This window comes from Lichenostomus cassidix, chromosome 2, assembly GCF_008360975.1.
Source record: "Lichenostomus cassidix isolate B80296 chromosome 2, HeHo_3.0, whole genome shotgun sequence".
Taxonomy (NCBI): Eukaryota; Metazoa; Chordata; class Aves; order Passeriformes; family Meliphagidae; genus Lichenostomus; species Lichenostomus cassidix.
The window spans coordinates 135397370-136500135 of NC_139482.1; the positions used below are offsets into that span (position 1 = coordinate 135397370).

General features: G+C 35.9%; 1 protein-coding gene and 3 long non-coding RNA genes across 4 annotated transcripts; 3 read left to right on the plus strand and 1 right to left on the minus strand.

The window, feature by feature from the left end:
• Nucleotides 1-208703: 208703 nt before the first annotated feature.
• CSMD3 (CUB and Sushi multiple domains 3) lies at nucleotides 208704-805680 on the minus strand. The gene is made up of 71 exons (XM_085053430.1): nucleotides 805308-805680; nucleotides 725775-725997; nucleotides 695652-695764; nucleotides 652098-652292; nucleotides 615101-615308; nucleotides 587102-587214; nucleotides 562268-562573; nucleotides 550879-550956; nucleotides 546236-546323; nucleotides 536388-536512; nucleotides 533947-534068; nucleotides 515832-515935; nucleotides 509724-509836; nucleotides 461573-461755; nucleotides 460132-460458; nucleotides 453280-453474; nucleotides 448480-448618; nucleotides 443583-443770; nucleotides 440935-441123; nucleotides 433022-433138; nucleotides 426257-426472; nucleotides 425449-425637; nucleotides 416549-416718; nucleotides 408559-408715; nucleotides 405266-405457; nucleotides 404378-404504; nucleotides 403530-403732; nucleotides 385999-386190; nucleotides 380417-380555; nucleotides 378125-378312; nucleotides 368418-368612; nucleotides 348292-348408; nucleotides 328265-328378; nucleotides 327345-327440; nucleotides 326269-326472; nucleotides 323245-323369; nucleotides 320611-320707; nucleotides 319572-319676; nucleotides 315112-315230; nucleotides 313021-313090; nucleotides 310700-310816; nucleotides 306895-307104; nucleotides 305220-305408; nucleotides 301623-301800; nucleotides 299421-299566; nucleotides 296408-296488; nucleotides 295125-295238; nucleotides 290830-291018; nucleotides 290266-290412; nucleotides 287551-287739; nucleotides 282403-282588; nucleotides 280913-281107; nucleotides 279116-279289; nucleotides 266288-266461; nucleotides 264293-264466; nucleotides 260720-260905; nucleotides 257662-257835; nucleotides 251713-251895; nucleotides 249957-250133; nucleotides 246482-246661; nucleotides 242622-242795; nucleotides 235440-235613; nucleotides 235107-235180; nucleotides 227370-227481; nucleotides 225893-226072; nucleotides 222516-222581; nucleotides 220299-220457; nucleotides 216910-217022; nucleotides 214789-214876; nucleotides 212253-212388; nucleotides 208704-210844 (listed from the first exon to the last, which is right to left on the minus strand). The coding sequence occupies exons 1-71, from the start codon at nucleotides 805483-805485 to the stop codon at nucleotides 210685-210687; spliced, it is 11118 nt and encodes a 3705-aa protein (XP_084909556.1). The 5' UTR covers nucleotides 805486-805680; the 3' UTR covers nucleotides 208704-210684.
• LOC146442347 (uncharacterized) lies at nucleotides 340683-352537 on the plus strand. The gene is made up of 3 exons (XR_014850235.1): nucleotides 340683-340925; nucleotides 343079-343173; nucleotides 352503-352537. It is a non-coding gene; the product is annotated as an uncharacterized LOC146442347 (long non-coding RNA).
• Nucleotides 594223-596876, plus strand: LOC146442348 (uncharacterized). Its single transcript, XR_014849583.1, has 3 exons — nucleotides 594223-595054; nucleotides 595371-595480; nucleotides 596793-596876. It is a non-coding gene; the product is annotated as an uncharacterized LOC146442348 (long non-coding RNA).
• A 1885-nt stretch (nucleotides 805681-807565) lies between the features above and the next one.
• LOC146442349 (uncharacterized) lies at nucleotides 807566-834678 on the plus strand. The gene is made up of 2 exons (XR_014849584.1): nucleotides 807566-807945; nucleotides 834622-834678. It is a non-coding gene; the product is annotated as an uncharacterized LOC146442349 (long non-coding RNA).
• The last annotated feature ends 268088 nt before the right edge of the window (nucleotides 834679-1102766 follow it).

A 1102766-nucleotide genomic window follows, 5' to 3' on the forward strand; every position in this document is an offset into this window, starting at 1 on the left:
CCGCAGTATGGTATCTAAGGAAATGTTCTCTATGGATTTCAAGACACTTTTCTTCATCTAAGTGGAGCAGCTGGCAAAATAGAGTAGGGAGCAAGGCAAAAGAGCAGGAATGTTTCTGATGTTTCAACCATTAGAAGATGTATCACATCGAAAACTTCTAGTCCCAGCTACAGCAACACATTAAATTATTAAATGGCTCAGGTCTTCATTTTGACTACCTAATATATTACCAGAAAATATTCTAGGTATTTCTGAGTCACATTCTCTGCATTAAGAAATCCTTCTTTTACCACAGAGCCAGCATAATACATTCTGCCAAACTTGTGTCTTTAACCAATGCAGTTGTTGGATATCATTGGCTTTTGACAAATCTTTTCACGTCAGTGGCAGTGTATGGGCACAGACACATTTGCTTCAGTCACGAAAGTCTGGCTAGGGAAATGTTTTTCCAGGTTTAAGCAGCAAGTAAAAAGTTTGGTTTCGCAAAATGATGGTATTTGGGTTATGCTTCCAGACATATATTTAGGTGAGCTTCTGCCATGCAAACTTCCTAGTTTTTTTTTACTTTTCCTGTTAGTTGTCTGGCTCACTGTAAAGTTCTCCATCGTAGTATCAAAATCTCATAATACTTAGCCCTAACTTACATAAAAGAATTTCCTTAGAGACAATAAAAAAGTAAATTGTAGGTCGGTTTCGTCAGCAGAAACATTCATAATCCCAAAAATAATCCCAAGGCTTTGAAGTCATTACTGATATGATCACAAAGAAAGAGAAAATACAATATTATTTTTCAGATTCATCTCACGCTGTTTGTCTGGATTAATGTGTCTAAAAGCAACCAAAGATCATGAAAATATCTTTCTATAAAGTAACTGAAACACAGTCTTAGGAAGCTTCTTCCAGGACGTCTGAAGTAAGAAACGTTGATGGTAGGCTGGTATGTCATCATTTCATTTTCATGCTTTTCAAAAATTGACAAATAGAAATTCCAAGTACATTCTAGACAACATGAATACACAAAAATATAGTAAATTAAAGTTCTGTTTCTATTTTAACAAAGTCAAACTGGTCCAGTAAAATGCAGTTTAAGTCAGAGTATGCTCTTCAAAAACTCTGAAAGATCAAAGTCATAATAACTTCTTATATAATATTTTGTACAGCAACCTGTAGTCTGTACATAGCCTATGTACAATGAATTTATTAACTGTCCACTTTAGACCCATCTGAGATTCAATAGAGGTTAATAGTTTTTTCCTTTTTTTCATGTTTTCCTGTATCTTACACCTAAAAATGACAGATAAGTTGTGCCCAGTTCTTCTCACATTAGCACTTACACAACTTCTAGTGGAAGGTTTTGTGAAAGTAGTTTGGACAATAAGGAAGAATTTATTTGTTTAGATTCATTTAAACATCAAATTTGATTGCTAGCTGAGGCACATAGCTTTATTAGGATTCTCTTAGCAACAGAGAATCCTGAACTGATGGTTTTAGAAAACATTTCAATACCCATTTCAAACTGGAGATTTTAAAGTTTGAAGCATGCTATTAGTAATTTAGTAGTCTGAAAACATTTTACAAACTCCCAACCCCCTTTACACGAGACTTTTTTCCCCTTCAAAAAGCCTGTCTGTAGAGACCATTTGTCAAAGTAAGGAAGGAGCTCCTAAATGTGAGAATTCAGTGAAATAGAATTCCTTACTCCTGCAAGAATTCTGTCATTCCATATTCATAGATTTCTCTGTAATTCATTCAAGTTAAAAGTAATGGAGTTGCATGTAGTTTCTATGTTAAAAAAATAACACATATACAGCATATTAATTATATTAAAAAAAAAAGTTGGGGAAAAAAAGGAATTTTAAAACTTGTTTTTAATTGAATTCTCATCAGTGAATTCAGCGCAAGTAGCTTCCAGAAGAAGAGCTAATAGGAGTTCCTACCTCTACTACTTAGAGTTTGCTTTTTGCAGGTCTTTGAATAATTCTCCAGAAATATTTAGAATGGAATACAATACAATACAATACAAGACATACAATATCTCAGTTGGAAGGAACCTACAACAATCAGCTAGTCCTGACTAAAGATTAAAGTATATTATTAAGGGCATTGTATAATTGCTTCCTATCCACTGACAAGTTTGGAATATCAACCGCTCCCTAGGAAGCCAGTTCTAGTGTTTGACCACCCTCTCAGTAAACAAGTTTTTTCCTATTGTCCAGCCTAAACGTTCTGTGATACACCTTAAAATGATTCTAATACATCCTATCAATGAATACCAGGGCAAAGAGATGATCACCTCCTTCTCACTTTCCCCTTCTCAGGGAAGCTGTAAAGATCAATGAGATAAACCCTTAGCCTTCTTTTGCTGTGTGAAAAAATTTGTCTTCTTGCCTATTATCTTATTGTCTTAGTGTTGTTGGTTATTGCATCATCAAAATAATTATGTCAAGTTAGAGTGAAGATTCTTTACACCAGAAATCTCTCTCTTTAGTAGCTAGTAATGGACACTTAGAGGAAATGTACAAGAAACAAGGGCATATATAATTTGATGCTTTTGCTTCCATATATTTATTTGCAAAATATAGGATCTGGAAGGAAATTCTGATCCAGATGTTTTTATTATTTTATGCTGATCAATTAGTCTTATTCTTTTTGGAGCTCATCTGTACTTTTAGGCTCAGTAAGAGTCCACAAAAATGCCCTTGTCACCCACAAACAGTATTTGGTTTCATTTTGCGTGTTTTAACAGGAGTTCACATTTTTTAATTTGTGAGAAGTAGCAATAGGTCATTTCCTCCATTCTCCATTGTTTCTATTGTCTCCATTGTCTCTATTGTCTCTGTTGTCTGTGCTCCTATAAATCTTTGTCATATGCCTCCTGTGCCATCAAACCTGTCACATTTTTAGAGGAACATACCCTAATTCCTCTGTGACATTTCACTGATTTGGTTTCCCTGTTGGATCCTAACACATCAGCAGTCCCTGGCTTTTCTTTCTTATTCAAATCTCCACCCCATCCCCCTAATATATCTAGTTTAAAGCTCTCCATCTAAGTCTGGCCAGCTGTTGGTGAAGACCTTCTTGCCCCACTTGGTCAGGTGAATTCCACCTGCTCCCAGCAGAACACCTCAAGCATTGATCCATGATCATAGAAGCTAAAACTTGAGTACGGCACCCATCAAGCAGTCAGGCATTCTGCTGTTCAATTAATCTCTTTCCTAAATCTCTTCCTCTGACTGGTAGGACAGAGGAGAACATTGCTAATGCTCCAGATCCTTTTAACATTGCTTCAAGGGACATATAGTGTCTTTTGACAATCCTAAATTGCTTTGTCACAATATCATTGGACCCTACACAGTAGTAGTAGGAGTGGGGTTCACCAGCCTCAGCAGCCTGTCAGTGGCATCATGAAGATGAGCTCCTAGATGGCAGAAAAGAGCTCACGAGAAATTATCCATATGGCAAATAGGTGCTTCAGTGTCTCGCAATAAGGAATATAGAGTTACTAATACTTTATGGGATTTTCTGGTAACACTGGTTCTAATGCAGGTTGAAAGATGGACCAGCTTTACATGACTGGCTTCTCCAAGATCCTTCCTGTTACTCACATGCTTAACTGTCACTATCCACATTCCATTCCAGTGACTTTTTTCACCAATAGATCAGTACTGTGAAATCTTTCTGGAAGTTCATATAGGCAACTTTAGATCTGAAAATGAAATCTTCTCTCATGTGTCTTCTAATTTCATTTCTTTTTCTCAGACTATGAGTTAGTTTCAAATAGAAATTGCCGGTCTATAATTACCCAGAAAACATCAGGAGATCTCTCTGAACCCTCACTTTTTTTTTGCCATATATTGTTCTTCTAATTTTGAAGCCAATTTAAATGGTATTTTGTACATCGTAGTTTGTAGTTCAGTGAGTTCATGTTCTGTAGCATTTTTTTCAGTGAATATATTCAAGTGGTGGCACATTATTATTATTTCAATTAGTAGTTTTGAATATCTTCTTTTGACACTCCTGTCTGACAAAATTCCTCAGGTTTCTTCTCCTTTCTCTGCTGCAGAAACTCCTCACAATTCCCTGCAGTAAACACTAAAATTATCTTTCTTGAGTACGGTTTTTGTTATTTATACTACTTTTTAATCTTAACTGTATACTGGCTTAGTGCTAGCTTGTAGAAAGCTGTTTACTTGTTATGAGTTGAAACATTTTATTATTACTTTTAATGCCTTGAGCATTTTCTTCTCAAAATCTCTAAAAGGTTCTTTTCTATTCTACTCACTTTGATATGGTTTCTACTTTTGAAGGGTACCTTTTATCCACTAACAGCCTCTCGTAGGCTTCTCTCTAATCATAGTGAGAAATTAGTTCCTTCTTTATGTGTTTTTTTTCAAAGGCCATATTAAATGGCAATCTACATTTACCCTGAGCTTCTAATATTGTATCCTTCTGCAAGGTTTCAGTGAATAAGCATTTTATTCTTTCAGGTGAGAAGTTTAATTTCTTTCTAATGCACCTCTTCATCTTCAAAGCTCGAAAGTAAAAATTTTGGCCTCAGCTACAAGAAAGCTGGGTTTATGTACTCCTTTTTTTTCTAACGTGAGGTGGCTTTTATATTCTAACATCTTGAACTAGCACATTTTGGGATTAAAGTAGATATTTTTTCCAATAGAGTTTTCCAAGTAACCACTCCAAGAAGCAGTGAGGGTAGCTTTAAAATACTTAATCTTCATCACATCCTGATGTGTAGTTTTTCAGACCTATATATTGCCAGTTTACCTCTTGGCAGGTTTTCTAACATCCTGTAGTGCTTCATGGTCCTCGTGCTAATCATTCACCCATGCTGGGCTCCTCCACACAGTGGAATGAGGTCAGATGTATGCAGAATGGAACTGTGGATTTACTGTCCTGTTCTAAACTGCTGTATTCAGATAGAGACCTGTTTGAAAAGGACCATCCAACAACACAGATCACATGATTTTCTACTCTTTATATTCCCCATTTCCCCTGTTTATTTGCTCTGGTTCTTCCTCCTTTACCACTCTCATCCCCTACCAAATAAATTATTTCAATTACTTTTTTTTTTCCATTGGTTCCAGCTTTGTTACATATGTACCCAAATTTGATATTTCTGATACTAAGTGAGCGACCATGGCAATGTATAGCAATACTGTTGTGAAAGTAAAACCCACAAACACAGGGATGTTGCTTCCCATGGAATTAGAATTAAATTCTATAAATAATCAAGTAGACAGTGAAGTTAGACAGGAGGAATGCAAAAGGCTATTTTTGTAAAAGACTTTATTCACAGGTGTCATCAGACAGTTTTAAGAGATTTTAGCGGCAGCATTCTGTCTCAAGGACTGATGAACTATTTTCCTTATTATTTTTACTCTCCTTTCCAGTTTTCTAATTCAGCTAATCCCTCATCATCTCTAATATATTGCCTTTCAGAGAATTTTAAAAGAAGATTAACATAACTTCTTGGATGTATTTGATATGTGCATTTGGATCATTTCTGTTCTATAGCTCCTTGTATTCCCTTTGTTTAAACAGTGTTGTGCAAAAACATAAACACTTCACTTGTAAGCGAAGCCAAGAATTTATTATTAGTTTCTGAAAAGTATTTACTAGAGTAACCAACAGACAGTTATTATTATTGACCCAGTTATTATGGTGCTAATGCTTGTTATCTAAATTACCAATTTCATTAACAATACTAAAATTGTAATTTCTCATACAAAAAATATAATATCTAATATCTTTACCTTTTTTGTTGGCATTGTGCTCCAAGCTTTCCACTGCTCTTCTGGATTTTAATGTCAAGAGTTTCTGCAGGGAGGAGACAAATACAAGAAGTTGTTAGCATCTCAAGCATGATGTTTACTGAGGTAATTTCCTTCTCTTTTGGTAGTAGGAACAAGACATTAATATTCAAGTCTTTTCTCTTCCTCACCTTAGGGTTTGCTCAGGATTATTTCTATTGTTTGATTTGCATGTTTCACACACTCCTTCTTCGAATCAGAATGATAGAATGGTTTGAATTGGAAAGGATATTTAGAAGTAATCCAGTCCAAATTTCCTGCAACAAGCAGGGATGTCTTCAACCAGATCAGGTTGCTCAAAGCCCCATTCAACCTGACTTTGAATGTTTCCCTGAATGGGGCATCTACCCGCTTTCTGGGCAATCTATTAACCAATCTCATGGTAAAAAAATTCTTCTTGATATCTAGTCTGAATCTACTCTCTTCGTTTAAAACCAGCCTGTCACCATCTTTCTTATAAGCCCCTTGAAGTATTAAAAGACTACAATAAGGTCAGTAGCATTTTAGAGCCTTGTCTTTTCCATGCTGAAAACCCTTGTCTCTCAGCCTGTCCTCATGGGGGAGGTGTTCCAGCCCTCTGATTGTTTTTGTATCTTCTTCATTGAAACACCAAGTTCTATCTCACTTTGCTACCTTTGGCATGTTTTGCCTGTATTTAGTAGAGGTTGGGTTTCATTTTTACTGCACCTAAAGCTGGTTTTGTCCAGCTCCTATATTTACACTACTGTCAATATATGGCTATTGATGACTTTGATAGACTGGTTCTCCAGTGTCATCCTCTGCTAACAGTTTCCACTGTCACTGTGTGCCTGCATTCCTTTAGCTGTGTCATTTTCTCAGGGTTCAGCACAAAGGACAACTACTTGCTCTCATTGTCTAAATAAAAAATTTTAGCAGTGCTTGTTAAAATTTAGAAATATACCACAAGTTAAACATTACACCCCAAATATAAGAATATTATATCTCAAGTTAAACAAAACTAAAGAAAGCTGAATAACAACTATATGGTTATTACACAAATGCTTCTACAGATAAATATGCCAAAAGAAAACTATAACAAAGACAAGATAAGTTCAGAGAAAATGCTTGTGATAGGACCAGACTTGATAAATGAGATGTTAGTTGAATTCAAGGAGTGGGCTGTTATTGTGGATACCAGTACTTTATTTAATAACTACAGAGCTAAAAGATCTTTGATAAAAGAAAACTCCTTCTGTCTTCCAAATATTTCTATGAGAATTGAATTTTGTTCTTGCCTGAACTACTGTGCTAACATAGAAAGACAAAGAAAATATGGCTCTTGGTCTTGACAACAGAAGTCTTAATCCTTCGGGATGGCCTTTTGGAATATTGTTACAAAGGAATTACAGAGATGCTCAGGGGGCAACTTGCTCGGGGGACAAATTCATTACAAATGACTCAGAGATAATATGCTGTATTACATGCACTCCAGTCCATGGTATATGGACATAATGAAGAATTAAAGCATATTACTTAAAAATTCAACTAAAAGCCTCTAATATAGCAAGAAGTGAACAAGAGGAAAAAAAAAAAACCAAAACAACAACTTAAAGCAAACAGTTTGTTATGAAGATAGAACAATCTTAATGACACACAGATATACCTGTTAGTTTAGAGCAGAATGAGCAGGGGAGTTTTGAGCAGGGGCTGTCACATTTCACATATGGCTTCTTAAACTTTTGAAAGGCAATTATTGCTCCTAAAAATAGATTATTAAAAATGCAAGCCTCAGAAAACATCACATACAGCAATCAAAATACTTTAAGATAGGTACTAGAATTCATTTCAGGTTTAAATTTTTCCTTTTCATCAATGCATAATACCATTGATTCATGGTCCTTTTCTGATCAACTACTACATTCACATATTGTTTCTCCTGCTTACATTTTAGGATGTGAAATTTCAGTTTATCTGATTAATTCTTACTAGTTTTTAAAAATAGGAGACCTACACCTAATATATTGATTCTATTTCCTTTATATCTTCAAATTAAGCCAATTTTTAAATATGTTTCTGATTTTTTAAATGTATTCTTTTTCTTTTGTGTCATATCAGTAATAGAAATATTAAAATAAATCAGTTCCCAAAAATATTTGAGGGATACCATCTTCCTCTTTGTTCCAAGTTTTGTGATCAAACATCAAGGGAAGAATATAATGAATACTTGTCAATAGATTACATAATCAGTCCCTTGACTTTCCTTTGTCAGGCTACATATCTTAAACAGCATTTTAAATTCCTTTCTATTACCTCAGATTGTTTTTCTTTTCAGTGAACAACTATGTGTCACTCTTCCTATAATATTTTGGAATGCTGGTTAATGATACTTTCAGTTTCTAGGGTAGTTCTGCAAACTAAGATTATAGTCAAGAGAGAAACAGCCTCTCCATATCTAACTTCCTCTAATGCCACAAAAAGCTAAAAAATATATGAGCATCATGTGGCTTGTAAATCTGTCTTCAAGCTTGTTGTTCCATAAAACATGTTCCTGATATGTAAACACACTCAGCAAATAAATATCTGTCATGTTTGCCATCTGTGCTAAACCCGTCAATACCCCTCTTTAAGAAAAAAATAATCTCCTCTCCAAAGCAATTTTGCCGAGGCAGAATGTTCATTCCCTCAAATATCTATCTGAAAAGTAATAGACCATTTGCTTAGTTTTGTTTTGTGTTGCTTTGTTGAGAGTTTTGTGAGTTTGGGTGTTTGGTTTTTTGCTTGGTTTTTTGTTCATTTGGGGTTTTGGAGTATTTTTAGAACTGAACTGTGCATTCAGCTGTCTTGTGGGTAGGAAATCTACTTTTTTACCATATGACTTACTTTCATCAAGTCTGTCATTTGCATTGTTATATTCTACACATCAAAGCATGTTTTCTCAGAATTGTGGTATATAAAATAAGTTTCTTCGCTGTCAACAAAATGGCACCCAACATCTTTCTTTCATGCTCTACATGGGCAGTGTTGTAATAGTTACTAGGTCTAACATGCACACTGGGTGAAAATGGATGTGACATTGGAGAAATAGTTGGAAGACTAACCTCATAGGAGTGAAAAAATGAGCATTTAGGGTAGGAAACCGTGTCTCTAATGATCTGATGGACATCCATTTAATGAGGGAAGAAGGAAGTGTATGTGCTAACAAGCTAGATAGTAGGTAATGGAGAGGAAAGAACTCGTGACAAAAAATGATGCTAAAATATCTAGATTATGTCAGGTAATAAATGGACTGGAAACAAAACTCTGTCAATGGAGTGCATAAAATGGCCCCCATAAAAAAAGCAGACTGTAAAATAATGAACTCTGAACACCTTTTTTAGCTTTATAGTAAAATCAAAACATGAGAATATAGCTATAAAATGCTACTGACCTATTTATAAAGCAACTCTATATTTTTTGGAAGAGAGAGTTGCCTCCAAATTTCATTTCCCTGTAATAAGCTTTCTTTTACACCTTGAGTGTTTGGTTTGGTGTGGGTTTTCTTCTTTCTTTTTCTTCTCTTTTGAGGTTGGAGGCAGTGACAGAGCAATATGACGTGAATATTGCCACAGAAGAGGGATTGAAGGGGAAAGGGATAATTGTGCTTGGACAATCTTCCAAAAAAAATACAACCCTCCTTTGATATACAAACCGTCTAGTTATAGGTCTATAACTGTGTATATTAACCATGCCTAGTTACAGGTCTTCAACAGAAGTCCAACCATTACTCCAGCAAAGGAACTGTCTTTGCAGCTGAGCCCATCCATCAGCTTAAGAAAGGTCATTTAAAACACTCATCCTTTTCCCTGTGTAACTGCACTCAAAGGTCTACTTCCACAGATCTTTGAATACTGATCCATAAATCAGTGCCATCCATGATCTCTCTTTTCCTTCTTCCTTCCTAAACTTATTTCTCCATTCTAGGCACTATTCCAGAAGATGGAACCCTGAACAGCTGAACAAGTCACTACATAATAATGAAATAGGGAAACAAAAAAATAAACCAACAAAACACCAAAAAACTCTCCAGAGTTTTTTGCAACCATTGCATCCAAATTAGAACCAAGTCTCAGCTGAACCAAAAAAACACATGACACTACTACAGGATAAAGAAAAATATCTCACTCATCAATTCATAAATTTACTAATAGTTTCATTAGATTGATAATAGTCTATTCAAAATTTATTGATATTCAAATTATAATTATGGTAGTATTTTCAATCTGAAGTACTTGTAAGTAGTCTCTCTCCAAGGGAGGATGTCTTGGTCATCATTCAATCATCAGGACTCCCTTTGACAGATTATATAAAAAATTGCAATTCTATATTTGTCACTGTCATTTATTACAAGAGAATATACCTGCTATAAAGCAATTATGTTTAAAATTACCTGAACCTTGGAAGTCAATGAAAGCAGTAACACTGAATGAAGTGTTATGTGAACAAGCAAGGCTTCCTATGTATAACCAGAAATTATTATATGGATCCTTCTCAGCTTATATTTAATACTTCAACCTGGAAATGTCAAGCTGGTCTTACATCTTACAGTGTTCTCATATGGTAGGACTGTGCCAGGACTCCTGCTCTGAGTCCAGTTTACTCTTTCCCCATCTGTTAAAACATGAAATTTGCTTCAAACATTATGACAGCCACCAAAAACAGAAACACTTGTTAGACCAAACAGATCTGAATACATTTGTTAATCAAGCCTATTATTAGCTTCCAGTATCATGCTAACTCAGAGCCTTATCCTGATTTAAAGTCCAAGTTTCCCTCTGTGTTTTTATGACAAAATTCTCAATGGTGTTCTTTTCTACCACTAATGGAGAGGAACAAATTCAAAAATAATTATTTCTTTTGGGATTATGTACAGCTGCAGGAGCAATATCCAAAAGAAGCCTAAAGCAAGATAGCTTTTAAAATCTCACTGTAATCAGTCCTACTGATAGAATATTATCATCTTTTTATCTTCAGCAAAATTGTCTTTGAACAGGTTCTGGGTTGGTAAAAATTGTGGGGTCTCTTCCAGCTGCACAAAAATTAAGGCTAGAGAGGAAAAAACAGTGTGAGCAGAGTTTTCTAACAGTCGATATGCATACGTTCAATTGAAAATATTCTGATTTCCAGAAACTGTTTAAGGAAACCTTCTGAAAGCTAGGCCTCTAAGAGAGGTCTCAAATTTCTGAGGGTAATCACTTCTATATGACTGAAATCCTCCCTAATTGAGAGTCAAGATGCCTGAACTGACTAAACAAGCTTCCATTTTCCCAAGCCCTCACAGTCTTCAGGAACTTTTGTTTTATTTAGGTTTTTGTTTGTTTGTTTTCTTCTTTTAACCTTACATTCTGGCCAAGGAGAGACAGTCAATTTTTGTTCCTTCAGAAATTTTAAGAAATTGTCCATGTGTATCTGTGCCTCTTTAAAATCACAGGACATAGTACCCTGCATTTAGACTTTCAGCATTTACAGACCTTTGTCTGACACTTTATATCTTCAGGCAAGCGCACAGCTTGTTCTATGGACTCTGTCAACTTCAGTTTATTTCATCGCACTTTTGTCTGTCACAGATTGCTTTCAAAAGACTGCCTTAGGAATGTATATCTATGTCACATATGCTTAAATATCATAAGTGGTCTTTCTCTTGTATTAAATTTTGCTGAGGGGAAATCATAAGTGACCAACACATTTATCTCTTTTCTTTGCTAATTGTCAAGTCTCCTTTGTTTGTAAGTAAGAAAGATAAAATGTCTGCTCACTACTTCTCTTCACTAAATATGTGATTATATATTGTGATGACAACCGGACAAACCTAGAAGGTATATATGTGCCATATTTATCATAGAGGCAAAATTATTTTTTCCCTCACCAAGTATACTTGTACTAAATAAAAGTTCACTTTCAGATCTTGTTATACAAAGAGTCAAGTTGTCAAGGGTGTTTATTTGTCATATATTCCTTCCATGCATCACAAAGCTTCCTCTTTCATATTTTGCAATAGATTTTAAGAATAAAAACAGTGTTCAATGGCTGGCTTGTGACACCGTATTTAAAATTTTCAGTAAAATTTAGGCCATTGTAAACAGTACCTACTAGTGATAGTAGCATAGCACTCATAGACAACCTTTGAAAAAGAAGTTGCACAAGCAGGCTTAGGTTGTTTGTAGTCAACTTACAATTTCCACAGCCTGTATATTTTAAATATATACTTTCAAATTAATATGAGTGAAATGAAGGTAAATAATAGAATATATATTTACCTTTTTAGATTCCTTCTTGATTCGATTTACTTTATACAACTCTTGTAACTACTGGTTTTAGTTTGTGTTAGAATTTGATTTAGGTTGTGTTGGTTTGGTATTTTTATTGTTGGTTTTATTTCCCATTTAAAGGAATTTGTATTGAGCCCTTGCTCTTTTCCGAACCCTTTGGCTACACATTTGCAAATATGTAATTTTAATCAGATTTATGAGATTTTAAAGCAAATTTGATAGCTGACAATAATCAGAATAATGGTGTCAGGAAAAATATCTCCGTCAAGAAAATAACTATGGTTTTCTGTTTGACTAGGTGCTTTTCTTTGCATATATGCAAGTTATAGGTATACTATTTTCTCACCTGTCTGGAATTATGGCTTCTGGGTGGACTCTATTGCTTGGAAGCTGAGGCACCTGTAAAGGAGTTTAATACGACAAGGACTTAATAGAATCTAAGAACTATGTTAACAGATAGTTATATTAATAAATAATTAATAACACTCTGGCAATAAATACAAAAAAGTCAACATGAGCCAGTAATGTAAGCTTGCCCCAGAAAACCAACTGTATCCTGGGTTGCATCAAAAGCAGTGTAGCCAGAAGGTTGAGGGAAGTGATTCTGCTTCTCTACTCTACTCTGGTGAGACCTCACTGGAAAACTGCCTCCAGCTCTGGTGCCTCAACATAAAAAGACCATGGAAAAGTTGTCGGCGATTGATTCGGGTACTGAGCCTGGTTCATGCAAAGTCCGATTTATTTTACAAAGCACGTCTTTTTTAAACTGTAACAAACTATAGCTTAACCGTTACAAGAACTTTGGTTTTCAGGGTTACATGTTTTACTTTTCTTATGGGCTACTGATCATCTTGCTTAACTTCTCCTGCTAATCACTTATGCATAAGGTAAACACAGTCTTGTCTTGCTCACTGTCTCAGCCCCTGCTACGGGCAATTCAGTTTATCTCTCTAAATGTTTCACATTAACTGATAACAAAAGACTTCTGCAGCCCTCTGATCCTGCAGCTCCACCCTGAACTCCCACAAAAAGTCACAATAGTGTGCAACATGGACAATTAGGAGACTGAAACCTGGGAATGAATTGGAAAACAAAATTCTTTCATAATACAGACGTTTTCTCAATTTTGTAAGTAGCACAGTAAAGTAAACAGCAAAAGGAAACAATCTTATCCTAAAATATTGAGTTACAGTTAGCAGGAAACTACTACATGCTAAGCAAGAATAATTTTTTCAGATTTCCGTACTCCATTGTTATCCCCAGAGAGGCAGAGATGTGTTAAACAATAGTGTTGTAGCACATTTGAAAGGTCTGGCCTTACCCAATAATGTCAAAAGTCCTGTGGAAAAACCTGGAAAACTGAAAGGCCTGGTAGCCTTCATTACTGCATGAACACAGCATAGACTGGAAGAATTATCTATGTATTCACAAGTAAAATCAAATACCTCCTTCCATGGAAGATAAAAAGCCCAACTGTATAGAGCCCATTCTGTATAGTGATTTGCCCCAGGCAAGCGTGGAGACACTTGAGAGACAAAGTCAGAGAAGTGGGTATTTGCCTTTATTTGGTGCACCGGGTGTGGGGGATTCACTCCTCCAAACACACACACCAGCACTTCCAAAGACACTGTGTTCTATTTGAAATTCATGAATATTCATCATTATCACGTGCACCACACATGCTCCGTATGTCCCAGTGGTCTTTGGAGACCCCCAAAGACCCCTCCAGGATGACGATCATCACAATGCACTTTTCACCTTTATCTCTTGAGCATGTGCAGTCCTTCACAACATGATTCAGCGGTTTCTGTGCTGGCTTCAAACAGATTCTTGTCCCTCTTGATAAGATTAAGTGAATCCTGTTTTTCTAGGTCTTAGAATTCACATATTCTGTCTTTCAATATTTAACTTGAGTTATCTATTGATTACCCCTTTCTCAACAGAGAGGTGAATAAACACGATTCTACTTCAGCACCTTGGTGTGTGTTTTTGTCAATGAAGTCACACATTGCCATTCCTATTGTAAGAACTCCTATTACCCACCTTCCATATAGCTTAAATATGTATCAGAAAAATTCTATTTGAAGTTTATAATGAAATCAGTTCATCATAAGCATGTTACAGTAAACACACACAGAAAAAATATTAAGTTATCTGATATGGTCAGGTTTTGCAGACTGTTAATGACATCACTTCAGTGCTCTGTGATATCTACCTTGATTTATACTATATTGACTATGTGCAACAGACAACGGCTGATGTTCTAAGAAAAACAATACTTTCAAAGAAATAAAACTTGAATTCATCTGCCAATCCCTCATAGCTTCAATGCTAGGAATATATAGTGGAATGAAACATAATACACTTAGGCAAACACAACAGGAAAAAAAACCCAAACCAGACATGGTGACCTGTACCTTAATGTTTATACAAACTTCTGTAACCTGTTGAAGAGCCAAAGGAATCACAGAGTATCCTGAAATGCAAAACTCCATGACCTTTTTATTTTTCATCCCACATTTTGCCTGAAGTCCATGAGGATGTGAGGCATAAAGAGAAGATGCATCACAAGTCATGAGCTATCTTTTAACTTAAGGTAAACAAAAATGTTTTTGTATCAACTACCAGAAAATATAAACCCCATATGAATGTTAGCCCTGTTATGCTTACATATTTTCTCCAATATTTTCCTCAAGCAAAAATAAATGAAAAATAAAATTAAAATTGATTCATTATTAAATTGGAAGATTTTTAGTTTTGTGGGGTTTTTAGAAATCTGTTAGAAACATGTATTTATCATCCAGGTAATTAGTATAATAGACTAAAATAGGATATAAGTTAATGCTAAACAAATTTATTAAGCCATATGGCAAATATAGCTCCTTAAAATTATGTAATAATAATGATTGATTTAGTGACGGTTGCCATGATGAACTCATCATTGCCTGGCACTGGTGGTGTCAGGTAGAGATGGGCTGAATTCTGTTGTGAAGATTGGAAGAGGCCTTTAAGATCATTCCAGTCCAATTCTCAACCTTCCACTACCACTGCAACCCCTAAACCAGAACACCCAGTGACAGATCCTCATCTTAAACACCTGCAGGGATGGTGACTGATGTATCACAGGCCGGGGGGGGGCTGCACAAGCCAGCTCCCCCCTGGTCCGGGGTCCCTGGTTCATGTAATTCCACCGGATGTGGGGCGCCCGGCCCCCGAGGTTCCGCAGCACAGTGTCAGTCTCTAAACCACGTCAATTCAAGCAGGAATATAGTGAGGCTAAGAAAAGAACTGGACTCCATCTCTGTTCTGGCAGGGAGGTTTATTTGGGGTATGGGGGAGAGGATCACAGGGAAAGTAGAAGGGGAGGAAAGGCAGGGACGGGATAAGGGGTGCCAGCCCAGAGATGCAGAGACCTCGAGCTGATCTGGACATCGACTTATAAAGGGAAAGGAAGGGGGAGGGACTGTCTTCCCCAGAGCCAGTCCCGGGGAGTCTGAAGGGAAGACAGGCATAGGGAACCCACCAATAGATTTCGGGGCACAGCAAAGCATATTTCAAAATGAACCAATGGTATACAAAGGAGCACATGGAATCCTAAAACCCCACGTTGCTACAGGTGACTCCACCAAATTCCTGGGCAACCTGTTCCAATGCATGACCACCCTAACATGTACGTTATCATCATGCCTGTAAACATTCCCTGTAGAAAAATAAACAAAGCGTAACAAACCTCCACCACAAAATAAAGAAAAAATCTAAGCCACAGCAATACCTTGCAGTTCAAGTCAAAATTAACAGGTCTTATACATACATGCACTTTGTGACTCTTGTTCTTCATTAGCACTCAGTACTTTCAAGATAATTATACAGAACTTTGGTAGGTATTCTCACCAGGTATTGACAGGGATCTGCACAGACTCTCTACTGTCAGCCTTTTCAATTCTTTTCTCAGAAAAGATAATTTCCAAAATTTATTTAATGGGTTTATCTATCTCAATGTAAGTCTTTCCAGTGGAGTTAGAATAAAGTAAGGTCTAAATGCAAGAGCCATGTTTCAGTAAGGTTTTAAAAGCAAGCCATTAAAATTCATTGAATGAGGACAGGATAAAGAAGGAAATTTTTTATCGGTGTGTAAATAGAACAAAACTATTCCTCCTGCCTCTCCTCTACGCTGTTTTTTTGGAACATGTGTTTTCTGCTTAAAATATTTCACTTTATGATGTGCAAACGCAAATTCTGTCAAGTAAATGGCAAAAAGTTTGGTCTGAGAAATGTACTGTGTAATGCATGTCAGCAAGTAGAAAGCAAAATAAATCAACTCAATAATGCAGATTAAATGGTAAAATGAAAAAAAGAGAAGAAAATTGTTCACTTAGTTTTATTTGTCATGTTTGTGATATTCAGCCATACTCCAAAAATATATTAATCTTCCTTCTCAAAACTAAAAAAATTATTAGAATTTGCAAATGCATGTAAGTCACCGGATTAAAAGTTACCTGACATAAAACCCTTCATGAAAAAACAGCAAAGAAAAAAAAATGTTTTGGCTGTGATTTCCAGCATCTGTCAGCTGCTAAAAAGCCTGCAAGAAACAACAGAGAAAGGACTTGCTCAATTTTGCTGTGTGCCTTTCTGAAAAACTGAATGAGTCTTGTCTTGGTTTGAAAACAAACCAGTGGGAGATCACAAGTCAAGATTGAAATTAAAAATAAGTGAAATAATACAAGGGAAAAGCACTGACAAAGTCAGATACAACCTAACACCCTGTTAGGGTGGTAGTAGCAGTCCAACTGAAGTAGTCCAGTTGAAGTGGTGATCCTGTGAAGGTCTATTCTCCAGCTGAAGATCCAGTGGTAGCTCTCGTCCTCTGGGAACCCAGTAGACAGGGCTAGCTCAGGCAGTTCCAAGGCCAGGTTATATCCAGGTGGGAACACCTGGCTCCTCCCTCCTCGGCAGAGCATCTCACAATGGGATGAGATAAGTCCATGAGTCACACGGTGGGTCCCTGATGGCCCATTGCCTGTCATGCGGGGTGGGTCATTAGCAAGTGATAATAGCTAAGGATGGCCCATTGCCTGTCATCCGGAGTGGGTGATAGCAGCTAATGGCCCACAGCTGGTGGTAATAGAATACTTAACTACATCAATATTGCAACCTAGGACAGTCTCAAACATTGTTATTGACTTAGGCACATTGTTTGCTATTTTAATCTAAAAGAATGTTTTGCATAATAGCCTAAATGGGTTGTTATTTCTGCTTGTCAGGCCTCTGGCACTTTGTTGCTTTATGCAACTGGCTACCATATGTGTGCTTTGAAGCTGCCCTTGTAATCAGAATGAAAAGTAGTTTAAATCTTTCCCACTGATGCTGGGTCATTACAAAAACAGGTGGTGAATTTCATCGAGACCAAAGGTGACTGGAAAATAGAACTACTTTGCAAAGAAGGTGTTCAATGTTATTTGTTTAATGTGAAATATGTTAGGAACAAGTTGCAACACCAAAAATTTTAACTAGATATTAGGAAAAAGTAAATCCCAGAAACAGCACTGCAACAGGATGGATGGTGTATGTGGAATCTCTAACCTTGTAAATATTTACAATTCAGCTAGATAAGACCCTGAGCAACCTTCCCTAACTTCAAAGCTAGCATTGGCCTAAGAAAACAGATTAGATGACTTCCAGCTGTGTTGTTCACACTATATTATTCCAGGAGTCTGACTAGGCTTCCAAAATGAACGAAGTTTTAAACCCTGGATAACCTTTTTTTTTTTTTTATTCTCTATGGCTTTGGTAAGAATTAGATGCATGTTCAGCAACAGCTTTGACCTCGCGTGCCTATCAAAGCTTTAGAATCTCAGACAGGACCTCTCTAACCTGTACTCCTAAGCAGAAAAAGTCATACTGTAACTCACTTGCAGCTTAGTTAGTCAAAGGGTCCGTTTAGACCCTGGACTGCCCTTTAAGGTTTACAATCACTACAAATAAACAAACAAACAAACAAACTCAAAAAGAAACAAACAAACACCAACCAACTGACCAAACAAGAAAAACCCCAAAAAACCCAATTAAAAAGCAAACAAAAAAGCACCTCACCTCTCCCCCCGCCCCTCCAAAGACAAAGTAAAAGAAAATAAGTCTCTACAAAGCGCTTTGGGAAATTTTACTAATGTTTGCAATAACCCTGCAGCTGTATAGAATTACATCCAAGCCAGTCAACCAAAAACAGAAGAAACACATCATCCTTCCTTATATACATACCACTCTTAGATACACATCACTGATTGGAAATGGGATAACTGTTTCAGCTATTTCTTATTAAAGTAAATTTAAAGTTAGAATTGACCACCAATTTTGAAACACAGCGAAGTAAAATGTGTTAGAATAATTTCGAGGATGTGGATGATTTGAAAATAATGTTTACTCTGCTTAGAGGATTGAAATAATTTATTATTTCTTAGAATATTTCTTTGACCTCTTAGCAGTGGATTTGTGATTCATTATGCCAGAGAGAAAAGAAATATAAAAGAAATATGACTGTGTGGCCTTATGGGTACTGTTTTGACTGCTTATGTATCTTTTTCCTGAGATGTGGTAGACCTGTGAGATTCTCTAATATTAGTATATATAAATACATATATATATATACACATACATACATGTGTATATATATATCTATATCTTCATAGAACACAAAAATCAAGGAAGATTATTGTAGAAAAACAAATTTTATTGTTACAGCATCTTACTTAATAAAATTTTGCCTGGGCTTGAAAAATTTGTGGATTACTGGTATACTCATGCATGATATTCTAACTAGATGAAAGAGGACAGTCCTACATTAGGAAAGCAGTTGTAGCAATGGTTTTAGTCAATTACAAGAAAGGAATAGAAAATATGTTAGGAATTATGGTAAAAAAACCCATTTTTTTTCCTTGAAAAACAGCAGTATAACATGAATGCTTCTCTTGCATACGAAATATTTCTCTAATCCGCTGGCAATACAGGAGGTTATTAGATGATGTGTGTTAGGAATAAACATTTTGAAATCAGCAAGACTGGATGTCTTGAATCTGTGTGTCCTAAAAGACACATAGATCTTAAGGGATTTCTGGAGCACACCTTGATGTGGACAAACATGTACCAAAACACAAAAAAATCAATAGATATACCATTTGTAGGATATTTTTGTTACCCAGCTGATTTTCAAATATGTCCAGGAACTATGGATCTTTTTCCAAGGTGATTTTTCCATCAGTTTCAATGTTCTATGTATCATAGTACTGTTACTCCAGAAGCTACTAAAGAAATCCAATAGATGAAAAATCCAACAGCTATTTATTAATTTATGTCTGTCAAATCCATCTTCTCATCTGACTGATATCCAACACATACCAAAATCCTGAGGGAACCCACAAGGTAAGATTTGTTTCACTTCCTTTTATTTCTGATACTAAAATTCATGCAGTTTTAACTCTGCAGGAAGGTTTACAGTCTGTTTTAAAAGGTTGGTCTTAGAAAATGAGCCTTCATGCTAGCTAATATTAGACAATAATTTTCAGATTTTTCAAAGTCTACTTATCATCGGCAAAAGTCAATTAAAACACTATTCAATGTCAGAACAAGCACCAGTTTTCAGATAAACCTGCTAGTCTTAGCCTTTCATCTGGTTGTGTGGTCAGTATTTTTTCATCATCAGTAATATCCAATACAAATAGATTCACTAGCTTGAGATGAACACTTTGTAGTTCTGAACAATATATAGTAATTGATCTAAACCATGTATATTGTACTTACTAATGTATCTGAACAACACACACTAATTATATATTAAAATCCAAGCTCCAAAATCCCCAAATCCTCAAGTACTAGAGGATTTAGATTATGCTACTTCTGCAGGCTGTACATGCCCCAAAGCTAAACACATTATTCTTCCACTGTTCTTTGTCAGACCAGACAGGACAGTGAGGGTGGGAGATGCTTATGTCTTAAAAAATGACAAGTTCTGGGATAAATTAATAGACATCAGTCTATATGTCCACTCCTTTTTTGCCTACACAGTTTGCACACAGGAGATTTAGTGACTTAGAGTCAAATAGGTAGCAGGAAGTCTGTGTCTGTCATTGCCAGTAAAAATGATTGCTAAATGAAGTATTGCTTCATCTTCAGAACAGAGGAAGGACAATTCTCTGCAGTGGAACCTCTGACCATAATTCCTTATGTTTTCTTTTGTGAGATGGGAGTGTCAAATGTACAACAGATTATTTTAATTATTATTTTATTAGTATTACTCAGGCGCATTGTGTTTGTCTCCTTGATATCTTGCAAATATCCATCTGCAGCACTAATGCTGCACACTTTAAGATTCTTTTTACAAAACTGTGCACTAAGAAAAAATCTAATATAAAAAATGGAGTTACTTAGTACAAAATAGCAGTGGATTTGGAGTTGTCATCTTTCTTATCCAGAATGGCAAATGCTCATTTAGTTCTACCTGATGAAGAACTTGGGACAAATAAGATCATCTGACACTTTGATTACAAGGATAATATAGTATCCTACACTGAGTTAATACATATTCACAGCAAAACATGTGCTTACACTAATATTTTAATCTTCATTCAAATAGCCTGAGGCTGTGGAGCACCTTTTCTAAAGATATGTTGTAATGTATCAGTTTAAAGACACTCTTTACTTATCACATTTTTATTCTTGGAACTTGAAATTCAAGGAGTCAATTTTTCCTCATACTGAATTACTATCTCCTCATATGCCCTGTGCTGCTGATTTAGAAACTAATAACATGCAGAAATTACCTTCTGCTTAAAACTATGAACTGGTAACACATCAGGCAAAATACATTTAAAGTGAACTAAATTTTCATTTGGAAAACCAAAATCCTTTTGAAACATTTCCACTGCTAACAAATTTGTTTTAATAATTCTCCTTTTCACTGATCTTTTCCTATTATTCTTTGATGTTTTACAGCCTAACTCAACATTTTTTTAAAATTCTTTTCCTGACATGCAGAAATCTTATAGCTGTTCCTCAAAAGTGTTTCATTGCAATCTTTTGAAGTGTTGGCTCCATTTATGTCTTTATCAGACTCAGACTATTGCATCTGCAAATGTTGGAGTTGAAACAAATCACCTTTTGTAAAATATATTTTTCTTCAGCTGCTTCAACAGCAACATAAATTATAATAGTGGGAAAGAGGTGTGATGGAGAGTAGGAGACTATTGCATTGCTTCCTACTGCTACTCTTGTGTGCTAGTTCTATGTTTATTAATATTTTTTAATTTCTATTTTATTTTTATTTATGTTTATTTATGTTTTAGTTTTATTCTCCTAAGAGAAAATGCTTTCTCTCTCAGGCTGAAAGTTACGAGACATCAAGAAGAAAAGCAAGACAGGAATTTGCATAATCACAGAGCTCTGGCAAGATGAGGCATCTTTCTTTATCTCTTCAAGCAGCAGGTGGAAGTCAGAGATTTTGGTTTATATTTGGATGTAAAATTAATAATAACAACAGCAATTTATAACAGAAATTATAATGGTATTAATAATAATAAACAAAACCAAATCAAACAAAAATCCAAAGAAGGAAGTGAACGGAGCATGTTTTTTACTTAACATCAAATGTTTCTAGATTGAGCTCTTATTTCAGCACTAATCAATTCAAAATCTGACACCGTGAGAAAATTACACACTTTGCTTTAACTGACAGGCAATTGTTTTATGAACTGTGTTTGATAAAATTTTTAATAAATTTAAACTTGATAAAACCCAACTTTCATTGAAATAGCAACAGCCACTTCAAAATGAAACATATTTGTGACAGCACAGACCCAATTGTTTTACACAATCATCAGAAATGGTGAAAACTCATCTTCCAGACTTTTACTTAAGACAAAGAGAGAAGAGCTTAAAAACTTTACCTACGGTGAACCCTTTTCTGTGATGTAGGTTGAGTTGTTTGTTTCTTTTGAAATGTCCTCAAGCTCCAGTCTAGAGCACAAGATCATACTGGTATGAGCTGAAGAGAAGGCAGCCCAGGGCTGGTCACAAATAATGGTTTCTGGGGTAGGAAACTCTAAAATCCTCAGTGAGAAGCTGCTCGGTAATTTTAGTTCTCATTTATAACTACATCTTTTCCTTATTATTGCTGTTACTATTTTTTTCCATTGAATTACCCAGCCTATAAAAAACTACCCTTCTTTTTTTCCTTCTGCTGCCCAATAATTTACCTGATACCATATATAAAACTTTTCTACATGGAAGCTATTGGAAAAAAAAAACAGACAGACATGTATCACTCTATAGCCAGATCATTTATTTGAACTTCATGATATTCTAAGTCTATCTCTTATATTACCCTTAAGCCTCTATAGCAATTATATTACCTTTGGCTTCTAGAAGAAAGACCAGATGATCATGGGAATTTAGGCATAAAAATCCATAAAGATCAGATAGTAGGACTATTTCTCACTGTGACAGACAGTTGTGGAGCAACTGCAGCAAGTATCCTTATAAATTAAATATGTAGTGAGTTATTCTAAATTGTGACATCGAACAAGACTGCTTTATGTTTGTATGAGAAAGTGTTTTAATTTACATTCATGTAACTGATGCTCTTTTATTGTGCATTTTACTGCCATTTCAATAACCATGGGCTTTAAAATATGTTAGAATGTTAAACTAAATGTTCATAAATAGATGTACGGAATATGCTATTAAGATACATGTTTTGAGAGGCAGTATTAGAGTGTCAAGTTCTCTGCAAAAATTATTGTTAAAAAGGCAATATAAAAAGATTCACAGAAGACTTGCATTTTGTTCCATATCATATTTATGGTAGAAAAATTTTAAATTATATGAAGGGGGAATACATTTATGTCTTTGATAGCTGGCTAAACTGAATGTTCTTTTCTGAAACTATAGCTCCCTTTTACTATCCTCAACATTAAAATGTAATTTTAGAACTGCACAAATGCTAGAAAATTATGGCCAATGGATGTGGATGAAACATGAATTCAAATTTTTTGTCAGGCATTTAAATAAGGTATTTTATATAATTAGTTAATATTGGTGGCATTTTTAGTTGATCATAAATTTGATGATAATGAGCATAAATCCTCTGAGAATTTTAAAAAGGCGCTTTTGTTATGCTTCTGAATAATTGCAGCATTAATATTTTATTTAGAGCTATTTGAAGTTCACTCCTGTCATTGCTAGCAATTATTAAAGATTTTCACCTATATAATTGTAGTGAAATACTAACCCATCAGCAACTATAAAGACAGTCTCAGCATGAAAAAGTCTTCTATGGCATTTTATTATTTACTTAATAACACTGTAATACCGGCATAGCATTGTAAATTATGTTCTCAATGTTCTTGACTTATTATCATTTGAAATCACTTCTATGGCTCATTTCTGAATTTTCTGATATTTTTATATTTTTGTAATGACAACATAAAGCTACTGTAATTTTTCTTTCTACACATTACAAACTGTTCTTTAAAAATATGTTTGGATTTAATTCCTCATTGCATTTCTATGTCAGAGTAAGTTACACCTATTTATAAACATTTAGAACAAATCCATGAGCATATAGAAATTTTTAGGAGATTTAGGAATGTTGGGGTTTGGTGATTTTGTGGGTTTTTTTTCCTTCTGTGTGTGTTTTTAATCAATTGTAACAATGCTGAATTTCAAAGTTGCAATTTGACATTTGAAGGAAAGGATTTCTCTCTGTTGTCTCTCCCTATAAAAATCATTGCTGTGAATGGGAAAAGCTGAACTTTATTTTCAGCTACTTCTCGATAGAACATCACAGATAAGCTTGTCACAATGCCATGCAGTCTAAGCAGCCTTTGCCCTGGAAAAGAGCAGTATCTTTTCTTTATCCAGAGAATGAAAGTTTTGCACAAGAAAAGGTGAAGGGAGTTTTTTCTTCTCTGCACTTGTAATCTGTTAGAATGGGAAACAGATTTCTGAGATTGGCTGAGCTGGGTGTACCAAGTGTATGAAGGTGGAAGACTGTCAGAAATCCTGAGTCAAGGCAGACTGGAGAAGCACACACTGAGCTACCCAAGATTGGAACAAAAACAGTGATCTGAAGGGATTGCTGTTACTGACAGAGAACCTGCTGAAAATCCACAGTACTCTTTTAACTGAAGGAAAAAGAAGTCATGAACAAGCTTTTTCACTCTTTCCTCAGTGAGTTCTTTTTATTTGTTAATCTACTTGCCTCTGTTCACCATCTGTGGAATTAGGATAATAATTTATAATGACATATAATTACACTTATTAAATTTATGATTTAAAATAATTTATCATAATTTCTTTAACAATGAACCCTGTAGACTTCAAATATACACCTTGGTACTGCAAGATTTACCAGAATTATTGGGAAAAAGTTGAACTCCTATGCTCTTCTATGATCATAATTTTTCAGCATAGCAAGTAACTCAAAAGTAGTGGATAGAGGAAGGTCTAATTTTTTAAGATCATTCTATTGAAGTCAATACTGTAGAAGCTGTGGCTTTGATCCTTTGATCCATTAGTGCTTTTTGGTTAATGAGATCTCTTCACCACCAGCAACTGCTTACCGGAAAAGATCTAGAATAACATGTAATATAAGCTCTCAAATAATATATCAGTTGATTGAAACCTGTTGAACAGCGCACTGTATGTTACACTGAAGAGAAGAGGCTCTGAAAGGGATTTAGGCGACATGCTGGACAATCAAGAAACCATAGGGACTCTGTTTAATGCTATAACAGTCTGGTATCATATATTCATATCTTGGTTGGTTGAATCAATACAAGAATCAAGAAAGTTGATAAATGTGAGGAACAATAATTAACTGTTTAGTTTTAATATCTCCAGGAAAAACACTGAAGATTTGAGGACAGTAAAAGTGATGGTACAACAACTAATATTTATGATTCTACTGGTGTATATAAATATGGTATAACTAATAATTAATGGTTCAAGACAAGACCTTAAAATGCCCTTAAGATAACCTTATTATGTTTAATTTATTAAAGAGATTATGTTACAGTATAAAACAGTTTATACCCCGGGCATGATGATCTGTGATATGGAATATTCCTTTGATCAGTTCAGGTCAGCTGTCCTTGCAATGCTCCGTCCCAGTTTCTTATGCAGCTCCTCCCTGGCTGAGTGTGCAACATTGAAAAGTCCTCAGGGTATCACTGCCTAGTGACAATCAAAACTTCAGTGTGTTTATCAATACTATTCTCATTCTAAATCCAAAACATCACACAGTAACAGCTACTGAGAAGAAAACTAACTCTATCCCAGGTAAAAAGAGATGCTGTACAATGTTGACATACTGGAAAAAATTACATTGGAAATGTTGCACTGAGGTCTCTGTTTCTTAATAATGTCACAATAGGATGAAACATTTTCTGAAGCTTAAGTTTTACTCTAACACACTTCTTAGCAGTAATAGAAGATTGAAAAAGTAAGCTATTGTAAGTTGTGTTCCTAAGAAAGTCAAACTGGATTATATAAAGGTCTTTATACTGCGGAAACTAATTTATGAATAAAGTGATATGAATTTCAACCGAGTATATATTTAGTATTATATCTTTCCTAGAATAGTGGTTCACAGTAACATTGGCTTTTAAGACATAGAATTTCTTTTTATTTCCTCTTCCTATTGGAATGTGCTTGAAGAATTTTCTGTTCTGATTAGAAATATTTCATTTTATACCTGAAAATATTATTTTTCTGGTTTCAGAAGGAACACAACGTTTGCATACAAAATATATTTATATAGAAAGCAGAAATTTCCTTGATTTTACCGGTTATCCTATGTCAAGGTACAGAGTAAAAGGCAAGCAGATGCAATATGTTTATTCCATATCCTGTGTATCTTCTTGCCATGTAATTTGTTTGACAGTATGGATATGGAACCCATGGTCGTACACTTGAGTGAGACTACACTCAGGAAAACATCTCCTACATTTTGAAGTTACCAAAACACAGGTATTTCAGCCTTTCTTGTGGTTTTTCTTTAGAGAAGTTCAACATTCTTTAAAAAAAAAAAAAAGGAAGCACAAAACCACCAAAGAAATCAAGTTGAGACTTCATTTGTTTCTGAGTTTTTCAGTTAAGCCAGATGCTCAATATTTTCTCAACATGACTCTTCTGAGTTCTACAGAAATCTGTTTTATTTTTTATTCCTCACATGAGGTGAGTTCATGTTTCAATGCAAAATCTGCTATATGACTATTCTGTCCTCATGATTAATTATCATTCTGTCAATCTTTGTGCCATCTGGAAATATAATCAACGTTGAACTGATACGTAGTTCAAGAGGACAGATTAAAGTGTTAATACTTTTGGTTTTAGTATCAATCAGTTTGGACTTTCCCCAGAAAAAGAATTATTCAAATATGACTCCACTCCGACAAAATGCTTTTAAACGTGTCAGTTGAATAAGGCTTATTTCAAGTAATATCTCCTACGATTCATCGAATTGCAGAAGGGATGATCTTTGAAAACATTTTTGGAGACTGTGTAGTCCTAACTCTCCTGCTTAAAAGTGTGGGCAACTAGAGCACCTTATTCAGGGTCAGGTACAGCCAGGTTTTGAACATTACCAAGGTAAGAGGAGAGTCCATGACTTGGACAATCTCTTGTCAACCTCTTCCAAGGTTTGATTCTCACAATTTCTTCCCTTGTCCATTGCCTTGATGATCTTCACAACCCTACTTTTCTTAAAACATAATTGGTCTTTAAAATCAAAATATCAAAACTGTGACATTGGATTGTGAGCTGCCCAATGTTCCAATCAATGGTGTCTTGTTCAGAAAAAAGGACCCAAGTTTTAGAAGAAATATTACCTAGAAAACTATTCTAATTATTAATTCTTTTCCTTTAATACCTTATTTGATTCTATATCAGATTTTCTATTAATATACCTGAAATAAAGTATTAAGCTAATTAGTTTTAGAATTACTTAAATAATCTTATCTATCCTTTCTGAATATTTGCATAATTTTAGTTTCTTTTTAATTTTCTATTTAGTCCCAAGTTACTCATCCTTGCATCCACCCTCTGAATGCCTCCTTTTTGTCTTTAAATAGATGCTACTTGTTCATCCACATAGGCTTAGCATTTTTTGATTGATTTCTTCCTTGCTGTGATGGACTGCTCTTGAACTTGCAGCACGTTATTCCTGAATATTACCCAGCCGTCTCAGGCCCCTTATCCCTCCAAGGCCTTATCCCCTGGGATATGCTATGCTAAAAAGATCCTTGAAGCGATCAAAGTCTGCTTTCCTGAAGTTCAGCACTGCGTTCTTGCTTTCTGCTGTCCTTCATCCTCTTAGGATCCTTAATTCCATCTCATTGTCACTGCAGCCAAGGCTGCCTTCCACCTTTATGTGCCCAATAAGAGTCCTCTTGTTTGAGTACAAGGTACAGCAGAATACTTCTCTTTTGGCTCCTTTCCCAGCCGAGTCGAGACCTTGTCATCAAAGCTCTCCAGGAACCTCCTGGAGGTTTGCTTATGCCCTCCAGCAGATATCAAGTTGGCTAAAGTCCCCCACGAGGGCCAGGGTTTGAGGTTGTGAGGCTGCTGCCAACTCTCTGCAGAGGGCCTGATCTGCTTGATGTTCCTGAGCAGGAGATTTATAGGAGACACCCACTACAATCTCATCCAGAGCAGTCTTGTCTAGCCTCACCCATAATACAGGGAAAGAGGATTGAGTTTGGAGTTCTGAAGGTATCATAACATTCTGGATTGAGAATTCATGCATCTTCTACCAAAAATTAAAACCAGAATGAAGAGCAGTTAGAGATCTCTGGGGAAAAGAGTTTTTGTACTTTTGCATATGAGGACAATCTCTTTCTTTATAAAATTAATCACTTCCTTGAATAAAATGCTTTGAAAAGTGCTAATCCTGCCCAAATCAGCAAATTACTGATTTTAGTCTTAAGTAGTCATTCCATATGTTGTTTTAAGAAGAATATCAAAGGCATGATTTGTGTGAGCAAACATAAGAAGTTTTGAATTAGGTACATTAAAAAATCACTATGTTAACACTGTCAATAAATTTCCCCAGTTAGTATACAGAATAATTATTGTTAAGGCAGTACGACACACATAGCCAGTCATAATATTTCCTATTTTTATTGTATTTATTTTTTCCACAAAAGAAGTTCATGATACACTTACATGAAAACTCATATGGATCAAACCTCATCTGACAGATTTAAGTGAATTATACCATTAATAGCTATTCAAACATTATGTTCCAATATTATATAAAGGTAATAGAGGTTAAAGCAGACATTAAAATATTTTACATGTAAGTGACTTTTTAAGTTATATTGAATGTAAAATTTATATATCATATAGTTTGGAGTACCAGATTTTAGTACTGAAATAAAAGAAAATCAGAGCATAGAATAGCTAACAGCAGAATAATTTTAAATATAGATTTTGATTTTGTCCTTGTTTTATGCTCACTATCAGGTATCAAGATTATTCAATAATTAGGATTCTCCAAATAATTTATAATTACATAAATTTATACATATAGTCATGATACACTTTGCTAATTTCAACAACAATCATAATTATTTATTTAAAATATCTTCCATTTAAATATTTTGCATAAACCCAGCCATAAATTGTGAAAGAGTAAGAACCCATATATTCAAACAAGAGAGAGCACCACTTGAAATGAAAATACTTTTATTTCTGTATTTTTAAAACCCAAACATTATTAAGCAAGTAAAAAGTCTACATCAGCTTTTCAAATATATATATATTTGCTTAATATATAAACTTCCTTCTTTTCTTATGTTTGCTATTATTTCATTAACATCCACTAAACATCTTTGAGTAATCCTTTGCATTTAACATTTAAAGTTAATTGCCATTCAGTACTAAAATTAAGATGCAGAATCAGTTATTCTGTATCATCTGGTGAATGAATGGACTTAAGACTTAGAATCAAGCTGTTATGAATAAAAACATTTTTGTTTTCACACTGTCTCTAGTAACCCTGCAATCAAGATCTTGATTATCATGAAGACAGTTGGAGCAAATTAATTGCTCAAAAAGCAGATTGAATATATCTTTAATTTTTCATCAGCTATGATTTATATGGAAAATCATTCCATAACTTATGCTCTGAAATATTCTGAAATTTCTTCCCAAGGAGGCAGTGTTTTCTGTAGCTAAATCAGTTATCACACTGTTGATCTATAGAATATTGTGAACTGTATTGGACTGTATAGTTAAATAGCATAGGACACAGCTTCAAAGGGCTTCCTTTCCTTTTCCTTTTCTTTTCCTTTTCCTTTTCCTTTTCCTTTTCCTTTTACTTTTGCTTTTCTTTTCCTTTTCTCTTCCTTTTCTTTTCCCTTTCGATCCATTTTCCTTTTGCTTTTCTTTTCCTTTTCTTTTGCTTTTCTTTTCCTTTTCCTTTCCTTTCCTTTTCCTTTTGCTTTTCTTTTCCTTTTCCTTTCCTTTTGCTTTCCTTTTGCTTTTCTTTTCCTTTTCCTTTCCTTTTGCTTTTCTTTTCCTTTCCTTTTCCTTTAGCTTTTCTTTTCCTTTTCCTTTCCTTTTGCTTTTCTTTTCCTTTCCTTTTCCTTTAGCTTTTCTTTTCCTTTTCCTTTCACTTTTCCTTTCCTTTCACTTTTCCTTTCCTTTCCTTTCCTTTCCTTTCCTTTCCTTTCCTTTCCTTTCCTTTCCTTTCCTTTCCTTTCCTTTCCTTTCCTTTCCTTTCCTTTCCTTTTCTTTTCCTTTCCTTTTCCTTTTCTTTCCTTTTCCTTTTCTTTCCTTTTCTTTTCCTTTTTCTTTTCTTCTCATTTTCTTTTCCTTTTCCTTTCCTTCCCCTTTTCTTTTCCTTTTCTTTTCCTTTTCTTCTCCTTTTCTTCTCCTTTTCCTTTTCTTCTCCTTTTCTTCTCCTTTTCTTTTCTTTTTCCTTTTCTTCTCCTTTTCTTTTCTTTTCCTTTCCTTTTCTTTTCTTTTCTTTTCTTTTCTTTTCTTTTCTTTTCTTTTCTTTTCTTTTCTTCTTTTCTTTTCTTTTCTTTTCTTTTCTTTTCTTTTCTTTTCTTTTCTTTTCTTTTCTTTTCTTTTCTTTTCCTTTCTTTTCTTTTCCTTTCTTTTCTTTTCTTTTCCTTTTCCTTTTCTTCTCCTTTTCTTTCCTTTTCCTTTTCCTTTTCTTCTCCTTTTCTTTTCCTTTTCTTTTCCTTTCCTTTTCCTTTTCTTTTTCCTTTTGCTTTTTCTTTCCTTTTCCTTTTCCTTTTTGTTTTCTTTTCCTTTCGCTTTTCTTTTTCTTTCCTTTTCCTTTTCTTTTTCTTTTCATTTTCTTCTCCTTTTCTTTTCATTTTCTTCTCCTTTTCTTTTCCTCTCCTTTTCTTTTCCTTTTTCTTTTCCTTTTCCTTTTCTTCTACTTTTCTTTTCCTTTTCCTTTTCTTTTCCTTTTTCTTTTCCTTTACCTTTTCCTTTTCTTCTACTTTTCTTTTCCTTTTCTTTTATTTTCTTTTCTTCTCCTTTTCTTTTCCTTTTTTTTTCCTTTTCCTTTTCTTCTACTTTTCTTTTCCTTTTCCTTTTCTTCTACTTTTCCTTTTCTTCTACTTTTCTTTTTCTATTCCTTTTCTTTTCTTTTCCTTTTCTTTTCCTTTTTCTTTTCCTTTTCTTCTTCTCCTTTTTTTCCTTTTCTTTTCTTTTCCTTTTCTTCTCCTTTTCCTTTTCCTTTTCTTCTCCTTTTCCTTTTCCTTTTCTTCTCCTTTTCTTCTCCTTTTCTTCTCCTTTTCCTTTTCTTCTCCTTTTCTTCTCCTTTTCCTTTTCTTCTACTTTTCTTTTCCTTTTCTCTTTTCCTTTTCCTTTCCCTTTTCTTTTCCTTTTCTTCTACTTTTCTTTTCCTTTTCTTTTCCTTTTTCTTTTCCTTTTCCTTTTCTTCTACTTTTCTTTTTTTTTTCATTTTCTTTTCTTTTCCTTTTCTTTTCCATTTTCTTTTCCTTTTCTTCTCCTTTTTTTTCCTTTTCTTCTCCTTTTCCTTTTTGTCTCCTTTTCCTTTTCCTTTTCTTCTCCTTTTCTTCGACTCTTTCTTTTCCTTTTCCTTTTCTTCTACTTTTCCTTTTCTTTTTCTTTTCCTTTTCTTTTTCTTTTCCTTTTCTTTTTCTTTTTCTTTTCCTTTTCCTTTCCCTTTTCTTTTCCTTTTCTTTTTCTTTTCCTTTTCTTTTCCTTTTGCTCTTCTTTTCCTTTTCTTTTCCTTTTGCTCTTCTTTTCCTTTTCCTTTTCCTTTCCTTTCCTTTTTTTTTGCTTTTCTTTTCTTTTGCTTTTCTTTTGCTTTTGCTTTTCTTTTCTTTTCATTTCATTTTCTTTCCTTTTCTTTTCACTTTCTTTTCCTTTTCTTTTCCATTTCTTTCCTTTTCCTTTTCTTTTTCTTTTCTTTCCTTTTCTTTTTTCCTTTACTTTCCTTTCCTTTTCTTTTCCTTTTCCTTCTGCTCTCCTCTTCCTCTGGAACCACACTAATGACAGGTCACTAGTCTGATATCACCCATTAAACAAAATGCCAAAAGAAGATACCATATATGGAATGTTCATCATCTTGGAAGAAAACCTGTTTCCATGATATTACAATATGAAATATGACCTCCCCTTCCAGTTACAAGCTTATATTCAGGTCTTAGCAATGAAAGATTCTAGCAACTGCATTCTTTTAATCTCAGTTTAGTGCTGTGGTTCCCACCAGTGCTCTCATTCCTTTCTTCAGGTGACATGGAGTCATCTGAACCTTTCTTTGAAGTCCCATAACTGTGCTTGAATTAGCTCAGATTCATTATTGTCCAGAAAACGTCTGCAGACAGAAGTTATTTTACATCTGAGTAAACTTCACTATTTACTCTTCTACTGGATATTTTGCCTGAAGTGCTCCCACAAGAAGAATCCTCATATCCTGTGAAGCAAGAGAAACCAGATTGGTTTTTTCATGACAAAAAAAAATCCCTCAAGGAATAAGGCGGCAAAAATACATGTAACAATAAGAAATGGCATGAGCAAAACAAGAGTCAACTTGTGTAGTAGTAGGGAGCTTTCGGGCCCCCAGTAGGCCCTGCGGACTTACCAAAGGCTTGGCTTCGGCCCGCCCTGCTTCCCTACTCTGCCTCTCCGGCCGGCTCAGTCGACCCCAGGTCGATCCACCGTCAGTCCGTGATCAAGGAGTGAGCCCAAGAGCGGGGAGAGAGTGACCGGCTTCTGGCCCCCCAGAATAAAGAAAGTCCCAGAGAGCCGCAGGTTCCCAAAGCTCTGGTTTATTGGGGAGGCAGCAGCGTGAGCGTCGGGTGACCTGCAAGGCACTTGGAGCTGTAAGGAACCCAGGACAAGGCACAAGGGTCTTGCCCTGAGCACTCACGAGGCACCAAAGGTGAACACACAAGGCAACAGGGGGTTTTAAACACACACACGGGGTTTCCAGGGCCAGAACAGCAGGGGTGGAGCCAACAGGCTCTGGTACAGAGTTGACGGGCGAGTGGGGGAGCAAATCAGATCCAACAGGGGAGGGGTTACAGAACAAGCAATGGGGGAGCAGCAGCAACAGAAGATTCTAGCAGGGGGTGGCAACAGGGGAGGGAAAGGGCAGGGTAGCAGAACTTTAAACCAGTAAACTAACAGAAAATTTTCCGGGGGAGGAGTGTGGCGGCTCAGACCTCGGCCTCTGCAGAGTCCCAGGAAAGCGCGTCCTCCTCCTCATCGGGGGACTGGACAGAATTTACTCTTGGGCTTTGGGACTCAGGATCAGCCTGCTCAGGCCACCGCACCTCAACAAACTTGGACAGGTAAAATGATATTTCTGGTTAGTAGGTACTTAGAGCTGTCAAATGTTAACTTCATGGCTTTGTGGCTGCTGTAAGAGAGTATGGATTATTGTCTCTACAATCAGAAGGGTGTTTTTACTAATGCAAATAGATGGAAAGAGGAACGTGGTAAGTAGATAGAAAATTAGGAAGTTAATCTAGCTTGCCCAGTAATTAAGGTTTCTCTGCTAAAGGAATTAAAAAACAAAAGGTATGCTTTTCCAAAAAGATTAAAGTAGTTTTGGAAAATCTTTTAGCATATTTTAAATGTTATTTATAAAATGAGCTATTCATAACTCTGTATGTTAATTGTGTAATTAATGCTGAAAAAATTGTAAATTTTGCTCTTTTGTTCTAAACTGAATGAAAGAGATTAGTAGCCTGACAGTTGAACTGAAGTCTGTTGGGAAATTGGAAGAATGGCTGTAATTGTGTGGGTTTTCCCATTTGTTTTTCATAAAGTGAGCAGATAGAAAATCCAGACTAGTACTAATATTTCTGATTAAGAGTGCACCTATCTTACCCATTAAGAAATAACTTCAAAAAGTTCTACTAACCACTCTATGAAGAAGAAGAATTTCAGTTTTTATCTGCCAAAAAAAAAAAAAAAAGTAAAGAAGGAAGTCTCTTGTCCTAACATCCTGGATTGTATAGAATATGGTAAAAGTACTGTGATAACTTGTATTGAAAATCATTTAACTGAGCTGTCAAGTGAATTCTAGCAGTTCAGAATCTGGTTTTACAGTACTATTTCACCTGGATGAGCCTTTCCAGATGACTATTAGACAATATAAGCAAGAAGAAATTCTGGAGGGAGACTAAAACTTAAATAGTATAAGTGTAATTTGCAAAAGTGTAGACAGCTAACAGTCTAACAGTAATATATATATATATATGTAATATATGTGTAATACATGTATATGTGTATGTATATGTAGTATATGTGTAATATATATGTATATATTCTATGTTCATTTGTACAAAAAGAGAAATAAAATATGCGTTACTTTCTTCAGTAAAAAGTAAAAATAATTTAGTTTAGTACAAAAAAAATTATTAAGTGCATAAGAAAATAACATTCAATCTTTGATAGAAATCGGGAGAAATATGCACTTTTCATTTAAAACAGTACATTAAGAAAACTGTTTGCATCTTTTTCAAACAGCACCTTGACAGCTGTTGGACAGCATAGGTACCTTGTAACCTATGAGCCAGAAGCATCACCTTAAGCTGATGACATCAACCTGAGTCACTTCTCTGATGAAGACAGGAAAAAAAAAGAGAAGAAAATCCCAAAACAAACAGAATCTTAAAAGAGCTATTGACTAATAATAATACAGTCTTTTATGTGTTCTATTTATTGTCAGCATTATAAACATTTCCACCTGACTCTGAAAGAAGAGGTAGAATGTACCTTCTTGTGAACAAGAAATTATAATTTTGCTTCATCCATCTCACCTGGATTTACTTTCCTTATAATATGTTTCTAAAATGCATATACTGTACTGAAACCAATTATTGAGGTTATCTCAAGTGATCTTTTTGCAATTATTTAAGCTACAGAGTTTCAGATCCTGTGTAAATCATTTGAGACATTTGAAATTGTCTTTTAGCAACAGCTTGAGGAGTGTCAATACAGACAATATTTTATTGCCAGTAAGAAGTTTAAAGAAAAAGTCATTGCTCAAAGACCAAGTTTAATTCTAACATATGTCAGGAAAAATTCATAACTAGAGACATCTTCCATACAAAAATATTTGATTTCAGTCCAACTTATGATTGAATATGTGGATTCCTTCTTGGACAGACTTATTTAAATTAACCTAAAATACACAAAGATAGGATCCTTACTTTATTTGTAATCCAAATCCAGTGAACTAGATGTCAGAAAAAAAGAACTCGTGTGTGGACTTTGTAATCTATTAACACCAAAAGAAATCTTTAGAAATTAAGGCTTCCCTTTTTGAACCAATTATTCAAAAGTACTTTCCAGACTCTGGGAAATGTTACAAATGTAGAGAAGAGCATCAGAATGAAAGCTGTTTTTTTCCTTTCTTTTTCTCTGGTTCTGTGGAAATATGGTTCAATGCACATGTTTTGCTGTAGTGAAGTATATTGTTACTAATTTTATGAGTTTGAAGTATTTCATTGTCAGAACCTTGTATTCATTGTCCACAAAGACGTTATTCACTCTTAATCATTCATGTAATAGCAAACAGGAAGACCTAAATCTATCACCCATCCATCTAGGTTTCATTTATTGGAGGTTGAACTAGATGTCCTATAAAGTTTCTTTTAAATGAAACCATTTTATGATTTATTTTCATCACAAATTTTTATAGGAAAATCTCTTTTCAAGTAAGGATAAAAATATTTAATTAATGTAGAGATGTTACACACAGTACACTTTTTAAAATAATTGACATTCTCTGGGTATGTAGATGATTTTTTCTAAAGGCATTATTTATTTCTGAAGAGCAGAAAACTTAGTAAATTAGCAGATGAACTTATAATATACAGCAGCTACTGGGGGGAAGAGCACTCCAAAATGTGTGTTATGTATGAAAGGTCAGAGTGTAACTTATCCCCAGAGTAAGGCAATACATAATGAAAAATTACCATTGGTGACTACATTGAGAAGGACAAAAAGGTTAGACATCACAAATCTTATGTTTAATACAGAAATATAGCCTATCTATTCCTTCTTCCTTTTTAAATGTGATCTGGTTTGCCTTAATGAACATGGGATTTAATAAAGTTTCACACAGTACTGCATGACATTTAGACACTTGGAGTGAGAAATCCTATGTAAAAATTTTCTCCCTTTGAACTTTCGATATGTAAATATTGGGAAAATGGTTGCTTGCAGTTATTGCAATAGAAGTTTCAAATATACTTCGAAACTACATTTAAAAGATAAACTTGGAAAATAGAAATACACTTTAGAGTAGATTATGTTCGTAGTAAAAGAATATTTGTGGGAAACAGCACATTTTTATGCAGATAGGTTTTATTCTGAGAACTACAAGACACCTGTGAGAACTGAATATATGCAGGTAACCAACATGGACAAAATCCACAGCTGAATTGTTTAAAGAGTAGATTTATTCCATCATCTCACTGGCAAAATGGCCACAAACACTGCTAAGCTTATTCTCACTTAGCAAGGGCAAAAAGCTCCTACTTGTTCCCGGCTTTAACATATCATAGGGCATGGCACATCTGCATTCCTTCACAGATCTGTGTTTTTACAACCTCCAAGCTTTGTATCTCTCTTCCCCCTCCCCACTGGGAGGCCTAGGCCTGTGAAGAATATTTTTTAGGTCTTTTCTGCAACATCCTGTTATCTTCTGGAGAAATTCCACTCCCAAGGCATAAAGAAAACAACTCAAGGAAACCACAACATGTGAAAATTCTCACACTAAATACTCTTAGCATTTTCTAGCTGCAAGGTCATCTTTGAGTGAAAACAACTCTTATTCTTTCACTTCTCAGTCAATTTTCCATTTTCAACCCCTTTCTCCTTGCATTATCCCATATGATAATGTATCTTGCACCATGCTTTAGAAGATGGGTTGTAGAGATAATTAATTTATTTTGTCAGCAAGTTTTAAGAAAGGGAAGTTTTGGAGCAGGCTATGCAGTAAAAAAATAGGGAAAAATAAATGAAGGTCAAGATACCCAGAAGTGATGAATAAAGAAAGTATGGTGCAGCCATTCTCAGAATAATAGCCCCTTGCTAAATTGTCTCAGGAATGATGCATATAGATTGAGACACGCTAGAATCCTAGTTACTTTGAAATGTTATTAATTATTCTAGCCTGTTATTCTACAATGTTCCTCTAAGAATCTGAGGAGACATATGGGGAAAGACTGATGCATAAAATTCACTTAGTATGCATGATACGGTCTCAAAGCTGATACATTATGGCAATTTGAGGTGATAGGCTTGAGGGCTTTTTTGGAAGGATATGTTACATTTTACTAAAAAACTGACATTATACAAATACCTTACTATTTTCAATACCTACCTACAGAATGAAGAATCAAGCAAGTAGCTTAACCAAAGTGAATTTTCTACATATCCTTATTTTTTGCTTGCAATTATGAAAACAGACTGCCCTATTCAGGCCAATTATCACATTTTTAACTAAGGGCATTTTATCAAATAGAAAACATTACCATGAAAAATAGGTCTCTTTGAGTTCCTGTACAATATAAGTTAAATTAAGCATGAAAATATTTATGTTTAGCAGGAAATAAACAAAAATAAAACAATATAAATTACTACATTTATGCTTGAATGACATGTGTTTTTGCCAAGGTAATGGTTTTATTTTACTGACCATTCACACCATGCCTAGTGCACATATATATATATTGTCAAATGCTAACATTATAATTTTTCAACTCAGAATATGCGATTTATGCCCTTTTTAAGATGATTAATTATTATGCTAGACAGTAGAATAATCATAATAAGTATTTGTGTATTTGATTTCAGTAGAAGAAATTTTAAAATATCAAAATTACGTTGACATTTACACTCTCAAGGATACTGCAAAATTTTCAAATATATATTTTAAAGCATTCACAGTTTCAGACACAGAAGAAACACAATCAACCACATCTAGGTAGCATCTGGAATAGTACGAGTTTCACTTCTTGAAACACAGACACCTTAACTAGTGAGACAAAAAAACTCTTCTATTTCAGCTAATACTCTTGCACATACATGAGCTGGTGTCTTGATTGACCAGGGGACAAAATCAACTCTGTGTTAACTCAGAACATTTGCTGTTTTCAAGGTCCATACATATGCAGATCTTACTACAAGTAAGAGAAAAAGGTGGTAACCGAGCAGTTCTCAAAGGGAAAAGGAGTAATAACCTGTTATTTTTGAAACTTTGAACATGAGTTGACATACTGTCATGGTTTAACCCCTGCTAGCATCCAAGCACCATGCAGATGTTTGCTCACTCCTCCACCAGCAGGACTGTGGACAAAACTGGGAGGATAAAAGCCAGAAAACTCATGAGTTTAGATAAAGACAGCTAATAGGAAAAGCAAAAGCTGTGCACACAAGCAAGGCAAAGCAAGAAACTAATTCACCCCTTGCCATGGGCAGGCAGGTGTTCAACCATCTGCAGGAGTGTAAGGCCCCACCATGTGTCATGGTGACTTGGGAACACGAACGCCTTAACTCCAAATGTCCCTCTAGTCCTCCTTCTTGCCCCCAGATTATACACTGAGCATGATCTCATATGGTCTGGAATATCCCTTTGGTCAGTTTGGGTCACCTGTCCCACTTGTGTCTTCTCTCAATTTCTCATGCACCCCAAGTCATCTCACCAGAGTGGCAGTACAAAAAGCACAAAAAGCCTTGGCTCTGTGTAAGCCCTGCTCAGCAATACCAAAAACACAAATCCAAAACACAATCCCATACCAGCCACTGTGAAGAAAATCAACTCTACCCCAGCCAAAACCAGCACATGCAGACAAATAATGAGTATTATGAATTATTATGTAACTGAAACAATTTCTGAAGGTAACAGAAATCATTTATGTTTCTTTCATTGTACATAATCTTACATTACAGGATCATGGTGCTGACCAGCACTATGTCAGTATGATAGCAAATAGTAAGAAAGTGATAATATTTCTTGAAGTGACAGACAGGGTCCTCCCATTTCTGCTCCACTGTGACAGATTCCAGATAAAATTGTATCATATTCTTCCCAGTGAGCTCTCAAGACATTTTATTCTACAAAGATTGTTATTATACACTGAAATTTAACATTTAATATTTCTAAAATATAGTCCATTCTGAATATTGTAAAATATGGTGAATAAATACAAGATTTAAAAAATTTATATATGTAAATAAGATAAAATATGAACACATTTAATACTGTAAATCTATCTGCATTGAGTTTTGTGCCTATGTGCCATTTTCTTTGTTCAAAACATCTCTCTTTAAAGATGTTAAAGCTCATAAAAAACCCAATTGAAAAGATGCCTCATTCCTGAAAAGACCCAGAATTAACTAGAATTTACTTATGCTCTTTTTGGCAAGAAGATGGCATTGTTCTTTTTTTTGTTTTCTTTTTTTTAACCACAAACAAGGCATAAGCATTTGTTGTGTTGAATGAAACACCATGCAGATTTTACTTATGATAACAGTACTACCCTTTTCTAGAAACTCTTAAATTCAATTGGACAACAAAGATTAAAATATTAAATCATGAAGTCATTAAAGCAACAAATTTCCTGGGTAATATATTAAGCAATGTCCTCAGTAGTGCTTAATTAACACAATCTAAAAATAAACTTAGCTTAATAAACAGCATGTGAAAGATACTTTGGGATGAATAAAACACATCAAATCCTGTGTTCAATTTTGGGACCCTCACTACAAGAAATACACTGGAACATGTCCAGAGAAGGGTAACAAAGAGGATTAAAGGCCTAGAGCACAAGAGGAACAGCTGAAGGAACTTGGATTGTTTAGCCTGGAAAAAAAAGGAGGTTCAGGGGAGACCACAGTTCTCTGTATGTATCTGAAAGGAGCTTGTAGCCAGGTGGGAGTTGGCCTCTTCTTCCAGGTTACATGCGACAGGAGAAGAGGAAATGGCCTCAAACTGACCCAGAGATGCTTTGGACTGCATACTAGGAAAAAGTCCTTCACTGAAAAGCTTTTGAGGCATTGTAACAAGAATTTTGAGGCACTGGAACAAGAACTCAGCCCAGGGCTGAGTCACCGTTCCTGGAGGTATTTAAAAGATATGTAAATGTGGCACTTAGGGACATGTTTTAGCAGTGACTTGGCAGTATTAGATTTTTGTTGGAGTCAATTATTTTAATGGTCTTTTTAAAAGGTCTGGAAAAAAAATTATTCCAAGTAGAATTTTGTGGACTAATGAGTGTAGGCTCAAACCATTTTTTCAGCAAAAGTATCTTCAAATCTCAAGGATACAAATAAATATTTCTTTTTAAAGTTTTTATCTTGTCAATTCTTGATAAGAAATTCCACATTTCAAATAATATTTCACTTGAAGAAACAATTATTTTCTTCACAGATTTGAATTCTTCACAGATTTGAAAAACTTGAACAGCTCTCAACTGGTTCAAACTACTAATTTTAAAATGCACATAATAGCTGTAAGAATTTTTTGTTGTAGGAGTGAAAAGACAATACAACTTACTAATTATTACTGAATCAAAGCTATTCCCAAGACATCTATTAAAATAATTTTTTTTAAAAGTATTTTTCTTAAAATGCACCAAAGGTGGATTTTATGGCAAAGTGTTAAATTTTTATCAGGAAAGTTCAGAAGATTCTTGTAACAAATATGATATGTCTCAATATGTTATCATAACTATCATGCCATGATTAAATACATCTAAACAATATAGTTGTTCCAGGAACATCTAATTTATCTAGACTGTTTTTAACAAAATCTGTCAAAAGCAGATATTATGCATGTATAATACCTTCAATGGCTGAGATGCAGTAATAGGTTAGGTTAAGCTCTACTGTACTGAGATTTGTAGCTCAGCTTTGAGAAAAGAAGTCATAAATGAGCTTCTGATAATGGCAGAGGGCTACATACATTTGGGTCAGGAATTTGTATAGCCTTATACACTACAAATACTTCCAATGCTGGAGCACTGACTCAGAGGCAAGTACTCAGTTATATTTTAATTTTGCATGTTAGGTTTGTTTTTGTTTTGCCCCAATTTATTTATTCTCCTCACAGTTCATAATTAATGTAAAGTTATTGAAATTGCGTAAGCCTGACATGTGCTTCAGATATTTTTTATGTTAAAGGGCTGTGTCCATGATCACAGATAAACTATGGCTGCAAAATGTGAATCTTTAGTTTCTTGTATGAAAGTACGTACACAGATGACACTTCAAATTATAAAATTTAGGTGGCAAATGATAATATGTTTCAGTCATCCTAATGGTAGTATTTGTACCTCATGTATTGCTAGTTTTTATGGTTTTAAAGACAAAATTTTCTGGAAGATTACATTCTACAAACTCATGTATCTCCACGAATTCTTGTGATTCTGATATTGCAGAGCAAGGACTTGAGATAACCATCACAAGAGATTGTGAATAATGAAATTTTAATGCTACCCCTTATGTTTATAATCCATAAATATAATAAGTTTCATTCAAATCTTAAGGTTTCTTGTATTAACTTATCAGGACATTCATGTATTTGTCTTTTGATAAGAGTTGTGTCTGCTCTGCTGGGTTGTTTTTTGGTTTTTTTGTTCCACTTACCTCAACTATCAGTCTTGTGAATGAATGTATACCGCAGTGTGCATACGGCACTTGAGGACATGGTTTAGCAGTGAACAGTGGTGGTGCTGCTGAGTTAAATGTTTAACTTGGCGATCTTAGAAGTTTTCCAACCTTAATGATTCTATGCTTCTATGATTCTATGAAACATAACTTTTGTAGTTCTTTGAATTTGAGTTCTTAACTCTATCGCCTCCATATTATGAATGAAAGAAATGGTCTTAAATTTCCTTCCTTCCTTCCTTCCTTCCTTCCTTCCTTCCTCTGCAAGGCACATGAGTGGGAAAACAAAAAAGGGTGAATATCCTGCTTTAAGAATCAGGAGTAAAAACCCAACTAAAAGCAGTTGCTACAACCTTGTTAGTTCATCTTGTGCTAATAGCTAGAACTGGTGAATATGGATGAGCCTCTGTATCTGTTCTGAATTTTATGTAAAGGTAAATATCAATATTTGCTACAAAAACTGTTCTAATTTGGCTTCTGTTTTCCAGAGTTTTAAAAACCTTTACAAAATTTTCTATTTTATAGTCTTATAACAATTAGAAAGTGAATTTTCAGTTTTTCCATCCAGAGACATAGTGTAGGATTAAGCTTTCTAGATTCCCCTAAAGTTTTGGTATTGCTCAAATTGATTAGAAAGACTAATGTTGTCTATTAAATATCTTATTTCCCTATTACCATGGTTGCTTTTATTTGCATATTAGTCTCTAGTATAATAACAGCAGTACTAAATTTAGCAGTTTATATCTTCTTATCACAGAAAAAAATAAACCTGAAACATTAAATATGTAATCATTTCTATTGGAGGCATAGTAAAACTGACTTTATTATGGTTTGGCATTTTAGTAGGCAAAGGACTAAAGGAATTCTGTTTAACCAGAGAGGGCAGCTATGGAAGTTCCTTTCGTGACTGCGATATCTTAGTGGCTATGCTCTTTATTTTTAAATGGAATAAGCACACATGAATTAAATTTCCTGATGCTTTTTTGTCTGGACATATACCACTAAATGAAACATATATTAAAAAAAAAGTGCAAAATATTTATGTACTGTTTGCAAAGCAAACCAAATATTCAAAGTTATGATACTTAAAGCAGATGAAACACTTAATAGAAATAATGCCCCAGCTGAAATGCCTGAAGGCATCTGCTAACTTAATTGTAAAATTTCATTATATAAGACAAAAGAGCTGTACCTAGCCATGTTACATTTGAAATGTTGGTTTATTTTTTTCCCTTAGATCCCAGGATAATGATTTTCCAGTTATGGAGAATGCTTCTGTGTAAATAGACTCTTCCTTCAGGAAAATAAGAAATAGCTAATAAACAGGCTTGGCATTTTCAAAGGCAATTAGTACAGCTTGAAATTAGATATGCAAATTAGCAATGCTCCAATAAATTGGTGGTTGGTACACAGATTTTTCTCTTTAGATATACAGAAAGCACAATCCAAACCACAAAAGGATTGAATTTATGCTTCATTTTCCTTTGAACCAGTCTAGAGATTTTAGCATTCTACTCGTGGTAAGTGGATGAGTTGATTATGGTAATTTGAGGTTTTTCTTGTTTACGAGGCAATAACCATAGTCTAGAGCAATAAATTTTAAGGCCAAAGGTGCTTATTAGTCTCTATACAACTTTTAATGCACCAAGTACTACTTTCAAAATGCATTCACACTACAATGCTGGTTAATAGATATATAATTGCTTCTGTTGTTTTTGTTGTTATGGTTGTTATTGTTTTTGGTGTTACTCATATGTATAACGCTTTTTTAGACATGTTAGTAACTGAATTAAGAATAATGGCATTTCTGAGTAGGAGGAAAAGCTGAGAGATTCTTCTGATACATGGCTCTAGATAAGAGTTGGGCTGGTCAAGCTTCATACATGATTCAGGCATTTGTTTGTTGGTCAGAGAGCAAGAACTTTAGGGCTAGAGAAAATGTCTTGAAATTATATATTTTCCTCCACATATAACTTAAAATACCATTATAAAAGATAGGTCATGAACTGAGTTATTAAAAATTCACTGTAAAACTCTGACCCACACGATTGCATTCTAAAATTTATATCTAAATTCTACACTAACCGATTCATTTTTTCTAAGGAACTATTAAAGATTCATAGATGAACCAGAAATTTGAAAGGAGAAAGAATTGATCAGGAATAACTGGATAGCTTTGGTGGAATAAAGAGACAGCTGTTGATGTGGAGCATGGAGAGGAACAAGTAATTTTATGGTAAATGTATGTCTACAGCAGCTGGGGAATTAAAAAAACTATAGATTAATATTGTTATGTGTTTCCAGGAGCTCATCTAAGAGACTTCAGTGTTTTGTGAGCAATTTTCCTAAGTATAATTTAAAACAATTAAAATAATAAAATTTACCTTGAATAGTTCTTTTGTGATCATATAATCCAGTCTTCTGTAGAGCATAGGGCAACAATTCACATTGAGTAGTTTCATCATCAAATACATTCAGTGAGGATATTCCTTACCTGTACAATCATCTTTGAAAGGTTGTGGCAATCAGGAGAGGCACCTGTGGACTGGAAGAAAGCAAATGTCACCCTGGTCTTCAAAACAGGAAGGAAGGAAGACCCAGGAACTACTGGCCAGTCAGCCTCACTTCTATCCCTGGATTGGCAGTGGAGCAGCTCATTGTGGAGGCCATCTCTATCCATATGGAGGACAAAAAGGTGACCAAGTAACCTCCTTGGCACAGGTTAAAGATAAATGATGCTTGACCAACCTGATTTTCTTCTACAATGAAACAACTACCAGGATGGATAAGAGTAGAACACTGGATATTGTCTATGTTAACTTCAGGAAATCTTTCAACCCTGTCACAAAATCCTCATAGGCAAATTCAGGAAGTGTGGACTGGATGAGTGGGCAATGCGGTTGATTGAGATCTGGCCGAACAGAAGATCCTGGAGAGTTGTAATCAGTGGCACAGCATCTAGTTCTGAGGCCTGTCACTAGTGGCATTCGCCAAGGTTCCATACGGGGCCCGGTGTTGTTTAATTTTTTCATCAATGACTCGGAGGAAGGGAAAGATGCCTCCTCAGCAGGTTCACTGACACCAAAAAGCTGGGAGGAGCAGCCGACATCCCAGAGTGCTGTGAGGCCTTCAGAAAGACCTTGACAGGTTGGAGAGGTGGGTAGAGAATGTCTGAAATTCAACAAAGGCAAGTGCAGGTGTTGTAACGTGTGTCCTTTCCCTGATCCCTCCCCCTTGACCCTTCTGGACTGGCTGATGTGAGCCAGGACCGCCTCCTAACACCACGAATAAAAGCCCAGTGGGACCCGGAACCGGGTCTCTTGGATTCTAGGCTCAATGGAGCTAAAATCCCCCCTGGCTCTCCTCTCCCCTCCCCCACTCCCCAGTTCCCTCCCTTATTATCCCAATAAACCACATGGAGCCTAGAATGGAAGAGCTACCTTTCTAAACCTTCCACAAAGACCCAGTCTGACCAGTCCCACCGCTCGTGGCCAAGGAGAAACCATCCTGCGTGTTCTGGTTCTGGGGCAGCCCTCCCCCCCGCAGCAGGGGAGAGCCGCTTTTAGGTTCTGCACTGCTGCATGCAGGGTCCTGCACCTGGAGAGGAACAGCCCCATGGAGTGGTACAGGCTGGGGCTGGCCTGCTGGGAAGCAGGTCTGCAGAGAAGGACCTGGAGGTCCTGGTGGACAACAAATTCTCCATGTGTCTCTGTGGTCAAGAAGGTTAATGGTATTCTGGGGTGCATTAGGAAGAGCATTGCCAGCAGGTCAAGGGAGGTGATCTTGCCCCTCTACTCAGCCCTGGTGAGGCACATCTGGAGTGCTGCGTCCTGTTCTGGGCTCCTCAGTACAAGAGAGGCACAGAGCTCCCGAAATGAGTTATGGAGATAATTAAGGGACTGGAACATGTCCCTTACGAGGACAGGTTGAGGAAACTGGGCCTGTTCATTCTTGAGAGGAGATGACTGAGAGGGGATCTCATCTATGTCTGTCAGTATCTGAAGGAAGGGTGTCAAGAGGATGGATCCAGGCTCTTCTTGGTGGTGCCAAGCAGTAGGAGAGGAGGCAATGGCCAGAAACTGATGCACAGGAAGTTCCACCAGAACATGAGTATGAACTTCTTTACTGTGTGGGTTGCTGATCAGTGGAAGCAGAGACATTGTGGAGTCTTCTTTACTGGAGATATTCAAGAACCATTTGAATTTAATTCTGTGCCATGTGTGCTACGATAGTCTTCCTTGAGCAGGGAGGCTGGACCAGATGATCCACTAGTCAACCTTAGACATTCTGTGGTTCTGTGATTCTGTAAAATGCTTCAAATGACAGAATATATACCAAATTTTCCAAGAAGATGTCTCAATAATGACTCCCTATTAAGATTTGCAATATGTCCAATATTAACGCATTGTTTTCATTGGAAATAAAAAGTGTGTCCTTTGCCATTTAGAAGTACCAAGAAAATCCCGGACAGCTTTAATTTATGCTGATCTGCTCCATTTGCCATGACAAATTTGCCCTTGATATTAATATGAAACTGTGGCTATAATGTTAGAAGAATGTGGAGTAGAGCACAAAAGTTTTCCATCCCTGGAATTAAGTGATATTCTCTGATTCTAAAATACTATAATTATTTTATGTTTTTTCTTCCTTTGATGTTTTCCATGTAGTGAGTGTGAAGACAGTGTAAGTTAACAAAATATTATTCTTATCTTCAAGAAGTGCAGTGGTGATGGGGGATGGTCAGTGAACTACAAGTTGGTCAGCCTCACATCAATGCCAGGGGAGGTGGGAGAGTAAATCTTCCAGGAGACCATTTCTAAACACATTAAATGTAAGAAGGGGATTATGATTTAGAAAGATGAAATTGTGGTTAACCAACCATATAACTCATTAGAATGGGATGACTGACTTGGTGGATGAATGGAGACAGTGGATGACTTTTGGATGGCTCAAGTTAAATAACATGAAATTTAGCTGTTGCATGCTAGATGCTTGTGAATAGCACACACAAGGAATAAGGAAAATAATTCAATCATAAATCTGCCAGACTGCTAGAACAGAAGCAACTTTTTGTTGATAATGAATATACAGAGCTGAGTCTATGAGTCTAGCAATATTTCTAAATAATGAAAAGAAAAGAATGCAGGTAATAGACAAGGTGTCTTACTTGCAAATTACTTGAATCCAAATAATTGACTATGACTATGAAATATATGCTTTGAGACTTGTTTAAAAAGCAATAACAATTCCTGCTACTTACACATTATTTATAGGTGTTAAAGAAAGAAAAAAATTATATGGCCATCTCTGGCTCTGCCATCTACCATACAGCCACTGCAGTGGGTCCTTTATCTATTTACTATATAGAATTTGGTGATAAAGCTGAGTACCAGTATTTATTTCAGTGATATGAGTCAATTTAAAAAAATGTAAACCGTATTCTTGTTGTATTTCTTTGAGTAAGGTTTTGCCCAGAATTTTTTTGAGTGCTTTGCTTAGAGATTCTAGCCCTATGTACCTTAACTGATTGAACTCCACTGATTCTCTTGAGATATTTTTCTCAGACATAGATGCTTCTAATTTGAATTCCATTAGTACTTACGTTCAGTTTTCCATTTTCTAACTGCATTTCTTTACTTTTTTCCTTACATAAACATCATTAATACCATGATGAATACTATGATTTATTCTCCATCATTCTTTATTTTTCTTGACTGATGCAAATAGTAGCAACAGTTTCAGTAAAAAAAACAAACATTTTTAAGTCAGTTACTTTTTTATATCAGAAATAGAGTTAGGTTTAGTTAATTGAGTTTAAATCCCAGGATTAATTTATCATATTTGATTTTCCTATGCTCTTTGCTACTTTATTAGCATGCAGTTCTAACCATTCAGTGGTGTAGGTGAAAAACCTTCCTTAACGTTGGGATTTCATGGTTATATGTGGAGCCAAACAATGAGAAATTTACTCTGTTAGAGAAAATGAAATTAAATGGAGATTTGCTTGTGATAAAAGAATTGTGGTGAGTTAACAGTCATTTTTGTTTACAATATCACAGAGAAAATGCAGCCCTGTTTTTGATAACTTGTAGGTGTAAAATTACATCATTTAGGTTTGCCAGAAAAAGAGAGGAAAGTACTGCTGAAGGAAGGTGGGTTTTTTTCATTTTGAAAGAATCTGGTGAAGATCTTTTTAACATAGGACATATGAAGAGAGGTTTTACACATGGTCTGTAACAGGTGACTGCAATGTCAACAGCTTCAAGAATAAAAGATTGCTCAGAAATTTTTCATTATTTTCTACTATGTCAATATCAAAATACTGGAGCTTGAATGACTGGATTCTCTACATTACTGACCTACATACTGTATAGTTCAGTCTTTGTTTTGTGGTTGCAATGTGTTTTACATTAAGTCCTGGTTCTCTTAAAATAACAAAGGTATTCCTCTGTAAACTGAAGTGAAAGATCAAGTCCTAGCAGAATAAGCACATGAAGACACCACCACTGAGATGTATCAATGGATAGTAAAGTATTTAAAGTATTTATACAATCATAAACTTGTGACCACGTGAGGTAGCATTTGTTTTTATGTATGTTTGGTTTTCTTTCTTTTAATAGTTGTAGCTTGATGTATTATGGAATATTCTGAAATGTGGGGGTTTTATCAGCAGTTCTAGAATAGGCATAAGTTAACTGGAAAAGATGTGCTTTGATATATGATCAGAAATATATGAGAATAGATAAGAGATCTATCTGCTTGTTTATGTGATCAGTTTCCCAAGTGTGTGGGTTCTGTGGTTTTTACTTTTGGGGGTTTTTGTTTGCTTGGTTGGTTTGTTTTTTTTTTCTAATATGTAGGCCTCTATGGCTGGATTCCTATCTAGGTGAAAACAAGTAATGAATCTTTTTATTCCTACCAGTCCAGGCAAAAGACACAACTCCCTCTCTATAACATGATTTTCTACACTATTTTCATGAGATCTTTTAATTGTAGCAGTACTGTAAGTTGTTTTGTCAAACAGACTATTTTATTTTGTTCTGTTTGGAGCCTTTAGTTGAAATTAGTTTTCTTAATAGGCTGGAGGAAAAGAGCAGTCCTGGCAATAATTACAAGCTAAAGCTTGTCCCAGTTGCACGTATCTTAGGAGTGAGACAGATGTGATTTATTCTAATAACATGGGAGCTAAATCACGTGTAAGAATAAATTACTTTAAATGATTGAATGCAAATAAATGTTTAGAGTTACAGCAATTTGAATCAAAGTGCCTGACAAATAATGGAAAAGCTGCCAGAGCAACAAGGCACAACCGGAGACATCTCCCATAGTCTGTTGACCTCTCATCTTTGGTTGGGTGCTATTGTCAATTGGCATTGATTTATTTAGTGTATTCTAGCTATATGGACCAAAGACCCTTCCTGCTATGTGTGGTACAAAGAGATAAAAAGAAAAAGAACTTCTGCACATAGAGAAAGCAGTCATAGAAAATCCAATATTAATGCAACCAGGAGAACATCTACACCTTTGAGACTAAGATATAATCTGCTCCCTTTTGAAATCCTAGAGATGGTTTAATCTTTTTAAACTCAAGACCTTCAACTTTGTAGGTTATCTTATTCTGTGTGGAACACATGTTGATTTATCACTGCAAACCCTGAGCACTGCTACTGAAAAAATTCATTACCAACAATTGAGAATGTTTAAGAAGAAGGGTAATCTATACCTATGTGACTATGGGTTCAAAGTAAATGTGATAAATGTCATCATACACTTGCTTAGACCATAAATATTTAATAGTAAATTTCATGTTGCCTCTATGTCGTCTCGAAGAATACAACGTGCAAGTCGTAAATATAATTGTACACTAAGATATAGCAACGTTTTACAAGACATTACTACATCAAATATAATATTGTAAATATAAATTAAATTCTACACTTTAATGCTACATGATATCCTATCTATGTCTACTGAAAATGTAAAAATGGAAAGGTTGTACAGAAACATACAAATGCAAATATAATAGATGTTGCATGGTTAACAGCTCTCACTAGAATCAGGAGAAAAAGCCGATCTTATTACCCTCTTACTTGTAGACAAAAGACAGCATTGAAAACTTTTGAAAACTTCCATTTTTTTATCCACAGTGTAATATTTTCTGGCAATGACATTACTGAATTGGTATGTCTCTCATTAATATCTTATTTGGTAACTGTTGCTCCCCACCCATTACAGAAGCCTGTACATCACTTTCAGCCTATTCTATCTCCTTATTTCTTTCCTTGTTAGTCCCTTTTTTTTTCTTGTCTTCATGATTCTTCTACCTCCTACTCTTTCTTTACTTCTTTCAATGCCATTTAAGATTGCTAGTGTTCAAGTTCTGGTTCTCGTTTTCATGAAAACTTTGAAAATTTGCAAGTAGATTTGGACTAGCAACTTTGTGGAATGACAAAGATTTTATTTTGCCTTCTTGTACAGAAACTCTTTGTTGGTATTCTTACAGATTTCTTTTCAGTGTGAAGTCTATTTTTACTAGACATCATCAAGGTCACTGGAGAGTTTCATCAATCTCTAAACATAGGGAGGCTTCTATCAGTGTTACGTCTCATAAAACCCTAGAGTATAGTTCTCTGATGATGTTTCTCTCCCATATTTATTCAATGGTATTTGTCACTTATGTGGATTCTTCAATAATGGAAGATATTTTGTGCTTAATCAATCACAAAGTTGTTGTCATTTATGTAACTATGCACAATAACAGATCAGCTTAAAAATATCAAAGGTAAATGACCCAGAGCCCAGTTTATACGACCATAGGGGAGAAAGAAATCAAATCTCAGAACTCAAGATCATGTTAAAACAAGAAATGGTTCCTGAGTGAAGTTTTTGCCACTGCTAGCATCCAAGGAAAAAGCTTGCAGATTAACTTGAAAATTTTTACTTGTGAGTATGTATATAAAATTTAGGGAGAAGATGGGTGTCACTACATAGAGTAGCTTTGCAGGTATAAGAAAACATTAGATTGTCTAAATGCCCTCTAGTCTTCTACCAAAAACAGAATTTACAAAATCACTTGTTGATACCCTGAAGAAAGAAAAATTGGTTTTCTACTTTTCCAGAAGAGTTTCAAGAGCCTGATATAAAGATTTCACTCAAGTGTAAGCATGTGGTCCAGCACAAGATATACAAGTACTTAGTAATTTTATCAAGTTAGAAAATCCTTTTGTTAGACTAGAGTAGATGTTTCTCTTTGTTGCAGTGAATTCAATGTCTTTTTCTGGGAAAAAAAGATCAACCTCTTAACAGAGTATTAGCCTATGAGATTTTTCTGTATAATCTTCACTATGTGCAGTTCTTTCTTGTACAATTGCCAACAAGGACAACGTGTCCAAAACCTGCTGGTCAGGTTGATATTTTAATTATTTTGTAATGCTTTTAAATTGCATCTCTAGCAATCATCTACTTTTTTCTGATATGGTTTACATTTTAAAACAAGTCATTACTTTAGCCAGTCCTCAGAGATACATAAAATTATTCTATCTCCTCTAGTAGCCATTTTTATTCCAAGTTTCTGTTCACACCCTTTTTCAGCAGATAAAAGTTTGTCACTGCATCCTGAGTGTCTTATGTAACACTGGTCTCTAAAACCACCCTCAAACTTGTTTCCCTATGATGAGCACTTTCAAGCCAAAATACATACCCAGCAATACATCTGTAAGAGTGTGGTTTATAAGGATATCTTCGTGACAGTAATTAATAAATGCAAACCAAATAAATTATAAAAGCCCTGATACATAAACCGTAATGAAAAGTGTATTTCTAAGAAAATAACAAACCCTAGAGCTCTTAGGTCACTAACATTTGGGACTTAAAAGAAATGATGCAGCACAGACATGAAGAGGTTCAGCCAGCTCTGCTCTGCATGTTCGAATACGTGAATTATGTTTGTGTATGGGATTTGCTCTTTTTCCTCAAACTAAACTCATCAGCAAGTCAAAGCTGTTCAGAGTATGGAAAAAGCTGGGGTCAGGATTGAAGGCTGAACAGAGACCAAGACCTGGGTTGGGACTCTGGGAAGATATGATTGGCACAGGGTTGTCAGTCTTTGAGAGACCCACAGATGTGCATGTGGAGGTTGATCAAAGGAGTGTTGTGGGATGAGGGAAGTGATAAGGGAGAACCTCTGACCTGGTAAGGTGGAAAAAAGGAAGAAGTTCTGGCTGAGTTGTTCACAGCTGGGAGTGCTGATGGGTTTTATGTGGATGCTGGGAAGTTCATAGCTGTACCTCTGCGCTGTGTAGTGAGAAAACAGACTAGTTTTTATTTTTGATGGCATTACCAAAAGAAGAAACATTAAAGCTTACACAGTTGTTATACAGATTTTAAATGGGCTCTGGATCCCCTCAATTTGTTTGAGAAAGCCAAAACACTACATTGCTGTAGGTCAGTGATTAAGAAAGTAACAAGATAAATGGCCTTTCCCATTCCACACAATTCAGCATCAATGGCTAGTATGCTTCTGTAAGATGATTAGCATTCATATGCAAATCACTAGCATGAAGGAGAAAAAGCAGAACTTCTTTTGATCTTACTTTCCCCCTAAATATATTCATCACTGATATACTCTAATGGCTTCTGGACTATTTCTTGTTATCTTTCTGACTTATTTTCTGCATGCAAAATAAGAAATCTTTAAAAACTTGAGGAGGATGGAAAAAAGTCTGCCTCAACTCTCTTTGATAGCAATAAAAATTAAAACTTATAATAAGATCTCAAAATAAGTGTAAGAAAGGTGTGATAAAACATGAATAGGAATCTACAGTATAGTCTAAACTAGAAAAAGCTCTGCTTACAAAGCATGCACAGCACTCACAAAGAAAGGAATGTGAGGAGAAAAACCTTTAGTTTCCAGAATTCATGTTTTTGAATTTAGCATATCAGCCTAGTCTTCTTTAAGAAGCCAATCCAGCTTCATTGAAACTTCAAAATTAAAGACAATGAAGCTTGTTAAATGAATGCTATCATGCTCAATATACTGAATCCTAGAAAATAATTACTTGTCTTGCTGAGAAGACAGATATAGGCAATGCAACACTTCAGTGTTAAAAGAGACTCCCTTCACAGACTATATAAAAATGTAAATGCCCATTTCTTGCTCTAAAGTAGATAATACTTAGTTTTACATAACAACTTCTGGCTTCAAATTATAAACTGGTGCCAGTGAAAATAGCATGTACAACATTATCATACTGCTTAGAGACTATTCATTGTCCCAGGCATTCTGTGGTACTGGGAAAGTAAAATGATATAATGTGCATGCAAACCAATAGCTAGATTCCTATCTAATCTCATTGCAAAACATTTATTGTGTTTGCATGAATATGAAGAATATCATAGAGTATTATAACAAAGGGGTATTATATCTGGCCTTTTAGCAATATAGATTTTTATTCAATTGCTATCGAGTGGCCTATGACTGTGGTTTCTAGGTATGCTAGCAAAATTTATTCCAAAATTTGTTTAACTATATAAATCCCAAGTTATTTAAGTACAAAATTAAAATCACTAAAATGTGTCAAGAAGTTAAAAAAAAAATACAGGAAAATAATATGTGATAGTCCTCACCTTTTTTTTTTCTTTTTTTGGAAGCAGTTATTGATGAGAGAGCCAGAATAAGTAATAACTTGTTAATAATTTGTACAAAGATTTTTCAAAGTAACTAATCCCAGAGAATGATGTGTATGGTATGTATTCAACAGCTGTAGCACACTCAGCACAGAGAGCACAATATGAAATACTGTGTCAGTGCATTATAAACCTCTTACTCTGCCCAAATTATGGTAAAATTTCAGTATACCTAGTGAAGTTGCCCGTGAACCATATTGTTATATGGTCAATATATTTTGCAGGCCTTTTTTGCGCTTAAAATACCAACAGGCAATCAGCATGATTTTCCTGAAACTATATGATTTGAATGCTTCCAGGATTATCTGCAAAAGGACACTCAAGTGACACAACTTAGATTGCTAAGGATTATGAAGGACTTTTCCATATGCAGAAGTCAATAATATTGATTCTATTTAAAAGTCAGTGTGAGGTAGACAGATAGAAATACACAGAAAAGAGGGGGGTCAGGAAATGGAGAAAGAATGAGTGACAGAGAGAGAGAGCCAGAGAGAGAGCGAGCAAGAGAGAGAGAAAGACATCGAGTAGAAGATAGACAGCACCCATGGATCAAATGGCATCCCATTGGTCATCCTTCACCTTGGGGTTCCTGGTGCTGAGGGTCCCAGAGTTCTTCTTCTGGTGGTACCACTTTTTATACAGTGATGTAGCAGGCTGTGGGGGTGCTGCAGGAGCCAGCAGCCCTCCAGAACAGGGTCCCTTGTCTGCATATCTCCACCGGGTCCGAAGCGGGTGGCCCCCGGGGTCCGCTCGGCGTGGCGTGAGTCTTGTAGCCACAGAAATTCAGCAGGAAATATAATGGGATGAAGAAACGAACTGGAATCCATCTCTGTTCTGCCAGGGAGGTTTATTTGGGGTAAGGGTTACAGGGAAAGGAGGGAAAGAGGAAAGCAGGGACAAGAATAGGGCTAGCAGCTCAGAGATGAAGACCTCTCTCTGATGCAGACACTGGCTTATAAGGGAAAGGAAAAGGGCGGGGCTGTCTCTCTCAGAGCCAGTCCCAGGAGGAGGAAGGGAAAATTGGCAAAGGGTACACACCAATAGGTTTCAGGTACAGCAGAATGCATATTTCAAAATGAACCAATAGCATACAGAGCAGGGGAACAAAGGAAGCACATGGAATCCTAAAAAACCACATTGCTACAATGCAGTCCAAGTTCCAGGTATCCAGGGGGTGTAGATGCTGTTCCCATAACTTGGGGTGATCTTTGCTGGACTGGTGATATGTGTATCAGAAGTTGCATCCTTTCCCACAGTTTGCCACAGTGGGAATTTTTGTCTGGATCCATTAACCGTGTTGTGTTAACCAGATCTGCCTCACCAGACTTGGAATTATTACCTTCATGTTGAAAATTTCTCGTGTTTGTGTTTATTTCACATTCCTACTGTGGTGGTTTATCTTATAGCAATTTTGTTCTGCAGCCTTATCAGTATTTTGGGGGAGGCAAGAGCATTCTTTAAGTCTTTAAAGCATAAAAAAATTCCAAATATTATGTTGTCATGTAAAAAAATTAGTTACCATTGAGAAAGGAGGGAGAGGATGATTGTCTGTCACAGAAATGGATTAACATCTTGGATAATTAGATAATTTACCAAAATACAGTCAGAGTTATGAAATTGGCAGAGGTCCCAAAGTTCTGAATTATAGACTCCTAGGCAGAATAGAAATAATCAATCAACTTCCATATTGTCATTGCATTTAAAATCGAAAACTATTTAAGATTTTTCAGATGTTTGCTCATTGAGTGATTATGGGGAAAGTAACATCCAGAATATTTTTAAACAAATCTAGCTCAGAATGTAAATTTCGCATTTCAATAGATTAAAAATACATAATTTAAAGGGTTCTTGTATCTGAATTCCTTCGTATTCAGTCCAGTCTTGCTTGCTTTGGAAGAGATGAAATTATGTTAAAACTAATACTCATTTTTCCAGCAATTAATTTTATGCTCATAATTTATTCTGACTACTGACTCCAGGCTAGCAGAAATAAATGTGTATAGTGTGACAGTGATTATGACATAAGGATTTATTCAGATCCTTGACTGTATAGCAGCACTATAAAATACTGCAGTCCAATTCATATCCAAGTAGTGAAAAAAAAACCTGGGAATATTTTAGGATTGATGGATTAGGCATTTTGTATGGATACAATCTTTCAATAGGGTTGCTAATAGATCACTTCTCAGCATTTGTGTTTAAGGGGATGGGGGGAACATAGAAAAAATCACAAATTGCAAATATTGCAGAGGCACAGCTATCTTGCAAAGTCCATGACCACAGTTTACCTGGTTTGACAACCATTGTGAAATATATATTACACAAGGCTCTTGTGACACCTTGAAGGCACATGTTCACATCTTCACCTAGTGTACTTGTAAAATTTCAGTTTTCCTAGAGAAGTTGCCTGTGAAAAGTATTGTTGTGTGGTCAGTCACTTTTGCAGGCATTTTTCATCCTTAAAATGCCAAAAGGCATTCAGCATCATTTTCCTGAAACTACACCATTTGAATGTTTCCAGCATTATCTGCAAAAGGACATCCAAGTAACACAACTTATATTGCTAAGGATTATGAAGTTCTTTTTCTGATGCAGAAGGTAACAAGACAAATGTGGCATTGTTCATTCAAATATGTTTAGCAAGCTTGAAAAGTTCTAAACTGCCACTCATGAGTCCTGGGGAAGATGAATTAGATTTATCACTTAATGGAGACATTGATGTCTCTGATCACTTTTCAGGTAGGTAGATACTGTGGATGAAAGACTGGGTAAGAACTGATGACCCAGAAACCTACCTGATCCTTGTCTTTGCCAATATTAGTGTGGCCAACAGGTCGAGGGAGGTGGTGCTCCCCCTCACTCTTCTCACATTCAATCCCACCAGGAGTACTGGGTCTAGAAAAGAGGCTTATAAGAAAGGTCCCTTCCAATCCAAACTGTTATATGATACTGTGATTCTGTGATTCTATGATTCTGTGTTTACAAGTGGACTAATCAATATATGTATTTAAATGATGTGATCATTAATAATGAGAAAGGAAACCTTGGGGATATAATAGCTATCTATTATTAAATTGTTCATGTAAACATCAATTAAGTTTTCACCGTCAATTAATAAAGCAAATAATAAGTTACTTGAAAATAACAGGATATATAATTGTTATAAACCCACAATCTGCCTCCCAATGAATACTTTCTGCAGCACTGTTGAAAGTAATGGAAAGGCTAACAAACAAATGAAAGTGTGGCATCAGATGTTCTGATGTTCATTTTCACTACCTTATGGTCCTGTGAAATATCATAGTTCTTTAGAAATCCTCTATAAGACAGGTGACAGTGTTTAGCAGACATATGAAAATATAACACAAGCCTGGAAATCTATTACCTATTAAGTGCTCAATTTCTTTTTGGTGAGCATCTACAGCTTAATAACAAATAAGTTATCTACAGAAATATAAGACAGGAGAAAATGTAGAAAAAGAAATCAAGAGGCCAAGGTCCTGGTAGACAACAGCATAAAAATACAAGTACATTAAGTACTTCATAAGCTCCAAGGGAGATATTACTTGTTAACTAAATATTCACTGAAACCAGAGTTACACTAAAGTTATGTTTTTTGAGGAACTCTGGATGAATTACCATTGAATGGAAACTGATAAGGCCATTCTAATATGGCCTTTAGGCAAATGTTTCACCTCTCAAGATATTTATTATCAGGTCTACAGTCTGGATTTGAGAGTATGATTTTAGGACACAGACACTGTGTAGTTTCACAGATAGAAATGTTCCAAACTAGTTGATGACTGGGAAGTGAGTGTTGTTAAGTGTTTATACTTTCCATGTTGTGTAGAGAGGAACAGGTACTGAATAGGAGCACCAAAATGACTGTCAGTGAACAGAACAATGGAGTAATGATTTTTTCAGGGAGCTTGGTCTTTGAGTTCTAATATGGCTACAGAATAAAAGAGCAACAAACTCCAGAGACCCACTGGCATCCACATACTCATCATGCAAAAGGGCAGTGGGGTTAAACCATCTAGAAGCTGTCTCTTCAATTACTTTAAAAGGCTAAAATAACGATGATCTTTTTCTAAGGCCTTGTTACACTGGATAGTCCCTGAAGGTAAGAAAAGATAATCAGACTGACAAAATTCAGTGAATGGACAGTTAGTGCTCTTTACTGCACAAGCCAACAGCCTGGAGACAAGGGAGGAATGTCAAGTCCCGGTTTATTATTGCTTCACTGGTCTTGTTAACTGTTGCTTTTTCCAGTTGCATAACATGGATAATATTTTGGATGTCACTTGAATATATTCCTGCATGATCTACTCCTCTTAAATGTTTGTTTCAAGCAGTGGAGCAAATTGTAATCACAGCTACCACAGTGTAAATTAAGAGGAACTACAGTCCAGGCGCTGGAGTGTCATATTATGAAGCTAAACTCAGTTCAGAAAGTAACTCACTGAATATATGCTGTGAGCTTGCTAATTGGTTTTTGCTGGCACAGAGGTTCATGCCAAATCATCCCTTATATAGACATCCAATATCTCTACATTATGTGTTTTGGTTCTTCCTCCTGCAAACAACAAAACTATTCTTTCCTGTGTTCCTGACTCATCCAGTCATTCTCCCACTCCCAGATTTTCTAATATGTCTGTGTGCGTTTTAAGGAATAGACATGCTGAAAAAGTTCTCTAAAAATATCCCCAAGAATTTTAATGCCAGAATGAGAAACATATGGGTTGTTAAACTCAAAATTTTTTTTTATGGACAAAGACAATGATCACTTTATGTACATATAAAGCAAATATTTTGTTGTTGTTTTAACTAAAATATAATAATTGTTAACCAGATAATTATTACAGAATAATAAAAAATACTGATACAATTAAAATTGTTAAATACACATTTCTCAGCTATTACTCCTTCTCCTGGTTTTATGTTTACCCTCTCCCTGTTCCTATATCCTAAGTTTTTTTCTGGTGTTGGTGTATGTGATGGTGTGTTACTGAGAACTGTTAACACCTGAGATACATTTCCAAGACAGAAAGATATGATGTTCATGTTGATAGTTTCTTCTACACAGTTTTCTCTCTACACTCCCCAAAGTAGTCATTTCTGTGTTTGGTGGCATGATCTTTCTTAAGTGGCCTGCAGCTCCAGATGACCTCCAAACTGGCTATACATGCTGGTATGTTAGTACATGTTGTCTGTTTTCTTTGTTGCCCTCAAAACCAGTTTCAGTAACTGCTCATGAATGAATAGTTATAGCCAAGGGGTGTCTAGTGAAAAGCCTACATCCTGTGCCTGTACTCCTCCATGTTGCATCCTGTTTCCACACTATTCAAGGACTCTGCTTTCCTATCAGGCCTGTATTTCTCTACTGTAGATCACTTCTACAGTGGAATGAATAGTATCAGTAAGCAAGGGAAGAGCAACTGGTGTCATCTGTCTTGATAAGGGTGGTCCACAACATTCATACATCTACAGTGGAGAGCTTTTGAAAAATGAACTTGCAGCAGTGCAGTCTCGCAATTCAGGGGCAGCCACCCCACGCTGCAATGTGGAGGGGGCCGCCCAGGGCCAGAACACGCCAGGCAGACATGTGGCTGCAGCAGGCTGTGGAGCTGCGGGGGACGTGAGTCGCTGTGGAGGCATGGCAGTAGAAGAAGTGCAGGATCACCATCTGAGATTTCCAGGGAATTTATTGAGGTTCACAGAGGAGGGTTCAGGGATGGTGGAGAAGGGCGGAGAGGCAGGGGAGGATGCAGGGTGCTGGAAAGCCCAAATTGCGAACCCCGGGTCAGGCTTTCACAGGGGGTTCTCAGGAGAGGGACGAGGGGCATAGTTAACTCATTTGAGCCAACCAGGGAAAGCCAGAGGGGAGGAGCTAAGGAGGGGAATACAACATGACATGGCACAGCCTATTAGCACACTGCAACATGAACTATTTGGTGGCGAAGAAATTGGCGGTATGGACGCATCCAAAGTTACAGTAAATGGCACAACGTCCAAATGGAAAATACTGAGTGGTGCTCCTCAAGTATCCATACTGGGTCCAATACTATTTAGTATTTTAATTAATTACTCAGATTGTGGGATTAAGTGCACGGTCAGTGCTTCAGTCAATATGCTTGAGGGAAGGGATAGCATCCAGCTAGACCTGAACAAGCTTGAGGACCGGGAAATGTGGACGTCATGAAGTTCAACAACAGCAGGTGGCAAGATTCTACACCTGGGTCAGGGAAATCAATCCCCAGCAACAATACAGACACGGCAGTGAATATGTTCAGACCAGCCCTATGATGGAGGACTTTGGAGATTCCAGTGGATTCACTTAGAACAAGCCAGGCCAGCCCTAATCCTTATTCTTGCAGTTTTGGGATATAGTTCATGGACTGTTTCTAGCAATGATTATACTATTATGATTACGCTATAGACTAATACAAAGAGTTTGCAGTTACCGCTGTGGCTTATACTTTGTGGTTTTTAGAATGACATCAGCAGCTGATATATGATGTAATTGGATGTGTCTGTACCATCTGACAAAACAAGCTGCTAATCTTTTTTCTTTCCCTGTTATTTGCTTTTATTAAAGGTTCCTTTTTAAAATTTATTTTTTTAACTTGGAAGTGATTGTATGGTCTCACTACTTCTCAAACAGACAGAGAAATATAGAACCCATATGTTATTTTCTACATTCACTCTCATGCAAAGAACACAAAAACATTACAAAAAAGAAAGATAAGATTATTGGCCACAGTCCAAAACATATGAAAGAACTATGACATATTGAAAGAAGTGCAGCTTCTAAAATATCTGTAGATAGTTAAAATTCTTTATAAAGGGCTAAATCATGACGTCTGTTTTTCTTCTGTACTCTATTCTTCTAACTGATGCCATTTCTCTTACTGTGCTCTTTGCTGACTGCCTAATATATATTGAGGAAATATCAGGTGACACAAAGTAAGGTTAAAAACACAATGGAAATCAACTAAGAGATTTGGCCTCTTAAATTTTTCATTGTATAAATTGCAGCCTCACTCTTTTTGGTCCTGAAAAAAGCTTCACCAAATCACGCTATGAAATGTGAGTATTCACAAAAATTACCAATCAGCATTATTAATACTCTTGATCATATAATTATATTTGTGTGATGGTTAATTAAACAACTTTGCAAGTATGATATTAAGTAATTGCGACTAAAACTTTCTGCCTCATGGAGAAAGAAATTAATTATTAACCTGGTATTTTCAATAGTTTGATAGTATATAAGTTCCCTTGAATGTTTTGGATGTGCAATGAATTCACGATGATTTTAATTTTTCCAATAGCTTCTATGAACAAAGTCTTTGGAAGATGGTTTTAAAAAGTAAAAGACAATAAAGCTGAAATTGTAAAAATATGATTTCTCTAGAAACCAATGTCCTTATTTGACTTTAAAACCATGAGGTATTTACCTAAACAATGTAGAGGGAAGACTTAAATACATCAGCATCCTAGCCATATACCCCCATATTCACATTTCAGTCCTTCTCGTAATTACATACACCTGCACCACATTTTGAAATAATTACTAACTCTCTTTTTCTTCAAGGTATTGCTAGATGGGTTTTACACAGCAGTTAGACCCTGAGTAAGTATTTTGTTCTCTTCTGCCCCTGCAGGAACTCTGAACCAGTTTTCATTTCTCCTCATGGATCCTTTACTCATTATAATGTTATAAAGCACATTTCTATCATCTCATTAGCATGGAAAAAGTTACATTTTCATGCCATAATTAGAGAAAAAGAGGCAGAGAATATCTGGTATTCCAGTAGGCTGTGCAGAGAGTCACAGGAGTAGGTGGCAGAGGCTTAATCTTATTTCAGTTAGTTTATAGTCTTATGTTGCTTTACAATGACTTTGCAGTGTTAAAATACGTAAGTTGACTTTCATGCACAGAAATAGAATTTAAACAAGGGAAAGAGCCTGTGATGTGCTTCAAGCAGTCCTACAGAAGATGGGATTTTTCTTGCCTAGATTTGAAACTGAGGCAATTGCATCCTCTGTAAGTATATTGCAAATTTGTAGAGCTGCCACAATAATATTTTTTTCAGTTTCCAGTAGCACTAACATTCTCTGATGGGTTGGGCAGAGGACCACCTAAGTTGCTGATACCAATATACCCTACTTAATATCAAAGCATGATGTTGCCTAAAACTGCCAATAAAGAGCATTTTATGTCACAACTAAATTTAAATAAATACCTTTTTACATGATATTGCATTCTACATACTTCTTTGGTTTATATCTTAGATCTGAACCTCTTTTAGAGGAAACTTTTCTAAAGATTCATATATAGACAAATAAACTGGTCTAACCTTATGTACCTGAGTTCTGATTTGGTTCTCATAGTAGCTAATTTGATTAGAAAATATACCATCTATTAGCTTCTGACCTAGAATATATTATACTCACTCTTGCTCTGCATATCTCTTATATATGTATGTGAAGCCATGTATATTGGGACAGACAACTTTTTTGATGTCTGAAAACACAGAAGGGAATAAGCATGACAAAGAGAGAAACAGTGGTTATAATTGTATCCAAAATCCATTGATATCAAGGAAAATCTGGTTGTTGACTTTTAAATCTTTCAGCAAGGTTCTCTGATGACTTCAGGTATTTTCATTAATATGCATGATATATTCTCAGAATTTTTTCTCCAGATTTTTTATAAAAAAATCTATCTTGTAAAAAAAATTACAATAATGTAATGAATCAGCTACAATTACATTGATTGTGCCTATGCTCATTTTTTGTCTCATTTAAAATTGACTGTTTGCAAAAGAATATATTGCAAAATATAATGGTTTATTAAGAAGCAGAATTTTTCAAATTAGTTTGAAAAATTAATTCTTGCTACGCTTCACATGCTAAAAAACATCTGAAGAGGTGAAAATTATGTGATTTTATATTTCAACAGTTTAAATATATTTTTAAAAATGTTAATAAAAGTTGACTAAAAATTTGTTCACGTAGGTATTCTGATATAAAACATCTGAATATTAAGATATAATTTATTTTTCCTGTTTCTTATTGCTTTACCCTACTTCAAATTATGTCTCTTACATCATAGAGAAAGAAAGGTATTTAGACTACAGATTATTTTTAATAAAAGATACATCAGAATGTGTCTGAAGACTATTCAAAGATTCCTTCTAGTATATCCATTGGAAATAGTCCTCTTATTTCAGAGGGAAAAGAGTTCAGTACAGGCAGCAATTGGACACTTAAAGCCAATCCATTGTTTCACAGTAATATTGCAGTAAATTATAATATATATATAAGATATGCTGACCATAGAAATCAGCTGCTATTATAGGTAGGTAGGTAGAGAGATAGACAGACATACAGACAGACAGACAGATAGATAGATAGATAGATATTATACAGATACACATTATATGAAGCTATTAAATCCGTTTCATGGGATGGAAATGCCAACAAATAACTACCAAGACCCTAACAATAAATTAGTTCATGGTGAATTAAAAAGAAAATTTTAAAAATCCTAATATATATAGGAAACTATGAGACTTTAATGTCTATTCATGAATGGTATTATTATAAGAAATTTATATAATAGCCAGATATTCTATTATTTTTAACATTCTCCCAGTCAAGTACAATATTAGTGACAGAGGAGCACTGTAAGGACTTCTAGCAGGTAAAAACTGAGTGAATTATTAGGGAGAGCTAAAATTTCAAAAGGTTAATATCCTTCATATTTGGACTAACTTTTAAAGCCCCTGTTGAGATGTATATATATATATAAATAAACCCCAGGAATGCGTGTTCTGCAGATGTTTAAAAGAAGATATACATTGGAATATGCTTATTGAAGTGAACTTTACTGGGTCTGGCCAATTCTCTGATGGGATTATAGTGTTGGTGGATAGGGGAAAAGCAGCTGGTGTCATCTATCTAGATTTGTGCAAAGCATTTGACATTGCCCCACACAACAGGCTTGTCTCTAAAGTGCAGAGGCATGTATTTGATGGATGAATAACTTGGTGGATAAGGAGCTGGCTGAATGGTCACACTCAAAGAGCTGCGATTGATAGCTCAACTTTTCCAACCTGGCCTTCAACACTGCCAGGGTTGGGATATCCACAGCCTCCCTGGGCAACCTGTTCTGGTGTCTCATCACCCTAAGAGTAAAGAATTTCTTTCTAACATCTAATTTAAATGTACCCTCTTTCAGTTTACAGTCATTAACCCTTGTTCTATCACTACATTCCATTGTAAATAATCCTACTCCAGTTCTCTTGTAGGTCTTCTTTATGCAATGATAAGCTCTGCCTGAAACCTTCTCTTCTCCAGGCTGAATAATCAAAACTTTCTAAATTATTTTTCATAGGAGAGGTGCTCCAGCCTTCTGATCATCTTTGTTGTCCTTGTCTGGATCAGCTTGAACAAGCCCATGCCTTTCTTTGGTTGGTGGCTCCAGAACTGCACTCAGTACTCCAGGTGAGGTTTCACAAAAGCAGTGCAGATGGGGACATTCACTTCCCCTGACCTGCTGGTCACAGTTCTGATGTAACAAATGTTGGCCAATGAGGTATGGAATAAAGATTCCAACCTTTCAGCTGGAAATGGCCCTGAACAAGCTTCTCCCATACCCAGAGAGGTCTGTAACCTCCGGTCCATAATGAGCATTAGCAAACTTTGAAGGGATTAATTTTTCACAATTTAAAATATGACTAAATATTAATTTGATTAAATTAAAAGTTAAATGCTCTGCTTTCAAAGAACTCTTATTTCCTCAACTCATATTTTCAAATCTATTCAGATGCCTAAGGTGGATAATTGTGTAATTTTACCTACTGTTCACTACCCTTTATAGTAGTTTCACCATTGTGTTCCATCCAAATCCTGCTGAAGTACTTATACAGAGCTTAGGAAGACCTTGTAGTCCACTAAAAATCCCATGTTCAAATCAATGGTCTGGAAGATCTAAAGCAGCATTTAAAAATGAGATATTGTCTCAGTGGTTTCAGCAATGAGGCTAATCCTTGTAAGCCTGTTCAGCCATAAAGGTAATTAGGAAGGAAAGGAAAAAGAAATGAATACTGAAGCCAATGTTTATTATCTCTGTCACTAACTTTTCTGGTGGATTTGAAGAAGATATCTGAAACAACATCCTTGGATAAGTGGTTATTTCCATTTTTGAAGCTGTTGGTTGTATAGACTTGATCCTGTGATGCTGGAGGAACAAAAGAGCATGAACCACTATAATGTGAATAGAGGAGCAGGTCTGAATTTAAAGGCAGATATGACAAATTAATCCTAATTTTGTCATGGATCAATATTGCTGCATTATAAATAAATGAAGCTATAAGATGTATTCTCATTGCCTGACTGTGGATCAAATTCTAACAAAATAAAAATAAATATTTCTAGTAGAGAAAACTAATATATAGCCATCAGAGAACACCAATGGCTAGGCACAGAAAACCAGTTGTATGTGGTAAAGTGGTACTGAAACAGTAGAATTAAATCTCAGGGATGGCAGGTAATTTCATGAGGACTTGAGACTAAGCTGCGTGAAAAGTAGATACTCAATGAGATTTATCTAATCATAGCTTCAAAGTAATTTAAGAACATAAATTCTCATTGATTTAAACAGGATGTAAGAGTATAAATGTCTTTAGCAATTGGATAATGGGCATATATGCTTTTTTTGGATTACCAAAGAGATTTAAAGATCCTCAAAAATATTTCTAGAAGGACAAATTAATTAGGTTTTCACAAATTTAATTTTTCAAGTCATAATTTTTTAAGACTCAGAAATGTTTGTGCCATTTCAGCTTTATGAATCAGCTGAATTCACCACATACTGTTTCCTTCATCCCATTTGTAATTACTTAAAACTTTTACAGTGTGACCCAAGAAATGAGGTTTTGGGATTTTTTATTTTCTTTTTTTTTCCTGTAAATAATGCACAGACAGTTTTGCAAATCAGTTAATACATGGTCATTTAAATTTTAGTCACTGGTTCATATGTCTGAGCATTTGCCTTCTAGTCTCACACACTCTACCATATGATTTTTTCATCTTCATTGAAAATTACTCTAAATATAATCTCAAACTCCAGCAACTGCCTGAGTTCCTTATGCAATATGCATGGCTCTATGCATAATAGAAGAGAGAGAAAATTCATAGAATTCTGATTTTGAAACAACAAGATATTTAAAAGAATAAGAAAACCAAACCAGGACTTATAATTTTTGTTCATGAGAAATAAAAATATACAATTTGACCATATTGGATTAAAATGTATCTGGAGAGAGGATGAATTGAAGCACTGAGATTTAGGAATATAAAGGTAAATATTGTAAGAAACCTGGTGTTCCTGAAAAGAAAGGACAAGAAATATTTTATGTGCATGAGGAAGGCCTTTAAGGGCACCTGAAACATGAATCATTAGACATTTCTACTAATGTGCCATTGACTAATCTGGAGCTTCTACTCTTTTCTCTCTCTGCAAAATACTTCACCTTTGCTACATTGCCTAGAAAGTGTTTGACCACTCTGACAGTGCTGGGGTCATAAGATCAGGATCCAAACTTCTCTTTGTCCTGCCTAATTTTTTGCATCATTTACTGATTCTTTATTCATATCAGAATTGTAGGGACATTTTAGGAAATACTCATCTTCTGATTTTGTGTTTATACAGCACAGTAAAAACAACCATGTGCTTGTGGGGACGTCTCCAAGGTACTGAAAATGCAAACATGAAATGATAATTTATTGGTTCAATACAGTCTGAAACAAGTGCTCTAAGCAGTTTAGCTGGCAAAATTACAGTGCAATACTATAAATAGCTTGTATTTTCTTTTTCTGTTCTTTAATGAACAGATTTAGTTTTCATTTATGATTGCCAATTTAGAAAAAATATTGTGAAGTACAAAAGTTATTGTTCATTTTTAAAATGAATTTTTTACTTTGTTAAAAAACAAGGTAAAAACTACTATCTAACCAGTTACCTTCATCAAGGGAGTGGATTTTATTTTTTTTACTCAGTTATTTATTTCAAGGTGTCTGTTCTATATTTATTATGTCTATATTTATGAGTGTACTTTTTGGTATCAAATTATCTCTTCAACAAAAGTTTGATAAGGCATTGAAACAAGCTGCTGAGGTATATGGTGGAATCACCATTCCTGGAAGTGTTCAAAACATCCCTAGATGTGGCACGTGGGTGAAGGTGGCAGTGGTACTTAACTAGTAGGACTCAATGATCAGTGATCTTGGAGACCTTTTCCAGCTGTAACAACTTTATGCTTCTATGTTTAATTTAGCATGTTCTTGGATATGTAGGCAGTTCTCTAGACTTCAAAGGAAACTGTGAATATAGCATTTCAACAAATATAGTCTGTCTTCTCTTAGAGGTTTTCAAAAAACTATTCACTAAAATTCCAAACACAAATATCATGGGTTTTATGGCTGCTTTTTCCAGCATTAAGTGCAAACTGAAATCCAAGTTTAATATAAATTTCCAAAATAATATTCGACTAACTATAAAAGTTAGTTTATAGTACTATAATGTCCTGGCTCTAACCACTGAATTTAAGATTCCGTATTGGAGTGACACCATGTACTTCAGATGATAGGTACTATCAAAATTCATGTACTGAAGAAAAAGGCAAAAAGACAGAGATTTTTTGGAAAATATGATATTTATGATCTTATTAAAATTGTATTGCGAAGAATATATATAGGCAAATTAAAGAATTAAAAAATAAATAAGTGAAAAAAATGAAAACAATAACAACTCCTTTTTCATTTTCTAGGTTTTGAGGGCTTAGTTTGTAAAGTCAAGAACTTAAAGAATATAATTTTGGGGTTTAAAATCATCACAGGTATATGTATATATATGTATATGCTTGTAAACCTATTGGCTGATGTTACATTTTCACATTTAAGTGAATGATATATTTTGATAGAGGGATATTTTTGTATACTTAGATAAAAAACTCACATTATAAAATCCAAATATCAAGGTATACAGTAAACAAATTCTAGCTTAAGATAGTATTCTCTGCTAAAAATTCTCAGTTTAAATGTCAGGAACAAACAAATGAGGCCAGCAAATGATAATTGAGTCAATTAATGTACTGTGACAAGCTGGGGAAAATGAAGCAGTTTCATGCTATATGGATGAAAGTGGTACCTCCTGCAAAGCTGTAACAGAAACATTTGTAGAACATGCAAATATGAAGCTTTTATCATGTGCCTCATTCACATTTTGAAGCCAGGGCATAAGAAAAGCATCTCCTTTGCATTGTGTTTAGTGCTTTCTTTTTCTATAGCAATTTGTTAAGGCACCTGTGATCAGGGATTAAGACACAGACTTAACTGAGAGAACATATTTTTTCCTTAGGAAAAGAATAGTTATAATAACCTATTCGCAGTAAAAAATAATAAAAATAATGGATGCCCTAAAAACTGGGAAAGCTCCCATTCTTCAGGAAAGTATCCTACATTTGTTTAAAAATATTATTACAGATGAATCCGTGTTTAAAAAAGACAATGCTTCATCTTGGGGTTTTTTGTAGTAATTTATGAAAATACATTTAAAGTATCTAATTTTAGATTAGACAGTAAGATATTCAGAGAAAACCTAGTAAGCTTTTGTCAAAAGATCCTTGAGGGCACAGCTTAAGTTATGATTTAAGATAACTTTAACAGCTTCAGTTTTAACTTGAAAATAAAAGAATTATACTTAAAGTAAGAAAAATTCTTATATCTTTGACTTTTCTGTTTCAATTAACACCTCTGATAACTTCTGAACAAGAACATACATTAATGTCATGAGTGGGATCACATTAAACGATTTCACCTTTTATACAAATCGAATCATTACCTCAGGATGGAGGCTTATTTCTGAATTATTGTCTATTAGTTTCCTGAACACACTATGTTTTACTTCAAAGGTACATGAAAATATTTAATTAATAAACTAGATTTTCATTCAGAGTACTTAACAGTAAACAGGTTTATGGAAAAAGTAATATGAAGTTCTAACTCATTCTTATTCTTTTGACTGTCTAAAAGAGGCATAGAATGGCTTGTTCATGGAATCCAAATTTTAAGATATGAAAGAATGAATGAATAAGACATAAAATTTTTGAAAAACAAGAAAAAAAGCCAGGTAAGGCCAAAAGCAAGTGTGTATGTATGCATGTCTATCTATCTATCTATCTATCTATATATATATATATACACATATAAAAATTATGAAATAACATGATGTTTATTAAATGATAAAATACTTTAAGCTTTGTATGTTTATGCATATATATGAAACACTAAGTAAGAGATGCAGCCAGGTACTAATGCATTCAGCCATTACATCTCTATACCTCTTGTCTTTAGGAAAGCTAAACAAGCTAGAAGAAGAAAGCTGTCATCGTGAATGTGAGATGAAAAAGGAGTTTTGAATGAGGAAATACAATACAAAAGGAATGGAATTGTGGAGGAGATGAAAGACACAATCATTGATATTAAGAGGAAAAGGAGGTAGAAAATCAGCATTCCTATGAAAGAATGATAGAAGGACAGAGTACAATTACACTTTTTCTTTTATGTAAGTAACAAAAGAGTGCTAACAAAAGCCTAAGGAATTACAAATAAAAGTTCACAAAAAGTAATGGAAATGAAGGCATCCTTTACTGGGTCATGCATGGACCTTGATGACTTAAAATATGGCTAGTGTTTGCCTTTTGTATTGAGGTCAAATACACATCCTCTGGAATGTAAAATATACAGGGATAGATATTTGTGAAGAAAATTAATAAATTACTGTATGGCAAGATTTCACTGGCAATTCTAAAAGTCTGGGAAGATACAGCTTTGTTTGGTAAACTGTCAGAATCATGTGAAGGGTTGGTGTTTTGGGTGTTGGGATACTTCAGCTACCTGGTATGGTACTGTGAGAGGCAGCATGACATGAAGGGTAGGATTTTGCCTTACCAGTTCTGAGTACATGAGTGATTAGTGCTTATCAGCTGACTGGCCATGGGAGAATTAAACCCTAGATTAGATGACATCACTTTCAACCTTAAAATTGTCTTTTTTGTTTCATTACAGACTATAAATAAAACCTAGGTGAAACTGCACCAGCTATTGACAAAGAGGAAATGCTTTGTGAACTGAATCCCAGCAAAATTCTTTGAAAACATATGTAACGCCTCCAGGATAGGTTGTCCTACGTATCATTCAAAAACTTGGAATATTGAGAATATGTTCATAATTCCTGTGTTCAGAAGCAAAAATAACATAAAAATGTAGTATATGAAAGACTTAAATATTTTTGTTTCTATTGCATTATTTTATTAGAACTATGGAAATATAAATATTTTGTATTTAATGTTGCATCATTTTGCTTTTTGAATTCATAAACTCTGAAAGCCTGTAAAACATCCTAAGAAATAAGTCAGAAAGTGCTAACAAAATTTTACAATATTGATTCTTTTTTAATGACTGGTATTGAAAATACGCATATAAACAGTCCTACTGCAGGAAAGTTTGGGCATATTTTTAAAAAGTCAGCTTGGCTAAATATGGATATTTCTTCATGAACCTCAAACACAGAAGAGATTATGTAGAAAAATTGAAGCTTAGGACAAGGTATTAAGCATAAGCTGACCTGAGCAGAATCAGAAAAGCCACTTCAAAATTAGATGTACTAAGGAACAAAGTTACACAAGCAGTTATTCTGCAATTAGTTTAACAACAAGATGGAAACTGAAAGTTTTACTAATGCCACAAAAATGAAGTAAATCATGTTATACTAAATTGATGAACACAGAGCTGATGGCAATTACAAGGGGAAAGACAAAATCTTAGGAATAAGCAAGAAAGAACTTTAAAAGCACTCAGGTTAATTCACACATTTTCATTTTATAGGGTAATTTCATATAACAACACTTAGACTTTGGGTAGTGAAATCTCAGAGGTTAAGTCATTTATCTCTATAGAATTCAGGGAAATTTGTTGAGATTTTCAAAGACTGAGTAAAGCTCTATGGTTCCTCTTTTTTATAAAATCAGAAAAGAGGAATCTATAGCTATACCTGGCTAATAGAAATTCCTTGAAAAATATTTGGAACAAGTAATCAAACCAACTATGTTTTTTTCAGTTTTCCTTCTGTCTGTGTATGCATGTGTAGCCTTAATAATAATCATAGCCAAGAAATTAAAGAGATGAGACATCTGGTGGTAAGGATGGAACAGCACTGAACTAGATTGGCAAGGCCACCACCACCGTTTAAAATAGAGTAGAAAGAATACCTCCCAAAAATTATTTAAAATTACTTAAACAGAAAGTGAGTTAGATACATTCATGAGCTCCCTTCCAACCCATGAATTCTATGAACTGAGTAAAAACAATGGACAAAGAAACCTTCTAATAGTATTAAAGAACCATTCAGAACCAAGTTTCTATATGATCATAGAAGCAGTGTCTATTTAAAAAATGAATTAAATATATTTATTTAATTTATGTAACTTTCTTAACTGACTAGCAGCTGAAAAAAATAATATGAATTCATCTCATTCAAAGTGCATTAAATTTAAACTTGATAAAAGTCTTCAATGAATTGTTTATTGTATCTTAAGCTATTCATGTTACCCTGTAACTTAAAGTGCATGACTTTCTATAAATAATCACAATTTTAACTTTATTTTTTACACTACATTATTTCATTTCAACCTGCTTGAAAGTCTCTTCTTCTTGATTTCTTGGCTTCAAAATCCATTATGTCTCTTACAGCACCTCAAATATAACTTATCATTTTACCAAAATTTCATAGATTGCCCTCCATATAATAGACAAACAATTTTATCACCTTGGTACAATTTTCTAGAAAAACTTTATGTTAATTATGCTAAAGCAACATCTAAACTTGATGCTTTTTACACAGACTTTTCACTCAATTTGTGCCTTTTCAATTGTTCAGTAATATATTTGTATTGCTTAAGCACAAAGGAGAAATAGTCAAAGAATAAGTCACAGGTAGGTTGAATTAAATACTAGAAGGAATCATCCGGTTGTGTGGCCTGAACTACTTTTTTTCCCTCCTAGTTAATCTGTAAAAAGCCCAATTGGTTGTAAAATCTTAGAGGTTTTATCACTTTCGTTTTTTCCCATAAGAAGTCATACAAGGAAATTTCAAAGATGCTAGCTTGAGCTGATGAAGGTCAATCTAGTCTCCTTGCTTGAAAGGAAATAAAACTCTCAAAAGGTGCTCTGAAAGAGTACAGATGCATTAGATTTCCTGCATTAAAGATGGCATTTGCCAATGCAATGAACAATTTTCACTGAAGAAGGGAGGAGAAGAAGGAAGACAATGAGACCTTCCTAGTTTCCTTCCTCAATGACAGCCATATACATATAAAACAGACTTGTGTGCTCATGCATATGAACCATCTCTCTGAAACCTGCAAAAGATGGGCATTAGAATTACAATGCAGTGGTGAGAGAACATTTATATTCTTGGCCTTACAAATAAGCCACAGAAATTGGAAACCATCCAGAAATTACTGGAAGAGAATATAAAACAGTCACTGATGTACAGAACAAGGTAGGAATAGTCCAAGGACGCCATGTTTTAAAAAGTAAATAAAACTGGGAAGTAATTTAGGAAAAAAGTTCTCTTTGTTTGCAGAGAAATAACCTAAAGAATTTTTCACTTTTCTTGCAAAGGAATAACCCAAGAGGGAGAATGTTGAAGTAGAACAAACCAAGTAATCAAGCAACATAAAAGCTATAGGCCTCTTAGGAAGAAAAGTTATTTTAAATTAATTTAGTTTCAAAATGTCTTAAGAAGATTATGATATTGCCTATCCATAGCTTTGTCTCCTAGTGACTGTTTGCTATCTCTTCTTCTATTATTGCTTGACCTCTTAATTATTTATTTTATTCTTCTAAACTTTTGTGTTATTTCTTGTCTTTTCATTTCTTCATCCTGTGCCACACTGCCATTTATCAAAAGGTATATTCTGCTTGATGTCACTTTAACTTTGGGGCCTTTCAATTTCCATTTGATCAGGATCTTTCAAATCTATTTGATGTGATTTTACTTTATTATTTGATCTATAATTAATTTATTATTCTCATTCCTATAACTACATGTATGTCTTAAAATACTGTGTAGTAGAGATTTTTTAAAGTGTGGATTAATCCACTTTTTTTTTTCTCCAGTGTTTGGATAGTACCTGGCACAGAGATTGACTCATAAGCCATGGCATGACAAAATATATAAATTATAAAATTAATAATTAATTGTTAAATAATATATTTAAAATATAGAGAGTATATTATTATCTAATTAAAATATATTTTTAATAAAATGCCTATGTATATCTGAATATATGGAAAGAGAGAGAAATTTATGGTTGCATCTTCATTTTGCAGCTAATAAAAGAGCAGACTGGAAAGGGCCTTTAAATATGCCTTTTTCCTTCTACCAGAAGGAACACATAAGAAACAAATTGTGAAATCTATTACTTGTACTCATGCACCAAAAATAAGCAGGTCTAGCTGATAAAATTATTTTGCACCACTTATAGTGTTAGCATTTAACCCAACAAATATGAGAGTGAAATTAGTTTCGACTCCACCAATCTTTTTATTAATTCCAAAATCATATGAACAGGAAATTGCTGACATGACTGTCTCATAGAACAAATCTTATTTATGGAATTTTTCGTACATTACACTGAGAAAGATCCCCTTTCCTAAAATCTACTTATTTTCACTGGGTTTTAAGTAGCTTTATGCCGCATCCTAAAACTAATTCTTACTAAATCTTTACTTCACAACAGTCTTTCATTCTGTGACATGAGTGTTAAAGCTGGGTTTGTGTGACTGTTGCTGAAGGATGTGTGGAGACACATGCAGAGCCTACGCTGAAGATCAATTCATTTCCTAGCAAATCTACTGCTTAAAAGTGGAGAAGCTCTCTCTCCATTCATAATCCTGCAAACATTTGTCACCCCCAGATGCACTGGAAAAGATAACTAGGTTCCTCAAGGGACAGAATACTTCCCAGACTTCACATTTTGGCATCCTGAAACAGATCTGTGTGGAATCAAGTCCACCGGAGGAAATTAGAGTATAAACTACTTTTGCCTCGGACTTTTAATAAATTCATCAATTCTGAAAAAAGACAATTATTTGTAATCATACATGTATTATTATGTGTAAACATATATGGATATATGTAAAATATACCTAGTATATATTAAGTGTGCATGGGTTTATACATATGTAATCTGCAAAAAATCAGCCTTAAAATTCATAAATCATGTGTTCACTGTGAATTTTTCTAGGTTATTACAAGTGCTGCCATACTGAAGCCTAAGGAGAAAGTTCATCTATACTTTTCCTTTTGTCAGCTTTTAATGGACCTAATTGCCTAATTATCTGCTTCAGTGCAGTGGTGGAGTGCTGTAACTTTTCTCCTCTCCCCCGGGGAATGTGCACATTCTCCGGGAAGATGCCATCTGCTTCCATTTAGAATACTGGTGAAACACTCATTTAAGCACTGAGGGTTGCCAGCTTCATCTGTCAGTAAGCTTCATTCAGAAAGGATTGACTGTTTTATTATTCTGATTTCTGTTAAATCTGTAAAGAACATCCTGGTAGGAAGAACAGTTTATCATCAGAAACGAAAAGATGTATTTGTTATCAAAAATGACCACAATACTAGCAACCTAACTAAACATAGAAAGCAGCTCAAGTCAGATATTTCAGAATTATAATTTCCACTTTCTTGGTCCTGGTTTGATCAGTTTATGAAATGTGTCCATGACCATGTACAGCAGACATTAAAACCAAATTAAAACACTACCCCCTGGAAAGTAAGTGTTTCTTGTTTATTTACAGTGTACAGTTCAACTCCATTCAGTAGTTCACCTCAATTATTGCTTGTAAAATGTGAAGGAACTTGAATGCTCTAACAAACCATATGATCTGATGGTTATTACCTGGTACAACAGAAACCAGTGCTGGTGTAACCTGCCTGTGCTTCTTCCAAGAGATTTCACTCCATCTTCTTGGTCTGGATAACTTGTAAACATGCAACATATAAAATACTTTTTGAAAGACTGACAGTAGAAATGATGAGAAATATTTTTTTCTGAAGACCTGTGTGGCTATGCAATCAGTTAAACAGAAAAAGTGCAGGTACTGGTTGAAATTTCTCCAATGTTCTGCACAGTGTGGTTGGAGACGGGTCAAATATCAGGCTCTACACCATCTAGCATTTTTGCAGCAAAGAAACATAACAGCTAGTAATATTTAGAGAAACGTATTTTTTACTGGGTAGGTGGTTCTAGAAAAGGAAATTTTGTCAGAATTGAGATCATATTTATAAGCTAAAGATCTGTAAGGTCAGTCTCTGACTTTCTAGCCAAGACTTTGGATTGTATAATCAGCTTTTCCAAGATAAATCCTTACTGACAGTTTACACTCTCATTTCTAATGCTTTGAAGCAGTTCTAATCCTTACATTTGCAGCTCACTGTGACACTTCCCCATCCAATGTCAAGTCAGAATTCCAAACTTGTCTTTTTTAAGACATGTCTTCTCTGGTACACATTCTACACAGCAAAACTATCTACCCACGACTGCTATGGAACCACTGAAGTAAATTTGAGAAGTGTCATACTACTTTGTTTAGCTAAGGATGTGTTTATAAAGTAAGTTGTAAAATGTTGAGAAAATTACTTCCTTAATTGTGTATATGTTTAGATAGCAAGGTAGTGGGTATAACCTTACATTAGTGAAAATTTGACCATCCTGATACATCATATGCTCTTTCAAACAGCTTCACTGAAAGGGAAATTAAAAACTGCTAAAAGAAAACTAATTCTATGCCTGGAGAGCATGGTAATGTACTAACTTACCATATGATTTCCACACCAGTAGATTAATTTTTTTCCCAAAACTTAAGTGGAAGTGGTTAATTGTATAATCAAGTTATTGCAGCACCAAATTCTTCTAATATGATGTAATTTTAAGTTGTTGATTTTTCTCCAGAACACAAAGTCATATAATTGTTGAAACCACTGAGTCTGTATCTTTATTACACCACTGCGTGTCTCTCTTTGCTAAGACTAAAAGTTTAAAATAATGGCTAATTTTAATCACTTTGAAATTGGTATCCTACTGCTATTATGCAGTGTTCACATAATGAAAGTCAAATAGTGAGTTAGGAAATCTGTTTTTAAACATAATTTGAAAGCAGTAGAGAATCCTCATTAAAGGTGGAGACGTTCCCATCATGAAGCATGAGTTGATGTGATTGCTTTGTGGTTGTCATGTTATCTTTCTGGAAATCCTGATCATGACTTTTTGCATAATTAAAGACCATTGGGATAAAAAGATAGGGAAATGAAACAAAACAAACAAAAACAATTAACTAAAATTAGTTACAAATTAGAAAGAAACACTTTGCCCCTTAATGCTTTGAAACCAAACAGCATTGTGAAACCATTACATCTTTTTTTCATCTTCCACTCCCAAAACAACTGAACCAAAACTATCAAAATAAGCAAGTCTAATTTATTTTTTCTTCTAAAATCAATATTTATTCGTTTTTCTAACACCTTTTTTCAGGTGCTTGTGTTCCATAATTACAAATAAACACACTCAAAATCTTTGTCCTAAACCTGAAATGAAACTGTGATTATATTCATATGGATTTCTAGACATCCCCATCCATGTTTTCTTTTTCACATCTTGATTTATTTGCAGAACTATTGCTTACACTCTTCATTTTCTGGCTCAGTTCTGTCTTCTAGTTTACATGCAAGGGTTTACTGCAGCAACAACTAGGCTGTGTGGATTCATCCATTACAGCTGCATCTACTTCATATACATGTATACATATAGCATACTTTATGAGATTAACTGCATTAATTTAACCTTTTCCATTTTTACAATATCTCAAGTATTATTTGTCATTAAAATATTGTTAGTTTTGTCACTGTTTCCTTGTAACAGATTTCTGTTAAAAAACATAGTTAATGTTCAGAATTATTCATATTTCATTTTGTCCTAGAGAATATGTATGCTTGAGCATTTGGTCATTATTTATTCTTTATGTTGCATCTAACTAAATTTCTTCACATTGTGTACTTTTCATAGTAGAATAAAGTTTTGAAAGCTGTATTACTACAACAATAAAGTAAAAACAAAAAAGATGTCTGACACCCAGTCATAATATTCCAAAGCTTTAAAGACTTTCAGTTTGACTTAGAAATCATCAGTGGTATCTCTACACAATCTCAGGAACTTGATGTCTGACTTCTGTCTAATTCACTTAGACTACAAAAGATTGACACAGCAGTACTTAAGAAGCCTGAGAACCTAAATTCAGTAGTGTATCACTAAACTATCTACCATATCTAGACAGGATCTAACTCTTTCCACAGTGAATCTTGCCATCTACATTTTAAATTCATGAACATTGTGGTGACCTTTTTTCTGTAAGAGGTAATGGATAAGATTCAGAAATGTCTTTCAGGTCAGGTCAAGCCGCTCACCTTCCCAAACAAATTTCTTTACAAAGTCAATAAAATCATTCTCTACCACATCTTGAATCCATGAATAGGTATTTCTTTCCAAACAGTGTCAGAAATTAAACAAGAGGGGTTGAGTACCTTCTTTCCTCCTTTACTGTGTACAGCCCAGTCTCTGCTATGACCTGAGGTTAAAAGTAGCTCTCATGGGAGAGAAGAAACATGGTTTGCATCCCAGTGTCCTAATTTCAAGGGAAGCATGCTATCTGCTGAGAGTTTGGAGCTCCTCAAAGGGATTAATGTCATCTTATGGCAGTGTGGCTAAGGTGATAACTGCTGCAGCAGGGTGGGAATTGAGTCAATTTTAATGACTTCATAGCTGAATGCACAAGTCTATGTGTAATTATGTTTAGATGCAAACTTGGCAACACCACTCATTTCATGAATTACTCAGGTGCTGTTGCTATTTTTTGATGCATCCTTCACTTTATATATTTCTTTTGCAAATATATGTTGTTTTTTTTTTTCAGTTTGAAATTCTATTATCACCAATTTGTTTTTAAGAGCTTGAAAGAAGTGGCCAATTAATTTAAATTAAATAATTATTCTTGACATGCTTTCTTTAAAAACTTCATTTTTCTGTGCTAATCTTTCTGACCTATTTCTGAAAATTTTATATAGTTAGTACTCATGAAGAATATTTGCTGGTCACTGTTTCATACAATCGTAATTTTTGGCAGACCACACACATGAGAATGGTTGCATTTCTTTAGATTTTGAATGTTCAAGATGTATTCATTTAGCATCAAGCCTTTTGTTATGAATTTGCCTGGTTTTTATTTTATGGTGCGATTTGATGCCATGCAGAGTCTGTATCACATCAGGGCAATAGTTGCCATTTTAGCCTACTGAGTTCAAACAACATAACCAGCAACAAGAGTCAGACAAATCATTACAGTTCTTCTCTTCCATAAGAGTGTTGTACTTGTCTGCTAACAGCAGTTCATAGTCATGATATGTAAAATAGTAGTGAAGTTTAACGGATCTCTAGTGCTTGCATTGGGAAATGCAGAGAGAGCAGCTGTCGTAGGTGCCTGGCATTTAGCCAGGGTCAAACCACCACAGCATGACATTGTAAAAAATATTTACTTCACTTGTTTTCAATATTTTGGCTTAGGCAGATAACATGCACAAGTTTCCTATTAAGAAACTGGTTTGTCTTTAAGGTGCAAGAAAAATGATAACGTATTCTTCTAAGTTTGAGTTTTGATGATCACATGATTGACCTTATATTTTCTAAAAGCTTGCAGTAATTTTAAAAAAGAACCTAAAATGGCAAAAAAACCCCAATATTTAGCAGTAAGCTTGCATATTTTAGTTCAACTGTCTACTGAAATTTAATAATGAATCACATTATGGCCTAATAACTTCTGCTGTCCTAAAATATGACTTTCAGAAAAGACTCTGGTTTTTCACCATTTTGTTTTGTGTTTTGTTATGAAGTTAATCACCTATTCTGTGAGAAACATGTTTCTTTATTTGACTTTCTCTAGATATAAACCTCCAAAGCCTCATTTGTCAATATGCCTTACTCTTATGGAAACCTGGTTCTAGTGTTTTCACTCTGTGAAAGTAGTTACCTGCTCGGGGTGAAGAGAGGTATTATTGAATTATTCTCTTATGCTTTTCTTTCACTGTGCTGTCTCTCCTCAAATTGCCTAAACCACCATTTCAAACTCTTGGATACTCCTGTGAACATCCTTTGGATGTTTACTGTTTGAATGTTTACTGTAAACACACCTTTGGATACTCCTGTAAACATTGAAAGACTTATGTGATTTCAAAATGTTCTTCCCCTGCATCCCAGGTGTCCCACTGCTAGAATATACCCCCAGCCTTACACTGAGAAGTAGAGTCAGGATTCTAGACCTCATAACAGCACACTTGCAACTATTTAGGGGGTTAGAATGTGGGATCCCTTGGAAACCTGCCCTCAGAGGCAAAGGAGCAAGCCAGAGATGGGAGATATTTAGAGACTTTCCTTAGTGTGCAAGAGCTCTCAATCCCAATGTGGGTATGTAGGAGGTATTATGATTCAGGGTAACTAAGGTTCTTGTTCACAGAGCCGTTGGGGTGAGTTAAACTAAAATGACACTGAATGACCGGAGAATGTAGGAGGCAGCTTTATTTTAAAATAATTTGATTGCACCAGAAAGGAATTATGTGATCATTTTGGTTCTTTTCTATAAAAAATATAAAATTATCATGAAGAAAATATAGAAGGAAAAGAAAGAAAGAGAAGGGAAGTTCAAGAGTAGATAGCAGAAAGATATCACCACCTGTGGATCCAGCAACAGGACTTGACAATTGCAACTTTGATGTCTGTGGTTAGACGAAGGATCACAGCCTTGGTGTGTCAGAGTGGGATTGGAGTCCCACAAAACAAATAGTTTGATGGGCTATATACATTCGGGCCTCTGTGGAAATGGAGAGGGGTTTTACTTTGTCTGATACAACATTGTGGAAATGAATCAGGGAGGATAGACATTTCAGATGTCTTTGTTGGTTTACGGTCCTTTCTAACAACATGAACACTCTTTGGCCCTGCTTCTCATCAGTGTGTAGTTGTGCCAGGAAGGAAGGAAGGAAGGGAGGAAGGGAGGGAGGAAGGGAGGAAGGGAGGAAAGGAGGAAGGGAGGAAGGGAGGAAGGGAGGAAGGGAGGAAGGGAGGAAAGGAGGAAGGGAGGCAGGGAGGGAGCGAGGCAGGGAGGGAGGGAGGGAGGGAGGCAGGGAGGCAGGGAGGAAGGGAGGAAGGGAGGAAGGGAGGAAGGAAGGGAGGAAGGAAGGGAGGAAGGAAGGGAGGAAGGAAGGGAGGAAGGGAGGAAGGGAGGAAGGAAGGGAGGAAGGAAGGGAGGAAGGAAGGGAGGAAGGAAGGGAGGAAGGGAGGAAGGGAGGAAGGGAGGAAGGGAGGAAGGGAGGAAGGAAGGGAGGAAGGAAGGGAGGAAGGAAGGGAGGAAGGGAGGAAGGGAGGAAGGAAGGAAGGAAGACCTTCAGGCTTATGTGTGAATGTCCCCATACCTCCCTTAGGGGGAAAATTTTCTTTACCAGGATAGAGGAAATTGGCATGATAAAAAGCATTGCCCCACTTCCACAGGATCTGTTTCTTCTTAGCCTTTTCCTTTATCTGTTGCAAAATCACTTTGTTTAAGACATCTGTCCCGGGCCAGTAGTGTCCAACCAGCTCACACAAGCAAAGGTCAGTTAATCACAGGAGGCCATCCCGGCTAAGTCAAGACCTCTTAGCCAAACTAAAACACAAAATCAAATGTAGGCAGTGGAAGCAGGGATATGAATCCTTGGAATATTAGAGTGATCCAGCTCTAGAGTGTTAGGAGGGGGATCAGGAAGGCACAGCTGGAGCTCAGCTTGCCTAGGGAAGTGAAAAATAACAAGGGTTTCTTTAGGTACATAGGACAACAAAGGAAGATGTAAGAAGCTCTACCCTACATGATCAGGGAAACAGGATACCTGGCTACTGCTTGCATAGAGAAGGCTGAGGTACTCCACAGCTCTTTTGCCTCAGTCTTCACCAGAAAGTGCTCCAGCCACACTACCCAATTCACAAAATTAAGAGGCAAAGACTGGGAGAATAAAGTACTGCCTACTGTAGAAGGCCGGGTTGAAAACACCTAATGAACTGGAAGGAGCACAAGTCCATGGGATCTGCTAAGATGTATCCAAGGCTCCTGAGAAAACTGGAAAATGCTAAGCCACTGTCCTTCCTGTTTGGAAAATTATGACAGACTGGTCACAGCACAGTATTCCCCTTTTATTTGAACCAATTCTATGTTTTACAGATCAATATGCCGTGCTGATAAAATGGTGTCACACAGACTGCAGAGAAGTCTGTCTGTTTCACACCTCTGATAGAGCTACAGTTATCAAGCTGTTCACCCTCTGTGGGGTCTACAAACAGATCCACAGTACACTCCCAATCCTCTCATTCCAGACCGTAATCCAGATTGCTCCATGTCTAGAAATAAGCAATCCTGTATTGAGCATGAACATTGCCGATGGCTAGCATGATCAAGGGGAAAACTTTACTTGATTCACATCCTGTAATAAGAAGCCCTAACATCCCTGAGAGCTTTTGGACTCTGATCTGCCTTAAAGGAAACTAAGCAACATCCTCTTGGCATCTAAATGTTTAAAGCAAAGATTTGCAGATTGTAAATCCAACATGTAAAGTTACAAACTGAGTGAAAGCAAAAAAAAATCTAAGTGACCTAATTATGATGTGATTAAGAAGTCAAGTCAGATTTCTACATTTCAGACAAGGCTATTTGCTGTCTTTGTAATTAAAACATCACTCTAAAACCATGTCACTGTTACACATTTAGATTTTAGAGCAATTATATTTTCATAAAACAATCATCTAAATATTCCTTTCCATTCATGATACTGGACAACATTAACCTATTCATTTTATTTTTGTTCCAGAAATAAAACATAAAAAGTTACTTCAGACTTTTTCCTAAACATATAATTACAACATAGTAATAAAACTCTACATCAAATCCACTCAACTGATAGATTTACTGGAGAGAAAGCATACATTTACACCAGATTATGAGCTGTTTTTAATGAGTTTCACTAAAATAACTTATAAGACCTTCATTTTTTTAAAGACTGTTGTGAAAATCTTAATGTTTACCCTAAAATTAATGTTTTTCCATTCTATTATTTCATATAAAACTTTGCAAATTTTCCTACACCACTGAACAATTTTCACTTGTGTCTCTATATAAATCTTTTCAATAGTTCTCCACTTAATCTAAATTTATTCCAGTTTACCAGTGTCCTTGTAATTTAATGCCAGACTTGCATCCCCACAGAACTGATCTAACCATGGCCACATAGAAACCATTATCTTTTTTGATCCAGAGCATGATTTCTGCAGACATTCACTTGCATGCATCAATCAATATCAGTTTCTCGTCTCTCAAATATGTCTCAGTCTCACTTTTGGAATTGTAAAACTGAAAAGAAAAAACAACAAACCGTGCAATAAAATTAAAAAAAACTAAAAAAAAACCAAAAAAGAAAGAGGATATTTTATTACAAAGAACAGAGTCATTAAGTCCTAGACACAAAATTCTACCAGAAGATTCTAGGCCCTAAAGAAAGACAGCATAACATTTGGAAAACAGAGCAAACAGATAGTAATCATCTTTGTGTTTCTAAGAAACCGTACCAGTCTGTAAAGAATTATTCCTTTGAGGTCAATGTAACTTTTAGACACCTCTTTGCAGGACTTGGTTTGTAATAAGCTAAAGCAAATATCATTTTAAAATTAACTGTCTCTCAGATCAAAAACTGTGCCTTGAAAGAAATATGAGTTATGATGCCACATACACAGAGGGTGTTTTCTGAAGTTTTCATGGTCTGTTTTGAATCTTATTGGATTGAGCATGGATATTTCCCTGACTTTTATTAGAATAATAGACAAGTCAAAATTGTTCCGATATGATGTCTTGCCCAATGCTTCTGAGACTGATCTGAGATGTTGTTCACAGATGCAATTCTGTTCAAACACTGTTGCTAAGTGTCAATTTGCATAAAATTGAAAACACTTCCATACCAGATAAATGCAAATAATTTGCAATATTAAAGCAGTTATTAGTGTGACTGTTAGTGCTTCACTGTCAACAAATGTCTATGGTGTTCTCACATGGCAGATTTTACAGATCACAAGAATTAAAATGAGACCTGAAGATCCTCTTAAGACATCATAGGAGTATTTTCTGCCTTTGTATATTTTCAGAATGAGTTAATTACCAGCAGTTGCCATTCTGACAGTAATGAGCTACCAGATTTTAATAGCTAATTTTAAAAAGAGATAACAGTATCTTATCTGTGTGTTTGTGTGTGGCTATGCATATTTACTCCTCTGAATTTTTTGCTATGTTTTAAGGGAATGAAAGCAATTAAGATGTTTTCAAAGACCAAAAAGAATAAATGTTGCTGTGTAACAAATAAAGTCTGAAAAAAATAGTATCCTAGAAGTACAATTTATAGTACAGTATGGCTTTCTTTTATTTTCTCTTCTGGAAACCAGTTTACTGGTACTGCTACAGTAAAAACAAATTAATTTTTTTTAAATAGTAGCATTTCTGGATGTAGTTCAAATAAGCAAGGTTTTGATTTTATAACTGGGCTTTGAAAGTTAACATTTATTTCACCTGAAAAATGATTATTTATTTTGCTTAAAACTCTATGGTACTCATACTCTTAAAGCATTTCTTTTTCATTTATCACAATGCAGATTACTGTAACATGATTTATAGAACAGTTTTCAAAATACGAACTATTTTAAAAAAAACTAAACAAAAAGAGATTGGCAGAAGCATGAACATTCAGATGTGTCTCTCTCAGTGACAGACAAATAGAGGAAAAAACCCAACAGTTTAGCTACTTATTTTGTTCTTCGAAAGTCTCTGGTCTCACCAAACCTTATCATAAAAAGACCAGATCCATCATGAGAGATAGACACCTAAATGAATTTCAGAGAAAAATTTAAAATAAAACAACCAAACAAACACACCAAAAACCAATTAAAAAAATCCCCAACAAAACACAAACCACACCAAAAAAACAACACCCCTAAAAAACTCCTCAAAAACAAAACAAGACAAAACCAAGCCAAACCAAGCCAAACCAACCAACCAACCAAAAAATTGGGGACAGTAAAGGGATTCTTCATAGTCCTGAATTTGTTTTTAATTTATATATTTTAAATATAGAAACCTTGAAGACAGAGACTATAAAAGTAAATGTGTTTTTTTTAAATCTTCAGGTACACATTCCTGAAAATTTTTGAAAGCTTAAACAAAATTGAGCAGTAATTAAAGGAACTATTCTTATTGCTTTGGTTTAAGTCTCAGCATCTATCTTTTGCAAAAAGTTCAGGTGGACAGGTATATGAATCAAAATAGGCAAGTTCAGCTTGTAAAAGTCTTAGAGCTTAACAACAAGAAATGGGAATTTAAAGACTGATTTGTAAATTTTGTAAAGTCTTGAGTCTAGTACTTCCTACTACTAAAGAAAGGTGCTTTAACACCACCTGTGAAAATTAGCCTGCAGTCCCATTCTATAAGATAAATGTCATAACTTGTCCTTCCAAGCAGGAAATGGGGTGTACAATATACCTAATCCTAGTAGGTCTGTAAGGTAACAATATGGCAGGCTCCTGGTGAGATATTTAAGCAATTCCCTAAAGATATATGAGCCAGGAGTGTGTTCTGAGCACACTGTATCCAGAACAGTGCAGCCAGCAGGACCAGGGAAGTGACTGTACTCTGCACTGGTGAGGCCACACCTGGAGTGCTGCATTCAGTTCTGGGTCCCTCACTTTGAAAAGGATTTTGAGGTGCTGGAACATGTCCAGAGATGGACAACAAGTGCACCTCATGAAGGGTCTAGGAAATATGTCTTATGAGGATGGCTGAGGGAATTGGGTTTCTTTGGTCTTGAGAAGAGGAAGCTCAGGGGAGTCCTCATTTCTCTCTACAAATGACTGGGAGGAGCTTGTAGCAAGGTTTGTAGCTTGTCTCTTCTGCTGTTCTTGCAGTGAGAGGACCAGGAAAAATGACCTTAAGCTGAGACAAGGGACATTCAGTTCAGATAATGGGATATTGGTTTTTTACTGTTAGAGTGGTCAGGCTTTGAAATAGGTTGCTTAGGGAGGTTGTCACCTCCATTCCTGGAGGTGTTAAAGAGATGTTTGCATCTGGCTCTGGGTGTTGTGGTTTAGTGGTTTAGGGGATACAGTGGAAATGCTGAGTTGATCATTGGAATTGATGATCTTGAAGGTCTCTTCCAACCTTGATGATTCTATAATATTAGTACACGTTTCCACGCTAAAGGAAGAAGGTGGCACACAAAATCTGTATGCAGAAAGAGATAAAATCTTATGCAGATCTTAAGATGCCTTATTAATATTTCCATTTAAATTGGACTTCAGCCTTAATGCAACATAACTTTCCAAGCTTGGTATTCCCTGCTTGTTTGTTCAAGTTAGAGTACCAAGTCATCAATTGTTCATAATTCCACACTTTCAGGACTTAGAATTTGTGGTGATAGATATTGTCACTGAACTTAGAAAATTTTCAGACTTTTAAGGAACAAGGATGGGCTTTCAATTTACTAATGTTTGCCATATAGAGCAATACTAAGTATTAGCACTGGAGAAAAAGAGGAAAAAAAATTCCAGACAAGCTCTTCAAAATATATGAGGACTGGTTAAATATAGAGATTTAAGTATTTATCTCACCCTGAGCAATCAAACAGGCAAAGACTTTACAGCCTTCACTTCATAAAAGTCATGTTAAAAAGTGTTCATGTTTCTGACACTGGGCATATGTGCCATGGAGAATGTTTCAGAGGTGTAATTTATATTGCAGCTTTTTCAAATAAATTGAGATTTCATTTATTATTGTTTCTCAGGCTTGCAGCTTGAACAATAAGCTCGTTGTAAAACAAGCATTAGTAATCATGATAGTGCAAAATTATGGTATAGATAAATATCATGCCTGAAAATTCTAATAACAGCATGGGTAGATTATTTAAAAAAAAAATTCTAAAGAAAACAATACAGTCAGATCCATAATTACAGGTGTTGGAGGGAGATGAGAAGAGAGCATTATACAGGCCTAGCTGTTTCAAATTCTCATACAGTTCTAAGGGTGTTCTGAAATGGATTTATTTCCATTTTGTTTCATCACGCGTGACAGAACCTGCTAAAAGAGGACTTGCTGAGACCAAGAAGTCAGCTTTTTGTTGGGATACATTATGTGTTCAGACTGAACTGGCAGGGTGCTGATGGACAGCTAATCTGAACCCCCTGCTGTAAAAGTAAATCAGTCAGCAGAGGCCATAGAGGCCAAATTTATCTGGTAATTAGTTGGGTACCCAGCAACTACAACACACATTTAGGATCTTGTGAAGGATAAAGTCCTCTTCTACCTGTGAACTCCCTTCAGGATTCCCCTTCTTTTCAGACCTTTGATCTGTACGAGATTTATTTTGCAGCTTTCTGACTGTGAAAATTGTGGAAAATAGTTTAGTCTCATGAAATGTTGCCATAACTTATTCATAGTGCTCTGCATGAATCATGAATTTCCATTCTAACCTGTCAGCATCTGGAAGCCAACAAGACCTCTTCTGTGTAAGAATCAATTCCTGTCTTGTTCTATAAAGTGCAACAAAACAGGCTGTTATTTTATTTCTCACCCCCTACTCTCAAAGCATCAATTCATGCAGAGGTCCAGAGAAGCTTACTTTACTCGTAAGGTGGATTGAGTTGGTGTTATCTCCCCTGCCAGGCCTCTGGGATAAGCCCATCTTGAACTTAACTGAAACAATTTCTGTTCCCAGGAACTAGTACAGTTTCAACAGCCACCTGTTTTTTAATGAGCAGCCTTTGAAACTTATTTTTTCTTGCCTGAATGAAAACCCAATTAGAATAATGGTTTTGTTATTGAACTTTCAAAGAGAGTTACTGAGTCAAATTGTGGCCAGGCTGGAAACTTACCAAGACTAAAGCCCACTGTTGTGATCCTATAAAGAGTGGTCCAAAGTGAGACCCTCTGAGCTCTCAGTTCCCAGAAGATAAGGGGCTAATGTGTGTGTCTGAAACACAGATGGCTGTGGAGCCAACCAAGGACTGTTGGTATTAAGATATTTTAAGAAAGAATGAGTTTTGGCTGGAAAAGGGGGACCAAGAGGACAGAGAGCAGCACTTTTCTGGGGCAAACATCTTTGTTTTTTTTCCTGGAGATAAGCACAACACAGTACAGCATAAGCACAAGAATTAGGCCAAGAATTGGGCATGGACTGTAGGCATGGATAAAGACTACCAAGGACCCTGAAGGCCTCTTAACCATTTCCAGAAAGTCCTGAAAGAACAGACTGCACATGATAGCTAATTTGCATAAAACCAGAGAAACTTCTCTTCCTAGTGGAGAAATCTATCCATGAAAAGTAACCCTTCCCAGGCCCGGGTGAGGCCTTCAGGACTGTGGATGTCTCCTTCCTTCCTTCCTTCCTTCCTTCCTTCCTTCCTTCCTTCCTTCCTTCCTTCCTTCCTTCCTTCCTTCCTTCCTTCCTTCCTTCCTTCCTCTTTCCTTCTTTCTTTCTTTCTTTCTTTCTTTCTTTCTTTCTTTCTTTCTTTCTTTCTTTCTTTCTTTCTTTCTTTCTTTCTTTCTTTCTTTCTCTCTCTCTCTCTCTCTCTCTCTCTCTCTTTCTTTCTTTCTTTCTTTCTTTTTCTTTCTTTCTTTTTCTTTCTCTCTCTCTCTCTCTCTCTCTCTTTCCTTCTCTTTCTCTGTTTCTTCTCTCTTTCTTTCTTTCTCTGTGGGGGTGTGTGTCTCTCTCTTTCTCCCCTTCCTCCCTCCCCCACCTTGAATTCCTCTCTTCCTTTCTCTCTTACCTTCTGCACTAGTACTTTGTCCAAAACCTTCAGCCCTGCACTCATTTAGCAGGGCAGGGACTAACACACCTCTTTCCCTGCCAAGTGTATATTTTACTAACAAAATTTTCTGGTTTGTGGGCCTTCTGACTTTTGTCAATCATTTCAACCATGAGCATTTACAAATCCTGGGTCCTTCCCTCTGTTTAAGGGCGGGACATCACACCATTCCTCAGTGGGTTTTACTTTGGCAATTCACACTGATTATAAAAGCAAGTTCAGCCATGCTGATGTTCTGCCAAACCGTGCAAAATTTCCCTTGCCTCTGAGTCACAGAAAATTGTCTGGGAAATTACTGAATTTCTTAAAAAAATACCAACCTGAGAGGTCATGTGTTTGAACGCTTCTGAAGCATTTTATTCTCCAAAGCATATTAGTAAGCAGCCTTATTTAAGCAAAAATAATTTATACGTAGACTAAGCTTTTCTTAATTTCAGCCAAAGATAGCCAAGAACAGGCTATCCATGAAATTGTTTAGAGAGGGTGTTTATGTATTGGTTTCACTGCCTAATTACTTTCCCTGACAACACTGTTCAAAAAATTCCAGGCTGTATCTGAGCTTTATTACCCAGAGAATGTTTTATAAACAATAAAGACTTGCTCCTTGCTGCTATCCCTGAAAACAGGTATGTCCACCTCCCAGGGTTGTATTCTAGTGATTGTAATTGACCGTAGCTATTTTTCACCCTGGACCCTCTGTTATTATCTCATAGTACTTACAAGAAAGTACCTATCATAATGTGTTTTTACTTTTAGGTGTTTCTGTTTCACCATCTACCATTCTGTAATACTTTGGCAAAACTATCAATCAATCTTGAAGTGAATCACACATTTCAGTTACTATTTTGAGTGACTTGAGACAGAAAGAGTAAAAAAACCCAAACCCTCAAGGTTCTTACAAATTCATCAAATCAGGCAGAACCTGTCCCAGACTTGGTGGAAAAGGCTGGGGGCAGAGGAAAGTGGATGCAGTGTGTGACAAAACAAAGTTATATTTTACTGTTATTTGAACTAGATCAGCCAGTGATGTTCATTGAGTTTCAGATTTTTTGAGAAGGAAAAATTAAGGTCTTTATCATACTTTTAAAAAGGCTCACCTATTTTAAAAGACAATAGTGTGAAATTTGATGTAACTGAACTGGCAGAAAAATAAACACTCTCTCTTCTCTCATTTACTGAATTTTTGAAGGCATCTTTTTGTATATACTGTGTGACTGTTTGGCCTGAAGAACTTCACAGTCACAGAAGACGTGATGCTATCTTTTGAAAGATATGGTAACAGCCATGTTAAAAGAAAACAGCTTTATCAATTAGGTCCAGCCTTCCTTTGGGCAAAAGTGTTATGATATTGGAATATTCGAACATTGAAATATTTCCAAACGCATTTATTCCTAGTATCAAGAGTATCTGCCACCTTTCTTTAGAGCTAGATGAGTCTGCAGATACTGCAGTTCTCAGTGGATTATTTATACAAAAAAACTCAAAAACTAAATCAAAGCTGTTGGAATTTTTTTTGTTTTGTCACCTCCCCTACCAGCACGAATACAAACAGAGGAGATATCCAGACACAGATTATGTGTTTTCCTATTGCAAAATGGCATAGCCAGAGGGTAAAAGCATACAAGAGTATGCTCAAGGACATGAGCATACTGGTTGCTGCTCGTGTGGCATCTGCTGCAGTGGTGAAAGGACCAACTGGCTACTGCTTCCTGAGGCTGTTAGGCTCCATTCACATGGTTCTATGCAATCAAAGATGTAGATCATGTTTTCTAATAAATAAGTGCTGGTGTGGGTGTGGGATAATTAAGTACCCTTTTATTTAATTAGTCGCAAAAACATATAATTTTTTTTTTTTATATACCAGTTAACCTGCTACAGAGGCAATTGATAATAGAGTGAATCCTCAACCATGGCTTAAATCAATTAAAAAATCCATGAGCCTTACTTATTCATAGATATTTTATTGATTATTGTTTGATGAAGTTTTCTTATATATGAAAGAGCCAGAGGACTAAGTTTAAAGGAAATTATAAGCATAAGCAAAGACATTAAACACAAAAAATATGTAAGAGAAATGTAACTACAACAACTTAAGATAATTTTGGAACTTTGTTTCTGACTGGAACAGGAGCTGTGTACACAGACATTAGCACTGTTCCCTTCTGAAGTTCCAGAAAAAAGACATTCTAAATTCCTCTTTAAATAAAGAAAAATGGACTTTAGAATAACAAAACTGATTGCATTATAAGTTTGTCTCTTGCTTCAATCACAGACAAAAGTCTCATATGGTGGGTCAGTACAAAGTGGCAGGTCAAAAGGTAGTCCCTGAAACTTGATTTGTATCTTAAGTTCAAAAAACAAATGTGTGACATTCCCAGACTTATGTCTAAATTATTTTCAGATTTCGATCTCCTTTTTTCAGAGAAAGAACTATGATGAAAACTCTATGAAACTAGAAGGAAATATTTCTATTCAAATATTAATTTTAATAATAATTTAACTTACCTTTGTCAAATATAAGACTATATTACAGTAAAAATGAGGTAATAAACCCAAAGAATTATTTCATTAAAATATTTCTTAGATTAAGGATAAGAATTGTTCAAGCTGTTCTACTTATAAAGTATGTGGAGATCTTATTTAACATTTTCTTTTAGTGAAAGTATGAGGTAATTAACATATCAATATCCTACTGCAGACTGGGATTTTCTGTGATATTTAATACAAATCTCATACTTGAACTTTTCTAATCATTTTAATTACCTTTGCCTTTTTTATGTCATCTGACAGAGAGTAGAGGATGTTAAAAAGAGTCTAACATCTGGACTTCATAGTATGAATGTAAATCACAGAGAAAATGCTGATTTACTATTATTGCCAGTAGCAATAGCAATTATGAGACTGAAACAAAATGGTGGCTGTAGAACTGCAGAATCACATAAAGGCTTTCTTTGGAATTTGTGTTTGTGCTCAATAGTAGTAGGAACAAGCAAAAGACTGTAAGACCCAAGGTGTCCAGAATGCCAGACATAATTTAGAAATGTACAAGGAGCTCTCACAGTATTCCACCAAATCATGGTCATGAAAATATTGGACCTGTGGGTCAATATCCCAAGCAATGGAAACATTCCCGAAAGCAGTCCAGAAAGAAGTAGATTAAGTCAACAGTCTGTTGGGAGGAGGATGGAAAGGAAGTGGAAATAAATTGTCCATTATGAAAATTAGATACAGAATAAAAACCTAAATATTTGTATACGTATTCTGTTTCCAGAGATGCTGAATGAATGTGGTAGTCAAGACAAAAAACTGATATTTATATAAAACTACCACCATGAAGTCTAAGCTACCCTTTTTGGAGTGAGAGAATTTTCTGTCTCCCTTCAAGAGTCTCTTGATTTAGCTGAAGATGCCCCCTGTTCATTGCAGGGGGGTTGAGCTAGATGATGTTCAAAGGTACCTTCCAACCCAAACTGTCCTAAGATTCTAAGAAGGAAAACAGCACAGAAAGCAATATTAAAGAAGGACAAGAATATTATGAAACGGCACATTTTGAGAATGTAACTGTTGGTCATTCCATCTTCTGACATAATCTTACATAAAATAAAAGCAAGAAGGAGGAAGGAACTAAATTTTAGCCTGCTCTTTTTTATATAAATTTTATAAATGTTTTTAATTATAGCAGCCCTTATTTACAGTATTTTGCATTTAGTGTGAATTTTCTGGCACCTCACACACTGTGGGATGCAAGATGCAGCCAACACCCTCTCTGTGTAGAGAGAAAAGGTTATGACAACCCTGTTATCATCATAAATGGTTATTTTCTGCACTCCAGACTTGAACTATAGCCTTCTCAGACCTTTCCTGATACTATTTGTTTTACTGTAGTTCATATATTTTTGCTCATGTATAATTTTCCATAGACATTGAGAAATCTACACAGTGTAAAAATAAGTAACAACAGAAGAAAGGACGAAGGGCATTCTAGGTCAACTCTCAGTACTTACTGTAAATTTCAGAGGAATTTAAGTATTTGCAAATGGTAAATGGAATTTAAAATATTAAACTATTTTCCAGATAAAGGGTTTATCTTTTAGAATATGGTTTCAAGAAAATTAGTAAAAAAAAGACATTAAAGGAATTCAGTAATAATATATGAACATATATTTGCAAAGGAGTGTATGACTACACAAACAATCCAAATCCTAAAGTATGCAATACTTTTTTCTTGAAAATCACTGCCACATACGGCAACACTACCTGCCCGTTGTAATGAGAAGAATCAGTTCTGAAGGTGTCTGTTCTGTTAGTCTAAAAATTAAATTGGTTAATCTATTTCTAATTAACAGAGCACTTCTAAGATGGGACTTTAACCTTAATATTCCTACATTGATGAATTTTATATCAAGTACACCTTTATGTCAAATTGCTTACTGACTGTTCTTGCTATATCTTCATTATGGACGATTATGCTTCTTAAAAAGTTCATGTGAGCAAACTCTTGTAAAACAAATTAAAATCTAGAATATTTTTGACTGAAAAAGAAAAGTCTGGTTTTCTGCTCAGCCACGGTCATGTGCTATCATGTTCTTTATTCAACAGTTGAGTGCATTACTTTTCCCCTGAAGGCACAGCTATTCACTGACAATTTAGTTTGGTTTTGCACAATACTTCATTACACTAATGACAAATGACTGGATCATGCTGCTCTCTGAAATGCATTTTTAGAAAGCTAAAATTGTTAATTAAATTATACATATATTTGTATGCAAGTTGCTGTGTTCTTATCTAGAAGAACAAAATATGCAGTAGTTAACAACAATCTTGGAAAACAAAGAGGAAAAAATAAAAAGGTTTTGACATATGCTGAAATGAAAATCAAGATTTATTGACCCAAGACATAAATATTGTCCAAGATTTATGTCTTGGTGAATAGCATTTTCAGACTTGAGATTAATATTTTGTGTATGCATATTTCTACATGACTATAGCTGTTCAATCTAATTTGGTTTTAACGTCTAAAAGAGAAAAAAAGAAATAGAAAAATACAGTTTTTGAAAAAACAGAAAGCAAAATCTTTAATTTTTCCATCTGAATGCATTTGAACAGATAGAATCACATAATACAAAGCTGGAAGGGATCAACAAGGATCACTGAAATCCAGCTGCTAGCCCTGCACAGTACAACCCCAAGAATCACAACATGTATAGGGTGCATTGTCCAAATGCTTCTTGAAGTCTGTCAGGCTTGGTGCTGTTAACACTTCCCTGGGAAGCCTGTTCCAGTGTCCAACCACCCTCTGAGCGAAGAACCTTTTCCTAAATATATCTAAATATCCCCTGACAGTTTCTTGCCATTTCCCCATGTCTTATCACTGGTCACCAGACAGAAGAGATGAGTTTTTGTCCTTGCACTCCCTGTTGAGATGAAACTGCAGACTGTGATGAGGTCTGCCCTTGGTGTCATCTTCTCTGGACTGAGCAAGCCAAGCGACCTCAGCAAATCCTCATATGGTCTCCACATACCCCATCACCATGGCTGGCTCAGAATAGAAGATTGTGGAGGCAGCATTATTGGTGTCTCTGTTTGGCATGCCTTCTCCAGCCCTACTCTCCCTGGAGCTGGAGGCTTTCTGGATCTCTGAGCCCTAATCCTACCTGCTTGGCTCTGAGACTGAGGTCCCCATAACCATGAGTGACCCAGATTAGGAAGGTGTAGACAGCAGTTTTAGTGCCCTGCTGTTGTCCCCTTGGTACACCTTTTCCAGCACTAGTGTCCCCTGAGCTGTAGGCTCTGTGGCTCTTTGAAACCTAAACCCAACGATAACCAGAACCCTACTGCCACTGAAGTCATAGAACCATAAAATCTTAGTCTCATAAAATCATAGAATATCCTGAGTTGGAAGGGCCCTATGAGTTCCTGTCTTCATTAATATGACATAACAATTTTTTGCCTTTTTGAACATCACTCATTTGTTGTAATGTCTAGAAAGGCTTCAATTGTATTTGTATTATAGTACTTGTCTGAAGAAAATAAGTAAATATAACAAGGAAACATTCCTTAGTCCATATATCCTTATTATTTTATATAATTCAGTGCTAAAGAGTGGCACATCTAATCACAGTGTTTTCACCAGTTCAAGTTTCTTGTTCATAAGAATCTAGAAAAGCAATGACAGAAGTCCAACTTTTGCCCATCCATATATCTACCAGAAACCTTGTGTGTAACACTTAAAAAGGCCATGTTGTCTATTTTACTAATATTGAAATGATAAAAAATGTATAGAAAATTAGGAATTTATATTCATCATCAATGCAACACCACTTTTCAAGTGTTTTGTGCATATTCTGTCAGAATATATACACGTATATATAAAATAAACAACTTATTAATGGAGAAGAATGATGAGGATACAAAAAATATGAGTACATTTAAACTTGTGGAGGTATTCAGTGTTTGGTGTGTTTTTTGCAACATATAGGTCTTCAAAGGCCTGAAGCATCCAGAGGCTCTTATATTCTCACTCAAGTCACAAAATGGCACTTCTAAAAACTGGAAAGTTCAATAAAGATTAACTTGAATTCTGGTGATAAATTTGAAGAGATTGAAACACCAAAGGGATGAAGCTGTCTGTTCATAGATAAAGGGGGAGAAAATAGAAGATGGAGATAGCCTGTTTTATTTGAAGTATTTTAATGTTGTTTTCTCATTAAAAATTAACATATTTTTTGCCGTGGATATATTTTTTTTATATTTTCAATTTTAATTATTTTTATCAATACTAAAAAAAGGAAACCACAGTACTATGTATAGATGTCATTGTAAGGTTGTCAGGCTTTAACAGAATAAGAAGCACAACATAATTGAATTAATGAAGCTTCTTCTTCACAGACATTCTAGATTCAATTAAAGCCTTAAGGTTTTTTTGGGGGCAGAGCAGAATCTCCCAAGCAGAGCACAAGGTGTGTAGTTACAGTGCAGCAGGAGTAAACAGGCACCTCATTGCAAATGAGCTTAGGGAAAATGGGAACTAAATGAACTTTGCTTTTCTTGATGGTTGATGAGTCAGGCTAATGAAAGCTCGTCATACTTGAGAAAAGCCCAGAAAACAGCTCAGGATCCACACTTCGCTGCTAAGCACCCAACCATCCAACCAGAGTAAAGTAGCTCTGATATAAGCTAAATCGAGAAGACAAAAACTATTTCCCTTGTTCCTTCTAACAATACCCATATCAATTTTCTAACCATATTCAAATCATGAGTACACTTTTTTCCACATGCTGGCTTATTTTAGCTAGCACAATGAGCTTTAAAGACATGCTGAGGAATGCTATGCAAATTCTTTGAGTTCATCCTTGACTGCATTCACCCCAATTTATATCCCAGAAGATTTTGTTTAAAATGCCATAAATACAACATCATCTGTTTTGGTTTTGGTTTCTTTTCTGTATCTGCTTCCCAGTTCCATGTTACTGTCATGCAGATAAAATACAGCGTCACACTAAGGACTGTTAGAACCTTCTAGGTAACTAAGCATTGCAAATGTTTATGGTTAGGTTCTTCGGGGTCTCAGCTAAGTGTGTGCACAGTCTGAGCTTTTGAAGACTTGAGGAGTGGGACAAGCAGATAGGCGGAGAAAAATACATAGATCTGACAGAAAGCTACCGGAAATGAAAGTGATGCTTATTGTTTTTTTACCTTTTTTTTTCTTTTATATATTCGCTGTATTTTTCATGCATATATTTGGAGCTCTGTGGCTTATTATTGCATTCATAGCTAGTTTTCCCAGTAGTTTTCCATTTCCTTTCCCTAGGCAGGAAGATAAAACAAATTCCAGAGCTACAAGCCCCAGGGGGTACAAGGTGCCTATCCTGTCTTGGTTATTCCTGGACACCAAGGTTGAGAACAAGGTCTTTGAGATGCATTTTCATAAACAAGTACAGCTAGTACCACGGGGGGCCACCAGAGAAGGGGCTTGACCTGGGGGGAATTGCATCACCATAAAGTACTAATTGGTGCTTTTTATCAATTATGCTAATTTCCTAAAACCTATAAAACTCTATTCACCCATGTGGGGGTGGGCTTTTGTGGACATTCTTCTATAACTGCCCCTGGAGCTCCAATAAAGATCCACTTTTATACTACCTCCTATACTAAAATCATTCCTAGTTTCATTTTTAGGTTGAAAAAGGCATAAAAAGTAGAGCATGTTGGAAAAATTAGTTTGGTTTTAGTAAATCAGAACATTATGGTGACAGCAATGCAAGTAAAAACTGGACAGCAGTATATTATACTCCACATTTTCTACCCAGATCCAAGGAAAAGTTCTCTCTCTCTTGCTCGCTCTCTCTCTCCGCCCTTTCTCTTCCTGCCATCCGAAGTTTCTTTGAAGGTCTACAATAAAACAATACTGATTTCAGATTCCAAAACTAGAAGGCAATTTAGAAGACAATACATTCAAAGCTAATTGATATGCAAATATGTGATATTGCATCAAATTAATACATTTCAGAGAAACACATCACAAGCCCATTCCTGAGCAAAACTATCCTGACCATGAATGCAGTATCTTTCCACCCAGAAGCAAATAAGTATGTCAGCCCTTATATTTTTATGGCCATCTGATCTCTCTATTTTTTGTTCAAAGGGGACATGCAAGAAAAGGAGTGAAGTGTGAGGAACATTTGTGACAGAAATATGGGCAATGAAGTACTGTTAGCTGATTCAGCAAAAATAAGACAATGTCAATCAAGTCAATACAGGGAGTTTTTGGAATGCAGAATCAGACTCCTGGTCCCCTTGTACCCAGACATAAAGTATTCCATGGTAGGGAACATGTTTTCCCACATGATGTCTGACTTTACTTTCATCAGGTTCTCTGGAGCACTTTTTAGCAAAAAAGTTGCCAAATTACTAAATCTAGGCATAAATCAAACATGCCTAGACCATCCTCTATCCCTGAAGTAGATGGCACAGAATTACTTGTATTGTTAGTGGATAATTCATTTACCCTCCAATACATTGGCTACACTCAAACTGCCTGCTGGAAATGTTTTCTTCCTGTGCTAACTCTCAAATGTTAACATGGCCCAAACCTGTGCCATGGATCAGAGTGGCATTTAATAATATAATAATTTAATAATATAGATGACTGAATTCTTCAAAGAACTCATATTTAAGAATGGTTAATGAAGTTGTAATAGTCAGGTATTTTGATACTCACAGAAGACTTGTACCTTGGTATTGTATTTTAAAAGCAGGTACTTTAGACAGTAGAGTTTTTTAAACAACATACGGAGAGAAAGTCAAAGGATTTTTTTTTTTCCTGATGAGTTTATACAGTCATGTTTGAACATGGTATCAAAAAAAAAAGTCCACTTTATAGTTCATATGGGGAAATAATGAAATGGTCCAGATATGAAACATAATAGAGTTATTTACTGAACAATAAGCCTATTCAAAAGACTACAAAACCAGAGAGTAAACTGTTGTATTTATCTAAGGATCTGTGCTCTCTATGTCCAAGATGCTAAGAGTATTGGTTCTAGCTCCTGTAATCCACATGTATAGATTAGGCTAATGGGCACAACTGGAAACAAGAGATGTACAGACTGGTTATAAGGGGAAACTTCTTTCACCATAAGAAGGGTCAAGCACTGAAAACAGATTCTCTAGACACAATGTGCAGTCTCCATCCTTGGAAGTGATTAAGACATAAATGGCAACCTGGAATGACCTCATGCCTGATCCTTCTTTGGGTAGACACCCCCAGAATTTGAAACATCACATGAGCCTACAATTTTGATAGTGGACAAGACTGTTTAAGTTCTAGAAAACAACACTGAATTATTACAGTTTTTATTTATTTAAGTGATTTAACTTGCTTTCACTCTCATATCTGCACACTTATAAGCACCAAGAAATGTGTGCTTAAGTAGTTTGCTCAGTACTTGGACTCCAGGGTACAAATAACAAAGTGAGCTGTTTGGTCTTTAGGCATTGTGATATATGCATTTGTGCAGTCTGCACATGTAACCTTGCAATGAAATGAAGGGTAGATGATGGCATCCATCAAGTTCTTATCATATCTCCTTGATTCTTCTTAAATTGATGGCAATGTGCTGGGTTTGGATGTACTTTTTGTAATCTTTGATACATGACAGTGTTGAGTCTTTCCATCCTGCATCATCAACTGCAGTCCTTTATTTCCCAGGCTGTGTGTTCTAGGAAGCTGCACAAAGATGGACTGTAATCTTGTTGACCTACTGGTCTCTTCAATATCAATATATGTTATTATTATTATAAACTTCAGTCATTTCTTCTGGTGCTCCTATGTCCAGATGCATTCTCCATTTATAAAATTACAATTCTCTACAAAGCAATTAATGATAACATTATAAAAGCAGTATTTTTACTTTTGAAATTCATAATTGATCAGGTAGATCATTGTTTGATCACTGGTAGGTCTAACAATGAGTTGCCAGACAGGAAAAGAATGGAAAAATGGTCCAAGAGCAGTTTGTAATGAAAGGCTCAATAAGGTATTCACTCAGAAAAGCCAGAAAATAAAAGTGAGTTTCAAAGGAGCAGATGGAAGAATAATACATCCATAATCCAAGCCATTTTCACAACAGTGTCAATTCACTTATTTATGGTAAAAAAAAATGCATTAGAATGATGGATAGAGGTGGGAATGTTCCTAATTTGGAACAAGAATTTGAATCATTTGTTCTGTATTCTACCATATAATTTCAGCAATAATAATTGAACATGGAATTGTACACAAAAATGAAGAGTTTTCTGAAAGCAAAATTAAGCTGTGATTAATGAGAATGAAATGTTCCTGAGGAGCAGAAAGCCTGGTCAAATCATGCGCTGAATAAAAAAATGCTAAATAATTACAACAAATACACAAACCATACAAATTACTACTGAAAATTATAAAAGGAAAACTTTTCCAAGCAATTATAATAGGTTTCCTTCCAATTTATTATAAAAGAAAGCAAGAGTTTATCATGTCTTTGACTAATAAACTCATCTGAAGTAGCTATTTGGATTAGGTCAATTCTGATGAAACATTCTTCAAATTTAATAGCTAATAAAAGTGTGGCAGAGCATCAATTCAGTAATGTACTTATTGTATAAAATTACATAAAATAAGATAATAAATTCTTATTTTAAAATAGAATGATCCTACAAATTAGAGACCTAGGCTATGCTTCTTTCTGTTAAAATACAAGTTCCATTTAAGGAACAAAATAAAATTAAAATATGAAATAGAAAAAAAACGTTTAAAGGGACATTATATCTACTAAGAAAAGACAAGTCTACAAATAAACTTCAGCCAAACTTCAGCCAAGTTCAGAGAGACAGTGGTCCACATTTAGGAAACTTAGAGATGATCTACAATGACTTTTGAAATGTCAAAATTTTGCTGTCCTGCTTTATGTTTCTCTGTTTGGTCATTTTCTGAATTATGGTGAGTTAAAGTTTATATCTCTGTAGGTAAATTGATCAAGTAAGTGGAGATTGGGTTTTGTTAGTGTTTTTGTATTTGTTTGATTGGTTTCTTGTGCTTTTGTTTTGGTTGTTCACTTGTACATATGCTGAGAAGGTTTTTTTGGGACCTTCACACCATAGGTAAAGTGAGCAGTTGCAAGAAAAGAACAAACACTATACTCTTTATCAACACTTGTCTACTAAAGCCTGGGGAAAGGTCAGCAATTTGCTCCTATGCACGACAGCTGCAAAATATTCTACTTGCAATTACACTGGAGAAAAGACTGCAGCATTTTCCTTCCCTTGGACTACGACTTGATGTCCCTGTGTTTAGGTGAAATTTAGCCTGCAACATAAATTTTAAACGGAATTTGTTTTTAAACAACCCTCAAATACTGAAAAATTATGGGTATGGGTACCTTAGACTCTCAGACAGTCATTGGTTTTAAATTACTATAACTAATTAATTAGTAAGCTTTATCTTTCTCTCTCTTTTAGAAAATATGAATACTACTGGTACATTTATTGATGTAGGAAAATATTTGAAATTAATATGCTTGTTAGAAACAACAAAATGTTTTCATTTGCTGAAGATGCACAATGGCAACAATCAGAGAAACCATAATTTCTTGCCCGTAGAAGCAAAAATTTTCAATTCAAATGTAGTTAGAAGAGATCCTCTTTGAAGTACATTTTATCACTGTAGTTGAAAAATGAGCCAACTATTTAACTTGGTTTTGTAGGATTTAGGGAGGGGGTTCTCTGTTGGTTTTTTGTTGGGTTTTTTTTCTTACTTATGTAAAATAAACTTGTCTTACATTCTGACAGTGCTGGTTTTGACCTGAGTTAGTTTGGGTGGAGTCAATTTTCTTTGGGTGGAGTTTGTACAACCTACATAAGCAGGACATTTGTTCTCAGAGAACTTGATAATATGAGGTAATGGTATGTAGAGCTAGCATGTTTAACTTCATGGTATAGATATGATTTGTGTTTTCTCATTGTCTGCTTGCCTTGCTCCCCTTTTCTCACTAGTGCCCTGGTCCCTTAATTGCCCTCTTGAGTAAATGTTCTTTTGCCCTTGGTTTCCCCCAGGAGTGACCCAGATATTTCCTTCTGAAACAAAATCATGGCATAATTGGCAGAAAAACTTCCACAGCCTGTCTCAAACACATACTATGAATGTGTTTTGCATGAGTTTCTGTAGCTGCCATAGTCCCCTACCGAGGTTGGAATAGGACTTCAGTCATTACCTTCACACTGTGCCCCAAGGCAACGAATGGTGCTATTGCCCTCTCATCAAAGGCATCACTCTTTCATTATGTTAAAGTGCTTTGAACTGTAAAATGCACAGGAAAAGTATGTCTCAGGAAAATGCAATTCAAATGCCACTGGCTCTGTCTACTTCTGAAAGGGCTAGAAGGGAAATATATCTGTAGCTGGCTGCATAGGCAGCTCCTTCCCCCAGAGTGCTTTCCCTGTGCTGGAAAATACCCATAGGCATTGAATCATATGTTTAGGATCTCTCTAATACAAACTTTAGGACTGTCCCTTCCTTCAAAACAGGAGTGGCGTTATCTATTAAAAATTTCTAAGAGAAAAGGGGCTTGTCTTATCAACCTCGTGCTAATAAATCTCTTCTAACCTCCTGGAGAGGATCCTATTAGTCATGACATTTATATAAATATTATTCTAGGTGATGTCATCTTTTATTGCCTGTGTTGACTCTGTATTGCAGCCCAGACAAAAGCACCTGTTCTGAAAATGTTAACTTTATGCAGTATCTCATAGCTGATGTAATTAAGACATACATTTTAAAAGGGAAGGTGGAACATGTACTTCAGATTTGGATTATGACCAAAACCATTGTCATGCTGATTTAGGGGGGCTAGAAGTTACTAATTTAGGGGGGCTAGAAGCTGAATAATAATTTTTTGGAGCTAATTTAGGAGGCCAGAGGTTGGATAATGACTTACTAGGAGCTACTTGCTAAAACAATATATCGCTTGCTTAACAGTTTTGCACTTACCAAGCAGAAGGGGAGGATGCAAAGAACGTGGGACTATTGATAAAAATTACTGAGTGTGACTGAACAAACTGCTCTGACCTCAGAATTGGCTCAGTTTAGTTCTAAGGCTTGGACTTGGACCAAGGACCAAGGGAGCACGCACAAGGGAACAGGGTGAAGAGTTCATCCTGAGGAAGACTACTTTATCTATCAGACAGATAGATATCTACCTTTACAGATGTTTATCTTTGGGACCCTCACTCACAATTAATCCATGACACTGCGCTTGCGCTAGCATATTTAAATGAACTTTGAACTCATAATACGAAGCAGGAATAGGTGATGAATCTGTATAGGGGCATTGTGTAACTTTATGCATATGTAACCTGCAACCTAACATAAACCTAGTGAAGTGCTGCTGATGGTGTGCATGCCTTTGGAGGGCCTACCCCCCATGCACCCCAGCTGGAATAAATGCATACCTACTTCATAACTATTTAAGTTGTGGAGTCAATCTGCGCCTGAATGCATCCATAATTAAAACTAAAATTTAAAATTTACTTGTCTAGTAATTTTAAAATCTAATTCCATCTGCTCATTTTTTCCTGTCAAAGATTTCCAAGCAAATTATATGGAGGATTCTAACAGTAGGTAGAACAACATCTCAAAAAAGACAAATAGTTTTGATAGTTTAACATTTCTATTCTTTCTAGTACAGACATAAACACAATGTGGATAGCAGAAAGGAAAAAGGGAAAAAAAATCTGCTGAATTGGAATAGCTTTTTTTCACAAGCCTTATTAATATATGATGGGGAAAAAGGAGTCTGTCTCTTCCAAGCCTCCTTGTCTCATAGTTTGATGAGGAACCTCTTCCAACTCCTCATCACACTATGACATAAGTGGCGAGATGTCAAATGTCCTGACAGTTTTTCCACTAGAGATGCTGGTGCTGCAAGCTCTTCTGTATTCTGTCTGTAGTGTCTTAGGTTATGTGGAAGGTGTAATCGGTAGTGTGTATTCTATTATCAACTTCATAAACTGTTAAGAACAGCTTATGTCAAGCCCGTGCTCTTTATCTTCAGCATGACTCAGCCCTGATAACACCATCCAGGGCTATCTCTGCTAATGAGGGTCTGTCTCTGCTAATCAAGGTCTCCAGGAGTGACTCATAAGATTACACCATCCCATTTTGAGAAGCTCCGCCCGGAGGGGAGAAACTGAACATTCCCATCTGCATGTAAACTGAGTCTTTGGAACACTGAACTACCACTACCACTTCCACTGGATTCCCAGAGAAGAGCTCAAGAGTCACTACTGGACCTCCAGAGACTGACCAGATCATTCTTCAGGATTACCACTTCAACCAAATCACATCCATCCACCCATGGAGACTGCAGGCACCATTTAACTGGACTGCTCTCTCCACCCTGACCAACAGGGTGGTGGGTTGTATTCTGACTCTTATCAGTTTAAGCTGTTTTTTCTGTATTATTGCCTTTACTTTATTTTTTCCTATTAAATTGTAACTCTGATTGGGAATCTCTCACAATATATTTGGGTGGGTTCAATTCCTCCACTGGTTTACTTCCAAACTAATGCAATAGTATGACTGCTGGTGATTAAGGTATCTGGTACCAGCAGGTTGTTCTGAGTGTGGATGTAGGAGAATATTCACATACAAAGGTTAAACTACTCACTCTGTCACTGATGCTGCTGTGGTTACAAAATTTTCATGCCTTGATTGAAGATGAACATCATGGCAAGGTTTTAATTGGATACAGTTTATCTTTTCCAGAGGACAAAAATATACAAGCAAACCTGTAACCACTGCTTGTTATATCAGCTCTTTCATGTTGAACAATGTTTAAGAGCACCTGAAACCTCACTGCTGCTTTGCCTCCCTGTGACAAAACACAGCACAGTAGACTCTAATTTATTCAGGATTCTGAGTCACCGTACATCTAGCACAAACAGCATTTAATTCTGTAATACCTCATAATAAAATAGATGAATCACACCTGAAGGAAGTATGATAAACTACTGAGAGCAGTCTTCTCCCTGTGCAAGAAAAATCTTTAAAAAAAAAATAAAAGCCACATAGCTTCACAAATTTGAAATTTGGAAAAGAAATTTCTAAATGTACCATATGAACAAAATGTTGTCCAGAAGGAATAAAAGAAGAAACACACTTGCAGATGGCATGCTTATAGTAGTTGATGGTTAATGGTGTCCAGCAATTCTAACAAGAATAGCAGGTGGCCTGTGTGGATGAAGAAGGAACTCCTCATCAAACACAAACAGGTAGAGGAAATCATACAGAATTAGAAACCAAGCAGGGTGTGATAACCTGGGAGGAATGAAGAAATATTTTCTGAGCACCTAGCAATGAAATTAGGAAACGTAATTGCCAAATGGACTTGCAGAGGTGTCACGGAAAACAAGGAGCTTGTATAAGCACATAGGTGACTAAAGATAGACCAGGGAAAATGCAAGCTCATTGCTCAACAAGATGGGAGCCTGGAAAAGGCTCAGGTATAAAAGGTCTTCTTTGTCTCAATCTTTGCTAGCAAGACTGTCCTTCAAGAAACCAAGATCCCAGAGACAAAGCGAAAAGGCTGGAGCAAAGAAGATATACTCTGGGTGAAGAGCGCCAGATCAGGCAACGCTTATGCAAAAGAGATATATGTTTAGTCCTTAGGCCCTGATGAGATGCACATGAGTGTTGAGAGAGCTGCCCTTTTATTGATCATGGTGACTGGGAAAAGTGCTAGAAAACTGAAGGAAAGCATTTTGGGGAGAACTCAGGGAACTACAGACCAGTTAGTTTCACCTCATTCCCTGGGAAAGTGATGAAGCAGGTAATCCTGAAAAGCATTTCTATGCCCACTAAAGATGAGCAAATACTCAGTATGGGTAAGCATGACTTAAGAAAACAGTAATCTGCTGATGATTTGATAAACTTCTATGATATAATCACTAGCCTGGTAAATGAGGTAAGAGCTATAGATGTTGAATACTTCAGCAAGCCTTTTGACACTGTCTACCACAAAATCCTCATAGAGAAGCTGTTGATATGAGCAGACAGCAAAGTGAATTGAAAACTTGCAGTGTAATCAAGCCCAGAGGGTGGTGATAGTGATTCAAAGCCTAATTGGAGGCTCATGACTCACAGATGAACACTAAAAGCAGATCTGCTTTACTGTCTTTATAAATTATCTGTATGACAGCCCAGAGTGTGCCCTCAGCAACAAACTGGGAGGAGTGACTCCTACACCAGAGGGTTCTGCAGCCACGAAGAAGGACCTTGACAGGCTGGAGAAATGGCCTAACAGGAACCTCTGGAAGTTCAACCAGGAAAGTGCAAAGTGTTGCACCTGGGGATGAACAATCCCATATACCAACTTGTGCTGTGGGTAAGACGGATGTAAAACAGCTTGGCAGAAAAGGACCTGGAGATCCTGGCAGACAAAAGGTTGAACAAAGCCAGCAAAATGTGTCCTCGTGGCAAAAAAACCCTAGTGGAATCCTGGGCTGCATCAGCACATCAGTGACCCTTCCCCTTTGTTCAACGCTGATAAGACCACACTTGGATCAATGTGCCCAGTTCTGGTTTCCTCACTACAAAAGGGTTGTGAACATGCTGGACAGAGTCCAATAAAGAGTCATGAAAATAATTAAGGGACTGGAACTCTCATACAAGAAGAGGCTGAGAAAGATGGGAATGTGCAGCCTTGAGAAATCTTGGAGAGGATCTTGTCAGAGTGCACAAATACCTGAAAGGAGGCTGTAAAGAAGACAGATCCAGACTCTTTTCTGTGGTGCCCAGTGACAGACAAACTGGAACACAGGAGGTTTCTTTCTGAACACTGTTTAACTGCAAGAGTGTCTGAGCACTGACACAAGTTTCCTCGGGAAGTTCTGGAGTCTCCTCCTTGTCGATAAATAAGCCATCTGCACATAGTCTTGGCAACTTGCTGTAGGTGGCCTGGCTTGAGCAAGAGGGTTAGATGACAAGACATCCAGAGGTCCCTTCCAGCCTCAAGCATCCTGTGATTCCATAGTACTTTACTATATCTAGCAATTCCATCGTGTAGATTATCACATCTTCAACTTCTAATTGAAATCACTGGTTTTGATAGACTAGGACTCTAATACATGAGTGAACAAGTCCCATCCTCAAATTTACATTTGAAATGAAAGAAAACTGAATAGAAATACTTATTGATAATTTTATTTAGAAAGGATGATGCTGATTACCATGTCTTAGTGGGTCATAATTGAGCGGATTATGTTGTTCCAGTGAGGCTTTCTGCATTTCATATGCTCTCTGAATTTGTCAAAGGAATAGTATGGAAGAATAGTATGAAAGAAATTCATTAATGTATAGATGAAATGGTTCAAAGAGTTCAAGACTTGTTTTCATATAGTATTAAAAAAAATAAAAACAAATTCTTCCTTCTGGTCTAGTGAAAGGATCCCTGCCCATGGCAGGAGGGCTAGAACTAGATGATCTTTAAGGTCTCTTCCAACCCAAACCCTTCTGTGGTTCTGCAAAATACTCTGCTTAACACAGTATTACAACAGTTAAAGCCCACTGAATTCTGTGTGTGTGTTTGAATATGTCAATCCATGTTAAATATATTTAGATGATTTCAAACATGTTGTGAGATAATCATCTCATATGAAATATTTAGGAATTGCACTCACGGTTTGTTCATATATTCAAGCAGGTTATCAAACATATGTGGGAAAAAAAAACACTGACAATTTGTCCTCTCAAATGACTTTTTAATAAGAACAATATATAATGTAAGAATGGAAAGGACCTTGCACTCAGAGTAAATTTTTTATTAGCAACCTCTATTGATCTATTAGACTTCACAATCAGTGTAGCTGCAGGAATTATTATTACCCTGTGAAACAGATTATTGACCTTTTAAATGCAGAATTATCTTTTTATTAGTATCAATCATATAAATTAAGAACATGCCTTTTTTCTAGGTGCTTATGAAAGACAAACATTGCTATGCAAATTACTTTCCACCTAAGAGCTAAATGTTATGTGCAATTACAACCGTTTCATGTTTTACCTGTATGAGATGCAAAGTGTAAAATGACATCCCCAATGTAAGAAGTAGAATCTTATATAACTATGACTTATTTCAAGATTGTAAGAAGATAAATTAAAATTGAGGCAATTCCAATAAGGATGACAATTCCAATTAGGACACCATGGAATTAACTTCAGCAAAAGCACAAAATGGGGCCCAGGATGCAATGATTTGTTCCAAAGTGCTTTCCCCCTTTTTTGCTTTTGTACACAGGAAGTTTATATCAGTTGTGAGGAAGGAGACAAAAGAAAGCGTAAATTGTCCACGTTACTTTGGGTTTCTCAGAAACTCTTTTTTCCTGAACTATTAATGTTTAGTTTTTGAAGCCGTAATATTGTCTCTTTACTTTATGCAGCTGTTCTAAATACTTAGAAATAATTTTCTAGTTAAATTAAAGGAACATTTCATAATTGCTGTCAAGATTTTCACTCATTGATTCAGTCATTTTGACTTTCATTTTAGGACTGCAGGATTAATTTTGCAATGAATACATTTACACGTCAATTTTCTCCTGCCTCATAATCTGAAGTTTGGGTATATGTAGTTGCACTTCAGAACAATGATTTGCATCCTCGTTGAGCTTATTTTTTATTTCCTGGTTCTCTGCATGTATGATTACTTTTGTAAGTTTAGGAAAATCACTATATCAATTCTGTAAAGCAGTATCCAAAGTCTTTGCTTTTGCTTGATTTTAAGAGACTAATTCTAGCAGCTACTGCACTCCCTGTGTTAGTGTTCATTGTACACATGATTGAATACCTTTAAGGGCTGGCTTATTTTCAATTTTTCTGCATGCTTTTGCTGGCACAAAAAATCAGTTTGAGTCACAGGTAGTATTTGTATGTGATCAGAAACTGCCAATGGATAGCTGGATTATTCACTGACCTTCCTGTCATTCTGGTTGTTAAACATGTACAGATGCATCATCAAAATGGATACAAAACCTGTCTGCTACATTAATGATTAGCCACTGTAGAAGACAGATTGCACAAGCAGATAATGAGCTGTTCAGGCTGCTTCTCATCAGTCAAAGTCAGTTGATAAAGCAATTGAACCACACAGATATGTGCCAGGTGTAAACTGACTGGTTATGCAAGAAAAACGTTTTGAACCATAGCTGACCTTAACATAAAAACATTGCTTTCACTTAAAAAAAAAAAAAAAAAAAAAAGTAATATGCGCTATTTACTGCTTTAGAAATCTGGCATGCAATGAAATGGTGTCAGTACAGGTGTGGACCTTCTTCACTTTTTTTTTTTTTCTCAGCACTATAAGGGGAATGTTAGCAAATGGATTCTTATGGGGTCAAAACTAATAATTTGCCTTTCTTGATTAGACTTTCTTTTCTTGACATGGAGTGCTGGAGGGCTGAAACCTTGGTATATTCCTCTTTTTTTAGTAACTTACTCAGTTTACTTCTTTTTCCTGATGATTTCTCTTGGTATTCATATCACATCTTGGAAATCTTGAGATTCTCAGGGAAAAATCTGAAAAAAATACATCAGAATTGCTACCTCAATTGCAAAGTAAAAATATATTTTTTTAATGCCTACGATATATAGCTACACAATAAAATTTTAGGTAATAATAATAACACATTATTTAATAATAAATTACTTTTTTGGGAATAATTTTTGTCTTAATTGTATCCATGTCCAAAACATTGTATAATAACAAAAAAAAGTGAACTTGAGTCCTTGCAGGTAAAAAAGAAATTTAGTAGGTATGTTCTATGTCTTGAACATATATTCCTAGTCCTTAGTTATCCTGGAAAACAAACAAACAAAATCCAAAGGTTGCTATCATCCCTGTGAAATTAAAGCACCTCCTATTTCCTATTGTTTAAAATAGTGTAGAAGCTTTGACTACCAGAATTTTTTCTGGCTGCAGACACCATGGAAATAGTCTCTCTCGCAGCTTTTAATTCACTGGAAAAAGTAATTTCAGTCAAATCTTTTTCATAATAATTTTATATTTGCTTGGTGTCACCACCTCACTGTTCATTGAAATGCCTCTTTTGAGTTCTGTTCTAAGATTCTTGTTTCTTGTCACACACAGGTTAAACTGGGACATCTCATTTTGGGCATTAGGGTTTGTCACTGATGGTCAAACACTGCTGCATCTGAACAAACAGTAAGAAGAGAAAAGGTGAGGAAATGCAGGATCTGTCTGGATAGAAAGCAGCATCCCTAATAACTAAAATTCTAAGAACATCCAAGATGACCTTGATATTAAACCCCATTCACTTTTGGACTTCAGGGCAGGTGTAAGGTAATGTGTTGGTTTGGATCAGATGTTTTAAAATAATTTGGCCTCTGATGAGAGCTCTGTGTTTTCATGAAAGTGATAGATATGGTAATATGTCAGACTGAACAAATTCTAAGTTCTGAGGATAGAAGTGGAGAGTATAACATTGAAGCTTCAGATGAATGGTTAGAAAAAAAGAACGGGTTGCTTTGAGGTAGAAGGGTCAGGAATTTCTACTGCTGACATCACATGTGGCTGCAACTGTTTTTAGCAGTAGCACTCACGACCTCAATTTTTCTGGCATTGGAGGTGATAACTTTATAAGCCTCTCTCTGATTTTTTCTTTTCTTGTTATTATACCTTTCAAAGCTGCTCCCATCTTTTTGAGTTCTTTAAATGATACCTGATCTGTGACAGTAGAAAAATTGGTGGGTTTTAATTATTTTTTAATTTATTTCATTTCTATTTGATTCTTCTCCATTTCATTTGTGGCAAATTACCTTTCCTTATTTTGCCACATCTCTGCTTCATATTTCTCCATGATTTGTTCATCTGCAGCACATTATATTTCTCTCTCTGGTCTCTTGCGGGGTTTTTTTGGCAATCCATTTTGATGCAAGTCCAGCATTAAAGCATGAAAGAATTTATGCTCCTGCTTATAATTTTTGTCTTTCATAAATACACGGGGGCGGGGGGTGTGTTTGTTTATGATTTGGAGGAGGAGAGGTATTCTTTTTTTCATAATACATGTCTGATGTTAAAGCCAGTATGCACAAAGAACAAGTTATGTTACACACATGACATTTTTTCAGACTTTTTGACAATTTAAACAGTCTTTTTGATGTTATTTGATTAATAACAGCAGCTATCCTCTTGCAGTCAGTTGTAGTCTTATAGCCCTCAAGTGCCATCAAAGGTCTATTTACTATTCTTGTGAATTTTCCCTGCTGGCATGTCTTATGCATTTCCTGACTCCCCTGCATCTTCTTTTCTCTTTGTTTTGCTTTTGACTGTTTTTCATCTGTCAGGCCTCTCCTGGTAGATTAATCTAGTGTCCACCTTTTTTTAATTCTAAAATCTAGTTCAAGATCATTACTGGAATGTATAGTCCCAAGACATTTGTTTATTTAATTTAAGCTTTATGTTTTACCACACTGAACACAAGAAGTTTTTATTTTCTTTTCCATTTGTTCTTCATTTGATCTCAAGTCAGCTGGGCATTTGAATGTGGTACTAACTGCATATTTAGTGCTTCTCAAAATTTTCAGTTGTCTCATAGACTCAGCATAGTTACAATTTGGTTCTCTGTTTTTCTTTGAAGTTCACAAATTGAGTACTTTCAATATACAGGTAAAATTGAACTTATATTTCCAAATTCATTTAACAGAAAAAGAAATGTTAAATATGAAAAAAGCTACAAATATTATAGCATTTGATTTTGCAAAGATAAAGTCAAACTAACATTTGCAGCTACAAATTCTCTTTAACAGTGAACAATGCTAGTATAGCGACCTATATTTTTAATAGCAATTATATATAAATTCACAATTGAAACATTACCACCTTTAAAGAAAGTATAAGAAATATTTAAAATTTTCTAAAACTTATAGTTAAAAGCTTCTAAGAAAACATATTCTTTCTGTCTTTAGAATTGTTGCTTTTAAATCTTAGAAATACATTGACTAGAAACCCTCATTCTGCAGAATCTTCTTGGGAGTTCCTTCTTCTGAGTGAAAGTGCCCTTATTTCATGAGTTGTCCATCATCTTGATGCTGCCTCTGACTCCTCTGATGTTCATTGTCATAGTTTTTACTAGTTCCACTATTTTTATAGTTGGATGGATACTGAAACTTTCTTAAGTCTTTAAGGAAAACAAATACCTTTCTACTCTCACATGTGGACACCAAATATTCAGTAATCAAGTTTCTCTCAATTTTCTCACATTCTCTCTGTGTTTCTTAAGACTTTCACTTTCTAAATATTTTTTGGGGGAAAAATCACTGTCTTGTCATGAAAAATCAATAAAGATATGATGGAAATTAATTTGCTTTCACAAATGCTTCTCTGCAAGTTTCATTATATAGCACCAGATGTCCCTAATACATACATTTAGCTTATCATTTCCTCCAGTCAGAATTTCAATGAGCACCCCCAGATACATCATCATTTATCAGTTTCCTACACCTGTATAACCTTTAATTACAGCTGAATTTAAATGATATGAGATGATTATGCATACATGCAACTGTAGTCAGTGTAATTATAACCATATCTGCACAAATAATACCTAAGTATTTCTGGGTCCTTTCTGCACGACTTCCTAAAAGCTAGGGCATGGTATATTCTTTATTGTTATATGTATGTGATTCCCTGGCTTTGAAGCTATACTACATTAAAAATTTAGCAATGTAAAAGTTGTGTCAGGTTTTGGGTTTATGACTTGTATTGCTTGTGTTGGAAATGTAGCAATTTTCAAATGTACCATGACACTTAGGATACTTGATATTGACTTAAAACAAAGAGAAGAAAGGAAACTCCAGGTCAAAGGCTGGATCTAAACATATGTGCTGTATCTAATGCATAGACACAGACCTACCAGGATGACATAACAAAAAGGAATGTATTGAAATTCCCTGATTATCCTAAAAGAAGAAAAAGGTTAATTTAAAACTTATTTGGGGTGAAAGGAAGAGATGCGGAAAACAACAGCTTTGCAATAACTGCTAAAAACTCTGAAATAAGCTATTACTTTCTGTTGGTACAAAGAATACTCAAGCCTACTAATCATTTCAACAAAAAATATTTTAAACTTAGTCTTATTAATGGTTTAATAAATAGTCCTATGGCATAAACTAAAATGGAACTCTTTTCTCCAAACACCATTCAACACTACATTCGTTAAGCAATTTTTGGAAGCAACTTATTTCAGTCAGCTAAGTGATGAAAGTAGAGGAAAGCACTCTAACTACATGCTGCTCCTGCCAGCTTTGAAGTTTTGACTTTTCTTTCTGTCATAAATCAAAAGGGCAGCAGCCTTGTGGAAAATCTGATTTTGAGCTGGAATGCAGTTTGTGTTTCACATGGGACCTGCTAGGACATTGGGAATTGAACTGCTAGCAGTATCTTGGGAGTTTCAAATCACAAAGAACTATAAGGAAAAGAAGTTTTTCTAAACCCATCTTCTAGATGGCTTAAAGCTTGCAATGATATTGATTCTGAAATACATTAAATTTTTATTTATCTACTTTAAGGAGCGAAATTCCACAGGGGCTTAAGATTTGTGCTGAATCAGATGGCTTTTCTCCAGATCAGAGGCATTTTGGAAGTACAGTAATTCAGAAATGAAAGATTTTCTGGCTAGATTGACCCACATGTGAGATACTGAAGTCAGTGAGAAAATGCTTACGCATTGATTTCTCTAGTGAAAAGCTGTAGGTCTTATATTCCTATATTAAACTTTCTTAGCAGTTCAATTATGTGAAAATTAAAAGCTTGTTTGTCCCTTTTCTTCCAGTTAGTTTTTTATATAAATGTGAGTATCTAAGTAATTAAATGTATAAATATATATATATCTCCTATCTGTGTAGAGGTGCAATAGACAAAGAAAGCTAAAAGATAATTTCATCTTCATGTATACTCACACTACCACAGCTGCATTTTTCCCTTTAACATGGAACAAATTTTCTACAAAAGAAAGTGCAGGTAAGAGTTGCCAACTTCCGGGGGAAAAAAGAATCAATTAATATTTTCAAGTATATTGAAGTATACTTTATCAGTGTGGGAAAGTAAGTTGACATTGTGCCAATAGCTGACTAATTTTTTTGCATTCTTTTTTACAGCTACTCTTCATATCTTCTTTAAAGGAAACTTGTTTGTTTGGATATATTAGGTATTTTATAACCACTTCAGACATTTACATGCCTCCTCTAGAATAATATTCATGTTTGTGATTATTTCTTGTAATAGGAAAAGTCAGTGTAGACCCTTTGGAACTGGTAGAGTAGAAATAATCAAGATTATTAACTTGCAAGACTGCAAAAGGACATGGAAGTAGCAAAACCTATTTGACAGTGAGAGATTAAAGTGAGCCTCTGCACTTCTCCATGTGGTGCTAATGACAGTGAGGTCTTGTCTGTAAGATTAAATTTATGCATAGTTTCATCTCACACTGACACCTAAAATATGCCACATAAGGGAAGACTTGTCGTAATTGTTTTCCTTCTTGGGATGTCTGTTTCAAGTTTACTGATGAGGGTTTTATATTATATTCTAGTTACTTCTTCTGATAAGACTCTGACAAAAGAAATATCTCAATATATCTCTATTTAAACTTTATAGATGACATTTTTTTTAATGTACTTCCTTATAATAAATTAAATGTCGTTATGTCACTAAACTTATCTGCTTTCTTGACAGAATGCCTAGAATAGACCCTAAATTCCAAGCCAAAGTAGTTATATATCAGCAGGTGAAAAGAGTAATCTCCATACATCTGTACATTATGATTTGAAAAAGGTAGTAAATAAGACATTGCAGCATATTTAGTAGAAAACTGATAAGCAGCTTAATCTGCAAATGCCAGCTGAAAGCATTATTAATAGGAAATTGACTATTTTTCAATAATTTGAATTATTGAAACAAACAGTATTTCCATTGTGATGGAAATAACTGGCATTTTCACTATTTTAAGTAGGGTGGCAGACCGTATTTTGTATTTCCAAGTGCTGGCGCAGACTGTCAACTCAAAGGGACTAAATATCCTGAAGGTGAGATACTTCATCTTGTGCTTTACTGTGAAACATGCTAAATTTCATGGTAAGCAATGATTTTCTCTTGACTTTATTGGTGAAAAAAGCAACAAACAAATCTATAAAAACTTGTGCCTGACTTTCTCTCCAAATGATTAGAAGAAAAGTAAAAAGAAAAAAACATTTTTTTTAAGGAACAAAATCAAAGGGTGTCAAAACAAATACAACTTCAATAAACGTAATCTTAAAGAAAAATGGGTAAACTTCTAAAAGTTCCTGTTTTTCTCAAGAAATACCAGAATATATTTCAGCCATTAAATATGATAGTAAATTACTTTGAAAGAAAATTTTGATTTCTATACTTGATCTATGATGCAATATTTTATTGACATTTTTGGCTTTCCTTGTTAATCTGTTCTTCTCATAATTTCCTCCATACTCCATTACCTCTACCTTCAGTGTAACTCCAGCATTTTCCATCTTTAATGGCTATTCTTCTATCACATGGCATTTGCTGACTTCTCCATGAATTTAAGTATCACCATTTAATATAGCAGTTCCCTCACCTGTTGCTCTTGTAATTTATTCACAAGAAGACTTCCCTTTCTCTTCACAGTTGTTCTCAGAAAAGCAGTGGGAGTTACTGATGTCTCCTTGTTTTAAATCAGATTATTAATCTAGGTTCCATACTTTCCATTTAGGAACTTGATTTTATACACTTTGGTTCAAGGATTAAGAGAGTTTTTCCTTGGTTAGACAATGTCTTTATCTTCTGCCTTTGCTCTTGATCCTGCATTCTGCAGGCAAAATTAGCATACTGTTGTGGGTTGATGCTGGCCAAATGCCAGGCACCCATGAAAGCTGTTCACTCACTCCCCTCTGAAGCTGGAAAGAGGAGAGAAAATTTAACAAAGGGTTCATGGGTTGAGATAAGGACAGGGAGACTTCATTCATCAAATACCAGCACAGGCAAAACAGGCTCAACTTAGAGATATTAAGTGAATTTATTACATTAACAAATTCAGAGAGGATAATGAGAATTAAATAAGCCCTTAAAACCACCTTCCCCCCACCCTTCCCTCCTTCCCAGCTCTACCTCCCATCCCAGAAGCACAAGGAGGCAGGAAATGGGGGTTTTGGTCAGTTCTTCACTTGTGGCTTCTCCACTGAGAGTTGTTCCCCTGTTCAACCATGGGGTCTCTCCACAGGACACAGTTCCCCATGACCTTCTCCAGTGTGAGTCCATCTGAGTCCATCTCATGAGCAGCAGCTCTCTGAGAACTGCTGCAATGTGAGTCCATCCCATGGGCAAAGTCCTCCCAAAACTGCTGTGGCATGGATGTCTTTTTCACAGGGTGCAGTCCTTCAAGGAGAGGCTGCTCCGACCTGGGAGCAGGGCTTCTCTCTCCATGGGACTTCCATGGGGTCACAGCCTCCTCCAGGTATCTACCTGCTCCAATGTGGGGCTCCTCCAAGGGCTGGAGGTGGATCTCTGCATCCCCTTTGGCCTCCATGGGCTGCAGGGGCACAGCTGCCTCACCATGTTCCTCACCACGGCCTGCAGAGGAATCTTGGCAACTAGAGGACCTCCTCCACCTCCTTCTTTACTGACTTTGGTGTCTGCAGAATTGTTCTTCTCACGTGTTCTTACTCCCCTCTTCTTTGGCTGAAATTAAAACTGTGCCACCAATTTTTGTTTTGATTTCTCAAATCTCTTATCACAGAAGCATTACCAACATTTCTAATTGGCTCAGTCTTGGCCAGCTGCACATCCATCTTTGGAGCCACCAGGGATTGGCTCTGATGAACACTGAGGAAACTTGCAGCAACTTCTCACAAGAGCCACCCCTGTAGCCCTCCTGCAACCAAAAACCAGGCCATGCAAACCTAATGCACATATCTTCTTTGACATTAACACATTTTACAATAAATGTCCTTTTCACAAAATAGCTCAAAACATTAAATATTAAAGAAAATTAATAGCCTAATTCCATGAAAAGTTTCAGGGCTAACCACTTAAGTACTGGAATATTTTAAGAAGATATAGAAGTAGCAGTTTCTCCGCAACTCAGTCTGGCACAAAGTTGATTATCACCTTAAGGGTTTTGAATTTTTTTTTTTTTTAGGAAAGATTGCATATGCAGACAGGAAAATAATTTAGCAGAATTCAATTACTATGATGGCGGATTTAAAAAAAATAGAAACATTAATTTTTTGAAGAAGAATGAAAACAATGAATTATGTTTCCACTCTGTAAGTGGAAAAGTTATTGTGGATGTTATTGTAAAAGTGGATGTTATTGTAAAAGTAATATTAGAAAATCCTTTCTTCATACAGAAAATTGGGACTAAGAGTTGGTAATTCTAAGCTATGATGGGCATGTTTGGTGTCAATGAAGAGAAAATAAAAACACACAGAATAGAAAGAAACAAAAGAAAGATGTCTGTAGGATTATTATTCACAAGAGTTCTTACTAGATTTCTTTCTGCTGACTTCCTGCATGGTCTTTTTCAAGAGAGTTTTCTGTCCTGATATATATCTAGCTTCTATTTTCCCATTTTCAGTACAATGATATAATATTTTTCCCTTTGAATCTACACCATGTTCGGATATTTTTGAGTGTTTGTAGGATTCAACTGCCATATTAAAAGTCTTAGGTCAGTTTTAAAGAACGTGCTGTTAACTTCCATTTTAGACCAAAAAGTTTTGGCTTAACCAGACAGAAAGAATTGCACTGTGGGGTGTTTTCTTTTGCGTGGATTTTTTTAGTATTTTAGTTTCTTGTTATTTACACAAGGTCAGACAAAATCAATCAGAGATAGTCAAATTGTCCCATAATGTATTCTGCTGCAAATCTTTGAGGTCAAACAGGGTATTAATGAGCCTTCTTTTCTTTCAGATGGCTGTACTGACAAGTTAATTTTGCCAATGCATTTGGCAAAAAAACCCTTAGTATTGTAGTTTATGGAAAAAAAAGAGAAAAATAGAAGATAATTATAAAGGGTCAAGAATTTAAACAGGCCCTCAAGTCTGCAATTTTGGTGAATGCAATGTTTTTTTAAACCTTTGTGTAATTGTGTAGTTTATGTCTTATTTTTATCTGTGATATACATAGCAATTGGCTGCATTATGTAGAAAGAACTGTCTACGGTCACAGAGTAAGAGAATTATAGAGTCATGGAATCATTAAGGTATGAAAAGACCCTTAACATCATCAAGTAAAACTTTTAACCAAACACAGCCAAGTCCACCACTAAATCATATCCTGTGTGCCACATCTACATTTCCTTTAAATATGTCCAAGGCTGGTGACTCAGCACTTCCCTGAGCAGCGCATTCCAAAGAGCCTGAGGACTTTTTCTGTAAAGAATTTTTTTCCTAATATCCAACCTAAACCTCCATTGGTACAATTTTAGGCCATTTCCTCTTGTCCATTTTGTCCATTTCTTCTTCCACATGTTAATTTGTAGAAGAGGCAAACACCCACCTCACTACAACCTTCTTTTGGGCAATTATAGATAGCAGGAAGGTGTCCCCTGAGCCTCGTTTTCTCCGGGCTAAACAACCCCAGTTCCCTCAGCTGCTCCTCTTAAGAATTGAGTTCCAGACCATTCAATTATCTTCTTTGCTCTCCAAAACCAAACACAGTATTAGAGGTGCTGCCTCACCAGTGGTGAGTAGAGGGCAGAACAATCACTGCTCTGGTCCTGCTGGCCATACTATTTGTGACACAGGCCAGGATTTCATTGACCTTCTTGGCCACTGGACACACTCAGCTGGCTGTCAACCAGCATTCCCAGGTCTTTTCACACTGGGCCACTTTCCAATCACTCTGCCCCCACCCTGTAGCACTGCATGGCTTTGCTGTGACCCAAGGGCAGGATCTAGCACTTGGTCTTGTTGGATCTCTTACAGTTGGCCTCCAGCCATCAATCCAGCCTCTCCATATTCCTCTGTAGAGCCTTCCTACCCTCCAGCTCATTAACACTCCCACACAATTTCTTTGATCTATGAACTTACTGAGGATGTGTTCAATACCCTTATCCAGATCATTGCTAAAGATATCAAAAAGGACTGGCCACAATAAGGAGCCCTCAAGAACTCATCATCCATGACCAGCCAACTGGATTTAAGCCCATTCTCTACCACTCTTCGGGCTTGGCCATTCAGCCAGTTGTTTACCCAGCAAAAAATACACCTCTGCAAATCATGAGCAGCCAGTTTCTCCAGGAGAATGTTGTGGGAAGCAGTGCCAAAGGTTTAACTAAAGTTAAAGTTCAGGCAAACAATATCCACAGCCTTTCCCCTGTCCTTTACACCGGTTATGATATATGTGAAGGAATATAACACTGGGGTGCCAATAGAGACCAGGAAGCTATGGGCCAGATGATAACAGAGACAAAAACGCTCCAGAATTATCAAGAGCTTATGATGGTAGGCTAGTGATAACAACTCAGGAGGTGGAAAAACCTTATTTTGGGGGGCAGTAAGAAAAAAGTTAAGTATTTGATACATATTAAAAGGCACACATATAGTAAAGTTGAAAATAACCAAGAGCTGCAAACTAATGGAAAAAGACCAGTATTTGTGAAGAAAGGTCAACAACGGGCTCAAGAGGGCAAAGCAGAACAAATAATCATCGTTGACATCATGGCCATCCAGACAAAGAAAGAAATTCTCACCATGACAATGATTGCTTTCTTGAGAAAGATATCAGGAGGTTCACAACTTGTCATAGCCATGCTCCACAATCTTTATCTGTACACAGCAACAATCAAAGGGTGAATGCAGCAGAAAACATAAAATATACTAGGACAGTAAACTTTTCATTGCAACCATGTTTAAGAGAGATATTTTGTATTAATAAGTACTTCAGACTGCGAGTGTTAGCACCATCATAACTGGATAAATAGCTTTGATTAAACTGTTGAAATATTATGTAGATTAAAAATAAATTGTAAAAATTCATTATACAATAATGAGGTGTGTTTTATTTTAAGCAAACAAAATGACATATTCAGTTTCTGACCTCAGAATTTTTTTTCTTGACCTTTTGTAGCCTTTGTAGTTAGTACTACTTAACACTGAAGAAATTACAGTAAAGATTGATGAATTACAGCATGTCCCAAATATAACCAAAGGAAAGAAATGGAACAAGGAGTTTAGGGGTTTTTTAAACTAAATTTTAAAATCAGTGGGTTTGGAACCTGATATTGCTGAAAATTATTGTCAGGATAAAAGATAAATATGCAATTCAGAAGATGATCAGATTAGATTTTCATTAAAGTGCCAAGAAAACTCAGTAGTTGCTCTTGTGAATATGAAAGGACTTAACATGAAGGATTCTTTTCAAATATCTCTGATGACTGAGAGAGATTATAGCTCATAACTTAAATGTTTAACAGGTTGTATTATCAACATATAAATTAGTGTAGAATCACTGGAATTAATACACACTGTGATGCCTAAAGCAGGGTTACCTGTAACAGAGGCCAAGACAAAGTTAAGAGAGTAAAAAGTGGACAAATTTATTAAAGGCGTTTAGGTTCTTCCAGGGCAAACAAAGCCCCTTTGTGAGGCTACACTCAAAAAAGTCAGTCAAGAGGTCAAGAGGTCTTCACATTTTAGAAGTTCTGTCTTATTAGCATATTGGTCCTTAATTCTCCAATCACACCCTCAGATGATGAAGTCAACCACCCCAAGCCTGCTTCTCCCAATTCACTGTTGTTGACATATTTTGGGGCTCTGAGGTAGTGAGAGTGTCCTGGGATTTTCACTCAGGGGAAGTTGTTTTGGCTAAAGGTGCTGGGAACAGAGGTTTCAGCATTTTATATGAAGCCCAGAACTACACCAAAGCTACAGATACATGAAGAATAAAAGCTAAAAATTTTTAAGGCATCAGCTGTATATTCAAGTCTTTATACAAACTTCCAATTTACATATAGTATGAACAAGAGTAAAAACAGCTTTAAAAAGAGTAAGAATTTATTCACTCGAGGCAACATTGTTTTGTTTCTGAGCACCTGTATGACTGCAGGAATTTATTGGATTTCAATATTTTGGGAGCTGTGGAAATTTCAGGTGGGGAGAAAACCAGAATAAAAGTGATAAAACCATGGACTGAGATAGACAGTTTAATAAGGGATGTAAAGACTGTGTACATAAGTAAAGTATATAGGTACACAAGTAAAACAAAGCAAGGAATTAATTCACTGCTTTGCATGGGGAAAGCAGGTGTTCAGCCATTTCCAGGAAAGCTCTGGAAAAGTGTTCCATGATACAGAACAGTTACTTTTGAAGACAAACACCATCACTCCAAACATCCGTCCATTTCTGCCTTCTTGCCCTGGTTTCATACACTGAGCATGACACCATATGTCCTCGAATATCCCTGTGGTCAGCTGGGGTCAGCTGTCCCAGCTGTGTCCCCTCACAGCTTCATGTGCACCCCTGGTCCCCTCGCTGGTGGGCTGGGGTGAGAAGCAGAAAAGGCCTTGGTGCTATGCAAACACCACCACTCAGTAATAACGAAAATATCTCTCTGTTATCAATAGTGTTTTCAGCTCAAATCCAAACCATAGCCCATGGCTCCTTACTAGATACTGTAAAGAATATGAGACATCAACACTTCTATTTTTACTGTCTCAGATTAGCAGAAGATATTTATTTTGAAACCAAATTACAAAAACATAGACATAAATACATCAAACTGTTACAACTACTTAAATTAGAATATCTAGAATAGTAACATTGTTTTTAAGCAATAGTTTAGTGAATAATCTGAAAGAAGTATCTGATTTTAAAATAGTTGGCCTACTTGCTGTTGTATGTGTAGCCTGAAAACAGTGGTGTGCCTGCCCTGGTGTTGATAACTCTATTAAACATAAAAATAGTATACATCAAATATTTACTCTTGTTCTAATAAACAATTTAAGAATTGTTCAGGCTTAGCCCTAGAAATATACTTCTCAAGAAACACAGGGAAGAACAATCCTCTATTTGCTTTGAGTAGATGTTAATTTTTAAATAATCAGTTTACTTCTCTGTTTTAATAACTTTTTTTTTTTTTTTTTGGTCAGAGGACTTAGTGTCACCTGTCTGTGCTTTAAAGACTGAATAACTTTGCTACATTCATAGGACAGCGTAAGGATCTTGGTCATATTTCATCTAATACCCATGAAAAGGTACTGGGCTTCCTTACCTGCTACACAGGTCTTCTGCTTTCTGGACAGTCCAGCTTGATGCTGCACAGTCATCTCAGAAACACTTCTGTAATCACACATTAGTACAGACCCTCAGTCTGCCTAGTATCCATTCTCAGGGACTGAGCTCACCCAACCACTAGCTTAGGCATTGCATCTTTCCAAGTACAGCTCTTCTACTCTTCAGTTAGTCCTTGTGAAAGTTTGATGTGAATTAAACACACTGACATGCATGCTGGATTGAATTCACTGAGGAAATGTACACATTTCCAGGTAATCCTAGCTCCTGACATGTAGACTTCTCATACTTGCACATACACGCTGGCCTCCCTGGTGCTGGCATACAACCCTGGGAGCTCTGTGGTTCAGTGTCCCCAGCTGCTTGCAATCATGCCTTTTAGCACATTTTATATTGCATATATATTGACACCCCAGCCCCTCCATTTGTTAACACCAAGGTTATTTCACACTGGGGAAGTGCTGAATCTCTTTGGATGTCAATAAAAAAGGCATTAAAACATGCAAGGCAAATAACTATTTATTAACAGCCCAGAAAGGGTGATAGGTAGCTATGAAATCTTACATCATTTCCGATGTTGAGAACATGGATGATAAAGCTTTGAGTGCAGATTCTGACACTTGGCACCCCACAATGATGAAATCTTGAATGTACCTCTGGTCAGGGCACAGCATGCTGCTGTGATGTGTTGTGTTTTTTTTCATTAAACTCACTAGTATTCTGATGGGTCCTTTCTCACAATACAGATCCATCAATCACAGACATCAATCAAATCTGGAGTGTGGGCAGAATTTTGAACAGTCTCTTGGATAAAACAATCTAGCATTCTTATAAAATTTTGAGATCATGAACAAGTTCTTACAATATCTCAACAGGATAATAGAATATGCCTAGAGTTTTGGTTAAATGCACATTGTATATCTATTGACTAATTATGCATTGATTATGCATACAAAACTTACTTATACTATTGATTGAATATATCTTGATTAAGTAATGGTCAGATGCTATCCATCACACAGATACATGACCCTGGATTAATCTTTGTATGGATCACTAACTCCTGTCTTCTGAGCTGAATACTACACAGGTAACAAGACATCTAACCTGAGGCCTCTCTTCCAGTTCCTGCCATTCACACACTTTGCAGTTCTCACATGTAGAGTAGAATGGGACTACAAAGCAAAAATGTTAAGAAATAGTAATAGTTCATAAGACAGACTTCAAGGTGTAGTACTCTGTCAGACAGGTTTATTGACTGACTGCAGGCTTACAAACCATTAACCTTTTTAGGCCCCTTGTCCCCTTTTTACCATACTTGTTCTTCAACTGAATATCCCACAAATCCACTCAAATATCCAACAGTAAGTTTAATACAGCTCCAGAAGTCACAGCAGATATAACAAAATAGTCATGTCACTCTTGTTTCCCTCTATGTATGGGTGAGGAATTTAGGCCAACCCTCTTCAAGGCAGTGCCTGATTGTCTCCCCTCAGTGACTGATAGATTCTGATCTTCTTTGATATCGCTGTTGCCACACAATAATTAATGTTTGTGGGACTGTGGGTTGGTGTGCTTAATTGAGCAGTTTCCTTTTTATTTGCTTTTGTTGTTGAACTGAATAGTCCTTAGGCAGGTAATTGAAAGAACCAGATGTTTTGAGATTTCTTATATCCTCACACTCCGGTCAACACCAAGTGTGCAAGCAGCTGTTAACCTGTGAACCCAGTTGCATCTCAAGACATTTCTCTTCATCGATAGGACTGAGAAGAAAAGCACCTGATCCCTCTGTGCCCTTTGCTGTGACCTCTAGAGACATGTAAGCAAGCTTGATACTCTCGAGGTTTTTCCATGGCAGTTGTCAGCACCTACACAGAAGAGGAGCAATGCACAATGGTTTGAGGTCTGGACAAGAATTTGCAGATTCCTGTTCAGACTTTGTCCTTAGTCTGAGCCCTGGCAAACAGGAAACCTCTCTGGCCAGGTCAGCCAGTGGGGCCTTATGTCTGATATGGAGAGGAATCTGCTTTGGGCTTAATTCATGCCATACTCATTAAGATTTGCATCAACAAAAATTAGACTTAGCATGTTCAATCTGTTAGGTTTATTTACAACAGATTCAAATTTGGTCTTTTCCTGTCAGGACACATGTTTTGGTGTATTCTAAATAAATTATATACATTTTATAAAAATAAGTTGTCTGTCCTTGAAGTCAAAGTCCTTGTTCCTCAGTTCTAAGGGATGTTTATGGACAGATAGTTTCTTAATTGCACATTAAGAACCATAGCTGCATTGTAAAACCTCCAAAGCAGTCTGTACTCTTGATCCTGCTGATAGAAAAATGGAGTTAGTATAGATCTGTAGCAATGTTACTGTCTCTGAAAGGTTGAGCCTATACTTTTAATTTTTATCATCTGGAAAAATTGTGTAGGAGATATGAGGTTTTACTGAAGATAGAGAGAACCACATTTTAATACTTTAAATTTCTCTGTTTGAAATGTTTTGAAATAGCAAACAATGAACTGCATAAAAAAGAGACAATGTTAATGAGATGAGGCCAAAGTACTGAAATATTAAACAAGAATGGTAAAAGAAGTACCCTCAAGTATTTGTGATGAATAGTGACAGGAGGCAGATCTGAACCAGCTCTCATTTATAAGAATGAAATAATATCTTCTCAGGACTGGTTAATTGATGTCATATTTCATATATAACCATTGCTAAAGTATCCTTCTTGTACCACAAGAACTAATTATCTGCTGTATTTTTATCTCAATATATAGCAAATATATTGAGAAATATTTCACTGATTTCATACTTTCAATTATTTATGTCTCCTGATATTTTAATGATTCCATTGCTTATGGTATCATTTAAAGAGTTTGGGATTTTTTTGAGAAAGAAAGCCCTAACCAATCTCTGCATGTAGCAGTAACCTCAGGCAAAATTAGTACTGCAGAAGTATGTAAACTCTTTTGGTCTTTTCAGTATGTTACACAACAAGATGTAGTACTTCTGGAGCAATCTTAGGTAGATTTGTGCCTGCTATATGTTTTTCTCCTCTTAATTTTCTGCTGTTTCTTTGCAACACCTAGAAATTTTGATCGTTTAAATCCTTTGTTTCAATCTTTTAAGATGCTGATATATTTACTTCGGGTTGTTTCTTTAGTCAGTCTGCTCTCCAAACAGCTTCATTTAATTGCTTCTGTAGCTTCTGAAGTCTGCTTCAAGAGTCTTACAGGCTAATTGCAGAAGCTTCTTGCCCAGTGGTATTTGCTGCCAGCAGCAGATGGGTGGAAGGAAAGAAAAAACAGTCCTATTTTCCATGTTTCCCAGCTGGAGCATCAGGAATCACAGTGAAATATATAGTGCTATGCAAAATAGACTAAATTCTCTATATTCCCCTTTGTGAATTCAGCCTTAACATTACTGTCAATTTCATGTGAGTTTGTTGATTTGTTTTTCATAAAGAATACACAATATCATCTAGTCCAGTCCCTGATTCCTCAACCCTGTTGGAAATTTCATCTTTCAATCTTTTTCTTTGACATTTCTTTCAATGTTTTCTTCTGTTTGTTTTTTTTTTTCTGTCTTGCACATTTAAATCAACTCTTCATAGGCAGGATCACCCTGCTAAACTTCAGACAAATACCAGAAATGCCTATCTCAGCAGCATTAATCATGAGTAATGAAAAAATGGAACAAATTTTAAAAAATATTATTTATGCTAGGACATTAAAACTTTAAGAATGTGTATTAACAAGAATAAAGTCTGGAAAAGTCTTTCAGTATCCAGTGAAGGTTTTCTGTTTCTCTATGATCTGTAATTCTTCAAATGGCATACAGAAACCAAAACTTTATATCATGATTGAATAAAGAGAGATATAACAAAATAGTGCAGTCTCATTGCAAAAAGCCCATCTTGAATGTTCCAGCTGTCTTCTCACATTATAGGTCTCTTGAGTTCAGAATTTTGCCTCTGATAACAAGCAGTGTTTTCACAGTCATTTCCATAAGGATTATCCAGAACAAAAGAAATAATATTCTGTAGGTAAAGTTACTAATATTACTGTTTCAATAAAATTATGAGAAATTTCTGTTCTCAAATTAGAGCCATCAAAAATACTTATTCAAAGCTGATTTGCTAAAATTTGTATTGTTTGAGTTAGTGAAAAATTAGTAAAGATGATTAAACAGAAAAAACCAAAGCCTTTTCTTATGCTTATTCAACATTAAAGGCATGGATGCTATGGATAAACTATTAATTCTGAGTTTTCCATTAAGTGTTAATAAATATTTTGTAATTTGGCTAATAAAACATTAGAAAATATTCCAGTAAAAGGTCTGAGGGGCAGTAAAATCACTTCTTTTTTTTTTTGGTACGTATTGTAATCTAGTACAAATAGAAGTTACTGCCAAGGTGATGACATTCTTGAAGATAATTTAAAAGCCAAAAATGGTGTTTAGGATATGATGAATCAAAGGAAAATTATTGGTTGTTATACACAGTTGATTCTAAATACTCTTATTAATTTTATATGGCAGATATCTATCATGGGAAAATAATATTATTTATTTAATTATTTCAAGATCAGAGAAGTGACAGCACATCAAAATTTAGAATTGAGCAAAAGTAGCAAGGCCAATTTTGATGAAAAGCCCAAATCATAAACACCGCCTGACAGAATTAAAGAGGAATTCCTAATCACTAACACAGCAGAAAGAATCTAACCAAATGGGTACTGAAAGAACAGTGTTCAGGCAAATATATCTGGTCTTGACAACAAAAAAGAAACCATAGATGCCTAAATCCAGCTTTCTTACATTTTTAATTCTGCTGTAGTTCATTTGCCTTTCAGGTATTTTTTTTCTCAATATCCTCATTTAATTACTAGGATAGAATATTTCTTACAAATGTCTTTAAAAATTTAGGTCCTTTTGAACATTGAGACAATTATATTTTCTCTAAGTAAAGAGAATAATATTAAGGTATCTCATTAATAGCCTGTGACTAAGTTCATGATTATTAGCTCTTAATATCAAAGATACCTTTATTAAGTATCCTAGTTTTTCTTTATTTCAAGTGAGTATAAAGGGTCTTACTTTACTTCAATAATTTAAAGAAATAAAAAGTTGTATCTCCTAAAATTAAAATATATATATATACAGTCTTATTAACTTGTTTAAGTGTCAATCACAAATGCAAATAAAAAAGAATACAGAAAATTATTAATGCTTTATATTACTGATGTGCTTGCTAGCGTGCTCCTTTATGTGTTTTGGTCTTTCATTGTGTACTATGAATTAGAACTTTTAAATACATATGATGTGTACAGGTGTTGCAAATTACTGTAACATAGATAACTAATGGCAGCAACAATACAAAATATGTGTAAAGGAGAGACACTTTTTGGTATGAGGACTCTGACATTAATATCTGCTTAAGGTCATGAGCTAGATTAATGAATGACGTATGTGTATATACACATTTATATATACATATACACCAAAACATGGGGAAAAAATGGGTTAGAGTATTTTGGGGGGTTATGATTTCTTTTTTTTTCCCCATGTTAAAATAGTATTGGAAAAACAGGACAGCATCAATCTGTGTTGGAGAGGTGAGAAATAGTAACACAGGAAGGAGAAGCACAGGAATATCCTAAATTAAAGTTTCTATAAAATCAGAAATCTAATTTCCCAGAAAGCTCCAATGCAGTTTTCCGTTCTTTCATCTAGCTGCAAGTTTAGATATTTGGTGTTTTATTGAGGGGTATTTGTTATTCAGTTTATGTGTTCTTAGCCAAAATTCATTTTAAAAGGCAGCTTACACAGCTCAGTATGTCTCCCAGTCCAAGTGTTCTGCCACATTCCCACAGTAAGATCTTAATTAGTTGAAATTAGCAGCCAAGTGACAAGGAGTTCTGAAGAGTTTCTGCAACTTTTATAAGAAATATTTGACCCAGACCAACAGGAATTGGGATTCCAATAGTTTCTTGTTCATACCTGAAGTCTTTGATCCTGTCCATCACTTTCTTAATGGAATACCTTACACACTGCTGCCAAATATGAACATATTACAGGATGCAACTCACAATGCAACTCATGCATAAAAAAAAAGTAATCTGGTTAATCATGCACTATACAGTGAATCTTTAGATTGTCCTAAATTATAAAAGATGCATATTGGAACCCTGACAGGCAAATCAAACACATGACAGTGAATCTTTAGATTATAGTAAAGTGTAAAAGAAGCATATAGGTACCTTAACCATCAAATGAGAAAGTATGAATCTCTGGATATGAAGCTAAAGACTCACCTGTGGCTAACGAATAAAAACTCCTGGGCAGAATTCAGATATGAGCAGTAACTGTAGTAATATTTATGAGTTTTCCCTGTCTTAGCAGGGTTGACATTTCACATGACTAGGCCATAAGACTAAATCACAAGGAAAGAAAGGCAAGATGATCTGAACAGGTATTGATAATGGTTGTTGAACAGCAGTCATGAGGAGTACAAAGAGATTTGTTGTTCAGTTGTTGAAAAGAATTATGAACGTACAATAACCAAAGACTAAAATTTTAAGTGACATCTAAAAACCTGGCAACTCAGTACCATTCCATTTTCAGATAGCAACTGTGAAACAGATAGAAAAAATTAACTTTGTTATATAGTTCCACTTTAAGAGGAAAATGTGATCTCATTTCCTGCATTAAACAAAGTGGCAGATGTCTGGTGTACCACAATATTTCCAACTTTCTCCTGAGAAGGTCATTGAGACATAAATATAATACAGCCAGCAGGACTTTCAACTTTTCAAATTGACTCAAAACATCATCAGTTTCAGCCAAGTGTATTTGCTGTTACAGGACCACGGGATTACAGGGCATGAGATTGTTGTGACCTTACCTGATCTGGACTTGTTTAATCTGCTCTAAAACCTGTGTGGCAAATCTGAAATTTCTGCCTTAATTGGTTTTAGTTTGGTTGAATTTCTGGGAAGAGTAGTAATTCTCTGTAGAATGAACTAGCTGTGACCCTAGGAAAAAAAAAACAGAGAAATGAGATGATACCACAGGTCTTAAGGGTCCCACATACCGTGCTCCATTTCTGGTCACTGCAGCAGTGCAATTTTGTGAATCAGATGAAAACAGTTTTGTTGAAAACAAGCAGAACAGAAAAACTCAATATTTAGGAAACAAAGAAAAGAAAGACAACCCAAATAGACTGCATTCAGAAAGCATAAAAATAGAACCAAGTGGCCCAAGATGAGGAAGAAAGCCTCAACATAAACATCATACTCTTCATAACTCAGGACGCTTGACTTTGAACATGTTACAGCTTAGTTTTGAAGAAATACTTGTCTCCAGGATTTCTCCTTGCTTTTGGTGGTTTGTTTTTGCGACTTGTTGTCGTTGTTTTTGTTTGTTTTAGTGAAACATGTAGTGAAATATGTGGGAAGGAGGTAATTACAAGCAGAAGAAAAGAAGTAGTCTCATAGCTAAGCTAGCTAAAGGGGGCAATAAAGTCTTAAACTTTATGAAGGGGTTTATCATCTTTTGAAACTTGAAAACTATTTAAAAAGCCTTCAGTAGACAACCAACAAGTCTTCAGGTTCTATGTATCTTTGACTACCTTCCTGAAGAACTGAAAGAAATTGATGAAATCTCTTCCTTGGAATTCCTAGCTGAATGCTGCACAAGGCTGCATAACCAGTATTTCAAAATTATACTACAGTCATCATGAAAACACATACTTACATAAGAAAACCCCTTTACTACAAGAATTTAAGAAGCGTTTGCAGAAAGCAGCAGCTAGATTACAAAGCAATACTGTTGGATCATTAACAATACAGATAACACTGAAATTTCAGTAAAATGGAATAAAAAGTTAGGATTTTTTTACATATCTAATCTCTGTGTGTTTCATGGATTTTAAATGTTTAAGACTTTTTAAAAACCCATAATATAGTAAGTTCTTCAAATTTTTATTAATATATAATCTGTAAGAATATAGAAAGATTAAATAAATACTCCTAGGTCTTCTCTGTTTTTCATTATTAATTTAACTTTGGTCAATAATCCCAATTTATTTAACCTGCAGGAGGAGATTCTCTCATTTCAAGTTTAAATCCCATACTTTATGTATGGGGTGCAGTTGTTCGTTTACATACATTGCTATTTACTAACATTTTAGGTAAGTTGAAGATACCAATGGCGTGGCCTAATTTAGGAATCCTTATTCTGTTCAGCTCTGTGCTAAAAATCAAATGAACATCATTTCTTTTTAAAGCAGCAAAAATATCAGAGTGTATATTATTAAAATATTCTTATACATCTTGTGTCACTGCTGGTAGAATCATGCTCCTGGCTTATTTAAAATGAGCCATCAATCACACATGGAGACAATAGCAACCAGTTCACTGACAGCTCTTTGACCCAGATAACCTAAAAATGAAATATTAGAACACAGAGTGGAAAACATTAGTAAGATTTGATAATTTTATATATTACCATGACAACTAATTTATTGGCTAATATATAATAATAACTTTTTTTTATTCTTTGTATAAGCGATGCAATGCTGGATGTTTGGGTTTTGTTTGTTTGTTTTCCAAAATGATTTATGTCACTTTATTAATTTCTTATGGGTTTAGACTCATTTTTTAAAATATATTGTCAGACATGAGCTAATTAATGGAGATTAAGGCTTGTGCTTAAATTGGATGTTTAACACTGTACTTCTCTTGTTCTTACAATGACTAATGACTACAAAAGCTATTTATGATCTGTTAAAGTCTTGAAACATTATTTTTAATTCCTTGAAGTGAGGAAATTATTGTGTTTATAACAGAATTTAACATATCCCACTTCAAATGTTAAAGTTCAACACAGAGGACATAACATTTCTGTGTTCTACAGCCTAATGAATTCCTTTTCATATTCACGTCCATAGAAGGACTACAAGGGTCTTTCAATATGTATGTAACAAACAAGGACCAAGGAAACGGACATAGCAGGGTCAGCTTGAGCTTGATAGAGAATTTCACTGTGAGGTTTAAATCTCAGCCAGTTTCTTTACTTTTGAAAATTACTGACTTCAAATTTTATCAAACAATGTAAAAAATGAGATTATCATTTAAGAGTTTCATAAAGTCTTTCCAAATACATCTTACAAGGTTTAATTAAAGCAAGAGGAATATGATTTATCAAACCTTAAATGCAATGAGCAATGTATGTCATTGTGTCACAGAGACAGCATTGAGATTGTAGATAATCTAAAAATAACATAAATTCTTCATTCAGATATATTCAGAAAAGAAGATAATTTTGAACACAGGGTAAAAGTATAAAAGATAATGGAAATGGGAGCATACCTATGGAACTGTGCAATGTTTGACTGCATTTCAGAGTGAGTAGCATAACCTCCCTCCCATAACACTAAAATAAATGTATTACCAAGCTACTGAGACTTTTTGAAGGAAATCATTATAAATCAATTGATTTAGTCAGGATGTTATAACACTGGGGTATCAACAATGTGGTGAACTCCGAAAGAATCTGTCTTGGGACTACGCATATTAATATAAAAATTTTTGTTAGCCTTCCTGATGGAAGAAGTATGATAATGTACTTAATTTACAATACAAAATTAAAAGGAAGGAACAAGATATGAGAGCAATGGAATATTGTCCATGAAGGGATGAATAATCTTTGGGATGGAAAAAAAAAAATGAAATTCAGTGGATCAATGCCTAGTCCTTTTATTGATGCAAATAAGAACTGGGCACTCATTGGATTGAAGCAGAGGACTAAAAAGATCAGGATTTATCAACTGATAATAAGGTCGTTGTAAACTACCAACCTGATGAAACTATGAAGATAAACAAATGTAATGTCTGGATAGGGAAAACACAACATAGATATAAGGTAATACTATTGTCAATGTACAAAGCATAGATGTACCACTCATCTATGTAGTGTGGACTGCTGCTTAACCAATCCTCAAGAAACATATATTTGAGCTGGAATAAATGCAGAAAAAGTCTATTAAAAAGTGCAGAGTAAAGAAAGGTTTTTTTAGAAAAAGAAATCCAAAAATTATTTCTCATGTAAAGTTGGAAAGAAATGTAGGTTTCTTTGTATAATTAAACTAGGGATGCAAATAGAGCTAAAGGAAAACGAAGACAACAAAATAATACAAACTGACAGTGCATAAACTCAAGGTTGCTTCTAAGAGTATAAAAATAAGAAATTAAGCACAGAATTATGAAAAACAGCATCAAATATGACTAGTGTAGCAAGTCAGGGAATTGGCCATACCTCTTGCCAGAATTTACATGTGCTGCATAAGACCAGAAATTCCACAGGAGACTAGACAAGCATAGAGGCTTTCTGTCTCAAATTGGACACAGTTTTTTTGAGTGGAGTTGGACTTCTAGAAATTGACAGCATTTTCCTTCTAACTAAATCCCTAAAATTATGACTGATAGCTATATCCTGACTCACACAAAGTGAGTTGATTAATCATAATCCAGTTCCCAGGGCAGAGTTGTTTACAAGATTTGAAAATAAAACCATGAACAGAATCACAGTTTTCCCCCTTTACTGCCAACATACAGAAAGAATTAAATGACTCATTATCATGCAGTTAGGAAAACTCTTTTATCCTAGTAGTAGAATAGTTGCAGTCTGGGTTTGAAATGTATTTGCAGTAATAATCTTCCATTGTATTTTCCCTTTACTATTTTAGTTCATGTATTAAAACAAATAAATAAAATAATCAGGCTTTAAGTCAGCTACTCAGGCACTTTCACTCAGGACTGAAAAATAAGTAATGTCTTGTAAGAGTCAGACAAGCACTGAAAAGGTCACAGAAATTCTCAGTAGGCTCCTGTATCACCAAAGGGAGTTCTAATAGAATAACTTGGGTTTTCTTGGATATGTAAGATGTCATAAGTAAACTGTTCATCTCTTTTAAGTAGATAAATTACTTAGAAATATTTAATTCTGATGAAATGTGTCTGGATGTATTTTAAATTTCTGGTTGCTTTAAATTCTTAAAAAGTCTTGATAACATGGATAATCACATTTGTGTCTTAGCTGGAATCATTGAACAATATTCACAAGAAGACTATTTTTTCTGTTCCTTTTAAATATACTCTGTACACATGATGTTACCTATTCTTGCAAAATGAGAGACCATAATTAATGGAACGGACAAAACTCCTAAATAAAGAGTATTTTTCACATTTGTTTGAAATTTTTGCAAGGAAAACAAGGCAAGAACTTTTCATTAAGACTTTTCAGACCACTAAGCTGTCTATGCTTTCCACTTACCTTAGAATTTGTTGTACCACTTCTTTTTCATCCACCATTATCATCAATCACACATGAGAAATCCAATGACACAAAAAATCATAAAAGTAGCAATGATTATTCAGCTTTTTCAGTTATAGTGTGCAGCACGGGTATTAGTAAAATCTCCAATTCTGCTTCATTTTTGGAAGGGGAGATTTTAAAAAAATCCCGAACAGTTATTTTTGAGGTTGTAGATGCTTTGCTTTCAATCATAAAAGTGAAGTAAGAGTAACACTATATTTTCCACTATTTTTTTTCTAGAATATCTTACAGAAGAAACAAAGCTTGACCTTTTCTCAATGTGAAATGAGTGAAGTTTGTCTTTATTTCAGATTTAAGAAAAGTAGAAGTGCCCTGCACTATTGTGTTTAAATGTCAATGAACTACAAAAGCAGTTAAAAACATGGAGCTTTTGGGGTTTTCTCTGAAGAAAACCAACTGAAATGCCATTGGCAGATATGTCAAAGAACATTTCCATCCATACTTTGATCATGAAGTTTTCTACGGTAGGAGTTTTATCATTGTTTTTGCACTCCATAAAATTTTCACATTTGGTATTTTCCCACTATGAAAATGTTTAAAATCAATTCCAAAATATTATAACCTGTCTTTGACACAAAAAAAAAATATGTGTTTTTATTTTGAGCAAGAGCCTTTCAAATTATTTGAAAATTAAAATATCTTAAAAGAAACAAAAGAAAGCAAACTGAAGATCTGTTGAGTGGAATGTGGTCGTAAATTTTCAGGCAAAAAGAGGATTCAAGGCACAACAACATCCTATTCCATAATCAAAGATGGAACAAGATCTTCAGAAAATGGTTTCAAGAACCACCTTAATGGACTTTTTCCTGAAACACAATTTTTAAAATAAATGAGAAAATGTTTAGAAATTCTTTATATTTTAACCAAATTGCTGCATGATCCCAGAAAAAGAAGTCTACAAAGGTGGTTTAAAATTATTTTTCTCCCTACTTTTTCTCACTCACTCTGAAAGACAGCCAATAAAAAATATAGGATTTTATAAAATAATATTTTTATTGCTTAAATAATGCCATTAACAACATTTTTAGAATTCTCGAATACTGTTTGTTATTTGCTAAATGTGTTTTATTCCATTAAAAAAACCTTAATGTCTTGACAAAGACGAGTCTCTAAAATACAGCTAATTTACTTTAATTCTTAATTTAGGCTGCTGGATGTGTGCCATCTTTGATAAATGAAGGGGGAACTGCAGACTGTAGAGGCACCACTGAAGTAGAACAAATTTTAATGAAATGGTACATGATGGAACCCACAAGAACTTGTGTTGACTTACCAAGATTCTATTGTTTGTGTGCAAGACAATAAAGATAGAAGGATTTTCCTTGTCTGTGGTCCTGGCTATTTAACTCATCATGTTTGTTGGTGCATTTTAACATGAAATGCCTGTGTAAAAGCTTGAAACTAATTTGAAAGGGATTAATTTTGACAAATTACTTTAAGGTGGGCTAATCAGGTGAAAATAAATTTTCCTTTCCTTTTTCCTCCAAAGGACATTGCTTCTGTTATCACTGTAAATTAAATTTGGATTCAACTGGGAACTGCTAAATTTTATTTGGATTTCTTTTTTCTGTGTCATTTAACATATTTTACCTATAGGGAAATAAAGGTAATGATATTTTCTCAGTTATATGTGGGTGTTTTTTTAGAGTAAGTTATTCTATTGATAAAGATTATGTGTGTTTAATGTAAAGAATTTTCAAATGGCAGAAGATGGAAATAGTTTCCCCCGTATTTAAAATGGAGTTCTACTAAAAGATTCTGTGAGATGTGAAATTTTAGAAAACTTCCACATAGTCATTTAAAGGGATGAAGAATGGGAAAAAAACACAAACAGGGTGTATACCACTGAACAGGAAAGTGGAGTTTTTGGTGGTCATGGTTCCAGCATTGTTTCAACTTCTTTATCAGACAATAATTGCACGGACTAAGTATTTGGAGACAAATTGAAACAGGTCTCTTTTCAGGAATGCTTTCAATATGCTTAGTGGATTAGCCACATCTCAGAAAAAAGAAAAAATTATTAGACATATCTAAAACTGAGTTCAGGTCATAATGCAGCATATCAAGAACTACATATGTGTATTTTTAGGCATTTCTGCAGACTTGCTTACTTTCAAGTTCTTAGAAAACTCTCAAATAAGAAAGCCATCAGTGGGCATTTTGCTTCTGAGGCAAGATTAACTTACTTAAATTTCTGTTCTTTTGAGTTGTACTTCTAAGCACATTAGATCTAAACCTCAGACATTTTGATAAGAAAATAACTACTTTGAAACCTGTCATATTAATTAATTTATTTGTGTCACATTTTGGATCTCTCCTGAAGCAAAACTCAGAATTTTTTTCAAATTCTGAAGCGTGCTAAAGTGATGATCCCTATGTCAGGTCTGTAATAAAAACTATATCCAATAGATGTTAACAGATCTGCTTTACCATCAAAGCTTCTAGTGACTTTGGATCTATAGCCAAGAAAGGGACTATCTGCAGCCAGAATGTTCTTACATGCAATAATACACTCCAATTTTTTGTCAAACATAGTTTTTCCCTATTTAAAGGGTATAGTTCTCTGGCATTTAGTGAAAAACTTTTTTTTTTCCATATTTAAAAATGTTACAACAACTTTCTAAACTTCTACACCACTGGCTACTTCTAAGCCTAGATATCTGTAACCTAAGCTGTTTGCTTTGATATTTGGCATGTGAAAGCTCTGAAAATTCATGTTCTATTTGGATCTTAGCTCATCTCTAAATCTCTGAGGAAAACCCATCTGGAGCTACCACTGCCAAATTTACTAAGCCTCTCACTTCAGATCAAACTCTCTTTACATTCACAGAATTAGCCATCAATATTAGAACTTTCTAAAAAGCTAAATAAAACCAGAATTCTCTTCAGATCCCCTAAGTCTTCTAGCAGCAAAAACATTGAAAAGAAGGTCAGTTTTACTAAGCAGCTACTAGGAAATATCTTGTCCATAGAATTGTTTAGTAATGAATTTTACTGAATTTTGATCAAAGGCATCTTGCAAAAAATTAAATTTTACATAAACTTAATATATGTTTCTCTACCATCCTAAATAATTAAGGCCTCATGACATGATCTTTAGTTCCTGACGTGAAAATTTCCAGCCCTCCCATCTCTTACATATCACACACACACATTTGCTGAAAAAGGAAGCTTAATAAAGTTTGCAGTCATCTTTTTAGCACTATGCTTATTATAGTGTACAAAAATTTAAGCAGAGCACAGCAGCTGATTAGATAAAGACACCTAAATACACTGAAACAGATGGCTAAGACAAATTTAGTACAACCATTTTGTTTCTTAGTCAAAAATTGCTTTTTCTTTCATTCTGTCTTCATCAGGTTTCAGTGTCTTTTCAAATAACCTCCTGAGGAAAGTTCTCTCTTCTTCCAAAGTTAGGCTATGAGTATGCCAGTTACCATGTCTTTCTCTGCTCACACTGATGTGTTATTCCTGCAAACTATGTAACTATCCTTGGTTAACTACACTTCAACAATAAGCTGGTTTATGACAGAGATTGCCATTAGGTGACTTTTGTCATTTGCTTGGAGTTTTAAGTCCTCAAGGTGGATAAGCAAATCACAGGTACAAAAATGTTGTCATTTTTTGTAATTTTATAATAATTATTTTATAATCCACACTGTAATATATATGAGATGAAGTTATTATTCCTCAAGGAACTCCAGGGCTATATATATCACATTAAGGTAAAATCTCTTAATGACAGCTTTACACCACAGCATACAACCATGACTCAAAAACAAACACATCTTGACAGAGTCAGAAATACTGTGTGTAGCGCTGGTGGCAATTTTGTATTTGGCAATAACAAATAAAATGTATTCAGAAGCTTGATTTGACATAACATATTGTCCTTTATAAAAGCAATATCCTCAGGGGGGACAGTGAAGGTCTGGTAAGATTCTCCTAGCTTTAGAAAACCTACAGTACACTCATAGTTCATCTTTTGTCTATTTATATTTTTGTCCATCTTTCCATGGTGCCTGTAACAGATTATTTTTTCATTTCAGTGTAAGATACCTGCCAAGACAATGCACATTTAGATGGTTAGTGTGGAAATTATTTGAGAACCTTATCCCATTTCTGCAGAATCTCTCTCATTCGAGACTCTCTTCTTTGAGGTGCATCACTTCTGGAAAATATTTGAATTGCATAAGCCAAAAAAAATACCTGAATACCTAAGACGCAAAAAGATAGATTTTACATGTGCATGCAGCTGTCAGTGAGGTAAATATATTCAACTGGGCACATGGAAAACCCATGAAGAACAGCTGTGATGTTGAAATACACACAGCTCAAGACTGCACTCATCTTGGGTTTGCAACTGACAAACAGTGATGTCAGTGCAAATTTCCATATCAAGAACATGAAGATGCATGTGTACACACATTTACCTTCCGTATGTGATGTGAGTTTAAATATATAAAAATATAGTATAGCTTCCTAAAGAGCTTTTATATTTTTTATGAAAAATGTAGCTCTTGAGAGTGAAGTTAAAAAGAGATAACATGCTTGAATGATTTGGGGTTTGGGGAAAGATGTACATTTGTCCAGTCCTGACTAAAATTGTATAAAAGCATCAAAAGAAGCCTGCAGCAAGACTACATTTATATTTACAATTTAATGGAATTGTGAAACAGTTACTGGTAGGCCACATGCCTACCCACAGACTAATACACTTCCCTGATCCCTCTTTGAATCTCACCTGAAATCTCACTTTATCATCAGTTTGTTATGTTCAGAAGAAAAGACTCCACAGATCTTTCCCAACACAGCCAACTAAATGAGATTTTTTTCCCTACACCTAAGAAAATGCCCCAGACATTGTACTAACCTGCCCATACTGGGTTTCATGAACTCTGGATTTGTCTTGTCCTGAGATATTTTGACCTAGTTTTAACCTCTCATCATTCTGTTTAAAACATGTTCACATGAGGATTCAGAAGGACACTGGATAAGTGAAAGTAATACAAGGAAAATGTAATATAAGGAAAACTACAAGGAAAAATGAAAAATACAAATACAAGGGGGTTAAGCTAAATAGATTTTTAAAATTTGTTTGGAGTTGTTAGGATTTTGGGGTTTTGGGGGTTTTTTGTGGCTTTTTTTTTATTTTCAGTTTTAACTCTGTTATTGAAGAGATTTTTCCTAAATTCATTCAAACTGAGTTTTGTGACTGGAAATCACCTGCCTTTTTTCTACTGTTAAATTTAATTTTTTTTAATTACACTCTTTACACTTTAAGTAGATCAAGAATACATTATTTTTTCCACAGATAAGCCATTAATCCTTTTATATAGGAAAAAAATTGACACTTTGGATATTCCTTATGATAATTTGTCCAAATAGTGCACAGATGGTTTCCCATTTTTGTTATGGACTCTGAATAGACATGATAACCTGAATTTTCATAGTAAAAGGACTGTAATGGCACACATTAATCATGTATAGGAATTTAATCAAAAATTATATTAGGAATATACCCAGTAGCATATTGAAAACTCAGTGTAACTGCAGAGAAAAATACTGAATCAATAGAGTCTATGTATAGATTCCTTTTGTCTTTCTCAAAACCAACCGAATTGCCACAACTGGTAGAGGCCAATAGATTAGTTGCTGAATTTTTCTTCTTGCACAAAATCCTCCCCTCACTGAGGAACTGGGTTTATTAATTCAGGTTTATAACATGGAATTATTAATATACACCTACCTTTCAAAAATACATTTTTTTAAAATCAGGCTGATACTATGCTCACTCCTAAAGCATCATTATATTTATGCTTTGGTTAGTTATATCCCTCTGGAAACAATAAGTGACATATCTCAATGGAGAATCATTTTCATATCCCATTTTGGTAATTCAGTATTACTGTGGACTAGTCACCTCCTATTTTAAGCACATTTTATTTTGCTGATTATATAATAGCTGTGCGACTCTGCCAGTTTATCCATGACAAATTAACCACAGGCATCATTAGATCAGCTATTAGTTTCATTTTCATCTGTATATGACCTACAGGTATATTCAAAATTACTTGAATCTGTGCCAGATTTAAATAATAACTCTAAGAAACCAAGGTGATACGAAAATATTTAGAACCATATGTTTAATTGTAAAGGTATACTCAATAATAAAGCCTATCCTCCTTTAGACACTGAACTGGTTAGTCAGTTAAGAGTTAAGAGTAACAGTTAACTCTGTTAAGAGTTAAATTCAGTATCAAAAATTAGAAGGAAAATTAAATTTCCCATTCCATCATACAAGTGGAAATTTATAGCAGTCACTATTTAAAGTGAAAAGGTGCAAGGTGGAAAGATTATTTTGAATCACATTTCATCTTCCATTGAAAGCTGCATAGTCGGCATAACCAAAGTTACAAAACTCACCTTTTTTTGCTGATTATGTGTTCAGTTATTCAGCAGACTCAGAGCTTAGTTTTCCATAATTTCAAGGGAATTCTACCCTAGGAATGGTGGCAGTGAAAAAAAGAAGTTATGCACATCCACATCATCTTAAAATTTAATTAGCAGGAAAAAGAGAATGTTGTGTTATTTTTTTTTTTTTAATGTGAAAAATTGTGGAATCTGTTCAAATGTTTTACAATGGGAGGGACAGAATGAGTTTAATATTAACTTTCGAACAGTAAAAAGTAATAACTGAATTTTGACCTGGCCAAACTACTGTAATTTTAAAGATCCTTCTTCCTTTTTATGAATCCACACTTCCTATAAAGTTGTGCGTCTGGTTTTGAAGGCAAATTTAGTTTGTAGCCAATACACCATACATGCAAATCATATTTCTCCTTGTATTCCCAGTGTAGACCACAGAAAAACAAGTGAAACAAGAACTTGAGTCAAGGTGATCTACAGCCTATATGATAGAAGATAACCCTTTGGTTTAATAACATGAATATGCAAACCCCCCAAAAATTATATCAAAGTGACATGTCAACAGTTGCGAACAACATTGTTAATTTGATTTTAATTTAATTAAGAGTATATTTACTCCATTTATTTAATAACAATTTAATGCTATTAAATTCCTCATTTACACCTAGACTCTTCTATTAAAATGTAGCAGTAAATCAGATGAAGTGAAAAACATGGATAGAAGCACCACAGGATAGAAGCGTGAAGGCAATTCGTCTTAAAAAGAGTTTTGTATATTGAAATTTCCTAAAGTGAGGATCCTGAACTTTAGAGAAAAGCTAGTAACATCATATCTCAAATGTCATCTTCCATTAAAAAAACAAAGAACTTATTGCAAAATTATATCCTGACATAGGTTTACTTTTCTTGCTACTGTTGTCATTATTACTAACAGCAAAGGAAAATAGTGCCGATGTATTTATTTTCATAGAATAGCTCTATTACAAAACAATTTGGAAGCCTATACATCTTTGCTGTTTCACTTGAAAACTGTCAGGAAAATTTTGCTTGCTCTACCCAAAAAGTTTATTTCTTGTGTTTCAAAATTAAATAATAACTTATGGTATTCTTCTACACTGAAAAACATATTTTTCAAAGTAACATTTTAGAGCTTGCTAGTTTCTCTCCTACATTAAATGTAACCATACCTTGAAAATATTTTTTGGGTTCTACCTCGTAGATTTCTATATCTATTTATAAAAATCCACAGTGTTAACATTATTACATGCAGACTCTAATAACTGAACTGCTCTAGATGGCTTCATCAGCAACTGAGAGCAGTTAGCTGTTGACAAGACTGCTGGAATGCTGACAGTAATGGTTTCCAGAGTGGTCTTGCATAGGATGTGAAGACAAGTGAGTTGCTATGAAGTTATTTTTAATATCTGAATATGCAAGCAACACTTCTGGGAGGAGAAAAAAACAGATTAGGAAATCAGCCCTAGGGAAAAAACCCACATAAAAACATGGTTTATATGTTTTCCAATATAAACTTTATATTGAAATCATACATTATGATATACACCAGAAGAAGCCTGGGTAGTGTATAAGAGGAATGCTAGCAAGCTACCAAATAATTTTATTTTAAAAATTATTCGCCCTAATCCAAAACATTTTTTAAAGTATCAAAAATATTTTCTATGTAGGTTATTTCTTTTTTTTCTTGACAGGGAAAAATTACACTTTGAAAGGCAGCAGGGAACTACTGTTACATGCTTATAATTGCCCTGAGGTTTGATTCCTTTTTAATACATTCTGAAAAGTCAGAATGTTGATCTGTTCTCCCATAAACCAATCCCATCCAAGTGTATGTCTTGTCAAGGGAGCAGAGAGGGCTCTTCTGTATTCAGTGTTCAGATCAGCACACAGTCTTCAAACTTTAGGTTTCTTCATTTATGTAAGCTGACAGATCAGAAATCCTAAGCAGACTAACACCTATTTGAAATGTACCACAAATAATATTCCAAAGAATGGCTAAAATTATGAGAATTGATGAATGCATTTTCCCTCACCAGCTTAAATGTACAAAGAAGGAATCCTGTTCAGAAAACACCAGCAATTTCTGTACACTGGAAAACTATAGTCAGAATAGTTCTTTTTTACCAAATTTAATAATGATTACTCACTACCATCTCGTGCTGTGCCAGATTTCCAAAGAGAGCTACTTTTGTAGAGGAATAGCCCTCACCATTCCTGTGTGTGGTTGAAGGTAGCTGGACACTGCGTGCGTGCATTGAGGAGTGCTAAGCAGAAGCACAATGTTTTGCAAGTGAATAGCAGATGGCAAATGCAGTCATTCCAAGGGTTCATGCAGAATCACCCCATGCTGCTATAGCTAGTTTGGTAAGAAGATAATTATGTGTCCTGATTTTGGCATCTGTTTTCCTCAGCTTTTTCTCTTAGGTCACTCTAATCCAGGTCACAGCATGACCAGGTGTGGGCCATGCCTCAGGCATTAGAAGAAACATTTAGTAGTTGTTTAGCAAAGCTTTAGAAAGTGGAAGACACTTGTCACAGCCTGGCTGTGCAGGGTGCAGGGCTTTGCCTTCCACAGTGTATGATTCCCCTGAGACACAGCTGCTGCCATGTTCCAGTCTAGTCTGATCCCACCCAGCCGTGGGACTGTCTGATCCTGATCCTCACGACTCGCTGACATCCTGGCCTGGTTTCAGCCCAGGTGTCCCAGGGCTGTGTCTGACCCCAATTCCTCTCTCACTGGACCTGATCAGGAGCCCAGCACTGGCCTCAACCTGCCGTGTCCCCAGGCAGGTGCCTTGTGCCTTAGCTGGGGCTGCCTTAGGAAGCCTGGCCTGCTTCCTGCAACTGTTCTGCTCCCATGAGTCCTGCTTCCAAAATAACATTTTCAGAAATTAAGAACATGGTTCTCAGAATAAGGATGTAAAAATTCACCTGATCTACTTTTGAAAATCTAGTTTATTATAGTGTGCTGGTTTTGTGTGAATAACTATGTTGTGAAGGATTATGTGGAACTATACAGACATAAAGCATAAGAAAATTCCAGACAAAACTGTCTGAATATCCTGATTTTATTATTTATGCCTGAGAAAACCTAAAAATCAAATAAATGTATTTTTCAGGACAGACAAGAGACAAAATATAGCACTGTTTCAAGACAGGTATTCAGAATTAAACAAAGTAAGAGAAATAGAAAGGTGTTTATTAATGAACAGCAAAAGACAGCAGACTGTCTATGAGCATCAGGCTAATGGGTGCAAGGTTTCAGCTGTGTAAGAAGTCAGTTTTCAGAAAGCAGTGCTTGTCTTTCAGTCAATTTTCTTTTATTGTTCTGCATGTTTCTGAAAAATAACAGCCTGAAGGAATATGTTTTACATTTTGCTGATCACCTAGTAAAAGTTTGGTTTGTTCTGTTGAGGTTTTTTTCACTGTATAGGCTGTCCTGAAATATGGGTAATTTTAAGTTTAAAAATCCAGAATTATATTTTCAAAGAGGCAGTGAGAAACAGGGAACTGAAACTCAGAACAAATGGTTTATTTCTTTTGCTCAGAGACAGTGTCTTGTTACAACTGTGTGTTGTATCTGGTTTTTATGAGAAGTATGAGATAGAAAACAAAATACCACATCATAAAATGCTGAGACATAGGACATACATTAATGCATTGGAGTACCGAAGTATCATACACATGAAAAATTTTATACAATTCTTTATTTCACAGAGATGCTTTTATATTTTTTTTTTTCCTCAAACAAAATTATACTTAATTTTCTGACTCTTCAACATAGAAACCACAAACCCCACAAATCAAGAAACCAACCCAAACCACAACATGTAATTCTAAATGATGCAATGTGATAATAAAGTTACATGGCTAAAGCCTATGAATCCTATATTACATCTGTGCACCTCCTGGGTGATAATGTGTCTTTGCTCATCACATAATTTAAATAACATGTGACATCTTTACACTTTGCCAAAGATACCCATCCTTGCATTTCTCATTGAAGCACATGCACATCTTTGGAGGTGCCTTACAGGCCTGATTATTACCTGTGTAGGAAGAAATCAAGAGTTCTTTTGGATATGTTTTTATGCCTCATTTGATTCTGTGCTAAATATCTGTAGTTTCTTAGTCCCAGTGAAAATATTGCACCAGGCCTAACAGAGAAAAGGATTCAACCTTGTACTTTACAGTAGAGAAATGGTAGCTGAAATGTTCAGGGTGCATGATTAAGCCTCTTTTTCTGGTGGCCAGAACAGGTTCTACCAAATGTTAGATTCCTTTGGAACTAGGCAAATGAAAATAAAAATGATTTGGCATAATATCTGGCAAACTAGTACCCAAGAAAATAATTTTAATTGCTATTATTTAAACAAAAATATTAAGATTATTAATGATTCTTAGGATAAATATACCATAGAAAAAGTGTGTCAGGGTAGATACTGCATTAATAGTAAAAAAGAACAGCAACTAGCAGTGTTAGCAGGAACCCTTTTGGTTTGAAAATGTAGCCTATAGGCTACAGTTCTTGCTATTGTCATTATGACATGCAACTGCCAGGCAGCACAGAAAATAATTATAGGTATAATCAGGAGAAAGGTTGCTTCCCCATTTGAAAAAAGGTGTCTCAACCCTATAAGAGATGATTTACTGAGCTTTTTGAAGATCCAGAAACCAGTCTGTGCTCAACCCTGTTCTGCCTCCTGATATTTTTATTGTGCCAGCCATGTTATGGTTAAATAGCCTGATGCTGATTATTGATTATGGCATAAAGAGCATTCCAAATTTGGGACTGAATTTATAAGGCACTATAAGATTGTTTATGGTGTTCTAAAGATGACCTTGCACTGTTTAAATGCAGAAAACGTACCCACAGTAAATTTATGTTAAATATGTCTGAGATTATGTTTTTCAACCAATAACTCAGTACAGCTGGTTTTTGAACTATATTTTGACTGCAGTTTTTAATATTTTGAATCTCCTTTGCATTTCATGGTTTCATTTTCAGTGTTCAGTGTTGGTTATACATTTTCCAAAGCCTGGAATTTTCTTGGAAGCTTTCCAGACCACTTGAACATTTAATAACATTATATTTTGCAGGACAGAATTTAGAATTGCTTTTGTTTGAGGTCTCATAACCTTTTCAAAGACCTTTCGCTCTGCCTGCCTTTCTATTATTTCATGTGAACCATATACAACCAAATATGAGCAAATACTTGAAACTAGCTAGAAGATATAATTCACTAGCTGGGTGAATAATCCCATTGAAAATGTATCCATGGGACTTCTTTCAGAGTTGTGTCTAGACTTTTAAGAACTATGGGGAGGTTTTTAAACAAGTGAAAATTTAATCCAGGTAAGTGAAGGAGCCATGTCACAACCAGCTTTTGTTTCTGTGCTGTTTCTGTATTCTCTGAGTCACACTGAAGTGACAGGATTCTGAGCTTAACTCTTCCAAAATTGTCTCAGTTTTGTCAATTGGCTTTGTCTCTAGCAACAATAAATATTTTCTTCTTTTTTTCTTTTTTTTTTGTCAGAAAGAAGGTAGACAAGAATTTTGTTTGTGGATTCCATTTGTACTGTCAATGTAGGGTGTTTGTTGTCATTCTGGTTCTTCTTCTATTTTGTTTTCTCTTTTTTTCACCTGTACCTCACGCATATACTAAACACAGTAAAGAATACATTGTTAATTCTTCTGCTGCTTTTTAATTGACACTTTTCTACTTACTGAGTAGTTTTGACTCTTTCAGAGGCTGCAGCAAGAACCAAAGGACAACCATTCTAGAAATGTAGAAAAATTCTCAAATAAATGAGTAAAGAATGAATTTTAACATTGAATTATCCAGGAATATAAACCCAAAAGTACTTTTTAGATTAGTTTGTAGTTAATCTCTAGTCCATAAAACCTGGTCAAAGCCAGATGGTTATACATCTTAAGATAATCAGACTTATCAGACTTTTCCCAATTATAAAGAAAACTTTCAGAAAATATTAATTGGCATCTTCTTTTTTTTTTTTTTAAGTTTCAGTTTAAATACCTTGGAAAAAACTTTTACTTGAACTTCAAGACCTTGCTTTCATTTGATGCTTATTGAAGTTATAATATTAGTAAGACTAATGTGCTGACTCCTGAGATTTCACATCATAAGATTTTAATGGCAGCTTGGCATATAAATCCTACTGCCAAACACAGTAAATCATAGTTATATCCTAATCAGCCATGGTGAAGGACAGTTCTTGTCCATGGTTAATTCAGATTTCTTCTTCCAATATTTTCAAACTGAGACTCATTATGTCCTAATTGAGTGTTATGCTTATACTGTTTCGGGGAAAAACACTTTGTAAAGTGTCTCAATTAACCAGTGATTTCTTTCAGTGAGTCAAAAATAAAAAGAAGAAATGGAAAGGAAGGCAAGCAGAACTCACCATGGAATATGCAGAATGTCACCTTTCCAATATGTCAGAGAAAGGAAGGTGCTCGGGGAACAGCCTTTCCCTTATGATGATAAGGAAAGTTCTGTTCTTGATGACATAAGGCATTTATTGGATCATTTTTACAGAAAGTAAAAGCACATGGCATGGAGACAAAGAAAAACTTCTGTCAAAGGCATCTAATTTTCAGTCTTATTCCATTCTTCATTACAGTACTGTTATGGCAGGTTCAGGCTAGTGTCTGTGCTACTGCTACAAAATCACAAAATGACCTGTTTTAGCCAAACAACTGTTTGGAACATTTTTGTAAAATTTGGCACTACCAGCTCACCATGTGATGCTCACTTCCATTACTTTATCTCTTGGTACTGTATCTTCTCAAACCCAAGAGTGAAAGCACAATATGTGATATGATTTTAAAAGAATTTACTAGGCCTGAAACAGCCCAAATATGTGTACAAGTTTTGGATCCCTTCTTTGTGCTCTCTCTAGTACTCTATTTTCTATTTCCTCTCAAGTCTTGCAGTTCTGGAAAAACTTTCTGTTCCTGAGACCCTTGAGTTCAATAGAGCAGTTATTGATGGATTGGAAAATGGAGCCAGTGAGAGCAAGTGGACCTGCCAGCAAGTTCAAGGTCAGGAGAAGACATGTTTCTAAGCACAGATTGTTTCATCTCTACTCTAAGTGAAGAGTGAAATTTCAATATTCCATTTTAAACTGTGGAAAATCAAAGCCAGTGAAACTATGAGAGAAACTGTATTTCTGTATTCCCTCATACATACACACACAAAGGGACATATTACTTTTGTCCTATTCCACTTTTAACATTCTTGATGTTCTTTCCATTTTTCTTTCCATTGGTTCTTTTTTTCCTGTGAGATAATCAGTGATTTTCCATTACAGGCTGTTGACTCCCTCCTTCCAGATCATTATTCTGTGAAGCACAATAGTAGCCATTATTGACCAAAAGATTCTAGATTGTTATTTCTCTTCCTTAGTGTCTGTTTCTTCACCAGACTAAATAAACAATCATTTGCAGTATTCAGTGGGCTTTTTCTCCCATATCTTCCAGTGTTATGACAAATATTATTAAAATCTAAACATATTAGGTATAAGCTGCTTCTTTTAAAACTTGGGGGAAAAAAAGAGCTAGATTTAAAAAACAAAAAAATTCTGTAAACTTATGCAGCATATTCCTGCTCTTTTTAACATTCAAGCCTTCTTTCCCTTCTCAATACTTTGTTTTACTAGAGCCAGAACACACACAATGATTTGCAGGTCAATGGGTTCTTCATGAGTTCCTGACATCTCAAATTTGGTTTTCCATTTTAGTATAGTATTTTAGTATTTGCTTATCTCATGCCAACGGTTTTCTCAAGAGTTCCAGTGTTTTCTTATGAACATGACTTGTTGCTTAATTTGTAGCTAGACATTATTCATGTAAACTACTTGTGGACTCTCTTGCAACTTTTATTCTAGTTCTTTAAAGCACTTACAGATAAAATTTCATTCATATGTATGTTTGCTTTTTAATTTTCAACATTATTAAATGATATTAAAAGCAGTTTCTTAGCAAAAACCGATGAATATACATATAATAGTATAGTTATATAAAGGTATCAGGCAAACAGAGGACATCACAAGTAGGAAGGGACCCTTAAGGATCATTGAGTCCAAGTCTGCTTCTAGCAGAATAATGATAATATTCAGAGTAAATAGCATATATTAATGTAGTACTGGAATTAGGTTGTGGTAGTCTGGCTAGCGAGAAATGTGAATGCCATGAAGATGATCTGGGTGTAGAAGTAAACTGGTAAAACTGAAGATCTGAAGCATATGATTTTTAAAAGGTCATTGTGGTGGGCTTGACCTTACCTGGACACCAGGTAACCACAAGACTGCTCTATCACTTCTCCTCAGATGGACAAGAGAAGAAAAATACTATGAAAGGCTTATGGACCAAGACAAGGACAGGGACAGCTCCCTCACCAGTTACCATCACAGGCAAAACAGACTCAAGGAAATTAATTTAATCTATTGCAAATCAAACTAGAGTAAGTTAATGAGAAATAAAAACATATCATAACAAACTTTCACCCCATCACTCCTTTCTTTGTGGGACCCACTTCACTCTCAATTTTCTCCATCTCCTCCCCCGCAGCAGCTCGTGGGAACAGGAAATGTGGGTTGCGGTCAGTTTATCACATTGGGTTTCTGCTGCTCCATCCTTCTGAGGTGGAATACTCCTCATACACTTTCCCTGCTCCTTTGAGGGGTTCATCCCATAAGAGAGAGTTCTCCATGAATGTCTCCAGTGTGAGTCCTTCACATGTGCTGCAGTTCCTCACAAAGAGCAGATATGCAGCTCTTCAGCAACAGACTGCTCCAATTGCAGTGACCTTCCACAGGGTCACAAATCCTGCCAGCAGACCTGTTCTAGCTTGGGCTCCTGTCTTCACGAGTCAACAAGTCCTGCCAGTGCTCTGTTCCAGCACAGGCTTCCCATGCTTTCTCAGGCCTCTTTGGGTGCATCCAGCTGTTCCAGTGGGGGCTTCTCCAGGGGCTGCAGGTGGATCTCTGCACCCCTGTGAACCTCCATGGGCTGCAGGGGCAGCACAGCTGCTTCACCATGGTCATCACCTCAGGCTGCAGGGGAATCTCTGTTGGTACAGTGTCTACAGTACTTTCTACCCCTCCATCCTCACTGACCTGGGGGTCTGCAGAGTTGCTTCTACCACACAGTCAAACTCCACTCTTCAGCTGTGCTTGAAGTTGCACAGGTATTTTCACTTCTTAAATAAATCATCCCAGAGGCTCAACCATCATCACTGAAGGGCTCATCCTCGGCCAGCAGTGAGTTCACCTCAGAGTCAGCTGCCATTGGCTCTGTCAGACACAGAGGAAGCTTCCAGCAGCTTCCCACTGAAGCCAGCCCTGTATCTGTCCAATTACCAAATTACCAATTACCATGAAAACTCACCACAGCCATATACACAGAATAGCTAATACTTTTCATCATATTGCTGGTATTAAAGTCAGATTTCTCTCTACTCTTGAGATGAAATGACTGTTTTGCATTGTTTCCTTCTGTTTACCCGAAGAATGAAAGGCAGAAGGATGCAAAAAAATCAAGCAAATATAAACCAGGTTGAAACAGAGCATAAGAGTCTAATCATTGTTTCAGAGAGGTATAACAAGGAATAATAACAGAAATATAAATAAAGAAATAAAGCCGTGCCTGGAAATACTGCTTAGTTATATATCTAGCAAAGGGAATACTGGGTAACCAATCACAGAATCATTTAAAATTGGACTGGTCAAAATGCTTGACAATATAAAGCATCCAACAATTCTTCATTGGTGAGTGAGGGAGTAAATGGCCTACCAGAATCTGATGCTTTTTTCCTCATCACTGATTTCCATTGAAGAGTGATCTCTTATTGGAGTTGTTACCAGTGTCATTACCAGATTGAATTTTTAACCAAACATGCATGCTAGATAAAGAAAACAATTTTTATTCACATTAAATAATTCAGAAAACCCCACATATAAATAAATCAATCCTAGATTTTGTGTAATAATATTTTCTGGATGAGAAAGCTGTTAATAAAAAAAATCAGAATTTAAACATAGAAGTACATTTTAATGTATGTCACTGTCAAAATATTACATTACTCACATTCAGTGAAAGTCAAATACATAGAAGAGTTACAAGGCAGAATAAAATCTGCCCTATACTTTAGAGGAAGACAAATTATTCAACCTAAACTCCATATATGTTTTTTTCTGTGTGCATGTAAAGAAAGGTTGCACTTTTTTTCTTCTAGACTCAGAGAGATAAATACAGAATAAGATAAGATGTACACAGACTGCAGTACACCTGATGAATTTTCTAGCCATGATGAATGGAAAAAAAAGGAAAAACAGAGTTTGCTGGTTGGGCTAATCCAGCAAGGAAATAAGAAAGTTTAGCATATCTGAGAAGGGAGCATTAAATATTCTTTTAATTTCTTCCTATCCAAGGATATTCCCACACTAAAACCTGATTGCAAGACATTAAAGCCTGGGAAAGGCTTATTTCTATCAGAGGCATTTTTGGATAGATCATCTGAGTTATGCTACAATATTTTTATTTCATTTATTGAAATCCTTTGAATTCAGACTTGCCTTTGAATCCAGCTGAGAAAAGTCTTGTTACTATTTCTCTGTTAGTTGGCCAAAACACATGAAAATAATGCTTAGAAAGAAATTTCAGAGGATCAGAAATCAAAGGACACTTTCCAAAATCCTTTGCTCTCATTTCTGCTGACTTCCCAGCTACCGTTTTGCACATAACTGGGAAAGAAATTATAAGTTTCATTGATACTGGAGCAAAAGTTATAAGCTGTACATTTTAGTGGGAAGACACATCACTGTATACCTGACTGTAGAACTACATCTTTCTGTATGAAGATGAGACTCTTTAAAAGTCAAAAAGTAGGACAATATTCCATGATGAAGAAGGGTAATATCTACCTATATGGCATCGACAAGCACTTGAAACGTGGATAGAGCTAGCCATTCAAAAACACAGTGAACAACCAGGGTCACTGAGGCAAGGTTTTTGTAATTCCATTCACTGTGTAACTGAAATTTAGAGAAGATAGAATATCACAGTTTGACTACATTCACACAGTATAAAACATAAAATGTTCTCCAGCCCTTTATCACAATGCTAAGACCTTTTCTACTTGTGACACTGTAAAGCACTGGAGAGAGGGAGCAGGAGAGATCAAAAACAACATTACAAAACAGATAAGGAAATGTTTAATAAGTATCTGAAAACTGTCTCCAGAGTATTTTGTGGTCTGATGAGTGAGCTTCTTAATAAGAAATGTAATGAAATCACTATATAGTTTATTGCAAATAAGACTTAGAAGCAACTGCGTCACAATCCTATGAGATACTATCGTATAACTGAAATATTTAATTTAGTAGACAAAAGCATAACAAGATCCAATTACTAGGAATTAGAGAATTCTGACTTGATATAAGCTTCAGATTTTTAACAGTGTTAATCATGAATAGCTAAATCAAAAATTAAGTTCCCACCTCCCAAAAAAAAAATCAAAAAACCTTACTCTAATCCACATTTAATTTTATTGTTGAAATTACAAGAAAACATATACAACACAGTTAATATAACAGCTCAGTAAGAAGACCAGTATGATTTTTTTGACCTTAAAATGCCTGAGGTAAAAACAACCCCAGTGCACAATGACCTAATCACTTCTAATCACTAGCACCTAATCTGTTCTCTCTGAATTTACCACTGTCCCTACTAAACCTACAATACATTTCATACACTGATTTACAAATGTAAATATCTCAATCTGAAATCATATCTTTAACAGGTCTGCCAGATGCTTTACTAATTCAATAGATTAAATTAGGTAGTTAGGGATGTTTATGTTTTTACACTGAATATTTTTCTTGGGTATATGTTGCAAGCAACATTTTCTTAACAAAAAATAAGCTATGAAATAATGAGAATTTTAAAGAACAGAGGAAAGGCAACAAATTTGGAGATAAAAAAATCCCAGTGATAATAACTATTTTTTGAGAAAATAAAAAGAAACCATTCATATAAGTTTAATATATCTTAAGAAAATATCCATTTAAACTTCATTTCTCACTTGCTTTTATATGAATATGGCATTGATATTTAAGCCCTAAGAAAGATGCAGTTCACATAACTCATGTCCTTTTCATATCAAAGCCAAGCATGGGGGAGGGTGATTATAGGATGAGGATATACAGATAATGAATTACTATTTTTGGGAAGTTTCCAAAGATAGTGACATCTATTAACTTTCTAAATTACTGTATATGAAGGTAGCCATTTTAGAATGTTTTAACAGCTTAACAGTAACTACTGAGATAAAATGCAGTTTCAATCAAAACATACAATTTACTGGCCCATGAACTGCTTGGCTGATAAGGCTGATTCATCTAAATCACTCAAAGTCATAACTACTTCTTGATGAAAGACAGCTGAGCTTAGCCGGATTGAGCCCTAAATTGGCAAAACAGAACCAGCTCTGATCCAAATGCCCAATAGCCTTCTGAGCATGGTGCTGTTTCCAGGTTAATGCTTCCTTCTGGGAACTCCATTTCAGGTGTCCATAAACTGTGATGAAAATAACTGACCTGACAAGTGGGATATAATCTTAAAAGCATGTCTTTGGTATTTTCTACTTATTTTCTTGGTATGTTTCTGTTCATCTTCTTCTTGTCCTTTTCTTAAACCCCTATCCTCACAGGATGTCCAAGATAAAAACATTACTTTTTTATCCACATGGAGTTTACAATGGCCATGCTGTTGATACTACCCTTTATTAACCAAAGCATTCCTCAAAGCACTTCCCTAATTGTTGAGGTTTTGGGATAGGCTATTATGTGTAACTGTCACTCAAATGAAAAAGTGTTCGTTTGGAGTTTCATTCTCTTTGAATTGTGTCTTGAAAGATATGGTGTGTACAACTTCAGCTGTTATAAATACCAAAAAGAGCTATCTAAGCATAATATTATCCAGAGCCTGCGGCGTTGCAGCCTTGTGTTTCATGGATGGACAACCCACGCCGCACAGAGGAGAGCCGTCCGGAGCCGAGACACGCCGGGGCACACATGGATACAAGGCACTGCGGCAGGCAGTGGCGCTCAGGGGACGCGAGTTGTTGTGGAGGCACGGTGAAGAAGTGCAGGATCACAGTCTGGGGTTCCAGGGGAGTTTATCAGGATCCACGGGCACAGGGCTAAGGGAGGCGAAGAGGGGCGGAAAGCGAGGGGTGGGGAAGGGGCAAGGAACCCAAGGCTGTGAACCCCAAACAAAGGGGTGTAGAGGATCAAAAGGAGAGGGAAGAGGGGAGTGGTTAGCTCCGAAGAGCCAACCAAGGAAGGTCTGAGGGGTGCAGAAAGGAAGGGAAGCCAGGGTGACAACCAATAGGTTTAAAGCAGGGGAGGGTACAAACTCAGTGAACCAATGAGACATTGAACCAAGGAGAAACTTCTGGAACATAATCCATATACAGAATGGGGGTGGAGGAGAGCGCAAAACCAATGATCTCATGCTAATAAATCCTGCTAGCACACTGCAGTAAGAGCCCATTCAAAATGAGGTAGATATTTCTGTGATATTTTTAAAACAAAAAGTAAAACTTAAGCCGTGTAACTCAGATCAGTCTTTATGAAGATATACAAAATGCCTTACAAAACTGTTGGCCTGATGACTGTTTCTCAATAAGAAAAACTTCTAAGAGCTTAAGACTTCCAGAGAAGTTAAAAGGAAAAAAAAAAGAAAACAACCAAAACCCATCAAAAACTGAACCTAAATATAAACAAACAAAAAACAACCAGAAAAACACCAACCAGCCAACAAACCAACCAGAAAAATAAAACAAAACAAAAAAAGCAGGGAACTGCTGGAAGACGGCAGTGGTTTTACAAAGATCTGATATATGGTCTACTACAAAAATATCTGGGCATATACTTCACTGGCAGACTAGCAGAGACATGTTAGCCTCATGCTGCAATCCCAGCTCGCTACTGGACGATGGGTGGAACTTTATTCCATGCCGAGTCAAAGGGAAATGAACTGTGAACATGAGAGCTCAGTGAAGCAGTTCAAGATGAAAAGAGATGACAAGGATAAAAAGGGAATGAAATGAAATAATTTGGAGCAGAGGAATGGAACAGGACAGCGATTAAAACCAGAATGGAGACACACTGAGTCTTTGTGGTGAATAGTGAGGGAGGAGAGTTGTTACCAGAGGGCAGAGACAGAACTGGATGACAGAATATTTTTTACAGTATATGCAGGAGAAAAGCACTGTCAGAAGAGTAGAAGAGTGACACAAAGAATTCCCACTGAGTGTGGACAGAGTCACCTAATAGCCCAGATGAAGCATGGCTGAAAAGCAGTGGGAAGGGAGATAGCCATCAACCCTCAAAAGATGATATTCAAGGACAAAATGGCTTTAAGTTTTGGAAGAGCAGAGAGGTGTGTAATACTTCAAAACTTAATATCTTGAAGGAAGCTAAAACAAGGGCTTACAAAGAAAGACCATGATCTCTGGCTTTGTCAAATTTCAAATATTTCTGGTATCCTACTAAAATACATCAACAGACTGTGGTTTGATACTTTGGAGTTCAATGAAAGTTTTGTGTGCACACAAAACAAATTCATAATTAAGAAATTTCTTCCAAAAGAAGAAATAGATCACACCTGTCTCAGAAATTATAATTTTTTTTTATTTGTCCTTTACCTCCCAGGAACTGAATCTCACTATGTAGTTGGGAAATTCTGATGAGGAAATATATATATCATATATTATTATATGTGATATATATTGTATAATATTATATCTATTAATGAGGTTTGGAGTGATTTTACAATATGTTTTTGATATGTATTGCTTTTCTTCGTTTTCATTGTTCCTCTTCAATGTGTGTCCTAAATTTTATGAAAAAAGCTACTCTTTAGCTATATATTTTTGTAGTTTAAAACAGAAGTGAAAATAGGTGGCACTCTTGGCCACCGCAGTCACCCTGCAAATGTTTATTATTATCCTTCACAGAAATAACTCATTTGCAACTATTTAAATATTCATAATATGACACAAATAAAGAAACATAGACTAGTTTGCATTTTTTAACTTCTTGTACCCAATTGTGGGTTAATTTCTTTTGCACAAGAAGAAAAGTGACAGTAGAATCTTGATCTTCTGAATAAGTGTCATGGCACTTTGTCTTTGGAGCAGCAAGGTCCGTGGCCTCGTGGGATTGTGAATCTCTTGCTTCTCATTACAGGAAGATGCTTCTTTTAAGATCAGAGTGAGGCATGCACTGTGATAGCAGAGCCTGATTATCCACAGTTAGCCAGAGTACCCTTTTCCGTGGTGTTTCCTCTTGACTAGGAATGCTCAATTAAGCAGTGCTCAGTTTATTGTCTGGCTTTTATGGATCCCTTCTCAGCACACGCTGTATAAAATGTCTATTTCGAAATTAATAAAGCAGATAGGGATGCATGTTTTAAACTTCAAAATGCTTCCAGAAATTATTTTGGCCATTATCAACTAATGCTCTTCCAGATCATATTCATGGAGTTTTGGGGACTTTGTGCTCCGGGGCTCATTCCTCTCAGGCAGCGTGAGTGACAGTTCCCTGGAAGAAGCAGGGTGAGAGTTTAGCTAAATGGCTACAAGGCTCCTACCCTCAAGTTCAGTGAGTGATCCAATGCCCACTTCATTTCCTAGTGAACACCATCATATTTATCTAAGGATTTTGGATTCCAGCATGTGATATGCCTGAGTACCATATACTTTGCCTTTTTTCCAATGCTATAGCTCAGTGACTTTCAAGATGTGAATATTTTTCAGGCCAAATATATGCCCTTTGAAGAATTCTGGGCTAGACTCCAGGAACAGTACAGGAAAAAAAAACACCAAAAAACGCTTACTCTGATATCCTCTGAATTTATATAAACACTTGAAATTTTACAGTCATCAAATTCACCTGATAACATAGTCCTCTAGGACATATCTGTAATCAACAATGGATAATAAACAATTTCCTCCAGCCCAAATAGAGAAAACTGAAGTAAAGGGGTGATTGTTGAAATAAGCAAGACTTCAAACAAAGGAACGGATGTTGCTCTTAATGAGACAATTCAGAAGAATGCTTAAGAAATTGCTTATATTTCAGTTTCATCAGAACCAATTGGACTTATGCATACATTAAAATTAGATTTATAAAGGTGCATCTATATGTTGATCCAGACTGTTTGAGTTCAAGCATTGTCATTCCAAATGATATTAGACAGATGCATCTTACCTATATAAGAAATACCCAAAAACTAACAAATCTTGTGTGTATTTAGTAAAAGTGTTGCATATTTTGTTCCAGAAAAATAAAATAATATGCATCCTTGTGAGGCAAAATAAAGGAAAAAAGGTAACCTAGCTAGTTAGTGTCGCTGCTGGATTTTCAAAACTAGCATATATTTTTTATGCATTTACATACAATATTTCTGTAGGGAACTCACTAGCTAATCCTTCCCTATATTCACACAATTTTTTAATAAAGTATGATGTCACTTTTTTCTCCTCTGAATTTTTTGACTGCACTTTCTTTTCAATAACCTGTTCATGTTTTTTCTCTTCCAACATACGCAACAAATATTTCAAAAATATTTGCTGAATACATTAGTTGCACAGTTTTGAAAATATGACCTTGTTTATTTACCCTGACAGCTTAGAAACTAAAACATAAAAGATAAACACAAACAAAAAAGCAATTAACCAAAACTCCATACTTTAAGAACAATAAAATTTTTTTTTTCTTCAAATCTCAAGATTTTACAGTCAGGGTTGATTAATTAATTTAAACCTTCAGAATAACAACTGCAATGTTTGTCTTAAAATTATTGATATTACTGTAAAATTAATGTTTGATACATCAAATTAGTACAGGATATTTAGAAAAAGTTTTTGCTATGACTGAGGGAAAAAGTAACAGTAAATACTGTTGATGGAAATTGCACATTCATAAAGCACTGATTCTGTATTTTAACTGCAAAATTGCATAATTTAGTAGTTGATTCTACCCTTCTAACAATACCTGAAGAAGCAGGATTAGAAATAAATGCTCATTTCCCAGTCTAGCACCTTGCAGACCCACAGGACCATAAGGCTTTCCTTAAGGCCAAATAGTGATGCTGTTTCTGCTGAATACGTTCAATCACTCCTGAATTATTCTGGTGACTCTAGAGGGGGAGTTTGGCTCTAAGGTTTTAATAAAATTCTAATTCACTTTAGGCCAAAGAACGTATAACTTTTATTCATTTTATACAAAACCAAACACCTACATTTGGAGTATTTTGTAGTGGCGCGGTCCGGGAGGGCAGCCCAGGCCGGCTCCCCCCGGACCGGGTCTCTGGTTCATGTAAATCCCACCGGATCCGGGGTGGGCGGCCCCCGAGGTTCTGCGGCATGGCGGCAGTCTTCCAACCACGTCAATTCAAGCAGGAATATAGTGAGACTAGGAAAGAACTGGACTCCATCTCTGTTCTGGCAGATTGGTTTATTTGGGGTAACGGGGAAGAGGGGTTGCGGGGGAAGAGAAGGGGGGAGGAAAGGCAGGAACGGGATAAGGGGTGCCAGCCCAGAGATGGAAAGACCACGAGCTGATCCAGGCTCTGGCTTTTAAGGGGAAGGAGAGGGGGCAGGGGCTGGCTCTCTCTGAGCCAGTCCCAGGAGGACAAAGGGAAGATTGGCAGGAGGGTTACACACCAATAAGTTTTGAGGTATAGCAGAGCATATTTCAAAATGAACCAATGGTATACAAAGCAGAGGGACAAAGGAGCACATGGAATCCTAAAATCCCACATTGCTACAGTATTTGTGTGTGCATTATTGCATGCAAGGTTAATGTGTGTTGGTTTGTTTGTGTTCATTTTAATAGTAGATTGGCCTAGATGCTGCCTCATTTTATCAGTCAGAGTGGAGATTAGCACCAGACGTATTTTTACTACTCCTGTGAAGCTGGGGGAAAGGAAAAAACAAACCAAACCACCACCACCACCCTCGGCAAAAAAACCTTTTTGTTAATAAGTGTTAATATGTTAATATATGTGTGCTTTCCCAGGAGCATATAACGATACTGACGTTATACACCAGTGGTGTAAGAGTAGAGCTATGACTATCTGAAGATTGTGAAAGACATCTGAAATCTTCAGATAATCATAGGAAATGAACTGTGCCATCAATCATGCACTGCTGTGATCTCCACTTCCAAATACTTCTCTTACACATTAAATTTCTCTCATCAGGTTGAAACTTAAGATGAAAAATCACTGAAGACACATCTGATCACTGACAAATACAGAGCTTCAATTCTAAAACTTTTTATCCTTAAAAACTGCAGTTATTAACATTCTTTGGATACGAAAAGAGGTAGACAATACTTTCAAAAGCATTAAAATACCCAGAAATTAAATAATGTTTTTGAAAAGTTTTGTGAAGTAGTTAAGATAAATAGTGTCCAAAAGTAAAATCCGAAATTCCATAACACACTATGTCAAATACTTGGGGCAAATAAAATCAGCTCATGTTGCTAATATAAAACTTTTCTCTGATATTATATGATCAGAAGATTATTACATATTTTACTACTTTGTTTTGCCTTGAGGTAGATCACACATACCTAGGAAAGGTAGAACATCATATTATTTCATTTCTATGTGATTATCATGGACAGAAACAAATATGCCTTCAGCACCTTTTCAATTATTCTCTTTTTTATTTCACAGAATTGTGTCATAATGCAGTAATTCATATCAGCATAATTATATTTTTTTAAATTAGCATTTTAAAGATGTATTTCCAAAGCTTTGGCAGTTCAATAGGAACCATTAACTAACTTCAGAAATAGCGCATAATTCACATAATTGTTATCCAGAACACTCTACCCATTAAAAAAAAGTCCTTTGAAGAGGTGAGTAGTCAGATGCTTGAAGTCAGAAAAGCTGAACTTAAGCTCTCAAAGTATAAAAACTAAATGTAAGTAGAAGAAAGTTGGCTTTATCTTGTAAGAAACCCACACTATTTTTCAAAAATGCCTCATTTTACCCTTCAGATGACATGACATTAGAGATGGTGAGTTTCACATGCAAGAGAAATAGTATCTGCTTATATTTTTCATCTGACGAACTTCATCCTGAACTTTCTCCTACTGTCTCTGTAATGACTGTATTTTCATCCTCTGTATCTTCATTTACCTCACATACTTCTGAATTCTCTAAACCTGAATATAGTTGCATGTGAAGTGTATAGAGTTATGTCAGAGGAAGATCTTTGGAAAGTACAGGCCCAGCCATTCAACCTATTAAGGCTATTTCTAAACTGCAAAAAAAAATATTACTAGAAAAAACCCTAGAGAGCAGCTCAATTTACATATCTGTTTTTATCCTAAATTTCCCTTCAGGCATCAGGGTGCACATTTGAATTTCTTAGTAATACCTGAGTCTTCAAAACTTGTTATCAGAAACATTATAAACAATCTGTAATGACCTTCTTTTTGCTCAGACATGGTGAAAGTTTCTGAATACACAATAGCATGCATAATAAAGTGCTGGCAGGGCTGCTCTTACATTCCCCTGTCGATGCAGGCATGGAAAGATTTTCATCCTAAAACTGAAAGAGTCATGTCTGATCCTAGCAAAATTTAGTGCTTTAGGGAGTTTCACCAAATTATAACAACCAAAATAGTAAGTGTAGAAAATTACACAAAAGTACCAAAAATGACATGCACAATGGAAATATCATGCATGTGTAGATAAAATAAACACTTAGAAGACAAGTTAGTTGACCTAAGAAAGTATTTTATTTGCAAATGTGATTTGCCATCTGGAATGATTCCTTAACAGGTAGCTAAGGGAGAAAGTTATGGGTGGTCAAAAGAGAATTCAGGGCCTTATGACAGCTGATTAAGAGATTGGGAGGATGAGACGTCGGGTTTTTTTCTAGCCTTTCAGTTTCAGAGAATCGGAAGGAAAGAAACAAGAAGACACAGCTTACCTGGCTGTGTGACTGTTGTCATTGGCAGAATTTTGGGACTTTTGATCCCACCTCAGTTTACATGACACCAGGTCTGAGGTTAATACAGAGGGTTCACTGTTCCCAAAGTAGAAGGAGGATATTTTGTTGAAGAGTTAGCAGGGAGCATTGAAAGAGTTTTAAACTAGACTGCAATAGGGAAAGGGAAAAGGTTATTCTAGCAGCTTTTGAAAAACACTTGAGAGACAATGCAATAGTTGGTCACAGCCAGCACAGACTTGAGGGGAATGCCCTGCTTAACTACCTAATATTCTATTATGACAAGCACACTCATGTAGTTGACCAAACAAACCTGGAAGATGTGAGGATTTTTGCCTTTGACATTGCCTGTCACATTACCCTTCTGGACAAAATGTCCAGCAGACAGCTAGACAAGTCCATAAAATCAATCCCTCCCTCCCTCCCTTCTTCCCTCCCTCCCTCCCTTCTTCCCTCCCTTCCTCCCTTCCTTCCTTCCTTCCTTCCTTCCTTCCTTCCTTCCTTCCTTCCTTCCTTCCTTCCTTCCTTCCTTCCTTCCTTCCTTCCTTTCTTCCTTCCTTCCTTCCTTCCTTCCTTCCTTCCTCCTCTCCTCTCCTCTCCTCTCCTCTCCTCTCCTCTCCCCCTCCCTCCCTCCCTCCCTTCCTCCCTTCCTCTCTTCCTCCCTTCCTCATCTCTTTCTTTCTCTCTCTTTTTTTTCACCTTACCCTTTTTTTCAAAACCCACTGTCATGTCCTTATGTTGTAGGTGAGGGACTAACATACCAATTTCCATGCCAAGATACCAGCAGACCTACAAAACATATTGTTCCATCTCATAAACTTTAAATAAAATAGGTTAAATATTTAAGGAAGATAGTCTAAATTAACACACATAGTAGAGGTGATGTGTTGAGGATGAAACGTTATGTGTCATTTCAGTGGTGTAGCTTTTAGCTCTATTGTTTATGTACTTTTAATTAAAATGGTGTGGGAAAAGTTAGAAGCCATGGTTTATTACTGCATCCTTTTGCCTTTCACTTGGCTACTCATTGGAGTGGACTGATGAAAGCCAGAGATTTCGTGCTGCACAGAAGAGAGTTTCTTGGGTCATGGAAAAGATGACGCTGACTTCATGCCAGTTAATACACATTAAAAGGAAAAGTGCTGAATACATAATTAACAATTGGAAGGTGATATTGGAATAAGCAGAAAAAACCTGGCTGCTGTTTCAGAATATTGCTTTTAACTTATACAGCAGTTAAAGACAGCATAGGTAGGATCATTTAGGCTGGAAGAGAAATCAGGAGATCTCTTAGTTCATCAAGGCCTGGTGTGAGATCAGTTTGTGTTGCTCAGGGGTTTATCCAGTTTTCTTAATCAGATCTAGAAATACCTTCAGGATTGGGGACTACTCGGGCTCTCTGAGCAGCCTCTTCCAGTGGTGGGGAAAATGCTCAGCTTATGATCATTGCTCATCTATTCACCAACCACAGTTCTTATCAAGTCCCATCTTCAACGAGTCCCCCACCCCCTCAAGTCTGGCCCTTCTGCAGGCTGGCCAAGTCCATCAGACTGCTGACAGGCCAGGAGCTCCAGTCTCAGCCAGCTTGGTGGCCCCACAATGAATCCACTACTGTTTATGTGTGTCACATCTGTATTGGGAGACCAAAACTGGATACAGTATTCTGGATGTGGTCTTACAATGGAGGATAATCACTTTTCTCAGTCTGTGGGCTTTGCTTCAATCTCTAATTATCTGTGAAAACTGGTTATGTACTCATATCAGGCTTTTTGTTTTCAGGGTTTTTACAGGTAATGTAAAACGGAGATGTAAAATGGCATATTAAAAAAAAAAGGAAGCTTGATTTTTCACACTGAAAATATATAGAGTTCACTGTTGTTATTTCATTTTTTCCTATAACAATGCATGAGGTTTTCCAATAAACTACTGATTTACTTTAATACTTTAAATTGCTCTGTACCTTCAGCTCTTTTTTTTTTTTTTAATTTTTTTTCTTGCTGGGAATTTCCTCTTCCCAGTTTTTACACCACATCTTTACTTTTATTTATCTCCTGATGGAAATTTTTTTAGCAAATTAGTATTCCACTCCTGAATATTTGGGAAAAAAAGCCTAGCATAGACATTGAAATGAATATTTAATGCAGTTTTTCTCAGCATTTATTATTTCTTTTTTTTTTTTTTTTTTTTTAGTAGGAACGCACAGAGATGCAGAAACAAACATTAATTAATACAAAGAGCAAGCAAAAAAAATCCAGCTAGAGCAGAAATAAATATAAGGTTTGTTTACATTAGAGTGGATGCTTGCATATTTTCAGATACTAATCTGTGTTAGCTGAGTTTTGTATCCAGGGCTGCCAGGGGGAGCTCTTCTGCAAGCAGCTGTACAGTCGAAGCCTCTTCCAAACCTGGCTTTCCCACCATCCGGGAGCAGATGGATCTCTGAGGAAAAGGTCAATTCAAACATGTTACATTTTTTAAATCCTGACCCATCTTAATTGCTTGCCCAGAGGGTGTATGCTTGAAATGTTGTCATTTTTTTCAGATATTTTGAATTTTCTGTTTGTTTTTGATTTTTTTCTCTAAAGAGGCCAGCTTCTGGAAATAAGTGTTTACAAAAGAGAGAAAGACGTTATGCTTATATTTACAAGATTTTAGTATTTTAATAAATCACTTGAAAAAAGCTTAACTCTTCCCTGCAAGAAAAAACATATGTAAAAATGTGTCAGTAAAAGAAAAGGATCATGACTACTAGTCATGTTCTAAAGCAAATTTTAGTTAGTAGATTTTGAAATTTCCACAGAATTTTTAAAAAAATGTTATTTGTGTGGGAAATGTTTATTTTAAACAAAGAGGGTAAAAGTAATTTGCAAAATAATTAAGCCTTTAAATAAGAATTGAAATACAAAAAATCCTGCAGCTGTGGGAGAACACAGGAGAGAGGAGAAAAAAGTAGATGCTTTTCTTGTTGGTGTAACAGTGCTCCATTTCCAGCCAATAAAAGGATGCAAGAGAGTCAGTAAGTAGCTGACATAGCCATTTTGTATCAGCCTTATATCCCTATTAAGCTCAGCATAATACTCAACATTAGTGTTATTAGGCTTAAAATACGTCGTTATCCCCAAACTACCAGTACAGGTGCTCTAAGAGTGACAACAAAACTGAAACAGATTTCCTCAGCTAGTGAGCCAAAAGCAAGCAAACAGACAATGTGACACTAATACACAGTGAAAGCCGTGTTAAGAAATATGGATGGTCCTCCCAAAATGTCTGTAAGTAACTTGGAGTGTAAATGGAAGAAATTAAGCTGAGTTGTATGATCTCATTGCACAGGTGGATAATGCTAAAATGGATGCACATTTGTTTGTTTATATCAAATCACATTCCTATGAAACCAGATTGAAAACATGAGAAAAATTATTTTAAGGAGGAACAAGGAGAACAATGACTCCAGCATAAGTAAAAGCCACTATAATTAGGAAATTTGAATGGAATATAAAAATGCAGACCATTGAAAAAAAAATGAAAGTGTAAAACTGTGTTAGTAAATACACAAAAAAATTATTTCAAGTGGATCCTAGAGTCAGGAAGAAGAAACCATCGACTTTCATTTGGTGGTGAAGGTGTCCAGGAGCTGACAACTCACTGTACTTCCCCATCACCACCATGATCAGAATGAAACCACCAGTCTTAGAACCCAGAGAAGGGCAAGGGTGAGCATAATAAAAGAAAAGGGGTAGAAAGGGTCTATGTAATAATTTGAATCATGTTGTTCTTTCCTCTTCTGTAACAATTTGGATGAACTAGTAGTAGCTAAACTCTTAAGACTTCAACTATAAGAATTATAACATCTATTTCTCAGCTTTATCTAAATTTCTAGGCATATACAGATTGCCTGGGCATGTGTTTGAGGAATCCTTTGTGGACAAATGTTTCTGACATATCCACCATAAGTTAAAACAGCCAGGGTAACCAACAGAAAAAAAAAGCCTAATTTATTTTTTTTAAAGCTAAAGTGCCTTAACTTCACCTTCACTGGTTTCCATCAGCCATCCAAACTGCATGTCCTGAGAAGTCTCTACTTCTTTCTAGGAAGAAAAACTTGTAACCCCAAGGTCAGGCTGTAGGGCCCTTATCTTTTCAGGACTAAACCTATATAGAAGTGGCGTGCAAATTTTTTAATATCTAATGAAAGACATGAGACAAACAGCCACAACAGTTTCTCATTTTTCACTCTGGGAGGATTACAGGAGCTCCCAAAGTTGCCTTTAACTGAGTTTCTATCTTCCATGTCTGATCACTGTCCCTATGTCTTGGCACATTCTTAGTGAACTGACACTTTTGAAGGAGCTGTGTGATGCTGAAACAAAGAATAAATAGTATTCACAGAGCTTTGGGGAACAGAACAGTTCTAAGAATGCTTAGAAAGTGCAGAAAAGCCCTGAGCTATGCTACTGAGGAAAAGAATACATTTCTAAACTGTTAGTGAGCCCCATCAGACCATAGCAGATTCCAAAAAGACCTCAAAAGGTGTATTTCAGATAAAGGAATTCTAAATTTCTACCCCAGCTAGGCAGCTCTGCTGCCACAATTCAAACACAAAAAAGGTAAAACTTTCTAGAACTAGAAGAAAGAACTGAATTACCTAATGTGAAAATGTAATGATTTTTCAGGCACAGATCCAGGATGAAATATGTTAGTTTGAATGTATAGACACAGATAATCTTCAAAACAACACTAGGTGTATGAAAAATATATCAGATAATTAAAAGGAGAGGAAAAATATTTTAGGACTAGAAAATTGCAACTTACAAGACCATTTCAACTGTATCTGAAATATCTGCAGTCAGAAGTAGGGGGTTTGTGTTTCTCACTGAAATAACAAAAATCATCATATAAAGCACATGTAGCACATGTAGCAAAGTCAACTATAAAATGACCTTTAGAATTTCTAGTGCAATTTAAATTGTAATCCATTTTTCTATAAAGGCATAACTATTTTTAATACATGTCTAGAAGCAGCTGAATCGTCTCAGTTCAGGCTGTGTGTATTTAATGGATAAGACAGATGTTTATAAAGAATTCCAGATGAGATTCTGTTGCCCTAACTATCCTCTCTATTCTGTATAAATAGAGAAATTTACTTAGGCTGACTATTGCACTAGTTTTGTAAAATTCAATTGCAAGTTTAGTAGATACCCACCCTACCTGATTGAAAAAAAGCACCCATATATCTCCGAAGATGACTGAATCCACCTCCAATTTAACATTGCAGAGCTCCTTGAACACTTGGCACACTCATTCCTTCATGTGTCTGAGAAAACTGACACTATTTAACATTACGTGTTTAATTTTAAAAACGTCATAGCATCCTTTGAAGCAACAGAGAGCGAAAAATCCAGTCTGACATCTGTAGTACATGCTCCTGATAATTTCTGGAATGTTCAAAATTTTTTTTTATCTACTATAGAATCATAGAATGGTTTGCATACCACATTAATAATATTTGCAAATACATTTGTGTAACATATTTTTGCATTTATTTTTCAATATATGAGATTACACCGCCATTTTTGACAAAACAGTATTAGGAATCTGGAACAAGTGTTTGTATTGAGGTTGTCAGAGCCTCAGTTTATTTAAAAAAATAAGGGATCCAAGACATCAGATTATTGTTTCCTATAAATTTGTACTACATTTTAAAATTATCTGTTTGCTTACTTTGTCTTATTCAAATACTGATTTATTTGAATTTCAGATTAGTGGACATACTAAAGCTAGTTATTCAGCTGGCAGATTGGCATATGAAAATCTCCTTTGCATATGAATAAATGTAATTACCAATTTTCATCCAAATCTAAATTTATTATCTCAATTCTAACCAGCTTTTATACACATGCATTGCTTTTTATTTTCTGATATTATTATAATTTAATTTCTCCTCCTTCCCATCCAAAAATAGTCTATAGTCATGCTAAGAGTTGGAAATAACGGAAGACTTTTAGAGTTGCAATACATATGCAGCAGTACAGGCTGGGGACTGACCTGCAGGAAAGCAGCTCTGAGAACAATCTGGGGTTGTGGTGGAGAACAAACTCTCCATGAGTCCAGCAGTGCTGTTATGGCCAAGAAGGCCAATGGTGTCCTGGGGTGCATTAGAAAGAGCATTGCCAGCAGGTCAGGGGAGGTGATCCTGCCCCTCTACTCAGCCCTGGTGAGACACATCTGGAGTGCTGTGTTCAGTTCTGGGCTCCTCAGGACAAGGGGACATGGAGATCCTGGAGAGGGTCCAGTGGAGGGTGACAAAGATAATTAAGGGACTGGAGCATCTCCCTTACAAGAACAGGCTGAGGGAGTTGGGCCTATTTGACCTTGAGGAGACAACCGAGAAGGGACCACATCAATGTCTGTAAATATTTGAAGGGAGGGTGTCAGAGGATGGAGCCAGGCTCTTCTTGGTGGTGCCAAGCAACAGGACAAGAGGCAATGGGCAGGAAGGAAACTGATGCACAGGAAGTTTCACCTGAACATGAGGAAGAGCTTCTTTAGTTACCGTGCATTGGAACAGACTGCCCAGAGAGGTTGTGGAGTCTCTCCCTCACTGGTAATATTCCAGAACCATCTGGACACAATCCTGTGCCATGTGGTCTGGGATTATGCTGCTTGAGCAGGGAGGCTGGACCAGATGTCCTACTGCAGACACTTCCCTCTTCCCCATACTGAATTTCTGTGATTCTGTGATATGACCACATTAAGTGGTCCCACAAAATAAAAACCACGTATAGTTTGACATATAATGCTAGTTTAGATCTCACTCTCTCTGAGATATTCAACAGCTCAAAGCAGGTAGAATGCTATTGAACATAATCATGATTTTTTTCCTTGTGGAAGAGATATAGTCAGGTGGCTTCTGCTTTCAGGCCTTCATACTGTTCAATTAATGCTATATGTCCATGATGCAAACCGATTAAGCTTTTAGAAAGTCAGACAAATTTATTGGCAACTGTGTGCCATAGTGATAAAAGTATTGACACTCTGTCCTTGTCTTTCCTAGTCCTAGGCCAAGAACAGTTTGGCTGCACTGGCGAAAGTGACCAACTGCAACTGTGATAAAACTGGACGATTATTTTTAATAAAACATCTACATATTGAATTTATAGTTTTGTGGGTTTTCTCAAGATGTTAATGTAAGCCCTCCCAGCAACTGGTTACCTGGGTTGGTTTTTGTTTGTTTTAAATAAAATATAATTCTTCAATAACTTTACTGAGAAACCAAGGAAGGAGTAGTATTATCTATTTTCATTTGATTTCAAGACCCTAAATAATACAACAAGTGATAAATGGGACAATATGCATTCATTGTGGGCAGCAGGCTGACATGTAGAATACATTATTATACCTTGGAGAGATGGTTTCTCTGTGCTAACAATATTTCAATTTCCTTGACGTAAGATAGACTCAGTTTAAGCTGCACTCCAGAACCTGTACCTCTCTTGAGACCCATTTTAAATTATGAACTGCTTTGCCATCAATATGTGAAAAATGAGGACAAGATTCAAGCTCTTATGGCACATTATTTTTGGACTTCTCCTACTCTGGAGCTATCCTTGTCACAAATACCACTGTGTAACTTCCAAAAATATTTAGTGTTGATTGCTTTTGGAGACCTCATATTTCTGCTTGAAGCTATGGCATAAATACATATTTTCTGCCTTACAGTTATAAAGTCATTTTGTTGTCCTTAATAAATATTTTACTATTGATGCATTTTTAGGAAAGAAACAGGCAAGCCCAAATTTATTGCTATGCAAAAAATTACACCATTTCTAACCCAGCTGAGACCTACCTTAAGCTGATTCCTTATATCTGCTTATATCAACACCAGCTCTGTGAATGCTGATGTGGGGTACCTGAGCTCACCCTTAGTCCAAACCCCAGGTCAGCTCGGCTGCCCAAATGTAGCTCATGAGTGCTCACATTGTAGGGTGGCTACAGGACAGGTAAATACTGCCTGTTTCTTGTCTCCTCAGCTGGGTCCCTCTGTCGCTAGAATTCCTGCTTCCAGCAATTTAACCCCTTCTGTATGTGCACCTTCTTGCCCTCCATTCCAGATTACTTCTTGGTCACAAATTACCATTGCTGAGAAGTTACAATCTGAATTTTCCAATCAAGCAGTAATCAACCAGTCTAGATTAGATAAATCATAAATCAGCCGATCTGCTGTCACAGGGTGTCATATGGCAAATTTTGTCTATGCCTAGACAAAAAACTGTAAATCCATTTAAAGAATAAACCTTGCCATATTTAAAACAATAAAGTGCTGTTTGCAACATCTAAATTCCAAGAAGGTAACTCTGTTACACCACCACACTCAGTCTCACATGATGACAGGAGGTCAGCAAATTAACAGCACCCATGCAGAGCATATACCACATCTGTAAAGGGTTGAGGAGAGGTTTTCTGATTCCGCTATTTAGGTATGGACCAGAAAGGGAGAAATAACAAACTGCCAAACACTAGGACAGCATTGGAAAAGAAAGAAGAAATCCTGAGGCTCCTGGAATTCCAGCTTTGGCATGGTTTTTGATATGTTCCAATCCATTTAAGATAAAATCCAGATCTCATTTATGTGGTTAATTAATACTATTATGACAAAAATAAAGCAAATAAATTATGAGATTCTACTACGCCAGCAAAATAGTTTGGATTTTTTCCTTAAAAAGTAGTGCAAGCTACCCTGACGTTCATTCCTGACCAAGAGGTATCATTAGTCTTGATTTTGATTTTGATTTTATATACCCTTGGCTTTTACACTTTTTTTCTATTTTTCTGTCTATTCTCTATGCAGGCTGATGAACACTATGTCATTTCTAACTCTGCTATACTCGTCTCTGAGATCACTGAGATCTTCTGTGATACTGTTCCTGCCCTCTGGCCCTGCATCTCATTCCCTGACAGCTCACCCAAACTGCAGGTCTTCAAAATTAAAAGGCATTCTTGGTGAAAGTAGCAGAGGAACTGTCACATTAAGTACAAAATCATCATGCTACTGTCAGTACATAATAATACAATACATAAATGGTAGGCACATACAATCCCAATAATATTTTAATATCTATTTCTGGTAAATTAAAGCTACTTCTGAAAATGAGTAATTTTTGTTCCAGTGACAAGCATATCTTTCTGAATTTTCAAGAACTTTCTCTTCCATTCCTTTGGGAACAAGTCTAAAATACAAAATAACAACCCAAATATACAAAACACACAAAAATCTTATACTACAGGAACATTTTGTCAGCTTACTTTAGTGAATTGAATTCAAACAGTCAGTGTAATGTATAAAGTCCCAGCCTTGAGTATTTCTTCTCTTCCGACCTAGGCATGTTTAAGCTCCTCAAAAACCTGTCAAGAATTTCAAATAGATTGAAAATTAAAATTTAGAGGTGCTGAATTCATCAAAAGCCTTTTTGAAAGTTATGTAAAATAGTCAACGAAATACATACATAATTTTGGTGACTGTGAAAAGGCTCCATGAGTTAGCTTTGAATTCCAGATCTCAGGGATGCTTTTTATATATCAGAGGTAATTGCTGTATAACACATAGAACTTATTGCCAAGAGAGACCAGGTGTTGTAGCTGTAGGGGGGGAAAAAACCCCAAAACAGTGTCTCTGATGAAGGCTTACTGGATCATAAGCTAATGATAGTAAATAAAGACCTAACTGACATTTTATACTCTTCCAAATGTCTGGAGTCTCAAATGTTCTGTATAAGTTTATCACTTTTCACTGATCAGAAAATCCAAAAGATGATAGTACCATTTAGTTCATGTCTGAAGTGCTACAGAAGCACACAGAAAAAATATTCTCTCTTTCTCACTTAAGGAGGAGCTGATTCTTGAAGGGTCTGTTGTGTGGCACGTCAAACAAGAATATATAAAGTATGTTTTAAAAAATTATGCTTGTATGCAAATGTCATTTGCAAGCATTATCTACATTTCTACATGTAGCTATTTAACCTGTGCTGGCAGATTTGATGACTGACAAACTGAGGTATTTGAACAGTTCTCCTGATACATTTTATAATCTTATTTTAATAAGAAAGAACCCAGGGTACTTTCTCTTCTCCTCTTGTCTTCATATTTTATTCTAGTATGTGGAAATATTGTTGGAAGATAGAAGATGGAAGATGGAAGATAAGCTCATATACTGTAGGAAGTGGCAATACTTTCCTAGCTGCCTTCTGTTTTAAATTTCCAATATATTTGGAATTGAATAATTTCTTCTTTAGATGTTGTTTTGTTGTGCAACTTCTTCAATATGTCTTAATTCCTCATTCATCCATGCTTCAGTATTGTTTTGAAACATCATGTAGTTAAAGCTGTATTAGTATTCATGGCTATCATATTTTTCATGAGAACTTTATCTTTGGATTGCTAGCTATTATAGGAAATTCACTACTACTAGCGAAAGTTCTGCAGAGTTTTGAAATATTACATCCTAAATGTACAATAATATGAAAAATTCAGTAGTGATAACTATCATTCTCATGAGATTAAATTTTCTATGTCATGTAGAAAAGCCAAGTGTAGACAGAAGCACGCAAACAATTCTGTTCTCCTTTGGCAGAGTTTTAAGAAGTATCAAGCATCTTTTCCTGTATGCTAGAAAGGGCATAGTATGGTTCTTCCTTACTTTCTCTGTCTTTGGTGAAGGAAATTCAATCTAGTAAGACATTTAGGTAAATGCACATAAGGGATTCACAAGGGCATATTTCTCATCTGAAGGAAGACTGTGCATGGTCATACGACTTTTGTAGAAGGACACCTGTGGCCAACATACCACCACAAAGAGTGCATGCCAGGTAATAACAGGGCCTGTCAGAAAGCAAAATTCCATGAATAAATATAATCTCAGCAGTAGCTCAGTAGTTGAGCAAATAATCCCACACTCCAAATACTGAAGCAGAATAAAAAACCCTGCAAATGCAGGTATCAGCAGGGCATAGGAAATGGGAGCTGAGCAGAACCCGTGTGCAGAGATGAAGATTTTTCAAGTCCACAAAGGCTTGCAACTCAGAGTGTACCAGAAATCAAACTAAAGCTTAGTGTTGTTTCCTCATGAATATTTGCCAAATCTTTAAGCTTTTGTGAAGTTCAAAATATCAAACTTATGGTCTCAAAATACATGCAACATGCTATTTACTATGTTGTCATATTTAAACCTGTTCACACAGATAGTAGTTTAGCTACTGGAAATGTTTTATTTCAGGATCTGGATGACCAGTAATGAGGTTTTAGATAATCTAAAATGATGCACACATGCAGTGTGCATCCATAGCTTTCTCCAGAAATGTAGAAATACGAAAACCACAAAATCCCACCTTCAGAGAAAGTCTGAGAATGTGCACAGCTCACTATGAGCTTGGCTACTGTCTCTGCCACTGCTGTGACTGGTGTTATTGCCCTGTATTATACAACACCTCTCTGCCTGCCATGCTATGTAGTTTTTGGACTGAGTTCATGATCATGGTATGTGAGTGTCACATCATTTCCACTGTGTGCAACCTGCAAGTGTCATGAAAGGTAGAGCCAGACTGCTGAGTGTATGTGAACAGCTTCAGATTCTCCTGGCATCTCCTGGCTGCCAGCCTCACCTCCATAGTGCTCCAACTCTGCCCAGTACTGAGAGCAGAGCATAACACAGCTGATGACTGAGCTTGCACCAGGCTGAATAATTGAAACAAAGCCTGAGATGACAAAAAACCTTCATCCCAAGCATTAAAGGAAGTCAACAAGCAGGAAAGTCACATAGGCTCTGTTCTTAAAAGTAGTATCACTGAAGTAATGAAAGAAATGCCTATTTCATAGGCAAGTTGTAATTCTATGATGAATAAGCTATTCCAGTCCACCACTGGGAGGAGGACCACTGGGAAATGTAATGTAAGGGCAAGTGCAAGGCTAGTGATGATCAAGCTGCTGAGATTTCAACTACAGTAATAATAAATTCCTGTGTTTATGTATAAGGTGCTTCTTTTTTTTTTTACATAGCAAAATTTTTAGTATAAGAAAACCTGCTTTTTGATAACAGATCCTGGCCAAACTGTGCTTGGAAAATTGGAAACTGCTGCTCACAAGGCCAAGGATGATGATTGTCCTCTTCTCCTAAGGTGTTATTACACAGCTTTTGGATTCCTATCTATGATATCTTTTAATGAACAGAGCCAACACCTTACCTCTGAATACGCATTACCTTGAGATAGCATCCTCCCAAAGGGATATGAAAGACCAAGTTCCAAAACACTTTTGCAAAAATAAGAATAACTTTTTTCTTTTAAAAATTCCTTTAGTCCTTTGATTATGGAACATAACATGTCTGCCAGAGGCATATACCAAGATATCTCAGAACAGACAGCCTGATAATCACCCTGGACATCTCTGTTAGGCTTCAGCTCACAGAAAATTATAGATTTTTTAATATCTCCTCAAATAGCCAAACATGTGCTATATAGTTCCAGATGGAAGGATCTTTTTTGAGGCTAGCACCAGGGGAGAACTTATCTTGAGATTTTCTCTCCAGAGAGGTCTCAGCTGAAATTTGTATCATCTTGTTACCTTAAATAATTTGGTTCTCATTCACCAAACAGACATGTACCTATGGAGTTGGTGATACCTAACATATATCTTGAAAGATTTCACAGGTGCCAAAGTAGTAGATTTAGGCACCTAATGAAGCAGAAAGCCTAATAATTTTGCATGATCTGGGATGAGGGGACAAGGTTAATGCTGCTGTCTTTCAACGTCTGTCTTAAATATCAGCCATTTGACTACAGTACAGCACTGAACACAAATCACTTAACACTCAGTCACTTTCTTTACATTTGCAAGCCTGTGGTGACAGGATTAAGTAAATACAATATATTTTCTATGACATTTTTCTCATATAAATGATTACATTATTGTAATTTTTATTCATGCTCTGGGGCTATTCTACTTGCTTGCCAGGACCATAAACATATCCCTTTTGGTTTTTTTCCTGTGTTGTAGCAAACAGCCTCTGCTCAGGCAGCTACTCAATCAGACTTTATGGACTCTTTTGGGCCACTATTGATTCCAATTAAGTGGGGGTTTTTTCCTACAAAGAAATTCTTGCTTAAGTAATTTTCCCTATTTTTGCAAACAGCAGAGAGGAGGAGCTAGAAATCATAGCATTATAGCAAGGATTTTTTAGTTATAATGTAGATATTTTCCTTGTGATTTATATCTGGGTGATAAATATGTGCTTTGAATAAATGAAGTTCAATTTATATCTGAACAATGTAACTCATTATCTTTTCTTTGAAAATCCTTGAATTAGCTTGAGTGAGTAACATTCATTTAAAAATTCAGTTTAATAAATATTACCTTGTGAGAAGTAAGCTACAGAAGGCTTTCTGATTGCACTTTTATTTTCCAGTCCTTTCTCACATCCCACTGGGGGGAACAAGCAAATGTCTGCATGGTGCTTAGTTACCTGCTTAGGTTAAACCATGACAGTTTTTCCTTTGGTTTTTAAATTTTCATAACTCTAAGATTTCATTGGTTTATATTGCAATTAACTTTTATTCGGAATAATTATAATTTGTTAGGCAATGAGTTTTTAGAAGAGGTTCATAGGTTTTTTTGCAGAAAATCAGCTCAGTCATTCTCAATCACATGTTATTAAATAAATAAATAAATAATAAAGTAATATTCTTTCATATTTATCACTGTGTCAAGTACTCCTAGCAACCGAATAACATTTTAAAATCGTTATTTTGTGTTATGACAGCAGCAAAGAGTATCCCTCATGCGATATGAGGTGTCGAGCATTCTGCAAATAATGTGCAATGCTGGACTTGAATAAAGTTTTTGGAGGATTCAGAATAAGTGGAAGAAAAATACATAAAGCAAAATGATAATGAGGTTATGCAGTGAGAAAATATTGTTATTGGTGACAAATTATGACTTGTTAAGTATAGCAGCCATTATTAGAAAAGCGTTCATGGGCATTTTAAACTCTTGTGCCCTGTATTTGCAGAAAGCAATTTGAAATGTTGTATTTTGATTATGATAATCAGATTTCCCACTGAGTTCATTAGTTACAAAGTCAGCTCATCAGAGAACAGAAAAAGTACATAGAATCACACACAGCAGGCATTTTAGACTTTGCATTGCAACTTTTTTGTGAAGTAATCATGTATGGTATTCCAGAAATAAGCACCCCAAATTCTAGAAATTTCACCATTTTTTTTTAAAGGAAAACTGGAAAGAAGGCAAACACTTGGTCAATATTCTTCTCATTTTCATTTGTTTTTTCAAGTGTTTAATAAATAAAGCAGAAAAGGTAAGGCTGAATTGGATTTTATGTATCAGATACTCTGTGAGGTTCATTTGCATATTTGTTTTTCCCTAAAAACAACACATTAATTTAATACTTAGTTTAAATTTTTAACTACTCCCTATGGAACTGAAAGAGATGGTTGTGCCTGTTGCAGAAGAGACTCCATGCAATTGATAATGTACTATTCATTCAACCATTTATTTACCTGCATCTGTTTGATATGCCCACCATCTCCCAAATTTGTAAACAAATTAATTAGTCTGACTTTATTTTTCTCTGATTATGCCTTTCCATTTCATGCAAATGAGGACAGCTATCATTATTAATTTTAATGAATGGGATTTATATTTCATTTACAATAATGTAAACATTTATTTGACTTCTTTTTTAGCAAGTCTCTAAGGAGAATTTTCAAAGCAGATTTTGGTGGCCAGTCACTGGATTACTGATGCACTAGTTGGAAGAAATGGTATTATTCTTTTGAAAATAGTGCATGAACAATTACTTATTTTCTTCAATTATTTACAAGAGAAACTTTTTAGGAGCTTCCATTATTCTGAGCAGTCTAGTCTGGAAATTTCTGGTGTATTTTTTTATACACACTACAGCAATCAAATATTGTAATGGAACTGGGCCTCACACAGTATTTTTATTTTAATTTTGTTTTTAAAGTAGAATCCTTGGCTGTTGGAAAGTTCCCAATGAACCCATAATTTATCAGGCGCTGAACATAGCTGACAAATTCCTTTTCAAGTTACTAACTTCACAAAACAGTGCTCTAAGTGGAACACTGCCCTCATCACACTTGAAAAGCACAAGTTCAATGAAATTGTTTTAACTTTATTAAATTATTCCAGATGGTTAAATTGCGATTATCCTGTTTTGTCCTTGGAATCTCCTGGTACCTGTGGTAACAGTTATGCTATATAGCCATTTAATTTATCAGAAAATGTTGTAACACAAGCACTGCCAACATTTGTGACTGTTGTAAAAAACATAATTCATTATTTTCATATTACGGTATAAGTGGGAAGAAGCTTTCCAAATATGTGCACAAACAAAATTCTTGCTTATGAAAAGCTGATGCTTTGCAAGAATGTCTTAACACTGTAGAACAATGAAAGAATTTATTTTTTAACTTAGAAACTGGAATAATGGGTGGAATAGATAGCCTTGAAAATGTTTTATCCCTGATGAATATAAAAATTCATTCTCTGAATCAGAATTATTGATTTTATCTTGTTTTTTTTCCCCAGCTGTTGTAAGTTAGCTGTGGGAAGGACATGCAAATACAAGCCAAACAGCAAAACTCATAAACAAGTACATGACAATACTATTTTTCTTGAAACCTTCAATGGCTCCTGCATTTTGGTTTTCCTTATATTTAAACATATATTCCTATGTTTACAAATTATTTTGAGATCCCCATAAGAAAGTACTCTATCAGGACATTATTTTCAGCCCCAGAGACATAGAAGTGTTATCTCTTCCATGGTGGTTTCTTGTCAACAGAGTGAACTCTGTTAGAACATATCACAACACCAGCTTTTAAGAAGAAATCTTCAATGGAGTCAACTTTTGATATAAAATTTATTATATTATTTGGATTTTGTCACTAAGGCAAAAGAAATTTTTCTAGAACTTTAAAGAAGAGATTCAGATCCTGATGTAATTATTAAATGGAGATAAGAGTTAACAGGGCTCCTGGACACATGAGGTACTTACATGAGGTACTCCTACCACAAGTGAAATATGAAATGTAAAATCCACATACAGAATGAATTTCCAATGACACTTAATAAAGATGACTGTATGGTGATGGAACAATGCTATTTGCCCTATCACATTACAGCCATAAGTCATTTTTACTTTCAGATGACAAACACTACCCCGATGCCATCTGAGAAACATGTTTTCTCTACAGCAGCATCTGGTTCATTGGCAGACTCTTCAGGCAGTTGCATTGACATCTTCTGCACTGCCTGTACATCTCTCATATCATTATGCTGTTCATCTGTCTGGGTTACTGTGCCCTTCTGTTAAAACCTCCATTTTGTGTGTTTTGTTTTAAATAATATGTTTAATATATTAATTTATTAATTAGCTAATTGTTGTACACAGGATACTATGTTTATAATCACTCATGGTAAAAATCAATGATTATACATTTCTGTTTGATTCTTCTGTGAATCAGCATAAGAACTAAAGTCTCGACAAAATCTCTAAGGGGAGTGAATTTTAAAAGAAGTTAAAACACCACTTTTTCTGGTATGTGTACTTTTAAATTTTTTTTTTAGTTTTAATATGTTTATTACCAACAAACACCAATGCTTTTTCATCTTTAAAAGATAATTCAAATATAAGCACATGTTCCAGAAAAGCTATCTTCTTAAGTGGATTACTATTGTGATAATGGCTGCAAGTTCCCCACACCCCTTTCTTAACGACTGCACTTGTCACCTATTGTCCTACCTTCCCTACTCCACATAGTCCTAGCCACGCCCCCAGTTTTCCCTATTGGTTCCTGTACCCTAACCCCACGTGGCCCTGGCCACTCCCTTGGGTTTCCGCTATTGGTTCCTGTACTCCTAACTCCGCCCCTGTACCTCCCCTGTACCCAGAGGTCACTGGGGCTGTGTGCTGTCCCTGCCCCTCTCTGTTTCCCTATAAAACCCCTTACCCTCCGCCATCTTGCTGTCTATGCTCTACGTGTGTTTATGCTCCACATGTGCTGAGCATGTGAGGCCTTCGCCCTCGAGGCATCTCTGCCTCGGGGAGGTCGTTGGCCTCTGCTGCACCATGCGAATAAACATCTTCCATGGACACAACGCATAGACCCTCCTCGCCTCCTTTATCACCGCCGGTTGTGGAAGCAGACGGACCAGAGCTAGCCTTATGGCTCCCTGGCCGGTGAGAGCGCAGTGTCCAGCCCTGGGACAGAGGGTTTGGAGCACTGAGGCGCTGAACCAGGCTGGGTAGAGAAGCTCTAGGGTAAAGTCTGCTGCAACATCCTCTAAACCGCAACAAATGGCTCTAAACCGCAATAGATTACATTTTAAGGAACAACAAAATATAGTTATTACCATGGGTAGTTGTGATTAGAGCACTGAACTCCTGTAGTAATGGCAGTAACCAAGAAGTGCAAACAAATAAAAAAAAAAAATAAAAAGACTAGAAGGAATCAGGAATGAGTAAGACTATCATAAAGAAAACTTATGGATTTAAATCAAATATCCACCCAACTTTGCGTCCTATCTCTAGAAGTAGCAAAAAAGTAGATGCCTGGAGTATAAGAATGACACAACACATATATTTCCCCCAGGCACATCCTAAATTGCTCAGGAATTTTTGAAATGTAATGATATTTCTAAGGAATCACCAATTCTCAACAAATTTGTCCTTCACAGATAATCTGAACTTTCTTTTGTACTTGAGCATCAGTGATTTGCAAATGCAATCCTTTTCACAACATTTATAGCAGCTACAGCAAAGACTGTGTAGCAAATTTTCTGATGTGATTCTACAATTAAGGTCTACAAAGAGGGGGGAAAAAAGGTGATAAAATAATAGTTTATCAAATGTGTGGGCATTAGAGAGAAATTAAAATAGCATGCAATCTAATTGTAGCAACCTGTTGATACAGTAATCCACTACAAAGATAGTCATAATCTAAATCTAAAAACCACTGTCACTAAAAATATTTTCACACATGAAATTTATTCCTGCCTAAAAAACGAGTTAAAGTTGAGTAAAAGCACACTTTGGAACACATGGTCAATCACAGAATATTGTGTTGGAAGGCACCACAAGGATCACTGAAATCCAGCTTCTGGCTCTCCACAGCACCATGCCCAAGTGCCTCACAGTGTACCTGAGAACATTCTCCAAACACTTTTTGAATTCTGTCCGGCTAGGTGCTGCAACAACTTCCTTGGGGAGCCCTTTCCAGTGCCCAAACACCCTCTGGATGAAGAACCTTTTTTGTAATATCTAATCTAAATCTCCCTGACACAGTTTCTTGCCATTCCCTTGTGTCCTACCACAAGTGACCAGACAGAAGGGGTCAGTGCCTGCCCCTCCACTTCACTCACAGGGAAGCTGCAGACCCAATGAGATCTTCCCTCAGTCTCCTCTTCTTCAGGCTGAACAACCCAAATTACCTGTCATTCTTCATGCAGCTTCCCCTCAAGGCTCTTCATCCTCTTCACAATCCCCCGTTAGATGCTCTCTAATAGCTTTGTATTGTTCTTATGCTGTGATGCCCAAAACTGCACACAGGACTCAGGGTGAGGCTGCACCAACATAGGGAAGGAAATGTGAAAATATGAAATATGGACATATTCAGGTAAGAAATAATGGAAAGCAGCCTAAACTGGAAGCTACGTATTTTCCTTTTTCTTTTTATGTTTTTTTGGTAAAACACCTTAGTGGGTTTGATGTAACCCCATTGCATATTCTACTCTTGAAAAGAAACGGGTTTCTCTTTATTTTTTATTTAGCAAATAATAAAAATAACATCTAAAATATTTTTGATTGCTACTTTTTGACTGGTCTGCATATTTGTTTTGAAATGCATAATTCTGCTTTGACAGACACTTCCATTTTGCCTGTAATTACACATATTTTGGGGATGGGCATCAAGGATTTGTGACTCAATATTGCATAAGAAATAGTATTGCATAACAGTATAAGAAATGAATTTTCAACAATAGAGATTGGTGCATATGTGCAAAAAAAAAGGATCGTTAAATTTATTTCTGAAATATATTGATTATATTACCACAATTTGAAGTAATTGGACAAGATAAATAAGTGAATTTAGTAAAGTTTTTTCCCAGTAAAATAGTTTCTTTTGTTCTCCTCTGCTGTTGTCACTGTCCGATTATTTTTTTCCACAAGCTTCCCTTATCCACTGTTTCTTTGTCACTTCTACTATCTTTCTCATACTTTTCATTTTTAATGTTTCTTCAAAATTTGTTCCAGCCCCAAACTAAACCTGAAGTTGTACATCACTTAAGCTGTTAGTTATGTCTGCATGTTATAAACAGTAAATATTATTCACTTCTAATACCCTCAAATATGTTTTCTCTACTATTTCTGAGAATATTCATCTTCCTTTTCATAAATTTAGAAAGCAGCACATGAACTAGTAATTCCTATGGATGCAAAATTACCATAAACAATAATAAACGTTATGAACAACCAACATTTTTAAGTTTAGGCCCACAGTGTGTATATAAAAGGCATTTAATGTAACTTACTATCACTTTTCCTTATTATTTTCACAAAGAATCTGTCACTGATTACCTACTAGAGATAATACATCAAACTCTTCCTTTATGTGCTCTCTGTTCCTTGTACCATGGCTAATATGGAGAACATTACACATAGACTGATCTTTGGATGGTAGTAACAGTAGCATTGCACTGCTGAATTGGTGTATTTTAGTAGCAATTACTGGAATGTTAGCACTAGTAGCTTGTTCTGGAAATGGTACAGTAGACATACAGTCTGAGACTGAATTTCAGCAAGAAGACTGCAATTTTATAAAAGGAGACTAATAATACCTAAAGTTAAAAGAAAATAAATTGGAAGTTTTCCATTTAATGGTAAACCTTTACTGTTTTTTAAAAAACTTGTTTTATCCTCACTGTACTTGCTTTCTTCTGGACTACTTTATACCAGCTGCAAAGAATCAAACACAAACTTCTTTACTTGTTCAAACTTTATTTATATGATAGATTCTTTATTCCAACTACTACCATTGCTACTATCTGTCCTTATTATAGAATCATAGAATGGTTTTGGTTGCAAGGGACATTAAAGATCATATAGTTCCAAGACCTCCACCAGGGGCAGGGATAGCACTTTTACAAGAGTTTACTCAGGGCTCCACCCAACCTGGACTTAAACAATTCCAGGGATGGAGCAGCCACAACCTCTCTGGGCAATCTGTTTCATTGTCAACATCAGCAGTAACATCAGCAGCAGCATTAGCGTTATTATTATTACTATTATTATCATCATCATCAATAATAATAATTATTATTATGATAATGATAAATATGTTGTTCAAAATTGTTTTAGCACAACAAGGTCTGGAACCAAGTTAATTATAAAGTTAGTTGCTCTCTCAAGTCTAGTATTCTTTCAGCTGGGAAGAATGCAAACCTTTAGCAATCTACCTGCTGTGAATCTTGTCAGACAAAGTGATGTCCTGTCATTTGTTTGTGCTAATGTTGTAAAAGGAGAAGAGAATTTAAGCTCTCCTCACTAGCAGTTGCAGGAGGTCATAGGTTGGACTCGATCTCAAAGGTATTTTCCAACTCAGTTGATTCTGTAATTCTGTGACTCTTAACTAAAAAATTACAACAAGAGAGATCAAGCAAAAACATGAAGGGAAAGGATATTGAAAGAATGAGATAAAATTAGGCTTTTTGTTGCAAAAGCTTTTCAAGTATACTCTGCAGCAAGCTACACTTTTATTATCAGTGGGTGGGAGGTGTTGATAATGGAGTAAATAGACAATTTAATAGAGTAGGTTGCCTTTTCCCTTGTAGAAGGGTTATACGGTGGAAAAAATATTCAAGAGCATGATGATATCATGTTTATAGCTTTGATGTATTGCTCTTGAAGTTATAAAGATCTAACACACAAAAATGTCCCATCCTTCTATATCTTTTATTCAAGAATTTATATTAGATTGAACATTTATCCATCTTTGAAAGAATACTGAAATCATAAGCTTTTCTAAGCACTGTTTTGAAACAAGTGTTAAAAAATATAATTACTTTCCTCCTGAGACGTCATATTAATAGAACATCAAATGTACCTAAAATAGAACTAAATTCAATTTATTACTGCCAGTCTTGGATGTTTCATTAACTAGATCAATTTTTTTTTTTCCTATGGAAAGAAATAATGGAGAGAGACAGTATTGCATATATATTAACTTCATTCTATTACTAGTTAAAAAAAAATGCTTGTGAAACATAGTTATCCTCAGGTTTATGGCACCATAATTCTAGCAGAAGAATTAACCTACAGGGATTACTGAAAAATTTCCATTTACACCCACACAGATATTATAAAGCTGTGAATGAGGCTGATTTTCACCAAAATTTGTATAGATTTCTAGCCTAACACTAAGATTAAGATTGTTTCTTTATTTAAAAAAAAAAAAAAAGAAAAGAAAATTTCCTTTTTACTATCACAAAAACAGTACTGAAAAAGATTTTGGTAGAAGTGTAAAGAATTACCCACTGATTTTTAATTTGCATAAACAAAACTAAGGGTTACATATACTTTATTATCAAATGAGCCAAAGCTATTAAGTTACTTGGGTTAAATGAATTATCATGCATCAACTAAGCCCTAATAGCTGCCTGCCTCAATTACACCACTTCAGTGCTGAAGCAATTTTCTTTATCTAAAAGCACTATTATGTTGAGTCAGTGAGCAACAGTACTAGAATGTGCTAAAGAAATCACTTTTTGCCACATGACCAAATAGTTAATTATTTGTAAATGGCACAAGAAATTGTTCTGGAGTATTAATATTCATAAGGCAGATATAAGAATTTCTTTGCACCTAAACATTTAGAAAATCTATAGAAAAAGATTTGTAGTTTATTATATCCACAAAATAATGAGACAGAAATTTGCTGAGAGAAAAATCTTTGAATGCATCCAGTCATACACTTTTCATTTGAGTAAACATGCTTTTAAAATTAACAGAACTGGGAAAGTGAAAAGTGATCATGGCAGAGATGGATCCATTAAATGAAGATGTGCATTGTATATTTGTACCAACAGCAATAACAACTGACAAATTTTTACAGTGGAGTAACTTTTTCTAATAATCACAAAATAGGTCCATTACTTTCAGTATTCTTTTACACACATATCTTTTAAAAAGGGATATGGTTTACAGCTTTTCTGTCCCCCTCTTCCTACTGAAGGAAAAGGTACAACTATGTGAGGTATACCCATTATCCTCTCTTTCATTCAGGGAGAAAATCTTTTGCTGAGCAATGATTTATTAAGTGTAGGCTTTCCAAAACCACAACGACATTTTACTTCAAGTATGATTTATGAGCACCAACACTTTTGGAAATCTTCCTAAATTTCATAGTTTGTCCATTTTTACAACATCTGCATAATGCACCCACTTTTTTAAAATTAGTATTCCAGTAGAATATTACAGCTAACTTAGAGTAAACCCCTTTCACTTTAAAATTGTTAATTTTTTTTTTTAGTTTTGTGAAGGGTTTGATACTTATATTTGCTGAAAACCAAAAGTGTTAAAGGAAGCATTTTCTGGACTGTATTGGAGGAATAGATTAAAACTGGAGACAGAAAAGGCTGAGGTACTAAATGTGTTCTTTGACTCAGCAAAGGGATGCAAAGGAAAAATTTCCTCCTAGAAGGTGTCCTTGACCCTTGTGTTAAAAGCAGGATTCAAGGAAGAGATCTGCTAGCAGTGAATGAGGTGTGAGTCAAGGATCTCTTTGGAGAACTTGAGCCATGCAAGTCTATGGGATGGACACCTCATGTCCAAGGGTGATGAGAGCTGGCCAGTGTCATTACAAGGCACCTCTAGCATTTTGATAAGTTATTTTTATCAGGGGCAATCTCCAGTCAGTGGAAGAATGCAAATGTTTCACCCATCTACTAAAAAGTTTGAAGAGACAATTTAGAGAACAGGCTGGTCAGCCTCACCACAGTCCCTGAGAAAATAAAGGAATGAATTCTTTTGAAATTTCTGGGCACTCAGAAAAAAAAATCTTGTTAGGAATATTGAACTTATGAACTTATCAGGAACAAATCATTCCTTACAAACTCAATTGCTTTCTATGGTATGCCTAGATTTCTAGATAAGAGGAGAGCACTGGATGCCATTTTTCAGTCTTTAGGATGACTCTTGCCACTCTGTCCCTAAAGTATTCTAGTGTCCAGGTAGGGATGTTTTGGGATGCATGGAGAACCAGACGGGAAAAGGAAGAAGGAGAAAAAAAAGAAAATAATTTGAACTATGGGATTCAGGGTAATGGGTGATACTCTACCAATGTGCTGGTAACAAGGACAATGGCACAGAGGTCTGTCCTGGGACTGACCCCATTTAATGTCCTTATAAAAGACCAAGAGGAGTTTCAGTGTGCCCTTATCAAGTTTGCAGATGGTACCAAACTGGTAGATGACCAGTCACTGTACGTGAGCACAGGAGTGCCATCAAAGAGGATTTAGACAGGCTTGACAAGTGGATCAACAGGAGCCACAGGTTGTCCCCTATGGGACATCCTGTGACTGGAAAGAAAGAATCCCTGACAGCATGACACGGTAGGGTCTGATGGCCTGGGAAGCAGCTCTACTCAAAAGGCCCTGGGCATCTTGCCAGACAGCAAGCTGCTCATCACCCAGCCACGTGCACTGGCAGCAAAGAGAGCCAAGAGACTCCTGCACTGTGTTAACAAAAGTGTAGCCAGAACATCAAGGGAAATTATTGTTTTTCTTTAGTCAGCTCTCATTAGACTGCATCTAGAATACTATACCTAATTTTTGGTTGCAAACAGAAAGAAATCAATAATCTAGGGAGAGTATAGTGGAAAGCCACTATGCTGGCCAGGGAACTTTCCTTGTGAGGAAAGGCTGATTCAGCTGGAGAAGAGATGACTATGGGGAAACCTCATAGAAGCCCTTAAACATCTCTGAGGAGGTCATAAAGATAGGAAAGTACCTTTGCAGGGGTTCCTAATGGGACAGAGACAATAGGCATAATTTAAAAGAAGACAGGTTCAGACTGTATAGAAAAACTTCTAAGTAACAATCACAAGCAAGTAATGAGCACTGTCATGAATTAGTGCAGCTTGTCTAGAGAGTCAGTTTCCAGCCCTGACCATCGTTATTTGACTTTATGACTGGCCCTGCTTTGACCCAGGGACTAACAGCCTCTCATGGTCTACGTCACTCCAAATTATTGTATGACTCTCTCTATTTCCATAGGTGTAGTAATGCAATATTCAGATCTCCATGTGCTCCCTTTGTTTCCGCACTCGGTGTACCATTGGTTCATTTTAAAATATGCTCTGCTGTACTTCAAAACCTATTGGCATGTAACCCTCTTGCCAATCTTCCCTTTGTCGTCCTGGGACTAGCTCAGAGAGAGCCAGCCCCTGCCCCCTCTCCTTCCCCTTAAAAGCCAGAGCCTGGATCAGCTCGAGGTCTCTGCATCTCTGGGCTGGCAGCCCCAATGTCATTCCTGCTTCCCTCCCCTTTTCCTTTCCCTGTGACCCTCTCCCCCATTACCCCAAATAAACCTCCCTTCTAGAACAGAGATGGAGTCCAGTTCTTCTTTAGTCTCACTATATTCCTGCTTGAATTGACGTGGTTTGAAAACTGCCGCCATGCCACAGAACCTCAGGGGCCGCTCGCCCCGAATTCGGTGGGATTTACACGGACCAGGGACCCCGGACCGGGGGGGAGCCGGCCTGTGCCACCCTCCTGGCCTGTGCAACATCACATAGGAAAATTTACAGAAATACTGTAATACTCATTTTACTGTCAGGAACTGAAACTGTCCTTCACTTCTAGTACTACACAAAAGTACTCTCAAAGCTGGGAATGCGTGGAGCCTTAACTGCCCTGAACAGCCTCACACAGAGCTCCCTTGCTCAAGCCCAGACCAGGGCCTTCAGTCCCAGCCTGGGTTATTTTGTAGGTAAAATGTACAGTTTCCTTATATATTGCCTTTTAATATGATTTCCATGGGCCACAGAACAGCAGTAGCCAATAAAATTTCAAATACTTTACTAGTGATTTCTACCTTCTTCAGTGGGTATGATGAACTCTCACTTCAGATTCAGAGCAGCTTCATAAGTAGTGCAGAACAGAGATAAGGTTTAGCTAATTCAAATAGCTTCTGTTATATGAATAGCTACCTTCACTTTTCTTCTCGTAATTACCTCTGTTACCTTGCAATCAGGTATACAAAGAAAAAGGCAGAATTAATGAGATTGCTCTTTTGCACAATTAAAAATCTTCCATCAAATGTACATTATACTTGTCTAATGACCTAGTAAGAAATTCAGTGTTTAAGCTCTATTATCTTTATTTATCATACCCAGCTGCTAATGCTTTGATTGAAAGATGCTTGATGAATTTGAAGCATATTATGTTTTGAATATAGAATTGCTTGTATTTCAACTGTAAGACAACCAAAGGACAGTAAATTATATAAATAACTCAAAATTCTATGGAAATAAGGAAATCAGTATGCAGTACTCACTTGGGGGTTTAAATAGTGAGAAGGTAAGAAAAAAAATACAGTATGCATAGGCTTTCTTGTACTGTGCCTATGACAGCGTGGCTCTGCTCTACGTCTGCCACACTTGGATGTGTCAAAGATAGTAATTTGAGATTGGCTTTGAGCACGCCAGATTCAGATAATTAAACTTTCAGTTAAATATATCTGAAGTTTTTATATAGGATTCAATAGTGTAGATAAGAATAGTAAATTTAGAATTAATTCACCCACTTACACAGATTTTTTAAAACAATAAAGCTTTTTTATTTAGCTGTTCATGAGATTTGGAATGGCACTGAAGAGGACCACACATTTTCAGGAAAATGGGTGTTTCATTTACTAGTGTAAGAAAGGAGTCACTGAATGCTTTTATAATCAGCCTGGTATATATGCAAAGAGAAACAAAGGATGACATTTGCATTTACTGTCTTAATCTGTCTTCACTGTAATTTTGCTCTCTTCGAGAAAAAAATGTCTAAAGCAAAAGAGAAAAAAAAGCAGCAATATTTATGCTTATATTCCAACATCCATAGTTAAATAATTTGAAATCCTTTTAAATCTGACCAACACTGTCCTCAGTGTCCAGAGATTGTCTCTGTGCACACTGAAAAGAAAAAGCATGAAGTGTCTTTAGAACTTTGGAAAAATGTTTCTTTCTCTCAAAAAGTGACGTTACCAGCCAGAAAAGCCTCATGCTGGAACACACTCAAAGTCTCAGTAAAGAAGTAGGGATAGGTTGTTGACCCTTTTGGAAGCAGAGGAAAGAGGACTTCAACTGGAGAGTAACATTTTTCTAAAAGTTCATATCAAGTCACACTGGACTCTTGATCAGTACTTGTATTACAAGTATGACCACAGAACAGGACTCAGAAAATGTTATTGTCAGTAAATGGCACATCAGTTGGTAGGAGAAAGTTATAAAGTTATTTAGAAAATACTTCACAATTGTATTTTGTGCATTTAAAAATAGATGTTTAAAATTATTGGTACAGTAGTTCTCATTGGAGTTTAAAGACTATCAAATGCAAGGTGTGCAAAGTACAAAACAGTGACTTCTAGCTGGAAAAAGCTAGGTAAATTTCCTGCTGTGCTTCAGGCCAGCAAGGCACTCTTTTTTATCTGGCTTTTTAGTGTTTCTGCTTGGGGAAGATTGGCAACCTGTTCAAATATGGGCAGTATGTTCACTCCTTGATCAGAAGTGCAGAGATTATTTCAGTCTGGTCAACATGTGGCACTATAATAATCTGACTCCTATTGTACCTGTTTCCAAGTTAGCATCACAGGTGTTTTCTGTAAAAATCGGTGATTAGTTTTTGGCTTTTTCCCCTTTCTCTACTTTGCATGCAAATCTTCTTTACATACACATCACATGCTGCCTTCAAAAAGGACTGATCCTCACTCTTAAATGCACTTTTACTAATTTTTTTATCTATTTACACATTTCTTCTCAATAAAATAAAATGTAAAGTTGCTTCCAAAAATAAAAAATATTATATTATCTGTTTTCATTTTTGCAGTTTGTTCTGTTTAAATTTCCAAAGATCTACTACTTGCAATACCTTACCTTATATGACTAACTAGGCAAGGCTTGAGAGTAAACTACTCGGAGAGACAGAAGAAACATTCTTGTCTAACAGATGTTGCAATGATAGCCTCCTTCTTCTCTTTCAAAGTGTTGAGGCTTTAAAGCATATTTTTAGACAAGATGGGTATTTTGTTTGAAGTACATTAAGTTTTTTTATGTTCTTTTCATATGGCAGAATGAAGAATTGGGGAGTTTCCAGTACAGAGAAGCAGCCAAGCAGCTAGAGAAGTTTTATCTTCAATTGCTCCAATTGGAACATAAGAGCCAAGGAGTAAAATATGCCACACAGGAAATAAATTGCTGTTAACATGAGGGAGAGGTGCTATGTAATGTTTGGGGTGCACAGCCATTTTCCAAGATGGACAAGACCTTAGACAGTGTCTTCAAAAAGACTGTTTACTTGAATTCCTAGAGTAGGAATGTTATTATCAAAAACAGATTTATTGCCAATAAATGCTTTCAGATTTTCAGTAGGAAGTTAGCATATAATTATTCTGAAATATGTAATTATATAGTGATTTGACACACCATGAAATACCACCTAGTAAAAGTGTAAAATGGCACAAAATGATTTTAAAGTTAAAACCATTACTTGGTTTAATGCAGCAGATGTTCTGACAGATCTGTATATTTGAAATGGTTGCTAACTTCTAGCACATAATTCCTCCTTGTTTGGATATCAAATACACATACACACAGCAACAGGTCAGCCCACCTTTCCTTGTACCAGGCTGTTCTTTTCTATGATTACACATTCAGTTGTACAGATAGTACTGCAAAATTTCATAAGCCAGGGTGATATAATCAAAGTAGTATCACTTTGTTCCTCTCAATTTCATTATAAAATCAATACACTTTTCAAAACATACCCAGAAAAAAAAAAAAAGGTAACAAATTCTATAGCAATCAAAACAGAAAGTAAGGAATTTTTACTTCAGTTATTCAGTTATTCAGGCAGAGAAGCATTTCCATTATGTTTTTTTCACTGTCTTGGCTGCATGCCATAATCTCCTCAGATATTTAATGTTCTCCATTTCCTTTTCCCTAGCCTGAAGGTCATTCTGCCAGCCAAACCTAGCAGGTATCCTGCCACTTTGCTTATATACCCTCATGCCACTGTGACCTGTACTATGTGCCCTGCAATGGAAGAAAAATCCTCAGTGGAACTAAGGCACTTAGTAACAAAAGTTAAGAGTATTTAGATAGTCCAAATATAGTTATAGTGTGTAACTAGGACTAAGAGACCAGGGAATAAGAGCCAGAATGTGAAGCATTTTGAGCTTACACTGTGCAAAGCAGTGTAACTCACAGCCACCAGTGAAGTTTTCGGTTTCATTGAAAGGATATTTTGCCTTTCCTAAAGATTTTCATTCTTCCCTTACACCAAAAAAGATTAGGCAGGTAACTGTATAAAAATGAATTATACATATTATTTACAGGATTTTATATCCAATCTATGCATTGCACAATGGATTGCTACAAAGGAAATATCCTGAAACAAGGAAAATTCAATACTTTTGAAATAAGTGAGACTGCCACTGTTTAGCTCAAAGGATTTTAAATCAGGAACTAAAGGAGAGTTCTGAAGAAATACAATAAAATATAGATTCTCAGAGGTGCTTACCTCTGTTTTTGTGCTTTTGAAAATGACTTTTAAAATTTCCTTTAAAGACTGGTATTTCTGAGATAAATAAAAATGTTGTAAATATCAATTTTAAAATCTATGTAGAGCTATGGATTTTAGCCTCATACTTTTTCAGTAGCTGATAACCCCTTAAAAAGAAGGATAACATCATTTGTGCCTTGGTAAAAATAGTTTAGCTTTTTGTCAGTATTATTAATGAGAGTTACAACTTATCTATATAAACCTATCCTCAGGAACAATGGGTCAGGAAGGTATTTGGTTGCATTGAGCCACATTGGTAAATTAATTTTTACCAGATTTTCTTAATTATTAAACTGAGTAACCCATGGCCCTTACTTCTCCTTTTAGCATCTTTGCATTTCAAAAGGTCACTTTGGGTTTCTAATTTCCACAATCCATTTTTTGCTCTAAGACTTTTTAATGTTTTTAATTTGGTTTAATAAAGTTGGATTTTCGTTTTCTGAAAATGTACTTCAACATGACAAGAATGCTAGATATTTTATTTGATACTATAGTCATATTCTAGAGTGATGTAATAAATGATGTAATATGGAATACAGTTAATGTTTTCCAGCTGTCTTTCTGTCTGCCTTACTTCTCCCTCTCCACAATTTCTCAGCACTTCACAGATGTTTACCCATTTTTTAAATTTTTTTTTTGCTAGTCAGTAATTCTTAAAAACAAAAAAAGATCCTTTTACAAAAGTAGTTCTCCAAAGTTTCTGAATCAATATAATTTTGTCTATAGTTTCAATATAAATTTTTTTGCTAAAATAAAGCTTTCAAAAAAAAATCCTGCTCATTGGTACGTTCTGTATTTATGTGCACTGTGATGACACAGAGTGACTGTACCTTTCGGCAGGCATTTAATCAAACTGAAGCTGGGCCTTGGCCATCTGATGAATTCCACATAATGTAAAAAAAAAAAAAGAAAATATGCAAATCGAAGTTTTTAAAAATTAGAGGTAAGACTTTGCCATACCTTTTCTAGTCAGGAAAGAAGCATGGTTAAAGTAGTTGTATAAATTCCAACCCTATATAAGCCTGAGCCGTGTTTTACTTACACTCAGAAGACATGTCAATCAAATAATCTAATAAAGTTTATTTCCTCAAATTGATTAGCCAGAGTTAAGGTAAACAACAGGAAGTACTTTGCAGAATAATTTCAGATTATAAGGAAATGCATGGCAGAGTCCAGTTTTGAAGATTATATATGTTTGATGGCCATTTTCTACCACAACTAACAGAATTTGAGGAATTCTAAACCAAGCACAAAATAAGAAATTAGTTTTAGTCTTATTTGATGTTTCTTTCATTTTGAAGTGGACAGGATGGAAGGAAAAGATTGTTTGTGTTTCTAATTCTGTAAGGGAGAACATAATCCTCTATTTTGTCAGAATGCAGATTATTATAATTTGAAGACTGCCTAAGCATTTAAAGTGATCTCAAGAAAATGCCAAATGTACAGCCAGTTCTACTGAGTTTGTAAACCAAAATAAATTGGTTCCTCAAGCCGACCTGCAAAGATAGGTCTACGAGTCTTAGAAAATACAGCTGTTCCTCATTAAGGTGAAGGTTTGCCTCTAGCATTAAAGCAGGGCGGGATGCCTTTTTTTTTTTGTCAAGAGGTGTGCAGTGGAGCTACAATACCTCTTTTTCATAGAATTAAAGAATGATTGAGGTTGGAATACACTTCAGGAGAGCATCTTGTTCAATTTCTCTGGTCAAGCAGGGACACCTAGAGCAGGCTGCACAGGATCACATCAAAATGGCTTTTGAATATCTTGAAAGAGACACTACAGCCTGACTGAGCAACCTGCTTGGTCACTCTCAAAATCGTCAAATTTTCATTATCAAAGGGAATTTGTTTTGTTTCAATTTGTGCCTGTTGCTTCTTGTCCTGTCACTGGACACAGAGCCTTGCTCTGTTGTCTTTGCCAAATCCCTGTAGGAATTTATATGCATTGATAAGATCCCCAGAGCCTCCTGTTCTCCCGGCTGAACAGTCCCAGTTCTCTCAGCCTTTCAACATGTGAGACCTCCTCTACTCCCTTCATCATCTTAGAATGATGAAGTGCTTAGGACTTTTGCTTGATTCTCTTTTTAAGCCATGAGAAGGACATATACACAAAGACATCCAAATGAGTGAAAATCATAGTTTACCTCTGACTCTCAGAAGAGTCTACTGAAATCCCAACTTGTTATATTAGACTCAGCTGAAATTTTCTAGGACAATTAATACTGCTGATTATTTGACTGTGCATTCAAGGAAAATTACATATGATTATCATTATTATGTACACGTGAGGAAGCAGACTGGAATTTTGCACTGTTTCTAGGCACTTCTATCTCTGTGCTTGTAACTTATTTACAGCACTTTGATGATAACTCTGTAGGCTATAATTTTGTTCACTAGGAAAGTTTCCACAGATGTGAAGTTTTATTTGTGAGCTTCTATACAGTGTGTTTATTGAAATTCACATTCATAACATGTAAACAAATAAGCTCCAAAATACCGTTCATAATTTATTTACTTCAAAATAAATTGATTTTTTTCCTGCACATGTACTTTTTCCCCACTGTCTGAGACGCTGATAATGACAAGAATTCAAAGCTATGTTTCATGGAATCAAAAAGAAAATTTACCATCAGGCTATTTTTTAATTGCTTCATTTCTAGTACAGTTTCATCCCAGGTCGGCTAGCACTTTCCTAAATTCCAGGACTTGTTTAGGGGATAAATTAGTCAAGAATTCCCAAAATATATTCTGGAAAAGACTGTCTCGATTTGTGTGGGAAGAGTTTAACTCAAGAATAGGTCACAGTACATCTTAATTTACTGATACAGGCATAACTAAAAATAGAACTGATCTCACCTATCCAAAATCATAACACATAGAAGATAGTAACTAGATTGTTTTCATTTGCTTTTTCATTTTTTGACTTTACACTTTAAATTATTTAATCATGAGTTGTAGAAATTATATTTCTAATGGGAAATGAAAGCTGAAGTTTTTTCTTGATGACATACTTTGCCTAATGACTGCATAGGATGACATTTAACAAACTCACCAGCTCTTCTCATATTGATGAAATTAATGGATTCAGAAACAATGAGATATGGGCATCTGGTGACAGGATAAACTCAGCTGGCTTGTTGGAACGGAGCAACATGCAAACAGCTCCTACATGGCATCAGTGCTTTATTCAGAGATGAGTCCTTTTCCCTATCCAAAAGTGAAATAAATTCTTATGCAATATCCTTTTGGTGAAGAGAACTCTTTGCATCTATGAAAATCTTAAAAAGTTCTAAACACCATAATGTTGGTGAACCTTTTCATGGCATGCAGCATGTCGTACAATGGCTGGAGATCTATTCAGTATGGCCAAACTTAGGATTCCAAGCATCTGAAGAAGCGGAAGATTACAATTATCCCTGGTTACATCTGACATGGAGAAGGCTGAGGTAGTCAGCAATTGTTTTGCCTCAGTCTTCACCAGCAAGTGCTCCAACCACACTGCCTAAGGAAAAGAAGGAAAAGAGGGGACTGGCCAGCCAGAACTGTAAGAAGAGATCAGGTTTGAGAACACCTAAGAAACTGGAAAATACACAAATCCATGGGACCTGATGAGATGCATCAGTGGTCCTGAGGAAAGGGGGGAATGAACTTGCTAGCCATTGTCCATCATATTTGAGAAGCTGTGGGAGTTTGGTGAAGTTCCCACTGGCTGGAGAAGGAGAAATATAGTCCTCATTTTTAAAAAGGAAGACACAGGGAAATATAGGCAAGTCAGCCTTGCTTCTATGCCCAGAAAGATCATGGAGCAGATCCTCCTGGATCCTCCAAGTGAAGGCATACAGAAAATTAGGAGGTGATTGGTGGCAACCAGCATGGCTTAACTAAGAGAAAATCATGCCTGACAAATTTGGTGACCTTCTGTGATGGGGTTAGATGTTAGTATCTAGTGATGGGGTTAGTGATGGTAGATGAGGGAAGAGCAACAGACATCATCCATCTGGCCTTGTGCAAAGCATGCACTTTCCTGAATGACATTCTTGTCTCTATGCTGGAGGCACGTGGGTTTGACAAATGGACCACTTGGAGTTGGGGTTTCCCACTTATGATTCATGCATCTTCACAGAAGTATCGGTATCATGTCATTTATTTTCAGGAGGCAAGCATTATTATATACAAAAAGCACTGTTCATGTGTCTAATCTACTCTGCTAATTGGCTGAGGCTCTTTATCATGCTCTCTAAGTATTAGCTAAGGTTCTGCCTAGGAAACTGCTTTATCTTGTTTAACGTTCTTTTATGATGCTCACATTTTTGGCTCTTTACATTCTGTTATCTCCTGGGAAAGGCACCTCAGAGTCAGTCACAAACTAGCTTGTGCATAAAAACTCCATTTATGCTGTCTCTTAGGCTTCCGTGGCCTTGCTTTGCAAGTTATCCTTCAACAACTTGGCGGTAAAAGGAATTGGTTGGATGGTGTCACTCAATGGTTCAATGTCCAAGTGGATACCAGTGATGAGCAGTGTTCTTTAGGACCTGGTGCTGTTTAAAATCTTTGTTGGTGACATGGGCAGTGGGACTGAATGCACCCTCAGCAAAAACAGTGTGGCCAGCAGGTCAGCAGAGGCGATTCTTCTCCTCTACTTGGCTCTTGTGAGACTCTCCCTGGAATTCTGTGTCCAGCTCTGGGGCCCCTAACATAAGAAAGAATTGGACATGTTGGAGTGAGTCCTGAGGAGGGACATGAAGATTATCAAAGGGCTGGAACCTCTCTCCTATGAAAGTATTTTGAAAGAGTTGGAATTGTTTAATCTCAAGAAGAAAAGGTTCAGGAAGAACTTGTAACAGCTTTCCAGTACGTAAGGAGACCTACAAGAGAGATGGAGAGGGTCTTTTACAAGGACCTTAAGGATAGGACAAGTGGTAATGGCTTTAAACTGAGAGTAGGTTTAGATTAGATATTAGAAAAAATTATTTTACACTGAGGGTGGGTCACTGGAACAGGTTGCCCAGAGAAGTTGTGGATTCCCCACCCTTGAAAGTGTCAAGGCCAGGTTGGATAGAACTTTGAGCAGCCTGGTCTAGTGGAAGGCCAAGGGCCCAGGGGGTGGAATGAGATGATCTTTAATGTCTCTTCCGACCCTAAGTATTCTATGATTCTATCTGTGATTTTATATCCTCTTTTTCTTTATAGCATTTACTTGGTAGTTAATTTTATCTACTAAATAAATTTTATCTACTGGATAAAAAAAAGGTCTTTGTGTGAGTGTGAAGTCTGACTGCCTTTCTTACTGAGGTCATAAAGAACACCAACACTATACATTGCAATAGTTTTAAGTCTGATTTCTGGATTTGGTCAGCTGTATTCTTGATTGGTCTACAGCAAAGTGTATCCATTGTAATGTGGTAATAAGATGCAGGCTTATGAACAGAAAAAGTTAATGCATAAGATACTGTTTGATGGCTCCACATCAAAGATGTATTTTTGGCTGTTGTCATATTTTTTCCAATTACATGTCAAAAGAAAGTACTTTGTATTAAATTCTTCATATTCTTTTGTCATTGTACTGCAGTTAAATGACTTAATTTGAACAACTATATGATGGTTATTTATAGATTTGAGTGGCTATTACTGATTCATTTATAAGTTGTGAATAATAACAGCCTTGTGAGAATTAGCCCACAATATTGCTCTATGAATATGTATGTGCTATTGTAATATTCATCCTTCACAAGACTTGAGAGGGGGAATGGTACAAATAAAGCACACAGTAAGTGCTAAATTCATAAAAGGTTATTTTTGCAATTTCTATGTAAATAGACTGCTCTCTGTGGAGAAAATGTGTGGAATAAGGATGGAAAAGGGAATGCAAACTATCTGTTCATGACTAATATCCTGGGGTCAAAGGCTTTTTAAAGTAATTACCTTCACAGTTTCAGGGCAGCAGTCAACTCTTGGCTATGGAAATATTCCCACAGACTGGGAATCTGAGTGGTGGGATCTGCTCAAAATTGAGGTGGATTTTAGATTGATAGGTCTATATTTCAGTAAATTTCACAGATTCAATTTGGATTTTTATTTCTCGTCGCTTTTTTGAAGAATATGGTGGATGATGCATAACCAAGTTCAAATTTATGTATGATTGAGGGGGCCTGAGTTTACTCGTGCATGTGTGACTAAGGGGCCTATAACTCTTCAAGAGAAAAGTTACCCCTGGAAGGGCAGTTACTTCTTTTTCTATTAGCTATCTCTAGATAATGTGATCATCAGAAACTCCTGTCTTAAATGGAAATTATTAAAAGTGGGTAACGTAAATTATACTATTGTTTATAGGAGCTAAACATTTATTTCTTTCCCTGTCAGTTATTCAACATTAAAACTTTAAGAATCCTGATATTTATCAGAAATATTATCCCTTTCAATTTCTATCTGCTGAATCTCTTGGAATTACAGTTTCTCAGATTTTATCTCTGCTATTGTAGCTTGAATAAGCTCTCCTCATTTTCCAAAGTAGATTTGCAGCTCTATGCTATATGTGTTTAAATAATCCATTGGTAGTTTATCTGTTCTTTTTAAATCCCATTGCTCCTTGGAAGTCTCAGTTCTTCCATAGGGCAGCCCTATCAAACTTTTCACAAAAAACAGTTTCTGGTTTACATGACTTCAGTTAGTCCTTCCTGGACTTCTTCTACTTAGCTGTCTTTTGAAAACATTTGTCTTTAAAGGGATGCATTAAGCTGTGTCAATGCTGTGGGATAATCTATTTAAGACTATTATAATTGTGGCCATATCACAGTACCATATAAGACTATTATGATGGATAAAACTGAGATTATGAATAAGGTACCAAATTCCAGTATATCTAAATCTAGCCAAATGTAGTAGGGTTGCTCAGATGTATTGCTGAAAGACAGAAATATCCATTAAATATTTCTATTTTATATTCAGACTGAAGCAGGGCTATGTTTACATGGCTTTGGGAGACTTTTCTAGTTTCAGAGAGAAAAGAGTATGTTCCATGAATACAGGAGAAATATTTAAAGTTTGACGTGTTGGAAGAGACGTATTCAGTATTTTAAGAACTTTCTGGCAATATCTTTTATTCACTGGAAATTATTTTTAAGAATGTATGAATGTACCAGATGACTGAAAAAATTAAGGAGATGATATTTAAAAGGTGTTGATGGAATGAACTTGGTAACTGTATGGTGAGTAGGTCATCACTGATCATAGACTACCAAATGAAAAAGCCATAAATTTGTCAAAAGAAGCCATATAAATATATAAGAGCCAGACATAAGATACATCAAACACTACCCATAAACTCTCATGAGCACATTTTTATTGTAAAGGACATGAGAGTTACAGTACTTGATTTGAACTAGAAAAGAGGAGGAAGAATATTAATCAAAGTCATCGCCTTAACTGCACCACTGTGATGTGTTTATTCTGGTGGGTCTGGAATAGAATTGATGCTAGAAAAAGTTGTGTGTAAAAATTCTTAGCAGTCTGAGAAGACATTTAATACTTTTGAAGAATTTATTAAAACTTCTGATATGGACAGTACACTGGTAGATAAAATTCCCAGTTGAAAATGGCATAGCCATTCATAAACTGTGCTAGAACAAAACCTTGCAAAATACAAAGCAGTGTCTGGACAAAATCTGGTTTTTGTAAGCTCATGATTGTTTGTTGGTGGCTTTTTGTTTGTTTGTTTTTTTGTTTTGTTTTTTTTTAAATGAAGAGATTATTGAGAAAATATACCAATGGAAAAAATCCCATTGCCCAGAAATCGAATGGAGATGAAATTAAGACCTCATTGATTCAGTGGGAATGTCCCTGTTTTCCTCTACCTTATTCTGAAAATAAATGGTGCTGTATGCTGTCATGTAGAAGACGCCTAACCAGACAAGCCATTAGTTTGTATCTCAGTAAGCCTCCATTCTCACATTCATATAGTAATCTTTTCCCAACATTTTACCAATGTTTTGACTACCTAATTGTCCTTTATCATCTTCTGCTACTTTCTTCATTGTCAGTCTAGTAAATTGGAAAAGGGAAAACAATCAATAAATACACAAAATATGAAATTACATAATACTTTTTATTTTTACTAATAGTCTTACTATTCCCAATTATCAGAGCTGACATATTAGTTCAAGAGAATAAAACAAAACAAAAATACAAGGCATTTCCCTCTACCAGTTTTACATAGGATAGTTGCAGAGTGCATCTGTGAGGCCATTTGGATTTTCTTTTTTTGTTAGTTACTTGCTATGAACTCAAAAACCTTTAAATATGTCCCAAAAAAGTTTAGATAATACACACAGATAAAATAGCAGGTGTTACCAAAACACAGCTAATAGCTGTAAAACTACAAGTGTTTTAAAATGGTATTCAGTACAGGTAAACATGAATTATATTGAAAACAAAACCATAAAATATCAGAGCAAAAAGCAGAGGAAAATATTTTGTTAATATAAGTCTACTTAATAGTTCAGGTTTCTTCCTAGGCAGAAACAGATTGCACTAATACAGTGAACAAAAGTACTATTACTAACCTTGTCACAGCCATTTATCATTTTCAACCATCTGCAAATCATTTAGCCATCTGCCTCTCCAGGTCCGTGGATTTAAAAAATGGAAACACAGCAATACAAACATTTAAAAAAGTTAAATATCTATAGGAAAAAATATGTATTACACGTTGATTGTCTGGAGATTTTTTTTTTTTTTTTAATCTTTAAAGAGAATTTCTAGAAGACAAACAGTACAACTACTGGAAAAACATTGTTAGACCTAACGGTACTGCAACAGAAGCAGTGCCTCGGGCTCAGCCTGAACTTAGGGTTAGGGTCTGGATTCAGAAAAAAACAGAGCTCCATGTGTAAAAGAGAGCTGGCATGGCACTAGGAAAGGGAGCAGCAGGGTTCCAAAGAGCCCTGCCCATGTGACATTCTTTCCATGGCTGGGGCTTTTAGCTATACACAAGGGATGTATCAGGGTTTGAGTTAGGGTTTAGAGAAAAAGAAAGCCTCTCTTTTTCTTGTTGCAAGTTCTGCTTCGTAACCTTTTGACTTGTCTTATTAATGCTACTGATCTACTACCTATAATTCTGTGACCTTTCTTTTTATTTATTTGGGTAGCCTTTTCCAGCACAGCAAAACTTTTGCTTTTGAATGCCTGTGCTGTTAGTCTCTTATGGCTTTTCCTCATTCTCATGGATCCACACACTTTGATGTTCTTTAATGTGATGCATGGGAAGTGAGTAACTGGAGTCTTTGAGTCACCTTGTCCCTGCTTCCTTTACATGTCTTGTTTGTGTCTTTCAGCTTATTTTAAAGAAGCTAAAGCACAATTCTGAACTGAGAAGATAATAGTAATTTCAATAGTTGACATATGTAATCTAATTTTATGGTGAACAGAAGCTTAGAAGCTGATCAGTGTTAATCCTAACCAACACACTTCAATCAATGATACAATCATAGAGTCACAACAAATAGCACATCTATGCTACTCTATATGGGAAGTCTATTGAACTTGAGGTAAAGCACAACATCAACAAAAGATCATTGTTTTCATAATCTCTATCATTGTCACTTGCTGCACTGGTGAGAGCTTGTAGCAGTGAATGCTCATGTGGGATCATGTTTCTCCTATGCCAAATAGGGCATCTGGGAAGAGTTATCCCTTTTCTGTTTCCTCTCTCCCTGTCTCTCTCCCCTTCTCTTTGTTAATTTTATGTTTTTGGGGGTTTTTTTGGTCTTGGAGTATCTTTCATCATCAAGTTGATGTATGCTGTTGGCTATTGACAGACTTCTGCACACAAGACTGTTGCAGTCTCTTTCGTGTTGTAGAAGAGAAATGGTCTTCAACAACATTTCCCTCTGGGCAATAGTTAGGTGTTTTCTAAAGGTTAGAAGAAAAGTTAGTTAGGGTTGACAGACAGAATAGAGAAAGTAGGAGTGGAGGTGAAATTTTGTTTTTAAAGGAAAGCTTTGAAAGCTTTCCTAAAAGTTTTAGTATTATTTATCATTTCTATAGACTTTCACATTTATTTTTTCCCTGCTTTCCACCAACTAAAGGGCTTATTGTTTTTTCCAAGTTTTGTATAATTTTCATGCTCTTTACATAACTGCCTTTTAAACTCACTGTCTGTTGTCTGGAAGAGAAATAATATTATATTCACTACAGTGTCTCCTAAAATCTTTATCTTTCTGAGCTACAGTGGCCTAATCAAATATCTATTAAAAGTAATTTGAAATATGCTGTTGATTTAATGAGTGCATATATAATTTTCTATGCAAACTATTAATGCACGATCATAGAATGGAATTTTTAAGATCATCCTTACCAAGGATAGGGACACCTGTCACTATCCATGGGTGCTCACACCTCCATCCAGCCTGATCTTGAACACTTCCAGGGATGGGGCATCCACAGCTTTTCTGGGAAACCATTTCAGTGCCTCAATACCCTCACAGTAAAGAATTTTTTCCTAATATCTACCGTGAATTTAACCGCTTTCACTTTGAAGCTATTCCCTCTTGTCCTACATGTCCTTTTAAAAAATCTCTCTCCATCTTTGCTGTAGGCTCCCTTCAGGTACTGGAAGGCTTCAACTAGGTCAGCCATGAGGCCTTCTCTTTTCCAGGCTGGACAAAACCAATTCTCTCAGCCTTTCCTTGTATGAGAGGTGCTCCAGACTTCAAATCATCTTTGTGGCGTCCTCCTGGACTTGCTCCAACAGGTCCATGTCTTTCTTATACTGAGGACCCCAGAGCTGGAGATGGTACTTCAGGTGGAGACTGTGCCAGAGTGGAGAAGAGGGGCAGATTCACATTTCTGCACCTCCTGGCCATGCTGCTTTAGATGCAGCCCAGGACACGTTTGGCTTTCTGGCCTGTGAGTGCTCATTGCTGGGCCATGTCCATGCCCTCATCCACCAGCACCCCCAGGTCCTTATTGGCAGGGCTGCTCTCAATCTGTTCATACCTCAGCCTGGATGGATACATGGGGTATCCCTGACTCAGATGCAGCTCCTTGTACTTGGGTTCCTTAAACCTCATGAGATTCCCAAGGACCTGCTTCTTGAGCTTGTCAAGGTCCCTCAGGATGGATCCCATCCTTCAGGTGTGCCAACTGCACCATGCAGTTTGGAGTCATCTGCTAATTTGCTGAGGGTGCACTCAATCCCTTCGTCTATGTAACTAATGAAGATATTAAATAACACTGGTCCCAGTACAGACCCCTGAGTTGTCCCTGATGCTGATTGGGACTCAGAGCTATTGACCACTACCCTCTGGGTGCAACTGTCCAGTCACTTTCTTTTCCATCTAACAGTCCACTCACCGAATCCACCTTTCTCCTATTTAGAGAGAAGGATGTTGTGAAGGACCATGTCAAAGGCTTTACAGAAGTAAAAAAGAATAACACCTATAGTGCGTCCCTTGTCCACTGATACAGTAACTCCATCATAGAAGGCATTAAATTGGTCAGTCAGGACTTGCCCTTGGTGAATCCCTGCTGGCTGTCTCAAATTACCTCCCTGTCCTCCATGTGCCTTAGCATAGCTTCTATCCAAACAACAGGAAGTTGTTATTAAAATGCCACCTTTTAGGATTTTTTCCCATATTTACAGAAACACTGATTTTCAGTAGTCATGACAAGTTCTATTTTCTCATTTCTTATTCTGTTGTAAGGTTGAAACTAGAGTGTACTTTCTTAAAGACCTTGATAAATGCTGACATGATATATTTCTGAAGTTTCCCAATAATGTATTCTCACCAAAAAAGGTCTTGCATTTATATTCAGACCTTTGAAAAAAGTCCACTACGTGGAGAATATCAGCATAGTGTATGGATCTAAGTGTAAGGCTCTTATTCCTTCTGTAATTAGAATCTTACAGGAGTTCTCTTAAAATGAAACAAGGCCATAAATCGAAGACCATAATAATGAGAACTTGTAACATCCTGCTCTTTTCTGTGTATATCAACAATGACTCAAGCTGTTGAATTATATTTCGGGACAAGGTCACCTCTTCCACACAGCAGTATAGATCCCCACTGAAATAACTTGACTGAAGCCAAGACAATTACACCTTTTTAAATCAAGAGGTATTTATAATCAGGATTAAGTTCTCCTGCATACAAAATAAAGATTAGCGAATGAAAAGTCTGGTTGGCAGCATGCAGAATAGTGACATCCTGAGAAATTTATCAGACCTTTATCAGAAATTTTTCAGGGGCTTTTAAACTTTGAATAACAAAATCTAGCACAGGGTGAAACATCTTGATTCTACAAATACTCCATGGAAAAGTTTCATCAAAAGGTAATTTGGGTTATGGAAGTGAATAAATGACAAGTCTGAATAACTAATTTTCAGGTTTTTTAATTCCAGTTTTGAATTTAGCTCCATTACAGGAGAATATACCACAGGTTTTGTGGTGCATCATAATATAATCTACACAGCCTTTACTTTAATTCCTCATTAACTCTCTCCAAAAGTTGATGAGAATCTTGCACTTCAGAAGGACCTGTGTCATTTTACTTATCTAACAGTGTAAGTACTTTCCAGGATATCTGTATTCCTATCTCTTAGAAAAATAAGGCATTTAGCTTTTAGTGTAATAATTGTAGACAATATTCCTAAATATTTTTGAGATTGACATCCATCTGGGATTTTTTTTTGGTCATTATTTTTTGTCATTTCACTTATTTGGATCAACATTTTATAATAAATTTAATTAGCTATTTTTCTAAATGCTAAATTCTTTCAGAAGTAGTTTGCTTTATATTGTTGTTAATATTTTTTTGTCTCACAAATCTGTGTTTTTAGTGAAGTATGTAGTAATTAGTAAAGCTATTGCTAGTTGATTTATTCATTATGTGTGAGTAGAGAACATTAAGATTCCAAGACCACTGTACAGTAATGCACAAAGTAAGACAAGGCTAATTACTGGTCATGTTGCTGCAAAGTAACTTATTTTCCTTTTAACTTATTTATTAAAACATTCAAGGTGTGTTTTCCCATAACACATGCAGTAGTGTACATAAAAGAAGTACATTAATCTGCTTTCAAAAAATGCAGAATCATTTTGTTATGGCAGAGAAATTTATTTTGGTTAGTTTAGCAACATGACAATTTGAAACAAGTTTCTGATGTATTGGTTTCATGCTGTCAGCCATACAGATCCATTCATTTACTGAACAAATTATACTGAGATTATTTAAAAATAACAGTGCTATTTAAAAGATTGTTACGTGTTAGTCATACATGAAGCTTTTGTGAGCTTTGCTTTTCCACTCATGAAATCATTTGTTCAAACAAGACCGTAGCTGGAGTACATCATAAAATCACTTTTTCATCTTCAGTCTTAAGTCACTAGGAAACTATATTACTGTTTCATCTGATAATTCAACTCACCACTCACTGTGCAAAGTAAGATTTTCCACTCTCCAGATATAACCTTTTTTTTAATGAGTAAATAATAAGTTTGTATAACTGTGTTAGTAATCTGTCACATTATTTATTACCAAAACAATTTGTGTGACATATGTGGCCTTTGTCAGATATTTAACATAATTTTTAATTAGCAAATTAAATATTACACAGTGCTTGATCAAAACCAATTTTTATTTGGAATTTTAATTCTCTACTTCCACAGATTAGTTCAGTAAAGCACAGAATGCTATGGATAAATCTTAAAAATGACAGAGGGAATTTTAATTCTCCCTAATACTAGGAGATTCTTTATGATGAAAGATGAATGTGTTCACATGAAATTGACATCTATGTTGTATAACGCAAAATTGTTACTTCAGATTATGCCCAACTAAAGTCTCTCCTTCTGAATTCACCAGTAAAGAATAAAATTAACAGAAATAAACTCATTGAATCATTTTCTTAGATTGATTATTGATTTCATAACTTGCTTTAGGATGACCAGAAAAAAAAGAGAAATTATAATAAGAAGTAGCAGTAAAAACCCCAGAAATTTAAAAAGGTTATTTTTTTAAGATACGTGCTTCAAAAAGTTTCTTTTGACTCTTGCAATGTCTTATCAGGATTAGATAATCCAGCACTGTGGTGTTTTCATTGCTATTCCTTATGAAATTGTATGCCTTGCTTTACATACTTATTCTAAGTATCTATTTACATAAAAATGCCTGGTAACTTCCCCATCTGTTAAGGAAATGCAGTGATAATAATAGTAATAACAATAACAATAATAATGAGCTAACATTGCAGGGATTAATCATTGTAACTGAGCATCCTAAAACTCTCCAAACAAAATTACCCAAACCAGTCTTCAACCTATTTCTTTTACTTAGCACTCTAACCATGGCTGAGTATAGTCAGCCAGTGTGGTGTGAAAAATGGGGAGGGAAAGGAATGCTGCTGTTCTCAATACTTTTCCTGATCCACTGCTCAAATTTTGAGGAATGGGAGAAGGAGGAAGGGAAATTTGCAAAGATTTATTTGTGACAGAAAAATTTGTTTAATGTGACATCATTGGCATTCTTATACAAATGTAAGAGAAAGCAATAAAAATTTCAAATTTCCTTGAAGAAACAAGTATTTGGGTCCTTTGCTACAGAAAGAATGCTTGGAACCATGCTACTTTCTAATCAACATAATTGATACAGAGTTAATGAAGAAATATTGCCTAGATATCTCAATGTAAGTCTTTACTTTCAAGGACTTCAGCTTAATACATTCCCAGGTTTTAGAAATGTTAAAAAATTTTGCAGTAAATCTTCTAATCACTTTATTCTCTTTCAAAGTTCTCAGTGAAAAGGATGCAGTTGATCTGCAATGAGACATTCCTTTTTCACAGTCACAGTAAGCAAAGGTTTTCATGATATCTTAAATTATTAAATTGTTCAGATACCTCTCTGCAAGGGATGACAAGCCATTTGATTAGCAAAACCACCAGCTGCTTGTGAGTAATTAATTTTTCTCTATTGTTCTCCAGATCAATGCAAAACTATTTGTCTTAAATATCCATATTTATTAAAATCAAATATATTTCTTGATATCAGTACAAATGAATGCTCTATGTGTTTTTTTATCCACTATTTTGTAAAGCAATTGTTTTGCTCTGAGGATATGAATTAAATTATAAAGATTTTAATTTCAGAGTTAGGAAACATTCATATCGGTAGCCCAATCAAGACCATTTTTCTTATGGTACTTTTTAATATAATAAATAAATTAATCTTGCTCTTGGACAGCATTTAGTGGACACATAATCTCAAGTAATTTGACCTTAGAGATATAACTCTTTTGCCTCACTAATTATTCCTTTATTTTAAAAGAGGAACATTTTCAACAGCTATACTTTTTGTCATCCCATCAGCCCCAACTTTTTACCTGAAATACCTTCCCTGTTCAATTAATCCCTTCCTTTGCTTTTCCCTCCAGTGTCTCCAGTGGGCTAGTTTTCCAGATGTGATCCAAAAATGGATGCAGAATGTGCCAAATCAATGAGGAAGTACAGTTCTGTTAACCAAGGTGGGACATTTGTTCCCAAATGCAACTAGAATTTTTTTCTTCTTGATTTTCCACAGCAGTCATTTCTTTAGTTTATTTTCTCTCAGTGCAGGAAAAAAAAATGCGTCAGTCTGTGCTCTCTGAACTTCAGTTTTTCTTCTAATCTTATAAAACACTGTGGGTGGTCAGAATAGTTTCTCATTTGCCACTACAGAAGAAGTCAAGAGGAGTAGAGATACTGTCATGAAAGTTCAGAGCTTGCATGATCACGCCTACATGAAGCAAAACAAATGATCTGTCTTCTCAGAAAAGTTTACTCAGTGAAGGAAGACTAAAAAACCAAAACAAAACTCACAAAAACTCTATGGCCTTCTGTCTCATAAGACAAAAGCTGTGGTAATTGTTTACTATGAATCTTTTAATCTTTTCTAAGCAAAACCAATGTACATTTCCATTATTTTTGTGCTTTTTTGGAAGCAGAATTTGTTGGTTTCAAAATGTTGCAATTCTCCTATTGATAAATAAAAACTTAAGGTAGAGTATTGGATAAAAGGCAATGTATTCTTTGACCTGTGTGTTCCCTGGTCAGCTCACTACTTAGAGACCATTAGTAAAGAACAATGCAGACACTGTCAGAATTCTGCATCCCCTTCCAGAATTCTGCATACCATATCAGTCTTTGCTGTATGTCTACAGAGTCTTTCCAGGCAAGGCTTTATCATCGAGCCATCTGCTGAGTGGGCCATGGGATGTGACTGCAAGAGCTGATAAATGCATTCCATACACATTGCAAGTAAGGCATGTGGGGGATTTCCCCACTGAGGGATATCAGGGACTCATGATTTCTACCTGATGACTCTTCAGCTGTTCTTCCGTGATGAGATCTGCCAAGAGATCTCATCTCTTGGCTTGGAGATTTGGCTTGGAGAAAATCAAACACTTAAACAGCCATCTAAACCAGCCTGTGTGTTTTCTAAAGTGCTGTATATGTAGGCTGCCAGTTTAAGAGCAATTGGTGAAATATCTTTTCTTTTTCAGGGACACAAGGAACTTAGCTGCCAGATAATCCAAATAGAAAAAAGGAAAAAGTAACATCTCCAGTCAATAATATGTGGAGTTTTTTGACTCTTAGACCTATAAATACGTCATGAGATAGTTTAAGTGCATGTATTTTGTTTCTAATTTGATTTGATGTAATTACTTCTGGTAAAAATCTTACAGTTTTAATATATTTCCTCAACACTCTTTGCTAATTTATAGGCTGTAAAATGTGGCAAACTGATTGTGGCTCATTTATCTTCCTGATGACAGCAGCAAGCAAATTTATATTCCACCTGCACTCACATCAAAAATGTACAATTCTGTGCTGCCCTACATATAATGCCAAAGTTAAATAAGATATTATAATAAGATGTTGCCTAGATATAGTGCCAAAGTTAAATAAGACAAGAACATCTTCTTCAGACTGTTTGATTTTACTGTGTCAGTTGAACCCTAACACTTCCTGTCTTAAGAGAATTATTGAGACAAAGATTCATAGAATGGTTATGATCAGAAGGAACCTTAAAGATCATCCAGCTCCAACCTCTCTGCCATGGGCAGTGACACCTTTCACTAGGCCAGGTTGCTCAGAGCTCCATCAAACCTGGATTTTAAGTTTCTTTTTTTCCTAAAAGCAAATGCTCTCAATTATTTAGAAAAACATTGCATGTATACTGTGTGGAAGCCTCTCTCTCCAGGACTATGTCTAATTTATGTACTTGATTTCATGTAATGTTATCCAGTTTTCACATTCCACCAACTCAAGCAATAATGAGAGGTACACTACAGTCACAACAGTAAAATGATGTAAAAAAAATTGTCAGTCTGCCATGGTTTGTTTTTGTCTTGGTTGTTTGTTTTTTTTCTTTTTTATTTCAGCTTTTTCTCTTGCCTACTTCTGCAGATTCCCCTAAAGCTTAATGTTGCATGTCTCAAATAAACAAGCAAGTATGCTGCCTCGAAGGTATAACAGTGAAGGATGTTAGTTTGTGAGGCTGAAAAAATAGCTCTAAATATTTTTATCACTTCCAAGTATATTTACTAGTGACAGTTTGGAATAACAAGGTGGGAAAGTAGGAGGAATCAAGTGTTTAAGTTTTAAGACTTGGTTTTTATTTCTCATTATTCAACTCTAATTTGATTGTTAATAGACTAAATTAATTTTCTCTGAGTCAAGACTGTTTTCTTTGTTAATTGGTATTTGGCGAACGATCTCTCCCTGTCCCTATCCCAACCTACAAGCTTTTTGTTATATCTTCTCTCCCCTGCCCAGGTGAGGAGTGGAGTGATACCGTGGCTTTGCGGGGGCACCTGACATCCATCCAAGGTCAACCCACCACACATGATTTTCTTGCATGTGCCACATGATTGTGCTCAAGATGATCATCTCCATGAAGTTCCCCTGCACTGAGATCAGACTCTCAGGCCTACACTTCCCTGGATCCTCCTTCCAGCCCTTCTTGTAGGTGGCTGCCACATCTGTTAACCTCCAGTCAACTGGGACCTCCCCAGTTAGACAGGACTGCTGGTAAATTATTGAAAGTGGCTCACTGAGCACTTCCACCAGCTCTCAGTACCTTTGGGTGAATTCCATCCAGCCCCACAGCCTTGTGTGTCTCTAAGTGGTGTAGCAGATCAGTGACCATTTCCCCTTGGATCACGGGGGCTTCATTCTGCTCTCCATCTCTGTCTTCCAGGTCAGGGGCACAGGTAGTCCAATAACTGGTTTTGCCATAAGAGACTGAGACAAAGATGACATCACATACCTCAGCATTTTCCTCAGTTTTCATAACTGGGTTTCCCTGTGCATTCAATAAAGGATGGAGGTTCTTCTTAGCTCTCCTTTTGTTGTTTATTTATTTACAATTTTTTTCTTTTTTTTAACTTTTGCAGTAGCAGTCAGATTAAATTCTAATTCTTTGGCTTTTCTAATTTTGTCCTACCTTCTGACATCTTTCCATTCCTGCTCACTTGCCTTTCCTTGCGTTCTTCCCAGGAAATGGTCAAATAAAGTAGATAGCAACTTAAATGCCTTTAGCCCTAATTTACTCCTTTTCCTTACCACATTGCTCCACTTTTTCAAGGTGGAAATAGAGGGGCATATTTACAGCTGAAGAAGTAATTCAGAATGGCATGACAAGGGAGACAACTATTCACTTGTTATATTAATAACAAAGTGTGAATGAGAAAGAATGAACAGAGCTCATCTAATCCTGCAGAAAGACTTTTTCCTATGTGACTAACTAAACTATGTGACTGCACTCAGCAGCCTTTTCCCTGAATTCTCTACCTGAATACCCTGTCATTCCCCTGTGACTTATACAGAAACATAGAAAAAAAATTGTTGGAAGGATCGTTTGGAAGTCACTGAGACTAACACTAATGTAAACTAGAGCCAGTTAAATCAAGTTGCTTATGGATGTGTCCAGTTGATTTCTGAATTATGTCGAGACATGGATGGAGATTCTACAACCACTGTGGGCAGTCTTTAAGTGTATTTGAACATCCCTGTAGTAAAAATATTGGCCAAATAAACAGATTGTCTTTTATAATAAAAATTAACTATATTTGTAGTGGATGAGGGAAGAGTACTAATGCCGTTTATCTAAACTTCAGTAGGTCTTTAAAGTCTCCCAAAACATTCCTGTATCTAAGTTAAGACATTACAGTTTGAATGGGTGGATACCTGCTTGAGTAAAAAAAAGTTGTTTGGGAGTTCAGGATCAAAGGAAAGTGTTTACTCTAACCAAGGGGTCTGGTGGTGTTCCTCATAGGTCCATTCAGGAACCTGTCCTGTTTAATATCTGTATCAGTGATCCAGAGGAGCTGACAGACTGAATTCTCAGCGAATTTGCAAATGACAATGTGTGAGTGAAAGAAAAGTCAGTGCTCCTGAGGGCAATGCTGCCATCCAAAAGGACCTAACACACAATTACAGGAACCTTATAAAATTAATCAAGAACAAATAGGAAGATCTTGCAACTGGAAAAGACACTTCTTTGGCTACAGTACAACCTGGAGATGAGCAGCAGGGGGAGAAAGTTCTCCTGAAAGCCTCTGGGAGTTGCAGCAAGCAGCAAGCTGATTATGAACCATCAGTTTGCCCCACAGCAGGCCAAAGGAATCCTGGCCTAAGTTAATAGTAATACAGACAGTGGATTGAGAGATTTCCTTTTCATTCAACATTAGTTAGACATCACCCAGAATTCTTCAGCCAGTTTAGAGATTTCCTAGACAAGAAATATGTTGATTGGCTTGGCCACCAAGAAGTTTGGGGACCGAAAAATTTGTTTTGTGAGGATTCAAGGACCTCAGTTTATTTAGCCTAGAGAAAAGAAAGCTTTGCAGGGAGGACCTAATGCCGGTCTTTCAAATACCTGTGAAGACGGCCTCAAGAAGACAGTCAAAATCTTTGCAGCAATACATCAGGAAGACAAGAAACAACAGTCAAAATTCATTAGTGACTCCATCTTTACAGAGAAAGAAACTTTTCCCCAATGAGGACAGTTAGGAAGTTAAAGAGGTTAAAAGTAAGGTTGTGCAGTTTCCATTTACTGAGGTTTTCAAGACCCAATTGGAACTGAGAAACCTTAGGTAAAGCTTCTGAGGTTCCTTCCAGCCCCAATTACTCTACGATAATACAATTCTGTGATTCTATGATTGAGAATAAACTATTTCAATAGTCTGAAATTTTTCCTACCCAACTGTTGTATTCCTGGCTTTCCTGCAGCTTTCCATTATTACACAATAGTTAAGAGCAAGTCAGAACTTTAAGTTTTAAAAATTGACTGGAAAGAAATACTGAGAGTTTTATATATATATTTTAGTTCTGAGAACTTATAATTTTGTTTCTATGTCTAACATGAATTACGTAGACTCATCTTCTCAAGGGGGATTATTTTCACAAAACTATTTTTTTCCCCTCAGAATTTGTTGCTATGTCAAAACACAAGTATTTCACACAGGTAGTTTAAATGCCAGCACAATACTGCCAGAAACCTGTGAGCTTTATTTAGTACTTAGTCTCAGCACCCAGAGTCTTGAAGTCAAGGTTTGGAACTATTTGTGGACAGCAAGCATTCTCAGGAGAGTAATATGCAGATTGTGATTCTAGCTGGACACGTATTTCCTCTCAAACTATGAAAAAGCCTCTGAAGTTTCAAAACCTGCCACAGAACGGAATAAAGCGTTTTCTTACTGACTTTCATGGGCCTCTTTATGACTAAGAAACAGAACTGACAATATGCTCCCCTTAATGATTGACATTACTGTAACACTTACACTACTGGATGTCCTAGAATTCTTTCATATTGTTCACGCTGCACAACAGCATAAAATCATAGAATAGAAAAACCCACAGACAAGCAAACAGACAACCTACAAAAACCAAAGCAAACAAACTAACCAAACCCCAAATTCATTCTATTACAAATAGTGCATTTTCTCTAACAATGCAGTCAGCATAATTCTTGAAAAGTGCAAGCTAGGTATATTAGCCTAAGCTAATTAAGAGATTTGTGGAACTAATTTGATGTAAGTTTTATTTACTTTTTTATATTGAAACATATAATTAAAAAAAAAAATGAAGAGCTTAACTTCATATTCTAGTTTGCATATGAGTTTGGCTACTGTGAAACAGGATTTTTTTTTTGTTTTGAAAAATTAACCAATTTTCTCTAAAACACCCTCCTCCCCCTGAAAATACAATCTTCGTGCTTTTTATACTGACTCCTTGCTTCTTTTTCTAATGCTTTAATAACACATTTTTCAGTAATTTCAACACGGACCTGAATGGGCATTTTTAATTTATATAGAGCATCAAACTCACAAATTAATTTTAGACTATTCCCCCACCCCCAGCCCCAGTCATCCTATAATTCACATTTCAGATCTGAATTTGCTATCCACTTTCCATGCTTGTAAGTGAAAGAGGTCGTTAAAAGACAGTTTCAATATTATAGTAATATATTTAATATCCCTCCTTCCTGTTCAATGTCATTAAAAGAATCACTGGGGTTTTCTTAATGGCAGAAAATATTGTATGTACCAGGACTACCAGTTAATATGTCCTACATATTTTTGAGAAAAGGCAGCAAAATAATGTATGAAGTAGGCTGTGTACAACCTTGAGGAATGCTAGTTTTCTAAATTACTTTTTTATTTTAAAGTAATTTTTCTTATGTGTTTTCCACTAGGTTTACAATGGTAGGCCTATTTTTCTGTAAAACTGCTCCTTCAAGTAAAACATAAAATTACTTTTAGCAAATAAATAGCCTTTAACATTGTGCTCATCAATTATTTTTGAAACTAATCTAAATCCTACAACTTCACCTAAAATTTGCAGAAAGATTCAGAAAAATCAACATGATTTTAAGACCCACAAAAATACCAAATTTGAATTCTTAATTTGGTTATTTTCCCATCTTCCCAACTTAAACAAGTTGAAAGCTCATCTTCCAAAGAAGAGACATGGTTAAAAAAAGCAATTGTCTGGTTTTATTTTGTTTACATTGCACTGAAAATTTACATCATACTTTTACAAATCCTTTTTCATAAAAATATACTTCTTTACAAAAGTGTATGCATTAATATAAGAGGAGTAGCCAGTTGCAGAAGAAACATTTTAAACGATCTCAAATGTATTAACCTTAACATTAATGAATGAATCATAGTTATTGCAGTCATTTGAATAAACAAGAATAAATAACAACCAATGGTATAAAATATAAAACAGCATCCTTTTAGTAGAATACAGTTTGACAGAGTTGTATGAATATTCAAAACAAAGTGTTGTAAAATGATTTATAAGAAATTCATCAAACATTATAGAAATCCAAGCAGCAATCCTGGGTACAATGATTTTTGGTAGGCACTCTCTATTACGGTAATAAAAAGGTTATTTTCACAGAATTAATTATGTCTGAAAGGGACAATAACAGATAATTCACACTGGCTAACACACGGCATTTGTGAGTCATGCTATGAATGGAAGACAATGATCTACATCAAATAAATTACTGAGTTCCCGCTGAATAATTCTGATATGAAGTAACTGTAAAACGAAAAATTGCATTTCCTTTGAAGTGATTTTGGAATGTCTAAAACTTGTATCTGAGGGCTGTGGAATCTGAATTGTCCCTAAAATGAATGGATTGTCCCTAATAAAATCATGGCTTTATATATATATTGATTTTTTTTCATTGCACTATGGTAATATATTCAATTTTAAATGAGCTCTAAGGATTTGTTTCCATAAACTACGGAATATACAGATAAAATAGGTGTGAAAATACAGTGTTTCCAAATTATAACTTCCTGTTGCCTTGTAGAGCAAGTATCCAAAGTTAATTGAAGTCTCTTAGAATCCATCAATTTCAATGGGATTGCATCATGCTTTGTGCATGCATTTTGTCAAAGTGCAGAAGGAACAAACAGTTGGGATATGGCCTAGTTTTAACTAACATGGACTGAAAAATGGACTCATATTTTTGATATAGGAATTTCATTACTAATATTACTGTAAACTGCACTTTTTAATGGGAAATATTAAATTATGTTTTTTCTTTTGAAAAAAAGTAGGATGGTCACTCCTGAATGTTCTTCGACATTAAAGAATGTAGTCACATACAAAGCTCAATTCATATTAGTGTCTTCAGTGTAAAATTTGTCTAGGTATATGACTGACAAAGGAAATATATAAACATTATGATTTGTGGGTGTTGTTAATAGAAACGGAGAAAAAAGTTTTATTTGGAACATGAAAATGAAGCAAGATGTGAAACAGGGAAGAAAATTCATTTTAGAAGAACATTAAATTTAATTTTTTTTTTTGTGGTATGAAAAGAGTAAGTTATACTTGCTGATTTCTAAATACTACATCCTGGACTTAGAAATTCAACTCTTCTGAGAAAAATAAAATACTTAACGGGCTGAAAAAGGAAAAAAGATACAAACTCATGAGAAAGATGTAGAACATGACTGTTAAAGAGAAATCAGTGACCTATTGTCTCCTGTAAGTATAGCTCTTATTTTCTACCTATATCTTTTTTTTTTTTTTAACCCAGTCCCTCTATTATAGTTTTTTTAAAGCACAGAATACTGATAGTGGATGCTCCTCCAATATATGCAAATATGTTTTATGTTTTAGAATAACCTCCTTTTTTAAAAAAGCAAATAAAATGTGAGTAGCACTCATGGAGTGCAGCAATTTTTTTTAAAACTCTCCGTGGCATACACAAAGAAGAATTCTGATCCAGTTTATGAAACACAAAATCAAAATAAAATAACTACAACCCAGACTTGCCTATCATCCTCAGGAAAAGGTGACCCACTATATCCTGAAAAGTGTGCTTTAATTTTTTTTTAATTTCTTTTTTTTTTTTTTAATCAGTGAACTGTGTGTGCACTGTGTTGTGTGTCAATTTCCAGACTTTTGAAGACAAATCATTACCACATTATACCATTGTGCAAACAGTGTTCAAGTTGGGGTCAAATCGTACTGCTTTCCCTTCCACTGACTTTGCATTCGTGTCATACATGGGGTTTTCAAAAGCAGCTTGTCCATTATTATTTTCATGTACAGAGCATCCTGTGTACTGTGTTTTAGGTGCAGTCCTGTAGAAGAAAGACAGAACATTTATAACTGCAGTTTTTTTCACTGACTTAATGTAGCTTAAGAATGAAACCAGAATTTAGCTCCCAATTCCAGTTATAGGAGCTAAATATGACATTTTGGTTTTTTCTACAATATTTATGCTAAGAATTAGTACTATCTTTATTGAAGTTTAAGGGCTTTATGATTCCTTGAAAATGATGTGCACTTAGAAACTCAGTTAATAACCTTAGAAGAGGCTAGCCATTGTTATTGTATCCATTATCAAAGTTGTTATCCATTCCACTTGGATGATCAGATGATAAAGAGTACAACAAAATCTTATAAAGACACAATAATTCCCCAGTCAGACGACTGAGGTTTTCTTTTTCCCTTTGGACACTCAGCAATTTTACCAAGAATGACTTTATAGCTGAAATGCACTTTTTTCACTAAATAACTCAAAATATCAGAGTTCAAACCCTTAAAACATTTTTATCTATATTGCTATACAAAATGCATACTATATTGTAAATCATCAATATCATCAAAGACTTACAGCAAAGTGCTTGCAACATATAGCTAATAGCAAATACATAAAATTTACATGGGCAATTTTTCATATGCTGAAGCAGTTGAAAACAAGTAGTACTAAATTAAAATGATGGTACATGCTTTAAACTAATGTTATACTGTAAAGTATATTACTTCTATTATTGTCAGACTATCAGATGTTGGTGCCAAAATGTTGATACCATTTTGGCCATTAGTACAAAATGAATTGTCTTGTCACTAAAGTGATTAATTTTTTTTTAGTCATCAAATACTTTAAAGCTACAGGAAAAGCTTACTGCATCCAAATAATTAATAATGGTCTCAGTTACATGAGCAAAACTGCTGAACTTAGGCTAATGAAACTGAAAAGACTGCTGGCTATTTAACATAATTGCATAAGAACTAATAATTTCAGATGCAGAAAAAGTTCCATGATGAAACCTGATGATGACATAATACTTGCATATACTTGTATGCAAATAAACTGATCAGGCATTAAGATGAATTACACAGGATATGACTCCATTCTGTTACATGAAGAAAAGAATAAAGGCAATTCATTGTAAATACACACAAAATCTACCAATTACATTATTTAGCATATGCCTATAATTTATAGCATCTAATTTATCCTAAAGAGAGAAATTTACAAAATTTTAAATAGGTAAGAATGAAAGTACAGAAAAGTATAATAAACTCATCACTTAGGTATTATACCAGATCTTAACAGACGTAGGAAGAACTGTCTACATGCACATTTTTCAAACTCTCTGTTGTTTTACAGCAAACTTTATTTACACTAGCAAACACTGAAGAAAATAAAATCATCAACATGGAGAGGAATAGAGGAATTCTGTATATATAATTTATACTTACCTTTGTTTATAAAGATAAAAGCCAAAACCAGCAAATATAAGGGCAAAAAAAGGCACAAGGATAGCAATGGCCACTGAACTACTATTTGTACCATGTGGTTGATTAGAAGAATTTGAACCCTCAGACATGTTGAGACCTAAAAAAACAATAAGAAAAAATAAGTAATATTGTATATGTGTCTGTAATCAGCAGCACATTCAACTCCATAATCTTTGGAATTCAATAACACCTTGTTATTGGGTCATCATAATGTTCTCTGCTGCATACATACACCTGTATGCTGACACCTCCCTGGAAGCTGAATATATACCATAGCCTGATTACTATGTGGATGCCACATGTTGGCAGAACAGTACACATACTGTGGTTCAGTAAATACCTTACAGCATAATTCTGCATGGGATTCAACTTTTGTATGTAAAAATTAATACAGATTACTGTACTGTGACACAAAAGATCAAATTTTAATAATGCACATGTTAGATTGATTATATTACTGGTTATATTTGTATATTTCAGTAATTAGTAAGTACTACACATATAAAACTCAAACCGACTATCAAGGAAAAGGTCAATCACGTGAACAGGGAAATTGAAAACTCATTACTTCCTTAGATGCTGCTATTGATACACAGAGGGAAAGAGATAGGAAAAAATTTGAAAAGCTAAAGCCGTAAATTGATGAAAAAATGCAAATACAACCTCCTGCATGGCTGAAGAATACATTATCTACATTATCTACATTATCTACATTATCTACACAGACAGGTTATACAACCTTTAAATGTGAAGAAAGGTTATAACAATGACATAGTCATTAGAAAAAAAATCTATACAGAAAGAGTGGTTGGCCATTGGAATGGGCTGCCCTGGGAAGTGGTGGTCACCATCCCAGAGGTTTTTAAGAAAAGACTGGATGTGGCACTCAGTGTCATGGGCTGGTTGATAAGGTAGTGTTAGGTTATAGGTTGGCCTTGATGATTTCCAAGGTCTTTTCCAACCTAGTTAATTCCATGATTCTGTAATGTGTCTTCAAAGTTAATTTTCATGATTTTAACTGGACCTTTTAAGAATTGCTTAGATCATAATATTTTCTGACTTCCTTGATCGTATGAGACAATATACAAAAATAAAAAAAAATTTAAAAAACCACAAAAAAGATGCCAAACAACCATCCAGGCTGTGAGGAAATTTGTGTGGGAGCAACAATCAAAACATTTTATTTCAGATAAGCTAATTTTGTGTTTGTGTGCATTAAATAATGAAGTGGTAAACATGCTAAACAAAATCTGTTCACAGATTGTCAATCTCTTTATAGAGATATTATTGACTATATTAGCTACAATTACATCTTGTACAGAATTGGACTCTAAGTGAATCATTTCTTTCCTCAAAGTTATACACCGATAAAAAGTATCTTCAATATATTACAGAAAAAAATCTCAAAAAAATCCTCTCAAAACCAAATGAAGATATATAATTTTCATAATAATTTATCAAAATAATTTGCCAAGGAAGTTTTCAATTTTAATTTAGATGAACTTGAAATATTTTTAAGAAATTAATAAAAGGAAATAACTTCTTGTATTCATTTAAAGAACATATTTTTTGACAAAGATATTTCTAAAATTTCTTGCAAAGTAATTTGCATATGAAAATACACTGAAAACCAAGATGACTTAGAACTGTGAAAAGAGAAAAATTTGACTTTACATTCCTTCCTTCCAGCACATTCAATAATTAAAGAATTTCCTGATTTTACTGAAAGAAATAGCAAGAGACAATACTTTGTGGTTGAAAAAACATAATGTTACCTGTAGATAAGCACTCTATCTAAACAGCCATTACATTAGTAAAAAATATGTCCTCTTCTAAGGCATTCCCAACAGTACTTTATCATTTGAAATTCAGTATTCACTATATTCAAGTTCTTATGGAAGGAGAATTATCACAGTTTTTAAGACAACATTAGAACACAAAATAAAATTCTTTTCTTAAAAAGCACAACAGAATGTTGTCACCAGAGCTCTGTTACCACAGCTCTCTTGGTGAAGAAACAAGAAGTTAGTTTTTAGGAAATAAACACTTATCCAAGTAAGTAAGACTACCTTCTTCTTAAAAGTAATGTACTTAAAATTATCTACCTGCAAATATTTAGTAGTTTCCCTCTTCTAGCAAATGTTTAGTTGAAATGTTGTTTCAGCACCATAAGCATGAAATCCGTTTAAAAGAACATTCTACAGTATGGATTTTCTAGATACCTATTAAGATGTGAAACTAAATGCATTTTACACATATTCAGATAAAAACATTGCTCAAAATACTACAAATGAATAAGCTATACTAAGCAGTACATTGCAAGTCATCTATAGCTCCTTACAACTACCAATTAAATGATATTTTAAAGATAATAATATCTCAATATCCAATAAAATGTCAATTCTGTTAACATCCTGCACATACCTTTGTACCACTGGATAAAATAAAACAGAATATGGAACAATGAACTAGTAAAGAATTAGAAGTTTTTGAATACCTAGTCTTTGAAGACCAAATTGGCCATAATCTTTACCCTGGATGAATCCTTGAAAAACATATGTTGCTCCATCAGGTTCAGCAGAAACCTGTAAACAAAAAGTTCTTTAAATTAAAAGGGGAAAATCTATTGCAAATTACATGTATCTATTTGGAAGGGAGATATTCCATTCTATATCCTAACATGCTGGACAGGTAGCTGTTATTTCCCATTATAAACACACATTTTTTTTCTAGAAAATTTAAATATAAAGTTCAAAATAAAAGACAGGACTGTTATAGGCACCACTTAGACATGGTGGTTTATGATCACAAATGATACCTTATACTACTTTTAACTACCTTTATTTTTTTAAAACCAGTAACAAAGTTTCTAGTAGTTCAAATGTCAGTATCTCTAAGCTCTCATATACATCATAATTTTCTGTTTTGTTTAGGAAGTAAATTGAAAAGGTTATATTGTGTCTAATCCTAAGGATGCAAGTATTGAGGTTTTAATAGCTAGTTTTAAACTAAATAAAAAAAGACCTCACATTAATTGGCAGTTCTTTTGATCTTTCTCTGTGCTTATCCCAACACGTACTTAATTACACAGCTGTGGACCAGAAGAATATTGAATAAGACTTTGGTACAAGGGCAAAATATGCTAGTGTAAACTAAAAGGCTTCTTTGTGGAAGGGAGGGGATGGTTGTGATTCTATGATTATCTCTCTTATTATAGTAAAAGTACAGTTTAAAGTAGTGCACTGTATACAACTTGACAGATACTTGCTTATAAGAACAGTTATTAGGTTTAAATTCAGTGTTTTCTAGGTAGGTTCCTTCAAGTTTTTCCCTTAAGCTTCCCTTTCTCAAGACACAGTATGTCTTCAGCAGTGACCTGAAGCTATGTTTTCACTGAACAGTGTGCCTTTCTTAGGCGATTTTTTTTTACTTTGGGCTAAAGCAGCCTCCTCATGCTATTTCAAGATTCAAAGAAAAAAAAGTCAAGTAAGAACAGTATGTAAATAGCACATGGAATGTAGGGAGTATACTGTCTACTTTTGTATATTTAAAAGCCTGAAAGTAAATTCCTTGCTTTTGCCACCTCAGGAGCATGCTCATGAAGCCTGAAGTTTGTACAAGCCAAGAGAGTTAAGCCCTTTTTACCAGTACATTTATTGCTTAAGCAGTTTAGTTTAAGGTTTTCATTCTGCAGCTATTAAAAAAATTATTTTTCAACCAGTGGCCCTGGTTACAAAAATGTAAATTTGTGCGTCCAATTCAATGTACAATTCTTCTTTTCTTTTGGCATGTGCACACATAGTGGTGTCCCTGTAGTGCTTTACCAGCAGGTAGAACATAAGAAAACAGACAAATTCATTGAAAAATTAAAGGGTGTAGTAACGATGTATGAGTGTTTACCATCATCCAAATAATTTTCTAAATTATTATTATTTCTAAATTATTAAATAATTATTTTCTAAAAAATCTAATTTTTTCTCTACCTATTCTTGGAAGGCATTTCCTTTACATGGCTTAATCACATCCCAGACTCCTGGGCTGTTGCTTCTTCTACTTAACCCTCTCCTTCACCTCTCCTCCTCTCAGTTATGTGCTCTCTTCCTCCATGTTTTAAAGAATAAACTCAGACCCAGAACCCCAAGGGGCCTAATGCTAAATTGGAGTAATCTATTTTGTTTTCCATATACATGTGACAGTTTATCTTTTTCATGGTACTTCTAAAAATATCACCAAAAAAACCCATAAATGCTAATATAATGATCAAAATCTTTAGTGTATTAATAGAATATAATATTATTATTATAAATTGATTTTATGTTTAATTATGATAAAATTGCTAAATACATTGAAATAAAGAGACCTATGAGAGAGGCTTCTGTACTAACATGCATTATAATGTTGCCTACACTGTATGACTGTTCCCATACTTTTCCCTCAGACTGGTGTCCTGCATTTTACAAGAAAATTTTTATTTAATTTTATGAATCAGCCTTGCTAACAAGATTGTATTTGATATGTCTCGGGATTTTTTGGGTGTAAAAAAATTTCCAGCATGATTTCAATCAAACAGCAACAACAACAAAAAAATCCCTCTCTTTTTTAGCGGAAATATACTCACAAAACCATCCATAGCCCATTTTTCCTCTTTCAACTTGCTCGCAGATGTATGGGAGGGTGCTTTAATGAGATATATGTGGAGCATTAGCCGAGCTTCCTGGCTTTTATACACTCCTGTAGAATAGAGTTTTAAAAATTCATATTTCTGTTGACTAGAAAAACCATTTCCTCTTTGAGAATAAACACTTCATCTCTTGTCTTAAAGAGGAAGAGCAGGAAGAATAGGTACCAATTGTCAACATAGTTTAGAAACATTCACTCTATTTTGAAATTATTTCAATAATCATAAGATTTCAGTAGAAACCGTTTTTAGCTTAGCCTGCAGAGAGGAGAAGGGAAACCTCATACACACAGCTGTTACTTCAAGCCTTTGGCAGAACAAACATTGACAGCTATTTGACTTGAAATGGAAAATATTGTTCTGAATCAGGAAGGCTGTATTTAAACCTCACACCCCTACTTTCAATATATATAATTTATTCATTAAATAGAAAATGTGATAATAGGAAGATCTACACACAAATTCTATTCCAAAAGCTGCTGCCAAATTTAAAAAAAATTGAAAACATTTTTAATAATTGGATTGTTCTTCATCAATTAGTACAGTCAGTTACAACACAGTTTCTTCCATATGATGAGGCGACTTGCATGCATCCTTATTTACTCTGTAGACATAATTAATTGACTCATTCTTTTTCCTGCAGGATAATTATTTAGAATCCAAATATCATTATTTGTTAATTTGGAAATGAAAATAAAATACCACAATATGCTTAGTGATTTCATCTTCCATGGGCAATGATTCCTAATTCATGTTTCTTGTGTACATGCCTAAATTGAAAAAACAAAAGCCTTCTCTACATTGAGGATAGGTGATTGCCCTTTAGGGGGTATCATTACATATAAATCATCTCTGAGTTAATGAGAAGACTTCACGAGAGCACTTTCATGTTAACACTGCACTGAGCTCAAATTAACGTGCCTTGGCAAGATGGGTTTATTCTGTGTATGCTATAATTACACCAAGCACAGGTGTCAAAATAAAAAGAAGTAAAAAAAGATGCATCTAATGATGGACAGCAAAACATGATGCAGGAGGAGGGAACTACTTTTCATTTGAGAAAACTACAAATTGAGTATAGGTGAATTCAACTTCCTGGCATCTAAATGTAATTTTTGATCCATGCCTACTTCCCTGGCCCTAAGATACCTTTTCAGTATACAGGATCTCAGTGTTCCATCTGCAGAGATAGGGAAATTAAAAATATTAATTACCTGATGATACGTGTAATGCCTGTGTGTAGAGTGGAACATGGCATTTGGAATCACATTTGTGTCTAGTTGAAGGAACCTTTTATTTGGAGGAGGCGGTTTTTGGGTGAAAAAACACAGTGGTTTATTTTCTAATTCTAAAAATACAAAATACTACATCTGTTGTTCTTAATACCTTCACAGAAATTACATGGATGAAATTAATACAATAGAAAAAAATTCACACATAGCTAAGACAAACACAGTTATCAGTGAGAAAACATTCATTCCAGACTCTCAAGCATGATTCTTCAAAGGACACCACAAAATACCTTTAACAGCCGAACCTAATGATAAAAATTCACCACCCTACTCAACACTGGGAATAAGGCCTCAGCAGAAACACAGGTTCTTTGGCTCATTACATCCATCCTTCCTGTAGATCACCCCTCTCAGTAACCAGGAGATCAGGCCCAGACAAATAGACTTATGAAAGGCAGATCTTGCTTGACAACTCTGGTCTCCTTCTCTCTCTCTTCTCTCACTGAGTCCCTCATAAGGTGATTGTGGATGAAAGAAAGGCTGTGGATGTTGTCTAACTGAACTCTAGTAAAGCCTTTGACACCACTTCCAACAGCATTCTCCTGGAGAAACTGACTGTTCATGGGTTGGACAGGTGGACTCTTCACTGAGTAAAAAGCTGACAGGCTGGATGAGCTCAGAGATTTGTGTTGATTAGAGTTACACCCAGCTGGTGGCCAGTCACAACTGGTGCTCCCCAGGTAAATACTGTGGCCAGTTCTGTTTAATTTCTTTATTAACAATCTGGATGAGGCCACAGAGGGTGCCCTCAGTCAGTTTGCAGATGACACCAAGCTGGGTGGGAGTGTTCACCTGCTGGAGAGTAGGAAGGCTCTGCAGAAGGATCTGGACAGGCTGGATCAATGGGCCTGCACAACAACCTGGGGCACAACAACACCAGGCAACTCTGCAGGCTTGGGAGGCCCTGGGGGGGCTGGTCATGGCTGAACATGATCCTTCAGAGTGCTCAGTGGCCAAGAAGGCCAATGGTATCCCGGCTTGTATAATAAATAGGGTGGCCAGCAGGACCAGGGCAGTGATCACCCCCATATTCAGCACTGGTGAGGCCACACCTCAAATCCTTTATTCGCTACAAGAGAGACATAGAAGTGCTGCAGCAGGTCCAGAGAAGGGCAATGGAGCTGGAGAAGGGTCTGGAGCACAAGTCCTATGAGGAGAGACTGAGGGAACTTGGGTTGTCTAGTCCAGAAAAAAAGAGACTGAAGGGAGACTATATCCTCTCTTCAACTTCCTGAAAGGAAGCTGTAGCAAGGTGGGCTTTGCTGCTTTTCTCTAGCAGCAGGTGTGAAGATGAAAGGAAATGGCTTCAAGTTGTGCCAGAAGAGGTTTAGATTGGATCTTAGGAAAGAATTTTCATTGAAAGGATTGTCTGGCATTGGAACAGGCTGTCCAGGGAAGTGGTGGAGTCACTATCCCTGGAGGTATTTAAAATATGTGTAGATGTGGCACTTCCAGACATGGTTCAGTGGTGGATTTGGCAGAATTAGGTTAAGTTGGTTATCTTAGAAGTCTTTTTAGACCTAAACAATTCTATGATTCAACCTTTTTCTTTCTTGCTTAGAAAATGTAACAAGTGTTGGCTCTACCCTCCAGGTTCATTAGGTATCTCTGACTTTCTAGGTCAACATGTATCAATCACACCCTATTTATTATTAGTTATTAGTCTACTGTGGGGAAATTTTATAGTTAAGAATTTAGATAATCTCAGGAACAGTACTTGAAGTTTATTTAAAATATTTAAAGAAGAAGCGTGAGAGTTGAGATGATTCACTCCTTATTGACTATTAACTCCAAATATAAAAAAAGCATGGCTAATTAAAAAAAAAACAAAAAAACAACAACCAAAAAAACCACCTCCAAACAACAGGGGGAGGGAAAGAAATGGAAATATCCCTACCTTTGAAAAGGAACTGAAATGCAATGAAAATTTCTTTGATAAGATAGTACAGTTTAAGCATTATGTAGAAAGTTACAAGGAACCAATGTATGTAAGGCAGAAAAATGAAAAAAGGGATATTCGTTTTTCTTAGCCCATACCTGATAGCAGCAATTCCATATTGCTGTTTGTAAGTGTTGCATTTACTCTTCCTGAAGTTGCATTGAAACTGGTGACTGTCAAAGTCATGGGTTGCTTCTTGCTTTTGTAATTGTAAGATCCTTTCCATATATAATTTTGGGCAAACACATCATCAGGAACTATACAGACAAAAACATGTTTTAATACATGTTGTAGTATTTAGTACTTAGAAAGTCCAATATCCAATGAAATATATCATAAATGTTAGCATTTTCTTTCCTTTACTCTTTATAAATCTCCTAGGCATAATTTTCATATATAAAACATAGAAAACTGGCATGAACTTATATGAAAGAAATGTATTTGTACTGAAGAACACAACCACAACTAGACCTTCACTTGCTTTTTTCCTAAAATATGGATCTGGCCCAGAATGAAACCAGTGCCACAAATTCTGAAAGTTTTAGCCAGAAGAACATATTCCACTCACTGTAGAATCTTTTCTATGCCAACACAGAAGCTAGGGACATATGGCTAGTATTAGATTTTGCAGAAATTAATATCAATTTAGATATTAAAATATTCATAAGCATATTTAAATTACACTAAACATTATAAGCATTTTCTTTATTAAATAGTCAATTTTTCTAATTAAAAAAATATGTAAGAAGTTTTGTCTTGTCTTCAAATGCTTAAAAATATTATGAGCTTCACTGGTAGAAAAGAATTAATTCCCTAATTTAAAATTTAAAACAGATCATAGACTGCTCAGTAATAAATATGCTGGATTTATACACTTACATTTAATATTTATCATTAGCAAACTGTAAAATGATTCATTTAGGTAATGCTATTCCAGCATCAAAAAACCCCACCAAAACAACAAAAAGCTACCTGTGAAGTAAAAACAGATACATGCAAATCTTTAAAATCTTAAGATGAGATACCTTTAAAACAGCTAAATTGAAAGTGATTTAGGATGGGTTTACTACACTTTCCAAACTAATGTATCGGAGTTAGCCCTATAAGAATCACTATTTCAAATCAACAGTTTCTCATTATTCGAAGTAATTCACACTGAACTTAAAGCTCTGTGTTCATGTGTGCATTGGCATCTCATGTCAGATAAGCAGAGAAGAATCTCTGCCCTTTTCTCTCTCAGGATACCCCTAAATCCAAGACTGGGGCACACTGGAATACTCACAGTTTTCCTTCATCATTTATTTTATGCAACAGAAAGACAGGTTGTCTTCTGCATGAAGGGTAAGCTTTCCTAGTTTTTCTGTATATGTGTATGTATATATGTATATGTTTCTTGAAAAAAACTAGATACTGGACCTGAAAGCAAGGAAATTGCATGGTGCAAGTGCTCTGATGCTGTTGATTTGTAATCTGTCTGAAATTGATTTCCCTACTTTTAGGAAAACTGATCACTCTGTGCTATATTTGCAGTTAATTGGGATTGTACAAAATGAATGAAAATTTTCTGAATTAAAAACTTGATGTCTACAATTCAGCAGCACTGTTGACAAGCACAGTTTTGAAGTAGTAAACAAAATGTTAAAAAGAAGGGACCCAAATCCCTATGTGCTAAAGTATTACTTTTAAATCTTATTATCAGTAGAAATTCAATAGGTTTATATTCAAAGGTTAATTTTACTTAAGGAGACTGCTGTTTTCAAAAAAACTTTCCAGTGGACAGAAAGCTTCTCTTGTCAGGACATCCAAATATGGTCTTCAGCAAATCTATTAAAACTGGGGACTTTAGCCAGAATTGGAGAGATTACCCTGTCTCAGCTAAAATTAGCTTTTTTGAAGGCTAAATTGAAAGCTTATACTAAGTATTTAGGTAAAGCAATTTAAATAGGCAATAGGTAAAAAAAGTACAAAACTGAACAAAACTGCACAAAACTGCAAAACATCTAAATTATTTTGAGGGGAGTAGTATAGTTTCTAAATAGGTAAATTGCACAGAATCTTAGACAGAACACAGTGATTTCAGTGAAACCAATAAAATTCTCATTACACAATATAAATTCTATACAGATATCAATTATATTATATGGTAGATAGACTTCATCATTGGGGAATAATTTTTTTTTCCTTTCTTGTTAATCTAGTGACTAATCTAATATCCTTTACACGTTCTAAGTCACTCAGTGCAATCTCACTAAATTGATCCTCATTGTCTTTTCTACAGAAATTGTTTAAAACTAAATAAACCTTGAAGCACTTACCACTTAGTTTGGGGCTTGGTGTTCCCAAAGCTGGTCTGGGATCCTTCACTAGTATTTTGGAACCAGCTGTTAAAAAGAACAAATAATATAAAGACAAATCAGTAGCAAGATGTTACTCAGAAACAACGAAAATAATTTCCATAATGGACTTTATTTGTCAAGAAGCATACAAGAAAATGTTTCAAACTCAAATATGAATAAGATTTCATTTGGTATCAAACCTTAGTATCACAGGAGCACTTGCACACAGACATCTTCTGTTGCTCCATTTCCTCCTAAATCAGGCACCTGGATGCTATCAAGTCATTTTCAGTAGTCAAACAGTGCAGGGTTTCACTTCAGAATCCGTGTTTCAGTATTTACAATCCTGGATCATGCACCTAATCTGTGAGATGCCTTCTAAAATATCATCTAATCCTGGCTATGTCACTTGGATCGGGAGCAGTGGACAGTGCTTCGACTGCAATGTAAGACCAAACAGTGAAGACACACATAACAAAGGGAGCTTGAAATCATTTCTCTCCAGGATTTAATTATCTTCGAAAGTACTGAGTGAGACATCTTGTGTTCAAGACTGAAAACCCATAGATGCTGGCTTAATCTCTTAATACTGAAGGAGAAGGTCCCTGATTCTTTAAAGAATTACAACAGAAAGAAAGAAACAAAAGAGGCTGTCCACAGTATCTCCAGCTACTCAGGTGATATGAGAACTGAAAGTTGGAGAATTTAATTTCTTCTCTTCTTAGAGCAGGAACTCTCCCACCATGGAAGATGATGAACTAAATGCACTAGGACAATATAATTTCCTGGAGATTAAACTATTTTATTTTGAAGAAACTAATTTAGATTCACTGGAACATAAAGACAAGTAATTCTGTCTCCTAATATAAAATACTCTCACGCAGCACACGACTCAATTCCTTGCTCCAACTGTGATTTGAATTTTTTGTATTTTGGGTCTTGGCCTTGAACTCAGGCCTTTTTTTTCTGATCCACGTTCTAAAAAAAATCACAAGAAAAGAAACTACCTTCCCCCTGAGTGGGATATTTTTCTGCATAAAAAGAAAACTTTTGCAGGAAGGACTGAGAATATTTTTCTTGAGAATAAACTTTAGCTTTTTCAGAAGGTCTTTTCTTGTCATGAATCTTAAAACTGAAAAGAAGCAAGGGCAGGTGTTGAAATGCAACCTTAAGTTCTCATGGACTACTGATTGATTAACCTCTATTTCCTCTCTGTTTTGAAAGAAACTTACTGAACTTCACTAGTGGTACACTGTTGACCCGGATGGTACAGTTTAACAGCAGATGCTTTCTGACTACATTAAGTTCAGGTTAGAAATATCTGGATCACACTTTCCAGTTGGGCTTTAGTATAAAAAGATGATGAGTCGATTAGCCTTGTCAAGTTGAATAAATTGCTAGTCAAGTCCAGAAGTGAAATTTCAAACATAAAATAAAACTTAAATAAAAATTTAGATACAAATACAAAACTAAACTAATTAACTATAAAGTTTAAGTTTCAAGGTCCAGATATTTGAGTAGGACTTTAAAGATTTCAATTTTGTATTTAAAGGATTAAATTCTAGTTTAATTGCCCTACACATCCCTTTAGAGCTCCCGGCTACAAACATTTTATTCCTTTTCATCCATTTCCAAGTTATTTTTGTGAAGTTCACAGTAAGAGGTGAACAACCTGAAGTGCTGTTCTTCTCTACTTCATCAAAAAGATATTTCACTTTGCTGTTTAGCCAAAATTGAAATTATTTAGGAGATATTTTACTTTATGCAATTAGAGTTAACACATTGTGATATATTGCTCATTCTTAGCTTCCTCCACTGCCAAAAAGCAAGAAGACATTTGATCTTAATGTTCTTTTTAAATTTCTGTAACATTTTTTCAGGGCATTGGGAAACTAAGCTATATGAAAATGTACATACACTCACAGCTACTACTTAATACTTTTAAAAATAAATCTCAAAAAGCTTCCTTACTATTGGGTAGTACAACTAATGTTACTTCTTACAACAGCAGCAGCAGCAAATTCTTGAATGAAAATACAACCTATGAATTATATTTGGCCTGCCATAATATTTTCCAAGTACTGAACAAGTCATAAGCTTCCTGACTGCTAGCTTTCTAGCACTTCCCCAGGCTCTGCTTTATTTTCCCCCAGCACTTGCCTGGCACGCAATTCCAGGACACCTGTTTTTTAGTAATACAAACTATTCATTTCCTGTTTCCCTTCCAAATAGCAGTGTTTGGCTACAGAGCCTTTGAATGCCTCTGTAAGAGCCCTGGGGATAACCACATCTGAAACATTAGCTAACAGTAATCTGAAAAGGCCTTTAATTATTCAGGAAATAGAATTCCAAACAGTTCCTACACTTGAGTATATTCCTTATCTCACATGAAAACCACCTTTCTCACCATGACTTGGCTATGTTGTTTTTCATGTCCTACCATGAAAAAGTGGGTAGTGGAAATTAAAAACAATATAAAAGGTTGGAACAGCTAGGAAAAAGTAGATACATTTTGTTTTCTAGTAGTATACAGTTCCTTACATGCAAATATAAAATGACACTAAACCCTATGGATTAATTTCACATAGCAATTCAGACACCTTCTTGGACTTCAGGCATATTTCTCAAGTACTAGCACAGAATCATTCAATCATTTAGGGTGAAAAAGACCTTTAAGATCATAGAGTCAAATAGCCAACCCAACGCTACCAAGTCCTCCACTATGTTATGGCTCTAAATGCCACATCTACACATCTCCCTCCAAGGATGGTGACTCTACCACTTCCCTGGGCAGCCTGTTCCAATGCTTGACAATTCTTCCTAATTTTTCCTAAATATTTTTCCTAATATCCAACCTAAACCTCCCCTGGCACAACTTTAGGCAATTTCCTCTCATTGCTCATTAATTTGATGAAGACACCAACACTCACCTTGCTACAACCTCCTTCCACATAGTTATAAGAGAGCAATAAGGTCTCCCCTCAACCTCCTTTTCTCAAGAATAAAGACCTCCAGGTTCCTCAGCCTCCTCATAAGACTTGTGCTGCAGATCTTTCACCAACTTCATCCCTCTTCTTTGAGCACAGTCTAGTACCTCAGTGTCTTTTTTCGAATGAACGGACCCAAACTGCACACATTATTCAAGGTGTGGTCTCACCAGTGCCAAGTACTGAGTGACCACTCAGCAGGTTAGTTGGTCATAGGAGGAGATTTGGTTTGTCAAGCAGGACCTGCCTTTCATAAAAACATGCTGACTGTGCACAATCAAATTGTGGGAATGCATGTGCCAACTGCAAGTAAAGGAAAGCACTGAAATATGACAGATGACAAATGCAGTGGGAAACAGAAGAGCTTACCTTCACAAACTGGAACCTTCCCAGTCCACGTGCCATCAGACCTACAGGCTCTGTGCTCTGAACCTCCTGCCAAGAAGAAGCCTGGCTGACAAGTGTAAATCAATGTATAACCAAGTGATGGAAGATCCATTCCTGCAACATTAGCATGACTTGGTGTTTCTGGTTGTTTACAGCTGTGAGCTACAAAGAAAAGATAAAATATCCTTCTGTCAAAATGGTGATAATATTTCTGAAAGGATAATATATGCCAGTTCCAACAGATGACTAACAAAGTAAAAAGTGAATACAAATTACATATTAATATATTTTAATTCATATTATGAATTCCTATATAAACTATAAAGTATCACCACAAGCCTGTAAATAGACTCTTAACCATGGACCTTTCAATTCCAAGGGACCAAGAACTGACTTAAATGCACTTGCGTGAACACAATTAATTGTCTGCATATGAGAACAGACGCAGCACACATCATACCAGACTTAAAAGCAATCATGGCTTGTGACTCACTTCACTTACAATATCTGTGTAGCATTGTATAACAGTAAATAAATGAGTCAATAGAAAAACACTTTGAAAGGTTAAGGAGAAACTGAAGGTGAGTTATAAATATTTCTAATCTCATGTGAAGTGTCTTATGTATTTAACAATCACCAGAATCTGGGATTTATGTGTTATCTCAAAGACAGCATACCTCCAAGAGCAGAGTTCACCTTTCAACACACTGAGCTACTGATTTGCTGTTTGCTTAAGATTAACACTAGCACCAACCGAAATATTACTAATTCTGTTTCTTTCTGAGGATATGCTCTCCAGACACTGAAGTAATTCTATAGGCTCAGACGTTAAAAAATAAGACTATTTCCACAAAAATACAGGTGACTAGCTGAACTAGGAAGACTAACTATGATGTTGTATCTTCAGTAAATTATCACTATTGACCAAAGTGTAAAAGATTTACGAAATGACGTTTTGCTGTCTATATTCTAAGAAGATTCTCACTATTCCAGATTCAAAATTTACCAATTGCAAACTCTTTTTTCCCCCTCTTAAAATATCCTGACTACTTGTTTGGGAAACAATTCAAACTCTGTACTAGAACTGATTTTAAATATATGCTTTCCTACACATATTTTAGAATAGGGCCTTCCAATACGTCCTATTCTCACCACCTCCTCTGAGTTGGAAGGGTTGCACCCTCTTAGATTGAAATTGACTATGGATGAAGATTTATTTTCTTTCTTTTTCTTTTTCTGTTTTCTTTCTTTTTTTTTTTTAATTTTTAACTCTATAGTTTACTGTAGAAAAATTCACTCACAGAATGATACTTCTGGCTGCTGTAAGCTAGTAATGCAAATTTCTGTTAACTTCCAGTTAATAAAATTTTATAAATTCCATTAACTTTATGACAGTTACTGCAGCTGAATAGTCTAGATAAAAAAAAGGGATAAGAGAAAAATATTATCATTTACTTACGTATACATTCTGGCTGGATTCCACTCCATGTAAGATCAGGAAGGCAAGTTCGTGTTGTTGAACCATGGAGAAGGTGTCCTTTTTTACACTGAAATTGAACAACATTTCCCACCTGTTGAAAAGCAGAAAACACAGTAATATTGTTATGAGCAACTATCAGTTGGGATTTTTTTTTCCCAAATTTGATCACTCCTTCACATAATACAGACTTGATAAGTTGTGATTCTCTTTCTCTAGAAAGTAAATTAATTTCACAGAACAATTTTATATGAAATAAAAAATTGTTTCACTCTCAGCAGAATTACTCTCCCCCCAAAATTAGATACTCCATGGAAGAAAATCAAAACCTCATCTTCTATGGTCTCTCTAGTGTGTTGCTTTGGGCCTGGAACACTTGACATACTGTGAGTTTGAAAACAAAGCTTATGGTGCCTTCCTCTCTCTGGACCAAGGAGGAGCCAGTTGGGCAAAATTGCCACAAACAAGGGAAGTCACAGAACTGAAAAGAGTATTAGATTCTGCTGGACTTTTGATGAACTAGATCCCCTTTTGTGAAACGCTAGGTATATTCACAAGTTATAATGAGGAATATTTGATTAGAACAGACAGAGCCAGTCAACAACATTGTCTCATGCTTCAGAATGTTCCTATGATATTTTAATTTTGTTTTTCGATAAGAGGAGGTAAAAAAGAACTGCTCTTTACACCACTCTCATAATAGAAACTGGAATACAAGTACATTACAATTTACAATAGCAATTCATCTTAGATTAGCTTTTAATTATTATTCTTATAATGGGTATGTTTTGCATAAAAAGGAAAATAGAATTGTTAGAGTTTCTGCACAAACATAAAATGGAATAACCTGTTCAGCATGTCCAGTCATGGTGAAATTGATGAAAATGCAAATAATTCTTAGTTTCCATCAAAAGCGAGGAAATTAGATTAGAAATATATAATTCAGAGAATATTGTATTACCTAGTGTGAGTGGTTAACTCAAATATTAATGTGCACAGATCGTATCTACTGTTCTGCAGTGACCTGTATTAATATATTTATCAACTCATGTTTAAACAAGAAGCTGAAAACTTTAAACTGTCTGTGACAGCACATTTATAGTTCTGGTTTAGGTTGCATTTTTTCATTATTTTGTTTAAATGCAGAACACTTGATTCAAACTGATGCTCACAGGTAAAATGTGGATTCTTTCCCAATAGTTTAATACTGGGAAACAGCTTTTCACTGCTACAAGTATTCATTTGAAACTTCATAGTACTATTCCATTTCAGCTCAAGTTTCTCATCAGAATGAAATTTAATGATAACCCATGAACTACAGACAGTAGCTCATCAACACCGGATGTGATTTAAAATTCATTTTCCTTTTTTTTTTGCTCTTTTCTGTGCTCACTGGACTATGTAATTACTTTTAAAAGATTTTGAAGAAAATACACTAAATCACTTGCATGATTGAGCACAAAGAAGTAAAATACTACAAGTTTTAGAAGCGGCACCAAATTCCTATAGAAGGGGTTTTTTGGGGTTTTTTTCTTTGGGTTTTTTTTTGGGGGGGGTGATAAAGATCTTAGTTAAAACAATCACCACCAATATATTACTTTTTAAAAGTACTAGCCTTATGAAAGATGTATTCATATGGCTACATCAGTGGACAAGGGAAGCACTACAGATGAAATTTTTCTGGACTTCTCTAAAGCCTTTGACACAGTTCCCCACAACATCCTTCTCTCTAAATTGGACAAAAAAGGATTCAGTGAGTGGACTGTTAGATGGATAAGAAAGTGATTGGACAGTCACATCCGGAGGGTAGTGGTCAGCATCTCACAATCCCAGTGGACATCAACACACGGTGCCCCTCAGGGGTCAGTGTTTGGACCAGTGTTATTTAATACCTTCCTTAATGACTCACGGGAAAGGATTGAGAGCACCCTCAATGAATTAGTAGATGACACCTAGCTGAGTGGTGTGGGCGACACATCTAAAGGATGGCATCCACCCAGAGGGACCTGGACAACCTTGAGAAGTATCCCACGGGAACCTCCTGAGGTTTAGTAAGACCAAGTACAAGCTGCTGCACTACATCTTGTAGTGGTGTTGGGCTGGGATATGAAGCTGATCTACTTGAAGGTGTCCCTATACACGGCAGGGGGGCTGAAACTAGAAGATCTTGAATGTCACTTCCAACTCAAACCATTCAATGATTTTATGATTTCACAAGAAACAAAACCTTTCTTTATATAAGCCCCAAAGCAGCATCAAAAATGCAACGGTTGCCCAAGAGATGAAGATGTTTTAGAGGTGCTGCCATGCTGTTCAAGATAACGAATAAATGAAAAAAAATATTACAAGCAATATTCAATATATTATATTAATTAATTAGATAGGATATGTATAATAAGGTAATAAATAAATAAAAGTAATTTTTATTTGTATCTACGTGTCTATAAAGTTCGTGGTCTACTTTGCAATATTCAGAGGCACCAGGTGGCGCTACAATACAGGATTCTATGCTCCCAATCGTGGTATGTTTGGATTTGTTCTAATTTTTATTCTACAGCTAGTGTAGAAGCATTAGTACACTGGGCAACAGTGTTTGCATCCAATCAGAAAAAAAAATAAATTTCCTTGTATAGTGCTTGATCACATCTGTTCCATAACTGCTTTTTCTATAGTGTAAGTTATGGGTTTGGATATTCCCAAAATTAACATAACTAAGTCTTTTTTTTTTTTTTTTTTGGCTTAAACCCCTAAGAACATACATTTGTTATTCTCTAACAGGTGAAATACCAATCTGAGAGAAAAATGCATAAGTATCAACCTGCATCCATTTGTAAAGAGCTCTAGGTAATTTTTTACCAAGTAAGTTTATAATAAAATACAATAATTATCAAGATAATAAGAAGAAATTATTATCATTTTTATTTATTAAATTCTTTATAGGAATAGAAGCTACTTCTAACTCTCATGAGTTAGTCTACAGTCAATTGTTTCCTTAGACTTCATTTTCCAAAGAACATGAAGATACTCTGACAAACTTCTCCATCCCCAGCAATTCATGCCAAAGAATTGAGAAGCTAAGGGAATGTCAGTTATTTCTCTTCAGTATCTTTTAGCATCATATTTTAAGTGAATGAAAACATACCTCATTAAGTCTTCACTATATCTGTGGTTTGGTAGCCCAGTAATACCTTACTGACACTATTAGTAACAGGGTTTTGAGTTTGCAAGACTGCTGGGCAGAGTCTTGACAGGCTTCCTTTGTCTGAAAGTGGCTCGAGCTGCCCCCAGTTTTGTGTTTGTTTTGGTTTTGTTTTGGTTCTGTTTTGGTTCTAAACTGGGTTTAGCTGTAAAATCCAAATTTCCTGTGATCAGGTGTTATGGCCAGTTTTTATGCCTTTCTTTTTCTTTGTATGGTACAACCACAGGTTTATATCCATAGCACTAAAAAAACCAACCCAATATATGCAGAATGAGTTATTTCTCACTAATGTGATGTGGCACAAGGAAATACAGGCCTGGTGCTGGAACAACAGCAAAGCCCTTGAGAAACAGAGAAAACAGGATGCTGTGAAGGAGACTACAGTGTGACTATGATAAGAGATGCAACACAATCTTAGCACTGGAGACCCTTTCACTGTGAACTACTCACTCTTAAAGACATATAGGCTGGTTTCAGGAGTAAAAAGAACAAGTATTTAACATATGTGAAATGCACCTTATAGTATAGATTGAAATATAATGTCTATAATGTGGAGCTGTGGTGTGAGTGGTGTAAAAATGTGTTAGAAACATTACAAACAACCCCAGGCGAAATACAAATGACAGAGACTAAAAAGAAAAAAAAGGAAGAATCATACTCGTGCCAGTGAAGTACTCCAGATTGTGACACTAACATCCCTCACTGACACCAGAGACCTCAGGACCATGAGAAGCAGTATGAACCGGGAAAATACATGGTGTCTGATAAGGCTTAAATTACATTTTCACTGATGCAGTGATGGAGCCAACTGTGCTAATGGCGACAGCTATATTGTGGTAGTAGAGCACTTCTCTCAGAATTTCATCCCACAATTCAATCAACACTGAAGGTTTTATAAGCATTACATTCACAGAAGGAGATTATTTGCAAGGCTGCTCAACATCTGTAGATCAAGTTTCATATGGCATTTCATAAAACAGAACCCAAAAGCTAGCAGAGGGCTACCATGACTGCATTGTGTCTATTCACCTTCCTAAATTCAGACTGCCCTTTGGTTCAACTTAGGCCTCAATTTAAGGGAAAATAGCTGAATTCTACAAAACATGTCGGAAAAGTATGAGAAGTAATAAATCTTACATATATGACTGACTGGTCTAAGCAGTTCTAAACTGTTTCTTCAATTCAGTAGTACCCTGTGTTACAACAGCTTATGGTGAAAGTGCTATAAGCAATTTTGTTTCTAGCAATATAGCTGCAGAAGTATTTCAAACCCCACAGTTCCTTTTCAAGAAGCAATTTATTTCCCAGATTACATATGAAGTCAGTATTCACTAAGTTCTAAAGATACTTTGTCTCCATTGTAACACACTGCTAAGGCAGATCTGTCAAATACAAACACTCAGATAAAAGGTAAACCTGCTAGAAGTATGTATTAATAACAATTAAAGCAGGTGATGCTACTCATTTACATGCCATGCCTGATATCCAGGTGGCACTAAACTGGTATTTTGATGTTATTTGAACACATAAGAACTTGCTCTGCTTCTGCCTGAAGAATTCAACATTGAACAATAAAGTCCGTGCAAAAATCTGTTGCCTCTTTGTCTACAAAGCGCTTATTTGATAGCTGAAACATCATTCAAATGTGAGGTGGTGATATTTATGCTTTTGTTAGTAGAGGTTCCAGGAGGTCAGGTTTAGATATGCCTTTCAGTCAAGCCTAGAATTATCTTCTGTTTGCCTGAACTTTCAGTGCAATCAATGAGCTAGGAAAACAGATAATCAAGAGTAGGGGAAAAAGCCAGGAACAAAACAACAGTGCTGAGGAAGTTCATTACTTGACATCAGTATTGTGAAAAGCAAGTGTCAGTCAGTGATTTTTGTCAGATAAAAGAGGAGGTAGTGCCATTTGTTGAAAAGCACTCAAAACAGGATTCCAAATATGAAGACTTGAATTCTACTGTAAGGCTACAGCTTGATTTTTTTTTTTTATGAGACAGAGAAATAAATTTAAACTTAACATTTAAGTCAACTCAGTGACAGTATTAATATTAGTTTAAATATGAAGCATTTAAAAGAGTTAAAACAAAACCAACAAAAAAACCCAAAAAAACCCCACACCAGTATTTTGGAACAACTTAGAATTATATTTTACATTTCTGCTAATGGATAGAAGGAAAAGTCACTATTATCCTGTTCACACAGGAAGTTAATTATAGCATAATATAAATTAATTTACAATATTGTTGTGGTTTAAATGAGCCATAACATTATAGAATATATGATAATGCAATATTTCTTTCCAGTATCTACAGAAAACAACTTGTCTAGAACCAATCATTTTCACTATTGTTTCCACCCAATTAGCAGCTAAGCTCAGCTTCATCTGTATGAATGATACTTCTACCCTGTTATGTATTAACTAAGCAATCACACTTAGAAAAACCAGAAATTGCACATTTAGTTATACATAAAATCAAATTCAGTGTGTGAGTATGAGAATAAATTGCTGTCTAGGTAAGGAGACTATATCACATACGTTTTAAATATACTGGGCACTAGTCCTACAACTGTTTACAGATTTTTTTTTTCAGAATATACAAGGTTGTAAATTCTGCCAGAAGCTACACTTATTTTACAAAGGACTTGTCAATCGACATTTTGCTTGGTATCTCAACAGTTCCATGCTAGCTGTGAGATATGTTTTTATTCACAACTACAGCACAAATGAGAAAGAGTGCATTAACTTCTTCAATGAAAGCTCATTAATATGTGAGAGAAACTGTGACACTAAAATTGTAGAAAATGCATAATGTATTATTTATTCCTTATATAGTGGAATAAAGAGTTGTCCTCTAGCATAATATTGTATTGTAACCAAAGGAAGTTAGCCTAAGGACTGTCCCTGCATATCCTATCTTGGCACATAGCAGCACTCAGTCCCTAGAGAAAACTGAGACAATCTTATTATCACTTGCATATGACTGTGATCTAGGACAATCTGAAAACCCAAATATTGCTAAAACCAAGCTGGAGTAGTACTGCACAAAGACCACCTAAAGGATAAACCAAAGAAATTTTTGTCCATGAAACTTAGAAAATTCTTTAGCTTTTAAAAACTAATTTCATTTTATAAATTGGTTCAAATTTCATTCAACCCTTTTCTGCATTTCCAGCAAACTGCAGTTTTTATTCTCTGGCTACTAGACAGACACCTCATACAATAGTGGAGCTGCTAGGTACTCTTCTGTCCATTTCTCTTCATATGCCTGGAGCTTTCAGCCTTGACATCAAACACATGTCACAGGATAGATTAGGCTCTCTCTTTGTTCACAAGATTCCTAGCAAATTACAAGGAGCAATTTTGCATCTCTAAACCATTCACTCATGAAAACGTCTCACTGACACCACTGTTTTGTGTGAATTAGAAAATCAGCAGCTCAAAACCATTTTCAATTTCACAGCTCTTTTTCCAAGAGAAACATATGCAAGCACCATTTGCCACAACAGAGCCTTGTATAAAATGTGGCAAACAGCCTCCTGGTATGCATCAGTCAGCACTGAAAACAGGTCAAGGAAGGTGCTTCTTCCACTCTGCTCAGCCCCAGTGAGTCACATGTGAGTGCTGGGTCCTGTCCTGGTCTCACCAGTGCAAGAGAGACAAGGACAATACTATATATTGAGTCCAATGCTAGGCCACAAAGATGATTAAGGGACTATAGCAACTGGAATACAAGGAGTAGCTGTAAGAGCTGGGGTTATCCAGCCTGCAAAAAAAAAAAAAAACAAAAACCAACAACAACCCCAAACCCTTGGGGCAGCACAAGCAACAGAGACAGACTTTTCTACAGTAGTGCCCAGTGACCGGACAAGAGGAAATAGGTATACATTGAAACACAGGAAATTCTCTTTAAAACTAAAAAACAGTGTTCATGTTCACTGTAAGGTCAACCAGCTTGGAACAGGATGTCCAGAAACACTGTTGAGTCTCCATCCCTTCAAATATTCAAAACCACCTGGATGCAGCCCTGATAAACCTGTTCTAGCTGACCCTGCTTTGAGAGGGGGGTTTGGACTAGAAGTTCTCCTAACAGGTCTGTGACTCTGTAATTAATTTGTGCTTTCAAACATATCCACAGAATTTCTCTCAGGAAAAAAATCCTGCTTTTTAGAGTATATCGACACTAGCAGTTTGGGACACAGTATACACACAGTATACACTTTTAAGGAGAAAAAGACTATTTGATAAATTGTAGGGAACACAGATATTGGTGGGAGATACTGAAAGTTGATAAGGTGAAATCAAGCTGAACTTGCTCACCAATTTTTCATGTAGTGCACTGCTGATAGGGACACAGGGTTGGTGTAATCCAACGGGTAGAAATAGGGAAACACAGCAACATGGCAGCAAACAACTCTTGCACAAGCAGTTTCTGAGCCTCTAATCAAATGTTCCTAGACTTTGAGGCAGTATAAAAATATTTAAATATCCAAGTTAATAGAAAAATAGTATAACCTACCTGATAGCCAAATGTGTTGTTTTGTGAACCATGCCTTGGGACCCCTGGATTTTCACATGCTGTGCGAGTAGGTTCTAAAAAAACAATTACAATATATTAAAGACAAAACAAATTACAGGATTTTAATTAAATACATGAATGTATAGCAAAATTAAGGTTGTTCAACAACATGCAATAAGCCAATCACAGAGACAAAAAAACAGTGATTTGATTCTTAGAGAGTATAGAATAATACCAGGATAAGTTGAAATAATTGAGGAATCCTAGATTGACTTAACAAGAAGAAGAATAATAAGCATTTCAAGAAATTTCAGTACATGGTCATAATTATACCTATACATCGAGGAGAAGAACCACTCCATGTTCCATCTGCTTGGCAAATCCTAGTGCTGGAGCCAACCAAAATATAAGGAGGATTGCAACTGAAAGAGACTTCTGACTGATAGATGAAGCTTTTGCCTTCTCTCTTTCCTTGAGCAGGTACTCCAGGGTCACCACAAAACTTTGCTGTGAAAAAAGACAAAATAGAAATAGAATATGTCATTTCTTAAAAAATAAAAATAACACTTAGCTGAACTAAGTCAAGAAATTACTACAAATTTTATATTTATTTTATTAAACACAGATCTAATATGAAAACATTTTACAGGAATTCAGAGAGACTAGATATACAATATTTAGTCTGCCAGATTGCAGTAGTTCTCATAGTTGTTCAAAATTACTATATAGTGTGCTTGGTCAGCACCTGACACTTAATAAAACAAGCTGACAACTCACTTTATTAAGGTCCAAATATCCACAATTCACCTGTGCCCCAAACTACATCAATCTGAAAATCTCTAGAGAGCAATCAAAGAGTCTGTCAAACTTTCATGTCAATCTCCCCTCCTCTCCTGCTTTCTACCACCTACCCAGTACTCAACATTTCTATATGATTAAAGGATTTGTCAGACAGACTTTAGGAATCATAAAGTCCTGCTTCTTCATCTTTCATTGAGGGGTGAGATTTGCTCTGTGTGGAAGTACAACAGTTGAAAGTTAGAACAGCTAACAACAAAGAAACATTGAAAAAAACACAATAAAGAAACTTCCGTAACAATCTGAAAGGCAAATTCTAATGAACTGTTAGTAGAAAGGATAAAGTTCACTAACAATATTCTGTTCTTAAATTGATATTTTTATTTTATTCCTATCACCTAAGATTCCTCATGTCTATAGCATGTCATAACTGAGTAAATGCACTGCTGGCAAATTTACTGGCCTCCTGCAGTATAAAGTACTGAATATTGTCAGAAGCTAGATTTTGAATAATTGACCCAGGAAATTAAATCAGCTCTGGTAAACCCTGTGTCATCAGACTATATTATTCCTTGACACGCCATGAATTCCAATATTGTGTAGTCTAATTTCATATCAGACAGAAAATGTTGTAATAATAATAAAAAACCCTAACCTGTACATGTTCAAGAACATGTTTCTAAATAGACATGCAGTACAGGCAGTGGAATTCTGTGCTCCATCTTTCTCATCTACAAACAACATTTAAATTACATCTCTCAAACAACAACCTTCAAAATAAATTTGTAATGTTTCTATCTTTGGCACCCATGTTTTAAGCTTTCCAAAGGACCTGCTCACATGAAATGCTTCTGCTCTCTGCTTCTTACTACAGACACTGACTGTATGGGAAGTCCATGCACATCCACACTGATGAAGGAAAAGGGCTTAATCTGTAACATACCAGAAATGTATACAATTTAATCAGTTTTGGTGGCATGGGACAGTTTGCAGAATTATGGGCCAAATTCTGAAAAGATCAATGGATGTGGGATAGTGCCACATAGTGTATGCATAGTGTACTTTGTTGTGTGAATCACAGATCATGGTTGTTATGCTCTCACTAGAAAATTCTGTGTCTTAATTTGAGAATACATTAAATACTTACACATTTTTAACACAGGGGCTTGAAATTGGCTCCTATCAGTTCTTTGCACCAACAAAGTAACTACACCTCTGAAGGAAAAAACAATTCTCACACTCAAGAATGAGGTTTTGGTAAATTTATTCATTTTTTCTAAAACTAAGTAAACTCCTCCACTTAGTTGTCAGTCACATTGTCCTAGTCATTGAATATCTACTCAGTATCTGCCTCATGTATCAGTTAAGTGTGGAAACCAAGCATCATGGTAAAACACAGCAGTTTTCCTCTGATGTTAGAAGAGGTGACTGAAGAACAAACTAAAGTTTCAGTGAACTGGAAGGTCTAGAAGTGTTTCCACTCCCAATGGAAATATTTTCCTAAGGACTCTGAGAGCCTTTAACAGGGCGGGACCAAGGATTTCTGGCACTGAGACTGAAGCTAGTTTCATTCTTAGAAGAAAATTAACTGATTAACAGCAGATTTCCTGTCCATGTCTGATGGCAGCAGTGAACACACCTGTCAGAGATGTGCCCAGCTAGAGGAGATGCTCAGCCTGGGGACTGAGCTTCTTGAGGAGGCATTCAGGCTGAGGAGCATCAGACAAGGAGCTTGGCTTGTGGCATCATATTCTACCATCCCTGCGATGGATATAACACAAGAAACAAAGGATCCCCAACCCTCTCACCACCAGGCGGGGGGGGGGTCTGAGAGATGAGGGGAAATGGAAATAGGTTATTACTTGGGGCAACAGGCAAATCCCTTCCCAGCCTGCCTCATCTTCACAGTGTCCTTACACAACAGGTGTGAGGCCATGGAACTGGATGGACTGACAATTTAAGATGCAGATGGTCATTCTGGCATTGGAGGGCACAATAACCTTCCCCCCACATCGTGACCATCTCTGTCAAATAAAAAAGAAGGGTAGTTTTCATAGGTGAATTCCTTCTGAGAAGAACCGAGGACCCAATATACCAACCAGACCTTACCCACAGGGAAGCCTGCTGCCTCCCTGGGTAAGTGACATTACCAGAAAACTCTCTAGTCTGGTACAACCCTCTGATTATTATCTGCTGTTCTTTAGGTCCACAGCAATGAGGTAGCAAAGAGAAGTCCAAGGGCTATCAAAAGAGATTTCAGGGCCTTAGCGCAATTGTTTGAAGGATCAGGAGGACATCTAGTGTTTTCTTTGATCCTTTCAGTATCAGGGAAAAATACTGAAAGGAACAAGCAGACCCAACTGATCAATAGATGGCTCTGAGGATGGTGTCATCAGAAGAACTTTGGGTTTTTTGATCATAGTAGGGTCTGTACAACACCAGATCTACTGCTATGCAGTGGCAGTCAGAAGACTGTCTCTTCTCAGAAGAGAAAAATTATTTTTTTGCAGGAGTTAGAAGGGCTAACCAGTAGAGTTTTAAACTACACCAGAAGAAGGAAAGAGACAAAACCAGGTTCATCTGTGATAAGCAATGGGATGGCATGCCACAGTTTGAATACTAGTGAGATCCTTCAGTTTTCTCCATGAGGAACTAGAAGCCTTTACTCCCCACCCTGGTCTTCCCCTCCCCCTTCCCTCTGTGTCAGGCTTTGGTTGAAAATTACAGGCACAAAAGGCAGAGATCACAGGCTGCGATACGAAAAATTTACTGGAAGCAGCAATGAGATAAGAAAAGGAACAGTAACGGCAACAATATTAATAACCAAAGTGAACAAAAGAGAGGGTGATTTACATGCAAAATGTTTACTGCAGAGCCCAACCCAATCTGACCATGGTCATGTTTTTCTGACTGGAAGGAATGCCTTTCTCCTCAGAAACAGGAGTCCTTTCCTCCACCCCTGGCAATGATGTGAGGTGTTACAGAGTAACATCTGGGACTTCGCCTTGCCCCCTCATGGCTTCTGAAAAAATCAACCCTGTTCTGGCCAAAACCAGGACATTACGGCATGTTAAGAGCCTTTGGTAAGGATTAAGGGACACACAAACAAAGCAGAGATCATTATGGGAGTCTACTATAGGACATAGAGTCAGAATGTCAATACTGGCAAATTATTGTTCAGTGAACTAAGGGAGACCTCTAAATCGACTGCTGTTGTCTTTCTGGGGGACTTCAGCTTGCCAGATGTTAACTGTGAATACCACACAGCTGGTACAAACAGGTCCAGAAGATTCCTAAAACACCTGGACTCAAAGGTATACTAAGTTTGCTGATGACACTAAATTGGGAGAACTTGTTGACTCACTTGAAGACATCCGTGCCCTGCAGAAAGGCCAACACAAATCAGAAGAATGGGTAATCACCAGCCATATGAATTTTAACAAGAGCAAGTGCTGATTCTACACCTGGGATGGGACAACCTTGGATATACCTCCAGAGCAGGAAAATGCTGCTGGACAGACATACTGCAGAAAGGGACCTGGGGGTCCTGGTCAGTGGCAAGTTGAACATGAGCCAGCAGTGCCCTGGCAGCCAAGTGTGTCCTGTGGGGCATCAGGCACAGCATCACCAGCTGGGCAAGGGAGGCAATTGTCCTGCTCTGCTCTGCACGGGGGTGGCCTCACTTTGAGTCTTGTGTGCAGCTTTGGGCACCACCATATAAGAAGGATATAAAGTTATTAGAGAGCATCCAAAGGAGGGCAACAAAGACAGTGAAGGGCCTTGAGAAGAAGCTGCATGCTCGGTCTGGAGAAGAGACTGTGGCAAGACGTCATTGTGGTCTACAGCTTCTTCATGACGTGAAGCAAAGTTACAGGCACTGATCTCTTCTCTGGGACAACCAGTGACAGGACTGTGGCAGGACACCCCCCCTCCCCCTTCTCTCTCTCCCTGATCGGTCCCAGGAAATGGATGGCTCAGATTAGGTTGATAGTCCAATCAAGGGCTACCTGGTGCTGGCGACTGAAAGTCTGAAAAGACACTCCCCTGTGGAGTGTAGAGAGAATGTGAGAAATTTTCAGTGACTACAAATACACACTTTTATCCTATAAAAAGCTCACGAAATCTCAGAAAGGTAGAAGCTTTCTACATGGACACTGGAGCCTAAAGTAAAGCTTTCTCCCCTGAGCTTGGACGCAGGCTCTGTGGTTACTTCCCAAGGGACTGAGTGAGGACGCTGATGTATCCCCAGCTCCAAAAATTGGGTTTGGTAAGATCATCGAGTTTCCTAAATTGTATTATTCCGGCTAACTTATAGGTACCTTTCTTAACTTGCATTTCTGCTAGCTCAAGCAAGCATCTCTTAACTTGCATTATAGTTCACTCAAGCATTTCTTGCATTTTTAACTATTTTTATAGTTCAAGCAAGGTTTTACCACATAATTGCATTTTTAGCTACCATAGTGTTGCAATTATGTATTCATTGTGTGTTTATGTGTGTCAATCTGTTCTATGTTTATATGTTTTTTCATGTTCTGTGTCAAATAAATGGTATTTTTAGACAAATCGGCCAGATATCAAAGAATCTTGTGAACGGGACTAAGTCTTGGGGAACTAGCTATCTTAAAGTCTGTCAAACTGCAGTAACACATAAAACTCCTCTCCCATGCAAGACAAGGACCCAAGGGAATGATATCAAGGTGTGTCAGGGAGGTTTAGGTTGTGTATCAAGAAAAGGTTTTCCACCCAGTGGGTGGTTGGGCACTGGAACAGCTCCCCAGGGAAGTGGTCACAGCATCAGCTTGACAGAGTTTGGGAAAAGTTTGTACAATACTCTCAGGTACATGGTGTGACTCTTTGGGTTGCTCTTTGCTGGGCCAGCAGTTGGACTTTGATGATCTTTATGGGTGTCTTCCAATTCATTATATTCTATGACAATTCTATGATTTGAAGTTATATCTGCAGTTAGGAATTTTCTGGCATAAGTCTAAATTTTTGCCATCTATTGCCAAGCTTATAAAACCAGCAGTCCTGTACTGAAATTACTGCATAAGTAATTAAGCACACAAATTCACTGGGTCATAGATGGCAAATACTCAACCAAGGACATGATCATATTCCATTCTGAGTAATTATTCTATGACATAACTATACCTTGCATATCTTCACCTACAGGCTCTATGGAACCAAGCTGGGAACTAAATTTCTGATGTCAGGAACTGTTTAAAGATTGCTTATTGAGAATGACTTTCACCAGCTCCCTCTCATTTCTGCCAGATGGCAACTAGTTTCAGCTCTTAGACAAGCACTGGCTGCCAATTATTTTCTCTTGCAAGCCAATGAGCAACCATTGCACATCAACAACATTCAGTTAATGTAATCTCTGCATGAAATAGACTTTAATTCCCAGGCAGCTGCATTCTGTGCTAGATACACCATGTAAAAACTTTAAAGATAGAGCCCACTTTTTTAGAGTATACTGCAGTATTGAGTATTCCAACCTTAAAAATCACTACTAGCTTGTGTTATCCAAAAATGAATGAAGACCACTATATTTCAATCAAGAACAAACCATGAAAATAATTTTCATGGTCTCTGAAGTGGACTCTAGAAGAGATCTACATAGATAACAAATATTGGTCTTGGCTTTTTTCTTCCAGAGACAATGCCTTTCATCATGTTCCACCTCTGGCACAGAGAGTTTCCACAGCAGTCAGAAACTATTGTTGATGATGAGAGAATATAATTTGGGGAAAAAAAGAAAACAAAAAGATGATCTATATGATATGCTTTCCCCGTAGTGGAATACAGCTGAAATAAAGAACATTTTTGACATGGAGAGATGAAAAATGGAAAAATAGTAAAAGAACAGAGAGGTGCATTTTGCAACATTTATCAAGCTATCTGGCAAGCACAGCTACTTGGCAAGTTCAACTTGAATTTCAGAAACTGTAAAACCAGTTTATTAATAATATACTCTTCCATTTACACTCCTTTCTCAAGACCATTAAAGAGGGTTATAATTATTCTACAAATAACTACAGAACCTCCTTCTTCAGTACAATAAACTGAATATCTCTCAGAAGAATCACAATAACTTAAAAAACAATAAATTGAACAGAGTGGAATTTGATATTGCAATGAAATTTCTAGCAATACAAAAACCATTAATATCATAACTTTCAGATTAAAAGAATTACTGCATGAAATATATAACTTAATTTAGTGTAGGGTGACAAATAGATAATTCTCACAGAATCACCCAGGCTCTAGACAACATTACAGCCAGAAAAATTTCTCTGGGACATCACAGGAAGTTTAGGGTAAGTAATGAGGAAATAAAAGAGATTATAATAGAAGTTACCCTATCATAAATGTAGATGGATTTGAAAACAAGACAGCACCTCTTAATCTTGAATTATGTTGTACACACTGCCTGTAGTATTTTTTTTTTGTGTTTGTGTCTAAGGACTCCTATATGCTCACATAGGGTTTGGAGAAATTTCCATGACTTTCTCAATCTCCCATTTACATTAAAATTTTGGAAAATTTTAGAAATTTTTAGAAGGATTGTAATTGTCCCAGGTTTGAAATTAATTGAGCCACTGCGGGAGGAAGGGTTAAGAAGGGACTGACAGGAAAAAAAATTGAAAACATGTAAAAGAGGAAAGAACCAATATAGTTGAACAACAAAACACAGACTATAATGTAAATACATACGTAAGCACTGAGGTACTTCACCACTCCATGTTCCATTCCCAACGCATGTCAAAACAGCAGGAAAAGAGAGTTCATATCCTGGAGAGCAGACATAGCTAATGCTAAATCCCCAGTCCAAGTTTGTTCCTTCCAACCTTCCATTAGAGATCTGCGGAGGAGTTGGGCAGGTAACAGCTGCAATAATATTCAAAATAATTAGGCCCAGCTGCTGTAAATATCCCCGGCGTACACAATTACTAGAAGAACCATATGGGCTAATTTCACCTTTTTTAGAGGACAATACAGTCAGCACATGCTATCTTTCTCACTGTATTCTTGCCACATTTCCTCAAATTAGTATTTCTGGTTTCCTTCATTTAGGAGGCAGTGGATGATTGATGAAGTGCCTTAAATAAACCAGGATGCTGCATCAAACCAAATAGGAAGACTACCTAAAAATCATTACGGAAACTATGACATGTACAACATTTAAGATATATCTGGTAGTCTACTACAAAATTATTTCTTTTTGTCTGTTAAGACAATATAGAGTCCAATTATATTTCATTTGTGTGGCAATAATCAAATTCTTCCTGTTGACCAGGTCAGGCATTTGCTAGATGATAATGCGTAGGCATAAAATTCCAGGACAACTGTTCCAAAATATTACTTGAAAGCCTCTATCTAAGTACCACAGCTTAGTTGCTATTTGCTTTGTGAGTAGTTCATCACCAGAAAGTATCCAGTTTCTAGCAATAGGGAGAAAATGTAGGGATTTGCAACTCCTTAAAACTGTCAGTGTTGCTACCTCTAAGAAGGGCAACAAGAAGTATTTCAGTATATTTTCTAATTGCCAAAAAAAAATAGAAACATCTTCTGCTGAGTTGTAGGCAAGAGGACTGGAAAATGCTACAGGAAGACAGTAGAAATACAGAGATACAACTGTTCTGATGAAGATGAAAGTATTATTCACTGGATAGCAGTGTAGTAACAGACAACTGCTAATTTAAAGCTTAAGGGAAAAAGGTATTAAAGAAATTACATGAAAGAAAACCTGAACCAAAAAGAGTAAGGGCAAAATTTAGAGCAAGTTAATAGAATTAATAAGATAGAAAAAAGAGTAAAATAGAGAAAAGTTTGAAGAAACTGTAGTAGCAAAAGAGAAAGAAAGCAAATAAAACTAATACAATTCAATCTGGTAGAGCCAGCTGGGATAAACGAGAAGATGTGGTGATTAAAAACCAATCAAAGAACACACAGGTCACAACAATGGAGGAAGTTAAATGCTACACTCATAACCTTTTAACTCATGTTCAGAACAGCTGTCATCTTTTGGGCTTAAAAGCAGCCAGAGGCACTAGATCAGGAGTTATATGTATTTGAATGCAATCTGAAGTATGTTTACTATGTACCATTTCTCCATTCATATTAAACTCTTCAGTGAGAGAATCTCAGTTATGTAGGCCTTAAAGATACTTTGCAAGCACCATTCATGGCTGTTTGAGAATGTTGGATAAAAGCACTACTATTATCAAATAATCCTTTGCCAACCAGTAAACCAAAGCTAGATTTTGGGGCCCTGCTTTTTCCCCAGAAAAGAACACGATAGCTTTTGCTGCACTTTTGTAACGTTTTAAGAAAAGTAATTTAAAATAAGTACTCTAAGCAGCAGAATTCTGTCCTCATTCTCCAAGAGCTTCACAAATAGTCTTTTTAACAGAGTGTGTATATTTTAACCTCTGAGCTGACTAATGAGGGAGGAAATACTGGTGGATAATTGGGAAAGAAGAAGTAGAAAAAAATAGATGCAACAACAGAATTTTAGGGTGAGAAAAGCAAAACATAACAACCCAGCCAGAATGCCTCTCTATTTTGGTCAGAGTTAGGCATAAATATGTACCACAACATTCTCAGCTTAAGAACTACAAGTATATTACAGATGCAAGTCTTCAAAAAAGACAGTGTTGGAATATTTGAATATTTAGTTGCAGATGAACATCCATCCTTCTCCAACAATGCAGGGCAGACCATTATTTGTATCTTCTCTTTCAATGGCACAGTGACAATTACGTATCCATTTTCTGTCCAGCTCATTTTCCAATTAGTTTAACTAAATAGTACCTAAGGACCCTGGCACTTCATTCTGAGAGTAAGAAATAATTGTTGTACATTGCACACTACTACATATTATATATTATTTTAATTACACTACTAACTTACACAAACTAATGTAAAATAGAATAAAATTCTGAGAACACGAGAGATTCTTTATAGGACTATTATTTAGCATTTATACAAACCTTAAATATGTATGACCCAAAACCAGAAAGACTCAAAAATTCAAAGTTAAAATTGACAGTACAATTCTTTCTTTGTACAGTTGGAATCAAATCAGAGTTAGATCTCCTGGTCCCAGTTAGGTGTCCTGTAGACCATAAGAATCTGAGGCTAGGATTATATCATAAATACTTGCTCTGTCTTATGGTCCTCTAGTTGTTTACTTACAGCCACTCTTGGAGACAGACAGACTCTTGGTCAATAGGACCACTATGGCCATTTTTCTGTTCTTAGAATCACTTTCTAATTGAAACTGAGTTTGGCTACGAGCACAATGCAATAGGAAAAAAAAAGTGAAATGTCAAGAGGATCTCACAGTTTGACATGCTTAAGAATGTGTTGGGAAAATAACTTCAAAATGACATTATCAAAGGTGAATGAGAATTAAACTGGACTCGGTAAGATATTGGGGGAACTGCACTCAGCAAAGAAAGTAATTGCAAATGTGGAGATTTGAAATTAATTTGATCTAGCTTGACAAATTCAGGGAAGCAAAATGAGTGCTGCTGAGGAAGTAGGTTGCTGTGCTTCCTTAAAATGAAACAGAAGGAAGATGGATAAGAACAAAGTACAAACATAGGTAACTAAGTTTTGAAAGAATAGAGTTCAGACATGATCTGGGAACCCAGAAAGAAAACACCAAAATAGTAATGCTGCTTTTCTAGAGATGTAATATCAGGAAAAGTGAGAAAAATTACTCTAGAAAGAAGTTGATTTAGAGTTTATCAAGTGAGTTTCTCAGAGAAAATATTTCTGATGAGATAGACAATTTCATCTCTCAGGAATGTTCCGATTTTGTGCAGTGAAATTTTTAAGAGGGTACATTATACAACAAATCAAAACAAAATAAATGCCAAAAACCCCAAAAAATAAAAAAAACCCCCAGAAACATCATGTATGCAACTTGAAGAAGAGAAAAAAGGAATATCTGGAAATTAATCCTGCAGTTTTCACAGTAGAGACAATAACATGAAGCAGAAAAATCTTTATTGGGAAATTTGATAGAATGACTTAGTATTTTTGTAGCAAGGTGATTCTTAAAGGTGCCTGTCTAATAAAGGAGGGATCAGAAAAAAATCTTGGTATTATAGACAGAGCAGATTAGATGAATTTGCCTTCGACAAAGTTTAGTTTGTATATATGTAGATCTTTCCCAAAAGAGTCTTTTACATGTTTGAGTGTTCTTTTTGTAAAAGCAGGTACATATATATGGTTGTTTTTATATTACATGATAACTGCAATTAACAAACCTAAACCATCCTTTCATATTGGGTAGTTCACCTTAGCAGCAAAGAAATGAAGTGTTCTACAAAACTATAAAAAACTGTACAATTTACTGTATTTGTAGGAATATGAAAGGGAAAAGAAACAAAAGACAAAATCACTGATTCTACGGCCAAAAAAAAAAAAAATCAATTCAATGTATTCATACTAAAAGTAAGTTTTGGGTTCAGTGGAAATACACAATAAATTAACAATTTACAATAAGCAGTGTATGTAAATGTCATAGAAGAAATAGTTGACAAGCAAAATAAATGTTGTACCTTTGCAAGTTGGTATTGCTCCACTCCATGTGCCATTGCTAGTACAAGTGCGAATTAAGGAGCTATTTGCTTCCAGTGTATAACCAGGTTGGCACATATACGTAACATTTTGTCCAACAACATAATCATCACCATATCTCATGCCATTGGCTGGGACTCCTGGATCTCCACAACTGATAACTGCAAGTAAATAGTTGAGAAACATATTTTAAAATTTAAGTGAGATTTATCTGTATGTGAGGGAAAAACCATGACAAAACTAGGCATCGACTGGGGAAAAAAAAGGAGAAGGAAAAAGCACTATAAATCTTATTTGCACCAAGAGAAGATAAAGATATGCCATCTTAATTAGCTGCCAAACACATGTGGAGCTATATAACAGTCATATTTGGAGAACATAAATACTTTTGTTCAACAGTTATAGTAAAGGACTGTACAATTTTGATTGATGAAGTTTCATGATTACAAAACAGGAAAAAAAAACAAGGCAAGAAATAATCTATATGCCACTACCACCCTTTGATATGATAAAATTTTCCTATCAATTCAGTTTCATGATCAAAAAAGTAAATGCCTATTCCTTTACGTTTCCCCAGGTATATTCTGAAAGGAAACAAAATCTGGAAAATTTAAAATATATGCCGGCAAAAGTCTCTCACTTTATAAATGTTGCTATGCACATAAACAGGTGAGAATATTCAGGTGAACCCCGAACATGGGCTATTAAAAACTAGGTCTATAGTACTTTAATGTCTGGGAGTGACTATAAAATGTCTTATGACTTCTAGTGTCAGGAGATAATTTGATCTCCTAATGAAATAAAATACTCATAAGGAGTTAATAAAAATTTTTATATCATTGCAATCTGAGAACAGTATTAAAACAGGTAAGTTTCTCTCAGATCTGCTCAACTGGATCTATAAATTTCTGGAACAGTTTTTAGAGTGAGAAATTTATAGAACACTATGGCAATGGTAAAAAGTGGTTGTTTTCAGAAAAAAAGGGGAAAATCTAGTTCATATGAAATATAGCATCCCATGCGTTTTACAGTTTATTTTATATAAACATGACAATCCCCCTATAGCATTGCTATTTCTTCTGGAAAACTGTGAGACGCAGCTTCCTGGGCAGAGCACACGTCCTGGCCACTTCTCACTCAGTGCCAAAGTATGTCTGATGTGAATGGCACCTTCTCTGTCTCCTGGTCTCCAAAATCACAAAAATCCATGACTACATATTCATGGTGCATTCTGTCCAGCTCCCTTGACCTAATAAGTGGGGACCTGAGAATTCAGGTATATACAGTATGCCTGCTCTACAGTTTATCCCAGTCTGAGGGAGCTCATACTCATTACACAGCATATATCAAATCTTAAAATGTCCCATGCAATCATTGCATGGATACAGAAGAGACTAGAAAACACACCACAGGGTTATTTAGGTTAGTATAAAGATAGCTAATGTTTTTTATAAAGAAAACTGGAGATCAGCCTATTTTAGTTTACCTAGTAACACAGTACTTTCAAATTATTTAAAAACTAAAAAGCCATAGATTTTTCTTGGTCACTTTTCAAATGATAGAGAGCTGTGAAAGACAGAACTGTTTCTCTTATTTACACCAGCATATTCAAATACTCTGTATGGTCTAACTTACTTTATTTGACATATTCCATTTACTATCCTTAATGTGCAAAATTTACTGAAACCATCCTCAATATTTTTCCAGGTATACTCTTGTTTTGACTGAATTAAAACATAAAGCTAATGCCTTTATCCTTTTTTCCTCTAATCTTTGTTTCATTTCAGTTGGACCACCACTTAAGTCACTATGATAGGCAAAAGTAGCTTAAATTGTTGCAGTGATGCAGACCAGAAGAGCATTTCCCATTGATGAGAGAGTGAACTACAACAGAGTTAACCTGGGCAGCCCCATGGCTGTGCTGTGCCATACAGATCTCCTGCCTGGGGCACAGCCCCAGCCAGCTCATGGCAGCAGAGGTGCTGCAGGCAACCCCCACTCAGGGATTACACCTTGCTGACTGCACAGCCTTGCTTTTTATCTAGCAGTGCTACAAGAAGCTCTCCTGAGAACACTGAACACTGTAGAAATGACAGTGTTGTTTCTTTCTAAGAAAGTCCTATAATAACCTGCTATGGTCAAGGTCTTCATGACATTGCACACAGGTCAGTCCTGTTTGATGGTGCAGTGCCCAGGGCTCCCAGCCTGCAAAGGAACATAACATCATCTATGCTATTCTCTTCTTACAGTGGCAGCTCTAAACACCAGCATTTTCAATGATGTGCAAGGAGCTGTTACAAGTACAGACTGGCTGTAAATTTTGATAACACCTTGACTAAACAAAAGTGGTATATTCTGAACCTCCCTCTATGTTTTACAAGAATACTTCCTCTGTCAACACATTTCAAGTAAAAAACTCATCTTTCTACCAGAGGAGTGTGTCTTGAAAAGACAGTTTTGACTTGTATTTCAATAAAATGTTATTCTAAAATACATGAAAAAAGTATAATGCAGTTGACATCATAAAACACCTTTATATTTTGTATTAATCTGGTTCTCATTATAATTTGGAAAATAACAAATAAACAAAACCATTGGGCTCTCCCTCAGGCTTTATGACTGCAAAAATCCAATAAATCCATGGATTTAAAAACAACACAACAAGTTTTATCATCTAACTTTTGGCATCTATTTGGGTTGCTGTAAGTGTGTTCAAAATTTAAACAACAGTTTGCTATACCTCTGATGAGGACATGTTTCCTCAAAATGATAGGCAGTCTCATGCGTCACATAAATGTAAGATTTTCATAATTGCTACTAAAAGATGAACTAGGACATGTAATAAAGCAGGAACAGATGGGCTTGAAAATAAAGTGTTGCAAAATGCTTATTATGAATGTGAGAGATGCTGAAATAGCTTCTGTTAGTTGGGTAGCCAAAGAAAGTTTAAGGTTAATGAAAAGGCCAAACAGAAGATGATATGTGAAAACAGGCCAACAGCTTTGACCTTGGAGCCTTTACGAAAAGAATTATCAAGTGTTCATTACAAGGGTTTTATTTTCTACCCTCTAGAAGAACAGAATACTATACTGCTAAATTTTCAAGATTAAGTAAAGCAATTAAAATGAAAATGTTTGGTTATGTCGTATCACAAAACATAAACAAGATTGAATATATATACTAGCAAAGAATTAAGGTTGGTAGATCATGCAACCACACAACTCCCTTAAACTGAAACAGCAGTCTATACATTTTACCATAATGTGCCTTTGAAAAAAACATATCCTTCACATTTGCATAGCATTATATTTTTATAAAGTATTTAGCATGCAAAATTATGTAGGAAGTAGTGCAAGAAAAAGCTGAAAATTTATTGGCATGCAACTTCTATATTTTATTTATGTATTACTTTCAGAGGAGAGCAAAAACAAAGATTATTCATCAGAAATGTCTTACTTGTGCAGTTTGGCAAGGATCCAGACCATGTTCCATTGGCAGTGCACTGTCTTACAGATGATCCAGAAAGTATGTATCCTTCCATGCATGAATAGATTACTGAGTTAGAGAAAGTAGTTCCATCAATACGAAGTACTCTTCCGTTAGCAGTTGTTCCTGGATTACCGCACTGCACAGCTATAAAGGAAAATGTGAAATACTTTCAAAATAGAGTAAAGATGATTTTTTAAATAGCAAAAATGGGATCAGGAACAATTCTACTGCCAGCAGTGCTATTTGGTAGAAATCCATTCTGTTCTACTTAAAAATATAAGTTTCACCACCCACTGAGAAGGCATACTGTACAGTAAAAAGCTGTGTGCATGAATTACTATTTCTTCCCCTTTTGGTTTGTAGAGAAACAAAACCTACGAATTTAGCTTTATAATCTGCATTAGTGAAAAGTTAATTCAGCTGCAAAAACAAACTCCCAATTTTAAGAAAATATCTGATCTACAATTATCATTGTAGATTTAATTTGAATCATGCATCTCTAGCACCACCAAAACATTTTTCCTAATTCAAAGCACAGAATGGAGTCAACTATTATGTCCTAGGCAGGTGGAACCCTGATGTTTCCCAGTTCTTTACTACTCAACTTGGGAATTCAAATGTGTCCTCTTATGTAATTTTATATATATACATCTAATCCATATGACCTAAACTAGAACGATATACCTGTGCATGCACTACCCACACCTATGTATCTGTGAGCTATATTTATCATTTCAAGAAAGAAATATTATCAGAAGTATCTTAAAATGTGTAAGAACTAACTTTTTTCTGTAATAGATGAGATCAAATGAAAATAGATAATAGGTCAGATGGACAAAGCATATCCCTTTGGATACCAACATAAAAACATACATATATATATATATATATATATATATATATATACACACACTATTTTATAATGCGGTGTAAGGTCGACAATCATTCAGCAGAAATTATATTACAAAACCAGCTTATGAAATACATTTTTTAAATGAGTTTTCTCTTTCATACAAATAATACAGTCAACAGTGATAAAGTGGAAAATAAGAGTACAGGTTCTCAAACTATTTTCTTCTTTTCAAGAAGCTTTGATTTGCAAAAGAATCTGTTGGGAATTTTTTTCCTATCTTGAAGCAAGGTAATTTAGTCAATAAATGATTCTTCATAAATATCCTGTCAGAGCTTTCTTTTATGATAATTCTTCTACCTTGAAATTTCCAGAATTATTTTTTATAAATAATCTTGTTGCAGCATTTTGTTTTCTATTGAAAAATAATAATGTCAACAGTATTATTAAATGAAATTTTAAGTGAACCATTTAGACATAGATGTATAAGTCTAACGAAATCCTGACACTGACATTTTCCAAAAACCGAGCTCTTTTGTCTGAAATTCAGGTGTATAGTGGTTGTGATTAAAGGTCAGGTTATGGTGACATTTTTAAGTAAAACTATTCATCAAAACCTGAGTTCTAGAGGCTTATCTTTTTTATTTCCTCAAAATCTGTAAACATGCAGTTTCATGGGTGTCAGGAACTGGTTTCAAATTTATCACCTGATGCCAAGCCACTGCTCTAGTGCAACAACTTATCTGAAAAAGTTTAATTGTCAGTCCATAATAACTGCATTCCACTCACAACACAAAGCTGGCATGCAAAATTGGTTTTCTGATCAACAGTATTAAAAATACAGTTTAAAAATTGAGTGTATCTTTGATTTACCTTTGCACTCAGGTTGTCTTCCTGTCCAGCTTCCATTTGGCAAACATGTTCTTTCTTCTGAGCCATGGAGGATATATCCAATATCACAACTGAAATGTATAGTGCTTTTAATTTTAAAATTGTTTTCTTCTCTAGACCCATGGCCTGGGATACCTGGATCACCACAAGAACCAGCTGTATCACCTGGATTTTAGAGTACAAAGATTAGAATAGCATTTATAATGCATGTCTTTATGTATTTAAAAATAAGTTTATATTCATATTATTTTTTTAAATCCCCATATATATCACTGGGTGTGAGTCCCTACAATTACAAAATTACTTAATCCTCCACTGATTTTTTGCACTTATTTTATAGAAATACAGAAAAAGAATTAAAATTTTCTCAAATTCCCTGAATACCATGCTAAACTTTTGATAAAAAAGTTATAAAAAAAAATAGGGGGACAAAAAAGACAAGCACAAAACCTTGGTCATTTTTCATTTAAAAGAAAGAATTCTGAGGAAAACCAAGATCCTGATTGCAAAGAAAATTTTCTTGTTTGTGTATAACTAGTGTTCATAAAATATTTCTTAGTTTTACAATATCACTTGAGTTGGAACAGTTTTACCACTGAATGAATGTTCTAGTCAATAGTTATGTGCACTAGACATGAAGCATTTTCCTGATTTCCAGAAATATTGAAAGATCACTTCAAAACTGCCTTAGAGCCAAAATCTCCCTTGGATAGAAATGGTTAAGAAAATTTTAAGATGGAGGGTAATGTTAAATATGTTTATATATAAATAAATTAATACTGTTAAATTTTATCTGTTGCATGTACATGTTAGAATAATCAACACAGTAATAACAATAGGAATAAAAAAGTAATAATAATATCTAAGCTTATACATCTAAATCTTCAGTTATGGTTAGAACTCTTAGGAAGTTCTAGGTAACACAGTATATGAACAGCAGGTCATTTCTTTGAATCTTTTAATGTTTACTTAGGATATTTAATCTTTTTTGAGATCTTTAAAACAGTTTTCTATGTAAAAAGAGATGAAGGTATATTATATTTCTGAGTTTCAATACTGAAGAGTTGAATTCTAGAATTTTGGAGCTCCAATGCTCAGGTTTTTCCCCACAGCCTACATTTTTTCCTACCAGTTTGCAAATAAAATTAATGTCTTCTAGACAAAAAATAATAATATCTTTGAGAGAGTATCCGCATTACTTTGTAATTAGTTACATATTTGTAAATAAAGATGAAATATTGCAAGAATCAGCTAGAAAGAATTAATCCTATTATGTAAATAATCTGTTATGTACAATAGCCATCCTTTTCTGGGGTTTATCTAAGCTTAAATAGCAGTACTAAGGGAAAGTTTTACATAGAAATAGTAAACAAATTTTCCAACTCTAAATATGCAAAAGACCAAAAGTGACAAACTCACTACAGAGGGGTTCTGTGAGAATTTAGGACCCCGAAGTTGTATATGCAGAGAAAAACAGAGCTTCTGCTGCCTTGTTTGGCATTGCATGTGTGTAAAAAATGCTGCTGGGAGTTAAGGGGTGGACACAACTCTTTACTGATAAAAGTATGTACAGAACTGAATAGTGAAGGAAGAGTAGAACTAGCTTACTTTTCTTTGATAACTATAATGCGTGAGCAAATACTTGGTTTAGTCCAATGTGTCCAAGTAGTACATGGCACTATGTATTTTAATGCTTTCAGAAATAACAAATAAAGTCAAGTAAGTATAAGGGCTAGCTGTCTGGCTCAAAATCACAGACTCAGAAGTTAGGCTGTTCCCTGTATGAGCATTTCATTATGTGACATAGATCAGTAAAGCAGTTTGTCAGACCTGTTTGAAAAGAAATTGCAAATAGTTCCAAATTATAGCAAAAAAAATTCTACAAGCTTTCAAAATACTTTATGTCCAAGGTACTTAGGTGACTTAACAACCCTCTAGTTTGAAAAAAATTTGCTTCATATTTTTTACAATAATTAAAAATTTCTACACCAAGAGGGCTTTTTTGTTGTTTTGGGAACTGTATCTTACATTTTCTAGCATTATTTAGTCAAACTATGACAAAATTGGAACAGGGCCTACTCATTCTATACTTGTAAAATCTCCATAATAACAGCTCAGTTTTTGGCAAGTTACTTGACATTATGCCTAGAAGAATTTTATGATGGAAAAATGAAAATAGGTTATTTGCTATGCCAAGTACGAATCACATATTCCTCTTCTAAGTGAAATCATGTGTTCTTTTCTAATGCCTAATTATTACCGTGGATTACTAGACTTTTGTATCTTAAGAAGGTTAACCTTCAGCTCTTTTGATTGAAGGTTACAGAAGTCATTTTTCTAAACGACTGATCACATCAGGATGTGATGGAATCACAGAATCACAAAATATGCTGAGTTGAAAGAAACCCACAAGGATGATCAAGTCCAACTCCTGTCCCTGCACAGCACCATCCCAAACAGTTACACCATGTGCCTGAGAGCATTGCCCAAACACTTTGTGAGCTCTGTCAGGCTTGGAGCTGCGACCACTGCTCTGGGGAACTGTTCCAGTGCCCAACCATCCTCTGGGTGAAGAACCTTTTTCTAACATCCAACCTAAACCTCCCCTGGCACAACTTCAGGCCATTCCCTCAAGTCCTGTCACTGTCACCACAGAGAAGAGACCAGTGCCTGTCCCTCCTCTTCCCCTCGTGAGGAAGCTGTAGACTGTGATGAACTCTAAGAGAACATATTTTTATCACCTCATGCAGACTCAACTATATTATTTTTATGGTTAGTTATGAGCCATCCTTCATTCGCATGTGTAACAAATTCTCAGTTGGCATTTAATCTCAATGAAAGGGAGGGCATTTAGACTGCTTACACCCCTGGCTGCACTTACGAGGAATTCTACATTGCAGAAAATTTCTGACTCCATCTGATATGCATATGATGATTGAAACTGTTTCTGAATGCCAATATATATCAATGGGACATGACAATTCCTTCTAGCTCAGTGTACTGTGACAAAAAACTGTCATAGGGATGACGATGTGACAAAATTTAGTTACCTTATGTTCACTGATCTAGCATTTTCTTTTTTAATCCTTTTTCATGAAGAGGACAAGCATGCTGTATATTTTCTCAGTTAAATATTATATATTATATAATACAAATAATAAAAAAATGCAAATGTTAAGGCTTTAATATACATTAAAAATTAAGAAATCAATTTAAAGGCTAATAATGAAAGTTGATGATTTTACATATTTTTAGATGCAAAATATAGAAATTCTGTATCATGAACTGCAAATTATTTTATGGTGAGAAAGCACTTTAGATATAAACTTTAAAAACAGAATCTCAAAATTTTACTAAGAATTATAGTTTGGTATAGTCAGTTAAAGAAATAAGAGTCTGTGTTCTGTACAATTTGATTCATTATGATTAAGATTTAATTGTTCCTATGTCAAGGAAATGTTTCTTCACATATGAAGAAAATTAATTAGAACTGATGAGAGTTTCCTACCTGTAAGTACAAAAACAATCATTAGAGAAAAAAAGATCTACCTGTACCTCACTTGCAATTGTTTATCCCAAAATTTTCAACTTTTTTAAAATTTAATAGGACAATTATGATAAAATAGTCCTATTTTCAGTAAAGCTGCTTTGATATTTTCATGTGTATTTTCAGGCTTAGAATCTGTATTCCTTGATATTTTTTTCTATTTCTTAAATTATTTTTGCAATTCACAATTAGATTTTAAAACATTTTTTTAATGAATACTACAAAAAACTAAAATAAGTAGCCTCCAATTTTATCAAAAGATCTTTTTTTTCCCCCAAACAAATATGGATTCATATTTGAATGAATTTTTTTATTACTTTTTTATTACTTTTATTACTTTTTTATTAAAATAGTTTGGATTTGCAAATCTATTAAATAAGATTATTTTACATAAGGGTTTGATTTTTAGTGCATGCCTTTCAACATTACTGGTTATAAAAACTTGGTCTTTGTTCTAATTGTGGTAAATTTCCTTCTGCTTTATTCATAGAAAATTTAAGGATTAAATTAGGTGTTATTTTTTCTAGATTTTGTCACATTCTAGGTTCTTGCAAGTCTGCAGGAGAAGGTTCAGATATTGAAAAATTATTCCAACACTTTAGAATTGAATGCAAGATTTTAACCAAGAAGCTCTACTTTAATATTTCATATTAATTTTCAACTATTTCTGTGTCATGGGCTGTAAAACTATGTATTCTGAAACTACATCTGATAATAAGTTTATAACTGAATACCCTGAAGAGATGAGGGCAGGAGAAAAAAACAAACAAAAAGGGTTTGGAGTATGTGAGGTCTCCACCTAGACTACTGCACCCATTTCTGAGGTTCCCAACAGAACAGGAACAAAGACCTCTTTGAGCAGGTCCAGAGGAAGTTAATAAATATGATCAGAAGGCTGGAACAACTCTGCTGTGCAAAAACACAGAGAGAATTTGGGCTGTTCAACCTGAAGAAAGGAAGGCTTCTGGAAGACCTTACTGAGGCCTTTTAATATATAAAATACAGAGGAAAGATGTAGGGTTGCTTTTGATCAAGGTCTGTAGTGACAGGACAAGGGGGCAGTTTCAAACTGAAAGAGGCTGAGTTTAGATTGAGCATAAAGCAGACATTTTTTACAATGAGTCACCCAAACAGGCTGCCCAGAGAACTGCCATACAACACCACTGGAAGTGCTCAAGGTCAGGTTGAACAGGACTTTGAGTAACTTGATCTAGGTGAATAGGTCCCTTCTCATTTCAGGAAGGGTGGACTAGGAAATCTTTGGAGGTTTCTTCCACCACAAACCAATCTATGGTGCTAGTGGAAGATGGCCCTGCCTATGACAGGAGGTTGGACTAGATGATTTGTTAAGGTCCTTCTGACTTAAACCATTCTGTGAGTCTGTTATCTACTAACACTCTAAAGAACTTTGGATTTTAAGTGTGGAACTAGTATAGCATAGTCAGATTTGTATTTTTAACCTACAGTGTTGGTATCGCTCTAATCCAAGAAAAATGTCACTTCTTTTTCTTCTTATTTTCTGCCATTGAAGATGTCTAAATTCTCTGAATTACAAAGGTTTAAATAAGATTCAAAACCTCTCTGATTTCTTCACTTATATAATGAAACATAAGCAGGACAAGAAAGAACTTCCACCAGTATTTACTGAGAATTAAAACTGGTTAACCTTTATCACAGTATTTGTTTACCTAGCCTGCAATAACAAATGGGATTTAATCAAATCCCAAATTAGTGTGTGACTTGGACTTCTGTTTTTCACTTGATCACTGCTTTGAAAGTGAATCAAACTGAAGTTGTGAAACACAATATTCCTAAGCAATAAGTTTTTCAGAAAACATACCTTGACTTCAGTAAGGGCTAAACTATGACAAGGATTAGATGCTGTTCCCTGAAAAATGGAGCATCCTCTCTTGAAATTATGTGGATACCACTTGGCCTTATTGTACAGATGGAGGTATTAAACAATCAAGTTATATCTGAGGTGTCATCAAGTCAGTAAACATTTTGCAAGTTAATGGAAAAAATATAAAATAAAAAAATTAACCCATGATCTTGAAGAGACAATGTTGCAAGAGTTCACTGTGGAAATTAATACTCTTGCCAGAAATCACATAAAAATATTTTCAAAACAAACTGGTTCCTTTGACAGTCAACTGAATGTGAAAATTCTTCTTTATATTAAGTGCAACCAAGAACGTCTACTTCTTCCAGATTATTTTCTTGCTAATACATTATGCTTATTTTGGTTTTACTTTTTTTTACTTCTCCTGAGATTGTAATTCAGTTTTATACATGATTTTACAGATTTTTAAATGATCTTCTGAAAAACATCAAAATAAATATAAAACAACTCCAGGATATACTCATTAATTCACAAATATTACCTGAGCAATGAGGAAGAGATCCACTCCAGTGTCCATTTAACTGACATGTGCGAGATGCTTGCCCTAACAGTGATCGTCTACCTGTGCAGGTATAATGAACAGTAGAACCAAAGGTGTATTTATCTCCAGACAGCACTGCGTTAGGAGGAACTCCAGGGTGTCCACAGTCAATCACTACAATGCATAATTATTGGAGATAAAAGAAGGTTATTATCACTGATCAAACAACTTGTAGTTTTCATTTTCATAAATGCACACATAAACTTTCTGAAGTAGTCAACATTTTTACGGTTTGGGGAAAGGGGAACACATTCGGATTAGAATTCAAAATATGCCTCAGACAAAAAGCTGTAAAACAAATGTTTGGAGATATAAAAAAAAAGTATTTTAGATACAGATATTGATGTCCAAACCCACTCATTTACTAAGTTGATATTGATGGCATGAACACATGCACACACACAAACATACTTTCATGCATGTACTCTTCAGAGAAAAATTACAGGAAGACAGTGTCTACCAAAGTCACTGCTGTGGTAGAGAATATGCAAAACTTCATCTCTTTTTTAATAATTCAGATCAAGGAGCTAATTTAAAAGCAAGCTAAATAAATCAAGTCTGGGAAATGCACAGTTAAAATTCAGAAATCAAATTCACTATGTTCACGAACTGAATCTAGGCCTGCATGTTTGATTTCTTTTTGTCGTACACCTGTCCACAGCATGCAGATTATCTTGGCCAGAGATATTTGTATTAATGTAGTACAAAGCCACAAACTAAAACTACAAATATCAGTGTAGCAGACCAGGCCCCTAAATCATACAAATACTGTTTTTATCAAAACTTCATCACATTAAATATTATTCTCAGCATGATTTTTTTCGTTAAAAAAAAATCCACGAGAAGCCTGATCAGGGTTGAGGATGTATTCAATTCCATGGCATTTCAAATACATGCAACAGTACGATTGTACAATACAGCATAGGACCAAAATAATGTGTGACGATCTATCTTTCTCAAATGGTTATTTTTGGTCTTAGAGCTTCGATTTATGTATATACTAATTTGCATTTAATGACACATTCTTCCAGAGGTCCAGCTTTCCTGGTGCAGAACCTGCCTGACAAGCCTGAAAAAGGATTGAGGAATGTGGTAAGTAATTGACTGACTTTGATTCCTACCTAGTGTTACAGACCACTGTGACCATTCTGCAGGCTTTCAGGACTTTGAGTAAAATGACCCTATTATTTTGCCCCATTCAGATGTCATAGAGTACACAGTTAAGTTCATACTGGTAACTTCCAGCTTCCAGCTGTGGGCTTTCCTGTGGTACACTTCCCCTTTCTGTTTACACTTCTGTCTCAAAGCCTTGGATCCCTAATAACTGATTTTAAAAATTATAGCACCCTCAATACTACCCTTAACTTGATTATGCATTCTACAAAATTTAATTTGATATTATTGTTTTCAGGCTGGGATTACATGTGACGAGTTGATTGTATTTCTTTTTATTTTTCCCTTCTAATGCTAATTCATTTTATTTCCAATAATTTCTTCCTTTCTATCACTCTCATTGAAAACAAAAAATAAATCTTTCTTATACCTAATCTAAATGAACCCTTTTTAGTTTAAACTCATTACCCCTTGTGCTATCAATACATGCCATTGTAAAAAGTCCCTCTTCAGCAATAATTTGCAAAACACTCCAGAAGCTCTCAAAAAAAAGGCTTTAAAACAAAATTTCAGTAGCTGCAGCAAAATCAGTTTTGTAAACTTATGATTACAAAATATCATGAATACCACCAGATAGAATTCATTGACCCCTCTATAGAAATGACACAAATAAAGCAAAGGATGCTTTTTCAGAAATACAGATAGCACTTTTACTCCCAAAGCTCCTTTTAAAAGAAGAGTAAAGGCTGTATTATTAAATTACTTGTGACAATTCAGAAAAAAATTACTAAGAAATTAAAATGCAAATGTAGAAACAAGAAATCTTTGCAACTTTACCTTTAAATTCACTTCTCTTTAGAGATATGTTACTATTAAACAATATTTCTCTTTCTGAAATGGTAGTTGCCTTTAAAGCTAATGTGAAACCAACAGACACTTACTTGGTTTTAAGTTTAACATTGCAATCATGCTGTTTATCCCATGAAAGAAAAGGACAAGTTCCATCACTGCAAGTTTTAGCAGTAATAAGAAAAAAAGTTTCATATTTTCTTATTTTTAGAGAATTAATAGCAGAACTACTGAAGCCTCCTGAGAACAAGTATCTACAATATTGCAAGTAACAGCCCACGATTCTTGAACAAGGAACCCTTAGCCTGTCTTCCCTTCAATCCCTAGAAAAGCAAGGTTTCAGCCTTTCTCAGTGAAAAATTTTGATCCTAAACCAAACCCTTTTCATAGACTAATAGACAACCAGGTAAATCAGCTCTCCCAGCCAATTAAAAACCTAAGAAATATCTCTGGATATATCTGCCTCACAGTTAGAAAGTTAGTCATGACAAACCAAATTAAAAATAACCTACTTGTGTTGATCCATTTGCCTTAGTGTATAGGTTGCATGAAATTCAGGTACATCTAGTAGTGTGGTAAACTGAGGACATTGTCCAGAGGACACATTAGGCATTCTACAGTGCTATTACTCCTTGCTTGGTATTGTTATAGATATGCTGATCTTAATGTTGTCCCCAGAAAAGTCCAGAAATTACTGCCCTGATATAAGCCAATAATTGCATACTGTAGGTTTTAGGTTTCAGGTAAGAACTCTGTGGCTGGTGGAAGCCACATGATGCTGAATTAAATGGAAAGGTTTTGACCTTATATCCCTGCGAGCAGGGATTATTATGCTGGAGCATTCAGAGATGTTTGTTTTGGCAATTGCATTTCATAAGTAATCTGTTATTTGCTACATACATCAGTACTGCACACACACAAATGTATGTAAATATGACTATAGTAATTGCTATCACGAGATGGATGGAAATGTTGCATAAAATAATACCTAGTCTAGTCCACATTCTTTGTAGAAACAAACTCATTATCTACTTACTAATACATTCAGGTAGAGGTTTGTCCCAGTGGCCATTTGGTTGACAAATTAAAACTGAAGAGCCAAATAAAAAATAACCAGGATTGCAGTCATAAAACACCACTGTGCCATATGTGAAATTTCCATGTTCGATTTTACTTTCTCTTATAGAATTTGCAGGAATTCCAGGATCAGAACAATTGACCACTAAAAAGATAAAGAGCATAGATGTGAGAATCATTCAAATACAATCTCCTAAAATGGTCACCTCTCCTTTGTATGGGGAATATCCAATGTATTGATATCCTGGTTTTATATACCCTAAGTTTTTATATAATGGTAGTGAATTAGGAAGATGGCATGAAACCATGAGATGCTAAAGCCAGAAGATATTAAACCCAGTGCAAATAAAAGGAGAAGCTTCTTTACAGTGCAATGATACTGTAAAATTATTGGCCACTAAAAGTGACTGAACATACCAATATACTGAATTGATATTCCTGCCTCGACATACACTATTGTCCACAAACAGAAACACATTTTGGGGCTAAATGTGCCTTTGGTCTAACTCACACAGCCATGCAAACATACTTATGTTCCTATACTAACATTCTGATAATGGGTCACCCTTAAGACAGATGTTTTGAGCTAAAGGGAGCATGATCAGTAAGGTAAGACTGTGGTGAATCTGACAGAATAGAAATATATCCCAATAGAAATATATCCCAAGTAGGTATAAGCTTTTAAAAATAGGGGTTAACTTTGTTGGCTAAGAATATGGGTGAATTTTTTGAGTCCATAGCTACTTCAAAATTTATATTTTTGAGAATTTGTGAAGATTAATTATTTTTCCTTTTTTTTTTTTTTTTTTTGGTGTGTGTCTTTCAGCTCTCTGTGAGTTCAGTATGATACTTATTTTGGGGATCATGAAGATTCTTTTAAAAGTTTTCATGTGGTAGACTCCTCTGGTTAAGTAAACACATCACCACTGTTTTAAAGTTACCCTAGAAGACCAAAGTTCCTGTAAAAGTTACTATCCTTGTATCCTTATACTCAACTGTATGTTTATATACCTGCAAGTGCACACACCTGTGCAGAAATCTATATATCTGAATGTGTATTCAGGTCGAACTTCCTGTGCATCAGTTCCTACCCATTCCCTCATCCTATTGCTTTGCAACAACAGGTAGAACCTGGCTCCATCCTCTTGACACCTTCCCTTCAGAAATTGAGGAGGTCCCCTCTCAGTCACCTCTTTTCAAGGCTGACCAGGCACAGTTCCCTCAGCCTGTCCTCTAAGAGATATGCTCCAGTCTCTTTGTAGCCCTTTGCTGGACCCACTGCAGCTTCTCCATATATGCCTCACCAGGGCTGAGTAGAGGAGCAGGATCACCTCCCCTGACCTGCTGGCAATGCTCTTCCTAATGCAGCCCAGGACACCATTGGCTTTCTTAGCCATAAGGGCACTGCTGGCTCATGGACAGTGTGTAGTCCCCGAGGACCACCAGGTCCTTCTCCACAGAGCTGCTTTCCAGCAGGTCACCTCCAGCCTATAATGGTGTATGGGGTTACTATTCTCCAGGTGCAGGACCCTGCATTCATCTTTGTTGAATTCAGAGGTAAATGTGCATGGGTGTGTGTATGTAAAATTATCAAAATATGCTGGAAAGTTCTGTAATATGTCAAGGAAAAACAGTATTGCCGGATGCAATTCAAGATAATTTTTCCTACCTAAATCACTCAATGAAGTCATTTTATGGCTCATGTCCTCTCAAACAACTATTCTAAATGTGGTAGTCTGCTTGTGTTCTTCTTATGGCAGTTCTCAAATATTGGTACCACAAGCCTAGAAAACATACCTTTTCCAAGGACAGAAATAGCTTTCTGCTTGTATTTGACTTCTTTAACAGTAAATGACAGAACAATTTGTTAGTTACATTGATATACAGCATTGAATTGTTTTCCTGGAGGAAAATCTGAGCTACCATTTCTGTCTTTTTATTCTTCCCCCACAAGGATCATTGTCCTTGCACAGGACAACTCCAAGAACCACACCATGTGCCTGAGATTGTTGTCCACGTTCATATTACTAAGCATGTATTTAAATCAATGAAAATAATTTCTTCGTTAATCAGAAGCAGTGAACACTTGAAATAAAATACAAGGAACTCTGACCATTTCAATAGTTTTCCACCATTGTTATGGTTGGCTAGGAAACTAGATATTTAGCAAAGCTGTAAATAATGTGACAACAGCAAGTGCACTGCTGAATTTATATGAAAAATTTACGTGACAAAAGCAAAGTCTTCACAAAGGTGTGCAGCCTTCATAATATTGCACTTTAGGCAGTTTACAAATATACAAGGTAACACCTTTATTATTATTTAATTTCAAAGTAAATAAAACAAAATCATATTCATTAGAATGGATTTCACTGCACATTGCAGACATGATTAATCATGTTCAACACAAGATTTGTTCTTTTTGTTTTTAAAGTGTCTCTCTACAGGCCAATTTCGGGCCTGTATAAAATTTCAAAGAATAATGTGATCAACTTATTTACCAATCCCTACATGCCAATAAATTGTCAGACACTTTGGCACATTACTCTGCAGTACCAGAACACCAAGGTGACTGATAGCATCTGGATTGAAAATGAGATTAAGTAGGTACCCTAAACACACAGTACGTGTTTAGCATGGTAAATTTAGAAAATAGTATCTTCTCATCAACAAAGAGTCCCTTGGAAATTTAAGTTCTGTAAACTATTTGGCACTATCTCTTAGGGGAAAGTGATCAAATGAAAGTGGAGAACACCTCTTGGAAAGAAAATACAGTCACAAAAATTGTTATAAAAACATGTTTATGTACAGATAAACATCCACAGAAGCTGCAGAGATGCTGAAAAACAATTATTACAACTTCTGCATATGTGCATGCAGGTTACAGCAAAAAGTACATTTTTCTAAATAAAACCAAATATTTAAAAAGTGCCTAAGAGATTTTATAAAGACAGGGGTGACAGAAACCTTTCTAAAACTGCTTATGAAAACTCAAACAGAACTAATTTAATAATATTATTATTCTAAATGAAAGAATTTTACATATAGTATCTAGAAATATTGAGAACCAACATGAATGGACAATTTTAGCAAACTAGAATAAAAATTTTCGAAGTCAAGATACTCAATGGAACATCAATGGAAATGTAAAAGGAAAAAAGTAGGTTTTTTTATGTGTCTACTAGAACTATGTTGGCTAAAAATGCAGAAAACATTATTTCAGGATTTAACATCTTAATTATCTCTCCTTGATTTTGCTTAGGTAACTTGTAGAAACAATTTTTAAAAAGGCAATACAATCTACTGACACATAAGAAAGTTTCTCTGCAACAGGTATCCTGGCAACCTGAGTGTGAAAAACCACAGAATCACAAAACAACTTTAATAAGAAGATTATTATGTTACTTCATCAGTCTCTCTGTTAGTGAGAGAGAAATCACTTGGTTTTACCAGTGTTCCTTTATCCTCTATTTATTTTTCAGCCTTAATTTTACAACATTTAGTTAAAAACCTGGTAATGCTGCATTCTTACCTTTGCATATTGGAGGTGGGTGGCTCCACTGCCGGTTAGCCTGGCACTGCGCTTTGGTTGGTCCTTGCATGACATACCCAGTATTACACGAAAATGTCACAACATCATTGAAGTTGAAACCATTTCCACTTGTTCTTCCATAAATAGGACTACCAGGGTGACCACAGCTGACGGCTAGCATAGCACAAATTAAAAAAACCAACAAAGACCAGAACAAGCTGTTATCACTTTTCATTATTTATTATGCAATAGATAATCATTAAATAATAGCATTTTCAAGTTTTGATATTATAAGATACTGTGTACTTTCCATGATTGATTCATGTTCAAGAACTTAAATTTTTAGATAACCAGAATAGAATTTGACATGCAGTGAAGAAAGCAAATAAAGAAAACTCTTCCAAAGAAGCAGGAGAAAAGCAAGCACTAAATTTTCATGGCATAGAGTCTGAAATTGAAAGGATGTATTTCACTACCTTAGTTCCTCAGATATTATTTCTTACAAATATGTCTTAGTATCAAATCAATATTTTATCTTTGTGGCCTAAATACTAAGTGAAGTTACAAATTTATGTCAGTTTTTTTTAAAAAAACTATGGGCACAGTGAAAAAGTTTTTCTTATGTTTATACAAAAACTGACTACAAACCTCAAGTTTATTTTCTGTGCCCACAAAAACCAGATTAAAAAAAAAGGACAATCAGACACAAATTAATATTCACAAAATGATCCAAACCCACTTTTTAAGCATTTTCTTCTACTTTGTAACAAACTCCGGGTGTTGATTAGAAAAAGGGATTCATGAGTAATTAAAAATAAATATTAAAACATCACAGAATAAATGAGTTAACATTGTGTACTAGGACTTGGCATTAAGAGAATTTCTGCTACAAAGATAGAGATATGGAATATCTGGAGGCAGATTGATACAGTTTCAATACTCTAATACTACTGAGCCTGAAAAATAGTGGTAATTTACTTGAATGCTTACAGAAATCTCAAATTTTCCAAAAATAAATACAGCATTTTCTGTTACTACTTAAAGGTCTTTCATGTGATGTGTTGACACACTAACACAAAATAAACCTCATTAAAAAAACCACAATATTTGCTAAAAAAAAAACCAAAACCCAAATTAATAAAACAGCATTTCTGTGAAGAAGCGATGCCTTAGGATTTTTAGCTTCTACATTTTTCGTGTATCTGTAGTTTTACTGTGTAGCTCTGGGCTCCATGAAAAGTGCTAAAACTTTTGTTTCCAGCATCTTTAGACAAAACAATTCCTCTAAGCTGGGAATCCAAGGACACTTTCACTGCCTCAGGGCCCCAAAATATGTAAACAACAGTGAATTGAGGGGGAGCAAGCTTGGGTTAATTGACATCATCACCCAAAGGTGTAATTGAAGGATTAAGGGTCGATATGTTAATGGACAGAACTTATAAAAAGTGAATAACTTGTGACTCGTCATCCATTTTGGGTGTAGCCTCTCGAGTAGGCTTTGTCTGCCCTGAATGCACCTTAAAGGCCTTTAACAAATTAATCTGCTTTTTATTCTCCTAACTTTGTCTAGCCTCTGCTTTAGGTAAGTCTGTTCAGGCATCAGAAGAAGAAGAAAATAAAATACAATTTTGTAAAGAAAACATTTTAATCTTCAGTGTTGACAGTGTATTTCAACAGTATTTACTTATCTAATTAGAATAGTGAAAGTAAATGTACATTAAATATTTCCACTATAGTTCATAAAGTTATTTCCAAATTTCAGTACTGGCATTCCTAAGTCCTATCCATTTTTGAAGAAGTTTTATATTCATAATAGCAGATACTTAGTAGTCAAAAGATGTAGTGGAAATTTTAAGTGACAACACTTAACTTCACCTGACAGATGAATCATAGATTTTATGTGGCCACATACTTTTAAGGATCATTCAGTCCTCACCTTGCTTGACACAGATACTCCTGTAACACAAATCAGTATGTGCTGCCATGCTTACTTACGCACACAGGATGGAAGCTGACCAGACCAGTTGTGATCCTGCTGACATATTCTTACAGAAGAACCAATCAACCGAAAACCAGGACTGCACTGGTAAACAACTGTGTCTCTATATCCATAATTTTCTCCTATTACTTGTCCATTGACTATAAGATCTGGAATGCCACAGTGACCAGCTAGATTTATTTACAGAGAAAAAGAAAAAAAAAATAGAAAAAACATCAGTAAATATGCTAGATAAATTTTAAATAAACCTCCTTAACTAAACCAAAGAAATGCTCAATATCTTTCCAGGTTTTTTGTTGACTTAATTCAAAGCTTTGTTTTTATCAGCTTGGTGAAAACCGCAGTAATGCATTTGTATAGGTAGAACTGCACACATATAAAAAATTACAAAAACAATGTAGAAAAGAGATTAAATGTCATATAAGTCATCAAATTCTCTTAAAAAAATATGAGTAATTCCTTTTTGCTGTAACATGCAAAAAAAATCTATATTATTTACCTTAGTTTTATTTTGGTTATGATTAAACTTGATTAAGGTAACATGAAAGCATCCTGTATTTAACTATAAAAGTTCCATATAAATACCAACAAAAATAATATAAACATAGATATCAATACATGTGGACATTATAAATAGAGCCTCCTTGGTTTACAAAAAAATTAACGTGGGCAATTTATTTCTGGAATCTAACTCTCTGTACTGTTTTCCATTTTTTCTCTCCTATTGATCCCAGTGGAATCCCAAGGAGGTTAATATCCTTTGGTTGAAGGCAGTCAGCACAGCTGCTGCCAAATGTCCTGCAACCAAAAATCTTTCTATGCCTAGGCCTAATCTTTTATGCTGTATTCTCAAAATATGAGAAATACTGCATTTTCACTGTGAAAGTCACAAAGAGACATTTAGTCCAGACGAAGGCTGAGAAAAAAAAAACAAACTATGTGTAGTTACTATTTTTCACAATGAATTCTAGAAAATGGGCACTGTGATTCTGCAAAAAATGTGGTAACAGAAAGATCTTCTAAGAATGGTTGACTTCATGAAGACTGTGACATATGGTAGAGAACTCACTGCAAAAAGAAGAGTGAGACAAGGAAAAAAATACCAAATAGTGTTTCAGCTAGTACATCTTTGAAAAAAAAAATATTACCAGCCACCCAAACTCCTCTGCTCTCCTTTTCTCTTCTATTTTTCCTCAAATAACCCCCACAAACAAATCTGCAAACCATGGGATTGATAATAAAAGACATTTAGAACCAGTATGGTTTGGATTATTCTTTTCCTTTGAAATTTTAAGTGCTTCTGACACTCTGATGTATTTTTCAGCGTTTTGTCTCATTCAATTGGGGCTAGAAACTTATTAAAAGAAATTAAAATCTTAGCTTTTCTTACAGCTTGAGCTTTGTATTGTATTTCTTTGTATGAATCATGGTAAAACTATCAGAATTTACAGAATAGGTAGTATATGAACTCCACGTATGTTAAACTGATGACAGCAATTCTACTTCTCTGTAGTTAGCAGGAGTTCAAATCTAGTACAGTTCAAGGCTATATTACCCCTTATTTGTTCCCTCCCTGTTTCTCTCAGTCTTATGTAACAACCAGGCATACTTGAAATTAATGTTTTCTAGGATAAGATGGCATAACACATTTTAAAAGTGTTTGTCAGAGTATTTCCTGCTTCTCCAAGAAATTAATAATCCATTCAGCAGGTAGTAGACTTTTTGAACATGCCCCAAAGGAGCTAATTTCCCTATCCTATCACATTTTTGATTACAAACAGGACTAACAAGATGAGGAATAAAAACCGAGCTGCAAAAGATTGGTTTCTATGAAAAGTGCAACCAGACAGTCTGCAGTGATTCACACCATTCTCAAGGAAATATTTTTCTGGTTGCATTTAATTAAAATATATTGCTTGGTTGTTAATTAAGAATTTACTGTTGCTTTATGGCAGCTGCTTTATGGCAGAGTGGAAGCAGGATACATCACCAGAAAGGTCAGTCTCTGTTTCCTGAGCAGAGAGAATAAAACTGAAGCAATTGAACATGCAAAGTGACTAAGATCACACTGCAGTTTCTGCAGCTGGGTGTAGACTTTACAAAACCCATAAAACTTCAACAGGTCAAAATTCATTGTAAATCATCTGTATGTCTTGCAGTAGAGTCCCAGTCTCGCCACAGAAAATTCAATCATTAAAAAACCCCATCCTCTTACCCTACTTCCTTTCATTGTCATAAACCTCTCTGACCCTAGTTTTGACTTCTTCTGAATTCCTTTTTTTCTTCTTTTCTTTTGACTTCCTTCAACATTGACTGCTCCCAAGGAGAGGACTAGTTGATGTTGCTTACCTGAAATTCAGCAAAGTATTTGACACCATTTCCCACAGTCTTTTCCTGCACAAAAGGGCAAGCTACAGACTGGGTGGGTGGTCTTTAAGATGGGTAAAGAATGGGCTAATAGGCTGCACTAAAAGAGTGGTGATCAATGGTTTTCACTCAGGCTGAAAGCATATCAAGCAGGATTCCCTAAAGATCAATAATGGGCCCTATGATGTTGAGTATCTTCATAAATGAACTGCATGATGGGATTGAAAGCAGCCTCACCAAGTTTCCTGATGACACCAGGCAGGTGGTGATGTGGACATGTGAGAAGGAAGAGACATCTTACAGAGAGACCTGGACAGGCTGGAGGCACAGGAGAGCAAGAACTGTGTGAGTTTGACAAAAACACCTGCAAGGTTCTGCTCCTGGGAGGACAGAACAAAGAGCCCAGAACAGGCCAGGATCTGTGTGGCTGGGGAGCAGCATCACTGAAAGGGACCTGGGGGTCCTGGTGGACAAGCTGACCTTAAGTAAGCAGTGTGTGACTACAATAGTGAAGGCAAAATGGGTCTTGGGCTGCATCTGCAGAAACATTATTAGCAGTGGCAGAGATAGGATCATCCCACTCTCCTCAGTGCTTGCCAGGCTGTACATGAAAGATGCAAAAAGATGCAGACAAACTGAAAAGGAGGGCCATGAAAATAATTAGAGGGCTGAAAAACACCCCCTATGAGGAAAGGCTGAAGGTGTTAGTGCCTGAAGTAGGAAAGGCTTGGTGGGGTCTCATCTCAGTGTGCCAGTGCTTAGAGGGTGACTACAAAGATAATGGAGGCTCTCTCTTCACATGGAGTCACAAGGAGGACAAGGGACAATGGGTGCAAGCTGCACTGGGAAAGCTTTCACCATGGCATAATAAAGAGGTTTTTTGACAGTAACAACAACCTATCCGGGGATATGATGGGAGTCCACATCACTGGATGTTTCCAAAATGTGACTGAACAGGATGCTAGTTAATCCCATCTCAGCTCCCTTTGCCATGAAATGCTGGATCAGAGGATTTTTCACGTTCCCTTCCAGCTTGAGCTGTTTCATGATTCTATTACTTCAAATCCCTCTGTCCTGATTATTTCCTCCCACTCTGTGTAACAGTTATATCTCTGGAGCACTAACTATATTGCATGACCAGTTGTGAACTTCTCACTATTAGTAACAAAAGAGATATTTTTCAAACAGTAGGCCCCACTCCTACCCCCATGTAATATTTCTAAACTCAAAAGTAAAAAAATCTGAATGCATGAAAATATTATAAAGCTGTATAAAAAACTGTAGTTCCATCATAACAGAATTTTAAATCGACCAGTGACAGTGCTAAGGAAGTAAATGTCATTCAAAATCAGGATATACTAGACTTGTGACACATTTTTAATCTCAAATTTAAAAAAAACCTTGGAGTCTTGCAAGATTTTTTACCAGTTTTTACTCTGCTTTCCCAGGAAAGTTTATTGTGACGGAGTGATATAAAAACACCATCAAAACCAAAACAAACAAACAGAAAAAGAGGAAAAAAAAAACCCAAAACCAAAACCAAGCCAACACCTCAAAATGACGGGTTCAGCTTTACTTATTTTATTTTCAAAATACCATCTGTCATGTAGGTGCATGTGGTAAGCAGTGCACCATGCTTGCTGTGAAAAGTGTATGTAATGGTATACACAGTTCCTGTTAAGTGAACATTGGAGAACATTACTGGAATTTCCACTGATTCATGCAGCTGAGTAAATTCACTAAGATGCAATAGAGACTCATTACTATTTTCCAGAACTTTGATTCTTTGCTTATTTCCCACTCTATTTTCACACATCCAGGGAGATATTCTCCGCCAGAGGAAATAAAGACCTTCAACTTACAGTAGTTGCTATCATTACTTCTCCAACATCCAAAAAAAAAAGAAGTATAGAGGAAGAAAAAGTAAAAAACTCTCAAACCAACAAAAAACCCCTATCACCTTCAACACTTGTATTGGGAAGAGTAATTATTACTTAATTAATCTTCAGGTCTACTCTGGGTTTGTTGCATTTCTTCTAAAACTAAGGTGTTTATTATATCTCCCATGAATTTTAGTAGAATCCTTACTTTTTACATTTTTCTATTAAGCTACCTAAGAAAAGAATTCCAAGATGCTCATTATACATTAAGGATATGCTCATATTCATTACTCTGTATTCTGATAGTTTTTATGATCAATTCTGGTGGTAATTGTTTCTCAGGACTTTCATTTTAACTCTCATTTTTAAGAGCTTTATGACAAATGTATTTATTTCCTCTTATTAGGATTAGGAAGGGATTTTTTGAAGTATCATTTAGGAGCCTCTTCTATTTTTCATTGTGCATTATGTGTTTGCAGCTACACATAAGTGTACATATATATCAAATACCAAGTTTGGACTTACAAAGGGGTTTTTTGATTGTAAAAAGTTTTCAAAGCTTTTCTATTACTGCTGACTCTTTGTTAGTCTGAGAAAAATACTGCACATACATAGTTTTCTGGGAAATTGTTTCTGAATGAGATGTGAATGGGATTCTGAACAAGATGCAAATGCTTATTGTGCTATGAAATTAAAGAACAACTTTATTCCCTCAATTTATCTCCCATCTGTATGCCTAAAACCTTTTGTCACTCACTTATATATATTATATATATATCTAATATCTAATTGATGTCAGTTTTCTCATACTAATATAAACAAGGAACAAAATACAATTTCACCACTGCAACAAACTCATACAAAACCATAAAGGAACCATAATTTTAAATCTGTTCTCATTTGAAAAATTTATCATATTTATCCCAATTGAATGGGATAGGATATGGAAGAGGAGTATTTCAGTAAAGAAATTTTATATAACGAAACTGAATAAAATGATAGCACTGATTGATGTAATAACTAGCCTTGACTCCTAATAACCACAAGGTGTGGATAACTGTCTTTTTCAATGAGACAGATAAATTATTCCTTCTAAATTCAATTCAGATTCAAAAGTTCTCAGGAGGTAAATTCTGCAGATGGAGTATTTTCACTGAGGACTGAATACAAATAATGCAAAATGGGTATCATATTGACAGAAGTCTCTGTAAACATGACCAAAATATGCCAGAAAACTATAAGAAAAAAATGGAAAACAGGTGAAAAAAAAAAAAAAGTAGAAATAAAAGAACTGTTGAGAACAAACTAAGAATACTGCTGGAAAATCAAAGTATCAAATACTGAACAGCAATGCTGTCTCCATTTTTTTATATTTTTAGTTTTCTTATATGTCAGCAAATATATTTTGCAAATAGATGAGAAAGCATTTAAGAAATACCGATTCTGTTATCCATTTACACTCCCCCTTAAACAGCCAATAAGTCTTAAGTATCATGGATAAAAGATTTTAATAGTAATGTTGTTATTATTTAATGGAATACATTTTTTTATCCACAAAATAATATTCAGATTCTAAAACCAATTAAATTCAAAACCAAAACTTGTAGTCACCTTGGAAAAATATTTAAAACAAAAATATAAGCATTGTGGGAAATATCAGACAGCAGAAGTGATTCAAACAGTAAGATCAATTTATCAGAATGAAAGAATGAGAGAAAAAAATAAACCCTTGCATGGTACATTGAGAAATACAAATGCATAACAAATAGAACATTTCTAGAACTGCATTAAGAAGTGGGTTATGGACAGAAGAAATCCTGAAAAAAATTAACAAATATTAAGCAAAATTTCCATTCAACAGTTTCCAAAAATTGATTGTGATTATTATTATTACTGGAGGGAAAAACTCTATTCTAATATCCTAGTAGTAAATAGCTGACTTCACACTAGATTAGGATTCTAGACTACTTTAGGATAAGTTATTTTAGACTGTTTTTGTGATAGTTTTGTCCATTGTCAATATCTCTATTTTGGTGTTGTACAGTAAGACCAGCTGTAGTTCCATTTTTCCTATGGTATGGATATAAAAGACCTATGTAGCAGCAGTTCTATGAATCCAGATGACACCCCTGGGTCTCAATATAGCCTGTAGCCTGTAATACTGAATCAAAAGATGTCACTTTTGCAAAGACAAGTGGAAACTACAAAAAAAGATACTAAAAGAGACTAAACATGAAATTTTTACTGAGTAGCAGATTTGAGACAGGAAATAAGCAGTGTAACATTCACAATTTCCAGTCTAGCAAAACTTGAGAAGAATAATTACATGGAATATTAATAAAAAACAAAATTAGTCAAAGATTGGGAATGAAAGATATTAATAACCTGTGAGCACCAAATAAATTACCTAATTTGACATGAAATCCAGTTCTAGCAATGAAGAATGAGCACAATAACTTAGTGTCAGAACCTTTGAAACCACAGCTGTAAATGAGGTTTCTTTTCTGCAGGTTGCTCCATGAGATGAAATGAGTAGGAATAAATGAACATAGAATCTTTACATTAAATGGCAAAAACATGCCTATACTTATTTTAGTTGTCAGTAGTGTCAAACCTGGGCATAGTAGTGCAACAAATCTACAGGCCAATGTATTATTGATAACAGAGATTTATGTTATTGTTCAACAAAGTTAATTAACCTGTCAAGATGACCTCAGCTGAAAAAGGAAGAAATATTTACTGGCTTTTTTTTTTTTCTTCTTTCCAGGGGTTGCATTTCATAAAAAGATATAAGAAGGCACAGCCCTGGACAAAACAGGGCTTGGGGCATTTCTCTTGCTATTTTCAGAAGAGCCTCATCTTGACAGCTGTTCAAGCTGTACTAAAACTGTTCAGGATGAATGGTGAAGTTATTTTAAATCTTTTTTAATCCATGGCCCACAGAGGGAAGTTCTCTACTGAATTCCTTGAAACAGCTGAACAATTCTTTAAAGATGAAACATCATATACCTAATTTGAAAGTCTATTTATTATTATGCAGTAGTACTGAAGAACAAAGACAAGCATATGGCTAACTCTAGATATATTAATTCAGTGTCACTGGAGATACAGAATACCCTTTAATTGAAATACCAAGAGTTTAAAAAAGATGTTTAAAAACAGTGAAGATGAAGAAGCTAGTTGCTTATATATTTTTCCAAAAGTGTCAATTATGAAAATAGTGAAAGAGAGGTTACAGTTCAGAGGTTACATAGCCACAGAAACCTCTCAGTGACTGCAAGCTGATTGAGAAAATGTAAAAACTACCACTGATAGCACTGAACATTCTTTGCTGTTAGCTTACATGGTTGCTTTTCCCCAGATGGTATGTCTGCTATTCTTTTTACTCTGTTGACAGCATTGCTCTGTACCGAGCTGCTGGATAACTGGTTTTTCCTTTATGACTAACAAGCTGCCAACAATGACTCCTTAGCTTTTTAAGCTGGTATTTTTGTATGAAAAACAGTTGATAAAACTGGGGTAAATATTCCCCAGCTAACACGTTAAAGCTTTTGTCTGCATTAGAATTTTGATTCAGATCTTCCTTCTAACTCTTAAAAGTGCAGAGTGGTTTTACTATGAACAAATTAGCTTCCTTTCAGTTGAAGCATATTGAGAAGCTCAACTAGGTACACAAAACAAGTCTTACATCTCCTTTTGGAGACAAAGTGGTCAAAATTATTGACAGATCTTTTTGACAACGTAGAACCATATGAGTAACAGTGACATTTAGCCCAGAACAGTAGACTACATACAGCCCAAGAAAAATTCTCTGAATCATATGTAATGTGAATGTAGATAATTCAGAATCAATTATTTGTTTCATGATCTGCTCATTATGCTGGATTATTTGTTAATTCAGACAAAGACATAGTATGTGAAGTCCAGCCTTTTTCTTAGGAGAAGAGATTAAAGGTATTCCTGATATTATTGTTTGGGAAGTACATATGCTGACATTTAATGTATGCACTAACCTAAACAGCTCTTTTCTTCTATCCACCTGCCTTTATTGAAAACTCCCCCAGTATTAGCCACGTATTGAAACCACACTTCCTTATGCCTTATGAATCAAATAAACTCCATTCTTCATTTTTGCATTTTAATTAATAGGCACACTTTTTAAAGGTGTCCTTAGTTCTCCAAATGAACTGAAACACCATTTAATCATGTAACAATTAACACCAAAATATGAGCTCTTATATAGACCTTTAAAAATGTAAACATATTTCATTGTTTATCTTTATTTGAGATTTAATACTAATATGCAGAACTGAACAAAACTATTGTTCCAGCAGTTGTTGAGTCTTTCCTTGTACAAAATAACAGCAATGCCTTTTGGTAAATAATGGAGAAAATATCAACAGATCTGTTTTATTGGTATATTTAGATGTCATGAGGAATTGAGAAAGAAGAAGGAATTAAGAAATAAATGTTAGGTATAATATAGCTGAGATGAAGAGGATAGAGTCACAAGTTCAAAAAATGTGGACAGCTGAAGTAAGCTCACCAATCAACAAAAAAGACAAGTGTGCATAAGATATCTTTCATCCAAGTTTAACAGTTGATTGAAAATACTAACTTTTGCTGGTTTTTCATGTGGTTTTCACTGATGTCTAAACAACTTTTAAAATTACTAACAGTCATGTAACTAGCGCAAATGGGAGAAGCTCAGTTAGATGAAGTTTGAAACTTTGTACATTACATGAGCAATGAGTAGGGCCCTAGAAAGAAATCAGAATTCTTTGAAATAATCCAAGAAAAGAGCTGCTCCACATTATGAACTGTTTTTCACCATTCATATTCTAGTTAATCTGAAAGTTTATCTGAAAGTACTATAGAGTTATTAAAATAGACCCAATTTACTCCCACTCTAGGAAATGCCCAGTTTACTAAATATCTGATTACAGGCATAAAAAAAAAATACACTAAAAAAAAAAAAATCAAAACTTTTTAAAAGTATGAAAATGTTTTCATGATCAATACTATTCCTGACACTAAATTAAAGCAAATAAAATTAACATCATTAATAAAGGAAATAATGTAAAATATAAAGTTGTAAATATGTAACCTGTAAACAATGTAAATATACAAAGTTTTCATGTAAACAGACAAAAAGAAATCAATTTCTTGCTGAATATTTAGATATTTTTCCAGGAGGAAAATGTATATCAAAACCACAGATTTGTCAGGCTCTTTTTATAAGCAGGATATTCAGTAAAAAATTATTGTGTGTTCCTGAACATTTCTCAAGATTTATTACATAGACAGTTTCAGTGCTACCAGTATAAAAAAAAAAATCAAGCACAATAAATCGCGAGAGGCAGTTTGTAACCTTGGAGAAACAACTGCCATGATTTTAATCTTTGCCTGTTATTTTATTCTGAATGGCTTAAGTGATTTTTTCCCAATAAAATGTTCTGAAACATTCAGTTTTTTAACCTTTGACAACACAATTACTTCAGAAGCTCTATTCTGTTTTGTTTCATTTATTTTTTTTTTCAAATTGAACATTGTTTCTTCTCATCAGCTATGGAGAATAAGGATCCAGAACTCAATTTCCTACTATGACAATGTGATTACTCATGGAGTATGACTTTGTCATTTAGGTATTCCTTAAAGAAAAAAGCATAGTAAGATTGAGAAAGGAAGGCAGTTTTTTTAAGTGTTCCAGTTTTTGCCACAGATTCAATATCCATAAATTACCCATCTTTTAATAAAATAAGCCAAATGAAAAAAGAATGACAAAAAAGAGCTGTGAAACCTATCATCATATTCTCATGTGATTATGGCTGTCATAAAAATCATGCACTACCGTTCACAATGTCATGAAATAACACAACTTGGATTTTAGTCAATATTTTTGGTGATTTAAAGCTTACCTCAGTTCCAATTCTCATCTATATCTGATCAGGTTCACCACAGACTAGTTTTAAGTTCTACTGCAAATACTTAAGATTCTTGTTTGTTTCACCTTTCATAAATTTTCAAAATTACACATAACTGGAATTAAAATCAGGATATCTGACACAACAGTTGAATGAAATTATTTCAGTAGCACTTTTGAAAAAATAACTTGGATTTTTAAACAAAATACTTGAAAATGGTATTCTGTTATCCTGTAGGACTTCACGTATGTCATCTGGGTGTACCCTTAAGAGCATCTTCAAAATGTAAAGCAGAATCACATTGGTAACCACTTCAGTCCAAGACCAACTACATTTTTAAGAAACTAGAAGTGGGAAGGCTCTCAGATAAATGATAAAAAGGTTTACTGTTCTGAGCAGGAAAACATCAGAAGTAGAAACGGAAATTAAATTTTTTCTTACTAAAAACAGTTTTTAAAAACAACCACTAGAATTTACCGATAAGTTGCACAAAAATTTATTTCTTGAACCAGTACAATACCCACTCTGTAGGTCTTCCTGCTGTATTCAATCTCCCTTCCCCCACATTCCAGTATTTCTTTAATACCCTCCATTTCCTCCCCATTCTGACAACAACCTTCTTAAAAATACTTCTTATTTCTGATTTGTCATTAGCTGAGCTCATCCCTCTATCTGAAGCTTCAAATTGCTTATGGAAGAAACAAGAACTGAACTGATTTATTCTGAGTCTTGCAAAGAGCTCATTCCTGTACAGTGATGTAACACAGTAGGCAGTGCTGTTGCAAGAGAAATTACAGCAGCCATGACTCTTTCCCTTTTGTAAATTTGCTCTGTCACTAGCTTGGCTTTTTTTCTTCTTTCAACAAGCTATACATTTTTGCCTGCTATATGTGAGGTATATTACATTATAATTCTCTAAGTAAAACTTGTATTCAGCTGTCTTCAAACATTTGCCTTAATAAAGCTTTAAAGGTATGGATTTAAAAATTTACTGTAGTCCTAGTAGGCTGGTACAACAGGTGTCTTTTAGATTACTGTTTTCCTCCTCTAGTCATATATTTGGGTTTTTAACTGCTTATTGTTACTGGACACTATGGTGTACGAACTGAAAAATATTGAATGTCTTCTGAGAAGCAGGGGTCTACTTTTAAGTTGCAAGTAAAGATTATGCACCCTATTACTATTATTAAATTATATAATTATTTATATAACAATAAATTATTATACAGGCAAATTTATACATGCAAATGTAGGAGAAATTAAATTAATTCTGTGCTGATTTTCACTTAGCATGAAGTTATTTTGGCAGAATTCTTAACTGCAAGTATTCTTACAAGGCGCTACTCACAAATAGCATTCAATTTATCTGGTTTTAGATTCATATTTCTCTGAGGAAAATTTTTACATTTCTCCAAAAGTCAATAGCTGTAACTTCTCAGAAAAATCAGTAAAAATAAAAACAAAAAGACAAGAAAAAAAGCAGAACATTTTGATTACACATGAACTGTGTTGCTTTGAAAATTTAGATTTAGAACAATGTCTTGTAATTACTGACAGTTTTGAAGGAAAAGAATATCAAACATGAAGATCTTTTCTTTATTCCTCTTCCTCTGTTAAATGGTTTCCATCGTAAAAGTGAAACATAAGCAAAGCCTCTATCCCTCTTTGCCATATATCAGGGAACATTCCAGCTTCAGACTTGCAGTTTGATAAGCAACACTTTTACTCATTCATGAGTGATTCACTTAAGTGAACATTTGCTAATTCTGTTTTACAGAAGAAAAAAATATTTGGGATGGCGAGTCATTTAAAAAGGCAAATGCAACAACCCCTATGTTAAATGCATATACTGGTCCAGTTTTCTCCAAGTATCAGTTTATAGATATTCTGTTATATACTCTTGCCTCCACAAAAAGCAAAGTACAATATTACTTATATATTTCATTTTAACTTAGAATACTAGCATTCCTTTGATTTCAACTGAAATTAACATTTTAACTGCATGTAGAGTTAAGATCAATGTCTCTTCAGTAAATACAATAACCTAGCTCATGGTGCACAAGATGAATCAGAAAGAAGCCCTGAAATTGTTTCATATGTCCATTTCATTCATAAATAAGTCAGGGACCAGTGTCTGAGTATATTAAGTGAGCATACCTAAGCCTGTACCAGTAAAGGGTCTCAAACTCTGTAAAAAGTGTCTGGATGTGACTTTCTCTCAGAAATAAGGCTGCAGAGGTCCTGTCAAAAGTTTCCACAAAGCATTTTTTTTTCTCCTATATCTTTCCAAGAGTACAGTTTCATTCTATAACACAACCATTTAGCTCAGGTCTACTCTGCAGATATTTTACTGAGGATATGTATTAGAGCTGACACACATGAAATCAATCTGTCTTGGTGTTATGTCTAGTTCTACTTTAAAGACATATACAAAAATACAGTAACACAGGTTTTGCATGTTGTGAAGATATTAAAATTTCTGAAAATATAAACATAGTTATAACTTGATGAGAGAAGCACCACAGCCCAGCCACACATATGCAGAGCTCTCCTCAATGTATCTGCTAACAGAAGAAGACAAGCAGATCACTTTGTTTACTTTTGGCTGCTAGTGAGAAAGAAAATAGACAAGCCATGGCAGTAGTATCCATACCTAAACATCTGGTCTCAATTCCTCTCCAGAGCCCAGATGACAGACATTCCCTCACTGCAGAGCCAACCAGCATGTATCCTGAGTCACAAGTAAATATAGCTGTAGATCCATATGTGATTTGAGTTCCAATCTTATTTCCATTTGGAGGTGTTGGAAGTTCTCCACAGGATATAACTTCATGGCAAAACAAAAACAAAACAGAAGTGTACAGCTGAGTACTACAAACACACATACAATAAAACCTATCAACCAATAATACTTTCCAACCAGTCAACCAGATAAATAAATTTCACACCTTGAAGTATTTTGGTCTGTAGAAAACACAGACTAAAACCTCTGCAAAAAAACCTACTCCTTACCCAGAAACTATACTTAAGAAAGAGAGGGGGAAGAACAATTAAAATTGTTTCTGTAAGGATAAAAAAGCCACTCAGAACATTCATTATTAAATCCTGTTTAATTACTTTGGGTTTATAAAGTACTTTCTCCATATTGGAACATCACAATTGCTATCAGTTATAAAGTTATGCTTCTTTGGGAAGAGGCCACTTTGATCTTCTAGTTCATGATGAAATGCTTCCCCTACCATTCACACATTACATTTTTATAACAAGTGAACTATATTAATGGAATTCCTTGCTATTTAGTTAAAACTCAAAGCAAATTAGAGAAAAAAAAAAAAAAAAGAAATTAGCTAGTGCCCTTTATGCTTAGAAGAAACAAAGCTTCTCAAAACACAGTGGAAAATAGTTTGTCTATTAAAGAAAATAAGGATGCAAATACAAATTTAGTATGAAGAACATATGTGCACAGAGATATAGACACATACATGGTATTTTTAACACTAGCAGAGGTGAAATATTGCAGTTAACTTTTAAAAATCCTCAAAATTACAAATTAGATTCCAGTTATAAAGAACTCAAATTTAAGGTTGATTTCCAATATAATTAATCCATTGCTGAAACTGCATTTTTAACCTCTTTTTTTTAATATATATTGCAAATAAATTATAAATATATTTTAAGCCACAGTTCTCTGGCTTATCTGCAGACTTTTTAGATATGTGTAGATTTATACATAAACATGGAGATACACAGATTTTTGATACAGGTACCAAAAGCACAGTTATATCTCACTCTGTCAGAGGGTACATCACACAGTGTTCCATAAAGAGAGAGAGTTTTGTGGCTTCAAAGTGTAAACAAAACCCCACAGTTTTTGAAAAAGATGTCTAAATTTAAATACATAAAGAAACATACTTTTCACAGTGGTGGGGGAGGGAAACACAATTATAGCTACATATTTAGTTGGTTTAAATATCTGAATATTCATTACTTTTTTTTTTTTTTTGAAAATTAAGTATTGCAGGTTATTGGCATACCAGCTGGTGGTAGGAATGTTATGGATATGTGCAAATGCACACTACATGGTAACTAGCTGAAACGAGAGATTATTTTATTTATCAAGTGTGCAGACAGGATACAAAAGTTTTGCATTTTTCAAGACAACACAGTATTCCTGGCCTAAAAACAAATATACAGAAAATTTTTCTCTTACTATTTCTTTGTACATTTATAAATTTAGGGACCTTTAGAATCCAGAAGCATGCTTACAGATATGTCCATATTAATTGTATTATATTTGTAAATAACAGCCTTTATGATACCTAGGAATTCCAGCCAAGAAACACTTTCTAATTAACTGTTTTCAATATTTTATTAGTTCATTTCTAAGTCACCTGATAAAATATTTTTTCCTGAAATCTGTACAGCAGATGCAGATACAACACATACTCACTTTGGCAGTAAGGCCGCTCATTTCTCCAACTCCAGGTGCCATTAGCAAGACACTCGATAGATGCTGGTCCCAAACCATAATACCCAGGATCACAGCTGAAAACTACTTTTGTTTTATACTCATAATGTGAACCATTCACTATTCTCCATCTTCCATGTTCCAGTGTAAAAGAATTGATGCTTGGACATGTAACAACTTCCAAAATAACAAAAACACACAGTTATTGGAGGCTTAGTAAAGCAAATTGGGAAACTCTGTACTGTTATCAATTAAAAATGTACTTTAAACACAGTGACATAATCTTTGAAAACTAAGGCTGTATTTGAAATTGCCTGTGGTTAGCAGGTATGAGTTCTCTCATTTAATTAATAATGATCCAGACAGAGCAGGGATTGTGTATGCAGAGTGATGCAGTTGGTGTAGACAGAAGCTATATACCATGGTTGAATTCACTGTAGGTGGACCTTCTGTGACACTTTACATCAGGCATCAGAATCTTTACTAAAATTTTAAGTACATTGAAATGAAGGAATTATTTTTCTACCTAGGTAAACTCTGTGAGATCTGAAAGACTTATCTGAGAGGCTGGACATTTGTGACAGATAATATATCCAAGCTGGTTTTTCAACATCTATATACTTTTGTCTCATTTCTTAAGTCTAAGTGTTGTTCCTCTAGAAATGGAACAAAAAATGCCACAACACTAATACAACAAAAAATAATATAAGAAGCATAGTAATTTTTCCTACTTGATTTTTCTCTATTCTCATTGGTTCTTTAGAAAGATGAAAATTCATGATGGAATTAAATTTACAAGAACAAGAAGAAAAAAAAAAGGAAAGGGGAAATCCTTGAAAATTACTCCAGTGTAAATTTTCTTTCATTTCCAAAATTCATTGGGTGACATAACACAAATCCTAATGTGAATGAGACACTTTGACATTCCTGTATCAGTCTTAAAATCACCTGTCTTTTCCTATCCCATTCATAACTGCTGGTATCCACTTCTTTTCGGGAGACAAACACATTTTCTCTGCAGTGATGTTCCCCCATGTTTAGATGATGTAGGACTGTAATGATGGGATGAATATAAATAATGAGCAGCAGCTTCAAACAAGTATCCCAAAGGTTTTGTAATTCTGGATAGTAAAAAGGGTTTCTTAACAGTATATGAATTGTGTAACTCTCACTGAGATGGCTTTTGCATAAACCTCTGCAACTATTAACTTTGATTTAACTGTGAATTAATTGTTAGATTTCATTCTGTAAGCTCTAGCATTTTTATTCTGCTGTTACTGAAAGTTTCAGCAAGTCTTAGTTACATATACTTCAAATATGTATTTCATATTAATTTAATACCAGCAATAATTCATAGATTAAAGTAACCTGAAGATGAAAGTTTAAGTAATGTGAAGATCTGTGCCCTGGATAAATTAACAAAATGTACAGACAGGTTTTTACTCACCAGAGACATTTTACATGTTACTCACCTACACAGCGAGGTGTTTTATTGTGATTGCTCCAGGTACCATCCGGCTGGCAGACTGCAGTAGTAAGCTCTTTGGCTGATAGCCTGTATCCATCATTGCAAAAATAAGTAACGCGGGTGCCAACTAAGTAATCTGTAGTTAATATCCCACCATTTAATGGAGCTTTAGGAATTCCACAAGATATTGCTGAGTAGAGAGAAAGACAAAAAATTTTTCATCTTCAGTATAAGTTTCCACTGACCTCAAAGAGCTTATATGTTGCAACATCACTAGTCTTACAATTTTTAACTCATTAATGTGTGTTTTAAGCATGCAAATAAATTCTCTTGAAATTTTAGGGAAATTGAATCCAATGAAGCTTTTGCCTTTTGATGGAGCAGATTAAAAATAAGAACAATGGTTCATAACTTTGCAGTTAACCATTTAAAATGCAGATAACACAGAAAAGGGAATAGAGAATATCTGGAAGAAGATATGACCAGCATGGTTGAATGAGTAAGGCACAAGTCTGAGAAACATGATTATGGTTTATGTTCAGATTTTGTTCATCAGTTGTATGTTGTGACCTCTGGCAAAGCAGTAAAATTAACTTTCAACATTCTATTTTTTCCACCTGCAAAGCAGAAAGAAAATACCCTTTTGAAAATATCAAATCATAGAATCATTGAATGCCCCAGGGTGAAAGAGACCTTAAAGATCTAGTTCCAATCCCTCTGCAATGGGCAGAAACATCATTCACTAGATCAGGTTGCTCAAAGCCCAGTCCAGCCTGGACTTGAACTCTTCCAGGGATGGGGCATCTATGACTCCTTCCAGTACCTCACCACCTTGACAATGAGGAATTCCTTCCTGATATGTAATTTGAACCAATCCTCTTTCATTTTAAAGCCATTCCCACCTATCCTATCGCTGCATGCCCTTGTAAAAAGTCCCTCCCCAGGTTTCCTGTAGGCTTGTTTTACTCCTCGTCTTTGTCATCTGTGACTTGGGAGGTGCAGCTGAAGCACTTGTCAGTGAAGACTGAGTCAAAACCACTGCTGAGTACCTCAGCTGTCTCCATGTCCCAGGTGACCAGGTCTCCTGTTTCCTCCTAGAGAGGGCCCAGTTTGCCTAGTCTTCTTTTTATCACCAACATCTCTGGAAGATGTTCTTGTTGCTCTTGACAGCCCTGGACAGATTTAATTTTAATCAGGGCTCTAGCTTTCCTAATCTGATCCATGGTCGCTTGGACAATTTGTCTGTGTTCCTCCCAGGCTGCCTGTCCTCCCTTCCACCCTCTCTAGGCTTCACTTTTGTGCTTCAGCTTGTCCAGGAGTTCCTTGCTTATCCAGGGAGGTGTCCTGGAAGTTCTCCCTGACCTTCTCTTTGACAAAATGCAACATTTCTGAACTTGGAAGAAGTGATCCTCGACTGTTAACCAGCTACCTTGCTCCCCTCTTAAATCTAAGCCTCTATTGCATGGTACTCTACCAAGGAAATCCCTGAAGTGGCCAAATTCTGCTCTTCTGAAGTCAAGGGTAGCTAGTTTCCACCCTTCTCACCACTCTAAGGATTTTGCACTCTATAATTTTGCAGTCACTGTACCCTTCAGCTTGACATCCCTCATCAACCCCTCCGTGTTGCTGAGAAAAAGGTCCAGCATACCACCTCTCCTTCCTGACTCCTCTATTTCTTAAAGAAAAAAGTTGAAAACTGCAAATGAAAGTGTTAGCCACTTTTTTTTTTTAATATTTTTGAATTTTTTAAGACAAATAATGTACTAAGAGAAGATCTGGTTCTATATAATGCTCTGTCTGTTTGGGGAATAAAAATAAAAACTAAGCCTTTTCCACATTCTTAACCCATATATCTAATGTAGGTCAGACCCAAAAAAAAAAGTGAAAAAAAAGGGCTTAGGCATTTAAGTCTGAAGTACCTTACTTTGAAGTCAGATCTTGAGCCCTAAGAAAGTACCTATCATGCCCACACAGGAAGGTTAATCCTCTCAAACTATGTATAAATACTCGGGGGAAAAAAAAAAAAGAGTGCAATCTATTTTTGCCCCTGCTGGGAGCTGATCTGACATAAAACTGATCTGCTTCATAAGCAATAAAGCAACCTTGTGCCACAGTACCAAAGCTAATAATCACAGCTAAGACACAGGTAAAGCACCAACTTGCAGAACAGAGGTGTAAGAATCAATGTTACAGTACTCTTGCATTACCATAAAAAACTCCTGCTCGTTACAAGTTAATTAAAGAAAAAAAACCCCAAACACCACAGTAGAGACATACTGTGCTGAAAAGATCACAGAAAACTATTTCTAATTTGCTATCACCCTGTCTTGGCAACCATAAGAACATATACTTTATGGCTGTCACAATATCTACTGGCAACTAGAGACAAACACACATTTAGAAGAAAACCATGATTAGGAAATGAAAGACCCCTAGAAACTAATTCAAACTTCTAGAGGGTATAAGGACATGACTCCAGACAGATAAAAAGTGACAAGTTAATTAAACCAGAATGTCCTTCTTCCACCTTTTACTGAACATCTGATGAAACCTCACTATTTCTCTTGCCATCACCAAAGAAAGAAACACGTTCCATGACATAAAATGAAAATATGTGATCATGTTTATTACTTCCTAAATGTCTCAATAGCTTCGATTGCAGATTAGACAAATCTACCCATTCCAAGAGGATAACCATAAGCTCGTATAACCACATAACACTGTTTACTGCATAACTGGCCTAGTTTAACCTCTTCCTTCAAAAGCACATGTTAATGACAATAAGAACTTTGAGACAATAACAAGAGTTGCCAGATCAATGTCCACTGTAGTTTGCATCAGGGCCAGCATTCAGCAGCACATAAAATTAATATCCACTTGCAAAATACTTGTAACATGTAAACAGCATTGACTACAATCCCAAGGACCAACAAATTCTACAATATTGTTTATGCGAATAATGAACATAACTCGCATTGTCTCTTTTAGCAATTAGCAAAATACGTATCAGATACATTCTAGATACAACCTGAGATGTTCTACATCTACCATTGAGATTAACCTTTAGTATTCAAAAATCTCCATTAGTGACTTGATAAATTTTGAGTCATATTATCCATGTTAATAGAGTCAATCTTGGGGCACAGCAAAAATACATCCTGCTCTTAACCTTAATTTTTTAAGAAATAAGGTGCAACCCAGCACACTGAATGCTTGAAAACAGACTTTTATACAAACAATAGAGCTCCCAAGGGTCACCCAAGGACATTTTCATTTACAGCAGTTTTGAGGGGAATTCCACTTATGTGGAAACTTGCACAGAAAAGTTGCCCAGAGAATTTCTGGATGCCCCATCCCTGCAAGTGTTCAAGGCCAGACTGGACCAGCTTTAAGCAACCTGGTCTAGTTGTTAGACCAGGAACAGTGGAACCTGGAAGTGTTCGTGCCCATCCCAGAGGGATTGGAAATACATCTTTAAGGTCCCTTCCAAGTAATCCTTTGTATGATTCTATGAAAATTATCTTTTAGTTAGGTGAAAACATGTGAAAATATCAGGACAAGTTATTGCCACATGGTGACAATTTGACAGGAAAAAAGACAAATAGGAAATATCCAAAATTCCCTAAAAATAGGACTATCACAGAAATGTTTGGTCACTATATGTCAGCTTGGGCAATATCGTGAATCAAACTGAAATATTAAATTCTATTGCTTTTTCACAAATTTCAGAACACAGTTCCACTTCCAAAGATATACATACAAAAATACACACAGACCTTGGAAAACCTTAGTTATTAGTTCTCAAAGAACACCAGCATTTTGAACACTTATCTGAAATTTCAGAAATTATTAGACCAGAATGAGTTCTTAAATACACTTCAGTAAATGTTAAAGCACTATCAAAAGTTTCTGTGATGACAATTTCCCAAATCAAAATCAGACTATTCACCCCATAAAAGACCTCAAATCCTTGGATTTGCTTTGCCTCACTTAAGAACACACTTGGCAGATATAGTTACATTTCACATCTCAGGAATATGAGAGAAATTTAGGTATCATTACAGACATAAGTCTAGAGCTGATAACTTTCAGCAGGAACATTTCAAGCATAGGTGAGACTATTGAAACTGTTCTCCTCTGAATGTAACTACTTCAACAGCCGATTTGCAAAGGATTAAGAAATTTCATGAAAACTGTTTCCTGTGAATTGACTTACATACTTACACTTTAAAGAATGCCAACTATTTATTTGAAATTTAATAAACTTTTAATTGAGTTTTCATGCCTGTCCCCACAGAGATATGCATCTGGCAGTAAATTGAAGTATATTTTTAATTAATATAAGATTTATGTGTTTTACACATAGCTATATTAATTTTTTTAAGGTATGACCACCTCAAACTTATAGCCATGTCTAAAACACCTTGAAGTAGAAGGATTATGCTTTACACATCAGATATTTGTTCCATACAATTAATTTCTTATAAAATCATAGCTCATCAGGTATCCTATTTAACTATATATTCTTGGTATTCTATTTATTCATTCATTTATCTTGAATGTTTTTTTAATGCTTTAGTATAACTCACCAGTTATGCAATGCTTATGTCTGCTGATATGGACAATTTAGATTACTAAGGTAGAGAACTTTTCTAGATATGCTACATTTTAACTTCACTTACATATAATCTCTACCTAAAATTCCTGTAGAAGCCTTTGCCCAATATCCATATATGGGCAATATCCATATATTGGTTCGTTTGTTTTGTTTGGGTTTTGTTTTTTGGGAGGTTTTTTTTTTTTAACATTGTTCTTGAATCATGGTAAATGAACTAAATGAACTGTAAACATATTCAGTTTTTAATTCACTTTTTAAAAACTGTCGTATTTAAATGTGTATTGGGAAGAAAGTTCCCTCACAGTGATGTAGATTATTTTTTATATCTGTCAGTCTCATCAGATCCCTTTGAAATACTGTTTCTTAAAAGTACCATTGTTTTTATAATTCCTATGAGGTTGAAAAATTTTGGTACAGAAGTATGACCATGAAATATTTACCTGCTATTCATTTTAAGTCACAAAACCTAAGGCTTACATTAGAAAAGGAAAAAGGAAGTTTCTTAGAGTATATTTTTTAAAAAAAAGAATTTACCTTGACAAGCTGGGACTGGAACATCCCACGAGTAATAACCATATGGAGACTTCCTGCATACAGCAGTACTTTTCCCAATGAGCCGAAAGCCGCGATCGCAAGCCCAGCGAACCATACTGTTGAGCTGTCCACCTGTCTGACTGACAATGAAACCGTGCGGAGGCGACTCTGGGGTGCTACAGTAGAGAGCTTTAAACAGAAGTATTGAATGAATAAAATATGTGTTTAGAATTTAGATAACAGTTCTTGACAAATTCTTGTTGAACTCAATGGACATCTGATAATATGCTGAGAAAACATTACTAAAAAGTTGTGTTTTGTGTTGTGATAATGCATGCATTGAGCAATTTCACAAAATATAAAGGTGGAACAAACAGAGCTTCATAAGCTCTTTAGAAGCTTTTGGGTTTCAGTAGCCTTAAAAAAAATAAGAGTGATAGCTCACTTTTATAACTGGCGATAGCACTGGCATATTGGGGCTTTTTACCATCTTCTTTTAAAATCAAATAAGCTACTGAACTTTAGTTTATGATGAAATTTATTGCAATTGTATACATCTCAGTAGTACATGAATTTTTGAAAGCAAACGTCTTGTATATCCTGAACATAACTCTTTTAACATAGTTCTTTCTTTCTGGTCCTAAGTTCTTTCATTCAAATTCTGTGATACACTGAACTGAATTAAAACAAATAAAATAGATGTTAATGATATTTATGACTGCCACCATAAATCCATGGCAAAAATGCTGAATCTGCTTTTAGTTGTTGATTTATTTAGAACACATCAAGTCTTACAGAAATCTTATCTACAGAGTATGAAAAAAACCCATAAATCTTTATGGGAGAAAAAAATATCTCTAAGAGTTACAGCTTTTATAATCTCAAATTTAAGACTCTGACATTAAATACAGGTTACTTATTGTGTTTCCTTTTTCTCCCTTGTTCATTAAGTCCATGAGTACCAACTCATTTAGGTTTGGCTGTCTTGTCATAGGAGTTCACCAGAAGGCTCTTATAACCTGGTAACCAGTTTAAGACAAATATTGTTTGTGTAGAAGTTAAACTTGGCCCCTGATTAGTTTGATTAAATGCTGCTAGCCAAAATGGCCATGTTCCCCTTTTGTAGGAAAGAAAACTGTGCTGGAAGTTTGTTTCCAAGTGCTTCCTTTATGCTTTGAAGAAACATTCATAACTATTGATATTTATTTACTCAGGCAAATAGAGAATGGCTGCTCCATTTGGTCTTTAAACCTTTCCACGTCTCATGACTTACTTTGGGTCAACATTTTCCTCACATGAAAAATTCCTTTGACCAGAATGGAGCGATATGGCTGTTTGTTTACAACAAATACAAATTAAACATATTAAAGCAAAGAGCAGAAGAAGAAGTACTGCTATATCTTTCAGATCACATACTACAAAAATATTTTCTTCCTTACTAAATGTCTCCTGACTTTTACCTTCTTGAAAGAATCAAAGATACAGACACCACTACTTCTTTAGTGTGTAACAAAATATACCAGTAGTTTCTGTGTGGAACAAATCACTAGAAAATATTTCCTCTCTACCACTCAACAGCTCTCTCACTGCCTTTAAGGAATTTGAAGAATTCAAGAATTATCTCTTCTTTCTCTTTTAACAGATCCAATGGGTACTACAGGAAATGAAAATCAGTACGATTTATTATTTTGTGTCTAGGAAACATGAGTTTTATCTAATGAACAACAAACATTTTACATAGGAGAAAACTGTTCTCTCCTAAAGGAAAGATCACACTGATATGGTTTCACAGTATATTATGATCCTAACTGTTTTTCTTCAGTTGTGAAGTAGCCAAAAATTAAGTGAGGAAAACAAAAAAAAACCACAGCAAAAAGAATTTTATACTTATTCTCTGTTTCTTTCTCTACTTTGTAAAATGAAATTGCTTTATGCCATAACTTCCCTAATGTCTACAGATACTATCCCCAGTACTCTTCATTCTGTGTATTTAATATCTTTGGTCATTATAAAAAATCAATATAGATTTTCTGCAAATACTTAAATTGCAAGAAATCTACTTTAGCTTGACTAATTAATATAATTTTCCAGTAAAATCGATATTATATCATAATTCTGTAAAAGCAATTTTACTAGAATATACCTTTGTCAGGTACCATTTCCACACATGATTCATAAATATGTTAATCTGAATTAATAACATATCAAACACGGTCTTTTTTACATGCTAATGTATCTCTTTAATACTGTTTGCTGCTTCTGTTGAACCTTAAATTAAACAGTCCAATCATTTAGGGTCTCAGTTTTTTCCACTTTACAGCTGTTCACTCTGCCTTGTTGCAATGTCTTCCTCTGTCCCATCAAAATTCTTAATAGTGAATTGCACAAAGGTCCAGTTAGAAAACCATCCCTGTATGATGAGGCACAAAAGTGCAGATAAATGGGAGAGAGAAAGGGGAAGCTGCTTCTTTTATCTTTAGTACTGGGTTATGCTATTTTAAAGCCCTGTGTTTTGTTAATTCTCTACAGAATATGTGTGTGGGCTTTTTTCCTCACAAGATGAGCGTCATCAAGTTCATATATGCAGAACAGATGGGATTCCCTTTCAGTTTTGTTAATTAAGGATACAAAACATAGCTTATATTACCCTTTTCACATAAACAAATGTTACATATTGCAACTTTATACATATTATAGAAAGTCTTATCTGCATACCTATATATCGTATCCTGAAACCCTTTTTATTGGTGCCATGATCTGCTGACCACCGCAGAAATACTTCATGGCCATTGCTGGTTATATTTAGAGAAGATGAATAGTCCCCGCTGAGAGATATGAGCAATGGACTATGACTATTTGGTCCTTGGTACAAAGGAAGGACAAAATAAAGAAAACAGGAGTTACAAAGTTTAAAATAACTTACAATAAGCTATATGCACACCATTAATATATATGTAAACCATCTTTCAAGCAAACAGCTTAAAATTAAAAAATTAATTTGAATTAAAAATATTTGAAACTATATGCTATAATTGGAAACTATATATTCGCTCGAAACAAAAACTATTTTAAGTATAACATACTGTACATTTATAAAATACAGTAACCCAGCAGTTCTTTTCAGCATAACAAATCAAAATGATTGCTTAAGACTTTTTATACTGAAAAATTATGATATGCATAAACAATAGTATTAAGACAGACACAATATCAAAATACAGAAAAGATATATAATAATATAGAAAGGGTATCATCCAAAGTAATGCATCCTATAGTTACCATCGAACACCTCAAGTATATCAAATTCCTTTTCTGTCTGGAAGAATTCGAAGAACATGCTGATATTATAACCCTTTTCCACAGTAATGGTCCATGCACACATCTGGAGATTTGGGTAGCTGTCAGGATATCCAGGGCTCAGTATTACTCCTGTTGAATCCAGACGCATTTCATTGGCTGGACAGAGCACTGTGAAACAGAAAAATTGATAAAAAAATCTAAAGCCCATTATTCTGTTTCATATGATTGACAAGATTTTTCCGAGTTTAAAAGAACTGTGTTATTCATTCTATTTCTTTAAATTGAGCAACATGGTGATTTAAATATGATGAAGGGATTTAACTTTGAATTTATCTGGATTCACTAGGTCTACATAGAATAATAATTTCATTAAATAGAAATAGTTGATATTACCATGTTGTTGGAACTTTTTTCAAAAAATGGTTTGCTTTATGATAAATGAACAAGTGCTTCACTATATTCAGAACCTAACACTGCTGGACAGAAGCTCTGAAATCTTTTTATATTGATTACTAACTCCTACATGAAAATGAGTTAGTTCTGAGTTACATAAGAAAAATAATAGGATCTTAGCTTTCTCAAGAACACTGGCAATAATATTGGTTCATTAACTGCAAAAATCGGGTTTTATGTCGCAAAAATTATTGGATTATGAAGAGAGATAAAAAACATAGAAAAGCAGAGAAAAGGAGAGAAAAAGAAAAAACTTTGTTAGAATCATTGAGTATTTGGGTTGGAAGCGACCTTTGAAGGTCATGGAAGTCAAACCTGTATAAAACCATCCAAATTGAACTTCAAAATCTGTATCTGCCCATATATTTTAAAAATATTTGTCTCTCACTTGCAAATTAGCATCTAGTTGCTAAACTTAAAAGGCTGTTTCTCATGACTTGTGTTTGTTTCAATTACTCAAGAAAAGATCGAATACAACACCTCCATTCCACTTAATAAAACTCATGTGGCTGGTATCTGGCTGTCAAACTGCACTGCTATGCCAGTTGTGACACAAGCAAGCAAATGAAAAAAGTAATCCTCTCAGTTTTAGATGTACATACAGACACTTATATTTATATAAAAATGTGTGGCAGGAAGAGCATAATAGTAATCTGGCTGCACTTGTTTATTTGCAGCTGTTTTTTTCAGTTAAACATCCCTCAGAGAATTTAAAGACTTGTTTCTCTTAAACAGATTCCCTTGGGAATTGGGTAGTTGAGTTTTATAAGAATCAGAGAAAATATATCTGAGATATAGTTAAGGGTCACCATTAACGAGTTTTCTCAGGGCCCCCTCATTACGATACAAAATACAGTCTGAATCTTCTTACTATAGAATTTCCATTTTATTCTGAAATTAGAAACTAATTTCAAGGAAAATTGAAGCCAAAGTTACATGTTTTATATGGACAATACACTATTTTAACAAAATAATAGGATAGACAATTGCTAAATTTGTGGAATTTAGTGATTTTTTCACATCTAAAGGAAATCAGCAAGACTTTTAAGAAATACTCATCCAACAGACACACACCAGAGAAATACAGAGAAAAAAAAAGTTACATAGTTCTAAATAGTACAAAATGTGCTGTCAACTAACCTGTAACAATTAAAATTATCCAGCATATCTTTTACCTTTTTTGCTTCAATATTTTGTTTTAGGAACACTTTATTTGTCTAGTATACTTTTACTGCAATACATTAGATTCAAGACTAATATATTGTTACTTAAATTCTGTTCAGCAGCATTCTTCAGATTCAATAATGGATTAATCTTGGATGTAGGTATCAATCTATTTCAAGTCAAAAGTTAAAGAAAAACTCAATCAAATGTCACTTTACACTGGCTAAAGCATAAAACATATGCATCAGTTTAAAGCATCAGGAATTAACAGTATGAAGTCTAACAACAAACATATCCTCTACCCAGTGCAAAGAATTAGTAAACTGATACTAATATGAACCAACAGAAGAACTAAGTTTTTTCCTTAAGAGTGACTCTTAATGTAGCATGTTACAGTCTGCACAATGTAGTATGGTAGCTTATCCATAGACCAATGTGATATACTAAAAACCATGAAAGACAGAAATTTCTGTAATTGTGCAGCCTTTAGATTCCACAAAGCTCTCTAATAATTTTTCATTACTTAACTTTAACTTATACATCATGATCTTCAAACTTAGACACTATATTAACAAATACAAAAGAAAACATGGTGCTGTTTATTCTAGGTTGCCAGCTGGACTGGTCATTTTTAACACCATTTGACAAATTCCTTTGCAATTTTCCTTTTAATTTTCTGAATCTAACTCAGAAGACCATGTTAATTTCATTCTGCCTTGAACAGAAATTATAAAAGCATTGATTTAATATTTAGTATTGGAACCAAAGTTTAGCATTCACATCTGACACATAAAAGATTAACTATGGTAACTGAAGGCATCATTCCTGAGTTTTTGTCTTGGGTGTTGCACTGAATACAAATATGCCTTCAGCAACACATGCTGAGAGAATGCCTCAGGATCAGCACATATGTCTCTATTTGCCCTATCTAATATTACATATTTTTAACATTTAAAGCAATGCCTGGAGGTTCATGGTTTTTCACCTATTTAATGCTATAAGTCTGCCAAGTTAGGATTTAAATTTAAATTGGGGTGTTGGAAGCTATTTCTAGACACATTTGTACCTAACTAAATGCATGGATTTTCAGAATTTATCAGTGTTAAAGTTCTTATGAAGCTCACATTTCAATTTCACTTTGCATTTTCAAGAACTAGACTTACTGCTGTGAATGTTTTTGACTTTTGAATAGACTCGTGCATAAAATCAGGGGAAAACAGTTTATTCAACTGTAATAGTAGACCCTTCCAGCTTTCAAGGAATGGAGGGAAAGAGTATATTTATACAAGTAGTTTTTTTAATGCTTAGCTGAAAGCCTAGGTGAATATTATGGTAATAATAAAGTTCTAAAAATTAATATACTGATATTTAATTTCTGAACATTTATATTGTGCACCATTTTATAACTTTAGAAATTGCTAAGAAACAGTCAAATATTAAAGTTTTACTTTTAAAATCAGTAGATTTATTCACAATTAATTTACTATTGCCAAATAAATCTTTCATCATGAGTGTTTTATGGATATGTTAATAAATTAAAATTACTGGGGAAGGACACACCAAAATATCAGATTGGTAGAAAAAACAGATGGCAGTATTTTTCACATAATACAAATGTAAATCAAATGCACTTATTATGACTGATTTGGGAAAGTATTTAAGTCCTGCAGTAGATGTTAGAATATTAAGCTCAGGAACAGATGGATCACAAAGGAATATCCCAGCAACTAGCACAATCCAAAATGGTTTTTGTTTACATAACTTATATTTTTATGAGGCTGTGGTGTTTTGGTTTGGTCTTTTTTCTCAAAAAGACTTTATCATGCATGTTTATAACTGAAGGTCCTTATTTATCCTTCTGGATATAAATGGAAAAATTAGCAAGAAAATATAAACTCATACCCATCACTGGAACTTCAAAGAGATTCCATTTTTTTATTGAAGCATGTGCAAGGCTTATCTTCATTAGCTCCCTAATCAGTTCAATATGAAATAAAACCCTCATTTTTTTAAAATTATGGAAAAATTACATTCTAGCATAAAACATCAAATTTCAGCTTAATAAGGACAGGTTTAAAGTGTGATGTTAGTGGCTGGCAGGACTGTAATCTTATTTTGAACTTAACAATAGGATGGCATTATCTCTTTATCTGCAGTTTTCAGTAAGAGGAAAAATGAATGAACACATGCACACACACACAGAGGAAACCTGTTTTATAGAATACACTGAATAAAAATGGAAGTACTTAAAACTGCACTGAAAAATGATTTTGTGAACTTGTTCACCCAAATCCATGCTAATTCGTCCTTTTTAAAAAAATCCACATAAATTTTCATACTATTATATTGTACATAAAACAAAATAGTCTCATTATTTACCAAATTAGACCTCCTGCAAAAAGGAAAAAAAAGGAATTGTAAAATAATTTTAACAAAGTAGAGCAGCAGCCCTTTAAACTTGTGTAATCCATTAAAAATTACTAATTATTTTGTGTTACTGACATACATGAAACAAAATGAACATTGATATATTGGGATAAATACTCAGAAGTCTGAAATGGTTTTAGTACACTGTCTTACGTAAAGAGATGTAGAGGTTATTTAAGAAATCACCAATGAACTGGCCTGGCAGCAGGAAAATAAAAGGGAGAAAAAACCTTGGCAAGTAGGTGGTGCTCCATCCATCTGAAGTCTTTCCCCCAGTCGGCATGTCAGGATCTCATTACCAACCAGTGTAAAGCCTGGCTGACACTGGTACCTTATTATGTCTCCTGTTCAGAGAAACAAAACAGGGCAAAACACAAACAAACAAAAGAAACATTAAACAGCAATTAACTGCGACTTTTAGCTTTGAAAACATTGATTAATGACGTTTCTTACCACCATATTATACAATGGGCTAAATGACCTCTGGCATAAACAACTTTGATTGGTCTAAGAAATGTGGTAAATGAGCTTTGTGTTGCACACTGTGCTGCATCTATCACTTCTATTTGTTAGACAGTTTGCTAATTTGTCTGGGTTTGACTGATACTATGTGAACCAAATGTCCACAAAGCTTTAAGCAATATAATTTATAGGATAAGCATAATGGAACTAAATAAAGGCAAAAGATCAAGCAAAGATCAAGATCAGTAATTCAAACAATCCTCAGGGAAAAAAAAATTAAATGTGAACTGTATTTAGTTGATGATACCTAAATTTGGCTCTGTGAATAAGAAATTTAATTTTTTTAATTAAGAAACCAATAATTAGTATAGTTTTATGTACCAATAAAAGTAAAAACTTGCATATCCTAGCAGTTCTCTTTGGTCCAGATTACAGAGAAAAAGGGGAAAGAAGAGTAATTTCTCTTTGTGACCTACATAACTAATCATATACTGGTATATACTATATATGTATAAAAATATATTTTTTTCTTTGCAATCATGTGAGCAAAACTAGCTTACCAGACATCTGACATTGGATCATATAAATGATATTTCTTTGAAATACAGGTGGCTAAGTAATATTATTGACATGTCTCCAAAAGTCAGAATGTCATCCCCTTCTCTGATCCTCTTAACTTTTACAAATTTTATTTTACCCTTTAGGTCACAGAACATTATTTCCGGTACAGAATATACCATTGTCTATATGTCTTCATATGAGTTTTCTTTGTTTGGTTCAGTGTACAACAATATTTTATATTAAACAGTATGAAAAATGTATTTTTAAATTACAAAGAGTCCATTAAAAAGAGTTACTGTATTACTTATATGTAATCTCTGAAATACAGGTGGGATTCAGAATGCATAGGGAAAAGGAAGGATTTCTTAAAAAATGTATTTTCAAATAAAAATCCAAAATATTACAGGTATGATTTCCATCCTAAAAAGCAGCCTGTGTACAGCAAGTTTACTTTATAAACAAATTTTAATTTTATTTTCTTTTATATTACCTATTTCAAATTCATCATCTTCAGCTAGAATTTCAGCATTTGGTATATTTGCTGGAGGCTGGCAGACACGGAGCTGATAGGCTATGAACAGGAACAAAGCACAGTTGACATTTTCAAACATAGTTAACACAGCCATGAAATAACTGATTTAATATCCACATTAGCAGGATAAAAATAAAAACTCTATTAATTTATTTTGAAACTTTCAAAATAATCCAAAGAAAGGAAATGAAAACATTGGAAGTTGTGCCTGCATTCCCAATTAGTTACTTAATTTTAGTGGTGAAACCCTCTTCATAAATAACATAAGTTTAGAAGTGGTTGCCAATTTTCTCACTTAAGTGATACCAGCCAAAAAGCAAATTATTTTTGAATTGCTCAATCATTGTTTTGTTTGATTTTATCTTTTTTTTTTTACAATACAATTTTACTGTTGAACCCTTCCACTTTTGAAACCTTGTCGTAAAAACAAGTTTTCAAATCCAAAAGATTCTACCCAGAGGTGGCATAACTAATGGACAGAAGCATTTTGAATATGAAATTTCCAAGTAAATAAAGAGTTGTGGAGCACAGATCATGTGCAGATAGGGTCAAAAAATAATCACGCTTTCAAAATTCTCATTTGAAGTTTCATGTGAAATAATTTCCTGAGATTCAGCACATGATCTAACAGTCAGGCAAAATAATTAGGTGAAATAAATAAAAAGACAAGAAGGAAAAGTGCGCAGAAGCTATATAGACTGATTTTTTTTTTTTCCCCCAGAGACCAAATGAAAATTGGCCCTTGTTTGGAGACAGACAAAATACCATTTAATCTTAATACAATTAGGAAAGAAATCTGGCAAAACAAATCACATTGACATATTTATACCCACAGTGGAGTCTTCTGTGGTTTAAAGTGGACATTCAGGATGAAGTATGTTTGATTTTCACTAATACTACATTTTCATACAGCATTGTTTTATAGTATTTCTCTTTAGCACAGAAGCATCATCTACTTATGGCAGATGACAGTTCAGCTTCAGTAATACACATTCTTGGTTGCTTCCTGTAATTAGATCTTTTAGAACTCTAATTGGTCAAACTTTTGTCAATCACAAAATTTATACTGCAAGTAAGACCTTTTGTTACTACTGAGTCAACCTCATTTCATATCTATTACACTCCTTTTTGCCAATCATATAATGAAGATCTACTTGAATCAGAGACAGAAAGCCTTAGAATGAAGCAATTTAAAATATACTTCACAAATTAAACATGAAGTAGCTGTGCTATTTGCATCTTAAGAAAATAGTAACAAAAATCATTAACATAATCAAAAATTGATTCAACAAACGTCATATAATTAATCTCAAATGTGTCTCATTTTGGAGTAACAGGAGTATCCTTAAGTTTAATCCCAAAATTACTTATTCTAAATAAATATGACTCCTTGGACTGCCTTGCCATTATTACTATAAGTTTTGTGCAGCTGATATGAAGGATCATAGACTCCAAGATACTGAGAGATTTCATTTTCAGTTTCTTTATAAGTAATCTTTGTGCTGATCGGTTTGCATCTTTATTGCACATTAGGGCCCACACCTGTGGTATGGCAATTTTCACAACAAAAGAAACAAGTAAAATAAGATCTTTAGAGACACTTTAACACTAGCAAATTATTAACCAGAAGAAGTAGCCTCAAGTTGCTCCACCTGAGATTTAGATTGGGTATTAGTAAAAATGTGCTAAGAAAAATGGTTGCCAAGCTTTGGAACAGACTGTCCAGGGAAGAGGTGGAATCACTGTCTCTGGAGGTATCTGCAAGGCAAGTAATGTGTCACTTATTGACCTGGTTTAGTGGTAGACTTGGCAGTGTTGGGTTTACAGTTGGGCTTGATGATCTTAAAGGTCTTTTCCAATCTGAACAATTCTATGATTACATGAGCATTTTTACATATTTTTGGTCATATGCCTTTATATTAATAGGTATCAATACATATCAATTCATTAAGAAATACAAAATGTCATTTTGTCCTTTGCAAGTTGATCCATGGAATTTAGATACCAAGATTTGGAATGAAAATTCTGATCCCTCTCTGCCTAGCCCTGCTGGAGTCTCTACTCCATAATCAAGTGCTGTTGCTGGTGAGTTTTATTCCTTGTAGGCTTTACGTATTTCTTTGGTTTTCTTTGTTTTGCTTAGATTACAGTTCCTTTAATCCCATCAATTCTGTCTATTGGTATTCACCCTGGTCTTTAGTAAGTCAGAAAGAAAGTCTTCCAGTCACAAAATTTGACCAGGATGCAGAGAACAGGCTGTAGTCTGTCCATGTTTCCTAGAATATTCAATCCAAAAGGCATTCACAAAACACCTAAACCCACCTCTACTTCTCAATTTGTTTCCTGGTAATTATAGCAAGACAAAAGACACTTGGCCACAGAAGGATTGGATGACTACAAAAAGACATAGAATTTGGTGCATTAATTCTTGTACATTGTCATTCTTTCAGTATTTAATTCAAGGGGAAAATAGTGTTAACTACACTATATAGTTCACTATCATTGAACTATAGAGTGTAGAAAACATTGTATCATAGGTATAGTTCACTCTCATTGGCATCTCTAAAAAAAAAAAAAAAAAAAAACTTTCTGCAAAATATCCAAATATCAAAAAGAAATTTAACGTCCTCCAGAAACATTTAGGTTTCAAAGGAATTTTAGAAGCATTGTAAGAAGTAAGAATACGTGCACCTTGACCTTTAGGGTCTTCATGCTGCCTTCTTTGTCCACATCTCATCATAGTGAAGTCTTTTTATTTTTGCTTTACTATTACTAATACATTTAATATGTCGTCAAGAAAACAACTTATTTTCATCATTCATGTTAGTATTTCATATGTTTGCATTACCCTAGTAGTGCTCAGTCATATTAATAATAGCAACTCTTAGAAAAAGCAATTCATTTTTTTTATGCCTTGTCTTCCTGCAGTCATGAGTATAAACAGGGAAAAAGTTTAATTTTTCACACTTACCATGATAACTAAGTACAAAGAAGCCACTGGTAGTAAAGTCACTGTGAAACTTGATCAGAATCTGATTGGAAGTGCTATAGACTGATTCTAATGCAGTGTTGCCACTAAATTGTCCAATTTGAGGGGAAGTTTGGTCTGGTCCATCCCTAAGAAAAACAAACAGAATAATTTTTTTTTTGGTCCAGAAAATTAGTATAATTTCTCCAAATTTTAAGTGAATGCAGTAAATTTTCTCTAGATTTTTTAGATTCTAAAAGGCATGGGACTAAAATGAGATAAAATAGATATTAAGGGATGAAGACCTTTCATATCCTGTATGTGGATTGGATCCTAATTCAACCACCTTTTGAAAGTCATATTCTTATTTGTAAATAAATATTGACATCAACTCAAAATTATTGAATTTGTGATAGCACTTCATCGACTTGCCACAACTTCTGATGACATTTGTGTATCTATACTTTCAAATGTGGCTATCAGAAAATAAATAAATGTAATATTGTTTGTGTCCCCTAGTCTTTTGAATCTGGTAATTTCTAAGCAAATTAAGAGATAAATAGTGTTGTTAGAATTAATTAATAAAATAATTTGAAAATACAAGAATTAATATTGGCTTTGGCAAAAATAAAACCAAAATGCTTAGAGTCATGAATACAAGATTTCCCTTGAAAACTGCATGTGGACATTAAAAAAATGCACATTTTATTTGCAGTGCTTATTCTAAATTACTTTTAGATATGCTCTAAGGTCAACAAGTTTTTTTAGCTTTTCCCCCTATAATTAAATGTTTTAATGCTTGTCATTTATCATTTAAAGTATATATGGACAGGTAAGAATTCATTTAAAGTTTATTTTTATGAGCAGTTCAGAGTTTTGCCAATCAATTTGTTGCTGTGTTATGAATTTTATATAAATAGTTGTATCTCTTTGACTCAAGTAAGCATTAATAAAATTATTGGAAGCTTTAACCAAAACTGAGTATGATATGCAGTTAGTTGATTAATTTCTTAAATCCATCTTCATATGAATACATTGATATTATTTTGTATAATTTATTAGGATTTGGACAATACAAGTACTGCTGGTAAGATCATAGCTACCTTATGAAAGAATGAAATATTCATTTCAACAGAAAAATTAAATCAAAATGAGTACTAAACAACAGTGGAACTGTACAGAGGACAGCATCAAAATACAAGAGTATGAAATGTTCATCTTTGCTTCCTTCCAGATGAGAATTGTCAAACACTAAGGAAAGAATTTTAAATTTAAAGGTAATTTTTTCAATAGTTATTTGCATAACTATTGAAATAAAATATGTATTGTAAAACGAAATATGTAAAATATGTATATTTTTTATTTTGAAAATTTTGTAGTAATATGTATGTCCAAATTATGGCACATTGACCCTTTCCCCTCTCTTTTAGCAGGGAAATTGTACACTTTGAAGAAGCATTTGAATTGTGAATAAAATGGGGTTTTTTTCCATTGGAAATTGCTATAAAATTTTTGATCTGCTCTGTAAATAAATAGTATCTCAGAAGTAGTATAAACTATATAATTATATAGCAATCATGTATATAATTCAACTTTTAGACGTGTACAAATGAGGCCTAAAGCCATTAAATGCCTTCAGATCTGTGGTGGAGGGATTAATGTGATAGGCTGCTGCTGAGGGTCAGCATGCAGAGCCGTGACAGACATGGATTCAGGTATATAGAGAATATAATTTGGTTATGATTATTGTTAGCTCAACTCTTTTTGTCATAGCCAAATACAAACAAGTCTCTCCTTTTATGTACTCTTAAAAGAGGCCAGCTTGGAAGAATGGAATGAAGTGTTGCCCTACTTTAGTTTCTAATACTCATACCCTGAAACACTAATGCACACATCTGAAACTCCTCTTTATCACTGCTATTTTAAGTATTATTTCTCTTGATTGCTGATGAGCTATTATAGCATACCTTTTTAGCTTTTCTTTGTTAACAAACTGAGGAACAGTATTATTGTTTTTGAATTCCTGTCCAGTGCTATCTAGAGAGAACGGTGCATTAGAAAACATGGATTGGTGTAATTCAGTCATTTCCCCCCTAGGGAGAACACCAGTTTCAAGGGGAAAATGACAAATATATTCTTTTAAATTCATATTTGGTTGCATAGTGTCACATGAAAATTAAATAAATACCAAAAGTGTTTTCTTACCAGACAGTTATGAAATCATATATTGGCTCTGTTTGGAGAACTGTGAAATTGATGTAGATTCCATTCCCAGGTGGTACTCTCACGAGCCAGAAGCAGTCTTGAAAATTTGGATACTCATCAGGGTATCCTGGAGAGTATATGGTGCCATTCATTGCAGTTATGTTTCCTCCACACAGAGCTATAAAAAGGACATAGTGTCTTTTAGAACCAGACACTAGATTCTTTCTGCATTCTACTTAGACCATATAAAAGCCTTACTTTTAGGCACATTTGGTACATTGTAACTTTATTGCATATGACCATTGCTGTGTAAAGAAAACAGGTGTTATTCAGCTTTGTACAGACTCAGATGCCTATTTTGACTGTATTTGTCAAATATAAAAGTAAAAAAAAATAGTAATTCTCATGTCATAAATACTAACAGAATTGGAATTAAAGTTATATATATAAAAAATTTTAATTATATATATATATAACTGAAAATTAATCTGTTAGGGCTTTGTGTGAATTCCAGCTACAAATTAGCAACAAATCACACAGATTGTTTTCATGTATTTCATGTCACAGGAAGATAGCCAACCAGAATTAATACATGAGAGAAGGCACATGAAGGGTTGAGGGGTGGGTGAAGATTAGAAGGGAACTTCAAAATGAAAACATTGTTTCCAACAGTATGAACAGTAATTCTGCATTTATGGATATAAATTCTGTTCGATAAAGTGGCATTCTCTCTGTAATTCATGTTCAAGAGTACTAATTTTAGACATCATACAGATGTCTATACAGTGACCATACAGATCCTGGACTTTCATAACTGTGTATTTCTGGAAAACTGTTAGTCCAAATTAGATTATTTTCTCCATAGACTTCAGATGCATGTTGAATATGACATCACCCAGTTATTACAGAAGCCTAGTTCTGGAAAATTGAAAGAAGCTTAATATTGTATAATTTGCTTTATTTTGCCCACTCCACTCCAAAATGTGCATGGTATGGCAACACAGATTTTCTAAAACTATATTTCAAATCTCTAACCAGAGCAGATTGTTGGAAATACAGTTTTGCTGTATAGGAATTATGCATTGTTTGTATTTAGCTAAAGCATATGTTATGGTTTATATACATATACTTTGGTGCTCAGCTGTAGGGTAAGGAGGCCTCCATAGCCATACATCAACCATTGAGACTCAACAGCTTGGGCACTGCTTTTCTTCAGCTTTTAGCCTTAAAGTCTCAAGGTGGTTTGAGCAGTGTAGACAGAAATGGTTTTGCAGCCACGTCTTAAGGGAGTGAAGACATGGTTTGGTGACTGTAAGGCAAGAATATTTCTTGGAAAAGAAGAGGGAACAGAATTCAAACAGATTAAAGCAAGGGGGATGAGTTAAGAAGGGTCAAAGAGTGTTAGATGATGCTGTGCACAGGTTGAAGGAATATTAGGTGCATGGGGATGCAAGAAGAGAACAAAACTTTAAACAGAAAGCAAGTTTAGTCATATTTAATTCAGATTGTCTGCTTCAAGAAGTCTGAGTAATTAAACAACCTTGGTATATCTTGTCTTACAATAAAGACATTAAAGCAAATACAAATTTAAGACATGCTGTGTATTTCTGGCACAGGCATATACAAAAAACCCAACTTCATTTTAATGCTTTTGAACATAAAGCCTTTATCTCAAATCAAACCAAGTAGAACTAGAAGATAACTCATTATCTTTTTCCTGCAACAATAAAGGAAAAATAAAACAACCTGAAAACATCTGTGGCATATAAAAGTGTCACAAACCCTTTACTAAAAATACCACCGTAAGTACCTGCACAAAACCCCACGCAATTTAAGAGATTTATCTAGGAGCTGAGTAGTGTTGACACTCAGTCTGTAAGACTCAGAAACTGAGTCTGTAATCATGCAGCAAACACACATCTTAGATCTCTATTATCAAGTTGGTGGATTTTTTTAATCTTTATTTTTCAAAGCAAATTAAGTAGAAACAAAGAACATCCAGCACTGTTGACAAACTTCATCAAAATTGATACTCAGAACAACAACATGCTTTGGACATCTTAGAATTTAATTAGCAAATTCTTGGTTCCAATAAGGTACTTCAAAGAAACAGAATCACTCCATTCAATAAATTACTTGTTTTGATTTTGAGGCACAGAAAATAGAGGTAGAAGTAACTAACAGGAAAAGCTAAGTGTTTAGCAGTTAAGACATGAAACATTACTATTCTACAGGATGGTAGAAAACTTAATTATAATTAACTTCTTCCCCTTTAAAAAAAAAGACAGTGTAGGTGTCATCTCTTACATGATAAGGCTTCCCCCTCTGAATTCAGTATCAGTTAGGTCTTAATTTAGCTACCATAACTGCCAGAAATTCCTAAGGCTCGCTGACTCCAGCAGGAATTTTGAATAATGAGGCTTCTCATTTAAGTACCTAAATTTGGGTATATGGTGCAAAATATAATGCAAAAATCCAGAAAACAGGGGAGCTTTTTGTTTTCTGTTTGAGTGGTTGCTTTTGGTTTTGGAGTTTTTTGGGGGGTAGGATGTTATTGTTGGGGGTTTTTATTTTGGCATTTCTCTCTGTAGGTGTGTTGGTTTGTTTTTTTGTTGGTGGGTTTGGGTGTGTGTTTGTGGTGGTGGGGGTGTTGTTGTGGTGGTGTGGTTTGTGTGGTGTGGGTTGTGTGTGGGGTTGTGGGGTTTGGTTGTGTTGTGTGGTGTGGTTTTTGTGGTGGGTTTGGTTGTTGGGGGGGGGGTGGGGGGGGGTGTTGGTGTGGTTTGGGTGGTGTGGTTTGGTTGTTTTGGGGGGGGTGGGTGGGGGGGTTGTGGTTCTCCTACATGCTCAATATTGAGGATTCTCCATGGTGAGTTTTACCATTCAATACAGAGGGAAGTTAGGCCTTTAACTGGAGGACTGACCTTCCTTGGCCTGATGCTTAAAGATTCCTTTCAGCATAGCTAGGGATGAGATAAACACTTGTACAGAATCATCACATACAGTCATTCTGTCTCCTTAAAATTTAAGCTGTGTGCAAGCCACAGTTCTTTGAACCTTCTTATTTGTTTCAAGTGTGAGAGAAAAAGAACCAAGGAAAAATTTTAAAAAATTAATAAAAAAATCTTATTCAGAAAAACCTATGTATAAACAATTTCACAGAGCACTGGCTGGAGAACAATTTCACTCTAGACCACCTTTCCTTTAACATTTCTTTCTAACTGATAAGACAGAACACAAGTTGCCAGAATCAGAATTGCTAAATTCAATTCTTGAAGCCTTTTTCCTTATTTCAGTCCAGAGCTTTTACTGCGTTGTATCCCCTAGATTAAAAGCAGCATGGGTCCACGCCATTCCAGACTTAAAGCCTAACCTTCCAAAAGTAAACTTATTATCTCAGATAAGTTTTCAGAGACTTCAAATTACGAAATATTTCAGCTTCTCTGCTAAAATTTTCATGTGCAAAATTGCATACTTCCTTTGCAAAGACCACACTGTAAAAATACAGCGCTCTATAATCGAAAAGCTGAAATTACTTCAGTTAACAGTCATGGAAAGACTTGTAAATAATGAAGGGTTTATAGGTGACCTGGAACATACCTTCACATCTGGGGAGAGGATGATTCCAATTGCGGCTGATGCCATGAAGACACGTCAGAGCTGAATTTCCAATTAACGTGTAGCCAGGAAAACACTCAAATGAAATAGTTTGTCCCACAGTAAAGTCATTTCCAATAACAAAACCATTACGAAATGGTCGAGGATCAGGGCAGCTTTGTAACTGATATGCTAAAATAAATAATGGTAGAAAAAAAAAAAATCAGTGAAATACAAATTCTGATTATCTCAAAAAAAAGTGATTTTAATTATAATAAAATTAAAAGTCATGGACCACCCATATGTTGGGAACTAAAGTTCCATGATGGTGATGATCAAATCATTGGTCGTACACCTGGACAAGTACAGTGAAACCAGCTATGCTTCTGTGTTGCTAAATAACATTGCTTTTTGCTGTTTGAAGATATTACACTGAGCCAAATGAAGTGCTTTTCTGATCCAATAGGAGTCGTCAGGTTTTACATTCTTACATTTAAGGAAAAGGAGAAATAAACATGTCTATACTTTTATTTCTTTTTCCCAGAATAATTAAAAGGCTCTATAATAAACTGGAATATCAAAGACTTTATAGTGAACAAGTAGGATTTGAAAACAAGCCTCTATCACACACCTTAGTGATTTTTTCCAAGAAGATTTGATTCATTGTTTTCTGATTACCAATATGAGAACAAATAAGCTGTGCACAGTCTGCAGTACAAGAATATCATGTTGCATATGTTTGAAATAATCAGTTCTCTCTTATGTGGTTACAACTGAGACAGGAGCTTTCCAGTGTTTTGACAAATGACAGCATCACCAAAATTATTACTGTGACTATTAACAGTATATGGTCTTATGTTTTTACTGTCCTTAGCAGTTAAAGTCACAAATTGACTTTTTCTTTAAAAGCTAATTCCTTTTACAGTGGCTCACTTCCAGAATGTTACACAGAGTTCAAATCAATTTGGACTTGTTACGATTAAAAGAGTAATAGGAGACTGCTCTAAAGCAAAAACTCTTTGAATTAGTCTTAGGTGTTATTCATATAATGAAAACAGGTCTAGCTTAAAATACACATTTGACCTTTTTTCATGAACAGTGGTGATCTAATCCTTTTTAAATGAATATGCAATTCTATAAATAGAGCTATGATCTTATGATCTTCATCAGCTCAGCATGACCTACTTGGGTACAACAGAACAAGAACTTTCAGGGAAATGGTGAACTAGGAAATAAAATGGATTTGGAGATCTTTGGGTTGGCATTAATTTGCACAAGCCTACATCGATCCAGTACTACAAAACAGTAGTACTGTAAAATAGTATTTAGATCTATCCCTTCCAGAACCCATTACACTAAATTAAACTTCCAAAGGCTTCCAAATACTGAATAGAGATGCTTCCTTTGTAAAGGCATGCAATGTAAATTAATATGCCAATCAACTTCAAATATTGGCAATTATCTGTTTGCTGACATTTGACCTGAATTTAAAGAGAATAGGCAATTCATTTGCTTTTTTCATCTTAACTTTCTTCATTCATCTGTTTTATCTAAATGTATAAATCTTGGAACTGAAACACATAAGATCTTTCATATTTATTTTTCAGAATCCTGAAAACCCAGTAAAACCTTTAACAGACAGCCACCTTGTTCTCTCATAAGAATGTCCAAATCTCACCTTGATATACAATATGAAATCCTTGTTTGTTCTGTGAGTAATCACTGTGAAAGTATAAGCTGGTTTCATGAGTTGTGCTGAACAGAGAAGCTGGCAGCTGAGGGCCACTTAGTCTCCCAATAACAGTGCTAGTTTCTGTAGAGCCGCTCCTAACTTCTAAGTAATCGTGTATGGTCTCCGTTGAGAAATTCAAAAATTGCAAATGGACACCTGAAAAATATTGTCAGTAAATAAACGCCACCGGCAGCAAAACCAGGAGGGAAAATAAAGTGAGTACATCTTGCACTGATAATCACAGAAAATAACCAGGTAGGAGTCCATGTGCTACGTGGCAAACGCCTGTATATCCCCCCATCCTAGTATGAAAATGAAATATTTAGTTTTCCTATGTATGAACTGGAAAACAGTTCATAAATCCAGTGATTAGGACTCAGTTCGTACAAAGCAGTTCAGAACTATTGATTTTGGTGGACTTAAACTTATTTATCCAAGAAACTGTTTCCAAAACTTCAGTAGTTGAACCTCCTGCCTAATGGAGGTCAAACTAAATAGTATGCTAATGTAAAGTGTAAATAGCAGTCTGAAGAGTTAAATTGGAAGTATTGAAAACATAAGCCTGGCAGAATGCAAGCAAAGAAAACGGAGTAAGGAGTCAGTATTGGAAGAGAGACAGGATAGCAGTAAAGTGAGGGAAGAAGCAGATGGCAATGTATTTGGAATAAAAAGACAGCAGGTTCTGCATGCAGTTGCACTTTATTAAATTTGAAATTTAACCAATATTCCAGATTTTTATTATTTCTTCTTTATTAGCAAATGTCTTTGGAACCATCTGTCAAAATATTCTGTTCCCTTATAGCTCTGAATATACTTTTCTCCTGCAGATTTGACCCACAAATAATGAACCTACTACTGCTATACCTTTTTTTATTTTGATAATTCAATGAGCAGAAATGGGATTTGAAGACTCTAAACAGCACTATGACTAATAAAGAAGCACTACAAATTGTCCCATCAGGCTGTCTAAAAATTCAGGTAGTGGCAGAGCTAAAGTGTAAATGTTATTTCTATAAAATGCTAAGACAAAAAAAGAGAAAACAATTATTGACTGTAATCTTGTGTGTTTTGAACAAAATGCAAACAAGCAAATTGGATTCTACATAGAAATCTCATTCTAATATAATGTATTTCCCCCAGACAGATTCAGATAAGTCAATGTTACAGAACGTTTAATATTTTTCAATATAAACAACCCATGCAGAACAACTGGCTTTCATTTAAATCATAAATGAACTAGGCTCATGGGATTTCTAATCAAAAATAGCACAGAACTGAATTTAAAAAGAGGAGGGAAAGAATCTGAACACATGCAGACAAGAACACTATTTGGGGTGCTACACTCACTCTGGAAGACCCAGAAATTCTGTATCATCAAGTAAAGAATATGACAGAAGATGGAAAGTATAAAATAGAAAACAATGAGGCCTGTCTGAAAAAGCAGCACCCCATTCAACCAGTGTGTAAAGAAAAAAATCCAAGTGCACACGCTCCTAAAAAGTGCCACAAGTGTTAAAATATAAGATAGGACAAATCTATTGGCTAGCTTCGAACAAAAATTTCACAATAAAGTTTGTATAGGATCTACCAAAGTTGCTCAAGGGGTTAGCCAATGTAGATAAAATGCTGATAATACCTATACAAAATCATGGTGAAATAAGAGAAGATCTAGTGCCTTGATAAAGTCTGAATATATATCCATCTTTAAGACAACAAAGAGGATGTGTGTAAGGGTCGATCAAAGAATCAAGTTCTGTATCAACATTTCTCATCAGAAGCCATAGGTGCAGGACTTACGCAGAGAATGCTTTGTACTTACCTAAAGCTGGTACAGAATGAATGCTTTCTACCTGCCTAAGGCGGTACGGAGCAAATGCTTTGTACTTCCCAAAACTGGCACAGAACAAGTGCTTTGCACCTGCCTAAGCTGGTACAGAACAAAGGTCTTGTGCCTGCTAAAGCTGGTACATGACGAAGGCTTTACACCTGTCGCCCTGACACCCATTATCGTGAAAAATCTATGATGCAAAACGGGACCACCAACCCATAAATTCCCTGCTATTCACTACTGTGAGAAAACCTGCCTCCATAGCCAACCATGGCTCGGACACTCCTCTCTTGGCATGTGTGACCTGCCAAGTGGAGTTTGGCATGTCTCCACAAGAATTAAGGTGGATCAAAGGCACGTCGCAAGGAGGGAACAGGTGTCTGGACTAGCATAAAAGACAGCTCTGGAATGACTGAATCCTGAAGATCTTCCCCACCGTGAGATCACATCGATTGAGGCAGAGGCACGCCTTCCAGATGGGACCCCCAGAGTCCCAGACATCTATGGACATCTATGGACCCATGGTGGTAGCTGTAGTCCCCTTTTCTTCCCGTTTCTCCCAATCTTTCCCCAATTCTCTCTCTCTATTGCAGGCTGCTTTACAAGCCAAATTAATAAAGTTCCTCTTTGGATTGAAATTTAACTCCCTTGACTTGTTGAATTATTTTTTCTTTTTGCACTCCGAGATCATAGCTGGTACAAACCATCACGCGTCTGCTTATAAGTGGACCATGACAACGTGGGAAATGGCAACTGCAAGTTCACTGCAGTCCTTGGAAAAAGTATGGAACTTGTTTAATTGGAGGCAATTTCCAAACATATAAAAGACAAAAGAACACTTAGGAGCAGTCAACATGGATTTGCTAATAGAAAATAGCAGTTAATCAACCATTATATCCTTCTATTATTAAAATGACAAAGGGAGGAAAGTGTATATAATATACTTTTGACTCAGTCTATCATCTGGAAGCTGAACACATGTGAGCTTGATGAATGGAAAGGAAGTTTATTAAAAATTAACATAACTTTGAGGCTCCAGGGGTGATAATCAGCCATTCAGTGGTTGGCAGCCAGTAACAAGCACAATATTCTGTGAGTTGTTATGGGAGCTTACACTGTATTATGTCTTCAGAGGAGACTTGGAAAATGAGAATGCATCCTCAACAAATGTGTGAAGGATAATAAACTAGGGCTCGTGGATGACGTACTAAATGGTAACATTTTTGTCTGAAGAACACAAAAAAACTTAAGGATTGAGTAAATAAACAAACGCTTCTTAAAGGTTTGCACAAGGAGAGGTGCAAAGTTCTACATCTGGAGTACAACACCCTCATCTGTTACAGGCTGGGAAGTAGTGAGGTGAGTAGCAGCCCTGATGATAAGGTTCAACCAGCCATAGTGGGCTTGATCTAGTGTTAATGACAACTTTACTCTGAGAGGAAAGTTTGACAACTTTAAGTGGGAGGCATCTACATTTCCTTTCAAAGAACATTTCTATGCTGCTGTGATTTTCACCTAGGATATGCAAAGAAGCTTAATGAAAAAATAATTAATTAAAATGTAGCTTTAACTTCAAAATTGATACTGTTTGTTGTAAAATATTCATGATAGCTATTTAGTTTTGTTGGGTTTATGACTTCACAAAAAGAGAAATCAATCCTGTTAAGTTAGAAAATTGTGGTTAATTCTAATTAAACAATTTTGTCTTGATCAGAAAATTGTGGACTATTTTAAATGAAAAACCAAGAACCTTGTGGCTTTTCTACTCTTATATCTTTCTTTGAAGGTTTTGTTAACTTCTTCAAATGAATTATAATTACTTTTGTTTTTTTGCTAGGAAAAAGATTAACAATATTTTAAAATCTATGTTCATTGTATTGCACCCATAAAAAAGCAATTTTAAATCCATAAAAGAACACATACCAAACCCAATAGGCAGCTTTATTGTCCATGTGCAATCCAAACTGCTAGGATAGTTGCCAGGAAACCCCGGACTAAGAATCACTCCACTGAAGTCTGACATGCTGCCACCACATTGTGCTAAAAAAAAACCAAAAGACTTTTTCAGAGGAGTGAAATGAGCAAAAATTAATCCAGAACATTGAAAATACTTAAATAATACTATAATAATACCTAGGGTTATATTTTAAAAAATACACAAACATACCTTTATCACTAAACAGCTGAAAGAAAGTTACTTACAAGTAGGCACTTTAAAAACTTTTATCAACTCTGAATTGAGTAGATTTTAACTTGGGGGATACATGCACCCAAAATAGAACAGATCAGAGAATTATTTAGGTTTGAAAAGACCTCCAAGATCATTGAGTCCAACTGCTGACCAATAATCACCTCGCCAGCTAGACTATGGCACTAAATTCCACATCCAGCCACTACTTGAACACTCACAGGGATGGTGACTGGGCACCACATCCCTGAGCAGCCCAATTTGTGAGGAACTGACCTGAAATTCCTGACCACCCTTTCCATAAGGAGACTTTCCCTGATGCCCAACCTGAACCTCCCCTGGTGTAGCTTGAGACTCCATCCTCTCATTCCATCACTTGTTGCCTGGAGGAAGAGGGCAACCTCTAATTTGCTGTAGTTCCCCCCTTTCAGGGGGCTGTAGAGAGTGGTAAGATCCCCCTGAGTATCCTTTTCTCCAGGCTAAATACCCCCAGCTCCCTCAGCTGCTCCTTGTAAGACTTGAGCTCCAGACCTTTCACCAGCTTTGCTGCCCTAATGTTTACTCTGCAATCTGTCCATGACAACTGTCCTTGTGAAAGGGAAGCAGCATACACCAGCTCTTAGCAGCACTCAGACAATTCTGCAACAGTTTGTAAACAACCATGTGAATAATATAAGATAATGTATTATAAAAAGACTCTGCACTCAAAAAAAGAGTCTTTTAAAGAGGCCTTTTAAAAACTGCATTTCTATCCTGTTCTAAAGATGAGATAAAATAAACGAACTTAGAAAAGTACACACACACACACATACTTCCAGAAATTAAGCTAAATTCATATCTAAATTTTATTTTTGTTTTCAGGCATGACATCAGTAAATAAAATTATTTAGACTTCCGTATTACATTTAAAGAGGGTAATTATGTTAAATAGAATTTTGTTTAGCAGTTTTTTTCAAGTAAAATTTGCCACATCATTTGAAACACAAGTAAAAATCATTACTTGCAAAAAAGAAGAAAAAATAAAGGAAAAAAACTTCTAAAATTTCAGCGCAGCACCTTTATCTTCAGATTTTACCGAGCAGTGCAACTATAATATCAGACTTCCTAACCATATGTTAATGCATAATGACAAAAACCAAAGACTAAATCCTGAAAAAATTCTTACAAATATCTCAATCTTGTTGAATATTTATAAATTCTAAGCTGAGGGAGCTCAGTACCTCATAGGAGGTTTTTAACACCCCACAGGATTAAGAACAGGATTATGTGAGGCAGCTCAAGAGGATATATATTAACTGTCTTGAAGGAAAGCAAAGCAAAAAATCTTTAATGAGATCTGCAGCATCCTGCTTTCTGTACACTCAAGATTACAAATCCTGATAACTTTTGGTGTTAGAAAAGCCAAACAAAAAGGTATTTCTATGCAGTGAAAGAGATTATGACTACAAGAAGTTTTACATTCCTCACATTTAGACATCATATAAAAAGATTATATTTAAATGCACTTCACTTCACTTGTTTCATTTTGGTTTCTGAGAGGTTTTCAGTGCTTTTTCCAATAATGTTATGGACATATATATAATTTAACTGGAAAAATAATGTGTCTTCTGAAATTGGATAGCCATGCTTACGTTGAACTCATTAGAGATGAAAATGTAATGTTATTTCTCTTTTAATATCTTCTACAACTGTCATTACTCTTCAGGGGAAATGAGTCCTAAATAAATTAGCTGTGTTTCAAGGGTCTCTGGAGGTGTCATCTGTGATAATGAATTGATGATATATTTTGACTACAACATATAGAATCATATCACAGAATGTTTGGCTTGAAAGGGACAATATATATATTTCTTTTACAGCTTGGACGTTTCAGAAAAGATTTGCAAACATCAGTGTGCAGGAACCATTGAAAATCTTTAATTTAATTTTACCATTTTCACATTTAATTAAGTTCTTCCAGTTCTCCCTATTCTATCCACTACATGTGTATTATTTTTGTGTTCTCTGGTTTTCTCATTCTGGAATTTTTAAGAAAAATTATGTATGCTGAACATACCTAAACATATTGGAATGGGGTAATTCCATCTTCTTACTGGTCCAGGCATACAAGTGATATGTGAATGTCCCTAAAATGACACAATATTTGCTAATTCATATAAAAATATACAATATATGGCACAACATTAGTACTTCAACAAAAATAATGTCTAATTTAAAACATCATCAAAATATACAAAACCAAAAGGTATAGCAATTACATAGTACACTGTGAATTGTATCATGCCTTCAATGCAGCAGAGAAGACTGTGACTGTTCACCCACTAGACAATGGTGTCTATGCCATTATTGCTTACAGTGTAACAGAATACACCTGAATTCTATCCATGCTTCAGTATAAACCAAAGGTCTGTAAATGATGATTCTAACTGAAGCAATATTTACACAGTACTGATTTACATCATTTTTTGACCATGATAAAACTACTCATACTATACAAATTATGCTAGTGCTGACTTTACATCTTAAATTCATAGTAGAGACATCCTCTGTGTTGTTCACCGGCCTTGTGTAATTGTAATTGTCTTCCAGAGAAAGCACAAAAAATTGGAAAATCTTAAGAGAAAACTGTACTTGGGATATCTTCCAAAACCATCTAGTCAGACTGCATAAGCCAGAAAAATCATGTGGAGGGAATGTGTCTTTGCACAGTCTATACTCCTAAGTTATTTTATTCCCTGTATTCTGTATTTTCTTTATTTCAGCCATTTACTGTGGCTTATCTGTTCACACACTTGTATTTAGGTTGAGAATTAAAGCAAAGAAGAAAAAAATGTATCTCAGGTTCTTTCCAAGAGTGACTGTGCAAAATCAGGCAACATAAGAAGAAAACTTCAACAGTCATTCACAGAGCTGCAATCACAACACATGTATTTCAGCTATTCTTGAAATGCTAGAACCCTGCAGGCATGACTAGGAATTCCATCTTGAAGGGGAAATCAGGATACAGGTCCCAAATCCAAACAGCAGTTGAAATATGGAAGCAGACAAGACAATTTTGATTCTATCACTATATATAAACTATCAGTTTTCTTTTTTGTCAAAGCATATAATTCAATTTCTATTTTTGATGCAGTATATATAAACCCAGTATCTAGGTTTTCACAGAATTAGGTAAAATAAATATTGGAAATTATTAGCATTTTTAAGACTTCATTTAGTTAGTCTGACACTGATCAACATGTGATACAGGTGAGACTGATAGCAATGCTATTTTGCTCATTCTGGCATATTTAGCTATTTTGCTTCTAAGGTATCCATAACTCCATTGGGGTTAATTATGTGGTGTTATATACATATGATTTTCTCCCTTTAAGACTTTTCTTTTTGCAGTGCTTGGGTAATGTGATTTTTTCTGACTTTTTGGCTCTCACCGAGCTAGATAAATGGAAGACTGTAGAATCTGCAGAGCCTTTTTGAGGAGTCTCAAGTGAAAACAATACTCAGTTTTGGATCTGATTCTACAGTACAACTGTACAAAGTTTTGAAAATATTTTCCAGATCTTTCCTGCAGGCAGACAGATTCCTACTGGTGATTTACAATCACTGCATTGGCCCTGAATATACCTTTTGCTAATGCAAGGACATCACAAATTTACTTGGAAAAAAACATCCCTATTTGATAAACATTTTGGATAAAAAACCTCAAGAAATTGCTGAAAGAAAACTACTGACACTATCTGATTTACTATGAAAAGTAATTATTTCTTTCCATTTGTTTGTTCTTAGTCCCCCTTATTACTTACTTTCTTTTTCCTCCTGTGCATAGAGAACTATTAATTGTTCATCAAGTGATTTTAACTTAATTTGACAACACTTCATGGTTCAGCTATGAATACCAAGGATGCCATCAATAATAGATAACAACCTATAATCACTAATGCAGAGGAAGCACCAAGACATACACCTCTGATGGAATATTTGGACAGTTCCTAATTTAATACCTGGCAGAAAAGCAAACTTAGTCCTGCAAATTTATCATGTGTTCACAATGCCTGAAGAGTTCAGTGTCCATTTTGCATTGACATACCCAAACATAACCATGTTAAAGAACTGAAAGGTACCATTTGAAATTGCAAACTTGGCTCACCTGAAGAGAATAACCCTGGTCACACTGAAAAGACACCACATCTCCAACCATGTATCTGTCTCCAATTTTAATCCCATTGCTTGGGGTCTGAGGTTCAGGACAAGAGTCCAAACCTATAGCTGAGAAAAACAGAGAAGTTCAGTCATTCTAACGAGCATAAAATTGGGTTTTAGATTCACATAGAACTTCTGTGTATACTGTACATATGCACACTGTATTTATTAATTGTAGGGGACCCCTGGGAATCAGCAGTTGTCTGTGGACAAGTGGCATACTGGGTATCAGTACACAGGATAAGAGGTAAATATTGTGGGACTCGAGTATGGCCACCTACTACCTCAGGACATTATCAAACTCTCCATGCTTTCAAATTTACTAATGTAACTGATCACTCCACGTAAGATTCTCACTAAGTAAAAACGAATATTTGAAGACTCTTAAAATAGTGCGTTTTTTTACAATATGGAAGGCAAAAGCTAAAAAAAATTTTATCTTTCAAATTCTGTTTTCTGTTCTCAAACTAGAGAACAACAAAGAAACTGTTTTGAAAATGGCTGATGGACTTAGATCCACTTTTTACATTTTAGATATCTAGAGTGTGATCTAGTCCATGTACAAAGTACAAATGCAAAATAACTGGTGTCCTTGTCTTACACAGATGATTGTTTATAATCTGTTTTGAACAGGTAAACAAAGAATTATCAAGTTTCACTTTCCAATTACTGAACCTTCAGCCGAATGCACAACCTAACTATATAAACACTCAGGCCTTGCAAAGTGAAATTAGTTCTTTTAAATGCCTTGCTCAGGGTACTTTATAAGCTCAAACCACATTCACATGTATTCATCCTATTTCTGTCTCACTTCAATTAATGAAGTAATATTCCTGAAAAAAGTACAGTCTGAACACCTACAATATCTTTCAAAGTACTAAAACAAATCTTGACACCTTCCCAGCTGAACACAAGTTCAGAACTGTGTCTCTGGAGTGTCCTGATATTTATGCAGGTCATAAATGTATTCATTAATATATTCATAAACCAAAGTCTGTTCATTATTGATTTATTTGTGATGCATGACTAGTTTCTTGAACTGCATTATACTATTCTCACAGTAAAATGTGTTAGAGTCCTAAACTTTCATAACCAGTGGCAACAGAAAGAAATTTAAACATAGCTATTCATTGAAAACATACTTTCAGTATCTTCTATATTTCAGATAAGAAGAATTGTATATAAAGAAAAAGAAGCTATTTGATGCTGTCTTGCCCTTGTCTAGGAGCTCCTGTGATGCTCAATACAAAAACCTACCAATGAAATTTTGGATAATACAAAACTTTAGTTAGAGAAAACCAGGAATAAATTAAAATTTTTATAGTGGTATAGAACATATAAACATTATGGAAGTGTTTAACAAACCAGTCTGTGGTGTTCTTTGTTGACAAACTTCAGGTGATGTAATATATTTTCAATGCAATATATCTTTGTATTTAAGATATCCATTGGAATACACAAAATGAATGTTATGGCTCTAATAAAAATTTAAAGATTCAACAGAGAAGTAAAAATACGCTAGAAAAAACATTATAGATAAGAACACTATTCAGTTTTGGAACACGAACACTTAATTCCTTATGTGAAAGTACATTTACCTGATGTTAAAATATTTCTTCAACAAATAAAGTTCCTTTGGTTTTCTTTTATTTTTATATAGCATTAGGATTTTTTAGAAGCTCATAAGATAATCCATAGCAGACAGGACAAAAAACTACTCATGAGGGATGGAAAGAGATATTGGAAATGAAACAGAATGAAACCTTCTTACAGAAGACTGTTGAGATGAAAAAGTAACCATTTTGGCAAAATGGGTGCACTTCCCTCAGACTTGTGTCTCCTAGAAGAGGTGAAATAGACTTTGAAGATACACTACAAATTGAATAAAAACAATGTTTATGGCAAACTCAATTGAAAATTGCTTAATATAAATATTTAACTCCGATGTGATTTTGCATGAGAACCATGCACAGATACTTCAAAGACCAAGACTTTAATTTAGCTGACTCCTCATGATGTCCTTGACCAGCATATACTCCAATGAAACGCAATAAATGTATGAAACACTGGCATTAAAATCTGGCCATTGCTTTCCATTTACTCACTATGTTTATAAACATAATTACAGCTTTTAGAGCAAGAACTGTTGTCTGAGGGTCAGATATGATGAGGACAACTGAGGAGAGCAAACTCTGTTTGCATCTCTTTCTTTCTGGAGAAATTTCTTCACAAATACAGCAGTTTTGTGAGTTCTGGAATAGCAGGAAAATCTCCTGTCTCTTTGTTGGAGAAAAATGCAAGAGACAAAAATCCAGAGGATACACAAGGTACAGTTTCTGTTGTCTTCCTTCCTAGCAATGATGACAAAGTGTTGTCCCTTAGCTTAATTTCCCATATCAAATTCATGATTTAGCCCAATGCAGAATTTTCCACAGTCTCTTCTTGAAAAACAATTGAATGCTAGATGGAAAAAAAACCCCAAAAACAAAACAACAACAAACAAACAAATTTAAAAAAAAACCCAAATACCTTTTACAGGTAATAGACACTATGTCTTTCTTGGAGAATATTGGGGTACTAAGACTCATGGATTCAAGGACTAAAACAGCTAGTGTCTAGGACTTGAAATGCACACTAAAGGGTTAATCCACAATTAACTAAAGGGTTTCAGGACAGTTGACCCCAACTGAACAAAGGAATATTCCATACCATATGACACCATAGTCAGCATATATACTACAGAGAAAACTGGCTGGGAACTCCTGCTTGTGAACTGTCAGTCAGGGCATCAGTCAGTGGGTGGTGAACAAGTGCATCGTACATAATTTGTTTTGTATATTTTAATTCTATCATTATTATTTGTTTTATTTGTTTATCTATCATTATTATTTCCCCTTCCTTTTCTGTCCTATTAAATTGTCTTTATCTCAACCCACAAATTAGACTTTTTCCAAATCTGTTCCCCATCCTACTTGTGAGTAGACCAAAGGAAGTGAGCAAGCAGCTTTTAGTGCTTAGTTGCTGTCTGGGGTTAAATCACAACAGACTGTATGATGTTTTCATCAGACATCTCTATCACTTGTACATGACAAGTTAATTAATCATTTATCTTGTAAAATAGCATAATTCACTAAGCTACTGGTTAACGGGGTATCTACTGTAGGATATTAGTATTATTTCCCGAATCACAAATTTTCAACATATACTTTGGGTTTATACACTCACACAGAATACATTACTTTTGTATAGATTCACACATACTTCCCTGTATAAATTCATACCCACATATTTGGCTACTGTACTTGGCATGGACTAATACTTTAAATAGCACACTGTGAATTTTTTTTAAGGTGAAAGGTGTATACAGGCAGTATATTGCACATATTATTTGGACATGTGGGAATAAAAAGATGCATTTTCACTTTCACTGGATTTGGTCTCATTTTATTTCATTTTCATAACTTCCTGAAGTTTTTTCCTATCTGAAGCGGTAAGCAGCTGAGAGAGTATCTGCATTTCAAGGAAATGGCAGGATAATTCTACCTATAATTAATGTTTAGTTATAGACAAGTGATCAGGCAGCAATTTTGCAAGGCTGTGTTCTCCAACTGGCTAATCAGACAACCAGAGCATGGGATTTGCATATGGTAAAACTGACAAGAAATAACTGCGACACAATTATGCAGATCAGACACCAGAACCAATATAAGCAGAGGGAGCTGCACAGCTGGTGATTGCCAGAGTTCCTGTCAGTCAGCTGAGACAAAGTCATTCAGACAGAAACCACGTTTATAATTACAGCCTTTTCCACTGGTGAGGTACTCAGCAATAATAAAAACCATTTGAAATAATTCCGTGTTCTCACCAACCTGCAGGCATTTCTGAGTTAGTTAAGAAGCACAGCTGCTATTTTCCTATTATTCCTTCTCTCGTCTTTGCCAAGGGTGACTAGTATTTGTGTCTTACACATACACAGTGTATAGTACACATTGTATTGAACATAATTTGTAGATTTTGGCAAGGAGTGGTGGGGTGTGGAGCTGCAGGGGTGGCATCTGTGAGAAGAGACCAGGGCTGCACCAGACAATGGATTAAGATTGTCACATGAGCCTATATGCATTTACTTCTGGCTGCTGCGGGTTCAGAAAAGCTTTTCAGAGATCAAAAGCAACTTCAGGGTGAAAGTAAGACAAACTAAGTTTCGCAGTCCTTAGAGTACAGTTTTCAGGCCTGAATTTACTCACTTGGATTTAAATGAGGATTTTACTGATGACATTGAAGTTACAGCATATAACTCATTGCTCATTATGTGTAATAGGACTAAATATTCTTCTATTGTATAGTTTAGGTAGAACTGATGTCTGGAACCAGCAAGTGCTCTTTATTAATTGAACATTTCTTAATTACCTGTATACTCAAGGTGAAATCCAGCAGCTGAAACACTGATATCAGACTGAAAATTGAGGTACAGATTATTTGATGTGCTGTTTAGAAGTGGAGGTATGGTTGTTCCTGAAAAGAGAATTCAAAATATTATTGAAATGCACAGAAAGTGAAATAAATGCTTACATAAGTGTGCATGTGTGTGTGTGTATAAACTGAGTTAAGGAGAGAAAAAGAGAAAGGGGGAGAGTGGGGGAAAAGGGTGGGAGCAGGAGATGGGTCACAACCAATTCCACATTATTCTGTCATTACAGATGCTATAAAATACCTGTCCCTATAAAAGTTTTATTACATTTTCAGTGCAGCGCAATATCAGAGACATGAATGATAGACAAGCAAAGGCTAAGACAAATTTGTATTACTTCCTTTTACCCACAAAAGGAAAATATTCACAAGGGTTTTCCTAAGAGAAAGGGTAAATCCTGTAACCAGAATCATTCTAAACTTAACAGTCACATATATCAAGCAGCTCTGAAAAGATGTTGCAGGATTATTCTTAGAAATGTGATTGATTATTTATTTGGGTTTCAGCACAAGACAAGATAATCTGATTGCCTCTGATCTCTTAGCATACACATGTATTTAGAATAATGAAAGAAAAAAAAAAGAAAAGAAAAAGTGAGGCAAAGAGAACTGTCTTCTTTGTCTAAAATAAGGATAAAGAATACATCCTTTTGTCGTGTATAGTTCAGGAGATACTTGTTTTTGAAGTCTGTATTTCTGGACCCTGCTACAAGTGTGGGAAAGAAAATGGGATTAAGGTCTAGTTTGGAAGCCTCTGAGTGTTATTTCTTTTCTAATATTTTAAAATATACAGCTTTATGAAAGTCTGCAAAGTGACGACTGATTAAACAGAGATAATATTACCTGTTGCTAATTACAGGAGAAACAAAGATACACACCATGCTCATGCAAAATAATTCTGACACACATAGAAAGATCTTTGTGTTTACAGTAAAGAGTTGAATCTGTGAACCATTTATTGTAAAGTCTTCTCAGTCACCTGAATAACTTCCAAGCCTTGGAGCATTGTTGTCAGCACCATCGTAGAAGTCTAAGGAATCCCAGTTGTGTTCTGTGGCAAAACTCACCACTTGCACCTATGAAGAAAAATGTGAGATAAAGAACATAAACTTCTTCTCCTCTGTACTCAAGTTCAAAGATGACTCTAAATTGTAGCCTTTGTTGCTTTCAGTCATGAATAGTTATCTTGCTCCTCTTATCAAAGAGAATGGAAAATCATCATTTAGTGAATAAAATGACAACTATTTTTTATTTGATTGCCAATTCAAAGTATAAATCCTGTATACCCTTAGTGACCACATATTTCCTCTGACAAGAGTCATACAACCATGAAAATCATACAGGTATAGAATATGATTCTCTTGTTAGCAGGACATTGAGGAGAAGTCAAAACATTGTATTTTCAATTACTACAGTCTCTTTCTCTCTAGTTTCTCCAGGATTAAACTAGTCCCACAGGGATACATGACACTTCATCAATTTTGTCATTTTAAATTCTGCCTCCAGGTAAGAGAAAACTGCTGTGTTTGGTTACCTTCATCACTGCCTCATCTACTGAGGAGGAGCACTCACTAGCATGCTACTAACAAAGGGCAGAATAGTCACTTCATTTCTTCCAGAGATGACAACATCCTTCCACTCATAAGGAAATAAATTGCTGAAGGGAAGATATATCTCTTCTCATATAGCCAAATCACACTTTACAAAGTAGAGAAATACCAGATTCTTGCACTCGTTTTGTATGGGAGAGGGTCTGGTGTTGTTTTTTTGTTGGTTTTAGTGAAAAACCTTTTTACTGAAAAGCTTTAAAAGAGTGACAGAGCTATGATGAAACCCCAACCACCCAAAAGGGGTGCCTTAGTCATTCAGTTAGAGAATTATGCTTCTTTTGCCTCAATTATGCCTTTTTTTCCCCCAAAAAATGGAATAGCTTCAACAGAAGAAATAAATACCAGTTCCAGTAAAACCAAGTAATAAAGTTATTTTTCTATGTGAAATTTGGGACTTGGACCGTCTACTCAAAATGAAAGTGTGGTTACTATTTCATGGATGGGGGCCTTACATACTATTTTTGTAGGAACTGATAAGATACTATAACCTAAGGATTTCTTCTTTTTAAGTGAAGTGGTGAAGAGGCCCTGACTGTTAGGATGCTTCAGATACTTGGAGACAGTAAATAAACCTTTTCTTTATTACAACTCTGGAGCAAAAAATATAATGAAGCTTAAACACCTACATTGAAATCAAAGTTAGCAATTTAATCACCTCATTAATGCTTCTGAAAAATGCAGCCTGTGATAAGAGATAAGCCCTTCCAAAAAGCAACAGTGATGGGCTAAGTCAGGATGACAGTTCATGCCTCATTTAAATCCTCTGAACTATCCTCCTAGTATAAGAAATGCACAGAACAGAGTATCCTAACTGTCAGCTGTTCTAGTCAACTGTTTAAATCAAGTAGTGTTTCTCAAAATCAATCTCAAAACTTATTTATGCCATAAAATATTATTGGCAATAGACACTAATAGCTTTGGAAACTGGGCTCTTAAACATTATCATGTATACACCTATGTTGCATTTATAATGATTTCTGTTTTCTGCCTTTTTTTTGTAATTTTTAAAGGATTTGTAATTATTTAAAAAAAAATCTTCTGAATGCTCATAAAAAGTATAAACTAATATTATTTTTGAAACTTTTCATGAAACAGCAGAATACCTTAAAAGCTCTGTGATGAAATTTATTAAAAAGCTTTAATAAACTGTCAGCAACATTTTTCTTCTGATTTTCCTTATTAATTCTTTATCTTCAGAAACCGAGCTCTTTATTTATTCATTTTCTCTAGCAGTTAAATTTTGAACTGAGGACAGACTTAGAAAACTTGCTATCATGATTTCCTAATGTGCATTTTGGGAAAATTTGTTCACACGATGCTTAGAAGTCCTAATTTATTAAAGTCAACTGTCTTTCCAATTACCAGATTTCTGTCAGTTTCTTTAGAGAACTCTAGATATACACATTACTAAGCTTAATGGATACTTTCCTACTGAGTGTTCTATGAAGTTCTTAATCTATATAAGTAAACCAGAATTCTAAAACTATTTAAAAGAACAAATCCCCATCTCATGTTGAAACATACTGAAGCATCTTTACATCACAGTGAACTTCCATAAATATAAATAGCAGAGTAAATAGCAGAGTTTCTAGGAAAACATATATAACTTATCCTTGAAAGCAACTCAGTTAATTTTACTCTTAAAGGAGAATATATAAATTATATATTAAAGGAAATATATACATTTTGGGAGAGCAAAAAAGAATTCACAGGAAGGCTCTCTATTTCCTTTGGCTTATAAGGAGTTACTGATCTATTGAAATACATTTGTAAGTTACAGCGATTTTCTTCCAAGTAAAAGGCTACAAGTGCATCTTTAAAAGATTTTTTAAAGATCTTATAACTTTTAATCACTGCATAAATAAAAAGATCTGCAATAAAATCAATTTTCAGAATCATTAATGAGATAGAAAAACTGTACAGATAAATGATCTTTTCACCTTTTACATCAAGAGAAACAATTTGAAATATGATGATAACAAGCAAATAGCAAGCACACTTACTTGAATCCCAGCTCCCTCTGGTACTGTGATCTTCCACACACAATTCAGATTGTTGTCGTAAGGCTCAGGGTAACCAGGAGATAAAATGGTCCCTTTGCGCTTTGTTAAAATACCACCACAGGGCACTGAAAGGAAATGGATAAGGCAAGAAAAGAAGTATGAAGCTTCAGAATTGAGAAGAGTTATTATCAAAGCTTATACTATGTCTGAAAACTTTTTAAATTGATGCTACAATAAAAAAAATTATATATGCCTCAGGAGAATAAAATTTTATACCTCAAAACTCTTAACTGACCAAAAAAGGAATAGAAGAAAATTAGAATTATATCAGTTTCCTACCTGACAGAATCATGCTTATATTCCCCTTATTTATTTGACCTTTACAAAGTGAAATCCATGCCACTGTCTCCTACTAATCTTACAAAAATAAAGGATTTTTAAGGGTTAGATGGAAGTTTGAAAAGTTATGTCTTGTATTAGTGTAAAAGATAAAAACTGTCACAAACAAAAAGGTAACATTCTTTCTTAATATTACTCCTTTGTTGTCTAAATAATTAATAACACCAGTCTCAACTCCTTGACTGCTCTCTGCTTGTGCGAGTTATTCCATTACAGTCTGTGGATCTATCACATCAGTAGAGAATTTACAAGGTCCTTGCAAGACTACATTCATCACATGTGTGTCCATAGATTAATAAAAGTATTATGCATGAAACAGGACAGATACATTAAGCACCGTCAAGTTTCTCTTCTGAATGTTCAACTTGAATGTATCTTGTCTTTATCATTAGAGGCTCTAACAGAGACAAAGCATATTACAGCTTAATCTGCATACAGATATCCTGTTGGTATTTTAGAAGCTGAAGAAAAAGATTGATGAGATGGTTTATCAAGTCCATTAGGAGCTAATGTATCACTTCTATGCAACATCACTAAGTTCTGAAGGGAGCTGCAAATATGAGGATTTAGAAAATAGATAGATTACAACTTATCTTAATAATAAATATTGTATCTACATATTGTGTGCCATATAATTGATAGAATCTGTTTGGAACTACATGGATAAAATAAAAGCCAGTGTCACTTAAAGTGTTTGAACAATTACTGATAAAAGGATGAACAGACAGAATGGTTGATGCCAGCCAGGCTGCACCTTGAATGTTGGGTTAATTTTTGGGCCCCTCACTACAAGAAAGACACTGAGGTGCTGGAGCGAGTCCAGAGAGGGGCAACAAAGCTGGCAAAGGCTCTAGAGACTACAGCATGTAAGGAGCAGCTGAGGGAGCTGGGACTGCTCAGCCTGGAGGTAAGAAGGCTTGGGGAGACTTAAAATCTGAAAGGAGGTTGTAGCCAGGTGGAGTTCCTCTTCTCCCACGCAGCAAGTGATGGGACAAGAGGACATTGCCTCAGACTGTGCCAGGAGAAGTTCAGATTGGACATCAGGTAAAGTTTTTCAGAGGAGGGATGTTTAAGCACCTTAATGGGATACCCAGGGAAGTGGTGGAATCACCATTCCTGGAAATGTCCAAGAAAAGACTGTACGTGGCACTTAGTGCTGTGGTGTAGTTGACGTGGTGTTTGGTCAAAGGTTGAACTTGATGATCTTGGATGTCTTTTCTGACCTTAATGAATCCATGATTCAGTGATTCTATATCTATTATCTGTATTGAAATATTCAAACATTCACTAGAATTAAGGTAATTTAATATGCTCATGTCTACCACTTCAATTATTAAACTAATTTAGTTTAATGCAATTTTCACCTCGTATGTATTTTATGACCTTTATTGACACTGGGATTTTCACACAGAAGGTGGCCTGTAACCCTTCCTCAATTCAACTTGTCTAGAGACAGATAGCTTTGTCTTCCATAGACTAAATCATGCGTTCAAATATCAATAACATATTGCGATCATCCAAAATAATGACTTCAACAGTTTGTCAAGTTGTTATATCTGAAAAAACAAAGGGAATTTATATCAAGGAGAAAAGTAGTACAGTTCTACTGATTAAACTGTAGTCTATGAGACTAAATAAGATAGAGCCACATACTTCATCTTCTTACTGATATAGAAATTGTGGTTCTATTGCTATGCCTGAAACAGTCTCAATGAACATTTTTTGTTTTAAACTTGGTTAATCATATTTTATTAATATTACCCCACTGATACTTAGCCTTGATCTCTTATCAGGATTTTGGTATTTTGGAGATAATCGTCTTTTTTACTAAAAACCACTCAGACTCTACCACGCACCATCAGCTGATTAGCATGGCAGACGAATGAAAATGTGTTGTTTTCATCTACTCACCCAAACCTCTGTTGTGCACTCTGCTGGAATCAGTATAATAATGCCATTTTTGCAATGGGTTATGATATCTTTTATAAAAAAAATTGTTCCCTATCATGAAAAGTAAAGTGGGGAATTTCATCAAAATTACTAGATTTCCAGTTGGTGTAAGTCAGTCAATACATGTCAATGGATGCACACTAATTTAAAAATTAAATTTTGAGAATTTATCTTTTATTCTAGAACCAGACAAGGTATGTTTTCTGATCTGAAAAGTTACTGCCTTTTTCCTGACAAGTAACTAAATATCAGTGCAACTATTTCTAAATCTTTAATATAGTAGCATTGTCCCTAATAACTTACAACATTGTGTTAGAGATCTGCAGTGTAAGAGCATCTTATTCTTGCAAGAATTCAGGGCACAAGCTAGTATTTCTGATTCTTGGTTAAGGAGGGACAGCCAGGAACTTCCAGTGATGTTAATGTAACTGGAGCTACCTCATAATTTATGGCAGCAGAGTATGTTCATGAAACTTGTGAAATGTCACAGCAAGGTTAGAATAGAAGTAGAATAGAAAGGTTAGCATAGAAAGGAGAATAAAACTTAACCTTGAATAAAAAAGAAAGTAAATGGAAGTAAGCAAGAATAAAATACTACACCGAAGATGAAGAATAAACACATTCAGCTACACTTTAAGCAGTAATTAGTTCTATTAAAAAGCCTTAGAAACTCACCAACACATGTAGGGAGTGAATCATTCCATTGTGCCAATGCATTCGGTACTGTATCACATCTAATTGCTGTTGACCCATGGAGGATATAGCCTGGATTGCACTCAAAAAGAACCAGTGAACCAACTGCAAATTCATTTCCAATCCTTTTTCCAAATCTTGGTTCAGGCACAGAGCTACACTGTGTTGCACTTGTTCTTGGAACAGCTGTGAACATACAAACAATTGTGGATTCTTAATTTTAGATTTGGTGAGAGAACACAGATTTGGAATCACAAATCTTTAAAACATCTAGAAGAAACTTTCAGCTATTTCCATTAAGAACATTTTCATAATCCCCAAATGAATCTTCACAATAGTGACTGCATGCTTTTGATGACTGAGTTACTGTTTAGGAGAGCATAGCACTGATATCCTTGCCAAGATTTGAAGTAATGCATAAAATCCATGTGGAAACCTTTCTAAAATGACACTTAGAAGAAATACTACCATGAGATACTCAGCTAATACAGGGTTTCAAAATAACATTTTGTGTCAGATATTTACATTTATTCATGTGGATTTCTAAATGTGTATTCTGGCTGTCAGATGAGGATTTAAATGTAATGAAAGAATGAATTGCAGTTTCAAGGGTTGATATACAAAAATTTCTGCATCTGACTCATAAAAAGGCAAATAATGAAAATCAAGTAAAATATCTTAATAATAGTAAGATCATTTTTAACTCAAAGGTAATAACACTTACAGCTATTCACATTTAAATTGAGAGATAAACCAGTTAGAGCACCCAGATGGATCCAACATTTGTCAGTCAGATTCACACACAGAAAACAGCAGCTTTGTATAGCTGTCTTCTTAAATTTGGAACCCCTCTTATGCTTCTTAAGTATTTGATCTCAGCTTTAAAATACAGATAAAAGAATAGTTTCAAACATTTTTCACAACATGTAGAAATAGTGATACTTGTTCTATTGTTAAAAGGCTATTACTTTCCTCTTCATTCCCAGTGTGTTTCTCTCTGATGATTTACAAACTATGATGAACAGAATAAATGTACACATTTTTCTAGGTTGTCTCACCTTGATAAACAAAATGAAATCCTTTAGCTGTTACTGGTCCAACTGAGGTAAATCTGACGGTGATCTGGTTCCCCGAGCTCAGTGGAAGGGATTCACCTACTCAAACAATGAAAACATAAAGCTATCATAGCCACTTTTTACTAAAGAAAATACCTGTCAACATCTTTGCAGCTAGAAATAATACTCTCCAAACCCACTCTGCTTCAGTAAACTTTGCAAGATATATGCATTTTTAATATTTGATGTTGACAGTATTATGTCATTCTAGAAAAAGGGTGTTAAAACTCCCCTCAGTTACTAGGAATATTTGTTGGGCTTTTTATTTATCAGAAACAAACAAACCCTGCAAAAAAACCCCATAAAAACAAATCAAACCAAGAACAACAAAAACAACAACAAAAAAACCATACTACAACATGCTCTCCCCGCTTCCAAAGCCACAGAAAACCAAAGCCAAAATTAAAAAAAAAAAGAAAAAAAAAAGAAAAACAAAAAACCGCAAATCCCAACTCCCTTACCTCTTTAAATTGAGCTAATACACAATTAATCTATTTGATTTTACTTTGGTACAAATATGCATTGTTTTCCCTTTAAAATATCTACTACCTATTTCAAATTACTCACTAGATACAAGCCATAAAGGCACAGAGTAAGAAGTCCTCAATACCCACAATAATAGCTAAATACCAAAAGAAAAATATCTAAAAACAAAAACAAAAAACCTCCAATTTTAATTCATTTTGTTCATCAACGCAAAGATTTTGAAGTGTTTAGTTCAAAATCTGGATTTCATATATTTGCCTGAGATGAATTTAATCAAACATGACAATCATTTTTTTCTCCTTATTTGAACTACATTGTATTTCTAGGTTCATTAAAAAAGTAAATAACGATATACTGACAGTTCTGTTAAATGATACCTGAATGAGATCCTGAGAGAGAGGATAACAAAGATGATTGCAGAGTTGGGCCATCGTATACTTCAACTACGTCATGGAGGGATGTCTGGAAAAACACAAACTGGCCAAAAACAACTGACCAAATAAAAAGGAAAAGAAGGAAGAGGCACCAGTAGCCAAGAAAAAAAACAAAACCAAATCCAAATAGGGAACAGAATAAGAAAGGGGAAAAAAAACAAAAACAAGAGAGAACACAATATACATTAATGTATGGTTTTAAAAATAATAAAGTCAGCTGTCCTGCTGCTGAATTTTAGCTGTTTTTCATACCATTACAGCAGGAAAAGGATAAAAATACAACTAAAATAGACAATGAAGGTACAGAACCCATACATATACCATACATACACATATAATCATTAAAAGAGTCTCGTAATGAAAGAACAAAACAATTTTTCCCTTGTTGAATATTCTTTCAAATTCTGTGTCCTCCCCCATGCAACACTCATCTAAATACTCAGTGTAATTTTCTCCTTTATAATTCCAGACATATTATTATATACCATGCTTTATTAATTAATTTTGTTGATAACCCTCTGTAACTTTTATTTACCTTGGAATATTTCATTTTTATTAAGAATATTAACATTCAATATATCTTCACCTTTGTGAAATAAATGAGAAACTGATTGAAGGCAACAAACACTTTTCAGAATACATCTATTGAATCACAAAAAATTTTATTTTCAAAGTCATTCTAGTAGAAAAACTCAATGAAAGACTTATTTTTGCACTTAAGTTCAAAGGTTTGCATAGCCCATTTGAATCACAGGTTGGGTGGTTTTAATTTCCATACAAGTAAAAAGTGAAAAGAAAAATAATATTTTTGGGTTAGTTCTGACCCAGAAAATATTTATATCCAACATTACTAACAGTGGAAGGGAAAAGGACTTTGGGTCTAGACATGTACGAAGTGGAAACAGTCAGGTATTTTTAGGTACTGGAACACCTATAAAGAGAAAAGCTAAGGGAGAGAGGAGGAATGGGGGAACATTTGTTATCCTAAGTTTGCTTTCCAGAGCAACTGCTCCATGTGCTGAGGCCCTGCTTCCCAGGAAGTGTCTGAACATCACTTGCTGATGGGAAGCAGATTCCCTTTATTTATGCACACACAAATGCAGCAAAGTGGGATTTTAGGATTCCATGTGCTCCTTTGTGCCTCTGCTTTGTATACCATTGGTTCATTTTCAAATATGCTCTGCTGTACCCCGAAATCTATTGGTGGGTTCCCTATGCCTGTCTTCCCTTCAGACTCCCTGGGACTGGCTCTGGGGGAGACAGTCCCTCCCCTTCCTTTCCCTTTATAAGGTGATGTCCGGATCAGCGCAAGGTCTTTCCATCTCTGGGCTGGCAGCCCTTATCCCATTCCTGCCTTTCCTCCCCGCTTCTCCTCCCCTGCAACCCCCTTTTCCCTGTTACCCCAAATAAACCAATCTGCCAGAACAGAGATGGAGTCCAGTTCTTCCTTTGTCTCATGACATTCCTGCTTGAATTGACGTGGCTGAAAGACTGCCACCATGCCACAGAACCTCGGGGGCCGCCCGCCCCGAATTCAGTGGGATTTACATGAACCAGAGACCCGGTCCGGGGGGGAGCCGGCCTGTGCCACCCTCTCAGACCGCGATACAACACACAAACTTTTGTTCATCTTTTCCTGCTTTAGTAAACTGCCTTAACTGAACCTACTAATTGCTTTCCATCTTCTTCTCTCTCCCTTGTTCTGCTGCAAAGGGAAATCATAGAGGGGCTTGGTGGGCACCTGATGTCCAGCCAAGGTCAACCCACTACACTGACCCAGCAAAGAATTAAACCCAACTCAAAATTCAAACCTTTACAGACAGCATATAATTGTCATTAATGATGGCGCTGATCTAGTAGTATCTACCTGGATAATATACATTTATTTTATACATTATGCCAGGTTTTCAATCTAAAATAACCTACATGGATATCAATGGAATAAGATAATTCTTCACCCTGGGTTTTCCCTTCTTAGGGATATTTTGTGTGCCTAATGATGTATTGATCTCAGAAAGCTTAAGCAGAAAATCAAGTCCACTACTGCTGTAATTCACTTGCCTTTAAGAAAATACCAGAAGGACTCACATGGTTTAAGCATTGTTATTACAGAAACTGAAATGTGCTATTCATATAAGCCCTCCTGGTGAACCTCCAAGTATTTGCTTAAAGGCTGAGTCAGCATTTATAATAATAGGTCTTAGTAACTGTCCCTGGCAAAGGAAAATGAAAATCAGCCTATTATTTATAAGAGGAACCAAATTACCTTTGCAGTTCTTAATACATATATATGTCTCCAACCAGAATCTATTTCAGTCTGGAAAAGACATACATGAGCTGTATCATGGTCATTATTTTTTACAGTAACATCACTGATTCTCTTGCACCAAATTAGTTTGAAGAACTGAGAAAAAGCCCAAGAAACAAAAGACCCAGATATATCAATATTTGTTAAGAATGATAATTTAAAATTGTGCTTGAATATGGTGGTTTTGATAATTTTCTTTAATATATTCAAAACAGGTTGCTTCTAATTGTGAATGAAAAATTAAGGTATTCAGGGGCCTAACAGCTGTGTATAAAATAGGTCTAATTGTAGAGCTAGAGGTCTTAGAATTTCAGGTTACTTTGTAGAAGTTAACTTCTCATAGTTTCAAATACAATTTCTGTCATCAGTCTAAATAATCTTTACAAAAGAGAGTTTTGTTCACATCATGAACAAATAAAATATAAAAACTTTAGTTCACTGTAAAAAAACCAAAACCATAAAAATCTGTTTCTACATCTGCTCCACTGATGATATGCTCTTTTTGCTTATGATTTAGCTATGATTTTTTTCATTCCTATGAACTCCTTAAAAGGAATTACAATACCATATTTAGTTCTGTTTTGAGGAAAAGAAAAAGAGGGAAAAGTCCACATTTTTGAGAAGCATCTTTAAAAACAAGGAAAGAGAATTCTCTCACTAGAGAAGTAGTCTCTATGACAATTAAGGATAATACGTATGCACTAAGAAAGAAGAAATGCAAATTTTTCATGTATCTTAACTCCCACATCTGGAGACCCCATTCATTGTGCTAAGTGGTGGTTCATGGTCGGTCAGCAAATGATAAACAACAAAGGAGAAAATCTATGCTTTAAACAAACAGGATTCAGGCATAACTACAGGAAGCAAGGAACTGCTGTGTGAGGTTTTCACTCAATGAGAAAGACTCAGCAAGTCTTCACAGTTGATCATATTAATGTCATCAATTAAATGATCATCTGATAGGAAAAACTCTTGCACCCATTCTCATTAGAAAGAGAGGAATTCTTCACAAAATAGACATCTGCATTAAGACTTGACTACACTAGTATGATGACAATCACTTCCAACCAGTTTTCTTTGCAGGAGTTACAGATTTTTTTTAATATGTTTTAAAGTTAAGGTCCATCAATTATTTATATGAAGTAGTTCAGCATTCATTGACTGCAAGCCAAGATTTTTTCATAACATAATCATGGAAATTATATTTTATAAACTCAGGGTGATCAAGGTACAAAGGCCTATTATGACCCTTTGCAGCCTTAATCTAAGACAATAGCAGAAAAATTACTTTTCCTATAATGTTTAAAAAGTCAGAGTCTACCTACTTTTGCAACTTATATTCCCCTCCTACTGGAACATAGTCTGTCTCTTTAAATGACTCATTTTATTTAGGTACTTATCTTCATAACAAACAGCAGATAAGAAAAATACCTATGAAGTTTTCCCTTGTATTTAGGAAGAACCAACAACACAATGTGATGCATTGAACTAGAAATAGAAATGACAGACTGACCCACTATTTTAAAATTAACTAACACTCATGTAGACACCAAATAAACAGATATTTGTCCCCTTCTGCTGAGAAAAATGTCCGGTAAAACTTGGACATTGTAAGATAATTTGAGTGTATGTTAGGCTTTTTGAAGAGAAGGTGCTCAATAATCTGTGAGAAGGTTTTTGAAGGAAAAGGTTGAAAGATGACACCCTAAAGCGATGACCTTACAGAATTCATGGACAGGAATATTGCTCTCTGTAAGGAAACCTAAAATAATTTTGACCAGCTCACATAAAAGAATTAGAAGATCTGATCTTTTACTGTTTAATGTAATACTTCAGTTTGACATAACACTGAGTATGTCTGAGTTAGCACTGCTAACTCTAACACTATCACTTCTAAATAAAAATAGTAGCAGAGGTGTCATTTTTTAAAAAATGTTTCTCCTCTTACATTTCCAAACATTTGGTTGTCTGCCAGTTACTGTTAATACAGTCTACTCTGTTTCTGTAACAGCAATCTTTAGTGATTATCAGTTAGATTTTTCTGTAATGGTTGACACTTCTCAGCATATGCTGTAACAGGAAAATTATTAACTTTGTGAATACAAAGTAGAGTCCCTGCTAATAGTACCTATTGTGTAAATCTTGATTAATTTCAAAGGAATAACAGAATAAAACACTTGTCTAGTGTTCCTGACCTTGGAAGAAGTAAAATGAGGCTTGTGAGGGGTTTATGTGTAAACCATTGGAAGGGATATTCTTACTGACATGAGTTAAGGACAGAGAAGTGCTGAGTGACTGAGCAATGAAACTGAGTTGGTATATACAAGAAAAATCTATGAAAGGCCTCAAATGTAACAGAATTCTATCTCAATATTATCATATGTATAGCACAAATTTACTGTTTTTAGCAAATTAATATGAGTGGTCAACATAAAAGTCATGGAGGTTTTCCAAGCCACACACAGATGTGCCAGTTAAATAAATTTTAAATGGGTGAATTATTTTGAATTTATACTAGTTCTTCTCAATGTATGTGACACACACTACTGTCTAATCTTTAATATCTTAATCTGTGGAAAAAGCCTTTACTGAATTATTTGCTTTTCATCGAGAGTTATTGGTGTTTGGTAGTCTCGATTGGAGATGCCAAATGGAGTCCTACATTTCCTGGCATGACATCCAGATGACTAAGGAGGAAAAAGCAGAATAAAGGGTTCTCTCTGCAAACAAGGAAGAGGGAAGGAAGGGCAGAAAGAGTTCTGGTTCTTAAAGCTCTCATGCACCACTTTCTGCCCAGAGATGAAGGTGAAGAAAATATCTGCTCCATTCAATAGATCTCAAAAAAAGAGAGTGAACAGATCTACTGAGCTGCAAGCCATCCTCTGCTGGTCTTCCTTTGTTTTAGTTCTTTAAAGTGTTGAATGGAAACATGCTGGTTTGTCCTCTCTCCTGTTACTGTATTTCTGCATTATCAGACTAGGTGAAGAAGAAGGAGATGAGAACTGCAATATCTCGAGTTTGAGAAAAGGAAATGTTTATCTGAATGTATGAATAGACAGTAAGATGTTTTGGGACAGAAGATGGGACAGTTATTAACGCTAGAGGCTCAGCATGAGGAAGTGGTGTGAAACTGCACAGAAAAAAAAAAGCTTACATGCATATTTCCCAACAAATGGGCATAATTCCATATAAAATATGAGATTTTGGACTTTTCCTGGAGCTAGAGCTGGAGCAGGAGTGAACTCTCCTAATTAACACAATTCCTGTTTTCTTCTAAAATCATCAGAGTTTATTACACTACATAAACTATCATTTTCCTCTGGCTTCAAAGCTCTACCTCCCTTTCTTTTTCTCCCTTTCTGCAGCTCACATCTCTCTCTCCTGGCCTGAATCATCATGTGTATATATAAAGCTCTTTTGGGATCTGCAACAACACAACAGTAGGGGGAAAACAGTTAAAACAGTATTTTTTTATTTATTGCTAGTTATGTAATGTTATTTTCATATTATATTATTAATTACAGAGTATATTATTGAAATAATTTTTAAAACTACTAGTATGTGCATCTGCTACCTAATACAGAATCCTGAAGGATGCATCAAACCACACAACTTTCTTCTTATTTTTCTCTATAATAATTTGTTTCGATTTTACTCAACTGAAATCCAAATATTGATTATTATCATTTAAGCAGGTAACATTGATTTGTTTATCCCTATGGACAAAAAGACCTCCTTTTAACTCTTTTAATGCTCTTCAGATTTATTATTTTATATCTGAGATGCTGAATTTATCTCATTTTGCCTAACCAACTAAAAGCTAGACAGTCTTTTGCACCTTATTACTCAACATTTTTCCTGAGTTGAAAGGAAATACAACACCACATTTAAAAAGAAAAAAGGCCTCTGTTCCTGTGTGTTCTGGTTCCAGCCAGGACAGGGTTACATTTTGCAGTAGCTAGGAGGGAGCATGGCCAGGACAGGTGGTTGTACTTTACCAGCTCATTGTCATTGTTGGGGGTTGGGGGAAGGAAGGCTTTATGAGGAGAAGGGATTCCTTCAGGTCCAGTAAGCCTGGCAGAGGGAGCCATCTGGTATTGTCTATTATCATCTGGTTTTTTTTCCATGTGACTTGTTTCTTTCTTATGCCCTCTGTCATTAATACTGTTTCTGTTACTGATCTTATTCTTATCTCATTCCTGTTTACAGTGAATTGTTCTTATAGCAAACAACAATCTTTTGTGCCCCCAGTTCTTCTCTTCAGTCACTCACAAGAGGGAAGGGGGATGGGAGAGAAAGTGGCAGTATGGCTATAGTGGGAGCACTAAACCTCACTATTTTTGATTTTTTAGTTGGTTTTTTTTTAGTTTTTGAACAAATGTCAGTCTCAATGTCTTGCATAGAAAATATACCTCTCATATGTTTTCAATGTTATTTGTAAACGATGAAAGAGAGTTGAAGTGATAATACACCTGAAGTAGAACAGTTTGACCAAAAAAAAATACAGGTGGCCATAGGCAGTAATTGTATGTTATTTAATAGACTGAGAGTGAGTTAACAGACCTGAAGCACAGACTAGCGTGAGAATTAGAAATTTATACTGAATAAAAGCTGCATGGAGAGGCCTACTGGTAAGTTAGGCAATATATTGTTTGATATAAAAGTATACCAGTTTCAAAATATTCTACTGAAACACTTTAATGAAGGTGTTCAGATGTTTTCCTATATTATTCTGGTCCTACATGTAGTCTTTCTTAAAAACTAAAGTAGGTCTTTGGTCACTAGTAATGTTTTCTAATTGGGTATTTTTGTGGTGGATAACAGAGCACATTTTAAATCTATGCTAATGCCTCATAGATCGATCAATGATTAATGCTATAAATCTAAATAAAAGCAGAAGAATGAGAGAACTATGTTTCCCATCTACTTTGCACAGGCTGTGTTTTCTGAGATTATTTTAACAAGCCAATAGTCAAAGCTGTAGACTTAGCTGCTAATTTGAAATTAACTGTTTGGTACAGTTTAAACTTCTTGCTTCAAATATACTCTGAGGGGAGTAGCAAGGGAGACAAAATGATGTGTTCAGTTCTCTGAAAGTCCATCAGTGACCAACACAGTAGTGAGAAAAAAAAATGGAAGCATAATTACTTAAATTTTTTTCTTCTTCTAAATAAAAGACAATTCTTGACTGTTATAATGTGCAAGTACTCAGGATTCTCTGAAAGGGATGAGACCATCAGGTGGCATGACTCTCGCTTAGGCCCAGTAATGGTAAACTACTGATTTTTTCTTTAGTGCCTTGCAAAATAGACCAGTTGCGCACATTGCATGATCTGTGATCACTTCATTGGTTCATTTTACTGAGAAAAGTGAGTGGAAAACATTAGATGAGGCAGAGAGTAAGTAGGAGACCATTGTCCTGCTACTACAAAAGTGTTCTTAACAGCAGAAATGTGAAGATCTTATTAATTTTGAGCATGGGCAGCATTTTCCAATCCTACTTCATTGCTTTCTTATACAGTTGCTTATATGCTTTTAGAAAACAAATCTGAATCTCACTTTCATAGCATCTGACTAAGCAAGATTTTCTGAAAAGAAAGAGCAGTATACCAGTAAAAGTAAACCATGTGAATTTTGTTTCTTGTTAATATTTCTATTACAGTCTCTGAACTGAAGGAGAAAGGAAACTCCTGCAACTTTTAGTTGTTTTCCTGTAGATCTTAACAATAGCCTGTATGTAACAGAAGGAATATCCAGAGATAACAGAACAAGAATTGCTTCTATTGATATCTCTTGTGAGGTTATAACAAAATCATTCATAAAACTAGTGTCTCCAAAGACACAAATTACATGAAGTTCAAATTAATTCTATTCTACAAACCCCCTATTTATAGTTCTGGGAAGAACTGACCTTTTAATGTAAGAAAATTATTTTAAAAAAAAGTAGCAAGGAAACATGGAATTGGTTAATGATGTATTTAAAGAAGGTGCCCAAATTTGCAGGCTGGTCTTCCCTTGATAAATTGATGTTTAAGTCTCTCTCTAATGCTTATGGAGGGACCACAAGGAGACTAACCTCTTAAGTAGTATACAAAGCAGAAGGAAGAAAAAATTTAATCTCTGGAGTAACAATGGTAATAATAAGACGAATACAATAATAGAACATGATTAAGCCAAAAAAAAACCCACCCCAAACTTATTAAGATACAAGGTTTAATTCAAGCTCTATATTAATTATGTAAAAAAGGTTCTAGATTTAATGGCAAAGTCACTTTCAAAAAACTCTGTTTCTTCAATCACCTCTCAGCTAATTTAGAACTACTAATTAAAAGTACAACAGCTTTCTGCATATAATAATTATCTTTTATCAACTTACTAGTAAATGTTATTGTTTAGATCAGATGATTAACCAGTTCATTCATCTGAAACAAATTATCACTTCAATTTACTGAATCATGTGGATGAAATTAATATTTGAGTAATTATTTTTCTTTTCATTAGTAGGCAAACCCAAAAGAACTCCCAGAGACCTCCCAGTGGAATAATAAAAAACAAAAAAAAAAAAAAAGAGAAAACATTGAAATAATCCTTCATAGTCAAAATCATTAAAAAGTACATAAAAACAATCTGTGAAAGGAAAAAGTGAAATTATTTCAGCCATTTGATAGCTGTAAATAGGAGAAATAGGACTTCATCAATATGATCCCTATAGTAAATATGACCACTTATCAGTTTCCAGTCTGGCAACAGACATGTTGTTAGTCTGCCTGAGTCTATAACTGAAATGGGAAGGCAAAACCCAGGGACTGTTCCAAGACCTAAATGAGAAACTTTTGTGTTTTTGGAGAAAGCAAACCTTGCATAACAATCATATTGTCATTTTAAGATCCACAGTCCTTTACAGAAAATGGGAATGGGAGAAAGGAGGATGAGGGCAGGAGGAACAGATGGCTTGGAGAAATAAAAGTTTGACTTAGTGATTCAATAATGAGAAACCTCAAAAAACATAGTTTTTTTTAAAAGCCTATTTCTGATTGTCTGTTATAACTTCTAATAGTGGGTGTTTACCACAAGTCGGTGTTTACCATAACATGTATTTTAAAATGACAGGTCTGTGCAGGCCTCAAGTATTAAAGCAAAAAGCAGAGTATTCCATCCAAAGTTACATTTACTGTTAGAGTGGAATTTGGGGTGTGACGGTCCCAACAAGAGAGCCACATTGCTCTAACATCATCCCAAACACACAGAATCTGCACTGATGTGGTACAGGTGGTTTATCAGAGTAGGACTCTTAGGCAGGTCTCATCCCATGTCAATAACAAAGGTTGTGTTTGCCTTTATCTTCTCATGCAACACTCATATAATCAGAGCTGGGCAAGTCTTATTAGCTGAGCATTGGTTTCAGGGAGGCTTTACCCTTTCACAGAATTCCTGTTCTTCCCAATTCTTCTTTTGTTAGTCATCCCTTGTAATCATCAAATTATATGATCCTTCTCCAACTTCCTGCTTTATTGACATACCCTAGGTGCCTCCTCAGAGAAACAATAGGTCTTTTATCCTTCAGTTGTTTCCACACTGGCCTCCAAAACCAGAAATTCGACATCTTCACTAAGTAACAACTCAAAGCAATTTCCTCTCACCAAATAGCCGTATTTTGACAGTCTTGTAACGACTTCCCAAAACACATTGCAAGTTTTAAACTCTTATAAAGAGATGGGATTTTCTTGCCACAAAATATGTGCAAGTACCCAACTTCTTGTTTTTTTCACCCTTTGAGAAGTTATTCACATTTTCCTGAACTGTACTCATGTTATCAGAGTAGATGCAACTCAGTTCTATCTAAAATTCAGCTAGAAAATTTCTTTTAAAATTACTATAGATAAACAATTGGATACAAACAGCAAATGGCTAACACCGCCCCCACCCCCCCCCACCCCCCTTTTTTCCAGTAAAACAGATTGTTCAGGGATTCTGTTTTTAAGCTTGTGGAATAATCACCCAGGTCTACAGTCAAGAATACAAATGGAAGAAACACAAAGCAAAATATAGTGAGGATGGCAAAGACCTTTGTATTTGTTTTCTAAACAAATGTAATTAAAGAGAAATCACTGAGAGAAATCCAGAATCTTTGAAGTTTGTGTCCACAGTGGTGAAAACAAACACTTGAGTCAATACAGATAATCTTACTTAAGAGAGCAGCGGCTTATATCCAAAGAAATGTAACTAAGAGAAAAGTGAGAAATATGGATTACAACCACACAAACAGGTCTGAGGTTTCTCGCTCTGGGGAAAGCGGCAGGACCCCCAAAACCCCACGAAAAGGGGTCGCCAGTGCCATGCAAACCCCCACGCAGTCTGGGCCGGTGGGAGCCAGGGCGCCGCGAGCACGTGGGAGCACACAGCGTGGCATGAAGCTTGGGCGACAGAAACTCTGCAGGAACCATGGGTGAGGCGAAGGAACACACTGGAGACTGTTTCTGTTCTCCCACGGGGCTTATTTGGGGTCTTCGGGGGGGTTGCAGGGAAGGAGAAAGATGGAGGAAAGCGGGGAAAGGGCGAGGGGTCTGAGAGCCCAGAAACAGAAGGTCTGAGGGGAAGAAAGGCAGGGGAACACACCAATAGACTTCTGATAAGGCAGGATGCATATTTCAAAACAGCCAATAACATACAGAGCAGGGGAACAAAGGAAAAGCCACATGGAGCTCGGCAGAGCCGCACTGCGACATGGGTCCTAACAGTGAACCCTTTTACAAGCAGAAGATGTTCTGTTAAAGAATTTTTTGCAGTTCCTTGATCCTGGTCTGATCCTAATGAGCTCCTTCCCTGAAATATATCAGAATATTTCAGGATGGAAACTTGGCAATGTCTTCTCACAGATTCCATGTCCAGATCTCACTGTCTCTTACTTCCAACAAGTGAAACTTGTGTATCAGGGAGTAGGCATTTCTGCAGTTGTTCTGTTAGGATGATTTTCCTATTGATTTTGGAGCTACAAAATAGGAAAATGCAGTGGAGCGGGAGAAAAAATAGCAAATACCACTAAACCACTAAAACCACAAAACCACAAACCCCAAGAGAAAGGAAGGGCTGGTCCCTGCAACCGGCCAGGTGTGAAGACAGAAAGCAGTTTTTTCACTCATACAGAGATTGAGTGTATAAATGACACCTTCATTATTAATATAACTTTGCAATAAAAGGACTTAATAAATGGAGATGCAAGATTTTGCTATTGTCCTGCCAAAGTACTGCAATCTTGTCCTAAGAAGTAAACCTAACAGAAAACAGAATTGCTCAGAAAATATGCCACCATTCAGTCTCCTCCTTGGGACAGTAACGTGTATTGGAAAGCTTTTAAGTGATGATTGTAATGTAGTTTATCTTCTGATATTTGGAATAAACAGAAACCCAGACTAATTTCAGCATATTTTAATGACAGCTTTTTCTGTGAAAAAGGTTTGAGAATTAAATATTTGGAGCAGCTGGATTCACACTGCTTAGAAAATAAAAAAAAAAAAAGAAAAAAGAAAAAAAATCTTTAAAAATCTTTCATCAATTCAATCACATTACAGTCAAATTACTTTACTTATTGGGGAACTAGGAATTTTTTTGAAGACCACAGATGTGGTCTTATCATTTGACTTTGAATTTAGGCAATTAAAAACACAGCTTTACTAGTGCAATGTTTTTATAGTCTAACTCAATAGCTTAAGCTATTTATTAGTCTGTATTAAATTGGTCATTATTATATTCAAACACATCATTAATACTGGAGCCAAAACTAATCATTTTTATTGAAAAAATCTAAAAACAGCACTGAAAAAGTGACTTCAAATCATATGAAGCAACCAAGTTCTTTAAATTTCATTTCCAAAATACATTGAATAGTTTGAGGTCCTTTAAATGTCACCCTATGGTGACTTTTTTATTAGCATCTGCTCACTTGGCAAGCATGTCAGGCACTGAACCAATGAATGAAATACTCCCCAGCTGTGAGTTTGGGTACATAAAACCTGCTAGTCCTTCCTCTCAGAACCTAGGAGATTCACAGTTAAGTGGAAAGCGATGTGAAATGACCTTCTGGTACTTCTTTAATCTATATCGTTAGCATCTGAATGACATAAACTTGTCCTTGAATTAGAAAAGCAAACCACAAGTTAATAGTTATTCAACTAATGCTCACCTCTGTTCTTCAAAAAATCTTAGACTGCAAGCTTCAGCTATTCTATGGAAAGTCTGTAGCACAGTAATCCATGTCTACTTGAAATTCTGATAAAAAGCATATTCACTACCTACTAGGTATATTTGATATACAATACTTTTTTACTGGCCTATTCACATTTAAATAAAAGTAGTTAGTATTATTGCTCTGTGTTTGAAATACAATGAAAGATAAAAATATATGGCACAAGCTCTTTAAAAGAAGCAAAATATTCTTCAAAGGAATAAATTCTTACATAATTGAGTAAATAACTTAATCATTTTTATATATAACTTAAATTCTTGCACTATAACTATTTTTATACCAAATTCTGAAAATATTTATATTTTAAATAATACTTTTAGGCACGTACATTGTATATTCTGGAGAAGAGAATACTTACTCACTAAACTCCCCCCAAAACCACACCAAAAATTATTTCCAGCATATAACCAATCCTGCCTTTTATTTCCCTTTTTCAGCTGGGAACATAAATCCATTAGGTACTCATTCTGAAGGCAGGCTGTAGGCCATGTCTTTCTGTTCCTGTAGAATAACTTAAAGCAGTCCATCACCCTGAAACTCTTCTTAAGTATGTGTCCAACAGCACTTAAAGAAGTAGTGATAATATTGTCAAATATACACTTAATAATAAGACACACATTTTGTTCGCCTCCAGTGTTAGGTTTAAAACATTTGAAGGTGAAGAATCACTAATAGCTTGAACTTGAATCATCCAGTCTCAAGCCACTGAACAGTTGCTCACTGAAACATATCTGAAATTGCCAGCTTTAGCACATACGCTTAAGATAAAGTCAGGAAGTTGTGTGTGCAATGTGATTGCAGGGTGGATGTAGATCACATATGCAGTAATGTTCTCTAATTCATTTAACCCATGGTAGCTGCAGGAACAAATGTGATGAAAAAAGGCTGTGCTGTTCCTTTTACATTAAGAAGAAATTATCTTCTTCCAATAATTGCAGATAGATGTTTTAGATGGGATGAATCATGTACTGGGGATATATATCTCTGTCGATTAGAGGAAGGATCTGAATGGTTTAGATAAGGTATCTATTTAATGCAGTGCATAACTAAAACAAGAGGAAATGTATTCCAGCATAGGATTCAATTACATGTATACACACCTATTTACTGTGCATGCAAGCCTAAAATTTATATGCATGTAAATCTGCAGTGTTTAAGAGCAGCACTTCAAGATAGGGTACATTCATGGGTGTAGACCATCCCCACTTTGATTATACAGATTAAAACACAAGTCCTGTCACTGTATCTGACTCCAAAAGTCCAGAACTTACATTTATAGAAGATTTTTTTTTTTTTAATTAAGATTTTCACCTCCATTTAATATATAGGACATAGACTTCTAAGCTTTTTGTTTCTGGCTGAACACCTGTACATTCTTTCCTTGCTAAATTGCACAGAATACAATGAGCCAGATTCTACCCATTTTAATTGTATTCACTATATAGCTATACAATCTTCTTACTTTAAGGATTAAATGAACCATGCCTTCGTATGGTTAATTTTATGCATTATAAGTTTCAGAAAAAATTGTTCATTTCTCATATTTATTCAAAATAACAGTGGAAAATAAATTCATATTCAGTCATTCAATGTACATTGAGCGAACATTGAGAATATTAAATTTCTATTGTGGTACAAGAGTACATTAATTTGTTTCAAGCACGATGCACACAACCTCCATGTTTTTCTGGCTCTAAGCAACCTGACTCCATTCTTAACCCTCTTCGGTGCTCTTCATTAATTCTCAAAATTAAACTTAAAAAAGAGTCAAATGAAAAGACATATACCTACCATGTTAATTCTGCTCGGAGAATTTGCAAATCAAAAACAATATTCTGGCAATGAGCTAAATTAACATAAAGCAGCATTTGCACCAATATTGTGAGTATTTCCAAACTGATAATACATAATTTAAAAAATACTTCTGCATTTGTAATTAAATATTACATATAAATATTACCTTTATTAATATTTTTATCTCTGGGATGACAAGTACTTATGTGCCTGCCTGATATCCTTTGCACAATGATGTCTCAGTTCTGGCCAGAGTTTCTAAAGTTTATCATAGATGAAACTCCTGCTTTTAAATGAAGCTTAGTTAGCTGACTGGAGAGAATTGAAGAAAAGGACTGCCATAAACATTTTAATGCTGAGCTCTTGAAGTTCAGTTTGAAAAATTTACCAAGAATTATTCTAATGTTTTCAGATACTATTACAAGATCCTTTGAAAATATTACAGTAACAGAATGGTGTTAAGGGAAGTGACAACATGGCAAGTTAAAAGAATGCCAACAATAAAGGGTGAGGTGTGATTTTTCTGTCTTCCACTGGTATTACTTATATAGCAGGTACTTCTTCCTATTGTTAACAATAAATATTTGTATGTACGTTCTCAGTATTTCATGATGTCTACTCTATACTTTTTACAAAACTGAGAAAACAAACCAGAAAAATTAATTACCATACTCAATCTAACTAGTTTTCATGCTCAACTAAATTGTATTTCATTAAGTGTCTGGATTAAGTGATACATGTTTTTAAAATATTTTTAATGTTCATATTAATTGATCTGTGATAGAGTCAGTTTACATGTTTTTATGCAAAAGTTTTGTGAACAAATACAAAGGATATAGAAGATTTTTTATTAAAAATAGTTTTACGGTAACATAAAAAAATTTTAAAGATGGAAAAAAATAAATGGTCAGTTTTCTTGGAAGTCATTTTGATTTGAAGTCATTCTCTTTTTAAGAAGGAATGGTGAGCTGACTTTTTATAAAATACGGTGTACAAGCTTGATTACTGTTTCTTTCTTCTGAAATTAGTGTCTTGAACCTTTATACAGCTGGACACAAGTATTTGGAGCAGTCTTTGTGGTTTCGCTCCATCTTGTTGACAAGTAATCATTGAACAGTGCAGACTCACTCACTTTGTATAAAAAGAGGGTAGGAGCAAAATCAGATTACTGCCTATGGTGGCATTTTGATATTTTAGTTCATACTCTTTCACTTCTATCTTCCCTTTGGCAAAATATTGCTTAATTCAATAATTGTTTAGTTTATGTTTAAAAATATTGACACTAGCTATTCAGCCAGACATTTCTATCCATTTTAACTTAAGACAGAGAGTTAAATCCTCCACATTTTAAAAATGTCAGTCCATATGTGTCTGCCACATTTCTCAAATTATATTAAGATGTACACAGCAGTGATGATGGATTCAAGTTATTAAAGCAAAAGTTTTACTGTAATGCAGCTAAGTATTACCATAAATACCATTTGGTTCTCATTCCCTCCTGAAGCGAGGTTGTCATTTGGCACATTCTGCTACTTATGATCTGTCCTTGCCTATCTTTTTCTTTCCAAATGTAAACTGAATTTGAAATCAAATCAAACAGTACTGAAATAACTTTACTGTGACACGACTGTTAAGCTGTCTAACAATTCTAAATGCAGTGAGCTGTCTAACAGAAAACACATGTTGACACCACTGTTTGCTCAATGTGTATCTTCACTGGCAGAATAAAATCTGTAGGTTTACCTTCCCGTATTGGCAAAAAATTATTCTTTCAAGGATATTATTATTATTATTAATAATAACAATAATCCCAAAGTTCAGCAGTTTTTTTCTATTTCTTCTCTATGTTGGTAATATACAATAACTCAGGTCTATCTCCTAGAAATTCAAGAAAAGACATGAGCAAAAGCTGAAAATGGCATAAGTGTGTGTGATAGAAATGTATCTGTGAATATAAACCAGTTATTCAGGAACTGAAGAGAATAGTGGAATTTAATTTCCCTGTTTACAGTAAGCAACCTGAATCTACCTTCATTGCCAAAATTCTAAGAAATCTTGTCCCAAAATGTTATTCTTATCAATAAAATTATTTCATTTTTTTTTAGTATTATATTTCCCTGCAGAGATAAAGCATATTTTTCCACAGAAAGTAGACATTTTCCCAATTAATTTTTTAGCTTCTTGGTAGGAAAATATGGTTCCAATTTCAATTTCGTAATTTTTGAATGCAACTGAGAATATATACTTATTTTCTGATAGCATAGCTCAAAGCCACACTGCCATACTTTACTGTGTATGTTCAATGTATCTTTTTGCTCTAACAAAAAGGAAAGGCATTTGCTGAGACCAGCTGATATAAAATTTATTTTACTGTTAAAAATTCTAATTTTAAAAGAGGTATAGATGACACCATTATATAGAGCAGAGCATACAAATTAGGTCATATCCATCAGGGGAAAAAAAAATCTCAAACATTGCATTTTAACTGTAACCAAAGTTGTATTTCAGGGTTGAACAATTAACAGTCATTACACCACTTTAAAATATCAGTGGGAGAGTGTCAAAGAAGCTGAGTCTTCCATGTTTACAAAAGATTTTGCCTGTGGCACACTGTGTGCTTTTGTGAATCATTTATCTTGTAGCTTAAACCTGTCATGGTATGAAATATTGCAGCTGTGATTCTGCACGACAGAATAATGAAACACTGAGAAAACGTCCACATTGAAATGACTTTTCCACAGAATTTTTGACTTGAGAACAAGAGAAGCTGCAGAAGAAATAGGTTTTCTTCTCAGTCCATCAAAAACTAACCCAGGTCAATGAGTTCCCTTCTACACAGTGAATATGCTATTACATTGTTTGTGGGTTTTTTCTATATTGACCAGGTTTTCACATTTTTTCCTAACTGTTCTTTGTTTCAAGATTTCATATACTCTATTGGATGCTAAAACAATTCTTGAAGAGTTTCCATTCAGCAAATATGTGATTGTTGTACTTCACATTGCAAGTTGGAGCCATAGACAAGATTACAGATTTGTTGCTGTTTTCTTTAGGAAAATTACCTTAAATTATCTTATGTCAGCAGCTTTGCTGAGTAGCCCTTCATTCTCAAAAAGGTTATTTTGACTCTTGGTTTTTGTGACTAATCTCTGTCAAATCTACATGATGTTATGTATACCAGCAAGTGCATTGAAGATGAAATCTGGTGTCTTTTTCCACAAAGGCCAGCTTTTTTTTGTGACTATTTTGTCAGTGAGTGGTCCCGACATATCAAACATTGCAAGTGAAGAGTCTTTTCTTAATGCAATGTCTTCCATCAGGACACAAAACAACAAACTTACAGGAACAAAGATCTTATTTCCTAAAATTGATCTGAAAAACATAGGCAGTGCAATTTTATCCCTATCCTTCTCTGCAACTGTACTTAAATATATTTTAATAAGTGAGAGGTAAAAGCTATTCTATAAAACACATTCCTTACGCATATTATAAAATTCCAGACCAAGATAAATAATTACATTGAATGTAAAAAACTTCACTGAAATCAACTGTCAAAATCACTTTGCCTTTCTTAATGGTTTTTACTGGAATAATTTTAGTAACGATAGAGAAAGAGCACAGGTCAGGAAAAAGATCTATATTAATAATTTACAAAAAAATTGTACACCAATGTACAATTCAGAGAAAGATTCAGATTTTAAAATCTGAGCTTTTGGATGCAAGGAATTCTGCTTCCTCTTACTGTTGGCGTATCATTGGAAAAAAGCAGCTAAAATGGAAATATTTGTTTTGGCAGTTGTTTCAATGTGTCATATTATCCTCATTTTGAGTGGTTACTACCAGGTATGTTTTTTCTCTTTCAACACACAGGGACCTTTGTTTTCTGCATGCAAAAAAATGTGTCCAGTACTCCCATTATATATTCTACAGGCACGTGAACTGATTGTCAAAATACACTATTTAAATACAAGAAAAACAGTAAAGGTCTACCCCAAGGCAGGGCAGGCAAAAATTTTAGATATTCTATCATATTCATATTCCACAATATGTCACTGAATCCTTGTATGCTAAGGTTAAGTGTATCTAAACTTTTTTTTTTAATTAGAATATTTTTTCTAATAACTGTGAAATGGTCAAATAGAATTCCTTAAGACTGTTACTATCATGCTTAGTGTGTAAGAAAATGAGTATTTCTCAAATTATTCCAAATAACTATGCAGAGCAGTAGGATTTTTCCCCATTTCCATGTGTTGTTTTGGGAAATCTGGCTTTATTTCTGGAAATCAAAGAATCGCATTTCATTTCAGAATGACAAAAATATGAAATACAAAACATTAACATTTTGAATCCTTTACTGTAGAAATTTTAAGTCTTTACATGTTGATATCTATTTCATAAACTGAGGAGTATCAGGTTTGATGAAAATGGGAGGATATAAACCTTACAGTTTATCTAAAAATAATTGGCTATAACAAAAGCATGTGCTAGTAACAGCTAGAAATAAATCAAGAATTCTGTAAATTTGTTTCATTTTTTTCTTAATATTTGAGGAATAAGGAGAGATTTGCAGGATTTGGGAGACAATATAAAAACCTATTTATTTTGTGGTAGTCTATGCACCTCTACATTATACATGAGAACAAACTAATTATATATTAAGGTAGTTCAGGTATCATGAAGGACACACAGCAGCAGAAGCACTGACTTTAATTTGGCTAAAATGTTTGCAGAATCAACACGAAGGAAGGTTAATAAATACCCGTTCCCATCCCCAGGCATCCATTATTTGACAAACTGAAATGTGAGCTGTGGGTCAGAATGAAGTCCTGCTTATCCAAGCATAAATCTAGAGCATGGATATTAGAAGCATAAATGATACTCAATATGTGGCATACTGTTTACCAAAAAGTCAAAGTGAACAACAAACTATCAGCTGTTATCACAGACATTGTTTAATAATGAAGTGAAATAAGATATTTCATAAATTCAGAGAAATAAAACAGTTCTGTAAAAGCCCCGTCTTTATGTGGGACAGAAGAAGACACCATTAAAATATTCACCTAGACAATATAAAAAAACGTTAGTATGGGAGTGAAGTTTTAATGGAGGTTCAGGGAATCTACAAAAAGCAAGCAGACACATGCTGCTCTAATTTAATTTCTTAATAAAAACTATTATTTTATTTGCCTCATGACACAGAGAAGCCAAGTGTTACAGGAGCAACAGTACCAAATATTTAGGATAAGCATTGCTTCCCCTTCTTACATGGACTTAGTGGAGCTATGCTTCACTTTCTAAAGCATAACCACATGGCCTTGGGTGAAAAGAAACCTGAAGTGGTACCACCAATATGTTTGGTCAGCATCAAGCTGACCAAGTTCTCAGTTACACGTTAGTTCTTACAGTGAGACAAAAATACCGAACACTAATTTCAAAAGATAATGGCAATCATGTTTTGAGAAAATAATGCACTATAAAATAATAAAAGTGTTAATAGAATTATCAGCTTAAAACAGCTTTTTCACACATTACCATGTTCTATGTAAGAGCAACCATACAAATAATCTAGAATTGTTGAAAGTATCCAAGCAACAAAAGGATATGAATGAGACCATATCTACTTACCAAATTCCTTAGGAACAGTGATAGAGTAAACACAGTTGTGACCAACACTGTAATTCTTGGGGTAGTTTGGTGATAACACAGTCCCTTCAGAACCTGTTGATCGGCTTCCACAGGGTGCTGGAAAATGAAGATAAGCAGTTTTAAAATAAATGTAATATAATAAAAAATCCATTTAAATTGATTTGTTGTATGTTGGTATATGCTATTACAGGAAATTTTATTACACTTCTACACTAGATTAAATTTGTGCATCCTGTGACATACTGAGTATGTGCAATTTTCTCATATATCAAAAGAGAATTGATGGCACTCTGCAGTTTTCCAGTTCAATTACTTTTTTTTCTTTACAATTTATAAACCATCTTAATAAAAATAATGATGTGGTTTATATATATTATGCTATTATTTGCAGCATACAAAACTATTATTCATTCATAAGGTGCTTTATACTATGGTAAGAGCATAGATTATACAGCCCTTCAGCACACCAGTAAATTCTTACTCATGTCAATAGACTCATAATGCAAAATAATGTCTACATCTACTGACATAAGAAAGTCAGGATTTCGTGACTGAACATGATGTACCACTTATATCTAAATTATTTATAACTTTATATATATAAAGTTATGAGTTCACACTTTATCACAGAAATATGTTTATGCTACCACAGTTATAATAGTTGATAAAATGGCAGATAGATACAAATGTTTTTTACCACAATAACAAGGTTTCTAAGGTTTACAACAAAACCTAGTATTTGGCATTATTCAAAACTGCCAAGCAAGAAACTGTTATTTCTTCTTTTTTTTTTTTTTTTGTTCATCAGATGTACAGGTACATATATATAAAACATTATTCAATGCTAGTCAATGCTATTCAATGCTATGTCTACTGCATGCTTCTCACACACACTTAGTAATTTAGTGGTTTAATTTAGATTTAACCCTAATTTATTGTCAAGACTATGACATCTCTTTAGTATATTTTTTTGTTTTGGACTGTAAAACATTTTTAATGAATTTAGTGTTAACCTGTCCATTTAACAGATTCATTTCCTGTTGAGACATAAATTTATAACTGCATTTGCTAAATAAATCAGGGTTTTTTGGTGGTATTCTCTCAAAAAATCAATATGTCATGAATTATATTAAATAAGAAAAAGACTATTTTCTTACTATTATTCCAGAGGACTTTATCTCACTACTTATTATACTAAATACAAGATATTTATTAGTGTAGCTAAAAATCACGTACTTTAAGACAACCATAATTCACACAAAATGTTTGGTGGAGTATACTATGCAAAGAACACATCTTTAAAATGTACCAAGTTAAGGCCCCGTCACTTTGAGAACAGGTTCCTGCAATTTGCATTAGCATGAGTCCTTTCAGTATGGTGTAACTTCAGAGTTTGACAGACTGTTTACCTGAAACAGGAGCAGATGGCACCTATTGCTCCAGTTTGCATACACAATTTGGAGATGATTTAATGGGCTGGTGTGAAAGCCATGGTATTTGAAATATGTCAACAGAAGGGTCCTGACTTTTGCTTGTGCACATGTATGCATGTGGCAGATGTGGCACAGATATCAGAGCTAAGCAAATCCATCGGGACGCAGATCAGGATGGGGTTTTGGTGATGCTAAGTCCAGCGGAGGGGCATACCCTGCGACACAGGATTAGCACTGCCCACCACATGTACACAGAATATTGTTCTCCATGGCTAAAAGAATAATCTCTGTGTCTTCCCTCAATCCACCACCATGGGAAACACTACAAATTCATGCTTTCTTGTGAAAACATATTTGGATAATAGAACTATTGGACTTTTTCCAAGAAGTAGTAAGTGTCTTGGCTGAGCTTCATTTCCAGAGACTTATTTGCCTTGAGTTATTGGAACAACACAAAGTAAAAAATTGTCACTATTTGAATGTGGCAAATATTAGTGATAAAAACAGATCTGCTTACCAGCTTGTAAGTACTTAAGATTTTATATTTCAGATTTTGGATGAAACAGAAGGGAATATGGAAGAATATAAGCAACAAAAGCATTAAAATAAGAGAAATAAGAGCACAAAAAAAAACTTATCCCTAACTCCATTTTCCTCATTACTGTTTGCGAGTTGAATAATTAGGCAACAAAGACCAATACCACTTTCCCAATCTAGCACTCCTATCATTATTATACCTTCCTAATCAGCAGATTTAAATAATGTGCAAATTTAGGGTAAAACTACAGTTCCACTAAAGTCAATGCCATTGACACAAAGAGGAATAGAATTTCACCCTTAATGAAAGTTGAAATCTTAGTACACAAAACCAATACTTAAAATAAAATTAGAAGCTAACTATAGTCCTCAGAATATAGTGGACCTTTACTTATAAAGTAAAATAAAGATATTTTAATACCATAATGTTTTTTTATTCTTACCGGTTATGCAACTAGTAAAGGCATTATCCTAATTGTAAAAAAGGGTTCTTACACTAGTATGTTTAAACCAGAGCAAAATATATTTACCTATATATAACTGGACCAAATATATCATGTTACTTCAAAGGTAGTATTATGACAACCAGTACTAAAAAAGTCACAAAATAAGTTAATTGACAAATGCATATAGATCTCTAAAAGTGAATAAACCCAACAATCTTGGCAAAAAAAAAAAAAAAAAAAGAAATCTCGCACCTTTCTAATTAATACTGAAGTGTGGATAAAATAACTTCCAAGTCTCTAAAGGTGAAGATAACACCATTTTGTTTTACAGTTGGTAATGAAAGTATTTATATGACACATTGTCTGAAACATCTAAGCATTTTTCCCACACACTGAATTCCATAAAAGCAACATACATCTGCACTGGATTTATAGTGGGCGTATATATGTTCACATTAGAGGAGAAGAGACACAGTGCACATCTGAAGCAGGATTTCCAGCAGGAATCTTCTAGGTGCAAAGTCTTTCAGCAGGAGTTGTCAGCAGCCTTTGCTACAATGTGTGCAGTATAGACTGGAGTTAAACATGAACTATTTGTCACTCTAACATATGCAACACTTGATTGCAGCAAGAACAAAATACCTGTGTTGAGTATTTCTTTCCTTGAATTTCTCTCCTTGGCCTTTTCCTTCTGCACTGTTTCACTGTGCCCTTTCTGAGTTGACCTTTTCCCTTACTGTGTCCCCCTTATTTTTCAACTGCTTCTGTAATGACTCTTTATCTTCACAAGAATTCACATTCCAGGGTCTCAAAAACAACTAGTATGAAGGGAAGTTGGCTCAAGATGTAAGCACCCAGCTGACTTTTGCAAGCTGAGAAAATGTTTAATTTCATAAATCATTAGGTAGTAAATAATTTAACATTTACAGCAGCCAGACGATCCTCCAAAACACTTCTGAATGCATCAGGGAAGAGGAAGAAGTTTGCTTCATATTTTAGTGAACTCATAGAGTTCACTGACTATATTTACTTCCTTGCATTTTGGGAAATATTTAAATTAAAATGCCAAAAAGTTTCAAGAAGAGGAGATTCTACCCTGACCATCACTAAACATTAATGCTCAGAAATCAAAGATGGACATGAAACCATAGCTACAGGGAATTGAAAACATTAACTTGATGCAAACATATAATACATTTTTGCCACCAGAAAACATCTAGTGTCAAGTTGTTTCGATGGATGTAAAAGATCTACCACTACCATGCTAGGCATTGACTTTCACTTATGCTTAATGCAGCTAAGTAGGTTTCACTGCCTTTTTTTCAGTTTTATAGCTCAAGGATTTATTTGGTTTCCTTATGAATACAAAGACTTATAAGTTGTGAAAATCAAGTTGTCTAAGTATTATGCTCTGCACTAGAAAGTCTACCTATAATAAAAAGTTAGCAAACCCATCACACCCACAGGAATAAATTGTTAAAACAAACAAAAAAAGGCAATAAATGCTGAGAACCATTCCCCTGGGAATGTAAAACATCCTGGAGAATAAAATAAACCAACAAACCAACTATACAGGAAAAAAAAACCAAAAAAACTTCAGGAGGCAACTGACATTTTCTAATGTAATTCTTCAATAGTATTTCATTATCTTTTAATAATGTTTGCCTAGACTATTGAAATACTGTATCCCCTTATGTATTTATTTATGCTCTAGCTCATTCCAGTTTATTCACAGAAATGTTATGCAGTATGGTGTCCTTGTTCTGCTTTCCAGGGTCAGCAATGGAGCACTAGTAGGAGAGCAAGGGATTTGACTATGCTAAGAATGTGATAAGGATCAATGTGTTGATTCATTGCTCACAATTTCCCTGAAACATTTTTAGCATTAATGTCAAAAAGCTCCTAAGTGTGCTGAACTTTAATGGTATCTTGCCTTGTAAAATAGCATCCTCTGTTGCCCTGGAGAAAGCCCTATGACAAAAACAACAAAGTATCAACCATCCTGCATGTAAATTGGCAAGCATTTTAACTGGAAGATTACCCACCTTGGTCATTAGTAATCATGTACCTTTGTCAAAGAACTACATTCTACCTCATTAGGGCAATGTAATGGTAAATAGAGATTACAATATAAAATGTATCACCATCAGAGTGACACCTTTTCTCAAATTTCGGCATCCAGTACTTGTAGAAGAAATGTAGTTGAAAACCACAGAGGGAAAACCACCCTGCAGAACAACAGATTCTTGTAATCTATGTCTAACTACCACTAATAAGTAAAATTTTCTGTGTCTCCAGCAAAACAATACAGGGTTAAAAGCCCCAGTCATGTGCTTATTGTTCATATGTTTTTCATCAGGCCTTTGCAGTTTAACAAAAAAAAAGAATGCACAAGGTGAAAGTTTAGTAAAACAAAAGTGAAGAATAAACTACATAAGGATGAGAATCAATTTCAAATCCCTTAACCTTTTAAAGAAATTAATATTTTCACTATCAAATATTTTTTATGCAGTTTGAAGTTTTTAATTCCTACTGCTGCTTTCAGATCACCTACTTTCTAGCTCCTACAGCTAAGATCTAATATAATTTAACTGTATTTGCAGATTTAAGTGCCATATTGCACCATCCATTTTTAAGCAGCAGTCCTCAATGGAATAAATAGGGAATACTGCTTAAAAATGAATGGCACAATATGGCTTTATGTCATGCAGATAAATTTGATTACACAGCTACAAATACAATAAAAATTAAGAACTGTGCATGCAGTCTGAAAAAGGAGGAAAAACATGCCTTGAAGAACTGGTAACGGGATACTGATGTTAATGGGTCACTGTTTCAAAATCCAGTCTAGGATACCCAGTATTCAATTCATCTCAATGAGTAGGTTTAGAAAAATAATTACTTAGTGACATGATTTATGCTTATAAAATGTAATCTATTATTGTGCTTTAACCCCAGCTGGAAACTAAATACCACACAGTCCTGCTTGCTCATCCCCCCCTGTGGGGGATGGAGATAACTGAAAGGGTGAAAGTGGAAATAGTAAAGAAAAGGAAAATAACAAAGAGAGAGAAATATAACCCAAGAAAGAAAAGTAATGCAAATGAAAACACTTGTTCACCATCAAGCTACCCATACCTTGCCAGTTACTGGTCAGTGGCTCCAGGACAGCTTTCCCCTATATTATTGCTGAACATGATGCTGTAAGGTATGGAATGTCCCTCTGGTCACTTGGGATCAGCTGTCCCAGCTGTGTTACCTCCCAGCTTCCTGTGCCACCCCAGCTGGTTCACTGGTGGGATGGTGTGAGGACCTGAAAAAGCCTTGACTCTGTGCAAGCACTGCTCAGCAGCAATGAAAACCCTCTGGTATTATGAAAACCAGCAAAAATCCCCAACAGGCCCTACTAGCTACTGTGAAGAAAATAAACTCTGTATCAGCCCAAACTTCCACATATACGAAATCACTGGACGCTTTTTTTCCCAATCTCATGTAATACAATATCATTCTATTAATCCTTTGTAGTCCAATTATGAGATTTTCAGTTAAAATGATTTCTTGTAGTGGTTACAGATAAAAAGATAACAAATACAGTGAATGATATATCACCTCCTAGATATAAAATCATTTTTAAAGTCATGCAAAGGACATTGTAACATATAAAAATGGTAGACATTTATTCTAAAGTTCCAGATTAAAGGTATATTAAATTTATTGTGGATATCAGTCTGCAAATGTGAAGGTGATGAAGCACCTAAAGATGCTTTGACAATACAATTAATATGTAAAAGACAATCTGATATTGAAATGTATATTTTAGTTGCTACTTGGAAAAGCAAAAATACATTAGAAATAAAAAGACACCAAAAATACAGAGCCATCATAAGTCTGGAAAGCAGTATGAAAGAAAAAAATACAATGAAGAATATAGAAGATTTCCATACAGTAATCTCTTCAGTCTTCACAACACAGTTTAACTGTGAAATTGAAATTCATGTAAAAAATAAGAATAATGTAAAAGTGTATGACTATGGCTAGTTAAAACAGAGGCTAGCTGAAGTTGGAAAAATCCCCTCAGGAATTCAGAGATTTACTAAAGCAGGTCCTGAATCATTAACAGAAACTGGGGAAATGATGGCATTATCTAAAAACAAACAAACCAGCCCCTCAAAATAAAACAATAGCAAAAAAAAGACCCCAAAACCCACAAAACAAACACCCCAAAGAGAAATTCAAAGGAGCAACTTTAAAAAAATATTACCAGATGTAGAAATGCAAGATCAAAAGCAAGTAGCAACTGTTGCAGAAAAACTTAAGAGATCAAACATAGATTTTGAGTTACGTTGCTGTAGAGAAAGATACCTCTAAGATGGAATTTAATGTAGACATAGAAGGTAACATTTCTGCTCCATTTAAGAGCAGTAAAGTCTCAGTGATAACATCACATCAAGTTTTTGCCATTAAAAAAAGTCAAACAAACAAACAAAAGAAATAATTGCCAGCAATTAGAGTATAATAAATTAATTTTAGATATTCTCAGAACTACTTTTGGGAAGTTACTGAATTATTGAGTGATTCCAGAAAGGACAAGAGACATAAATATTTATCATAATGGGTTAATGATATCCAAGTAGACAAGGGACAGTATTAATTATAACTGGTTATGTATCTATCCATATTAATTGACTGTTAGATGACAAAAGGGTTCATTCAATTTTCTTGATGCTGGCAGTGCTTAACTCACAAACTGAACTGCTATAATCTGATGCATTATTATTATTATATTTTCTAGAAGAGGAACTCACAGAGAAAAAAACTATTATGAATAGAGAAGTACAAAATGGGAGAACACCTAAAAGCCTAAAGGCAATGATTGAAAAAAAAAGAGAAAAAAAAAAAGGAAGGAAAAAAAAAAAGAACCTAAACCTATCATAAACTTGAATTATAAGTATATTGTCAATATTTTGGCTGTTTTCCAGAAGATGTATCATCAATAAAATATGTCTTGTAAGGAAAAAGTCAAGGATATCAGAATCTGTATAGCAGATAATTAGCAGAGAAATGTAATTAGATACATTTCAAGAAGTATATTTCAAGAGGAAAATACATTTTTCTTTTTAACAAAGAGATGCAGAAGAAAATTTAGGAGTGTTTTTGATGTTATTTAATGCATAAAGTTTATATAAATACATAAAATGAAATGAAACACGCTATCAAATTATTTCCATATAAATTTAACAGCTCATCAACTTTTACCTTTAAAACCACCAAAGCCAAATCCAAATAACTTTGTGTATCCAGTTTCTGTTTTTTGAAAGATTTTAAACAAGACTAGATGTTTTTCTGAAAGTATGAAAAACAGATTTTATACATCTGAGAATGAGATACACATATTCAGGGGAAAATAACTAACTTTAGGAACAATGATTGCTCCCAGTTTAATGATTAATGATTATTAGGTCTCCATCACATTCATTTTTTCCTTAAGTACGTATGGTGCACAGAGTTTTCAAAAGTTCAATATAGTTTTCTCAAGTGCTGAAATCATGTGTTGCTTTTGATTAGTTTACTAAATTTACTCATTACTGTCAAGTGTAAGAAAAGTGTGAAATAATTTTTTAATAGAAACTGAGATGTAGCAGGTCAAAATTCTACATTTTTTCTGCTGTAGAATGGGTTCACATCTGATTTGTCTTGCATAATATTGACTGTTATTCAAATATCCAAAATATTATAAATTTGCAAAATTATTTCTGCCTTATTTATTTTCCTATATTTTTCTGAACAAATTCAATTAGCTGAAAATTAGACACATTTCTGTTTCTGTCCTGAGTTAATTCATGTAGATTTTAGATGGGCAGTAAAGTGAACAAGCATAAAAGCAAAATCCTATGCTCCTATTTAAATTGTCAAAGCTCTAGAGAAAATGTTAAAGGAAATTTGAAGAGTCAGATTTCAAATTTTATAACCCAAAATCTAATACTATATAATGATTCCATTTTTAAATGTCAGGGTAGAGATACACATCGTGAATTATTTATCATCAAAGCCTGTGGCATGTAGATATCAAAATATTTCATAGTCTAATCAGATACCAAATAAATATATTGAATATATTAATAATTAGTAAATAAAACTAAAAAATAACCAGACTGAAATTAGTCTTAAAATATGTGAATTTTTAAATCTTTTTTTAACAGACCGATTAGCTAATTTTGAATCTAAAATAGCTAAATTGCAGACAATTATTATTCTTAATTCCTCATTTTTCTGCTAATAGTGCAAGAAATAGCTTTCTGAAAGACAACTTTCTTTCAACAGATAGCAGTGGACTAATTTAATTTCCAGAGTGTTAGAGTCTTCTAGACTGTTAAGTGATGTTTAATACATTAACACTTAACTTTTGAACTTTTGACAGAATTGTGTGCAGCTGATGAAGCCTTCTCATATTGCTTGCCTCTAGAATGAGGTTTGGGATCTGAGTTCTCCCTGTCTTGGTGTTCCCAGGCAAGCTGGAGGATGGTGAGGTATCTCCTCATGTTTCTCACTGCACCAGAGATCTCTGGCTCCAGTTGATAAAATCATCAGAACTCTGTGTGATATCTTTCCAGGAGTCTTTCACTGCAGAAACACCCACCTAATAAGGTTGTGTTCTTTCATTTAAGTAATGTTTTCTTTTCCTTCTGCCAATAAAATGGAGTTAAAGTAGCAGGCTCTGAGAATGGAGCCATCAAAAAGGAGAAAATGTTGTGTAACATCTTTTGTACTAGAATAAAGGTCCTTGCAGTGAAACTCTCTGCTCGTAATAAATGGAGGTGGAATAGGTCTCTGCAGTCAGCCTGTGCCTCAGCACAGCTTCATTCCTTTTAAAGAGCACACCAGTGTTAGAGTTTCCACAGCTGAAAAAAGGGACTAAATAAAAGTTTAAAAATGCTTTTCAAGTCAACTGTCTGCAGCAAAGACTTTAAATTGTATTTAAGGAACTTCTGAGTGAAAATGAACAATCATTTTAAAACAATTTGACTGCCAACATACTAAATGAATAAAAAAAGAAGAGAAAAGAAAATTGGCAGTCTTCTGGGGAAGACCGTTTCAGAGTCTTCCAAGTATATTTAGATAGAAGAGGAAAAGAGCATTATGTGACAGATGTGTAGAAGTAAAAGCAAATCAGAGATTAACAAAGCTTAACACATTTTAGCTACAATAGCAGAATTTAGACATTGATGCATCAGAAAGCATGAATCAAAAATGTGTAAGGATTTACAGATCTCATCACAACAAATAATCATCCCTGTCAGTGAGATTTTTTTTTTTGAGGCCTATCGCCTACTTATTTATTTATTCATCTGTGCACTCTTCATACCTAAATTAAATTTCATTACTTATTTGGTTTAAGAATCATTCCTCTTATGTGATGGCATGATGATGGCTTCTAAGCAGAAGAAGAAACCTAAAAAATGTGAGGATGAAAATTAAAACTATGAGCTTTCTTAGTAACTTTATGAGTTTATTTCAAACCTCACAAAACAAGGAATCTACTTATTACTGTAGAGCTCATAAGTGATATCAGCTCCTGAAACGTATTTTGGTAATAGGACTTTCACTATATTTTAGGGCTGGGGAGGCTGTAATGAGTGTATTGCCCATTTGGAACCCCTTGATGTCATTGTATGCTGCCTATTTGTATGTCTCTAGAATGTTCTTTTACCCACATGAGTTTTTAAGCGCTAGCAGTGAATCACAGCTTGTACAAAGCATAAGCTTTTTCTTGAATCATCTGCAAATATTATTACAATACTAGAATGAAGCTTTAGGTTTCCAAGTGATGATCACTTTTTTTCCAAGTAATTTTCAGTATTTTGAGTATGTGTGCATCAGCAGTTTGAAAGGAAACTGCAGGAACAGTTAATGATTGTAATTTAAAATTTGAGATCTGACAGATCACTGAGGTCATTGTAATCCACCCAATCTCAGCTTTCTTTTCCATCATTGCTGTTTAGGTTTGCAGCAACTTTTAAATTAATTAAAAAAAGATGAAAATCCCCACTTTTCAAACTCAGACTAAAGGAAGCTAAAAAAAAAGATAAAAAACCAGACTGAAAAAATGCACTTTCCATAATTAAAAACACAGTCTGATTAGAACTAAATAAAAATAACTAATTAAGAAAGTTAGGAACAGGGATTCCTGAATCACAGGAAAGAAAATCACGGTCAGAAAGAACTGTAAAATGGAGCAATAGTCAAAAATAACTGGTCAATGAACAATTATGAGCACAAATACCAATTGAAAATATAAAATAAAATACTACAGAATTCATATTTAGAACACACAAAAGACAAAGAAAGATAAATACCCATTAAACTTTTGTGTCTGGAAAACTCTAAAGTGTTGCTGGGATTCTCTAGGGATCAGCAACCTGGAGAATCTTATTTACTACATTCCAAATCACCAAGTTGAAGATGGCATATTGTACAGATCTACTTCTCAGTATTAGAAAGATAGATTTTTAATTACATTTTTCAGAAATTTAAGTCTGCTTTATTTCCTCGTAACAAGGACTATATCTAAAAACTCCAGTTTTATTTTTCCTTGAACTATGAGCACTGAGAAATAGACTCTCCTATATCTGAAGGCAAGAAGCAAATATGACTTTCATGTTATATTTATTTGTTCTATCATTAACACTTCCTCATCAGAATGTATCTCATGAGCTAGGGTGCTCTGTGAGGAAAAAAAAAATCCTTCAATATAATTTTGATAATCTGCAAAGGACTAGTCATAATGATTTCAAGGTAATTTATCTTGGACTGAAGCATCTCCCTTACAAAGACAGGCTGTGAGAACTGGGCTTATTCACCCTGAGAAGAGACAACTGAGAGGGGAGGCCTCACCAATGTCTGATCAGTATCTGAAGGGAGGTGTCAGAGGATGGATCCAGGCTCTTCTTGGTGGCATCAAGTGATAGGACAAGAGGTAACAGGCTGGAAATGGTGCACAGAAAGTTCCACCTGAACACGAGGAAGAACTTCCTTATTGTGCAGTGACCATGGACTGGAACTGATTGCCCAGAGAGGGTGTGGAGTCTCCCTCATTGGAGATATTCCACAACCATCTGGACACAATCCTGTGCAATGTGCTCTGGGATAAACCTGCTCGAGCAGGGAGGTTGGACCAGATGACACACTGTGGTCCACTCCAACATTACCTATTCTGTGATTCTGTGATACTTCACAACCGAAATCTAATTATCATTGCATGCCCTTACTTAGGGTTATTTCTTCTACGAGCATTTCAGATGCACTTAACAGAAGTGAAACTGATGTACATTTTACTCTCTGCATTTGACTTTTGATACAATTATACCATATAACCTTGTGATAATGTGAACTTTGTCATCTCAATTTTATGTGAAGTTGTTTTGGACAGCACAATTCATAAGACAAATATGTATGAGATCTTTGTGGCAGCCTTGCTTTATTGATTTTTTTTTCTAGATGACATAAAACTGGACATCACATCAACAACTTTCAATTCTTACCTTGTAATCAAATATTATCCTAATGAATTGTATTGCTTTTCCCTTAAAAGATCATCTTTTTTCATGGAACACTGCCAAACATCTTTAAAAGTTCAGTGATATGGTATCAACTGTATTTAATTTCATTCATATGCCTGTGGAGCTCTAAGACTTCTCAAAAAGATGCACATTCTTCTTCAAAAGTTATATTGATTTTTCTTCAGCATGTTGAACAATATATCTCCTAGCTCTACTTTTCATTTTTTTTTTTTTTTTAATAATCTCTATCATTTCCTAACTGTGGAAATTTTCTAACTGGCCAACTGCTCATCATGGTAGAATTTTGACAGGTTTATCGCTTCCCACAACTTCAATAGAAAGGCTAACTTAACCTCAAGGTCAACATTTGTACTTCAAACACTCCATAGCTATCTCTTTCAAAACTACACTGCCTTATCCTAGCAACATGCTATGGTTCTGTTTATTAATTTTCTTTATTTTGACTCAGTTCCTTCAAGCCAAAGGAATGGTTCTAATGTACTACATCTCTGATTACCTAAGTAAGGTAATATAAGAAATAAAATGTAACATATAAGTTATTTTTTTGTTTTTTCCCTTCTTCAATAACATTGTCCTTGAATGCATTTTTCGCCTTGACCTGCTGTTGACACATCAGTAAGTTCCCCATTTTTCTAATCTTTGCAAAATTGTATTACTGGTTAAATTATGTTGCAAAGCTTTTTCTCAAAATCCTGTTGGCCACACTTTGTACTACCTTCTTTTGAACATGATTTTTTTCCCCTGAAATACATATCTAAACTTCTGTTAGATTCCACAATTGTATTGTTTCATCACCTCTTTTGGTGATCTGTTTAGATTTTGATTCTGATTGATAATACTCTAAAATGGTGTTTTTATGTGATTCCAAGTCATCAGTAAACACTTACCTTTTTTGCTGTTGTCTCCAAATCTATTTAAATGAGGTTCCTTAGTTTGAAATTATTCCCAGTACAAATTAAAATTAAAAAAAAATTTCCTCTTCTCTTCCTCTCAGGGTGTCCAATTTGGATGCATTATAGACAATTCAGATACACTTTCGCATCTTACTGTCACATTTACTCCCATTGAGAAAATCTGTTCTGCTTTAGGGTAGCTGTTTCTCTATTCATTTCATACTTTTATCTTATGCTGAAATAAAAGATGCTAACTGAATCATCACTATTTGAACTGGAAATAATTAAAGTATCACTTTAATTAATGTTCTCTGGACTTCCATTACTTATATTTGCTCTCAACTGTAAATAGTTTATTGTCCGAAAATATCTTTTATTAAAAATTCCCCCACAAAAAGCAGTGCATTTCCTAAGTATGCTACCTAAGTAAAACTTTAAACTACCAACTAAGTCAGTAACCGATTAGCAAAACAATAGAAATATATAAGATGTGTAGAACAACAGGAAAGGAACTGCAACCTCTCAAATTCATAGCAGCAAAACAATTTCTGCAATAGATGGAATACACAAATGTATATTGCATGGTGCTGTGATACTTGATATTAACTTCTTAATACACAACCACTCCTTACAGTATAAAAGAGAAATACATCATGAAAAGGTTCCAGTGAATACCTCAAAACTAGGAGTAGGTTTGTGGAAGATACTGCTCCTTCTAAAGTGTGTAACATCACAAAAGGCTGTAACACAAGCAGCTTCTAACTTAAATGTCAAGAAACATGGGATCTAAAAGAGGCAGCTCTCTTTAACATGGACAATGTCCTTGCTCACCATTCCTATAGCATGTTGTCTAAATGCTATATGTAGCCCAGTCAAGAAGGAAAAGAAAATTGAACCCAATTTTAAAACAATGCAATCTGTTAATTGCAAGTTTTTCTATTGCCCAGAAGCCTCCATCCCCCAGTGTCCACTGTGATAGACAATGTGGAGATGACAAAACTTGTGCAAAGAATGAAATATGAGTCTTAGGGATGTAACCACCAGCATATCTCACCTAATAAATCTTCTTCCAGTTGATTATTGGGGTCTTATCAGACAAGAGTGAGGACCTTATGACTGCTGCCTGAGGTCAAGTTAGAAATATGCATATTTGTCAGTTATAGCCAGTGCAAATGGCTGGATCAGTTTCTTTAATTCTAGTTTTTAATTAATTGATTTACCATGATTCTATTGATACTACATTCTCCTAATTCAGTGTCTTGCAGACTTTGCAAAATAAATATTTGCTCCTCTGTGTGAATAAATGGTAGGGATATTTTTTTCCTTCTAAGAACAGAATCCCCTGGAGTCACCTTGTCTGTTCGAAAAAACCTTCAAAGAAAAATAGGCACCTATGGTGCTAACACTAAATACAGAAACAAGCATATATTTATGTAAACTACTGCTAAAAATTATTTTTCTCTCCACCTCAAAATACATGATGAAAGATTTTTTTTTTAACCTAATGTTTTTTCAATCTCCTACTAGAGAATTTACATATTCAAAGCAAACAACAAAGTGTCAGTTTTTAATATTCTGAAGTAGAAAAAAGATCACATACTTTATTCTGTATTTCCATTGGTAGTTTTTGTATACTTTTATTGCCAAATAAATCAGAAACTCTGTCAGCTAATTTACACATTTTATCATTTGCATGTTATTTTCAAAAATATTAAAGCTGCCTGTTACATTTTCCCTCCTAATTCATGATGTTTTTACAAACTAACAGTTGCATGTAAGCAAACCTATTTAAAATTATAGCTGGAATAGATAAGCTTGATTTCAAATAATTTTTATAGTAAAGAAAATAAAAAATTAAAGCTGAAAAAAGCATTGATTTTTTACAGCTTAAACTATTTCTCCTCATTTTTATTTCCTTCATTAAGCTCTATTCCTAAAATTTGACTGCAAATTTAGTTCAACAGAACATGAAGTGCCTATTTTTATGATGCACTCTACGTAACTAATCCCTTAAATTCATTGGGAATTAGGATTCTCTGGCAGCTGATTTTAATAAGATCATTTTAATTAACAACTTTCTTAATTTCTAATACTTTATTTACATTATATGACATTATTACTCCTTAAATGAAAGCCTGGACTAATTACACTCAACATTTATTATTCAATGGGCTTTGTAACATCATATTATGAATTCCAAATGTATATGCAAAAGGTCAGACACTCAGAATAATGCTAGCTGTGGATATAAGCATGTATCTGTATTTATTTTTGTTTTCTGGTCTTTCTAGAATTATTAACATTTCATTCCAGTAAAATTTTCAAACTTTTTCTGATATGAAGAAAACATCTTTAAGGAAAGCTGAGATTTAACTCAATCACATTTAAAATAAAATATAGGGTTTTCAGCAAAATACCAGCTGTCTGCATAGCCATAAAGAAATATCTTAATTTTGTTTCCTATTCACAAAACTATGTGTAGATTTTATAGTAAAAAGTCAGTCACATGTCTTTGGAAAAATGAGACTCCTATCTCCCAGAAGTGTATACTAGTAACTAAATCTCTAGTCAACTACTGCAAAATCCACTATGTGGAAGCTAAATTTTCTCATTCTGGCTTTTTGCCTTTATAGTTCTTGGTGCATAATGGTCTCCTTTCCATGGAGGAGGAATAAGGAGTATGTTCATACAGAAAAAGGCTTGTAGTGTGAGGTTTACGGCTTAAGGTACACTCACTCTTAGACACCTACCTTTTTACTTTACTCAGAAATCTAAATGCTAAATTTTAACACATAGATCCCTCCAAAGAAGGGTTTATTGTAGGCTTTCAGCTCAAACAGTACTGTTTCTACACAGTATGTTCAGATATTTCACCAGGTCTAGTATTTCCTATGTTGCTGCTTTAAGTCATATCCTTCTGAGCATGCAAGCAGATTAAATCCTGTTAATGCAGTCCAGATGCAAATGGAAAAATATACCTTCTCAACAAGCTCTTTGAATCCCCTTTGGTGACCTTTTAAGAAGCTTGTCTCTCTCCACTGACTAAATGGAAGGAAAGCTTGGAACGGTAAAGCAATGGACATAAATTTGTGAAAAATGGGCAGTGTAAGCTTGGGAACAAAAATTAAGTATACAGAAGATGTTTCAATCACAATAAAATAAAACCCTTTATAATTTTTTCAAAAGACCTTCAATCAACTTTTCAGGTCTGTCTATTAAGAACTACCTTTTCAGAGTATTTAGAATTTAAATAGCTTTTTTATATTCAAAACAAAATCCTAATTGATTTCATTTCTACTTCTAAGTAGTCAGGTCATTGTCTATGATTCTACATCTGGGCAAATAGAAAGGGAGAAATATTTTGTAAGTAGTCAGCATATGACAATTTTAAGTAAAGCATTCTGCTTAAGTGTTTAAACTGAACATCACTTTGGAGCTATAAAACACAGAGACACAGAGCATCTCATTAACAGTAACATTCAGCTTCATAAGCTGGAGGAATACTCTGGCTTCTGCAGTTGCCCAACTCATTCCTCACTGAAACTTTGAAATAGGTCTAAATAGCAGCCCTTCATATGGTCGCTATTTAAAAAGTGCATAAAAATGTGACTTATAAAGCCTCTGATTAGGTAATCAATATTGAATGATTGATGAAAAAGTTGTCAGCATTTACTATATTACAAAACAATAGTAATTTGAGCAGTGAGATTACACTTTCCTGTGAAGTCTTCTACACTAAAAGTTTTCAGGTATAAACTTGATCTGGGCTACCTCAGATAGCCATAATAAGTTAATACAGATTGAAACAAAATGAAAGAATATTCTGAATTGGTTTTGCTACCAAATAAAAAAGTAAATAAATCACAGGCAGAGGCATATTGTCATAGGCAGTTATGACAACATTGGATATTGTTAAATATATCTTACAGATGGAGTTCTTTTGAAGCCTAGATTCAAATATTTCCAAGAATTCAACAACATACTGTAATGAAGTGTAGAAAAATGTTTCCATGATCAATAAATGATTTTTAAAATAAAACCTTCTGGTAGGAACAAGGTTTTTACATTCAGTCAGAAATATTATTTCCCATTACAGGGTTTTTGGCTGTTCTGTTAACAATTGTTGTTTGCTACCAAAAGTTTAAAATTACCTGTAGTTGGTGAAGCTATGAGAATCATTAATCATGGTCTCTGTCATACCAATAATGCATCTGCATATGTTAATTACATCCTGTTCTTAAAATCCAAAGTGAAATACCAAATAGCTTAGCATATTAGCCTGGATAATCTTTGCATCTGTTCATAAAAGAATGAAGCCAATGATTTGGTTCACTTCCCACACTTATTAAAGAGGTTTAAGGTAATTTAAAAAAATTATTTCAACCAAGTGCAAGTCATGCCTAATGCACATAATAGCAGGTCAAAATACATATTAGGGAATGAAGGTAGAATTGCAGCTTTTAACAATGAAGATGCTGAAGGGCCTTGAGGGGAAGCCATATGAGGAGTGGCTGAGGTTACTTGGTCTGTCCAGCCTGGAGGAGACTGAGGGGAGACCTCATTGCAGTCCACAACTTCCTCTCAAGGGGAAGAGGAGGGGCAGACACTAATTTTTTTTCTCTCTGGTTACCAGTGACAGGACTGGAGGGAATGACCTGAAGTTGTGTCAGGGGAGGATTAACTTAGATACTAGAAAAAGTTCTTCACCCAGAGTGTGGTTGGGCACTGGAACAGCTCCCCAGGGCAGTGCTTACAGCACCAGGCCTGACAAATCTCAAGAACCTTTTGGACAATGCTCTTGGGCACATGGTGTGACTGTTGGGGATGGGGCTGTGCAGGGCCAGGAGTTGGACTCAATGATCCTTGTGGATCCCATCCATCTCAGCATATTCTGTGATTCTTTAAAAGACCAATTTTATCTCCTGTAAAGCCTGTCCCTTGAGCTGAGTGAGCCACCTGGAATGCTGAAGGTTCTCCCTTCCTTTCCTTTGATCTACTTAGCTCAAAATATGTGCAAAATGAAAATACTCCATTGCAATATTTCTCTATAATATGCCTGACTCTCCCTATCAATCTATATGGTTAAGTATGGCTCAAAACAATTTAAAAGAACCTGGATTCTACATTTATATTAAAAATGCAAAGATTTAGAAAGCATAATAAGTAACTTTATAAAAGACTATTTTTACTCCAGACCTAAAATACTAGATCAAAATATTTCAAGTATAAAGAGGATTTGTGGGTTTAATTTTTTTTTTTTTGGTAACTAATTAAATAACTAAATAAGCTCCCCACACATACTGAGGTGGTATTTTATACCATATTTCATTGTAACTCTATCAGTTTCAATGGAGTTGCAAAAATACAAGCTACAGAATAGAGAAATCTGATTTCTACTACACGAATTTTATCGCGTAGATGCGACTGGCTTTCAGGAGCAAAATTCAGCTCTCAAACTCTTTCTGCCAGCTCTGTGCAACTGAAAGCTAATTAACTGATATCATCTTGCTCACATCTGTATAAAAGTTCTGTTTTTCAGGAGGTAAATCACACAAAAGTGGAAAGCACTGATAACGTGGTCAAAATATACTGTAATATATCACAGCAACTTAACTGCAAAGCTCCATCAACTCTTAACTGGGGGAAAAAGCAATATAAGAAAAACAAGTGAAAAATGTCTATTCTATGCCATCATATCCTAAAGAAGTATGGGGTTTGTCATCTTTGAAGTAAGGCCTTGTTTGTCCAGGAAAGAAAATGGCCCAGTTAGAATCAGTGACAGACATCCACAAATTCTTTTATTATAAAGTTTCTTTTTCCCCTGTTATTACAATGGCACTTCTTCCAAGCAAAACACTCTCCCTTTACTGAATGTTACAACAGATTGCACAGGAATATTGCTGAGTAGATTATAAGTGACACTAATAGCTACAATTATTGCATCAATAAAGTACTTTATCTTTTGTTACCTATCAAAAAGACCTTCCAAAAAAAGAGAATCTTTTCCCTATTAAATGCAGCAACCTTCCTCACGAGCTTCTCTTTAAAAAACAACATTCATCCCTCATTTTAAAATGAGAGAAAAACTTTTGACTTCCATTGCACAGTGTTTAGAAGTTTTAATGCACTTTTAAACATTTGCTAGGACAAGTGTTCCAATTTGATACCACTGAGTTTGGAATTCAGTTCCATGACAGTTTTAGTTGATAATGAAAATACTGAACTTCTTGAAATGCTTATATTATTGGATATTCTTTATATTTGAGGTTTCTTTTTTTTTTTTTTTCGCTTTGCTAGTACTCCACCAGCCACTTTGCAATAGAAATTTAAGTACACAACAAAGAAAATCCATATTCTTCTTAAATGATACATTTATTCAAATTGGAAATCGATTCAACAGGTATTTTATCTTCAAATTGTGAAAGGGAATGGAAAGTAACATGATAATTGGATTTTATTTTAACTTATAAAGCAAATGTTAGTTTTCTCTTATTAGTATCTTCATAGATGGGAGAGATTTTATTCTTAATCTTACAGAATATGTGACTTTTCACAAAGTGAAAATTGAAAGTGGCTGTCAACTTCTAGAAAGAAATCAGTAAAATAGAACTTTAATCTTTTCTTAGAGTTTAAATCTGAAAATGCTGATGCTTGAGACAGTCAATAGTCATACACCTAAAGTCAAAAGAATTCTGAAATAAATTATGTCATATCAGTAAAACTTTGAATAATTGGATCTTTCATGCATTTCAAGGCTTAACTTTTCTGCAGAACACATGCCCAACAGCTTAAATGATGTAATATGGTATATACAAAATATTTCACCTACTTGTTTTCAAAACCATTAATAACAAAATTAAACAAATACCTATTGTGACGTCCAAAGTATACTTAATGTTGTAGTTAAATACATATGCATGGCATGCATCTCTGTACTCTGCTGTAAGTTAAATCAAGAATACATGTTGACATATCAAATGACCTTACTACTGAGCTCTATTTGCAATAATAACACAACTTATCCAATGTTAATAAAAGATTGAATGAATAGTTTCCTGAGTTATCACATATATATTTTATTACATATATCATTGGAAAGGCCTTTTTCCTGAAAGATAATATTATTAAAATTACTTCTAATTTTTCATCTGTTTATTCCCTATTACAAAGCAAGAGTAATGACAACAGCAACTAAAAAAAATGAAAAGCTGCTCTTACCATGACAGCTAGGTAGGGCTCTGTTCCATCCAGGTCTTCCATCATCTCCCATGATACAAGTTAGTGTAGAGTATCCTTGAAGAACATAGCCTGCATCACAATAATATGTGACAGTGGAACCCAGTTTATAGTCCATTCCAAGCCTTGTTCCATTCATTATATTTCCAGGATCAAAACAAGACTCACGAAGTTTTGCTGTAGAGGAAACAAATTTGAATATACTTCTAATTATAATCTAAAATGAATAAAAAAATAAATATATATAAATAAAACTAAATAAACATAAATATAATCTAAGTATTTGCTGGAGTTCTCTTGAGGTCTTCTTTGAGCATCCTGTAGAACCTGGGGTTTTTTTAAGAAGCCTTTCCTTCTACATCAAGTGTTCTCTCTCCTTCATTTTAAAGATTACAAATGACTATATAATGACCAAAAAGATATCATCTGTACTTTTTTTAAGGTAATTCCTATAGTGCACCATTTTTTTTTTCAGAATTCATTGTGATCTCTCGTGTAGTTAGATGAAGTTAGATCTATGGACAATTTCCAGGAGATAACTCCCATCCTAGTTTTAAAATCTGTGAATCTGTGGTGTGAAAACTGGTAAGTGAAGGAAATCAATATGAGCAGTTGTTGCAAAAAAAAAAGAAGTATGCAAACAAGAATTTCTTCAAAATTAATAAACTTCAAATGAGTATCTATATGTATATAATGTAACGGTATATTTTCATATACCTATTTATCCCTCACTGGAGGAAAAAAATATAAAAATATTCCCTAAATATATCTCACTTTTTAGCATTTATAGATATTTGTTTCAAAATATTGAAATCAATTTAAAAATACGCATATGCTTTTACATTTGCTTCCCTCTTATTTCTATAATGTGAATACCAATCTCCAGTAACAAATTGCACAAAAATAAATACTCAACACTTCTAATTAACAGCATTATTATGCAAAAGGTGAGAAAAATAAAACATTTTGGAGAAAAATGTAATTTCCTTAAAGCAAAAAATAGGAAATATATTATGTAGAAGCTGGAGTAAAGCAGATGGTTTTTTGCTGTGCAGGATGAAGTCTGCAGCAATACATTTTGTCAAGGAGAAGATGGATGTTTTAGGTTTTCTTCTTTAACATTTAAGGGTGTTGTGAAGAAAATCAATAGGGAATGCATCTTCATTTTCTACAAGATCAGTGGCAACTTTCAAATACATCAAAAAAAGTGTTTATTTATTATGCATATTTGCACAGTGGAACTTTCTGTTACAGGTTGGTGTGGTTGCCAAAAGACTATAGGAGTTTTGAACTTCCTGCAAGACTTTTCAGGAGTTTGAAATAGAAAGATACTTTATCTTATTCTGTCTGTATCTAAACTGAAGTGTCTGAAAGATTACAGATAATCAGCAATTATTATTATTAGTTTGACTTTTACCCAGTTCAGCCACATAAAAGTTATTGGTCACTACTAGAGCCAAGCTAGTGAATTAAGTACACCCCTTAAGGCTATTTTTATGTTGTAATATTTCTGTGAGGAGATAAATAATTACATTGTATTTACATTTGAAGACTGAAACACAGAATAATTCTTTTGAAATTTCAATTCCACATCTTCCAAAAGCACTTGAAGATCTCCTAATGTGGTTAAAATTATTTGCACATATAATCTACAGAGTATGGTTCTGATAGGAAAAACAATACAATAACAAATGTTACAATACATCTTTAATCATTAAAACCAGGTATTGGATATTCACAGTTAATCATATAGGTAGTTGTACTGTAGTGTCTATAACTTTTTTAACACTTATACAAAAATTTGGATGGACAATGGAAAGTCAAAAGATGCAATTTACTAGAAAGTCTGTAAGATATCAAACAGATATCAGTAATTATTATGTAAGCCAACCACACTTTCATTTGAGAACTCTGGCAGGTCTTAGGGCAAATATACAATTCTTTCAAAACCAAATAATCAAATTTAGGTAAAAAAAAGGAAAAAAAGGATAATTTAATTTAGGGTTATAACTAGTACTTTGAGAGTATCAGTACAACAGAATTTTTCCTTCTTATTGAACTCACACTGATATATCTGTACTGATTCACAATTGATACTGTGAGATCATCATTCTTGAGTTTATTACAAAAATAAATCAAAATGTTTCATAATTCTAGAAGGTACACAGATAAAGTAGAAATTAGTACTACATGAAAAAATATAGAGACAAAAAATAAAGTAATCTATTATGTCTGGTGCATAAATCAAAAACTGAGAAAAGAATGATCTGTCAAAGCACAAATTATCGCTCAGGAAAAAGTACAGCCCTGTAATTTTCTTTTCCCCAAAATTATAGTTGTGACAGGCTCCTGAAATTGCTGACTAAACAGTAACAATGTCACTATAGAAATACAGTTTCTTAATAACAATTCTGAAAAATAAAGCCTGAAATACTCAGCACCTTAAAACTACTTTTGCAAATTTGAAGGAGTTGCTAGGTGAACTTGTAAAAAAAGTTAGTACAATATGCTCCAATGTACAAAGAATGAAATCAAATGTGGCAGAAGGATTCATCGGATCTGGTTGAGAATCTGTGAAAAAAAAGAGCAAGTAGAAGACTCTTTCAGCAAATTTATAAATATTCCCAGGAGACAGGAGGGAAAGACCTTCACCACTGATGTCATGTTGCTCCAACTGAGGAACTCAAGACTTTGATTACCCTGTAGCCCTTCCCCTTTTTTTCCCAAGAATAATCGTATCATGAAGCTAAAAACACATAAGGGCAGTGACAGGTTTAGCAGAACATCAGAGAAAATGCCGTATTATTATAAAAACCTTTTTCTGTAGGATAATTTTTTTTTTTTTTTTAGTTTTTTAAAAATTATTTTCTGTAATAAGGAGGCAGGGAATAAAATCTTTTTCATTAGGAAGTTCAGATTTGGGTTACAGTAAGATTACACTCTTGGCTGTACATACTAGATGTCAATTCCTTTTGTCCATAATAAAATTTCGTACAAGCTCCAAAAAAACCAGCATTTACTTCTCTGCCAGCCTTGTCACTCCACTGGATCAATAAAGGCTTCTGAAATACAGGCTGAAAACAGTGATACATGCTGTTTCAAGTTCAACAAGGAAGTCTTTGTTAAATAACATAGGGTAATACCCAAATTCTCCTGAAAACTAGAATCTCAGTGCATGGAAAACTATATTGAAAGCCAAGAGAAGCAGTTGCTTTGTCCAAAACCTATCCCTAAGTCTCAAAGAGAATAAAGTCATAACAAACTTCTTAGAGATAATATTACAGCCATAACTAACTAAAGCATTCCATAATTATTCTCCACAGCACTTAACAGATCTAATAAGCTTTTTCCCATTGTTACACAGAAACGAAGCAAGGGAGAGAGAACAGGAAGCCACCCAGAAATATGGTTACAGATCTGAAAAATATGGCCAACCAGTGAGTACACTGTCACTTAAAATAGGATTTGTGTACATATAGAACATGACTACATCAGTTACAATTTGTATGAACAAGTGAAGTTCATCAGAATTATGAAAATTTAGGTTGAAAGAGATGTAGTACAACCCCCCTGCAAATCAGGGCAAATTTGATTAGGTTACAAAGGCCTTTGTTCAGTCCAGTCATGATTTTAAAGGATTCATATGACATCATCTCAGAGCAAGCAGTTTCAATGTTTCACTAATTTCAGAGTGATTAACTTTTAATTAATTTATTAAATTCTTAAATTAAGATTCTTAAATTATGATTTCTCTTGTTTCAACTTGTGTTTGTTAGCTCTTACCACTATGTGCACCTGAGAAGACTTTGGCTCTGTCTTTTCGATACTCCTTCATTAGGTAATTGAAGCAAACCCAGTTGGGACTGCTGACCCTACAGACCAAACTTGGGTCACACCATTTGGTATGGGGTGCATATCATGTGATGCCATGCCCAGCATATAAATTTGGGGGAAGAAGAAGAAAGGGAGGGCCATTTGAAGTTATGCATTTGTCTTCCCTAGTCATTATGTGTGATGGAGCCCTGCTTCACTGGAGATAGCTGAACCCCTGCCTGCCCATATGGGAAGTGGTTAATTAATTCCTTATTTTGTTCTGCATGTGTGCATGGCTCTTGCTTTCCATATTAAACTGCCTTTATCTCAACCCATGAGTTTTCTCACTTCTATTGTTCTTACTCTCTCCCCCATCCTGCTGGACATTGGAACCCCCTTTTTCCTGGAAAAACACCATTTTATGATTTTTTTTCTTGTAACTCACATAAATGTGTTTCTAGGATTGAGGTAGATAGTCTATCTCACTTTCTCATATTCTCTCCATGTCCATTTTATCCACTGGTTATCCCTCCCTGTTCTTCCAGGTCTTTACTGCCAATGAGCAGACATATGATGTGCTCTGTAAAAACTTACAGCCTGTGGATCATTTGCATTGGATTTCTGTATCTTTGGATAACTAACTGCTCAGTATCCAACTTGTCATAAATCACCTGCAGCATGACTAATTCCTTCAGGTACTGGATACCTTTCTTCATGGGTCCATTTGCCTGAATGGATTATAGTATCTACTCAGAAGGCATACCTTTTCCTCTCACCTGAAGGGAGTCACCTTCAAAAGCTGAGGGCTTGTGCCCCATTTCAAATCAGTTTGTCAATGCCCCCTTCCCTAGAAAGGGATCCTAGATGCTGGATTTCTCTATTCTCTAATTCCAGGCTATTGAACCTGTTAACCCAGCACTGGAGCAGCCCAGGTGACTATTTGCTGATTGTGTGGTCACTGACTTGTTTATGAGTTCTTCCTCTTCCTCCTCCTCTATCGTGGCCCTGCTTTGGAGTAGCTCTCTCCATCCACTTCCTCCTCCTGTCCCTTCTTAGCAGGAGTTTCTTTCCTTACCAAACAAGCTGACATTTGCATCCAATATTTCTGTTTGTGTGAAGGGGTGACTGATACTGGCACGGGTTGTTCCTCTGGTTCCGCTGCAAGGCCTATCAAGGCAGCTGGAGTAGCCAGAGCTCCTGCTACTTTGTTGTCAGATCTAGAGACCTCTTCCACTTGAGGATAGTGAATTATGTTGAATAGGTCATGGTAGGCCTGGGCCAGGTTGTAGCACATTGCAATGATTTGTGTCTCCCTGGAATTGACAATATGACTACATACTTTTCCCAAATATTTTACCAGTTTTTCAGGATTTTGCACTTGTTCAGAGCTGAACTACCAAAAAATTGGAGGAGCCCGCTGTCCTTGGCACTTGCCCATACAATTGCATGTACCCTGCTGCTTATAACTGGCAGCGCATTCTCACAGTTCACGAGTGACCACCCCACGCCGCACAATGAGGGAGTCGCTCGGGGCCAAAACACACCAGGCAGGAACGTGGCTGTGGCAAGCGGTGGAGCTGCTGGAGACATGAGCTGCTGTGGAGGCATGGTGATAAAGGAAGTGCAGGATCGCGAGCTGAGATTTCTAGGGAATTTATTAAGGTCCACGGGGGAGGGTTCGGGGATGGTGAAGAGGGACGGAGAGCAAGGGAGGATGAAGGGGCTGGAAATCCAAGATGGCAAACCCCGAGTGAGGTTCTAGCAGAGGGTTAAGAGGAGAGGGAAGAGGGGAGTGGTTAGCTCTAAAGAGCCAATCAGGGAAAGCCAAAGGGGAGGAGCTAAGAAGGGGAGAAGATACACCAATAAGCTTACAGCATGGGAGGGTACAGGCTCCTGCTAGGGAGAAATTTCTGGAACATAAACCATATACAGAAATCCTATTAGCACACTGCAACATATAACTATCCAGGTTCAGGGCAGATCTCTGGGCAGTATTCTAATTAGTTGCTTAACGTCAAACAAAACCTGAAACACATTCAGAAAATGTAGCAATATGAGTAGGCTGGTTTGAACATCTCAAGGATATTCAAAATTCTCAAGAGCTGTTGCAACTAGCCTGGAGGAGAATGGAAAGACGAAGAAGAAAGGAAAGGTGAAGGAGTGGGGGACATGTTCCCCCTTATCTGCCCCACAGATTGGCTCTCTGAGGAGAAAAGATAAAGTTGTGATTACTAATAGTTTTCAAGATGTGGTTCCCTAAAAGTATACATATGACAACAATGCTGAGCAAAAATACCAGACTAGTCTCACAAACAGTAATTATTTTATCATATCTTAAGCCAGTGTTACACAGCCCATCAAAATTATATCCTTAATCCAGTCCTCAAAGGTAACAGAAAAAGAACATATAGAGAAAGTAAGTTGTTATGTAACACAATTCTCAGAACAAGCACAACAACTCTGAGTCCAAATAACTCAACATTACGAACAGTGACTATTAAAATAATATAAGCGATACTTAAAACAAATTTGTTTTAACATACTCTGGTCAGACCTGCAGTTAACTCGTCAAAAAGGAATGCTGTGTTTTAACCCCAGCCAGCAACTAAAGACCACACAAGTGCTCACTCAGTGGGGTGAACAGTGGTATGGGGGAGAGAAGTGGAAAAGTCAAACTGAGTTGATTTGTGGATTAAAATAATATAGTAATAATGACAATCATAATATAACAATAAAAATAAGAATAGAAATAAGAATAAATTGTAATGGAAAGAAAAATTTTAAAAAGAGACAAACATAATACCTCAGGAAAACAAATTATATAAATGAAAAGCAATTGCTCACCACCAACTGCCTGATGCCCAGCCAGTACCAAAATAGTGTCCCCCAGGCTAGAATTTCACATTGTTAAGTTGAAGTCAGCTGTTGTGGCTGTGTTCCCTCCCAGCTTCTTGTGCTTCCCCAGACTCCTCCACAGCAAAGTAGCAGGAGAAGCCAAGTCCTTGACTTAGTGTAAGTATTGGCCAGCGGCAACCAAACAGTGTGTTATCCACATTATTCTCATCCTAAATCCAAAATACTGCTAGGAAGAAAATTAACTCTGCTGAAACCAGAACACTTTGTTCAGGGCTTCTGTCAGTCTGATTCTATAACCTCATGAGACCCTTTGAATATAACCAACATATCCCTCCAAACTGATGTTGTCCACAAATTTGCTCTGTCCCACCATACAGGTTGTCACCGAAAAGAATGCCGGCTGCATGATTAATCACAATTAATACTAGCCAGGAGTCTCAGCTCAACAGTCAACCTGATTTTCAACTCATGTTATTTATAAAATATTAGAATAGATACATAGAAGCAGACAATCATTTCGGCTGGAGAAGACCTCTAAGATCTTTGAGCCCATCTGTAAGCCCAGCACTGCCAAATCCACCACTAAAACATGTCCCTAAGTGTCACATCTACATGTCTTTTAAATACTTACAGGGATGGGGATTCTACAACTGGCAGCCTGTTCAATGATTGACAACCTCTCTCATGAAGACTTCCTTTCCTAAGATTCATTCTAAACCTTCTCTGGTGTAACTTGAGCCAAATTCCTCTTGTTCTATAGATTGTTACTTGGGAGAAGAGTTCAACCCTCTCATCACTACAATCTCCTCTCAGGTAGCTGTAGAGAGTGTAAGGTCTCTCTCCTTTTTTCCAAGCTAAACAACCCCAGCTCCCTAAGCAACTCCTCACAAGACTTGTACTCTGGACCCCTCACCAGCTCCATTGTCCTCTACCCATGCTCCAGCACCTCAACATCTTTCTTATATTAAAACTGAACACAGGATTCAAGGAACGGCCATACATTAAGAGTTCTTACGATACACCTAAGTAGTGCGGAGGAGCACTTATCAGATATTCCCCGTAAAAACTGAATAATTCGCTAAGCAAGCTGGTCATCTGCTTAAGGAATTTTTAGTTGTCCAAATTTCATAATCCTTGAAATTTTTATGTGAATTGAAATAGTTTCTTCTGTTTATATCTCATTTTTTTTAAAGAAGATGTTGAAACGCATACTCCAGTTATTCTGAGAAAAGCAGGAGATATAAACCTCTCAGGTGAACAGGGAAAATTAGGATTAGGTTGATTCCATTTTCCAACTTCCCTCACTTACATATACACACATAAACACATTATCTGCACCCTCCCATTACTTAGATTTTCAGTCCCTTTAAAAATGTGCTGATAGCTGCAGCATTTTTCTGGCACTGCGAGTCCTTGAAGTACAGAAAGATATCTCAGTGGCACACATGAGCTAAATGTTTTGTTAGAAATTAGTAATGGTAGAAGTTAGTATTCTGCCTTGATTATAAAGTACAGCAGTTCACTTCTTTGTTAAAACTTAGATCAAGAATGTGAAGAGACCTTCTCCCTAATAAATATCCTTCACACTTGGATTGGTGGATGGGAAAAACTCTTTGGTTCCATGAGACAAGACTTCATTCAACAGCACAAAAGAGAAAGATTTGCTTGTCTAAAAATTTTTTGTTTTCCCATTCTTCAGAACTTTTGCGGCCCTGAATTGCTTCCATCTGCATTTATCATTCTTCTGTTTAACTGAGAAGAAGAAATATGTTTAAGTGAACTGGAACACTATATACCTCTGGGCTGCACACCAATGTGTAGAGACCTACTTTTAACTTCTCAGGACTAGCTCCTACTGTGGAGACAACTTCCTTGACATCTGTAGAATCCAATGGCTTTAGAAAAGTATAAGGAGACTTCATGGGTTTGCCAAAGCAATAAATACATAATTCTTTCCCTTCTATATCTTTGCATTTAATAATTGCTTTCAGAATAAATGGAGGAGAAAATAAGACCAAGGAGGTCTATACCATCCATATTTTCTTTCTGTTTGTCTTTGCAGAATATTTCCATATTCATTTAATTGCAAATATTTCTGTTTCTTGAGCCATGCAGAGGCAGTAATGAAAGTTCTCACAGATTAAATATTTTGAAAATCTGTATTTTCTTGTTTATTGTGCTATGACCTCAGACAGGTTTGAAACAGATGGACAACTCTACTATGGTCTATCATACAAAGGTCTAGCCAAAATATTTTTTCATTTCCAATATGGATTCCAATATCAAACTCCTAAATTCTAGCATATAATTTCATTTTACAGGACCTTAAATGCAATATAATCTACCGTGTAAAATTAAAATAAATTAAATTCTGGATAAAATAGATACATGCTGTAAAGTTATGCTACTGCATCATGATTTTTGAAACCAGTAAACTGCTGCGTCTTATTTTTTAATAGAATCATAGAGTCATAAAGCTATTTAGGTTGGAAGGGACCTTAAAGATTATCTAGTTCCAAATGCTCTGGCCTTGAGCAGTGAACCTTCCAAAAGACCAGGTTGTTCAGACCTGCATCCATCCTGGTTTTGAATACTTCCACGGATGGGTAGTCCAGAACCTCTCTGGGCAACTTGTTCCAGTGCCTCACCACCCCCTGACAACAAAGTATTTCTCCGTAAGCTTAATGTAATCTAAACCAGCCCTCCCCCAGCATTCCCCCTTGTCCTATCACTACATGCCCTCATGAAGAGTGTCTGCCCAGCCTTCTTGTAAGCCTCCTTCACACACTGGAAGGAATCATGCATTCAACATTACCATGTGTCAGGTAAATTAAATCATACGAGAAATTTTATCTTAAGTTAGCAAGCTTATAACATTATACTTGTATGATTAGATTCATATTATCATATTCTCAGGAAAAACATAAACATTACCAGGCAGAAAATTATGAGAAATTAAATTAAAAATTGAACTCATGCATTTAACTTTATAAATACATAAGAAAAATAATTTTATTTACCTTTGTACTCCAGATGGAATCCTGTAAAACTAACAGATCCATCACTCCGAAAAGCCAGATGCATGGTATTTGAACTGCTCTCTATTCTCTCTGGCAGTTTGCTGTCTTGAAAACTCCCAATCAGTGGGCTATTACTGTCTGGCCCATCATAAATATAAAGAAAATCATAATTTGGTTCTATACTGAAGCTAGAGAACAAAAAACAAAAGAGAAACATCAGATAGAATATGCTTTGCCTAGCATTTTCACTCTTACTAGCTTCAATTTGAAGTTTACTATCATTGTTTCAATAAAAGGAAAAAGAAATCTTCCACTGTCAGAAAAAAATGGTTTGTAGAAGTGTTTTATTAGAAAACACAGACATAATATATCTTTTGGTTCACTCCTTAGAAACAACAATTTCCTGCTAGCCAGAAAAAAAATCTTTTTAAACAGAAAAAAAAAAAAAATTACATTTTTTCTAAATGTCTAGAAAAATAAATAGCCTACATCTATTGGAAGCCTAGGCAGAAATGCTTTATGATATAAATTTAGCTTCCAGCCAGACTCAACACTTTCACACAGCCAGGAGATGATCTTCGCCTATCTCTGAGACAAGAAGCATTTTGCTTATGATCAGTTTAAATAAAAAGATGAAGTATTGAAACCTCATATTTTCTTTTGAAATAAATTAAAGTTTGTTATCTAACTTAGTTAAGGTCAAACTTAATTTTAGTTAAGGTCAGAAAGTTAACCAATTTCACTTGTATGGTTGTCCTTGTACAAAAAAAAATGGTTTGTAAAACAGCTATTAAAAGCATGAAAATTCAAACTATGTTGTCTCTACTTGACGGTAGCCCTGTTTGAACTAAATGTAGGCACTGAAGGCCTGATAGAGCTCCATTTTTAACTTCTGGATTATTTAAAAAATATTTCCTTACAAAAGAAATGCAGAAGTAAAAAGTCTACAGCTTTGATTATTAAAGTGCCATAGTTTGTCTTGAGTTTAAAAGGATCAACTGGAGTAAGTTCTGCTCAAAAGATTATTTAACAGTACTTGGTGGAGTATTCAGAGTTTCTCGCCCTGGAATAGTTTGTGTGCCATAAATGAGGCAATTCTCAGTAAGGATTTACTTTGACTAAGACTAAGCTTCTGAGTTTCTGTCAAAGAATCATAGCAACTGACCGGATTTTAAGTTTTTTTTTTTAACTTGGCAAATTTGGGATCTATTAAGTGTTTGTAGTATCTGGGGTCACACTACAAAATATCTTATTTTATTCTAAGATGGAAGATCTCATATCTAAATGTAAAATATAAAGACCAGAATATTCTTAAAAATCTTGAACTCATGCTATTTAACCAAATCAATAAAAGAAGTGCTACTACACAATAGAATGTTTCCTTAGCAACTTACAATATTCTGAAATCACCAACAAAATAGTTAAATTGTTAATTACATAAATATAATTGATTAATATTCTTAGAATGAACTCACCAAAACCCATATGGTGTCACCGAGCACCAAAAACAGACAACTATATGACCTGCCTCTCTAAAGAAATCACCACATTAGCCCCCATCAGAACAATAAAGACACTATTATAGAACAATCAGCATAGGAATAACTTAAATTTGATGGGACATCACAAGTACCATTTTTACCTTTTCTGTGACATATTTATCACCTGGGATGCATATTTTTCACACATAATAGCTATATTAATTTACATCATGTGTTACATACAATGCAGACGGCAAAAATTCTTTTGTGGATTTTAAGCTCAATTTAATCTTGCATTATGATAAAAAAAAATTCTAGAACAATTCCATTTAATAACCAGAAAATCAGGAAGGATCTTGTCAAAATATCCTGAAATTACATGGACTAATAAAACTAAATTTTAAGACTACTTTTGAAATTTTGCCTAAATAGTAGGTGTCATATAGAAAATATGATTAATCAGTAGGTTTTGTCATTAAAGACCATCCCTGGGTTGCAGACAGCTCAGTGAGGTACTCCAGGCTGCTTTCTCAGGAACTGAATCTTAGGTAAATTGAGCACCATCCATCTCAACATTAGCCAGTGTGAAAAGAATGCTTTTAAGGAAACAGGAGCAATGGGTTTCCAAGCTCCACCTATATGTCTATTGACTACTCTGACATATTTATTGTAAGTTGTAAGAAAAATAACAATTACTAATCCCTTTGATGGTCATATTACACATATATTTATACCCTACAGAGCTCTGACCAACTGCCAATAATGAAGTTATAAACACAACTTTAATAATGGTGAGTAAGTAGCAGCTTACCTGATAAATGCTAATGATATAACATAATCACTATTAACAGTGATAGTCCAGTCACAGTCTCTGCTGTGGGGATAAGGATGAGGGAAGTTTGGTGAAAGTATAAAACCTGATGAGCCAGTCAGGTTTCCTCCACAGGGAGCTGTGAATAAAAATAGATTGAATTTGAGGAAAGAAGGTAAGAGACAAAGAAGCAAGTAACAGCAATCTGTTCACTGACATTTAATGTCCTCCAAAACTTAAACAAGAAACAAGTGAGGTATTTAAAAAGCTTTAACAGAAACAAAAAAAATGTATTCCCATTTTGCTTTAGACAAATACCAATATTACTATGTGAAACACTTGGTTTTGAAATGTGTCCTTTTGCTTGCATAACATTATGTCAAGGCTTTTCTGAATATACTGTGAACTTGAAAAATACTCAAGCTAAAGACCAAAAAACTTGACTGGATAAGCTTTCCACTTTTTACTTCTTGTTAAAGGCATTATAAAAGAAGCTTCTTAGGCTATGAAATATGATCTACTTATAGTGATAATGCAATTATCTGCCTTTTCACCAGACAATGCTAATAATTCAGAAGAAGATGAATATAATATAATATAAATTAAATTTTTAAAAAATATTCAATTAATTGCAGTTTTCAAACACAGAGATAAATAAAATAGCTTTTAAGCACAATCAGTATAAAACAACCACATTCCTCTATGTGATTTGGAGGTTCCAAAATGTTGTCGCGTTTTAGTCCAGAAAAATAAACAGCAAAAAGAAGGAAATAATGAAATTTTGTTCTTCAGCATTTCTTATTTGAGACTTCATGCAGCAGCAAGAGAATAATCAGGTTTTCTAAAGATCTTTTTTGAAAGGACTTATAATGTTATTCAAGAGATTCTAGGTAAGATTTATAAAGACTTATATTTTTTAAAATTTTAATTCTACTAAGTGATCATCTGCAGGGCCTGGGAAAGTAATTGATCACTCAGGTCTTCTGTAACACAGATTTTGTGAGTTTTAAGGTTATTTAAATCTCCTACAGAATCACATAGATCACTGAATCCAGCCATAAACCTAACACTGCCGCCACCACCACCAAACTATGTCCCTAATGCCACATCTACACATGTTTTAAATATCTCCAGGGATGACCACTTCCCTGGTCAGCCTGTTCCAATGCTTGGCAACCCTACTGGTAAAGAAATCTGTCCTTACATCCAATATAAACCTCCCATGGTGCAACTTGAGGCCATTTCCTCTCATCCTGTCACTTGTTACTTGGGTGAAGAAATGAACAGCCACCTCACTACAACCTCCTTTCAGGTAGCTGTAGAGAGCAAGAATGTCTTCCCTGAGCCTCTTTTCCTCTAGGCTACACAATGTCAGTTTCCTGAGCTGATCTTCATAGTGCTTCTCATCTGAGCTGTCCACCAGCTTTGTTGCCCTTCTCTGGACTCGCTCCATCACCTCTGTCTTCCATACAGGAAGGGCCCCAGGACTAAACACAGGATTTGAGATGTGGCCTCACCTGTACAAAGTACAGGGGGATGATCACTGCCCTGGTCCTGCTGGCCACACCTTGCTGATACAGGCCAGGATGCCATTGGACCTTCTCTCTCGAGGATACAATTCAAGTTGTTGAAATAAAAGTTCATGAAAAGTGGAACTGTGAGGCTGTATGGGATGTAAAGGCTGCTCATCAGCTGGAATTAATGTTCTTCAGCATAACCCTGTACGTTCCTCTTTTTCAGGTACTTTAATGGTTCAGGTTGCACTATACGCATAACTCAGGAATGAAAACGTAAAGAATACTAAAGAGGATATTCAGGTTATTTACTTTAATCAAGCTTCACTGAAATGCCCACTAAACTTTACAAGTCTGATGATATTTCTGAAGTACTCTGAACTGATGTTTGAGGATACAAGGAAGTTAAATGCTATGTCCTTGCTCCAGACTAAATTCTGCCAATGTCTGCATTCATGATACTTTCCTTAGGTCTTGATTTGGTTTAGTTCTCTGTTAGAACATTGATAGAATATTTTCATATTAGTGACTTCTTTCTTATGCACTTTCTTATGCACTTCTTATGCACTTTCTTATGCACTTCTTATTCACTTTATGCACTTTATAAGAAAGTAACTTCTTTCTTATGCACTTCTTTCTATACACACCTTAGCAGTTACCTTTTCTGTTTACAGTGAGATTGGTTCTTCCACTTACTCCTCCCTAAGGTCTAGTTAATAATCAAAAAGAAAAGAAATGGAAAGTACACTACACTAGACAGTCACAATATATTTTATTTCAAGGTATTCCATTAACAACAGTAAAAAGCTAATAAAAAACATAATCTTCAACTTTGTAAAATATTTGCCAGGTGTAATTTTCTTCAGATAGAACAGTTTCAAATTATTTTAATTTAATTTAATAAGATAGTAAGTTGAAAATGTTACCATCTAATGAAAAACTTATTAGATGTTTTCCTTTTCCAGTTTATTATCTTCTCCAAAGTTATTCATAGCTTTTATTTGTCTGTATGTTTGAATTCAATTTTCATGTGTTTCAGAATCCATAATTTTCTGAATTTAATGTGTAGAAAGTTATTATTAAGTGTCATAACCTTATTTTTAACTGAGGACAGACCATCTCTGAAAACAAAATTTAAAGAACACCTTTTACAGTATTAGATATAATATGTAAGATTGAACAAATATAGGAAGCCATCTAGAAAGAAAGGCAAATGTCAAAGCAGTATAAAAATATATATTTTTAATGTGTTACACAGTAAAAACTAGATGTAGGTTATGTCAACCTGTCTTTATAAACCTCTTTGTAGACACAGCGGTAAGCAAGCACTGGACCTCACTGTCTCTGTGCTGATCCTAGCACATCTAGTTTTTACTATGTAAGGAAGTATAGGTTGGGGTTTATTTTTATTTAAAATCTATTTCATTTGTCTAGGAGGCAACAAAAGCTTACATGACACCTTTGGGCTTTTATTTATTTATTTATTTATTCATTTGTTGAATTACATCTTAACAAAAGCAATAGAATGTATGGTTTAATTTATTTTTTCTGGTTTTTTTGTTTGTGTGTTTGGTTGGTTTTGGGGTTTTTTATTTGTTTGGTTTTGGGGGTTTTTTTAGTAAGACATATTAAATAAAGAATGTTTGAGTTTGAATGGAATTTTAAATATCATCTAGTTCAACCCCTCTGTGATGACCAGGGACATCTTCAACTAGACCAGGTTTCTCAGAGCACCATCCAATCTGACCTAGAATGTTTCCAGGGATGAGATATACATAACCCTCTGGGCATTATGCTTCAGTGCTTCACCACCCTAACTGTAAAAAATTTCTTCCATAAATCTAGTCTGAAGAAAAAAAAAATGAAATAATCATAAAGAAATACGAAAAAAGTGCTGAAATTTTCCTTTATATTTATTTCATATGCATCATTTTGAGGAAAGCACCACTGGAATTAACTGTTTACCATAAACCCTTTTTTATAGATAGAAATATGAAAACCAAGATCTTGCTTGAAAAGAAACAGTAGAAACAAGCAAAACCAAGCCACAAGTAATAAATAAATAAGTAAATTGCAACTGACGTATGAACTTCTGACGAAAGTCTGAAACTTCTGGGAGACAGTCTGTACTTCCCCTGAATGTACAGTTAACCTGAATCCTAAAATGACTTTTTACATGCCAGAATTTTTAATGTCATCACTGAGAAAAACTAAGCAAACACAATCACTTAAGATTCTGCTATCTAAGCAAGATTAGATACAGAAAATCTTTGGAATAGAAAACTTGTAGCTATTTTGTGCACCACAGGCATAAGACAAAGAATTGCCTTCTGGCAGAAACATGCTCTCAAATTTATGGTTTGTCACAGTATCTTCAGTATAGAAGAATTCCTAATTACTATCTTTCATTCAAATACATGAATAATTATTTAATTATTTGGGGTTTTTCCCATTGCTACTACCTTTGAAATGAAGATGTTCTTAAAATTTTGGTAGAAGCAAGACTATGGGAATAAAAACAACAAAGGCACTCCCACAGGTAAGAGCAATTAACAAGTACATTTACCTAGTTTTGAGCATTAATAATTAGGAGGTTTGAAAAGATACTTTAGCATGTAAAGAGCTAATAAAATAGATCTAGAACATGGTACAAGTATACACCTTGGGAATTATCCCTGCCTCTTGTTCTTTCATCAAAATTATGTCTGTTTTTTTCTAAAACTTTGATAAACGATGATGATGTTGAAGTTATGTGTAGGATAAGTAATGCACAGTTTGGATTTACAGGCATAGAAGCAACATTAATGAATATATTACAAGTTAGGAGGAAAAAATCAATAAACTTCAGGGTGTACTGAGCTACAACACACACTTTTGAAATCTCTTAGCTCCAAGGCAAGGTTTGCACACTCTACTTTAGTCTATTAGCAGTTCATATTCCCCAAGAATGCATCATTATAGGAAATCAATACAAGGTAACTTCGTACTTGATATTTGGGCAAATAAATCATCATAATAAGCATTCTTGCTACTCTGTGTACAGTAGATGTTGTGCATGAAGTGTGGAACTTACCAGTATTAGGTAAATGGATGCATGCAGCTAGAAGCAATTGTATGTATATTTAATATGTACCATGGACAGAATGTCAGTTGAGCTTCTACATTTAATCTATTTCATAATATCATCAACTCACTATTGATAGGGATTAAAACTGCTAGTACTGCTTTATAATAGTGTAATTATTTTTCAGTTGCAACATATATGTTAAAAAGAGCAATCCCAAATAAGGCCAGAATGATAGAAGAATATTTTAACTATAGAGCCCAGAGTCCTAGAATTTCTTTTACTTTTTACTTAGATATCTTAGATGTTCAGTTATCATTACTATAAAATGCGTATTTTCACATATAAGAATTATAAGAGATGAGCAATAAAATATTTCTTTACTGCAGTCTTCCAGTTCTTGTATTCAAGCCAATACACTCACACTACACAGGAAGGCATAGTAAGGAAAGCAAGAAGAGACAAAATAAGACTTTGACACATTAAGTAGAATAGCCAAGACACCAAGTCAGTACTGTAGTATGTTTGCAAACACCTGTCTGCAGATATGCATGAATAGGGTAGATGGTGTGCATGGATGCATATGCAAACAGAATGCAGATTTTATTTGTAACAGCTAAAGTCAAGTTAAGGTTATTAAAGAGAGTTTTCGAAAGCCTTACGGTGTTCTTTGTACTTGTGATCCCTCGCAAGTTCCTCCCTACAATGTTTGTCCAAGAATAAATTACCAAGGATGGTAGTCATTGACACTGAGTTTTTTGCTTTCTCTGTCCCATATCATTAAATTATAAATTATATGGCCCTGAGAGGGGAAGGATAAGAACTATTATACTAACAACTACAGAGGAAGTGTTTTGGTTATGACTGTCGAGGTTTATGCAAAATAACTTGTAAGATGTGCAGTATACGCATGTTCTTTAAACAAGTGCCTGGAAGAGTGTGATTCATTACATAAGGATTTCTATTTTTAGGAAAGCATTATTTAATTTGTTTTTTCTGCATACCTATACAGACTGGTGGGTTTGGCTGCCAGAAGTACCGATTTTCTACCTGAATGCAGGTTATTCTCTCATCTCCTTGAAGTTCATAGCCAGGGTCACACTGAAAAATGACAGTGTCTCCAGGTTCTCTTCCATCACCATTTCTAGTTCCATTCATGGGGACACCAGGATCACGACAGGCAGTGGCTACAGAACCTAGGAGTGAATTGAAAAACATAAAAATAAATTTTTGAAAAAAATAGCTTATCAATCTTTTTTTTTCCATTTTGTTACACTTTTCTAATCAGGAAGCTCTGCAAATTCAAAATTTTCTTCATCACTTTAAAAATGTTGAGAAAGTGTTTAGCAATCTGCTGCTTTTATACCATTAAATCTTGTTACCTAGTTTAGTTATTAAAAGTGCCTAATTTTTCCTTTTTTTTTTTTTTAATTCTGTGGAGCACTGCAATATATAAAAAGGAAAGCAGGAGATTTCCTATTACCTTTGACCATTTAGTACTTTTAACTTATTTTAATATGCATAAAGGAAAAAACAGATTAAGGATTTCAGTTTTTTCAATAAGGTATGCTTGTATACATCTTCAATTCTCCACAATTCTATAGCTCATAAATGTATGTATGGTGTAACATCTTACAGTGACCTTGGAAGTGATTTTCGTTGATCACTCATATCTCTACCCTTGTACATGACCTATCTACAGCACTAGACTTTTGTAGTAATAATACAGAAATCACAACAAAAAATACACACAGATTTTGACTGAGAAAATGTACAGCTATATATAATGCATAAGTATGGATTATTACTAAGAAAATATACAATCAGAATGACTACAAGAAAAGTATAAAAAATTTACAGATTTTTTTCCTCATATTGAACATATTCTAACCAACATATTAAATATATTATGCAAAAAAATGTAAGCTTAAGCAAAAAATAAGTACATCAATGTTTAAGTAAATATAATTTCCTACTAACATTATAGAACTGAAACGTTATATGCATTACAAATGAATACCAAATGTCAGACTTGCCTGTGGAATTAGTCCCACTGAGCTCAGCAATCTGTGTAACATAAACACCAAGTGGCAGCACTGAGATTTAATTCAGATGCCCTCCTTCTGGGGAGGTAATACCAGCAGACAGCAATCTATTCTCCAGAAATGTGTGTGGGTTTTGTATTTACAATGTTTTTGAAGAGCAAATCTTGGTCTAAAAAGGTTATTTCTCTTAAAAAAATCCCATATCTCCAAGTACCTTTTTTTTGAAGACATTTTAATAAAAAATATGAGAATTGGCTCTATAAAGTTATTGGGATTTTTATGGGGTTGTTTTTGCACATAAAGAGTACTGAATACAGGGGGAAAAATCCCCACAAAAATCCTCACCAAAAATCAAGTATGAACACAAGTAGGGGAAGATTTTCCTCCTGCATCCTCAAAGGTTAAATAAATATTTCTTTAAAATGTTAACTATTGCATAATAAATGAAAGATATTTTTTTTAATATCTATATATTGTCATGCAATTTTTAAAAAAATTCTGGTTTAGACACTACCAAGACTCTTGTTTGTAACTTTAAATATGCTGCTAGGTTTAAATTTAGAAAAAATATGACTAAACTATGAAATTAAGAGATTCGCTGGACTGTACTAGCAGTTTTTGCAAATGTTGCATGCAAGAGAATAAGATACTTGGAGCTAGATTACACTGGAATAAAACTTTATCAAATGTGAAGAGGTTCATAAGGTTAATACAGGTCAGAAGTAAAAGAAAAAATCCTTAAGATAAACTTAGACTGAAACAAGTCGTAAACCCAGTCATATATTAATGTGTATCCCTCCCTGCTGCTGGGAACACAGGATGCACTGCATCTTTGGACTGGTGTTGGCCAGTCAGAGCAGTCCATATTGAAGAGAAGTTCTGCACACTTCAATATTACCTGCCTTGAATTTTGCCACAAACAAGAAAAACACTTCTCTGCTTTATCAAAACATGCAATTCCAGAAGAATGGGGGCTGATTCTTACTCAGAATTTGTAAACAATCTTGAAGGGTCGAAGAGAGAAAGACAGTATAAAGCTTGTTATTGTCTGTAAATCATATTGCTCTTCCTAGATTGCATCAGTCTGCAAAAATATTGTCTATGGCTGAAAAAGACATTAAGGGACCACACAGGAATTTCTGATACAATCTGTTTAGGCTTTTTAATCACTTAGTAATATTTAAGGAAATTAACTTTATAACATGAGATCTGTGTGCCAAACTTATAACCTTACCCTTATGTGCCCTGTATAGTAGTCATCCTGCATGCTTGCATGATTGCTCAACCCACCTCCTGGTCTTTTGGCCCTGTAGCCAAATTGGAGAAACATGCATTGCATAAGTGGAGTATGAAATGGATGGAAAACAGGTTGGTATGCCAGGTTCAAAGAGTGTCCATCCAAAGCCTAGGCTGGAGCTGATTAGCAGCAGTGTCTCTCAGGAGTAGGTGTTGACTACAGTATTCATTAGAGATGGGGACGAGACAGAGTTAGCTTTTGGCAAACTTACAGACACTGGATGATCAGTTGATATGCTCTAGTGCAGGGATGCTATTAAGGGAGGTCTCAGTAGGGTAGAGAAAAAGCCTGAGAGAAACTTTATGAAGTTCAAAAAAGGAAATGCAAAATCCTGCATCTGGGACAAATGAATCCCAATAAACAATTTACCAGGAAGCAGCTTTATAAAAAAGGGACAGAAAAGACAAAGACTCTTCTAGGAAGTATGTGTGCAGCAAAAGCACAAGCACAGCATTCAGAAGTTACAACAAGCAAAACTCCGCTGTGCAAAAGAAAACACTGGCTCACTGCAAGTGTGGTCAAACAACTTTTTTTTTTTTTCTTTATGGAGAGGTTATCTGTTTGACACTTTTGCGACCAGGCAATTGGGCCAGAGGTCTCCAGAGGTCCTTTTCAACTGAAAATATTTCATTAAAATTTTTAAACTTTGCAAATTCACACTTAATACACACAGACCTGATTTAAAAATAAAATCACTGCTTTAAGATTTTTGATTTTTGATTTTTGCATTGTAACACTGGAATGCAAGAGAAAGATTCTCTGCTCTCACAATCACATGGTCTGGGTTTTAGGCTTTTAAGTATATGATTTTTAGAAGTATAATTTTTTTTCAGAGTTCAGCATTTTACAAGGCTCTATTAAAAGTATGAATTCTAACTGAAGGATTTATGAACTGGTCTAACAGACCAGGTGAGCTTCTCAACAGGCTGATAAAAAGTACATTAATTTATTCTGAATGAACAGAATGTAAGGAAGGGAAAGAATGTGCATACTGTTAAAATCACTGAATATTCTTTGCTTTACTTTATCATAAATACTATTTTGGTTAGATTTGCCTAAAATCTGTGGGAAATTTTGCTTCTATATTCTCTGTAAAGTGCTACTTAAGGAAGGGAGAAAAAACCCTGCATAATATTGCTACTACATGATATGTGATTTATTTATTTATGTAGTTGCATGACATTATCCTCAATATCATCATCAAGTAATAAAACAGTGATGAGTTCTTAGTGATAGCACACTGTAGAGCTACAAATATAGTAACTCAGAGAACTTAGTATAATTTGTCCCAGCCTTTGGAGATGTGGTAGGTCAAAATAGGTAATAGCCTTGGACAGGTATGCATACCGGAAAACACAAATATATATACAAGGTTTTGAAACATCTTTTACTCTAAAGTTTTAATTGACATCTATTAAAAATTCTGCATTTTTTGTTGCTGTTGTTGAAAGCAAGAACTCCAATGTTTTATCTCTTTCACCTCCATTTCAACATATACACATACCTCTATAGAGCATTTCAACAACTGGAAATGAGAGATTTAGATACCAAATTTGAGCTCTTATTTTATTTAGACTGTAATTGTAAATGGTGGTACAGGCTTATCTCTATACATGGTGGTAGCAGAAGTTTTATATATATATATAATGTTTGCTTTTTTTTTTCTTTTCTTATGTGTTACTATAGTTTGTGGTGGAAATAAGTGAACATTACAGAATTTCTAAAAATGACCACTTCCCTAATATTATTATTTTCCTGTCTAATTCATTTTTAAGAGAATAAACCAGGAGAAGATATCCAGAGTTCCACAACTATAGTGAGATTAAAGCATAAATAAATTACTCCTTCATGATATTTCTGAAAACCACATGACTTTCTTTGTAAGCACGTCTAAATTAAACTTGCTTAATTAGGAGTGGGATTAATTTAACTTAATCTTGGCCATGCAAAAGTTAGGGGTCTTATTAATAAGCTTGTTTCCCAAAGTCCCTCTACAATCAATATCACAAGGGAGAAACTTTTACTTAAGGTAGGCACTTAACATTCTCATGCAATGGAAGGAAACCCATGATTTTTTTTCCATTCAGATGGAAATGCTGTACTAATAACTTATATTAACTGTGTAATCTCTATTTTAAGAATAAATCTTTTAGTTGTTAAATTCTATTTTGACTTGCTTGTTGTCATATATTTACCTCAAAAAGGAAGTGGATTTTTTTTTTATAAAGAGAATTTTCTGAATAAGAATCTTCAAACATATAAATATATTTTTTTGGGGGAAAAAATTTAAAATAGTTATATAAGAAAGGGACTGAAGACAGAGTCCCTCAGTACTGTGTGTAATAACAGAATTAATGCATCTCTGGACAGTAAATATATATTACCCGTACATTGAAACTGAATTTCTTAATCCCAGCTTTCTGTCATGTCTGCTCTAGTCAAAAGGGTCTTTTCATGTGCCTGTCTCTAGCCCATCATTACTACTGTTAAAATCTGCATATGTTTGCTGTCTTATATTTCAGAGAGGATATCTCTGTATTCTGTTCTGCATTCTCAATTCTCTTTGCCTTGTTAATTTGTTTATTTCTTTAATATTTCTTTTCATTACCTACCTTCAGCCTATTTTTTTCTCCTTTTGAAGTGTCAATACTGTTTATGAACTGCATATTCCAGCACAAGAAGTGTGGGTTTTTTCCTATTATATATTCAGGCACCTCAATCACTGCCTTCATCATTCCCCATGAAAATTTGTAGAGTAAGCAAAAATTTTTGTAATTATAAAGTCCCTGACGTTTTTGCCATCTTACCTGCAATGAAAGCTTTCTGCAAAATAAATGGAGTGGGCTATTGCAATTCCCCGTAAGTTCATGTATAAGCACTAACATTCTTTGTAATGTATTGGAATCAAAAGGTAAGAAAGGAATACGTCATGTTTTATTCTATTACAATAATTGGAAACTCAGAGTTTAGGAAATATTTTCTTGAATAACTAGTAAGCTGTGATTTGTAAATGTAATCCATTTAATTCCTAATCAACTACATTTTTATGGGAAATAGACAGATCTCAAATGTGTCTATTACCTAATATATGCAGTGTAACAGGTGCAAGAATGACTATGTGTGTAGCATAAACCTGTGTGTCATCATCTGAGAGCTTTTTTACCCAGATGAAGGTAGAGAAATGCAGAAACCTATTTTATTTTTACTCTCTGCACTGCTAGCTTAGAGTAATCACATTGCAATCAGTCAAACCACTTGGGCTAGGGAAAGAATTAAGAGACAATTCTTGATCAAGAATTCCAGGATGGGGATGAATGTTCCTCATGTTCAAACTATCCAGCAGGTGAAAGATTAGTGAACATATTAGACACACAGAGCTTGTATTTCTCTCTACATTTTCAGAGTGACAGAAAGTGTTGCAATGTAATTATTACACACTTCTGGGCTGAGTGTGTTTGTAAAATAAAACTCCAGATTGTGTTTTGGTTTGCAATGGGGCATGGTTTTGAAGCAGATGCATTGTTTTCATTTGGATTAAGCTAAATTGGAAGATACACTACTGAACTATGGTAGAACAGCTCTGAACTAAGAACATCTCTGACCAGTGTTGCCAGCAGTAGTTCAGTACCAGCTGTTTCAATCTATGTATCAGCTCCTCTTACTTCTATGTGATGTGCTAACACAGAAATAACCAAAGGAACCATAGGCAAGACTTAGTATCTCAAATAGCCATATTCTCTAATTTTAATTCTCTTTCTTTAAATGTGAGACCACCAATCCTCCAAAAAACAAGTACCATTCCACAGGCACAAGTATTTACTCTGGAGAATTGCTTATCTTACCCCATTCCTGCTAGATGACTCAAAGACAGTAGAGAAGAATCTTTAGAATCTTAGTAGCCAAGCCATGCAAAAAAATTAAGTTCCCTTCCCTCCACAACTGTTTGGATGTGTCCTAAGAGCATTTATATAAACAGATACATATGTTCTAAGCAGTGGAGATGAGGGAGCAGCCTAAATAATCTCTTTACGAGCTGTACAGTACTGTGCAAATGCTCCTGCAGAGCCAGAGAAGCCATTAAACCAGCATTCAGTCACAGCCAGAAAAGATGCAAACAAGTATCTATCTACAAGTGTCCTTCAAGTGGGGTAAAAAACCAATTTTTAGATACAAAATATGCAAAAGAATATTTAATCCATAAACCAGATAATTAAATATTCTAAATTGATCATTCCTGTCTCAAAAATAGTAAGTTACTGCTGGGGTCAAAAAGTCTCTGATAGTTCATAAGCCCAGGCAATTTAATAGGTGTCTGAAATTCCCTAAAAGGACAGCTCGATTTTCATGCAGGAAAGCGACCTTGAAACATGACATTGAAAGTGTGACAGGGTTGTAAGGTTTCCACTGATGCTGGAAACAATATAATAAATGCCTTGGGATTTTTTGGTGTTAACAGACATTTCTAAATTTAATGTTCTAATGTGTGCCAAGTCCAATATCATTAAATAGTCTGAATCTCAACCCTAAAGAATTAAGGAAAAAAAGAAACCTCTTTTTTTTTCTTTCTTTTTCCTTTTTGTCTTCTTTTCCTCTTTTTTTCCCCCACTGCACACAATCAGGCCAGAAGCTTCAAGCCTTCCAAATTTCAAGCTGTTCATAGCACACAGCATGCCAAAAGTATTATTATTAACTTATTTAATCCAAGATATTCTCAAACTCCTATCACTTCAGATAAACACTTTCTGTTACTGCTGGTCTTTCAAACTTGCAGCAGCTGGAACCAATCCTGACAGACTGCACCTTCAAAATTCAAGCTGCCTCAGAACCCACATAATACCTTTACCCATATGGACACTGCAGTCTCTCTGCATCTCTAATGCTGTTTGAGAACCAGGTCAGCCTGGTATTTGCTATCTCAAATCCAACCTTCTATACAACTTTTCCTGAAAGAGAAAGAATAAATTATCTACAGTGTTTTCATTGTCTTCTACCAACAGAAGCACTGCTGATAACATTTTTTTAATCTATTTTTAACTTTTCTTTCTGCTGTAGATCTAACAAAGATTTAGAAGCATAGTTGTTATAATTCTTAAGTAAATTCTAACCAAATAATCCATTTGTTGATTTTACATGACTTCATGGATTCCATCTAAGTTTGTCAGTTATTGTTTAAAGATTAAAATGGGAAAATATTAAAAATGAAGCACAGAATCAGAATTTCATTTGGGACAATGGATCCTTTCAACAAAAAAAGTTTAACATCTTGCACAACCAGGGTTTTCTAGGCAAGTCTCTGTGTTAAGGAAATGTCTCAGTTTCCAGGACCAACACTTGCACAGAGCTGGGGCCAAGGCTCCTTCGCAGCTACACACCCCACAGTAACACAATCAGAACAGGTTTGTTCACCAGCTTGACTCTGTCTCAGATGTCATCTGAACTTGTTTTAAAATTCTTGTTTACACTGTAACCTGGTATAGTCTCTTTTTTTTGGGGGGGGAGCGGGTGGTGAACAGAACAGTGGATATCAAGCTCTTTTTTAAGGGACATTATCTGATTATACCCAGAAAGGATAGGTTATGTATCTTACTGCTAGATACACTGTAGTTCTTAGAGAGATAACTGATGCAGGTTTAATGAAAAAATACAATTTTATTTTGTCTTATTGTTTTTGTTGTTGTCAGTTTATACTAGTTGTTAAAAACATCCAAAGTACTACACTTCTCTTACCGTGTCCTTACAAGCTTATGAGTTATTTTATTCCCAGTTCACAAGTAATAATATTTTTCCATAAATATGAATTCTTCAGTTTGGAACAGGTATCGTTTCTTAAGCATTTGCTCATAGCTGTGGCACTGAGTATAAAACCCAGGCCCAAATAAATAAATTGAGGTATGGTTTCAGATAATTTCTGAAACTCAGCAGAAAATGGATACTGTGACAATAAGTAATCTTGCTGGCAATGCATTCCAGTTGGGAAGAAATGTTTTGAAAATCTTAATTTCATTTAGATTGCATGTTTAGGGCCTGGGGTTTTTTGGAACCTTCTGGTTCTTTAAAGCTTTTTATACCAGACCCATCCCTATGTCACATGACATATTTCTTTATGTATGCATATGAATCCTGTGAGATAGAAATAGCTTCTCAAAAAGGAGAAATTCTGAGGATCTTGGACCACAGACAAGGGCTGCTCATGCAGTGAAAAATCTTACCAATAGTCATTCAGTTCTTAATATAATTTCTACTAAAAAGACTGTTAAAATGATTTGAGGTAAAGTAAGTCTGTTTCATTCGTTTGCAGAATAGTGTGCAACCTGGCTTGTTGGAACTGTTAAGGACAGGGTTGTACAACAGAGGAAAACACTTCTGGTTTGCCTTGTCCTCTAACTGAAATCATCTCAAGAGAGGGGAAAATTGTTCCTATCTTAAAACTAAAATTTTTTATTTTGTCTTTTAGTTTCATAAATCATATTCATTCATTATAGCTTTGTAATTTCAAAACACCAAGAATATTAGGATAGTTCTTATAGATAGGGCCAAATCTTTAATCAGTCTGAATTTTAAATTTCTGTTAAATTTTTCCATTAATTCTTTTTATTTGTTTGTTTATTTGTTTGTTTGGGTTTGGGGAGTGGAGACTGTACTGTAATTTATAAGTTTGGCATTCATTTAGAATTGGTCTCATTCTTTTGGTAACATTCTGTCCATACACTTGAATGTCATTACTCTGATCTTTGCTTAGGCAATGATTTTTTTCTTTTGAGGAAACCATTTTACTATAATCACTTGAAAAAAAAAATACAGAACATTGTCAAAACATAGCTTATGTTTTCTTCAGCATTTTACAGATTACATCTTACCAAAACAAAAATGGAATATAAATAAGAATAAGGATTTTATATTTAGATTTATACTTTTGAAAGATTTTAAAATCCATTTGTGCAAATGAATTATATTTCAGCCAGCATGTCTGAATACATCCAGTCAGTAATTGAAGACACCAGTCCACAGATAATTTTTTCCACATTCATACATATAGGACTGAAAGATGAGCATTCATCAGTCAAGAGTCTTTTCAATATCTGTCAATTATGAGATCAGGCAGATTACTGGAATGCTGTTAAGAAAAAAATTAAAATTTCTTTGGCAATAAAACAGCAGCAAAAAATCTCCCTTTTACAAAACAGCTATCCCTGGCCATAAATGAGGTAAGACAGAAAGTAGGAACAATGAGCGGACAAACTTAAAGTCTACTGCATTGTAACGTGGTGTTCATGCCACATTGATGGTTGGACTTGATGATCTTGGAAGTCTTTTCCAACATTAATGATTCATATATATATGTGTGTGTGTATGTGTGTGTGTGTTTGTGGATATATATATGCCATTCTCTCAAAATATTACTTCTCTCTAGATAAAATTTCTGTGATGTTCATTCAAGTACAAGTTCACAAGAAAACCTCCAAAACACCTGTCTTTTGTTTGGTATTGATTACACGCAATAGAATATGTGCTTCTGTTACACTCATTGACTGTAAATGGGAGATGTAAAACTGAGAAGAGGATAAGACATTGGACAACAGAAAATAAGTCTCAAAACAGTTGTCTCTCCTGTACATTTGTGAACTCTACTGTAATCTGAAAGTAGAAATAGGGTAAGAGTCCTAAAGATGTACTTGTACTTGCAAGAAAGATCCCATCATCTGTGCATGCATATGTATATGCATGAATCTATAAAGGCTGGCACCTCAATGATAAACAAAGGAAACTACTGATACTGATAGTGATAAACAGAAAACCTACCTCCAAAGTAGCATTAACACAAAACCAGAATTTCTCAGTGACACCAGAGAGCAGAATAACTATGGCATCTAATTTATCTACCATAGGAAAATGGCATCTCCAGTCATGTGCTTGAATGCCAATTACACACTTTTCTTGTCTTTTATGTCAAATACCTAGCAAGATACCATTTTAGAGAATTCTGCAAGCCCACCTCAATATACTACTGTCCTATGTACAGAACTTATTGAAAGATGAACACCACATACATTTAAAGGTGTGCAACATGTCACCTTTACATGGTTTCATCAAAATAAATCCTATAAACATCAAGTGATGAATTTATCAGTCACACAGTAATTTCCTTGTTGTTCTATATAAGACCGCAAATAAGGACTACTGAATAATCAATGTAGCATATGAATGCAGAAACTAATTTTTGGGGTGAAATCTTCCCAAGACAAGTGGTTTGGGTTATGATTCTTTGTACATAGAAGACAAAATGCTGTAAGTCTTGGTCTCATCTAGTTTTGTTCACTTACTGGTAGCAAAGGAAATACAAAGGAAGGAAAGCTTAATTGATATTATACTCCTCATCCAGTCAATGGAGTCACATAACTTTGGTCCTAAAGGAGTGTAAAGAGGCAAACTATATTATTAGGCATAGGTTATTTGATCATCAGGCTTCCTTATATCCACATTCTATTATTTGATACTTTGAATAAAATCATACAATTGTGTATGTAGATATAGACTAAACTGTAATGCTGTTCTATTGGTGTCATGCTTAAATATTAGGAAGGTAACTGTTACACAAAACAGTGCAACCTGTATACTTCTGACAATACATTTAGTGATGAATAAAAAACAGAAAATAAAATACATGCTATTAATTAAATCTTCAAGGTATCTTAGTTGAATTAATTGTGAGGATTTGTAATATTATGTAAATATTTGGCTGTCTGGTGGTCTATTTTGATCAGTATTTGACTTGAAAGAATTCAATGAAAGAGATTGGATTAACCAAAGAAAAAGAACTGATGAGGAAGTTAGAGAATCTTTTCTGAAATAGAAAAGTAATTTTATTTATAGTTTTAAGAACCACACAAGTACACTTTTGCACTTCCAAATTTACTTTGCTGAATGCACAGTTATAAATAACTGTAATGGACTTCTTCTGCAAGTAAAATAACCTATTAAACCTGAAAATTTTATATTAAAAACCTAAAGCACAGTGTTCAATGTTATTACTTTTTATTAGTAGACATAACATCAGATTTTTCAGATTCAAAGAACAGCTTTACCACATATAAAATTAAAATAAGAAATTAAAATATTAACTGAGACGCATGACAGTCCAAATCTGGAACCATATCAGCTTGAGCTCTCTGAAGTGCCATGTCACAAGTCAAAATCAACTTTACATATGTAAATTTAGGGCAAGTGAGAAGACTTTCTATTGATACAAATCAAAAGAGTTTGGACAAACTAGATTGCATGGGGCTTGAAATCAGGAATTTCAACCTTCAATACAATCAAAATAAGTTACTTTTATGGTGACACATCTGAGAGGATAATTTGTTTATTTATAATGTCAAAATTGCTTATAATGTCACCAATTTCTTTTGATACTTCCTTTCAGCTTTCATTTAATAATACCATAACTCCAGGTCTCTCTAGCTACAAGCCATTACCAGGACATTTTACACTGAGTATTTGCCAGAATAAAACACACATGCCCTCTATGCTACAGAATTAGTGATGGCAGCTACTCAGAAGTTATTGTCATTTGCAAACTTGTGGCAGGAATGACATTTTTGTCATTGAAACACATAAATGTTCATTCCTTTTACTAACATCTGCTTCTCAAAAGAAAGGCAACAGGTGATGGAAGGAAACAAATCTATTGAATCGCTTCTTTCCTGTAAGCTTCTTGATGTTAAAAACAAAGCAAACCCACCCCAACTCCCAAAACAAACAAAAAAAATCCCAGTACCAAACAAGAAAACACACACCAACGCCACCCCCTGCAAACCTAAAACAAAACCACTGGACCGAATTTACAAGTGTAAATTCACAGATATGTCTGATAGGATAGTAGTCTTCCTGAAATATCTAAATCCAAATAATTCCTCTCCAAGCTGAAAGAAATCAGCAAATCAGTGTGAGAAAATATTTCAGATTAAAAGTCCTTTCTGCTATGGAATAGACACAAGGAAGAATAAATCCTATCTTAAGGACATCAGAAAAGTGAAAGTTTATGTTAGGAAGTTATCCCTACACCAGCAGTGGTAGAAAACAGCAGTCTGAGAAGGAAACCAGTAGAATTCCCCATATGCATTTGCAAATCACCTTCAGGGTAAATATGTCATAAGTAGAGATCTTTGTTACTGGAAAGCTGAAGAAAAGACCAAAAATACAGGAGGGTGTTCAGTATCAAAAGAATCTTCCTAAATGTAACTGTATTTAATAGATCTGTCTTTGAACAAAAGAAATCTCACCACAAAACAACAAGAAGACAACAATGGAAACAACAACAAAAAACTTGAACACAAAACATTTAGAGAACAGTGTGGCTTTAAATCATAAATATAGAAAGCTGACTTGTAAGCATTTAGTCATCACAGCCACTAAAGTAAGCAACATGAGGCATTAAAATTCTAGACTGGAAATTAATAGTCAGACTGAAGCCATGCAAGCAGGTATCTGCCTCCAGTGTTCTAGGCTTTTTCTGCAGTGTATAGAGGCAAGTAACTCCAAAGGGCTTTTCACCCTTAAAATAAGGAGGAGCAGCTGCAGTTTGACAGAAAATCTGAGCATTTTAAGGTATATCCTGTTATATAAGAAATTGCTGTCACATGATATAAAATGCTGCTAGAGCATCTATTTACAAAAAAAACTCTCAATACTCAAAAAATATTTACAGGTTAGTTCCACACTGGCTGCTTTATATGCTCAAAAATGCTCTCTACTGTGTGATGTTTAATTAGTCAGAAATATGACTGCACTCTTAGACTCAGGAAGAATGTATTCTGTAATGGTGAGTGACTGAGTGGTGCAGCTATTAGAGGTGAAATAATGGCCTATGAAAGATAAATACAGATCCTTCTTTCTGCATAAAAGATAAATGGCACCTGAAATGTTAGAGTTAGCAGAGAGTAAAGTTCCCTGTAATACCAGATTTAAAGGCCATTGAAATCTATGGAAAGAATGTGATTAACCTCAGTAGGATCTGATCTGATATTGCATGCTTCACACATACTAAAGTGATTAAAAATATTATTTAAAACACAGACAGTTATTATCATCAAATGTTTTGCATTTTACTGTTCCTACTCAAGTGCTTTCAGTTCTCTTTTTTTCACAGCTACTACTTTCATCTTGGTGACACGAAGCAATGTCAGCTGATGAAAATGTTTCATTAAGCCTAATATTTTGTTCTGACCCCGAGATATACAGCTCATATCTCTGGCAAATACATGACTGTTCCCTTTTCTTTCTCTTTCACTTTTCTTGAAGGTCTAATTTTCTATTTTGTGCAGAATTTACTGTTCAGAAAAAAATACTGCTGATTTCATTGGTGTTTTTCCAGTATGTACTGGGCTCTTCATGCTCTGTCTCTGACAGTTCAGAGAAAATATGGTGTAACAGGTATTTCCTGACTGCATATTGCTTCTGGCCTGTTGTCAAACTCTCACTCTTCTCCCAGTTTAAGGATAGACTTCTGGTATTTGTTCTAAAGCTACATTACTCACATGCCATTTAGACATATTCCAAAATCCTCATAATATAATCTTACTGTTGAATCACCAGGGGTTCTCATTTTCCTTTTACACATCTATACAAAGTTTTTGAAATATTCTGTTTTATAACACATCTTTTGCTATTTTGATTCTTAGGATTTGTGGGCTCTGTTTTGTGTCATGTGTAGTTCATTGTAGTCTCAAGGAAGACTGCAGAAACTGAAAACCTGTAATGTTTAAATTAAGAGATACTGTCATGGTCATTTGCAAAGGTCCAACACAAAAATGAAAATCATAAAGACACATGAAAGACAAAAGACATGTTAGACCAAAATTCTGCTCTGCCTAGTAATGAGATTTGAAGTCATTTATTTCTTGGTTTACAGAACACGTGTAAAAGAAACTGTACTTTCACTAGCCCTGTATAATTCGTACTGTTGGAAAGTAGAGAAGCATAATCAGGCTGAGTTCCCTTATTTCATCAGAAATTCATCACTTTCAATTCTTCTTCTCCGAGTAATGTACAATAGCATTAAATTAAAAAAAAAAAAAAATCCCTGTCAACCATAAAAAGGTCTCCAGTATTCTTTAGTTCAGCATAAAATAAATAGTTTCTTGCCCCTCTACTCTGGCCTTGCGAGACCCCAGCTGGAGTGCTGCATCCAGCTCTGTGGTCCCCAGCCCAGAAGGACACGGACCTGTTGGAGTGAGTCCAGAGGAGGCCACCAAGATGATTAGAGGGATGGCACACCTCCTCTGTGATGAAAGGCTGAGAGAATTGGTGTTGTTCTGTCCAGAAAAGAGAAGTCTACAGGGAGCCCTAGTTGTGGACTTCCAGTGCCTGAAGGGAGCCAATAGAGAGAGGAGGGAAACAATGGAGAGGGACTTTTGACCAGGGCATGTGGTGACAGGGCAAGGGGCAAACTGAAACAGAGAAGGTTTACATTAGATATTAGGAAGAAATTCTTTACTATGAGGGTGGTGAGACACTGGAACAGGCTGCCCAGAGAAATTGTGGGTGACCCATAACTGGCAGAGTTCAAGGCCAGGTTGGATGGGGCTCTGAGAAACCTGGCCTAGGGAAAGGTGTCTCTGTCCATGGCAAGAGGGTTGGAGGCTTGGAACTAGATGGTATTTAAGGTCCTTTCCAACCCAAAACAGTCATGATTCTGTGATTATTTTCTTATAGAAAGAGATTATGAATGTTTAAACCATCAAAACAGTGCTACTATTTTAGATACAAACAACCTTTGTTTGTTTTTTCTCCTCGAAAAAGGCCAGCTAAAAAAAGAAACAAACAAAACACACTAATTCACACAATGAGCAAGAAAAATCTCATCGTGAAAGCTTTTTCCTTCAGATACTCTAAATTTTACAAAGCTAATAACAAATTCCATGCCTTTTAAAGGATTGTTTTGGGCAGCCCTAGATAGAAACAATTCTAATATTACCTGCTGTAGCACATGATACTAAATAAATAATTTTTTTCTACTTTTTTATATAGTGTTTCAGCTTCTTTAGGCTTTCCCTTCCACCCATCCCCTTTTAATTTGGTGAAGGATGCTATGTCACCCACCTTTTGTATTACCATACATAAATTGTTTTTCTGATTATATTGGATGGCTTATAGAGAGTCAAATATAAATTATACCACGTTATCAATGGTGAAAATTTTCACTCATTAAATGACAGTTGCAAAACTGTGTGAGAACAGTTGATAAAATGAAATTTAAAAATTGTAAGGAACTAACAAGAAGGTTAATTCATTTTTGAAACTTTTTTGCCTAAAGAATAAGAATATAATAGACAAGAAAATAAAGCATTCAAAGTCTTAAAAGGGTTTGAACATGAAAGATCTGTTGACATTGAATAATATTCCTCTTAAGGTAAAAGGACCGATAATCCAGTTAAATACTATTACCCAATTTCATGAAATGGCAAGAGGAAAGTAAAAGCAGATACCTCCCTTGTGTGAGCTTTCTGTTGGTTAATTACAGTGTAGCTAGAGTATGAAGACACCATCTGTTTCACTCAGACAACATTACATACTCAAAGAAAGTATATGAATACTTGAAACAAAGTTGCAAAGAATTGCCATTATCTTTCCTCCATCTCCTCAAATATTTTTCTTTATTGGTTAGTGAAATAATATGTCCATAGAGCAACAGTGTTATTCAGGTTGTGTGTGTAGCTATTTTCACATAACTTCCAAAATCTTAACTTAGGAAAAAAAAAATCTCCATTATTCTACTAAGAATATACACCCAACCTGTGCAATATCAACTATTTGAGAAGGATAGCTGTGATTTTGAGAATCTGGACTGAAGAGTAAGAGAAATGCTGAGGCAGTAAAGCCTCATGGATCCTTTAAACTGTCATTAGAACTCAAAAGACTGCAACAGTACAGAGAAACAAATGAAAAGCCTCTCCTAGATAAACCTCTAAAACCCCTTTTCACAAAAATCAGTGCAAGTGCATCAGTAGCTGTTTTTTAACTTTACTCCTCCCATGTAATATCCACTTTTCCTTGTAACTCCATTCTTCTTCTGCATCAATCTATTTTTCCACTCAACTTAAACGAATGCCTAAGTAAATTCAGTGCATAATGGTCCCCCTCTCTGGCTTCAACATTAAATATAGGAGCCTGTCTAAGCATGGAAAGCAGATATGTGAGAATCTCTCAAACAGGCTCCAGATGGGGGTAAGGTGATAAAATGCAAAAATACCTTGGAGCCAAGGGATTAAAACCTCTATTCATGGCTTCAAAAATGAGCTGATAGAGCAAAAGCACTCTTTCACTACAAATAAAATATCTTTCACTTTGTACTCTCATTTACATAATTCACTCTTCCTTCAAATTACTGTATGTATCCACATGTATTTGTCATAAATACAGAAAGAATGAGGGTAGGGGAAAACAAGGGTTAATACAACTACCAAGCACAGGATGCACAATGAGGTAAATAGTGTTAACAGTCAGAGTCTCTGTGTCAACCCATGTTAGAAACACTGCTACTGCTACACAACATGATAGTATTAGACTAAATCTTGCTAATCTTGAAAATATATGTATAAATTTCACTGACCAGAGGAAAAAGAAGGTCAAAATGGACCTGGCTCAATGATTTCTTCTGTTTCAGCAATAAAATGTCTAAAGGGATTTAATAACAGTTAGGCAGCTGCTTAGATTTGTCATCCTGCTGGTTGTAATAAGATGATACAGCACTAGAAGTCAAAAGGCAGAAGGACATTACTGTTCCTGGAGAACTCATTCCTGTTTCATCCTAAACAACCACAACAGAAATGAAAACTCCACCCAGAATGTCTCTGAAAGCAAAAACTCTAACTGATTAGAAAAGGATGGAGCTTTTAACATGCCCACATCACTTCCTTTGTGAAAAAAACTAATCATAATTTAAGCATTCTGGCACTGCCCCAGCTGTTCTTGAAACAATGCCAAAACTAGCACAGAACATGATATTTTATTGGTTGCATTTATTTGTTTATTTAAGATAAAAATATAGCTTTACAACAAATCTTTAAGTCTCTGGCAATTATTTCCCTAAAAATGTCAAAAGTGTTGTCACTGACTTCAAGTGTTTCCAGCATTACAATTATCTGTGAGTGAACTACCTTATAAAACAAATTAAAAATTAAATTAATCAACTTACTTGAAAACTGTATGGCGAATCCAGATTTACTGATATAAAAATCTGTGTCAAACTGGATAGTTACTATGTTGAGTGTACTGTGAATGCCTTCAGGAATAAGGGAGCCACTAATTTCTTTGAGCAACATCTCATTCTCAGGTGGACCATCCCAAACTCGAAGAATGTCATGGGATGCCTCAGTATCAAAAGCAAGAAATTGGAGGCTGAAAGAACACCATGATTTTATTATCAGCTTTCATATTAGTCAGCAATACAACTTTTTAACAACAAAACTAAACAAACAAAAGGAAAAAGCAAATAAAATTTAACACTGAAGGGCAATTTTCTATAACATTTCACACATTTATCTTTGAATGCATGAAAGCCCACTCTAAAATGAATTTGAAAGAAAAAAACCTTACAATATTTGAATTTTTCCCCCATGAAGCAATGTATTACTTTAGCCATTCAAATAATCTATAAGTATCTTCACAATATTTTCAGAAAAGAGTTTCAATCTTCCTAAGACAATATTATATATCACATTCCCATTAGTTCTTTTAGCTAAAAAGAACTGCTAGAATGCAGGTTGTGTTGTTTTGGGGATTTTTGTAATGTAGTCTTTCACTTAAGAGTTCTGCTGCCTCCAGTATTACACAAAATTTGAGCAAATTTTAAAGTTCAATCTTCTTTAGATAATGCTTACTGAAAAATCAACAGTTTCAACCCAAACCTAAAATGCTGAAACCACTGACCTGCATCTTTAATTTTAAGTACAAAACCCCTTTTTTTCTTCTCTACTCTAGAGGTAAGATTTGTTTATTATAGCCAAGAACATTTGTTAAAATTGTAAGATTAATTTTCAGTACCTGACGATATTTCCTGGGTCTACTTCAATCACCCACATGCAACGCAGATTGTTGTCATAGGGAAAAGGATAACCAGGAGATAAGATTCTTCCAGATGACTCTCCTTTAAACCGTCCTCCACATTCAGCTAATAAAAAACAACGTTATGTAATGATCCTCCAGCTATTCATCTGAGCAATCAATTTATGCATCTACTCTTGTTGAACAGGTAGCACAATTAAACTGACCATATGCCATAATGTTGTAAAATAGCATATAAGGACTGCATTTCACCTCTTCACCTCTTGCTTCACCTGTTCACTAAATCCCAATTTCCTCTAAATGAAGATGAAAAAGAAAGAAAGCTACTGTAACATTTAAGTCTTGTCTTCTTTTCACTCTCCTATGGGAATAAATTGAGCCTCTAGGTAGCTACAAAACTTATGAAGTCATAGTAATATTGTAAAGATACAGAAGTGACAAAAATACAAAATAACTTTATATCTCTTCATATCTTAATTTTTTATTTTACTTCATCTACTTCATATAAAAATATTGATTTTTTCTAGCTTATTGATATTTATATATGTTAAAAAATACTAGTTTTACAATGCCTTTCTGATTAGGCTGTCTTTTTATGTTCATTATTTGCTGACATTAACTAGATTTTCATGTATAAGGACTTTCAGTATGCACAAATGTTTAATAATTACTATCTATTTTTAACCTAAAAAGGCAACACCGCTCACATAGATGAGATCTATGCAGAGAGAACTATAAATGCCTGTGTAAATAGATCTGTACGCATACAGATCAGATTTTACATAGATCTAACAATCCTTACAATTTTTTTTTTCTTTCTTGCATTCAAAAAAATAAGTAAAGAAAAAAAATAGGAGAGTTTAATACCAATGCATGATGGTAGAGGATAGTCCCATGCCCTTCTTTCCCCAGTCATACACTTTAGAAGACTACTTCCATGGAGTGTGTAGCCTGGATTGCATCCATAAATTATGGTACTTCCAGCAAAATGACCTTGGTCACTGATTTTATATCCAAACTGTGGCACACCAGGGTCCTCACAATGTGAAAGCTCAAAACCTGTGGAAAGAATAAGATCTTGTAGTTACAAAATCAAACAGATAAATACATAAATGAAATTCATATTTTCTGTTTTTCAATGGAAATCAATAATTTTCAAACCACATGTAACATCTTTAGGATTTCTTCTCTGTTTTTAAGCAGTCTAAGGGTAACTGCCTATATACCTTAGAGCATGACCAAGCTGTGTCATAACTTCCATTTTCCTAAGAGTTCAATTAAAGACAGAAAAAGATTCATTATCGTTATCAATCAGTTTTAAAATGTTCTGATAAATTAAAAACTGGAAGCTAAAAGGAACTCTCCATTTACTTGTGAATAGACATTTAGAGGTTCATAAACAAAACTGAACAGCAGATTTCTCATTGTTTTGCATAGTAACAACAGCAGCACAATAGCACCTGTGGCACCAAAGAAAAACTGTTATTTTCATCAAGTCCTACCCTAATTTTGTGTTTAGTAGTTTGTAAATTTAAGAACTACATGCAGGAATCAATGATAATGATGATTTAGAGAATTCAAGCCAAACAACTTGGACATTTTGAGACTTAAGTGACGTGAAGTAAGAAGAAAAGAAAATAACATATGCATTATATGGAAACAGGGAGGCATATTAACATATGGGGAAACATAAACTAAAATTTCGGAGACTTTCTGTTCCAAATCAAGTTTTTTCCTTATTAACTGAGAAGCAACTAAAAACTTCACTTTGTTCAAAACCAAATAATTTTACCAATATCATGCAGCTTAGAATGTTTGTAGGCAAAAAAAGAGACTTTGTATCAAGATTGGTATTCCTATACATAGGTAATATGGGAGGAAATGAAAGGTTTTCGTGTCTGCTTTGTTCGGCAAAGTCATTCACACAGTATTTGTCCATCTGGTCAACAGTTGGTAGCCTTTCACATCTCTTCTCAGATGCTGCATCACTATTCTTGATTCAAAAAGATGTTCTTTATTTTACAGGCAAAATGTTTCATGTTAGATGTTTTTTTCATGCTCAAAAAAAAAGTATTTAAAATACTGTATCTTTCCAGTTCTTCCTTCAGCTCATTTCATGTGTGACTGAACATGTTTCACCTATTGCAGAGCCTCCACAATATTTGAGCTGAATTTTCTCATTCCTAAGCTACTGTTCCTTAGTACAGAGTGTGCTGCAGAAGCTCCGAAATTCTTTAAATTGAGTCCCATATGAAGAACCACTTTTGATACTGCTGGTCAGGGCACTTACTGACCAGCTAGAATTTCCTGTCTTCTAAGAAAACTTCTGACCACACTGTCTGAAAAGAAGTTGAAATCTGCCTTGACCCCTGTGATGATGTCCTCATCTCTGGACAGTCTCCCTACAGACACAAAACCAAAGTCAACATTTTAACTGATCACCTCCCTCTTGAGGGTGAACATGTAACTTCATTGTCTAACCATGGGAACTAGCAGCATTTTTGCTGCCCTTATTGCATGTGACCAGAGCAGGCAGAAGGAGTGGTGCCTCAGCCAGGGTGTTGTGGGGCAGTTTTGGCAGGAGAGCACACAGGAAGAACACCTCTTTGAAGGGTGAAGCTTCCACTGGCCCAGTAGACAGACTTGAAGTACTCATAACTCAGCAAAGGGGCTCTGGTTTTTGACCATCCGCATAGCTCAAGGGTGCTCATCCTACCTGACCCTCAAGGCAGAATGCTGGGCACTCCTGTGAGCAAAGGCTGCAGCTCTGACTGGGAGGTCTGCACCATCTATCCTGGCTGAAGGATCCACCCAGACAGAGCTCAGACTGAGCTCTTCCTTGTATCCAATCTAGCATCCCCTTTCAGTTTAAGGCCAAGCTTTTTTCCAGGCTGAACACCCCCAACTCCCCCAGCTTTTCTACACAGGAAGGCCCTCCAGCCCTCTGATCATCCTTGTAGCCTTTGTCTGAACTTACTTTTTTTCTTCCAATTCTATCAATATCAAAAAAAGATTCATTGCTGCTCAAGCTAAGAGCTCTTCAGGCTAGGAAAGTATATTCTAATATTAACGTCTCAAAAGACAGGAAATGCCATCAATAATGTTAAAGTGCTGGGCTTGGATGCACCGATAAAAAAAAGAAAAATTAAATACCTTGACACTTACAAAGTAACAAAGCACTTAAAGTCCTATCTTTAATCACAGGGTCCAGTTCCACTCTATCACATGCTGTTACAGAGTACAATTATGCAACTTTGACCTAAAAATAGTTACACACACTTTTATTATCTTGAATTATTTTCCTTTCATCCTGCAAGAATTATGTTATTTTTTTATTAGAATTAATTTTAAAAACATTACGTTGAGTTTTTGAACAAGTGAAAAATGAATGATTTAAGCAGAAGAACAGAAAAAATATGTTGATAGCTGCATTGCAGAATTACCGTGTAACACTGCCCTGCTTGATAAAAATTAGTTTTACATAATAATTCAGTGATGATGAAATAATTATACACTAAAAAAGTCATATACACTATGTGTCAATAGTCATGTGCTACAATTTTCAGAACCTGACACTTGGTAAAGTAGATGTATATAGCTGTTTCCATACACTTTCTAAGCCAGAGATCAGAAATGGTTTTTCTTCTCCTCACCTTTATAGTTTAAGTCCAAACGTAAGTTTTGTTAGGAAACTTTCTTTATCATTTGGGTTCCAAATTGGATTATTCTAAACAGTAATCCAAGCTCAGAAACAAAAGCAAAATAAGTTTTGTAGATGAGCCTTAAGGGGGAGAATTTCTTTTACTTATGAATTACCTTCATAAAGCAATGTTTTTCAGTTGCACATTTTAAACTGCTCACATGCTTCAATATTTTCATGTGCTGAAACAACTGAAACTTACCCTGTTTTTTCTTAGTCTTTCCAACATTGAAAAGTAACCTTCTAGAAAAAGGACAGTGATTTAAGAACCAGATTAAAGAAATTACTATCAAAGCCAAGTATGTTATGCGCTTTGTATTTTTTGAGGTACAACTAACAGTGATTTGCTGTTAATTTCTTCCATATTTGTAATTTAATTGCATTTGCATCTTATAAGCAAAGAATTTTCCTTCCTTTAGAAGCATAAAAATCTATTCCTTCTGTTTTCTGAAATACTTACTGGTATACACAAGCTGAAAACCTTCATCAGTGCCCTCCATGTCTGAGTTAAATTCCAACCATAAATGATTTGAAGTACTACTTAGTGTCAGGCCTCTTAATGATGCCCCAGTATATGCACCCAGCAGGTGAGCAGTGTTGTCTTTCCCATCATAGATCTGTAAAAAAAGTGAGTTTTACAGTTATGAAGAAAGAAAAAAAGAAACATTTTATTTACAAAACAATTCTGTACATCTGCATTAAGAGGGAGAACAGCTCTGCCAAGGGTGATCTACTGCCTGTCAACCTGAAAGACTATTTAGATACACTATTTGCCTCTCTTGACTTGAGTTGACTTAAATTTGGTGATTTTCCAGATGCAGTTTCAAATATATCAATTCCTTTTTTACATAAAAATAGAAAGTGGACAGAGGTGCCATTTCAGCTCAGTTTTTTTAGATCTCTGTGTTCTCTCTTTTCAGTTTCACTGTCAGTATTGTAATGCTGATCACAACCTATCAGCAAACACCTATAATGCGTATCTGCCTCAAGTCACTGATGGCATAGCAGCAAATCTCACATATCCTCAACTTTAATTTCTTAAATGAAACTCTGGTGGCTTTTTTATCATGTGAAGACAGGTTAAAATATAACTATGAAGGAAAAGGAGACTAGGAAATAAATTTAACAACTGCTTCTGTAAGTTGAAAGAGTAATGTAATCTATATGTAAATCGTAGTACAGAATTTTATTTTTTCTTCAAGGGCTGTTCTTTTCCTTCTATCAGAATTCTAAATATGTGGAACAATGTTCTAATAATTCTCAGGAAATTACCCTACAAGTCTGGTTGCTTTTAAACATCACAAGTTGTTGTATTCCTGTAATTCCTAAAAAAACCCTATAAAAATAAAAATAATTGCTCACCCAAACATTATGTCCTGTAGGACTTATTTAGTGACTTCTATAAAAACTAAAACTTTGATTAATGTGGTTTATGAAAACTTTCACTTGCAAATCAATAAACTGACCTATGAATAATTTTCAAGTTGGAATAAAGGGAAATTATAAAGCCTTATGAAAATGTACAGAACTGTCTGCAGTTCTGAATTCTATTTTAATTACAAATGTAATTAAAGTTTGCATTTGTAGACAGCAATCTTAATCAGAATGAAATCAAAAGAAATACACCAGCAAAAGTGGTAAGGCAACAAAGCAAGTGTGAAGTATTTTGATGCCTGTTCCCCAGCTGTAATAATGACTTACACACCTAAATCATATTTTCCAGAAATCCTCATGTCTCTAGTAATAAAAAGGACTTTACATTAAGCAATGCACTGAAATAAAACAAGGAAGTGACTTCTAGCTATCTGTACTGAGTAAATAATTGTACAGCCGTTTAAGATGCACAAGAAGATGACTTGGCATAATTCCTTGGTTTTTACTGACAAAAGCAAATAAATTCCAAGCAAATTTAAATTTAAAAGCCAGTGTCCTCATATGGAGTAAAAGTAAGAAATTACTGAAGGAAAAAGAATTACAACTAATGCATATCAACTAAAAATAATTTCACAATATATACGTAGAGCAGTATTAAAACAGATGTCTTATTTAAAAAAAAAACTGCTTTAAAAATATACTGAGATAGTAAACAAGCCATAAAAAGAAAACAAAACCAAAACCAAAACCAAAACCAAAACAAAACAAAAACAAACAACAAAAAAAAAAACCCAAACCCAAAACTAACCCCAAAACAAGAAAATCAAACCCAAACAAAAAACCCACCCAACCCGGAAAATTAATTCTGAAATGCAGTTAGTTTTGTTTTAGAAACTGAAAGGAAAATTCCCATTTCAGGAGAATTACTGCTATCAGGCAGAGATATTTACATCATGTCAGATTTAAACAAAACCCAGCTTGAATCCACTTATAGTTAATAATACCCAAGGATTCAGTATTTCTTTCATCTTTAAAAACTATATAAGAATAATCCATTTCCTGCTATGTGTGAATTGCTAATACTTAACCAAAGGAAGCTGTTAATAAGTTACACCAACTATTCTCAATCTCTTACTAGAAATAACAATAGGCTATGCCAGGATACAAATTTTCTTCACATTAGAATTTACACACACACTTTATTGCCAATTTTGTTACACATCCTATAATATTAAATCTTTCACATTAGTCCACTGACATCTCTCATTAGTTCATATTCATTCTATTTCTTGGGCTAACTAGCTGTCGCACTGTTTAATATTTTTAAGCCTATATAATTTCTATGAAGGAAAAGAATTTAAAGTATCTGACACTTCTGAAACTGATTCATTTGAGTAGGAGAACTGCATTTGGCTGAGGCAGGATTGTGATTCATTTGAACACTAAACTGAATCTTTTTTTTCCTTTTGGTTGCTTCTTTCAGACAAAGTACCCCCTTTTCTTGAGACACTGGGGTCTCCCTTAGGACAATAAACGAATGCATGTTTTGTAGTGCAACTCAATTTAAGTCACATTTCCATTTCTGTGTCGCATTTGAGTTAATAGGAAAAAATGGAAATTTATAGAATAATTTAAATGATAGTTTAGCTTGCCAGTAAAGTGGTAGCAGACCCTTCTGAGATCTGCAGAACCAACATCTTCTTTCTAACCTTGTTAAATTAGGTGGGAACTAAAGATGTTGAATAAGTTAGTAACTCAGCTTCGTAATTTTTTTTTAAGGCAATATTATATGTGAATTAAGGTAGCACAATTAGCTTATTTTTAATATACAAATCTATTTTCTTGTAGGCCTTGCCAGCACATCTAGATTTAAGTCACTTGGGTGCTAAAATTAAGTCCAAGAGTAATCATTACAATATTATTATTCGGGTGGATATATTTTTCTTAAAGTCATCCTGTAACATTAATACAAAGATAACTGATTCATGACTGGATAATGCCAGTAAAAAACTATTCCGAAAACAGAGGTCCATCTTTGTTAGGTTTTTAATGGCCCAATCTTTTAAATTATTAATTCATAAAGAAAAACAAAGGCACAGAAAGTTGTGTTAATGTTTTTCTTACCATAATAATATGTTGAAACGTTATGGAGAAGGATGCTAATAATGAACACTCCACCAAAAAATTTGACCTAATTGATGTTACATTAAATTTTTGAAGGAGCTGTTGTTTGCATTTACAGTTAGCAAATAAAATTTGCTAATCTTTTAAGTGTCTCCATTATCAATGAATTTTAAATGGAAATTAATGCCCTTTTTTCTGCAAATTTATTTAACTATATAAAATTTTAGCAAGGGAGTATCATAAGCAAATGTATTAAATTTGTGCATTTTAATTGAGCTATTTTTGAGATTTTCCATTGAAACATAAAAGGCATATGGATATGAAGATCTGTTCCTTTATAAAGAGAAGAAATAACATCAAATCAGCAGCTCAGAACTGAGGCTGTCAACACCCTGTCAAATGTATATCACATGCGAATAGAAGCACTAATATAAAGACAGAGAAGGGTCCATATGTTTTGGGGGCTTTTTTTTGCCCCCTACATTTATTACCTTTTTCTCACTCATACATTCAGGATGATACTGCTAAAAGTATTATTATTACAAACATGGAGATACTGAAGAAACAAATTAGCAAAAAGGGCCAAACATCACATCCCTTCAAAATCTTTGCCCAAAACCCTCAAAAACTGAATCATGTGCACACATTTAAAATCTGGCCCACAGATGAGACAATGAACAAGTGCAGTAAAACTGAATCCTCTATATTTGGCAGGAGCACAAACAGTGCTGAGCCAAGCACAGGCGAAGGGAACCCTGACTGCCAGTCCTTCTGTTTGCTGACACGCTGTTACCTGCCTGTTGCTGCACTGACTTCGTTAGTAAAAGGACAAAGAAAAGATTGCTTCATTAAAATATCAAAAATAATTCTTAAATCCATTTTTTCCACACAGTTGCAATGTCACCTACCACATCAGCACTCACTCTATATAAAGCCAAGCACATAGTCTACTACAAAAGAGAAAAAAGATCCCCTGAAACAACCGATGTTCTTTTTCTGTCTCAGTCCTTTTTATACTCGGTGTTCCTCTCTCTTTTGTTTTAGGTTTACTTAATGAAATCTATCTGCAGAGTTTTTGGAGGTGGTTTGGTTTTTTTTATTTAAACATTACCACAAATCTACCCAATAATTAGTACCATGCATAAGCACATTTTTATTTATGCTGAAATCTACTGAAAATAAGAAAACAATATTAGCCTTGTTCAAATTTCAATTTTAATAAAAGTGCCTTTCCCCCTGTAAATTAAAAAGTATATTAAAACATCTTTGATATAAAAGAGTATTTTCTATATTCAACACATTTCAACACAAATAACATGCTCACTACTATCAATGGACTATTCAGGGAAGCAGAACAATGGCAACTCTGTTCTTTCTGTGTATATCTCAAGGATTTGCTTACAGCTAGCAGAGACTAGAGAGTTTATGAGGAAAAATGGTGGATGGAGATAAAAGCAGGGAAAAAATTAGAAATATCTCATACTTTGGAAAAAATGAATTATTTATCTTTGTCTCCCACATAGGCAGTTTACTCTAAAAATACTGAATTCTGGAAATATTGTGAATAATCTCAATTACTAGTATAATTGTAAAGAAGGAAGCAACAGTTATAGTTTCTGAGATTAATATTAAATGGATTGGCATGTCATGATTGTAGAGATCCTAAATACTTCATATTTCTTCATATAACTTCCATAAATATTAAAACAAAATGTGGCACTATCAAGAGCAGGTTATATCCCTACACAAAACAACAATAACAACCAAAAAAATCCAAACAAAAAATAAACCCACCAAATGTAGGGATGTTTGTATATTTCCTACAGTTTCTAATAAAAACCAGAAAGAACTACACAATTAATATAAGTAGCCAGAGCAGTTACATTGAAAAGAGAACAAGAGAATTACATACTAAATGAAACAAATGAAAAACAAATTATATGCTCTGAAACCTCTGTTCTATACCAGTTCAGAACTGATAAAAGAGAACTCCTCTGCCTCTGGAGTAATAGTAAGGGTGGTGATTTACTTGTGTTAAATACGCTGTTTCTCTCTAAGGCTGCGTTCCCAGTGCAGCTGTTTCATTGTTTCAGTCACAGTGCTTGTCAGATAGAAACGTCATCCATGGTCAGTTAATTTCCCGTGGCAAGCAACAGACCTTGTGACTTCATTAAAGAACTTGTCAAAATTTTATTAGAATACATACTCAGTCTATTCAGACTTTGAATGTAGTTTTAGCTGCATAGATCTAGTAATCTAAAAATCCTAGCTGCAAGAAAAATTAATACAAAGCACATTATTAACTTCTTTGACAGCATCTTCATCTCTTGCTTCTGATGAAAAGAAGCATGGATTATGGATTATCCAGCCAACGTTCGTTGCTAAAAACCTGAGCTTTAACCATGAAATATTATGGAGTTGCTTCATTTGTGTTTGGGGGAAGGAAGACCTCTCTGGAAAGCTGGTATTTTAAGTATCTGGATTTTAAAATGGTGGTTCCTATAACCTCCTTAGGTCACAGCTTAAGGGGAATGCTATATTCGCTATATGTCACTTGGCTGTTTTCTGTAAGATGGGATGATAATTATTTTTTAAGTTCCTTCCAGTTACAAAGTAGTGATATATATTAGATTAAAAGCATTTGTTGACTAGTATTCATTCATTTAAAACTAAAGCATAACCCTAATGCCCTGTAGCCAAAAGCTTATTCCCCACAATCAGCAAAGCTGGCAAATTAGGCAGTATTTTCCCTCTTTTAGAGCAGAATAATAATAGGGATCAACAGAAAAAACTTCAGAACTGATTCCGGGAGAAAAGTTTTGGAATGTGTGACTGCTAATGTATTTCCTGAAGAATTTTCCTGTACCAAATGAACACGTGAAAAAGGAGTGTGATAGAATTAAGACAGTTTGTGAGAATTTCATCTAAGAAAGGAGGCAGGAAAAGACACATTGGGGTCCACAGGTATTTCCTCCACAGCTGTCATGGCTGAGTGCCTCTGTCTTCCTATAATGTCAGATTGACTGAAAAAAGTGACAATCGTAATCAAGAATACCTCTTATAGTTTGTTTTGGTTTTTGGTTTTTTTTGTTGTTTTTTTTTTTTTTTAACAGGTTGGGAGGAACTTCAGCTCCTTATTATAATTCAAGCCTGGTGACTTGAAAAACAAACACTCTAATTACACAATACTTGTTTCATTTAAAAAACACACCTGCAAAGTACAGCAAGTATTTCTGCCATGGACATTTACAGCTGAGTGGTGGCCTTCCTCTATTTATAATTAATTTTGCATTACTCTTAATTTCACATTAATTGAGTAGCAGTATTAAAGCAGAATTTTCTTTTAAAATCTCTGAACTAATATGGTCGAGTTAAATTAAACATCTGAAGTACCTGTGGTTCAAATGACCCTTTAAAAGTGGTAAGTGTATGGATCTTTTCAAATATGTACATTAAATGATTAAGAAAGAAAAAAAAACTTGAATTGCTTTACATTTATACTCATTTATATTTATCTAACTGTGCATAACTGTAGCTCCCTTCCTACAAACTTTTAAATTACAATAATAGAGTTGAATGGTTTCAATCTAAAATGGTTTGAGTTTTCTTTCTATACTACTTATATGTTAGTAAATACTAAACAACTTTCAAATTAAATGTTTCAAAATTAATTAATGTAACAATTAAAAGGCACCTACTTGATTCTGAAATAAGAAACAAGTTCAAGATAAAATGAACACACCTGTGCATTCTGGGTATCTAGTAGCCTTTGGTTTATTTTTCTTTGCTTGTGTGTTGCTTTAAAAAGAGCATAATTTTTTTTTTTTTTTAATTTAAAACCATTTGATTTTTTTTCTTCTTGCTGCCTAATTTCATCTTACATTAATTTTTCAGGTCTGCATATACTTTGGGTATAATTAGCCCCTTTTGGAAATGCTAATTTCCAAACTTTTCTGACAACTAATGACAGAAATCCTACCCTAATGCACAGATGGTTACAGTTGGATGAGATAAACCCCAATATGAATCATAGTTGTTTCTTACATATTTTCATAATCCTTCTCATTTAATAAGTACATGGAAGAATATGGCAGAAAAACTTTTTTAGAACAAACATGATTGGAATCATACCTCTTGTTCCTTTGATTTCCCAGAGTCAAATTTAATTAAATTACATATTCTGAACAATTGGACAATTATTTAATCATGGCTATCTTACTGCATTGGTGTGCTATTGCAGATGGCATGTGTGAAAAGACACCCTGATTAATATCAGCTTTAAATGTGTAGTTGGCTAAAATTACATGCATCTGGAAACATACTTTTTGGAGCACTGTAACAAAATCCATGAACAAACCAAAGACAGGATGAAATCACTCTATAAACTCTGGTAGATTCTAGTATCCTGCCCTCACCTTTGTTGTTTCTCTTTTTAATGCAAAAATTCTATTCACATGCAATTGCTGTGATTACCATTTTGCAGATGCTAAATACCACACCAGATTAGAGTCTCTTACAGTATAAACCTTATGTACAAAATGCAGTATGTAGACAGTGTTAAAGTGATGGGTGTCATATTTTACTATGTTTCAATCACAGCTCAAGTCAAGAAGATACTGAAAAAGTAAACAAATCAAAAGATGTAAGTGATGAATATTTAACACTAAAAATAGAAAACAAATAAGCATTAAGGCAACTGCTTCTTTTTTTATTATTTTAACCTCTTCTTAAATTACCTCTGGTCAGAAAAACATGTTTTAAGAAACGGATTATGGAGACATCTCAGGGTGCCTAATTTTTAAGTTTTTGAAATGAAACCAGTTTAGAAACATAGTTTCTAAGAGATGCTTAATATCCACGTACCTAGTACTGTACTATTGCAGGCAAATAAACCTCAATGATGTGAGGGACTACAAGTTCAGGAAGAACAAATAAGTTACATGATTACATACCTTAAGAACATCTCCTTGGGCTAAGTGAAATGTTCTGGCAGAAATATTGATTCCTTTCCCTGCTTGTACCTGAATGCTATAAATACATTCATGGTTGTTTTCATAGTTAAGAGGATAATTGGGAGACAGCAAGATTCCTTCATTATTTGTCGTGGAGGCTCCACATTCAGCTGCAATTGAAAAAAAATGTTTAGGCATATTTTAATAGAACATATAAATATTTTTAGTAATGGTGATAATGGTAATGTTAATGTAACTGAGTTCAATGTTATTGATGTTTATTAACATCTAAAATCTAGTATTAAGTATATGATCATGACAGTGATTGGAGGCTGCAAGAATACTTCTAAATTGCAATACTTTAATAAAAGTATGTAAAAAACCATGGAGAGTTAAAATAATATTAATGTCAAATTTCATAATCATATAGTTTTAAAGGATCTTCCTTGAATTTTGTTATATTTAACTTCTCCAAGACTGAAATTCATAAAGACTCGGAAATTAAATGAAAGTAAAAGAATTCTATAAATTTATATGCATATTTATTTATATATACACATACATGCATAAATATATATATATATGTAGATACATACATTTTCACATAGATTAATGAAAAAAAAAATTTTCCTCTGTTATTATTTAACCAAGATAACCAACATAGCTAATGGTGTAAATTACAGTAGAAAAATAGTTACATCTACCAGCAAAATATAGGAAAAAACAATTTAAATTTAAAAAAAAAAATATATATATACATAACTTCCAGGGAAAAAAAAAAAAGTGAATTAAACCAGGCTAAAAGTAAGAGTTAGAAATAAAAATAAGAAAGGATTTTCAAGTAACACTGTTATTATTTCAAGAAGTAAACCTTGTAATTCAAGATTCTGGAAATTCATTTAATCACCAAAAAAAACCCTGGAAACATAATCACTTGGGGCAATTCTTCATTACGCATTATTAACTAACTTTCACTTCCTATCATATACTGGCATATATACATAAATTTAATTAAGTCATTTTTAGTATATAGTTACCAGGTATTTTAAATAGACACTAAGAAACTACAAGAATTCTTTGCTTCCCTTTTTATTTAGCCTTGATATGTGGCCATTACAGTGTGAGTACAAGAGTATTTTCTCTCTTTTAGATCTAAATTAATTTTAAATTTAACTGTAATACTAGATTTTCTGGGTTTATGTTTGCTTTCAGGATTTTTTCAATATTCTTGCCACTTATTTTACCCAGTCTCGTGAGAATGCATCTCATTTATTTTAACCTGGGAAGTTAACTGATTTATAATTTCACAGAACAAGTAACGTTGTTCTGCAAAACTATGTGGTAATTTTAATGGTTTGAAAAGACATTTAAGCAAACTGTGGTGTCTATTCTAAAAGCCTTTATATTTTATTACCATTATTATAATTCCCACCCAAACTTGTTTGAGCAACATTCAGGATACTCAAATATATATTTTGTGTATGAAATTCAGACAGCAATGACCAAAAATACCCCAAATTGATTACCTACCTTTTCTGTATTCAGATAAAGCAGACATTGCACAGAAAGCCAAATCAGGTACAGATCAAAGAAGAACAAATGCTTGATGACTACATCTAATTCAGTGATATGGAGCAAATACCCAAATAATTCAGGTGAAATTATTTTGTCCTGGAACAGCTGGATACACATAATCTAGGCAGAAGTGGAAAACCACCTAGTCCACATGATCACATCTATCCTTTTATCACACACTCAAATAAATGGGTATTTGCTATTTCAAAGATGCATAGGTCACTTTGAATTACAACAGAAAGGAGTAAGATGATCGTAATTTCAAGATTGTGAGATATCCTTTCCCATTCCAGAGAGATATAAAAGCCAAAAGGCACAAGGTAATTATGGTATTAAGTTGATCCAGCAGCTCTGGGTTATGTCAGAACTATAATTCAAAGCAATTTTAAAAAATCTGAACACAGCAGTAAACTAACTCCTAGGACATTTTTAACTAGTGTTTTAGAGCCATACTAAGTTTTCTGTTAAAAAGAAGGAAATTTTTAATGCCATTATATTTATCAATATGATTTTCTGAATTTAGAGAAAAAATGTTGCGTTCCAAGCTGTGGATGTCCCATCCCTGGAAGTGTTCAAAGTCAAGTTGAATGAGGCTTTGAGCAACCCGATCAAGTGAAAAATATGGCAGAAGGATGTACCACATGATCTTCAAAGGTTCCTTCCAACCCAAAGCAGTCTGTGATTCTTTGTATCTTGCCTCAGCAGACAAGACAGCTAGTTTAGAAACAGCAGTCTCAAAAACCATAGTATAATAGAATTTCTCCCATAGCATCATCACAGTTCCATGGAGGCACACAGTCCAGCCTACAACAGTTGCTTCTTTTGTACACTTCTCAGAGGAATTCAAACAAAATCAACAGTTAGTTCCTGGCTTCTTTCCTTGCCTCCTGTCAGTGCAAATTATGACTTAAAAACCACAACAGAACAACTAACCACAAAGCATCTAACACACACTCACACAAAAATGGGAATTAGGAGTATATTTCTGAACCAGTACTAAATCAAACTGGGAAGAAACACATAAGAGAGAAAGAAGTGACAAATAGTATTTCAGAAGTAAAGGAAAAATTACAGTATCTCAGAGAGTCTGTAACCATTCTTTAAAGTACACACTAGAGCTGTTATCAGAACTCACAAATATTTCTTTACTGTATTAATGTTTCATTTTAGTAATATTCTCTGCTCCACAGAGATAAAAATCAGGCTGTTTTGATTATAACAGTTTGAGTTTTTTTGAAAATTCTGCTTGTTTCAGCAGAAACCTAGAACCTGCCCTACATACTATCCTTGTAAGAAAAAAAATAGGAAAAAAATTCACATCCAGATATATTTCACAAAGACATTAATTCAGCTAATACAAAGTAGAAGGATGTAACAGTAAGTGAATTACTGAAATGAATTACTGCTTCTGAACTTTGGCAGAAATATAGATTCATTTTAGCATTAGAAAGAAAAATAAACAAAAACCTCAAATGAAAAAATAATGAAAAGTGGAAACTTCTGTAACAGGAAAATTACAATAAAAGACTGTTACACTTTTGGCTATGAATGCATGGTCATTGCACCTTTCCATAATAAAACAGATGAATTTTATCTGCTATTTATTAGTGCATTTAAATTCTGTAATCATGTGAAATATCACTGGGATTGTAAACAAGGAATGAAATGCATCTATTTGGATAAAAAACATTTGAACACAATTCGTCAATGAACTGACTGGATTAAAAAGAATGTTTGCAGAATATTGCAATATCTCACAATTTAGCTGATTAAATGCTCGCCATAAATAATTATTAATAAAAAAATATGATGTGGTCCTACAGATCAAAATTCAGAGCGAAATTGTTTTCTTCAATACAATCCCTTAGAATCAAAAGATAAGAGCTACATCTAGCAGTTCTGTATTTTGAAAAGATGGTATCTCTTGTTTAGGACACTGTGTATTGCAACAGCTTGACTGGGCAAGTAAGCAGAAGCATTCTAGAAAGGTTTTTATCTTTAAATAACTTTGTATTAGATTCTAAATCAACAGCTACTTCAAACTGTATCTAAAAGCAGTGCTCAACAAATGGTTTCTTAAAAAGCCGTTTGTCTTCAGACATTCTACCTCTTCAAGTGAAGGCTGGCATAAAATGGAAAATAGACTCTCATCAAAACAAGGCAGCAAAACAAAGGATAACACAAAAAATCTGAAAGGATTAAGTTGTTACTAAAGCTTTCTTACTGTAAATTATATGAGTTAGAAAGTCATCACAAGTTTTCCAGGTAGTTTTTATATTCTGACAGGTTAAATACAGGGAACCCTATGCTGATGAAAAAGTGAAAAGAACACTGTCTTCTTCAATCGGTAAGAATACTGGGGTTTCCTTTTATTTTTTAATACATTGTTCCAGAATACAAGACTTCCTTTCATTTAGACAAAAGTGAGTAACAGAAATTTCATATTATGTATCTGCAATACATGCATCTACTTCCAAGTTGATCTGAACAGCAAAAGATTAATGTGGCTGTTTGTGTATTAAACTTCTTTTCAATATACTTTGAAATACTTTTTTGGCTGTTTTCTGTTTTATGACTATATTATTTAAGTTATAATGAAAGACAGTATTTCCAGATCTGGGATGATCCTGTATTTATGACCTACAAATAATTTTACAGCAAGATGGTATTTCCACATCAATGGCCAAATGGCCAATGGCCAAATACAAAAGAAATCTTTTTTCGAAATAATTACTTACATTATTAATATTATTTTTCATAGCTGATGGCTACAGCTGACAAAAATGGGGAGGAGTCCCATGTATTTTAAATAATATGCTCCTGCATTGCAATCCATCAAAGGTAGATGAAGAAATAGCATGACAAATGAGATTCTGGATTAACATTAACAAAGCAAATTATATTAAATAACCCACATTCTATATAAGGAGAATTTAAAGTATCAGTGCACATGATTTTCCTTTAAACTAACTTAATATTCTAACAAAAAAACCCAACAACAACCACAAAAATATCCCCAAACATGAATAACTGAAAAAAAACCCTCCACAAAATAACTCAAGAACTGTTGGAACTTAGTAAAAATTTCCACATGGGGAATAGGAACAGCCAAAACTTGATGCAAAATATTAAAAGACATAGGAAATATTGAGAAACTTCTTATCACATTATAATGCTATTATACTAACATATGGTGAAACCTCAATGTCTGTATTTTGCTTTTTTCAGGAATCCTATCCCTGAAGAAAATAACAGACATATAACATATTCACACATGATAGAAGAAATATTTAAGGGAACAAATTTACTTCTGACAAACAGAAGAAAGCATAGGAGTCATTTGTTCTGAGAAGAATCAGTGACATTTACAATTGGAGATCACAATCCTTAAACTCAGAATTCATGCTAGTCAAACATTCCACATATTAAAAGAAATCTCAAAACTAGCAAAAGGACATTTTTCCAAGCAAAATATTTAAAAAGCAACCTTTATCTTAAATGTTTTGTATGCACAGAAATGGACAGAACTATGCAGATGGAGCAAGACTAATGGCATATAGAACAAGATGCAGAGGTAGCTAATGGCTCTCCTAATTAAGGAACTTACTACAGATGTATCTGTGGTAGAACTTTCATTTCTTTGGTTCCATATTTATGCATTTCAAATTCATACCAAATTCAGTCAACATTGAATTTATTTTTGGTCTCATACAATATAAACTTTCAGACATTTCTGAAATGTCTGCTCTTGGTGTTCTTTGAAAAACACCTAAACTGAAGTTTGGCAAAGAAAATACATCAGTAGCTTGGCAAAAATCTCTACCAGCAAAAATTCATGTACAACATTATCAGAAAAGTAGGCAACATGACAGAAATTAATGAATTTGCCAGTAGATTTTCTATGTTTTTTTGTCTTTTTTGTATAATTGCAAGGGGCATAGTTCCTTACAAATTGGAAGTCCAGAATTAAAGAATTTTTAGGACCTACTGACAAGAATGAACAGAAAATGTCATAAGCAGAAATATAAGTGAAAGTAGCACAGAAGAAAAAGAGTTTTAAAGTCAATGTCTTCAGTGAAGGTTTAGCAGTCTGGAAAAAAACTGTATGACCCTAAGAAAGCCAAAGGAGAAGACCTGACAGGATTGGGAAGCTATGAAGACACAGATTATTTTACATAGACATAATAACAATTTGGTTCTATAAATTTGGACATGAAAGTTATAATGAAAGGTAATACAGTTTGGCTATTGGACATCCTTATAAGAAATGAAAAAAACCAACTGGAAGAGGGGAGAGGGGAATAGAAAAAGACATAAGAAATCCTGGCATTATAGAGACAATTTTGTACATTTCATTGAAAAGAAAAGCAATTCTAAGAAAGCAATGTGTGTGCTGAATACGAACACTGCCTTTGGTTATTATTTGAATGTAGCTTGAAAATGAATCATGAAACTAAGGAATGATGGAATTCTAACAGGTCTTTAATCATCTTCATTCCATTATTGATTATAAGAAAAGTTTAATTTTATCTATGTCATTATTTTTCCCTTTTAAAGCAATAATAATTGCTCTTGCTTGCTCCTATCTGCAACACAGTTACAACAAAATTCTTGTAAGTTATCTAGGGCATTTAAAATTATAATGATAAGTAGGCAAAGACATCTGAACTCCAAATACATCAGAATGATTCAGAGCACTACAGCCCTATGAAAACAATTCCATATTCACAAATTTAGGATTATTCCTCCGCTCTGTATTATAAGATGGAGAAAAACCCCTAGCATATTGATGAAAATGTTGATTCCTAAGGAGCACCCTGAGCTTAAAGTTTGTTTTTATAAAAAGCCAAAAGTGAACAAGAATTCATACTTACTACAAGTATTTTTTTTTAAGAATCTATTACTTCAAACCAAAAAGAGACTTTGTTTTCCATCCATGGAGAAGTTTAAAGCAAGCAATTTAAAGATTATGGACTCTTTTCTGTCATAACTAGGTACATCAATTTATTAACAGTTTGTACTGTTGGCTCTGTTGAAGTTAAATTGTAATAACTCATACAGAATGTGTTTCAGATTTGTTAATCAAAACAGTGTGGATAACACACCAAAGTTTCAGCTGCCATTGAACAATGCTGGCCCAGTGAGTGACTACAGACATTTACCCCAAAAAGCATGGCATCATATGTTGTACAGAAATATGGAAAATCTTTATGCTTTTTTAGAAAAATCTTGTTATAAAAATTGTTCCAGAACAACATCAAGCCCTACTGAATAGAGATTATACCATTATTTGAGAAATTCAGCTTTTAAAATTCAGTAAAAAAATATTTGTTTGCAATTTGAACATGCCTTTTCTATTTAATAATCCTTAATTTAAAAGTTTCCTTTCTTAAGTCTTAAATTGTTTGAAAAAAAATCTTAATATATTGAATAATAACATTAATCATTAAATAAAAGTTATTTAGCCAGCTGCTAAATACAAAAAGGAAAGACAGCTTCTAATTCTCTTGCACATTATTTGATTTAGAACTGATTATGACTGACTACACTGTTTCAAGACTCAACACACTGGCCTTCGTTGTATCCAGAAATGGCTGCTTGGCCTTCCACTAAACTTCTACTTTATCTGTCTTTCTTGCATTTTATTTTTGAGTTCACAAGCTGAACACAAATACTATGAGCAGTGCTTAATTCTCAACTGATGTTGTGTGTATGTAAAAGTTCACATGATATCAGAAGCATTAAATCTCATTAATTATTTTGACCAAAAATGCCAAACATGAACACCAGTAACAATACATAAGTTTTGAGTCCAATATAAGTGGTCAACAGGAATTTCTACTCTTGTCTTGTTTGAATTTCATTATTATGACATATAAGTTAAGCTCAAAAGGCTGGATACTCACGAGGAGAAATTGCTAATTAAGTCATTCTAGTTGAGACTATCTTTTATTTTTAAAAATAGAGAGAAAACATGCTGACTAGAAAAAAATTCATACTATGTTACAGCTTTTCTCTTTCCCCCAACCAAAAACCACAAACAATATTTTTCTATGTCATTAAAGCTGCATAGCAATATTTTCATTTATGTTGCTGTTGAAGTTTCTTTTTCCTGATAATTTACCAATTCATTTTCAGTATATTAACAGTTCCAGAAATTCATTACTGAAATTTAACCTGTCTTCTCAACTGTGCACACATTCATTATTATTCTAGTGGTTAAAAATTTATCAACCCCAACACAAAAATAACTTTTATTCATCCATTGCTCTGACTCAGCTCTGACTGTTGTAGGTACATATATAAATCTTGATTATGCATAAGCTAAATTCATGATTTTCCTTATACCAAGGTAGTCATAGGAATGGTTTGGACCTAAAAATTTTGATACAGTAACTAACAAGTAAGAGGAAACATATAATCAATCTATAGCTAATATGCAATCAACATCTGAAAGACATTTCTGTTTTACTAACATACCATTTAGTATGAAAAAGTAAAATATTTTAAATGAACACTGATACAGATATTTTCATGTATAAACCTTTGCACATAGTGAATCCTCTTTATTAAATTTCTGTAATATATGCACTTAAATAAAAATAACTCAGACACTTAAGTAACTACCCTACTTTTTAGAGATCCTGTTGTCTTAATAGCTCTCAACAAGACTGAAAACCAAATAATTTAGGAAGAATTCACCTCAATCAACATCCTTTAGCCATCTAAAGCTAAATTTCTCATCAAAGGTACATACATAGGCTACTTTTACAGTGAGTGGAGAGTGCTAGGTAGGAATAATCAGAAATTGTTCTTCTCAGTTATCTGAGCTATCATTTTAAAACCAGAATAACTGTTCTAAGGATATTCTGAGGATATGGTTTTTACACAGAATTCCCAGGTTGACTCATATATATGGACTTCGTTTCATTAAATAAATCTGGTCTGAGTGCTCTAAAAACAATTTTACAATACAGGTATCAGTTGGAAGCTTGAATTGACAAATAAAATTCAATTACTAGTCATCTGAACTTGTAAATGCTGATTTAAATTTATACCCAGATTTCCTAACCTATTAAGCAAAATACAAAGAGTAAGCATTGTGCCCTCAATTTGAATTGCTTTCAAGTATAGACCATGAAGTTCACTGATAGTTATAATACTAAATATATTAAAACAAGGTTAAAAAGATTTACTACGGAGGTATGGAGAATATGAGAGTACATTAAAAAGAGGTGCATTACCATGCTTTTCCATGCTGTAAATCTGCAAGTCCATGGACAATGACTACACATACAAGCAAATGAAAGCAGCTGACCACGTACCCACACACCTTGGCAGAGGTGCACTCCATACTCGTCGTCCACCACCAAGACAAATAACCTCTGAAGCTCCTTCTAAACGATATCCAGATGAGCAGGAGAATGTCAGAATATCTCCAACTCCAAAATTAAATCCCATTCTGTTACCAAATTGTGGGATCCCAGGATCTTCACAAGGTTCAAGATTATACTCTGAAAACAAGAGCAAGTCAGCTTGTATGAGAACAACATGTTCTCTACCAGTCATATATGTAATCTTGCCATCTAGTAATTTCTGTATAATTTCACCTGACTATCAATACAGGCATCAGATTTTAAAACAAAATTAAGGTGTGAATGTTAAATTGATAATTGTACTATGTCAAAAAGTCAGACAATACATTCACAATGGTTTAAAGATGAATAACACAACATGATTTATCATTCTTGTAAGAGCCATAAATATCTTGGGTAAATAAAGCAAATTAAAACAATGGCACAACAAAAGTGAAATAATTGACACTTGAGCTCATCTGGAATTTCACTAACTGAAATTGGACTAGTTCTGTTTCCTTCCCTCACCTGATAATGTGTCTTATAGTTTACTGTAATCCTATTATCATGTAGAACAAATGTGTCCTCTGCCTCTATAGAGGCACAGAGATTTGCTTATTTTGAAATTATTGTGCTCAAGAAAGAATTACGTAATATTATTTTTCAGTATATATATTCATCAAAATAACTTTCATTCTTTTTTATTTATATAATACACAGAAAAAAAACCCCAAAAAGCAACTTTTGCAGGAGCCAGGTATTACAGGTACTTCCTTACCAGAGAAAGAGATATTAAATCCTTCATATGATATTGAAAAATCTGAGATAAAGCGCAACTGAGCCCTGAAATTTCCATAAAGACCAGCATTGATTGGTGAAGGAAGCTCTGAGCCAGTCAGACGTGCCAATGGCTGTGTGAAACTGCCATTCTCTGTTATTAATAAGTAGTCATGATGATCCTCCAAATGAAAGGTGTAGAAGGTGAACTGCACACCTATTAGAAAAAGTAAAATTAGATTTACATATCACCCTATTAACATCCCTGTAACTAAGCCAAGGTTAAAATTCATGCATCTCGTTATGAATCATCATTTGGAAAAGGAAGATAATCCAATTTTTTTAAAAATTAGTATCTTTTCTGGTTTTAGAATTAAAATATCCTTGCATCAGGTTTTATTTTGACACCATCTTTCACTTTTGCCATTACCTGCAAAATATGGACATCTGATTTATAGAATTTGAAGACATATGCTTTGATTTTTATGTAAAATCCAACGTTGCACTATGTATGTTCAAAATTATAAACTGTTTATGGCAGAATACAAAAGGTAAACCTTATTTGTTACAATCACCAGTATCCTTGTACAGCAGCAGTGAAAGGAAAGATTATAAAATATATGATATTAAATTCTAATGGCACATACAGTAGCAGAAGCACTTTCTCCCAAAAAGGGGAGGTCTCCTGTTGTGACATGCATCAACAGTATGATTTTTTTTGCCAATCATCATACATAAATCACACACCTAGAAAGGAAGACATATCCTGGAAAACAATAGCAATAAAATACTTAAAATATCAAGACTGACAATTAAATCACTTCTGCATTCCTAACTAAGAGTTAGACCATAACCTTTAGTTACAATGCACAGAAAAGCCAAGGAAAATAAACAGAAGAATCCATTAGCTAGCTCATGTGATAACTGATACCTCTAGAGTAGTATCATTTTCAGTTTTCTCATGTAAGTTATAAACCAATGATATCGGCTCTGTCAGCTTTAGAAGCTCTCAGTGCAATTGTCTGCTTCTGGGTTGTTTGGGGTTTTTTATAATATTCCTGAGGTTGTCTGAATAGCATTAAAAATTATGTTAATGCAACTCAATCACACCTAAGCAATACAGCTTGTATGGGTATCTGGAATGCAATGACATTTAGTTTATGAACTTGGTCAAGGAGTTTTCAGTACAGAAAGCAAAGGCAAGAAATGAGAGAAATAATGAATGGTATACACACAGGCATAAGCTTTAATGAGCAGGATTAAGCGGAGATACCAACAAAGACCAGAATTCTTATGTTTCTGACTGGCGGTAAATTAAATGTATCACTGTAATCTTAAAGCAGTTAAATCAGAACTTAGTAACTGATGGTAATTGGGGAAAGAATATTATCTTCGGTCTCATGAGAAGTAGAAATGTACTGTGGAGTACTTGAGGGAATTTGTGAGATTATGTAAAAATGAAGATGAGACTTTTTTTTTAAATGGCAGAGACCTCAAATCTTTTTGTGAGATGTTTTGGGCAAAGGGAAGATAAGGAAAGGGATCATGCTAAGCAAGAGAGAAAAAAGTGTGGGAAAAGAGAGGGTTAAGCCTCTCTCAATCCCTGCACCTAACCTCTCCTCTACTATTTTAAAACTCTGCTCCTGGCTAGTGTGCAAGTGTGTCTTTTGTCCAGAGGATGAGCACATGAGTAACCACTAGTGAACATAAGTATGGACTGTTTGGAGAGCAGGATTAGATCAGGGGACAACTGGAAAAAGGGCCATTGGTCACAGAGCAGGCAGATCCCAGCAGGATCTGGAGTCCAACTCCTGGGTCAGGATATGGAAGTTTGGGGGAGCACATGCAGGTGTGTGTGTGTGAGTGTCTATCACTTCTAGCAAACTCCTTTCCCCCCAACCCAGATGGAGAAATAGGATTTAGTTGCCTGTAGTGTTCCTGTCTGTTTCGGTGCTGTTGGTGTTTCTATACATGACAATAAGACACTTGCCTCTGTCCTTCTTACCCTGTGTGATCAGCCATCCATATGTATGTGCATATTGGTATCTCTGGAATACATGCTAAGTCTTGCCACGAACTGGACATACAGATGGGAGCATTCAGAAGAAAACCTTGGATCTTGGAGACCTCTGTCTTTTACTTCCCTTTAAAGAGACTGCAGAACCATTCAGCTTTTTCAAGTAGATGCCTCCCTCCCTTCTTATAACTCCATGCACATCACACACTCCCTCCAGATCCAGAAAAATACATCCTTACTTAGTAGCACTGATATAGAAATTACTGGATGGAATTTTATTTCATGATTATGGTAAAAATAAATAATCCAAAAGACTTATTCTGGCTTTTAAAAATTCCTACCTTACTAATCACATGAGCAAAGCCATTCATCTATTTTGATCATCCTTTCCATGATCATTCTCCCAGATTGTGTGAGAATTCATTGGCAAAAATCACACACAGAATTCTGGAACTGAGATCGGGTTGCATATCTTTTGAATTAATGTACATAAATTTAGCTATGGAATTAATAAATGTCTGTGTTTTTTTTACGTTACTTCACATAGGATACAGTGCTGATTTGACATGAAAAGAGCTCTTAAAAACTCCATGTGATATATATAAAATAAGACCAAAATTCAGCTCATGTTTGTTGCATTTACTGCACTCCAAATTAATTTTGGTCCTTTTTGTGCATGTATGTATACTGAAACAACAGGATCAGAAATGCCAAAGAACATTTTATGGTTGTAAGCCAAAATAATGAAATTCCTGTGAATCACAGCTGAGCTTCAACGAGTATTGTTCAAACATCAGACGCAAGGTTTAACTCAAGGGAATGTTTCAATCAATTTTCCAGATTGCCATGACATTTCTAAGCAAAACCCCAAGGTATATTCCAGCAGTAGCTGTACAATTTAGTTTTCTTCAGAAAATATTCTAATCACATTAATATATGCCGTATGACAGCTTGTGTCTTCTCCAGGGAAGAATTTTAAAAGATATGTTCAGGTAGATTTCTTCTCATTCTGCCTCACATGCCCCTTTTTTCATAAGGGGAATATTTAAAATCTGAAATGAAGATAGGAAGACATAACACTATAAAATGTCGCTTCTCAATGTTACAATCCAGACTGTTGGGGGGATGAGTAAATTAACTGATCTAATAATAAACGTTTTAAAACATACCACTGATATGCCACAATTTTCATTTCACCACATACTTAAATTGCATTCTAATCACAGACAAAATGCAATAATTATTTTCAATAAATGTTTCCTTTTTTCTTCATAATAGGAATTAATAGACATATTAACTATATTTTAAAAAATGTTACATTATCTAGTTAATAAATTTTTAAAAATTAAAGAGAAATATATCAAGTTTTAGTGGACATTCAAGAATCACAGTTCTGGTCCACATGAACATAAATGAAAAATTAATTCCAAAACTTTGGATACACTTGAAGAGTAAAATTAAAAAACATGTATCTTTATATTGCAATATTGTTATTAAAACAGTATATACAAACACAGAAACTGTTTTTCCTAGCAATACAATATGTCCAGATATAAAATATACATCATAACCAAATCTATGCATTTAATTACCTGTTGTTATGTAATAGCACTATGAAGTTGTAACATAATGATGTGTGAATAAAAAAGTACCTCACAGCATTCTGGTGCTACAAGTTATATAACTTCTCTTGGCAGTCTGACATGAAACTACAAAACTTTGTGGGAAAAAAAAAACAAACCAAAAAAGTCAAAAGTAAAAATCATCTCACTGGTTAGTGGCCAGTAAAGGATACTCCTCAAGTTTCTGAAGTTGTAATTATACTAGACATGAAGTAGAGCAGAAAATGAGATATTCAGAACAAAGTTGTTGGGTTTTTTTTCTCCCTCTCATTAAAACAACCTATTTATGTGTATGGGATTAATTTTTCTGAATGGTAACTATATAAAACTTAGTCACTCAGTCTCCCCATAGACACTTCACTTCATCTGGGGACTATATAAACCCTCTGGATATTAGATGATAAACAGGTGCCTTCAGAGGACAGTTCATTCCATCTACCTTAGATACTTTTACAGGGTGCAATGACTCATATCCTGAAGATATATGCATTTGTCCATTAAATACAGAAGTGTCCTAATTCACTAGCTCACTGTGACATAGAACTTTGCTGTTAGAAATTTAAATTAAGTATGCCTGTGACATAGTCATAAAAGGAGAGCTATCTTCCTCATGCAGTACAACAGGAAGAGCTTAAAGAATTAATAGCTTTTTGCCAACAAGTACAAAATATGAGAAGTTCGCACACTATTTCCTACTCAGAGCAAATCCTCACTCTACAATTTTTTCCAGCAGCTCTTTGAGCAGCATAAATCAAAATGTCCAAGTCAAATTGCAACATGGCATTCATAATTAATGTTTTTCCTTATTAACATTTCCTTATGATAAATTAAAACTTACAGAATCATCAGTTATTTAGGTTGGAAAAGACCTCTATGATCACTGAGTCCAACCACTAATCCAGCACTTCCAAGTCCACCACTAAACCATGCACTTAAGTGCCACATCTATATGCTTTTTAAACACCTCCAGGGATGTCACTTTCCTGGGCAGCCTGCTTCAATGCTTCATAACTCCTTCCATGAAGAAATTTTCTCCTAAGATCCAATCTTTGGACATGGTCCAGCACCTCAGTGTCTTTCTTGTACTGAGGGGCCCAGAACTGGACACAGGACTTGAAGTCCAACTACCAGTTCTGAGTGCAGAGGCCCAACCACTGCCCTGGTGCTGCTGGCCACACCACTTCTGATCCAGCTCAGGATACCACTGGCCTGGCTGGCCACCTGGGCTCACTGCTGGATCATGTTCAGCTGCTGTCAAGCATCAGCCCCAGGGCCTTTTCCACTGAGCAGCTTTCCAGCTACTCTGCCCCCAGACCATAACACTGCATGACATTGAATCAAACAAGAATGTGATTGTATAAATATCTGTGTGTACATATGTATCAGTGTATATGTGCTTGTAAATACACACATTTGTACTGTTACGTCTTCCCCTGTATATTTTATTTCTTAAATTTGTTTTCCCAGGAGTCTCATTATATTATAACACTGAGAATTTCAGCTTTTATTTATCCCAGCTTTTAAGTACTTCTCTAGCTGAGGTTTTAAGCAAAAAGATAAATAAATAAATAAAAAAACCAACCAAACTTCATTTTCTAAGAAAGAAAGAAAAAAAAAAACTTAAAAATAAACCCAACCATAACTTCCCAAGTACTTTTCTTCATAATCACGTTTTTAAGAAAAATGAAAGTGTTGATAAAATGTTTTTCAAGAATCCTAAAAAATGTGGCTTATCTGACCTCATTTTTGCTGTAGAATTCACATAATTTTCTATCATGTATTACTTTATGAAGGTAAACTCTTATCCATCTCTGCTACTTGCCTTCAATTCTCAGATTATAAAGCTTGTGCTGTTATCCAATGACTTCTCAGACAGAGTGCAAGGTAACTGATTACAGGTCTACCAGTTTCTTTACACTTTCTATTAGTCTTTCTTGCTTATCCAGAAGAACAAAAGATCCACACTCCCTTATATTCCCACAACTCTAAAAGCCATGTATCATACCTAGAGGTAATGAGGGCAAGTGTAGCAAGGGATGTAGGATCAGTAAGTTCAGGAGGCTTTTTCACTGTGGATATTTAGAATCAAATTACATTGACACAATGGCATCACTTAATAGTAAGAGAGCCTACAGAACAGCTGGAGCAATAATTTTGAGAGATACACTTTGCCACTTTAATGCTTTAAGGAGTTTTAAATGGGACAAGTCAGAGTGATTTAACATCTCGACGAGGAACTATCACACCATTTGTACAGAATGGAATAAGGGGATCACAGAGCAGCACAATCCCCTGTATGTGAAGTCTTGTTTTTATGTTATCAATAACTCTTGCTTAGAGAAATACACCGTCAGCATACTTTGTCACATTTTTCATGCCCTTACAGAGAACATTGATGAAATTCAGAATTGAACTTGTCTTCCTTCTTCTCCCTTTCATTCCTTTTTCTGTATTCTTTCCAGTGTCCCAATATAATGATCCTTTCTGTGTTCTTACCAGCTTACTCTACTTGGATTCAATTTCTCTTATGACATCTCTGTCTTCTTCCACCAGAATTAAATCTTATATCTCTCTAGCTCTTTCCACTCATAGTACAAGAATACTGTGCAGTCACTCCCATATTTAACTTAAGAGATCAACAACAACCTTAAAGTGTGATCCATCTCATCTAGTACCAAAACCTTTCATTCGAAAGCAACACATTATTTCTAGGAAACTCTGCTACCTGGAAATACCAGCTTCCAGGTGTGTCTTAACCATTACTTAACCTCTCAGAGAAGAGTTAAAATCAGTATTACATCTTTTTCCTGAAATCTGCCTTCAACAAATAACCACATCTTCCTTAAAAGCCTTCTTTCCTTCAGCTTCTGTGATCAGTCATTATATAATTCTATCCTGCTGACTTTCCATTCTGGGGGAAGTATAAGGACCTAGTCCACTTCTGGAATTCAAGGAGTTACTACAAGGAAATTAAACAAACCCAAAAATCAGCAATGCAAATCCAAGTGCTTTGGTGCTAACCTAGGTCTGTTCTAGAGCAGAGAATACTGGAATTACATATTAAAAGAAAAAAAAAAAAACACAAAAAAAAAAACCCGTGTGGAAAAACAGAAAAGGATTCATTTACCTTTTCCATGGGTAACATCCACAGTCCATGTGCAATTCAGTGAATTTGGATATAGATCAGGATAGCCTGGGGATAAAATTGTTCCACTAGGTCCTCTAACATCTCCACCACATAAAGCTAGAAACAAATAAAATAATATTAATAATAATAATTATAATAATAGTAGTAGCAGTAGTAGTAGTAGAAGAAAACACACAGATAAGAGAAAATGTGAGAAAATAAACCTAAAAATGTCTGCCTTTAAAATTACTTAGAAGTAGTTGCTCAAATGATTCAGCAATTTCAGATGTAACTAGAGGATATTTTTATACAATATAAAAACAAATACAATCAGTGATTAATTAATATATCCTTCCAATGTAATGAACACAAACTCTCTCCTCTCCTCTCCTCTCCTCTCCTCTCCTCTCCTCTCCTCTCCTCTCCTCTCCTCTCCTCTCCTCTCCTCTCCTCTCCTCTCCTCTCCTCTCCTCTCCTCTCCTCTCCTCTCCAGCAGGTGTTAAAGGTCTTGATAGGCAGTTTTGGAGAGATGCAAATGGCAGCTACTCATCTGTGATTCCAGTTGATACAAATATCAAACCCTCTTCCCCTTGCTCCACAAGCTGCCACTTACCTATTTATTGCTGGGGTCAGTGCTTCCCACCCTACTGCCACAGCCACGAGGGTGAGGGAAGCAGCCTGTCACAGGCTGGAAGATCAATGTCCCTTTCTGAGAGATGCTGCCCCACCTGCACTAGCTGGTTCAACCTGCTCCTACCCCTCCTGTAACATCAGTAGCAACTACTAATGCAGCACTCAACAGTATGAATTGTAAAGGGGGGGAGAAATTTGGCTTTTCAGTATGTGCTCAAATATATACACACTTCAGGAGAAAGGTGCTGTGAGTAATTTGTTGCATCATGCTGTTTCTTCTGCTACATCTTTATATTTATGCTACTTACGGAAATTTCTGCTATACATTGATGGAGTAAATACAGGAAGTTATACCCATTTTTCATTTGTAATGTTATATATTTGAGAATAAATATATTGACATGTTACAATTTTCTGCCTGTAGATGTACATTCGTAACTGATTTGAGGACAAACCAGACAGAGAATCAAGAGAACATCTGCAATGTACCTCCTGTCTAACCCTGTACCTAAGCAGACATTTGTTTCAACAAAATATATGCATTTTCCAGATATTTCAGTATCACTGTGGAATGTTTTCATGAAGATAAAATATTTTTCATAATAAGGTTATGGCACTGCATACCATCATTATTTTCAGGACACTAAATGAAGACAAGTGTACATTTAATTATATTTTTTTAGAGATCAGAAATGGAACTTCATCTTACATCCCAGGATACAGACTGCTCTATCTTGCCTAGCTAAAATTTGTTTGATCATTCTAAATAACTGTTTTTTTGTTTTAAACATGCTTACTTGTCTAGATAGCCTCATGACTGTTTTGTATGTGCTATTTCTCCTGCCAACCTCCTAGCCTTTGCTGGCCTAGTTGTAAGATGTAAATTTGCAAATCCAGTACCATAGGCTGAAATAAGACATTCTAGGACCACAATTGCCCCATCTCTTCATTGCTGCCACAGGCAAATAACCTCCTTCCATATTAATTTTCCTTCTCACTTCTCTGATGAAGAGACAGTGAAGGCAAATTCTGCCACCTTATCATCTGATCTTGCTGTATTCAGGCATAGGCAAAACACAGTCAGGGCTGTGACAGCATGTTATTGGCACTTCTGATGGTATCTACTTCATCCATTAAATAAGAAAATATAGTCAATTTTTATAATAATGGGATATAGACCAAACAAATAATATATTTTACAGGGGGTGTTAGGAAAACCTTTCAGGAATGCAAACAGTAACAAAACATCTATGGCATGTCATCAGCCCTCAGTGTAACTCTGTGAAGGCTAGCAGATTGCAAAAAAAGGCATCAAGGGACTAGCCTTTTAGAAAATAAAGCCAAGTTGACAAATCAGAAATAGTAAATGTGCAACTGGCCCTGATAAAATGGCAAACAGCCCAAGCATGTAATACCACTACCAGTATCTGACTATTTTTCAAAATGCAATGGAAAACAGAAGCATGTAAAAATAAGAACAGCAAAGGACAAACACACATATTTCCAAATTCTACCTTTCTTTCACTTTATGTGATTACACTGAGATGGAAGGGAGGAAAGAGTAAAAGTACAATGAATATTTAAACAAATAAGTGAAGCACTATTTTTGATTCTTAATGGGAAAAATGGAATATTATGTTAACACAATAATTATTTTGGTTTTTATGAAGTCAGAGAAGCTGAATCAAGACATGTCTGCTTTACCATGTTTTCCAAATAGCGAGAAACAAAATTTAAAAAAAATTGAAACCCCAAAACTAAACACAAAAACAACAACAAGAAAAAGAATAAAAGAACAAAACTTAAAAAGAACAAAATATAAATGTTATTGTATGAAATACAGATAGGTACCTGGAAGTATAGTGTAAAGCAGCTTTACAACACTGTGGTGGTAAGAAATGATGTAACAATTTAAGAAGCAAGTTTTGGATAATGATGAATGAAGACTCTAATTTAATAGTGAAGTTTAGTGACTCCTTCAGATGTTCAGCTGAAATGAATTATTACAATATTGGGTTGATTACTTATACTTTCTTGTGTTGTAACTGCATTTATTTTGCTCAGTAACACGATCAGTCAAAAAAAAAAGTGACAGCAATCAAGCCTAGCTTAAAAAATGGCCCAATATGTATTTTGAAAATAATTTTGGCCCAAACAATTTCAGAACCTTTAGTCAGGCTACTCATGTCTCAGCAGGAGACATGCAGGCCATGCCTCATCCCTGAAATACATGAATAATTGTAATAAAAACACTTGACTTGTGTCATTCATAGCAAGATTCCACTTCAGGCCATATTTCATGCTTCTGTAAAACTGTTATAGGAAATCAATCTTGTAATACTAGAAATAGTCTTACAATTTCTAGCCTAAATTTATTTATGTTCTGTTTTTACCCATTTGATCTTCTGCTAAACTGTCAGTATGTTCCATTCCCCCTTGGGGTCTCACTTGTGAAGGCTGGCAAACCACATAATAATCTATGATTTTGGATCACTAATGGGACAGGTTTTTAAATCTATTTCAGTAAGATACGTTTTCCATCTCCAAGACCCCTTCATTAACAAGTGCAAGTATTTAGCTGTCTTGTCACAGCAGCTATGCTACAGAAGCATATTGCTAGGACACTTTAGATAATGACATTTTTGTTCATATTTGGTTGGTTTTGGTTTTTTTCCATTTTGTTCTCACATGCCCTGTGTTCTCGTTTTAACATATTTATATTTTACTGCAGAGGTCAGTTTGTATGTTCTCTTCCTGCGGGGATCATCCTGTTTAGCTAGCTTAACACTTATTCACAGAAAACCATCTTAAATTTTGCTTGTTATACCATGCAATGAAACTCAACAACCACTTATTATGTTTGCTGTTACCTGAGGTCTACAAATACAATTTACTATCTATTTAAAACTTATTTGTTTTGACGTAACACAAGTCAGTCTCGGAGTTATGAAAACTATAGCAATATGAAATGTCAAGAAATATGCATGTTAGACGAAGGGGGTCCCTATATCCAAAAAGGACAGAACATCAAGAGATTGTGTCAGTTATTTTAGTAAATCAAAATAAAATAATTTTGATATATATAAAAATACAGATATACATAAATGCACTTTTCAATGTATTTCAACACAGAGTGCTCACTAGTAATTCAGTAAAAAAAAAATAAAACAAAAAACCAAAACCCTAAGTGTTTTACTTTTTTTGCCTGATTGAAGATGGTGATATCTGTGAAATTAACATTTTTCCCATTTTGAAATGGTATCACCTATCATTTTCTCATGTAAAGATTTCTCAAGAGACTAACCATAGATCATCAACCACAACTCAGACACTAACACACAATGATGTACCTCAATTCTGTCAGGAAAGATAAAATAATCTGAAGAAGCAAAGCTTTCAGACAAAAAAATGCTTTTTTCAATAAGTTCAGTTTGTTGTAAGTACAAATAATTGAAAACTACTTGGTTTTCAGAGGTAATGGGAAGAGAAAACACACAATTATAATTGATTAGTAATAAAAATTAGTTTTCGTTTTAAAGCATCATCAAAGAAGACTAATAACATATGCTACATTAGAAAGAACTGCAGAGAAAAATATTTATATGGAAATATGTTTGTGTATATATAACTCTAAATACAAATATATATGTGCACAAATACACAGAGGCCTCATTACATTCATTTGCTTAATTGAGTCTAACTTCCAACTGAAAGTATAATTCTTAGACGATTTTCATTTATTGTGCAATTGGACAATAAAAGTGACATATAACATAGAGTTTAAAATCACTGAAACAGTGAATTAGAGTTTGAATCTCATATACTGTGCTTCATAGACCAAGAAACTTCAGCATTTGTCTTCCCTAATTACAGAAAATGTAATGTATCTTAAAATGGGATGTAGGTCAGTAGGGGTAAATAAATAACGATACGGACATTAAATTAACATATTCAGTTTCAAGGAAAAAACCATAGTCTTGAGTTACATTACACAAGGGATTAATTTAATAGAAACTAGCGTAGCCTAGATTACTCACAATAAAGACTTGTATTTTTACCTTCTTATTTAATTTTACAATAGACCAGACATTTTCTCCATTTCCAATTCTGGCCTCTACCACACTGAAAATCTGAAACAGGTTTTTTAACAGCTGTGTTTTAATGGAAGTATTATTTTTATCTTAGAGATGTCAACAGAAAGGACATAACACCTCAGCATCACCCTGAATATGTTCCTCATGTACTGTGTAAGTCATATTTGCTAATTCATTTGGACATCTAGGGGTTTCCAATAAAAACATTAAAGGTTTTTTATCATCTTCCTTGAATTATTTTCATTCTATTTATTAATTTTCTTAAGTAAATTAAGATCAGGTGGAATGACAATATTTATTTTTAATTCAAATAATGAATATGAATTATCTATTAGCATTCAATTTCATGTTATGGTGAAGGGAATAGAGAGCACTTTACACTCTTAATTAGGTATCTAACTTGTACATTCATTTTCCTGTAATTTTTGATGGGATTAATACAATAATTCATACACTGAGTAGAAGAGATTTCCTCACACATATTCAAAGCTTGAAAGCAAAATTCTCCCATAGTATTCATATAGAAAGGACATTATAACACATAATTTGGTCTTTTTAGTTAAGCACTGGAAAGTGATTATAGTCAAGAGATTCAGGACTTTCCAGATATACAATATATATCCAAATATATTTCCAGATAGATATAGATGATATAGATGATATGTAGATATAGATAGATATATAGATATATAGATATATAGATATAGATAGATATAGATATAGATATAGATAGATATAGATATAGATATAGATAGATATAGATATAGATATAGATATAGATATAGATATAGATATAGATATAGATGATATAGATATAGAGATATAGATATAGATAGATAGATATAGATAGATATAGATATACAGAGAGATAGAGATAGAGATGATAGATAGGAGATATAGATAGACATAGATATAGATTATATAGATAGATATAGAGAAAGATATAGATGATATAGATATAGCTATAGACATATCCAGGTATCAGGTAAAAAGCGAATCATATGTAATTGGTAGATGGGAATGGTATAAAGGTATTACAAGCAGTATTTTCTCAGCAAAGCTCATAACCATCTATCTCTTTTATACTGTGATGTTTATCCGTGCAACATCCACACACATAATGAAAAAATTAGTTTACACTACTTCAAAGAAAAGAATTTCAGTCAACACCATGTTCTACTTTGAGGAAGAACTCACATTAAGAAGTCTAAATTTTTTTCCTTTTGTACTCACTTCTCCAAAATGCACACATTCATGAGTGGTCATGAGTGTCTGCACAATTATCATGGTCTGTCTCCACATCACTACACGATGTAATTGTAAAAAAAGAGATGCAACTATCAAAGGAAACAATCAAAAAAGAATTCTTCTCTAAAGAAACCATCAGAGTAACACATTGAATGAACAGTAATAGTGACTGATGTGTTTATTAGTGGCATGATTAATACAAACCCATATTCTCAGTTCATGCAAAGAACAATCCATTTAGCAAATGCCTTTTTTCCCCAGGGGTGCTCTGCTCTGGATTGTTTTAAAAAACATTACACCAAAGAAATTCAGCAATGAAATTAAAATTATATCAACCATAAACTGATTAAATTTAGTAGAACAAATGTACTCAATCCTACCTTTAGAGCATATTTATTGAATGGACAATTGCCATTTAGCAACATGCTCTGGAGAAAAGAAATCTCATTTACTTAATTAATTGCATGCTAGTTCAGCATCTTTAAGAAGAAATTAATCACAATATGTAAGTTTATTTCACAACAGAGCACACTATTCATAGGGAGTGTGTTTATATTGTTTGTTTTACATGGTTACCATCTAGTGCCTATCACCATGAGAAAACACATCTTAATTTTATGGACCATTCAGCAAAATATAGTACCCTTGACTGCAAACTGTGGGAACCCTGCAATTCTTCATTGCAAGAACCTGACTGAGATGGAGAATCTTTTACAAAATATGCTTGCAGAACTACAGAGGGCCATTTTCAGGAAAGTGATTATTCACACCCGTTTCTACCACCACAGATTTTGAGTATTATCATACACTGTCATATTCAACTGACTGAAATATAAAAACCCAAAGCATTTCCAAACTATACAATCTGAAGGACAAGGAAGTGGCTTCTGTTTCTTAAAGAAAGTAATACAGTGGATATGAATAGGTTTCCATATGGCAAATCACACATGATTCAGAGAGTTTCTTCATCATTCTTCATTCAGATTTTTCTTTGCAAGTAAGTGTCCTAAGACATTAAGAACTCTAGCAGAAAAATACACTGTCATGTGTATTGTGTACCCCATAAAGGCTCAAGAGACTTTCTTTGGTTAAATACTACCCTAGAACTAAATGGTTATATTATTCCTAAAAAAAATTTAACATGAAAAACGTGTACCATGCTCCTAGGAAGGAAACAGTTTTAGAGATGTAAACATCTCAAATAATGTAACTTACTGAGCATTAGAATCTACTTTCCTAATATTATATATCATTGATATTGCCCCAGCATTTCCCAACATGGGAAAAAACTAAAATAAACTATTCAGATTACAAGAGATGACTGAAAATATTACATAATTTTTCAGATTTAATGATATGATGAGACCTGTTACTTAATCCCACTTTTGTCTGCTTTAATAATTATATGCTTAGTCATCAGATATAATGTGGCCCTAAAAATTCCCACAACGATTGAAAGGTGTCGAGTTCTGTTAACGAGCTAGAAACACAGTGATCATCATGAAACAGGAGAAAATGCAGGTTTTGAGTCACGTACAAATAAACTTCATTTCATGTTTTTTATGTCAGCAAATCTGTGTCCAGAGATGGACAGCCCAACACAAGTATTTGCAGACTGTAACAAATGCTTTACAACCAGATACACATAAACCTTGCAACAAGTTAGCTCACAGTTACATAAATTCAGATAGATACACCTCCAGTAATCAACAGGATTAAATATATATAATTTTATGGTTTTATGATTATATGTCTCATCACAGAGATATATGACATTTATTTCCTCTAACTGTTTTTTTTTAAAGAAAAATCTATTACTTTTCTTTCCTGAAAATATAGGTTTTACAGGCTCTGGCATTTAACTCATTTTGACTAATAATAGTTTGGCAAAATTTGTATATTTTAAAAGTACTCTTTATGAAATCTATTCATCCTTACCATCACAAGTTGGGAGGGGGTGACTCCACCAGTGATTTTTTTCACATAGTAAAGGCTCCTCATGACTCAGCCTATAGCCTGGATCACAACTAAATGAGACAGTGGAACCTATAGAGAAGTCATGTCCATAACGACGTCCATGCACAGGTATGCCAGGATCCAAGCAAGAGTAAGTATTAACAGTTACACCTAGATTAAAAAAAAATTTAAAAAAGAAAAATAAAAAGTTAAATAAAAAAACTTTTTTTTTAATTAGTTTAAATAATTGGTTGTGATGTGAGTGGAGGTGAAGGCTTCATTATTATACATTTACAGTGAATTATATTTCCACTATTTTTCTCCACGTTACCATTATAAGATGCCATGAATGACAATTTGAATCCTGCCGCTGTTGCAGAGAAAAACAAGAAAAATATCACATAATTTACAGGACATCTAGTTTGATCCCATCTCAGTAACATCAAGTGATTCTGTACCCGATTCTGATATTGAAAAGCTCTGATCATCACTCAGAATTCTGACTTTCAGCCTTTAATTTTCCTGATCAAAACCTGCTAGCACAGCTGAACTTATTTTCATTTCTTTTGATATTTGAAATATTTACATAGATCAATTATTTCCACATATCACACTCATACCTAGTGTTATTTGATATGTAAGACATTGAGAAGATAAAGAATAGCAAAAAAAAAAAAAGTAAAGAGAAGTTGAGTTGATAAAGGGCATTTCAATGTATGCTAAAAAATTGAACCTTTTAGATTATTTCCCAGTGAGATGTCCATATAGAAAGCTCATATAAAGAAGTTCATTATGAAATAATAATGAAAAAACCAACCCACTATGAATAATACCGAAGTTAGTAAATTATAAGAAGTATTCAGTTTAAGATTTTTTTATGGGTGTTATTTCTTTCATTCCTACACAGAAGTCATAAAATATCTTTCCTTACAAAGAAATTCAGTGTGGAAAGATGTAATTAGCATAAAAGTTAAGAACATATAAAAGATCCCAGCTTCCAATACAATATTTGAAGGGAAGAGAAATGATGAAAAGGAGACCATTGATCATTATTACTATTATTATTCCCTAAAATGAAAACAGAAATGGATTTTACTGGATAATACAAGACAAGAATCCAGTAAGAAATGAGCAAAAATAAAATGAATACTAGACATCTGTGTATAAAGAGGGGCTATTAAATAGAAAAGAAACTACTTAAAATTGTTTATTTTGTGTACAAATGGTAAGAATATATATTTTCAATGTTCTTTGATAGCATAAATTTATCTTTTATTCACCACTAGTGTAAAGAGAACTGTGGGGTGTGGATCAGTTTTACAAAAAATGGGATTTTATAATGAAATTCAATAATATATTTATAAAGAAATTTCAGGTTTCCTTTCAAACCTTATTTAACTAAAACAGTTTATTATTTGGAATAAGTGCAGATTTCCTCTTTTTCCTGTTCACATTCCCATAGTATAATTTCTACCATTTAACATATTCAGTTCTTCTAAAACTTTAGTGGTCTCTGCTGGCAATATTAATGTAGTTTTCCTGATGTGCTAAGATAGCCTTCCTTCAAACTTCAGAACAGATGAGAATTTACCAAAATCATCACTTGTTCATAACATAGATGATAAAAATGGAATTTTGAAGGTGAATGCTAGGACAATTGATAATTTTGGCATAGTAACAGATTTTTATTTTTTCAATGAACAGCCTTAACTTAACATTCACTGAAATCCAAATCAAACTGAATTTTATCTGGCAACATCAACTCCATGCATATTGTTTTCAATATCCTTATCATTAGTGGTCAGGAATAGTGAAAATTGCAAGAAATAATGTTATAAATTAAGAACATCTGAAAATTTTTTGTGATAATTCCAACATGTAGAAGTGTGAAACAGGAATGGACAAACAACATGCTTATGACCTTTACTAAGCAAATCAGATGGTGATTACAGTAAAAACATTATTTCTCATGTAAGTAGGAATCATTACAAAAAAAGTCATATTTAGAAAGACAAAATGTGAATTTAATTATAATATTTTAACATATTATTTTAAATAATTAATAAAATATGAAATCCTGCTGATACTTCCTGCAGCATAGTTTATATGCCTTTAATAAGGAAAAAAGAATACTTCCATGTCAGAAAATATCATATAAGCAAGTTTTTAGAACACTGAAAGTCCATAATCAAGCAATTCCATTTCTTGGTTTTCAGGTCATTATGTAAACTGCATTTCCCCCTGCCTTCAGTTAGAGCTGCAGACACATCAGTCAGAACATTAAATCAGTGATTTTCTTATATTTTCCTAATCTTCCTGATCCTATGCCATTTTACACACACCAAAATGTATTGTTTAAAATATAAGAATATAAAGACATAAAAGCAGCCTCCAAAATAAAGGCATTTGCTTCTCATTCTCATCATTTGATTCTTAAAGCACAGGGAAGAACATAAATGATATTAAATACAAATAAAATTACTGGTCATCGCTTTTGTAGTTTAACATTGCTAAATCTTTCCCAGACTGAGAAATAACAGGAATTTACCAAAGATGACATCTGTACATCACTAAAGTAAGCAGTGGGTGGGGTGGGGAGCGTAGAAATCGAACAGTACTGAATTACTTACTTTCATAGTGAATTTTGAATCCATTGTTAGAACGACTGTTATCAGTTGTAAAGAGAAGATACATGAAATTGCTACTGCTAAACAGAAACTGTGGGACCTGTGTACCATTGTAAGATCCCAAAAGTGGAGATAGTAAGTTTGGTCCATCGTGAACTTCCAAAACATCGTAATTGAGTTCAGTCTGAAATCTGGAATTGAAGAAACACACAGAGGCACAAATTTAAAGAGACAGTCAAAACAAATTCAGTAAACCCATATTTTTAAACTGTGCACCTTTCCTGATAATATTTTTTCTCCACCTATCTATTTTGCAATATCAATACAACAATATCTTCTATAATTTATACAATATTAAAATTTCAGGTTAATGCCTCAACAAAATGAGAAATAAATTTAAACTCCTTGAGCTGGTTTGTATTGCAGGAAAAAAAAGCCAGAAACACATATTTTTTTAAAATAAAGACTAATATTACTTGCATATACTATTTTATAACACAAAATTATTTGTATTTCTTGAATAATTAGGTAAATTATATGGAGGGTATGTCGATCCATTTGGCACAAATATCATCAAGGTACTTTGTATTATCAAAGATTCATACTATTGAGTTCCTGCGTTACAATCACCTATAAGCAGGGATAGAATTGACTCTTGATTCCAGTGGCTATGTGCCAGCTGAGTCTCAGTAGTGACAGAAGTTATGAGAAAAATCCCCACAACTAAAAATCCTTCCTAGAAAGCACTAGAAAACAAAATGCCTGTTTAAATACAGCATGTGTGCAGTCCCTGCCAAGGAAAAGCTGAGTGTGATAGCGCTGCTAGATACCTTCTTGCTTGTCTTGTTTTAGATGGTATCAGCAATTCCAAACACCTGTTTGGTATTTTGACAGTGGTTTATCTCTTTCTTGCTATGACAGACTTTAGATCAATCATACTGCTTTATAATGGACTCTGATGGATTACTGAAAAACCTTTTTGGAATTAAAAAGCAACAATTAACAGCAGGATGCTACAAGGACCCTTCAGATATTCTTAATTCTCTCTCTGATTTACTTAGATGCCTAATTCGGCTTAGTGAAATCCATTCAAAGAACTGCATGAGTAAAGCCAATGTACTGAAGAACTCGATATTTCACTATTTATGTCCCATGAGTCTGAGCCTAAAGATCTAAAGGAGGCTGGCAAAAGACAAGAAGATAAATTCAAAAAAACATGTTTTCTTTTACTGATGTTCTGCTCACACTAAATAACATATTAAAGAGCACAGAACCAAAGTAATAGCGAGTTACAGAAATGAAGTGGGATAATCCTAGAAGCAAGAAAACTGAAAATTTTGGGTTTTGTTAGTTCCCGCAAGAACTCACAATGATATGCTGCAATAACTGGCTCTTTCGAATACTTTTCTTTTTTTTCCCAGTAATATATACAATACAGAAGAAATCTTGGAAACATATTTTTTATCTTTATCTTGCTCTGCTTTCTTAGCACCTATAGCAAAAGCATACTTGAGACCAATGGTGTAAAAAGCCACAGACCTTATAAATGTAATGCAGCTATGAGGCCAGTCAAGTCAAGCTGAAATTAAGTTGAATCTCCAAAGACATAAAGGAAATTCTCTCATAAGTACTTGGACTATATGCACCACCACAAACAGCAGAAAAATATGAACATGAAAAAAAAAAAATTACCCAAGAAAGAAAACGTAAGAACCCTTTTTAAGTGTGATGAACTGAAACAAATTTGAACGGGGAATTATGTTCAATGCCTTTGCTTCATCATTTGGCTTAAAAACTGGTCAATTTAAATTTAATGTATAAATTTGATGCTTACATCAGTTTTTCCTTCACTATCTTTCCTCTTGATGCTCAATGTATCTGATATATTCATATACTGTTTTTCCTCTGGTGTGGGAATACAGTAGAGACTTATAGGAAACTGAATAAGAAATAGTCTGTCCTCATGTAAGACCCTTCCAATGTTCTTTCCTGCTTAATTGATCACTACTGTTAAATTAACCTAGATGTCTTGATTGCTATGTGATGTCTATTCTTATGGAGGACTCACAAGCAGACAGGAGCGAAACAAATTTTAACACAGGAGATGCCACTTTTTTTAAGAGGCCTTATTTGAATAGATAAAGCTGCCTGAATATTTATAGCACACATCTTTGTTTCTAGGAGACACCCTTATCAACTCAATGCAGTGTGAGGATATCCTGCTGCACAGTACATGTTCAACAGACAAACATGACTGGTACTCCAATCAGTAGTTTGCTATCAGCATCTCTCACATTTAAATACTCATAATTAGGCTTCATGATAAACACTTCATTAAAATGAAGAATGGCACTGCCATTTCTCACTTCTGTCATTTCAATTGAGCCCAAAAAGATACTGATTTATAACAAAATACCAGCAGATTATCTTAGTTATATCCGTAGAACAGGAATAAACTTTTAAAAATATATATGCACAATCATATAATGATATGAAAAAGTTATTTTTGCATTCTGAAAGCATAGAAGTAGTTATTTTTATTTGCTTTGTCTGTAGGTCTCCTTTTTTTCACATCTTTGTCTCCTTGGCACAGGAACACTTATGCATACAGTCATGGAATGCAATACCTCGCTCCTATCCAATGTTTTAAGTGAGAAGATATAGGAAGATAGGAAGATTAAAAGGAAGCTACTCTGCAAGTGGGAAACTTATAAAATCCAAAATTTATATAAAGGCTCTAGACATGTACCATAAATACTTTTCCCTGACAAAGAAATTAAAAATCTTTCAAATAACTACACATATGGTGGAAGTTTTGGTATTTGCAGTAATAAAGGCAGAAAAAGTATGTGTGTTTTTCCAGACAAAGTTGAAATGTAAACAGCTGGGCAAAATATGAGTTTATTTGTTTTAATCACATAGGAAATTCATTTGGCTATAGTTTTAAAAGTGTATATTTCAACAAAATTATCCTTTTGTCTTAAGAAAGTGCAGCTGAAAATTTGCAAGCAGAAGCAGCAGAAAAAGGATAGCCAAGATTAAAATAAGCCTTTAAAAAGCTAATATATTAATGACTCAGAATGTATATTTAAATTATGTGAAAAATAATAATGTCTAAGTAAAAAATATAACAGTAGTTTATAAAACGTTTTCTTTCAATATACTACAAAGATTTATTTCATCATTTGATTTATAGAATAACGCTTGCTTTACATCCAGACATGTAACTATATAAAAGTGCATCTGTCTGAACATACATAGAAGTATTTCTACATGTACTGCTGCCCAGAGATACATAGGAGTACACGTCTATATGTGAGTAGGGCCTCTCTGCATTGCTTCATCTGAGCAATATACATTCCAGACCAATTTCTGACAAGTGACAAGAGTGTCAAAAAATGAGCAGCAATGGAAAAAAAAGTGTCATATAGAGGATAGAAGCTTTCTCTATGATCCAAAGAGACCACATCTTGTTCTTATCACTTCCTTACAAGAATAATAGAGGTTGTACAATTTTATGATAAGGCATTAATGTATCATAAACAATAAGTGTATGCAAGAGACTGTCAGATTTAGTAAAACTCAGGTGCAAACAAAGATATAAAGGCAAATGCTTCTCACTTTGAATTTACTGTGCACATCAAATGTGTAGTTTAAATGAATTGCTGAATTAAAAAATCAATTACCTGAAATTACAGTTTTCTTTTCAAAAACTTAAAAGAAGTTTGAGCAGGAGGGAGTTATTCAGGTTTTTATGGAATTCTAACAGGTAAAAATTCGGTAAATAATTATTTTAAGTGATATACTAGTGATTTTGGAAGACTATCTTTCATGGGATGTTAAGGATAGAAAATAACTTTGAAGTGTAGATACTACTTGTCTTTTGATTGTTTACATTGTCCCATGAACACTTTATTATAATGTAAGCTACAGTGTAAAAAAAACACTTTAAAAATCTTATTACAATGATAGTATTTTGCTAAGAGAATATGGATCTCATCCCTTGCTAAAAACAACTTTGAATTGCATTAAAATGAAGAAATTCTTTCTTTTAAGTCAAGTGTGAGCAGGCCTAGTCAAAACATGCTGCATAAATATCAACTGAAAAGTACTTGTATGATATTTGTGCACTGTAATTTTGATCATTAATGGCACTTTTTTACTTGGTCATCATCTAATTTTAGTAATATTTAAAATTACGAATATTCAAATATAAAATATATGAAGAATAGTATTTAATTGCATTTTCTGTCTTGATTTCTGATAAAGTGTTCAAATTAAATGCCAACATCTCACTACTGTGAGAAATGTAAAGTGCTCAGCACATTTCAATCCTTAGATTCAGGAAGGGACCTTACTAACAGACATCAGTCTAGGAAAAGTGCAATGCTGCAGTAATTTGAGGACACTGGAACTCCATCCTAGAGCACACAGTCCTTTCACAACAATAGATCAGCTGATACGATAATTAAATACTCAGAGTGGATAAAAATATGAATGTATTTAATTTAGTTTTCACAGCTGATTCAGATTTTCAGAGTTGATGATCATGTGGTTTTGAGACAAAAAAAGAAGAACATAGTAATTATAATTCACCATAACAATATGGTTACAAGCAAATGAAACATACTAATATTTAAAAACAGATGACATTTTTAACTGGGCCAGACAGGCTTAAATATAGGCAAGAGGGTAGAAATTTCAAAAGCTTTTCATCACATCAAAGTAAAAATTACACTGAAGGCAATATCTGTGCTCTGAAGGAGTTTCAGAAAGTCCTACCTGATAATACAATTGCTTGATTTTAGAGACAGTGCAAATTAATGTTATGATAAAGCTAGTAACACCTGTTTCTGCGTAAAAACTGGAAAACATATATAAGAAAAATATTAGCCAAGACCTTTCAAATGTAATTTTGATAGAGTGTCCAGGTTCAGCTTCTATCACCCACTCACAATTCAAAGAATCTTTATAATACCCTGGCCAGCCTGGAGAGAGGATTACTCCACTTGGAGATGAAAAATGCCCACCACATGGAGCTAAAAATGAAACAAAGAAAAAGGTAAATAATACAGATTTATTACATGCAATTCATAATTATCACTTTCAATATAGGACAAACAGAATGAACAAATATTGAAAATCCAGTTGCAGGAAGATGCAGCAGCTTCAAAGCTATCAGGTTCTGTGGTGTTCAGAATTAGATGGAAATACTTGAACTGAGACTATAAAAAGATGAAATAAACTGTACAATGATTCTGAGAAGGGTTTCTTTCCTACTGTATTTTTATGTGCATAGTACATTTTCCTGCATTAAAGAAAATAAACAAAACATAGTCTCTACAAAGTGTCATTATTGTTGTTTTTAATTGTGGGCAGAGAGATCAGAAAAACTTTCTAAAGCTTCAGCTGAGTATGAAGCTAGAAACTAATGAACTGTTATTTTAACTTTGACATGAATCCACTGTCATACCACGTACATTTTGCTTGGCATGTTGGCAGTCCTAATTCCTCATTCATGAAAAAGACATACTTACCATTCTTACAAGATTAGTTGATATTTTTTACCAGAAATACTGTAATATATACTTCTGCAAGCAGTACTCATGTACAGGCAAAAGATCACCTGCACCAACCTGCTCAACAGTTTGCCTTGTCCATCCCAGGATGCCACTGGTCCTCTTTGCTGCAAGGATTCATGTTTAACTTGGTGTTCACCAGGACACCCAGGGCCTTTTCCATTTAGACATATTACTTTGCAGGAAAAGAAAGGTGCACCATAGAGTTTTGTAACGCCATTGTTTTAGTGATCCTTCTGCATACAAGGCTACTCCAAAAAAAATCCAAAAAAAACACAAAGCCAAAAAAAAAGCTATGTGTCACAACTAACTATGCATATCACTCTGTATCACAAAAGAGGTTGGAAAGGTCTTACTGTTGACTAGCACTGTTGACAAGCTAGTGTCTCTACTAAAAATAGTGTGAAATATACATTTTCTGACAAAAGCATGGCTAGTTATTAAATTTCTGGTCGCGTTTTTTTTCACCTAATACAGCCTGCAAAACATTTTGGTTGCTCATTTTGACAAAGTAGCACAGTACATATCATTGTCTGTATTATTCTGAACTTCTCCATTACAAAAAATAGATTAATCTTGCTCTCTTTGACAAAACTTCAAGTAGAAGACTATGAATTATTACACATTTGTCTGATGTTCATTTTTGTCAAGAGAATACCAAGGTCTTATATTAAAATGGTAAATTGTTGTAAAGAGGTATTTTTAAATTTTTTTTAGGACATAATGCTCCATCTTTCCCCTATTGTGTAAGGAAAAGAAATGTTCCTAGAACTTAGAGAGTTCAGAATTCAGTATATTTCAAACACTTCTAAATATACAGATGTATGCTCCTTTTTTTACTCAATTATGTATTTAAGGTGGGGTTCTTCAGCTTTTACCTTAGAGTCTCTTTTTCATACTGTCTTCAGTAAACAGTACTAGTCAAACAATAAGATACTTGAACTCCTATTTATCTCAACAACCAGAAAGTTAACTCTACAGCATTCATAATCCCTATATTTTATTGTATATAAGCACTTATACATATTCATAATACATATGGAGCCTATAAAATGTATTGACAAGAATGAGAAACAGATGGCCTTATTATGAGCCAGCACATTCCCATAGTTAGAATACAGTATAACTAAACTTGTAAAAAGTTCCATATTCCCACCAAATTTTCATGACATAGATTGCATTTAGAATACAAAAAGCCCCCTAAGCCTCTATTAAAAAAATATTCCCATGAATAGTGCATTAAAAATAATACACACTGGAAGATTGCCTAAATTTGGTATAGTTTATCTTTGTATTTAGGATCCGTTTTTATTTAGGAATTTTGTTGCTGGTTTTCCTTAAAGAAAATGTTTTTTACCTGTTCCCTGATTTTGGCTCTTGCAGATGAATAGTCAATGGATTTTTTTATTTGACCTTCACCATCACATGCTGATTTCCTAAACCTAGGAGTACTTTCCTTCAGAATACCTGATCTGTGGGACTTATCTAAAAGAGCCTTGTTTTTTAGAAAATAAAATTCTCCAGTCATCTCATCAAAGGACTGATTTTCGTCCCCTGTTGTAGTAATGCAATTTTCAGATCTCCATGTGCTCCCTTTGTTTCCCCGCTTGGTGTACCATTGGTTAATTTTAAAATATGCTCTGCTGTACCTCAAAACCTATTGGTGTGTAACCTTCCTGCCAATTTTCCCTTCGTCCTCCTGGGACTGGCTCAGAGAGAGCCAGCCCCTGCCCCCTCTCCTTCCCCTTAAAAGCCAGAGCCTGGATCTGGGAGAGGTCTTCTCTCTGAGCTGGCAGCCCTTCACCTGTCCCTGTCTTTCCTCTCCTGTAACCCCCTTTTCCCCGTTACCCCAAATAAACCTCCCTGCCAGAACAGAGATGGAGTCCAGTTCTTCCTTCGTCTCACGATATTCCTGCTGAATTGATGTGGTTTGGAGACTGACGCCATGCCGCGGAACCTCGGGGGCCGCCCGCCCCAGAGCCGGTGGAATTACACAGACCAGGGACCCCGGTCCGGGGGGGAGCCAGCCTGTGCAGCCCTCCTGGCCCCTGCTACATCACCCTGTTCTTTCTTATAGTTCTATTTGATGGTTGTCTGAAGATTCATACCCAATGCCCATGTATTCAAAATGAAACTAGAAATGTAACACAACTAGAAGTTGTGGTCAACTAGAATCTCTCTATCAAACACAAGGCTATGTCAAATAGGAAAACACAATCTCAGTCTAATCTAAGAGTTCTCACAAAGTCATTTGTATTTATTTCTATATATAGCAAGGTGCAGGGGCTGAAACAGGAAATTTCCGTATGTGAGCATGAGAAAAGCTTTTAGGATGACAGGCTATTCACAGAACCACTAAACATCTTGTAGATTCATAGTTTTAGATTCATGTGTTTTTGAAAAGCTTATCACTAATGCTATGGAACGGCAGGATATTAAGCCTTACAGGAATTATGCAGGAAGACCAAGGTTAGAGCGTCAGCATGGGTACAACAGCACACTACAACAAGAGATTATGGGAAAATCCTTCATATAACCCTCACACAGGAAAGATGAAAGGTATGAGGACAGGAATCCCAAATTCAAAATTATCAGGTAGCATCAACAGCAGGATCCCTCCACTAAATAAAAGAAGCCAGGAACCAGAGATGACCACTTGTGCACACACACGTGCACGCACACACACAGAGTTAGTGCCTTCACAGACAGATCCACTCCAACTGAGAAAGGTGAACAGGACTTGATTGGTTACAGGAAAGGAGTCTGGTGACAACCAACAGACTGTGCTGAAGTAGAATCCTGGGCTGTGGGCAGGGCTGGGAGGAAGCCCCAGCAGAGGCTGGACAGGATTGCCCTGAAAAATGAGTATGTTGATCCAGTTTATCTGCAGCAGATTATTAAATAGCTCCTTCCTGTATACTGTAATTTCTGATATTTCTTAAGTGGAAGGAAAACTGCACAGCAGTCACATTCCTAATTGGTAAGTGGAGCTTATGCCTTTGACTTGGTATATATGACAAAGAAATTATGAGGTGTATGTAGACCTTATATCAAACAACCCTGTTTTACAGACAAAGGTGTACACAGTCACTAAAAATTCTGAACACCCTCATAGACCAAATTAAATTATTAGTTTAAAAATATTTTAATTTGCCTTCCAATTTTACCATAAATTTAAAAAAATATATCTAATCCTACAGCTGATAAAAACCATCTAATTCAAATATACCTGTGTCTCAAATATTAGGATTCCAACAATGTTCCAATCAGTCTCAGACCACCTATGGATCAAATTATCATTGTGCATGGACTGACTTAAAAATATTCCCAGTAATTTAAGATTTTAATGTAACATTGAAAATGCAACCTTATATTTCATTAGTAGTGTTTGTCAGATCCATGAACCTTATAATAAAGCAAGGGTGTTATAGCCTATCTCATCTAGTGAAACTGACACACTTTATATCTATGAAACAATAATCATTCATCACAGAAAGTAAACATGGATGCAAAGCATATTGTAAGCAGCCACACTAATGAATTAAAATTGTGCAAATTTTGTCAGGAAGGCAGTTAAACAATGAAACTAAGAACTAAGCTTTTGTTTAAAGTAAAAGGCAACAAACCATGAACTAGATATTATATTGATTAAATATTTTTTAAATCATTACAAACAGCTGAATTAATTTTTTATCTTTTTAGGTAAAAAGATGTCAGAATATAGACAAGTAATGAAGCAAAGGTTATATTTTAGTTTCAATTAGTATAAACAAGTTCAAAGAAACATGCATAGCACTGTGGTTTTAGATTGTGATGTATAGAAGTACTTAATTTCTATAAAAAGGAAGATCAATTGCTAAGAGAATCTTTCCCAGCCTAGGAGTCACTGCAGGTAGAAGAAACACAAGTACTGCAAGAGAGAGCTAAAACATCTTGCACAGTTTTAAATACGATAACTGAAGACCCAAAAAGCAATCAACATTTTCACTGCAATCTAGTATTGTATCAGCAATACCAGGAGCTTTGTGCTATTCATTAGCAAAAATCTGAACTTCACTCAGTGACAATTTAAAACTCCTTACATCAACTTCTCCTGAATTAGAAAGAAATATTATACATACCTCCACACTTAGGAATAGGTCCACTCCACATTACTTTTCCATCCATTAGCATACAAGTAATTGTTTCAGTTCCTTGTGTTTTGATAAATCCTTCTTCACATATAACAGAAATTGAGCTTCCCAGCTGAAAGTTGTCACCAAAACGCCGAGCATTGATTGGCACTCCAGGATCTGGGCACTCATTATGTCCAAATGCTTTTTAAGAGGAAAAAAGAAAAGGGGGAGAGGAAATAGAATTCTTGCAAGGAAGATGGTATTTTTAAGATTTTTTTCGCTAGTAAGAATGAACAATTTATATTAGGAAGCAAAGGAAAAAAATAAGAGACAAAAACTTGCTCAACAGCAGAAAATGTAAAACAGTGTAAATAATTGCTTAAAGAATGAAGTTATACCAGCATGAATCTCAGCTTGGACAGCTTGTTCCTGGCAGATTTCAGTGATGGCTAAATTCTCCTTTCCAATAACACCCATCCTATTTAATGTTACAATAGGACAGAATGTTCCTTCAGAAGGGCAGGGCAAGCATCTATGTAGGATACAAAAACTATACTTGGCTTTTGTATATGTAGTTCACCATCACACCCTTTGAGCCATATTTACCTTTGTGGGCTTGATCCTACCATAGTTTATGTTTTTCCTGTATTGAGAGCTGGTGAATGGTGACAAAAATGGTTATGTGGTCAAAAGAAAGAAAACTAGAAACTTTGAACATTTCAAGTTTAGGTCTGGATGAACTGGAAAACATTTAATTTCCCTGTATAAATGTAAATACTATGAAAAGATTTTTCATGTCTTTTACTTCAGAATTTACCTTACTTTTGGAGAAGAAAGATCCTCTTCCTACCAGAAATGACCAAAGTCATATTTATAGCATTATCATTAAATGAAATGTATTAGCTACTTATTGTATTTTGTTGTTTTATTGATGAAGAATACTGCACGTACATCTTGTATTTTTTAAATGTGGATTTTTCAGTGAGAAAAAATATCCACCTTCCTCACATATGATAACTGAAAATTTTATCTTCATAAATATATTTGCATGTGGAGACATCAGAAAGGACTAAATCCAAAAAGAAGATTTTCACTTTTTTTCCCCTGTAGTTTTACTGATGTGTCTGCTAGACAAAACATATACAAATACCCTCATTATTTTTTTTAAAGTAGTATCTCAGTAACTTAGCAGAAAGATTTCTCAGATGTTCAATTACAGAGGTATTTTAAATCATAATAACAGGAGAAATTATTTATTTATTGACATTTGGACTTAGGCAATGCCATATATATTGGGGATGAGAACAGTGTTTTCATTTAATAGTCATCTACCATTCAAGGATTTCATTAAAAATGATGCAATCCCATACTTTTTCAGAAGAGTTACAAAAACTTTTCCAATACTTTATTCACAGTCATCACTTTTAGGGAATGCATTGATTGTCTGTTTTTCTTACCACTTTCAGACAAACCAGACATAGATTTTCAATATTGTTATCTACAAATGTAGATAAATGTTGACTCCAGGTTTAGCTTGCTTGTGTGTGACACCGGTTTATTAAGGCTGAAAAATCAATTCATTGCTCTATATTTCAGCTCAGGAACTGCTGCCATTGCTGCTCCTATGGAATCAATTGTACTGCACAGAATGACTTTGGGAGGCAAGATAGTGAAAGACAATCTGTCCCACCAACAGCAGTCACTCTCTTAGCCCAGCCTGGCTGTAGTTACATTACTTGATGTGCAAAATTCAGTCTGCTGATATTTCTGAAAAGCTAAATGGTGGAGCTATAACATTAAATACAAGCCTTAGGCTGAAAAGAAAAAGAACAGATGGGTATATCATTAACTAATATTTTACTAATCATCAATAAATCAAGAAACCATGGAAAAGTTCCTTATGACCTATTATGTGTAAAGCGGAGATCCAGTTTTCCTGGCATTTATACTCATCAACTACCATGACTGTACAGGTGTATTAAGCAATATCTACAAAAATGCCAGGAAATATAAATCATAGATCTGAGTTATGGTGATATTCTGCCATTAGCTCAGAAGGTTATTAAAATACGTATTTTGTGTTAAAAACAAAATAAACAACAACAAAAACAAAAAAGCTGAAGGGAAGGAACTGCAGAATCTCATGAGATAGGAAGGCAGGAATGTAGCTAATCACAATTCATCTTGTCTAAAGCCTGCTTTGAAAGGTCCTTTCAAATAGGGCCATAAATAGGAAATAAGACTGCCAGAGCGGTCCACTGGAATAGTTAATTGTTTTTGTGGATTGCCCTATGAAGAGTTTTAGCTGGTAAATGTAGCAATAGCTATGGAGTAAAGGTAAGGCTTTCAGGGGAAAATATCAGAGAAAAGACAAAAGTAAGAGAACATAAAATACTAACAAAATACTTCATACTAAAAACAATTGTGAAAGATTATTTAAAGCTATGTAAATAAGCGCTGGCTTATTCAGTACCAACACATGTAAACTCATATTTCTTGGTAGTACACGACAGTTTGAAGAATTTTAGCTTGAGAAGTACTGAGACTGAAAAAGTCTAACAGGAGAGATTGACAGGAAAAATGTGCTGTGACGAACATAGCCTATCACAGCAATAGACCACACTAAATCAGTCCTTGGATATAAACCCATCATCTGGGATTGTCCATGCCTTGCTCTACTGAGCTGAAATTACTTGAGTAACTAGGCTGATGTCAAGAGGCCCATAGTTTGACTTTCAACAGTTTGTAATTCATCAGGTTGTTAACTTTTGCTAGCACAATTAAACAGCTGTAATGAAAACAGCAACAAAAATATATACATAACTGACAGAAACAGCAGGTCTAAGCTTATTTAAAGTTATTTGCCCAGCACTTCCTACACCCTAATTAATGAGCAACAGCTCAAAGTCCACCAGCTAGCATAAATCAAACAATCTGGAAGATGCTCAAAATACTCATCCACTTCAAAATACTCATCCACCGCAGCCCAAAGGGAGGTTAGCATAAAATCTGTTTTTTGGAATGCCTGCCCATAGAGGACCTGGCAACTTTTTAGTGTACTCTGCATTAACATTTTTATCACAGAAGTAAATATGCATTCTCTGTTGCATGGATCCAATTGCCACACAGCACTGAATGCATTAATTTTCTCAGTTCTAACCTAAGGTAGGAAATCTAGACTGAAAGAATGAGACTATATAAATTTATTGCTTGTAATTTATGTGAGTCTGTTCAATACTATGTCTACTTCTCTATAATTAAACAAAGACATATATAAAGTGGGAAGCATTCATAAAGGAGTCACAAATATGATGAAAGGCTCATACTTTCCCTTGAACTGAGTAGTTCAATGCATATAGCTTATTACAGGGAGGATTAGGGGATGACTGCCTTTATAAATATCTTCACAGGCACCAGAAATACTATTAACAGCTCCTGGGTTTGGGATATAAAGGAGAAACAAGGAATTGAGTGTAAGTATGTATTTCCATAGCAACTTAGACCAGAGTAGTTTTAGGTTGCTATGTTCCTGTGTTCTGCTGCACCTGAAGAAAACACTCTTCTGCCTCATTCTCCAAGCAGAAAATCACAGCCTTGAGAGTTCCTATTCCTTTGGTTATCGGAACATTCTCTGTGTCATCCATTTTCAAGTCACATATTTCTGTGGTCTAAACCCAAAATTTAACTAACTAGAAAATCTTTGTTACACTCAGTGAAATAACTCAAAGATGACATATTTAAAACCAAAATTTTGCTTAACTCCACCAAAAGTTAAATTTATGTTCAATTTTACTGGAAAGAAAGTAATTATCTGATACCACATATATTTCTAAAATAAAAATGGCATTAAAATAGTTTCTGAGAAATACCATTAAATAATCAGATTATGTAATATTAATTCCATTTTATTCTTCTCCATCTTACACCTCAAAAACATCAATAAAGTTATTTACATTACTAGCCTACATTCTTATTAGAAAAGATTGATCAATCTTTAGTTTAATTGAACTAGTTACTGTTTCTCTGACATACTGTTTTTACTCTTGGAAGGGGCAAAAAGAGACTGATAGCTTTGGAATATATCAGCTGGAGTGTTAGCAGAAAATGGATATTTTTAATTAACTTTGGGTTTACAAATGCTAAGACAGAGTGGAATTCTATTCACTCCTTTTTTATCATCTCTCTGGGCGCTAAACTACTTATTACAGAAAGATTACATCTGTAATTTATCAGATTGCAGCTGTCTTTACTGAAGAAATAGTAGAGACATTATCTGGAGATAATGTTGCTTTTGTAAGTAGATTCTAGCTACAGAGTTTAACAAACACATGCACAGACACACCCACGAAAAGAAATAAAAACATGAATGTGTTAAACTGCTCAATGTATAAAACACTTCTTCAGATTCTTTTCAGAGTTAATCGGTTTCATTATACAGCTGGTAAAAGTTAATATTGGATTGTTGCTTCTTTATAAAATTAAAATGGTACCACTTGATATTATCAGCGCATACTTTAAATGACATGATTAGACTACTACATGTCCAAGGAAGTCTGCAATTTTCTTAAAGAAGAAGAATTTATCTGAAAAGTGTACTTTTGTGGCAGTGAAATGTTAAATTTCAAGTATTGACACTGTTTCATGAATTAGTTTATTTCAAAACAAAAACTAAATATAAGGATCATTCCATGCTAATCTTATCCATCTTTCATTTTTATGATAAATTCTATATTAACTGACCTATATTTATTTCTAATTCTGCAAAATGTGATGACTTGAGAATATCCAATAATACACATACCTAATTTCTATCCTAGAAGACTACATTAAATCCTCTAATAACTTTTTTTGGTTTCTCACCATTACGTTTAGGCTTGACAGCATTGAGAACACTACAATGAAACTTCAAAGCAGAACTGTTATAAATGTTAAAAGGACATGAAACAAAAGAAAATATAGAGCAAATGTTACAACCTCTGTAAAAAAATATGGATTCAATATCTCCTTTTCATTACAATTGATTTCATATTTCTGTAGCTCTGAATCACCCCGACTTTCCAATATTTAGTTATGGTACTAAGATATGTAGCTACTGGTCAAAGGTTAGTTTGCAATGATGACTGGTATCTATAGAAATCAGTAAGAAGACACCACATGTTCTCCACACTTACATTCTACATTTGTGACAAATGATCTGAGGATGAATCAAGAGGGTTGAGAGCTGAAATATAAAATAATATCAGAAAAAATAATCTGTACAGAATAATCTGGTGTCAGTTTATCTCTTTCCTATTCAGATAGCAATGTTCAAGGTAGATCTTAATAAATAATTCTCTGAAAGACAGACAATGTAAACCAAAACAAAAATAAAGAGAGAGAACAAATAAAGATGGAGAGGTAAAAGATGATGTGGAAAAAGTAGAAAGCCACAGGGGAATTTAGTCCTTGAAATATTATGAAAATAATATTAATAGTTAACATGCATTAGAGAGAAACGTGTGTCTGGGTCTCTCAGTTACCAGCCTCACTTAATCTCTCATTTCCTCCTTGATTTAATGGTTAATTTAGGTTTTTTTAAGAATAAAACAACTTAAGCAACAAAGTATCTTTTTTCACACAGTCTAGCAGGTAACACATTTTTCTGAGAGGGAGAGATGTGCTCTCCTTCCAATCATGCTGTTGTAGATTCTCTTATATATCAAGTAAGCCTCGAATTATATATACTCATAGATGTTAGGGAGAAAGACAGGAAAGGGACTAATTACACAGCATCACACTTTTTGAAGTATTAAAATATTTACTATATTTTGCTTATTTTTTTTCTATATGTTGGCATGGAAAATTACTCTGCTACACATACCATCAGAAAGAAAGAAAAAAAAATAAATTAAAATATCCAAATATGAGGGGATTGTTGAGATGGAGAAGCTTTGGTTGAAGGCTATGATGAACCCCCGACCAGACACTCTCTTACTCCTACCATGCTCTACACATAGATCTACTTGATAGTCTGATACTTCAGGATACTGCTGGAGTGGCAAAATTTAATTTTGCATATGCACCCAGGAAAGTTTCACACTGTATTTTGCAATTATTCATGCTGTGGCCCTGCATCATGATGCCTGTACTAGCTGGGAATATGTCCTGGCTGGATTGTAGTGTGGAATGAATGTGAAATAATTTGGAAGCCATGCAACGTAGGCAGCTCTCCATATGTATTTACTCAGAAATGTAACAGTTTTGCCAGAAAAAAAGATGGATAAATGCTAATGATATTTAGTACTGGAATAGATATTTAATATCACCTTCAATTATTATTATGTGGTCAGTAAATGTACATAAGAAAGGTAAAAGAGCAAAAAAAAAGACAAGTCTACTGTGGTTGACTGAACAAGGAGCTCCTATGGCTGCTCACTTAACTGCAATGACTAGGAGATATCAAAGACTGCAGCCATCAGTTCCAGGATATTATTTATGTTCACAGTTGAACATATGAGTTTTGAAGAATAACAGTTTTGTACAGGCAATGGTGATGATTAACATTATGAAGCACAAACTGTGCTGTCAGCAAATTTAGTAAAGTCCTACTATACAGTTTGGAACTGGCCTGATTTGTCTGTCTTCCAAACACTTCCATCACAATGATCTCTAAAGCCATAAATGAGAACTATACACATATTATCAGCCCTAGCACAGTATTTGAACAACAATCCAAGCACCTAAATTAGGAACTTTTAGGTATATTGGAATTGCTTGAAGGTGTGTTACCACAGTGTCATTTTTAAATACTTATGCTTATCTCCTAGAGTGTATGTTGAAATCAAAACACACACACAATAAAGAAATACTATTACTCACTGTTATAAGTGATGTTAAATCCACGCCCTGACATTGAATGGTCAGCTTGAAATTCCAGACGCAAAATATGACCATTACTGGTAAGATGGGAAGGAACTTCAGCACCAGTAAATGTTCCAATTATGGGGGAATCTGGAGAGTCACCATCTTTAACTGCAAGGAAGTCAAACTGAGATTCCAAGTCAAAGTCATTAAAAGAGAGATGAATTCGGCTCCCAGGGTCTGAAATTATTGTCCAGATACAGTTCAAATTATTCCCATATCCCTCTGGATAATCAGGCGAAAGAACTGTTCCCATTGGTGCAGTGAAATTGGAAAGACAAGGAACTGCCAGAAAAAGAGATAGAGAAGTTACATAACAGAATAAAACACTTCAATAAGGACTTGTTTTAGTGCTAAGTTTTTGCAAGAGATCTTGGACCTTGCTGATTACCTCAACTGAATAATTAATTATTTATTGTGACATGTGAATCTGGAAAGAAAGTTGTTTTTTTCAATCTTCATATTCCCTTCCTCTCAATAAAACTACCTCCCAAGCAGAGCCCCCAAGAAATAAAGAACATTCTTGTTCTATTGGAAATCCGTGGCAGTCCTTACAATTTAGCCTTGATAACAATCACTTGGCAGCACTTATTTTCTCTCGTAGAGAACTATTTAGATGAGCAGACCTCCCACCGAACACATTAAAGGGGCACAAAGTCAATAGTGCCCTTATCATTTGTTGTTCACATAGAGGCATAAGAAATTAACAAGCCTCAAAGAGACAAGATATGTTTTGTTGTTATCAGGATAATGTATTATATTCAACCAATTTAGTTAAGCCATATTAAATGGAGCTGCAGAGATGAAAGCAACTGATTGCACTCTAAATATATTTCATCTGTACTATTTTAGTGGAAAAGTTAAGAAAAGTGCTGCTGCAAATAAGTACTACAACATTTGTTTTACTTTTGCTGTATAATGCAACTGGGAGAGAGATATAGACATCTATGATGATTTAAGTGCTAAAAGGTATTCATATATAATACATGGGGAAAACATAAATAATTTAAACACTTGATTTCAATTCAGCAACTTCTAATCTAAGGAAGTATACTACCTTATAAGATTAGCTATCAAAATTGTATCATACATGATATACATCATAAAAAAAGCCTACCAAACAAAAAGCCAATAATAGACCACTATATTTGAGCACATAAAGATAGCTGCTTTAAGAGTTGTTATAAGAGAAAAAAAAAATTTAGCAATTCCAGAACCTGTCTCTCGGGCATGTACATTATGCAAACTTGCCACTGAACAAAAATAAATTCATTCTGTCAGGAGAGCTAATTACATTGTACTAACTCTGCAATCAATCATACAAATTATTACCTATAAGCAAAAACTTATCATAATTTTATGCCTTAAAAATAATAAGAAGAAAATATTTGGTACATACAAATACAGATTGGTATGTTTGCAGACCACTGGTTGTTTTCTTGGCAAATGATAGATTTCTCTCCAATTAATTCAAATCCAAATTGACACTCAAACCTTAAAACATCACGATTAGAAAATCCGTCTCCTTCTCTGATACCATACAATGGTGTTCCAGGATCCCCACAGCTTTCCTTTTCAATTTCTGTTGAAATAAATAAGGAATTTATTTTTAGAAGAATAAAACTAACTCCCTGCATGTATATGCTCACATGAAGAAAATTCTAAGAAAATTTAAAACATCTACATAAGAACAGTTGTCAAAATGCACCACTGAGTCTGATTCTATACTGCAGCTTCTCAAGGAAGGAATTCTGCATAAGAAATCCCACCGGGGGGAATCAGTGAGTGGCTGTGTTGGGCTTAGTTGTTGGCTGGGGTTCAACCACTACAAGGGATTAGAAAAATCAGAACTCTTCATGTTTATAGAACACTTGAAATGTAAAGGATATTACCTTATTACCTACCCTGTTTTATTTCGTAAAATTTTAGACAATAATAACTTTTAGTGAAATACTGCTGGTAATCGTGAACTCTTAAAAGTAGAAGCAGAGACTAGCTCCCCAGTGTGGAAACACTATCCATGCTTCAATACAGCTCAAATTGAGGAACCAATGACATGGCAGAAAAGGGATTAGTGGCACCAAAAGCATTGCTCAACATCAAAAGGAGGCTAGACATAGATATACAGGAATATATATTAATTTATATACACATACATTATGTAAAGATATGCAAAATAACTTCTCTATACTCAAATAATATTTTACCTCAGTAGTCTTAATTGCAAGGAATTTGAATGATTTCTATTTCCACAAATGTTAGAGCTATGATATTCTCTCAAGTTTCATGCTGTTTTGAAATTTCAGTAGTTACAGGCATGGAGGACTCTTCTAAAAAACATTTCCATTCATATGCCTTTCATAATTTCACAGGGTGGTTCAAGCCACAATCATAGATTTGAGTTGGAAGGCACCTTAAAGATCCTCTAGTTCCAACCCTCCTCCCATAGACAGGGATATCTTCCACTAGATCAGGTTAGTAAATGAAAAGCCCTGTCCAATCTAACCTTGACTACTTTGTATTATGGGACATCCACAACTTCTTTGGGACACCCGTTCCAGTGTATCACTGCCTACATCATGAAAAATATCTTCCTTACATCCAATGTAATCTACCCTCTTCTGGTTAAAACCTTTACCCTTCATCCTATCACTGCATTCCCTGATAAAGAGTCCATCCCCATCTTTCTTGTAAGCCCTCTTTAGGTACTGGAAGGCTGCTATAAGATCTCCCCAGAATCTTCTCTTCTCCAAGCTAAATGACCCAAAATGTCTCAGCCTGTCTTCACAGGAGAGGTGCTCCAGCCCTCTGGTCATCTGCATAGCTCTCCTCTGGACCTGCTTTACCAGGTTCATGTTTTTCTTATGCCAGGAGCACCAGAACTGGATCCAGTAGTCCAGGAGAGTTCTCGCTAAAATGGAGTAGAGGGGGAGAATCATGTCCCTTGACCAGCTGGCCATGCTTCTTTTGATAACAGCCCTTTACGCAATTGACTTTCTGCTCTGCAAGAGCACATGATCAGGTCATATCAGTTTTCCATTCCACCAAATACCCTCAAATCCTTATGTGCCAGTCTGTTCTCAATACATTCTTCACCCAGCCTGTATCCATATTTAGGATTGCCCTTAGCCAGATGCAGGATCTTAAACATGGTATTGTTGAACCTCGTGAGGTACACCCAGGCCTATCACTCAAGTCTTTTCAGGTCCCTCTGGATGTCATCCTTTCCCATAAATTTGTTGACTGCACCACACTGCGTCATGTCATAAGCAAACTTGATGAGGGTACACTCAATCCCGCTGTCCATGTCCCTGAAAAAGATGATATCCCATTGTGGATCTCTAAGGGACACCACTCATCACAGGTCTCCACGCAGATGTTGAGCTGCTGACTGAAGGTGACCATCCAGCTAATTCCTTATTCAGCATATTCCCCCATTTCCACACAGTGGGGACTTCGCTAATCTGCCACAGCTTTTCAAAGATGATAGATAGTGGCTTAGCAACTTCATCTGTCAGTTCCCTCAGAGCTCTCAGACATATTTCACCAAGTCCCACAGACTTGGTCATCTTCAGGTTCCTTAGATGGTCTTCTCTCAGTCCATATTCCCATTCTGTGAGGTGGGTGATGTGGCCAGAGCCCTTGCCAGTGAAGCTCAAGGCAAAAAGATTCAGCCTTCTCCTCATTAGTTGTAATCTGGTCTTCTGTTTTGCTCATGATTGCAGGTACAATTTATTTCATCTTCCTTTGTTGTCCTAGGTACCTGAAGAAATGCTTCTTGTTATTTTTCATGTCCCTAGATGGGACCTTGGGAGGTCTTTAGGCTCTCATTTAAGGGAGAATAAGCTCTGAGCTAAGTCCAGGTTAGTCAGGATTTATACAGTTGTGTTTTGAAAACCTCCCAGGATGAAGACTGTTCTAGGAAACCTGTACTGTCTGCATGGTAAAAAGCTTTTCCTTATATCTAGTCTTGTTCCAACTTACATCTACTGCGCCACCAGCCGTCTATCCTGTACCAATGTAAAGAACCTGCCTCTGTCTTCTCAACAACCTCCTCATAGATATTGACAGGTTGATATTAGACTTCCGCAACTCCCTCAGGCTCTCCTCACAAGTGGGCAAGTGCTCCAGTCCCTGTTCACCTCCACAGGCCTCTGCTGAACCAACTTCAGTTAATCAGTCTCTAAAAACTGGATGTACTGGTCTCCAGTACAGTATGAGCCATTTACTACTCCCTTCTATCCTATCATCGAAACTGTTGCAGTACTTTGGAGGAAAGGAATGTTTGTTTGGAGGTTTTTGTTTGTTTTGTTAGGGTTTTTTTGTTTGTCTATTGGTTGGTTTTCTATTGGTGGTTTGTTTTGCTTTTGTCTTTCATTCAGTTATCTCGGACAAAATTCTTTCATTCAAGTCAGGACATTATGTTCACATATCCAACTCTAGATGAATGGACAGAGTGAAAAGCTTTGGTAAGTTTGAGGTAGACAACATCCATTGGTGTCACCTTGTCCAATGACCAAGTAATTCTCTATAAAGGAGCAATCAGCGTGGTCAGGTGAGGTTTACCCTCAATAAATTAGCTGCTCACAATCACTTTCTTCACATGCCAGAAAATGGCTTCCAAGAAGTCTTAATCTGTGATTTCCCCAAACATTGAAATTTGCATAGTCCAGGCTTTTGTTAAAGGTCACAAAACATGTTTCCAGTCTTTATGTATCTCTCCTACGATTGACAAACTGCCAAAGATGATAGGAAAGTGGCCTTGGACAGAGATTCACCTTGGATGCAATCTGTTATGTATTAGAAACTAGTAAAGAAAATATTGTACTCCAGATAAGAAACTTAAGAATACACTCATCATCTACAAATAGAGGAAATATGGTACATAAGTAATAGAAGTTCAGAACAAATTTTTTTTATCCTTGTCCAGTCCAACTACCACAAATTTCTTTCATTAGAGATGCTAATTATAAAATAAATTTATTATAAGTAATGACAGCAACAAATATCCCTGTACCACAGTCTGAGGATTTATCTTTAAAGGTCTTGCTGCCATTTTTTTCACACTTCCATATATGATAGTTCGAGTATGAGGGGAAAAAAAAAAACATAAACAAACAAATACCAAGTGTTTTGATTTTAACTCAAATAATTTTTCTAGGGTAATATTCTCAGCAGCACACACTTGATTTTTTAAAGCTTTCAGATATTAAGGCTCTAAATACAATTAAAATGTGATAAAAAGAAAATAAAAAACATTCCATTTTAACAAGAAACTGAAAAAGATTTTAAGATTATTTTAAAAAAGACTTCACACTTTTTGAAAGGCTTTATTATTCTGTTTGGCTAAAGAAAAATCAAAAACCACAAAAGAAAATCACCCAATAAAAAGCACAAAACACCATGATCATTTCTTATTGGTTTATTTGTAGTTTTTCCCAGAGAGTTCTAGGAAAAGATTGATATAATCCATTATTATAAAAGGATAAAAGCAGGTTCAGATCACAGACCTTAAAAAGAAGTTATAGCTGTCCTGAAGAAACAACATATGCTATCCCAACAAACACACAAACTCACTCTCCTGTCTTCAATCTTGGTGAGACTGTTAATGTCAAACTTACAGAACTGCTCCATTTTTAACTGCCAAAGAAATACAAAGTTTTCCTAGGCTGTCCTGATAGATTAATACTATTCTAAGTGTCTAAGTCACTCCATAGTACATTTGGGAAAACAAATATATGCTATAAAGAAATGTATTCTGTGTATTAGTTCCCCAATACGTGACGACATCATGTAACTTAATGTAGTTTTCTCAAACAATATATACTAGGCAGTAAATGTATTTATACCTACTTGAATTTAATCTCTCTTGAGGCTACTATTCTGATGTAGCTGGGCTAGAGTTTCCATGCATTTTTTCTCAAATTTGAAAAGACACATAGCTGACCAAAGCTATCCCAATTAGGACTTAAAGGAACTGGATCTGCATTCAAAAAAATTATTAGGCAGAGTAAAATCATTTACAGGAGCTAGTTGGAAAGAAAATATCCTTTATCCTATGTGGTTGATGTGTTTGAGAGATTACATCCATTATACTGAATTTGCTTTCATAAACAAAATTAAGTTGAATGAAATTATATACTGGACTTAAATTAATGAAACCATCCCTAAAACATCTCCATAAATTTATATTTAAAGCAAATATTTCCTTCATTACTTTAAAACATTCCTGAATGCATTGCTTGCAACACTTACATATAGTCTCTAAATTTTGTATTAGCACTAGTTCATCTCTGAATTTGAAACAGAATATTTCTGTCATTACTTAGTTTGCCACAGGAGTAGTATGATAGGGTTTGATTTTTTTGTTTTGTTTGGAGTTTTTTGTTGTTGTTTAGGTTTTTGTTGTTTTTTTTTTAATTGAAGTACAAATAGTTTTTAGATTTCTTTAGAGAATGTCAATAAACTTCCTTTAAAACAGACAGGGGGAAAAAAGCTGCTTTGTGGGCTTTTGTCAGATAATCATATTTTAAATAACATGGTTTTAGGAAAGTGTATTAAAATTTATTTGAATTTATATTTATTTGAATTAACTAAGGAGTAAATTATATTCACATTTTTTTACTGCTAGTTCTACCACTTGTGTTTCAGCCTACCTTCATTACGTATTTGTTTCAAAAACTCCTAAAAAGCTAAGTTCAGAGCCTGACTGAGTCTTTCTTCCTTATAAACTCCTCCTAGTCCCTCCATGTGAATACGTGAATTAAGATAAATAGAAATAGTTTACTGTTGTTTTAAGATTAGCAGAAAAAACAGTAAATTTTCAGACAGCTCAATTATTAATGTCATAATTAAAATAATCACAATTATAAAACTGGAAATTTCAGTGTGAAGTGCCAAACAGTGAAGAGAAATAGAAGGTATACAGGCTTCTCTTCCGGAACATAACTTGAATTCCCATCAATAAAACTGCATGTAAGAGTCCACTGCTTAGCGTATTTGTTGGACTAAAATATCAGTAATTATAATGCTGTCTTTTATATAATGCAGATGTAAAAAAAGGTACAATTCACCGCAGAAATTGTTACAGAGTATATTTTAGTAGAAACACTTATTTCTACACTATATTGCATGGTGAAAGCATTTGGTGAAAGCAATCAACATCATTTTATTACATGTAATGACTACCTTGAAAAGTCAAAAGTGAATTTATCGGTTAAGTGCATTATTTTATTTTACATTTTGGTTACTTTGCAGTTTTACATATTGGCTTTTGTTGTCTTTTGTGATTTATTTTGGGTTTTTTTGAGTTTGCACTTCATGTTAGCTACAGTAAGAGATGGCTAGGATGGATATTTGTTTTCCTGTGATCACTACTACTGTGATACAAAAGATGAGTATTGCTATTTGTGCCTACGTAAAAGAAAAACACCTTATGCTAATACTAGTTCTGTAAATAGTCCTTACTTCCTTTGTAGCCTTAAAAAAAGAGAAAAGAATCTCTAACCATAAATAAAATTTTTTAAATGTGTTAACAATGAATCAGGCATGTTCTTTTGTGTTACAAGGCTTTTGAGACAGAAAAGAAAATCCATTTTTGTTTTTAGAAAGCATTTCACACAGAAGGACATTAACAGTAAAAGGAGGCATGATTTCTGGTCGTGTTAGAAAGCTATCTCTTTTTTTAAAGATAAACTCCTGTTGAAACTATATAGGACACTTAGTTTGGAAACAGTGATTATCCTAAACAAATTTGTACAGTTTGCAGTTGCACAGCACTAAATTAAGTTAATAATTGCCAAAGTATTTTTTACAAGAAATATCTAGAAAAATATCAAGTTAAGGGAAAAGTAAAAGAATAGTAAAAAGAAAATTAAGATAACCATCTCCTTTCATTTTTAAATATTCTTATGGAACTTTTGTATATCTCACAGAAAGATTCTGCAGATTTCTAACCAGTGATGTACTGGAAGGAGAGCCCGAGGCTACAGTAACCACTAATATAGGGATAGCAAAATAGGAATTTTCTTCTTCTCTTATCCTTTCTCTTTGTGAAGGACAGGCCCATTTTGGAGGGTGACAAAAGGGGGTCTTGGGGAAAAGAAATGGTCATTTACTACACAAATGCATTTTGACAGAATTGCACCAGAGTTAGGGCTTGAAGAGGCAACTTGTCTATCTTTCCCTTCCTGTAACTAAGGGTAAATAAAAGATAAGAATGTGATTCTTACAAGGAAAACAATTTTGAAAGAAAAGAGATCACTGGTGCATACGGGAGAAGTACAATACTGAAGACCTGATATCACTTCAGCAGACATTCAAAATCTGGAGTCCTTCAGGGAAACACCAGGCAAAGACCAACCACTCTTTAACAACAACTTAGAATAATGCCCATTACTTGTTTTACTGACCGTATCAAAGGAAATATGACACACAACTAGATTTGTTTAGCTGTTAGTAAAATAGCATTTGAATTCACTACATTCTTGTTCTTGAAACAAAGAATACTGGATGAACTAAATGTTCAACTATGTGATTCAAAAAGGATAAAGCTTGCTGTTTGATATTTGAATTTGTTATGCAAAAGGTACAAATATTCACCATCATATATTGACATTCTGACATTTTGCAAAATAATGCGTAAAAATCTATGTAATCCCACTCTAAAACACACCAGAATGTACAATTTATATACACATTACTGAATATATATATCTAACTCAGTTGTGAAATTGTTGTGCTAATGTTCCCAATGTAGGATTTGCTTATTCAAAAAGTTAGAAAAATTTACCATTATATATTTCACAGACTCACAGGATGGGTAAGGCTGGAAGTGAGCACAGTGAACCATCTGGTCCAACCTCCCTGCTCCAGCAGGATCATCTCAGAGCACATTGCACAGGATTGTGTCCAGACAGTTCTTGAATATCTCCAGTGAGGAAGGCAATTTGTGCAACTTTTGCTTGCAAAGGCCAAGGAATGGGTGTTAGTACAATCATCTGTAGGTTTTTGTGGCAAGGTTTTGATAGTGGAGGGGCCACAGCGGTGTATTCTGTGAGAAGCTGCTGGAAGCTTCCTCCATGTCTGACAGAACAAATGCCAGCTGACTCCAAGACAGACCTGCTGCTTGCCAAGGATGAACCCATCAGCCACAATGGTAGCACCTCTGGGATAATGTATTTAAGAATGGGAAAAAACAAAACAAAACAAAAAACCTCAACAAACAGCAGCTGCAGAAAGAAGTGAGAATATGAGAGAAAATGCTCTGCATCAACAGAGCTAGAGAGGAGGGAGAGAAGGTGCTTCAGACACCACAGAAGGGATTCACAACCCGCACACACTATTCTCTGCGGTGAAGACCATGGAGAGACAGCCCATGCAGTCCATGGAGGTCCATGGTAGAGCAGGGATCCACCTGCAGCCCCTGGAGGACCCACACCCATAGCAGGTGCAGGCCCAAAGAAGGCTGTGACCCGGTGGGAAACCTGTGCTGGAACAGTTTCCTGCCATGACCAGTGGGTGCATGGTGAGAGGAGCCCATCCTGGAGCAGGTTTGCTGGCAGCATTTGTGACCCTTCAGGAGACCTGTGCTGGTGCAACCTGCTCGTGAAGGACTGTGCCCCTTGAATGGGAGCCATGGTGGAGCACTTTGTGAGAACTACAGCCTGTGGGAATAACCCATGTTGGAGAAGTTCGTGGAAGACTTCCTCCCATGGGAGGGACCTCATGCTGGAGCAAAGGAAAAGTGTGAGGAGTCCTCCCCCTGAGGAGGAAGCAATGGCAGAGACAATGTGTGAGAGCTGACCACAGTCCCCATTCCCTCTCCCTCTGTGTCACTGAGAGGGAGGAGGGAGAGAATTCTGAAATAAAATTAAGCCAAAGAAGAAGGGGGGGGGGGAAGGTGTTTAAAGATTTAATTCTTTATTTCTCATTTTCCTACACTGATTTTGATTGTCAGCAAATTAAATTAATTTCCCCAGGTCAAGATTGTTTTGCATGTGATGGCAACTGGCAACCTTCCTTTATCTTGATCCATGGGGTTTTTTTATATTTAATCTCCCCTGCCTTGATGAGGACTGGAGTGATAAAGCCACTTTGATGGACACCTGACATTCAGACAATCTATCACATATCAATCTTATCTTGAAAATGTACTGAAAAAGCAGAAATCAGGAAAACAAAAATTAGTAACTTATGAATCAAGAACATATATATTTCTCAGTGTAAAATAATATAAAAGATTGGCATATTATGCCATATGTCCTCATAGTATGTATACTCAAAAAACATACTCTTAAAGATACATGGCAGGAGCTAAATTGGTTTTGGACCAATTTCTGCAATCTTAGCCTATGCTCACCAATTTACATGGTAATAGATTGGAGACTGGTTACATTTATTTGTAATAAGGTTCAGGTATTGCTATGATCAGAAAACAAACAGAAATTTGAATCACCTAACAGATGATACCTTCTTCTAAATATTATAATATTTATATGCATCTTCAAATAAAAAAAGGATAATTTTGTCTATTACCTACTACTGTTAATGTATGAGTATTTTATAAATAAGGGATGGAAGTTCATTTGGAAGAGAACAAAGTATCTTCTGCCAGGTGAATTTCAGTTATATTTTAAAGGTTATCAATACTCTTATTGCCTTCTAACGATCAGATTTTTATCTACAGATTCCATGTCTTGGGAAATCCAGATATACAAAAATAATTTTCACCTTAACCATTATTTTCAACTAGAACAACTAGTGTGATTTTCTCACCCTCAGTTCTGACCGCAATTGGTTTTATATTTATTTTATATTTTCTTTTTTTTTTTTTCCCTTGTTTGCCTAAAAAAAAGGAAAGAAGAATTTCCTCTAATGTGTGATGTGGCTATTTTTTCAGCAATTAGCAAGTATGAGGATATTGAATGAATCTTGCATTGTTTTTAAATACAAACAGGAAGGAACAATGCCTGTAGCCAAACCATGAGGAAACTCCAGCTGTGCCTGACTGCTCCAAGTGAGAGACCCATTTCGTTACTGCAGCACCTTCTCTCTGCTCCTGGGCTCCATTACAGAAGAAACAGACACACAAAGGGAGGAATGAAGAGGAGGAGGATTTAAATAGTCTTGTCCCTATATAAATTCATGAGATGTTTAGTCTATAATGTGTAATACAGAACAGCCATTCAAGGTTATAGAGTCAGTTCTATTCTCCCCAAATTCTATGGGAAGTAAAAAAAACTATAAAAGAAGAGTTGTTCCTTCCCTACTATGTAGGTGGTGATAACTTTCTGCCCCCTTGCTGAATTGTGCCAATTGTCAGGGTACTTCTCATTTCCTAATCATGTAAATTGATGAGCCAGAATGTGAACATTTCACAAAGAAAAAAACAAGGATAATTAATTAAAGAAGGATAATTTTTCTAAAGACACTCATGGGAAAGTCAGATGAAGCTCCTCTGAGAATGAAGTAAGAAAACAATGGCAGATACCATTAAAAGTAATATTTTATGTATATCACAAGCACTTGACATTTCTAGTATAAAGAAAACCAGTCACAGCCATTCTCCATGACAATAGATTTTTCAGAGGGATAGCAGTTATGTCAACATGATTTTTATTGCATAATTTACCTAAAGTTTTCTACTACTAGCATAAAATATTTCATATTTATGTTCTGTTATATATTTTAAGTACTTATAACTTTATGAATACGCATATTCCTTCTCTTCCTGTTCAGGGCCATGTTCCATATCTAAAGTTGAGTTATTTACTACTCAGCCAGCAATAGGCTTGCCCAGCTAATGAATGAGCCCTGTGGGGCTTTACATAATAACCACACTCCAATAAAATAAGTTACTTTTTTAATTTAGGTTTTGAAAATAAACAGTTAGGTAAAACTCTATCCATACAATTTAATAGCACCATGGGACTGCTCATTCATATAAAGGTTCACAAAAACTGGGGTATTTCCTAAACTTCTGTTAAAATACTGCTAAATCACAGTATCTTGTTAATTCCAGATTTGCTTGTAAAAACAGCTGCTATTTCATCACTTAAAAAAAAGTCAGTTAAGTTGTGAGAATTAGCAAAAATGTCTGTATTCCATCTAGGTGGCCTCAAGAGATTTCTGGTCCCTTCATAACTTTATTGTCCCAAACCCTGTCAGTAAAGCCTTTTTCCTTCGTGGTATTGCAGTAATACCTGCCTTGTTTCAGTATAATTTTGATGTAAAGATGCACGTCAAGAGAGACATGTTTTATCCTCCCATTGTGTTCTGAAACTGCTCTGTGTATATATACCTTTACATTCCTGCTTGCCTATTCAATCCCCTTTGCTTCCCAAACACTGCAGCTTTTAATCAATCACACCCTTCTCCTTCAGCTAATTTCCCTCTATCAAGAATATAGAGAATAGGTTGGAAAAAGGTATGTTATATTCACTTTCATTAATACAGCTGCTTCAGCCTGAAGGAACTACACTGGAGCATAGTTAACTAATTCAGGACTACTTTTCCTCAATGTACCTGACTTTAGCTGGACTAAAGATGGATCACTGAACAACTGAATAAAGTTTCATGTAACTTTTTAATTTTAAAGTTTAAAATGCAATTTGCCACTCTGGAGTGCTGTATCACATAGTTAAACCTCAAAAAAATATATTTTTAAAATTTCTCTCTTTTAAAAAAAAGAGAGAAAACATCTATAAATTTCAACAGCTCTCCCTTTTAATAGCAGACGTTGGCTTTCTTTATGGAACTATAGATACTAGGCACTATCAAGGAAGAATAAATGGAAAAATAATAGTAAGGAATTCTATCTAAGTCTGCAGTCCTTTACATGAACAGTTTCAATACAAATACACAGAATACCCCTTAGACCAATGGTTAGTGCTTAACCTGTCAGAAGGAAAAGAAACAATGTGAATGGGTAGTCACCATACACAGAAACATTTGAAATAATTTTCAAGGTAGCATTAAGCCTATAATCCATTTATTAGCAGTATCATAAATTCTTTAATTTTTGTGTCTGAATCATCTTTATTTAAGTGGATGGGGCTTTTTTCATTTTGAAATAAGAATGGTTTTCTTCCACAGACTAAATAATTTGATTTCAATGAGAAAAATTGTAAGCATGTTGGTAATCATCATAAAAGAAATTGAAGCTGTAGAGAATGTGGTCCTTCAATGTTTACAAAATATTCTATACTATCATAAGAACATGCAATACACTCTTTTAATACTATGTGGAGTAACAGGAATCTTATTTCATTGATGATTTGACTAAGGCCTTTCACTCATCTTTAGAAAATATTCAGGAAAATAAAATGTTTCAGTAGACTTAACAACTTAATTTCCAACTGTCAGTATGCTTTTGAAGACCATATGAATGACAATTAACTAATTCAGGGGATTTTTTTCTGGCCCTATGGAAGTCAAACAGAGTTGGACAGAGACTTTTGACCATTTTGCTATGAATTACGCTGTTCTTTTTCTTCTTTAATGGTAAATTTGTACAGATAGAAGTCCAAACCCAAGACTGTTGAACCTATTGAGAACATATCTCTTGACACATACAGATTGGTCTATGACAGCACTGAATCTATTTGCAGCATATTATCTGTAGAACCTTTCAAAACTGTTGATGCCTTACAATATCAAGGAAATCTGTACCAGCTCTGCAAGTCGTCTTTCATGGCAATCAATAAATTTGTCCTCTGATACCCTGAATAACGGTTCCCTGGATCATATTCAGAATATACATGTAAAATACAATACCATCAACGTTTTAATTAGGTAGCAACTTTATTATCCTTAAAACTTTTTCACTTTTGCCGAGCTAAACATCTAGTCAGGGTCTAAGACTGTTAGCTCCACCTTGCCCTTGCCTTTGCAGAAGGTCACAGAACAGAGCAAAAAGGAAAGTCTGTAGAGAAATAGTTACCAAGACTGATGTAGCTTGTTTTCTTGCCCAAGGTTCTGGTCTAATGATCCTTCTTCATCCTGCTTCTTTCTAGAGTGATCAGTTATTCTCTTCTGAGACAAGGCAACCACATCTTTCCAAAAGGAAGTCACAACAGACTAAAACCAAGACCACAAAAAACCCAAATCCAAAAACCCAGAACAAATACTGTTCTCTGCCAAACACCACACACAAACACACAAGACATTTCCCAGATCAACTCATGAAACAGGGTTTACTCCAACAAAAGTCATGTAGTGCATTTGTATCGGGTTTAGATGGCAAGGTTTTGGTAGCCAGGGGTCTGCAGAACTGACCTCTGGGAGAAGACGCTGCTTACATGCCAGGAAGAGCCAGCTCCAAGAAGAGCCTATTCTGGTGTCCTAGGTTACAATACAGATGTACTTAAGTATTCTATTACCACCAGCTGTGGGGCATTAGCTGTTATCTCCTGCTGTGACTCACCCCTGATAACAGACAATGGGCCATCAAGAAACCATGGCATGACTCATGGACTTATCTCATCCTATTGTGAGATGCTCCGCCCAGCAGGGAGGAGCCAAGCATTCCCACCTGGATATAACCTGGCTTTGGAAGTGCCCAAAGTAGCACTATTGTCTACTGGGTTCCCAGAGGACAAGAGCTACCACTGGATCATCAGGTGGAGACCAAACCTTCCACAGGACCATGGCTTCAACTGAACTACTTCATTTGGATTGCTACCACCACCCTAACAGGATGTCAGGTTGTATCTGACTTTGTCAGTGCTTTTTCCTTCTATTATTGCACTTATTTAATTTTCCTATTAAATTTTAACCCTGACTTGTGATCTCCCACTAGTTTGTTTTCAAACTAATACATCTGGCCAAAGTTGGACCTGTTAAAAATGGTGGTGGTGCCCTTGTGATAATATATTTAGGAAAGTGTAAAAAAATGCTGAAAACAACTGAGACAGAAGAACAATAAAAACATGTAAGAAACAGCCCTGCAAAGACAAAGGTCAGAGAAGGAAGGGGAGGAGGTGCTCCAGGTGTCAGAGCAGAGATTCCCCTGCAGCCCATAGTGAAGACCACAGGGAAGCAGGTTGTCTGTCTGCAGAAACGGAGGTCTCTGCTGGAGTCTGTGGATGACCCCACATTACAGCAAGTGGTTAAGCCCTGAAAGAATCTATAATTTGTGAAGCAGTCCATTTCTGAAGGACTATACCCCATGGAAAGGACACATGCTAGAGCAGCTCTGCAAGAACTGCAGATGATGGGAAGGACCCCACACTGGATCAGGGGATGAACATGAAGAGGAACGAGTGCCAGAGCCCAAGTGTTATGAACTGTCCACAATCCCCATTCCCCATTCACCCTTACTGCTGAGGTGAACAAAAAGTTAGAAGAATTGGGAATGAAGGAGTGGAGCCTGGGAAGAAGAGGAGGTGGAGGGAAGGCTTTAGTTTTGTGTTCACTTTGCACTATCCTACTGTGTTTTTATTTGGCGATAAATCAATCTCCCCTTAGCTAAGTCTGTTTGTCTGTGACAGTAACCGGTAAGTTACTGTCACAGACTCATCTCAGCTTATGAGTTTTATCACCTTATTTTCTTCCTCTGTTCTGCTGAGGAGGGGGAGTGGGAGCAGCTTTGTGGAAATATTGCAGTCAGCCAAGGTTATCCAGCACCGAGTTGCATATAAATTTCATCTAAACTTTGTTGTTGAATGTAGACTTTATTTTTCAAGTTAGAAATTGAGTGTTCTTACACCCCCTAGCCCCCCAAAAGAAAATAATAATAAGAGAGAAACATTGCTAGGAGCTCTGATAAGACTGCAGCTCGGACTGAGCTCTTGGGGATTTCAGCTTCTGTAAGCCAAATCCTCTTAAACAAGTGAGTAAGCCTATGCAAATCAGAATTTTACAAACTGAATCTGGTTAGATATCCCCTTGCCAAATTTCACGTCACTGATTCAATGTGCTGTGCAAGAAAGCCAAAACTTATCAAGAAGTTTGCCTTTTTTTTTTTTTACTAGCTAATATGGAATACATTTTCCTGAAATCATGGTCTTCAAAGATGCTTGAATTTGCTCATAAGCACTTCAAGTGAGACAGCCACTGTGCAGAGATAATTTCAGCCCAAAAACCAGTTAAAGTTTAGAGTTTATAAATGGTAAAGAACACCTGAACTAGTTCTTATCTTACTTAGGAAATGATGATTCAATCTCAAAGTAATGAACTCATTTAACCAATAATATGTTTTACTGTTTCACTCTCTATAAAGATTAAAAGATACAAATTAGAGAGAAGATGTTATTTTAATATGGAGGGGAGAAGAATAAGTAAAATTTAGAGAGGAACTTTCCCAGTACACCAGGAAGATCACTACTATGTCTCTATGTCCAAGCTGCAATATTAAAATATTGGAAAAATGTCAATGGGATGATGAGAGTAAATTTTCCAGTCTGTGTATTGAAATAAATCTGTCTATAAGTTGCATGTGATCTGCTTTTAGTGCATATTTTCACATGAAAAAATACTAAGAAATATCTAAAGAGCTGGAGAGAAAAGTGTAGCATTCCAAATTGCATGTACATCCTCACTAATTCCAAATTTTTAAAGATTAACATAAATAATGACTGACACTAAATGTGTGGCTTCTAAATTATAAAAATATTTAATGGATGATTGAATTTTTTAAACTGTAAGTTTTAGATTGACTGCAGTGAGCATAATAATCTAAAAATATACAAAAGTGCCTCATTTCTTCCTGTTGCATTCTCCTTCTCATGTTCTGTTCCTCCCCTTTACTGTCCGGAACCTTTCTGACAGCTTACACAACTTGAAATATAAATAATAATGTCATTTATTGAAACAGAAATTTAAGAGAAGATCACAGAAAACAAAAGGACTGATTCAAAACATATTCAATTATAATAATTCATTAACCTTTCAATTTGCATTGATACAAAATACCATGTCTTTGTCTTAGGTCTAATGCACAGACCTCATTTTTCATAATCTGTATTAATGACATTTCCATTAAATGTGAGGAGAAAAGAGAAAATACAGTTTATATAATTCAGGAAATACTCTTCAGGAATCTTATAGATGTATGATGTTTATTCAAGTACAGCATCACATATAAGACAGAGTCAAAGAATAACTTACTGTCCTGTGGTACAAATCCCTGCATATGCTACTTTGTTTTGCTTACTAGATATAGCTTTTCACCCACCTTAGTGCTGCACAGTAGTAGCTAATTATCAGGTGTGAGTAGTGCTCCTCAGGGCTGGCTTTTGAGACCAGCACTGTTTAACATGACATGTACAGCAGGAATGAGGGCACCTGCAGTGAATTTGGCAACAACACTGAGCTGTGTGGCACATTCAACATGCTGAGGAGAAGTCATTCAGTGGAACTTAATAGTCTTGAGAGTTGGGCATGTGCAAACCTCATGGAACTCAACAATGCCAAGTGCAAGGTCTGGCACCTGGGTCAAGGTAACCCAAACCACAAATACAGGCTGGGAAGAGAATGGATTTTGAGCAAGTCTGAGGAAGACTTGGGGATGTTTGACAGAAAGCTCAACATAACCCAGAAAACTTCTCTCACAACCCAGAAAGCCAACTGTAACCTGGGCTGCATCAAAAGGAATCTGATCAGCAGGTCAAGGAAGGTGATTCTGCCCCTCTACTCTAGTCTTGTAAGAACAGAGGAGTACTGCATCCATCTCTGGGGTACTCAGCCCAGGAATGAACCTGTTGGAGCAAGTTCAGAGGAGGGCTACTAAGATGATCAAAGAGCTGGATCACTTCTCCTATGAAGGCAGCATGAGAAAGTTTGGGTTGCTTTTCTTTTTCCCTTTTAATAAGGGTGTGCACTGACAGGAAGAGGAGAAATAGCCTTAGACTGAAAGAGGAGAGATTCAGATCAGATATTAGGAAGAAACTCTTTACTGTGACACACTGGAACAGGTTGCCTGGAGAGGTTGTGGATGCTCTGGAAGGGTTTAAGGACATGTTTAATGGTGCCCTGAGAAACCTTATCTAGTGGGTGGCATCTCTGCTTATGCTGGAAAAGTTGGCACCAAATGATCTTCAAGATCCCTTCCAACCCAAACCATTCTGTGATATTACAAAAATCTTGTACTTAGAAGAGCTATGTGAAAGCACCTGAAGATGCAATAAATTTTATTCAAATTATGCATATATGACTTGATAGCCAAGTCAAAAGGATTCAAGCAAATGATAGTGTGAATAGCCTGCTAGGCATAAAGATTACTTTAGGCTGCCTATTTCCATTTTCATTTACTTAGGAAAATATAATACAGAGGATGAAGTGAAAAAGTGAAGCTAAACAGCACCTAGAAATCTATTCTCTTTCTCAGAAGTTTCAATTCTAAAGTAGTGATAAATATTATGAGTCAAGAGAACAACTATAGCTTCTTGTTTACTGTTCCTGATTCAAGAGAAAGAGAATGACTTCAAGACAAGGTGCCTAACAATCTCAAACACCTTGGTTCACTTCTGCTGTAACACTAAGAGTGCAACATGAGTTTTCCCCACAAAGTAGCTGGAGATAATTATAGATGTATTACGCCAGCAAATATAATACACCTGGGACTCAGCAAATCAACAACCTCTTAGAACAAAACAGAAATTATGCAGCAATTACCCTCATTGTCAGAACTGGATGTTCAACCTGATAAAAATTGTTGTTTATTTTCCAATCTTAGGCAAGACCTAGAGCCTGCACTGCCTTTACAATCTGTTCCTTTCCACTATCATTTTTAGGGAAAGTTTTTAAGGAGGACAATTGGAGGACATTTTTACTATGAAACACTTGATTATTGCCCTGCCATAAATGCTCAGAAGTAGCATTTCTGTCACTACCTCATTTGCTATGGTATTATTCCACTCTTCCAAGCATTATATCCAAAAGAGCCCATGGCTAACAATGATTCAAAGATCACTTTCTTAGAACGGGACAGTTTTCTGAAAATGAGAGTTGTTCAAGCAAAATGTCACTATGCTACTCTCAAGCTAATGCAGAAACTGAAAACCTCAAAAGGTATTTGAAGAAAGCTTACAAAACAAAAACTCAGAGGCTTGAAAGATATTCCCTGCAACTTGGTGTTCTATATTGTCATAGGCTTCTCGTTAAATTACACACAGGAATTTCTTCCTCCACTATGACAAATCAGTACGTCAAGAAATATTTTTAAGTTAGAGATTATTTTTAAAAGGTATTTAATGGTTAATGAAGGTGAAAAATATTTCTTTCCAGCCTTAAAATTTAAGTTACAATGGAGTTAGGCTGCAGAAGGTCAGCATAGCAACCTTAGGTAAAGCAGTAAAAGAATGCTAACACTAAGCTAAAATTAAAGGTGTGCATGTCAGGATAAAATATTTATGCAGATGCCCACAGCACAAGGTAAAATAAAGATCATCATATTTTATCCTAGAGTCGTACAAAGGTTGTCAAGCAAGTTTTAGGCTGGGCTTCTGTGATGTTCACTAAGTGCTACAAAACTGTAGAGCATTTTAAAACTCTTCTTTCCAAAAGAAAAAAAAAAAAAGAACCACATGATTTCAGCTGCAGTGATTAATAATCAGCAGCAGTTTCTGTAAGACATGCATCAGAAAATTATTCCCTATGAGCTCATGCTTTTCAGAACAATGAAACTTTTTCCTGTATATTTCTGTTATAGGAAGGAATTAAATCCTCTCTTGGCTATCACTTTGGTGCACATACTCCAAAGAGAAGTGTCCAAGAATGTAACTTGGGGACAACCTCTTTCCTAGTACAGCAGAATAAACTGATCCCAGTTTTGACATGGAAAAATCTCAGGCGAAAACATGCCAGGTACACTCTCTGCACCAAAAATAAAGAGTGTATTGGGTGTGGCTGGAATGGAGACACCTTTCCCTACAGCAGATCTCACAAGGATGTGCTTTGTATTGGTAGTTAGAATGTGTTGATGACACACCAGTGCTTTGGCTACTGCTGAACAGTCCTGGTACAGTATCAAGGCTGTCTCTCCAACCAAACTGAAGTTGGGGACTTCAGCTTGCCAGATGTTAACTGCTAATACCACACACCTGATAAAATAGAGCAAGAAGATTCCTAGAACACCTGCTTGATAACGTCTTGGTATTGGTACTCAGTGCCATGGTTTAGTTGAGGTGGTGTTAGGGCATGGGTTGGAGTCGGTGATCTTGGAGGTCTCTTCTGACCCTGTGATTCTGTGTGAGGTACTAAAGAAGCTGACTAGGGAAGGTCCTGATGTCCTCTTGCACTTGTTTCTTATTAATAGAGTAGGGCTCTGTAAGGACTGAAAGAGTATAATGAACTGTCTCAAGCACTGTCAAAGACAGAAGTTTCCAGAAGATAAGCTACCATACAGGAACTTAAGCACAGATGGCAAACAGGAAAGTGTTAATACCTGACCTGATGGAGGTGAAGGCATGGACTGAGCACAGGGGACAAAATTCCACTGTACACACAGTGGGAAAAGCACAGATGGCAACAACAGGAAGATTCCAGACCTGGTGAGGCAGATCCGGATAACCCGTCTGGACGAAAATTCCCACCACAGCAAACTATGAGAAAGGAAACAGGTCCTTATACACATGCCAGCCAAGCTGTGGGAACAGCTTTTATCTGTGGGTACCTGGGATTTGCACTATATAAAAGTACCCTCCCCTGTCCCTTCCCCACTGAGAAAACCAGAAGGAGGGCTGATGGGATGCTGCAGGAACGCACGTGGTGATGATATCTTTTGTTTACACACTCTCTCTACTTCTCTTCCCCCCTTCCCCTCCCTCCCTTTTCTCTTCCTCCCCTCCTCCCCCACCCCCCAGCTCCATCCCTGACTCCCCTTCCCTTCCTTTCTCCCTACCTACCCCTTTTCCCCTTCTCTCCTTTCTTCTCTTCCTATCTCTCTTGCTACCTCACATTTACTATTATATAAAATCTGTACTATTGACTTTGGCATATGATTTTGTCTGCACCTTGATTTGGACAGAGGCATCACTTAATAATCATATCCTAACATAATTTTGTTGTAGAAGTGGGATCATAACAGGCTCATGGGTGAAGTTGTGATTGATGACCATATCTGCCACAGCAACAATTAAGCATGTGGGTTTATTATCTCTGGTGACAGGAGGAAAACTGTCAGGAAAACTTCACTTCTGGACATAAGAGCAGCAGACACTTTTGAAGCTGCTGAGATTCATCAGCGCTGGGCACTTTTTAAATGTCACCTCCTTAGTGCACAGGAGCAGGCAATTCCAAAATGTCAAGCAGGAAAGGCAGAGGGCTGACTTGGTTGAACAGGGATCTTCTGGAGTTAAGGTGAAAAGAGGAAGTATATAGCCAGTGAAAGTAATGTAGGTGACATAGGAGGAATACAGAGAGTCTACTGGTCACTGCAGGGAGAAAACTCATGTGGCCAAAGCTCAATTAGAGTTGAAGGTAGCCAGAACTATGTGGGTTGGTTAAGAGAGCTTTTTTAAATGCCTCTATAGCAAAAGGCAGTGCAAAAATAACATCATCCTATTGCAGCATGAGGATGGTCACCTGAAAAACAGGGACACAGGGACAAGGCAGAGATGTTCACTGTTTTCTTTGCTTCAGCCTTAAACACTGATTATGGGCTATGGGTTTCCCACTGCTCTGAGCTGGAGGAACATGAGTGTAAGTATGATAAACTCCCAGGAAACTGGAAACTTGTGTGGGATCTGCTGCTCCAGCTGGATTCCTGTAAGTCTCTGGGGCCTGGCAAGATTCATCTGAGAACACTCAAAGAACTGATTGATGTCCTGGTGAAACCTTTCTAAATGGTTTTTGAATATTTTTGGGAATCCGGAGATGTCCCAGTTAACTGGGAGCTAGCTAATGTATCCCAATTTTCAAGAATGGCAAGAAGAACAACCCTGAAAACTACCGTCAGTCTCACTTCATTGACTGGTAAAACTATGAAGATTGTTCTGGGAGTTATTGAAAAACACCTGAAGGACAACTAAATTGGGAGGAGCTATCAGGTTAGGACAACATGTTACTCCTTGATTATGTAACTATAAGCTTGGTCTGAGAAATAAGCATATAAGCAAACTAATAGATACCTGCAATACGAAGAAAGCAGAATTTGTTTGGACCTAAGGGTTACTGCTAGGCAGGCAGATCAGTATATTGACAATTAGGTATAAAATCTGTATAACAAAAAAAAGTCAGAAAGTATTATTGTGGGGAAAATGTTGATGGAGAAAATATATTTATAGCAGTTGCCTAAATACTAGTTTTATGGATGAACACAGTTTTATTTATGTCAGTTACTGTTGTTCAAAAAAATGGACTATGTTTTTAAATCAGCTTGAGATGTCAATTTTTGAGATTTTTTTTTACAGAGAAGAGAAAGTAACTACAAAATGTCATTCTAGCTACCTGGAGACAAGAGCACACTGTTGTAGTCAAAAATGTGATGAGAAGAATCTAAGAAGTTGGAGGCTGTGATGTGATATAAATGTTAACACCATTAAACAGATGATAACAATTAATGTATAAGCCTGGAGAGAATGAAAAACCACAATTTTAACATTTGGCAGTCTCTCATGTGAATTTCATTTTTGGAGTGTCTAGGTTGAGATCTGGGTGTCTGAGTGATAAAAAATATCAGGAAAGCACATGAGAAATGCAAGACATCACCTAATATTGCAGTCTGGTTAGCTGCAATAAAGCCTGAGCTGTGCATCATGCAATAAGAAGTTCAAACAGTAGTTTTGCCACTTATTCTGATTTATTCTTATCCTCTTTTCTCCATATTTAACGCTAGGACAATAATGGTTTTGGTTTTTTTTCTCTTAACATGGAGAAGAAAGTATTACATATTTATTATTATTAGAAAATAAGATCATATCTATTTTAAAAGTGATAGAGAATAATTGTGTACTTATTTCAGGCTTCAAAAGAATGTGCAGTAACTAAGGCAAAGGCCAACACTTGAATGATGAACTTAAAAATATTAAACAGCTGCCACATACTCAAGACATCATTCATCCAATGCAATGAAGGAGGCAGGCAGCCTAAGGGAAATACTGTGTGACTGTGTAATTAAAGACTATGGCAATGAATTTGTGCACAGAGGCTCAGTCATGCTTTCATAAGTAACTTACATAGTGACATTTCTAAATTTTTGAAAAATCGATTTTGCAAAACTACCCTCTATAAAACCCATCCAGCAGTTTTTCAATTCAATCCACTCCATAGGTAGGCTAAGCTAAAGACAGAAACATCACATATTGTTTAGATAAACTATTTACCTCTGTCATACTATGTTTCACTAGTAGTTTTTGAAAATGAACTACTGCAGCGCAGACTGAGCCAGAGGTCTAATGGTAAACAGGTTGTGGAGAAACCCTAATTCCAGCACAGTGGGAAAAGACTGCTGGAACCTGCGCTGCTGCATCCCTCAAACACCACCCGTTCAGGTGCCAAAATAACATAGAAGTCTTGAGAAACTAAACAGGTTTCTGATTCATGTTTTTCTTTTTACAGAAACAACTCTGATTTATAAAATAGTACTGGGTATATGAGCTAGGTCTTTAATAAAATGAAGAGGTCACTTCAAATACCTCAAAGCTGTAATTATGGACACAGTCAGAATTTAAAATATTAATTACATTTGAGCTTAATTTTCTAAACAGAAATAGTTTTAAAAAAAAACATGAAAGGGATACTTCTATATCAGAAACAAATCTAAAATATCTAAATTTTAAGGCAAAGAGCACGCAGCCAATCTCACTTGTATTTTAAACCAAATTTTTTGGGTGACAGTTACCTAATGAAGAAATGGTCTTGCTTTCAAAACACTGTTATTCAATTAGGTTTCTGTATGCTTATGTTAAGTTATTGGACACTCATTTAGTTAAGGAACAACATTCAGATAAAATCAATTTTTGGGGTTTTCACATGTTTTTTTATGGTGAAGACTACTCCAAGATTTTCATCAAAACTATTAAGTATTATAAAGTTCTGAGAAAAAGATAAGCAGTTACCAGATAAAGTCTACTTAGATTTTGTAGTTATATTGTTGTTATGTGGCAGGATATTACCAATTAAGATATTACTCTTTTTAATGGTTCTAAAGACTTAAAGAGCACAGTTGCCTCTCTCAAACCAATGTGAGGGCCACAGAAGTAACTTGCCATAAAATAAGCCACCAGAGTGGAAACTTGCAATAAGCACAGAAGGGAGGAATTTGCAACAGGAAGGTGCTTCTTGCAGGCTTGACAGAGGTACACTCTGCCTAGCACATCCTGGTTAATGCATCCAGGCAAAAATTCCCACTGTGGCAAACTGTGGGAAAGAAAGTAACGGCTCATACAGAAAATCACAGAATATTCTGAATTGAAAGAGGTCACAAGGATCATCAAGTCCAGCTCTTAAGAGAACAGCAGGTACAGGGACTGAACCCACAACCTTGGCATTATTAGCACCAAGCAAGTTAATCTCAGGGTACATATATTGCACTAAGTTATGGGAACAGCATCTGCACCCCATGGATACCTGGAACTCAGACTGGATAAAGGGGGTACCCCCAGAAGAAAAACTGTGAGAACCCCACCACCAAGAAGCCCAGGGCGAAGAAGGGCCAATGGGATGCTGCTGGATCCATGGATGGGAACTATCTTCTGTATTTTTGACTGCAGCATATGGTCTCATTTGTACCTTAATTTGGGTAGAGGCACCTCTCACTAATTGAATCATAACAATGGTTTATGGGGAGAAAGTAGATACCAAAATTACTGCCAGAATATTTATTGTAACTTTAACTTGTGCTGTTGAAATTTTTTAACTGAATGTGAAATTCATTGATCTTCATAATGCAGTATATAGTCTCTTCAGTCATGTAAAAAAAAATTACTACAACAGGACAGAATCTCATGGACCACTTTTGAATACAGACTGACTAAAAATAAAGTAACTTGATTTTCAATGATAGGCAGAATCTAGTTGTTTTGTTTTGATTTTTTTTCAGAGAACCCCAATTTTGCCATGAAGGTTGGTAGGCAAGACTGTTACCATGCCTAAGCCGTGTCAGAGAGCCACCACAGCTTTCAACTTCTGCATGTTTCCATGGAAGTTAAGTAGATTAGGCTGATCACTTTTTAAGAAGGACATGTCAGGTACTTCAGAAATTATGCAGCCTGCAAACCGTCTTCATTTGCTAGAACTGCAAAATCATGGATCATGTATTTTTCAAAACAAAAACTAAATGAAAATCATGTGCCTAATTTTTGAGCTACAACGTAAAAGAAAAATCATTTGGAACTACAGTAAGAATCAGGGGCGAAAAGAAAGGTGACATAATTATCTCTACATCACTCCTGCAATTTTAAGGTCAAACCATTAACATTTGCCACAGTCATGGAGTCATGACAAGGAAATTAAAAGCAGACAATGACCTCAAACACAAAGTAGGGAAAAGCATATCAAACAATGAATTCCAATAAATAGCACGTGTTCCTCTTCAACTTAAAAACAAAACTACTCCCCTCATGACCACCAAGAAAGATGTTAAAATACAGTTAAGTTAGACTGCCTCGCCTCCCTTAGAATTCCTTTAAGTGCCTTTACTGTGTCCAGTGATTTGAAACACACGCATACAACCCAAATAATAGATTTAAAACCAGCCAGAAAACATACAAGTGCTGAGTATTGCATTTATGTTATGCTTTATAACATTCTATTATAATGATTTTTATTAGTTTGATTATTGTCTATTTATTAGACAACTCCCTATAATTTCTAGATATAGCAGTTAAATGGTGATTGAATTACATTCACTGATTCAAGAGCCAGAGTGTAAACTGGGCTCACTAAGGGTTTAGAGGCTGAGAATATACCACGCATATGTCCACTGTCATCTAATGGAAGCCTGAAAATGAACTAAAGAAATATAAAATGAAAGAGTGAGAGAAGGAAAGATACAATATTATCATAAATTGGTCCTCAATGTCACTTACAAATTCTGCAACACATAATTCCGTTTCCTTTTTGAAGACAGGAAGAGTGTTTTAATGAAGCTGGGAAAATAAATGTCCTTTGTTGAAGGAAACCACTACAGACAGAAAGGAGTAAAATTTGGGACTCTTTGTGTTCTACAGCTGGAAACTGTTTTGCCTATTTGGAGACTGACAGGTATTAGCAACAAAGTACAAGTCAGATTCATTCTAGCAGATGCCAGTTACTCAAACGGAGTTTCAGCAAGTCTAGGTGTCAAAAATATATTCCTACTCATGTATTTAATTTCATAAATGCAAGTGTTAAATGCAAACTCATGATGGCAGCATTGAACAGGCCAAACTTTCACTTGAAAATTTTGACTAATGTAAATGACAATGGAATCTCCAACAAGATTTGGAACCACTTAACAAGAAAAATAAATGTTCATCAATAATCAGCTCACTTTCTACTGTAGTGGTAGAAAAAAAAGTAGTGGTGTAAGTGGTGCTTAAAAGTAGGAAAGTAGTAAAAATGAAATAACACTAGAAATCATGAAAAATTAGAAGTCTAAAGTGTGACATTTATTCTTGGATCCTTTCAGAAGAGATCTAATGGGATGTTACCCACACTTAATTATTTCACTAAACCACCCAGTAAATTTCATTTCTGCAAGCTAGGTGGACATGGAACATTTCTCTGGATAAAAGGCTTTGTGATCTGCCTTTTACTGATAATTCACCTTGTCTCTTATATTTTCTATTCCATACCCACATTATGATTTTGAGAGGTTGTGCTTTAGTATGGGGTGCCACCTCTGCTTCTCAGTTGACAGTTCAATGAAAGTTCTCAAGATTTAACTGTTCACACCGACTCCATGACTTTAGGAGGAGTTAGTTTTCCTTTACACTGACCCTCACTTTCTACCAATCATTTTACTGAAAAAACAGTAATTTGAAATTAGGTCCTAGGTCAAGTATATATTATTTCTCTAAAACTTAATATCTGCAACTAAACATTTCATTTCACAGAAAAGTTCTGAAGACAAGTTGCCATAAAAAGCTGAAAAGGATCTAAGAAAAACCCAACAAAACAGCTACTCCATTTTATCCTTTAGTCAAGTGACTGAAGCTCTTAATCCATTAGGAAACTGTATGTATACATGCATTTCACTGAACAAAAGAAACTTGGAAACAAAGTAAATTTCTACTTGAAACACATTAAGCAATCTGCTTATTAAAAGAGCTTTCTGTGGCAACAAAACCTATCATTATTGAACCACGCTCATTTCTTTAGTACGTCAAGTATATAACTGGTAGTTCAGTAATGACGGAAAAGGGACAGGAGTAATGTGAAATTGCAGCTGCACTGGCCCCAGTGGGCCCTCTTGCTATGATTCATTTTCATCAGCTTGGGTCACAACACAGTGCCAAAATCTTCATAATCTTCTTTAGCTCCCCACAATGAATCAGTCGAGGGTTCAACCATACCCTAAAATTATGACAATTTTATAAAAGGAGCATTTAGTCTGGCAAGAATCTTACTTGAAATGCTCTGGGAAAATGAATTAATAAAACTATTGTGTCAGCAAATGACAAAAAATCTTTCCTATTTACAATAAATATGGCTTTTTAGAAATATCATAACTAATAAAAAAGTGGGAAAATTAAAGATTTTTTAAACAGATGCACATCATAGATGACAATAAGTATATTCTTTAGCACAGAAGTAATAGATTTAAATACATTTATTTTGACTGCATTAAAAATTGAAAACTAGAGATAGCAATGCTGGCTTTATGACCAAATCATCCATGGGCATAAAGCCAACCAGAATTCAATTGATACTAAAGTATCATAGGTAACATTAAGTTTTGTCTCTCCAAATGTCTTAGGAATAGCCCAAATTGGGCAAAACCCAAATTTTTAGGTTTTTTCTTCTTTTTAAATTACTGAATAAGTCTGGGCTCCCCCCCTCCACTTGCCAAATGAAAAGTATATCTAAACTGCCATATTTTAAAATAAAGATGTCGATTAAAAACATTTTTCATAACTTTGGTAATTTTTCTTTTTTCATATTTTTCATGACATAATTTTCATACTTTAAGGGAGATAACCCTGGATTTTAAGAAAGCCTCTGATACTCTCAATGGAAAAAGAATGGAAAGTATTTATGAGGAGAAAAAGGAACAGAATATAAGATAAAATGCTTTCATGGTATTTCTGCTTGATTTCTACTAATTTTGAAGAAAATGCAAAGTAAGACTGTGGTGAGATGTTTTTTCAGTAGTATTGGTGTCACTGGAAATAGGAGGCTTACAGTCTCTGAGGGAGACTCTGGAATGCTTATCCTTTTGCTCAGGTTAGCTCTGGCTTGCTAACCACAGAGACAAAAGGAATAAACTAATTTTGTGTTGGCTGTCCATACACTACCAGGACAAAGCTTCACACTAATGGAATGTAATACTTTTCCACTTTCTAGTCTTATTGCACTAATATTTAAATCTAAGTATATACTCCAGAATTTACCTAATATACACTTCTGCTTTAGCAGACATACCTATGAAAAAAGAGAGCATCTTCAGGAAGAACTGAACTCAGCAGTTGAGTACTGTACTCAGCAGTACTTGAGGTGAGGCTGCGCCTCAGGCACTGCATTCAGTTCTGGGCCCCTCACTTTAAAAAGGACATTAAGGTGCTCAAGCTTGTCCAAAGAAGCACAGCAAAGCTCATGTAAAGTCTAGGAAATATGCCTTAGCAGAAATTGCTGAGAGAGCTGGGTTTATTTAATCTCAAGAAGAGGATGCTCAGGGGGGACCCCATTGCTCTCTACAAGCACCTGAAAGGAGGGAGTAGTGAGGTGGGGACAGGTCTGTTCTGCTGTGCAGTGAGAGGACCAGAGGAAATAGCCTTAAACTGAGACAGGGGAGATGCAGATTAGCTATTAGAATGAAAAATTTCACTGTTAGGGTGGTCAGGCATTGGAATAGGTTGCCCAGGGAGGTGGTGGAGTCACCATCCCTGGAGGTATTTAAAAGGCATCTGGATGTGGCACTGGATGATCTGGTCTGTGGTTTAGGGTTTGCAGTGGTAGTGCTGAGTGAGCAGCTGGATTGGATGATCTTGAAGGTCTCTTCCAACCTTGATTATTATATTCTAAGAAAATGCTGTCCTGGCATGGAAAGTAATAACTAGTTACTACTTAGAGAACAGAGAGAACAAAACTCTTAAAAAATTGAGAACACACCACAAATGTAATGATTTTAATTATGGTTCACATGTCTAGCCAGATGACCTAAATACAGCCATTGTTAGATTATTGCAAAAGACTTAAAATAACTAAATAAACTATAAAAATCATGAGGAAATGATTTCCAGGCACCCACCAGCTGAGTAATAAGGCCATGTTAAAGCCAATTAATTTTATAATCTTTAATAACTGGTTGCAGAGATCAAAACTGGCAAAGCTCCAATCACTACTGTACATCTTTATAATTTCTAAGCTAAAGCTGCATTTTAGATAGATAAACAGACAAAAAAAATGCATAATGCTTGTAGAAAACCCCACAAAATAAAACGTTTTAAATATTCCTTAAAACAAGGGTGGGAGAGGGGAGGAAAAGCAAACAGTCTGGAAAAGGCATTGACAATCTTTTTTCAACTCCCTGCTGGGTAATATGAGCATATCACCAATAGGTGTGGGACCTAAAATTGTTGAAAGCGAGTAAAATTTGACCCACCATCTGTTTTTCTTAAAAACAGACAATTAACAATTTAATTGACTTGGCACACTATATATTACAGTACATATGTCACACTAGATGAAGTGATTTGGTTTCTACAAAGTTGTAGAAAAGGTGCCTTGAAGCTTTTTGATTATTCTTATTACTTGGTGGTTTTATTTTAGAGACTTTTTTTTTTTGAGAAAAAACTATGCCCAGGGCTTAAATTCTGTCATGTGAAGCTTTTAGTCTTTTTAAATGCAATGCTAAAGTAGGAAATAATGCACCATACCGCTATGCCAAATGTTATTTATTACACTCTGTCTGTGCTTTCATTTTATGAAGCCTGCGGCTGGACCGTCAGATTACAGGTGTCCTTTAGGTTGAAATAAAAACTTAACAGTAGTAATTACCATGTTAACTGAATACATAGTATCTCCCTACCATCCAAGTGTACTTTTCCCATTTATAGATATACTACCACAATGAGCATCTTCAGGATTATTTTCATTTTATCTGCTACTTACTGTACATTTAAATGGTTAAGCATATGGAGAAAAATAACCAATTTGAGGAGAAAATAATATTAGCACAACATGCTTGAATAGACTAATTGCAACACAGTATCTTTAGATAACCATAGTGCTAAATTGTTTCTACCACCAGATATGAAGGCATTTTTTGACTTAAATATGATCTACAAGTATCATGTAGAAAGCAACCATAACACTTAATGCTCTAGGGGTTTTTCATACTTCTTACAGTTAAGCTTATTGTAAGATTTATTATTGCAGCTATGTGTCTAACCTACAGCTATTACATTTATATCTGTTTTGAGTAAGTGCAAGATAGCAGTCTAAAAAATGCATGGTTGTATGTAATAAATAGTAAATTGGTGACAGCCTCTAGGTCTTAACAACAAGAAAGTGACTTTATTCAGCAGTGAACTCCATTTTTGTCACTCACAATTAAGGCCATAACATTTTGTTTTCCCCTCAATTTAGCCAAAATTTTAAATTGAAAGCTGCCTTTTAATTTTTTTCATCATTACTACTGACAATGTTACTACCAAAAAAGTTTGAATTTTTATATAATTCACTATTTTTCAGATAGTCAAGCACACTTTCTTGCCCCATTTGACACTCCTACTTGTTAATGCAACCATTTTCTCTAGACACCTATATGTATTTACTGCAAACCTCATCTATAAAAAACAGTAATTTCTTTAATTATAGTGACCTTTACCACTTGTCTGGCTTTTCCCTTATCCCTACCTCATGATATGTGAGATGGTGATTACTTTTTTTATCCCTTCAGACTGAAGAAAGAATGGATTTAACATTGCTCTTCACAGAACTCATTCAGACACTTACATATATCACAATTTTTAATACATAGCTATTATATCTTTTTTTAAAAAATTATATGTGGTCTATTTGTTAACAGCACATAGGCAATAGCCCGGAGAGAACTCTGTATTCTGGAGGCCAAGTCTAGAAGGAATTTGAAGTTTCTTTGTAGTAAAGTTATGTTAGTGAAGTTCCTATCCCATTAACATTAAATGGCCACAAGCATTGCACTGACCTGCCATGGCAGGGTTCAGTGTTTGGCTGGGTTTGCCTTGGCCAGAGCTGCTTTTAACTGGTTTGAGCCAAAACAGCAGTTGTTTGGTAATGGTGTGACTTATTACTTATCCTGTCTGAGCTTTCGTGCCAGTCATGTGCAGGGAAGCTCTGACTAATTGAGGCAGACACTATATAATATTCAACAGCTCTTAGCGGTTGTGGAAAAGGTGGGGGGGGAAGTGTATTCTGCAAATTCAAAAGAGTAACAGGGAATCAAAAAAGCAAAAACAAAAAACAAACAAAAAAAAAAAACCACAAGAAAACCTACCACAAACAAGCCGGCTGTCTGAAGAAGCATGTAAGGATAACTGCCTAAGGAGACCCAAAGGAGAACGGAATCCCACTAGGATCACCACACTCCTCCAAGCAATGAACTTGGGAAGCTGATAAGTTGTATTACATTCCTCCCTACTGCCCTCTGCAAGTGGAAGGCAAATGTTAATGATATGGCACAAAAAAACCACAGGGAGGGAAAAGAAGCAGATACTAGGAAGGTTATGTGCCATCTTATCTGTACTGTTAGTAAGACTCCTCTGTGTTGATTAGACAAACTGAATGCTAGACTTAAAATGTGAATTAGACAAAGAAGAAATTCTTAGGATTTTTTATGTTGTGCTCCTTTTTGCTTATGCTTAGACTGAATGTATCTCTGCACTCCCCTGAAGTGCGAGTTGCTCTTGTATTCCTTCCTTTGGCTATGTCTGGATGACACAGCTCTCATCATCTTTGTTTCTCCAGATCTCCTCCCTGAAATGCCTTCTCAAAGAGGAAGAATTTCAAGCCCCACTTTTTGAATTTTAAGAGGATTTTAGGGACAAGGTGTTCAAAATTTCACCACGCAAAAATTTTTTAAGTTCTTTCTTTAAATTTGGAAAAATACCAGTTTTTTTCCCTGACTATTTCCAAGAGTTAAATTTTAAATAACATCAACATATCTTCTAGTTTTCATTATTATTAAATGCCTACTAAAATCAGCTTCTAAGGCTAACTTGTGAACTCACTTGTTCCATGTCATCTAATTAATTATATCAGTTTAACTTCTATATTTGCTCAGTAATTTACATTAATACTCAGAGAAAGTTGTCATAATAATCTTTAACTACCATGTATTTCAAGAATTGGTCATGACACCTATTTAGTAAAGTTCATTGTCTTCTCAAATTGGTCTCTGTAACAATCCAAAGAGTTCAAATGTGAAGTCTTAAGTGACTAACAAAAGCAATAATCACGATTTGTTAGTTTAGAGGTATATGCTCGCTACATTTCTCCAAGTAATTTAAAATGCAGATTTAATTAATATTATACCCTATGGTTTTGTATATTTTTCCGTATTTGTTAATCATTACAAAAAAACCAAAAAAAACCCCAACTCCTACCATCTCCACTTCCATTGAGAAAGAAAATAAAACCAAACTATAATCTGCAGAAATTAAAACAAAGACCTTAAATTCCTTTCTATACCACTGAAGTTTCTTGAAACATTTTCAAATTTCCAAGACATGGTAATTACAAATGCTTCTCTCCTAAGTCCCAGTTATAAGTAGTTTAAATCAGTGTCTCCAGACTCAGCTTAGCTGAGAAGTCAGCTGTGGTCTTCTTTCATTAGCTGTCTCCATCACCTGGCAATTAGCATCTAGAAAGCTTTCACCACAAAATTACAACTTCATTCAGTTATACTTTCATGATGCAGTTGTACTTTCATGTAGGTAAAATTCCAGGATCTGGCTCCTACTTGCTCACTAAGTACAACCTTTGCAAAATGGCATATTGGTCAAGCTGACAAATAATTGAAATTGCACATACACATAATTCTTCTAGATTATTCAACTGCAAAAATATGTCTTAGTACACTTTCTTTTTTTTTTTTTTAATATTGAAAGATGTTCCCACCTGAAGGCGTCTAATTTTTTATTTCATGGTAAAGGAAGAATATAGGACTGGTTATTACAAACCATACAGGAACAGGTATTTTCCTGCTAGTTTTTAATGTGACAAAACTAAACCATAGAAAACTGTCTCCAAGGGACACTAAATTGATATAAAACATTTTTAGTGTCAGTCTTATGACAATTAATTTAGAACAAAAAAATATTTAAAATAATTTATTTAGGAATTACATAAAAAAGTTCAAGTTTATATTTAAAAATCCTCATTTTTTTCCTGCTTAAAAAAAGCAAAAAATATTTGTCTTCCAAATTATTTCCAGAATTACACAGTATATGAATGTCAACAACTATATTGCAACTTTAGGTGTTTTGTGATACCTAAAGTTAAAAACTGAGTAATAGAAGGAAGCCATTATGGAGAGCATAGAGAAAAAAAAATTACCCTCCCATTTCTTTTTTCTTCCCCACTTAAAAAAGCAAGAAATATGTCTCCTGCATTTTATTTTATTTTTCATAATAGAAACACAGATCCACAGAAACATTCAGTTTGGAAGTGATCTCTGGAGATCAGCTATTACAACTTACCTGCTTAACAAGGTCACTTAGAGCAGTTTGTCCAGAATCATGTCTGATCAAGTTTTGAGTGATCTCCAAGAATGGTACTCTAGAACCTCTCTGGACAACCTGTTCTTGACCATCCTCACAGTAAAAAAGTGTGTTCTTAGATCCAGATAGAATTTCATATATTGTAATGTGTGTCACTTCCGTCATCTGGGTCCTGCCAAGAAGAGTCTGACTCCATCATTTATTCCTATCAGGTATTTGCATACATAAGATGCTCCTACACATTCCTGTCCTGTCTGAAAAGCTCCAGTGATCTCACTCTCCTCTCACATGACAGCTATTCCAGCACTTTCATCATCTTTATGACCCCATGACTTACTTCACTAAGTTCAATACATTTCTTGTACTGGGGAGCTTAGAGCGAGTAACAGAAAGTTACAGAATTCCTTTCTATTGCTGATGTAGAAGTTCAAAAAATAAATAATATTCCGCAAGTTTTGGATGGCCAGAGAAGGATTCAATTTGTATACAACTCATTTGGTATACACAACAGATACATTATTCATATGGGTATATTTCATTAATTGTTTTCATCAAAGGATAGGATACTACTATTATTATTATTATTATTATTATTATTTTTATTATTGATAATTCCCTAATTTATTCTCTAATTCTCACAAGTAGCCTGTACATTTAAAGGATGCATAATTAACATGAAAAGACTTTTAAAAATTATTCTGTCAAGTAATGTCAAATTTGGACTTCAGCATAGTCTTAGTCTAATAATGTCAGTTTTCAAATCTTTAAGTGCAGCAGATTTTACTTGGACTTAGAGATTCTAGAAAATAAAATTAATTCTGAATATTCACTGTATTTTTGGAGTGAATGCAACCAAAGACTGCATGAGAAGCACTAAATTTCACAGCATGTTGTCTGGAAAATCGTTACGTTTCCTAGTCATATCAAATTGGAGCTTCCTAGCATTTCTTCACCACCCACTTTCTCAGGTGTTCGATCAGACTTCATAAATATTCCTGAAGCTACAAGGAATTTTAGATCAGCTACTCTCATCTTGTGTTACTTCACCTTAGCAGTTCACTTTTTACATTATTTGCAAGAGTTTCAATATGCAAAATATTCCAGCCTAGAGGAAGGGGAGAAGAAAATAGAAAAGCAGAGAACAAGATGAAAAGAGAGAGGTAGAAGGAGTGGGAGAGAAGGGGAGAGAAGAGAGCGTCCCTGGCAAACAGATCTTTTTGCGTAAATGGAAGGACTTTTCTACAATATCTGGAGAATCCATTAATTGCAAATGAGAGAAGATATGACCAGATATTAAAACACAGAAATGTAATGACAATAATAATGACAACAATGACAACATATATATTTTGAGCTGTTGCTTAGAGAAAATAAAGACTCATTAGTTAGACACCTTAGCACCACCTTGGAGCACTGGCCAGTCAGTGCAGTATTTTGTTTTCTGGTAAAATTGAAATTTTCAGCATTTCGCACATGCTGCTAGTGGTTAAATAAACAAAAACAACAAAAAAGAAAGCTAAAGCTAAAGCCAAAGACAGATGCCATCCTTTTTAATTAAAAAAAAATCAAAAAGCCTAGAATTCAAGGATAAAGATGATTGTCTATTTTTTGATGTGACAACACAGAAACAGAAACATCCTCTCGAGATTAGAGATTGGATTTTTGCCTTAGTTTTAAGGAATGCAAACTCACATTATACATCTCACTTTAATAAAAGATTTGCACCATGGGGATCTTCAATGTGTTATTCTAGTATTTTTCATATGTCATGAAATACTTTATGCATAGAAGTACACCACACAGGACTAAAAGAAAGGGGAAAGAAAAAAAAGAAAAGAACCCACAGCTTTCTGGTATTTTTTTCTGGGAGAGAGTACAATGGCTAATTCAAAAGCATAAGCCATAACATAACATAAGTATGGATTTTTAATTGAAAAATTAAAATTTTCTTTCTATTCCACATGCATCCCTAATAGGGGAATTAAAATATATGTACTCAGTGGTTTTTTTATATACACTCAGTGTATAATTCCCATAAGAATATGACAGCAAGGTAAACAAAATTTCTTACTTTAAATATAATGATGAAAGGGACATTCAATATATATTTCAGATAACCAACACAAATTATCAGCATATATAAGCCTTTTTTAAAGTTGAAACTCTCTTTGTATAGTCTTTTCTATGATTTTCAATTAAAAAATTTAAAATTAAATAAAACTATAAAAGCAAAGAAAAGCACATCAAGCAGAAGTTCACATAGTGTTCTCTGTGACAAATAAAGTAGCTTTTAGTAAATTGTTGCACCAGAAAAATATGATGACGATTCAATCATACCAAAAGGTGGGCAATAACACCAATTACAGTGAAAATACAGCCTCATCACTTCATAAAAATAATTAACTTAATGCAAAGTAATTTAATGATTACTGCACTATCTGTGCACCATCTTTGGAAGGAAGCATCATCACATAGTAAACTGGTGCAATAATTTTGGCTGGGTAAGGGTTAGTTTTCTTTGCAGAGGCTCATGGCGCTGTATTTTGGATTTGTGATGAAAACAGTGTTGATAAGACACTGGCATTTTTCCTATTGCTAATCAGTGCTTGCACAGTCATGGCATTTGCTGTTCCTCACCACCCTAGCAGTGAGGAGGCTGGGGTCGCACAAGCAGGAAGGGACACAGCCAGGACAGCTGATCCCTCCCAGCTGGCCCAAGGGACAGCCTGTACCAGTTGATGTCATCAGCAATAAGAGCTGGGAGGAGGGAAACAGGGACTTACAGAGCTATAGAGTTTGTGTTCCCAAGTAACCACTATGCGTAATGTTGCCCCATTTTGCTGGAAGTAGCTAAACATCTGCATCTACCTAACAATGGGAAATGGAAAATGAGTACTTTGCTTTGCTTTGCTTGCATGTGCAGCTTTTGATTTACCTACTACACTCTCAGTCCCTGAGTTTTCTCACTTTCTCCCTTTTGATTCTCTCCCCATCCTGCTGCAAGGGGTGCAAGCATATGGCTGTGTTTGATTTAGCTGCCTTCTGGGGTTAACTGCAACAGCCAGGCAACTCTAAAGCATTATAGCTTTTAGGCTTTTTCTCTGGAAATATGTTACCAAAGATACCAACCAACAGTAAACTGAAATAAAAAAAACAGAAATAAATGTAAGATACAGTCTACTCTAATACAAAATATATAATTAACAGAAGTTTCTGAGAACATGAAAAGATATGATGAAAAGGCCCTGCTCTTGTAGTGTTTTCTAGCATAATAACACTCACAGAAATTAATTATTGACTTGGAGGAAAAAGAAGGGGAAAAAAGAGTATTTTCCAGGCATATGCTTGGCAACATGGAAAATTCAGAAGTCCAAGTCAGAGAAGTCCAAAATCTCAATCAGTTATGATTATTCTTTTGAGTGTTTCATCTGGAAACATTTTGAAAAACCTCTTTACATACATACACTTTAAGTTCTGACTGTATTTTAAATACACTGCTGACTTGCTTGCAGATACCCCACATACTGAAATACACAAAACAAAACAACTAGCTTCACTCTTCATCCAAGCAAGTAAGATACATTTTTAGCCCTCTGTTCCATGCAATGCCAACAGATGAAATTAAGCAACCACTATGCCATGATGTTACTTCAGCAGACAAACTTCAGTAGACAAAGTAGATGGAAATCTTTCTTCTGTCACCCTTTCACAGGCTGATGTAGCAGGAAATGCATCTTAGTGTTTTGAAAGCAGACATCTCCAGAGCCTGCCATACACAGACTCTCACCACTGCAAGAAAATTGATGCAGTGCAGTCAGGAGGGGGGCCTCCACCAACTTGAATTCAAGTGCAGTAAAAGGAGAGTAATCAGGCATGGCAAATTCTCTCTCAGTGTTGTAATATGTGTGGGGAAAAGAGACAGGTTTGAAGTCAGGAATACCGATCAGATGGTGGAGAACACAAAAATTATGTACTTTAAATAATAAGGTAGATTCACTCAGAGATAGGAAAGATGTTAAATATGGGCACAGAACTCTGTATTCATGGCACTTTCCAGAACTGTTCAGGTCAAGATATTCCATCATGTTGGGCTTTCAAATACTAGCTTTTGCCAGAATTTTCCAAAAGCATGAATTTCTTTATTATTTGTATATTTGGTTTTGCTTCCAGTTACAGAGATAAAGTTAAAAAATACTTGTAAGAAAACTTAAGCAGTTTTGAGCGTATTTTTTACCCCCAAATCAAAGATAGTAAGTCTCTTGCAATATATATGCTTAATGCATAAGACAACAAAACTGATCACAGTTAAATGCGCACTGAAATACTGTTGAAATACTGTGGAGGACAAACAGAGAAACAGCCATTTAGCCCAGCATTCTGGTTTAAGCAGGAGCTAATACTTAGGGACATAGCAAAAGATGACCTTTCCACATGTAATGTATTCATATTGCCCAGCAGACTAAGGTCAGAGCAGTGAAAATCCTTCCGCTCTTCTTTATGGGTAACACTATCACAAAAGGTTGGATAGCTAAATGCTTTTAATTAAATATTGAAAAGCAGAAAGGATGACCTACAGTTTTACTGAACAAAATTAAAAAGTCGTGGGAGTCACCTTCAAATAACAGCTTGTCCGACCAGTTTGCCACTGACAAGAGGGGAGATGGAGAAAAGGATCATAAGTCATATGCCATGGAAATAATTACCCTCCTTCCAACCAAACAAAACAATTAGGTAGAATTATTAAATTGACTTGTTGAAGACAAATAATCTCATTTTTAAACAAATTTGGTAGAATATAATATTAAACAACACTAAAGTGGAGAATAAGAATAGTTTGGGTAGAAAGAGACCTCTAGAGATGGCATAGTCCAAACTGAGATCATCCAATAGCCAAATCAGATTTAAAAATCAATATTCAAAAAGAAGCAATAAGCACCATTAAATAATTATTTGGGGATATAGAGGTGAAACGGAGAAAAAGCTTAAAATTTCATTTTCTAAGAACTTGGTTATAGACTGAAGATCTATTTTCACCAATTTGGGAAAGTTAACAGAAAACTGGAAGTTTCTCAATACTAAAAATACACACCTTCCAGAAATTATTTTAAAAGGCAACCAAAAAACCCCACACTCAAATACATTCTGATGCAACCACTTTTAGAGACACAGCTTATTATTCCTTTTAAATTACCTGAGACAAATACATTTGCTTTGAAAGATTACAGTTACAACAAATACTGCTAAAAATTTATTGAAAAGCTAAATTCCAGGGGCTGCATACAATGATGTAATTTTTTAACCCCCCCCCCACTACAGGAAATTCTTAAGACCTTCATTATAATGTAACCTCCATAGCTTTTTAAGTACTCAGAAATACCATTTAAGATACTATGAAATATCAAATCTGATGCAACATTAATTTATCTTTGTCCCTATAAATTATATGAATTAACTATATAATTTTGAATATTTACTAATTACAAACTATATAGTAACATTTGACTATTTGTTAGATTATAAATGTATTTGTGTGTATTTACATACACATTTACACAAACAGATTGCACACATTTATTTGACTAAGGGTAAAAAATGGCTAGTAGAGCAGCAGCAGTCTTTTTATTCAAACTCAAATGCAAAACTTGTATCTTGAGTAATACAGGAATTTCCTTATTTCAGCCGTACAACAAAGGTAAACTTTTCTAATAATGAAGATGAACTATAGAAGATTGAAATGTAAAAAAAACCAGCTGGAAGGAATTAGTAATTAAGACCTAATAACAACAACAAACAACAAAACAAGCGAAAAAGAACAACCAAAAAAAACCCCAAAAAAACCAAACCACAAAACCTTTATGTTATGCATCCAAAGTTTTGGAAGAACTTGTTTTCTAGGAACAACACATGATGATTTGTAAACAGCCCTCTCATAAGCCCCAAAAATGACCAACAACTAATAATCAAAAACCATAGGTACTCCATAAGAAAGAAGAACATAAATTTCCAATTTGCCTAGGTGCCATAAAGCAGTAGCAGAAAATCAAAGTAATTTTTATGGACTCATGATTCTATGAAAAGAACTTGGGTTGTGGCTCAAAGTGCAGGTTGAAAAGCTTAGAAAATGTCCAATTTCTTAAGGTGATTTTAGTACTGTAGGACAGAGATGCAAATACAATTTCTATTTCCAGAAAGAGTTCCAAAGGACATCTGAAAAGTACAGAGATGTAAGCCTGAGATGTAACAAGACTGTAGAAATTATAATTAAACATAGATTCAGCTGACACATGGATAAAAAATGATATCCACAAAGCAGCATGGCTTTTTAAAGCAAAGTCCTGCATTACAAATCTACCAATGCTTCCCAGCAAGATTAACTGGCATAGAGATGAGAGAAATCCAGTTTAGGTATACTATTTGCAGTTCTAAAAGGGCATTTGAGGAAGTGCAAATGGAAGGTTCTTACAGAGATTAGGAACCATTTCATAAAATGACAGGCTTTTTCTGCATGTTTGCTTAAAATATAGTTAGTTGACAGTAAAAGGAAATGCTCAGTTATGTCAGAGGAAAGAAGTCACTAATGGCTTTCTTCAGTATTAAGTCCCTTTCACAGAATCACAGAATGGGTAAGGCTGGAAAGGGGGACAGTTTGTCATCTGGTCCAACCTCTCTACTCAAGCTGGGTCATCCCAGAGCACATAGCACAGGATTGTGTCCAGATGGCTTTTTAAAATCTCCAGTGAGGGAGACTCTACAACCTCTCTGGGCAATCTGTTCCACTGCATGGTCACTGCACAGTAAAGTTCTTCCTCATGTTAAGGAGGAACTTCCTGTGCATCAGTTCCTACCCATTGCCTCTTGTCCTATTGTTTGTCACTACCAAGGACAGCCTGGATCCAACCTCTTGACATCCTTGCTTCAGATACTTACAGATGTTGGTGAGATTCCCCTCCCCAGGGTCTCTTCTCAAGGCCAAACAGGCCCAACTCCCTCAGCCTGTCCTTGTAAGGGAGATGCTCAAGTCCCTTAATCATCTTTTTTGCCTTCCATTGGACCCCCTCCAGGAACACTAAGTCCCTTTTTCACTGAGGAGCCCAGAACTGGGCACAGCACTCCAGACGTGCCTCACTAGGGCTGATAGAAGGGCAGGATCACCTCCCCTGACCTGCTGGCAATGCACTTTCTAATGCACCCCAGGACACCATTGGCCTTCTCGGCCATAAGGGCATTGCTGGGCTCATGGACAGTTTGTTTTCCACCAGGATCCCAAGGTCCTTCTCCACAGAGCTGCTTTCCAGCAGGGCAGCCCCAGCCTGTAGCAGTCCATGAGGTTGTTCTACCCCACATGCAGGACCCTCCACCTGCCTTTGTTGAATTTCTTCCTGCCTTTTTTGACAGTTCTTATCTGCCTATCTCTCCAGCCTGTCAAGGTCCTTCTGAAGGGCTGCACAGCCCTTGGGGTGTCTGCAACTCCTCCCAGCTTTCTGTAGTCAGCGAACCAGCTGAGGAGGCATCTGCATCTGCCCCTTCAACCAAGTAATTGATGAATAAGTTAAACAGTACTGGGTCTCCCATTCAACCACTTCTCAATCCACCTCACTGCCCACTCATCCAGTCAACACTTTCTGATTTTGTCTATGAGGATTTTGTGACAGACAGTGTCAAAAGTCTTGCTGAAGTCAAGGCAGACAATATCCACCACTCTTCCCTCACTGATCCAGGTAGTTGTTTCACTTTAGAAGGCAATCTGTTTGGTCAAGCTTGATCTACCTTTAGTGAATCCATCCTGGATATTTCTAATATAATACTTCTTGTCATCCATATGGAAAGAGATGGCCTCCAGAATGAGGTGCTCCATCACCTTTCCAGGGACTGAAGTGAGGCTGACTGGCCAATAGTTCCCTATGTCCCACTTCTTGCCCATTTTGAAGGACAGGGTGAAATTTGCATTTTCCAAGTCCCCAGGCATCTCTCCTGATTGCCATGACCTTGCAAAGATGACTGTGAGTCACCTCACTATGATGTCCAGAAGCTCTCTCAGCACTTGTGGATGCATCCTGTCAGAGCCCATGGACTTGTGGATGTCAGGTTTGCTTAGGTGCTGTCCAACCCAATCCTCCTTCACCAATGAAAAGTCTTCCTTCCAAGACCCCTTTACCCTGGTCTGTGTCAGAGAACCCTGAGGGATGGTCATGTCAGTGGAGACCAATGCAAAGAAGGTATTTGAGAACTCTGCCTTCTCTGCATTCTCTGTTACCAGGGTCCACCCTCCACTTACTTATGGGCCCACATTATCCTTTTGTTTTTATTCTGTTACTGATGTATTTAAGAAGCCCTTCTCTTTAACATCCTTGGCCAGACCTAATTCCAGATGGGCCCATGACTTGTTGGTCTCATTTCAACTTACTTTGACAATCTCTCTATATTCATTCCAAGTGGCTGCTTCCATCCCTGCTTTCATCTCCTGTGCATTTCCTTCTTATGCTTCAGTAATGACAGGAGTTCTTTACTTTTCCACACACAATCCTGGTCCCCTCTGTCAGATTTCTTTTTTGTTAGGATGCTTCATTCATGTGCAGGGTTGGAAGTGACTCTTGGATATCAACAACAACTCTCGGACCCCATTTTTCTGTGGGGTCTTCTTCCATGGGATTCTTAAAAGAATATCCCTGAAAGGATGAAAGTCATCTCTCCTGAAGTCAATGATTGTAATTCTACTTGCTGTCCTGCGTCCTCCTCACCCAATAATGAACTCCACATGGTCACTACAGCCAAGGCTGCCCCCAGTCTTCACATCTCCAAAAAGTCCTTCCCAATTTGTTAGTATGAGGTCAAGCAGTACACCATTCCTTGCGGGGTCCTCCAGTACCTGTGTCAGGACGTTGCCATCAATGTTTTTCAGGATCCTCCTGGGCTGTTTGTGCTTTGCCATGTTGCTTGTCCAGCAGATGTCAGGGTAGTTAAAGTTATTGTTTGACAAAGTATTATCAGATAGAAAACAAGGCAAGCAGTGAAATGACAAAGCTTGCTGATGATAGCTTACACAAAACAGTAATGAGGACAATTACCTGTGAAGAAATAAAAAAAGGGCCTGCAAAACTGAGTAAGCAGTAATATGGAAGATTAAATACATTGTATTTTCTAGGAAAAAAAAGAAAAGGCATCAGATGAATCTAGTGGAACTACAGTGAACAAAAGGAAATACTTCTTCACTGAAATGTTCTAGCCATAAAATACTTAGAATATTAAAATTATATGTGGGCTTGAGAGGAATAACAGATGAAATCATGGATGAAAAATCAGTCAAGTTTTACTTACTCTAAATACACTGGATTTAGGAAGTCTGTGCAACAAACAGTTAGGGAGTAAGAAAACATTTCATAGAAGTATCATTCTATCATTGCTTGCCCTCCTTCCCTTATATTGTATGCAGTAAAATGAATTTTTATTATGCTTCTGTACAACTGTACTCATATTTCTATAATCTAGGGATTACAAACAGGAAATTTTATGTTGAATACATAGTTTGAGAATTAGATTAAAATATTACTAACTTATTTGGATAATACTGACTGAGTAAGGTCAGAAAAAGTCAGTAGTGACTTGAGACCAACAAAGAAGGAAGAATACAAGAGTAAAATACACCAATTACTGTCTTGGCATTAAGTTAACAAGAGAAAGTGCCAATGTTTCTGAAATGGATGCTCAATATGTTCAAGAGATATCTGAAATAGAAATCATCTTGAATTATAAAACTTGCTAGTAACTTTCAGCAGACATGGGATCACTACAGAGAAATTCTTCCTGTATTAGTAAACTGTTGGTCGGTGGTGTTGCACAAAAAGAAGTGTTTAATTTTTTTAAATACAAAGCAGTATTTGCTTTTAAGAATTTGAACTAATCATGAGAGTTAAAAGGATTAAAATAATTTGCAGGGATTTTCACCATTAGTGTGAATCTCTGCTCGTCATTCTTTCTGCAAAATGAAGTTAGGATGCACAAGGAATAGAACTGGGGGTAGAATCCAATTAAATAAATAATTTATATGATCCTGTCTAGTTTATGCACTACAAAACACACAAAGAGAAAAAGAATATGATCAGAAACACAGAGAAGAGTGTGTGGAAGGGCAACAGAAATCACCAAAACACTTAAAATACCACAAGAGAATATATACTGAAATTTATAAAACTGAACAGTTCAGAGTGGAGAAATGTGTCATAGATTTAACTCCTGATTTTGATGTGCAGCAAGCAGAAAAGCTTTACTTGCCTCTTTCTTGCAAAAGGAGAATTACATCGTATTTAACTGAAGAAACACACCAACAGTCTTGTGAAACCCGAAACTACCCAATGAAACTGTCCACAATCTCACTGAGCTGTTTTGGTTTTGTTTTTTTGCTTTTTTTGGGTTTTTGTTGTTGTTGTTATTGTTGTTGTTTTGTTTGGTTGGTTTTTTGTTTGTTTGTTTTTTTAAATTGGCAAATAATAAGAACAGCAAGAATTAAAGCTATATTTTTCTTGGTACAATGAACATGAAGGCCTGCATTTCATAAATAAGCTACTCTAACAGTTTGCCAAGATGAGATCTTCCTGAAGTCTGTGCTATGTTTCTAGACATATTGAGAGGACTAACAATGGATTAAACTATCTACCTAATTCAGATAGGTATTCTGTCACCAATTCAGCATTCTGTCACTAATAGAAAAGCAATGGCTGTTGGGCAGTTAGTTATGGAAAAATATCTCTGTGCTATCTGTGACAAAAACCCTCAAATGTGTCTGAAACTCAGTGCTTACTGCTAGAAAAATACAATAAAATGTGGTTCACAAAATCCAGACAGCTACTCCAGGCTGTACTAGTATCCCAAACGAACACTCAGGAACATAAACCATAGTGGATGAAGCAAGATGAACATCATGCTTTAAGCAAAAAGAAATCTTCTGAAATACTGGGTGTCAGAGTGCAAATCCCATATCCTAAAATTAGATCATCAATGCAGAGAATTGAATAAGCAAGTCTACTTTCCTTCAAATTCACTTTTTACCTACACTGGTATCTAGCCTGGCATCCTAAATAATTCTCTTCTACAACCTATCATTGCACTTCTGTCACTGTAACCTTCTTCAACTTTATTTTCTTACACAACTAGATTGAAGTATGTCTGATGTATTAATAAACAGATTTTGTCCTGATAGGAGACAAAGTAGGAGAACATAGTAGGTCCTTCTGATAGTTCAGGAGAACCTATTGATTTAAGAGGTTTTAAAGACGAGAGAAAAATAAAACAGATGCACTAAAAGAGAAAAATTTCCTTCACATTTGACCATAGTACAGAAATTGAGGGTCCAGAATATCAGGACCAAACAGAGCTAGACTTCCCTGAGGTTAGTTTCCTCTGTCTCAGAAGACTCAAATCTGACCTAAAGAGAAGTCAGCTTTCCCAGATGACACTGATAGGGAATTGTTTTGTATTGTATTCACGTTACTGATTTCATTACCTAAAGTAATTTTTGCTAATAATCTGCACCATAATTATTTACATTATTTACTAATCCTACAAATCCTGTATTATGTTGAAGAAGTCTGTAAGGCATATCTCATATTTAATCTTTCATATATGTCCAAAGTTACAAAAGGAAACAAGTGTATATGGAAGATATTGCACTCAAAATTCTCAAGTATAATTTTCCAAGAACTGTAATATTCCACTGCTAGATTCTCAAAGTTTTTTTGTAAATCAAAATAAATTCACAATTATTCAAAATCTTATCTCACAAAAGTGAGTTCCTTTGAAGGTTGTACTGTGATTTTGTTTGTCTCATATTTTGTACAGCTGTTTTTCATGCAATTGTAGATGAAGCCCATTCAGTTCTAGTGCTTGAATATGTTGTAGATTGTTTCTCTACTATTGTTTAGATAGATACTTCTTTCCTCTTCACCATGGCTTTGAGAATAGCAGTGCAACTGTGTCAATGTGGCACCATTGCGTGAAATATTGTATGATCCTAAGTATTCACACAACGTGTCAACAGTTAAAACTATTAATTTGTGGTTTCTTTTCATAGTATTGATGTGGAAAGTCTGCAAATAATCCATTATTTATTTGTTTTACTTGGTAATTACACAAGCACCAAAGTCTGATCTAATATCTAAAGAAAGGATTATGGTTTTCAAATAATCCCCAAAATTATGATGTGAAAATAATTCACTTGAAATTTTAGATTTCTAAATATTCCATCTTCTTACTTAATAATGCTACACATACATTTGAAGCATGAAAAAACCCAGAACTGTTTATACTACAGTGGAAAATAGATAAAATATATCTGTAACGAGGCAGCGCTTGTATTTCTGTCCTGCCCAATCCTGACATTCATGAATCTACTATTTTAAGTAGTTTATTTTATGGGATACTAGCAAAGGTATTTCAAAACATCAACAGTGAAAATTTATTTACTTTAAAATGGTCTCACAAATATTTAAATCTATTTTAATACTTAAATATTTATAATGGTCTCTAGCTATTAAAGCCGTAAAATAATCCATAAGCAGCACCTTAATATACAAGTAGACAAAGATTTTTATTATTTCACAAAAGCTTACTAGATTCTCTCAAATAACAGATATTTAACAGGATCAACTGTTAGCTCCAGTACTAACATAAATTTAAAAGAATTACTCAGCAAAAAACTGATAAATGCAGATGTATTTAAAAATTTATTTGCCTATTTCTATCACTGAAACTGGTGTGGCATATTCAGTCCTATCCCAGTCAGAAGGGAGGTGACCTTCTATCTCGCATTTTAAGCAACTATACAATTTTGGGGGACAATGGGTAAAGGCCACTGGGTGATGACATTCCAGAATCTTTTTTTCCTCCTGTCATATTCCATGTAGATCTTAGAAAAATACATAATCTTAAAAATGTCTGCCAGAATCAGACCCAAATGTCACTTAGATTGAAGAGGGTTTTTTTATGAATTTCGATGGCATGAGCCACGTGTATCTACACTGCCTCTAGTTAGTTGAGTCTGAGAAGCACAGAAGCAGATATTTAGGTATCAAAATATTTTAGTAGTAAAGTATTTTAGCTGCTAGTAAATACTGTTATCAAGTAAAATATCAAGTAATTAACTCCAACATAAGCATATCTGTAAAGTGAAACAATAAAAGATACAGTGCACATACTACCTATATACATTTCATTGTGTTTCAGTGGTTGTACTCTGGAAAAGCTTTACAAGCTCCTGAGAAATGCCCATTAGCAGCTGGAGCACAGAAGGAATGCTATTCCTGATGCTATCTCCTGATGCATTTTATGAATTACCTCAAACAAGTAATTTGTGCCTTGCAAGACTGCTCCATGATGAAAACTAAAACATGGGCAGTGAGAATGAACAGAAGATTCAGTTCAAAAATCAAACTGCTAATGTAAAATACTAATGCAATTGTATCTTTTATGTAAGCAGAAACTTACAAGACCTAAACACATAATAAATATATGTATAAACAGATACGGTATCAGACCTAGTTAGGTGTCTAAGTGGACAGTGGAATTTGTGAGGTGGAAGGGGTCAAGTTAAGGGAATACATTTGATCCAGTCAAGAGATGCACAAGCAAGTTAGGCATACATTCTAAGGAATTTATGAATTAACTTAAGCTGAAATGTCCTTTGACCCTGACTTCTAGAAATCATCACTCTCTTCAGTATTTCTGAAAATTCTCTGAAAAGAGAAAATTCTTTGCAATTTTTTGATTCTAGTAAATAATTCAGTGGTATGTAACAGCCCTGAACACACTGTTCTAACGCAAATAATCAGTTTACCTCACTGGACTTTCTCTGAACTTCCAATTCTTAAATTCCAAAACTTAAATTGCAGAACAGCTGCTAATCCAAAATATTACCCATTTACACATCTGTTTTCAGAGCCTACTATCATTACTAGAAAGGACTTAAACACAAAGTTTTAAAAACAACCGAAATAACAACCCCTTGAAACCTGACTCACCCGTGCTACACTTTCCATTTTATTTTATGAGCATTGCCCAATTTCTGATATGTCTGATGAACACATCCTCTCAGGGATCAAATTCAAGGCAACTTAGCTTAAAAAATTAACCCATATTCTAAATTGGGGGTGAGGTGGGGGGTGGGGGGAACCCACAAAAGAAACCCTAACCAAAACAAAGGGGAAAAAAAAAAGGCAAGCACCTCCACCACCACCAGCATGGAGCACCTATCCATTGAGGACTTGCTTCATTCAAGTGCTATTTAAGAACTCATGTAAAGTACTACTGTAGGGCAAGAAAGAAGCAGATTCAATATCTAGGCATGCAATCACAAAGTTGATTATATGGAGATGCTGTTGTGAATGTTCACCCTTTCTGTACCCTTCTACCTATTCATATTCAATTAATTTATTCTTGCAGAACTATAGTTTCTAAGAATAAATGTAACTCATGAATAAAAGAAGACATAGCATATAAGAATAGACAATAATCCTCTGCCTTCTGCAAACTAAAACTGTTGCAAGTAAAATTAATTTTATCAGGAAAGAATCATGTAAATAAAAGAATTGACAACTTGAACTCTGCAAATTAGAGTTCAGATCTAAAACTCATAATTTTCCACTCAATTACGGTTCTAGTTTTGCTGTATTAGCAAATTCTTAAACGTGTTTATACTAATCATTCTCTTGCCCCTTTCAACAGCTGGAATGTGGAAATCCTAGGTCTTCATGATTAATATGAAAAAAGTGGTATGATCTTCCTATCTTAGTCCACTAGATCTGAATATCCAGTGCACAAGTGCACTCATACCATACGACTGTGGGGCTAAATATGCATGGACAGCTACAGGAAAGTTATGGACAGAAAAAAACCCAGCAAGTCACAATGTGAAGGTTTATTCCCACTGCACTTGTTCACTCCATCTGCTCATGTTCAGCAAATTCAGCTTCATTTTTAATACCCACACTCACTGGTTTAACTTTTGCCTCTCCTCTCTCCTTTTCTGATGAATCATCATACTTTCTATTATCTGGTTTGGGTGCTAGACAGAAACCATGAAAGTAATAAAGTTCTTGTAAGAAAGACATGCTTCTATGTTAAATGTAGTATAAAAATAACAAATATAACTAATTCTGTAATAATACAGAAATGCATATATATGTATATACATGTTGTACTTTAGCTTTTTTGATTTTGCTGCTCACGTTCTATAAAAATTGCATGTTCTTCCAGAAGTATCAAATAGCAACAGATGGTTCACATTGTACATTATGCACTTTAAGACCATAAAGAACAACATTATTAGGTTTTTCTTTGTCTTGGCTCAAAATTTAGCAATAATTCAAATACTTCACTTGCAGTGTTTTTTTATGTTGTGATAGGCATTAATTTTCAAAAGGATGTAGGAACTAGTAATTTCTTTTACTCATTTGCCTTTAAATAATCACAGAATTATTTCATTTTAATAGCTGTCAATATTAAATAACAGAAAGTAAGAGTAAAGCTATATGCCAAAACCCAACCACTCTAACAACACATCTAACAAAATGTGTGCAATTTCATGTGGCATAAGACCTTTAAAAGAACAATTCTTTTTCCTTTTTTTTTTTTTTTCAGTTCAGCTTCATTTTCCTCTTTTCAAAGCTGACAGAACTGGAAACAGAATGCATCCACTAATAGGAAAGAAAAACATTTCATAATATTGGCCTAATTTTTGGTACACCATTACATTTCCTTCCAATCATGTATCATTACCTTTGTAGTTAACCTTGAAACCAATTGAGCCCACACTTTCATCCGTTTGAAGATGCAACCACATCTGATTGCTCATGCTCACAATTAAGTCTGGTACAAAGCTCCCGGTTAACCTATAGATAGAAAAAAAATTCTGTGAAGCCATTAAGCATTAAGTAACTAGATTTTTTTTTCTTTTTTGTAAGAAATCTAAATAACTATTAAGCATTTTTCTTAATGTTTGCTTTTAAATTCATTGCATCAGCTCACACAAAATTAGTTATTTACAGGCTGACCAGTGAAGACAATTCTCATGTTTGTAATGACTGCAAATTTGATAGTAGTCTATGAACACATGCAGCTACTGTTCATGTTGTATTGAACTATTTCATCTCACTTTCACTTGCTGGTCCAGAAAGACATGCAACTTCCCTAATCCTTAACCTTATCTGGCAGTCCTGTGTCCATTACTCAGGTACATGAAGACATAAATGGCACTAGAAGCCGATAATGAGGCATTACAGTGATTCTTTGATTTTTCTGGTAGGCAGCTACCCACTTTTGAATACATGCCTTGCATATTTAAGAGAAAGCTGTTATTTTTAAATAGCAACATTGTAGTGAAAGTCCATGTGTTCCCTGCACTCTCCCACCTCCCCTCATCACCTCTTCTACAACAATGGGAAGACAGCCTGACAAGACTCAACTGATGTCTATTCCTTCATTAATAAAACTGACAAATGTCACAACTTTAAAACTTTCTAATGTTTCAGGGTGCTAATTAACTAGAAAGAACTAAACTTGATATTCCCTTTTTCCTTTTTTTAGAATTTTGTTTGCAAAAAATTTGCAAATCAGTGCAATCCTAAATGCTGATTCTATTTGCTGAATGTACAGTGTAATAGCAAAAAGAAAAAGTTGTGAAAGCTGCAGTTTTATGTTTTATTGCATTTTTCCCCAAAATTTTGTCTTAAATTTGGTTATAGTTTATTATCTGAAATGAAATGCTACAAAGTTTCCAGTTTCAAGTGGATCATAAGCACAAGACTGTATAAGAGTGAAAGTCGTTCATTTTTTGAAGTCCTAATCATTCTTTAAAGCTAGCTGAAACTTGAAATGGACTATTTTAAATGTATTTTACAGTTAATTTTAGTTCTTCCCTCTGGTCTTTTTTAGCTTCCTTCTGTATTAAATACTCTGCTGTGGGAAAAATTCAAGTCTGTTTCCCACATCTGTGTTCACAGATGGAGCTACTAGAAAGACTCTTGCCAGAACTGAACAAGTAAATGCCTGGCCAAAATAACATATTAACTGCTCATTCCTGCACTAAGAGAAAGTGTCTTCAGTGAGTTCAGTCTTTGCCAAATTAGTAGATTAACAGGATGTTCCTGAGAAACAACACTGATGTAATGGCTAACAGAGTTTTGTAATTGTCACTGGTGACTGAGAGTACATATTTTGAATATTAAGTACATTGAGAATATTGATATCTCTGTTGTGTCAGACAGAATAATGAATAATGTTTATTATAATAAACATCCATGAACATTTTTGCAATTTCCATTTTCTAAAATTAATTTTAAATACATTATTTTTAAAATCCATAGTTTTAACAAGCACTACTTTCCAATTAAATAGTACAGGAAGAAAAAAATCCATTTGAAAATGCATTTTGAAAAAAAAAATTCAACAGAGCACAAAAATTACTTATTACTCTATTTTTTAAGTTCTTAGGGATCCCTGTAAAACATTTGGGAAGGGGCCACACAGAGCAATAAGTTCCAGAGAACACAATATTATTTGAAGGAAGCTATTTAAGATAAGAATGAAACTCTGCAGTGGAGAATTTTTCTTTCTCTCCTGGGGGTTTATGCGGCTTCCTCTACCCTGGATTCAGTACTTAGATTCCTCTCCTGGGAGTGCACTTTCCCTTTCAAGAGCTGAATAGTGAACACTGTCAGCAGTAGAAATGGAAGTATGTGATTATGATGTCTCCCTTTTTATTAAACAGCTTAACGGTTACAACACTCAGCACGGTGTTTTCCACCTCTTCCTCTACAACTCCAGAACTACTCCTCCCACGTACTGGTGATATATATTCTCCCCCTGAGAGTGTACACTGAAGACTGGTTTGAGGACATTCAGAAGACTGTAACATTCTCCATTTGCTGAAGACAGTCTGCAATATGAGAGATTAGTCACATGCCCGCTCAACACAGCAAGCATACTAAAAGACTGAGTTTCATTTCTCGTACAGTGGATTTTCCAAATGCCTGTTACAGGAACCAGTGTCCAGATGGATATTGCATTAAAAGTCTCCTGCAGCAACTGTCAGACCAAGCTGCTGAAAGCAAACTTCCAAACATCCTGGAAAAGTGCTGTGACTGATGTATGAAGGGGAACCCACCATTTCTTTTCCTTCTTCCCCTCTATCCCTTGCTAATAACACTTAACCCTGCTCCACCTTGCATTGTAGCTCCATAGGAAAGCCCTAAGAATGTCTTCATAGTAATCATCTTGTCAAACAGACTGAAAAAAAAATATAGCTAACTCATGTTTAAGTTCATTTGGGTGCCAGGCTCACCAGGCTGGAGCAGACTATCACATTGCTGGGTGCATGGATGTACAGGCTCAGAATTATAGGCAAGCAGGGCAACTTAATGACAAGTACTGAAAAGCCTTTGGAGTTTAGCTACTTCTCTGATTAATATCAGCAGAATAGGAATAATCAGGAGTGTAATTATCAATTTAGGGAGCATAATTCTATTGAAATGCCACTTAACTAGAGCTTTTGCTTATGAACCTTCCTATCAAGCAGTGCTCAGTAAAACTAGTAGATTAAACACTTGGATAGGTTTCCTGATTAATTCTGATAAATTGGAATATAAATGTTTTCACATTACTAACATGTAAACCAGACATATTTAAACCAATGTTCTTCAGCAATTTTCTGGGGGAAAGATAATTATCTTAAAATTTAAAATCCAAAAATTAAATGCTACAGCAGCTGATTTATTTGCTATGGATCATATCTCAGACAAAGTCTGCATGGCTCACAGGAGAAAAGATTTACATGGTTTTTACAGTACTCAATTATGTTCCATCTTCCATGTAATTTTTTAACGCATTTTAATCCTACTAACTTTGCCATTGATACTTTTATCATGGAAAAATCATTCCACTGGTAAACAAAAATAATACATCTGTGGCTTATTATATAATGTTACCTAATATTAAACCCCCACAAATGAATGAGGTAAATTTATTTGCTTTTCCAGGATCTTCACAATAATAATTCTTTAAACTTATTTACCTAGTTATTTACAAAACAGATTCTTTTATCATATATTAACACTTGACAATTCTAATTAACTGTTTTAATTTTAAAAAAAAATTCAGAATTCTTTATATTTGTGACAATTTTAATAATGTCATTCCATCATTTCTCCCCAACCTAAGGTACATCATCAGAAATATTTTTATAAAATTCTAACATCTTCAATGAAACACAAACTGGACAGACTGTTCTACTACATTACTCAAAATTTAAAGTATTATTTCACTTTGCCTCAACGTGTTACTGTAATTCAGTAACAATACTTTAGTTAAACTTTAATAAGACCTGGTGAATTTGCACTTATTAAAGGTTCTTTTCACATGAGAGGATATTCCATATACATTAGGAATCTAAGAACAGCTGAAACTGAATTCCAGCATTATCAACAATATTTTTGAATGACTGGTACTGCTTAAAAAGTAGACATTATAGTACTTCCCCATTTCTCAAATTTATTAGTATTAGCAATTAACTCATCTACAGTCCAGTAAGAGACTGCATTTTCCTGAAGCAATTGCGCCTGAAATACCTGGCCAAATCCTGGTCTTTCCATTGATAATAATCCTAGAATCAGATATTTAGGTTGGAAAAGACCTTTAAGATCATCAAGTAAACAGTTAAATCAACACTGCTGAGTCCACCACTAAACCACATGCTTAAACACACCATTTACACATCTGAACACCTCCAGGGATGGTGACTCCACCACCACCCTGGGCATCCTCTTCCAACGCTTGACACTGGAACAATGTCCAATCCTTCTGACATTGGTCAGAAAAAAGGGCCAAAGAGAGTGTTTCCCCCCAGTAAGTGAGAGTGGAGAACTGGTGACAATGGATATGGAGAAGGCTGAGGTACTTCAGTGAGTTCTTTGCCTCAGTCCTCACTGGCAGTCAGGCTTTCCACTTCTCTCAAGTCCTCAATCCTCTACATAGGAGTTGGGGGAGAGAGGTCACTCACACTTTAAGCAAGAGCAGGTTCAAGACTACTTGATGAAACTGAAAAGTCACAAGTCTTTGGGGCCTGATGACATGCATACCAGAATCCTAAGGAAATTGGTTGATGTTGTTGCCAGGCCACTCTCCATTATTTGAAAAGTCACGATAGTCACGTGAGCCCCCTGGCTACTTGAGGGAGAGAAACATGACTCCTGTTTTTAAAAAGCAGAGGAAGGAAGATCCAGAGAGCCACAGACCCAGGAGCTTCACCTCTGTGTTTACCCTCCAGCAGACCAATACTCCTGTCCAACTTAGAATCATCTGTAAACTGACTCAGGGTGCACTCGAACCCCTTGTCCAGACCATTGATAAAGATATTAAAGAAAATAGAGGAAAACAGAAAGAATGATTACAAAACCAGTTAAAAATAGGTCAGATAATCTATCCTCTGAAGGATAAATCTAAAGGGAAATTCATTACAAAAAACTGTAAATCTTGGAAAAAATGTATGCTCTGTTCAAAGTTATGCAATTACTAATATTAATGAGGACAGAAGAAGAGGTTAGGGTACTCAAATGAAACTAATTCTTGATAGAATTTTTATGTGAAGTATGGAAAACTACAATATATAAAATTGTTTTCACACTTTTGCAATAAATATACTGCATGGAATATCATTCTAAGAAATCTTAATTTTATTATTTATTTGGTTTATGATTAAATATATTTTGTACTAAACTTGCATCACACTCTTACTTGTGTTTCAATTTCTAACTCATTTGAACTAATGATAACATCAGTTACTTGCTGAAAGGTCAGTTTATTTAAAACTAACACCTACATCTTTTTTTGCCTTTAAAAATATTTTCTAAATAGTAGACTATCCCTTACAGGCAAATTATGGTTTCTAAGCATTAAATCCTTTTTTTTTTTTCATAAAACTGAGTCAGATTTGAAAAAATAAATACAACGTACTTTAAGAGATATTAATTTCTCCTACATAATATTGATTTATTCAGACTAGAACTAGAGTTACATGAAATGATGAACTGTAAGTAATTACGATGTTCTGCATATTTTCAAGTGACTAGGAAAGAAACAGAATCACTGACTTATAACACTGTCTTGAAAATTTTACAAACTAAGTAATAAAATTCTGAATTTGTCTTCTTGAGGCAGTTAGTATTATTACCACAAGCTAAGTATTTGAGAAATATAGATTCTGAAATTAATCAATGATTGTTAAGAATATTATATATCTGGGCTCATACACTAGAAGAATGTCTGTGAATGATAAAAATCTTATTCAATAATCAGTGCCAGTTTGCAATATGTTGCTTAGGTAACACCCCATTCAGCCTTTCTCTGTAGTCATTTTCTTCAATATGTTAACTTGCTCTTTTGAGTTATCTATTATAGTCAATAAGCAATTTAAGATTAAAATGCTATTGTACATTTTTTGCCGTGTTAACCTTGCTAAGAGATTGCAAAAGTTTGTGCAGAAGTTGTCCATTTCTCTACTTTCAACTGTGTTCTTATACACTTTTAATTTGAGAATACAGTTACAAAGGGAGCAAGCAAAAGAGTCCCTAAAATGCACATGTCTACACGTGAATGTCCACATCATGTCTTTCAAACATCTGATTCCAGCTCATCTTTTTCTTAGGTGATGTCTAGCTCATCTCCTTCTGACTTCGGAACAGTAAACATTTAAACTCTCACCTTTAGAATTTTAGAAGCTCAGTAAGGTTAGTTCTTTTTCAGATTTACCTGATTCTAATAATTATTTAGTCTCATCAAAACACATTAATGACATTCTTCAGTGCATACAAACGGTAAATGCAAAAGACTTACACTTGAAGCACAGTTTTAGGATCACCCACTTCTCCTCCATCACCAATTGTCAGGGTGTCATAGCCAATCTCCAGATCAAATTCTTCAAAATTTATCTGAATAACCTAGGAAATAAAATAAGTAAATTTAAGAAATAAATAAATATACTTGAGAGGTGAGTCTGTAAATTAAGCTTTTCATCAGTGTAAATAAAAGAGATCTTCCAATTAATAACTGCATGTAAATTTAGCATATTTCACAATAAATTAGTGCAATTGACCCCAAAGATTTGGTTCATAAAATATGAATTACAATAACTTTAGGTATCATCTGCTGACCTCCTCAAAGCACCATAATTTCACTTATTTATGTAGTTGTTACATGTTTATTACAGCTCTGGGTAATTGCATTACATTTTGATTACTATATACTTAAAGGGCAAGATAACTAATTGCATTTTGTGCAATACCACTGTCTTCAAATACCAACTAAATAATTGTACCTCACTGAGTAAATGCAGTGAAGGTGAAGAATATAATTTACTCCTGACATCTATAATCTGGCTCAAGTAGGATAAAGAGGCATCAAAGGTAAAAGTAATTTTCTTATTTCATGAACTGGAGTAAAATACAAATATCAGAATCATGGCCATTTTTAATCTCCTGTAAATTAAATGGCTGTATGTATATTTCTGCTGAAGGATAACAATTTCAGCTGCATTTTAAGAAAACTACTGCATTACCAGGAAAAGAAAAGGAAGGGGAAGGGGAAGGGGAAGGGGAAGGGGAAGAGGAAGAGGAAGAGGAAGAGGAAGAGGAAGAGGAAGAGGAAGAGGAAGAGGAAGAGGAAGAGGAAGAGGAAGAGGAAGGGCATTTTGTTTCTACCCGTGTATTAGTCATGGTAACTCTGTCTTTAATACCTCAGAATTTCAGACAGATAAAAATGACAGAATACTTATACATAGGAATTTTTATTACTGTAATAAATTGCCTTTTATTGCAGTTATAATTGAGAACTGAGAGTATTTGTGTTTAAAGATGTGGATGGCATTCTGATGGATTAATGTCATGTCCTTGAAAGCTCATATTACTTTGTTACACTGGGGTTCTGGTAATTGAAGGACATGTTTCTATGAGCAAAAGCCACTACAGGCAAATTGGAAAACTGGCATTATGTTCCAAGGATTGCAACTTGTTTCAAAGGGAGGAGAAACACTTTCCTTTCCAGCTCTAAATGGTGATAAAAGTACACCAAGGAAGAGCCAGTTTGGTGGCATATTCACATATATAAATGTGTTTGTACATGTATATGTGTGTGCCATACCCCAGGGACTGCAATCAAGTACAGAGAATTAAGAGGGCGCAGATGGAAAGGACACGAAAAATTGTGTAGGCAAGCAGCTGATTTGCTCTAATTGAGTAAGGAAGAGAAAACCACACATAAATCTTCTTAATCTTCTTGGTTCAAAATAAATATTCTGGATAGTTTGTGCTGTTCTAGCCACAAAATTTGTAAGACCAGGCATAAGAAGTTAAACTGAAATCCATGACTAGATTTAAGACTGACACATATTTCATTCACTACTTTAAAAAACCAAGCAAACAAAAACAAAAGGAAAAAAAAAACAAACAAAAAAAAGAAAAAAACCAACCAACAACCAAACCAACCAAACAAAAAAAGCAGTCATTTTTGGTCTGCTTTTCAACTCTGTGCAATTAGATGTGCACTTACGTCAGAACAGAACAGATTCCACAAGAAAACATGGGCAAATTTTGTTAGTCTTGAATTCTGCTTGTAAATAGATTTCATTTATTAACAGTAAAACACATTTTTGAAATAACACTGCAGCAAAACCATCAATATTACATTCATATTAGGAAGAAAACCAAGAGTATAAAAATTGTATAACTAATTCATACTCAGAAATCTTAATACTGTTTTCCACTAAACACATTAAGAAATCTAATCTCATCATCAGATTTTTTTAAAGTGAAACAGTAAGATTTCTTTAAATTAATATCCTTCTAGGTATTTCATATTAGTTAAGTACCACCAGATTGACACAAGGCATCTGTCTTTCTGTAACTGAAGTACTTGTCTTTGTAAATTGTGTCAGAAAGCTAAAACCACTTTTCTTTAACACAATCAACATATCTCCACGTGATGTGTATTTCATCAGAGAGAAGATCCACGTTAAGGAAAATATAAGTTTCAAAATATGGTTTTTTTAATAAGGAATGATGAAAAAATGGTTTTCTTTATTTCACTGCCGAAACATAAGATCTTGTAATTCTTTTTTAATAATGCTCACCAATAAATAAGAGAACTCCTTGAAAAATATCTGAGTCATTATGGAATACCATGGAACATGAAAAATAACTAAATTTGATTTTTTTCTTCAAATCATAGGCTTCAGCTTCAATCTTTCCTCTAGTGTCTAGTGGATCCCCAAATTATTGGTGATTCTGTTGTAATCTGATATATCTCACTTTTCTGAGATATAGAAAGGGTTTTTTTGTTTATTTTTAACCAAAACAGATGTACAAAAATAACAGTTTATAATTTGGTTTTTCTCCATTAATATTTTTCAGAAGAGGATGTTTAATTACAAGATTTTTGTCTCACTCTCTTAGTAACACACCTAACACTGTGATAATGGGATAAGTATGAAAAAGTATAGTTGTAAAAAGCACAGGTGCATAGACTAGTCTACATTTGTCTTGTATCATATTCTGTGAAACAGCCACATTTTTAAGACAACAAGAAGCAATGATGTCATTAATAACTTCAAAAATTTAAGTATATATGTCGCTGTTGAGCCGCTAGCAGAGAAAAGATTCGAGTTCTCAGTGTGACAAGAAAGAAAAAGTTTATTATTTTGATTTCAATATATATAGACTTTTCAGAGGTCGCCCAGATTGGTCAGCCAGAAACCTCCCCCTAGGCCTGATTGGCCAGGCCTGAACTGTCTAAATCTCGAGACACTGTTTCAATAACATCCAAACTTTATCTTTGTTTTTAAAACACAGAAGAATGTTCTCACGGGGAAGACCTGTGCTAGCCACATATATATAAAAAATAAAATACATTATAGCAACTGGCTATAAGAAATTTGTAATATCAGCATTTGATAATCTTATTCCTGTGGTTCTATTACCAGGATTTCTTAGAAGTTTCTGATTCAACTGAAAATTAGAAAATGGTTCATCTTTGTGCAAAACTGACAGTAGTAAATCAAAATGAGAAACAGCAATCACCAAATAGAAGCATATTTTACAAAGAGTAAATAGTAAAACATTATTCTTTGAGACAGTTAATCATTTTGTTTACCACGCATACCCCTGCTGGAAGAGGGTTAAAAACAGCTACGAATAGTTATCTATAACTCTATAGTATCAGTGAAGTATTTCAAAACTCCAGGTCATTAAAAGGTAAGCAAGCTGTACGTAACAATTAATAGGTAGGTTAACACAACCTAACATGATTTACAGCACAAACTTTGGAGTTAGTAAAGCAAATTTGCCATTTATTTAACAAATATGCTTTTCAACTCTTATAGAAGACATTTAGTTTTAAAGGAATTTGCACAAATAGAGCAAAAACAACATACAGAAGCAGAAGAGGGGTGAATATCCAACAGGCAAGAGAAAGAAAACTAATTTACTACATATGCACGATACAAGCATTTACATGTTGCAACTGTAAAAAATAAACCCTACAATACTTTTTGGAAATTCATCCTTTGACATGCAAAATACACACACAATTTACAATACAAAATATATTTGAAATCCTTCCAAATATGCCAACAAGCAAGAAAATAAGAAGTCTTAAGGCTATGTTTTCAGGGTCCTTGTTTTACAAAGTCAGCTTTAGTTTGATCACATTCAAAGTCAGTTGAACTTGCAGTGCTTATTATATTGACTATTCCCTTTAGAATACTGAAAAGGTGTTTTGATGACACCAGCATTTAAATTTGAGTTAAAAACCTTTCAAAATAAAATCTAAAATTTAGGTAAGATGAGTAAATAACTTTAAACTTTTTAATAAACTTTACAAAGTTCTACTTACACCAGTCATCTAACAGTCTGTCTTTTTTCATTTTTCTGTAAAAGCTATAAATGGCAAACTACAGTTGGGTGGTATCCTTGAATCAGTTTAACATTAGTGTTTAACCTTAGGGTAATTCTACATTTTAGTTCATTGTTCATAAGAATAAACACTTCAGGGGAAATTGTGATGATCTATCATATTTTTACACCAGACTAACATTACTCAAATGTGCTATTGATCTGGGTAGTAGATGCATAGTAATCAAAAGCACAAGAAGAGATACTCCTTCTTCATCTATACATTCCAGTAAAGTCTGTTTTTCCAGTTTCCCAGAGCAAGATTGATATAAATGAAAGAAGATCCATGGGTTTTATTGATCCATATAAACAGTGATCATGCTATAATGTATTTATGTATTTATTGTATTTATCCACTGCCCCAGAGTCTCACTCAAAGCTGTATAGAAAAATGAGGGACCACAACATATTTTCAAATGACCAGGTATAACATCAGGGGACATACTATGAACAAAAATATTTCACCAGTGATATGCCTGAGCTACAAGATTCTGGATAAAAAGGATTATACTATCAAAAGTGGGTCCTGTAAGGCAAAAGAAGGCAATTTCAAAGATTCCATCTCAGACAGTTTGCCACCAGTCTTGATCTATCATTTCACGCATCATGAGTCAACTAATGATATCAGATATGCATCTGTATGGCTTCAGAACAGAGAAGAATATATTTACTTAGAATTAGGCAATACAATATATACTACCATTTTCTTCTTCAGAAAGAGATATTCAGTAGTCCCTAGAAGTTTTGTACCTTTCTAGCTGCATTTGCGATATATCCAGCAGGTATCAGACTACTACAATTGCTCTGATACAGGCTAATAATACCTTGAATTTTGTTTCAGAGGATATTATTAAATATGTCCCTATACACTAATAGAAGGAAAAAGGAATCTTGTCTTTTCCTCCACATACACACACTATATAAAAACCCAAATTATTCAAAATAAAATATGATCACCTGTGCACTCTTTATTCACTAAAAATAACAAACCAAAAGTCGCTTAACAGAAAGCAGCAGTCTTTCTTGCATCCTGGTCTGCTCTTGCTGCTTATAAACCCAAATGCAATGAACAGCTTTGAATGTCTGATTTAAATTGTAGTTATAAACTCAGAAGCAAATCATAACAAAAGGCAGTAACACTAATAATTATTATTCAATCTCTACAGGAAAAAAAAAGTCCTATTTGAAAAATAACTTTCTGAAAATTATAATTATGTACTTTGGCCTCCAATTATTTTGTAAGAACTTGTCCAAGGAATCAATGGGAGCTAAGATCTAATTTCTAACAAATTTCAGCAGGTGTACCTTCTTTCTGTGCCTTGGAATATATGCTTCAGAACCTACTCCTTGGGCAAAACTCCAGCTCAGAAGTAAAATGGTAAAAGTTTTTATTGAATTGTTAAGGACTACATCGAGAACTTCCTACAGCTTTTAGAGGGAGCACATGCTCAGAAGGATGTGTTCCAGACAACAGGTTTTCCAGACAGTTGTTCAATATGTATATCTAGTTCCGAATGAAATTAACTCCCTGAAGATTTTTCAAGGAAAGTAGTGTTCCAGGTGAAGTACTTAACTTTTAAAAATTTCAAAACATACAAAGCAGAATGGTATGTAATGGTATATGATCTTCAGAGCCGCTTCTGAAGGGTAAGTGTAAAGATATAAAGTTGCATGTACTTCTATATGTGCATCTGTTATCCTGACTCTTCCAATGCAATCATAACTAAAAATATTTTCAGATGTATAGTAATATTTTCACTCCATAAAATGGAACTTTCTACCAGTAAAATAATAGTGAAGTTTCTAAAGGCCTTATGAATCTTTTCTCCTTAGAAGAGTAGTTAAGTATTAAGCCAAGATACAGCTTAAATGAGGTATATATTAGATAATATTAAGGAATAAATAAGAATTAAAACATCCAAGAATGTAACATATCCAAGAACTATTGTGTAACATAACAATAGTTTATTTGGTTCTTTTGCAGTTTAAATATTATATGAACAAAACATAACCCAAAATGAAACAGCCTAAATCTTAAGCCCTTCTGTTGCTTCAAATTTAATTAAATCTTAAGAGTATTGGAGGGGATAAAAAAAGTGGGAGGGAGGGTAAAAAAGAAGAATACTTAGAGATTCACAGAAAATTAGAGAAAACAGTAGGAGACACATAAAGCTGCAAGACAATTACAGAGGGAAAATGCTCACCAGTTGAAATGGAAAGTCACTTTACTGCTGCGTCCCTTTCTCGGAAATAGGATTCATCATGTATAAGGGTAGACATCTACAGTGCAAACAACTATATTTGATGTAGGCTTCTTCAAAACCAGTGAAAAAACCTGTCTAGAGTGTAATTCACCAAGAAGTAGATAGCTCACACTATACCAACCACAGCTTAGAAGTACCTATTTCTCTTGTCCATAAAGTCTCACTAGGCATTTATATATGGATATGTATGCCAGGGACAAGTGATATGTACTTAAGTCACATAAATTTATTATATTATTATATCATTTAGCATCCTTTTTTTTGAAGAAACAACAGTTAAAAACAAATGGATAGTACTCCCTTGTCCTGAGAACGAATACATTAAATTAACAGCATAAAGAGAGTGTATTTTTATTTTTCATGTTATGGTTTTCTGTTTGCATAGAAGTATGTCTCATATTGTGTCAATCTGAATTCACAATAAAAATTTCTGAGATTGATTATTCAGAGCAATACAGCACTCTACAATACTTTCAATATTTCATCAAAGGGAAGTAAATGGGTGCAAACAAATCATTAAGCAAACACATTGTCTTTTACTGAAGTTTCTGTTTATCATGTTCCAAATAATAAAAACTGTTAGATAACTGTTTTATCTTGGCAATCAGAATATTAACCTTTAGATAATCATTTCAGATTGGATTTTCCATTTTTTTCTCACATTAAATATCTAAATATTTGCAAATGCTTCCCACTCTACTTCTAAAAATTACTAGTAGTTGTACTTTAAGTTAATTTCACTTACTTTTATTAGGCTACTGGAAAAAGAAGACAAAAATTTTGATCTAGACATTGAAGGAAATGACTAGTTAGTAACTAACTTTGACATGTTGTAGGAATGGCATTTGTACCTAGAGGATAGCAAGAGAAGAAAAGCTTGAACTTGAAAATTCTGGGCACCTCTCTAGTGCCACGATATTGGTTATCGGTCTAGAAAAAAATCTATTTCTGCTGACATCATCTTGCAAAAAAACATGGCATGAATGATCCTAACATACTATCAACAGCAAGAAATCCACCTCACTGAAAAATATCCACAATATACCTACTTTCTCCATTTCTCACCATTTACTCTACCCAGAAAAAGGCACCTAAAGATTGCTAATGATGTCTCGTTGCCTTCTTCACTGGTAGAAGTGAAACTAGGCAAGGGGAAGAAAACACATCCTGTTTATATCTGGGTGTCCTAACATGCCCTCAGGATGTTTAATTGCTTTTGTGCTGAGGATGTCAGAATACTTCCCAATAAGTGAATTTATATCTGATGGTACAAGCTAATGGAATGCTGTTGTCTGATTGATCGGCTTTACCTCCATAATTTTCCACAGAATTGTAGGTCCCTTCATCAAAATAACTGTGTGAACATGCATGTGGTTATAGAAGAATAGTTTCAGAAGGAAAATATATTGAATCCATCTTTAAGACTTAGCTATCATTTAATTTAAATTATTTATAATAGGTATAATTTTATTTAGTATTACTGCTACCATGGAGCAGCTTATCCAGAAAAAAATTCCTGGTAAATTAAGGACAAGAATATCATCAGGAGTGGTCAGCACGGCTTTACAAAAGGGGAAGTCATGCTTGACAAAGTTTGATAGACTTGTATCACTCAATGACTCATTGGTGGACAAAAGAAGAAGATATCGTCTGCCTGGGTTTCATGCAGGCCTTCGGCATTGTCAAGGTATTAACAGACAAACTGTTGACCTGTGGGCTGAGAAGACAGCAAAGTGGATTGAAAACTGGATGAAAGTCTGGGCCAAAAGGATGGTTATCCATGACACAAAGTCTACTTGCGTAGAGGCCAATAACTCACAATGTATCTCAGGGGTCAGTATTGGGACAAGTCTACTTTAACATCTTTATTGGTTATCTGGAAGTCTCAACCAGTTTGCCACAACACCAAAAAGAGAGTAGTGGTTAATATGCCAAAAGCTTATGCTGCCATGAAAAGGGACATCAACAGGCTGGAGAAATGGACCATTAAGAACTTCATGAAGTTCAACAAAGGGAGGTGCAAAGTCAACCCTCTGGGCAGGAACTACCCCATATACCTGCACATAGAGGGTGCAGTTCAGCTCTGCAGAACTGTATGTGGGAGTTCTTGTGGACACCAGGTTGAACGTGAGCCAGCAATATGCCCTTGTTGCAAAGAAGTCAAATACTATTCTCAGCTGTATTAGGCAAAGTATTGCCTCAAAATCAACATATTTTTCTACTTTCAAAGGAACTACATTAGGAAAACCCTAAAATATTTTTGTGCTCCTCTGCTCTAGTAACTTTTTCTTTTTTTTACTTTTACAGATATGGAGATGAATATGTTCTACATAGCCTGAAAGAAAGTATGACAGGCCAAGACCATTATAAAGACATAGTAATACATATAAGAAGGAAAAAAATCAACTAATCTATAAAAATACAATGAAAACATCATGCTCATCCTTCCCTCATAAAACTAAGCTCAGTGTCAGAGCTTACAAAAAGAAAAAAATTATTATTCTCAAATAGCAAGATGATTGCAATCATAGGAAGGGACTGAGGACTTCAAATTAACTTGCCCCTGCTTTGGTTCTTCCTTTCAGTAGTTACTCAGAAAGGATATCCTTGCATCCAGCATAGAAATCTGCTCTTTTTAATCCCACAGAGGGTAAGCCATCTGTTCCAAAAGAAAGCAGAGAGGTCACTAACTGATGTCAGCCTACCTTGATGGACAGCAACACATCTTGAAGGGGACAGAAACATGGGAATCATACTGTGATTTAAGTCTCAGTGCAAACCTTCAGTTTGTACTGTGAATGTGTATTGGGTTTAGGTAGTAAAGTTTTGATAGAGGGACTGCAGTGTGAGGGCAAGGTGCTGATTTAGATTTGTTCTTATTTTAACTATTCTATTCTAATTTAAGTGGCAGTAAATTTAATTAATTTCTCCAAGTTGAGTCTGCTTTGCATATGAGAATAACTAGTGAGTGATCTCCTTTTCCTTATCTTCATCTGTGAGCTTTTTCTACATATTTTCTGCCCCTGTCCTGTTGAGGAGGGGGCATGATAGAGCAGCCTGGTGGGCATCTGGTAGCCAAGGTTAACCCACCATAGAATGGTACCACAAACCTTTGAAGGAGTCACCTCATACAAAACAGAGAAACAAACAAACCTCTATTAGTTGTACTTCCCAGTCCGGTACCACAAAAAGGGTATATATTGAGCAGAACAATTTCCTGTAAAGACCACTCACAAGTGCAATCAAGTGAAGTCAACCATGGAGAAAAGTTACAAGCCTCCGTGCCAAAAATTCATCAAACAAAAAGGACTGAAACATCTCAAATGTTCTCAGCACAAGCAATGGAAATTTCCTATCAAAGTCTCTTACTCATATGCATATATCTTTTTAAAAGTTCTAGCTTGGGTATGCATATTCATGGTAAGTAAAAATAAGTAAAAATGTTTGCATTCAAAATTGGTGGGAGACATAACTGAAACCCAATTCAGGAACTTATAGAAAGTCAAACAGAACTAAAACTCAAATTCAACATTTAATTTATCTAAAGTTTTATCGAAAGGTGGAGTTAATAGCTGAAATACAGACAACAGCTAGAATCTAATATTGCTAATGGCTCAAATAGAAATAATTGCTTTTGTTGCAGCTATTACAATAAAGACAATCTCATTCATTCCCTATGGGTAGATCATATTTTCAGAGTGTGAAACATCACTCCTATAGCCACAGACATGGCAGGAAAAAGATTTTACAATAATTAAGATAATGAACCTTTCTTCCTTTTGTAAGGAAGACCTATAGCAAAATTTCAGGACAGAATGTCAATTCATTTATTCCTCTACAATTACACAAGCCTCCTGACTCCAAATTCTCTTATTTAGCAATTTATTCACTTCCCTCACAGATAAATGTTAACTTCCTACTGTAGGAATAGCTGGATTCCCTTCTATGCTCTTATTCTGCTGGCAGAATCTCCTCTCTGTCCACATATATTTCTATGATTTTTTTTTTTATGTAGTATGTATGTGACTCAAATATTTTAACTGGATCAAAATGTACATGAACAATATGGAAGAACAGTGTAGCTAACACTACAAAAATTATTTTGTTCTGAACAGAAATGAAATATATTTACACTTTCTAGTTTCCTATAAGATAAAAATGCTTTATCTACTATTGATAAATACAACATCAGCCTTTTTAGTCTGCATGGATGAAGAACAGAATTATGGTTAAAATATATATTTTAGCGTGAGCTTAAGTATGCTGATACTTTCTAATAATTTCACTGACTGTAAGACCTTCAGTACAGCTTCACACTATGCTTTGGCAAAACCAAGTTTGAGACATTTGCTTGCAAAAAGAGGTGCAGTGTGGTTTGTTCCAACAGGCCTCACCAAAAGAAACTTCATGAAACGAGTACTTGAGTTTATGCTGAAGCACCCTGCCTGCTTGAGATTTATACTGTTAACCTGATTAAATATGGATGGCAACTGGGTTTAGGCTTAACAGCAAGCTTAGGAAATGTTCCACTGACAGTTTTGACATGGTTAAAAAATAACACAGCTGTGGAAAATTAAATGTAAATACTCAGCACTTTGCTGAATTTGTTTTGCTTATTTTTGGCTTGGCCTAAAAGCAAAAAATCTCAGAAATTAAAAGATTATTTTTTTTTACAGGAAGAAAACAGCAACTTAATGACTTGAGAAAGGAGAAAGGGGAAAATGGAATGTAAAAACATTAAAAGAAGAGGCTAGTTTAGTATGAAGTGATTAAATGACAACCATATTTAATATTATTTCAGTAACAGTTGCAAATTATTCCCTCAGTGTAATTCCCCCAGACTTGCAGAAAATGTCATGTGAGGAGTTTCTCAAATACTTTGAATTATTTCAACAGTTTCTTAGAAAGTAAAGGACTACAGCAATTGCAAACAGATGTTATAAATTTTCAGCAAACTCTGCCATTTCAACAAAATGCAGATTATAGATTTCCTAACAAATAAACACATCCACAAAAAAAAAAATCTAACCAACCAAATGAGTATAAAACTCCCCAAACCTAAAAAACCCTTGGAAAAATAGTAATTTAAAAAAACCCTAAAGATAAAATCAAAAGCCAACTATCTCCCAGATCTCAGGTATAAGTCATTATTGGTTTCAAAATTATTTCAAAATGAAATAGATAAAAAGGTAAGAATGTGAACGCTGGCAAACTTTCAAAAACCTATATTCTAAAGCAGGCACTTTAAAGAATGCATTTATGCAAGCAGTAAAAAGGCTGTTACGCTTGAAATAATCTCAATGTAAAATTTAGAATATTATGATGGCAAACAAAAGATAACACGCATGTAAAATTTCTTTTTTTAAAATTCCTGTCACATAAAATAAACAGAATCAGGACCTAGTTTTCTGATCTATCTAAATGTAGCAGTTAGCTCATATATTTAATTTCTTCTTACAATTCTGGGGGGAAAAGTGTGATTTTTTTTTTTTAAGGGACATTTTTGCTTATTTTTCTCCTTCTTGATGTTGGTGATGAATGATATGTGGTGTAAATGTGGCTGAGATCTGTCAGAAAGTCTGTCATTCTAGCACTGACATTTTCCACAGTGTTTCTGTCACTGCAGATTAGAAAAAAATCAGCAAGTATAATTCATGACTTGAACTCCGGTTAACTTTAGCCCCAATTCAGATTTCACTGGTATTTTAGCCTGGCATGAAATTTTAAATTGATCATTTTGTAGTCCTTCCTTCCTCTTTTTTTTCTATAAAAACAATGAAAGGAAAAGAGGTTTTAATTTTTTAGGAGAAAAATACAAAAAATGCAATGGGGAGGAGATGGGAATTAAATCTTGAAAGTACAAAAACTCAAAATGTAAACTCAAAATGTAAACATAAAATTATCCCATTTACTTAATGTCTGAATAAATTACTGGCCACACATAGCATGGTCCAGAACCTAACTGATGCATTTATGCAATATCCCACAAGACATTCAGGTACCATTTCCCTTATTAGAAGTGAGAGATGTAATGAAATGAAATCCAAACTGAGAAATCCTTGTTCTCATTTTTGTGCAGATATTCACATGAATTTTTTCAAGGGATCCAAGGATTTAATTATATGTACATCACGGCTGAGGACAAAGAAAAGAACTTCTCATTTTTTTACATCTTCAGAGTTCCACATAAATGCATGATTTTCTGGATCCCTGGAACTATAGCTTTGCTATTTTTGATCAACAAAGCTTTAGTTGATTCCAGAGTAGCCAGGGATAAAACAGTAGTAACAATCATTTCATTGGTGTATGTAAAAAAACTATATGGAAACCATGTTAAGACAACCAAGAAATGGGAAAACCATCCATGAATTTCCTCCATCTAATACTGTTGGAGAAACCTTACGTGTGCAGGTACTGATACACACAGGGAATTTCAACCACCCCTCCTAAGAGGGCAACAAAGCAAGGCATAAGCCACTGAGGCTAATTAAAGAGGATGTTGGGTGAGATACCTACAGGAAGCTTTAGATATTTCACTGTTGCAAAGTTATATATTGATTGCCCATTTTTCTTTCTCCACTGAATCACCATTCAGAGCTTTCCACATCATAGATTTATTTCTAATTATAATATTAATTTTTGAAAAAAATTGGTTGTTTTCTCTTAAACAGATCAACTCCAATGAACAGGACCTTGATATAAGAATAAGAAAGCAAAAAACATGCACAAGAACAATGAAAATACAGGGATTTCACCCATACATCAGATGTGTCAGTGCATCTTCATCAATGAGTTTTATTTCTGACTCCATCCACATGACCTTCCTTTCACAAGTAATATTTATTCTACTTTTCAATGGGAAACTCACGGTCATCTCTGGCCATATTTGAGGTATTTAATTATGGCTCTACTCCGCTGTCAACAAAGCTCGGGTATGAAAAGTATGTCTGATTAACTGTATGAGGCAAGAGACCAACTATAATGCAGTACAAAGCTAAGGAGGCAGATAATTGCCTGGGGAAATATTTTTTTCATCTATATGGTGATGTTACCAAATTTATTTCTGAAACCAGTTAGGGAGAAAATTGGCTAGATTCAATCAGGGATTAGGCCATTCACACCAGAGTTAAAGATTCTTTCAGGGTCTTTCATCTGTTGAGCTCTCCCTTAAAAGATTCTCAATTTCTGAGTTATTTTGTTGGAAATGATGCAACAAGTAGAAGCTCTGAAGTACCAGGATCAATAAGTCCTCATGATTCTCACAGCTGTGGTATAAAATATTGTAAATATTGTCATGTTATAATGAATACCATCACGTTATTTGTTGTAGTCCTTATAAATAATTCTTAATGGCAAATCTTCATTTATACATCAACTAGGTTTTCGACTTCAAGGCAAAACCCAAAAGTTATGCCTTCTAGCAGTCATGCAAGGCCAGCAGTATTGTGTTCAGAACAGTAAGACAATGCTAGCATGAATCAAAACAAAATAGATTAAATCACTGATGATATAAGCAAAGACTTTAGACATTCAAGTAACTCAATATATCATAAAAATAAGTTGATCTAACGCGTAAAATTATCTCATTTTCTTTTAACCTCAACAATTTTAGATTCTTCTAATCAGTGCTAGACACATTTTCTGAAAACTATAAACAAATCTGAATTTTGTTCCAGATAACACTGTAAACTTTTTATCTATTCTCTAGTTTAAAAACTCCATAATTCCTACATTTCATAGCAAAAACAAAGAGTCATAGTTATGTCCAACCAATACCATGCAAAAAACAGTATTTTCTGGGTAATGCTTAATGTGTTATTATTTAACTCCTTGCACTACAATCTACCAATGATGAATCTAACTCAGAGTATCGTCATTTCAGTGGTACATCACAGAAGCTCAGAAAGAGTGTACAACTCATACGTTGAAATAAAATTACTTGCTTAACCTAACATTACTTATTTGCATTCTTATCACAGGTCTAACTCTAATGTACCATCAACAAACAGGTACACCTGGTTATGGCCTTATCTAAAAGTCCATATTTTTTTTTAAATAAGTGATCTGTTCTTAACTATTGTTTTCACTCTTTTACTGTATCTTCAATACTTTCACAGTATTTAAATACGAGGACACAGATAAATATGCCAAGTGCGGTAATTTAACTTTAGTTGGCTGTCAGATGCTCACGAAATCACTCCATCACTACCCCTCAGCAGGACAGGACGAGAAAACGGGACGAAAATGTCCCTGAGTGAAGATAAGGACAGGGAGATTGCTCACGGATTACTGTCATGGGCAACACAAACTTAATCTAAGGAAAATCGATTTTATTTAATGACAATTAAAAATATATTAGGAAGGCAACAAATAAGAACAAAACTTATCATCCCCCCAACTCCTTTCTTCATGAGCTCAAATTCACTTTTTTGTTCCTGACTCTTCTGCCTCCTCCTCTCTCCCAAAGTGGCAAAGGGGAACAAGGAATGGGAACTGCAGTCAGTTTGTAACACTTCATCTGTGCTGCTCCTTCCTCCTGATGCTCTTTCCCAGCTCCAGAGTCAGAGCCCTCCCACAGGAAATAGTTCTTCACACCCTTCTCCAACCCAGGTCTCTCCCACAGGCTGCAGTTCTTCAAAATGTGTTTCATTATGACCCTCCCATGGGGTCACAGGTCGTGCCAGAAACCTGCTCCCCTTGGGCTCTCCATGGGGTCACAGCTTCCTTCAAGCACACCCACCTCTTCAGCAGGTCCTGGACAGACCACAGGTGGATCTCCGCTCCACCATGGACCTCTGTGAGCTGTAGCGGACATCACATCAACAGCCCTCTCCAGAGGCTACAGGGGAATCCCTGCTCTAGCACCTGGGGCAACTTCTTCCACTCCTGCTCTGCCCTTGCTGTCTGTGGGGTTATTTGTCTCAGGTAATCTCATTCATCCCACTTCAGTTGCTCTTGTACAGCAGTTTTTGCCCTTACTCAAAAATAAGTTATCACTGTGGCAGGACGCTCCCCCCTCCCCCTCTCTCTCTCCCTGATCGGTGGCTGGAGATGGATGGCTCAGATTAGGTTGATAGCTTAATCCGGGCTATCTAGTGTTGGCGACTGAAAGTCTAAGGTGACACACTGAGAGAATGTGAAAAATTTTTAGTGACCACAAGTACACACTTTTTTCCTATAAAAACAATACGAAATCTCAGAAAAGGTAGAAGCTTTTCTACATGGACGTAGGAGCATGAAATAAAGTCTTCTCCCCTGAGCCTGGACGCAAGCTCTGTGGTAACTTCTCGTGGGATTGAGGGAGGATTCTAATGCATTCCAGCTCCAAAACTGGATTTGGTAAAATCATTAGTTTCCGATATTGTATTACTCCAGCTAACTTATAGGTACCTTTCTTAACTTGCATTTCAGCTATTTTATAGTTCAAGCAAACATTTCTTAACTTGCAGTTTTAACTATTTTTATAGTTCAAGCAAGCATTTACCCCATAATTGCATTTTAGCTATTATAGTTTTGCAATTATGCATTCATTGTGTGTGTATGTATGTCAGTCTGTTCTGTATTTGTATGTTTGTTATTTTCTGTGTCTAATAAATGGTATTTTTAGACTAATCGGCCAAATATCAAAGATCCTTGCGAATGGGACTAAGTCTTGGGGAGCTAGCTACCTTAAAGCCTGGCAAAATGCAAAAACTCATAAAGCTCCTGTCTCCTATGCAAGACAATCACAGAGGTGCTACAGCTTGCCTGATTTTCTCAGCTGTGTCCTGTAGTGGGTCTGTTTTGGAGGCAGCTAGAACTGTCTCTGTCTGATATCAGGGTAACTTCTGATCTCTTCCAAGAGAAGTCACCTCTACAGCCATCCCTGCTACTGAAACCTTGCTTTGTAAATACAATCAAAACACATGTACTAATCAAATCAAACTGAAGCATGCATACACTGAAGTATTTAACTGAACCAGCAGAGGTTCCACCTATGAGTTCTGATTCAACCCCAAATAGTAAAACTGTTTGTATACTTATATGGCTTTACCATTCAGGTACTAGAACAGTTTTCATGCTATGGTCATATGCTTTTGGAGTATTTACAGTTTCAGGGGAAAAAATCAGTGTAGAATAATCCTTAAGCACATTTTATTTCAACTGTACCAGTGTATGAGCTTAAAGTTTTGCTTCTACCATTGGTAGAATGTCTAAAATCTTCTTTGGCTTTTTTTGTTATGTAAGCATGCCCCTGGTGCTTTTAAGAAAGGAAACCATTTTATGCAATACCTGGCCACATGAGTCTTAAATTCATTCAACAGTTCAGTGGAGATTTTCAGGCCCTTTAACAGAACTTGTTCAAAGTTCAGTAGCTGCCTTTCATTTCCTCAAACAGTATGACAGTAAATTCTATCTGCTGGTACATTTGACAAAACTTTCAGAAATTCTAGATGTGTCCACAGATTTCATCTTGCTCACAAAGAGTTTTTAATTAAAGAAATAAAAATATGAAAATTGTTTGGGATAGAGAAATGGATCTTAACTATTACTTTGGAACTTTTTGCCCATCTGTGGAACAGAGACTGCATCATTTTTCAAGGACTCTTGACACTTTTTTTATAACCTATAACTTGGATAAATTAGATTAGTAGTCCTTGGAACAAGGATCAAACAATGCTCCCCCCCCCCCAAACACATTTACAATTTTTGTTATCCAATTCTAATCAGCTGTATAAATATCCTTTTTTCTTCTACCAAAGTGGAACAGAAGGATGGATTCCACACAGGACTTTGTAAAATTAGAGAGAGAAATACACCAGTGTAGCTAAATGGTTTTTGAAATGTAGTCAGGTTTTCACTGAGTCCCCTGATGAACTCAGGTGCAAAGGAGTGGGCCTTCTAGGCCTGTCTGATCAGCTAATGGAGTGTGATGCAGATGGCAATATAAGACAGAAATTAGAGGTAGAATATACCCCTGTACCAGCCAACGCAGATGTTGATAGTCCTTTATAAAACATTCCTGAGCTGCACAGTTAATTTATGTTTTATTACATCTAAACAAGTCCATTACACTCAGTTCAGACAAAATGGTACACCTGGAAACAGAATATAGCCATTGCTGCCAGGTGTCTAGTTCCTGAAATTAAGACAACTGGTGTCATAACTTAGCTTTATTGCTCTACTTTGACTCATCTGACATTATCAGAACTCTCAATACTTTTCCTTTAAAGTGCAGGTATAAAGTACATGGGATTTTAATACAGTGGTTCAGACAATAAAATAAAAAACTTCAGAACAGCTACTCATGAAGAGAAAGTGAATTAAAGAACTTCAGTGATTTCTCACATAGTTGAAGGCCAAACATGATATAAAGTAGCTGTTCTGGTTATAATACAGTACTAGTGGACCCATGACATTGCTTCATACCACTGGATTGTTGCTTCTGGGAATTCATTTAGAGAATCACATAAACACATGATAGCATCTACTTTGCATACAAAAAAACAAAACCATCTTAGGGGCAAGAAGAGGTTTTAACATCTCTCCATACTCATCTAATATCAGACATTTCTTAAAAATATCTGAAATGCAACTAGTGCAACAGCTGGACTGTGGAGATAAATTATATTAGTGAAAAATGTTATGGTCTGTATGTGCTTTTCTTTATTTGTTTTGGGTTTATTTTTTGGAGAGCGGGGAGTGTTGGTGGGTTTTTTTTTGTTTCATTTTTAAAAAGCACACCCAGAATATTAAACTTACCTTATTATTATTGATAGCTGTGATGACCCACACACATTGAGCATTGCTGTCATACTGAAATGGAAAATTGGGTGATGTGAAAGTGCCTCCAGGTCCCTGAAGATTGGATCCACAAGTTTTGACTGTAATAAGAAAGTTCACGTTTAATTCCCATAGAAAATATGTGTAGCAGATTCATAAACTAATCTCTAACTTACTCTAATCAAGAAATTCCCAGTTAAAATACCACTGAACGAAAAGAGAACCACCTCTTACAAGAGAGTAGAACATTCATGTTTAGTTATTCTGACAAAATAAAATAGACCTCCTCTTGTATTTAAGCTTATAATCTTAAAAAAAGTTTAAAGTATTTGGAGCAAAAATAATACCTACAGTAAGAGAAACTGCCCTATTTATTTTTAAAACATTTCAAGGACTAACTTATGCCACCATCATTAATATCCTGAAAGATAAATTTATTTAAATTTGAAAAATTTAGAAGAAAAAATATTTAGAAAGAAAAATTCAGTAGGAAAAAAAATATCACTTTTATCACCATGCATATGTGCTTTTTTTTTTTTTTTGTGCATATGGATTGGTGTATGGCATGTCAGCATTTTTTCTCCTGTAACCTCTGTACAACCCATTAAACAAATGGCTGAAGCACTGAAATTTTAAAGGAAACTTGTAAAAGTTCAACTTACACAAAACAGCATTATCTATTTCTAAAGACTACAAGGGGCATTTATTTTCAAATCAAAGTCTATGTGGTTATTTACAATAGCCTGTCAAGTAAAAACCAAGCATATTCTTATTTACATAGGTTGCATCTCTATCACAAATAACACAAAGCATATAAACTGTGTCTTTGTGCTTGCAAATTACACTTTTAAGGCAATAAACTCCTAATCTGTTGCAGTCAATAATATTTTCATTGATCTTTCCTGGATATTCAGGTCTTTGTTGAATGCTCTACTGGTTATCTTTTCCTGCATGAAGATGTAAAACTGAAAAGCAACATCAAGTAAACATGAGCTTATCCGATTTCTCCAGTAATTATTATGACACCCTGCAAACTGCAAAAGGTAAAGAACTATTTCTTCTACTGCATTCTGACAGACCATCTTGCGTAATTCAATAAGTTTACACTTAGATATGTGAAATAATCCTACAGTTGCACTGCACTTTCACAAAACATGTTTGTTTGACCAATACTGAACACAGGAAGATATAGCTGCTGCTGGATGAGCGCTTGTTCCTTCACTCACATTAGCCTCTAGAAAGAATGTCACTTTTGCACCACCCCCAGAGGAACAACACTCTGGTGAAGAGTCTGTTCAAAGTCACATCAGAAGCCTGGAAACAAGTAGAGGGTAGAGACGTGAGAGGAAGGCTCTCCACTTACGATCAGTAGTGGAGACATTGAGGTCATGAGCAAGACTAATGCCAAGCAAAGCTTGTTGTCCATATATTTAATAAGAAATTGTATGACTCCTTACAGCTCATATCTGAGAGCGGGAAGTAAATCAGGAGGGGGGAAAACAGTGAGTGGTATAGACACAATTTGCTGCTCCATCTGAACATGTGAGTCCATCCTTTGGGGCAGAGTTGGGGTGTAAAGTACAGCTCCTTTGCCTGCGTGCTGCGGAAGAGTTATGAGCTGTGTTTGCCGCCTTTTCTTGGTGTAGCCACACAGTGAAGGTCTTAAAGGAACCATCTCGTTCTATAATGGAATGAAAGCTGTCTTTGAGCCCCAATGTCTATTATTCATACTAATTTGAAATATTCCTAACAGACACTTTCTTTCAGTACTGTAAGTTTGAAGTCCAAAAAAATAAGTTGTAGTTATGACAATTTTGTGTATTTGTGCACACTAATATTTTCATTATATATAGTAATATTTGATATGTACCTAAACACTAATACTTTTGTTTCTTGATTCAGGTATTCATCACACTACTTGTTTGTTGTATTAGGTCATCAAATACAATCAGCAAAATTCCTTTGTGCTTTTCTTCTCCTCCTGATTTTTTTGCCATGTATCCATTTTCTCAGGGTCAAACCCAGGTGTGAAAACTTACTTCTCCATTACTTATCAATTATAAATTGAAGAATTTCTCCTCTGTTTATAAAATGTGTAATGAAGAAGCTTCATGAACTACTGATTTTATACTAAATCACTGCAATTTTGATATCCATCTTGATAAGTCCTAATATTTAACATGTGATAGGTTTTTGTCAGCTCCTTATGAGGCAAAATTCACGATGTAAGTTTCCTAGTAAAACAAGCATACTGAAACACAAAGTTCATATTCAACAAAACAGCCTAAGTGAATTCTTTTTTACTAATAAAGTGGAATTAAAACTTCAGGTACTAACAAAAAAATTAATAGGATTGGCTATCAAACAATAGACAGATACAAAATGGAAAAATCACTGTGAGGGTAAGAATTTCTGTTTACCTTTACATACAGGTCTGTGATCACTCCATGCAGCAAAAACTTCAGCTATCCTCTGACAGGTGATACTTTTAGAACCTTGTAGCACATAATCTTCGTCGCAGGAGAACTGTACTGTTGCTCCCAAGCTAAAATCAAACAATGACATAAAATGAAGCATTTTTCAACAAATAGATTTTTTTTTCTGTGACTTTAGGTATGACGGTCCTGACAAACAGTAAAAACATGTAATCCAGAAATTTCTGCTTTCAGCAGTAAATGGCTGAAGGCTGTGTACTAGGCTGACGGTGCACAACATTCACCCTTCTCTGGGCCTATTTTGGCAGGAGCTGTTTTATCTCTTTTAACAGTCATTTGGAGGTCAAGTGACTATTGCCTAACCTAAATTCAGACCTCCATATACTAAAAATTTGACAAACATGATACTGTGTAACTAAAAGTAGTTATTTATGTCAATTGAAGCAAGGAAAGAATGTGAAAGAGATATAAGGGAATCACCTAGAAGAAAAGTCAAAAGGTCAATTACAAGACTGAAAAAGAAATATTTAAAATTATAAACATTTTACTCCTCCAAGTGAAGACCTCAGGATATAAATTATTTGCTTTGAATATCTCCCACCCCTGATTCTTCTTGAGGAAAGCTGGTGCTTTTTACATTAGAACTGGGGGGCATTGAAATGGGGAGCACAATGCCAGAGAAAAGGGCTAGATATTAATATTTCTTGTGTTTTAAAAGTAGTATATTATTAATAAAAGTTTCCTATATTAATTTGGACATTTATGAAGTTATATTGCCATCTTGAAAAGGTTTTGCACTTTTTCATATGAAGCTGACATTTGGTGATGGAAACTTAGTGCAGAAAAAAACAAGAAACAACTCCAGAAAACCTTGTTTGGTTTTTTCTTTTGGTTGTTTGTTAAGTTTTTCTGAGAGGAGGATTGAGGTGGGGGGGGGGGGTGCCATTTTGGAACTGAATAACTCAATGTGTATATTAATAACTCAATATGTATATTTTTGATATATTTTTTCCTTTAATATAGTTATGGTTTCAAATCCTGATTACAGCTGAAAATAGCCAATATATCAGACCTTTCTCTGACATCGGTATCTTACACTCCATAATTTCAGCTTGCTGTTTTTAAAGGCTTGTCTGTCACAGCTGTAAAGTGTAAAATGTTTTATGCATACACATGGCTTACAAGATCTTGGCTACACTGTGACACAGTTCTCTGGGTATTTTAAGATTAAATGTGGAGCAACTCCCTGAGAGTTTGTTACAGTAGCCTTCCTGTATAGTGCTATAAGCCATGGGGTTATCTGACCCTCCTCAGATAGATGACATTTTCCTGTCTTTGATACATCAGATATTTGTTAAAAAATGTTCATAAATTTCTCTAAGGAAAGTATCAATATTTATTTGGCTGGGATCTCCAAATCTGGATTTGGTCCCACAGGGTATGACATTCATTTTTGCCAAAACACGTACTAAAATTAATTTTTGTCTGCAGGGTTTGGCTTGCAAAGAACAAGCCATGTTTTTCTTTCCTTATAGATAGCCATTTTAGTGCTGCAATTCTTCAATTTACAAAGGCAGACAGAAAAGTAAAAAGGCTGAGCACACACTCCAAAGCATAACTTTTGTTAGGTAATCTATTCAAATGCATCTATGATGAAAAAAGCTACTAAAGAAGATTATGAGAACAAGAATTAACTTAAGAGAGTTAGAAATCTTAGATGTTTGAAAAGGAATGGTGTCAGCACAATATAGCTGATGAAATGTGAGGAGTACCTGGGCCTTACAGAGACACAAACAACAAGAAATGAGGACATGGAAGAAGATACAGTCACCTGAACAGACATCTCTGAAAAGGAGGATTTGATAGTGGATTATAGCACTATAAACTATTCCAAAACACTTCCTGTCTGTGTAAGAAGTAAGAGTGTTAGTGCAAGAATGGAATAAAGAATAGCAGCACAATCCAACAAAAAAGAAAGGAACATATAAAAGCAAAAAACTGAAGAAAATAAAAAAGTAAACATAATGTAAAGGCCCTTGCCATGTAAGGATGAAAGGCTTTTATATGAGACCGATGAAAAGGATCCACACAGCAGATCATACAGTTGGAGGCAATTTAAAAGTGTGAAACACAAAGATTATCTATCACTAATGTTAAAAATTATTCACAGCTGCTACAGGGGCTACATGGTTATGAAAGTTCAAGAGGCAGCAATCAGGAAGACAAGAATATCTTTCTCGATATTAGATTTTCATCATATCTATCTGCTTTAAAAAATCATGTTGAGAAAATCTGAGCCTCTTTGATTATAAAAAAAAAAAGAAAGGAACATCTGAAGAAAAATAACACAGAAATAGATTTCCTTTAACTAACCATTGACTGATTTAAGGAGGAAATGCTGAGCAGGAAGTACACCACTTACCAATAAAATTAAACTCACAGTAAAATACTGTAATGGACAAAAATGCCAGAGGTCTGAATGATAGTGAAGACTGTACAAGTATGATAATTATCACCCACAACAGTATAAATAACACTCACATTATGAAGTCCATTTTACTTGTCCAAATCAGTTTTGATATTAAACTGATATGTTTAGAGTATATGACTGTAAGCATATGACTGGACTCATAAACAGAGTGAGGCTGGATAATTTACAAAATCTGTGACATATATGCTGTACAAGTGAGACCTTCTAAGGGTAGTTAGATAGGCAGATGATAAAGTCTAAGAAAGGAAATGGAAGAGTCAGAGATCAGCTCCTGTGGAAGAGAAACTAAAAAAGACAGTAACAGAGAGCTTGTCAAGAAAACATTAAGAAAATGTGTCTTTCAAGAACTTAAAAGCATAGTCAAGATTAGAATTTTTTTAATATTTTGCTGTCATTATCTATCTATACACTCTTAAAAATGGAGACACAGCAATTCTTTCAAAATTATCTAGTATCAGAGAATCACGGAATCATAGAATGTTCTGAATTAGAAGGTACCCCAAGCATCATGGAGTCCAACTCCTAAGTGTATGGCCCATACAGGGATCAAAGGAGAGATCCCTCTTTTTTCGGATGATGGTATTTTTTTCCCAATACCTTTAATCTGTGACATAGAAGAATTCAATTTTAAATTCATCTTTCTCTAAACAAAATATTGATAACTTGAGTACAAGAGGGTGAAGTGTCATTTCCCTCCATAGGAGGGTGCATGAGGCACATAAGGTGAATATGAAGAAGATTCAAAAAGGACATGCAAACTACTAGGAAATAATTATTAGCTCTAAGACAACATGAAAAAAAAGATAGGCTTATGTTGCTGTTGAACCGCTAGCGGAGTGAGGAGTCCAGAGAGATTGTCAGGTGAACAGAATTCTGAATTTATTAATTATTTTAAGAACCTATATAGACTTTCACAGGTCATCCGGATTGGGCCAATTCAAAACCTCCCCGTAGGCCGACTGGCCAGGCTTGAACCGCCTATCTTCCAAAGACCGTTTCAATAACATTAAAACTTTATCTTCATTGATAAAAACACAGGAAGAAGAAGAGAAAATTCCCATGGGAAAGAATCTGTGTTGCCACAGGCTTACATATACACACCTCTTAGATTTTTTTTTCTAGAGCACTAGGCCAAGGGCTTGATGATAATTTGTGGGCTGTTGTGACATAGCAGCAATTTCAGTATGGTTTTAGGTTTTTGTTTTTTATTTTCCTTTCCTTTGACAGAATCCCAAATAATTTAAGGATCGTGTTATAAGACAAAGAGAGACTCTTGATAAGATTAAATTGATGGTATCTATTATATATCCAGAGGTACTGTAGGAGGACATGTGAGAGACCTGAACTCAGCCTTCTGGTATGCTGGAGAACTAAAACTTGTGGAGTGAGAAAATCAGATCATGGAAGCTGGTTTTAGGGGAACCTTTGACCTGTGGGCAGTTAGAGGAAACTGGCAGAGAAGTCCAAAAACAGATTGTGGGAGTAAATGACCAAAAACAATGCAGAAAAATAAGGACAGCTTGATTTCCTGACTTACATTTGATCCAAACTGCTAACCAGATGAAGGCCCCTAAAAGTGTAAGTAGACAATATCTGCTTTGTAAATCTCCAGAGAACTGGCACATGATATAGCTATGAAGTTGTTCATTGTTTCAGGTTTCTGACTGCAACTTTTACAGCAGTGTCTTTTGAGGGGTGACAAAATACAAGCTGAATAGATACATATTCAAAATTGGCCTGGCAGCTGTTCTCAAATGGTAGGAATCAACGGCTTCATATTCAGCAGGTGGACAGTGATGAAATCACTATGGGGTCTGATGCTGTTTAATATTTTCATCCTCAGCCTTGATGGTGAAACAGAAGTAATGGATCCATATATTTATGGATCATACTAAAGTAGGAAAAGTAGCTGACACACTGAAGAGCAGACCTTCAATCCAGATGCCTGACAAAGTCCAGCACAGGGCCAACTGAAACCTCATGAAATTCAACAAATAGAGGTACAATGTTCTGCACTACTGATCTGCAACATGTTCTCATCCTGAAAAAAACAAACTATACACTAAACAATACTAGAAGTGGTGGCAGCAGGTAAGTGTAATTACTACTTAACTGGTGAAGCTGTATCTGCAATACTAAGCCCAGTGTTTTGCCTCCCACTTCAACAGAGAGACTGGTAAATACTCAAAGAATTTGGAGATTAGTCAGAGACTTAAAACACATGACCTACAGTAAAAAGTTAAGGTAGCTAGGCTTAATTAGTCTGACAAAGAGAAAGCTAAGGTACTATCTAATAGCAGACCATAACTACTTCAAGAGCCATTACAAAGATATTGAAGCCAAACTTTTCTAAATGTGGTAGATAATATACAAGGGACAGTTTAGAAGACTCAGATTTTACTTTACAAGAAATTTCCTTCAATAAAGCAGAGCAGAGCTGGAACAGCATACTCAAACTCTTGTGAAATCTTTCAAATTTTCGGGATTGGCTAAACAAAGCCATAGCTGATCTGACTAGTCCTACTTTGGGCAAGAGGATGGACTGGATGCCCTCTGATGGACCCTTCCAATCAGTATTTCTATGACTCACATAAATTGTTTAATTTGTTCTGAATTAATGCAAAGCTTTTGCATATACAACAAAAGGGGCTAAGGCAGTTTGTAACTCCAAAAACGAATACTTGACCTGTGTCTCTCAGTAACTTTATCTCCAAATTTCTGTTTCTAATAGGACAAAAGATGATAGCCATTAGGTTTTCATTTTCATAAAAAACCCCAAACTTTGGATATATTTTTGTTAGGAAAAAGTATGAATAAATATTAAATAAAAAAGTTAGTATAAAAATTTTACAAAACTTTAATCTCGTATCTATTTTTGAGTTTTCATCATGTGCCTCAAATTTGGGATTGGTCTTTAAACAACAGAAACTAAAAGCAGTAAAGAGACAAAAATTAAGCTACAGGATCTCTAAAGGATGAGAAAGAGGCACTTTAAAATTTTGAACTTTGTATAATGTTTATACTGAATAGTATAACTTTAATAGTTGGCATTTGTGTACCAAAATACCTAATTTTAGGTTCTTTTCCTCCATTATTTGATATATTCTTTAAATTATTGTTGAAAAATAATCAATTATGCAAAGAATCAAAACCTCAAGCTCAGCTGTAGTGATAAATTGTATTATTCTGCATTTCTCTTGTAAATGTTATATGGACCAGGTTGGACAGAGTAGAAGATAATGCAGTTTGGATTTTTGCACTCATACACAGGGAATACATCTGAATTTTTACACTGAAGTCCCATTTTATTTCTGTGGAAATCACCTGCAAATTATAGGAAAAAGTATGCTCAAGATTCATATCTTTCTGATGTATTAACCTATTCTACTCATACCTGCAACTGAACAAATTTGAGAGAGGTCACCACTTTTAGCCACAGAAGAAAATGTACAGCCAGAAGTAACTAAACATCAGCTCTTAAAGTCCATCTCTACCAATTTGATATTTTAACATTATAACATATTTTAATGCTAGCATCAAGAAACGAACAGTATTTCAGCACATTTATTATTTCTTCCGCCTGTAGCAAAAGAAACTAAGGATATGTAAACTTTCAAGATTACGCACAGCGAATATGTTTTTTAACCTAACAACTTTCTACACACTACTGATCCACATTGTTTTATATGCAAGCTACAGATAGGTTCTACTGTTGTCTCTGAGTCACAGTATGAGAACTGAGCTAAGTCAGAGCATCTCTCTCAAGTTAAGAACATCCCCAGAACATTTTCACAGATCCGTTGATAAAGTATTTGGAAATATGACTGCAAAATGCTGGAATTCCGTAATATAATGTTAGAATATTTAAATCTTCCAATTTCTGATCATGAAAAATCCTTACTATGTGCTGAAAAAACTAAAATGATCACTAAATTTCAGTTTCAGAAGATCTCCAGGCTATCTGGAGGTCATTGGTAATTCATCTTTCAAAAAAAGTGTCATCTTTTCTGATAAAGCTTATACTGTCAGATGCTTGTCCTTGACAAAGGAACCACTCAACTGTTAAAATGTGATAGGTGCACAGATGCCCTATAAATTAGCCTTGGGATACAAGTTTGATCAGAATCTCATCTTAAATCGAAGCTGGACCACACTACAGATGTAGAGGGATAGAGATGGGCTCATCCATTTTTTTCATGAAGACAGAACTTTGAGATGTTGGTGGAAGAACATGGTTGCCTCATAATAAAACTCCTATTCAAGGATAATTCAGTGATAATATGTTTATTCCACTGGAAACAAAGAAAAGAAGAAACCAGACCACATGAAAACTTTTTATCAGTTACATCTTATCTGTTCCATAGTGGCATTGATTCTAAAACTGAACACGTGGAAAAGATGTTTATTTTACTGTATGACAACTAAAGCAAAATAGGAAATTCCAGCAGAATAATCACTATTGGGTCTAAAATTTTAAGAAACTCCCAGTGAAGTTTTCTTTCTGAAGTAAAATGTTTTTCTCAGTACAGGAAAAGCTGGCAGCTATAAGTCTTCTTGACTTTATTTCAACCTGCAAAATCTTTTATGCTCAAAGAGGCATCTAGCATCAGAAACAATGCCTTTAATACTCCAAAATACAGCTACGGGGCATTTTCATATCAGAAAAAATATCCAAAAGAGGCAACATGGAATTCCAGGCCCCAAATAATGTCATGGGATGCTCCAGTTTGTCTTAGAGCTTGCATTACAGATTTTCAAAGTCTGTGTAAGAATCATGTAAGAGGAAATGAATGTGCTGAGAGCAGTCAGTGTTTGTAATCAGAACAGAAGTAAAACTGCAATACAATGCTTCCAAACCTACACCTTCACATTTGAAGAAAACTAAAGAGATGCAACAAGAGCATGTGCTTCTCTAAAATATATTAAATTGTACCGGAATTAAATTTGGTTGATCTCAGTAAAGATAGAACTAAACCCTTCTTCAAAATACTGTGTTTTCAAATGAAGGCATTGGAATTGTCTTCTTTTTTTTTTTCAGAAAGGAAAAAAAGAGACGAACTTAAAGAAAAACTACTTTCTTCATTACAGAGAGAGTGACTTCAAGAAGGGAAAGGTGAAAATGTGCTGTTTTTCTGTCAGTCATAAGACAGCCCGAAAAAGATTTTCCATAGTACTGGATATTTTTAACTAAATGTAAATGTCTTATTTATTTTAAAGAATTTGTAACATTCTAATTTTGGAAGTTCATGAAGCAATTGAACAACCATTACAATAATGTCAAGAACTGAAACCAGGTTAACTCAAAACAGAATTTTATTAAGTCTGCTGAAAATTTTTAGTCTGCTTTTGCTCTCTGTAAGACCTTTTATCAATGTATGAAGGGTTCAACTTGAGATAAATGTACATGTTTTACTAATGTGCACCAATGCTGTTCTTTACAAGTATAAATCCCACCATATAATTTGGGGATTTTTTTTTAAGGAGAAAAAGAAGTCACCATGATTAGTGAGAAATTAGGGAAAAGAAACAGTGGAAAATACATTGACTCTGGTACTTGTATGTTTGTATACTCTTGTTTGGTAATTTGAATGCCTTCTTTAATCCTATCATAAATGCATTTGAAATAGGAAAGTCTGACAGTCACATCATGCCAGTGTAAAGTGGAAAATAATTCTAACTTAACTCCTAATATTTTGTTCTAAAAAGAAAGATGAGCGCAAGATCATCATACCTTCCTCGAGGTACTGCCCCTCACATAAGTTTAAACAGAATAATCTTGGCAAGTAGGTCTTTTCATGATCACTTGCAGAGATAACACTAGAAAAGAACTGGCAGGTTGTCTGCCAAAGGCATTTGCTCTCAAGCCATATTTTTGAAATTAGGATACAAAACACCAGCCAAAGTAATGATTCTAGAAAGTACGACACTAAAATACAGCTATTTTTTTTTATTTCTATGAAAAAATATCAACTTTTTTTGGTCAGCTAACATTAGAAATCACATTTTCATAAAATTACTTATAAAGTTTTCTTTGATACACATTGAACTTCTGCTTTTCTGAAAATTAGAGAAATAGGGAGACTTTAATGACTAATTGAGAAATTATGGTAACTAACTGCTTGCTAGCTAGCACATTTACTTAGGATGTAATTGTCAATCCTGTTTTCTGCTTGATTAGGAGGAGAAAAGACAAAACACACACAACAAAGTACAAGAAGTTATGTAAGAGAATGAAGTATCAGAATTTTGGAAAATCTTTGTACATTCAGATTACTCAGTTATCTTCAAATACTTGGAACTGTGCTGTGTGATATCAAAAATACAAAATATATAGAAAACAAACCTGAATGTAATAAAACCAATTAATTTAAAACTTTTCTCCCTTCTTTTTTCTTTCATCATGAAGGTGTTTTGAAGAGAGTTGTAAACAAAACACGAAATTAGCTTATGATGTGAAACAAGAACACAGCTTTAGATTTATTTTTTTACAGTCTAAAGTGTCTTTATATGTCAAATATAAAATAATATGCATGTTAACCCTTTTAAATAAATGTTTAACAATTCAAAAGGACAAAAATCAGAAACCCAGATATAAAAAAGACTAAAATTATTCCAAAACATTTTCAAAAAGTGATTATGTATATGTCTCTACTCATCAGCCACTGGTGATACTGAAATTAGGAGTCATGTTCACTGAGAAAACAACATAGAATGTTTTGAAGAACTATTGAAAGCCTTTTTTATCTTACAAGATAAGGAATTTGAAAGATAGCTGAGAACAGAGAAGGATACATAAAAATTAATTTAAAAAACAGTCTGCGTTTAGTGCTAAGCCAATGTGAGGACTACTAGGGAAATACCTCTGCATGTATCAAACTTCTGGGTTGCTGAAAAATAAACTGTAGGAGATGCAATACGCTCTATTAGATTCCAATGAATATTTCTGTAGGATCTGAAATTTCTTCTCTGAGGTTTTATTTTTCTTCCTGTGCAATATTCAGTTTTGCTTTGTCCTTTGCAAAAGCCTCCAGTACAATATGTGTGCTCAATATTTAAAAATCTAACACAGTATTTACATGACAAAATAACTTGAACTTACCTTCAATCCAATTTCTGCCAGATTTTCAGAGATATATGATCTCTTCTCAGCATGTATTTTAACTTTTTGCATACTAAGTACATGCCATATTGCATTACATAATTTTATAGAGAACTCCAGTTCACTTTTTACTAAGAAGGTCAGTTTTGAAAGAGTACTCAGCAACAGTAATACATTTTTTACATATACATTTTCCAGGTTCAGTATTAGAGAAAGGATGCAATGGTAGGATTTATATTTTACCTAAAATCTGAGCCTATCCGTTTTCCATTTTCTGGTTCTCCGGGATCTGGACACAAATTGGACGCCTGTTTAATACCTCCCTCATTTACTGAAAAAACAAAACAAAACAACAAAACAAAACAAAAAAAAAGAAGAGATAAAATAATAAAGTTTTTATAAAATACAGAGTTAAGCAATTAACAAATATGAAAGAGTATATTCTTTTCATTTTGGGTCCTTTAAAACAGATTTTATTCAAAATATGATCCCCCATATAAACTCTGGTTTCAATACATAAGTTTGTCCTCCCTATAATAAACAAAGCATGTATTTTCTGACTTTTTTTCCAAAAGAACACACACATTTTTAATAAGATGTTTTAATGAGCTATTGTGTTTGCTTGCAATATTATTAAATATTATTATTTCTTTAGAAACATTAACATTTAAAGGAGTGTTCATCAGGTTTAGGGCTGTAAGATTTTATTCCAAACATACACTAATAAATGTCATCCCCACTAAGAGCTGACCTTTTCTCCTTGAATTATAATAAAACTTGAATGCATAAGCTCCTGCTGAGAAAATTGTCCTGAATCAGTATTGAAAATGTGTATATTCCCAAAATATGGTGATCTGAAGGTAACTCAAAATGCCAGTTTGATTTGCATACATTTATCTTACAATGAACTAAAATGGATCTTCAGAGAGAAACTTCCTGTGAACCATTCTCTGTATTTTCCCAGAAATTTGTATGTAATAATCTAACCCTCAGCACATTCAACCACCTATTCACAAAACTGAAATACTAACAGAGGATGTTAGTCTGCTATTACTTGATAAATTCATGGCTTGACAGAAAAGTATTTAAAAAAAAACCAACCAACAAGCTGATATGAAGCCAAATGATTTATATTAAGCAGAAGAAGATTTTAACTTTTATTCATCTTTGTTATGGATGAGCTGGACCAATGGATTTGCAGTATTAGAATTTTACTTCCCTTTGAGGAAAAAGTTTGCATATAATTAGGGTAACCACACTACTGGATCAAAAAGTAAAAGTAGATTCTAACTATACTTCTAAAGGGTGTTCATTAAATTGCAGTTTTTAATGAGGAGGAATGTAATTCAGAATACTTGGGGGTTTCCCTTCCTTGAAATTTGTCTTACACACACAGAAAGGGAAGAACTGGTTTGGTACCTCTCAGAAAGCCAAGGGCCAAATGCAAATGTCGCAGAAGCTTGAACAGAAAACATCTCAGCTTAGCACACTGCTCCAAAAACCTATCAAGCTCAGCCCTTATCAACTGGAACCACAGTATTTACCCTCCTCTGTCCCAAAACACCAGTAACATGTCCAAGGTTGCTCTAAAAGCAAACCAAGGCCATCTCTCTTCATCTGGATCTCTATGTTGAGGGGACGTTTGGGCCAGGAAGAGTCTTCCTCCTGGTTTCAAATTCCAATCTTTTCCTCCTCCAATAAGTGTACATGTGATGAAAGCACACTAGCTACACAAACCCAGGTTCGTGACAGTGCTGGAATATACATGTATTTCTCTCAGAACTACAATTCCATAGACTGCATTTAACAAGGCCATCTTGTTGGATAAGCATTTAGAATTAACTCTCTCTTTGAAATATCTGGGTGCTTTATTATGAGACATGAGAAATTCAGAATCATTATACGTAGTCTGCTTTTATAGAGAAGACATTGAAACTTTTCTAACATTAAATATATATTAAAACTATAGTTAGAAATTATTCATGATGCCTGATAATAATATTATAGAAATTATAATGGTGCCATCTGGCCATGCATTGTATATCAATGCACACAGAGGACATTTTTACTGTAAAAAATAAAAATATTGTTTAAAGAACATTGTTTCTATTTATTATATCTCATGTTTTAATATTTCAAATAATTACTTTATTTTAGTACATTATGTTTCCCCATACACAGGCAATAGAGCAAATATTCAATTAAAAGCAATATTCTACTGGATTGCAAGACACAAGAACTATTATACACTTCAAATTCTACCAGAAATGGAAGCTGGAAAATCTTATTGGTTTTGACACCTTCTATATAATGTTTAATTCCTAGAAATACTCTACAGAATCGGATTTTAAATGATAATATATGGAATTATAAATATTCATAAATAAAAATATAAAGGCTTATGTTAAACAAAATCAGTAAAACAATTAAATTTATTAAAAATTAAGACACATACTGCAGTGAAAATACAGAGGAAAGTGTTATAGGCAGATATTGATTTCTGATTTGATCCCCGTTTCAAAATGGATTTACTCAATCTTAAACCCATTCTGATTTCTGTTATGTACCCAGTGAAAATTAATTTCACTGTTTAGGATTTTTGTATTGATGTTGCTTTTATAGATATAATGCTTGATTTTTCAGTATACATCCCCATGTAATTCAACAGATATATTTTTTACATCCCAGATGCTCATATGACAATAAGCAATGAAAGGATTTCCCATCATAAATTAAATGCATCTAGGGAAAGCATTCATTCATGGTCTGGTCATGAAACCGATATCAAGAAACTCTGGAGTTCTAATCCAGATTGAATTAGATCTGCCAATTAATCCATTTATTAATGTCAGCACTTCTAAACTGAAGCTGATGCATACTTGTTTCAAAGTGTATAATCATATCAAGTATCACCCACCATTCTGGCTTTACTCTGTGCAAATCACCTGTGCATTAGTATTGAATATTATACAACGGATACATTAAAAAAAAAAAGATTTAAAATAATGAAAGGACATACAGATGAGAATGCTAGATGAAAATTTCTAAAGATATTGCTAATATAAGGTGTAATGTCAAATATGTATTCACTTATCCTTATTTTCACTAACAGTTGGATGTTGGACATTTTTTTTAAAGGACCCTATCTGTCATTGTAATGCAAGTACAGACCCAGCTGAGGCCACACTGAGAAAATTACCTAGTCAACAGCCAAATACATTAGCTTCTTATGAAATACTGTCTTCAATATCCTCAGCTACTAAAGTGATTAGAGAATCAAATGCTAGATTGCAACATAAAATATTAGTTATCTATTTACGACAAGATTATGATCACTAAAGGTACAAATCAAGGTGCTAAGATAAAGAAGTTTCCAGCTTCACGTAGAGTATCATAACATGCGAAATTATCAAAAGACCTTTAAAAATATATTGATAAATTTCATCACGAATTTCATAACAATCAGCTTTGCATATCAGGAGTACCTGGTACTTCATTATAAATATGGAACTTCTTTTAAAGTTTATATAGTAGAAAATTTAATGATTAGTGCAAAATAAATAGAGAAACAATCTCTTTTATCATCCATCATATTATTATTGTATTATTATTTGCAACTACAGAATCGCAGATGGGCTGTCAGACAGAGACCTCAGTGATGTACTTTATAAATGCTACTGTAATTACCTTACTGTTATTTCTGCTGCATGATCAGTCTGTTTTCCATGCACCCAATAGGTATAAAAAGAATATTTGTTTTTAAATATCTTGATACAAAGTTTTCAAATAAATCAGAAATGTCTTACAGAACTATTTAGGTGATGCAGTTTACAGAGAAGTTGAATATGGCAATACATTATATTACAAAAATTGAACAGAAGTGTGTTTTGCTTTATTTTTCAGACTTGGTAAATGTTAAAGGGTCTTGCTGCTTGGAGACATCTTTCTATAAAAAAATAAATCATACCTAATATCTTGACAGTTTAATATCTAACACTGAAAATTAGAACATATACTAATGCGTCCTGCTAAATTCTGGAAACTGAATCCATCACCAATACTTTAAATAAAACAATTAGTGTAATCATGTCCAACCTAGGGAGCTTCAAAAGCCAGTCCTTTCAGTCCTGTGAAGAATAATGAAATGTAGTATAATCCAACATATGCTAAACATTCAGTCCATTTTATTTACTTCTAAATATTTAAAATGTGGTTCTATTCCAAAAAGTACTCTATAAAAATGGCACATTCTTTTTCAAAAGTATCCTTTTAATGTATTTAGAGACACACCTATTTAATTTGTGCCAGAAAGTTGCCTGACTCGTCCTTATGATTTAATCAGGACTTGGTCCACTGAGATGTTAAGCACTTTCAGTTTCCAATTTCTGTAATTAAACTCAAAGGCACCAATGATCTCCAGAATTTTTAAAACTACACTTAGTTAATCAGTTAAAATGTCAAACTTAATGAATTTTTAAAAATTTCAAAAAGTGACCCCATATGTGTTTGTGCACTTGTAAATGCGGATACGCTTTGGTTTGCACAGTGTTTGGTGCTACTACTAATGTTCAATGAAAATAACAGATCTCCTATTCACAGCTAAATTTACAGCTGACTCCTAGGAGGCTGAATATTTATTTCCTTGCAAATACTGTAAATTTATTGTGGAATTACTGAATTTTGTGAAGGGCAAAATAACATGTCCTTCTACAATGCCAGATTTATAGAAAGGCTGTCTTTAGAGTAGAACCATATTTAAAAATCCACCATGCAGACTGGAGAAACAAGTTCTGCTATCAGAAATACATAAATAATTACACACAAACAACACACCACAAACTTCACTCTTTCACTAGAAAAAAGTAACAAAAAAGGAGTACACTCACAGATAGAAAACTTGTTGCTGTTGTCTTTCCCTGGAAACAATTTAAATCCTCTAGATTTAAAATCTATGGCCTTTTTCACTAGTTAAAACAAAAACAAAAACAAAAACATGTATCAGGCAATACAATCTAAAATATTTCATTTCATTTGACAAATTTTATCATGGAAGTATATACAAATTAGAGTACTGGCTACCTCACAAGTTCAGATTTTGTACCTTTGGTGAGGAACAATTTACAAAAATAAATACTGAGACCAATTTGTATACCTGACAAAGAAAAGAAGTGAGATTTGCAGCTTAATTTTTCTCCTGCATAACTAATAAAAAAAAATATGGCCAAAAGTGTTTATTTCCAGGCACCACATTATTGTGTAAAACACATATATGGAACTTGGAAAATGAAAATACTTATAAATGTTTGCTTTAAAATAGCTCTTTCTTCTGCGTTAAGAAAAAAAGAAGAAGAAAAAAGGTATTTGAGTACGGAAAATAAAATACAGTCTGCTGTTCGGCCGTTGGTTATGCAGCTGGTCTTCTTTCTAGCTTGAAAACTATTATTTGCAAAATGTGATACAGAAGGAAGCTGGCTCCGACCTCTTCCTTAGGCCCACAGCTCATCTGTTTCTGTAAAAGTCCTTATTTCAGGCTGGCTTTATGATAAAGACAGTCAAGCCAGGCAAACCCTGTGGCCTCAATACATCTTTGAAACAACTAATAAAAAGAGAATGAATCCAAAACTTAAGATATATAAAAAATGTAAGCAAGAATAAGCAAAAAGACTACAAGAAACTTTCCTTATTAATCATTAAACTAAGTGCCTCATCTCTAATATGCTTGCCTGTGAGCAGTGAATTATCAATTAAAACGGATTTCCTAAAAATTTTTAAAGTATAGGTTGATTTTAGGCACAATATACTGAAGTGGCTTTATAGCCACTATAGCCACTCTGTATTTTTTGTAAACTTTATGGAAGAAGATGTTTTATGTTGGCTACAAGGAAATGCTGCTGATGAAAACAGCACAGATTAAAGGAACTATGTCTAGGAGAACTTAACATAAGAAGAGAGACTGTACATCATCAAAGAATTTTTCATACCCTTTAGTTCTTACGGAAAATCAATGGATATTCAAAGAACCTTTACATTAGGTATAAATACCACAGTAGCAAAATATTATTGATATCTTTTTATAAACAGAAGTATCATTACTAAGCACAAGAGCAGAATCAGATTCAGAAGAAACAGTGTACTACTAAGAAAGACAATTTATACAACAGATGCAGGATGTGTTAACAAATATTTTTACACTTCTGATTGAAGATACCATATTTTCTTATAAATACAGAAACACTATTATCTCAAAAGGCAAAATGTAAATTTAGTTGTGTGTTATTATAATATAAGTTTTAAACATTGATCATGGCTCTAGGAAACACATTATTTGCAGAAGTGAAACATATCTGTTGCCACAAAATACTAGATTTTGGGGTTTTTTTTACCCTTAATAGCAGAGGCCCCTCCCCATCTCCAAATGAGTTGAAGTCCATAAGCAAGTCTATCCTCAGTGGAAATCATAGACCCAAGAACTGTACCTTCTTACAGTAGTGCAATACTGGAATAACAGTAATGCTATCTTCACATTATCTGAGCTTTCTAAAATGTTACTTCTATGTAAATATGGATGTTGGACTATGGTTCTAACCCTCTCTTGGCTCTCTTTGAGGATCAGTATAAAGTAACTCCACATGCATCAGAAGACAGCCATTCTTCCAGCACCTAAGCAAAAGGGAAGTGGTATTGTGTATGTGATCTCAGGTGCTGGAATGGGTTTAAATGCTCTCATTACAGACATGTCTGTCCTTTATTTTCAGAAATCATCATAACAACACAATAAGAAAGGAAGACTGTCCTTTATTTATTCTCATTTGTCTCTACGCCTTCTGAAACACCTGAATGACATATTCATACTTTATGTACACAAGAAGAGTTCACAAGATCTAAGGTAGAATTGAAAGTAGTTAAAGGAGTGTCTTGGTAAAAACTCTGAAATCAATCAAAGATTTTTATAATCATTTGCATCATTAAACACCAAGAGGAAATTAAACAATTCCAGTTCTCTAAAGCACCTTTACAAGAGAAGAATTTTACTACTAGCTGGGGTTTGTATGTTGACTTATTGAACAGCAGTTTCTGAATACACTGTGAATGAGTAGTGATAAAAATTTACATGGTAAACATGCCTTCATTAAACTATGTGTTGGGCTGCATGTGCATGAACATACATAAAAACAATCACACCACCACAAAAATATACCCTACCCAATAAATATATTATTTTATACTTGGCAAAATTAGCATTATTTTGCATGTCAAACACATGACAGAAGTACTGAAAGTGGATTTCACTTTTCAGAAGTCTCAGAGGATGGATTCACGACAGCAAACTGTGTAGTTGTGCACATCTAAGCCATCCACAAAGAAAAACAGACACTTCAAGAGTTCAGTTCATCTAGTCTTAAGATAGCTACTTTTGCATGAGATGAGTTTATATGCCCATTTTACTCAAGAAGAAGAGTTCAAAAGTAACAATGCTACAAATAGCTAAACATGGTCAGACTAGTATGTTCTCCTATTTTTGAACAGCCAAGAGCCAAGAAAATAGATGACAGCAATGAAGTAGGATTCTCCTATGGAGACATATCAATGTAATAGGAAGGTATTGATAAGACAAAAGTATATCTTAAAAATAATCCAAATTTATAGAAACCTATATGACATAACCATCTGTCCAGTGTTATAACACAAGGAGAGGCTTATTTTTTATTTTTTTTAATACTTAATTAAATATTTATGGCTTCTAGTTTAGTTGGTTGGCTTGTTTTAAATTTATAGACAAAGACAGCAGGTTTGTTTGCTTGTATTATTTATTTTTGGAGGAAAAGGAACACTGGCGCACATTTCCTATCCCAATAAATCTCTGACAATCCTGAATCTAGTTTTCATCACATGACTTCATGAAGCATAAAGAGTAGCATCAGAACTCTGTGAAACCAAATCAGATTATGTCAAAACCCTGAAAATAATTTAAGCATCCACCTTGGGATTTCTGCTCAACTCTTCCCACGTTTTTTTTCCAGTTCAAGCCATTTAATATAAATAGAGAATGATTATTATTATAGAATTATAGAATGGTTTGGGTTGGAAGTCACCTATGGATCATCTAGTTCCAAGCTCCCTTCTGCAGGCAGGGAGAACTTCGGATATAAAACACCTTGCTGAAAGCCCCATCCTACCTGGCCTTGAACATTTCCAGGAATGGGGCATCCACAGCTTCTCTGGGAAACCTGTTCAAGTACATCACCACCCTCATGGTAAAGAACTTCTTAATATCTAATCTAAACTACTCTCTTTCAGCTTAAAGCCATCCCCCCTTGTCCTATCACTACATACATGGTCATGTAATAAGAAGTCCCTCTCCAGATCTTCTTTAGGTAATTGAAGGTGCTTCAAAGTGCCCACTAAGCCTTCACTTCTACAGACTGAACAGCCCCACCTTCCTCTTTCTCTCTCTCTCTCTCTCTCTCTGTAACCTTTTCTAAGGTTAGAAGGCCCAATATCTTCTGTAAATAAGAAAAATGGAACTGAATGCTTTATTAAGGAGAGGAGGATATGAACTGTCCTAGTAATGAAGGAAGTCCAGGTAATAACTTCTGCGTTACAGATGAGTGAGCTAATATTCAGTCAACAGACAAACCAGGGACATGCACACTTTTCAAGCAGCCAGCTTAAAGTGAAATGTATTCTGAATTATTTTCTTTAAGTTTTTGACCAAAATGGCCATCCATGTAAGATAATGAAGATTCCAACACCTACAGGCAAAATTTTAGGCACCCATTTTTATGCTGACCATTAAAATATGGTATTTTCTTTTTTTTAAATAAAAAGAATGTGCAATTATCTATACTTATGCAAATTCATGTGCAGACATATACAAACACTTGTGGGAGAGAACAAAGTCAGACAGTTCCAGCATTTTATACTTCAGGATAGGTACTGCATTAAAAAGGGCCTCAGGTAAGTACATTTTAAGCATATATATCATTAAAAACCCACTTCGATGTAAAATTTGTATAACAACCTTATACAGCAAACTCTCAAACACTGGAAAACAAAATTCATTTTGAATGAAGATTGTTCTGTTGACACAGTTCCTGCTTCATTGGAAAAGTGTGTCCTGAGGGCCAAATGAGACATAAATTTCAAGAAGGAAAATTTGCTTCTACAATATGGAAGCATCAGGGTATACAGCCATGTGAAGGATACTTATTTAAAACACTGTTAACCCACAAATATACATCTTTGTTTTGGTTATGCAACAGCATTTATGTAAGGAAGTTTCCAGCTTGTTATTTCTGTATTTTGTAAATTTTCAGATAAAATAGTAACAGTATTTGAAACGCTGAGGACTAAAACACCACTGCTCTGTGCAAAGTAGGCACTCAGGTTGCATTACTACAAGTAACTATAGTAGAAAATGGAAACAGCCCTTCCCTCCTCCAGAAGTATTGTTACTTTACATTCACTATCACTCAGCTAATGGAGAACAATATCATCATATCAAAGATATTATTTCTAGATTGTACATACAGCCCTTCTTAAATGACATCTGCAAAAATATAATACTATGGGAAAACCAGTTATCTGAGAAATAAAGAGTAATTAAATTAACTGCTTTCTGAAGTGACAGAAAAAACTTGCTTGAAATACCGTGCAGAACTGATTTTGACTTATGCAGGACCAGCAATTCACTGATTATTTAAAATATTCAATATGTGATAATGGCAGATTTTACTCACAACAACTGTTATTTCTCATGACAGAGAAAAGAGTCTCATAAACTTTGGACTTCATGCATTTGCAGCTCATGTGCAGATATGCCAAATAAATTATGCATGATACTTCCAATTCATCTTTGGCATATGTAAAATTCATTGTATTACCTCCAGAAGAACATTCACAGCCTGAATGCATTTAATTTACTACTCGCATCTACTCACATAAAGGTCAGTTCCTTTTTCTTTTTTTTGCATTCACATCCTATTCACTAAGCATGTGATACAACTAATTATGCAGAATTTCCAAATTCTAACAATGCAAGTGTTGAATATCCAGATATCTTAGGGAACACCACTTCAAGGCACTCCACAAATGGGGTGGGCATGGGAGGGAAGAGATAGAAACTTATTTAATTTTTATGTGATGGCACTTCAGGCTTCAGAAATTTAAATTAAAAATCTCTGAACCTAATGATTACCCAACCAAACTTCACTGTAACCCAACACACCAACTAACGCAGCACTATCTTCTAGAACCTGTCTGTGTCTTGAAAGTCAGCATTAGAGAACATGAATTCTCACCAGTTTTTGTAGCACAGCATGAACTGCACAAGTTAATGATTTCTTAAATATGAAAAGCCATACAGAACATATGAACATATTTGAAAGCAGCGAAACATCCACTTTTCATATTCTTAAATTTTTCACTTTCTACGTGAGCTGATCTTAGTTTTTCATTTACTATCCACCCCCTCCATCCATTTCCACACATCCTCCACCCCTTTCAACTCTAAAGTACCCTGGTCAAATCAAATTGTATAGAAGATTTATATTTCAAATTACTGCAACAACCACATTGCTGCACTGAATTAGTGCCCTAATAATAATTTAAAATGAACAAAATTATAGTTTCACTAATATACTCTATATTACATGTATATCAAATTTCTATAATTTGAAAAATAATTATTTAAAAGGAAGTATGGTTAATATGTGCATTTTAATATTAATTTATAATTGCACTACTGATACATTGCTTTTTATATTCTAACTACAATACATCTGATTTATAGCAACAATTTGGTATAAATGGTCAAAGTGGTCGAAACATGAAAACCTGAAATACCAAGGGAAAGTAATGACACAACACATCAGACAAATATCAGTTATAGAAGTAAACATGTATAGTGTAATGAAGAACAATTAAGAATTGCAGGAACTGCAAAAAAAAAAACAGAAGAAACAAGTTCTGAGAAGAAAACTGACAGGGAAGTACAAAAGGCAAGAATTAAATAAAAACTTTAACACAAGTCCTTTACTGAAATCAATATGACTAATTTTCTTCTTTCCTTTCTTCCTTCTAATCACTCTAGACTTGACTGTTGGAGGGAAAATTATCTCCTTTCCTTCTCTCAAGTGGGAAGATATCAAGAAATTTAGGGTATTATTATCCCTTTTCTATAATAAAAATCTTGACATTAAAAAACCATCACTTATAGAGTTCATTCACCAAACAGAACATATCTATGTGATTTTTTTCACTTATTAAATAGGTATTTCCTAAAGTATTATGAAATATTAAGCAAATGTTATTTAGTGATTAAATATTTGAGTGCTAGATTACATTTGTGTTATGCTTATTTCTTGAAATTTTAATTTTTCCTAAAAGAAAACTTATATACGAAACTTCTTATATAAAAATAATCTTAGAAATATAAAATACAACAATCCTACTGCCAAATACATTGATTTTCTTCAATGAATTTTTATTGGGTTTAACTAACAATTGGGTTTAACTAATCAATGGGTTTAACTAACAAAAAAAAAGAAACAAAAAAAAAACCCTGAGGACATATGCACACTGATTACCCACTAGACTTAAAAATATTTAACAGCTCTTAAAAAAACTTCTCCATCCATACTCCTCCATTCTTCTTCCTGCTTCTAAGTAAACTGCAAAAAAATTTGGATACATGAATATGTATTTTCTAGCAAATCCTTAAAGATTTATATTGAATAATCCCAAATTAATCATCATACACTTCTATCATAATCTTTAAAAAAAATCAATATAATGAATTAACTTTCTACACCCTTTTGTTCCCAAAAGTTTCATTATTATATGATTTAATTTCCTATAACAAATCTTAAAATCTTCGTGCCTTCTACCATCATAAATTCTCCTGTAAGACAGGAAAAGAAATGCTGGTTTAATGAAGAACACCCAGCAGCAAGATTCTTTCTCCCTGATTCAATTTTTCCTGGCCATTACTAAGATACTACATAAAGCCAAATATGAAAAGGCATAAGGCAAGCTGGGATAGACAACTGCCCATAAAAAATAAAGGGGAGAGGATAGAAAAATTACAAAGGCTTTACAAGAAAGTAATAAAAAAATAGAGCTGAAAACATAGAGAAAGATAGAGAATGGAGGTATCAGTAAAATTAGTAAGATTTTGTAAAAAAATAGTTAAGTAAAATTATCAAAACATAGATACACTTCAATCCTCAAACTGAGAATGTATGGTTAAAAATTTGCAAATGCTTAGTGACATTTCTGCTCTTTAAAAAGAGAAGTTTCGAATCATGAATTTTTTTTACAATCCAGAGTTCTCTTGAAAATCATTTTCCTAAGGAAAGCACTGAGACACTTTTGAATTGCTAGATGATGATTAGCATTACCCATTAACACTGCCTGGCATTTTCTGAGCCTGAGTCTGCTAAGCAAATTTTTTCCTCCAGCTTCTGTATCTCTTTTTCAGGTGTTTTATTTTTTCTAAATTTAATTTATGACTTGCAAACTATACTAGAGGTCTTTTTACCATGTTTTCACCTGGTACTTATTTGTTTCTCAGGGGCATTTAATTATGATTTACATGTATTTGCATATTAAAATGAATACTGAAAATATAAATGATAGAATAGTTGGAAGGGACCAACGACAATCAATATTCAACTGCCAGACCACTTCAGGACTGACCAAAATTTATGTCATATTACTAAGCATACTGTGCAAATGCATTTTAGCATTTGGTCATACGCCTCTTAACATATCTTTAGACAGTAAAAGTATGCTGTATAAGCCCTCACAAGAAAATGTCCTAAAATACCTCTCATGATGTATGAATATACACAAATAAAAATTCTAGAGCCTTATTAAGTAAAATTTGTAGTTGATATAAATTATAGAACAATTCAACAGGACTAGCAGCATTACTAAACTGAATTAATATTGTATGAAACACAAATAGTAAAAAAGAAAAAAATGTCACATTATCCTCTATTGTTTTAGTCATGATGAAGCCAACAGTTCTTAAATACTTAAACGGGAAAAAAACCCACAGGGAAACACCATGTTTCTATCATTTTTCTATGATGTTTAATTGCCTCCTTGTTTTCACATCTGAAAAACACAGATCATCCTAGAAACTGTGACTGTAGTATCAAAAATAATTTCTACTGCAAGCTCCATATTTGAACTTCCTAGGTTTAACTAAATGAAAGGGGTTTAGGGATCTCCTTCCTTCCCCCCTTCTTCTGAATAGAGGAGGACTTAAACTTTCCTGAATTTGACTATTTGGTTTCATTAGAACTAAGGACCCAAAAGGTGCTATGTTTCACTTCCAGCTATCCTACCTCCTAATGAAAAAAAATATTTTTCATTAGCCTATCAAGGTACATCTTGAAAGTAAGCTTTTCATCCTTCATCTATTACCTCCATCTACAAGAAGGCATCATTTTTCCAATAACAAGAACTCTTCTTGCTCATCTCCCTGATAAAAATGTTTATATATTATATACTAACTTGTCCTTATTTAAGTTCTCTACATCCTGACATTCACTTCAAAATTTATGCTTTCATCCTGCCTTACATTTTGTTTTGTAAGATTGGATGATCAGAAAAATGTAACACCATTACAGTACCTTTATTCATCTGATTCAGACTGAATTCTTGCTGATGAAGAAACCATAATCATGTCCAGTATTCCTCAAGAGATCTCACTACTGTCTTATGAAATAATACTTGTACTTCCCTACCTCTAATGAAAGTATTTCACCAAATGCAGCTATAGTTTCTTTTTCCAGCTAATAAGCTTGGAGAAGGTATTTGTCAGCCAGCCTTTGACACAATTTAAATTATTGTTGAGGGCCAGACAGTATATCTAGTAAAGCAATTTACACCTAGCAGTTGAATTCTGAATACATATAAACCTCTAGTTCTCTCTATACCTCTCGTTCATGCATACACTTCAAAAAATGTTTACAAAACAAAACAGCATTGAAAGAATATTCATAGAACAAACCCCTTGAAGCCAACAGTACTACTCTTTTTCTGCAGTTACGAGTTTGCATCAACACTAATGTATCATAAAACTGTACTATTCTGGTCTTACCAGCAATATTCTCAAAAAAGTTAGTTCTATACGCACAATCATTTTTTACAATTTTAAAGATTCACACATATACATAGTAAGTTTTAGTAATAATATTTAGTATATTAAATTTTGTCTTCTCAATTATGAATTAATTTGCATAATTTGGGAGTAGAATTCTTAAATTACAATCTAGAGCACAGCAAAAAAATGCATTTCCAAAGTAAAAACTAACTGTTAATATCTATTAAACAGAGGAATAATTTTAAAATGAAGTAATTTAAAATTCTTAAGCAGCTCTTATATAATTCCATAGTTATTTAATAATGCAGAGCAGACAAGGAGTTTTTAGATTCTGTGCATAATACATTGCCAAACAGAGGTTAAAATACTTCAGTCATAACCTACAGGAAACTCTATAGAAATACGTGTGGAACATCCCTCCCTAATGAAAATTCCTTCAAGTCAATTAGAAACTATCTCACATTCACAAAAATTCCTTCAGAATATGTCTGTGTCTTTTTAGTACGGAATATTTTATGGAAGTAAATTATAGGTTATTTGTTGAAGTTCACTTGATGTGTTTTAATGGTTGTTACCAAATATTGGCAGTTTGTGGAGTAAAAAGGCTCAATTTTTACTCAGTATAGGAATATCCTTTTAATAGCATGCACACATTTTCCGTGAGTAACAGACACAGTAAGAAATTTCAAAGATTTTGTATAATCAATGCTAGCAAAATCAAGACTTTCAATGTTGCATGAGGGAATACAATGCACACTGAACTAGGTGTGGGCTTTCTTCTCCACTAAGGTCTATACAAGTTTGATTTCACTTGTATGTGGTTTGTCATACCTGTAGTACTGTTTTATTATGTGAAAAATAAGCACCATAACATTATTTTAGCAGTATCTTGGTGACTAAATCATTCTTGGTTTTTTTCATAATCTAGTGTTTAGCACATTAATATGATAAAATAATGTGAAGTATGTGTATTACCTATATCTTGTATTAAAGAATAGGTCAAAGAAAGGAACACTGGGAAAACAATGGAGAGCATACTGCATGTAATGATTCCAAACAGGAAATGGAAAAACCTGTATGTATGTCACCATTACTTCCACTTTTAACTGCCAAATTAGTACATTTCCATGTCTTTAAATTAGAAGATATTACAGGTCCTCAAACATTCACTTCAAAACTGAAAATAAGCCTGCTTTTTTTAACTTGACCAAAGACGTTCTGAAATGAGTGCCACAAAATCAGTACAAACTGAAGTGTTGATTAATTATACCAACCAATAACCAGAAAATACTTCCAATTTCCACTGAAATTCAACATTAGCCTGCAAAACTAAGCTGATCCTTTTCTGAAATTGTGCTCATTTAAAAACACACCACATGCAATTTTTTTCTGAATATCTGCTGGTTAAATTAAGACATCCCAGCACTACTTTTTCTCAGCTTGTTGTTTCAGATATCGACATTTACTTTTTAACGCAGCAAATAATGCTTTTTTTATACTCCAAATATTGTTCATTACTAGTACTTTAGCATGCAGATTAGATCATCTCAATATAGAAATATATAAAATCTTTTGCTTTACCACTTCAATATTTGCTGAATTTCCTAGTGTTATAAATGTTGCTTCAATCATTGATTTCATGTTTGATAGAATGAAAAACATACAGATGTTTTAAAACCAAAATTTTGCTGAAGATTTAAGCAGAAGGGAGATGAATACAACTGCATCACCTAATGGTTTAGAACAGCAGCTATTTATAAAGTACATTTTTAATGCTATGGTTAATTATGCCTAATCACATCTGCAGAATAAATTCATATTCTAATCTCAAATATTCCAAACTTTCCTCAGATGTCTCTTACACTAGGCTTTATTATGAAATATAATGATATAAACTATAAAGTCACATCAAAAGAAAATTCCTTATCTATACATTTTGTCTTTTTATAAATCAAATCAATTTAAACAACCAAGACAATATTATTACTAATTTCATTTTTCCATCTGACTGCCCCACTAGAACTCAAATTTGGGCAGATTTAATCCCTTTCCCATTTGGTTCAATTACATTTTCTGCATGGATACCTGAACTTTCATTTTTAAGTTATACAAAATATTTTTAATAACTACATGGGCACAAGTAAAATAATATCCAATACCTCTATGAGTAACAACTGCAAGTTCTTTAGTTCTTTCTATCTGCTCAGCATTTCTTGGTCGTCTTCTTGTGCTTTGTAAATCTGCTTGATGAAGAGAGAGTGCTTCCTCGTAAGCGGCCGACTCCAGAAATGATTTCCTTATATTCATAGCTTGTACTCGTTCTTCAGAAGGTTGTCTAGAGGTGGTCACTGCACTGGATACAGCAACATCAGCAGATGTGCTAGCAACAGTAATGGCACCAGTAGTGGCTGCAATATGCTCCTCTAACTCACCAGTGGAGGCAGTTTTGATGAAAGTAGAAGAACCTGTGGGACACACAGTAGTACTGGATGCTAACTTTTTCTTTTGAATTGTGTTTTCTTGATCAATCTAAAAGATTAAATTTCCCTCTGTTTATCATAGTAAAGACAACTGACATGAAAAGAGGAAAGTCAATAGGCTTTATTTAAAAAATTGAAGCAATCAGAACATTGTTTAATGCTAGTGAACATTTTGTAATAAGAGTGATATTACATGTTAAGTTTTAAATGTCCTCAAAACTTATACTATAAACTTTTGTACTAGTCATAATGACAGCGCATAATTTCCACCTCTGCACATTCAGTCCTGAAACCAGCATGGCTAGAGCAAAATATAGAGCTATATCATTAATAGGGCCCACACACTTAGAAAAGTGATAACCACCCTATTGAGTGAAATGGCAGCATTATATAGTAACCTAAGTACCAGGCAAAGCTGTCATACTCCAGCTGCTAGTAAGGTTGCCAGATATGCTCATTTTTTTCATCAAAGCTTGACAGGGCTCTAAAAGCCCATTTAGACTTGACACAAGGCCAAGTATAGATGCGTAATAAAAAGTATACATTTAAACAAAATTTATCAGCATTATTATTTATACTTAAGATTGCAAAAAAGGCTTCATATGTAATTTCTTTTTGCTCTCTGATTTCTGTAATAGACCAGATTATTTTATTAAAAAACCTCACACACAAACTGTTTGATAAGCTAAAAAATTGTCCATGCACTGTTTGTGAAAACATTGTTAGCACATATAAGTTCTCTAGTACTTTGAATATATAGCCAATTTTTCACTATTTTATTAACATTTTCATCCTTCCCCATCCCCCACATTTGGCTGCAAATTTTTGGAAGCCAAGTCTCTCACCTGTGAGCATATAGAACATCTTAACACAGTAGAAACTCCATCTTGACTGGAACGAATAAATGACTGGGCAATGCGTAACAAAATTCACCATAAAAAAACAGCATAAACAAAGTTGATGTAGCATGAACTGTACTATGATTTACTAGTATCTTTAAAACGTGGCTTTTTTAGTCCATAATAGTGTCTAGGGGCCCTTGGACAGTCATTCAAACAATAATATTCCACACTTCTCTTTTTGATTCTGAGCTCTCCTCTCATACTTTGAGACTTGTCCTTTAACTGTAGCGGGTGATGTCAGGATGGAAATCAACAAGAGTTTTTACACTTTTAGAAAAACCTGTCCACTAGAAAATGGAAATAAGACTCTCAGAGGAACTAAGAAGTATATAGAATATTTCATACACAAGGTATATCAGATCTCTTCACAGAATTCTCAAATGTTCCATATAAATAAATGGAAGAGATCCTCATATCAAAAATATTCCAGTCTTGCTAATAAATTCTCATTTGTTAACTGCACAAATTTTAGTCTAAAAATGTTTTTTGGTTTTTTTATCATACTAATAAAAATACTAACATAACAGAATACGTTAGCATTATAAAGAAAACAAATAAAGCTGCTGTGGGTACATATTATTTTTGCTATCTGACATTAAAATGTCTTAACATCTGTTGTATAGTATAGCATTTAAATCACACAGTGGTGGTTTCCCCTGCAAAACTAAAAAACCTTAGAACCACCATGTAAGACTCCAGGTTCATGTGTAAGAGACAAAACCAAAAGCTACTTACTGTCCTATGTTGATAGCTGTGTAAGTAACTAAAACAGATCTAGACATGTTTTATTCTTTATTTCAAAATAAAAGAAGAAAATTGTCACAATAATGCATAATATCAAAAGCCTAGACTACTTACGATTCAGTGTACAATAAATTTTGACAGATTGGCATCAAGTTTAAAACACAGAAAATACAAATGCATGGCCAAGAGATATTTTGGAACAGAAAAATGTTGTTTAAAACAAAGAAACTTAATGTATGTTACATAACCACTACTATTAAAACAAAATCTATGTGAATATATCTTTATCATGCAAGCAAATGTAAAAGAACAGGCAGTCACCTGCTTCCAATATCAAGGTCAAAGCAAAACTATATTCAGAATCTCAACCAAATGGCATGGTCTATCCTATTTATTTACATAGGCACAGCACTTTAAATGAGAACAACTTAAAAGAAAGTTCATCTCAAAAGAAAAAAAGCAAGAAAAATTATACTTACTTAAAGCTACAAAGCTCACACATTGGAAAGTACTACTTTCATACAGAGGCAATTATCAAACAGAACACCTAACCTGTTAGGCTTCCACATCCTTTTACATTGAGGAACTCATGCAGAATATGTAAAGTTGAGCAACATGGTTTGATTTACATGGAGGATTTTTTGAGAAAATAAATGTTATGTATAAACAAGATTGTAAATATCGGCTACCACATAGAATAGATCCATCGACATTTCTGTAAATATAATCTGTAATCTGCAAAAGTATGAGTCTTGGTGTCTTTATTTTATGAAAACAGTCTTAGACCAGTTGAAACACTTTTGTTGCATGGGCATTTTAACATACTCTCTACTTCAGTGCTCTGCAATCACATCTGACATTTCAGTTTGTCAAAGAGATTATTTTAAAATTATATTTTCCTATGTGATAAAGAAATACTCCCATATTATTTTACTTTAATACTCTGGTTAAAGAAAAAAAAGGAAAGAAAATCTATCAATGATAAATGGCACAAGAAGGAAGAATGGAAGACTGATCTCTGATTTTTGGAAAAAGCTTAAACCAAAATTTTGCAGTCAGCTCAGAGGCAAAGCATTGTTGGGGTAGATAATAAGACCTCAGGAACTGCTGGAGAGCCGAGTGGTTCCAATACAGCAGAGCTCCACTGGTGGGAGGCATCTTAGTCTCCCCCCTGGAGAACACGATGGTCCCTTCCCAAATTATGTAAATCCCCCCAGCTGTAACCTAACCCCTGATTCCATCCCTTCCTTCTCCCCATTGGTTGTGGTGTTCCCCCTGCCTCCTCTCCCCTGACCCTCCAGCCATCCCTTTAAATGTAGACGGCTGGGGTCTCTTGCCCTTTTTCATCCTGGAACCCTTCAGAATAAACCTCTGGAACCTCCAGCTGACTGAGCGCTCTGAGTTCTTTGTCTCTGGTGACGCACGAGTTATCCAACTCCGTGGGTGAGTGAGAATCTGTGCCTTACACCGGCACGGGTGTGAGAAGGGTCTTTCTGTACAGCACCAGAGCAGTGCTGGCTGGAGTGATCTCTCGATAGCCATAGAGACACTTTCGGTAAACGCAGAGTCCTGTTCCACCCCTCCTCCCCCTCCGTGTTAAAGCATCACTTTGAATTCACAATCAGCCACTGAGAAGATGTGAACTTGAGGAACTTCCAGGCTGCATCATATGAGGAAGCACTAAAGACATGGGGTTAAGGAAGAGTTAAGAAAGAGTTGCTCAGGGCATGGGTTCAGAAAGAAAGAGAACCTGACCAACGCAGACTAAAACTGTCTGAGACCTACCAGACTGGACAAGCACTTCTCTGAGTCTCTATGGAAGAGCAGACAAAAATCAGTAAAACTGAGGACCTTCCACGTATCAAATTAGCCTGCTCACACAAGGAAAGATTTGAAGTGGTATTTACACATAAAAACTTGTAGCTCTGTAGAAGTGAAAAGAGATCAAGCTGATGATCTACAGAGAAATTCAGTTCAGAAAACTAGTCTTAACAAGACACTACTGAAAAGTGTTGTAACTGTTAAAACTTAGGATAATGCAAACATATGGGAGACCCATAAGCCTTTCTATTTATACAGGAGTGGAAGTTGTTCTTGATTCCAGGATCATTTTTAGTAATGAAAAGAGGCAAGAGCCTTTGACATTTGCCTGAAACAAAGCTCCAAAAATAGACTATGAATCTGTGCTAGATGCACACACTTTGCATATGCAATATGCTACAAGTATACACAGGGTTCCTGTCGTAAACATGATACGAAAGGAAATTTACCCCAGATAAACTCATAGTGGAAGTTCACATTAAAATTAATCTAATGGAATAACTTTTTATGAGTGATTCCTGAGGGAATAATCTAGGGAGATAATAAATACCATTGCCCACTCGGACCAGCATTCACAAGAAATAAAAATAAAGCAGAAAATGGTATCCAGTAGAGTGAAAATGTGCATTGGAAATGATCTTTTTGCTTTCCCTTTTGGAGGACTATGACTTGGGAAAGCTTTCCTGTAAGTTTTCCCCTCTTTTCCAGGTTGAAAATGTTCAGATTCCTTAGCCTTTCCTCACAGAGTAATTGCTTCAGCCCCCAAACATCTTGGTGACCCTCCACTGAATTTGCTTTAGTGAAAAATTCATCTTCCCTGTCATGGTGCCCAAATCTTCATGCACTGTTCCAGGTACGGTCATAGGACTGTTGAGTTTAGGACAATAATCCTTCCCTTTAATCTACTGACAACATACTTACGTTAATATAACTGAGGATGCTGTTGGCCCTCTTTGCTGCCAGGGCACACTGCTGTCACGCTCAGCTTGCTGTCTGCCACAACACATGGGGTTTGTTCAGCAGAGCTCTTTGCTCTCAGACAGTCCTGTTGCCAGGGGTTCTTCCTACCCAGCTGCAGGACTTTACACTGATCCTTGTGGAGTTTTATAGGATTTCTGTTGGCTCATTCCTCCAGCTTGTCTGGGTCCCTATGGCAACCCTGTCCTCAACTACACTGACTGTTGGTCCTTGACCATACTGACTGACATTTTGGTGTCATCTGCAAATCCAGTGAGACTGCTCTCTGTCATTGATTGACGCTCATTGATAAACACATTGAAGAGAACCTGTACCAGAACACACTCTTGTAGCACTCCACTTGTTGCTGGACTCTAGGTTGAAAGTCTGGCCCATTTATGACTATTTTCTAAATTTAATTTCTTTAAATTTCAGTGGTGGAAGAACAGATGAAAAGAAGCAAATTGTTCATAAGACTAGATAAATGGGATCTAAGGCTACTGTCCAATAGCTATTCTAATTAATTAGAATTCACTTTGCTGATTAATTCCTAAGAACCATGTCAAGTTCAAAATGTGAAAGCAAACAGAAATATTCACTATCTTATTTATTCAGGATGAATTCAAGGTAGAGGACTTTATTAGTCCTTGTGACACCTATGATCAAGCTGCAGACTTCCCAAACAAAACTGAAGGTCCTTAATGCAGATGACCTTAAACGGGACTCAGACTATAGGAAGGTGCTAATGAGGGGACTGACATGAGGTCAGCCTGGGTCTTTTCCTGTGTATCTTATTAGCAAGTCTGTCATTTTGCAATGGGAAATTGAGAAAGAAGTGTAGACATTTTTAAGCAAAAAATTAAATGCATACCTAAATAAAGAGAAAAAGAGGGGGTTAAAATTATAAGTATAATTTTTAAAAAGAGTAATAATTATATTCCATGTTCATCCTCCTTTAAGATGTTGAAGGACTTTTAGTAAAAGCTTATTTAGCTTCCTTGCTTAAAACCTTCCTATAGTTAACTAACTTTGCAGTGACCCATGCATCCTATTAAGAAGATGCTTTTTTTTTCTATCTTAATTAACTGTTCTTTTTGATGTTCTCTGTCATTAAGTATCTGATGCTGGCAAAAAAATTCCAGTAAGTTAGAAACCTAATATGAAGAAAACATTCTGGATCTGTTAGAGGAATTTTCAAGTTTCTGTAGATACAGTAGCTTGAGTCTTTTAACATATGTCATTCCAGATTTATTATTTAAAAAAAAAAACACTTTTTTAATTCTTCATAATTTTTTTAGTATCTTTACCTTTTCTTAAGATCAAATTGTAATAGAAAATAAATGAATCAGACACACAAACAGGTATTTCAGAACATAAAATCAGTATTAGTGGCTGACATTAAACATGCCTCTGACAAAATCAATTTTCAGCTCCCAGCTATTCAGAGAAGAAATAAAACTGTGCTTTTAAAGAAGTACATGACTGAAAAAAATATGGTTCAAAATAAATTCCTAGACTTTAGTTCAAACAGGCAATGATCCCTGGACTTACACAAATAGCAAAGACTCCAAAAGTTGTCTAGTCAGAAGTTTAAAAAAGTCCTTTTGGTTTCTTTTGTCTTCCTGTTGTCCACAGTTGTGAGAGTTGATTCAGAATTTAATTTTTAGTTCCTTTTTATACTGGAAGTTACTTTTCTTTTTTGCATTACTGCATTTTCCTATGATTTTTTTAAACTTGCATTTTTTCCACTCTCTCTTTTTTTTCAACGTCTCTATTGTTTTTTCTTTTTTCTCTTTGTCTCAGTTTTATGTAAAATTTTAACTATAAATCAATTGCTGCAGTAAGACATATACCAAAACAGCCTGAAAGAGACAATTAAGCATCAACCACAAATTTAGAGTGATGCAGGAGATATGTCATACCTCCATACACACAAATGTGTATCTCTGTGATCTTCCACATGCCTCTCTCAGTGAACTTAAGATCACATTTTTAAGTAGATACTGAAAATATGGTAAACTTGTGCATCTTATTTTTATCAAACTGATTACACTTGGAAATCTGAAAATTCAGACAAAATGCGGAACATCTCTAACATGATTTATTTCCTTTCTACTAAAATCAGGACATAGACAGAGAGTTACCTGGTTCTGGTTTTTTTTTTACACACATCTGTCCAAATAATGGTTTTTATTGCAGCAATATATATTTCTTTAATAGAAAAAAAAAAATTAAAATTACCAAAATAGGCCCATGTATGGATACTGTTCTTTCAGTTGGTTTAAAGTGAGAAAGTACTTTTTGAGAGGCCTGTTATTTTTAAGAAAAATAAAAAAACAAACCCAAAACTTAACACAAATGAATATAAGTTAACGAGGAAGCAGTGATTTGACATACAAAATAATTATTTTCATATAGTCATACTTCGCTTTCAGGAGATATGAATCGATGTAACATAAATCTGTGTAATCAAACATAATCCTACAAAGATACCCCAAACAATACAACTTATAAATTCTTCAAGACTCTCAACAATGTTACAGGAATCTATGAAATTACCAATATAATACTGGGAATGGAAAGTATCCACATCTATTGGCTTAAAAGGTTATTGTACTTGTCAAGTAAAAAGCCTTGCCAACATTATCTTATATATTTATTTTCTTTCTAATTTGTTTTTGTGAGTCATAGTTCAAAAGTGTTATTTCCCCTTTTTAAGGATAGGATAATACCATATAAGCAAATCTTAAAGAATAATTACTATACAGACTATGAACATTAAAATGTATATAGCAACCATTTTAAAAAAAGGTAAGTTTAAAATGTGAAGGTTGTGACTTCTGTTTCTTGTGTCACCTCGGACACACCATCACATTGTGGTGCTTGCATTTCTTTTCAACAAAAGTAAATTTCCACTGTCCTTTTACTCCCAGAGTAATATTAATATAAGTTGCTTAATAACTGTTTAGTGTTAGAAGCAAGCAAAAGGGCATTCATAAATCAAACATACAGTTTCAGACAGAACAATTATTGCTAAAGCTTGACCTATATATTGATACGACTTTGACACTCCTTTTTTTTTAATATTTTCAATGAAATTCAGATACATGGAGAAATATTGAATCTTAAACCCAGTAATAATCTCTTTCACTTAACAGCAAAAAATATTTCTACCATTTTTCCTGAATGTCTAACTAATAATTGCCCTAAGCAGGCTAAATGCCCAGATTTTCTATTCTAGAAAGCTATCAAGAAGTCATTTGACATAAATTTATTAATCAAGATTGCTAAACTAATTTAAAACTCCAGAAAATTATCCAATATAGTAATCTTCACTACAGGTCAGATTATTTTAATAGCTAATATATTTATTTTTAATTATTATAGGCTTTAAACTAGATTAGTACTTGTTAGAAACAACATGGAGTTCTTTTAAAGTTTGTTCATTTACTTGGCAAGTGGTGAACACAAGGTTGCAGGAAAGGTATCTGGAATACAAATCTTAACACTTAAGCACATCTTTTTTGTTGTTTACCTTACCTATGTCTCACAAAATTAATGGAGACTGCAGCCTAATAAGTACATTTTTGCCATTAGTAATAGAAGAACACAGAATTTATGTTGACACCATGTAGGCTTGCCTTGGCCTGAGGTTGTTTTCACTATTTTTGCTAATTCATAGGTGTAAAGTTGTTTCTTGACCTGATGGCACTTCAGGAATGTTGTGCTCTGATAATACTGCATTACAATAATGATCTGATAGGCCCTGCAGAGCAAGCAACACACTTAGTGAAGCTGAGCGAGGATAATGTATAACTTTCAGATTTTAGTAAAGAACAATGAGAGAGAAGACTGTGTTAAGAAAATACACAAAAAATTAATAACTGAACTCCAAGACTGAAGAGGAAGCTTCATGTCCAGGAGTGTCAAACTCCTAACAGATCCCTGGATGCTCTCAATTCATTGTAATCCCCACCCAGGGGCACAGAGAAAAGGGTCAAAACAAGGAAAAGAAATACAGGGGAGAGTTGGAAGGCAGTTCTTAATTTTCAAAAGTGTATTACTATTATTGATGTTTTTCTATATTAGATAACTTAGACTAGCAGAACAAAAAAACATTAATTAGAATAAAAGTAAATTGTGTTACCTTTGGCTATAATGAGATCTTGTGGCTAACACTATATTACATAACTGCATTACAATCCAACTAACTTTTGGTCTGAAGTTTTGTATACCAAACATACACTATTTTTCCATGTATCTTAAACCACTGAAGTACTCTCCAATGACTTTCAGGACTCTGAGGGCTATCATGGGCCCAATCAGGACTGCCCAGCCTTCCTGTGGCCTCCCTCCACCCATGCCTATGGGTCCAGGATCCCAAGCCTAAAGCCATAAGTCCCTGCCCCAGTGATGCCAGAGCAGTGCTGATCCCCTTCTTCCCACATCCCTGCTTTGCCTAGCCATGGGGCTAATGTCCCTGGCCTGGCCTTGGCCTGTCCTCTTTTCCATGGAGGTGCCCAATGCCCAGGGTTTGGTCTGCCTCCAGATGCCCCCAAAGGCTGCTCTGCTCCCTGGCTGTGGGCAGAGTGACCAGCACCCTGCACTGCCAACCTCAACCGCGATGCCTGAGCTCACCAGCCTTCAGGGAGCTGCTGGCCTGTGCTTGTCTCTTACTCACTGTGAAAAACACAACGCCTATGAACAAAGCAAAGCATTACATTTAACAAGAAGTGTTATTTTTCCCTTCTCACTCAGAATAAATAAGGTTAATCTTTAAGCAGAATAAACGTTAATTATAAAGAAAAGTTGAATGATTTACAAATGAAACTGTACCATCTTTTATTTTTTTGGTTTTATCTAAAAGGTCAGGACAGGCTAAAAAATAATACTTTTAAAGAAAGGTCAGGTCCTATGTGAGATGAAAACAATTCTCTGGCAAGGAAAAAGGTTTCTTCAGTATAAAAACTGATTCAAAGTCCACTTAGAGTTTACGGAGATAAAGCTATTCTTGTAGAACATTGTGTGCTGTCAGCATCAAGTGGACAGTAAGTGAACTTCTAAGCAATGAAGTGGAATCCAGTGCAAAACAAGAGCTTTGCCTGAGGAAGATCTTCCCTGTGAAATGACACCAGTGAGCCAACAATTTCAAGATGTCCTAAGGTAAATGCTTACACACTAAAAGAAACTTCAAAATAATTTTAAAATAATTACACATGCATTGCTTTAGTGAGCATTTCTGCCAATTTTGCACCACAATACAATGATAATAATGATAGTGTTCTTGTTCAATAGCCAAAATGGTTATTAAATATTCAAAATACAGCTCGGTTACTGCAAGTATCTTTCCTCACCTTTATGTTGTACAGAGAAATGCTCACAAAGGGACAACTTCTACAGGAAAAAGATATATTAGCACATCTAAAACAACAGTAATTTTACACTGTCTTACATAACATTCTAGTAGGTAAACTCAGGAAATGTGTGTTAGATGAACGGGTAGTGAGGCGGATAAAGAACTGCCTGAATGGCAGAGCTCAGAGGTTCAGGATCAGCAGAGTAGAATCCAATTAGAGGCCTATACTCAGTGATGATCCCCAGGGATCAATACTGGGTCCAGCCTTATTCAACTTGCTTATCAGTGACCTGGATGAAGGGATTGAATGTACCCTCAGCAAGTTTGCTGATGATATGAAACTGGTGGGAGTGGATGATGCACCCGCAGGCTGTGCTGCCATTCAACAGGAAGACAGGGATCAGCAGATCGAGATGGGTGATTGTCTCCCTTGACCCTGCTCTCGTGCAGCTACCTCTGGAGTGCTGTGTCCAGTTCTGGGCTCCTCAGTACAAGAAAGACAAAGAAACTGAAGAGGGTGCAGTGGAGGCCAACAAAGATAATGAGAGGTCTGGAGCATCTCTTATGAGGAGAGACTGCAGGAGCTGGAACTGTTTAGTTTAAAGACTGAGAGAGAATCTCATCAATACATATAAACATCTCAAACATGGATATCAAGAAAATGGTGCCAGATGCTTTTCAGTGGTGCCCAGTGACAGGACAAGGCCCAATAACCATAAACTAAAACACAAGAAGTTTCACCTCAACATGAGGAAGAACTTCTTTATATTGAAGGTAGCAGAGCACCAGAAGAGGCTCTGGGAGGTCATGGAGTCTCCCGCTCTGGAGACACGCTCCTGTGTAACCTGCTCTAAGTTACCCTGCTTTGCCAGGAGGGTTGGACTGGATAATTTGCAGAGGTCCCTTCCAAGCCTAACAATTCTGTGATTTTTCAGAAATGGCAGCAAGTTTTTGATATTTCTTACATTTCTTGGCTGACAGAACTTAAAAATGTCAAATTTTGAGATAGCCGGTTGCTCACCATATCCGAACATTTCAGACTTTCTGAGATTGGTTGAGGCTGAAAGGCATCTTAGAATTTGGCCACTTTCAAAACTGTCAGCATTTTTAGGGTCATTGCTTGATACTTGCTTTACATAAATTAAATGGCATGACCATCTCTATAGAGGCAAGAGTTTCAGAGAGATTTTTCAGAGTTCCAAAGCAACTTCTTCCACGTATAAGAAAAAGTTGCTGGATAGCAGTCAATGAGAGTTTTCAGCAGTAAATTTGTTCTCCCAGGAAATAAGAAACAAAAAACAACAACAACAAACCAATAAACGAAAAAAAACCCCACATCGCATTAATTCTAGAAAAAGTAAGTACAAAGTTGAGTACAAAAAAGAGACATTTTACCTCTGTACAAAGATATGGGATACTTAAATATCAATTACACACGCAAAATGACATTGTGATAGCCTCCAAAAGTGGTATAAGGATGAATATATGATATTCAAGAACCATCTGGACACAATACTGTGCAATGAGCTTTAGGATGATCTTGCTTGTGCAGGTAGTTGGGCCAGATGACTCCACTATGGTCCCTTCCAACATTACCCTGAGCAAGGCAAAGCTGGATGGGGCTCTGAGCAACCTGGTCTAGTGAAAGGTGTCCCTGCATAACAGGAGGTTGGAACTAGAGGAGGTTTACGGTCACTTTAAACCCAAACCATTGCAAGACTCCATGATTCTACGATATCCATTCTGTGATTCTGTCTATTTCTTTCAGGTTGGTTAATACTCATAATTTCCCACTAGGATCATTGGGAATTTGAATGATATTTAGCTTTAGTACTACTGACTGGCTTGCTCCAAGAGTCAAAAGACTGCTCAAATGGTGTCAACAAACAGAAGGTCATTTTATTGTCATTGAAATTTGTTTCAAAACTATAACATTTTTATCGTTATTTTGTTTAAATTACATGGGTTTGAGAACTTTCTAGGGAAAAAATATTAATTAAACATATAAGTTTTATGTATCTTTAATGAAAAGCCTAACTACCCAACACGATCTCATATACAAATAAAGAATCCTTTCTTCCTATATCTCCAGTTACAAATCTGTATACACTATTTGCCTGTTACAGTTATACACTAGGTATTTTTATTAGGAATTAAAAGGTATGGCTTTTAATCCCAAGTTTACTATTAACTGAGAAGGCAAGGAAGAGGAGTCAAAGGTGAAGAAAAATAGAAAAAGCAGCAGTTTTTTCTTCTTTCACTAAATCAATATCCCTCTTCCCTTTTGAATTTGAGTCAGCCTGATTTAATTTGAATATATGTCCTTCAAGTCAAAGATTCTCTTCACAGGTTTTTTTATGTATCATACTGTACCAAGGCAGTACTATAAACTAAGCCAGCATTATCTAAGCAATTCTGCCAGCTCTGCAAAGAGTGGAAGGGTCAGTGTTACTTAGTTTCCTGCTGCCTGAGATGAGGGCTCAAAAGACCTGGTACCCTATTCCCCTCATAACTTTCTAGTAACTTTGGGTAAGTCAGTATGAAGTATGTCCCTCAATTCTGACATCCTAAGCAGATTTAATAAATATTTCCAATATCCCTGTGATTTATAACTTTCCAGTCTGTGTATCTCTCCTCCTCCCACAGATACATTCATTTTCCAAGCTGAAGGGTCCTACACAGGTCAATCATTTTTCAATCAGAAACTTATCTATGTGCTTGATATTTTTGTTTTCTCTGAACCTTCTTCAACTTTGCTACATTCTACAGAAAGCAGAGAGGCCAGAGCAACAACTAGAGTCAAGGTGCAAGTTAATTTATACAGCAGCATGTTTTCTGTTCTATCCTCTACTCTTTCTCAAATATTTAGTTTAAAAAGCATTAAGGTGTGCTTTTTTAAGCATTCTAACTATGGACCTGAGGACTATGGAGTGCACTTAGTATACTGACTAAATCTGAGCATAAGAGCTTGCTGACAATATTAGATATTACTGACAATAATAATGATCAACAGATCTTATAATTTTATTTGCAAACTTTTTTTGCCTCAGTCTTCACTGGCAACTCCTCTTCCCACACCTTTCGAGTGGATGGGCTTCAAGACAGGAACTGGAAGAGCAAAGGTCCTTACACTGCAAGAGAAGTTCAGGTTCATGATCACCTGAGGAACCTGAACATATATAAGTCTACTTAACCTACTGAACTGATGAGCTGCGTCCCAGAGTCCTGAGGGAATTTGCTGATGTAGTTACTAAGCCACTGTCCATGATGCTTGAAAAGTCATGGCAGTCAGGCAAAGTCCCAGGTGCCTGGAAAAGGGAAAATATTTTACCTATCTTTAAAAATAGTAGAAAGGAGGATCCTGGGAACTACCAACTTGTCAGCCTCACCTCTGTGCCTGGGAAAACCACGGAACAGAATCCTCCTAGAAGCTGTGCTAAGGATAGAGAGGTGATTCGGAATAGTAGCACAGCTTTACCAAGGGCAAGTCCTCTCTAATCAACCTAGTGGCTTTGTACAATGGACCAAAGGGCCATATATGTCATCTGTCTGGACCTCTGTAAAGCCTTGGATGTGGTCCCACATCCTTCTGTTTAACACGGAGAGAGAAGGATTCAATGGGTGAACTGTTCAATGGATGACGAATTGCTCAGACAGTTGTGTCCAGAGGGTAATGATCAACATTTTAGTGTTCTGACAGACATTGTAGAAAAGTGGTGTCCCTTTGGGTCCATCTTGGGATCCATGTCATTTAGTGTCTTCATCAATGATATAAACTGAAGCATTGAGTGATGATAAATGATATAAACCCTCAGCAAGTCTGAAGACTACAAGAAGCCAAGCGCTGTGGTTGGCCCGTCAGAGGGATGGGATACCATTTAAAGGGACCTGGACAAGCCTGAGAAGTGGGCCCATGAGAAACTCACTAAACTGAGTTAGGCCAAGTGCAAGGTGCTGTACCTGGGTGGCGGCAACCCCTGGGATCAATACAGCTTGGAAGATGTCTGGATTGAGAGCAGCCCTGCAAGGAGGTGGGGGGGCTGGTGGATGAGAGGCTGGACTTGACCCATCAGTGTGCACTTGCAGCACTTAAGGCCAACTGTATCCAGGGCTGCATCAAAAGCAGTGTGGGCAGCATGACTAGGGAGGGGATTTTGCCCCTCTACTCTGCCCTTGTGAGATCCCATCTGGAGTGCCGCACCCAGGTCTGAGGGCCTCAGCACAGGAAGAACATAGACCTGTTACAGAAGGTCCAGAGGAGGGCCACGAAGATGATTAGATGGATGAACCACCTTTCCTACGAAGAAAAGCAGAGAGAATTCAGATTGCTCAGCTTGGAAAGAAGATTTGTCCTGGCTGACTGTTCAACCCAACTAGCACAGATTAGATTCCAACCAAGGTATGTATCATACAAGAAGTCATATTTATTCAACAGATCCCCTTCAGGTTCAATCTCTTTATTACTGGCCATCTTGTCACCTAAATCTTTCCCTCACAATCCCTCACTTTCCATTGTGATCACTTTACTTGGCTCTCTTCTACATATTCAGAAAATTTCATTTTCTGAAAAAGTATAACAATGTTCATACTGACCCAGGATCCAGCCAGAAAAAGTACATACATATTGCCAACCATAAAACAAAGCACGTAAGTAAATTAGAAACAAACACACAAAACAAAAAACATCAATGCTAGAAATGCTGTAGTATTCACACTGCTACTATATGTTTGTTCTGGCACTTTTCAGACAGACTTAGAGAAGATGTGACCACCATGCTTCTCAGGGGACTTTTACTAAGGTTTCTTTTAAATATGAATGGTACTGAAACTTCACATAATGAAGAGCTAAAGAAATTGCATAACAGAATCTCTTTGGTACTAGTTAGTAACTTCACACATTAACAAATTGCATAGGATAATATTCACTAGTATGCTTGGTTTATTGCCTCAGCTGCATTTAAGTGAAAACACTTTGTTGAACAGAGATGTATGTTTAATAATTTCCTGGTGCTTGTGAATGGGGAAAAAATAATTCTTTCAGCTGTCTCATACTGCTACTGATACAGCACACAAATAAAGCCACCAATGTTTTAAAGCATAAAGAGATCCATTGACTAGTACTAAAGTGGAGAAAAGTAACAGGGAATTAAAAAGGTAGTTCAGAAAATTTCATTTCTTACTTGAAGTAGCATTCATTAAAAGATTAATTTTTCATTAAATAGACTTGACTCCTTATTTACAGGGGGATACTTTGTTAAAGGCACTTTTACTTTTCAATTTAGATAATCTTAGACTTAATTCTGAAGAGTAATGCCAAAGGTCCTCAACCTTATCTATAATGCAAATGAGTAAAAACTGCAGTATCTCATTTAACACTAAGAAATAACTTCTGACACAACATTGCATAGGTCACTTCCATATTTATATTCCAAAGCAGAATGTCGGATTTATTTTTTTCTATTGGAGAAAGAGCATCTTTCCTATCTTTAGACAGGACATTATCCAGCGTGCTATTCTGTCTTCATGCATATGGTGGGATTAGTTTTAAAAATAATAGAACAGGGAGAACCATTTAAAGAGTATGACAGCTATACTTCACATATTTTATGCCTCAACATACACCTAGCCAGTTCATAAAATTAAAATTAAAACTAAGTAACTACTCTACCTTTATAACCTCAAGGACATGAAGATATGCTTTCCCTCACAAATGCAAGTGTTCTCAGTAACAAAATAACAAACAATTCCAAATTCAGGCTAAAGAGAAGAAAGAGACAGAAAAGATATTTCTGCATAATAATTTATGCAGTTGGATTAGAAAGCACATGGGAAAATTCAAGTTTGAGGGTAGAACAAAAAAGTCCCATAATTCAGCTACTTCATTATCTAGGTGTCTTCATCTGCCTGCTGTTTTCTTATCAAACTTATCTCTTTCCTTTTGTGTTTGTTTGCTACCAGTAGAAAATCACCCATCCAAAATGTAAAGGTACCTCCTAGAACTAAAACAGAAGTTGACAATACTGAGTGAAGGAAGAGAGAGAAAAGGAAACGGGAGTAAATCTTCCAGCAGAAATAGATCAAATACATCTGATGTCAGTGATGGTATTAATTTTAACATCTGTTTCCTTCAATGTATGGTAAACTTTATAATAGTCAAAACTAGTAATAAACTAATTTGAATGGCTTATTTCATTCAATTATTGTGAAATAATTTTCACTGCAGAGAAGTATAGATGATGTAATAAAAAAGGCCAGGCATATTATGCAAGCATGGGCATGTAAAAATTTTTCCAAGGGGAAACAAAATGTTCCAACATTTAATCTCAATACCACTAAATATTCTGAATGCAAAAAAGTGTTTTATTCCAAGTTTTTCTTTCAGTTGTTTCATCATCCAGACATGAACAGATCGTCAGTGCAATATATTACACTGTTTGGTGGCTATGAAGCATACAGATGTATAGGTTAATGTATTAATGTTCTGACCTTATCAAAATGAAGTATTTTAAAGGTCCTATATACTCTATACTTTATGTGCTATTAATAGAAGTTTTCAACTGCCACAGAATATTTATTTCCATAGGTAGTTTTCCTTGAATTTTAGGACTTCCTTAGCTGAAATATTTTTAATAGTTTAAGTATTTATATGTACACATATACACATATGTATGTATATATGTATTTGTTCTATATATTACATATGTATATGTCTATCTGTATTATTTTTATATATTACATATAATATACGTAAAAATCTAAATCTAACCATAAATATTATATACATATATATTTTAAATATTTTTTCACATACTGACATAGGTGTATATGTGTGCACATATATGTATGTGTGTATATATATATATGAATAGGATCATTAAAACCACACTGAGGCTTAAATATTATTTTTCCAGAAACCAAGACTCTTCATATTACCTATGGATTTTATGGTTTCCAATACACCATTATTCTATTTTTTTAAAGTTGTTTGAAATCTTGTCTTTTATTTCAATTTATAAATTCCAGACCTTTCAACAAAACTGACCCGAGTAAAGAAAATGCTTTCTAAGCATTACCTAAATTGAAATAAGAGTCATTCAGTACATTTTTCTTGTCTTCTGCAGAGGAAATGGAATTACTTACAGTCAGTAGTATATAAAATATTATCATTTGCTCTTTTGTAAACAATAAACAGGAGTATGTAGGATAGTAGATGAAACAGAAAGATATTAAAATGTTTGAATGCACCTAAAATATTAGAGGTGGTCTTTTACAGTAAATATGAAATTAAGAAGATCCATCTATTAAATCATAAAAAATGGAAAGGACTCTTTATTGCATCACTTAGCACTTATTTCAGAAGTAAATTACAATCTATCAAATTAAACATTAGCACAGACTACCGTGTCTTAATATTTAACATTAGTTCTATTGACTTTTTTAAATGAAATATGATTGTATTTGAAGTAGAAAAAAATTGCATTAAATTTTTAAAATTAGTTCTTTCTGGATCAGTACACAGTATCAGAACTGCCAATAGTGGTGTTACAAAAAATTGGGAGAATTCTAAAAATAAGTCCTTTAGAATTTGGGAGGGTCAACAAAATGCAACATTTTTTCTCCTCTACAGACTGACTACAACAAAATCAATGTCATTCTGTGCACTGTAATTGTGTGGGTGTATAATTGTGAATAAAAGACATTTCAAGGGTGCAAAGGTGAAGAATAACCTGTTCAGAAAATACAGCTCAGTATAAGACAAAGTGGAGCTGAAAGACCCAGGAGTATGAAAATCCACTAAAAACATTTACTTATGTGACAACGTATACAATTTAAGTTCTTGTTATGCCTGGAGAGGAAAAACAATTCTTCTGAGAAGCTCTGGTAATTTCAAGTCTGTGGAAGAGAGGATTCCTTTCTCCTCCATCCATTGCAAAATCAGGTAGCTATCTGGGCTGTTCTGATGATAGAAGTTCAGGGTCTTAAAAGTCACAGATTCACAATTCTGAAAACTAAGTATATCTGTCTTAAAAAAAAAAAAATTAAAAAAAAAGTAAAAATCTGTTCTTTGTCAAACAGATTATCAATGAAAACAGCAACTTATTTGCATTGCCCTAAGCAGAAGACAAAGCCCTTGTTTAAGGCAGCCTTGTTTAAGCCCTTGTTAGCAGACTTCAACAAACATGACATAAGTGATGGAGCACCTTTCTTTCTCCGAGGGAATCTCAAGCTCTTGAATGTTCTGATATTAAAAACACATTTCAGCAAGTAAGTTGTAAACGTAAACTGAGACTAAACACCTTCCTCAGCATGTCTGTAGTTGCACTAGGCAAACAAACTATTAGAATAAATGGAAACCTAGTCATTGTAGTCAGTGGAATATAGGGTTTTAATTTATTTTAAAGTACACATCTAAGACAGTATGTAACAGCTGCCTACATGCTTTTCGTTCTCCCCCATCTTCCATTTTCTGTGTCAGAATGGCCTGGTGTCCTGATTTTTGCTAGGATACAGTGAATTTTCTTCCTAATTGCTGTTATAATGCCATGTTTTGGATTAAGGATGAGAATAACACACTGACATTTTAGTCCTTGCTGAGCAGTGCTCACCAGGAGTCAAGGACTTTTCAGCCTCTCATGCTGCTCTGCCACTGAGGAGGCTGAGGAAGCACAAGTAGCTGAAAAGGAACACAGCTGGGAGGGCTGACCCCAACTGGCCAAAGGAATATTCCATACCGTTTGACATTACGCTGAACAGGGGACTAGGAAACTTGTCCGGCAGGTGGCAACCACTGCTCAGGGACTGGAAGGAAATTGGTCAGGGGTTGTGAGCTGCTTTGTGCATCACTAGTTTATCATTATTATTACTTTCCCATCCTTTCCTGTCCTGTTTAATTGCCTTTATCTCAATCCATGAGTTTTACTTTTTTTCTGACTCTCTCCGCTGTCTCTCTGGGAGTGTAATGTCCGCATAGTGTTTAGGTGTCTGACATGCTAAACACACCACGTCATCTCTTGTAAGCTCTAACTTGCCAACACCATGTGGATATCTCTTCTACTCTAGAGCACCTCTACCCAACACCTACCATGTGGTCAGCTGAATCACTGCAAACCACACTGGCAGGATTAGCAAGGTATGGGGAAGGCTCAGTTACCCATACATAATTTGAGTTGGAGCAATATTGTAACTTCATACCACATGTCTTGGTAACACCTTGGTTTGTCTGCCCAAAGAGCTTCTGCACTTGTGCCAGTGCCACAGAAATACCTTGTGTACCCTGGGTAATTTCAGTGATATATCAGTGTGCATATATACAAGTACAGTGCCTCACAGCTCTCCAGCATTAATGGGTATGTAGATACCTATAGGTGTCTAAATGAAAATCTTACCCATGACTCTTGTTACAGCTGCTAAATCTTCCAGCAGTAGTACAGCATGCTGTTTGTTGCAACAGCTTTTGAGATAAAGAATGAATGACAAAATCTGATTAAATTGCCAAATGTTGTGAAAAAGGTGATAAAGACAGTTTTCCCCTTCTGGCAACTCTAGTCATGATGTTCTGAGGCAGCTCAGTACTATTGTTCTTTACCTGATTGGCAATTGCTTTACATTCTTTCTGAAAGCAAAACCAACAAAAAAATTTAAGAAAAGCTAACTCCATAAATAATTTATGAAAGAAGACACATTTCTACTCATAAACAAAACGACAGAAAGAAAAAGAAAGTAACAATAGAAAATCAAGCAGAGCAAGAGGAAAATGTTTCAACATCTTTTTTCTTCATATTTCATCCCGCATTCAAGGTGCTCACATTTATCCAACCTCAGCTCCACATAGTTGACTGTCAAGCGTGAAGGAGAGTAACCATTTGTATGCTTTTAAGTATGAGCAGGACAACTAAATTTTATTCTATTCTGAAATGCTCAGGGATGTATTTCATCCCTTCATCTGCATATTCCTATAAGCAAAGATCCTTAATGGATGGCAAATGTGTTTGTGCATTCAATTTACATATTTGGTATTTTTTTGCTCAAAGTGGAAGCATTAATTTGCACGTGGCTTAAACAAGCAAACGAACGGGAAGGAAACAGAATCAGTTAAGAAATGAATTTCACAGGTGAAAAAAATAGCAATTGTAGGGCTTCTATTGAAACCTTCCAGAGCTTTAAGGGAGGAGGAAGATGGAGAGTGAGAGGAAAAGGATGCTAGATCTTGAAAGATAGAAAAGTAATAGATTATTAAAGTAATGACTAACTATCAGAAAATGAAGATTTTTTTTTCTGAAAGCTTTTCTCACAATGCTTGATAAAAAGAAGACTCAAGTTTGTGTATGCCAGTCTGTAAAACCAGATGCTGTGAAGCTGACTTAATCCCTTCTGTCCACTTAGATAATATTATGGATTCATACATAATGATGGAGTGCAAGAAGTAACCAACAGAAAGCAGCAACCAAAAGGAACTGCAAATGGAAGGAGTGAAAAAGCATAACTAATTTTAGAAACAGTAAAAGAGGATTACCAGTGCTAAGAAACATTGAAGCAGCTGCCTCAAGAAGATCCAAAGAAGCTTTTGTTCTACTTCAGCCAACAGTTTCTGACTCAAAGGGAGTTTTAACAAAGCAACAAGAACAAAAAACATCAAGACAAGGAACTCTCAGTGAACAGAAAGAAGTGCTGAAACACAGATGACCAGACAAGCAAGAGTAAGTGTGTCTTGGTTATGACACTACAACCTAGGTAGGGAAACATTTTGATTCTACTCTAATTGAAATTCCTTATAGAAATTTCTCTGCTAATGCCATTCATTGTTGTTTATCTATGTTTTTTAAATATTGTATAAATGAATACCTCTCATGAATGAAATTGCCTATTGAAAGTAATACACATAAGTTGCCTGACTATGTACTTTGATGAAGCTGAGAGCTTCCCAGTTTCACCCACCTCAGTAGATTTCCTTTTGCCTGTATATGTCACTTTAAAAATTTTTAAAGGCCTTAAAAGCCCTTGCCTGTTCGCAAGGCCTTAAAAAGAAAATTAGGAAAATATGTTTAATTACATAAAAATTGTGTTTACAAAAAATTACATAATACCCTACATTTTCTATTTTTTTTTTTTTGCTGTGGGTTTTTTTTCCATAGACAACTATATTTTGACTTTGCAGTGTATCACTTTTAGTGTTCTTTCCAAATGTCTAGGTCAGAGTAGCTTTAGGTATTACACGGAAGCTCAGCTATGTGAGGCTGCCTTATGAAAAATAATGTTAAAGAACAGTTTTCATAAACATAAGAGAACAAAAGGGATTAAGACTTCAATTAGTATAAATGCCAGGGATTTGGTAGCAGAGGGGTGTAGGGCTGAGCATGTGACCTCTGCCTTCAGGATGCATTGAGCTGTGCCATGCTAGTCAAACTGGCCACATCTGGCCCCACAATGGAGCCACCACAGGACACAACTGAGTCCATCAGCAGAATTTGTGACATCTCTATAAAGATGTGTTTAAGACAAGGCAGTAACCACCAAGGAAAAAAAACAAGGTCAGAGCATGAGTCCTCCACTCCAGAGCTAATAATACCCTCAAAGGGATTGGAGTCCATGGATAACCCACACTGGAGCAGGTACTTCCCCTAAGAGACTATGGCCCATGGGCAATTCACATCAACGCAGAAGAAATGAGTAAGAGGGAAGAAATGGCAGGAGAAAAGAGTCAGAAATGAGGAGCAGCAGAAATTAACTCTACAGTTTGACCTGAACCTCCTGCACTGGCTATCACATCACCAAAGACACAAAGGGTAATCTGTGGTGGAACAGAGGAAGGGGAAGTGTTTGGAATGAAATTAAACTTTCAAAAGAGGAGAGGAAGGGTGTTTTTCATAATGGCTTTACTATTTTTCTTTGTTTTCCAACACCCAAAACAGTCATTCAGTGTTTCATAAAAAGGCTATTTTGCCCAGGACAGTAGTTGATGAGTGGTTTTCCACATCTTCATTTCAACCTTGAAACTTTTCAATCTTGTTCTTCCTATTTTCTATGCTGCTCTACTGTGAGGATGGAGTGAGTGAGTGGTGGTGAGAGGGCTTCACTGCTACTCAATGTTAAACCATGACCCAAACACACTCTCACAAAACGTGCACTTGTGCAAACAAAATCAGGAAGCCAAAGGAGTGATTAGCTGAAAAGTGCTACACAGTGACAGACTAAAATGATACATTTTCTGAAGTTGAGAATTTGGAGTCCGGGTCCTTCAAAATACATAACAATAGGTTAAAGACAATTAATCTGGAGGAAGCAGTAAGAAAATTGTAGTTCTGGTTATGGTGGTACTATGTAGCAAATATTCTGTTTCAAGGAGGGAACTCAGAAATTACAGTCAATCTATGCTAATTAAGGTGGGGAAGGAGCAAGATTTTAACATATTTATTACTGTGTAGCACAGTGATAATACAAGCTATTGAAAGAATTAATAGATGCCCTCTCAAAAGTCATGCAGAAATAAACTCTTGAAAATAAAAACAAGCACTTGCACTACACGGCTTTTTGCAATACTTTTAAAATTTTTATTAGTTATCTGGTTTTCAGAAAATTTGTATCAGAACATAAGTGAAATTAAAGTTTGAAAACTGTCTGTACAAAAAAGTTTAAAGTTATCTCTAACTGAAAAAAAAAAGATTACAGTTCTCAAAAAACGGAATGTTTTGTGCTACACCTTTTTGTTTATTTGCTAAACGTATGAATGTTTTTCAATATATCCCATCCCTAGAACTGTTCACGGCAGGATTTGAGCAACCTGCTCTAGTGTCAGGCTCATGGCAGAGGCGTTGGAACTAGATGATCTTTAAGGTCCCTTCCAACCTAAACCATTCTATGAGTCTATGATATATATTTAATTTCCTCACACTCTCTCCTTTAGTCTACCATTAACCTACCAGAAACTAGTCATCCCTTATTATCTGACCATGTGTTTTTCTATTTTCTGCTATCAAGGTTATTTTTTTTATTGATCATATAAGCTTAACTATGCGCATTTAAGCCCTTTACATGCTGAATTTTTTTAGAGTTGCAAAAGACATTTTTTTCATTTTAAGCATGATGGGCTACTGCAGCATTTGACAACTTAGTATTGAGTACACTTTAACATACATTCAGCAATGTACCATAAAAAATCAAATGAGCAAACCAAAATAATAGTAAAAACCCCATTTTATAATCACTACACTTTTAGGTAACAAAGAGAAATAGAAGACACACAGCATATTCAAACGTCCCACACCTACCAACACACACATTATATGTGCTCTGTTTAAAACACATTTTTGAAAGTAAACATAAGGTGGTTCTCTTTCATTAGATATTTCCTCACATTCATGGCAGGAATGCATGTATGTGTGCCATGAGACATGGTTCATTCTTTTCTCACTAGTTCAAAATTAACAGCTCAACAATCCAAACTACTCCACTTAATCCACCAAAATAGTTATCACATGGTTTCTCAATTGTGGGGTAGATTTAATAGAGTTCCTACTTTTTATCTTTTAACAGTCCCATAAGCTAGCAACTTATTAGTAAAGAGTGTGGTTTATCACATGTGATATGAAAGACATCACGCAAAAAATGAGTCAGTGCTTTTCATAAACGATTATAGCAGCCCTGAAGCTACAATAAGACAGCTTCTTTCATGCAAGTTTACTCATATTCCAGAACATCTATGAACTCAGCAAGTCCAAATAAAGATATACAATACTTGCTGAAAATACTGATCAATTTTTTTTTGTTCTTGTATAGAATATGCCATCTGAGGTAATCACACAGAGTTATAAAATTTGCTATTATCAAAGATCAAATGAAAAACATTAGTCATGCTTTTGTTAATTGCAATTTTTACATTACTTGAGTAACTTTATCAGATTTGGCAAAACTTTATTTAACTAATCTCCTCCCATGCTAAATTTTCTATAAGAAACTGTAAAAGAAATTCCTGAACTAAATCTTGTCAGGAATGCCATAATTACTTTTTTCATCAGATGAATGGAAAAAGCACAAAAACACAAAAGGGGTTATTATTTCCTGAAGATCACTGATACACTGTGGATATTGAAAAATATTATTTACAGTATTACCATACACTAATGACATTCAGTTTGCAGTAGCACTTCATCATTATAATGACCTTGTTCCAAACAGTGATATTGCCAAAATTATGCTTCAGATACTTTCACTCTTACTCAAAATAAATGCTTGTTCATAATAACAGTGGGCAAGAATCTTACAGGTTAATTAAACCTTTAATAACACAGAGCATTTCAAAATAGATAATAAGAAGTAATAGTGATTAAATGCTACATTAGTAGATAGAAACTTACTCACTGCCTTACAAACATGACTTATACGACTATAGAGTCAATTCCATAATTGAATGATGAAAACATTATTTCTGTTACTGTCACACAGTATTTTTCAGAGTATTAGGATCATTTTAAAAGCTAAGTACTTGCACAGGTTAAAGTAAAGCATCTATCTCCTGCATTTTTTTTTCTTATGTAACAGAATTTAGTCACACTAGATAATACATTGCCAATACTCTAACATACTGTAATTGCATATAGCATGTTGAAAAGCAAACTATACTTTTTTAAGCATTTTTTTGTTATTTTTTTAAGTGGCTCTTCCCATTTCCTACACGTTCAGGCACTATTTTTCATAATAAATACAGTCACAACTGAAAATTTATTTCTTTAAATGTACCTTGGTAGTGAGCACTAAATCCACGGTATCGGTGATTGCTGTCTGTTACAAAACGTAGTCTGAGCCAGTTTTTGTTGCTTATAACTGGAGGAGGTATATTCATTCCAGAGAGCCTGAATGAAAACAAAAATCCAAAAAATATTATTAAAATATTCCATAATTATCAGGAAAACTTTTAAATTCAAACTAGCATTCATTGACATGCCCTCTGGGGGGCTTTTTATTTATCAGTTAGTAGTGTTTTAACAAGCACAAACAGACAAAATTGTACACTATGCCAGACCAACTACAGGATACAAATCAGCCCTAAGCAAGAAATTACATAATCACGTTATTGGTCAGGCACAGCACTGTCAAGATGGAAGTACATGGCACTCAGGCTAGCAAGAATTTGTGTCTACACTGGTCAGGTAATGGGCTAGACAAATCATTGCTCTGGGCATCAGGGCAAGGTTTGTACACTGTGAGTTTCACATTCCAGATGTGGAAGAAGAGAGCTTCGGTTATGCAAACCGCTATCTAAAATTATAAAGAAGACATCTATTTTTCAAGAGTAAGTAATTTTCTATATCCAGGGCATAATGAAAACAGCAATATTCCATCACTTGAGTGAATTTGAAAATTAGTTACTAGATGTACAAAGAGAGTAGGGAGCTGTGGTGGATTGACCCTAGGTAGCAACCAAGCACCACACAGCTGCTCACTTCCTCCCTTCCCTGCCCCCAACAGTAATAACAGGAGGTAGCAGGAAGAGCAAAAGCAAGAAAGACTCTTCAAAAGAGAGTTTAATAAGTGAAGAGTTGAGAAAAGAAACAGGTGATACAAAAGCAATCATTCACTATATTCCACAAACAGATCAATCAAAATGGTCTCCAAGCAATGATTACCCGTCTCTCAGCTCCTCTCATTTTTTCATTGCTGACCATGAAGTTATATGGTATGAAATATCCTTTTGGTCAGTTTGGGTCTGTTGTTTAGTCTTTTTTCCCTTCCCAGTATACTGACTATGTCTGGTCTACTCACTAAGGGGACAGAGGAGGGGGGAAAGAAAGCTTTGATTCTGTGTAAGCACAGCTCAGCAGTAGCCAATACACTGTTGTGCTGTCAACTCTGGTTTAGTCACAAATCCAAACTAGAGCACCATATGGGCTTCTATGAAGAATATTAACTATGAGCCATTAGAGTCTGTACACAAAATTACCTGGATTTTTTACTGTTTTGGTTTTCTGTTTGTTTTTTAACATCAGGATATTGCTCCAGTTCTAGTAGTCTTTCATCTTGACTTGCTCATTAGGAAAGTCTGAATTTAAGTTCTTTTTTGTGTGCTTGTTTGGGGGTTTTTTGGGGGGTTTTCTTTTTTGATTTTATTTTTAGATGCAATGTCATGTTAGAAAGAAGGTGAATAAAGTTTAGACAAAGAATTCTTCCATCAAGCCAGTAATTTGAGATATATTTCTCACCAAAACCAGAAAGATAAGTCACACGTTCAGGATGTCAACATACTTACCTATGTCCTTCCACTTTGTTTTAAACAGAGCTTTTCCTGTAGTTAAATAAAATACTAGCCAACAAGTACACCATTTTATGTTCAGACATCAAGGATTCCTATTTTATTTTGAGAAAAACTATATTCATAATAAAAAACGATATTCATAATAAACCATTTCTATATTTATGAATATAGAAAAACTATATTCATAATAGACTTTTTAAAGTGGAATAAAACCCCAAACCTGATTTAAATAAATAACTAATGAGCTTGTATAGGTATCAGTCTGTGAGGAAGACTTTTGAAATAGTAACAGCTTATAGGTAGGATTCTTTTCATCGTTTCCTACCCACTCTACTTCAAAACAAAATATGTTTAAGACAACTTTCCAATTTCTGAAACTGTACTAGCCCCCTTGCTCTCTCAGGCACTAAATGACAAAAGGCTTGACTGACACCATAGGCTATTAAAACTCCTTCAAATACTTGCAAAAGAAGGGTTTATACGATGGAAACACACCAGCTCATCAGACTCATTTCAGTTGAATGATACACCGAATCTTAAGTTTTTTAAGCTTATGAAATTGACTTCAAATCCTAGATCCAAGAAATCTGGATGGTGAAGTTAGAAAACATAGTGCTGTAAGACTGCAACAGCATGTGGTGAATGCACATTGCTCTGTACCAGATAAAGTCAGAATATGTATAAAGTGTAAGAGGTAGAAGCCTACACCTTTCAATTAGAAAACATCAAATATTTCTGCATTTTCATTGTGAATTTTAGAATGAAACACACTTTCTAACAGCCATAAAGTGGCTTTAGTTGCTACAAATCTCTTGTTACAAATGTAAGAAGTATATTTTAACTTGAGGCTTGTTTTTTGGAAGGTAAGGGTTTAGGTATCCTTTTTGGTACAGGTACTTCTCTGTATAATAATATAACCTAACAATGCTAGAGGAAATAGTTCTTTTATTTGAATTCTCACTCTATAACTAATTGTTAGGTAGTATAGAGATAGAGGCAACAACCTTTCACTGCTTGCATATTTTAGAATAAAGATATTACTGGAAGAGGTCTTGCAGAACAACTGAAACAAAGGAAGGCTGTAAAAGACATTTCCTAACACCTGTTTTGACTTGCATATATCCTGCCTATAAGAAGGTTTCTCTTTAATAATCACAAAACCATGTGAAAAATAAATTGCAAGTAAGCTTATTGTCCATGGCATGAGAAAATGTCACCCTAGACATTTAAATACGCTCACAGTAAAAGTCTAGTTTTGTTTCTAAAAAAGCTAAAAATCTAGTTTACCTGTCAAATCAGGTTATTCATTAATACATCTATCTTTACATCTACGCTGACCTGTAATTAAATTCACAGTTCCTACAATCTGATTTTTATAATTCATGGTTTCTGTGGGATTCTTCCCAGAAAGGTTTGCAAATTGACAAAATTTATTCTGTTGATGTAACTGCCCCTTTTCTCATATCAATTCATCTTCTTAGCAAATTCTAAAGCTGTTCACCACTATAATAATACATTGGCAGCCCAACACTACTTCTGTGTCAGCTACTATTCCAAGCATAGTTACACTGCATCATCTACAATATTTTCCTAAAATTCAAAGTAAAACACCATGTCTTCCATAAAGGAAACACAGCTGTCTCATGTTCTTTTATAATTCAAAAGATGTAGCTCCTTCTCAAGATGCACAGAATCCTGCATAGTAAATTTCACTCAACAGAGAGTAGGCTTCCCTTCTGCAGCTGTCTTTCATGAACTCTTAGAAATGTTCATGGAGAATCCTGGCTGTGAACCAGATTTAAAATATCTTACCACCATGTGTAGTCAACAGCATTGACTGTTACCTACCCCAAAATGTATTTGAAAAAAGAAGTGCTTACTGAAACAATGCACCTTTATTGCTAAACAAGGGATTAGTAGAAGTGTAAGACTGTGCATTGTAGATGTGCCAGTGAAGTTCCCATCTATGTACTTTATTTGCTTTGCGTGTAAATCTTTTACACAGAAGTAAGGGACTAACACTTTTGAGAATCCAAATTATATTCTTCTAGCACTTCATTACAACAGCAGGCCTCCATTACCTTCCTTTACACACTATTTAGGTAGTAATTTAAAAAAAAAAATCACCTCCTTTAGGCTAATTCTGATCCAGAGAACTCAAGTAATATTTTGTTTGGCCTCAAAATTCTAACACATAATTCCCACCTTATGCTGCAAAGTGGAATTTAGGGTTGGGGTGTTTTCTTTTTTTAATAGGATAGTGCACATCCCCTATTTCTTCCAGAGAAGGACTACTTTACACAGACTTTAGTGTTTGAAACGCACACTGTCAGATAGCTATAATCTTGACAAGTAGTTTCAACATTGTTGTTTTGTTCATGTACCAAACTGGCTCTAATTACTAAAAATCATCTAATACTACAGTTCTTACAAACATATTGTCACTGATTGTCACAACTGTCAATACATTGATTATTATGATGTCATGCAAGCCTTAATTTAGGCATTCCATATGTCCAAAAATATTCCAAACAGAAGAAAGTTTTGCTTTTTTAAAAATATACAGCAAAGTTATCCCCAAAACCTTTTAATGAAGCACATAGTTTCTACATTTCCTCACATGCCAGGAGATTCACAGAAATGGAATTAACCAGAAAAGAAATTTGAGGTTGATACCACATCTATAAACACTACTGAAACCCATTCTAATTCTACCAAAGCCTTAGGCTAACAAAGACGTAAATCTTAGCATGATTAAGTGCATACATAGATCTCATTACTCATTACTCATCATATGCACTACAAAATCCTAAGTGCCTGTTTTGATGCAAACTGCAGCTGTGTGGATTCTTTCTCATTCGTATTATTTGCATGTTGACATAAAACTACTGTTTAAAAAGCTTTGATTAAAAAAGGGGAAATTATCACACATTTTGATAAGACCTATTGAGTATTATCCATGTTCATATACATGCTACTGGGGCTTAATACTTACACAGCATAACACACTAAAAAATAGAGTAGCCACCTGTGCCTTGAAAGGAGAGGAAAGACACACCCAATAGAATAGTACCTGATCAATGACATTCTGGTTTGATTAAATTTTGCTTAAATTGGGCAGTACTTGTATTAAACACAAATTTGAAGTACCAACTATTTACAGCTTATTATGTCTCCTATACTTGTATACAGCATATAATAGCATCCTTTCCTTTGTTCTCCATGAGTGCCTTGATCCCATAAAGCAATAACTCATGTAGCAAGCTTCAAAATAAACATCTTTTGCAAAAGGATCCGTCCCACAATGTAGATTTAAGGGCAAAAGATTAAAACTCAAGTCTCTCATTTAATAAATCCAGACCTGTTTATAAATAACCAGTTGCACATTGGAGAAGTAAAGCTGGTGACAACTGAATATTTAACACTTGATTTGAAAAATCCTGAAGGATTTAATGATTAAGTTAACATATCCCTCCTGTTCCATCAACCCAGTTTGTATGATGTTCACATTGAAGTTCAGACACTAACCCAACTATTAAATCCTTGGTCAAGCACTAAATGAGTAAGTATTTTGTGTGACTAGGCATATCAATATCTTTTATGTTTCCAATTTCAGTGATGAGATTAATGGGTCTTAATGGCAGTCATTATAGATGTGAATGTCTGTTGCATGACAGGTTTGGGTACTGGCCTTTTCTTTTCCTGGAAATGTTCTATCCAAATTATATTAAATCATTTCAGAGCAAGGACACTGCTCTGACATATATTGTCAAAAAGCAAAAAAAGCTCCACCAACTTCTTGTATTTCTTACAAAATCTGTTGCTCTCTAAACTGAGAACTCAAGATCTGAATTTTTTTGAGGATATCCATTGAACATTAAATGCTAATAGGCATTTTCAGTTATCTTTGGGTAAAAACAAAGGTCAAAAAGACGGATAATTGCCTGTAAATTTTGCTTCTGTGAAGCATTTCCAATGTAAAGAGTTCTAAGAGCTGTGGTTTTCCTAGAATTGTAATTGCAGCTTACATTTATTCACTATTAACATATATAATATTGGTATACTTGTATTACAGAAAAAGACTTAATGAGACATCTCTGTGAAAGAAACTACAGAACTTTCACGTAAGTTGAATTTTTCATTTAATTGTATGTGTGAAACTCTAACTGTGGGTGGGTTGCATCAGGGCTGCTCTTGTGTATGCATTCAATACACTCACATCATTAATTCCCTGGATGAATAAGGAATTGCCCGCCTCGTGAGATAACAGACTGGCTTCAGAAACGAGACTAATTTGAATGGTAATTACAATATCAAAATAAGCAAAGTTTCCCAGATGAGTCTTTAAATGATGAAAACAAGAAATAACACAGGAAGAGAAAGAGTAATTTGGAAATACAACAAGCATATAAATAAAGTAAACAAAAGTGTAAGAGGATTGAGTTACCTTTCTGCCTTGCCATAGTTTAATGTCCAGTCATAAGGAATGACAGAACACACCATTCCAAGAAGAAATTAAACAGTAACAATTCAGTCTTTAAAGAGGAGAGAAGAATAAGTCCTCTCGTCCTAAAGTAATGGTCAATATTCATTAGACAAGTAAAGGGAAACTGTCGAAAAGTCTAAAAATGCTCTACTAGCAGTTTCAGTGTAATATATAACCCAAGTTTTATGTGGTTACAAAGTTAGTGAAAGACCTAATTCCTATGGTCAGTTCCAGTAATATTGTCCATAGCAGGATGGAGCATTTTATGCATATGAGAATGAGGACACTCACAAGTTTGAAAGTATAATAATTACTGTTTCCATATCTCAGAACTGCAGCCAAATGAATGAAAAAAGCTGTTTTTTCTTTTTAGAACAGTAAATTACCACTTTTCGAATTTAGCCTCGTGAACTATTTAGAACTAAGCTAAGGGTTTAGGTTGAAACTCCACTGCAATCACTTTTTTCTGTTTTATAAAAAAAAAAATGAAAACTTATACAAGACAATGTCTGGGAAGAAGAGGAAAAAATGTTCTGTATTATTTAACCTTGAAAAAGTACTTGTTCTGTAAAGTACTTTAATAATCTATTGATTCATTTTAGATTTATTCATCTAGAGGAACAAAAATAATTCACCCTATGACTCTTTGTTTCAAGTACATTATGATGTCTAAAGGACCAAAAAAAAAAAGGTCTTTGTTTTAAAAATGTTAGTGTTGAAATATATGAAAGCTTTGTCTTGCCTTAGGAATGCTGGAAAAAGTTCAGTTTTGGAGTAAAGTTACTGTCATATAAAGCAACTTTATGAGAAGCCTGTGTATGATTGTTAAGGACTGAAGAAAGGTCCAAGTGTTGATTAATGAAAGTCTGTAGTACTGTTGGTATGAAATGTTGAAAAGTGCCAAGATTAAGAAATACTTTTTAACTTCAGAAGCTGATTGCATCCTATAAAGCCAGATGATCATATGTCAAAGATTTTCCAATTAATCTCTTGACGTGGCAGAATAATAAAGTATGAGGAAAGGTAAAAGGACCCTTCTAAACACACAGCTGTTCGCCTATGACACATGTAATCTCATCTTTGTGACATAAGTAAATAACACGGATGGGCAGTGTTGTCCTGACTGCCTGCAGGCCTAGTATGAGCTGCTGACTTTCATATTGATGTCAGGGTCTTAGAAGGAGTCATTCTTCATAAATGTGATGCAAATATCTTATATATAAAGTGAACTCACACTTACTACTCAATTTCCCTGAGCAGATCATTGAAACAATGTAAATTAAGATACATATTTACTTCAACTGGGATGCACATGGTTAAAAAATGGGTCTTTCTACCACACAAGCTGCAGTGAGTTGCAGACACATCTCCTTGGTGTAATGGTGAAACTAAGCATGCTCAGGGTAGTCAGCAAAGAGCAGAGGCAGGCGAGTCTGAGTGCACCCCTGAGAAGATACAGGCCAAGCTTTTGCAGGCTGTGCAGGTGAGGCCTCACACAAAGACACTGATACTGATGGCCCTGAAGCTATGATAAGCTGGACATCAGGAGCTGTACTAGGATTTTTTTTTTCTTGCACATGCTAAAACAGTCTCTTTCAAGAATCCGAAATCTGAGGGCCTTGGCTGGAGAGTTGAGACCCCTGGACAGGTGTAAAGATGAATTAGACTATCTGAGCGTTTTCCATGGAATTCTGCACATTTCGTCCCCCTATTTTCACAGCTAATCTAAAGAAAACTAAGTTGGATACAACTTGTATGTGACCAATACTTATTGGGTAACAGTCAAACTGAGTAACTGGCAACATTATCTGTGAGACACTTACACAGTTTACCTCTCTTAAAATGTTCCCATAGTCAATTTCTGAACCAGATGTTTTCAATTCCATGTAACAAATTATTATACTTACAAGTACTGCCTGAATAGGAGAAGGAAGCTTGTTCTTGAGTCTTTCTGGTAAGTGTTAATAAATGAACTAAACTAAAACCCCAGCAATATTACATTTGCATTACAATTTGACGTTCTGCTATAGTTTTTTGTTTCACACACAATCTCGTTGGGACAGAAAAGCCCAATGTCAAAATTTATTATTAGTCCAATTAATGTGTTACTAGACTAACAGTCCAAATATTGAAAAGTCTCATTAATGCTACCAGTAACTTCTTTAATTAAAGATTTTTTTCTAATATCTATCCCTTTTCTCTGATGTTATGTTTAAATTTTTGGTGTCCCTTTGTGTCCTGAGAGCAGCACTTCATTCTTTCCCAAACAGAAGGGAAAAAAATTTGTTGTGAGTCATTCTGCCCCTCTGGTGAGGCCCCACCTGGAATACTGCATCCAGCTCCAGAGTGCCCAGCACAGGAAGGACATAAAACCGTTGGAGTGAGTACAGAGGGGAGCCATGAAAATGATTAGGGGGATGAGGAAAGGCTGAGAGAATGGGAAGCCTGGAGAAGGAAAAACTCCAGGGTGACTTAATTGTGGCCTTTCAGTACCTGTGGGGAGCCTACAAAAAAGCTTGAAAGGAACTTTCAAATACTTTGACAAGGGCATATAGTGATAGGACAAGGAGAGTGGCATTTGAACTAAAAGAAAGTTTAATCTAAAACTAAAGCTTTAGATTAGATATTAGGAAGAAATTATTTACTTTTAGGATGCTGAGGAGCTGAACCATGCTGCCTCAAGGAGATGTGGATACCTCATCCTTGGCAGTGTTCAAAGCCAGGCTGGATGGGGCTCTGAGTAACCTGGTCTGGTGGACAGTGTCCCTGCCCACAGCAGAGGGGTTGGAACTGGACCGTCTTATGGTCCTTCCAACCCACATGTTCTATGATTCTGTGATTCTATGATCCTATTCCATATCCTGAGATCATCATGATACAACTCTCTCAATCTTGAATCATCCTTGGGCTATTCGATGCTTCCTAAACAGAATCTTTTTTTTCCTCATTGCCTCCCAGCCTCCTCAAGACCCAAATAACATAGAAGCCCAACATGTGTTGCACCGCAACTGCTTAGGATCATCAAACCTTTGCTTTACCTGATAGTCATATAGTTGCTGGACCAGTAGGCAAAGACAAGCTAAAAACAGCTCAGGTCAAGGCACTTCAGAAGAGTCCTAAGACAATCCAGCTGTCAGATCAATACAAGACCATACAAGGCCTATGGCCACTTCCCTGTAATAAGGCGAAAGTCTTATTTACCCATTTATCAGTCGCTATCAGTATGTCCAGATTCACACTAAAGAAACTTGGAAGCACTGGAAATAAGAAGCAAAGAGCACTTCTCCATGAAGCTAATTCTCATTTAAATTTTTCCCTAATCCTTAGTATTTAATGTAACTAAAGTAGTTAAAATGAAAAGACATATAGGTATGCAGTAGTCAAACTGGTAAAAGACTCCAACTGTATTTTCTGTAGAGCATGAGGGGAAATTGGCATGCAGCTCTGGATGGAGATAAAGTTTAAAATATAAGTCAAATTACTCCCACTCTGCAGCAAAATTAAGAACCCCATGGGTCTTATTAGAAAAAGTACTTCTAGAGTTTTTCTGAGTATCTGCCTTTCTAGTTACTCATATTTAGATATTACATCAAAATGCAAATGTATCTTAACAGAGTTGTTCCTTAACATTAGAATGAAAATTCAAAATGCTGTCATGTTAAGTCTGAGTCAGTTATGTTTCATCTTTTAAGGGTGATAATAAGACAGTCCTGAAGTGCCTTTAAAGAATAACTCATCAATACAAAGAGGATAAACATTAAACAGCTCAATCCAAACTACAGGTGATCTTTTCCTGAGACTTCACTTCTTCCTGTTTCTTCCCTGTGAAAATATATCAAGGTAAATACTGAAATCTGCCACAAAAGGCTCATTTTACTGCATAATTTAAATATAACTGTAGTCACGGAATCTATGCGCATTACTCACAGAACAATTCACCTTAGTTTTCACCTTATATGGAAAGTGGATTAATATTTTGCTCGGTTATATATTGCGCAAGAACCTTCTTTTATACATCAAACATTATGTCTCCTAATTCTTCTGGACTTATCAGAGTAAACATTTAATTTTTTTAACTGATTACATTTATCTGTAGTGACTTCTCCCCCTGCTTCAATATATCCGTAAGATAATAAATTGCTTACTCAATAATTTTACACAACTTTCATTTCAAAGTATTTGACAAATATTAAGAAAATGTACCATCTTTTATAAAATATAAATATAAATATAAATATATATATATAAATAATAATTGTTATTGTTGGGGGGTTAGGGGTTTTTGTGGGTTTTTTTGGTTTTTGGGGGTTTGGATTTTTGTTGCTTGGTTTCGGCTTTTTTGTTTGTTTTGTTTCTTTAAATTCCAACACATAGACAATATTTTGTTCTCTACCAGAAAAATCTAAGACCAAATCGGAAACTGCCTGGACTGTAAAGGCACCCTCTTGACCCTGACTAGCCCTGCCTGGGGACTCTGTTAAGCCTCTGCCTTGGACCCAAGAACTCCATTCAAGCTCAGCTTAAAACTGCTCCAGTTCTGTCCTTGGTCATTTCTGTTTGACTGGGCTGCTGGAGGGATCCTGGACCTGTTTTATCACTTACCACATTGGAGGTTGTCAATTTAAGTCCCTGGCTGTGACCCCTGTGTTCAGTCTCTGGAGGACTGCATATCCCAGGTAAGTGAATAGTGAGTGTAGCCTCTGCAGAGTCCCCCTTGGCTCCCAGCTGTCCCCACCTTTTTCCTGCTACTCCTAGAGAGAAATGGAGTTCAAATCTCCCAATTAAACTTCTCTAATCTTTAAAACTGCTTTCTATGACAATTAGTCTCATTTAAACAATGCTACGAAATTACAGTTGTTCTGTGTATTTGATCATACTTCTCTTTACTGTATTTGTTACAATCCAATTCAAATGTTCACTGCCTGTATTTAGAGAAACATTTCTCACATTTTTGTATAGCGAATTTTTAAGATGTTATGATAAAATCAAATGTGGTATCATATACCTCCATCACTTTTACTTCAAAGACATAAGCAACAAAATGCCTTTAAAACTAAGGACCAAAGCTTTGAAATTCTCTGGGTAATAAGGGACAGGACAGCTCATATTAGCTCTTAAATAAGAATTTAAAAAAGGAGAAGGGGATTGGGGAAGTAGTATCAGCATGCATACAGAACACCTAATTTTGAGAGAAATTACCTTTACAAGATTCTAGACTCTAATTCCAGGTTTGACGGTTCATAAGGAAAACAACAAAGAAAAAGCATCCAAAGTGAACAACTGAGAAGACATGGTCACTTTCTGTTTATATGACTAGGTGAGATTTAGTAATCCAAATTGTTTCCCTTTGGGGACGATGTCAAAGGTGTCTCTCATTAGAGAAACTGGGAAGCTTGGAGGATTGTATTGGGTTTGAGTGGTAAGGTTTTCATAAAAGGACTGGCTACAGAGGGAGCTTCTGCGAGAAGCTGCCAGGAGCTTGCCCCTACATCCAACACAACACAACACATGTCAGTTGGCTGAAAGATGGACACACTGTGGGCTAAGGATGAGCCCACCAGTGACACTGGTAACACTGGGATAACATATTCAGAGGGGAAAAAACTGCTGCACAACTGCAGCTAGAAGGGAGGAGAATATGTGAGCAAAACAGCTCTGCAAACACCAAGGCACTAAAGAAGGGGAGAGAATTGGTGCCCTGGGTTTTGGAGCAGTTTCCCCTGCAGCCTGTGGTGAAGACCATGGTGAGGCAAGCTGTCCTCAGAAAAGGAGTGCCCAAAACACTGAAGATCTCCTTCTCTAACCTGAGAAAGACATGAAAATATCAACAGCTGAAGTCAATGATAAAAAAATACAAAGTGTATTTTTCCCCGATTTTTGCAACAATGCTGAGTAACTATTAGAGCAGATTTTATAAGTGTCAGGTACTTTATCGCTTAGAACTTTTAAGAGAAGACTGAAGAAGACTGATTATTTCATTTTTTTTAGATTAGCACAGAAAAGCAAATGAATTGCACAAGGCTCTCATTTACAGGAGGGGGCACTCGATTATCCACTAGTTCTTTCTGGCACTAAACCCTGGTATCAAACACATATTGAATCTACATATGCTTAAGATATCCAGAAAAAACAAGGACATAGTTTTTCACTGTGTTTAGTATTTTTTATAAATAGAAATATTATATGAACAATTTTAAAAAGGAACACTTTTGTCAAATCTTATGGAAAATGAGACATGGAATTTTTGTTTCTTGATCTGAAGCAAGCATAAGTGTATGTCATATGTCAATCCTTAATACACAAGTGTGTGTAAAATCACAATTTATATAATCTATTTCTTTCTAAAACTAAATGCTCAGAGATGAGCATATGCTTTGAAGTGCTACTGCATGAGTCTGACTGCTAGCCACCTGCTGTTTCCAGTAAGCCAGCCTGTGAACGATCCCTGTCACAGCATTTTCACCTCTCCAGGATCTGACACCATGCATCTGAAATGAACATTTGTAGTTTAACTTTTCTAAAGACTCCACACTCTCTGTTAACAGAGGCTGTACTGAAGATTTCAAGAGAAATAAATGCCTAAAACTAGACATTTATGAACTAAGACTAGAACTTTCTCATGAACTAAAAAGAATGTACAAGATTATCCTGAATACTAAAAAATCCCATAGATTACTTTTAATTGTGGATAATTAATATTATTAAAAAACAAAAGATGATTGATAATTGATTTTGCTGTATCAATGTCCATTACTTAAAAGACTATTTGGATTCAAAATTCTTCCATTTACAGCTGATAAAAGCATAAAAATTTTAAATAAATGTTTGTGCCTTATTGTAGCAGTGGCTTTGGCTCAGATGAGCTTAGAAGCAGATGAAACTGAGGAAGAGCCCTGGGTGTGAGGAGACCTTTAGATTAGGGTGACAAAGTGATGCTCGCCCATGACACCTTGCAGCTAGCATCCTTAATATGCATCAGATAACAAGTGCATTGGTTCTGTATCTCTCCTCCCTTCCATCCCATATGGAGTTAAAGGCTAGAAAGTTCTTCTTTGTTCCATGTAACTGAAGTTCTACCATTGGGTTTCAAAATCTTGTACCTTCCCTCCTCGTGTCCCCATTCCCTGGAGCTCCTGTCAATCCTGTATCCCTCGTGCTCCTATTAGTTCTCCCGTGTAAACCCTTCCCATCCTGCAGTCCCTCTTAACCCCTTGGACAGGGACATTCGGGGCTCTCTGCATCCTGGATCCAGCCGCTTCCTTTCCCTCGTCCCTTCCTGGTTCTATCTGCCTTCTCCGACCCGCCGTTCCTACCAATAAACCACTGGATTCTGACCTGAGAGACTACATCACTTTTATATCGCCTTGTCTCCTGGCGGCCTCTGTCTCCGAGGCACTCTGTGCTGCACCCGCGGGACTCACTGCCGTGCCGGATCCAGCATGTGTGGGTCGCGGCTGCTAGCCTTCTTCCATGTGGCTTCAAGGCTTGCCGCCTGTAGCTGACCAGAAGCCACACCTTACAATGTAAAAGTAGTATTTTCATTGTCATATAAGCTATATAATTTGTTCTTAATTATATCACCTTTGCCTCTCCCTCTGCCCCGAAAAATGAACAAAGTAGACCTGCTTAATAATGCTGGATTTAATATAGAACACAAAGTATTTATTATAATATTTATTTTTAATAAAATTAATGGAATTGCTAAATATATTGGCTAATACATATGAAAGCTTTGCTAAAGAACAAAAACAAAGTTTAGAAAATTTATCAGTATTCTGTTTTTTTTGAATGAAGTATCTTATACTCTTGGAAATTCTGGTGCCTTAGTTGAATAGCCAGCTCATTCTGCAGATTTTCCAGACTAGAGCAGGTTTTAAGTAAGCATCCCTTAAAATAAGAATTTTTATTTACTTTATCATATAGATAATTGACGTTGCCAGAAGAAACCTTTGTTCATGACATTTGAATGGAAAGTGAAATATTCTTAATTATGCAGCAAAAAGACAACAATATCAGTTTAAAAATATCTTGTCTCAGAGTCCATTGTCTATTAAATTCTTATATGATGCCTTTACTGATATTGGTGGTAATGAGATAATGTTATCTGAGCATTCTGAGTGACTCTCCTGATATATCTGAGTTGAAAAGTTCGCAAATACTCTGATCTAATAACAAATAAAATACAGTAGGTCATTAATTCAAATGCTATAAATGAAAATTGACCTTTAAAATATTGAGTTATAAGAATGTGGTTACCAGAAAGATAATCAGACGTGAGCAAGTGAAAGCAAGCTTAGGCTCTACAGCTGTCTCAGTATACTTTAGTTCCAACCTTTAATGCCCATCCTAGCACAACACACCGAACAAATGTTGGGCCTACTGAGCTACAACACCACCTGATCATTTAAGATTATAGCAAATGACTTTTTATTTATTTTATCAAGATATACTAGGAAATACCTGATTAGGAAACATGATAAGATCTGTGTTAATTGCTAATTCTGTTTCAAAGGCTGTATAAATATCAAGTATAATTTACATTTGTAAATGAAAGTCAATGTACACTTTTTTTTTTTATCTAATTAAGAATTCAATCCTATTGCAGAACAAGGCCATATAAATGGAATTTAAGTACAATCCAGGTTGTGTGACTGACCCTGAAGTGTCTTTCCCAGGAGATAACAAAACATACGAGCCAAGAATGTGAACATCATAGAAGAATTATAAACAAGACAGAGAAATCACACAGACAGGACTTTAGCTGATGCTAAGAGAGCGTGATTAAAAGCTTACAGCCAATTAGCAAGTTAGATTGGGCGCGTGAACGCTTCTTTTAACCAATCCTGTATACCAGTGTGTCGCGTGAACAATCCTTTTGTCTATAATAATGCTTGCTTCCTAAGACTAAACGAAGTAGCACCAATACCTATATTAGTGTGTGTGCTGTATTCAGGCGACCCCCAACTCAAACCTTTCCAGCATCCTTATTAACCCTATCTGCAACTTATGAAGGTCGTGTGCCAGCATAAATGCAGGGCAGATACTATAACAACAATTTACTTTTGCACATAAAAAAGCAAGTGCACACAAGGACATACTGTCCAGTAATTTTTCGTATTACTATTTCTCTGTTTTGTGTTTTCTTGATGTACTTATCAGTATTACTCCTCTATTTACTCCTTAATTGATATTTACTCCTATATCTTCATTTAGTCTACAGCATTTTGTACTTGTCTGAAGTAAATTTCACATGTTCAAGTTTACTTTGATTTATCAGCTGTCCTTTGAAGAGCCTATAAGCCCCCACAGTTCAGTGCTATTAATGACACGTATAATTCTTCTTCCACTATCTTAGATATTGCAGAAATATTTAACATTACCAGGCCTAGAACTAATTCATCTAAGATGCAACACAACATGACTTACAGAGGCTAACTAGCAACTATTCTTTGTGCCTTTTCTCAGTGAAGTATATACCACGTATTTAGAAACAACACTGAGTCTTTTTATTGCAAGTCTGTAATTTTAAAAAATGGTTCCTAAAAAGAGTTAAAGTTTTTCATTGAGTTATTTTTCATCACTTAGTCCATTATTTTTCCAGGGCTTGGAGCTAACTGACTCTCCTACAACATCCCAGGTGTCTCTCTCCTTTGCCCTGTTATTTTCTTTTCACTGAGGAACCATTTTTTCTTGTTTTCTCTTTACTTGCAATGTAGTTACAAGCTCTCTCCATCATTGTCTTTTATACCCTCTAGTAATTGTAATTCAGCAACTGTGATTTCCTACTGTATTCTCAAAGCTTCTTAGTATTTTATGCTTTTATTCATTAGTCATGTGGTTCTTTTCTCACCTTTTGCAAAATTTCTTTCTGCTCTGTATAGCTTTATGACTGCACCAGGAGCTTTAAAGGTCTCTTATTATGATTTATATCTTTCTTTTGAAATAGGATAGTCTGTTATTACGTACTTGATATATTCACTTCCACTTACTGACAGATCTCCGGTGGATTATATTAACCCCTTCTTTTTTGAAGTTGTTTTGCTAAGTGTTTTAATGTCTGATATCCTTTTCCTTAGTAATGATGTCTATTTAACCACAAATAGTAATAAAATTCTAATCAAACTGTCCTAATTCTTCATATTTTTAGACAAATACTTTTTTTTTGCAAAAAAAGGAAACAAAAACCTTATTTCTAAAAACTTAGTATCCCTATATGATGCCATTGTGCTCTTTCAACTGGTTTCCAGATAAATTAAATCCTTCTTTTCATCACTTTTTTTTTACATGTATCTGACCATTTTTCAGTTTTTCAGAATACAAAGAATGTGTTGTTCTTCCAGCCTTGCTCTTCTAATTTAACATTTAATATTGGCAGCACTGGTCTTTCTGGCTTTTTTTGTTGATGTTTTTCTTTTTTAATGCAGATATATATTAAACTATAATATCAAAGGATTTATAATTTTTATTTTTGCTTACCTCAATGCAAACAAATACATATATATTTGTATATAATATATATTTATATCTATATATATATATGGTATTTTAAATAGTAACTTCCTTTTTGTCTATTTGATTTAGTACCAAAGAAACCCCAATTATTTAGGTGGCTGAATATTATTCTCCTCAATAGCATCCTACTCTGAACTCTGATTTCCTTCAGGTTTAGTTCCAGACTTCAGTTCACAGCATTTGATCCTATATCTTTTTTTCAATGAAAACACATATACATATTCTCTCAAATGACCCAGCTGGTTGTATCAAAAGGTTTTTAATCTGAGCACCAAAACAGATACTCCTGCCATGAATTTGGAGCCACTAAAGTTTAAATCTATGTCCTATGTTTCCATGTGAAGCAAAAGGAAAATCAGACAGTACAACATGCTGCTCTACTCCCCAGTTTTGGGGACCCTGTGTCCAAAATCACCAAAACCTAATTGAATGACACAATTTCTGTAACACTCCAATTTATGTCTATATATGCCTGATGCATAGACTACAGTAATAAAAATAACTTCCAGCCCATCTAGCAAAGCTATAGCTTCATCATTAGCAAAATTTTCGGTACAAACTTAACTTTCAGCTACCTAGTTTAAATCCATTAACAATTCGTGGAAGGTCTTGCTAGTAGATTCATTTGTAATTCAAAGCTAAATGAAAAAATAATACTCTAAGGACTGTTAGCCTTTGCTTCTGTCATAATCATCTCTCATTTCTCTCCCACAGGAGCTGAACTCTGCTTTAAATAGCATTCAACAATGTAGCACTTCCTTAATTCCACCTTATTACAGAATTCCCCTTTTATAATTAACTCTGTGGAAAGCACACACCCCAGAAATAACCAAAACACAAACGAGCAAAGATGAGTGCATTTGGGGATTGAATCTCAGATTCTGTAAGAATTGGAAAGTTCTGTTAAAAAGTTGGAAGCTTCAGTTCAGGGTTGGTTTGTTTTTTCCCTTGAAAGACATTGTGTCAGTTACTAAACAGAAAATGAGCCTTATTCAAACAGTCCCTCACCGTCAGCTTAACTTCCCTTAGGACATTCAGGACAGCACATTCTTGCTCAGCAAATAGAGATGATGGTCAAAGTTTGTCCTCTGACATAAAAAATAATGGGGTAAAGAATTTCTGCAGCAGTGCAATATATCCACATGAAAGATGTCAAAACCTGTGTTATATGCTTCAGGAAGAAAAAGTATGTACTATGCAGTAGGTAATCTTTCTGAAGATTCAAAGACATTAGTTTTTGTAACTAAAAAGGTACTGAAAAGGCTGATCAAGAGATATGAAGCTGCCGACAACTTACTATGGACTCTTACAGAAATATACAAAAAGTCTACTTAGCAAAGAAAGACAAATGGAGTTCACTTAATCAAGATATATTTTCATTAATAAACTTTTCAGTGGAGGATAAAAAATTAGTTGGCTAGAAAAAAACTCACAAAACAACCATACAAAGCTGGCATTAAAAGTATGGCTTACATCTCATCATTCATTATGATTAAACATTAGATAATGTCATGTGAAATCACAGAATCATAGAATCATCAAGGTTGCAAGAGACCTTTAAGACCATCATGTCCAACCATCAACTGTAATCCCTAAACCACTAAATCATATTCACCCAGTGCCAGGATCCAGACACCTGTTAAACACCTCCAGAGATGGTGACTCCACAGCCTCCCTGGACACCCTATTCCAATGCATGATGGCCCCAACAGTAAAATTTTGCATGACATACTGTATGCAAAAGAAATAACATCCAGTAAATACACACAAATGGTTTATTTTCTTTTTTTACTGACTGTTATGTTATGAACAGGAAGCTGTGGGTTGTCACTGGTAACCTACATATTGATTGGATGGCACATAATTACAAAAAATTCTTCTGACACAACTTCCTCATTGTGTTGATCCTTAATATAATGGAGTTACATTAGCACGTTCAAAGGATGCTTAACGGTTTGTTTTAGTCACTGCTTCCTTTTACAAGTGAATTTGCACCCTAAATAACATAATGTGATATTCACAGGCAAAACAGATGGACAATCACAAAAAGAAGCACCAGTTTGTGAAGTTCTGATTCGCCTGTAGGGCCCATATAAATCATGTTTTATCTTGTCAGAATTTATTAATGAATGCAAAGGACTTCACTCACGTATTCAAAATATTATAATTTTAGCTGTTGCAGCCTGAAACATAAAACATGGAATTATGAATGCACATAGTTCACCCAATGTACAAAACATGCTAGGACTTTTTAATTCAGAATCTAGAAATGAGAGCAATTTGGGATTCTCTCTTCAGGGATTACTGTTTTCCACAACATGCCACTTACTTTGCTGAATAAAGGAAACATGGCAAGGACTCAGAACATACAAAAAGAAAATTCAAAGTTTTAACTACTCTGGAATGACAAATGGAACAATTATATATTTGGGATTTAGTTGTTCTTTGGGTTTTTGGTTGCTTGTGGGGTTTTTTCCCACCGTGTTTTGAGATTTATGCTATCCTAATACATTTTTCCCCATCAGACAGTTCATGCAGCATAAAACTCACTTGTGAGTTCAGTCACTGATGTTTCAGCCAAGACAAGAGCAATCAGTCTCCCTCACTACTCCAGGAATTGCCATCCTGAGACTACAGCAAATGACCACATCAAAACAAGTGCAGTATTCTGCTGGAGTAAGCACACTGAAAGTGCTCCCTGTTAAATCATCAAGCCATCTTCCTACCTCTACTTTATTCCCTGAAACTGCTGCAAGAGACTTCTATTTTTTATTTTTTTTAACTTTTGTTTCTTTTTATTATGCTTTTCAAGTACTCATTAGTGATTCCCCAGATCTAGACTATTATTTACCTGGTTTCTACAAGACAGAACTACAAGTAAGCCACACTGGAAGCACACCGGGCTGCTTCACCAATGGAGGATTAAAGTCAATATATCAGTATTATAGTCAGTACATCTTTGTCTGAGAGGGATGGTGGAAAAAACAGAGTACTTTTCTAGCATATAAACATTCAAGAGAACTGTTTTTCAATTTGTTTCTGAATGTTGATAAGACTTTGTGAAATAATACAATCCTATTTCTGTTGAGAAGAATGTACATAAAAAGCCCATGCAACATATAACTGCTCATTTGATAACTGCTGGTGAATATCTGTTTGACTCCAGATGAAAATAACTTCATGCATATTAAAAAATACCATCAGAATAATGAAAACATGCAACTTCAGAAAAAGGCTTACAAATGTTCCCTTTTGCAGTACTCCTGAACATAGGAAAGGTAAGAAATTAGGAGCAGCTTCAGAAGTGTTTCCTCAGAAGTGCATTTAACCACCAGGATCTTTTGCAACAGCAACAACAAAATACTGTCTTCCTGCCATTGTGTACATTAATCAAAATAAAATATTTTATACCATCACAAGAATGCATTAAATTAAGGATATAATACAAAAACATAAAGGAAATCAGATAATTCTGTGAAGTCTCTGCACATAATGTAAAAGGGAAAAAAAAAAGTAAATCTTTGCATGGGTGCTGTTATTCAATAATACAAGTACCTGAGAAGAAAATAGATCAGGCTTTATTTTGACAATAAAGCTGTTCTACTCCTTGAAGAAATAATATTCCACTCCCTATGTGCTTCACTGTTTTCTTCAACTCCTGTGCTTCCTGCTGACTAACACAGAAAGAAAAAAGCTTGTTTTTCCTTGTATCACTTCTTGGTGCAGCTCCTTTGTGACTGGGTAAATGCCCAAGCAAACACAAGGGGATGAGTCAGAAATAAAGGTGGGAACATGGTTTTTTTCAAAAGCAGCACCGCAGTGGTCATGTAAAGTGTTCATGTGTACCACAATGAGCCAAGGGAACTCTGTGGCTGCATTTGACTCCCTGCCTGATGGAAGTACACATTGGAATTTAAGTTTTCTCACTGAGGCTGGAAATCACACATGCCAGATAAACGTTAGCTTTTAGTATTCTAGAGGAAGACAGGACAATTCATGTCTCTGGTGATGTACATATCCCTGTAAGACCAACAGGACAACTTGAGCCTGAGGAAGGAAGGTCTTCAACTCATGAGCTAGGACTGGCCGTATCAGCCAACCTGCATAGGAGAAAGGTCATACCACTGCTTCTCCATGAGGAAGAAAGAGAACTTGGGAGATGTTTGAACGTCAAACAAATGTGTGGAAATAATAAATTCTTGTGTGTTGATTCTGACTGAAAACAATGATTTCTAAATAAGGAAAAAATGGAAAAGCTTTTTGTCCCATGAGGACAGTCAGGAAATTAAAGTTGTCCACACACGTTGTTCAGACTCCATCTTTGGAGGTTTACAAGACAGTTTGGATAAAGGCCTAATCAACCTTGCCTCACCTGAGAGCTGAGTGTGCTTTCAGCATTAGATTGGACTAGTCAGCTCCTGAGTTCCCTTCCATGCTCAACCATCCTGCTTGTAAAGTTTTGTCATTCTGTCTTGTGTTTCCTCACAACCTCGTTATGTGGACACATACATAACATACTGAATTCCAGAATTAAATTCTTGATTTAGACTTTTGGTTGATTTGTATTTCCATGGATATGACAATTTGTTAAAGTCAGATTCTCCTTTTACGAAACACCTATTTATTGGAAATACCACAAAGTAATTCTTTTAAGAAGCATAAACTTCAAGGTCTCTATGGTTAAGTGACAGATTTTCATAATGTAACTCATGATTATATACATCTCTTCTGCCTGAAAAGTTTGAGGCATGTTTGTGACTGCACTTTGAACTACAGCCTGAGAATTGGATGCAGAAAACCCCACCAAAACAAGGCACTCACTATGGAAGGGCCTTCTATCTCCTCAGAAACATGTAAGAACAAATAGTACAGTATTACACAGAGAAGCCTCCGCCTCTACTGTTAAAACATCTGATTTGGTACCTTATTCCTCTCCTAGATTCAAATTTTTTTCATGTTTCAGTCAGAATTTTGAGAGTACCAGATGAAAAGTAGCTTTCAAAGTCCTTTTCGGATAATAATTGCCAAATAAAATCACACAACAGAACAATGAAGACACCATTAACCTCCAACTGTAACAAATACCCCTCCTAATACTACCATTGTACCTGAACCCTACACTTTACAGAATGCATTGTGCTTCTTGGGTGGCTCCAAATGACCTCATGGAAATGCCACAGGTGAAATGCTGAATCACCAAGCAAAAAAATTAAACCACAGAAGCAAACTGTAAAGGACAGGAAAACCTGGTTTCTATGGAAAGCTTTTGTTTCCAAGAAAGCAAAGAACTTCATTTTTGTTCTCAGTCCTTCAGAAAAAGATAAAAACGATAACACACAATAGACATTATCAAAGGCTCAAACCAGACAATATTTTTAGCATTGGTATAGCATCCTATTCCTGATTCTCTGCTCCCCGTTCCACAGTTAAGCATTATCTCTGTTGAATTCTGTTCCCTGTTTTAGAAGTAGAGAAGGATTTAGGCACTCCAAAACTTGGCTGCTTTTTGAACCAACTTTTTTACTTTCTTATCTTTTTTTTTTTTTTGCAATTAAATCCAGTAAAAATTAATTCTACCCATTATCAGTAAACAAATACTCTGCTAATTACAGCAGGTTTTTATGACTGCACTTTGTTTGCTCTGTTAATTGAATAAATTTTGCTACCTATTTGGCTACAATCAGAACATGCTTCTGAAAGCATTTTTCCTATGATAAGCAGTACCAATTTTGCTACTATTCTTTAAATTCAACTCTTACCATATTACAAACTTTCTCATCTGGGGATTTTAGCATCTTTATTAAAATCATATTACTCATAAACATTAGTTTCCTCAGTCTTCCTGTGGGCATTAAACACAGATTTAGAGACTTTGTATGAGTGAGAAAACGGTAATAATATTTAAAGCAGTGTCTACTGTCTTCATTACTAAAAAGGAGACTGTTATACTTGTTACTTTCTAATTTGAAGTGTTTTTTCAAGAAAATAAATGCTAGGCCTGAGGTGGGATTTTTTCCTCCTATTTTAATCTCTTCTTATGAGAACCTCTGCTTCAAGTCTTGTCTAATTTGCTTTTTTTTCTTCAAAATTTTCTTATTTTCATTAGTGCATGTACTACTGAGATGTGATTGTCTATCCCTGTGCTGCCACATTTATGTCAGGCAGAGATTTTCCTTTGTAGCTTTAGATATGAGCATTATTTAATCAAGTACATTAGAATTAAAATAAATCTAACTTGTTCAGATGCTGGATGAATAAAATAATCACTTTGTTAAAAAGATCTGACTGAGAACCTATTTTATTATTGCATGTGTCTGTTGTAGGTTAATTGTCAAAACAGTACACTTAATTTTTAAATGCTTCCTAAAGGCTAGTTTTTACTGTAACCAACCTGGCAATAAAAGTTACCATGTAGATATTTAACATGGTTAACTGTATTTTCCTCACAGAAAGCCCCAGCCCCAGATAACACCTTTTCCAAAATAGATTTTATCCGCCTGCTTACCCTCATTTTGCTTTTAATTACCACCAGTTCATATATTCTTCAGTAATATTTCCTACAGGTTCTATTTATCATTTTGTTCTTTCATAGCACTAATAAAATGGGATTAAGAGTCAGGAAATACTAACTAACAACAAATAGCTAAATAACGTTTGTTTGGTCAAAAGCTGGACTCCTGCTCCTGCATGGGGACTTCCACCCGCTGCAGGCAGCTCTCTGTTCCACCATGAACATCCATGTGCTGCTCATGAACCTCCACAGCTGTCTGACCATGGGCTGCACCAGGGACTGCAGCAGAATCCTTGCTGTGCATCTTGACGTGCATCTTTCCCCTCCTGATGCACAGACCCTGGTGTGGAGAGCTGTTTCCCTCACATACCTCATTCCTCTTTCCTGCTGCAACTGCAGTGCCATTGTGCAGCTCTTGTACTCTTTCTAAACACATCACCCCAGCCTTGCTAGCACTGCAGGGCCAGCGGTGGGTCCATGCTGGAGCTGGCTGGCATTGCCTCCCATGACCACGGGCAAAGCTTCCAGCAGCTTCTCACAGAAGCCACCCTTGTAGTCCCCTGTAGCCCTAAACCTTAGTACACAAACCCAGTACTGTTCTCTGGTCAAGGATAGGCCCAAACTGATAAAAAACAAGTAACTGGTCACTTGGAATAAATTCTGATTTGGAAACCCAAACAAAGACCTGTATTTTTGTGTTCTTATTCTTTCTCATCCATACAATCTAAGGAAGTCTTCAGCTAATAGGCTATCTTGAGAAAGATAATTGTACAAATCAAAAGTTTTAATACCTCAGATAAAAACCTCTTGAAACTGGATGGAGTTTTGCACATCTTAGTTGATGTAATGATTTTTTCCAAAAATTCTAATTTCATTAGTCACAGAACATTTAAAATTAATTCAAAAAGAGTATTTCCATTGGGGAAAAAAAAGCACAAAAACACAGTTGCAAAAGATAAATCAGTTTTGTTAGCCATTTTTCTCTAACAGCTTTTTATTTTAATGCAATTAAGATGATGCACAAAATATGCACTATCAAACAATGAAATATTTAAAGATATTTCAGAATAGAAATAAATTGCTTATGGTTTCAAGAACATACATTTCATTCAGTTTGTATCACTTTACATTTTATCTAGATTTATATATGAAAAAATATAACTCAGCTAAAATCAGAAACATACGGTCTAGACAATATTTCAATTTATTATGGAAAATTCTACATCTCCCCTACATTTTAGGAAAATATAATAGGAAATACTTTTAAATACCCAAGAATATAGTACCAGTAAGGGAGAAGTTAGGTCAGTTATTTTACTTTAAAGGAAGTAATTACATATTTCAAATTCAAACTTCCAACAGAGTCCTTAGGTGCCCTACTACTTTATATGACCATGAGAGTGGTAGATTGAATGTTAGAACACTACACAAACACTTTCTTAGAAGTGCACTCTTACCCAGAGAGAACACAGTGGAAGTCTTTAGGTTTTTTGTTTTATCATGCAATATGGTAACTACATTTTACCTGCAACATTTGAGACACTGCTACACTCTTGAAACACCTTCACATTAAGGCACATCTTCATGTTAACAATAAAAAATTTGTATAATGTGTTCCTTGTAAGGAAAACAGGATCTTTATTCAGACTACAGCAGTATTTCTCTGAATAAAGGTGCTCTAAGCACATACTTTATGACAACCATTATTTTCTATTACTTTCCAGTCTATCCATCAAAAATATATTGGTTAATTCAAAACTAATCAACATTCCAGGCTCAATTAATCTAAGGCCTTTGCTGGGTTTTAGTTTTGTTTTAGCCTTTTTTATTTGTATGTTTCTTTGGGTTTTTTTCTGTCATAACCAAGCTCTCCAAATATGTAGGAAGAAGAGATGTCAACTTGTTTTGCAGCTGTTGCTGCCAAGTTAAGATGGCAATGGGAAACAGAACATACAGAGTTAATGTCTTTGCCTAGGACAGCATGAAATATATACTGTCCATCCTCACCTGCTCTTTTCTGGAGAGTTCTTAAACAGCTCTTTCATAGACTCTTCTTGGGAAGGAGGTTCCAGCACTTTGCATTTACTATTTAACCAGTGTCATAATAATTGCCTTAAAATTTCACACTAGAGTACACACTGGAATCCAGCTTACCCATGTCAAAGCAGCCTGGAGAATCATTCCAGTTCTCTGCTCTGTGATTACTAAATACTCCATTAAAAGTGAGCAACAACAAAATAAGCGAAAGATTCCAACCAAAGTAGCCTAAAGACAAATATTAGAAAATTCTTAACATGTTCAGATATTCTCAAACTATTTAACTCTGAACTTCCATACGCTGGTTTATCCCATTTCTTTCATTCTTTGACATTGCCATTTCTTTCACCAATGAATGCCTAAACCCCCAACTTTTCACTTAGACAAAAAGGAACATTTCCCTATATCTTATTTACTTTCAGTTTTTTGTTTTGTTGAAAAGAAACAGGTAAAATAATTTTCTCAGACTAATAATTTTCCTTCAGTTTCACTTCCAAAATATAAGAAATGCTGTAATTCAACTCAAGTGGGCAAACATTAGAATAAGCAACAAGACAACAAGAAGCCTGCAGGGTATCTACACAATTTTTTTACCACAATTTAAATTAAAATGGCCTATCAAGATTTTCTTAAGAGAAAACACTTGGCATATCTGAAATATAATAACAACTGACTAGAAAACTACAGAAAGTTAGCACTTCATAAAGAATTCAAAGTCTTGTGTCATGGATAACTCCAGCCTATCTACTTGATGTATATGCTGGCTCTTTATTTCACTTAGAAACGAAAAGTAGGGATATTTTGTTACACAGCAGATATGCAGGAGAAGAAAAGTTTGAAAGTTTTTTTTAAAAATCAGTAGGTGTAATAGTCATATAAAGCACCAAAATTCCTAAGAAATTATTTTATAATAATACTTATTATCCTGATCAACCAGTACATTTTTAGTCATTTTATAAATTATGGTGTTTTTTTCCAGAATGAAAGATAAAGAACCTGGGTTTTGTTTTAGATTAGGTACAATCTAAGGGCATATATAGTATTGCCACTCTAAATCTAATTAACAAATTGTTGTTAATTAAGCTTTCCAAATCTGTTTTTCCCAACATATGGGGGGATACTTTTCCATAATTGAACACATCAGTCTAATTTAGAGAATATAAATGACAAGCTAAAAAAAGAATATGCTCTCAGTCTGCTTCCCTACATGAGCAATTATTAAATTAGCATTGTAAATTTTTATGTTTTGTAAACAGATAATGGGAATTACCATATATAAAGTAATCTTATTATATTATTTGAATACGGCCAAAGCCTTTTGTAGAACAAAAAATGAAATAATTGTTTAAAGCTCATGAATGAATAAATAAAACACATTCAAGAAAAATCAAATACACATTTAGCTATTCAAGTGATCCATAACGTCTGTATGTCGTTGGTGTCACCTCACTAATTATTATAAATTATTATTTTTAAATTATTTTAGCTGGCAGCTAGTTCAAAAGATTTCAGTTTAAGAGCTTGAAAAACTCAATGGCAATTAAGTAATATTCTAATACAAGTAATTAACTATGTAGGTGGCAGTATGAATCAACTCAAATTATAAAACACTATTTGCTGAAGCTTAGACTTAGAGACTTCTACTACACCCTGAAGTAAAAATATACTACTTATAAAAAACACTTATAGAAACCAAGACTAATGCTTTTAAAGCAATACAATTCTCTAATTTTGAATATTTTCTTAATATGGAATCAAAAATAGGTTATTTTTTCTATGTTATGTTTGGAGGGGATTTATACTGATATGAAGAAAATAAGACTCTACCGACTTCTATGTATCTAGCCAACCACTTGTATCACCTGTTGTTCACATGCCTGTCTGTCATACAGAACCTCCACGATGCTTTGTGAGCCAGTTAAGAGGTCAAGATTTTACTGGAGACCGTAACTGTGATTTATGGGTTTGTATACATCTTCTTTTCTGTGAATCAATAGCATATTTAAACCAATAAAACAAAAACAAGGATTTGTCATACTGACATGAGTAGTGTGATATTGAGTATTGTGATGCTGTGTTACCATAAAACTACAAGAGCAGAGAAACACAGAATGTACAATTTATTTCTTCTACTTAACTGAATTTGTTCTTGAAAGAGGTTATTTACTATCTTATTTCTTGTACTTATTTTACAACATCTACATAACACATCTACACTGAGACCAAGAATTGCAGAAGGGAAACTAGCAAAAATATTGTTACTACTGCTCAGTCAACATACAAACAAACAAACAGTCATAAATCCTCCTTAAAGGTGCTATATTTGGAGTAAAACCAGAAGCAAAAAGTACTGTCACTACTCAGCTCTGAGAGTTGTATTCTACAGATCATTTCTAAATTACAGAATTTTCTAGATTAGTGTATCACCAACCATACTCACAGCACACTATTTAGATGTCATGCAGACAGTTCTCTGTACAGAAACTCCTCCAGAGAGGGCCCATGACCAACAGGTGTGGCCAATGCTAATTCCCCCAGCTCTGTTCCAAAAGGCCTCTATGCCATTCACTTTCTGACATCATGAAACTCTGAAGGTTTCACCATTCCTTCCCAGTAAAACAGTTCATTCCATTCTCTTACTAAATATGTACACTTTTAATACAGTAATGATTAAATGATTAAACACGTAGACAATGAGGCAAATGAGTCTACAGTACCCTTCATCTTGATGCTACATCTTCAGAATATATTTAAAAACCATGTTATAGCTGCAATTGAAATATCAATATTTATGCCATGGTCACAATTATGACTGTGAGGTTGGTTTTCTTTTTCAGCAAGACTACCTATTCACAAAAGGAAAAGAAACAAAAAGTTGTACTTTCACAATTCATCATCTTTTTCTTCTTTATCACATTAGAATTGAAATATTTGACTTACCCTATTGTAGGTGGTTCAGAACCTTCTACTTCCAAATAATCATATTTTTCTTCCATTTGGAAATCTGTAAATATGAGTGAGATAGTATCACCAGGCTCTGCCACAATTGTCCATGTGCAATCTGCATTATTATGATATTCATTAGGAAAGTTTGGGCTTGAGATGATTCCACTGGACCCTCTCATAGTTCCTCCACAAGCATCCTCAGCTGTTAAAAAAAAAAATAAAAAATTAAAATTAAAAATATATACTTCCTTGCTGAGAACAGATATTTATTACTGCTTAGGTGAACAATTGCTTAAGGCTTTTTAACATCTGACTTGGAATGCTGCTGCAAAATTGAGGCATTAAAGAAGCAACTGCTTCAAATTTTATTTATTTAAACATTATTATACTTGCGCCAGCACATATTTTTATAATCTATTACTTATTAGTGGATTATATATAAATCTGGACTAGCATCATTTCAGTCGCTTTACAACAGCATGCAAAAATGTCACTATTTCCTCTTTTGCTTTAACCAAAAATGTTTTCATAAATCAAGTTGAGCTGAATCCTAATCATATACAGTCTGACCCGTGATGTGCAGCAGTCACATTATAGTGAGAAAAGAAGCATGAGAATCGTATCCATTATATACTAATTGTATTGGCATTTAATTTTAGTGAGCATCTAGTAACGTATAGGTTTATTCTTGAAAACGCTTTTTCCAATTTTCAAAGTGCTGATCAGTTTTCAAACCAAAGCCATTAAAGAGTGATTTCTTAATGTCAGATGCAAGATGCTTTCACAACTAAGATGTTTACATCAGAATAGTATGTTTTAGTAAATCAAATATGTAAAATTTTACCATACGAACGCATTTTTCACATAATATGAATAACTGTGAAACTTTTTGACCAATTATCAAAATGACTTTTTTTTGATGGTGACAAACCAAAACCAGTATATTTTTAAGCATATGATTTTATGATGAATAAACTAGGCAAACATTGGATATTTACAACACCAGTTCTAAAAGAAATCATTTTAACAGAAAACTGTCCCGTCTGCTGTAAAGGGGGAGTCGGGGAGGATTCTTTTTGATAGATCTCTCGGACAAAAAAAACTGCAAGCGCCGCAATACTGTGTCTGAGAACAGTTTACTGATAAAGAAAGGTAAGTATTCCCACCGAAGGGGACAGAAAAGCGAACAAAGAGGGGGAAAGAGAGACGGAGAGAAACAGAACACCTAGACAGACCCCTCCCGCTGTATCCCGGGCGCCCCGTCGGCGAGAGCTCAGCAGACGGAGCTGTGCGCTGCGAGGAGTCTGCGGGGCTCCCGGGGCGGGCCGGGCGCGATTTCCGAACAGCAGCAGCTGCGTGTCGCTGCCGGGGGCGAAGAAGCTGAACTGGACCAGGCTGCCGCGGCTGCGGGCGCACTCGGGGAGCAGCTGCGGCTGTCAGGGCCGGGGCGCGGCGGCCGCGACCGATCCGTCGGGCAAACAGCGAGCACGAGGCTGTCGCGGTGACGGAGCTGCCTCGGGGAAGCGGCGAAGCAGAGCAGGACACAAGCAGACAGGACAGACAGCCAGGGAAGGAGCAGCACCGCAGGGAGAAAAAGGCGAGGGGGGCAAGGGGAGCCGAGCTGACCCTCTAGGCGAGCCCCTACTCCGTCCAAGAAACCCAAAGAAAATAGGCCCCGTTGTAGTGCAGTTACCTGCTTTTATGTGCTAAAGTCCCTCCCCTAGCCCGATTTCCCGGGCATTTTCTCCCAGGTCTCTGGGGATCTCTCCCACCGGCAAGGGGGAGTCGCTTGCAGGACCATCGCGAAGCTTTCTCTGCCCTGATCGGCTCCCAGGCGAAGCCTCCCCGGGGACAGCACCCCAGGGCTCCCAGCACCCCAGGGCCCCCAGCACCCGCACAGCCCCTAGAAACCTTTCTCATACCATATGTATGAAAATCAAATTGGTCCGTCTCAGAAACAATGCTCAAGTGACTGATGTTATGTATCTTCCTTATTAATAGTGTACATATACACATATATATATACATATATATGCCTAATAACTCAAAAATTAGTTTTGAGGATCTTACGTTAAAATTATTTCTGTGAGCTAATAAAATTGATTGGAAATTTAGTGCTTTTACTTTCAAAAATGAAAATACCTTGCAAATAACTTGAATGGAAATACCATATTGCATTACTTATTCAGTTTATTATCCAAATCTTTGAAGCGTATTTGAAAAGCAATTCTTTTTTCTGCTCAATTAGAGTGCTAACATGAATAAAACTTACCCCAAAGTCTGACAACCCAGTCAATACTGATGAAAAATTAATGATAAGAAAAAAAAAAAAACAACTTTAAGGAGTATAGGATAACAGAACAAAAAGTTTAAAGCATTCTGACATACATAATGGCTCACTTCTAAGGGAAAGAAAAAAATTCATCACTGTAAGAAGCCTCTTAATTACAGCAATTTAGGAGTTTCAAATACCAGGTTTTGTTTCTTAAAAATTCTGATAAATTATGCCATGGCCAGATCAAGAAAAAAACAAAGTAAAAACATATCTTAAATTAATTTTACGAATTAGCCAGTGCACTTTGAATGCACTAAATACAATAAAACTGAGAAACCTCATCACATCAAAGCTTCTGGTCCTTTACTGTGAAAGAAATCAAATAAAAATAATGTTTTCAAACACTAAGAACACTCAGAATAATACTTGAAAATTGCTAGTTTACAGTAGCAAACTGTCCTACTGCATTGCAGAACTCATGTTTTGCTTTTCACAAATGAATTACAGAGAAACATATCATAGTTCCTAGAAATATAACAAACTGTTTACTAACCATATTGCTATAGTCTACCAAAACTTAAAAAAATTAGTTTGTTTTAAAACACAAACAATATCAATGAGCATGGCCTTTATTTTGAGCCATATCTGTTTATAGATTTTTGCCTAAGTGTGATTTTGCTACCATTAGCAAAATGGCCCAAACAAATAATCATAGTTTTTGTTCTGATTCATGTAGCAAATTTGCTACAAGTACAATTAATGTTACCTACATTTAAGTATTGTAAATATAACTAAGAGCACACTGGCTATCAGTGTATTATCAAGCTATTAGTGTATTGCAAGCATTGGACCAATAAATGAAAGAATTACTATACTGCTTTTTTTCCTCCACCGACAAGATAATTTTCTTGGTTCAAGTCTTGCAATCAGATCCCTGTAGGTAAAAGCTCCCATCTGGGAGAAGGCTGACAAACACTATGTTTGGTGCCTTAAGTCGTGAAGACAATGTAAAAAAAGATTTGATCTTCAAGTAAATTGACAAACACTGTTGACAGCATTTCTACCACTAACTTCATAGTGCACAAGATCCTGACAAATTAAAGAAAATGCAGTAATTGTATCTTGTGCAACCTGCTTTTAGAACCCGTATTTCTATCACAATTGAAGCAGCATAATTGGCTTAGATGTCAGCTATGAAATGTTACAAACAAAAGAATAACTGGTAGGGGAACATCTAGGAAGAGTTCATCAACAGCGGCTGATCTTCATCAATGTGCAATGAGCCCAAAAAGGAGATGTGAACAAGAAAGAAGGAAAGAACTTTTACTGTGATTTTGGTACAGATCCACGATAATCTCCTTCCCTGCTGTTCTGTAACTTTCTGAATTACCTCTAACAAATCACCAGGGTAGGAGTCCTAATAGATATTTAAGTGCCTAACCCCCTTTTCCCATAGGAAAAGGCAAATTTAGGGCATTGTCTTTGCTCAAGGACCAGGGTATACTTGGTGGCTAAAGTGGTAGGATGGGGAAACTTAGTGTGTGCTTCAAGGACATTTAAACTTGGGGAAAAAATAATTTGTGATGTAAGTTTTATGTTGCAGGGAGTAAAATAAGCAGGAATGACATGAACCAATGCAGAGTTAATTTTGTGCAGAGCAAGGAGAGTGTTGCAGTGACCTGGGTCTGGTCGGTGCCAATGATCAAGTGAGGTGCTTCTCCTGTCCTAAGCATCCATCCTGATAAATGGAGCCCTATGGCCTGTTTTTGAACTTCTGGAGGGATGGAGGAAATCCATGAAATGGGAAAATAATATCTGTCTGTGAAAGGATGGGGGATAGTAGTTAATGAGAATGTATTAATCTGTTAGTTATCAAGAGGGTTTAAGGGTGTAGTTTAGATTGTATGTGTATGTGCTATATGTTCCCAGATCCAATACACACCACAATCACTGCAATCAAAATGTAGAAGTTAAACAGCAGTTAGGCACCTAAATGCCTTGAAAGAATTGTGTGCATCCCTGTCCTTTTAGTCTCCTGTTACCAAATATGAAGAAAAACATTCACAGAACTGTAAGACAACACTTCTGTTAAGACTTGATAGAACCTGACACTGTTCAATTACAATTACATAACTAATACTGATTTTTTAAAAATCTACTTTTAAAATTCATACTCCATTCTTTCAAATTAAATTGATTTGGTCATGTACTGGGAAATTTTATCCAATAACAATCTTGCAAATGTGATATGAAGGCATAAATGCAAAAAAACCACTTACTGCCAAGATGTCATTTTTCCTAACATATTTCTCTGATCTTTACCATATGCTGAAAGAGGAAGATTTTTCAAAGTGATATGCAAGAGGGGACTTGGCATAAAAAAGCTTTTCAAGGTATTATGAATTCAAATTAAGATCTCTGTTTGAATATGCATAAGGGCTCTTGTGCAGAGGGAGTATCACTGATATTATGATCAGTGATTATTATGAAAGTAATGTTTTGGGGGTTTGTTTTTTTTTTCTTTTTGTGGGCATAAATTGTTTCTATTTATGTTCATAGATACCTGCAGCTTTTCTCTTTTTTTTTTTCTTTTACAAACTTATGATTAAATGCCCATTAAAAAAGTAATGAGAAATTTTCAAATATCTCTGGTGAAATCTGATTTAATAAAATTTGACCTATTATTTTCTTCCTGGTTTGCTGTTCACTGTTCATTTTTCATAAAAAATTTTGAAAATACATTTCTCTAGTTATTTCTTACTTTTCTGCTTATTTTTGTAGGTTTCAGTGATATTCACAATAATGTTACATAAATATTGAACTGTAAATGTCAATAAGATGGATGATCAAAGACAGGCAATGTTATCAGTGACTTATAAGACATGCAAATTCATGGATTCCATTGAGAATTCAATGAGATTGCATGGTAGATCAAGCTTTAATCTGGTACACAATGTATCACATCATCTTATCTATCTAGATAGTTACAGTGAACTAAACAATTAAATTTTCTGCACATCCTATAAGGCTTTCATTAAAAAGAAAACAGCTTCAGTTTAGTTTCATACTGTGTTTCTTCACTGGCTGCACTACAGACAAGCAGCAGAAAGGAAACTATACAGGCTGAAGTGAAAAGCACCTTAAAAAGTTAAACTCAGTTTTAAAGTCTGAAGTATTAGAGTCTGATTATGAAACTCACAAATGAGCACAGTAATAGAGTCACATAGGCACAAAAATATCTTTGGGAAGCTCCACAGGCAATGCCAGTTCCCTCTGCGTCCTCTGCACAAACAACACTTATTCCTTTTGTTTCCTGCCCACCTTTCTTGGAGTGTCTGCATGCATCTATGGCAGGACCCCAGCAGGACCTGTTTTGCTATGGCTCTGTGATTTTCATAAAGTCATTGATCTCTGATTGCATATGAAGTTACAACTCTTGGGCTTTGCATGCAACATTTGCTTGTGTACAGACACTTGAGAGCTATTTCTGGTCACCTCACTTCTTCAAAAAACCCTACAAGAAAATGCCTCATCACTCTGTTCTGTGCATGGTCTGCCTGATCCTCTGTTCCTCAATAAACCTTCAAGCTTTGGTCACCAACCACAAAAACCAAGTTCAAAGAACTTCTCATTACGTTAGCGAGATCTTGCCCCACTAAATAAAAACTATCTCATCAATTTAGTCTCAATAATGTAATGTTCAGAGTCAGAGAATAGACAAATGGATCTGTACAGTATAGAGAACAGTGTTTGTAGAGTGATGCATATTATATATTTTTATATAATATTCTGATACATTCTAAAACTTTTAGCTACAATGTAAAATATATAAAGATATAGTATCTGAGAAGCATTTATATGTTCACTTTTTCTACAAATCTATAGCAATAAAAAAATTTCAGCCTTTTCTCATAATTTATTCACAAGAATAACCTTGAAGACTTCAGAAATTGAAATATAAAGGGTGCAAAACATCTATCTACTGAAAATCTTTAAGGATAGTTTTTCAGAAGATTTTTCATCTTTGGGTTACATAAAGTTTATCCAGCTTTTGAACAGAGGGACATAAAACACTTCTTGAGAACAAATGGAAGTCTCACTTTGTATATCGATTTGTAAAACTCACAGATTTTCAATTCCAAATAAACCCAGTGATGACTATAAACTGACATGACTCACATCCTCCAATCTCCCACTTGGCACTGGTGTACTCAATATACCTGTAACATTTATACAGATTTGACAGCCAGCAAAAAATTAAAAAATGCAATAACGCATCTCTAGCTAAGGAGGAGAGGAGCTTAAATGGTGCTTGAGCATAAATTAAATGGAACAAATTGCCTTCCCACCTGCCACCTTTGAGACAGAACCACAAAAATTACCTGTGCCAGGGGAAAACACTGCAATACCCACACAGCCTGTCCTTACCTGGCGGCCTGCGCTGGGAACACGAGGAGCCGGGAGGGAGGCGGCCGAGCACGGCCAGGGAGGGCCAGGCCCGATACCGCCCGAGCAGCGCCGCGGCCTGACCGCGCTGAGGGAGGCACCGAGGGCATCGAGGGCACGGAGGGTAGCACTGGGGGCACAGCGGGGCATGGAGGACAGCGCCCGAAGATACCGCGGAGGTGAGGGCACAGCGGAGGATGAGGGACAATGCGGAGCCGTGCGATGTCCCCTGCCTGGTCAGTGAGGTGAGGTGCGGCAGGAAGGAGGGGAGAGCTCCTCCCGGGTGAGGGCAGAGGAAACCTCTAAGTGTTTTAAGCTTTTGTCTTCTCATGTTTCAAGCTTTTGTCTTCTCGTGTTTCGCAAATCTTGAATCAGTAACTGAACGGGTTGCCAGGTTGATGCTGCCTGGCAGTAAAGTTCAGTGATGTGCTCAGAGCTGCCCTTTCTTGCCCCAAGGAAAGGTCATGTTTTGGGTGTGATTTGGGCTCCCCGAAGGGTCACTGACAGGGAAAGGAGGTGTTTTCCAGTACATGTTGCACAGAGGTCTCATTTATTGGTTTTTCTATCAAGAAGGAAGGAAACATTTAAACACAGGTAAAAGCTTGGAACATAAAGCCAATAGTTTCGGTTAAAAAAAAAAGTATGCACTTTGCTGAACTCTTACCTATATCTTTGGCTAAAAATGTACATAGATTATTGTTTTTTTTAAATTTTCTGTTTTAGTAGACCAGGACTTGAAATTGACGGATTAACTCACAATATTTTTTAACAAAAATAACCGGTCTATATGTCAATCAACCTTGCCTTTATTGCTGTCTTCCAGCAAAAGAATCAATTACATCATTTTCTCACATTAAAATGAACTTTGGGAAGGGATTAGTGCTTTTATTGCTTACAAACCAAGGTAATTTAAATTAAAATATTTGTACAGGCCTTGTATGAATATGAGCATGACAGTAAAATTATAAAGACTTCTCGATGATCAAACTGTTTCCTATTGCTCTGTGAAACAATAAAACTTAGAAGCTCTGCAGCTTTAAGATATTCATTCAGATTTCATGGTTCTCAGGCCTGATATTTACTGTTTGAGTTGCTGAGGGGCAGAAGGCATAGGAGTATAAATTCATTAAAAATGGAATACAGAGGAAAGCAGAAATTACTTAAATTGATTGCTTCAACAAAGACAAGGAAAAAAAATACCTAGAAGTAAATATATCAATTAATCAACTTGAAATTCAACTGTTTTTTCTTTCTAATTATTTTTAATAGCTACAAGGAAGAATGATTTTTACTTTGGTTTATAAATGTAATTTTGTCTTTAAAATTTGTCTTGTTTTTAAACAAGCATGACAAGCATGAAAGATGATAGACAACATAATACTTGAGATTTTAGAAATTACTAGGGATCTCATGAATTTTTGGGTTTTTTTTATTTCTCAAGCAAGAAACTACATCAAAGTATGAGCTTGGCAATGGCTGATTTTTACAGCTGGATTTGTAGTTTTGCCTCTGAACTAAAAGAAATTTTAATTATAATTGTAATTGAAACAGTGTTCTATTAAAAAAAAAAAAAGGGCTAAGCTAATGTATAAAATGACAATGTTGGGTTTTAACCCAGCTGGCAAGTAGGCATCACACAGCCACTTACTCCAAACGAGTAAGTATTCAATGTGGCACTTTTTTTATTTATCTGTTGACATTTCACTGTATTAAAGAAGTTTGTTTCTGCTCTGCGACAATCACGTAGAGTTATAATCAGGAAGAAGGCTCAATCTAACCAGAGCACCCAGCATCACCTGACAATGCCTGCAGGGAAGAGGAGTTAGCACTTCCTTCGGGATCAGTTTACAGCTCTTAGTTTGCAGGACCTTCTGAGGAGAAGAGTGTGGCAGGCTGGATGTGAAACCACCAAGAAAAAAGCTTGCACAAATGAAGATTATACTGGGTTTGGGTGACACAGTTTTGTTATCAGGGGGCTGCAGGAGTGGCCTCTGTGAGAAGTCAGGGGCTGACCCCATGGAGTTGGTTCCACGATGCTCCGAGATAGAACTCTACCACTGACTAAAACTGAGGCAATCAGCAGTATTGGTGTGCCTCTGTGGTAACATATTTAAGAAGAGGGAGAAATGCTGTGCAGCAGAGTGTTGGATTTGATAACCTCCTATGGTCCCAAAAATAAGTTCTTCTATCATTTCTATGACAGCTTAGAGATAGAAAAGGAAAATAACAGCCATGAAAATTTAAAAACAAAAAAGTAAAGAACTTGTAACTGTTTGAATTCACTTACTAATTTTTAAATTTCCCTGCACATAATCTAGTAGAACATCTACAGTAAGATCAGGGCAAAAAGAATATTTTCAACTCTTGTGACCTGATACAAAGTTGCTTTTGTTTTTTTTTTCTCAGAACAGGTATACTGATTTTAAGTTTTACACCATTCAATAGAGAAAGGACTGCAATGCGTACATTTTCAGTCATTTTTATCTCAGCTCTAAAAATGTTGGAATGAGACCACTTCATAGTCTAAACCATCAAGCAAGCAACTCATACTAATTTTCTATATTACATTCAGTATAGGACTTTAAAGGCATAAGAGGCTGTCATAACTTTTGATTGTCTAGTCCTTTGAACCTTCTGGCCTAATGACAACTGGATTACAAGGAGCATGCAGCTTGAAATAATACTTTTATGAACTGCAGAGAAATGCAAATGTTCATCAAAATTTCTTCCAAAATTGTGCAATTCCGTATGCTCATTTTTATAAAACCACTAAACAGGGTGTATTCTTACCAAGCACTGTGCAAAACAAGAAGCACAGTTTTTGTGGCACATTCCTGAACTCTTTACTCCTGTAATGTTCCATTTCTACAAGAATTTGTGTTTTATTGCAGCACAAAATTCTTAAATGATGACAAAACGTTTTTAAGATTTCAGAGTCAGGATTTCTGTAGTTGCTTAATTATGCAGAGACCTTAAAATTCAACACTCCTGAATGTGCACTATGACTACTGCTTCACCAGAAGAAAGAAGCAGGACTTCACCTCTTCTGAAGACATTTTCTCAGCCAATTTATGACTGCTTTGGCAGTTCTGTTACCTTATTTGCCAAAATTTATCAAACTTAAATTAAGTCTGCCTGCATTTGAAAAGTTCACAGAGATGTTCAAATTTGGAAAACTAAAATCAGAACTGGAAGGAAAAGATTTTTACACCACAGAAGCATTTAGAAATAGGAGTTTTAGTGTTCTGCTTGAGTGATAAAGAAAGTTTTTCAAGTAGAAGTTGAATATATCTCCTTCATTTTAGCCAGTAACACTCTCATAGACAAACTGATAAAGTATGGGGTAGATGACGAGTCTGTGATGTGTGTTGAAAAGTGACTGAAGAGCTGGGTGGTGAAATGCTTGAAGGGTGGTGAAATGCTGCATGAAGCAGCATAAAGTCCGGATAGAGGCCAATTCCCTTGCGCCTGGAGTACAGTGTCCAGTGATGGCTCCCCAGTATGAGAGACGCAGACAGAGAGGGCCCCACAAAAAGTCACAAATTACTCAGGGACTGGAGCTCCAGACATTCCAGGGAATCTGAGGGAGTGCAGGTTCAGCCTTGGGTAGAGAAGGTTCAAAGAAAATCATCAATGCTAATAAATACCTGACAGAGAAGTAAAGAAAATGGAGACAGGCTCTTGTCAGTGTTACCAAGTGAAAATAATGAGAAAATTTGGCACAACTTGAAATAGAAGAAATATAGTTTAAACATGTTTTTTACCACTGTAAGGTGGGTTGAACATGCAAACAGGTTGTTCAGGGAGGCTCTGGGGTCTCTCTCAAAACTCAACTGGACATGGCCCTGATCACCCCACTCCAGGTGGCCTTGCTTTGAGTGGGGAGACTTGAACTAGATTTTTTTCAGAGGTGCCCTCCATCCTCAGTGTTGGTTTCTGTGACTCTGTGACATGAGAATATTGTGCCATCTCCTAGGTCAAGAGCTGACTACAGTGCAGACTGTTGAAAGCCATGGAAACCAGGATACTGTAAATACAAACTGAGTGTAACAAGCCTTGGCTCTGGCCATAGATCAACAGCTGTCAGAACAATACCAGAAAATAGTGGAAAAGTGGATAACATGGGTCATTGTGGACTGATCTGATTTCCTACAAAGACCCTTTGTCTGTAGAGATCTGCTGGAGATGTTTTAATACAGCCATACAAAATCACACAGAAGCAAAGTGCCCACAGTGGAACTGCAGTGTGTTGAAGCCCAGCCACTGCATGAACACCAGCACTGAGAGTGGCTGGAACAAGCACTGACTTCCCTGGATGCAACTGACATCCATTCTGGAGTGGTGATCACAGTGTACATTAGTGTGAGTAATGTAAAAGCTTTACCCTGACACATCTATTCCTCTGATCTTCTACTTAAAAGATTGAGCTCTGGCAAGTACATTTTTCAGTATTCTTTTCCCCCATGACAAATCGTGCAGTGTGTACATACACATGCACACACACGTTTTTTATATCTGTGCTTTTTGTCCCTTCAATATAATCAAAAAAGTTGCACTTAACAGTTCTTTCTAAAAGCCTTGCCTTTAGAGGCATTGAGGCCTACAATATATATCCTTATTTCACACATCATTAACTCAACAGGTAGTCATGGCATCTTCAGAGCTATTCTGGTTTATGATAGAAATCTAAAGCATTAAAGATATGTGCTAGAAGTTGTTACAGATTTTTTTCCTGGAAAATCACAATGCATGTCTAATATTCAACCTAAAATCTCAGGTTGGTGTCCATTTTAGTACTTCAGACTTAGAAAGTGATTAAATTATGGTCTGAATGTTCATCTTTTATTTTCAATAGCTTGCTATCAGCTACTGAAAATTTCAAAGATTCAATTGCCAGGACTTAAACACATGCCAAAACATGTAATAATGACCTTATTAAGAAATCAGTGATAACAGAACTGAGCAAATCATAAATAAAAAATAACAGACATCTTTCTAGTGCTGTTTTCAAATAAGGATGATGTAATATGTTTATTGATATTAAGAGTCACAGCACTGTGTATGACTACAGCTCTTATAGGCACTTCCCGGGCTGAAACAGAGCTGAAGAGCTGAGAGGCAGCAATCTCACAATTAAAGCTCTAAGGTCCCTGATGACAGACCTTGTAGTAGACCACCTCGCTGAAATCAGAATTCTGAATTCTGAAAAAGTTTCTCTTTATTGCCATATTCATCCTTTATTCCTCTATTCATCCTCTAGCAGGATATAGAATCAAATAATGGTTTAGGTTGGAAGGGGCCTCAATCATCATACAGTTGCAACCCCTCTACCACTGGCAGGGTCACCTTCAAAATACAAGACATGGAACTATTTTGTTTTATAAATCCTTGTGATATACACTCTATCTTACTAAGCTTGAAACCTTTTCAGAGTATTAAAAAAGCTAAATACATATTGTTGCTGTCAAACTTCTCTCCTGATAAAGGCAATTAAAATCAGTATCCTGCTAAAATTTGTGATAAATATTTATTGGTAGAATGTTGAAAATTAAATATCCTATGGAATATGCATGGAATCATGCTTTCAAAGTGCCTAGATGAAATAAATATCAAAAGGGACTCAATATGGACATCTTAGCTCAATATAACTGAGTTCATGTTTTGTCTCCTGTAGCTTGAGCTGACATTATTACATGCATAAATTAAAGTGCATTAATCAGGATAAAATTAATATTTGCTTACCTTGACCCCCAAAATAAACACACTGAAACAGTGTAGCCAATGTAACATTATAGCCAGTAGTATATAAGCATTTTTGTGATGCTGTGATGCCACAGAGAGACACAATACACAAGGGTTTTTTAGAAGTATGTGAGTAACTCATGAGAGGGACAAGGATGTTTGTAGCTGCATATAGGAGACATCCATGTAAAAAACTCGCAAGGTTAAATAAGCACCAGTAACTGCCAACTACTGTCCTGCCCATTATATGAGAATGACTGTCAAAGATATGTTTTCAAGCCCCACACCCTGATACATATGTGTGGACATATTTATATATTTAATTGTAACAGTTCTCTTCCAATACTTGGTAGATCACATAGCTTATGAAGATGGTGGGATGGTATGTGTAGTAACGGACAGATTTGCAATTCCATCTGGACCAATGGCATTACACAGGATTTACTAAAGCAATATTTTTACTCAGTAAAGGTATTTAGAGATACATAAGGAAAAACCTGAGTTCATCAGACTAAATTTCTTTCAAACTAATTTTAAAATATTAATTCTGAAATGAATTGGGTTTTAATGTCATGCTGACACAATGCAAATACCATTTATGTGTCTGGGCATCTTCAGTAAAGGAACAGCAAAGAAAATCAACAAGAAAATACAAATTGGCTGAGGAACATCATACAATTAATTGGCTGCCAAATTATTTGCATCAAGTGACAATTCTCAAAGCACACAATGTAATAATACAGTAATATAATGCATAACATGCAATTTTCATCATGATGACAGTGTAACAGTTAGAATCAAAGAAAAACACATTCCTTACATAACAGCACAGACTACCTGAAAGTTAAATAATTCAACAACAGCATAAATTATTGTCATATAAATTAAACATTATGCTTAGAAGAACACAGCACATATGATTACTTGTATAGCAAAATGCAAGAGAAACCCCAAACTGCACTGTTGAAACTTGATGCTGAATTGACTATACAATCACTAAGAATTTCAGTTTGATTTCTTCCCTCTCCAGCACCTCTTGAATCTATAGCTGAGCTTTTAGCAAATTTAGCAGTAGGGACACAATTTGAAAAACACTGCTAAAATTTTCATGAAAATAGGAAACTCGATAGATGTAAATTACTAATCCCATTGCAGAATTCACATACTGGAGAGTAAATACAATCATACTATTAGACAATGAAAATTCACAGCAGGGAAAGCACTACAAAGTCAATATTTTTGTTCCAGCTAACCACCACAGAAAATAAAGATTATCACCTTGTTTTTTTTTTCTTTGCTTGGTTTTGAAGGACTAGATAAGAGCCTGAATATAGCTAAGTAATTTTCTTACTTTAGATTTTCAATACACTTGTGACTCTATTAATTGCTTTTTTCATATATTCTAAACCAGAGTTGTTTGTATAAGTGATTAAATTTCTCCACATCTAGAATAACCTCACCTAAATGCGGAAGAATCACAGAATCATAGAATTCACAGAACAATTAAAGATAATCTAGTTCCAACTCCTCTGCCATGGGTAGGGACACTTTCTACTAGACCAGGTTGCTCAGAGCTCCATCCAACCTGACCTGGAACACGTCCAGGGATGTGATATCCATAACTTCTCTGGGCAGCCTGTGCCAATGCCGCACCACCCTCAAAGTAAAGAATTTCTTCATAATACCTAATCTAAACCCATCCTCTTTCAGCTTAATGCCATCCCCTATTGTCCTACCGCTACACTCCCTTGTGGAAAGTCTCTCTCTAGCTTTCTTTTAGTAGTCTCCCTTTAGGTACTGAGGCCCTACAAAAATTACTACTGTTTTTGAACCCATGTTCTATTTTCTTCCTACACTACTCTCTAATGCAGAAATTCCCCATATTTGTGCAGAAATTATTAAAAATTAAGATCAGTTATACTTTTAAAACTTGTAAAACTTTTAAAAAATCAAAAGTGCAGTTCTGCACGCCTGTGGTAGACAATTTTCAAAATATGACTAAAGTAAATTGCCTCAAAAATAATATCACAAGACCATAAATATGTATAGGTCACTTCATTAGAGTGTTTATATAAATATGTGCTTTGTTAATAATACATATTTTTAGAATACATGCAAATAATATACTCAGCACTAATATTTTTATGAATATTATTTGAAGTACACATATGAAAAATGTATAAGACTATTGTTAGATATTATTAGCAAATACATAATATTCATTAAAAATGCAGCAGATTTATGAAGTTTATCTTCTTGGATTTTTTTTTTACTTTCCTTTTGAGAAAATGCTATGCTATAATGAATGAAATTTTCTCTTGCCTCTTTGATGCAATTAGATTCCTTGTCATTCAGTCTGTTAATTTGTGGTCAAGGTAATGTTCATGTTTGTCTTCTTGACACAGTCAAAATCCTTTTCTCAATTCAGCAAAGGGAAATGTATAATTTTTGGCAGAACACACTACAGTGGTTATTGATCAATGAAGAGCTGCACCCTCTAAATATGATCATATGTTGTTTGACAAGGAAAGAAAAAAGAGAAAATAAAATATAGACTACATATAGTTCATATTCAAAAGTTTGGCTGTTTTTTTTTTTTTTGTCAAAACAGATTCCTATGTATTTAAGGAAACATGCAACTTGCTGTTGCCCTGGAAAAAATTCTTTCTAGTTGTGTGTATTTACATCCTTTTGTGCACCTTCTACATTCCCCCAGCTTTGACCTTCTCATTCGGTCCTTTAACAATACCCTATAATCACTGTATTTTTCTTACTTATTATTTTGTCTTCTGTGCCATCTTTGAATTGTGGTGATTTTTTCCCATTAACAGTTTCAAAATTGCCTGTTCCATTTCTCAGAATCTTCTTGCCTGCTGTAGCTTGTCTTCTCTTATGCTTCTTCTTATTCATAGTCTGATACTTAGAGATAGGTTTCTCCAGCAATTTCTTTCACTTTGCATTTGCAGGATCCATTTAACACATGGAAATGGAAATCTCATCTAACTTTTCATATGCATACACACTAGACTTCTATATTTGAGCTAGTCACCTTAGGCTCTTTCATAATAATTTATGAGAAATAGACACTTTTACAGTACATCATACTAAAAGTCCAGTATGAATGACAAGGTTTTGGTTTGGTGGACTACAGGGGTGGCTTCTCTGAGAAGCTGGAAGCTTCCCCCATGTCTGACAGAGACAATGCCTGCTGGCTCTAAGACAGACTCACAGCTGGCCAAGGATGAGCCCATCAGTAACAGTAATGTAATAGCACCTCTGGCACAATGTATTCAAGAAAGGCATAAAAACTGCAATTTTAGCTGGAGAGAGGTATGAGACCGTGAGAGAAACATATCTGAAGCCCTGCACATGCCAAGGTTAGTGAAAAAGGAGAGAGGAAAAGATGCTTCAGACATTCAAACACAGCAGAGCTCCCCTGCAATCTGTGGCAAAGACATGGTGAAGCAAGCTGGACCTCATGGAGGTTCACAATGGAGCAGATATCCACCTGCAGCCTCTAGAGAACCTCATGCTGGAGCAGATGGATGCACCTGAAGGAGACTTGGCCCCATGGGAACCCTGTACAGAAGTAGGCTGCTGGCAGAACCTGTGGCCCCGAAGAGAGCAGGTTTGCTGTTAGGACTTGTGACCCCGTGGGATAGCTGACATTGGAGCAGTCTCTTCCTGAAGGACTGCACCCCATGGAAGAGACCCGTGGTGGAGCAGTTCATTAGGAATCACAGCCCATGTGAATGACTCAGTCTGGAGAAGTTTTTTGAGGACTCTCTCGCATGGGAGGGACCTCATCCTGCAGCAGAGGAAGAGTCTGAAGAGTCCTGCTCATGAGGAAGAAGGAACGGCAGAGACAACATGTGATGAACTGGCATCAACCCCCATTCTGTTACCCCTGCACTGTTTTGGTGGAGGAGGTAGAGAAAATCATGAGTATAGTTAGGCCCAGGAAGAAGGGAAGGGTGGGGGATGGGGGGGGGGGAAGTGTTTTAATATTTGATTTTATTTCTCATTATCCTACTCAGATTTGATTGGTAATAAAGTAGTTTCCCCAAGTAAAGTCTGTTTTGCCAGTGACAGTAACACTGAGTGATCTCTCCTTTTTATCTGACTCCATAACCTTTTTGTTAGATTTCCTCTCACCTGCCCAGCTGAAAAGATGGAGTGATAGAACAGCTTCATCTGGCATCCAGCCAGGGTCAGCCACACAACAGAAAAGACAAAATCATACTGTACTGAGTCAAGTAAAGGGTTGCCACAGTGATTTGGGGGCTGGACACAAAAGGAGAAGCTGAAAAAACTCTGTATGTTCAGGTTGGAGAGAAGATTCATGGGAGACCTTACTGTTGTCTTCAACTACCTCATGGGAAAGTACTGAGAATATAGAGCCAGTTTCTTCTAAAAGGTAAATAGTGAATTTACAAGAGAGAATGAACATAAACTGAAACGTGAAATTCAGATTCAATATGAGGAAAAAGAAATTTTCCATGACTGAGGCCAGACACTGGAACAGGGACTCAGAGACAGTCTCTAAAAGCAGTATCTCCATCTTTGAAGGTACTGAAACTAGACATGGGTCCAAGCAAATTATTGTAGTTGACCTTGCTGAAGGTCTTCTGAGACCCCTTCCAACCTACATGGTACCTCAAATCTATGATTTCTTCTAGCAGAGAACATAAGATGGACCATAAGTGTTTTATTCTCTGTTGTGGCCTTAAAAATATAGAAATGTAGTGAACATGTAGACTTCTACATTGAAGATGGTTGGAGGAATCCCTCTCACCCTGTCTGTCGCAAAAACAGCTAAACACCATTCTGCTTTGTAACTTCACTTACGTTGATCATACAGAAAGCTGTTTAACTCTTTGGTCATCTAAGAGTATTATTAAATTCTAAAAATTTTGAGAACTGCCATAAAATTAATTAAAATGTAATGTGGTGTTAATGTGAATTAGTCCTATAATATGAAATGAATTATCATGTGAAGAAAGAGACATTTGAGAAATGGAAAAAAAAATTCTTACTTAAACTCTATTTTTCAAAAATCCCAGAGCAGAACATGATGCTTCTATTAGTAAGATAACACAGTTTCATTTCCATTACAAAGATAGATTTAACAATGTGTTTACTGCTGTCCTGTTTAATGAATCTTTCATTAAAATGTTTTCTCAGCTAAACATTGTATTTTTGCAAGTATGATTTCACTGCAGTTGTCAACAAACATCTCAATTGCATACAAAGTTCAGAGCCCAGCAGAAAATGTTTAAATGCAAACATTTCAGTAAAAAAAAAACAAACCAACCCTACCACACTCTGAGTGTTAGTATTCTTTAAGAACTATGGAAATTCAGATATGGAGTAAGCAAGTTAGTAAGCTGATGTAAGTCACATGCGCATGCCACATCCTTCTTCTTTTTTTTCTTTTTTCTTACAGCTGCTAGAAAAAGTAAGCATGACAGAAAAATAGCAGTCTAGGTCACATTTTTCCTTTACTCTCAGTAAACGAATAGTCATATCCCCTTAATGTAAAATCACCTAAAATTAGGACAGCAACTCAAGGTCCACAGAATTTCAGAGCTTATTATAGAAAGGAATGTATTTCATTTAATGAGGGGATTAAATCCTTTCATTTCTTGCACAATTTGAAATGAAGTGCTTATGCACAACACAAACTACCTAAAAAAGTAGAAAGGGGACAAACCGGAGAAAGGCAGGACTTTTTGGAGGCTTTAATAGGGTTTTTGTTTCCATGGAAACCCTGCCAGTGTGCTGGATAGAATACTCTAGGGAACTGGTGATCACATAGTGCTTCCTAATTGTTTAGCAACAATTTGTTTTATTTTTCAAGTACAGATCTTCACTTAATACTGCACTTTTATTGCCAAAGAAGGACATAGAATCAATTTCATAAAAAGAACAACATTAAACTAGCCTACAAAGAAGGAGAAAATAATGGTTTTTGTTTATTTAAACCAACTCTACTGTTTCATGTTTTAAATATATGAAATATATTTGAATATATTAAAAAAGAACAAGTATTATAGATAGAAAACAATCCAATTTTTAAGAAGCAATAGAATAGAAAATGTTTCAAGTGACCCTATAAAAAACCTAAATCTATTCAAGCTGAATTGTACCCAGCCATCTGACACATTTGGTATCAAGACAATCTATGCAAACACTGCAGCCTTTTTTTTCTTTATAACCCTAGTAAGAATACTCTCATTCATCTATCTGAATATTTACTAGAAGAAATAATCTGCATATATACATATGCATATACAAAATGTTAATTTGCTTCCTGTATGAAAAACACCTCATCATACACACTGAACCTAAAGTCACTGTCGGTGGATTTGAGTCCTGAAACACAGCACATACACAATTCTTCAGGCATCTACAAATAGATGTCTGATGCCTATGCTTTAAGACAGGACTTTCCTGAGTTCCTTTCTTTCTTCTTTGGGGCAGCCTGTCTGTCAGTCTTACTCTTAGATGGACTTTCATACTTGTCCTCATTAGCCAATTCTGCAAAACAGTCTGTATGTGCTCCTCATTTTCAGGTTCTGCATTAGGCTTCAGTTTGCATAGGCCTACTTTACTTGTCAAATATTTGTTTGTATTAAGTACTGACAATTGTTTTCAGAGTTTTTAATCTATAGTTACAAAATAAATTTCACGAAGGTTGCAGCCTCTGGGCAGGGACTGTTACGAGACCTTGAAAATTATGTGTTGACTGCTTACCTACCTGCGAGAAGTGTCTGTGACTTAATCAGTTTATTTATCTTCATTTGCTATTTGGGTTTGCTTTAGATTTTGATGCAAAGATGAAATGGTAGTTTAACAACATGGAATCTTTGGAGGCAGCTATGACAAATATTATAATTAGACATGAACAGTTTATCATCAGAATTCCCTGAATGAATAGATGACAGGGAGAGGAACAAATGCATTTTTGTCCCAGAATTCCATATTTTTTCCTAAATGTACAAGTTATATGACAGACACCAATAACTTCATGAAGTTGGTTTTTTTGTAGGATCATAATGCTTGTATTTATTTACATCTTCATGTTTTACATATTTTTCTATAAATGTGTGTAATATTAATCCACTAACTGAAAGCTTTTACCTAAGAGAGCTATCTGATCAGCATCCAGAAATAAATGTGTTCTCTTAGCATGCTAGAGTTGCTGATAAATTTCAAGCTGTTGTTCAAGTGTATCTAAATATTGATGGCAAAGCTCTTTGCTAGCAGCTCCTTGACTTGGATCATAGATCTTTCAGACTGTTATGCAAATGATTGTACAAAAATTAAGAAAAAAGTCTGATCTTTAGAAAGATTGGAAGAGTGAAGTACTGGGGATGATGGAAAAGGGAGCTGTTAGTGTAATTATTTGTACACATTTAGAAAATCTCTTAATTGGACCTTCTGTGTACTACCCTAGCCAGAAAATGGCTGAAATGCAGCAGAATCTACTAAGCCTGCCAACTCCTGTGCTGACATTGTGCAGATTATACATTAATTTATTCTCGGACTGGAGGGCTACAAAATCAGTATTGTCTGTAAACCATTTCCAGAGTGCTGGCACAAAGCAGGTAATAGGCAGCATTGGAATTTATGTCTGAGAGAAAATTATTTGGCTAATAGCAAGATCATTATAACATCCTTGTTCAAAATGGAAGGTAGTCTTATAAACAGCAGGGTAGACATGAGACACAAACAAATACAATCCAAAGATAATTGAAATTAGAATGGTTGTAAGGCTATATGCAACAGCACAAAACAAACAGAATTAACATGCAGTGTCAGGCTTAGTACATCATGATACATGACACATTTGTCTGGCTCTTCCATGCCCACATGAACCTTTGGTCAAGCAATTTATCTAAGGCTCTAGGTGGTGAGCAGAGGTAGTATTCATAATGGAGAAACAAGGCATATAAACAACGTGTTATCACACGAACTGAAGAAGATACTGCAAAACCAGATTACCCTGTAGCTTTTCCAGTAAACAGAACCTGGAAAAACTGTAAAATAATTTCCCTTGCTGACCAAATTTAGAAATTATATCTGGAATCTTAAGAATTAGATTACTGCTGTTGAAGAAATACTGTTTGTAAAGCTACATTAGCTTATGATAATTAAAGCAATTTCTTGCAATTCTTGTGGATACTTCCAGAGTTGAGAGGCAGAAATTTGATGGAATGAATGCTTGAAAACCACACTTCTGAAAGACAAATTTGTGTGCAGATGCATATCATCTTGGATTTACATGCACTTTTCCAGAGTCATCTTGGGAGTTCTGTGAAAGGTGCAGATGCAAAAAGGGACCATGGATCCAACAAACAAAATTAATATAGATTTTTACTAAAAGGAAAGTCAAGTAGTGGACCTCCTAGATAAAGTCTTTGCTTACCAAAATAGCATATATATTACCCTTCCCAGTAGCACAGTATCTCTCTTGTAGCACAGTCCGTTGAATCCCTCAGTCTTTCCCACTTCCATTGTTTCGGGGGTTTTTTGCCTCTTGCCATCACCATTCAGTTCACTGGAACTTGGAGAAGTGGCTGGAAACGTTCCTGGTGGAAAAGGACCTGGGGGCATTGGTTGGACAGCAGCTGAACATGATCCAGCAGTGAGCCCAGGTGGCCAAGAGGGTTAGTGACATTCTGTCATAGCAACAGTGTGGTCAGCAGGATGGGGCAGTGATTGAACCTCTGCATTCAGCACTGGTGAGGCCACACCTTGGATCCTGTGTTAAATTCTGGGCCTCTCACTACAATAAATACTTTGAGGGGCTGGAGTGTGTCCAGAGAAAGGCAACAGAGCTGGTGAAGAGTTTAGAGCACATGTCTGATGAGAAGCAGCTGAGAGAGCTGAGGGTGTTAAGAAGAGAAAAGAAGGCTCAAGGGAGACCTTATCACTCTCTGCAGCAACCTGAAAGGAAGTTGTAGTGAGGTGGGTTGGTCTCTTCTCTCAAGAGAAGAGAAAGGACAAGAGGAAATTGTTTCTAGTTGCACCAGGGGAGGTTTAGATTGGCTGTTAGGAAAAATTTCTTCATGTGTCAAGCTTTGGAATAAGCTTCCAGGGAGGTGGCAGAGGGACACAAGACAGCAAGGCTTCACAATACCTAGGTACTAATAGAAGTTTCTTTCAGGATAGGTCAGAAGGATAAATCTCTGCTCCAAATACTGTGTCAATGCATTGAGGCAAAGAAAAGATATTCTGAATAATTTCTTGTTACCCTCCCAACACATCCATGTTATATGGAAATTTCACCTTATGCTGTTTTTAACTGATACATAGCTGCAGGTTTTTACATTTTGATAATGCCCTGGTAGCTTCTGTACTTTTTAAAATATGTTTGGTAAATAATGATGCAGAAAGAATTAACAATCAAAACTAAAGGCAATCAGCAGGAAGCCTGGTACGGCAAGAACATGAATACTACCTTACATAGCTATATGAATGCTATAAGGAGAGTCACAATTCAGAGGAAAAGTCAGATATCTAAGTTTGGCACATGCTAATGCTCTTTTTAACAGTAATGGGACACTGAAAGACCAGCTAAATGTAACCTGGAAAGCAGCATAGTCAGTGGATTGCCTGACTAATATGGAAAACTCCAAACTCCCAGAAAAAATCCATGTGTTTCAGCAAATGATCCAAAATATGGCAGTTAAAATCTAAAAGAATATTAATATATTTTTACAATATAAATTCATTAAACATCACTAAACTAATTATATTTTTCTTGATTTAGAAATGAGATTAAAAAATTTCATTGTGTGTTCAAGGTTTTTAATATCGTCTTCCTTACAAAAAGAAACAAAACACAAAAATGTAGAAAAGGTTTTTTTAAAACAATACATTCCTGCTATCATATTTTTGATACTAAAATCAATGTCTCTCTAAGGAAACTATTTGCATATTTAAACTTCGTGAAAATCTAAATTCATACACTTACCCACTTCTTACTGAAGAACAGAAATAACTTGCTTCCAAATGTCTTAAGCACCTGGACTTTTATGAAATTATGAATGGATTGGTTCACCATAGAAAAGCCATTGAAAACTATCCTAAACTTTTCAAAGTGTAGAAAATCTCAGTCTTAGATGCAGTTTCTTTATCCTTACACGAAATGAATGGTTAAATTTTCATCCTAAAATGTTTAAAATTCATTTTTAAAAGAAGCATGGAGTGTACTCTGGTCTCTTTGATAACCACAGTTCTTTACATAAGAGTGGGACATTCTTACATATGTGAAAAGAAACACCTAGTTTACCAAGGCTTTTTGGACAAACAGAAAAATGTGTCACTATTGGGAATGAAATGGAAAAAAATAATGTAAACATCATTAAGAAGGTTGGAATTTTTTCTGTATTTTGCTAGTGAACTGAATATATTGTGTGCAAACAGCTGCATCAGTAAAGGAATTTGGGAGGGACTTCTTTTTGGTTTAAATTTACGAGAATTATCCTTAGCACAGAGAAGGAAATGCCTTCTAATTGGTACCTACAGAAGTAAAAAGAACAGAATTATAGTAATCAGGTTGTGTCCCACATATTTAATGAAAATACCTAATTTATAATATCTTTCATCTGATAATTATAAGGCAGTTAGAAATTGAAATGAAACACGCCTTACTGTGTCAACTATACATGACTGAAATATCCAGCCACTCTACCAGACAGCTCCAAAGGAAACAGGATCAAAAGGGGAGGACCTTGTTCTACTGATATATGATTGTCAGAAGGAAAAATAAGTGAAAGGAACGATAAACATGTTTACCATATGTTGAATCTATATTTTATTTTCTGATTATAGTTGAGTATATTTCTGTTTATTAAAAAAGCAAAATAAAACAAAACAAAAAGCTGCCCAAGACTGTGATAAAATGTTAAACCTGTTGTAACATGAAAAATAGTACCCAAAAGTGCCATCAAACTGTGCCTGGGTATGAGGTAGATGAGGCTGCCTTTAATTTAAGGCAAGAATTTACAGACTCAGAAAGTAAGTCATCTATTTGCAAAATGGGAAATCAAAGTCCCTTTTAAGAGGTCTCTTTAAATAGTAGGAATTGGTCTATGGACACACATATATCTGTTATATATACTCATTTTTCTTACACAATTCAAGCTTACTTGAGCAGCTACAGTTCCCTGCAAAAGAGGATAATGGAGTCACCATGCACCTATGGACACCAGAATAACTGGACCTACTGTGGCTGCCTGGAACATTTACAAAGAGCAAATAGTTGGCAAGTCACTTTGCTGACTTAGCTGTATTTTAAATGCTTTGCAATTAAGGAAGATGACAGCACCCTGGAGTTCTTAATTTTGTACTATGAGCAATGCATAACTGCAAGTTATATGAAAAGACCTTACTTCCCTGTCAGGGAATTAGGAAAGAGAAAGAATGTCATTATTGTACTTCGAGAGTCCAGAGAGTCAGCTATTGGTTATTCTGCTGTCCATTCTTCTGCTTTCTCCCTTCATTGAAGGAGTGTTCTTACCCCATTTGCTGTACCATTTATAGGTGATAAACCCTGACTCAGTGAGTTCCAGTCATTTTAATTTGATTTACTCGTGATGGAATGCTAGGGTCTGTTAATGATTATAAAATTTTACTTAAGTTTTTGGTGTTCCTAGAGGTGATAGAAACTGAACACTTACTAAATCCTTGGTGTATGGATAACACCCACATGGCTTGGCCAGATGACAGAAACCCTTTGAGCTTTCATCTCCAATTAGAGTAAAATTCCCAAATGGTTGCTCATGAAGTTATAATTATTATTGTTATTAATAAACCTCTGGTTTTTTAATAATGTTCTGATAAACAAATGTAGAAAATAATTTCCATCATTCTTTCAGTTTTACATGAAGTAACCACTACCTTAGCATTTTCATGTGGTGCCCAAAGATGCAGGAGGACTGAATCTCCAAATATTGCTTTTTCAGTATTTGTATTAAATGAAATAGGAGTAAATGAAGAGTTAAACCACAGCATTTTTCCTATAGATGGATGCACGTTTCTTTTTATTTCAGATAGTTAGAAAATTGGAATCTGACACCACATTTTTGGCAAGCCTAGAGATTTATAGTTTGCAGTAAATAAACACCATATTATTCTGGGACTTTGGCCAGTTTTTTCTACTGTAGCCCTTTTATTTGTGCCTTACAGCAAGTGCTTCATTCCATGGACAATACAGAAATATAAGAGCCTTGCCTGTCAACCTGGAATTCAACAAATAATGTTTGGAAAAAAAACCCAAACAAACCCAACCAACCAATCAATTAACAAGAAAATTAAAACCAAAATATTTTTCATTAAAAATGTTACTTAAAAGTCAGAACATTATTTTAAGAGTGGGACAAAAATTAAAATAACCCTCACAGATTAACTAGGTGAATAACTGGACACATCCAGAGACTGGAAAGAACATGCTGTAACTATGAGCTGCGATCCATGAAGCAAAAAAATTCTTAGCTAGTCTTCGCTAATCAGGGCCCAATACTTCAAAAGAAAGCATGGAAAAATTAAAACCAATCAAGAGGAAATTAGGAGACATTAGTATTGGTCTCATGCGTTGTTAAGTAAGGTAGTATTATATTATAGTAGTTAAAGAAGACCAAAACTAGATATGTAAAAGGAAGTTGCAAACAAGAAGAAAATAATCGGTTTCTAATGTGCATAGGTGCAAAAGTACATACAGGGAGATAAAAAGATAGTATGTTTAAATTTTAGCAAGAAAAATACATGTGGAGTAAATTATAAAAGTCCATTCTAATAATATTAAATACAAAATATAAAAAACACTGCCTTTGGAAAATGGAAAGGTTTTTAAAAGCTATCTGGACAATTACTTAGTGGAATAAATCTTGCAGTGGAATGCTGGTATGGATTCTTTAAGATCTTCTGAAATCTTTGCAGCTTTCATCCTGCCCTATTGCCTTTTCACCAAATACCTGGAGGGTTAAAGTTTATGAGAACTAAAGTGTGTGAATTAGAGACTTCCTTGAGCTCTTTAAAGAACACTTCACACAGTTTCTCACCCTTGTCCACTGGTGAGTAACAAACTGACAATGAGTTCCCTGATTGTTCTAGTGCTTTCTGATCCTGATCCACAAACTCTCAACCAGCCCATTCTGCATCTTTGTGTTCTGAGAAGTTTGCATATATCCTTTATTACACTCCAGCCATGTGAGCTGTCCTACTATGTCTTAGTTATTCCAACATCACTCATCTGTGACTCCTGCTTGTGTCCCAGGCTGACTTGAGGCAGGTATGCTTCCACCTTGCTTTATCATTTCTGATGTCATCCACATGCCCTTCGTTCTGTATCCTTTGTTTTTAACCCCTGTCCACTGCTACCTGACTTAAATATGGGTTAAACTATCTGTTAGTTTAAAGTTATTTTCTTTCTAACTTGATTACGTAAGTATTAACGCTGAAAAAAGTTTCTGCTTTCCTCATGGTACACTAAAGAAAAGAAAACTGAGAACTAGCAGGCTTCAAACACAAAGATTTTTTTTCATTATTAGTTACAGAGTTTATAAAAGTTCTAAGATGTAGCCAAAAACTTTAAATATGCATAATTATAATTATATTGGAAAAAAATGTGAAATATGGGGGGGTCTGTCTTTTCTGTCATACCTCAAGAGAAAATGACCTCAAGTTGTGCCAGAGGAGGCTCAGATTAGACATTAGGGAAAAAAATACACCAAAAACGTGGGTAGGCATTTGAAAAAATTTCCCAGAGATGTGACGGAGTCACCATCTCAGGAAGTGTTCAAGAGGTGTCTGGATGTGGCCCCTGGGGATATGGCTTAGGGGTAGTTATGGTGGTGCTTGGTTGGTGGTTGGACTAAATAATCTTGAAGGTCTCTTCCAACCTTGATGATTCTGTGATTCTGTGAAATATATAATGTTGTGATATAATATCAAATGTTCAAAATGAAAGACAAGAGGGAACTGTGACATAGAGAGACTTAATGCATAACTGCACACCAGGAAGTTTCTTTCTCTGAGCTGTAAAATACCAGCCAATGTTAAAGGTATTTGGATTAAGAAGGTTAAACGGATGAAGCAACTAGTGATGCTAAATTCTCACAGTTAAAATTCTTTACCTCCTCTCAGTTTCTCTCAAAAGAACCTAGAATTAACTTTATGATGTAGTGCAGAAAAGAGAACTTTTACCCATGAACTGCCTTGTGCAGGTGAAGTGCACCTCCACTGACTGCCTGAAATGGGAAAGAAATTCTATGTGCTACATTTGCACAGATATACCATCAAAGGTCTCATCTTGAACAAAACTCAGAAGGCCATTGTACAAGATGAATGAATTAACAAAACAGACTGTCTACCTATATGTTCATTACAGTCAGTTCTGTGAGAAATTAAATATATGCTGATGGAATGTTTTGTACACATGTGGCAAAATTGCTACAGTATCATTACATTTAAATGTCCTTCCAGAGTCAAGACAATTTAAGGCAAATTGATTTTAGCCTCTGAATTTGCAGAGCTGAATGAAAAGATGAAAATTTTTTTTGAAATTCCAAATTTTTTTTAGTAACATAACCAAATAATCTTCAGACTCCTTCCTCAGTGTACAATTGTAAATATTGTAACTTAAAAACAGGCTACAGTTCTGAAAACCATCTCACAAGACACCAACAGTGATGTCTTAATATTTAAATAAACCAGCAACACTTCAGCTAATGATGAGAATGAGAAGATTAATTAATGCTGAAGATGATGATTCATGTTCCATAGGTGAATCAATCTTTAGGCTAAGAGAGATGCAGTCTTACAGAGATGTCGTCTTGAAGAATGCTCAAATGTCATGCAAGAATTTTAGCAATGAAATCTTTCACCTGCAAAAAACACTACTGGAAATCAGTTATTCTCTTGAAGAAATACTTGAAGAGCTTTAAAAACTCCTCAGAAAACTAATTTGCTATGACTTCTGCCTTCCAGATGTAATTACAACTGAGTTATAAATCAGAGTATGCAAAGTGATACCTTAATACTGAACAGTATTTTCACAATTTCCATTTACACCCAGGGAAATTCTCATTTTAGGCAGAAACAAAAAGATTTTGAAAGGTTTATCAAGCCATAATTTCAATAATGTGAGAAAATATACTAGTCTGTTTAAAAGCCCATGGCAGCCAAAGCTTTTTAGATTAAGCAGCTTAGTAAATTGAGTTAATGAACCTGGGGTTTACCAGTAATTACTTTCAAAGTGTCTCAAATTATTTTACAAATATTATTTCTGCTAATTGATAACTAATACATTATCCAAGAATGCCATATAGAAAATGAACCTTAGAAGAACAGAAGATGTTAAAGGGAAACTATTACCTTGCAAAAGCAGAATTTACTAGCCCAATCTGGAATTAAGCTAGTTATACATCTAACACCTGTCCTCTTAAAATAGTCTTTAGGTGTTTCTAACAAATAAAGAAATTAGTTTTAAATAACATGTAAAAGACTGATTAACATGTGAAAGACTGATTAATTTGTTGTAATTAAAAACTCTAGTATTGTGCTTTGATGATAAACAGCATGCTAAACCAATATTTTACTTTTCCAGGTTCTTTCTTCACTTATCTTGATCCTTCTGAGTAATCTTCATGCCTTTCAGTTTCAGGAATAATTCTCACTGTTAGTTGTCCTCAGTGTAAATTTTGCAACATAATTTCAATAGCATATGTTAATATTAACGATTAGCATAGTTAACTTCTGTGTCCTTTGTTCTTTGTTAGGAATTTTTTTATGAAAACAGGAGATAAAAGCAGTGTTTCAAGATTTCCATTAACCACCCAACTAACTTCCACCCACCTGTGTAAGAAGTCTGAATTCCCATCTTGAACACAATGGTGGGATTGAAGATTTTGGTATTCAAGAAGTTTTATTTTGTTCAGTATTGGGTTAGATTTCTTGAATTAAAAACCTGATCTTTCCCTTTTCCTCTTCATTGCCTTTGTTAATTGTTATAACAATCTTTTGTAATTAAATTTTATCTTATTAGTACTTTTTCTGTGCAAGATAATGCATTTCAATGTCTGTCTTTTCCTTATTTTGGTGTGAACTGCAACTTTTTCCAAACATTTTCTTCCTGAAATAATTACATATACTTTCTTTCTTTCTTCTAAGCAGAATTTAATTTATTTAGAAATAGTTCATTTCTGCTTCTTTCCCCAGTCCTCTATATACTGTTTGGAGATGTAATTTAAGAGGCCTGTTTTCCAAATTAACGTGGTTACTGCACTGATGAAGTTAAATTACTTTGATGCATAGACCTTTTCATTCTGGACTAAATCACACCAGCTGAGGGTTAGTCCACTGCTAATGTAAGTTTCTAATGGATCTTAGAACTCCCTTCACTACTGATGGGAATTACTGAAATCACACAAAGATGTGCGAAGCCCAACTATGCAAAACCAAATGACTCTGCTGTTCTGATGAATATTCTGATGTGGATATATACATTTTTAAAGAAAGGACAAGAAAACCATTTTAAGATATTCAAAGCTTTGAAGATGTAAATCCTGATTAAAAAGATAAAGCTAATAAAAATTAATTCTTTTTTGTTAAAAAAGCTTGTTTCAGAAAGCTTGCTTCTTTTCCAAGTATCATCACTACTACCATAGCACATCATTGCACACCATAAATTTTCACATGAGAGCAGTTCTCCATCCATGCTAAGAACCTCATTATTTTACTACCATTCTCATAAATTAAGCAGCACGTGTTTGTTTTAGACATGAATCTATTGTATTAAACCCAATGGGAACTCTCGTGAATAATGTTGCTTGCTTCAGGAGCATGTACAATGTTAGATCAGTATTATTGCTGATATATTTTCAGTGAGTGCCATTTAACAGACACTATATATATTAGTAATGCTAATACTGTTTTTATTATTAATACGTAAAACTAGTATATTTTAGCATTAGTGTTAGGAATTTATGATAATTCTAATATGATAAACATTTCTATTTCTGTACCAATTTCCTGATTTACAGCACATCAATAATGACTTAAAATACCTTGACATAATTCAACGAAGTTTCACCACTGTTTACAATGATAAGAAATCCATGGTTGTGGTCACACACTAAAATTCACATGGAGATTTGGTATTCTTCAGGCTCAGGTCTATATTTTCACATAAGTAGACTGTGCATTTTTGTTAAATGTCCCTGATAATGAGCACCAGATACTATCCTGAGAATAACACTAATATAAAGAGAAAATACAGATCTGGTATAGTGAGCAATTTCAATGCTTTTCATAAATGCAAAAGTTTGATTCTATAGGTGTAAAAAAATTACACATTTTAAAGATGGGTAAAATAAAGAACTCACAAAGTTCTTTTATTGCAAAAATTCAAAGCAACAAAAGGGAATGTGTATTTCTTCATTCAAAAAGTGATTCTGGGTATTATTTTGCAGATCTTCTGGGCCTTTCTTGAAAGCTCACAGCATGGTACTTGAAAACACCCAACCATTATATTATTTCAATAAAACAGTAGATTTTTCCTATCATTTCCTCTCCCCAAAGAATCTTAATTAATATCTCTAATTCTAGGGACCATCATTGCCATTTTTAGACCATTTACTTTTTTTTTAAATACCAACCATAAGAGTGTTGTCCATTCTAAGCCACTGATTAGTTATGTCCCAAAAAGGATCTGCAGAACAATCTCAGAAAAACTGCTCACATATATAATTGTTTATATATAAATACATAATTCTAGATTTTTTTGTCGATTTTCCCAAATAATCCAACATGTTTCTTATCCGGATTCACCCAGCTATACTGGGGCTTTTCCCAAGAACAAGCAATAACAACTATTTGTATATAAGAACTAGCTTCAGGCAAAAAAACTGCTTATTCCCTGTGAGATGTAATTTATTCCTGCTTTTAAGTTAGTGCACTCTATTTTCCCCTGTGTATATTGTCAGTTCCAGTAGTTAATGCACTACATGGCATCAAGTGCAGTACTTTGACTTTATATCCTGCTTTGTTCTTTCTGCAGCCTACAAAGAGTGGCTTACAACAAAGATGCAAAGGCAGTCATTTTACTGTTTACATTACCAGGATCTATTTGACATGATGTCATAAAATCATAAATCTATTTGCAACCAAATATATCTGTCTGTGAAATGCTTACATGGCTACATGATTATTTCTTGGTAGTTATGTCAAGTTCAATTTTAGTTGTTTTCTTTTCAGAATTCATACTATTCTAGGCCATATATAAACAAATACAGCCATTCAAAAAAAAGTGTATTGCAATGTCCACAAGACACTTTAATTTAATTTGAAGTTATTCTCTGTTTTATCTGACCTAAAACTTACCTTATGGAATTGAAATATGTATAGTCATGTATCTATGTAGTTGCACAATTATACCAGTGACTTGCAATTAACAAATTTTTCACTCCACTAGGTTCTTCATAGAGGAATTGACAAAATATTTAAATAATGATCTGAATATTCTAATTCAAATTTGACACCTGTTAGATCGTGCTTTAAAATATGAGTTTATAAATATCTCAATACAGTTAATATGGAATAAAGCCAATGAAGAGGAAATTAAATATACATCTTTGCAGACAGGTAAAAAGAAACATATCTTTATAAGTAGGTATATAAATATAAATATAAATATAAATATATAAATATAAATATAAATGTAAAATTACAGGGGAATTACAGAGTTCCCAGACTTAGAATTTAGTATGAACCTCTTCAGCCTTTCAACTGTCTTGACAATATATGGAAGAAATAACTCAATGTCCTCCCAGACAAACAGTCAAAAAAGCAGAAATGCATTTTGTCCATGTAAAAAAATGAAGCTAGTCAGTGGGATGTGCACTTCCCTGATCAAAATACATGTCGATTTAGACAAGTAGAAAAACAAAGTCTCTGGTTGAAATTACAGATAGATGTTTTATATTGACAAATATTTTGTAGCTGGATGTACAAGCAATAGTCAAAATATTTTAGTAGAACATGTAGGAATAAAAATGCATCTAGGAAAAAAAATCCAACTGTATTCTGCTCTTGAAATTTCTGAATTCTAAAAAAAATAAATTTTAGAATGGAGATTTTTACAACACCCATTTTAGCATGGAATAGGAAATTTAAAAAAAAAATACTTCCTTGATTATAAAAGTGTCTGATTGTTAAAACCTTTATAGAATGAAAATATTACATATAAACGTATTTTTTACTCTCAGTAAATTGTTTCTAGCTTGCGGCATTATGGAGCAACTGCAAGCTGCAACATTAGCTCAGGACTAGGTGATGTAATTAAGCTTCTGTCACATTTCATGATTGAAAACAACCTTATCAAAATTAATTTGTCAGGGGAGAAAGCTTTATGTAAAAACTAGTCATGGATTTTGCACAGATTCACTGATTCACAGAATGTGTAAGATTGGAAGTGAACATAGTGGGTGATCTGTTGCAACCTTCCTGCTGTGAAGCACGGTCATCCTAGAGCACATGGCATGGGATTGCACCCACCAGAAGCCCCAGGTCTTTCTCCACAGAGCTGCTTTCCAGGTCAGCCCCCAGCCTGTACTGTTGCAGGTGGTTGTTCTTCCCCAGGTGCAGGACCTTGCACCTGCCTGTGTTGAATTTCAGACACTTCTTCACTGTCCACCTCTCCAGCCTGTCAAGGTCCTTCTGCAGGGCTCACAGCACTCTAGGGTATTGGCCAATCCCTGCTTTGTGACATCAGTGAACCTGCTGAGGAGGCATCTGCCCCTTCATCCAAATCATTGATTAATCAGTTAAACAATACTGGGCCCAGTATGGAACCTTGGAGGACACAGTGAAAAACCTACAACTAGACCCCGTGTCACTGATGATCAGTTTCTTGGGTCTGCCATTCAACCACTTCTCAATCCACCTCACTGCTCATTCATCCAGTCAACACTTCCTCATTTCATCTATGAGGATTTTGTGAGAGACAGTGTCAAAAGCCTTGATGAAGTCAAGGTAATCAATATCCATTAATCTCTCTTCATTGATCCAGGTAGTTGTTTCACTGTAGAAGGCAATCTGCTTGGCCTAACCTGATTTATCATTAGAGAATCCATGCTGAATATTTCTGATTGCCTTCTTGTCATCCATATGGAAAGAGATGGCCTCCAGAATGAGGTGCTCCATCACCTTTCCAGGGACTGAAGTGAGGCTGACTGGCCAATAGTTCCCTGTGTCCCCCTTCTTGCCCATTTTGAAGGACAGGGTGAAATTTGCATTTTCCAAGTCCCCAGGCATCTCTCCTGATCGCCATGACCTTGCAAAGATGACTGTGAGTCACCTCACTATGGTGTCCAGAAGCTCTCTCAGCACTCGTGGATGCATCCTGTCAGAGCCCATGGACTTGTGGATGTCAGGTTTGCTTAGGTGCTGTCCAACCTAATCCTCCTTCACCAATGAAAAGTCTTCCTTCCAAGATCCCTTTACCCTGGTCTGTGTCAGAGAACCCTGAGGGATGGTCATGTCAGTGGAGACCAATGCAAAGAAAGTATTTGGGAACTCTGCCTTCTCTGCATTCTCTGTTACCAGGGTCCCCCCTCCATTTAGTAATGGGCCCACATTATCCTTTTGTTTTTATTGTTATTGATGTATTTGAAGAACATTTTCTTGTTCTCCTTGACATCCTTGGCCAGATTTAATTCCAGATGGGTCTTGGCCTTCCTGGTCTCACTTCTGCTTACTCTGACAACCTCTCTATATTCATTCCAAGTGGTTTGATGCTGCTTCTTCTGTGTGTCTCCTGCTTATGTTTGAGTAATGACAGGAGTTCTTTTTTCATCCATGCAGGTCTCACTTGCCCTTTGCTTGATTTCTTGCTCATTGGTATGCATCATTGTTTGTTCAAAGGAAGTCATCTTCGGATACCAACTAACTCTCTTGGACCCCTCTTCCATGCAGGGCCTGTTTTCATGGGATCCTTCCAAGAACATCCCTGAAGTGGCTAAAGTGAGCTATGCTGAAGTCTGTGGTTGTAATCTATCCTGCTGCCGTGCTTCTTCCTTGCTCGATACTGAGCTCCCCATTTTCACAGTCACTGCAGCCAAGCCTGCACCCAACCTTCACATGTCCATAAAAGGAGACCCTGTTAACACGAGATCAAGCAGCTCTTTATTCTTTGTGGGATCCTCCACTACTTGTGACAGGAAGTTGTCATCAATACTTTCCTGGAACCCCTTAGACTGTTTGTGCTTTGCTGTGTTGCTTCTCCAGCAGGAGCCAGGGTAGATAACATCCCTCACAAGAACCAGTGCCTGTGACTTTGAGGCTGCTTCAAGCTGCCTGGAGAAGGCCTCATCCATCTCCTCCACCTGATCAGGAGGCCTGTAGTAAGCACCCACAGCAGTGTCACCCTTACTAATCTGCTCTTTGATCTGAGCCCATAAACTCTCAGCTTGCTTGTCATCCACCCCAAGGCAGAAGTCGGTACATTTCAAGTGTTGTCTCATATAAAAAGCAACTCCACCACATAGCTGACCACAAAAAATAAATGCAATTTACCTTCTTAAGAGTTGGTTTTTTTCACTTCTAATAAGTCTAATAAAGTAAAATTATTTTAATGGCGATTAAAAGAGGCAGGTGAAAAACTTTGTGCATTCAAAAAATGTTCAGTGATAAACAGGATATGAAATGAAGCAAACATTAAATATGTCTGCTGATTTTTCAGTAAAATCGTATGGAGGCAGGAAAGTAATAAGAACCTATTTGAGGAATAACTTTTTTAATTGATGAAATTTGGCCCCAAATGTCTAACTTTAAAAAATGCAAATACTGGTATAGTTTAACATATTAAAAATTAAAGCATTTAGTAGGGTGTCCTGTATACATGCTTGTGACAATACAAAACACTGTTGTTTTCAATGAATTCCCCATTTTGAGACATCAATCCATAATAATCACATTGCTAAAGCACAAGCATGACCTCCTCCTCACCTCTTCCTTCAAGTAAAGGCAATGTAAAAGGAATTACAAGAGGCAGATGACAATGATATTTACACACAGTTGATCTACAGACATCTATGATCTTAAGTCTGCTGACTTCTAAGTGCGCCTCAAATTGAGAACTTTGTTCAATTTTTTTCCAAAATGTAAAAATAAACAAGGAAACAAAGAACCCTCAGATTAATATTGACTAAAATATACTTTTGTTCTGTTCTTGGGGTTTTTTCTTGTTTATGTCAGGATTCCCTGTGTTAGATGTAATGACCATTGGTAGGGAATAAAAAGGCATTTATCACAGGAAATCTTTAAGGATAAGTGTTTAATCAAAGAGAGTCTCCATGGCAAACAGTGAGAAAGAGATAAGAAGCTCATTAGTCTGTAATCACCTTTAGCAACCTTCTGCAGAATTCTGTGTTGGATAATTGTATTAGGCAAAATTAGGAGCGATTCATTAGAATGGAATCACAAGGGCCCATTTCATATGTAAAGTTAGATGTTTCTGATATAAAACATTGAGTCATAGACGGAACTCTTGAAAATAATTGGTTATTTTTCTTTTGCTGAACATGTCCCAAAAATACCTTAACAGCAATTTGTGCCTTTAGGCTTTAAGCCATTATGTTAAGACTTAAATCAAAAATCTGTCACATTCTTAGGTTATGTTTCAATAATTTGTAACCACTAATATCAAAATATGTACCTTGGGGTTTTTTTGATTTTCATTCATCAGGCTTTTACCCCTTAAATTTCTCACTGCTATTGGTTAGAGACTTGTCTTCTCCAAAGCCTGTTTTTCTTCTGCATGAGTTTCTGCAGTAAATCAAGCTGTTCTCTTGATCCTCTTTCACATACACCAAAAAGTTTGAGTTCCTTCAGTCTCTAGACAAAACTACAATTTTGAAACCTAACAGAACTTTTTTTCCTTTTTTTCTGAGTCCTTTCCAACTTGTTAACTTGATTTTGCCTTAAGAAATGACACTGTTCTGATAATGACCTCTGTAATTATGAGTGAAAAAAAAAGTTTTTCATACTCTCATGTAGTAGTCTTCTGCTTACATACTAGTAATGATTAAACACAGGGGTACTTTGGGAGTTTATCATACCAGTTCAAATTTACACAGTATATTTTCACCTCTCCCTGGAGCAAAACCAAAATATTATCCAAAGATCTTCTGAACAATATTGTATCAAGAAGAAGAATGTATAAGTAATTTAAGAATATAGTTTTTTATGCCAATTCATTTCAACATTGGCAGATTGAGAATTTGAACAATGATCTGCAATGAAGCCCATTAGACTTCTATTTTGTTACAAATATAAGTCTTTTGCAAGTTAACATATTCTTATCAAATCTTTTGCATTCTCATATCCAGAAACTATTTTGGATATATGGCTTGATTTTCTATCTCCTTCATTATTAGATAGCATTTTTCTGGGAAGTAGGAGTGAAAGATTCAGAAGTTATAAATACTTGTACTGGAAAATAGTATTATTAAAAAGAAGTTTGTAATATCTTCAAGACCATGGATAAACATATTAAACAGCTCTAAGCCAGGAATAGGAAATGAAAGTAGGGTATTTCCAATGACACACTTTTCTCAAACATAATTTTTTTTTTTGCAATGCAGGTTAACCATGTTTTAACCAATCTGTATTTATTAGAATGGTAATGTCAGTTGGAATGTTTTTGTAACCTCTGCAAGACTTCATCAGTGTTTTTAGACAAATGTAAAGGTTGTATCTTGTAAAATTAATCTGTGAATCTAGAAACTGATCTCAAAGTTGCCTGACAGAAATGTTTCATCAAAATACCATCTTTATTGTCTTCGGTTGTGTACAGTAGTAATAATGCCTTCATTTTATCAGTGTAACCTCCATCCATTACTCGCAAACATTATTTCTCTCTAGTTCTATTCTCTCCAATATTTCTCTCAGAAAATAAGATTTACCCATAAAACAGGGTACTCTACTACTACTATATTTCTAATATGAGCAAGGGAAAAGGATTTTACCTACAATATTTGTTAGAACACAAGGGATATCCTATATAGAAATCTTAAGATAATAAAACCTGACTGACAACAAAGTAAGACCCTGTAGCTCAATTGTTTTGGCAGTTTTATATTTCTGTTTGCTCAATAGTTAGTTACTACTAGACAAAAATTCAGTCCGTAGGAAGTACTAACAGATCCCAAATCTACATTCCCATAATTGCAAGTGTGTTGTACACAGACATTTATTTATATCCTCCTTATTACTAGGCTTCTAGCTCTTATTACATAACATATATTTTAAAATAAATGGTAACAATAGTTTTAGTAGAATATTGACCTAAAAATTAGTAGGTGTATATGCTGAGATACATCATATATGTGAGCAAGAGATCAAAATATTCAGAAGGGGTGTTCTTTAATCATAGCTTAAAACTTAATTATTAATACAGAGATTAAAAATTGTTATTACTAATGTATCTATTCAAGAACATTACTGGAAGATTTCTCTTACCTCTACAGATAGGAACAGGGAAATCCCACGAGGCTGTATTAACAGAGTTGGCTATGCAAGTAAGCTGGGGATGACCGTCCAGAATATATCCAGTCACACAGCTGTATCGGATTTTGTCACCAACATCAAATCTTGTACCGTACAAAATACCCTTTGGTGGAACTCCTGGATTGCCACAGGAACTACTCTGTAATTCTGGAAAAGATACATATTAATGAATTAAAATGTTTTTATAAATAAATATTTCATTTTGCTTAAGAATATGGAACACATAAATTAAGGCAGCTTTGGACAGATAGTGAGTTTTCATGGATATTATACAACTCCTCACACTGAAAATCCATTGCTGATGGTGTATTTAACATCTGCTTATGTACCCACATGTCCAAAGATAGATGAAAATGAGTATGAGGTTTTCCTCAAGCTCCAGTTATCTATATATTAATGTAAATTTTTTTGTTAAATTGATAGAAATCACTACATAGGAACAGGAAACAAAGCAACTTATTATATCTCTGACTTTCAAGTGACACAACTGCAAAACAATAAACCAAATTGTAATACAAACATGAAAGAACATCAGATTCAAATTGAACAAAATTTGGAAGAAATAATAAAATTAATCAGGAGAAAATTTTAACAAGCATAAGCCTGAGCATGATCAGGAAGCTGTTTAATGATTTAATAGATTTTAGATAATGAGCAAAACTGATGAGATACTGTGGGTAACTGATTTCTGAGCAAAGGATTAGTTAATTTAATCATGTGAAGTACCACAGGTCTGGTATCTTCTACTCTAATACAGAGGTTTAAACCACTGACAAGCCAAAACAACTCATGGTCGCTCTTAGATTGATCTCTGAGGGGGTTAGAGTTTAATTTTAGTAGTTGTTACTTACACTTAACTGTGTACCCTTCTGACTGGTACTTCAGCATCATAAATGGCTTGATTACAACAAGATTACAAGATTAGTTCCAAAGGCCTTTAGTTAATGGGTATTAAAAGAGAGATTTGGTACAAGTGTGAGCAAAAGATGTTTCATAATCTCACCCTGAGCTCTTCAAAGCTTGTACCAAGCATACTTACCAGCCTAATGCTAAGTGGGAAGAGGCAAATCAGGTAAACCTGTATTTCGATTCAAAGCAAATTCCCCTAATCAAAAAGTAAGGAAAATGCTAAAATGAAAGGAAAATGATGGAAGAAGAGAGGAGTATGTATGTATTCTTTAATTTATTTTCCTGAGTTCCATGTGACTAAATTATTCTTCAGTATCCCTGGTGTGCTCATGAATGTGTGCACAACATATTTAAATATCTAAGCTGTTAGAGTAGGTTTCAATTAAAGAAAAAAGGTATAAATGCTTATCAAAACAGTCTGTCTGTCTCGCAACATTCATTACATTCTCAAACTTCAATGCCCAGAACTACCAAGAACTAGATTTCTGATACCAGCCATGAAACAAAACTATGTAACAGTTATTAAAAGGCAGAATCCACTATAATCATAAATATGCTCTCTGTATGTCCATACATATTTATACAACATAAATAAATATGTGCTAACAATGAGTTCATCTGCAGGACTTGATATACCAATCATGTTTTGGTGTGAATATGTTAAATATGCTTATTAGTTGCTGATGTCATTGCTGCTATTTCCTGCTTTCTCTTACATAATAAACTTTGGGTTTGGATTAGACTTTCATTACTTTGCACAATGTCACAACATAGGAGTAAGAAATCAGCCTATCTCATCTTGGTCACTTCAAAGCTCACCCAAAGAGCTGATATTCTTGCCACTGCTTTATTGAAGTGTTCTGTGCTGAAACAACACTCCCCTGCCCTCAAATCAGCTTGCAAGCTCTACAGAGAAGACAATGCTGCAGCCACTCCTGCATATTTGTGCAAAGGAATTTCTTTTAAATCCTCTAACCGTTTTCAAGGCTATTAGATTTATTATTTATCATCACAGCATGTCAAAATGGAGGTAAGAATACCATCCTGTGGATTTTGGTTATCATATGAATCGCATTGTATTAACTTGAAAACTCTGCCTGTACACAGTGTTTTCATTTTTGACTTCTCCAAGAAGATGAAGTCTTTCAGAAGACTGTATCTCTTAGGGCTTTGTAAAAAGGTCACAGAAAGATTCCCTGTCCTTTGAAATAAAAAAGATAAAGATTAGCAATGTCTTTAACTGTCACTGCCTAAAATTGCTTCCCTTACTTTTACTGCTGTCTCACCAAGAACTACCCACAGAAGGCACTTTATTCTTGTGAAATTATATTTTAAAGCACTAATTAAAAATCACCCTCCTTCTAAAATAAAACTAATTTTCCAGCTGCAATACTATATGACTCATGTAAAAGGAATCCTGGAATTTTTCATTAACTTTTTAACATTATGAAAGTGGCCTGGGAGTGTGTTATTACTTCTAACCCTTCAGGCGATTTTGTTCCTGATTCTAGATAAGAAAGTAGAAAAAAATAAATTGTACACTTTAAAGTATATTAATTTATTCTGTGAGTATTTTCATTTTGAACATATACAAGTGCCTTACTGGGGGGAGGAGAGGGAGATAATTCACCAAGTAACTACATTTGTCTTCTTTGATAGGTAGTATCTATTTTCAAACTGAATGTGACGCTGTACTACCAACTCCCTGACATTTAAAGCTATGGCTTGTTACCCTAAGATTGTCACCTGTCAGGGAACAGAGGAATTGACAAACTAGATTGTAATTTTTATTCAGCTCTGCACAGATTCTTGACTTAAGTGACATTCTGATAATCACTAATGATAGGAAGGGTGGAAAAGTATTTCCTTTTAAATTTGCCATCTTGTAATTTGGTTGAACTTCTCCTTGTTCATGCACTCTGAAAAAAGGCATAATTGAATTTTTTACACCTTCCTATTTTTTTTTTCATTTTTGTGTATTATTTCTCATCTCCTTTTCAAAGCAAGCTGTCCCAATTGTTTCAATCTCTCTCTGAGCAGGAATTTTCTTTGTCCTAGATTTAATTTTGTAAACAAGGTATGTATGAACATATTTGTCCTCTTTTTTTTTTTTTACATAATGTTTAAACATGGAGCTTAAAATATCCTTCAATGCTGTTCAATAAGTTTCTATTGAATTAATTCTTATTCATTTCAGTGGAAATTCTGTTAAAAAGCTGTGGGTAAAATGTGTCTGGGAGAGTTCTGCTTAGTAGGAGTGCATGCACTCCTTCAAAGACTTTAATTAGTGGAAATTCAGCCACTTATAGATACTAATTAATAAGATATTCAAATTAAATAACATTAAATACAATTTATTTCTGAGTTGGTTTTTTTTTAAATAAAAATCTAGCAGAAGTTTAGACTCCTTTTGTCAGCATTAATTCAAGGAGAAACAAATCAGAACCAGATATGGAAATTTCAAAATTACTTGCTTTTTATTCAGATTTTAAGTCAGGAATTTTTTTTTCTGTTATGATATTTATGAAATCAAGAGTAGCACTGTCCTCCCTAAAATGTTTAAACATGAAGTTTATAATTTTAAGTCCAAATATCCAAAACAAGTATTTTCACATACTCCAGTAATAAAGGCATTTGTCATAGCATTGCATTCCATTCAGCTTAATTTTGAATACTGATGTCCTTCACACACTATTTTATTAGAAATTTTGTAATATAAATAATTTTTCTTTCTTAAAGGGTTGATCCATGTATTTTTGTAGTTTTTGTCTGCAGCTATTGCAAATCATTATGATCCCATTTTCCCCAACATGAAGTGAGTACTGTCAATGTGTACTAACTTATGGAAAGACCTATGTAATATCCCAATACAGGCTAATACTTGCTTCATGTAATACTTTTGAAATTAAATATTCTTGGTATCCCTACACTCCCAGTTTGGGTATCTCCCCCTATTGCTGCATGGTACCAGTCCTAGACTGCTTGTTCACTTGGGTCTACTACTCCAAATTCCTCTGCCATACAAACATAAATGTGGTCCAGGAATATGTAATTCTAGGGACCACTCCAGTTGTCATTCAGAACAGGACTTGGTGTACTGGAAATATCAGAATATGTTTGTACATGGATACCCCTTGGGAAAATCGTGCATATGTACTTTGACTTACTGACAAGCAAGAATGCTTTGGTTTTGAAGACTCAAGGCTGATTTCAGAAGTGCTGCATGTAGTATGTGTGTGGCTATTAGGAGAGCTGCACATTCCAAAGGTCCCAAATACTAGGACAGATGATGCCTTTGTGAAAATAAGAAGTAGCCTGAAATTGCATTGTCCAAAATTAATCTATATTGAATCTTATAATAGTTTATTTTAGTTGTCCATAATTTTCCAAAGCTTTTATAAACTAAAAAAGTAACTTAGATACATAGTTTCTAATTCATAATATTTTGCCTTTTTTTCTCAAAAGTTATATTTTGCTTACTTTCCATACTGCCCTCATTTACATTGCTCTGAATTAATAAGCAAGCATGGTCTAGATTTAGATATAATAGGGACTAGAAAAATTAACTGATAAATATAGGAATACTGTTGTCTTCCTACACACATATTGAAATATACATATACATGTATGTTCCACTTGAGATTAGAGAGTGGAGGAAACTATGAGAAAAATTTGAAATAGGCAATATAAGTGAAGTGAAGGGGAAAAATGAAAAACTTACTATCTAAGTGTCAATTTAATTACGCTAAAATAGAGGATTCAGAGAGTAAAGATACATTACAAATGAATGCTTTAAAAAATCTACCATAAACAGCACAGATATATTAAAGTAGTTATTGAATTTTTAAAAATCCCTCCCCCAAACTACAGGTCTCTCCTGTAGAAGTTCAACAATAAAAATGGTTATCCCTTGATTCCAACAAATCTGGCACCTCAAGATACAAGTGCAGAATGAAGAGTCACTATTCTGAAATTCACCTTTGCTTACAACAGTGGCAGAAACTGTTTGTCTAACAATCTAAACTTCTCTGAAGTTTTTCTTTTCATTTCTGCATTCTTTTGTGGATCAATCAAAAGAGACTGTCATATTCCAATGTCTAACTATAAATAGGCAAGCGAGAGAAAGTGTGAGAAGTTTGGAGGTTTTTTTTTCCCCAAAGGAAAATAATGTTTTTTCTTTTCCGGTTCTAATTGCTCTTTCTTGATAAATATATTTGGAATAGTAACCTCACTTAGGGTCTCACTTAGGTCTGTTCACTAAAGATAATACAGCCAATTACATTGCCGTTTCTTACCTATTTTTTAATGAATGACATAATTTTGCTTTTTTCTTCCTTTTAAATTACTTTCATGTCAAAAAATGACAGAGGACCCTGTCTTGAGAGAACTTGAAATGTACATTTTTATGCTGAATTTGATTTTGGTTCTAAGTACATTGAAAAAATCACTGGATTTGTCTTCCTTGCCAGTAAGACAAGAATGTTTCTATTTATAGCATTAAAGTCATATGCTATTTTAATAGGAACAAACTTGTTTCAGCATTAAGTAAGTTAGAACAACATTAACATAATTCTTCTACAAGCAAGGGGACAGCAAGTGTACAGAAAAAAACCTCCAGGATATGCGAAGGAAACAAAGGATAATTGCAATACTGTAGTAACAGTAATACAATGAGCATGACAAATGTAATACAAGAAATGGTCCAGGGTTGGCAATGAATTCCCTTCACTTGCAATACACTGTTCAGAGTATCTGTTTAAACCAGAATCACAGAATCAGCTAGGTTGGAAAAGACTTTTGAGATCATCAAGTCCAAGGTATGACCTAACACCACGATATCAATTAGACCATGTCACTGAGTGCCACATCCAGTATTTCTTAAACATCTCCAGGGACAGTGACACCACCACCTCCTTGGGCAGATGATTCCAGTGCCCAGTCACTCTTTCATTGAAGAATTTTTTCCTAATGTCTAGCCTAAACCTCCCCTGGCACAGTTTAACACTGTGTCCTCTCATTCTGTCAGTGGTTGTCTGGGAGAAGAGACCAACCCCCACTTGCCTACAGTCTCCTTTGAGGGACTTGTACAGAGTGATAAAGTCTCCCCTGAGTCTCCATTTTTCCAGGCTAAACAACCCCAGCTCCCTCAGCAGTTCTTCACAGGGCTTGTGTTCATGACCTTTCACCAGCTTTGTTGCTCTCCTCTGGATGCATTTCAGCATCTCAACATCCTTCCTGAATTGAGGAGCCCAGAACTGGACAGAGCAGCCAAGGTGTGCCCTCACCAGCGCTGAGTACATGGGAAGAATGACTTCCCTGGTCCTGAAGGCCACAAAATTCCTGATATGAACACCATTGGCCTTCTTTGCCCCCTGGGCACACTGCTGGCCATGCAGATGCAGAACAGCGCTGGACAGCTGAAGGACCATGCAAAAAGACAATGGCAGTCACTCATTTAACCACAGGACAGCATAACCTGAACCAAGTGAAACCAACAGAAAGATGACTACATGCTTCAGTACATATAGTTAAATCTGACATTTCCCCATCAGACACACTTCTAAAGTGTTACCTGAAGGGAATGACAGTCAGGCAAATACCAGATAGTTAGCAAAGCTATACAGTTAACAGTACCAGCCACGCTTCCTTTCTTTTTATCAAATTCCATTTGAATTTGATTAGAGCTCTATCTTCAGTAAATTCCTGCACAGCTGCTGAGGGCAACAATTAAATCCTGAGTATGGCTGGAAGGTAAATGCACAACGTGGACTGAGGATTGGAGACCACATGAAGTTTTAGCTGAATATCAAGTCGCAAGTGTCACAGAGATTGCTGCATCCACACTGTTCAGAAAATCAGTTCGCTGTTCAACTAAATCAGTTTAATTTGAAGCCTGAGATACAGTATTGTGTTGTGGTTTTTTTGTGTTTGTTTTGTTTTTTTGTTGGTTTTTTGTTGTGGCACATGTGATGGTTGTTGAGCTTCTCAAGTGGGTGAAGTCCAGACAGATGCACCCTGCCTGTCATGCAAAGGCTATATAGATATGCCTGTGCATGGGTCACCATGGGATTGTTCCTTTTAGACTGCAGTGATTCTGAGTACTTTTTTAATATAGCTGTATTCTAGAGGCAGCTGGGAAGAGGCTGTTGTAATTGCCAAGAAAAGACTATTTCAGAGCCCAGGACAATCTAAAATTTAAAAAAAAAATCCTATATGTATACCATATTGATAGTCCTTCTGCAATATGTATTTCTAACTATGTCTTTTAGAGTTATATAAAGGATTTAATTTTCAATTTCTGAAATGTTATGGCAACAACTATCTTATTGTATGACCTCTTTTCATTCCACTCTACCCTCAATGCCTCACCTGGTTTCACCTTATGCTAGGTAATATGAATGTTGCATTGTTACTCACTGGCTGTTCTTACCTGGAGAATTTACAGTAACCAAATATGTAAAAAGATAACCGAATTTAGAAAAAATCAGTTTAGTCATTAAAGGAAGACGTCATAGCACAAACAAGTTGTGTGGTATTATATAGACAGAATCTCCACACAAGTTTGGCAAACAAGAATGGATACATATGTCAAATAAATGTAATTAATTTTATGTATTTGATGTACTATCATATCTAGATTCCTACTGAAATTCAGGTTCCATTTTTTGTTACATATTTGTTCCAAGGAATAACAAAAATACTGGGAAGATGCATTGGTTTTTTTATTCAAGGTGATAGAAATTCTGAAATTAGAGAACAGAATAAAATAACACATTTAAAGTAAAAGTATGGGGACTTCTAAAGGAAAAAAGAAGAAATATAAGAGAAGTTTCAGAGAGCTCTGATAGGCATTTCTATTTAATGAATTGACTCTTCAACTGTTATAAAAGCTAATCTGAAAGACTGTTGATTTAAATTATTATAAACTAGAGACTGACTAGCCTTAAAAAGAATGTAACTTCTCTTCCAGCTTCCTGTTGGCAAAGGTCATCTGAACTGCCCAGTTTGTAGTCCGAGGATACACAGACATGGGTAACCAATCATGCTTCATGTCTGACTTATTAGCCAAGGTTTCCCAGCTACAGGCCTTCTTCACGAGTTGTGTCTTAACACTGAAGGCAGAGAACTTGTGGTATGTTGAACTTTTCCACTTGTTTTAAAAAAGAAAAAAAAAAAAAAGATAAAGTTATTTCTGCTACTGTGAGTCACATAGAGTCTAAAATTGGAATTTAAAACATAAGATGTGGATATGGGAGGTCATGGACCTGTTGTTGGACAGTGGCATAAAAGGGCACAAAGAAAACCAGTTTTCTCTTGAAGGGGTCTTTGACACATGAGAACCGGGCACTAGGTGGCACCTGAAACATTCAGAGCTATTGTATGACCTAGCAGAGTAACTAACATTTCCTTCTGTATATATCTCAGAGGTACAAAAATTTCAATTTTTCATATCTATTGGATATGCTTGGTATATATCTGTTTGTGTAGATATGCTTATGTGTAGAATTATAATTAAGAGACACTGTAGTGCCCTATTAAAAATCCAAACATTTGGTGCAATTGGATCACTTCATTGACTACCGGCTTCTTCTACTCAAAGGACATGCTGTCTCTTACATTAAAATGTGTGGCTTCCACCATTACTGCTGGTATGAAAAACATGTAAAAACATTGGTTGTAGGAGACACAACAAAGTTAGATTTATTCCTGTGCTTATGTTCTAAATGCTTCTGGTTTAGCCATTTTGAGAAGAGAAAGATGGCCTTACTTTTGTAATTTAGATTTCATTTAGAAAGTTTTATGGTATAGAATTTTTCTTTAGCAGATTAAATCATTGTTGTCTCCAAATCTGTATCACAGCTGTTTTTGTAGCACACCATTTCTTGATAGAATTAATGTCCTTGTTGTATTTGATGGCAAAGGGACATAGTCAGCTTTCTGGGATGTCATGGGGACATTACCCAACTCTTCCAAGGTTCTTTTTTATCTTCCATAGTGGATCTCAACTGCTGGGTTGAGAATACTGCTCAAGTAGGTAGAATACATGGTGGTTGGGCAGTGCCTTTATTGACTCAATACTAGATTAATTTTCTGAATGTTCTTATTTTTTAACAGGTCATCTTCTTTAGAAAACACAAACTTTTTATCCTTTTATGTGTCTCAAGGTCTCAGAACATCAACTGAAATTTAAAATCCTTACTCCAAGCTTCCATTTAAAGTATTTTTGTGAGTGCTTCATGGTGCACCACCATATCTTTCAGTCTATGCACGGCTGTCATACAGTTTATTCAGTTAGCCATGTTTTATTACATTGTATATATGTAATTAGTTCTTATTCATCCTCTCAAGAATGGAAATTTGTGGTAATGTAGAAAAACTGTGAGCTAAAAATATTGCGTTCCAAAATACGTCTTACTGTGAATAAAAATATTTTTATAAAAATACTGAAATAAAATCTCCACTCTAGTTTAGGATGAGAGTGTAATTCCTTTTGCTTACATCAAACTATACTCAAAAATTGTGCATTTAGAAAATAGCTGAAAACACTGTTGATACGTTAAGCAAGAGAAAATTTATGGTTAAAAGTGTACAATTAACAGTAGTAAAGCTCCTTTATTTTGCTCATTTTTCTGTGTTTATGATACAACTCAGAAATACATCAAAATGCAGACCTTGCATAATAAAGTGCTATTCTCAGAATCATTTTTCTAAACACAATCATACATTCAAGGTCTGAAGCAGATGGCTACTTAATGAAGTCCTATTTACTAGAAAAGGTCTCTCTGGTTAATGCTCATCTTAGGTATAATAAGAATTTTTCATTAAATATGTCCAGATGTGAGAACATTTAAAAATACTAGATCAAAGATATATGTGTTATTCTGCTTTTAATGGTACTTAGGCTGATAATTCCACAATGCTAAAATGCATTATGGCTTATTGACTCCATTTCATAAGGTGAAATAATAGGACATTACTGATCTTGTCTAAATTACTTACATGATGATTCATTAACCAAGAAAGACAGTGTGATCAAATTAATGGATAGCAACATGAATAAACATCTGCCACAGGACACTCATCAAGACCAAGCACAAAACCTTTGAATAACTTATATTCCATAACATTTTTTTTTTTATGAATCAGTGCTGAGCTGTGTACTCACAATGTCTTAACTTTCCAAAGCAGTCATATTTTCCCCAGAGGACAAAAGGTCCATTCTACCCCAAACATTCTACAAAACTTTAAATCTGCTTATCCCACCTATTCCAAATTTCCTTTTCACTTCTAATAAGAATGTCCAGATGTCCTTCACTTGAGAAACAATCAACTGTAATTGTTATTTTATTTCAGCGTTATTCTATCATTTTCCTACTGCAAGAATTAACATTAGAATCATAGAATGGTTTGGTTGGACCTTAAAGATCATCAAGTTCTGACACCCCAGACATGGGGAGGGACACCTTCCATTAGACCAGGTTGCTCAAAACCCCATCCAACCTGACCCTGCCAGGGTTCTCAGGGTAACCTGTTTCAGTGCCTCACCACCCTCACAGTAAAGAATTTCTTTCTCATGTTCAGCATTCTATTATCACCTTCATTGCATGGGCTTGTGCAGTTCTTAGAGAACATCTTTCAAGTCTCAAAATTTGTGTGCTTTGCCTTATGCTGGAGGCAAGTTCCCAAGTTCCCTGGAACATTTGGAAAAACATTTTCAGAATTCTGAAGTATGGGAGAATGAAAGTATTGTATTGTTTGATGAAACATGATTTTGTTATGCAGAAGTGATTTAAAATGTCTGAAGAAAGAACTTTCAAGCTGATTGATGTACCAACATTCTTCTATAAGCAAGTATCACCTGGCATAGTGGGCACTGCTTTATTTAAGCTATCATTTGTGGAGTTTGGGGAAAAGTGGTTAATTAATTTCTTTTTCTCTTTCTAACAGTGAAAAAGTAAATAACATAACGTGAGTGATTCAGTACACTATTGGTTCTGGAATATGGACTATTATGGGTGTCTTTTTTTCCCCCAGATATTTTAATATCAGAAGGTGCTATTTGCAGTTTCTAGTCTGAGTCTTGTAGGATGAGAGATCAAACAATTTGCTTTGCTATTCTTGCTTTAAAATAACTGGTTTGAGACATAAGTAGTAAAAGGCATTTAATCTTATTTTATAGATGTAATAATGGAGAGCAACTGCCGAGTAATTCATGTGATGTAAACATATTAACCTTCTTGCTTCAAAGTCTCCTTTTGTAACTAATATAAGCTAGAATTAACATAGTCAGCCTTCATATTGGCAGCCAGAATGACAACCACTTTTATTCCTATCCCTTCACATTACCTGCTGTGGGTCATTCCTCTCTTGACTAATTTGTTATTGGAATGAGTAGAAGTGGTCATAATTTGAGAGGAGAAAATGGTTCATCATTAAAATAACTCAAGATTTGCATTAACATCACATTAAACGTCTGTGTAGCCCACCATTTCTCTGGCTATCTCTACCTGACAGGTTAATACTGAAACAGCTGTGACAGTCGTGTCTCTGAACTTACTAGTATTTCTGTATTGAAAAATGACTTGAACAACGCCCTGTCAGCTTCTACTTTTAAATACTTTCAATACTCTCTGCTTTTATTGAGAAAAAGAAAAATGTTCTAGGAAAAGCCTGCTGCAGTACCGCACAAATCACTGTTTGACAGAGCTTATGAAGTGTTCGTTGTGGTGCTAACTCACTGAAAGATCATATATCTTATAGAGATCTTTGCAAAACTTCTTTAAAGAGTGACAGATTGGTGTGTTAGAAGAGCTAAACAGCGTCAAAGAAATATATGTTATACAAGTAGGCTGTTAACACAGTGTGAAATGGTGGGGAATGCGCAGAAATCTATCCTCTGGTCTATATCTGACATGCTCAATCATGTGATATAGAGTTCTACATTAATGTAAGAAGAAAAAAAGTTGCAAGTGTCAACTGACAGAAAAATGCCCCTGATTTTCAGGTTAATTTTCCTTATTTCTTGGACAGACACTACTGAACTGATGAACATTTCAGCTTTTTCCTCCTTTTCCCCCTGCAAAACAAAGGTGAACAAGAAAAATGAGGAGAATTCTTTTTTTTTAATTTTTTTCTCAACAAGGTTAGAAAAATGTGTTTTCATTCAGGGAAAAAGTCAATTTTCATCGGACACATTTGTAACAATTGAAGCACTTTTGCAATTAACATTGATTTGTTGATCAGATATTATCTGAATTAATGTATTGGCCAAACATAAAAGGAAGGCTATAGGGAAAATTTAAAATTAAAAAAAAGGATTGAGTCAGGAGCAAGGGAATTCAGAACTTTTCTAGTTGTGCCTCAGCACCCTGAATGCTCAGCCCAGCATTCTTCTGTAACGTGTGGCAGTGAACTTTCTGGATGTTACTGATGGCTGGGGATAGCATCTGGAAATCCTGAAAAGCTTTTATTGTTTATCAATTAATCAAATATTTACTAAAATATGTATAACACTACATAGACAAGACTACACTACTGATGTGATTTCTGAAGTATCTACCTTATTTCAAGGAAAATCAAACAAGGCTTCATTATAACATATTTTCTTCCCTCTACATATGGTTTATATTAGAAAAATTGAGTTATTAACTCTTATTATAATAGATTTGTATCTTTATATAAGCTGAAACTTTTGATTATACTTTTGTGTCCCTCTTTTTTTATCCACTACTTTATTCCATTTTAAATCTTTCACTGATTTAATATGAAATTAAATTCTCTGCCTTCTCTTACATCAGCAAATTTGCAAAAAAGATACTGGGAATATGCTGAGACATAAGCAAAAAATGTATAATCTCAGCTGCAATGAGTATATGTATTTCTGCTTTCCTATGTTATATTTACAAGAGGATTTAAATATGAAGTCTACAGTTATGGTAGAGTTGACTACTGTTGTAGTCAGCAGTACTGTTTTTAAAAGGTTTAGTACCTAAATTAATCAGATCTACAAACTGGAGATAAATTGTAGATTAGCACATCAAATTTATACTGTGACCCTCCCTTATTCACAGTTTTAAAGAACACTTTTTAATAAAGTTGAGAGAGCTTCAGTGCTAAGTCATGTGCATTAATTCTGTAACATCAAAAATTAGATTGAAAGTAGAGAATAAAAACTTTTATTTGTTTAGTTTTTTAAAATTTGTTTTTGTAAAATGAAAGATTGTCACTGTTGAGCAGCTAGCAGAGTAATGAAAGCACCAGTTCTCAGTGGCAAGAAGGAATGACCTTTATTGTTTTGATTTCATCACATATATAGAGTTCTCAAAAGTCACCCAGATTGGTCAGTCAGAAGCCTTCCCCCAGGCCTGATTGGCCAGGCCTGCACTGTCCAAGTTCTGGGACACTGTCCCAATAACATCCAAACTTTATCTTTATTTATAAAACACAAGAAGAATTCTCGTGGGAAAAACCTGTGCTAGCCACAAAAGATATTTGGAAACAATGTGATTTAATAAAATCAGGAGTTACAAACTTTTCTTAGCAGCTGTTTCATTGCATTGCTACATTGCTGATATAAATAAATTTTAACCAAAATTACTATTTATGGGAGTTCATAGGTATTAAAACTTTTAAGTTATTTAGCTGTGTTTGAAAAAAAGCTTAAATACGTAATTAGATATCAAGCTCCAGATGAATGAGAACTTACTGTGCTTGGTGATGAAAATTAGTATGATTGAAGGAAGAAAAAAAAAAATTGTTGTTATTGCTTTCTATATTTCTAGGTATATGTTTACAGGAATTGTATTTAGAAACTTTAAATCTTAAAAATAAGTGAAAAAGTCTCAGACACAATTTGTTGCTGAAAATATATAGGTCAAGTGTATTTTTGGTCATGCAAAGCCAAACTAATATAATAATTTTCTTGGAAAAATACATTCATTTCTCTGCACTGCTTTCTACTTCAGTCTTTACTGAGATTAGTCTGGTCATGGTGGTATAAAAGGACAACAATCCACAGAACACCTCAAGAGTTTGACTGCATCACCAAATATTCTGCTTGCTCCTCAAAAATCAGTGCTGTTTTCAGCATTGAAGTCCTCTGGCTCAGAGCCGAAACTAAAATTCCAAGTATCAGCAGTGTCCAGAAATGCCAGTTATTGTTTATAACTACAACAATTTTCAATTTGTATGTGTCAGAGTATCATACGACACTGAGGTGGCCTTTTTAACCACAGCATTGAAATAAAGGGTAATTTTTTTACATGGAGCTAGAAACAGATGTCAAGACAACCTCAAATACATGTCAATCCATGTATGGAATTCAAGAAATCAAAATACATCACCTCAATTCCTGGTGAAATCCTTTCCTAAATGCCATCCATTTCTGATTGATAATGGATCCATTCTTTATATTTTAATCCTCACTGATCCTGGATCCATTTGAATGACCTGTTGATAATTACATAATCTTCCCTTGACAATGTAATAATATCTTTTTCAAATTTCTACATATTAAAATTCTTTAATTGAGGGAATCCTGATTGCTTCCAGTTCAAGAACTGTGTTTTCATTTAAATATCTCCCTACCCTTAACAAGTCCAGGTATAGTATGTGGAATATATAAGACATGCTTCACAACACAAGCTTTCCTTTTCAACATAAACCATCTAGAATTTTTTTCTCACAAGATACTCTGACATAAGAACAATACTACCCCCCCCAATTTGTGAAGTAAATCCATATATCTGTATGTTCATATCAGCTCTTTCTGATATTATTCTTTTTTGTTGTTTTCTGTATTAAAACCCCACTAGCGTCTGGTCATTGTAAAGGATTTTAAATTATCTGAGTCAACAGTTTCCAAGATATAAGTAGAAGATGGTGGCACAATTACCAGAATGTCTAGAGGACTCACACAGTGGACTTCTCTAAAAAACCTTTCATATTTTAATTTCTCAAGAATGATGCTGCTTATTTAATGACCGGTACAACTTGGTAGTGCTAATTGTACTATAAGTAGATGACAGACTTTACCCACCCATTAAAGCACAAAAGTCTCATTCTAAAGGTTTGAAAAGATACTGGCCTTTTCATAACCACAATCTCTGAGATGTTGCCTAGACAGTCCCACTAAGCTTGGCCTCTCTACAGTTTGTCTGTGTGATAGCCATCATTATACATGGTAATAAAATGCACAAAATTTACCTTGTCAAATATTCAAGATCCTCTTGAATGTATAAAACTTATAAAATATTTCAAGGTTTTCAGACAGGAAGAAAAAACTTCCTCCCAGAAATTAAAATTTTGAAAATGGGAAAAATTCGCTTTAAACATGAAGTTTTACATTACAAACAACAGAAGATATGACACCCTTTTATTTAATATGTTTACATAATGATAAGTAATCCACTCTGCAATATTTCAAAGGAAAGCTGTTTCTCAAGGTAAATAATAAATATAGACAGTATAAATAACCTGAACACAATTTTGAAAAGACTCACCTTCAGAGTCAGTTCTGAAGAAGCATTCCATGAAATTATGCAGTAGACGTGGCTCACCATGGCAAGTAGATTCACTAAATCATTTAAATATATCATATGCATGAAATGCATTCAGATAAGACTCTGTATTTTTAATTAATTTTATCAATATATGTGGCTAGCACAGGTTTTTCCCATGAGAAATTTTCTTGTGTTTTATAAATAAAGATAAAGTTTGGATGTTGTTGGAACAGTGTCCCAGAACTTGGGCAGTGCAGGCCTGGCCAATCAGGCCTGGGGGAAGGCTTCTGACTGACCAATCTGGGTGACTTTGGAGAACTCTATATATGTGATGAAATCAAAACAATAAAGGTCATTCCTTCTTGCCACTGAGAACCGATGCATTCATTACTCTGCTAGCTACTCAACAGCGACAAATATATGTTTCATGCATTGATGTAATACAACCTCAAACTTTTCCATTATATAAAATATTTCTTATCTGTCTTTGCCCATTTCTTAAAGAGATTACTATTTTGATTAAAGTCAAACTGTTTTGAGATGGTTTTAATTTGAAGAATGTTTACCTGGTGAAATTAATTAGCTTTTACTTTGTTAAAGGTGCTTTGGTATTTGTATTAATATTAACTCATCTTAGAATTCAGAATTACTTTTTACTCAATTCAGATTTTACTTGGGTTTTAGTCTACTTCTGCATTTTCAATAGTCTTAATTTCAGCAATGTTTCCTGGTCAAAACCTACTTCTTTGTCATTCTGTAAATACAATTCAATTGCTCTTTTGAAAACCCTTTATATCGTATGGTAACCTACTTATATACTATTTCATATTAAGTAATTCCCTAAATTATTTTTTATGAAGTGGATACATCCCATTTTTTTTCTCACTTGTCTGTTTAGAAAATGTCTTAACTTGGGGTAATATCTTGAAATCACTGATAAAACACAGTATTTAAAATGAAGAACATTATCAGGGCATTGTGTCTTGGGTTAGGAAATTAATATCTTTCATTTCAAAATAGCTTGGCAGAATGTATTACTCATACTGTAATTGGCCAGGATATTGGATTTAATATTGGTATTGGCATGAAGGCATCATGACATTTTCAAAGGTTTCTTCAGAATCGGAGTTCTACTTCTATTTTTCTGATTATAACAATAATTTATCAAACCCATATTTAGTGCTATCTCTACGGAAAAATTACAGCTGAGGAGAACTACTGCAAATGGGTCTTTGAGCAGCAATCTGGGAGAATATAGAGATTTTGCATATAAATTGAGACATACAAAGGCTTGCTTTAGCTCTCTCATTATCATCAGGCCATGCTATTCATTGCAACTTGCTACCCGTCCTGCTGCCACAGACATGAAGGCGTCTACAGGCAACAGCAAGAGATTTTGAGGGCACTTTCTTTTTTTTTACTGTAGGGACTATTTCAATTATGAAATGCACATACTTCTGTGTTCTAAGCATGTTAAATAGAATGTAAAATGGAATCAAAACAGAAAAGGAACTGATGCAGGAGCAGCAGAACTGAAAATTTCTGTACTATATTACTAAAATCAGTATGTCTGTCTTCCTATATTTTTTCTTTGATATTAATTAGCATTTAGTTCTTGTTTTTAACTAGCAGTTAGTTCTACTACACTGGAAGTTGGTAAAGTACTCTCATGGGCAGGAAAGTGGCAGTCAGGGTCTACTTTCTCTAAATGTAGGAGTGAAAGGAATGACAATGTCCTCTTTGCTACAAGAAGCAGAGGAAGTATAAGCTGCTTATATTTGTCACTATTTTGTGATGTTTTCATGATGAAATATAACTTCGATGATGGAAAAACAAGGGAGCCATAGTGTCCTAACATGCAAGCTTTCTTTTTCTTTTTTTTTTTTCTTTCATTTTCTGTGGTGCTAGAGATTTGCCATATTAGTGATCATGCAGATCTTTATATATTTCAGGACACTGACTGCGATATGCTTCATAATATTCATATTATTCATTATGTCAAACAGCAAAGAAAAGATCTCATCAATGCTGTGGTAAATTTGAAATTATGTAGATGTATTGATTTCAAACTGGGACAATTGCCCCAAGGCATGGGTTAAATTAATATCAACAGCATCACTAACTTGTAGAATATTTTGCATTTATATCAATTTCAAATTAATCCACATTTAGCCTGGTATATTTTATTGACTAAAAGAAGCTAGTGGCTTAATATAATATTCAGTTATTTCTCTGCAATTAGCATATAATTTGCCCTCATCCCATTCATTTGCCTCTTTCTGGTTTTTAGTTTGTTTCTTTTTATATGTCTGCCAGAACAGTCATCTCTTGAATGACTTGAGAAATCAGAGTCTAAGGTTAGAAGTGACATGTCACGAACATCCTAAAACTTGGGATTTTTAAACCTCAGATCAACAGAGTTAGATGTATTTTAAGATGCCATCTGGTATCTATATACATAACAACACAAATTTTGAAATTAAAGCATTTATTTATAAAACAATTATGGTTATCTTAACACAATTTATTTACTAGTAGTGGTGATTTACATGAAATGAAAATTAGTAAGCAGCATTCAATTGATTTGTGATACTATACCAGCAATTGTTTGTTCTCTCATGTTTAATATATATAATGCAAAACTTTACAGACAAAGCAAAGTCTCCTATTGACCTAGAATAATATTAATTAACTTAAACATGAATCAGGAAGCCAAACGACCATACACCGAACAATGTTTGGGTTTTTTGAAAAATTATTCTGTTCCTCAGCTGGACATGTACCTGCTCCCTTTTTCCAGCACAAAGATGCACCTTTCCTAGCTGCTTAAGAACTATTCCCAAATCATGAAAGTAATTCACAAAAGCCCTTTATCTGAAGATAAATGACACTTTATTTCATCTCCAAGAATATGTGCCTTGAAATGATTGGTTTTTCCAATGCTACCAAACTATGATAAAAGTGACTGTCCCTTTTTCTTGCCGTAAGTTTGAAATTAACTCATTAGCTTTGAAACGGTTTTAAGTCAAAAAGTTGCCAAATCCTGTGTTGCCTTATCTAGATTTTAGATACCCATCTTCTCAGGTAAAAATCTAAAAATCTGCATTCCATGTCTTAATTCCATGTCTTAGACAATGAAAAAGTGAAGTACCAAGGAAATGTAGTTTCTAGATATGGATATTGACCATGGGAATATACAGAACTCAATAACTGGTAAAACCATGCACAGCAAGTGCTTTTAGACTTCTATATAGTACTTTTTATACTTGTATAAAAATACTTTATATTTGTCAAGTGGGAGGTTGAGGCTACATATATGCTAGTAAAGAAATAGATCAGCAACCCTTCTGTACCCCTGAGAGTAGTGGAAAGCCATGGCGAAAATCCTTATGTTCTTATATTTTCCCAAACCATGACAGCCTCATGCATACATGCAATCCCCTACATCATGCTTGTGAATTGTATCAGGTTGCTAATTAATACAAATGGAAAAAATGCTAGGGAATAAATATTTTTTCAATTAAATGGCAGAGATGATCACCTACTAGAGTCAGTCTAGATCCATCCTATAGACATTTGGTTTACTGGTATATATATGACTGCAGTGATTCAGTCTGTGCTGTATAAATGTCTTTCCATCTGCTCTAATCAGGTTCCTTGTTAATTAAAACTATGGAACTATTCTTACAAAGCTCAAGCTGGGATCACTGTTTTATCTTTAATTTTGATACAGTTGCAAGTGGCAGATGTGATGTTGATGGAGGAAATGCATTCTCAGAGCAAGAGCTCTATGTAGGAGGCTCTGGGGCATCACTGTTAATAGCAGTATTAAGCAGAAGGCAAGCCCCCAATAACAAAAATTTGAAATTAAATTTCCAGAATAATGGAAATTCTGGGGGGGCAAGCACTCCATGTGGAGGAAGACACCATTTGGAAGGGAAATAAAATCTGTGTGGCAGCAAGACTGCTGCTAGGGCTGATGAAAGATGCTGGGGAGGACTTTCCCTTCCTAATGTAAATGAGTACAGAGAACAGACAAATTGCTTTCTTGAAGCACACCTCTTTTTCCTCCAACTCAAAAAGAAGCACACAGTGTCTAGGTCATATGTACAACATGGATGCCTAAAATTAGGTGACATAGGATTTATCTGTTTCATTAGAATCTAATCGAACCATTTAAGTTTCTACACAACTTTATAGATAACTAAAATAGAAAAAAAATGGGATTTGGCATTTTCTTCCTTAGATTAAGTAAACATGATATTTTCTGACTTGGTACTTGTTTGTTTGTTTTAATTTGAATCAAAACATTGTTCTTTCCCAAGTATTTATTCAACAGCTAAACAAATTCCAGATTTGCTGAATTTTAGTTTTCTAAATTACATCAACATTTATATCCAAGTTCTCTATTTAATAAAAAATTACAAAAAGACATTACAAAAAAAAGAGTTGTACCTATCAAAACTGTAAGACAAAAATTTCTTTTAATCTTATACCCCTTGACATATAAATTCACAACTTTGAAAGCTTAAGAGTATCCAGAATGCTTCCAGAATCAGTTTTATCATATCAAGAAATAAAAACAACATGGTTGTAAAAAACAAAATTTTCCCACGACCAAAAAACAACTCGTTTAAAATAAACAAAATGGTTATTTTTTTTCCTCCAAGTACTGTACTACACATTCTTCAAGTCTGACAAAGTATCGAGGGAGGAGAAACACAAAAGAATGCTTCAAGTTTGGAAAACACCATACTATGCAGTGGACAGTAACAGTGCATATTATTTGCGGAGGAAGCTTAAACCATTTATAATTATCAGCTTTGGTGGTTACTCAAATTGACCTTCCCTAGTTTAAATGTTCAAGAATTTTTGAGTGTAATGTCTGCTGAAAATTTTTATTTCTTTCACGGTGAAAATTTTGGTTCAGTTTTAATTCCAGACCTCGACTGTGCCAGCATGACATGACTTACAGACATGACAAACAATTCACTTGAGGAACACAGCTAACCCTGAAGGAACCCTTCAGAAAGGGTGGAAAATATAACCCTTTTGTCATAGTCAAAGGTGACCATGCAATAATAGTTCTCTTTAATTCAAGTTTGTTCCCAGGTCATGATTAATAAGGTTGATAGTCATGCTGCTCAACAGCACAACAGATGAAAAAGCTACTCCTTAGTCCTAGGCATCAGTCATCATTGCTTTGTGATAGGAAGTGCTTAAATATTGCCTGTGTGTGAAAGCAAAATGTAACAGGATGCAAAAAACAGACTTTCCTGGACAACAGGTGGTTATAATAAATACAGACATCTGTAGTGTATTTATAGCAGTTATTTATAGCAGTTTTTTATTTATTTATAAATAAATAAAAGTTAGGTTTTTTAGTTATTTATTATAATTTCATAACTTTAGTTATTTATTTATAGCAGTTATTTATGAACTGCTCATCTGCATTCCATTTATAATTAGTTGTAAGCACCATCTTTAAAGAATAGTTAACCAGCTTAATGAATGACATCAGTGTTATTCCAAGTCGGGAATTTATTTCCCTTCACTTATAGAAAAAGAATAGTAATTAGCTCACCTTCAGACATCACTATTGTTAACTGTGATTAAATAAGATTAACCCAACCTATAAACAATTCTGTAATACCAGTTCTTAAAATCCTTTACCTAAACTAAAATATAAAAAGTCTTGTCTATGTGATTTTGTCCTTTATTTCCACAAGTAAAACTTTTAATTACACATTATGTTTTTCTGCATATAATGCAGGTTTTAAGTTGCTCAAAGGTGAAGTCAAGGAAACTGCTCTAGCTACACACACAGTAGAACAGATTAGATATCTTCCACTCAAAATGATTCCATCTATGAGAATAACTACTACAGATGCTGCAGATAGGATATTCTATTTAATACACAAATTAAAAGTGTACTGTGTCCTGTAGAGATAGAAATACAGTCTCTATCTCCATCAGATACACCTGCTGGAAGTTGATTTTATTATTTTGCCATGTATAAAAATTCATTTTGAACTCTATAATTTTTGACAGGGAGGTCAGGACTGGATGTCTAGAAAGAATAATACATTTAATGGATTTATAAACACCACAAGACACATGCAGAAACGTGACATGAATAGGGATTTCAGAGGCCAAAATAAATACAGGGCTTTGGCATAACTGCCTTTTAATAAAGCTGGAAAAAACCTTTTTACTTCAGTGCACAAGCACTGAATTTTTAACATATACAAACATAAGAAATTCACTATGAAAAAACTATAAACATAAACCATTACAAAATAATGAAAAAAATAGTAAAACTAATAATGACAACATTCATGGAAATTTACAAAATGCAATATTTTCATTGCAGTATTGTCTTTTTCTGTTATATTTAAAGAACAAAAAAATTGAAGCTGAATTCAGAAATAAGCAAGAAATATGATCTAAATTGTTTTTAGTCCGCTTTCCTGATAAGAGCTGAATTACTTGCAAAATACTTGTTTCTACTTAATGTGTACATTTATTATTTTTAACATACATTAACTCTATTGCTGTGGTTTCTGTGCAGCAGAAGTTATACACAGTGCAAGTGTCAGGATAATTAGGTTATAATCATACCTTGAATTCACCCATACAATTCACATTAGTGTAATAGGGAGCTGTACAAATAAACCAAGGGCAAGAAGTCCTGTGGGCCTCTGGAGCACTGTGAACCTGCAAGATGCATTAGGGGATATTTTCTTGCTTTTGGTATTCTGTGAAAGGACTGAAAATCTGAGTTATAGGATCAAAGTTTTTCCCATGATGCTGACTGCTGAATACTCTGACATACTTTTCCTGTCCAAACAAAAAGTACAATTTGGTCATTTTAACTCAAGGTCAGTCATTCCACATTAAATGCCAGATTTTATGCTTGCCTTCAGGTGCACTTTGTGGGGAACTATGCCAGAACCTACAGTCAGAATTTTATTCATATCCAGACATAAAAAAAGAAGAATGCTGCAATCAAGAAGCGGGGCAAACAGAAGAGAGAATATAAGCAGAAATATTTACTCTTCATTTTGTCTATTTTTGTTCCAGGTTTATCTGACATACTTTCCTACTGAAATATCAAATACCACTTCCCCATCTTGTTCAAAATTCATTGTACTAATACTGTCCCATCAAAATGTCCATCTTTGTCGGTGACTACTATAAGCAGAAATCCTTCCTAGCCACTTTGTAAAGAGACAATCTCATCTACGCATATCCAAAATAAACTACTTCTCCTGAAACAGAGACTGCTTTGTACACAGACTACATTTACATTTCTACCCTGCTATGGTATCAGAAAGTTTTAGTTTATATATCACAATTACTACCCCAAGTCCTCCATGTGATCTAAACCAGACTCTGCTAGTGGTAATGATAGGAAGGGCAGATGCAGCTCAAAGCCTGCTTTTCACAGAAATAAAAGCTGGGCAAGAACAGACCGGTAAGAGGTGTGACTGTTGTCATTAACTTTGCATGTCACTATTTGCTTTTTCATTTTCGTACATATGTCAAATACAAGCTGGAGATAAAATGGTAATTAAAAAAGAAGTTGGTAAAATGAAGATTTTAAAGACTAATCCTGGCTCACTCTCCTGTCTCTTTTACAAGACCACTTCTTTTGGTGTTTGTCAACTTGAACAAATGCCCCCAGATTTCATGGATCATCTGCCATCCATACAACTAGAGTATAGGAATTAAAAATACAAGGTTCTAGTCTGCCTTGGAGCTGAAGGCCTAGGACTTTTGGCACCTGAAAACTGAAATGGCCTGAATGGTTTCTCCTTCACAATTTAAAAACTATTTTATAAGTTTTGCTGTTCTTATTATGTTGCAGGCAGTACAAATGCTGACAGGAAACATTTTTAATTCAAAGCCATTGTTCAACAGTTCACAGCAGAGAAGTGACCTAGAATCCCCTAGATTTTCTGTGACAGACATGCTGCAGTTATGGACCCTGTAGAGATTATTTAAAAAATATCACTGTTTCTAAAATGAAATCCTATAGTGTCCTGGATCACTCCTGATATTTTACAGGCTTGGGACAGGGGTGGGGAGCACTGTATAGACATTAAGTCCTTTCTTTTTTTTCTAATCTTGCCAATTTTTTAACCTCAATAGTGAGTTTTTCACACAGGCTTTAGTGACTATTTAATTTTCTCATTTTTAATATTTCATTTGTCAATATAGCCAAATGCTACATGTTCACTTTTGCTTTTCCTATTTATTCACTAAATTCCAGGAGGGTAAAATTCAATTAAAGTAGATAAATACATTAAGGAGAACATATAAAGGGTTAATTGAATTGTGCAAGAATTTAATGTAATAAATGTAGAATGCAGTAAGCATTTCATTTGAAAAAAGGTGCTTTATTAAAGTTTACTTTCATTTGCTAACAAAAAACCAGCTTCAACATTCAAAGCCTGATTGAATATGTACAAAGATAATGAAAGAGTAATTTCTATCACCACAGTGAAATTGTCTATATAAAAATGATTATTTTAATTAAACTAAAACATATATAAATATGGGTATATTATTTAATTAAATATAATTAAATAAATATATTAAAAAAAATATTATGGTGTTGATTACAAATATTTAAATACTGCATTTATAGCAGAATTAAAATGTGATATTGTTTATTTTCTTGAAATAATATAATATAGTATCACTTATGAGTGTTTTCCCTGGTTTGCTGGCTCAAGACACTACATCAATGTTACATTGGTTACAAAACTAGGGGAGGAAGTTACTGTGCATTGTGTAGAAGTGCTGGCAGTTGTTACCTTGCCTGTAGCAGTGTCAGGATAAAGTTAAATCCTGAACAGTGATGAGCACTGATTTAATCCACATCACACTGCTGTTGAATCACAGTGTCCCCTAACACACAAATCTGTGAGCACCTGGTGAGCACTGGTCTGCAGGCAGAGACACCAGGGTTGGTTTAGTTTAACATTACCTCCAAATTGCAAATAATATCTTATGATAGCGAATTAGACTGTGTCTTTATTTCTTTTACTTTTCAATAAAATTATATAAAGCTTCTTTATGTAAAGAAGGAAAAAAACATCAGGAGCCATTTGTGTTTCCAAAGAGTTCTTTAGCACTGTGCTGGTAGAGTTCTGGGGATGAGAAAAGCCTTGAAGTTCATTACTGTTTTGCTGCTCCTTAATAGAAAAGGAACTTCACTGGAAATCACCACCAGGACTCCCCCTGCTCAAAAATCATACCAGTAAGGCTGTATGGGAAATAAGAACAAGTCTACTCCCCAGATCTCTTTTTTTTAAGACCTTGGACTCCACACAAACTCTGAATCTTGCCTTGCTCTTGCTATGAGAAATCAGGGTATTTAAAGTGGTATTTGGCTTCTCTGAATGAAGGAAAAATACATTAATATAAATATACAATACTATGAAAATTGTATTTCAGTAATGTGAACCATACAGGAAAGAACCATAACCAACAGATCATAATACTATGCAACTATGAATTAATAATACTAACGAATTAAGTTATAAATGCAAATATTTAATTATATTACTTTATCTTCATCCTCTCTTACTGTGATTTACCATGCTGTACATACTCTTTCATTTTCCTTTGTTTATCTGATCCCCAATAGGACCACATTTTTAAATATTGCTGTTTTAAGGAATTATATTTAAGTTGAGCAAGATTTTTTTACAATGTATTTGGGGTTTTTTACTGCACTATAAAAACGGTTTTCATGTAATAAAGAGTATTTTCTTACTAAGATTATCAAAATGTTTGAAATATACAAAGCATTTAATTCTCCTGTTTTAATACTATTCACGTCATATGAAGTAATGCTTTTCTGTCACAGGCTTTTAACTACATATTTTTTAAATGCTTAGAGTTCATCTTCACACTCAGAAGAAAAAACTCAAAAAACATTTTTCTGCAAAAAATAATATTAGTACCAAATTTTTGAATGAGAAAAAGACTTCTCTCACTTTAATGTAACGCTAAAAAAGAAGATATGAAAACTAGTATCTAACTGGGTTATGCAAATTTGCTGAGAAAGAAAGTGAGCTTCTTTGAATAATCACCTGGAATGGAAGAGATTGAAATCCCTGATGAAATAAATACCTAATTGTCCATACAAGTGGAACAGCTGCAACAATCTAGACTGAAAGACACCCTCTACAGATTATCTGTTAATTAACAGGTTCCCAGAGTCTAGACCTTGAATAAGAGCCCATTTTGCATTTAGCTAAATCTGCAAGCAGGGTGGTAATTTAAATTTAGATCTTTTCTTTAACAAGGAGTTTTCTAATCAATACAAGGAATTCCCAACCTGCTGACAGGTATCTTTTGCAGATTGCAAAGCTATTCATCTAAGCATCTGGTTCTTCTATATGAGAAATTATTTTGACATTTCCATATGTTGCTGTAAGATTGAGGCTCATTAGGAAGATGAGTTACTCATCTAAGGTTTGAATTCCCCTTCCCTATTTAAAAATTTCAATAAATCAACTGAAGAATTTTGGGGTTTTTTTCTCACAATCTGTAGACTTCTTCCATTCCCATTATCTTTTCAACACACTTTCAGGTTCACAATAATCCAGTTATCTTTCTTGAACTGCTCAGTTTTTCTGTGAAGTCTCGGTTCAATGACAATTCATTGTCTCTGTAGCTGAGGCTCTTTGATAAGGCCAGATATTGTTTCCTTTTGTCATATTTCAATCTTTCTGACAATCTCTTTACTTTTCTGGTTCACGTTTTGAAGCCATGCTCTTGGAAATTAGGTCTGTCTAATATTACAGCAGAATTTCTAATGACAGTACTGTGAGTTACACAGATTTTTTTACTTGAAATATTTCAATGACAACTATGTCAAAATGAAATATGTCAATAACTCCTAGTAAATGACAGTTCTTGACCATTACTAAATGAAACAAACAAGCAAAAAAGAAAGAAAAGGAAAAAGTTAATATTAAAAAATCTTTAATTTTAGGACTATTTTATAGTAGATAATACAATTGCCTTTATTTTTTTTTTTACTTTTTAAATCACTGTTGCTTACAAAACAAGTCACAAACAAGTAAGTTCTGCTAATAAGCTTGCAATGGTTTATTGAAGTAGATGAACACTTCCAGAAATGTTAAAAGTATGAGCCATCTATTTAAAGAGCTAATGTGCCATAGGGTAGAGCTAACAGTGTTTAAATAGGACAAGGCACAAGTCCTTATTGATAGTAATAACCACTTAACCACATTCAGTTTTTTTCAGAGCTGGTAGTTGCCCAAAAATAATTAGCTAAAAATATGCAAATAATTTGCTGCATTGAGTTCATGCAGCTTCAATTAATGGAATTGAATTAATTTACTTTCCAATGCTGGTTCAGGAGGAATAAAAATTCAAAAGGTATTCTGTATTGGCAATGTAATTTAGGCATTTAATCTGAATTTATAAACTTAAATTAGAAATATACTCTCTTAGCCCTTTGTCTTGTGTATGGTCTGTAATAAATTCAACTTGCAAACATTTCAGGGGTAGGAAATGTGTTTTACGCAGGTTTCACTTGACATCAAATTGACACTAATTTGATGATACTTCTAAAATATCCAAAATATAATTCACTTAAATTCATTTCACCAGATAACAAAGTGGTACAATTATATTTTGAAAAGAAAGTCACTATCAATGACAATGATTAGTTTTGTTTGTGCTCAGTATCAGACATTCACTGCCCTGGTCCTGCTGTTCACCCCACTCCTGACACAAATCAGGGCATCATTGGACTTCTTGGCCTCCTGGGCACAAGCTAGTGCCTGTTCAGCCAGCTTGACCAACACCCCTAGGTCCTTTTCCACCCAGCAGCTTTCTGGACATTTGCCCCAAACCTGTAGTGGTGCAGGGGGTTGTTGTGAGCCAAGGGCAGGACCCCAGGGTGGAACCTCCTACAACTGGTGTCAGCCCATCAATCCAGCCTGCCTAGATCCCTCTGTGGAACCTTCCTTCTCTCGGGATCCTCATGGTGTCAGGTTCCTATTTTGGTTCTCAAAATTAAGAGACAATGTTTTCCAGAAAATCAATGGAAAAAATAGTTCCTTTTCAGAGGACAATTAAGAGTCCAAATAAAATTCTCTGAGATAAACTAAATTCAGTGTTGTAAACACTTTGATCATGTCTTATGAGGCACTTTGAAGGTAGAAGTCACCTGTTTACAAATGTTAAAATTATAGTCCTTTGGAACTTGACATGGTATTTATGACCTACCAATTCAGAAATATAAAGAACAAATTATGTAGTAAAGATTAACAGAGCGTATCTGCTTATTTACAGGTTTCAAGATACATAGAGAAACTGCAGGATCTGCACACTTGAAGCTATCACAGTTCAAAAAAAGGACAACATATATACACAAAGTAAAAATATCTTCAATAAACTGAGACAGATTAAATGTCAAGACACTGAAGGCAGCAGTAGAACTTGATTAGCCTGAAATAGGACCCTCACTTCTGCCCATGGGCCCAGGAGTCCCATTTCATCCCAGTCTGGATCCATCAGTGCCCTCCAGCCAGTTTTCAGGTGTCTGCACAGATACCTTAGCCCTGTGATGTAGTGGGCTTAGCTCTGCTTTCAGCCCTTTTTTGGTACTTCATCTCCAGCCTGGCCCTCACCCTTTTTACCAGCCCCTGGCTCTGTTGCCCATATTGAGCCCCTGTGGGACTGTGCCCCACTGAATAGAACACAGACTGTGTGAAATTTACTCTCAATTTCAGATTCCTTGTCTTCCATCCTTTGCTTTTCTCTGACAATAAAATTACATTTAATTGGATACACTCCAAGCCAACTTCAAAATGTCTGTATTTCTAGGGAAATAAATCCTTCAGGAATGCAGATTCAATTTTTCATATTAAACTAGGAAGCTAAAATGATTACTCTTGGTTAATTTCTATGAGTTGCTTAGTCTAGAGTCATAAAATAATTCCAGTTGGAGAAACCTCAGGAGAACTCTAATCCAACCTCCTGCTCAAAGCAGTGTCAACTAGAAGATCAGATCTCAAAGGGGAGATTCCACAATCACTCTAGACAATTTTGATGAGTATGCCTTGTTTTTCCATTCACTTTAATGAAAACCCTTCTCTCTAGGCTCCATACAAGTATGTGAAGAATGCTGTGACACTTCCCTGTCCCCAGCCAACTCCTCTCCATGCTAAAGCACATCTCGCTTCACCTCTCCTTGGAGTGTAAGTGCTCCATGATGACCTTTCCCTGAACTTGTTGCAATTTATCAGCATCTTTCTTGCACTGAGGATCCAACACCAAATACCATATTCCAGATTTAAGAGCTGTGGAAAGGGAAAAATTTGCTTCCCCACTTTACTGAACACACTTGCATTGATCCTGCCCATTCTATTAACCACCATTGCCTCCTGGGTGCACTACTGACTCATGTAATAAGTAGTTGAAACTTATCTTTAACCTCTTACAAGAAAAGAATATTCTATTAATGTTTCCCAGTAACAGAAAAGATGCTTTTATGCCCAAATGTCATTACATGAACAGGAGTTCCTGATATATTAATTTTCTTTTTAAAGGGAGTATAGCATACCTATGAGAGTTTAAAGAAATAAAAATATTCAAAAGAGTCTGACTGGACTCACAGAAAATATATTGGTTTATTTTCCCCTAAAGGTGACCTTCTCTGTAATGTGGAAATCAACACTAAATGTATCTCACAAAATTTAGTGGAAAGACAAGGGTCTATAGCTCAAGCCTTGAAATAAAGCCTTTGATTTGCTTCAAAACTGTAATGGTATTGCCCTTTAACAAACCTACTGCTTTAACATGTGGCTATATAAGGATATATAAATTTGGGTTGTATACAACACAAACAGGCTGAATTGTTGCCGCAGGAATAAAAAAGAAGTGACTGAATTGATAGCCTATCTGTTACAACTAATTATTATTTTTACCTTGTTCCTAAGCCTTCTGTGTTGAAAGAGAAGTAAAATCAGTTGTTAAACATCCTTAGAATTCTGTGCAATTTCAGTGGCAAATGCAATGTTTATTTTTTCCTATGCTACATTTACAGAGATTAAAACTAGAAGATGATACACATATTAATCTTAAGATTTTTATTCTTCAAATGGTGTGAGCACGATTAGCGATACTCATTACAGAAAAAAAAAAAGAAGTAAACTGGAAAGTCACTTTGGCTTTGCACCTCCTAAATAGTATAGTGAAAATTTAATCGACAGTGTATTGCATTTTTCAATTTTTCTTGCTCATGGAAGACCTATGAAGAAAATTAATTTCTGTAATTATTAATTAATTTAGTTATGCTCAAAGACAAAAAAAAAATCTTCAGATTGAATGAACTGCAATGAAGTTCTAATTTTGATCAGGAATGGAGACTCATATTTAAGCAGATCTGTAAACCTTATCATTAAATATAGAGCAAACCCAAGTAAATTCTCTGAATAATCTTCCTGCCTTCAGACTTTCAAGTAAGTGGACTAATACAGAAATAGGCTGAAAGCTATTCTTGTCTTTGCTGCATACAGGCAAAAAACATAGGAAAAATCCACCAGCAGATAACAGGTGAAGTGATCAGACAAAGCGGTTGTGGGTAGCAGTATGAAAGATTTTTTGACTGATCCTAGTGCTCTGATGAGCAGAGGATGAATTTAATTGAAGTATTGCTGTGGCCTTTCAGCACTCCCACAAGCTGAAATTCCCAGGGGCCCTAGGAGTCAATGCAATGTTCATCTGTGACCCAAAGGCAGGAACAGCAATAAGTCCTTGTGTTTTTCACCATGTCACATGCACTTATATGACAATAATTTAAAACTGATTAAGATTTCTGGGGGATGGGGTGAAAAATGTTAATACTCAAATATGTATGATCATGGCATATATTCTGCCAATGAATAGAAAAACCCTGTGTGTTGCAGTGTGGCCAGGTGTGGCTTACCTATACACCTACAAGTCCTAGTCAGTCATGCTTACTTTATAGCCAGTAGTGAGGACAAAAAATAGCATAGTACTCTGGAATTGTTTATCTCTGCTCTCTCCTATACAGGATGTCTGCAATGACAATACAGGGTATTGACATCAGCACTGTAATGTGTATTGGAAGTCTTGTGTAGTGAATCCTGACAGCCTAATCCCTCACACGTGATAGGAGTTAGAAGCTGATGGAGCAGCCTTTAAAAATGCTACCTACAAGATTAGTGTACTGGGATTGAAGGAGAGGGATACATGCCATTAAAATGAAAGATAAAAAACACCAACTCCTAACAAAGGAAACCAAACCCAGAAAATGGGGCAGTACCCTTTTTTCCTTCCTTTGCATTTCTGCCAAAAGTAGTACTGGCAGTAAAGACTGATGCATATAACGATCTTCATGGACAGTTCAGAATTTTCTGTCTATCAAACAAATAAAATTTATTGAAATTCTAAAATACAGAAACAGAAGAAAAGAACTCCATCCCTTAGAAGGGAGCAGTGAGAATATATTCTAAAATATCTCACATTTGAAAGCCAAACTTAAAACCAAATGGGTTCTGGGTGTGAGGCTGGAAAAAGGAGACCTAAATTTCAAGGGAAATTGACATAGTTCAGAAGGAAAATCAGTGTTAAGATTTCAAGTTCATAAATTAAGTTTCTCTTTTGTAACTATTTCCAATCTGTAATACAAATTTAATCTTTGGGATTTTATTTTTTCACTTTTAATCTTTCATTTTAAGTGTGTATAGTGATTGAATTGGATTCAAGTGAATATAACAGACATGCTGTGTCATCTGTACGGAACACCCAAACCCAAACATGACAAACTTGCTCCTTGGAGCCTTTGCAAACCAAAACAGTCTTGGGAATCCAAGATTTGTGATGCATTTTCTTCTAACCACCAAGAGCAAGTTTTGTCAGTAAATCTGTCAGCAGATTTTAAGCATTGAAATGCAGATAAGTAGTGGGTTTATTTAAAGCTAAAACTGTTATAATCTCCTACTGTCACTCTGCATTACACACGTTGCATCAAGATGCAGTTTGATAAATGTTTTAAATTAAGGTAAATGTGCTGTTGCCAATGCAGCAATGTTTTCATACACCGTCACTTGTGTTTATAGCATTTATGACTTTGGTTGCTTGGGTTGCTATTGACATTTTTGAGCTGTACAGCAGGCTGGACCAGTGAAAAGGAAGAAGGAATAGTATAGATGCAACAAAATTTATTTTCATCCATATTATTTCTCTGAGATTTCTCCCTACAGCCTGGTGAGTGCTCTGCTGAGCAGAGAGGGAGGAAAGAACGTGACAATAGAAACCCAATGAAGTCTGTAGGATCTCAAAAGTAATAGTGACATTAAATAATCAAATTAAAGTAACATTCTCTTCACTTCTTTTTCAATTCCTTTTCCTGCGCTCTAGCTCTGGATTAATCTCACCAAATTGATGGAAAATGCCCTGAAAACTTCTCTAATACTTTGCTTATTTGTCTTGGTCCATTGGTCAAAATTGAAATGTGTTGCCCACCAGCATTAATGTAAGGAACTCATGTTGTAAGAGTTTTCCTATCCTTTTGCAGTTATAACCAAATCTGTTTCATCAATGCTTAGGTTCTGTCTCCTTTTCCATTTTAATTTTTCAGAAATTTCTTATTTTGATTTATTTTTTCCAGTTAACTCCTTAGTTTTGAGAAACTTTTCCTGGGTTTATTAAATATTATTTTATGCTGCACTTGAGAGTTATTCTATGAATAGTAAATAAATAAATGTATTTAAATTACAAAGAAGTGACTCAAACTGAAAAAGAGTGGGTTTAGATTATGTATTATGAAAAAGTGCATGGTGTTAATAATGGCAAGATTGCAAGCTTGATTCTGGTATAAGCCATTCATGATCCTTGTGGGTTCCTCCCAAGCCAGAGTAGTCTGTGATTCTGTGAAAAATTGCTGTGAGGGTGGGGAGTCACTCGAACAAGCTGACCAGAAAAGTTGTGGATGCCACATCCCTGGAAGTGTTTAAGGTCAGGTGGGATGGAGCTCTGACAAACTTGGTCTCATGGACTGTGTCCCTGCCCATGGCTAGGGGTTAGAACTAGATGAGGAATCTGTATTTCGTTGCATCTCAACTACATGTGAAGCTGGAATGTATTTTAGATGCAACAGTAGAAGAATTGTGGGTGGAAGAAGAAAGTTTTTCCAATGAAGATGCTTCATGCCCAGAATAACACATTTTTATTGCTTGCAGTGTGAGCTCTTGTGACAAGTACAGAATTGAGCAATACTACACTGTAATTAAAGATGACACAGCACGTTGTTATTTAACAACAATACTTGCCTATAAACATCTTATTCTTGTCAGCTGTCTACTTACTATTAACTAGCAATCTAGCGAGACAGGGTGCTGAGAAGAATAATCGTTTTGCGCAGACTTTCGTTTCTACATCATCAGCTCGGACCTGGACTCAAACATTCATGTTGAGAAGCCATCATTTAGGAGCATTTTCTTAGCCCGTGATTTCAAATCATCCCTCATAGGATGCATATCTTCAGCACAAAATCAGCCTTACAACTGGAACTAAGTGCATCAGTGTTGATTATACCTTTAGAGAGACTGGGAATTCAGTGCTGCAAGTGGCAATGGGATCTGGTCCTAAGAGAGCTAAGAACACGTTACTTACAAGCACACTGACAAAACAGCAAGGAAAGAACAAGATAAATGCTAAATTCAATTTAAAAAATTCTCTTAGGATCCTAGTATTTTAGTTTCTTCTTTAATCCTGCAATAAATATATAAGAAAGTCTCCTAGTCTTCTGTTTTTTTATATGAAAGCAGTAGGATTGTTTTCTGATGTCAGGTTTCTTCGTTTTCTCAATACAAACTTCAGATGCTATTTTGTAGTAGGGAAACTACAGAATGTAAAATGAAAAACAAAAGAAAAGAAGGTGTAAGAATTCTGAACCAAAACTTGAGCTGATATGTTAATGTTTTCTTTTAATTATTCCATTGCTGTTATTTCCAGAAAATTCTTTAAAAATATTCTACGTATAATGGAATGGTATTTTTTAAGTATGTAATCTTCTAGCATTTTACATTAAAAAATCCATCAAGAATTAATCAATCAATCCAAAATCAAGAATTTATTATGATTTTTTTCTTAGAATAAATATCTGTTAATAGGAAATGGGCTTGCTTTTAAGTTTGAAAAATAAGTTTTAAAATTTTGTCTATATTTTTTTACTTTTTCAACTACAAATATAGTATTTATCTTAGATAAGGAGCTTCACTGAATAATTTTTAGCTGTAACATGCCACTGATTGTCCATGAGATGTTAGCAGCCTACTGTGAACCACCTGACAAAGGAATGGCTTTTCTTTATGGTAGTCAAGAATTCAAAGGAGAATGGCTCTTCCAGACAGAAGATTAATATTAACTTTTATTTATTTCATATATATATATATATCTATATATCTATATATATATATATAAATGATTTAACCTTAATTATAAATTGCTTTCAACTTTTTTTCCCAAATTTTAAGGCATTTGAGTGACCATCTAGCTCACAGTATTATTATCCAACTGCTCTTGAAGCTGTCTTCATTTACAGAGTGTTGCTTGTATGGCCTCATAGGTTATTGAGAAATTCTCTGCTGAAAGCTGATCAAAGAAGCAAATATCTTTCAAAATACACTTCTAAGAAATTTCATTATATTTTAATAGGCAGAGATTTCCAGTGCAGAGTAAGCAATTGCTCTTCTCTTCCTGTTAAAACTGTTGTGATAATCACCACTAAATGATTATAATGATATTGGCCAGGATTATATGAGTGACTGACATAACTGGATGCTTAAAGTTCACCTATTTCCAAGCATTTTACATGCCACATAATTTTATTGAGTTTAATGGGAGCTACTGTGTGCTCAACAGTATGAATAACTTTTATAGATCTAAGTGTCCAAATATGAACTATAAATTTAACTAGTGTGAAAATCTTGCAAACTTTGAAAATCTGTTAAAATGACAAAATGAGTCTCTTCTTAGGTTACAGTTCTGTATTATTCTGTATTATGTTCTCTTCATAAATAAATCTCTCCATCTGCAGTGTTCCCATTTTTTGAAGAGATTTTAGGATTGCATGCTGGCATACTGAACCTGTTCTTGCAGATCTGTACATTTTGATATTATTGATGCAGAAGTTCTATCAAAGCTAACACAAATCAAAGCCAAAATGCTATCAAATACCAAATGCAGATTTAAGGATTAAGCCATGTAGTTCTAGAGGTGTGTTACTTATCAGCAAATCCATTTTTATGAATTGTATGGATATTTCAAAGTCTGCTGTTGTGTATCACTATTTCAAAGTTTCATTGAGCTGTAATTTAAACAAAAACTTGAAGGAAGCACCTGCTTATAAACATGGAGCTGCATTTAATTTGGTACTTTATGAGCAGTATATACTAGCTCCTGCACAACACTGTTTCAGCTATATTGGATTACAATTATCACTGCTTGTCTAAACATGGAATCAAAATGTGAATCTTAAATTAGATTGCTTTACGATTTGCTTTTCTCAGGGTATTGTACTTAACAATATGACAATCCAGTAGCTGAAGAATATAAGTTCACCAAGAAAACCTTAGAATCTCTTGGGAAATTTCTTACAAGAATTGCAGTATATATTCAATTATTTTCTAAATGAATAATGACATTGAAAATATAAGAAAAAAAACCCCTAAAGTAAGGCTGACATATAATTAAGATTTCAAATTAATCACTGTCTTAGTTAAACTTCAATATGAGGCATGTATCAAAATGACAAATTGCAGTACCATAAGTTGACAAATATGGCTTATTTAACAACATTATTCTGAAAGAAATAAATTAAACAGAACATTGAAATAGTAAGTGGATTTTTACCAGACTAAGGGAGAGACATCTTATTTCTCAAGGCAGAAGAAATGATAGGTTATTCACTGGTTTTTAACTTTCAGATAATGAATTTTTTTGCAAATGTTAAAGCAAATAAATATATTTCCATTCATTTTGTCTGGAACAAAATTATGCATGTTCTGTGGCTCTCTAATCAATCAACTTATTTATTTTTTAAGATTTATCAAAGAAAATTTAGCACTTAACAACCACTGAAGTCTAACTGCTAATTATGGTAGGATAAAATATTAGATCTGTAATCAAGCACATGTGCATGAGCTATTTTCCTAAAAATTATATGTTATTTTTCAAATGAAAGAACACGGAAGAGAAAGACAAGTCTCTTTAGATGAATTTATCACAAATTCCCCCAAAAATAGGATGACAAATATTTGGCAGCAGAAACAGTCTTTCAGTGTGCTTTTGTGTACTGATAATAAAGTGTCACAGCCATCCATAATGGGCTCTTTAGAGGTTCTAGTGGTCAGATACTCCCTCCTGCATGGCACAGTCCCCTGCCGGCAAGTCAGAGCTCTGGTCTTGGACTGTGTACTTGGCTGGAGCTCAGGTGCACAACTTCACAGAGCAATTGCTGTTTGCTCAGCTTCACAACTGCTATTTCATGCTATTCACCCATCTGAGTGGTAATAACATAGCTGAGGGGAAACCTTAAGCCGATCTAAGGTTGGTATGAGATTCTGAGGGGAAGAATGAGGGGCATGTGATCCCTTATGGAGTTAGTATCCCTTTCAATCCTTCTGATTAGGAGAAAAGCTCTGGCTGCAAGTGCATCCAGCAGACCACTGCCTAGTTGCACAGCTGTCTCCAAGGGTTTGAGCTTTGTAATCATAGTACCTTATCTGAAGATGAACTAGGACTGCTGGGAAGAAATTAAACTACCTGATCAAGGCAAAGAAGAATGTAACTGCAAGTGGGCATTTTTAACTCAGACGGAGGGCCTTTAAAAGTACTCTTTTCAGGGGACAGGGAGCCAGCTACAGTGTAGAGGAAAATTGAGCCCAGGTTTAGAAGGAAGGCTGAGAAGTAAGTACTAAAATTGGGACGATAGACTTTAAGACATCATATTTGGATTTATTTGGAGAATTGTTAGGGAGAATCTCCTGGGAAGCAATTATAGGGAGGAAGTGCAGGCAGGGAGACGGCTGATTTTTTTAAATGACATCCCAACTATTTTAAGGGAAGTGAACTTTGGCAAATGACTCAGGAGGCTAAGAAGGGAGCTTCTTAATGAACTAAAATGCAAAGAACTACAGACAAAAAGAAAAAAAAAAAAAGATGGACAACAAGAAAGGTGTATAGAAATGGTGCTTCAGTACTTAGGAGCAAAATGAAGAAGGCCAAAGTCCAAGGGGCACTAACACTAGGGAGGGGCGTTACGGGTTTTACAAAGGGATTCCACAAGTATGCTAATAGCAAAAAAAGGGCAGGGAAGTGTGCCAGTTCACAGGTAGATGGCAAAGGCAATAATATTCAACGTGGAAAAGACCAAAGAACTCCATGCCTTGTGTGCATCATTCTTCCTGAGGAGCAGCCTGTTCATGTGTCAGTCCAGTTGGGAGGGAGAGGAGTAATCAGTTCTGGGTTTACATTGAGAAGTTGGATATATTCACATTCACAGATTCACCCAAAGGTAATAGAAGAGCTGTCCCACCATGTCTGAAAAGTTGTTGTCTGTAATTCATGGAAAATTAGAGCAATCAGTGGTAGTCCTCCATGACTAGACAGATTAGTGATACTCTTGTCCTAGTGAAAAGCAAGAGGGATCACTACCGGCATTATGAACTAGCAATCCTTCCCTCAATTCCTGGAATCTGCCTAAAGAACACATTTTCGTAATCATTTTCCATCACCTGAAGGATGAAGCTAATTGGGAATATTTTGTGCAGATTTACCTAGGGCAAGTTATGCAGGGAGTCCCCACACACCTGACACCTCACCCCAGATCCAGAACCTCCTGCTTGCTGGATAGTCCAGATGGAAGTGTGCTGGTGAGTGACCCATGCACGCCCAGTTTGGAGAAGCTGAAGGCAGTTGCCATCACACTGCCTCAGCACCTGTCACATGGCTTGCTCCAAGCACTGGCATTGAGCCCCTCACTTGCCCTGCTCATGCCAGTTCGTCCTGATAGCTGTGTTTGGGGACACAGCACCATTCCCACCCCAGTGAGCAGCAGACAAAACCCCCACACACTCCAGTAGCTGGCACTGAGACCCCAGTCTCTCCAGTAGCTGGTACCAGGCCAGGGTTACCTACACCCCCTGCCTGGCTCTAGCAGCTGGCACTCAGCCCTTTAAATCCCCACACATACAAGACAGAGTGAGATTGCTCTCAAAGGTAAGAAAAGATTTAATAAGATATCACAGATTGTGGTGATCAGGTGCAGGGCTCAGCCAGACAAGTGTATTGATCAGAGCCCCTTTTAACACAGCACTCAAAAAATGGTGAAAATGCTGAAGAATTACACAAAATAATTCATTATTTGGAAAATTACTTTATGTTGAGGCTTCAAAAGCCCAAATTAAAGAGAAAAAGTACTCTGAAGTGTGTGATTTTATTGCAGTACCGAAGAACCTCCACAAGAACTCACAGATGCTAATAATAAGGGCTCTGTAATTTAGTAGATAAAAGCAGAACAAAAGCCAGTGGCTGGAAGTGCAAAAATCAGAATTAAAAAGTCTTACTTCTAAGTGAGGCAGAGTGATCAGTGGGATCAAAGAAAGTTTTCTTAAAGCTTGAAGTCTTCGAGAGCTGAACTTGTTTCCAGAAGTTATTCTTTAGTCAAATCCGTGTTTGCAGTATTAAGAAAATGGTGTGAAATGCTATAAAAATTAACCAGATTAAGTCCACAGGGCTCTTTTTCTCTACTTCCTCTGCGCTTATACAGGAATGGTGGTAGCAGTACAACAAATTTGTAAAATAGGTAGGAGCATCATGGCAACCTCGTACTGATTTCATAAGGAGTGATTGTCTTCTGAGCTACAGCCTTACAAGTGCGTCTGGCATGAGGATTGGGATGATGGTCTGCAGTAGATACAAGTCTATGAACAGGCATTAGTGGGATGTTTTCCATCCAAGCTAGTATTCCAAGAAAAGAAGGATCTGCTAGATAATCTTATGGTACTTCCTAGACAATGTGGCAGATATTCATACATTCAGACAAAAGACAGAAACTCCAGTACCTTTATTTTCTTCTTGTTATCAAACACGTTGAATAGATGAAAAAATAGAGAATATAGATCGACTTATGTCTAGCATGTTGCCTTGTTAGATTTAGTATGTTTCATCTAAATGTATCTGTTCATGCAATTTAATAATTCCCTATTTTCCTTTCCTTCCCCTTCCCCCTCCTTTTTCCTTTTTCCCCTTTCCTTTCCTTTCCTTGTACAAGGCAAACTCGATTTAATTCAATTTTTGTTATGAGGTTGCTGAAGCAATGTAATGACAGAGAGCAGCCACACCCACGACATTTATGGCAAAATCTGAACAGCAACAACAAAGAGCCAATAGCATCCATCAGGTAGTAAGCCTGGTGACAAATTTACAGCTTAAAATCTGTGGCTTTTACAGCTCCAACCTGGCAAACAATTTTTTCAGTGGACTTCTTGTAGATAGCACTCCAACATTAAACAATAATTCGTTAGTACTCCTTTAAATTTTATATTAAGCTAGCAGTGATATTATTAGCTTAATACAGTTAGTACTTCATGAACCTTACCTAAATCCAAGATTTAGATTATGTGTAGTCACATTTCTGAATTCTGATATGCAGGAGAGCTAAAAATAGTTTATCCTATTTGTTCACATTCTCTACCTCTATACCAACTGCCAAAATTATTTTTAGCACCCACATCCTGGCACATTTAAGTCCTACTAGTATTTCTTATCTACATGCCTCAATAATCCTGTACATCAGCTACAAATTTTTCTTAATATTGCTGAAAGAAATGCATGATAAGTCCACAGAAGTCGCTAGATGGAAATCCTATTCTGTTAATAAACACCATCTGCTCCCTTCTTTCCTTCTCCACATCCCATTATCCATGAAGCTGTGATCATTCTTGAAATTTTTAACATTGCTCTCTAACCCCTCCCAAAAACATTTCAGCTGAATTGCTGAACTCCATAGCAGCACTCCAGAAAAAATATAAAGACCATTTCATTACTTATACATTGTCTAATAATTCAGTTTTATAATTCAGCATTAAAATTGCAGTAGTGCAGCAGTACAAACCAGATAAAGTTATATTTCATACCATTATGCTAAATATTTGCAATTCACTCCTGGGCATTCAGAATTTTCACTATGAGTGTAATCTGTATTTTTTTTTTTTTATTCTTTGCCATGACCAATAGGATAACACAAAGACATATATCATATTTATCTTTAATAAAGATTGCCATAAATTCTAGCTGTTCATTTCTTCATTAAATTAATTATTTTAGCAATGTTGGCTACCTGTTTAATAGCTGTAAAATCACACAGTGAGAACAGAAGGAAGCACTGTTCAAAGCAGGACTAGGTCCACTGAATCCCCTTTGCTGTATAGCCAAGCTGCCTCACTGCTTTCTTTCTCAGCAGCTGTATTTCCCCTCCCGTACCCTCAATGAATAAAGCTGCTTATGTATCTTAGGACAACAGGAAATGGAAAAGTGCATCCAATTCTTCTATTCCAAAACCAAATAACATCATCAGAAATAAAATAAAAGGACACAGCTACACTGTGACATAGCCTAAATTATCAAAGAGGAGATTAAGTAAAGCATTCCTCCTCCAGACATTAATACCTATACATATTGTAGAGAGTCTGAAAGCTGCTACAAAAACCTCCCTCTAAACCTCTTTAGAAAAAAAACAGGCACAGAATCAGCATACTTAGAACTTCCCCATTTCTCAATCCAACCAGCAACGCTGTGTCACTAGACAGGGATAAAATTAGCTCCAGGTTTTTTTTTTAAATCCCTCCTTAATTTTTAGTGCACCTCACCATTTTCTGTCGTCACTGTAAGTGAAGTCTATTACTTTTGAGTAATCTGTTCCAGTTTTCTCTCAAGAAATCATTTTTCTTCAGGATTATTGTGCTATATAGAGAGGTATATTTATCAGATGTGTTCTGTTCCAAATAACAAAGAATCTGAACATGAAGAAATATGTGCATAATGGTACCAAAGATAACTCAAATATGCCACTTGATATAGAGAAAAGAAAGAGGATGAGCAGAAGAGAAAGAAGGAAAGGAGAGAAGAATGGAGGGATAGATTGGAGTCTGAGGTTTATGATATTGATGTTTAGCAGGCCAGAGTTGGTATTTTTGTAGTCTATAGTGCACTTGCCTTGATTGAATGCAATTGCAGTGGCTTACATATGGTGGCTCAGCATAATCTTTCTATTAATTATGTAATTTTACAGCTTTTCACATACATTTTTAATCTCAGGAGATGAATATGTTCCTGTACATTGTGATCAAGAAAGTCCACCACAGATTCATATTTCCCACAGATTCTGTCGGGTACTCTGGAGTTTCTTGTCAACTTTCAGCTTAATTGCAAATTTGTGAAGAGGATAAGAAGTAAGAAAAATAGACGTTTGGAGGCTTTATTTTTTTTTCTTTTAAATAGTAAATGGTAATGGATTCCACGTAACCACCTACCTATGTAATCTATTTCAAAGCATTTCAAAAGTAAGTGTTTTAAGTTTTCTAATTACGAAAGGTATGTTCCTTCTTTTTCAAATCACAGCTGGATCTAATCCCTTCAGGTATTTGTCGCTACTTCTCACCCTCTCCTCTCATGCCACCTCTATCATTTTACTTTATTGCAATGACAGGTTGCTAATCATTTCTATCTTAAATTTCAAATTACAAATCCATAATGAACCATTAAATTACGTGGCCTGGTATTTAGGGGTACTAAGTATGCAGATGTTTCATCAAGAAGCTAAGAAGGAGCTACTGGGCAATCAAAATTTTTGAAAATTGGATACTAGGTAGAACCAGATCTTAAAATGTTGATTGCAGGGTTATACACATTCACAAAGAGTACAAGAACAGAAATGGAAATTGCCCTGATGTGATTATCATTTAAATACATCTATTCTCTCACATCAAGGAAAGATGCATTAAATGAATGTAATGTAGTAAGTTTTCATTTCTTTGCTATCTGGGTTTAAAGACAGGTAGCTTCACATGAAGTCACGGATATGGGAAGAAAAATTCTCTGACTGAACAAAGTTACCTTGATTCAGGTCTTAAAACAGTAGATCTGGCTGTGGTAAGGGAGACTTCATTGAACTAAAACTCTGGTGTCCAGCCTAACTTTTTTGAATATTCCTAGTTTCACAAAATAAAACATTAGTCTCAAAAAAGAGGAGTATCAAGTTCAAGGCCATAAGTTTATGTTCTGTTCTAAAATACTGATTCCTGTGGTTGAAGGTAAAATTTCCCCAGACTTCACACAGACCTAGCTGCTCCAGTTCTAATAATCAGCATGTTATTTTGACCTATAAAGGAACTATGTGAGGAGTCAGTCATATGTACAAGCTGAAGTCCATTGTTGATTTTCCATTTTAGGTTTAATTATTCTCTACCATAACTGAGATGTGTATTTGTTGTCTGTTAGAGTTAGCAGTGCAAAATCTTTCAGGAAATTGTTTATAAGGACAGATGATACCATATATAATGAATTCAACATGAATGAGAAGCATATATTATATTTTGCATAGCTGAAAATCCATAGGAATTTCATAGTATATTTTATTATAACATTTTTTATAATAATGCTACTGTTGAACAGTTACCAAATGTTTGAAAAATTAACAGACTGCAGAATAGTTATAATCTAGACAAAACCAGTTATTATATATAGCCTGAATTTCTGGTTTTTAAATTATCTCTTGTTCATGTACCAGCCAAAAAAAATAGATAGCGTGCAATCACTTCAGCTATTTTCTCTAATAACTCAAGGAAGAAGAAGAGCCTAAAAATTATTTTATGTTTTTCATTTCATATCTTGATATAGAGGAAGGAATTTCTATATGAAGTAGCATTCTAATGCATCATACCTGAAGGTAAACTATATCAGTGGCTGAAGATTACAGAGTGCTCTACCACAGAGTGATTCTGAACTGTATTTCTACATCAGACCTTCATTGCATTACCAATTTTTGCACATTTTCCTAGCTCTCAAAGTGTTACGCAGCTAGGTACTTCCTCAGAGATTAGTTTCTGTTGCAGATGGGACCGAGCAGAGTACACCAATGGCCTCAGAACTTCTCCAGGCAGTTTACTATAGCTCCTGCTTTGCTGACAGAGACACTCAATGGAAACAGAAAAATCAATTGTCTTAACACCAAATGTCTTTAAAAAAGAGGGGGGGGGAAATCCAAAAATTAAAGAAAAAAAACCCCACAAAACACAGTAACAAAGAAAAAGAGAAAAACAACAGTTTGTGTTTATAGCCTATAAACACTCGTTCATAGTCCCAATACCAATGGTTTAAAAAATGAGTGCATGGTATAAACCAACTCTTCAAACACTACTAAATTGAACTTGGCCATAAACAAGATCCTTCCTGGAACATACATATACGATACATATATATACATCTACAATACTATGAACTTCTGGACTTCAGGAATACATGTTCCAGCTCATTAACTTCAGTGTCTGGTGAAAACTATAGACAATTGAGAAAACTGCAGTAGAGAAATAGCTTTATGTCAGTTCAGAGAACTGTGTCAGCACATCTCCTGCGCAAACACATAAGAAGGAATCCATCCATAAAACTTGTAGATTCAACTATCCAGTGAAATTCAAGAGTAACTAGTAATGTCTTGACATTAATTTGAATAAGCATGTGTCAGAAGGACCAGAACAATCACAATTTAGTTTTTCCGAATTTAAAGAACTTGCCATTATTAAAGGTCATAAAATATTTGTGTCTGGGACTATAGATTGTAGAGCTACAAATATTTTGGTTTGAGATAGGACTCTATGCATCTGTGAAAGCAGATATTGTAACTTGGATAAGGTTGTATATGCGTATTTGTGTACATTTCTGTGGAATATTTAGTTTTTTTATGTACAGAGACCAGAGGGAAAAAAAATGGAGTATTTTATTAGGAATGTCTTACCTTCATAGTAAACTTTAAACCCATGAGCACTAACTGCAAAATCACTTGTCAAGCGCAGCGAAAAGACAGATTTTGTACTTGTCACAGGTGGAGGAAGATGAAATCCTGTTAACCTAAGAAACAAAAAAGCACAACTCATGGTTAATTGTTTGGAAAATGAAACAGTGTGTGACAGGTTGCTGTTCCAAATAGTATTTAATTATGGAAAGGACAGCTGTCTTATAAGTATGCAGTTTACATTACTTGAAAAAATTATTTTTAGATCATAATTGAGGAATTAATATAAAATTTTACCGTGTTTCAAGGACACTAAACCAGGTATTATACATTAGATTGATCAAACTACATTTGGTATAGATGATAATAAGATGTAGCAACTGGACATTATAAACAGTTCAGATAATCAGTACCTGAAAAAAGTAAAACAACCAAAGAAATCACAATCACCAGCCAATTTATACTCTTTAGGGTTATCTTTAAAAATCTATTGTACTATATATCTTCCACAGGTGTCTGTTAAAATTTGTAGTAGCTGAATTTTTCCACAGTAATATGATGAAAGGGGACCACGATTCACTGTAATGAGGGAATTTAGAATTATTTAAACTATGCACATTAGCCTCAGAGAAGAAATTTCTGATTTCAGCTCAAAGAACGGCATCATTGTGAAATCACACATCCGTAAAAAAAGCTCTCTTGCAAGGAGTTACAAGGTTGTTAGTGTTTGTGGTTTTTTTGTTGTTTGTATGTTTTGTTTTGTTTTGTTCTTTTAAAACCACTATGTCTGAGACACAGATGAAAGAAAAATTTTTGTGTACTCAGCACTGCTGATAAGCTCTGCTGATACTCATTCCTACATATTCTTTTCATTTGATGTACATATGTCAACACTTACGTTCCTCAGTTCTAGGAGAACAACCTCATCAGGGTCTATCAGACCAACAAAGCCCACAATATTTACCTGCTGAAAATGTGTAAAGAAAGTTGAAGAATTTAGCTGAGTACACACACCAGTGAAATCCAGACATACCTTTGGAGCCCAGTTAGCCATGTGTGGCAAACTGTGTTGCAGATTAGGATGATATATTTTATTAATGATTGTGATTAAAATTATTTTCATGTGTTTTTAGATAAGACCTTATTTTGCATATTACTTTGAATTTTAGAACTACAGAACAATTTAGGTTGAAAGGGACCAATAGAGACAGCATAGTCCAACCTAATGTTCAAAGTGGGCTGAAAGTCAGAGTTATTAGCCTGGGTTGCTCAAGATTCACATTTTCCTGTTTCATTGCTAGAACAAATTCACTGTGATGTTTTGCTTGCTTGGGGGGTTTTGGTGTTTGGTTTAGGTTTTTGTTTTGCTTTTTTTTTTTTTTAAATGCAGGTGTATATATATAGCTACATAGGCTAGTCTTGAGCACCCTTTAAGAAACATGTAAATCCTAATAATTTTAGTGAATGAGATGACATATATTTTTAAACTTGCTTGATGTAAGAACAAAAACCAATAGTGTTTACTGATGTTTTAATACATTTACTGCTGCTTATTCTAAAATTCAATCTCAGTGCTCTTCTGAAATCACAAATTAACTGATAAGTTATGTCCTGCCATTATCAGCATTTCTAGTCTCATCAGAGATAAGGATACAGAGCGATGAGAAGCCCAGAATTCAAAAGGTCAGGAAATAATTTGCTAAAAAAATACTGTAATTGCAATATTAGCATTTATTTAATGTTTTACTTATTTTTAGCTTTAAGATACATTTGGATGAGGTCTATTTAATGCACCAGTAATTTTCCATTAAGCTTTTTTGCTGTGGGAAACTTAAAAAGTTTTATATTTTTCTCTGATCACTATGTACTTGGTGTCCTCAACAGACACTCAAAATTATTGGATATTCTATAGATGCATTTCCTTAAGCAATCTTTGGGAGAAAACCACACCAAACAAAACCACAACAACAACAAAAAAACCCTCCTCAATACAATAGCCAATTTATGCCATTGGTTACAGTCATGACAGGTAGAAAAGCCAAATGATAATAATACATCACATAATGAGAAAATTGAAAAACATGAATTTATGTTAATATGAAAAGATGGGAAATTATGTACAGAATATTTATGGTGTAGGAAATACATTTGTTTATTTGATTAGGAGGGTATATTTTTGCTCTATTAATGAAAAAAGGTAATAAAATGCTTACATCTCCCAAACAGGCATATGCATAATTTTTTAATAAGTCGGTATCAGAGCATTTTTTCCAATAGCTTGGTCATCTACCAAAAAATATATTAATTCATTGGTAAGTATCAACACTTTAAAATAAGCTGGCCTAATGTAAAACCAAACAAATAATTTGAATAAAACTTTAACTTGCATCTCACAGTAGGTTTAGCTGGTATCTATAATTTAATAGAATTGTGGGTATAAACACATATCCAGCAGAAGAGAAATACACAGTTATCCCAAAGTATTTAATTTTATGAGTCGTACATAGGCACAGCTTAGATGGGTAGTGGATTTTTTAAATGAACACATATGTTACTAGCATAGTAAACATTACAGCTCCTGATGCAAAACACATCATTATAAGAGCTGTTGGATACCATTTAGCTTTCAGCGGTGCGCTTTTTATAACCATCATTATGTTGCATTTAGTCAAAAAGGATAAGCTTGTTTCTTTAATTTGGTTGCTAGACTTAAATGGAAAAGAAGAAATTCAGAGGTAATATTATTGGTTTAGTGGATGCAAAATTAATCAAAAATTTTAATAAGTAAAAATTCAACATGCAAATATCACTCAGTAAAATACTACAGATTTTTAGAAAGAACTGTTATGTCATTCACTCTGTCAACTGAAATAACCTAATACTTGAGTATTACTCATAAGGTCTAACAGGACATTGACCTCAGAGCTTAACTATTAATGTTAAACTCTACAAACTGTCATAGATGTTAGCTAGAATAATTTTCATTACCATTTAAATTGAACATAGCAAGCACATCATAACTGCAGGTAAGCAGCAAAATACCTGTAAGATAATGTATGTGCATAGACCTGATTGTCACTTATTCAGATCAGTCACAACTAAATGTCTTACTGAGTACTCTGGCAAAAGTAAAACTTGAGGTGGAACAATTATGCAAAACAAGCAGTCATCTCGTTAAGCAGATATCATATGCATATTAAACATGTTTAAAATTTAAATTTCCTCTAGTAGCTGAGGTTTTTTTTATCTACAGCAATTTTCCATCTAACATTCCATTTGCATATTTCATTCCATTTGTATCAACTTTTTTCAGATTTAAAATACCTAACAGTTATTCAGGTGACTCTACTGCCGTTTTAGATACTGTGAGATATTTGAAACATCAGCACAGAGTTGGTAGATATGATATTGTACCAAAATGATATCCACATGCTTCTGGAGAGATGAAGGCCAGGCAGGAACCCTTAAGGATTCCAGACATGCCTACATTTTGTGCTAGGCTCTTAAATCATTCCTTTATAGTCTACCGCTTCCACAGGAAAAAGTTTATACTAAGACAGATGTTCTTTCTTTTTTTTTTCTTTTTATTTTTTCTTTTTTCTCTACTTTTTTTTTTTTTGGTGGGATTTTCTGTTCCTTTTATTCTTTCCCTTTTTGATTTTTGAATTAGAGCATTTAATGTTCTCTGACCTCATTAAGAGATCCCAAAAGTAACTGATACTGGCTTGGGTAGCCATGGGTAACCATGGGAACTAAAAGACAATGTCTACTGAGGTTTGAGAAGGAAATACTCTTGTTTCTGTTTCAACTCCTAAAAATCCAAATTTTGAATTGTGACATTCTGCTTGAGTATTTGATTTAGATGATGTAGTTCAGCTACAGAGTATTATCAAAGACAGAACAGTGATACAAATTTGAATACACTGCATACGAATTAATATGTTGGCTTTGTTCTTGCAAGTGTGTCTAACAAGCTTTCCAGGCACCTAACACCCACAGGAAATGGACACATTACGCATGTAGTCCAACACTACAGATATTTCTGGGAGTGTAGGAAAAGGTTAAGAGATATTTTTATTTATTCGACTTTCCTTCAGCAGAAAGACCAGATGCTCATCCTGTATCAAAATTATAAAACTCCAGCAGTAAATATGGTGAAATTAAAGATGATATATTATTTGGAGACACAATATATATCCAGAATTTATATATTATTTGAATGCAAAATTATAATGCTTTGTAAAGTAGTTTCAGTACTGTGAATCTGGCAATGTCTTTGCAATCATCTTACAGTATAAGAATGGAGAACAGAAACTCTTACTGCCTTGGAGCCAGAGAAAAGGACATATGAGATAGGTGATTAAATTACTCCAAGTAGACCCAAGACTGAGGAGCAAAAAAATCATCCCCATCATACTCTTTGACAAAGAATTAATCCCACTGTTTTTTTGCCATAACTACTCCATGTTGCCATCTTTATCCTCCCAAGGAAAATCAAAGTGGTTGAGGACCCAAAGGGAATTCAAAAGCACCACAGAACACCACCAGAGTAAAGAGGTAGATTCTAGGAAGATTCTGCAATTTTAACTGTATTTTTTTAAGTAATTGGCTGCTTTGAGTATGAATGTTAGTAACATTGTAAGCAGATTAGTAATAATAACTGTGCTATATTTTTATTTGTTAATGCTTCTTGGTGAAATAAGACAGATTCTATTTGAGTCCTCACATGTCTCGAAGTACTCAGGACGCAAGTGCAGAAAATTTCTTGATGTACCAACAAAGTGACTAAAGGATGTCTTTTTCCGGATGAGAGACTAGTTCTGAAGGAATCTGTGTCTTATGTGTTTTCTGACTCCATCCTTACTCATTTTTCAGTAATGGAAAAAGTCAAATGGAGTCTGAAATAAAACACTGTCTTACCTATGCAAGAATTTCTAAATATTCTGCCACCATCAATTCAAATAACTAAATTCTAAGTAGTAGTGATATGAAAATATCACTATATGAAAATTTATAGTAGTATTTTTGGGGTTGTGTTTGAAAATGACATAACTATTTTCTTTTGAACATATAATTTACAGAGTGTGTCACTGTGTCTCTTCCTCCTGTAGGTTACTGTCGCTGTTGAGCCGCTAGCAGAGAAAAAGACCTGGGTTCTCAGTGTGGCAAGAAAAGAGAGCTTTATTATTTTGATTCCAATCTATATAGACTTTTCAGAGGTCACCCAGATTGATCAGTCAGAAACCTCCCCCTAAGCCTGACTGGCCAGGCCTGAACTGTCCAAATCTCGAGACACTGTTTTAATAACATCCAAACTTTATCTTCGTTTATAAAACACAAGAGAAAGTTCTCATGGGAAAGACCTGTGCTAGCCACAGGTTACTATATTCCTTCACATGCTATAGTCAAAAAAAGAAGGCACCTACATTAAACAGTTGAAGCAGTCTTCATTTTTTAAGTATATTTTAACAGACCACTACTCCAAGGGTAATTATAATCTGTTTTTAATCTCTCCCACTGTCTTTTTTCAATCACATATGACATAATTTTAAAATGACAAATCATCTGAGATTTGTAGTTTCCAAGGTTTTAGAGTTCAGACTGGAAATTTCTGATGTTTGATCAATTGCTTGTTTTCTGCTCTTACTGTGGTCCTTGTGATAAAACTTAAATCATATATCAAGTGAACTTTAAGCTGCATGCTGAACTTTAAGCTCATCAGCACATAAGGAAGACCAGTTCCCAGCTCCAGGTCCAAAATAGACCAATCATTTCATAATTGCAAAGTTAAAATTATGGAAAGCAATCTTGATTAGTCATACAAAAGTGCTCCGAGATAAACTGTTTACTTGAGACTGTGATGTGATAAATAAGATAACTGTACTTTCACTTTGCTTGTGGATCTTAGGTATTTGCTGTTTGACAAAACATTGAATACACTTTTAAATATATAATTTTTAATTTTTTAACAGATTTTTGCATTGTTTTGTTTTGTTTTCAGGTTCACAAGATTCTAGCTTTTCTACAGTGTGTTAGTGATTTCCAAAGAAAATACAGTTCCTCTAGAATATTTCAGTTTGGATGGGATTGCATCCGCAAAAATTCACCAAAAGTGATGTTTTAAGTGAATAGCAGTCTCACTTGATCTCAATAAATTTATTATCTCACAGAAATTTTACAGCAGGAAGAGTTTTAGTCTAATCTGAAAGGTGCACAAAATATTTGTCCCTATTTTATGCAAAATGATGCAGAAACTTAAAACCTGTTAACATGTCAACTTACTGTAACTTTGACTGTAAAATTAAAGAGTGTCAAAGTCCATACATTCTCACTTTTAGTTTGATCTCCAAAGAACTGTTTATTCTTAAAGTCAAAAGGAGAAGATAGGTTCTGAAAAAGAATATGCGTAATAAGTAAAATGCCAAGTATAAAAGAAAAGTAGGTAAAACAAATTTCTGTATACCTTCATTAAGAATCTTCCCCACAAATAAAGACAAACTTTCTGAAGACAACAGAAATGTTATTCCATATTTAGCTGTTTACAGGAAACTGAAATATCTGATATTTTCAAAGGACAGATAAAATATTTCAAATTCTGGTTTTTTTTCTTTTACATTAGTATAACTTTGTCTTCGACTACGAAATTCTGGTCTTAAGGATACATATTTAAGTTGATGATCTTCAGAGAATATTATTCTTAAAGTCCATAGCACATATACAAATGAAGCTGCATCATCAGTGGATTTTTCCCATTAAGCTAACTATAATCCTTCTACCAGTCATTTTATTTTCTGGTATGTCCAGTAACTTGTTTTCTGTTATTTATGCAGACAATATCAGTCAAATAAATACATCTTAAACTTAGTAGGGTACTGCTGGGGCTTGGTTTTGTTGGACCACCTGCTGATGAATCATTATTAGCTGCTGGAGTCCTGTCTGTGTGGTTTTGTATTCATATGCACTTTTATTAATTTTCTAAGTAGCAGATTATTAGATTTAATATCTCACTAGCCTGATGCTACACTGATTCAATTTCAAATTTAGTGAGATATTTTGCCTGCCAGATACTTGTTTAACATTTTCTGACTAGCTCTAATTATTAAAATAAAAAAAGCGCTCGACAGAAGGGTTTGCTTATTTGCATTTTCTAAGATTAAAGCATGATATTCTCACCCAATTTACTGCTGCATTTGTTGTGACCTGCATCTACTAAACTAAAATAACAATATTCTTCAGTATTTTTTTTAGACACAATTTTGTTTTCATCTAATAGTCATCAATTATTTGGTTCTGAGGACCCTATCATCCCCTTACTTCTACATACCATGGCATTTTCTTATTTTGAATACTGAGATAGTAAAGAGAAGATGCGATTACCTAATTAAGTATGGATTTTAAATGTTCAGTGTAACCAGCTTGACATTCGGTATTTTGGTTGTTAAATTTTTTGATTGCCCTCTATCATGGGAATGTAAAATCTAGCATCTGTTTCTTTTTCAGTCTGTTCTGTGATTTTTTTTTTCTGTGTCTCTTCCATAATAATTCATCAGACATGTAAGCATCTGTGCTAATTTTGACTGGGGTAGAGTTAATTCTCTTCACACTGTTTAATATGGGCTATGTTTTGTTTTTGTGCTGAAAACAGTGTTGGTAACACAGGGATGCTTTTGTTCTTGCTGGGCCTATGCTGTTTCCCATACTGTCACCCTGGCGAGGGGGGGAATGGGAATCTGGGAGGAGACACAGCCAGGACAGCTGACTCCAAATGACCCAAGGGATATCCCACACCCCATGGTGTCATGCTCATTCTATGAAGCTAAGAGGAAGGAAGGACAGATGTTTGGAATGATGGCATTTGTCTCCCCAAGACACCATTATTCCTGATGGGGTCCTGCTCTCCTGGCAGTGGCTGAACACCTGCCTGCCCATGAGAAATAGTGAGTTAATTCCTTGTTTTGCTCTGCTTATGTGTGAGGCTTTGGCTTTCCCTACTAAACTGTCCTTGTCTCAGTGTATGAGTTTTATTACTTTTACCCTTCCATTTCTCTTCCCAGTGGTGAGGGGGTGATAGAGTGGCTGTGTGGTGCTTAGTTGCCAGCTGGGGTTAAACCACAACAGCCTCTCTGATCTCTAAACAACAAACTGAGCATCTACCTGTAGAAAGTTTCAAAAGCTCTGAAAAATATTTAAGTAGCAATAGCAGTCAGCCATAAATGGTAATCAACAGAAAAGCCAGGAAAGGCAAGGTAATATGCTTTTAAAAACTATGTCATTCCCTGCCTAAATCTTTGATGAAACAAAATATCTTCTATGTCATTAAATACATTATTTAAATATCAACAAAGCTTTCTATGTATATAAAAGAGATTTTAAGTATATGAAAGGGTAACAAAATACATTATTTTTAAAAATAAACTTACCTACAACAGTTAACTACAAATATCTTTGCTTTTTAATAAAACCATGAACATTTAAAGTGGTCCAGAAAATATTAACCTCTTCCTCTCCTCCTTCTTGGAAACTGAGTATGTCCATACGCCATACACAAAGGCATACAGATCATTCAGTTTAAAGTACATCTCGTGCTATTGGATTTCTGTATCAAATTCCACAGCCTAGTGCTTGAGGTGCAGCTCTAATTGTTTTAGCATATTTTACCATCTCCGTATCCACTGTAAAGTAGCATGAAAGCCACAAAAGAAAGGAGATCTTTTTAACTCCTATAATGGTTTTCCAAAATTACATTAATAATACCAAATAAATAAATAGAAAAGTTTTCATACTGAAAATATGAAAAATACATATGAAGGTTACTGTAAAAGGATTGCTTGGATATAAAAAATATTCATTTCACAGCACTAGATAACAGGATATCAAGCAAAGCAGGGGAAAGTCTGAGATCAAACCGGTTGTTTAGGGCTTTATACAGTTAAGTCCTGAAAATCCACAGAAAAGGAGGTGTCTCAGCCTTCTGGGCAGTCAAATCCAGTCCTTAACTGTTCACCAGACACTATCAGATTCAAACTACTCTGTGCGATAATAGCCTCTGTCACCTGATCTAACAAACCTAAGTGATCACAAATACCACAGGAGAGAGGACCTTGCAATTCTAATATGCTTACTCTGGTAGCACATACCAAAGTCAGAAAGTGTTGTTCCTTCACTGAAGGAACAGGTCCAAAGAATTGGATACCAGAAGTCAGGCTTGTTTTAAAAGCCCCAATCTCTGTAGAGAGACAGCTCTTTTTCACAGTCCTTAAGACAAATAAAGTCATAGAAGCATGGAAAGCATTGGTTTGTAAAGCACCTTGAAGGCTCATCCAGTCCAAGTCCTTTGTGATAAGCAGGGACTTATTCTGCTAGATGCTCAGAGCCTCATCCAACCTTACCTTGAGTATTTCCACGGATGGGACATCTACCACCTCCTCTGGGCAGTCTAGGCCACTGTTTTACCACCCTCACTGTCAAAAACTTCATTATATCTAGTCTGAACCTAACCTCTTTCAGTTTAAAACCATTAACCTTTGTCCTATCACTACAGGCCCTACTGAAAGTGTGTTCCCATCTTTCTTAAAAGCCCCTCTTAAGTACTGAAAGACCACAATAAGGTGTCCCTAGAACCTTTAGCTGAGGGGAAAAAACCAAGTCTTTGTTAATACTACCACTATTTATTTATTGTATAAATCTTACAAGAGTATTTCTACATCAAGTAGATGCAAAAAGTGCACAAGCACTGCATTATTTGCCAGTTGAGAGAGATGATTTTCCCAAGTTGTCCTGCACTGGTGTGGCCTCAACTTGACTACCATGTGCATTTTGGGGGCCACAACATAAGAAGGATATAAAGCTACTAGAAAGCATCTAAAAGAGGGAAGCAAAGATGGGGAAGGCCTTGAGGGGAAGCCTCATGAGGAGTGGCTGAGGTCACTGTCTGTTTGACCTAAAACAGGCTACCTTAAACAAAGGGCAAGACAAAATTAGGAGAATAAAAGGAGACAAATTTATTCAAGGCCTTCAAGGCACATTCGGGCAAGAAAAGGCCCCTCGGGCTGCACCCAGAATGGACGCTGGGTCATGAGCCCTTCACCTTTTATAAGTTCTGTCCTGTTAGCATGTTGGTCCCTAATTCTCCAATCACTCCCTTAGGTGATGATGTTAACACCCCAGGCCTGCTCCCCCAGCTCACTGCTGTTTACATATTTTCAGGCCCTAGGGTAATGAATGTCAGATTTCTAACCAGAAGCAATTGTTTTGGGAACAGAGGGTTTTAGCATTTTATAAGAAGCACAGAACTACACCAAGTTACAGACACATGGAGAGTGAAAACCAGAAACTATTAAGGCATCGTTTTTGTGAGAGACCAATCTGATTTCTACTTATACCTCAACATTTGTCATACATGAGTTGAAAAAATTACCTTAGGGTCTGTATACATGCTGGGAACTCTGTCCCCCGAGAGGCTTCGCCTGGCAGCGATCAGGAGAGAGGAAGCTTCCACTGCTGATCTGCAAGCGACCCCCATTGCTGGTGGGTCAGCTCCCCGGATGGCTGGGAAAAAAGCGCGGAAACAGTGCGCGGGAGGGCTCGCTATAGGAGGGCCAAGCACAGAAAAGCAGTGAACTGCGACATAACCCGGGGGGGCATTTTCTTTGGGCTTCTTGGAGGGAGCGGAGGCTCGGCTGGAGCTTCCCCCCTTCGCATTCTTCTCCCTGCAATCCTGCTCCTTCCCCCGCTGTCTGTCCTGCCTGCCCCTGTCCTGCCCTGCTTCGCTGCTCCCCCGAGGCAGCTCCCTCGCCGCGACAACCTCGTGCTCGCTGCTTGTCCCACGGAGCCACCGCCGCCGCTGCCTGCACCCTGCCTGTGCCCAGCCCGGAGCTGCTGCCGCCTGCAGCCACCGTGCTCCGACCCTGACCGCCTGCAGCTGCTCCTCGAGTGCTGCTCCTGCTCTTCGCCCACGGCAGGCACACGCAGCTGCTGCTGCTCGGAAATCGCGCCCAGCCAGCCGCGGGAGCTGCGCAAACTCCTGGCAGCTCGCAGCGCACACTCCACCTGCCAGACCTCACCGACGGGGCGCCCGGGGTACAGCGGTAACGATCTGTCCGGTATTCTCTTTCTCTCTGTGTCTCTTTCCCTCTTTGTTCCTTTTTCTGTCCCCAGTTTAGTAGGAACACTTACCTTCTTTATCAATAAACAGTTCTCAGATATAATATTGCCGCATTTGCGCTTTAGTTTCTGTCTGAGAAATCTATTAAAAAGAATCCTTCCCGACTCCCTCTTTTACAGCAGAACGGGACAACGTTCAGTCTGGAGGAGAGACTGAGGAGAGATCTCATTGCAGTCACAACTTCCTTACGAGGGGAAGAGGAGGGGCAGGACTGATCTCTTCTTGTTGTGACAGTGGCAGGACCCAAGGGAACACAAAGATTCCAGGATTCTACATGCACACAAAAGCGCCCTACTTTCCTTAGTTTACAGTGTATGTTTGGGGTGGGCTTTCTGTATTGCTTTTTAAATCTTTATTTCTTTTCTAGATAGAGGAATGAAAAGAAGTTTTAAATTTAAAAAAAAAGGAGAAGACTTTAGAATTAGTATACCACAACATTTCTTACAGGAAAATAACACTATTTACATCTTACATATGAATTTAAGTTTCTGAAGATTTGAGAATTCCATATCTAATCTGATGGTTAGCATCAGCAATATTTCCATGATTATATCTTTCTGATGACTCTACTAACTGCCACAGTAAAAATAATTTCCCATTAACTCTTCAATGCCTTGGTCTTTTCTCACATCCATAGTCTATGTAACTATGCCTTTTTGAGCTTTGAGCAGAAAAGATCATATCCTAATAGCAAGTTCCAGGAATGCCAAGGGCGAAAAAGTCAGCAAACATTAGTAGCTAATCCAAGTGAGGATCAAATAAACTCCAAAAGAATTCTGATGATTTGGATCACACAATCACTCATGATGGCGATCAAGTCACTCACACTTCTTAATTAAATTGAATAGTGTCAAACTAAAACTGGTAAGATGAAGTTCAGTTACCTTGTTGGACTAGCTCTTTAATTAATACAGAGGCTTAAAAGTGTCCAGAAAGGGACTGGACACACAACTAATAAATAAATTTAGAGTTCAGCAGTATATCACCAATAGAATTGCTAAAGCTTTGGAAGGGATATGAAAATCTCATTATTCAAGAAATCAATCAATTTGTAGGCAGTGAATTAAACTGATTGCCTGTAATGTGTCAGGTTGGTGTGTGCATTGGGTTCAGGAGTCAAGGTTTTGGTAGTGGGGAAGGGTCAGTGAGGAGAGGCCAGGCTTGCCCTGTGCTGCACGTAGCTGGTTCCAGACAGCTCCGGAGAACCCACTGCAGAATGCACCCCAGCCCATCAGCAAAATTGCCTCCCTAAAAGCACTTTCAAGAACGGGTTGAATGTTGCACAGGCAGAGAGGGGTGAGGAAAAAAGTGTGAAGAACAGGCCTGTGAATAGCAGTGTCAGAGAAGGAGAAGGTGGTGCTCCAGGAACTGTAGCAGAGATTCCCCTGCAGCACATGAAGGACTATACTAGAGCACAGGGGCTCCTTCTAGGCTGTGAAGGACCCCATACAAGATCAGGTGGGTATTCCCTGAAGTAATTTTAGCCCGTGGAAGACTCAGGCTGGAGAAGGGAAAAGTGCAAGGAAAAAGAAGCAGCAGAGACATAGTTATAGAGTAACTGCAACTCCGCATTCCCCATCTCCTCTGTGCTGCTCAGGGGAGGGGAATAAATGGAGTGAAGTTGAGGGTGAAGAGGAAACGGTGAGGATGTAGGGAAGATGTTTTAGTTAATGTCTTTGTTTCTCACCATCCAGCTCTCTTTTTAATTGACAATTAATTAAATTATTTTTTCCCAAATTGTGGCTTTTTTTCCCCTGTGACCATGTCCTGGTTTTGTCTGGAGTAGAGCTAATTAATTATATCCCAGCTGAAACCAAGACAGCAATTGATAACTGATCTCCTCATCTTTATCTTGACCCAGGAGTTTTTTCATCTTATTTTCTCTTGCTGTCTGTTGTTCAGAGGGAGTGATGGAGTGGCTGGTGGGCATCTGGCTGCCAGCCAAAGTCAACCCAACACAACCTCTATTGTTCTTTCTTGCACACCAATTCAGAACAAACATCTTTTAAATCTCAGGAGTGTGTTGGAAAGGGATAGCATTTATCTACTGAGTAATAGACAATTAAGTTTGAATCTCTTTAGGGTTTATGCTTTTGGAAGTGCTTGTGTACATTCATGTGTACATGTTGAGAAGTTAATAAAGGTTGAATTGTGGTTGAAAGTGTTGCAAGACTGAACTGCAACATCCTGGTCAAATTCAGCTGGTATTTGGTCTTTTAATTTTCCTTCTAAAGAAGCAGTTACTTACCCATTGAATCAGGAAGAAACTAAGAAATGCAAAGGCTTCCTTAAAAGTATTCCAATTAAAATATGAATAGGAGTAACTCCTGCAATTTTTATGTCTATTCAATTGGTTTAAAATATGTAAACAGGATTTGTTTTAATAGTCTATAACACAAAGCAAACTCGATTGAGCAGAAGTGGCCAACTAGGTTCAAGTTTTACTCTCACTGAAAATGGTAATAAAAAATCTTTATACTTTATTCAACAATTCATTAACAAATTGACATATGATTTATGAACTAATTTATTATTGTCAAATGATAATTTTTCCCTGTCAAAATGCAAAACTGCTCATGCAATCTATTATTTTAAAATAATGATCATAGGTCAAGTCTGAACATTGTTAATTGAACATCTGCTTTGAACTAAACAATAAAGTACTCATCACGTTCTGGTATGATCATTATATTCTGTACAAAACATGTTCCTAAAAACTGCCATCATCCATTATCAGTGTAAAACTTTATTATACAACTCTCCACTTCTTTCTAGCATCAGAAATGAAACAGATCTTATAAATAATTATCTCTCCTAAAGCAGTCAATTTTTTTAAAGACATAAAAATATCAAGAAGAACTTCAAATTATAAGAACCAGATATTGCACTACTGTACAAATAGCCTTTAAAAACCTGTATGTGGATTTGTCTGCTACTTGGAGAGAAAAACTGATGAGAACAAAAAATATTGAAACAACCACCTTTGAGCACTTGAAAGGTCCTTAAAGTAACTAGAATTAAAAAAAAAAAAAAAAGAAAGAAAGCAAACAGTACATATTTTTATCCTTGAGCAGCTGGAACATTGTGACATATAATTGTCCTCATCTTAAATCTGGATGAAGATCTACAGTACATTTTAGCAGTTCTTGGAGCTTTCAAGGCACCAAAGGAGAGGAACCTGCTCTTTCCAATTTTCCCAGTGTTCTGACACTGACTTCACACTGGTTCTAGTGATTTGCACCCTTCTCTCTGAATTTATTTAACCAACCCAATGAGGAACTAATGCTTTAAAAATAAACCCAAGTCAATTCAGTTAGCAAGGGGAAGCATATCTGCAAAGTGAAATGCCTGATTAGTGCCAAAACCAATGGAAAAAAGAGAAGGATCACACAGCCAAAGTCAGAGGAACATTGGAGATGGATTTGCTTCTGTGAGTGACAACAAGCTTTTAGATGACTTGGACTATCTTTTGTAACTTTTCCTTAATGTGTGAAAATAGCACAATATGGAAAGGAGAGATGCCATATTTTGCTTATCACCATTGTAGGTGCCAGGAACTTCCAGAACAGCTTCAACTTATACTAAATATTCTGTTTCATTTTGGAATTCATCCATGAGCAAAAGGCTTGTGACATTATCACCACACATGTTATTTCTGCTCTGGTATAGAGATAAATTTGTAGTAGCAGGGTATGTGAAAGAGGACAAACTATATGCATATATTTAAGAATCTATGCTTTTAATATGAAAAACTCAGGTTTTTAATACTGAGTAATGGCAACAAATAGAATAAAATCAGCTGATTCATCAGCTAATCTAGCTGCAATAGCTAAAACAAACAAGCAGACAAAAAAAACCCCATGGACTTTATTTCATTCATGTTCTTGCAGAAAACTTTCACTCTGAGTCAAACAACTTACTTTTCTCACAGGCCCCTGTTCACTTTAAAGAAGAACATATAGGCAGAGTCTGCAGGAAAGAGCAAGTGAGGGAAGAGAGGATGCTAGAATAAAGGTGTCTCTCCTCCAACACTGGGTATGTCTATCTTTCTACTTAGAGGTCTGGAGCATATGGTGTTTCAAGGCAGAGTCTAGTCACTGCAGTAAAAAATGAATATGAATAAAGACTTTCTTTTTGACCACTGTGGTGAGAAATTAAGCTCTGAATTTCTGATATCCATTCTGAAATGCCCTTGGGGTGGTGTGGGTACAGAAGCAATAAAACAGACAATCAAATTAAACACAAAGTGGAAGATAAGAAAACCAGGATATAATGGAAAATATTTTACATTTACAGATCTAAAATTCTAGGAAACACAGATCTGGGAAAAAAGTTGTGGCGCTTGAGGTGCTTTTTATCCCATCAAAACATAAATGTGACCCTATAATGATCTCTGAAAACCCACTGAAATGAAGGGTTCTAAATTAATGCATCTATTACATAAGCACAGTTTATATACGATATAAACATAAATAAAACAAACATGTAATTTTCAGTCTCACAGCAGGTAAATAATTAATTCTATATTGATTACTACATATGAAATGCCATAGCAAAAATTCTAGCAGAAAAATTAGAAGCATTTTTTAAGAAAAGGACACTTGAGTTTAAAATAGAAGTTAAGGTCTCACTTCCAAGGAAGAAAAATCTAAATTAAACATTTGGACCTGGAAAATATAGATAACATAAGTGTTTTCAGGTACCTTATTCAAACCTCCACTTTTTATAATCTTGCAGTAACTTATCTAGCAAAGAAGAAATATTTCCAAAATTAACAAAGAAATACTACAATAATTTCAGAAAAAAAAATGTCAAATATTCTCTTACTTTTGCTGAAATCAGTTAAGAAAATGCAACTAGTGTTTGTCTCTATATTTAAGATTGGATAGTAGCTATGTGCACATAAAATGTACATCTGTAAATAGGTATTGGACTGACAGGTCTGCAACTAGCATTTGCCTTTTAATAAACAAGTTTAAATAAAAATAAATTTATAACAGAAATATGAGTCCATGTAGCTGACCTATTTTACAATCATCAAAGGAGAGGTTAGTCTGTGTTATCTTGATTCCATATCAGAGCCATGTTGACTGACATTGACAGAATCAGATAGTGGAGTAAACAAGATTTTAAAGGAAATAATCATTACTGCAAACAGGATAGCTCACAAAAAAAGAGGATGAGTTGGCTACTCACATGTCATAGCAACTTAAGGAGTTAGAGTTGTTACTTTTTACTACTGTAATTGATAAAGACAATAATAATTAAAAAAAAGCCTGTGCAGGAAGTGTCAAACATTTTAATTTTCCCTGCATTTTAGGAATATACGCTTTGTAAAAATGCTAAATATAACTTCTTCAAACAATTGAGTCACACAATACAAAGTGTGAAATCAGTTCCAAAATATTCTTCAGACACAATCCATTTAACAGGGCATACAGTGAATAGGGTTTTTCAGAATATTCAAAGTTGGTCTTGATTGAAAATTTCTTCAAATTCTACCTTTGAATTTAATACCAAGAATAATTGGCCACTGTTCCAAACACCAATCTGAAAAAACCCACTTTGTTTAAGAAAACATATTTTTTATAAAAAAAAACCAACCAAACATAAAGTACAATAAATAAATTTGTGTGCTGAAGGTTATAATTTTTTTCTTAATGAAGTAACTCATGTTTTTGATTTTACTTCTTTATGTTTTATTATCAGTTAAAAAATTTGTTACAGCTGCACCTCATATGTCAGTGTTAAGAACCACTGCCATATATATCTGGATCACATTAGCATAATAATGATACCTGTTGTTACAGCAGGTTGATCAATAACTTAGAGCTGTTCTAAACAACAAAATGTTTAGACAAAAAAACAATGTCCAATAATAGACTGGGAAAAAACCCAAGCAAACCAGATTTTATTTCCCCATACAACCATCAAGGAAACCTTAGATACAGAAAGATTAAACCTACTTCACCCAAATCATAGAGCAAGGGGAAAGGTTTTTAAAACCTCCCCATGACATTGAACAGTCATGTCAAATGTAATTCTAACTTTCAATATACCCTAAGCAGAAAGCCTACAAGCATATTGCTAATTACTGGTGCAAATACTATGGTAGAAATAGCAACTTTAGTCTAGAGCTTTTGTTGTTGAGGTATTTTTTTTAATTTTGTAATTTTACTAATTTAACAAAGTCCTAAAAAAATAAGTGATGTTCAACAAACTTTATTCACAGATAAAACAACAAATAGGAAATTGTTAAGTAAAAAAAAAACAAACAAAAAAAACCCCAACAAACTATGAGATGGTCATTAATTAGGGTGGTCTTTGAAAGGTAGGATAGAGACAGAAAAAATATTTTACTGAGGACTGTGCAATGGAATGGAATGAGAGATGAATTGTGGAAAATAGTTTGATTGTGAAAGTAATATTATAAAAAGAGGAAGTTACATACCGTACATTTATACATACAGTACATTAAATACATTCAGTACTTATTTTTTCATGCAAAACTCTAGTTAAATCCATAGCTTTCCCTTTCAACTTCAGAAAAGTGAGATATCTCCATTTAAATTTTTTTGTGATCTCTACAACCACAATTGTAGGATTTATAATACAAATCCTGATAATGCAATTGGCCCATAGTATTTATATTTGGAAACATAGTACTTTTTAATAATACTTTCTAGTCTTTCATTTGGGAAAAAACTTTAACTGATTTACCTAATGTATAATATTATTTTTCATACGTCTTTGTATTTTGGCTAGCCAAGAGATTTACTTGATTTTGCTTCCTTTTTTTTTTTCTTTGTGGGTGTGTGTGTGTGCATGGAGGATTTTTTAATGTTTTTACATTTTAAGTATTTTTTAATTCTATATTTAAATATATTTTTACTTCCAATATTCATTTGAAATCACAGATGAAATAAAAACAGTTATTAGAAATTATTACAGCCATGATTGCTTTTCACATGGTCTGGTATATAATGTTTACAATGGAAGTAGGCAAACAATATTTTTTCAATTATCAATATTCAAATGACTCTGAAATAAATTACCTTGATTAGCATGTCACTGTGCTTTTTTCATCCAGGCTATATTTATAGTGTTGGATTATCAAGTACCATAGTATGTAAAGAAGGCAGTAACCTAAGAAATTACTTAGGTTCAAATTAGGTAAAAACCCCAAACATTGATTTGACTTAATTCAGGATTTTACCATGGTAGAAAATACTTGTCAGTGGTTTCTATTTGAAAATTATGTCCTTTAGTATTTATTGTTTCCTTCAAACTGTATGAATCTTTTTGGAATTTATGAACTACTACTTTCTAAATAACAACTGAAATACTGCAGTATATGAAAATTTACAGTACAGAAACAGCCTAAAAATACAGCTGTTGTCACCACTCAGGATGTTGACATTTTTATGTGTGTACAGTTCCCTTTGGGAGTGTATAGGTCTGCTGTGCCCTTTAAAGCATCTATCTCCTTTCATTCCTCTCATATCTCACTTATGTACTATCTCTCCAAAACATTCCTCAGTTTTGTATTTGTCATTCATTAGTTAGATCATAACACTAGGCCCTTTTCATTTCACTTTTTGCAGCACCCAGTATTCCACCCAAAAATATGAGCTCAATTATTTGTACATAGATGCTGGCTCCTCTAGGGAAGCTTTCTCATCAACAACTATAATCACCTTGTAAAAAAAAATTAGAGAAATGTCCACCTGCAGACTTTAGCAACAGAAGTCTTTATTGGTTTCTTTCAGATCACAGTTAAGAATGAAGAGCATTTGTCCAAGAAAAGATTCCTCTTTTATAGTATTAAAAAATCTGAGTTAAACTTACTCTACTTACATAATTTTAGTATGGTGGATATATGGAAAGTGTCAGCAAGAAAAGCAAATCTATTTTACCTTAGAGGAACTTCTAACATTGTTTAAAACTGGATAAAAGACACATTCATTTCTGTGCACAGTTTGTTCATAAGGCAGCAACACTTCACTAGCAAGATTACCTCACTCCCTTGTACATATGCTACAGATTTATAGAAGTTAGATTTCTTATACACCTTGAAAATTAGATGCATAGTATGTGCTTTACAATGCAAAACAGAAACACACTGGACCATTTAAGAAAAACATTTTAATTTTATGATTGAATTTGTAAATCCTAGTGAAAAGGGCACTCCTGCATATCTATGTGTGTTGCTACATTTAGATCCTGACTATAGAAGAACTGACATCAGATTCAGAGGTAATTTTTTTGATGCTACTAACCCCTAGAAAGGATCTCGGGGAGATATTTTGCATAGGGCTTTTTTTCTGGTTTTGGTTTTGTTTTGGTTTTGGTTTTAATTTGGGATTTTTTGGCAGGAAAAGTCACTCATCCATATCAACATGTTCAGGGATTTCCAGTATATTATTGACATTAATTTGTTCTGTAGTAAATTATTTGAATGATAAAATATTCACTTCCAACTATGCAATGTAACATAATCTGTAGGAGTTACTTTGCAGCAATAAGCTACCATAATCACAGTTTAAAACTAATATTAGTGACAGAGAGAAAAATTTTCCAGGTCAAGCCATATGCCTGATCTTTACTTCTTTCTAATGAGTGTGTATGTAAATACACACACACACACACACACACACACACACATTTTTGAACAAAACCACATAGGTTTCTTTCTGCAGCCATACCAGTTAAAATAGAAGGATCATGTCTTCCTTCAAAAACAATAGAAATAGTCTGTTCATACAGGAAATAAATATTCAGGGTTTAGTTTAGTAACAATATATCATTGTTCCAGATACATTCTGATTCAATTATCAACCTTATATTGTATGTTTATTGTTACTGCCAACTGCAACAATACAAGGTGGATTTCCCTTGGTTTAAGAGGGAAACAGGTCTAACAGCTAGACAACCCTGTGATAGAATGAGCCTTTCTCACAGACTATAACTTTTCGGCACAAGACTATTATTGTGAACTATCATTCTTTTCCTTTTTATAACTGAAACATAGATGGAAAACTAATGGCCACAGACAGTGCTGGCATGCGGTGTTACACTGTAGAAGCAGCCTCCACAACAAAAACCAACTTTTCTTTCTTGGTTGTTTCAAATGCCATTAAGCAGTTTTGCATCACAAAGAAAAGTGAATAAGTAAAATTTTTGTTTCTCAGAGATGACCACACTCATCTCACTATAAAACTGGTATGTGAACTCTTCATAGATAGATAGCTACCAGTTAAAACTAGTTACCAGTTTTTCCAAAGGAGATATAGATGATAAATCTCAGAGGCTGTAAAAGGGGTTTCTTTTGCATTACATGAGAAGTAAACAAGCTAGTCCAGTGTCCACCAGCCACTTCAAAGTAGCCAAACTGGCCATCCAGTTCAGAGAAAGATATCCTGTGGAAGGCTGATAATGGGAAAGTCTCTTCCTTCTCTTACTAGAAGGTTGCCTCCACCTTCAAATGTAGCCGAAATTTTAGTTGGTAGCTTGGGCTTCATTTAATTTGGTTTTGTTTTGGCTTTGGTTTTTAAATCCTTATCATTTAACTTTAGATTTCTTGCTAGCTAACATTTTTTCCTAATCTGCAAAAACCTGAGCTTCTTTGCAGTAATGTAAGCATAAATTCAAGAGAAAAGTAGCACCTTGTCCAGGCAAGCACATTGTTTTATCAGTTTTAATTATCTACCTTTCTCTCTCAATGAGTGTCTAGACTTTTAACATCATATCAGAATATTCCTAAGTGTATAGAACAATTGATACGCTCTTTCAGCTTTGCATTTACAAGCACAATTCCAAGCATTTTATTGTTTCAATATATTTTTTCATATAGGAAACTTTTCAGATTGAAAAAAAAAATTCCATTTAAATGTCTTGTCTAGTCAGAATCCAGCTCAGAGCTGAGTATTTGTTCACCAATACATTTCATCCTGTTACATTTCTTTCAATTATCTGTTTCTATCTACAAGCTTTGCCAAACTTATTGCTGTGTGTTCCTACCAATTTTCAGTTCAAGATTCTACATAAGTTGTTTACACCTTTGCAGTATTTATTTTTTTGTTCATGCAGTGAAAATTTTCCTATTAAGATTCATTCAGTCGTGTTACCTGTCTCTTAATTTTCCACTTTGATTACTGGTTCACTGTGCCTTTTTTCCTAATTGCCATTGTTCCCTCCTTCATTTGCACTGGTATTTGTTCCTGTTGCTTTCTGTATCCTTATCTCCTCATTGGTCTTCGTCTAGGATTTACACCTTTTTTATTTTTTCTTTCTTTGTGAGAGTGTCATCCTGTTTGGTTTTGTTCACTAGTCCCTAAATTCTCAAATTAAATTCCTTTCTTTCTTCTCTTTCCAGGCAAATAATTGTCGCTGTTGAGCTGCTAGCAGAGAAGAAACCCGGATTCTCAGCATGGCATAGAAAAAAAGGATCTTTATTATTTTGAATCCAACCTATATTGACTTTTCAGAGGTCACCCAGATTGGTCAGTCAGAAACCTCCCCCTAGGCCTGATTGGCCAGGCATGAACTGTCCAAATCTCAAGACACTGTTCTAACAACATCCAAACTTTATCTTTGTTTATAAAACACAGAAGAAGTTCTCATGGGAAAGACCTGTGCTAGCCACAAATAATGAAGAACTCTAGGAGCAGATTAAATAAAAATCAATGTGATACAAAACTTGAAGTTTTCTCCAAAGTGGAGAATCCTTAATTGGGTCCTAATCAGCTCACAGTATCTGCTCTGGCTGAAAATTTGGACAGAAAGTGAACAGCGATGAGAAAAGAAAAATGTGTATTTTTAGGGCATAATAAACAGCCTGAGCTGAAAAAATCAGAGCTACAGTTGAAAATGGAAACTTTTTGAGGTACAGTAAATGGTCCATTGTCTCCCCATCAAAATGTCCTGGTCTACATCAATATCCAAAAAGACCCATACAAGAGTGTGAAAAGGAAAGCTTTGCAAGTTTCACTTGTCAAGGTTAGTTGTGAATGAAGACTGCAAATACTCCCCTCTGACATGTCTCAAAGCCTTAATAACCAAATAGTCAAAGAGAGCTTGTCTCTGTCAGATTTAATCTAGAACTTCACAGAGCTGGCATTTTTTTTTCTCTATTTTATCAGCAGTCTGCTAACTTGAGTAACTGTTATATTTGTAGATGAAAGGTACAGAACTACCTTGGAGTTAGATACTCCAGCTGATTTTTGAAGTGGTAATAATCTAAATGAATTGATAAAGTACTCTGAAATGGTCTTTATATCGTCTAAGTAAAGAAGGAATTGTTCACATGAGAAACAATATACAAAGAAAAAAAGGACAGATATACGTGAAGTAAAATGGAGCTACCCACAATAAAATTTGGACTCAGGAAGGAGAATCAACACACCCTCGTGGCATTTTGCCCAGACAAGACATTGGCAGTAGTTCTGAGCACCCAGCTCTACATCTTGTGGCACTGTAGATCACCTAAGGGGAGAGGAAGTGGGAAAAGACGGAGCAAGTAATGCAAATCTTAAAGTCAGGAAACTCTATAAGTGGAAACCCTGACATAACAGAAATGGAGGAAGAAAGAGGCAGAAACAAGGCAAAAATGTGGGGCTTATTTTTAGTTCTGGTTTTGACAAGAGTCAATACAAGAAAGATGGGAGCGCTTGCTCCAATAATGATATATAGTGAGCGCATAAAAATAAAAAATAGCATAATAGTTTCCCAAGAAACATAAGGTAAGGAGTTTAGCTGGGAGATAGTAAAGGATCCAAAAGATATATATAAATGTTCATTAAAAATATGGATAAAGTTTTAAGCACTAGGAGAAAGAAAGAGTCTGAATCAGAAAAAAAGGATTACTGTACCTACCAGGGTGTTATTAGTTGACATAACAGTGTTAACAGAATAGCCTAATAGCTGCCTGTTTGACACAGACTGATATCTATTAAAAAGAGAAACACATGTGCATCAGAGTTAGAATAAGAAATGCAAAAGCAAGCAGAACTATTAAATGAGGGCACTGGAAGTTTCTGCTAGTGCCGACACTTATTCTTTTGCTAGCCTTTCTTAAAAGAAGTTCTGTAAAGTAATTTACATCTTACATGTGCTCAGTTGTCAAAATTATAATTCTTTCACTTTAAAAATAGAAAGTTCTAGAGGCAAAATCTGGTCTTCCAAAGATATATTTTTCCCTAATTGAAATTGGAGATTATTATTATTTTACTTTCTGCTATTTATTTTTAAGTAATACCATAAAATTAGGAAAGTATTCTTGATTTTACTTTGGATTTTGTTGTTGGTTTTTTTTTGTTTTGATTTTTGTTATCCAGTGTCCTGAATGGTTTTCAATAAAAAATTTTACATATTTTTACAGTCATTTTTTTTCTGCTCTGAATTAGTCAGACCAACGAAATTAATTTCAATTTTATAGTCAGCATGAGTCTGTTCATTTAGTACCAAATTCAAAGCATTGGAAGTACTTGAGTGAAGAGACAATACCAAATTATATGTAGCACTAGGAGCATGCTGAAATTTTAAAGATCTACTGATTAATCTACTGAAAATGTTTTTTCTCTTCAAGGGGAATAAATGTTAAAAATGTAGGCATAATCAGGGAGTCAGATGTTTTAGGACAGCAATTCAGCAACAGAGAAAAGGTAGTGGATGTCACCAGTAATTTCAGTTAATTTCTCCTATTCAGCTCAGCAGCACTAATCAGGTAACCTGTACATTTAATTCTTGGTGGCCTCAGCAGGGAGCGTAGATGAAAGGATGATTTATCTTGCTTAAGTACAGGAGATTAGAAACGATGAGTATTAACTCCTCTCTTATACACTATGTTTAAAGCTTCCTCCCATTCAAAGTTCCTAAGAGAAAATTAACCACGAGTTGTTAGAAAAAAGATTTTAATAAAATTAAATCTTTGGACACAGTGACATTATCAACATTTAAAAATATCTCTGCGGCTACGTGCTGATCCTCCAGGCTCTCAATATAGGGAAAATATTTATTAGGTGATCAAAAACTCCATTTACTGTCAGTTTCTCACAGCTCCAGTTATAATTACTTTTAAATTAACATTCATACTTTTTTCACAAAATGATTATACCATTTTTCTGACAATGTAACTCTCCAAAGTGCCACTCCATGTCTGTCCTTTTGAAGACACACATGATGGAATTTTCTGATTATTTTTACCAGAACATTATGGTAGGCTAATGATTTTATAAATAATTTTATTTTTAACTTTGTAAAATGTATAGTTTTGGCTACTAAAAGATTGCTTTCTTTGCATAAACATATGAAAGATTGTTTTAGTCAACACAAAGAGACAGAAATATACTGGATTAAATGCTTCAATTTAGGTCAGTGCAATTGCAGAAGGGATGCATTTTGTTTCTCTGCTTAAAATAGATCTGAATTTATTTCATTGATTTCAGTGTAATGTTAATTTTGCGATGAATATTTAAATGACAATTAAATTTACTGGTTAAATAATTAACTGGTTAAGTACTAGTAAATTAGGAAATATATTTCCTTGGAACTGTGAAGAGAGTTTGGGTCTACAGTCACATTATTTTTCAAATATTTAATGCAATTTTGAATACTACACTGCAAGTTGGGGTAGATAATTAGAGAAAAAAAGGTGTTTTAGACAACTGCTGAGTAAAACACTTCTTTTCAAATTAGTATTCAATTCTAAGCACCTAACTCCTTAATTCAAAAGAAAAAGAAAAATACCAACATACTTTTTGATATTTACTGACAGTATATTAGGTTTTATGCTCAGAAATTTCTTTTAAAAAGAAAGAAGAAAACAAAATATTATCCAAGTTGCAAAGTAAAATAACTGCAAGGAAATATCAGGGTTCATATTGCCATTAAGTCGTCCACCATATCACTGCCACTAAACACATGGTTTAAAATTGAATATGGATTCCATGTGACTTTTCAAGGACTAACATGAAAAGTGCACAATGGAGAATTCATACAGTAAACTCCATACACTTTGCTTTATAGGCAAATATTAATTTTCTCTGAGATTCTTCTATGCAGTGTCAGGACTCTGAGGAAACCTTCCTGGCCCTGACAAGCCTCAGCTGGTGGAACTGCCATCCATCCCTGCCCATGGTTCCTCTGTTTCAACCTCCCCTGAGGCATCCAGACCCTGCTACAGCTCTGTCCCTCCTAACTTCATTAAAGCATGGCATTTCTTATCACTAGTGCAAAAACCCCTATTTTTTCAAAAGCCACTAGTGCAAAAATCTCTATTTTTTCAAAAGCTGTGCACTCAGAAAATTGAAAACATATTATCAGTTTAGCTGAAATTATTCATTTAGTACCACAAAAAATAATGAGAAAGACAGAAATTTGGGAAAAAAAATGGAACAGGAGTTTTAATTTGGAAATGCAACACTTTTATTCAGAATGGGAATTGGAAGTATTAGTTGCATACCAAAGTAAGGCCTAGACAATGTTTTTAAAAGAAATAATAGAAAATCAAACCCTGATTTTTATTTTTGATTATTTTGAGGGTAGCTAGTTGTATAAACATGAAAGAAAGGGCACACAAAAATCAGAAATATGCATTGGGAGGGCAACAAGAAAGCTCTAAAAATAGACAGTGTCTATGACATGACCCAGAAATACTCCCCAGTACAAAATTTTGCCAAAAGCTTGGTTCAAGTACAGGAAGTAACACTGTCTTTCTGCAAGCAAACTTTTTATGCAGGTGATTGCAAATATGATTTATGAAAAAACTTTTTTTGGCATAAAGTTCACAGTTTTAAACTAATCTATATTTTCTGTATTTATAGTTTGAGGCAAATATTATAATGTGAAATATACTAAATCAAGAATACATAATAACACAAAGATGCAAGTGAAATATTGACTACACTTTCTGCGATGGTCATATCTGACAGGCTTCTTTTCTGTTTGCTGTTCAGCTGCCATTGATGTGCCATGCAAATCAGTTAAAACTGTTGAGCAATCACTGAAGATATTCAGTGACTGTAGTTTCAGTAAGATTCAATTCTGAGACCAATTAGACAAAGTACAAAAGTGGATGAGGAGGGAGTCAGAGGTGATGAGCTTCACAGATAATTGAACTGCAAAATCATTTAAATTAATACAGAAAGTTATTCCACAATATCACAGTAAAAACACAGAAGTAGTGGCCTTGTCTATCCAAGACAATTTTTTTTGCTGTCCAGTCAGATATTTTTTCAAATACACATATAGTCCCCTGCAAATATTTTTGTCTGTTAAAAAATTAAAGGGAGGGTGACAAGTGTAATTTAATTACATTTGCATTAATGTTACTAAGTAAAATGACAAAATCCATTGTCATGCTAGAAGAATAGTCTCCACCAGCAACTGTACCTCAGTAAAACTTCACTTATTTGTGAAACAAAAGCTCTGGGAAATATCACCTCACTAATTGCTACAGCAATCTGAGAAAATAAATGTCACCATGAAAGATTTAGTAAAGTTTGCATAATTTCACTATCATGCTTTCTTAATTTAAAAGCCAATTCTCCACTCACACAAATGTGTACTATTCTTCTGAACCCACACTCTTGCCAGATCTTGTAAGTCTTGCAAAAGTAGTCTATTTCAAGCCCTATATTGAGGCTTAATCATATCTTCCTTTTTAAATGCTCATTGATTCTATTCTCTTCCACATAACTCCTTACACTGTTCTTCACCAGAATCTAATGGCATCCTAAATACACAATATCAAAACTTTTAAGCACGACAGGTTCCCTTGACTTTCTTCTAAGATATTTTCCTTTAAAAAAAAACATATTCTAAAACTCCTGCATTGAAGGATTAGTTTAATTTAAAAAGAATCTTGCACACATATATCTATAAATGCATATAGATATCTATATGTCTATGTATCCAGATACATATACATATATGTGAATGTACATGTGCACAAAAATATATATAAACCTTTCCAGCAGCTTGAACAAGACATAAAGAAAAATAGCTCTGCCTTTGCATGGCATAATTTTCATCTTACTTTTACCCTCCTAACTACCTTCACCTGTTTTCCCTCATTCTTATTTAAACTGTAACTCAGTAAGAACCATTAGTTCCTAACTGGAATAACAGTTTTATTCTTTTGCATTTTTGCAGAACATTGCTCACATACTCTTTGAGATTGCAATTTAGAGTAGATTCACCAACAGAAGTTTTGACTGACAGTGAGGTCCTTTTCAGGCTCCTACATTTGAGAAAAACCTCAGTTTTATCTTTTGAGGAGTGGACAGAAAGGAGAAAAGTTTTTTGTGGAAGACAACTCTCAAATATTTTAGCTGTGGGTTCCCTCTTTCCCGCAGCTGATATCAGAATTGCATTCAAACAATAATGAAAGAGAAAATATAAATGGAAACACAGAAGTAAAAAGGAAAAAAAATCATTAGAGATACATTTCTCCATATCTGCTGACTGTTAACAATTTAAGACAATTTATATCCTGCACAAATTTGAGATGTAGAATTTTACTGTTCTAGTTTCCTTCTAGTACCAAGTTACATTTTCCTTTTAGTGAACAGATAGCAGATTGTTATGCAATAGTTTAAAAAAATCATTACCAGTATATCAACACCATACAATATTATGAAAATATATCCCTTTACTTGAGCAGCACTGTGCAAACTAAAATGGAATTGGATATTCCCTGATTAGGAATAGCTATTACATACTTTATCACAGAATCAAATCATGGAATAAATCATTGATTTGGTTTGGAAGATCACCTAGTTCCAACCCCACTGTCATGAGAAGAGAAATCTTTCAGGTTACTCAAAGCCAAGGCTTTTCTGGGCAACTTCTTCCAGTATCTTATAATGCTCTTTATACAGAATTTCTTCCTCATATCTAACCTTAATCATAGAACCATAGAATTTTAAGAGGTTGGAATGTACTTTTAAGATCATTTAGTCCCAACACCCCCAGGGACACCTCCAGGTAGACCAGGTTGCTCAAGGCTTTATCCAACTGTCTTTGAACACTGCTAGAGCTGCAGTACCCATAGCCTGTTCCAGTGTCTAACCATCCTCATAGTAAATTTTTTTTTCCTAATATCTTGGTTGAATTTCCCCTCTCAATTTGCACACATTCCCCTTGACCTATCACTACAGGTCCTGGTGAAGAGTCCCTCTCCAACTTCCCTATAAGCCCCTTCAGATACTGGGAGGTTGCAAGTCTCCACAAAACATTTTCTTCTCCAGGCTGAACAGCCCCAGCTTTCTCAGCCTGTCTTCATAGGGGAGGTGCTCCAGTCCTCATCTATGTTACTGGTTCATGTCCAATTTTTCATCTACCAATATTCCCAAGTCTTTCTCTGCAAGGCTGTTCTAAATCCATTGATCCCCTAATCAGTATTGATACTGAAACTGATTTAAAATTCAGTGGCCTCACTGAATTTCATGGGGTTCTCATTGGCCCACTCCTCCAGCCTGTCAATGTCCCTCTGGATAGCATCCCTCCCCTCAAGCAAATCAGCTGCATGTCCTAGGTTACAATATAGATGTATTTAAGTATTCTGTTACCACCAGCTGTGGGCCGTTAGCTGTTATCACCTGCTGATAACCCACCCCTGATAACAGACAATGGGCCATCAAGGACCCACCACATGACTCATGGACTTATCTTATCCTGTTATGAGATGCTCCACCCAGGAGGGAGAAGCCAAGCATTCCCACCTGGATATAACCTGGCTTTGAAATTGCCTGAGTTAGCTGAGTCTATTGGGTTCCCAGAGGACAAAAACTACCATTGGAGTTTCGGGTGGAGACCAGACCTCCCTCAGGATCACTGCTTCAACTGAACTACGTCACTTGAACTGCTACTGCCACCCTAACAGGGTGTCAGGTTGTATCTGACTTGGTCAGTGCTTGTCCTTGTATTATTGTGCTTATTTTTAATTTTCCTATTCAATTTTACTCCTGACTTGCGATCTCTTACTGGTTTGTTTTCAAACTGATACACTGCACCACTCGACTTGGTGCTATCTGCAAACTTGCTGTGGGTGTGCTCAATCCTGCTGATCACATCATTATCAGAGATATTGAATAGTATTTTTCTGAATACAGACCCCCTGAGGGACACCACTTGCTGATTTCTAATTGGACTTTAAGCTGTTGACCCCAACATTTTGGGTGTGGCCATGTGGCCACTGTGTTATTCATCAAACAGTCCACCCAATCAAATACATATCTCTCCTATTTAACAACAAGAATGTTGTGCGGGCTCTGCCAAAGGCCTTACAGAAGTCTAGGCAGATGAAAATTTGGCTTAGAGAAGTCAAGGTAGATGATAGTAAAGATAACTAGCAAATTTATGACTAATATATGCTGCAGTTGTAGAGTTATTATGTATTCCATAAACTGCAGCCTTCCAGAAGTGAACATCTGGGCTAAGACTCTGAAGTAGGCTCTGATAGAAAATGTTCTGTGACACATCACACTCTTGAGATTTCAAACCAATTTTTTCACTTTTGTAATCCCTTTTAGTTAGAAGATGCTCATATGCAAACCTATACACAAAAAATTACCTAGTCTATCTTAATTATGTTTTCCTGATCTCTATTAAAAGCCTCCCGTTGCAAAGATTACAAAAGTTCCACTGCTACTAGATCATGCAAACTGAGACCCCCCCACAATCTCATATTCAATTTACATTAACTTATCCATGCTCACATGCTTCTTAATTTTATTTTGTTGAGACAACTTTTATGAGGGCTAGATTAATTTCAGCACTTACTTTAACTAGAATTAAAGCACATTATATACATTTTGACATCACTGATTAATTAAAGGAAGTTCACCTTAAAGATTAAATAGGAAAGAATCCATAATTTAAGAAAAAATAGCTTTAACTATTTTATCATATATTTTTAATAGATTAGTACAAGTTAGATTTTAATAATATTTATTCTTTACCTTGTCCTAAAGTTTGCAGGGTGAGGATGCCCATCATATAATGACAAATAGTCATATTCTTCTTCTAGGGCAAAAGACTGAAAGACGATCTGTATTCTGTTTCTTTCTTCTGCTATTATAACCCAGGTACAGTTTGCACCATTTGGATATCCATATGGGAAGCCAGGGCTTTCTATAGTGCCATTAAGTCCTTTTAAAGTTCCACCACATGTATAAATAAATCCTAAAAAAAATACCAAGGAAACAAAAGTTAGTAATCCATTTTTATATCAACCTTCAGTAGAATACATCACGAGAATTCATGATTTCTGAAAAATAAATCAAAATATTTCTTAGCAAGTACTGCATTTAGAAAGGTAAAGCCCTTGTTTTAATACAAATGCTGGCCACTTAATGCAAAACAAACCCACCCACCTAACAAATGTGTTTTCCATACTGTTTATCTAAAGACATATGGTAGCATCTTTGAAAATAAATATATATAACAACATCTATGACTAAATTTGTTTGTCTATAAATTTGTTTTGTCTATAAAGCAAAGTATTCACATCAATTCCCTTTTTTTGTCAAAGGGTGGAGTAAGCAAGTCTCTTTGGATACAGGTCTGATACAGGTCAAACCTATTAAATCTTGTGCTTTTCCTCCATATATTTTGTCTCTGGAAAGGGCTGAAAATCTATTTATTATGAACAAGCTTTTCCCAGTCAGTAATTTTGAGTTATGAAAACTCTGTACTTAAGGGCTCAATGTGAAATAGCCACTGCTGCATCATTATATTATCTCATAAATATTGGCAGTTGACATGTTTTGACTGATCCTACATATTTGTTATTTTACTAGAGTGATCAGTACCAGAGCTGCTCCCTCACAAACCACATCCGGATTCCCCCTCTGTTCCCCCACAGTGGGATGAAGGAGAGAAGGAGGAGTGAGAAAACTCGTGGGTTGATACCAAGACAGTTTAATAGGTACAGCAAAAGCTGTGCATGCAAGCAAAGCAGAAAAAAGAATCCACTGGCTCCTTTGGCAGACAGGTGTTCAGCCACCTCCAGGAAAGCAGGCCTACATCAGGCCTAGTGGTTACATGGGAAAACAAAGACCACAACCCTGAATGTGGTCCATTCCTCCTTCTTCCCATCAGCTTTCATCACTGAGCATGATGCCATATGTTCTAGAATATCCCTTTTATTGGTTGGGGTCATCTGTGTCCCACTTCTTGCCCATTCCCAGCAGTAAGAGAAGCAGAGGAGGCCTGGATGGTGTGTAAGCACTGATAAAATGTCCTCGTGTTATCAACGTTATTTTGGTCACAAATCTAAAACATAAGACCATAGGATCTACCATGAAGAAAATTTTCTATCCCAGCAAAATTCGGTACAGTGGGTCAAAGCTGAAAACTTGCTCTGCTGAAAGATCCTTTTTAAAATTAACATCCCCAAATGTCAGAAATTACCCCTACATTCAAAACCTAATTTCTCCTGGACTATAATGGATTTCCTTTTCATATAGAACATCCATTTTCTGAGAAAAATAAGTGAACAATAATAATTATGAAAAGGTATCTCCCAAGTTATTGCGTCCTAGCAGGACACATCCTTTTCTATGCTTTTGTTTCAAGTTCTAGTGCTCAGTTATGGCAGTTCTTAATTCTTTTGGGACTTTAGGATGTTTTTCACTTTCCACCAGCTTTGTAGTCTGACTGGTGATCTACATCCCCTCTCCAGGCTTTCTGCTCTCTTAACCCTTAAATATTAGATCAGCCTTCCTGCTTTGCCTTTTGCACCCCTGAAACTTCTCTTCCCCAAGGATGCTCAGAGCAAGCCCTCTCTGCTAGTGGGTGGATTTCATCTGAGAAAAAGCACAAAGCGCTGAGTTGCTCTTTCACAGAAATATGATATACATTTCATAACAAGCTACAAACAAACAAACCAGATGCCAGTTCTCAAATTATACACACATGTATATATTTGAGCTCATTAAATCATCTTCATGGCACATTCACAAGCTTGTCTTCACATTGAGCATTTAAGTGTACAGAGACCTCTTTCTCTGAAGTACTAAGCAGAAATCTGTGGAGATTTTACATTTCATATTGCTATGCTGTAAAGTAACTTTTATTGACAACAGAAGAGTGGCATATACAATGTTTTTGTCTTGGCTTTTCATATATATTTTCAATGGTGAGAAAAGATGCCTCTTATGAAGTATGACTACTTTTTTAATATAAATATCAGTGTATCATACTTATATAGGACAAAAAGGGAATGAAAGATCCTCTTGGAAAGTAATTAGGGCTTTGTTTACCTCATCTGACAGGTATAGCAAATTTTACCTTCTACTGCAAATTAGCTCAGAGAATTCATTCTCATATTAATGCCTGCACAACCTTCATAGTTAGGAGTCTATTTATTTCTTTCTGCATCTCCCTCATATACTCGAACTATTTTTAAATCCTCTTTATGTGTTATTATTTATTATTTAAGCTCGGCTGTTCTATTTAGCACTTTAAAAATCTTTTGGAATACAGTTTGTGCACAAGTCACTTTGGAAAATCAAAGTATTTACTCATCATAAGATCTACATATTAGAAATTTAACACTTCCTACCAAATACACTCACTGGAATATGTCTTTTTAAATAGCTGTGTGCACATATTTATCAATCTATTTTTCCCTAGAAATCTCCTGCTGAGGCCTACTTCAATAGAATTAGACAATAAGCTTATAGAGAGGCTTGAAAATTAAATAGCATACACTTAATTTTCATGCATCTCTCCAGACCAAGTGTGGAAATTACAGTGTAAACTCTGACTCAGGATCTTAATAGAGCGCCATAATTCATCATTCAGAACCTTTGTTGCTGTACCTGTTTCATGAAAGCTTTCAAGTACATACGGATTATTCTGTTAATTCAACACAAACTACAGAGAAAAACTCATCTATAATAAGTCTTCTGTTACAAAAATAAAACTACATTTTTTAAAAAAACACCCCTCCCAAAAAATAACCACCAAAAAAAACAAGTAAAAAAACCCCTGAGCCACAACTATGAGTGAGCAGAGCCTTGTGAGATAACATGCTACTTATTAAGGAGTGTAATGTCTCATAGTCGATCCAGTAATTACTCCTATTCATACGTATATATGAAATGTAAACACCCATGAAATATAAAAGTTCCAATTACTCCTTTTATTCCATATTCAAACTGTAACAAAAGAGAATTATTCATATGCTACAAGATGATATAACTTGGATGTTTTTCAGAGATGACTAGCAGAATGTAGCACACCTATGCACGTGTCAGAAGATACACTTTTAATTCCAAGAATGGAAAAAAAACCCCAAACAAGCCAACAGTGAAGTTTGATTTTGATAGGTCTACTCTTTTAGTCTGTAAAATTAAAAATCATGCCAACAGAATCCATACAACATGCACTTTAATCTCTGCTTTCATATGTTAATACATTCTGCGATGCTCTTCACCTTGGCAGTCCAACTTTTGGTATGATCAAAATAGACAGCATGCATTAACTGACTGGTCTGATCAAATGTGGAAAACATTACATTTATTTTCAAGGGGTAAAATTCATGCTGAAATAACTAGTAGCATATACTGTGATCTTTTTCATTTAGATTTCAGAACCAGCATTCCAAGCAGAATTTACTTGCAAACTGCTTTTCATTAAAGAAAAGGTTTTTTTCAAAGCACACAGTAAAGAATTTTGAAAAGCTTGAAGTTAAACTAGAAAAGAAAAAATCTTGTTGAAGTAAGTATGAAGATGAACAACACCACTCATGATATTCTCTTAATAGCTAGTATGATTCAGTTTTCATTACATTGTTTTCTACCAGATTTTAAAATTCAGATGTTTAATTCTCATCAATTTTACATGGATAAATACTTCTTGAAATCAGAAAACACAGCTCCTCTTCCTGATTTCAGTCATTCTTTGATTCATTGTGGGATTATAGTGAGCATCAGTAACAGCAGTTCTTAGTCCATTTATTCAACTTTCATTGCCTTCTAACAAAGCAAGTAGGACTTACATCACACCCATACCCCTTGCCCTCAAATGTCCCATAATTGTACTCACTCAATACTTAACAAGGTTGGCTTTGGCTTTTTATTTTCCTCCTGACCGTTCAATTATGCTGTTTAATAACATATTTCCACACCTTTCACCTTCCAAGTACTCCTCCTCACCTTTCATTTAATCTCCCTTGTTGAGTGTGTTCTTTAATAATAGTCATTACCATAAGATAATTATACTTAGTCTGCACTGATTAACACACTTGCACATTTCTAAGTTGCTTGTGTATTTCCTTTTAAAAAGTATTTAATACTCGCTGTCTTTTGTCTTAAGAGCAAACCAAGGAAATGGAAGACGATTAGTTCATTTGCTGCATTTTTCTTCAGTATCTTTTCTGATAACCCAATCTCATTGCATTTCTTTCACTTGCATCTGTCTTAAAACATAGTCAATTATGTCTTAAACAATTCCCTTTTTTTTTGTACAATATACCTATTTGCAAAATTATTCTTTTCCCCCTAAACATTAGTTCTCCTCCATTCAGAATACATCTACTTTATTCACTTGTCTCTCCTCATGCTCATTGCTTGTTTCTATTTGTGGTCTTTGATCACCTGACCGTATTTTTTTGGCAGCAAAAAACAGTTCTTTTTCATGCTGACCATAAATCAGTATGGACTGTTCTAATTCTTTTCTGTTTTGCTGGATTCTCTTTCTGTTCACTTGTATTATCATCACCTTTGTTTTTATGGTTCCTATATGTTCATCCTTTGTTTTAGCACTTCAAAGAACCTACTGGAGTGCAACAGGGATAGATTTCATAGTATTGTGAACCCATCCCTATGCTGAGAATCATTTTCTTCTGCTATCAATCTTAGCCAGTTTTGGAAAATATATATTCAGTATTTATTTCTAAACCATTCCAACTTCTCTATAATTTTAGTTGTCGTGACATGCCACATTCCCAGATCTTTAAGCCCATTTATAAAACTGAGAATAGGATGCTCTCATCAGATGTAATGACTGCATTTTACTTTGGATTGTGTTTGAAATTTACTTTATCTCTTCTCATCATGTCTTAATTCTCTTTAATTTATTCATTTCCATTTCCCACTATGCCTCTTTTCACCATAAAACAAGCCTCCTTTCACTAACTTTAACTTCCAATAGAACAAAGTTTTATTGAATTTTTCACGTGAGTACAAATATGAAAGGTAATCATCTCCTTCAATGTACTGGGCTTAGTTCCTGCCTGCTCTCCACATTTTTGTTTTCCTCCCTCAAGTGTCCAGCAGCTTGCATGCTTCTTTCTTATTCTACTGTGTTTTCACATGAAAAAACTGGTGACTTTTACAGTAAGGACACTCACTGGTGTCCCTTCCTATCAGAATATTGCAACCCCCTCTTTCTTCATGAGGCTACTGCTATTTCAGAAAATAATATCTTGTGTTCCTGTAAATTTCTTTGCCTGTTTAACTCAATACTCTGTACTTCAAAGAATCCTCACTTTTATCTTAGCTCTAATAGCAGCTTTTATAATGAGCTCTCTACCAGCTGAGCAAAGTGTACATTTAGTATTTTTCCACATATAATTGTTATTGTCTTTTAAGTTCCCAAAGTAATAAAATCCTAGAATCAAAAAATTGGGTTGGAAGGGATCTTAAAGATCATCTGTTTCCAAACCCCTGCTGTGGGGAGGAACATCTTCCATTAGACCAGATTGCCCAACCTGACCTTGAACACCACAAGGACGGAAAATCCGCAACTCAGGGAACCCTGCTCCAGTGTCTCACTACCCTCACAGGAAAGACTTTCTTCCATATATATCTAATCCAAGCCTATCCTCTTTCAGTTTAAAGCTGTTTCCCTTTGTTCTATTACTTTACATACTTCTAAAAAAATCCTTTTCTAGCTTTCTTGTAGGCTTCCTATAGGTACTGGAAGGCTTCTCTAAGGTGTCCCTGGAGCCTAAACCACTCCAACTCTCTTGGTTCGAACTTCTGTCTGTTATGTCTATCTTTTAAAGTATTTTTTTACTTTCTATATTTGTAAATCAATCTTTAGGGGTTTTTTCCATATAAAGCATATTTCCATGATTTTAAACACTTTTCTTTAGCTCAAGGAAATCTCAGACATTATTAAAAAAACCTTATTACGAAAACAAACAAAGAAACCCCAAAAAATCTTGTGTTTGTGACGTGCACAAAGTAAGAAGAACGTTGAAGCACCTTGGTGAAAATCAATTCTTATGAGTTCAAATAAACTGAGGAATTCTTAATTAAATTGCCATTTTATTTCAGTTTGTTCTTAAAAGCATTTGCTTTTTCAAACAAGGTATTTGGGTGCCCATTCTCTGCACAGCTTACTGGAAATTAGGACATTATGAAGTTTAAATATCACAAAGTTTTCAAAAGAAGTTTAAGGCTCTTTATTTGTGATTTGTATCATTTTAAGGCTATGAGAAAAGATACTTTTGGGCAAATAACTGAGTAAGATAGATTGTGTTGACCTTGCATAAGCTATAAAAAGGTGCCAAAATGACTTTTCCAATCTTTTGTCAGGGTTGACTGGAAACTGTATAACTTAATCAGTGGAACTAGTACAGAATACCAGTCAAAAAGAAGCGATTACTCTATATTATCACCACATTTGAAACACTTATGGGATATACTGCTTTTGCTCCAGAGAATAATTTCTTATCTCTGTTTCAGACACATTTTCTGAAAGAGGTTTAGAAGTATTAGTCCTGTCTTCCGCTTGCCCCAGTTGTGAAAACTACTAGAAGGGCAAAAGGTTCTGTTCCCTCCCATCAACACTGAGTGTGTTACTTCTTTAAATAAACATAAGGTCTAGAAAACAGTAGGACTGCTCATGTTCACATGGAATACATCCTGAGGAGCAGAAAGCTTAAAATGGAAAGGTGGCAAAAAAAGCAACTGGATCTCAGGTAGCAAAAGTACCCATACAATGTTTATTATATGCATTGAAGTAAATATTTGTTGTCATTGTTTGTGTTTCTTATTCTACAACAGAAAACTGTTATTCCCATAACTGAAAACAGAGTTTAACTTCAATAGTGGCATCAGTCTTTGAGCAAATTAAAAAAAAAAAAAGATGAAACATAAATCTAGCAACCTCTAAGTAATTCAATGGAAGATTATCACCTTCACAGGAAAATAGAGGGGTTTTACCTCACCTTTAGGCATTTAATTACTTTGGTTTATACATAACTCTCTGATATGGAATAGTCTTCTGCTTCTATTTTAAAAGCATTGCTAGCACCAACCAGATGAAAGTCTGGTTTCAACAAAGTTAGCCGAAATACACCCAAGATTTTATCCCCACTATATAATTAACTTTCCTTCTAAGGATATTTCAATACTTCTCTCCTATTCCTCATGTAATATCTCAATGCCTTGTAGACAAGGGATCATCTGTTCCAAAACAACTGCCTCCTTGCTCATGCAGCCAGATAAGGGTAATCTCTCAGATGTGACAAGCATCTGGGCAATAGAACTAGACATAAAAACAAGAGAGGACATTTGGAATCTCATCACAGAACAAATTAAAAATACTCTCTGGGATTGAAATCCTGCCATTTTTAATAAATCCTCATACATGCTAGCACTACAGACTTGCAGGGCAATCCTTTTTTATGCTTGGGGAGGGTGCAGATAGATATTAAAGGGTTTTGAGGATTTTTTAAAGATAATTTGGATTTCAAATAATGGAATTGCTTGTCTCAGTGGCATTTGGCCATCCTGTTTCTAAATCCTGTGTGTCAGAATAAACCTTCTGAGCTATGACTTTCTCCTTTTAGAAGAACTGTGAAAAGTGTCTTCATTCGTATTCTGAGCCTGCACTCTTTTCTCATCATCTACCTGCTCTTCCTGCAATTCTTCCACTTGAAAATTGGAAAGTAACCAGCAACAATCAGAAATTGTATCAGGAATCCTCCCAGCGGCCCTAAAGAGAACAGCATATCAAAGGCATGTCTGAAAATGAATTCATGCAGATTTAGTGTTTGATAAGATATGAAATTTACTCTGTGGAAAAGATGTGAATGGAGATTCCATTGCAAAGAGTAGTTGTTGAAAGAATTATATTTATTTTATATTTCCTTTTCACCGTTCCTTTTTCTGCAAAGCTGGCCATATGTCCAAAGATTTTTACTGCTTTTTATTTGCTGGAGTTTTTTTTTTAATTCAAATACATGATCTGAGAAAATGTTAATGTCATAATTAAATTGTGGTATTTGTAAAGTTAGCTTTGAACCATCTCCTAGCCTCCAAGTTAAAAGGACAGGGCTGACCACTTATAGGCTATGAGCTGGCAAACCACGCACAAACTATGAACTGTCAATAGTATTTTGAAGTATTATGTTCACTTAGAAATAAAATCTTGACTTGCAGAGATTTCACAATTGATTTTCAAATAAAATACCTTAGAGTAAAATTTTCATTTTGTTAAAATATGACGATAAATAGTCAAGTCTTTTCATGAGAACTTCATGAAGAAAATTGTAAGATACAACCTCTGCAGTATCAGGTCAGACTATAGCTTCTAAAGTAGTTGATAGTTCACTTTGCTGTAAAGCACAGGTCTCTGGGTGTCTAGGATATAAATAAATAACAGTGCTTGGTGAAGTTTTATTTGCAAAAATTTAAAGAGTAAATTTAGTTTTGCATATCAGAATAATTAATAACAATACCTTTAAATTGGTAAATAAGAGAATTCTTAATTAAGGGAAACAGTCACTTAATGAGGTGTTTGAAGAGTCTTTGCTCTTGGCAATAGTGGAATATAAGGTAATATCCTCTATAAATTAAGGATTGAAACAAAAGTGACTTCTGAAGAAATTAACATATATTTTGTACTACACTTTTAAATTAAAATTCAGATGTCCCATAACATTAATTAGTTTTCAAACTAATTGTAATGTGACAAGAAAACAGACAATTGCTGAGCTGAATTCCCTAAATTTAAAGTATTGGCATACAAAGCAAACCTCTGTCATTATATACCTGGTTCATTAAAATCTAGGATCTGAGATCTGGACCTCTCTAAAGAGATTTACATAGAGATAAATCTAGTGAAGAGAAGAAAAAAAAAGGAGGAGAGGGGAGGAGAGACAGGGAAAGAGGGAAGGGAAAACACAGTAACAGTGTATTTCCTCTGGTATTTGAAATCTTGCAGCAGTTTCAGGTAAGTGACAGAAAAGATTGTTGTAAAGCTAAGTATTCTGCTGAAATTCATATATAGCTCTAGAGAAAGACAGAAACAGTTCCCATAAACCTTCTAAAACATCATAGATTTAGTCAAACTCAATAAGGGAGTGGGGAGAATTGGTGAAAAAGTCAGAATTAGGATAAATTTTTTAGTGAGCATTCAGATAGGAAATGAGCACTATCAAATAAATACGATAGTGGTTTGAAGTGACTTCAACAAGGCTAGAAAAGATTTTGAAGACTCAGTGCTTCAAAAATCAGGACAAAATCAAGGCTCTGCTTTAAGTTTCTGCCAATAGAAATTGAACATAGGAATGGCTCTGAATTTACTGTACTCTACCACAGACAGTCTTCCTATATTCTAATTGCTTTTCCCAAAAGGTAAAAGATGGCCTTCTATGGCAGCTCAGATTACTGCAGACATAAAGAGCCTAGAAAGTCTCCTCATTCACTCACAGGGATGACCTTCAAAAGAAATATGATTAAAAAAAATAAAATAAAAACATTCCACAGTCCTGTTTTTGATCACATGGAAATTCAGACCTTTGAAACTCTGCTATAAACTTGAGAAGAAAAAATTACCTAACTAGTGTTTCATGCTTCTGAAATATTATCTTCTCCAGTGAAATGTCAGATTTCACAGACATATATAAAACTTGACGTCAATTGCTACTCTGATGCCATTACTGTAGGGTTTGGACTATTGTACCAAATGCACTCCATGTACTCTGCAACAGCCTAGATCATCCAAGGGTGGCAAAATTGAAGTTATGTTGAGAATTAAAGGAACCAGCAACAGGGAGAGCCAACTATATTCTTTGATATACTCCAGACTCCTGGAGGTTTTCTGCTTTTCATTTTCTAGATCACATTATACTGAGAAAAACCCCAAAACCATTTCAAAGAGACACAGACTGTACAAGGGTCAACTGAATGCAGGGACATAAGGAGAACTTCTCATTGAAGAACGAGAACTTCTCATTACGGGGCAGTTTCTGCCAGTTCTTAAAAATGAGGGGAGCACAATTTAAAAATCTTGGAAAAAATTAAACATCTTTTACAAACATTAATTAATTTTGTCTTCATTTACTCTTAAAATTTCTAGAAAAGGTAATTTTTGATTGACGCAGCCTCTTAATATATTAAAAAGTTAATTCTGCTCATCTAAACATCTACAGACTGCTATGATTTTTTCAATGGTTTTGGGTATCTGAATTCAAAGGTAATTTTTCAGGTATTGTCAGTTCTGTTCAATTTTGCATTTTGAATTAATACACATTGTATGTTTCTGAATTTGCAGGAGGTCAATATATAAATATCTTTACCATGTACTTCTAAGTGTTATAAATATGTATATATTTTTTGTATCATAAGCCAGAATCTAAATTTCAGTAGTCTGTTGAGGTAGTTTAGATTAAAGAAAGATCAGAAAATAAGTTAAAGGCTGCTGTTAGTTACTGAGGTATCTGAGCTTGTAAGAATTTTTAGTGGTAACTCATTTATTGATATCATGAAAACAATAACTTTAGTATCATCAATATTGTTTATATAATATATATTATATATAATATATAATATCATATTGTGTTAGAATATATATTATATTCTTATATATTACACATTATATTACACGTTATATTATGTATTATATACTTATATATACATATTATATACTTTTTTCCCCTCACTAATTATTTATATATTTAGAAGGCAAACATCATCACCAGAGGGTTTGACTTTAAAATATGTAGTATTTGACAAATAAAATAATTTTCTAAAAAGCAATTTAGAGTTTTCTCCATACCCTGGAAAACACTTCAATGTCATGAAAAAAATTCTAGACAAGGTATTAAAATTGCTGATAATACTGTTCTACAACAAAAGGTGTACAAATGTGTCCAATCCTTTAGCATTGATAACTTGTTGATTTTTGGACTATTTAGTAGAGATAACAATGCTAAAATGCTATACAGCCAAGCAATACAATCGAGTATTGTTTCAGATTTTATGTTGGTCCCAATATTCACAGGACTACTGAAGCTCTTGGTATTACTCTATATGTTTATTCTGGTCCTTTCCGGAGAAAACCTGCTTCATTGTAGAGGACGACAGATGAACTTCATACCCCAAGTAGTTAAGAAGGAAGTCAGCATATTATGGCAAACTGTTAGGAACTGATGTGAAAAAACAGGTTTTAAACATCAGCTGATGCACAGCACCCCTGGGCAGCTGTCCTCACCATGACATTGAGTACAGAGAGACAGCAGAAACTGATTCATCCACTCCAATTGATTTTGCCAGCCTACCATGACAGATAAACATCACCATGTAGAGTCATCACCATCAAGAAAAGAGTAATTATCTCTCTATCTGTTTAGATAAAGCTTGAAGCTACACGGTGAGCATTTGCAGAGAGGGGGAAAGAGGAAAATATTTAATGGTATCATTGGTGTCTTCTTTTCCCTTTGATCTTGAGAACTGACCAGTTACCCTTTTCCATATTCCTGCTGATGCCTGATGATTTTTTGCCTTTTCTTTTTATATACCATTTTATACATTTTTATACCCTTTTTATATTTTCTGTACCCTTTATACATTCTTTGCACCCTAAGCCTACATGCTTGTACTTTTGTAGTCTGATATTCTACCTTAGTTTTGAGGTCCTGCAAGGCAGAAAGACCAAATGTTAGATTTTTCCAGAATTTCCAGATTCCAAATATCTGGAAAATATTTTGTAAACTTAGCTCTAGCCTCATTTGGAGGGGGGGTGATTAAAATAGGGGGACAATTACTTTATTTATTAAGTTTCTTATTGGGGAATTCTAAACAGATATCTATAACAGATATGCTATTTTGCAAGGTCCATGAAATTGTATACACATTTTATGGTTGGTGTGTGCATCTCGGTGTGTTCCACCTTTGAAGAGCTGTGCACCTAGGATCCTATTAAAATACTGAAATCTTTAATCCCTTTTTAACTGTGTCTGCGTCATTTCTAAGACCAGCTGAAAGGCAACACTGCCAACAACATCTTCTAGCCAAAAATGCTGGATCACCTCAACTGGGAATGTAGAACAAAGACAAAAAGGTTATGTGAACAGTCAGAATGAAGAAAGGAGTTTAATGATGTTTAACAAAATGTTTAATGGTAGAGAAAAAACCTAAAAGAATAAAGGCAAATGTTACAGCACTGAAGTAACAGAAACAGGAATGAAAAATATTTGGGTAAATAGTTCTGACTTGGACAGCATAGTTTAACTTGAAATGTAAAATTGCTTTAGAGGACAGTTGTACCATTTTTTTTTTAATTATTTTTGTAAATACCGAGATATTATTGTTAGCAAAATGTCTTCATGTTCATTTGTATGGGACAAAGGAATCTAGCATATTATATTCTGCAATAGCTGCTGATTGGATTTTGGACAGACTTTGTTAATGTGCTAGGTATTGTGTATTCACTAATGCCTCTTACATGCTATTGCACTAGAACTACTCCCATGCAAACAATTTATGCATGGGAAAAATGTAAATGTCTAGACTGAGTCTTTCTTCTTAGGTTTCAGCTTATATGAGCACAAAAAAAAAAAAAAAAAAAGAGAAAGTGGTGCTAATTATTTCATGAGACTTAATGACAATTTGATTTGTTATATAATAGCCTAAGGCACAGTCTCAGACATTCAGTTCCTCCCTCCCAGTCATTAATACTCAGCAGGGTCCAGTGTTTTTTCTGATCAAGTAAGCAAAACACATTATTTTCTATTAAATTGGTGACTTTGCATCTTTAATTGATGTGTTCCCAGGCTTTAGCTTATTTCACCTTTTGGCAACTCTTACTCCAAGTGTCTCATCCATTTTGCAGTACTGATGTCTGCTTTCAGTAGCTAATATTTCTGAAATTAATCAATACCCTACATTTTTTAAAAATTGCTGGTAATATTGCCAGTGGCTTATCATGAATAATCATCCCCTCTGACATGACAAACTAGCTCTAACAGGAAAGCTATTACTTTGAAACAAATTGTACTGCATTGAAATATTCCCAGTAGTAAAGAATCTCAGTAGAGTATTAAAGCTTGTTCAATTGAAAACAATGAGGAGAAAGACCTTTGTGTCTTTCTCAGGTCATATTCTATTTATTAAACATGAGATAATAACAGTGTTTTAGCTAACAAAATGTTGAGGAGGGAGGCACTTTCTTTTAAACTTCCATTTATATTCTGGCATTAAAAAATAAGCTTTGGATCCTCTTGGCACCTTAGTATAAATATCAGGGACCTCACCTCTTCTTTATGCTGTTTTCTTTCCCTAAACCAAAGACATGTTAGTGTTAGTTACTGATTCCCTACTTTTTTGCAGCAAAGGAAAATGTCTGCTTATAAGAGAGCAAATATGAATACAGAGAGAGCATTTTTCATGGGAAACATTTTAAAAATATTTGATTTCTGTATATATGCATGTGTGACAGTGCAGGTAGACAGACAGACAAGATAGAGAGATACAAAGGCAGGAAACACACATACCTATAATACTTTTCTAGGAAATTAAATATTCTTTTTAATAGTCCACAATGATCATTGTGATGAGGAAATGCTCAGTCTCACCGTGCGTACAGTGTAGGAGTGAAATTTGGATTGAGTTTTGGTAAAAAAATACCAGAGAAGTGGGGCATGGTAAAAGACTGTACCAGAGTCAAAAAACTTTGTATCAAAGTACCTGTCTCCTCTGAGAGATAGAACCACCTTGTGTGGCACTGTCTCTTCAGTGATGGTTGGTGCAGCTGGAAGCAGAATTGGTCAGAATGTTTGGATATAACTATTTGTCTCTTTTTGTTTTCCTTCCTTGTAATAAAAAATTGTTAAATCAAATCCTCTTTGAATGTATGTCCAAATACATTTTTATTGGGGTTTCTTAGTGCCAGCATGAACTTCTGGTCTAACTAAGAGTGACATCCCATGTAATAGCTTGCTGTTCCTATTAATTACTGGGATATACTAAACTCAATTTCAAGTCCTTGATCTCTGTGTTCTTCCAATTTACGTGTCCCACAGAGTATCAGACATAGGTTAATTGCAAGTCAGCTTCATGCTCGTATCTTCTAGAGTGTCTTAGATCTCATTAAAGTTGTTACTTAGGAGGAAATCCAAATTTGCAAATTGTGTTTCTGTAAAGGCAGATTTATTTTTCAGCCTTAACTGTATGTCCAGTAACTTTTTTGCCAGAGTATCCAGAGTCCTCTAGCTACTGAATGCAGTCCAGGGGTTTAAGTCATATTTATGTTCCAGTCCTGACATTTATTCTTCTCTCATCTGCTTACAAATGAGATATAAAGAGCAGAATTTGATTAAATGTGGGTGTTTACAATGTCCAAACAGCAAGGCTCCTCTTATTATCAGTGGAGTCCTGGACAATAGATTTAGTGATGCTTAGTTCTGTATATAAGACTCCAATCAAATAAACAGACTCCATGCAGTTTCTGTTGGCTATAACAGAAATTTAAATATCTAGATCAACTTGGACACTTTTTCCACAGGTGCCTAAGTGAAGTGAAAGTGGAAGATGGCTTAAGTGCCATCAAGTGAAAGAATCCTGCCTAAGATACATCTATCATTTAGGCCTTTGCAATTACTATATTATTAACTGTTTTCTTTTCAAGAGAGAAAAGGATAGGAGTAAATTCAGGGAAAAGTGGACAATTGCTTATAATCCTCAGTATTTACTTGTCATTTTACCTATAAGGTTCACTGTGTTCCTTACTCTGCCTTTTTTAGAAAGAGATGAGGGCCAGATATGTGAGTAGTACATACTGGTCTGGTCTCCATTTCCTACTTGCACATTACAACACGGAATTGCCATCATTGCTGCCATCACTGTAGTATGTGCAGAAGAATGCAACATGGCCAGAATAGCAAGCAGAAATTTGTCAGCATTTTCCAACAGTAGTTACTGAAGCCATCATATCTTGATAATGGCAGGACTATCAAGCTGGTATGTTTCAGTTCCATACAACAGTTTCCCCCTCAGATCCAAGAAGTGCAGAAGGTAAGGAGGCTGCTCAACTGCTCTCTATCTCAAATCGAAAATCAGATCTTTCTGTGCAGAAGGTGGAGTTGATGAAGAGATGGTAGTGAAGAGAACAGCATGTAATAGCAATATTGCTTAACCAGCTCTTCAGGACAAAATGAAAATTGTATTAGCTTTGCAGCAGTTGCAAATTGAATGCTCTGCACTGGGTTTCTTCAAGAGTGCCCCACCTCCCATAACACCAGCAAGCAACAGCAACATCTCTATGGGAACAATCTTCAGCATTCAAACAAGTGCTAGACAGCAAGAATAGTACTCACGGAAAAACATCCTAGCAGTAATCCTGTCTCCTTCCTTCCCACACAAAGGCTTTTGTTTTGTTACAAAACTTCTGCATTGGTGCAAAATGTGATGCAATAATGAATTTTGATTAGTCCTTAGTGTGCCAGTAGAAGTTTCTTCAGGAGTAAGGGGCGGTATATTCTTTTCTCTTTTATTTACTATGTCTATAATTAGGACTATGGGATTACGCTGTCAGTGCTGCAAAGCAAAAATGAAATCCACATCCGGTGTGAATTATTTACCCAGTCTGCACAGAAATTACAGAATTTTCAAACAAAATGTAATTATATTTTTATGTTTCTCTTAATTACTTTGTTGTAATTTGAGGGATGCAGCTAGGTATTAACACACTGTAATAAGCTGAAGTCAATGCCCAGTGAACCCAACATCTAAGAAATAGCACTTACTTCTTGGGTGTAAAGGATGTATTGACTTTGGTGAATTATGGTGGCAAACTGCATATGATTGATGCAGCAGGGATGGAAATACAACTGCTGCCCAGTGCATTCAAAAATCCAGATTGCTAGGATATAATTGTGTCCTACTGAGACAGTGTGATTGCTAATACTGGAAAGGCTTTTTGAATATGTAATAGGAACTGCTATATTGAGGCTAAACACTGATGTGAGTTGATTAATGGAGTAACTCTTAGAACTCACCAAAAAGCTTAGAGAGGATCTCCATTTGAAAAATAGATATCTCAATGCATGGATTCTGCAAACTTTTTTCAAAGCTTAGAAGTTTATTAAAGCTCTCTGAAAGTTCATCATATGTGCAATAAGGACTTCTCAGTACTTCAAAAACAAAACGAATCTCCACTCCAAGACATTACCTTGGAAAAGAATAATACCAGAGTGCATTGTGTTGTCTTTGTCTCATAAATGTTATAAGAACCAAAGGAGGAAACAGAATCAATTTTAATTGTGATTTAATTTTTTAAGTGCCACTGGACTTAACATATTAGCCACCAAATGAAACCAATCCATTAGCTTTGATTTGAAATAGAAAATTAGATACCAAAAATGTGTATACCTAATATTCTGAAATGCTGAGAATAAGACTATTCCTGATAAGAATGAGAGTATTTATTTACATGAAAAAGAATCAATATGGTTTTAGATTTCATTTCAGAAAATGTAGGACGTTGTCTAGATCTTGTTTCCATTTTACACTTTGTGATTATGTTCACAAAACAACCTCACAAAAATTCTTCACTTGAGCACAAAACCCTCTATAGTCCAACAGGATTTTTAAAATAATGAACAAACTCCAACCCTATCCATCAAATAAAATATATAGCTTAACAACACTGAGTATATTTCAAAATTGTATTCAGATTGGAGAAAATCTGAAGATTTAACTTACTTCGTTTTTTGTACTTTATCAATGCCACAGAAAAATCTGTGTTTATTCTTACTTTTCAAAACCAATCTATCATTAATTAAGGATAACACCTAGATGGAACTGTTCAGCAAAACAATTATGCAAACTCTCGACACAAGACATTCTATTCTGTTGTGTCTCTAGATTTGATTAATATTTCCCTTGTATAAATCTGTAATCCTGAATGTTCATAGGTTAATGACCCCATGCAGATGCATAAAAAGCAAGAATAATTGAAATAATCTATTTAAAATTGTTCATGACTCTATGAAATTCTGAATTGATTTTTTTCATGTGATCAGTAGTAAATCAAAACCACTTGTTTCTTGCAATTCACAACCAATTAAAGATTCTGGTTTTATAAAGATACAATATATGAATTTTATTTTAATTTAAAATCCATAAATATTGAAGGCTCTAATATTATATGCAACCTATACTTTGGAAAAAAATGCCATGTAATTCCAGGCTGCTTAACCAATTTCCTTCTAGGTGTTAAGCACTGTACTAAATACATCTCAGTTTTTGAAATAGCACAGCACCCAATTTGTGCCATCCATAAAATGCGTTTCTTTAATGAGCATTTAAGTACAAATATTCTCTTTCAGTTACCTTAATATACTATGAACAACAGAAGAAAAAAATTAAATAAAATTACATTACTTATTGACAGTTTCTATATATCCTTATGTTTTATAATTAATTTAACTTAGGGTACAAAATACTAAAATTCCCATATGAAGGGAAAACTGTAAAGATCGCTATATTTGTATCAGTGTATGATATTTTAACATCTTGGTAACACAAAGCTTTCATATTTACTACTTTTGTTTCATTACATATTTGTTTTGATCAGCTACTAGATCTTTTTCTTGAGTACTTGCTTCTAGCTTCTGCATGACTTCTTTTCTTACACAAGTCTTTACTGTAATAAATTATAAGCTTCATTTTTGGACAATTTGTTTAAATATTATTTCTCTAGTCTTCATATTACTGTGGAAATGAAGAAAAAAACGTGGAGATAAGTAGTTTTAGGAATGAGATAAAAAACATTAATTATTGTCGACAGCAATTCTTTTAAAACATATAATCAGAGAAAACATCTCTTAATCTACCTTTTAAACTTCACATTGTGGGAATTTATTGCCTCTTTAAGCTAGTAACCTTTCTTTAGCTTGCATTACCTGCTACAGGGGAATATGACATTGAGATAATGTCGAGAAACATGCTGGAATATTCCATCTGGCTGAGTTACAAGATTTACAAAATGCCTAAGGAATAATGCAGAAGCATTAGCTACAGTTAGCCTTCTCACCAGTCCCTGGATGTCAAAAAAAAAAATTAAATCTTAACAACAGGTAAATATAATCATATCCCTGAGAGTTTTACACTTCAATGACTGACCCAGAATCAGGAAGATTATTACAGCTAATGAGCTCAAGAAAGATGAAAGAGCACTTAAAGATTTACACTGAGCTGTTACTGGGTTCACAAATTATGACATTCCTGGTCACTTTTCTCTTTAATTTTCTCTAACTTAATGTTCCTTGGGATTCTATATGGCAAAACATTTATATAAAAAGTTAAGACAAAGGAGTTCATAGATCATTATCATTAATTCATAAGGATCAGACCTAACTGATAACAGAATGACATAGCGACATTGACTTTGAACTAAGATAACCATTGCCACCTTGCCTTAGGGGGGAAAAAAAAGAGAAGAAAAGATTCTATAGCTCTACACCACAATATCTATAAAGTTCATTGCCCTTCAAACAGCTGTAAATGATTCTTTAAAAAAAATTCTCCAAGAGAAAGGAAATTCCTACCTGCAAAATCACAAAGCACTTCCAAATCAAATGTGCTTTTCTTTTCTGCCACTTGTATTTTTTCTCCTTTATTACAGTACTAAAGTCATGGTATTTGTTTCATTCTTGAAGCTAAAATATATTTAGAACAAGACAGCAGAACTGCATGTGTTGCAGTCACACAGTCTGGCTGTAGGAACTTGATTAGGAATTAGAACATTTACATTAGATTTGGAAGACCTCTGTTCAAAAAATGTGAGGGTAACTTTCATGCTCCTCATTCCACTCTTCTACATTCAGGAGAAGAAAACAAAAATCATATGTTATTCAGTTTATTTCTTTTGCAGTAAGATTGATATAAAATCCTCTGATAATTATTTTTCAACTGACATTCAAAAGACATTTCAGCTGCAATGAGTTAGATAGCACTATCATTTCAACAAGACTACTAAGGAAAACTGGTAGATAAAGCACCATTCATATTTTGATTTTTGGAAAACTCATAGAAATAATAATGAAAGTCATGACATTCAGAAGAGCATAATCCATACAGTTAAAAAAAATCTATTTGAAGATCACAGTCTTGAAAAAAGTGTCATAGAGGAGAAAGAGCAGGTCTGACTTATTTGAATGCCCGAAAAGCTTTGGACAAAGTCCTTTACAAAAGTCTTAGAGGACCATAAATTCATCAGCAAATCAGGGTGAAAGATAATTCATTGATAGAGATAGTAGTAAGGAGGTGAATAGAAGTACATATTAGATCATGTTTATTTTGGTGGTATTTAGAATCAGAGAATAATTTAGGTTGGAAAAGACCTGTAAGATCATTGAGTCCAACCATTAAACCAGCACTGCCAAACCCACCACTAAACCATGTCCTTAAACACCACCACTACCAGCACACCTACACATTTTTTATATATCTCCTGGGATGTTGACTCCACAAATTCTCTGGGCAGTCTCCTTCAATGCTTGGGAGGAAGAAATTTTGGGGGAAGAAATTGGGAAGAAATTGGGAAAGAAATTGGGGAAGAAATTGGGAAAATTGGGGAAGAAATTTTTCCTTATAGTCCATCTAAATCTCCCCTGAAACAACGAGGCCATTTTGTATTGTCCTATCATTGTTACTTGGAAGAAGAGACTGACTCCCCCCTCACTACACCCTCCTTACAGGTAGTTGTAAAGAGTCACCTCTGAGCCTCCTTTTTTCCAGAATAAACACTCCAAGCTCCCTCAGCAGCTCCTTATAAGACTTGTACTCCAGCCCATCCACCAGCTTGATTCTCCTTCTCTGGACACACGCTAGCATTCAATGTCATTCTTGTAGTGAGGGGACCAAAATGACACAGGATTTGAGGTGCAGCCTCACCAGTCCCGAGTACAGGGGCATCATCACTGCCTTAGCACCAATGGCCACACTATTGCTGATACAAGCCAGGACCCCACTGGCCTTCTTGGCCACCTGGGCACATGCAGGTTCATGTTCAGTCCCAGGTTCTCTTCCGCTGAGCAGGTTCAAGGTGCTCTGTCCCAAGCCTGTAGCACTGCATAGGGTTGTTGTGACCAAGTGCAGGATATGATATTTGGCCTTGATAAATGTGACACAATTGGCCTTGACCTTTATCCAGCCTGTACAGATCCCTCTGCAGAGCCTTCTGAACTCCCACCCAACTTGGTGTCATCTTCAAACTGACTGAAAGATCACTCAATCCCCTCGACCAAATCATTGATTAGATATTAAACAGAACTGGCCTCAGTACTGAGCCCTGGGGAACACCACTCATGACTGGCCATCAGCTGGATTTAACTCCATTCATCACCGCACTCGGGGCCCAGACACAGAGCCAATTGTTTAGAGTGCACCCATCCAGGGCATGAACTAACAGTTTCTCCAGGAGAATGAAGTGGGAAACTATTCTCAAATGCTTTACTAAAGTTCAGGTAGATACATCCACAACCTTTCCCTCATTCACTAAGTCGGTCATCCTGTCATAGAAGGAGATCAGGTTAGTCAAGCAGGATCCGCCTTTCCTAAATCCGCACTGACTGGACCTCATGCCTTGAACATGATCTTCTCTAGGACCTTCTCTCTCACAGAGCTCTGCTGACAGGTCTGTACTTCCCTGGATTTGCCTTTTGGCCCTTATTGTAAATTGATGTCACTTTTTTTTTTGGTGGTGCAGCATGTCCCTGATCATTTCCCCTTGAATTTTGAGGGCTTAATTCTGCTCCCCATCCCTGTCTTCCAGCTCCAGGGTCTGAGAACCAGAGAACAGCTGGTGCTACTCTTAAGGGCTGAAACAAAGAAGTCATTAAGTACCTCATTAAGTACCTCATTAAGTACATTAAGAGTTTTGCTAATCCTTTGTCACTAGGTTTCTCCCCAAATCCAAAAAAAAGGATGGAGGCTCTCCTAAGCCCTCCTTTTGTTGCTAATGTGTTTTAAAATATTTTTATTGTCTTTTACAGCAGTAGCCAGCTTAAGTTTTAGTCAGGCTTTGGACATTTCTCCCTGCATAAACTCACAACATCCTTTTATTCCTCCTGAGCTGTCTGGTCCTTCTTCCAAAGGTCATAAACTCTGATTCCTCAGTTGTAAACAAAGCTCTTTTTTTATCTAGAATGGCCTTCCCCCTGACTCGTCTTTCAGTGAATGGGGACAACCTACTCCTCTATCTTTAGCATTTCCTTCTTGAAGAATGTCCAGTCTTCCTGGACTCCATTGCCCTTCAGGACTACATGCCAAGGACTCTGTCAACCAGTTTCCCAAATAGGCCAGAGCCTGCCTTTGTGAGGTCCAAGGTGACAGTTCTATCAGGCCCACTCCTTACTACTCTGAGAACAGAAAACTCTATTATTCCACGATCACTATGTCCAAGATGGTCTCCAAGCATCACATCTCCCACAAATTCTTCATTCTCAAACAGATTCCGTCCCTAGCTGTCTCCTCACCAGCTGTGTCAGGAAGTTATCTTCCATAGAAACCAGGAATCTCCTAGGCTGCTTCCTGTCTGTTTTATTTTATTTCCAGCAGACATCTGGCAAGTGGAAGTTCCCCACAAGAGATACTAATCATGAAGTGGAAGTTCCTCATAAGAACTACTAATCATGATAATTCTCCCAGCTGCTTATAGAATATTTCATCCATCTCTTCATCCTAGTTGGGTGGTCTATAGCAGCCTCCCACTGTGATACCTGCTTTGTTTGCCTTCCCCTGATTCTTACCTGGAAGCACTCAAACTCAACAGCAGCAAACTCTAGAAAACTGAAACTCTTTTTAACATAGAGGGCTACCCCACTGCCTTTCTTTCCTTGCCTATCCCTTCTTAGGAATTTATAGGTGATGAACAAAGCAAAAATTGAACAAAGCAAATGAACAAAGCAAAAATTTAATTTCATTGTTCTAAATATGTATGAACAAAGCAAAAATTGAATTTCATTGTTCTAAATTTGTATGAATACAGAATACCTTCAAAAGTTGGTGTACAAAAGATCTACTTGTATCAGGCTGTAAGTTATGTGGAGTTTAAAGAATGGAGAGAATGAACTGTACTGCAGCTCTTCTTTCTTAAAATGGATACTGATTTTTGAAAAGATAAAAGGAAGAGGTATCACAATTTTACAGAGATTAAATAATTTGAGAGACTGAGGATGGAAATAATCAGGAAAATGTTTGTAAGTACCACAAAAAAGCATTTGAGAAAATGAAAGTGGGTGAAAAGGAAGATAGCTTGACATGATTTAACACATTTCTGAAAGAAAATTAATTTGTTGAACTGCACATCATTTTGTTTATCTGAATAAAATCTTAATTATACTGAAGCAATGATCTAAAATATTTTTTTTAAGTAAAAATTTGTGTGAACACACAAAATTCATTTAATATTTTTATTTTGAATCAATGCACCTGAAAATTCTTCCCCTGAAGTACTAAATCACATCCTCTTCTAATACATATTGGCATAAATCCAGTGAAGCCCAACAAGTTACCTTGATATAAGACAGCTGAATACTGCTCAACTGCATTCATTTTGCTTTAGAAATAATACAGGAATGACTAGAAAGAAATGTGCAGAGACACTGTGAGAATGAATGAAAGGAGGCAATTTAAAAGATATAAACAAGAATGGGGTATATAAAATGATGGAGTGATTAAATGATAGGTCAGACAGTTCAGACAAGATGCTGTGAAATGATTATTTTGTCTAATTCTTGCATATTAAAAGAAGATAATTATACATTGTAAAGTTCTGTTTAACCAGTGTTCTGTAGAAGTTGTTCATGCAAGAAAAGATTTAGCAGATGAATTTAGTAAAAATGCTGGGTAAGTTATCTCAATGGAAAGAAAATAGTTTCCACAATTACATTACATAGGCATACAAGCAGTCATGGTCCAGGTGTTAATACCTATTACTACATTATGTGATTACAAAACTACAGCCACTGAATTTTCTGGTATAATTTCTCTAGTTCTATAATTTCAAAGATTAAAAAAAGATACCAAAGCCCTTTCTTCAGAAATCTTTTCCTTTCTTAAACCTAGAGCATCATACAAAAATCTTTTGGATTAACTACTAACTGAAGCTTCAGTCAGACTGGCAGATGTAGCTCCATCACAAAGTCCTCTAGAGTAAAGCTTTCTATGAATTATTCTTTCCTTTCCCAGCTTCACCATGATAATGAGTAGGAAATTATTGAGTCCAAATAATAAATGAAACACAACTATTGTGACTACACCAAAGTCTCCGAATCACTGTATATTGTTAATCAACTCAATGAAGGAAAATGGAATAAAATACCAGCTTATTTTGTTTATCCTATATTTCTTCTCTGTATTAATGATACCACGTCACTGTACCGGATTACGGACTCACTTTGATGGCTACCACTGTCATCTTATGATTTTAGATTCTTCTTTTGGATTTTTTTCTTAGTAAATATTGTGTTATATTTTTTGGGTTGTGATTACTTTTTTGTCAACCAAATATATTTCTGGGTTTTTTTTAATTACTTTATTCTATACACAAAGAGATGCATTCTCATTTACTTACTATTGCATACAATCCTCCCAACCAAACAGTAGAGGTTCTCACTGATGGCCTCTCAGAAAACAAAGGAAATAAAGAACTGGGGGAAAAATTTCTGGTATTGTCTGAGATAGTAGAAAAACTTGTATCTCTGACTTCATGTAGATTGTCATAAACATGTGGGAGAAAATAAAATGTTTTAACAAATTTATCCCTTTCTATAAAATCTTGAAGAGTTCTAATATGCTTTTTTTTTCAAAAACACATATCTTGAAATTTGAGTAAGATTTGACCTTGTCAGTATGAATAACTTTGAACTGGTTTATGAGCCTTCTGTCAGTATTACCTTTCTACAATTCATTCTCTGATTTGAGAGAGAAAAAACCCTTGTCGCTGTTGAGCAGCTAGCAGAGTAATGAATGCATCGGTTCTCAGTGGCAAGAAGGAATGACCTTTATTGTTTTGATTTCATCACATATATAGAGTTCTCAAAAGTCACCCAGATTGGTCAGTCAGAAGTCTTCCCCCAGGCCTGATTGGCCAGGCCTGCACTGCCCAAGTTCTGGGACACTGTTCCAAAAACATCCAAACTTTATCTTTATTTACAAAACACAAGAAAACTTCTCATGGGAAAAACTGTGCTAGCCACAAACCCCAATTTTATAGTAACTCCTGCAGAATAGGAACAGTTGTTTTGGTTTTTCTCCAAGCAATGATTCCACCAATGAACCATGATAAAGGCATCAACTCATATCTTCCTACACAAAAACAATAGATATCATAGTTATTCATCATATTTTTTCTTATGCTATTACTTTTTTTGATTTATTTTTACTCAAGAGAAGAAGCAGCATTTTAATTTAAAACTGATTGTGAAAATCTTTCCAGAGTGCTGACAGGTGTTAAGCTTGATATATTGTTAACATTGCTTTGTCATCACTGTTAGTTTTGAAAATATTTTTGAGATAAAACAGTTGAGTTTTGGTTTTATGAATTCAAATTGTGCAGGAAATGCAGTAAGTTATACAAAAAAATGTCAGGACAAAATTATTTACCTAGAGAAATAAAAATATCTGACATGATAAAAATCATAATGCAAAAATATTTCTGCTCAGCCTTGCATACAAGATTTATTCACAGAAGTATTCCTCCAGATAAAATTAATGCTATTCAGGTAAGGAAAGTTATACATTAACATGATTCCTTCTATCATTATAAACTTTAAGAATGGAAGACACCTTTGCCTTTGTAGACTGACTGCTCTAAAAAAATCCAGTCTTTATTTGTTTGGAAAGGGTTTGTTTTCTTTGTGGAGTGGTATGGGGTTAATGCCATCAAGCACTTGTACATTTTCTGGTAAGTCTATTAAGTTTAAACAGGCCCAGGAGCTAAAAATCCAAATAAGAAAAAGAAAAAAGAAAAAAAAAGTCTATGTTTCTAATATTGAAGAACTTAAATTTTCCTCCCAAATGAAATAAAACACCACCCTTCAAACAAAAACAAAAAAACCCACACCTTTAAGATAATTTTTTAAGCTTACCTTCGGTTTAAAAGTAGAAGGTAGCCTTTGCATTTCTGAAGGATATTGTTTTATAATGATTCTAACTGATGTTTCTTCATAAGAATTCAGACACATAGATAGTGTCAAGATAAAGTAGCATAAGAACTTTATTTTTATATGAGTTTATGGCCAACAAGTTATAGGTCCCAGTCAGCTCCTCTGCACTGGGAGATTGCTTTGCAGTGGGGAGGGTGGGGTAGGGGTGGCAAGGGATTGCTGTCTGAGTTTCTTAGGCTAGCTACTGGAGGGATTCATAGTGTCATTTATATTTTAATGTACAAATTATTTTTTAAAATTATACATGGGACCAATAGAAGAATGAAGATTAAGTTTTGCACATGATACTGTTTTACTCTAGCTCTACATTAAAGGTAAAGCCTAATTTAGTCTCTAGAAATTATATAAATTATAATTTCTGCTAGATAGCACATAGAATATCTATCCTAAAACAATCAAGAGTACAAAGGCTACGAATAGAGCACACTGAATAAGATGTAAATTGGAAAAAAAAATTAATAATTTCCAGAAAAGATGCAGTATAATTGAAAGAGATTTTTGCAAGGGACTAGGTTGTTTGCATCACATTTATATAAACCAGCTTAAATTTAGGGGATATATAGAAAGTATACTTGATACAGAGCTGCACCCACATTTATTAATAATATTATAGAAATAATATTTGGAAATGTAAGATGTTTTGCACAACAGTCGCTTCGCTTTTGAATGCTTCTGAGCATTTGCTGTTCAAAAGGCGAAGTGTGGTTGCTGTGCAGAAGGTTTGGCGCCAGCTGTGCCAGCTGTGCGCTGGAGCTGGCAGAGCCGCAGTACCGGTGACACACTGGTGACTCCATCTGGTGGCTCTCGGGCGCACGGCAGAGGCACAACCGCGCTGCCTCTCGGCCAAGGATGCTCCTGCTCCCCCTGCAAACCTACACTGAGCAGCAGCATCAGTAATATTTGTCACAAACACACTCTCCGAGAGGACATCTATTTCTTCCATCCGCAGGATCGTGTATTAGCCAAACGATGCACATTTAGCCGTTTATAATTGGTAAACCTCTAAGTGTTCCAGAAGTTAGAGTATTACGGATTTCTGTGTTACAGAAATATGGAAATGCCAAAAAATCTGAATCAGTCATGTGGAAAAGTTAACAGGGTTCAAAATACCAGAATTATTTTTAGTTCTGCTTCTGTCCAGCTCCTATCATAGTATCTTTCCTGATCAGAATTTAATAAACTGTTATGGCTATAAAACCTCATGAACCCACACTGTGTAATACAAATCGGGAAGAGATGTGCTCCTTTTAGCCTTCTACCAGTAAGAGCCCTCTTTTCATTCCTTCTCTGTTACATCTGCTAAGAAAAATAATGTTATTGAAGGACTTCATACACAGCTATGGGAAAAAAATAGATTTGGTAACAATAAAGAGCTGCATTAGTCAGCCAAGCAAAAATCTGCATCTTCACATCAAAGGTCAAAATATCTCCAGACAGAAGGTTTTATGTGTAGATTCTACTTCTGGGTACTAGGCAAGTGCAAATGCCAAACTTTCATGCCATGTAGCAAGGGATAAGAGGGAAAGAGCACTTCAGAGGTAGGAAGCTGCTAAGTACCAGAGAAGGATGCTGTTACTGCACAATTGCAAGCGTCACTATCTATCTGTACTGGACTCTTGCCTTAATTTTACAAAAAGATTCTGAGAAAGATGCCTGTGCATTTTCAACTGGAATTTTATAATTAGTTTGAATTTTAGTGGTTCACAATTGCAAACACATCAGTGTTTTCCTTCTGATTTTTCTGTGAAGAAAGAGCATCATGAACTTAATTCAAATACTTATTGAAAAACAGAATATGAAAATTGTGTGCAGTTATCCTGTGTTACATATAATTTTCTCTAGTATATTTTTAAAACTGAAAGCCAAACTTCAGCTGGAAATGCACATAGAAATTTTGAAATTGTTCTGATACTATAGGTTCTTTAATTTGCAAACCTAGATATGTTGAAATAATATAAACTAAGCTATCATACTTACACACAGCAAATGCTAGAAAATAATAAGAAAGGATTGTATGAAAAGGGGTGTCAGTATGGATCTCTAATTCTCCTTTTCATAATCACATTCAGTAGTTCCCCTGAAATCATTACAGGTTTGACTTTAGATTGGCAGACTTCAAATACTTCAAGGCTTTTTAAGAAAAATTCACATTTCTTACATATATTTGAAAAATAAATTTAAGACAAAAAACCAAAAGGAAAACAAAAGCTGTATTTTGCTCCTTTCTACCTGAAATATTATTGACAGATGACACACATATACTATATTATTTTCACAATTATTCTAGTGATTATATGCTAGAAAATGTGAGTAGTTATACAATACATACTACATATGTACTTAACTACATGCCAAGTGCATACTTGTCTCTGTGTTAATGTGCTTTTATAAAATTTTCAGCAATTGCAGAACTGGATGGAAAGCTAAGTATGAAAACAAGTTAAAATGGCAAGAATAAGGCAACTGCTATGAGTAGAAACAAGGACTGGAAAAGGAGAGCACTAAGGAGAGCACAGGAGAAAATTGTTATGACTAAAAGAACTTCATAACAAGTAAATCACTGCAAATTCTTTAAGGTTTACTCTCAGTTCTTATTCCATCAATTTTTATACTATGTTGTGGTTTTAAATAAATTTTTTGTGACTCTGCATCCCATTTACAGAAATAGATTATTAAAAATAAATCTTTCCCTAAGGCCTACATATTTAAATTGTTAGTTCCACAAAGCCCTAGCTAAGAATTTTTTCATGTCTTTCATTTCCTCCAGTACTGTTTGTGAAAAAGGTACTACTGCCAAATATTAAAGGTCACTGCTACTAAATTATTTGGTGCTAGGAAGGATACTATTGGAAACCTTAAAAAATCCACATCCATAAACATGTATTTAACTTAATTTTTATGGACAAGTTTTTGTGAGCTGAACTTCCATATTAAAAATTCAATAATCTTCAGTACTGACATTAAAATATTAAGAAACCTTAACTTCTATGTAATGTGAACCAAGGTGTGAATTTATTTACCAGCAGATATATATATACTATTTTTTGGTCAGAAGAGATTCCTGTAATTAGTCAGTAGTAAAGCTAATACGAAGTAGTGCATTTGGGACAATCTATTGTCACATATGGGAAGCTCCTAGCTATAGAACTGGATTTTATTGTTTGGGATTTTTTTGTGATATGGTAAGTCATATTGGCAATAACCAACAAGATCAATTGGTCAGCTTTACCAAATATTTTTAAATTTAAAATAGCTTAGCTAGTTTTATATTCAATGCCATAGGTGAATATGAGCTGTACTTTACGTTTTTTAAACAAGTGAAATTACTTAGTAATGTTATTGTAGTTTTTTCAATGAATTTTATGAAAACTGAAGGTTCCAATATTGTGTCCCTTTCCAAAATGAGGCAGGTTCTGAAATCACAGTATTCACTTCAAAATCATTTGTGAATGGCAATGCTAATGTATTTGGCAGAATGCCCTTCTCTTAATTAGCTTTTTATGTATGTTACTATATAGTTCTTTAAAAATATATAACATCATAATGTGGGCAAGAATGTTACTTATGTGTTGCACTCCATCTATTTAGCAGTTAATGTAATACATCCCAGGCTTTGTTTATCTGTGTAAGGATGCCTTGGAGTCCTTGCACCTTGGGGCACTTGTAGAACTTGGCACTACTTTTGCTTTCAGGCATGGAAATTAATTTTCTTCTCTTGGGATAATCGTGTCTGCTCAGCAGCAGTTCAAACTTGTAATTTTCAACCATAGAGATACCATTCCCAGTTGGACCAGATTTTGGTTGACAGAGATCATAACAAATTGGCCACCTCTTGAATTGCATGCCATTCTTCTTAAGCAAAGATCAGGCATGAACATCCAGAATTAGTATTTTTTTAAATCCAATAGTAAAACAATATGAAAAGATTAGGAAAAAAGCCTGCATGTGAAATGGCAGAGACATTTTCACCGTTGAAATACAGTGCCTGTGCCTCAGATAGAGCAACCCTTCTACAAATATTCAGTTACCAAAACTGCAAACATGGCTTCACCAAAAAAAATCCGCACTAGATTAGTTAATACAGTTTACAGGAGAGGAATTGAATCCCATAGTCTTCAAATCCAAGAATAATTACAAAGTTTATATTTAAAGTCGTCTCATTTTTCGCACTACTTAGCAGCATGTAACCTTTCATGAGTTCATACAAGTCCAAAAGCACTGTACTGCCAGACTCCATTGGAACTGTAAGTCTTAGAGCTCCTGAAAATAGCCTCTGGGACCTTGGATCAGTTACTCACAAAAACAACTATTGACTCCCTTAAAAGTTTGTTTTAAGTCACTTATCCTTAAGGACTCTGGATCAGAGGAAATGTATGGGGATTTTAGACACCTAAATCCAGACTTCTGATCCTGAAAATCCTCACTCAGCTTAACACAGGAGGTGTCTACATTTCATTGACAAATTAATTTATCACTTCAAGCTCTTTAGAGGCTTAAAAAGGCAATCTTATCCTATGATGATTTCCAATCTAAATAGTGTGCCAGTTTGTCCTAATTATTTCTCTGTGGAGCCATACTTGTTTTCTGTTCATATCTGGGAGTAATTTGTCACAAAGCTTTGTTGCTTAGTGTTGTTAAGGGGCTTTATAATCTTCTAAAGGAACAGTTATAGATGTGTGAAACGTTACTGGGATTCACATGTTTTCTTTGTAAAGAAATGGAAATAACTTTTGAAGTCCCACTTCTACTTTGTAAAGTATGAAAATCCTGAAACTAAAACACTAGAAATGTTAAGAATTCTAAGTGCTGCCTACTAAGTGACCAGTATCTGTCCCAAATGCAACTACTTCATTGTCACCTTTAACTGTGAGTCCTTCTTTCCAGCCCTTTTGTAATTCTATGTGTATCATGCATCTCTGACTGCTCTCACTACACAACAAAAGATCCATTGATGCAGAAAAATACAAGAATTAGGGTTTTTCTATCATTGACAAAAATTAATAGTAGCACCATCTTGCCAATAGACAGTAGAGGATGTTATTTTCCTTTCATATTTTTCTCCCATCCATAGCTTTATTCTCTGAAAGTACAAAGAAGAATAAAAAGCTTTTCTTTTAAAGTTGAATTAATATTCCTGTTTAACTCTCCTTGTCTTGGTGGAACCTGAAAAGCTATGTATGCTTATCCAGTACTGTTTAAAAATAGTTCTTTCTTTTAAACACAAAAGGTTAAAGAGACTAAAAGATCTGGGGTTGCAATCCCTGAAATACTTCCTCTGCTGTCCTGGGAGTCTGAGAGTCAGCAGAGATGAGCTGCTGCTTGCATCCGTTGCTATGCAACCTCTGTGGCATCCCACGAGCTCAAATGTCTCTGTCCTGTACTTCATGCACAAAATGGGGAGAAGAGCTGTCAGCTTTGGGGGTTCTATAAGTATTTTCAGCTTAGTATTCAGTCGAGAGAATTTGTGTAGAAAGATCCAGAAAAACTGAATATAAAGACAGAAAGAAACTTTAACCATGGGCAACATGGTCTTAAAAACAATCTCTATCAGTAATTTGTAAGAATAGTCGAATAACACTTTGTTCACTTGAATCCTTATTGGGGTTTTTAACGACTTGTAATAAGAAATGGACAGAGATATTTTTTCTGAACATACAGTAAAATCTACATTGCCAACAATATTCCCATTCAGAGGAAAAGAAGCTGAGCTGGAAAAAGGAACATAAGAGAAAGAATAAGATAGGAAAACAAGGAACAGGAGCTTTCGTTGGTTTCTCCTGCACCCCAATCTCCATTTCACTGACTGTTACATTTCTAATTAAAATAGAAATGAAGCATACTTTTTCTATTAAAAAAATGCTGAATTATGAACCATAAGCTTTTTTTCTTTCTGTTATGCCTGGGGTAGTCTACTTGCAGGGATAACCCTTTATTCCTGCTTCTTTTGGTATTTTTACAGACAATTTTACAAGCAGCTTAACTTTGTAGTAATGTATGCAGTTTCTAAGCTACTTCAGTTCACCTGCATTCATAATGATAATATAACCTACTTGGAAACCAAATATTTTATAGGAAATTATATGATACTATCTAATTTTATCAAGAATTGGCACCAAAGTTAGTAACTCCATGTGTAGTTAAACCTGGGTGCTTTATGGCAACATAACCCAAATAATAGCAGAGAAACCTTGTTTTATTATGTCCATATTATGCAGAAAACTTAATAAAAAAATCCAAGAGTAACTTCAGATGCATAATATTGGCATCTAAGAAAAAGAAAGGTTTTAAACTTTGTTTCACCATACTTATGAGAGCATAGTAGATTTAACCTCCAACCCAGCAGCCTCTATAATCACTAATTGTGTGATACTGCCAACACACCTTGCTTTAGTTTTCTCCTCCATTAAAAAAGCTTTCATACTGAAATGTTCCACTGAAAGGCTGCACACTGAGTGAGGCCAGGCAGAAGCAGGTTTAGCTCATAAAAGTTTACAAGGTTCTTAAAACAAAGGCTGCATTAACAGCAGCTGTGCTGTTAGAGGAGTAGAACACAGACATGGATTTCACAGGGTAGATACCAGAGTATTTTTTTTTTAAGTAGAGAAAAATGAGCCATTTTTAGAAGTTTATTTACAAATTCAGTGTGAAATTCTGAGATTTCCCAAATTGGAAATTTAAATCATATATTCAGATCATTACCTACGTATTTGGAACAGTTTTATTTAGGTCCTATTTACATTCCCAAAACTTGTTCATTTGAAATGCAGTTCTAGAAAGATAGTTCTCCTGCATTCTTATTCAAAGAAGCAAAACAGAGAATGACTATGAGTTGTAGCAGTACTATGCTAATCTTTTCATGGATTCTGCATCTTTCTGAATACAGACTTTGCTGTATTTTATAACAGATTAATGAAGAAACCTCACATCCAGGTTAATTCACTCTATTCTTTCCAATATATCTTAAGTCATTTAGTTTTTGTGGTGGATTACAGCATTTTAAAAGAGCTTTTACTAAGTATTGATTTTTACATTTATTTTCCTCCCACTTTGGTGTCATCTCGAAACTCCACAACCTTCTTCCAGTCACAGATAAAGGTGGCAAACAAGACAGGCCCAAACCCCTCTCCTTTTTCAGCCTCTGCACAGGGTCTGACCCATTAACCACTGTTCTTCAAGTTTAGTCATCCAAACAGTTTTTACCCATCAGATTTTCCACCCATCCGGATTGTAATGTTTAATGTGGGTGAGAGTATTATTACAGTTACAGCTAAAATCAGTGTAAATGACATCCACTGCTCCCTCCCCATCTGCATAACCAGTCACTTTATCATAGAAGAAAATCACATCAGCCAGGTGTGATTTAGCCCTGGTAATTATGTCCCAGATTCTCTGCTGAGCTGCACATCATGTTTTGCCTCTTTGAAATTACCCTGGACTGACTTCAGCAGTCCTGACCACCTCTTTTTTTCATCTTCCCCTCAACAGTCTCTCTCAGATGGTTTAAACTCAGAATTTGGTAAATAGTTGCTGAATTTACATTAATGTCACAGAAAACAATTTTTATTAGATGTTGCATTCCTTGGTGTCCAAACTACATCTGCACTGAAGGTTATGGCTATATATTCATTAAAAACATAAATATGTGTTTATATATAGAGAATTTTCCACAGCAAGACTCCTTATTGCAGACGTTGATATAATCACAATTAAATTAGGAACCAACAAATTGCAATTCCTCTAATATAGTGTAAATACTGTATAACAATGCTTAACACACGTAATTACAAGGAAGATTTGCAATGAATTTTTTTCATAACAATCTTCAGAGAAAGAAAAGGAAGACATGTAAGTTGTATTATTATTTAGGAACTGATGCAGAAATAGACTTTTAAAGACAAAGTTAGCATTTGAGAGGAACTTTGTTCTACATAGATGAGATTTTGAATATCTACTGTCTTGATCTTGAAGTGTTCTATACAGGTTTATAAATTTAAATCACTGTCCACACATGTATTTGGACATTGTATTCAGAACAGAGTTGAGTTCTATTTTTATCATTGCACTTTGTTTTTTCTCCACTGCTTGGACGTTATGTCCAATTTTGACAGTGCTTCTTTCCATGGGAAAATCAGAAAATATTTAAGTGTAATTTTGTTATCTCTCAGATGATCACGTTGCAGAGGATCCCTTCCTTTCCCCTTATGTGACAATTTTAAGGGACAACCAGGTACTTTTAAATAAGGAAGATAAGTAGTTGACTAGATCAATTTCCTTGGCTTGTTGAAGACTTGTGCATTAAGGAACAAGGTTAAAGAAAAAAAAGAAAAAAAATGTTTTTTGATAGCTCTTACAACTCCAGCTCCTATACTCTCAGGAGCAGAAAGACGATGTGCATAGAATAGATATGTCAGATTTGCAAACTAATGCATTCAAAAGCAAATAAGAGAATCCAAAGCTTATCTGACTGTACAGGTAAACTGTTCATAAGAAAATTATGACAATTTTTACTTATTTGAAAGGAATTCCAGGAGTTCTGGTCCCTTGCAAGATATAGGCAAGCCAGGAATGAGGCACAAAGTGCCTCTGACCAGCTTACTTCCTCATTCTCATTACACTAAAACAAAGCTTTGCTATGAAGTAATTCATAACCACAGGCAAGTGTTTTTCTTGCTCCAGAAAGACTAAGATGCAGGTTGCTTAACCAAAACATTTCCATATCCTAAAATCACCAAGCGAATGAAACCTGCTAGGCTGTAAATTTTATTTGTTTACCATTTTTATTAAGGTCACTGCCTTAACAAAAAAGACCCACTTGTCTTATTGATTCACTGGATGAAATGGAGGAAGAGACAGTGACAAGTTAGGTTTTGATGTCTTTGTTACAAGTGGCAAAATCTGAAAACACTTGTAACCCCAATTCTCATATTCCTACCTTTGTTTTTAGTCATGTTCTTGTCATTTAGTTCTAGATATTTTTGAGAATCAAGACTGGAGTTCCAGAAGAGCAAATTTAAAAAATATTTGTGTGCAGTTCAAACGTTTATAACTAGCAATCACAGAAGAGTAGTACAAGTGCTTAATGCAAATAAAAGATGTGAATTCTCACCCTAATGCTTAATGGAACATTCAAGAGGACAGTTAATACCATACTCACAACCAGATTTTTAAAGAGAACTGTTTACAAATTTCCTTTTTAATGTACGTTCTTCACACCTTCACTTTCTCCAAAACCATTATGTAGGAGTTTTCACAGTGCAGCATTCATGTTTCACAAGCTTAGAATGTCAGCATTTTAGAGGTCATTGTTCAAAAGAATAAATTAAATTACACATTTCAATAATGTCAAATATTATTTATAACCCTATGTTTGTACATATCTGATGTTACTGTAGGCAGTTAGAAGGTCAGAAAACTTTCTAAAGAGTCAATCTAACGATTAATAAATAAAATATTATTAAAAACTCTGGAGTCAAAGAAATGTAAATTTTTGGAAAGTAAGAGGGAGAAAAAGGCTTTAAACTGATCACAATAATGTATATATCAAAGCACATATTGAAATGTATGTGTCTCTATCCTGAAAGTGCATATTTCCACTTCTACATATTTCTGTAACCTGATTCCCCAAACCACACAGTCTTCTTTGCAATCAAATTCAATTGTCCAATGTTACATATTTAAACATACTCTTCCTCTTTACTAGGATTATACTTGCTCAATGGAAAACCTGCAGATTGAGATAGGTCAAATTCAGCTTTCACACAGTTCCCCATATTTTTCAATATGTAGAATGGGATATGTACACATGCACATGCACGTACACATACATTCCTTACTCAAACTTTGAGCCTTAGTCATCCCTGAATTGCTACTATAACTCTCATTCAGAGCACTCAGAATACAGAGCTGCTTGCATGAGAATACTTTCTCTTGTTGGTTCTCATGATACTATCTATCTTTAGTGATGGAAGAAATTATCTAAATAATATCTAAATTCAATAATACCCACAAAATTTTTGAAACATGAACCATAAAGGATAGAAATTTCACTTTGAGTCTTGGAAACATAGGTAATGACAGCAGTACTCTACTTCTGTTTCTCATGCAGGTTGCGTGTTCCTTTGGAATCCATTAAAAATCTCCTAAAAATATACCATGCAAAAATTCCATTTTTTTTCTCTCATCTGGAAACTGAGCCTCAGGAATTTATTCAGAGAAATAATCCTGAATAATGGTCACCTGAGAAACTGCCTGCTCTTCCCTTCCTGCACATTGCCCAGCCACACAGCTTGGCGTCTCCTGTTCTGGTTTAGACAGGTGGCTAAGGAAGCCCTCACAGTCATTTTTGTAAAGAAATATTCAGAAGATCTAGACTGTAACTTGATCCTTTTAGATAGACTCACACAGGTTGTACACACAGCCTTTAACACATATTGCATCTAATCACTTTGCAAAACCCAACAACCCCTATTGGAAGTCCAACAGTGCATTCTCCATTATCTTGACGATTGTAGGAATAAAAAATTTGGAGTAATTCGTAACTGCTAATTGTCAAATAAGTTCTCAGAATAATTCAAAACAAGTACACGACTACCTGGGAGGACACAAAAGCACAGGATAATTATGAACAACTATCTAGGTATGTAGAACACAACTATCGTAAAGTACTCAAAGAGGAATATTAGCAAACATTACTAAAAACACAACCTGAACATGGAGCCACATGGAGGTACAAAACACATCTGATATGTGACATCTGATATCACTTACTGATATGAGGTAATAATAGTTCTGATTCTCTCCTACTAGTCTTCCTTTAATCACTTAAATGATGTTATTCAATTTCTGAAACTGAATTATGATCAAGAATCTACACAAGAAAAGAAACAATAACAATAAAAATTAAGGAAAAGTAAACCATCTTGGCTGTACTGAACTGAAGGAAATAAAAAGAAAGAAATGTTGTAAGATGATCCTCAGTAAGTGACTCAAACAAGCCATCAGTGACTGCAGGACTCCAATCTTTTGTTGTCTCAATGAAGGAATGAATGTCTATCTGGAAGATAAATTTCAGACAAACACCACGTTGCCTTTATGCGCAAAAATAATGAAATTATCTTCTTCTAATCCTGTTATACAAGAATAAAAATTATATAATTTAATTGTAACTTTGGCCTTCAAAGCAGCCTAATTCTGACAGTGTTAAATTATAATTCCTAAATCAAATTGCAGCACAGACACTGAAAGTAGTAAGGCAACACTTTTTCTTTCAAATCATTTTTTAGAATAATTTTTTCACATAGAGACCTCAAAGAAAAAAATTGAGTCAGATTTGTAGCTATCAAAAATCCTAACAGTGTTCCAAATTTAAGAACATCTTATTAGGACTTAAAAAAAAAAAAAGGAGAAGAAACCAGAGAAAACTCATGTCCTCACTGCCAAATTCTGAAACATGCTGTGATATTTAAAGCTTCTGGTTCTTTAGAGAAAAAGAGACAAGAGTTCAGTAAACATATTTTACCATCTGCTTGGGATTCCATAAATTAAAGATGTCTGGGTATTTTTAACTGCATTCATACAGACTTGAGTATCTTTTTTCTGTTTTGCATCTGTCATGTTTAGCTTCTTGGTATAAAACTAGCAGAGGGAATCCAAAAAATACAGAACATGCTCTTACTTCTGGGCTGTGATAGAGTGCAGAAAGATACTCACACTCTACTTGGTTGAAGATGTTAATATTTACTACATGGTGTTTACTATCTCTCTATTTAACCTTAAAATTCTTTTATCGTCTATTATCTACTCATTGACAAATTCCAGAAACATTAGAAAGAAATAAAAATGTACAAAGAAAGAACAAGCAATCTCAAAAACATTTCCCTCAGAAAACAAGATGCCATTCACTGACTATATTATGGCTTTTAAACAAATACCCTATTATTTAGATAATAGATTTAGATTTAAATTTTAGTTTAACCATTTAGAAATTTAAATTCTAAAAATTTTAATTGAATTTAGAGGTTTTTTATTATTTTGCTGGATTGAATAGTAATTTTTTAGTTTCTTAATGCTTTCCTGAAAGACTGTGGAATTTGGGTAATTTGACTACAGTTAGCAACAATTTTCAAAAAGAAACTATTAAAAAAACCCTATGCATCTAAGTTACTGGAATGTGTAAAGTTCCCGTTATAGTTTTTAAACAGATGTCCAGTAGAGATAAAGGAATGTTTCTAATGTTTTTCCATCTTTTTTAGTTGATGGGTGATAACAGTCATTACCCTTTATTTTCTACTTTGTGCAATATGGAAAGAATTACAATATAGTGACTGCATTTTCTGCAGGACAATCTTTCTATCGTAAGGTACTCCTGAAATACTTATTTTTCCCAGAGTGATCTCTCCCAGTCTTCACAGAGAAGCTGATGAAGTATGGGTAAGATGAGCAGAGACTGAGGTGAATTGGATGGCTGCACCCAGAGGGTGGTGATCAGTGGCATGAACTCTACTTAGAGTGCAGTAACTAGTGATGCACCCCAGGGGTCAATTCTGAGCCCAATCCTCTTTAACATCTTCATTAATTTTCTGGTTGATGGTGTAGATTACACTCTCAGCGTATTTGCAGATGGAATGCCAGCAGCAGTGGTACTTGTTATCTTTCTATATAACACACCAAAATTTTGAAGAGGAAAGCATAAAAGAAAATGGAACATTGTGAATGGAATATAGAACATAACACTATGTATGTAGTATTTCCATAGGCATCATAATGCAAAACAAGACCAGGAAGAGGTAAAAAAGCTCCAACACAGCAGAGGTGTTGAATGAGACCATGCCTTCATTAGCTCTGGCAGGTCATGTACCAAAGAACACAAGAAAAATCTGCACAGCAGTTCACGTACATTCACTTCTTCTCACAAAGAAACATAAGAAAACACATAGTTTTATTTCATAACGGTGCTTGTACATCACAGTTTTTCCTGGAAAAATTGAAGGAAATAACCTAAGAAAGACTAAAAGCAGTAATATTAGACTTTCACCAGTTTCAGTACGGAAGAAAAAAATGGCTACCAACTATCCTTCCTTCGTTTATTAATTCTCTGCTGCTAGTGATTTAATAACAACACATGGTTCAAAAGCAAACATTTTGCATAACAAGTTCCCATAAATGTATTCACCCTCTTAGGTGCACACTGGGCAAAAAAGTCAATTCCTTTAATGGCCCTTGCATAGATTCCTTTACAGCAATTTATGTTTTTACATTGATTATTTTCTTAGGAAGTGGTAATTTATGTTGTTGTCTCAGCTTTCTTTTATCATGGGAACATAATGCAAGTTTTTTTACCACCTTGAATATAGGCTGGGGCATGAGTAATATTACACTTTTTTTTTGCATTTGGGAATCATACATTTGTTAAAAAATGTAATTTTCCTCATATTGCTATTGCAGCCCTAAAAATGAAGCACAGTAAAACTTAGACGGGCCTATGTGCATGATACATTAGTCAGTAAATTAAATTCTTGGAGAAGAGTATGAAACAAAGTAGCATGCAGCAAAACTTCCTTGGCATATTCTGCAGTCAAGTTCCTTGGAAATTTATGAACTTAAGACATGTTCCTTTGTGTTTAATATTTCTCAAGGATTTTATTTCCCAATAGTTTCCAGAGGGGAGAAGTGGACATCCAATTTAAGCATAAAGACAGGCATACAGTAAAGATATGCTGTATATGATCTCACTGCTTTTAATACTAGGATAAGCAAGTTTTAAAAATATCTCAACAGAAATTACCTGCGTAAGTTGGGGAAATAAAACCAAATCAAAACACAATTCCTAAAGAAAGTACCAGAAAAAAATTTGTTATGTATAATAGCAATAAACTTTCAGTTCTTTCAGACCTTTCCATGGATCACTATAATCACTTTCCCTAATGAGTGAATTGTGTTTGCATGCCAAGGTTTTGGTGCAGGAGGGACCTGCAGGGCTGACTTTTGTGGGAAGCTGCTGGAATCTTCCCTGATGTCTGACATAGCCAAAGCCAGCCTGCTCCAAGAACGGCCTGTCCCTGGCCAAGGCTGAGCCCATCACAGATGATAGTAACGTCTCTGTAGTAGCATATTTAAGATGGAAAAAAAAAAAAAGTTCTTGCACAGAAGTAATTGCAGACAAAGAATGATACATATGAGCGAAACAGGGTCAGTGAGGAAGAAGGCGGAGGAGGTGATTCAGGCGCCAGAGTCGAGATTGCCCTGCAGCCTGCGGTGAGACAGCTGTGCCCCCGAAGCCCTTGGAGGGCACAGGGCAGCAGAGATCCACCTGCAGCCCGGAGGAACCCACGCTGCAGCAGGTGGATGCACCCAAAGGAGGCTGTGACCCCGTGGGAAGCCTGTGCTGGAGCAGACTGCTGGCAGGGATCTGCAGAATCGTGGAGAGAAGAGCCCACACTGGAGCAGGTTTGCCGGCAGGAATTGTGACCCTGTGGGGGACGGACATGGGAGCAGCCTGTTCCTGAAGGACTGCATCCTGTGGAAATCGACCCATGCTGGAGCAGTTCGTGAAGAACTGCAGCCCATGGGAAGGACTCACTTTTGACAAGTTCATGAACTGTCTCCCGTGGGAGGGACCTCATGCTGGAGCAGGGGAAGGAGCCTCCCTGGGGAGGAAGCAGTGGGAGAAACAACTGGTGGTGAACTGACTGTAACCCTATCCCTCATCTCTCTGTGCTCCTGACGGGGAGGAGGTAGAGTCTGGGAAGTAGGGAGGCTGGAAAGAAAGTGTTTTTGAGATTTGCCTTACTTCTCATTATCCTGCTCTGGTGTTGCTTGGTAATAAATTCAACTAATTTCCCTAATTCAAGTCTGTTTTGCCTGTGATGGTGATCAGTGAGTGACCTCTCCTGCCCTTATCTCAGCCCTCCAGCCTTTAATTGTATTTTCTTACTCCTGTCCAGTTGCAGAGAGGAGTGATAGAGTGGTTTCAGTGGGCACCTGGCATCCATCCAGGTTCAAACCATTACAATAAACACCACCGCTGCTTGCTACTGCTGCATTGATAAGATTTCTTTTAATTATACCCATGACAAACTGAAACTATTTAAAAGTGCTAATTTGCTCCTATTTTGCTATCTTTATTCTGGTTTACTCTCTCTAATAGTCCAAATTATTTTGGATGAGAGCATTGCTTTGCATTGAAAACATCTGTCTCATTGAAACCATACAAGACAAAATACAAAAAGATTTCATGAAGACCAGGTCAAGGAAGAAATGCTGAAAGATCAAGAGGGCTCATGGATACATGAACTACATAGATATTTTCCCCTCCACCTCCTTAATAAATGATGACAGTATTGTATTTTTCTTTCCTAATTTTGCCTTTAAAAGACTCAAATGATTTCCAATCAAAGTTGGTGGCAGAAAAAGATAGCATTTTTTAAAATTCTTTCTCAAATTAAGAATAATTTTCCTTGCCTATACCCAACATATGCTGTTAGGACACCGTAGTTTAAGAAGTGAAACATCTGTATCCCACAGGCCCTGACTGCATACATTAGAGACACACTATTTTCCATAGTTTATAAACCAGTTCATCCTTCCATGTGATGACAGTAAATACTTGATGAGGGTTGGCATTAAAATCAGTTAGGGAAAACCCTAAGCAGTGGAGTGTTGTTCTGAGTGGTTATCACACTGAGCCATGAATTGCTATAGATGAAAACCAAATTCTAAGGTTATGAAAGAGAAGTAAAAATACTTTTCAGTGTAGCTTTTTGAACAATGTATTCCTTCTCCATTCACATCCATCTATTTTAACTCTCTAGTAATTAAATGCCTAAGTCGTAGATTGCTTCAAGGTTTCATGTGCAATAGACCTATCCCTCATATTTTTAGTAGATACTCATGAGAAAATTCCTTGCAATGTTACCTTCAGACTGAGCAGTAGTGTGAAGGCTACTTATCCCTAATCATTAGCCTTGTGGATGAACAATGAAAATGCTGCTTAGCTTATAACCTTGCTGTGCAACTCTGCAAAGAAAACTTTTCCAATTTAACCATACATTCCCCCGGTATTCTTTATCAGTTTTCCTCTCAGGGTTTTGTTACTTTTCAAGTTTGGTGGTGGGTCAAAAATCTACTCAGCTCTAATATGCTCATTTTAATTTTCCATCACAATTCAGCTATTTTTGAGGAGTGTGCACACCCAGAATTATTTTTCTTGATAATTTGCACTGGGAGGGATTGCTGACATTAGATTCCTGATATTGCATTATTTCACAGAGGATGAAATCAATGCATTATAATACAGTGCCATATTTCATCCTCAAGTTTAACTAGTAAAATTTATAAAGTACATTATTATGAAGTTAGTACATACATGTATATGGTACAGGCTAGCTGTTACCTACATATCACCTATAAACTAGAATTAGAAAGACAATTAAATATTTCTGTTATCTACATTAAGACCAGAAAACAGCATTCTACTAGCAGGATTATTCATATGAGAAAGCAGTCTAGTGTCCTCTGAAGTCCTGTACCAATTTTTTGTTCTGAGTCTTCAGCCCCTCCTTATTTAAGAAGCCTTGCGAAATGTTAGGAATTCTGTTCAACTTGCTTGCCATAGGCAGAGATGGTAAAATCTGAGGAAGGCAGAGGGGACTAAGTAAATATAATAGCACAAATGTAATTAATCTTAATTTGGCATGGTTTCATAAGGTCAAATTCACAACATCATGATAGACAGAATGTATTTCTTCAATATTAAATACCTGGCTCTGAGAGTGGAAGCACTTCTGTAGCCATATAACAGGGACTGCAATGTTAAAAGAAGTGCAAATGCTTATCAGTACCACATAAAAATCAGAGAAAAAGCTCAATGATTTTGACATCATGAGGCCTGAATAAAAAACAGGTCATTCAGTCTTAAACTAAGAATTAAATGTGTGTTTTCTACCACTTGCTTCTTATGCCTACACAAAATTTAATGACCTTTGAATTGAAGGTTAGGCATCTGCTGCTGCAGAGAGAGCTGTAAATTAATTTATGCACCATTGATATTATTACTACATCTGTATTTTCTGACACTTCTCCATCTTTAAAAACTTACAGTTTTTACTTTAAAGAGGATTATTATAGAACAAAATACATTCGTTATGAAAAAATAAATTAGTCAAGAGTTAATTCCTATGTGCATGAGGAAGAGGCAAAAAAACCCCCAAAACATGACTCAGCTTGAGCAGCACCAGTTTGTATCTCCCAATCAGAAGAATGTGTGTGAATGTTAAGTGTAGACTCAAAGTCAGAGAAATAAATAGCTTTCTATGCTGAGGTTTTCATGATGAATATGACAGCTACAATACTAAGTTTTGCAAAATGCATTTACTGTACAAAAATATTTTTATTCTGGAACATAGTTTCAGCACAATGTCTGGTTTTAAAGATTAAAGATGCCCATCCTTAGGAAACCCTGGAGGAACAAGTCTCTGCAGAGGAAAGGAACCAATTTTCTTTAAAGTTTTCTTTTATCTATTTCTATACAATTTAATTGTGATGACCCAGATAGGTACTTCATGCTATCATCTTTTGTTATATTCTGGACAGGGAATACAGTTTAATGACAGCTACAGAAAATAGGAAAATATTAACCACACATACGAAATGTTAGCAAACATCATTATATACATATCACGAGGAATTGTTGTTTATGGAACAGAGAATGAAAACACATCTTGAAAGCAAAAGATATAAAAATAATTTCTATGGAGAATACTGTAGACTTTAAAATGAAGTTTCAGTTTAAGTCAGCTGAAACAGTCAAATTTGAGGCACAAGGAACATCCAGTATCATAATTTATAGAGCACTGTGAACTACATGGTTCTTTGCAGAAATAAGAAAGGATGTGGTATCTTTTCCTGGAAAAGGTTAATATTTTATAGGACTAGTAATTATAGCTTTATTGGATATAAAAACCTGATATATACTTATTTTCAGTCTACAAAACTGGGTGAAAGCCAGCATTAGTTGTGTTTCCTGCACTATACATCATGTATAAACCTGAAGCTGCAGTTTAATAATATCTGCCTAATCTCAGTTTTTCTATGTATTATTTAAGGCTTAGTTTAACCACTGCTCACTAGAAATACTAAAAGTCCATGTTAAGAACAACTGCTTTCTGCTTTGGATGAGCTTTCAGTGTTTCCTAAGAGACTACAGGGTTACCTCTTGTTTCCATGGAGGTAAGTAGCAGAAACTGGACACAAAGGTACATAATATAGAATTGTTCTTCATGAAGACAAAATTAAGAGTAATCCATGCTGTACCACAGTCACCCAAAAGGGTGACTCTAAATACAGCTACCTCTGGTAAGAGATTATGAAAGCTAAAAGCAGATGATTTTTTTTGTGGACAGAAGGATAAAATTGTGATTTCCCTAAATTTTAATGGCTATTCAGTTAGTTTTCCCACCTTTTACCTATTTGGGATATCATTGTTCTCCTCTTACAATATGGTCCTGGAATTCTCTAGCTGCTTCATTCAAGCAAGCAGGGACTGCGCATGTTCGTGTCAAGGTTAAATTCAGATGTATAGGGCAAATTATGTTCTCAGTTTCATTTCACTGTAAATACTGAGTAATTGAAATCAATGGACCTACTCCTGATTTATACAAGTGCTACTAAAGGCAGAATTTGATGTCTCTGAGGTCAATACCAAGGGTCTTGCACACAAACAATTACATTAACCTAGATCAGCTCTGCAGCTATGTCAAGGATACCACCATGTGTAAAGTTGCAGCATTTTATCCAGGCTGAAGATTAACTGAATCCGGAACAAAGTCCTCTTAATGGCATTAATAAATTTCCATAATAGAGGTGAAATAAGTTGCAGCAACAGTAACAACCTTCCGAAATATACAACACAGTCACTTTAATGCTGATACAGTATACACTGGCAATCAGAAACATAAACACTATCTAGCATGAATATGAAGTCATTCCAACACTGAAAAGACCCTTTGTTTCCTTTTATGACTTGAAAATACTAGAAAGTTTAATGGAAATAAATCATAGTGAACAGGTGACCAAAAAGACTGCAAAGATTAGACACAAGTGCATATTTTTAGCTTCTATTTGAAACCTTATTGTCAAGTATCACTGAAGATTATTATACATTCAATTAAATTTTATAGATGAAATTATTTGCCATCCATTTAAAAAATTTAATTTTAGTACTTTAATATGTGACCCTGTTCAACCACTGAAAATTTTAAAATTAAAATTAGACATAGGCAATATTTTCAAATGGGCCAGCAAAAATAAAGTGGTTAAATCAATGCCTAAGCTTTAGAAATACTCAGATTGTAACAGATTTTTGATTGTAAATTAAAACAATGGTGCTGGAAACAATGCTACAATTCTATACTGCATATTAGTATATTTCAGTAGCAGAAACCAACCTGCACTAAATTAAGCTGCCATTGATGGATTGCGAAAGTAAGAATAAATTAGCAATGTCATTGACCTTAGCAAGTAATACGTGTGCTGCTTGCAGCACCATTACATACATGACACACTAACAGGACAAATATCTGGGTCATAAAGCAGAGCTGGTGGATTGGTGAAATGTGAAGAACATTTTTATTTCCAAGACAGAAAGATTAATAACCATTTCCACTGGGGGAAAGCATGAATTTAATGCAAGGCCCATTACATTTAGTTTCCCTTTTCTTACCTCAGCTTTCCTTGTTATCACACCATAACTGACCTGGATTCTGCAAATGGTTTTTTTTTCCATTTTGATTTCTATCTAATAAAAATTTTACCAATTATTTTGAAAAGTCCTAGTTTTCCATCCTTTTTGTCAAGACTTCCAAATTGCTATTGATAACCAGAATGTTTTCTGTATTATTCTACTCAAAGGACAATTGTGAGTATATTCTCTTCTCATTTATTCAATTTCCAAATAATAATAAATTTATAAATAAAAAAACACAGTGAAAAATTTGAATAGGTAAGGATTTGTCATCTAAGACAAATCTGAAACCTACATTTTACTTCTTTTCCCATTCCTGCAGCTTTCCCTTTCTTCCTGTGACAGTCTGCCCTGGCACACACACACAGGGAACTCTGCTTACAGTTGCTCCACAGCAGCCTTTGGCAGGGTCACTTCTACAACACAGATTTAAGCCAAAGCCAAGTATCTTCACCTTTGGAAAACTAAATAAATCAATCTGCTGTGTATGAAACATGTCTAAGAAATGTGAGAAGAACTCTCACTACCTCTTGGGGAAAAGAGATAAAAGGAAAAAGAAAGCACAAACAGAAAGCAGCACAGAAACAGAGAATTAAACAAAACCAGGAATCATTTAAAAGTGAGTTCTACATCTTAAAAGAGGCTGAGTTTTCTGGAAGCTACATGCTTCTGTTTTTCTACACAAAAGCAGCAATTCAAACACTCAATCCTATCCACATTAGTATGACCTGGAGTGGCCACCTCCCAAGCCCATCCTTCCTTATATCAGACCTGTCAGCAGTAGCAATATTGGCTGTGTGAATGAATTTAGTGCAGTGGATACTCTCTATGTTTGATTAGATTAACCAAAATATGACACAAATGAGAAAAAACAGCTGAAACAAGGTAGGTATTCACTACCAAAAAACACAAGAAAAGCACTGAGATGGAATTAATTCTTAAAAGGACTTTTTCATTAAGAATACTGCTTACAATTTTCAGGAAAAGTGCAAGTGTAGCAGAACCACACACAGGCAGCTCACCATCTTTACTCCCTCCTTGTGCTTGCTGTCATTCTCAGTGTTCCCTGAACACTTGAACTCTCAAAATTTAGTTTCATGGCTCTCTGTTTGGTATTTGTGATTTTGAAATATTTCAAAATGTTGAAAATGCTAAAGAAATTTGATCTAGAGCTCCTCCATGCCCAAATTTCTGCAATAATCTAAATTTTCTTTTTTATGAATGACCAAGTTACCTGTCATTCATGTTGCTCAAGTACTTTCACTGAGAGAAGAAACAGAAGTAAATCTGACTGAGAGACCAGTGGACAGTGGAATGAAATTTAAATTAGAGGGATAAATCCAGACAGCCTCTAATAGGCACAGCGGTTATATTTTTATGCACTTGAAGAGTTTTCCAATTCAAATTGCATAATATACTTTATAATGTAGTCACTCCAAATGCAAATCGGAGGATACAACACAAGAATTCACGAGGGAAATATGGTGGCCTATGTCTGGTTAAGAGATTTAAAAGTTCTATATCTTTACTTGAAATTTATTTGCTCATTTAAATTACACTATAAAGTGTTTAATAAAAAAAATTAAAGTTTTAATTAAAAATTAAATTAAATTAAATTAAACTAAAAAGGTATCTGTAGAAGTTACTGGTTATAAAAACAATTATCATAATAAGCCTCTATTTGTGAAAATCAAACATCAGGCATCTTTCCTGTTTGTCTCTCTCAAAACCATATCAACTTATTCATCCTCATTCAGTGGAGGCAATTTTAACTGAAATGGATAGGTGGCACTTTCAGTTCTGTAAGTGTTCATCTGAAGATGCAATTTCTTGTCACTCACTACTGGCATAAGGAAATGTCTAACTCATAAGTCATGAATTTTTCCATTAAGTTTTTTATATGAGACTTTGTATTCCTAAAACAAAACAAAGTGCACAAATACAACTAAAAATAATGTATAGGATTTACAGTTGCACTCAGTCCTGGCAGAAATCCCTTCTTTTACAGTCACTACAAGTGTCCTAAATGAGAACAATATTAGGTCAATATTAAGGGTTTTCAAAATCTTACCCCCTATATTATTCCAAACTAAAAGCTATACACCCTAAGAAGACAGCACACTATCTACATATTCATATTGTGTCCACAAAGAAAATAATTATCTCTTTTAAAAGAAAAAAAATCCTGACTCTGTAGACTATAAACTAGCTTGTTTACATCAGCAAGTAGCCTGCATTCTTCAGACACCCTTTTTGGCTGTTGCCAGTGAAATTAATTGGTAGATTTTGATCTAATTTTTGTCAGTTTGATTTTCAACAATGGAAGTTGCCAGAGGAAAGGGAACCTCAGTCCATCCCACTCCTATCAGTTTGATGCCAGTGCCAGCAAGAGATTCCCAGAGCCTGGTGAGGTCAGGTCAGCGGGAGAAGAGCTGAAGAGCAGCACAAAGGAATTCCATCCACTCCAGCCAGTAGGGCAGCTTCACTGGGGCTCCAACTCAAATACCTCTATGAAAAGGCACACTTTTCATAAAAAGCATGTGGAATAAACAAGGGGAATTAGAGATGTACGCATGTCTGCAGGGATGTGATCTTTTTTGCATCAAGGAGACACAGTGGGATGGATGTCTCCTATGACTGGAGTGTTGAAATGAAAGGATACAGGCTCTTCAGGAAGGATGGGCAGAGGAGTCAAGGATGGAGTATTGCCTTCTTTGTCAAAGACCAGATGGAGTTCATGGAGCTCTGCTGGAGGATGGATGAGAAGCAAACCAAGAGCCTATGGATCAGAATTAAAAGAAGGGCGAGGACAATCACAGGGATCTGCTACAGGCCACACAATCAGGAAGACAGAGTAGATGAGGCCCTGCACAGAGTGATGGGAGCAGCCTTATATTCATGAGTCCAGGTGGTCATGGAGGACTTCAACCACCTGATACCTGCTGGAGTGACAACACAGCAGGGCATAAGCAATTGGGGAGATTCCTAGAATGCATTGATGATAATTACCTTCTCCAAGGGATAGAGGAGCCAGCAAGGAGAGGTGCTATGCTGGACCTTGTTCTCACCAACAAGGAAGGGCTGATGGGGAATGTGAAGCTCAAGACCAGCCGTGGCTGCAGGAACCATGAATTGATAGAGTTTCAGACCCTCAGGACAATGAGGAGGAAGAGCAGCAAGCTCATCCCTGGATTTCAGGAGAGCAGACTTTGGCTTCTTCAGGGATCTGCTTGGTAGAATACTATGAGATAAAGCCCTGGAGGCAAGAAGGGTCAAGAAAATTGGTTAATATTCAAGAATCACCTTCTCCAAGCTCAGAAGTGACGCATCCCAACATGGAAGAAGTCAGAGGCCTGCATGGATGAACAAGGAGCTCCTGGACAAACTGAAATACAAAAAGAAAGATATGGAATGGAAGCAAGGACAGGAAGCCTGGACAGAATACAGAGAAATTGTCTGAGCAGCCAGTGATCAGGTTAGGAAAGCTAAAACCCTGACAGAATTAAATCTGGTGAGGGATGTCAAGGACAACAAGACAAGATTCTGTATGCATGTCAGTGGTGAAAGAAAGACTAGGGAAAATGTGGGCCTTCTATGGAAGGACACAGCAGACCTGCTTACCTAGAATATGGAGAAGGTTGAAGTACCCAACAGCTTTTTTGCATCAATCTTCAGTGGCAAATGCCCTAGACCACCCAATCACAAAAGGCAAAGGGAGTGACTGGGAGGAAAAATAAATGTCCAGTGTATGAGAAGATCAAGTTCAAGACCGCCCAAGGAACCTGAAGGTGGCACAAGTCCATGGGACATGATGGGATGCATCTGCAGGTCCTGTGGGACTCAGTGGATGAAATTGCTAAGCCACTATCTAGCATAGCTGAAAAGTCTTCACAGTCCAGTGAAGTTCCCACTAACTAGAAAAGTGGAAACAAACCTCCCATTTTCAAAAAAAAGGAAATAAAGAAGACCCAGGAAACTACAGGCTGGTCAGTCTCACCCCGGTGCTTGACAAGATCATGGAGCAAAACTTCCTGGAAGCTATGCTAAAGTACATAGATGATTGGTGACCACCAACATGGCTTCACTAAGGGCAAATTGTGCCATAAAATGTGCTGGCCTTCTATGACAGGATTAAAGTGTTAGTGGGTAAGGGAAAAACAATTGCCATCATCTACCTGGACTTGAACAAAGTATTTGACACTGTCCTGCACAGTTTCCTTGTCTCTGAATTGGAGAGGCAGGGATTTGATAGGTGAACCACTCAACAGATAAGGAATTGGCAGGATGGTCACACTCGAGCTTTGGTCAATGATTCATTGTCCAAGAGGAAACCACAAATGAGTGTTGCTCCTCAGGAGTTGGTACTGGAACTGGTGCTCTTCAACATCTCTGTCAGTGACATGGACATGAGATCCAGTGCACCCTCAGCAAGTTTGCTGACAACACCAAGTTGTGTGGTGCAGTCAAAACTCTGGAGGGAAGGGATGCCATCCAGAGGAACCTGGACAGGTTTGAGAGGTGGGTGCTTGTGAACATCATGAAGTTCAGCAGACTATATGCAAGGTTTTGCACCTGGATCAAGACAATCCCAAGCGCAAATATGGGCTGAGCAGAGAATGTATTGAGAGCAGCCCTGAGGAGAAGCCACACTTGGGAGGTGTTGTTGCATGAGAAGCTCAACATGAGCTGGCAATGCACACTTGCAACCCAGAAAGCCAACCCTGTCCTGAGCTGCATCAAAAGGAACATGACCAGCAGGTCTGGAGGAGAAAGTCTCCTTTTCTCTGCTCCCTTGGGACTTCACCTGGAGTACTGCATACAGCTCTGGGGTCCCCAGCATAAAAAGGACATGGACTACTATAGAGAGTCCAGATGATGGCCACTGAGATGATAAGAGGGCTGGGATGCCTGTTTTATGAAGAGAGGCTAAGAGAGTTTGGATTCCTCAGCCTGGAGATCACCATAGAGCAGTCTTCCAGTAGTTATAGGGGGCCTGCAGGAAGCCTGGACAGGGACTTTTTGCAAGGACAATGATAAGGATAAGGGTTTACAGCTTTAAACAGAAAGATGGTAGGTTTAGATTAGATATTTCTTCGCTGTAAGAGTGATGAGACACTGGAACACATTTCCCAGAGAAGTTGTGGATGCCCCATACCTGGTGGTGCTGAAGGCCAGGCTGGATGGGGCTCTAACCTGCCTGGTCTAGTGGAAAGTGTCTCTGTCCATAGCAGAGGGGGTTTGAAACCAGATGATCTTTAAGGTCCCTTCTAACCCAAACCATTCTATGATTCTTAGATCCTATGAGACAGGCTGCTCCCCTGCAGCCTGTGGAGGGCCACTGTGGAGCAAATAATCACCTGCAGCCCATGGAAGACCCAATACTGGAGTAGGTGGATGTGCCTGAAGGATGCTGTAACTCTGTGGAAGACTGTGCTGGAGCAGGGTCCTGGCAGGACCTGTGGTCCTGGAGAGAGGAGCCCACCCTGTAGCAGGCTTGCTGGCAGGACTGGTGACCCTGGTGGGAACCCACACTGAAGCAGTTTGTGAAGAACTGCATCCCATGGGAGTGACACACACTGGAGGAGTTTTCGAGGTCTGTCTCCTGTGGAAGAGATTCCACACTGAAGAGAAGCAGAACAGTGTGAGGAATCCTCATTTTGAGGGTGAAGGAGTGGCCTAGACAACCTCTGATGAACTGACCACAGGCCCTGTTCCCCATCCCCCTTTACCAATGAGGGGAAGGAGGGAGAGAACCTGGGCATGAAATCGAGCCCAGGAAGAAGGGAGGGTTGGGGGGAAGGTGTTTTAAGTTTTGGTTTTATTTTTCATTATGCTACTCTGATTTGATTGGTGTTTAATTAAATTAATTTTCCCTAAGCTGAATCTGTTTTGCCTGTGATGGTAACTGGTGAGTGATCTCTCCCTGCCTTTATCTTAACCCATGAGACTTTTTTTATATTTTCTCTCCCCTGCCCAGTCAAAGAGGGGATTGATATAGCTTTGATAAGTGCTTAGTGTCAAACTAGGGGTGAAACCACCACATGCTTTTTTTAATACCTCAGAGTAGAAAAAGCTGTCTGTTGCCCAAGGGTGTTGCATATGATAATAACTGACAAACATCTAGAAAAAGTAGAAAAAAATGCCTCTAATTTAAGGAAGTACTTAAATTCAATTGTCTAATTTTAAGTATGTGCTGGATTCCTATGTATTTTAATGAAACATCAGCTTTATACATAAGGCTGTTGAAGACATTTTATGGTGCCAAATGGGAGCAAGGTATTCCTTTAAAGGGTTAATATTTGTTTACTCTGATTTTCCTTCCTTTCCTTTGCTCTCTCTTCATTTGTTTGTACTTTCAAGTGGCTTTTTATATCTCCATTTTACCTAATAAGCTTTAAAAATCATCTTCTAAAAAAATAAGAAAAAATTGGATTTTTTTTTCAGATGGAATTGCTTTTGCTCTAGAATATTCTGGGAAATAGTCTCTAGGAAATATGCTCTTGCATGCAACACTGAAGTGTTCTACGGTATAATAATTAAAACATCACTTCAAATTTATAATTATGTAATTGATGGGTACATGAAAAATATTCTTACTCAATGCTTTTTTTAGTCAGCATTTTTGTTTATTATGTTGGTTAATTTCTGAAGGGAAAACCAGTCCTATACATATGCACTCATTGCATGTCCATTTTGCTGCTTTTTAAGTGCTTGGTAAAAGCAGATGTGCAGACTGCCAGGTGATCTCTGTGAAATCTATAAAATCTGGATGAAAGGACTATTGAATTTTTGGAAAAAAAAAAAAAAGGCTGGAGGCAATCTAAGCTTTTACCTAAGTTAAACACAAGTCACACACAGACAGGAGTAGAACAGCTCTGTTGCAGTTTAAAACATGCTTTTTTTAGATGACCTCTGGAAGGAAGCGAGGGAAGGCAACAGTACTAAAGGAGCAAGTAAATGCTGTTTGTTCTATGATACCCGTGTAATTGAATCTAGCCACACAATTAACTTTACATATTAAGAAATTTGTCTGGTTCTTCAAGTCCTGTGGGAATTTTGCCATTCAGATCAACAGGAAGAGAACAGGAAAGAGTAAGAAGGATTATTTCACTGTAAATTAAATTAAACTTTTGTGTGCAGGATCAGACATAGAAGTAAGAACATACAGATAGGTATTATGCTGCATAACAGATATTTCATAATTTTCCCTAATATTTTGGCTCATAATAGAATCCTTTGCAAATATTATTTGGATCCTATGATATACTTTTAGGGAATGAAAAGGAATTTTCTCTGCCTACAAAAAAATTTTCAGTAAAAGTGAAGCTGTAGAAATGAATTATTGGAATTTACATAAAGGTTTGAGCATTTATTTTATTATATACTATGCCCTGGAATTTTTAAACAAGAAGAAAATCTATGTGTAGCTAGTAAAAAGGGTGTTTTATTTATGATAAAACTGATGCAATTCAGAATTCACATAATGAATTAATCTCATATATTTTAGACCCACAAACAAAGATTTTTAGAGAAGTCAGCTTTATGATGATGAATTATCAAATGCAGGATAAATAATGTCAGAAGCCTGCCAAGGGGAGCAGACTAAAGAGATGACAGACTGACTTCCCATTATCAAAATGCACTGACAACGGAGCAGCAACCTTATCCACTAGTTCTTGAATACTGAAATAATATATTAGTATTATTCTTGTGAACACTTCTTCTTAATCAAACAAACCAACAAAAAACTCCAAACAACAAACACACCAAAACCAAAGTCCAGCTGGTTTAGTTTCAGTAGCTGTGTACTGTAAATGAAAGCAGTTCTCTTTCCCAGCAATATAGATGACAAACAAGGTCCATGTGCATGCCAAGTTTTTCTGCAGACGATGTAGCACAAAATAGAGAAGGTTTAATCCCTAATAGCACAAAGAGTTGCATTGGCTTGAACTCAGCTAAAAGAAACAGAGCAGTTACTGTGTTTTCACACGTAGCAGTTTCATGCACGGCCAGTGAATTACTTCTGATGCATTCATATTTTGGGAATTTACAAAACCAGAGGGAAGGAAGGGATAAACATCCACAGGAAGACAAGATAAATGCACTTCTTTAAATACCCATCCAGCAAACAGACAAAAATAATAAGTAAATGCAATTCCTTTAACAAACCATCTATTATTTGGCAATAGTTGCTTAATCCTAGTTATTAAAAGAATTCCCAGTGTAAGAAATTTAAGCCACGAGATTTCAATTCAAATATTTTTCATCATTATTATGACATATTTTTGCTACGTGTTATTTTGATTTAGTAAAAAACCTTAATAAAAGGTTTTCCAGTTTTCCTGCCTACAGATCTCCCAAACATATGGTGATGGATCCATACATAAAGATGTATAGTAAATCATATTCATTATTTGTTCTGTCTACTGGCTAAGTGTTGATGTTATCCAAATATTCCTTTCACCTACAGGATTTCTAGAATGTATTGGGCATACAGAAGTTCTGAACTAAGTTCTAACTGGGGGTTAGAAGTTCTAACTGGGGGTTAAATAAGTTACTTCAAAGCCACTGAAGCAACTGGAACTGGAGTCAAAGTACCTCTGAAGATTTGAACATCTTGAAAGTCTGCTTGGCTGCCATTAAAAAAAAAAAAAAAAGGACAGAATAAAATTAAAAGCGTGGTGTTTAGTATGATGGAGTTGAGGTGCTGAGATACTGATACTTATCCTAGACCAAGGCCTTGCTTTTTCTCATGTCTTCAGAACATCTAGTAGGCTTTCTCAAAAGATGTTGAATAGACCTGGTCTCTAGTCTATACTGATCTTTTGTGTCCAAAAAAGGGTAACAAAGATGGTGAAGAGTCTAGAAAACATCTTAGCAGGAGTGGCTGAGGGAATTGGAATTGTTTAGTCTGGAGAACAGGAGGCTCAGGGAACACCTCATTGCTCCGTACAACAGCCTGAAAGGAGGTTGTACCGAGGTAGGGATTTGGCCTCTTTTGGCATGTCTCACGTGAAAGAGTGAGAGGAAAGGGCCTTAAATTGTACCAGGGGAGGCTCAGATTAGTTATCAGAAAAAAAAAATTCACTGAATTAGCGGTTATGCACTGGAATAAGTTTCCACCATGCCCAGGGAGGTGGTGTGGAGTCACTGTCTCTCGAAGTGCTCAGGAGGGGTCTGGATGTGGTACTTGTGACTATGGCTTAGGGGTGATTGTGATGATGCTGAATTGATGGACTAGATGATCTTGAAGGTCTTTTACAACCCTGATGTTCTGTGATTTTTAGAAAATGCTATGAGAGTCACAACTTTACTCAAAATACACCAATTGAATGTAACACTTTCTTCCTTTTTCTAGTCTCAAAAACCTCCTTGAGAGAAAAAAATAAGTAGAAACACTACAATGAAGCTTATAACTATGATATTCTTCCTGGTTCAGAAACTGCTGGTTCTTCCTGAAGGAATTCACTTGTCTTTTAGATTTTCTGAAACACCAGACCGTGATTTTTGGACATTCTCCAGTCCTTCATTTTTAGTCATTCTATTGCTATCTGGCAAAAAAAGTACAGAGGGGAAAAAAATACATTTGGACATAAAGGAAGATCAAGAATACAAGCCACAAAATGTCCTTTGTTCAAGCACTAACGACCACTTGAATAATTTTTCTTCTGTGTCTCTTGAGTTATACATCGAACCAAAAGGTGGCTATAAAGTCATAAGTAGAATTCCCTGCCTTGAGTATCAATAATAGCTGTTGGCCAATACAGCTACAGAAAACATGGACAAAACTCTCCAAAATTCAGGGGGGAAAAAGATAATTTAAAGTTTATATTAATTTGAATTTGTAATGGATATAGCAAATATATATCAGGACAGAATATTTACCTACACCTGAGACACCAACATGCAAAAGTGCAAGACAAATACCAGAACCTAAGTCTCCATTACTTTGCATCTTGTCTGATTTTATACAAGCTTCCAACCCCTTTTAGCACTGCAAAATTTTTATAAGAACAATTTAAGGATGGAGCTAAAAAAATAATTAGAATCTTACAGAAATGACTAAACAATAGCAATGTGGTGGAGAAGCATATTGATAATAAATATTTATTACTAGTAGCATTATTAGTATGTTATTTATTATAACAGTGAATTCCGTACTGGCTGTTTGGTTGGCCTTTTTGCATACATATTAGAATGTATACCAAGGGTGTAAAAAAAGTTTGGCCCAATTTTTTTTCTGACATTTCCGCAGGTTTCAGCATATGGTGTAGCTAGTTGCATTTTTCTGCAATTCAGGGATGGAAGTTCAGTGTGTAGATGTCAAAATTATCATTGATGTTTGGCAAAGATGTGTTCCACTTTTATTAAATTGAATGTGGACAAGAATACAGTCCTCCACAATTCATATTTGAGAAAATATGAATATTTTCAGACTGCTAGGCATATTTTTACTGCATATTTAACCTATAATGTGACAATTTGTTGTTCTTAGGTCATGCTTAAAAATAAAAACCTTCAAGAAACCACCACATTTTTCTTCATTGCAGACTGATAACTGATTTATTACGATAAAGTTCCAGTTAAAGTATGAAGTTGTTTGTGACATTCAAGAGAAATATTTTCCATTTTGGACTTTATTATAATTTAAAAATCCCAACAAAAACCACACTAACTTTGAAGATAATTAGGTTATTGTTACATGTATTTTGATTAATCATTAATCAGTCTATTGAAACATGCTTAAGAGATTAACAACTTTTGAAGTCCAGTTTATTTACAGGCCAAGAATCCCACAGAGAGGATGTCTGATCTTTCATCTCTCTAAATGTCCTTTTGACAGTAATGTCTTTGCAAAATGGACATGAGTTGCTATTGTACTTGGAAATGCAAAATTATGATTTAATTTTATTTATAGCAACTCTGCCTTTCAAAAGTGACAAGGAGGTGATAATTAGACCCACAGAATCAACGACATGCATAGTTTCCACCATTATTATGTGACAATATTTCCAAAATATTGACATACACAAGGTGTTTGTTGTGCTACACACTGCACAGAGACAGGAAAGACACCAATTTCAATTTGAAAAGACTGCAGACTAAACAAAATGCAGGATAATGCAAGTGCCTGCAGACTAGACAGCACAAGAGCATGCAGACCAGGGAGCACAAGGGAACAATGAGATGGTCCTAATCACCATAAAGTGCAGTGGTTTCTGCTCACCAGCTGCTGGACATATACCAGGTTTGGAGAAATTGTAGCAAAGAAATGTCTCAAAAAGGAATCATTCCTGTTGTGTGTTAAAACCCCCTATATGGATCCCTTTTTTACTAGTCTCATTTATCATATCCTGTACATATGATATGGAAGTACAGTTATTTGTATATTGTAGTCAATACTAATGATTCTCATATGCATTCATTTTATGTGTGTCCTTCTCCAATGACTTTGACTATATATTACTTGGTATGTCCATTCCAGCTTTTAAAGTTTATTAGAGAAAGTAACGCCTTGAAATTAAAGACTTGTGTCGCTTCCACATTATGAATTATTGCACTAGTCTGATTATTTAATATGGAAGGCAGATCAGTACTGAAAAGTGGCATTAAACCTAATATCTTATTAGAAAAAAAATAGCAGTTTGCAATAATATAAAAACTGTCTTGGACATTGTTTCTTTATACCTGGTAACAACATGGTTAGTATTTTATGCCACTCATAGAAAAGGAGAGGATTTATCATGGATCATTGTTAACAGAAGTGTCCTGGAATCAAGAGACATGGCTTCAGCTTTCTGCTTGACCAAAGACTTCTGTAACTTTGGGAAGTCACTCGGGACATTTTTAAAATTCTTTAAGAATTTTAAAAGGTATTTTCCAGATATGGCACAGCATGACTTTGAGAAATGTAGTACCTAATCCCTGTTGAAATAATGGGTCTTAGACATTTAGGCTTCTGTCAGTTCCGCTAGGAACTTGCCTGGATCATTAGGTACCTAAATAACCTGAACAAATCTGGCCCATAACTGACTTGCAGAAAGATTTTCTATCTGCAAGCAAGGTAATAGGTGATAGTACTCCCTTATGACATTGGTATAAGGAAACATGCATTAAAGATTATAGCACTGCTGGATATTAAAGCATGGGATGGTGTATCAATATGTAAGACAGAACATTAAAAAGTGTCATTACATAACATTAATGGTGCAGTCGTATCTATAAAACTACATACAGTAGCATCCAACCTGCACCAGAGATGACTCTGCAGAATTAAAGGTGCTTTAAAGACTGCGACAAAAAGGATTAAGTGCATTGAAAAAAAGGCATGAACAGAACTTGAGAAGAGTTGAAAGAATCTCAGAGATGGAAAAACCAAAACGAAACCAAACTTTCAATTAAGATCTTATGTTAAATTATTTGGTATGCTCACTCTTCTAGATGCCCTGTACTTTGTATCAATTTACTTGCATTCACACATTAGATTAACATGGTTTAGATCTAGATATTTTCCTTTTCTCCTTTCTTTCTGATGCACACTATATCTACCAGATATTCTGTAGTAACAAAGGTATTTTTTATTAAAAGTCAATATTTGTATATGTTTAATTTCAAAGCATACCTTTGTCTCTGCTCTTTTTTTTTTTTTTTTTATTTGTTTGTTTGTCCTGAGTCGGTCATCCTCTTTTCTCTATAACTACTAATCAGATCAAAAGGACACTTCAAATGTCCATTGAAACAGGTGTGACTTTAATGCATGGCACTGCTAATGACTGAAGATTTTGCATGGACTTTATGTATGGATGAAATAACAACTGTTAATAAACAGTGTGATAGAAGATAATAAAAAATGCAATGCATGATTGAGTAAAAAAAGTCGTAAATACTCTTACAACATGACAGAATAATCAATCTGTTCTGGATCATCTGCCTTTACAATTTTTTCTGGAAATATTTTTCTTATTCTTTTATTTTTCTTACCAGTTCTGCTTCACATATATTGCATTTGCATTTCTCTAACACTTCATACTATTTTAGAGGTCTTTTGGACCAGAATTTCCCACAGCAGCATCTTTGTGTCATTGTTGCTTTGTTAGTATTTGAAAGTAAGGCTGTTGTCCTGAAATGGAGAAACTTCTTTTGGCATGTGAGTAAAACAATTTAGTTAGAAATGGGTAAGGTAAGGCAACTCTTATTAGGAAAGAGAGTGATTTTAAAAATCTCAGTTTCTAATAAATCACTTTGAAACAGAGAATATGATGAAGAAATACCACTAAGAAAAATGGACCCTAGTCTTAATTACCACCAAACATTTTACATCCCACTAATAGTATAAATTTATGTGACAGTTAATGTGTTGACAGAGACTGGAAAAACAAGAGCAATTATAACCCTCACAGTCAGCTTGAAAGTTTTTAAAATGTACTTCAACATTCACTAACTAGAAAGGACTATCATTTTTTTTTAGATTTAAGCAGCATTATTAAAATCCTTTAAGAAAAAGTTAACTGGCAGAGATTATTAGAAAACCAGTATTCTGTGAAAGATAACGTTTCCTTACTCACATCAAAACAGTGACAATATTTAGCTGACACCACATGAAGTGCAGCTTTTAAACATGCTGCTCCTAATCAGTGGTAGAGAGAACTTGTATCTTAGAATAAAAATAACTAAATCTGTTCGGGTGTCACCTTCTCACCTGCACACTTATTTGTTTTCCATGACTTCAAACATAGAATATTTGTGGTTTATTCTGAATGTCAAACCATGACTATATGATCATACATTGTAATTCCTTTTTAGCAATGAAAAGGAAATATTTTGGTGTTTTATAGTTCTTAGCATTCAGTAATGATTTTATATATTTTTCACTTTTCATTGCTGTGATGTCTATTTTGCTATTGGACCTGAAATTCTGTGAAGTCAGTGATGAGCCCAATGAACTTTGCAATGCTAAGTGTAGTGACATTTGCTTCAGTACTTGACAGAAAAAGGAACTGCATGAAATCCACAAAGTGTGGTATGACAATCTTTGTGAGACACTTTGTTTTAAAGACTTGCTGTGAGATCTTTTGTTTAATTTTTTTTTTCTAACTTTAAAACTCTTACCACACCTAGAATATATGAAGCAAAGAACAGTTTCATTAAATAACAGTTTCATTTTGTTCTGTACATATTTTAGGTCCTTGCTAATCTGTCATGTAGAGATAGGAAGCAATGGACAGAATTCTTCTTCAAAGAACATTTTAAATTCTTCTCAGTCCTGACTGAGAAAGGTTCAGATATTTCCCTTTATAAATACTAATAACACCACCTACCTTAGATATTTTTCAGGTAGTGAACTCCAGAATATATAAGTTAAGGAATGTAATAATTACATATTTCCCTATGTTTCAATAGCTGCAATAGAAATGTCCTTTTAGGAATAACATTAGCATTTTCTGTGTGAGAAGTATAATGTTAATATTATGTACTGCATGAAAAATAGATCATTGCCTAAAGGAGTTTGGTCAAGATAAAGCAGAAATAAGGTAGAGTAGAAATCTATTAATTCTCCTGTAAACTTCCTTAGAAAGTCTTTTCCCAGCTGAAGTAAAAAAAAAAAAAATCAAATAGATCTCCTCCTGCTTTAACTTTGCTGGGTTGAATGATTTTGCACTGAGATCTACAGATGGCTCCCTGAAGCTGTGATTCCCCATTACATCTCAGCATGTCTGCAGCTCAGACATTGTCAGTAGTGAAGGCACTTGTAACTGTACATAGATTAACTTGCTTTCATTGCTCAGAAAAATCACCTCCCATTCCCTTATCATTCACATGCCCCTCAAAGTCCAAATTCTTCATACAACAAAAGCACAACACAATTATTTGCATGAGCCAAAGAGACCCATGAACACTGTAGGGTAATGAAGCCTTTTCTTCTTCTTCTCTGTGGGACAGGAAAGCATAGGGGCTGCTGCCTAGGGCATTATGAGCCTGAGAAATTTTCTTTAAGTTCTAGGCAAAGTGACAATGATAGGAATATTGAAGCCATTGAAGCATTTCCGATGCAGTAAGAAAGTGAAGAGTTGATTTTTTTTAAAATTTTGTATCACTTTTATCTTAACTTCTCTGACTAGCTTGGTGTAAGTTGGTAAAACATAATTGTAAATTATTGCCCATGTTTTTACCATTGTGTAATTCAGTGCTTATAGCCAGGAAGAGAATAAAGGTGGAATGGAAAATCTGTTATGTTATGTAACAAAACACTAATAGGAGAATGCAGATAGAATGGGCAAACTTCACACAGGCAGAAGAAAACATCCTAGGAAAATAAGAAGCATAAAGAAGACAATTTGAAAATAATATGATGTTTGTATGCAAATAAGATGCTGATGATGTTCCTTTTCTTACAGTATATTCAACTAATTTGCCACGAGGCAATGTAAAAAGAGATAACAGCGAGCTAGGAGAGTAAGGAACCTTTAAATGTTCAAAGGAGACATTCAATCATTTAAGGCTCACAATATAATGTGGTGTGAAATTATTATAATACAGTGGGAAACGGCCTAGTTAGCACAGAGGATGCTCCACTCTGCTTTGTGCTCTGTGGAGGAACAGCCAGTGCTCCCTGCAGGTCTGCTTGCTCTGTACAGGTGAGCAGCTAGGCTGCCTCTCCAGCACATAAACCTCCCAGCTGAGGTGACAAAACAACAGGAAGACACCTAAAAGAATTGTATGGCAGCGATTGAAGTAACACTTACACAGAAGTAGCAACTTTTAACCCAAAGGACCACAAATTGTACAACGAACTGAAATTCAAACTGCCCTTTATCTGTCTCTACATAGCAGCATCTCTGGAGTCAGGCCAGAACATGCTGCCCTAAATGCTCACACAAGGATTGTTTGGCTCTCTTTTCCTTCCTTCTCCCTCCCAACAGAGAAAGTCATTCCTTGTTTGTGAAAGCTTGTAATTATGATGAGAAAAAAATAACTCCTAGATTGCTTCTGGAATAAGAGCTAAACAACCAACCAAGCAACCAAAAACCTACCACAAGGTTTATAATGCAAACAGTAACAGAAATTGATTTTGGTAAGGTTGCCTGAGCAGTTTTGATGAACAGGTGTTGAATTGTCTTGAGGAGAAGTAATATTTCAAAAGCAAAACCATGATTATTAATCTAGTTGAAGTTAATTAGCAATGTGCAGTGCATTCTTCTTAAAGTGCAGAAACAAGCAACAATTTCTTTTATTATTTTTGCAAATATAGAAATTATTTTCTCAGATTTTTATTTTAGTCTTTGAAATCTGTAGAATGAGAGGCACTTGAATCCTTCCTTTACTCTTCCATTTTCTGAAATTCAAACTTTTTTTAGGAACTGACAAAAATAAATTATAAAAAAAAAAAAGGAAAAGGTATGTTATTACAGAGGACTGAGTTCACGACCATAATTGAGTGCAAGAGGAAACAGACACACTCATGTGTCTATTTTGTAGTTGTGTAACAACAATTCAAGAACTGCTGCCTCTTCTCTGAAATTACATGATGGACTGTAGGAAGTAAATTATTTCAGCACTAGTAACTGTGTTAAGTTTCTTTACACTGTGGTATTTCCTGAAATGCAAGAATGGACATGGAGAAAGTTTCAGAAGCTGACATAGATAGTCAGCAAGCTCAGAAGGGTGGGACACTGAGCAGATGCCTATGTCTAAATACCCATGTTGACACAGTTGTTTGGCCGTGGGTCTAATTTTTATATATATTTCAGCATTTAATATAAGATTATTCACTCCACTAGTCCCCAGGAAAATGTTTGATTTCAGATGCAAAACCATGATATGTTAGTGAGCTCAAAATCAGAAATAACCCATATAAAAATGCAAACTGAAACACAATACAATTATGAAAGTGGGTAATTGTCACGAAAAAAATCTCTTTCATGTATGAAAGAATTCTTGTTCTGGCAATTTTGAAAATGCTGCACAGTTATATTCTCAAACTGTACAGTAACAGATTCATACCTCCAATACCGAGACATTTGTAAACTGTATACTTAAAACTCGTTGAAGCTGATACAAATCAAGCACTATCGGAATGTTTAACTGAAGAGAGGTATGTTTTTTTCTCCCAGTGAAAAATTTAATTTCCAGAAACTAATTCCCAGTTGCCCTCTTAACAGCATGCATTAGTGAAACACGATGATAAAAATGAAGAAATAATTAGAAGCTTGGAAATAAATCCTTCAAAAAATTTGATCTCAAATATTAGATTTTTTTTATACTGTCTGTGCTGGATTTGGACCCATGCAACTTCTCAGGGCAGTTATAAAACAAATCATTTATTGCTGTTTCTTAAAGTGCAGATATGAAGTGATATTACTTGCTCTTTTTCCCTTTGCTATTTATGTAACTGAAAAAAATCTTGCAATAATACCCCTTGAAACGACATATAAATAGGATTTTATGAATAATTATTCATGATTTCCATCTGTTTAAAGTAATTAAAGCAGATGATATTTGACCCACTAACTTCAAGATTTTATTTTTGTTTTTTCTCTAGCAAGGGATAGTAGCAATTCCCTTGGAACTAATTTCTTACACAACTATAAAGAACTGAAGACTTCAAAGTGCATTTCGAACTGCAATATATATACTGATTTTTTTTGGCAATGTAGTGGTAAATTGCACACCAAAGTACCTGAAGTTTCACTAACCAACAGATAATGGAGCTGTTTAACAGAGCAATTAACTCATTCCATTTTTCTCCTGCTCATTATCTTAAGAATGCTGCTACTTGGTTTGGAACCGTGCATATTGTATTACACTCATATTTACTAATTTTGTATTATTACAAGAAACTAAGCTAATGAAAATTCTGTACTGAGGAGGCTCCAAAATAGCAGTTAATGCAGTTTTTGGCAACAGTAAGTCATAGCAATAATCAGGCCAAAAAGTTCTGAGTGTTTCTATAACATCAGAGAAATGGAGCTATCCTCAGTCTTCAAGACTGCAATCAACTCAACCATCTGCACTGCAATAACAGAGTTTTCTTAGAACCAAATTTAAATGGTTTCTCAAAGGGCTATAAACAACCTCTGCTTCCATTCAATCCAGACATGCATCAACCCTGTGAACACATAATTTGCACATAACATTATGTAAAATGATCTTGTTATTGTGCTTTTTTAAACAGATTGGACTGAGCTTAGACATAGTTGAAGTAGACATGAGTGGGTATGATGTTTTTTTCTTGAACTAAAATAATGCCAAACAGTACCAGGAGTCATAGAATTATTATGAGGGTTGCATTAACTATTTTGTATTGTTCTCTGTAAAACCCACTGAAAAAAAAGTTTCACTGTGAACCTGTACAGAGTTTGCAAAATACAGGGTGGAACAATTATGAGCAAGAATGTTGACACTGATGTCTTTTCTTCATGGAAAGCAAAAATCTTTGGGCTTGACAGAGGACATTCTGTGGGAGGTAAATAAGGTTGGTAGAAATGCTAAAGGAGAGGGTTTCTTCTAGTTTAATACATATGTGTCAACAGGCCCCAAGAAAAGATGGAGATAGTGAACATGAGAGCGTCTTTTGACTCAAGACATTTCTGTGGCATCTCTTTGCTTCCTATCTCTTTCTTATTTTGCTGAATGCTGCTACTTACAATGGGGCAGAGAGGGAGAAGCAAATACCACTTTTGATGGACCAGTGAGCTGCAACGTAACAAATTATCCTTAAACTAGCCCAGTAATTACAAATGTTCAAAAATATGTTGAGCAATTGTGATTAATATTGAATTCCCTTCCCTTCCCTTCCCTTCCCTTCCCTTCCCTTCCCTTCCCTTCCCTTCCCTTCCCTTCCCTTCCCTTCTCACATTGAAACAAACAACTGAAATAGTATGTACTTAGCAAAATATTGTAGTTGACTACATCTGAAATGTTTCCTTTTCATCCATTTATTTCAATCTGGGACTTCACAACTGGTCCAACTGACCCATTTTTTGCCTTTGATTTTTTTCATATCTGAGGAAGTTCAAAGCTTTGCACAGCTTTGCACTTTTCTATATTCTCCTGTGTACTACAGTTGTGTGTATTTATCCTTCATCTTGAATAAGAAATCTTTATTTCAACCTTCAATAACTTGTAACTTTTCCAAAACTTACTACATAGATTTCTCCAGGCTCATACTCCTCAAATTGGAAGAGCATTATTGTTTTTCTAAAATTTTTCCGTGAACTCTTAATTAAATTGCAGCAATCTTGTTAAGGAGGTAGTTTCCTTATGGTTTTTTTGCACAGTGTTAAGGAACTCTTTCTACACCAATGCTGCTGTGTAATTTATCACTGAACACTGAGTAGTCAACACACCTTCCAAAACAGTTACTTTCCACTTTCCCCTAGCATTTAGAAGCAGCTGCCTTTTAGATTAAATAGATCTATTATTTAATAATTCTCAGAAATGCCCCTCAGAAGATTAGAAAAGGAAGTGTAGAAGGTTATTTAACACACTCTGCTTAGAGGATTTAGATAGCAGACTGTAATTATCCAAATTGGAATTCAGCCAGCAGATGAAGGCTAATAACAATCTTCTGTGAAAAATACCATGCAATCTTTCAGGACCAGACATGCCAGCAACATCTCATCTGAAACATGGCAACTGCAAGAGCCTCTTACATTTTGCTTGGAATAGTAGTTTAGTTCAAATTCTAGAAATTGCTTCCAACAGAAACAGCATCATTTCTTGCAACTCCAGTAGTACACTTTTAAGTCTATTAAAAGTCTATACACTTTTTAAGCTATTAAAGTACTAAACAGTCTCATCGTACCTCAAAAGTACTATGAAAAGTGCTCTGATTTAGAAAATATTTATGGTTCTTCTGCATAGCAGAGAAGGCAACATATACAGGCAGGTCTTCTCCAGTGGTTTTAGGTCTTTGGTTAAAGCTGTCAAACAGGAAAATGGAATTCTGGGTGTAGATCCATTAATCAGAAAATATAATATTTTTAAGTTTAGTCACTGTCAGCATGCAAAAATCTTTTGACAAGGCTCACCACCAAAAGCTATTAAAAATAATTTATCTCACGACAGATAGAAAGATCCTTTTATGAACTTAAAGATGTTAAAATATAAGACACAGAGTAGGGCTTAATGATCACTTGCTTAGATGATGAATCAGAAGTGGGATTGCCCTAGGAGTAGTGATGGGATCAGTTTTCCTTCACATCTCCATCCTCAACAGAGTAAGGAGTATGCAGGGAAATTTTCAAACTGGAGATGTTGTTAAGATCTTTTGGGTAATCAAATGAGGCACCAATGTCAAGGTAACCCAGAATGTCCTCACAAAACCAATGGGTGTGCAAATGCATGAGCAGGCAAGTTTTGGAGATTAAGATGCATATGGGAAAATCAAACTAAATGATACCTGCATGATGCTAAACTTGGAACTCAAGAGTTTTGACCTCAGACACATCACTGAAATTTCTCTGAAATTACTGACCTCATATTCCACGGCACTGCCACAATCAGGAAGAGTAAAACAAAGAGTGAAATTTATCCCCTACAGAAAACACTGATATACCCCTATCTCGAGCACTGCCTGGAGTTCTAATCTCCTTATGTCAAGAAAGGCAGAATCATATTAAAGAAGATACAGAGATGGGCATATAGCTGATCTTGCAACTGAAGTAGCTTCTTCATAAGCAAAAAGTAAAATTCCAGGTGTCTTTTTGGAGAAGGTGGAAGTTCGGAAAGAAGGCATCAGAGAGGTATATTTCTCATTTTCACTAAGGATATTTTCTTTGATCTTTTTCAGTCCTTGCTGTGGGAACCCTGGAGAAATAGATTTCATTTTCCCAGCAAACCACAAAGGCAAAAATGCTAGAGGATATTCTGTTTCCTTGAAGGGCTACTGTCATGTGTGAAAGCTGTTCTACAGGCACAGCTGTGTGCCCTGGCTGGTGCACAGAGATTGTGTGGAGCCAGAGCAAGGCTGGTATGTCTGAGTCATCCATCCTAAGCAATCTCTGCAGAGCAAATCCTCTCTAGCTTTTCAGGTGGTTATAGCCCGGACAAGCTGGGAAATATTTTCATGGGGGGAATGAAAAAGACACTGAATAACAGCTCTTCCAGAGAATATTAAGGATTGTATTCTAAAGTTGGCAGGTAATGGAGTTTCTACATTACAGAATTTGTAAATTAGAGTCCAGATAGTGACCTTTCTCTCATATCATCCTCTGTTTCCTCCTCCATTCAGTGAAGAAGATTTTTAGCACAGGTACACAGTATTGGGGCAGTGAAACAATAATTTCTTTTTTTTTGTTGGTTGTGATTTTTTTTGCTGGGTCAAGTCAATAAGAAATTTTTTTCTGTGATAATACCTCATTATCATATTAAAAATGGTTGATTGTGTCTGTTTAGTCATACTTTACCAGAAAGGTGACTCAAAAAGTTTGAGAAACGGAGGTTAAGTTAAACTTTTAAGCTGTCTTTACATTTGCACAGATAACGCTACAGTTTTCTTCAAGTAATTTTTGTGTCACTGCTGTCTCCATAAGTGGATGTCTGGAAGAAAATATAGCATGGCTACAGTTCAGCATTTTCAACACAAGTTTCCTTTTTTCTTCCTTTCAAGAATTTATATATTTAACTGCATTGTGAAAGATTAGACAGATAAAGAAGCTTTCAGCAGAATCACAATACAGGTAATTAAGGGTCTGTCAGCATTTCCATTATGAACTCCATTTAGTATTAAGGGCTTAGCATTTTTCCATCATTTCAGAAAATGTCAAGCTGAAAGCTGGCATGCAGATTAGCAGCCTGGATGCAAATTTGTTTACACAAAATATTTAAATCTGCTCAGCTGTTTTAGATTTAGAGATCAGCCAGCAACTTTAAACTCTCAGGGCTTCTCATGTGTTTCTGCCAAATTCTAGACTAAATCAGTTTAAAAAAAAAAGTGATCTGTTTATAAACTGTTGACTCATTGTCTTCTAAAATTTTGATAGTATGTACTTTAAGCTTTAAAAAGGATTTTTGATTTTTGGTCATCTAAAAACTGTAGTCTTCCTCCTGCCATCTTTATAATTGAATGATAAATTAGAATAGAAGTTAAAAACTGCAATAAAATCTGATATTAATCTTATAGTCTGAAACATTGTTTTTGTCCACTCAACTGCCCTCATAAGACAGTGAACAGAAATGGACCAAAGCCTGTAAGGTCTTTGAGAGTGTCAATAACTTAGCAACCATCTTAGGGTACTGGCAAAAAAGAATCCGGTGGAGTTCAACCATTACAGCTTTTCAGTTTCATCAGTTCAGTATCATGCATGGTATAAACAATCTTGTAGAGCTGTCATGTTCTAAATAAACTCCTGTGTATTGAAATGAGTATTTTGCTTTTTAGTATCAATCTGCTCTGTTGTGCAAAAAGCCAATGACAAATCTCCTCAGTTCAGTGGGGACTAGCTCTAAAATAATCTAGTGGTAAATATTTCAGTAAGGTTATAGTTGAATGGATGAATGCTTTTTCAAAAGCACACTTCTCACTTGAGAAGTAAGAAGCTTTGAATGGGAAGACTTAGAGCCACCAAGCAGTGTGAAATAGAAACACTGTTAGAAACATTAACTGAGCCATCAACAGAAATGAAATAGAAAACTACTATTGTCAGGTAGGAAAAAAAAAGACACTAAGATTGTAAAACATGGATATTCAAGTGGATAATGGGCATATTCATAATACCGATAAGAGATGCGAAAAAAGGAAACATCAATGATGCGGCTCAAAAAAGTGCACAATCATCCAAGTGTGCCAGACAAAGAATAAGAACCTTGCCCAGAACAATTTGTGAATTAAAAGCATCAAAAAAGTATGGTACAAAAGAGATGGTGCAAATAAATTTTGTGCACGTGAAGAACAGAGGAAGCAGATTAGGAGAAAGAATTGATCAAATAAATATATCCACATCAGTTTGGTCAGAGGATGTTTACCTGCAGGACACTGTGTACTGGACTAATAATGCAAAAAATTAAAACCTGTAAGAATGAAGAAAACATTCTTCAGAAAACACCTCAACATTACAGCACAGTTATGTTTTCAGAAATGATGATTCAATACTCATCATATTGTGTACTATATTTTAAAATAGATTATCCATTTTCCAGATAGTTACCTCAGACTTATCCTAAATTCTAGGAGGTAATTCATGTTTTCTTAATAATTACAGTGGTTCTGATGAGCAGATTCTCTCCTTTGCTGGTATCTGTGCCACACTCTGACTCTTAGATTAGACATTTGTGTTAACTCAGCTGTCAATGGATTTCAAAGAAGTGACGAATGCAGGAGGCCCCAAAGGGAGCAATTTGGAATAGTGCCTTTCACAAGTCAGATACATAGCAAACTTTCCCAATTTCATTGGAATACACAAAGTTAATGGGAACAAGCGTGTAACAGCAGCCCTACAAATCTAACCCTGTTTTACCTTTTGTGATTTTTTTTCCTTTTCTCTTTAATTTTTTTATTAATCCACAGTATTATGTAAAAACCTGACTAGTCAGTTGCGGTCATCCCAGGATGATGATATTAGCAAAGGATACATGAGTAATATTAGATCTGTAAAATTTCTCTGTGTCACATGGACAGTTTAACTGTATACATTAGAGCTTGAAAAACCAAGAAGATATATCTTGGATTTCCAAAATATATCAAGTATTCAAATTTTAACTACCTGATTCTATACTGTTTATTTATACACAAGTAAGTGTAAGAATAAGCTGCTATTAAATTTTGAACATTTTTTAATAATGTGTTTTGAAGTTTTCTTGTTTTGGGTGAATTGATACTATTTTGATTGCCAAAAAAATAATCAGGTAGACAGGCACAATATACTGAAAAATGAAAATAAATATAACTGAAAAACAACTCTTCTAATCCTGCTTTCTTGAAGATGATTTAAAACCCAAAGAACTTCCTGAAAAAGTTAGTAAGTCTAATCTATGACTGTAAGGCTGGGATGATATTTCATTTCCTAGCATATTACCCTTACATGATTATTACTTTGGGCCAAAAAAGGACTTTACAAATGACATGGAAACTGAAGAGAACTTTCTATATTTTACTGCAGGCTTTATGTTTTTGGGACTTCTCCAGCAGTACTTGTGGAGTGGGAAGGGAATTTGGGAAGGGAGCCCAGAAGTGCAGAGGAGGCTGAATAAATTCGGAAAAATTACAGGAGCTAGCTGATGAGCTAGATTTGAGTGTAGTAAAAATATATAGATAGAGCTTAGGAGAATGGTGGTTTTTTATGGGTAGCTTAATTTAAAAGTAGCTGAAAATAGTGTGGAAACTCATACAGATTTCAATGGCCTGCAATTGTACTACTAGAAAGATTTAAGAATTTTGCAGCAAATCCTTAGTAAAGTTATGGAGGAAGGCCTGCAGGAGTCAGCAATGCCACTGAACTTGTTCTACGTTAAACATTGATCATGTTGCCCATTTCTATATAAGATAAATAACTTTGCAAATCATAAGTTTGTCAGGATGTTTTTGAAAAGACTGTGTGTTATGTGGTTGATTGGTGCAACTTTCCACTGCTGACAACGAAAATGCCAATATACTTCAATATATCACACCAATAAAAATTCTCTAATCAGGTGAGCATTTTTGTAAGCACTATATTGATGCAAAGATTTCCCTTCTATTATGAATTATTAAGTACATGCGATTCTTCTCCTGTGGTCATTAAAACTGCCATGCCATGAATGGCACAAATCACTCAGCAGTGCTGGGTTAAGAGTTGGACTCGATGGTCTTTGAGGTCTTTGCCAACCCAACTGATTCTGCCATTCCATGCAAGAAGCACTGCCCAAGTCAGAAGGAATCATGCAATTGAAGTGTCAGCACAGACATATTCAAGGGAAATCCCATTAGATGAGCATAGTCATGAATTAGGCACAGTTTGTTCTTGACAGAGCACTCAGTTACAGATGCTGCTACCAGCAGTGCTGGTGTGTCTGTGCTCCTGCATGCACCTGGAGATGCAAGGAGAAAGCATCTATTACCACAGAGCCAATGGGCAGGATTACGTGAGGTGGTCAAAGACCTCCTATGCCTTTCTTCCCTCCAGGTATTTTTAACCAGGTGGGCTTTCCAAAAGTCACGATTTGGACCTTTGGTTTCCACTGTAGTTTAGTTCTTGTGATTTTGACTCAGCACTTTAGATGTGTTTTAACTGAGGCAGTGGCAAAAACAAACAACATGTTAGAAAATAAATGCATTAAAAATAATGTGGAAACTTCCTGATTTTTGTGTTTTGGTTTTACCAGCTAATTCACCATTTTCAAATGTAACTACATACTGGAATATATGACAACCTGATACAAGTAAAACCAAATTGCATTTGTAATTAAATTTGAAGCATTCTAAACTGCAATCTATTTTCATAAGTCCTAGATCTTCTGTAGCCATTAGCAGCATTGTGCAAATTTCAAGATATTTTAGTGGAAAACAAAAAATTAGTATGAAATCTTGAAAACAGGTTAAAAAGTTGCTGTAATTTGGCATATGTCCTGACAAAACCAGGACTATTCTGTGGTTCTAAGGACTACATCTGACACTGTATTAGCACACTACCATTACACTGAATCCAGTGGACTCATCCTGAGAACTGCTGATGTGACCATCAATGAAATGTGGAAAGAGCATTTTCTGACTGTATCCAAATATATAATTTATTTTTCTTTAATCATAAACCATTTACTTTTGTAAACTTTAGGTTTGTAATGCAATAAGAGTTTTCCAAAGACCATTCCTAATGAAAATATCTAGTGTAAATTGTGGAATACATGGCTTCAGTTACAATTAATATTTCTGAGTCAAATGAAACATATTTACAGAAAATTGTAATTCAAAACTTAGCATGAAAAACAGGCAAACCTACTCTCAGAGATCTTACTCTGGACTCTCCTTTTGCTTTCAATGGGCTCAAACAACAGGCAGTTTAGAAGCTCTTTTTATATTCTGTTTCATAACATCTATTTACCTCTGGATCAAAGCTGATACACAGAAGCAAAAACGCAACTTTTAGCATAGACTTTTAAAAGAATACTTTTAATTAAACTAAGCTTCAGTTCGCAAATAAAACTGCACAGGATTCAGGAAAGCTAACTATGGTAGACTGCGAAGTTTTCATTCTGGGTCAGATTAAATAGTGGAGGAAAGGTTTTGTAATTCAAGCAGTTCCATCTTAACGCCATGTTCAATGAGAATATCTGTACTTTGCATTTATGTGGCTCATTTTCACTAAGGTCTCCAAACTACACTTTCAGGTATCTGCTTTCTGGGTTTGGAAACAGTTCTGTGAGGAGATAATGATCAGAGAGGGTTCATTTTAACTGCCACTGAAATATAGCCACCTCTGAGATATGATATGTCAGCCTCTTCAAACGATAATAACAGTATTAAAATAAACCAGGAAATAGCACAGAAATGTTCCTTTTTTCTTTACTTGAAAGGTGATTAGAGGTTTTCAATCTACTAAAAACAGTTTTATAGAAACTATATTTGGTAAAAAAAATCCCAAATCAGTATGAATGAATAAGTCAGTTAATTCTTAATGTGCTAGGATCAGTTTTTAATTACTGGTTTTAGTAACTGGTGTTTTTTCTTTTCATGAAGCTTTCCTCCTAACATGTACTCCTATCTATCACTACTATCACTCTTCTTTTGTTGGTGAAAGCAATTATGTATTAGAGAACTTCCTTCTGAGATTGGGAACACACAATAAATTAAGAGGTAGTAGAAAACTTAAAAAGTACATAAGTTTCAAGTGGTTACCTGTGTTTTTGTAAGCTAACAATGCAGTCTGTTGAATTGTTTTGTAACTTAACAAAATATACAGATGTCATTTCAACACAGGCAAATTATATAAGCATGTGTACACATATATGTATACACAATTCCATGAGAATTAAATCAAACAAGTTACATGCATAAAGATATATAAGGCTAATAAGATACATAAATATGGGAACCAGACAAAATAGAATTCAAGGTTAGAAATAGTGGTTCAACATATATATAATCCTAGTAATCAACCCAGTCATTTCTGCCTCAAGCCTCCATATTATTTCAGTTCTATTGTAAAGACAGTCTGTGCTATTTACAGGCCTGTGTGGGTAAGAATTCATCACCCCAGGAATGCTTCCATGATTAAGTTACAGTTATTTTCCTTATTTCTATGATACAATGCAAACATGATCGATGACACTATGATACGTTTTGTAGAAAGCAAGGGAAAATGGGCAGTCCATCTCTCTAGGTCTGTGCTGGCTGCATCTCATCTTGATGTTCAACAACACAGCTCTGTGAGAGGATCAGCCCTGCTGGAATCCCTTGTTTGCCATTTTCCAATACCCCAGGGCTCACTCTTTATGAGCAACACTGTTCCTAAATCTATAAACTCACCCAACTAAGATTTCAGACCCCAGGAAGGACATGATGAATTCCCACCATTTCCTTCTTTGACATTTACAACAGTACTCAGCATCTGTAATGCTGAAATTATGAAGCCATAGTAAATCTTACTCATTCTGTGAGAACAAAGCAGTGCAACAATGAATGTAAATCTGCCCAGGAAAGGTAAACAACTGAATGTAAACAAGTACAAATGTAAATGGTGTGTCTGTGTGCATATGTGTATTTTAAATAATCTTCCTTATAGTCCAATATCCTTCTCCATTTTACTTCCCTGAAGAAAAGCTGGATATTGAGGAGATCTTCAACATTTTCTAATACTGCTAGGCTTTTTTTTTTAAAGGCAAAAACTGGTACATTACATATCACACCCTGTTCTATTTAGATCCAAGACAATTGCCAAATATTGTCCCTTGAATTCTAAATAAAGACTTTTTTTTTTTGGTAGAGAAATTGTACCATTTCATTGAGAAGGAGCCATTCTTCTGTAAAGCTGTTTGAAAAGCATGTGTCTAAAACTTGTAAGAGTTCCGGATTCTTGCAATAAATCCTAGCATGGAAATTATATAACCGAAATTATGAGGTAAAGTTTATAGCCTTGCAATAATTACTTTTATCAGATGCTCCTCTGATTTGTTACTTAAATACTGCTTCTTCAAATATCTCGCACAGTAAGAACAGCCTTAAAATTGCAGGGATCTAAGGACAAAACAACAGCTTAGACCAAGTTGTCTGTTCTCTGACTGCTCTGTCCTGGAAATTGCTTTGGTAAGCTAATTCCCCACAAAGGCTTTGTTCTGTCCTTTCAACCTTAACCAATATGGTCAGAAATACAAGCTGAATGATACGCATCAGCAAGAAGTTCAAGCTGAGATGTCACAATCCCATTGAATTAGAATTGAAGTTTCCTATTAGTGGAAAAGGAAAAAAAAATCCCAAACTAATTTTACAGCAAATCATTAAGCCTTTCTTATTCCTAGCATTCCAATTTATCATATTCTGTAGAATTAATATTTTATATATAATTTTATTTTATAGATGTTTCCTTATACTGTCTCTGTCTTAGCATCATAATGATGGACTCACTTGGCCTTGCTTAAAGGTGCTAACACCTTCCCCAGACTCTTACTAGAGCCACCTGGAATTATAAATGCTCAGTACCTCTGAAGAACAGACAGTGTCCAAGATACTATTAAAAAAAAAAAAGGAGGGAGAGAAGGCTATGTTATTCCTCATAACATTTTCTCTGTAAAGTTGTTACCATCAGGCAAATTGAGCCATCCCCACAGGATATTTCAAATTTCTTTGAAAAGTATGTGCTTTTCCTTCTTGTTACTAGATACATGTGCATTCAATGGTTTCAAATCTCAATTTTTGTGGGTTGACCGTCACAGCACATCAAGAAGACTGGATATAATAAAGGAAATTTTATTACAAGTGTTCATACAAACCAGTGCTTTCAGACAGATGAAGAGCATAAATAATGGAGGCTATACATGAATGCCGTAGTGGGGAAAGGGAAGGGGAAGGGGAGCGGGAAGGAGAAGGGGAAGGGGAAGGGAAAAGGGCAGCAGAATGAATGAGAACAGGCAAATGAGTGGAACACTGGCCAGTCCATGCCTTTTCAAAAGTGCTGTTTCAAAAGCAGCCTGTATTTTAGGATACCCAAAGCTGCTGTCTGCTAAACTCAAGATGTGCTAGTCACTCTGCTTGCTGTATTTCTCCAATCTTTCACTAGGCTGCTGCTAATAGTCAGGGCTGGAGATAAAGGCCACTAAGCTATACAGGCAGTTGATCCTGCTAGACTTGTTGCTCAAAAACAACGACCCCGTGCGCACACACACACACACACAGAAAGCCAAAAATCTCAGGCAGACTACAAGTTTCTGCTATGTTTCTGCACAGGATTCTTTATATCTTATGGGCTGCTGCTTGCAAATTGAGATGTTGATAATGGAGTTGAAGCTACAACCTGTCCTTCTCCATCCTGTATGGCTGCCTGAAATCCCCAAGCGCTCGTTGGGGAACGGGGCTGGTTGTGCTTAGGGAGTGAGGGGTATTTCTGTGTGTCAGCCAACCAAACCAATCAACGACCACCCTGGTGCTGCATTAGACTTGTCAACCAGAGGCGTGCAGGAGACACTGAGATAAAGTCAGCAATGCCAAAGGACGGAAGGCTGTGTCAGAAGGACTGCCCGGAGGTGCGGTGGGCTCGGGCGGCTGCGGGGGGCTGGTGCCGATTCCGATGCCGGTGCCGATGCCGGTGTCTGTGCCGGTGCCGATGCCGGTGTCTGTGCCGGTGCCGGTTCTGTGTCTGTGCCGATGCCGATGCCGGTGCCGGCGCCGGGCGCGGGTGGAAACTGCCGGCGGGCGGCCGCCGCTCCGAGGCGGCTCCGCCTTGCGACCGCTGCCTCTAACAATGAAAAAGCGGAAAGCGAAGGTGAGGGTCTCCTGTGCCCTCTGCGACTCCCGAGTGGCACTGGGCAAGGAAGGGACAAACGGTCCCTGCTGGTGTTGCTGGGAGGGTCGTGTGATTCTTCACTGCTGCCCTGCAGGAGAGGAGGCGAGCGCTAAGCGGGGCACAGCGGTGCCTTGTTTCAGCCTTGAGAAAGGCGGGGTAAGAGAGCGTAACTTTGCCCGCAACCCTGAAGAACTGCGTAGCCTGAAAAAACGGTGAGTGGCTGTGCGCAGCCAGCCCTGTGTCACCTGCGGGGCTTGTGGCAAAGAGGCACCGGAGAGAAGGTGAGCGTGTGCGGAGGAGTTGGAAAGGAAGGACAACGCTGTCCCTTCTCCAGTCAGTGTGTCCCTGCCCCCTGCTTGAGTGCATACACACGAACACACGAACTAACACAACACACATGCACGCACACAAAGATGCAGCGGCGGCATCGACCACCTGGAAATGAGGAAACCTGAACCTGCTGTTACTCTCCCGATCGCTGCCGCTTCGGGGACAGAGCCAGCACCTCGCTGCGCCCACCCGTGCCCCACTGAGGAAAGCCATCCGCCAGTAATGCCATACCCATCGTCAGTAACAGCATAAATCAAGCGACTGGGAAGGAAGCGATGGGGAGGGGCTGGCAGAGCATGAAGGGAGCGGGACTGAGGTGGAATGGGGAGAAGGGAGATTGCAGAGGTGGCTAAAAGAAGCAGGGCACGCTTTGTCCCTTCTAAATACTGCCACATGCCAGGTACCCATCACTGGAAATGGAAATGATTTCCATTTTCTCATCACTTCTTTTGTCAATGAGCCGTTTAAAATCTCAGTGCTTCATCTCCCTTTCATTTTGAAAGCTGCCCTTGTTCCGCTTGTCACAACTGCAAGAGGGGAACAGAGGAACAACAGCAGCGGCTGCTTCATTTTAGCCAGGCAGACAAAAGTCGACCTTGGTGCTCTCTGTCTTGGAGCGACAGCCAAATAGAAGAGATGGAAGACTCTTGTGGAATCTGGTCATTTTGCTTGATTTCTTCTCCACTTTCCCTCCACTAACAGATCGCAAGCATTTTCTTTTTTTTTATTTTTTTCCTTTTTTTTCCTTTTCTTTTTTTGTTAAAGGGAGGTGCCAAATTGAAGGCGTGCAAGTATCTGTGATTTCTCTCCTAAATCCCTGGAGGCAAAGCTCACTGATGCTGCCTATTATTTTTCTCCTCTTTTATGCCCTCCCCTCTCCTTTTTGCAAGGGATTTGGGCTGTGGAGTTTTCCACTCTCTACTCCTCCAAACTTGGTTTGTATCTCCCATGCCTCAATGGTGCTTCTCATTTCTCCCAGGGTGGGGGGTGAGGCAGAAGGGGAGGGAGCTTTCCTGAGTATCTCATACATCTAAAGGGAAGAGCACAGGATTCATCATCCACTGTAGCTGAGCAGAAATTTCTCTGCTTGGCCTTTTCTAAAGGCTGGATCGTGGATGTGTTTGTTTTACAGCCTTTCGTGCCTTCTATCAGTTTTCAGTGGTGCTGTTTCTTTGCTTTTTTTACTCCATGTCTATTCAAGGAAGATTTTGTTGGACATTGTTCCATGGCATAATGGGATATCGTGTAAGAAAGATTTTAAGTGAAAAAGTAACAATTCGTTTTTACTTAGCTCTTCCTATCACCCCTTCCTCGGCAGTTCAGACAATTTCCTTTCTCCCATCTTCTCCTGCTTTCTTCTCCCTTTTCTAATCCCTTTCAAGTCCTGTTGCCTCCAAAGAGGCATAAATTTATAGATAAATATGGAGTAATTTTTTTATCTATATTAATATATACAAGGAATGCTTAATTAATCAGATATCAACATGGTTCCTTAAGCATCCTGGGATAGTTTGACTCCTGTAATGATGGGAGAGCTGTGCTTCGAGACTGGGGAAATGGTGACAGGACAATGACAAAAATAGGAAGAGTCTGAGAGGCATATCAAGCAAAGCTGTGGAAGTGGTTTGGATGACAGAAATGACAGCAACAGTTTGGGTGTTATGATGTGGTGCTGGACTGTTCAGTAAAAGTGTTTAAACAAGGAAGGGTATGGGCTGAAGCTTGCGGAGGTGGGGTGTGGTAAAAAGGCCTTGCCAGGCAATGGTAGAGCAGATGTAGGATCTGGGGAGTCATCTTGCTCCCAACATCTGGAATGTTTTACGTGGGCAGCTATTCATTCATTGTTTGCCTCTGCTTTCTGGGGGCAGGAGCTGTGTTGACACAGTGGGAATGTAAATCGAAGTAAAATGCTTTCATTCACGGGAGTGAGAAGGGAACTAAATATAAACGCCCAGAATAGATGCAGTGCTGCAGTGAGTGTAAGCCAGCTCTGTGAAGCTTGGCTGCCTAAAGGAACCCGCATCCAGAATGTAAAATCTCACCTCCTGGGTCGGCAGTTCTGGGACAACCGCCCCAGTCCGAAGGAGACTGCCAGGATGGGCACCGGGGAAGCTTAAGCCCTGACAATAGGAAGAAGGAGAAAGGGCCAGTTTTGCATAGCCTTTTTTTTTTTTTTTTTTCTGTTTCTCGGGCTGTTTCTGGTGCTTCCTCCCAGCTCTTGCCCTCAGTGCCCAGCGTTATTTCCTTACCCCACCCCCAAGGGCAAGCGGCGGCTCTCAACAGGTGCTGGGGAAGCCGCTCCGCTGCGCGGCCGCGCCAGCCCAGCCCATCCCTCGGTCGGATGCTGCCGCCCCGCGACTCGCGCTCACCAAGCAGCTGCCTCGGAGCCGCGCCAGAGCCCCGCTCGCCTCCGCACCGCACCGCACCGCACCGCGCCCGCGGGGCCCCGCGCAGCGCACGGCGCGCCTGGCCGCCATCCAGCCCGGGGCTGGCGAGCCCTGGCAGCCGGCACCGAGAGCGCGCTAATGGCAGGAGGCTGAACCAGGCAAAAGAAACGCCCCCAAAGCCTCGGGTCGGTGCTGACAGCGAACCGTCTCCAGACCGGGGCAGAGCGCCGGGAGCGGCTCTCCTCAATAGATACAAACGGAGAGAAGCTGCCTGTAATTACAATGTGCATAAACGTCGCAGGCAAGCCCCTTCCCCTTGGATACCCCGCGTCAGGATAGCGCGGGATGAGGTAAAAGCCCTCCACACCCTCCCCGTGAAACGCGAATTGTCTTTTTCCACGCGATGCAAATGGGGGGAAAAGCAGCTGCAAAGCTCTACAATAAACTGTTTCATCCAAGCCAGGAAGGCACGCCTTTAAATGCCACCCCCACAAAACACCTCCTTCCCACCCGTGCGGGCAACCTCTGTAGGCGATAACCAAGTCTAAAAACTCGGAGAGGATCGATAATGTCTACTAAATATTCCGGGAGTGTATGAGTGTGGCGGGGAGGAGGGATGAGGATGAGGATGGGGGATAAAAGGGTGATTAATCGGATATTAATCACTGGCCACAAACAAGGGGAGATTATTTCGGGTAGGCAGCCGACTGTGGGGAGTTGCAGAATAGATCCTTTTACTGAAGGCACGCGTGATGGGATCGGCACTTCACTGTTTAGCGATGCCTGTGTAATTCTGCAGGTGCACATTATTCAAGCTACATATTTCTTCTTTTTTCTGTGTGAAGCATTTCCCTTAACTGACTGCAAGCACAGACTTAGTGGAGATATTTATGCCGCTAACTAGACATTTCCTTTTTGCTCTCCTTTCATGAACACACAAGCAAGAAGAAAGCAAAATAGCCCCTGCCTCGGAAAAAAAAAAAAAAAAAAAAGACAACACCGACCACCAAAACCCCCTCACATACATCAGAGAAAAGGGACCAAGGGAGGGAAGAGAAGAGGGGTCGATCTTTGCACACAGCGACAGACCATGCCTTCAAGGCTGAATTACCAACGCACCTTTCCGACAGCCTGGGAGCCCTGCATGCGTACAGACAGCTGAGCGTGAAGCGCATTTCGGGCTGTGAGACGGCTACGCATACGCTGGGCTCCTCCGTAACTTTCCCCACGCAACGGGTTAAACTAATAAGTGCATCGATACAGGCATTCCCGCAAAGAGCCCGCTGCTCGACCGAAAACCAAAATTGTAGGAAATCCCCCCACACACCCCGCACTACCATCATCGTCACCTTAAAAAAGTGAACCAGTGGGATTTGTTTGAATATACACTAGTTAGAGGCTATATGAACCAACTCACGTCTCCGTTTGAGCATACTGCAAGAATATTTATTGAGCCCCAGCTCAGTCACTGCATTGAACGCCAGCCCTGGCAAGCAAATACATTTCCTATCTCCGAAGAGAGCTCTGAATCAACCCCTTCTTTCCGCGTTAGCAATCATTTATATATTTCCATTGCAAAGTACCCAGGACAAAAATGTAAAATAAGAGATAAATATATCTTGAAATACACCTTGGTGTAAGGGGAGAGCTTGCAACGCCCTGACCGAAAGGAAACGGACCCCTAAAAATATACCACTCAAATACTACCCTACCTTTCACACACGAAACCATCAATAAAAAGACGAGGTTCCAAAATGTAAATCCACTTTTAATCTCCATTTTCTTCACCAGGATGAAGTCCAGCCGGCCACATTTAGTACATCCCCTTTCCCAAAAGTCTGCTAATTTCGATTCCTTTGCACGGATTTCCCCTCTGCAGATCCCTTTCATATTATTCTTGAGAGCTCCTAATTCCTATTCCTCGGCCAGGCGCAGCGGAGTTGTTGCTGTTGATGGTGCGCGGTCACAGCTCGGAGTGAATGGTGTTTCTGGGATACCACAGCAACCTTGACGAGGACTCAACCATCTCTCCAACGGGGGCACAAAGTCTCAGCTACTCTCGATCGTGTCTTTTCCTCCCCCACCCCCCCGCTACCCCAACTCCCTGCACAGCCGAAATCCACCACAATCCTGGCTCCTCGCAGCATCCGCCGGGAGCCACGGCAGAGCACCTCAACGCTCAGACGCTCTCTCTAATAAACTCCGAACAGTATTTGCAGTTGAGACTCCCCCCACCCCTCCTCGTTCCCTCAAGAGGATCAGTTCTGCCTGGGAGAACGGCTCGGCAGATAACGGAGTGCCGGGGTCCCCCCGCCGCCCGGAGGAGCCTGGGGCGGCCAGCGCGGCGGGGCTCGCCCATCCCGCGGCTGGCGGCAGCAATCACAGCCTCGTTATTAACCACGCACGTGCGGTGCTCGGGGCTGCCATCGCCACACGGGCTCGCACACGCCCGCTCGCCCGCGCCTTCGGGCACACACGGCGCGGCAGCGTGCGCTGCCCCCGGGGATGTGCGGGGGATTGCTCTGCGCGGGGACATTAATTACAGGCCGGGCGCCGCGGGCGCGGGGGAGCGGCGGGCACAGCCCTGCTCCCCGTGCGCGCAGCTGAGGGGCTCCGTGCGAGGGCGGGCGGGGGCCGGGGCCCGGCGGTGGCCGGGCGAGCAGCGGGCGGGCGGTGGCTCCCAGCGGGCCGGGCCGGGCCGGGCCGGGCGAGCAGCGGGGGCGGCGCGGCAGCGGCTCCGCCAGGAAGAGCGCTGGCGCCACCTACCGGCCGCGCCGCCGCTCCGCCGGGGCCGCTCCGCTCCGCGGGGGCTGCGCGGGGGGAGCCCGGCTGGGGCGGGGGGCTGCGGGAGCGGGAGCGGGAGCGGCACCGCCCGGCTTGCGGGCTCGGCAGCCGCGCTCGGGGATGCCCTCCTCTGCCCGCGCTTTCCTCCGCTGCGGGAAGCGTGCGGAGGGGGCGGGCAGGCACCGCCGGCGGTGCGGAGGCGTGCGGAGGCGCGCACGTGGGTGGGTGCGGAGGTGTTGCACCAGCTGTGCGCGGGTGGTGCGGGTGCATTTCTGTGCGGAACCGGGTGCGCCATCGTGCCGCGCCCCGCGGAGCGGTGCGTCCGCCAGGGCTGCCGTGTGCCGCTGTGTGCGTGGGAGGTTTCTCTGGGGGCGGGAGTGCGTGTTTGGGTGCGCGTGTGCCTGGCAGTGTCGGCGCTTGCACGCGTGTCTGTGTGTGTGCATGCATGGGCTGCCGTATGGAAAGTGAGTGCACGTGTGGTGTGCGATTGTGCGTGTATGCAAGTGGTTGTGTACTTGTGTGATTGTGTGCGGGCGTGTGTGCACGCGTGGTTTGTGCATATGTGCATACATCTGTGCCTGTGGGAGAGAGTGTGCGTGCGTTCCTTCCAGTGCATCTGTGTGTATGTGTGTTTTGTGCACGTGTATTTGCATGAAATGTGTTCTTATACATCAGCATGTGTGTTTCTGACATATTTTTGTCATGCATGTGTGCATGTGGGTTTGCTCACACAGCAGTTCATTCATACAGGTGTGTGTGGGTAAGTTTTGCATGGATGTGTGTATGGTACATGTGTGCACATGTATGTGTATGTAAATGCATGAGCTGTGTAAATGCATGAGCTGTATAAATGCGTAATCTGAAGTGCCTGTGGATATGAGAGTGTGAGCTGGGAAATTTTGTCAGCCAGTCACAAAGCATGGATCTTTGCAGGTGTGTCCACACAGAGGTTTGTATTTCCCTGTGCTGAACACTGAGTGTGTAGGTGTCTTATGTGCATGGACTGCTTTTGTGCAAAGATGTATCCTGGTTAGGAAGTGTTTTGAATGTGATCTGAGGCTTTCTATATAGGTGTAGGTGCATGTATAAATTTGTATGATTGCATATTTTTATATCTATATGATCTATGCAATATTACCACAATGCCATAGATAATACTATTGAAGAAATCTGGAAAGGTAATGATTCACCCTTCACTCCCAAAGCACAATATAGAAAAGGAGGTTTGCGTGGCTGTATTCTGCTCCCATGTGGGTATCAGAGTGAGCAGTACATGCCTTCCTTCCACCTGTACTTAAAACCATAGCCTCTTTCAGTGAAGCCAACAGCAATTCACAGCGTGGCTCTGTCTCTGGCTGCCTGAACTCACCTCTGTAGCTCTAAGGCTGCATGAGAAAAGAACACCTTTAGCTGTAAATGCTGACACTAACCAGCCCCATTGGATCCATACGTGTTTGTTTACTGGGAAGAAGCAAAGGTATATATTTCACAGCCTCGTGTACTGTCTTACAGCCTTCTCTTGCAGACACATAAGTCTTGGAGTGTGACTGCTGTAATTGAAACTCGGTAGGCCTGTTTGCTTCCTCTGCAGCGGCACAAGGATGTGATCACACAAGTGATGTGAGCCTTGGTGTTAAGGACAGTGCCGTGTTAAGATCATCTTTCTGACAAAATTTCAGTGGCCCCTGTTTTAGTTAAAGTGGGGTAGGTGAAAATCACTCTGTCCTAAACCTGTCTACTGTATTTATTAATTCCAGTATCTCTCTTTACTATATATATGTATTTACATTTATGCATGCATGAATGCATGCAGCCGGAATCCATTTTTCAAGAGAAATTCAAAGCTGGAGACTTATGCTTTTAGAACGGCATATATGGCCACACCGCAAGTATTCATATTTTGGCATGTGTGTACTTGGAGTAAAATTCTGCCTTTATTCCCCTGAGAACACTTTGCAGTTCTGAAATTCAAAATCCTTTTGGGGTAAATACTTTATCAGTTGTGGAGGATAAATAGATATTGAAGACATAGACTTACTATTTCTAATTCATGCATTGCATTGCTCAGCACTTCAATACCTAACTTATTTAGAAGGCTTACTTTAATGTCATTAGAAGTCACATCTGTTAGACATCCAGCAAGATATATGTTGTGAGTTATCTGTATTACTTCTGAAAATGAAATTTTGGCTCATCAGTTGGATGTTAAAGATGAATGAAGAAATGCTTACCGATAAAAATGGGACCAAGGATTTTTTGTGGTGAAATTGCTACTAATTTTCAATGACTCTTAGGTTTCCAATTAATTTAGATGCATTTTAAAAATAGCACTTTATCTACTAAGACAAATGTTATGCACATTTGGTAGTATTAGTGCTAGCGATTGACTGGAATTTCTTTGTAGTACGCCCCGCACTCCAACCCTCCAACACCGTGATGTTGCATTTTTCTTGTGATTGGTTTGTTGTTCAGTACTAGTGTCCCATAGCCTTTTGAGTGATTCTGCGTTCACGTTGTAGATTATGCTGTATGTTTCATATGTCCTCCTCCTCTTTGTTTTCCTTCCTGTCTTCCTTCTCTCTCTCCCCTCCTTCTCTCCTTTCTCCATTCCATTTCTACTTTCTTTCCTCCCCTTCTTCCCTTGTTTTTCTCTTTCCTTCTTGTGCTCTCTTGTCGCTGTTGAGCCGCTAGCAGAGGAAAAGACCCGGGTTCTCAGTGTGGCAAGAAAAGAGAGCTTTATTATTTTGATTCCAACCTATATAGACTTTTCAGAGGTCACCCAGATTGATCAGCCAGAAACCTCCCCCTAGGCCTGATTGGCCAGGCCTGAACTGTCCAAATCTCGAGACACTGTTTTAATAACATCCAAACTTTATCTTTTTTTATAAAACACAGGAGAAAGTTCTCATGGGAAAGACCTGTGCTAGCCACACTCTCTTACTCTATTTTTCTTCCTCATTTGTGTTTTATTTTTTCTTCCTCATTCTTTTTCTTTCTCACACTCTTTTTTTCTCTTTCTCCTCTCTCCTTTGTCACTTTTGGCATGGTCAAGCTTATTGATCATTTGGGTATCAGTCAAGGATGAAAGTGACTTGGCAAGGACCATTAAGTCAATCACAATGATTAAATACTCCCAAGAATTTTAAAATGTGCTGAAATCAGAAATGGGCAGATACTTAACTGTCTGACCTGTCAGGCACATGAATATCAGCACTGCTAGTGGAAAAGTTGTATCACAGACCTGACAGGCTGTGATGCCTTAGTTACACTATCTGTAGGCAAGCACTCTTGCTTCTGAATCTCCAGGAAATAAATACTCCAAAATAGTTCTATGGAATAACGTGTTACTATTGGTATTCACATTTTCCCCGTTCACAGTTCCCTGTTCGCTTTGCCAAGGCAGATCAAATTTAAGTTTGATAATTACATTACGAATTCCTCCTACGTTTGCAGCTGCATTTGTTATTCTTCATTCACTGTCATATACTTTTGTGTAAGGTAGCTGTATTTTGTTAAATAGCTCCTACATTTTGCACCCAGGTGACTTCACTCTAATTGTAGATAGACTGATTGCTTTGCTTTAAAAAATGCAGTGGGGTCTTCTGTGACAAATAATAGTGTGAATAATACTGTATACAAAGCTTGCAAGCACAGACAGCATATGTAGGCATGTGTAGGCATGTGTAAAGCATATAGGCAGTGATATTTAAAAATGAGTATTTGACTTGGGATACAAATCTCATTCACTTATATCACATAAGTCTTTAGAAAATCCCGACTAAATGCAGAATATTCTGTATTCCCATAACTTTGTCCCTCTGGTTATAAACCCTGGTATGATTGTTAGTCTGAACTCTCACCCAGAACTGACTCATGTCTTGTCAGTGAGACCTTCCATTCTTGAAAACAGTAGGAGAGTGTTACAAATACACTGTAAACTTCCATTTCCTCCCTTAGGCTTTTGAATATATGTTGGAGTCCTTCAGGGGAGGTCAAAACAAGGAGGACACGATTGTGCCACCCCCACTTCATCAGAGTAGAATAGTTTTACTGCATGAAACAGACAATAAAGTTTGGATGGGAAAGAGTGAGTGGAGGTCATGGAGGTCAAATATAGGGATACTACCATGTGCTGATGTTTCTGCCTCATATTCACAGTACAGGATACAGCCATAGTATGAATATTAAGTATAATACAACCCAAACAATGACAAGATGCATAGAAGAAAACATAGTGATGGAGACAGCTGGAGGGGAAAGTACCATACTGACCTCCTCTTGACTACTTAAGCTTTCGCAATTAAGGTTCTAAGCTGCCTCTAGCACAAAATGTCTTTGTTCAAGAAAAGTAAATAGCAGGAACATTCAAGAGTACCCAATATAGGCCTGACATGGAAAAAAGAATATTTTCTTCAGATGCACTGTGCACAGGGAGATGGAGTTCATATGTTTCAGTATCACAATTAGCCGTGATTTTGTTAACTCCCTGTGAAATATTCCTTGTATTAAGCCACATGTGAAATCTGTTTGGAGACAAGAGACAGAGTGAAATTCTATTTTATACATTTCCTGATTTAGATATTGTAACCATATAACAGTTTTCAAGTGGAATCCAAGGAATTAGTTTTGGACTACTGCTACAAGATTTTGCTTATCTTAATGACTAAATTTATTGTATTGTATTAGTCATGATCAGTCAAGATGATCTTGGTGTGTAGTTGTGTTTGAGATTTAGACAGCTGGCATTCTAAGCAAAAGATGTCACTATGGTAATGTTCTGCCATCTCTTGTCAGCAGAGTTTGATGATTTGGGAATCCTATAGGGTATGTGAAAAGCAGAAGTGTCTGAGTTCTTTACACAAGCAGAATGACTTTTTACATATTATGTGCAGTGCAGTCAGCTTTGGCAGAATTGGTATTTTCATCCCTATCTTTAGTAATGGAGTGGCAATGTTCAGATACCTATTTGAACACTAGCTGTATCACCCCTTTGGTCCAGTAACTTAGGGCTTTCAGTCTGTGACCAAAAATGCCATTGCTTATTCTGCCCAATGCACTGGGTTGTGGAGATATATAAGTAAAAGAGGGTATAACAACGTGATAGCTCCCACATGAATGTGATACAGTACAGCATTGTGCAGTGGAAGCTTTCCAAGGGACACTTTAATGGTGAAAGTTTAGAAAATACATTTAATATGATCATTGCGCCAAATGATCATTTGATTATTTAGTATATACTTCAAGACAGATTATCGCCTGGAGTTTTGTATACCATGGGCATAAAAAAGGTAATTTCCATAATAGGAAATTACTGCACACAGTGTCAGTAGAACAAAAGAGAAGAAAAGGTAAATATTGTAGCGAAAAAGGTGTGTTAGGAAATTGCTATGCTTTGTCACTAATGTAATAAGCAAAAGAGAATTATCCAGAATGCTTCAAACATTATCTTTCTGTCATAATAGTACTACTGTAGTATGTAGAGGAAATCAGGAAGGAGTGATGCTAAAATGGGAAGAAAAAAACTTTGTGGATTGTGTAGGTAATAAAGTCATTGGGCTGGTGGGAGAATGTTAAACCATGCTTCCAAATTCCACTTTTCTGTTTGCATTGGATTGAGATACAGTTAAGGCATATTAAACACGTCAGTTATTTACTGTAATTCGGTAATAATGAAATGCACTTTATGTACAATCATTCTTCATTGATCAAATCTGAAATGCATTCCACTGGTGAGTGTAGATTTTCTCAGTAAACTTCTGTTTGTTAGCTGGTGGGGTGAAAAGAATTCTTCATACAAAAAAGTTTTCTTGCATCTCACGTTTTGCTTTCATTATTTCTGTGACTGTTTTTTCCTGTATTATCTGTTGTAGTGTTTTCTATGTTTTTTATGGTCCTTGAAGTTTCAGGGAAGATAAGCATTGTTGATATAAAATTAACCATTATTCTTGATGATACTTGTAGAAGTTACAGATAAAAATATTCTGGCATATGCCAGAGAAGAAAAACAAATCTAGAAGGCTTCTGGTTTTCTGTTATCCTTCATGAAGGGTTCTCCTTGGCTTGAACAGGAATTCTGTGCATTGAGCTGTACATAAACTAAGCCTGTAAAATATTGGAAACCTTGACTCTAATTTCAGACTAAACATTACATAAATAACATTTATAAGTAATTTGTAGCTAGAAAGAAGATGGGCATTCTATCTACCTGCCTTATATCCTTTAATAAACACTTAAGAATATAGAGACTGTTGACATTGCAGGCAATTGATAACCTGGTTTAGAGACATATTTCTGGACACACAACTAACATACGCTGATGGCTTTTAGGTGCCATATGCTGAGGTTATAAAGTTACAGATAGGTTAGGAAATTTTGGTAGCCAGTGTTTATAATTACTAATCTTGAGGAAAAGACAGGCACAAATGGAACCTAAGTATATTGATGAACAGCTAAGACATTTAATTTTGATTCATGACTGCATTATTAATTTGTTGCAGTGTTCAAGGTAGCCTAGTAAAATATTTCAGACTTTTCTTCGTATTATTTAATGTTAGACATTGATCAGAAGCTGGGGGAGGGTCAAAGAATGTGTGGAAAAGAATATTGGACTAGTTTCAAGCTATTTTGTTTCAGCTAGGTACTTGGTATGCATGAACATAGCTAGACCCTTTTTCTATCTATTTCTCTCTGTACTCCACTCTAAAATGATTTATAATGTTTGAATCCCTTCCCCTTTTTAGCCAAGTGCAGTATTACAGCAAAGAGTATATTGGTGCTGATTTTGAAAAGCATTTCACAACCAGCTCTGTCACTTTCTTCTTTCTCTATGTGGGCATCCTGCCACTTGGAGAATGATGAGCTAAAAGAGATGAGTGTTGATGTGGTGATGCTATAGTTTTTTGTGCAGCTTGAAATGCAGATCTGAGCTGACCTGTGTTAAGCTGACCTACGTGATGAAAAGCTCACCTTCCCCCACACAGTGGAACACAGAGACACAACCTGAGCTCCCCAGGGCTGTCCTGGGAGAGCATCAGCCCCACGTGCCAGGTGAGACACAGCACCACGAGTCCCTGGGGATCATCCTTCAGGACAACACACAGGCTGGGGGTGGTCCTTGCCCTGGGGGACAGGGCTCATTATGGGATATAGGGAAAGAGCGTGCTGGGATGGTGTGAGACTTACTATGGAATGTTTAGGGGAGGAACCAAAGGTGGGCAGATGAAGGGATAAAGCTGGTTTGGCTACGAACAAACATGCAAAAGTGGAGAGATAAGATGGAGGGGACCTGTTGACAGTTGGCTGGTTGGCACCCTAGTCTGCATTTTAGGTGGTGGGCTGCATTTTTCAGTCCTATACATCTATAGTTTATGTAGTTTGATGCACTTGAATGTGCTACTTCTTACTTATTTATTGGTTTCATGAGTAGCAAAATTCATTTACGTGATATGTGCACTAGTTTTAATTCTAGAACTATTCTGTAATTACTGTTCTTTACATTAAAATATAGAATGTATAATACTACCCATTCTTGTGAGTGAACTAAGTCTTCCAAATTCAGTTATTAAAAACAAAGTATTTCAATAAATAGAAAGTATAATATTAATATATAAAGGCACTAATTTTTTATTTTCCATGCTGATGGTATTTTTACTGCTTTAGGATTTCTAGTTTCCCATTAAAGTGTTAGCTACAGTTCTGAAAGAGTAATCACTTATTTTTTTCCAGGCATATTGTCTATCCATATATGTGTTTGTCATTATTACAGAAACAAAGAAAAATAAGACTGTAGTGTATTGTGTTACTGAATATATGACTATATGCATCTCAGTCTATTTATCTTTTTAAGAAAATTGTTTCATTTATAAGCAAGTAGTTTTTTGTCTGAAATCCTATTAGCCTCTGGGAAAAGTATTTTAGAGATCCAATAAATGGCATACAAATATTTTATACTAAATGAGAAAAAAGATTTGCACTAGAAACATTGAAGGCCTACAAGTAAAGAAAATAATGAGATCCTTAAGTATTGAATATATTGAAAAATTGACAATTAACTCAGGTGACTGTAAAAGAATCTTTAGTAGCTCTACAATTATTAAATCGAGAAAGTTAAATTTAACTGTAAATATTTCAGTGTTATTTCAAGACAATGTGTTGGAAAAAATGTTGAATATTTGAAAGGCCACTCAAAATAACTAATTTGGTTTCATCACAGTAAAATGTTGGAGTATGTCTAGAATCAGATGGAAAATAAATAGCAAATTACAATATATTCCATAGGAACTTTATAATTTTTCAGTATCTTTAATACATAGTATAATAAAGCAAGCAGGTTGTATAGAAGACCAACTTTCCTGAACAGAAGATCATCTCTCTTCTTGGAGATCAAGAAGAAAAAGAGATTGTATGATCTCTGTAAGCAAGGTTAGGCTCCACAAGGAGATTACAGAGATGTAGTTCACAGACGCAAGGAGAAAACACAAAAGGCCAAAGCTCATTTACAGTTGAAACTGGCCAGTGTTTTGTCTGAAAAAAAGAAAGACATTTTGAAATATACTAATAGCAAGAGAGGTCTAAGGGAAATGTTTGATTTATACTTGATGGTTACCTGACAAATAGGGATGAAGCAAAGGTGGAGGCATTTAATGCTGGGATTTTTTTGCCTCAGTCCTTAGTAATACTGGTAGACCATGGGCTACTTGGTCTTCTGAGTTGGAGGACCATAGCTACAGAAACAGTGACTTTCCAATGGTAGACACTGAAGTTTTAAGGGAGTAGTTGTATCAGTTGAATGTCCATAAGTGCATAAGCCTGATGGGAATTGTCCGAGTACTGAGGGAGCTAGTGGGTGTTATGGAAGGACCCCTCTTGATCATCTCCCAAAAGTTTTTGAAGTTTAGACAGGTCCCTGCTGAAGGAAAGTTGTCCAGTGTTACTCCAGTCTGCAAAAAGGGTGTGAGGGAAGACCCAGGGAACTACAGACATGTAAATCTAACCTCAGGTCCTGCAAACATTAGGGAGGAGATTATACTGGATGCTATTGAAAGGCATTCAATACATCCTTTGTGAGTTTGCTGATGATACCAAGCTGGGAGGTGCCATTGACTCACATAAGGGACAAGAGGCCTTGCAGTGGGATTTACATACATTGGAGCACTGGGCAGTCGCCAGTGGCATGAAGTTTAACAAGAACAAATGCTGGGTTCTGCACCTAGGACAGAGTAACACTGGACACATCTATTTAGCACGGGTCCCATTATAGACCCCTGAGGGACACCACTGTCACTGATGTCCATTGGAACACTGAGCTGTTGACCATTACCCTCTGGATGTGACCATCCAACCAATTCATCATCCACTGAACAGTTCACCCATTAAATCCACATCTCTCTAATTACGAGAGAAGGATATTATGGGGGACTGTGCCAAAGGCCTTACAGGAGTCCAGATAGATGACATCTGTAGTGCTTCCCTTGTACTCTGAGGCAGTCACTCCATCACAGAAGGCCACTAGTTTGGTCAGGCAGGACTTGCCCTTGGTGAAGCTGTGCTGTCTCAAATCACCTCTGTTGCTGTTGAACCGCTAGCAGAGAGAAAGAGTCAGGCTCTCAGATGTGGCAAAATTCTAATTTTATTAATTAATTCCAACTTATATAGACTTTGACAGATCATCCAGATTGGGTCAGTTCAAAACCTCCCCCCAGGCCAATTGGCTAGGCTTGAACTGCCTATGTTTCCGGAGGTCGTTTCAATAACATCCAAACTTTATCTTTGTTTATAAAACACAGGAAGAAGAAGAGAAAATTCTCATGGGAAAAGTCTGTGCTTGCCACACACCACCCTTTTTCTTCACGTGCCTTAGCAGAGCTTCCAGAAGGATCTGTTTCATGATAGATATAATTTGACTGATATAAGCAAAATGATGCAATTTCACATTAGCAGAATATAATGGCCTTATATCCATCTCTTCCCACATCATTACATATAGAATTTAGGGGAAACAGTGAATATGGAATAGAAAAGATAGAAGAGGTGAGAAAATATTTCTTAACACAGTGAAAAAGTTGGAACTTACTAAGTTTTACTTTCTGCAATGACTGTTTAGTAAGATTTTTGTGTCATAGTTACTAGGACTAGACACATGTTTCTATTCTCTTAAGTGAATTAATCATCTAATACTTATTCATGAGTCTTTCTGAAGGGGACAAAGCATGTTTTTCTACTTTGATCAGTGTCCATACTTTCCAGGTACTGAAAGCATCGAGTCTGACTCCCAAATCCTGGCAAGCTGTCTGCTCCTGAGAGTTTTATACTAAGCAGAGTTCCTTCCAGACATCCTTGGAATAAATGACTCATCTGTGTTTCTTAAAGAAATCGTTTAAGAACCAGGGTCTGGGAGAGAATTCTAGGCTGATAATCCTCATAATAAAATAATTTCCCTTTGGATGAGAATCAGGTATATAAACTCTTGATGCATTTTTTTTCATCATTCTATAATTGCAAATTCTGGAAACTCTGTACTCAGAGGACTGGCTGTTGTGCATCTGATTATTGAATGCCCAGGTCTCTTTGTATGTTTTGCCTGGAGCTAAGACTTTGAGCTTAGGGTTTAAATAACTTGTCTTGGTGCCAGATACCTTATAGCCAAAGCAGAGGCAATGAGAAACTATAAATGCTGTCATCTGTATTAACTTGCCTTGAACTCATATAAGGGTTCTTAAATAAGGTTACTGGCATTAATATTATGTATTGGTTAGTTGTGTGATTACAGAACTAGATACTGCATAAACACTTCACAAAGTATGTGAGGACTGATCATCAAAGGGACAAAGACGCGTGTTGTTGCTTACAGGATGATTTGGGGAATATTCAAGAAGCATGACTTATAAAATGAGGAGAAAACCCAATATAAACAGTCTTAGGAGCAGTTGAAACCCTGCTTCCCCTTGGGAGGACCAAATAGCCTAGAAACATGTGGCATAGTGGAAATATAAAGAAGAAAGAATATTAATGCCCTTCAGTTCTAAATTCTTGTATCAAAGTCTCTCGGGCTTAATCATCTTGATCTTAACAGCTGAGAACCAACAATGACCATAGACAACAGTGTCATCCTGAGATCCTGGGTGTTGTATACTCATGTGTACATAATGTAGCATATTAGTGTTAATGACTGATAGTTTTGTATACATAGTGGTGATCAGTAACAAGGAAAAATTAATTATTAGCACAAAATGTGTTGTTAATGAATAAATTTAGTAAAGTTTGGTTCTAAAGCTTAAAAGCGGCCTGTCAACCTTCTAAACACTGTATAGCAATCTCTTAATTAATGGAAACATATATATTCATGTATGTTCTATATGTGCACACATATGTGCTCAATTGCACTGGCCTAAAAGTTGACCACTGACACACTGACCGTTGGAGAAGGAGCGCAGTGTTTTGTTCTTCAGCCAGCTCATCTTCTGCAGATAGTGTTTCCACTTCTGGAACCCCAGGTCTGAGAGTGCAGCCTGCTCTTGCTTTCTCATGCAGACTCTTCATTGCTGCTGTCTTCTCTTTTCCATACCCTCACTAAGGACCTGGAAATTCTTTTTTTGCTGGCAACATTCATTGAAGCAGCAGCTGCTCAGCTTGTGGATACTTGCTTACTCAGAAGGACACTCTTGTCCCATGCTTAGTGCTGAGTTTTCTATTCTTACCAGTCTTCAGAGAATCCTAGATCCATAATTTAATAATTTCTGAAATGAAGGTTTTGTTAACAGAACCATTGAACATGACAGCTTTCATAGCATCTCACTGCACAAAGTGTTTGAAAATTAGATTAAATGGACCTCTGATCTTCTACATGAGATGCTGTGTTCCTGTGAAAAAGATACGAGCCAAACAGATGAAAATAATGTTGTTTTGTATTTTTAATGGATCTGTGTAAAAGCTGTTCAAAGCAAATCAAATCAAAACTAGCATATCTAATTCAAAGGTAGTAAAAGTGAAAATGTTTAGCAAATTATGAGTTGTTGAAGTCTGTGGATTTCAGGGCCAGGGTTTCTTCTTTGCAGTTGCTGAATCCCTCTCAGATGTGGCCTGGGAGCCCAGGGGTCTCTCCATCCCCCTTCCGTGGCTGCTTCTGCTGTTCCTGTTTGCAGATTTGGCAGCTGGTGAGGCTGAGCCTGTGTCCCAGAGAGTCCATGTAGGAGCACAGGCTCATACACACACTCACACATGTGTTCAGGATTAAATTCCCTGGGGAAAGATAAACACAGTCAGGTCTCTCTAGTTGCTGGGACAGTTATATGTGGACATTGTGACTTACAGTCCCTTCTCCATTTGCTGCTGATCCTGTGGTGGGCAGCACTGATACACAGGATAGAGAGTGAGACAACATGGACAAACTGGGTAAGAAAAGGATTTAATAAATTCATGTGAGGAAAATAAAAGATCTGAATAGCAGAAAAATTGAAATAAGTTGTTACAGTCCTCTCAAATGAGCACATAGTCTTCTGCTAACAGGTATTTTTTGCAGAAAAGTCAGAAGGTGAGATTTAATTCCGGCGGAGGGGTTTGGTTTGTTAATGATTTCCTCTCTTGATTTGACCCCTTTTTGCCTTTGAGCAAGGAATTAATTAACTTCAGTATCATTATGGGAACAGAATTGAAGAGGTTATATTAGGGATGCAGTGTAGGGCATATCTATTCTCTGTTTCCACATTAGGTCAACAGATAGTAATCATGGACAGGCTCTGTATCACTTTGTAAATTGAAGAATGATTATTTCATGCTGTTGTATCTTTCCACAATGATTTCTTGCCTTCCAGTTTGGAAATGGAACAGCTTTTAGCCCTGTAATTAATCCATCCAATGCCTTTTGTGTCTGATTGTGATGCTCAGTGAAAAGTAGGAAAAGCATAGCAAGAAAAATGCAGGATCTGCTGTTCTGGGTTAGAAAGGGAAAGAAGAACCAAAGACATACATTTTCATTACCAGTTTTGGATTTGGTAACAAACATTATCAGCAATATATTTCTGAAGGTTCTACTGGTGTGAATCTAGCAATTCTGATGGTTGCTTTAACAGGAAATTGGGAGGAAATGTCAAATTCAAAGGGACTATAATTTCCTTGGTAGATTTGAAGTAGTTGTTAGATGCATAAATTATAGGACCTGGGGAGTCTAATTAACTAGGGATATATGAAATTAGTTCATTGGGTAAATTAATTGCTTGAAATTTTACTTTATTTTAGTGTCTTTGTACACTTGCTCTAAGCATAGAAGAAACCCACTTTCCATTACTATCAAAATACATCTTTTCATCCATACTAAATTCACTTCAAACAGTTTAAAGAAAAAGAGGGGAAAAAAGAAAAGGGCTTTCACAAGGGACATAACAAAAAATATTCTGCTTTAAAAGCCTGAAACCTGTGTTGTAAAGCTTAGAGTTCTTTCTTTTTTCCCCAGGTGTGAGACTGATGCTCGTTAGGGAGAGTTTCTTAAATTAGCAAAATAATAAAAAACATTTATATGTAATAAAAAAATCAAGTTTTCCAGTACTTGCAATTCCTAAATGTGGATTTTAATAAGAGATGGCTATTATTGAATAATTTACCTGAGCATATGTCTAAGAAATGAAAGCCACAGAAACATTCATTTCCATGACAGTAGTTTCCACTCAAATATATTATGGGCACAGACTCAGATTGCAACCAACTTTTCTGGAGTAAGTTATGATGTTCAAGAGCCTTAAAACAGAGTGAAAATTTCACACATTTTTGTGTACCATGTCTCAGTTATGGCTAAAAATGAAAGTAAAATAGGTTTGGTTTTTTTTGTGAAAAATTGTTAGAAAAAATCAACAAGGTAAAATGTAAACAGAAAATTTAAAATGTACTAGTAAGTTGTACTCAAGCCTTCTTTGATATCACAGAATTTCAACACTATGTGTTGCATAACTAGTATCTTTTATATAAAGGATTCTATTACTATTTTATACCAAGTTAGTCTTCAGCAACTAATAGGGCTAGTACTTTGGGGTTTTTAATTTTCTCTCATATTTGACAGTCTTTTCAATATAAGTTGATACTCATATGCTTTCTTTTGCCATAGGAACATGTGTTTGTCTTGTAGCATTCACATATTGAGAATATGAAAACCTAGATTTTCCCTATTCTGCTATTAGTTGCTACTTAGTTTAAGGTTTCAAAGAGTACAAAGAAATGTACATTCTTAAATTAAGATGGTATCATACTTATTTAGTTATGATAGTTTACTGGATAACTAATATAAATCAGTATGCTTCCAGCAGAGTCAAAGAAGGTAGATCCTAGCTGGCTGGTCTTTTTCATAATATATTTAATCATGTTTCTTTTAAAAAAGAGTTGAAAAGTATATTCTTTAGTAAGCACTTTAAAGGACAATCAAAATAAATCATACTCTGCCATAAGTAAGGTTGGCAAAGATACAAAACTGGGAGAAGCTGTTGAATCCTTCAAAGGCAGAGAGACCTCAACAAATCAGAGGACTGAGCAAAAGCAACCATGTGAAGTTTAAGTGGAAGTGCTGGATACTGCACCTGTGCTGGGGCAACCCTGGATGTACAGACAGACTGGGGGATGAGGCTGGAGAGCAGTGCTGTGGAAAGGGACCTGGGGGTCCTGGACAATGGCAAGTTGAACATGAGCCAGCAGTGCCCTGGCAGCCAGGAGGGCCAAGTGTGTCCTGGGGGCATCAGGCACAGCATCACCAGCTGGGCAAGGGAGGGGATTGTCCTGCTCTGCTCTGCACTGGGACAGCCTCACTTTGAATATTTTGTGTGCAGCTTTGGGCACCAGAATATGAAAAAGTTATTGAACTATTAGAGAGAGTCCAAAGGAGGGCAACAAAGGTGTGAAGAGCCTTGAGGGGAAGCCTTATGAGGAGCAGCTGAGGTCACTTGGTCTGCTCAGCCTGGAGGAGACCAAGACCTCATAGGATTCTGCAGCTTCCTCACAAGGGGAAGAAGAGGAGTAAGCATTGATCTCTTCTCTCTGCTGAGCAGTGATAGTACTCAAGGGAAGGGCACAATGCTGTGTCTGGGAAGATTAAGGTTAGATATTAGGAAAAAATTCTTCACCCAGAGGGTGGTTAGGCCCTGGAACAGGCTCCTCAGGGAAGTGGTCATGGCATCAAGCCTGGCAAAGTTTATGAAGCTTTCTTTCAGGCTGTGTTGACTTTTGAATCTGTGTGTATCCCACCAACTTCCTAAACTCTGGACTACTGGATGCCACAAAATTCATGTCATACTCTAATTTCTTATTGCCTTAGACATTTTTGAATTATAAAAGTTTTGTTTCACTGTGGAGTGTGATTTTTTTTTTTACATCTCCTGTCTAACACCTCTATCCAGTAGAGAGACAGTATGTGCCAAAAAAAACCAAGTGTTGCTGAATCTTTTTCTATATATTGAGCTCCACAGGGGACAGTGAATGTGCATTTTTCCTTCCACAACTACACAAAGACAGAACTAAAACTCAAATAAAATGGTCAAATGTGTGTTTCACCTGCTGCCTCTCTGGCTTGATGATAGGTGTGTTTCTCACTAGTTTTGTCCTCAGAGACTGTCACAGAAAACAGAATTTCAGCATGATTTATTATGGCTTGACAAAACACTGAAAAATTGATGAAGGAAATGTAAGTACAAATACAATTTGTGGTCATATAGTGTTCTTACTGTAACTATTGTTAATGCTAGTAGAAATGCAATTAATTAGAAAAAGTATTCTGAACAGTTTCAGTACAATATGAAAAGAACATTCAGATGTATTTTCAAGGGGATATTATAAACAAACAATCATTCCCTATTGTGCTGGTTTTGGGTGGTATAGAGTTAATTTTCTTCATGGTAGCTTCTGTGGGGCTGTGTTTTGGATAAAAGCAGTGGACATGCTAAAACCAGTGTTGACAATACAGGAATGTTTCAGTCCCTTCTGGAGGTATGTTGTGTGTGTGCCCATCTCTGATCTTGCCTCCTAGGTGGAACCTGCTGTAGCATAACCTGTTCTATTCTGTTCTATGTTACTCCAACCCATCCTATTCCCTGAGCTCACTGTGAGTCCAATGATGAAAAAACTGTTAATTGTCTGAAATGCCAGAGTTTTTTCAGCTCCAGAAACACTTTCAAGGATGCATATCGCAAAGATTACCAGTGGAAGCTTTTATTTAATTTTATTTTTCTGAATTTGTTTCAGAGTTGATGCTCATTAGCATTAACACAAGGTGATGTAGCCAAGAGCAGGCTGATTCATTCTTCAGTTTTGCTTGGAAAAATATCTCTTGCAGTCTGACAAAGGCAAGTCACAGAGCAACAAAATGCAGCAGCAACAGCAAAACAAAACCCAGCAGTCCCTCTTTCCCCAAAGAGTGGAAACTTGAAGAATGATGACTGGGACTGACCACAGTGAGACCAAAAGATGTGTGGTTCTCTGGGGTGTTTTTGAAAATATGACACATACTGGTGACAAGCATACTTTTTGCCTTCAAAAACTTGCTCTGCTGTGCTCCCTGGCCAGTGATGCGTGAGAAGTGCTGTCATGCCTGCCCCGTGGTTGTACTGCATGCAGAGAGAGCTGGAAGGTGGCAGCTCCTGATGGTGCAGCAAGCCTGGAGCCCATCCAAGCACAGGCTGTTTTGCATGAGTAAGAACACCTGGGGAAATGGAGCCAAAGGAAGTGCAGAGCTTGCTGCCACTACAAAAGGCTGAGATACAGCTTTTTTTTTTTTTTGTCACATGGATGCCACAAAATCCAGGATATGAAGTAGAAAAGGAAAACTATGTTTCTTGAACAATAATTTTCTGCAATCTAAATTCAGAAGACCTGACCAGGCATTTCACTGTTACCTACATTTGATGACATCAGACCATGAAGGGTGGAGCCTGAGATGTGTTAAGGATGCTATTGCCCATCAGTAGCCTGCTGGAATTCACTTCCACATGGTCATGACCAGCAGACCCAGCCCTCCACCAGCTGGGTGAGCACACCCCCTGTGTGGGTGGACTCTGAACATGCCACCAGTATGTCAGTTTAGTCACTTTAAAAATGGGTGTCTCCCCACAGGAAAGAAAATATCCACAGCTGACATTAGCGAGTGTTGTCATTAATGTGTAATTAATTGGGAAAAATGCCAAATGAGCCCAGACACTGAAGAAGCTCCAACAGCTGAAACAGTGTTTGTCAGTGTGATGCAGTTAATGGCACTGCTGTCTGTGAGAATGTTCTTTACTCTCTGGAAGTGTGCATAAAGGTTTCTAAATTTTAAAGTAATTCTGCAGGCATTTAGTGAAGAATAAGGTTCTTGCTGATAACACTGATATGGCTGGCAGGATCATCACCTGACACTGAAAGACATCTGCATCTCTGTAAGAGTCCCTGTGCACCTGTAAGGTATCTACAAAGGGCTGAAGATTTTGCTTTTTATAAACTCACCTGAAACCACTTGAGAATCTTGGTATGATGAAATTCCTGATGATGTTTTTTAGATACAAAGGAACATTTTTGTTTCTTTGCCTTTCAATTAATAAAATAAAATAAATAAAACAATCTTCTAGCATGTATATATGTTTTCAAAACAGGTGCAATAAGGGGAGAAAGCAATCAAACTATGTCTATTCAGTGAAAGAACCTCAATATTTTGATGCAAGCTGAGTGTGGTGAGACGGGTGCTTGTATGTGTACAAACACAGATCTGATACATCAGCAGGTACAGCCAGGCTAGAGACTGATTCCCTTGCCATGAGTGGCCACTATCCAGAGGGCTTTGAGGAAAAAGACAGACTTTAAGAAGTAAGGATTTCAAACAACTTGGGATTTGTGAGCTAAAACATATGCTTTGAAAATGAAGTGCTAGCCAGTGTGTTTTAAGACCATGCTTTGCTCTCTGCAAAGAGCAGTACAAGGCAAATGAATTCTGGCATAGCACATCCTGAAACAATTAGATATAGCTGTACTAATTGCATTCCCATACTACAGGAAAAGCAATCCCATATAGTGCACTCCACAGAAAAAAAGGATGTTAAGATATTTGAACACATCTATATGAGGGTTACTAAGCTTGTGGAGGGGCCAGAAAGCATTTCTTCTGGGAAGTGACTGAAGACACTGGGTTTGCCCAGCTTGGAGAGGACCAGGCTGGAAAGGCAACCTTGTTGCTGTCTACAGCTTCCTGAGGAAGGGAAGTGGAGAGGGAGATGCTGAGCTCTTGCCTTTGGTACCCAGTGACAGGACACCTGGGAATGTTTCAAAGGAGCTCCAGGGGAGGTTCAGATGCAGCAGTGTTGATAATTCAGGAATGCCTTCATTACTGCTGAGCAGTGCTTACACAGCACCAAGGCTTTTTCTGGTTCTCACCTGACCCCACCAGTGAGGAGGCTGGGGGTGCACAAGAAGATGGGAGGAGACACAGCCAGGATAGCCAATCCCAGCTGATCAGAAGGGTATTCCATATCTATGGCATCATGCTCAGCATATAAAGCTGAAAGAAGTAGGAAAGTTGGGATATTCAGAGTGATGTCATTTGTCCTATCAAGTTACTGTTACTCATGATGGAGCTCAGCTTTCCTGGGGCTGGCTGAACACCTGCCTGGCCATGGGAAGTGGTGAATTAAGTCCTTGTTTTCCTTGGTTTGTTTGTGTGGCTTTTGCTTTACCTCTTAAACTGTCTTTGTCTTAGTCTATGAGTTTTCTCACTTTCACCCTTCCAGTTCTCTCCCCCATCCCACCATGGGGGGAGCAGCTGTGGGGATAAGTTGCCATTTGTGGTTAAACCACAACACCTATCAATGTTTTCAGTAAGGCATATTTTAAATTCTTAAATTGCTCCTGAATTTTCACATAACAGTGTTAGCTATAGAGATTTTTATGTTTCAGCATGTGCCTAAAAATATTGGAGTTTTACTACAATCAATATTTTTGGAACAATTTATATGCTGTAACACAACCTGATTGATCTTACATAATAGGCTAAATTCACAGTTTAGGCTTGAGATGATACCTTATGTAGGAATGGTAGCTATGGGTAATATTGCTAATTAAGCACAAACAAATGTGTTTCAGAAAAGCATACCTCTGTGGTAGAAAGCAAAGTAAGTTCAATAGAGTTTTCTTTAAGCATATATTTAATGATACCTCTTTGTTCCTTGAGCAGAAATTGGTTGATGTGTTCCTTTAGCAGAAGTAATGACTGAGAATTCAGAGAAATCTGCTAGTTTCCAGAAGGCAGAGTAGTTTGTGGTTCAATTGATTTTTAATTAAAAATAAACATAATATTACATCAGGTAATGAGTGCCAGCTGAGTGTGAACGTCCGCAGCGTTTAAGGAACAACATCTAAAATACTAAAGAGGCTCCTATTCACTAGTCATTGGAATTGTATGATTGTCTTTATAAGGTTAAATTAGGGAACAATGTAATAGAATAAAGACATATTTCTTGTGAGACCTAACTGTCACAAAATAAAAAAATTATTACAGGTAAAATGTAAAATATTACTGAGCTAAAGGTAAAATATCTGTCCTTTGCAATCATTGAGCTTTTTAGAGGGATTGAAGTTACAGCAATGATCTAACAAAATGTGTGAATTTCTTTAAGGCGATGGAGCAGTGTTGAAAAACTCTCACAGAGAATCTCAGAGAACCACATAATCAAATTAATCCTTTTTGTTCTTTTTTTTTCCTGTGTGGGATGGATTCTACCTGCTGATGTTAAAGTGATTATAATAACTAGGCATTTTAGAGCTCTTTCATCATTAATACCCTGAGAGAAGAATAATCCTCACTCCTTTCCTAAAAATATCACTTACTAAACAGACCAGTGTTATTGCTAGAATGGAACCAGAATTCCATTCTGAAGCCTTCAGAATACTGATGTGGACTTTTTAATGACATCTAACAGCTAATTACACGAATTCATTGAAATATTCCTACAAAACTTTATGGTCTGTAATAGTAAAAGGGCTGATTCCACAAGCAGTTGTGTGAGTGAACCTATTAAGGTTTCTGTGTATGCAAACATAAAATACGTAGCTGTAGGTATATCTGTCCCTGAAAGAAGACATTTATTCAAGATCCATTCGATCATTCATCATAAATTACAACTTATGTCCAAGGATTTTATTTATTTTATTTATTTATACCTGCTTCATTTTAGTACACTGCAGCAAGAATGCCAGACATATTCTCAAAAAAAGTACATGGTAGACCATATTATAGCATGCAATCTAAAATGCAGAGCAATATCTCCTTTCTCACCACCTATTGTTATGACTTGAGTAGTTTACTTTGTCTTCATCTTTCTCATGTAAGTAAATAAATTATGTTTGTCTTGTAGAAGACAGAGTGAATTTTACTTGACTTATGAAGCTCATAAACTGAAGGCAGAGAAAAATACACAAATATTATTTAAGGTCATATGCTTAATATCTGTTACTGTTCATCTTATGGCTGTACATAAAGGCATCATCAAAATCATACAAATGTTCTTGGTCTTAAAACAGAGAGGGAAGATAAAACATTGCACAGTACAGAACAATCTTTACATTGCCTTTCCTTGTTAGAATGGATTTTGCCCATGTTATACACATGAAATGAATTAATTTCAGGTCCAAAGCTGGTAAGTAAATTGCCAGATATGAGCTAATAAGAACATTATTATGTCCAGTTATTCTTACAGTTTTTTGGATTTTATTTGAACACTAAAGTATTGTATTTCTCTTGTAAAACACCATCTGTATCTTCAGTAACACCCTGTGACTTTTCAAATGCAGGAGATTTAGAAGATTTTTGTTGGGCAGACAACATACTAGCTTTGATTTGAGAAATTTCTCATGTGATTTTTTTTTTTTTTACATAACTAGGTGTTACAAAGCTCGTACTTTCATCTTTGAAAAGTGTTTAAAAAGAAGTAACATCTAAGTTCTCAAGGCCTTTAAATGCAAAGTATTTCTTCAATGAGAAATTTCATCTAGGAGCTCAAAGACTTCCTGTTGCAAAGATGATGGATTTTTGTTGCCCAACTTAAAAATATGAATCACTCATCAAAATTCTGGAATATAAAGTGATCCTTTAAAATAGTTTGAAGGATTTGAATATTTTTGACATCCACTTGATTTATTTTCCTGACTCAGATAAAATGCCAACTGACTTCTTTGCTTTCTCTGGAGAGTACAAACACAGATTGACAAAGTTAGAGGAAAGAAAATATTAATTAGCATGCTGAATATGGGCAGCCCAGCCAAGTGTGCATTTTCTAGGAGTACATCTTTGGTGGATCAATATGTTTTATCTGGAAATAATTCTAGATGGGTACCTAATGGAGTTATCCTGTGGGCTCATAGTACTTCAGCTGAAGCATGACAGAATACTTGTAAGGAGAGCATAGATTACATTCTTAAATGTTACCAGACATAAATCATAGAGCCACTAATATGACTTTTTATCAAATTAATGGGTTTTTTTATTAAGGTTTGTTTAACTGAAGTTTACCTCATAATACCTTGCATTTTTTTCAAAAGTTGCTGAACAGGATTCAAATTTCACTGAAGTATTTTGAGTCTTTAGATGAAACTGAGATACATCTGATTTCTTTGTACACATTCAACATGTGAAACTAATCAACTGATTGCTTACTTTTCTTCTTGCATCTGTAATTTGTGTAGGTCAAGTGTTGTTTGATATCAGATACAGTGAATTGTACACAAATATATGCATACATGCATTCTAGTAAAAGGAGACATCCACTCCATAAAAAGTCAAGAGGAGCACTAACTTTTCTTTCTGGAGAACCATGAAATTCCCTGAATTCAGAACTGCTGAAATTCCCTGGTTCCTCTTCAACCATTGTATTATCTATTTCGTTCCTGCTGAAACATGTTTAATTCAACAGCACTCTTAAAGCCTCTGTGGAAATATACCTCCTTTCTTTTTCTTGAAGGCTTGCTTAGTCAGATCTTAGAGAGAAGTTTATGGAATCAGTAGACCAACCTGCATAAAAAAAGAATATCAAAAATTATTATTTGTTTAAAGGACTTTAAAACTAGCCAGTGACTTTCAAATTAAAATAAGGCCTTCTAGTCCATGAGGATATGATGCCTACAGCTAATGAGTCTGATGCAACACAGTATAATTGTAGGGACAACCTTTAAATAAGTAACCTCTTTTACAGAAATCCAGGCAGCAGTACTGTAATTAGAGGTCCAGAAGCTCTAAGGATATTAAAAATTGAAGCATGGAACCAGCTACCTTTGGAGTGTCTGTTTGCTAGCAGCCTGTTTTGTGAATTGAATCTATATACAGTAGCTGTAGAAAGACTTTTAAGTATGCCTATAGTTCTATTTTTATCAAGGTTAATAGTTCTATTTAAAAAAAGTTTGTTAAGTAAAAGACAATAAATTGTTATGTGCAGAGAAAACAAGTCACTCCAGTAGTCTGTGTATGAGGATTATTTGCTTACATAGCCTGCTGTCACTGACTATCTTTTCTTTCTTCTTTCTGCTGAACAACTCAGATGAGCAAATTTGTACTTCGCATGCTATTGATTAATTATTCTCTGTTCATGGTTATTACTTCATCTTTGAATAGTTTGGCATATAAATTTCTTCTATGTATGAGGACTATGTGAATGGCTGACTGAAACTTTGAATAAAGGTTATTAATTTGTGCAAACAATATAGCATACAAAAGTGCAAAAGGACTAAATACCATGTTCCTATGGACATTAATATTAGGCAATTGTTTATTTCTTTACTGCAACCACTCAACTGATAAATTTTTGACATGTGAACACAGAAAATGATGAAATATTTGAGATGGCTTTTTTTTTTGTTGTTGTTTAGAAAATATTATCTTTGATGTTCCATTTTAATTTATTTCTGAGTAATTTCTTCCAAACATAAAACCTGATATTTGTGCAGGATATATTGTTCTACCAATTCTATTTACACTTAATGATGCTTTTTATTCTCAGGCATCTGTATTTTGAAGAAATCTGAAGAAAAATCTCTTTGGCAACTTTCATAACCCATTCCTCAGAGTACCTGTAAATTGTTTTCCGTTAGCAGGACTACCAATGCATATCATGGTTGTTCTCTGTTTTACAAAATGATGAAATCTGTCATGTGCTAAGTATCATTTGTGTTGTAATGAGTAGCCTTGTTCAACTCAATAGGACATGTAAGTGTGTGCTCAGCTTTGTGCTGAAACTAGTGTGTATCATGAATGTCAATGAGATCAATTTATTTGAATGGCATTAAGGATAGATGACTCACTACTTTCCAATTTTTCAGGAATGATTTCAACCCACAGTTCCCAATTTCTGAAAAAATACATCATTCTAATATAACATAGTTCATGCCTTACTTGTAGGTCATCAGTATCTCTGTAGAATATTTAGAGGTCTGTTATCTTAGTATTTAATACAAAGATACATGTTGACAAAATTTAGGCATGTAGGTGTTTCATATAATTGCACAATTATGTATTTTCTCACAGTTCTTGAAAATATCACAGGATTTTATGAGGGGGAGAACTAACATTTTTCAGTGTGATGCCTGAAAAATTTAAAATTTTTAAAACCCTAGTGGGGCTTTAAAAGAGAGTCTCAAGAGTCTTTCTCAGTGACACTTGTCTTTACATAAGTCTCTTGACACTGGAAGGCAAGGCAGTTTTCCAAAGCATCAATTTGTTTTCAAAAATCTAGATTTTCTTTAAAATTATTTACTTTGTTTATTATAAACCAAATCATAGGTACATCCAGTATCTAAAATATAAAATAATCTAAATTTTAAATATTTGATAGAGCCCTGAAAGCTCTCAAGTTTATAAAGTGGCACTCTGATGTTACAGATTTCTTTACTGGTCATTGTCCAGAGCAATGGAAAACATAACTCATATTTAGTTAAGTCTTTATCTTGAAGACACTGATGTTAGATTTCATTGTATCTCAGCAGAGCAGGAAAAACTTGTTATCTACATGTTGAACACTTGTTCTTTTGTTCTTAGGAACATAGATTTCATGTCTCATAACATGCTTTCTTCAGTATGTGCCAGAGAACACTTTCATTAAGTAGATGAAATGAGATGGATGTAAGTATTCATTGTACAATGGGAAAAAAGTAACTAACATGGCATTAATGCATTCTCAAACCATTGCTATCCACCTGAGAGGAGACACACTCTTATTAAACACAGGAGATTAAGTGAGGATTAAACAGACCTTTAACTGCCTGGAAAAGCTGGCTGTAGGAGAAAATAACAGTTGTTTGATTACAGTCTTCAGACAAGCTGTTCTCTGAAGTCATACACAGCCTGATTACCATTAGAACCATATTTTTATGTGCTATGTGCATTCTTACCATTTTCAGTAGAAACTCCTATTTTAGGCTATGGACTGTCACAAAGAAATGAAGATATTCTTTCAAGTTGAAGGAATTTCATGGTACTTCATTCTGGAACATTGTAATATTGCTTACAAGTCCATATAGTGACTTCTTTTTTTGTGTAATGAATTTAGGAATAAAATTCTAATTATTCTGATGATTGTAAAATCCTGGACTGAAAATAAAAGTAGACTAGAAAATTTTATTATTTCAAGAGAAATCTGGCAAAATTAAAAGTTAATTGGTTTGACTAGACTGATTGATATCGGTGTTATTTTTATTATTATTGAATCTGAAAGTTTGTATTGGATTTACCAGATGTAACAGGTAAAAGTAATGGAAGATATTGTTCCATTAAGTTGCATCACTAACTGCATTCATGATCTGCTTTGAAGCAGAATATAACAAGATCCTGTTAATTCCAAAAGTAGGAAATCAGAAAAAAACAAGGACAGGAAAAAAGGAAATTGTATGGTCATGTTCCTGTATTTGTTGAAAATCTTGCATTTTACAAATACATTGCAAAATCTATTCATAGGTGCCTGCCTTTGCTATTGTACTGGCAAGCTCTGTTTAGACTGATGTTTATAGCCAGTATTTAGTAATAAATCAAAAATATATATCAATGACTGTACTGGTTTTAAAAACTCGCTGGGGAAAAGTTAGGACTGCTCAACTGCCCCACCCCTGGGGGGAAACCAAAGGAAACAAGACTGTGAGTGGTTAAAAATGTTAGAGTCACAATTTTACTGAGACAAAACTCACAAACAATACTGAGAAAAATGGTTTACCTACAAAAGCAGCAAAGGCAAAATGTCACCTGGCCCACCATGTCTCAGGGAAAAATAAAACTGCCATGTGGCTGGGAGATCAAAAAAGGCTATTTTGTCCAAAGGGGCTTACTCTGCCAGGTGCTGGTGTGAGTCCTGGTGCAGCAATGGAGATGTTGCTGCAGCAGTGGGGCTGTCGGTGCAGGCAGAGCTCTCCCCACACCACGGGGTGATTTTGGCAGCAGCCACCTCTCCTCAACCCTGGCCAGCAAAGAATGGACTCCCTTCTGCCTCCTCCTGCTGCCCAAAAGAGACAGTCCATTATGGTGATGTGGATGGGTGTAGAATACACAATTTGGTCACCCCCACATAGTGCTGAACTTTGCCTCCTCTCCCTGCGACCAGGACAGTGATGAAGATGTGTATCACAAATGCAGATTTGAAGAATGACTTTAAAAACATTTCTGATAGTGGTTTCCTTCACTGAGACTGATGCTGTTGTAGAAATTGCATGTATCACAACACAATCTTCAAAGAAACTGCAAATAATGTATAAATGTCTTAATTTACAGAAAGTTCCTGTGAGTTTTTGGTTTTGTGGGCTTTTTTGTGGTTTTTTTTTTTTTTTAATACCTGCTAGAGACAGGTATGAGGAATCACAGCTTGAAATTATAACATCTAGGAAAATTAGAAATAAAAGGCACATTTTTTAATGAAGGGAAGATGCAATTAAACCAAGTAGGAAATGGTGTTGAGCCCCAGTCCTCACTAGGCAAGTTTACTTAAAAGGGTCTTGAGGTCCCTGAGGTGGGTGCATGGGAGAAATGCAACAACATTCTCAGGAGGTTAAAAAACCAAACATTACTGACAAACTTCAGAGGATCAGAAATTTGGCAAAACTTAAAAAAACCTATTAAACCAAAATAGAGTATTTCACTGAGAATTGACTTAGCAAACTCTACCCATCCAACCTTAAATTACCTAGTTTTCAAGACGAGGAAATTGGGAGTAGAAAAGAAGAGAAAGAGAGAAAGAGGGAAAATCAAGAGACAGCCAGTCTCTTGGATCCTGGTGTGGTTTCAGCTGCCATAAAATCCAAGCACAATAGGGATGCAACCACACATGTCTCAGGGCAATGGGTTTTATCTGCTCTGGCCTCCTTTGGCCACTGCCCAGCAGGCGTTTCCAGCCAAGGGGCCACTCTGGGGCTCACCTGGGGCTGCAGGGCTGGGCTGGGGGCATTGCTTCCTACATGGCAGGGGTGCCAGTGACTGACAACCACTCTGGGCTGGACTAGAGGCTCCAGGGGGATGGGGTGTGGAGCAGTGTGTCCCACTTCCACAGAACTTGCACTGCTTGCCCCTCACACACATTTCAATTGTTTAGAGCCAGTAATCATTTTCTCCAGTCTCTCACAAACGGTGAAGCTTCCTCTTTCTGACTCTTTGAATAAAGACTGGATTTTTTTGGAAAGAGATGATTTATTGTTATGCAATCACTGAGATCAATAAAAATTACTTTTTACAGAAGTCAAGCTGATAGATTAAGAGCTTTATCTGGATCAATCCAGACTGAGTTACAGCCTTCCAACAAGTCAGCAGACAGATGCTATATCACTGAAATGGGCTACGTGTCATCTTAACCTTGCCAAAAGATAAGGCAAAATTTATACCCCCATGAAATTACTTTAAACTAATGCATTTTACCTGAGTAGATAGGGTGAGCTAAGTGTGCACGTATGGTCTATTGTAACTCACCTCATGAACAGTGACTTGTAAAGCTGCTGTAAATTGCTAACTTTTGATTCTGTGCCCCTATGCTTCCATGAACAGGAAATTCTCCATACTTAAAAGCTTTTACAGATCAGCCCTCCACGGGGCTCCATTTTTATGAGATGTGATGGCTTTGTAATTTTGATGGGAATAAGTACTTTTAAAAATAGGAATACAAATCAATTTTGAGCCCCTCATTACAAGAAAAATATTGAGGGGCTCAAAGAAGTATGTCCAAAGAAGGGCAACAAAGCTGATGAAGAGTCTGGAGCAGCCTGATGAGGTGCTGCTCACAGAGCTGGGATTGTTTAGTCTGGAGAAGAAGGCACAGGGGAAACCTTATCACTCTCTACAACTCCCTGAAAGGAGGTTGTAGCCTGGTGGGGGTCATTCCCTTCTCTAAAAGAACAAGCAATAAGACAAGAGACAATGGCATCAAGTTGTACCAGGGGATGTTTAATTTGCATACTAGGAAACATTTCTCAACTGAAAGGATTGTCAAGCATTGGAAGAGGCAGCCCAGGGAAGTGGTTGAGCCACCACCCTTGGACATGTTTAAAGATGTGTAGGTCTTTAAGGACATGGTTTAGAGGTGGACTTGGAGTACTTGTCTACATCAACAATTGAACTCAAAGATATTAGAAGTCTTTTTCAACATAAACAATTCAATGATTTTATGATTCTAAGTGCAAATGAATGTAGGTCCTTATTTAATTAGTTACAGGATCAATTTTTGTGAAAATAATATGATTCATAGATGGTAATAATGCTATGCATTGGATACAATAATATATAATTTTAGGCCTTCGCTAAAATAATTTAAGTTTTAAATTCAGTGTCTGCTGCTTGTGAGCTTCTAGAAAATAGTCTTTCTTTTACAAGATGACCTCAAGGATAAACAAAATTAATGAAAAGGTTTGATCAGAAAAGACTTAATATTCAAGAATACAGGCCCTACAATGAAAATATTTTCCAACAATGCAAAATGTGTAAGAATTCAAAACTACAACATATACCAACGATTTCTATTACTACAGACAGATGATTACAAATTCAGGCTTAACAGATGACCTGTCAGAAAATAAAGATCCTATTTGCATTTAAGGTGGTTGATAATGCTGCATGAAGCTACATGTTTTTTTTAAAAAGAAATTAAACAAAATGTCTATATTGTTCATTAAAAAAGCATTGTCTAAAGACTTCTAAGATGTGCCTGTACATTTGTGCCTGCAAATTAAATTTGTAATGAAAAAAATTATTTTATCTTTATTTTTCTCAAGTTATACAATGATTCATCAAATGTTTTTCAGAAGCTGTTATTCACATACAATAACTGGCCTCTGTGTCATCCTATCTTGTAGAACAAGGTAAGTCAACAGCCTTCATACTCTCTCTCAGATGTGCTTCTTCCATAACGAGGCTGAAACACCTACCAGGATGTCTGTGTGAGAAGCTAAAAGTAGTGACACCTGCTCTGCAGATAAACATCAGTCGTCACAGCTCTCACTGCAGTATCTGCTGATGCTGTGCAATTTTATATAAGCCATTTTCTTATTTTCCATATGGCCAAGAACCTTGAATGAAAACAGGATCTTATCTGCTTATTGTCTCTACTTGAATTAATAATCTTTTGTTTGTGATAACTCAAATTATTGCTATGAAAATGATTATAATTTCACAAAAGGCTGCAGTAAAAAAAAAAAAAGTAAATGCTTCTAATCAAAGATACTCTGCATGCAAATGAAACTCTAATTAGAAGAGGAAACAATCTGTTTTAGCAGACCACCATGAGAAGAGCTGCTCAGCATTAAATACAGTTTGATAATGACATTACCTTGAAAAATGATACTGGAGTAAGAGAAGTTATTGAGTATTTAATCTGGTTTTTAGAATATAATCCTAAACTATTCAATCCATGGGCTGAAATTAGGAATTGGATTTAGGACTGAATATAGCTAGAATAAGAGTAATTTTTGCTTTTGGGGCCTTTACAAAAGTAAATATTTCATTTACTCAAAAGTGTTGAAAGCTGCTTCATTGGAATGGGGAATTCATGTTAGATATATTGTCAGAGTTTAGTCTATTTGCACACAGAATTCTGTCATACAGTCTAATAAGATTGTATTGAAATGCTGAAGACTATTACACCAGGATTCCAAGAGTAACTGCCACACTGTATACAAAGCAATGACTTAGATTAACTATTAATTTGCATGTTTTTTAATTTTCCTTTAAAAGTTGTTTCTGTTGTCTGAAGAATTAATATTTTGCAGTAGGGATTCTTAATTTATGTTTCTAATGCTAAAGATGGTTATTTTTTTCAGCTCTGTTCCTTCAGGACCCTTCAAACCCATAATTCTGCAGGCATGCATTTATTATTACAGTTGGCAGACCCAAGTATTATAAGCAGACACTGGTATAATAACAAAATGTACTTTATCTGACAATACAAGTTTGTCAAGACAAGAGATCTCCAGAGAAGCAGACTGATTTTATATAAAATATAATTAAGATAAATTTTTAATTTCAGAACAAAAAAATTCAAGATCATGAAACAGTGAAGCTGAAAAAAACCTTGGAATAACTCAAAACGTGCAGATCATGTCCTCCCATTATTTTGTCTTCTCACATTAAAGGAATCTTATTCATGAAATAGCAGTTGTTTGCTTTGAGCCTTTGGATACTGGTTTGTCTTGCTTTTCTCAGTCTTTTCTCCTGATCAGTAGAATGTAATCACTAGATGAAGGAGTGAAGCCCATAGCTCACTGGTTATAACATGTGTCTGGGTTATGGAATTTAGGTATATTCTGTTTGACTGAATGGGCAAAGCAAGTGTTTGAAATTGTTCCAGCTATTTCCTGCTCTGGTTTGACAGGTTCCTTTTTCTAAACAGGCAAATCAGGGGTGTGAATGAAGTCATAGTTACAAACTGACTGCAGCTTTATGGGATAGTGCTGATTCAGAAGGACAGCCAGTTCAAATCGGAACAGAACTAAATGACCTTGATGTCACCAAGAAACCACCTCAAAAATGCAAGAGCAAAATCAAAAGCCTCCACCAAAAGTGCTATAAATTTGGGATGTTTAATTAATTTTCATATCTGGGATAGAAGAAAAATAAATTCATGGCTTGAAGCACAAGAGAAATTCAAGGAATAAAAAAATAATATAATGTATTGTGCATATTCCAGTTATGTGAAAAAACCCCAGATATATGATGAATATATACTGTATATAATTTATGGAGTGCATGGTATAGTATGGAGAAGTTTGTTTAAATCTCATATTGTGAGACTACTGGAATCTAAGCATTTTACTCATTGAAATACACCTGCATACTACAACTTCTTTAACTGATAATTATAATGAAAAAATGTTATCTAACCTCTAATATAACATTTCTCTATACAAAATATACATTCTATAAATGTACCCATGTGTGTTAAAATAAATTCTTAAATTTATAGGGAATGCCGCAAAAAAAATCCAAACAAACAACCAAAACTACCAAAAAATCCCTAAATCCCACAAAAGCTTAAATCTAAATTAAAGACATAATGTCTATATAATTTTATTTGTAATCAGATATATTATTATTACAGACAAGAAAAACAAAAGGGCTTAAGCAATATGATCAATATTTTAAAAAAATGTGTAAAGCAGTGAAATTTGTGAATTTGGGACAAATCCAATGAACAATGTCATCTGGAAAAAAAATCCTGTAATGGGAAACTTTTCATTTGCCCTTGATCATGCTATTCTATCTGTTTTTATACTTCCCAACAAGGATTTCTTACTGTGTCACTCAGCAAGGTGGGTGTGGAGGTGGGAGGGACTGAGAGCCTGAACTCTATGTCAGATTGTTTATGAACTTCACATTTAAAGTTAATTGGATGAAATGCATGATTACCCTTGGGAGCGTTGGTCAGAAAAAAGGAAAAATTTTAAATCTCAGAAGAGCCCGTGTCATACGGAAGCAGTGAGGCTTCTTTTTGCTTATTCTCTGTATTACTTTCCTAGTAGTGGATTTAATTACTAAAAGTATCCCCTTTTTATGAGGAAGGTGAAGTGCTCAGCCCCAGGTTCTGCAGTTGGTAAATTCAGACAATTTCTCACAAAGTAGAGCTATGGGTTTAAGACTTCTCAGGGCAGGCAAGACTTAATGTCTCAATTCCATTATTTTAAATACTTTAGATGCTATTACTACAAGATTTGTTGTGTTTGTTCCACTGATCGCGTTTGATCAAAAAAATACTTGATGTCTACTCTTTAACGAGTATTTTGATGTGGCTCACCTTTTCTGTTGCCTAGTTCTGTTAGTTGATATAGCATTTGGAAATGCAAGTAGAGAAATATGTTGGTGTAGAAAAGTAACTTCTCCTGATCTTTTTGGGGAAGCTGTGGAAGGAGTCTGGCTGCCTCATTAGGAGATCCTGCTGGAGCCAGGAAACCACTTTCATGTGGTAGGTCGGCTGCATCTGGCCCCATGTTGCTTTTAAGTTCATGGTCAGAACCTCAGCTGATAAAAAGCTGATGTAAGCTTGGATGATGTCAGGCCTGAGCCTTTAATATTCATTGGTAACACCTTGAATCCTTTTAGTGGTATCTTGTCTTCATTAACTTTCTTTTCTGGTGACACATCAATTCCAGTATTTGGACCTACAGTTGGCTTTTTATATTGATTTTTAAAATTAATTTAGAAAAGGTTGTGAAGTTCTTCCGAGTAGATATGAAATGATTTATCACTACCAAGAACTATATGTCTCTCCAGTGGAATTGAAAAGAAGGGCTCAGCTCCCACTGTTAGTTAGGAGCTCTTCTGTATATTGAGCTACACTTAAAAAGTCCAGGAATTACTAGAATTTATTTTGGGATATTTTATCCTTTTAATATATAGATTGGAATAAATCTGCACATTTTCTTTAGGCTGTGGAGAATCCATGTGCTTCATATGACTAAGGAATAACTGGTCACCTTGCAATTTACTTATTTCAGTTCACTTATCTTGATTCCAACTCTTTGGGAGAGAGGCAAGGAATATACTTTATTCCAAACATTGGTCTGAGATACCTTACACACTTGGGGATAAAAGAATTAAAGTCCCAATCTAATTTTAGTTGTGACTAGCTCTTATTTTAACAAGTAGATCTTTTATCTAAAACAATGATAAGTAGGCAAATAATTGTTAAGTTTTCCTAAAGTGGCAAAGGTGACAATTATAAATATGGCACTTGGTGATACCCCATGTGATGACATCAAATTCAGAATTAAAATTGATGCCCTCTTCTTCCCTGACTTTTGTAGTAATATTTGACATAGTGCTGGGCTGTATTGCACTAACACAAGTCTCTTTCAGTATCAGAACTACTGACAAGACTCTTCACTGTTTCCTCATCTCATCTCCATGGTACACCTATCCCTTGCACCTTTTGCCCCTTTTATCCTATTTCTTCATATCAATCACTTTTACTAATTCATCTCTCCTGTGTCTTTTCACTTTATCCAATCAACTTCTGTAAATTAGGTTATTGCCATTACAAATTGAGGGCCACAGGTTTTGGGGACTCAGGGTTTGTTTGTGCTTGTCTTCTTTTAGATATATTAGCAGTTGCCTAATTATCAGGTAACTTAAAATTTTTGCTTTAGCTTGTAGTGAGATTAAGTAGTTATTCTGTGCAGATTAAATTGTCTCTGAATGAAAAGTAGTATGGATGAGTGGACACAAAATTATACCAGAGGCTATTTCCTAGTACTGAAATCTTATTACGGGTAAACACTTCAGATATGCAGCCAAAAAATTACTGTTTATACAGCTGAAACATTAGCAGTCTATTAAAGATTATTTATTATTTTATTTTATTTATTATCAGATTCAGTTATTGCAGAGTAAGAAAAGAGTGATGCCATTATGAAAAATAATACTTTTAGAATACACTGAAAGTTATTATACACTCATCCTAGTACCTAACCCTTTTTTTCTGAGTTATAACCATCTTTTCACTCTTTCTCTGTATCCTGAGGTTAATGGCATTAATCTGAAGTAGGGTATTGCAAGTCATCAGCATCCTAAGTCCTTTCATATGGAGGAGTATGGCATTAATTATGATTGTTTCTTCCTCCTTCTCTCTCCTGAATTTACTTAGGGCTATTTTTATGCCTTTGTTAAACCCACTTTGCAGTTTGATCTTTTTTCTGTGGTCTGTTACCATTTCATACATGTGGTGCATTTTATATGTATAGTTTAGTTTTTTTGTCCTTTTTACGAACAAACCCCAAAACCATCTCTTATGTCTGCAGTTATCTGAGTTTGTAGCCCTGAGGTCTGGAGCCTGTGTTCTGTCTGTTTGCCACCCCATGCTTGTACTTCTATCTGTATAAAAACTGCAGCTACACAAATTTGGCTCAGCCCCAGTCATTGGAAAAGTCGCTGTTACAGACAAATCAAATAAAAACGAAGTTCCAGGCAGGTTGAAGCAAATTCAGACAAAGGAAACTTTGCAAGCATCATTCTGGAGGCTCCAGTTAAGTCATTGCAGAGACTATTACTAACCATGTTTATTGGATTGCAGAGCTAAAAAGTCCTAGTTTGAAACAGAAATCACAAATCACACCTGGTATTGTTCAAGATAAAATCGGCTTTAAAGTTAACAAGGGGCATGAAAAGCCAGAATAATCAGAAATCACTGAACAAAAGGACACAGACAACCAAGAGGACCCCAAGAGGCAAGCTGCTGGCAGATGCCTTTGCTCTCTGATGACTTGCTGTGATGCTCAATTGTATTTTATATCTGCCGTATTTTGATTAGACTATTAAATTAATTTTAATTGACTGATTGGATTCTCAAATAAAATGTGTTATTTTCATGCCCATGATAAGATTTATAATGCAACACTCATTTTTTTTTTTAAAAAGGAAAAGAAAGCATTGATCAATTGTTTCACTAGAACTTTTAAATTATTATTCTGGTTTTTTTTCAGTGCTTAATACCCAAGAAGATTTATCAGTGTCTTTATAAAATCTACAAAAATGAGAAAGATTTAGTCCTGATTTTCTACTTTCCAATGAAGAAATTAGTACTCATTAGCTGTTGGGATCTAGTTTTATATGGTTTGAATTCAAACGTCTAATCTCCACATTCCACTTTATATTTTTACTCTGACTTGTTCTAAAGCTGAATTACATTATTTGTATTGCATTGCATTGTATTGTGAAAGCTGTGAAACTCATAAATGACACCATTTTACAGCATTCTTATCAGCTGACTTTGTCATATTTGCCTTTGTAAGCAGTAACATTATCAGAAAATTAGTTGGGAAAAGTCTCAACTAATACTACAAAAGTCCTAAAACTATCCTCCCAAAAGTTGAGTTGGCTCCTCAGGTGAGACCTGGTGAATGGATAATATGGAGAAAACAACACAGAAAAAAAATTTTCATAGTGGCACAAAGGTCAGAATCTGGTCTCATTTAATGCCTTTATTTTTCCCCTGTGTGTTTGGGGACTCTTAACCTGTCCTTGAAATTTAAATTCACTCTGTGAGATATTTGAAACCTCCTGATATTTGTATACCTCCTAGTTCGGTTGTTTAATCTGTAAGGACTATTATGAGCAATATGATTAATGCAGTGAACAGTATTTAGTATATTTTAAATGAATACTAATTAATTAATTACATGTCCGGTTAGGCATTTAAGTAAGGAGTAAATCCAAGCTTTTCAAGAGTCTGTTTCTTTTATGGATGAAGAAAGAAGTAATTATTACATGAAGAAAATCAGAGAACCCTAAGGAGTAGGACTAAAATACAGCAGCTGTGAAGACTACAAAAGGTCATACATACTAAAATCAGAAAAGAATTTCAACATCATGCTAAGACAAAGCTATAAAAAATTTATGTAACCAGGGAGCTTTACTAGGGACAGGATAAATTATGGTGTTATATCTGCCCAGGATTTTATTTTCTGAATTATTTATTTAGGGGGAGTTGTTGATTGTTGTGTGTTCTTTTTTAGTGTTTTTTTCCTCTGTTCAGATTTCATGCTGAGTGCCAGATAGACAGCTCTCAAATACCATGTTTGCTTATCTTCAAAGAGGTTACAAAATGTACAACAGTCTGAATGCTGATTAAGGTGGTCTGTCTGGATGTCTGAGTTTAGCTATGACTCGTCTATAATGGCCTAGCATTCAAAACTTGGATTTTGAATAATTATTGTTTTTACAAGAGGAAAAAAAAGAGAAAAGGAACTGGACTAAGTCTTGGTAATACACTATCTGCAGCTATTGCTGATGCATTTTATAATCCATGTTGTAGTGTAAAACATACAAACTTTCCCTCTTTCCTTTTGGAAATACTACTTTATTTCTTTGAACCTTGCTCCTAGAATGGTGTACTGGTTTTCTATGTTCTGCAGTGTTTATTCTGTTATCAAAATCTCCAGATTATCTTATCTCTCATTCCTATCTCTTGACACCTTTATGTTTCTTTTCTTTTTATCTGCAGGGATTTTATAGTTTTTGATGATGGCACTGAGACAGGTTATTTGATGTTTAGTGTGTAACTTGGTTTTGAGATTGCATTTTCAAGTATGCTTTTCAATGGTTATTCAATGTTAAAGGAAACCAAATGAAATTTATTTTGTAGCTTATATTTATTTTCATTATAGCAAAATTCCACCAAGTGAAATTCTTTTAAAACATCTACATTCTCATGTCTACTTTTGTTGAAGTGTTTTCTACTTTCTGATGGGTGTTTTGTAACTTAAACTTTTTTTTTTTCATTTCACTTTACTCCATACAGCAGCACTTCTTTCCTTTTCTTTTTTTCTTTTTTTCTTAACTTTTTCTTTCTTCTGAATTCTTCTTTTCCATTTTTGAGTGAACAGGTGTTTTATGTATTTCACAAAGCATGTGAGGAAATATTGAGGAAATATTGAGGAATATTTATAGGGGAATTCCTCAAGCAGCCAATCAAAGCTATACAATCAGTAATGGAACAAAATACTATTATTATTATTGAAAAGAATGAAAAAACACATAATTCTTTCTTTAAAACGAAAATACTAGTCTTTATGCATAGGTTGATAAGCAAAAAAAGCTCTGGTGTAATTTCTGCTTTTCTGGCACAGTGCTGAATTGAAAAGACATTATCATTTTAGACAAGCAGATGAAAGTTTGCCTTTTAATTTATAAAGTCATACCTAAATAGAAATGTAGCATTTGGGATACCAAAGTTCAAAGTCTTATTTATCATAGCTGTCTTTTCTGACATGCAATTAAACATTTCTCTCTTTATCTCTCTGCTGGTTTGGCTGGGATAGAGTTAATTTTCTTCACAGTAGCTGTTATGGGGCTGTGGTTTGGATTTGTGCTGAAAACAGTGTTGATAACACAGGGAATCTTTCATTATTGCTGAGCAGTGTTTATACAGCACCAAGGCCTTTTCTGCTCCTCAGCCACCAGCGAGGGAGCTGGGGATGCACAAGAGGATGGGAGGAGACACAGCTGGAATAGCTGCTCTCTGCTGGCCCAAGAGATATTCCAGACCATATGGTATCATGCTCAGCACATAAAGCTGGGGGATAAGCAGGAAGGGGGGGATGGAGTGATGGTGTTTGGAGTGATGGCATTTGTCTTTCAAGTCACCATTGCTCATTTCTATATGCATGATTCTATTAAATACAGCATGTAGAATCATGTATTTGGGGATAAAAAAGGATAGAAAGGAAGATCATTGTAATTTTCTATATAATTAATTTTCTCTGTTTGTCAGATAAAGATGATTTCTTCTCACTCAAGATCGAGGTGGATCTTGAGTGAATGTATTTTTGTTTTTAAGACTTCAACAACTTTCTAAAACACATGTTTTTGAGCATGTTCCTCAATAATTGAATAGGCTTAGGATGCAAAAATCACTGCTGGGCTGTGTAATTACTTACTTCTGACATATCTAAGTAGCAAAACAAAAACTTTAGGCTGTATGTTGCGGTGTAGTTCTTTTTTGCATGTGATCAAGAAGATGAATACTGAATCAAAATCCATCTCACTGATTTACTCTGTTGTTCTACTTAGAAATCTAAGGAAGTATCCTTCCTAATTTTGAATCCCTGAAACTCTTCATACAGAAATGAAATTCATTCATAAAAAAGTAATTAACATAGAGACATAAGCATAAACTCAGTAAAGAAAAACTCACAGTGATGATAAAAATGTGATCAGAAATACAGTGTTTAGGTTTCAAGATTTAAGCAATGGATATGTGTATTGACAGCAATAACTTCCAGCAGTTTTGATCAACAAAAAATACTAAATAAATAATAAAGTAAATAATCTTAGCACTGCAGGAAAATTGTGTTCATTTTAGAAAAGTACAATCAATCATTGTGTTGTAGCTCACCAGCTTTCTGTCTTCTATTCCCAGCACAGCATGATTTGCTGGTGTTAAACACTAAGCAAATCTATACTGAAAATGGCACTGCTTCTTAACCAATTCACATGGTCTTTGATATTAAATTTGTATACATTAATACAAATAAATATATCAATAAATTCTAACAGATCATCCATCTTAAAAAGCGAAGAAAACAAAATCTTAAAAAACAAAGAAAAAATGAAGTGATGAGTCATTTGGATAAAGCAGCTCATTTTATTAGTTCCATAATTTTACTGCAGTATATTCAAACAGAGAACACTTTAAAGATCAGAAAGGGTATCTGTCTCAACAGACATGTCTTTTTCAGTGGTATGATAATCATAATTTTCTATTTCATCCCTTGCTACTCATAAACAACCTAAAATATCTCTTAAAGTCACTTGGAAGTCTATTTTAAACTCTTTCTGAGGAAGTTTATTTATGGTTGTAAAAAACATATTGTTTCCTTTTCTGATGCCTTGTACTGATTTCCCTGGTGACCACTGATAAGAATGTATTTCACTTCAGCTGTCAATTTTTCCTATGGTGCTTTAGAAAGGTCCCCTCTATTGATCTTTGTTTTTCTGTGTCTTTTCATATCTTCTCTGCGTTAATTTCTGAGGACTAAATCATAACTTTTTCCTGAACACAATGAGTTTTGCTTTTGCTAACATTTCACTGGTTTTACTAGTGTTCATCTAGAATAAGGCTTAGACCTGTAAATAGAGAGAACCTGCACTGAATTTGGAGTAATTTGCCTCTGGCACTGTAGCAAACTACCTGAGAAATGAGGAGTCTGCCGGTGATAAAAGGGAAATAGGCGAATTACATATGACTATGCTTTGCATCCCCTAATGAAGAGCTGATTGAGAGATCATATGAGTGAAGAATTAAGTAGGAGCACTGCTGAGAGGTATTCATGAGGCACTAAAGGCAATACACACTGCAAGACTAGAGAACGTCGAACTCTCCTCCCTTCTGCCTGTCCTGGAGGATTCCTTTGCTGAAGATTCAGCTTCCTCTAGCTCACATGCAAGGTTTCAGTGGAATCTTAGAACTCCTTTAATTGACTAATGCCTCTGTGATCTGGAAGGATTTAAGTTTTCTGCCTCCTCCAAACCTGTTTTTCATCTCTTTGGTTTAGCTCACTTCTTGCTCTATTCTGTAAGAGTGCTGTCTTCAAGAGGAGCTGGATCATACTCAAGTTAGAGAATCAGCCTCATTGTTGTGTTCCTGTACAAAGAGAAACTGTGAGTGATCTCTTATAAACTCAACTGTCCCTTGCATCTGTTGCTTAGAAAAAGAAAGGAAATAAATTGTACTAATAAATTGAATGTAGCAGTTCAATTTGTTCTGTTGGTTGTACTTCTATGAGGAAGATGTAACTTATCTGTATATCAGAAGCAGTCTCTTTTCTTACTACCCTCAAATAATAAAGATTTTAAAATTCCTTTTAATTTTCAAAGTCAAGCAGTTCTAAGTTGAAACAAAACAAAAGAAATATAAGGAAATGTGCAACAGGGTTTGCTAACACATATGTGTATGTGTTATATCATTGTTCCCAAACTCATCAACTCAGGCTTCAAATGGCAAGTACATTTGATCCAGGTCCACAGGTATGGGTTTTGCAAGTGATCTAAAAATCCATGCTATTTAATAATGGTACATGAGTAATATGTGTCTTGGGATGGTAGAAATGTGCCAGAAAAACTAACATTTTTCAAAATCTTATTGAAGAGCTTATAAAATTCAGTGTAATCTATCCTACTAATGTTTTGGAACTTTTTTGTAATTCCCATGTTTCCCTACTTCAACCTATTCAAAGGCATATATTCTCCTCAATTACAGCTTTAACTGTAATTTAACTTTTTTTCTGTCATTTTAGTAAAAGAAACGACAATGCTCTCTGTCATCTAATCTAACAATTTCCATGTTTATACAGGTGCTGAAGGCCTGGTGCAATGAGATTGGTTGTGTAATAAGACACATGAACAGGTTTCAAAGCTGGTCATAAGACCTTTGTTTTTCTTTTCATGTCCTTTCCTCTGTATTCATCAGATCAGCACATTTAACTGTGAAAGCTCTTCTCCTTCTTGAGTCATCTGCTGTGATAGATAACCCAATCATATAAGTTATTTCACCGACAAATTGAAGTTTATTATTAAATTGAAGTTTATAATAAAAGTAATTTTTACATCCCCTTCATCCTTCCTTGTTTCCTTCTGATTTATATCCTTTCACTACATCATTGTCACTGAGATACTGCTAAAATATTTTCACAATCATAATTTCTAGGGTAAATAATAATCTTAATAATAAATTTATTTAAAAGCATTAATTTGTTGATAGCAAATTTCTAATAATATTTTCATCCTACCAACATTTTCCATTTGGTCCTAGTGTTTATTTCCAAGATGATTACAGTCCTTCATTTTCTTTCTTCTTTGCTCTTTTTTGCTTGTGAAATTGTTTTTTTTTGCCCTTCTCACCCTCCTTCTCCTAGTGGCTCTGATGCATATGAGATTCATTTTTCAAGATTACATGAATCTGATTAATAACTGATCAGGGCTTCAGGAAACACAACTCAGATTGAACAGGAATTTACCTTTAACAAGATTTCATTCACCATAAACTGTCAACAACGTCCAGCAGAGGTAAGACTGAATGGGCCAGCCAAAGGGTGGGGCCAGGATTTTTTTTGGTTTTTGTAGCTTGTGAGAGGAACAAAGAATAATTTTAAAAGTTATGTTCTCCTTGTTATCTTTTATGTGATAAAATTATATAAACAGTGAATCAATTCTATAAGGCAACAGAGCAAAGCTAAGATTTTGGTTATGGAAAATGATTTGAAATCTTCCACCAAGCCCTTATTAAAAGACCAGAAATTGCAAGAGGTAAGCATTCAGTACTTCTTCTCAGTGTTAGCTCAAAAAATATTAGTCATCTGTTTAAATTTATCTGTCCTGTGTCCATGGAGGCAAAATAATCTAAAGCATTACAAAAATGTGAAATGTTTCTTTTTTCTATGATAAAAACTTCTGAATTTGTTAAGATTCTACCATCCATATCGTAACAATTCTCATCCTTAAAAAGTCTCATTCAGAGTAAACATGATTTTTTCTCCTTTTTCCTGTGATTCTGGAGGAGCCCTCTTCAAGCCTTCCCTTCATTTAAATGGAGCATGATAAGATGATGCATTATTTGAAATAAGTAGATAGATGTCTTGTTCTTCTTGAGGACTACTAGTACTATTCCCTTTTAATACTAATGTCTAATATTTCAAGTACTGCTGAGTCAGTAAAGTGAATGACTCACTGACTTTTTCACATTATCTTTTAATTTTGTTTGCTTTAGATGCATCTACTTGAATGTGTTTAGTAAATGAAAACCAAACAAAGCCCTGAGATTCAGAGCAATTTATATGTCAGAAATGTCAGATGACTGAACTGTTTCTGAGCAAATGGAAGAGAGGCCAATGCCATAATCCTTAATACACCTATGTGGCATTTACTGGCACCAACTTGAATGGCACTTCAGTATGAAAGTGAATTAATAGCTACTTCTTAGCCCAAGTAAACCTTATAGTATAGACTCCTCTGTTAGAAGATTAAAATATCAAGGGAAATAAGCAATCAACTGGCTGCCACAAAGGGCTGAACCTTTTACAGTCAGGATATAGTTTAACCTGGATTCTTCACCTAGTTCCATTGCTGCCATTTACAGGTGCTCTGCCCCGTTGTTTCTACTGATGCAGTTATCTGTGGGGAAGGATTAGGGAAAAAAATACATTTTGTTTCACTTTGTCCTTTCTCTCCAATTTATTTTTATGCAGATCAGTTACTTCACCTGTCATTTCTGGAGCACCCCAAAATTCTGACCGACACAGCTGGTGCCACAAAGGGAAGTTAATGTGGAGGTGTGTTTGGTGGCTCCTTGCCACCAAACACACCTCTCTAACACACTAGATGTATAATGTAGATGTACCCATTCATACCTATGGATTTTGTGTTGGGTCATTATTCTATCAGAATAAAATGGTTTTTGGTTTCTGCTTTCTTTTGTCCTCATGCTGGGAAAACCCTGGCATTTTCAGAAAAGCTTTTTCCTTATAAAAGGATCAATAATGGGTCCAACATTGTTCAAAATCCTTGTAAATCATCTGGATTACAGGATAGAATGCATCCTCAAAAAGCCTGCAGACAGCATCAGATTGGGAGGAGAGGTAGATGCACTGCAGAGAAGAGCCACTGCATGGAGACACCACAATGGGCTGGAGGTTTGGGCTAGGAACAATTTTATGAGGTTTAGCAATGGTAAATGGAAAGTACAGCACAGAGGAATAATCCCCAATGGAATACAGGCTGAGGAATAGTTCTGCTGAAGTGCCTCTGTGTACAGGAAAATGAGCATCAATTAGCAAGGAAGGTAAACTGTGTCCTGGGCTGCATCTGTAAGATAAAATCGAGCAGATAAAGGTGTGAGGCTAGTACATTCTACTTGGAACTTCATAGGAATAGTGTGTCTAGCTATGGCTCCTCTAGTTCAAGCAAGGAGAAAAACTGTAATACTGAAAAGAGCCCAGTGGAGGCCCACAACTCTGCTGATTAGAGGACTGGAGAACTTGATGCATGAAAATATTGAAGAAATTGACTTCATTCATTATGAGAGGAGGTTGCTGACAATGAGTCTAATCACTGTTTTCCAATACCTAGAACACCATTACAGCAAAAATGGGGATTTGCAAGAATACATGGTGGCAGGACAACATGCATGAGTTTCTTCAGGGGAAAATCCCATTTGGATATAAAAAACAAAATAATTTCTGTGGGACTAAAGAAATCACACAATAAGTTGCCCAGAGGAAGGAGTGGTTCATTTTTATTGCTGGAAATATTCAAGACAGTTTTGACAGAGTCATGAATATGATAATTTAATGCCTCCTTTCAACAAAAAGGTGAATATCTGATCCCAGAGCTCCCTTCTAACCTGGAATTTTCTATGATTATGTAATTTCTCCATGAAATTTCTTGTACATATATTCCAGTTGAAGGTGATTTGAAGTACATGGTCTGTAGGAACATTGGTATTAGAGCTGTATGACTGCAAGGATCTTTAAAGATTCAAAGAGGTCTGACAGAAGGGATGAAAAAAAGACACTCCTTCAAAGAAGCCACCTAGAATCACTACATCCAAAGTCTACAGAGGTTAATAAGAGCCTTTTCTATGACTACAATGGACTTTGGTTGTCTCTTTAAGTGTTCTGGCTTATTCAATTCTTTTTTTTTTTCTTTTTTTTAATATTTTTTTTTCCCTCCACATTTCTTTTTCTTGTGGATGTCTTGTCTAAGACTGCCTAGCATTGTCCACATTCTATCTGCACACCGGACTGGGATTTTTTTCATTTCATACATCATTCGCACTTGCTACTGTGATTCCAGGAAAAAAAAGGCATTAATCTTTACCACTCTGGAGAGGAAAAAAAAATAGACATGTATTATTACAGAATGGAGGAACATTAGTTTTGTGCTTTAATAACAGAACATATGTTGTATAAAAGATGACTTCTACCCTAATTTTAATGAATAAATGTAGGTATTTTAACATAATTTTGAAATTATATCTGAAAAAGCAGAGAACGTGTCAATATAACTATGCATGATAACATATTAGCAAGTGTGATTAGTTCTAATTTAATAGGCACTAATAAAAATGCTACAAGCCAAAGGATTTGAATTTGTAAGGAGCTCTGTGTTAAAAGAAATGGAACGAGGGAAGTGAAATTCTTTTAAAACACTCTGCTTTAAAGACCAACAAAAGGCTCTTCCTGTTCAGTGAAGCTGTCTGTGAATGTAAGGATAGCTTGAGTCTCTGTCTAGCATGTTAATCAAAAGACCATCTTTAGGAATAATAAGATACTTTTTTTTAGCATGTACAGCAGATTACCCATTCAATAGTTCAGTGCTACCATCAATGTACAATTTACTAAGGAGATACAAAATTTCGGCTGTATGTGTTTAGCGGATCTGGATATGTAATTTCTCAATACTCAGAAGACCCTAAAATCAACAGATTGGGATTCATTTAATACCTTTTCACTTGTCACAAATCTAGCGACAAATACATATCTAGGCTTCACTGGCATTTTGGAGCAAGAGACAAGCACATCTAATCATTCTGCAATATGTATCCCTGACAGGTGTCTTAATTGACCACAAAAGCATCCTAAGTACATAACACTTTAAAAGGCTAATGCTAGTTCCAATCAATCCTGTCCTGAAGGTAAATTAGATGAGTTAAATGTACAAAAAAGTGAAATGGTAGAAACAAATAGTTTTGAGCCTTATACAAAATCTCTAAAAAATTGAGAATACTTTCATTGACTTCAAATTATTTAAATGCCTCTATTAAATATACCCACTTACTGAAAGGTGAAGGTTTGGTGCTAAAGGTAGAATATTTTATTTTAGAATTTCTTCTGATTGTAGAAGAGAGTAGGGTGTTAGTTTCCTCTTGCCATCACATTCTGCACATTTTTGTAGGAAAAAGAAATCCATCTTTTAGTATTGTTATATGTTATTGTATTTTTTATATCTTTAAAACATAAAATGAAAAAATGTAACGTTTTTGCGTTTCGATGGTTTTCTGTAACACTGATTTCCTTAGTAAAATGTTTGTAGTTTTTTTAGTTAATGTAGAATCAGCCTTTAGTGCAGAAGACATACAAGTATTTGAATAAAGACACAAAAATGTATCAGTGCTAATCACACCCATAAAAATCATGTAAAAATGTGCAAATTTGGACATTTGGTGGGTGGTTTCCTTTCATACATGGCAAAAATACTGAAATTATCATATATTACATTTAAATGCAACAGTCTATATTACATTTGAATGACAGATGCTAAAAGCACTTAAAATACCTATGTTCATTATATTTTGTGTTCATAAGGTATAAATTTAAAAAGAGGTCTGATATCAAATTTACTATTTGAGAATAATAATAATAATTTTTAATAAGGTAACATTGAGGAATTTATTTCTATTTTAGAGGATACTACACTGAACAAGAATAACTTTATTCTATTATTTCTTTCTGCAACACACAGAGAAGAGATCGAGAATAACAACAGTAAAATCAGATTAACTGAATAGGTCTAGCCTGTTTCCTGTTAAATTTATGTCTAATGCCTATTATATGACCACAAGACTTCTATAAAGTAGAAAGGAGCAGAGTTAAAAAAATTCAATTGTTTTTTGTTTTTATTTTACAGGATACACCATGGTAAAAATGAAGGAAAAATGTTGACGAGTAATATTACACTGACAGCTGAGTCCTTCCATAGTTCCCCAGCCTGTTATGTGAATTCCAGAAGATTCCATTTTACTACTTGGTAGTGCTGCTTATTGTGTATTAATGTGTGGAAACTTACTGGCCTAGCTACCAGGGATAGTAATTTCAACTAGCAATAGATTGAAATATGCAAATGAAAAACTGCAGAATTTAAAATATTTTTTCAATAAAATATTTGCTGTATATCTTATTGCAGCTGTTTTGTGTTGGAAATTACATTTGCCATTTTTGCTTCAACTAGATGGGAAAGTTTTGCTTCTGAACAGTTTTTATTTATACATGCATGATCTTGCCAGTGTCTTGAAACTTTCTTTCTTTCTTTCTTTCTTTTTTCTCACTGAATTTCAAAGGACTTTACATCTGTGCATTAGAAACCTCCTGCTAAAATCACAGAATCACAGAATGAATAAGGTTGGAAGGGTCTACAGTGGGTCCTCAGGTCCAACCTCCCTGCACAAGCAGGGTCATCCCAGAACACACTGAACACAATCCCAGGATTGTGTCTGAATCATTATTGAACATCTCCAGTGATGGAAACTTTGCAAACTCTTCAGGCAAATATGATTTCTTTTTGCAAAGATTTGATTACCTTGCAGTCAGTTTTTAGTTCTAGAAGTATTCATATCAAACCCCCAATGCATAATATGAATTTAAATTTCTCTATCAAATACTGTTTTCTAGCTCTTGTCTTTGGCAAAGAATTTTTTTTTTTAATCCCAAAGGAAGATTGACAGTCTTTTCCACCTGAGCTATAGCTCAGCTACTTGCAGTATTGTTCCTTTTCTCATTTTTCTTTGCAATGGTGGAACTTTTCTGGGGAGCTATCTGATGTCTACATTTATCAGAGTTCCAGACTGATAAGGTGCTATTAGTGTTCACTGGGACTGAAAACAGTCAGGACATCTATGTAGCAATTAGTGTTGTAAAATATATATATATATGTATGTATATATATATATAGAATGACAAATCTGTGAGCATCTTTATGAATTTATAGATTAAGCAGTTGTGCAATCTTCTCAAGGTGGACTGGCAAGGTACAAGGTACATATTTTGACTAAAAGAAAATGGTAAGTGAAAATGTAAAATGGGCAGCAATGTCTTCTAACCAGCTAAACTCACCATTAAATTTTTAGAGATCCAAGCTTTATTGAATTCAGAACAAAATTTTGTAGTCATGCCTTAAAGATCAGCACTAGTGGCCTTCATGATTAGCACAGCTTGCATTGCAGATCACATCCTAAAAGGAATAGTTAATTTTTCTGGCTTGAAGCAGGGGTAATTAAACAACAAGCAAAAGAGAATCCTTATGTTTTATTTCATCTGATCCTTCAGATTTTATTCTGAAGGGATTTTTTAATATAAAATATTCCTTCAAGGAATAAGCAACTCAGATAGATAATGTGTTTCTATGTTCTGTGCTCTGAGGATGATTTTTGCTGATTTTTAAAGCAGTAATATACCTAAGCCACAAAGTCTGGTCCTGAATTTAGAGTCTGTTCAGATTTATGTTTGTAGTTTAGTTGGGAAAACTGAATCAGGATCCTGCTTCCATTTCACATGGAGTAAATTAGATCAAGTCAACAAATTTAGACCCAGTAAAATTCTACACCCCCAAATTGATCAGAATCTTATTCTTTTGTGCATGGATACATGCACTCTTCATGAAGAAAACAGCCTAAAACTGTCTGTGTGAGACCCTGTCAAAAGTAAATGTCTTCACTCTGGCCAGAATTTGGAAGTTTATTTAAATGTTTTGATAAATTAATCCTTCTTCTTTGTTCAGTACTAGTGAGCACATTGTGATTTTTCTCAAGCCTGCCTATTAAAAATTATGTTTTCTTTTCACAGAATAACAGCAAACAGGACTTTAGAAATACTCAATGTTCCAAATTTTGGTTCTGTGGATTGGGTATGACTAATTATAGACACATTATAGCTATTTCTTGATTTGACTATTTAACGTATGCATATTTGAGTGTACAAGTTTGTGAACCAACCATATCTCTGTTCTCAAGTTTTGAAGAAGTATTCCCCTGGGTGGGTCCATTGGAAGAATGGCCGAGAGGGTTGTGTTTGCCTAAATAATTTAGTGAAGAACACAGATATACAGAGCTTCAGAGAGAAAGAAACCCCTGTCGTCTCTTTATGTGAGAGGAGCATAAAATAGAGGTATCAAGAGAGCTTCATTTGTGCAGTTTTTTTCATCAAGGAATTCCTCTCTATTTTGAAAGCATGAATACCTTTTGCAAACTCAAATTTTTTCATGCAGGCAGCCTGCTGTGGAAAAAAAGGTGGACTGGAAAGGGCTGTTAGAAATAACCTTGATAGCAATAATAAAGCTAATGTATCACAGAAATTTGGGATCTGGATGCTTAGATAGGTCAGTGAAATTAAGCAAACTCTCATTTTATCTTTTCTTTCAAGCATTACCTGAAATTGAAATTATAACATATTGAAGAAAGAGAATCATGATGGGACTCTCAAGAGACCTGAGACAGGTTAGCTGAATATATTCCTCATTTGGGAACTGAACATCAAACTGTGATATGAGAACAATTTTCTGGATGGGAGAGAGGTAAATGGTCTGATACTGGATGGTTTCTCTACTAGATAAAGCTGCTGGGGAACCAAGGTAAGAGTTTCCTGATCATCTCCCTCTCCAATGTACTAGAACAGTTTTACTTATTATGGATTAAACCCTGACACACATGTAATAATAATGTACTTTATTTTCTAATAATATGTCTTCTGTGTTTCATATAAAGAATCAGAATTCACTTCACCTGATTTTAACAACAAAATTGGGAATCTAAGGAAATATCCCCAAATGTTAACTGTTGCCCAGTAATTCCTTTGTAATTGACGAAGACAACTAGGCATTTATCCCAAGGAAAAGATGTGGGGACAGTACACAACTGAGGGTACCAGGGAGATGTAGTTAGTTTTTCAAAATCTGAAAAATTTTGTATGGATATCAAATTAATAATGTTAGTTCTAAAATGAAAATTGACTGACTTTAACCTAATTTTTTAACTCATTGACCATTTGATTAAAGCTGTGATGTAATATTGTAGAAGGAATACGAATCAATCATTTTAAAATTGATAAAAGGTTTTAGTTTTGATTTACTTTTGCAGTTATCCAAAATCATCAATTGTCACTGGAAACAGATAATCCAAAGAACTGGAGGAGTTTATCAAGGGTGTGTTTATTGTGTTCCACTCTCATTTTATCATGGTTTCTATACTCAAATTATTTTTTTCTAAGGATTGCTTTCTTTTGTTTCTTGCTTCCATTCTTCCTCTATACTAAAGAAAATGGAATATAGGAAAACATGGCTTTGGAGCACATTTTGGGAGTCAATTTGACTGACTTACCATGTGCACTCAGTTAACACTCTTAGTTTCATTACCTCCAAGCAACTTTTCACTTTTCATTTAAAGACTTGCTTCCAGAATTAATCACTTGGAATTTACTTATTAAAAAAAACCCAAACCAACAGAAAAAAAAAAAAATCAAAAAAACCCCCAGCTTTGCCAAATGGAAACACTGAGGAATACATTTTTAGCATAGGAATGACAAAATAAAAATGGTCTCTGTATTCATTGTAATATTAATGTTATTTTTTACAATACGGGACATAATAGGTGAGATTTTATCAGACTATAAAAGTAGTAATGTTAGATTCCTGACGTTATTAAACCTACTCTGGCATTCTGATTCCATCAGAGCTGCCTGTGCTTGATGCTTCAAATAACAGCAAAAGCCACCATAAAGCACTTGTCCATTGTTTAATGTTGTAATGAGGGAAGAAAAGTTCTTTCCTGACTCCCACAGATTATCAATTTATGCCCTGAAGCATACAATTTTACTGTAATTATGTTAGCTTGCATAGTTGTAACTGTTATTAATGATCATAAAGTTGTAGCTTTGCCATGTAAATGTATTGGAGAAAGAAATAGGACAATGTAGAAGGTAACTAACCTTGACATCAGTAGGAGCTGTGGGAGCCCAGCAAGCAGGTCATTTACTGAAGTGTTAAAAATACAGTTTTGGTTCTAAGAAGTGCATATCTAACACAATGAGGAGAAAAGAGTCCACATTCTTAAGAGTCATTATGGTTTTATGGATTGAGAGTAGGTCATCTAAAGGTTTGCACCGAAAATGTGCAATGGCTGACATGCTTTCAAATTGCCAGAAGGCTTAGGTGATAGCAATCTGTATGAAATGGGATGAACTGACTGGATATTCTATCTGTCAAAAAGCCCTCTCCCAGTTGTGGGGGGTTTGCTTGGGTTTTAGTTTGTTTTGTTTGTTCATTCATATTCTTCTTTCTGGCATTGTTTGCTTTAGTTGTAGTTTTGAATCAAGAGGAGAGAACTACTCTATTGTCTCTAAAGATAATTTTGGATGAAAACAGGGTAGTGGTATGTAGAATAACTTAAAAAATAAAAGCTGAAAATTATATTAGAGACTACACAGGAAGGAACCTTGAAATAGCTGAGAAAGAGCTAAAATGGAAATACCTCTTCAAAAATGACGAAAAACTATAATCACAGGATGAACTGAGGCTTTGCATTCTAATGGAAAATTTTTGGAGTCTAATCTGGACATGTCTAAATGTCTACTGAAACCTATGTAATGAAATAAATTGTCACCAGCAAAACATTCTATATAGAGGCTGCATCCTGAAAGGACTAAAAGAATAAAGGAGTTAAAACTTTTTTTCCTTATTCTTTATATTCAGATTTCCCAGCATGGTTCATTATTCTCATTTTCCATTCATTTCAATATGCAAATGTGCCATGTGGCAAAGATGAAGCATATTATACAATTTAGGAATCAAAGATTTTGCATTTAACATTGTGGAAAAAGCCAACTGTTGATTGTTAATAGGTGGAAATGTATGATGCTCTATGTCTTTCCATTCTAAGTTATGTTAGCTCAGTTACAATTTTCCTGCAGTGTAATTGTGACTAAGTGAATAAAATGTCAGTTGGGATAATGAAAAAAGAGTAGCAAGATGGTGCTGAAAATTAACTGCCAAACTAGCAGCTACATTAGCATATTTGTGTTTGCTTCAGTCTTTAACAGGTTTGAAAAATAGCAAAGAAAAGCACTCTGTACCCCTTGTTCCTTCAGGAGAGGTCTAGCAGTGCCTGTTTGGAGTAGACATTTACGATTGAGGTAGCAAACTTCTCAATATATGTTATTTCAAGAATGTTTGACATTTTGCCTGGGAAGCTGTTCTCTAGTCCTGAAAGAAGAACAAGCATGTTTTTGTACCAAGGAAACAGAACCATCTTGTTTCATCTCTGGGGATGCTTACCTCCCTGCTCAAGACTACCAGTAAACAAGTAATGAAAAATTCTTTTCCACAGTGTGCCCAATAACTGAATGTATGACACTATAACTATATACTATGTATTTTTCTTTTAAAATCTGTGTGTGTTAATATTGCTAAGTCTTAGTAGAAAAATAATTTGTTTTGGCAAGATATATGCAACACTGTTACATGCAGAAAGCAAGTAAGTTGTTACTCGTATCAATGTATGGTCATAAATGAAACAGATATCAATATAACAGTTAAAAGATTGTATACACATTGTTGTACTATTGTATTGTATTATAATATTATACTATTTATTTTGTTGCATAAATTACATATATACAGATGTTTCTGAATTAAGTTGTCAGAGAAAATTATTAATATATTTGGAATAAGATGCATGTAACGAAGTTATACAAAGACTGTAGCAGTCACATCTGACCTTGCTTGGACTTCTCCCACTCTAAAAACAGAATTGTTGAAAGTTCAGGAGGCCCCTAGGCTATTTTTGCAAGAGACTTTTTACTGAAATGAAATTTAGTCATACCCTAATATAGAACCTATACATGACACTGTAGGCAGAACAGTCTGTTAATTCTCTAGAAGACTACAAAAGACTCCAACAGAAAATAGATGATTAGCAATACACTTGAGAAACTTAATCTGCAGATTGATCACTCCCGTCTCATATTACACTGCTGACTGTGTCAACATTGCCATTAAAGGGAACTGTAGCTTAGTATTTGCTCTACAGTTTTGTTAATTGTGTTTGTCTGGCAAGGTGTCATGGTTTAGGAATGGTACTCCCCAATTTAGTACTCCCACAGACACTCTCCAAACTACACACTGCTCTCTTACTTCCCCCAGTGCCTTCCTTCTGGGCTGGAGAGAACCAGAGGCAAAAAAGGTAAAGATCATGAATTGAGATAAGAACAATTTTCTGGGATCAGCAATGAGATAAAACTGAACAGTAACAGCAACAATATTAATGGCAGAGGATACAAGAAAATAAGTCATTGCTCACCATAGGAGGCCCTGACAATACACAATACCCCAATACTCCCTCCAATTTAAACCAGCATTACCCAATTCTTCCCTCTGGCCTGAAACCAGGGCCACCCTATCTCTCCCTCTACCACTCTTACTCGACCAGGAGGAACCCCTTCTCCTCATAAGAGACTCCCTTCCCACTGCCCTTGGCAATGACATGAGGTGCTAGGAACTGTGGCCATGCCCTCTCCTGGCTCTGCAAAAATGAAACCAGGACACAAGGCTACCATCCTCTAAAGACTGGTAGTTTAATATGAATGCAAAGGCTTCCCCAACTTTGTAACATTCCTTTGCATATGATGGCAAAGATAAGGTGAATGAGAGGGATAAGGAAGAAGCATTTATATTGTCTTCCATCACTGTCACTCTGTCCACATTAATTCTACTCAGCACCTTGATTTTTTAATGTTTTTTTCTTTCAAGAAGAGAAATGTTATGTTGCTTTTTCATTTGGTTCAGTTTTTCCTGCTCTCCCCCTGGAAATGTATTACTACCACACATACCACATTTTCCTAGAGAAGATCAAGAAACAAAACAGTCTATTTTGGTAATCTCCCCATCATTCTTTCCTTCATTTTCAGTTACCAAGGTGAATTAAAAATTTTAAGTATTAGAAAATTTGAATGTCTATGTAATTTTGCAGCATAATTTAAATATTTTCATATTCTTTGGTTTCTGTATATAGAGACCTGCTCTACACATCAGAGAAGAATAAATTTATCAAAAGAATTTAATAAGCATTGACATTTGCACTTCATCAAGATCCTTAGCTACTTTGGCTCACATGACACATTTCTACCAAGATTTTGAAATAATACAAAAGTGGTATAAAGTGCAGTGAGAAATCTCAGGTCCCATCAGAAAAATTAATCTGCTGCCAAAAATTGAAACATTTTCTTAAGGTCCTTGTGTAAAGGCTCTTGCATAAGTTTCTCATATAAACATAATAAATGTGTGCCTAATGACCATTTCAGGTTGAAATTTAAGAAAATTTTTCAGCAGTGATCTCTTGAGCCCTGTTAGGTTTACATTACTAGCAGATTTCCTGAAGTGTGTTAAAAGATATTTGGAAACAAGTCAAGCGCGTTTATCTCCCTATAGAAATCCAACAGAGTATACCAGGTAAAATACACAAAGAGAGAAAGACATATGTTCATGTATCTGACACCGACTGAAGTAATGTATACAATGAAGGTTTTCATTGGGAGTTGTTAGCATCAGATCATTTCAGAAGGAAAAGTTGTGCCTGCAAATGTTTTTGAAGTTACATTATAAAGGGGGTTCAGGATAACACAAACAAAAAAAAAGGTTTTCTATTGTTTCATAGAATTTTGAACTCTGTGTTCAATTATTTTCAGATATGTCACCACAGTTATTTCCTGTAACTTTAGTCTATATTAAATTCTAGTACAATTGTGAGGGGAAGAAAATCTGTGGAAATTTGGGTTGACAGGAAAAGGACGAGATCTATAGTCAGAATTCATTTGTGCAGAGCAAACATTATCTATGCTAGTTAGAATTCATAGGGTTTAGGTGTGGAACATATAAAATTATCTGAGTAATTTGAATAAAGGCAAATGTGGTACTTAATGTACCATGGATAATGAATTCATTATAACCAAAACTTCAGTCATGCATCCTTTGCTACTTGAATGCATATGAAAGCATCTATATGGACTACTGAGAGGAATTTTAGAGTCTTACTTTCTTGGTGCCTCAGGCTAATTTTTACCAAGATTTCTCTTTGGGACTCCATTTGTTTGTGGGTTTTTTTCAGTTGAACAAAGGAATTATTATTTTGCATCCATTATCTGAATAAGGTGTTATAGAAGCTTTTCACCAAAGTCACAAATAACAGAAATAGAGTCTGACAAAAATTTTTAGATCAGTTTTTCTAAGCAGCTTTAGGAAGAAAACTACTAAGATTTTGTGCACCCACTGAAAATCTTTAAAAATATTGCTTTTTTAATAAATAATAAAATAAAGCTCCCCCCTCCCCCCCCCCCAGTTCAGTTTTCTGCAGAGGCTGGGCATAAACCTGCATAAATGTATTTATCATTTCTATGGCAACTAAACACCAACAACTACTTTATGACACTAAACATTCAGTAATCATTCATCAATCAAGAAAGAAAAGTATCAGAGGGCAAATGCTAGGGAGAATAAAATGTGGCAGGGGTACTTTTTTAGAAAGCATTATTCAGTTAAGAATTAAAAGTAAAAAACCCACAAATATGATGTAGACCATTTGCTAACTATTCTTATCAATGTAGAGCTAAGTTAAGTTGTTATTGGGTCTGTTTATTGATTTTATATTCTTATGTTTTCTTCCTTTCTTTGGGCCCTGGGTTCATGTGCCCTGGCAGGATGGATCCATGAGTGTCGAGAAAGCTGGTAGATACCATAGCTATGCTGCTCATGAGCATTTTGGAAAGGTCATGGTAATCAGGAGAGGTGCCTGAGGACTGGGAGAAAGACTTACTGGAAAGACTGGGCGAAGGACCTGGGGATTCTGTTGGACAACAGGCTGTCCGTGAGACAGCACTGTGCCCTTGGGGCCAAGAAAGGGGTATGGTTTGTTAGAAAAGAAAGGCAACAGAAGAGGGACTAACTCAGCATTCTAACAAAAAGAACAAATTCTTACACTGAAACTTTAAATGGAGCTTTTGGAAATGTTCTGGGTGATGGTTCAGGACAAAAAGATCATTAATGATTAGTAATCCCAATAGATCAGTAGATCTGAGACATCACATGAATTAAATTTTTTGTGAGCAATCTCACATAAATACAGATATACACAATAAAGACTGTTGCACAGGAGCTGGTAATTCTAAGCACTCTCCCTTGTCAGTAGAAGAAAACTGCTACTAACTCTCTGCTTCAGTTTAGTATGTCCTGATTTGCATTCTAAGAGTATCTGATTCACTATATTGTCTATGCAGCAAAGTGTAGTCATAATAGGCATTCACAGTGGCCAAACTAATTAATCCCTCCCAAAAATGCAGTAATAGATGGGTTGACTTTTAAGGGACTGCAATAACAAGAAGACATGTAGAGAAAGAAAAAGTTGGTTTACTAATAATGGGTCCACTAATATCAGGGTAGGAAACGCTTGGCAGACGATGATAAAAAGGTCAACATACTAAGTAATTTTTTTTTTAGAATTCTTGACTAAAATATCAGCTGTAATCTAGAAGTAAATATAGTTAAAACCAACAATGAATGATTTCAGCCTTAAATAAATAAAAAATAGGCTAAATACCACTTGTTAGATGTTAGATGTTGTCATATTGTAAGAGTGATGGTTTTCCTTCTATGGAAAAGAATTGACTGGTGAAATCAGACCACAAATAGCAGTTATTTTGAGAATTTATGGATCAAATATCATAAACACAATTGTTGTGCCACATTTAAGGACAATGCAGAAAAGGTGAAGTCATGGAACTGTGCATCTCTCAACTTTAATTTCTAAATAGTAACTAGAACAAATAATCTAGCAAACCTGGAGGAACCTGGAAATTAGAAAGAGCAGAGCAATAGCCAAAGAAAGATTTATCAGTAACAAACCACCTCAAAATACTCTAATTCACTTCTGCAATAGGATACTAGCCCTTGTAGACACAATAGAAGTAGTAGAGTCATCTAACTTGGCTTTAAAAGTCTTTTAACATTGTGCCTCATGATAGTACTAAGAAAGCTGAGAAAAAAATGTTTCAATGAAAAAGCTTGAGGGTGGAATTCCAGCAAATCTGGCAAGGAAATTGTGTCTATGTTGTAGTCTTGAGCTCACTGCCAAAAAGATGGGGGTTCGCAGGAATCAGTAAGTACAAATAAACAGTAGAAATTCTGCTTAGGAATTAGTTGGATTCTTCTCACTGGATCTTCAACAGCGGAGTAAAAATCATCTCACAAATTAAAATCTATAGTCTATACATAATAGAATGTCCTGCCAGAGGCAGCTGGAAAGATTGGATAGTCTCTCAAGACTGCCTGTGAGTCTTCATTCCTTTGCACATATAAATTGATGTAAGAATAGGTGGCAATTTTTTAGCTTACAGGTTTTATTTGTCTGTTTGTTTATGTCGATAACAGTTTTGGCATCGATGGGATTATTTGCAGTTAAATGCATTCACTTCTGGAGTTTTTATAAATACATCTAATTGTTGGTAAAAGACAATGTGTGATTTAGTACTTGCAGGCAATTACTAGGTCAAAGGCAGAAGCAGATATTTAGTTATATGAATAGTTAATTACTCAGACATAAATTAAGAAGCATCAGTCTCCTGTTTTCACGAACAATGCTATTTATAGACATCAGAAAGAGATGGACTATTTTTCAGAGAATCTGAAGATTTAATGGTGGATTTCTGTGTGAGGAGCTTTTAGGATTACATCTATGTTATATAGTATTTACTAAATTAAAAAGTTAGGTTTTAATGTTAACACTACAAAGAGTTTGAAGTCTAATTCTAGGGAAGGTTAAAATGATGCTCTGTGCCTCTAACTACACCATATGGTCTAAATGCTGAGTATTTTATAAACATGCCTGAGACAGCTCTAAATTAGGTCATGGCTAAAACAGCAAAATCAAAGTCAAATTTGGGTCAAAAGGACCTGCTTGTCCTTTCTGTGTAACACAGAAATAATTCAATGCATAAATCATGTAAATCTGCCTAGATGTCTAATTTGTGAATCATGTTTTTGTCATTAAAATTTCATGTGTTGTGTAAAGCCACAGTGCTCCATCAGTATCAAGTTATACTTTACAGAGAGAAAAAAATGTCCTACTTAGAAAGAAAAATATGTAGGCATAAGTATTAAATCCATAGTTAATAGGTCCTTAAGGTTTTTGAGATCTTTCAGCTGAAGCTGGATTTAAATTCCCATGTTCTGCAGTTCATGACTAAATTCATTCTCTACATCTGTTGTTACTTTTTGCTGGGTAGTGTAGTTTTCTGAAATACTGTATAATAATCCAGAATACTTATACATTACATTATACATATGCAATAGCTCTTAACATTGTAAACATGGTAATTTCTTTCCTCAGAGGCTCTTAATCTTTTGATAAATATTGCCAGGATGAGATCATATTGATCCAGAAACTTGGGACACTTGGGACAGCCAACTGCAGAGGATAGCTAACATCTCAAGAATGTATCTGCACAAAACTCAGTTTCTTAAGAAAGCTTTTCTCCCGTATTTTGGAATGGCTTAGCTTAAAGGTGGTATTCAAGTCACCTAAAAGTTTATCTAAAAGTTTCATATCTAATGAAACCATTGGGCGTTGACTAGTGAAAGGAGAGAGCTGCCAGTGGGGACATAAGCATTTTTCCTACAGTGGGTATCTAAAGCTGAGTCAATACTGACTAGGGCACTACCCAATGTGCCTGGCTGGTTAGTTTCCCACCACTCCCCCCAGGGTACAACTGGCTCCTTTACTGTCCACATACCCAGACACATTTTTTACATTTCCAGGGGAAGGACAATCTAGACTTACCCAGCACTGAGGTCCTAAGGAAACACTATTCAGTAAAACTGAGGCATGCTTGGGGGGCTATACTAAGCCGTTCTCTGTAAGTTCCCACTTTCTTGTGCCTATACTTAAACTAGACATCTAATCATATAAAAATACTTTTGGTTCTTGAATGCTTTGTTCTTTTTCTCCACATGTTAAATATATTTCCCAATCTGTTAATTTCCTAAAAATCTACTGGGCTAAAGCATTGAGGAAAATATACCATGATATGAGGCTCTCAGTTCTATTTCAGTTTTAATTTCACTAAAAGTTTTTTATAGATCTGGGAAAACATTGTATTTGTCATTTGTTTCAATTTTTATTAGTAACAAATGAAGCCTTTGATGGCTTGAAAGATTATCTGGAAGATTCTCATGTTTTTGCAGTACTGCTAATGTTAAGTAGCTTTTGTTATTTCTCAGAAAGTAGTTTTATAAGGCAGTGACTCATGAATCTTGAGTGCAGCCAGTGATTTCAGCAAGAAGTCAATGTGGTATTTACTTCAAATTTATATCAATATATGGTACCATTCAAACTGCTTAGAGGAGTCATGTCTATAATCTAATTTGTAAGCAATTCTTTTCATCAGAAATCTACAATAGTTGTAATACATAACCTTTTTTAAAGCAATAAGTTAAAATCAGAAAAATTTATAAAAATATTAAAATGTAATCTGGCATTGTGTGATATATACTAATGAAAAAACACAATAAAATGTCAAATATTATGAAAAAGAAGTTAAAAAAATATATATACAAATGATTTTTTTTTCAAGGTATCTTTCACACAAAAATGTTAACAATGCAAGTGGTTTGTGTTTCTCATACTTTTAAGTATTGCTTTTTAGGATATTCATAGTGAAAATTTTGACATCATTATATGACATTTCCTCAGCCTAGATGAGATTATCTTGCATCCTGTTAATCATGTCTTGAAAAACTCCAGTGATGGTGACTCTACCATGTCTCTGGGGAGGTTGTTCTAGTAATTGACTGCTCTCACTGCAAAAATTTAGTTCTTGTATCAAGATTAAATCTCTTCTGGTGCAACTTTTGCCCATTGGGCCTGGACTTCTCCACGTGGCTTCTTGTGAATAGAGACATTCCTTTCTGTAACTGTCCTTTAAGCACAGGGATGGTGTTGTGAGGTTCCCACAAGCCTTCCCTTTCCAGGGACAAAAGACCTAATGTCTTCAGTTTTTCCTCTTAGGGCTGCTTCTCCAGCCTAAGAGAGGAAGAACACTCCATTGCACCTTCCTCAGTCTGTCCATATCTTCTTTTACATTTTGGGTGCCAGAAATTGACAGAGTACTTCAAGTGTGGCCTTACAAGTTTTGGGTGAAGTGGGATGATCACATCTTTACCATTGCCAATTATATTTCTGCAGATTTTGCCTTCACTGCTGCAGCCACACACTGCTCGCTCAAGGTCAGCTTGTCCACCAGGACCCCCAGGTCCCTTTCAGTGATGCTGCTCCCCAGCCACACAGATCCTGGCCTGTTCTGGTCTCTTTGTTCTTTCCTCCCAGGAGCAGAACTTTGCAGGTGTTTTTGTTAAAATCACACAGTTCTTGCTCTCCTGTGCCTCCAGCCTGTCCAGGTCTCTCTGTAAAATGTCTCTTCCTTCTCACATGTCCACATCACCACCTGTCTGGTGTCATCAGCAAACTTGGTGAGGCTGCTTTCAATCCCATAATGCAGATAATTTATGAAAATATTTGATATCATGGGGCCCAGTATTGATCCCTGGAGGAGCCCACTGAGTGCAGCCTGTTAGCCAATTCCATACCCAACCTGCAGACCACCCATCCAAGCTGTGCCTTGCCAAATTGTCCAGGAGAAGGCTGTGGAAAATGGTGCTGAATGCTTTGCTGAAGTCCAGTAAGCAACATTCGCTGCTCTCCTCATGTTGACAGAATACATTGTTTTGCTGTAAAAGGACATCAGGTGAGTCTGGTATTGGTTTAAGCATATTGCCTTTTCAAAATCAGCTACTTCATTTGGTTTATAATAGTTTCTACCATCCTACCAGCAGACTTTCCTAAACCCTGTTTCTGTGGAGGAAAAGGAACAAGCCATCTGTGCTGTTCATATCTGTGTGGATGTTGTACATTTGCATAGGTGCTGGTAAAGCAGTGTTTTCTCTCTGTGCTGTCTGTGCAGCCAGCTGTGTGCATGCTGGATGTCTGTATGTGAGACAGGCTGCTCATGTGGCAGGGTGTGAGTGTGGTGTGAGAGCGTGTGTTCCTGCTGGGGATTGTGTGCTGAGCCTGGTTGCCAGCTGGATTCTGGAAACAAGGAACACAGCAGCCTCCTCTCCATCAAGCTACCCAATCCAGCAACCTCTAATATGGGATATATGAATCTTCAAATCTATCTCATGTGTAATACTGGTAAGAAAAAGGGTGTTTTTCTACTGCATGTGAACCTGATATGACTCAGAGGCATATGTGTCCTTGAGGAACAAAATAGTGGTCTGGTTGAGCTTTCTGTTTTTTTCTTCTTGTTTGCTTTTCTGCCTAGTTGCTATTTTAATTCATTTAGAGGTAAAATAGTTTATTAATTGCTATTGGACTAGCTTATCTTACAATGGAGATAAAACTATTTAAAATAATGTGGGGATCAAATCTTGTTTATTCTATGCAGACACCACTTCAGGAGAATAAAAATTTAAGTGTAAGTAGTTTCAGTTTTCACTGTGGTCTCTTAACAGCAATATAGATTTTCAGCAGTCAATATTTTCCCAAAAATACTCAGAATAATTAAACAGTAAAGATTACTGCTGGGAAAAGTACAGCACATCTTTACATTTATCACAGAGAGCAATTCTTGGTGGCCAGACTATGACAAAAAAATTGCTCTGATATGACTGATACGACCGCATCTTATACATAAAAATTGTCAAAACGAAACAAGTAAAAAAGAAAACTTGCTGCATTCAGGAGAGCTACATGGATTGAGAATGCTCTTGTTTTTGTTGCTGTTTTTATTAGGAAAAGAGATTATTTTGGAGTTGGCCTAAACACTTTTCTCCAGATGCAGACTTATTTAAAGAGTCTGGGGTTTAGTAAAAGAACCAAAGAAAACAGATAGAGAAAAATTATTTAGTGAAAATTTCTGAGAAGAATTTGTACCAATCATCACCTACTCTAGGGAAGAAAAGAATATTTGGATGGAACACAGAGGATATAAACTCAAATCCTTTATTTGTCTGAGGAAACATAGGCTCATGTTACACATAAAAGTTCTCTAATGCCCTTATTATATGGTATTTTGGGATTTCTTGGGCTTTATAGCATGGAACTAACTATAAATTGCACCAACTAAAAAGCTGGAGAAATTCTGTGGAGGCTAATTGTATTTTTGCTGTGTTATTTTTCAAATCAAGCCCTTGTTCCAGTCATTTTATGAAACTTGTTCACACACTCATGTAGATGTAACACAAAGCTACATAGAGGAAATATGAAGATAATAAATGGCTAATGGCTCTGAAATTGGTGTCCTTATGAAGTTCTGAGGAGTGAGATGTTCAACTACATTCTTATATAACGCGGAGGGGGAGGAGGGGTGGAACCAGGCCTCTGCGTTTACTGAAAGTGTCTCTATGGCTATTGAGAGATCACTCCAGCCAGCACTGCCTGGTGCTGTACAGAAAGGCCCTTCTCACACCCGTGCCGGTGTAAGGCACAGATTCTCACTCACCCACGGAGTTGGATAACTCGTGCGTCACCAGAGACAAAGAACTCAGAGCGCTCAGTCATCTGGAGGTTCCAGAGGTTTATTCTGAAGGGTTCCAAGGTGAAAGAGGAAGAGGAGACCCTAGATGTCTATATTTATAGGGATAGCTGGAGGGTCAGGGGAGAGGAGGCGGGGGGAACACCACAACCAATGGGGAGAAGGAAGGGATGGAATCAGGGGTTAGGTTACAGCTGGGGGGATTTACATAATTTGGGGAGGGACCATCGTGTTTTCCAGGGGGGAGACTAAGATGTCTCCTACCAGTGAAGCCCTGCTGTATTGGAACCACTCGGCTCCCCAGCAGTTCCTGAGGTGGTATTATCCACCACAACACTTATATATCTAAATATTGAAGCTGCAGCTAGTGGTGTTCTTATTTAGTGTTCTGGGTTTTTTTAATCTTATTCTTGGTTTTTTTTCTTTTTTTTTTTACTAGTCTTAGTCATAAAATAACAAGTAGAGGGGGAATTAAAACCCGTTTTCAGGTAACCAAAAATTAGTAGCTGTCATGGTCATTACCAGACCCTGTGAATTCAACCCTTCAAGGATTTTAGTTGGATCTGACAAAAGATTATAATGTTATTTCATCTAAAAACAAAGATACCCAGATTGCTTTCAGAGGTAGTTCACTTCTTTTCTAAAAGACTAGCCAATTGGGGAACTATATGGTACAAATAAACATTTCAGAAAGCCTCACACCTAACTGTACAAAACAGAGTGTATTCAAAATGAATGAACAGTGTTTGCAAGAAAGTTGATAGGGAATTCTTCTTACATGGGATTTAAGACTCATTTGAACAAAGAAAAATCACGGAGCATATCTATTGGTATAGAACTAGGACTTACCTATTTTGTAAATTATCAGTGTATTTGAGAATGTTTAAATAACACTAAATTTGCCAGTTATACGAATAATGGCACAGACATTATAATATCCATATAAACAGATTTGATAAAATTGCATATAAGAACCCCCACAATTTTTTTTAAGCCATGTTTTACTGCATTTTAATACCCATTCGAATTTTGACTTTTTTATTTTTTGGTTAGTGTGTCTGATTTCATTGCACTGTGACTAATTTTTTAGTTTCTCTGTTTTCTGTCTTAAAATTTATAAAGAAAAAATATTGACCTATATCTAATTTCTACTGTACGCTTCATGTAAGGATTATGATAAGAAGCACTATTATTTCAATCAAAATAGGATTTCAGTTACCGTGAGCATTTCCCTGACAACTCAAGGAAGGAAATTTCTGTTATTATTTTTACAATAGCTTTCAGGAAAGGAAAAGAGAAATGCTTTATGAAGTTTATTGAGTTGCTGAGTGAGATTTTATTTGAGGAATTATGAAAATTAGTTAAAAGTAATTAGTTGAGAAGATCCTTTCTGGAGTTATCAGCAGAAAACTGAAGAAAATTACATAAATTAATTTAAGAATAATTAATATTGGGCTGCTCAATTCCAAAAGAGAAGCTCATTTTTATTAATTTATCTAGGTAGTCTTGTTCCATTTTATGTGATATAATATTTTCTAGTCTCTTACAATAAGTTAAATTTTTGTATAAGTTTTGTTCCGTTTTCACATATCTGTTTTTTTGTATGATTCAGTAAGGCAATAATTACATAAGTATGAAAGAACCACTTTTACCACTTTCTTAGTTTAAGACAATTTTAAGAGGTGGACACACTAAAATGAGTTACCTCCCTTTAGTTTCAACCAATCCCTTTCCACCAATAAGCAACTAATACAAGTAGATATAAGTGAAACTATAACAATTTACTAACAAGTGAAACAGCAACAGGTAAAAAATAACAGTGAATAATCACTAGATACAGAATTGCTAAATCTCAGGAACTACATGGGAAGGGCCACCCAAAGTAGTGGGGCACCACCTCCTTCCGAGATGGTGACACTTCCTACTCTGCTGACCACGTGTAGGGAGACAAAGGGAAAATGGCATCCAAGTGGAGCCGCCACAGGAGAATGCATGATACGGGAAACAAAGGGACAGGATGGTGGCAGACCATCCCTGGAATGTAGGAACTCACGGAACACCTCTAGTGGCAGATGAAGACTTGCCAGCATGCATGGGGTCAGTGCCACCACCTGCCACGTCCTCCTGCTACCTGCCAGGCTCCGCTGGCTGGTGCTGATGTTCCCTGCTCTGCGGGTGTGTTTGGGGGGAAGAACCACTCTGTCAGTGCTGATATGGGGCAGAAATGACCCCCCTAGGACCAGCTCATGCTTCTCTGCTGATAGAGTTTGCAAAGTTCAGTCCAAAACCATTTCTATTTGTGAAATGCAGTTTTTCCATGTTGCTCCAGTTGCAAGCCCGGAAACCCACGGGAAGCAACCCCCTCCAAAGCAGTGCCTCTGCCTTCAGCAAATGCTGCCAAGCAAAAGAGGGAGTCAGCTCGGGTGCTCTGCTCTTTTAAAGGGTCTGACATCTCCATGCAACTCCTGTTCCAGCCATGCTACCAGGCTTTAATGAGACAGAATAATTTTTGGGCACAGATAGATATGGAAAGCAAAAACATTTTGGGTTACCCAGGACAACCATAAATTTTAATCATTCTACCAGATTTGGTAGTGGGTCATGGTGTGGATTCTGTGAGAAGCTGCTGAAAGCTTCCTGTAAGTCCAGCAGAGCCAATGCCAGCCAGCTCCAAGATGGACGTGTTGCTGGCCAAGGCTGGGCCTATCAGAAGTGGTGGAAATTATGGTAATGCCTCTGTGATAACATATTTAATGAGGAAAAAAAGTTATTATGCAGATGTAATTGTGGCCAGAGAAGAGTGGAGTGGGAACATGTGAGAGAACAACTATCCAGACACCAAGGTCAGTGAGGAAGGAGGTGGAGGAGGTGCTTCAGACACCCAAGCTGAGGTTACCTTGCAGCCTGTGGTGAAGTCCATGGTTATGCAGCTCTGCCCCTGCAGCCCATGGAGGTCCATGGGGAGCAGAGATCCACCTGCAGCCCCTGGAGGAAACCCACGCTGGAGCAGGTGGATACCTGAGAGAGGCTGTGAATCCAAGGAGGCCCATGCTGGACCAGTCTCCTGGCAGGGATCTGCAGAATCGTGGAGAGAGGAACCCATGCTGGAGTAGGGTTCCTGGTAGGACTTGTGAAGGACTGCAGACTTATGGAAAAGTAACACAAGTTGGTGCAGTTCACGGAGAACTGTTGCCTCTGGGATGGGCTCACACTGGAGAAGTTCATGGAGAACTGTCTCCTATGAGAGGAGCTGCATACTGGATCAGGGTGAAGACTCTTTTTCCTGAGCAGCAGCAGGAAAAATGTGTGATGAACCGACCATAACGCCATTCTCTCTTCCTGCACTGCTGCTGGGCAGGAGGAAGCACTGGGAAGGAGGGACAGGTGGCGGAAAGGTGTTTTTAAGATTTATTTTGCTTCTCATTATCCTGTTCTGATTTTGTTAGTAATAAATTCAATTAATATCCCAGAGCTGACTCTGCTTTGTCCATGATGGTATTTGTTGAGTGATCTCTCGGGCTCCTTGTCTAAACCCATGAGCCCTTGGTTATATTTTCTCTCACCTGTCCAGTTGCAGAGGGGAGTGACAGAGCAGCTTTGGTGGCTGCCTAGCATCCAGCCAGGGTCAACCCACTACACTTGCTTATATATATAGTTAAGTATTGCGGGAGTTTAATCAAAATTATAAATTCTCCTGTTAGATTTGAATACTTCCTTGAGTTAACTGTGTTTTTATACTAACTTCCAAATTTTTCCTGATTGATATTACTTTCTCCATTCCTTTTTCATCTCTGCTTTCTTTACTGGTCCTATTTGCACCTTGATTTGGGTGGGCATCTCTTCTAATTGGTTCCTAACACCTGTACTCATGACTTCCATCACTTTTTCTTAAATTGTTACAATTTTGTTAAACTTTCCCTTCTTGTTGCATATTTTTCTCTCTCATTGTCATCCTGCCTATCCCATATATCATTTCTTGCCAGATACTTGCATTTTGACTTCTAGCCCCTCTTCTGAGGACATGACTCCCAAACCGTCATAAACATCTATTGGAATACTTACAGAGTAAATTAGCCAATTCTCATTGCCTTCAATGGCAAATTATTTTTTTATTACTTATAACCTTTATTTTTTGTTATAAAACAAAGGAGTGAAACTACTTTTAGTAACAGAAAAAGAAATTATTTATATTGTGGTGCTTTTTTCTTAAGAAGCAATCAACTTCATTATGACAATCATTTTTTCTTAAGAAGCAATCAACTTCATTATTGAGGGAATGAGGAAATTTTTAGGAGTCTGTTGCTGTCTTTAGTGCTATCATGCTATTCAGTATACAAATGAATAGTAAAAAAGTGCCAAAGTAGTCTGGAGTCTGACTAACTACCCAGGAAAAACGTGTTGTGCAGTATACAAGTAAACAGTCTCATTTCAGTCAGGTATGTATAATGGTATATGTTGTCTTACTTCTTTCTATATTGAACCCCAGTGTATTTCCAAGCTGTTGTGTTTGGGGCCTGGGTTAAGCCTCCTGAGGGCTACTGCATGTACTGTGTGCTGCTTGATTTGTTCACAGGGATGTCATTGCTCTGGGTCCCATATGAAATCACTCTTCTTCTGGGTCACTTTGGAGAGAGGGATTACAATCAGACTGTAATGTGTTTTTGGAATGTGCATTCTCCAAAAACTCACAATGCCTAAGAAGCTTGTGTTTCTTTCTTGTTAGCTGGTGGAGATATTGCTGTTATCTTACTAATAGCATCCATTGGGATCTGATGATGTCCATCTTGCCATTTTATTCCAAAATCTGTATCTCCTGTGCAGGACCCTTTACTTTTCCTTCTTTATGGCAAAACTGTCTTTCAGATGGATTTGGATTATTTTCTTCCCTTTATCAAAAACTTCTGCTGTATTTCTCCACACAATAACTTCATCAGTGTGTTTCAGGTGTTCCAGAACTTCACCCTGTTCCAGTCTCAGTCAGTCCATGATGGTCAGGCTGTGTTTCCATGCCTGCGGCAGTTGATGCCAGGTGTACTGACCTCCCCTCAGGGACAGCAAACTGTGGCCTGCACGACCACCAAAGGGATTGAGAAAAACTCTTTAGCAATATCAGTTGGCTGCCACTTGGCTGCCTTTGACTCCAGCTCATATGGAAGGTCCAGCATGTCTGGTACAGCAGCCCTCATAGGCAGTGTGACTTCAATGAGGCCATGATAGGCTGCTGTCAGCCCCCATTCCCCATTAGATTTTCATGCTGTCATATGGGGCTGTTAAAGGGTGTGAGGGGGTCCTCCTGATCTCAACTTGGCTATCCAGTCAATGAATGAATTTATGGGTGGGAGTTATGGAGTTTTGGTTGGTGTAATACTGCCTTGGGTGCAGTGATTGGCACCTGCTGTTCTTCTACCTTTAGCAACCCCGCTACAGAAGAGCTGTCTAAGAGACCAGGCAAGGTAGACAACTGTTTCATTTCCTGTCTCCAAGCCAGTTATACCAAAAGCTCACCAATACCCTTTTGGGTCCTTGAAATACCACCTCATGAGATGATCTATGTCAAGGATACACAGAGTCTCTGGTCCAAAACTTTTTGTATCTCCTGCAGCTCACTCAATGTTAGGGATCAAGTGATGGTACTCAGTGTTAGGGATCAAGTGGTGGTTGACTCTTCTGTCTCTTCTTCCTGTTCCTGTGATGGCCCTTGTAATGGCCTTGGTAATGGCATTGAAAATGGCCCTTTTGATGGCCCTGCTTCTTCATCCTCTGATCCCTCTCTGACCTTCTTGTCCTCCTTGGCCTCTTTTACTACAGCTTTTTTACAGCATGAGTTTTCAGCTTCATTATAGGGTCAACTAACACTGGCTCTCTTGCTCAGTGGCAGCATCTGTAACTGGGGTTTAGAGCAGCCACAGTGTCTGTCACAGTGCTTAGAGTAACTGCAGTGTGTGTTCTCTTATTGTCACATCCAGAAACCTTCTTCTCCCCATGAGGGTACTGAACAGCATTGAACATTGCTTGATAGCCTGGGCCCCAACACATTGCAGTGATTTGGGTCCTCTCTGGGGTGCCAGGGTGACAGCACACCCTTTTCAAATATTTTACTATTTTTTCTGGGCTCTGCACTTGTTCAGGGTAAGGTACAAACACACTGGAAATTCCCGCTGTCCTAGGTACTTGCCCATACCATCCTACACACTCTGCCACTCAGAGCTATCCACCCTTTGGGCAAATCTCTGGGTGATGTTCTTAATTAATTATCTGACCTTAAACAAGACCTAAACCATATGCAGCAATATGTTGGTTCCTAGCAAAAAGATCAGGTTGGTTTCAAGTGTATATAAAGGATATTCAAAACATTTAAAATTCACAAACACTATGTGTTTGGAGGAGAAGGAAGGAAAGAAGGAAGGAAAGAAGATGTAGAAATGCATCTCCTCAGAAAGTTGTCTTTCTGAGGAGAAAAGGGCACAGGTAAGATTATTAATCATTCCCAGCAGATGCATCCCAAAGTACAGAGGTGTTTGCAATACTGAATACATACACCGGACAGGTTTACTGACTAGGAGCACTAGCATATCATAAGCCAATACTGCAAAATATCCCACAATGATAATCGTAGCCCATGCCCCAAGGACAATAAATATTACCACAGGGGACACATACTACCAGTAAGATATTGCTGATATTATAGTACAAAACCCTGGGATAAAACATAACTGTGAGAGCAAATAAATCAATTTTATAACCAGCAACTATTAAACCAATAAAATGAATGTTTATAACAACTTTCATTTAATACACTATGGTCAGATCTGTCATCTTAACACATTGTGCCTCACACTGGGCACCAAAAGGGACTGTTGTAGTTGAAGGCCAGCTGGCAACTAAGCACCATGCAGCTGTTTGCTCACACCCTCCCCTCTACCTCTGCCCCCAGTGGAATGAGAAGGAGAATCAAAAGTAAAACTTGTAGGTTGAAATTAGAACATTTTAATAATTGGAACAAAGTAAAATATAGTAATAATATCAAATAATAATAATAATAAAAAAAATAAAACCCAAGTAAAAACAAGTGATTCACAATAAAATTGCTCACCACCCACTGATGGATGCCAGACCCTGTCCCAAACCCTGATCAGCCCCACTTCCAGAAAACTCTCCCAGCTTATATACTGGGCATGATGTTCTATGATATGGAACATTCCTTGGGCCAATTTGGGCCACCTATCCCAGCCATGCTCCCTCCCAGCTTTTTTTGTTTACCTCCTCACTGGCAGGGTATGAGGCATTAAAATATCCTTGGTTTAGGATTAACACAATTTAGCAACAACCAAAACATCAATGTGTTATCAACATTACTTGGAACATACTAAATCTAAAACAGCACTGTACTAGCTACTGAGAAGAAATTAAGTCTGTCTCAGCCAAAACCAGGACAAAGATCTATTCATATATGCAACCACTTGTTGTTAACAGAATTTAACCATATTACTTTAAATATTAATATTTATACATGAGTATTCATAATTTCCATATATTTCTTAAAGTAATTTATACCTGCAGTCCTGGCAGAGAGTTTTTGATAGCCTATTTAATAATTGAAGACAAAAGTTCATTGCTCAGTTAGAAAGTATTACTAATCAAGCAATTACTAGCCATTGGCAAGATAAAAAGTAATGCAGCTTGATGCTGGAAGGACAGGCTTTGAAAATGAAACACTGTCAGTGTTTGGTACTAAAATTTCTGTATAAATGAATAAAATGTAATGTAATATAATTAAGGCAAAGCTGAGGTCAAATATCCCTTAAACTGAGATTAAGCATATTATTCATGACAGTGCAGACATCATTGGACATGTATAATCTCTATGAAGAGGAAACTATGTGAGAGGGCATCAGTAATTGAGCTTGACATCACCAGTAAGCCAACTCAGACTTCTTTTGTAATATGTAAGCGATATAAATCTTCAGGAATATTATTTTGTACTGGAACTGGAAACATAAACCTGTGCAACAGCAAGTCAGGGACACAAATCTCTATACTAACACAATAATTCATTTGTTGTTATTTTGCAATTGATAAATGACACACACAACATGAACAGAAAGTGGGAGGTAAAGTTGAAAGGTAAAGAAATAAATGTAAGAAAGAAAATAATGGAAGGAAAGAAAATAAAGATGAATGTCTTCCCTGGTGCCATAAAATCCAAGTCAACAATTTCAGGATGAAATATGAGAGAAGGAAGCATAATAAGAATAAAGGTGAAAAAAAATTATTAAATTCACTACAGTTAACTGATGTAAATTATGCAGTCTGTTTCTGTTAAAGTATTATCACCAGATGCTATGAAAGTTTAATATCTTATGTAAAATGGTAAACACACTTTTGAGAATAAATGATCTGTAACAGTTTTGTCCAAGAGAAACTAGACTCAACCATTTTTTACTATACTAGTGTGATTTTGCTCATAGGAACATTTTGTTCTGGAAGTCTTGTTCATTTGTGACAGGGTGCTTGCAAAGGGCAAAGGAGCATATGCATGTTGATTAATATATTTAAAAAAAATTAATAATGGAAGGTGTTGGAACCACACAGGAGTTTAAATGACAGATTTAAAATGACAGAAACACCACAAAAAGCTTTGCTTTCCTGCATGCATTTCATTACTTTTTCTTCTCTCTTCCTTTTCTTCATCTGTTCTCTTATCTAACATCTAAGTAAAAAGCAAGTGTCTCTGGTTCCAGCATGACCAGCAGTGGTATTTTCAGATGTGCTGCCTGGGGGGATTTCCAAACCAGAGGAACCTCAGGGAAGTTGAGAGGGCTGCCAAGTGCCTACAAGTTGTACAGCAGTGGCTGATGGGACCTGAATAGGACCAGGAGCAATGGCTGTGAAGATCCCCTGCCAAAGAAGCAGCCCCTGGGAAATGCTAGCAACCAGGAGTGCTGCCAAGAGGGTGGGGCAAACAGGCTGTGTCCTATCAGCAGTTGGTGTAGAAGGGGCTCAGCGAGGTGCTGAAAGCTGCCAGATTGACCAGGGAGCAATAGTATCCACCCCACAGAAAATCATGGCCTCTCTAAGAGCTGCACCCACCATGACTGATGAAGCTGCTCAGAAAGAGCCCCAGTCAGAATGTGCTGCCACCTCAGTGCCAGCTGCAGGGTGTGCCCAGCTCTGACAGTGGTGTGGGATGGCAGGAGTGAGCACAGCTGTGGGAATAACCCTGGGGTAGAGGAACTCCTCCACTTAATGGCAGAACTCTGGAGTAGGATGAGGCATATCAGGGAGAGCAAAGGAGAGATGCATATAAATATTTCCAAGACAAGTTTCAAGAGGGTGGTGCCAGACTCTTTCTGATGGTGCCCTGTGACAGGACAAGAGCAATGACCATAAACTAAAACACAAGAAGTTTCACCATAACATGAGGAAGAACTTCTTTACAATGAGGGTGGCAGAGCACTGGACTAGGCTTCTCACAGAGGTCATGGAGTCTCCCTCTCTGGAGACATTCAAAACCCACCTGGATGCACTGCTGTGTAACCTGCTCTAGGTTACCCTTCCTTGTTGGACGAGGTGATGTCCAGAGTTCCTTTTCAACCCTAAAAATTCTGTGATTCTGTGAGATAGGCTACAGGAATAGCACTCTACCATGCTTGGGAAAAGCTCCTGTCTTAAGTTACAATGTAGATGTATTTGGAATTCTATTACCACCAGCTGTAGGGCATTAGTTGTTATTTCCTGCTATGACTCACCCTTGATAACAGACAATGAGCCATCAAGGACCCACCACATGACTCATGGAATTATCTCATCCTATTGTGGGATGCTCTGCCCAGGAGGGAGGAGCCAAGCATTCCCACCTGGATATAACCTGGCCTAGGAAGTGCCCAAGTCAGCCCTGTCTACTGGGTTCCCAGAGGACAAGAGCTACCACTGGACCTTCAGGTGGAGACCAGACCTTCCACAGGATCACAGCTTTGACTGAACTACTTCACTTGGACTGCTACCACCACCCTAACAGGGTGTCAGGTTGTATCTTTCTTTGTCAGTGTTTTTCCTAGTATTATTTCACTTATTTTTAATTTTTTCCTATTAAATTTTAATCCTGATTTGTGCTCTCCCACTGGTTTGTTTTCAAACCAATACAGCTCCACAGGCAGACAGGACACATAATATGGAGAAATTCTATCCTCTCTCTGCCTGGATAAACACAGCAACTTTAGAGACAGGAGCTAGGGGCCACAAGGCCTGCCTGGCACATCTCTGTGACTGGCTCAGCTCCCCAAGTGATTTGTCATTATAATATGAGGCTTAGCAAGTAAAACTGAACAATTATGAGGATGATGGTTCGTCTAGCACAGAGGCATCACTGAGCTCAAGTTGGCATATACCCTGCATCAAAAATGTTCCCATTAAGATAAAAAGACCATTTATTGTGATAGCAGACTCCATTTTCTAGGGAACAGAAGACCAAAATATGTTGACTAGATGCATTACTTAGGGGAATCTGCTGCCTGCCTCCCTGTGGCCCATGTTAAAGATGTGAAGAGAAAGCTTCCTGTCCTGGAATGGCCTGAAGTCAAGTTATCAGCCATTACTAATTTTTCAGGTAGGCAGCGATGAAGTTGCATTGAGAAGTCCAAGGGCAATGAGGAGACACTTCAGGATCTTGGGATGATGGGTTAAGGGATTTGGAGCACAAGCAGTTTGCCTCTACCCTTCCAATTGCAGGGAATAATGAGGAATGAAACAGGAACAGCCAGCAGATCAATCCCTGGTGAGCCTGGTGTCACCAGCAGAATTTGGGGTTTTTGGGTCAGTTTACAAGACAACAGACCTGCTGGCAACAGATAGAATACACCTGTAACCTATACTGTTCTTTGATTCTATGGCACCAGATGTGCCTGCTTTATATTTTACATGTTCTAGCATTTTGTAAGTAGCCCTGCTTTCACAAGCTAAGAGTTTAGTGTAGCTAGCACAAGGAAAGCACTTCTGCCAGTTCTCTGTTGTTTGCTTTGGTTCTCCTCCCCTCACCCCTCCAGATTACTATTCCTTTGTTCAACAGTTGACAATTGCAATATACCTATATCTATCTGTATCTATCTATATATCTATATATTATGTAGTGCTCCACTTACTCAGCATATTACAGACAAATATTTGATAACATTTACGGACTGTATGATGCCATGGACATGTTGTTTTACAAAATACTTTTAGTGAGGTCTTTTTTTCCATGGTCATGGAGATAATTTCTAGTATGTAAACTGTTTATAGTTATAATTTAATTATATATATTATATATAAGTCTATCATCCTGGATGCTGAATTAGATAAGAATCAAACACATTTTTAAAAGGTGAAAAAAACAGCACAATGTCTTGTCCAACACCAAAAAGAGAGTCACTATAAATTAAGAAAAAACCAAACAAACACAGAGAACAATGAGAACAAAGTCTGTGAAAATGGCATTTAAATCCATTAATTTAACCTAGCTGGTAAGTATAAACAGTTCATGTCTTTCTAGATGCAAATTACCTTTTCTTATTCCTGTACAGTCATACTTGCATTACACAGTAACATAGAACCCTGAAGAAAATCCATGTTAAATTAGAAGAATATGGTTATATGGACATGTCTTCTGAGCTCAGTCAATAAGTATACCAATATATACTTAATCATGCATATATAACAAATATACGTCATATTTCTGCATTATTATTTGCAAACTCACAGTAGTAACTTCAATTTCGGAGTAAACTGCCCTCCATTATGTATTATCTAAACAGACAGACATTTATATGAAGTAGAAGACATCTTTAGCTTCCCTCATATAACTTGTTTGTAAGCCTGTATTATTGTTTGGATGCATGAGAGAAACAGGAGAGGCATTAATCATTGCACTGAGAGGAAGGAAGTAACAGTGGGATTTAGCTAGTGCAAGAAGATGGATTAGCTCTCCTCTGTTGACTCTAGTTTTGATATCCGACTGTTGAACAAAATGCTTACCCTGCATCTCTAAAATGCTACCATGTAACACTTGTTAGCCTACTCAATCTCTACAAAAATTTTATATATAATATTTAGCTGGGAGGTTTAAATTGTAATTAATCATGGAGGGCCAGGAACAATGCAGATATTAATAATGCTGTATCCTGAGAAATAAAAGAGATTATTTCTAATTAATTTATTCCAGCTGCATCATTCATGCTTTTATAGTTGTAATTCTTCCTGAATTTCCACTATAGACTATTTATTTTGGTTTTGATATCTTGGCTATTCATCAGTTCTTCCAGATAAATTAAAACACAAGTAATTTTATGTACAAAATGTAACCTTTCTGAGCTTTTTATTTATTTATAATTGCTGTTTGTGGGGACTAAACAATTATATTTGAATACATTTTATATAGTTTTCAATGTTCCTCTTTCATTTCATAGTTTAAAAAAAGGCAGTAGGTGGGCCATACCTTCAAAGATGTAATCATGTCGTTTCTTCTCGTATTAAAAACATAAAACTGTTGAAAAGTATGAAGTATAGTGAAGAGCACTTATAACTAGCACCTAGGCCATCATTCTTCTACAGGATTTCTAGCTATTTTCTGACAATGTTGGCATATGCAAAGTCCTCTTCAAGATCTTCTGCAGGAATAATCATGACTGGTATATTTTTATAGCTGTCTTGTGTTGGTAGCCTGCTCCCTTAAATATTTGAAAAACCCCTGCGAATCTGCTTCTCACAGAGAGCAAGCATAAGGATTTAATTAAACTCAGTAGATTCTTAAACTACTTACCAGAAACTAATATCACAAAGATAACATGTTCAAGTATTTTGTGGCACAGATGCTGTTACCTCTGACAACTGGAACTGTTGGCTGATTATGTCAAATAAAAAGCAGTAGCTACATAGCGGTGAATATCAGCAGTGTACTTTCAATGTTGCACTAATCAAGTCCACAAATTCATAAAACAAAATTAATGTTCTACCAGCAATGTTCAAATGATAGTTCATATGATGTTTTAAATGAGAAATATTGATGATATCAATGAAATTTTGCATTGATTCTTTTCCTCTAATGTTCAGTATTTTTCAGTAGTTAGCCCCAACAAATTGATTCCATTGTATTTTCTAAATACAATGGATATAAGTTGTTGGTATGTTTTAAAGAAAAAAAAATCCTGTATTCTTACATTTTATATTGTTCGGTGAGAAAAGTTATTCTAAAACTTGTTTCTTCAAAACCTGTACATTTTAATCTGGCTCAGCAGAAACAGACAAAATTGCTAAACTGAGAACAACAAATAAATGTAGACAGACTACTCCCCCCACATTATGTGATATTTCAAGACCCAAATATAGCCACTTTCAAGAACTGTGTCTTGAAGGCCCAGTGTATGTTACACTGCTTTTTCCAACTCCACAAAATTTGAAAAATTTCTTAGTAAGAAGCCCATCAGAGGCAATGCACACTTTTAAACATTTATAATTATATGGCAAGACATGAAGATTGATCAATAATTTGCATAAATATGAAGAAGGGCACTACTTGTGTTGCTCACTTGAACAATCAAAATCAGCACAAAGTTGTTTTTTGCTTCCTTTACTCTGTAAAGAATTAATGTCTGTAAGAGCATTTCTTTTAAAGGTCAGCACCTTGAAATCCTAAACTGACTACCTGCAATTTAGAGAATTTATAAGGAATTTAACCTATTTTTAAAAATTTTTCTAGACTTAATAAAAATGTTTCAAATAATTTTAATTTTAGCTAAGAATGAATTAGAACAATAGTTTCTTAGAGACAGTGTCAAATTAGAAAATCAGTTACTAATATATATTCTGTGTAATCTGATATTAAACCTATAAGTATAATTAAAAATACGAAAACTGTTTAAAATCATATTAATACAAATATGGAATTCTCTTATTAATGCATCCAGCTTGGTATGTTTATTAATAAATTCTCTACTAGTAATACTTTTCTAGAAAATACTGTTCTAGATCATCTAGTTTTACTTTTCCAGTAATACACTAAAAGTTAATATGTTAAAAGTTAATATGACATGAAAAAAATTAAGTTCTAAATTGACAGTTTATTGGATATTGTGACTAAGACTGCCCTATTATAGTAGAATAAATAAGGCCAATGGACTTCTTGAAATTCACCTTGCAGACTACTTCTATAAACTTTGTCCTTGGGACTCAAGCTTATCATCCATAAATTCTATCAGCTTAAAACAAAGGGTGAGTATGGAGAAATTCTGTGCTCTCTGTGTTACACAGGGAGTTGATGTGTCTTTTAGCCTAAGGATATTTTTCTGTTATGTTCTGGTTCTTTTTGTCCTTTCTCTCTCATCTTTTCTGCTGGGGGAAAAAAAAAAGCCCTTTATTTTGTCTTTTGTTTAATTGGGTTTTTTTCAGCTACCTGCCTTCTGTTCATTGAGGAAAACTCTAAACCAATACTTCTTAATAGAAAACTTAAAGGACCAACTTTACCATGCTAATCTGACATTTTTTTCTCTCATGACAATTATTTACCTGTTTATTTCTGATATGTAAACCTTCTGTGTTTTGTGTGGAAGTGCCGGACAATGGAAGATAGTAAGAATCAAAACCGTATCAAAGCCAATCCAAAGCCTGGAACCAGATCTTTGCAAATCTGTGATAAGGAACTAGTATCAACTGTGAACTGGACTGAGTGCTAGACTTAATAGCAAAATATTATTTGTAATTACATTTATGCTGCTGCTGTCTGTATAAAGGGGACTTCAATATATATAGGGAGAGAATAAGAAAGACAGAGATTTTTTACCAAGGCCTCTATAACAGGGTAAGGGACAATAGGTTTAAACAGGGTATATTTAAATTTGATTTAAGAAGGCATTTTTTTATGGTGAGGCTGGTGAGACACTGCACCAGCTTGCCCAGGGAAATTGTGGATGCCCCATCCTTGGAAACATTCGAGGTCAGGTTGGACAGGGCTCTAATAGAGAATAGGAGCTGAGGTCATCAATCATTTTCTCTGCTGCTTTTTCCTCCTCAAGGGGAGGACTCCTCATGCTCTTCTCCTCCTCCAGAGTGGTGGCCCTCTCATGGGAAATAGTTCTTAAAAAATGCTCCAACATGAGCCCCTTCCACAGAGTGCTGTCCTTCAGAAACAGCCTGCTCCAGCATGGGTCCCTCATGGGATCATACCATACAAACCTGCTCCATGATTCTGCAGATCCCTGCCAGGAACCTGCTCTAGAGTTGACTTCCCATAGGGTCACAGCATCCTTTTGGTACATCCACCTGCTCCAATCCTCCAGGGGCTGCAGGTGGATCTCTGCTCCACTGCGCACCTCCAAGGGCTGCAGGGGCACAGCTGCCTCACCATGCTCTGCACAATGGGCTGCAGGGGAAACTCAGCTCTGGCACCTGAAGCACCTCCTGCCTCTCCTTCCTCACTGACCTTGGTGTGTTTAGGGCTGTGTCTCTTACATATTCTCAGTCCTGTTGTACCAGAGCTTTTTCCTTCCCTTCTTAAATACATTATTCCTGGTGTGCTAACACTCACTGGTACACTCAGCCTTGGCCAGCAGAGCTGGCATGGACCCTGTCAGACCTGGTGGAAGTTTCCAGTAGCTTCTCACGGAAGGCAGCCCTGTAGCTCCACTAACAACATTTTGCCATGCAAACCCAGTGTGACAGTACTTGTATTAGTGGCCATATTCAACTAGTGCTATTTTGTTAGGAAAATCTGTGCAAAGACAGGCTGGTAAAAAAGACAATAAATGATTGGCATGTGCTCTTAGTTTCATTTATGGTTTAGTTTCTGTCATAATTCAGAGAAGTTATTCTGAATGTCACTGGATGTCAGAAATGTCAAGCCTGTTAAAACCAAAGCCAAATCCCAAGATGCAAACTGTGACACCAAGGTTCATAGCATTGGCCGCCAAGGGGTCTGTTTGATCTTCTGGAACATAAACCTTGGCTTCAATTTTCACTGCAGTAGGTGTTGTTTTTATCATTTTTAAACTCTAAAAAAAAGGTAAAAAAATTCTTCAGTAAAACCTGTCACCAAAAATGGAACAGGAGCATGAGAATCCAGCTAAAGGGTTTATTTCTCATGGTAAAATACATACTGGGCATCTGTATCATAATCACACTTAATATAAATGTTCTCCATTGTTAAACATTTCTGTGTGTGAAGCCCCATCCTTAAAAAAAAACTTCACAAAATAGCATTAACTGACAACTTATTGTTTCTCTTAAATAAAGCAATTAATTTCTTCTGCTGAGGTCTCTGCAGTGCCAAGGGCACTAAAGCAGGATAGTCCTCCTATGTAAATAATTTTGCATTTTGTATTTGAAATCAAATTGTTTGTATGTATTTAATAGCAAATTCCCCAATATGTTAGTATGACTATACTTTGAAAATTTTTGGCTAAATATAATTTTTTACTTATTTTCTCCTTTGCAATACAACAGTTTGCTGCATTTTAAAAAAATATTAATTTAATCCTTATTAATCTTTATATAAATTTCCTTATTTATTCGCACTGCTAAATTTGGTTGTTTTCTCTCCTATAATTACATGCAGATTATGTGAGTGATAAAAGAAAAAAAATTGAATCCATATTAGCAGATGTAATTAGTTCTTGCTTATCATTGCACTACTCACAAGAAATGTGTAACATTCACAATATCTGCAGTATATAAAAAATTCTTCCATTATTTTTAAAGAAATAATAAAAGGAGTTTATTGCAGAATGCATCTCTGATGTACATTTTTAATAGAGCTTGATCGCTATCTTTCCACCACTTAAAATATTTCCTTTCTCCACAGAAATAATCAACAAAGTGAAATTATATTGAAAGTTCAAAAATTCAAAAATTTTATTTCTTTAATTATTATTGTTCTAAAGGACACCCTGTGAATGCAGGCAAAAATACTCAATGATTTGACCAGCAGGGTACTATTAATGGTCACTGACAAATATACTCAATGGTTTTTCACCTGACCTGTGAAAGGTAGTCAGGCAACCAGTGTTCTAATTTTAGATGGTGTTTTTGTAAAAACTATGAATTTCTATGGATAAAAGTGAGACAGAGTTTGTAGAAGAAGGTAATAAATTTTATATGAGTAATATAGATTGCAGGGGGGAAGAGATAAGAAAAACAAAGGTTAAACAAACAAATCTTTCCACTTCTCTAGAGTCAAGAACAAGAAACTTAAAGCCAAAAATATTTTAAGTTTAACTTAATTATGTTAATGGATTAGATAATGTAAAGATAAAGATGACTGGGAATTACAATATAAAGGGGAATGTTAGGAAGGGGAAAAAAAGGATAAGTTTTCTGTATTTTAACAGGATATAGACAATTTTTCAGAGCAAAAAATAATAGCTTTATGTTGACTAACATTAACTGCCAGTTGAAATACAACTTATATTTTGAAAATACACCTAGGAAGGTCTTCCTGACAGCTTCTAAGCAATTAAGCCAGAAGATTTAGCAGAAATAATGCCAAATAAAAAGTGTTTCTATTGACTGTACAGAGTTGTGAATCTGACCAGTGTCTATGGTTAAAATGAACAGAGTAATTCCTATTCGTGCCATGAGTGGTTACAAACAGAGAAGAGCTCTGTCCTTATTGGACTTATTTAAGCAAACTTTTAGAAATTATTTCATAAAATTATTTCCCCAAATTGTTTTAAATTATTAGTTCTATATAAATCATCAGAAATGTTGATGACCACTCGTTAGCATGCTGTTACAATAACTATTTGCTATCAGTTCACTGTTCCCTTTCTACTGCCTTTTTTCCATAATGACCTTCATGATGTGATAATTATACATAGCAGAAACCTTAATTACAGGTAACGACAGTGAAGCTTGCTGATTTTTTTTTTCTCCTTTCAATTTATTAAACTTCAAGTGAAACTACTATTTCTCATCATTTTTTTAAATTCTGTCACCACTTCTGTGCTGTCTGAGCTGCGGACAGGTCTACAGCATACTTTTCCCTAATGTGCTCTTCCTTCTTTTTGTATTTGTCAGCTAAGATAATGTTTTGTAGTATGACAGATTGGTCCATCTCAGTATTTATCCCAACTGCAAAGACTGAAGTGCTACTTCTGCCAGGCATAGTTCCCTGCCTGCTAGGCACCGCCAAGGCCCTCCTTGCTTTGGTCTGCACTGTCACCCCACAGTCCCCCCACATGTGTTCAGTGGAATAGAATCTTTTCTACAGAAAAGATTTATAATGTACATAATTTGATTAAATAAAGAACCCACAGAAGGACTTGGGGCCTCACTTGAGTGAGGAACATGCTTGTATTGTTGCACTGCAGAGAAAGTGCTTGTGAATGAACAGCACAACTTTTGCACCTGCATTGCTCAATTATGAGAGAGTCATCTCTCTATGGAACATATATGCTTTCTTTTGAGTTGTAACAAAGGGCTCAATATCAGAGAGAGATTTGTAAAGCAATCTTAATTAATGATCTTAAATAAGATTAGAATTTTGGGGAATAAAGATGTCATCTAAATATCCCAGGATTTCAGAAACCTAGCAAAAATATGGAAATGGATGTTTCCAACAGAAGAAGTTAAAATATTTTCCAAAGGTTTGGGTCTTTTTGATGCTCTTCATGTCTGCACAAATCTGAAACTTTTGCAATCGTTGACTCAATGTTTTTATGCCTCATGCAGAAGGTGATGTTTCTAGCAAGTCTGTGCCCTCTAGTACCATACTTTTGTTTCCAAAATAGTACAGACTCAAAAGTGTTAGTAACATTTGTGTGTCACCAACTTCCTTTGTCTACAGTAGTAGCCAAATAAATAGTGGTTTTCATCTTTACAATGTCATTGAAAAATAATTGTTTTCAGAAGTTTTCGCAGGGAAGTCCTCAAACTATCCTGCTTGCTCATCTATAGCCATGAGCAATGTTCAATTATTAGGAATGCTGCTAACACTTTGTGTCAGGGTGTACCACAAAATCTGTAGCATGGAATGCTTTTCAATAAAAACAGACACATAAGGGAAAAAAAAAGACCTATTTTTATTTTTCCACCTCTGCATTATTACTTAAGGGAAAGTGTAAAAACAAACATTGGATCTGTAGTTGCTCATAATAGAAGATAGCTTAGCTTACTACAACACAGCAAAAACTGCTATCAAAAATCTAAAAAGAGAGGAATTAAGACTACATAAAGGTAAAGGTATTTTAAGAGTGGAATGTCAGAGAGTAGTGAGGGCCAGCTACTCCTGAAGCAATGGGATTCTAGAAGCCAAGGCTGGCTCTGTGCAGGCCATTTCCATGCTGATGGTGGGAAACAATCCTGCAAGGACTGAGCACAGGGGCAGAGCTGAGTACAGGTGACAGGGTCCATCAGTGAGACAAGCAATGAACCAGGTTCAGAGTCCCTCCAAGATCTCATATGGGAGCAAAAGGAGAAGAAATCAGGGACTGATGAAGGCAAATCATCGTGCTGAGGGATATATCCAGGGACCAGGGCAGGGGTGCAGACTGGTGCTCCTACAGTATTGTTTGGGGAGCTGTGATTGTCCCAGAGCTGAGATGATGTCCCACGTCTGTGTGCAAAAGTGGGTGAGGGCCCAAGGTGAAGATGTTAATGCTTTTGGGGCTGTGACAAGATGCTATGAATTCTCCATTGCTTCAAGATCTTTTAAGTGGTATTGGTATTGTAACTCAGCCAGATGTGTCACGTACTGTTTTTTCAAACACATCAAGGATGATTCCCTTGCTGACACAGCTTTCTAAGTGCTTACAATTCTGCTTCACTGGAATTAATATATATAATTAGAGTAACATTTATAAAATTAAATATACTGTAAATTGGTATCTCTGGACCACTTTAAGATGAGATTGAGACTGATTTTTAACGCAGTAGTACACAATTGATTCAGTTTATAAATGGTAGTGTCTTTAGATTCTTGTCTTATTGATCATGCACAAGATAAATTCAAAAACTTTTGCTGAGATGCAAAGATGAAACCTTTGCACTGGAAAAACAGGTTTCTCAGCAAATGAAGTTCCTCAAAGATGATGCAATAGAGACTTTTCATGTCTTCTATGACTTTGAGAAAAATAAAAATAAAACCAATGCAGAAAACCATTCTGATAATTTCAAAAGTCATAGGGTTGTTGCCGTTGTCCTGAGTACAGAGGGAAAGAGGTGTGGTATTTCTAGCACTGTCTAATTGCATACCACCCACGTCATGGTGGGACCATGGTTTCAGCAGGAAGAGCTGGGGGGCTGGAAGAGGAAGGGATTCCATCTCTCTGTCAGGCTCTTTTTGTGGGAGGTGTGTGCCACGCCAGGATCAGGACTGCATGGCTGCTCAGCACTGGGATAAAGCTGCCCCACTGCAGGCTGGAACAGCCCCAGTTCCACACCAGAACCTGCACCTGCACCACTGCTGACAGGGAGCTGGTCCAGGACCTGAGCCCTGCTGGGCAGTGAAGACGGAGCAGCTTGGCAGCAATATTCAAACCAACTTTCTGGGTTTGGGTTTGTCCCTGGTTTCTGTTGTTTCTGGACTGGGGAGAGGAAGGTGAGATGGAAGAGCCTGTCCAGCATGCTGCCTTTGCTGCCCTGGGCACCATGTGATGGGCAGAGTGGGGACAGACAGCATTTTGCCTTTGTCTAGAAAACAATGCCAGGCTCTTTCTCTCTCCTCTGCCTCTCTCTCAAAAGTGTTTTTGTTTGTTTGGTGGTGAATATCCTATTGTGGCTACAGTACTGTCTCTTTTGTGCCCTCTGTTATCAATATTGTTGTGTTTATTGTGAGTTTTTCAGTAAAACTGTGATTTGCACTTGAGGTCTCTCCTAGTATTTCCTCTGCTGTTGCAAAGGGGTGAGGGAAGAGGTTGCAGCTTGAGTGGGGTCAGTTTTTTTGCTGGGTTTTAAACCAGCAATCATATTCAGTTTTGTCTTAGGGTTTCTTTTTTTGTAAAACTTTATTATAATATATTAACCCTTTAATAGTTTTTTTAAACAAATGATTATTGTATAAGACACTCCATTATTGTCTAAAATGTATAGTTTTCTTTCATGATCATATTTTTTCTTTATATTCTCTGTCAATGCTTTTACTGATACCTTTTAATGCAAGCTCCAAAAAGCTGTATTTTATTTTAAGTATAATTTAATAAAATCCAGATCATACATTGTTTACATTGTATATTAAATTAAATTCTTGTAATTCTCTATTGCTGATTTTCAAATATTCCTTTTGGGGGGCGGATTGTGTATTTTCTTATGTTTTAGCTAGTCAGTGCTAATTTATCACCAATATATGTGTTTGATGCCTAAATATACAGTTTAAGAATTTATATTTAGAAATCTGTATTTGAAAACTGGGCTTGGACATTCCTTCATATTTCACATATGACATTCATTCTGTTTGATGTTAAACTCAGACTTCAGAAGAATTGATGAGCACATAATATAATGTGTGTGTGTGTATGTTTACATTTCCCCACCTAGTTCTTAGTGTATTTCCATCACATTCTACCCCTTTATTATTTCTTTATCACCTCCACCACCTCTTGTTTTTTCCTTTATTGTAGTCACTGTATCAGGAACAGTTCAGTAACTTCTTCCAAATGCTAACTGATCGGAATTCATATCTAAACACAGGTCTTTTGCAGATGCCTGTCACTGCTTTATCTGACAAGTTCAGTTTAGTCTTCAAATATCAATTCTGATTTTGATACTGTCTTGATCTTTGGTACTGTCTGCATTTTCTTGAAATGTTATGCTCAGCTATATCCATACAGTCTTTTTTACATATTTGATTGTGACTGTGCTTCTGAAATTAATCTATTACTCTCAACGCAAGTGCTACATAAGGAATACTGATATAGGCATTCCTAAAATGCATATATTTCCCTATGACTGAGTGATTCAGAGCATTTGCTGTTTATATAATTAAAGCAGCTGAAGGATGGCGAGAGGTGCAAAGAAAGGTGATTCAGTTTTCTAGCAGTCTGATTAGTGAGACTGCGCCAGTTACGCATCAGAAATGCTAGCTATAATTATCATTTCCTATTCACCTGAAAATCTTGCCTCTCCAATAAGTGCCTTTTCCATCAGGCTGTGGCAAAGAAAAGAATAAGAATTCTGTTGGGTTTTGCTTGGGACAGTTAGTTAATACTTAAAGATGTGATAGAGGCAATAAGTCTAGTAAAATAGCAAAGAAATAAAGGGATATACAAAAATATTTATGACACTTTTCTAGAAATGTATATTTACATTCTGGTCCTGAATCCAGAACTAAGCATCCATTTTAGTCAGTGAAGTGTCAGAAACTAAACCAATTACATACGAAACTGTCACCAAAAATTCGGTAAAATAAAAAAACTCTTTAACACCCTTGTAGCATTAAGAAGCAGGCATTCTTTATTCTGTGGATGCACTGGGGGGTAGCTCCTCCCAAAGCTGTGCATGCTGAGTACAGGAAAGTTTCTGTTTATAGACTGCATTTTCCATACATATTCATTGACTGTCTGAGACAAAACATACATATAATAATTTCCCTGAAATCATTAACACATTTCCTCTCCCCTTTACACATGTGTTCTTCTTTCCTGGGGGTTTCTCTGGTGGTCCCTGGTGGTTGTCAGCCTCAATCATCCAAGTGGCCTGGATGAGTTGGCAGGACACTGAGGCTGGTGAACTTCCAGTTCTCCTTCTTACACAATGGGCATGGTGCAGTTTCCATCAGCCAGTAGTTATGGAGAACAAGCATTGTGTTAGCTCACCAGGTGTAGGACATTTATCATCTGGTAACAAAACCACACCAGAAGGAATTGAGGCATAGTCATTGAACTGATCTAGTCCTTCTTTTGCTTATTTCTTCAGTATTCCTTGCCTAGAAGAAAGAATGACAAGGCTTATACATTTAGAAAATTCATGTAAGTAGTGAAAACTATGGGCTTCCTACATATTAAGAAAGTGACACAGTTTAACAAAGGAATGAAAGCTGAAGTCCAATCTCCATAATTTTTGCAGTGTTTTATAGCCTGTGTATAGGCAGTAGAACATCTCTAGCCTGTAATATTAATGAAAGAAACAATACCTAGTGCACTTTTCTTTGTTGAATTCAGTGTATTTTAAGTAGGTTCAGATAATCTGAAATCCCTCTTGAGTGTTTAAAATTCTCTCTAGGCTCTGTTGGAAGGTAAGAGCAGAACTGAAACACAGAAATGTTTAGTGACTCTTTTAATTAAATAAAAAGCACCATGTAAAAATAAAAGTAGCCTAGGTGCTTGCAGCTCTTGCTGGTCTGAAGTGATAATGCCGACTGAGCTGCAGATCCCCCTGGCTATTACAGGAATTTAACAGCCTACATTCCATGGAGTTGTTTCTGAGGCCTTAATCAGATGCTCAGAACCTTAACTGCCAGACAAGAGACACAATGTGATGTCATATTTAATATCAAATAAGATTAATTATTTCAAATCTATCTTTATTGCCTGGTTTGTATGGTAGGCAGTGAGAATTTTCAGCTTGTCGTAACTCGTACTGCGTAAGATGCTGAACTGCATGACATTCTCCATTAATTTCCAACACAATACATCCTGGCTGTATGCAGTCCTTTATCATACTAACTCAAAGGTTGTTTGTCAATTATTTAAAGGACATCTGTTTAAATTAAGAATATGCTTAAAAGAAACAGTACTGTCTTCCAGTTTAACAGAGTTGCTGACTAAAGGGTTCATTTTGCTAATGTCATAGGTTGCCTTCAGTTGCCTCCCTGATCTCCTGGCTTCTGGCAGGGTCAGAAATGTGTCATTTCTCTGTACTTCATTGTCAGAGGTAAAAAAAGAGAGTGAAAGAGACACTGTTACACATGACATATTTTAAACCTTGCATGGAACATCACAACAATTCTGTGCTTTCTTTGTGATTAGATGCTATGTAGTGATCTAATGAAAAATGAGAAAGAAAAATCAGTACCTCTACTGTCTTATTTGCCTTCCAGGCATTTCCTAGCTGTTTTCTTCAGCTACATCAACTTTATGGATCTGACTTACAATTTACATAACCCATCAAGGAAGACTAGCAGGATATAATACTTGCAGAGTTGTATACAAAAGTGAACTGATAATGAGAATAATTGGTTGGACACGAGGCTGATTTGACTAGGCCTCCTCTGCTTCTGGTATTTGAATGTACTTTACATTTCTTCTCTGTGCAATCAGTAGAACTGGCTGAGGTTTAATTCTAGGCACAAACCATGGGACAAATGTGCATAAGAAAATTCCAATGGACGTTTCTGGGAAACAATGGATTTACTGTGATGCCAGGCAGTGACTGTTTGGTTTAAACACTAAACAATTTTTTATGTTCCTGATTTTATGTCAACATCTTATAGCAACTTTGGCCATCACCATATGATATATACATAAAATGTATTCAACTGGATTTCCAAGTTTTACTGCAGTCATCACCAGAATTTTTGATATATGAAGTTTTACCGGGGACAGCTGTACCCTTCTGGTGATCCAACTAAGAAAATCTCATTGTAAGGCAGCTCTGTATACAGCAGAGTGATGAATGTAGCAAGGGACATTCAAAGAACTTAAATTTAGGAAAAGCATTTGTCTAGTTGGGCAAGAACTTATTGCATTTTTTAGGTTTTTTTTTCTTCTGGGATAACATTCTTTTTTCTGCATTCTTCAGGTTGGGATCTATATACTTTTTTTTCCACTGGAAAATGGCCAGTCAAAAATGTTTTGGGTGCCAAAGTGTTTAACATTTATGTCAGGATAAATATTAGTAGTGACAGGTCAGACTAAAATGTGACTATAATCATTAGACTGTCATGTCAGGTCAGAACCAAGAAAGATGATTGAGGTAATGCTGTGAGGTAGGACTAGGAACTTTGTGCTTGATGTCTCCACAGTCACAGCAATGACAATCATTGTGATCTCTTTGGAGCAAATAGTGTGGCATTCTGCATTTAAGTTCAAATCATATACACTGATTGCCTTAAATGAAGACTTATTTGATTTATTTAAGGAATACTGAAGCATGAAACAACCTTAAAGTAAATATGAGAATATTTTGAGGACAACTAAATTCACACATACAAAAAAAGAAAAAAAAGCTTGCTTGCCTTTTTTTTTTTTGTTTCTTTTAAACTTTCATAAACCTTGAAATAAAATGCTGATTTAATAAATCTTGAAAAAATGTGGATGAATTACATAGTCATCAGAAGTATTCATCTAAAAGTTGATTTAAAACTGGGAAAGGGAGAAATGATGAGCAGTGGGATGGTGTGCCCAAATTTCAGAAAATGAGCACTAACGGTATCTCTGATTCATAAGGTATTGTCTACAATGTACCACACCTGAAATGTTTCTACTCTATTGCACTCAGCATGAGGACCAAACAAGAAGAGCTTCAGACTTTGGCCCAGTCCCCAAAATTTGACATTCCTGGCATAAGTGAAACCTGATGGGATGAGTCCTATGTCTGGAGTGCCCTGTTGGACTGTTAAAGGCTCTTCAGGAGGGACAGGCAGGGCAGAAATGGCTGGGGGTTGTTATTGCATGTAATAGAAAGGTTCGAATATATGGAGCTCTCAGCTGGCAGTGGCAGAGTTGAGAGTCTCTGGGTGAGAATCAAGGACAAACAAATAATGCAGATGTCATTGTAGGATTCTGCTGTAGACCTCCCAGCCAGGATGATGATGCTGTTGAATTTATTCTTTGAGGAACTGAAGGACACTTCCAAGTCAATTGCCCTTGTCCTTATGGCTTCCCTTGTCCAAGGGCTTCAACTTGCCAGAAATTGACTGGGAGCATCACACAGCTGGTACAACCTGCTCCAGAAGATTCCTAAAAAACCTGGATGACAGCTTTATGGAAGAGGTCCTAAGAGAGCTGACTGGGAAGGACTCCCTCCTTGATCAGCTGCTTGTTGACAGAGTGGATCTCATGAGCAAATGGAGATTGGCAGCTGTCTCAGCCACAGGGACCATGAAGCCTGACAGAGTTCCAGAAGTGTTTGGACAGTGCTCTCAAGCACATGGTATAACTCTTGGGGAGGGTCCTGTGCAGGGTTAAGAGTTGGATTCAACAATCTTTGTGGGTCCCCTCCAACTCATCATATTCCATGATTCTGTGATTCTCTAATTAGCTAATTATTATTTGAAACTTTAAAAATTGTTTCTATACAGTAAATGTGCAGTATTAAGAGTTTGGGAAAAGACAATTTAAATGTTAAAGCTATAACTGGTTGGCACTATGCAACATCAACCTTGCATCTAATGCCTGATTTCAGTTGACTGCTACAAAGGCTCACAGGTTATTGTCTTCCACTAAATAAAAGGGGACAGGCCCTGTTGCGTGATAGAGAGCAAGTGATCCAGTATAATTCATCTCCATATGGTTATATTCTCTTCCACGGTAAAAAAAAGATATCTTCATTCCGAAAGGTGCCCACCTTTGGGCCCATTATTCTCCAGAGCCATGCTCAGGCACTGTCTGGGAGGTGGAGGCTTGGTGTGGGATAAATCATGCAAGTGGGAGCTCTGACAATTAAACCATAGGAGCAGTTCAGCAGTCTGTGAGCTAGTACAGCACCTCACTCATCTTAATTCATTAAAGTTAGGGGATATTCTGATTTGGAAGGGACCCGCAAGAATATTGAGTCCAACACTTAAATGAATGGCCCACACAGGGATTAAACCCACAGCATTGGCTTTATTAGCATCATGCTCTAACTAACTGAATTAATTACTATGAATCTCAGCTCTAAAGTCTGTTAGAATAGTGGAAGAAAATAGTGATGAAATATGTTTGGCACAGTCCTTGTTATATACATAAAAACTTACAAAAATTCAGTTCTTCTGCCCATGTAACATAAAGGAAGCCAAAATCATCTTCCTGGATTGCCACCCAAATTTATTTCCCCCCAGAATGCTGTGCATTTTTTCATCTTATTTTTCTTCTCTTGGTGCTTTTAGCATTGCTCCCACATTCAGACATATCTGTATCCATTATTTTTAATATGAAATTCTACTGAAACCATTTTTTATTCCATATACTTAGTTTTTGACCATATTCACACTCTTCAACTTTTATGTGATGGCAGCCATTGTTTCATCTACCCTTCTATACAAAGAAGCCTAATCACTTCTTAAATATATCTCCAGCATAGGACAGATTGCATATTCTCCAGTTTCAAAGAGCATTGTGATTTCTTATAGCTCAGAGATATTCCTGCTGCTAGAAACCAAATTCTTTGTCATAATACATAGTTGAATGTAGACATCTCCTATGGTTGATGTCTTTGAAAATTGTATTTCCTGCTGAGACAAGTCACTCTTTTTACTACAAATGTCTTTTATGTGATGAAGTTTGCTTAAAAGCATCCAAGCATTTCCCAGAAGCAAATGTTTAAAGGCAGAATGCAATTAAAAAAAGGAGAATTTCAGCTGGCAAATTTCACGACTGGAAAAAAATGTCTGAGCTGTGGGTCCACACATTCTAGAATATTAAAAAGACTTAATCAAGTCAAACCAGCTGTAAATCAAGGTTGTAACTCTGCAGAAACATATAGGGAGACAGAAAAAGAAAAACAAATAAAAGCACTATACAAATCATAAACAAAACACTGCTCTTTGTTTAAAATCTTAGCTCAGAGTACATACATATAAAACAAGATTATGCAGGGCCATTCACTAAAGCCCTTTGTCTTTTGTCTTTAATAAAATGAAGAAAATCAAAGTGCCATAATTGTTTCTGGGATTGTATATAATTTTATCAATCAATAATTTTAATCTACTTTAGATAATTCCAATTGCAACAACTGTATCAAAACCAAAGGATTATCACTGAAAAGAATTTCTTAACATCTCACAGAATGCATCAATCCCCCGTTGAGAAGAAGCATTAACACAGTCACTGTGATGAAGCCCAATGATCCAATGTACAGGAGGAAAGGCCATGGTGATCTAAAGAATCTTGATCCATAATATTCCAGAGAGCACACAGAAAAAGCATTTGCAGGATATTTGACTGGATAGTAGCTCTTCCAAGAAAATTTAGGCTGTCTGGGAAGATTATATGGTAATGTGTAGCTGCCTTAAAAACACATTTCTCCCCTTGTGGATCCTACCATATGTCAGAAGGTACACAATTTACAAACTGAGACTGTTCTAACACTTGTGCCAGAACCTTGTGACCCAGCCCAAAATCTTCAACTCAAATTCAGGAAAATAACATGTGTCCACTCTTCTAAAAGGGTAGCTTGAAACTCTTTCCAAGGCCAAAATTTAAAACATCATTAGTCAGGCCTCTAAGTTTATGAAAATCCTTAATGAATAAATGAATGAATGAATTGATAACAGATATTTTCATGATTTCTAGGTTTGACCCTTTGAGCTTCTATGTGGGTATTCATTTAAAAATTATTCTGTATCTAAGAAAATGGCATATTTATCTCAAAAATAGAATAGAATAGCTTCAGTTGGAAGTAACCACAATGATTTTCTAGTCCTGCCTCACTTCTTCAGTACAGACCAAAAGTTAAAACCTGTTATTATGGACATTTTACAAGTATCTTTTTAACACTAACAGGCTCTGATCACTTCTCTTGACACCTTTCCCAGTATTTGATGACTGTGTTAGTAAAGAAATGTTTCCTCACATCAAATTTGAACCTTCTCTGATGCAGCTTTGAACCATTCCCACACACCTGTCTCTTCTGGGTATCAAGGAGAAAAGGTCAGCCTCTTCCTCTCCATTTTACCTCCTCAGGAAGCTGTAGCAAATTATGAGGTCATCCTTCAGCTTCCTTTTCTTTAAACTAGACATGCCCAAAGTCCTCAGCTGCTCCTGACAGGATATGCCTACCAGCCCTTTCACCAGCTTGGTTACCTCCTTTGGACTTGTTCAAGGACCTTTACATCCTCTTAAAATACCATTCAAACAATGGAAATATAAGTTATTAAAAGTTGATGCTGTTGTCTAAAGACTTGTAAACCCAAATGAAACACCCCTACATAGAAAACCAATATAAAAAGATATGAGTATTCAGTCTTACTAATATTCACTATATAATCTGCAGAAGTGGGTAAATGCATTTGGAGTCTAAAGACGTTTTTTAGGCAAAAATATGGCAACTGTTTCTTTCATAAGACATTCTCTCTTCATTAATGTTCTGATTTGTCTAGACTACCAATATACTTAGAATTCTACCAGCAGCTGTGGAATTTGAAGCCTTAAGACTCAACAGTCAGGAGATCTGAAATACGAAATGAGTAGATTTCCACTATGTTGTTTCCCTGTATAAGTTTATTTCATTCCTCTGAAATCTTTCAGTTAAAAATGTGTTGATAGTGTTGTCTGACTTGTTCCCATGTGCAGTGTCAGATAATAAACTCAAAAGCTGGATATTTATCCATAGAATAATAATTGCAGTTTGGTTTAAAGGGTTGACTGCAATTTATTACCCACAATATCTCATCTATACCCTGACTGGAAATTACTCTTAGGAGACTATGTAGCTGGTCTTGTATGATGACACTTTCCCAACAGTATTGTAACAAAATGGAGGTTTTCATTGCTGTATGGTATTGGCATACATGGATGACAGAGTTATTTCTTTTATTATTTGGATTTAAAAGAGTAGAAATTATAAAATTAAAACATATTGGTTAGAAAAAAAAGAATTGCTACAAAATGTTGTTTGTCAGGGTATTGTCTACTCCTTCAGCCTTTTCCAGATCTGGCTGGCAGCACCCCTTCCCTAGAACAAGAGCATTCCCATAATGAAGCAGCAGCAGCTGGTGGAACCTGGACAGGTTTGTTATAATTTGGCATTTTTCTCCAAGAGGCATCCAGGTGCCTTTTTTCCAAGTTCTTGCTCTCCCATTCTTCACTTGCATAGACATGGAACAAGTACTGAAAGGGCAAGAGTTTGAGAATAAAATAATAATTGAGTTTTGTATCTTTACAGTTTAAACATTTCATACATGCCAAACCTAATCCATTTGTTTTAAGAGAGTAGTGATGTTTATTCAAACTTACTTTATGTAGATATTGTTATTTTACATTATTATACCTCAAAGTAAACCCCAATTTAAGATGGTAATTGATTTCATCTAGCAGTTACTAGTTACCATTCTTCATTTGAACAAACTTGTTTAAATTGATGACATTTTAACTCACTAAGGTTAACAAAAGTATGATAGTTATCAGAAAATAAGATTGGAAATGAAGAGAGATGCATTAACAATGCATAATGACTTTTTTTTTGGAAAGTAATTTCTTGTTGTATCAATAATGAAATATAATTTTAATGTTTAAAATTATTCAACAAAGGGAAACAAAGAAAGTTGTATAAAACCTACATTTTTGTAGGACAGTCTAATCACACTCTATGTCTATATGATAAAAGTAAATTGTCGCTTTAAAAATATATTAAGAATTTATTTTTTAACCTTAGAAAGTTTAATTGAAGTTTTGCAGATTAAATTTTGTCAATGTATTTGATTATCCATATATAGCATCTTCAGTTGAATGGCAGTCTTATTCAGCATGTTCTCAAGTGTAGAACTAGGGACAGAAATCAAATTATCTGTAAATTAGAATTCATGAATCAGCTCTTAATGTTGTTGCTTAGATAAAATATGATATCTCATTACATTTTTGGCCCAACAAGGTGATTTCATAAGATAATCAATTTTTTAAAAATTTATCTTCTTCTGGCTAAAAATATAACCTATACTTTAAAGGAGGAGACTTCAGCTCTCAGAAAGTGTTTTATTTCTTGCTTAGGGTGAGCAGTATTGTTTTCAAATATATAACTATCCATTAGACACCAGTTGAAAAGACATTCAGGAAAGATTAGGTGAAATGTGTGTTTTATTTTTCCTGTAAAACATAACTTCAGTTCCATGGTCTGGTAGTGTTGTTTTGGTTTTTTTTCATGAATATTTCATTAGTCTGGGAGGTGATGGTATTTATTGTTTTCCAATACTAAATATGAATATTTTGGGTCGTTTTATATATATTAAATTAATTAATTAAATTACCCCTAATCTGTCTTTCTCACTTTTTCTCCATGTTTTATGAAATAACTTGAACTGGAAGTCCTCACAGAATGAACTACAAGGATGGAAAGGCTGTCAAACATGAAGCTGATGGGAGAGAAGCAAGAGAGGTAACTGGGATAGCACCAGGGCATGGCATGTGGTGATGATGATCCCCTGCCCAGGGGTGTATGGACACAAAAACCAGATCCAGCTTGAGGGCCATCATCTTATAATGATGTAAGAAATACCAGAACTAGCTAACCAGTTTACAGTAGGCTTGCTAGAGCAACATGGAGCCCAGGATAGATGAATTTGCTTCCATTGCCCAAACTGTCTCATTTAAAGGTAGCTCAATTATCTAACTACTATGCTAATTAGAAAATTTATTTCTAGGGTTTTTTTGCCTCTTCTTCACTGTTTCTTTTTGAGATATTTATAGGGTTACTAATCGAATTGATGGATCTTTCACTTTTTTTTTTTGTAAAATGTCTGCCACTATGAATAGAACATCTGCATAGTGAGTGGAAGAGCAAGGATTACATAAAGCAGATCCAGACATCCAAGAGTCAAAGATAAAACTAAGAAACACTCATGTATTACCTCTCCGTAGCATGAAGTTTTAATGTAAATTAAATAGGAACCTAACGGCTACTCTTAATCTCACACAGATTTATCAAGCTTATTTGATGCCTCAACTAAAATTTTTACAAAATCATAATTGTCATAAGGAGATTTTGTATATATTAAAAAAACCTTGAAGATAATTTAACATTTCTTATATTGCCAGTGAACACAAATGAAATTTGGAAACTTCATTCATCTTTTTAACTCCTTCCAATTATCCTCTACTGAATTTCATTGCTTAAATTGAATCTTTAAAGTGAAGTTGTATTTTTAAAACACACATGTATACATAATGTGATTTTTATGTGATATTTTCATTAGTATTGGTTCCATTTTGGAAACAAATGTACTCTAATTTGAAAGAGTTTCTTTGATATGGTATAATATTTCTAATAATGTATGTGTTGTTATTTCTAACTAATTTTTTTTCTTGTGAGATTTCATTACTCTCAAGTGTTTTTAATACGGCAAATGTGAACAGTAAAATTTTGTCATTTAAAAGGATGTTCCACCTGGTCTTTTTCTCATTGATTATCTTATTGCTTAACCTTTTCCTTAAAAATTAGTTCTGTGTCCTTGACACAAACCACTTTTCTTAACATTTTCATTTTTTCTGTTACATCATTTCCATGGTCTATGCATTCTTGCATTTTTTGTACTTGAATCCTGTCAGTAACTAAATCTCTTTTAAACAGAGCTGAAATTCCTCCCTCTTACTACGTTCAAATCCAAGAAATCTGGATGAAATTATGTAAATAATAAGTTTCATTTTTGAGTGGCTTAATTTCGAAAATAGTATATCCCATTTTTGAGATTGATTTTCTTTATATTTTTTTCCGAACTATTTATATCAAGTAATGCTTTAGAAAATCCCTTTTTAGATTTGTTTTCTTCTCTTGGATTTACTATAAATGTACTTATGCTTTGAAGAAGAAAAGAAATCACTTCCTCTAAGTCTTGCTTCTGAATCCTATAGTCCTTCATAAAGAAAACATGGAACCCAAAAGATGTATATGTGTAAATCATGTTAATATTTTCAAAGCAACTACAGTAATCTAATCTAATACTTGAGCCTGAGATTTTTCTTTTTACAATAGGTTCACCTTCTCTACACCTTAGGGGACAGAAGGCAAGACATAAAACATATGCTGGTACAGCTGAGTTATAAAGACTTCTTGGATATTGGAAATGGTAATTCCTCCTAAAGTCTCTTTATGATTCTCTTTCATGAGACTTCTCTCAGCTCTGAGGGACATAGCACAGAGAACATCCACAGGCTCTAGGTTACAAGAAAAAGCTCTACATCTACATCTGAGCAGAAATAAAATCTCAAGTCTCTTAGAAATATGCATTCACTGTTGACACACAGTTGGAGTGATTTATCATACTGTCTGAAGAATTGGTCTGAACCAAATCTATTGGTTTAGATATTGGCGGGAAAATCTGGCACTGTAAATTGAAATTACTTTTTAGCAATGTTGAGAGTTGAGTCTTCAGTAATGGTCACCCTTGACCTTAGATACTTAACAATAATGTATCTCATTTGTGGTACGTTTATAAATTTCTTTTCTCCTCTTGACAAGGTGAAGGTCATCACAGAAGCCATGCCTATCTTTTTACTCTTGTGGGCAGGGGTGGGATGGGAAAGAGGGATTTCATGGTACCAAATCCCACAGTGCATGACAGACACTCCATGGTGTGATTGTCAACATTTTTCTGGAAAAATAAATAATTTTAAAGGGAAAAGGGTATTTGAAACTATGTAAGACTGTAGAATGCACTGAAAAGGAAACTAAAATCCCCCATGATCAATAAATGTCATACAAAACAGCAACCAAAACAATAAGGAAAACACAGCCACATCCTAAAACTGTAGAACTAAGAACACTTAAGCATGTCCTGGTGCCATTCCTCAAAGGTTGATACTGGACCAGTGCTGTTTAACATCTTTGTTGGTGATGTTCAGTGGGATCCAGTGCACCCTCAGCAAGCTTGTGCAGTGAGGTCAACACGCTGGAGGGAAGGGATGGCATCCAGGGGGGACTGGACAGGCTTGAGAGGTGGGGTTGTGCAAACCTCATGATGTTCAGCAAGGCCAAGTGCAAGATCCTGCAGCTGAGCTGGGACAATCCAAAGGGCAAATACAGGCTGGATGGAGAATGGATGGAGAGCAGTCCTGAGGAGAAGGATTTGGGTGTCCTTATAGAGAAGTAAAAATGTCCAAAAATGTCCCCACCCTTTTGAAGCATGTACCTGTCTTGTATATATTATACATGTATCTCACATAAAGCTTTAAGTAACTAAGGCACTGTTATTGATAGTTTTTAACTGAAGGAGAAAAGAGCAATTGTGACTATGTAAAAGGATATTAGATATCATAAAACTTATTCATTTCTAGAGCAAAAGAAGAAAAAGAATAAAAACCATGATCGAGTTGGAATAGCACCTCAGTGGTAATGGTACATAATTGCTTTCCATCTCTTCCATCAGCAGTGAAGCTCCAAAACATTGATCAAAGTTGATGGCTAACACATAATGCTCAGGCTGCAGCACATTGTTACAAGTTCTCACCCTCATAATAATTGTAGTGTGAGCCAGCATAAAGATGAATAGCTTTTCTTAAATGTTTTTTCAATCCAGGCAGATAGGATTAAAAAGTCTGGAAGGAATGAGCTGTATTGGAGCATCAGTGTCAATAGATGTACCTTGGGCATTTGCCTGAAATGGAGAAAAATGCTCTGAACATTTTACATTACTACACAATGTAAAAGCATAACTCAATGTCAAACTCCTGCTCCACAAAGAAGTCATGTAAACCCTCAACTGACAAATTGCAAACTGAAGCTACTTTAAATTAAACACATTAGCTGATGACATAATATACTTATTACTTTCTCTAGTGTGATTTAATATGATTTGACATTAGTAAATTTGTATGGTGCTGTTGGTTAAGAATTTAAAAAAAAATTGTAAAGATGAGGATCCATTGGAACCAAAACTGCCATGGGAATGTGTGATGCAGTTAATGAATTATGCATATGGAAATAAATAAGAGGAATAGGATTAACGGGTAGAGATGATGGGTTTTCAAATTGGTTGATATTTTTGCATTTGTAAATATGAATTTTTAACTAAAATCAGTAACAGTCTAAAAATAGAATTTAAAGTAAAAACTGAGATAAAAGTTTTGGAAAATGAGACTGAATTCTTTGAATGGTGATAGATTTTAAATTTTTAAACCATCTATACACATAACTGATGAAAAATAACTGGTTATGGCTGGTTATGGCTATTTAAACTTCACAATTATTTCTAATTAATTTGTAGATCATATTAGTTTCATTTAAATGTGTGCAATGTTTTTTTTTCCTTCAGATTAAATTACAAACAGCTAATTATAATGCAATATGCTATTAAGAGATTCTCATTATAGTTTTGGGGAATGTTATTACTTTAATTTGTAAACATAATATGAATATGTGACTTGCAAGAATTTTGAACTCTGAGACAAGTCATAGAGTACATCACAGAAACTGTTTTCTAAATCATCTAGAATACAACATCTAATATAATAACTGATTTTTTTTTTAAGAGGTACATTTTGGGGGGAAAATTTAAATAACCCATGAAGATTATCTTTTAACAAAAACATGATATTTGTTTTCCAGAATTCAGAAAAAAATGAGCTTTTTAAGAAAGTGAATTTAAAGTAGCTTTACTAGAATGTAACAATTTTAATGAAGAAAATAAGGTTCACACTGAACCCTAGAGAAATAGCTAGTCAGAAAAAACTCCCTCTGCCTAATACTTCCATATATTCTACACATATCTTACTAGTTCTATTTGCATGTACAAATATTAATCATGAGGGAAAATTTGCTGGATACTCTTTTTAGAAGTAGTTAACAGGAATTTAATTACTTGAGTTTAAACATATTTTAATATCTTTGCAGTGTGATTTTCCCACAATATTTGTTTTTTGTAAAGTGTACAGAGAGAATTCTAGTATTACCTTTTCTAAATTAAAGAATGATCATTATATTCTCTTTTTCTTCAATTAATAGTTTTCCTGAAAGCTGGAATTTGTTTTAACTACTTTGGATATAATAGGAATGCTCAACATAGTATTATTTTCTCAGTGCTAAAGGGATAAAATGATGATATGTGCTTGCTTCTTAAGCACTGAGTCAAGAGAAAACTCATTTTTCTACAGGGAGGGCCCTGCAAATGCATTGAGTCTTTTACTCCCAGTTCACATCTACATCAGGTCAGATAACAAACAACCCATTAAAAAACAAGCTTGTTAAATATATAGTGCATAGATATTTCTGCCTTAAAAAACCCAAATTCACAGCATTGCTTATATGGTAAAATAAAAAGGCAAGGAATCACTGACTGTGGCTTCTGGACTCATGTTTAGAGATAGTTCTGTGCATAATGTGGATGTATATTGCCAAAATCACACAGAGATCCTTCTTTGCTATTGACTTCTCTGATCATGTGCAGTAAATCCAAGAATTTGGGGACTACAAGTTTGAAATTTTTCATTATTGATTTTTTTCCCATTTCCTTTTTCCTTTATTTCATTTATTGCCTTTTTCCTTTTTTTTTTCCTTCTGTTTCTATACTTTTTTCAGGGTCATGGGATGATTAAGCATCCACTTGCTGCTTTTTCTACCCTCAAATTTGTGTTTGGTCAGCTCCTGAGTAGTTTACATTTCTGTATAGGACTTTGGTGAAGTAATATGTCAATCTTCTGTAAGCCAGTTGCCTCATACTTGAAAATGCAGACACTGAACATGTTTTGACCAAATCTAGTTCTTCCAGACATAAAGCAGCCCCATGATATTGAATATACATGGCTTCTTTGTTCTCTAACCACATTCACTATGTCTAACACTTGAAGACCTAAGAAAGCTCTCAAGACCCTGGTCCCAGACAAGGGTTCTGACATTTATATTCTCTTTTTCCTCCTCTTTCAGCCATGACATAGTGCAGAATGCAGCCAAGAAAAAAGATACATAAACCTGAAATTTGCTTATGGGTGATTTTCTTGGGAACAAATGCATTTTTATGTGACAACAGTGATAAAATCCAAATGTTTATCTGAAAATTACATGTGATATAAGGAAAATCCGCCCATATACAGGATATATGTAACAATAGAAAAAGAGATTCAATGTGCCAAAAAGTGTATTGTTATATTAATGACATACATTGTTTTAAGAATTCTTTCATTTGCCTGCACTCCTATACAAATAAAGCTAACATTTCACTTGGGCTTCCAGGCTGAATCATACTGACAAAAAGCAGAAGGCTGCTGCCCTTTCTTTGCCATCCACAAATATCTGTCTCAAAATATTACTGCCATTCACAGTAGTTAGGGGCATTTTTGAAGTGCTGCTTGTATAGGGAGCTGACTTGAATTGCTGTCTGGAATGCTGTAATCAACAAAAGTCTTTGCTTTAATTGGTAGTTCCTACAGTCTTAAGAAAATTGCTTGAGTATACAAGAGATGTAGCTTACATGACCAAAGGAAAACGAAAAAGTATGTGAATCCATTTTAAAGTTAATTATGGATATGGTACTTGCTACCTGTGGATGGATTTTTTGTTTTGAAGTGATTAATGGAGTTAGAAGTTTCTATCCTCTGTGTCACTGAGCTGGACACTAACTACCTTTAAGATTTCTTAATCCTTGTCATTCTTCCTAGCAGAAGTGAAATTCACCTATTGGAATAGAAATAAACTCCCATAAAATTTGAAAATTTATAATCAGTAGCACAACTGTATTGAGTAAAACTAGACATATATATATATGAATTGCTCATCTTTCTGCAGAATGAATGGATTGGATTCAATATATTGATTACAATGTGATTTAATGGTAAACTGGTTTCTGAAAATACGTGGATAAATAGACAATAACTATACTTGTAGTTGCAAAATATGGAGTTTGCTATTTGAAAATCATGGTCATAGAACCACAGAATCATAAAGGTTGGAAGGTCATCTAGTCCAGCTTTCCTGCTCAGTAGGGTCTCCTAGAGTGCATCACTCAGGATTGAGTCCAGAGGACTTTAGATGTCTCCAGGAAAGGAGACTTCACAACCTCCCTGGGAAACCTGTTCCCATGCCTCACCACCCTCACAGCAAAAGAATTTCTTCCTCACATCTAAGCTAAACCTACTCTCTTTCATTTTGAAGACATCCTCCCTTGTCCTATCTCTATATATCTTTGTCAAAAGTTGCTCTTCATCTTTCTTTTAGGTACTGGAAGTCTGTTACATCATCTTTTGGCTTTCCAATTAAAGTTAGTTAATCAAAGAAGATTTTTTAAAGTATACGCCTTGCAAAACATAAGCATATCAATAACATGAACAGGAAGAGTAATCTAGCTAACATTTTTGATTACAGAGAATGAAAATCAATCCAGTGAAACAAACTCAGCCAGTGAGGCACGCAGCTGCAACAGCAGGAAGTTCTGTGTCTGAGTGTTGGAGTGCATTAGGAAGAGTGTGGCCAGAAGGCTGAGGGAGGTTACACTCCACCTCTGCTCTGCCCTGGTGAGACTGCACTGTTTCCAGTACTGTACTGTTTGCAGGTCTAGGCTGTCCAGTTCAAGAAATAAAAGGAATTACTGGACAGAGGGTCCAGAATACCTTTTAGTACATCTGTAACTGGGTTCCAAGTCAGTCAACATTTCTAGCCAGAGTTTCTCTCACCTCTTCTCTAACATTGGCTCCTAAAATAATAAAGACTTCTAAATTTTTTAAGCCTATCTTTTAGAAACTCAGTGGGAATAAACTGTTTTGTGAATATCTCTTCCTTTCCTTCACAATGCACCTCAGGTCTTGCTGTCAGACCAGCATCTTCTGGTGAATACCTAGACTGGAACATCATTCCCAAGCACAGGGATATCTGTCTATGACTGTCTCTGGGGTGAAAAGGAATTACTAGAATCAATGCCTTGTCAAACATATGTGTGTCAGTCAGCAGAAGTGAGAGCACAGCTAGTCACAACGCTCCTCTGGAATACCAAATTAAGGTGTTTTTGAAAGAAAAAATCTTATTCTTTTAAGGAATAAAATTCTTACAGAGTTGCCTGAGATGGTACAGTTATTGCTTTGGTTTCAGATTTTTGTCCAATCAGCTATATCAATTTGCATTTTTCTAAGGTGAATTTATTTTATTGGCCCATGTTTTTAATGTGACACACTGCTTTTATTTTCACAATTGGCATTATGGTATCTTAATGAAATTTCTGTCATTTTTTATTTAGAGCTTCTTAGGAAATATCTTTTTTTACTCCATGTGTAATACTCTTCACTAAGAATATTTTAAAGATTGTAATTACTTCTATTCTGTTTGGAGGAAGGTTACTTTCACATCAAACAGACAGCATCTTAGTTACCTTGTGACCAGCCCCCTTTAGAGTCTGGTGGGCTTTCTAGTACTAGAATGCATTATCAATAGCTACACCTCAATTCTTATATTTCTTATTCTTTTCAGGCAAGATGTAAGTTAAAATTTCAACATCTCTGTTCAAACAAGTTTCTTACCTGTATTTCTATTTTCATTTACGTTCAGTATATGGGTTTCAAAGATATATATGGAAAGGACCACATGTAGACATGGACCACTTTTTATAATAATAAATTTTCTCTCTTGTGTTATAATGATACTGCCGTCATGTACTTGTACTGTGAAGTTGGGGTTTGTTGGCTTTTTTTTACTTTCCAGGAATGTTTTGGTCATAGCAAAGGTACTTCTGCTTTCCTAGAAGCCTTAGTATCAACCAGAAAGAACTGTGCTTTCTTAACACTTCTGAGAAACATTCTATTAATTTATCTGGTCAAGCTTGATTAGAATGCAGACATACTTGATGTGTGAAACTAGGAACATGTTGATGATGAAATGACATTTTTCTAAATGAGGCTATTTTAATGTTATGAACTATGATGACTCATCTAAGAGCTGGTGACTCAAGTTTTTAAGAAAGACCGAATGACTTCACTGATTTAGATTTTTTATGTTTGATTTGGCTCTTCAGATATGACTAAAACAAGCAATGCTTCCTGTCCCTCTCCATGAATAAATAAATAAATAAAATAAAGTGATGATCCATAGCTCATCTGCAGTGACTTGTATAACATAATTTTTGAAACAGCACAGTTTTATTTTTTTGCTCCTTTCTGTGAAGCTTCATTGGTAAATTTTATCATCTATATTGAGAAGAGAAAAACTTTTAAAGTGGTCACATTTCCTACTGTATCACTATACACCTCTACTTTCCCAAATTTACCCAATTTCCCTCTCCTTAATTATAACAGAAGTGTTTAATAAATGCCTAAAAGATCACTTCTAGCTATTAATATAGCATTTAAGTTATTATATTAATATAACTTGTTAATGCTAAACACCTGTACTTCCATTTTGATAACATTGATAAAAGTTGCCCTCACAGTTTAATAGTTTTGATAAAAGTATTTGTTAGCTGGTACCTTTTTTAGGACAGTCATTTTCTCACTATTATATTGTACTCTGACAGATTCTCTCTCACACCTCCAAACTGCAAAAAAAATAGGCAGAATTTTTGTAACAGCCTCAATAGTGTCAAAACACTTCATACTGGAAAAGGGGAAGCATGAACACTATAAAAAATAACCAGTGCTTTTAAAAAGTTAGGTCTGGGAAACTACAGGCTGGTCAGCCTCACCACTGTGCCTGGCCAGGTCATGGAGCAGATCCTCTTGGAAACTATGCTAAGGCACATGGAATATCAGGAGGTGATAGCTGACAGGCAAAATGGCTTCACTCAGGGCAAATCGCGCCTGATAAAATTGCACCCTCCCATGATGGGATTACAGTGCTGGTGGATAAGAGAAGAGCAACTCATGTCATCTCCCTGGACTTGTACAGAGCGTTTCACACTGTCCTGCATGACATCCTTGTCTCTAAATCAGAGAGACATGGATTTAACTGATGTATCACTCAATGGATGAGGAATTGATGAATGTTGCACTCATAGAATTCAGGTCAATGCCTTGATGTCCAAGTGCAGAGCAGTGATGAGTGGTGATCTTCAAGAATTAATATCAGGACTGGTGTTGGACATCTTTTAACATCTATGATCCTATGACTCAATAATATTTGCATTGTCATTTAGACTATTGTATAACACATTATAAATGATACTAAAAATAAGTGAAATTTTTTCATCTTATCTGTACAAAAATTTTTGACCTTACAAAAAAAAATGTTTTGTAAAGACAAAATGTAATATATCGTAGTATTTTTTTAAACAGATATTGAAATTTAACATTTTTGTTCCAATTTGTGATGCAGAAAAGGTGAAACTCCATCCAGCTGCAAAAAGATTCTGCCTAAATATTTTTGTTTATTAGTATGCCTTCTTAAGTAACATTTTAATAAACTCTTTGACATATTTGATGTGTGCTAATGAGTCTTTTAACAGAAAATTCATATATAATTTGCTCAATTAACATTCTCTCTTACCTACCTTTTTAATTTCAGTGGCTATGGAGAGAAGTTGCTATTTATGCTTTACACAAACACTACTCTAGCTGTTTCTTTAGGACAAAAAAATTACACACTGTCATCACTATCACTGCGCTATGTGAGCAATAGCTCAGTTTTTTCTTATAGTTGCAATCCATCAACAAAAAGTTGATAATATCCCATGTAAGTAACCTCCACAAAAAAAACCCAAAAAAGCCTATGTTTTTCTCACTGGAGTTTCAGCTTACTTCTCAGCTTTTTTTTTACTGTCTTATTATGCTAATGATCCAGTGATTTTTCAAAACTCACTCTCAACTCATGAAAAATGATTTTTCAGTTCTCTTCTTTCTCATTCATATCTGGCTCTGTTTTTCACTACAGAGTTCTGTGATCTCTCAGGAGTAATTCAGAGAAATTAGCCTCTGTCCTATCTGGATAATTGTTTCATCAACCTTGCAAATTTATGTAAAGAAAACAAACAAAAAAAGGCTTAAAAAAGACACAACATAAAACAAATAGCGAAGAAAGAAACTAAACAAGTAATTTTTCACCTTCCAACCAGTATTTCTTTCAGTGAATGACAGATGATATTTTTGTCATTAGTTAAGGGGAACACTTTTCAGAAAAAGTCTAATGAAGTCTTTTTATTGAACAATGGAATTCTGAAGTTTTAATTAGTAACTGCTAAAAATAAAAACAAACAGAACTTTTAATGTAAGTCTGCAAAACATAAACCTTTAAGTGCTTTTTCTTTACTGCCTTATACTCTGAATTGCTGTTTCACACCAATGTGACACAATTTCAAAGTGATAGCAGGGATTTCCTCTTTAATATGTCCTCTAGTCAAAATAAAATTCACTGTGTAAGGAGCTAGACATGGAAGATTCTTGGAATGTACCAGAAATATGGAAAATGCTGTCTGAGTGTGCCTGCCAGCATCATGCAAAACACACTTAGAATTTCACTGTTCTTTATATTAAGATGTCCAGCACACAATTGGATAAACACACCATGTGATGGGTGAGCAACTGCTCCATGGGCTGGGCACAAAGGGTTATGGTGAATGGGGTGACATCAAACTGGTGACCTGTCACTAGTGGGCTTCCAAAGGGCTCCATCTTAGGGTTTCATGATGAGAATTTTCTGGATCCTGTAGAAAACAGGAGGGGAAAAGTAGCTGCCTCACCTGACCTGGCCTAAGCTACTAAGACAGGAAATGTTGAAACTATGAAAGTTGTGGTAGTATCAGGAGCTGAATATAAGCAAAAGAAGCAAAAAAAATAGTGGAACAGGTGCTGCTGGCTCACCAAGGGTTTGGTGTCTAAGGCCAAAATTAAACCAAGTATGTAAAATTAGTAAAACTGGAGCAAGTGACAAAAATGTTTAATGGTGGTGAATTATTCATCCATGAGGAGGAAATAGGGGAAACACCTAACCATAAGGTGAAGCAAATCTTGTGAGTGGGGCTGTTTGGAGGTTCTTGGTGAACAACTCTTATCTCACCAGCAAAGCCTGGAGCAGAACAACAAACCTGTTCTGATCATAACACAGGAGTCTGACTTGATTTTGCTGTCAGGAGACATGGAGTTTTCTCCATAATATTGGTGAGGGAGCATCACACTTCACACTCATTTAATGAACTCAGGGAGAAGCATTTACACCACCAGCTGAAACACTCATCTGTTAACAGCTATTTACTAAAACAAAGGCCAAACTCCCTCTTTGTTTTGAGATCAAGTTAGCTTCTTTGCTGTTATTCTCTAAATTTCATGGGCACATCACCCTGGCCCATTTCCACTGGGCCTTCTTCCATTAGAGGGGTCACATTACATTCCTAAGGGTTTAGTGCATCACAGCCTACGTTATCAAACACAGCGTTGCCTGTCAAGTATCCCTGGACAGCACTGATGACATGATTTACATAAATTGTTATAATTTTTTTTCTGGCTCTTGACCCTTTTTTTACCACCCTTGCACCCTCATATAAAGAACCTGCCCTAATATTTTTTTTATTCTTCATTCCCAGCACCACGATATCCATACCCAGTTTAGTGTTTTTGCTATCACCACATGGGTGACAGGGGTGCACAGCATCACCAGCACAGTTATCCTGGTGATCTGTGAGACTCAGCCCTTTCCTGTTTCTGTCTTTAAACACTTGTGAGCTGCATCTCTGCTTCATGGCACTGCCTTTAACACCTGGCAGCTTCTCAGACTGCTATTTGTCATGTCTGGCCATTTCTCCAGTAGTTTGTCACATCCTGCTCAGTTAACTGCAGCCCAAGGGCAGGTCAGCAGTCCAGTCAGCAGCTTGCAGCCCTGACAAACACTTCAAGAGTTACAGTGGGCTGACTCTGGACAGCAGCTAAGCACCCACACAGCCACTGATTCGCTTCCCCCACTACTGGACTGAGGAGTGAATAGGAAGAATAAAACCAAGAAAACTCATAGGTCGAGATAAGTTTAGTAAGCAAAAGAAAGAAAAACACATCCCCCACACAAGAAAATCTCAAAACCAACTAAACAAAACAAAACTAAACCAAAACACACAAATGATGCAAAGGCAATAACTATCTCCCATTAGCAGAGTGATGTGAGACCTATGTACAATGAAGTTGACCTATGTACTATGAAGTCCATCAATGTTTTGAGGGTTTTATAAAACTAACCTGTTCAAAGGCTGTTGTCTGGCTGTCAGCATAAATTATGATTTATGTGTTTTTTCCTATAACTATAGAAGTGGGACTCAAAATACTCCAATTCATATCAAAGAATTTAAAAAAACATTATTAATATTTGTAATTCTTTATTTTAAAATAATTCTGTTTTGAACCGGATGGGTTTGCCTATTTTAAACATAGTATGGGAACAGCAAATGGACAAAAATAAAACCTCTAGATGTTCTTTAATTACTGGTATTATGTTATTTTGTAGCACCTGAAATGTTTTTAAGATGACAACTCTTTGATATCGCAGCTGCAATGAAAAAGGAAACTGAATTCCTCTGAAGTCTGCTGCCACAGCTGCTTGTCTGAGGAACTTCTATGTAATATACCCTGGTGCACAGACCTAAGTTTAGAATGGCTCAAAGGAACATCTTTCAGAAATAGGATTTAGTTCTGTTTGTATAAAAGTCTTCTAAGAGCTCCTTTCCTCTGTAACTCAGAGCCATTTTTCAGCCTCAGCTTAAACCCTTTAATATATTACAGCAATGATAGTTCTCTTAATGCACACAACTGAATTAGGCATCTTACAGCACACACTTCACTGCATTAATCATAAAAAATAATATATTTCCAGGCAGTGGTATTTTAGAAGAAAGATATTTTGTCATGGTTTAATCACTTGTCACTAAAACCTGAACTGGAAATTGACAGTGCTATTCCACTGAAATATTTCTAAGGCTTAGAGCACATCCCTGTTCTTATGTGCTCTCCTTAGAACAGTCTAATGATTTTATGAACCTTTTGTAAAACAGGAAGTTTGGGCTTAAAAACCATGCTTTCTAAAACACTTAGTGTGGTAATTATTTGGATCTGTTCCTAAACAGCAAGAAGAAAGTGGATTAACTAGGCTGATTGGAAAAACATAAATGCCAAAGCTTCCCCCATGGTCTAATCCTCTTCTGTGTTCAGGTTCATATCTACAGGCTTAGCAATTGGCATCAACATCCTTCTTGCCATGCCAGTGTTGTGGTGTCAATATAGGTGCAGAAAAATGAATGGTTTTCTATTCTGGTCATATAAACAACAGGACTCAACTAAATATTTACTGGTGTCTTTATTGTTAGTAGATTAATTGAACAAAATTAATCTTGACTTTACGTTCATCACTCAGATTTTTGAAAGGTATTAGATAGATCTGTTGCTTTGCACAGGCCAAGTCTAAGTCTTTCCATGTGATTTGTGCTTCACTGCATTTATCACAGAATTATAGAATATCCTGAGTTGGAAGGGACCCACAAAGACCATTGAAGTTTACCTGCTGGCTGTCCACAGCACCTCATCAAGGCGGGGTGGGGCGGGGCGGGGCGGGAAAGGAAGGGAAGGGAAGGGAAGGGAAGGGAAGGGAAGGGAAGGGAAGGGAAGGGAAGGGAAGGAAGGAAGGAAGGGAAGGAAGGGAAGGGAAGGGAAGGGAAGGGAAGGGAAGGGAAGGGAAGGGAAGGGAAGGGAAGGGAAGGGAAGGGAAGGGAAGGGAAGGGAAGGGAAGGGATCATTCATATTCCCCAAACAAGTGATGACAAATAAATGTTTTCCTGAATTAGAGAAATTTCAATAAATATAGAAGTAATATGAATTACAGTAGAAGGATTCTGTGCTATAGGCTTTTCCCATCTGTATATAGAGTTGCTAATTCAGTATCTACAAACTGATAATAATTCTGAATCTCAGACTATTATCCTTTTTTGTGTTGAGCAATAAAACTTCTAACTGGCTTCCAAGCTTCTTTGCTGCAACAACTAATCTGAGCAGAACAAGGGCCAAGTTAGAGCTTGCTTAAACCCTGCATCTGTAAAGAAACTGGAGAAAAGGAAAACTGGAACCACAATTTTTCCTCTCTCCTTCCCTTCAAGTCCAATGTGGTGTTCAGTGTTGCTGAGACAGCATTTGGCATTGTTCAGAGCTAGTAACAAATTGCTAACCTCTGGGAATAATGAGAGAATAGGGAGGAAATCATGCCTTTGTGAGAGAATAATATCTTTTCTGATGCTTCCTGAGGCAATACAGCTATATGCTTCTTTTTAAATAGGACCTACATAGAAAGAGACAAGCTACCTGTGAAGAAATAAAATGCTAGTTTTGTTCAGGCTTTTGCATTCTTTTTTTCTTGGAAGAAAATAAATTTGTTAAAGCCTTCCTTAATATTTGAATAGAATTGTGCAATGCACTGCTGAGTGTGGTGTAAACTTCTGAATCAATTAGACTGGCATGGATGGTAATAATATTGTCACTGACGTTACTATGGTACTAACCCTTATATGATGACAACCTGCAAGGATAATGTTCATTATAAAGCAGAAGAATCAGACTTTGCTTATGATTTGTGCATGACTTGCATGAAGTTTGGGTATGCCTCCGAGTCCATAGTTGTGTTCTTTTGGCATCAAAGGGGATATGCTTGCTTATTGTTGCCCTGAGCATCTTTTGAGATCATATGATCTCTGTGAATTGACCTGGATGGACTCAGCATAGCAGGAAGACTCTAGTTTTTCCTAGATAAAATAAGAAGAAATTTGTAACCAAGCATCTTTCAATGTTACCATGTATGGTGCAAAAAGTGCAAGGAAAGACAAAATGTTTGAATCAGCTTTAATTCCATCAGAACAGCCGACTCAATTCTAACAGATATTCTTTGAAGTACTGATTAATACAAAAACCTAGAAGAGGTATAATTTTAAGAAGAAAAGTACTAGATATTCGTGTAGGCAAAGGATTTCCCCCCCTCCTTTAGTGTGCTTATGACTTCAATTAGTTCTAAGAACTCAAACCAAGTAGCTTGCATTTGGACTTCTACATTACAACAGCTCTTGACTTGAACTTTTCTTTCTAATGTATGACAGAGCAATGCTTTTAGTATGCAGTTACAGTAAATTGAGACAGGCATTTAGCATTTTAAGCCTCTACCAAGTCTTTCCTTCTACACAGCAGCTCACCAATTGAATATTAATATAATGCTTGGTAATTCAGAAACACATGGTGAATTTCCTTTGTCTGTAAGTGTCTGTTTAACAACTATTTAATATGCAGGCAATGAGCTTGAATTCTATACCTACACTTAGCCTTAGTGTATGAATGACTTATTAGCAAGGTGCAGCAGAATTTGATACTTTTACATCCATTTTTAAAGAATGTTGCAAGCTACCGCTATGAGATTTTCCACTATTTATAATCAGACTTATATTTCAAAACACTAAAACAGCCCATAGCTCATACATTTATATGATGTTCCTCCAGAAACCTAAATCATATTACAGAAAAAAAAAATATTTTCAGTTCTTACTTTGCATTGGAATTACTGATGTTTTTTCTGTATTTTTGCATGCAGGTTTTGCATATATCTTTCTTTGCATAAAAACTCTTATCTTGTAAATATACTAAGTTCAAAGATAGACTGTATCAACAATTAAACAGGTCTTGAAAGCTGAGCCAGTCTCACAAGTCTGTGTTTTCATCATTCCTTTTTGCCCATTCTTACCCTTTCTTCTCTCTTGCCCAGTCTTGTCCTTTCTTTTTTCTCTTCCTTAAAATTCAAATGGAAATTAGGGGATGATATATTCACTGGTCCAAATTAGAACAGTCAGAGTGTTATTTGGAACTGTTTTTCTAAATTTTTTTCTCCTCTATTTAAATAATTATTGTTAATTATTTATTAGATTTGTATTTTAAATCTAAATTGCAAAGGCAGTGACTTTACAGCTTTATGAATGTAGTGAATATAGTCCATGATCACCATCCCTAATAGAGTATCTTTATGTCAGAAGGGATCCTTCTGAAATTGCACATTTTCTTTCTTCTTCGTGTTTTTCTTGGCTTTTATTACATCTTTTTTTTTCTTACCTCATGTATCTCACATGTAGCTGAATCACATATTCATCTTCATTGAAAGAAATAATGTGAGAAACATCATAGCAGTTCCTTTGCTGTTGATTATTTCTGCTGTGTAAATCACCCTCCACTTTATATTTCTGGTCTGTCAAGGTGAAAATCAGATGTAATTAAACATTTTCCATGCTGTGTTTTTGTGCCCTGTTGTACAGTGACTTTCCATCATCAGATGCCTACAGGCAGTTTTGTGATGAGGTTTAGGAAGGGAGTACCACACCAAATTTGCTGTGCTAGATCTGCTTTAGCCCTTACTTACCACAAACCATCATTAAATGGTGAGACAATCAGACAGAGATAACTTTATATATAGATGTGGAAGAATAAAGACAGATCTAACAGTACATACAATATAATTTTAACACTGAACATAACTTGCTTGTCCCATTTCCAGTTGACTTTAAAATACAGGTGTCATTTTGGCAGAACTATTGGAGAAGTATGGTAAGAGACTTCATTACATTAATTATTTGTCATACTCATTGCTACTTTTTGTTTGTGGGTGTTGCCCAGGAAACCCGGGGCTCCCTTTACCTGGTGTCATCTTGCCCTGTGGTCAGGCTTGGACCCCAGACCCTGCCGGACCTCTGCCCGGCGACACAGTTCCTCCCACCAAATAAAGGCTGTTGCTGCTCCTCCACGCCTGGGACTGGTCTTATTTCGTGGGGATCGCCGCCTCATCCTCCTGCCTGCTGGACTGTTCCCTACCCTGCAAATGGTCCCCAAATCCAATCGGCACCCTGGGATTGGGTAAGCCGCGTCGGGTGGCGGCGAGTCGAGCGCGACCCTGGGGGAAAACCTGCTTGCTAGCGGGTTCCCCTGCCTCAGAGCGGACAGCCCAGTCGGGCCATTGTCCAGGGGGCCTCGGAACAAACCACCGCATTTGTTCTCATGTAAACTGACTTTTTATGCCTTTTTGGCAATATTTCAGTTTGTTCTTTGGTGCAAAATATTGCAGTGAACTGAATGATTTACTTTCTAAAAGGGAAAATTTGTACCATATTATGTATCATGTTTTATATTTATGGAAGATATTCAAAATTTGACCATATTTTTAAAAGGAAAGCATTCATATGCACACATTTCCTTTTATGAAGACCTTTGTTTCATATGTTTGAAAGATATAAGAAACCTGACTTTCATTTTAAAACTTTCTGATGGATTCTCTTCCTTGAGAGATGTAGTCCATCTATTTTCTGAAATGTGTATTACATTTTGATAAAGTTTTTAATAAGCTTCTTCTGAAGCTTCAATTTAGATGAATGACATTTAGGGTATAGAATAAGGAAAAGAGAAAAAGAAATAAGGTAGAACTGAATGTACGCTTACACAACTGTAGTTACATATTATGATAAAAGAAATGCTTTGAATATGATTCTAGAATTCTAAAAGACTCCCCCATGACAAAAATTGAACTGAAATCTACTTTCTCTTTAACCTGTTTCAGTTCAAAGTGAAATTCCAAGGGGTAAGTTGTTCTTTCTCTCAGGTTACTGTGCAAAGACAAGCCTATTTTTCTCTCATGATTAACCATGATATAAGCAACCTTAAAATACTTCAAAAAGTAGCAGAGAGAAGCTATGTGGTAGCCTGTAAATGAACTGGATAATTTATCATTTCTATTACTGACGTCCAACTTATGAAAAATAGACAGTCTAAGGAAACTTTCCACATCTTCTTTAAGTAGCGAAAAAGTATTATGGAGAAAACAATGTTTGTGTGAGAATATACTGGAACAGTCTTGTTCTGATGCCCAGTATTTGGCAAGATTTTTAATACTGCTATAGATGCAGAAAACTGAAACATCAAGTATTTTGTTGTGGAGACATAATTTCTAACGCAAATGTAGGAAATCAATCCATATATTTTATTGAACAAAAACTTATTCAGTAGGCTGAACAGCTAATATATATGTAGCAAGGAAATATCTTATTGTAAATTAAGTCAGTTTAATCTAGAGAAAGAGCCCAAGGTTAAAATTGGAAAAATAATAGATAGAAATACAGAAATATTTTTAAGCCTGGTAATAGTTAACATCTGGAATTCTAAAGGTAGCGAAGAAGAGCAAATGAGTCTACATGGAATGGGCAGCCTGCTCCAATGCACTGTGCATCTATGTCTCCCTTTAGTGGAAAGGATCATTTGGCTGAGGTCAGTATGAGGTTGCACAAGGCAAAGCGCTGGGGCCTATGTTTGGGTCACAATAATGCCTGAAGTGCTAGAGGCTGGGGCAAGAGTAGCTGGAAAGATGCTCAACAGAAAAGGACCTGGGTGTACTGGTTGACAGCAGCTGAACACGAGCCAGCAGTGGCCAAGAAACCAACGGCATCCTGGCTTGTATCAGAACCAGTGTGGCCAGCAGGACCAGGACAGTGATTGTCCCTCTGTACTTGGCACTGGTGAGGCCACACCTTGAGTACTGTGTCCAGTTTTGGGACCCTCACTTCAAAAAAGACATTGAAGTTCTGGAGCTTGTCCAGAGAAGGGCAGTGAAGCTGGTGAACAGTCTAGAAGGTAAGTGTGAAGGACCAGACCGAAGCATGTTTTGTTTCAAACATTCTGTCTGGTACAACAGCAAAGATGTGACTGAAGGAGAGCTGGGGCAGCGCTGTTCTGAGCCAGCTTCCTGCTCTACCTTGAGACTTGTGCTCAGTCATGTTCCTCTACCCCAGCTCACTGGAGGAGGGCTGAAAGGGCTGATGGTGCATTGTGAGCAAAAAGCACAAAATATCTAGTTTACATAAAAGGTGTGCACCAGTTTAACTATAAAAGGAAGTGGATTAGGACCCCTCACTCCCTTTTTCCTCTCTTTCTGCTTCATCTCAGCTCTGGACCATGCTCACAGCAGGATGAATATAGGATCTAAGGAATGGTGACATTCTTTGTTCTCTCTCTCCTTTTTCTGCCTTTGTTTCTCTCTTCCCTTGCTCTGACTGTTCAAAACAGGCTGTGGTATTCTACCCCAGACTCTATACTGAACTTTGTTGTGGGAGTGGGGAGCTTGTAGAAGTGTGTTGTGGCTTGTTAGCCAACACCTTTGGGTATTGGTGTGTTGTGGTTTCTTAGCCAGCACCTTTGGTGGTGTGTTGTGGCTTGTCATCCAGCACTTTTGAGATGCTGTGGGAGTTGAGAACTTATAGAAATGCACTGTACAAAATCTAAGGGCTTGTTAGCCTCCACTTTTTACAAAGTGTATTGAGAATTGAAAGGCTTGTTAGCCAACACCTTTGAGGCTTCATAGTGGACTAGTTGCTGGAGTTAAAGAGATGATACAATGACAGCACTAGAGTTCCCTGACACATAGTCCAGTGTCTTTGTTCAGCCTGATGAGAATTTACAACGAACATCATGCTCACAGATCATAACAGTAAATCCTATGAGGAGTAGCTGAGGGAGGAGAGTTTGTTTAGTCTGGAGGAAAGGAGGCTCAGGGGTCACCTTATCGGTTTCTGTAGTTCCCTGACAAGAGGCTGTAGCGAGGTTGGGGTCAGTCTCTTCTCCCAAATAACAAGTGATAAGACAAGAGGAAATGGTCTCAAGTAGTGCTGGAGAGGTTTAAATTGGATATTGGCAAGAATTTCTTCATGGAAAGTGTTTTTAAGCATTGGAACAGGCTACCCAGGGAGGTGGTGGAGTCACCATCCCCAGAGGTGTTCAGAAAATGACTGGATGTGGCACTTAGTGCCACATCAGGTGGTGATCAGTCAAAGGTTGTACTCAATGATATTGGAGGTCTTTTCCAACTTAAACGATTCTGTAACTAGTATGCGAATTGAGATTTAACAGAGTTAATTTTTAAGCTAATGATCTTAATTCCTTGATTTACAATCATGTCTCATGCTTTTAGGTTCCTAGACCATAGTTGGTCTTCAATAAATTGGCAATGCTATTGGTATGCTGGAAGACAAAAATGAGGACTTGAGGGATACTGTGCCCTCTGCGTGTGAGCTTGTATAGAATGTTCTCCTGTAGGGAGATGTCATTAAACCTTCAGCTACTGTTGGGAAGTGGTAGTTTCAGACCAGACTGCTTTTTATTTATTTTTCCCATATTTTACTTATACACATAATCTAGAATAGTATTTCACATATGAACCTTGACACATCTCACCATGCTTTTTTTCCACCTGAAATTGCATTTCTGCAATCTCTGTGAGACCACTGAGAAGCCGAAACTAATCAGAATTTAGCTGCCCCTTATTAAAATCTCTCAGTGAGCATATAACAGTGGCACCATATAAACTTCGAGATCCTACATATTGGTGGGTAGTAGGCCCAGTGGTTCCATTTCCTAGCATGGTTTTATAAGTTTAGAAGGATGTGTTATTGGAGAGTCTGTCTGCACAGAAGTTAAAATACAAGGGCACAGCCAAAATCCTGGTTCTTAAAAAAATAAGGAAGGGACGCCAAATGTATTACTGAATATTGTATATAATATTAGGGTCTCATCTTCCTTCTTCAGGTTGTAATTGAGATAATGTTTAGTTCCTGCTCATTAAGCTTATGCACATTTTCAAGATATGTTGTAAAATGCTTCAGCCTCCAATTTTCTTTATCTGCATCTATCAGAAGGATATAAGATCCTTGCATCATATTATATCATAAATCAACAAAAGTGTTCATTAATAAACAGTATTAGCAGCTTTAATTAAAAATATGTAGATATTTAATATGTCCACTTCAGTTTTTACTGGAAATACTGTGTGAAAAACTGAAACTTCTCAGAATTCACTATAAGCTACAAAGATATTTAAAGAAAGAGACATCTAGTTATTATGCCAATACGGTTAGGACTAATTTGTTTGTCAGCAATTTCACTGTAACTCATTGTCTTTCCAGAGACCAAGAACGTGATGGTAAACTGGTGTGTGTTTCAGAATTTGGTGCTTGTCTTTTTAAAGGAAAACACTAAAGTGTTTCTACTAAAGTATGGAAAGAAAACCTTTTTCTATACCCACCTACTCTTTAGAAGTTATACCATTTTAGCTGCTTCAGATGAAATGGGAAAAGAACTGTGCAGAAGGAATCTCACTTTTGCAAGGAAGCACTTACAAGGCAGAATTTGCATGGTTCTCAAAATTTCTTTCATTTTTGCCATGGCACAATGACATATTATTGCCCTACAGTGCATATGTACAAATCTAATTGATATTCAGTTATTAAACCTGGTTCAAATTACTGGGTTTTAAATTATCAGAGAGGCACCACCAGTGTCACTGATGGGCTCAGCTGTGCCTGCTGTGGGTCCACCTGAGATGACTGGCACCAGCTATGCCTGTCATGGGACAGACCCTAACCTTTCCTCACAGAAACCACCCTTGTAGTCTCCCTTGCCAGCATCTGGGCAAAAGCACCTGACACACCATACTTAGAACAGCAGGGATCAGCTAAATACTCTATATGAAATATTATATTAGAGAAGGACAAAATGTATTGTGGTCTTCATCTGTAAAGCCTGTGTTACATTTTTGTTATGTCAGTAAAAATCAGATGGGCAAAGGGACATGTCCTGAAATATCCCTTTATAGCCTTAAAAGGACTTAGTATCTTCTTCTGGAAATCACCAGGAGTCATGATTTATACAGCAGGTCTTCAGTGCTGCATATGAGAGCTGTGCTGGATTCAAGTCATCTGGACAGGACAAAATATCATAAGGAACATATAATAGAAAATATGAGACACTAAAAGATGTAATAAAGTTTCTTGATACTTTACTTGATAGGAGATAGATACTTGATAGGAGAAAATGTGTGTTAAGCATATGTCATCAAACACAGAGCAAAGCCTTCCATGCAGCTTGGCATTGCAGGACCTGGTAAGTGCTGTGGCTGCAGCTTGCTGGGCAGTACAGGAGCAAGCAGATGCTGAAGGTTGTTTCCTGCAGCATCAGCAACAGGAGGAGCTGCTCTGCTCCCCCTTGCAGCTGTGGGCAGGCTGGCAGCAATGTGGTAACAGGGATGTCATGCTTAACATATGAGGAACTGAGCAATTTGGAGTGCAGAAAGTTTAATTTGGAGCACACATGGATGATCAGCTTCTGGGTTCTCCCCCCAAGAAGAAGACTGCAGAAGACATTCCACTGCAATACATTCTCATAACAAAAAGAGAAGGGAAACACTACTTTCAACATCTACAGCAGCCCTAAGTTTGAAAAAGACTGTTGTCCACTCTGGGGCCTAAGGCATAGCTGGACTTTACAGCTGAAGTGTGGCTAAAAGGATCCATGATTTGGGTCAGATGATATATCATTACTCCAGACAATAATCGGGAATACACTGATAAGTATTTTATTAAGATACAATGAGTACTTTATTGAGATACAAATGCTAAAGTTAATAATGGAAAAGATTCAAGAAGAACATGATTTCTTTTACTGGAAAATGATCTTCTGATCTGATAAAGATCTGAAAGAAAAACTACAATTATCTGTTAATACAGAAAACCTATCAGAAATAGCAAGAGTGGGCAATATGCAGTGAAAAATTGACAGGCTGGATGGCTCTTCCTGTCTTTAACATCTCTGCTTTCAATACTCCTTGGTAATATTTTTACTTTGCTTTGCACCATTGCTGTAAACATAAAATCTGCTCCACATGCACTGACTGCTACCTATAAAGCATAGACATACCACTCTCAGTACAAAACAAGTCCATAGGTTTTACTAAATAATTAGAATTTTGATTTCTACCCTGTGCAATGAACTGAACTTGATTCTTATATGATATGCAAAAGAAATCAGACAGTCTGAGCAAGGGTAAGGGACTGTCTGCATTAAGAAAAACATTTGGAAAATTGGAATAGTAACTGGAAATCATCCAACTGATTTAATCCATATAATATTTTTATAAGTTGCTCAATATGGAGTATCTATAAAACTACAAATTTACAGGAAGTTGTCTCACCTAATTGGTTACTGGACCAGTTTATTTCAGGAAATGTTTCTTGTGTATTTTTACCTTTTTAAATGACTCTCTGTTAATGAAACAAATATAATTCTGTCAGTCCTGAAATAATTCCCACAGCACACCATTATGATTAGTTTCACTTTCACACCAGTGCTGCCAAATTTTTAAAACAGTATTTTCATTAATAATGCTGCCTAGTATGAGCTGCCAAAAACTATTTAATGTGTGATATGAAAAATCTGGCATTATGTAGGTGCCTAGTGAGAGCCAGTAGTATAAGATTTCCATATTTCCTCCAATGGATTTGTCTGAAATGAACTCTGCGTATTCTCACAGTGTGTTCTCTGTTAAAGTAAAATTGCTATGTTTCATTATTTAATTTGCATATTTATGAAGTCAGAATGATACCATCATTCTTAGCATCCCTTAATCCTATTTTTATGCATGATATTCACATACAAAGAGTCATTTGCTTGATTTCAGTGCCAACACATGAAAATATACTATTTTTTTTATTCCTATTGAGCCTTAGCTGGTATGCCTTTTCAGTTTAAGGAGATTCATATTGTCATTTTCCTAGCCTACATGTGCTGCTCCACACCAGCTTACCTTTTTTTTTAAGCAGGAAACCTTTCCTGATGACTCACTTCAGCAGTATGACTTATTTGGTTTCTCCGGCTCTCTCTTCTCTAAAATTAGATGGTGAGCTTTTCATTTCATGGACCATGTCTTTTTATCTGTTCCATAAAGCTTACATGGCATTTATGGGATCAATGTAAATTAATAATAATAATAAACATTTTATACTCTACTGATATACACTTAGGTATTTGAACTGTGAAATACTGCCCTCAGTCAAGGCAGATGTCTCATGTAGAGGTGTGTCAGGACACATGGGTTTGGATGTCCCAAGGAGAGAGAGGGCAGGGTGGGGGCAGCCAGAGCATTTCCAGCCCTACACCCGCAAGTTCCAGAGCTAATTCACATCTCATATTTAAAACCCAAATTGTAATTGGATGCAAGACTAATTCTAATGAGCAGGAAGAACAAGGTATTGAAATAATGGAAGTTTAGATTTAAATTTGAAGTTTTAATTTGCATTTACGTGTCCTTTGCAGTGAGGTAACTATCCTTTTTTCATTTGCCTTAATATAAATCAGAATTTTATTCTATCATCATACATGCACTCGTGCATATGTAAAATGCACTTCTGCCTTAAAGAATTTTGCCTTTAATCTAAGTCTCAATTTCATCTGCAACACTAAATATTCATCCATCGTTTTCTTAGGTAATATATGGAGATAAGAAGCCAGGTGTCAGAGTCTGGGATAGTTTGTCCTCAGAAGAATTCCAGAGCTCTCTCACAGGCAGCAAATAGACAGGAAAGAAGAATTCTTTTATTGATTATGTGTGTATCAGTATCAATATCAGTAATCTCATGATTTTGTCTGTAATGGTATGTCAGTAGTTGGCTGAGTTTTCAGGTTTGAAGGATAGTTTAGACTTGTTTGATGAATACATTCAGGGCACTTTTGGCAAAAAGACAAATTCTAACAGCTTCTACCACCTAAAGTAAGCACGTCAATACTTGTTGGTATGAGAATATCCATTACATTCAACTATTTTAGCTTGAGTCTTACTCACTGAATTTTGCCATTTAGCGCTAACAATACTTAAGAAAGCATGAAATGATTTACAAAGTGTCACAAATTATTTCTTTTTCTTTTTATTACAATATTAGCATCTCCAGATCCTCTGATGTTAATTGCAAATATGTAATATTGGAAACGTAGGAGAAATAAATCCACTTGTTCCATTTTAAATCATACAAGATGAAAAGATAATAAGGATGAGGTTTTATTGTCTGCAAAGTGACATAAAGATGTTTTAACTCTAGGTATGTAATGTACACTTCCTGACCTCAAGCAGCCTGACCCCAAGACCCTCAAAGATAGCAGATTATTTTGCGATGCCTGCCACATTCACAAAAATTTGAACGTCTCAAATGTCACCTGTTACCTACATTTAGGGAAATCAATCCCACTCTAAATTTTAAATTTGTCACACGATTTTAGGTATTTGCAATGTAGACACAAACAGATGAGAAAGTCACTAAGCTACATTTATAGTCAAGGAAAGAATCCTTACATAAGATTTTATATGGTCATTTTAGGATAAGATTTATTTTTCAGTGAGTGCCTATTCTTCCCCCTTGGCTATAAAATGGTGCTGTGATAATTGCTAAGTTGAGAAGGTGATGCTATAGATTTCCACAGTGCATCATAGGAACTCCTTCAAAGTGCTATTGCACTGGGTCTCTGCATGTCTTAGCCACATAATATTTCATCCTCAATATCTTTTTTCCCAATTATTAAGAGTTGAACACTGTCTTTCACTGTATCGGTAAATCAACAGCTTTATACTCTAAATCTGTCGTTCAGTTGAACCTGTCATATGGAGAACTGAGTTTTTGCAACATAGTTAATTCTGAGGTGACTAAAAGTTTACAATTAAAATATGTTAGTTCGTATGGAGATATATTTATGCTCAAGAAAGATACCTTTGCTGCCAAATAAGAATGAACTATTTTAAACCTTTAAGGAAAATATGAAGATATCTTATATAATATATTCAATAAGATATATGACTAATCTCTTTCTCTATTAATAGCTTCCAACTAGAACTGAAATTAAAAGCCTTTTGGCTTGAGCCCAAATGTTTATGTCAGATGAAAATCTTATCTCATTTAGACAGAGGCGACAGAGCTTTGTGTGAGAGAAAAAATCCAAAAGCATCCTTTGTGATTTTGCAATATTTTTGTAGCTTGCATTGTGACAACAGTAAAAATCTCATTCTAATCCTGCCTAACTGGTGGGAGTCTGGTATGAGACCAATATATCTGGCAGCATCAGTTTTGATGACTGAGTGTATGGGGTGATGGTTCTACATAACTATAGTTACTTAATTTGAACCCACATTTCTACTTAAAAGATAACGCTGTGATGTATTTCGTCACAATAAAGACATTAATTAAATGTTTAGGCAAGTGTGAAATTTTTAGTATTCACCAACTCTTGGAATATTTACCAAATAGTTAAAATTCACCAACTTACTGGAAGATTAATTAAAAAATAAAACCATCTGTGTGCCATATATTTTTATCCTTAATTGTGGGCAATTATTCCTAAAATAACCAGTTCTAAGAGTTTAAATATTAAAAGTGTACCTCTAGTCCTAAAAAAAATACAATTTTTTTTCCTTAAAATCTCTTACAGTGGCACCTTTTTATATCAGAGGACTGGCCCTGTGGTGTATTCAGAATCATAATTACTGACTGAAGTCATGAAAATAAGTTTTAATTTTATTACCTACTGTTAGCAGAGCTTTACCAATAAAGTAGAAAAGAAAGTTAATTGGAATCTTCTGTATTTTGTTCATCATGTGCATCACTACCCATACTTACTGAGAGCAATAACATCTCAGAGCCGTTCTCTAAAAGCAAAGTCTACACAAAAGGGGCAACACTGTTATGGATATTAATGCAGAACATGAATTGAAATGTCATTGAAAATAAATAGGAAGAAAATAAGCAAACTTGAATCTTTGGGAAGCCAAATTTGCATGTTTTGCTTTAAAAAGTAGCACACTCTTTTTGTGAACTATACTTTTTCTGTAAATCACTGGAAAAATGGAAGCTTTAAGTCTCCAACATTGTTCAAAGAAACCCATTTGATTAGACCAGAATCACATACTGTGTTCTCCCTTCAGGCAGAGATGGCATTTTATTTTATTTTGCAACCTCCAAATATCATTAGGTGTGAAAATTGCTGTTATTATTACCCCAGAGTGGTGTGTATTTGCCTCCCACCTGCGCCCAGAGCTGAGCCAGCAGATGGCACTCACGTTGGAAGAGGAATTCTCAGGAAGGCATGAAGTTACCTCTAAAGAATCCCTATGCAATACACAGGCAGGAACAGCATTTGTGATGCAAACTCCCCAATCTCCAGCTCCCAAAAGGTAGGTTTCCAGGTGTGTTGTGTAACCCATCAGGCAGCTAAACACCACGCAGCCATGCCGTCCCGCCATCCTGCAGCAGGATAGGGGAGAGAATTGGGAAAAAATGTCATTTGAATTGCAGAGAAAAGGAAGGGGAATGGAATACTAATAATAGTAATAATAAAATATAAAAAAACAAGTGCTGCCCAAATGCAAGTGCTCACCACTCACTGACTGATGCACAGGCACTTTCTAAACAGCAGTTCCTGGCCAGCTTTCCCCATAGTTTATAAACTGAGCATGATACACAGTATAGACTATCCCTCTGGCCAGTTGGGGTCAGCTTTCCTGGCTGTGTCCCCTCCAAGCTGCTTGTGCTCTCCCAGCCTCCTCACCTGTTTGAAAGGCCTTGACAGTGTAAGCACAGCTTAGCAACAACTGAAATATCAGTGTGTTACCAATATTATTCTCACCCTAAATGCAAAGCTCAGGATTATATCAGCTACCAGGAAGAAACTTTATCCTAGATGAAACCAGGACACCAGGCTAAATTACCTGCTCAGGTTCCCTCAGCAGTAGTCCTTACAGAGACAGAATTCTATAAACACATTCATTCTATAAACTTCCACTCATTACAGAATGATCTGCTCTTTTGAGATGCCTGTCTATTCCTGATAACTGTCAAGTGGACCTAGATTGTCATCCTATTTGACTAAAATGACGTGAAATTACCCCAAATATCACGGACTATCTACCAAATAATGTCTAGCTGCTCTACAGACAATGGGGTATTTCTGAGTAACTTAATATGAAGTGCTCCTTTATATCCCCATTTCTCTGTAAGAGGATGATTGTTCCATTGCAGGGATTATTCCATTAAAACAGTTGTTGAATAACAAAGGGAGGAGGATCAATAGCAATAAATGAGGACTCTAAATTACTTATTTCTAGTGGTCTGCCTTTTAAAATATTTCACTTGCATCTTGTACTTTGATTAAGTTAGTCTGTGATGTGACATTCTGAAATCTCATCTATAAATTCACAGAGGAGTGGGGAAACCCAAGTAACACCCTGACTGACTGCTACCAGGCCCAAAACAGGATCATAAGCCCATAAAATGATAAAGCTTATCATCTTAAGTTCATAGTACTAGGGCACAGTGGCAGACAGGACTCTGAGCCAAGGACTCAGAGAAAGGGACACCCTGTTTGAGTTTCTCCCAGGACAGTCCCAGGACTGCCTCAGCCCCAGTGACAGGGTATGAAAGATACCATGATGAGTCAATGCCAGACACATTATAGGATGAAGGGGAAAAGCACTTTGGAAGACTGTTATAAAGAGAATGTTTAGGGAGGGACCAAAGGTGAGGGAAGGGATATATTCAGATGATTTGGGGAGGAACAAATATGGGAAAAGAAAGAATAAAGGGGTAAAAATAGCCAGACATATATAAAGAATTTGCTGGTCAACACTCTTGTCTGACCATGAGCCATAACTGACCTGCATAGCCTGTCCCATCTTCTAATGGAATTATTTTCTAACTCCTTCCTGTCTGAGGGACTTTCTATTCTGTGTACATGTGTGTGTATGGGGCATGACTGTGACAACTGGAGTTAAGCCACGTGTCAGAGGGTCTATGTGCTTGCAGTGCCAGCAGGTGGAGAGACTGAAGTGAGTGACTGTAGGCAGCAGCAGCTGGGGAGATAAAAGGTGTCATAGGCTGCTGCAGTGTTCATGGCTCACCTGGGTGCCCCAACCCCCTGGGAGAGAGATGGGGATGGATCCTGGGCTTGGTACACTCCCAGGACCCCCTGCTCTCCAGGCCAGTTGGAAGGCACCCAGGCTTGACAAGGTGACAGCCACTCCTCTCCCCCTCCCCTGGTTCCCTATACGGTTATGATTCCAGAATGTTCTTCTTTGTTCATATTTAAGCAGTTATTTGTTTGGTTATATAATTTGTCACTCAGAAATCCCCCTTTCCCCATTTGCTCCCCAAATCTCCTCCTTCCCTTTCCCCTCCCCCTATAAAAGTTACTGTACAAGAGGGCTCGGGGCCATTCTGTCGATGCCCCGAGACCCCTCCAACTCCCCTCACCCCTTACCCTAATAAACCCTTCTTGGAGCACCGACAATCTGGACTGCATCTCCTGTTTGCTTCGCCGACCTGCTGACAGCACCTGCGCTCCCTCGGGGCCCCGCCCTCTCCCGCAGTCTCTCCCTTCCCCGAACTCCGGGGTGGTTTGAGCACCCGCGGACGGGACTCCCACAATAGGGGCCCATGTGGCTATGGTGTCAGGAACTGGAGAAAGGGAGGCCTGGGTGCCAGCAGCTGGTTTGGGAGGAATCCAGATTTTACATACCTCTATGTATTCTCCCTACTGGACCTCCACCTGCTCAGCAAGAGAGGGAAGAAGTATGAGGTCAGTGGCGCTGTGGGAGCTTGTGCAAATGCTCTGTGTGTCTGTTCATTATCTGTGTGGGCAGCCATGTGTGTAGGTATGTCCATGGTATGTGCATGTGCTCTGTGTGTGTGCTCTTCTGGGAATACACCTTCAGCCTCACCACTGACTAAACCAGGAGTGGTGGAGATGAGGCAACAGGCACCACTCTTGGGCTGTTGTATCTAAGGGTGCCACAGAACAAAATCTTTCATGCCTCAAACACTGATGTAAGTTTTGCTCACTATAACAAAAACTGTATAAAGACACTACAACCAAAGAAGCCTCCCATGAAGATATCTGACTGGGACTTTAGGCAGAAAGTCAAACTGCTGAGATTAGATAAAGGGAAACCTATTGGTCAGTCATCTCATGCTGAGGGAAAGGTATGCATACACAAAGGCCAAAGCCACCAGCTGCACTGAGAATCATCCCTGGCTGAGTTTGGGGTGCGGGAAGAGCACAGCTCACAGAAGCCAGGTTTGCACAGACTTCTCCCCCAGCTGAGGGGGGAGGAGGAGGTTTTTGGGTGTGTGATGTAACCTCTGGTCAGAGGCAATAAACACTCATTCTCCTTACACAAACTGACCCAGCTGTGGAACCCCCAACCCCACGGGACACATCCATGGGACTTTCATGTGAGAGGCAGCTGAGAGGGAGTCACAATCCATCACAGACCCCCCAAAATACTCCCCAGAGGCCTTGCATCACAGGACTACAGGTGATGCAAGCAGAGTCTGCTGCAAGAGACTGCCACCTCCCCCAGAGGGACATGCCTGGACATTGCCACCTGGCCTGAGTATATATTAACCCATGGCATTCTGTGCTTTCTGGGGGGACCATCACCACCAAGAAGACTAGCTGGAGAGGATCAACGCAACATTTTTGGGATCCATGGATGGTAATATCTTCTTTATTCTCTATCTTATTAGAGAATATTATCTCTTCTTTCTCTATCTTATTTATTCCGTCTCTGTCACCCTTTTTCTGTATCCCCCCCACCTCTTTTCCTACTTCTCCTTTTCTCTCTTTTCTTCTCTCTCTCTCTCACATTTACTATCAAATAAAACCCATACTGTTGACTGGCATATGGTGTTGTTTGAACCTTAATTGGGGCAGAGGTATTTCTAAGAACCTTAACAATTGGGTCATAACAAAGGGCTATTGTTTTTTCCAAAGAACTTTTGAGATGTTACTGAATACTAAGAATTAATGTCCAGTTAATGTGACACTCTATAATTAATTTAGGTTTAGACAGCAGATGCCTATGAACGTAGGAAAGCCAAAGCTTATCCATGGACCAGCATGTTCCTGGATCTGCAGAGGACAGGGTATGCTTTAGTAAACATTTCATTATATAAAGCAGTGAATGCTTTGATTGAGGAACCTCTTAAAGAGCAATGTAACAAACATAGGTGACATTAAGACTCATTCAGAAAATTGTGACTTAATTCCTTATTTGGAAGAGACAAACTAGACTAAAGCATTACTATGTTTTTGTAGAAAATTAGATTGATCCAAATAACTTAGGATGAACTTCATTGCTGAAATCTATATTTCATGGAATTAACCAAGTAACTTTTAAAAATAGTGTAAATTAAAGGAACTAAAGGTGGGGACTGTATTTTTCTTTGTTACAATTTTTCACAGAATCCTTGATAGTTACACAATATGAAAGAGAATGGTTTGAGTTGGAAGGGAACTTAAAGATCATCGAGTTCCAGCTCCTTTGATATGGAAAGAGATACCTTTCATTAGACCAGATTGCTCAGAGCTCCATCCAATCTGGCCTCAAACACTTCCAGGGATATGGCATCCACAACTTCTCTTGGCGACCTGTTCCAGCACCTCACCACCCTCACAGTAAAGAATTTCTTCCTAGATCTAATATAAACCTTCTTTCAGTTTGAAGACATTGCCCCCTTATCCTGTTGCTACATGGTCCTTTTGTCAGCTCCCTTTCCAGGCTGAACAAACCCAAGAATGACTTGTGTTGGAAGGGACCTTAAAGATAAGGAACGTGGGAACCTAAAGTTCCAATCCTCCTGCCATAGTCAAGGATACCTCTCACCAGAGCAACATTCTCAAAGCTCCCTCCAGCCTGGCCTTTGAAGACTTACAGGGATGAAACACCCACAGCTTTTCTGGGCAACATTGACCAGGGATTTACGATCCTCACAGCATCAGCTTTGGTAGCTCTTGTCATGTTCTGACCTTCAGTACTCAAGAAAACTGGTGAGTGGAGCACTGGCTGTGTGTAACGCAGTGAGTGGAGGGGGGGTGGAACAGGCCTCTGCGTTTACCGAAAGTGTCTCTAAGGCTGTTGAGAGATCACTCCAGCCAGCACTGCCTGGTGCTGTACAGAAAGACCCTTCTCACACCCGAGCTGGTGTAAGGCACAGATTCTCACTCACCCAGAGAGCTGGATAGCTCATGCGTTACCAGAGACAAAGAATCCAGAGGCTCAATCAGCTGGATGTTCCAGATGTTTATTCCGAAGGAGTCCAGCGTAAAAGAGGAAGATGAGCCCCAGGTGTCCCTAGATATAGGGATCACCTGGGGTCAGGGGAGAGGAGGCGGGGGAACACCACAACCAATGCGGAGAAGGGAGGGATGGAGCCAGGGGTTAGGTTACAGCCAGGGGGATTTACATAATTTGGGGAGGGACTTGTCGTGTTAATTGGACAGGGATGTTTTCCCACCAGTGAAACCCTGCTGTACTGGGACTACTCGGCTCCCCAGCAGTTCCTGAGGTGGTATTATCCACCACCACATGTGTGAGCAATAGTTAGTCCTCTGCTTCTAACCATGACACTAGATAGACATGATGGGCAATACATTATCTTGAAAAGAGATTTCATTATTCTGTAAAGTGTGGTAGGAACATAACTGTGTTTCAAAATTGCCTTGAATGCTCAAGCTGAATTCCAGCTACAGGATCCAAGTACCTGGTGATTTATAAATCAAATGCACTTGCATGAAGAGGTGTCCTATTTCTCAAGACACTCAATTTTATGCAGTCCATTTCTACACTGATGTTTCATTCTTTATATTAAGCTTCTAAGTTCCTTGTCCTTTGGTAATTACCTCCAGACAATGAAGAATAAAAACATAATCTTTCATAAATTTTAGCAATTTTAGACCAGCAACTATCACGTCTTTTTCAAAACTGTATTTTCTGATGAATACTTTCCCCACAACATTGGTCTGTCACCTATTTCATTGGTCCCTAAATTTATAATTCATATCCTTTATATTATTTTGGAAGAGGAAAATGAGGATCAACAAAATTCAGACACTATTATTATTAAAAGAGGATTTTGCCCCAAAATTCCTTGGAATGTGACTGTTTTAATTCCTTTCCAAATCCTATTGAACTTTGATGTCTCAAAATGTTACATTGGTTAAAGGTTGATAATCACTTAGTCTGTCTACATCTGAAAGAAAGATAGATGTGCATCAGGCATTTTCTATCAACATTGGGGCACATGAGTATTATCAAGAGCCTTTGCAATTTTACAGTACAAGGTGACTCACAGCAAATATCTTATTTTGTTCCAATTAGTATGGCAGAACATTGTTTGTATCATCTAGAGGAAAACAAACAACACTCCCACAGTGAATAAGAGTGAAAAGCTTTTAATATATTTAATGAATATTTCAAAATGACAGACACAAACATTATTAATCTCTCCATTGGTGTGTGATTTTGGACAGCTTAAGCTGTTCTAGCTATCTGAAGAAGAACTCATTTGCCAGGTGAGCTTGCTAAGCCTTCACAATTGCAAACCAGTCTACCATGCTTCTGAGAGATTAAATGCTCACTTGATGTTAATGTACTCATTGGTTTCACTTTACATTTGGGACTGAATGATTGAAAAAGTTCACTTTTTAGAAAAGTTTCAGAGAATGAGTGTAAAAATAATAAATTAGAAGACACTCCATGGTTCTGTGGTTGTTGCATTTTATTTATTTACTTTTATTGATTCAGAAATTATAAACATGAACATTAACCAGTGCAGATCTGCATAAAGAGCTGACCATATGCTGTAATAGCTCAGTCAGCTCATAGTGATAATGTTCAATAATCACAATTATGAATTTGGAAAACTGAGGGAATACAAAATCCTGCATCACTTAACCGCTGTTTGAATATCACACACACAAAACCAAAATCACACTTTTTTTTAATTGTAGCAAGTATAAAACATAGCAAAATGACAAAATACTATCAGTTATATGAGATCAGGTTGAACAGTTCATATTACATTGTTTTCAGGATTACAGGGGTTTTTGGGAGGGAGCAATGAAAGAGGTTATTTAGGAATGACTTAGAGGTTGTGATTATCAATTTCGTACCTTTCCAAACTTTTACCTAAAGGGTGAAAAAATAGTAATGCCAGCAATATAAAATAGAAAACTTTGGTTATTAAACTCTGTATTGTACTGAGCTGATGAACATAAGTAGTTTTTAGACATTAACACTGCAAAATGCTAGTTATTTTACTGTGACATCTATTTTCTACACATGTATTGCATTACAATCTGAATTCATTCCACTGCTTGTTCAAGTCTATCTTTACAAAAACCCACTTTTCTTCTGTACATAAATTCTTGCATGGTGTTTTAATTCTGGACTTCTACTTCTGACCTTTTTTTCCCAATTTAATAACTCTTTCAAAAATGTGGGTAAAATTAGTCAGTCATTTTCTTTTTAAGACTGCATACAGTTTTGTGAAAACATTGATACTGCTCTTTCTCTCCATGGTATTGATACCAAGTTCCACTAACTACTTACATTGATAAAACTGGCTTGCGGCACTTGTATGGTAAGTCACAGATGCCAAGTATGATCAGCTTTTGAAGAGTTACTCTGGATTTAATTTATAACAGCAAGAACAAAATTCTCTGGAATTCTAAGCTTACACTACACTTTATCTAACAGAACAAAAAACATTTTACATAGATAGTGCTGGAAGCTTTCTAGTGAACCTACAGGAAATATGTCCTTCTTACTACTCTAAAGATTTAAAGAAAGAAGTTTTCATTTGCCATAAATAACGTAGGTAGCATAAAATATAGATCTACTACCTGTTTTCCTCCCTCACCCAAGTACTTAGTTTCTGGACAGAAAATATTTTCTTTCCATTAGTCACAGAATTATGGAATCACAGAATGGTTGGGTTTGGCTGGGACTTCTGGAGACCATCTGGTCAGGGTCAACTAAAGCAGGATGCACAGGATTGTGTACAGGTTTTGAGTATCTCCAAAGAAGGAGACTCTTTAACCTCTCTGGACAACCTGTTCTGGTGCGTGGTCACCCTTGAAACAAACAACATTCAGATGGATCTTCAGATAGATAGTGGTTCAGTTTGTGCCTTATGACCCTTGTCCTGTTGCTGTGAGCCACTGAAAAGAGGCGCCATCCTCTTGATATCCACCCTTAAGATATTTGTATGCATTGTTATGATTCCCTCAAAATCATTTCTTCTCCAGGGTAAACAGGCCCAGCTCCATCATTAGAAAAGAGTTGGACCTTATTCTTCTTCATTGCATCCTTGCATGGTCTGACAGTGTTCCTATACTCCTTCCAAGTTACCTCTCTCTTTTTCCACATTCCATATTATTTCCTTCTTCTATTTGAGTTTTGTCAGAAGCTCATTGCTTATCCATGCAGGTCTTCTTCCCCTTTTGCTTGATTTCTTACTGATAGAGATGCACTGGTGTTGATCTTGGAGGAAATGATGCTTGAGTATTAAACATATTTCATGGACTCCCCTACCTTCTAGAGCTCTATCCCATGGGATTCCTCCAAATAGGTCCCTTAATAGGACAAAATTATCTGTCTTGAATCCTACTTATCGCCCTGCTTAATCTATGCAGGATCCTAAACTCTAGCATCTCATGGTCACTGCGGCCATGGCTGCCCTCCAACCTTCACATTCCCAGCCAGTCCTTCTATGTTTGTTAGTCCAAAGTCCAACAGCACATTTCTCCCTGTTGCCTCCTTCACCACATGTGTCAAGAAGTTGTCATCAATGCTCCACAGGGAGCTCCTGGACTGTGTGTGTTCAGCTGTCTTGTCTTTCCAGCAGATATCAGGGTGCCTGAAGTGCTTAGTGAGAACTCGGGCTTGTGACCATGAGGCTATATCCAGATGTCTATAAAAGGCCTCATCGATCTCTTCCTGATCAGGTGACCTGTAGTAAAAACTCACAGCAGCACACGTTAGCCTGCCCCTTAATTCATTCAGTCAGGCTTATTAAGTCAAAAAATCTCCCAATTTTCTTCAGTATCAAATCTGTATAACGTTTATTTTTAATGAAATATAAATTATATAACAAATCATAATCACAATACCTCCTCAAGTTTAACTTATCTATAGTTTTATATATGTTCTACCATTTACAAAAATATACCTGTCAATCACTGCCCAGGGTCTAGCAGTTCATTACTTGAACTTCTTAGCTAAACAAGCTCTATCTTATTTCAAAGGATGTTATTTTCACTCTCATGATTAAAAATTGACATAAAGATCATTAGAGATTCTGTGGCCTATTTAGGGATCAAGCCATTGAATCACAGAATCAATTAAGTTGGAATAAGACCTTGAGACCATTGAGTTCAACCTGTGACCAAACACCACCCCATCAACTAAATGCACTAAATGCATTTTTGGCATAACTCATGACACTAAATTTCCCTAAACACCTCCAGGGATAGTAACTCCACCAATTACTCATTAAGTAAAGGTATCTCCAGTGTCACACTTTCTTGTAGCTATTTAGCTATATTATAGAAGAGGGATCATCTTCTCAAGCAGTCTGGAGTGATCTGCACCACTGTAGTTAGGTCAGACTTCTCTTGGATAGTGGATGTGATTTTCATTTCATCAGGGTGTAACAACACCGTAACCAGATCTTGGTTGAGTGTTCAGATACTAAATATAAAGCACAGCAAAGGAAATACTGCCAGTTTTGCCCTCTGTCTGTTGTACAATCAGGTCCTCTGCACCTGATTGCAAAAAGGCATTAAAAAAATGAGAGAAGGTATATTTCTGTAGCATAAACTCTGAAATGCAGCAAAATTTAACATCTGCCTTGGTCCTCAGCAATTTTTTCAGGCTAATTCAAGCATCTTCCATTCAATATGGCCTTTCTGGCAATTCAGTTTTCCTCATGCATTTACTTGCTTCTGGGCTTTAAATGTGGAGTTAGCATGTATAATGTTAACTGGATTCCATTTAGGAGGCAAATATCTAAAAATGTGGTGCAACAAAATGCAAAGAGTACTTTTTTCTCTTTCCAGAATTCAAAACACCTTCTCGTGGTTTGCTCTAAATTTTACCCCTATACTGGAAATTACAGAGAAGCTAAAATATGAGAGATCAATTCCTTACTAGTTTACTGTGCTTGCAATTGGAAATTTTGGTGTGGAGGTGTTGGCTGATCCACCAAAGCCGCCCTATCACTCTTCTCCTCAGCTGGATGGGGGAGAGAAGATATAATGAAAGCTTGTGGGTGCAGATAGCGGCAGGGAGGGATCACTCAGCAATTACTGTCGCAGGCAAAACAGACTCTGCTTCAGGAAATTAATTTAATTTATTGCCAGACACTTTCCTCTGACTTCTCCCATCTTCTTGGGCTTTACTTTCTAATTTCCTACATCCTTCCGACCCAGCAGCACATGAGAACAGACACTGGGGTTGCAGTCAGTTCATCACATGCTGTCTCTGCCACTCCTTCCTCCTCAGCAGGAGGAATCCTCACACTATTCCCCTGCTCCAGCGTGGGGTCCCTCCCACAGAAGACAGTCTTCCATGAACATCTCCAGCATGAGTCCTTGCCACAGGCTGCAGTTCTTCACAAACTACTTCAGCATGGGTCCCTTCCATGGGGTGCAGTTCTTCAGGAACAGACTGTGGTTCCCCCACGGGGTCACAAGTCCTGCCAGGAACCTGCTGCAGTGTGAGCTCCTCTCTCTACAGGCCCACAGATCTTGCCAGGAGCCTCAGAGAATCACAGCCTCCTTCGGACACATCCACCACCTCCAAGACCTTAGTCTTCATGACAGACTGCAGGGCAATATCTGCTCTGACTTCTGAAGCACCTCCACCCCCTCCTTCTTCACTGGTATTGGTGTTTGCAGAGTTGTTTCCGTCACATATTCTCACTCCTGTCTGGGGCTGAAAGTGCTTTTGTGCAGGCTTGTTTTTGTTGTGTTATTTGTCTGTTTGTTTCCCTCTTCCCCTCCTTCTTAAATACATCCCAGAGGCACTACTATCCCTGTGGCTGATGGACTCAGCCTTGGCCAGGGGCTGGTGTTTCTTGGAGCTGGCTGCTATTGGCTATCTGGGGTCAGGGCAGGCTTCTAGCAGCTTCTCACAGAAGTCACCCCTTTAGTCTCCCTGCTACCTAAACCTTGACATGCACACCCAACACATAAGGTAATTTTGTCCAAGTTAGTCAGCCGTCATAATTATTTGATCATCTTTTGATATCATCCCTCAATGAAATAGTGAAATGGTTTGGGTTCTCTTTTTTTTTTTCTTTTTTTTTTCTTTTTTTTTCCCCAGCAAGAGGGATGAACTGATAATTTAATCAAAAAGTAAAGAATAGGTTTGAACTGGGCTTGATTTATTTTTACTGAGGGCATATTTAATAAGGTTGCAAAGGCCATATGATACTGCAGATTTTGGCTTTAGATGAGAATATTTTTACTAGAAATACCAATTTAATCAGGAAATAAGTAAAACTTTATCAGAAGAACTGAAAATGGAAAGCCATAGGATAAAGTGATAACAGAACATTTTAATCTGCCGTGAAAAAACTTACCGAATTTCTGTACAATAGACTATGTTAATCTAAAGGATCTGTAAAAAGAAAACCTTTTGCATATAGTCATTTAGTTTTTAATGTCACCATTTTATAGAATTAATGGTTCTATACTAATCTGATAACTGTATCAATCTAGCAAATGATGGGTGACCACCTAGATTCAGGAATATTTTACAGTTTTACAGCAACACATACAAGAAAGGATCGTGGCTATCTATAATAGAACATATAAACCTACGTCTAAACTGGTGGAAAAGGCCAGAAAAGAGATCAGAACTGACTTATATTTTCTCCCAGTGGAGTAGATACTGTGGCAGAATCAACAGTCATTTATACACAGTTGTAGAGGATTAGCGAGCAGGATATTCAGTGTAGAATGTGAGAAAGCAAGAGACAAAGGTTTATGGACTAGACACTTTCAGTGACTGGCAATCTACACAGAATAATCTGTTTTCTGATTGTTTCTTTGTTTTTTCTTCATGTATCACTTTTGTTTATTTTTTAACCCCAGGAATTAAGTATTACAGAAGTTTGTCAAGATGTATTAGGCTTGTATTATTTAATAATTTTAATAGGATGTAGGAAGAGAGTTAGGTATGCATTAGTTTAGGAACCTATTCCAAGAATATAAAGCACCATGGAAAAATGATAAAAATAAAAAAATTAATTTTACACACCAAATCAGTCTGTTTTTCACTTACCAAATTCCTCTGTACTAATATTTACCTCTCCATTATTGCAAGTAAATGCATGTTTTTATACATACGTATTTATCAATATGCCAGTTAAGAAATTAGAAGTAATTTGGATGGGATTGTTTAAAAGACTGACAAATCAGACCAGTTTATAATTAAACATAATTGAATTAATTCCTGAGCAATGCACTTTGTTATTTCATAGTTCTTGCTTCTATTGAACATCATCACTAGTGGTAGATAAGTATTACTCTTTAGGAATCATATGCTATTTTAGATGTAATAATGAAATATCCCACAGCTGATGCCATTCATTGAGCATTTTTGGCTGCAGTCCTTGGTGGCTCTTAGTCTCCAGGCAAGGTGGTCATGTGTGTCAGGTCTCTGGTGAGAAAAATCAGAACTGAAGCAATATTGTATTCTTTGTCTTTCTTCCTAATTATTGGTGGGTTTATGACATTTTCCCCTTTCTTAATTATCCTATTATATGAATCTATGATAAATACATGTTAAAATTAAAAAAAATCATCCTGTAATGAAAATTTGCTAAATTTAATTTTAGTAAGGTTGAAATAGATAATGAAAATGTGTGTATATGTACATACATATATGTTTCTATGTGTTTGTTGTTATGTAAATTATCTTGATCTACACAGGCATTCCAACTGCCATGACTTGACCCTTACCAGCAGAGAAATGTTCTACTGGAGACTTCATCTTTTATTCCAATATAATTCAGAAGAACTTTTATCTGCATTTGCAGGAAATGGAATGGTCTTCCAGATACTTTCACTGTAGTTTTTCTTTCTACTTTGAAGCTGAGAGAGAAAGACTGAATACCTCTAAGCTGAAAAAGGCAACTACGACCAAAAACTAGAAATGGAGATCTAAGAACTTCTTTATATTTTTGATCAATACACTTGTTACTAGAGATAATGTTTCCCAAATGTTTCAAAAGAACAGTGAAAAAAGTTTACTCTATGGTTTTCATTTTAGAGAAACCTCTGCCCCTTATGTAGGCTTGAGGCAATTCAAAAAATTGCCCAAAAATTTATTCTGCAGCTTTATGATTTTTTTAATTGAAAAAAGAAACCAATGTTAATACACAAATGTGTGAATAAACGAAAATATTTTCCCAAGCAAATGAAAAGCATTTACATTATATTGTCACTATACAAAACTCCTCTCTTCTCAGGCTAAGGGTGAGAGTTTCAGGACCAAATTTATAGAATTGGTGGAGATGTTTACAAGCACTGCATGTCAAGCTCAGAGCATCAATCCTTCTCATAAATTAGTAGGAAGAGTTTTAAAAATAAGCTTTTGGATAAGAATTCATGGCAGAGAGTCTGATTTGAACTACTTCTCTATCTTACTTCTATTTTCCACTTATAGAAGTCCATGAGATATTTTGATTTGCAAATGTAAGTGTTCCACAGATAAATTGCTGACCTCTGTTCGCTGTGCTCTTATGTCACACATTGTTACTCATCACACACCACAATCTGCCCTTTACCTGAACCAATGTCATGTATTCTAATGAGCTGCATGCCCAGTGCTACCTATGGAGAAGCACAGGGACAAAAGATGTATTGATTTCAGCAACCTTTCTTTAAGGAGAAAGACAACTTTTGTATTTGCAATTAATTACTTTCATCTATCTATTTGTAATCTATCTAAGACTTTACTGTGATAGTAGGTAAAACTTTAGAAAATAACTATGTCACTCGTAGCATTTGGACAGTCCATGAATCAGAAGATTCACAAATTTGGAATACTAGGTACACCATGTAAAAACATTCCAGCCTTTAGGCTGGAGAGATAGGAGAGAGAGGTTTCTTTGATTTGATATCTGTTAACATTGAACTTACTCTAACAGTAATAAATTTAAAACATGGCATTTGGAGGTGTAGTACTGTAACTCACCTAGCAACTGCAAAACTGTCACAAAGATTTTCATGAATATCTAGACTTATTTGACTTTTGTATACTTTTGAGATATCTCAAGACATTTTTTGGGGGGGTTGGGGGGGAGGGAATCAATAATTGATGCATGCCAACTCAGAGAATCAAATTATTCAAATGTTCAAATTTGACCTTTCGAAATTTTCAGTTGATATTATTGCAAGAATGATTACAATCATTTTTTGAAGGTTTGTTTTGTCTTTAATGAACTTTCAAAACACTTGTCTACAATGTTCCTGTTCATTTGACTGACTTTTTTTGAACTTTTCTACACCTTTTTTCTTTTGCCCAGACAGACATCCATTTCCTCTCACTCATTTTTTCCTGTTGACAGCCAAACTAGAGTCATATCCCTGCCTCCTGACAGTGGTTTCTTTGTGAAATCCTATACATTTTGGGTTAAACTAAAGGAATTTGTGCTCCCAGTTTAATTAGGCACCAGTTTTCTAGGTATCAAAGAATTTGACCATAAGACTTTAATCTGCTTTGTTGCTACACTCCTGTAACTTTATTTGGTGGAAAGTAGATCTTGTCTAAAAGGGTTCTACCTGTGTTTAGACTTAGAAATACACAAACACATCTACATGTATACACGTGTCCATGTATGTGTGTATAAATAAATACATATGATAGGAACTGGATAACAGAAGAAGTTGTTTGGCTTCCAGCTATCATGAACCTTACAAGCTATGTAAAGCTTTACTATATTCATGTTTCAAGACATTTCTTTTCTCTGTTACACGTATTGCAAAATCTAGTCAAACTTTATAACATAAAACATGATTCTTACTGTCACTTTACTTAACGTCTACCTTAATGAATCAAGACCTAATTGCTCCCAACAAGATTCTTTGTGAGCTTTCAGCAGCATGTCTTGATACCTTGTGTCTGGCTCACATCTTTAAATATGAAGATTCAAAAATGTCACAGGATTCAGTCATGTCAAAGACAGCTTCCCCTGTCTGGCATAGAAGATACTTATTTCTTTCAATAATGTCTTTAAAATTGAAGAAAAGCAGGTTTTCTCTATTTCATTGTTATTTAGCAAATGCGTCTGTTTCTATCATATAATTACATCATTGCATGTGGTAAACCATAAATGTCACAGGCATTTTTTTTATATCATTGAAGTTTTCTGCTGGTCAGTTAGAACAACACGTCTTTCAAAAATTTCTATAGAAAAGAATTTAATTTGATTTCTGTTAGGCACAGGAAATGTTGATCCAACTATGTTGAACTTAATTACCTGTTCTGCCTTTGGACCTGCTAGATTGGAGAAGGATGGAGAGGGGGTAAAGATGAAAGTAGCTGCCCCAGTGCCATTTTCAGAAATAGATTTGTGAACCTTTCTCCTTGTACTGGCAATCTAATGTGCTTTTTTATTATTATTTTCAGGTAACAAACTATTGATTTCTGGAAGTGATGAGTAAATGGCTGTTTCATGCATGCAGATCAGCACATGAGCAGTGGGTCCAAGCAGCAATTGATTTTCATATCAATAGTGAATTTAATGTATCCTACATGAGTTAGACTTGAACAAGAGCAACCACTTTCAGGGAAAAGCCTGGCATATGAATCTCTCACTCAAGCAACTGCCTTCAAGAGTTGCTGAGGTAGACAGCAAGATACAGACAGAATCAGAATTTAAGATCTATCCCTGTCTGCAGAGCTTTTTTATAAAGGTGTTAGGGTATGAATATATTTATACAGTCATAAAAATCCAGGCAGATTCAGAAAAAGAGTTTATAGGTCGACTACATTACTGGAAATGTAGGGTAGAAAGTGCTGTGAATTATATATACATTGTTTTACTGTGGAAGTAAACAATACTTTCATCTCATGGGAAGGACTGCTTGAAAATAGATAAAGGTGAGTAGGATTTTGGCAAAAGACTGGTTGGTTTCTTTGAGGAGAGTACACACAAAGTTAACAAGAAATTGTCTTAAGTGGTGCCACTCTGCGAAAGATAAAAGGGACAGAAAGTGAGGCTCTTGTAAGTTGAGTGTTTATGGACATACTTTTGAGACTTTAACCAAAGTCAGTTACCCATCCTTGTTATGAAAATGATCTTTAATATGGAATAGTTTTACCACTGATACACCATAAATATAGTACAAAAAATATTTATGTCAATTTTAAATGTTAAAGCCAAAGCAAAATCTTTGCTAATAGGCAGAGTAAAATGCTATCCAGAAATGCATCTAGAATATTTTTCTGGAAACAGCACTGAATGAGCATTACACAAAAAAATATGTTCATAAATGTCTTTCTTACTCTTTGATTCTGAAACACTCACTTCTGCATTTAAAAAAATGTAGCTTTTGTTTATACTGCACACTTTGAAGATGAAGATTTCTATTACAGCCATGTAGCTGGGAGTGAACATTATGATGCAGTGAAAACTGCAAAATATTTCCATTATAATGAGCTATTTCTCTTGTTCTTTGTTTACCTCTGCTGAAATTTGGAACGCTAAGCGGTTTTTAATGCCAAATTCCTTATAAAGTTGAGTTCTTTATCTCCTGATTTATCCCACATGAGTTCACTTTTTGCCTTCCCAGTCCTGGCGAAATAGAGGCAAATTATATAGAACTAGAAACTGTGAACTCTTGAAGCACTAGGACATTAATGGAATTTAGCTATTTACTTCACCGGCAGATCTTTGACCTTAAATAAATGTATTTAATAAATGTGTTATAAAATCCCTTTTTCAGAGTGCAGACCTTTGCACATGAGGGAAGCTTCCATTAGGAATGAATATCTAATTTGAAATGTGCCCTTTGAACACAAGAAGGAAAAAGAGCAGATGACAGTTACTATAGTACTAGTATTTAGTTACTCTGATTACCTATGTGCACAATTTGTTTTGAATAATTTATAAATAATTAAAAGCAGAAGCCCAACTCAGCTGGTTTTATTATTAGAAGTTGATAGCTTTTATGTGAATATTACAGTGGAAGGAGCACAGGTAAAGGTGTGAGAATTCTTGGCATAGGCAAAACTAATTCTGGCAAGTCATTTCAGGTATCATGGTTGTGAGACACTGAAATGGTTAATGGCTTAAACATTGCTAAAATCATGCACTTTTGCCCACTATAGCAAACAGCAAAGAAGCAGCTGTTCACCTGCAGACCACTGAAATCCACCCCTCCTCAAATGGGCCTAACTAAGTAGAACTCTGACTGTGACAGGAACTTGAGATAAAGTACCTACTGTTGTCCAGTCATCCCCGGTCTGGGGAGGAGGATGTATTCACAGGTGATACTGAAAGAGAGATTGAAATGCTGATGGTCTAAACATTCAGGGGACAACATGCTGATGTGCAGAGGAACGGCCCAGGTGCAGAAGGTGAGCACAGCCCCACCTCAGCTACAGTCCATGTTGACTGAGATGAGGAAAGAGGAAATCATTGTGAGGTGGCTAGTCTCTTTGTCCTTGCACGAGTGAACTCAGCTGTGATAACTCCCCTGCTGGGGAAGGACTGGGACATTCACAGAGACCTTGAAGGTATTAATTTCTTCTGATGGACCCTAATGGGCCATAATGGACTCAAGTGCACTGACCTAACAGGAAGCTGTAACAACTTAGACTCACAAAAGACTCCTAAAAGTATCTTGTGACTCACAGTATTACATCATCTGGTGTAAATCTCCCCGCCCCAGGGGAGATATTGGGCGTTTCCACCTGAACCTGAGTGTGTGTAATTCATGGATTTGTTGAATTTTGGGGGTTTCCTCTACTACTGATGGATCAAGATTGTCACTTTGACCAGACTGTGACCTCCACTTTGACAAATGAAAATTGAAATTGCAACAACTCTTGCCACTGGATCCAAGGGATGGTGACTATATATCATTCAATGTTTATCCTTTCTCTTTCTTCTCCTTATGTGTTTTCCTAAGTGTTATGCTACTATATTGCTATATTACTATATAAAATAAACCTCAAAATGGCTATATATCTGTTTTCCTTTACAACCAATTCTAAAATAAACCATATATATATATACATATGTATATACGTACACACACATTTGCAAACACTGATAATTCAGTGTTGTTTCACTTTAATCCACCCCAAGGGACCTATTAACATGACCTTAAGTTATCCTCACCTTGGTTGTAACAAAGGTCTGCTTGGGGAAAAAAAAACATCAGAAATGAGTGATAACAAAGTATGTTGACTGAAATACAATTTCTGGCTAAAACTTGCTCTTATAAATTATTGACTTTCCTGCTGTAAGCTAAGAAAGGGTTAACACACAATGCCTCCTGCCTACCTAAGTCCTTACAGGTGAGTATGCCATCCCCAAGTCATTTCAGCTTTCATAATCTTTTTGAGTAGCAGCACATTCTGTTAAGGCCCCATAGGTTGGCAAGAAGATCTTTCATTATTTCAGAGATCGGCTTCAGGACCATGTGTCCTGGGTTACAATATAGATGTATTCAGTATTCTATTACCACCAGTTGTGGGGCATTAGCTGTTAGCTCCTGCTGTGACTCACCCCTGATAACAGACAATGGGCCATCAAGAAGCCACGCCATGACCCATGGACTTATCCTATTGTGAGATGCTCCGCCCAGCAGGGAGGAGCCAAGAATTCCCACCTGGATATAACCTGGCCTAGGAACTGCCCCAGTTAGTCCTGTCTACTGGGTTCCCCGAGGACAAGAGCTATCACTGGATCTTCAGGTGGAGACCAGACCTTCCACAGGTTCACTGCTTCAACTGAACCATTTCATTTGGACGGTTACCACCACCCTAACAGGCTGTCAGGTTGTATCTGACTTTGTCAAGTGCAATAATACTAAGAAAAGCATTATTTTTAATTTTTCCTATTAAATTTTAATCCTGACTTGTGATCTCCCACTGGTTTGTTTTCAAACTAATACACCGTGCTAGAACTCCCCTTCACCTAACCACATTCTCCAGAGCTTTCTCACTTCTTTTTTGCTTTCCCCCATGCCTTCCCTCACTTTTCATGTACCTCTTCAAGAAGTATGAATACATATAAATACAGCTTTATTATAATGATAAACCAGAAATCCAAAACATTTCTGAAATGCTTCAGATTGAATTTAATTTTAATATACTTGCAATGTTACTGCTGCAGGATTTAATTCTGAGTGTGCAGGTTTATGAAGAGAAAATCTGGCTACTTAGACATGTTCATGTCACAGATTTATAGGCTTCACTATTGTCATATAAACTTTCCAGTATTTCCCTCAGTGTTTATTGATATACCTTTCCATTTTGGTTGCATTGACCTAACAGTGAACTTACAATAAATCCATCATGGAAAAAAAAAAGAAATTTGCATTGTGAAAGTTTTGATTATAAAAATAATAGTGTTGATACTAACATAACAAAGATCATAACTATCATGTAAATATTATAGGGTTGTTCTGAATCAGAAAAAAATACTTTAGTATTGGGATCATTTCTCATTTGCTTGGCTTCTGATATATATAATGATTATGGATTTTTCTCCTTACTTTTAAAAATTATTTAAAATATTGACAATAGACTATATCTAAAGCCAGGAAAGTAAAGAGCAGCATCTGATAAATGCAACCTTCAGGTGAGATCCACAGAGACTAATTCAACATTCTTATCTGAGTAATGCTCCAAGAAAGTCAGGGCTAGACCTCTGTGCTCCCCACACAATCATTTAGAAGCATCTGTCGCTTCCAAAGTGCAATCCAAAAAGATGAATATACTGTGAAAGGGCTGACCTAGCATTAATCAATAGGAAAGGCCAAGTGCAGGGCTATCTATATCAATATTGTTGAATCGAATTTTGGAACTTAAAGGCTGGCTTCTTTGAAAGTTTATGCTGCTTTCAGGATGAATATGCTCATCCCCTTGGAACATAATGCTGAAGTAATTCTCTGCAAGTGCATATATTGAGCAGGATTTTAAGTATGGTTTTCAGGTGGTATCACTTCTACAGTACTTAAATGTCATTTAATGAAGACTAGTTATATGCCTGTCTCCTTTTAAAAGGAACCAAGCCATTTTTCTAGAGTGCTCCCTAAATAATAGGTTATCAAGTAACCATTGAGAGTTCATTTATCATGGAAACAGAAGAGAAATTTCTAGGCAGAGGCTGAAACCTGTTAAAAAAATAAAAAAGGACAGGCCTAAGTCCTGCTCCCAAGGTTTTTTCCTGATTTGTAATTTTTTATTTGGTCAAAGGTTTGTTTGTTTTTTTTGTTTTTTTTTTAAAATGAGACTGTCTGAAGAAGGAGAAATGCTGGTATAAATCACTTGGGGTTGAAAAGGTCAAGAGACCAGACCTCCCCATTTTCTGGGTGATGACTGTAATTCCCAGACTAATACCAAAGTCAGCTCTTGCCCCCACAATATCGTTGAACACAGCTGAAGGTCTGCCTTCTGGTAGGCTCAGTACTGTTAGTTTAAAACAGGGAGAGCTCAGAGTTTCTGCACACAGACAGGGACACTGAATAAGGTGAAAACAATACAACTTTAACCACTGTAACATGAATTATTGTCCTGGATTCAGAGTCCAAGCAACTTGACTATCTTCCAAGTTAGGCAAATATTGATATCTCAGAGATGTCTCCCTTAAATTCAAGAGATCTAAAAACTGAGATTTTTAAGTAAAAGTAAAATCTTGCACCTGGGGAGGAATAACCCTATGCACCAACAGACAATTTATACTGCCTGTAAAGCAGAATTGTAGACATGAAATGGCGTCCTGGTGGGCAACAAGGTAATCTTGAGCCAGAAATGTCCCCATGAGAAAAAGAAGGCAGCAGCTTCCTAGGCTGTTGCCAGCAATTGAGGATAGTCATCCTTCTCTGCTCAGCCCTGCTGAACCTCATCTGGAGTGCTGTGCCATTTCTGAACTTCCCAGAAAAGAAAGATATGGACTTTTATGGAGACCACCCAGTGGAGGGTCTCAGAAATGATTAAGGCACTGGAGTGGGCAGGCTGAGAGAGGTGGGACTCTGGATGGCTATCACCAGTGTGTATAATCACCTGATGGGAGAATTGAAGACGTGATAGGCAGGCTCCTCTCAGTAGTAGACAGTGACAGGAGAGACAATGGCCACAAATAAAAAAATAGGTAGATTCAATCTGAATCCAAGAATTTTTTTTTTTTTTTCTGTGAGATTGATAAAATAGTGGCACAGGTTGGCCAGAATGGTTGTGGAGATTTCATTATGGATATATTCAAAGCCTGTCCAAACATGGTCTGAGGAAACCTGCTACAGCTGACCCTTCCAGAGCAGGCTGGTTGTTTAGGTGGTCTCCCTTTCAGCAAAAATGATACCGTAATTTCAAAGTTATTTTGCAATTCTATTGCCTCTTCCATTAACTGAATATTTCACAATTATCAGTAATTTAGTAACTCAGCACTTATTTCTGCAGATGTAAAAACTGAGGCATTTTAAATAGCTTTCTGAAGAATGTGCACCCACGTATACCACAGCAGAGAGAAAATTCCCATGCTGATTAACTGTACAGTTGCATTACCTAGTCTCAGCTTCACAATGTCCATTTAATAAGCAAAGGTTTATAAAATCTTTATGTATTTTCTTAATAAAAATCAGAATAAAAAACTTTTGCATCTGCTTTCTGCATATTACAGTTGCCTTTATTTGTCTAGATAAACACTTTTTGATATTTCTTCCGAAATCCCAAAGTAGCAATTTCTTGTGATTTAAACAGACATTCACTAAATAGGAAGGAGTTTACATTACAGGAATATTTTATAAAGTTTACATAGGGAAAATGATTCATGGAATTCTTCAAATATGAACTTTATTACCACTTTGGGATTCCAATAATTGGTGTTAAAAATACAATATGTAGTTCTTTAATAAATTCAATGAAAAAATCATGATCTATGCCAATAGTTTTTATATTCTCTGATTCATTTCTTATAAGGTTTATTCTTAATTAAAATCTTAACTAATTTTATATGGTGGTGCATGTTGTGGTTAATGGCCTAAACATTATGACAGACTTTTTTCCCATTATGGTAAAACTGCATGAAGAAGCTGTGACCACCAAAGCCCACCCCTCCCTGAATATATCTCGTTACAGAAACTTTGGACTGTGGGTTAAGGCACCTAAGGGAACCTGAGATAAGATAAAGGTGGCACTATTGTCCAATTATCTCAGTTGTAGGGAGAAGTAAACAAGGCTGAGGGAGAAAAATGCATCCAGAGGAAAGCCAAAGCCAGTTCTGGAAATCATCTGTGGCTGGGTTTGGGGTGGGGGAGGCCACAGCCCACAGCCTCATCTGCTGAGGCCAGGTTTGCACAGACTCCTCTCCAGCCAAGGAGGAAGGAGGAGCAGGAGAGTTTTGGGTGTGTGGTGTAACCTCAGGTCAGAGGCAGTGAACACCCATCCTCCCTCACACAAACTGCCTTAGCTGTAAACCTCCCCCCTCAGGAAGGCCACATCCATGAGAGGCAGCTGAGGGGTTGTCATAATCTACCAAAGACCCCCAAAGTACTCCCCAGACTCATTGCTGAGGCCTTGCAGCTGAGCATGGCACATGATGCCAAGTGATGCAACTGATCCAGAGTCTGTCGTAAGAGACTGTGTCAACCTTGGCCTTTGTCAGGGGAGGTACCTTGGTGTTTCCCCTGGCCCAGATGTATATTAACCCATTTAACTCTTTTTATGTGGGACGTTCACCAAGAAGGTCAAAAGAAGAGGATCAATGGGATGCTGTTGGGATCCATGGAGTGGTGATATTTTCTACCTAATCTGTCTTTGCTACTCTCTTTCTCTTCTCCCTCACCTCTTTCTCTATTTCTTTCTTTCTCTGACTCTCTACCTCACATTTATTGTGGAACAAAAGATATACTATTGACTTCAGCATATGGTCTTGTTTACACCTAAATTTGGGCAGAGGCATCACTGTAATAATTTTAACAGGCAGATCGTAAGAGGTGGATAATACTGTGGACAGTATCTTGTTCATTTAAATCAGTGATTCATTTAAATTAGTGATCTCTGGTCCCTGCCCTTGTTTCTAGGCATTTTGTCATACATGACTAAGAAACATGTTCTTTGACAAGCTGTATTTAGAATTCCTTAAGGGTTTTTTTGGTTTTTTTCATCTGGGTTGAAAACTTAAATAATTGCTGTGGCAGTGTTTCCAATGTACCTGATAATGAAAGGAGCTGAGCATGCTGGCATGGTTCCAGGACAGCAACTAAACACCTGGGTAAATTTAAATGTGTGAATATTCCCAGCAGAAAGTGATTCTACTGTCTGTTAAAAAAGGTCAGCATGTTTTCCACTTATTTCTTTAAAACTAAATGTAAGTTATTCGTTGGCAACTGCAAGATATGGTATAACATCTGTGATACAAACAAGTATTTGCTGTGTGCTGCTTGACTCCACTTTATGTCAGATTAACATATGAGGTACCCTGCAGCTTGATGTTTTCAGACTGTTGCACATGCACTACTTTACCTGTGTACATGGCTGCCTGCAGAACTCAAAAACAGCTTTGCAATTTATAGGTTGGATATCTTGAATTTGGACTGGAAAGAATATTTATTCTGTCATTTCTTCATAAAACAGAAAACAAAACAGTCTTTCTCAATTATACCTTTCTGTATGTAAACAGCATTTATAAAATTGTGTGCTTAATTTTTTGTCACACAAATAAACATGCAGAATGTAGAAAGAGAGAAGAATGGAAACTCAGAGGGGAAAAAAATGTATTACAGACATTGCTAGTTAATGTTCAGGGATGGGTCTTTTTTCTTACTTTTCCCGGCTTTATTGAAAACCTGCCAAAAACATATTTAGAAATTGGAAGATTTTTAGAAATCGAACGATCTTGTAGTCAGAGATCACAATGAGCCAAAAGATGCATCCAGGATGACTGATGTAATGAATGAGGCCTTCCAATCTCTGAGCAGCACCAAAGTACTAGAATAGAAATTGCTAGATACTGCTGTTCCAGGCTGGTAAATAGAGCAGTGACTGCTGGTGGTTTTCTTTAAACAACAGCTCCAGACTGGCTTAATCTCATAATGTCTTAGGGGATGTTTTTGCACAGTAGGGGATATACACTGCAGCAAAAAATCTCCATTGTTACAGCTGTGTTTGGAATTCCAGTAATCCGTTTCAGTTCCATTAATAAACCTGTTGTCAAGTAAAATAATGGCTGAATTAATTTACTGGATGCTTTCACCAGTTGAAATTGAGAAACACTCTGACATGAATTGTTACTCTTATGGAAATTGTTCTTTTGTATTTTTGGTAGGAAAAGGCTCAGGTAAGGTATTCTGGAAAATGTATAGAATGAGGCAATACCCCAAAATACATTTGTACACTGTGTTTGTATTCTCAAACACAGAGAGGATTCACAAATAAACTCTATTGAAAACTGGATTTCCATTATCCAGGATATTCAACCAGATCAATCAACGTTTGAAATGGAACAATTTGCAAAATAATTGTAGAAATTTAATTCTTAGAATTGAGAATTCACCAGATTGTCCAACTGCCTGATAAGCAAGCTCAAATGGCTTTGAATATTTATTTTGCTGAATGCAGTTGTAGAGAAAATAACTGCAAAGAGATAATATTTTGTTTTGTTTTTTCAAGAATATATATTTACATAATTTTCATATCTTCCTGGAAATGTAAGATGTGAAGTGTTATTGACACAGGAGCCTATTACTTTAGGTGTCAAATAATAAGAGTCTGCAGAGCATGAATTTAGTATATTTCAAGTGTTCAAGGATTGCTGGTTTTCAGGGAGAAGTGTGACTGGGTGGAAATGGGCATGTGTAGGAGACACTGTGTATGCTGGCCAAGCAGCTCATCTTGAGTGTAAAGGAAGCCCTGGACATGGGAGAAACACTGAAATGGAACAGCTCTCCTAGTACTCCACTTCTCATCCAGGCTATACTAAAACAGGATGCAGCTGAATGTTTACAAGTGCTTTTGAAGAGTTCACACAATGAAAACAATAGCTTCTAGAGGGACATAGACTTCAGCTGAATTTTTTGTGTGTCATTGTGACAGAAATAAAAGTAAAATACACAGAATAAATTTTATTTCTGCCATATTGCTGAATAAAAGGTAACTTGTTCTTTTAGAAGATGTCCCCTCTCTGGCCTAACTCACTATAAGAACAACAAAACTTTTATTCATAGCATTTGATTAAAAATATAACTTGGAAAAAACAATCCTAGAAATGAGAATGTTACTATGAAAATCACCCAATAAAAGACCGTGGCTAATCTTCTTTACATTATTTTCATTTCACCACTGAATTATTAAACAGCAATTTTTCTACTGCTTTGAACTCTGAAATGGCATTTTCTGCAATACTTATGCTCTCTGGTACACTGCATCAATCAAATCCGTCTGCCACAGATTTCAAATAGCTTGTTGGGAAAACGTAGTGATTTAACACGCTGCCTCTACTGAATGGCTTGACAAAACTGCAAAGCAGTGAGAACATTTTCATTAAAAATAATTGTCCACTATTAGCTTCCTAATGGAGTTTTGGTTAATTAACAATTATTTACGTGTGAAATATTAAGGCAGTTTAAACCAGTCCTTAACCCTCTTCTGTTTCTCATTTACTATAAAGCCAAATAAAAACCCATAAATGAGGCTGTTGCTGAATCAAGGATTTTAACACTGTCTCTGCTGGATAAAAAGAGCTACCTGTAGCAGTGATCAGTACACTGGCATCAGATCACATACAGAAGAATGCTTCAAGGCACCATCAATCAAACTCAGATTTATCAAATTGCAAAGGGATTCCCCATCCTTCAGCCAGGATAATACAAGTCCTTCTGCATCATATGACATAGCTGCAGGCAAGTGGCTAATCTCTGTGTCTGTAATCAATCTCCTCCTTCACAGGAATAGAAAAACTTCCAGTTCTAGGTAGGTTACTTGCGTTTTTTTTCACTGAAGAGTTTTGCTCCTTAATTCTCTATCATCACTGAGAAATTATTTAAAACAGTTTAAATGTAGTACCTGTTAAAAGAATGATTTCTCCTGCTATTAAACATGAAGTAGCTTGGATTGGATATTCTCTGAAAGTCCCAATTAAAATACGAACAAAGAAATCATGATTGGACATCCAGAAACCAGAAATCAAGGAAATGTAAAAGCTCTGTGTTCAGAAGGATTGCAGCCCAAATGGAAAATAACAAACTGACAAATTGCTATTGACAACCCACTAGGAACTGAAGCTGTTGAATGGCTGTTTTCAAAGAATGAAACTTGTGACTGATGTGAACCTGACAACAGGGCTGAGCAGCTTGCCCATGTGGTGCTATTTCTGCAGGCACACTCTCTGGATCAGGTGAACTGGAAGCTGTGGGGAAAATAGAGGGTTGGTAAGACAAAAAAAGGGGTTGACAGGGCTGCTGCGAGGCTGGCTAACTGATACATAACCTGCTGCCTGGAACAGGGTTCCATCCATGGGATCAGAAGCTTGGACAGCCTAAATCCACTCTGCAGTTGCGTGAGGGTTACAGTAGGAGACTGGGGGATGGTGGGAAAGGAGGTCAGATGGCTGCAGGCTGAGCAGGTGCCACCGAGGCCCTTGGCAAGCAAAGGCTGCAATCGCTGTTCTGTCAGCAGGACGTGATACCTCGGCTGGGCAGAAGGATGCATGGCAGAGCTGCCAGATGAATGAGGCTTGGCAAGCCTGGGGATGGGGATGGAAATCTGGAGCCTCCGGCCAAAAGCAGGGAATTAGTCAAGTCCAGTCTGGATACAGAGCCCTAGAAGAGAACTGGAGTTCACCCAATTTTCCTAACGAATCTTGTCTTTATAGCTAATTCATATGTAAGCACTGTTGTTTTCTCTCATGTGCTTTATTATTTTTAGCTAGATAAAACACAAAAATTTTGACATAGCTGCAAAGATGGTTTAAGTTCATGCTAGAAATGGGTAGAAGAAAACACAACAGTAAATCTCCAAAATATTCTTATTTTGCACAAGAAACAAACTTTTGATCTCTTTATAAGAAAAGCATACCTTTTTCCTTTATGAACACCCACACAAAGAAGCAAAAATGAAAGACTCAAATTTTAAAATCAAGTAGACATAAAATTAAGTTTCTAATTGCTTACTGTGACTGGAGTTGAACAGCAGTGGAACACAGATATCTAAGTAAAACCTTAGGCAGCTAGATTTGGAAATCTTGGCTTTAAGGAGAGCATAACATATGCATTCATCCACCATTAGTGATTCTGGCTTACTGAATTGGCTGGACAGAGTGATGGATTCCTGCCTTGTCAGCACTTTTATCTGGAGGAGGCATTGCCAGAGATGTGGTTATCCACAGTCAGGAAACAAAAGACACTTGAACAGGACTTCATATACTATTTGTACTGTTTCATTCAAAACACATTTTCACACTTTTAGTTGATTAATGTTAATCTGTCTGCTGGACTATTTTATCTGACTGTACTTCATGCTGATAACTATATAAATCAAGTTTTGCAGAACATTAGAGAGTTTTTGATTAGATTCTGAATGTTTGAATTTCATGTCCAGTGATTCATCAATATTTTCAAGAATGTATGAGCTATTATATGCACAATATAGGAAGTTAGCTACAGTCATACATTTTATGAACTATCTTCAGCTCATAAATTTTCAAAAATATATATTAAAAACACAATCATTTTTGTACTGTAAATTAATGGATAGAGCTATTAATCAAATATACTCTGTCCACATTTTGTACAGAATTCAGCCCAGCAACCTCATTAATACCTCTGGATGGTGTTGTAAGAAAAAGTTCTGAAAAGGAGTTGAGAATCTGTACAAGTTTCAGGAGCTGTTTTTCTTATTACATATCCATTTCTGCAGCCAAACGCACAGTCCATCTGTCTGCAAGCAGCATAAACAATAGCATATGTTCACAGAGTGGCAAAGAAAGTTGGAATTATATTTAAATAAAGGTCACAACCCAAAAATCCTGTACTGTATCTAGGCCTAATTGGTTTGCTTTTAAAATTTCATTGTCTCATCTTCCTTTACCATTCAGGGAAAAGTTTTACAGGAAGTTTGCATATTGATGTGATCTAGTAATCATTTTACTGGTTTTGAGACTTAATTTTGCAAAAATTAAGTTTGCCTACCTGGCATGAGTAGGAGAAAAGTACAAACAGAAAACTAATTAAAGAAAGGGGTTAAAAAGATGAGAGAATGGCAAGTATCACATTATTTCTTTCTTGTTTCCACCAATGACACATTTTGTAGAACCCTGGTATATAATTTTCTCTCAAATGGGAAACTATTCAACATTATTTTGCTAATATAATATATTTCCTTGAATACTCTGAAAACTCACTCTTCTCTTATGGGGAAGTTTAATATATGCCCTAATCCATTTTTATATGAGAAAGGATGAAAGAATCACAGATTTTTTTAATTTTTGCTCTCAGGTAGGTGGTGAGTGCAGCCAAGAAATTATTAATTGTTCATCAGTAGTTATTAGTGTGTCCAGCAAGACCAAGGCAGTGATCATTCCCCTGTACTCAGCACTGCTGAGGCTGCACCTTGAATTCTGTGCTCAGTTTTGGGCTTCTTACTACAAGGAGCTGGAGCATCTCCAGAGAAGGGCAATGGAGCTGAGGAAGTATCTGGAGCACAAATCTGATGAAGAGCAGCTGAGGGAGTTGGGGGTGTTTAGCCTGGAGAAAAGGAGGCTCAGGGAAGACCTCATTACTCTCTACAAGTGCCTGAAAGGAGGCTGTAGCCAGGGGGGAGTTGGGCTCTTCTCCCAGATAACAAGCAACAGGATGAGAGGAAATGACCTCAAGTTGTGGCAGGGAGGCTTAAATTGGATATTAGGAAAAAATCCTGTCTTAAAGTGTTGCCAAGCATTGTAACAGGCTGCCCTGGGAAGTCCTGGAGTCACCAGCCCTGGAGGTATTTAAAAATTGTGTAGAGGTATCACTTATGGACATGGTTTAGTGGTGGCTTTGGCAGTGCTTGGTTAATAGTTGGATTAAATGATCTTAGAGGTCTTTTCCAACCTAAACAATTCTGTGATTCTATGCTTTTTTCCCCCCACAAATTGAAGGAAAAATCTTTGACTATTTCTACAGTACTTGTGCATATCGGGTCCTTGTTGGGATCCAGTCTCTGCCCATGGGAGGAGGGGTTGGTATTAGGTGATCTTTAAGGTCCTTCCAAACCATGATTCTATGGTTCTATAGTGCAATCTTTTCAAGTAGACATCACATTTGCTGTGAGAAGCAATCCTTATGGAGTTTACCTTCATGGCAGTTCCTTCAAAAGCACGCCTCTTTTCTTGTCTTCATCACTGTATCTCCTTATCAAGAACCATATAAGGAAACGAAAATATGGAAAAGAAGGAGACATAATATACTCTTTATTGTTAATTATTAAGCAGACTGATTTTTTTTTTTTTTTGCTTCATTTACAATGATTCTTTAGATACAAGCTTTTCTGTTTCTCTAACTTCTAAAATCAAAGTAAAAAAGCCCACATAAGATAAATATGGTGACCATTCATATCCACCTGCTTAATATAGGAAAGTTTCTTTGCTAGTGACTTTAAAGAGAGAGTGGGAAAACCTGCTGTAAGACTCTACTGATCAAAAAGACATTCTTTCCTCTAGAAACTGCAATTCTGAAATGTTCAAATCTCTTTTCTCTGATGTCCGTTGGGTTAAATCTGCTTTTGCTTTGAGACCCAGGCTTAAGATGTCTCAGATTCTGCTTCCAGATTCTTAATCTGCTTCTGTCTTTTTTCCTCCCTTTTGGAAAACACTTCATGCTTTAAAGTTTTCATGTCATAAGTCAGTCCTATGAGGACAGAGCTTAATACCTTTGAGCATGGCTAAGTGGTTAGTTAAAGAGTTAAAATAACAACCTGAGCATAAATTAGACATAAACAAATTTGTTAAATGTTATATCACACATCTCATGTCCACATATTAGACAATGTCCTGTATCATGTTGGTACCTATTTCCTTTTTCTCTTCTGTCATTTTACGTGAAAGCTCAACACTTTTAATTTTCATCCCTCTCTTTCCCCTTCTCCTCTTGCTGTTATTTCTCTTCTCAGTATCCCTTTATTTCTTTCTTCTTCCTTTCTCTTCCCATTTTTCTCATCACCTCTTTCTCCTTACATTTTTTTTCCAGGTGGGCAAATACATGCAGGTTTCACCTTGGTACCTAGTTCTTTCCAGAGGCCTTCAATAAGGAATTCTCCCAGGCTCTGTGTGGTGCAGGTTGTGGCAATGCCCTGTTCAGCTGACTGCCTTACCATAGCTCGTTGGATGAGTTTGTTAAGTCCCTTGATCAGAATGTATTCACTGGAATTCCATCAGAGTCTTACTAAAAAATCTGCAGTGATATACTCACCAGTTTATGATCAAGAATACCATGAAAGGAAAAGAAGGACATGTCATAAGCTGTAACTGGAGTTAGATTTGAAATAACCATGGGATTACATAGAGTGACAAAGACTGTTAGGGAATATGTGAACTCTGTTAATCTGGAGAAATGAAGAATAGAGCAGTAGCAGCAGTAGGTCCAGTCACAGCTGTTTATTCAGTTTCCCACACAAGCTTTGCTGGCCATAGCCTGGTTACATTGTTCTTGGTAATCCAACTCCTAGTTTAAGGACAGGATGATAGGTATGTTGACAAAAGCCAACACATTCAGGTAACTTCTTTCTGTCATAGTCCTTGAAATGGAATGACTGGAATTTTTTTCACAGACGGTAGCATAGAACATGTGCAAGTGTTATCCATCTTGACTTTCTGAGCTTTTCTGTTTTATGCTGATAGTATCTATTTGATGGTTTCTATGTGAATTAATTATGTGGTAAGTTTGTCCTCTAACAGTAGAAATATGGTTATTATTAATCTTTTCTATTTTGCAGTTATCTAAAACTTAGAGCTAAAAGCTATTATTTTTTTAATTATTGTTGTTATGCAGTGTTTATGGGAACGCTGCATTGTCCACTGGATGGAAATAAAATATAAGAAAATAACAAAAACTCTTCCTCAGGAAATAAAACTAGTTATTTAGGACTCAATACTTCAAGGGATTGCTCGTGGCCCCAAAAGGGCTTGTGTTTGACAAGTATGAATTCTGCATTGCAAAACATTTGCCAAGGAAAGAATGTTTATCAGCTCTGTACTAGAGGACAAAGAAATGCAAAGGACCTTGCAAGCTGTCATTGCTCATTCTCACACTCATATGGACACACCACAGGTTTAATCTCGCTCAGTTCACTCTCTTGTGCTTCAAATGCAGGAATCCAGGCTTTTGAGCTGTCTGTTGTGAGGCAGTCTATGAATTTGGCTGACTGAGTCTCATATCTGTGTAGTTGTAATGACAGTTGCATAAGAGATTCTAAGAGAATTGCTGAGGCATCAATAAATTGAAACCCAGAATGTTAAGAATTAAGAACATCTATATGGTTGCTGTAGGAAAGACCTCAATGGATCCTTCTGGAGTAGGCTCTGGGCATAATTTTCCTCCACTCTCCCCATGTGGATCCACTGATTCAATGTCTCCTACAGGTTGCTTGCCCCACTGAGAATGCACCAATAACTCTAAGGCAAATTAAGATAACAGATGTGTTGTTAATGAGCAAAGATAAATGGAAGCTTTGGTACAGTATGTAGAGATATGTGGGGAAAGAGAGGTGAGTTATTTTCAATAGAAGTAGAATAAGGATACATGCATGGGAGTCCAATGTACAGATGGGTGACAAAGTTAGGAAATATGTTGGATTTAGGCCTGTCATCACAGATGAAGAGGCAATGGATGTTTTCTGCTTCCTCCATGTGTGCAGGACAGCTACTGCTGGGGGTGGCACCTGTGGATATCAAGGGTTATATCCTTTCTCATACCTGAATTGTAGAGTAGAATAACCATTCACCTGATTGATCCTCAGGGGGATGTGATAGTTCAAATATGCTTGTGGGACATTCAATTTTTGTGTGACGGGAAGTGATTTACCTGGATGGTCAAGAGCTCTTTCAATTAGCACCAGCTTCCAGTGCTTCCACTTGCTTGGATCAATGATATTGTCATTGCATAGTCTCGATATGGTTACTGCATCTGGCCTTGCCTTGATTATGTGTGTGACAAGACTCATGAATCAAGCCACAGTCTCTCTCTTTCAGTTGGTTTATAGCTATAATTATGTTCCATGTGTTTATTTTAATTTACATTCCTGTCAGCTGGGGAGAAGAACACTTTACAGAATTATTGTCGTTTTATCAGTTGTGGCAAATGATCTAATCTCTACTGCCTGTCACTATCTGTGAAATTGATTCTCTATATTTCTTATTTTCCTTTATTTTTTTAAAATTCAATCTAACTAAAGAGTACATATTTGTATTATTAGCAATGAAATAAAAACTTCACGGTAACTCAAAATGTGAAGTGGGGTCCTACTTGCTTAACCATTGTAAAATAAACCTTACACAACTTTGTAAATCAATCACATGACACAGATAACTCTTAAAAATGCATCCCTGTACTGAAACCAGTTTATGTGCCAATCATTACATCATTTTTGCCATGAAAACATGTTAAGAAATAGTCAATTCAAAAATGAAGGGAAATTTTCAAAACCAGATTTTTTGTCAGCATTTGCAGTTTTTAAAATTTAGTTGTTTAGTTTCATATTCATTGTTTTGATTTATATGTCTACAGCCAAGCTTATTAAGCTTCGCCAAAGAAAATTATGAGGTTACATATGTGCAAATTAACTTATAGCCTGTATTATGTTCATTGATACAACCAAAGGAGTGAGGGGTTTTAAGACCTCTTATAAATGTCTTCTCTTGGAGTCTAAAATCAAATACAACCTTACATGGTCAGAGTTAAACACGCACAGAGAATAACTGTGCCATGAAGTTCAACTTCAGTCAATAGAAAAAGGATGCAGGATGTGGCAAACTTTTGTAGCAAATATTTTATCCACAGTTCACAAGAGTTAACAATTTACTTTTTGTCATTGCCAGTTCTGGAGATGCCATTTTGCAGCCACGTTCCTGGGATGGACCACATAGCCTGTCTGTGCTTACCACGACAAAGATCTAAAGTGCAGGGAGAGAGACCAGGACAAAAAATCTGTATCTGATATTCACAAGTGAAGATGATACTGAAAAGGGACATTTTATTTAAGTATTACCCTAATGGAACTTAGGATTTTACCAAAACTTCTGTGAGTCTGTAAGGTACAGTTTCCAAATAAAAATGGCAACTCTCTAAGAAACCTCCCTTTAAAGACTGAAATCTTTCCATCAGTTTCCAGTAATTATGATTCAAAACCATGATGCAATATACAAAATAACCAGAAAACAGAAAAATAACAGCTCCAGAAATAATATATGATGACATGGAAGAATTCAATGGGTTCTAGAGATTTGATTTATTATTTTTGAAGCCTTGTATTTGGTGTGACAATAATTATAAGTTCCCCTAAACCTTCTGCTACTGAATGTCTGGTGCTGCCAGAATTGACTGGCAAATCAATGTCATTCTGAAGCAAGCTTTTAGTCTTTGAAATGTACTGACTTTTTTTTTTTCCATGGTGGAACAATGAGAAAAACTTCCTGAAAACAGTGTTCTCAGCAAAATAGAATTCTGTGAAAAATATTCACTGAACTATGAGCTGTTGGAGTTGAAAATTGTAAGTGGCCTGGTGTTTAGCTTCAGGCCAGTGGACACTCTTCCTGGTCCAGAACTGTAAATTATATACTCCTATTTCAGTATCTTTCCTGACTTATCTAGGGCAGACCTTCTCATCCCAGATCAGTCTGAACTGGGCAAATAAAAGTGTTTGACAAAGTGCTTTGCCATAGTGGAATTCCATCTACAGGGATAGCTAATTTTTATGTGGTCTCTAAAAGCCCTCCCAAAGAAAACATCTTCATACCTTCTGCATTTTATAGAAGGTTTTAAACTTATAAAAAGAAAAAAAAACGAGGAACCTTTAGCAGCTACATTTTCATGGAAGTGCAGATTGTGAGGTTGCCACAGACTACACTGTCAAATTAAACTCTTCTCCCTAATATTCGTGTGAATACATCTCTTTGTGTACTGGGGTAAATCATGGCACAACAGCAAGGTTAGAAGTATTTATAGGATCAGCTGGAAGTAAGCTTCCGACCACGAATAACAAAGCCCAGCAGCCAACATCTGGTAAAATAATGGCATAACTTACACCTTGCAACTATACAAGAATCAAGAATATTTTGCAACTACAACAGAAATGGGAAGGAATTGCATTTGATTGTGGGTTTTGTTTCCAGTAACTTGTATGTAACTGGAATGAACAGTGGAAAACAGCTGGAGACATAAGAAATAATTTCTTGGACTGTTACAGTCACTAAAACACTTAAATGTTAGGACAAAGAGAAGCGAAATCGTAGTTCTGAGTATAAAATTCTTCACTGGAGAATAGAGAAAAAATGTTTTAAGTGTTTGAAGGCTATAAGATTGTACTTTTATTTCTTGTGGCTATTAATACAAAGGTATCAAAGAATGTTTTTGAAATAAGAGAGACAAACCGTATCTGTAAACATATACATACTCACTGATTTCCTTTTTGTTCTTCATTAGTCCATAGTGAATAATATGCCAATATGAGAGATGCCCAAATTAGAAAGTTACTTGCAGTATGTGCGTAACCTGTTATATTAAAGCAATTATATTATTAAAAGAGTCTTTTTTCAAGTGCTCATTTCTTTGCAAGAGAAGTAGAAAAATTATCAAGAAATTACTAAGAAAAATATGGAAAATAATTAAATTAATAACTAAATTAACTTTCAAAGAAAGTCCATCTCCCAAAACTAGTGTAGAAGGATCAGTACAACCTGAAAACAAAGGAGAAACTGGCAAAAAGAAGAGGTGGCAATGAAGTCTCTCAATACAAGTACCAACATCCCAATGGCAAAGGACAATTTTCCCATAACAGAAGTCAATGCTTTATGTTTGAAACTCTTCTGGTTATCATCTTTTGTATATCCCACTTCAATACAGAATGTTTATGGGTTTCCATCATATGCACAGCAAAAAGCATTCAACTGCAGGACCCTGTCCTTAATGTTATTCTTTATAATGTTACCAAAAATGTGCAGGAATAAGGAGGCAGAGGTAAAATCAGAATGTAGTAAAGAAAAAAGAAATAGTAAAAAGAATAATGTTTATTTGCCTGGGAAACAAAGAAAACATAAGCATACCTAAATTACACTCAGGACCTTACACTAATCTGTAGATATAGAATCACAGAATCATCAAGGTTGGAAGAGACATTTTAACTCCCAACCCAGCACTACCACTGTAAACCCTAAACCACAAAACTAGATCATCCAGCAGAAGATCCAGATACCTTTTTATATCTCCAGGTAAAGTGATCCCAGCACCTCCCTGGGCAACCTATTCCAGTGCCTGAATTCTCCATCTCTCAGTTTAAGACCATTTCCTCCTGTCCTGTCACTGCAGACAGGGCAGAAAAGATTGGTCCCCAGCTCGCTACAAACTCCTTTCAGTTAACTGAAGAGAGCAATGAGGAGGAACTGCCTCCTGAGCCTCCTCTTCTTGAGACTAAACAAACCCAGCTTCCTCAGCTGTTCCTCATAAGACTTGTTTTCTAAACCATTAATGAATTGCCCTTCTCTGGACACTTTCCAGTATGTCCATATCATTTTAAAGTGAGGGACCCAGAACTGAATGCAGCACTCCAGGTGAGGCCTCACTAGTGCTGAGTACAGAGGGGCAATCACTTCCCTTGTCCTGCTGGCTGCACTGTTCCTGATCCAGGCCAAGATGCCATTGGCCTTCTTGGCCACCTGGGCACACTGCTGGCTCTCATTGAGAGAGCTGTCAAACTGCTCCCCCCAAGTCCCTTTCTGCCAAACAGCTCTGAAGCCACCCCTCCTCAGCCTGTAGCACCTCATGGGGTTGTTGTAACCCAAGGGCAGCACCCAACACTTGGCCTTGTTGAACCTCCTGCAGTCATCCACAGCCAACTGATCGAGTATTTCCAGGTCTCTCTGTAGTGCCTTCATTGAACAGATCAACATTCCCACCCAATTGGGTGTCATCTGTGAATATACTGATGGTGTACCCAAACCCCACATCCAGATCATCAATAAAGATATTAAACTGGCCCCAAAACTGACCCCTGGGGAACACCACTGTCAACCTGCCACCAACTGGGTTTGGTTTCACTAACCACAACTCTCTGGGCCTGTCCAGCAAGCCGGATTTTTACCCAGCAGAGTCTACCACTCCAGGTTGTGAGAAACCTGTTTTTCTGGGAAGACACTGTGGGTGATGGTGTCAAATACTTTACTGAATTCTAGACAGGCCACATCCACAGCCTTTTCCTCAACTACTAAGGAGGTCACTTTGTTGTAGAAGATCAGGTTGGTCAAGGTGGACTTGCCTTTCATAAGTTCGTCTTGGCTGGGCTTGATTCCCTAGTTGTCCTGCATGTGCCATGTAATCACACTCAGGATGATCTTTTCCATAACCTTGCCCAGAACAGAAGTTAGGCTGACAGGCCTGTATTTTCCTGGGTCATCCTTCCAATCTTTCTGGTGGATGGGTGTTACATTTGCTAATTTCCAGCCATCTAGAGCTTCCCCATTTTACCAGGACTGCTGGTAGATGATTGAGAGTGGTTTGGCAAGTTCTTTTGGCAGTTTCCTCATTCATCTGATGTGGTTCCCATCAGGGCCCATAACTTACGGGTGTCTGATTGGCATAGCAGATCACTAACCATCTCCTCCTGGATTATGGGGGCTTCACTAAGCTTCCTGTCCCTAAATTCCAGCTCTGAGGGCTGGATATCCTGAGGAAAACCAGTCTTGATATTAAAGACTGGGGCAAAGGAAATGCCTCAGTCTATGAAATATCACATACGCTTATTCATTCTAGTTTAAAGAAATATTTTTACAGGAATATGTTTTACAAATAGACAATGTTTTCAATTATGTATGCTCTAGTTGCAGTACGAGCTTATAATTTTAGTAGTATAAATGTTAGTCTGGAATGCAGAAAATGTGAATTAATATCCTTGTTTGCCCTTGTGTTGCTGCAAAATCCTGTGAAGTTTCTTTCCCTCCTCTGTGCCTCAATTGTTAATAGAAAACATTTCTGTAGCAAAGTTTTTCTTAAAACCAATAGAGGAAAAGCATGTTATTGCATTAAATCCTACTCTTTTGCCATATTCAAAACAATTTGTACAAGTTTTTTTCTAACTGCTTGGAAATAACAACATATTCAAGATGATTCTATTTACCTCAGTCATAGAAATTATGTTTTGAAACATTCTACTGGACTCCACAAGACTTTCCTTTAGTGACCCATGTTCATCAGTAAATATTTGCTGAATTCAATCATTGAAGTCAAAACAGCTAAGCCAATTTACGCCACTTTCTGATCTTAATATTTTAGCTATGAGATTTCACTTGCCCTGCAGCAGTTTTGATGACTAATGGGCTGAACAAATTATTTTTATGGCATGTCTTTCTGGTTCATACTTTTACATTGTACACTTATTAAAACTCCTGCTTCAAGTGGTAAATACTGAGACAGTGAGGCATATGTACATATGCTTTCACATACATGAATATTTTTGTTATTAGAGTACTCAGTCATGCATTAAATATTTTTAATAATCCTTCAGTGGTTAAGAAATACATTTTACATTTGTCTTTTGCATTCTTGTCCCTCCAAAGCCTCAAATAAAATATTTTGTTAACATCTCTTGTACACCTTGTGAGCAAAATTTCTAAAGATTACATTAGAGATGCAAGATCATTTTTGGTGGTTTTAATAACTTTTCTTTGGTACTATAAAATAAATATTTGTGCAGTAGAATTGTTTTGCTTAAAAAAATGCATGTAATACAACATGTATATTGATTTGATATTAATATACTTTGCAATTTGATAATACTTTTGTAATACAAAGGACAAAAAACACCAGAATTTCTACTGTAGGATCTTGTTTTTATTTCAACTCCTATTATTCCACAGCACTGAAGCCTGAGTACATGTGTCTTGAGCACAGAAGGAACTGATTCAGACTAAATTTACTCTGTGCTGAGATAATATCATCTTTAAGATGGTTTATGCCAATATGATAGATGCCCAAAGTAGAAAGTTACTTGCAGAATTTGCCTAACCTTTTTTTATTAAGGCAATTAGGAGATAAGATGTAATCTTTCTTCAGGGGCTCATTTATTTGGCAGAGAAGTAGAAAAATTATTAAGGAATTACTAATAAAAATGTGGAAAATAAGTATATTAATGACTAAATTAACTTTCAAAACAATCATCAGTGACTCCCCTAAAATCATGTTCCTTTGAGTAAATACATATTATCAGTGTTTTACAAAAAGGCTAAAGACAGCATAGGAGAAATTCAATATCACAATTTCCATCATGTAGGTAGGCTTCATTCTAGATCAGATCTCAGCAGTGACTAAAGCCAAGCTATTCTTTCTAGAGTCCCTCAAAATCTGTACAGAGAAATATACAGCCTTTTTAGAAACCATTTTAAAAGAAGAATTGTCCCTGTGCCATCCATGGAGTATGAAGATATTTTGAGGTGATTAGTCTACTGTGATAAAAACAGATATATGTATTTAAAAGATTGTGAAAATTTTTTTTTCTGAAATCCCATGAGGTAAAAGCATTCATGATAAACAGTAAGTATAAAATGTATATTTAACATTAAAGACCAGGTCCAACTGCAAAACTATTTATTACAACAGTTTAGAAATTATTCAATAAAATTAGCATGAAATTTGCAAACTTGGCTCTAAATGTCTGATAACCTGGGTGTAGGGAGTGAAACAGGTGCTGGAGAGACAGAGAAACAGTAAAGCAGTATCAGCCACTTAGGCTGGCTCCTAGTGTATGAGCAGCTGTAATGCTCTGCGGTTTTGTAAAAGTCATGGACGTTCACATGTTTACCATATCTTAGCTCATCCCAGAATTATTTTTTTCCTAATAAGGTGTGCGTTACCAGATTTACTCACTCTAAACTTTTTGTGCAAAGGCAAGATCTCACACAGAAACAAAACAAGTTTCTGAGAAACAAAGCAAGGTTCTGAACTGTCTAAATCTAGGTTGTTCTTTGGCATCTCTGTACATTTGTTGAGTAAGGAACAGCAATTGTCTTTCCCAAGAGAGTGGATTCTTGGGTCCTCTGTCTTCTTACTTATCAAAACTGTCTTTGTCCTGTTGATGTCTGCTAGTTTTGTGAGGGAGTAAGAGAGGAAGGCAGTGCTTTCTCGTTTTTCAAAGCTTTCCAGCAGAAATACCATTATACAAGGGGCTAATCAAGCCACAGGTGCTCTGTATCTCTCTAAGCAAAAAAATTTTTTGTTTCTTACTCTGTGGAAAGTAACTCTTGTATATCAAAGTTTCACATCTCCTTTTCTAAATCAAAATGGTCTGTACATGGCAGAGCCAATAGGTCGAGTAGTTTCTGTAAAATACTTTCTATTGTCAGTTTGATGAGTTATCTTCATCGGTTGCCTAACTCCATAATAAAAGGTCAAGGATACAGGGCAAGAGCAGAAATTATGTGGAGTCAGAAATTTTCCTTTACTCTTTGCCACATTGGCTGTTTCCATGATTCAGATGCCAAGATAAGTGTCTCATAATTTTCAACACACTATATTTCCATATATTTTAATTTGCTTCTCAGATACAGGCTAATTTCCTTTAATTGGAGTTTCAGGGATGATACTCAGAAAGTTGCATCTTCCCATAATTTGTAGCATGGAAGAGTTCCTTGTGATTTGTGTCAGATGAACAGAAAAAGAAAAGAAGTCCAGGTGTATGAAGATGTATAATAACATCCCTTTGTTTGAAATTCAATCAGTAGGAATTTACTACCAAAATATTTTGGTTATTATGAGACTTAAGCTAATAATATCAAATCACCAATTTTTCCAAGTCAGAGATTTGGGAGCCAACCATTTGATCATCCCAGATGGCAGATTTCAGTGACAGAATAGGTAACAACCCATAACACAAAAATATTTCAGGTTTTCAGAAGTTCTTGCATTTTGGTTTCGATTTTCATTTGTTTTGGGGTTTTGTTTTGGTTGGTTGGTTTGGGTTTGTGTTTGGAGTTCTTTGTTCACTTTGTGGTTTTGGTTTGTTTTTCTTTTCACTTATTTGCTCATACTCTTAAGGTATTTATATTTCTAAGGAACCTTCAATCTTGTCTTTGCTGTGATTTCTACTAACATGTAAAAATAGTAAATCATAATTCTGTAATTTGTTTCATCAGTTTTAATATGAGGGATCAGTACCTCAAAGTCATAAATACACATGAGAGTACTCACTTTCTCTATGAACTTATTCATGCAAAACTGTCTTTAATCAAATCTAAATAAAGAGAAGAAGAGAAACAATATATGCCAAAGCAGATCTGTTTGAAAGGCCAAGAACACAATGTGATTTATCATTTGGAAAGTAATGAGAACTTTAAAATTCAAATGAATAATGTGTGAAGAGAATCCTGGTCGCAAATATTTAACACTACAAAAAGTTTGTTTGGTTCAGGACACAAACAACTTTGCTAGTTCAGAATAGATATCTGTTGTAAAGTCTGAAGAGATATTTGAACCCTGCTAGCTGTGTACTGAGAACAAATAATTTGAAACTGAAAATTAAACTATAAAAGATTTCCTTGGCACTCTTGCACTTGAATGGGAGCTTACAATTTACACAAAGCATAACTACATTTTTAATATGTAAAAGGCACATTAATCATTCAAGTGCTAGAGCATCCTTAGAAGAGTCACATTGCTACATGTCAATGTAAGAACTATTTATAGGAACACTGATTGTTTTAATTTGAGAATAAGCACAAATTCTTCCAATTTAACCAAGTATTTAGTAATTTAGACAATCACATCCCAATGTAAAGTAATGTTTTTATTTCCCTAACAAATGGCCTGACCTTTAAAATGAGAAGCAATCTCTGTCTTTTATTGCCACTGGATGAGGAGATTTTTTTATTTGATTGTGTCTCAAGCATTTTCATTTAATTCCTTTTCCTCTGTTCTTGAAGAAGCCTGCTGTGGTCCTGCTACCCTACATTTGACACAGACAATAAATTCTAATTCAACACATGCATTTCTTAAAAGTATGCAGATAACAATCCGAAAGTATTCATTATGTGTTTAAAGTAGTGTATTAGCTTATAAGTGTTATTACAGACCTGAACTGGGCAGCAAGTGGGCCAGTTTCACAAAAGAAAGCTGTGTACATTCTCTTGTATCATCAAGGGGTATCAGAATGTGTGCATACAGAATCCCATTTCTGGGATTGCTTCAGAAGCTTTGTTTTTATTTGTTGACTGAATAGTGCAAATAACTCATAGTTTATGTTTCCTGTGAAGTTTAGCAGTGAGAAAATCTCATAAACACAAGCACAGTAATCATTAGCAAAAAAATCTTCAAAATTTGCTTTCTGAATAGGATAGATCTACTAAGTGGGTTTTAATTTCTGTTCTACACAACACATGCATGTGTGTCACACAGTCACATTCACTGTACAGAGTGAACTCACATCAGTCAAGGCTTCTGGTCCAGCTGTAACCAGTACTGTGAATTCAAGACAGTAAGACACTCGCTGTAGCCAGTAAGGTAACTAAGAGGACATAGAGCCATAGAATGGTTTGGATTGAAGGAACCTTAAAGATCATCCAGGTCCAACCTCTCCGCCATGGGCAGGGACACCTTTCACTAGACCAGATTGTTCAGGGTCCCATCCAACCTGGCCTTGAACACTTCCAGGAATCTGTAACTTCTCTGGGCAGCCTGCTCCAGTGTCTCACCACCTCACAGTAAAGAATTTCTTCCTAACATGTAATCTAAAACTACTCTATTTCAGTTTAAAGGCATTACCCACTGTCTTACCACTACATGCTCTTGTAAACACGCCCTCTCCAGCTCTCTTCTAGCTCTTCCTTAGGTACTGGGAGGTGCTACAAGGTCTGCCTGGCTTTGTACATTGTGGCTCTACACCGGACTCAGCTTTTAGCATGGCCTTGAATGTGTCCCCCCAAAGTGAAGGGGAATAAAAGAGGATATTTTTTCATTCCTTCTTTTTAGTTTGGATAGTTACAAAGCTTGTCAGTGGCCTTGCTGCTCATGTATTATCCTCAGGTCAACTAGTTATTACCTGGATTTTAATTAGTTTCTGGCTTCCTCCTATAAATGCGCTATAAGTATGCAAAGTTTTTTAGATTGCCTCTTTGGTTCCTTCTCATGAAAGCTAAAACACTGCAAGAAAGCACATGTACACTCCAGAGCTTTTGGCAAGGCTTTCCCATAACTATTTTCTGTGGTTTCTTTTTCCTGCAAATACCTGAACATATGAATGAGTTAGGTCTAGGTAGATAAAGCCAAAACCTCACCAATCTGAGCACTAATTCTGGGTGTTCTTTACTCAGTGATAAGTGTTTTAAGCTTGGAACTATCCAAAACATGAGACTGGCCAAGAGGAACTGATTAAAAGAGGTTCATCTGTTTTTTTAAGCTGTCTATTGTAACAAAACCTCAAAAATATTTTGCATTTCAAAGCTAAAAATCAGCATGAAAAGATATAATGTCATCAAGCTCACAGAATCACAGAATAATCAGGGTTGGAATGAAAGTTCTTCCCTTTAAATGTGAATCATCACAGAGACCTGTGATGATCCAGAAACCATCTAGTCCAACCCTCCTGCCAAGGCAGGGTACCTAGAGCATGTTACACAGGAACACGTCCAGGTCTGTATGCCTCAAGTGAATGCATCTCTGGACCAGCATGATAGGTTTGAAGTGTTTGGGAAAGGCAGTGAAATTTGTCTCAGCTATGACTTCAATACAATCAATCTCTGCCCTCCATATTCCACCTCTGCATAAAATCTGAGAAGAACTTCTTTTGCTGTAAGACTGAAGGAAATATTAATGAAGAGAGAATAAACTAGAGTCTTCTTCCTTCAGTTTCCCACCAGAATATTTACCTTTTTTTATTGCTCTGGTTATAATTCTGGGGAGGGGCAGGGGGCGGTTGGGGGGGTGTGCTTGAGACTTATAATTCTATGAGGATAAATTTTCTACCTCTAATAATTTTAACTTAAATTTGAGTTTAGCTAATGTGAGACTTCTATACAGAACATTGTCATGTGCCAGTCTAGAATTTAGGGTTTTTTCCATGAAGTGTCATTTAAATATACTATTTTAATCATGTTTTAAGCATCTTAATTATGATTAAGATCATTAATTTTAATTGTAAGTTTCCTTTATTTTCTTCCCAAAGATAGTTTCAATCTCATTCATTTTCATAAACATTAAACCAAATGCATCCTTTGCAATAAATCTAGAATTTCTGTTTCAGTAACTTAAAAAACTGAACAAAATAATTTCCTGAAAAGGGAAGAAAGAAATATTCAGAAGGTACATACATTGGGACAGAATCTTATTATGTACTTTAGAAATAGTCTTATTGTAATGGTATCCAGTCTACCCTCCTTGAAAGTCATCTGGTTTCTCTCCCGAAACTGGGAAGACATTAGGTGTTTACTGTTCATGGTTTAGACATTAGCAGGAAGTTAGTGGTGGAAAGAAGAGGCCATTTTGCAATGAAGTCCAGAGTAAGTATGTTTTGCTGTACTCTTCCTTTCTGCCACAGACACATAATGGCAAAACCTTTCAGAGCCCCAGCCAGGGGTGTGCAAGGAAAAGGGTTTGGGTGCTCTTAGTGGATCATACTCCAGGGAAAAGACCTAAAGCCAATTAAATTAAAGTCCTGAATTTTTGAGAGCTTCTGTGAAAATGCCCAACACACAGTTAATATATAGAAATAATTTATCCTGTAGTAGGTAATAATTACATCTTTACTCATTGTTTAGGTCAAGCCTCATAACCATAAAAATTGAAATTAATTTAAGATGTGTGAAAGCTGTGGGTTTAAATTGTTTTTATTAGCGAATAAAACGATAAATTCTGTGGTGTTTTTAGTTGTTGCGGCTTCCATTTATTACTTTAGAAATGTATGGTTCAGAGGATCATTGTTACAAATGCTGTGTGATTGATGAGTAGATTGCAAAAATAAGACTAAAGAATCTCAACTAGATTTAAGTTGAAACATTACCATTTAAAAAGAAATTAAGTATGGATGGTAAAAGTAGGTAAGAATTTAACATTTAAATAAAAATTAATTTTCGATTAAATGAAGACACTTTATAAAAATTGAATTTTCTTTTTTTTATTTAAACAGGTCAAACCCAGGAGAAATACTGCTGAATAGAATGTCTATTTTTTTTTACTGTCTGCGTTTTGGTAATAGTAGTGTAAGTCTTACGTTTAAAAATAGAATTTTGTTGAAAAAGCAAGGAACTACACACACCTGATTTTTTTTTTTCTGATATGAATTTGATAGGCTATTGTGATAATGGCTGCAAGTTCCCCACACCCCTTTTCTTAACGACTGTACTTGTCACCTATTGTCCTGCCTTCCCTACTCCACATAGTCCTAGCCACGCCCCCAGTTTTCCCTATTGGTTCCTGTACCCTAACCCCACGTGGCCCTGGCCACTCCCTCGGGTTTCCCCTATTGGTTCCTGTACTCCTAACTCCGCCCCTGTACCTCCCCTGTACCCAGAGGTCACTGGGCCTGTGTGCTGTCCCTGCCCCTCTCTGTTTCCCTATAAAACCCCTTACCCTCCGCCATCTTGCTGTCTATGCTCCACGTGTGTTTATGCTCCACATGTGGCTGTGCATGTGAGGCCTTCGCCCTCGAGGCATCTCTGCCTCGGGGAGGTCGTTGGCCTCTGCTGCACCATGCGAATAAACATCTTCCATGAACACAACGCATAGACCCTCCTCGCCTCCTTTATCACCGCTGGTTGTGGAAGCAGACGAACCAGAGCTAGCCTTATGGCTCCCCAGCCGGTGAGAGCGCAGTGTCTGCCCTGGGACAGAGGGTTTGGAGCACTGAGGCACTGAACCGGGCTGGGTAGAGAAGCTCTAGGGTAAAGTCTGCTGTAACATCCTCTAAACCGCAACAATAGGCTGCATGATACTTTGCTTGATCTCAGATTGAGATGGAGTCAAATTTATTTTGATATGTTTAACATTTCAATTAAAAAAAAAAGACGAAAAAATTCTTAAAAGGATAGGAACATCATTTTGTGGACTTACCTCATTGCAACTCTCTGTGGTTTGCTGCAAGTCTCTGTCTGACAGTGCCAATATTTGGTTCATCCCTAACTACTGTTTTTCACTCACAGAATGAATCACAGTATTTCTTTATTTCTCTGCACAGCACATTCAGACTGATGTATCCAGCCCATACCTCCAGATGGGCCACGTATTCTTAGTCACGTCCTCCCTTATTAACAATAAAATAAATAATTCTTCCTATTGTTATTCCAACAATAATATTTAATTAAATAAATAATCTGTCTTCCAGATAACAGCCTCAAAATTAGAGAGATTTGAGAGATGGATTTTGTCTTCTCAGTGGATAAGGATTTGCCTAGATGGACACAGCCAGAGAGCTTTGGTCAGTGGCTCTATGACCAGATGGAAGCTGGTGACAAGTGATGTCCCTCAAGGCTCTGTCATGGGATGGATACTTTTCAATATCTTTATCAATGACACCAAACACAGTGAGATCGAGTGCAGCCTCTGCAAGTCTGCAGATAACACAAAGCTGAGCAGTTTAGTTGACACAACTGAAGAAAGGGATGCCATCCAGAGGCACCAGGACAAACATGAAAAGTGGGCTCACAAAAACTTCATGAAGATTAACAAGTCCACGTGAAAGGTGCTACACCTGAGTTAGGGCAATCCCAGAAATGAGTACCGACTGGGAGAAACAGTCATTGAGAGCAGTTCTGTGGAGAAGGACTTGAAGGTTTTAATGGATGAAGTGCTGAACATGAGTCAACAGTGTGAGATTGCGGCTCAGAAAGCCAATCACATTCTGGCCTGCATCAAAGGAGGAGTGTCCAGCAGGTCAAGGGAGGTGATTCTGCCCCTCTCCTCTGCCCTTGTGAGATCCCATCTGCAGTACTGCATCCTTGGCTCCTCAGCATAAGAAATGTGTTGAGGCTATGAGAAAGATGAGTCCAGCAGAGAGATACAAAGATGATTCACAACACCTCTCCTATGAAGGCAGGCTGAGAAAGGTGGCATTTTTCAGCCAGGAGAAGAGATGGATCTGGAGACACCACACTGTGGCCTTCCAGTTCCTATAGATGGCTGATAAAAATGAGGAAGAGGGACTTTTTTGGGGAGAGATAGTGAAAGGAAAGGGGTAATGGTTTTAAACTGAATAAAGATAGATTTAGATTAACAGTTAGGAAGAAATTTTTTTTTTTGAGTAGGTTATCCAGAGAAGTTGTGGATGCCCCATCCCTGGAAATGTTTGAGGCCAGAGTTGATGGAATCCTGAGCAATCTGATCTAATGAATAGCATCCCTGCCCATGGCAGGGGGTTGAAACTAGATAATCTTTAAGGTTTCTTCCAACCCTAATCGTTCTATAATTCCATGATTCTTTTCTTGGAAGTGGTCAAAAGTTATAGGGAAAGAGAACTGAAGGGATAGAAAACAGCAATCCTGTGGCTAGCACAGGTCTTTCCCATGAGAATTCTTTTTGTGTTTTATAAACAAAGATAAAGTTTGGATGTTATTAAAAACAGTGTCTCGAGATTTGGAGAGTGCAGGCCTGGCCAATCAAGCCTAGGGGGAGGTTTCTGACTGACCAATCTGGTTGACCTTTGAAAACTCTATATATGTTGGATTCAAACAATAAAGTACTTTTTTCTATGCCACGCTGAGAATCGGGGCTTTCCTTCTCTGCTAGTGGCTCAACAGCGACACAGTCCTAGTAAAGCTACTAACAAGTAGCAAATTCATTGCAGCTTTTTCTAATGATTGTTACCAAGCTTTAAAGATACCATGTGCAATGGGTCATCAAATTAAAATATCAATAAATATATTAAATATGATATAAAGATGATATAAATATTTTATATTATAAATATGATATCATATAAATATGATATATAAATTTAATATATTTATAATGTTCTATTAAAATATGTTTAAAGGAAATGAAAAGGAAAACAAAAAGGAAGTATTATGTGAAAGGGAAATACCTCTTCTGACCTACAAGACTCTTCCCAGTACAATGGTTATATATGATATATACATATATGGTATAGTGGTTAGCTCCCAACATTTTCCCAGTATGAGAAATTAGTTTTTTTTCATAGAAGAGTTATTTTCAGGTGGTTTCTAGGCAATCAATATTTGCCTAGAAATCAAGTAAGTTCAAGTTTGTCATAAGATTAGTCTTAAGAGGAAGAATTAATACCAGTTTTTTGCCTTAAAAAAAACCCATCAAAATAATTCCTCAGTTCAGATCCACACTTTTAGTTTGCAAACTTAAGGGAATGCACTGATCTGTAACATAGTATTTTGATTTGGTGGTTATACGATGCAATCTGATATGCTTATGAGGAGACAAGGGGGGAAAACTTTTTTTGTTATAACCAAATCCTATTTCAACACAAGGACAAAAAAGGATGAGTGATGGAATAATTTTGTCTTCTTATATTCTAACTTTGTGACTGTTAGGATAAGAAAATATGATTCTTTGTACTCCAAATTGGTAGACTAGCTCTTAATTAAAAATGTGCTATCTTGGCTGCTGTAACCAACCAGATGTTATTCACCTGGTATTTCGGATGATTACATGAAATATAGTCAGGAATACATACACCTAATTCAAACAAAACATAACAGTTATGCAGAAAATAAACTGAATGTTACTGTATTTTTGAGTAAGTACAACAACACAATAGGAAAAGTCAGTAGAAATGGAAAAAAATTAATTCAGTTCAGAAACAGTGTATACGTTAACAGAGTATAATTAACCTTTGGGAAGTGTATCTAGAGAGCTAGAGGACTTTTCATTAAGTGAAATTTTAAAACTGAAATTGGCTGCAGATTAGTTGTGTTCTTAAGTACCATACTATAATTGCACCAGAAATTAGGGTTACAGTACAAGAATTAATGAATGTAATTATTTTGTCTGTTTTATGCCATAGATCAAAATACAGAATTTACTTCCACATGCTTCTGACTAAACATTAAGGTAGCTGAGGATTTTTTTCATAAGTATCTGCAATTCCATTTTGAACTGTCTTTGAAAGATTTTTCACCTGTATTTGAGATATTCAGATTCTACAGGAAGTTGTCAGTACCCTGTGGCATCAAATATGCCATGTTTTGAGTTTGGCTTTTTCAAAATAACATCCCTTTAATTAAGTAGATCTACATTTTGATGTAAACTCAGTCTAAGAAAGCTATCAGACTTTCAATGCATACCATATTTGTCAAGGAGTTTGATGGGTTTCCCAACCCACGAGCTCAGTTTGAGATCAGGTTGGCTGTTTTTCAGAGCCCCAGCAGGGCAGCTGGGTCTTGGAGGGAGGCAGGGTGTTCAGGAAACGGCAGAGCTCTCAGGGGAGCAGCGCGACCGGAGATCAGGAGCGGAGGCTAAAGATGCAGGCAGTCGAGCTGGCGGTCCAGGAGGTTTATTAAAAGGGTAAGGGGAGATAGAGGAGGGACGGGACGGGACTGGATCAGCGACCTGAAAGCAAGGGCTCTGCATTGTGATGGGGCTCATAAAGCGGGGAGAAAAGGGAGGGGGGAGACCAAAAGGGCCAATGGGGTACACAAAACTCTGGATTGACAATAACAATCTTATGAAGGAATAAGGGGGGAAGGTACAGAACTTTGAATTTTCCAATCAGAGAACACAGCATTGGCAAACAAAGACGAACTTTCTGGAATTAATCTTTATATGTAATGTGGGAGGGGAGATGAGCTGGGCCAATAGCATCTCACTTCAAGGCTCCCCGGGAGCACTCTTTTTTGTTACTCCCACGACTCATCCCATGGGGTCCTGCCATTGTGTAATGGGCTAGGGATGCTCAGCTGAGCCAGGGCCACTGCAACAAGAGTTGTATTTTGTCCTTGAGTCAAAGCCAAGATTTTCTTCTGTGAATTTGTAAGCCTTAAGAGTTCTTCAGGGCTTTGACTACTACATTGATAGCACTGCATACACAAGAAGAACAGATAGGAAACCATCACCACCTGATCAGTATTTTGAAAAGCAAACCTTGGAGTAGCTAGTGTTTCACCATTGTCTATGAATTTTTCTTCTGGAATATCATCTTTGATTCATTAGTTTTCTCTAAAATGAAAGAGAAATTCCAGATGCCAACTTTAACTTTTTTTTTTCAAAATGCTGATCAAACCATGAACTACTAAGATGCATTTGCCTATGTCAAGGGAATATTTGTTTAATAGCTGGTTATATAAAACTAAACATTATTGATTAGGAGGGCAAGAATTTCAAACAGAACTACAGGAGAATGCTAATTGCAAGAACAATATATTACAAAGACCAAGAGAAGCAAAGTACAAGAAGAATGATAATGGAAAATATCAATATAGAAATATTAGATCCTTTTTCAAGTCCCTGAGGAGAGAGGATTGTACTTGATGTTAGACAAGTACTTTTGGCAGTCTTTCTTTTTTTTATGGGGAAGGAAAGGGTAAGGGATAAAAACTAGTGTGCCTTTAACATCATCTTCAATGAAAAGGGTGCACCCAGCTTTTGCTAGCGTAATAATTTATTTGCTTGTTAAGTACTGCAAATAAGTTGTCCTAGTGCACATAAAAAAGCATCACATTTCAGATAACTTATTAAGTAAAATATACTCAGTAGAAAGCAGCTAAATAATTTGCAGTAAGATTACGTGTGATGTTATTAGCTGAAAATGATGAAGAAATATTTTATTTTTGTTATTTATTTATGTCTAGAGTAGCAAAATATATTTAGTACTGTATTCTTAAGACTAGTTTAATGATTTGTACATTGATGTTGCTTATATGCTGGTCAGGACTCATTTAGGTCAGTAACTGCAGTATTATCAGATAAATCACCTTTTCCTCAATTAGCTGGGGCTCTCCAAAAACTTGTATTTGGATTCTTAGGCTTAGTCTTAAAAGAACAGCATCTGTTGAAAAAGACCAAAAGGAAAAGCTATTAGACAACAACACAAAACAAATTCTTTCTAAGTATTTTTAGAGAATGGAAGGAAATACATTTAAAGTGCTGTGACAACATACAGTGGCAATTGTGCTAATTGCAAAAGGGAAGTAATATTGCTAATGTGCTCCTTAAAAGATCAGTGGTGCCAACTTTTCAGCTACTCACTTTAATTATGTCTCAGTTTAATAAACCAAAAGAAATAATAAAAATGGATCATATCATTTAGTAGTAATTCCTAAGCATTAGTCTAAAGAGTTTAAGTTTTTTTCTGTTGGGAAAAGAAAAAAGAAAATTTGTATCACTTTTGGTTTAGAATGTGTTTGAATTTATACTCAACCTTGCCCTTATGTTCATATATTTCTTTTTTTTCATGGGTAGGAACATGAAAGAATTTATATTATATATTTTGTATTTATTTCCCTCAGGACCAGGCTAAAGATAAAGAGATCAAAAAAGGAACAAAGTACTTGTATTTTCATTGAATCCCATAGATATTTTGTCATGTGGTGCAGAAGGACCTAGAAGAAATTTTGCTTTGCTGCCATTCTAGACAGAGCTTTAAAAATCTTGACTTTCTAATGTATTCTAATAAAAAAATTAATTTAAAATATTTAGCAGTTACTATTGTGTTTGAGGTGTTTAGTGTTTTTTTATATGGCCCAAAGACTGATCCCTTCTCAAAATCTATAAAACAACAGAAAACAAACAAGGTTCTATCTGCTGGTTAATGCTTTTCCACAATCAACTGAAAGGCCAGAATCCTAGTTGGGACAACCTCTTAATTTCTAAATCACATGAAATAATTTGGTTTTGTTTTGGTTTGATTTTGTGTTTTGTTTGATCAAAACATACGTGTGTGTTTTGATTTGCTTGGGTTTTTTTCAAATTTCCTCTAAGTACCCTTTAAGAGGTCTCTCTTTTCAAACAAGAACACTGATATTCTATGCTGTTTATGAAGGAAGATGCTGATTGTTTCTATTACCTGTGTCTATTCTTTTCAAATACTTTCTATAACTATACTCTGAAATGTGACTCAATAGCTGACCAAACCTTAGTGGATTTTAAAAATCAGGGTTTTGCTTTTGCAGGAAACTGTGTCATAACTCAATAATACCACATATATCAATCTCCTCTCAAAAGCAGTTAAGATTTTTTTCCCATTCCGTTACTCTTAAGAGTGTATTTTAAAACCTGGACCATTCATACAACTGCTTGTAGCTGTGCCAATCTCTAACCATTTGAGTAATGTTTTACATGGAGTATGCTTCCCTAAGGCTAATTATTTCTGGATATATTTCAGATAAAATAGTTCAGCTGTGTCCAGGAAGGGCTAGCAAAAATTATATTGTTTTGCCCACATATACACATAAGAGCGGCTTCTGGTTACTTCTCTCCCATTTCTGGATTTGAAGTATAAACCATTCAGATCATCCTATCCACCATTAGTAAACAATATTTTACTTAGGAATTTTTGAAATTAACTATCAAGGAAACAGCTTGATGATTCTAAAAGAGTGCCACTCCATAAAAACTAGTGAATGCAAACAACCCTTCCCTTCCCTTCCTTTCCCTTCCCTTCCCTTCCCTTCCCTTCCCTTCCCTTCCCTTCCCTTCCCTTCCCTTCCCTTCCCTTCCCTTCCCTTTCCATTGGTGAGTTGTTTAGGTTTCAATAATTTGGAAGGGATAGAATTACTGAAAAGGTTTCTCAGCATTTGTTCCAGGACAAAACACATACCTGAATATCCATATCTGTGGGTAGAATCTATCTTCCAGGTACCTTTACATGTAATTAAACACACAAAACACAAGAAATATTTGAGGACCAATATTTCTGCTTATATATTTGTCCTGTGTGGCACATTTATGCAAAAGACATATTTACTGTACTCTCCCATTGTCACCAGGGCTTGCTGCCTGCTCATGCTCAAGATGTTGCATACCAGGACCCTCAGGCCTGTTTTATGCAAAAGTCCTTCCTAACCAGTTGTTCCCTGGCAAGTACTGTCACATGGAGTTGGTCTGTCCCAGATCTTAGCAGTTGTCTTTGCAGGAATTCATTAATACTTTGCCAGAAACTTTTCCAACCTGTTAAGATCAGAGCCTTACCCTCCAGCATACCAAATGTTACCCAGTGTGGTGTCAGCTATGAGCTTTTAAAATGTCCCTTCTGTCACATCACATTGGCTGCTACTGAAGATGTTTAACAGCACCCTGAGCAGTGCAGTGGTAACTGGACAGCAGCTCATCTTCCTGCTGCTGGTCACAATCTAATCAGTTAGGGTGTACAGTGAGTTTTCTACACACCATTCTTTGTTTTACTATCAAAATCACAGATCTATAGTTTGATTACAAGGATAAGCCAAGATACTAAAGGTAAAGCCTTTCTAACAGGATAAATTATATCCCCAGTACTTCCCTCTTCCATTGAGGCAGTTTTCTCATCAGAGAGGCCACAACACTTGATCAGTCCTGGGGATGTAATTTGCTAGAAGGGCAGCAAAATTGATGTACATTACATATATCAGATCTAGTTATATGTTATGGCTTCAAAGTTTCCATTGAATAACCAGAAAATACTCTTGTAATATTCCTTTATATTGGCTATTATAGTCAGTAATCTCATACAGGCAAATTTACTTCCCTAGCAAATGCGAGTTCAAGACAGTATAAGGAACCTGATTAAAAAAAAAAAAAGTATAAAGGAATCCATACAAAAAAGTTTAAAAGTACTTTACTAAAACCATTCAGATAGAACTCAGATTATGTAAAAAAGTATTGCTATTACATGAAAGAAACATGTAACTGGCATCTTATATATTCCATTGAAATAAAAGATTCTTAAGCCTTAATGTCTGTAAATTTTAGAATGCTAGCAAAAGATAATTTTTCTTAGTTCATATTTCAAATTTAAGTATCACGTAAAATGCTAATTAATTCTAGTCATACCACACTAGAGAATGGACTGTAAATTAAGACACCATGGGTCCAAAATTAAATCCATTCTCTAGTTCCCAATGTTTATGTTGATTATTATTATTTTTTAGTATTAGTTATTATTAATTTTATGCTGCTATCTATTGTAAATATTATTGCTGTTGAATGTAAATGTTATTAATATTATTTTATTAATATTAATATTAGAGTACAAGTGTTTCTGTTTATTAATATCAATATTACTATAAACTGATGCTAATACTGAGAGATATGTGCAGGTATTTTAAAAAGCCTCTAAACTTTGTGAGACATTATAGGTCTTATAACTCTTTTAGTCAAAGTTTGGAAAAGAAGAGGAAGATCAAAAGAAGAAGAAACACAATTTTCATTGGCAATGGTCTGCAGAAACAATAAACTCCTGGGACTGATAAATTCTTCACCCAGAAGGTTAATCAACGTATCAACTGTACATAAAATGCCCATTACATAGTCAAATGCTTTGCTAGAGGGTAGCTGGGAGTTCAGGTAATTACCTTGTCCCAGGTGAGTCCCTTGTCCCAAATCAGTTTGTTGTCTCATCTATTCAGAGACAGGATGAAGAGTTCATAAACCACTTGGGGAATGAAGTGCACTGTGTGTGCACAGAGCCCGATAGCCATGATTCTGTAATACTGAATTGTAACATAATTATAGGAAAAGCTTGAATCTTATCCTTGTATTTCACTTATGACCTTTCTAGCATCCTAAAATTTACAAACTCATAAAATTTTAAGTGATGGTGCAGCGTTTGGGGCATCCTATTGCAGACTGTTGCTGGAATGCTATCGGGGCAAGACTGGACTTTGTCTATGTAGTGCCAAATGTTATCCTAACAACTCATGTACGCTTTACAAATACTCTCTTGTTTGGCTGTTATTTCCATTCTGTGGAAATATCCTTTAATTCAGACTTTTTGAACCAAGAGGTTTTCATTTTAGGGTTAAAGTTGTGTCACTGATGACACAGTGGTGGCCCAGGGCACAACACTGTTGTAGTGCTTGCCATGATGTTATTGTAGTGGATGCCATTCAACCTCAGGGACAGACAGCTGCCCCAGCTCCTGCTTTATTTTGTAACACAGGCAGGATAGCAGTTGCAGCCCTTTCACTTCTGCAGGGCAAGACTTTTGGTTACTGATAGGACGACTCAGAAAACCCTCAGGTTTTTCAGTGGATCACAATAAAAGACATCATCAAGGGACTACTGCCCTTCAAATCTTATCTATTTACTGTGCAAATAGACCTTTGCTCCTTGTATGATGAAATTTTATATGTTGCTGATTTCTTTTCTTATCCATGAATTGTTGTTACTGTAAGTGAGTTGTTTTGAGCTTTCAACCCACATTCAGTCAATTTTTAGGTATCTATCCTTTGAAAATTCTGGATAAAAGCCTCAGGAATCTTTTGAATGAAAAGTGTTTTGTAATTGTGAGCTGAATCATATGTTTCTATAAGCATATTAGGAATTGTAAGAAATAGTAATTTTCTCTGTGCATTTCATTGTTTTACATAGGTGACTATACCTTTGTAAAAATTAAGTACTGATCATTAGTATAAATCTAATACTACAGTCAAGGTTGCTAGTACTTTGCTTTGTTATACGATGTCCTTCTGATCTTCCCTTAATCTCTTGTTGAATTTTGTGAAAATTTACAGTTATTTTTCTAATTTTAAAATATTGTTGCACAAAATAATGATTTCCTACTAAAATTACAGATGAAGTTTCTCATATTTCATAAAAGAGTCTATGTTTTTTAATGCTTTATTTACTCAGGGATTGCACTGAATTATTTGTGATAACAGCTTGAATTAACTGTAGTTGAACTGTTGCTCACAACAGTTGACCTCAACACTTCTCAGAGGATTTGTTTGTTTGTTTGTTTTGTTTCTGACTGTGTTGCTGAGTTGGTAGAAAATGGAGAAATTTCTGTATCAAATACTGCATGATTCTAAATAGCTTCTGAAAGGCAGTGACTGGAACAAAATGATTTGCACACTACAATTATCAAATAGTACGGTGATCAAAAATTTTTGAACTATTGTCTTTTCAAGTCTTTGAACTATTGTCTTCTCTGAAGACAAGCATTTTAAGTTGAACTTAGTTGTAATGCATCTGGCCCTTTACCTGGTGCAGCAAATTCAAAAATAAAGATATATCATTTCCCAGTGTTTATCAATTATTTCATGAACATAGAATTTTTATATCTAGTCATTGCCTGGAAGCTAAACATTCGTTCAATAGAGGTTTTATACACTCTGAGAACAGTTTTCCAACTGTTGGTGATTCTGCTGATAGTCAAGGTATTTAGAATGGAAGATGCGTATCTTGCTTAGCATCTCTCACACAGTAGTATACTCAATCATCTGGATAACTCAGATAAGATTCTTATATCAAGCTCTTTTTAAAAAGTGGCTAATTATTTTGGATGAACCTGTAGTAAATCCACACATACCCTGTTTTTGTTTTTTTTATTTTTTTTTTCTAGCTTATTTTTCAGGAACTGCTGAGCAATCTCTTTCTCTGAAGGTCACGATAGAGCTTCAGAGCTTCAGAGCTTCAGATCAGAGCCTGTAAATTTGCTAATAAATTCTCAGGATGCTAGTTAAAATGATTTACAATTAATTTTAGTGTAAAAAGAACAAGTCAGAGAAAGCAATCTTATCATCATGTGGGGAAATAAACAGTTTAACATATAGAATAACAAGTGAAAGGAGGTCAATATAAAAAGTACACTAAAAGGAGAAAAAATGCGAACTAGAAGCTAAATTCATGTTCAAGACATATATTTAGTCTCACTGCACAGAGAGCTTTGCCATTGCCATTTCTATTGAGTAATATTTTAATATGTTGCAAAGTGTTCATGTAATGCAGCCTGGACTCTTAGGGTCTGAGATTAAACCACATGACATAGAGATAATAAAGGTCTGAAAGGAGAAGTTAGCTTACAGAGGTACCTAATCCTCATCCAATTTTTCCTCCTAAGCACTTTGGGAAGTTGTGGATGAAAGGGCAAAATAAATTATTTTACTACCTTTGATCTAACATCTCACAAAAATTCAGCAGGAAAAAAACACATGCAAAATTATTTTAGCAATTGTAAAATTTAATAATTTTCTTCTAGAGCTGGGATCATGGTGTTCTCAGAAACTGTTTTCAGCCTAAACGAGTAACTGCTAGACAACACAAATAGAAAGAATCTGTTATTTAAAAGAGTGATTCAAAATGCAAAACTGATGTGGGGGCTTTGAGTTTTTCTCTGAGGGAGTATCTCTCTGAGGAGTACAGAAAGCCTTGGAAGACTTATCTCCTTAGAACAAATTCAGTTTGTGATTTCTTTTTGCTGGGATTGTTCTTAATATCAGCAAAAGTATGAATTATTGATTGAACTACAATCAGTACCAATACCTGTCTTCCAATCTTTGACACTCCAAGAAATAATTTACTGAGAACATTATTCTTTGAGGCACTAGATGTGATGTTTAGTGCAGCAAATCACATAAATATAAACCCTATTTTACATCTTTCAGTCAGCATTACCTATATGCAACAATTAGCACAATATTGAATTTTGCATCACACACTTTTTTGGATTAAAGGGGAAAGAATTTGGAACCTCCTAGAAAAGAGTCTTATAAAACGATGACACTGGAATATATATAATTACATATTTACTTGATAAATATATTTTTGTTGCAGCAAGAAACTCAGTTTTGGACTGAATTATCATATTGCTCAATACAACTTTAATTTTTTTTATAAATTTACAATTTATAAATGTAAGGAGCAAATAAAATTTCACTTGTTATAGCATTATTATCCAGCTGACATACGAAAACCCAGATATAAGGCAGAAGTGTTTGAACTAATGTGCATGTTTGTGATCATCACTTTTAATCCGGCTTGATAAAGCCAAGTCTGGATATTATACATTTTGTCAGCATAGTAAGTGTTAAATTGGGGGGCAGACTTTTTTAATGCATATGACTTTATTATCAAATTGTTCACATTTACCTTTTTAAGTATGTGAAGGCAGAAGGCAGAGAGAGATTCAGATCTACAGTAGCAATTTAATCACACATGGAACGAGAAAAACTTATTAAAAACTAAAAACTTTATGGTAGATGAGATTTTCCTAAATAGAATTGTATTGTTCATTTTTTCTAAAATGCATGTTCTGTGCTGCTACAACTGATGCCTCATTGTCCTGGTTTTGGCCAGAACAGGGTTAACTTTTTGCAATAGCTGGGCACAGGGGTGGCTGAGGATATGTGGCCAGGACTGTATCATTATTTCATAGGACCTCATGTCCTTGCCAGTGGCAGAGCAAAAGGACTCTCCCTTCCACTGCAGAAGGTGGAATGTCCAGTATGTTTGTTTATGTTCGAGGGTTTTTCTGTGTAAATTGTTTGTCTTATACCTTTTGTTATTACTATTGTTGCCCTTACTGTTCATTTTCTCATTGCTATTTCTGTAAATTGTTCTTATGTCAAGCAGTCATCTTCAGCTTTTGTGCCTCCCATTGGAGCAGAGAGGGGAATGTCATGTGGTCTTTTTAATTGGGGTACTAAATTGGAGAATACCGTTCCTAAACCACGACACTCAAAAACCCCATTTTAATGGGTATCACATAGAGGGATTAAAGGGTCTTCCAATCCTCCTGAGATTCTACTGAAAAAAGAATATTATTAGTTCAAAAACTAATATGTGGATGTGTTTGCTTTTAGGGTGTGTTTTGTTTTCATTTGTTTGTTTGCTTTTTTCTTTTAACTTTTAAAAATTTCTTTCTTAACTCTCTTTCAGGTAGAAAAAGGAAGCGAAGGTGAGATTTCAAGCTTGGGTAGTGGAAGGAGCAGTACTTGTAGAAGGCATTGGAAAGCAGTACCAATAAAGATAAAATACACAACTAAGACACACACACAAATCCCAACCATTCAACTCACCTAATAAAGTACAATGTTTCTGAATATTTCAGACTTCAAATTACTCAGCACTGAAAACAATATTCAGAAATATTTTTCTTCCACATAATTACTTTAGCAGGGGGAGAGCTGTTTAGTTAGAGCTTTGAGAGAAGTTTAACACAGAACTTTGAACTTCTTGAATTTTTCTGTTTTGATATGTGATGAGAATTTTTAATCAGTGTTTTATTAATACGTGGGAGTCATTGCCCTGATACGCTTCTAGTGATAAATATTAGAGTTAATGTGTGGCACTTTATCTTCATTCCTGCAATTAGGATGTGTAGTCTTTGGGGAATGTAGGTTTTTGGGTTTTTTTTCTATTGCAAGTTTGATACAATTCTCAGTGAGTTGAGCTAAATAAATAAGATTTTTTTTCATTGGCTTCAATTACAGAAGACTGAACCTTGGTGGTTTATCTTTTCTGAGACTTCAGCCAGTAGCTTTTCTTATACAGAAAATATTCCATTCCATATGCAAAAATATTTGTTTACAAATTATGTATGTCTGAACAGACATTAATGTTAGCAAGTGGAGGAAGGTTATCTAAAATTCAAGCAAAAAAGCCTAAATATGTTTTTACATAATGGAAAACCACATTGAGGTAAACCTATTTATAACACTAAAGAAACTTTTGACATGTGGAGAAGTTAATGTGGGGAATATTTCAAAACCTGTGGAGATTTTGAACTCTTTCTTGTGCTTCACACACGTGACGCTGAGACTTATCATTCACGGATTGGGTGGGGGGGGGACTGGGAAAAGAAAACAAAATAACTACTAAAGCAATGAATCATGAGACCCACTAAGAACAAAAAGAAATATTAAGACAGCCAGATGAGGGAATATTCCCCAAATAACCCAATGTCATACCTAAATCCTTTCTTATCTTCATTGTTTTCATGTTTTTCAGATGAGAATCAGTCTTCCCAAAATGACTGGCTCTTTTGCTGATACAAAGGGTTCCTTTACTCTTAGGTCTGTTAAACACAAATAAGCAACTGGATTTTCTCTGGAGCAGAGTTTTATGAAATCCCTGAACACTAGGTCACCTAATAGATTTCCCCTACTCTATCTTTACATATTTAGGGAGTGCAGCAGGACATCTATACCAGTATAACACGTGACCATAACTTACAGTAGCTCTGTGTAAGCTAAATGCAAGTTTGAATTAAAGAATGAACTTTTTCACTCCAAAATTATCAGTTCAGTCTTACACTACAGTTTTGTGTTAGATATTTCCTGTCCCCATAAAGATCTATCAAGCTAGCAACAAAGTAAAACATGCAGTATGGCAAAGAACATTACCCTTTGAAACTATCAGAATATAACATTAATGTGCAGTTCTTTTCCAATTTTAGTACCATATATAGGTGTACTTAGACTGAAGGATAAGGATAATTTCTTGAGTTTCAGTGTCAATCAAGACATCAAAAAAGGCTTTGCCTCCAACACAGAAAAGGATCAAACATGTCTGTGCTGTTTCTGACTGATGTTTGTTAAATGATTTCTTAAAGATCTCCCGTAATAAGCACTCTAAAACTTCTCTAAGGCAATCCCTTTCTAAGTCTTACCAACATTGCCAATTAAAAGTTTTTCCTCCTTAATATTTTATTCGTATTTTTTCTGTCATTTAAATCTATATTTTTTTGGTTTTCCACTATAAATATGAAAAAAATGAACCATTCACAGGAGCGTTTTACATGCTTCAGAGAAGTTATATCCTTCCTTGATCTTCTTTAGGATAATCGTTTTCAGACAGCATGTTTTGATCATTTTATCAATCTCTTGTGCAATTTTCTTAGTAAGTCTCCATCTTTCTACATTATTTTGTGTTTTACCAATGTTGAACAAAGCAGAAAGATTACTTTATGTTCATACATACTGCACTGTTGCTTACAAAGCCCAGCATAGCTTTTCAACAACATAATATCATTTGTCAGCTTGTTTACCAATTTGATCTGCTCTAACCATTGGATTCTACTTTGCTAATTTTTCACCATCTTGTGTTTGTTCAGTCTTTCTTCCTACATTTGCTGTCTTGCGCATTTCTTGCTATTGAATAACATAATCTAGTACACGTATATTTGTGTTTGGTCCTGGTTTTATTTATTTCTCTCATTCTGCATGCCTCCTTCCATCTAATGCTGTTACTTGCTCATGTAAAAGAATTAGGATTTGTCCAGCCTTGTTCTTAAAAAAATCTCGATTTTCTTTTCCTTAGTTCCTTGCCAGATTTGACATGTTCAAAGGTGGAGTAGATATTTTGTTATTGTTTATTTATTTGTTTGTTTATAGTTTAAAATACTACCTAGTGTTTCTTTCAAAATTTAAATTAATATCAGGGGGCTGTTAAATATCCCACATGCTCTTTTTTTAAAGACATAATTTTATATTTTTTTTCCAAGTCCTCTGGAAATTCACCTGTCCTTCAAAACTTTGTAAAGAAAAATTACTGGAAAACTGAGATTCATAGGACCATGGAATCATTATAGCATCATAGCACAGACCAGGTTGGAGGACTCAAAATATTATCTGGTCAAACCTTTCATGGGAATGAAAACCTAGATAAGATTATCCAACACCCTGTTTAATCACATCTCGAAAACCTCCGGTGACAGGGACTCTGCACCATTTCACCAAATGATTGTGAAACATGATTGTGGAAACATTTCACCAAATGATTTCTCTTATTAGAGAAAATAATTTTTTTATGTAGGGATGAAACCTCTCCAAGGGCAACTTTCACCTGTTGCTCCCAGTCATCTCCAGGTGACTCCTGGGGGAGAGGGAACTTCTTCTTTGCAGCTGCTCTTTAACACCTGGAACGCTGTAATTAGGTCTGTCCTAAGCCTTCCCTTCTCCAGGAAGAGAAGACCTAACACTTTTAGTTATTCCTCATTGGGCTTGTTCTCTAGCTGTTGAACCATCTTTGTGGACCTCCTTTAGTCTGGCCATGCTTTTCTTTAAATTTCATCAGCCAGATGCCTAAATATCCTACAATGAAATGGCTAGTCAACTTGAATATATTGACTTTCTCTGACTAACCGCTCTACAATGATCTGTTATTTTTTTGTTTTCTCCTTCTGCAATTGAAAATAATTGTCATAGCTGAGTTCATTTATCTTTTAAATAAAAAATAATGGGGAAAAATAGTTAATATATTTGTTATTAACTATCAATAGCTTTCCTTCTCCACTGAGTGGCACATGAGCCCACTTCTAGCTTTCCCTCCTTCTACTAATTGGCTTCTGGTTTCTGTGTCATCTTTGTGCCTCATTTGATTTTGTCTCTCAAAGCTTGTAGTAAACATTTGTAATTATATTTTTAATCTTTGTGACCAAGTTGTATACTGAACTCATCTTTTGTTTGAATGCTCCTTTATTGTACTTTCAAAATTTATTCCAGATTTGTTTTGTTAGACTGAGCCATCATAACAATTTTCAAATAAATGCACTGTTTCTTAAAGTATATAACTGAACTTTTTAAAATTATTATTTTGATACAATTCTTTCTGCATTAAATTCCATGAAAGTGCTCATTTTATTGTCAACATCATCCAAGTAACTCTTCACTGAAATTCTCAAGTGTGTCCTCACAGTTTGTACATCTGCTTTGTAGAAACAACACCTAGGTGTCCTAACCACAGAGAAGACTGAAAGTCTTTAAAAAGTGCATTTCCAGAGCTTGCTGAACAATCCATTCTTTGCTCAACACATACTTAGGTAAACTTCTTTCTCTCTTCATCACCTTCTGCCTTCAATGACTTCTGCCTTCAGGTTTAGAACTCACAAAGCTGGACATTGTACAGCAGTTTGGCTGACTGCCTTTTTAAGGGAGATTTGATATATGACATACTAGATGTTTGAAGTAAGATGTATGTTATATTTCCATCAAAGATGTCAGAACTCATCCCCGAGATGTATGGATCTGTAATATACAGGGCATGCCAACTAAAGATTGAAATGCCTAGACAGTCAGGCAGGAAAACGGAAAAGTTTTGTATTTTGAGATAGCTTATCCTTGGTCTAATTCCAGCATAATCACTTTCATAAATGCTGATGGCACTGACAATTTTATAAATGTTTTAAAAATGAAAGGTCTTTTCTCCTTTAAATTTTGTACATTTTAGCTATGTTATCTGGTCTAACAAAGGATAATAATTTATATATATATTACCTCTTAAGGGAGGGTGTTTTAAAACACTATTATTGACAATATTATCATTATTAGCCATTGATCATTAATTAGGTGATATGTATGGGTGAAAATCATTGCACATAAATATGTATTTCAAGCCAACACCATTTTGTTGGCTCAGACTTCTGTAATGCACACTTTTCTGGATCAGCAATGAACAGCCAAAGTAGCAGTAAACCTTAAGAAGTAGAAAGGGGAAGGAACGTGAGAGGACAATCACTTAACTGTAGCATTATCCTAAAAGATTGTAAGACTTCAGGCTGTTATTCACTGTAGCTGTTAGGACTCCACAGATACTATCTGTCATAGTGTGTTAGCCAACAAGAACAATAATGTGTTCCATATAATGTGTTCCTTAAGATCTAAATAAAATTATGAACAGAAAATTCGTGCCAAAAGAATAGGAAAAAATTGCCAGCAAAGCTGGGACAAATATATTTCCTATGGAGAGAAAAGCTAGATTCTCAGAGCCGGCTAATCTATGTGGCAGACAGTTTACAAAAATAGGTTTAGTTTTTTCTTGCTTCTGCACTGCCTGGCTTAGAGATGGGTACTGGGTTCCTGGTGTTTCATCCTGTGTCTGAGTGTTCCCAAACCAAATGGCTGTTCTGGCAGTAGGGTGTGACCTCATTTGACAGTGTGTTTGCCACGCATTATCTGCTTTCATGCATCCTGTGCCTTGGCAGAAGGAACTGTTAAAGCAGCTAAAACGAAAGCAGACCCAGTGTTTCTTTTTATATGGCTGAAGGAGACAAATCAATTATATTGGGAAACTGAACCTAGCACAGAGACTGTGGCTTATTCCCCTTCTGTAGAGAGAGACATAGGTAACTTATGGCAGTGCTTCCTTTTCTCAGTACTCCCTCTCACAAGAGGCCAACAAAATGCACTTCTCTGAGAGGTAAGAGATCCAAATTCCAATCTCTATCACATTTTAATTCATACATCAAAATGTAGTTGCGGAAACAACTAGACTTCTTGGTATATCAGTTTGAGGTCTGCTCTGCTGTTGTGTAGTTTTTGGTCCTTATTCTTCTACTTTTCCTCTGGTGAAAAAAGATAAATATCTCTGCTTTATTCCATTGCAAAAACACATTGCAATACTTCAGAATTGTTTATGAAATAGGATTCTTAGCCTCAGATCAGTTGGGTAGGTTTCTCAACTTGATTGTTGTGTTTGATCTTGCCTCTCTCATTATATTTTTGGAAAGGTTTATTTTCTTAATTATTTTCTTAGGATGAAAATAATAGGAAATTTAAACAAAGAAAATCAAGAAAAGGGCATGAATTTCTCCCTGGCAAATTGCACTGGCACTAAATTTGTTCAAGAAATCTTGACAAGAGGCATTCTTTGCTACAGTAACCAGTGCCAAGTCCTATCTGTTCTCAGGTCTGTGGCTGCAGTAAGATGCTGATGCTGATCACAGAATATTCTGAGTTGGAAGGGACCCACAAGGATCATCGAGTCCAACTCTTAAGTGAATGGCCCATACAGGGATCAAGCCCACAACCTTGGCATTATTAGCACCATGCTCTAACCAAGAGGTAAGCCTTGGCAAACTGACAAATAAAAATTAAAGTAGTAGCAGAGCAAATTCCTTTCTTAAACACTTGTCACTTCCAGCTGGCAAGGAGTTGTAGTCCTAATGAGAAAACAGGATTGAAATGTAATGAAGCTCCCTGGTTTCAGTTGTTTACTTTAAAAAGGTCTCATTCTGCAGAGTGCTTGTTTTCAGTTCCAAGTTATAACAAGAACTGCATGTGTCACCCTAGGGCCAGCATTATTATTTAAAAAGATAAACTCTTTAGAGGAAGATTATCTCAGTTCCTAAATTATCTCTGTTCATAAATCTTTATAATAAGATAGAGAACAGTAAGAAGGGAAGTAAGCATGCTTCAAAACCACCTTGTCCTATCTTTAAAGGAAAATAAGTATTTACTTCCGTGGAAATTTTAACATTTTGTCAGTAATAGAAACTATTACATAATTAACTTAACATACTAAAATTAGTAAAGAAATTTATTTAAAAACTCAAAATTATTTGTATAGATTTGGATAGTTAAATTTAAATACATTTTTTCTGCCTTAATATGTAAATGAGCTAAAATTTTAAAAACAAAGAAGCTCCCATTCTTTTTTTTTCTCATTTCCTCGTCTTTCACCAACTGATCTTTTGTAAACCTCAAGATTCCAGTGACAGCATACTGAATAACAAACATGAACAGGGGTGTGATCAGCAGCATAAAGTCCAGCTGGAAGCTGGACACTGGTGTATACCAGAGATGGATACTTGTCCAGTATTAATGACACTGATCATATGACCAAGCAGATCCTCAGAAAGTCTGCAGCTAAAACAAAACTGGGAGAATTGACTCAAGCATTTAGGGTTGTGCTGCCATTCAGAAGGATCTGCAAAGGCTGGAACAGTGAGCCAAGAAGAAGCTCATGAAATTGGGAAGAATAACCCCATGCTGTCATACACACTGTGTCTAATCACCTGGAAAGCAACTTAGAAGAGAACAGCCTTGGAGTTCTGGTGGACAAGAAGTTCACCATTAGCCAGAAATGTGCCCTTGCAGCAAAGGCCAGCAGCCTCCTGGGCTGCATCAGGCAGCAGCACATGGCCAGCAGGTTCACTGGGTTGATGTTTCCCATCTGCTCAGCCCTGGTTCCACTTAGTCTGGGTGCTGTGTCAAGTGCTTTGTCACACAGACAGGGCTGAACCCTCCAATTTGAGAGACAGAGACATACAGGAGTGCATCGAGTGAAGGACTACTAAAATTATAAGGGATTGGAGCTTGTGCCCTACAAGGAGAGGCCAAGAGCACTGGGACTGCTCAGTTTAGGGAAGAGACTGTTCAGGGAAGATCTTATCCCACAGGAAAAGGATTGTGCTTTGTATCTCCTCCCCTCCCCTCCTCTCCCCTCCCCTCCCCCCCTCTCCCCTCCCCCCTCTTTTTTCTTGTTTTCTTTACTTTCTTTTCTTGATAGCTATATTTATCTTTGTTAATTGAAGCTACATGATTTTCTTATATACTTTTAAGCAAAGAATAACATGTACACCACCTATTTCAGTCACCAACTATTAATAGAAAAACAGGGACTTCTTCCATTGTTTCTGCCATGAGCTAATAGATAATAAGAAGGATGTTTTTCAGAAAAAGGGTTTTTGTCCAGCTTATCCAACACCATATATAAATATATAGCATGTGGGATTGTAGAAATAACCATGATGATTGTAAATGTGATTTCAGACTTTATATCAAAGAACTGGATCAAATAACTGTGTATCAAAATGGGCCCTTTCTGAATCAGGGCCCTGTCTGAATCTGTATCAGAATGGGCCCACGTCTTTTGACTACTCAGACATCTCCAGAAACTCTTGCTGTGTCTATGTATTTGAAACAGAGACTGCTAATGGGTGGAGATTTCTAGAGTGATAGCTGAGGAAAACAATTATTATGGCTATGTTTGGATATTGCTTGATATTTATTTTTGTTGCAGAACATGAGAACATATGTGAATAATTATCACATTCTTTTTGTTTGGTTTTTTCCCATTTTCCCGAATGTTTCTGGGTCTTTGTTTCCTAAAGCTTCTCAAATGTAAGTAAGACCAAAGCAAATTAAGTGCAGCCTGAGTTATATTTTATTTTTATGAATAAAATAAAAGAGTCTTGACCATCAGACCCTGATCTTATGCTCTAGAGTGCAACCCTTACTTGCTGTCATTTGCAGCTAGTTGCATGTGTATCAAATAGGCAGAAGAAAACCTGTTTTTTTCTGTGTGTTTAATACACAGAGGGAAAGAGAGAAGAAGGAAAGATTAACAACAAAATTACTTTTATTTTCTAAATGTTGTGTTGATTATAGAGTTTTATTTCACTCTTATCCCTTTGAGGTACATACATATGCAAGTGAAAGACAAAATGGTTTTGTTTTTTCCTTTTTTTTTAATTTAAGTGTTACACAGGCTTGCTAATTAAAATGGTAATTGTCTGTCACTAAAGTAAGTTAGCTACAAAAACTTGTTTGTGTAGACTGATAAGCAAGCTAAAAAAAGTCACTTTTCAGAAACTAGCTACTGCCAACAACGCTCTCTTGGTAGGTTGAAAGTGACTGAAGATGGAAAGTTCACCAAAAAAGCTGGTCTCTGAATTTCTTTGGTCAGAATCCAAAACACATCATACTTAATTCCTAAGCCAAAATACTAAGTGAAAAAAGATCATTTTTAATATTACCTTTTAAAATATGCTTACAGATTTAACTTGATGTTTTTAATTGTGCATAATAATAGATTAGCGGCTCCTGACATCTTTAAAATATGCTACCTCCTACTAAAATCATTAGAATTAGGTATTATGTTAATAGGTAATATAGAAGATTGTAACAAGAAAAGAAACTTATGTATGTATCAGTCTTGCTATCTAAATATCCCTCTATTTAAATATCTTGCAAATACAACAGAAGGGGGTTTATTTCCTTATATTTTCAATAATATATTTCTTATATTAAATTAACATATGTATTCCTAATTTCTTAATCAAGATTCAGTTGATTAGAAGCACATGTAAGCATTATAATGCAAGTAAATATTTTATTTAGTTAGTTGATTTTATTTATTTAGTGGATTTCTTAGTGGATGAAATTATTAAAATTAAAGCAAATAGATGCTGAAAATCTTTAGTATCTGAGCTCCTGGAGTGAGTCCAGTAAAGAAAGACAAAGATAATTAAGGGATTGTAGCATATCTCTTACAAGGACAGGCTGAGGGAATTGGGTCTGTTCAGTCTTGAGAAGAATTGAGTGTTCCTATGTTGAACAAATATCTATTTATTTTAACTGAATGATGAATTGTCTTTTTGCTCATGTCAGAATTGCTGTGAAATATGAAATAAGTTAACAGATTTAATAAGTCAATATTTTCCTGTTTTTTTCCTAGAAACACAAACTTACTTTTAGCAATAATTAATTAGAATAAATAAAGAAAATCACAGATATTATCATATCTATAAAGTTTATGGATGAGATTTCAGAATTCAACACAAAAGTTCAGTTTCTGAGTCAACGCTTCCGTACATGTTCCAATTATGTGCAGTCCCCAGGAGGAAGTTTTTATTGGAAAAAGGAAAAAAGCTTTGGGGATTTCCTTTAATCTGTCTTGGGAACATGAGAGATTTTGCTGAAGTATTTTGATTCCTAATTAATTCCTAATAGAAAACTGAATTGAAAATGTATTATATTATTTTTCAAGGCCATATACATTTTATGTTCTGTAGTTTCAGGCAAGAGATGAAGTAGAAAAACCTGTCACGTACCATGAACACTGTTGAGAAATAATTCCTATGCCTAATTGTCTGTTGCTCACATATTTGGAATAAGAATATAAAACTTGTGTACATTTTCCTGCACTCCCAGGATATATTATTTTGTTGGTAAATTTATTCCCTTCTTCCCTAGCATCTTTTTTCCAGGCTGTTTGGTCTTCTTACCTAAGATATGCTCTGCTACTGCAAGGACACTAGGGTGGTAATGTGTATTCTAGACTGCTCCTCTCGCATTTTGTGTTTCTTAAGATTTTTGGTTTAGGTTTAAAATCTGTGACAGTTTCTGGGAATCAGTATCAAAATGTGACTATGGAGAATAAAAATAATGGGGTACTTCTGGGTATAATATGTACTGAATGACAAGATTTGTGCAAAACTTGACAGCCTGAGTGATCTGCTCTTACATTCTACAGAAAAAAAAAAAGAAAAAAAAATCATCAAAGCTTGAAATGTTTAGTCCTATAGGAAGTGAAGTTAATTCAGTTTTTAACTTTCTTTTTTTTTTTTTTTTTTTTTTAACTGAAATGTGAAACTCCTTTTCTGGAAAAGGAATCTGCTTATAGCATTATGAATTTATTCTAAGTGTTACAGTTCTATTGTGTCGGGGTTTGACCCTGACTAAATGCCACTAAATGCCCTGCTCTCTCCTGCCACAGACGTGCAGGAGAGGAGAAAGAAAAAAACTGTTAAACACACACTGCATTCATGAGTTGAGTGAGATAGGACACTGGTGGCAGGACGGACAGAAAAAGGGAAAACTTAAAGGCTCCAAACATAAAGTTGCAAAGTGATTTAATTACCTAACAGAGTCAGAGGATAAATGAGAGGTAAAAATAAGCTTTTCAGACACCATTTGTTCACTCACCCCCCTCCCTCTTAAGACACCATTTTCTATTCACCCCCCTCCCTCCTTCTAACCAACAGCTCGGGTAGCAGGCAAGGTGTGGGGTATTTTCGTAGTCCATAAATCTATTCATCACTACAATTCTTCTACTACAAACACTGTTTCTCTGCTCACTCTTCTTAAGACAGTTCCTCTGCTCAGCCCCTCCCTCTTTCCAAACCAACAGCACGGGCAGGGTGCAGGATAAGGGGTTTGTTCTCTGGTCAGTCCATCAGGGACAGGGGTCCTTTACTTAGCCACTGGGTCCTTCCCACGAGAGACAGTCTTCTGGGAATTTCTTTGGCGTGGGTCCAATCTCACGAGCAACATCCCTCCTGAATTCTGCTGCAACATGAGTCCTCTTGTCCATAAAGTGCTGTGCAGACTCTCCTGAGCGGAGGCCAGGCTGCTTCCATGCCAGGAGCAAGGAAAAACCCTTTCTCTCCCTTGCAAGGCCTTTGCAGCTTTAACTCTTTAGATGAGACTCCAACTGGTTCACAGCTTCTTTCAGGCCAGCCATCCACCTGCTCCTCTGGAGTCAGCTGTGGGTGGATTTCTGCATCCTTGTGGACTCCATGGGCTGCAGGGGGACCTCCTGCTCCCCCCATGGCCTTCACCACAGCTAGCAGAGGGTTTTCAGCTCCGGTGCCTGGAGCACCTCCTCTCCCACCTTCTTCACTGACCTTGGTGTCTCCATGCTGTTCTCCCTTCACATATTTTTACCTCCTCCTCCTCCTCTACCTAAAAAGAAGTGTGTGACTACTTTGTTTTGATTTCTTCCTAAATATGTTTTCACAGAGGCCTAACTAGCACCTCTAATTGGCCCAAACTTGGCCAGCAGCATGTCCATAACCTTCACAGCCATCAGAGATTGGCTCTGCTGGACTTGGTGAAAAACTTCCAGAACCTTCTTCACACAGGACACACAGGAGCCATCTTTGTGCCACTTCCCACCCCTCAGACACTTCTTCAGGCCTACTACAACAGCTTTTGAGGGGCTTAAATTTCTTAGATGCTACAGATACCTTGTTGATGTTCTGGGCTAAGCTACACCACCACATGGATGCATGTGTGCATGTTTATAGATGAAAGTGTGTTAAGTGCATTTGGAGCATTTATATTGAAATTTATATTGAATCTTTAATACCTGTCTGTGTAAAAATAATAATCTCTGTGCAAGGTTCAAACACACTATTAAGACAGGGTTATGTGAGTGAGACCACGATAGCATAAAGAAGATTTCAGTTATCTGGTAGATAAATGAACACGTTTTGCTATCGTTCTGGCACATACTAAATGGGAAGGGTTCTTTGTACAATACTACAACAAAACCGACTAAGGTAGCAAACAAATTACTAACTTCTTACATAGCATAAAAATTATAGGATGAAGTATGTATCCCTTTGTACCTGTACATAAAATTGTGGTTATTCCCATTTGAGGGCTGGGTTCCCCTTCTTGCAGAAGGAACAAAGAAAAAGCTCCATTTTAGTATGCAGAGACCTGCCCTGTATGTGGCGTGTTTGTATATTTGTAGTGGCATAACATAATCCACTACAATTTCACATAAATTTCAGTTCACTGTAAAGTAAATATTTTAGGCCCCCATGTTCTTGGTCTCTCTAATGAAATATATAGCAGATTCTAGGCATCATAGAAGATAAATTTGTAAAAAAATGCAACAGCTTTATCATTTGATCATCATATTTATACCTGAATGAGGATCAGAGTGACAGAGAATGATGGCAATAATGACTTACATATGTGTTCCAGATTGAGCTGTTAGAAATGTTCAGGGAAGGGAAAGGTAAAGGACTGTGGTGACACCTTTCTCCTTCATACCCCAGAATTTTTTTAGTCCCTTGTACTCCAGGTCTGCAAACACTTGAATTCTACTATATAAAATCCCTCACAATCTTTCAGGACTTCTATGTCCTTAAGACTCCTGGACCCTTGACATTTCAGTCCTTTCACCACTTACTGCTGGTCTTGTCATCTCTGCTCCTTTCACACCATCAGCTGTTAGCCTCCCACTATCTGCTTTCCACTTTTGCCACATCTGTTTCCATACCAAAACCTTACATGTGTTCTTTGCAAACCACATAACTGTTTTATAGAATAGGGATTAAATAATAAACTAAAATAATAAACTAAAATAAAGCCTTTGCACGGATCACAATCATTGAAATAAAAATTTCTATCTGGGTAAGCCTCTGGGGCAGAAGAATGTGACTGAGTTTCTACAGAGACACATGAATTAGTGACCTCCTTAATATACTACATACCCTAAGAGCCACCTCTTAGAGCACTGTAATAGTATCAGGAGAGCTCCTCTAAAACAAGATTTTTCAGGAAACCACTTCTACCCACTCAGATGTCTCTTTGGAGTGATTAAGTAAATTAGTTGGCCATATTATTAGTGAAAATTGGTGCTTTAATAGTTTTACAGAACATTTTAAGGTATCTGATCAAATTGCCTCTTTTCAACTCCCAATGCATCTTTTTACAGATATGTTTTCAGAGCAAAAGTACAATATAAGTTAGTGCTTAGAAAAGTTACCAAGCAATTTTAGCTATAAATGAAAAAAATCACATCATAAAAATTACAATAATCTAAATGTGACATCATACAATTACTATGAAATTTTTCCCCAAAATATATCACCGATGAGGTTTTCAGAGGCACTTCACAAATTTAATCAGACTATTTGAAGAAATAGGGAACTGCAGAATGAAACTACAAAGAAAAGCTGGGAGGAGAGGGGTCCAGGAATTCAAAGATGAGCTTATGCATCAAAGGAAATATACAAGAACTGTATCCTAAAGCTGTAAAAATCTGCTTGGTACCAAGGGGTTAAGGGTGACCTTAAAATCAATTACCACAACAGAGCTGTGGTGTGGTAACGAACAGTGAGAAGGAAGTTACATCTTAAGCCAATATACTGCTTTTCAAAGTGATCACAGAAATTCACCTAAACACTGTGGGAAAAATAAATGCCATTCACAGTAAAGAGAGATTTCAAAAGCACTTGTAAGCTGTAGAAATCCTTTTAAGAAATTCAGTTCTGCTAAAGAAAAGAAACTGATGCTGACATGTAAGTCTTTCAAAACACAGATGCAGACGTCTAGAGCAATTGCTGTTTCTTGTATTGGCTGGCAGATAAAGATCATTGCAGAAATATTATATAGACTAAGTGGTGACCAATCCACTGAAACCTGAAAGTGTTTGCCAGACAGCTTATTTCAGTAGTGAGTAGAGGAAACGGGGAATGTGGAAGGAGACCTTGTGGAGCATTTGTGTGTGAGTCAGCACAGCCATATGGCCAGAGCAACCACAAAACCATGGCTTGAGGTTTTCTCGCTCTGGGGAGGCAGGGGAATCCCGAAAACCCCACTGAAAGAGATTCCCCCTGGGTGCTTACCACGCTACCGTGGGCGGAGCGGATCCAGAACCTGCGGGACTCGGGCTGGCTTCTCGAAGCAGGATAATAGGAGCCTCGGTGAATAAAGGAAATGCAGTCTCTCAGCTTTTGGAATCCAGGGTTTATTAGTGGGGACGGCGGGAAGGAGAGGGCAGCTGGGACCGGGGCGGTACGCAGGAGGGGAGAAAGCTGGGTTCCGAGGAGCCGAGAGCGCGGAAGGGAAGTGAACATGGGGTTAAAAGGGATGGAAAAACGGGAGGGGTTTACACAGGATAGCTAATAGGGGCAAGAGGGATACAGGACTGGCAGATGAACTAAGGAATAGGGGTGCAAAGGGGGCAGATACAGAACTTTTAAAACCAATAATAACACGGCGGGTAAAGAACTTTCTAGCTATTAACTATATATGGGATAAAGAGGAGGAGAATTTCAGGAGCCAATACCTCTGATTCCTGACTCATATTCATGGAGCTAGCCTCAAAGCTTGTTGGCGAGACGATTTTTCTGTCACCCTAACCAAAGGTTTCTTCAAACCCAGGGGGGTTTGCTGGTTATTTCAGACTCTAAGCTCACCTGAGTGGATCTCACTGCTACAATGGCTGAAATGCAAAGAGTAAATTTATTTAATTACCTTGCTAACTGGAGGATCCTGGAGCAACACCTGGGCAGAGACTCAGCAGTGGGAACTCTGGCACTGTTAGGCTCCAGGTCAGACTGAAGCCAGGCAGGGCTGCTGTTTGCACCAATTTATCAAGGGCCTGAGCATGCAAAGTTTCCTGCCATAATATGATGTCCTCTGTGCTTTTTGTGATCTCTGAGCTTTGATCTCTCTCGCAAGACAGGGAGTTCAAGCATGTCCATGAAAGTGCCTCAGTCTCTGTAATCACCTGTATTATCTCTACACGGTGATTCTACATCTCCAAACAGAGAGAGGATAAATAGCTGTGGGCATAATATATGCTTCCCACGCTATTATTTTCCAGACCTCAGAATTTCCAGCTGCAAGGTCACTTAAGTGAATTTACCATCCTCCTTGCCATTCTTCTGCTTCTAACCCTTTCCTCCCAGCAACTTGCTCTCCTGCTAACTTGGGAATGCCTGCTCATAAATCCATCCATTGTTTAATCTTCTAAGAAATACCCTTTCCCCCTGTATTTTCAGTTTATCAATTTGTATGGATCAAACGCTATTATTTCACTACTGTTGTATCTTATCAAATAATTTTAGTTTCCAAGGGAGACAGACTTGTTAATGAATGGAGTGTGGGAGAAACAGATTTTCTTCTCTGCTGATTAAAAATCTAATCCAAAATCTATTTTGCATGGGATGTTGGATCACTGAAATCAGTGTCCTTTAGATCTGACTTTTTTTTGGGGGGGGGGTTCTTCCACTTGTCATCTACTAATTTTGCTTTTGCCTTCTTTTAAAAAAAATCTGCCTTATTCGCTTGGACATCAAGCTGTTTAGAGATCTTGTTAGTAAGGCATAAAATCTTGTTATGTGTCTGTATAGTGCCTAAGACAATAACTTGAGAACTCTACAAACAGTTTCAACAGATAATTTTAAAAAGTTACTTTATCTGGCTGAAGGGTTCAGGTGACAGTGACATAAGTCACAAGTTCAGACGTTCAGTTCAGTGGCATAAATCAGCAGCTCTTATCACAGGACATAATTCTATTGTACTACATTGACCTGATGGCTTGGGTCTGTGTAAGTCTTGTAAAATATCTGAGACTGTGATTTTGGTATTGTTTGCTAATTTTTATTACAGCATTGTTTAGATGTTCCAACCACAGAAGCTGAATTATACTAGGAGCAAAACAAACAAGCAAGAATGCAGTGTCACTGTTCAGAACAGTGTATAGTTACCTAAGAGAAGATGAACAAAAAGTGAAAAATCAAGTGTATAGAGACAAACCTAAGCAAGACAATTTACACATCAGGATAATGTGAAAGCCAGGAATAAAGCCCTATCCACCAAAACATACTCTGTCTCATTCGCTATTTTTGTTTACAGGTCAAGTACTATTGATATTAAGTATGCCATGCTGCTATAAACTTCTGTTATGTTCAAACTAGTGATGATGACAATGGAATTTCTTTTTGTAAACTGTAAAGTTTCAGCAAAAGATTAATAATTTTAAAGTTACTCTGATATGAAAAATGCTTTTATTTTACTTTAGAAAATTACATTCAAATAACTGAAAAGTTATTGCAGGAAGAAACTTGAACTCGGCTGATTTTGTGAATATCCTAAAGAAAATAGTACTCAGATCCGAAAGATTAATCCAGATATTTTCAAGTCATCATGAGAAACTTTTAATATGGCCAATTTCCCACATGTGCAGTAAGATCTTTAATAATGGTTTCTAGTTTGAGCAGTAGTTAAGGATTTCAGAGTTTAACATTGGAAAACTTTGAACTCTACCAACTTTCTTCTCACTTTTGGGTGGTCATTTAATGAGGCAATACTGTTGTAGAAGAAACGGACCACTTCTTTTGATAAGCTTTCTCAGTTCTATTCAGTCATAGAAAAAGACAGGTTGAAAGGGGTATCTGAAAATCATCAAAACCAAACCCTGTCCAGATCAGGCCCAGATCAGAGGAGGTTGCAGATGGCCTTGGGCAGTCAGTTTTGAGCATCTTCAGAGAAGGGGATTCCACAGTCTCACTGGAACCTGCTACAGGCTTTGAGAAACTTCACAGTGAAAATTTTTCCTAACCAAATATCTATTTTGGTAGCTTTTTTCATTGGGTTTTGTCCTTTCATAATATACATCCATGAAGGGACAGATTAGAGTGGGCCCAGAGGAGGGCCATGAAAATGATCAGCGGAACACCTATTCCATAAGAAAAGGCAGAGAAAGTTGAGATTGTTCAGACTGGAGAGGAGAAGGCTCCAGAGAGACTTCATTGTGGCCTTTCAGTGCTTGAAAGTGCCTAATAAAAATATAGAGGAAGACATCTACCAGGGCCTACAGTGACAGGACAAGGAGAAATGGTTTTAAACTAAAAGAGGTTTTTACTTGGACACAAGGAAGAAATCTTTTATCATAACAGTAGTGAGACACTGGAATAGGTTGCCCAGAAAAACTATGGATGCCCTTTAATCATTGGAAGTGTTCAAGGCCAGGTTGGATGAGGGCTTAAGCAACATAAATATAGGGGAAATTTTGCAGCCCAAGCAGGAGTTGGACTGGGTGATATTTAAAGATTCCCTCTACCCAAACCGTTCCATGACTCTACAACATGTCCAGTACAGCCAGCATTAGAGAGCTGTCTGCGATAATATCCCACCTTAGCTGCCTTCCTCAGGTTAGGAACAAAGCCTGTTTTCTCCAGTCTTTTTGAAGATTTTGAGATTCCAGTGTATTTCACACTGTCCTTTCTTGTGGTTTCCCTATTCCTGTGACATCCCTTTGAGAATAAATGATAAGAATATTTTAGGGCATGCTCTGAGTCACTTTATTATCATTTGAAGCATTATTTGAACACTATAATATTATCTGTAATTTGCATCGTGTATGATCTATATTATTTTTATTTAATATTTGAAACATTGTAAGTGTTTCCACCTTAGATAATTTTGTTCTGGTGAGTATTTTAAAGCATCTGATTTTTAAATTGTACCTTTTCACTTTGTTTGTCCCTATAGTCTATTTTATTTTCTGGATATTGAATCTGAAGAACCATTTTTTTAATTTCCTTGCTTGGATTCTATTTCATTGTCTTTTCTAATATTGTCTATTCCCAATTTGGGGCATATTTAATTCCTTCTTTCAGTTATTTTTTCTTGGCTAGTATCCTCCTTTCTGCCATTCTGATTAAAAATAAGGGTCTGCATTACAAAAAATGCAATGATTTCAGATTTGCATAGCATGAGAGAGCAGATTCTGTTACCATTTATCATAATTATAATGGCTGTATACTAATTACAATCTGATCTTAAAGCATGTTTCCAGTCTGATTCATGCTGACTTTTTCCTAATTAGTAACACATATGATCCAATAGTAGTGCGTACTAAAAATTCAATTAATATAATCACTCACTTTTGAAAATGCCAGTAACAGATGAAAATTTTGCACACCACGTGAGACACTTGAAAATTTGCAACCTTCCTAGTATTTGACTTATGTCATTTTACAGTCCTTGAATTCTGACTTTAATGTATTACATTTACTTATAGACTTTTAGATTAAGCCCAATGGAAAATTGTATCATTTTGCGCTTTGAATAATGTATTATACTTATATGCAAATTTTAAATATGCTAACTGGTATTTCAAGGATCATTTAGAGAGTGATAATTTAAACACTGCAAGGTGATTGTTCCTAAAAATATTTATGTGGATAGTGTGACAATAGTTGATGTTTATTTTATAAATCTACCCAATAGCTATCCATGATAGCATTAGATTTCATTTGGACTTTGATTGACTTGGTGACTGAGACAGATTTAAGCTGCTTATGCTTCTCTTACTGAAATTCTAGAAATTAAACTATTTTCTCTACAGGTGATTTGTAGTTTTAGTTATTTTTCTCAGAACTAACAAGAAAAGTAAAATTTTCTACTAGGAATTAAGTCTGAGACAGGAAATGCTTCTGTTCATTGAGGTATATGATGATAAACATGAATACACTTCAAAAAATTATCAGAAAAAATTCTTCAATTTTTGTCACTGCATTTTCTTGGCTGCATTTCAATCTCTGCTCATTTTATTTGCATTCATCATCAGAACTGTAAATCTGCTCTTCTCTGTAGACTTGTTTATCATATTAGACTTTCATTACACTTGCTATTTTAAAGTATCTTATAACAAAGAAAGAGGTCACATGTCAAATTTAGCAAGTCTAGTCTTGTTTTACTATCAAGTATAAAATTAATTCATAAGACAATACAGAAGTCTCCTGCACAATAAACATGCTTCCACCACCCACACTGAATTAAAAAACCCCAAAAAACTGGGAGACTTTTTCAATCAATTCAAACAATAAAAACCCTATTAACCTCTAGTATTTGTCCTTCCTGTAGCTAGCTTTTGTTAATCAGAAATATTTCTGTTGAGCCATTCCTTCTGATTATTTTTGCAGAGATTTATTCAAAAGAAATATTAAAACTGGACAAATGCTTACAAGTAATGTGAATCCCAGTCAGTAATGAGTGATTAATGTATTTCCAATAATAATTAGAAATTTTGGTAGGACAAAGCCTGTATACTTGATGGTACACAAGTAGAAACTAATACTGGAAAGCAGTTATTTATGTATATATAAAAGTGAAAATGAATTTAGAAGAGGAGCTATCTTTAAGTCTGCTGCAAACACAGAGTGATAAATGAAACTCCTCCCATCCTTCTCACATTCTTGAGCACATGGAATGCATAATCACATAAATTGAGGGGATTTTAACTGCTTGGAAAGATGAGAAAGAAAAGAAGGGAAACAGGAGAACAGTTGTTGCAGATCTGAGGGCAAGAACCTGTTAACATCAACAGGCAGCAACTGGTCACTCTGCATTTTTAGTGAAAAGATATGTTCAAGTTTGCCTAGATCCATATTTAAGCCTTTAGAAGTGTGGAGTCTTGGGCAAAATGAAGGATCAGTAGTTGCTGGTGCCATAGTTAGCAAAGGTGACTTGGCTGATGAATCTCAAACAGGTAGGACCTCACCTTAGCAACTTTTGGCAGTGACAAAAGAAGAAGGCAGTTACAGAATTCTCTCATTTGTTTTTGTGGGTTGAGTTAGTATTATCTAGTTGATGCACATAAATCTAACTGGAATTGAATGTTTCTCAAGTGCACTTTGCAAACTGAATCATCATGAACACAGAAAACATCACAGAAAAGAGAATGCAGGCAAAAAACCCAAAAACCAACAACTTGGGAAATCGTATTTTCTAGTCTTTCTTCCAACAGAACATCATGTTGCAGGAATTGACTAGAAATCCCCTTCTTGCACAGAGAACTTGCAGTTGTTAAGGAAACCAAGAGAATTTCAACATATATGCACTTGCTCCTAGTGTACAAAGATTGATGTACTGCAAGTCTTTTATTATACCAAAATAGAAAGTGTCAAGAAAGGATGAAAATCTACAGTGAGAAATCATTACTAGGAGAAAAAAAAAAAAAGAAAAAAGAAGAAAAAGAAAGAAAAAGAAAGAAAAAGAAAAGAAGGGGGTTTAAAATTCTGTAATATTTGAAATGATATTTAAAAAAAAAAAGAAATAATTTTCACAGGACCATCTGTAAAGGTTCTTTTACTCTTGTGCCCTCCAGATTCTAGTTTTATTGTATAACACAGGTTGAAGTCTTCAGAAAACCCCCTGCTAATTCACACAGCACTTTCTAAGTGTCATATGAACTGCAAGGCAGATTCAAAAATACAATATATATGTTCCAAAAAGACTGTTTCCTCTAAACTTTTCTCCTAATGGGGCCTTGAGATCAGCAGTGTGCTATTCAATAGGTTCCACCTGAACATGCAATTATTTAATTTTTTTTTTTTTTTTCCCTGGGAGGTATGATGTGCCAGGGGGCTTTCTAGGCTACAAAAAAACCCCCAAAAAACAAAAAAAACTGAATTTCAGCACAAAGGGAGTGGAATGTGTACGTAACTTCACCTGATTTTCGCTCAAGTTTCTCACCACAAAGGCATCAGGAAATTTTGGCTCATTTTTACTTTGGACTAATTACACAATAAACCTTTGCCTGGAATACTGATCTTCTCCCCTTCCTTACATACTGTAATTGCCTTTTTATCTGTGTAAGAACTTCCTTTTTCCCAAATTTAGTTACTCTTACCAGATACACAGACATATAATGAAGCTACTATATCTTTTTAAGGCATATAAGATGATACATACAGGAATGTGCAAACACAATGACAGCTATAAAGTACTTGCTCTGAAAAATAGAAATGAGAGGAAAAAGAGTAAGATACTATTTCATAATCTTATTATAATTGAATTTTCACTTTTTCTTTGCTTTTTCATTAGTGGTATTGCTGTTGCCACATGACAAAAAGCCATGAACTCAGAGTAGCAAAACCCATATCATAAGCTGTATTATACATTGCTTTCTGTTCTTCATTCAGTGGAGAAATTGTTGTAAGGTTTGTATACTCCTGTCAAGTTGTAAAAACAAAGCCTTGGGTGTTGACAGTAATATGTATTTCTTTCAGCTTACTTCTGGCTTGATGAAAGAAAAACTGTTTGGGGAATATTTCTCATTCAATATTCAGAAACCACCTTCTCAAAACACCAATATTGTACCTACCTGTGAAAAGCAAAGTGAAAATTGTAATCTGTGATGACTGTAATTGCTTACAGCAAATGCATCCTCAGAAGTGGCAGAGCAACTTGAAACCTCCAGTGTAAGTGCTGCCTTACTCAATTATTGACCTACTTTGGAGTTGAAGAAGACAGGAAGACCTCCTTGGCTAAAACACTAGATTGCAGGAATTCTCCTGTCCCTGCAATGAAGCATAAGCAGGGTTGGAGAAGGTTACATACACAAAATAAATAATGAATCTGTAGAAGAAAACCTCCAAAAGAAATTTAATGTGGCATCCACCACCCAGCTTTAACGTAGAAGTTAGACTATAGTACTATAGTTGTATTGGTTACTAACACTTGGCAAAACACAGAATTTTAAACTAATTTAAGGGGGGGTGGTTTCAGGTAACTGTAAAAATCTGGATATTTTGTACAAAAGCACTGGAAAAGTGACAGTTCTTCTGAGTACTTTAATATCGTGGGTTAATTTTTATATCACCCTATTGTTTATTTCTTGGCAATTTTGGGGAAAATGTATGTTTGTAGAGGTGCCACTAGGAAAGAATAAATTTCTTCTATTTGGTAACAGCCTTTAAAAGAATACCGTGAAATTCTATTCAGTAACTGCTGGGAATATGTTGACTTCTTTGATTTTTAGGAATATATTGAACTAAACCATGGAAACCGTAGAACAAGGAGGACTTTGGATAATATTCTAGTATTTCTTTATACACATTGGTAAAATAACTCTATATCTTAAAAGTAGTCAGGCTTTTTTATTGGTCCTTATGTTTTGAAAGATTATTTCAAAATGCCACTTGTTAGAAATCTACTTCCCTTATTTTCTACGTAAAGGTACTCTTGCTAGTTGGCAGGTATTTTTGTCTGTGCAACATAGTCCTTATTACTTGCCTAGATATCTGTAAATTACTGGCCAGCTAAATAAACAAACCTGTGATGAAATGCACTTATTTTTTAAAAGATTTATTAAACAGCAAGGAGACTGGTCAGGTGACCCAACTGACCTTATTAGCACAGCACTAATAATTCAGTGATTTCTGTAGAAATAGTGGCATATTTTTAAATCTAAGACATAAATTCTATTTCCTCACCAATCTTCTTGACTTCTCTTATGGTGTCCCTGAAGAGAATTTATCAGATCTGTTTCTTACCAAATGAATGTTTCCAAAGTAATTTTATTTAGAGACTTTTTCATTGAACATTTTTTCCCCCAGAGAATGAGACTAAAGTTTTCCTTTTCTCCTTTTTGATTTGGAGTTACTTTGAACAAATATTTACTAGTCTAGACACCACTGAAGATAATAGATCCAGTCCTTCTATCAAGGCTAGCATTTCAAAGCCCTGTGCAATTAACTTAATCAAAGTTCAATCAAATTTCATTAGACTCTGGCACTCTTGTGCCTGCATCAAGGACAGAGCAACAGATATACTTGGAAAAAGTTTGATCAAGAGGTCTAACTTTAAATATATCAGTATGCCCCATGTAATTTCATGAAGTTTGATAAGCTAAAAAGAGTCTTTCATAAAAAACTGGATTGTCATGGTCCCTTTTCAGTAAGTGAATATTTGATTTCTTTCACAAATGTATATCCACAATGTATTTTCTTAGCTCTGTACCTCCATCAAACATTCACAGAGAATTCAGAGAAGCAAAATATGATACATGTAATTAAAATTCAAACTCTAAATCTGAATTTGCGTCCCTTCTCACACAAAAACTGTGGATAGAAGTGAGAGCATATGCACATAACTTTTTATGTATTTCATAAATAGTATTGTACAGGTTTGTTTACATGGTGATTTGGAAATACAGATTTTCAGCCTTAAATATAAAATCACAGAGATGAGGAAAGGAATTGAAGAAATTGTTAACACACTCAGATGTATGTTCTCTGACTCCATAATTCACAGTTCTGATAGACTAATAGATATTATTAGAAATAAAGAATTAGAAAATGGTATAAAACTAAAGAAGACACTGAATATCAAGTTTGAGTCTGGTTTAGCTTATGCTTTCTGTTGCATATTTCTTAATTCCTTTAAACTTGTTACTACTAGTCAGTACTTAATCACGACCAGGTTATGTTGATTTAAGTGAGAGCTATATTTGCATAGGAAAATGTGATGTGTTTTGTTATTTAAAACCTAAAATCTTTCCCCAACTGTTTTAATTGTATTTTCCCAGTTCTGTCCAGATGTTTATTAGTCACATTTTTTTCATATCACATGACAATAATTTCTGGTAAATATTTTCATGTCAAATTCATCAGGCAAGTTTTTTTCCAATAAAAATGCTTAGAATATATAGAAAATAAAGAATATTTGTGGCTTTATGAGATTATCCTCAATAGCTTTACGTTTCTTTTTGTGGCAGAGTATGTGTAAGTAACCTTACTGAGCCTTCAAAAAGAAAGACTCATTTGATGTAGTTAGAAGGTTTAACAGGCTTTTTTTTTTTCAATAAGACAGTACAAAGAACTTCTAGGTGAAAATTCAGCAGAGATATGCCAAGAAGTATTACTCCCTCTCCAATTCAAATTTTATAAGCGAAAGTTAGTCTCTAATATGGGTACTTATGGCAGCTTTATTTTTTTAAATTCTATTTTTTAAACTCTTTTATCAGAGTTAAAAGCTTTTTTTTTAATAAATTAAACTATAATAAAGTACATATTTACAGTGGGTTTTTAAATAATGTCTGAATTACTAACCCTTTTCTATTTTCTGTAAAATACTTAAAGAAAAAGAACCTGTTCTCCATTTCAGCTCTTCCTCTGAGTTATAGTGCTATGGAGTTAGACAGTTTGGTGGCATGTTGTGGGAAAGGGCTTGTCAAATAATTACCACACCAGGTAAGAAAATTTTCATCTAGGTGTTTTGGCACAAACTTCCACTGTAACCTAATAAGAACTTTCTCAAACATCTGAATATAAAAAGATTCAGTCCTTGCTCATGTGACCTTCTTCAATACTGTTCAAATACAGATAAGTATCTTGCCAAAAATTCAATGACTGAAGCAAAAATAGAGTTCATGCTTGATGACTTCTCATTTTTCATATTTATCAGCACTTCTTAGGCCTCCTATTTTCCTGTTTATTCAACATTTCCATTAAAGTTGACACTGGTAGAATTGACCTATACATTATTATTATGGACTATTTATCAGCACTTCATATGCCTCCCATTTTCCTGTTTATTGAACATTTACATTACAGTCAACAGTGATATAACTGATGTACACATTATTATTATGGACTATTCTGACAGCTTAAAGTCCACTCTGTGGTTATTGAGAGTTCCAGAATTTAAAAAATGGCCAACTGTGCAAGGGATAACATTAATATCCTTGCTTTAACACAAGAAAACAATCTATAATACCTCTAGCTTCAAAGGATACCAGGTGGTTTATAATAGATGTTTCATGGGTTTTATGTCATCCTGTCCAATGTGCTTCTCATCACTCCATCATCATAATTAGCTTTTCAATTAGCAGGTTTGTGTTTGTACAAGATTAGCAGCAGCTGAATCAAATTCCCTTTGCTCATGACAGCAACCTTTGCAGTGACTATTGCCATTAAATAACACAAATATAAGCAAGAGAGAAATAAGCTTTTGAAAGCAAAGTTTCTGCTTTCTCCACTCCCACTCAAGTTCAAGGCAATGTTGTTCATACTTAATCTATCTATGTTGAACCAAAATGACCTTGGAAATATCCTTCTGCATTCCTACCAAATTAATTTTCTATGCTAATTAAAATTAGCACACAAATAGAAATTGAAAAAAAGAGCATATAAAATAGCCTGAATAAATATTTTTAATATAAAGATTTCTAATATTATTAATATTATAGGCATTTTATCCTAAATTGAAATCTTTGCCAAATAGTATTGAAGAAATTTTTAACAGTATAAATAGTGAACTTATTGATGAAAGTAATTTTACTTAAATATTACTTTGCTTAGTTATCTATGAGACAGATGCAGAAATATTATATCAGTCTTAGATGTTGCTACCTAACAAATATAAATGAGATAATACAGGCTTCTGGCAATGAAGATCTTATTGTATATACAAGTTTTTCCTTCATGAACTTATTGAGAGATCAAAAAAGATCTTAAGTATCTGATTCATGACATTTGGTCAGTTAAATCTAACAATAAATAGTCCATACAGAATCATAGGATCATAGAAAATGCTCAGTGGGAGGGGACCCTTCAGGACCATCAAGGATCAGGATGCCCCAAGACTCACACCATGTGCCAGAGAGCACTGTTCAAACACTTCTTGAACTCAGGCAGCCTTGGTGTTGTGACCACTTCCCTTGGGGAGCTGTTCCAGTGCCCAAACACCCTCTAGGTTAAAAACCTTTTCCTGACACCCCACCTAAACCTACCCTGATTCTGCATCATGCCACTTCCTCGAGTCCTGTCACGGGTCACAAGAGTGAAGAGAGCTCTACCTGCCCCTCTGCTTCTCCTTGTGAGGAGGTTGAAGACTGTTATGAGGTCTCCCCTCAGTCTCCTTTTCTCCAGGCTGAACAGACCAAATGACCTCAGCTGTACCTCACAGGGCTTCCCCTCCTTCACCACCTGTCTTTACCTCCTTTGGATGCTCTCTAATAGCTTAATGTCCTCTATATTGTGCTTCCCAAAACTGCCCCCAGCACTCGAGGTGAGGCCACCTCAGCACAGAGGAGAACAGGACAGTCCCCTCCCTTGCCCAGCTGGTGATGCTGTGCCTGATGCCCCCCAGGACACACTTGGCCCTCCTGGCTGCCAGGGCACTGGTGGCTCATGTTCAACTTTGCCATCAACCAGGACCCCCAGGTTCTTTTCCACAGCACTGCTCTCCAGCCTTTCATTCCACAGGCTATACACCCAACCAGGGTTGCCTTGTCCCAGGTGCAGGATCTGGTGTGTCTCTACCTTCTGGATCTTTTGTCTCCCAAATATCATCTAACACACAAAAGTCAAAACAATTTTTGAATATCTGTTAAAATTTATTCAAGTTACTCAGAATATTGAATGAAACTTGAATTATAACACCGTGCGTGAAGAGGGAAGTTGTCACAACTGTGTATGTTAGTATTGTACTGTTCATTAAAACATTATTAGGGAAAAGGAAACTATTCAAGTGAGTGTCAGCACCACTTACCTTTGTGTGACTACCTAGAAATGATTACTTATTATTATTTCACTGGAATTTTAAGTTCCTTTAAAAACTGAAAGTGAAGACACATATCTTGTCTACAATATGTATGTAGATCACTACTTTTGCATAACCAATACTGAAAGTGTGTACTACCAGACACTACCAGATATATCTCAATAGTCTCGATGTCTCTGAGTGATCTTGGATGTTTTTGCAAGAAAAAAACATCTGTGTCTCTGGGTTCAGGACCTCAGTGCTATGTTCTATGTCCATGTGGATTCTGCAGTGTACTACAGAGAGCTAGGGTGAAAGAAAAATCAATTAACTCAGAATTTAAAAAAAAAAAAGAAGAAGAAAAAGTCTGATTTGGTTGTGCTACTCTTCTCAATTTACACCTATTGCACTGATACAGACAGAGTAATTCTTATACCAAGTTAATTTCTTTAAAGATATTTCAAGTATATTTAAGTTAACATACATAATTTTGCTTCTACTATTCTCATTACATTAACATCCTTAATGAGTGTGTAGAGCTGGTGCTGGAGACTGACACTAGGAGGGAAACTTAGGAACTCACATATGTCTGACAAAGTTAGGAGAAGGGGAAATATGAGATATGGTTATCAAAGATCTTCACATACAATCCATCTGCAACTTCAGCAAACTATCCTCTGTTTTCTTTTTTTCCTACTGTTCCTTTGTATTTTCCATGCTCCCCAGTTCACTCCTGAAAATGTTATTAGCAATATGTATTTCTCTTGGTAAAAATCCAGCTTCCATTCTGACGTGGTAAAAGAGCAAATTACTATGGTTACATTAAAAGAGTTATCTCTTTTTTTGTACTTTTTTGAATATAGTTTTCTGTACTGCAAATAGCTGCAAGCTATTGTCTGTGCCACATTTTGCTTATATGTGTCTTGAGTAGTGAGCTGTATTTCTTAAATTGAAATATTGAATAGAGAGTATAAATGTTTTCAGGCTAGAAATCAGACACTCTCCTTGACTCATTTTTTCCATGTCTTTTTAGATTATTTCCATTCCCTTCCACACTTTTTCAAGTTCCTGGGAAGAATTCCTTATTTGGTTATTTTACTATCTTTGCAAGAAGACTGTCCTAAGCATTGGATGGGATGGATTAATCAGAATGCTTTAGCATAATATTCTGAAAACATATTGCTCAATTAAACTTCCAACATCATTTTAATACCAAAAATGAATAAATTTAGAAAACATCAGATAGCAATTTGGTCAACTTATGTTCTCTTCTAAGGATCATTTGTTTGAGAAAAGATCATTTTCCAGCAAGGAGCTATTCAGAGTCTTGATATATTGCATGTGTTAAGACTCAAATCTTAGGTGATACTTTGGTGACTTCATTAATTTTGTGCAACTCAACCTTTTAATTTCAAAAAGCATAGTGAAAGTAACAGAGTAAGAAAACATTTAAGTATGATCTCTCTTCTTCTATCTTCTATTTTTTTCTCATAAAGAAGTCAGTTCTCTGCAGATTCCTGCAGAATTAACATGTGAATAATGCTCCCTTTATATTGTACAGCAAAATGCTCATGGGAGTATATTCTCTATTAGTGATCTTCATCTTATTAAAGTAAAAAGATTTTTTGAACATCAGAAAATATCAGATTGCTTATTTTAAAATCTCTTTGTTAACCATCTTTAAACAGCTTTCAATATTGTTTGGTTAAAATTTATGAAGCTGCATACTGTCATGTTGTTAAGTGAAAAATCTTTTTCATGGCAAACACTTGAGAAGCACTCACTGTTCATCTTATAAATCTCTGGGGTTGTTAGTGAATCCTGTGCTTGTGAACTTAAAGATCCTCCTGGAGTTTTCTATCACTCCTCTTGCAAACTATTGCAAGGAATTACAGTCCCACAGCACTGGCCTCTGACACTCCTGTCAGGGTCAATTCAGTGAAAGTCTCAAACATGTTGACATAAATTTGTTTTCCTTTAATAAGATAAAATAAAATCATGTTTCTGTGACTATAAAATAAGGTTGGTTGTCGATTCTCACCACATTCCCTTGCTTAGTTCTGAACTGTTATAGTATTTTAAGAAATTTGGGGTTGAACATTTCAGATAATTTCAGATAACTTCAACAAGCTGACCATGTTTTCTGAATTTTAGACCTACTTAGCAAAAGTTAGTCTGTCTGTGAGGGAATGGCCACACTGAAAAAATGAAGCAAGTTTAGAGGACATGGACACATCCTTCACATTTCTGCATGCATCATGAGGAAACAAATGGTGATGTTGTTAAATGAACATTTCAGTTCTCTTTTACAACTTGGATCTTTGATGCAAGAAATAGAATGTTATCACTTACAGGTTTCTTAGTCATGGGCTGAAAAATCAAATACTAAGCTAATTCTTAATGGATTTACCTTGAATTAAAATATTTCCATTAGTCAGTGTTAATATCCTAAATGCTCATTGACAATCAGTGTACTGTTTATATACAGTCTACAAACACTGGACAAAAAACAGACAAACAAAGAATTTCTTGTGCCTAGGGGTGTGTCTACCATTTGTTTAGATTAAGAGTGAAATAAAAATCTATTTATTTTTCTCAGCCATTGGGTTTCAGATTGCATCACAGTGCAGGCTTGTAGCTCAAAAACTAGATTCCTCTTAGATGAAACTAAACAAGATAATGCATCCCAGGAGAACACCTAATGCATTCTTGGCATTAATGAACATTCATCTTTTAGGATCAGACAACAGCTAATCTGAAGAAGCCCTCTGAAAAGCAGTTGTTAAATATTGGATCTTCAACACCATCTGTTTTACTGTATAGATCTTTTACTCAAGGGCCAAACTAAATTCTAATATAGACATATCCTAAGGTTCTTGTTTTCTTCTCCCTCTGTTCCTTTTGTCCAGTCTTTTGACATCTCTTTCCATCATTCCACATATTAGATAGTGGAACAGTCTCTGTGTTACGTAACATGCATGGTTACAATTTATAAGTTATTTCTCAGCCCACTAATGACTGAGAGATTGTATGTCCTGTTCAGCTGTTTAGCACCTTGGACACAGCTCAGACCTCTAAGTTAGTCCATCCACCCATGTATTCCTGCTGGTCATTCAACCAGGGTTTACATAAGTCTTTGACTAACCAAACATCATCAATATTCCTCCCAAGCTGACTGGATAATCAACATATTGAAACTACTTTGAGATGAGGTAGCAGCAGTAGAAAGCAGCATCTGTACTTTTTTCCGGTTATAAGGTTATGTCACTATTACTGTTTCCACAACCTTTTTCCTGTTTGTGGCAATGTAGGAAAAAGAAAGGGACAAGATGCATTGCAGGAATTAGACAGGAAGCTGTCTCACACTATAAGCAACACTAGTGATAGTCCAGCTCCTTGTTTGGGTATGTATTAATTTCTTAGGGGTTTTTTGTCATTTTGGACTCCTCTTGCATTTCTCTCATGTTTTTTTCTGGAGAGGGGTTTTGTTTGGTTGTTTCTTATTTATGGTGGTTTTGTTGTTTGTATATGGGCTTTTTTTTTTCTTGATGCAAAATGAAAATTCATTCCAAACCTTAACTTTTTGTATGAACTAAAACTCTTGCTTTTGAGGAAGTCTAGTCATAGGTAATACAGAAATACTAAAGAAAAATAGCTATGACTATGTAATAACAATAATAATAATCAGTATTTAATGATAATTATCATGATTATGCCACCTACCTAAGAAAGAATTGTTAAACAGAAAGAATTCATCAAAACTTGACAATTGGCTTATAGTTTCATTGAAGATTATGGGAAAGACAATGAAATATATTTAACAATTCACTGTAGAAAAGCTACAGCATTTGAATTCCTGTGCATTGTAGATGTAAAGTTTTGTGACAACCCCAGATATTTTGTCAGTTTGCCATTCATTTCATATGATTAGGCATAATAAAATGTTGCACCTTTTTTTTAAGATACCAGAGGGTATTATTTAGCATATTGGTTATTTCCTTTAATATCTCTATCAGCCTGGGGGGAAGAAAAAAAAAGTAAAGATGTTTGAACTAAAGACAGAAGAATGAAAGCAGAACTTTTTTTCAAAGCATCACTCAGAAGTTAAAAATATATATATACTACGAACTACTCTGCTGCACATTGTAAATTACAGACAAACTCCATCCTGAACACAAAGAGAGGATGCCATCTGGTTCCTGTTGGCCATTTTAAACTCAATCTGGGGTTAGCTAATATCTCTGCATTTTCATTTATGCAAAGTAATAAAAGCTTCTAACTGACCTTTGTATGAATATGCACTTGGAGTTTTGTGGGTTTCGTAGAAAAGCACTCCTGATATGGTTGCTACTCTGCTCAGTGGGTTGCTGAAGGTGATGCAGAAGGCTGTGTACTAGAAGACGATTTGTTATTTCTCTTCCAGGTTTTCCTGTGTAGCCTTGTTGGTCTACTGTGAGTGAAAGGACAAGGATAGGGGAAAGATATGAACATAAAGATATGAACATAAAGACATCACAGTATCGTTTGGTTGATAAAGACAGTGAGATCTGCAGCTGTATGAGATCCATAAAAGAGGTAGGCACAAGATAAAAGACCTCTAGAGAATTTCATAGTTAAAGAGGTTTTTGTCTGACACCTTAATGATAACTACATAGTACACTCTGTAAAAAGTCAGTGTCACTTTCTGTTATATTTTCATGTAAATGTGGGGTGAAGCTCTCTTTTTGCTGATACCTTTCTTCTAAAATCTTCTGTAGAAGACATTTGGCTCATTGTGTTCTAGGTTTCTGTGTTATCATAGAATGGTTTGGGTTGGAAGAGACATTAAAGATCATTTAGTTCCAACCTTCCTGCCATGGTTTCCATCATGCCAAGTAACATCTCTTCCTTGTCTCATCTAGCTGTCCTTCCTGAAGAGCCTGTATCCTTCCATACTGACACTGCAGTCATAGGAGCCATACCACCACATCTCTAGGATTCCAATAATATAATAGTCCTGTGGGTGTGTGCATGTCTCTAGCTCCTTCTGTTTATTCTTTATGCCGCGTGTATTTGCATAGAGACATTTAAGTTGGGCCCTCATAGAAGCTGCCTTACTTCTGGAGTGGCTGGAATTCCTTTGTGTTGCTCTTTGGGTGCTCTCCTGCTGATCTATAACCCTGCTCCATCTGGTTTTGCTTTTGTCACTGGCATCAAACTGATAGGAGTGGGATGGATTGAAGTTCCCTTTACCACAAACTATTGCTTAAAGCCCTCTTGACCAGCTCGTCAGGTCTGTGACCAAAGATGTTTTTCCCCTTCTCTGACAGATGGGCCCCATCCACCCTCAGCAGAACAGGTTTCTCAAAGCAAGGCCCACGGTCTAAGTACCTAACCCCAGCTGTGGCATCAGTCCTGTAACCATTGTTTATTCTCCAAATACGACTGCCCCTTTCAACCTCCTTCCCTTAGACCAGGAGTGTGGTGCTTTTTAAGGGCACATATGGACTCCACAATGGTATGGCAAAGACACTTTATTGCAAAAATCCAGGGTGCTTAAACTGTTAGTTTGTTATGAGTTTACATACTTGTGAGGCACAACAAATGTGCTTAATCAACCACTACATACCAAGATAAGAACAGGTATCAGATGTAACCAATCACCAGCCCCATGGTGTGAGCACTTATTGGTTCTAATAATTGTTTTACAATTCTGTAACTTCTTTTTCACCTGTAGTTTAGCTGAGTCGTTCCCAGAATGCTTTTTCTAGTTAGCCAAAGTAACAAAAGTGAGCAAGGATTTTACAAGGGCAGCAAGACCCTCACTTTGCAAGGCCTTTCTGCTCCACAACACAGGAGTATGGATGGAGAAACTACCTGTGCTTCTGAGTGCCATCCCGCTACTCACATGACTCTGTAATCCTTCTAGATACTCCTCAGGCTGCTCCTGGCTGGATCATTGGCACGGACATGAAACGGCGGCAGTGGACAGTATGAGGTGCTGGTAAAACCTCTGACAGAAATCCCTGGGAAGGAGCTCACCTCCAGAGTGCATCAGGCCAGCAGCTGGATGCCTCCATCCTTCTCCAAAGAGCTGCTATCACCTGTTGGCTTTAGTGACTTGCCATGGCTGCTATCCAGGGAGCAGATGGGGCTGCCTCACTCAGCTCCAGCATCTTCCTGATGTGATGATGAGTCTTTTCTCTTTAGTCTGCAGAGTGGCAAAGTGATTATTCCTCTATGCCTTTTTGTATTCACATTTCTCCTGCACTACAAAAAGAGAGTTTGGAAACAAACCAACCAGCCAGCCAAACAAAATCTGTTGTGCTGCTGTTTTTCATTTTATCTTTAAAAGTACTGGTATTCCACAAGGCTGAAATCTGCGTCCAAATACCATATAGGGATTTACACTGGTAATCATTTGATTAGTTTATTCATGCATTGATGGAATCCCAAAGCATCAAGAAAATATCTGTATGTATTTGGAGACTAGAGTTTCCATTGTAAAGGAAACTGAAAATTCATATAGAGATTTAAAACAAAATATCTTTATGGATCCAGTTGCTGAAATGTCTACTGAATTGCCTAAATTTGTTTAGCTTAATTGACAGATTAAATAAAAAAAGAAGAAGAAACAAATACCTGGAGAAATACTACCTCTAAGCATACATTTCAGTGCTGAGAATAGTCAAGGGTAAGAAAAGAAGAGTTCCACAGAAAATACATCAAAGGGACTGTTGCAAAGGAAGAAGAAAGAATAAATCTCTGAGAAGTTATATTTTACTAGATAGTGACCAAAGTGTGAAAACAATTCTGTGAGGTGACTGAAAAATCTCCAATTTTAAAAGCTTTCCTCTTGATTTTTTTTTCTTTTTTAGTTTAATTTCTGTACCACCTAACTTTCTTAATACAGACTTGCAAAATTAATAACAACACTATCAGAGCTCAGCTGGATCATCCGGGAATGACTGAAGACTTAGATCTAGCCTACAGTGCCCTAGTGGTGTCAGAATTGTGAAATTTCCCTCTGTACAGGGAGAAATTCATTTGTGAAGGCTGCATACGGAAAGAAATGCAGCTTCACATCTGTGTCTGAATATCAAGTAAGACACTTATTACTGGAGAATGGGATTTCTTGTGGAAAGGTACTTCTTGATGGGAAGGAGAGGAAATTAATGTTTACCAAAACTAGGGATAGAAAGAAGGTACGAAATGTGGTGATCAGTTTTGAAATATCAATCAATGTTCCATTACTATTAGATAGTGTTGTTACATGTCATTGTGAGTGGATACTAATCCTAAATACATGCCATTAGTGGATACTAATCCTAATATATTCTAAACTTTTCTTTATGTTAAGGAGACAATGTCACTCTCCCATTGTCAATTATTAATTTCCTAAGGAACTCCTCAGCACACAGAAGTCCCCATGGCACAAATTATTTGACAACTGACCCTTAAAATTTGGAGAGCTTCCAGAATGTGATTTCCTAGTAACTTATCTTCAAATGGCTAAAGCACAAGAAGGCTACTGAGGATGTTTTCCTCCCCAAAAGCATATTGGAGGACATTTCCAGTCCTTTATCTTTCATTTGCTCTTCTTCAGAAGATAGAGCAGACTGGAACGTATTAGCTAGTGTCCGCAATAAAAAGTCTGATTTGGAATTCACAGCCCTTGCTTGAAATACATGTGATGCTTCATTTGGGATAGAGGTGTCTAGACATTAAATCTACAGCTGTTGAAACATTTTTGAATATTGGGTGAAAACAAGTTATTAAGGACAGCTTGAAAGTAGAATTGAACCTCTGAAGTGTAAGGTTTTCTAACTGTGGCAATCTAAATTTTCATAGGAAACAAGCCAAGTAATAATTTAATTACTAAGGCCCTCACCCAGCTCTGCATCAGTGTACTTTTGGAACTCCATGGGGTTCCACTGGATTCATGGTTGCTTGAGTTTAACTAATGGCAATTTTGGAGTTAAAGGACAATTTTAAAAATATTTATTTAGCATATCATCACTTAAATATTCTATTGGATTAAATATTCTATTGGATTTTTTCTACCAGGATGTGTCTACAGGTAGACACAGATGAAAAGATAGACTGGTTTAGAAGTTATAGGAGAAGAATTTTTCCCTTAAATAATTAACTGGTTTGAGTTTCAGAATTTATGATTGCTTCTTTTTCACATGGAGACTTCTGTCAAAAAAAAAAAAGCATCTTGGAACATCCTTTGAAAGCATGTTTTCATTGTACTGTTATATATTTTATTGTATGCTTATACATAAAAAGCAAGGGAAGGCCAAGTTTGATATTAGCAAAAAATTTTCAGGCTTTCACTTTCAGATTAAATATGTATGAGATAGTTACACATATCTGAGAAGTAACTTGCTTTTTCAATCACTGTGGTAATACTGTGAAATGTTCATGTTGTGAGATACTTGTCTTATATAATTAGATATTGACATTCTTTCCTTTGCCTTTAACATCTCCTATAGAAACCTGAAATTAAGATTAAAAAAGAGCAAGTTAGTATATCTTCCTTACATGAAGCATTCATTACCTCTCATTTAAAAAAAAAAGGTGCTATAAAATGTTGTTTTCAAATATAATATCTAAATAATTCTTTGACATTCATTATACACTGTTGAAAGTATAATAAATGAGAATATATTTTCATTTGATGACATATTTGCCATTTTCTATTTTATTGTGCTTTCATTAAACACTTGAGTTGCAACAGCCTTACAAAGTAATTTTTCAACTTTACCCAGAGTGCCATCTAATGGTACTGTTGTCTCAGATGAAAAAAAAAAACAACAGTCTGGGTCATATTGAAGATTTCATTTTAAGATACAAATTAATTACATCACCTGTTGGAATGCAGCCATCAATTTGTTCCGCAAGTAGAGCAGGGTAGAGATGAAGTGATCCAATCTTTATATTGTTTTCTTATTGGATTAATTAATCTTCAACATAAATTCTGCTATTTTAGTAAAACAATAAGACTACAATATGAAAATTAAATAAGAACAGTGGTAGGGTACTCTCACTGTCTTTTCTCTCATCATCCTTTTCTCTTCTCTTTTAGATTGCTATCCTTCTCTAAATTTCTGGATGTTACTTCACTACTCTAATGCACAATATAAATTTTAGATCCTAGGATCTATTTAATTGAAGCCACAGAATAATCACAAAATTTAGACTTTCCTAACTTAATCTGTTCTGTGAAACACCTTGCATATATGTGATATCTTTAAAACCTACTATTAATGATGACACATATCTCAGCTGGTGACTGCAATAGATACCTAAATTAATTACTTCAGTTTTGCACAGATTCTTTGCTTTGGCAACCTATCTCCCAGTAAAGCTTGCATTTCTTATAAATTCACATGTGCTAATGCCTGTGGTAACATACCAAGCTGACTTTACAGTGAGACAAAATTTAGCTTGAAAAACCTTGTACTGTATAAGACTTTGGCCCATTATATTCCATTTACTTTTATTGCAGTCAGGGAGACCTAAATTCATCTCACAACAGATTCTGATTTCAAAGAAAACATACACTGCTAATAATGCACTTTATGTTGCTCCCCAGATAATGGTTTAAAAATTGATTTATTTTTTATATCACATTCCATTTTATTCTTCTCAATATAAGAACCACATTGTTGAGATTGAAAGGGGGCAAACAAAATGATCCAGGTCTGCAAGTCTGAATTACAAAGAAAGATTTGCCTGTATACTTTAGAAAATAGAAGCCTAAGTAAAGACCCTGTAGACAGGGGAGTAAGATTCTGACAGAAAGGAACACACTAACACTAGCATACCTGAAATATTTAATATAAAAATGTAAATAGATAATAACTGGGCTAAATGACAGAATAATGCAAAGAAATTATATAATTCACAATTTGTACCAAATGCTTACACCCAATCTGTGAAAGAAATCAATTTAGTGAAGAGATAGACATTTAGAAAGAGCAAAATTTAAAAGATAACAATGTTGATGCAGTGATAGAAAAATACACCAAGGTGTTGCATACCAAGCTGTCATGTAGATGACCCTCTAGGTGCTAACAGGAGCTGGACAACAAATTGTGTATGTGTGGAACCATGAACTCCTTAGACTAGCATATTGTACCTTTCATAGGTATTTAGAAAGCAAAATAGAGGATGAAGATTTCAGGTGAGAATAACTAATTTAATTCTGAATGTGACTGTAAGTTTCCATTTGTCACCTGTCTGTATGTTCAAGAATATTTCACACTGAAGTGTTCACATTCATTTTATGATCAGTATATTGAACTGGAACACCCTCACTCCCCACATGTCTTTTTTTAAATTAGTAATTCAGTCTGACTCTTAATAGATTTCATTCTCCCTCTCTCTTTCTCTCTCCCTCTCCCTCTCCTTGATATAAAGATTAAACATTTACAACACAAGAATTGGGGTCCTCTTTGCACACATTTGCACTCACAAAATGCCAAATGCTGTTAAAATTCAACACAGAAATTTTAGGATAAAAGTCTTGACAGCTGTAAGCTTTTCCTATAAGATATGCTGCACCAGGAACAAAAAATTCCATCTATTTCACAAGAGTAAAATACTCTAAGCTTTATTTTTGATTGTTCTTCAGACTGAAAATTTCCTACAAGAAAAGAGAAATTTTACAGCTCTTGGACTGCATATCTGAAAATTCAACTTATGATAAATAAGGCCATAATATGAAATTACTGGATCCTTTAAAATCCATTAGTTTTACTAATTTCTCAGTGGAAGAAAATAAAATCTATTGTACAATATTAAATAAAAAATATGGAGTCTCAAATACTACTTTTCATTCATTTTTATATACCATTATGGCTTTACAAAGGAAAAACAGAATAAGAAATATATGCAATGAATTACAAGTGAGTAATTATGTGATGTAGTGATTTTATCATAGTGTTTCTTTTAGTCTGATAGTTATTCTTGATATATAATACTGTGGTATGAGTTTTCAGCTTTACCTTGAAGTGTGACTAGATCTTGAACAACAGTCATAACTTATTCCAGAAATGTAAGTATCATTTTCCAGGACTACTGCTTGTTATTTTACTGATCTTGAGTTTGAAATAGCTCCTAGAGAAGACTCTGACAATTACCTTACCTTCATATCTGCTGAATTTTTCATCTGTATTATTTTTCTAAAAGAATAATCACAAAGACCTGTGATAGCACTAGCTATTTATATAAAGTTCACTCCAAAAAAATCTGCTAATTCTGATGCACAGATGATCACTACTTTTTCCTCATAAAAGGAATAAAAGAGGAGTAAAAGAGGAGCACAATTCTTTTTTCTAAAGATGATGTTAAACCTTCTACTTTAAGGATAGTTGATCCTAATTTCATGCTTTTTTTTTGTAATCTGCTGTCCACTGTTTACCATTTACTTTAACACTAATTACTCCTTTGATCACAGGTAGGAAGTGAAGCGGAAAATGCATTGGCATAAGAAAAGGTTGTACAAGAATTTCCATGTCTATGCAGTTTGTATGGACAACATCACTGCTGTCCTTTTTATATTTCTCACAGACTTGGATTGAACGCTGTTGCACGCATGGTCAGAATGCCTATTAAACAAAAAAACCCAACAAACAAACAAAAGCTAATTTATTGGGATCTTTTGAACACTATAATGGGAATTGAATTTCTGTGACAGGAGGGTTGGTCACAGTCCAGAGGGTGATGGGAGTCTTTGTTTCAATAGTCCTTGCGATGACATCCAGCTGGATTGAATGGGGCTCCTCAAACCACTGATCTGCTCTGTTCTTGTGTCCAGCTGGGCTGTGGTCCCACACAACCCCCTTAACACACACATGATTTATTTCTATTATTTGTATTAAACTATGTGCAAAACATCTCTGAATTATTTCATCTATTTGCAGAGGAGTGCCTTATGTGAACATTTTGCATCTGCAAGCATTGTTTCTACTGGCTATTCACAAGAACCTTTTTTTTTTACAATTTCTATCAGTTTTATATCCAGAATGGCCCATGGCCGTCTCTGGCCACATTCTCCATCCAGGAGGTTAATCAACCACACAAATAGTACCTGTCAGTTGGTGCAGATGCAGCAGAAGAATTCTCCAGACCTGCCTGGGGAATCTTCATGACTGCCTGAATCTCAGGTTGTTGCAGATGAGTCCTTTGTCTCAGGCCAGTTTCTTGGCTCTTCTGTGCAGACAAAGTGGGGACCTCCTATCTCGTCCTACAGGAAATTAATAACCAAGTGCAGTGGATGCAAACACAAGTACAACCCCAATAACCTGCTATTCCACAGCTGTAGCTTAAATTCTGTAGGTTTTGCCACAGGAAGAGAGAAGGAGAGAAGAGAGAGAGACTGTCCTAAGAGAGGGCTGTCTTCTTCAGTATAAGTGGTTTGAAACTTGAGTCAATGGCTGTCTCAGTTTCCACAAAAAAAAAAAAAAATCACCTTTCTATATAATGTAAATAGAACTATTTATAATTTGATACTATAACAGAGAAGATTAATAGTGATGAGATCCATCTCTAGAAAATCTCTTCTACTACTAACATCTGCACATGAGTAAAAGGAAGGATTTATATGTGGATCTTCACCTTGGAAGATATATAATTTGAGCAATCTGTCCTTTAAGAGCAAGCAACAGAGATGCTTGTCTACAAATCCCGTTATTAATAAGCTTCAAAAAGGTTCAAATAAGCTTCAGAGATACTAGTGTGCTCAAGTATTTATTCATCCGAGGTTATAAAAATAGACATGCACAGAAATAAATAAATAAACTACTAAATTGAACAAGGATTCAAACACTGTAAATTTCAATATCTTTTATGCTTACAGACTGACTTACACTGATGTCATAAGCAGCTTTATTTCATATTTTGTAGCTCCTCTAACTCACTATATGCTGCAAATGCATACTTAAGGGACTCAGAAGCAAAACCTCAAAAGAACTCATCTTAAGTACATTGAAATAAAAGCTGGAAATGTCCCAGGCTCCCAAATTCCATTTGACTTCAGAAAGACAGCCACATAAAGTGCTCACAGCTTTGAGATGTGGAGGCAAGGTCCGAGGTGAAAATTGGGATCTCGGTGCAACTGTGAACTGTCTTGAGGTGATTGCCTCAGGATAAGTGCATGTTGTTTGTAAACACCAATATAAGGCTTATTTCTACATGCTCCACTTGCAAGTTGGTAACATTTTTTGTCACTTTCCATTCTATGAATTCTCTATACTTTTACAATGTGAATTTAAGAATGTGTTAAATAAGAAAAATATAAATATGCTCTTCTGGCTGAATGAGCAACAGAAAGTTGCATCATAAATTATTTTGATTATTGAATGCAGTGGGTCTAATATTTCCATGGAGTAACAATTTTGGTGTGATACACTAATATTACACCAATCATATGTTTTGTCATATGTGTATATCTAGTCATCAGTTCTGTATTATTTCATTTTACGTCTTGTTGTAGATGTTATGTTGAAGACAAACCCAAGTGTTCATACATTAACAAGGTTATAGTGGACTAAAAAACAAATTATGAACATAATTCTCTGCTGTACAGTGACAGAGCGGCAAGGGACTGGGGGACAATATTTTCACCAAAGCAATATGAACCTCATGATCATCTGTTGTAACGTGTGTCCTTCCTGTCCCTGACCCCGCCCCCCTGACCCCTTCTGACTGGATGTGAGTCAGGACCGCCCCCCATCCCTCGAGATAAAATCCCCAGCCACATCCGGAACGGGCCTCTTTGGTTCTGGACTCATATGGAACCTGTACCCTCCCTCGCCTTCCCTTCCCCCTCCCCAGTCTCCCCACTCCTCCCCTGTTTTCCTCAATAAAAACACCATGGAGACCAGGAACCAAACAGCTGCCTTTCTAAACCTGCAACGCTTCTACAAGGACCGCGTCTGACCAGCCCCACAGCTCGTGGCCATGGAATGACCATCCTGCGTGTTCCGGTTCTAGGGCAGCCCTCCCCCGCAGCAGGGGAGAGCTGCCTTCAGGTTTTGCACTGCTGCAAATGGTGGAGAATGCGGGCAGCGGTAAGAACTTGCCTAGACACGCCGGGGAGCAGCGGAGCCCGCGGGAGCTGGGGGGCGGCGGGAGCCGGCGGCGCTCGGGGAACGGCGGGGCCAGCGGCGCGGCCGCGCCGGGCCGGACCGAAAGGCCGGGCTGGGCGCCGAGCTGGCCGCCGGCCCGCGGGGCCCACGCCTCCCCGCCGGCCCGCGCGGGGCTGCGGCGGAGCGGCGAACGCACGGCGGGGAGCCGCCGACGCGGCGGGACGCTGCCTGCGCTGCAGACGGAGACCACCCTGGCCGCGTGGCCCGCACATGGGCGCCGCCATCTTGTGAGCCGCCATTTTGTGTCGCGGGCGCCCCTCCCCGGCGAGACCAACTCTGCACAGCCAAACACCATCTCTGCTGTGCAGCACACGCGGTGGCCGCGAGCTGTGAGACTCTTTAAAGACACAGGCGAGTCCCAAGAAGAGGACCCTGAAGGGACTTGTAGAAAGCTTGTGAAGTCTGTATTGAGTTGCTGAGGATAAAACAGTGACGAAGAGGACTGCAAGGGACCGGAAAGCGGTGACCAGTCTTGTCAGTCGGCAAAAGTCTACCCAAGAGTAAGAGAGGCTCTGGGGGTGAGCCGATAGCGCCTACAGTGCCTATTCAGGGAAATTTTCCGACCCTGGACCTCTGCTAAAGGTGTAGTTTGCAGCAGAGGAGGAGTGAATGTTTGTATGAATGTGATTTGGAGGCACCCCCCAGGGGAGGGGGTGGGAAACGTGTGAATGGCTGAAGGCACCCCCCAGGGGAGGGGGTGCAGAGGTGTGAATGGTTGAGTCATAGAACACAGCAGGGTGTAGGGCTCTGTTTTAAAACCCAGCTCATTCTTTTTTATTTTAACCTTAGACAGATTAACAAGTGTTGCATTTTGAGAATTGGGCTAGAGAGGGCTTCCGGAAAAGGCCCTCTCCGCCCAATCCTCAAAAAAGAAAGGTATTTTCTTTAGTTAAAACCCTTTTTCGAGTTACAGTATGTTTTGTTTACCCCTGTTAATACCTTTTCTCCTTCCCATGTCCCTTCTTCCCTCCCATTCTGATAAGGAGGTAACTAACAAGGCTGCATCCCGTCAAAAAAGACGCTGAGTTGCTACTGATTCTCTCAGGCGCCTTGCCAGTTCCCCCCTTGTACCATCACCCTTTAAAAATCACTCCTCACCCCCTTTTTTCCTACCCTCTTCTTCCCCAAATAGCCCCTCTACCATGCTCTCTAAAAATTTGCTTTTCCCAAAATCCCTGTGTCTTTCCGGCTGTGTGTAAGCTCTGCCCCTCTCCCTGCACGTCAAAGCTGGGGGGGGGCACTGCAGACAGCCCAGCCCCGTCGCACAGCAGAGCAGCAAGATACACCTGATTTCAGCCAACCAGCTTCAACTCCAGCCCTACTGAAGAAATTTCTACCAGCTCCAAAAGACTCTGAACTAGAACATTTTTTTTCCTTTTGTATAAGAGAAAAAGTGGATTTGTTGTAACGTGTGTCCTTCCTGTCCCTGACCCCACCCCCCTGACCCCTTCTGACTGGATGTGAGTCAGGACCGCCCCCCATCCCTCAAGATAAAATCCCCAGCCACATCCGGAACGGGCCTCTTTGGTTCTGGACTCATATGGAACCTGTACCCTCCCTCGCCTTCCCTTCCCCCTCCCCAGTCTCCCCACTCCTCCCCTGTTTTCCTCAATAAAAACACCATGGAGACCAGGAACCAAACAGCTGCCTTTCTAAACCTGCAACGCTTCTACAAGAACCGTGTCTGACCAGCCCCACAGCTCGTGGCCATGGAATGACCATCCTGCGTGTTCCGGTTCTAGGGCAGCCCTCCCCCGCAGCAGGGGGGGGCTGCCTTCAGGTTCTGCACTGCTGCAATCATCTAACATTCAGCTAGCACTTTTATAAATTTCAGTCTTTAATTTTTAAAGTATTAGACTTCTCTTCTAACCTTGTTTTTCCTGTCCTGTTGATGATTTCTTTATTCTAACATCTTCATTTCTAATGTTACTTTTTGTCATTTCTACAAAAATGGACACTGATATAAAAGTTAAGGAACTCCCCTGTGTATTTTAACAAATTTATTGCTGATTACTACATGAGTGTCTCTCACACTATGATTACAATGTATATGAGAGCAGCTGAAGCACTAAGTAAGAACAGATTAAAAAAAAGTTATTATGAGATGGAAGATGATGTTTCTGAGAACATAATATACAGAATCCCACATGCACTCATACTTCTGGTACATATTCAAGTTGGAGGTCTGTCTAGTTTGGGCAGTTAGAATTATTAAGTAAGTAGGTAAGAGCGAGAGTTTTTTCTTTCAGATGCTCATGCAGATAAATTGTTCACTTAATTTTGCTTTTTTTCCCCCCAAATATGAATATCCTGATAATAGGGTGGTACATCAGTTAAGATCTTGCTACCTACTTTGCCTGCCTTTTTGGTGCAAATATTTTCTTGTTGACAATCTTTTTCCATGTACTTCTCTTCATAGTGACTCTCCCATATTGATTGAATTCCCAAATCTTTCATTGCTTCCACAGTGTTCTTTGTACATCTTTATTTAATTGTCCCCCTTACACAGCAATCTGCATGATTCTTTCCGTATCTTTGAAAACAGAAAATCTTCACATGCAACTATGCTTTTCACATGCAACAAAAGCTTTTAGTCTACTCATCGGTCCAGTTCAGATCTGTTCAGATTTCCTGTTCATGTTACCATATTGCTTCTATTTATCTCCCTGATAATATCTATTAATCATTTGCAGGTTAAATCAAAATTCCAGGCCTCATATACTTATCCTTTGTAGGGGGCTGATTTTTTTTCCTTACATCAGATACTCAGTTCTCATTGCTTACTAATTCCCCAACCTCACTCAGAATAATGCTCTGCATCTGAGAGAAATAAAAGTGTAAATGTAAGTTGCATGATTATTGATCATCTCACTGAAAACGTTGCCTGCTAAACCATGACGAAATGACAGTTTACCTGAGCATTTGGAGGCATGTTCCAATATCTTATTTATTTCATTGAATAGCATCTTAGTCCTCAAGATGTCCAGCTGAATGCCAACAAAATATGCATGGAGAACATATCCAGTAACTGTGATAAGTGATACAGAATATGACCTCAGAAGAACATGCTGCCAATTTTTAAAGAAAATATTTAATAAATATTTGAATAGCTAAAAATTGAAACTCATGAAAATGAGTGTTAACATAATTTGCATTTGCAGATGGAGCTAAAAACAAAACTTAAGATATTTTTTCTTAAAATGTAGTTGGACATCTGTGCTTAATTCAAAGAACATTTTTCTTGTTGCAGTTATCTCAGTAAAACTGATTTTCATTTTATTATTACTAATTAATGAATGGGTGAAATCTTTCACTGTTCATTCATGTAACTATCCTATCAAAATTAGTGTTCTCCTACCTCTTTTACATTAATATAGCTCAAGTGATTTAATGTTAAATTAGCGAGTTATGTCTAAGGAGACTGCTATCACAGTAAAGGAGAAATATATGGTGCCATTCCTCAATACTGACTAAAAACCTATGAAAAGGTGATTACTATGGTGAGAGAGGTAAGTATAATTTATGAGAAAAACCTGCAGATTTTGGGTTGAGATTAAAAAAATACAAACCATATCGCCTAAGTTGGACATAAGCCTTCAATACAACATATATGATAGATTTTAGTTCTGCATAAAGTTTGTGTTGGCCTCCTTCAGAGAGGTGTGTGCCATAATCTGTCCTCACAAATGCAAAATTACCATTGACTTCATTGGGAAGTTATGCCAATGAAGGCCTTCAGATTTCTGTTTATTGAATATTGATGTTTATTGCAGCAGTTGAAATTGCAAGATAATGACAAAACATATTTTTGTCATAGAAATTCTAGAGATGTTTTGTAAAGCTGTAAAGAGGTGGTCAATATCCTTTCCCCATAAGCTTCTCTTTTTTGGTCTTCCTCCCAAACAAGGGAACAAAACCACAGACCCAAATCACCCAGCTCAGCCCTTCTCCCTCCCAGAAGAACCCAAACAAAGAGTTCATTATATCTTCTGGCTTTGACTGGCATTTGTGCTCTTTTGTAAAATGTACTGCTGACAGTCTTAATTTTCAACTCATTATCAGTTTTACACAGCCCAGCATGTTGAAAAATACTAAGTATGTTATAAAAAAATCCTCTTTCTTCTTAAGGAGGAATCATAATTATAAATTCTTACAATGTAAAGGGTTCTGTAACTACTCCATTGCTGGTGTAGCATTGATAGAGTATGTTTAATAAATCAGGTTTATAGCTCATTCAGAAATGACAATACTTGGTCTGAGTTATATTTTCAGCTCTATCTGTATGATGCAGAGTTCTGTTCTGTACCTTGGTATTTGCCAGTTATAAGATATAAATAAAGGTTAGATAACAATGGCACTTAAACTGTGCACTTTAAAATGTATTGACATCCCAGCATTTAAATCACCAGTCTCTGGCAAGATGCCTCACAGCAGTATGTTGTCTTCTGCTGACTTAAGTGTGTAAGACTAATAATCCTGCAATAAACTGCTCAAAATTATGTACAGTGCTATGAAGCAGGTTGAGGTAAAGGGCAAATGTGTTACTTACCTTTGGTCACTCCAAAAACTACTTCGTAAATAAACATTTTGTGTTTGGGCATAATCCCAGAATTGCACTGATAGCACACATGGCAGTGAAAAAAAAAGGAATTGAGGCTTGATCTAGAGCCCAAGCTGAAGTACAGATGTCCTTATGGTTGTGATCTGTCACTGGGGACTAAGCTAAAGACTAAGAGAAGCGTGAAATCTGTGAACATTTGCAGGGCATACTGTGAAAGAGACTTCCTACTGCCCTTCATTCATGGGGACCTTATGGTTGTCCTCTCTACTAAAGAGACACCATTGACTGAAAAATAAACTGTACCAAGTAAAACACAAAAAAATAGATGTCTTGCGTTATGTAACAGATTTTACCTTCTCTTGAAGAAACACAACATCACACTGTGCAGTCATTTTACTAATTATTAATTCAGATACCCAGTTTTAGGCATCGAAATTTATTTATTTGCTTGAAGTCACATATACATATATACACAGAATTTCAAACAGCAGACTGTACTTCCTTCTCCTTCTGCACAACCCCAAAATAGGTGGCATTAACCCGTTGGCAAACACACAAGCTGCCACTGCTCATGAGGCCAATGTGATGATGAGTATGTTATAGAAGTTGAAGTGGTGTCTGGTATAAAAGGTATATCAGCACTACTGTGCCTCCCACGCTGCTGTGCCAGTATGTCTCAATCCTGACATTGCTCAGTGATGGAGCACTGAAACTGCTCTCACTCAGTGTTTAAATCAATTCTGATTAGAGAGAACAGTGGGAACTTAGCGAGATTTTATATTGTTACAAACTTTTACTTCTCATAGTTCATCGACTACAAATAGGCTGCCAAGCACTAGCAGGGTTTAATGTTGCCCTGATACAGTTTTAAACAAAACATGTTTATTATCATAAACAAAAACCAGGGTTTACAGAAGGTACAATGCAAGTCCCAGGTATTAAACAGTGCTTCAACACCTCACAATGAAATGTCAGAAGAGCATTTTTTCATGAGAATAAAAACCTCTTCAACAAGAAGAATCTTGGTGATGCTCAGTAAGGACTTTCAGATTGTGCACAGTATTTAGACACTTTTTTGGTACCTGCAATTATCTGGTTTGAGATGGTAGGTGGTTTCGTGTGTTCTCTTCCCTCCCTATTCCTTTTCAATTTATTTCCCCAGAGAGTATGGGTTAGGCACAGCAGCTGGCTGTCACTGTGACTTGCTTTTTACTCAGCTACGCAGCTGAGCTGAATAAGGAACAAGGAGAAAAAGGCAGCAAAGTTGTCCAAAGTCAGTCACTGCCATAGCTGAAACTGGAACATGGAATCATTTTGACTCCCAGCCTAAATGCTGCAGGACTTGCCTGCTTTTAATTAATTACCATACATTTTGGAAACTCTCTTGCTGTTCTATTATGTTTTACTTATATAATTCCATGGGGGAAAAGTGGTGGCAGTCCTAAAGAAACAAAAAACAGACACCCCATACTGTGAGCTAGATATTTTGAGCTACTCTATACAGAAATTTCTGGCTTTTTTATACATGACTCTGGTTATTGTTTCAATTCAAGATTTGTGAATTCACTGGAAAACAGTAAAATGGGTCTAATATGGGAAAGAAGGCACAGAACAGGGAACAGAATGGAATATATTTTTAAATGCTTCTTTCATTGAGTAGTGATATATTTTAATATATCTTAATTCATGTAATTTAAAGAATAGTATTTTTAAAAATTCCAGGCATACTTCTAAAGACAAATAGAAAGAAATTAAAGAGAAATAGATTAATTTTTATTGGTCCAAGTGAAATGCTAGTATTACTTTACAATGAGTGAAAGTGTATGGTTATTCTATTTCTTGCTTTACTTTTGTAAAATTATTTATACCATCTACTGTGGTTTGAATGTTATTTGCATGGTTTACTCTTCTTAAGTTGTTTGTTTTACATAAAACCTGTTTAGTTTTAGAAATGTAGGTAATATTTGCTCCAAGTAGCATAGCAACTATTCAGATACATTTAAATTAGTTGTATATGAGCTAGTTTTGTAACTATATATGCTACAGCTGAGGCAGGGCAGTGCTTTACATCAACTGAGTAATCGATAATCTTGCTGAGAAACCAGGCTGGGGATAAGTGATAATGTGAAATAGTTCTTCCACAGCTGCTATGTTATTTCATGTAGGCATAACTGAATATTTAGAGCTAACTTATGTCTTGTAGATGCATCATGGAATCTCTTGTGAATAATGAGAAGCAGTGAAATATTGATAGCACTGGGACTACCAGGATCTACAGAAAGGAAAATAATTTTAAAAGGTAGTGGGGGAAAAGGAACACCTGCTAATGGAACATAGAGATACAGCTGTGAACTAAACCTAAAGGTGTAATTGTGGGCAATAACCAAAGCAGAATAGTCTCTAAAGTTTATGTGAGGAGTCACACAGAAAGTCATTCAACTTGAAGACAGCAGAATTGTTTATATTTTATTAATTTTAATATTAAATATATTTGTATGAAAATAATTTCAATTATTTTAATTTGTTTGGTTTTTTTTAACTCAAACCAGTGTTATGACCACAGCACTCTGCAGCTTTATGCAAAAGAAAACCAGATGATAAAGACTGTGAGCTTTCTTATCCAGTGTAAGAATACATAAAACAGACTGGGAAAAAGCAGTTCCAACATGCCTTGCTCTATGGTTTTCACAGGGAGCAAACTGTGACTGACCTGTACTTCCCCAGACTATTCCTTAGGACTTTGTGGAAGATGGGTACAATATGAACATTTCTCCTGTTCTTGGGAATACTCCCTCTATCTTCATGACCTGTTAAATGTGAGAGCAGTCAGATCTCCCACCACTACTGGACACAGTCTTTTATTTCCACATACTTGTGGAGGTTCAATTGCTCAAGTAGTCCCTGACTCAGCTCTTATTCACAGCTGGTAGCTCTCAACCTTGAACCTTTCCACTGATCACAGGGGCCTTAGAGCCCTCAGTGGTGAAGACTTAGACAAAGAAGGTGTTTAGTGACCTCAGTCTCATCTGTGTCCACTGTCACGTAGTCATCTGCAGTCCAGGTTGTGGCTGAATAGCTCCAGAGCTCTGTTAGAGAAGAGATTATAGCCTATAAAGAGCCTATTCTGAGATATTTGGTAAAAAAATATTGCAAAAAACCACTAAATAACCACATCTGTAGCTAGTCTGTTGTATTGGTAGCTATTTCAGTTATACCTCTAATCCAATCAATGCTGAAAACCAGCAATATTAGTTTGAACCAAATGGTGGAAATAAATGTTTGTGATATCTCATAATGACTCTAATAGTGAGGACAAACCTTGCAAATGTAAAATGTCCATTAAGAAGCACACACAAGAATATTGTACTCTGAGATGGGGTTGCTGGGCAACAAAGCACTGCCATATATAGATATGACCAGAAGATCATTTGAAGGGATCTTTAGAATGGGGAAGGAAGGAAAATGCTCCTTAGGGATTGTAGATAAACTCACAGAAAAAAAGAAAGTATCAACACACATAATGGTATATGCAAAAATAAGATTTTGTCATGCAAAATAAATGAACTGAAAAACTTCTAAAAAACCAACCAAACAAATAAAACCCCACAAAACCTCTTCAATATCCCAACTTCAATGCCCCAACCCCAACTGGCATAGATAAAAACCTAAATTCAGTACTGTGAGAAAATGTTCAGATTAATTTGTACAAGACCTCCCAACAAAGCAAGGAAAAAGAATGACTAATCTTTGCCAGCTATTGAGGACACTCTAGATGATTTACCAAATTAAACTGCTGACTGTCTGTATTTTTATATGCAAAGTATCAGTGTCATTGGAACAGCTTGGCAGTGTTTCACATGCCTCTTGACAAGTATTGTTGGGTACAAAGGGCTTTGGGTATGAACAGGGCTTGCAAGTCAATACTGACATAAAGTAAACTAGGCTTTAAAGAGAAGTACAAGGATTAAAACAGATAACTATAACAGATGATATTTGTACTAAAAAAGTTAAAGAAGAGGCAAACCTTCAAAATGGTGTGGGGATATAACTGCATTAAGCAACTTTTCAGAAAGCATTTTAGGTCAAACTGAAGCTGAAAAGACCACTGCCTTCTTCAGGTATCATTTGATTCTGAAAAATCCCTTTAAGGTACTGACAGCCATTAGAAATATGTCCAGGCCATAGGAGAAAAGAGTAGGCCAGCAATTTACTTTACCAAAATCAATCAAAAGCCTGAGAATATTCAAGTAGCAGAAAAAGAGTGAAGTACAGGAATAACTAGAAATCAGGAACCAGTATTTACTGAATTAATGAAATGCATATGTGGGTCACTGATCCTGAAGTACTATAATTCAGTGCAGTAGCCTACAATGTGATCAGACTGGGCTGATTTTTAAGAATTTTGAAGAGCATCATTTAGAAAAATAAATGTGGTAGCATTTTCTAGATAGAACAATTACAGATAACATTCAGGAAAGTAGCTCTTGGTTGCATTCTTCAAAATGGAATAATTCTACTTCCCCCACCCTTGGGCACAGGACATTTGTGCAGACAAATCCCAGGTCATTAAAAAGCATCATGAGGCATCCACAGCCAAGTGCACCCAAGTGTGTACAGCAGTTGTTACTGGGACTTGAGTGTCAGGATGTGAGAACAAGGTGCTAATCTGAAAAGCTATTCTGAATATTATACATGCTTTCCTGAATGTAGCAGAAATGACATGGCTCTGTCAAAAAGGGGGATAAAGTCTGTCAATATGTGGAAAAAAAAGTTAAGCTAAGAAATATTAGGAATGGAAAGGAAAACAAACCAGAAAATATAATTAGGCCAATTCATGAATCCATAGTGTTGCTTGAACATTATTCATGGCTTAGATCAAAACTTCTCAAGAAGATGAAGCAACAGTGGAAGTGGAAAGTATTCTAGGGTAGGCTGCAAGAGATCAGAAGCATAGAAGACCAAATAAGATTTAAACTTGGAAAAATGTGCTCCACATAAAATCATGAATGACATACAGATGCAAGTAGGGAATTATATTTTTTTTCTTATAAAATTTAAGGGAGTGAATTAAATTACCAAATATTAGTTTTTTTAAAAAAATTAATTTTTTTTTCACATGGTGCAATGTAATTCTGTACAATTTACTCCTGCATGTTTTGGATAACAAATAGATCAAGAAATTGAATAGGAAAGATAGCCTTTACTAAAAGTGAATTCCAAGTTACTGCATTCTGGAGCTTCTATTCCAGGATGGACTCGTCTTCATATTTTTCCATCTCTGATATTTTTCCCTTCAGCTGTTGCCATTAATCACATTCATCCACTTTGTATGCAACTGCCTCTCCTTACCATACATACACTGACTGCAAGATTTAAGAATTTTCGAACAACCTGAATTCAGTACAACAGAAAGTGCATTTATTTATTTCTTAGGGCTGACTAAAATGAAAGAAAGAAATGTCATAGGAACTCATTATAATGGAAAAAAACTCCAAACTGTGTAAGAAGCATGAGTGGGACTTGAACTGGTTAGAAACTTGATGTAAAAGCCACTCCTAAGTAAGCATACCAAAATATAACTGTTTTCTAGTCTTTAATACTTGTACCAGAATATAAAAAATCTAAACTACTATGATGACAATATTAAAAATAGAGAATATTACTATGTGCAGAGTAACACGAACTCCTTTTTTAAAATATGCTCTATCAGAAAACACAGTATTGCATAATTCTTTTTTCTTTATTTGTATCTTTACAGATACCAATTGACTCAAAAATTATTCTTACTGTAGCTTTTGAATGTTTTTGAGCCAGGGATAGCTACATGAACAAGAAGAGGAAGCAGAAACTCATTTTACATGACTATTGTTGCTAGGGAGAGTGCTCCGCTGGGATCCCTCACTAAGCTTGTTTGTCTCACTCTGCCTGGGATTTTCAAAGAGACAGTTCACTGACACAGTGGAAACTCAGAGTGATTCAGGTTTTTCTGTTTGCTTTTTCATCATCTTAAATTCTGTTACTCTGGAATTTCTAAACAATAGGTTGAACCCTCAGTGGACAGTAAATAGTTTTACAGGATTTTTTGAAACATGCAGAGTTACAGTAATTCTACAGCCCAAGGCTGGCACCCTGTTAGTGCCTACAGAGAAATAAAAAATCCCAGTGAACTCAGAACCAGTCATTTACCTGATTAAGGGTCTGACCCGATTCCTGTTACATTCATTCTCATATTTATGACTGACTTCAGGAAAATGAATAGCAGTCCCAAGAAGTGTTAATCATCTTACCCTTAATATTTTATATTTTCTTACCCTTAATATTTTATATCCTGTGTTTTATCCTTTTTTAGCCCTCTCTCTCTCTCTTTTTCTGTCTTTTCTGTCTCCCATCCAGTTATACAATTAAAAGTATTTTAATGTTTTCAAAACACACGGAAAACTGTATAAAAGAAGCCACATATTTTAAAACTGGACATGCTAGCCTGACAATTGTAAAGTGCTAGAGTATGTGGCTACATACTATTATGACATTTTCATTCCATTTGACAGGACCTCCAAGTTCAGCACAGTTTCTCTGGCAGATAACAATCACACAGAGCATCCATAATTTTTTATGCTTAGTCTTGCTTGGTGACTTACCTATTTTTTAATTACACTGATTTCCCCATATAGTTGAGTTGTACTGCAAAATGCCAAAGCAGGAATGTTGTGGAGAAAGAAAAGCATGGAAAGAGGGAATAAAGTTCTTGAGAAATCATGAGATAACTCAGGTGTACCTTGTTATCATGGTGTTACCAACCTTGTGCCATGCTGATCTCTTTGATTACAAGTGAAATTTCCTGAATTTCCTAAAATATTTTCAGTATTTGTCAGAGTGTCTTAAGAAGAGGCCTTCTTGGCCATAAGGGCACTGCTGGGCTCATGGACAGCTTGTTGCTCACCAGGACCCACAGGTCCTTCCTCACAGAGCTGCTTTTCAGCAGGTCAGCCCCAGCCTGCACCACTCCATGGGGTTATTCTTCCCCAGGGCAGAGCCCTACATTTGCCTTTGTTAAGTTTCAGACAGTTCTTCTCTGCCCATCTCTCCAACTGTCAAGGTCCTTCTGCAAGGCTCAGAGTACTCTGGGGTATCAACCTTCAGGCTATGTGTGAATGTCCCAGTACTTCCCTGGCAGGGGAGTTATCACAGCTGAGCTCACTTGTGCAAGGATAAAGACACAGCACTTTCCTCATCTCAGTCAACGCTGGCTGTAGCCTCAGCTGGGGCTGTGCTCACCCTCTGCACCTGGGTGGGTAATTTGCATATCAACCTCTTCCCCCTGAATGTTTAGACTATCAGTGTTCTGGTCTCTTCCTGTATCACATGTGAATACATTCTTCTCCCCAGACCTGGGATGACTGGACAATAGTATCCCCTTCATCTTATCTCAGGTTCCTGTCACAGTCTGAATTCCAGTTGGAGGCCTGTTTGGGGAATGGTGGACTTCAGTGATGACAGATGAACAGCTGCTTCCTTGCAGTTTGCTACAGTGGGCAAAAATCCTCCGATGATTTTAGCAATTTTTAAACCATTAAGCATTTTCCTCTCACAGAATGTAGTAAAGGGAACAGTTACAGAACTGTGATCTTTCATCCAGATCCCATTATGCACAATTTAACAATCTTTTATAAATCCAAAAGGTGAAGAAGATTTCTTTTGTATGAGGAATATTACTGGTATGCTGTTGACTCAACAGGAGATTTTATTCAGACTCTCTAGCAATTCTCAATGCCACAGAAATACTTATTATTTTTATTTAGTATGTTGAAAAGAAGTGTTTTCTAGCTGAGTGAAATGTTGAAAGGAATTTAAGCAAATCAGGATTATTTCAGTCGCATTAAAATGTTAATTTCCAACCCAGATTAATTGCAATATTTTAGATTTTTGAGCTATTTTTGTTTAGAGACAGACTCTTTCCCTACCAGACTATCACCAAAGCAAATTTTCTTTGAAGTTATGTTTGAAAGATTCTTTTCATAGCTTATAGCAGACAGATTTGGGGGTGGAGGAGAGAATAGGGAATACATAACAGTGACTGCAGCAGCACGAAATTCTTATCAATGGAAAAAGAAGCATTTAGAGGGAAGTTCACATTTTATTTTTACAACGTATATACAAAACAATTTTGAGGAATGATATAGCATATTATTTCTTCTTCCTCTTTTAATAACTGAAATAAACTTTCGGGGTTTCAGTTTGTTAGGCTTTTTGGTTGGGTTCAATTTATTTTTATTTTTTCCCTTGAGCAAATAGCCAATAGTCTGAGTTGTTTCCATTGTTTAAAAAAATTGCTAATGATGCTTAGTTATTTCATGTTCAGTTCAGTTGATTTTCATCAGCAAGTCAAATGGCCTTGTCAAGTCAGAGGAATCAATTTGCACATTCTCAGTTTTCTAACCAGCCTTTTCAGTTAGTACAAGCACTAGTCCACAATTGTTTTGGTTCCTGTTATTCTTTCATTTCTTCTGACTCCCTGTTGCCTTTGGCATCCTGTCACATACAAACACACACCATTACACAGGTAAAATACAAGTGCTACAGCCTCCACATATTTTGTACAGCTCCAAGGAACTTATTCTGAATTTCTCAGGTGTTTTATTGGACTCTGATTTGGGAGAGTGACTTCAGTTTTTCAGCCATTATCCACCAGTATGTTGCTCTAAACATTTCCTCCATTTAACCAGGCTGACAAGCAGACTCACTGATACCAGGGAGATAAGTCAGTGCTCATTTAACAAAGGCAAGAGGACCTGCAGCTTGCAGCTTTCTCCACTATTACCAGTGTCGGTTTCTACTACTATAAAACACTGACATGTAGGCACTGGGGCTACACTCATTAATACTGCTCAAGGAAGTACAGCATTTGTGCTTGTCAGGACAGAAGGATAGAGCCTTGGGCTCCTTACTCATCATTGCCATTTGGAGCTAGTGTCTTGTGGCTGTACACAGGCAACTATCCCTCTTCAGGGAAACATGGTACACACGTAATTGAAATGGGAAAAGAAAAGAAGTAGAAAGGGAATATTTGCTGTCCTCTAACATTTCTTCATGAGCAAAGCAATTCTGCCTTCCAGCTTTTTGTATCTAAGAAGTTTTGAAGGATCTTTGTCTTTACTGTAGCTACAAGTATTTGCATAAAAGATTAGTGTGAGTCTTCCATAGCTGAAAAGCACAATTAATATTGATAAATAACATTTAAATGACATGTGCTGGAAGGTGGAGGTATGTATCTTATTTGAAAAGCAGTATTTTAATTTGATAATGTATCATAGTATGTTCACAGTCTGAAGCTACTCTGCAGATAAATACATGAACCAGAGTTTATACTTTAAACCACAGACAGGGATACAAATTCTGTATCCAGAGCTTGGGGTTGTTTTGCTCTAAAGCCTGAGGTAGTGTGTTTATGCTGTTTTGCTTTGGGTGTCCATTTTGGCAGTGGGTCACCTCAAGGGTGGCTCTGTGATGTGGGACCAAGGCTGACAATGTTAGATGCAGCTGGTTCCAGCCAATTCCAGCCATCTCTACAGCAGACCCACCACAGGACAAAGCTGAACACATCAGCGAAAAGATACAGGGAAAAATAATTCAGCAGTGTGAGAGAGTGAGGAAAAGGGATGAGGAACAGCCCTGCAGACACCAAGATGAGAGGACAAGGAGAGGCAGTAGTGCTCCAGCTGGCAGAGCAGAGATTCCCCTGCAGCTTGTTGAGGAGACCACAGTACAGCAGGTGTCTCCCTGCAGACAATGGAGAAAACCATGCCAGAGTAGTGGCTCTTTCTGAAAAAATTCTGCATCTCATGAAGAGCCCATGCTGAAGCAGGCTCTCCTGACAGGAACTGCAGCTGGTGGAAAGCACACTCTGGACTGGATTTATCCTGGAGGACTGCAGGCTGTGGAGAGGACTAAGGCTGGAGCAGTTCTTAAAAGTAGCCATGGGAAAGAATTATGTTGGAGTAGGGAAAAAGTTTGAGGAGGAAGGGGAGTCAGGAGGTTTTAATGGACTGACTGCAATCTCCTACTTCCCATCCCCAGTGCTAACTGCTCAGGGTGCAGGGAGATGGATGAGTCAGGAATGAAGGAATGGCATCAAGAATGGGAAAAAAAAGTGGAGTCAGAGGTATTTTGGTTTTTGTCTTTATTTCTCAGTATCCAAATCTATTTTCATTGACAATGAATGAAATTAATTTTCACCAAGTCTGTTTTTCCTATGATGGTAATTGGGAAGTGATCTCTTTATCTAGACCTACAAGCTCTTTCCTTTTTGCCCCCTGTGCTGTTCAAGAAATAAGCTGGGTGAGCATCTAGCATCAAGACAAGGTCAACTCACCTTGCTGAAAGTTAAGTGTCTAAGCTCTTGCTCCTCTCACTGGGCTTCACTTTGTAGGCAGTGGATGGAAGTAGGCACCTTTAGAAGGAAATGCATCTGACCTGTCCAAGAGCAAGCCGAAGTGAGTGTTACCTTTATTAGAAAGAGACCCAGGAGTGATTAGCTCAGTCTTAGATGCCAAGATTTTAGACATCTTATTTTCTTTCTGTACTTCAGTCTTTTAAGTTCTGGATATCAACTTTGATGTGCTGTCAGAGAATATAAAGTCTTTAGATTTTAGACTTTACCAGCTTTGTTTCCTGTAATAATCATTAGCAGAAGAATAGTTCTTCTCTCTTTTGCATTTAATTTTCTCACAACTTTTTTTCTTTTTTTCTTTTCTTTTTCTTAATCTTTTTTTTCCCCTTATTTTCCTTTTATGCCAGAACAAACAAGGATCAAAATGGCAGTCAGAGATCTTTGGAAAAGTATATATAAAACATTAAGAACTGTATTGTGTTATATATCTCTTTTGTCCATATGGACATTTCTCCACTCTCCTTGATCCTAGTAAAGCCATCCTTTTCATCAGTATCGAAACTAAAAAAAAAGCATTTATGACACCTTTTTAATTTTTTTAATTTTTTTTAGCTGTTTTTTAACAGTTCTATCATACAATAATTGACTGGTGACAAGAGCCTCATTTCCCAGTGGTGTCTAATGTAATCTGTAAATCATATTAGTGAACCTTACTGCAGCTGACATACTTTGCATTTTGACTGGTTGGTCATATAGCCTCTCTTTTGAGATTTAGATTGCCAGAAATGTAACAGAGAAATAGAATGGCTTCCTGCCAATCAAATTAGAGAACACTGAAAAGGTCAGGGTTGCACAGTATATTACTGTCTTTCAGAGATTATACTGGGTATTGAAAGTCTCTGATGTTTCATTTCACTGACAAAGATTGTAATGAGAACAGGAAAAAGCACAGGATGGATCAGGATTTGTGACCACGGTGTTTATGAGGGTGATAAAGGAAAAACAAACAAACAAACAAAACCCAAAAAAAGCCTGACCCCTTCTCATACTATCATGTTTTTTAATATACGGTGTTTTTCTGGTTAGAAAATCCAAATAAAATTCCTTAGATCAGAACTGTCCAAGCAGCTCTGGGTTAGAATATAGTAATTCTGTCTCAGGAGTAAAATGTGAAATGAATTGTGAAAGAAAATTAACAGATTGAAATGGTAAGTAAATTGCACTAGACAGTTTCCTCCTGTAATTTACTGTGTGCTCTGAAAAATTCAAAGTGGATGTTCTAGCTACTACTTCACAGCAAGGTGAAATCAAATCTCAAAACCCCTTCCAGACTGGATAAGTAGCAAAGTAGCATGTCAGGAAGGTTATCATTCCTAGCCTCTGGGACCCATACTGAAACCACTTTTTAAGTTCATTACTATTTTACTGTTTGGGACTTTTACCAAACATCCTGTAGTTTGTGCATCTATCATAATACACAAATAGTACCACAGCTTGACTTTTAACTCCAGTGTCTTACTACTTTATTTCCCAACTGAAAATGCTTACATAAAGGAATGGATAAGTTGCTTTTAATTTCTTTTGGATCATATGTTTATGACTACGTTATGGAACAGTTTGTCTCCAGCTTCTCCTCCTCATCTCAGGTAAGTGGAAGTAACAGAAAAAGTAATAGAGGTTTAGGTTGTCTTTTCATGCAGTCAACTTTTTCTATAGTAAAAAATCAGCTGGAGCGGATCATCTAGGCTTAAAATATGACCAAAATAGTTAAAAAGAAAATAAAGGGAAAAAAAAGATGGAAAGAAAAATAAAGAGTGGCAACATAGGAAAAAATAAGATATTCACAAGAAATAAGAAGCAGAGAGTATGAACCCTGAAGAGTTAAATAACACAACTTTCCTTTCAGAAAGTAGTTCTTCAGAGTAGGTGCCCTGTATCAGAAAAAATGTTTTTAAAAGGAAGTTGCAGTTAAATAGAGGCTTTTTTGAAATTTATTTATTTGTTTACTTTCATTATTGAAATCTGTCCTGCAGAAATACTGTTCCATAATATCATCCTTTGTCTGGTGTCTCACTGCATTGTGAGTATATTTTAGAAATACCTTCATGTAAGCCAAAATATAACAAATATAGGAACCAGAACAGAATTGTCCCTGGATCCACCAAAGTGCAGTGAATGCCATAATAGACATAGGTAAAAAAACCCTAATATCTAAAGCTGTATGGCAAAGATTAGAAGAACTAGACCAAATTTATATTTTATTATTTTCTTGAAATTTCATGTATTTGTGTAAAAATCACTTTCTAAGGGTAGAATGCAATGGTTTTGGGAGCTTTTACTGGTAATGTGGTGGCAAGTGTATTTATGTTTTTTAATTCCACAGTTGTTACTGTAATAGCAGTCACAGATTTGCCTATATTTGAAGCTGTTGATAACTGTCAGGAAAATCTGTTCTGCTTCCTGTAGTATGCATGTGAATTGTAGAACATGGGCTTTCCTTCTCTAATAATTTGATTGGAAATGCTATATCTCAAAATAGAATTTTTAATACAAATTGGATTTCTCCTTTCTGACACTCCCCTCCCCCAAATTTATGGCCTTCAAACCATTGGTAACATTGAAGTAGATATTATAATTTCAGAAGGATAAAAAAAAAATTACTATTTTGGGAAGAAAATAACACAGCATTTGGCCTAATTTTACTTTTGGAACAAATTTCATTAAGTGACAATAAAGTTTTGTTCAAGAGATTCGAGAATTCAGACCTAGTCCAAGACCAAGTTCAGTTATTCAATAAACATGATAATATTTTAAACTAAACAGACATATTCTAACAATGTGCAAATTTTATAATCTATTTTCCCTGTGCTGATATTCATTGCCAATAAAACTGACATCACTCCCATCCCTGATTAAGGGATTAATTTTATAATTAATTTTATTCCATTACAGATAAATTTTTCTATCTTTTGTACAGAAAGATTAATGGTAATGCATAGGCAAAGCATTGGCAACACAGAATATTTTTTACTCAAATTTAATATTTCTTAAACTTTTCTTAATTCCTTTTCTCCCTGCTCCTCTGTTTTAGAAAAATTACTGAACATACCCAAATTACAGGAGCACCCATACATTTGGTTTTTAAGACACCTGAGGAAGGGCAAGCATTATGTTCATTAAATATAAAACCAGTAGTCAATATTAGACAATATTTTCCTCTAAGAGTTTTCAGGTGTAAATAGGAGATACAAAGCAAACTAAATTTTCTAGTACGTGACTGCCTCTCTAAACTGTGAACAAAGCCCATACCACTATGTTCATAAAATATAAATTCCGAGTGTCTAGGGAAGGTGTTATATACAATAGTTGTGGTTTAACCCCAGCCAGCAACTAAGGCCCACACAGCCACTCACCCACTCCCCCCGTGGGATCAGGGAAAGAATCAGAAGGGTAAAGGTGAGAAAACTGACAGTCAGTCTGATAGCCTTTCTCAATTTTCCTTCCTCAGAGCATCAATTGCCTCTGAAAAAACAGAAGTGAAAAAAAAAGAAACAAGGCTACTACCCAGATACACAAAAAAATGTAGGGAAAAGGTTGGTTTTGATTGCCCAGATTTATTAATATAATAATTCCTTTCATGTTAGAAGCTTGCACAATTGATTGCTCATTTAATGACATTAAGTCTTGTCTCAGAACTGCACTAATGACTCTGATCAATGCTTAAAATTAAAATCCCGTTGTTGCAAATGCTGTGAGTGAGCACTTGGTGGATTGTTTGAAATAGACCTTTGCAGTGTGCATGGGTTGTTCTTTATAAGGGAATAAGCCTGCATGTTGAAGTGTAAACCTATTTTTTTTAAATAAAACCAAAACAAAATAATCAACACCGTTTTGCAAACTAGGTTGCATTAAGAACCAGTGCTGGGCTCTCTAAATTCTGCTGAGGCAAATCTGTGAGTCCTGTGATAAATCAATTATCATAGATTATAATGCCAAAAGGGACACCAAATGTGACCTACAGTAAAAGCCAGGATTAGTATTCTCAAGTGACAATGTGAACTCATGAAAGAACCCATCTAATTTTTAATATTCTGTCTGATGCACAATTAGAACTCTCTATAAGCTAGTCTGGTAGCTAATTATCTCATAATTTAAGTTTAAAAGTCTTATTATTGGGCTGAATTTGCTTAGCTTCAACTTTTAGACACTGTAAATTCTTAAACTTCTGTGGGCAGAGCATATTACTGGGTTTTATGTTTATAATGAGAGATTTAGAGTGGGATTCATCTACAAAGAATTGAACAGTGATACTCATTTGGAGGTCAAGAACCTTAAATGTATGTGTGAATATGTAAGAGTTTGTAAGTGAGCCAGATTTCCAAAAACCCTGGTTTTAGAAAGTGAAGTCAACAGGACCTGGAAGTCTTTTTCACTGGATGGACAACAGGTTGAGCAAAGTTGCTCTCCTGACTCTTTTGACTGTACTCTCCAGGTCTCTACTGACAACAGCCATGTTTTAGATGTTCATTGCACAAGTACTCACCCGTCTTAGGTATCTTAATTTGTGCCTGAATCACAGTTTTGTTGAATATGTCTTTGTCTACTGAATGCTGGTAACTCAACTAATTTGCTGAAATGTCAAAAAAATGGTATCTTGTTGCAGTTTAGAGGATGTTACAGCAGACTTCACCCTAGAGCTTCTCTACCCAGCCTGGTTCAGCGCCTCAGTGCTCCAAACCCTCTGTCCCAGGGCTGGACACTGCGCTCTCACCGGCCAGGGAGCCATAAGGCTAGCTCTGGTTCGTCTGCTTCCACAACCAGCGGTGATAAAGGAGGCGAGGAGGGTCTATGCGTTGTGTCCATGGAAGATGTTTATTCGCATGGTGCAGCAGAGGCCAACGACCTCCCCGAGGCAGAGATGCCTCGAGGGCGAAGGCCTCACATGCTCAGCACATGTGGAGCATAAACACACGTGGAGCATAGACAGCAAGATGGCGGAGGGTAAGGGGTTTTATAGGGAAACAGAGAGGGGCAGGGACAGCACACAGGCCCAGTGACCTCTGGGTACAGGGGAGGTACAGGGGCGGAGTTAGGAGTACAGGAACCAATAGGGGAAACCCGAGGGAGTGGCCAGGGCCACGTGGGGTTAGGGTACAGGAACCAATAGGGAAAACTGGGGGCGTGGCTAGGACTATGTGGAGTAGGGAAGGCAGGACAATAGGTGACAAGTACAGTCGTTAAGAAAGGGGTGTGGGGAACTTGCAGCCATTATCACAATATTAAGAAAGAGGTGTGGGGAACTTGCAGCTATTATCACAATAGTACCTCTATCCTCTGTTATTTCACATTTGCAAGAATGACATGAAGAAATCCAAAAGATTTAAGCTTAGGCACTTCTCTGTTTCCTTTAAAGTCTAAGAATTAAAAAAGTTAAGTAGATGTTAAGTTGTGTGCTAGTCCGAGGTTATTGTTGGTACTTCAGAGCGTATGTGGACTCATGATAAAATTGACTGACAATTAAATGACTGCAACTTAACTTCTGTGTATATGTTGTCTCCTGCTTTTGTTTAATCTACCTTTGTACTTTTCAGGTCTCAAGGGCTGCCCATAGCATCTGCTCCGCCGTCTGCATCTTGTATAGAAATCTGAAATATGCCTGCTAATAAGCTTCCACACATTAACTGATTAACACATAGAAGTTCATGAACCTTTTGAAAGAGACACAGAATCACTGTGAAGCTCAAAACCAACAGTCTAATTATGTTACTTTCTCTCTCCTAAATAGTTATATGAGAGTACTTTCTACTTCCCTGATGGATGGAAGGAAGTGAAAGTTGGAGAGACTACAAGGTCATCAAGGCAAAGCAGAAAGATTTGTTTGTTTGCTGCTTTAATTAAGAAATGAATTTTTTTTTTCTGAAGGTTGTGGTGCAGTCAGGCTACATTTATGAGAAGAAAGAATTGGTGCCAAGGTCCTGCTTTGTTGCAACCTATATTATAAACATGGGTGAAAGCCAAATTATGCTTACACTAGAAAGGGTGCAGGGATAGATGTAGAACTGATTTTCTTCTCCCTATTCATTATTGAGATAGAGAAAACAAGTGCTACACATTTCTTTCAGTAATTGTCATGTATCATTAAGGAGACAAGAAACTGGTCATGTTGCTCTGACTAACAACAGTCTGCCCAGATTTAAATGGATGTATGAGATTTTATATTTTAACATTGATGCAGTAATGGCATTATGTCAGCATTTTATATATATATATATATAAAAATATATATTAATAAATTTATATATTTTATACATATAATATAATAAATATAATATAATATAATATAATATAATATAATATAACATAATATATATAATATAATATATAATATATAATATATATAATATATATAATATACATAATATATATTATATATACACATATGTAAAAACCCTAAAACAATACAAAAATAATAGGACAGATTTGTTAAATTCTCAAAAATATTTGTAAATAAGGAATTATCTCTTAATGAATGTAATGAATGTTATTCCTAGTTGGATCCCAGAATTTCCTTTTATTCTAGCTATTTCTTTTATATAAATGTTATAATCATGGCTAAAATATGCAGATGATGCAATGTCTGGAGACTGATAAATAGTAAACATGACATCAATATGGTGCCAGATAGATTTGTAAACCAACAAATAATACACATTTTACTGTGGGCACATATAATTCACTTACCTAAGTACAAATGTTATGGGACATTATAGAATGTGAAGATTTTCAAAGGGTGTGGGTAATAATGGTGAATAATCTGCTGGAAATTGTCTTTTAAAACCTCTTCTTCAGCTAAAAAAGATAGATTTCTCCCTCCAGTGAATGGAAAGCAAAGTCTTACAGGATTGGGAATGGAGCTTTAGTAAAGGCAGAGGTAAGAAGGGCACAAGTTGGAGAACAGAGCTGTCAAGTTATGCTCTGCATCCAGCTGCACATAGAGGTTTGCAGATTCCAAACAAGACAGAACTCACTCCTGGACACATTTTCCATAGTCCTTCTGCTGTCACCTATGCACATAAAGAATTATTTCTTGTTATCTTTCACTTCTCCGGAGAGATTCGTTTACAGCTGGGCTTCGGCTTTGGTTGGCTAAGCTCCCTGGGTGCTCTGACAGAGGCTTTGTATTCATCCAAGGTTGCCTGTCCCTGTTCCCACCTTCTGTATATGTCCCTTTTTATTCTTAAATTGGGCCAGGAGTTCTTAAGTTGGTCATCCTTGCAAACCAACTGCGATTTTTGTCTCAATTTCTACTTGGTGGGATGGACTACTCCTAGACAGGAGGTCATCCTTTGATATTCACCAGTTTTCTTGGGTCGCTCTTCCCTCCAGGGCCTTTTTCCAAGGGACTGTTCTGAGCAGATATTTAAAGTGGCCGAAGTCTGCTCTCCTGCAGTCCCGTGCTGAGGTCTTGCTTTTTGCTCTGTTTCATTTTAGGATTCTAAACTCAACTCTCATGGTCACTGCAGCCAAGGCTTCTTCAGCCTTCACATCCCCAATGAGTCCTTCCCTCTTTGTGAGTATAAGGTCCAGCAGAACATCTTTCATCAAGCCCTGTAGCAGGTGTCCCTAGCCCAGTGGGATTTCCAGACAGCCACCTGCGACTGACCTCAGGCATGTCTTGGCTGGCTTCAGGTGTGCACAATACCTGGCCCTGTGCAGGCCAGCCTCCATCACATTTGCATAGTGACTGTTGTGGGGCAGAAGGTAAGACACCTGGCCAGTGAGGGAAAAAGTGACCATATTTGACCAAAGATCAGGTTTGAATGGGCTATAAAAGAAGTACTGCAGAAAGTTCAGTTGAGTCAGTTCCTTCTTGGAGCACTGGGCCTGCAGTTGAGGACTCTTCCCTTGGCTCAGGTCACCACCTAAGGTAATTCCTTGAGGCTGAAAACCCTTTCTTGTTGCTTGACTGGATTCTGGAGAATCTAAAACCTGTAGAATTTGTAAGTTGATCAAATAGTATCAACTCTATATGAGATCACAAATCTGTGTTCAAATGTTGGTGGAGCTTTAATTGATCTACTTGATTTGTCTGGTTTAACTGATTTGTAAAATAAATCTTATTTTAATATGTTATTTTTCTCAGTTTTATGAGGACCAGAGCACACAAATATAAGACTACTTCTAACCGTCTGTAGCAGTCTACCAGAAAGAGTAAATGATGGGCATTTTCATATGTCCTAAGTTTCAGGCACTTTTTGTATGCTTTTGACTTTCAAATTCTGCCTTGAATTAATTTAAATGTATTTACAATGAATTCTAGCTTAATGAAGAGTTCCTGACCAGGGTGGGGAAAAGATTAAAAAGCCATTATTAGTTTGAAAACTACAGATGTCAACAAAGACAAATTTTTAATGTTTATATTTAACATTGCACTGAGCCTGATTATTTCTACCCGGGCTTATTCATCTCATTTTCATCAATGAGTGCAGATGCATATTTGAATGAGTTTAATAAAATTCCTGTTGCATTACTGCACCACTTTTCTGTTACAGTCTTGTGCTGAGGAATGTCAGTAAGCAATTGGAGCATGTTGTTGGGAATATATACCAGGAATGTATTTTGGGCCTGTATCATCAAATGTGATTTCTCTTGCACACCAGTGGTACTCACAAAGCAGGAACAAAAAATGTGTGATGCTGTGTCAGAGCTTCAGAACAAAGTATTGCTATTAGCATAGTTCATTTTCCAGTATGTTAATTCTTCCCAAGGTCCTACCACTACTTCATTCTATCAATATCTGCCTTCAACACTAAACCCAAAATCTCGTTTTTCCTTTTTTTCCTACAGTCACATTTTATTAACCACTAAGATGATCCTAAATCTTATTTAAGAAATACCACCCTTGATACTGACCAAGGAAAAGCTCTTGTGGATAAGTGCTTGTGTATTTCAACCACTGTATCCTTTTAATTTATTGTGAGCTAGTAGATAACCTAAATTTTATGCTGAATTGGAAAACACAGTTGTCCATCACACACAACATTCTTATATGAAATTATGTTCTTATAATCAATAATTGTTGGAAATATATCTCAGCCAGAGGGCTCTTTCAATCAATTATTGTTTTTTTTCAACTGCTGAAAGTTATATAATATCTTTTACTGGTTCAAAAAGAGCAAAAAAAAGAGAAAACTGGCAAGCAACTGTCTTCTGTGTCTTCCTATGTTAGAAGTCCTGGTCCATATTCAGAAGCTTTTCTTTTAATGTATCTAACATGTATCTAACATAGATTTTTTTCTTGAAAAAAAGAGGAAAAGGAAAGGACTGAATATTCTAGTTCACTAAAAATTATATCCGTTTCACTGGGTTTGCATTAACCTAGCTATAGAAAACATACATTTCCATCACTGGTTTTAGAAGGTTTCAAATTGATGTTTCCACTGGGACAAGTGTTAAGAGCTGGTTATTAAAAGGTTTAGAGGGATGCCTCTGCCTGAATTAAGGTGCAAATGATACCATATGCCAAAGTCAATAGTATGGGTGTTATGTACCAGGAAATGAGAGAGAGAGAGAGGGAGGGAGAGGGAGAACAAGAGTGACAGATTAAGTAGAAAATATCACCATGCTGTGGATCCCAAGGACATCCCATTGATCCTCTCCATCCGGTCTTCCTGGGCCAGATAAGAACATCCAGGTACCTCCCCTGGGGGCAGGGGAAGCTTGACACAGTCTCTTGCAGACAGAATCTAACAGACTCTGGATCAGTTGCGTCACTTGGCATCATGTGCAGTGCTCAGCTGCAAGGCCTCAGCAATGAGTCTGGGGAGAACTTCAGGCATCTTTGATGGATTATGACACCCCCTCAGCTGCCTCTCATGGATGTGGCCTTCCTGAGGTGGGGAAGTTTACAGCTGAGCCAGTTTGTGTGAGGGAGGATGGGTGTTCACTGCCTCTGACCTGAGGTTACACCACACAACCAAAACTCTCCTGCTCCTCCTTCCTCCTTGGCTGGAGAGGAGTCTGTGCAAACCTGGCCTCAGCAGATGAGGCTGTGGGCTGTGGCCTCCCCACCCCAAATCCAGCCACAGATGATTTCCAGAACTGGCTTTGGCTTTCCTCTGATTGCATTCTTCTCCCTCAGCCTTGTTTACTTCTCCCTAGACCTGAGATAATTGGACAATAATGACACCTTTATCTTATCTCAGGTTCTCTTAGGTGCCTTAACTCACAGTCCAAAGTTCCAGTGAGGTGGCATATTCAGGGAGGGGTGGGCTTTGGTGGTCGCAGCTTCTTTACACGGTTTTGCCATAATGGGCTAAACTCCTTCCTAAAAATGATTAAGCCACTAATTGTAACATTTCAGTCTCCAACACCAAGTAACTGCCCCAAACTACAGTCTTTGGTTTCTTTACTTTTGCTCACTACATGAATATTTAAATATTACAGACTAAATTAAACTCTTTATCAAGAGGGATTGAGAGAAACACTTCTCAAAAGAGTGATATGCAGATGCACAACACTCTTCAAAGAAGTGGCATGAATTCCTTCAAATCCCTTCAGACATGAGAAAAAACAAGTTTTTCTCAACCTAGCTATGGATGCAAACCATTGTGCTGATGAATCAAGAGGAAATCATGGTGTTCCTACTATGTTTTTTCCTACATTAAGGAAACTATTTTCCTGCTATCACCATTTTCCTAGAAAGAAAAAAAAACAAATAGTTATTGGAACTTATACAAGGTAAGTATTCATTTGAAATTGACAGAAATGTTTTTGAAAAACATTAATGCTTTAATTTTAAAATCATTAGTATTTTCATATTGGGATTTTAAATATAAAGAAAAATATTTATTTATATTTGGTTCAAGCAGGAGAGAAGACTGGAACACAAAAAAGGAAATCATCTAGAGTTGAGAAGTTTGTTTTTTTGAATTTTTTTCCTGGCAGCCAGAATTATGATCAGCTGAAGAGCAAAAGAGTGAAACAACTTAAACTTTTGTTATCTACTGATGAATTTTTGGGATGAAAGCTGACTTATGTACACCCAAGGCTTTCATGAATTTAAAAATAAACCAGAGCACTTCATTAATCACTACTGTTGTATCATGGTTAAAGTGCAGCTTGGATAGCCACACTTGGCTAACACTCTCAATATCATCAGATAGATTTTTATTTTGTCACTTCCTGTCTCATATTTCAGTTTATAACGATCATATCTTGTGGATATGTTTTGTTTTGATTAATAGGAGAATATAAGAGTCTGAGAAAGTCACTTCTTTTCTGCTGGTTTTGTTTGTGGGTTTTTTTGGGTGTGGGGGGAAATGCTAATTATAATTATCCATTAAAAAAAGTGTACCTAAATTGAATCTAATGAATTAGAAGTTAACAAAATCTCTCATAAATTTCTGACCTACCGAGGACTGACTGACATTAGGCGTGGAATAGGCCCTAAGTATGTCATGAGTCATGCATAAACAGAATTCATTTTCCATTATTACTTTGGGGTCAGGTTGTTGTTGTTGGAGTTTTTTACACCTTTGCAGTACATTTCAATAAAGTAAAAGTGAGATTATAGGAACAACTGCAATAGGGAAATTTCTAGTAAGCCTGGTAATTATGACATGCATATAAATCACTTCAGAATTATTTTAACTGAAAGGGTAATAAAAATGCAAAACATTCTTACAGAATCTAAACCACACTTATTTCTGCTGTGTGCAACTTAACTGTCAGAATTTGAGTATTTTATTCTGTTACAGATGAATTAGAGTGATTTGGGCATTTTCACTCATTTCCTTAAAAAAAGTGTTCTTTTTGTCAAAGAGTTAAAAAAAAGTTAAAAAACTTTAACATAAGACGAAAATTCTCAGGATTGGAACAAGTTAGACGAAAAAAACCCCTGAAACTCCCATCCGCCCAAAAATTATATGATTAAAGAGAGTTAAAATTCTGCTCTTTAGGCAGGTACGTGGAGAACAATATTTAATTCCCTTCCAAATGTGTTGTGAAGATAGAACTTCTCTTTGAGTATTTCAAAATGAAGTCCAGTGGAATAGTCAACCTGGTTATAGTGGAAGTCAACACATACATTGTCACCTTGATTTTTATTTAATTACAACCTTATTCTGCTGCCAAATAAAGCACTATGACTTCCTTGGGTGATTGCAATGGCATTAGGATAGGAATCTAAATAATTCAATTTTTTAGAAGTATGTTTCTATATCTAATGGTATGTTGTTTTGGAAATTATGGCAGAGGGCTTGGTTTTTGGGCCAAAACCAAAACCAACAAAAAAACCCAAACAAAACAAAACAAACAACAAAAAAGCAGCCTATACAATATCTTAAACAGTAAGGCTAATTAATTTTCTAAATCATTGTTTAAAATGTTTTCTTTTTTATTGCATCTTTACATTTCTTCACTTGCTATCAACTCAAATGAATTACAGAGCAATACAAACATTTCCCTATGAGGTCTTAGGGCACAGGTGAAAATTCCATTGACTACAAAAACAATAAGACCTACAAGAAGAAGTGAATAAGTTCAGTAAATTTTGCAATGGCCTTTTAAAATACATCATCTACTTGCTTCTTCATACAGATTGAGACTGCTTCTTTTAGCATGGTCTGGTATGCTTTGCCTAGGTTAACAAAAAGAAATCTTGACTATAGAGTTTCCTCAATTTTCCAATAGAAAGACTAATTTTTATTATTAATATGATTCTGTATCCAGAAAAATATTAAATATTTTTGCTGATAGTAAATGGCAAATACATTGTAGTCTCATGATTTGTAAACAGAGACTGACAATTGTCAGGAACATACAGTTGCCCTGAAATCGAGTTATTATTTTGGCAAATCCATATAGGTGTTGTTTTCTATCTGCAAAAGCTGATTGATGAAAAGATAAATATTTTCTCTGTTTTGTCTGCTGCTATCAAAACAGAGTTGCAGTTACTATATATAAATTTACATACTCAGAACAAGCAATGCCCTCATCCTAGGCATGTTTTGCCAATGTGAGAAATTTGAAATATCCTTCCTTAATCCTTAATCTGTAGAGTGTCATGTGTCAAGTATTACTATTAGACTTCCTAACATATGCCAAGTGTTTGTTACCTAAAAAATATTTAAATGACACGTCATACCATGTAGGTTTCCTGGGGTCATTTGACTTAATATAGTCAGCATCACCCCCATTTCTTTTTTGTTTAATAAAATTACATTTTTAAACCAAGATTCTGAATTTTCTTTTTATCCTATGCTAAAACATCAACAACAGCTATCGGAAGAGCACATTTATGATTTCTTTTGCAATTAATGGGAAGATTTTTTTTTTTTTTTAATCAGTGGAGAGGAGGATAAACTCTTTGTTATTTTCCATTTTCATGCATTTTTTCACCTGGTGCATCCTAAAAAAAGGCTGTAGCAAATTTCCACCTATAGCTGAGATAGCAGCTGTCACCAGGTCTTGATTTCCATCACTGCAAATTAAATAGTGTTGGCAGTACTTGCTTATAAGGTCTTACTTGATTCATAAATTATTCTGTCACTAATGCCTAATATGCCCCTTGTTATTGCAGTTTGGAACAATGATTACTTTCCTTGTCAAATCAAATAATTATAGGGACAGTTACAAGCAAGATCTGAGTGAAAACCAATGATAAAATTTAATATTATTGCATAATTTTTGCAATGTCACAAAATATTTACTTTCTTCATCCCTCCTAATACCATTTTCTCTTTTTCCACATCACTGTCTTTCATAGACAAATACCTTTCTCTTAGTGGAAGTACTCCAGATATCTCCTGATATGTGAATGTCATAGCATTAAGGCAGTTTAATGCTTTGTAAAACTTATTAGCCATCATGTAATGCTATTAATTTAGTATATTACTAGAAACAAGTCCATCAGTCGCATAGCACAAGAATTTATCTCTTGTGCTTATGGCAAGATCCATGTGTAGGTTTTATCTTGAGCTACTGTTATGCTGCAGTATTCAAGTTTATAATCTGAATTATTTTTCTTCCTGACCATAACACTACAAATTAAATATATGAGAATAGATGACTCCACAGTGAATACATCATAATCTGGTATAGTTACACTAAACAATTTAAGACGAATAGCAACAGAGTCTCAGAAATACTAATTCAACACCATATTACACCTTATCTCTTAATAATGCAAAAAGATTAGCACTTACTTTGTTTTTGTCCTCAGGCTTCTGTAGGTGCTCTTAAGATAAAAAGACTTAATTATTGTTCTGTTTTGAGGATCCATCACAGTAGGGGTGGTCGGAATGGGAGGTTATGAATGAGGCTGAGAGATCTGTTTCACTGGGAGATGTGAATTTTCTCAAGAGAAGGCTTTAAAATGTGAATATTTCGAAGAGTCTCCCCACCATCATATATTTTATTTATTCTGTTACACACAAAATATGAAAACATGGATGCAGTCAGGTACTGAATTGAATTTCATCATTATTTCTACTTTATTGCTTTATTAGAAAGACAAAACTCCCCACACTATAAAGGTGTTCTTAGTTATCTTTATAATAAACAAATATATATATATACTAGTATGTCACTGGGGTACCACATTACTTATTATAGGAGAACTACATACAATGATTACATTTAATGTAATCCAAACTGCCATAATGACTGGGAGATTGGCTTCTTTCAATAGTTACTTGTACAATAAATTACCTCTGCATAATTTGCAGTTAACATTATACTTAGACCTGCTTGAAAAAGGCTTTAAGAACATAATCCTTTTTTGTTTATTTGGTTTTTAAAGAATTGCTTCATTGTGTTATTAAGAGAATGATGTTATGAATTTTAGACAGAGGCATGAACCTTATGTATTTTTTTCAGGAGTTTTTTTTTTTTTTTCTGTACATGGATTTAAGGTCATGCTTAATCAGTATAGTTTATACAGTTTGAGGAAAGATATATTATTACACAGCATTAAGATGAGTTTAAACTGTTTAAAAAACAAACACACAATGAACAACAAAAATGAGTCTCCTGTGCTGCTACCAAAATCAATTTCAATAGCAATCACATTATAACAGTATGCTTGTAATACAGTGAAGAGGTCAGTACAATTTCTTGCCTAGTTAGCAATGCAACTTGCAAGCTTCTCTGGGCAGGAGTTGTGATCACAGTGTCTGGCAAAGTCATTTTTCCACAGACCTTGTATTTGTCACATTATTCTCCAGAGCTGAACAGTTTTTCTCTAGCATTCTTAACTTCACAGCCTGCTTTCTTTTCTGTCTTGATTTCTTTTAGCAAAATTGATGATAACTGCATACTGCTTGTCATTAAGAACTGACATTGCAGGGCAGTAATAAAAAATGGCTGGTTTTCATGTTACTATTCTTAAACATTATACCCTTTAACCCTCTGCAGTTTTGTCACTGCAAGCAATATTATTGTTCTGTGGTGGCACAATTCCAAAAAACCCAGAACGTGCTTTAAACAGTCAGAAAAAAAGAAATCTGGAATGTAATTAGGTAATATGCTCATTGCTTATAAGATGATGTGTCTGTTATGCTATAGAAGTCTGGGTAGAAGTGAAATAAGTAAGTTAACTCCCAAATAATCACTTCCTCTACAAATGGAAAGGCTCATCAGTATGATACAGAACACTTCCTAATGCAAGTATATTCTTCTATTTTGCCCTGAGATAAATGAGTAAGAGCAGCTGTTACCTACAATACAAAAGATTTTACTTTTTCATATTCATTTAGGGTAATGTGTGAGTTTTCTTCTGATTCAATTTTTGTTATCTCTAACAGATGTTTACCCATTTAACAAAATTTTCTGTTAAGCACTGGAAGGGCATCTGAATTCTAAGAGGTTTTCTGTTACCCTTAAAATCATTTTTCCACTGATTTCAGAGAAAACAGAGCAGGTGTCTATTTCATTAATGCAATAGCTAGAATGAGTATGGATGAATCTTGAAATTTATTTAGAAAATACTGCTTTTTATGATCGAATCTCACAACTTTATGATGACATTTCACAAATAAGAATTGGAGAGAATGTTGTACCATTCTGGCTGTTAAATTTACAGCTCATTCTTATTTTAGAGTAGTAGTTTTTATTCAGCTAGCTTATTAAAAAAAAAAGCGCCATACATTATATATAAAACCTGTATTCTTTTCATAGTGTGTAGCCTCCACTCATTGCCTACTAGTCATACCAGTCAATGCTTTTGTAAGAAACTGAGACACAGAATGTCCAAATCTGCATTGTACATAAAAATTTTTATTCTGACAGAACAGCAAACATTTAAAAAGAGCTCTCAATAGAAATATTCTTACTTCTTTTGCTAAATATATTCAAATAAATTCCATGAAGAAAAAACAATCAAAACCTTCAAAAGAAGACTGATAGAAGGAAAAAATGGAATTTAAAAGAGTGAAAGGAATACAAGATATGAGAGGAAAAATTAACAGTACATAAGAAATGTCCCATATGCTTCAGTATTAAAAATACTTGAATTTCTAACATTTTTTACCAGTTTGGTAGCATATATTACAATAATTTGCAGCAGAAACTGGTCCTGAACAACATAGAAACTTAAAAAATACAACTCCATTTATTTTTTAATGTTTTTCTTATTTAAAATAATATTGCAAAATTACAAAATATTTATGAAATAAAAGCCAGTTTCATCTCTTGGTTTCTCAAAAATTGGTCCTTGATTTTGTCCCACTGGTCTATGACTTGCAAGTCATGTTACTGGATCCAGGACTTTCTATTACACCTCTATTTCACTTCTTCCTTTCCTGCAATCTTTTACCATCTCCTGCTGTTTTGGAGAGAAAACTATCAGTTCTCCTGCCTATTTGCCTTTATATTACATCTGTTTGATTGTGTTATATTCCCTTCAATTGCTTTAGCCACTTGGGGTCTTAAGAGAGGAAAACTGCCTCCAAGATGATATTTCAAAAACAATTTACCCAGACTTCATGCATTGTTTTCTGAAGTAGCAGCACAATCAGTAGATTACACAATAATACCAATGCATTCTCAGATGTGATGTGTCCCATGCCAACAATATTTCTTACTTAAAACCCTGCCGTGTCCCTTAAACATATCACTCTATTATAATTTTCTGATGCTTTGTAACCTGAAAATAAAAAAGAAAATTGTTTTCCAAAGTATATTCATTCTATCCAATGACCAGTTCCTGCCTATATTTACACAGTGCTTGTACAGTAAGTTCCCAATCTGAGCAACTACATCTACACCTATTACAATATTTGTGATGGAGAGTACAACATTGACTAGAAACAAAGTAAGCCCTCAGCTTCATCAATTTTTAGGTACAGTTTCCCTGGGAATTTTCTTTAGAAATTATTCTCTATTTTTCCATAAAAGTTAGCTCTGTGTCATTTATGTAAGTAAATGAGGTAGGTTTTTTACTCCACCAAAAGAAACAAAAATCCTTAAACTTTCTGACCAGATCCTAAACCTCTGAAAAAGGGCCAGGCTGGCAGCAGAGCTGGGTTTGCTGAGAAGCTGCCTTGCTGTCCTTGAGAAGGTTTCAGCAGGGAAAAGCTCCTGGACACCTGCAGTGAGCAGGAGCAATGCCCCACACACCTGTGACATAAGGACCAGTTTTTTAGCTCCACCTGGTGCTCTACAAGTTTGGGTCATTTTAGTATCTTTGCACATAAACCATCAGGATATTTATCTGCTACTGGGTCTCTTTCAACCACTTCAGCCCCCTCAGTCTCGCTAGATTTGTATTTATGATCTCTCCCTCTCTGTGTGACACTGGCATATCAGTCTCCCACAGTGAGGACTCAGTGCTTTCATTGAGCAGGTTGACGCTCAAAATCCCATATGTTAATTTGGATTTTCTGGAAATTAAGAATGCACAGATTCAATACACTAAGTCTAGCTAAAAGTTTCCTGAAATACAAGAATTCCGAAAGAGAAAAATAAGCAGCTGTTTTAGACATCAGTAGATTCTTTCTCAAACCTTAGGCTGACACTGCTTGAGATCAGACCCCCAGCAGCTTTTGGATTGCACTATTCTTCTGAGAAAGTGGAATTTAAAAACCATAGCCTTAAACAAGCAAGGCACAGCTCTTGCTGTGGCACATGTATGTCGCTGTTGAGCAGCTAGCAGAGTAATGAAGGCACCAGTTCTCAGTGGCAAGAAGGAATGACCTTTATTGTTTTGATTTCATCACATATATAGAGTTCTCAAAAGTCATCCAGATTGGTCAGTCAGAAGCTTTCCCCCAGGCCTGATTAGCCAGGCCTGCACTGTCCAAGTTCTGGGACACTGTTCCAACAACATCCAAATTTTATCTTTATTTATAAAACACAAGAAAAATTCTCATGGGAAAAACCTGTGCTAGCCACACATGTAGTCTTACAAATCAGATGGATTACACTGTGCAAGGAGGGACTGATTTACAGCAATATATTTTAAAAACCAAAACTCCTAGCCCTTGAAAATATTAGGCACCTTAAGGAGGTATGAAGTAGCTTTCTCTGTTTACAGTGTAAACAAAACCTGTCCCTCTTCAAGAATTCAAGGGATGCATTTTTCCTGCAATTCCTTTGATCTCCTTCCAGAACAGGCTTCTTCCTTCAGATGTAGGTGAAGAATACAGCAGGACAAGGGAAACTGGAAGGCATATATGCCCTCTGCGAAGGTTTGGGGCTTTTTCCAGTATTTTTTCAATGTTAGGGATTCAATCTTCCCTCTCTATCTACCTTTTAAGTCCTGTACCTCTGTGTGATAAGTGGATGTATGTGCTCAAATATACAGGGAATGCACAAACCTGTACAGATGTCACATTTTTCAGATCTGTGATTTCAGAGTGTCTTCATCTCTCTGGAATGATTTTACTGAGCTGAAAATCTTACTGAGTTCTCTACTGTAGTAACAGAGAATTTTTTATTTGGACTCCATTGAAATTTGATGTATTTCATGAGTAAGATAAAACTAAGTATCCTAACCAGATCATTTGACACAGGACTCTGGATATGCAGTGCCTCTGAAGGTCAGCAGTGACTGATGCTGTACATTCTGTTCCGTGTCACTGACTGGACCACAAATCCTTGTCACCACACAGTTATCTCAGTGTGTTCTGGTTATTAATTTTTCCATTGGAAATTTTTTTAACATGTCACTGAAGAAAAGATTCAGGATTTGTAAGTAAGCACCACTCATTTTGTGAGAGAAAATAGGCTTCCTGGCTGCAGCTGAACTGCTTTTCCTTCATGTCACACAAGCTGGATATCCTCATGGGTTCTAGGGACCTCCAGGACATGGGCCTTTTCTTTTCCCAAACCCTGGAAGTCAAACAAGGGTTGTAGAAGACTACAACTTGGAGTGGGCCTGAGAAACTCTTGGTCTCTGAAATGGCAGCAACTAGGTCCAAAGTAATTTGAAATCTGAAAGGTCTAAATATTCAAATACAAAGCTGAAACGTGATTCATACAATGAGTACAGGAACTGGTTGTGGGTAGAGGAGCAAAACTGGGAATAAGACTTAGGCCTTGCTGGAAAGGTCTGGCTGCAGCAAGGACAGGAATTCCAACCAGGTTAAGTTCAGAAAAGAAAGTATTGGAGTATACTGTAGTATCTAAAGCCTATGCTAACTTGTGACATACTCCTGTTTCTGACAAAATTATAGAGCAGAAAGGGTGTCACACAGCAAAGAACACTCTTCATGCACTAATATGATTTTAAGTATGTTGACTTTCTGGGTGATCAGAATAAATAAAATAAATTGGAAATGTTGAAAAATATGGTTTGATTTTCAGGAAGAGGCAAATGGAAAAAGAAATAACTCATATTCATAATTGATTGTAACTACTGCCATTAATCTGGGATACAGATTAAGCTCTCTAGAAGACCCCTCAGCAATGCAGACCCAAAGAGTTCCAGCAATTGGCTCCCTGCATAAGTTGGGCATGCTTGGAGGCACCACCTGGTACAAGACCCATTCCATCTAAACACACAATGTGGAAACAAAGTCTTGGAGAGATAATGGATCATGGTAAATATAATCATCATAATTTCCTCTTTGCACTCTATCAGTAGGTAATAGAAATAGAACAAGTGATTTCATGCAATCACAGGATGGTTGAGATTGGACAGAAGCTGTAAGGGTTATCTGCTCCAGTAGTGCTACAAAGAGCCAGCTAACCAGGACCAAGCCCAGAAAATATCTCCAAGCAGGGAGACTTCGTAATCTCTCTGGGCAACCTGTGCCACTCTGACAGTGAAGAAGTGCTTCTCCATGTTCCTGCATTCCAGTTTGTGCCTGTTGGACCTTGTACTGTCACTTGGCACCACTGAAAAGAGACTGGCTCTGTCCTCTTTGCATCCTTCCTTCAGGTACTTGCACACATTAATGAGATTTCCCCCTCAGCTTTCCCTCTCCCAGGCTTAATATTCCCCACTCTTTCAGCCTTTCCTTGAAGGAGAGATGCTCCAGATCCTTAATCATAGAATATCCTGAGTTAGAAGGGACTCACAAGGATCATGTAAGTCCAACTCCTGGCTGTTCACAGGACCACACCAAGAGTCACACCATGTACCTGAGAGCATTGTCCAAACACTTAAACTGTCAGGCTTGGTGCTGTGACTATTTCCCAGAAGAGCCTGTTCCAGTGTCCAGCCACCCTCTGAGTGTAGAAACTTTTTATAGCATCTAACCTAAATCTCTCCTGACACAGCTTCAGACCATTCCCTCATCACCTGTGCCTGGTCACCACACTGAAGAGATCAGTGTCTGCCCCTCCTCTTCCCCTCACAAGGAACTTGTTCACCATGATGAGGTCTTACCTCAGTCTCTTTTTCTCCAGGCTGAACAGACCAAGTGACCTCAATCACTTACCCTCAAGATCATCTTTGCTCCTCTACTTTAGACTCTCTCTAATAATTTAATATCTTTCTCATATTGTGGTGCCCAAAACTGCACACAATATTCAAAGTGAGGCCACCCCAGCACAGAGCAGAGCAGGACAATCCCCTCCCTTGCCCAGCTGGTGATGCTGTGCCTGATGCCCCCCAGGACATGCTTGGCCCTCCTGGCTGCCAGGACACTGCTGACTCATGTTCAACTTGCCATCCACCAGGACCCCCAGCTCCCTTTCCACGGTGCTGCTCTCCAGCCTCTCATTCCCAGTCTGAACATACATCCAGAGTTGCCCTTTTCCAGGTGCAGGATTCAGCACTTGCCTTTGTTGAACTTCATACAGTTAGTGATTGCCCAGGCTGTTCTTGTGGCCTTTTTCTGGGCTGTCTCCAATATGCCCTTGTCTCTCTTGTACTGAAGATGTCAGATCTGGATAAAGTACTTTTGGTGTGGCCTCACCAGTGCTGAGTAGAGGGGAAGGACCACCTCCCTCAACCTGCTGGCAATACTGAGTCTGATGTAACCATTTGCCTTAGCAGCAGGTGCACATTGCTGATTCATTGCTACCATAAACATAACATAACCCTTATACCTATGTGTTTAGGTTAGTGGTAAATATTAAAGAGTAATTTTGCATCCAGAATCTAATTATGGCTGTATCTCAAGTTCAACCCAGCTGATTTAACTATGTAAATAGCTAACATCTCCTACAAGAAAAATGTCTCAATTCAATAAAAGCCAAATCAAACAAAAATCCCTGAAGAAATTAACTGGAAATTAAAATAACCAGTGCTTCATTAACACAGAATTACAGTTTCTAGATGATGTCTCGTGGTGTGCCACAAAAGTTCAGTTCATTAAAACGTGGATTTCTGAAAAAACCACAGTCAAAATGAAAAGTATTGGGGCCTAATTTTGTCATTACCAGTAAACTTCCCTCACACAATAAGCAGTCTATACACACCTTCTGTCTCTGAAGTGTGCTGAAAAGGGAGGTGCCTAAAATTGCCCTGCAGTCAAATGCTGAGGGTGAATTTACACCATACAATGGAGCACAATGTAGTTTCCAAGGCTTGCAAAGGTGAGAGCTGGTATAGCTGCATAACCACTGCAGTCTGGAGAGAAAAGCTTTATTATTTTGGTGCAGGATTGTGTGAATGAAGCTATATTACTTCCAGACTGAATCTGGCTTGTATCCAGATATTTCAAGCCCACTGTACTCTGAAGAACTTTGTAGGGTCACATTAGTGAGTATAAAGGCCCCACAGACATCCCTTAGTTTAGTCTACAAAGATACAAAAAAATCTTTCCCGTCCAAATTACTCCTATTTCTTAAATCTACTTATCCTCACAGTCTGCAACTTTCCTTGCAGCTGAAAGGCTTGAGACACCACCTACTAAACTTAACAGAACTGAAGATATATTTTGGTCTTTGAAATTATAATAAATGCACCATACAAAAATTTCTCAATATTTGTTATGTTATATATACAAATTTCTTGCAGAGAAAGAACCAACATAACATTGTCTTGAGCAAATTAATTGTACAGCCATCAAAATATGAGGAGAAATTTCCAAAATTTTGAATTCTTACTTAAGAAAAGACATCAGAACAAGTCCAGGGTAGAGGTCTAATAGTAATGAATTTGTATATTCTGCATTGCAGTATATTGCATTCTCTGTGAAACTGTGAGGTTAATAAGATTAAAAATACAGTATGACTGATAATATCTTGACTTTATTTCATACCTTTCATATAAAGACATGGAACTGTGAATCTGTGATACTGTGAGCTAAGTAGCAAGGGTCTGCTACAAAGCAGTCCTAAGTCTGCATATTTATAGAAACTGTTAGCATATTTTGCAAACTATCAAGGATTCAATTATATGCATTTTGGTGTTTCAGTTTAATTATATTTGCAACCATTGTAAATATTTAAGATAAATTCAGTAATCTGTTATAACTAAGGATTTTCACTTAGGCTTACTGAAGGCATTGCAATATGCAAAATAATGGACATTTTGTTTTTAACTACTGCTAAAACAGGGTATATTAATATTCTTTCAAAACAAAGGAACACCCATAATTATATGCATACAAAATTTATTTAAATAATCCATTTACCACAAAGAAGGGGTATGAAAATATTCCTTCCGCAAACACAATAAAGGAAGGAAAAAAATTCCATTCAAATTCAAAGTTTAAATACAAAGTTAAGTCACATGACACATAGATAAGGTACCAATACATGGGGAATGACTACACAAACCACAGGCATAGCTGGAAAGGTGTGGTTGAAGCAGAGACATCTGGAAGCTGACTATATCCTTCTTGCTTTATTTGGTAGTCAGGGTGCTTCTTGCTGCAGGGGGAAAAAAAGTCTTGCATTACATTCTATAAGGCCAGTGACAGCATTTTGAGAGCCTTTGATTTATTAAATCCAAGGGTTGCCTGAGACACTGTCCTTCAGACAGTACCTTCAGCAGGGAGTTCTCAAGGAGTATGCAGTTCTCAACACTCTGCAGAGGGACTGGCAGTAGATCTATATTCCTTCCTACCTCTGGCCATATCCTTGTAGAACATGGTGCATATGTTCAAGGGAACAGTGATGTCCTCATTTGCTCCACAGCCTGCAGCTGACTGACAGATCATTATCTATCTCTGCATGTTCTGCATATCTCCACCTACCATATCTTATTTACTTTCATGAATAAATTACAAAAGGCAGCTCAGCCTTGTCACATCTGTGCTTCACAGTAACTGCTCTGAGAGAGCCTGGAGAGCACAGTCACTTCACTGGAAGAGACCTTATTAGAAATGAATCCCTAAATGTAGTATCAGTTTTGGCTCTTAAAGGCTGAGGAACAAAGGTCACCATAACCTGTGACTGCCTTTGCCTATTTGTTAGCCTTCTGTGATTCATAGAGTTTTGTCATCTAATAAGTTGAATTTTGATGAAAGAATTGGTATTTCTTTCTATCATGCACCTTCCCAGCTCTCGGCTAGATGGAAATATTCTTTGAGCTCTTGAATAGCTAAAATGATTTTATATATGAGCAGTATATTTCTGCATTGCACTTATTCACTTAGAAAAAAAATAAGGAAATTAAAATTAAAATAACTTTGTATATTTTTTCCCCCACTTAGAATGGTTTGTGTTTGTTCCCTGATGATTATAAGTAGAGTTCTGATGACTGCATTCCTGAAACAAGTCCTTTAGGTTCCATCATCCAGCATCTGAGGGATATCAACATTTTAAAAATTACCTCTTAGTTGCAGCCTAAGCTTATGGGTTCTAATAAACTCTCACATAACTGAGATTCACACTGCAGTCTTTCATAAAGCTACCTAAATTCTGATGTTTCCTGTAGCAAAGCCAATACTATATCTCATAGCAAAGACCTGGGAGCCCATGCAGTAATCAAGACTAAATACTAACAAGTCCCAGTTGAAATGGGATAATCAGGGTTTGATTAACCTATCTAAACTAACAATTTCTATAGCAAGAGGGCCGGAGGAAGATTACCAAATAGTGAAAAAGCAACATCTGTTTGAAAATGATGGGGAAGGTGGGGAATAAACAAAATACGAAAGGCTAAAGAAGAGTAAGTTGTGTACAAAATACAGAAGATGGAATCAAATTTTGTCTTGCAAAGTTATCTTAGAGGTTCAAGAGATGGGCCCATGCAAAACTCATGAAGTTCAACAAGACCAAGTGTAAGGTCCTGCACCTGTGGTTGGGGCAACCCAAAACAAAAATACAGTCTGGAGAAGAACGGATTGAGAGCAGACATGAGGAGAAGAACATGAACATGGGCCTATTGGTGGATGAGAAACTTCACATGACCTGAAGTTCTGGGCTTGCAATCCAGAAAGCCAACAGTGTCCTGGGCTGCTAATCTAAAGAAGCATTGCCAGCATCTCCAGAGAGGGTTCTGCCCCTCTGTTCTTCTCACTTGAGACTCTGCCTGTTGCCCTTCATGCAACTCCGGGGACTCCAACATAAGAAGGACATGTGCCTGTTGGAGTGAGTTCAGAGGAGGCCATGAAGACGATCAGAGGGCTGGAGCACCTCTCCTATGAAGAGAAGCTGAGTTCTCTCCAGCCTGGAAAAGAGAAGGCTCTGGGAAGACCTTGTAACAGCCTTTCAGTACCTAAAGGGGTCTACAGGAAAGCTGGAAAGGGACTTTTTACAAGCGCTTGTAGGGATAGGACAGAGGGAAAATGGCTTTAAACTGAAAGAGGATAGATTTTTATTAGAAATCAGAAAGAAAATCCCTACTGTGAGGGTGGTGAGGCACTGAAATAGGGCTCCTAAAGTTGTGGAGTCCTTGTCCCTGGAAGTGTCCAAGGCCAGGTTGGATGGGGTTCTGAGAAACCTTATCTAGTACAAGATGTCCCTGCCCATGACATGGGGCTTGGAACGAGATCATCTTTCAGGTCCACTCCAATCCAAACCATTCTTTGAATCTATGATTGTATGGTTGTCTGATTTAGGCCCTTTAAATGTAAAGAGGGTTCATAGCCGAGGAACTGAAAGTTATACCAAATCAAGAAAATAAGAGATGAATAGAGGAAAACATTCAAGTTCTGAAAGAAGTTTTTCTTTTAATTTCATCTCAGAAGATTATTTTGTGCTTTGTCTTTTTGCTAACACTAGCAGCAGAGCAAAAAACTTTAGATATTTCAGAAGAGATGATGTATTTTAATGTTGTTTTGAAAACTCAAATGCCTTTGTTTTGTTACAGTGTAATATAAATCATCAGAATTGGAAAAAAAATTGCAGTGAAAAGTTCTAATTACATTGGAGTAAAATATTTTGATTTTGTTCATATAATCTATGAGCTATATACAATATTTTTTTCCTGTAAATCATGGTGTCAAAATTTGACACATTCTCTCAAAAAAGGAAGTTTTAGATAAAACAGCTCTTCTTGATGGACAGCTTCTTCCTCGTAAAGAAAAGTCAATTTGCCTTTCCTGTAGGAGTTGTACACCCAAATTATCTCAGAACTAGGAATAAGAACATTTTGTATTGGCTTGAATGCTGATGGGACTGGAGCAAAAACCTGCTTCAAAATCAGAAGTAAATAATTATGGGAAAATATCAAACAGTTAATGTTACTTGTACACCGAACACAAGTGCTTTCCAGCTGTCTTTGTTTCTTTGAATCTGATGTTTAGTGATTAGAGGTTGTTGCTGTATGTGTGTCCTATGATCAGTGGAATCAAGCATTTCATCATATGGATTATCAGCAACTCTGATTTACTTCATGCCTCTTCCTTTTAGGACTCTTTCTAAGGTTTTCTTTTGAATCCTTCATCCACAGTAACTACCACCTAACTGGTATTCTGAGCCACGCCCAGTTGAGTTTTGTATTTTTCTTGGCCTGTATAGTCCTCAAGAAAAAAACACTTTTTACAGACTTCTTTAGGTTTTGTCATTATATTTATAAGGAATAAGAAGCCCAGTAATATGCAATTCATATTCATAAGTCAGAATATACTTTGGGGCACAGTTCTTTTGTTACATTCCATATTCAGCATGTCCTAGCCCAGTAAGGATAGTAAAGAGATGTAGTTTATATTTTGATTTTCTTAACTGAAAAATTTATTGTTCCTGTAAAATACTTCCAAGGGGCTAAAATATCTCTAATGGAAGGACACAGACCTTATTAAGCCTGAAATATACCTCCAATATTTGCCTAAATTCTGCTGGTTTAAAAGGTTTATATTTATTAACCTCCTGATTGATGCATGTTCAAACACTTAAAAAATATATTTTTAAAGTAAAATATTATCCATTTGTTGTTAAATGTATATGTTAAGAGGTCTGCAAATCCTACATTTATACCGGATATTGCTATTGCAGCTATTGGAATATCCAGCATCTCTTTTGAAAATTATTAATAGAAAAGTATATTAGCAATTTGGATAAAATAAAATCTGCTCTGAACTTTCACCCACCAGTGAATATGACCCACATGTACTAGCTAAAGGAAACCACATAAAAAATGCAGAGGCAAATCAACACCTCAGTGGAAAATCAGTATCTCCTTGAATATTGCAGCTGCTTAATTTGTCTTTTGCTACAGCATGTTTTTCAGTATTGTAGCATATTAGTACCTCACTACTTGACTCTCTAAACATGGCACATTATATTTTGGAAGCCTCAGAGATTTCAAGACCTGAATCTAGAAGTAAAGAAGCACTGAGCAATCTGTGCTGGTTGCCAGAGAACTACCGTTCTTAAATATAAGTCATAAACTAGCTTTCCCAGAGAAAGCCTGCCAGGAGTGAAAAGTGTTCTTAAAGTTCTTTTACAACCTAAATAATTCTATGATTCTGTGATTTTGTAAGAAGGCCAAACACAGACAGTAGAGAAGAGATGACTTCAAAGAGGAGGCACTAGTTTCTTGTGAAGTTTAAGAAAGCTTGTCAAGATGATTTGTAGCTTAACCAAAAGGAAATAAAAATTTAGAAAATAATTATGAATCTAATTTTTTTTTCATTGTCTGAGAACTAATTCTACATTTAGCTAAATCAAATAAATGGTCTATTTATTCAATCTGTGGGCCTGTGGATAAATATGGCTATAATACATTTATTTTATCCAAGTTATATTGTTTGAAAGGTAGGCATTTATGGTTCAGTTGCAATTCAGATAAAGCTGGTTAAATGATATGTTGGACCAGATCAACAGATTCTGCTTCATGTCATATCCCAAGGCTTTAAGTTTACTGTCAAGTTATGGTACAGCTTATTCCTTTCTGACATTCCACATTAGTGTAACACAGCAACTCAAAGATTTTCCTTCCCTTTTCTATCATTCTGTTTTAGGAACCAAACTCAAAGGCACCAAACTAGGTGTTGGCTAGAAGCTCCCATGTTATGCATACATACACGTTTACTCAGGATGGTTGCTGGAGGCTGCACACTGGGATCACACACTGCAGACCAGTGCAGGTTACAGGCCACATGCATCTGCATTTTGTGGTTAAATAAAAATGTGATTGCAATTGAAGAAAAATAAAAGATGCTGAGCAAATTTTCATTTACCTCAAGTTCTGAAGAACTTAGATTGTAAGGAAGATTTGAAAGAACTAAGGTTTTGGAGTTTTCCCCCTCTCCCTCCCTTCCTTTTCATTCATCAGTTGTTGGGGTTTTTAGAGTTTTTTGGGGGAGGGGGGGCTTGGTTTGTTTTTTTTTTTAACTGCTGTATTTCTTCTTGTCTACTTGTATGCAATTTCAATTAAATATGGGAAAACAAGCTTTTGTTTTTTCAGTCTCCAAAATGTGCTGTTCTTGTCAATTCACTTTATATCGTAGTGTTTCAAAAACTTCTTTAGTTAGGAACATCATTGGCCAAAGAAAAAGAAACACCTATCAACACACTAGCTTCAGCAGTTATATTGTCCTAAACTTCAGATAATTCTTACACTGCAGTCCAACTTCGGCCCAGAAGTCCAGCATTGCTAGAAGAAAAAAGTTACTGCCATGCAGTTATCTTTTGTACAATAAAATCATATTTTATAAAATTATGAAAATATTTGGTTCTTCATATATTTCTCCACTACTTCTAGAATTTTGTTTAATTCCTAAGTGAACAGGTGGGAAATGTTAATTTAACACTTTGAATTCACTCTTCAGCAATTATGGTAGTGCCATATTTTAAACATCACTATTTTGCTAGTCCAGGTATTCTACATGAATGCTGTGGTCAAGACATAAAAATATATTATTTCCAAAACTTTTGTGGAAGGAATCTTGATAGTGGGGTAGTCAAGTTGGAAGATGAGGGATCGCTTGCATCAGCATCTTCCCTTGTGCTTGTACAAGCACAAGAATATTGCTTATGAATTTACTTTTACTGCCATGAGTAAGAAACAAATTCATTGTACTTGAAAATATTTCAAGAGCATAACTGAAGAAAATTAATTCAAGATATGGAAGATCATGCCAAGCTCATTTCTCTGCTGTGGCAGCCAACATTTACATGTCATTTCTTTTGCAGATCAGACTTGATCCTACAGTAATTTCATTAATTCTGTGCCTGGTAGAATGTTGTCCTAGAGTGCCACCTTGGTGGTGAAATATCTTCCATCTTAAATTTGAACCTGATCATTTTATACATAGTTATCTCTTCAGATTTTTTGGTCTTTGTCATCCTGGAGAACTCATGAGGAATTCAACCGTATTCACTCTTGATCTTCTTCTCCCAAGCTAGATATATTTATTTCTTTTAGTGCTCTTCAAGAAAATAAGTAATCTATTTAACTGCCCATTCTAGTAAATATCCTTTTACTGTACTGTGGCCTGAATTAATCTTTGATTGGGCACAAAAGAATGAGGACACACCTGTCTCTTTTCCCTCCTTCAGTTACAGTGACCAAAACCACTGGAAGGCTGAAACACGGGAGAACACCACAAGAGATGATATTAAATTCAGAGGCTAATGTCCACTCTGAGCTCACAGGAGCTGACAAAAAGCACCTGCTTTTACTATTAGCTAGAAGTAGAGTGTGGGTGCCAAGCATATCCACAAGCCAGCCCTCAAAACCTTCAAATTTTACTAGCAACTAGTAAGAGTCATAAGCATTAGAAACTGTTTAGAATAAATAACAAATCCTCCAATAAATCCTCCAGCAATATTCTACCCTACCACTTCTGAAAACAATGTCACACATAGGAAAAAGTGTGCTTAAATATTTATTTTTTCAGACACACATATATAAAGCTGCATGTTTTAATTCTGAAATAAAACTTGCTAATAAGGGACTAATGATAAATGTTGCTATGTTAAACTAAATTATTTTAAATTCCTCTGAACAGTATGAGCTTTGCTCAGTAATATAATTGCAGTAATTGACAATAATACAATAAAGTAATACAATAATATAGTAATAAGATAATTGGCATGGATGTTCTGAATTACTAAGTTGATGCTCCTATCAGTAATTATTAAGATTAATTTTCTATATACTCAAGGAATTTGAAATATCAGTCAGGTGATAAAGAACTAAAATTTAGGCTACTTTGATTGTAGCTAATTCAAATTCTTACATACTTACATATATCCATAAAGGTACTTGGACATGTAAATATGGCACATTTGCAAACTATTTAAATACTACTGGCATAGCATTTCAATGTAGATATATACACATACACACACAAAACAGTACTTGAACACACAAAATCAGCACTCAGCGAGGCAGGCAGTGGCAAAAGTGGTAAATTCTGTGTCTGAGCACTGGACTGAGGTGGATGGGGATTCTCAGAGCCAGGGAAACCCAAACAAGAGCTGAGCATACAGTGGATACCATTAAAAGAAATGATAATTGCTTGTATTGGGCGACTCTCCTTTAAGGGGCTCTAAAGTGTTCATATGTCAGCCTGACAGGGAGTCATGAGGGAAGAAGCTGTCTAGAATCAAGATCTAGATGTCTTTTTGTCTCTAGATCTTTTATAGGTCTAGATGTCTTTTACTAACAGACATGCATCTGAGTAAAACTTACTCATTTAATATGGACTGAAAAAATTAATATTGGGAAAAAAGCCTTCTGAAGATTTTTATTTATCTTTATTAACTATCTAGACAATCTATTAAGTTAAACTATGCTTACAGCTCTAAGTAAATAGTTGAATTTGACCCCAGTTCTTAAAGCTCAGGAATACGAATTTTCTCTGTAGAAAAGCTGGAATATGGTCATGGAAAAAGAAAAGAAACAATGAAAGATTCAAATAGAAGAAAAAGGATGAGGGGAGGTAGACAAAAAGATGAGGGGAGGTGGAGAATAAGAAGTGGTCCAGGGGACCCTGCCTGGAGTGAGAATGAAGAGAGAAAATCAGGTAGTGGTACCCTCAAAACTGGAGTGAGTACACCATGACCTAGTGGAAGAGTCCTCTTTTAAAAAGAAAAGAAAACTTAAAAAAGGATTACAGTAAAAACTGACTGAAAGGAAAATTCTTCTGAGACAGAATGAGTAGGAGATAAAAAGATTAAAAGAAATTGCCCATACAGAAATGGGTTTTCCGGAGATGGAGTACAAAAGAAATCTATATCATCCTGTTAGTTAAATATAGGATTACTTTTTCTTTAACCTTTAGCTTTTAGTAATTCTTAGTCTGACATAGAGTACCACAGGATGAAATTAATCTCATCCAATCTTATCTGCCTAAAATGTAGACATCTAGTTTAAGCGAGTACTATCTATATAATGGCATAGGGACCTCCAAAGAGTCATCTATCAATCTTTTGTTCAGCTAATCTTTGGTAAGATTATTCCCATTTCCTATGCAGAGATTTCTGACACACTTCATAATTCTCAGAGTAAGTGTGATGAACAAAGAATATTATTTCCTATTCCTAGACAAAACGTAGATCTGGGAGGTCATACCTGTAACACGGAGGTTATTTAATTAAATTGTAAAGAATATTAAAAGCTCCTGGGGAAAATAATTTTGGAATTCTTTATTTGGGTACATATCTAATACCAAATCTTTTAAGGAAAATTATGCCCATGTTATTCCCCATCTAGAAAACTCCTGCCAATTTTTTTCCATGCTGGGCATTTCATATCCACTTCTGTCTTCATGTCTTCTCTAGTCTTCATTGTCACACGATAGACCAGCTACACTGCAGATTAGATCCAAAGATGATAATAAAAACCATTTTGTAGAAATTACAAAACAATCGATTTATAATTAGGACAGAAAGGAGAGAAAGAGAGAAGATAAGAAAGTCTGTGTGTTCCCACTGTTACAGTTAAGGCACAGCGTGACTAATTCTGTCTACATCTTGCAGCACAGTCCTCTATCAGTGACGGGTTATTTAAAACTTAGTGGTAAACTAGCTGATGAGAAAAGATGCTATTTAAACTTAAATGAGGAGTAGAGGAGAAAAGGAGATAGGACAGATATGTAGTGGTGTGACTGCATCTCTAAGAGAGCCATGGGAGCATGCATACAGAGAACGGCCTTAATGTAAATTCATTGCTGGATGCATTCCCATAACAAAAAGTATTTTTGTACAGAGATGTAGCTGATACAGCCTTATGGTGCAACACTTATTACAGTTAATTTCCAATGTGACCCTAAGAGCCATGTCAATTCTGCTTTTCAAGGGAGCTCTGCTCTGACTTGGTGCTGCTTAGTGCAGAGGCACCTTGAGTGATTCATTCAAGATTGTACAGAAGCCTGTGGCAGAGACCAGAGCTGATCCCATTTCTGCACCTCTGTGTGATCTCTCAATCACAAGGCTTTTGTGAACTCCCAAAGGTGCTGGAATATTTAAATGCTAGTCAACCACACACATGCCTTTCTTTTTTTAATGACTACACAAAGGGTACAGTCTACCTTCATTACAGAACTGTGTGTAAGATCTTGTTTTCACTCAGGAAAAGCACTATTTTAAGCTATTCATGCAAACAAAAATTCAGTAATATCTACCTACATGAAACCTTCTCCAAATTAAAATGAAAAAAATTCAAAACTATTAAAAGGTTTATTGTTGATATCAATGGCTTCAGTTTACCAGAAGGTTTCCTCATAAATGTCAAATAAGTTAAGTTCACATTCTTTAGTTTTTAATTGCTCTTACAAAACTACAAAGCATATATCATCATTTGTTACGTTTTGCTCTTTCTTAGTATTTTTTAAAATCTGCTTAATACTGGAAAGCCTCAGGTACATTTTTTGTATACTGGAGTCTGAGTTTTTTCACATAATTAAAGGCATAACTATTGTTAATTTACTTGCATAGACCATTTTCTACAATGACATGCAGGTATGACTATTAATATTAATTTTTGAAAAGACTTTCCAGTTTCTGTGGTAAATGTAAGACTGATAAGTCTCTGTTTTGTCTTTTCTCTCTTATCTGTTCCTTCCTTCTCAAACACCATTCTCAAAAAAATAAAACCTGTCCATGGAAATGTAAATCAGCTATACTGAATTTCTTAATCTTATTAAAGCCATGATATGGTAAATAATTTTATGAAAGATAACATTGGCTAAGTCAAGTCTTTATTTGGCAGACTCTCAAATTGCTCATCAGAGGACTGTCTATCAACCCTGAAAGAGCTTAGGCAGAAAACAACTCAAATAAATCTGAAAACAGTCAGAAAAGATATTAAAGACTGAGTAATACATTGCAAACATTGAATGTTAATAGAAAAAATTTTAAATGGCTATTTTGCTGTTCACAAATACTGACAAAGTATTTTAACTTTTATGATCTGATTAGTAAATTTCTTTTAAAATGTCTTTAATTTTCTTGTTTTGATTTTTCTGCTCTTAATTTGCAAACATTTGTCAACTACATGATGTGGAAAGTCTAAAAATAGCTGTGAACATAGGTCCTGTAATTATACCATATATATCTATATGTCTATTTATGTATATATAACTTTACACATTCATGCATATGTAAACCAATATGCTCATTTAAAGAGCCATTTTTCAGGTAGAACATGTACAAGTATAAGCATAATTTATTAAATGTTATATTCATAAGTTATAATCAATCAAGTTACAGAACAACATCAGTGGGAAATTAGAGCAGCATAGAAAAAGCAGAAATTTGGTTGTGGGTTTTTTTCTTTCTGTAGCAACAAGCCAAATCCATGAGTCATACAGGGGCATCTTCATACTCAGTAAAATAGTAACTGTAGCCTCCTGCAAGAAAACGTGAATTATTATTCTTCCTAGTGAGATTACAAGGAGTGTTAAAGAAGGGCTGAACCAGTGGGTCTACTCAGTAATACTGCAACTGGATGGGAACAGAGAATGGACTACAAAACCCCTTCTTGCGTAGCCCAACTTGCCATCCTTCATAGCCTCCTCCATGGTCACTTCAATCAATTTAGCAAAGACATATTTTGAGAGGTGTGCATTATATCTGGCTCAGATGGAGCTACTTTTTTCCTGGCAGCCCATATGGGGCTGTGTGTTTTAGATTTCAGACCTGTTTCTCACTGTGCCTCCACAGTGAGTGGGCTGGGGATGCACAAGATCCTGTGAGGGGACAGAGAGGGCAGCTGACCCAAACTAACCAGAGAGACATTCCATGACATAGGACACAATGGTGAACAATAAAACTGTGCCATGTTTAGGTTGATGGGGTTTTTCCCAAAGTAGCTGCTGCCTGGGGACTGACTGGACATCAGATTGTTGATTAAAGGTGGTGAGTGATTGCCTTTGCATAACTTCTGAGGTTTTTTTCATTTTTTTTCTTTCTCTACAGTTATTACACCATCCTTATCTCAACTTCATCTCAACACAGGGGAGTGAGCAAGAGACTGGATGAGGGCTTAGCTGCCAGCTGGAGTCAACACACCACAGATGACAAGGAAAAATTGGTCTTCAACATTCTGATGAAAAAAAGGATTTAAAAAATAGCTGAAAGGTGAAGTTAGGGTAAAAAAAAAGAGAACAAAAAAACCCCACCAAAAAACAAACAAAACCCCCCCCCAAAAAAACTCAAAACCATATTGCTCATGAGAATTGATACAGTGAGATTTAGGGTTTTCACATCAGTGCTGTTAACTAATGAAACAATTTTGCCAGGGATATACTGGAATTTTCTTAGTATGCATGTTCTGAATCCAGAATTAAGGTCTGTATATTTTTCTACCAGAGTCATGGAAATATTGTTAGAATCACTTGTCAAAATTATAGAGCCTGAACTTAGCAGGAAATTAAAATAAATTCTTTCTCATATTATTAATCACTGATCCTAGGCTTTCTCAAATGTATATCAGCACTAGGTGTGGAATGTTATTAGAGACAATTCAGATCACATAGTTATTCTCTTAATCACTATCACATATATTGAATAATCTGCAGATACTCACGAAGTATTACTTATCTTTTGGAAGAATTTCACAATGGTAGGCTGAAGTATGATAAATTATATTTCTTCTCCTTTGTTTATAGAGGATTGTGACAATCCTTTGTTAGTTTTAGTATAGAGTCATCCTTTGGTGTGAAGCACAGTATTTATGAATCATATGCATTTTATGTATCCTGCAAATTTGTTTCCTCAGCAGATAAAGAGAATACTATTGCTAATGCTTCTGATGGCTCCTCAAAAATGCTTACTGGGGAGTATCACAGTGAACATGCAGTGAACTTGCATGTACACACAGGTGTGTTTGATAAAACACAGGTTTAAAAGAAAAATAGCTTCCATTAAAAGAGCATTATCAGTTACTCAACATCAAGACAATACTAAGAATTGTCCTGATTTAGTATATTTAGAATTTATTTAGAATAGTTAGTAGTTACACATTGGAAAACAGAAGAAAAAAAGGTAAAATAATTCCAAAAGACCTTGTAATTTGCTCATGCGAGTGTTTTTACATTCCATACATAAAAAATGTCACAACCTATCCATGCAAGCCTAAGGATAGCCTTCAAAATTTTTACAGGTACAAGAATGCATAGGAACCTTTAACATATTTCTTGAACCTTCTTTTCAACTCAAAAAGCCTGCTTCACTAACATGATGGAATACACAACACAACTACACCATAGCTTCTCACCATTCTCTGCACAAACAAAATCCTGGGACAGGCAAGGTACCAGAGCCTTCCAACTTCCTCTGACCACAGCTCTCATTTTCAGATCTCCCCAGTGCCAGTCAGGGTGGGAGTCAAAATAAAAGAATGAAGTCGAGCCTGCGAAAAGAGGGGAGTGGGGAAAAGGTGTTTTAGTTTTTGTCCTTGTTTCTCAGCATACTATTCCACTTGCAAGAAATTACATTCGTTTTCCCTAAACTGAATCTCTTTTGCCCACAACATTAATTGGTAAGTGATCTCTTTATTTGACCCACAAGCTTTTTCATTTTATTTTCACCTCCTGTCTTGTTAAAAAAGAGGAGTCAGAAAGAAGCTGACGAATTTGAAACTGCTAAATCAAACTTGAAAGGAGGACAAAATGAAATAATGGAAAATATTTAGTAGTATCTTCTCCCGCAAAAGCATCACCATTTCATTCATAGAACATTTTTGTATTTATTGCAAACATGATACCAAAAGGTGGTATGAAATTCACCACAAGAAATAGAAATGAAACTGTGTTAAGTGATTTTTATGATTTAAAAATGGATTCTGTTTTACTTTAAGAAATTTGACTCGTCTCCTTTCCAGAGCAGTGATTCAAAATGAGTATAGGAACAATGTAGGTCATTACTTAAAAAAAAAAAAAAAAGCAATCTTTTTGTCTTTCCCCTCTTGTCATCCTCATTATCTTGCTGAATTACACCACAGATTCTCAATGATTTAATGTGATCAAAACTTTATCCCATAACCTTTTTAAAATATCAAGTGAGACTACAAATTCTCTTAATATTATAACCGATCTTTTTACAACTCTACCAGAGATGGAAGATTCAAAAATTGAATTCAGCTAACTTTTGAGAAAGATACCATTTTTTTCTTTTCCGCAGTTTTTCAACCAAAAGCAATTAGTGAGAAACTTATTTTGATTACCTATCCTAATGATATATAAGAGCATATCTGGCATAGGTCACTAAGTCTCCTTTAGAAGAATCATCTATGAGGCATCAAGCACATTTTGACTCAATACAAAAGACAGAACAATGTTTTCTTTGCTAATGTCATATTAGTCATTTTAATCTTCTGGAAGTTAATCAATTAATGCTAATACAGTACTTCCCTCTCCCTACCAACCATGATCTTATGGTCTTTTTATTGTGTGTCAGTCCTCCCACACATTCTTGCAAGGGTTCATTTTTCTCTTGAAGTTTTTTCTACCCTGTAACTGCCAGAAAATTTAGAATTAGATGCTGGTGTATTCAGAATTCATTTTCTGACCCAGAGGGATCATCCAGTATGCCATTCAACAGGCAGAAACCAAGTGTGTTATGAAGGAGTACTGCAGTGGACCTGAAGTTCCCTATTTAAAAAAAACCCAAAAAACCCCTTTCGCCTGAAGAAATCAAACGTTAAACATAAGTGATTTATATTGACTTTATAAGTAAGAAATGAATAAGGCATGTGACTATATATGAATAAGAGATAGGTAAGATTTATATGGAAATAACAGCTACATTTAAGAAATCATGAGAATTTATTTACATTGTGCTTTGTGACCTTTTGACTACAGGGGTAGGAATATTTTTTACATGTGCAAGAAATTACTAAAGCCCTGTGATCATCTTTACTGTAGGTAGAAATGTACACATTTAACAGCTGGTTCTTTATATGAATGAGTCCAGCAACTTCCCCTGTATTTGGCCAGTCAGTCAGACAGTCTGAATTTCCCTAGACACTCAATTATTCTAAGGTCCCAGGTGTTTTGTCCTATTCAGTCTGGATCTTCCCATGCTGGAAGCTCTCTTCTGAAGTGAACTGGTTTCTCATTTTTAAGCTTTCTAAGAAAATTATATCCCTAATTTTACTCAACTTTCCTACCACAACATGGAATAATTTTTTCAGTATATTCAATGAAATACTGATTATTCATATATCATACCAATATATGCATATAACATTCATCTATGAAAATAACATATTCAGTGTCAACATCTGACAGAAGTATTTGTTGCCTTTCTTCCTTTTTCCTTCCCTTTCTCTTCATTTTCCACTAAGAAGTTAGTGATTAGCATAAAAACAATGATCTGGTTCATGTAAGAATGAAACAAAAGTGATGAGCAAGGTACAATGCTTTATTCAGTTTAAAAAAACTCAATCAAAATTTAAATTTAATTCAAATTTAGTTCAATCAAAAAAGACATCTTCAAACTATTATTAGTGTAAATCAACAAATGATTCATCAGTTACTTCCTCTCTTAAGGGAAGCAAGAAACTACTAAAACTTTCAGTAAAGACTTCCCCAGAACTCTTCCATATTGCATGCAATAATATAGCTCCAGAACACTTACAAAGAAACATAATTACCAAGCAGAATGAAACTGGTATTTTTGTTGGTCCTGTCTCCAAGACAGAGAATCTCTAAATCACAATTAACACGAATGCTCATCAAATTCTTAATAAGCCAGGCTCTTCTGTGACTACTTTCACTGTCAGTCTGAAGCCTGGTTTATGTTCCTGACATGTCCTCATAAGTACCTTTATAAAAATGTTGTTAGTAGACTACCCCAGAAAAACACAAGCTACCACCATTCCCTGCCAGCTGTGATAATCACAACCATTTCTCACACATCTTTCTTCAGTGGAAGTGCTGTATCAGAAAGGTAACACTAAATTTACCGTAAGGTTTGTCATATAACAAGATGTTGGCAAAAGCCAAGTTTTTGCAAAGATATAGTCATAGTTTACAGATAGCAAAATATCTGATGCTGAGTATTAAGCCATCTCAGTTTATCTGAAAAGTCACAGAAATATAAGGATACATTTCACACATTAAACTCTTATTCCTTGGGAAGTTTAAGAAAAACTAATGATTATATTTCTCCTATATCCCCACATACCCTGCATTTGCTATACATAAAATAATTTACCCAAATAGAACAGCAGCAAGTAAAGAAGAAACTAAGCTATGAAGCAAACCCTTATGCAATTAAGGAAGTATTGTGTTTATAGTTCCACATTTTTGCACAAAGATACAAAATATATTTTTTATTACTCCATTACACTAAACATCAAAAGATAATTATTTTAGAACTACACAATCTCTTGACTTCAGTTGATTTAGTTCAATAAAGTTTTAGAAAGAGCTGAGAGGCGAGAAGAATGAAAGGATTTGAAAGAAACAGTGAAAAAGGATGCTTCAAACTAAGGAAAGATTTTATTAGACTAATTTCTCTGACTGGAAAAGAAAACTAGAGAAATCTTTGTAGCAGTATGAACAAAATACTTTGTTGAGGCACTTATCTGATAGGAGTATATTCTTGGTTTGGGTAAGTTTTGTGCAAACTACAGATAATCCTACAAGGTTTTTTTCCACACTAGTTTTGGTAGGATCGCTTCTCTGTATGTTATGATTTGTCTTTGTTCCCTGTATTTTCCTTCATACTTTTCTCACGTTTGGTATTTGTCCAGATGACATCTTGAAGATTTCTTATTTTGGCTAAATGTTTACTGTGGCTTGAGATTATCACTTTTTGTTTAATTTTTTGAGTTTGGGGATATTTTTTTGGTTGGGGGGAGTTGTTTGTTTTTGGTTAGTTTTTTGGTTTGGTCTGGTTTAATTTCAGGGGAATTTTTTTTTTTGGCAGGGGTGTTTCTTTGGGTTTTTTCTTGTTTGTAGGGTTTGGTGTTTTTTGGTTGGGGGAGAGGAGGGTGGGCATTTTTTCTTGTACAGAATTGGGAACGAGACACTGGAGAACAGAACCACAGAAAGGGACCTGGGGGTCTTGGTGGATGGCAAGTTGAACATGAGTCAGCAGTGCCCTGGCAGCCAGGAGGGCCAAGCATGTCCTGGGGGGCATCAGGCACAGCATCACCAGCTGGGCAAGGGAGGGGATTGTCCTGCTCTGTTCTGCTCTGGGGCAGCCTCACCTCGAGTCCTGGGGGCAGTTTTGGCCACTACAATATAAAAAAGACATGAAGCTATTAGACAGTGTCCAAAGCAGGGCAGTGAAGATGCTGAAGAGTCTAGCAGGGAAGTCATACGAGTTGCAGCTATGGTCACTTGGCCTATTCAGCCTAGGAAAGACGAGACTGAGGGGAGATCTCACTGCAGTCACAACTTCCTCCTGAGGGGAAGCAGAGAGGCTCTGATCTCTTCTCTGTGGTGCGCAGTGACAGGACCTAATGCAGTGGCCTGAAGCTGAGTCAGGGTAGGTTTAGGATTGATATTAGGTAAAGTTTCTACACCCAGAAGCTGGCTGGGCTCTGGAACAGCCTCCCTGGGAAGTGGTCACAGCACCAGCCTGACAGTTCAAGAAGAACTTGGACAATGCTCTCAGGCACATGGAGTGATTATTTAGCTGTCCTGTGCAGGGACAGGAGCTGTATTGATCCTTGCAAGTCCCTTCTAGCTCAGGATATTTCATAATTCTGTGATTTCCTATGACAAGGATGGGACACATTTTACCCTTCCTGGCACATTTATAAAACAGACACTCTGAGGGGTCCCATATAACAAGTATACAGTTACTCCAACTCTTGGTGATCTGAAGGGAAGTGTTAAGTGCTTTGTCCTCATATTTAGAGCCATCTTCAGAATATTTTAAGATCTCAGGGAACTTTATCAGCATTTACAGCAAATGGAGAAATTAATTCTGTTATCTACACAGAATTTTCATTTGGGTCATGAGAATCAATAGTGCCTAGGTTGATTAGATTTGGACTTCAATTAACCTTTTGACTTGAAAGCTACCAAATTTGGAATTAAACCTTATCACATTTTATATATATTTTTAGGATTGATAATTTTATTGCTGTTTATTTGTAATGTTGGAATGCCTAAAATTGTGGTACATTTCCCTTAAAATATTAAGCAGAGTCCTAAAAACAAAAAAAACAAAAAACCAAACAAGCAAGACCCACAATGAAACAAAAGATCACACTCCTGTCTTAGAGTTTGAAAAATTAATAAGGAAATGTACTTCCTGCAGCTCTTAATGTACCATAAACTCTAACTGTTAAACTAGGACACAAGTAGCTGTCACCATGCCTGGATTTTTTTTCCTTGGTTTTTTTAAAGACATTTATTCCTTTCTTAAATCAGATATAAAGTAAAGAGGCAACTGTTGAACAACTTTGGATCCTTCAATAAAGGATCATCCATATAACTGATGAAATATGTCATATATGAAAATTCATATGCATTTCCTTAATGATTAGAAGAGTCAATGAAAATATTGAAGCACTGGTGCAACCAGCATAATGAAAACTGTCATGAGGAAAAAGTTCTCAGTTCATGTGTCTTAAACCAAATAAAGATCAAAATTATTTATTGATTCATAATTAGCAGTCAATCAGTGATTCATTCAGGATCAACATCAGTAATACAATATATAAACCTCCATGTTAGAAGCTTACCAAATACTAAGAAGCACCCTTTATAGTCAATTCCAAAATGCTGTAGCCTCGCACCCATGCATATGTACATATGGAACTGCATATACATTCTCTCCCAGACAGTGTGGGCCACAGCCACAAATGCCCCCTTTCCTGAACACATGGGTTGTCACATTTGCACTCTCTTCAGTGGGAGGTTTGTGTGTTCCACCTTTATGTGTACCTGTGCTGCTCCCCAGTGAGGACATATTCACCTACGGATGACAGGATTCATGTTGTCACAGCAGCCCATGGCTCTGGATGGCCAAGGCAGAGGCCCTGATGTCAGTAGGAGATTTCTAGCGGTGCAAAAAGGGATTTTGGTAACTGCTGTTTGCGCTTCTAGATCTCTCCCTCACAAATTTTACAACTTTAAATTTTTCACATTCTCATGTCACTTCTATGTATCTCTTCCAGCTCAATCACTCTTAATTTCTAAAGTCTAAATGTTTAGACCTAGTCTAAACTGTCTGATAGTCATCTTCACCTTTAAATTCATCATTTTGGGCAAAGGTACTTTCAGGAAGTTTAGGATGTCCCTTTCACAGCAACTATTCACATACCTGTCTGAACAACTGCCAGGCCAAAGTGGTCAGTGGAAGTATCCCACAGCAGTGACTACCATTACATCTAAGAAACTGCTTCCATCTACCTTGCAAGGAAAAGAAACTGAAACCTTAAAGATTCAGTTATGTTCAAAATCAGCTAGAGATTTATTATAATGTATAGCCCAAGAAACATGAAAAAAATGCCACTAGTATTCTCTTCTTATTATTGAAGATCAAATCCTGAAGATCTCTCTCAGTAAGATCTTGCTTAACCACTGAACTGGCTTGAAGGGAAAGGAATGACAAGGATGTCCACGTAGCTTCTTCCCATGCCAACCTTTCAGACACTGACCACAAACCTATCACCACTTCCAAATTTTCTGAGCATTTCTTTATCCTTGATGTTAGTATCTGTCACATTGTAGTAACAGCTAATTTGAATAATCTTCATGTACTTTATCCTAAATCCAAATTGTCTCACGAGTTCAGATACTCAGTTTAATCATCCATGCACTGAGAAACAACATTTTGGGATTATTTATCAAACAAAAAGATTGTATTAAATAAACCCTAAAACCCTTCATAATTCAAGTTTGTATATTGCTTGAAAATGAATAAAGGAAAAATGATCAAAAGTTTTTGTTTGTTCATTGATTTTACTGAAAACAATAAAAGCCTTTCCACCCTGTAGAAAATTATTGGTATAGAGATGTTCAAGACAAATCATCAGGCACACAGATAAAGCATTTATTCTGACATGCAGCACTACCAACAATAATTTAGGACAGTCCAGAGAATCTATATGTAACTCAATAAGAAATATTAATCACATAGGAGTATGCTTCTTTACTTTTCCTCCTTATATCTGTTCAGGAACCCTTAACTCTTTCAAATAAGTTGTAAGCATATAATAAGAAATTATATGACATATATAACTGCAGTATGACTATAATAATATCAGTTATCTTTATAAAGGTGGCTTGGGAGCAGAATAGGGATTAGTAACCGGATACAGAACTGTTATTAATGCTACCTACACTAGTAGCTACATCTATGCTACAAAGAAGTAATAGTAAGAATGGAAAGAAGTTTCATTTACAGAACTAATAATCTAAGAGTTAGATACAAAATTAAATGAAATAAGTTAATGAATAGGCATTGGTAGGCACAGAGAACAGAAAAAACTAAAAAAAGTATATAAAGAAACTTCAAGACCTATTTCAGGTCCTGAGTGTGGCAGACATATCTGAAAAAAAAGAGAAACAAAATACATAGAAAACATTGTTATGCAGAATGCTTGTGAAAATATTTCTTAAAATATGATTATGACAGAATGCTTTTAGTAGAAGAAAAGCACTTATTTAAATATTTCTATGTAAATCAGATTTCTACATGTAGAATTTTAGAGTGATCTCTTCTATAGCATATCTGATACACCTTTTAGATAAAGAGCTGATTTTTCGGTCTTCCAGAATTCAGGTCAAAAAAAGTTAACAGTAAATTAAAGTTCTGTAAACAGTGACCTGATGATGAGATTTCTGTGGAAAGTTCCATGGTAGAAGAATTGTTCATTTACAACTCTACAAACCTCATAACAATTGTCAGTTTTATATAGTGAAAGTTCTGTGATATATTAGAAACTAGATTGCAGCGACTATGGCAATATTGGCATATAAGTTTATTTATTTCTCTCTGAGTGTAATTTTTAACTTGTGGTGACTAAATAGGTAAGGTTGATATGCAGTCATAAAAAAAGCACAAAATGCTTCTTTACTTCAAAGAATCTTCAAGCGAGTTAAAGCACCTGATGTGGCTATATTACATATTTGAACAGCTTTGGCAGCAGCTGACAAATTCTGAACAAATTTTCATGATACAAACTAGCAACTTCTAGTCACCTCCTTCAGGATACTGTCTGACATCAAATTGGTCAGGAAATATAGTAAGATATTCTAAATGCTGTTGCCTATAACACTTTATCATCCTGGCTACAGACAATAAAGGATGATCCAATACGCTGCAACTGATGTAAGGAATTCTGTGGCTGACAGCTGGTCCAAATGTCAGTTGAAATGATGCACTTTTTCTTGTATTGCAAACTGTAAAGAAGTTTCAGTTTCACGCACACAATGTGTTTTAGATTTGTGGCCTTTTAATGTTTGAAAAATATGCTTACAGTGGTGTAGTATGATGTATTGTGGTTTCAAATGCTACATAACCTTAGTTAACCCTACATGTTCTTCTATCATGTACCGCAATAAATCAAAAGATAGTATCCATGTAAGTTTCTTCTCTTTCCCATTACCTTATTCTTGCTGTTATATCCTACATGGCCTCTCTTCCTACTCCACTTTTCTCTCTTACTTTGTTCTTCTCCTCCTCTTCTATCTGACACTACACTCAGCTACTTAAAACTTCTTTCTCTGTAAATTAGTCCTATCAAGCTTTTTCTTTCACACAAAACACTTAACTTTTATCTTATCAAATGTTATACAATTTAAAGTGTAAAATTGAACCTCATAAAAATGTACTTTGAGGACTGATTATCTGAACATTTTCTACTACTCATCAGGAAATGATGCCTACATTTTACTCACCTTTTTGTGACTGCATTTTGTTATGTCTTAAGATGTTTGCACTTTATTATCTGATATGCTCACTCTGATGGAGTAATTACAATGGATAAGGATCAGTGTGTTTGCAAGACATAGCAGGGTTGGAATAAGAGGGCCTTGCAGATCAGAATATAGATGCAAATTTCACAAACGAGTCCAGTGTTTTCCAGCTCAAGCCACAAGGCTGATGTATTGCTCTTCCAGTTACCTAGAAATGTATGCACTTTGACAGTTTTGAAAGAAGAAATCACTCTTTGATCTTGATCCATTGAGGAATAGGAAATAAATAGGAAATTAAATTACTGAGTTATATCAAGGCTACTATTGAGGACTGCCCCTCATATGCTAATAATTCTGCCTGCTAAGGTTTCTTTTTGTCCATCAAACCCTCCTAGTGAGAAAAAGGGGCTGTTAACTTTCCCGTGTCAGGCCGTACTTTTGTATGTACACTCTAGGTTGTTGAGAATACGATGTCAAAGCAGACAGGCTTAAGGATGAGTGTAAAGGAAATAAATCATAAACAGTTTAAGCTTCATCCTGGAACAGACTTGGTGTCATTAATCATCCAGTCAAGAGACATTAATAAACATTCAAGGTTTGAATGAATAACTAATGCCAAGCACTGCCTGTGTGCCAGACTCTCTGGTATCCATCCTGCAGCAGAAAAATTCTGGAACAGAACAACTGCTAGAATCCAATGTTTGTACAGTAGTTGAAAAGTTTAACTTAGGGTGCCCATACTTATGTATTTGTTTTGTTTGTGCGTTTGTTTGAAGAACAAAATGAAGGTTAGTTACACAGAAGTGCAACTCAGAGAAAAAAATTGAAATAGAAGCCTCCTTGTAGTCTGTAAAGCTATTAAAATGCAGAGATGTATTAATTCTGAATAATTCCTACAAAGATTATCACAAAGGATCTACTGAAAATAAAACTATTGAAAAGAAACCATAGTTTAGCTCTCAATTACCTCTGATCAGGAACATAACACTTGTTTCTCACAAGTTGAGTATTCCCCTTCTTTGATCTACAATGTATGTTGTCATACTGAACCATGCAGCATAATAATACTACCTGTGAATGATGTAGAGTTTACTGTGCCACAGCAGAGGCATACAAGAAAATTGGAGTGACAAAGAGCTCTCTGTATCTGTATTGGGTTTGCATGGCAAGGTTTTGGTAAAGGGGTGCCTACAGGGCCTACAGACCTGGTACAGGTCTGTTCTGTGAGAAGTTGCTGGAAGCTTCCCCAGTGTCTAACACAGCCAATTCCAGCTGGTTCCAGGACAGACTCACTGCTGGCCATGGATGAGTCCATCAGGACAATATATTTAGAAAGGTGGAAAAGTTGCTGCACGATGAACACCCAGGAGAGAAGAGTGAGAATATGTGAGAGAAACAGCCCTGCAGAAGATTAAGGTCAGTGAGGAAGGAGGGGGATGAGATGCTCCAGGTGCTGTTGCAGAGATTCCCCTGCATCCTGTGATGCAGAACATGGAGACAGCTGTGGCCCTGCAGCCCTTGGAGGTCCATGGTGGTGCAGAGATCTACCTGCAGCCCCTGGAGGAACCTCGACCAAAACAGATGGATGTGCTGCAAGAAGGCCCTGTGGAAACCCTGTGCTGGAGCAGGCTCCTGGAACGACCTGCAGACCCATGAAGAGATAAGCTCACTCCAGAGAAGGCTTGCTGGCAGGACTTTGACCCTGTGGGGTGCCAGTTGTACAGCAGCCTGTTCCTAAGGGTCCGCATCCCATCGGAAGGGACCCGTGCTGGAGCAGCTCAGGAAGAACTGCAGCCCATGGGAAAGAGTCACATTGGAGAAGTTAATGGAAGAATGTCTCCTGTGGGAGGGACACCACAATGGAGTTGGAGGAGAGAGTGAGGAAGAAGAAAGAAACAGCAAAGGCACCTGATTCTGTGCAAAACCCCCATTCTATGCACTACTTGGGTGGGAGGATGTAAAGAAATCAGGAATGAGCTCAAGAAGCAGGAGGGGTGGGTAGGCAAGTATTTTTAAGATTTGGTTTAGCTATGCACAGAGCAAGCATATGCACATAGCACAGTGGAAAGTCTAAACCATGTAGAGCACAAGCTGTTTGAAGGTTTTACCAAATCAAGATAACAAAGGGACTAGAGAGGCAGTCAAATGAAACCACAAAGCCAATTCTGGCCTTAGAAAGTATCTCAGTAAGTGACTGATCTGGGATAAAACAGTGAGAAATGTATATACATATAAACATATATACATGCAATAAGAGAACTAACTCCAGTCAATAAAAAGGAAACTACAAGATGGATACAAGCACATTATCATTAATAATAAAGCAAATAATTACTAAAAGATATGAACAAGCAACTAAAGAATCAACCAGTCCTTTAAAGAAGACGTGGCCTAATATATAGTAACGGTGGCAAAGGTCACACGTTGAGTATGAATTTCTCTGCTTTTCATTATTCGGCAACCATTACATAAGAAAAAACAGCAAGAGCACACTAACAGAAACATTATAGAAGAAACACAGAGAGTGTTTGGTGGAGGTACCAGAAAGTTACTCTAAGTACAAAAATCTAAATAAAAGCATTCAGTTTTAGGTAATCAGTACCTAGGACTTTCATTTCTGGTAAAAGATAATTGAAAGAGGCAATAATGTAGTGCTAAACACAGTTTCCTGGCTCCCAATTTCCCATCTGCTTTGTAACCTTCCTGCTACCCTGAAGAACTGTTTCTGGAACTACTTTTCCTTCCTACCTCTTTCTTTCTTTCTTACAAAGCAAATAACTGTGATGAATATTCTTGTGTTGGTAATTCCAGTTAGGGAAAATTCTTCCCTTCTCTGGCTTTAGCTTTGAACTGCTGCTTCCTTTTTCAAGATGAAATTTCTTCTTTCAAATGTGACAAGGGTACAAAGCAACCCATTATTCCCTCTGCTTAGCTGAGTGAGGGCAGCTGAACTCCTCATCCCTTTTAAAATGCTACTGGTGTTTTCAAGTATCACCTTCCTTCTGAAAAGTGTCTTCCTTGTCTTCTGCAATTGTAATTTTTTTTTCAAAACAACAACTGAGCACATCCCTGTATCACTTTTATTCAATGGCAAAACTTAAATATATTTCCTTGATGTCAGGATCTTCCTCTAAATAGGTGGAACACAGTACAGGGGTTGAGATGATAATAAATGCCATGCTAATTGTCACATTTTACTTTTGTAGATCAACAGAAGAACGAGCTGATACTTGAAATGTTGCAAGCAGTCCTGTACAGCAGGAATGTTTCTAAATCTCTTTGTTCAAAATGTGCTCAATGACAGTTGCAATAAGACTTCTTAGCATTGGATGATGTAATGTGCATAGCATCTTATAGCAGCTTTTGTTCCATGAGGTGTCTGAACTTTATTTAAGCAGACATCCTGTCTCTAGGTCAGACTCAAACATTAGGAATTTCACACGCAGTAATCTGACTCTATAATTTGAAGTCTGTAGAAATACAACTCCATCATGCCCTGATACTGCTCAGATTTAAGGTCAAAACCACTTCTCCAGTGACTTTGTCATTTCCCCTAAGACAGAGCTGCACATCTCTTCTGCATGATCAGAGATACTCTTTATTTTCTCCACATGCTGAGCTATGAAGGAAAAATTGCTTAACCAATAAACAGGCATCCCTGGATGTCAAAAAAACCTGACCTATCATTTAGGACTCAGAAAAAACAGTGAGAGATCTGGTAGGATTAGATATGCCAAAGGCAAAGTAACTTGTGTAGATTCTCAGTCACTCATGAATGGGTTTTAGGCCTTGACCAGAACAATGTCTAAATCAGGACTTGGGAATTTTCTTAAGAAAGTATTGGCAGGCACTGAACTAATCTCACATTGGGTAGCCACAATTGCTACTAGCCACGTGAAGCTTCATTGTTCCACTCTTACAGTCTAACATCAAATTTTAATCACAGGTACTTTTAATTAATCTATTTACATTTTAATTAGAAGGGAAACAAGTATGTGCTTGCACAAGTAGGCCTAGTGGGAAGCATAAAGAATTTATTTTAGACCAGGGCCTATAACAGCTCTCTCTCCATCTCTGGCTTTCTGCTGAGAATGCAGGAAGAACCTCATAAAGCTGAATCATCCTGCCTCTCGTAACTGAAAGTGACAAATAACATGACTCTTACTGCGTGGAATTCCCGTGCACTCAGACTAACACAAATACAGATTCTGGAGCTATAGTACCAGACCTAATGTCTACCAGACCAATCATCTTGATTCTGCCATTTATCAGAAAAAAGGTGTGGTAGGTAAAACAAAGAGTGAGCTGCCACAAGCACTAGAATCTTGATTCCATTCTAATTCTAAACCCCTTAGAGTGAATGCATGATAAAACACTGAGTAAGATATTAAGGGGTTTAGCTACTGAAGTGATGGAATGTATATAAAATACAACCTATTGCACCAATGGAGGTTTAAAGAAAGTAAATATCATTACTTGCACTGCCACCCACTTGTATGGCTTTTGCTAAGATATAAACTGTTAAAAGAAAACTTTTTTCCCTTCTCTTGTTTGTGTGCCTCAGGAAAATGGTAAAAGCTTTTTAAAAGCATGTGACTCTTGGACACATGAGCACCAAAGAAAGAACTAGTGCACTATTCAGGAAAGTCCAAGAAGACAGTAAACTCTGACCAGAGATCTACTGTCAAGAAAATCCAGCTCTACCAGTGATTCACCAGTAGTTAGTGGCTATTTGTACTTCATGTGTTCTAGAAAAGCAAGCTTGATAACAGTATCTCATTAAAAATTGAGGGTTTGTTTTATCCCTCAGTCTCCTTTCATTTTCCTAAATACCGTTGATATTTTAAACCTGTGCATACTTCTAATAATACAGAACAACATGTGCCCACAAAACAAAAACCAAAAAAAATTAATTTCAGGCTTATACAAGTTCTGATCTTTTGCTTAAATTCCCCCATTAAAAAAAAAATTACAGAGCTTTTCAGGCCATCTAATTACATCATCATTGATCAACACTTTTATAGTTAATGAAAATAATCTATGATGGCTCTGTGTAAGAGTGTGAAAGGATAGAACCACCAAGTCAGGGCAAAGATTCAACCTTGTTTCTTTCTCCAAGAGCACTAGCAGATGTATTTCTTAATAAGCATCACAGGAAAAATCTAAAGGGGTAACTGCCACACTGTATCATATAATCATTCCAAAAACCAATTACCATGCTTAATAATCTGGATACCTTTTCCCCATCAGTTCCCTTTTAATTTCATTTATATTTTTTAGACTGAAGACACTATAAACACATGAAATATATGCAATGTGAAAAAATACTTTTTACTTTATTTCTCCGCCTGTAAATTTCATTGTGTGTATGCTGATTCTTGCATTTGACAAAATACTAGTTGTTGCTTATTCAAATTCTTTACAGTGTTCTTGATTTTGCAGACTAGCATCACATCTCACTTTTTACTCATCTATTTTATTTTCGGGCTTTCCCATTTAATCTTAACTTAATCTTTACTTATCCTATGCTTCCAGTTATCTACTTTACCCTCTTTGCCTTTTGCAGTTCCATTGTCTCTCTGTCCTTGGGTGACCTTGGGAGATGGAATAATCAGAATTACATTTTCTATTTAACATGTTGTTACATTACAGGCTTATATAGGGAAAGAAGGATTTTTTTTTCCCAGTGTACATAGAGTGCTGCATAGTGGACCCAATTTCCACAAGATTATCTCTTTATGTCAGAATAAAAGAAAGGAAATTAAATACATGGTAACTATAAGAGTAAGTTCTTACCTAGTTTTTATCAGATCTTGGCGTTTTAAAACCAGAATTTCTTGTGAAATAGAGCTGAGGCCAGGAAGTTAATGAGAAATATAAAAAACAGCCTAGTCTTTTTACTCACAAGCAGAATCCATCTAATAAACAAAGTAACAGTAACTGACCTGAATGCACATACAAAAAAATGAAGGAATTTACTTTCTCCACGGGGTCCTTGGAAAAAGAGAAGAGCAACATAAAGAAATAGCTAAATCTTTAACTAAGGATGTATGAATTAAAGAGACTAAACTGAACCGGTGGCATAGAACTGACCTACAGCTGCTGCAAAACCTCTGGTGAACTGTTATAGAATCCATATCTTTCAGAAGACATTTCTATTTTCTCCAGAAGTGAATATATGAATACATAATATTCATAAAAATCATAAATATGAATGTATAACATATTTATAGAGAATCTTTTTATAAGGTATATTACTATACAACACATTGCATATATAATACATTGCATATATAATTACATTGTTTTTCAACAATATTTATTGCATTTGCATAATAAGTTCATGTATATCCATATGACACATTTTCAGGCTTGTAGATTTTCATGTAATGTTTTGTTCATAATTTATGTGAGACATAGCAGTAAAATTGCTCTAATGATCAATAAACTTGTTTAAACCTCCAGTACTGACTGTGCCGTGGCAGCTCCATTGCTTTTCAGCTGGTGGAAATCTCAGCTGGCAATATCCTTCCTGGTTCAGTGTGTACTTTCTCTTTGGGTGTGTGTTGCCAAGATTGGTGCTGGCATTTGAGTTTTCTCTGCTTAGTGCAGGACGGAAATTAGATTAAGAAAGATTTCATAGAGGGTTGTAATGTCATGCTAGGAATGGATTTTACTGTTCCCAAGGAAAAAAGCAGCCCAGCAATCAGAAATGAATCAAAATAAACCAGCTTGACTGGAAGGTTCCAAGTTTAATTTTATAAGACATTAACTCCATGTTTTCCTTGTTTTGATCATGTTTATTTGGGATTTATGTAGAAAATTTTATTGATTGATATGATAAACTCAGGATACTTTTTTTTAGGATTTCCATCCAAAACTTTTAAAAGAAGGAAGAAACAAATGTAGAAAGAAGAGAAATTGGGAAAAAGGAGTGGAAAGACAGGAAGAAGGAGAGTATATTTAATGGTGCTGCTGTTTGCGAGTATATCTATGACATTTACTTTGAAAACAATTACTGGATATGTTACATGCTATAAAACCATGCTAACCACTAGATTTTACGGTAGGTTTAAGTTCTGAAGTACTTTGTCTTATCTGACATTGGTCAGAAGGCTGGAAATTTTCAGATTGATGATGGAACACAAAACACAAAAGATTTTGATTGCTTTTGGAGCTGTTTGTTGTGTCTTTGCTTGTTTCATTGAAAAAAAAATCAAACAGCCCCTCCCCCAAACATTAGCATAGTCATTGTAAAAAATTTTAGGTTTTTTCACGTTTTTCTCCTCTTACAATCAAATTCAGAAATTCCCCAAGCCCTCCTAATCAAATCTCTGTGAAAACCCAGACTAAGAAAAACAATTGCTTAGAAATTAATTGCATGTACCAAAAAGCAATGGAATATGCCTGACAACTTTTACCTTTAATTTCTTTTATATATGTAGTATTTTTAACCTTCTGCTTCCTCTCTGATAAGAAATGACACATTGCCACCACTCTATCTGCAAACTCAAGAGAGGGGTAGAAATGGACCAGTGACAGGCTAAAGGTTTGAGCAACTAAAATTTAGCTGTGACCTTTATGGAAAAGCAAGAACTGCACCCTTCGAGTAGGAGCCAACACTGTCATTGTGAATGCTACTCTCCTTGAGTCCTCCCACAGCACAGAGAGAAGCAATAATGGAGTACAGGTTAGGCTAGTGAATTATTTTATGAAGCCCATGAAATTTAGCTTAAGGTTTCAGGGGAACAGGTTTTCCAGGGAGAAGATACAAAAACATAAAAGCAAATAAATCCACTACTTAAATAACTTGTCCCATGTATGTAAAATATGTTGTATTTATGGACACACAGGAGCAACATTTTTGAAAATTATTTGCAGATGTTTTCAGATGGCCTGAAAAACTTACTTGTTTCCTTCCTGGTAAGTTATTAGCCAGTATTTCTTGAGCCTGCATAGATCATCAGGTAACATAGCGAAAACATGACAGGGTCTGAAGCCAAGGTCACAGAAAGGAAGACTATTTACACTTGGGAACTTTGGTGTCTTTGTTTCCTCACCCCAACAGCTCAGCAACCACAGGCTGGGGGCAGTGTTTGCAATAAACAGCACGAGGTTCTTGGCTCCCCTGTGGATTGATGTTCTGCCATCACAGTGTCTTAAATATACATGGCTAAAACATTCAGATGCCTTCAGTCTTACTGCCAACTGTTCAGTGTTCAAGATACTATTGAAGCCATTCTAGTGCAAGTGTAAAGTTATAGATTGAAATCCTTTTAGCAAACTTTTTTGTTGTGGGTATTGGATGTTCATGTCCAGGTTTTGACTGTGGGGAGGGTGCAGTTCTCTCTCTGAGAGGCCAGGAGCTATGCTTTGCCAGGCTCAGCTGGTTGCAGCCAGCTCTGACAGACCCATGTGGGGACAGAGTTGAGCCCATAGGCCATGCTGGTGGTTCATCTAATGACAGCACATGAAAGAAAAGCCCAAAATATCAGAGAGCAGACAGGAAATGAAGTGTTAGACAGAGCAGTGAAAACATCAAAGTCAGGAAGAGGGTGAAAGAGGTTTCCAGGCACCAGAGCAGAGGCGGCACTGTGGAAGTAGGTGGATACCACAGGAACTGCATCTGGTGAGGAACCCACTCTGCAGCAACTTTATCCTGAAGGACATGGGAACGACTCACATTGCAACAGGAAAAAGTGTGAAGAGGAAGGAAGAGTAGAGAGGAACAGTTATGAACCAACTGTATCCCTATACCATCTGTACTGCTTGAGCTGCAGGAAGGATACAGATAATTTGTGAGTGAAAAAGTGATGTGAAGAGTAATAAAGGAGTGGAGGCAGGGGTAAGGTGTTGTTTTAATTTGTCCTTATTTTTCACCATACATTTTCATTATTTTAATTGATAATTAATTACATTAACTCCCCTAAAGCAAGTCTGTTTTGCCAAGGAGAGTAATTGGTTACTAATCTCCCTGTCTTTATCTTGAAACTCATGATCTTTCTAATCTTATATTCTCCCCTTGTCCTCTTGAGAAGGATGAGTGAGAGAGCAACTGGGTGGGCATTTGGTAGCTGGTGCACCTTGTAAGCAAGACTTAAAATGTTTTGACAAGTATTTAATATATATCATTGAAAGCTGAATACTCACAACAAAATTTTCAGGCTTCACATTATATGTTCCACATTTGCAAAACTCCATGGAGGAATGGAAACACATTTTTACAAGAAATGGTCTATAGTCTGTTGAAGTTCAGTTATTAGTTATTTGTAGACGGCAAAGAAGAGGCAGCAGGATTCTTTATCCTGATGGGGATTCAGGTTTTTTATCTCTGTCCTGTTATTTAATGTCTCTCATTGTGACTTTGACTCTTTTCAGATTAGTGATTGGGTATCTCAAAGATTTTTGTCCTTAGTTTTGTGGTAAACTCTTCTACAGGCATGGGACTCATCACATTACTGAGGGCCACAAAACATATGAAGTCTTTATAAATGGATTTTCATTGCAAAACTCATATCCCTCTATACTAGTAAGAACTAGCAGTGCAAGTATCTAAACAATGAGAAGTGAAAACTCAATAATAGAAATTGCTTTCACTGTCACTTGAGTTTACTCAACCCTTCCCATAATGCCTTTCTCTGTCTTTTACCACCAAGTAGAGACGTTTAGAGCTACAGTAATATCCCTGAGCTTCTACCAATATGCTGTTTGTAAGTAATGGCTTCCATTTGCAGTCCCCAGCATTTTCTCCTATACCATGAATCCGAAAAGAGACAATGAAAAGCATTTGTTCCCGTAGAACTACAAATGACTTTGTACATGAGAACAACATTTGCTGTGGAACAGCATTTTGGTTCTTCATGATACATATCCATCCTATATTCACTAAATATTTTCTAAATCTGGGTTCCTCCCGCTTGATTTCATCATTTTTGTAAATGGCATGGCATTTTGTCACTGTCTTCAAATTTGGCTAAATATATATAGCACAGTGGGCATTTACAAAATGCTCAAGTGAAAACAAGTGTTGGGTTACTATGTATATTATATCCTGTTTTTAATTAGTTGTTCCATTAAGAAAAACACTGACACATATGTGCCTTCATATAATATATTTGTACAAATGTGTGTAAAGATAATGTCCAGTACAGTCAAGCTTCGTCTACTAGATCTTTCAATATGAACTGTTCTTTTCTTTGTGGAATACACTGCTCCTATCAGTAGTTTTGATAGATTGATTTCATTTGCAAGTTTTTTTGGAAAATATTTTCCTTGTTGGAATATTGATCTAAATAGAAAGTATTTCAATTTTGCTTACAATTACTATTACTCTTATTTGCATACTAAATTTTCCAGTATTGCAAAACTGGAACACAGCAACATATATTGGTTAGAAAGAGACTTTCTGTTTTACACTATTTTGTATTTTGTTTACATTTGAATATATTCCCAAGTCACTCAAAGTATCTCTTTCATTGTCCCTAGTTTTCACACTAATATTTTCACCACACTATGTTGCTATAAAAAAAATTGTTATCAATTACCAAGTTCTTTCTATTAGAGTGGTTCTCTATAGAAAAATCTGATTTAAATGGAAGAGAAATAATAGACTTAAAACAGAAAAAAAAAAAAAAAGATTTGTCTTTTATCGACAGAAAATAATTTGGTAAATGTCATGTATCACTTTCAGAAGTGATTGGGTTACCCTCAGTTTGGTCTTTTAGCTCTGAAGCTGAAATATCCTTTAAATAAACTTTGATTGATAAAAGTTAACTTGGTTTATGTTTTGGTAATACAGGAATAAGACAGTACACCTTATTAAAAGAAGAAAGCAGGAAGCAGTTCAGCTGTATCTCTTCTAAGTAATTTTTAAAATATAAGATACAAGCACCTGTACAGTCTGTAAAGCAAACATTTTATTAGTTAAGTTGGTTTGAGTAAGTGAAAAGTTTGATATTTCCCAAGGGCTTGTCCCTCTGCATACATTAAATATAGTATATCTTTTAGTTAAGGAATATACTTCAGAACCTGGTTTGGACAGTATTGGTATTAAAGAAAGATGAGGACAAAAAAGCTTATTCAGCATGCAGTCACATTTCTATACCATACACCTCTGCAAAGTCTTATAAAATTCTATTACAAGGCTATCAAATTTAATCAGCTAGTCAGTTTTTAGCCAAAGTCTTGCACTCCCTACATCTGAAACCTGTCATACTAATACAAAACAGGCACTAGCTGTTTCCATTTCTAAATCTTATTTTGATCACATAAATAAGTAAAGCAAAAGATTGCCTTAAGCCAGGCTGGTTTTCTTGCTTGTCATAAATGCAACCATTTGCCTCCACTCTTCACAGCTCTGTCATTACAATACATTGAGGCTACATGAACATGTGGAAAGGTGCACGTGGCTTACTGCTTCAGTGGAGGGATACAGGCTCTTAAGAAGCAAAGGCTTGGGAAGGTGAGAAGCAGGATTTGCCCTTTGTGTGAAACAACTGGATTACATGAAGGTCTGCCTCCTGATTTGTCCAGGAATCGAGCAAGAACTTATTGGGTAAATCAAGTGGGCAGCCCAGCACTGGTGCTTTTGTAGCCAGAATCCAATACAGACCTCCTGATCAGGAAGTAAATATGGCCCCATATTCACAGGCCCTGTTTCTTATGAGGGACTTCAAACATCCTAATATATGCTAGATGGACAATACAGCAGGACTCAGGTAATCTGGGAGACTTTTATGATGCATTGAAGACACGTTCCTGATCCAGATAACTGAAGAACCAGCAAAAAGAAAAAATGCTCTGCTGGATCTGACATTTATGAACAAGAAAAAACTACTTGATGTGAAAGTCAGAGCAGCCCTTGGCTACAGTACCTGGGAGATGGTGTTCAGAACCCTAAGAGGAGTTAGCTAAAGCTTACTCCTTGGGAATGTGATGGAAAAATCCACCTGAAATCTAATTCCAAAAGCACTGAAGGACAAGAAGGTGGTCAAGAATAGTTAGTATTGATATATGAAGGAAAAATCAAACCTTAACAACCTCAGTGAGATGACTGCTTTATTAGCAGAGAGCAGTTAATGCAATTTAACCTCACTTAGCTTTTATCGTGATTTCTAATAAAATTCTCATAGAGAAACTAGCAAAGATAAGGAGCCAGGGAGGTGAATTGAAAACCCACTGAACAGCCTGGTCTGGAGAGTTATGATGAAGGGTTTGGCTGGAGTCCTGTCATTGGTGATATACCCCAGGAGTCAATACTGGGACCAGCACTGTTGAAACTTTTCATTAAGACCTAGAGGAGGAGATGGAGTGCATCCTCAGCAGTTTCAAAAATACAGAACTGAGGGACCTGGCTGGTACACCAGGTTGTTGTGCTGCCATACAGAGTAGCAACCTACTCTTTAGATTGACAGACAGAGATGAATCACATAAAGTTCAGCAAGGGAAAATGCAAAGTTCTGCTTGTGAGGAGAAATAACCACAGACACCACTACACATTGAATAGATTACCAAACAATGGTTGGATAACCTTTGGAACAGTCCCTTTTAGATGAAAATAGTAAAACATTCACAACTAAAGTGTCTTCACTGCCTCACTTGGTTGTTCTGCTTGGCTCTAAGGTAGCAAAGGTGTTTCAGGCATTGTATGCACTGGTGCAATATAAATCAAAAAACAAAACAAAACAAAAAACCTAAAACCAACCAAAGAAGAAACCCCCCAAAACAACAGCAACAAAAAAGTATATACTGATTGCCATATCCAGAATTGTTCATGCCAAACTTAATAGATACACTAGGCAAAGACATCAGATCATCCCAACTTCACTCTGGAAATTACGTAAGATTTGAAACTGACTTCATTCCACTTAGATCAGTGTTTGACTCACTGTCTAATTGCAACATATGTTTTTAACACAACACCAGAAGCAAAATTGGACTACATAATAGTTTTCCACATACTCAGTCAGAAGGAGAAGAGAAGGAACTGACCCTTCCTCCTTCTTTCCTCGTCCTTCCCCGCGAGTGGAAGGATAGAACACTGCCTGCGTTCCTGCTCCCTTAACGACTCCGCCCAAGGCGCTCGAGCGTGGGCCGGCTTGTCCTTGAGGACACGCCCAGCGGGCTGGGGAAGCGCTGCTCTCATTCTCGCTGGGTTCCCGTGGTCGAAGCACCGTTCTCATTCTCGCTGGGTCCTCCTAGCAGAGCCTCAGCCGCGTTGTGTCAGGGCCTTCGGGGAGGTGGGATAGTCCCGGCAGGCCCTCGCCCCGTCCCTTCAGTCCCTGTGTTCAGGAGGGCGCAGAGAGGATAGGAGCTCCTGCCTGCCCCGCGGCCTGTCTGCCTGTCGGGCCTGCCCCCGAGGAGCCGGGCTGTGATTGCCGCCACGTGTCCCCATCTCGCTGTGTCCGGCACTGCCGGCCCTGCTTCCCTGCGCCCGGAGCCTTGTCCCTGGGCAGAGCCATTCCGTCCGCGGGCACGCCGCCATGGAGAGGTCCCTGCTGCGGCCTGCCTGGCCCCAGAGCAGGGTTCCCGCTGCGGGTGGCGCCGGCCTCGCCGCCTGTCCCCGGCGTGTTAACTGTGCCTGAGCAGCTGCCTCGGCCGTGCGGGGTGCGGAGCTGCGGGAGCCCGCGGCTCTCTGCCGGCAGCACACCACAGCTCCCTGCTCCAGCCGGCAGGGTCTCAGTGCCCGCCCCGTGCCCTCCCACCCCGGCGGCCGCGCCAGGCCCTGGTTGCTGCCCTGATGGTGGCACTCCTGGCCCCAGCGCTCTCCACGGGCTTCTCCGGGTGCACCATCCTGCGGCCTTTCAGTGTCTGCACGAGGCCCACAAGAGCCCTGCAGAGGGGCTGCTTACAAGGGCCTGGAGGGACAGCACCAGGGGCAATGGCTTCCCACTGACAGAGGGCCGATTTAGGCTGGATATGTGGAAGAAACTCTTGGCTCTGAGGCTGGGGAGGCCCTGGCCGACGCTGCCCACAGACGCTGTGGCTGCCCTATCCCTGGCAGTGTTCCAGGCCAGAATGTATAGGGCATGGAGCAGCCTGGCTTAGTGGAGGCTGTCCCTGCCCATGGCAGCAGAGTTGCAACAAGATGATTTTCAAGTGTTCTTCCAAGCCATTCTGTGATTCTGTGATCACAGGGACCAAGGGCAGCTGGGCCTAATTTCTGATTAGAACCATTTCAGTACTGTAAGTTTGGTTGAGTTCAACAAGACTGTTCATGAGCCCAGATTCACAGCTTGTGAGATAAATAAAATATTGCACGATCAAGATTCTGCAATATTGCATTTTATTGAAGCAATAGCAAAGCAGTTTCAGGCTTGCCTGTTATAAGTACACTAACTATGGAGCATTAATTTTTGTGTGCAAGAATACCGGCCATGAGCTACTGGCATTTGAGGTGCAAGCTGTCCTGGGAGGCCTGCCTGGCCATGTGCCTGAAGAACTTCACCTCTGCCACAGTGTAGGTCTCAGGCCACATTGTGCATGGGGTATGGGACCCTCTAGGCCTGGCTGCCCCCAAAGTTGTCTGGGGCGCACTGCTGCACCCTGAACATCACCTTAAGGTGGAAACATTCTTTGCCGTTGGTCAACTTGCATTTTCAAGAGGGAATTGAAAATTCCTCTTGAGGAACTGTATGGAGGGCAGTGGCACTAAATGCAAACTGCGAGACTGAGGCAAATGCTGCCAGCTTGCTCTCACCAGTTGGTTGAACCAGTGGGCAGTTTTCCTGCACATTGATGTAGGAGCCAGTGCACAGGGTGTCTAAGAGGCTGAATTGCCCAGTCCTCTGTCAGCATGCCTGGCCTTTAGGCTAACCTGGCTAGCAGGGAAGCACCCCAAGCTGACAATATTGGGGCACAGCCCGAGATGAGACATCTCAGAGTAACACCGGAGGAGTGGGTAGCAGCCTCAGAGCAGCTAGGACAGCATGGGTGGTGGTGCGAGACAGCTACTTCGGCAGCTGTCCAGAGGCTTGGATTGACCTGAATACAGGTGTAGACTCTCCATTTGGGGTATCTTCAGGATAGGTTTATTGAAGGAAGCAGGAATGTGGGGCGGAGTGGGGGGAAAGTGCCCTAAGCAGAGAGCCCCAAGAACCCTGGGACATGGGGTTAAAAGGGGACGGAAAAGGGGAGTGGTTCGCTCCGAAGAGCCAACCAGGGAAGGGGAAAGGGGCGGAATGAGGGAGGAACTAGTGGGATAAACCAATAGGGAAAGAATGGGGAGGAGTACCAAAGGAGGGGAGCAATGGGGTGCCAGATTGGGGAGGACTTTCCAGACCACCAACCGTAAGGGGAATAGGGGAGGAGGAGAGTGCGGGGCTAATCTGTAATTCTTGGGATGACTACAGAATTCGGGGGCCACAGGGTGTTGCTTCGTGCTCTGGTATTCAGCGGCAAGCCTCGAAGCAACACCAAAAGGCGAGCTGCTGCTCCGGGCACTCGCTGGACACGCCACAGCAGCAAGGCACACGGGTGGATTGCAGAGTCCGGGGGAACGGTGGCAAACAGGAACATTGCAGGCACAGAAGAGATGCGGTCACTCGAGTGTAGAATTCCAGGGTTTATTGGTGGAGTAAGGGAACGGCGAAAGAGAGTGGAGAAGGAATGGAGCGAGGCAGATGGAAGAACGCTGGGATCCTGGGCTTGAGAGCCCTGAGAAAGGGGTGACATGGTGTTAAAAGGGGAAGGGAAAGAGTGTTGCAGGAGCTGGGCTTGGCCTTCAGCCCACTCGGCTCTGGCTCCGTCCCTCCGGACTAGCACCAGTTGGCCCCCAGGGGCACCGCCTGATTCCCCGTATGGGGAGAGGAGGAGTAGGCCGCCCTGTGGCAGAGGGTCAGGCCCGGTGGCGGGGAGTCGAGTCAGCCTCCAGCCCTGGAGAGGCAAAGAACCACAGAGGTCGAGAGCTTCAAGGTGCTTTATTGACGGGATAGCGGAGAAGCAGGCACCCTAAAAGCTCTCAGGCTGTCCGTGGACGTGAGGTCTGGCTCCCAGAACCCACAAGGCATGAAGGGCCCAGAGCAACGGCAGTTGGGGGGTTTTAAAGGGGGGGTATGGGGTTTCCAGGGGCGGGTCAGCAGGGGCGGAGCCAATCAGCTCGGGTACAGCCTTAACGGACAAGCAGGGTAGCAAATGATACAAAACCAGGGGAGGGATACAATCCAACCAATGAGGGAGCATAAAGTTGTTTAAAGAGTCCGCTTCCCGCTCCTGGTCCCTTACGGGCTTCTCGGGGCTCCGGCGTGGTCGGTGAAGGACCCCACAGGCTCCCCGGGCAGGCGGTCCCGATCCTTCAAACCGCAGCCGGGCGGCAGTGGGTTTGCCTCAGGGTCACCTGACTGGGAGAGGAGACCCCGGCGCAATGGCCAGTGCCAGCCGCGCGAGTTCGACGAATTGGGCCGGATGCCCTCGGAGTAAAAGCAGTCCCAGTCAGGTGGAGGGCGAGCAAAGTGCAGTTTATTATGAGGAAAGCAAGCAGGGAGGCACGTCGCTTGAGCTCTCCTGGCGACTCAGCAGGGAGTCCCGGTGCGAAGCACGAGAGGGGGTTCCCTAGCAACAGGGTTGCTGAGCTGAGCAGCCCCGAGCAAGCTCGGAACATTACCTTTTAAGGGGGGCCACGGGGTTTCCCGGGGCGGAGATCAGGGGCGGGACCAACCGGGTAAGGGAATACATCATTGGGGGCAAATCAGGTATAACTGGGGCGGGGAGTACAGAGAACCAATGGACGCGGGGCAGCAACAGAACATTCTGGGGGTAGGCGGCAACAGGGGAGGAGCAGGGGAGGGGACAGCAAACTTAGAACCAATAAACTTAACACAAACTTTTGGAGGGAGGGAGAGCACAGCCTACAGCCCGGCCTCCTCCGAGTCCCAGGAGATGTTATCTTGAGAGACATCCGCTTGTACGGGATGGAGCTCTATGTTTTGGGACTCGGGATCAGCAGCCTCGGGCTGCTGTACTACTACAGGAGCAAGGGAAACAGAACATTCTAGATAGGGGTGGCAGCTGGGGTGGTAACAGGGGCGGGGTAACTAAACTTCTAACCAATAAACAAAGAGAGAACTTTCAGGGGGCGGGGTGCAGGAGGTTACACTTCGTCCTCAGAGTCTTCAGACGAAGCTGCATCCCCTTTGGGGAGCTGCGCCACATTGACAACTGGAGCCCTGGGCTCCGGGCTGGCCGGTTCGGACCGTTGAACCTCCACAAAAGGGGAGTGGTTGGCCCTAAAGAGCCAACCAGGGATAGTCTGAGGGAGAAGTGGCAGGAGTACAAACCAATGGGGAAGTAACTGGGGAGGGTACAAAGTTTGAAAAACCAACGGGTGGACCGCACTGGGTAGAACAAAGGAGACTGTTCTACAAGTACTATTAAATAAGGAACAGGGGCAGGGAAGTGCGTAGGGCCAATGAGGTTGTTACAAAGGGCATGTTAATGTGCCCAGCCGCAGGACATTCTGGGCGTAGACCAACTTGTTGTTCTAACTTAAACCTCATCCTACACCCAGGACTCTTCTTCAGTTGATACCGACCCGTGCGGCTGGTTGCCCATGCTAATTTGCCTCAGGGCCACTGCCACAGCAGGGGACCACGGTCTCTCACCGTGACCAGGAGGACACAGGTCAGCAACTCATACCCAGCTTTTTCTCTCCTGGTAGCAATCCCCTTGCAGCTGGCTCTCTGGCCCCATATGGGGCTGAGCCACCGCAACAGTCCTCCTCCTAATCTCCTCAGGGGGGTAAAGGAAGCACAGCATGTTTGTACCCTTCTGTGTGGCTTCACCCTGGGTGTTGTGCTCAGGTCAGGCGGTACGCCCCGAAGCCAAAACGAAGTGGGCGAGCCACCGCGTCGAGTGGGCACCAGACAGATGCAGCAGTGAAACTCGCAGGCTAAGGCGAGAGGTCCTCCGGGGATGGAGGCCAGCGGGAGACAAGGCGACAATAAAGAAATGTAGTCTCTCAGGTTCGGAATCCAGGGATTTTATTATGAGGAGCAGAGGGGTGGCGAAGGTAAGTGGAATTGGTGAGGGACGCAGAGGATGGGGAAGGGCAGGATCCGGAGCTCGAGAGCCCAGAATATCGCTGCACAATAGGTTAAGGTGGGCTGCAGTATGGGAGGGGTTTACACAGGAGGACCAACAGGAGCACGAGAGGTACAGGACTGACAGAGACACCAGGCAATGGGGTCACGAAGAGGGAGGGTACAAAAATTTGAAACCCAATGGGGAGACTTGGCTAGAGGGAACAAAGAGGAACTTTCTAGAACAATAACTAAATACAGGACAGGGGAGGGGAGATGTGCAGGGCCAATGAATTCATGGTCTGATGCATATTGAGGACGCCAGCCACACGGTGCCCTGGGTATGTACCGCTTTGTCACTCTACTCAAAAAGTCTCTTCACACCCAGGGCTCTTCACCAGTGTCATTTGCTCTGTGTGACTGGTCGCCCAAGCTCACCTGAGCGAGGGCCACTGCTACACTTCTGCTTCCTCAGGCAGCTGTACTCCAGCTCCGTGCAGACGTTGAAGTTCCTGCTGGGCCTGTGTGCATCAGTGTGCAGTTCCAAGTTGAACCTGTGCCTTCAGGGAAGAGTCAGGGGTATGAGTGTGGTACACAATGTTCTCCTCACAGGCAAATCAACCTTCAAAGGCACTGTCCATGCCAGTGGCTTGTTGCAGCACTGGGTAGAAAGTCCCTGTCAAGGCATGCCCAAGGACAGTTGTAAAGTTGGCCGTCAGGGCTATTGTCCTCTTGCAGCCTGTCTGCAGGTCCTGTATAGGCTACTGTATGTGCTTCTCTAGAAGCCATCGCAGATCATATTCCCATGTCCTCTTCCTTCTTTTCCTTCTCCTTCTCGCCAGTGCTCTGTGCCTGACGGCTTCTTTTCCTTCAGATAAAGCACAGCGCCAAGAGAAAGACTTGTCAGCATGCCTGGCCTTTAGGCTAACCCAGCTAGCAGGGAAGCACCCTAAGCCGACAATATTGGGGCACAGCCCGAGATGAGACACCTCAGGGTAACACCGGAGGAGTGGGTGGCAGCCTCAGAGCAGCTAGGATGGCATGGGTGGTGGTGCAAGACAGCTGCTTTGGCAGCTGTCCAGAGGCTTGGATTGACCTGAATACAGGTGTAGACTCTCCGTTTGGGGTATCTTCAGGATAGGTTTATTGAAGGAAGCAGGAATGTGGGGCGGAGCGGGGGAAGGTACCCTAAGCAGAGAGCCCCGAGAACCCTGGGACAAGGGGTTAAAAGGGGACGGAAAAGGGGAGTGGTTCGCTCCAAAGAGCCAACCAGGGAAGGGGAAAGGGGCGGAATGAGGGAGGAACTAGGGGGAACAAACCAATAGGTAAAGAACGGGGAGGGGTGTAGTAGTAGACCCAGCTGGGTGCTTTTCGGGCCCCTGGAAGGTCGCTAGGACCTGGCCGGCTGCCCTGGCTTCGGCCCGCTGTGCTCTCCTTCTCCGTCCTCCGGCAGCCTCAGTCGGCCTCAGGTCGACCCGCTGTTGGCCTGTGGCAAGGGAGGGAGTCCTTGAGGCGGGGAGGCAGTGACAAGGCTTTGGCCCCCGAAGATAAAGAGAGTCCAAGCGAGTTGCAGGTCTCCAAGGCTCGGTTTATTTAAGGTAGCAGAAGCAGGGAGAGCATCGGAGAACCCGCTGGCCTGGTGGGTCACAAGGATGCCTGGTGTAGAGCACGTAGGGTCCTTAGGCGTGACACCACAAGGGCATGGGACAAAGGGGACAGGGAGTTTTATGCAGGGGCACGGGGTTTCCAGCGGCGGAACAGCAGGGGCGGAGCCAACGGGCTCCGGAACAAGGGTGAGGGACAGGCGGGGGAGCAAATCATACACAGCAGGGGAGGGGTTACATCATAACCAATGGGGGAGTAGCAACAACAGAAGGTTCTGGCAAGGGGTGGTGGCAGGGGAGGGAATAAGGCAGGGAAGT

Coding starts and splice junctions, on each gene's coding strand:
- CSMD3 (XM_085053430.1), bottom strand. CDS start 805,485: ATGAAAGGGATCTGCAGAGGGGAAATCCGTGCAAAGGAATCGAAATTA. Junction 615,309..652,097: donor CCCTGTTCCTATCTGTAGAG/GTAAGAGAAATC, acceptor TTTTTTTAACAG/CTGAGGATGCTTGTGGAGGA. Junction 299,567..301,622: donor TATGATTTCATAACTGTCTG/GTAAGAAAACAC, acceptor TGTTTTTCTTAG/GGATGGACCAGACCAAACTT.